Source organism: Homo sapiens, chromosome 2, assembly GCF_000001405.40.
Source record: "Homo sapiens chromosome 2, GRCh38.p14 Primary Assembly".
In the NCBI taxonomy this organism is placed as follows: Eukaryota; Metazoa; Chordata; class Mammalia; order Primates; family Hominidae; genus Homo; species Homo sapiens.
Genome location: NC_000002.12, coordinates 134,100,509 through 135,196,411, shown reverse-complemented (window position 1 = coordinate 135,196,411; position 1,095,903 = coordinate 134,100,509). Strand labels below are relative to the sequence as shown.

The 1,095,903-nt window shown below is 42.0% G+C and overlaps 6 protein-coding genes, 3 long non-coding RNA genes, 4 other non-coding genes and 4 pseudogenes across 71 annotated transcripts, besides 68 other annotated features; 5 read left to right on the top strand and 12 right to left on the bottom strand.

The window, feature by feature from the left end:
- RAB3GAP1 (RAB3 GTPase activating protein catalytic subunit 1) lies at positions 20,016 to 144,120 on the bottom strand. Of its 6 annotated transcripts, XR_001738674.3 has the most exons (26): positions 144,087 to 144,120; positions 143,927 to 143,982; positions 138,326 to 138,401; positions 105,282 to 105,414; positions 102,719 to 102,797; positions 83,142 to 83,261; positions 81,031 to 81,196; positions 75,494 to 75,593; positions 72,166 to 72,247; positions 70,163 to 70,231; positions 69,756 to 69,829; positions 66,325 to 66,417; positions 65,691 to 65,860; positions 63,428 to 63,517; positions 62,379 to 62,551; positions 61,093 to 61,147; positions 60,480 to 60,848; positions 45,906 to 46,043; positions 42,536 to 42,763; positions 33,761 to 33,857; positions 33,561 to 33,664; positions 33,311 to 33,426; positions 31,716 to 31,818; positions 27,663 to 27,867; positions 20,824 to 21,085; positions 20,016 to 20,163 (listed from the first exon to the last, which is right to left on the bottom strand). XR_001738674.3 is itself a non-coding variant. In XM_011510823.4 (25 exons), exons 1-25 carry the CDS (start codon positions 144,102 to 144,104, stop codon positions 20,925 to 20,927), a joined length of 3,075 nt encoding a protein of 1,024 aa, XP_011509125.1. In that variant the 5' UTR covers positions 144,105 to 144,120; the 3' UTR covers positions 20,796 to 20,924. The 6 variants fall into 6 exon arrangements, 5 of the variants coding, with proteins under 5 accessions (XP_011509125.1, XP_047299688.1, NP_001165906.1 ...); XM_011510823.4 differs by lacking the exon at positions 20,016 to 20,163 and having other exon boundaries at positions 20,796 to 21,085; NM_001172435.2 differs by lacking the exons at positions 20,016 to 20,163; positions 20,824 to 21,085 and adding an exon at positions 28,699 to 28,719 and having other exon boundaries at positions 25,702 to 27,867.
- SNORA40B (small nucleolar RNA, H/ACA box 40B) lies at positions 59,657 to 59,784 on the bottom strand. Its single transcript, NR_145723.1, has one exon. It is a non-coding gene; the product is annotated as a small nucleolar RNA, H/ACA box 40B (small nucleolar RNA).
- Positions 104,456 to 104,600: an enhancer, noted in NCBI's record as "145 bp enhancer 203 fragment used in the MPRA reporter construct; PK_construct_2135". NCBI's record gives its function as "activates an SV40 promoter by MPRA in HepG2 cells {active_cell/tissue: HepG2}" and the evidence as "EXISTENCE:reporter gene assay evidence [ECO:0000049][PMID:23512712]".
- Positions 104,522 to 104,535: a transcriptional cis regulatory region, noted in NCBI's record as "HNF4 motif; enhancer activity is reduced when this motif is scrambled". NCBI's record gives its function as "necessary for full MPRA enhancer 203 activity {active_cell/tissue: HepG2}" and the evidence as "EXISTENCE:site-directed mutagenesis evidence [ECO:0005528][PMID:23512712]".
- On the top strand, positions 130,678 to 130,780 carry LOC124906178 (small nucleolar RNA U13). The gene has a single exon (XR_007088763.1). It is a non-coding gene; the product is annotated as a small nucleolar RNA U13 (small nucleolar RNA).
- Positions 143,408 to 143,547: an enhancer, noted in NCBI's record as "active region_16570". NCBI's record gives its function as "activates an Ori minimal core promoter by ATAC-STARR-seq in GM12878 lymphoblastoid cells {active_cell/tissue: GM12878}" and the evidence as "EXISTENCE:reporter gene assay evidence [ECO:0000049][PMID:35858748]".
- MAP3K19 (mitogen-activated protein kinase kinase kinase 19) lies at positions 148,965 to 231,921 on the top strand. 15 transcript variants are annotated; one of them, NM_025052.5, is made up of 13 exons: positions 148,965 to 149,227; positions 155,910 to 156,049; positions 165,912 to 166,100; positions 171,671 to 171,786; positions 174,582 to 174,697; positions 190,881 to 190,977; positions 196,397 to 196,475; positions 197,415 to 197,674; positions 204,832 to 204,875; positions 208,159 to 210,612; positions 212,587 to 212,736; positions 214,894 to 215,591; positions 231,496 to 231,921. In NM_025052.5, the coding sequence occupies exons 4-13, from the start codon at positions 171,765 to 171,767 to the stop codon at positions 231,560 to 231,562; spliced, it is 3,987 nt and encodes a 1,328-aa protein (NP_079328.3). In that variant the 5' UTR covers positions 148,965 to 149,227; positions 155,910 to 156,049; positions 165,912 to 166,100; positions 171,671 to 171,764; the 3' UTR covers positions 231,563 to 231,921. The 15 variants fall into 15 exon arrangements, with proteins under 15 accessions (NP_079328.3, NP_001387367.1, XP_016860493.1 ...); NM_001400438.1 differs by having other exon boundaries at positions 155,854 to 156,049; XM_017005004.3 differs by lacking the exon at positions 171,671 to 171,786.
- Positions 165,256 to 165,456: a silencer, noted in NCBI's record as "peak3873 fragment used in MPRA reporter construct". NCBI's record gives its function as "represses an SCP1 promoter by STARR-seq MPRAs in K562 erythroleukemia cells {active_cell/tissue: K562}" and the evidence as "EXISTENCE:reporter gene assay evidence [ECO:0000049][PMID:32103011]".
- Positions 220,200 to 220,699: an enhancer, noted in NCBI's record as "H3K4me1 hESC enhancer chr2:135733283-135733782 (GRCh37/hg19 assembly coordinates)". NCBI's record gives its function as "activates a minimal SCP1, AML or CMV promoter by ChIP-STARR-seq in primed H9 embryonic stem cells {active_cell/tissue: H9 hESC(primed)}" and the evidence as "EXISTENCE:reporter gene assay evidence [ECO:0000049][PMID:30033119]".
- Positions 220,700 to 221,201: an enhancer, noted in NCBI's record as "H3K4me1 hESC enhancer chr2:135732781-135733282 (GRCh37/hg19 assembly coordinates)". NCBI's record gives its function as "activates a minimal SCP1, AML or CMV promoter by ChIP-STARR-seq in primed H9 embryonic stem cells {active_cell/tissue: H9 hESC(primed)}" and the evidence as "EXISTENCE:reporter gene assay evidence [ECO:0000049][PMID:30033119]".
- Positions 222,537 to 222,586: a silencer, noted in NCBI's record as "silent region_11980". NCBI's record gives its function as "represses an Ori minimal core promoter by ATAC-STARR-seq in GM12878 lymphoblastoid cells {active_cell/tissue: GM12878}" and the evidence as "EXISTENCE:reporter gene assay evidence [ECO:0000049][PMID:35858748]".
- CCNT2 (cyclin T2) lies at positions 237,070 to 277,590 on the bottom strand. Of its 10 annotated transcripts, NR_037649.2 has the most exons (11): positions 277,400 to 277,590; positions 276,521 to 276,602; positions 259,443 to 259,571; positions 257,350 to 257,410; positions 253,738 to 253,800; positions 250,437 to 250,523; positions 250,266 to 250,311; positions 248,513 to 248,676; positions 243,701 to 243,771; positions 242,033 to 243,182; positions 237,070 to 241,931 (listed from the first exon to the last, which is right to left on the bottom strand). NR_037649.2 is itself a non-coding variant. In NM_001320748.2 (10 exons), the coding sequence occupies exons 6-10, from the start codon at positions 250,488 to 250,490 to the stop codon at positions 241,764 to 241,766; spliced, it is 1,761 nt and encodes a 586-aa protein (NP_001307677.1). In that variant the 5' UTR covers positions 250,491 to 250,523; positions 253,738 to 253,800; positions 257,350 to 257,410; positions 259,443 to 259,571; positions 276,521 to 276,602; positions 277,400 to 277,590; the 3' UTR covers positions 237,070 to 241,763. The 10 variants fall into 10 exon arrangements, 8 of the variants coding, with proteins under 8 accessions (NP_001307677.1, NP_001307678.1, NP_001232.1 ...); NR_135468.2 differs by having other exon boundaries at positions 237,070 to 243,182; positions 249,947 to 250,311; NM_001320748.2 differs by having other exon boundaries at positions 237,070 to 243,182; positions 250,430 to 250,523.
- Positions 276,991 to 277,080: an enhancer, noted in NCBI's record as "active region_16569". NCBI's record gives its function as "activates an Ori minimal core promoter by ATAC-STARR-seq in GM12878 lymphoblastoid cells {active_cell/tissue: GM12878}" and the evidence as "EXISTENCE:reporter gene assay evidence [ECO:0000049][PMID:35858748]".
- Positions 277,291 to 277,560: an enhancer, noted in NCBI's record as "active region_16568". NCBI's record gives its function as "activates an Ori minimal core promoter by ATAC-STARR-seq in GM12878 lymphoblastoid cells {active_cell/tissue: GM12878}" and the evidence as "EXISTENCE:reporter gene assay evidence [ECO:0000049][PMID:35858748]".
- Positions 277,711 to 277,870: an enhancer, noted in NCBI's record as "active region_16567". NCBI's record gives its function as "activates an Ori minimal core promoter by ATAC-STARR-seq in GM12878 lymphoblastoid cells {active_cell/tissue: GM12878}" and the evidence as "EXISTENCE:reporter gene assay evidence [ECO:0000049][PMID:35858748]".
- CCNT2-AS1 (CCNT2 antisense RNA 1) lies at positions 277,806 to 329,779 on the top strand. The gene is made up of 5 exons (NR_036549.1): positions 277,806 to 277,849; positions 318,769 to 318,892; positions 320,274 to 320,305; positions 327,371 to 327,468; positions 328,673 to 329,779. It is a non-coding gene; the product is annotated as a CCNT2 antisense RNA 1 (long non-coding RNA).
- Positions 277,881 to 277,950: a silencer, noted in NCBI's record as "silent region_11979". NCBI's record gives its function as "represses an Ori minimal core promoter by ATAC-STARR-seq in GM12878 lymphoblastoid cells {active_cell/tissue: GM12878}" and the evidence as "EXISTENCE:reporter gene assay evidence [ECO:0000049][PMID:35858748]".
- Positions 277,948 to 278,621: an enhancer, noted in NCBI's record as "H3K27ac-H3K4me1 hESC enhancer chr2:135675361-135676034 (GRCh37/hg19 assembly coordinates)". NCBI's record gives its function as "activates a minimal SCP1, AML or CMV promoter by ChIP-STARR-seq in primed H9 embryonic stem cells {active_cell/tissue: H9 hESC(primed)}" and the evidence as "EXISTENCE:reporter gene assay evidence [ECO:0000049][PMID:30033119]".
- Positions 278,631 to 278,680: an enhancer, noted in NCBI's record as "active region_16566". NCBI's record gives its function as "activates an Ori minimal core promoter by ATAC-STARR-seq in GM12878 lymphoblastoid cells {active_cell/tissue: GM12878}" and the evidence as "EXISTENCE:reporter gene assay evidence [ECO:0000049][PMID:35858748]".
- On the bottom strand, positions 294,378 to 357,796 carry ACMSD (aminocarboxymuconate semialdehyde decarboxylase). Of its 9 annotated transcripts, none has more exons than XM_011510592.3 (10): positions 357,673 to 357,796; positions 351,941 to 352,053; positions 351,135 to 351,179; positions 337,055 to 337,151; positions 332,781 to 333,017; positions 328,740 to 328,833; positions 325,352 to 325,447; positions 323,771 to 323,943; positions 297,973 to 298,071; positions 294,378 to 294,614 (listed from the first exon to the last, which is right to left on the bottom strand). In XM_011510592.3, the coding sequence occupies exons 4-10, from the start codon at positions 337,127 to 337,129 to the stop codon at positions 294,552 to 294,554; spliced, it is 837 nt and encodes a 278-aa protein (XP_011508894.1). In that variant the 5' UTR covers positions 337,130 to 337,151; positions 351,135 to 351,179; positions 351,941 to 352,053; positions 357,673 to 357,796; the 3' UTR covers positions 294,378 to 294,551. The 9 variants fall into 9 exon arrangements, with proteins under 9 accessions (XP_011508894.1, XP_016858814.1, NP_001294912.1 ...); XM_017003325.2 differs by having other exon boundaries at positions 351,941 to 352,050; NM_001307983.2 differs by having other exon boundaries at positions 351,941 to 352,047.
- Positions 337,287 to 337,487: a silencer, noted in NCBI's record as "peak3872 fragment used in MPRA reporter construct". NCBI's record gives its function as "represses an SCP1 promoter by STARR-seq MPRAs in K562 erythroleukemia cells {active_cell/tissue: K562}" and the evidence as "EXISTENCE:reporter gene assay evidence [ECO:0000049][PMID:32103011]".
- Positions 338,539 to 338,592, bottom strand: MIR5590 (microRNA 5590). Its single transcript, NR_049856.1, has one exon. It is a non-coding gene; the product is annotated as a microRNA 5590 (primary transcript).
- C18orf32P2 (C18orf32 pseudogene 2) lies at positions 379,153 to 380,074 on the bottom strand (annotated as a pseudogene).
- VDAC2P4 (VDAC2 pseudogene 4) lies at positions 398,533 to 399,243 on the bottom strand (annotated as a pseudogene).
- Positions 456,407 to 456,626: an enhancer, noted in NCBI's record as "active region_16565". NCBI's record gives its function as "activates an Ori minimal core promoter by ATAC-STARR-seq in GM12878 lymphoblastoid cells {active_cell/tissue: GM12878}" and the evidence as "EXISTENCE:reporter gene assay evidence [ECO:0000049][PMID:35858748]".
- LOC105373629 (uncharacterized) lies at positions 473,888 to 478,300 on the bottom strand. The gene is made up of 2 exons (XR_923354.4): positions 477,845 to 478,300; positions 473,888 to 474,010 (listed from the first exon to the last, which is right to left on the bottom strand). It is a non-coding gene; the product is annotated as an uncharacterized LOC105373629 (long non-coding RNA).
- Positions 474,187 to 475,386: an enhancer, noted in NCBI's record as "CDK7 strongly-dependent group 2 enhancer chr2:135478596-135479795 (GRCh37/hg19 assembly coordinates)". NCBI's record gives its function as "activates an origin of replication core promoter dependent on BRD2, BRD4, P300/CBP, MED14 and CDK7 cofactors, with strong dependence on CDK7, by STARR-seq in HCT116 cells {active_cell/tissue: HCT116}" and the evidence as "EXISTENCE:reporter gene assay evidence [ECO:0000049][PMID:35650434]".
- Positions 477,089 to 477,328: a silencer, noted in NCBI's record as "silent region_11978". NCBI's record gives its function as "represses an Ori minimal core promoter by ATAC-STARR-seq in GM12878 lymphoblastoid cells {active_cell/tissue: GM12878}" and the evidence as "EXISTENCE:reporter gene assay evidence [ECO:0000049][PMID:35858748]".
- Positions 477,412 to 740,653, top strand: TMEM163 (transmembrane protein 163). The gene is made up of 8 exons (NM_030923.5): positions 477,412 to 477,678; positions 483,093 to 483,212; positions 644,321 to 644,364; positions 645,751 to 645,842; positions 693,415 to 693,511; positions 730,187 to 730,298; positions 738,239 to 738,380; positions 739,636 to 740,653. Exons 1-8 carry the CDS (start codon positions 477,477 to 477,479, stop codon positions 739,694 to 739,696), a joined length of 870 nt encoding a protein of 289 aa, NP_112185.1. The 5' UTR covers positions 477,412 to 477,476; the 3' UTR covers positions 739,697 to 740,653.
- Positions 481,847 to 481,906: a silencer, noted in NCBI's record as "silent region_11977". NCBI's record gives its function as "represses an Ori minimal core promoter by ATAC-STARR-seq in GM12878 lymphoblastoid cells {active_cell/tissue: GM12878}" and the evidence as "EXISTENCE:reporter gene assay evidence [ECO:0000049][PMID:35858748]".
- Positions 512,589 to 512,658: an enhancer, noted in NCBI's record as "active region_16564". NCBI's record gives its function as "activates an Ori minimal core promoter by ATAC-STARR-seq in GM12878 lymphoblastoid cells {active_cell/tissue: GM12878}" and the evidence as "EXISTENCE:reporter gene assay evidence [ECO:0000049][PMID:35858748]".
- Positions 560,627 to 560,827: a silencer, noted in NCBI's record as "peak3868 fragment used in MPRA reporter construct". NCBI's record gives its function as "represses an SCP1 promoter by STARR-seq MPRAs in K562 erythroleukemia cells {active_cell/tissue: K562}" and the evidence as "EXISTENCE:reporter gene assay evidence [ECO:0000049][PMID:32103011]".
- Positions 612,610 to 612,659: an enhancer, noted in NCBI's record as "active region_16563". NCBI's record gives its function as "activates an Ori minimal core promoter by ATAC-STARR-seq in GM12878 lymphoblastoid cells {active_cell/tissue: GM12878}" and the evidence as "EXISTENCE:reporter gene assay evidence [ECO:0000049][PMID:35858748]".
- Positions 635,044 to 635,223: a silencer, noted in NCBI's record as "fragment chr2:135318760-135318939 (GRCh37/hg19 assembly coordinates)". NCBI's record gives its function as "represses an EF-1alpha promoter that drives an FKBP-Casp9 reporter gene in an ReSE screen in K562 erythroleukemia cells {active_cell/tissue: K562}" and the evidence as "EXISTENCE:reporter gene assay evidence [ECO:0000049][PMID:32094911]".
- Positions 659,909 to 660,409: an enhancer, noted in NCBI's record as "H3K4me1 hESC enhancer chr2:135293574-135294074 (GRCh37/hg19 assembly coordinates)". NCBI's record gives its function as "activates a minimal SCP1, AML or CMV promoter by ChIP-STARR-seq in primed H9 embryonic stem cells {active_cell/tissue: H9 hESC(primed)}" and the evidence as "EXISTENCE:reporter gene assay evidence [ECO:0000049][PMID:30033119]".
- On the bottom strand, positions 699,582 to 704,428 carry LOC124906076 (uncharacterized). The gene is made up of 3 exons (XR_007087242.1): positions 704,323 to 704,428; positions 701,775 to 701,940; positions 699,582 to 700,011 (listed from the first exon to the last, which is right to left on the bottom strand). It is a non-coding gene; the product is annotated as an uncharacterized LOC124906076 (long non-coding RNA).
- Positions 712,856 to 713,385: an enhancer, noted in NCBI's record as "H3K4me1 hESC enhancer chr2:135240598-135241127 (GRCh37/hg19 assembly coordinates)". NCBI's record gives its function as "activates a minimal SCP1, AML or CMV promoter by ChIP-STARR-seq in primed H9 embryonic stem cells {active_cell/tissue: H9 hESC(primed)}" and the evidence as "EXISTENCE:reporter gene assay evidence [ECO:0000049][PMID:30033119]".
- Positions 713,386 to 713,916: an enhancer, noted in NCBI's record as "H3K4me1 hESC enhancer chr2:135240067-135240597 (GRCh37/hg19 assembly coordinates)". NCBI's record gives its function as "activates a minimal SCP1, AML or CMV promoter by ChIP-STARR-seq in primed H9 embryonic stem cells {active_cell/tissue: H9 hESC(primed)}" and the evidence as "EXISTENCE:reporter gene assay evidence [ECO:0000049][PMID:30033119]".
- Positions 729,900 to 730,194: a silencer, noted in NCBI's record as "tiled region #15464; HepG2 Repressive DNase unmatched - State 12:CtcfO". NCBI's record gives its function as "represses a minimal TATA promoter and a strong SV40 promoter by Sharpr-MPRA in HepG2 cells {active_cell/tissue: HepG2}" and the evidence as "EXISTENCE:reporter gene assay evidence [ECO:0000049][PMID:27701403]".
- Positions 735,171 to 735,670: an enhancer, noted in NCBI's record as "H3K4me1 hESC enhancer chr2:135218313-135218812 (GRCh37/hg19 assembly coordinates)". NCBI's record gives its function as "activates a minimal SCP1, AML or CMV promoter by ChIP-STARR-seq in primed H9 embryonic stem cells {active_cell/tissue: H9 hESC(primed)}" and the evidence as "EXISTENCE:reporter gene assay evidence [ECO:0000049][PMID:30033119]".
- Positions 735,671 to 736,172: an enhancer, noted in NCBI's record as "H3K4me1 hESC enhancer chr2:135217811-135218312 (GRCh37/hg19 assembly coordinates)". NCBI's record gives its function as "activates a minimal SCP1, AML or CMV promoter by ChIP-STARR-seq in primed H9 embryonic stem cells {active_cell/tissue: H9 hESC(primed)}" and the evidence as "EXISTENCE:reporter gene assay evidence [ECO:0000049][PMID:30033119]".
- Positions 741,791 to 1,076,477, bottom strand: MGAT5 (alpha-1,6-mannosylglycoprotein 6-beta-N-acetylglucosaminyltransferase). 23 transcript variants are annotated; one of them, XM_006712534.4, is made up of 21 exons: positions 1,076,121 to 1,076,477; positions 1,012,176 to 1,012,262; positions 1,006,164 to 1,006,305; positions 946,267 to 946,362; positions 943,194 to 943,317; positions 941,768 to 942,147; positions 925,862 to 926,026; positions 878,807 to 878,883; positions 877,673 to 877,762; positions 860,124 to 860,195; positions 857,992 to 858,153; positions 854,653 to 854,822; positions 851,348 to 851,482; positions 846,474 to 846,607; positions 834,004 to 834,137; positions 793,275 to 793,424; positions 783,397 to 783,543; positions 773,493 to 773,609; positions 767,973 to 768,047; positions 754,497 to 754,654; positions 741,791 to 747,763 (listed from the first exon to the last, which is right to left on the bottom strand). In XM_006712534.4, exons 6-21 carry the CDS (start codon positions 942,006 to 942,008, stop codon positions 747,565 to 747,567), a joined length of 2,226 nt encoding a protein of 741 aa, XP_006712597.1. In that variant the 5' UTR covers positions 942,009 to 942,147; positions 943,194 to 943,317; positions 946,267 to 946,362; positions 1,006,164 to 1,006,305; positions 1,012,176 to 1,012,262; positions 1,076,121 to 1,076,477; the 3' UTR covers positions 741,791 to 747,564. The 23 variants fall into 23 exon arrangements, with proteins under 23 accessions (XP_006712597.1, XP_047300351.1, XP_047300357.1 ...); XM_047444395.1 differs by lacking the exons at positions 946,267 to 946,362; positions 1,012,176 to 1,012,262 and having other exon boundaries at positions 941,768 to 942,150; XM_047444401.1 differs by lacking the exons at positions 946,267 to 946,362; positions 1,012,176 to 1,012,262.
- Positions 752,191 to 752,691: an enhancer, noted in NCBI's record as "H3K4me1 hESC enhancer chr2:135201292-135201792 (GRCh37/hg19 assembly coordinates)". NCBI's record gives its function as "activates a minimal SCP1, AML or CMV promoter by ChIP-STARR-seq in naive H9 embryonic stem cells {active_cell/tissue: H9 hESC(naive)}" and the evidence as "EXISTENCE:reporter gene assay evidence [ECO:0000049][PMID:30033119]".
- Positions 763,880 to 764,174: a silencer, noted in NCBI's record as "tiled region #6492; HepG2 Repressive non-DNase unmatched - State 5:Enh, and K562 Repressive non-DNase unmatched - State 23:Low". NCBI's record gives its function as "represses a minimal TATA promoter and a strong SV40 promoter by Sharpr-MPRA in HepG2 and K562 cells {active_cell/tissue: HepG2 | K562}" and the evidence as "EXISTENCE:reporter gene assay evidence [ECO:0000049][PMID:27701403]".
- Positions 804,350 to 804,459: an enhancer, noted in NCBI's record as "active region_16562". NCBI's record gives its function as "activates an Ori minimal core promoter by ATAC-STARR-seq in GM12878 lymphoblastoid cells {active_cell/tissue: GM12878}" and the evidence as "EXISTENCE:reporter gene assay evidence [ECO:0000049][PMID:35858748]".
- Positions 823,545 to 824,049: an enhancer, noted in NCBI's record as "NANOG-H3K27ac-H3K4me1 hESC enhancer chr2:135129934-135130438 (GRCh37/hg19 assembly coordinates)". NCBI's record gives its function as "activates a minimal SCP1, AML or CMV promoter by ChIP-STARR-seq in naive H9 embryonic stem cells {active_cell/tissue: H9 hESC(naive)}" and the evidence as "EXISTENCE:reporter gene assay evidence [ECO:0000049][PMID:30033119]".
- Positions 843,282 to 843,371: an enhancer, noted in NCBI's record as "active region_16561". NCBI's record gives its function as "activates an Ori minimal core promoter by ATAC-STARR-seq in GM12878 lymphoblastoid cells {active_cell/tissue: GM12878}" and the evidence as "EXISTENCE:reporter gene assay evidence [ECO:0000049][PMID:35858748]".
- On the top strand, positions 876,232 to 876,858 carry EDDM3CP (epididymal protein 3C, pseudogene; annotated as a pseudogene).
- Positions 906,800 to 906,849: an enhancer, noted in NCBI's record as "active region_16560". NCBI's record gives its function as "activates an Ori minimal core promoter by ATAC-STARR-seq in GM12878 lymphoblastoid cells {active_cell/tissue: GM12878}" and the evidence as "EXISTENCE:reporter gene assay evidence [ECO:0000049][PMID:35858748]".
- Positions 908,816 to 908,895: an enhancer, noted in NCBI's record as "active region_16559". NCBI's record gives its function as "activates an Ori minimal core promoter by ATAC-STARR-seq in GM12878 lymphoblastoid cells {active_cell/tissue: GM12878}" and the evidence as "EXISTENCE:reporter gene assay evidence [ECO:0000049][PMID:35858748]".
- Positions 908,916 to 908,965: an enhancer, noted in NCBI's record as "active region_16558". NCBI's record gives its function as "activates an Ori minimal core promoter by ATAC-STARR-seq in GM12878 lymphoblastoid cells {active_cell/tissue: GM12878}" and the evidence as "EXISTENCE:reporter gene assay evidence [ECO:0000049][PMID:35858748]".
- Positions 909,036 to 909,115: an enhancer, noted in NCBI's record as "active region_16557". NCBI's record gives its function as "activates an Ori minimal core promoter by ATAC-STARR-seq in GM12878 lymphoblastoid cells {active_cell/tissue: GM12878}" and the evidence as "EXISTENCE:reporter gene assay evidence [ECO:0000049][PMID:35858748]".
- Positions 909,230 to 909,289: an enhancer, noted in NCBI's record as "active region_16556". NCBI's record gives its function as "activates an Ori minimal core promoter by ATAC-STARR-seq in GM12878 lymphoblastoid cells {active_cell/tissue: GM12878}" and the evidence as "EXISTENCE:reporter gene assay evidence [ECO:0000049][PMID:35858748]".
- Positions 913,834 to 914,043: an enhancer, noted in NCBI's record as "active region_16555". NCBI's record gives its function as "activates an Ori minimal core promoter by ATAC-STARR-seq in GM12878 lymphoblastoid cells {active_cell/tissue: GM12878}" and the evidence as "EXISTENCE:reporter gene assay evidence [ECO:0000049][PMID:35858748]".
- Positions 915,813 to 915,962: an enhancer, noted in NCBI's record as "active region_16554". NCBI's record gives its function as "activates an Ori minimal core promoter by ATAC-STARR-seq in GM12878 lymphoblastoid cells {active_cell/tissue: GM12878}" and the evidence as "EXISTENCE:reporter gene assay evidence [ECO:0000049][PMID:35858748]".
- Positions 934,652 to 934,701: an enhancer, noted in NCBI's record as "active region_16553". NCBI's record gives its function as "activates an Ori minimal core promoter by ATAC-STARR-seq in GM12878 lymphoblastoid cells {active_cell/tissue: GM12878}" and the evidence as "EXISTENCE:reporter gene assay evidence [ECO:0000049][PMID:35858748]".
- Positions 937,176 to 937,305: an enhancer, noted in NCBI's record as "active region_16552". NCBI's record gives its function as "activates an Ori minimal core promoter by ATAC-STARR-seq in GM12878 lymphoblastoid cells {active_cell/tissue: GM12878}" and the evidence as "EXISTENCE:reporter gene assay evidence [ECO:0000049][PMID:35858748]".
- Positions 945,195 to 945,284: an enhancer, noted in NCBI's record as "active region_16551". NCBI's record gives its function as "activates an Ori minimal core promoter by ATAC-STARR-seq in GM12878 lymphoblastoid cells {active_cell/tissue: GM12878}" and the evidence as "EXISTENCE:reporter gene assay evidence [ECO:0000049][PMID:35858748]".
- Positions 945,445 to 945,504: an enhancer, noted in NCBI's record as "active region_16550". NCBI's record gives its function as "activates an Ori minimal core promoter by ATAC-STARR-seq in GM12878 lymphoblastoid cells {active_cell/tissue: GM12878}" and the evidence as "EXISTENCE:reporter gene assay evidence [ECO:0000049][PMID:35858748]".
- Positions 948,163 to 948,252: an enhancer, noted in NCBI's record as "active region_16549". NCBI's record gives its function as "activates an Ori minimal core promoter by ATAC-STARR-seq in GM12878 lymphoblastoid cells {active_cell/tissue: GM12878}" and the evidence as "EXISTENCE:reporter gene assay evidence [ECO:0000049][PMID:35858748]".
- Positions 948,313 to 948,362: an enhancer, noted in NCBI's record as "active region_16548". NCBI's record gives its function as "activates an Ori minimal core promoter by ATAC-STARR-seq in GM12878 lymphoblastoid cells {active_cell/tissue: GM12878}" and the evidence as "EXISTENCE:reporter gene assay evidence [ECO:0000049][PMID:35858748]".
- Positions 950,748 to 951,248: an enhancer, noted in NCBI's record as "H3K4me1 hESC enhancer chr2:135002735-135003235 (GRCh37/hg19 assembly coordinates)". NCBI's record gives its function as "activates a minimal SCP1, AML or CMV promoter by ChIP-STARR-seq in naive H9 embryonic stem cells {active_cell/tissue: H9 hESC(naive)}" and the evidence as "EXISTENCE:reporter gene assay evidence [ECO:0000049][PMID:30033119]".
- Positions 951,249 to 951,749: an enhancer, noted in NCBI's record as "H3K4me1 hESC enhancer chr2:135002234-135002734 (GRCh37/hg19 assembly coordinates)". NCBI's record gives its function as "activates a minimal SCP1, AML or CMV promoter by ChIP-STARR-seq in naive H9 embryonic stem cells {active_cell/tissue: H9 hESC(naive)}" and the evidence as "EXISTENCE:reporter gene assay evidence [ECO:0000049][PMID:30033119]".
- RNA5SP104 (RNA, 5S ribosomal pseudogene 104) lies at positions 965,100 to 965,217 on the bottom strand (annotated as a pseudogene).
- Positions 977,393 to 977,462: an enhancer, noted in NCBI's record as "active region_16547". NCBI's record gives its function as "activates an Ori minimal core promoter by ATAC-STARR-seq in GM12878 lymphoblastoid cells {active_cell/tissue: GM12878}" and the evidence as "EXISTENCE:reporter gene assay evidence [ECO:0000049][PMID:35858748]".
- Positions 978,367 to 978,436: a silencer, noted in NCBI's record as "silent region_11976". NCBI's record gives its function as "represses an Ori minimal core promoter by ATAC-STARR-seq in GM12878 lymphoblastoid cells {active_cell/tissue: GM12878}" and the evidence as "EXISTENCE:reporter gene assay evidence [ECO:0000049][PMID:35858748]".
- Positions 989,500 to 989,794: a silencer, noted in NCBI's record as "tiled region #5769; HepG2 Repressive non-DNase unmatched - State 15:Elon". NCBI's record gives its function as "represses a minimal TATA promoter and a strong SV40 promoter by Sharpr-MPRA in HepG2 cells {active_cell/tissue: HepG2}" and the evidence as "EXISTENCE:reporter gene assay evidence [ECO:0000049][PMID:27701403]".
- Positions 992,782 to 993,283: an enhancer, noted in NCBI's record as "NANOG hESC enhancer chr2:134960700-134961201 (GRCh37/hg19 assembly coordinates)". NCBI's record gives its function as "activates a minimal SCP1, AML or CMV promoter by ChIP-STARR-seq in primed H9 embryonic stem cells {active_cell/tissue: H9 hESC(primed)}" and the evidence as "EXISTENCE:reporter gene assay evidence [ECO:0000049][PMID:30033119]".
- Positions 1,012,945 to 1,013,114: an enhancer, noted in NCBI's record as "experimental_52692 CRE fragment used in MPRA reporter constructs". NCBI's record gives its function as "activates a minimal promoter by MPRAs in K562 erythroleukemia cells, with activity observed for the non-introgressed 2:134940954 variant allele {active_cell/tissue: K562}" and the evidence as "EXISTENCE:reporter gene assay evidence [ECO:0000049][PMID:34662402]".
- Positions 1,029,150 to 1,029,199: an enhancer, noted in NCBI's record as "active region_16546". NCBI's record gives its function as "activates an Ori minimal core promoter by ATAC-STARR-seq in GM12878 lymphoblastoid cells {active_cell/tissue: GM12878}" and the evidence as "EXISTENCE:reporter gene assay evidence [ECO:0000049][PMID:35858748]".
- Positions 1,037,341 to 1,037,945: an enhancer, noted in NCBI's record as "H3K27ac-H3K4me1 hESC enhancer chr2:134916038-134916642 (GRCh37/hg19 assembly coordinates)". NCBI's record gives its function as "activates a minimal SCP1, AML or CMV promoter by ChIP-STARR-seq in naive H9 embryonic stem cells {active_cell/tissue: H9 hESC(naive)}" and the evidence as "EXISTENCE:reporter gene assay evidence [ECO:0000049][PMID:30033119]".
- Positions 1,037,946 to 1,038,551: an enhancer, noted in NCBI's record as "H3K27ac-H3K4me1 hESC enhancer chr2:134915432-134916037 (GRCh37/hg19 assembly coordinates)". NCBI's record gives its function as "activates a minimal SCP1, AML or CMV promoter by ChIP-STARR-seq in primed H9 embryonic stem cells {active_cell/tissue: H9 hESC(primed)}" and the evidence as "EXISTENCE:reporter gene assay evidence [ECO:0000049][PMID:30033119]".
- Positions 1,049,551 to 1,049,600: an enhancer, noted in NCBI's record as "active region_16545". NCBI's record gives its function as "activates an Ori minimal core promoter by ATAC-STARR-seq in GM12878 lymphoblastoid cells {active_cell/tissue: GM12878}" and the evidence as "EXISTENCE:reporter gene assay evidence [ECO:0000049][PMID:35858748]".
- Positions 1,061,385 to 1,061,554: an enhancer, noted in NCBI's record as "experimental_52669 CRE fragment used in MPRA reporter constructs". NCBI's record gives its function as "activates a minimal promoter by MPRAs in K562 erythroleukemia cells, with activity observed for both the introgressed and non-introgressed 2:134892514 variant alleles {active_cell/tissue: K562}" and the evidence as "EXISTENCE:reporter gene assay evidence [ECO:0000049][PMID:34662402]".
- Positions 1,061,576 to 1,062,197: an enhancer, noted in NCBI's record as "OCT4-NANOG hESC enhancer chr2:134891786-134892407 (GRCh37/hg19 assembly coordinates)". NCBI's record gives its function as "activates a minimal SCP1, AML or CMV promoter by ChIP-STARR-seq in naive H9 embryonic stem cells {active_cell/tissue: H9 hESC(naive)}" and the evidence as "EXISTENCE:reporter gene assay evidence [ECO:0000049][PMID:30033119]".
- Positions 1,062,198 to 1,062,820: an enhancer, noted in NCBI's record as "NANOG hESC enhancer chr2:134891163-134891785 (GRCh37/hg19 assembly coordinates)". NCBI's record gives its function as "activates a minimal SCP1, AML or CMV promoter by ChIP-STARR-seq in primed H9 embryonic stem cells {active_cell/tissue: H9 hESC(primed)}" and the evidence as "EXISTENCE:reporter gene assay evidence [ECO:0000049][PMID:30033119]".
- Positions 1,069,220 to 1,069,287, bottom strand: MIR3679 (microRNA 3679). Its single transcript, NR_037450.1, has one exon. It is a non-coding gene; the product is annotated as a microRNA 3679 (primary transcript).
- Positions 1,075,047 to 1,075,196: a silencer, noted in NCBI's record as "silent region_11975". NCBI's record gives its function as "represses an Ori minimal core promoter by ATAC-STARR-seq in GM12878 lymphoblastoid cells {active_cell/tissue: GM12878}" and the evidence as "EXISTENCE:reporter gene assay evidence [ECO:0000049][PMID:35858748]".
- Positions 1,075,447 to 1,075,656: a silencer, noted in NCBI's record as "silent region_11974". NCBI's record gives its function as "represses an Ori minimal core promoter by ATAC-STARR-seq in GM12878 lymphoblastoid cells {active_cell/tissue: GM12878}" and the evidence as "EXISTENCE:reporter gene assay evidence [ECO:0000049][PMID:35858748]".
- Positions 1,075,887 to 1,075,956: a silencer, noted in NCBI's record as "silent region_11973". NCBI's record gives its function as "represses an Ori minimal core promoter by ATAC-STARR-seq in GM12878 lymphoblastoid cells {active_cell/tissue: GM12878}" and the evidence as "EXISTENCE:reporter gene assay evidence [ECO:0000049][PMID:35858748]".
- Positions 1,076,007 to 1,076,166: a silencer, noted in NCBI's record as "silent region_11972". NCBI's record gives its function as "represses an Ori minimal core promoter by ATAC-STARR-seq in GM12878 lymphoblastoid cells {active_cell/tissue: GM12878}" and the evidence as "EXISTENCE:reporter gene assay evidence [ECO:0000049][PMID:35858748]".
- Positions 1,076,187 to 1,076,286: a silencer, noted in NCBI's record as "silent region_11971". NCBI's record gives its function as "represses an Ori minimal core promoter by ATAC-STARR-seq in GM12878 lymphoblastoid cells {active_cell/tissue: GM12878}" and the evidence as "EXISTENCE:reporter gene assay evidence [ECO:0000049][PMID:35858748]".
- Positions 1,086,121 to 1,086,780: an enhancer, noted in NCBI's record as "H3K27ac-H3K4me1 hESC enhancer chr2:134867203-134867862 (GRCh37/hg19 assembly coordinates)". NCBI's record gives its function as "activates a minimal SCP1, AML or CMV promoter by ChIP-STARR-seq in naive H9 embryonic stem cells {active_cell/tissue: H9 hESC(naive)}" and the evidence as "EXISTENCE:reporter gene assay evidence [ECO:0000049][PMID:30033119]".
- Positions 1,086,781 to 1,087,442: an enhancer, noted in NCBI's record as "H3K27ac-H3K4me1 hESC enhancer chr2:134866541-134867202 (GRCh37/hg19 assembly coordinates)". NCBI's record gives its function as "activates a minimal SCP1, AML or CMV promoter by ChIP-STARR-seq in naive H9 embryonic stem cells {active_cell/tissue: H9 hESC(naive)}" and the evidence as "EXISTENCE:reporter gene assay evidence [ECO:0000049][PMID:30033119]".
- Positions 1,088,499 to 1,089,032: an enhancer, noted in NCBI's record as "OCT4-NANOG hESC enhancer chr2:134864951-134865484 (GRCh37/hg19 assembly coordinates)". NCBI's record gives its function as "activates a minimal SCP1, AML or CMV promoter by ChIP-STARR-seq in naive H9 embryonic stem cells {active_cell/tissue: H9 hESC(naive)}" and the evidence as "EXISTENCE:reporter gene assay evidence [ECO:0000049][PMID:30033119]".

Below are 1,095,903 nucleotides of genomic sequence, written 5' to 3'. Positions count from 1 at the left end.
GCCTCAAAAAAAAAAAGAAAAGAAAAGAAAAGAAAGAAAGAACCCATCCCAGCACTTTGGGAGGCCGAGGCGGGTGGATTACCTGAGGTCAGGGATTCAAGACCAGCCTGGTCAACCTGGTGAAACCCTGTCTCTACTAAAAATACAAAAAATTAGCCGGGCATGGTGGTGGATGCCTGTAATCCCAGCTACTCGGGAGGCTGAGCCAGGAGAATCACTTGAACCTGGGAGGCAGAGGTTGTGGTGAGCCGAGATTGCACCATTGCACTCCAGCCTGGGCAACAAGAGTGAAACTCCATCTCAAAAAAAAAAAAAAAAAAAAAGCCCAACATCATTTCAACTTTTAGCCTCCAAATTGAGTTAAAGAAAGCACTCTTGTGCTACCTGAATCTAGCAAGTGCTTGGCATGCATCATTTACACACAGATGCCACAGACACAGCCCAGTCTTCTTGGTGTAACCCAGATTGCTGTGCTTCAGCTTAGAGCCTTTGCGATCCTGCAGAAATGTTTTACCTGCCTTCTACATAATACTTTCTTACAGAACTGTGACTTAATTTATGTCTTGGCTTTCATCAAATGGGTATTTTTTAAAGCCATACATGAAATATTGCTATGCTGTTTTTGTTCTTACTGTTTTGAAAACTGCTCTTAGGAGGTTTAGGAAGGATAATTTCTAATGCCTCTCTCCCCACATCAAACTGGGAACCAGTTGAGAAATGAGATGCAGAAATCAGACAGATGGAATTGACAATGTCAGTTTTGAGGTTAATAAAAGAGAATTCTAAGTCATGCATGGATCTGCAGCACCAGTCAAGCTCTCTAATACTTAGGGCCTCTGTGTTCAACTGGGGCCCTGGGGTGGCCCCCTGCAGGAAAGTAAGAGTTAATCTATCCTGGAGGGCAAGCAAACTTACCCCAAAACCCAGGCCTGCAGTCACTTGACTTCATCTTGGGGACAATGAGAGAAGGATCCCCAGGCCAAACTTGAGGGCTTCTGTCCTCAGCACATAAAAGCAGTCTGTTCTGTAGACAGGCTGATCAGAGAGAAAGGGGGCAGGCGTTTTCATCCTCCATGACTTCTCCTAAATTTGCCAATGGGATAAGTCACTCTGCTTCCTTTAGGGAGGAGGGAGTGAGGGTAGAGAGAGGCCAAAAATTTCTTCTTTTAGCAAAACTTGAGGTTTGAGGAAGAGGTATTTCATGTTGCATCACTGTATGCCATCTTGTGCATATAGCACGATGACAAAATCAGTCCCTATTGAAATACCATTGCTCAAATACTACCCTAACCCTGGACCCTGGACATGTGTCCACTAGTTCTTGAACTCCCCATGGGCCTTAGAAACCATCTGCCACCCTGACATCAATGCCTGCCCTTTCTCCAGCCTAATGTGCATCTCTGTGGCCCATTTGGTTCCTTGTGCCTGCTGCAGCTTGTAAGTAAAAATGACTCCCTTCCTTAGTGTGCCATATGCCAGTGTGGTTTCATATTAGTAGTTAAGTAGAGGTCAGGCACCTGATTTTGTTCAAATAAATCCTGCCAAGGGTGTTTTTGCTTTTTTTTTTTTTTTTAAAGTATTTGTGAATTATGACCACTAATCACAATTAACTATAAAACACGTTGTGTTTCTAGACCAGTACAATCCAACAGAAATATAATACAAGCCATATATGTAATTTTTGTGGTAAAATTTATCATTTTAATTGTTTTTAAATGTACTTAAATTGGTATTAAGTACATTCACATTATTGTGTAACCATCATCAATCACCATGCATCTCTAGCACTTTTTATTATCCCATACTGAAACTCTGCACTCACTAACTCTTTCCCCAGTTCTTGGTAACCACCTAATATAGTTTGGCTATTTGCCCCCACCCAAATCTCATGTTGAATTGTAATCCTCAATCTGGAGGTGGGGGCCTGGTGGGAGGTGTTTGGATCATGGGGGCGGATCCCTCATCGCTTGGTGCTGTCTTCATGATAGTGAGTTCTTATCAGATCTGGTTGTTTAAATGTGTGGGGCACCTCCCTCGCCACTCTCTCTCTCTCTCTTGCTCCTCCTTTCACCGTGTGACGTGCCTGATCCCCCATCAACTTCTGCCATGATTGTAAGCTTCCTGAGGCCTCCCTAGAAGCTGAGCAGATGCCAGCACCATGCTTCCTGTAAAGACTGCAGAACCATGAGCCAAATACACCTCTTTTTTTTTTTTTTTTTTTTTTTGAGACGGAGTCTCGCTCTTGTCACTCAGGCTGGAGTGCAGTGGTGCAATCTCGCTCACTGCAGCCTCCGCCTCCCGGGTTCAAGTGATTCTCCTGCCTCAGCCTCCTGAGTAGCTGGGATTACAGGCACCTGCCACCATGCCTGGCTAATTTTTGTACTTTTAGTAGAGACGGGGTTTAGCCATGTTGGCCAGGCTGGTCTTTTACTTCTGACCTCAGCCTCCCAAAGTGCTGGGATTACAGGTGTGAGCCACCACACCCAGCCATAAACTTCTTTTCTTTATAAATTACCCAGTCTCAGGTATTTCTTTATAGCAATGCAAGAATAGTGTAAAACACCACCATTCTACTTTCTGTCAGTATGTATTTGACTAATAATCTAGGCACTTCATATAAGTGCAATCATACAATATTTGTCCTTTTGTGTCTGGCCTATTTCACTTATCATTATATCCTCAGGGTTTATCCATGTTGAAGCATGTGTCAGAATCTCCTTCCTATTTTAGGCCAAATAATATTTCATTGTTATCTACTATTTTTTTTATTCATTCATCCATCCGTGGACATTGGGGTTATGTCCACCTTTCAGTTGTTGTGAATAATGCTGCTATGAATATGAGTATGCACATGTCTGTTTGAAACTCCGTTTTCAATTCTTTGGGGTATGTACTCAAAAGTGGAATTGCTGGAACAAATAATTCTAGTTTAATATTTTGAGGAAATGCTACATTGTTTTCTACAGCTGCAACATTTTACATTCCCACCAGCAATGCACAAGGGTTCCAATTTCTCCACATCCTCACCATCACTTTTCATTTTGTTTTGTTTTATAGTAGCCATCCTAATGGGTTTGAAATAGTATCTCATTGTGGCCTTGATTTGCTTTTCCCTAATGATTAGTGATGTTGAGCATCTTTTCATATGCTTATTGGCCATTTGTATATTACTGTTGGAGAAATATCTATTCAAGTCCTATGCCCATTTTTGAATTGAATTATTTGCTTTTATTGTTGAGCTTTAGGAGTTATTTGTATCTTCTGGACATTAATTACTTACCAGATATGTGATTTGCAAATCTTCTCTCTTATTCTGTGAATCGTCGTTTTACTCAGTTGAATGAACTTTACACAAAAGTTTTAAATTTTTTATGAAGCCCAATTTGTCTGTTATTTCTTTTGTTGCCTGTGCCTTTGATGTCAGATCTAGGAAGTCATTGCCAAGTCCAATGCCTTGAAGCCTTTCCCCTGTGTTTTCTTCTAAGAGTTTTATAGTTTTAGTTCCTACATTTAAGTCTTTGATCTATTTCATGTTAATTTTTGTATTTAGTATTAGCTAAGGTCCAACTTCATTCTTTTACATGTAGATGTGCAGTTTCCCCAGCACCATTTGTTGAAAAGACTGTCCTTTCCCCATTGAATGATCTTGGCACCCTTGTTGGAAATCATTTGACCATGTAAGTGTGGATCTATTTCTGGGCTCTGTACTTTATTCCATTGGTCTATATGTCTGCCTTTATGCCAGTACCACACTGTTTTGATTACTGTAACTCTGTAGTAAATTTTGAGATCAGGAAATGTGAGACCTCTGATTTCTTTACAAGATTGTTTTGGCTATTTGGGGTCCCTTGAGATTCCATATAAATTTTAGGATGGACTTTTCTATTTCTACAGACATATCAGTAAGATTTTGATAGGTGTGTTAGGCCATTCTTGTGTCACTATAAAGAAATACCCGGCCTGGGTGTGGTGACTCACGCCTGTAATCCCAGCACTTTGGGAGGCCGAGGCAGGTGGATCACCTGAGGTCAGGAGTTCAAGACCAGCCCGACCAACTTAGAGAAACCCTGTCTCTACTAAAAATACAAAATTAGCCAGGCATGGTGGCGCATGCCTGTAATCCCAGCTACTCGGGAGGCTGAGGCAGAAGAATTGCTTGAACCCAGGAGGCAGAGGTTGCGGTGAGCAAAGAACATGCCATTGCACTCCAGCCTGGGCAACAAGAGCAAAACTCCATCTCAAAAAAAAAAAAGAAAGAAAAAAAAAGACCCAAGGCTGGGTAATTTATGAAGAAAATATGTTTAATTGGATCACAGTTCTGCAGACTGTACCAGCACGGCTCCAGCATCCCCTTCTGGTGAGGGCTTCAGGAACCTTACACTCATGGCAGAAGGCAAAGGAAGAGCCAGTGTTTCATATGGTGAGAGCAGGAGGAGGTACCACATACTTTTAAACCGCCAGATCTCACAGGAACTCATTATCACAAGGACAGCACCAAGTCATGAGGGATCTGCCCTCATGAGCCAAATACTTCCCTCCACGCCACACCTCCAACATTGGGATCACATTTCAACATGAGATTTGGAGGGGACAAATATCCAAAACATATCAATAAATATTGCATTGAATCTGTAGATCACTATGAGTAGTATTGACACATTTACTATATTAACTATTCCAATCCATGAACATGGAATGTGTTTTCATTTATTTATTTATATCGTCTATAATTTCTTTCAGCAATGTTTGTAGATTTTAGTTTATAGGTCTTTCCCTTTCATGGTTAATTCCTACATATTTTATTCTTTTTGATGCTAGTATAAATAGAATTGTTTTTTAAATTTCCTTTTCAATTGGTTCATTTTCAGTGTATAGAAATGAAACTTATTTTTGCATGTTTTATATCCTGCATCTTTGCTAAATTCATTTATTAGTTTTTACAGAGTTTTTAAAATGTGGAATCTCTAGGGGTTTCTATATTAAGATCATGTTCTCTGCAAACAGATAATTTTACTTCATCCTTTCCAATTTCAGTGCCTTTTCTTTTTTTTTCTTGCCTAATTGCTCTGGCTAGAACTTCTGTTAGTGTTGAATGGAAATGGTGAAAGCAGGCATGTCTTGTTCCTGATCTTAGAAGAAAGGCTTTTAGTCTGTAATCATTAAATATGATGTTAATTATGTTTTTTTAATATATTGCCTTTATTATGTTGAGGTAGTTTCCATTCCTAGTTTGTTGATTGTTCTTATTGTAAAAGAGTGTTGAATTTTTTGTCAGATTCTTTTTCTGCAGCAAATGAGATGATCATGTGGTTTCTGTCCTTTATTCTTTTAATGTGGTGTATTACAATGATCCATTTTTATATGTTGAATCATGCTTGTATTCCAGGAATAAATACAACTTTGTCATAGTGCATAATCCTTTAATATGCTGCTGAATTCAGTGTGCTGGTATTTTGTTGAGCATTTTTGCATCCATGTTCATAAGGGATACTGGTTTGTATTTTTCTTCTCTTGTGGTGTCCTTGTCTGGCTTTAGTATTAGGGCAATGCTGGCTTCATAGAATGAGTTAAAAATTGTTTCCTTGACCAGCCTGGTCAACATGGTGAAACCTCATCTCTACTAAAAATAAAAAAATTAGCCGGGTGTGGTAGTGCGCACTTATAATCCCAACTACTCAGGAGGCGAGGCAGGAGAATCGCTTGAACCTGGGAGGCAGAGATTGCAGTGAGCTGAGATTGCACCACTGCACTCCAGCCTGGACAACAGAGCGAGACTCTGTCTCAAAAAAATAAAAAAAGAAAAAAAAATGTTTCCTCCTCTTCAGTTCTTAGAAGAATTTGAGAAGGATTTATACTAGTTTAACTTCAGTAGCATACAGAAACTCTACTTCTAGTCCAGGCATGGTGGCTCACACCCGTAATCCCAGCACTTTGGGAGGCCAAGGTAGGTGGATCACCTGAAGTCAGGAGTTCAAGACCAGCCTGGCCAACATGGCGAAACCCCGTCTCTACTAAAAATACAAAAATGAGCTAGATGTTGTCGTGCACGCCTGTAATCCCAGCTACTCGGGAGGCTGAGGCATGAGAATCGCTTGAACCTGAGAGGCAGAGGTCGCAGTGAGCCAAGATGTGCCACTGCACTCCAGCCTGGGTGACAGAGTGAGACTCTGTCTCAAAAATAAATAAATAAATAAAATAAAGAAACTCTACTTCTATACAGCTTCATCTCAACCCCTTTAAGTTATTAATGCTACAAGATTCTATTTTTATGTAGTGTGTGTGCAAAAACATAGACTAATAATTGTTTTTTTAATGCATTAGTCTCTTAAGTCATGTGAAAACAAAAACTGGAGTTACAAACCAAGGTTACAATAATACTAGCTTTTATAATTTCCCAAGTATTTATCTTTGCTGGAGATATTTCTTCATATGGTTTTGATCTACTGTCTCATCCTTTCATTTCAACTTATAGGACTCCCTTTAGCATTTCTTGCAGAGTTAGTCTAGTGGTAATAAGCTCTCTCAGCTTTTATTTATTTTAAAGTATTTTAATCACTCCCTCATTTTTGATGGACAGTTTTGCCAGATATAGGATTCTTGGTTAGCCATTTTATTTCTTGCAGCACTTTGAATATATCAGCCTACTGCCTTCTGGCCTCCAAGACTTCTGATAAGAAATATGCTGATAATTTTTTTGAGCACCCTTTGATGTGATGAATGACTTCTGTTTTGCTGATTTTAAGATTCCCTCTGTGTTTGGTGTTTGACAGTTTATTAGAATGTGTCTCAATGTGGGTTTCTTTGCGTTTATATTCATCCAAGAATATAAACACTAAATTGCATTAAATTTGGGATTTTTTTTTTTGCCATTATTTTTTCAAATAATGTCTCTGCTACTTGTCTCTCTCTTCTTCTTCTGTAACTCCCATACTGCATATGTTTGTCAGCTTTATGGTGTCTTACAGATCCCACAGGCTCTGTTCACTTTTCTTTAATATTTTTTCTTTCTTGTTCCTCAGGTGATAATTTCAATTGTACTTTCTTCACATTCACTGATTTTCTCTTCTGCCTGCTCAAATATGCTTTTGAATCCCTCTAATGAATTTTTCATTTCAGTTATTGTACTTCTCAGCTCCAAAATAAAATTTTTGTTTTTTTGAGAGAGTCTCACTCTATGCCCAGGCTGGAATGCAGTGGCTCAATCTTAGGTCACTGCAACCGCCACCTCCCAGGTTCAAGCAATTCTTGGGCCTCAGCCTCCCAGGTAGCTGGGACTACAGGGCCGCACCACCACACCCAGATAATTTTTTTTAAAGTATTTATTTATTTATTTATTTATTTTTATTATACTTTAAGTTTTAGGGTACATGTGCACATTGTGCAGGTTAGTTACATATGTATACATGTGCCATGCTGATGCGCTGCACCCACTAACTCGTCATCTAGCATTAGGTATATCTCCCAATGCTATCCCTCCCCCCTCCCCCCACCCCACCACAGTCCCCAGAGTGTGATATTCCCCTTCCTGTGTCCATGTGATCTCATTGTTCAATTCCCACCTATGAGTGAGAATATGCACACCCAGATAATTTTTATATTTTTAGTGGAGACAGGGTTTCACCATGTTGGCCAGGTTGGTCTCAAACTCCTAACCTCAGGTGATCTGCCCACCTCAGCCTCCCAAAGTGCTGGGATTACAGGCATGAGCCACCACGCCTGACTCAACATTTTTTTGTTCCTTTTTATGTTTTCTGTTTCTTTATTGATAATTCCATATTGTTCATACATCATTTTCTTGACTTTGTCCACCTCTTCCTTTAGCTCTTTGAACATCTTTAAGACAGTTGTCCTAAAGTCTTTGTCTAGGAAAAAGTTTTCTACTGTTTGGTCTTTCTCAGAGACTATGTCTGGTGATTTAATTTTTTCTTTTGAATTAGCTATACTTTCCTGTTTGTTTGTATGCCTTGTAATTTTTTGTTGAAAACTGGACATTTGAATTTTATATTTTGGCAGTTCTGGAAATCAGATTCTCCTCTTCCCCAAGGTTTGTGGTTTACTGGGTTTGTGGTTGTTACTGCTGTTGTTTTTTGGTTTTTTTGTTTTGTTTTTTTGGTTTTTGTTTTCTGTTTTTGAGACAGAGTCTCGCTCTGTTGACCAGGCTGGAGTGCAGTGGCGCGATCTCAGCTCACTGCAACCTCCACCTCCTGGGTTGGTTCAAGCGATTCTTCTGCCTCAGCCTCTTGAGTAGCTGGGACTACAGGTGTGCACCACCATGCCTGGCTAATTTTTTTGTATTTTTAGTAGAGACAGGGTTTCACCATATTGGCCAGGCTGGTCTCTAACTCCTGACCTCATGACCCACCCACCTTGGCCCCCCAAAGTGTTGGGATTACAGGCGTGAGCCACTGCACCCAGCCTGTTGTTGCTGTTCTTACTGTAGTCGGGTGACTTTGTGCCAGGCATTCACCCAAGATGTAAATTTAAGCTCTTCTTGGGTATTTTCTGAGTCTAAATCTTTCCCTGGACATATGTAGTGACTTTCTGAATTCCCTATATATGCAGCTGCTTTTTGATGTTCCATTATTCAGATGTGGCTTCCAAAAGGGAAAAGAGGGAATAACAAAGGGGGCGGGAGGTAACAGGCTCTGGATCTTTAAATATTCTGAAACCTACTTCAGATGGTGAGGTTGCAACAGTGGAGTCTGCCTCTGTGTCTGCACCTCTATGATCAGAAGCAGCATTCAGAACATAGATCCCTGATATCTGGAAGACAAGGTCCTAATTCCCTTCTCTAAATTCCACAAGCTGTGTGCAAGCTGCACCAAGTACACGTGCATGACTGACTGCCATGGAGCTGGGAAAAGGGGATGGTTAGCCACTACCGTGCAAAGAGCTGAAATTGACCAAAATTAATTGCAATTTACTGTCTAAGCCTTCCTTTGGCAGCTGCAAGCCTTTGAATAGACTCCAGAGTTCCAGAATAGTTACATCAAACAGATTCTGCCAGTGTAATTATCTAGATAGGGAGACAGAGTCCTATATTTCCCACGCTACCATCTTGCCTGATGTCATCCACATATGTAGTTTTAAATTTTTTAGTGGCTGCTTTAAAAAGTGAAAAGGAACAGATAAATATTTTAACAATATATTTTACTTAAACTAGTGTATCCAAAATATGATTATTTTAACATGTAACAATATAAAAATTGGTGATTTTCATACTAAATATTTCAAAATATATATTGTATACCTAGAGAACATCTCAATCAAAGATGCTAAATTTTCAATGGCTAAAGTGAAATGTAGCACTACCAAAACAATAATGTTGTGCTTAGCAGAAAAATATTTTATTCTGCTTTAGTTTCTAAATTAATTAAAATTTAACAAAATTAAAAATTCAGTTCCTCAGTCTCAGTAGCCACATGTGGCAGTGGCTGTTGTACTGGCAGCGTGGCTGTAAACACCCACTTCCAAAACAGGGGATGTGTGAGGTAAGGTTTGATTTGGTTCTCTTTTCTTTTTTCTTTTTTTTTTGTTGTTGTGTATGTGTGTGGGGTGGGAGATGGAGTCTTTCTGTGTCCTGCAGGCTGGAGTGCAGTGGCATGATCTTGGTTCACTGCAACCTCCGCCTCCTAGGTTCAAGCAATTCTCCTGCCCCAGCCTCCCTAGTAGCTGGGATTACAAGCACCCGCCACCATGCCCAGCTAATTTTTTTGTATATTTAGTAGAGACGAGGTTCCACCATGTTGGCCAGGCTGGTCTCGAACTCCTGACCTCAGGTGATCCGCCTGCCTCGGCCTCCCAAAGTGCTGGGCTTACAGGCATGAGCCACTGTGCCCGGCCGGGTTTACTGAAGGGCATTCTGTTCCTTCCTTTTTCAAAATTCGTACTGGATTAGGTGAGACAGTTCCCATGCAAGGCAGGCTTCAATCTGTAGAAGGCTGGGAAGTCGCTGTTAAAACAGAAGCCTCCACAGGGAATCCCTCCATCCCTCCTAAGACTAACCATCAACATGTGGGTGAGTGGTTATGTCTTCTAGGCCGTAAGTTTCCAGCAGGGATGGAAGCGTGCACAGCCATGTTGTGCTCGTCTTCTGTTCTGGAAGCAGCAACGCTTTCATTCTCAGTCCAGCATAGGGCCTGCCACTTGTGATAAGAGCAGTGCTGGCAGCAGCTTCAGCTTCATTTTACAACCCTGAGAAGTTCTGCCCTGTTTGTGGGGATTCGTGCTGTGAACATCCATGCAGTAGAATTCCTGCTGCTTGCAGGAAGTTTTTAATAGAGCTGATTGAGCAAGACAAAGAGGACTTCTGAATTTTTTAAGGTTTTTAATTTTTCAAATTTAGTACAGTATGGTAAGCCTCAGGAAATGCAGATTAAAGCCATAATAAGAGGCCGGGCACAGTGGCTCATACCTGTAATCCCAGCACTTTAGGAGGCTGACGCAGGCAGACTGCCTGAGCTCAGGAGTTTGAGACCAGCCTGGCCACCATAGTGAAACCCCATCTCTACTAAAAATATAAAAAATTAGCCAGGTGGTGTGGCACGCGTCTGTAGTCCCAGCTACTGGGGAGGCTGAGGCAGGAGAATTGCTTGAACTAGGGAGGCAGGGGTTGCAGTGAGCCGAGATCTCGCCACTGCACTCCAGGTGGGCAACAGAGTGAGGTTCCGTCTCCAAAACAAAACCAAACCATAAAATGATACTATTTTACAATCATCAAATTTTTGGTAAAAGAAAAAAAATATTGTCTTTGTCAACAACACCCAAGAGCCTGTAAGGATATAGACTAAAACGAACCCTCATCCAGAACTAGTTGGACTGTAAATTAGTTCAGCCACTTTGGGAAACAACTGGACATTATCAAATGAAGTCAAAGGTGCAGATCCTTCACTGAATGTACACACTAGAGAAACTGCATGTGATGGAGGCGACACTCCCCGGGTTGCTTAGAGAGCACTGTTTGTAACAGGAAAAAGTCTGTTACGAACCCAAGTGTTCATAACAGAAGAATGGATAAATTGGATATATTCACATAATAAAATACTATATAGCTATGAAAATTAATGAAGTTATGTGTATCAACATGGTGATGTCACATATACAAAGTACAACACAAATCAGGACCAATACATACACTGTGATTTCACTTACAAGAAGGTCAAAAAGAAGCTAAACTGGATAGCAGGTCAGGCGCAGTAGCTCATGCCTGTAATCCCAACACTTTGGGAGGCCGAGGCGGGCAGACAGCTTGAGGCCAGGAGTTTGAGACCAGCCTGGCCAACAAGGCGAAATACTATCTCTACAAAAAATTTAAAAATTAGCTGGGCATGGTGGTGTGCACCTGTAGTCCCAGCTGTTTGGAGGCTGAGTGAGGTAGGAGGATGACTCGAGCCTGGCAGATCAAGGCTGCAGCGAGCCGAGATCATGCCATTGCACTCCAGCCTGGTCAACAGAGTGAAATCTCTGTCTCAAAAAAAACAAAAACAAAAAAACCTCAACTTGATAGCGTATTGTTTGGGAATACATTCCTATGTGGTGAAACTACGAAGAGAAGCAAGGCAGCCTGCTTGTAGTGGCTCACACCTGTAATCCCAACACTTTGGGAGGCAGAGGTGGGAGGATTGCTTGAGGCCAGGAGTTCAAGACCAACCTGGGCAACATAGCAAGACTCCTTGTCTACAAAAAAATTTTAAACATTAGCTGGGTGTGGCAGTGCACACCTGTAGTCCCACCTACTCAGGAAGCTGAAGTGGGAGGACCTCTTGAGGCCAAGACTTAGAGGTTACGGTGAGCTGTGATCACTTCAGTGCACTTCAGCCTGGGCAACAGAGTGAGACCCTGTCTCTTTAATTAAAAAAAAAAAAAAAAGAGCCTGGGCGCAGTGGTTCACGCCTGTAATCCCAGCACTTTGGGAGGCCGAGGTGGGCGGATCACAAGGTCAGGAGATCGAGACCATCCTGGCTAACACGGTGAAACCCCATCTCTACTAAAAATACAAAAAAAAAAAAAAAAAAAATTAGCCGGGCGTGGTGGTGGGCACCTGTAGTCCCAGCTACTCGGGAGGCTGAGGCAGGAGAATGGCATGAACCCGGGAGGCGGAGCTTGCAGTGAGCCAAGATCACGCCACTGCACTCCAGCCTGGGTGACAGAGCGAGACTCCATCTCGAAGAAAAAAAAAAGAGAGAGAAGTGAGGCACTGGTTAAGAGAAAACCCAGAGAGTGGTTACCTGTTTTCTTTAAGGCACAGTCATGCTCTGAAGTTTGGTTTAAGTCACAGTGATCATTGCCATTCTGTATACCTTCCAACATACACATATTTGGAAATCTGAACTATTTCATAACAGAAATGCCACCTAGCTTAGCTAAAAGGAATTATAGGAAATATACTTCTCTATAGACTCATGTGCATGCTCAATTAATTAGTCATATATTGTATATCATTTAAGTGGGTTAAAGAGCAGTGTAAATAAAACATGGCTCCTGCCCCTCAAGAATGTTCCATCTAGCAGATTCAGAGGCTTGCCCATCCGTGGCACAATGTATCCTGACAGTCACAGCTGGCCTCCTCTGGGCAGGCATGAAGTAATTCATTAGATTAGCTAGCATGAAGGCTCTGCCATATTAAGTGTAATGGGGGGTGGCTCATAAGTGGGGGTGTCTGAGGAGTGGGCCTGACCAATTGGTAAATTGGATGATTAGTTTGAAATGGCAGGATTTCAAATACATGCTTCACCCATTGTGTAGTTTTGCTGAAAATCAGTTCTGAATCTTAGGTGTTCTGTGGCAAATAAAAGGCAGATATCATATCCTCATTTTGCCACTGGAAGAATTGAGACATTTGCTGGCTTACTCTGTTCAGAAATACTTGGTGCATGGAAATATCCCAAAGGAACCCTGGTGGGTTTATACTTAGTTCTGTGTGTCCTCGTGTTTAACAAGCTGAGCGTGCTCAACCTTGGGAAGTGCAGGTGTCCTTGGGTGTTGCTGGCTTCCAGGCCTGCTGGGGGGCATCATTTTGGAGCCCATGCGAGTATTTTATGGGTAAACTTTTCATCCAGCATCCTACTCCCACCTCCCACAAACGCTCTTGATTCTGAGCAGCCATGGGCCAGGCTTTTGGACCTAACAGGTAACATTTTGATAGGTGTATTGCTGGAAGGCTGAAGAGCACATGGATCTTCAAAAGGAAGCAAATCAGGATAGCTGAGGAAAAAAACACCAATTCCAGTGCTCAGTGAGAATGTATACAATTCCTGCTAAGGCATCTGCTCTATGGGCTGTTTTATCAGTCTGATTAACGGAGGGACCAAATACATCCTCACAGTTAATTGACATGATCTCTGCCCTTACTTATTGTTATTCTATTTTTATGGTTATTTTTATTAACAAGAAAACTATTGTTTCTAGTGAACTTAAGATGGCTGAATATCAAACCTAACAATTTAGGATGTTTTCCCAGAGTCTTCCAATCATTCCTCTGAAAAATGAGGGAGCATTTGATTCCTAACTTCCTCTTCTCCCTTCCCACGACAAGCCATAGAATTACAAGCACAGGTATAAATATCTTTCAGCTGATTAAATGGTGTCCTGCCAAAAGAAGATTTGTTTTGAGTATAATTTCTTGGATGCTCTTCTAAAGGAGAATGATCTTTCTTTAGAGGCCTCCATGGAAACGCAGTGTTACATTTTCCATTCTTTTAGAGAAGGGTAACAAAAGAACTATCTTCCTGCTGAAATCAAGAAATCGAGGGTTGGAGGATCCTAAGCTGTCCAGAACCCTATGACTGAGTCAGCTGGTAATTCCTGGTAAGAACTTGGCGTTTTTGAAGCCGCCTGGGCCGGATAAGTCAGGAGGTCCAAAGCAGCCTTCCAGATCAAGTCCTGCAGTGGAAGCACCTCCTCCCATCCTCCCTCCAAATCAGGAAATGTGCTCAGAGCTAGGTTTGGGGACAATTTGAACAGACAGTCTTTGTTCCCTGCCCAGCACATTCCCACCTGGTGGGAGCTAAAAGCCGCAGCAGGGAAGGGTCTATCCCTCTGAGGGTCGGGAACATAACGGGGCTGCAGCGTTCGGTCCCTTTTGCTCTTCTGAGTGCCCTGCTTCTTGTCCTGACCCTGGAACCCAACCCTGTGCTCCTGGAACTTACATACCATTCTTTTCCTGTCAAACGTGAGCCTTCTGTGAAAAACAATGCCTGGTTGAAGTTTCCCTGAGAAACCTGCTTGTTTCAGACACAGATCTGCTAACAGCCCAGATGGCAGGATCTCTGACCAGCCTCCTGTCGTTGAAAAAGGGTGCTTGGGGAAGGTCTTTTGTTGAGAGGATGCATTAAATCCTTCTTAGTGGGGTCAGCCCCAGTCCTTGCATAAATACCTCCTGTGGATTCGATCTTGAAGGATGGGTAGATCCCAAAAGGAGGGCACCCTTCCTGAGCTCCAGAAGACTTGCAGCTCTTTCCCATACTCTATGCAGCTGTGGCTGCATAGAGGAAATTTATCCTTTCCACTACTGCAGGCCAATAGGCCCTGTGAGAAACGAGTGATGAACATGATCGTGTTTCTGCAGCACTCGCCTACCTGTGACTCCCAGAAACAGTAGCATCCATGTACCTGGAGAGCAGCAGCCCCAGGTGGCATCTTCCCATGGCCACACCTCCAGCCTGGCCTTCCCTAAACCCCCTTACACGCAGCCGCCAGAGTGCTGGGTTTGATCACTGAGAGGCTAAATCTCTGTCATGTGACTGAATGACTTACTGACCATCTGTCATTATTTTAGGGAAATATTTGTTAAAAGGATTTTTTATAAAGATAGATGACTTTCCTAAATGCTCATGTAAATGAAATAGTTTTTAAAAATTACCACTCACAACCATAAATATCCTTTTTTTGTTGTGTGTACCCACACACATAAAGATATACATAAGACATACACAATAAAACTGCACTATTATAAAGGTTCTCATAAATTGGAAATTGGCTTCCGTCCTCCACTCAGGCCCTGGCTAAAGCTCTTATCCTACTGGGAGAAGAGGAGACATGGAGGGGCCGGCGAGGTCAGGTGGCAAAAGAGAAGGCCCCACTGAGGCCCGGGGTGGAGAGGCAGAAGTGGGACTCCACACTCCCTTATCCTCCCTAACTCATCCCTTCAAACCCGGCCGTAAGATCCAGAATTGTCCCCATCACTATGCAAGCTGCTGCCAGTCTGCATAAGCCAGACCAGCTGGGGGCTCCCAGCTGGACCCTCAGACTCAGGCCTCAGGCTCGGCGGACTGGCTGCAGCCTTTGCATTGACCACTTGATAATGCAATCCTGCATCTTCTGTGATGGAAACTTTTAGTCCCACATTAGGATAGAAATATATACTATTTTTATTTTATTTCATTCATTTATTTTTGAGACAGAGTCTCACTCTGTCACCCAGGCTGGAGTGCAGTGGTGCGATGTCGGCTCACTACAACCTCTGCCTCCCAGGCTCAAGTGATTCTCCTGCCTCAGCCTCCTGAGTAGCTGGGATTACAGGCGCATACCACCATGCGTGGCTAATTTTTGTATTTTTAGTAGAGACAGGGTTTCACCATGTTGGCCAGGCTAGTCTCAAACTCATGACCTCAAATGATCCACCCGCCTCAGCCTCCCAAAGTGCTAGGATTACAGGGTGAGCCACTGTGCCCGGCCTAAATATAAACTATTTTTTTAAAATAGTAAAATGAACAGCAGTGTACCTCCCACCTAGCTGAAAAATAGAGTATTCCCTCTGCCTTTAAACCTGGTCCCCTGCTGCCCAAGTACGTTCCCTTTCCTTCCCCATAAACAGACCCGCTCTCCTGAATTGTGTGGAAAGCAGCCCTTTGCTTTTCTTCATGAGAGTACCATGTATGTGCATATTCCTAAACAGGTTATTGTTGAGTTACTTGTTTTTGACCTTTAGATAATGAAATTATACTGCATATATGTCTCTGTGACATGCTTCTGCCAGTCACTTTTACGTTTGTGATACTCACCATGCCAATAAGTGTAATAATAGTAGTTCATTTCTTTTCACTATTCTGATATAAAATAATTATCCTTTCCACTGTTGAAGGACATCAGAGTTTCCAGTTTGTGGTTTCTCTAAAGAAGTGCTGTTGGGAACATTGCTGTTCTTCTCTCCTGGTGCTGTGTGCAAACATTTCTTACCCTTGGATGTGCATCAGAGTCACCTGAAGGGCTTACTGAAACCCAGGTTGCTGGGCCCCAGCCCTAGAGTTTCTGCCTCAGTAGGTCTAGTTGCTGGAGAATTTGCATTTCTAACAAGTTCCCGTGATACTGATGCTGCTGGTCTAGGGACCACTGCCCTAAAGTACATCCCAGGAGCAGAGCTACTGTGTTGTTGGATATGTATTTGTTCAAACCTTATTAGGTAATGCAAAATTATTTTCCAAAGTTGCACCAATTTGCAGTCTTGCCAACAATGAATATGAGTTCCTGTTGCTCAGAATCCTTGTCAACATTTGAATATTGTCTAACTTCAAAATGTGTGCCCATCTGGTATGTGTGAAATGGTGTCTCGTGATTTTGATTTGCATTTTTCAAAATACTAATGAGGTTGAACAACTTATCCTGTGTGTTTTGCTCATTCCTCTTTCCTCTTCTATGACAGACCTCTTCCTATCTTTGTGTGTGTGTGTATTTTGCTATTAAGTTTTTAGTCTTTTCTTACTGATTGAAGGTGGGGATTATAAAGTCTGTTCTGCACAATAATCCATATTGATTGTCTAGGTACAAATTTATTTTCCTATTCTGTAGCTTGTCTTTTCCCATTCTGTATTTTCCTAGTCCTAGCTTATCTTTTCTCATTCTGTATTTTTTCTTTTTTGATATGGAGTCTTGCTCTGTCGCCCAGGCTGGAGTGCAGTGGCATGATCTTGGCTCACTGCAAGCTCCGCCTCCCAGGTTCACGCCATTCTCCTGCCTCAGCCTCCCGAGTAGCTGGGACTATAGGTGCCCACCACTGTGCCCAGCTAATTTTTTGTATTTTTAGTAGGGTCGGGGTTTCACCGTGTTAGCCAGGATGGTCTCGATCTCCTGACCTCGTGATCCGCCCACCTCGGCCTCCCAAAGTGCTGGGATTACAGGCGTGAGCCACCTCACCCAGCCTCATTCTGTTCTTTCTTTATTAAACAGAAGTCCTTAATATTAACGGAGTCAAGTGTATCCATCTTTTCCTTTGTGGTTCATATTCTTTTGTGTTTATTTAAGACCTCCTTGCTTTGGAATTTTAAAGCTACTTTCCCACATAGTATTCTAAATGTTTTATGTATTTGTGTTTTACAGAACAGTATTTAGTCTACCAGAAATTGATTTTTTGAGTAGGGAGTGATGTAGGGTTCCAATTTTATTTTTCCTCTTGGGATACAAGGATAACCTCTCATCCTTGTATGAGAGGTTTACTGACTATTCCATCTTTTCCCACTGATCTGCCTTGCTGTCTCTATCAAAACTCAAGTTTCCTTATATGGACAGTCTGCTTCTGAACTCTCTATCTGTTCTATTGGACTACTTTAAGTCAGTGCCACGGTTTTTTTTTTTTTAAACTGCTGTTTTTTGAGACAGGGTCTACCTCTGTCACCCAGGCTGGAGTGCAGTGCAATCTCATCTCACTGCAGCCTCAGGATCTCAAGTAGCTGGGACTGCAGGCACATGCCACCAAGCCTGGCTAATTTTTCCTTTTTTTTTTTTTTTTTTTTTTTTTGAGATGGGTTTCACTCTGTCACCGCAGCTGGAGTGCAGCGGCATGATCACGTCTCACTGAGCCTCAACCTCCCGGGCTGAGCCTCCCAAGTAGCTGGGACTATAAGCATGCATCACCACATCCAGCTAATTTTGTATTTTTTGTAGAGACAGGGTTTTGCCATGTTGCCTAGACTGGACTCAAACTCCTGGGCTCAGGAAATCTACCTGCTTCGGCCTCCCAAAGTGCTAGGGTTACAGACGTGAGCCACTGTACCCAGCCATTTTTACTATTTTCTTTTTATAGAGATGGGGTCTCGCTATGTTGCCCAGGCTGGTCTTGAACTCCTGGGCTCAAGTGATTCTCCTACCTCAGCCTTCCAAAGTGCTGGGATTATAGGTGTGAACCATCATGTGCAGCCTTAACTTTTGCTTTTAATTGACCATAAGAATTGTACATATTTATGGGGTACAGTGTTTTCATACAAGTATAGACTGTGCAATAATCAAATCAGGGTAATTAGCATATCCATCACCTCAAACACTGTTGCGGGAAGTCAGGGACCCTGAATGGAGGGACCGGATGGAGCCGTGGCAGAGGAACATAAATTGTAAAGATTTCATGGACATTTATCAGTTCCCAAATAATACTTTTATAATTTCTTATGCCTGTCTTTACTTTAATCTCTTAATACTGTTATCTTCGTAAGCTGAGGATGTACATCACCTCAGGACCACTGTGATAATTGTGTTAACTGTACAAATTGATTGTAAAACGTGTGTTTGAACAATATGAAATCAGTGCACCTTGAAAAAGAACAGAATAACAGCGATTTTTAGGGAACAAGGGAAGACGACCATAAGGTCTGACTGCCTGTGGGGTCGGGCAAAAAGAGCCATATTTTTCTTCTTGCAGAGAGCCTATAAACGGACGTGGAAGTAGGAGAGATATCACTAAATTCTTTTCCTAGCAAGGAATATTAATTTTAATACCCTGGGAAAGGAATGCATTCCTGGGGGGAGGCCTATAAACGGCCACTCTGGGAATGTCTGTCTTATGCAGTTGAGATAAGGACTGAGATACTCCCTGGTCTCCTGCAGTACCCTCAGGCTTACTAGGGTGGGGAAAAAATCCGCCCTGGTAAATCTGTGGTCAGACCGGTTCTCTGCTCTTGAACCCTGTTTTCTGTTATTTAAGATGTTTATCAAGACAATACGTGCACTGCTGAACACAGACCCTTATCAGTAGTTCTGCTTTTGCCCTCTGTCTTGTGATCTTTGTTAGACCCTTATTAGTAGGTCTGCTTTTTGCCCTTGGAAGCATGTGATCTTTGTACCTACTCCCTGTTCTCACACCCCTTCTCCTTTTGAAACCCTTAATAAAAACTTGCTGGTCTGATACTCAGGTGGGCATCACGGTCCTACTGATACGTGATGTCATCCCTGGTGGCCCAGCTGTAAAATTCCTCTCTTTGTACTCTTTCTCTTTATTTCTCAGCTGGCCGACACTTATGGAAAATAGAAAGAACCTATGTTGAAATACTGGGGGCGGGTTCCCCCAATAAAACACTTGTCATTTCTTTGTGGTAAGAATATTCAAAATCCTCTCTTCTAGTTATTTGGAAATAAACAATACAGTATTGTTAACTATAGTCACCCTACTGTGCAATAAAACACCAGAACTTATTTCTCGTATTTAACTGTAACTTTGTACCCATTAACCAACTTCTTCCCATTTCCCGCTATCCCCCACCACCTCCCCGGCCTCTGGTAACTACTATTCTACTCTCTACTTCTATGATACCAACTTCTTCAGATACCTGATATGAGTGAGAACATGCAGTATTCATTCTTCTGTGCCTGGCTTATTCACTTAACATTATATCCTCTCTGTTCATCTATGTTGTCGCAAATCACAGGACTTCATTCTTTTTTTTAATCACTGAATAGTATTCCATTGTGTATGTGCACCATATATATATATATATATATATATATTTTTTTTTTTTTTTTTTTTTTTTTTTTTTGAGACAGAGTCTGCCTCTGTCACCCAGGCATGGAGTGCTGTGGTGCAATCTCGGCTCACTGCAACCTCTGTCTCCCGGGTTCAAGGGATTCTCATACCTCAGCCTCCTGAGTAGCTGGGATTACAGGCATGTGCCAACACGCTGAGCTAATTTTTGTATTTTTAGGAGAGGCGAGGTTTCACTATGTTGGCCAAGATGGTCTCGAACTCTTGACCTCAAGTGATCCACCCACCTTGGCCTCCGAAAGTGCTGGGATTACAGGTATGAGCCACTGCGCCGGGCCATGCACCACATTTTTAATCCATTCATCTGCCAATGGACACTCTGGTTGATTCCACATCTTGGCTGTTGTGAACAGTGCTGCAATCAACATGGGAGTGCAGATATCTCTTTGATATGCTGATTTCCTTTCCTTTGGTTAGACAACCTGTAGGGGGACGGTTGGATCATAGGGTAGTACCATACTTTTATAGTATAGCATTACAGTAAGTCTATCTTATAGAGCAATATCCATGACCTTATTCTTCAAGAATTGCTTGGTTGTTCATGGCCTTTTGCACTTCTATATACAATTCAGATTCAACTATTCTAATTCCACCAAAAAACACCAAAAACCGTATTTTGGGGATTTTGTTTGGAATCATATGTCATTGTGGGGAGAATGGACATCTTTGTGGTACCTTATCTTTCTGTACAAGAACAATGGTATGTTACCAAAATAATATAACAATGGCAATATTGACATTATCAACTTAAATGTCTTTTAATTCTTTTTCAATAAAGGTTCATGATTTTCTCTCTGGAAACCTTGCATATCTTTTGCCAAATTTATCAGTAGCTCTCTACCACGTCTGATAGAGTTCGAATTTGAAAACCTAGGATTCAAATTTGAAAACCTATCTCCTAATTGAAAATGTATCCCCTAAATTAGCTCTATGGCCACTTTGCCAAGTTCTGTCCTGAGAAGTGACCCAACATAGCTTTTGTCTTTTCTCTCCGTCTGAACACACAGAAGAAAGGAAAAGTTAAGTGGGTAGCAGGGGAACGGGCCACTCATAATTTCTACTTAACATAGATTTTTATTTACCTGTGAGAAAATGATCTGCTCTAAGAGCATATACAATTTGGATATTTGCAGAGGTCTCAGATGAAATCTTCAGTGATGAGGCCACATCTATCCCGGCTCGCTCAAGGATTGTTGGTTGCATTGTTTCCATTACAACCCAGCTGGATCCTTGCTGGGTTCCTGCCAGCAGCTTCCACACACCTGGAGTGGGTTGGCTTTTCCTGCAGGTTTGCTTCTATGCCAGCTCCTGGGAGCAGTTGTCTACCAGGACACACCTGGGGAGCTGATAAACACACAAAAGAAACATGTCTGGCTCCCCAGCCAGATGGCAAGGCCTGAAACCCCTGAGCGTTTTGGACAGGTTTGCTTTACTGATGGGACAGCATTAACCCTGCTAACACCTGTGTTGGGGAAGCCTTCTTACCATGTCCCTCGGTGGCAGGGAGGGAGCCTACACACTTATTCAGGGTAATTTGCTCACCTGGACTAACCCCCAATGGGGATTTCAGCCTCCTACTTGAGTCCCTAAGAGGACAGGCCATTGCTTGTGTTTTTTTCCCCAAAGTAACAACAGGAGTCAAGAAAATCAATGAAGAGTATTCCTAGGCTGCGGAGTCCACTGCTGACAGTGGAAAGCCCTGTGCAGAGACAGCCACTTGCCACTGGGACAGGGCAGGATAGGGCACGTCCCAACCCAGCCTCAGTGGCAACGGAAGCCCTTGGGTGGGACTCAGCCACAGCCACAGCCACAGAGGAGGCTGGGCCTCCCACCGTCGCACTCCCTTCGTGATGTTGTGACTTCAGTCCCAGAATAGTTGAGGACGTTTGGGAAATTCACACTCTAAAAATATTTCATTTTTTCATATAGGCAAGATAACACAGCAGAGTGACAGTGGGTTACTAAGAATGCAGTTCCCTCGTTATGTAACATGGGCAAAAATAGTGTTTTGGGCCAAAATAGGGCTGAGAAAGAGGAATGTGAACAAACAGCATGGACAAGTCATTATTTACTCAAATCGTCCTGTGGCTGGGGGGGCTTTGGAAGAGCTTTGATGGTGTCCCATCTGGCCACAGCCGAGGCCACCTTTCTGAAGCAAAGTTTAATGGAAGCAAAGGTGTCTGTAGAGGAGGCTGTTTTAAGGCAAGGCCCTGGCCCAGCACACAGGCAGGCTGGGAGACTCCTGGATGAGTGAGGGACGGAGACTGCCTCCTGGGACACCATCCCATTTTGGGGCACATGCTGAAGAGGAGGGGCCATTCCAGAGCACAGGTCACACAGCGCTCCTGTCATGGGGCTTGTGGTGGGCTGGTGGCAGGGCCCAACCCTGAGGGCTGGGCCATGTCGCCACCCTCTCCGGATGGGGTCCCAAGTTGGGGGTCTTCTGGTTCAGCTGCATCCTTGGCTGCTAAGCTAAGGCCAAGAACGCTCCCTGCAAGAGGGGGGACTTTCCACTTTGGAGGGATCTATCCATGACCACCTGTCAGACATCACAAGCTTCCAGGGGAGGAGCTGGCAGAGAAGTTGTGCTTAGATGAAGTAGCTTGAGTTTGTGCTACAAGAACTAGCCAAGTTCCACTTTTGAGAGCCAAAGAAATGCCAGCGGCAGAGTCCCTGGGCTTCCAGGAGCTAATATTCTCAAACTTAGTCTCATGATGCCAGATGACCGTAAATTAGAGGCCAGAAGATTTAAACACAAGAGTGGGGCCTCTTTTGCCATAGAGGCATCGAGGCATCCATCCATCCAACCATCCATCCATCCACCCACCCACCCCTATCTGTTACAGTGTGCCCAGAAGAGAGGAGCTGGCAGTAGGGGCCAGGACAGTAGACGGGCCACCTGTTGGACTGAGGCAAATTGGCAGCTGCTTCATGACCTTCTCCCCTTCCACATCCTGCCCACCAATGCCTGGCAAGGAGCAATGCAAGAAACCCAAACCCCACCTGGTTTGGGGCAGAAGTTTTAAGTGCACCCACCCTGCTAGCAAAGGGGTACTGACCTTCCCAGACTGCCCTCGAGGCAGCCCCTTCTCTATTCTTTCCCAGTAAGAAGTATTTGCCTCTCTCTGAATGCATTTGCTCCTCTGCATAGACAGACACAACAGTCGCCTCTTAGTCCTCATCTTACTTGTCATCTCAGTGGCATTTGACACAATTGATCAATTCCCACCCTCTTGAAGTATGTTTTTTCTTAGCTTCTAAGACATCACACGTTTGGTTTTCCTTCTGCCTTAGTAACTATTTCTTCATCTTTTCTGCCAGTCTTTGTCCTCCTCTTCCTTTCTCGCTCAATCCCCAGACCTCTTCTGCTTGGGTGACCTCATACTGTCCATGGCTTAAGTACTATCTATGTTTCCCAATTTATTATATTATAAGCCCTAACCCTTTCCTTAAGCTCCAAACTTATATAGCCAACCGCTTGGGTATTAGTTATCTATTGCTGCATAATAAATTACCCCCAAATTTAGCAGTTTAAAAATAAGCATCTTACACAGTTTCTGAGGGTCAGTCATCTGGGAGTGGCTTAGCTGGTGGTCCAGGCCCAAGGTCCCTCCTGAGGCTGCAGTTACCTGCAGGCCAGGAGGATCCACTTCCAAGCTTACTCATGTGGCTGTTGGCAGGGACCTTCCATTCCGCACCATGTGGGCCTCTCTTTACGAACCAAAATAGAAGTTGCAATGGCTCCTATAACCAACCTTGGGAGTGACATACCAACACTTCCTCCATGTTCTGTTGTTCAGAGACTAACCCTGGTACAATGGGTGTGGGTCTGGGGGACTTCACAGGGTGTGTGAGTTGGAGGCAGGAGGCTGGCCACCACAGCCATCTAATAAACCTCTAAAAATTAACATGGCCCAAGCTCAAATTCATCACTCGCAGCAGCCCCACAACTTGCTCTTCCCTGTCTTCTCCATCGTAGTAAATGACAGCATCATTCACTCAGGTCCCAAACCTTCAAGTCATCCTTGACTCTCAGACCCTCACTGAATCCATTTGTAAATTCTGCACATTCTGCCTTCAAGATCTGTATCAAATCTGATCCCTTTTACCCTCCATGGCTACCACACCAGTCCAGAGTGCTCTCACCTCCCCTCGTCTCACTAGTTTCACTACTTCCACCCCAGCCTCTGCAGTGTATTTTCCACACAGTGGCCAATGGGATTTTTTTTTTTTTTTGAGACAGAGTCTCACTCTGTTGCCCAGGCTGGAGTGCAATGGCATGATCTTGGCTCACTGCAACCTCCACCTTCCAGGTTCAAGCAATTCTCCTGCCTTAGCCTCCAGAGTAGCTGGGACTACAGGCGTGCACCACCATGCCCAGCTAATTTTTTTTTTTAACTTTTAATAGAGACGGGGTTTCACCTTGTTGGCCAGGCTGGTCTCGAACTCCTGACCTCATGTGATCCGCCCGCCTCGGCCTCCCAAAGTGCTGGGATTACAGGCACGAGCCACTGCGCCCAGCCCCAAAGAGATTTTTAAATGTCACATCATGACATTCCCTGGTTCAAACTCTCCAATGGCTTCCCTTCTTAATCAAGAAAACAAATCTCAACTCCTACAGCTTTACACATCTGGCCCTTGCACGTGTGCAACTTTCTTTCCTGCCCCTCTTCCCCTCACTCCCCTTCAGCCACAGTGGCCTTCCTTCTGTGCTTCCCACGTGCCGGGTACACTCCTGCCTCAGGCTTTTCATTGGCCAATCCCTGTCTGCAGTCTTCTCCTAGTCATCTATATACAGGACTGCTTCCTCACTTCAGTCTCTGCCCAAGTGTCACTGCCTCGTAAGCCCCTCCCTTATCAAACCTCCTAGAAGACAGACTCCCTTCCTAGACCCACTGCTGACACTTGGTGTCCCACACTGTGAGCTTCCTGAGCACCAGGTCTTCCACGTTCTAGTCACTGCTGTCTCCCTGATGCCTAGAACAGTACCTGGCACATAGCAGGTACTCAATAAACATTTGCTGGACTAATGAATGAAATATAAACATAAATGCTTAGGGTTTTAAAATACCCCAACTTGAAGAAAAATCTGAATTATTACAGTGGTATAGGAATGTATGGGGGTAGGAGGGCCCTGGAGAGGCCATTTCACAAGCATGTGCACCTCTTAGGAGCACGGTCTCAGGCACACAGGTGGATTAAAAAACACATTGCAGTTGTAATTGCCACCTTTCTTCTAAGGAGCAGACAGTTTAGCTCAAGATATACGACAGCTGTATACTTTCTTAGCATCTCCTCTCCTGCCAGAGTGTGGCCTTTCTAAAACCCACCATGTCACTCCCCTGCACAAAACCCTTCAGTGACTCACTACCGCCCCAAAGGCAAAGCCCTAACTTGTAGCTGCGGCTTCCCCCGAACTTCTTGGTCTTGCCTTAGTTCACCTCACCATCTTCATTTCTTGCCCCTTCCCACTCTAGATACCACACTTCAGCCAAATAGAAATGTTGGCTGCCCCCCAAATAGACATTTTCCCTTATTTCTGGGATTTTGCCCATTCCGTTCCTCTGCTTGTAATACGCTTTCTGCCCCCTCCTGTCAGTTACCTTTTGCCCCAACTCTCACCCTAGAGTGGCCTTCTTCACAGTGGCTTCAAGGCTCCTGGCAAGAAGGGAGGGCAAGCCCCAATGTGCAAGGACTTGTCAAGTCTCTGTCTGTTGACCAAAGAAAGACATGGCCGAGACCAGATTGAAGAGGTGGAGAAATAAAGCACTTCACAATGAAAATCATGATTTCATTGCACACAGGGCTGGAGGAATGCCTGGTTCTCTGCAAGCCATTTCCCATACGCCCCCCATGCTTTCCCCAGTGCCTACTCAGCTTCTGGTCTCAATCCCAAAATCACACCCTCTGGGGTAATTTTCCTGATCCTCAAAGCCTGGGTGAAGAAACTCCTACAACACTTTATGACATTGCTGCATTTATTACTCCGTACTGCCAATGAATACATGAATGTAGGATTACATTCAATTATTTGTAGGATAAATGCAGGCCCTCCGATCCACACAGCAGAGTTGACTATACTCAACATTTTGTGGCAACGTGGTGTCAGTTTTCCCTGTAAGGGAGTGTGTTTTGGTTTCTGTTTTATCTTCATTGCTTGTACTGTACCTGACACAAAGTGGGTACTTAAATATATCTGTGAAATAAATACATAACTATCATAAAAATAAAATGGAGTACTTTAAAAAGGCACAAAGAATGTTCTTGAGACCACTGCCTTGTTAGGCTCAGCAGGCTGCAAACATTAGAGCTGAGACAGCACAAAACCACATGAAATTAGACTGAAATGCCTCAGCGGGAGAAAATGAAAGAAAACGCCACAGAAAGCGACACTTTCCTTTTATTAGATTCACAATGCCTTTGTAACGCCCAACCTCTCCTTTGTAGAATTTTTCTTTGTTAGAAAACAGACAAACTCTGTCCTTAGGAACCGTCTTCTACTTGGTACAGCACTGGCCTCAGGCCGCCTGCATCTGCGTGGACCAGTAAGAATGAAGTCCAGCAGCATAGAGAAAAGCATCATAAAGGCTGGGAGGTCATCCCCCAGGGCCTCCCCTACTTCACATACACAGAGACGTGTGCATATGTCACACACACACACATATTATATATAGATATGTATTTTTTTTTTTTTTTACAAAAATAACAGGGTTTGCACAGCTCTATTAATTTTTTAAAATTACACAGGCAAGGTTTATGCTTCAGTATAACCATTTTTACTTTGGATTTAAGTGGGAATTTTAGGCCTAAAAATAAGATTACCAAGCAGAGGCCATCTAGCCACACAGACACAAGACATCTTGAGCTCCATGAAACTAGAAATGTGGTGATGTCATCCTCACACGGGGGGGCTACACATCCCCATCGATTATTTTAACTAAAATACAAAAGCAAAATAGTGTGTTAAAATAATCCTCTACTCAATGCATTAGCACATATACCAAATTATACTATCTGCATGACAGTCTCTAGGTACCAAGACTGTATTTTTGCAAGTGCTATTCTCTACTTCATTAAATACAGTACCCAGCCAGCAACCACAAAAAGAGAACGCATGCTGTACAGCAAGAGAAGGGGAGGGAGACGATTTTCAGGGCCATAACTTCCATGGCAACCAAAAGAAAAATAAGTAAGACAAATCTCACATGACAGATATAAAACTAATTTGCAGTGACATTTGATATATAGTTTTATCAGAAGTAATACATTTAGGTTACAGTTACATGAAAAAGAGAAACTATGTGAAATTATAGGCTTTCTCCTAGAATATCCAAAATGCTCATCAACAGTTAATTAGTACAAGAAAGATGACCACCAGGTGATTGAATAGACAGAATGTCATGTAGTATTTTAAAAACACAGATTCTGGGACTAGAAGCTACCACCAAAATATCCAGAAATCTGAGTTAACAGGTCCTTTATTTTGCACACTTGCTGCTGATATATAGAACCACGAAGTGTTTGCACAGACCACGAATGCAGCCGCTAGCCTAGAGGCTGGTCACAGAAGAGAATGCGATGAACACCGTCCTGCCAGTGTGAGGACGGAGTGTCTGATGTGTTTGTGTCCCCCCACCACCCCCCCATATACAAAGGCCATCTCTAGGGCAGAAATCTCTCAACAGCTCAAGCCCATCCTCGCTGCCCCCTCCACGAAACGACACAGCTCAAGCTTGGTGCTGGGAAGTCTTTCCGATGCTGGTTTGATTCCTGATCACCCAACTGGACAGGGCCCTCTCCAGGACCTCCCAGGTTCTCCCTGGTACCTTCCCTCCCTCAGGAGGAGGCAGCACTGTCTCTGAAGCCACCAACGAGTAATGCTAGAAGAATCAGAAGAAGGAAGTATCTGATGAAAAGGCACCTGCAAGTCTAAAGTCCTCTTTGGTGAGAACACTGTACATCCGCTGAGGCAGAGCTTTGGAGTAGGGAGCAGGGCGCGGCACAGTGGTGCGCAAAATGAATTCCCGGCCAGCAGGGGGTGGGAAGTCTGACACGGAGTTCTGCCTTCTTTCCTCTGGGGAGCCCATTCTCTTCAATTCCTCCTCTGGTGGAGTCATAGCTGCAGCCTGGAAAAGAATCAAATGCTAAAGTCAAAAGCAGGTCAAATGCTAAACTCAGATGCTTTTGAAGGACAGATGAATTAACATAATAAAGATATGAAAATGTCCCACGTTACTCAGTAATGCAGTCAGCTATATGTTAAGATTACTCAAAAACCACATAACACAGCAAATGCAAGAAGCTTGAGACACTGCATGAGCAGCCGGGCTGGAGACAGACAGGAGGGATGATGACTGCCAGGCAATCTGCTCTGAAGAGAGAAGGCCATATTTACACATCTGATGAAAAAGGACCTCGGAGCTGTGCTGCTTTCTATGTTTCTTCCAGCAATGACCCAAGTCTACGTCTGACAGCCTCAGTCCAGTAAGGAGCTGTTTTTCTCCAGAGTGAAAAGATGATTTTCATCTTGACTCTGGGTAAGAATTTTTTAATCGATTCTTTTTAAGGTTCACTTGCCAAATTAAAAGTGGGGGCATTGGTCTTGCTTGCTGGGCAGCTAATGTGATGCCGAAGTGATAGAGGCCCATATAGCAATGACCACAAAAGAGAAGTTCGCAATATTAAAGGCATCTATTTTTTCATTGAAATGACATAAAATGCATGTTCATTTACAGCCTACAATTTTAATTCTGATTACTGTACTTTTTTTAATACCATCAATTTGGGAAAAAAAATTGTTTTGGCAATGGAAACATGAAATCATGTTGCGCTAAACATCAGCAAGGTAGGTAAGCCAAATCCAGACTGTGAGAGAGGTGGTTAGTGTTAATGACCTTATGAAATTAGAGGGATGGGAAGGAACAAGGAACTATGAGGGGCAAAGGCTATTTTGTTACCTCATCAGAAGATTCAGTCAGCTTGAGAAGGGGTAAGAAAAGAAACAGTGATGAAAGGGAAACAAGCAAGATGGTTTAAATAGGGCTAGACAAGGGAGTTCAGGATTATTTCAAAGACAGTATGCACTACATTATGGAACATGATCCTATCAAAAGAATATTCAAGACAAAGTCACACCAAACACAGCACACCCAGCTGTCAACTACAGCAGACATCTACTACTACTCATGCATCCATGGCTCAACAGGTGACATATGATGTCATTTAATGGGAGAAATGAACAACAAAAACCTAGCTCTTTTACTGGGAATTATGATGCAAAAAAAAAAAAAAGTGTTCATGGCTTGAAAAATAGAATTTAGGAATAGGTGCCTAACAGTTATTCAATCTAGCAAGTCTGAAGCGAAATCCAGTCAGTCATTTATTTGCTGAATTCCATTTAAGTATGTACATACCAGAGATACCTATAATCATGATAAGGCTTATTACTATTTATAATTTTAAAGAAAAGTTATAAATATATAGAATTACTATAAGCTATAAAAACACCAAGTGAAATTACATCACAACTTTTTAAAAAAATGTGTTAAAATCTTGACTAATTAGTAAAATTGATATAAAGTATCAGCTAATGAAAAGTTACATGAATAAATTCTAACAGTTTACTTCAGCCAGACATTTAAAACTGAGTTTAAAAATGTACCAACCAGATGCTTGTTATATGTATTACACAGTCTACCAATTCCCTAAAAACATTCACTACAAGGTCTGAAAACTTTAAAATCTTTTCTTAAATGACATAATGTAGATGGATGTACAATTTCAGTAGCCATTAAGGGGGTTAGCTATACAATGAGGCTACTGAAAGATGATATACTATGTTCCTGTATTTAGTGATTTTGAAAGATATCTTAAGTATATTAAGTGGAAAACAAGAATAATGAAGTAATTATATAATATAACCCTACTTTTAAAATTATATATACATATGTATATACTAGATGTTAAATCATCAATGGGTAGTGAGATTATGTGATTAATATTTTCTTATAATTTTCTAGGCCAGGTGTGATAGCTCACACACACCTATAATCTCAGCACTTTGGGAGGTTAAGGAAGGAGAATTGCTTGAAACCAGGAGTTCTAGATAAGCCTGGGCAACAAAGTGAGACCCCGTCCCTACAAAAAATATAAAAATTAACTGGGCGTGGTGGTGCATGCCTGTGGCTCCAGCTTCTTGGGAGGTTGAAGCAAGAGGATTGCTTAAACCTAGGAGTTCAAGGCTGCAGTGAGTTATGATCTTGCCACTGTACTCCAGCCTGGACCACAGAGTGAGACCCTCTCTTTAAAAAATGAATAAATAAATATAAAAGTTCCTATATTGTCAAAGTTTTACTTGCAGTCAGTAGAGGGGGTAAGGAGGTTATTTCTATTTTGGGGAAAATAATTTTGCTTAGTTATCTAAAATAAGTAACAATCTCAGGACTAAAAATATAAATACTTCACATTTTAAATCCTCTTAACACATAACTTTTTTTTTTTTTTTGAGATGGAGTTTTATCACCCAGGCCGGAGTGCAGTGGCATGATCTCAGCTCACTGTAACCTCTGCCTCTCGGGTTCAAGTGATTCTCCTGCCTCAGCCTCCCAAGTAGCTGAGATTACAGGTGCTCACCACCACGCCCAGCTAATTTTTGTATTTTTAGTAGAGAAAGGGTTTCACCACATTGGCCAGGCTGGTCTTGAACTCCTGACCTCAGGTGATCCACCCACCTCAGCCTCCCAAAGTTACAGGCGTGAGCCACCGCACCCAGCCAACATGTCACTTATTAAAAATGATCAAAGAGGAAAGAATTTTTGCAATATGAGGAACATTCATATTGGTAGCTAACAAGGAAATGCGCTTGTAAGCTTCTGGGTAGTGAACTGGATAGATATTATCAGATGTGGAACCAAACTCGGTTCTTGTTTTCATGCCAGAGAGAAAAACAAAATAAATCAAAGCAAGCATCTATTGTTTGCTAGAAGTCTAATTTATAAGGAAATAAATATTTGGTTATTAATTTGAAATTCTGAGGTTTAGGGAGCTGCCCCATAAACAAACTCAGATTTTAGCTCTTGCTAAGAATTCCTATCAGTGTATTTGGCTATGAATTTGAATATATTAACTAGTTGTACTCCAGACCAACTCTACAGGGATTATCCAGTTGTTATTCCACGTGTAGACACATAGAAATTCTTTTTCTTATTTGTTTCTGAAAATTACACTCTCAAAACTGGGTCATTCTAGTGTAATCACAGTGCCATATAAGGGGAAGCGTGTAATTAGTGCACATAACGCCTTTATCAGAATCCCTAATATTAATGAGCCCTGAACTGAGAATTATCTGTAGGATGCCAGAGCCCTTAGCCAGTAACCAAGATACAATATAATTTTAAAATCTTTACTTTCACTACTAGAGGTAATGGTTATGATAATTTTTCAAACTGGGCTTTCTTTCTGTGCTGAAATCTGTTTCCACAGCCCTAAAAATCTGAAGTTTTCCTCTTCTTTTCTAGGAAACCTCAAAGGTAGATCTCCTCACCATTACAAGAACAATTATATTTATAATTCAAGCTGAGTTGTGACTCCACTTTGCCCTACATGGGGTTTAAAGATGGTAAAACTGAACTCCATTCTCATTTGAAAGTACCTGTGAGTAAACATTTTTTCCCACAGCACAGCACTGGCCATTGCTAACTGACTCCCTGCCAGCTTCTATAACAATGGATTTTGGACTCTTCTAATTTTTAAAATTTAGGTCCTAGAATATACTTATCATTTTAATTCAACATGTAAGAAATCAAATGGATTTCGAAGACTCAGAAGTCATTGTTTCTTCAGTGTTCAAACCCAATGCCCAGACTTACACTCAGGTGACATGAGTGTGATCAGCCACGTGTGGGAACTAAAACAGCCTCTTCCCAAGTAGAGGTTTGGAGAGATTATGATGGAGTCAATAATGACTCTCACATACCCTCTGGGCATTCACAAACAGCTTGTGAATGATCCTGCCAGCATGTCCTCTTCCTGCACCGGTGACTAACACTTCAGGCTGCTCCAGCAGGCAACTCACAAACCTAGGAGACAGAGACAGGCAATGAAAGGGTGGAAAGTGAGCTGTCCAGGCCACTGGGCGTCCATCCTCCCACAGGAGTTTTGTGGACAAATCCTCAAGCTGATACTGGCTAAACCCAACAAGGTTGGAGTGAAATTTTACAGCAAGATAAGATTGACATTTGGAATTATTATCGACTTAACTGACAATCTTCCTGCTTTTTCACCTGTGCTCATAAAAAATGTTTAAAGCCTATCTCTGTCAAAGTGTAAGAAAAAATATTCAGTCTATTTTTTTCAGACTAGAAGCTTAGAAAATGCTACAGTTAATAAAAGATGAAAAAAAAATTGTATAATATAAACCAAGTTATATTTATCCAATAAAAGCAATGATCCATATTTGTTTTTGTTTTTTTTAAGGGGTATGTGTCTGTGTGTGCACGCACACGTGCACATATGCTTAAAATACTTGTGTTGGGCAAAGTCGCAATTGTAAACTGTGCCATTAGATGCTGGAAACACTGAACTTCCAAGTATGTCACAGATAACGTATGGTGGAACTAACAGAGTTGAAGGCACAAAGCCACCAAACCTGCACCACCTGCTCACTAATTCATACTCTACTATTTTAGAAACGAGTCCCTTGATTAGAGCTTATTCTTCTCATTTAAAAGGAAGACATTTTCAAGAGCAAAGCAGTGTGGGAGAAAACTTCACCTAACAAAAGACATAAAATTCAAACACAAACTTGTTAAAAGACAGCAAATGCCTTGCCATACAATATTAATTATTTAGCATCAATAATGCCATTTATTATGGAAAGGCTAATGAAAATTTTTAAATGATGACAAATTTAAGCCACTGAACAAGCTAATTTGTGAACACTTTATCACACATTAAAACAATATTGTCCTTCCAAATAACATGGGCAAAAAATGAACAGGGCCTCACACTGATCTAAGCTCCATTGGTAATGGTGCCGAGTCTCATAAAGAGAATGCCCCAATCATTTGCTTCATCTGAGAAAAGCCATCTGGTCAATCTTTCAAAACATAATCGCAAGGCACATAGGATGTGCACCTTTGCTATCACAAATCTTGTTTAAAATAAACAACTAGGAACAGTAAGCAGAAATGGTTTCAGCACCTGCACCCTGTGGTCAAGGAATAGTAACAGCTGAAAACAAAGTTTTGGGGCAGGGTGAGCAACACAGTTAACAGCTCCTCCACAAGAAATTCCAGACACCACATCTCCAAGAGCAAACCAAGGAATCCCTAGAAAAGGAGGCTCTGGGAGACTGTTTCTAAAAGTGGGAAGAATGGAAACACCTGGTAGAGACTCAGAAATACGGGAGAGGTCAAATGCTATGATAATTATTTCTGTCTCTAGACAATGCTTGTTTCAAATAATATATGATTACCACAAAAGAGTCTTAATATCCTATTACAATTTTTCTTAAGAGAGTGGTGGCTTTTCCTACTGCAGACAAAACTGAATTAGCCAAATAGCAATTACCTTTCAAGATCTTCCTTTTCCTCCTCCTGTTCACATTTCTCAGTTCCAAACTTGGCTTTTAGTGACCGAGCTCTGGCAATGAGAGCTTCCACATTAGTAATCTGGTGAATGATTTCCTGGCGGTAGAAAAGGAAGAGGCATACATTGCGAGATGGCAAAAAAGCAAAGCCCTTTGAAAACGCATCTTAAAAATTATTTTTGCCAACTGAGGAGAACACTTGGCAAGATTCTGACACTACATCAAACTTACTTCCAATTTCTTGTCTTCTGGATTGGGGAAGTGCAAAACTTTACTGGAATGGGATATTATCTGCTTTATGATCTTCTTAACTGAAGAAATGTTTTCGAGACTTTCTATTTTAGAAAAGATTGAAGCCAGCATTAAATAAATTAAGCAAAATATACTTTCACTTTGGAAATGACTAATGACTAGTTAAATATGACATTTACCTTCTTCCTTTACCTTGAGTACAGCTGCATGAATCACACAAGGTAACAGGTGCCGAGCAAGGTCTGCAGGTTTCTGGATTGCCAGATAGTGCAGCACCTGAAGGAGGTGCAGCGCACACAAATGATCAGCGCAGGTGTCAAAGGATGAAGCAGCCACTTACAGAAGTGCAAATCCTCAGCCACTCATCTTAATCCTTAACAAGACAGCACTCCAGATAGGCAGCCACGACCCCAAAGGTGAGGATAATGTTACTGAAAGCACCTAAGAACTTCAATCTTTAATAATTATAAATATTCTATTTTTTTCTGCTTTCTTATGTAATACACACAAATAAGGAAAATACAAAGAAAATAAAAACTACCGACTGATTACAATACCAAGAGAAAACAACCATTGACAGTGGAGCATTTTCATTTTAAGACGCAGAATACACGTACTAAGGGCACTAATATTAAATATGTAAAATACTGCCTTTTAACCTGCTTTTCTCACTTAATATTTCTAAACATTGTTAGTGACTTCCCACACATTTTTTGGTTTTAGTTGTTTTGGTTTATTTTTTTTCCAATTCTTATTATAAGAATACAGAGAAGTATGTACAAAACATGGACCCTACCTTTAGGCTCCTTATTCAACAGTAAAGATAAAAGAAGTATAACCCTATAAATATGTACAATTCTTTTACATCAATAAAAATTTTAAGAAGTATAATCTCATAATGTGAGTCTGACTGATAAATGCTCATGGATTTCAAAATTTTAAAAAAAATACAGGTGATGCAGAAATTTTCCTGAAATCCTACTTCCCCAAAACCACATTTTCGTGTTTATCCTCTCAAACTACTTGTATGTCCATTTAAACACAAAAATGTAGATGCATATGTAATTTCTTAACAAAAATTAATAACTTACATACTGTTTTATTATTTGCTTTATTTAATGACTTGTGGTGGACTTTTTTTTGGCTTAGAGAGTTTTGTCTGATTTGAAACTTTTTTTAAATTAAGAAATATACATACTAGAGTATTAGAAATAGTTTAAAGAAAACACCAGCTTAGGAAACAGAATGTTACCAGGCTTTTCCAAGTCCTCCTGTGTACCCTCCATCCCCAGAATTAACTACAAATCATTCTTTTGCTTTTCTTTATGGTTTTTTTCACATATGTAGCCTTAAATAATATATTGTTTACTTTTGTCTAGTTTTAACCTTTATATTAATGGAGTGTTTCTGTTTATAGCCCTCAGTGACTTGCTTTTTTTCATTCAGTATTTTGATATTCGTATACCATTCCAATATGCTATAGTTTACTCATTTTCACTGCTGTATTAAAATGTTCCTACACTAATAGTAGTGGATAGCTCCTCAGTTTTTGGCTATTACAAATGATGCTCCTATTACATTATTGCACATATTTCCTGGTGCAAATGGGACATGTACAGCAATTACTTTAGGATATATACCTAACAATTGAACTAGGAAATGTACAACATAATTATCCTACAAAGTGTTTCAACAGATTTACATTCTTATCTAGAGTAATGAGTTCCCTCTGTTGTACATCCTTGCTAATACCCACCTTTCTGAATTTTGTTTTCCCCTGATTCACAGAAAAACAAATTTGCAGGAATAACGTGAAATATGTGATTCCCCTTTACCTGGATTCACGTATGACCTGTCTCCCTCCTCTGTTCTGGATCCCTTGCATCTTTCTCTGCTTTCATGTGTGTACATACTATAGACATAAACTTGTTTCGAATAATTTCAGAATAAGTCGCACACTCATGTCCCTTATCCCAAAATATCTGTATTTCCTAAAATTAAAAATATTTTATTATATAATCAAAATGCAAATGATTCTGATTATATACAATAAATTTAACACTGATAAAAATAATTGTAATCTAACCTACTATCTTTATTGCAGTTTTGTCAACTGATCCCATATGTGTCTTTTTTTTTTTTTTTTTTTTTTTTTTGAGACAGGGTCTTTCTCTGTTGGCCCAGACTGGAGTGCAGTGGTGCGATCTTGGCTCCCCACAACCTCCGCCTCCCAGGCTCAAGCGATTCTCCTGCCTCAGCCTCCTGAGTAGCTAAGACTACAGGCACATGGCCACTACTGCCCGGCCAATTTTTGTATTTTTAGTAAAGACGGAGTTTCACTATGTTGGCCAGGCTGGTCTCGAACTCCTGACCTCAAATTATCCACCTACCTCAACCTCCCAAAGTGCTGAGATTACAGGCATGAGCCACCGCGCCCGGCCGCAAAATGTGTCTTTTATGACCCTTTCCCTCAACCACTACAAGTCTTGGTAAGGATCATCCATTGCCTTTAGTTATCATAGCTCTTTAATCTCAACTAATCTGCAACAGCTTTTCACTCTGTCTTTTATAACATTGGCATTTTGAGTATAGTTTCCTCTTCCTCCCTACTTTTTGGCTAACTAAAATTCCATACTGTATTCAGATTTCCTTAGTTTCTAAAAATTGAGTTATAACTCACATACCATAAAATTCACCACTTTAAAATGGATAACTTCAGTGGTTTTTAGCATATTTGCAAGGTTATGTTACCATCACCATTATCTAATTCCAGAATATTTTCTTTCATCTCCCCCAAAAGAAACCCAGTACCCCAAAGCAGCCACTCCTGATTTCCCCCATTCCTAATCTCCACTGCTGCCAACTACTAATCTAACTTACTGTCTCTATGGACTTGCCTATTCTGGTCCTTTCATATAAATGGAACGACGCAACATGCAGCCCATTGTTTTCTGGCTGCTTTCACTGAGCATAATATTTTCAAGATTCACCCATGTTGTAACACATATCAGTGCTTCATTCCTTTTTATGGCTGAATAATACTCCATTGCATGGACAGACCATATTTGTCTTATCTGTTCATCACTGACAGACATTTGGGTTTGTTCCATTTTTTGGCTGTCATGAATAATGCTGTCAGCATGTATGTATGTACGCGGTTTCCTTAGTTTTTATCTAATGTCATTTTCCTGTTCCAGGATCCCCTTCAAGATACCACATTATGTTTAGCTGTCATGTTTCTAGGCTCCCTTGGCTGTGACATTTCTCAGGTTTTCATTGTTTTTACTGACCTTGACAGTTTTGAGTTCTGGTCAAGTATTTCATAAAAACTCCCTCAATTATGGTTTATCTGATGTTTTCCTCATGATTAAGCTGGGTTATGTATTTCTGGGAGGAAGACCAGAGAGGTAAAGTGCCACTGTCATCACATCATGTCAGGAGTACATACCGCCAGTATGGCTTAGCCTGTGGATGTTAACCTTCACCACCTGGCTGAGACAGTGTCAGTCGGGCTGCTGCACTGTAACATCACTCCTTTCCCCTCTCTGTGCACTGTACTCTCTGGGAGGAACACACTATGTGCAGCACACACTTACAGAGTGGGAATTAGCTTCACCTCCTTGAGGGTGGAGTATCTATATACATTTAGAATTCTGCACAGGGGATTTGTCCCTTCTATCCCATTAATTTATATATCCAATCAATTATTTATACCAGTATGAACTCAAGGATATTTATTTTGTACTCTGAGTTACAATCCAATATTATTTTATTTTGGTGTTCAAATTGTTCCAGTCTTGGCCAGTTGGGAACTCTTTCAGTTGGCTCCTGTGTCTTTAATATGCCCCCAAACTTCTGCAAATTTTTCTTTTTTCAAAATCTTTTTAAAATAGAATGTTCCTCATTTTGGGTTCATCTAATGTTCCCTCACAATTAGACTAAGATTTTACATTCCTGAACCAAATGGCATGTTAAGTGGTGTTGGGTCCATCAGAGTATCATAGCCCAATGTGTACGATCTCCATTTACTCCTCATTGGTGATGTTAATTTGGAGATACTGTCCTATTTCTCCACTTTCCTTGCAATGCAGAAGCACTCTATAGAGAAACACTTAAAAATCATGCAAGATGATGCTCTTCAATTTTCCACCTAGACTTAATATTCATGATTCTTGGTGAACCAATCCTTACTATGAACATGGTTGCAAAATGAAGACTTCCAACTCCAACATATCCTCTACATTTACCACTCATCTTTGCTCTGTAGGAAATGACTTCCCCTTTCCCCTAGTTGTTTATCCATTAATTATCAATATGGTTCCAAGAATTCCTATTTTTTCCAACGGTTTATAATCATTCCTGTCCTTAAATATTTACAACTCAAAATTGTCCCAGATTTGGCCAATGTGAGTCCTTTCAAGTTAGCTCTCTATGAAATGCCCCCATCTTTTTTTAAAGCACTTCCTTAGTGTCGAGCAATCCAGGATGTTCCAGGTTCATCTTGTACCTTCCTTGCCTCAATCTTGAAATCAGTCATTTTTCTGAGGAAAGCATGGTTACTAAATGTCTAAAAAAAGGAATGTGTAAAAAAAAATCAAGCTATGTGTGCTCACTGCTATGAGGGTGTCAGTGCTTCTAGACTCTTTCAGAAGAAAGCCAGGGAATGTTTGCTTGTGTATATACATATACACAAATAGTTACTATGTCCATACCCACATACCTATCCATATTTTAAAAACTCGTAAGTCCACACCAATACCTCCAATTCCAATTCATTGCCACTGCGTTCTTCCTTGCCTTCCTTTATTTCATATTTGCATCTCACTTCCACAGTAAGAAATTCTGGCTTCCAACACCACCAACATATTTAGTTACTCACTTCACCCAACCAATAATACATCTAAAAGAGTTTCACAATTGCTGTACCCGTATCATTACAAAAACCAAGCTTAGATAATAATAGGGTTCAAGATTGTTTTTGTTTTTTTTTTTTTTTTTTGAGATGGATTCTCACTCTGTCACCCAGGCTGGAGTGCAGTGACACGATCTCGGCTCACTGCAACCTCTGCCTCCCAGGTTCAAGCAATTCTCCTGCCTCAGCCTCTTGAGTAGCTGGGATTACAGACGTGTGCTACCACCCCCAGCTAATTTTTGTATTTTTAGTAGAGATGGGGTTTCACCACATTAGTCAGGCTGGTCTCGAACTCCTGACCTCAGGTGATCTTGCCTCGGCCTCTCAAAGTGCTAAGATTACAGGCATGAGCCACCAGCGCCTGGCCTCAAGATTTTTCTTGCAGTCCCATCCCCCACCACAACTGACAGTATACAGTCAAACACATTTGATGTGTCGATAAATCACTTGGATTAGATTTTCCATCCTCCCTTCACCAATCCCCGTCGGTGTGGTTATGTTACTCATTTAAAATACAGCTGGATTAATGTATCTCAACTTGCTTTCAGGTTTATTTTTCCTCTTTCCATTCTTGTTATTTTTTTGGAATAAGTAAAGCATAGGCTAGCACAGTGGCTCACACTTGTAATCCCAACACTTTCGGAAGATGAGGCAGGAGAATTGCTTCAGGCCAGGAGTTTGAGATCAGCCTGAGCAACACAGTGAGATCTAATCTCTATAAAAAATTAAGAAAAATAATTAGTTGGGCATCATGGTGTTCACCTGTAGTCCTAGCTACTAGGGAAACTGGGCCAGGAGAATCACTTGAGCCTAGGAGTTTGAGGGCTATCTTTCTGTTGTTCAAGTGTGTTTTTGAGGAGCGTTTTGTTTTCTTCATTAAGATTTCAAATATTTTCTGTTAAGTATTTTACTTTCCCCTTATAATGAAAATTATATTTAGATCTTCTAAATGGTTATTAGTGTATATGAATGCTACTGATTACTGTATGTTAACTATATATCATGCTGCCTTCCTGGATTCTTTTGTTTTTATTAGTTTTAACATTGACTTTTTGAATTTTTCCAAGTATAGAGTCATACCACTGCAAACAGAGTTCTTCTTTCAACTCCCATGCCTCTGCTTTCTCTTGCTAATTACACTAGCTAATACCTGCAGAACAATTTTGATTGGCAGTGGAGATGTCAGGCATCCTTGCTTTGTTCCTGACCTTAGTGACCCCTAAGGCTTCCCAAATTAAGATGCTGTGTTTAGGACTAAAGTTTCTATATATTTTCTGATTTTAAGGAAGTAGCCATCTATTCCACTCTTTTCCCAAGAGTTTTAAGTTAAATTTATCAAAAGTTTTTTCAGCATAAATAGAGATACAATTTTCTACTTAAATCTATTAAGGAAGCAAATTATATAAACAGACTTCTAAATAATCATCCTCATATTTGATCAACATGTATTGTTTTCTTAAAATGATATTAGAGTCTGTTTACTTCCGATTTTGCATTAAATTTCTTAAGTATTACTGGTCTGCTATTTTTAAAAATATGCTATCTTTACCAGGTTTAGGTACCAATGTTATAGTTGCTTCACAGAGAGAAGTTGGAAAATTTCCTCCAATTATTATGTGTTGAAATAATTTATGTAGCATTGGAACTATATGGTTTCTTGATATTTAGTTGAATTTCCCTGTGAAACCATCTGGGCCTGGTTCTTTTTAATGTGGCAGTTCCTTGATAATTGTCTCTATGAAAATTTGTCTGTTTATACTTTCTGTTTTTACTGGGGGTAGTTTTGATATACATTATATTTTTGGTAGGAATTTCCCTAGGAAATTGTCTAATTCAACTTGATTTTCAAATTTACATACACAGAGATGTGCAAAGTAGTATTTTTAACACATTTCCTCTGTATCAGTAGTTACTAATATGTGCCCTTTTTGTCATTTATTATTTTATTATATATATGTGCTCTCCCTTTTCTTGATTAAATTAGCTAATGGCTTCTCTATTTTGTTGATTTTAAAAGAACTAGATTGAACTCATTAATTTCATCTGTTTTGTGTTCTCTACACTCTCTCCTTTTCATTTGCTTCCTTTTGTTTTCTTTTGATTTGACTTTTTTTCTAGGGTTTTTAGTTAGGAATTTAATTCATTTATTTTCATCCTTTTGTTTTTACTGATACAGGGCTATGAAAGTTCCTTTCATCAATTTCTTAAGTATAGCCTATAGGTTCATATGTTTTCATCCTCATTGTTTTTCAAAAATTCTGTACTTTCAATTTGTATTTTCCCCTTTCACCCATATTGTTTAATAGAAAGTTTGTATTCCACTAATTTTCTAGCCTGAGTGGTAGGCTATACCATCTGGGTCTATGTGAGTACACTCTATGATGTTCCCATGATAACAAAATTGCCTAATGAGGAGCTTCTCAAAACGTATCCTCTTTGTTAAGCCATAGGGACTGTATTAGTTCTGTCTTAGTATTCTGATTTTTCTCCTTAAAGGAAACTAATGAATTGCATATTCTGACTTTTCTTATCTTTCATTTATACTACTTTCTCTTCAATTCCTTTTACTCCTATATCTCATTTTCATTTTCTGGGCTCTTTTCCCACTTTTCTTCAATGCCCTTTATAAAATTTAAACTTGGGCCTCTTGTAATTTAGTCTTCATTTTTTATATGGTTTTCTTTTTTCTTTTACTTCTATCCTGAGCTAAATCAGTTGTGGTTTCATTTCTTTGTGGGGTTTTTTGGTCCATCTCTGTTCTTGATTTTAGTATTTCTGATTAAACATGGTTTTTTCATATCCTCCTTAACTGTTTGAGGATATCTGATTCAGTTTGGAATGTTATGTTACAATTTTCTTCTGCTTTGTGACTGATTTTCTGGGAAATATTTTCATTACCTGAAATGAGCTGATTTGCATTTTCTGTTTTGTAAAGTAGTTTTATATGGATGTGGTCTGTTCTCTTCTATTCCTAGTAATATCACAAATAGCTTCAAAGTGCCCTCTTCTGAAGTTTCTTTAATGGATAGAGGGAGATGAGGGAGGCTGGTTGTCTTGTTTTTCTTTCATTTCCGCAAGATCCTTAATTTTCCCCTCTTATTTCCTTTTTCTCATCATTCCCATCCACTCCTTCTTTGTATATCTGATTTTCTCCAAGGCTCCATTTCTAGCCCTGTTTACATTCAAGTCCCTTCCCTGTGGCAAGTGCTGTGAACTAGCAAACCCTACCTGTGTTCAGTGTTTTGGCATGTAGTGTTAGGCTCTCTCTTTCTGGGGTGACTTTGTGTTTCATCTAAGTCTTCTGTATCTCTTGGCTCTTTTTCTTTTCCTGCCCCCTACTCAATATATCTGCAAAGACTGAGAGCAGTGGGAGCTCCACTGGAATTTGGCTTATTTCTCTATTTACTGTTAATTTGAAGGTCATTGCAATTTCTATCTCTTAGTAATGCTGAATGCATGGATTTATTTACTTATTGATTTCACGGGATTTTCTTGGGGGGGTGGAGGAGGTAGGAAGGTGTGCAGGGCAATTAAATATCAGGCAGGTGCCACTATATTCTCCATAACTCCAAATGTTTTTTAATAGCTGCTGTAAAGCTGGCCACTAATGGATATACCATAATTTATTGAACCAAGTCCCTGTTGTTGGAAACTTTGGTTGTTTCTACTTTTTCACTTAAGAACTTTGTTGAACATCATTTATATACATAGATCTTTGTATATTTCTCATTATTTCCTTAAAAAATGTTTTGGTGATAGAACTGCTAGCTCAAAGGACATACCCATTTTTAACACTTTTAACATATACTGTGAGACAGTTCAATGGTAAGCAGTCTGTTTAAACTATGCATGCCTATTATTTGCCCTATTTGCAACTAGTTCTAGAATCTTAAATGTGAATAGTAGATATATAAAACGCTCATTGAATTTCAATGCTTTGCACCTCAAGTGTGTCCAAAACTCTCACGTCTATGACAGTGAGTTCCTAAATCATAAGAACAGTAATTTGCATTCTAGTATTAGAGACTCAAACCTCAATTACCTTTTCTGCTTCCCGTGTATCATCAAAGAGTCTCCTTTGCCTTCTAGCAGGAATTGGCTTAGCTGTTTCCCAGGCTTCTACCCACATATTGCTTGGAATCTTCATCCGGGCACTCAGTTCTCCTTTCAGCACCACATTGCCCTTTTCATCAATCACCTCCTCTTCAATATAATCCCGGGGTGAATACCACCTCACAAAATCTTCCAGGGAGCAACCTGGATTAGCTGCCTAAAATAAGACAAAAAAATTCAGCAGAATCAAATGAAAATCAACAGTTACTGATAAGCCTGTTTGCAAAATTGTATTTTCAAAAAAAGCCTATCTAATCTTTACAATCTAATATGTAAAATGAATTTGGATGTCACCTTTAAAATAGGTCAGATGTTAAAGTATCAAAAGCATTTTATTTTTATTTTCTCAGCTTTATAGAAAAAGAAAACATTTTCATTTAATGAATTTGGATATAAAAACTCGATGTAAAGAGAAAATCATTTCTTAAACACATTATGTGTTATATAACTTAGTAATGAAAACACTTTCATTCAATGAATTTGGATATAAAAACTCGATGTAAAGAGAAAATCATTTCCTTAAACACATTATGTGTTACACAGCTTAGTTTCATATTACAGTATAATAACTACTCAATACTAAGAAAAGTAAAAATTAAATAATACACCACATGATCAGAATAACACAGTGATGGAAAAGTTCTGTTCTTCTTTTCCTCAATAAATCAATACTGGTTCTGCAATAAATGTCAGCTAACCTCAAAACTGTTCTATTCTGCCATCAAATTCTTGTACTTTATATAACAAATTACCATCAAATTAATTGGTTTTGTGCTGTTAACGAGTTGGAATTCAAACTACTGTTTTTCAGGCTTCTGGAACCAAACTGATTAAAGTTTTACTCAGTGGATAGTTCTATAGAATTAATGATGATGTATGCCAAAAACCTTTCAGTGATTCTAACTTCAAGCTTGGAAAAAAAGACGAGGCTTCCCAGTGTTTGTGGTAAGGCACAGAGGTCTTTCTACAAGTGTTCCAGTGATGTACTAGTAGAGTCCTAAGGATGGGCATGAAAACTACCATGATGAGAATGTTCTGTCTTAAATGTGAAGAGTAAAACTACCAGTTTCTCCTCACTGAGCTCAAGGGCTACCAGCATGACCATCCCTACCATCTTAGGATATACCCCTAAGGGCATATCCCCTAGAAGATCCTTCACTGACTGTCAACAACACAAATGTAAAAGGGTTATGATACGGTCCATGGCAAAAGCAGTGGGTCAAGATTATTTCATGATACTGGGTGACTCAGGATTCATGTACAAAGATCTAGATCTTAATCAGTTAACATCATACCCACATGAAAACATCCTAGGAAACCAGAGGCCCAGAGTAAAGAGCATAAACTTCAAAAGAAAATAATATTCACTCATACACTATAGATTATATTGAAGAAAGGCATTTCATACCAAAATTCTTCTTTCTGGTTGTCCTTACTATACTAGGCTGAACATAGCTACCAAGAGAAGGCCAAGGTTCACTTGAGCTTATCTTCTCTTTACTGTTAAAGGTATGTACCACAAGGGCATGCTCCAGAATCCACCCTCTCCTTCTGGAACTCTGAGGTGTAGGTGTAGGTGCCCAGGCACATATTAGTATGCTTCCAATGCTCTGGGGACTCTCAAGAGCCCCTAACTCATCCCTATACAAAAAGTAAAGGCAACCATATCTATTTTAGAATAACTACATATTTCCTTAAATGTATTATCTGATTTCTACATATGGGTGTATATGTAAGTTGACTATTTAAATTACTGTCTATTTTCTGGTTAAAACAATGTCATGTAAGATTTGCAGGTACCCAGGTTAGCCCAAAATAGTCTAATGAATCACAGTTTTGCTGAAGTGCAGTGTTAGAGGAACTATATAGAACTTTACCAAGAAGGAGTAGTATGTTTCCATGGGGAAAAACTTCCGTAGTTCCTATTTGGAATGTCCTCCCGTGCATGCCTCTGCAAAGACACTGCAGCAGGACAGGGAAAGATGACTCTGAAGGCAGCTAGAGGTCAGATGGAAAATTACTGCTGCGGAGGCTGGTATTTCCTGCTGTGCACACACACCTTAAGCCAATTCCCTTCTCTACCTTTTGGTTTGACATGTGCCCCAAGAGCCAACTGGCTTCTCTTTATCCACTGTACCAACTATTTGTTTTAAAGCAACTCCTCTGTTTCTTGTCACATGGCAGTATAGAACTTGCAGATTTTCTGTATCATTTTAGTCTCCAAGGAAAACATATAGCTCTTAAGAGGTTCACTAAAGATGTTTTTCATTTAGAAAAGATGGGTAAAATAAGCAGGAAACAAAAGGCTCCCTTTTATTGTCACTTAAATCTGCTAGCAAAAAAGGATGAAAGTGGCATAGGTGTTTGTGGAGTGTTTATGTTTAAAAATAATACACAGGTGTTTCAGAGAAAAATCAAACTCACACTGGCCTAAACAGTACAGAAGCAGGACTGAGTAGGGGATATGGATTGGCAAGGTGGAGGCCACCACAGGTTAAATAAAGAGGGAAGTCTGCGCCTGGGGATAGTTCAGAGTATCAGCAGTAGGAAAGGAAGCCCTGTAGCCCATGGGGCTACCCACTTGGGGTTTTAACATATACGTGGACTTGCCTTTGCTTTCAAAAATAAAAGTCCTTTCTTCATTCCTAGTTTTTAAGCTAATAAGCCAAATGTCACCATTCCCTGAATCCTGTATGTTCGAAATACAGACCTGTATCTAACCCTAAAATATTCTTCAGATAGCAAATGCCTACTCATCTGAAATAGTGACTCTTCTGAGAAACCTTTCATGACCTACTCAGCAGAGTCAGTCTTTTTGACCCTGCCTCCATAAGAGAACTCATGACAGTTCCTTACATATCTCCTCCCACAACCTCAATCAACTGTAACTGAGGGTAAACACTGTATTTCTTAACTCATCTAGTCACAGTGCAAGGTACACAATAGGCACTCAAAAGTTCATTGAGTGAAGTGACCCATGTTAAATCCTAAGTTTCCTAAAAGTCTTCCATTAAATTGGCTGAACACAAACAAAGAAACCACTCCAATTCACATATAGAAATGATTCTATTCTCAACTTTCAACTATTAATAATACTAGATCTTTGCTTTTTTAAAACTTAAGAAACAAGTTTGACTATGTCCTCTGGGGGGATGGTGGCAGAGTGTTGAACTACTAATGAAATCCAAACACTTAACAAAAAGACATTCAGGCCTTTATACCACTTTACAGAGTGATTTTCACAGTTTCATCCCAGAATAGCTCAAAATAGACCCCAGAGCTCTGCAAGTGTGACCCACCTTAAAAGACTCCATATCTGAGAGCAGACAGGCACTCTGCATGCGTGCTCGAAGGTGAGCCCCCTCTGCCGATGTACCTAATTTAGCTAAAACTTCAGACTGCTCTTCTAGCAGATCTTCTGTCATAGGTGCTGGTTCCTGTGAAGCACAAAAGGACAAGGCTCATAAACAGCCCTTTTTAGAAAAAGAAGTACCATAAAAATAGAATAAAGACAACAGTCATTTCAGCTATAGCAGTCACAAGATGAGTATTTTTAAAAATTCAGAGAAATGCATAAGTTTTTTAGAACTTACATAAAAAAGAATTAAGAAAAATAAATACCACTTTCAGGCCTCCTCCCCCTCACAGATAAGATTACCATGTTTCCCTTGACAAGGATTGATAGTAAAAGACAGAGGAATTTGGGTCCACTGAGCAACATTTTCCTGCCTATTAGTGATAAAGAAATGAAGTCCTAATGATATTATTATATATGTCATCACTAGCTGCAACAAAATTTTAATTATAAGTAATAGAAATGGTTTGATATAGAAATAATTGCTCTAACAGGGCCAGGCACGGTGGCTCATGCCTGTAATCCCAGCACTTTGGGAAGCCAAGGCGGGTGGATCATGAGGTCAGGAGATCGAGACCATCCTGGCTAACACGGTGAAACCCTGTCTCTACTAAAAATACAAAAACAAAATTAGCCAGGCATGGTGGTGGGCACCTGTAGTCCCAGCTACTCAGGAGGCTGAGGCAAGAGAATGGCGTGAACCCAGGAGGTGGAGCTTGCTGCAAGCCGAGATCGAGCCACTGCACTCCAGCCTGGGCAACAGAGCGAGACTCTGTCTCCAAAAAAAAATTGCTCTAACAATGATCATCTCTGGTTATAAAACTATGAGTTTTTATTTTTTCTCTACAATGAACATGCATCACTTTTAATTATCCTGCAAGTACCAAGCAAGAATCTCACACTGAGATTTAGGGTTGAATAACAACCTGTAATGTAGTATTGTATAATGGTTAAGAGCTTGGGCTCCAGAAACTATATGCTATGTGCTTGAATCCCAGCTTTGTGACCTTGGGCAATCACTCAACCCTCATTGTGACTCACTGTTGTGAAGAACAGATCCTGGCACATGCTCGATAGATACTAGCAATTAAAGATAAAATACTTAGGTTATATTATAGGCTTCATACTTTCTCTTTGACTAAGGGTCAGTATACTTCTCAAAATATTTCAGTCAAGTTCACAAATTATATTCAATCTCTCATGAAGGAGTATACTCAAGAGCAGAGGCCTTCATTCTTTCTATTAAGAAGGGGCTACATTTCATTGGCCTACAGCCCTGAAATCACAGGATGGGAAGGAAGGAAATAGATACTGAGAGGACACTGACTATCTCTCCCACTTGGAAATTTGAGCCACTTATAAATGGAGAAGAACATGATAAAGAGGAGAATAAGCAGCAAGTTGCATGTGGGCCATACATTTTCACATATACTGTTTCTGAATATGCCCAAAGCATTCTTATATTCATGGACCCATGGGATCACTGAGAGGGGTAAGGGAATTTTGCAAGTGATGAAAATGAGGTGCAGAGATAAAGCGCCTTGCCCAGGATCACCAAGTGGCAAAACTACCAAGCAGCAAACAGAAAAGAGAATCTAGGACATCAGTTTAATGCTGACTTTAAGAATTACTAGCTTGAGGCTGGGCGTGATGGCTCAAGCCTGTAATCCCAGCACTTTGGGAGGCCGAGGTGGACGGATCATTTGAGGTCAGGAGTTCGAGCCCAGCCTGGCCAACATGGCGAAACCCCATCTCTACTTAAAAAAAAAAAAAAAAAAAAAAGATACAAAAATTAGCCAAGCATGGTGTACACCTGTAATCTCAGCTACTCAGGAGGCTGAGGCAGGAGAATCGCTTGAACCCAGAAGGCAGAGGTTGCAGTAAGCCAAGATCACGCCACTGCACTCAGGCCTCGGTAACAGTGAGAATCCCGTCACCAAAAAAAAAAAAAAAAAAAAAGAATTACTAGCTTGGTTCCAATCCACTGGGTAAGGACATTTTCTTCTAGCCCTGGCTCTAGTATATTGGGGTAAAGTCTTCAAACTTTTTCTAGCCATGTATTTTATGTTGTGACCTAAGTCTACATAAATGGAACACAGAAGTATGTTCGAATTCTTATGAAGCAACTATATAAAGTCATTATTTTTCAGTGAAGAGGCAACTGATTAATGGCACATTTTGAGCTAACTTCTAAAGCTTGAAATTACATTGGTTTCAACTGGGATCATTTTGAATTCCAACCATTTCATATAAGTACACTTATAATGATCATAATTCAAATAAAATTAACCTTAAAATAAGAAAGTAAAATGGACTAAAATTTTGCCTAGATTTACCTAAAGGCAAAATATAAAAATTAATTTCTAAATACATAAGATGCACACTGAAAGAAGAGTAAGTCAGTCCAGATTTAGACTATAAATTCAAATGTGAAAATTCAAGCATCTGAAATGAGAGGGAGCACAGCCTTTTGAAGAAAAATAAAGCACTAAATTTAAAAAGTATTATTTTTATTTCAGGAAAGAAGAAGCCTGAGCTTCCAAAATAACTTTTTCAGACTGTTTATTAACCCAGTCAAACCAAGAAAACAAATGTACAATTAGCTTATTAAAAATAGGGACTCCAATATGGGCAACAAAGCAAGACCCTGTCTCTACAAAAAATTAAATAAGTAGCTGGGCATGGTCGTGGGCGCCAATAATTCTAGCTACTCAGGAAGCTGAGGTGGGAGGACCGCTTGAGCCTGGGAGATTGAGGCTGCAGTGAGCTATGATTGAGTGCACTTCAGCCTGGGCAACAGAGTGAGACCCCGAGTCAAAAAAAAAAGGGGGGGGGAGGGGACTACTATTAATTAAAATCTGGAAGGAGAAAGGATACAAAAAAATTAACTTTTGCTGAACACTTACATGCCAAGTGTTTTCGAATATGATATGTGACTTAATCCTGAACAAACTAGAGTAATACAAACTATTATTGCTTTTTAAGAATTCAGTATTTATTTATTTATTAAACAGATAAGGAAATAGGGTTTTAAAACTGCAGAAGTGTTAGAACAAGATAGAAACTTTCATTTTTCCTTTGTTAAAAGATTTTTTTTTTTTTTTTGAGACAGAGTCTCACTCTGTCATCCAGGCTGAAGTGCAGCGGTGCGATCTCAGCTCACTGTAACCTTCACCTCCTGGGTTCAAGCAATTCTCATGCCTCAGCCTCCCCAGTTGCTGGGGCTACAGACATGCACCACCATGCCCAGCTAATTTTTGTATTTTTAGTACAGACAGGGTTTCGTCATGGTGGCCAGGCTCGTCTTGGACTCCTGACCTCAGGTGATCCACCTGCCTCGGCCTCTCAGAGTGCTAGGATTACAGGCGTGAGCGACCTCACCCAGCCCTAAACAACTTTTTAGAAGTAGAATCAACATACAATAATTTAAAGGCACATTTGATAAATTTTCGTGTGTGTGTGTGTGTGTGTGTGTGTGTTTATACCCCCTTGAAATAATCACATAATCAACATACTGAATGTATTCATCACCTCAGAAATTTCCTTATGCCCATTATTTTTGGAATGTTTATCAAGAGTGAATGGATAAACAAACTTGTATATCCATGCAAGGGAATACGACTAAACCTAAAAATGTGCATGAACTATTGATACATACAATACGTGTGAATCTCAAGATAATTATGCTGAAAGAATGCACACAAAAAATGTTATTCCATTTGCATAAAATTCTAGAATGCGCAAATTAATCTATTACTGTTTTTTAAGATGAGAAAAACAAGGCTCAGAAAGGAAACATAGCTTGTATTAGCAATGCTGTTAATAAATGGTGATGCAGGATATTAATCCAGTTCTGCTACATCCTAAAACCCAGGTCTATACAAGACCTCAATACCAACTGCATTCGCCATAGCAAGATTAGAACAAATATTCATTTGGAGTCAGGGGCGGTGGCTCAAGCCTGTAATCCCAGCAGTTTGGGAGGCCTAGGCGAGCAGATCACTTGAGGTCAGGAGTTCAAGACCAGCCTGACCAAAATGGTGAAATCCCATTTCTATTAAAAATACAAAAATTAGTCAGGCTTAGTGGCGGGCACCTGTAATCCCAGCTACTCAGGAGGCTGAGGCACAAGAATCACTTGAACTCAGCAGGCAGAAGTTGCAGTGAGACAAGATCATGATCGCACCACTGCACTCCAGCCCTGGGTGACAGAGCAAGACCTTGTCTCAAAAAAAAAAAAAAAAAAAAAAAGAACAAATATGCACTTATACACTTGGTTTCTAGCATTAAAAGATTCTGTTCTAATACTAAAATTTAATCATGAGAAACCTAAACTCTGACTTACTTTTAAAAAGGTATAATAAAGCAAATAGCATATGGGCTATCAAAAACAAAACAAAAACCAAAGCTAGTAAATTATGCCTGGTAAATAAAGAATATAGGCATGGATAATAAAGTTAACAGAATCCATGTTTCAAATTATTATTTATTTCACTATACCTGGTACTTTATTAAAATTCATGACTATTAAAGCATATTATCACATACCACACAAAATCCAAGTTGAGGGCTAGAACAGAAAGCACACAACTCCTTGTACAAATATTATAATTCATCAACCCATTTCAGAATATAAAGACTAGTTGCAAAAACTAAGTAATCCTTGCATCTTGACGGGCAATAATAGCCACTTATATAAGAAAATGTTCCAGAAGAATAATAGCTAAAATTTAAGTGTTTATTTTGAATTAGACATTATGTTAATCACTCATCAGGTACTATTTCATTTAAATGATGTTAAGAAGTACTATGAACTTATAGTTGAAAAAACTAAGGCAAAGAAAGATTAAATAATGACCCCAATCCATACATATGCTAAATGGTAGAAATGGAATTTGAACTCAGGCAATCTAACTCCACTGACAGTATTCCTAACTATCATGCTGTGACTCCTTATAGGTTTGGTAGGCTTAAAGCAAACGAAATAAAAACTACATAAAATTAGAATAATTACTAGAGGTTAAGAAGTGTGTGTGTGTGTGTGTGTGTGTATGTGTGTGTGTGTTGGTGAGGGGTGGTATGAAGAGAGGTTAGCTAATGGATACAAACAGATAGAAGGAATAAGTTCTAATGTTCAATAGTAAAGTAGGGTAACTATGGTTAACAACAATGTATTGTGTGTTGCAAAATAACTTAGGAGAAAAAATTTGAAATGTTCCTAACTCATAAAAATGATAAATAAGTGACAGATTTATCAATCACCTATCAAGGCGATTGATACTCCAAACACCCTGACTTGATCATTACGCTTTCTATGCATGTAACAAAATAGCATATGTACCCCATAAAAATGTACAAATATTATGTACCAATAAGCAAATTTTAAAGAATAAATACCAAAAATATTAAGCAAAACTCTGTTAGTATTGACTTAGCAAATGGCAAATAAACCACTGTTACTCTACAATAGCACATTTTCTAAAAGAAAGTTCAGGATAATAACTTTATTTCATCAACAGTAATTTGTCAGTACAACCATCTTGTGTGCAATGGCAAATTAAGACTCTGTAAGAGGAAACTGGAAAGTTCAGAGGCAAGAGAGAATACCGCATTTACAACACAAGAACCATTTTCTTTACAAGAAAAGAATCATTTTTAGGACTTGGAAATGAAAGTGTGATAAATCCCCCAAAACAAGGAAACACAAAACACAAATGGCAAATGGAATAAACAAAAGTTGTCAAAAGATTCTCCCATAATGCTACTGACAGTGGCAGCAAAAAGTCAAATGCCTAGGCAGGTAAGAGGCAGGTCCTCAGTGAAATCTGACCTTCAAACAAAGATAGTTGAAAGCCTGAAAGCCATGGTACAAGTTCTGGGTAAATCCACAGACTGGATTGAGAAACTCTCTTCCTACTTGGCATGCTTTCCTCTGAGTAATCCTCACCCTTCACCTATTTACATACACCTATCCTTCCCTACTTGGTTTTATACATTGTCATGCCCCCCTTTGAGTGGTGCCTTTGTTTTAGCCCATTTTGCGTACTCGCAAACCAATCAGCAAGCACTCCCCATTCTGAGCCCATAAAAGCTCTGGACCCAGCCATACTTAGAGAGAAACCACCCGACTTCAGGTGGGAGACCACCCTCGCAGCCCCTTTTGGCTGAGAGCTGTTTCTGTCACTCAATAAAATTCTTCTCCACCTTCCTTACCCTTTGATTGTCAACGTAAATTCATTCTTCTTGGATGTGGGACAAGAACTCGGGACCCACTGAATGTGGGTACAAGCTGTAACACAAGTGGGTTAGGGCACGCTTGAGTTAGGGCATGCTCAGCCCAGCTGAGAGCTAAGCTGGTGCACAAGCCTGGCGGACAGAGCACCTCCTGCGGCAGGCCCAGGGCTGAGTGAGGCCTGGGCAGAAGCATTGCCAGCCACAGAGGGCCCCAGCGGGCAAAGTGGCCAAGAAAATTCCTGTGTCACTATGCAAAAAGATAAAATGTATGAACAAACAGTGAAGAGGCAAGAGTTAAGAGAACATATTCAGGAATTATGACATCTGAGTCCCAAATTAAGGAGACTGCTTAAAATGTAACATGTTAGGGCCGGACACAGTGGCTCACGCCTGTAATCCCAGCACTTTGGGAGGCCGAGGCGGGCGGGTCAGGAGATCGAGACCATCCTGGCTAACATGGTGAAACCCCGTCTCTACTAAAAATACAAAAAATTAGCCAGGCGTGGTGGTGGGCACCTGTAGTCCCAGCTACTCAGGAGGCTGAGGCAGGACAATGGCATGAACCTGGGAAGCGGAGCTTGCAGTGAGCCGAGATCGCACCACTGCACTCCAGCCTGGGGGACAGAGCAAGACTCCGTCTCAAAAAAAAAAAAAAAAAAAGTAGCATGTTACAGAAGAAAGGTTGAATATCAATTACCTATGCTGCTAATAAAACAAGTTAGAAAAATAGCAGATTAGTTCTAAGGAAAGTAGAAGCAAAGAAATAATAGAAGAAATCAATGAAATAGAAAACAAAATCAACAGAGAAAAATCAACAAAACCCAAAGTTGTTTTTTCAGGGGAAAGATTCATAAAATTAATAAAACCCTCTTATAGATCAGGAACAAAAGAGATAATATACCAAATGCCAATTTTAAAAATTAAAACTGCAATATCATTATAGATTCTATAATCACTAAAAAGATTATAAAAGAATACTATGAAATAATTTATGCCAGTAAATATAAAATTTAGAAAAATAAAAAATTACTTGAAAAACACTATTTGCCAAAGTTGATACAAGAAATAAAAAATAAGAATAGTTTTTTATCTATTAAAGAAATCTAATTTAAAAGTAAGTCTATATTTGAAAATATTTCTACAAACAAAACTTCAGATTCTGAGTGGTTTCACTGGTGAATATGTTCAACATTTGAAGAAGAAGTAAAATCTTATTTATACAAATTTGTCCAGAGAAGAGAAAAAGAGGGGACACTTCCCTGACAAGGACAACATAATAAAGGTCAATACCTCTGACATATGAATATAAAAATCCTAAAAAAAAAAAAAATAAACTCCAGCTGTATAAAAAGGGAAAGCCCAAGTGGGATATATACCAGGAATGTAAGGATGTTTTAATACTCAAAAATCAATCAATGCAATTAACCACATTAATGGAATAAGGGAGAATAAAATAGGATTACCTTAATATACAGGAAAACATTTGATAAAATGCAATACCTGTTCATGATTAAAAAAAAAACAAAAAACAAAACTCTAAGCAAACTAGGAATGGAACTTCCTTAATATGATAAGTGATATCTACATCAGGTGCCTTCAATGACTATCATATGCTTTCTTTCTGAGGTTGGGAACAAGAGAATAATGTCCAGTATTCAACACTGTACTGGAGGTCCTAGCCACTGCAATAAGATAAGAAAAGTAATTCAAAAGCATAAAGATTGCAAAATCAGAATTCAAATCATCTTTACTAAAAGACGACATGATTGTGTATGTAGAAAACTCCAAATAATCTCTAAACTACTAATAAGTCAATGTAGCAAGATTGTTATATCCAAGGTCAATATATAAAAATCAACTGTTTATATCTATCAAGGGAAAAAAATTGGAAAATGAACTTTTAAAATACCATTTATAAAACCATTTAAGAAATTACAAATACCTTGGAAATATATCTAATGAAAGATATGTAAGACCTCTACATTGAAAACTAAAACACTAATGAGATAAATGAACAGAAACTTTAAATAAAATTGAAGATATTTAATGGACTCAATATTAAGATGTCAATTCTCCATAAATTGATCTACAAATTCAATGCAATCTGAATTAAAATCCCAGCAAGATTTTGAATATGTGTTTGTTTATAAAAATTAACAAGCTGATTCTCAAATTGATATAACAATGCAAAGGACCTAGAATAGCTAAGATAATGTTGAAGAGTAACAAAGTTAGAAGATTTACACTACCAGATAGACTTATTATAAAGCTACAATAATGATGACAGTACATTACTGGCACACGACAGAGACCAACGGAACAGAATAAATAGTCCAGAAATAGACCAAAACACATACAGTTGCTTGATTTACATCAAAGATATCACTGCCACTCAATGGGAAAAGGCAGATCTTTTCAACAGTGGTGGTGGAACAATTCAATCTCCCTATAGAGAAAAGAGAATCTTAACCTGTTCCTCTTACCAAACAATTAATTTGAGGTGGGTCACAAACAAATGATATAGGTAAAACAATAAAGCTTCCAAAAGAAAAGAAAATATCTTCAGTACTTGGTAAAGAGTTCTTAAGCAGAACACAAAAAGCACTAACCACATAAGAAAAACAAGGATAGATGAGACTGTATTAAAATTAAGAACACCTCTTCAACCCAAGGCATCATTAAGAAAGTGAACAGGCCAGGCGCGGTGGCTCACACCTATAATCCCAGCACTTTGGGAGGCCCAGACAGGCAGATCACGAGGTCAGGAGTTCGAGACCAGCCTGGCCAACATAGTGAAACCCCATCTCTACTAAAAATACAAAAAATTAGCCAGGTATGGTGGCACACTCCTGTAGTCCCAGCTACTCGGGAGGCTGAGGCAGGAGAATCGCTTGAACCCGGAAGACTCAGGCTGCAGTGAGCCGAGACCACACCACTGCACTCCAGCCTGGATGACAGAGTGAGACTGTCTCAAAAAAAAAAAAAAAAGAAGTAAGTGAATAGATAAGCAACAAAATATTTGCAATACAAGTATCTAAGGACTCATATCCAGAATATATGAAGAATTCCTATAAAGTAATAAGAAAAAAAAAGACAACTGCTTTAAGAAAAAAATAGGCAAAGGCCTTGAACAGGCTTTTCACCAAGAAGATAGACAAATGGGCAATAAATATATATATGCTTCAGGAAAATGTAAAACCACAAGATCCTACCTCCTACCCTTCAGAAAGGCAAAAATTAAAATGACCAAAAATATCAAGTGTGCAGAAAAGAGTTAATATTGCAGGTCTGAGACTGCCATTCTTAGAAAGGCCTGCTTGAAAGTTGGCCCTTGGCTGGCAGCTGAGAACCTGGATTTTGAGAAGGTTCCCACCATTCCCAGAACTGATAAAAATGACTCACTATGCCTAAACACTTTGTGCAAATAATATGGTTTATGCTAAACACCTACTTTCTTTATGGGAGTCTAGATTTTGGTATGGTTAACCCTATGCCTAAGCAAAGGATGCCTACTTGACCAGCCCCTACTGATAACTCCCACTGCTGTGCCTCTAACAAGCTTCCCAGGGAAGACAACATTTCACACATGTGGTCACAATTTGTTGCAACAGGAATTAAGTGCACTCTGTGTAACTACAGTAGGGGAAGCTTTTTGGAAGCTTAAACCTCATCTCTTTCAAACTTCATCCCATGTGCCTTTTCTCTTTGCTGATCTTCTTGTAATAAATTATAGCCACGAGCATGATTATGGGCTAAGTCTTATGAGTCTTCCTAGAAAATCACTAAACCTGGGAGTGGTCTTGAGAACACATCAAATGGGGAGGATTCTGTAGAATAACTATACTACTATAAATTGTTGGTGAGAAGGTTAACTAGTTCAACCACTTAGACAGACTATTTAGATAGATCTACTAAAGCCAAAACATATTTGCACCATATAGCCCAATAACTCTACTCTTAGGAATATATCCAAAAGAAAATGAGTGCCTTTGTCTACCAAAAGAAACAAGAATGTTCACAGCAGCTTTATTCATATTAGCCCAAAGTGAAAACAACCCAAATACCCATCAACGGGTGAATGGATAAACAAATTGTGACAAATTCATAGAATAGAATACTAATAACACATGCACAAACACTGAAGCCTGCAACAACAAGGATGACTCTCAAAATCGGTAAATAAAAAAGCTCAATGGTATATAATGTATGATTATACAACGAAAGAGTACACAATGTATGATTACATTTATATACAAAAGAGTAAGCAAAGCATGCCATTTAAAAGGTTCAAAAACTGACAAAGCTAACCTATGGTGACAAAAGTTAAGAGAAAGAGTTGCTGGAGGGGAATCCTGGGCTTCACTATCCAATACATCTGGCTATTTAATTTAAATAAATTAAAATTAAAAATTTAATTCCTTAGAAACATTAGCCACATTTCAAGCACTCAGTAGTTACATTTGGATAATGGCTATTGTATTGAATGGGAAAGACAGAGAATGTAGAGAATTTCCATCTTCACAGAAAGTTTTATTTATCAGCACTGTTCTAGGATGATGGGAATTTTCTGTATCTTGATCTGGGAAGTAGTTATATGCATGTATCAATATGAAAAAATTCACCAAGCAGTATACTAAAGATTTGTGCACTTTTTATTTTTTTTTTTTTTAATTTTTGAGACAGGGTCTTGCTCTGTTGCCCAGGCTGGAGTGCAATGGTGCAATCATAGTTCACTGCAACCTCTGCCTCCCGGACCCAAGCCATCCTCCCACCTGAGCCTCCCAAGTAGCTGGGTCTACAGCCATACACCACCACGCTCGGCTAATTTCTGTATTTTTTGTAGAGACGGGGTTTTGTCATGTTCCTCAGGCTGGTCTTGAACTTTTGAGCTTAAGCAATCTGCCCACCTTGGCCTCCCAAAGTGCTGGGATTACAGGCATGAGCTACCATGCCCAGCCAAGATCTGTACACTTTATTGTATTAAGTTATAACTCAATAATTAAGTAAATACATGAACATATGTTTTTAAAATGACTAGCAGAAAACATATACAATATATATAACTGTAGATTCACATCTAAAATATGAAGAATTCATATGAATCAATAAGAACAGGGGAGCAACCTAAAAGAAAAATCATAGGCGATTCACAGGAAAGGACGGCTAACGAACATATTAAAAGATGCTCAGGTTCATGAAAATTCAGAAAAATACAATCTAAAACACTGAGATACTACTTTTGACCATCATGTTAACAAAAATTTATATGGTTGGTAATACCAATTGTTTATAAGAAATTGAGGCTGGGCACAGTGGCTCATGCCTATAATCCCAGCACTTTGGGAGGCCGAAACAGAGGATTGCTTGAGGTCAGGAGTTTAGGACCAGCTTGGGCAACATAGCAAGACTCCATCTTTACAAAAATTTTAAAAGTGAAAAAATCAGCCTGGCATGGTGGTGAGCACTTGTAGTCCCAGCTACCTAGGAGGCTAAGGTCAGAGGATCACTTGAGCCCAGCAAGTCAAGGCTGCAGTGAGCCATGATCATGCCACTGCATTCCAGCCTATGCAACAGAATGAGATCCTGTCTCCAAAAAAAAAAAAAAATCCATAAAACCATGTATTAATATGTACACACATATATGTATTATACATCAATGCAGAGAAACAGTTATAAGAAATATAACCCAAACCAATAATACTTGTTAGTTACTTCAAGGAATGCAAGTCAAAATTAGTGGATGGTGGCTTTCACTTTTTATTTTTTTGAGACAGGGTCTTGCTCTGTTGCCCAGGCTGGAGAACAGTGACACAATCATAGCTCACTGCAGCCTTAACCTCCCGGGCTCAATTGATTCTTCTACCTCAGCCTCCCGAGTAGCTGGGACTACAGGTGTACGCTACCCCAGTCGGCTAATTTTTTTTTTTTTTTTTTTGGTAGAAATAGGGTTTACCATGTTGCCCAGGCTGGTCTTGAATTCCTGGGCTCAAGCAATCCAACCCCACCTCGGCCTCCCAAAGTGTTGGGATTACAGGCGTTGAGCCTCTTTCATTTTTACTAGATTACAATTTTCACAATAGAATGTTTTCAGGCCGGGTGCAGTGGATCATGTCTGTAATCCTAGCACTTTGGGAGGCTGAGGCAGGCAGATGGCTTGAGTTCAGGAATTTAAGACAAGCCTGGACAACAGGGCAAAACCCCACCTCTATAAAAACCACGAAAAATTAGCCAGGCATGGTGGCATGCACCTGTAGTTCCAGCTACTTGAGAAGCTGCGGTGGGAGGATCACTTGATCCCAGGAGGTCAAGGCTGCAGTAAGCTACAGTCATGCCACTGCACTCCCACCTGGGTGACAAAGAGAGACTCTGTGTCAAAAAAAAAACAACAAAAAAAAAACAAAACAAAACCCTTAAAAACAACTATTGCTGCTGTTGTTGTTGAGTTATTGCTGTTCTACATCCTAATGGTGTATATGACTTCAAACTATTTTTGAACAGATAAAAGCTAATCATATAATTGAAGGATATTTACTTTTGTTCTCTCTATATATTTTTGGATTTTTTCTTTTTCTTTAAGTCAATAAATTTTTGTTCAAGTAATTCCATGTTGTGATTTCTTCCACTGTCCATCAAGGTCACTTCAGATCCTCTAAAGAGCTGGAGTCAAAAGATTTATCTTCAAGTTAGCCCTTTTTAATGAAACTGATGCTTATTTTAATCCAGCTGTCCTGTTAGCCCATAATTCTTTTATTTTGGCTTCTGTCATCTCCTTTTAATATGGATATACTGATGAAGACTTCAAAATTCACCAAGAATCTTTGGGATCTAACTTCTTCAACCAATTTACTTTAGGGTCCTTTTTACTGTAGGTGGTGGATCTGCCTGGTTCTCAATTTGACACCCTAAGCGATCATACTCAAGAATAGTACAGATGTGTGGAATACGCCAATACCTTTAACTACAGACATCATGTTCTCAAGATAAAAGCCTTTAAAACAAAAAGCCATCGTAGGTATCAAGTCAACATGAAATTGGAATGCAAAATTAATACTGCTGAGGATTTCCTTCATATCCCATGCTGTTTAACTATCTCTTCCACAGTCCTAGAATCAATCTTTTTTAATTAAGAGACAGGGTCTGTCTTTGTTACCCAGGCTGGAGTACAGTGGTGTCATCAAAGCTCAGTGCAGCCTCCAACTCCTGGGCTCAATACTCTTGCCTCAGCCTCCTCTTCCTGAGTAGCTGCAACTACAGACACATGCCCCAATACTCAGCTAATTTTTAAATTTTTGTGGAGATGAGGTGTTTGTTACTTTCTTATACAGGCTGGTCTTGAACTCCTGGCTTCAAGCAATACTCCCACCTTGGTGTGGGGCTTGCAGGCTTGAGCCATTGTGCCTGGTCTGGGACCAACCTTTATGGCTATCAATATTCCCATCAGTTAACTGTCTCAGGTATCATAATATCCCTTCTTATATGTATCAAAACTCATACTGAACAATGAGTTCTGGGTTGCAAAAGAGGATTTATTTTTTGCACCTATCCATAAGTCTTTGTCCACAAGTTAAACAAAAACATACATAAGTGCAGTTGGATTTTCTTTTTTAAACATCTGAGCATTCACTGCTCAGTTTATAAATCACCTTATATATGATGACGTGATCTACTTAAACTTCAAAACATTTCTCAATTACAGAAATGGCAAACCTAAAAGCCCCAAAAGTTTATTTAGATTTCTTTAATCTTTAAACATAGACTTTGTCCAATCTTTTAAAGGTCCTTGATTAAATCAAGACCACATTTATCTATGTCATTGGGAAATCCTTACCTTTAGTTTCTTTAAACAGTCTATATCTTTATCTTTAAACATAAACACTTTTTTTTTCTTTTGAGACAAGAGTCTTGCTCTGTTGCCCAGGCTGGAGTGCAGTGGTGCAATCTCGGCTCACTGCAACCTCCCACTGCTGGGTTCAAATGATTCTCCTGCCTCAGCCTCCCCAGTAGCTGGAACTACAGGTGTGCGCCACTGTGCCCAGCTAATTTTTGTACTTTTAGTAGAGACAGGGTTTCACCATGTTGGCCAGACTTATCTTGAACTCCTGACCTCAGGTGATCTGCCCACCTCAGCCTCCCAAAGTGCTGGGATTACAGGCGTAAGCCACCGCATCTGGCCTAAACATAGACTTTTTGGATAATTTTCCTTACTCAAAGCACTATCTTCTACTAGGATGAAGTTATATAAACCACAAAATAAATTAAAATGGAAAGAACTAGTGCATCCTACCTGGGTTACTGGAATGTAGAGAGGTTCTCCATTATGCAGCAGTGTAAGTTTCCCATGCTGATAGAGCCGTCCTTCCGGCCTTAAATTTGCCATCTCCTTAGGTCCTCCTTTCTTGCCACTCTCTTGTCCATTTCCTTTAAGTTCTTCAGTATCACTTAGGCATTCAAAAAATTCTTCTTCGCTGTCACTCCAGGAATCCCAAGATTTTCCTACCTCTCCCTTTTCCTTATCTGTTTCTTTTAGATTATCTGGCACCAACTGGTCTCCTGCTTTTCCAGCATCCCCTGGATATATATTAGTGACATCTGAAGCACTTGTCTTTTTCCCCTCATCACGTGCCTTCTTTCTTTCAATACAACAATTTAACATCTTAAGAAAAGAGAAATAACATTTATAGTTGAATTAGTTACAGAAAAATAAAAATCTACCTACTGCTTGAATATTTAATTTTCACTCTCCACTTCTCAGGACCTTGTGAATTGCAGTGACTACTGACTATAGGCAACCTACAGCAGCACCATGAGAACAGCATGTAACCCATTATTACATTTAGTATTAGAATAATCTGATTAAATCAAGACCACATTTATCCATGTCATTGAGAAATCTTTACCTGTAGTTTCTGATGCAGTAAACAACACCTCAGATCTGGGGGTCCACTTGCTAATCTATCAAATAAAGTAAGGAGAAAAGAAAGCTTAGTTTTAGTAAAATTGCTTCAGATATGATTATTTTCTATACTACCATAATTTTTAGCTATATTGATAAGAAATCAAAACTAGATTTCCACAGGTAAGGTAAGTGAATTCCAGAGGGGGAGCACATAGAATTAAAAGATGAAAATTTATTTTATACTCCTTGTCCACAAATCACCAATAGCAAATATAATAGATATTTCAAAACATAACAGCAAATTAGTGATAGTTTTCAGGCTAACAAAAACTCAAAATGAGAAAAAGCCCCTGAACCCACTCCAGGAAGTACTAGCATACAGTATTTCACACCATACAAAATAAATCAGTTTGTGTATTCAGTACTAAATTCTTACAGTGGATTCTCACTATAAAAACCAAGATCTCCACCTGTATTTCAATAGGACCTTGGACTGTCTCTAGTTCTAGGTTCCTCTAGACTACTAGGTTCCCAGCAATCAGCCAGAGGCACTCCCTCATATTCAACATGCTTCTGGGTCTGTAAAATGTTCCAGAGCGGACTGTCTAAAACCAAGAGAGAATCCAGCTAAGCAGAGATTGGCAAATGATATAAATGTTTTTGGATCAGTAATCATTTTATATTGCTCAAAATCATGATTCTCCTATCATAGCATGGGTAGATGAGCACTAAACTATGCAATATCAACCTATGTGCTAATGAAAATGTTCTGTTTGATTAAGTAAAATGTCAATTACAAAAAACAGGTTTATTACAAAAGACTTTGAAAATGCATAAAAGTATAAAGAACAAAATAAAAGTATAATTTCACACTGGGAAAAACTGATAGCATTTCACAGTATTTATAATATTTTTCCTGTACAAATATAGCAACATAATTAAAAGTACTTTGTATATGCATTAAAATATTCTACTTTATTAGAAACAATATGAACATCTGTTATTAAAGATTATTGGGGGAAAAACTGTAATCAATCTAATTTTCTATTGTAGAGATACAGTATAATTTATTTAACTATTCTTTTATGTTTGATATTTAGGTTTTGCCTTTTTTTCTATTATATTAATAAATTTGCTGCAGTGAACACCTCTGAACATAAATCATGTCTAAGCTTCTTGCCACTTTCTTAGGGCAGACTTCCTAGAAGGGGGAAAAAATAGGTCAAAAGTCAAATGTCTGCTAACAAACAAAATCGTATCCAAACAATTGAAAATTGAAATTATTACCCTGGAATCAGAAAGTTGTTTTCCCATCGGAAACGCATTTCAAGAACAAATTCCTGCCAGAGGTGTGCCACTCCTTTCAACCCTCCATGGTAAAAATTGATCATACAGAGACACAAAGCCAGTTTGTATGTTAAACTGTCAGATGGTGCAGACTTGAACTGATTGTAGAGATTCTAAATTTAACAAAATAGAAACAAAGCAAACTTGTTACCAAAATATTTTACACATATAACTGAAAAGGTCGTAGGGAGAGATTTTAATTGTAAAATTAACCTATCCCACCTAAACTAGGCATTATCAAATGTCTAATACACTACTGCATAAACTATTCTTAGGAAGTCCCACATTTTCAAGATTTCTACTAAGATTAAAAAAGATAAAGCTATAGTTTAATGAAGCTAAAGTTACAGCTTTCAATTTCTTCTGTGGAATATTTAGGAAGTATTCCAAATTTCATGTGTTGTTTTAAAAATCTTTTAATTACAAAAATGAGCACGTCTGAAAAAACAAAAATCATAACTATCTAAACTGAAAATGTAAAAAGCCTTTGCTTTTTTCTCTCACCTCATCAAATCTACTTCTCAACAATAACTACTGTAAAGGTTGATATATATCTACACTTGTCATTTAAATTCTTCAACTTCTTAATTTTTCAAAGACTAGACAAAGAGACCATGAAAATTTTACCTAATTTTACACATTTTACTTCATTAAAGAGTTGTCCATTCACTAACTAGTTTTAAAATATCAAAAAGAATCTGCTGAGAAACACAAATTTAATGATTTCACCAAAACTCTACAATGAGGGAAATCCTACAGCTGTGTAGAGTATATTTGTGCTATTTTTTCATTGTTTCCAGAAAAATTCTTGCTACCCAAAATATGTATCTGTGCTAGTTATCTAAGTGGAAACCACGATCTGCCATCCAAAATTCCCAAGGTGATTTTTAAAATAAAAATATAGTAAGCTATTAAACTAGAAATATATAGAACCTCTAGAAATTCAGTGCATTTAAAACATTTTAACATTGAACTCCACATCAACTTACATAGTCTTCACTCTCTGATGGAGGATTATTATTATCTGTTGAAGTAGTTCCATCTAATGGTTTCTCAGAAACAGCATCAGGGAATAAGAACTTGAAGGAAAGGAAAAAAATAATCACATTTTAGACCACATTTCCTATTTTGTTGATTTTTATAACTCATATAGACATTATTTAACTTTTTAATGGTTTTGCTGCTCTAACAATAGAAATGTTCCAGTTGTATTGGCCAGTTTGTTCTACACTCTCAAATTTTTTCTATTTTTCTTTGAAAATATACAAGGTTTCAGTGACTAGCCAATTTTAGAAATTAGAATTTTTTTCTTAAAAGTAATCACTTGATTCTGTAAGCTGAAAGGTGCAAAAGCAAAATCTCATCACTGTGACTTCATGCTCACCCAAGGCCATTACATTTTTTTAGTGTTACTACTATCTAAAAAACAAAACCACAAAAGACAATTTAAAAACACTCATGTACTCATGAGGATCTGAAGAGTTACATCATCCACAGGCTTTCATATATAGACTACTAAGAGATGATATTCAAGACCCACAGCTTTATTTTATGATACCCCTGGAAAGTAGGAAGCAGTCTAAACCTATAATAACCAATGTACCTTTTCCATGTGGTTTCTGTTTATATGTACATGTACGAGTGGTCAAAAAAAAATCCAGTGTACATGACAACTGAGCTACATGATTTGAATAACATTCTTTTAAGAATACAGTCTTAAGAAGGAGGCTCTCTATAGACATTTATTTACAGTCCTTTTATCACTGTTCCTCTCAATTGTTTTGTGGTACTGCTGATTAGTAATCCCTCTTACTATGTATACTTTGCCACACATTATAGAACATGTCCAATAGACTTTTAAAAATTAGATGAACTACTATGTGCCAAGTGCCATAAGGCACAATTACCAGCATTATCCTATTCTCATACAACTGTTTGAGCTAAGTATCACTACCTACATCTTACGATGTACAAGCTAAAAAGTTGGCTAAGAGTTTTGTTCAGATAAATGGCAGGGGATAAGATTAACATTAAGTTTCCAGTTTTCTTTTCAACACTTTTCTTGAAGGTTTTTCCCAAGATTGTCTTAATGCACAAATTTCCGGGAGTATGATTTTAACCACAATTACAGTTAAGAATAGCTATCATTTATCAAAGACCCATATATGCCAGGCAGTGTCACAGAAGATCCTTTAATCCTCACAACAATCTCGCAAGGTTTTGTTAGCCATATTTTCTAGATGAGGAAACTGAAGTGACTTATTCAAAGTCATGCAGTAAGTCATGCAGACATTAAACCATGGTGTGGATGGCCCCCAGGCTGGGGCCATTCCACTCTGTTATACCTAGGAGCCACCTTAGCTCTCTATTCATCTCCCTCTCATTCTCACTAAAAGCTTTCTCTCAACTGTTGTCAAAGCAATCCTTCAAAAATATACTTCCGGGGCCAGGTGCGGTGGCTCACGCCTGTAATCCCAGCAGTTTGGGAGGCCGAGGCGGGCGGATTACGAGGTCAGGAGATCGAGACCATCCTGGCTAACACGGTGAAACCCTATCTCTACTAAAAAAAAATACAAAAAAATTAGCCAGGCATGGTGGCACGTGACTGTAGTCCCAGCTACTAGGGAGGCTGAGGCAGGAGAATTGCTTGAACCCAGGAGGTGGAGGTTGCAGTGAGCCGAGATGCACCACTGCACTCCAGTCTGGGTGACAGAGCGAGACTTCGTCTCAAAAAAAATAAATAAATAAAATAAAAAATAAAAAAATTCTAATCATGTTGATCTTCTACTTAAACTGCAAGATAAAAGCCAGTGCTTCAGCATGGCAGGTTACCTGCTACTTCTCCAGCCTCAACCCTGGTCATGGTCTGGGAAGCACCCTACAAAATATCAACCGTTCAACATGCTCTCGAACCTCTGCTATTCCTCTGCTTCTAAAGCCTTCTTTTCATCAAGATTCAGCTCAAATGTCCCTCTTCATGAAGCCTTCCCTGATTCCCACTGCCCAGACAGAGACAAATGCACCCCTGCTGTGCTCTCACAGCCCCCTTGCCAGATTTCTCACATGCAACATGGTATCACAACTACTATTTACTTTCCTTCTCACCACTAAACTAGTAGGAATTTTCTAAATGTGGTAACTGTTTTACTCATTGTATATTCCAAGGTCACTGCCTACCACATAAAAGGAACTGGCTATATAATGAATAAATGATTCTGCATATAGACCTATAAAGACAGAACATTTAGTTACCAGGAGAATAGTATTAAGAACATCATTATTTAGCGGTGACTCCTCTACACCTCTGTGTTTTCGGATTTTCTTCTTTGCAGTGTGTACCATATTTGAAACTGATAATTTATGAATTGGAACTGATGCCGGCTCTGTCAATTTTGACAAAGCATGAGTTATATCAGCAGTTTCTATAAAAAGAACAGAAATAAATATAAATTATATCACCAACCTCAGCAGGTGAAAGTGATGAACAAATTGATGATTATATAGAATATTTTACTCATTCTTTTTACTAGTGTTACATGGTCTTGGAATTATAAAATATTAATATACATGTTCAGCTTTATGTGCAAGCATGAGTGACAATGGTGTCACACAAATTATTTCTCCCTAGGAGACTTCAAAATTTAACCTCTAAAACTCTGCTTTTCAAAATATTTTACATTTTTGGTGGAAAGAACTTATTAAATGCCTTTAATGTCTTAACAAGCACTGGGTACAGCCTGGAAAGGAACTGTAGCTGTCTAGTCCATCAAAACTTGATTATCCAACTTAATTCAAAATGAGAAAACAGATGAAAAGTTGCTGAAAAATGTGCCAAGGAAAAACAGTAAGACATTTGAAAGTAATGTTAAAAAAAAATGTAGGTTACCTTTGCCTTCTTCCTCAAATGCAGATCGTCCAAGAATCTCATCAGTTGACTCCTTTCGACGGCAAATTTTAAAAAATTCAGTGACAAAATCACCTATGTAGGAAAAAAAGTTATTTTTGACACTTAACTGAAAAAAAAAAAAATCAGTCCTATAAATTAAAGTACATCTTTCCACAAAAGCTATTAACTAAGATATGGTAGAAAGTAAAACCATTCAGTTTTTCCATTGAAAAAAACAAAAATTAATCCTATATCAAAGGTAGCCTTGTTCTTTTCTTTCTCTCCATGTCCCAGGATATTTAAAAAGCTTTTCCTTAGAATTCCATCTAGAAGGAAAGAAAAAAATAACTGTACCTAATAGTACTTACTATATGCCTCAATGAGACACAGTATCCATTTGTCATTAAGTTATGTAAGTAACAAGAACTTACTCTAAGTATGTAGTAATCTTTCCCCAACTGCTACACTACTAGAATCTAAATCCATTAATAAAATTAAGAAGAAACGCTAAAGACATGTTTCTAGAAGATTAGGAAATCATGTAGGATAAAGATATTTCAGTTTCTGCTACATATTAATGGTATTCTTTCCGTCATTATTACTATTATTTTTTATTTATTTTATTTTTTTTTTTTTGAGACAGAGTCTCGCTCTGTCGCCCAGGCTGGAGTGCAGTGGCGCAATCTCGGCTCACTGCAAGCTCCACCTCCCAGGTTCACGCCATTCTCCTGCCTCAGCCTCCCAAGTAGCTGGGACTACAGGCACCCACAACCACGCCTGGCTAATTTTTTGTATTTTTAGTAGAGACGGGGTTTCACTGTGTTAGCCAGGATGGTCTCGATCTCCTGACCTCATGGTCCGCCCGCCTCTGCCTCCCAAAGTGCTGGGATTACAAGTGTGAGTCACCGCGCCCGGCCCATTATTACTATTATTTTTGAGACAGGGTCTTACTCTGTCGCCCAAGCTGGAGTGCAGTGGCACGATCATGGCTCACTGCAGCCTTGACCTCCTAGGCTCAGGTGATCCTCCCACCTCAGCCTCCTGGGTAGGCTGGGACTACATGTGTGCATCACCATGCCCAGCTAATTTTTGTATTTTTTGTAGAGACGAGGTTTTGCCATGTTGCCAAGGCTGGACTCAAACTCCCGGGCTCAAGCAATCCACCTGCCTCGACCTCTCAAAATGCTGGGATTATAGGCATGAGCCATTGCACCCAGCTGTCTGTCATATTATAAACAGAGGTAAAGCGATTTGAATCTTCTGAACAGCTACAATGTTTACACAAATAAATGAATGCTTAACAAATACTATCAGTACTAAGATACATCAAGTACATCTAAATTTTATAATTCACCAACTAATTCTGAATTAACCCATAACTTTTTTGAGGCTTCTTCAGAAAGGTAGGAAAAGTCTATAATCTAGTCATACAAAATATTAAAAGAGGTAGGGTAAGATCATGGAACGTTAAACTAAAATGAGAATACTTTCAATTCTAAGGTCCTCAGCAATTACCATACAGTAACAAGATGAGGAATAATAATGTTACTAAGAAGCAACTTAGTACGTAAACATAATATGTAGTAATTCAACGATTAAACAACAGAAACCATTTACTGTTCATTTACTATAACAAAGGCACTGTTAAAAGTGATATATACACATACATACAGGTACATAATCTCATTTGATCCTCCCAATAACCCTATGAAGTAAGTACTAGTGTTATCTCTATTTTATTTATGAGGACTCTGGGGCTTAAAAAGATTAAGAAACTTGACCAACCTGGTGAATCCAGGATTTGAACTGAGGTCTGTCCAACTGTAATACTCTTGACATTGACCCTATACTGTTGCCCTAACACCCTAGACAAATTCACCAATGGTGGACTTATACCTTATACATCTTTGTATTCACTATTATATAGTTAGCACAAATGGCAGCTACTAATCAGCATTTGACAAATAGCATATGAATGATAAAGAGCCCAAGAAAACAATGCTTTAGAGAAATGCATCATTACTGTCATAATAAATCTTTGGTAACTCCATCAGTTAAATGGTAATATATCAAGTGATAGAGAGTTAAGGTAGCATGGATGAACATAAAGAAAAGGAGAAAATATTTTCATGTGTACTAAATATAAGGAGGAAAAAGATGACAAGGCACACTGAGGAGATGGGTTCAAAAGACTTCATGGAAGAGATACACCTAAAAAAAGGGAAGGGGACGAATCCCAGACATAAGACACAATAATATTATCTGAATAGCAATTAATATTTTTCAAAGTACTTCCATTTGTGTTATTTCACTTGATCCCTCAAATAACCTTGTGAGGTGTATAAGATTATTCACATTTCTTTTCCCATATCAGAAAATAGGCTGCAGATGTGACACAACTCTATAGAAGGGCTCTAAAGCGCACCGTCAAAAACAGTGCTCTTCAGGTCGGGTGCGGCGGCTCACGTCTGTAATCCCAGCACCTTGGGAGGCCGAGGCGGGCGGATCATGAGGTCAGGAGATCGAGACCATCCTGGCTAACACGGTGAAACCCCGTCTCTACTAAAAACACAAAAAATTAAAGGGCGTGGTGGCGGGCGCCTATAGTCCCAGCTACTCCGGAGGCTGAAGCAGGAGAATGGCGTGAACCCGGGAGGCGGAGCTTACAGTGAGCCGAGATCGCGCCACTGCACTCCAGCCTGGGCGACAGGGTGAGACTCCCTCTCAAAACAAACAAACAAACAAACAAACAAACAAAACAGTGCTCTTCAGATAACACACGTCTAGAGGGGCAACAAAAGGCAAAAAGGGCTTCAATAACAGAAATAGAAGATGCAGACTATGCCACAGGAGGAAGGAAAGGGAGTAACATAAAAGCATCCGGAAAAAAAAAAAAAAAAGAAAAAGCATCTTAAGGCCGCGCGGTGGCTCATGCCTGTAATCTCAGCACTTTGGGAGGCCGAGGCGGGCGGATCACGAGGTCAGGAGATCAAGACTATCCTGGATAACACGGTGAAACCCCGTCTCTACTAAAAATACAAAAAATTAGCCAGGCATGGTGGCACACGTCTGTAGTCCCAGCTACTCGGGAGGCTGAGGGAGGAGAATCACTTGAACCCGGGAGGCAGAGGTTGCAGTGAGCCGAGACATGCCACTGCACTCCAGCCTGACAGAGACTCCGTCTCAAAAAATAAAAAATAAATAAAAAAAAGTAAATAAAAGCATCAGAAACATAAAGCTGAGATAATGAGAAAATAATGGAGAATTTGCTGGCACTATTCAAAAAAGGATTCACTGCTATTGGCAATGATTTTTTTCCTACATGGTGTTAACTGAAGAGGTGACAAAGTATAAAGAATGTATGCAGTGTCTCCGATTTGGAAGTTAGGCAGATCAGCAGTATTTCAGGAAAGGAGCATAATATACCTTACCTAGCAAACACTGAGGATTCTCAGCTTTTCGAACTCTAACAGACCAATGTGGAGCTTGAATAGGATCCAAATCACTAAAATGCAAACCAATAAATATAAAATCCTAATTATGACAATCTGCAAGATTCATGAACTTATTAAAATGCAGTCTAATGAAAACATAGAAGGACAAGCAATCCATTTAGCCTCCCTTAAACTTACTCTTATCCAGATACATGGAGCCATTTGGATAAGTTTTTAAAAAATAACATCATAAGAAATCAAAGTCCTTAGACAATAAAACACAAAAGGGAACACTAAAATCAAAACAAAATAATAAAAAATGCATATAAAAATTACTAGCAATTTGAGAGTTATTCTACTGAAGTTTTTTAATCTCAGTGTACTACTACTCTTAACATACTTACGAATAAACATCATTATCCACAATGATCCCTTCGGTCAGATGAGGCCATGTAGTAGCTAAATGGAGTTCACTAAAAAACATAAAATATACCCAAAAGCTTTAATACTGACTCAGCAATTATATTTAATACTTCTAGAAAACTATACCAAGGAAATAAAAGTATGTTACAGTGGCATTATTTATAATACAACATACTGGAAACAACTTATTTAGCAAATGGTAGCACATCCTTATGAAGTTAATGTTTTGCAAACATTCATCTCATTATACATAATAGCCAAAAAGCATAAATAACCCACCAACTAATGAATGGATAAACAAAATGTGGCATATCCATACAATGGTATATTTACAGCCATAAAAAGCACAGAAGTACATTAGTTCCTCCTTATCCACAGCTTCACTTTCTGCAGCTTCAGTTACCCTAAATCAACTGCAGTCTGAAAATATTAAGTGAAAAATTCCAGAAAAAAAATCCATAAATTTAAAGTTGCATGTTGTTCTGAGTAGCATGATGAAATCTTGTGCCATCCCACCCCATTAGGTGAATCATCCCTTTGTCTAGTGTACCTACACTGTCTATGCTACCTGCCCTGTTAGTCACTTAGTAACTGTCTTGGTGATCAGAGTGATCACAAGAAGAGTGTGCATAGTACAATGAGATATATTGAGAGAGACAGATCACATTCACATAACTTTCATTAAGGTATATTGTTATAGCTGTTCTATGTTATTATTAGTTATTATTGTCAATCTCTTACTATGCCTCATTTACATTTATTTATTTATTTTGTATTACATCACCTGGAAATCTTACTGTGCCAAATTTATAAATTAAATTTTACTACTTATCTGTATGCACAGGAAAAATATTTAGTGTGTGGTACTATCCATGTTTTCAGTCATCCACTGGGGATCTTGCAACATACCAGCTGTGGATAAGGGGGTACTACTGTACTGATTCATGCTACAACATGGACAAACCTTGAAAACATGCTAATTAAAATAAGTCAGACACAAAGAAAGCCACATGTTATATGATTCCATTTATAAGAAATGTCCAGAATAGGTAAATCCAAAGAGACAGAAAGTATATCAGTGTTTGCCTAGAGCCGGAGGGCTGAGAAGACTAAGGGGAAATGATGGCTAAGAGGTGAAGAATTTCTTTTTAAGGTTATGAAAATGTTCTGGAATTAGATGATTATGATGGTTGCACAGCTCTGTAAATATTAAAATACCATTGAATTGTACACTTTTAAATAGTGAATTTTATGGCAGGTAAATTATATCTCAAGTTTGAAAAATGTTATAAATCAGGAGTTGGCAAACATTTTCTATAAAGAGCCAGAGAGTAAATATTTTAGGTTTTGTGAACCATGCACAGTCTCTATTTTATTTTTTTTCTTTCATAACCTTTAAAAATGTAAACACCATCCTGACTTCACTGGCCATACAAAAATAGGCTAATGGCCAGATTTGGCAAAGGACACAGTTTGCTGAGTTATAGATGAATATCAAATCTCAGAAAGTTTTCATGTAAAATTATAAAATAAATAAAGCAAGTGTAGGTCTTTCTTTCTTTTTTTGAGACGGAGTCTTGCTCTGTTGCCCAGGTTGGAGTGCAATGGCGTGATCTTAGCTCACTGCAACCTCTGCCTGCCGGGTTCAAGTGATTCTTGTGCCTTAACCTCTTGAGTAGCTGGGATTACAGGTGTGCGCAACCACACCCAGTTAATTTTGACATTCTTTAGTAGAGATGGGGTTTCGCCACGTTGGTCAGGCTGTTCTCGAACTCCTGACCTCAGGGGCTGCCCACCGCAGCCTCCCAGAGCGCTAGGATTACAGGCATGAGCCTGTGCCCAGCCCAGGTGTACGTCTTTCTTTATTTCCAGTACTACATTCATCCCAGCAAGCTATAGCATCATAAAGCACAGTGAAATCAATATCAATATAAATTCAAAGTAAAATATTCCCACAATTCAAATGACAGGTTGAAATTCTCACCTAATAGGATCTTCGCAGGCACCAAATGGTAACTTGCCAAACTCCAAGCCTCCAACTTCTCCTCCTACAAGGGCATCTATGTCTAAACAAAAGAAATATTTTTCCATCATTTGGGAAAAAATAAAGAAGAGTCTAATCTAGTTAAGCCCTTTGGAATATCATAGCTTTAAAAGTGTCTGCAAGAGAACACATGTAGCAAGTTAGCAAGTTAGACCAACTTACAGCATATGTAGTCTAACAATATTTGACTTCCCCAGAGAATGTTACAGTAAAAGGGCACACTTATTTCCTATTTATCCAGTATTTCATTCAGGCCAGGTATTCTAAATTTTGCCCTTCTGAAATATTCCTTAAATATTACTCAAGAGAATATTATTTCTGTACATTTTTTTGCATTTTTAAAGAATGTAATTAGTATAACCCAAAAAGAGTATCCAAGTATTTAAAAATCACCAACTACATTAATCAGTTTTGCTATCAGTAATTTCTGAATAGGAAATTAGTATATTTGTCGTCATTAATAACATTATATTTTGGTTGATAGTAAATGGAAATATATAAAGATCAGAAAAGAACCTCCTTTCCATTACGAATGGCATACTAGACTGGAAGAGAACTTAGAGGGTAAATCATTCCCTTAGTTCTATCTCTCCTGAGGAAGTAATAAGCATTTCTAAAAGGCATCAAAAGGATTTTTTTCTCTTTGAAATAATACAAATTGTGATATTTAATTATTCACACTATACTAGGATTTCCTGAAATTAAAGCCTACTGAGTTAACAAAACTTCCCATATTTGCTAAAATCACATCTGATATTTATCTACATCCTAAGTAAATGATTAAAATTAGTCATCAAATATGAATCAATTACTTGATTCAGTAAATTTTCTCAAGTCAATTCCATTTTTCCAACTAAAGAATGCTTATAATAAGAAAGATCACAATGACTAGCATTGTTACAAGTGAGTTTGTAAAAGCTTCAAAATTACAAGCACATTTTTATAATTAGTAAATTAAAAATTATTACTAAAATATAACTGTACAAAAGTTTTAGCTGAATTAAAAAGGGAGAAGCAACTCGTGGAATGAAAAGCACATCGGACTTGGAGTTTGACTAGTGTTTGTATGCAAACTTTATCACTTGGTGACCATATGACTTTAAGCCAGTTACATGGGTTAAGAAACTTACATCTCTAAGAAAGACAATACTTGTCTTGGGCTGGGCACGGTGGCTCAAACCTGTAATTCCAGCACTTTGGGAAGCTGGGGAGGGTGGATCACCTGAGGTCAGGAGTTCGAGACCAGCCTGGCCAACATGGTGAAACCCCATATCTACTAAAAAATACAAAAATTAGCCAGGCGTGGTGGTGCATACCTGTAGTCCCAGAGACTCAGGAGGCTGAGGCTGAGGCAAGAGAATCGCTTGAACCCAGGAGGCAGAGGTTGCAGTGAGCCAAGATCATGCCACTGCACTCCAGCCTGGGTGACAAAGCAAGACTCTGTCTCAAAAAACAAAACAAAACAAAACAAAAGATAATAATAATTGTCTCACAGGTAAGTGAAAATTATACAAAATGGGATATAAAATATGAAAAGCACAGTATCTCATCCATATTATATGTTCAGTCCCTTCCCCCTTATAAAGGAAAATGTTAAGAATTTATATGGCTTTCAATCTACTGAGGGAGAAGGTTAATATTTTTAATCCCCATTTTAAAAACCTGACAATAGAAGATTAACAAAGACCTTATTGGCAATCTTATAATGCTAAGGTTCTAACTCTTGGGCTTCTTCACAGATCACGAGCAGACCACACTACCTTAGGAAATCTTTAAAACTGCTTTATAAGAGAGTAGCCTTGGAAGGAAAAAAAAGGAAGATAAGAATGGAAACTTCTAACCAGACATAGACTGTAAATTGTCCAGTGGGTACTGTTACCTGGGAACTAAAACTACCAACACAAACATTTGAGTGTTTCTTCTGATATAAATCTAAAGCTTAGCTTTTATTTCTCTGTTGTAGTCTAGATACGGTCCTTTTAGTGTACATTAGAGTTGAAAATTATTTTGTGGTATATAAAATAAAATAGTAGTAGTACATATAACTGCCAAAAGCTAAGGATATATTACATTAATTTTTTTTCTTTTTTTTTTGAGACAGGGTCTCACTCTGTCACCCAGGCTGGAGTACAGTGGCGCAATGTCAGCTCACTGCAACCTCCGCCTCCCAGGTTCAAGGGATTCTCCTGCCTCAGCCTCCAGAGTAGCTGGGATTATAGGCTCCTGCCACTGCACCTGGCTAATTTTTGTATTTTTAGTAGAGACAAGGTTTCACCATGTTGGCCAGGTTGGTCGTGAACTCCCGACCTCAGGTGATCTGCCTGCCTTGGCCTCCCAAAGGGCTAGGATTACAGGTGTGAGTCACCGTGCCCGGCCTGTATTATATTAATTTTTATATCATCTCATGCCTACCAATTTTTTCAATCCTATAAATAGCCAACTATTTGGAACAAAAATAAACAGTAAAGAATATTAGTTTATTTTATTTCTCTTTAGGAGAAGTAGATTAAAAAACGTTTTCAGGCTAGTAAAATTCTTATATTTTAAAAGTTTGTATTATATTCCTTATTAGATGTGCTTTAATATAATCAAACATGTGAAAGAAACACCCAGGAATCAAAATATTATTTAGGATATATGTCCATGAAACTGAGCTTTTCTAGAACTTAGGTAATGTGTTGCTCATATTGCTGTCTTAGCACCGCCTAGTCTCAGGTTAATAATTAATAATTGTTGAATGAATCTGTTTATCAAGGGTAAGCAGGCAAATTGATTTTGATTATATTTCTATAACATACAAGTTAATTATTATTTTTCCCCTACATATATTTTTCTTCTCTGCTTTCCTTGTTTAGCCCCCTTTCTTGAAACATTACTCTCTTTAAAGCTTTTTGCATGAGTGTTCTCAGTTTATGAGGGTGAGCTGAGAACAGCTCTTCTCTCATAATAGTCTAAAAACAGACATGTTAATCATTCGCTACATAGTAATTTATGGCACATGATGTGCCACAGCAAGGGGTGCCTTATAAATAAGGCTTTCAAAGACAGATTGTCAAATATAGAGTAATACTATCTCTAGAAAACCTACAGTTTTTCTTCAAGAGAAAAAAAATAAGGGCAATGAAAGCAATAATATTACATTTAAAATGAATCACAAATATTTCTAATGTAAAACACTTGAAACTCTTGTTAAGTAATTTTAATTTCTGAATGTATCTTCTTTTCCATTTATATTCAGTAAGTTAAATATAGTTCTAAATGATCTCACCTGGAGGTTGCTGAGGCCAAAAATACTGCTGCCAATCTTGAAGTACATAGGTAAATCGAATAGCAATACTAACTGGAGGCAATGGAGTTAAAGGACATCCCTAGGAAATACATGCAAAGACAATACCGTGTAAATGCTGGTACCCTTTTCATATTAATTCAACATCAAAATTTCAAACTTATGGAATGGATTAATACTACCTTTATGAAACCTGGATTTTCAGATTCTAGTGTTAAACAATAGTGTGCATATTCTAGTTATTAAAAACATGATATTCTAGCCATTCCAAAGGAAAAATAAGTCACCGAAGTCATTAGAGCCAAAGATGCAAAATTTAGGAAATCCTTTTCACAGAAGAAATTCTCACAGTCCAAAAGCTCAAGAGGTGGATCAGGGATGAACAGGAGGAAAGATCCCATAGTAAGGAACAGCAGTGGCAATTGTGAGACTGAATTTTAAAAAATGGAAAAGTAAACTTTCCAAAGAATCACTGTATTTTTGTCCACATATTTGTGTGTACAGAAGGATTTCCATAATTTCTGCATACTGCTTCCACAAATGTTTTCATTTGATGTAGCTAAAAAAAAGTTTCAAAAACAATGCCATAGCTTTAAAATAAAGCTGTTTAAACTGCTATTAGAAAAAGAGATATTACATTCTATTAAGCAAAATGCTCTTTAAAGTATCTTTTACTATTTTAATCATAAAATACCATTTCTTACTATTCACTTCAGACATATTAAATGTGAAAAAAAGGTGATTCATTTTTCAAATAAGTAAAAGTATTATAAAGCATAAGACTTGGTTTGGGGAGAGGATGTCTTTTCTTTTAAATGAAAATAAACTCAAATTAAAGCCACCCTTGAATATTTAACCAAAATTTCAGACTAAGAGAAATGAATGATCACTCACACAAAATAGATTAATGAATCAGCTAACAAAAGAAAACTTAGATTTATCTGTCAATTCACTAAAAATCACAAAACTTAATACTATCATTTAAACATCCTATGACCTCAGCTTCCCTTCATAATGCTTAATCTAAACTAATATAAAATAGGACTTAAATATGCATAGGAATCACCTAGGGAACTTGTGAAATGCAGATTCAATACTCTTCTGCATATCTAACCAGTTTCCAGATGCTGCTGTTCAGGAGACTACACTTTGAGTAGCAAAGGAATACATGACATTTACATTTAGCTCAGCAGCAGCATCTATAAATGTCACTAGTAGCTTTAAGAACACAAACTCAATTTGAAGTCACAATAGTAGACAGCTGCTCCCAAAAAACCTAATTCAGTTTTGGGCTCCTGTGCCCAACAGCAAGGTGAGATTTTGGCTGGTCAGTATATCAACTTTTTAGTCATGTCCAGATATCAAATGAGCATTCACCTATAATAAGGAGCAAATGTTCTAGAAGCCATAACAAGGCCACTTTGACACATAACCTCTGATCCAGTCACACAGATAAATACAAAAACAGATACCCAGAAAAGAAATAATTATGGCCAAGCGCAGTGGCTCACGCCTGTAATCCCAGCACTTTGGGAGGCCAAGGCGGGTGGATCATTTGAAATCAGGAGTTCAAGACCAGCCTGGCCAACATGGTGAAACCCCATTTCTAATAAAAATACAAAAATTAGCCGGGCAGTAGTGGTGCGCGCCTGTAGTCTCAGCTACTTGGGAGGCTGAGGCAGGAGAATCGCTTGATCCCGGGAGGCAGAGGTTGCAGTGAGCCAAGATCGTGCCACTGCACTCCAGCCTGGGTGACAGAGTGAAGCCCTGTCTCAAAAAAATAAGGACAGAAGGAAGGAAGGAAGGGAGGGAGGGAGGGAGGGAGGGAGGAAGGAAGGAAGGATTAGGATGAAAAATGATGGAAATATCTTTGTGGACCCTGGAGGATAAGTGGGGTTCAAGGCACATGCCTTGAGGTGTGGAAGGCGGCACTGACAACCTAGGATGAAACCAAAAGGGCTCAGTCCAGTGTGAGGGCATTGCAAGATTCTCTGCTTAAGCCAGACACTGGGACATGTCACTCCTGCTTGGCACAATGGCTTTATCGGAAGGTATGGGACTGGAGGTTATTGTGTGAGGGGAAAAAACCCTCACCCACATGTGGTGAGCAAACAACCCAAGATTCTAAGACCAGTTATCAAAATCCCCAACATTACTACAGAGCAAGAGACTCCAAACACTATTTTAAGACCTAATTCTGAAATATTCTGCAGGTAGGGAGTAACCATAAAACTACAGAATCACTAGAGAGGATGGATGGGAGTGAACATTAAAAATTTAAAATGAAACTCATTCAAAATGAGCCTACAAACTAAATTTCCCAAAACATAAAAAAGTAGTTCTAAAAGAGACAAATATCCAAATCAACAGTCATGATATAATACCATAAAATGTAAAGAACATCTCAAGAACTAAGAATGTCTAAGATGAAAAAGAAAAGATGAAGTTATGAAAGTTTTCAAATATTTAGAGGATTATGGCAGAAGAGGATTAAACTTAAGAACCCAAACCAGCTCTTAAGTTCAATTCTCTCAAATCAATTTTGAGAGATGTTTCTTATCAGAAAAGTAAGTTTTAGGTTTGTCAGATGATGAGATAAACTGATTAAAAACTTTTTTTTTTAACTACTGCTAATAAATAGCCAAGATGTAAGTTGGGTTCCACAGATCAATGTAGTCCCTAGCTTCAAAAAAGAGATGTGACATAAAAGATCTGAAGATCATATTCATTAATGATTTCTTAAGAAGAAGGACTAAGGCCCAGCGCGGTGGCTCATGCCTGTTATCTTGGCACTTTGGGAGGTTGGGCAGGCGGATTGCTTGAGCCTAGGAGTTGAAGACCAGCATGAGCAACAGGCTGGTCTCTACAAAAAATACAAAGATTAGCTGTGTGTGGTGATACACACCTATAGTCCCAAATATTCAGGAGGCCGAGGTGGGAGGAGTCAGTGACCCCAGGAGGTCGAGGCTGCAGTGAGCTGTAATCACGCCCTACACTGCAGCCTGGGTGACAGAGTGAGACTCTGTCTCAAACAAAAAAAGAAGAAGAAGAAGAAAGAAGAAGAAGAAAGAAGAAGAAGAAAGAAGAAGAAAGAAGAAGAAGAAGAAGAAGAAGCAGAAGAAGCAGAAGAAGCAGCAGAAGAAGCAGAAGCAGAAGAAGAAGCAGAAGAAGAAGAAGCAGAAGAAGAAGCAGAAGCAGAAGAAGCAGAAGAAGAAGCAGAAGCAGAAGAAGCAGAAGCAGAAGAAGCAGAAGCAGAAGAAGAAGCAGAAGCAGAAGAAGCAGAAGCAGAAGAAGCAGAAGAAGCAGCAGAAGAAGAAGCAGAAGAAGAAGCAGAAGAAGAAGCAGAAGAAGAAGAAGCAGAAGAAGAAGCAGAAGAAGCAGAAGAAGCAGAAGAAGAAGAAGAAGCAGAAGAAGAAGCAGAAGAAGCAGAAGCAGAAGCAGAAGCAGAAGAAGAAGAAGAAGAAGAAGAAGAAGAAGAAGAAGAAGAAGAAATAAAGTATTGATATTTCCATGTGACCAGAAACTTGATCTAAAAATTTTAAATATAATTGAAGACTTCTGGTGAGAGCAAAGGAAAACTAATGGAGAAGATACTAATAAATACTTGCCTTTTTCAAAAATTTCCCAAACTATATGTGGAATTAAGCAGTACCTATAGCACTTCAGAGCCCAGAAGGTTTTTGAAAAGAAAATTACATATATACACGGAATTCTCTAAAATAGAAGCACCTGTAATTTTTCTAATGGAGATAATCACAAGCCACTGCTAACAGTTGTCATTTTGAGGAGACAGGCAGAGAGGTAAAAGGAAGCTTTTACTCTAATTTCCTAATCTCGTAAATGCATTATTTTTTTTTTAATATCAAAGGGATTTATCTAGTTAGTAATAATCCTACCAGTACACTATTTAGGTCCTCAACATTAAAAACATATTTTTATGATTAAATTCTAATCCTAAATATCTTTCTAACAAATGTTATCTATTTAAAAAGAAATTTCAGCAATTTTTTCTTATAATTCTTTTTCTTTTGAAAATTCTCAAACCTTCAGAAAGATTGGAAAACTAGTATAATGAACACCCATATGACTTTCACGGAGTTCATAATTATTAACACTTTGCCACACATACACATATTATGCATATGACATTTTTTTGGCTGAATCTTCTGAAAAAGGCAGGCATCATAACAAATCACCCTTAAATACTTTAGCATGTAATTCCTAAGAACAAGGACATTAGTCTATACAACTATAATACAATTATCACACTCAATAAATTAAACATTGATACTATTTTCTAATATACAGTCCATATTAAAATCATCCCAATTGTCCCAATAATGTCCTTACTGGCTATTTTGTTTTGAAAAAGGATCCAATCAAGAATCATGTGTTGCATTTAGCTGTCAGGTTCCATTTTCTCCTTAAATCTGAATTGCTTCCAGCCTTTATTTTGCCTATCATGATACTGACCAGTTACTGTTGCAAAACATGGCTCACTTTGAAAATATGTGATTGCTTCCTCATGTTTTGATTTACAGTATGTTAAACATTTTGGCAGGAATGCCACATATATAATTATATATCATAATTAATATATTTATTTATAATCGATATACTTCATTGTAATATACATATAATCAATATCCTAATCAATATACTTAATATTTAAGTGCTAAAGCTGCCACTATCTCACTTAAGTGGCCAAATGTGACTAATAGCCATCACACGACACATGATGTCAGTTTATTAATCAACTGTGAGATAGTGAGATAGTGTCATGTTTAGCACTTAACATACTCCAAATTTAAATCAGCATCCTAATAACCTAAGAGTAATATTTCTCTAAGTAGAGGATCCCTTCCACTATTGGTTATCTAGCTTTCTCTGTTTTCTAGAGGTATTCACAAACAGCTCCTCAACTTAAGCCCTCATCAGCCCCATTCCCCCCAACCCCACAGAGCAGCACAGGCAAGTCCTCCATAGCTATAGACAGTGTTGTTATAGAATATAAGAATATATTTAGCATGTCCCATTTAGCCCTGCTGCTCTCAGGCCTAGGATATAAGCCAGATTAACCTTGAAAATTAAATCAAATAAAGATTTGGGGGAAAAAATGCAATTCAGAACCCAAAGTGTTTAGACCTTAAGGAGCTCATAGTCAAATGCTTCAAATGCTCAAACAAGCAGCTACCTGAGCCCCATTAAGCTTAGGAGACTGGCAATATTACCAATAGAGGACAAGGAGTAGAAGAGATAACACAGTCAATAAATGCTAACAGACTGAACAAACAAACAGACAAATCAGTTGTTGCTTTAGCATGAGTACACTAAAAATACAATTGGATATTTTGTTTCTTAGAAATTACAAAGTAATTTATGTAGTCACTTATAGCTTTCTTCTAAGCAATTACATTATCAATATTATAGAGAAATGTTTCTATATGCTGAATAAAATGATCAAATCTCTACTTTTATCTGGATCTCAGATAAGACTGACAATATCAATCCCAACTCACAATCTTTGATTTGAAGATATCCAGCAGACCTGATAAGTGAGTGTACTGATTTGGCACTTTTCTAAGATGAACCATTTCGAAATCAGTTCGTACACCAGGACCTTGACATTCTCCTACATACATTCTTCGCCATTTGTGGTGAATTTGCACAAAGAGTGGCACCTGACTGCAAGACATGATTAAATAGGAATGGAATACAAGCTCATTAAACATTAAACCTGAACCTCAAATTTTTTCCAAATTATTTTAATCTCAAGAATTTGAAAGCACTAAACTGGAAACACAACAAAAACACAGGTTTGTGTGTATAACAAAGACATTCTTAGTTCCTTTTTCTCCTTACAATACCAAACTGAAGAAACTATCATCTAGAAGTACTTTGATTAGTCTGAAAATTGTTTTAGAACAGCTAAAAGTCAGAAAACATCAGAATGAAAACTGTCTTGAGTAAAAGTGATTATTTCATATTAGTCTTTCCAAAGTGATAATAAAACCTAACTTACAGGTATTAAACAATATAAATTAAGCCAATATTGTGGTGAAATATTTTTCACATCATTTAAAGATAAAGTAAGGCTCCCAAGCACAAGAAGGTTGTGATGTGCCTTAGAGAGAATACGTGTTAACACACGTATTTTCCCAGAAGCATCATTCATGCACAAGTTACATTGCTTTTGGCTACAAGTTCAATGTTAATGACTCAACAATGTATATTAAATAAGCTATCTTTAAACAGAAACACACATAAAAGAAGGTTATGTATTAACTGATTGACAAAAAATGTGACCAGAGGCTCGAAGGAACCCAAGTCTGTATTTCTCCTAGGAGAAACAGATGAGGAATTGATAACTCAGTGTTTGTGGCAACTTTATAGCACATAACTACCTTAAATAACAAGAAAGGATTGTACAAATATATCCCCAAGTTAATAATCCTACATTAGTAAATATTCTAGCAAAATTATTCACTTAGGATATACCATGGAGTACATCCACTAAAATAAATTAATTCTTCCCCAGTAGATTTAGAGTATCATAGTCTATTCGATATGCAAATGAAATACAATTCAAAATAGCAGAATAGTGATTAAACAAATTTCATTTTCTTAAATACTTCCATTTAAGAATAGGGCCTAAAGGTACTGAAAATTAACTTTTAAAAAAGTTATTCCAGATATACATTGAATTGTTTCAGGAAGATTACCTTTAGAAATGGCTTCCATTTAGGTTTTATTAGTTTTGTCCTTATATACCAAATTCCAGTATAAAAACATGCAGATATATTGTTAAAAGAAAAATTTTCAACTAATTAAACTTAATGGAGTTTACTTAAGACTGGGCACAGTCGCTTACACCTATAATCCTAGCATTCTGGAAGGCCGCGGCGGGCGGATCATCTGAGGTCAGGAGTTCAAGACCAGCCTGGCCAACATAGTGAAACCCCATCTCTACTGAAAATTTAAAAAATAAAAATAAAAATTAGCCAAGGGTGGTGAACACCTGTACTCCCAGATACTCGGGAGGCTGAGACAGGAGAGTCGCTTGAACTCAGGAGGTGGAGGCTGCAGTGAGCCCAGACTGTGCCACTGCACTCCAGCCTGGGCAACAGAGCAAGACTACGTCTCGAAAAAAAAAAAAAATTTTATTTGAGCAAAAATGAGTTGAGAATCACATAGTCTTCAGAACCAGTGGAGGTTCAGACAGATCAGCTCTGTAAGGTGGGCAGGCAGCATTTATAGACAGAAAATGGAAGTAAGGTACAGAAACAGCTTGATTGGTTACAGCTCGGAGTTTGCTTCATTTGTGCATGCTCTGATCAGTTGCCCTGTGATTGACTGAACCTCAGCTGCTGTGACTGGCTGGGACTCAGTTAATTGTTCCAAAAGTATACTCCTAAATTAAGCTTTCAGTTTGTACACGGAATAAGTTAGGTAGCAGTTCTTTAAATAGGGAGCGGATACAGAGGTAACCTCAAGTCAAATTTAGTTTAACAATATATATGCACTAAGTTCCTAATTACAGTTAAAAAGCTAACATTTAATAACTGTTTGCCTTCATAAATTATTGTTAAAAACAGTTTTTTTGTCTAGGTTTTAAAAAATGTCCACTCACCAGCCAGTGTTTCCCAAGGCAATAGAAACAGAACTCAGAAGAAGGTTGCACTTAGATTCGCTGAGAACAGCGTCACTGTGTGCAGCAGGGGCAATCACCACGAACTCACGTAGCCCATACCTTAAAAAAAGAATTAACTGCATTAAACAGGGGAAACCTCAGAACACAAAAATCCATTACTTGAAAAGCACAAAAAAATTTCACTACAGAAAATTTAACAAGTCAGGTTTAAACTAAAAGTGTTTCTTTTAATGGCAACAGAACCTACAAGACCTCAACTTTAAGAAGCACTTCCATCATCCACCTACTAGTTCCCCTCTATTCTTTACAAATTAGAAACAATTTGCTGAAATCTAAATTTGATTCAGCTAAAATAGGCTCAGATATATTTGCGTGCCCATCTGTGTGTGTGTGTGTGTGTGTGTGTGTGTGTGTGAGAGAGAGAGAGAGAGAGACTTTGACAGTTGTAAATACTTTTTCCGCTTTGCCTACTTTATGTTGTATACCCATGTGTTTACTAACAAGTTGATCACATGGGTGTATTCATAAGACCACTGTAATATTGATGTTATTGTTGCCGCTTGAGAAAAAAAGGTCAACAGCTGATTCCTTAAAACAACTGTCACAGAATGGCTGGGCTGAGAACGCTGCCAAGAGCCCTGCAGCTGGTGGGAGAAGTGTCTGGTGGGAGAGGTGTGTGGTGGGAGAGGTGTCTGATGCCTCGGCCTGCTGCTTCACATCTCTCACTCAAGAGTTTCTTCTGGTTTCACACTTTTTAACCTCTCCGTGCTTTAGCAGCCGTGACCTTGCCTTCATTGCTTCATCCAGTGCAGGCCTGGGTTATTGAAGACACCAAAGTGTTTCTCTTTCAGCTTGAAAACCAGGCAGGTTTACACATGGGTTTCAGTGTATTTGCCTTTGAACCCTTAACTAAACTTTAGCCTTTTGGCTGGTATAGAATGTCTTTAGCTGGGGTGACCTGGGACGGTGTTGCGGTTTACCGTCTCCAGCTTCAGCCTTTCCAGAAACCCTTGTGGAAGGCAGTATCGGCTGTAGGTTTCATCATCATATTACAGTTTGAGGTCACCACTATTTGGGGGACAAGCTTGCGTCCTGCTGAGGGGCAGGGTTTTCAGCAGAGGGTCAGTGGTGGGGCTGGGCCATCGTGGAGGTGGCCCCAGGAGTTGTATGGCCATGCATATGGCCATGCTCTAACACATTCCGTGTGGTCTGCTCAGAGCTGGATGCCTCCTTTAGGCAAGGTTTACAGTCTATTTTCTAAAGTTTTAAGTATTTTTAAGAGGTATTGAGACTAATGAATATAATAGTTGAGTAATTTAAATGTTTATTTTTAATGGAAGGATTTTTACTAAAAAGAAGCTAATTGACATGGAAATGTCAGTGAAATTCCTTACCTACAAGGAAAGTAAACATTTTGTATCTAAGTAAACTATAATGTGCACATTTTAAGTATAAAGAAATCTGATATTTGAAAGAAAAAAAAGAAACAATTTGCTGAAATCACAAGGACCATTAAACAATAGTTTTGCCTTTAAAGTTAAGTTTACAAGATAAAAGAGGCAAGTATTGAAACTTTGCTTTAATGAACTGATACCACTAAGTCTGCAGATGAAGAAACTTTGACAGATTCCCTAAACTGCAGGAAAATTATCAGCAATGATGTATATGTCCTTTCTAAATGTGAGAACACAGTTTACTAAGTATCCTAATTAAAGAATTCTTGTGTTCTTTTACTCAATAACACATTAAAAAGGGGTTAAAAAATTATCATAAAGCAGCTTGATCTTGCTATGACATCTACATTAATTAAAACTTCTCATTCAGTTGCCATATCCTTTAAAGTCACAAATTTGCTGCCAAATTTTTATGAAAATAAAGTCAAACTGATTATCCTGTATACTGAAAATTCCTCTCCTATTCACTCTTTAATGTATTTATATTTAATATTTTTTAATAAAGAAAATAACTTATGAGAGATTTTACTCATTTGCCTAATTTATTATCTCTGGTATATAAAGAATTATTAATCCTTATTTTTATAAACATCCTCCTCAAGAAATGCCCCAAACAGGAGTAATGATTTAAAAAATTAAGTTTAATTCATAATGTTTATTATTTAGATGACAAAAACTTATTTCATTTCCTCACCCTACCTCCACCCTCCTAGCCCTGAAATCAAAATTAGTTATGCAGAGGCAGCATAAAATAATGAAAATAATCTAGAGCTTTAAAAATTGAGCTCTAAAGATCTTTGAAAAATAGTTTTCTTTTTTTCAAATGTCCCTGGAAGAAAGAAAACAAAACAAGTGAACATCCCCGTTCCATCCTCTGTACTTGTATAAAATCACTGTCAACAGTTTCTTGGTTATTCTTCCAGAAATGTTCCATTTATCTGCGTAACCACCCTACCCTCAAATACAATTATATTATTTGTATACACTTTGTAAAGCTTCTTTTCAAAAGTACAATCCCCTATTGATCAGTACTTTATTTCCAGTTTTATGCTGCTGCAACAATACTGCAACTGTTTTTCTACATCTATATCTCTATAATAAATTTCTAGTGGTTGCTGGATAAAAGAACATTTGCATTTTAACACTGATAGCTGTTGCTAACCTCCTTACTGTACACACACACAATGCCACTGTATACAAGCCATGAATAACAAGCCAAACTGAATTGCCATTTATCTGCAATCTACCTTCTATCCCCTAAGCCTTTCTTTCCTCTATCTATTGATAAAATGTCTCCCCCCATCCATTCTACTGCCATTACTAAATACACAAATCCTGACAAATTCTTTAAAGATTTACCTTGCCAGGTGTGGTGGCTCACACCTGTAATGCCAGTATCTTGGCAGGCCAAGACAGGAGGATCACTTGAGCTTAGGAGTTCAAGACCAGCCTAGGCAACATAGCAAGACCCACTCTCTACAAAAAATTGTAAAAATTAGCTGGGCATGGTGGAGAGCGCCTGTAGTCCCAGCAGCTTGGGAGGCTGAGGTGGGAGAACTGCTTGAGGCCAGGAGGTCAAGGCTGTAGTGAACCATCATCACACCACTGCACTCCAGCCTGGGAAGCAGAGTGAAACCTCATCTCAAAAAAAAAAAGGATTTACCTCAAATATCACTCTTGATAAATGTACTCTCTTCTTTATGATCTTTAAAATGTCAATATAAGTCACTACTTTTTCCCCAATAGGTCTACTTGAATCCTGAGACTATGTCTTCATCAAAAGTAAACTAACATTACGTGGGAGCTTTAAAAAAAAAATAAGCGAAAATCAACAACAACAACAAAAAACAACCAACCAGATTTTAAAATGGGCAAAGGACTTGGATGGATGTCACTCAAAAGAAAATACACAAAGGCCGGGAGCGGTGGCTCACACCTGTAATCCCAGCACTTTGGGAGGCCGAGGCAGGCGGACCATGAGGTCAGGAGATCGAGACCATCCTGGCTAACATGGTGAAACCCTATCTCTACTGAAAATACAAAAAAATTAGCTGGGCGTGGTGGTGGGCGCCTGTAGTCCCAGCTACTCAGGAGGCTGAGGCAGGAGAATGGCGTGAACCCAGGAAGTGGAACTTGCAGTGAGCCGAGATTGCGCCACTGCACTCCAGCCTGGTGACAGAGCAAGGCCCTGTCTCTTAATAAAAAATTAAAAAAAAAAAAAATTTTTTTTGGAGAGCAAAAGGGAAGAATATATCAATATTTAAAATGGACAAAACTCAAACGAATTACATATTTCTTTATATCTATGCTACAAAACCATTCATACAAATGCAAAAAGGTGTATGTACAGTGATTTTCACTATAATATTTTAATTTAATTGTAAAAATCTAGAAACAATCTAAATATTCTTCAATAGAGGAGTGGCAAAATAATTATGGTTACCACCACCAATACCACCACACACACACATAATAAAGAAATATTCTATATTCATGGATAGGAAGATAATATTATCAAGATATTAGTTCTTTCCAACTTCATCTACAGATTCAATGCAATCTCAATCAAAATCTCAGCAAGTTATCGTGAGGATATCCACAAACTGAGTTTAAAGTTCACAAGCAGAAGCAAAAAAAGACTCAAAGTAGCCAATAAAATATTGAAGAAGAAGAAAGTTGGAGAACTAACACTATCAAACTTCAAGCACTACTATAAAGCTACAGAAATCAATACAGTGTGGTAATGGCAAAAGAACAAATAGGGATCAATGGAACAGAATAGACAGCCTAAAAATAGACCCAGATAAATATAGTCAACTAATCTCTGAAAAGGAACAGAGGCAATACAATGGAGATAGTCTTTTCAACAAATGGTGTTAGAACAACTGGACATCCACATACAAAAAAATTAATCTAGATAGGCTTTACATTCTCCACAAAAACTAACTTAAAATGGATTACAGACCTGAATATAAAATGCAAAGTTATAAAACTCCTAGAACACAGAATAAAATCTAGATAACTTTGAGTTTGTTGATGACCTTTTAGATGCAACACCAAAGGCACAATCCAGAAAAGAACAAACTGATACGCTAGACTTCATTAAAATTAAAAATTTTTGCTCTGCAAAAGACACTGTCAAGAGAATGAAAGAGAAAACCATAGTCTGGGAGAAAATATTTGCAAAAGACATTTCAGATAGAGGACTGTTATCTAGAATCTACAGAGAACTCTTAAAACTCAAAAATAAGAACATAATCGAAGCTAAAAAAAAAAAAAAGCCCCAAAGACTTCAACCAGACACCTCACCCAAGAAGATATAAAGATAGCAAACAAGCGTATGAAAAGATGTTCCATATCACATGTAATCAGGGAAGTGAAATTAAAACAGTGAGAGACCACTACATACCTACTAGGGTGAGTTTCATTAATAAATCATTATATTTCCTACAATTTCTAGCCCAGTAACTTAAATTTATTAGGAGATCAAATGTATCAACACAAATTAAAATGTCACAATTGCACTTCTTAATGAAAGAACTGTTTCATCTGAATAACAGATTGCATATGTATACTAAATACTATATTTAAATATAAATGTGCTTTAGCATCCCATCCTCCAAATGAGAAAGGTAGGACAATCAACCATTCATTTTTGTTTTAAGATGCATTTTTCTTTCCTGTACCAATAAAGATCAAAAGTAACAACAACAAAAAGTTAACCAATATTTGATATATTTGTTGTTACTCTCACATAGGCAAATCATAAAACCATACCACTTATTTTGTGTAGTTTTTTTTTTTTTTTTTTTTTTTTTTTGAGATGGAGTTTCACTCTTCTTGCCCAGGCTGGAGTGCAATGGCACAATGTCGGCTCACTGCAACCTCCATCTCCCAGGTTCAAGTGATTCTCCTGTCTCAGCCTCCTGAGTAGCTGGGATTACAGGCATGTGCCACCACACCTGGCTAATTTTTTTGTATTTTTAGTAGAGACGGGGTTTCACCATGTTAGCCAGGATGGTCTCGATCTCCTGACCACGTGATCCACCCAAAGTGCTGGGATTACAGGCGTGAGCCACCGCACCCAGCCATACCACTTACTTTGAATGCTACCATTCTACAACTCTCACATATATTACCTTAGAAAGAAATAGATTAAGGACCTCTTTAAAAAAATGGTATAAAAAAGTTAAATATCTATCACTTACAAAAATACCTGGGTAACTGGAGGTGCTCAAACAATTCATTTTTTGAATTTATTTTTAGTAACTTTTTTAGATATTATAATACACATCTTTAATTTATAATCTATTCAGGTTATTCTAGTAAAATCTACCAATTTTATATAGTATAACTCCATTCCTTCCCCCTTCCTTTGTGCAATATTGTCATATATATTACATATTACATATGTTATAAACCCAACAATATAGTGCTGTCATTATTGCTTAAGCAATCTTACGCTTTTTTTAAATTATGAGAATATATTTATTGTATTTACTAGAGTATTTCCAATGCTCTTCATTCTTTTCTATGGATTCAAGTTACCCTCTATGTCTTTTAGTATTACTTGTAAGGCAAGGATGAATTCTGCCAATCTTTGTTTACATAAGAATGTCATTATTTCATCTTTATTTTTGAAATATAGTTTCACTGGATATAGAATTCTTGGTCAACAGTGGTTTTTTTTTTTTTTTCTCCCTTTCAGAACTTTGTGTCATTGCACTGCCCTCTGGCCTCCACTGTTTCTGATGAGAAGTCAGCCAAGGGTATTGTTCTCTAGTACATGAGAAGTCATTTTTCTCTTGCTGCCTATAAGATTTTCTTTCCATCTAAGGTATTCAGCAGGTTGCCCATACTATGTCTAGGGGTGGTTCTCTTTTGTGTTTATCCTACTTAAGATTCACTAAGACTTCCAGTTCTGAGTGTTTTTAATCAAATTTGGAAAATTCTCAGCCATTATTTCTTCACATTTGTTTTTCCTTTTTTTTTTCAGCTTGCTTTTTTTTTTACTTTTTTATTTTTTTATTTTTTTTTTTAGTATTTATTGATGATTCTTGGGTGTTTCTCGGAGAGGGGGATTTGGCAGGGTCATAGGACAATAGTGGAGGGAAGGTCAGCAGATGAACAAGTGAACAAGGGTCTCTGGTTTTCCTAGGCAGAGGACCCTGCGGCCTTCCGCAGTGTTTGTGTCCCTGGATACTTGAGATTAGGGAGTGGTGATGACTCTTAAGAAGCATGCTGCCTTCAAGCATCTGTTAAACAAAGCACATCTTGCACCGCCCTTAATCCATTTAACCCTGAGTGGACACAGCACGTTTCAGAGAGCACGGGTTGGGGGTAAGGTTATAGATTAACAGCATCCCAAGGCAGAAGAATTTTTCTTAGTACAGAACAAAATGGAGTCTCCTATGTCTACTTCTTTCTACACAGACACAGCAACAATCTGATTTCTCTATCGTTTCCCCACATTTCCCCCTTTTCTATTCGACAAAACCGCCATTGTCATCATGGCCCGTTCTCAATGAGCTGTTGGGTACACCTCCCAGACGGGGTGGCGGCCAGGCAGAGGGGCTCCTCACTTCCCAGAAGGGGCCGCCGGGCAGAGGCACCCCCCACCTCCCGGACGGGGCGGCGGCCGGACGGAGGCACCCCCCACCTCCTGGACGGGGCGGCTGGCAGGGCGGGGGCTGACCCCCACCTCCCGGATGGGGCGGCTGCCGGGCCGAGACGCTCCTCACTTCCCAGATGGGGCGGCTGCCGGGCGGAGGGGCTCCTCACTTCTCAGACGGGGCAGCTGCCGGGCGGAGGGGCTCCTCACTTCTCAGACGGGGCGGCTGCCGAGCGGAGGGGCTCCTCACTTCTCAGACGGGGCGGCCGGGCAGAGATGCTCCTCACCTCCCAGATGGGGTCGCGGCTGGGCAGAGGTGCTCCTCACATCCCAGACGGGGCGGCGGGGCAGAGGCGCTCCCCACATCTCAGACGATGGGCGGCCAGGCAGAGACGCTCCTCACTTCCTAGACAGGATGGCGGCTGGGAAGAGGCGCTCCTCACTTCCCAGACTGGGCAGCCAGGCAGAGGGGCTCCTCACATCCCAGACGATTGGCGGCCAGGCAGAGACGCTCCTCACTTCCCAGATGGGGTGGCGGCCGGGCAGAGGCTGCTATCTCAGCACTTTGGGAGGCCAAGGCAGGCGGCTGGGAGGTGGAGGTTGTAGCGAGCCGAGATCACGCCACTGCACTCCAGCCTGGGCAACATTGAGCACTGAGTGAACGAGACTCCGTCTGCAATCCCGGCACCTCCAGAGGCCGAGGCTGGCAGATCACTCGCGGTTAGGAGCTGGAGACCAGCCCGGCCAACAGAGTGAAACCCCGTCTCCACCAAAAAAATACGAAAACCAGTCAGGCGTGGTGGCACGTGCCTGCAATCCCAGGCACTCGGCAGGCTGAGGCAGGAGAATCAGGCAGGGAGGTTGCAGTGAGCCGAGATGGCGGCAGTACAGTCCAGGTTCGGCTTGGCATCAGAGGGAGACCATGGAGAGAGGGGGAGGGGGAAGGGGGGAGCGGGAGGGGGAAGGGGGAGGGGGAGAGGGAAGGGGGAGAGGGAGAGGGAGAGGGAGAGCTCACATTTGTTTTTCTACCACTTTCTTTCTCTTCACCTGGGAGTCCCATTACATGCATGCTTTGGAACACTTGACACTGACCCACAGATCTCAGAAGTTCTGTTTTTTCTCCAAACTTTTTTCTCTGTTCTTTGGACTGGACAATTTCTGTTAATCTTTCAAATCCCCCAACTCTTTCTTCTATCATCTCAGATCTGCTTTTGAGCCCATGTGAAGAAAGTTCATTTCAATTATACTTTTCAACTCTGGAGTTTCCATTTGTTTTTTTGTTTGTTTGTTTGTTTTGAGATGGAGTTTCGCTCTGTTGCCCAGGCTGGAGTGCCGTGGCAGTATCTCAACTTACTGCGGCCTCCGCCTCCTGGGTTCAAGTGATTCTCCTATCTCAGCCTCCTGAGTAGCTGAGACCATGGGCACATACCACCACACCCAGCTAATTTTATTTATTTATTTATTTATTTATTTATTTATTTATTTTGTATTTTTAGTAGAGACAGGGTTTCACCATGTTGTCCAGGCTGGTCTTGAACTCTTGACCTCAAGTGATCTGCCCACCTCAGCCTCCCAAAATGGTGGCATTACAGGCATGAGCCACCACGCCTGGCCGCCATTTGGTTCTTTATTACAGTTTCTATTTATTGAGATTCCTATGTAACTCACTGTTAGTATTTCTTTGAAAACCCTTTCCTTCAATTCTCTCAACATACTTGTAATAAATATTTTGATGTTATTGCTAAATCTAATATCTAGACCCACTAAGAGTCCATTTCTACTATTTTTTCCCCTTGTATGGGTCACACTTTTCTGTTTCATTGTACATCTAGTAATTTGTGGTTGAAAACTCTATATTTTGATAATACATTGTAGCAAGACCATATTCTGTTTAACTTTTCTGAGGGTTGTTAGCTTTTTCAATTTGTTTGTATTTCATAACTTGCCTGGACTTACACTGAGGAAACTGTCTCCTCAACAGTGTGCAGCCTCTGATATCTCTATTCCATTGCTTTATTCTTATTTTCAATGTTTTAGCCTGGCTCTCTAGCAGCTACCTCTTGTCTGTATAGTTTGCAGGTAAACCAATAATTTGAGCACAGATCATGCCCAAACACCTGAGCCTATAAGGTTTTCCTTTCACTTTCTGCTAAATGATCTGTGTGTGGGTTGGGGAATGCATTCAAAATTGCAACTGGCACTCCAGTTTGAGCTCTGCTGGGTCTCTCCTGCATATATGTAGTTTTCCTGTCATCTACGGATGTGTAGAGAGGGTATCTGTCTTTCTATGGCTGTAATACAAGATCTCCTTGTTAAATTTTTGACTAATCCATCACTTGCCTCGAATTGGGACTGCAACCTTGGTCTAACAAAGGTACAGGTTTTACCCATCTGTTCCCAACAGAATCTGTTCCTTTTGCTTGGCAAAGGCAAAAGTTTTTGTACCTTCCCTCCCCCGCCAACAAAGAATTAAACCTGCTCATCTGGCAACAGAGGTGGTATTTTCATGGCCAGCCTAGACTAGAAAGCTCAGTTATCACCAACATAGATTAGAGAGAAGAGGGGAGGTGACAGAAACAGCTACAGGAAGAGGAGCCAGAAATGGTTGTTTTTTGACAGTTCTGTCCAGTTTAATGCCTTTTAAAAAAATTCCCCTTTAGCAAAGAGGAATCACTAACCACTTCACACTGCCATTACAAGAAGTCCTCTTAACATTCACTTTTGGAAGAATGAAAACACTTTACAGGTCCTTAGGGCTAGTCTAAAATGCTGGTTTCTCAAAACTGTCAGGTTCTTTTACATGTATCTCTATTACCAGGAAAAAAATACATTAAAGTCACAAAAATAAGGCTGGGCACGGTGGCTCGTGCCTGTAATCCTAGCACTTTGGGAGGCCATGGTGGGCAGAGTGCCTGAGCTCAGGAGTTCAAGACCAGCCTGGGCAACACATTGAAACCCCATCTCTACTAAAATACTAAAAATTAGCCAGGCTTGGTGGCATATGCCTGTAATCCCATCTACTCGGGAGGCTGAGGCAGGAGAACTGCTTGAACCCAGGAGGCAGAGGTTGCAGTGAGCCAAGATTTCGCCACTGCACTCCAGCCTGGCAATACAGCGAGACTCCGTCTCAAAAAAAAAAAAAAAAAAAATCACAAAAATGATTTTTTTTTTTTTTTTTCAGACGGAGTCTCGCACTGTCGCCCAGTCTGGTGTGCGATCTTGACTTGCTGCAACCTCTGCCTACCGGGTTCAGGCAATTCTCCTGCCTCAACCTCCCAAGTAGCTGGGACTACAGGTGTGCGCCACCACGCCCGGCTAATTTTTGTTATTTTTAGTAGAGACGAGGTTTCACTATGTTGGCCAGGCTGGTCTCGAAATCCTGACCTCGTGATCCGCCCGCCTTGGCATCCCATAGTGCTGGGATTACAGGCATGAGCCACCGTGCCCAGACAAAAATGAATATTTCTTAAAAGCCATAATAATTATTCAACTACACAGTTTTCACAAGATTATTTGTGGACTGTTCCTTTGTGGTGACCAATAAAGCATGACTAAAGCTAAAGACCCAAAGACAACGCTCAACAAAGGCAGAGCCATGGGGACAAAATGTGTCCTCCCTTAAACCTAGCTGTGCTTTCAGTGTATTGTTCCACTCTCAGTAGAGCCTCTCCAGGCATCTACAGCTTTCATGCTGTTACTTTCTGTATTAGTTCATATTGCTGCTGTAATAAATTACTACAAATTTGGTGACTTAAAAAAACACAGATTGATCATCTTATAGTTCTGCAGGTCAGAAGTCTGAAACAGGTCTCACAAGGCTAAATTCAAGGTAGCTGCAAGGCTGTGTCCCTTCGGGATGCTCTAGCGCAGAACCCATTCCAGTTTCTAGAGGCTTACCCTCATTACTTGGCTCATGGCCCTCTTCTTCCATCTTAAAAACCTACATTACTGGGACCAAGTTCTTCTCATACCGCTATGACACTAACTCTCCTCTGTCTCCCTCTTCCACTTTTAAGAACTCCTGTGATTATACTGGGTCCACCCAGATAATCCAGGATAAATCTCCCTACCTTAAAGTCTATTGCTAAGCAATGTTAATGTTAATGCTCCCTTAATTCCTCTTGCCACATAACTTATATCCACAGGTTCTAAGATTTAGGTTGTGGACCATCTCTGGGGGCTAGCAGGGTTCATTATCTTGCCTACCACACCTTGCTATTAAAATCTCTGCTCATGAATTTCCATTTGGACATAAATGTTTGCTACGGTTAAAGTCTGTGTCATTTCCAGGGCTATTTATATTATCATGAAGCATAACAATCAAGAGAATAAATCTGTAATGATGGTTTCAGGAAACACCCACTAGAAGATATTTAAAGAAAATAAAAAAAGAAAAGTATTTAAAGGATAGGTATATCAGAAGGCTGAAATACATCCAGCAAAACACATCATTAAGATCAATTACATTGCCAAGAACATAAAATTGATCATGCCCACATATCTTTTAAAGTCCACTTTTATAAAAGTCCCTTAACAAAGTTAAACAGGCTTGGAGCTAATCTGAGAGGTGCTTGATATGAAAACTGAAACGAGAAGATCTTAAAATAGATAAAGATTAATAGACAAACTCGAACTACCAAAATTGAGCATTGGACATAAATCCCAAAAATCTATTTTCTAGAATTTGATTTGAAAATATAAGTTAATCATATAGTAATTTTAAATCACTCTGACAGGGTCAACCTATACTAATTGTATATTTATGGTATAAATAAGTACAGATGCATATATTGCAAAATCGTTTTCAAATTTTCATTGTCATTGCTTTAATTCTGGTTTAACTTTTTAAAATTCAAATTTAAATAAATGTTTAGGTGAAAACTTCTGTGTATGTTATTCTTCAGTATCTCTGAAGCATTACAAGTAATCTGTATCCTTGAAATTTTTGAGAAATGTATTTATTAACAATTACAATAAAAATTATATGAATAAAACAGAAGGAGAATATTATGAAATCCTCTTAAGATGTCTGGTTCACATTAGTCTTAAAATACCCACATACCAAAGTCCTTCTCATCTTTTCCCATTCCCAACCCTCTACTGCTATACCCAACCTTACCAAACTACCTACAAGTTTCAAAAGTGCATTTAAACATCATCACCTCTACTAATTCTGCCTCAAGTATCTTTTTACCTAACTTATTAATTAAGCTTATTCACCTGGTTTATTCTCACTTGTCTTTCAGGATTCATGTGAGGTATCACCTTGTCTGGAAACATTTTCCTGACTTAATCTGTCTGAATTACAGGTACCTCCTATGAGTTTCCATCAAACTTGTGTTCTGCCTCCTATGAGAGCATTTATCACAAAATGTTATTGTTGTCTACTCCCTTATCTATTAATCCCATAGATTACTAAGGCAGTAACCATGTTTTATTCTTGATATTTCTGTATCTGGATCACAGTAAATGTTTAAAAATTATATTTGTTGAATAAAAGAAAATACACATACATTTAATATGCTTAACTTTTAAACAGTTCTCAAAAGCTTTGTTGTTGGCTTCCTAAACTTTAAGAAAGGTCAAGTAAGACAAAACTGAAAGTGACTTCCAACCATACGGCAAACTAACATGACACAGGCCCTCCTTGTCCCAAAACACACAGAAATACCTGATCAAATATGACAATGCTGTCAAAATACACCGCTGAATTTGAAATAATAAAAAGGAGATTCCTGGGTAACAGAAACAAAGAGTATACTGAAAGGCAAAAGCGAGCATAGAAGGTGACTGAAAAATACCAGGGGATGATCAGCTTTGGCTATAGGCCCTAACAGCTGGGCACTGGGAGCTGGGATTTTATAGGGTAAGCCTTTTACTGCTGAAAGTCTGTTAGTTTGACTTATAAAACTGTTTGCAAAACTGACTATGCTGTGCTAGACTGAAGAGAACAAGAATGATGGAAGAAAAGTCTGTTTACGTCTGACAATACCATGTATTTTAGCCTAGCAGTCATAATGTGAATTATATAACTCTGAGATGATAAGGTACACCCAGCCCAGGGAAAGTGGTCTCTGGCATGCATCCAGATTAGGCTATGTCCAAGAATGCCCCAGTCTCATAATAATAAATATAAATAAGTCTACACCCAGAAACTAGGCTTCCAGAAGCACAATATCACTCAGATATCATCATCCATAACTGTGCCTCTGCTTACGAGGCCCTGGGACTTGGAAGCTGCCTATCTTTCTGATGAGATTACCAATCTCTCTGCTATATAACCTAAACGCACAAGCTTCCTTCTGTATCCTTTATATTTAGATTTACTCCATCAATCCAAATCACTACAGAGGTTGTAATGTTTTGAATGACCTCTCAGGGATATGGGTATACATGAGACAAGGTACTGGAACTGAGACTTCTGCTTACATCCTGGACCCTAGAAGGAATTGCCACCTCAATAAAATGAGAATGCCAGGCTCAGAAAGTTTCAAAGGCAAATTCTATCAAACGGTTAAAAAAAAAAAAATTTTACACTCTCTCAAAGAAAATAAAAGAGAACAAAATACTTTCTGACTCACATTATAAGGCCAACATTACTCTGATACCAAAACCAAAGCAGGAGAAAAGAAAATTACAGACCAACATCCCACATGAACATAGACACTGAAGTCCTCAACAAACTATTAGCATATCAAATACAGCAATACACATACATACACACACACACACACACACACACACACACACACAGAAATACAAATTGCACCACAAAGAAGTGGAGTTTATCTTGAGAATGCAAAGCTGGTTATATATCCAAAAATCAGTCAATGCAATCAACATATTAAAAATCTAAAGAAAATAAATCATATCAATTTAAGCAGAAAACAACAATCATATCAATTTAAACAGAAAAAGGATTTGACAAAATTCAACATCCATTCATAATAAAAACTCTCAGCAAAGCAGGAACAAAAGGGAATTTTCTCAATCTGATAAAGAGCATCTACGAAAAAACCTACAGCTAACATCACACTTAACAGTAAAAGACTAAATGCTGTCCCCCTGAGATAAGCAACTCCTATTCAATATTTTACTGGAAGCCCTAGCCAGTTTTAAACAGAAAAAAAAAATGAACAGACTGCTTCATGGTATCTTGTAATACATATTTTTAAAAAAGCACAGAGATTAGAAAAGAAATAATACTATCCATATTCAGAGACAGTGATTGTATATATAGAAAATCCCAAAGAAATGACAACTCCTAGAACTAGTCATTGTGTTTAGCAAGGTTACAGGATACAAGGTTAACCCCTCAAAATCAGCCATATTCCTACATACTAGAAACGAACAACTGGAAATGAAAAATTTTTTAAATAATATCATTACAATAGCTCCTTTATAAGAAAGCAACAAGTAGAAACATAATATATAACATTTACAGGATCTTTGTGCTGAAAACTGTAAGACACTGCTGAAAGAAATCAGGTAACATCTAAATATCAAAATGGATATATTGGGATTAGGGGTTTTTGGAAAGAATATTACAGGCCACTGCCACCCCTTTTGCCAGCTGGGTAATGGATCTGCTACCACCATCCCCAGCATCCATAAACAGCTGCTTTCACCCTCAGATTTTGAATAATTCCAAAATAAAATAATTTTTTAATAGGAGAAAGATTTGTGACCTAGAGCAAAAAGTCCTCAGACATGGCACCAAAAGCACAATCCCTAAAATTAAAAATTGATAAAACTGAACTTCATTCAATTTTATAACTTTTGTTCTAGAAAAGACATATTAAGAGAAATTAAAAGATAAGTTACAGTCTTATCTGTTACAGATAATCTTTTCATTTCTCTTAGTGCTGTCTTTTCTAGAAAATTTTTGGAAATCACACATTATAAAAAAGATTTACATCCAAAGTATACAACGAACTCTCAAAACTTTACAGTAAGAAAACAAACAACCCCCACCCCCAAAAAAGAAAACAAACAACCCAATTAAAACATGTGCAAAAGACTTGGACACTGTTAATACAGAGAAGATATAAATGGACAAATAAACACACGAAAGATGTTCAAAATTAAAATTAGGATACCACTATGCACCTACTAAGAATGGCTAAAAACAAATACTGACAATACCAAGTGCTGGTAAGGATGTAGAAACTGGAATTTTCATACATTGTTGGTGGGAATGCAAAATGGTACAACTACTCTAGAAATGTTTTGCAGTTTCCTATAAACATACACTTACCACATGACTTAGCAATACTACTCTAGGTATCTACCCGAGTGAACTGAAAATGTGTTTTCACACAAAAATCTGTATACAAATATTTATAGTATAGCTCTATTTAAAAATGCCAAAACCTAAAAACAATCCTAATAACCCTCAACAAATGACTGAATAAACAGCTTGGTATATCCTTACAATAAAATACTACTCAGCAATAAAAAGGAACAAACTATTGATAAGCAGAATCACCTCAAAGGATTTCAAAGGCACCATGCTGTTTTAAAAGCCAGTCACCAATGGTCACATACAGTAGAATTCTATTTACATACAGTAGAATTCTATTTATATGACACTCTCAAAAAGACAAAACTATAGTGACCAAGAAAGATCAGGGATTCCAGGGATTATAAGGATGTCGAGAGTGTGGTCAGGTACAGTGGCTCACACCTATAATCCCAGTACTTTGGGAGGCTGAGGTGGGAGGATCACTTGAGGCCAGGAGTTTAAGACCAGCCCAGGCAACATAGCAAGACACTGTCTCAACAAAAAATAAAAAACCCAACTTAGCCGGGCATGGTGGTGTGCACCTGTAGTTCTAGATACTCAAGGGGCTGAGGCAGAAGGATCACTTGAGCCCAGGAGTTCAAGGCTACAGTACCCATGATTGCATCAATGTATTCCAGCCTGGGTGACAGAGTAAGACCTGTCTCTTTAAAAAAAAAAAAAAAAGTGGGAAGGACGTGCCTATGCTTACTAAGAGACAAAAGGGACAATAGGGCTTTTTTTTTGGCAGCAGAGGTGAGGGGGTGTTATAGAACTGTTCTATCTCCTGATTTTGATACTAGTAAAAAACTATATAAAGTGTTGAAGTTCAGAGAACTGCTCACCTCCACAAAAAGTCCAATTTTACTACGTTGATTTTAAAAATATTTTTAAAAGTAAATGGAAAGGTTACAAAAACCACCCTACTAACAAGTTATTTATATTAATATATAGAAAGGTTTCATTACTTCATTTAATATTTTGACCACAAACTATGTAACAGTGAGGAAATACATACCAAAAGGCTGAAATCATGTTAATAGCATTTAGATTTTGATAAACATACTAGGCGCCATTATCTTATTTGATCCTCATAACTACTCTGGAAGTGCATATTATTTATTATTCTTAGTTTACCAGTGTAGAAACAAACTACAAGAAATTAAGTAACTTGCCCAAAGTTGCAGAGATACTAAGTACCTGAGTTAGGAATTAAACCTAATTCAGTATATAGCCAAACAGTAAGTAAGTGTTCAATTAATGTTGAATGAATTAATGCATACAAAGCTCATGCTCTGATACTATGCTGCCTTCTGATAAATTTAGTCACATTAAATGTATATATTCATATTTTAAAAGGCCAGAACGGAATGTGGAAGGATTAAATTAAATTTAATAGATATAATTATTACATTTCTTTTTTAGTTGTTTAAGTGAACAATTTTTAAAAGGTCATACTAAAAGAGGAATATTTATGAAACACTATCCCGTTTACCTGCATTTGCAAATAATTTTCTTTTTTAAAAGTGCTACACAGCCTATTTGCTATATGAAATGAAGAAAAAGATAAACACAGATTAATGTCATTTTCCCCTACCTTAGAATTCTTTAATTTAAAAAAATCAAAAGACCAACTGATAACAATAGAATAATTTCAAACCAGTATGTAAACTTCCTTTAACTAGGTCTCCTTTCTTAAATATATACTCTTTACTAGGGCCATTTTGGTGGTAGTTTGTTCTAAGACCACTCCATCCAAAATAAATAAAGTTCACAGACACTTGGAATAACTGAAAAAGACAGAAGAGACCTTTTAAATGTGATGTAAATAGTCCCTCCTTATCTGTGGAAGGTAAGTTCCAAGACCCCTAGTGGATGCTTGAAACTGCAGATGGTATCAAAGCCTGTATGTACTGTTTTTTCCTATATATAGTACCAATAGAACAGTTACGACAATATTTTGTAATAAAAGTTATATAAATGTGGTCTCTCTCTCTCTCTCTCAAGATATCTTATTGTACTATACTCACCCTTCTTCTTGTGATTTGTCAATCCGATAACCAAGATGACTACTAAGTGCCTAAGGGGCAGGTAGTGTATACATTGTAGATACACTGGACAAAGGCATGATTCACTTCCAGGACAGAATGGCCTAAGACTTCACCATACTACTCAGAACAGCATACAATTTAAAACTTGTTGTTTTTGCCTGAAATTTTCCATTTAATATTTTCAGACTACACTTGACCACAGGTAACTGAAACCGCAGAAAGCAAAACCACAGATAAGAGGGGTAAGATTGTACCTCTTACATTAATGTATCACATTTATAGTTTAGACACAGTGAGTTTTGATTTTATCACATAACAGATCAACATCCAACATATTGAGTTCATTTCAATATTCAATAATATGTATTAAAATTTCTATGATATTTAAATGTTCCATGCTTGTCATGAGACTACAGTTAAGCACTACCCTGGATTATGAAATACATTGTGCAGAAAAGATGAACCAGCAGGCCTGTGACCGCTATCCTTAAAAAAGCCTGCCTGCGGCCGGGCGCGGTGGCTCACGCCTATAATCCCAGCGCTTTGGGAGGCCGAGGCGGGCGGATCACGAGGTCAGGAGATCGAGACCATCCTGGCTAACACAGTGAAACCCCGTCTCTACTAAAAATACAAAAAATCAGCTGGGTGTGGTGGTGGACACATGTAGTCCCAGCTACTTGGGAGCCTGAGGGAGGAGAATGACATGAACCTGGGAGGCAGAGGTTGCAGTGAGCCGAGATCACGCCACTGCACTCCAGCCTGGGCGACAGAGTGAGACTCTGTTTCACAAAAAAAAGCCTGCTTGCAGAAAGGAAATCAGTATACTGAAGGGATATCTCCACTCCCATGTTTACTACAGCATTATTCACAATAACCAAGATATGGAATCAACCTAAGTACCCATCAATAGATGAATGAATAAAGAAAATGTGGTACATATACACAATATAATATTATTCAGCCATAAAAAAGAATGAAATCCTGTCATTTACAAGAGCATAGAAGGAACTGAAAGACATTTAAGTGAAATAAGCCAGGCACAGAAAGACAAGTATTGCACGTTTTCACTAATATGTGGGAGCTAAAAAAACAAACAAACTGAACTCACGGAGATAAGAGAATAGAATGATGTTAGTGTCTTATGGATAGTCATTTAAGTGTGTAAACATGGGTTAGAAGTGGGAAGCTGGGTAGAAGTTTTACAAGAAGATTTAAGATGGCCAGGAGGCTTAAAAAGGCTAGCTATGGGAGGTGATACAGAGTTGACATATCTCTAAGTAGAATTACCAGAGGCTTAGAAGGGTAATGGGGAGCAGGGCATAAAGAGGGGATGGTTAATGGGACAAAAATACAGTTGGATAGAAAAAGTAAGATCTAGCATTCAGTAGCAAAATAGGGTGCCTATAGTTAACAATAATTTGTTGTATATGTCAAGATAAATAAAAGAATGGAATTGGAACGTTTAATTGGGGAATCCATCACCTCAAGCATTTATCATTTCTTTTGAAAAAAAGATAAATATGTACAACTATTACATATGTAAAACTACTATATATCTACAATAATTAAAAACAAAAAAACTGAAAGAAAAAACAAACCAAAAAAATAAAAAAGAAAAGAAAAGCCTGCTTGCAAGGTTAACTCTTGGCCAACAGCTGGGAAATGGGATTTGGGGAGGGTTCTCACCATTCCCAGAACTGATTAAGCTGCTCACTAAGCCTAAATTGTTTATGCAAACAATGTAATTTATGCCGAACACCTGCTTTCCTTCTGGGAGCCTGAAATTTTGGTATATACCAGTTAAAGGGTGCTTATATGACCAGCCCCCTAATTAAAAACCTGGGGCGCTGAGCCTCTAACACTGTCCCTGATAGACAATGTTTCACATACTTTGTCACAATTTGTTGCTGAGGGAACTGAGTACATCTTGCCTGACTCCATTAGGAAAGGATTCTTAAAAGCTTGTACTTCCTCTGGACTTTGCCTCATGTGTTTTTTCCCTTTGCAGATTTTGCCCTGTATCCTGTCTCTGCAATAAATCAGCTGCAATTAAATGCTGAGTCCTCTGAGTCTTCTTAGCAAATCACTGAACTTGGGGACAGTGTTGAGGTCCCCCGCAACACACATACTAAAAGATACTGAGTAAAAGATATACCTACCATCTTACCAGGCAATGTGCTCTTGGAGGAAAGTCATTATTCATACCCAGCAAATCTTGCATAGATTGTGGAACAACATCTACAAAAACATTTGATAATGAAAAAGTTAGTATGTTCATGATCAGGCAGAGTTTTATAACATGCTTTGAGGAAACACATGTCTTGCTAGATCATGCAGTTTTGATATTGCTTTAAGATTCATATCTAAAGATAGCTCTTGAGTACAGGGAGAGGGATTTCTCTCTCATTTTTTTTTCTTCAAATAAAAGTAGCCTATAAAAAAGACATATGCCACTCCCATGTTTAAAATATTTTTTTGCTTCTGAGTCACAACTCACACAATTCCTCACACTTACCAGAAAGCTTTATTTATTCTTCTTAGCCTGTCCTTGCCTCTACTTTTCTTCAACATTCTATTTAGAGATATGTCAACTCTGTATAACCTCCCATAGCAAGCCTTTTTAGGCCCCCTGTCCATCTTAAATGTTCTTGTAAAACTTCTACCTGGCTTCCCACTTCTAAACTATGTTTACACACTTAAATTACTATCCACGATAAGGTACTAACATAAAAGATCATTATACCCATAAATACATGACAAATTCAATGCATTAAAAATAGTATCCATTCACAAAAATAATTTTTGTTGTATAGCTATCATTGCTTAGCAGATCTATACTTTTTATTTTGCTAAAAGACTAAAGAGAATGCTAATGATTTGGTGCTTTTCAGACCAAAAGCAATAGACAATGCTGATAACATAAATGATTAGTGCTCAAATCTCCTGACCTCTGATAATATAGTTTTAAACGCGTATCTGTAAAACTGAGCTGATGGTTTGGCTTGTAACTCCCACCATAAGTTACAGGCTCAATCACAATCAAATTAAAAGAAAACTGCACTTTATATGTACACTTGCAACAATGCCTTAACTAGCTTAAAATTCATTCACCTTTGGCTGGGCACAGTGATTCACGCCTGTAATCCCAGCACTTTGGAAGGCCGAGGCAGGTGGATCACCTGAGGTCAGGAGTTCAAGACCAGCCTGGTCAACACAGCAAAACCCTGTCTCTACTAAAAATACAAAAAATTAACTGGGTATGGTGATTGGTGCCTGTAATACCAGCAACTTTGGAAGCTGAGGCAGGAGATTTGCTTGAACCCGGGAGGCGGAGGTTGCAGTGAGCTGAGATCGCGCCATTGCCCTACAGCCTGGACAACAAGAGTGAAACTCAGTCTCAAAAACAAACAAACAAAAAAATAATTCACCTTCATTGTACCACAGTCTCCTTTATCTATTTATCTCAGAGCACTGATTCTAAGCCTCTTTACTACAGCAGCTTTTCCTTGATGCATGATCTTCCCTTAAATTAACAGCACTTAAATTTTCGCTATCTTGAATAGTTTCCTTCATTAATTGGCAGAACGTTGAACCTGAAAATTGCTGGGCTATTATGAGACCTCCCAACAATTGCGCACACTTCCCTCTTCCTCTTAAAGTTCTCATATTCACATTCTGGCTTAATTATTTTCTTTTGCTGTATAACTGCCTTACATATATGTATATATGGTTAATGTTATCTGCCCTGGTTTATGAATCTGAATGCATATGTTATCTAATTGTTTTGTTTCTAAGAAGAATATACGTAACAGAAAAGGTAACAAAATTCTATTCCTACACAAGAAAAAGCACAGATTTTTTCAGGTCTGAGCTTACAAATGATAATCTGTTATGATCAGAAAAAATTTAACACATTCTACCTATTTATTTGCTTAGTGAATGAAGAAGGATATTTGACTGGCAGCTCCAAAGTTCATGTTTATTCAGTATCTTGCTCACTCACTGTTATGCACTAGTTTATCTAAGGACAGAAGATTTTGGATGATTTGACCTATTAACAATTATAGACACCATTTATTGAGTACCTGGCATGGGTCAGGTACTGAGATACTTGCTTATGTACAATTTCTCATTAAATCTTCACTTAGCCCTCCAGGTAGTATTACTTCATTTTACAACTGAGATAACTCAAGCTTAGATGGGGCAACTAACTAGCAAGTAGAAAAAATAAAATTTTAAACCACTTGTTTTGACTCCAAAATCTAGAGTAAATCCAAAATACTACCCTCTAATCAACAGATTTTCCTTTATTTGTAATCCTTCAAAGCCAAACTTACTTGCTTAATTCTCCTTCTCTAATCTCCCAATTAAAAGTGATCTTTTCTCCTCTGAATTCCAACAGAATTTTGTCTGTACTTCAGGATGCACTTATCACTTTCATTATGGTTACTTACTTATCTATCTTATCTTCCCTACTGGAATGTAGGGCTTGGAAGAGTATCTGGTACATGTTAGGTACTCAATAAATATGAGCTGATTTAATTAATTAAAAAATGAATGACAATGTAATTCATCCTCTACCTCAGATGTGGTGAAACAACTTTGCTTATGTAAAACAGTTCCAGAGAAACTGACACTATGGAAGAACACTAAATTAATAATTCAAAATTACAGCCACTCCTACAAATCAGAAGTTAATATTATTATATAGAAATAACTTACCCTCTAATAACTCATCCTTTCCTTCTTTATCAGTGGACTCTTGTACAAGATAATGATGAGTGACTGAGAACTTGAAGTCAGCAAAGGAAATTTCATCTGATTTCTCTTCCCATGTGCCAGAAGTAAATATACCCTATATGTACCAATAAAATGGCAAAATATTTACCTTAATCAATAGCTATCATTATATTTACTAACGACAGGGATATTTTCCCCTTTTTCTGCCCTATAAATATCCTCCATACAATCAAAGAAAAACATAAAAGTGAATGCAACCAAGAGAAAATTATTTTATAAATGATTTATCAGTGTTCCTTTAAAAAGAAATTTCTCCTAGAATATTAACGATCAAGTGACTTACAAAGATTAATAATAATTTTTTCCAAGATTCTCTATATAAAATCATGAACACATCACTATATATTAATAATACAGCATATAGCATTTTTTGACACCAGAAATTGCTTCATAAAGAAGCAGTCTGCACAATCAATTTAAGTGGCATGACACCTGTAGCACTTATTTAACAGATTCCTGCTTCTTTTATCAAGCTTTGGCATTCAAGTCTTTCCATTTGAACAGCAACTTCTTGAATGAAAAACATATATTAATTAAGAGTTCCAAAGAGCTCCTTACTTATACAGAACCCTAAGCATAAAAAAGGATTTTTCCCACAGAGCTTCTAATCTCCCATAGCTATTTTTTCCAATGGAGAGGTAAACAGTCATTACAGCATAGCACCACATAAGGCAGGAAATACCAACCAAGCAACTAGCCAAGCACAGATAGCCCCAAACTAGATTGAAAATATATAAGCAATTAATCTGTGAGTTACTATTTTTAAAATGTTTTCATGGCTATACCTAGTGTAAACATCTGAATTTTTATATATATTCCTGGAAAGATATTTATAATTCTAAATTAAATTAAATCTTATTTTAAGTGTCCTAAGTGTGTATTATTACGTAAGTACATCAAATATCAATCTTTTCATTAGTATTTGAACTGTCATGTATGATACACATCCAAAATCATAATCTTTTTATTATACTTTAAGTTCTGGGATGCACATGCAGAACATGCAGGTTTATTACATAGCTATACACGTGCCATAGTGGTTTGCTGCAACCATCAACTTGTCATCTACATTAGGTATTTCTCCTAATGCTATCCCTCCCCTAGCCCTCCCCTCCCGCAACAGGTCCCAGTGTGTGATGCTTCCCTCCCTGTGTCCACGTGTTCTCACTGTTCAACTCACACTTATGAGTGAGAACATGCAGCATTTGGTTTTCTGTTCCCGTGTTAAGAGTGCTGAGAATGATGGTTTCCAGCTTCATCCATGTCCCTACAAAGGACATGAACTCATCCTTTTTTATGGCTGCATAGTATTCCATGGTTTATATGTGCCACATTTTCTTAATCCAGTCTGTCATTGATGGACATTTGGGTTGGTTTCAAGTCTTCGCTGTTGTGAACAGTGCTGCAATAAACATACATGTGCCTGTGTCTTTATAGTAGAATGATTTATAATCCTTTGGGTATATACCCAGTAATGGGATTGCTGAGGCAAGGAAATAAGAGAGGACACAAACAAATGGACAAACAGTCCATGCTCATGGATGGAAAGAATCAATACTATGAAAATGGCCACACTGCCCAAAGGAATTTATAGATTCAATGCTATCCCCATTAAGCTACCACTGGCTTTCTTCACAGAATTAGAAAAAACTAAATTTCATATGGAACCAAAAAAGCGCCAATATAGCCAAGACAATCCTAAGCAAAAAGAACAAAGCTGGAGGTATCACGCTGCCTGACTTCAAACTACATTACAAGGCTACAGTAACCAAAACAGCATGGTACTTGTACCAAAACAGATATATAGACCAAGGGAACAGAACAGAGGCGTCAGAAATAACACGACACATCTACAACCATCTGATCTTTGACAAACCTGACAAAAACAAGCAATGGGGAAAGGATTCCCTATTTAACAAATCGTGCTGGGAAAACTGGCTAGCCATATGCAGAAAACTGAAACTGGACCCCTTCCTTATACCTTATACAAAAATTAATTTAAGATGGATTAAAGATTTAAACATAAGACCTAAAACCATAGAAACCCTAGAAGAAAACCTAGGCATATTAGCAAAGACTTCTTGATTAAAACACCAAAAGCAATGGCAACAAACACCAAAATTGACAAATGGGATCTAATTAAACTAAAGAGCTTCTGCACAGCAAAAGAAACTATTATCAGAGTGAACAGGCAACCTACAGAATGGGAGAAAATTTTTGCAATCTATCCATCTGACAAAGGGCTAATGGATCCAGAATCTACAAAGAACTTAAACAAATTTACAAGAAAAAACAACCCCATCAAAAAGTGGGCAAAGAATTTTAATTTTTTTTCTTTTCTTTCTTTTTTTTTTTTTTTTTTTTGAGATGGAGTCTCGCTCTGTCACCCAGGCTGGAGTGCAGTGGTGCGATCTTGGTTCACTGCAACTTCCGCCTCCCAAGTTTAAGCGATTCTCCTGCATCAGTCTCCCATGTTGCTGGGATTACAGGCATGCACCACCACGCCTGGCTAATTTTTGAATTTTCAGTACAGACAGGGTTTCACTATGTTGGCCAGGCTGGTCTTGAACTCCTGACCTCAAGTCATCTGCCCACCTCAGCCTCCCAAAGGGCTGGGATTACAGGCATGAGCCACCACACCTGGCCAAAAATCATAATTTTTTTTGTGTGGGGTGGGTTTCTTTACCATGAGGTTGACCTGTGTTAAATCAAGGCATCAACTGCGTATACCAAAGTCTCAAGAGGCAGTAAGTAATATGATAATGTACATAAGAGCTTGTTTTGCTAGAAGAAATGCCCAATATAAAGCAGTTATGGCTAAAACTAGGTAAAAGAAAGTCCAGAAAAGGAGAGAGAAATCCCTTTTTCAAGTTTGCAGTAAATCTTTTTAAATGATACAGAGATACTGTCTGTCCCTAATTCTGGATTCCGGTACTATTGTCAACCTTAACCAACAACTATCTAGAGGAAGATCTGATTGTATTCAATAAAGACAAGGCATCCAAGTTCTGTCTCCAAAACAGACTCAACTGATAAACAACACTCTAACATCCCATATTCAATTCCATTAGGATATAGTCACTTGATACCAAGTTCCAGTAAGGCATGTATCTGCTATGCGAACCGAAATGACAATTCTAGTTCATCAAAACTGACCTAGTAATTCATTAAAAATTACCTTTGAGGATCCTAACCAGAAAATAAAGAGATAAATGTATAGATTTAAAAGAAAACTGTCCCTATTCACAGATTACCTGATCATGTATGTAGAATATCCAAAAGAATCTACAAACAAATGACTAAAACTGATGAGTTTACAAAGTTATGAAATTCAAGGTCAATATATAATAACCATCTGTATTTTTATATACTAGCAACAAATGCTTGGAAAGAGAAAGTTTTAAAAATACCTTACTACAATTAAAAAAAGAAATTATCTAGGAATAAACTTAATGAAAGATGAGCAAAAACTCTACCTAAAATACTTCAAAACACTGCAGAGAGATATTAAAGACCTAATAGAGATACATCACATACATGGATTGAAAGATAAAACACTGTGAACACACCAGTTCTCCCCAAGTTAATCTATATATTCAACATGATCCCAATCAAAACATCAGCAACAGGCATTTTGTAGAAATTGACAAGTTGATTTTAAAACTAATATGAAAATCCAAAGAACCTAGAACAGCTAAAATAATTTTGATGAATAAGTATACTACCTGATTTTAACACTTTGCTACAATAATTAAGACAGTATAGTATAGGCATAAAGACAGACAAACAGATCAATGAAATAGAGTCCAGAAATAACATTCGCACTTACATTTGACTTCACAACAGAGGTGCTACTGGAATTCAGGGGGGAAATAATAGTCTTTTCAACAAATGGTGCTGGAATAATTAAATATTCACATGGAAGAAAACATGAGAATATCTTGGGATCTTGCAAATACCTTGGGATAGGCAAAGATTCCTTTGACCAGACACAAAAAGCACTAACAATAAAATTAAAAATAGAGAAAATGAACTTCATCTAAATAAAATTTGTGCTTATCAAAAGACACAGTTAAGAAAACGATTAGGTGGCTGGGCACAGTGGCTCACACCTGTCATCTCAGCTCTTTGGGAGGTCCATCAGGGAGGATCACTTGAAGTCAGAAGTTCGAGACCAGCTTGGGCAACAAGACCCTGTCTCTACAAAATAATTAGCTAGGCATGGTGGTGTGCACCTGTAGTCCCAGCTACTTAGGGAGGCTAAGGCAGGAGGATCACTTGAGACCAAGAGTTTAAGGCTGCAGTGAGCTATGATTGTACCACTGCACTCCAGCCTGGGTGACAAAGCAAGACCCTATCTCTAAGGAAAAAAAAAAAAAAAAAAAAAAAAAGATTAGGGGAAGCAATGGACTACAGGAAAAACAAAATACATACCTGAAAAAGCACTTGCAACCAGGATATATGAGGATAATAAAAAAAATGAACAATCCAAATTTTTTAATGAGCAAAAGAATAGACAGCAGAAAGCGCTATGAATGACCAATAAACAGTAATTCTGATTAATTACCAGATGACTACTCACTATCAATAGTCATCAGTGAAATGCAAACTAAAACCACAATGAGATTCCATTTCACACCCAACAGAATGACTAAATATAAAAATCTGACAATGCCAAGTGTCACAGAGAACACAGAGGAACTTGAAATCTCATGCACGGCTAAGAGCATAAAATGATAAAACACTTTAGAAAAGAATTTGCCAGTTTTTAATAAAAGTAAACATGTAACTACCCTAAGACCTAGCAACTCCACTCCTAAGAATATACCCAAAGAAAGGAAAGCAGATATCTACAGAATTCTCTAGAGAAGCTTTGATAATAATAATCCAGAAATGGAGACAATTTAAATGCCCACCAATAGGAGAAAGGATAGTGTACTGTGGTATAGTTATAGAATAAAAAGAATCATACATACTATATGGGTGAATTTTTAAAACATCATGTTCAGCAAAAAAGTTAGATACGAAGAGTGCATACTGTATGAGTCTATCTATAAAAAGCTCAAGAACAGGAAAAACTAAAATATACAGTGAAGGAAGTCAAAACTGTGGTTACCTCTGGGATTGAGAAACAAGCAATCTTTCTGGGATAACAAAAATGTTCTACATTTTGATATGAATGGTGGTAACATGGGTATATACATTTGTTAAAACAATTACATACATGAGTTCTGTAAACTTCGCTGTGTATAAATCATAACCCAACAAATAAAAAATTCAATAAAATATCCCTTAAAAATGAGATAAAGAAGCAGTAGAAAAATAACTTCTGAGGAAAATGTGAGGGTTGGTGAGAGGAAGATGCTCTTTTTCCTAAAGAAAAGACAGTAATGGCAATTATGTAACAACAGCATGGTACTAATTATCATAATTTGGCACCAACCATCCTTTCCACTTATCTTTCAACCTACTCAATAAACATTAGGTAACTAAGATAGAGTCTAAGCCATAACTTTGGAGGGCCAAAGACCTCAGTAAGATAAAGATCACTGCCTTAATTAAGCCCTTCACAATATGTTTCCTGGACTGTTTTAATAGCCTTCCATCCTTCTTCCACGTGGTTATCTTCCTAAAATACAAATCTGCTATTGTTCCCTCCTCCACTTAAAATATTCAACAGCTTTCCATAATCTGTAACAGTGACCTCTATCAGTAAAAATCTGATTATACACCTCCATATATTTTTATTTCCAATTATGTATTATAGTATTACACATATTGTATAAAAATTTTAAAAACCTGACATTAAAAGGATATAAAAATGTAACATAATTAGAAGTTATAATATACAAATGTTTCAACACGAGCACCTCCAAGATAGCCAAGTTTCTCACGTTGGTGGAAATACAAAGCTTACAGATCTGACCCTTTTCCTTTCCAGTTTTACCCCTACAGCTACCTTCCATCTTCCTTGTATTACAATTATGCCTAACAACTTGTTTTTCCCCAGAGGTGTGCTTTCTTTATACACCTGTGCATAGGCTATTCCTACTGCTCTTCTCTACTTCATTCTTTCAGTATACTTTTAACTCATTCTTCAAAACTCAACCTAAATATTAATTCCTATAGAAAATCTGCCTTTGATTATTTTCAAACAGTTAGTGATTATTTCTCAGCATCTTGTTCAAATACAAGAACGATACCTTATTCTAATTATTTATTTACATGTCTATTTCTCCCCTAGATTGTGAAAAGCAAAGACTATTGTTCTATTCATCTTTGCAGCCCCGGTACTTAACAGTATCTACATGCTTAATATGTATTTAGGGTGTTACCTTTGTTCAGTATTAATAATAACCCCTGTAACTTCCAAAGGTACTAGAAAATATTTCCTAACCAGTATGTTAACCAGTAACATACTGGATATCCATATATTTCAGTAATATATACACTGTGATCTAACAAGCTGAAATAGCAAACAACCCCATCCAAAAGGTATTCCTATGTCTTGAACTGCTGCAACAACTAGATAACCACATGCAAAAGAATAAAGTTGGATCCTTTTCTTACTCTAGACTTAAAAATTAACTAAAAATCGTTTGCAGATCTAAATGTAAGAGCTAAAACTATAGATACCATCAAGAAAGTAAAAGGATGACTCACAATGATACATGCTACAATATAGAGAACGGGAGAAGATGTTTGCAAATTATGTACCCCATGGGGACTTGTATCCAGAATATATAAAGAACTCTTACAACTGGATAAGGAGAAGACAACCCAAATTGATTATTGTTTTTATTTTCTGAGAGGGAGTTTCGCTCTTGTTGCCCAGGCTGGAGTGCAATGGAGTGATCTCGGCTCATTGCAACCTCTGCCTCCCGGGTTCAAGCAATTCTCCTGCCTCAGCCTCCCAAGTAGCTGGGATTACAGGCATGTGCCACAACATCTGGCTCATTTTTTAATTTTTAGTAGAGACAGGGTTTCACCATGTTGGTCAGGCTGGTCTTGAACTCCTAACCTCAGATGATTCACCCGCCTTGGCCTCCCTAAGTGCTGGGATTACAGACATGAGCCACCGCACCCGGTCAACAACCCAAATTTAAAATGGGCAAAGGACCTGAAAAGACATTTCTCTAAAAAAGGTATACTAACAGCCAATAAAAACATCAAAAGATGTTCAACATCATCAGCCATTAGAAAAATGCAAATCAAAACCACAATGAGATACTACTTCATATCTACTAGGATGGCTATAATTAAAAAAAAAAAAAAAAAAAAAAAACCGTGTTGGGTACAGTGGCTGACGCCTATAATCCCGGTACTTTGAGAGGCTTAGGCAGGAGGATTGCTTGAGGCCAAGAGTTTAGGACCAGCCTGAGTAACAATGACACTCCATCCCTAACCGAAAAAAAAAAAAAATTTTTTTTTAATGTGTTGGTACATGCCTATAGTTCTACCTACTTGGAAGGCTGAGGCAGGAGGATCACTTGAGACCCAGGAGTTTGAGGTTACAGTAAACTATGATTGTAGCACTGCAATTCAGCCTGGGCAACAGAGCAAGACCTTGCCTCTAAAAAATAAAAATAAAAGTAACAAGTGTTTCTCAGGAGTCTTATACATGGCTGGTAGAAATGTAAAATGAAAGAGCCACTCTGGAAAACAGTCTGATAGGTCCTCAAAAGGTTAAAAACAAACATAGGATCTAGAAATTCTACTCCTAGATATACAGCTAAAAGAAATAAAAACATGTCCACACAAAAACTTAATGCGATGAATGCTCATAGCATTACTCGCAGTAACCAAAAGGTGGAAACAACTCAAATTCCCATCAATAGTCAAAGATAAATGTGGTATACCCCTACGATGGAATATTATTCAGCAATGAAAAGCAATCAGCCCTCCATATCTGCAGATTCCACATCCTTAGATTCAACCAACTGTGGGTTGAAAATATTCAGAAAAAAAAAAACATCAATACAACAATTTAAAATAATATATATGTATTTTAAAAATACAGTATACCTACTATTTATACAACATTTACATTGTACTAGGTATCATAAGTAATCTAGAGAGGATTTAAAATATATGGGATAATGTGTGTAGGACATTTGCTAATATGCCATTTTATAAAAGGGACTTGAGCATCCAGGAATTTTGGTATCCACAACAGGGATAGGGGAATGGTGTCTTGGAACCAATCCCCCCAAGGATACCAAGGGATGACTACACTGATAAATGTTACAATATGACAAACCTGGAAAACATTATGTTAAGTGAAAGAAGCCAGTTACAAAAGTGTACATATTGGCCGGTCACGGTGGCTCGCGCCTGTAATTCCAGCACTTTGGGAGGCCGAGGCAGGTGGATCACCTGAGGTCAGAAGTTTGAGACCAGCCTGACCAACATGGTGAAACCCCATCTCTACTAAAAATACAAAAATTACCTGGGCGTGGTGGCAGGCACCTGTAATCCCAGCAACTTGGAAGGCTGAGGCAGGAGAATCGTTTGAAACCAAGAGGCGAAGGTTGCACTGAGCTGAGATCGCACCATTGCACTCCAGCCTGGGCGACAGAGCAAGACTGTGTCTCAAAAAAAAAAAAAAAAGTGTGTGTATTATATGATTCCATTTATATGATATGTCCAGAACAGGCAAATATATATAGAGAGAAAGCAGGTTAGCTGTTGTGTAGGGTTAGGGGAAAATGGTAAGTGACTTCTAACAAGTATCGAGTTTCTTTAGGTGGTGGTGAAAATATTCTAAAATTGATTATGGTAATGGTTGACAACTCTATCAATATACTAAAGACCACTGAATTATATGCCTTAAATTGGTAAATTTTATGGTATATAAATTTTATTTCAATTAAAATCTTTATTTATTTATTCATTCATTCATTCATTCATTGAGACAGAGTCTTGCTCTGTCACCCAGGCTGGAGTGCAATGTCATGATCTTGGCTCACTGCAACCTCCGCCTCCTGGGTTCAAGCGGTTCTCCCACCTCAGCCTCCTGATTAGCTGGGACTACAGGTGTGTGCCACCACACCTGGCTAATTTTTGTATTTTTAGTATAGATGGGGGCTTTACCATGTTGGCCAGGCTGGTCTTAAACTCCTGATCTCAAGTGATCCACCCGTCTCGGCCTCTCAAAATACTGGGGTTACAGATGTGAGCCACTGCACCCAGCCCAATTAAAAATAATTTACACTGAGAAGATTCTCTTTTAATCACAATATTTTGTATCTGTCTACTCTGTCTTAAAAGAACCCAGGCGGTTTATAATCCGAATGTGCAGAAATCTTTAAAAATAAAGAATACTCACTGAGCATTTCATCTATTTCTGGAATAAAATAAATCAAATGTTTCTTTAGTCACAAGTAACCCTAGAACCATACATTTTTCAAGCAGCTTTCCTAAAACAAACATGCAATTATGCTCACAAAGTTGCATGCAAATAAAAACCTAGCTCTCAATTCCAACAGATATCTGGTCTGCTGGTGACCACAAACAATAATCCCAAAAGACAGCAAAAGTGTGGAAGAACACTTTTAATCTAGAAGGCTGACTTTCCTCTCACCATTCATATTGTTATGGAGATTTGCTATATATATATACACATACACACACACACATATATATACACACACATATATACATATATATATACACACACACACGTGTGTGTATATATATATATATATATATATATATATATATATTTTTTTTTTTTTTTTTTTTTTGAGACGGAGTCTTGCTCTGTCACCCAGGCTGGAGTGCAGTGGCGCGATCTCGGCTCACTGCAAGCTCCACCTCCCGGGTTCACGCCATTCTCCTGCCTCAGCCTCCCGAGTAGCTGGGACTACAGGCACCCACCACCACGCCCGGCTAATGGAGATTTGCTATTTTAAGGAATTCTTCTCTGCTGTGACATGGATATAATACGTAATATGGTCTTAACACTAATGAACGTTTGCTTCATGGCAAAATTTCCAGCTCAGTATATGTATTATGCAGACATGGATATAGATATTTTGATCATGACAATTTGGGATTAATAAATAGTTTCTAATCATTGAACAAAAACAACGCAGTCATCTAGATACATTCCACTCTATACAGGTGGCCTGGCTGGCCTTCAGCCTGGATCAAGATCATCCCACTAAAAGCACAAAAGTACAGAAAGGAATGATATCGAGGCTCAGTCCAAAAGCTCTTTTGTACGCAACTTTTGACTTTCATTCCACAGGGGAAATTCAGAAACAAAGGGGAACTTGAGATAGTCCTTCTTCAGTCACCAAGAACCACAATTCAACCAGAGAACATTCAACTACCTAAGAACTGTCATAGGAAGAGATCCTGAGCAAAGGGGACACAGCCAACTGTTAAGTGAAAAACCAGATCAAATATAAGAAATCCTCAGGGAAAAGAATTAGCCAGGTACTGATTCACGTAGGCATAAGGTACATTGGTTAACACAAATAAGCCTTCTTTAAAGGAAACAAGTACCATTTAGCATCATCTCGGGCACTCAGATCTAATAGGCACTTGGGCCTACCTTAGCAGTCAAAATCTATACTCCTTTCTGAGCCAGCCTGGCTTCATTTTAAGCCTGTGTGTTTTATTTCCTGATCTGACCTTCTCCTCTGTATATATGATCTTCTCATCTGCTCATAAGTATGTATCACATTTATGTATATCCAGCAAGGATTTGAATTACTCCAATTGCATATACTTGAAGTTCATTATAAGTATTTTTTAAAGTAAAAGCAGACTGTATGAATTAATTTCCTGCTCTTCAAGAAAGGAACTCACTCACATCTGCTAAGTACCTACTAAGCCAGATAATTCATGTGTGTGTACCCCTGTGCATACAAAATTAAACTTACATGAGGTTAAGTATTAACCTCATTTTTTTTTTTTTTTTTTTTTTGAGACGGAGTCTCGTTCTGTCGCCCAGGCGGGAGTGCTGTGGTGCGATCTCCGCTCACTGCAAGCTCCGCCTTCCGGGTTCACGCCATTCTCCTGCCTCAGCCTCCCGAGTAGCTGGGACTACAGGCGCCCGCCACTGCGCCCGGCTAATTTTTTGTATTTTTAGTAGAGACAGGGTTTCACCGTGGTCTCGATCTCCTGACCTCGTGATCCGCCCGCCTCGGCCTCCCAAAGTGCTGGGATTACAGGCGTGAGCCACCGCGCCCAGCCAACCTCATTTTATAGATGAGAAAAGTTAAGAGACTGAAAAACCTGTCCCAGGTTACCAAACTATTAAGTGGTAAAATGATTTACCATCTCATTTACCAGTAGGGTAAGTGGACATGACTAAGGACATAATTAAAGACATGATTAAATGCCAGATAAGTAGGCCATCAGTAGATTCATGAAGAAAATTGGATCCCTGTTAGCTTTTAGGTAAGGTAAAACTGATAAGAAAGAACAGACGAGGATTTGGGGCAGGAAATTGAACAGCAAATTCAGGAAACAACCCAACTCAGCTAAAGTTCCCTATAGGGGAGTAGAGAAAAAAGGTGGAGAAATTAGAGACCTGACCATGGAAGCCTATGAATATCAGTCCTAGTTCAGACTACCCTGTAGGCAATGGAAAGCCATTGAAGGCTTCTGTGAAGTCTCATAATATAATGACAGCATTAGTTCAGGAGAATTCATCTGAACACACTAGAAGGAGAAAAACAAATGAGAAAGAGAAGGTAAGGAAGGGGAAAGCATGGAGAAGTAAGGAATAAAGACAATCAGAAAGTAGTATAGGGGCCAGGTGTGGTGGCTTAGTCCTGTAATTGCAGCACTTTGGGAGGCCAAGATGGGAGGATCACTGGAGCCCAGGAGTTCAAGACCATCCTGGACAACATGGTGAAACCACATTTCTGGCTGGGCGCAGTGGCTCACGCCTGTAATCCCAGCACTGTGGGAGGCTGAGGCAGGCAGATCATAAGGTCAAGAGATCAAGACCATCCTGGCCAACAGGGTGCAACTCTGTGTCTACTAAAAATAAAGAAAAAATTAGCCGGGCATGGTGGCGTGTGCCTGTAATCCCAGCTACTCAGGAGTCTGAGGCAGGAGAATTGCTTGAACCTGGGAAGCAGAGGTTGCAGTGAGCCAAGATCGTGCCACTGCACTCCAGCCTGGGCGACAGAGCGAGACTCCGTCTCAAAAAAAGAGAAACCACATTTCTACAAAAAATAAAAAAATTAGTGAGGTGTGTTGGCACATGCCCGTGGTCCCAGCTACTCCAGAGGCTGAGGCAGAGGATCACTTGATTCCAGGAGGTTGAGGTTGCACTCCAACCTGGGCAACACAGCAACACTCTGTCAAAAGGAAAGGAAAGGAGAGGGGAGGGGAGGGCAGGGGAGGGGAGGGGAGGGGAGGGGAGGGGAGGGGAGGGGAGGGGACTAATATAGCCCAGTGATTGAAGAAGGAAATAATGGGGGGATATTTGTCCTACCAGAATGTATAACAAATTTATAGTAATTAAAATAAAATGATATGTATATAGGAATAAACATTATTCAGAATTCAGAAACAGATCCAAATACATATGGGAACTCAGTACATAATAAAGGGAACATATTCAATGGGACAGTTTGGAAAAGCTGGCTATCCAATAGCAAAACAAAAAACAAAAAGTTTCACTTCACTCACAAAAATTAATTCTAAGTAGAATATCTAACTGTTAAAAGAAAAAATCCTTCTTTAGAAGTACTAAAAAATAGAGAATTATAAATTTATCATAGTAAGGTCAAGAGACCCTTTCTACATACAGTATGAAATCTAGAAGTCATAAAGAACCTCACTACTTAAAAATATAAACTCTTGTTACATTACATATAAAAATCAAAATGGATCAAAGGTCTAAACATAAGAGCTAAAAACTATAAATCTCTTAGAAGTAAACAGGGGAAATCCTTCATAACATCTGAATTTGCAATTATTTCTTGGACAGGACACCAAAAGCACAGGCAACAAAAGAAAAAATAAAATGAATTTCATCAAAATTAAAAACTTTTGTGCATCAAGTACACTATCAACAGAGTGAAAAGGCAACCCATGAATGGGAGAAAATATTTGTAAGTCATATATCACATAAGGGATTAATATACAATATATAAAGAAGTCTTACAACTCGACAACAAAAGAAATAACCCAATTGTAAAAATAGGCAAAGGACTTCAATAAACATTTCTCCAAAGAACATAGACAAATAGGCAATAAGAACAGGAAAAGATGCTCAACATCACTAATTATTGGAGAAATGCAAATCAAAACCACAACCACTTCATACTCATTAGAATGATCATTATTTTTTTAGAAAGAAAGAAACACCAGGAAATAACAGTGTAGAAACTGGAGCCCTTGAGCATTGCTGGTGAGAATGTAAACTGCTACAGCCACTGTGGAAAACGTGATGGTTCCTCAAAAAATTGAAGAGTTACTATAGGACCCAACAATTCCACTTCTGATTGTATACCCAAAAGAGGTGACACCAGCAGTTTCTTGGGGATTTTTTTGGTAGAGATAGGGTCTCGCTATGTTGCCCAGGCTGGTCTCAAACTCCTGGCCTCAAGTAATCTTCCTGCCTGGGCCTCCCAAAATGCTGGGATTACAGGCATGAGCCACCATGCCCAGCCTACACAAAGGAACTGAAAGCAAGTAGAACAGAAACTTGTAAAACACATGTTCACAGTAGCATTATTCGCAATAGTCTATAGAAGCAACAGATGACAGATGAATGAATGGATTTGTTGTTGTTGTTGTTGTTGTTGTTGTTGAGATGGAGTCTTGCTCTGTCGCCCAGGCTGGAGTGGAGTGGCTCGATCTCATCTCACTGCAACCTCCACCTCCCAGGTTCAAGCAATTCTCCTGTCTCAGCCTCCCGAGTAGCTAGGACCACAGGCGTGAGCCACCATGCCTGGCTAATTTTTGTATTTTTAGTAGAGATGTGGTTTCATCATGTTGGCCAGGCTGGTGTCAAACTCCTGAACTCAGGTGATCCACCCGCCTTGGCATCCCAAAGTGCTGGGATTACAGGCATGAGCCACTGTGCTTGGCCAAGGAATGGATTTTAAAATGTGGTATATACATATAATGGAATATTATTCAGCCTTCAAAAGGAATGAAATTCTGACACGTTACAACATGAATGAACCTTGAAGATATTACTTCATGTTTCATGTTAAGTGAAACATGTCAGACACAAAAGGACAAATACTGTATGATGCCACTTATGTGAAGTTGTTATTGTTTAACGGGTAGACTTTGGGATGATAAAAAAGTTCTAGATATGGATGATGGTAATGATTGCACAACAATGTGAATATATTTAATGCCACTGAACTATACATTTAAAAATGGTAAATTTTATATGATGTACTTTGCCACAGTAAAAATATATATAAACTCTTGTGAAGCATAAGACATTCAAAGAAAAATGACAGATGAGGGAAAATATCTGCAACCCAGAGTCAACATTCATAAAAATATAAAAGCCCTTGTGCAATCCAATGAGACAGTAGAAAATTGGTCAGCATATCTAACATGCCATCAAAAAGGAAATTCTAATATCTAATGAACACTAATGAATGCTCAATCTCATGAGTGCTCAGGAAAATATAAATAAAAATGAGATAGTTTTAGTCTGTTATATTAGAAAAAATATAATGAAAATAAACAGTGTGGACAGAGTGAGGATATGGGTGCTTTCATATACCATATGTGGAAAAAGTATAAATGCAGTCAACTATTTTGGCAGAAAACATGGCTGTATTTATCAAAAATAAGAATCATGTCCTCTTTGACCGAGTAATTCCACTTTTAGAAATCTGTTACAGAAGGCCGGGCACGGTGGCTCACGCCTGTAATCCCAGCACTTTCGGAGGCTGAGGCGGGTGATCAGCAGGTCAGATCATCGAGACATCCTAGCTAACATTGTGAAACCCTGTCTCTACTAAAAATACAAAAAATTAGCTGGGAGTGGTGGCACACGCCTGTAATCCCAGCTACTCAGGAGGCTGAGGCAGGAGAATCACTTCAACGCAGGAGGCGAAGGCTGCAGTGAGCTGAGATTGCACCACTGCACTACAGCCTGGCGACAGAGTGAGACCCCGTCTCAAAAAAAAAAAAAAAAAAAGAAATCTGTTACAGAAATATTCATACAAATATGCAAGACTATTCACAAGGAGATTGGTGGGCTCAAATGAAAATGCCTACAGAGACTGACACTCTGTGACCACACAATGAAATAAAAAAGTTTTTGATCCTATGACTCCCACGAATTTTAGTTCCTCACTCTCAAATGAGTAGATAGAGATCGTCAGATATTTGAGGAAAACCCCCATATGAAGGAAATAGTGACCCCCCCCAAAAAAAGGCAAATATAAAAAAAAATTTAAAAAAAAAAAGGCAAACATGCAAGAGTATGTAGAACAATGCTTACCACCACAGTACCTTAACTGCAAAAACTGGAAAGTAAATATTCTTCAATAGGAACATGTATAAACACATTATGATAATCATACAACAGACTACAAAGCAAGAATTAAAGTAACAATAGATGTTTATGTTCTATCTTGCAAACATGCCAAGATACAGTTTTTAAAAAAAGATAACTGTAATAAAAAGTTACTCATCTTTTTTTCAAGGTATAATGTGCACACATGGAACTGTTAAAAGTTGTTCTGAAAAGTAGATGAATGGAGAAGTGATGAGGAAGGGACTATCACTTTTTTATACATATGCATCATTTGGTGTGGTTACATTATTTTTGTAATTAAAGGTCTCTAAAATTTTTTAATGAAAGAATTTGTTACTCAAAAAGTAGAAAAGAAAGAACAAGGGAAACAGTGGGGACTGGCTCCACAGGACAGCCTTCTAGGCCCTTAGACAGATACCTTGCCCCAAAATATTTCCCCATATAATTTTAAAGTGTTTACTTAACTTTTCTTACATTTTACTGAAATTCCAGAAGCATTTTTTTTTAAACGTTAAAAACTTGAGGACTAAATGATGCAAAGTGTGGAGTCCTGATTAGTAAGCAACAAGGAAGGGGTCCCAGGTGGGGGAGAACAACTGTTCCAAGAGACAACTAATCACAAACAACCTGCTGGCACAACATTCTGTTCCCAAATATCTCGTCCATACATGGCCCCTTTGGCATGACCCTATAAAACTTCCCTCCAGCTCCTGCCTCTTAGTAGACAGCCCCTTCTCTGCTGTGCTGCCAGTATCGTATCTTCGTGCTTTTTCTAATACGTACTTCCTCTAAATACATCTACGTACTTTCTCTAAATCTGCCTGTCTTTACCTACAACTGTCTTGGTAAATCCTTTACTGCCCATGACACTGGCCCCAACCAGTGGCACCTGCAACATTTTGGTGGCCCATCTGGGGAGTGCTTGGGGACTGCTTGGGGACCTTTCTCTTACTGTCTCCCTTCCCTCTCCTCCAACTCCAACCTCTTGGTGGACAGTGTCCAAGCCCAGAGACAACTGAAGGTTCCTGGCCAGGGCCAGTAAAAAGATGTCTGACCCGCCACCCAATCGGGTAAGAGTTCAAAGTTTGCTTTCCTTTTCAGTCTTCTGGCAGACAAACTCTAATATTCCTCTGGCAATGAATGACAACTGGCCAGGGCCACTCCCTGGTATAGCCTGAAGGCTAGGGACTGAACAGGTTTGGCCACCTTGCCCAGAAGGGAGGAAGGCTCTCTCCTGTCCTTTCTGTTGGAAAGTCCCCAATCCCTACGTTTGGCATAACTGGCAGGCAGAAGCTTGACCAGGGCAAACCTATACACATTTTGGGGAAGTCAGACCCCCCTCTTTCTCACTCTAAATTCTCCCACGTAAGGCAGCCAACCCTCCTGCTCCAGACATCTTAAACCAGGTAATCCCAAACAGCACCCAGACAGTGAGTCTTCCCTCATCCCTTTCCCCTCCTACCTGGATTGAGCACCCAGCACAATTCGTACCTAGACTAACCTGGGGTCTTTCACCTAGTGTTCATCCAGTGTAAGGCCCTAGTGCCAGGAGATCCTTTCCAATAGGTGGAATGCCCCTTTGGAAAGTGCATCGAGAAGTCCCTCAGCAGATGTGAGTGGATCCCTCATCCCTTGGTGGGATGCCCTGGGAGAAACTGCAGTTTGCGTCCCCAACAGACGTTTTTTACGGTCCCATCATGGGATGAAGCCCCTCAATTCCCTCAGACTCACCCCTGGGTTGCATTTTAAAGCACTGGGATAAATTTAACCCTCAGACTCTCAAAAAGAAATGTCTAATTTTCTTTTAGCATGGCTGCTATGCAAGAAATCCTCAAATTAACCTCCTCAGTCTTTTATAACTGAGAGTAGAATGAGGAGGACAGGGCTAAAGAGAAAGAAAAACACAGGAACACAAGTCAGGCTCAAGTGCTGGCTGCTTTTATAAGCCCCCAGCCTCCTCCAGGTAACTGCCACTGGTGCAGAAGGCCAGGCCACTAGAAGGCAAACTGCCCCAATGAGATACATGGGAAAGAACCCTGTACAGCTTGCCCCTCTGTCACATGCTCAGCCATTAAAAATGGGACTGCCTAAAGGCCAAAGGGCCCCCAGGATAATCCCAACCACTGATGGCCTTGAGCTGAGGGGTCTCTCTGCTCTACCTGGCTTCCAAATCAGACATTGGCATCAACAAAACAAAGGCAAGGGCAACTCTGAGGATGCAAATGAAATTATAAATTTCCCTTTTGGGTTCAAGAGCTGCCTACTCTGTACTAATCTCCTTCCCTGAGCAACACTCTTCCAAATCCTGCTGGGTAATGGGGGCAAATGCACTCCCTCTCTCTGTCCAAAAGAAAAAAATCACACTGCTTTATATTACTTAAGGGACCAATTACCATTCTCTCACCAGTCCTCGGCAATGTCTAAATATTCCACACCCCTTTGGGGCAAAAATATACTTTCCAAGATGGGTGTCTGCTTAATATGTGCCCAACCTCTGAATTCATCTTTCCCTCTAATAGCCCTATTTCTCCCGGGAAAGCTACCTAAATCTTTAACCAGTAACTTCAACCTACATAGTCCTACCCCTGGGCTTAAAAATAGCCCACACTTATTCAGACAGACCCTAGCAGGAAATCTAACTGGGCAATCTCTTGAAGGGGGATAACTTCTACAGTATGTAGACAACTTCCCTATCTGCTCCCCTTCACAGGCTCACACAGCAACATGTAATACAAACCATAACTTACTAACAGAAGAAAAATAATTTCTGCCTAATTAAAGGTTATAATGGTAAAGAGGTATTTTTGGTAAGGAAGGTTATAAAAAAGATACTTTATATGAGAAAGGATCTTGTATGGTAATTTCTTGTCCTAAAGTAAAATAACTCATTGTTTAAAAATAAGGGATGTTCAGGACAAGTCAAAAAGTCCAAGCATATAATAGATGGTCTACGTAAGTCATGAGAAAATCATGACAGGAAATTTATAAAAAGAATATTGTATGTAATTAAAGCATAATAGTCTCTCTAAAATTGGTTCCCTATGTTGTGTCTAACTAAATTCAAACACTTTTTCATCAAGTTTAACTTCCAGGTTACCCAAATGGGCTTCCAATAAGGACAAAAAGTCACACTGCAAAAGGTTTTTTGCCTTTTTGATAACTGGCTTAAGAAACAAAACTTTATCTTCTAGAATTCTACAGTTTCACCTACAAATGATACTGCAAACGGGATATAAGTCTCTCCCCAATGATGCCTGCTACTTTTATGAATCTTCCCTGGATTCAGTTGAATGCTAGTTATGTCTTAACATGCTCCCCCTCTCCGATAAGTCCCTTCCTCCAACAAGATCCAATATATGGCTGGGCACTGTGGCTCATGCCTATAATCCCAGCACTTTGGGAGGCTGAGGTAGGAGGATCACTTGAGGTCAGGAGTTTGAGACCAGCCTGGTCAACACAGTGAAACCTCGTCTCTACTAATACAACAAAGTAGCCAGGCATGGTGGTGCACACCTGTGGTCGCAGCTACTTGGGAAGCTGAGGCACGAGAACTGCTTGAACCCTGGAGATGGAGGTTGCAATGGGCCAAGATCACACTACTAGATTCCAGCCTGGGCGACAAAGCGAGACTCATTTCAAAAAGAAAGAAAGAAAGAAAGAAAGATTCAATACAATATTCTAAGTCCCACAATCCAGGACAATGACCTACAGAGTCTCCTGACAGACCAACAGCCATTGGCAGGGCCATTGCCATACCCATGGTTAGCAGGAAGTGGTTGGGAGATGAGACCTCTACCCTCAATGTCAAAGACTTGTCATCATTGTTCTGCTGTGGGGGGAATGTGGAGACCTGATAGGTAAACAACAACATGGAAGGGGAGCATGTAGCCCCAGGAACATAACCTCATCCTGCATTTAGGCCCCTCCAGCTCCTTCCTCTTTGCAGACAGCCCCTTTTCTGTTGTGCTGCACTTGCACCCTTGCAACATATCTTTGTATCTTCATACTTTCTCTAATAATTCTTTTTTTTTTTTTTAACCTACGACTGTCTTGGTAAATTATTTTACTACCTGCAACACCAGCCCCAGCCAGTCGTACCCACAACAGAAAGGAATTCAAAGATAGGAGCCTAAAAGAAGTTTCTGTGACTATTTTAGTAAAATATGAAACCAAACTATTTTTGTAACATCAAGTAATTACCATCCATTCAAATATTTTAAATAAATTAATAAAACTGCTTTCCACTGATTAGGATTAGCATAATATTTTGGACAGGGGATGAAGTTAGGGGGGTAGAGACTGGAAACAAAGGAAAAAAGTGGGTAATTTTGGAGCATTTAAGGGCCAGTAAAATGAGGCTCTGGGCCTCAAGGCCAGGATACTAGGATTATGAAAAAGGGTAAGATGGTAGAAGGGTATCAAGGACAAATTTCACCAACTTAAAAACTACCAGTCCTGTATGTGCATAAACTGTGGCTTCCACACAAACCTGTAGTCTCTATCATACAAGCTGTCCCAAAAGTACATGTTCAAGTAAGCCTTTGTATATATAAATTCTGTCAACATGAAATACATTAATTTTTAAAATAATGAATATATACCAAAATATTTTTAAACGTTAGCTTTTATTTAACCTTTTTGGGGTCATGGGCTCCTTTGAGTATCTGACAAAAGCTATGGACCACCTCCCAAGAAAATTGTGCATATTCACATTCAAAATTAAGAATGCATACAATTTAAAGAGACCCAAGACTCTGGATTAAGAATTCCCTTTACAGGCCGGGCGTGGTGGCTCACGCTTGTAATCCTAGCACTTTGGGCGGATCACGAGGTCATGAGTTCGAGACCAGCCTGACCAACATGGAGAAACCCCATCTCTACTAAAAACACAAAATTGGACGGGCGTGATGGTGGGCACCTGTAATCCTAGACACTCGGGAGACTGAGGCAAGAGAACTGCTTGAACCTGGGAGGCAGAGGTTGCAGTGAGCCGAGATTGCGCCACTGCACTCCAGCTGGCTGACAAAATAAATAAATAAATAAAAATAATAATTCCTTTTATAGGCCAGGAATTTGAGACCAGTCTGGACAACACTGCAAGACCCTATCTCTACTTAAAAAACTAAAGACAGAAAGAACACCCATTATATACCATGGTAAAGTCCTTCTATCCACGATGAGCTATGTGGCTTTTAAACTGGTTGAACTCTAACTGCCTGAACAGCTCCAAGTCATTAGTTACACATGTTGACCTAAAAGAAGAAGCTGAGGCAAAATAACAGAGGGATTTTATTTGGGCCAAAGTTGAGGACTGCAGCCCGGGACACATTTCCAAGTTGCCTTGGGGGGTGTTCTGTCTGTCTGTCTGCCTCTGTTACAAACAGGTTTTTAAAGGAAACAAGGAGTGAGCTGATACCAAGTTGTTTGACAGGAATTCTCATTGGTTTACAGAGATAACACTGATTAGTGATTGGCTATACATTGTTGAACTACAGGGTATGAATTATAATACCCATCGTATGGCATTTTATGGCCATTGGCATCATTTAACAACCCACATGGCAAGTGGCTTCAAGGTAATTATTTAGCTCAGGAGAGGTGAGACTGCTGTTACATTTTAAATGACTCTTTCTGATGGATAATTTAAAGAAGCTCCCATTCCTCAGATAAAAATTTTTTTTCCTTTCCTGGAGGGAGGCACAGAAAGTATGACAGCTGAGATAAAATGACTGTGGAGTAAAGGGAAAAGGGTTTAATAATCTGGAGGTGAGGGAGGGCAGGGGTAGAAGGTTGTTTTAATAAACAGGAAGTGAGGGGGATAATTCCTACTGCACAGTAGGCTCTCTACAAATAAATAAATGAAAAAAATGAATAAAACGAACAAAAAGAAGTAGTTGAGATGATGAAGAATCTTTTATGACATGGCCCCAAAAGTAGAGAGAAAAAATTAATATTTTATTTGCTACCCTGTAAACATATCTTAAACACATCTGTTCTATGGAAAAATGCAATTGAAATTCTCAACAACCATTTTTACAAAGTTTTAGAAAATGACTCATCCATAAAACTTGCCAATTTATATGAAATTCATTAGAAGGAAAAATCAAATCACTAAATCAAAAACCTAAAGGGAAAAATGACTAAATAAAGAAAAAAAAGTACAGAAAATGGTTAATTATAAAACTAAATGCAGAAAAATTAAACTACAGTTATTTTAAAAGGTACAAGACCATCCAGAAGACTTTCCATCTTCTGTATAATGCTTTTAAAAATGCCACCATCACCATATTTTAACAAAATTCCCAGGTAAGTAAATGTGGTCTGTTTACACTGCATATCTTATACAAAGGGAACATGACAAGTTCAAGGGGTTAATCGTGTATTCTGGGGAGTCAATCAACAAACATGTACTAAGCATATACCAGGCAATGTGTTGTGTATGTAATAAATGAATTATCAAATTAACTGTTATTACTAATGATACCAAATTACACCCTCTGTATGCCAGACCATAAAAAAGGTTAAGAGTCACAGCAATAGAGATGTAACTGCCAAAATCTCCCGTAAATGATTATGGCTTTGTTAACTTATTTTTTGTGAAAAATCTTTTTTGTTGCATTCATTATAACAAAATGTGATCCCTACCCAGCCAAGTGGTAAAATTTAAGTTAGCACGTCGTGTAATGAAAATGAGTATTAATTTATGAAAAACTCTCATAGCAGATTGATGTTTGTTGTTTAGAATTACAGAGAAATTTCATTACATCAAACAGTGTCTAAAATAAGCATGGATTGTTTTGTTTTGTTTTGTTTTTTGAGATGGAGTCTCACTCTGTCACCGAGGCAGGAGTACAGTGGCGTGATCTCAGCTCACTGCAACCTCTGCCTCCCCGGTTCAAATGATTCTCCTGCCTCAGTCTCCCAAGTAGTTGGGATTACAGGTGCCTGCCACCACACCTGGCTAATTTTTGTATTTTTAGTAGAGACAGGGTTTCACCATGTTGGCCAGGCTGGTCTTGACCTCCTGAACTCAGGTGATCTGCCCACCTCAGCCTCCCAAAGTGATGGGATTACAGGCGTGAGCCACGGCGCCCAGCCTCTTTTTTTTTTTTTAAGAAAAATTTTTATAGTCTACTTCCTTTAGTGGCATATACCTTAAACCAAATTTAAGTTCAAAGTGAAATTCATAATGCATATTGAAAATTTCACTTATCACAAATTTAGTTATTGTGCTGTAACTAAATGGCAAGCAAATCATTAAAAATATATAAAAGAATTAGGAAATAATAGAACTAAAAATGTCTAAAAAGATACTTAATTCTTATCTATCTCAGAATTAAACTTGAGCTTTTTCAGCCAGAATATATTACATAAAGCTTTCCCCCAGCTAGGTGCTATGCTTTTAACTGATAGGTGCTCTAAGAAACAATCGTTTTTATTGCAATAGAGTGTTAAATAATTCTATGTTTATATTCTACTCTACTTAAGCAAGTATCATTTTACTGACTCTAGTAAATACTTGTAAGAGAGGCCAGGCTCAGTGGATCACACCTGTAATCCTAGCATTTTGGGAGGCTGAGGCGGGAGAATCACTTGAACCCAGGAATTCAAGACTAGCCTGGGCAACATAGTGAGACCTTATTTCTACAGAAAAAAAAATTATTTAACCAATTAGCTGGGCATGGTGGCATGTACCTGTAGTCCCAGCTACTCAGGAGGCTGAGGTGGAAGGATAACCTGAGCCCAGGAGGTTGAGGCTCCATCCAGTGAGCCAAGATGGTGCCACCGCACTCTAGCGTGGGTAACAGCAAGACCCTCTCTCAAAAATAATAACAGCAATTAAGACAGAAAGGCAAAAACAATAAATAATGACTAACAGTAACTGAGACAGCACAATGCCACAAAGCAAATAAGCAACAGAACTAGGATTCCAACACAAGCTGTACCACTTTGAAGTGCATACTCTTCATCACCTATGTGTGCTATTCTGCCTCTTAAAGATATCTCCTGCCATTTTTATATTACAATAAAAATGTTGACAACAATAACAGCAAGATTCCCAAAACTTCCAATTTGAATGAATCAGAGATATAACAAAACACCTATTTTTTTTCTTCTACATAATATCCAAAGAAGCTATAGACACTATGGTTACGATTTAAAGGAAAAATAAAAATGAAGAGGAAAAAAAACAAACTACAAACCTTATCTTACATGTCCCATTCCAAACAAGGTTGTGAGTAGCTCAATGTTGCTTCTGTTTTTATTTACTGAATTTCAAAAACACTGCATTCCCATCAGTGACTGATCCTCAACCTTCTTTAGTTTCCAAAAACTTCAGCTTTGATAAAACATATACTCCTCCACTTTAATACTCCATAAAAAAACTAAATGTTCTGAGATAATGCAAATAAAGGAATCTAAACTGTTTATATAAAGTTTATATAAGTCCCAAATTTGACTTATTGTTATAACTTAGTTTGGGAAGTTTCTAATTGAGAAAATTTATAATTCAAATTCATTTTAAATTTGCCATATGAACTTTAAGTACTGAAGTGTCATTCCCATCTACTGAGTGGGTATGAAAAATGTGAACTCATTTCAACATCATTGTAGTCATTATTATTCTATTAATACTCTCAAGCTAATTCTTCTTCCATGAATTTTTCAGGGAGATACGAGTCAGTCACTGACTAAACAGTTATATTACTGGATCATGACATACCTAAACTTAACATTTCATTAAAAGTACTTAAAATTTTTGCTAGCTAAATAGAATCATAAAATTACAAGGCTAAAAGGAACTTAAAAGGTCATTTCTTTACTTCCCTTGCCTTCAAGGATCATACTCATACCACCAAGATTTTTATCTATTTTATAAAGCCCCAGACAACAGAATCCCAAAATCTGCCTTAGAAACCTATGTTAATACTCACTGGAAGTAATTTTACACACACTTAAATTTCTGAAACCAAAAAGGACAGAGTAAAATAGAAAGAACATGGGTTCTGAAGGCAAGACCTAGGTTTAATCCCGCTTATACCAAAACTACTGGCAAAATGACACTGGGAAAATTACAGTACCACATGAACTCAAAGCCTTATTTCTCCTCCATAAAATAGGGTTATAACTAACTGTTGAAGTCTGTTTAAGGATTAAGTTAACAGACACAGTCCCAACTATAGTGCATGATACCAATACCATAGCTGGTGCTCAATAATTGCCATTTCCTTCCCTTTTAAAATCATTTCCCAGCACTTTGGGTTCTGGTAATGGCAAAGCAGCTTTGTCAGATAAACTTTCCTATAAAATCTGGACAAAAACACCATTTTTCAATGCTCTGGAGAGAGACCAAATGCAGGCAGAAGCTGGGAAGAGTTTACCCATTGAGAAAAAGAAAGTGTATCTGACAACAGGCACTTGTTTATACCTTTTTGTCTAAGAGCAATTCTCAAACTTTCTGGACTCAGACACCCTTACACTCTTAAAAATTACTGGCGGGGTGCAGTAGCTCACGCCTGTAATCCCAGCACTTTGGGAGACTGAGGCAGGCAGATCACAAGGTCAAGAGATTGAGACCATTCTGGCCAACATGGTGAAACCTCATCTCTACTAAAAATACAAAAAAAAATTAGCTGGGCATGGTGGCGCACACCTGTAGTCCCAGCTACTGAGGAGGCTGAGGCAGGAGAATCACTCGAACCTGGGAGGCAAAGGTTGCAGTGAGCCGAGATCGCGCAACTGCACTCCAGCCTGGTGACAGAGTGAGACTCCGTCTCAAAAAAAAAAAAAAAAAAAAAATTAGTGAAGATCCCGTATTAGAAATTTTAAGAGATCCTTTCATAGTTCGAAAGCGTGACGTTTAAGTTTTCACGCATACATATGAGATATGCCTCCCTCAAACATTGTCACAACATTGGTACATTACCATCTGACATGAAAACACAAAAAAATTGAAAAGGAAAAAATTGTAATTTATTAATTCATTACAAATAATGATGAACTTTTTATATTTTAACATATAAGTTCTAATGACATTTTCTGGAACAAAAATATTAATGAGAAGAGTAACCCTGTTCTACCTTTTTGCAAATCTGTTTAATGTATAGCTTTTAAAAAGTTAACTATATTCTCATATCTGCTTCTGCAATGAATCACTGCAATCCATTGTTCTAGTTGAAGTATATGAAGAAAATTTGGCCTCAAGTACACACGTACCTAACTGGAAAAGGCAGGGACCCTGATCACCCCTTGCAAAGTTCTCAGAGACAGACAACGGTCCTCAGATCACACACTGAGAATTGCTGATCTAAGGGGGCTCTAATCTGTGTACAACTCGGGAAGCAGAAAGATATAGCTTTACTGAATTTAGGTGACACCGGACAAAGTTTGAGGGTGACAGGACAGTTCTAACATTGAGGTGTAAATTCTGGAAGGGAAGAAGCCAAAAGGGGGTAAGTCCCCCAAATTTATATATAAACTGTCCCAAACCTTGGCTATCTGCTAAACCATGCATGTGCAGAGGAGATTCTAGGGTACGATGACAAAGAAAAAGCTGGAAAGAAAAGATTTCAGCTGCTGCCATCACTGAAAAGAGAATGCAGTTTTAATCTAGCCAAGCAAACCACTCTCTACAACCAAAAAAAAAAAAAATACTCTTCAGAGGAACACAACATAAATGTTATAAATTTTATGAATGAAAATTTATGCTTACATTATAAATAAAATGTAGACTACATTTCGTCTCTACATTTCATAATGTAAGCATGAAACTTTAAAATTACTGGATACACATATCAAAAAAAAAAAAAAACAAAACACCTCAGGAAAAAAACAAAACGAAACAGGAAAATGTGATCTATACTCAAAAAAAAAAACATAATCAACAGAAACCAACCCCAAAAAGACCTAGTCATGCAACTGGCATTAGACTAGCTATAATAAATACACTCAAGGACTAAAGCTATAATAAATACACTCAAGTTTCAAACAAACTTAGAGATAAGTAATCTCAGAGAATTGGAAGTTTTTCATAAGAATCAAATGAAAATTCTAAACCTAAAAAGTACAATAACTGAATTGAAAAATACAGCAGGTAGGCTTAACAGCAAGTTGGAAACAAAAGAAGAAAGAAAAAATGAACTCGAAATCAAGAAAAATTATTCAACCTAAGGAACAGAGAGAAAAAAGACTGACAGCAGAACCTCAGAGACCCACCTGTGGGTCAGGATCAACAAGTCAAATGTTAAGTATAGCTTAAGTCACAGAAAAAGAGTAGAGAATGGGGCAAAAAAATTTTGAAGATATAATGACCTAACACACCCCAAATGTGGTGAAAAACAAAAATTTATCCAATATCAATATAAACCCTATGCAGCAAAAATACAAAGAAAACGTATCTGTGCACATCATAGTCAGATGGCTGAAATAAAATTTTTTTAAATAAAAAAATCTCAAAAGCAGCCAGAGAAAAACAACAAAGTCAAACAAAAATATGAATATATCTACCTTCTCCTTAGAAACTCCAGAGAACAGAAGACAATGGAACTACATCTTTATAGAAGTGGAAAAAAATAAGCATCAAGCCAGCACTCTTCAGCAAAACTATCCTTCAAAAATACGGCAAAATCTTTCAGGAAAACAAAAACAAAATTTGTAGCCAGCCAAAAGTATGGCAGTTCCCCAGAAAGTTAAAAATAGCACCATCAAATAATTCAGCAATTCCACTTCTGGGTATAAACCTAAAAGAACTGAAAGCAGGAACCTGACAGATATTTGTACATTCACGTTCATAGCAGCATTATTTATAATAGCTAAAAGGTAGAAGCGACCCAAGTGTCCATCAACAGATGAACAGATAAACAAAATGTGATATATACATACAATATTAATATTCAGCATTAAAAACGAAGAAAATTCTGACATGTGCTATAACCCTGGATGAACCTTGAAGACATTATGCTATGTGAAATAAGCCAGACACACACACAAAAAAACAAATACTGTATGATTCCATTTATATCAGGTACCTAGGATGGTCAAATTCATGGACAGAAAGTAGAAGAGTGGTTACCAGGGGACTGAGGGTGGGGAAAGAGTTCTTGTTTAATGGGTAGTTTCAGTTTGAGCTGATGAAAAAAGTTCTGGATGTGGATGGTAGTAATGATTGCACAATAATGTGAAAGTACTAAATGCCACTAAATTTTACACTTAAAAATCGTTAAAATGGTAAATCTTACATTTTACAACAAAAAAATTTTTAATCAACATAATTTACCATATTCAGAAAATAAAAAAGAAAAACTATATGATTATCTCAATAGATGCTAAATAAGATTTTACTAACTTGACTACTCATTTACAATAAAAACAAAAAACGTTCAGCAAACTAAAAAAATAATTTACTCAGTCTTATGGACACCTATTAAAAAACCTACAGTTAACTTAAGTTTTGAAGCATTGAACATTTCCCCCCACTTCACATTTAAAGAGGGCAAGGATGTCTACTTGCAGCAGTTCTACTCAACATGTCACTGAAGGTCTGGGATAGTACAATAACAGTCATAAAGGTATAAAAATTGGAAAGAAAGTAAAACTGTCCCTATTTGTGTGCAACATAATTATTAATGTAGAAAAATGCAGAACAATTAAATGATCACGATTAATAAGTGCGTTTAGCCAGGCGTTATGACACAAAGTTAACATACAAAATTTTACCATGTATCTATGTACTAGCAGTGAACAACTGGAAAACAAAACTAAAAAACAATTCCATTTATTTTTGCATCATACAACATAAAATCCTTAGTAATAAATTTAACAAAGGATATACAAGACCTCTACCAAAACTACAAAATGTTGCTGAGGAAAATTAAAGATGACCTAAATAAATGGAGAGATGTGCCATGTTCATGACTAGAACTTTCAAAACTGTTAAAATGTCTCCAAAGTGATCTACAAATTCAACCCAACCCCAATTACAGTCTCAGCATAATCATACTCCTTTTTATAGTAATTAGCAAGCCTATTCTAAAATTCATAATTGAAACACAAAAGATCTAAAATCTTGGGAAAACAACAAAAATGGAGAATTTACATTAACATCAGGATTTACTAAAAATCCATTCAATGGTTCTCAGCTGGGGCCAATTTTGCCCCTCAGCGGGCATTTGGCAATATCTGGATACAATTTTGGTTGTCACAACTGGAAACATGTTACTGGCATCTGGCAGGTAGAAACCAAAGATACTATTAAATATTTGACAATGCATAAGACAGCCTCACAACAATGTGGCCCAAAATGTCAATAGTGCCAAGGTTAGGAAACCTGAAACTACAGTAATCAAGACAATATACGACGGGCGCAGTGCCTCATGCCCGTAATCCCAGCACTTTGGGAAGCCGAGGCGGGCGGATCAGCTGAGGTCAAGAGTTCAAGACCAGCCTGGCCAACATGGTGGCAGGAGGCTGCAGTGAGCCAAGATCAAGCACTCCAGCCTGGGTGACAGAGTGAGACTCTGTCTCAAAAAAAAAAGAAAAAGACAATATGGTATTGACATAAGGATAGTCAAATAGACTAATGAAACAGAATACAGACTCCAGAAGTAGACCACTTAGGTCAACTACTCAATAAAGGTGACAAAGCAACTCAATGGAAAAAGTGTTTTCCAAAGTAGGTTCTAGAACAACAGGATATCCATACACAAAAAAAAGGAAGAAGAAACTTGATCCCTACTTCCCTCCATATAGTAGCTCAAAATAAATCATAGACCTTAACAAAGGTTAAATGATAAATTGGTAAACCCTCTAGAAAAATGCATTAAAAACATCTTCACAACCTAGCAAAACTACTGAGAAAAGACTTAAAAGCAGAATATATATATACCAAAAAAAAACTAAAAGAACTCCTACAACTCAATAAAAACAAAATCCAATTTTTAAAATGGATAAAGAACTTGAAAAGACATTTCACAAAGGAAGATAAACAAATGGCTAATAAATGCATGAAAATTCAAAGTGGTCAATATTAATATCATCACAGAAATACAGACTAAAACCAAAATGAGAAATATAAATTAAAAGCACAAACTACATACCCATTAAGATGACTAAAATATACATGACTGCAAACAACTGATTGTTGGTGAGAATGTATAGCAACACAACCTCCCATGTATTGATGGTGGGCAGGTAAAACAGTACAAAAAGCTCTAGCTGTTTCTTATAAAGTTGCACCTATCCTATTACCCAGTGATTCCAATCCTAGGTATTTACTCAAGAGAAATAAAAACATATGCCCACAAAAGGCCTCATACAATAATGTTCTGCTTTATTCCTAATAGTACGTATGTGGACAAGTGAAAGAAACCATGTATATTCATAAAACAGATCACTTACTACACAGCAATAAAGAGAAATGAAATTCTGGTATGTACAACAACCTAGATGAATCTCAAAAACATTATCGTGAGTAAAGGATGTCAAGGACATTTATGGTCACCTAAATGTAAAGTTCTAAAGCAGGTGACAGTAATTTATGTTTATTTAAAAAAAAAAAAAAAAAAAGGCTGGGCCCAGTGGTTCACACTTGTAATCCCAGCACTTTGGGAGGCCCAGGCAAGCAGATTGCTTTAGGCCAGGAATTGGAGACCAGCCTGGCCAACGTGGTGAAAATACAAAATACTAGAAACACAAAAATAGCCAGGCAAGGTGGCATATGCCTGTCGTCTCAGCTTCTTGGGAGGCTAAGGCATATGACTTGCTTGAACCCGGGAGGCAGAGGTTGCAATGAGCCAAGATCACACCAATGCACTCCAGCCTGGGCAACAGAGCAAGACTCTGTCTCAAATAATAATAATAATAACAATAATAATAATAGCAGATGACTGGAGGGCATGGGAATTAACTAGAAAGGGTCACTAAGGATCTTCCTGGGGTAACAGAGATGACCTCTATCTTGACAGGAGTGTAAGTTATACCCATGTGAACATTTGTCAAAATCAAGCAGTTGGCCAGGCGCGGTGGCTCACACCTGTAATCCCAGCACTTTGGGAGGCCGAGGCGGGCAGATCACAAGGTCAGGAGATCGAGACCATCCTGGCTAACACAGTGAAACCCCGTCTCTACTAAAAAATACAAAAAATTAGCCAGGTGTGGTGGCGGGTGCCTGTAGTCGCAGCCACTTGGGAGGCTGAGGCAGGAGAATCTCTTGAACCCGGGAGGTGGAGGTTGCGGTGAGCTGAGATCATGTCACTGCACTTCAGCCTGGGCAACAGAGCGAGACTCGGTCTCAAAAAAAAAAAAAAAAAAAAATCAAGCAGTTAAGTTTTGTCCATTACAATGTATATAAATCTTACCCAAAAAAAAACTATTAAAAAAATCTAGTGGAGGTAGGGGAGTAAACAGAGGTACCACTCAAACAAGAAATGGCAAAGTATTAATTGTTGACATTAAGTGATGGGTACATGGGAGTTCATTATACTATTCTGTTTACTTCATATATGTTTGAAATTTTCCATAATTAAAGGTTTTTAATAAATAATTTCCCTTAATTCCCCCTCAGTGGAGGAGAAAATTAATAATCACTGTCCTTCATATAAGTTAAAATCTTCAAAGGAAGTCTCTAAACTTTGTTTTCTACACCAAACAATCCCTGTCCTCTACACTTTCTTCATATTCATCATAGTTACAGCTCACCTTGAAATCTGCCCATATTTTCTGTATCTTATTTATGTACTACTATCTAGTAGGGAGAAACAGACTGGAGCTATGACTTCATTAGCCTCTACTACATGCCTGGCAGTATGCTACCTACTTTAAATAACTACCCACTTAAATCCCAAAACTGAATTTAGCATCTAAAACTTTAACCCTTAGAGTGACTTTAGTTAACACTAATTGACTGTACATTTCAAAATAGCTAAAAGAGAGTAACTTGCATGTTCTTAGCATAAAGATAAATATTTAAGGGTTCCCAAGTACCCTGATTTGATTATATGCATGTATCAAATTATCACATGTACCCCAAAATATGTACATCTATCATATATCAATTTAAAAAATAATAATAAAATAAAATTTTAATGTTTCTTTACTGATCACCCTCACTAGAATTTATGTTCAATGGCAACACTGATCTTATCTTGTTCACAATTTCTTCACATCAGGCACATAGCAGGTACTCAGTAAATACATGTAAATCAAAGAATGAAAGAATATCAGAGCTCATAAGTACCCGGTTTAGCTCTCTTCTTAGTAGTGTAAATCATTTCCTATTCTAGCTATATCCAGCTTATTTTGCCTCTAATCTTATTGGCATCTATATCAATTGTTATGTATTTGTTTCAAGTGGAGTAGAATGACCCGTGTTTGAAAGCGTCACATTTTCTTTATTCACACATGTAGTGTAGTAAATCAATGTATATATTGCCAAGAGTCTTTGAATGATGTATTTTTTATATGTGGTCTTACTTTTTCTGTTCATATTGATACAAATAAGGAGATTTTTTTTCCTTAAGAGACAGGGTCTCACCATGTTGCCTGGCTTCCTAATGCATTTTGACAGTCTCTTTTTTGATAGTATCACCATCACAAAGCTGAAAACCCCTAGCAAATATTGAGAACTCAAAGTTCCTAACACAGGGTAAATTATAATTAAATTACTATTGAATTAATAATTACTGAGTTAATAAGTTATCACTGAGTTAGTAATATTGAGTTGTAATAAAACCAACCATAAATTTTATTTCAAAAGAATTTATCTAACAAACTAAGCATCTACATAAACTTAAAATCAAATTGTTAGATCCCTTCACAGTGAATCCAGGTTTGTTCTCAGAGTACATTCTTCAGTAAACATTTGGGGTGTGGTTTATGAATAAAACTACCAATACTTTAGATTAGAATTTGATTTCTACCTCAATTTCAAAGAGTAATTTTTTCATTCTTAAATAAAATCCTTAAAACATCCATAAGTTAAAAAGCTTAAAAGGGAAGGGGGATGTTATTAGTGATATTATAAAATACAAAAACTGAGTGAAATAGTTGTTAACTACAGTAAGTCAATGGTAAGTACTAGAATTTTCCTCATTAGTAAGCAAAATATGCTACCAAAGAAGATGGTCACTGCAATGTTTCTCTGACCAAATAAAAAACTTTTAAAAACATGTTTTAACATTCCAAGGGAGAAGGCAAAAGAGAAGCAAACTTCACTCACAAAGAATCACTCACAAAGAATGACATTTTATATATATATATATACACACACACATATATATAACTTTATTAAACATTTCACAAATGTCTTACATATATCATTTGCCACAGATTTAAATCCAAATTCTTCCAAATGCTATTTGATGTTTATAGATTATACGTAACTTTAAAAAACATTTAATTCAAATGTGCCAAATGCAGCAAAGGGCTGGAAAATAGAGGTTTCAAAGTAAATAGTCATTTAGAGACACCAGCAAATAGATCTGACCTTTTCGAGTGGCTTTCCCAAAGAGTTTCCAATCAGTTTCCAGTCATTCAAGACTTCTTCAACTTTGGAAATAAACCTAGGAAGTAGGGAGAAAGCTTCTAAATACAACAGCACACCTTTTTTCCTATTATTATGTAATTTCTTTAAAAAGGTATTTTTTATATTTTAACAATTTGACCAGAGAGGACTCAGTACATTTAGTATTGCTAGCTTAATTTATGGATATGGGGTAAGAGAAATAATCTTCTTTCATTCAAGAATTCTTAGGTTTTGATTCATTTATATCTATTGCTTACCCAACAAAAGCATTCTGCCTTCTATAAAATGTAAATTAAGAATTGATGAATCTCTAATAAAACGAATAAAACAAATTTGGGGCACAAATAAAAACTGACAGACTAAAATGATACTATTAAAGATAATTATGGGCTGGGTGCAGTGGCTCATGCCTGTAATTCCAGCCCTTTGAATTCCTAACCCTGAGGTTGGGAGTTCAAGACCAGCCCAGCACAAATACAAAAAAAATTAGCCCGGTGTGGTGGCACACATCTGTAATCCCAGCTACGCAGGAGGCTGAGGCACAAAAATCACATAGAAGCGGACGTTGCAGTGAGCGGACATCGCGCCACTGCACGCCAGCCTGGGCGACAGAGTGAGATTCCATCTCAAAAATAAATAAATAAATAAAATTATGAAACCAATCATCTCTCTCCTACCCACAATAACTGACCTATTTAAATAAACTTTTCCTTTAAATATATTAGGAATTCCGATTTACCCCCCCAGCCCCCAACAAAAAAAGAAAATATTATTTGGTAACTTGGTTCATGAAACTAAAACAAGTTTTAATGGACAGCTGACAAGAAATTGCAAGTAAATATGTCAACTTTAAGTATAAGTGACAGGTCTTAAAACTAGTCACCAATCTTTAAATCCAATGGTCAAGAAGGCCTATTAAAAAGAGAACTGAATTTTGAGTAGCAACATGCTCAACATCAGTAAATGAAAACTGTCAAGTCTCAGTCAAAGACATTTTCAGAAGAATTATTCTTACTCTAAGTTGACTTCTTATATAAGCTAAGTATGATGCAATCTAACAGCAACATTGCTCTCTAAACACCTGGAAGTACTGCTAGAGTACTAGAGTTAATTCTAGTCAAACTGTATGGAAAGGCAACAGATTTTTTCCTTCAGTGACATTATGAACTAATATGAACTAATAATTATGTTTTAAGATAGTAATAATAAATCTATGATTCATCTGAGGCTTCTTACTAATTCCTCTTTAAAATTAAATGCAGTATCAATTCATACACTAATTCATGGGGGAGGTCAGTCAAATGACAATTACTAGGTTTGAAAATCAGTGCTCTAGAAACAAGTTTACATGTTTACCAAAGAGGAAAAATTTAATATATCCACAGGCAAGCAAAAATTTGCATGAAATGTATACTATATTTACGAAGCTAAAAAAACTGGAAGTTACCTTAATGCCCAACTGCAGGAAATACTTGTAAATTAATCCACTCAGAGGACTAATATGCACCCAATAAAAATCATGTCAATCAAAAGAAAATATACAAAGGCCAGGCACAGCGGCTCACGCGTGTAATCCCAGCACTTTGGGAGCTGAGGCGGGTGGATCACGAGGTCAGGAGTTCAAGACCAGTTTGTCCAAGATGGTGAAACCCCGTCTCTACTGAAAATACAACAAAAATTAGCCAGGCGCGGTGGCAGGCACCTGTAATCCCAGCTACTCAGGAGGCTGATGCAGGAGAATTGGTTGAACCCAGGTGGCAGAGGTTGCAGTGAGCCAAGACTGCACCACTGCACCCCAGCCTGGGCAACAGAGTGAGACTCTGTCTCAAAATAAAAAAGAAAAGAAAAAGAAAAAGAAATATTAATATTTGATCCAAAAAAGTTTTTAACACACGTTAGAAGGAAATATGTCGGCCGGGCGTGGTGGCTCATGCCTGTAATCCCAGCACTTTGGGAGGCCGAGGCGGGCGGATCATGAGGTCAGGAGATCGAGACCATCCTGGCTAACACAGTGAAACCCCGCCACTACTAAAAATACAAAAAATTAGCCGGGCGTGGTGGCGGGCACCTGTAGTCCCAGCTACTTGGGAGGCTGAGGCAGGAGAATGGCGTAAACCTGGGAGGCAGAGCTTGCAGTGAGCCGAGATCGCGCCACTGCACTCCAGCCTGGGCGACAGAGCGAGACTCCGTCTCAAAAAAAGAAAAAAAAAGGAAATATGTCAAAAAATTAACAGCAGTTATTTCCTGGTGTTAAGTTTACAGGTGATTTTTATTTTTTATTCTACTATAAGGTATTACTATTATAGTGAAAACTATTTAAAATATAGTTTTTACAGTAAAAGAAGAAATGTCTTTTTTTTTTTTTTTTTGAGACAGGGTCTCAACTCTGTCACCCAGGCTGGAATGCAGTGGTGTAATCACAGCTCACTGCAGTTCTGTCCTCCAGGACTCAAGCAATCCTCCCATCTCAGCCTCCTGACTAGCTGGGACTACAGGTGCACATCACCATGCCCAGCTAGCTTTTGTATTTTTAGTAGAGACAAGGTTTCGCCATGCTGCCCCAGCTCCTCTTGAACTCCTGAGCTCAAGTGATCTGCCTGCCTCAGCCTCTCTAAGTGCTGGGATTACAGGCATGAGCCACCATGCCCGGCCAGGAATGTCTTAAAATACTTATTGTATGAATAATGAATTCTATCAGTACTAGCTAAGAGACTTGGACTTTATCCTACAAGTATTGAGATTTGACTAGAAAAACTAAGTAATTTTTTCCTTAAAAGCTCTCAGGAAATGAAGGGTCATTTCCTGATTCCTTATTCTATATTAGGTCCCTCTGTTATAGGCTCTTATAAGACCAGGTTTCTTTCCCTTTCTAGCTCTTACATAAACTCATAATTACAGACTTGTATTACTTGATTTGTGTCTGTAATGCACTAGACTGCACATTTAGTAAAAGCAGAAACCGTACCTGTTTTACTAACCACCACATCCCTAAATCCGTAATGTGCACTGTGCTTGACATATGGGGATTCAATAAATATTGTCAATGAACAAATGATAAAAAGAGTTATGGGCTTCTATACAGTTCTCTCAATAAATTATCTATATAGTTCATAACATATTGTACTCACAAGATCTTTCATTTAAAATTAAACTCAAGGTTTGAGACTTCAAAGTCTTAACATTTTCTCTCATGAATTGTAAAATGCACACTACAGTGTAAAAGCCAAAAACCAAATTTTCTACTTTGCAATAGTTCTTATAACGGTGTTAATAATTATTTCCATATGCAAAGCTAAAGGACTTAATATTCCACTTCAGGATATTTTTAACTAGGGGAAAGTGATCATTTTTCCATTCAAAACTGATGTTTCCCTACCCCACCCTCCAAGATTTGAATTACATTTTTCTAACTACCTTCAAGACATCAAATTATTTCAAAATCAACAGGTTCAAATCTTCTCACTTTGACACTTCCTTACATTCATTCTTACAGGCAAAAAACTACAGTTCACATTTGATTTTTCCCACTTTTAACGTATCATCAAGTTTATTACCTAAATCTTCTCTGAAATATGTTACAATCCTCCCTTCTAGGTTCCCTTTGTATTCCAGTCCACAAATCACCATCCTAATTATGAATCAAGTTAAGTCTCCCACCATTATTCTACATCATGTCCTAAAACCACTTTCATCATATCACCTGGCCACTCTAAAACGAAGGGTCTCTCACTATTGTCTTAAGCAGTGGTTCTTTCTAAGTGTGGTCTCCTGACCAGCAGCATCTGAATTACCTGAGACCGTGTTACACAAGCAAAATTTTCAGTCCCACCTCAGACCTACAGAATCAGAAACTCTGAGGATGGGGCCCAGCAATCTAAGACTCTGATGTACATTAAAGTATGAGAATCACTGGTCATAGGAATACTGAATCTGGATTCCTGTATTTAGTTTGGGAAGATGTCCATAACCCAATCCCGTCTTCCTTGTTAACCTTATTTATTTCCCTTCAATAGACAGTCTTCACTCTAGTGAAGATATATTTCTTCATTCAGTCCCTTCAAAGATTCATTCTCACCTATGTCTCTACCCATGTCAGTCCATTCTCATGTTTAACCAACCACTTCCCACTTTCAAGGCCCAGCTCATTTCCTATCTTTTCTATGAAAATATCTCCAACTATTGTAGTCCACAATATCACCCCTATTTAAATAATAATTATTTTAATTATTATTTTTACAGGTAGTACCAACTGGCTTACATTTTAACTATTTGCTGTTTGTTGTTTTTTAAAAATATATGGGTCAAGTTTCTGCTTTTCCCTTTGTATATAGCTCTGGACACCCAGTACCTACTCAATGAAGTCTTGCCAGTGTGGTTATGTCTTACTGACACTTTTATGAAGGGTACCACAGGTCTAACTATTATTCCAACAAGGACCTTTTATATTTTCCTGTGCCACCTAATGACACGACATCCACAAATTTCCTCTCCCAACCAGAAAGATTATAAAATGCTGTAACAGCGTAAACACTGACTTCAACACCCAGGAAACTGAAGGGTTTCTGTGACACTTAACAGAAACCTTCTCGATCTAAGCTATCACTCCTCCACAAACTTGGCTTTCAACTAATTTCAGTAATAGAACAGTTTCACCCAGACAGCTGTTCATCTGAATTTGACAGGCACAGGAAGCCTGGGCACAGTACCCACTTTAATGTAACAACTTAAATCAAAGCATTCCAAAACCATATGCAGACTTTTTAAAAAGGTTATTCTAAAAGACAGGATGGGCGGAGGCTCACGCCTGTAATCTCAGCACTTTGGGCGGCCCAGGCTTGAGCCCAGGAGTTCAAGACTAGCCTGGGCAACACAGCGAGATCTTTAAAAAATTAGTTGGGCGTAATAGCGCGTGCCTGTGGTCCCAGCTCCTCCCGAGGCTAAAGCGGGAGCTTCACTTGAGCCTAGGAGTTCGAGGCCGCAGTAAGCTATGACCTCGCCACTGCACTCCGGCCTGGGCGGACAGACTGAGACTCTGTCTCCAAAAATAAATAAAAATAAAAAATTAAAGACAGCATGGAGATGGTGGGAGTGTGACAGATGGACAACTACCAATACTCTGAAGAAAGACTTCCTCCTGAAAAGGGTATACCAACGTACACGGGATGAGGTGCGGCACAACCTACCAAGTTTACTGCTTACGATAATGAGTTAAACGGTAATGAAAACCGGAACGGTTGTTGCAGCCTCGGAAATTTTTCTTGCGAGTGGGTAACAACCAGAAAACCAAAGTCTAAGGGAAGCGGTCTGACAGGAGAGAAAACAAAACTTTCTGAGAGCCTGAGCCTCAGGGATTGGCTGACGGGGGCGGGCCGGGTGTTGCCAGACGCGAGACGCGGAAGAGGCTTGCGGTTGACCAAAGAAGACTGGGGGAGGAGACCCGGGACCCACGGTATTACCGTTCCCGCACAAGTGGCGTCACTTGTGGTGTGTCTGGGGTCAGGGAAGCGGCTAGGGGACGCCAGGGCCCATGGGAGCTGGTAACCAAAAATGCGATTCACTCACCTTTCCCATTCCGAGGCAGTGGTGAAGTCCGTGATCTCAAATACCTCGGATTCGGGCTGCGGGAAGGGGAAGGAGAGAAAAAGAAATTAAGCCCCAAGGCGAAGACATGAGGAACGAATTTAGATAGTGACAAGGATTAAGTAGGGAGCAAAGAAATCACCTCACTGTCGGCAGCCATCTTGAGGAGCGCCGGGCCTGGCGCTAAGGCTGCCGGGAAGAAGAGCGAAAGAGAACGGGGCGCGTCCCCGCCCCCGGAGCCCCCGCCCCCTGTTCATGAGTCTTGCCCTAGTAAGTAGGAGTGCTGCTTCTTCGCCCAGGTCTGTTAAGTCTTTAGTCCGCCCTCAGCTGGTTAATAAAACTCCGCTCTAGCTGGTTTCATAAAACTTGAAAATTTCCTGTGATGAATACAGAAAGGGAACAGAAGCCAAGGTGATAGGACAAGACCCTAAACTCATGTGGATAAGATTGTATTAAAAAACCTAAAGCATGTTGGGTTTGTTTTCATTCAACCCATATTTGTAGTTAGTACCAATTAGCTTACACTTTAACTATTGGGTTTCTTTTCATTCACCCTCTATTTATTGATTGTAAGGCAATAAACTAGGTGCTGTAATACCACTTCTACCCTCTGCCCCTGACCCTGCAAGAAGTTGCTCAGTTGATTGTCCTGAAATAAAATCATACTAGTTACCTGGTTTCTGGGAAGAGCAACATGGTGTTCAACAAACGCTTCATTTTTTTTTTTTTTTTTTTTTTTTTTTTTTTTTTTTTGAGACGGAGTCTTGCTCTGTCGCCCAGGCTGGAGTGCAGTGGCACGATCTTGGCTCACTGCAAGCTCCGCCTCCCGGGTTCACGCCATTCTCCTGCCTCAGCCTCCCGAGTAGCCGGGACCACAGGCGCTCGCCACCACGCCCGGCTAATTTTTTGTATTTTTAGTAGAGATGAGGTTTCATCGTGTTAGCCAGGATGGTCTCGATCTCCTGACCTCATGATCTGCCCACCTCGGTTCTGTCGCCAGGCTGGAGTGCAGTGGCGCGATTTCGGCTCACTGCAATCTCTGCCTCCTGGGTTCAAGTGATTCTCATGCCTCAGCCTCCCGAGTAGCTGGGATTACAGGCATGCGCCACAACACCCAGCTAATTTTTGTATTTTTGGTAGAGATGGGGTTTCACCATGTTGGCCAGGATGGTCCCGATCTCCTGACCTTGTGATCCGCCCCCCTCGGCCTCCCAAAGTGCTGGGATTACAGGTGTGAGCCACTGTGCCTGGCCTTGTCTTTATTTTAACACCTTCAAGTTATTTATATATATTCTGCATCTGAGCTTTATATTGTTTATATATGTAGCAAATACCTTCTCCCACTCTGCAGCTTGCTTTTTCACTATTTTTTTTTCAGACTGGTGCTCTAAAAAAGCAGACACTACAATTCCAAGCTGGCGAAGTCTCTGAAGTCCAACTGGAAGTGCTAGGGCAAAAATTATGCATCAGGAAATGCGTAGCCCCTTGTACTACTGCCTTGCTCCGTCAATCATTGGCCAGGATCTCCCCAAGAAAACAGTGGCCTTGGCTATCACTGTTTGCTCAGTTTTTGGCTGGAGGAAGCACTCCAAGAATAGCAGGTCCTTGGCTCAACAGTTAGACAAACCTGATAAACCCAACAGCCGTAGGCTGTTCATCTAACCACACGCCTTACAGCTGGGCAGTGAGTCTTTCTTTAAGGGAGGTCTGAGCAGCACATCTTTTGTGTCTGCCACTCTCTTTTAATAGACAGCCTCTTTTAACATGCACCTACAATGTTTTCGACATCCTGTGCTTTCTCTTTCCTCTGGACATGCTGTCGTTTAGAATCTGCAATGTCCTTGTGTCTATAGTTTACCTGGTAAAATTTGTCCTTCAAGTTTCAGCTTGGATATTTGCTCTTCTGTGAAGACTTTCTCTGCCCCCTGTTAGGAGCTTATTTGTATTTGCAACCAGTTTGGTGGTAATCGATTGGATTCTCACTCAAAATTCATATGTTGAAGCCCTAACTCCTAGTACCTCAAAATGTGACTGTATTTATGGACAGGGTGTTTAAAGAGGTGATTAAGTTAAAATTAGGCCGCTAGAGTGGGCCCTAATCCAATCTGACTAGTGTCCTTATGAGAAGAGATTAGGACACCAGGGATGTGCACACACAGAGGAAAGGCCATGTGGGGACACAGAGAGTAGGTGGCCACCTGCAAACCAAGGAGAGAGGCCTCAGGAGAAACCCAACCTGCTGATACCTTGGTCGTGGGCTTCTAGTCTTCAGAGCTGTGAGCAAATAAAAAAATATTTTTTTGAGATGGAGTCTTGCTCTGTCACCCAGGCTGGAATGCAGTGGTGAGATCTTGGCTCACTGCAACGTTCACCTGCCAGATTCAAGCAATTTTCCAGCCTCAGCCTTCTGAGTAGCTGGGATTACAGGCATGTGCCACCACATCCAGCTAATTTTTGTATTTTTAGTAGAGACAGCATTTCACCTTATTGGCCAGACTGGTCTCAAACTCCTGACCTCAGGTGATCAACCCTCCTCGGCCTCCCAGAGTGCTGGGATTACAGGTGTGAACCACGGCGCCCAGCCCTGTGAGCAAATAAATTTTTGTTGTTTAAGCCTTCCAGTCTGTGGCATTTTGTTCAAGCAGCCCTAGGCAAACATACATCCCCCACCCTCAACCCAGGAAGTCAGACACTCCCCTTCCATGCTTCCTTAGAGCTTTTGACACAGCCCTAGGGCAGCCTGATATTGTCCTTGTTTTGTATGCCTATCCCTCCACTATTTCTAAACATTGAGTTTCTTGAAAAAGAGAATGGTTTGAATGACTCTATCTCAAAATGAGAGACAAAAGGAGGATTCCTTTTTTGTTTAAAGACAGGATGTCTTTCTGTTTCCCAGGCTGGAGTGAAGTGGCATGATCATAGCTCACTGCAGCCTCAAACTCTTGGACTCAACCAATCCTCCTGCCTCAGACTCCTGAGTAGCTGAAACTACAGGTGCCCACCACCACGTCCAGCAATTTTTTCTATTTTTTGCAGAGACATGGTCTCACTATGTTGCTCAGGCTGGTCTCAAACAACTAAGCTCAAGCAATCCTCCTACCTTGGCCTCCCAAAGTGCTGGGATTACAGGCGTGAGCCACTGCGCATAGCCAGAAGATTACATTTTTTGGGGGGGGTGGGAACGGAGTCTTGCTCACTCTGTCACCCAGGCTGGAGTGCAGTGGCACAATCCCGACTCACTGTAACCTCCGCCTCCTGGGTTCAAAGCAATTCTGCCTCAGCCTCCCGAGTAGCTGGGATTACAGGCACTAGCCACCACACCCGGCTAATTTTTTTTTTTGAGATGGAGTCTTGCTCAGTCGCCCAGGCTGGAGTGCAGTGGTGCGATCTCGGCTCACTGCAAGCTCCGCCTCCCAGGTTCACGCCATTATCCTGACTCAGCCTCCCGAGTAGCTGGGACTACAGGCGCCTGCCACCACACCCGGTTATTTTTTTTGTATTTTCAGTAGAGACGGGGTTTCACCGTGTTAGCCAAGATGGTCTCGAACTCCTGACCTCGTGATCCACCCACCTCAGCCTCCCAAAGTGCTGGGATTACAGGTGTGAGCCACCACGCCTGGCCTAATTTTTTTATTTTTGGTAGAGATGGGGTTTCACCATGTTGGCCAGGCTGGTCTGGAACTCCTGACCTAAGGTGATCCACCCACCTCAACCTCCCAGAGTGCTAGGATTACAGGTGTGAGCCACCACATCTGGCCAGGATTACTTTTTGAGAAGCCAATTTAAAGATTCATGGATTGCAGACAAGCTGGAACCCTAGGATAACCTGGCAGAAATCCTAAAAGTCAGAAACTACGGTACTTGCACCTTCCTCTGTTAGGCTGAGAGAGTACTCACCTTGATGGGAGTAGAAGCAAAGTAGAGCATAGGAAGCAAAACAGAGTAATAGCCTGTGTGTGCTTAAATTGGTGTCAAGCAGCTTGAAGTTGAATTGGTAATGAGGGAGTTTACGTAGATCTAACAATCTCTGAATGGTTTTTACCCTGAAGTCTTCATCCACTAAAGGAGAGAGAGAGAGAGAGAGAGAGAGAGAGTGTGTGTGTGTGTGTGTGTGTGTACGTGCTTGCGCATGGTAAAGGTAGTATTGCAACATTGTGGCCAGGCCGCTTAGGTTCAATCCCTAGCTCCACCATTCATTAGCTCAAAAGTTCTAAGCCTCAGTGTCATCTTCTGTAACGTGGCAATGATGCTGTTTATTGTTTCAACTCCATAGAGTTGTTATGAGGGTTAAATGACATTAATCATGTCCTTTATGGACTAACGTAGGAACTAGTCAATAAATGTCAGCTGTTGTTATTGCGATAGAATATCGTACCCCATTCAGTTGAGAATATATAATGTTACGCCCTACCTTAGAAGAGAAACCCCTGCATCCTTTGGTAAGTGGCAGAAAAGAATTTAGCAGCACACAAATGCCGGGTGACCTTATGGAGTGCCCTGTGTCCACTTCCTCATGATTATGTTTTCATAGTCCATGATTTGAAGTCTTTTGCAGTTGGGTTTATTACCACTGGACTCAGACAAAAATGCAGTCTGTTTACTGAAGCTTTTGCTTCAGAATATCACAAGCATATCTAGAGAAGAAGTATGTTGTAATGTAAGGATTTCTGTCTGCTAGCGCTTTCTCAAGGCTGAGTCTAAGAATGCAATCAGTTTGGTGGTAATCGATTGGATTCTCACTCTGTGACCTATATGCAGCTTTGAAAGGGGCCCTTCTGGCACCTTGTGGGGATTACAAAGGCATGGATCTCTTAGAGAAAGTCTCAGTGCATCAGGTGATCACAGTAATTGTGCCAACCATGGAAGTACATAGGGGTTTGGTAGTTTTAAAGCACTTAAGCAACAACTTGGAAGAGCATACAAAACTTGTTTTCCTTCCTGGATGAGACTGTCCTGCTTTCAATTCTCTAAGCTAAATGCACAGTGGATGGTTGCCTAGGAGACAACCTGTAAACTAAGCAGTCTATTTGCAGCTAACTAAAGGGTTTGTGCATGCAGGACCAGCTTAATTAAAGACAAAATTTAAAAGGAAAAATTATTTGGGCTGTACAACACTGAAAAAAAAATCTGAATCTATGCTGTTTTTAAATGGATCCCTGGTTGAAGTGTGGGTTACAGCTGTCCCAGAAATCAGTGCCACAATGAATTAGGATGATGTTGGCTACTGTTTGGCTTGGTGTTTCTTCAACTGTGTGCCACGTCCCTCAGCAAAACACAGCACAGGTAAGCCGAATCTCTGCTTTTCATCTCATTTTAGATAAACTGTATGTTGCAACTTTTTTACTCCCCAAAGGATGTCCCAGAGGAGGAATGCCTGGTAAACTGATAGAAGAAACTGTGTCCTAATCTCAAATAATAATATCCTTGGAGTTGTAATAAACTATTTTTTACTTTTCAAATATTGTGACGATTTCCTCCAATACTTATGCAGGCACCTCTAGACCATAGGCTAAATTACTAATGACAAGAAAAGTGTATGAAAAACACTTGCCTTCATTGAATTATACCTAGGGGTAATCTTTTAGTTTAATCACCCAAATATGTGTAAACTTTACATGGTATGAATCTTCTTGTAACCAATCAATATTGTATACATATGTTCTTAACCATGCTTTCTCAACATGAAATGAGATTTCTGTTGCTTTAAATCTTTATTGCATAAGGTTCTAAATCAAATGTACACTATAACAAAAGGTTTTGGTTTTACAAATAGATAAACCATGCATGCAATTAAAAATAAAAAAGACTGGGTTTTAATAGATGCTAAACTAAAAACCTCTGTGGAATGAAACACTATTCCTCAAAAATCATTGACCAAAACAGTTCTAAATGGGGCGGGCATGGTGGCTCATGCCCGTAATCCTAGCACTTTGGGAGGCCAAGGAGGGTGGATGACCTGAGGTCAGGAGTTCGAGACCAGCCTGCCCAACATGGTGAAACCCTGTCTCTACTAAAATACAAAAATTAGCCGGCAAGGTGGCAGGTGCCTGTAATCCCAGCTACTTGGGAGGCTGAGGCAGGAGAATTGTTTGAACCTAGGAGGCGGAGGTTGCAGTGAACCGAGATTGTGCCACTGTACTCCAGTCTGGGCGATAGAGGGAGACTCTGTAACAACAACAACAACAACAATAACAACAACAATTCTAAATGGAAAATTGAGAAATATTTTCTTATGAAAAAAACCTAAAATGGACATGTACAGATTGAAGGTTGGAAGAGGAAATAGAGCTCAATAATAAAAAGCACTGTGGGTTTGTGACTAAGCCTGGGCAACATAGTGAGACTCTGTCTCTACAAAAATAAAACATAAAAATAACTAGCGGGGCATAGTGCTGTGCACCTGTAGCCCTAGTTATCTGGGAGGCTGAGGTGGGAGGATCCCTTAAACCTAGGAGTTTGAGGCTGCAGTGAGCTATGATCAAGCTGCTGTACTCCAGCCTGGATGAGAGAGTGAGACCCCATCTCTAATAAAAATAATTTTTAAAAGCCATGGTCTGTGCATGTTAACTAAAAGAATGACCTGCATATAGGGATAATGCTATGTGCTCATTCCATCTTCATTGTCTTCCTCCAGTCTCTATTGAGTATGTGAGACAATAAATGGCCAAATAATGACCACATTACCCGGTATTGCAGTGATTTGATTTGATAATTTTGGGATTGTAGTTTAGTTAAATCTAAATTTTTTTGTTTTATTTTAGATGATAGATACTACTTATGAAATGCTCTCCCTTAAGGGTCACATTAAAAAGTTAAATTACAACTCCATAACATTGCTAGGTAATAACCTTGGGGGAAAAATGTTTGAAGTTTTATTAGTACTTTATGAATAAAGTGTGATATAAATATCTATTTCTTGCCTAGTTGTTATTTGAATATCTGATTTTTAGCTTTATTGAAAGACAAGTTTTAATTATCCTTTGTTTCGGAAAACCTTTTTTCCCCCTGAAATGATCCTGCAAATACTGTTGCATTTTCAAAAACAAGTATGTAAATCTAAGTTACAAAGCAATTTACTGGGACAGATGTGTGTATTGGTTTTAATTATTTCTGTGTCCTGATTTTGAGTATATCATCTGCCCCTTCCGCCCTTAGTAAGGTTCCAAGTACACTGCTTATTAAATGCTAATGATTAAGATAATGATGATTAAGTGACAGCAATCAACTAAACGTCTGCTTCTCTTAAAAGAGCTTAAAGAAAACTGTTAGGCATTACTGGTGGGAGTGTAAATTGATACAGCCATTCTGGAGGACAATCTGGCAGTACTTTGTGAAATTAAATCCATTCGACCCACTTGCCCCAGAGAAACGTTTACAGGGTGCATAATAAGGTCCAAACAAGGATGTTTATCACAGTGTTGTTTGTGGAGTGGACAACTTAGATGTCCATCACTAAGGGAGTAATAAAATACGGTGAACATAAAACCAAAAACCTTGTACATATAAGTACAAGGATAAAGCTTAAAAAGCAAAGTGTTAACAAATAATTAACAAGATCTAGAGTACAATATTATTTGTGTAAATTAAAAACCAATGTAATATAACAGCACTACATGCCTTATAAGGATATACACTTATTGAGGATACCTCTCAGGCACATTAGATTGGGTTCTTATCAGGCAGAGGGGATCAGAGCTGAAGGGAAAAAATAAAACAAGAGGAAAGCCTGACACCATCCAGTGTGGCTAGCAAGGAGTAATGATGAGCTCATCCCCATCTAGCTAAGGTCCAAACATGAAAACGGAAATAAGACTATTCTGCAAATGTGCCTTTAAATACTAGTTCCATTACATCTTTTTTGTTGTCATTGTTTGTTTGAGATGGAGTTTCACTCTTGTTGCCCAGGCTGGAGTGCAATGGTGCAATCTCAGCTCACTGCAACCTCTGCCTCCCAGGTTCAAGTGATTCTCCTGCCTCAGCCTCCCAAGTAGCTTGTATTACAGGCATGCACCACCATGCCTGGCTAATTTTGTATTTTTAGTACAGATGGGGTTTCACCACGTTGGCCAAGTTGGTCTCGAACTCCTGACCTCGGGTGATCCACCCACATCGGCCTCCCAAAGTGCTGGGATTACAAGTATGAGCCACTGCGCCTGGCTCCATTACATCTTTTTGGGCAGTAGCACTCTCATCTCTCTGGAGTGAGATACCATTTTGCCAATGTCTGTGCTTCATTTTCCTCATCTATAGAATAGGGATAATAATACAACTGTTCTGATGGTGTTATTTGGAATTAAATAGAACAAACACCTGTAAACCATTTAGAAAAGCATATGACACGTAGCAAGCATTCAATAAATGTTGGGCATGATTGCTGTTGTTGTATTATTGTTATTATTATGTAACTTCACTTTGAACAAAGGTAGATAAAGACTTGAGGAATTCATTCACTATTTCAAAGTATTCTGCTAGAAATTTGAAGGGGAAACTAATATCTATTCTAGCAAGTTTAAATCAAAAGGAGTAACAGGTAGTAATGATAAATGTCAATTAGAAAACAAAGTGGATTGCAAGAAAGATTGTGGATTCAATTCTAATCACAAGATCTGTGTTTCTAGAAGTTGCCTTTTAATGTGGCAACTGATTGGGAGCCTCCCAGAGAAATAAAAAGATCACCAGTTGCCCAGGGTTAGTGAGGAGGGAGGAATGAATGGGCAGAACACAGGGGAGTTTTAGGGCCATGGAACTATTCTGTACCTTCTAAAATGGTGGATGCATGTCATTATACCTTTGTCCTAACCCATAGAATGTACAACACCAAGAGTGAACCCTAATTTACACTATGGACTTTGGGTGATAATACTGTTTGTAAGTTCATCTATTGTTAACAAATGTACTACTCTGGTGCAGGCTGTTGATGGCGAGGCCAGTAGGGGGCAGTGGAGAGGGAATATTCTGTACTTTCTGCCCAATTTTGCATAAAAAACTTAAAACTGCTCTAAGTAATAAAGTCAATTTTTAAAAGTCTATTAAAAATCTCTTTCAAAGAAAGAGAGTCGCCAGGCTCATCCCAGATCTACTAAAGGAAACTTGGAATCTTTATAACAAGGAAATGTTTATGTTCAAGCAAGTTCAGGAAACTGCACTGAGCTAAGGCCACCATTTCTTTGAAAGCCAAGAACACCAACCACACACACTTGTTTACATACTGGCTCTGCTGCTGACCTCATCTATTGTCTTTCTGTAAAAGGAATCACCTGCCCAGTAGTGGGTCCTCCCTTAGTTCCTGGACCCCAACCTCTTGGACCTTTTCATTGTCTATGGTCAATCAGTCACAAATCCTGTGAACCCTCACATTCAAATTTTGTTGTTGTTATTGTTTTTTGAGATGGAGTCTCGCTCTGTTGCCCAGGCTGGAGCGCAGTGGTTTGATCTCGGCTCACTGCAACCTGTGCCTCCTGGGTTCAAGTGATTCTTCTGCCTCTGCCTCCTGAGTAGCTGGGATTACAGGTGCGCGCCACCACACCCGGGTAATGTTTGTATTTTTTAGTAGAGACAAGGCTTCACCATGTTGGCCCAGCTGGTCTTGAACTCCCGAACTCAGGTGATCCCCTCCCCTCGGCCTCCCAAAGTGCTGGGATTACAGGCGTGAGCCACCATGCCCAGCCACATTCAAATTTTTGTTTCTGCCTTTTTCCTCTGCATCATAATAATCTTACTAAAGTACCAATGTTCCTAAAACGCACTGCTGAAAGCTCTCCATGGGCTTCCCGATGTGTTGGGGAATCCAGGGTAAATTCCCATCTGGTTTTACTCTCTCCTCCTCGGCCCCAGATAGAGGCCTGAGTTCATGCCTGTCCTTCATCAGAGCTGCCCATTCTCCTTCACTGTGACTCTCCAGATATCACGAATGCCTTCTTTCTTTTTTCTTTTTAATTTTCTTTTTTCTTTTTTTTTTTTTTTTTTGAGACAGAGTCTCGCTCTGTCGCCCAGGCTGGAGTGCAGTGGCGCGATCTCAGCTCACTGCAAGCTCCGCCTCCTGGGTTCACGCCATTCTCCTGCCTCAGCCTCCAGAGTAGCTGGGACTACAGGCGCCCGCCACCATGCCCAGCTAATGTTTTGTACTTTTAGTAGCGACGGGATTTCACCGTGTTAGCCAGAATGGTCTCAATCTCCTGACCTCGTGATCCGCCCGCCTCGGCCTCCCAAAGTGCTGGGATTACAGGCGTGAGCCACTACCTGGCAATGAATGCCTTCTTTCAAGGGGATCTTCCAGATCACATGGCCAGCCCATTTCTCTGACATCTGTAAGATTCATTATCTGATGTTTACATGGACACTTAATCACGTGTGTTCTTTCTTGTATTTTATCTAACCTATTTTGTGTTATGTTTATTGGGACTGGTCAATGAAAGCTGCTGAAGGGCATATAGCATCTTCCTAATGAATGGCTGAATTCATGGGCTAGTACTATTTCTAGAGTGAAATAGTACATGTTCTAGAGTACTATTTCTAGAACAGAACACATGTTCTCTGTGTTTCTGTACATGTTCACGTAGTCTGGCCCATGAATTCTGAAGGTATTTGTGTGTTTAGAACATTAAAGAGCAAATCTAGACTTTTTCTTGTTTGTTTTTCTTAGCTATCCTCCACAAACTTATACTATGAAATGAGCCTCTTGTTCTTTTGCTTTCAATCTCATGCCAGATTATAGCAAGGAAATTGCACATCGAATCAATAGCATGTGGCTACATACAGTGACTGTAGTGTCAGAAGCAGAAGTTGGAGTATAGAGCCTGACAAAGGATGTCGTGCTGTTACTAACAGCAAGAGACTCCAGGCTGGGTGCGGTGGCTCACGCCTGTAATCCCAGCACTTTGGGAGGCCAAAGTGGGCAGATCACCTGAGGTCAGGAATTCGAGACCAGCCTGGCCAACTCGTCTCTACCAAAAACTACAAAAATTAGCCAGGCATGGTGGCGCACCAGTAGTCCCAGCTACTCAGGAGACTGAGGCAGGAGAATCGCTTGAACCCAGGAGGCAGAGGTTGCAGTGAGCCAAGATCGTGACACAGCCCTCTAGCCTGGGCGAGAGAGTGAGACTCTATCTCAAAATTAAAAAAAAAAAAAAGGTTCCATGCAGGAGAGGGTAGTTCGGTGACCTCCAAAATTGCAATTTGAGATATTTCAATGATTTGGAAAACTGATATGAGTTATTTAAAATTAGGGCTTTCCGGAAAATCCAGAACAGTGGGCACTGTGCTCCTTAATGATTCCCACTGTGCTAGAATCACAGAGGAGACAAAAGGATAAGTCATGTAATGTCCCTGCTATTGAGGAGCTTATAGTATTGTTGGGAAGCTAGGACTTTCAGAAAGGAAATACGTATAAGGTGGTTAATAAACAAGCTAAAAAAAAAAACCAACAAGAATTTTCACCTGTAGAATGTGCCAACCCTCTGTAGATCATATTTCAGATCCTTACCAACCTTCTGAAGAGGGGACAATCATTTCCATTTTAGAGATAAGTAAATGCAGCCCAGAGATAAGCCATATGGTCGTGGTCACACAGTTGGTAATCTGTGGAGAAGGAATTTAAATCCAGGTTCTACTGGGCTCCAAGCTTGTGCTGTTTCCATTCTACTGTGGATACATCCTCTCTTCTCCTCTACCACAGCAGATCTTCCAAAATAATGGTGAAATTATTATTCTTCCTAATTCAGCATGTACACAAAGAACCAAGCCTGGTGGTATTGCGGCATTTCCCCCTATTTTCAAAATTGTCTTTAAAACTGTTATAAGAATTTTATACATAAAAGAAGGAAACAGGTGGCAGTAAAGGCAGAATATGTTACATTTGAACCACTCACAGCTTTGCTGGCTCTCATATAATTAAATCGTTCCTTTTCAAGGCAATCATGTGGAACTAGCAAGATGAATAAAAATAAACTGATTCATTATTTCCTAGAAGTGGTTTCAAGAGGTGATGTGGAACTCATCTGTGACTATATTACCGAAGTCCAATCCATCCTCGGAAACCTTGACTTTCAGCACCCAGAGACGTGGAATACGCCTCTCATTACTGCAGCAGAGGAAAATCTAACAGAGGTAACATGTGGCATGCTGGGCTCAAGGATAAAAAGTCTTCCAAACTAAGGATTCTGAGAGTGAGATATTTGTGAATAGTGATATCACCCATTGCCATGAAAGAATGTCTGAAGACACAAAGTGGGGTATGGGGAGGTGGATACTGTAAATCTAGATAGGAACCATCTCTATTCATTTCCTCACTCGGTCCACAAATATTCCTGCTATATCCAAGGTGATCACTAGATTTTATGGTGGATCTGGATGTGAATCAAACACAGATGCCACCCCCGAGGAGCTAATGGTCTAATGGCGCCACATGATGGACCCTCAACTCCATCAGTACCTGGAAATTTATGCTTTGCTCTAACAAATGCACGTAAACCTGGAAGTAGGGAAACAGGGGTAAATACGTGAATAATAAGGCTTAAAAGGGCAGCAGACTTTGTCCTCTTTGTTCTAGCTGTATCTCCAGCTACCAGCAGAGAGCCTGACCCAGCCAGGGGTTAATAAATATTTATTAAATGGAGACATTAATGAAAAAGTAACCCATTTGGGTCTTATTCATCAGTTATATCATTGTGTGCCATAACTTCTAAAGTTCTGTTTAAGCATTCAGGTAAAAGTGGCAACAATATGAGCATGTAGAGTTGGGGAGAGGCAGCAAAGAGGGAGGCTTCATGAATAGAAAGGGCAAGAATAGGGAAACTAGGCTGGAAAAGACAAATTTTACTCAACTGCACAAGTTGATGCCTCTATAAGTTCTTGGGACTTTGTTTTTTTGTTTGTTTGTTTTGTTTTTTGAGACAGGGTCACTCTGTCACCAGGCTGGAGTACAGTGGCACCATCTGGGCTGACTGCAGCCTCAACCTGCCCAGACTCAGGTGATTCTCCAAACTCAGTCTCCCAAGTCGCTGGAAATTACAGACGCATACCACCATGCCCGGCTAATTTTTTTTTTTTTGGAGACATGGGGTTTCAGCATGTTTCCCAGGCTGGTCTCAAACTCTTGGTTTCAAGAGATCCACACGCCTCAGCCTCACAAAGTGCTGGTATTCCAGGCATGGGCCACTGCACCTGGCCAGTTCTTGGTACTTTAAATGCAAGTGGACCCTCAATCCTGCCTGGTCACCTTTGCTTCCTCAATTAGCCTCTCTTGACTATGTTTTAAGCTCTTTTTCTTTTTTGACTCCTTTCCATGAATGCTTTTTAAACAAATTATAAAATATAGCACATATGCTAAAAAAAAAAAAAAAAAAAGAAAGAAAATTAATGAAACAAGCACCTGTGTACCCAACACCCAGGCCAAAAATTAGAACATTGCCATGCCTCAAAAGCCCTCTCTGTATATGCCTGTCTTGAATTGCATCCCCCACCCTGGCTAACCATTATCTTGAATTTTGGGTTAATAATTTCCTGGCCACCTCTGCATCCATGCCTAAGTAATTACTTGCTTTTTCCTGGTATTGAATATTATAAAAACAAACTCACACTATATATGCTCTTGCATAACCTTTTTTTTTTTTGAGATGGAGTCTCACTCGGTAGCCCAGGCTGGAGTTCAGTGGCATGATCTCGGCTCACAGCAACCTCTGCCTCCTGGGCTCAAGCGATTCTCATGCCTCAGTCTCCCAAGTAGTTGGGATTACAGGTGTGCACCACCATGTCCAGCTAATTTTTTGTATTTTTAGTAGAGATGGGGTTTCGCCATGTTGCCCAGGCTGGTCCCAAGCTCCTGACAGACTCAGGCAATCCACCCACCTTGGCCACCCAAAGTGCTGGGATTACAGGCAAGAACCACTGTGCCTGTATTGTGGCATATATTTTTATCTAATGGAACACTAGATAGCACTAAAAATGAAAAACTGTAGCTACACTTCATGTTTCAAAATGGAGGAATCCCAAAAACATGATAATGAACAGAAGCAGCAAGTTATGCAGGAACATGGCTGGTCATGGTGGCTCAGGCCTGTAATCCCAGCACTTTGGGAGGCTGAGGTGGGAGGATTGCTTGAGGTCTGGAAAAAGAGCTTAAATATATACATACACATATATACATACATATATACATACATACATAAATATATACATACAAATATATACATACACATATGTATATATATGCCACAATTTATCTGCCTACACAATTTATCTCCCTATCCTACTCTGGTGGACATCTGGGTGGTCTCCAGATTCTTGTCATTACAAACAATGATGCTTCTTTCCATCAGCATTTAAAAATGCTTAGATAAGTGCCTTCTGCCAGCCCATAAAGAAGCAAACACCTCCCCTGATCCCATGTCCTCCTGCAACCACTTCCTTTCCTCTCTCAGGCCCTTTCACTCGCAGACATCTCTCAAGAACTATGAAGGATCTGGGATTTTACCCTACTCGCAGCTAATGAGTTAGCGTGCCAGAATTGCTTGGATTCCTAGCAGAAGAAACAACTACTGGATCAGAGAAAAAGGGCAGTGTGTTTATTCATAACAATAGCATTAGTCAGAATTTTAGCAGTTTTGTGTTAGTTCCCTAAGCCCTAATTCCCACTGAGTGATAGGAAGAGGACCAGGTGACCCCTGAACATGCAGTGAGTTGCATGACAGCAGAGGAACCCTCAACTTAGAGACCCCTAATAATTTACAATGTGCAGTGAGCAAAGCTACTCTTTGCTGCAGAAGGAGACACTATTTCTATCTTCCAAGGCCATTCACTATACAAATAAGCTTGAAAAGTTTGCATGGAATAAAGACACTTGGCACTTTTGCTCACAAGACCTGCAGAAATGTAAGAGACCCATGGAGACATGCCTCCTAACAATGTCCACCCCTCATTTCTACACTATCTTGGCATCTGATTAACTTTCTCATTATTTCATCACTCTCTTGGCCACTCTGATTAATCTCACCAACAGAGTCTGGGACCAAATTCATCAATTTGTCTCATATAACATTCAATGAAAGCTACTGTCAACAGAACTCCAAGCAGCAGGAGGAGGCCAGTCTACAGTACTCACCTCAACAATGCTGCGCAAAGTCCTGAATCCATTCAGCTGAACAAATCACATAAACCATCCGGGTCTGCTGTCAAAAACCAGGTGATGGCTCACGCCTGTAATCCCAGCACTTTGGGAGGCCGAGGCAGGTGGATCACCTAAGGTCAGGAGTTTGAGACCAACCTGGCCAACATGGGTGAAACCCCATCTCTTCTAAAAATGCAAATATTAGCCGGGCATGATGGCGGGTTCCTGTAATCTCAGCTACTACAGAGGCTGAGGCCGGAGAATTGCTTGAACCCAGGAGGCAGAGGTTGCAGTGAGCCAAGATAGTGCCACTGCACTCCAGCCTGGGCAACAGAGGGAGATTCTGTCTTAAAAAAAAAAAAAAAGAATGTTTTACTGGTTTATCCTCACTGCCTCTACTTACTTACCTCTTCAAACTACTGCAGTCTGACATCTTCCTCTACTACTCCATTGAAACTGCTCTTGCCAATGTTCCCTACAATGTCCTTTGCCGCTTCTACCTCTTAGCACCATTGGACTCCAATTTTTCTTCAAGTATTTTCTTCCTTGACCTCCTCCTGGTTTTTCTTCTTACCTCTCTGGCAACTTCTATCCAGTCCCCTTTATGGGTTGTTTCTTCTCATCCCTTAAATGTTGGTGTCCTTCAATCATGTGAGGATGGCCCCTGATTCTCAAGCACATATCACACACACACACACACACACACACACACACACACACACACACATAATGTTGAACTCCAACTAAATATTTCCACTTGTATATTACAGACATCCCAAACATAACATGTCCAAAATTATCTTCATCATCTTTCTTCCCAAACCTTACCCTCCTGAGGGACACCAGCATCAGTGTTACCCATCTTATGAAATCAAATAAACATTTAATTATTTGAAATTGAATTAAATTAAGGCATCATTATCTATTTATCTTAAACTACTCATTCACTCATTCATAAAATATTTATTCATGTGATAAGATCTCTTGCTCTTGGGGACTTACATTTGAATGAAGGTGAAACACAACAAATAAGGAAACAAGAAGCACTTCAATAAATTACAAATTGTTATTAGTACTTTGAAGTAACCAATAGAGTGGCTTGTCTTTTGAGAAAGTGGTCAAGAAATCCTTAATGATGTGGTTGTATTTATGCTAAGACATAAACGAAGGGCAATTGGGGTAGAGGGAACAGCAAAGACAAAGGCCTTGGTTAGGAAAAAAAAAATCTTGGCCAGGCGCCCAGTGGCTCAAACCTGTAATCCCAGCACTTTGGGAGGCTGAGGCGGGCGGATCACTTGAGGTTGGGAGTTCGCGACCAGCCTGACCAACATGGAGAAACCCCGTCTCTACTAAAACTACCAAATTAGCCGGGCGTCATGGTGGGGGCCTGTAATCCCAGCTACTCAGGAGGCTGAGGCAGGAAAATCGCTTGAACCCTGGAGGCGGAGGTTGCAGTGAGCCGAGATCGTGCCATTGCACTCCAGCCTGGGCAACGAGAGTGAAACTCCGTCTCAAAAAGGAAAAAAAAATCTTGCATTTTTGAAGTATAGAAAGGTGACTTGATCTTGCAGAGGGAGGGTGAAGAATGGCACAAGATAAAGCTGGAAATGCAGGCAGGGGCTGGATCATGCAAAGCCATAAAGGCATGCAAAGCCATTTTCAAAAACAGCTTTATTGAGATAAAATTCATATACCATACAATTTACTTACTTAAAGTGGCCACTTCCATGTTTTTTTGTATATTCATATTAATGTGCAATCCTCACAATTGATTTTAGAGCACCTATCATCTCAAAAAGAACTTCATCCCCAGAAAAAGAAGATAAAAAGAAACCCGATATCCTTTAGCTATCACTCTATATCCTTTCTTCCCAACTCCCACCCCAGCCCTAAGCAGCCACTTACCTACTTTCTGTTTGTATAGCTGTTCCTTTTTTATTGTTTTTTGTTTGTCTGTTTGTTTGTTTTGAGACAGGATCTCACTCTGTTGCCCAGGCTGGAGTGCAGTAGCACGATCACAGCTCACTGCAGGCCCTACCTCCTGGGCTGAGGTGATCCTCCTGCCTCAGCCTCCCAGGTAGCTGGGACTACAGGCATGTGCCATCATGCCCAGCTAATTTTTGTATTTTTTGTAGAGACAGGGTTTCACCAAGTTGCCCAGGCTGGTCTTGAACTCCTGAGCTAAAGTGATCCACCTGCTTCGGCCTCCCAAAGTGCTGGGATTACAGGTGTGAGCCACCGTGCTTGGCCTCTGTAACTTTTCTTATTTGGGATTTTCATATGAATGGAATCATATAGTATGTGGTCTCCTGTGATTGGCTTCTTTCACTTAGCATAATGTTTTCAAGGTTCATTCATGTTGTAGCATGTGTCAATACTTTATTTTTATAACCAAATAATATCACATTTTCTTGATATACAACATTTTGGGATTTTAGGCTAAAGATAATAGGTTTGCTTCCCTCAAGAAATAGGGTTTGGCTCTCCCTCTCCCTCTCCCTCTCCCCCTCCCCCTCCCCCTCCCCCTCCCCCTCCCCCTCTCCCCACAGCCCACGGTCTCCCCCTCCCTCTCTTTCCACGGTCTCCCTCTGATGCCCAGCCGAAGCTGGACTGTACTGCTGCCATCTCGGCTCACTGCAACCTCCCTGCCTGATTCTCCTGCCTCAGCCTGCCGAGTGCCTGTAGCGCGCCACCACGCCTGACTGGTTTTCTTACTTTTTTGGTGGAGACGGGGTTTCGCTGTGTTGGCCGGGCTGGTCTCCAGCTCCTAACCGCGAGTGATCCGCCAGCCTCGGCCTCCCGAGGTGCCGGGATTGCAGACGGAGTCTGGTTCACTCAGTGCTCAATGGTGCCCAGGCTGGAGTGCAGTGGCGTGATCTCGGCTCGCTACAACCTCCACCTCCCAGCCGCCTGCCTTGGCCTCCCAAAGTGCCGAGATTGCAGCCTCTGCCCGGCCGCCACCCCTTCTGGGAAGTGAGGAGCATCTCTGCCTGGCCACCCATCGTCTGGGACGTGAGGAGCCCCTCTGCCTGGCTGCCCAGTCTGGAAAGTGAGGAGTGCCTCTTCCCGGCCGCCATCCCGTCTGGGAAGTGAGGGGCGTCTCTGCCCGGCCGCCATCCCATCTAGGAAGTGAGGAGCACCTCTTCCCGGCCACCATCCCATCTAGGAAGTAAGGAGCGTCTCTGCCCGGCCGCCCATCGCCTGAGATGTGGGGAGCGCCTCTGCCCCGCGGCCCCGTCTGGGATGTGAGAGCATCCGGCCGCGACCCCGTCTGGGAGGTGAGGAGCATCTCTGCCCGGCCGCCCCATCTGAGAAGTGAGGAGACCCTCCGCCTGGCAACTGCCCCGTCTGAGAAGTGAGGAGCCCCTCCGCCCGGCAGCCGCCCCGTCTGAGAAGTGAGGAGCCCCTACGCCCGGCAGCCACCCTGTCTGGGAAGTGAGGAGCGTCTCCGCCCGGCAGCCACCCCGTCCGGGAGGGAGGTGGGGGTCAGCCCCCGCCAGGCCAGCCACCCCGTCCGGGAGGGAGGTGGGGGGGTCAGCCCCCCCGCCCGGCCAGCCACCCCGTCCGGGAGGTGAGGGGCGCCTCTGCCCGGCCACCCCTACTGGGAAGTGAGGAGCCCCTCTGCCCGGCCAGCCACCCCGTCCGGGAGGGAGGTGGGGGGGGTTAGCCCCCCCGGCCGGCCGCCCGTCCGGGGGGTGGGGGGCGCCTCTGCCCAGCCACCCCTGCTGGGAGGTGGGGAGCCCCTCTGCCCGGCCAGCCGCCCCGTCTGGGAGGGCGGTGGGGGGGTCAGCCCCCCGCCCGCCAGCCGCCCCGTCCGGGAGGTGAGGGGCGCCTCTGCCCGGCTGCCCCTACTGGGAAGTGAGGAGCCCCTCTGCCCGGCCAGCCGCCCCGTCCGGGGGGTGGGGGGCGCCTCTGCCCGACCGCCCCTACTGGGAAGTGAGGATCCCCTCTGCCCGGCCAGCCGCCCCGTCCGGGAGGGCAGTGGGGGGGGTCAGCCCCCCACCCGGCCAGCTGCCCCGTCCGGGAGGTGAGGGGCGCCTCTGCCCAGCCGCTCCTACTGGGAGGTGAGGAGCCCCTCTGCCCGGCCAGCCGCCCTGTCTGGGAGGGAGGTGGGGGGGTCAGCCCCCCGCCCGGCCAGCCGCCTCGTCTGGGAGATGAGGGGCGCCTCTGCCCGGCCGCCCCTACTGGGATGTGAGGAGCCCCTCTGCCCGGCCACCACCCCGTCTGGGAGGTGTACCCAACAGCTCATTGAGAACGGGCCATGATGACAATGGCGGTTTTGTGGAATAGAAAGGGGGGAAAGGTGGGGAAAAGATTGGGAAATCGGATGGTTGCCGTGTCTGTGTAGAAAGAAGTAGACATGGGAGACTTTTCATTCTGTTCTGTACCAAGAAAAATTCTTCTGCCTTGGGATCCTGTTGATCCGTGACCTTACCCCCAACCCTGTGCTCTCTGAAACATGTGCTGTGTCCACTCAGGGTTAAATGGATTAAGGGCGGTGCAAGATGTGCTTTGTTAAACAGATGCTTGAAGGCAGCATGCTCGTTAAGAATCATCACCACTCCCTAATCTCAAGTACCCAGGGACACAAACACTGCGGAAGGCTGCAGGGTCCTCTGCCTAGGAAAACCAGAGACCTTTGTTCACTTGTTTATCTGCTGACCTTCCCTCCACTATTGTCCTATGACCCTGCCAACTCCCCCTCTGCGAGAAACACCCAAGAATGATCAATTAAAAAAAATAAATAAATAAAATAAAATTAAATTAAATTAAAAAAAAAACAAACAACATTTTATTTATCCAATCCATTGACAGAAAATGGTTCTTTTCATCTTTTGGTTACTATGAATAATGCTTCTGTAAACATTTTGGTGTGAGTATATGTTTTCATTTCTCCTGAGTACCATACCTAGGAGTGGAATTGCTGGATCATAGGGGAGTTCTATGTTTAATCATTTGAGGAACTGACAGACTGTTTTTCTTTTCTTTTCTTTTTTTTTTTTTTTTTCAGACAGAGTCTCACTCTGTCACCCAGGCCAGAGTGCAGTGGTGCAATCTCAGCTCATTGCAACCTCTGCCCCCTGGTTTCAAGCAATTCTCCTGCCTCAGCCTCCCGAATAGCTGGGATTACAGGCGCCTGCCACTGTGCCTGGCTAATTTTTGTATTTTTAGTAGAGATGGGGTTTCACCATCTTGGCCAGGCTGGTCTTGAACTCCTGACCTCATGATCCACCCACCTTGGCCTCCCAAACTAGACTGTTTTTCAAAGTGGATGCACCATTTACACTTCCACCAGCAGAAATGGTGGTATGAGGGCTCCAAGTTCTTCTCATCTTTCCAACTCTTGCTGTTATCTGAATTTTTGATTTGGGCCTTTCTAGTGGGTTTCATGCAGAAGCACTTGAAATGGAGAGAAGGCTGTTCCATTGCTTCAGACAAGGGACCATGGTGGCCTGGTCTGCCGTGGCAGTACAGCAGACAGATAAAAGTACACTGAAGACAGTATCTTGGAATTATCCCTGATTTCTGGCTCAGTGTTAACATCCACATTGAATAAATGGCTATGTTTTGTTAATTCCACCTCCTAAGTGTTCCTAGATTATGCCCTCAGCCACTAAATCTCCACTACCATTTCTCTTGTTCAGTCGCTGTCGTCTCTCCATGAGGCCACTGTGGTAGTCCTCTCCCTGGTTCCCCACTTCCCTTCTTCCCCACATCAATCTATTTCAGCAGTCAGAGTGATTTTCTAAAACACTGACCTGATTATGTCATTTTCCTGAGGAAAATCTTTCACTGTCTGCCTATTGCCCTGAAGACACAGCCCTAACTCCTCAGAGGGGTTTGTCAGGTCTTTCAGGACTGAGGCACAGCTGATTTCTCCACCCACATCTCCTTCTCTTCCTTTTCTTATTCTGGGCTCTAGACATACCTAACTCCTTCCAAAGCTTTGAATATTACTTGCCCTCTTGTACACACTGTACTTTATTCACACTGTATCCTCTGCTTGGAACAATCTTTCTCCCAGTCTGCCTGGCTGAGTCTGATTCCTCAGGTCTCAGCTTAGACATCACTTTCTCCAAAAAGTCTTCGCAGACTCTCCAAGATATCTTAATAGATTTTGTCGAAGTGCCCCCATCATCCTCCTGTATTCACTTCTCTTGTTACATTTATCACCCCATGTTGCAATTGCCTTTTTTTTTTTTTTTAAATATGTCTCTGTTCTTCACTAGACTGCAAATACTTTAAAGGCTGGCTGCTGGTCTTGTTCATTGGTGCAGTCTCAGCACCAAGGACAGTTCTTAACATGCAACTGGGCAGTCTGTCCCCTCACCATATTGAATAGAGTTTACTCTCTTTCTAGAAACACTTGCAGAAATACTTGTGACATTCAAGGATATATAAGCCTGAATCATCTTTGTTTTTGTATTTTTTAGAGACAGGATCTTGCTATGTTGCCCAGGTTAGAGTGCAGTGGCTATTCACAGTAGGATTATAGTGCATGATGGCCTTGAACTCCTGGGCTCAAGTGATCCTCCCGCCTCAACCTCCCAGTAGCTGGGATTACAGGCACACAAAACCATGCCTGCTCCCTTTGGTTTTGTATTTTTGATTATAGACAGTTATAAAACTTCAATGTTTTGTGTGGATTTAACATACAATACTCATAGATCTCTAGTCCCTGCAAAAAAGACTATCCAAAAATCATGCATGTCATGGAGATTTTTGTTCCCCAAATTAAAAAGGGCAAATAGCAGTTACCCACATCCCGATGAATCAGAGCCATGCCTAAGTCAGTTTTCCACCCAGCTCTGAAGACACTGTTGGTACTTAAAAATATTTAACTAAGACTGTGTCATTTTGCAGGTTGTTGGATTTCTTCTGGAAAAGTGAGTAGATATCACCCTTTGCAATTACAGCAATCGAACCGCAATTCATGTAGCTAATTGCAATATCCAAAGACAACTCTTGGCAGTCAATAGAATCCAGGCTCCCCAAATGCAACTTCTACAAAGTTCATGGCAAGGTGATCTTGAGCAAGTTCAACATTTACTGGTTAGTTGATATTTGTTTCTGTCTTTGGGTGGGTGAGTGGATGGTGAAAAGGGCACAGACTACATATGACTCCTTTTAAAGAAAAATAAATTCTTTTCAAATATAATCCTAGGAAGTTTCAGACAAAACATATAAAAAAGAAAGGGGATCAAACAGGACACTGGGGTGGAAAACAAGATAATAAAAGAACACAGGAGCAGTCGATTTCCACCTTCCTCAAGCTGGGTGCTAGAAGTCACACAACACCCCTGGGAAATGATTTGCTCCCAGGAAGCCTCCAGAGGACCACTATCAACTTGCTCAGAGGAGTTCCCTTGGCATCATTGCCATTTGTACAATTGCTGCTTTGATCCCTTTGGACCAGTTGCTGTTATTATCTTTATCCTGAAAAAGGAATCTGAGAGCCTATGCCTTGCCTAATATTTAGTTGTCATGAAAGAGTTCAGAGGATACATTTTTAAAGGGCTGTCTTCTCAGGGTATTGATCCTTGTGTTTAGATTTTCTACTTACAGATACTTTTTCCCAAAGCAACTTGCAAAATCATATGCATAACCAAGGACATTAATTATTGGTGACTGGCAATTGCCTACTCTTGGCATTTACCTTCAAAGAGACTGTCAGACCATGTGACCTTCCAACTGAAAGAAAATCAATTGCTGCTAGGAAACAGTTTCTTCTAATCCCTTATGGTAAAGACACAAACAGATAAAGAAAAAAGTGAAAGATATTCCACTCAGGTACAGTTCAAGAAGAGATATAACAAAACCAAACAATACTTCAAATTCTTTTGTTGGACTAAATGATAGTCTAAAATTGCCAGACATCACGAACTGAGGCTTAGAAATTTTTTTGAAAGACAATGTATTTTACTTAATGGTGTTTCCAGCAGTTGTAATTGTAATCTAATGTTTTTTTGTTTGTTTGTTTATTTGTTTTTTTGACAGTCTTGCTCTGTCGCCCAGGCTGGAGTGCAGTGGCGCGATCTCGGCTCACTGCAATCTCCACCTCCCGGGTTCACGCCATTCTCCCACCTCAGCCTCTGGAGTAGCTGGGACTACAGGCGCCCGCCACCATGCCCGTCTAATTTTATTTTTGTATTTTCAGTAGAGACGGGGTTTCACCATGTTAGCCAGGTTGGTCTCGATCTCCTGACCTTGTGATCTGCCCGCCTCGGCCTCCCAAAGTGCTGGGATTACAGGCGTGAGCCACTGCGCCCGGCCCAATGTCTGTTTTTATAGCCACATTTTTAACCCCTAAACATTAGGAACCAAGTTTTAAGAAACTGGTACCTGTAACTGGATCTATACCTTGATCAACAGATGCTGAATTGATATGCTATTGCAAGACTATTCTCAGTTCAAAATTTTCATATTGGTTCTAACTAATAATAAACATTGATATCAGAGGTGGTTTCTTCTTAGCGACTAAAAAAAAAAATTAACTAATTAATTCCCACAGTACCCTGCTGAAGTAATACCATTATTTCTAGTTTGTCCCTAGAGAAGCTGAGGTAGAGACACTGAGTATACTTACATGGCATAAAGTGAAATAGAGATGGAAATTAGTGCATTTCTTTGGTCTATAAAATGAACAATTTAGGTGTTTTGGCCTGCGGTAGCTTTTCAGTTTTGAATTATCCAAATTAAGTTTTACTTTCATTAAGGCATCAAATTACATTCATATGCCTCCCTCCATTTGACTATGTAAATACAGGTAAGTTAGTTGTTTTTTTTAAATTTTTTTTTTTTTTTTTGAGACAGAGTCTCACTATGTTGCCAAGGCTGGAGTGCAGTGGCGTGATCACAGCTCACTGCAGCCTCGACTTTCCCAGGCTCAGGTGATCCTCCCACCTCAGCCTCCTGAGTCACCAGGACTACAGGTGCATGCCACCATGCCTGGCTAATTTTTTGTATTTTTAGTAGAGATGGGGTTTTGCCATGTTGCCCAGGCTGGTCTCAAACTCCTGGGCTCAAGCAATCCACATGCCTCAGCCTTCTAAAGTGCTGGGATTACAGGTGTGAGCCACCATGCCCGGCTGAGCTGCTGTATTATTATAAATTATTTATTCATTCAGTGAATGTTTACTGAGCACCTACTGTGTGTTAGACACTCTGCTAAGTACTTTTTACATTCTAGCACCAATCAGCAACATAACCCTACAAGGAAGACGCTACTATTCCACCTTACAACTGAGGGCTCTGAAGTTTAGCAAATAGGGTTGCCAGATTTTGCAAATAAAAATACAGGACACCCAGTTAAATTTAAATTTCAGATAAACAACAAATAGTTTTTTGTATAAATACATCCCAAATGAAAATTATACATGATTCAACTGGATACCCTCAATTTATCAGGGTGATTTGATCACCTTTTAACAGGGTGTCCCTGATACAACCTGTCAGGGAAGTTAAATAACCACCTTAAGCAGCTGAGATTGAAACCCAGATCTGTCTTTCTGGCTTGTGTTCTTTCACCTCATCAGTTCCCTTTCAGGACAGACACTGAGAAAGAACATATTGAAGTTATAATGAAACGTTGGCCAAGCAATGAAAATGCAAAGATTAGCATAAAGAGCTATGCAGTAAAAACACAACAGAAATAAAGCTGCATGTTTTTAAAGGCATCTGAAGAGTTCCTGGATATAAATTTCCCAAACCAACATGGCTTGACCCCTCTGATGCTGGCTGTGAGAGATGTGGACCTGTTTGAGAGTCTTGACATGTTAACAGTGTACAAACCTGTGGAAGTTCTGTCCCAGCTCCTAAGGCATCATGCGTGAATATGAGCAGTTAGTCAGCCCAGCTGAAGGGTGTCAATTCAATTGTTATTTACAGAAATCACATGTAAACCGAGACACAAAGCTTCTTTTTTACCCTTTCCCTCCCTCCCTCCCATCCTTTTCTTTCTTTCTTTTCTTTCTTTCTTTTTTCTTTCTTTCTCTCTCTCTTTCTTTCTTTCTCTCTTTCTTTCTTTCTTTCTTTATTTCTCTGTCTCTTTCTTTTCCCTCTCCTTCCTTCCTTCCTTCCTTTCTCTCTCTCTCTCTTTCTTTCTTCCTTTCCTCTTTTTTATACAGGATCTTGCTCTGTTGCCTAGGCTGGAGTGCAGTGATGCAATCATAGCTCACTGTGACCTCAAACTCCTGGGCTCCATGGATCCTCCTGCCTCAGCCTCTCGAGTAGCTGGAACTACAGGCACATACCACTATGCCCGGCTAATTTTTAATTTTTTGTGGAGATGGAGTCCCACTATATTGCCCATGCTGGTCTCAAACCCCTGCCCTCAAGCTGCTCTCCCATCTTGGCCTCCCAAGCTGTGGAGATTACAGGCTGTTTTCTACTATATATGCCAAATGCACATGCATCATCATAAAAGTGACTTCACAATTGCAAAGTGATGTGCAGTTTCTAAAATTTGCTACCTATTATTCTTATGATATCTGGCTCTTTGTTTCATTTCTTGAAATGATTACTGTTCTGGTAGTTACTGGGAATGTCAAATAATTCTTGAGTATCCAGCTCTCTACCCCCAAGATATTACTAATTATTTCAGAAAACACTGTCAATGTCTGAAAAGCAATTTATAATAGTGTTTTCAAGTTATCTTAAAATTACTATATGTCAAATGCTCTTTTAGGAGGGAGGAGATAAACAATGCACTTTTTTTTTAAATAAGAGGGTTAATAAGCAATCTCTTATGTTACAATTGCAGTTTCCTAAAGCTGTTACTTAGTTATCTTGTCATCAAATAAGAACAGATGGCCTGAGCTCTTTCTCAGTACTTCATATGAATTTTGTTTTGAAAAAAAAAGGAGGAGGGAGCTTCAAGAACAAAATTATAGTCAAGAATACAAGATATTGTAAAAGGATCAGTTAGTATAATGGAATGAAAAGGGAATTTTGAAGCTACTTCAGCCTAGTGTTGAGAAATAGTTTGGCCAATTGATAAAAGTGGAGATTCCTGGACGTCATCCCAGAGATGTTCAGTAGGTCTGGATTGGGGTCCAGAATACTGGAAATCAAGGTATGCCACTTGGAGACACCCTAATCTAGGCAGATGAGGAGAGGCCCCAATGAGTTTATCTTTACTTGTTTTTATGCACCCTTAAATAATTATAAAAATTTTTGTCCAAAGTTGGGAATTCTCTGCAAATATGATAAGTGGCTTGCTTAAAGCCATATATCAAGGTAGTGGCAACCCCAATTCTCAGTCCTATGCTATTTCTTTTGAATTACAATCTTTGATGAAGAAAAGTCCATAAGAGAATATTACTGTGGCTCATGACACATTACCCTGTCCCATAGCAACGAAGAGATTCAAATTCAAATGTTTTAGGACAGAGACCATGATCAACTTGCTCCTTGTCCTAGAATAGGATAAGTAAAGCAAGTTTCATCATTGTTTCCCTCACTGTAATCTATTAATGGGATTCTCATCATTTAACTTTGGATTTCTCTGAGCTGATATCTAATGCAAGGGTTCAGTACAACATAGGATAAGAAGAGACTTGTGCTGTCATAATAGAGAGGATAAGAAGAGACTTGTTCTGTTGTAAATGGTCCTAAGATCAGCCAGTTGGGCTTACCAACCACAAAGCCAGGTAAAGAGGAATGAAAAGGCCATGTGGGGGCTGGGCGCGGTGGCTCACGCCTGTAATCCCAGCACTTTGGGAGGCCGAGGCAGGCAGATCACGAGGTCAGGAGTTCGAGACCATCCTGGCTAACACGGTGAAACCCCGTCTCTACTAAAAATACAAAAAAATTAGCCGGGCATGGTGGCGGGCCCCTGTAGTCCCAGCTACTCTGGAGGCTGAGGCAGGAGAATGGCGTGAACCCGGGAGGCAGAGCTTGCAGTGAGCCGAGATCGCGCCACTGCACTCCAGCCTGGGTGACAGAGCAAGACTCCGCCTCAAAAAAAAAAAAAAAAAAAAAAAAAAGAAAAGAAAAGGCCATGTGGAGAGGCACACTTTGGTTTTTATGACAAGATTGCTCCACTCATCCAAGAGACCATGAAATAAAAGTATCAGCTTAATTTTAAAGAGAAGATTCTATGCCATTCCACCATTTTGAATCATAAAAGAGCTAGCTGTTAGCATTAGAAAAAAGAAATATCAAAAAAGTCAGCAGTTAGCTTAATTATTGAAAAGAAAAAAATCAAGTGAGCTATTTGGAATGATAAGACAATCATTTATCAAAATGTTTTAATCCTTATGACTCATTGAAAAAAATTTAAAAATATAAAAAAAAACAACAAAAGATGTTTTTATCTTTACTTGATTTTATGTACCCTTAAAGAATTATAAAAATTTTTGTCCAAAGTTGGGAATTCTCTGCAAACCTCAGAATGTTTTTAGAATGGGGATGGGAATAAAGATACACAGCAAATTCCTTTTATTTAAAATCTTGTAAAATTGTCATCCTCTATTCACACATTTTGAAATCATTATTATTATCCCCAAACTACATAAGATTACTTTTTATTTATTTGATGTAAATGTTTCCCTCTCATATTAGTTTTCTTTTTTCAACAGATTCAACTAAATAAACTTTAATGTTGATTCTGTTCTTCCTAGAGATCCTAAACTTTGTGATTTTAGTGGAAAATCAGCAATACATTATGTGTCACAAATAGAGAGTTCAAAGAAACAGCAGCTTTTGGACATTTTAATGAGTTCTATGCCAAAACCAGGTAAATACTTTCACTCCACATGCATAATTTCCCAACCCAAAAATTCCTGTTAGATCTCTTTCTTTTTCTACATCTGTTTGATGGATCCATTTAAAGAAATCAAGTCCACGGCTATTTATGGAGCAGTGACTCTGTACAAGGCCCACGACTAGGTGCTCTGGGGGATGCAAAGAAGTCTAACGCAAGGTTTAAACTTTTGAAAATATACAGCATGGTCAGGGGCACATCACATAAGTCAGAGAGAGCTTGCTGTAAACTTGAAAGGGGAAGAGGGACTTATAGTGGTTCTTGAAGGCTGGATAACAGTGGGAAGGTTTGATATAGGTAGGAAAAGAGTCCAAACAAAGACAAAGAAACAGCCACAGCAAGAAGTATAATGAAAAGTGTGCCACTGAGCAGCGTGTGACTTTGTGAAAGCTGCCTGACTTTATTGTTTGATTCGCTTTCTGTTTGAAGCTTCGGGGGCAGAGGACAAAGCTATACCTAAGAAGGTTTCATGAAAGAGGTGAGACTTGATCTGACCTTTGAAAAAAGGATGCAATTTGATTTTGTGGAGCAGAGGCCCCTTGCTGGGAGTGAGCATAGCTTATCCCAGGGGCAAACAAGAAACTAGAACTGAAAGTTCATGTCAGGGAAAAGAGAAACAGAAGGTCAGATACATAAAGAAACTGGGCCCATGGAGGGGAGAGCCTTAGATGTCAGGCTGAAGGACATCACTTTTTTTTTTCAATAAAACAGACACTAAAGAATTTTAAGCCAGAGAATGATGAAGGCCATGTTTTAGGAATATTAACCTGTTCCTATCGTGTTGGCTACATCTGAGGGAAAAGGCAGGGATCTCTATTAAGAAATTATAGAAGTGCCCATATGTATGGTGGTAAGAACTAGGGAATGTGTCCTTGGGTGGGGTGTGAGAGTGAGCCTAAGAGATGCTGGGAGTGGTGGGTCTAGGAGACATTGTGAAAGAACAATTCACAGAACTGCGAGATGTGATGTTGACAGCGGAGACACAGAGACAACCGCTGAGAAACTTGAGTCAAAGATGACTAAATTTTAAGGCCTGGAAAGTGCAGGAGATGGAAATACAACCAACAAAATGGGAGCACATTGGAACTTTCAAGTAGCAAGTTTCTGTAGGACTGGGCTTGTGGGAAAGGACCGGTTGAAAGGTTAGTTTGGGAGTTCTCTACAGAGAGGAGATTGTGAGGACATGATGGTGGGTGAGGTCATTGAGGGACTGATGAGAGTGAGAAAATTGCAGAGGGCTGAGCCGAGGAGGTGCACCCGCAGATAGAGAGGAGCGGTGGGGACATCAGGACTCAGGAAGTGAGAGGAGGAGGAGAATCAGAAGAGAGTTGCGGGAAGAAAGGAGCAGGAAACAATGTTAAATTGGAAAAGAGATTACAAAGCAGATGTGGTAAGGATGTGAGACGTTTCAATGGCAGGATGTAGGCAGAAGATAGATTGCAGAGAGTAAAGAAGGAAAATATGATGAAGAAATGGAAAGTCTGGGTATAGATCACTTGTTCAATTTTGTTTCCACTACAAGATAAATGGAGGAGCCACTGAAAGAGGGGGAGTTTTTGTTGAAAGAAGCCAATGCTTATTAGAAGAAGCCAGGATAGCAGGAGGGGATACATATGAGAGCAATGTCCCTAGGGTACAAACTGGGAGTCTGCTGTTTGGTGTTAGGAACTCTGTCCATTTAATGTGGCTTTAATCACTAGATAGGAAGTGTGTTCAGAGGAGCTGAGTGTCTTTGTCCTGGGCAACTATAGAGCAAATGTGATTTCCAGCTTATCATTAGGGTTTCACTTAGCAACTTTGCCTACCACAAACCATTAATCCCAAACATTTGAAGTGATAACTGTTGATCGCTATTAATTTAACTTCATGATCACTCCCTTCTACAAACTAAAGAAGAAAGTTTGAGCGATCTAAATTTTTTAAATTATAGGATGGTCTGTAAGGCCCTGTGTTGCTTTGATTTCAGTTGTTAGCCAAATTGTGCAGAAATTATCCTCAATTCCCAAGAAATAACTTCAGGGGCTTCAGGGCAGTGCACAGATTCAGAGAAAGAAAATACAGTATCGATTGAGCCAGCAATAAGTCTTCAGTACCCTGAAAAATACATGGTAGTTTTTCAGGGTTTAGTTGGAAGAGGCCAAGAAGCATCTCCTAATCTTCCACCAGTAGAAGTCTGTAATGATGGGTCATCCTCAGGAAACATGGAAGACAGATGTCCTTCCTCTGCGCAGCTCTGGAGAAGAGGATTCCCTAACCTTGAACTGCTGATGGCTTTAATGGTTAAAAAGTTCTTACTCATGTCCCAGCACCCTACAGAGGGTTTTGCAATGACGACGTAGACATTAAGTATGAAGTGACTAGATTTAAGCTGAACTAAAATCTGACTCTTGTTAAGTTTTAATTTCTCATACAGCTTAAAATTTGGTGGGTGCTCAGATCAGATAGGATGATCGATTCATCCTAACTCTCTAAAAAATATTTCACTTGCTCAAAATCTCAAACTACCTGTTTGATTTTTTTGTCCTTATGTAATAGCAGTTACCATCAAAGCCTTAAAAAAAAATAGTAAGCCATCCACTCCGTGGACTCTTGTCTTCACATCTCTTCTTGTGAAAATTAGTGCTTGAAGCTTCATCAGGATCCCAGACCACTATTTCAGGAAAATCTTTGACAAAATGGAGCTGATTTTAGAACATAGAGCTAGATCTTCTTTTGAAATTGCTGGAGATGAATCTTATCAAAACATACTATTATGTTTCTTTTGATAGAAAGACATGCTGAGTCATTGCTTGACATTTGTCATGATACAAACTCTTCTCCAACTGATTTGATGACAGTTACCAAAAATCAAAACATCATCTTGCAAAGCATCAGCAGAAGTGAGGTAAGAGCCTCCCTTTAAAGAAACAACGGACAGCCTACTCCATCTACTACTTTATTTGTGTTGCTTGAATACTTCATAACACTCATATATTACAATTTTATTTTTAAGTGTAATCATAAAAAAGCATATTTGGTAAGACACTCTTCTGAAAGTTTAATCTCAGAGCAGTAATTAGCTAGTAAACTCTGAGACTCATGCATAAGATGTGTGTGTACACGTGTGTGTGTGTGTGTGTGTGTGTATGTGTGTGTGTCTTAGTCAGTTCTGGCTGCTATAACAAAGTACCATAGATTGGGTAGCTTATAAACAGAAATTTATTTCTTACAGTCCTGGAAGTCTGAGATCAGGGTGCCAGCAGGTTTGAGTCTGGTGAGGGCTGTCTTCTGGACTGCAGATTGCCAACCTCTCATATGCTCACTTGATGGACAGAGAGCTAGCTAGTGCTCTGGGGTCCCTTTTATAAGAGGCACTAATCCCATCATGAGGACTCTACTTTCATAATCTACCTCCCAAAGGCCCTACCTCCTACTTGCCATCACATTGGTAGTTAAGATTTCAACATATAAATTTTGGTGGGACACAAATATTCAGTTCTTTACTCTGGGTGAGCGTGCCTGTGTGTGTGTGTCTATGTGTCTCCAGTACCACAGAATATTGTTTCAGCTGAATCCATACTAAATAATCAAATGTACCTTCCTTTTTATGTACATTAATATTGAAAAGGAAGTCTAGGCTAGCCGTGGTGGTCCACACCTTGTATTAGTCCATTTCACACTGCTATAGATACTACCTGAGACTGGGTAATTTATAAACAAAAGAGGTTTAATTGACTCAGAGTTCCACATGGCTGGGGAGGCCCCAGGAAACTTACAATCATGGTGGGAGGCAAAGGGGAAGCAGGCACATCTTCACAAGGTGGTAGGAGAGACAGAGAGAGTGCAGGGGAAACTGCCACTTTTAAAACCATCAGATCTTGTGAGAACTCCCCCACTATCACAAGAACAGTATGGGGGAAACCGCCCCCATGATCCAATCACCTTCTACAAAGTCCCTCCCTTGACATGTGGGGATTACAATTCAAGATTAGATTTGCTGGGGAACACAGAGCCAAATCATATCACACCTGTAATTCCAGCAGTTTGTGAGGCTGAAGATCTGTTGAGGCCAGGAGTTCTGGACTGGCATGGGTAACAAAAAGAGACCTCATCTCTACTAAAAATAAAAAAAATTAGCTGGTCATGATGGCACACGCCTGTAGTCGCAGCTACTTGGGAGGCTGAGGTGGAAGAATCACTTGAGCCCAGGAGTTTCAGGCCTCAGTGAGCTATGATTGCACCAGTGAACTCTAGCCTGGGTGACAGAGCAAGACCCTGTCTCAATTTTTTAAAAAAGAAAGAGACAGGCACGGTGGCTCACGCCAGTAATCCCAGCACTTTGGGAGGCCAAGGCAGGTGGATCGCCTGAGGTCAGGAGTTCAAGACCAACCTGGCCAACACGGTGAAAGCCCATCTCTACTAAAAATACAAAAAATTAGCCAGGCTTGGTGGTGGGCACCTGTAATCCCAGCTACTCAGGAGGCTGAGGCAGGAGGATCGCTTGAACCAGGGAGGCAGAGGTTGCAGTGAGCCAAGATTGTGCCATTGCACTCCAGCCTGGGCAATAAGAGCGAAACTCCATTTCAAAAAAAAAAGGAAAAGAAAAGGAGATCATTAATCTGATCATATCAAACCCATCACAGGGTACCAAAAAGGAGGTGCCTCCTCGTGGCCCTGGTTATCATTCTGTCTATGATGAATGACTTTACAAAAAGTCCCCTATAGTACAGTAACAGTATTAGTAACAAGCATTGCAGCCCATAGAAAACCGTGGAATGAGACCCAAGATGTACAACAAACTGGCAACAGTGATTGCCTACAGAGAGAGAACTGGAGATGCAATTTGCACTGTTTACTCATTTGTACCTTTTGAATGTTTATAAAAATTAACATATCCCAAATAAAGATCCTACTACTCTATATTTTATTGGTTAAAAAAAAAAGTCCAAAAAATTTTTTATTTATTTTGAGATTGGGTCTCATTCTGTTGCCCAGGCCGAAGTGCCCTGGCATAAACATGGCTCACTGGAGCCTCAATCTCCCAGGCTCAAGCAATCCTCCTACCTCAGCCTCCTGACTAGCTGGGACTGCAGGCACATGCCACCACACCCAGCTAATTTAAAAAATTTTTTGAACTCCTAGCCTCAAGCAATCCTCCTGCCTCGGCCTCCTAAAGTAGTGGGATTACAGGCATGAGCCACCATTGCCATTTTCTAATTGGATTATTTGCTTTCTAACTGATAGGTTTAGAGAAGCCTTTATATATTCTAGGTATATGCTTCATAAAATATTTTCTCCTAGTCAAGAAAATAATTTGACTTTTTTTCATCCTTTTAATGTTTTATTAAAAAGAAGTTTTAAATTTTGATAAAAAACAACATCCATTTTTTTCTTTATGGATCATGATTTTTGTGACTAGGAATTGTTCACCGAAGCCCAGGACACAATTTTATCCTATGCTGTCTTCTAAAAGATTTATAGTTTCACATTTTACATTTAGAGTCATAATCCAATTAGAGCTTTTTTTTTTCTTTTTTTTTGAGATGGAGTCTCACTTCTGTCACCCAGGCTGGAGTGCAGTGGCACGATCTCTGCTCACTGCAACCTCTGCCTCCCAAGCAATTTTCCCGTCTCTGCCTCCTGAGTAGCTGGGATTAAAGGTGCCCACCACCACGCCTGGCTAATTTTTGTATTTTTAGTAGAGATGGGGTTTCACCATGTTGGCCAGGCTAGTCTCGCATTCCTGAGCTCAGGTGATCTGCCTGCCTTGGTTTCCCAAAGTGTTGGGGTTATAAGTGTGAGCCGCCACGCCCAGCGGAATTTGAGTTAATTTTTACAAAGTACAAGGTTTAGGTCGAGGTACGTATTTTTGCCTGTTGTTCCTCTATCATTTGTTGAAAAGACCATACTTCCTCCACTGATTTACTTTCACATCTTTGTAAAAAAAGAAAGAAAGAAAAAGAAAAAGAAAAAAGATCTGGTCCAGGTGCAGTGGCTTATGCCTGTACTCCCAGCACTTTGGGAAGCCAAGACAGTAGGATCACTTTGTGGGGGCAAGAGTTTGAAACCAGCTTGAACAACATAGCAAGAGCTGTCTCTACAAGAACTTTTAAAAATTAGCTGGGCATGGTGGTGTATACCTGTAGTCCTAGCTACTCAGGAGGCTGAGGCAGGATAATTGCTTGAGCCCAGGAAATTGAGGCCTCAGTGAGCCAAGACCATGCCACTATGCTCCAGCCTGGCCAACAAGAGGCCCAATCCCTTAAAAAAATATATATGTTGAGCTTCTTTCTTCAATTAAACTACTATCAATTCTTTTTTTTTTTTTTTTTTTTTTTGCTGTTGTTGCCAAGGCTGCTGGAGTGGAATGGCTCGATCTCGGCTCACCACAACCTCCGCTGCCCGGGTTCAAGTGATTGTCCTAACTCAGCCTCTGGAGTAGCTGGGATTACAGGCATGGGCCACCATGCCCGGCTAATTTTGTATTTTTAGTAGAGACGGGGTTTCTCTATGTTGGTCAGGCTGGTCTTGAACTCTCGACCTGAGGTGATCTGCCTGCCTCGGCCTCCCAGAGTGCTGGGATTACAGGCATGAGCCACCGTACCCGGCCTAAACTACTATCAATTCTAAGATGTGTACTTTGCATTTTAACCTCTTTGAAGTCAGACATCTTAAAATTGTCACTGTCAAATTGGTACCGTTTTGTCATTTTTAGTGGTACATAAAACAACAGTGTAGCTTTTAATCAAGGACATCTTAGATTTAGTGAAACATGGTAGGATACATTGCTAAACCCAAGTCACAATATAAAATGTCAGAAAGTGGATAGAGAAGTGAGAAATGATTTTGCAGCATGGAGAATGGTAAAACCTAATTTCCAGAGAAAGGATATTAATGAGAATCAAGATGATGTACTGCAAAGAACCATGGAAAAGCCCAGGAATTAGAGGCACCAGGTACTGCAGACGTTGGGAGTTAGCATGAGGTTGAAAAACAGGAGGGTTTGGTTGAAAATGTATATAAGGAGCAGAGAGATCCCCAACATTCTACTTCCACTCTGTGTAACTACATCACTACTCCTTCCCCACCCTCACAGAAGGCAGGAAGATTTGGTGGAGGATTATTTGAGCTGGAGGAATTCTGGACTTAGTAACAACATACAAAGTGAAAGATGGGAATCAGGTCTCAACCTGCAGGCTTAAGTCTGAATATTGACAGAGAGATTGCATCCATCCTCCTTCCCCACCTAGCTCCCATATGGCCAGCAGCCCGTTTATACTACTAAGCCAAAAGACTGGAAGATTCTTTTCTGGAGATTTAATAACCCCAGAAAATAAACCTACCGATACTGACATTTTTAAGTTCCCTGAAACACAAGCATTTCACCAGATTAACCCAGCGAAGCCCACCAACAGGTAAATAGCAATATACATAGAGAACTTCTAGTCATATTTTTAGAGTCATATTTTATCTTCCTTAATATGAAGAGCCAAGATAGCCAAGGGTTATCAGGTATTTGAGGAAAGCCTCCAATATGAAAAGTAGCATCAAAACAACAAGGAATGCAGATGACATCAGGAGCACAAAGAAATGAAGGGGAAGAAATAGTTTTAAAGGGAGGAGAGAAAAATAAAGAAAAAAATGTTATCAGAACCAAATGATATGAGTTTTCAAGTTTAAAGCACCCATCACTGCAAGACCCATCATTGCAGGACAGTGACTAAGTACATTACCTTAAAGTATTATGAACTTTTAAAGCACTGATGCTACAAGAGAATCCTAAAAGTTTTCAAAGAAAGAGAGAGAGATAATATAAAGGATAGGAAACTGGAATGGCACCAGATGTCTTAAAAATACCATTGTAAGCTACAAATATATGGAGCTACAAATATATGGAGCAATAAAAGACCTCTACACTGAAAGTAGTAAAATATTGCTGAAAATTTTAAGAAGACTTAAATAAATAGAATGATGTAACATGTTAGTGGATTGGAAAATTTACTTTTATAAAGATGTCAATTCTGCCAAATTCGTTTGTAGATTCAACACAGTCCCAATCAAAACCTAGCAGGTTTGTGTGTGTGTGTAAATTAACAAGCTGATTCTAAATTCATATAGAAAGGCAAAAGGCCAAGAATACTGAGGGCAATATTGAAGAAGAACAAAGTAGGAAGATTTACACTACTAGATATCACATCCTATTATAAAGCTAAATCAATTAAGGCAGTGTGATATTGCTAGAAATATAGATAAATCCATTACCTGATTTATGACAAAGTTCATGCTGCAGTGAAATAGGGGAAAGAATTTTCAATACATGGTTCTGGGTTGCATGGATAGTCATATACAAAACAATATGCATGTTGACCCCTACCTCACACCATATACAAAATCAATTCCACATTGATTGGAACAGATCACTGCAGCCTAGCATTCCTGAGCCCAAGCAAAACTCCTGCTTCAGTCTCCTGAGTAGCTGGGACTGCAGGCACATGCCACCATTCCCGGATAATTTTTTTCAATTTGTTTTTGGTAGAGATGGGGTCTTGCTTTGTTGCCCAGGGTGTTCTTGAACTCCTGGCTTCAAACAATGTCCCTGCCTCATCCTCCCAAAGTGCTGGAATTATAGATGTGAGCCATTTTGCCTGACCACACTAACCCTTTTGAAAGAAAATGTAAGAAAATCTTTGTGACCTTGGAGCTGGCAACAAATATTTTTTTTTTTTTTGAGATGGAGGCTCGCTCTGTTGCCAGGCTAGAGTGCTGTGGTGCAATCTCGGCTCACTGCAACCTCCAACTCCCTGGTTCAAGGGATTCTCCTGCCTCCGCCTCCCGAGTTGCTGGGATTATAAGCATGCACCACCATGCCCGGCTAATTTTTGTATTTTTAGTAGAGATGGGGTTTCACTATGTTGGCCAGGATGGTCTTGATCTCCTGACCTCGTGATCCACCCACCTCGGCCTCCTAAAGTGCTGGAATTACAGGCATGAGCCACTGTGCCCGGCCAACAATTTTTACAACAGAACACACATCACAAAAAATGCTTGCCATAAAAGAAAAGTTAATTAAATGGGCTATATTAAATGAAGCATTTCTTTTTATCTAAAGACATCATTAAGATAATAATAAGCAACTCATAAGGTGAGAAAAGATACTTAAAATGTATGTATCTGACAAAGGACCTGCATTCAGAAAAAATTTAAAAACTCCCACAAATTAGGAACAGATAGGCTAATAGAAAGTGGGCAAAAACTTGATCAGACACTTAGCAAAAAAAAGATGTCTAAATGGCCAACAAAATATATTAAAAGATGCTCAGCTTTTAGTCATTAGATAAATGTAATTTTAAACAACAATGTGATAACACTGCACATCCACAGAATGATTACAATTTTACAAGTTGGGAAATATCAAGTGTTGACAAGGATGTAGGGCAACAAGAACTTTCATGCACTGCTGATGGGAGAATGAACTGTTAGAATAATTTAGAAAGCTGTCTTTTGGTGTCTGTTAAAGAGAAATATATGCATACTCCATAATCCAGCAATTCTGCTCCTAAATACATACCTAACAGAAATGCATCATATGTTTACCATAAGCTACATATTATAATGATCATAGCAGCACTATTATAATAGCCCCCAAATGGAAAATACCCAAGTGCCTATCAAGAATAGAAAGGATACATAAATTGTGGTATATTCACATAGTGTAAAACTACACATAAATGAGAATGAGAGTGAATGATCTAAAATTACATGCAAAAATACAGATGAATCTCACAAATACACTGTTGAGCAAAAGAAACCAGACATAAAAAATTAAATCCTGTATGGGTCTATTTATATAAAAACAAAAGGAGGAATAACAAAGCTAATCTATGGTGTTAGAATTCAGAATAGCACTTGCATGAGAGTGTTCTTTGGGGATATTGGTAGTGTTCTTTTATTTGATCTGGGTCCTGGATACACAAATGTATTGGGTTTATTAAAATTAATCTATACACATATGGTAAGTGAACTTTTCTGAATGTATGCTATACTAAAATCAAAAGTAATGGAAAAGGGGTGGAGTAGGGAATGTCTTCAAATATCTGACACACACAAAAAAGAATATGGTTTTCAGCCAGGCATGGCTGTGGATACCTGTACCTGTGGTCCCAGCTACTCAGGAGGCTGAGATGGGAGGATAACTTGAGCCCAGGAGTTTGAGACGAGCCTGGACAACATGCCTTTTTTTTTTCTTTTCTTCTTTTTTGGAGACAGGGTCTCACTCTGTCACCTAGGCTGGGGTGCAGTGGCCAGTGGCATGATCACAGCTTACTGCAACCTCCGCCTTCCAGGCTTCAGCAAACCTCCCACCTCAGCCTCCTAAGTAGCTGGGATTACAGGCATGCTCCACCAGGCTCCGCTAATTTTTGCATTTTTTTGTAGAGATGGGGTTTCACCATGTCACCCAGGCTGATCTCGAACTCCTGGCCTGAAGTGATCTGCCCACCTCAGATTCCCAAAGTGCTGGGATTACAGATGTGAACCACTGGCCCGAATGAATGTGGTTTTCAAACTAGGATTCTATGCCCAAACAAACTCTCAGTTAAGCATTAGAGTTGAATAAAGACATTTTTCAGACACAGAAATCTCAAACATATTACTTCTGATATACCTTTTAAGGAAGCTACTAAGTGCTCTATTAAATTGAAAAAGTAAATAAAGAAAGAGGAAAAAATAGGATCTGTGACTCAGAGGATCAAGAGAGAGGAGGGAATCATTGGTATAATGAAGAAGGCAGGTCCCAGGACTTCAGCTAATTAGCAACTCTAGAAAACAAAGAGCTCAGATGATTGGGGGATTGGGGTGGGGGCAGGGAGCAGGACAGAGGAGGGAAACAGAACAGATATTGTTGTCTGATAAATTTCACCAAGTGGCAAGACCATTGTAGGTTGGGAAGATTTAGGCTTTAAATAAAAGGACATAAGAAAGTAAATAAAATAAACCAACTAGAAATTAAAAAACCAAGGGATGAGGGGAAGGAAGGATGAATAGGCAGAGCAAAGAAGATTTTTAGGGCACTGAAACTACTCTGTATGATTCTATAATGGTGGATACAGGTCATTATACATTTGTTCAAACCCATAGAATGTACAACACCAGGAGTGAACCTTAATGTTAACTACAGACAACTGTAACAAATGTACCACTCTGGAGGGCGATGTTAATAATGGGTGAGGCTGTGCATGTATGGGAGCAGGGGGTATATGGGAAATCCCTATACCTTGTTCTTCTTCTTCTTCTTCTTTTTTTTTTTTTTGGGACGGACTCTTACTCTGTCGCCCAGGCTGGAGCGCGATCTTGGCTCACTGCAACCTTCACCTCCTGGGTTCAAGTGATTCTTCTGCCTCAGCTTCCTGAGTAACTGGGGTTACAGGCATGCACCACCATGTCTGGCTAATTTTTGTATTTTTAGTAGAGACAGGGTTTCACCATGTTGACCAGGCTGGTCTCAAACCCTTGACCTTAGGAGATCCATCCACCTTGGCCTCCCAAAGTGTTAGGATTACAGGCGAGAGCCACTGTGCCCGGCCTATACCTTCCTCTTAATTTCTCTGTGAACTTAAAATGTCCCTAAAAATAAAGTCTATTCAAACAAACATACAAACAAACAAACAAACAAACAAGGGTTTGGGGGTTTGTTCTGGAAAATAAAACAGTTATACAAGAAAGAAAGCATAATCATACTATATTACAATTGTACTACTACATAGTACAATATCCTCATAATCAAAATTAGCCATTGACTATTGATTTAACAGCAAAGAAGGTAAATGTATTGGGAGGATGGAGGCAGGGCATAAGAACATTAAATTATTAACTGCCATAATAAGTCAATAGATGATGCCTCACTTTGATGAATCAAGAGACAGCATGATAACTATGCAGAAATACGGAAGAAAATACCAAAAGAAACAGCTAAAAGTTTGGAAGTGGTTGCCTCTGAGGAAAACGGTGACTGTTTTTCTCGGTATAAGTCTTTTACCATTATTTGATTTTTTTTACATGTGCAGTTTAATTTTGATAAAAATTAAGTGAAAATTAAAAATAAACGGTTAAATCAAGACTTCTCTGGGACATGGGATGGGATGAGCTACCATGGAAACATTCCTTTTTAAATCCTATTTGAATATTTTAGCTTTGCGCATTTATAAATTTTCTAAGTAGTTTAGTCTGCTTCCTACCAAAGTGGAATTTAGTACCCTGGTTCCCAACAAGGGAGTGATTCCCAGCGCCCACCTCCCACCCCTCCCACCCTAGGGGGTCATTTGACAATGTTTGCAGACATTTCTGGTATCATCACTAGGGGAGAATGCAACTGGCATCTTGTGGGTACAAGCCAGGGACGCTCCTAAACATCCTATCAGACACACGACAGCCCCCACAGCCAAGAATTATCTGGTCTTGAATGTCAACAGTGCAGAGACTGAGAAATTTGCTACATGTTGTCACAATATTGAAGGTTGCACTGTGTTTGGTTACTAATATTATATAGTAATCAAAATAAAATACCTAGAGACAAATCTTTAAGGTGAGTGTCATGCATAAGATATTGATAAACAAAAACATACTTTTTATTTTTATGGTCTATTTAAGCAATTTTCTTTTTAAAAGGACTAACTATATCACTTCATATTAATACATTGAAATAAATGTTTAAAAACATTTTTGTAGAGATGGGGTCTCACTATGTTGCCCAGGCTGGTCTCAAACTCCTGGCCTCAGCCAGGTGTGGTGGCATGCACCTGTAGAACCAACTACTTGGGAGGCTGAGGCAACAGGATCATTCAAGCCCAGGAGTTCAAAGTTACAGTGAGCTATGATCACACCACTGCACTCCAGCCAGGATGACAGAGGGAGAGTCTGTTTCTAAAAAACAAACAAACAAACAAACAAACAAACAACATCAAACTCTTAGTCTCAAGAGATTCTCCCACTTCTGTCTCCTAAAGTGCAGGAATTACAGGTGTGAGCCACCGTGCCTGATCAGTACATTTTTTGAGGCAACTTTAAGACTTTTTTTTTTTTTTTTTTGAGACAGAGTCTCGCTCTGTCGCCCAGGCTGGAGTACAGTGGCGCGATCTCGGCTCACTGCAAGCTCCGCCTCCCGGGTTCACGCCATTCTCCTGCCTCAGCTTCCCGAGTAGCTGGGACTGCAGGGGCCCGCCACTACGCCTGGCTAATTTTTTGTATTTTTAGTAGAGACGGGGTTTCTCCGTGTTAGCCAGGATGGTCTCGATCTCCTGACCTCGTGATCCACCCGCCTTGGCCTCCAAAAGTGCTGGGATAACAGGCGTGAGCCACCGCGCCTGGCAAAACTTTTTTTAAAAACCTTTCATTAGGTGTTTTTTCTTATTGTAGCCGAAATAAAGTTTAAACTCCTTTTTGAGGGAGAAATGGACTTTTTCAGTATTATATTTGCCTTTCCTTCCCTAGTGGTTTAACTGGGGTTTAAATCCCTTTCACTCTTTTCTTTAAATGAAAGCTTTGTTTTCTTTTTGGTTGTCTGAAATAGGTTTTTATAGTTTACAAATATAAGCAGCTGCCTTGCATGTAGGACAGCTCCAGAGAGGCTCGTTATAGACTCGCCCAGTCATCTTTTTTCACCTGAGGAGAATCTTCTTTCAAAATTTTATCATAGGCTGGATATGGTGGCTCATGTCTGTGATCTCGGCACTTGGGGAGGCTGAAGTGGGAAGATCCCTTGAGTCCAGGCATTCGAGACACCCCTGGGCAACATAATAAGACTTTGTCTCTACAAAAAAATTAAAAAATTAGCTGGTTATGGGGGCGTGCCTCTGTAGTTCCAGTTACTTCCTGGAGGCTGAGGTGGGAGAACCACTTGAACACAGGAGTTTGAGGCTGCAGTGAACTATAATTGTGCTGCTGCATTCCAGCCTCGGCGACAGAGTGAGCTCCCATGTCTCTAAAATATAAAAATAAAAAAACTTTAATCACGTCTGATTTCCATCGTGCCTTTACATTCTGTATGTTTGGTATGCTGTTGTCTGCAGGCTAGAATGCGATGCTCTATTTCTTATCCATCTATCAGCTCCCGTGGTGTTGTCAATGGTTTATGAAATCCATCTATGTTTGGGACTTGCTATTCTGATGTTTTCTCTCTTTTACTCACTCCTAGATGACACTATTTCAATTCTCCTCCTTGTGGCACCCAAGCACATCTTAAAGTCATTGCTGGTTAGATTTATAAAATAAGTTAGAAAATTCTGAGCTGTTTCTGTTTGAGTCTTCACTTCCGTCATCACCTTCAAAGTAGATCTTACTCCCTACATCCTTTTTGATTGTGATACTTATGGTTTTTCAGTTTGTTCCAGGGTTTAAATTTTTGTCAGGTACTTATAGGGATCACACATCTTTTATTATTATTTTTTCTATGCAAAACTTATCAATTAGGTTTGAGTATCCTTTCCCTTTATTTTGCTCATTAATTCTTTTTTTTTTTCTGGTTCTTGTTGAAATTCATTGTTTCAAACTTTTCATGCTAACAAGATCACTGAGTGGTCACAACCTCTGGACCCAGATTTCACAGTCTGGGTGTAAATTCTGGCTCTGCCACTGGCTAGCTGTGTGACCTCGTGTAAGCTACTTAACTTTTCTGGGCCTCAGGTACAAAATGAAGATAATAGATCCTAACTTTAGAGTTGTGAGGATTAAATTAGTTAACCCATTTATGCTTAGTGTTCCATTATTGGAACGGTGAGCTTGTGGGGGTTATTTATATCCCACTGCTCAAGGTCATTGCCAAGGTCTGATTTTTCACACAAAAAAATTTGCAACCTCCGAGATAAATGGGTTAATATGTGTAACGCATATAGAACAGTGTCTGGTACTATATATGTAAATGCTAGTCATCATTATGGATTTTGTAGGTGGGTATGACCACACTGCCGGCTTCCAACTTTTCCTACAGGACCAACTGACAAATGAACTGAGTAGCTGAGATTGACCACAGCCCAGTAATCAACATGGAAACTTGATGTGAGAACCTGCTGTATGACTAACACTTCCAAATGAAGGCTGCTGTTTTCTCAAAGCTCAGCATAAAAATTTCACTGAATCACTGTAATTAAATGAAATGGTAGAAATGTGTTTTGAGGTCTCTTAGAGTGTTCTAGACTAAGGATCTACACAAAAACTATATATAATACTAAAAAAGAAAAATTCAAATGACCCATAAGCATCTAAAACTATCTCCAACTTTTCTATTAATCAAAGTATGAACATTCAAACAATAATAAGAAGACCAATTCCATCTATTACATTAAATATAATAAAATGAAAAGTCGGCCAGACGTGGTGGCAGGTGCCTGTAATCCCAGCTCTTTGGGAGGCAGAGGGAGGTGGATTACTTGAGATCAGGAGATCGAGACCAGCCTGGTAAACATATTGAAACGCCATCTCTACTAAAAATACAAAAAAAAAAAAAAAAAATTAGCCAGGCATGGTGGTGGGCACCTGTAACCCCAGCTACTTGGGAGGCTAAGGCAGGAGAATCGCTTGAACCTGGAAGGTGGAGTTTGCAGTGAGCCGAGATTGCACCACAGCACTCCAGCCTGGGCAACAGAGCAAGACTCTGTCTCAAAAAATAAAAAATAAAATGAAAAGGGGCAGGGCATGGTGGTACATACTTATAGTTCCAGCTACTCAGGAGGCTGAGGTGGGAGGATCACCTGAGCCCAGGAGTTCAAGGCTGCAGTGAGCCATGATAGTGCCACTGCATTCCAGCCTGTGTGCCAGAGTGAGACACTGCCTCAAAATAATAACAATAATCATATAAACACCTGTGAAAAGAAGGGAAAACAATAATAATTAATTAATTAATTAAATGAAAAGGAATGATGATAAGGGAGAAGATATGATATAGCACATTCATGCACTGCTGGTGGATTATAAATAGGGATAAACTTTACTTTTAAGGCAATGTGTGTACAAAAAAACAACTTTTTCATAGTATTTGGGTCAATAATTCCATATCTAGGGATCTACTCTAAAGAAATAATGCAAAATTGGGGTATTAGTTGCAAATATTTAATAATACTATGTGTAAGAGTGAAGAATTTTAAATTACCTACTAAGCATCATGGGAGTTACATTGTAAGACTAACGGGGCTTATTAAAGAAGTACTATTGGCTGAGCGTGGTGGCTCACGCCTGTAATCCCAGCACTTTGGGAGGCCGAGGCAGGCAGATCACGAGGTCAGAAGTTTGAGACCAGCCTGGCCAGCATGGTGAAACCTCGTCTCTACTAAAAATACAAAAATAAGGCGGGCATGGTGGCGGGTGCCTGTAGTCTCAGCTACTCGAGAGGTTGAGACAGGAGAATCTCTTGAACCCGGGAGGTGGAGGTTGCAGTGAGCTGAGGTCGCACCACTGCACTCCAGCCTGGGCGACAGAGCAAGACTCCATCTCAAAAAAAAAAAAGAAGTACTGTTATGACCCTCTGATATTTGTTGAAGGAAAGAAATTTTAAATTCCATTAAAATTAAAATGACACTTACTTAGTAAATTGCTTATGAATTTACACTTAAGTGAAAAAGCCAGATACAAAAATTATGTGATGCAACTATATTTTTAAATACTTAAGAGAAACACAAAGAAAATATGATTCCTGTGTTAACAGTGTTTGCTCTTTGGTTGTCAGGTTATAGGTGATTTTTTAAATTTTGCTTTAAAAAATACTTTTTTGTATTTTTGTATGTTCTAGGAAGAATAAATCCCCCTTTGTGATTTGATAGGAAGGAGGAGGAATTTGCCAGATAATGGTAGAATTTTTGAAATACAGAGAAGGTTAAGCAGTGAAATTGACAACAGCCTAGGAGCTGAGTGAACCCATCCGCCATTGACAACCAGGATAGTCTGAGGTAGGGCACCCAACTTTTGCCAGGAGATAGAAAACGCTTTAGAAAGTATTAATAAGGGTAGTGGGGAGTAGGGAGGAAGGGGGATGGTTAATGGGTACAAAAAAAAATAGCTAGAAAGAATGAATAATCAACCCAATGAGAGAACAAAAAGAAAAAAAAAGGAAAAGAAAGAGTAAGAACTAGTACTGATAGCACAACAGGGTGACTATAGTAATAATTTAATTGTACGTTTAAAAATAACTAAAAGTATAATTGAATCATTTGTAACACAAAGGATAAATGCTTGATGTGATGAATACTCCATTTACCCTGATGTCATTATTATGCATTGCATGCCTATATCAAAATATCTCCTGTATCCCATAAATATATATACCTATGTACCCATAAAAATTAAAAAACAATGTTTAAGTATAAACTGCTGAATAAAAGTAAGGTATGACAACTAAGTTATTATGATTGAATACCTAAAATATTTTTAATGACTGTATAAATGGAGGGTTTTACTTCTGGTTTTTTTTTTTGAGACAGGGTCTCACTCAGTTGCCCAGGCTGGAGTGCAGTGGTGCAATCATGGCTCACTGCAGCCTCAACCTCCTATGGCTCAAATGATCCTCGCACCTCAGCCTCCTGAGTAGTTGGGACTACAGGCACGTGCCACCATGCCTGGCTAATTTTTGTATTTTTTGTAGAGATGGGGCTTCACCATGTTGTCCAGGCTGGCCTCAAGCAATCCACCCATCTCGGCCTCCCAAAGTGCTAGGATTATAGGTGTGACTCACCATGCCTGGCCAGGTTTTACTTTTATTTCCTTTTTCTTTTCTTCTTCTTTTCTTTTTTCTCTCTCTCTCTTTCTCTCTCTCTTTTCTTTTCTTTCTTTTGACAGGGTCTCACTCTGTCACCCAGGCTGGAGTGCAGTGGCGTGACCCTAGCTCACCATAGCCTTGACCTCCCGGGTTCAAGCCATCCTCCTGCCTCAGCCTGCCAAGTAGCTGGGACAACAGGGGTGTGCCATCACGTCCAGCTAATTTTTGTATTTTCAGTAGAGACAGGGTTTTGCCATGTTGCCCAGGCTGGTCTCGAACTCCTGAGCTCAAGTGATCCACCCGCCTCAGCCTCCCAAAGTGCTGGGATTACAGGAGTGAACCACCATGCCTGGCCAACTTTTATTATTTGCTACGACAATTAAAATGAACAAGGAGAGAAAAGCAAGAAATTTCCTAGCTCTCTTGGGAATTAATAAATGAGCTATCAGAGAATTTTTGTGACTCGCCACTTCTCTGACATTTCAGATGACAGGCTTGAGCACTTAGGGCAAAGACTTATTGTCCATCAGTCCCCTTAAATAGGTAGTCCACCTAGATCATAGAAACCAGACAGATAGTTGTAACATTCGGGTTGTGATGGGATGTTTTAACTATTACTTGGATCTATCATGGTTCTAGAAATTTAAAGGCACAAAATCATCAGCTATAACTTCGAATGAAGGAAACTATCAAAAACAATGAATTCTACTAAGAAAACATTTCTTCTTTAAAATGTTTGGAGTACTTTTTGTAAATCAAGTTGGTTTTCAACTATAATGATTATTTTCTAGAGAGTGAAAAGGAAGTTTAAGAGGTTATGCACCATGATTTAGATCAGAACGCCGTCATAGGGAAGACTTTAATCAGCTTTGCTGCCTCCTTTCAGTCTAGGGTTATATCTGTAGCTTCCACAGGGGCAGGGATTTCCATTCTTGCCATATGTAAATGATGCCCCAGGGAGGCATTATGGAAAAGATCATGCTCCTTTGGGGTTGTTCACTGTGACTGTGGCCAAAGGATTCTTTCCAGTTACCTACCCAGATGGAATTTGGGGCAGCTTAGCAGCCTGGGCACTGAGATGATAAAGTATAAAATACTGAGTTTCTATGTGTCGATGTGATTTCAGCTTTGCTCCTCATTTTTGATTATGCAATTAATCACAACCATGACTGTCTGAGCCTAGTGCTCCAAGGGCAGATACTTTCTTATTATTTTAGTCCTAAATACTTTATCCAATTTAAAAGGAATCCATGGTGTAAATCTTTAGCCCAGAAAAATCAACATTCACTCTGCCAACAAACTGGTACATCGAATAACTAATAACTGAGTTTTGAATTTTATGATATTGCAGGAGTTCGACCAAGATGGTGACTGCAGTCATTCCACACTGGTTAATGAAGAAGAAGATCCCAGTGGTGGTAGACAGGACTGGCAACCCAGGACAGAAGGTACTGGGCTTTACTCCTTGATGTGTTTACAAAGATAACATTATCATATGGGCTTCTCTCCAATTTCAGAAGGGCTTATTGTAGAAGTTTGAACAACATACACTGGAGCCTATCAGAGGGTAGAGGGAGTGGAGGAGGGAGAGGATCAGGAAAAATAATTAATGGGTACTAGGCTTAATACCTGGGTGATAAAATAATTTGTACAACAAACCCCATGATACATGTTTACCTATGGAACAAACCTGCACTTGTACCCCTGAGCTTAACTCTTGCAATAAAAGTTAAAAAAATTATAATAAATAAGTTTGAAAACACAGAAAAAGCCCAAAGGAGAAGAAAAACCACTCACAATACTACCTTTTGGTCCATATCTGAATCAGTGGGTCTAGGCAGCTTGACTGGCCAGAATAGGCAAATGCTCTCTGGCTCTTTTATTCCACCTCACTCCAGCTCAGCCGACCCATTCCCTGTCCATTTCTTTTTGTCTGATAACATCCTTTCCCCAATTTCTTCCTCTCAGAATCTTCCAGCGGCTTCAGTGATCGGTTCCCTTCCGGAACCACACGTGTCTCCATGAGCCGTTGTCCCTGAGGGGAAGGTGGGGGAGTGTACGAGACCTGAAAGTCCCCAAGTCTCGGTCTTTTATTTACAAGGCCATAAGTCTGGAATCTTCCAGAACACCACCCATTTCAAACATGTTATCCTGTCACACCGTAAGTGCCCTTGCACTTAACAGACCACAAGGTATTTGCAGATTCTCGCCTCAGAGCATAGTTGCCACGGCTATCCCATTTGTCTGTCATCTATTCATCCATAACCTTCTTAAAGTAAATGTTTATTTGAACTGCTGCAATTTCTCCCGGGCAATCTTCTGGCTTCTATTTCTAGCACTCCAGGGAAGCCGCCCTCTTTGATGCCCGTGTTTCTCATCCCTTCGCACCTCTCAGAAGGCTGCAGCTCTCCCGAGTAGCGTCTCCTCCGGGAGGTGGTGCGATGCTGCCCTCTCCTGGGCAGCCGCCTGCCTTTCTCACGCCCACTGGGAATCTTCCCTCCCCAGGCTGAGGGCCGAGAGTAATTTAGTAACCATTAAAATTATGAAAACCATTAAGCCTGAAAGAGCTAACAGAAAGAAAATAAACCCCGAAACCCTTCAGAACGGTCCTTGCAGTCCTCCTTCGACTTTCATAGACTTCAAAGCCAAGCTCTTAGAAGCCTAATGGTGTCCCAAGCACCTTCCAGGAGGTTAAATATTTCATTTATTCTGCTCCATATGGAGATAACTCACCATTTGGGATGTTAGTCATTCTTTTAAACTTGATTTGCAATATTTTCAGTTTTCATATGGGAGCCATAATACTTATGAGGCATCTCCACTAAGTTATTTCAGTTTTAAGCTTTTAACAACTTGAGTTACACATTTGGAAGAAGCAATTCTCTTCCTGATAAAATTGCATCTCACAGTTGATAGAGACTTCAGTTGAGCTAGCTACTCTTTCTAATCAGAAATTCTGAAATAAAAGTGTTTTAGATATTATTGTCCATTATATTCATTTTAAATATCGGTTTAAATCTCTTTAAATGGACCGGGCACTGTGGCTCACGCCTGTAATCCCAGCACTTTGGGAGGCCAAGGTGGGCGGATCACCTGAGGTCAGGAGTTCAAGACCAGCCTGGACAACATGGTGAAACCCCGTCTCTACTAAAAATACAAAATTAGCCGGGTGTGGTGGTGCGCACCTGTAATCCCAGCTACTCGGGAGGCTGAGGCAGAAGAATCGTTTGAACCCGGGAGGCGGAGGTTGCAGTGAGCTGAGATTGTACCATTGCACTCCAACCTGGGTGACAGAGTGAGGCTCCGTCTCAAAACAAACAAACAAACAAACAAACAAACACTATTTTCTCAGAACATAACAGACACAAATCTTATAGACTAGAAATTGAGCCTACAAATTTACTGTTTTCATGAGTGAACAAGAGAGCCTATTCCCTAAAACTAATGGGCTTAAAAATATTTTAATTCAGTATAAATTCATCAGGATTTGTAGTTGCAGGTATACAAGAACCTACTCTTGGTTGGGTTAAAAAGGAAGGGAATTTTGAAAGATATTAGGAAGTTCATATACCATTGAAAAACCAGAGGAGAGGAACTTTCTTAGTCCACTCATGCTGCCAAAACAAAATACCATAGACTGGGGGGCTTAAATAGCAGACATTTATTTTCTCACAGTTCTTAAGAATGGGAAGTCCAAGATCAAGATTCTAGCAGGGATGGGTTTCTGGTGAGGGCTCTCTTCCTGGTTGCAGATGGCTGGTCTGTCCCCACGTGGTCTTTCCTCTGTGCACACAGAGGCAGAGCACAAGTGAGTGAGCTCTCTTCTTAGAAGGACACAAATCCAGCTGGATCGGGGCCCCACCCTTGACACCTCATGTAACCTTCGTTTCTTCCTTAGAGGCCCCATCTCCAAATAAGCCACACTTGGGGGTTAGGGCTTCAACATATTAATGTGCGGTGGGGGACACAAACATTCAGAACATCCAGTCCATAACAGGAAGGCCCCAGGTTGGATTGTCAGGAAGGATTCCCATAACTGCATTTCAAAACTGGCTGCTACTGACCCTCAAATCATGCCACGTCTGCCATAACCAGAGAGCCGCTCCCACTATCAATGTAAGAACCCCCTCCCTCTGCTGGTACCCACATCAGCACACAGCATGCCTGCACCTTATCTTTTTTCATGTAACTCACATGCATCAGTCTCTGAAGTAAGCTTTCTGAATCTAGCAGCGCAGGAAGCCGGAAATACAGCTGTTTTTTTTTTTTAAAGTCTGTGTTGAGCTTCACAATTTAGGAAATCATCAAAATGTGAAGATGGCATCAAAATATTTTGAACCTCCATGCTCGCAATCCAGACAGATATGCACATCCATTGAAATAGAACAAGGACCTCATTGATATATGCTCCTATTATGTACCCACGGAAATTTAACAAATAAAATAAAATAAAATAAAATAAAATAAGGAGACCAAACAGGAAAGTAAGGCTTTTCTGGAGAAAATAATTTTTCTTTATTGAAATCAGTTAAGCTGGGCCTGATTTTAAGTTTTTGTTTTAATAATGGTTTTGACACTAACAACAACAAATTAATGATCATTTTTCTGACTGGTTATGAATGTCATTTTCACCTCTTCTATAAAGAAAATATATTCGTGGCTATGTTGAAATGTTGTCTTTTAATTTCTCTCTATGGTAATATTTTCTGATAGCGTTAATTTACCCTCATTATGTGAAAAATGCACTTGCTAAGAGCAAGTGTTTTGTCTTTACCTGTGACAATGCATCCTCTTCCCTGGCCTACTGGGTAGCTTGAGAGGCCTTATCCACAGCAACGTCAGCAACTCACAGTATTCAAGAGGCAGAACAAAGAGAACATCTGTATGTTTCTAGTGGATTTCAGAATCAATATTCTGTAATCTTTTTTCCAATTTAGGACCAACAATTAGGACGGTGGCCATTAGCTCTTAACAATATCTTAAAAGGCAGGTATTTCTTACATGTGCTTGTTATATCTTTGTTTCTTGGTTTGAAAAAGAAGTCAGCTGATGAACAGACTTTGAAGCACATTACATTTGTTTGAAAACATTCTGGGTTTATTAATTCTTGACAACTGCAAAAGTACAGTTGTTCTTAAATATGGTTCATGTGAATACACTCAGTTTTCTAACTTCCACAGCAAAGAACTAAATACATTTAGCTTTTGTACCAGAACATCCTTTTCACTGACAGTTTAGTTTTTAGGAATGTATGCTGTATGTTTTTCTCACTCTAACATGTCAGCTAGGTGTTTGCACTCAAGGATAACTACAAAAATATTATGAAAGACATCCATCTTCCTTTCAAATAGGAGAACGACCTTGAGCATGTCATGCAAACTCATTGCTATCAGTTTCTTCGTCTCTAAAACGAAAGGCTTGGGTTAGGTGACCTCTAAGTTCCTTCCAGCTCAATAATTCCAAGTCTCTCATTTTTTGCTACATAGTCTGGTGATAGCCTCTTTGAAAACTTAAAAAACAATGGACTATTCCAGGGAAACTTCATTTTTAGACAAGTGTTCCATGCAATTGTATAGTATTAGAAAACATGCAATCAAGTTGTCTCCTTTGAGAAACATTAAGAAAACCAAAGCTAGCTACATTTTTATGGTAGCACAAAACATAATATTGGATAACAATGATAGTAAACACTATTATCATTTGCCTGATTGTAAACAAAACTTTTCATTTTGGAATTTTTTACTGTGTTTTTTTTTTTAATGCACTTGTTTCATTAAATGGCACAGGTATAAAAATTGAACAACAAAAATGCTTTCACTATGGTAGTTCCTATGTATTACACAAATATATCCAAAGTCCTTTAAAATAATAAAAATCTACTAATTTAGATAATGATGATAGCTATTAAGCAACTTTCCCAAGGTCACCCAGGTAGTGGCAGAAAAGGGATGTCTGATTCACACCTTAACCTTATCCTCCCTGCGATACTCCTTCCCCAGCCTTTAATTAGTGGAGCTCATACAGCCATTGCTCCTCCAGGCACAAGCAGATTGAGTGAATAAATGGCTCTGACAGATAAATGGATAGAAATGAATACCGGGGCAAGCATTGCGTCCTCCCGGAAGGACACGCCTCTCTGCTCCCACATCACCACTTGCTTCTATCACAGTGCTTATCTCACTGCATTCTTTATTTTCTTATCAGCTCTACTAGGGCCTCAGCTGCATCTTGTTTATTTCCCTGTTTTCAGCACTAAGTGCTGGGCTTGGCATATCCTTAATAAAAGTTCGTTAAATGGAAAAAAGGAATGAATGAACACACCTTAAAGAACAGGCAATGTTAGAATAGTTCACACTAGTTTTTTACATAATTTTGCTTAACATCTTATATTGTGAGCAAGCGCGTATTCTATAAGTTGGAACTTTCTGTCTTAAGGGTTATTCTGGAAATTAGTTCATGAAATGAGACAGGAGATGACCAAAATTACAAATACAAGCAAACATCTTTGGTGTTACATAAATTATCTCATTGAATGCTCACAATAGTTCTGGGAGATAGGTGTCGTTACACTTTATAGAAGGTGGTTCTGTTTTCTCCATCCTGAGGACAACATAGTTTGTTATAAAACTTTATTTTACATCTGTAAAATATTATTATATGGTTTTTTGCTCTTTAAGCAAGCATTTATTTAGGATCTATCATATCCTGAACAGGAAAGATACAAAGATGGCTAAACCTCAGCTCCTGATTAATGTCCATTTTGTAATCATTAAGAAGAGATTAGCCAAACAGAAATAAAGTACGTCTCCCGCTTTCCGCTGGAATTCATTACTTTCTTCCTTCTACTACTGTGGTATGTTTCTACAGGTGTTGAGATCACTGTAACTTTTCCAAGAGATGTCAGTCCTCCCCAAGAAATGAGCCAAGAAGACTTAAAAGAAAAGAAGTAAGGAATATTCTTTGAAGTATCAGATTTGAAATGAAGTATGAAGCAATGATAGTCATATGGCAACCTACATTATTAGTAATTGAATCCATAATAATGCTTAAAAGTAGAGGTCACAATAAATAGTATGTGGCAGAGGCCAGATCATAAACACTTTGGCTGTGTGGGCCATATGGTCTCTGTTGTGATGATTCAACTCTGCAACTGTCATTTGAATGCAGCCATAGACAATATGTAAACAAATGAGTGTGGCTGTGATCCAATTAAAGCTACAGAAAAAGGCTGAAGGCTGGATTTGGTCCCCGGGCTGTAGTTTGCTGACCCTACTGCAGGGCAGAGCTACTTAGAATGTGGTTCTGTGGTCCTGTTACTAGTCCATGATGAGGTCAGGACAGGCTGCGAGGGTGACCATTAAAAAAGTTGCAAAGCAATTTGGCAAATAACTTACGTTCATTGATCGGGTAGTGAAACAAATTGAGGCTTATTTTTTGCATGTCTTTTATTTTTCTTCCATTTTTATGGCAATTCATTTATATTTTACAAAAGTATCAGTTCACAATGACTGGAAATTTAAATGCTGGTTCTTCATCAAAAATAGTTTGAGAAACACTGGGCTAGTCAGTACCTGTGGAGATAAAAGGGTACATCCCCCAGGCCTGCCCTTGGTCTCTGATTTCTCTGTGCAAGGAAATGGTGATTGGGAAAACGAGAGTGAGCTGAAACCTAATCCATCCAAGCGATGGTACAGAGGGCTAAGGAGGCCAGGAGGAGTCAGCAGGTGGAGATGTCTTACCCTCTCAGGATTCAGCCTTTCCTTTCAGCAGCACCATTTGGAAGTAGTTCTTCAAACTTTCTAGTGATGTCAGGCTGAACTGAGGACTGGAGATCCAGAAGATGTGGCAACTGAGTTTTAAATCAAACATTTCCCTCCCCCTTTAGTCTGATAAACTCATCGCTTCAAGAATGGGCACAAGCACATGCAGTTTCTCATCCAAATGAAATAGAAACGGTGGAGCTCAGGAAAAAGAAGCTGACCATGCGGCCCTTAGTTTTGCAAAAAGAGGAAAGTTCCAGGGAGCTCTGCAATGTGAACTTGGGCTTTTTGCTACCAAGATCTTGTTTAGAACTGAACATTTCCAAGTCTGTAACCAGAGAAGATGCTCCTCATTTTCTGAAGGAGCAGCAAAGAAAATCTGAAGGTAAGTTGAACATTGAATTCCACAGTGAGTCCTTTTGGTCAACAAATATTTATGTATTGTGCCAGGCACTGTTCTAAATGCTAGAGATAAAGCAGTGAACATACCAGAAAATAACCCCAGCCCTTGTGTAATTTACATTCCTGGGGGTCATGGGGGTGCGAGACAGACAATAAACTAGTAAACAAGTAAAATGAAGGATGGCATAATGTTCCAGCAGAAAGAGCACTATATGTGCAAATGTTTATATATTTGTTCAAGGAATAGAAGGCAAATATTTTGAGAATATCTTATTGTTTAGATTATTTCATTGCTTATTTCTTTAAACATTTCAGACATTATTTTGTAAACTATACTTGATAATTTCAGTATCAATATCCTACTGATTTGCACTATGGTTGACTTTTTTCTTGAGTGTTTGAAAATCTTCATTGTGAGCTCATATTTGGTTGATGTTTATCTGTGGGAATCTTGGGGGCCCACGCTGTGGATGCTTTTGGCCAGAAGTATTGAATTTACTTCTACCAGGTCCCAGGGTCATTATGGACTTGAGTCTACGTTAGCCTTATTCCTGGATCCCCAAGTTAATGTGCAAGTCTAAGAGCCAACTTCCAACTACATTGAGCCCAAGACTCATTTGCTAGATAGCAGCACTGATGCCAGCATTTCCCCCTGCGGCAATATTGTCTTTGCTACTTGTTTACCACTGTCCTCAACCAACCAGCCAAAACCACCAGGAACAACCTTATAATCCAACAAGTTACATTCATTGATTTATCACAATGAGGGAGACTGCATGCCAGTGGAGCTGTGACACATCCTACCAAAAAAGAAAAAAAAGAATAATTATTATGGGATTTTAAGAGAAGGGTACATTTTAAGTGAAATTTAAATGAAGCAGTGCTTAAAGTTTTTTTTTTTTTGAGACGGAGTCTCGCTCTGTCACCAGGCTGGAGCACAGTGGCCCAATCTCAGCTCACCGCAACCTCTGCCTCCTGGGTTCAAGCAATTCTCATGCCTCAGCCTCCCAAGTAGCTGGGACTACAGGCGCATGCCACCACGCCCAGCTAATTTTTGTATTTTTAGTAGAGATGGGGTTTCACCATGTTGGCCAGGATGGTGTCGATCTCTTGACCTCGTGATCCTCCCACCTTGGCCTCCCACAGTGCTGGGATTACAGGTGTGAGCCACTGCGCCTGGCCTAAATTTTTTTTTGTTTTATTATGCTAAAATGTGTGTAACATAAAATTGACCATTTTAATCATTTTCAAGTGTACAGTTCAGTGGCATTTAAGTACATTCACATTGTTGTGTAACCATCACAACTATTCATCCCCAGAACATTTTCTTCTTGCAAAACTGAAACTCTGTGCCCCTTAAACAATAACTCTATATTTCCCACTCTCCCAAAGCCTCTGGTGACCACTATTCTATTTTCTGTCTCAATACGAATTTGACTATTCTAGGTCTTTTATAGAAATGGAATCATGCAATATTTGTCCTGTGTCTGGCTTGTTTCATTTGGCATAATGGTGAAGCAGTGTTTTGATGGGCTATATGTAAAATAGTTCATAAGAAATCTGGACTTGAAGTGGACCTAGACTCTTGTTCCTTGAAATTTACAAAGTTAGTTCCCAAATCTTGATAGCGTTTTTTTGTTTTTTGTTTGTTTGTTTGTTTGTTGGTTTGTTTGAGACACATTCCGGCTGTGTTGCCCAGGCTGGAGTGCAGTGGCGTGATCTTGGCTCACTGCAACCTCTGCCTCCTGGGCTCAAGCGATCCTCCCACCTCAGCCTCTTGGGTAGCTGGGACTACAGGTGCATGCCACCACGCCTGGCTAGTTTTGTTTGTTTGTTTGTTTGTTTTTTGGTACAGATGGGGTTTCACCATGTTGCCCAGGCTGTTACTGAACTCTTGGGCTAAAGTGATCCTCCCATCTTGGCCTCCCAAAGTGCTGGAATTACAGGCATGAGCCACCGTGTTCAGCTTCAACAGCCTCTTTCAGCCTCATATCTTGCCACTCTTCCTTCGCAGCATGATAAACTTTAGCACACTAAATGCCCTCTATTCCCTAAACATGCATGTGAATATTTGCACCTACTGTTCTTTCTGCTGGAGCATTATGCCATCCTTCAGGTTTTGTCTTAGAAACCCCTTCCTCTGGGAAGTCTTCCTGAACTTCCCAAGACTGGATGAGTTGCCCTTTCTTTGTTCCGCTATAGGATCCTGACCTTACCTACAACATAGCACTAATCAAGCATAATTGTCACTATTTGTTTACGTGTTCATCTTCGCCGGATTACAAAAGCAAGAATAATTCAACCTCCAAGCATTTGGCATCATACCTGGCACATAGCCATTACAAATGCACTTTTAATTAATAATAACAATAATCAGGTCCAGGGCAGCACTTTGGGAGGCCAAGATGGGCGGATCACTTGAAGTCTCAAAAAAAAAAAAAAAAAAAAAGAAATAAGAAGTACTAGCTGTGCACAGGCACACGCCTGTAACCCCAGCACTTTGGGAGGCTGAGGCAGGAGCACTGCTTGAGGCCAGGAGTTTGAGACCAGCCTGGGCAACATAGGCAGACTCCACCTCTAAAAAAAGTACATATATAAAAATAAATTTTAAAAATTAGGTGGCTGTGGTGGTGCACACCTATAGGCTCAGCTACTCGGGAGGCTGAGGTGGGAGGATTGCTTGATTCCAGGAGGCCAAGGCTGCAGTGGATGATGATTAGTCCATTGCACTCCAGCCTGGGTGACAGACCTCATCTCTTAAAAAAAAAAGTACAGCTAGTACAAGACTTTCTTCTAGTGTGTACTTTCATATTGCTAAATATCATGTTTAGAATGGTATTTATTAATTGTTCAGTTTGGGCTTCATCTATTAAGATTTATTACTTTTACATTACTTGCCTCACACACAAGCAATGCCCAATTTTCCCAATCTTTGTGTCTATTTTTTTAAAATCAATATTCAATGTCTCTGTTATTATGACTAGGTAAAATATTATTTGCAGCTGAGCTCCATAGTGTGTTGATTACATTTCCTCTCCTTTTAGACATTGTATTTATCTCAGCATTAGTAATAACCACTTCATTTCTTCATTTGCTTACTTTTTGTATATCTGTTACTAATTCATCCCATCCTGTGTATTGCACCTATAAAACAAATCTCAATACAGGTGATTAGATATCAGGCAATCTGTTGGTTCCTTTTGTTTTTGGAGACATTGCTCCTGGACCCTCCTGGCCTCTAATTTTACTCCACACCACCTGCTCTCTGGATCCACTGCCCAGCCGCCCATCTGAGATTCCCTTCGTGTCATCCTGGGAATTCCCTTGCCTCCTTGCTGTGTTGAATCCTTGTGTACTGGATATGTGGCTTAATCTTCCTTTCCTTACTTTTTTTTTTTTTTTTTGAGACAGAGTCTGACTCTGTCACCCATGCTTGGAGTGCAATGGCGCGATCTCAGCTCCCTGCAGCCTCCGTCTTCTGGGCTGAAGCCATTCTCCCTCTTCAGCCTCCTGAGTAGCTGGGACTACAGGCATGCACCACCAGGCCTAGCTACTTTAAAAAAATTTCTTTGGTAGCGATGGGGTCTTACTATATTGCCCAGGCTGGTCTTGAACTCTTGGGCTCAAGTGATTTACCCACCTCAGCTTCCCAAAGTGTTGGGATTACAGGCTTGAGCCACCTTGCCTGGCTTCCTTGCTTTACTTAATCCTCTTTTACTAGGGCATATTTCCCAGCAGCTTCTTGAGAAAGGGTACACGGAGAATATGAAAGATAGAGTTGTTTGTTGTCTCTAATTCTTCTGAGCTCTTTTCTTTCTTTCAGTTTGATCTGTTCTCTGTATGTTCATATTGGAGCATTTCCTCACATATCAGTTGAATCACATATCCTCACATATCAGTTGAATTTGTATCTAAAAGAGTTTCACTAAAAAGTTCTGTATGTTTGAGTGAGCTTGTTGAATGGGCCTCAAAGGAGCTGAATAGGTGGAGAACTGGACGATTGATAGAGGGATTCCCAAGTGTCAGCTTGTATAGATCAATGGACCTTTTCTCTCAGCTAGTTTTCCCCAGAGAGATAATCCAAACACCTGCCTGTAGGTTATGAGACTGGAGGCAACATTCTTGGCACTGAATGGGGTTCATATTTCAGTGTGTAGACTCTTCTTTGTCCTCATATTTTCACTCCAGCTCCCCATTTCTGCTCCCAGCCATACCCAGCTCCTTAGCATCTTTGTTTCAAGCCCTCCAGGGAGTAAACTTCCAGCCAACTGCCAGGAAAGGAGAAGAGTAACTCCTCATAGGGGACAGGGCAGGGAATCCAGTACTTATTCCAGCACAGACTTATGAGCACCCTCTCGTTTCAGTCTTGCCTGCATCCCTGTCTTCAGAGGTACCTTCAGTTCCCATTCCTTTCTGAAATTCTTATTTCTGGTTGGGCTGTCCCCTTGCAAGCATTGGGCAGAACACAGAAAGCTGACAACTCAATCAGTTATTATTCGTCCATATAGTTTTCTCTGTCCAAAATGTTGATATTGCTCATCTGTTGTTTTATCATTTGGGTGTTTTTATTTTTTGTCCTTATTTACATGTTTTTTAATTCTTTTACTGTGATTTTAGTGTGATTTGTGGAGGGATTGGAGAAAAGCTTGTACATTCAATCTGCCATTTTTAATTGGAACTCTGTACTTATTTTATTTTATTTACTTTTTTGGAGATAGGGTCTCGCTCTGTTGCCCATGCTGGAGTGCAGTGGTGCAAACATGGCTCGCTGCAGCCTCAATATTCCAGGCTTAAGTGATCCTCCACCACAGCCTCCTGAGTAGCTGGGAGTACAGGTGCATGGCACCACACCTGGCTACTTTTAACATTTTTTGTAGAGATGGGGTCTCGCTATGTTGCTCAGAGTGGTCTCTACACATTTTTAAAAGGCTTTGACACATGTTACCAAATTACCTACCAGAAAGATCTTGCCTCTACATTCCCACCAAAAGTCTTTACCCCACATAATTCCTGACCAATACTGGATAATACATATTCAAATATTTATAAGAATACTTGAAAGCGTTTTTTTAAAAAATTCAGGATGCTATCCATTATGTACCCAACTATAAATTATATTCAGTTGTATTTCTAGATTAACTTCTAACATCTTTTCAATAGAAAACCTCAACCTCTAGAATGCAACCTCTGGGAGCAAAGAGCAAAGATCTGTCTTTCCTGCCCACAACTATAAATTGCCATCTTCTGGGACAGTGTTGGCCACTCAGCAGGCACTCAGTAAATAATTGTTGAGTAAATGCATTAAGAATGAAGGGGAGGTGCCATGGCCAGCTGTGTCCAAGGGGAATGCCTGTGCCCCCTCCTGTTGCCTGTTGGGGTCCTCTTCTTAGGTGACTTGTTTTTCACCTGGGATTGGCTTTTCTACTGTGTTAAATCTTAGAAGTCTTTTTCTCTCCGTGTGAAACTTCAGAATGACAGCCTGAGGCTGAAATGGACCTACAGACATTTGTTTGACCCTCACAACATTGAAAAACAAGGGAGGAGAGGCCAGGCCCAGTGGCTCACACCTGGAATCCCAGAACTTTGGGAAGCCAAGAAGGGAGGATTGTTTGAGCCTAGGAGTTTGAGACCAGCCTGGGCAATACAGTAAGACCCTGTCTATACAAAAAATTAAAAATATAAAAATTTTAAATAAATAAGCAAGGGTGGGGGAAGGAGATTTCACATAAAACCTGCAGCTTGGGTTGGGCGCGGTGGCTCACACCTGTAATCCCAGCACTTTGGGAGGCCGAGGCCGGTGGATCACGAGGTCAAGTGTTCGAGACCAGCCTAGCCAACATAGTGAAACCCCGTGTCTACTAAAAAATAAAAAATACACAAAAAATTAGCCGGGCATGATGGCAGGTGCCTGTAATCCCAGCTTCTCGGGAGGCTGAGGCAGGAGAATTGCTTGAACCCAGGAGGTGGAGGTTGCAGCGAGCTGAGATCATGCCACTATACTCCAGCCTGGGCGACAGAGCGAGACCCTGTCTCAAAAAAAAAAAATCTGCAGCTCTCTGGCTTCTTTTGGAAGATGTAGCAGGGCTGGACTATCTATCTGGGTTGGATAACATCACTGCGAGCTGGGTAATGATGCCCCTTTAGTTGGGCATATGATCTCGATTTACTGCTGTGTCTTCCTGTCCCACATCATCCATTTCTGTGAACTGTTTTGACCCTGGAGACACTGGAGCTTTTGGCTTCAGCTTTAGAAAGTCCAAACTATGCAGAAGTGGTGGTGGTGGTGGTTCATGGGGTTTTGGGGATCATTCTGACTTTTTGGTAAGAAGAGAACAACTTGTAAGTTTTATACTACCTAGTAAGTCCCATCTCGTTCCCTAGGTGAGTCTTCCTCACACTCACCTTTCAGAGTTTATGGTCGATCTAGTTTAAACAACTGTTGGGAGACACTTATACAAGAATATTTTCACATTTCTGCACAGTTCAGGCTTTCTAAGCAAAAAACACTAGGAAACTAAGTTAAAAGATGACTGAATGTCAGAAACGCCTCCGAAGTTAGTGTATTGCTCCAGAGAAATTTAGAGGCTGATTTTCCCAAAAGCTGTTTGCTTATATTCTAGGGTAATAAAACATAGAGTCATCTTTCTCCTGGAGGCATTTGCTTACAATTCATAGTAAAGTGCTCTCTCCTTCTCTGGAGGGAAAGATGGGCTAAAGTGCCACCACCCAATATACCACCTGAGTCTCATCATTCCAGAGCTCCCTCCTGTGATGCAGCTCTGCCAGCTGTGCAGGTCAACACCCGGCTCTCATCACGTTGCCCTGTGAGGAACTGGGTTGTGGGGAACTGGCATTACAATGTTCTGTGAGTGATAAATGGTCTGCTCTCTGGTCCAGAGATCTCAGGTTTTCTGTCAGAATAGAGATATAAATATAAAACAGCAACCCCTGCTAGTGGCAGCAGCCTGAAGTTTTGTGTGATGATTCCACCTCTGTGTGAATTCCACAGGGGAAACCTCCAATTTCTACAACTTTTCCTCAGACCCCTTAGCATCTGTATTACTCCATCCCCAGACTCTGGCTTGAGACTGTTTTCTTTCTACTACTAAGAATATCCAGTTATTGTTTTTCTTGTTGTAGAGTTTTCGACCTCTCATATGAAGTACAGTGGCCGAAGCATCAAGGTAAGATTAGTGCTAGCATTTTTGACTTGAGAATTAAAACCAAACAACTCTATTCACTAATTTAGAACCAAATCCTCAGCAATTACACTTGACCCTTCAACAATGCAGGGGGTAGGGTCACTGATGTCCCCAACACAGTCAAAAATCCACACATAAGCTTTGATTCCCCCAAAACTTAGCTACTAATAGCCTACCGGTTGTTTTGTTTTGTTTTGTTTTGTTTTGTTTTGTTTTTTGAGACAGAGTCTCACTCTGTCACCCAGGCTAGAGTGCAGTGGTGCAATCTCGGCTCACTGCAAGCTCCGCCTCCCGGGTTCACGCCATTCTCCTGCCTCAGCCTCCCGAGTAGCTGGGACTACACGCACCCGCCACCACGCCCGGCTAATTTTTTGTATTTTTAGTAGAGACGGGGTTTCTCCATGTTAGCCAGGATGGTCTCGATCTCCTGACCTCGTGATCCGCCCGCCTCGGCCTCCCAAAGTGCTGGGTGTTCTGTTTTGTTTTGTTTAGAGACAGGGTCTCGCTATGTTGGCCACGTTGGTCTTGAACTCCTGGCCTCAAGCAATACTCCCCCTTAGCCTCCCAAAGTGCTAGGGTTACAGATGTTAGCCACCGCACATGGCTGCAGTAGCCTACTGTTGACCAGAGCCTTATAGATAACATAAACAGTTGATTAACACACACATTTTGTGTTATATGTATTATATGCTGTATTCTTACAATAAAGCCAAGAAAATAAAATGTTATTAAGAAAATCATAAGGGGCCAGGTGTGGTGGCTCACGCCTTAATCCCAGCACTTTGGGAGGCCAAGGCGGGTGGTTCACGAGGATAAGAGATCGAAACCATCCTGGCCAACATGGTGAAACTCCGTCTCTACTAAAATACAAAACATTAGCTGGGCATGGTGGCGGGTGCCTGTAGTCCCAGCTACTCGGGAGGCTGAGGCAGGAGAATTGCTTGAACCTGGAAGGTGGAGGTTGCAGTGACCCGACATCATGCCACCGGACTCCAGCCTGGCAACAGAGCAAGACTCCGTCTCAAAAATAAAACAAACAAACAAACAAAAAAAAAAAACAAAAAAAGAAAATCATAAGGAAGAGAAAATATATTTACTCTTCATTAAGTGGAAGTGGATCACCATAAAGGTCTTCATCCTCACTGTCTTCATGTTGAATAGGCTGAGGACGAGGAGGAACAGGAGGGCTTGGTCGTGCTGTCACAGAGGTAGCAGAGGAGGAAGAAAATCCACATATAGGTGGACTTGCGTAGTTTGAAGCCCTGTTGTTCAAGGGTCAACTGTATTTCTTGGAAAAACAACAACTCACATATAGTTCCTAGAGTAGCAAATCGTTCCTGGGAAAATTATGCCTTGCCATGTGCAGTGCTTTTCTGGAGTGTTTCTGTTCTTTACATAATGAGCTGAGTAGCTCCCTTAGACATTTTTTTTTTTTTGAGACAGAGTCTCACTCTGTTGCCCAGGCTGGAGTGCAGTTGGCACAATCTCGGCTCACTGCAACCACCACCTCCTGGGTTCAAGCGTTTCTCCTGCCTCAGCCTCCTGAGTAGCTGGGATTACAGGCACCTGCCACCACACCCAGCTAATTTTTGTATTTTTAGTAGAGATGGGGTTTCACCATGTTGGTCAGGTGGGTCTTGAACTCCTGACCTTGAGTGATCCGATTGCCTCGGCCTCCCAAAGTGCTGGGATTACAGGTGTGAGCCACCACACCTGGCCAGACATATTTTAATTTGTCTTTTTTCAACCTATTTAGAAATTAGGCAATTCTTTTCTTTCCCCCAGTGGTGGAAAGATTTTCCTAGCTGTCTAATTTATAAGTTTTTGGAAAGATATTTGCAATTCTTAGTTTCTCAACTACCTGACCCTTCTTTTCCTATGAGCCTTTGAGAAATACTTATGCATAGGTACTGCTTAGCATTGTAAAAGGAGTTTATTGACCTAAAAAATTGTAATGGCTGTTACTAGGCAGATGGTTAAGCACTGGATGAATCTGCCTTTATGTCCTAAGTCATTTTTGAGAAATGAGGAAAATCATCTAGACAGTAAAACTGGGGTCTACACTACATCTCATCTACTTTTAATGCCTAAGTTTCTAGAGTCAGGTTCCATTTCCTTCCTTCTTACACACAGGTGGCAATAGAATGAAAATTAAACATACATTTCTCAATTACTACCCATGACCCATGCCTATAAATATTGTGATATAAATAGGTATTGAATCTGTATACACAGGAAAAGACCACAATGAAAAGAAGCATAAAGTTAAGGAGTTTATAGCTTACTGCCCGCAAAGTTTAATATTATACATTGGGTTACACTGACCTCTACAGGATGATAATAAAAACTAGCTTAGTTTGAAACTAGAGGAGGGCAAAGGAGAAAGGAAAAACTAGCTTAGTTTGAAACTAGAGGGCAAAGGAGAAAGGAAAGCCATCCATTTGCCTGTCATCCACAAAAATGAAATTTTGTACATTTCATTCACAAACTAATTCAGCAAAACGATGGTGAGTAGTTGTGTTTCGGATATGAATTCTGAGTTAGTCAATAACTGGTAATTTTTGAGGTATTTTAACAGCAATTTTAAACTGTTTTCAGTGGGATTTCAAAAATCTTAAATCAATTCTATGGAAAGTAAAAAGAAAAAAGAAGAGAAATAAAATGCTTCTTATCTTAAATTTTTACCATTTACATTATAGGGCCTTCATTTAAAAATATATAACCATGAATATTTACATCTATAATAATCCTGGTTTTAAAACGTGTTGTTTTAAATTGGTTCTAAAAAAAATATTGGGAATGAGGTTTTAATTTTAAAAATTGTGATCTTTCCAGGCATAGTGGCTCATGCCTGTAATTCCAGCATTTTGGGAGGCAGAAGTGGGAGGATTGCTTGAGGCCAGGAGTTTGAGACCAGCCTGGGCAACATAGAGAGACCTTGTCTCTACTAAAATTTAAACATTAGCCGAGCATAGTGGCACATGCCTGCAGTCCCAGCTACTTGGGAGGCTGAGGTGGGAGGATCGCTTGAGCCCAGGAAGTCAAGGCTGCAATGAGCTGTGATTATGCCACTGCACCCCAGCCTGGGTGACAGAGCGAGATCTTGTCTCAAGAAGAAAAAAAAGAATTGTGATTTCCAGGATAGCTTTGAACTTTAAAAGCCTTCCTTAAGAGGATATTATAATCTCTTTAGACTACTTTAAACGAGTTAGCGTGATATTTATATATGTTTCTGCATTCACAGCTTTTTCTGTCTTCCTTTTAGTTCCTTCTGCCACCACTGTCACTCTTGCCCACGCGATCTGGTGTCCTTACTATCCCCCAAAATCACAAGTTTCCAAAAGAAAAAGAAAGAAACATTCCAAGTCTCACATCTTTTGTGCCTAAGCTCTCAGTGTCTGTTCGTCAATCTGATGAGCTCAGCCCATCAAACGAGCCTCCGGGAGCCCTAGTTAAGTCGTTGATGGATCCGACTCTCAGGTCTTCTGATGGCTTCATTTGGTCAAGAAACATGTGCTCTTTTCCTAAGACTAACCATCACAGGCAATGCCTGGAGAAGGAGGAAAACTGGAAATCCAAGGAAATAGAAGAATGTAACAAAATTGAAATCACTCACTTTGAAAAAGGGCAGTCTTTGGTGTCTTTTGAGAATTTGAAGGAAGGCAATATTCCTGCAGTTAGGGAAGAGGATATTGACTGCCATGGTAGTAAAACGCGAAAACCTGAAGAAGAGAACTCTCAATATCTTTCATCAAGAAAGAATGAGAGTTCAGTAGCCAAAAACTATGAACAAGATCCAGAAATAGTATGTACCATTCCAAGCAAGTTCCAAGAAACCCAGCATTCAGAAATAACTCCAAGCCAGGATGAAGAGATGAGAAATAATAAAGCTGCTTCAAAAAGAGTTTCATTACATAAAAATGAAGCAATGGAACCAAACAATATTTTAGAAGAGTGTACTGTACTTAAAAGCTTATCCAGTGTAGTCTTTGATGACCCCATTGATAAACTCCCAGAAGGTTGTAGCAGCATGGAGACAAACATAAAAATATCAATAGCAGAAAGAGCCAAACCAGAAATGAGTAGGATGGTGCCTCTTATCCACATCACCTTCCCTGTGGATGGAAGCCCCAAGGAACCAGTGATAGCCAAACCAAGCCTCCAAACAAGAAAGGGAACCATTCATAACAACCATAGTGTCAACATACCTGTACACCAAGAAAATGACAAGCATAAGATGAATTCCCATAGGAGTAAGTTGGATTCAAAGACCAAGACAAGTAAGAAGACACCTCAGAATTTTGTGATTTCTACTGAAGGTCCCATTAAGCCTACCATGCATAAAACCAGCATAAAAACACAAATTTTCCCGGCTTTGGGACTTGTGGACCCCAGGCCTTGGCAATTGCCCAGGTTTCAAAAGAAAATGCCACAGATAGCAAAGAAGCAATCAACTCACCGGACTCAGAAACCTAAAAAGCAATCATTTCCTTGCATCTGTAAAAATCCAGGAACACAGAAGTCATGTGTTCCTCTCTCTGTTCAACCGACAGAGCCAAGACTAAATTACCTAGATCTTAAGTATAGTGATATGTTCAAAGAAATCAATTCAACTGCTAATGGACCTGGAATCTATGAAATGTTTGGGACCCCTGTTTATTGTCATGTGCGAGAGACTGAAAGGGATGAAAACACGTATTACCGTGAGATATGTTCGGCTCCATCAGGCAGACGTATCACCAATAAATGTCGATCTTCACACAGTGAGAGGAAGAGCAATATCAGAACAAGACTTTCTCAGAAAAAAACACATATGAAATGCCCAAAGACTTCATTTGGCATTAAACAAGAGCACAAAGTCTTAATTTCTAAAGAAAAGAGTTCCAAGGCTGTACATAGCAACCTACATGACATTGAAAATGGTGATGGTATTTCAGAACCAGACTGGCAGATAAAGTCTTCAGGAAATGAGTTTCTATCTTCCAAAGATGAAATTCATCCCATGAACTTGGCTCAGACACCTGAGCAGTCCATGAAACAGAATGAATTCCCTCCTGTCTCAGATTTATCCATTGTTGAAGAAGTTTCTATGGAAGAGTCTACTGGTGATAGAGACATTTCTAACAATCAAATACTCACCACAAGCCTCAGAGATCTGCAAGAACTTGAAGAGCTACATCACCAGATCCCATTTATCCCTTCAGAAGACAGCTGGGCAGTGCCCAGTGAGAAGAATTCTAACAAGTATGTACAGCAAGAAAAGCAGAATACAGCATCTCTTAGTAAAGTAAATGCCAGCCGAATTTTAACTAATGATCTAGAGTTTGATAGTGTTTCAGATCACTCTAAAACACTTACAAATTTCTCTTTCCAAGCAAAACAAGAAAGTGCATCTTCCCAGACATATCAATATTGGGTACATTATTTGGATCATGATAGTTTAGCAAATAAGTCAATCACATATCAAATGTTTGGAAAAACCTTAAGTGGCACAAATTCAATTTCCCAAGAAATTATGGACTCTGTAAATAATGAAGAATTGACAGATGAACTATTAGGTTGTCTAGCTGCAGAATTATTAGCTCTTGATGAGAAAGATAACAACTCTTGCCAAAAAATGGCAAATGAAACAGATCCTGAAAACCTAAATCTTGTCCTCAGATGGAGAGGAAGTACCCCAAAAGAAATGGGCAGAGAGACAACAAAAGTCAAAATACAGGTTGGTATAATTAGAATCCAAGATTCATTGGGGTGGGAAGGACCTCAGAGACAATCTGGTTCAAACCCCTTATTTTCAAATGAGGAATTATAAACCCTAAACAATTAAATAGTTTTTTCAAGGTCTCACTGTTTGATCACAAGGTTGGAAATCAGGTCCTCTGACCCCCAGGCTAAGATGTTTTCATTATATTGACTCCCTTCTGGAATTTAGCTAGCTTGACATTGCAATGAAATCAGTTTGGTTAAATTAATTTAGCAAAACCATTCAAATAGGTCAGTATTTTATTCAATGATGACATTTTCAATCAACAGCATATCATTTCCAACTATCAGCAGATACATAATTATAGGCAAGACATTGCTCTAGGTATGTGAGATAGAAAGAAATGAACATGGCTCCAGAAGTGGCTCACCATTTTGTTCATAGGAAGACATGAAATGTACATTTCTCAGAGCCCCTACACCTGAGCATTTGCTCTCAGATGATTCACTACTTTAATGCAAAATTATTATTGATGCCTACTGTGCTTCTGGCAGTGGGCCAAGAACTAGGAGCATAGTGCTGTACAAGACTCGGCCATTGCTCTCATGGAAGTGTAAGCAAAAATCCTGAAATAAGATTTTTAAAAATTTTGTTTGGCATGAGAGTTGGCATGGAGTGGGGAAGAAGATCAACACATAGTCGGGTTTTCTTTGTTATCGTTTTCACTAAAGTACACAAGCCTCCCAAACTGAAATTTTAAAGACAGAAACAGTAGGTAAACTGAAATATTATTTATTGAACACTAACTCAGGTCATACTGCACTATATCCACACTATATCAGGATCAGGAATAATTTTTTTTTGAGATGGAGTCTTGCTCTATTGCCCAGGCTGGAGCGCAGTGCTGCGATCTCGGCTTGCTGCAAACTCCACCTCCTGGGTTAAAGCGATTCTCCTGCCTCAGCCTCCCAAGTAGCTGGGATTACAGGCACTCACCACCACGCCTGGATAATTTTTGTATTTTTAGTAGAGACGGGATTTCACCATCTTGGCCAGGCTGGTCTTGGAACTCCTGACCTCGCGATCCACCTTCCTCGGCCTCCCAAAGTGCTGGGATTACAGGCGTGAGCCACGGCGCCCAGCCAGGAATAATTATTTTAAATAATTATTGGTCAGAAGAACATACAAGGTAAATAATTATCCCATAGCTTCCTGGACTGTTTGCTAGAGATACTAGTCTGACTTACTGCAAGTCTGGCTTGTGGATGGTAAACTGGCTTCCTGTTTTGGTTACTGTAGATAATGGGTTGATTTCCTGGGTTGGTTGCTGCACATTGTAGGTCAGAGTTCTATTTTTATATATGATCTGGCCATTGTTGGTTTGTATATTATCTCTCAGTACATATGTGTATGTATATATATGATATATATGTGTGCATGATATATATTTATGTTTATGTGTGTGTACATTTGTGTGAACACATATGTGAATATGTGTGTATGAGTTTGTGTGTCTCTATGTGTGTGTCCAGCTCTGTGTATGTTTCTCTTTCTGAACTTGTCTGTGTTTAGGAGCAAGCTGACCACGATAATGGGAATTTTGAGGAGAGAGTTGAGGTTAGGGGGCTGAGGAGATGGCACACACTAACATATTCTGTCATGATAGGGACCTTGTGAAAGATAATTCTCAAAAGACAGTGGTTAGTAGCTGCAGGCCTATGTGGGGCCTGAGATGAACAGGACTAAGATCTCCTCCTATAAAATATGCAGAGCAAGATGTGGTTTTAAAATGTGTATAATTAACAAGGCTGAAGTTCACAACTAAGATACACTATGTGGTCATTTGGGGGAATGATGTGTCTCTAGAAGTTACCTGTAAGAGTGGCCACAGACAGGAACATTTGAAAAGAAGACTTTACTCTCACCCCTTTCTCTCCATCCCAGTGACTTGGTTTAATGGTCATCTTTCCTTTTGTCTCATTCTTCCAGAGGCATAGTAGTGGGCTCAGGATATATGACAGGGAGGAGAAATTTCTCATCTCAAATGAAAAGAAGATATTTTCTGAAAATAGTTTAAAGTCTGAAGAACCTATCCTATGGACCAAGGGTGAGATTCTTGGAAAGGGAGCCTACGGCACAGTAAGTTAAACTGGAAACTTGAAATCAGCACTCCCCACCCCCCCACAGTCCCTCCCTCCACCCCTCCCACTCCCCCAGTCATCCTCCCTGCTTCCTCTGGCAAGCACTCTTTTACTTAGAACTCTTTCAGTTGGAAGTAACAGAAAATCCAACCACTGAGGGAAAGGACAGTTACTGCTTTATCCGACTGAAAGGTCTGGAATAGGTCTGGCTCTGGGTCCAGGAGGCTTCAGGGATCAGACAATGTCATCAGGATCTGGTCTCTCTCTCTCTTTGCCTGGCTTTTTCTCAGGCACATATAGTGACTCAATGGCCACTGCATTTCTAACCTCTCATCCTCCCAGGTTCAAGTCCAATGGGAAAGAAATATCTTCCTTCAACAGCTGAATATGTTACTGGAAGTTTGGAGAATCATTACTAGATGGCAAAAACAAAAGATGTTCCTTCCATTTTGTGAACTGCATAAGAGATCTTGGGGGGTGGGCGATGAAGAGAGGTGGGTACAAACATACAGTCAGATAGAAGAAATAAGTTCTAGTGTTTGATAACACAGTAGGGTGACTATAGTTAACAACAATATATTGTGTATTTCCAATTAGCTAGAAGATTGAAATGCCCCCAACACAAAGAAAATGACAAATGTTTGAGGTGATGGATGTCCTAAACACACTGTCTTGATCATTACACATTCTATGCATGTATTAATATATCAGATGTGCCTCTTAAATATGTACAAACATTATATATCTAAACCCTAGCACTTTAGATAGTTATTTACATAGACGAGTAAAGAAAAGGCTGGCCCCCAAATAAGACTTGTGCTGTCTCCAGATGGGGACATTTCAGAAATCAGTGAGAAGACAGGAAGACACAAAACCACTGAGATTACATCACAATGGTGATTTCCAGGGCCTGTCTCCTTCTCACTCCAGAGAGCTTGGGAGCTGAACCAGCTCTATTTTACATATTATCAGGAGCTTTTCCAAACCACCATCTCATGTAGTCATCATAGAAATCTGGGAGGCAGGCCAGGTGTGGTGGCTTTCACCTGTAATCCCAGAACTTTGGGAGGCCGAGGCGGGTGGATCACTTGAGGTCAGGAGTTCGAGACTAGACTGGCCATATGGTAAAACCCCGTCTCTACTAAAAATACAAAAATTAGCCAGGTGTGGTGGCACAGACCTGTAATCCCAGCTACTCAGGAGGCTGAGGCATGAGAATTGCTTGAACCCCGGGGCAGAGGTTGCAGTGAGCCCAGATCACACCACTGCACTCCAGCCTGGGCGACAGAGCGAGACCCTGTCTCCAAAAAAAAAAAAAAAAGAAAAAAATCTGTGAGGCAGCCTGGGCAACATAGAGAGACCTCGTCTCCACAAAAATACTTTAAAAATTAGCCTAGTGTGGTGGTACATGCCTGTAGTCCCAGCTACTCAGGACACTGAGGCAGGAGGATCGCTTGAGCCCAGGAATTTGAGGCTGCAGTGAGATATGATCAGGGCCACTGCACTCCAGCCTGGGTGACAGAGAGAGACTCTGTCTCCAAAAAAAAAAAAAAAAAAAAAGAAAGAAAAAGGTAGCACGGTGGCTCTACAAAAAGTACACACACACAATTAGCCAGGTGTGGTGGCACACACCTGTGATCCTAGCTACGAGCTGCTCAGGAGGCTGAGGTAGGAGGATTGCTTGAACCCAGGAGGTTGAGCCTGCAATGAGCTGTGATTGTGCCAATGCACTCCAGCCTGGGCAACAGAGTGAGACCCTGTCTAAAAACAAACAAAAAAAAAAAAAAAAAAAAGAAAAGAAATCTCTGAGGCAAGTATTGTTACCTCAGTTTTACAGATGAGAAAAACTGAAGTCAAAAGATTACACATTTATCCCAAGTTATATAGCTGGGGAAAGATGAAGCCAGGATTCTAGCCAATTCAAGCCACTTGACTTTAAGCCAATATGACATCCATCCACCATGTTTCTCATACCCATCTTGGCTCCACTGAAACACTGAATTTGCTTAAACACTTTGCATTTAGGAAGGGAGGTATCAACTTAGAGAAAGACAAGGGTTTAGAAAGAGAAGGGAAAGTCAAGTGTCACCTGAGGCATTTTGTGAATAAGTTATGTCATTAATTTAATAACAAGGTATTATTGATTTGCTTCTAGGTATACTGTGGTCTCACTAGTCAAGGACAGCTAATAGCTGTAAAACAGGTGGCTTTGGATACCTCTAATAAATTAGCTGCTGAAAAGGAATACCGGAAACTACAGGAAGAAGTAGATTTGCTCAAAGCACTGAAACATGTCAACATTGTGGCCTATTTGGGGACATGCTTGCAAGAGAACACTGTGAGCATTTTCATGGAGTTTGTTCCTGGTGGCTCAATCTCTAGTATTATAAACCGTTTTGGGCCATTGCCTGAGATGGTGTTCTGTAAATATACGAAACAAATACTTCAAGGTGTTGCTTATCTCCATGAGAACTGTGTGGTACATCGCGATATCAAAGGAAATAATGTTATGCTCATGCCAACTGGAATAATAAAGCTGATTGACTTTGGCTGTGCCAGGCGTTTGGCCTGGGCAGGTTTAAATGGCACCCACAGTGACATGCTTAAGTCCATGCATGGGACTCCATATTGGATGGCCCCAGAAGTCATCAATGAGTCTGGCTATGGACGGAAATCAGATATCTGGAGCATTGGTTGTACTGTGTTTGAGATGGCTACAGGGAAGCCTCCACTGGCTTCCATGGACAGGATGGCCGCCATGTTTTACATCGGAGCACACCGAGGGCTGATGCCTCCTTTACCAGACCACTTCTCAGAAAATGCAGCAGACTTTGTGCGCATGTGCCTGACCAGGTAAGAAACTGAAAGCAAGAGGAGGAAGATAAATGCCCGGAGATTCCAAGTGGCAGACATTTCCCTTTCAATTTATGGCCCATTAAAAGCTCTGTTTTGGTTATGAAGTCAAGTAGACAGTGATTTTGTGCCGAAAGTAATCATAATCAGTCATATTGGGTAATTGTGTTCATTGTTGTATCAGGGTATAGGAGGCAATGCTTCAAGTAGAAAGTGCCTCAATTAAATGTCTTATCAAGTTCTGTCAATACTTGCCCAAATCAATGGGTTTGCAAAATTTGTTAAAGATCTACTTATTTACCAATGAGACATCTTCCTAGGAACTGGCTAGGGTGAAATGACATCATCTTGCATTTAAAGTGAGGGGAAACATTTTGAGCCAAAGAAACAAATTGGAGATTTCAAGCGTCAAGTGGGGGAGTATTTGGTGAATCGGAAAAGCCTTAGAAAATTGCCTGTTTTCCCCTTCCTTATCTTCTCTCCTATCTATGGAATTAAATTGTGGGTAAAATGTTAGAACTGTAACTGTAATGTAATGGAAATTAACTAGTGCTGTGATTTTCAAATTTTTAGCCAGGTACTCTGCTCATAGAAATCTTAAATCAAAGAATAAAATAAAAGCAGACAGATGGCTCTAGTTAAAGTGTGTATCCATGGGGCGGGGAAGAGTTAAGGAGTAGGGCTGTGGGTGCTGGAGCCCACTCTAGGATACTGCACAGCAGCCCCAAACCCACCTACCTAGCAAGGCTCAACTTTAATTGGAGGACAAGAAAGGCCTGAGACTCAAAGTCAATTTCCTGTCTTTCAAGTAAGTTTGCCTTCTTATCCCTAGATGAAAAACTCCAGTGTCCCATCTTTTAGCAAGCACATATGGCAACCCCCAACTCCCAGGGGGTTCATTTTGCCTTTCTGAATAAATCTTAGAATCTACAGGTCTCCCTCTCTGCCAATGAATGTGCCTCTCTTTCAGTCTCTGTCTCTCTCTCCCAGCACATGTGTATCAGCCTGTCCTGGCTGATTTCAGGATGATTACATGGGCCAGGGCAGGAATGCCACTCCAGGGGTACAGTTTTTGGCATTGCTAGATGCAGAGAACCCTTAGGTTTCCAGCGTGGATTTTGTGGACAGAGCCCCAGTCACTGAGCTGCCCACCCTCTCCAAAAAAAAAAAAAAAAAAAACCGCATAAATGTGTTGGAAAATCGTATAGACAAGTACTAGTTTGATATTGGTGTTAACTGTTAAAACTATTGTAGTTGCTTTGTTCCGAATTTAACAATTACCTATATTATTGACTCACAGCTAGAAACCACTTGTTATTCTCATTTTCTTTCAAGTTGTGATTACACACACACACACACACACACACACACACACACGAAGCACTTTAAAGAGAAAGGGTGGAATCTTCTTTTATGGCTCTCCTTTTGAACCGTTGCTTCATAAACTAAGCAATATACAATTCACACCACTAATAAAAATTAACAGGGTTATTGTGAAGGTTAAGTGAAATGGTGCATGTAAATTGCTTAGCAGAGTGTGGGGCACAAAATTAGGAGTTTACAGTTAATAATCATTAGGAAGAATATTAACATACCTTACCTAATTAGAGTCATATACAAGTATATAATTACCTCCTAAAATTCTATGGCAAAGACCCTGAGGACCCTAGCATCTCACCTGATATCAATAACAATACTCCTTGGAGATAGGGATATTCAGAAAATAAAGGGCGAGGCACTCTTAAAGATTCAGAAATAGAGATAATCAGGCATAGACTAGGGAAAGTCTAAAGAAAACAGAAATGAACTTGGGGAAGCTGAGAGAAATAAGCATGGAGGGGGTACTCCTATTGACAGATCAAGTTCTGGGAAGTCAGGCCAAGGAGTTTAGCTTTGTTGCAATAGGCAGTGAGGAGCAGGGGGCTGCAAAAGATTTGGGGTAGAAAAGGCCATAAAGAAAAGGGTCTTTGGGAAGGCAGGTCAGATGGCAATGTATTGAAGGGCCTGGGATGGATGTCGCTTGAGACTAGAAAGCTCTGCAGAAATCCAGAGCTTGGATGCTGATGGTGGTAGAAGCAGTGGGATTGTAAAGGATTCCAGAAAATTTCAGAGAAAAGGTGAATCAAGACTTGGTAATGGAGCAGAATGATAGGATTTCACATTTTTGACTCTGGATAATGGGAGAAATCACAGTTGTGAGAGAAGAACAGGGAGGCAGCTAAACCCTTCCCACCTCCTGTAAGGAGACATTTGAAGCTATGGAATTGCAGCTCAGGAAAGCAATTAAGATTGGAAGGACACATTTAAAAATAATTATAACAGCCAGGTGCAGTGGCTCATGCCTGTAATCCCAGCACTTAGGAAGGCCGAGGTGGGGGGATCACTTAAGCCCAGGAGTTCAAGATGGAGACCAACCTGGGCCACATGAAGAAACCCCATCTTTACAAAAAAATACAAAAATTAGCCAGGCATGGTGGTGTGTGCCCGTAGTCCCAGCTACTCAGGAGGCTGAGGTGAGAGGATGAGAGGATCGCTTGACCCCGGAAGTTGATGCTGCAGTGGGCTGAGATGGCACCACTGCACTCCAGCCTAAGGGACAGAGTGAGACTCTGTCTCAAAAAAAAAAAAAAATCATTATAAGGTTGATTGCTACAGTCATAACAAAATTATAGGGCTGAGGAAAATATTTTGAAAATGCTCACAATGGAAGCTAACAGAAATGCATGGCATCAAGTCTAGCACATAACTGGAGAAGGGAAGGGAGGAAGGGAAGGGAGTTGCCCCAAGGTGTAAGAAGAAACAAGAGGACAGAGTGTCCCTAAGTCTAAGCAGAGGTAGTTTCAGGTAGGAGGGAGTAGTGAATGTTTCAAGCGCTACAGAAATGACAAACAGCTCATTAAATCTGGTTAATTTCAAGAGGGCAATTTCTATAGAGGAATGGGCCAAATGGTTAAGAATACAGGGGGGAAGTCACCGAGCTTAGCCTTGTTAGAGACATTTGGCAGAGACATTTAAAATGGGATGGGCCAGGCGCAGTGGTCCACGCTTGTAATCCCAGCACTTTGGGAGGCTGAGGCAGAATAACTGATTGAGCGCAGGAGTTTGAGATCAGCCTGGGCAACATAGGGAGACCCTGTTTCTACAAAAAATTTAAAAATTAGCCGGGCGCGGTGGCTCACGCCAGTAATCCCAGCACTTTGGGAGGCCGAGGCGGGCGGATCACGAGGTCAGGAGATCAAGACCATCCTAGCTAACATGGTGAAACCCTGTCTCCACTAAAAATACAAAAAATTAGCTGGGTGTGGTGGCAGGCACCTGTAGTCCCAGCTACTCGGGAGGCTGAGCCAGGAAAATGGTGTGAACCTGGGAGGCAGAGCTTGCAGTGAGCCGAGATTGCTCCACTGCACTCCAGCCTGGGTGACAGAGCGAGACTTCATCTCAAAAAAAAAAAAAAAAAAAAAAAATTTAAAAATTAGCAAGTCATGGTTGTGTACACCTGTAGTCCCAGTGACTCAGAAGGCTGAGGTGGGAGGATCACTTGAGCCTGGAAGGTTGAGACCACAGTGAACCGTGATCATGCCACTGCACTCCAGCTTTGGCAACAGAATGAGACCCTGTCTCAAAAAAAAAAAAAAGTGGGTGGGGGAGCGGTGGTAGCTAGAAATGGTATCCAGTTCAAGGAAAGGATTTTAAAGGAGAGAGATTTCTGCATATTTTAAAGGCCGGAGAAAGGGCCTCCAGATAGTGAAAGAATTTTTTTTTTTTTTTTTTTTCCGAGACGGAGTCTTGCTTTGTTACCCAGGCTGGAATGCGGTGGTGTGACCTTGGCTCACTGCAACCTCCGTCCATGGGTTCAAGCAATTCTCCTGTCTCAGCCTCCCAAGTAGATGGGACTACAGGCGCCTGCCACTGTGGCCAGCTGATGTTTTTGTTTTTTTAGTAGAGACGGGGTTTCACCATGTTGGCCAGGCTGGTCTCGAACTCCTGACCTCGTGATCCACCCACCTTAGCCTCCCAAAGTGCTGAGATTACAGGTGTGAGCCACTGTGCCTTGCTGTATTTTTTTTTTTTTTACTTTTGAAATGACACAAAATATAATACTTTTATACAAAATACTTTTAAGAGTATTTATTTCCATTTTCACCTGGAAAATGATCTGGTGGCCATTGTGCTTTCAAAATTATTAAAAGAGGAGGGGCTTCAAGATGGCTGACTAGAGACATCTGGCACTTACTTCCTCCACAAAGAACTAAAATAGCAAGTAGATAAGCACATTTCAAATATAGCATCTGAGAGAGAACACTGGATTTCAACAGAGAAGTTACAGGAAACACCTGAGACATGGAAGAAAAGGAAAGGAAGACAGTCAGTTTGGTTGAGATTGGCCGAGAGCCCAGAGAGCCTCCCTAGTGTGGGGAAAGGGTGAGAGATCCTCAGTGGTCCACATTCTCACAGTGAACTCCTGCAATCCTAGCCATGGGAGAACCCTTTAGTCCTTGCAGACACTGAGACTAGAATATGGAGCTGCCTGGAAACCATGTGACAGCATTGCTCCGGAGAGGGAGCTCACACCTGAGTCCTAAGCAGCTACAGCATGGCACCATTTTGAGAGTCCAGCCCCCACCAGACTCCATCCCGCCCTGGGGTCCAACAGCCCCTGCAACTCCATATCCTTGGAACCCTACTTACATCTTCTTGTGTTTACCTGGAGGGCTGCAGCAGTGTGATGCCAGTTGTACCCAGTGGAGTGGCCAGATCCCCAGCATTGTAGCACACATGGTGTCCTGCACCCCAGAAACAACAGTGCAGCGCACCAGGGAGGCTGCTCCTGGGACAAAGGGAGCCAAAGCATGTGCTCCCCAGTGCCTAAGAACTGCCTACCTGAGGTGGCTATTACAGATAGCAACCCCACCCTTTCTAGCAGCAGGGCTGCCACACACATGCTCTGAGGACAGACTCTGCTGCTGTCCACTGCAGCTTCTGCTTAGGCTGAAGTGTGTGCCACTGGCAGTGACCCCACCCGCTTCAGCAACAGGGTTGCAGCACATTTGCATGTGCCCTGAGGACTGGCTTTCTTGGCTGCAGCTGCTGCCACCACCAGAAGCCAAACCATGAGCTCCCTGGAACCTGAGAGCCACCTGCCTGAAGCTGCTGCCACTGACGGCAACTCTGCTTCCACCAGTAGCAGGGCTATAGCACACTTGCACATGCCCTAATGACAGGCTCCCCTTGCCCACCACCACCGGAGCTGCAGCCACCCAATCATCATGCCAGGGCCCTGGGGATCACCCCACCCTGCCCACTACTGCTGACCCCTGCGTGTACCACTGGAGGGCCTGAGGAAAGGTCAACCAAGCCTGGCCCAGCAGCCCTGCCGGTGTCTGAGCACATTGCCTGGGGCCTGGGGATTCTCTGCCCTATCACTGCTGGTATCTGTACATTCCTCATGAGGACCTGAGGACCGGCCCATCCAGCCCATTGCAGCCACTATTAACACCAGTGCCTGCTGCTATGGAGCCCAAGCATTATCCCAGTACCACTATTGCCATTGCCCATGCCATGCATGCTGCCCAGGAGTCTAAGGACCTATCCACCCACCCAGCACACCACTGCCACTACCAGGACCTGAGCAAGCCTTGGAGGCCCAAGAATTGGCTCATTTGAACCCACTAACACTAGTGCCCATGTATGTCACCCAGGGGCCCAAGGATGGGCATGCTTGACACACCACTGCTACCACTCAGGCTAAAGGACTGGCCCACCTGGCATACCAATCCCCAGCAAAACCTCACCACAGACTCCACTAACAATCACAGACTTAGCCGCTGAGGAAATCACAGACACCACTGGCGCTGTTTACAGCTGAAGAAATTATACTAAGACCACACTACTGCATACACCCAGGATCAAAGCTAAAGCATCCTACCCAATCAACACCATAGATACATCTTCAGGAAAGAGTCTTCCCTTATGAAAGCCAATCCAAAAATTTAAAAGAAGTGACTGTTATACCACATGTGCCAATTCATTCAAGAGCTTCGACAATAGACTACATCAAGCAGGAGAAAGAATCTCAGGACTTGAATACAGATCTTTTGAAATAACCCATTCAGACAAAAATAAAGAAAAAAAAGAGTGAACAAAGCCTACATGACATGTAGGAAACTATAAATTGGCCAGATATACAATTTTGATTGTTCCAGAAGGTGAAGAGAAGACCAAAGGTATAGAAAATCTATTTAAAGACAGAATAGTTGAAACTTTCCCAGGTCTAGCAAGAGATTTAAACATCCAGATACAGGAAGCTAAGAGATCCACAAATAGATACAACCTAGAAAGGTCTTCTCCAGGGTACATTGTAGTCAAACTGTCAAAAGTCAAAGACAAAGAGAAAATTCTAAGAACAGCAAAAGAAAAACATCTAGTAATGTATAAAAGAACCCCCATCAGACTAACAGTGGATTTATCAGCAGAAATCTTACAGGCCAGGAGAGAATGAGATAATATATTAAAAGTTTTAGGCCAGGCATAGTGGCTCGCACCTGTAATCCCAGCACTTTGGAAGGCTGAAGTGGGTGGATCACCTAAAGTCGGGAGTTTGAGACCAGCCTGACCAACATGGAGAAAATCCATCTCTACTAAAAATACAAAATTGCCCAGGTGTGGTGGTACATGCCTGTAATCCCAGCTACTCTGGAGGCTGAGACAGGAGAATTGCTTGAACCTGGGAGGTGGAGGGTGCAGTGAGCCGAGATTGTGCCTTTGCACTCTAGCCTGGGCAACAACAGCAAAACTCCATCTCAAAAAAACAAACAAACAAAAAAAAAAGTTTTGAAAGGCATAAAAACAAAACAAAACTGTCAGCCAAGAATGCTATACTCAGCAAAGTTATCCTTCAAAAATGGAGAAAGTCTTTCACAGACATGCAAAAACTGAGAGACTTCATCACCATTAGTGGCCCTACAAGAAATGCTTAAGAAAGTCCTACACCTGGAAGTGAAAGGTCATATCTATCATCATGAAAACATATGAAAGTGTAAAACTCACAGGTAGAGGAAACCACACAAAAGAGGTAGAGAAAGGACTCAAACGTTAACACTACAGAAAACCACCAAACCACAATGATAAATAACAAGAGAGAAAGAAAGAAAGAAACAAACAAACAAACAAACAAACCAACCAGAAAACAATCAACAAAATGACAGGAATAAGAACATAAATGGATTAAAATTTCCAATTAAAATGGCTGAATAGATTTTTAAAAAGTGACCCAAAAATATACTGCTTTCAAGAAACTCACTTTACCTGTAAAGACACATATAGACTGAAAGTGAAAGGATGGAAAAAGATAGTTCATGCAAATAGAAACCAATAGAGAGCATGAGTAGCTATATTCATATCAGATAAAACACACTTTATGTCAAAAACAGTAAAAAGAGACAAAGTCACTATATAATGATAAAGAGAAAAATTCAGCCAGAGGATGTAACAGTTCTGATGCACCCTGCACCAGAGCACCCAGGTATATGAAGCAAATATTATTAGATCTGAAGAGAGAGATAAACTCTAATACAATCATAGATGGGGACTTTAACACCCCACTCTCAACATTAAGCAGATCATCTAAACAAAACATCAATAGAGAAACCTGGATTTAAATTGCACTTTAAACCAAACAGACACAACAGATACCTACAGAATATTTTCTCCAACAATGGCAGAATAAATGTTCCCATTAAAACATGGAACATTTTCCAGGATAGGCCATACATTAGGCTGCAAAACAAGTTTCAACAAATTTTTAAAAATCAAAATCATACCAAGTATTCTTTCAGCCACAATGGAATAAAACTAGAAATCAATAACAAGAGGAACTTTGGAAACTGTATAAATACATGGAAACTAAACAACATGTTCCTGAATGGCTACTGGGGCAAGAAAGAAATTAAGAAGAAAATTAAAAAATTTCTCAAAACAAATGAAAATCAAAACACAACATACCCAAATCTATGTGACATAGTAAAAGCAGTGCTAAGAGGGAGGTTTATAGCAATAAAAGCCTACATCAAAAATGTATGAAGATTGGCTGGGCATGGTGGCTTACACCTGTAATCCCAACACTGTGGGAGGCCAAGGTGGGAGGATCACTTGAAGCCAAGAGTTCAAGACCAGCCTGGGTAGCAATGTGAGACCTTGTCTCAAAAAGAAAAAAAAAAAATTAGCTAGCTAGGTCACTTGGTAGGCTAGGGTGGGAGGATTGCTTGAACCCAAGAGTTCGAGACTGCAGTAAGCCATGATTGCACCATTGCATTCCAGATGGGGTGACCTTTTAAAAAAGTATAAAAATTTAAATAAATAATCAAGGAAACAGAAGAAAAAGGGAACAAACCAAACCCCAAATTAGTAGAAAAAAAGAAATAAAGATCAGATTATGTTAAGTGAAATAAACCAGGATCAGAAAGACAAACATTGCATGTCCTCACTTATTTGTGGGATCTAAAAATAAAAACAATTAAATTCATTAACATAGAGAGTAGAAGGATGGTTACCAGAGGCTGGGAATGATAGTAGGAGGATAGGAGTAGGGCAGATAGGGATGGTTAATGGATTAAAAAAAAAATAGAAAGCTTGAATAAGACCTACCATTTGATAGAACATCAGGGAGACAATAGTCATTAATAACTTAATTGTACATTTTAAAATAATTAAAAGAGTGTAATTAGATTGTTTGTAACACAAAGGATAAATGCTTGAGAGGATGGATACCCCATTCTCCATGATGTAATTATTTGACATTGCATGCCTGTATCAAAACATCTCATGTACCCCATAAATATATACACCATGTACCTACAAAAATTAAAAATAAAAAAATATAAAAATCAATAGAAAAGTAATAAAGGTCAGAGTAGCATTAAATGAAATACAGAAAAAAATACAAAGGATCAGTGAAATGAGAAGTTGGTTAAAAAAAAAATAAAATCAATAAACTGCTAGCTAGACTAACCAAGAAAAAAAAGAGAGATGACTGAAATAAAAATCAGAAACAAAAAAGGAGACATAACAACTAATACCACAGAAATGAAAAAACCCACCAGAGAACATTATGAACAAATATAAGCTAACAAAATGGAAAACCTAGAGGAAATGGATAAATTCCTGGACACATACAAGACTGAGTCAGGAAGAAATAGAGAACCTGAACAGACCAATAATGAGCAATAAGATTGAATCAGTAATAAAATATCTCCTAACAAAGAAAAGCCCAGGACTGGATGGCTTCACTGCCATATTCTACCAAACTCATAAAGAAGAACTAACACCAGTTATCCTCCAACTATTCCAAAAAATTGAGAAGGAAGGAATTCTCCCTAACTCATTCAATGAAGCCAGCATTACCCTGATACCAAAACCAGACAAGGATGCGAAAACCACAAAAAAAGAAAACTATAGGCCAGTATCCTTGATGAACACAGATACAAAATTCCTGAACAAAATACTAGCAAACCTAACCCAACAGCACATCAAAAAGATAATACACCATAATCAAGTGAGTTTTATACTAGTGATGCAAGGATGGTTTAACATGCACAAATCAATAAACATGATACATCACATTAACAGAATGAAGGACAAAAACAATATGACCATCTCAATAGAAACAGAAAAGACATTTTCTAAAATCCAACATCCCTTTGTGATAAAAACTATCAACAAACTAGGCATAGAAAGAACATACCTCAATATAATAGGCCATATATGACAAACCCACAGCTAACATCATACAGAATGGGGAAAAGGTGAAAGCCTTTCTTCTTAGAACTGGAACAAGAGAAGGATGCCAACTTTCACCGCTCCTATTCAACATAGTATTGGAAGTTCTAGCCAGAGTGATTAGGCAAGAGAAAGAATAAAAGGCATTCAGGCTGGGCGCAGTGGCTCATGCCTGTAATCCCAGCACTTTGTGGGGCTAAGGCAGGCAGATCATGAGGTCAGAAAATCGAGACCATCCTGGCTAACACAGTGAAACCCCATCTCTACTAAAAATACAAAAAATTAGCCAGGTGTGGTGGCGGGCACCTGTAGTCCCAGCTACTCAGGAGGCTGAGGCAGGAGAATGGCATGAACCCGGGAGGTGGAGCTTGCAGTGAGCTGAGATCGCACCACTGCACTCCAGCCTGGGCGACAGAGTGAGACTCCATCTAAAAAAAAAAAAAAAAAAAAAGGCATTCAAACTGGAAAAGAGAAAGCCAAACAGTGCCTCTTTGCAGATGACGTGATCTTATATCTAGAAAAACCTAAAGACTCCACCAAAAAACTCTTAGATCGATTCAGTAAAGATTCAGTAAAGTTGCAGGATACAAAATTAACATACGAAAATTTGTTGTGTTTCTATATACCAACAATGAAGTAGCTGAAAAAGAAATCAAGAAGGCAATCCCATTTAAAATGGCTACAAAAATAAAATAAAATACCTGGGAACAAATGTAACCAAGGAGGTGAAAGACCTCTACAAGGAAAACTACAAAACATTGATGAAAAAAATTGAAGACACAAACAAATGCTCATGGGTCACAAGAATCAATATTGTTAAAGTGGTCATACTAACCAAAGTTATTTATGGATTCAATGCAAAAATACCAATGTAATTTTTCACAGAAATATATACAAAACAATCCTAAAATTTGTGTGGAACCAAAAAGGAGCTCAAAGAGCCAAAGCAATACTAAACAAAAAGAACAAAGCTGGAGGCATCACACTATGTCACTTCAAAATATACAGAAAATATATACAAAATATATTACAAGGCTACAGTAACCAAACAGCATGGTATTGGTGTAAAAATAGACACATAAACCAATAGAACAGAGTAGAGAACCCAGAAATAAGTCCCCATATGTAAACCAACTTATTTTTGACAAAGGGACCAAGAACATATACTGGGGAATTGACACCCTCTTCAATATATGGTGCATATTCATATGCAGATGAACGAAGTTAGACCCCTATCTCACCATATACAAAAATCAACTCAAAATTGATTAAATACCTAAACATAAGACTCAAAACTATAAAATTACTAGAAGAAAACATAGGGAAACACTCCAGGTTATTGGTCTGTGCAGAAGCTCTTTAATATATAGTTCCATTTGTCTATTTTTGGTTTTGTCACCTGTGCTTTTAAGGTAAAGGAAAGCACAGTGTGAAGAGACGACCTGTTGAATGGGAGAAAATATTTGCAAAATGTTCATCCAACAAGAAACATATCTCAAAAGAAGACACAAATAGCCCACAGGTATATGAAGAAATGCTCAACATCACTAATCAACAAGGAAATGCAAATTAAAACCACCAAGAGATACCTACCATCTTATCCCAGTTAAAATGACTACTATTAAAAACACACAAAAGCTCTCCCTCTCCCTTTCCCTCTCCCTCTCGTCTCCCTCTCCCCACGGTCTCCCTCTCCCTCTCTTTCCACGGTCTCCCTCTGATGCCGAGCTGAAGCTGGACTGTACTGCTGCCATCTCGGCTCACTGCAACCTCCCTGCCTGATTCTCCTGCCTCAGCCTGCCGAGTGCCTGCGATTACAGGCACGCGCCGCCACACCTGACTGGTTTTCGTATTTTTTTTTGGTGGAGACGGGGTTTCGCTGTGTTGGCTGGGCCGGTCTCCAGCTCCTAACCGCGAGTGATCCGCCAGCCTCAGCCTCCCAAGGTGCCGGGATTGCAGACGGAGTCTCGTTCACTCAGTGCTCAATGGTGCCCAGGCTGGAGTGCAGCGGCGTGATCCCGGTTCGCTACAACCTCCACCTCCCAGCAGCCTGCCTTGGCCTCCCAAAATGCCCAGATTGCAGCCTCTGCCCGGCCGCCACCCCTTCTGGGAAGTGAGGAGCGTCTCTGCCTGGCCGCCCATCGTCTGGGATGTGAGGAGCCCCTCTGCCTGGCTGCCCAGTCTGGAAAGTGAGGAGCGTCTCTGCCCAGCCGCCATCCCATCTAGGAAGTGAGGAGCGCCTCTTCCCAGCCGCCATCACATCTAGGAGGTGAGGAGCGTCTCTGCCCGGCCGCCCATCGTCTGAGATGTGGGGACCGCCTCTGCCCTGCCGCCCCATCTGGGATGTAAGGAGCGCCTCTGCCCGGCCGCGACCCCGTCTGGGAGGTGAGGAGCGTCTCTGCCCGGCCGCCCCGTCTGAGAAGTGAGGAGACCCTCTGCCTGGCAACCGCCCCGTCTGAGAAGTGAGGAGCCCCTCCGCCCGGCAGCCACCCCGTCTGGGAAGTGAGGAGCGTCTCCGCCCGGCAGCCACCCCGTCCGGGAGGGAGGTGGGGGGTCAGCCCCCCGCCCGGCCAGCCACCCCATCCGGGAGGTGAGGGGCGCCTCTGCCCGGCCGCCCCTACTGGGATGTGAGGAGCCCCTCTGCCCGGCCACCACCCCGTCTGGGAGGTGTACCCAACAGCTCATTGAGAACGGGCCATGATGACAATGGCGGTTTTGTGGAATAGAAACGGGGGAAAGGTGGGGAAAAGACTGAGAAATCGGATGGTTGCCGTGTCTGTGTAGAAAGAAGTATACATGGGAGACTTTTCATTTTGTTCTGTACTAAGAAAAATTCTTCTGCCTTGGGATGCTGTTGATCTGTGACCTTACCCCCAACCCTGTGCTCTCTGAAACATGTGCTGTGTCCACTCAGGGTTAAATGGATTAGGGGCGGTGCAAGATGTGCTTTGTTGAACAGATGCTTGAAGGCAGCATGCTCGTTGGGAGTCATCACCATTCCCTAATCTCAAGTACCCAGGGACACAAACACTGCGGAAGGCCGCAGGGTCCTCTGCCTAGGAAAACCAGAGACCTTTGTTCACTTGTTTATCTGCTGACCTTCCCTCCACTATTGTCCTATGACCCTGCCAAATCCCCCTCTGCGAGAAACACCCAAGAATGATCAATAAAAAATAAAAAAAAAAAAAAGAAAGAAAGAAGACACAGAGACAAAGTATGGAGAAACAACAGTGGGCCTAGGGGACCGGCGCTCAGCATACCAAGGATCTGAACAGGCACAGGCCCCTGAGTTCCCTCAGTTTTTATTGATTATTATTTTTATTATTTTAGCAAAAAGGAATGTAGTAGGAGGGCAAGGTGATAATAAGGAGAAAGTCAGCAACGAACATGTGAGCAATACAATCTAAGTCATAAGGAAGTTCAAGGGAAGGTACTATGACTGGACGTGTCTCTAAGCAAGATTTATGTTTCTCTCCACCCAAACATCTCAGTGGAGTAAAGAATAACAAGGCAGCATTGCTGCAAACATGTCTCACCTCCCACCATAGGGCGGTTTTTCTCCCATCTCAGAACTGAACAAATGTACAATCAGGTTTTATACCGATACATTCAGTTCCCACGGGCAGGCAGGATGCAGCGGCCTTCCTCTCTCTCAACTGCAAGAGGATTTCCTCTTTGACTAATCCACCTCAGCCAGACCCTTTACTGGTGTCGGGCTCGGGGACGCTCAGGTCTTTCTCATCCCATGAGGCCACTTTTCAGACTATCACATGGGGAGAAACTTTGGACAATACGGCGCTTTCAAGGGCAGAGCTCCCTGAGGCTTTCCACAGTGTATGTTGCCCCTGATTTATTGAGACTGGGGAGTGGCGATGACTTTTACCAAGTATACTGCTTGGAAACATCTTGTTAGCAAGGCGCATCCTGCACAGCCCTAGATCCCTTAAACCTTGATTTCATACAACACATGCTTTTGTGAGCTTCAGGTTGGGTCAAAGTGGTTTGTTCAAAGTGACTGGGGCAAAGCTACAGATTAACAACATCTCAGCAAAGAAATTGTTGAAAGTACAGGCCTTTTTCAAAATGGAGTCTCTTATGTCTTTCCTTTCTACATAGACACAGTAAGAGTCTGATTGCTCTTTCTTTAGCCTACACTCACTGAACTGCCCTTCCCCTCCGCTGGGCCATGACCATGGAGAACAGGTCCACTGTCCTCCCTGCGTGGTGCACCATGGAGGCTCAGACTCCGTCCTCGAGGCTGGCAAGAAGACAGGGTAAGACATGAGCCTCCTGATACAGGAGATGTCTGTGGAGCCCACAGGACTGCAACCTCACACTGCAGGGCTGGAGGCACAGACTGACTATTTACTATTCTGTGGCCTGGGGGGCTCAAGGCACAGAGCTCCTCATTAGCCAAAGTCACCCAAGTTCCCAACCTCTAAGGATTTCCTCATAATAATGCAAGAAGAAGAAAAGTGAGTGCCCGTAGAAGCTTTGGGGCTCTTCCTCTAATCAGGAGAAAGCTGGTGTGTATTCTTCACTTCTTTCTTTTCTTTTTAAACATCCAACTGCTTTAATTTTCATCTTTTATTATGGGAAAATATATCACTTATAAATATTAAAAAAAACCCACAAAAATAACAGATGCTGGCAAGAATGTGTAGATAAGGAAACTCACGTACTGTTGGGTGTGAATGTAAATTAATACAGCCATTATGGAAAACAGTATGGAGATTTCTCAAAAAAACCCCAAAAAACTAAAAATAGAACTACCTGCCGTGTGATCCAGCAATCCTCCTACTGAGTATTTATCCAAAGGAAAGAAAATCATTATCTCTAAGGGATACCTGCATCCTCATGCTTATTGCAGCACTATTCACAATAACAAAGGTATGGATCCACCTAAGTGTCCCTCAACAGATGAATAGATAAAGAAAACTTAGTATATATGCACAACAGAATGCTACTCAGCCATAAAAAAAATGAAGTCTTATCATTTTCAGCAACAGAGATGGATCTGGAGTTCTTTATCTTAAGTAAAATAAGCCAGGCCCAGCAAGACAAATACCACGTTCTCTCTTATGTGGGAGCTACGAAAGTAGATCTCATGGAAGTAGAGAGTAGAATGATAGTTATCAGAGGCTGGGAAGGGTGTGTATGTGGTGGGGCAGGGAGGATAAAAAGAGGTTGGTTAATGGGTACATAATTAGATAGAAGGAGTAAGTTCTAATGTTTGATAACAGAGCAGGGTGACTGTAATTAACAACAATGTATTCTGTATTTCAAATAGCTAGAAGAGAGGACTTGAAGTGTTCCTGACACATAGAAATGACAAATACTCATTATATATCAATAAAGAAAGTGGTTGCACAATGTAGCGGGTAGGGGAAGTTACCTGGTTGTTAAAGCCTTAATAAATATTTATGTATCTGAAAAAAAAATCAAAAGATGGCCAATTTAACCAAAAGAATGCCTCTGGAATAGGCCATTGCAGCTAATCATTGACTATTTCATTAGCTCATTGGTTCATTAACTGGCTCATTGACTGATACCTTTCTAAAATCTTTTGAATTTCTTGAAGAAAAAAACTATGCCACAATAGTACTGAACAACTGTCTCCCTCTATCTTACGTTAATCCAGGAGTGCCCAAAACGGGATTATTTCAATTAATCACCAAAGCATATTTGAATATCTATTTTAAAAGGTTTTCAATTCTGGATTTTAATGCTTCTGAATTTTAAAAGTAAATGTAAGTGTGAATTTTACCATACGTAAATTAGACTCCAAACAAATTGCACAAAAGTACAATGGGAAAGTAGGGCCTAGTTTTCAATCACAATAGCTACCACTTTTCAAACAAGTACCATGCTATTGTTTAAAAGTTGTATATATATTATTTAATTCTCCCAATGAGTTAGGTATTATTGTTATCTCCATCTTACTGATGAAGAGAGTTTTAGTCACTTAGCTTAAGGTCACACAGCTAAAAATTGGAGACTGGACTCAACCCAAGTCTGTTTGACTATCAGAAGTTGTATTTCCGTCTTTAAAAGTTCACATTTAAGTAGATCTACATTGGCAGTCTCATTACTGAGTGCTGCTGCTTCTAATGTGTTTTTCCCTTCTTAGGGACCAGCATGAGCGACCTTCTGCTCTCCAGCTCCTGAAGCACTCCTTCTTGGAGAGAAGTCACTGAATATACATCAAGACTTTCTTCCCAGTTCCACTGCAGATGCTCCCTTGCTTAATTGTGGGGAATGATGGCTAAGGGATCTTTGTTTCCCCACTGAAAATTCAGTCTAACCCAGTTTAAGCAGATCCTATGGAGTCATTAACTGAAAGTTGCAGTTACATATTAGCCTCCTCAAGTGTCAGACATTATTACTCATAGTATCAGAAAACATGTTCTTAATAACAACAAAAAACTATTTCAGTGTTTACAGTTTTGATTGTCCAGGAACTACATTCTCTATTGTTTTATATGACATTTCTTTTTATTTTTGGCCTGTCCTGTCAATTTTAATGTTGTTAGTTTAAAATAAATTGTAAAAACAACTTATATTTTCTTGCTTGGTGAGTAAAGATGCTTACTTAATTCGTCCAAAGCAGAGCAGAGGAAGGCAGGAAGGTAAGTTAAAGAGATTCTAGATTCTGTACTTTGGCAGCAATCTTAGCCTAAAAGATTCTAGGAGGCTCAAGGCCTAATAGGGAGGAGGTGAGGGCCTCGGCATTTCATTATCAGAGGGCCCCCAAACTCCTCAGATGTCTCTGAGAAATTGTGCTAGTTAAGGCGGCATCATAAACCTTGGGCTCTTTTCTCTGTAATTTATTTGTAGTGATTTGAAGTTTTTAATCTATTTGCAGTGAATCAGGTCATTTCCATATGCAGAACTAGCTAAGTCTAAATCAGCTGGTAGGACAAAAGCTAGGTCTGGTAAGGGAAGGATGATTTTTCCACAGACCTTTGCTCATTTCATTTGAATAGTTACCTCTGCTGAGGTCATCCTTCAAATACTGCCATTCCCAGAACATTAGTAGACCTCACAAAAGTGAGCATGGATGAGTTAGTAGTATTACAAGCCATTTTAAGTTGGTGGATTAAGCAATATTTTTTTTAGACTGAGTCTTACTCTACTGCCCAGGCTGGAGTGCAGTTGCGTTATCTTGGCTCACTGCAACAACCTCCGCCTGCTGGGTTCAAGTGATTCTTTTGCCTCAGCCTCCCAAGTAGCTGGGATTACAGTTGCCCACCACCACGCCCAGCTAATTTTTGTATTTTTTGTGGAAATGGGGTTTCACCATGTTGGCCGAGATGGAGTTTCACTGTGTTGGCCAGGCTGTCTTGAACTCCAGACCTCAAGTGATCCACCTGCCTTGGCCTCCCAAAGTGCTGGGATTACAGGCGTGAGCCATCGTGCCCAGCCAGGATTAAGCATTTTTTATAAGGTTTCCATTGCTGTTGATCTCACTCATCCACTAAACTTCGCACCTATTGTTCTTTTTTTTTATTATTATTATTTGAGATGGAGTCTCACTCTGTTGCCCAGGCTGGAGTGCAGTGGCGTGATCTTGGCTCACCGCAACCTCTGCCACCTGGGTTCAAGCAATTTTCCTGTCTCAGCCTGCCAAGTAGCTGAGATTACTGGGACCTGCCACTGTGCCTGGCTAATTTGTGTAGTTTTAGTAGAGATGGGGTTTCACCATCTTGGCCAGGCTGGTCTTGAACTCCTGACCTCATGATCCACCCGCCTTGGCCTCCCAAAGTGTTGGGATTACAGGCGTGAGCCATCGCGCCCAGCCAGCACCTATTGCTCTAAGCTATAGCCACAGATATTTTTATTGGCTGCCGTCATTTCAAGCTGGTACAACTAAAAATTAACTTTAGGAGTATTCTAATACTGGTATCAGGATTTGTCAAAACAAAGCTGGTTTAGTTTTTATGAAATAAATGTGAAATGCTGTCCAGGTGAGGTAAAAACAGATTTTACTCTGGACATGTAACATTAGATGAGTCTTTGTGGGTATAACTTTTCTCAAATTTTTTTTTCATATTTAAGAAATTAAGGGAAGAATATGTCCTTTATTTTACTTACTTGTATCTCAACATGACCAGAAACAACATAATTTTGAAAGGTTAGGGCTTATTCCTTTTCCATTTTGGAGGGATCTTCAGCATTCTTTCAAATCTGAATATTATATTGGATTTTAAAGCAACTATTTACAATCAAGCCTGTTAAACCCTATGGGGAAAGGGCAAAGAGTAAGACCTGTTAATACTGTGTATAGAGATCACCGTAATGGACACAAGAAGTTGGTGTTAACAAGTTTATTCCTATTCTACTGAAATATAAGGGTACTGAAGACAATTTTGGAATATTGAACAGAAACTTCAAAAAGCTGAAGTTTTGGCCAGGCAGGGTGGCTCACCCCTGTAATCCCAGCACTTTGGGAGGCCGAGGCAGGTGGATCACTTGAGGTCAGGAGTTGGGAGACCAGCCTGGCCAACATGCTGAAACCCCATCTCTACTAAAAATACAAAAAATTAGCTGGGCATGGTGGCGTGTGCCTGTAATCCCAATTACTTGGGAGGCTGAGGCAGGAGAATCGCTTGAACCTGGAAGGAAGAGGTTGCAGTGAGCCGAGATCACACTACTGCACTCCAGCCTGGGCAACAAAAGCGAAACTCCATCTCAAAAAAAAAAAAAAAAAAAAAGCTGAAGTTTTCAATAGGCAAGCCTTGGTCCTCAAAGCTTCTGTGTTTTTGTTATTCACTGTGTTTAAGACATGAACAATTGTTTGGAATTACACTCTTCATTATCACTGCCCATATGTGTGCTCTCTTCCTTTTGAAGAGGGTCTGAAAGGAGGTTGGGAGTGGAGGTAGGTTGGGGCTGGGATGGCTAGCATTCACTGAGCTTTTAGCAGAAAAAGGCACATCATTTCATTCTAGCTGCTGATTGGGATGGTAGTATCGTCCTCCCTTTATTATTTTGAGTACTTTAATGGTGTGAAAAGCTTTTCATTGTTCACCTAGCAGTAATACCGTCCTCCCTTCCATGAGCATCACCCTTTTCCCAAGGCACAACCGCTGAGTTTTCAATCACATTGAAAACTCATCTTATTATGTACTAAATTCCTGTATGCTCTGGGCCCAAGCTCAACCAAAGACATTTTAACCCCCAAGTTCTAAAAAGTAGATCTACAGCATCTCCTTAACTTTAACCTACTTTAGTCGTACACTGTGTAATGAGTAGCTCCAAGATAATAACCCACTTAATCTGCTCAAGGAGCAGCCAAAAGCTGCATACCATCACCTACCAGGCCGTCTTTCTTCTTCATACGAGCTGCACTTACAAGTATTAATTCAGTTTAAAGCAGCTATTTAAATGCAGAAACTTGCATTTTAAAAATCTTTCCAGGTGATTCTGCCAATTAAAAAATCTCTGGTGTAAGCAGCCTCTCTCTCTACTGGTAATAAAGTTTAAAAAAAAGTTTGTATATGCCATTACACTGTCAAGTTTATAGAGGATAGTGCTTTCTCCTATTGACAGGACATCACGACATTATGAAAATCCATGGCTGAATTCATCCATAAAGCAGTCACTAACAGGCTGACGTGAAAGACTATAGAAAACTGGCCTCCTCAACTGTGTCTGAACATTTGAAAGGTCTAAGTAAGCCTCTTAATTTCATGGCAATATAATAAAAATATTTTGTCAGTGAGGCCCTACATTGTTTTGGGAGGTGGTATTGAGGGGAAGGAATAGGCAGGCCATATGCTACAGCTAAAATAAAAACATACAATTTATTATATTGAAAAGTGCAGGGGGCAGGGGTGAAGGAATAAACAATGGACTTAGATGAGTTTGGTTAGATGGAATTACTCACTTTGTAAAGTTAAAACCCATCCAATTTATTATGTTAATAGAACAAGCCCTTACTGGTGTCAGCACCAGTGAGACAAATCTCTTAACTGTGATACAAAAAATATTTATGTTACATTTAGGCTGAAAATGTTTTATTTTTAATTAAAAAAAAATTTTTTTTTTTTTGAGATGGAGTCTTGCTCTGTCGCCTAGGCTGGAGTGCAGTGGCGCTATCTCGGCTCACTGCAACCTCTGCCTCCCAGGCTCAAGCGATTCTCTCCTGCCTCAGCCTCCTGAGTAGCTGGGACTACAGGCGCGCACCACAACGCCCAGCTAATTTTTTTGTATTTTTTAGTAGAGACAGGGTTTCGCCATGTTGGTCAGGCTGTTCTCGAACTCCTCACCTCAGGTGACCCGCCCACCTTGGCCTCAAACTCCCAAAGTGCTGGGATTACAGGCATAAGCCACCGTACCCGGCCTGAAAATCTATTTTAAAAGAAGCGACTTTTCTATCCTAATTCTACTTTATCAAAGTTATTGCAATTAGCTTTCATTTTCTTTCAAGTGGAAGGTGCAGGGAAATTGCTGGTAAGGAGAGGGAAGCTGGCGAGCAGCCTTATTAAAGAACAGCTTATGCTTAAATATTTTTGAAGGGGCCGGGCATGGTGGCTCACACCTGTAATCCTAGCACTTTTGCAGGCCAAGGTGGGCGGATTGCTTGAGCCTAGGAGTTTGAAACCACCCTGGGCAACGTATCAAAACCCCGTTCTACCAAACACAAGAACAACAACAAAACAAAACAAAACAAAACAAACAAAAAAACCACAAAAAAACCCCCCAAAATTAGCCGGGCATGGTGGCACATGCCTGTAGTCCCAGCTACTCAGGAGGCTGAGGTTGGATGATCGCTTGAGCCTGGGAGGCGGAGGCTATAGTAAGCCAAAAATCACACCACTGTACTGTACTCTAGCTTGGCTGACAGTGAGAACTTGTCTCAAAAAATAAAAAATTTTAAATGGGTACTGCAACTATTCTTTGTGCTTTTTATGGGAGTGATGCAAGAGGTTAGACAAGAAAATCTTAAAACAGAAATTAGAATGAACAACTTAAGAGAATTCTGGACACAGCGGGCATGCAGTATTTAATATGTTCCAGTTACACACCTGGATTGGCCTTCATCATTCCAATATCCCACATCTACCCCTCAATTAGGATTCTCTTTAATGCTATTCTATCTAGCCTTCCTTGACCATCCAAGCCTTACACAACTCTATGATGAACAGGTACTACTACTAACACTTTGTAGGGAAGAAAAAGCATGAGATCAAGTAATTCACCCAATGCCATTCTGTTATTAAATGGTAGGGCTGAGACTAGAGCATGGACCATTTGATCCCAGAGCCTGCACTCCTGAATGATACATGAAATTACTTGGATAAAGGGTCAATTATACTAGAGATCTCACATTTTCCAGGGACTGAAAGTTACTTCTGTTTTTGTTGTTGTTAAGGAATCTTGCTCTGTCGCCCAGGCTGGAGTGCAGTGGTGCGATCTCGGGCTCTCTGCAACCTCTGCCTCCTGGGTTCAAGCGATTCTCTTGCCTCAGCCTCCCGAGTAGCTGGGATTACAGGCATGCACCACCACACCCGGCTAATTTTTGTATTTTTAGTAGAGACAGGGTTTCACCATGTTGACCAGGGTTGTGTTGAACTCCTGACCTCAGGTTATCCGCCTGCCTTGGCCTCCCAAAGTGCTGGGATTACAGGCATGAGCCACTGCGCCCCACCTCAAAGTTACTTCTGATTCACATTAACTTAAGACATGTTAGAGCCTTGGATTTATGTTGTCAATAAACATTTTATTAGTTCCTTGTATGGATAAGAAGCTTAAAGTCAATGACTAATTCATGCCATATACACATATTCCTGTTTTAGATTTTCTATTAGCAAACATCCTGTTCAATTGTTGTTGGGAGTTTTGAGTACATTCAGAAAATGAAACCCCACAATCACTGTTTACAACAAATGAGTATGTATTTTTCCTAATAAAATGAAGCTGCTTGAAAAAAACATACCTTAAAATTAAGAATGTACTCATCACTTAATAAGAATGTACTCATTATTAAACAATAGGCAAATCAAACAAACTACTAAAGTGGCAATGCTCGGGATTTTGAGTTTCCGCCCCAAACTTGAAAATAAAGTAGACAGCCCTCAAACTTTGAGATAAATGGATTCCACAGTGAAGTTAAGTTGCCTATACGAGAACAGAATTACTCCTAGCCATTCAATCTTCGATGGATCTTATCAACCTACTTAATCAATCTGTCAGGCAGAATAGGTAACAGTAAATTATAAAGAAGGTGCCACAGAGGTAAAAACTGGCTGTGCCCAAATTGACACTGCAGAGCAGAAAATTAATGTATGATATTAGGTCTAAAACATTTTGAGCTTTTCAGTCCCACTGGCAAAATGTATTACAAAAATAGATGCTCCAGGGAAACTAACAAAAGCAACCTTTTGATTTCGGCTTCCATGTATGTCAGCTTACAGCAATTAGGTTGCTCACTGATTTCTGATATTAACGTATCAGAATGTGATTCTCAAATTAGTATCATAGCTTGGTACCCAAGGTCAGAGAATGTGCTGCTTTTCCAATGCAAAAATCCCTATCTAAATAAGTCCATCTTAGGGCACATGAGATTAGCACCTATTGTCCTGTCAACTCATTTAGTTTAAGTGTGAGATTTGTTGATCCCTCATCTGGGTAAAGGTAGTCAGTGAATCCTACTGTCTCCCTTCAAGACAGCCTCTGAGGCAGTAATCAGGTTAGAAATACTGAATCCATGATTCTTCCTAACAAGAGCCTCCAAATATTCTCAGCAAAGACATCCTAAATTTAAGCAGATATGCTTTTCATTTGGATAAAATTGGAAATGGTGTAATACCTTGAGAGAATGGTTTTCCTAAGACGTTACCATGTTAAAAAAGTCCCCATGTCTATAGAAAATGCAAAACCCTGAAATATCTAATCAACTAACTGTACTCATGAAATGCATAATATTCATGCAGATATAAGCAGTGGTTTATTTCTAAGGTTGCTTAACGAATACAAGTCAGCAATTTAAGTTCTCAAATAGAAAAGAAAATGTGCTTGAAACCTTTTAAGGCAATGGTATTTTGTACTAACAAAAACATTTCATATTGGTTCTCTGAAATAGCCCTCAAGTAGTCATTTCTAGTTCAAAGAGGATAGGCCAAAAAAATTAGGTATTCTATTAATTATTAATACAATCTGTTGCTACAAAGCAATATACGCAGCCACTCATGACATTCAAGAAACCATACATCATGTTAGAAATTTCTTTTAGATGACTCTGAATAAGAACTTTAACCAGAAGGAATCTGAACACACGGAGGAAGACCAAGGTGCACATTTAACTGCTTTCAAAGATAAACCTAGGGCTGACAACAGGACTTTTTTGGTATTTACATACCTGCAATTAGGAAACTGTGAGGTTTTACCACTACCGGATACTGCCGCCCGTTAAGTAGGCCTCTAAGAATGTTTCAGTGAACAAACCACCCTTTGCTTTGGTTCTGAAAATACCTATTTTGAAATAGCTAAGGCAAATATTCAGAGGGACACAGCTCAATATTGGAAAACTGAATGGAAGAGGTAGAAATAAAGCCTTTCTTTGCAATGTGCTTCTGTGTAAAGGTAACAAATCAGTGATCTAGGGAAAACACAACTTAAAAATGACTCACTCTTTTATAGGATGTTTAAAGATAATGCTTTTTAATATTTCAAATATTTTTTTAAATCTCATCAAAAATGTTATCACCTTAACAGTACTTTGCACATGTGGAATTTCATACCTAAATTTGATACTATTTTGGTTTATTTATGGCTACTTACAAGAGTCACAGTAATAATGTCCACTCATCAGAGTCTTTCTTTGGTAGAGCCTAATGGGACCAGACAGATGAACTGTTATGCAAATGAGATGGATAAAGCAAATTCATGATAGTATGAATTATAAGGGTTTTTGTTTAATGGAAATACAACTTAAAAAGGATTTCCATATTTATCCCCATCATTATTTTGGAAGCTTAATACCCTGTTCAGGGGTTGAAGAGTTTGAATAGCTCACACAATCCTGTAAAAATGACAACTGGCTGCCCTTTAATAAATAAAGTCATTGTAAAGAATTACATTTACAGAGTGAAAAGTGAATACATAGCATTTCAAATTCAATTTTGGAAGTACTAATAAGTACTGACCCATAACAATATACACTAGCTATCTTTTTAACTGTCCATCATTAGCACCAATGAAGATTCAATAAAATTACCTTTATTCACACATCTCAAAACAATTCTGCAAATTCTTAGTGAAGTTTAACTATAGTCACAGACCTTAAATATTCACATTGTTTTCTATGTCTACTGAAAATAAGTTCACTACTTTTCTGGATATTCTTTACAAAATCTTATTAAAATTCCTGGTATTATCACCCCCAATTATACAGTAGCACAACCACCTTATGTAGTTTTTACATGATAGCTCTGTAGAGGTTTCACATCTAAATTACCAAGAAAGCCCTTCCCTCCCTCATCTTGCACTCAGCTTAATTCTATACTAGTCCTTGGATTATGTACCACTGTAAAAGTATAACTGTATCAAAATTACCATGTTTATGGATACAATATTATGCCATACAGAGCAACAAAGTTACATATAATGACAAAGATTACTGAAGTTATGCAAGACCAGAACAAATGTTAGGACATGCTACCTAGGCACAGTCCCTACAAAGAGGCTCCTAAGTACCCCAAGTTCAAATAACATTGACAAAATAATGAACAATTATCTTTAAAAATTATAAAGCTACTGGCAAATTAGGTAATTGCTAAATAAAGGTAGAGCATGAGATTAAACTCTAATATTTACAACTGCAACATACTTAATTACAATTGTGCACGTATCAGTGGCTTTGTAACAAAAATACAGAGAAAAAATTAAGTTTTCAGTTCAACAAGAGGTCGAATCCAATCAATCTCAAATATACTCAACAACTCAAAAGATTTACCACAGAATAAATTCAAGATTAGCTGATAAACAAGAGCCATATTACTGGTGTTTAAGACAAAATCTAAACAAGTTAAAATCTAATGCTTGATCAGAAGTCAGATGACTGTGCAAACTTTACCTCAACAGAAATATACTGAGATGTGCAAACAAATGTAAAACCTCCACTACTGGTTTGCCTGGGAGGCTGACCTTTTCTTTCTTACAGAGCTTCCTGATAACCATAAACTATAAATACAGGTACAATGCACAGTCAGTAATCTTTTCTTTTTTATTTATTGTTAGAATATAAAAGAATTGAGAGCATAGGTTTAATTTCATTTTTATAAGGAAGACTACATTTACCTGAAAAAGAAATATGGCATCACACACAAACACGCTTCAGGGAAGGAGTATATTTAAGAATATGGTGTCATTCTGAATGCTAAAGGAAAAGTGATCCCTGTTTACTATTAAAATATGTAGTGTAAAATTCTTTAAAGGAAACAACTCACTAAATCTCTACTAGGTAAGTTATTGTGAATTTAGTTTTCAAATCACAGTAATCCACATAACCATTATTAACAGCTCTGTTTCATAGAACTGCAACAAGCCAACAAACATTTAAATGCACTTCACATCAAGAGTATGTAAACTTTATTTTTTCCTCTTCAAGCCTTCAGAAAGTTAGGGGCTATTTCAGCAGCCAATCTGGTCAGAACCTCTGAAGGCAAAATTTCAGTGCCTCACAGTGTATATGACCATCTGTTGCACTGCACACATCTGGTAGTGAAGTGTCCCCTATCAGTGGCTTCCAGTAAGGCCTAGAGTTTAAGGTTAACATAAAAAAGTGCCACCTTTGTTTTAGATTAGTGATGGACTCTGACAAGATAAAATAAAGTTATTCTGTATATTGTTATACTTACAAGCAGCTCCAATCCTGAGTATTTACGGTAATATCTAAACATACAAAAATGTATGTACATTTTTCTCCACTTTCTTGTAAACAGTTGTCAGTATACTGTTTTATCCCTTTATCATTGAAACATGCAAATCATACATACAAGTATAAATACACAAAAGAAAACAATTTACACTCATTCAAAAGCCAAGCAACAAAAAATAGCTACAGTATTCAAATCATAAATAATGAATGCTTGAGGCATCTTATATTCCTAGAAGCAGCCAGCCATTCATCCTAATGTTCTTAGCTGCAATTGTAGAAATACTGAGTTTTGCACCTTCCATGCTTTTACAGTATTTATAACACTATCATATGTGGAGATAAAGACTTGTTTACTATAATCTCTTCTTTTCAGAATGAAGAATAAAGCAGCACTTACAAATATTGAAGCAGTGGCAGCAACAGCAGGGGTTACCACTGCTAGATCAGAAGGAATTTTTCCATTCTAACAATTTTTAAATTAAAAAAGTAAAGGAAAAATTGACCTAAACAAATTATTACATGTTCATTCCTTGGGCACTTAACAGTGAGTCCAGCATGTCGAATGTGTCTTTGTAGTCCATATGCTGGCTGCTTGTACTGTACTCGTGATTGGCATCAGGACCGTTGGTCTCCACTGGCTTCTTGTCCAGTTTCACGAGGGTGCTGAGATGTCCGTAGCCCACCTGGTATGTGACAGGGGGAGGAGGGGGTAAGGGATGGTTAAAAACAGAGTTGTGAGAGGATATATACTGCTTAACAGAGGAGGAAGAACTAGATGAACTACCTGAACTTTTGGAACTTTTGCTCATTTTGGAGTGGTGGTTGTGAGATGCATCATTGACATGCAGCCTCTTCCTTGAAGAGCTGGAGCTAGAGGAAATGCCATCACTGCTCAGGCCAACAGGACTCCTCAGAACAGTGGGTGGTATTCCGTCGGCACTGTGTTTACTGCCACCGCTGCTGCTGCCACTATGCGAGTGGGAATGCTTGTGGCTGCTGGTGTGGTGGCGGCTTGAAGGATGCTCCTTGTGCTTCTCCTTATGGTCTCTGCTAATATGTGGGCTTGAATGTTTGCTCTTCCCACTGCCTTCATCAGAAGAGCTGTGTCTTTCTGAAGAAGAAACTTTTATTTTCATTTTCAGTTCTTCTTTACTGGCGCTTTTATCAGTGGGTGGTATTGGAATCCGTAATTTCAGTGACCCACTCTTTTCCTTTTTGTCTGCCATGTATTTTTCAGTATTTGCGATAGGTATTTTCATTTTAATGGGAGAAGTAACAGAACTGCTGCTGGCTGCCTGTGACTGCCCTTGTTTGTGCTGCTGTTCTACCTGGGCAGCTATATAATGATCCCTTACATCGAGATCAAGAGTTTCTAGTTTACGCTTTTCTCTATATTTATCTAAAGACATTTTCTGAGGAATTATTCCTGGAGTAGTGGAAATTGGCCCATGGTGTTTACTGCTCCCTGCTTTATGAGTATATTCTTGCTTAACAGAAGAATGATCTGAAATTTTGTCAGGTCTGTGATGTAATCCTGAATGCAGTGATATAGAAGGTCCCTGCTGGAAGTTGATGTTGTACTGGCTACCAGACAAAGATGTCTCCTGTTTCTGTGAATATAGCTGTTCTGTCCTTGCTGAGTCTTGATGTTGAGGCCATTCCTGGTGTGATGATAAACCGTATGAAGTACTTGGCATTCCTGTTGCTAGCATTGACAAATTATCAGATGTATGGCTGTCTTGAACAGAAATATTTCCTGAATTTAGAGGTACTGGCGCAGGGAATGCTGATGTAGATGGTTTCTGAAAACTTGGGTTTGTAGGCACACCAGTGACACTATCTACTAAAATGGAATTCTGGACCAAAGATGAACCAAGAAGTGGTGTCTCTGATACCTGTCCATCTACTTTTGGTTTCCTAGCTGCCTGATTAGCCTATTAAAATAAAACACAGAAGAAGCAGTGATATAGCAAAATAATTTAATGCAAATTTCTTGTCTTATAAAAGTTATATATTAAAAACATTATATATTAAACATATGGAAATAAAATGACCTGGGGTTCAAGATTTTATGTTGTCAGTAAATAAATGCCTTAGAGGCATAAAAGGCTATAAAAAATTGAAAACACCCATTTTAGAATCAGATACAAGTTAAATCCTAGCCCAGCACTTCAGAAAGTAATTTAACTTGTCTAGGCTTCAGTTTCCCCATTTGTAAAATGAAGAGGATACTTTTGTCATAATCACTGCAAAAAATTTTTTAAAAGTATAATGTACTTTAGCAAAGTCCACTGGACTCAGTAGTTGAATATGTGAGTATATGTAACTTGAGATACGTTGAATTATTCAGGAATACTGCAAAGATTATTTAACCACAAAAATTCAAACTGGTTAGCTATGTAAATGTTACATAAAAGACTGAAATTCTGTTAAACCCTGTCAATTCTCTTACCCTCCAGTTTCGAATCTTCTTCAACCTATTAGGCGTTTTCTCCAATATTTGTAGAAACTCATGTGTTAGCTCTAAAAATAAAATTTAAATTTGAAACTTAGAAGGTGCCTTTAGGATTTAAATTTCTCTTAAGTGGGCAGTATTAAAAAGGAATGCTAGGAGTTCATCTACTTCACTTTTACCCTCCTATTAAATCCTCAGCATACACAGAAGTACACACAACTCTCAACCGGCATTTTCAAAGCTGAATCCTTTTGTAACGATTACTTTCCCTCTTGATTTTACTTGCTTAATTAGAATCTCTAGAAAATCTAGTAGCATTAAAAATAATCACCCCCCCAATAAAAAAAAAATCTTCATTAGGCAAACACCACAATAATTTTTGTCACAGACAAGATCTATCAAAAGATTCTTTAAAATTAGTGGACAAAAGTTTGAGGAAAAACGTTATTTGTATAATCCCAACGTATCTTCCCCATGAAATGTATTAATTACAAAGAGAAAAAAAATAGTGACTTTAAAGTGCAGAAACCACTTTAAGGATACCACTGTAACCAAGTGATCACGGTTGTCATGACCAGTTATAAGACGTATCAACATACTGTACCCCTTGATATGATGCACCAAGCAAGACCCAATTTACTTCTATGGTATTCTTGCTCAAAATGGATAACTTCGACATAATAATGAGAAATCATCAGACAAACCCCAACTAAGGAACACTGTATAAAATGACCATTATTCTCCTAAGTGTCAGTGTTATGAAAGACAAGGAAAGATTGGAGAACTGTCACAGACTGGAGAAGACTTGAAGGGACATGTCAACTAAATGGAACATGGGATCCTAGAATAGGGAAAAATATGGAATACTGAATAACATCTGTGGTTTAGTTAACAGTATTGTACCAATGTTAACTTCCTAGTTTTGATAATCATATATTGTTATGTAAGATGTTAGTACCAGGAGAAGCTAAAGGGTATACAGGGAACTATGCAATATTTTGCATTTCTTTCTTTCTTTTTTTTGTTAAATAACAGAGACAGGGTCTCGCTATGTTGACCAGGCTGGTCTCAAACTCCTGGCCTCAAGTGATCCTCCTATCTTGGCCTCCCAAAGTGCTGGAATTACAGGTGTGAGCCACCACACCCAGACTTTTTTTTTAAAGGGGAAAATTCCTCCAAATATACTTCCTAGCTATCAACACTATTAATATATTAGCAAACTATCTTCATTGTAAATTTCTACCAACTTTCTTAAAATTCTGATTACAATCAAATGACCCACTTTTCCAAAGTAGTGTGGTTTTGATGAACTAATAATGTCATTAATAGTTACTAGCCACTCTCAAATATTCATCAGTCAAATACATCAGAATATTATATAATATTAATAATGCCAATTCCACCTCAATACTGGGGGAACCTCTATTAATAGAGACTACAGGTTCATTTTGTAATAGCAAGCTTTTTTGTAAACTATTCTAAGCCAATGTTAAGATCGACACTTCAGACAAGCTATAATTTAACCATTAATCTTTCAAGATGTAATTTCCTTGACAATGTCATGACTAGTCCCTGCTAAAGTCTCATGAGCTTTTTCATCCAGTTTGGATGAAAAAAACCCTAATGCCCAGACCTTTACTTCCTCATTTGAAAAAAAAAGAAAAAAAAAAAGACTATTTTTCTACTTTTGGGTCCAACATTAACAAAACTGTTTTGACTCAATTTCTGTTAACAACTTGGTTGTAAAACATTAAATACACTTCAAGTTCTGGTCCAAAATCTCGTACACAAAATGTAAGCTTTGTTTTTCTTAAGTATCCTACTGTATTAAATTTTATAGCAGAACAACAAAAGAATCTGTTAAATAATCCATTAACATAATTAATTAGCTATATGCACAAAAATCACAGTATGTGCCTAAAATAGAGGCCCTTCTCTCTCAAAGCTACTGTCTAAGCCAATGTTCTTTTCTGGAACACAATCATTAAGTGAATTATTTCAGTAAGTAATAAGAATAGTAGTATCACTTCACTCTACAATTCAGATAAATCTTCATGTCTTTTTTTTTCCCCCCAGACAGGGTTTCCTCTGTTGCCCAGGCTGGAGAGCAGTAGCATTATCACAGCTCACTACAACCTTGACGTCTCAGGCTCAGGTGATCCTCCCACCTTAGCCTCCACAGTAGTTGGGTCTATAGGAGTGCGCCACCATGCCCGGTTTGTGTGTATTTTTAGTAGAAACGTGGTTTTGCCATGTTGCTCAGGCTGGGCTCAAACTCCTGTGCTCAAGATATGTGAGTGACTGCACCCGGCCACACCTTCATGTCTTTAATTTTGAATTGCCTTTTTGTGACTGACACAGAAAAAAAAGCTGCTGCAAAACATGGTGAAAGTCTTAACATATCAGTTCTCCAAGATTCCTATTCAATTGCTCTCCAAATTAACAAACTTTACTTTTCAGAATGGAAATGAGGTAGCTCCTCCTGTGTCAAAAAACCCCACATAAACCACAACCTAACCTCTGACCTAAAGACAGGATAAAAGGCAGATTACTTTTCTGTGATCTTTTTACTTCAGCACCAGGTATATAAACTATTTTTATTACGATTATGCCTACTGGCTGGGTGTGGTGGTTCACGCCTGTAATCCTAACACTTTGAGGCCAAGGTGGGTGGATCATGAGGTCAGGAGTTCAAGACCAGCCTGGCCAACATGGTGAAAACCCTATCTCTACTAAAAATACAAAAATTAGCCAGGCGTGGTGGCAGGCACCTGTAATCCCAGCTACTCAGGAGGCTGAGGCAGAGAACTGCTTGAACCCGGGAGGCGGAGGGTGCAGCGAGCCGAGATTGCGCCACCGCACTCTATAGCCTGGGCGACTGAGACTCTGTCCCCCACCCCCCCCCCGAAAAAAAAATTTTGCCTACCTAATCTTAATCTAGTGACTATTAAACTAAAACAATGACCTAGATAACCTGATTTTTCAAGCTATAGAACAGATAAGCCCTCACTGAGTTTTAGATGTCATTTCAACTCATTGAAGACTTCCTTTCCTCTGGATAAACTCTGAAAAAGCCTCTAACAATTTAAGAAAAACATTATAATCATGCAGCAATAATACAGCATGAGATATATATTCTGGGATAATTTTTTCCAGGTGGAAAACAAAATAGAAAAGGATGAAACAAAGAAGCATATTTCACAAATAAGAACAGGCAAACTATGGATAATTGGCCAAATATGGCTGGCCACCTATTTTTGTCAACAAAAGTTTTACTGGAACACAGTCACACCCAATCAGTTACAAATTGCCTATGGCTGCTTTCTGGCTGCAATGGTATAGTTGTATAGTTGCAACAGAGACCTTATAGTTCACAAACTCTAAAATAGTGTTACTCTTTGCAGACCCCTATCTTAAAGAAACATCAGGTGGGGCACAGAGGCTCAAACCTGTAATCCCAGCCCTTTGGGAGGCTAAGACAGGTGGACTGCAAAACCCCATCTCTACTAAAAATACAAAACTTAGCTGGGCGTGGTGGCATGCGCCTATGGTCCCAGCTCCTCAGGAGGCTGAGGCAGGAGAATCGCTTGAACCTGGGAGGCAGAGGTTGCAGTGAGCCCAGGTTGCACCACTGCGCTCCAGCTTGGGGGGCAGAGTGAGTATCTGTCTCAAAAAACAAAACAACACAAAACAAGGCCAGGCACAGTGGCTCAAGCCTGTAATCCCAGCACTTTGGGAGGACAAGGTGGGCAGATCATCTGAGGTGAGGAGTTTGAGACCAGCCTGGCCAACATGGTGAAACCCCATCTCTACTAAAAACACAAAAACTAGTTGGGTGTGGTGGCTCGTGCCTGCAGTCCCAGCGACTTGGGAGGCTGAGGCAGGAGAATTGCTTGAACTCGGGAGGTGGAGGTTGCGGTGAGCCAAGATTGCACCACTGCACTCCAGCCTTGGCGACAGAGTGAGACTGACTCAAAAAAAAAAAAAAGTGTTATCTATTTTCTTGCTGAAATCTACAGTACGTGGTTAAAATGCCCTAATCCCAAGAATCTCCCATTTCTGGCCGGCTTCTTTTACTTCTCAACCAGAGGAATTTCTCATCAAAACATCCCCAAAATTCCACGTTCCTAATTAACAGAACACACACCCACAATTTCTCCTTGTGTATTCATATTTAACAATGTAAGGCAACAATGGTAATACAGAGCAAGAAACACAATCCCCTGAAAATCCCTTTCGTTTACTGCTTCACAGTTAACACTCAACTTTCAGTATACACATTTAAAACTCAACAGAATTAGTATACTTTAAATCACTATTCTTATCTTGTCAGCTTATGGAATTCTAAACCTTACTTATTTATTTTTTAAGTCCTGAAAAAGCTTTAGATATTTGGTGGTAGTTAATATATACCCAGGCTGGAGTAGAGCAGTGCCTTCAAGGCTTACCGCAGCCCTGACTTCCCGTGCTCAAGTGATCATCCCGCCTCAGCCTCCCAAGTAGCTGAGACTATAGGCACGCACCACCACACCCAGTCAATTTTTAACTTTTTTTTTGTAGAGACAGGGTCTATGTTGCCCAGCCTGGTCTTGAACTCCTGGGCTCAAGTGATCCTCCTGCCTCAGCCTCCTACAGTGCTGGGATTACAGGTATGAGCACAGCTTCCAGACTCTATTTTTTTTTCTTTAGGCTGATGAATTGTTGTTTTCATTCTGTTCATCTGATAGTGTACTGACACTTTCTATTGTCAATTCAGACAACTGCCAACTTAGATAATTCCAAACTTAAAAATTTATTTTCTCTACTTACCATCTAATAATTCTAGAGTAACTGTAGGATCCACATATTCCCACCAATGCTTTCCATCAGTTGATACAGGGATCTCCCAATTGGACCATTTGCAAGCCAAATGAATGCATACACATGCTATCACTGTTGGTTTGTACTGAAGACAGAAGGTTGTAAGATGCAGACTGTTGCAGAGCAGGTTTGAAAATGGAGAGCCATAAAAATTCAAGTATGTAAAACAAAGAAAAACATTTACCAGTAAGATTAGAGCAAAATTTAAACTCTATCTTTAAGTCTAGAGTATAAAACCTTATTTTATTAAATTAAAAGCTAAGTTATAAAATTCTAGTACTAAAAAATCTACATAAAATGAACATTTCCCCTCACTCACTCCCGAGTATATTACTAATATATTAATATTTAAAATTTTGTTTTTACATCTAAAATTGAAGTATTTTATAAAAGGAGAGGAGGATAGTATATTTGCAATAATCACTATATAGATAACACTGTAAATTTTTTGTGGTATTTTTCTTTTGTAATGTCATGGTAAATATGTAAATGGAAAGATAAAAACTATTTGTAAAATTGACAAAGTAATTTCAATCTCACAATAATCAGGGATTATCCCAACTGAAGTGGCTTAATAGGCATTTGCTTTCTTTAGTGAAGCAGAGAATTAAACACGTATCTATGTAAATCTATGCCTTGTTTTTCAGCAAAGCCACAAAGGAAACTTACCTTTTGCCAAACAGCTTCAAGGCTCAATGTTATTAAATACTGCAAAAATACTACCTTTCTCCTTCCACTATATGCCAAATATGGGGCATGAAATATGTGTCACAGCTAGCCTTTTCTAATCAAAGTTCCAAATTTAAGTCTTTTTATGTTGCTGTTCAGAATTACTGGGGATAGAGGTTAAATACCAACAACAGATATTTGAGAAAATATAGCAGTATTTGCCAATGTGAAATTGTAAATAAAACTTATCAGTGTCACAAGAAATTAGGGACCATACAAAGCTGGTTTGGTCCCTTCTCCCCAATGATCCACTCAAAAAGACAAATTTAAATCATTAATAAATCTAGAACAGAATTATATATTAAAGGCTCCTTAAGACTATTCTTCCAGTTCAGTTTCAATGATGGAAATGTTATCTGTTCAGCCATAAACACATACCATTTTTTACTCTATATAAACTGAAAAGGAAGGTTTTTTTGTTTAAAAAAAAAAAAAAAGGAAAAATTGTGTTTATGCAAATCCAGGCATGGATAGGACTTGACTACTTTTAACTTGCTACTAGTGGGTATTATCTGAAAAAAAATTTCAAATTACATAAATTTTATTTATTAAAAAAACTTTAATGAGTATTTTAAAGTTAAGACTGGATCAACGTGAAATTTTAAAAATTGTCATTTAACTATAATTGTAAACTGGAAATAGCTTTATACTTACCAAGTTGCTCGAATTTCTACGTTAAGTTTAGCTCTTTGTAATCTTTAGCTGCTATTCAGGCTACCAATTTTAGACTTATGCACTCACAAATCGAGAATATGTCATCAGAAAGCACCACTACACTTCACATTGTGCATTTAACCCCTCTGTGCCCAAAGTCCCTTGTACAATACACCGCAAAGCAAACAGGAAGGTACCACCACAGTAGATGGTCCAGTCTCCTGTCGCAACAAGGGTAAGAGACACATTGAGGGGGCCCTGCATTAAAGGAAGCTATAGTGTGCTACAACAGTGCAACAAAGAGGGTCAGGATAACAACCTGTTGGTAGCCATGAAATAGGATGTCTGTGCCAAATCCTTGCTTGCTGTAAGAAAAAAAAAAAAACGAAGACAATACTATCAGCCTTAACGTGCTACAATCAAAAAGTTCTCAACACAACAAAAACTTCAAAGATTTGTACACAAAAAGTAAATTTTACTTACTACTTACAAATATCACAAGAGCGCCATCATTTTCTATACTACTGAAAATCTTCAACAACATTCACTCAAATGTTTCTTGCTATCCCCCAAAGATCTGAGAAACAAGCCGATTTGCTTTTAGCTAGCCAGTTACAAGGGCTAAACTTGTTACTAAGTTAAGCATCTAGTCAGCTAAAAGTTGCAATAAAGCATTCTCCTGGATTTAAAAAAAAAAGAAGAAGAAGAAGAAAAGATTTTGAAGTCTAATACAAAATACAAAGAGTTGCCTGCCAGACTTAATCCTCAGTCATATTTAAGTTGGCTTAAATACTTCCATCAAAAACAAAACAAAACAAACCCCCACCCCACAAAACACAGAGCACAAACTGCTCAGTTTTTCATCATGCTATTAAGCATCAACAGAGAATAAACCTAGAAACAGCATACGGGTACAGATACAGGAGGCTCCACTGTATTTTAGTTCAAATTACAGAATCTAATTAAAGACTAACTTAGGAAAGATACAGGTATTCTAGGGAGGATCAGAATGCTTCAACACTGATACCCAACAGAAAGGCAATTTTTAATTAGCTTAAGACACTGAAAAGTTTTCCCTCCCCTTATTCTGCCTCTTAGTCTTCCCAACAGGGATGCTCTTGTTATAGTTTCCCTTTTTCCCAATTACATCCACAAGCACTGACATATCTTTCCCCTCTGCTCACCTAGGATCAGTTTATCTCAACTCCACCCCTCTAACCGTCCTCAAATTTCTTTCCCCCTCCCCTATTTTTTATTCATGGCACCTGTAATCCCTGCTGCCCCATGTGGATCATCAACATAAAGGTTTTACAAAAGGGATTGGGGTTTAGCAGAGTTGTGCTAAGGAAGAGTGTCAAAGCATCAGATGTCTTGGAGGCAGTGTGACTTTCCTGGTGGGGAGGGAAGGAGAAATCACAGAAGTGAAGGTCCCTGTAAAATGACATTAGCCAATTCTGCAGCAAAGTAGCATAATACCAACTTTCTCATCTCCAGAGGGGAGAAAAAGACTTCACAGAAATCAAATTTATTTTCCCCTCCCCCTCCGAATAAAAATACGTAGAGAAGGAAAAAATAATAATTAAAAAATGCCATTAGCAGTTTTCACCTAGGCATGTATCTAAATTCAGTGATCCAGAAACAGTCACTGTGCAACAGAGAATAGAGGGGAAATGCTGTTAGCTAAAAGTTGTAAAAGAGCAAAGAAAACAAAAAGACACTAAAACATGAAACAGTACTTTTAAAATGGAGTGAGATATATTCTAGTTACCTGAAATGTTAGTCAGACAAAATGACATTAAACATATATATGGTTTGTACTCAAAGAATCAGTCACATTTTAACATTAACAACAACAAATAATCTGGTCTAAATATTTGTTTTGGATGACATATCAAATTTGTAGTTTTTGTAAATGTTTTAAAAGTTACTATTTCATTTTTCAAGTAAACTGACTTCATGTCTCTAGAATTTTTAGTTGTAGGAGAACTTGTACAAAAAATATTAATCTCTGATAAAGAATTTAAAGTTGACTCAAATTTCACAACAGTAACCTGAAAATCCAATTTCCTAAGTTAATATTCACAAGTAATATTTTTAAACATATACTAGTACTTCCTTCAACTAATGTTTCTTCAATAGGCTCTTAATTTAAAGCAAATTATATGGCTACAATGCTTACAAAGTTTAGCTTAACCTTTTTCAAGTTCTTAGAAAAAACTAACCCTTTTTCCTTAATTCAACAACTACAACTAGTTATGCATATAATTCTATGCTATACTGTAATATTCAGATGAAAATGTGCTATAAAACACGCTGATATAACCATGAAGAACAGGAACCACAGTTAAATATGTTCTAGCTTACAAATGATAACGTGTGCTACTACAAAAAAATACAAATTAGATTTTCAGATGTCTACTTCCTAATGACACTATCAGACAGTTTTTAAAAAATTGTAGCCACTAACATAATAAATCACTAGGTATAAAATGAATTCAATTTAGAATGAATAAAATGTGAGAATACTTAGGTAAATACTAAAAACAAAAGATTTTCAAAAGTCGTACTCATTTTGTTTAGGATAAATCTAAAAAAACTTGGTAGTAAATGAATGAAACTGCAAAATTCTATTTTCAAAAAGGAAGTAACAGAAAATGGCACATTACAAGTCCCAAGTGGTTGCTATGAATACATTAACACTTGAAATGGAAACAGGAAAGTGGAAGTAAGAAGCAGAACAACATGCAACTGTGTAAAAAATATTTCTAGGGATACAACAGATATATAGGATTCATTTAGGAGTAGAAAATGCTGTATCAGATACTACCAGATACTTTACAAGCAGTAAAGCAATATTTTTAAAAAGTACTCCTGTTTATAAACAAGACGCTTAACAGGCACATCACAAACTAAATGTATTATGCTCTATAATTATTTCTCCGTTACAAAAAGGAAACCACTTTTAGTAATGTCAAAGACCCTCGAAAAATACATTAAATCAATTTTAGATTGCCCAAATGAATATGGGCAAAACACTCCCCCCACAAAAATAACTTTTTTTTTTGAGATAGGGTCTCACTCTTGCTGCCCAAGGTAGAGTGCAGGGGCATGATCTGGGCTCACTGCAACCTCCAACTACTGGGCTCAAGCCATCCTCCCACCTTGGCCTCCTGAATAGTTGAGACTACATGCGTGTACCACCACAACCAGCTAATTTTTGTGTTTTTTGTAGAGATGGGGTTTCACCATGTTGCCCAGGCTGGTCTCGAACTCCTGAGCTCAAGCGATCAGCCTGCCTTGGCCTCCCAAAATGCTGGGATTACAGGTGGGAGCCACCGTACTGACAAATCTTTTAACAAAGGCAATTTTTATCTGAAAGGTCTGAGGTTGGCCTCAAAATTCTTCAACTGTTATCACTTTTCAAAAAGTCAAAGTTTGACACAAACCCAAAATTAATATTATTTTCTGAACCTATGCACTATTGGCCCACACTTGACTGAAATGGGACTAGCAAAGCTCAATGGGGGATGGATAGAGTCCTAATACTTGGAAGCCCTCCGGAGTTTTAGTGAAATGAGATTCTTACCTATGTTTAAAGGAAGCTAACATACCAGGTAGAATCACAAATAGAAGTAGATGTAGAACACTAAAAAGTAATGCTTAAAAAATGACATTTCTCCCTAATTTTAATGAAACCTAACAAAAGGCTAGAAAAACAAAATAGCACCCAAATCAATTACAGATAATAAAAAGCATTAATACTTATCTTAAAAGTTTCAAGGATCACCTACCTCTTACTAACTGGGTACATTTCACCACATCTGTGTGTGGGTGTTCAATGGTGATCTCAAAACCTGAAATGATAAGCACTTTTTTTTCCAATCTCTTACCACTACAGTACTTGCCTGAGAAATGCCATAAACGTATAATATATTCTTCATTATTAAGAAAAATCCAAAGTTATAAGTTTCTCATCACTGACATTCTCATTACTTTTCCAATGACAAGATATAATTTTTCAAATACAATGTCTCAATTATGAAAATAAAGTTAAAAGACCAAGGGTAAATTTATTCAAAATTCTGAATTATAAATGATTCGGGATTATCTTAAAAACAAATTAAATTCCTGGCAAATACAACTGTTAAGCTGGTCCCACAATTTAAGGACGGAATTCAACTACGTAATATCTTTCTTAATATTCCAAAGCTTTCTTTCAGAAGACATGAAAAGTGCAGTTTTCATAAACATAACTGTTGGGCCACAGTGGTAGAAACGAGCTTTTAAATGATACGGCACTCTAGATCAAAGGGTTTCAACCAGTTACCTTATAACCATACTTCATTAATAATCAAAATCATATGACAAACCATAGAGGTCTCATGACTGCTTAAACTACTGTTTCTAATACCAAAGATGAAATGTTTAAAAGCTATCAACGTGCAATCAACCCTTAGGTGTGGCAGGGTTTCTGTTTTTATTAAAAGTGAAGATCACATTTGGTTGTCTTCAGAAGCAGTAAGTAAATAAAATCCTAACAAATGGGTAATCTAGATTTATAAAGTTGTTGTGTGGTCTATATATAGTTCTACTGTAATTAAATATGCAGAATACTTTAAAGCCATAGAGGCATATCTTCTAAATTCTAATGTTCCCCTTAAAATAACACTTTTCATTCTCTGTGCTTAAGAATATGTCATAAACAATATGGATATTACATTACGATTTTATATAACAACTAAATATTTTATAATGATTTATGATTTTTCATTTTCAATTTTTTACTTAAATGAAATTTATATAATTTTGTATAGTAAAACAATAACATGCTAAATCATTGGATTTGGAAGAAATAAGACCCTCACTTTTTTGGTATCTTTTTATTTTATAGAAACTTCAAATAATTTACAGCTGACCTCTGAACAACGCAGGGCCTAGGGGTGCCGATCCCCATGCAGTCGAAAATCCAAGTACTCCCCTAAGACTTAACTATCGTTGATCAGAACCTGCTTACCGCTGAAGCCTTACTGGTAACATAAACAGTTAATCAACACATATTTTGTATATGTATCATATACTGTATTTTTACAACACAGTAAGCTAAAGAAACTATTAAGAAAATCATAAGGAAGAGAAAATGTATTTACTAGTATTAAGTGGAAGTGGATCATCATAAAGGTCTCCATACAGAGTAGGCTGAGGAAGAGGGGTTGGTCTTACTGTCTCAGGTTGGAAGACACAAAAGAGGAGGCAGGAGAGGCAGGCAACACCTGGTGTAACTTTACAGAAATACACCACAATTTCTGTCTTTCGCTGGCATTAAATTCTCTGGCTTTAGATCCTTCACCTTCCCTTTGCTTTAAGCTTCTCTCCAATCATATTAGAGTCCATAGGTATGCCTTTCTTACAGCAATCCTGCATTCACATAAAAGCTTCATTTTCAATATGAGATAAAGTGCAAGGTTTTTGTGCCTGCTGGTATAGCTGCAGCGATGACTTCACAAATGTCTTTTTCTTCTTTCACACTGAACCTTACACTGGATTCATTTATCTTGAAATGGGCAACTGTAGCTACAGACCTCAATCTACAGTACATATCAAACAATTCAACTTTTTTTTGTAACATCACAACTTTCATCTGCTTCTTGGGAGCACTTCTGGCATCACTAGAGGCACTTTGTATGGGTCCCATGGTATTAATCCAAGTTTCCAGTATCGCACTAAATACGGTAAAAATATGCCAGAACCTCTTTTACCGCAATATGTAATTTACTGGAGAGACAAACTGTTCAGAGATGACAGGTGTCACACAGCATTTTACGTGGATACTCATAACATGTGAGCTCACTGCAATAGCAACAGGAGGTGGCTACAAAATTATCACAGCAGTACAGTTACGTATTATTAAAATTAATTTTATGTACCTTTACATTTGTTTATTTACATTTTCTCTTAACTGCGAATAGAGCCACATATTGTCTGTTTGTGTGCCTAACTTTTTAAAATTTTTATCTTTTAAAAATAGATTTATGTATATTTTATGGCAGTAAATGATAAAATAGACTAATATCTATATATAGTTTATGCATTCATGACATATCCAATTTTTTCAATATTTCTAGGCTACAGCTCACCTACAAGTTTTTTCAAATTGTTGCAAATTCCCAATTTTCCAATATTATTTATTGAAAAAAATCCATGTAGACCCATGGAGTTCAAACCCGTGCTGTTTGAGGGTCAACTGCATATGTATTTCACACAAACTAGTTTTGTAACGAAGAGTCTGTCACAATGGGAAATTGTGACTGATTTATCGCACTTCTATTCAACATCTGGGAATGGAGTAATGAAATTAAAAAAATGACAAATTCACGATATGACTCAGATACTATTCCACCTCTACAGAATGGAGGTACAACAGGTAAAGGAACTTTTGCCCAAGTTTACAAAGCAAGTCAGAGGCCTACAGATTTTAACTTGGATCTCCCCAAAGCCCATGTTCTTCCTACCACATCCTAGTAGGTTCTTCCAGAACTAACATATGACTTTAGATAAGCCATCACTTTCTTAGGCCTCAATTTCAGTAAATTGAGTAAGGTGAATGGTGACAGTAAATGAACTTGCATACAAAGATATAACCTTTAGAAAAGGATGACCAACATTTAAATAATTACTATGTCACATTAAAAATCATATGATAGGCCGGGCGTGGTGACGCACACCTGTAATCCCAGCACTTTGGGAGGCCAAAGTGGGCAGATTCCCTGAGCTCAGGAGTTCATGTCCAGCCTGGGCAACACGGTGAAACCCCGTCTCTACTAAATTACAAAAAAATAACCAGGTGTGGCAGTATGCACCTGTAGTCCCAGCTACTCGGGAGGCTGAGGCAGGAGAATTGCTTGAACCCAGGAGGCAGAGGTTGCAGTGAGCCGAGATGGCACCACTGCACTCCAGCCTGGGCGACAGAGCGAGACTCCGTCTTAAAAATAAATAAATAAATAAATAAATAAAATAAAAAAGGTGATATACTCATAAAATACTGACTGGCAGCTCGAGGAGAATAAGGATTGCTGTGTAGGTTTGTATACATCATAATCATATAAAACAACCCTAAAGGACCATTTTACTCTCCAGTGCAAATCCAGAGTGAAGCACAGTACTTCAACTACCTGAAAACCTAAGAAATCATACTGAAGGGTACGTTTACCATTCAATTTAATTATGCCAAATGAAATTAAATTCTAGAAAAGTAATTTCCTTATAACCAGGCAACCTTATTCTGTCTAAAACCTGTTTTAAAATAACTTTCTTCAATAATACAATTATTTCAGAAATCTTTTCACTTATTTAGAATGCTTTAGTGAAATACACACAAAAAGCCATTATCTGATGTAAGTACGTACCTAGAGTTTGTAGCATTATGGTTTCAAGTATAACCAGTTCTTGAGTCTGTTGAAGGTAAGCCTGTCAGATAAAAATATTATCAAATTGATTAAAATAAAAATAACATTACTAGACTGCATGACTGTTACATCTTGTGAGAATTACAGGTTGATTACAAAAGAACCACAGTAGTTTGAAAATATGGAGAAAATAAACTGAGGGTGACAGAGAAAGCCTGTATTCTGTGGCAAGCCTAAACTGAATTACTTTCTGTAACAGGAAACAAACACCAGAAAACAAAAACCTAACCAATATGAAAGAGGGTAAGTTAATTGAAATAAGGAGATGTGCACAGTCTGTAAAGTGAAACAACCTAGGCACTGGTGCTTCAAGAGATATTAAAGACAGGAAGCACCAAGTCAATTAAAAACATCCAACTCAAACCTGCCTTTAACCCAAACCTGGCTTACAAACTCACTCTAGGACATTTCATGTGGTAATTCCTCAAAAGTCACAGTAAGTCACTGAGTAAATTTTAGAATTAACTTCCCTGCCACCTTAGAAATGACCAAACATACCAAAATAATGTATCTCATACCCACGGGGACATAAATACCAGAGAACCTCCTTATTCAATTTCAAGAAATTATCCCTCTATTACAGTTACTCTGGAAATAAAGGATATGAAAAATTACTGCTGTCCTATTCTGAAATCATGACAATTGACCAAAGTGATAAGGAAATACTATATTACTGATATGAATATACCTATATTCATTTTTGTAAGGACATATTTCTAAAGCCAGAGAGTAAAAGTACCTTTTATTTTATTTATGCTCTACTTTGAAAGGTCATTGAGCTGATTTTTAAAACAGTCAATTTCTATTATTTAAACAGTACCCCAAGAAATAGTTCTGAATTTGTACAGTTAATATAAACTGTAGGAATTATCTTTAAATAATGACAACCTATTATTTAATGGCTACATTAACAGTTTACTCCCTTAAAGCCAACATTATGATAAAACTTGCCATTAATAAAATCAGATATAGTTCCATTGAAGCTTAAATTAATCGGGACTTTGAATTAATATAATCTGTTAGTCATTCAATGGGTAAAGGTTCCTGATTAAGTAACTCAGGATGCTAGAAAAAAAAATTTTTTTTTTGAGACGGTGTTTCACTCTTGTTGCCTAGGCTAGAGTGCAATGGCACGATCTCAGCTCACCGCAACCTCTGCCTCCTGGGTTCAAGCGATTCTCCTGCCTCAGCCTCCCAAGTAGCTGGGATCACAGGCATGTGCCACCATGCCTGGCTAATTTTGTATTTTTAGTAGAGATGGGGTTTCTCCATATGATCAGGCTGGTCTCAAACTCCCGACCTCAGGTGATCCGCCTGCCTCGGCCTCCCAAAGTGCTGGGATTACAGGCATGAGCCACTGTGCCTGGCCGAAAATTTTTAAAGGGCCATAATTCTAACTTCCTTATTTCTCCTTATTTCTTAAGATGTCAGAAAAATTTAAAACAGTTCTTTCAAATAAGGTCTATTACAATGTTGATGATAAAGTTGTCTGGAAAGGAACATTACTCTAGGAAAATTAAAATACTAAAAAAATGCTGCTCATGAAAGCAAAATAAAATGCAGCTTTATGTATCAGAGAGATAAGCAGTAGTACATGCATTAAAAAAGGAACAATACTTTAAAAAGACTACTCATCTAGGGGTAAATTCAGAAGATTTTCTGTTCCTTCATCTGTTGACAATTTAAGGAGTTATTTATATTCTGGTCTCAAATACAGCTTCCAGCGGAGGTGATAGGACTTACCCTCTACATATATCATAACTCTGAACAACAAAATATGAAACAAAAGTATCTTTGAATCAACAAAGCACCTGGAATCAAAGCCTTCTATAATTCAGAATGACATCCAAATTCATGAACATACATTATATGTTTTTCTGCCAGACTGCTTCCTGGCATTGCATTCCTAAGAGGTAATAAAACAAGCAGCATTTGGAAGGCACCACTAATTGAACTGTGTATTTTTGTTAGGCCTACATTATGAAAAAGTTTCAAATTTACAAAGAAAAATAAAAAACCCAGTATTTACATACATCACATTTAGTATCCAGCAGTGGCTCTAGAGGATGAAGACAAGCATGTGCTACTTTGATAACATGTTCAAGTTTTCGAGCCTGTTCTTCCACTTTTGCAGCCAAAAATAATGCAGTAGACGATATTATCTGCAGAAAAGATAAAACTCTGGTCATTTAAGAACAAATACATTTCAAAAAACCCTCTATTTTCTTTTCTTTTCTGTTTTTTTTTTGAGGTGGAGTTTCGCTCCTGTTGCCCAGGCTGGAGTGCAGTGGTGTGATCTCGGCTCACTGAAAGCTCCACCTCCCAGGTTCAAGCGATTCTCCTGCCTCAGCCTCCCTGAGAAGGTGGGATTACAGGCATGCACCACCACACTGGCTAATTTTTGTATTTTTAGTAAAGACAGGGTTTCACCATGTTGGCCAGGCTGGTCTCGAACTCTTGAGCTCAGGTGATCCATCTGCCTCGGCCTCCCAAAGTGCTGGGATTACAGGCATAAGCCCCTGTACCCAGCCCAAACCTTCTATTTTTTAAGGGGGGGCGGGTGTGCAAGGAAGGAATGCAATATTAATAGTATGAACTGTGAGTTGGGCTATGACAAGATTGATGTAATAGTTTTAATAAAGTTATTCATTAAATAGAACTAATCTATAAATCTGTTTTACTCGTTTTGCACATAGAACAAAGGGGAAAAGGGAAAAGACATACTAAGTAAGTTGACTGAACATACTAAAAATGCTAAAGAGAAAGTTTAAATAATATTAATTTGCACATTGTGGAGGCAAAGAAGAAAATAAGCAAAAAGATGATGCTATACCTGAAAAAAAAAAAAAAAGATGAAAAGCGGATCAAGTATACCCACTATACTCCTTTTCTAGGCACAGAGTCACCATTTTCTAATACTCTTTTAAAAAATCAAGCAATGATTCATTGTGTGGCTATAACTACCACACAAGATAGTGAAGATACCTTCACTATCTTGTTGAAGGAACAGAAAAACCACCTAGAGGGCAAAGTAAGGAGGATTCTGAACATAAAACTGTTACTTAATTATCTCTATTACTTAACTATAGCAATAATGAAAGCAGCTACACCACCAGGGTATAAGCATGTAATATAAACCAATATAGTAGAAACTTTGCCAATCAGAGATCCATAAATTAGCAATTTTTTTTTTTTAGCTTAGTAAATTAGGTCCTTGGGACAGAAATATAAGAACACAAGCACTACAAAGATACTAAGACAGAGAAACATGAAGTTTGAATATGTACCCCAAAAGTTAATAATAAATCAAGTAACTGTGGACTTAGAAAATAGGCATAAAATAAACTCAAATAATGTTTTAAGATTACATTCAAGAAATTTCCCATGGGAAGACAATTTCTAAATGTCAAGATTTGAGTACCCATTTTTCAAGAGATGAACATTTGAGCCTCACTATGTCTTGCAGGGGGCGTCAACAATTACCGTACAGAAACAATGCCAAACTGGAGGTGAAGAAAATTTCTGACAGAGGGACAGTGGATCCTTTCAGTATGAGATCTTTTAAAATGTAATATGAAACTTAATCACTGGAATTAGGATCTGAAAAGGACCTTTCTAGTCCAACTGCATTTGCAGATGTGTAAATGAAGTAAAAATGACTTTAAGAAGTTTTCCTTCTGGTAAATCTTTATAACAGATGTAAAATAGAGTTTGGCTCCCAAGAACTAGAAATAATGTTAACTTAAAATGAGTGAATAATTTTAATTTGCACTTTCAACTTATTTCTTCCTTTTAAAATTACAACAAGGAAAGGATTAGAAAAATTGAGAATGCTCAAAAGAGTAATTTAGTCTGGAAGTAGCTTGAACACAGAACAGAGTTCTTTATTTGTGTTCCTAGGATTTAGCACTATGTGGCTGTTGTTCAATTTGTTGAATGAATATGTATAATATATAGTGGCACTAATATTAAATTCAAAGTATTCCAAATGCCACTATAAAAATCTGAGAGCTGATGCCCACATAAGACATTCAAGAAAATGAAGACACTCTCAGTTTCCCACAATCTCTCATTTATTGTCATTATTCATGTCTAACAGGGGAATGGTTAATCAAGCCTTCAAATGCTAAAACTATTTGTCAGAGTGAAGCAATAGAGGCTCAGGTCAAAAGTCAAATTAGACCGAATTTAGTACTTAAACTTCCTTCCTGTCAGATGATCCAGAATTTCTCTTACTTGCCTGAAAGACACTGATCAAGAAATACTTTCCAGCTAAACACTAATTCCCAACACTCTTCCAAAGTTCCTGGTGAAATCCACTAATTCCATTCACATTTCCTTCTCTATAACCTGCAAATATTTTCCTCCATCAAGGCTGTAAAAACAAAACAAAACACCTTTTTAGATAAATATTTTGTGAGTATCCATGTGAGGCTTTAATTTCAAGGATGATTAAGGAAGGTGATCAAACTAGGTACTACTGCTTTTTGTATGGAAGGTGATTTTGTTGTGAGGCTTAAAAGAATTCCAAATGTTTTGGGTAACAGAAATATTACTAGTTGGTCCAAAGCTTTTAAAGGTGAGCATACTTTTGAAGCCAACAAACATTCACTGGCACATGCAAGCTTGGTTCAAGCCAAATAATTCACACTAGTATTGGAGGAGTACAGCTGGTTTGGTTCAAGTAATCAAACAATTACAAACTGAGATTCAGTTCACTGAGGACAGGGACCATGCACTATTTATTTTTGTATTTTGGACCTAGTTTAATAAACGTTCTCAAATTAAAGGGAAAAAAGTAAAAGGAAGTTGATGCGAATAGTGTTTAGAATTGTTTGAACTCTGAATAGTGTCATGAGTTTGTTACTCTAGCAGATATATAACTATTTCAAGGAAATGTAACATTCTCAAAATGAGACAAATAGATATTTGTGGAATTTCTCTATAGAAATATATCATACAAATCATGGAGACGGGGAGGTAGAGATGACAGAGCCAGCCATAGCCATGCTGCCTCAAGTGGAATCTTGGCTCTGTGATCTGACTAGCCTAGACAATTTACTTATTCTCTTTGTGGCTCAGTTTCTGCATCTGTAAAATGGGAGAAATATTAATAGTACCTGCTTGTAAAGTTGTGTGAGGATTAAATGAACCAATATACACAGGACTTAGAATAGTGCTCCCTAGTAATATGACTCAAATATTATTATTATGTTGAAAAATTTTTAAAATTGTGCATGTTAATGTTGATTTTAAATTTAAAAAACAATTTAACAAGTGTATTTTTTAAATTCCCTTCTCTCTTGCTCACCTTCTTCCTTTCACAGGTAAACTTAATTCTTGGAGGGTCCTGCTGCAGTCTAAGCAAGCATATCCAAACACTGAATTTATGATATTTGACATTACTTCAGTGATTTACATCCATATTCCTTTCACTCCTTCTCTTTTTTATTCCTTTTTGTTTCCATTCCTACTTCTTGATCTGACTCCCTTCCTTCTCCATTTTTTCTCCTCCTGCCCACTCCTGGCTGCTGTCTCCCCTCTCTGCTCCTGATACCCTTACTGCTGATATTCTTCACTCTCCGCTGCTGGCTTCAACCTTGATAGCGGAGGCAAGGTCAGGCTGAGTTAACAAAAAGTCTGGGTAATTTCTAAGTCACCCAAGATGGCTGTATTCAGTTTCAATGAATCATTCTAGTCCTTATTCTCTTAATATTAATAATTAATCCTGTGCAAACACTTTGTGGGTGTATTTGTATTTAAGAACTAGCCAAAGCTATCTGATTACTCTTCAACATTAAATCTCCCAATCCAGGAAAACCCCAACAGAAGCAAAGAAAAGGATTCCAAGTTTGCTTTTCACTTACTATTACCAACAGGTTCATTCTAACCTGTTCTTGTGTTTCATCTTTAGGTTCTATAGGCTAGTGATGCCATTTCTCCCATTGCCCTAAACACCCCCCTATCCAATCCCTGACTAACACTAGGATAACTATTTTCAGTGCCTTGAAACGGACTTCATTAATAAATATTCAGCAAGCTCTAGTCAGACTATTACAGCTCAGAAATTGGAACTTTCTTGCTAAGGCTATAGTTCAGGAGAAGGGATAGTTGTATAACCTTACTACAGGCTTATAGAAAGAAGGTCTTAGAATAAGAAAAGGAAAGTAGAGGAAAGACAAGAGAGGTAACAAACTGACAAAGGAAGTGGAATAAGTCAAAATGCCCATTTGTTAATTGGCATTTGCCAAGTGTGAGCCTATCAAACCAAAATTCCAGCACATTGTTAAAAAGTGGTTTAAATCCTTAATTTTGCTGCACTAGAAACACCAGCACTAAGGAATTGCAGAAAATGTTATTAACCCAGTGTGGCATTTTAGTTTTCTTACTCAAATAATTATGTGAGTGAAAGACTGACATGAAAGCAAATTTATATTAAAAAATTAAAAAAAATCTTCAAGCTGGATGTTAAGATACCTAATTACATTTAAAAGAAAGCTGGGTTAATAACGGCCCCAAAATATCAGTATTCAATATTGCTGAAAAGCAGTACTGATTAAGAGAATAAGGCTTGACTTCCATAGAGTAACTACATTATACTTAAACAATATACTGAAAATGGTTAACATAACCGGCATTTAAAAAATTATTTAGTGGGGAGTACCTGAGCATTATGAATGTTTCTAAAAAAGAAAAAATATCAGCCGAGCGTGGTGGCTCATGCCTGTAATCCCAGCACTTCGGGATGCCAAGACGGGCGGATCACCTGAGGTCAGGAGTTTGAGACCAACAGGTCAGGAGTTCAAGATTAACACATGGTGAAACCCCGTCTCTACTAAAATACAAAAAAATTAGCCAGGTATGGTGGCACACACCTGTAATCCTAACCACTTGGGAGGCTGAGGCAGGGGAATCGCTTGAACCTGGGAGGCGGAGGTTGCAGCGAGCACCACTGCACTCCAGGCTGGGTGACAGAGTGAGACTGTCTGAAAAAAAACAAAAAAGAAAAAATGAAAAAAACCAACTTATAAAGTATACTTAGTATTTCATAGTTAAGGCTCTATCTACTCTCTCTTATATAGACACAGCTCCTAACAGCCTACAATAAATACTAAAAAATACCACTCTAAGTCCCAGCTACCTGGGAGGCTGAGGTGGGAGGACTGCTTGAGTCCATGGGTTTGAGGCTAGCCTGAGCAACAGAGTGAGATCCCTTCTCTTAAAAAACCAAAAGGACAAAAAATGACTTGTATTGTGAAACAAGAACATTAACATTGCACAGGAATTCAAATATACTACATAAATGTTACAAAAGGCCACTTTCCTTCGAACAGATTATCACGAAGATGGCAGTACTCCCCAAATTTATCTACAGATTCAATGTCATCCCTATAAAAATCCCAGCTTCTTTTGTAGAAACTGATGAGCTTGATCCTAAAATTCACATGGAAATACAAGGGACTAAGAATAGCCAAAACAATCTTGAAAAAGCACAAAGTTGGAAGACTCATATTTCCTAAATTCAAAAGTTATTACAAAGCTACAGTAATCAAGACTATGTGGTCTGCATAAGGGGATGGAATAGAATCCAGAGTCCAGAAATAAATGCTTACATTTATGATCCATTGATTTTCACTAACAATCCCAAGAAAATTCAGTGGGAGAAAGAACTCTTTTCAGCAAATGGTGCTGGGACAACTGTATATTCAAATACCAAAAAAAAAAAAAAAAAAAAAAAAAGATCCGGGCATGGTGGCTTATGCCTGTAATCCTAGCACTTTGGGAGGCCAAGGCAGGCAAATCACGAGGTCAGGAGATCGAGACCATCCTGGCTAACACGGTGAAACCCCGTCTCTACTAAAAATACAAAAAATCAGCCGGGCGTGGCGGCAGGCACCTGTAGTCCCAGCTACTTGGGAGGCTGAGACAGGAGAATGGCGTGAACTTGGGAGGTGGAGCACGCAGTGAGCCCAGATGGCGCCACTGCACTCCAGCCTGAGGGACAGAGTGAGATGTCTCAAAAAAAAAAAAAATTCAAATCCTTATTTACATCATACATAAAAACTAACTCTAAAGGAATCACAGACCTAAATGTAAGAGCTAAATCTATAAAACTCTTGGAAGAAAAGACAAATAAATCTTTATGACTCTAGTTTAGGTAAAGGTTTCTTAGATATGCTATCAAGAACACAAGTTACAGAAGAAAAATATTAATAAACTGGATGCTTGTGCTGCAAATACCACCAAGAACATAAAAATGACAATGCATAGAATAGGGGATATCATTTCACACTGTTAGGATGGCTACGATAAAAAAAAGACGAGAAAAGTGATGATATTGCAACCCTCACACATTTTGAGAACACAAAATGGTATGGCTACTTTGGAAAACAGTTCGGCAGTTCCTCAAAATGTTTCTTAAAAGCTATCCAAAAAGATTATTGGAGTCTAAAGTTACCATACCAATCCAGCAATTCCACTCTCATGTAACTCTCACCCGTAAGAAATGAAAACATATGTTCACATAAAAACTTGTACATGAATGTTCATAGCAGCATTATTCATAATAGCCAGTGGAATGGCTGTTAAGTGTAATCAACCCAAATGTCCATCAGCTGATAAATGGATAAATAAAAAGAGGTACAGCCACATGACGAATAGAATATTAATTACTCTGCAGTAAAAAGGAATGAAGTACTAACACATTCTACACCATGAACGGACCTTGAAAACATGCTTCGTGAAAGACCATATATACATGATTCCATTTATATGAAATGTCCAGAATGGGCAAATCTATGGAGACAGAAAATAATTTAGGGGTTGCCCAGGGTTGGGAAGGGGAGTGGGACTGGTGAACTGCTGCTTACAGCAACCAGGTTTCTTTTTGGGGTGATAAAAATATTCTAAACTGAGATTGTGGTGATAGTTGTACAACTTCGTGTGAGCCACTGAATTATGCATTCTAAATAGGTGGATTTTACGGTATATGAATTGTATCTCTCTCTCTCTCTTTTTTTTTTAAGGAGCTAACGTTAAAGACATCTATTTAGGCCAGGCGGGGTGGCTCATGCCTGTAATCCCAGCACTTTGGGAGGCCAAGCCAGGCGGATCACTTGAAGTCAGGAGTTCGAGACCAGGCTGGCCAACATGGTAAAACCCTGCCATTACTAAAAATACAAAAATTAGCCAGGCATGGTGGTGCATGCCTGTAATCCCAGCTACTCAGGGAGGGTGAGGCAGGAGAATCACTTGAACCCAGGAGGTGGAGGCTGGAGCGAGCTGAGATTGCACCACTGCACTCCAGCCTGGGTAACACAGCAAGATTCCGTCTCAAAAAAAAAAAAAAGGCATCTATTTATTAGTTCTCTCTCTCTCTCTCTCTCTCTGTTTTTGAGACAGGGTCTTGCTCTGTCACCTAGGCTGGAGTGCAGTGGCGTGAACGTGGCTCACTGCAGCCTCAACCTCCTGGGCTCAAGCGATTTTCCTGCCTCAGCCTCCCAAGTAGCTGGGACTACAGGCGCACACCAAGATGCCGGGCTAATTTTTTTTTAAATTAATTTTTGTAGAGACAGGGTCTCGCCAAGTTGCCCAGGCTGGTCTTGAAGTCCTGGTTTCAATCCTCCCACCTCTGTCTCCCAAAGTGCTGGGATTACAGGTGTGAGCCACCATGCCTGGCCAGATCTCCATAGATGTAGTGTGCATGCACTAACAAAAGAAATTTCAAGGAAACCGAAAGCCTAATCATAACGTAACAAATACTAATAAACAATATGCATCTTAACCATGTGTAACTTTATCACACATTTGTTAATTTAAAAGTAGAATCAGGTTTTGTTTTGAGAATATCAATTTCTTAAACAGCAAATAACTTTTTGGCATTTACATTATGCAATTATATTATTTTTTAAAAAGCAATTGTTTCATAAAATTATTAATTTGTTTGGGTAACAAAAATAATTTTAACAGATATTTAAGTCTACATAAAGTGAACCATATCAACTCAAACAGTTACTCACACTAGGCATTCAAAACCCCAATCATGGAGCTATAGCAACACAAAGTAACTGAAATATCTACCTTGGGGTGGGGGTGTGGAAATACCTGGTATCCTCTCTGAATCCTTGCATCATTTAAAGATTACCCCCAAACCCTCAGAATTTTCTCTTCCTGCCCTCTCAGGTATTTCTTTTTAAGCATGGAACTATATAAAGTTTCATTATCTTCCGATTTTTGGCCACAGAAGAAACATCTTTCCCATTTTTTTTTTTCAACTTCTAAATGAACCCTCAGTTTAAGATTAGTGTGAAAGTGCACATTTGCCTTTGGAAGGAATTACTATAGTGTGAATGGCCAATAGTAATTCTATTTGCTGGTGGATACAAATGACTATAGCCCACACCGTCACTGTCAAATAGAAATATAGGCTGGGCACGGTGGCTCATGCCTGTAATCCCAGTACTTTGGGAGGCTGAGGCGGGCGGATCACCTGAGGTCGGGAGTTCTAGACCAGCCTGACCAACATGGAGAAAACCTGGCTCTACTAAAAATACAAAATTAGCCGGGAGTGTTGGTGCATGCCTGTAATCCCAGCTACTTGGGAGGCTGAGGCAAGAGAATTGCTTGAACCTGGGAGGCAGAGGCGGTGGTGAGCCGAGATCGCGCCATTGCACTCCAGCCTGGGCAACAAGAATGAAACTCCGTCTCAGAAAAAAAAAAAAAAAAAAAGAAATACAATGTGAGGCCGGGCATGGTGGCTCATGCTGTAATCCCAGCACTGTGGGAGGCCAATGCAGGTGGATTACCTGAGGTCAGGAGTTCGAGACTAGCCTCACCAATATGGTGAAACCCCGTCTCTACTAAAATTAGCCAGGTGTGGTGGCACATGCCTATAATCCCAGCTACTTGAGAGGCTGAGGCAGGAGAATTGCTTGAACTGCATATTGTCACTAAGCACAAGCCTTAACTTCACTTTTAACTTTTAATAACAAATAGGTGAACTTCTACAGTTCTCATCCATTTCTTTTCTGTATCAGCTCCAAATAATTTAGAGAAAAATTCACGTTACATGTATTTCCTTATGTATAGCCATATAAAGAGTATGTAATATGTCACTAACAATCAGAGCCTTAGCTTATTTAGGGGTAAAATATTAGGTTAACACCAGAAAATGTAGAGTGGTAAGGAGATTCCATCATTTCCCCTAATCCCTAGAACATGTGTAAATATGTACTCCCTAGAATGTATATGTATGTTTATAATAAAATGCAGTTATCTAATTGGATTTTCACTTAAAAAATTACCTTAACCAATTTTAGCTATTAATACTAAAAACAAAACTCCTGTTCTGCAATGGCCTTGAAAATCAGTTTATAAACTATATAAAATCTGTCTGATTTTATACTGAGACATTTGCATGCCTTGGCCAATGCAAACACTCAATGCACATTTGTTAATATATTAACCTATTCTACTCTATACACCTAAGTTTAGAATTTGTTATGGTTTGAAAGCGCCTTGGATCTTGCAGGACTGGGTTCACTCTCTTGCACTCCTGCCATGCGATGACTCAACAAAAAGGATGAGCCAGGACCACAGAGAAGCATATAAATTACCAAGGCTAAAATATACATGTATCTGTGTGTGCAGAGAAAAGGTATGAGTTATTTCACAATCATTTAATTTTGCAAAAAAAAATTTTAAGCCGCTTCAGGAATACTTCATAAGACTTCTATAATAATACAGAGTCACTGAAGTCAGTATCCCTGTAATTAGGCAGATAAGAGCAGCATGTTTCAAAATAACATTTAAAGCTTTCTGGGGAAGTTCTAGAGTAGCTTTCAGAATTAATTTGAGAAAATCAATCAAAAATATCATATATTCTTTGTAATGCCTATTAATAAATGAACTCTCCCACAGCTTCCTTATTTAACAGAAACTTCAAGTGATTTATTCTTTTTAAAAAATCAACTTCATCTTACACTCATTTCCAGTGGGACCACAATAGGCTGTCATTTAAATGTACTTATAAATACTTCTGGAAAGATGAAGTCCCACTGGAAATGAGTGTATCATCTTCTGAATGAAGGTAAACTTTTAGTGATTTACCTGAAGAATTCTGAGTTGATGGCTGCAGAGGGGATACTTAAATCCCCACAGAAAAACAGAGCAACAAGATAGCAAAACCAAAACCCCATGGATAGCTACAACCAAATCACATGACAAGCCATTCCTAGGGAATTCCTAACACATACGAATGAGGAAAAAACAGGCTACTATGTCAACATACACAGCACAGTGCAACAAGATGCAAAGGAATGGGGCATGTGCTGGACTTGATATAAGAAGAACCTCAAAGAGCCAAAAGACATTCACTGGAAATCATGGCAGGCCAATGTGAGAAGAGCAGCTAGCACTGGGAGTTTTGCCAGTCCAATAAGTAGATGGATGCAAGAGACCTACAGTAAGGATTAAAAGACCGAAGCTAACTTCTACGAACTTTTGAAATTGATCTTCCAAGGTTCTCTTCCAAGACTCCAGTTTGAAGAGAAACCATTGGGAGGAAAAGCACAATCAGCAAGATAGGAAGAAGGGAAAAGAGAAACTAAAAATGTGGAGGGGAAGAGGGCCAGAAACTCCCAGAAAGTAAGCTGCTACACTTCTGAACATTACACAAAATAACAGAAAAGGGAGCTCTGTGAAATTATTAAAGCACTCTGAAGGTACATCACCTTTTTAAAGTTCAGGAAAGCTAATATCTCACAAAAATGAGTAACCGAAGAGTATTCAGTTCACACAAAGACTGTAAGAAAAGACTAGAAGAGTGGTGCTTAAAGTGACAAATCACACTGGAAAGAGCTGCTTTAGGCTGAGTGTTGGGAGGCTGAGGCAGGAGGACTGCTTGAGTCCAGGGGTTTAAGAACGGCCTGGGCAACATGGTGAGACCCCTGTCTCTACAAAAAATTAAAAAAATTAACTGTGTGGTGGCATGTGCCTGTAATTCCAGCTACTTGGGAGGCTAAGGTGGGGGAATCACTTGAACCCAGGAGGTTGATGCTGCAGTGAGCCATGATTGTGCCACTGCACTCCAGCCCGGGTGTCAGAGGGAGACCTAGTCTCAAAAAAAAAAAAAAAAAAAAAAAAGGCAGCTATCCAAGTTTCCAATATTATTGGAATCTAGAGTTACCATATGATCCAGCAATTCTACTCCTGGGTATAAGCCCAAGAGAAACCAAAAACACAAGTCTACACAAAAACTTGTACACAAATGTTCTTAAGAGCACTATTCATATTAGCCAAAAAGTGGCTAACAATCCAAATGCCCACCAACTGATGAACATATATATATAATGTGGTCTAGCCATACAGTGGAATAATGGGTAGTACAGCAAGAAAAGTAAACAACCTACTGAATAAATACAACAACATAGATGAGCCTTGAAAACACGGTAAGTGAAAGAAGTCAGTCACAAAGGACAACATACTGTAGGATTCCATTAATGAAATGTCTATTAATAGGCTGGGGGAAAAATAGGGAGAAATGACTGCGGGGTTGGGGGTTTCTTTTTGGTGTAGTGAAGACTTCTAAAAATTGATGCACACCTCTGTGAATATTCTTAAAAAAACCCACAAACCCCACGGAATCATACTTTCAATGGGTGAAATGTACAATATGTGAATTATATCACAAAAAGGGCAAAAATCCAGTAATTATCCTATATGATACGTGCCACTGGGTGTCCATATGAGATGAATCAAGAATTCCAATACAAAAATACCAATTTGTAAGAAAGAAATGACAGAATTAGAGTATCACCAATGAATGAAAGGACCCAGGCATTGAATATCAGCAGCCACTAACACTACAAAGAGAGACAACCAGACTTTAGACCTTCTGACCAAAGAACATTAACACCATCTATAGCCTTGCCTAAGGGATCTAACAGGAGTCTGATTAAGTTTCTGGATCTAATCATCAATTTTTCCAGGAATGCAAGAAAAAAGGAACACAGTAAACTGCACCATGAGTATACAATCAGCAAAATTCAGACAGTTGGAAACTCTACAGGTCACACACTCTAGGGTCCTTCAACAGCTACAACTTAGTTGACATAAAAAGATGGAGGGGAAACATGCATACTGAGAGACTTCAAAGACTTACCAAATTTTTAATAATGAGCAAGGTCTATGGTATTTGGGAATGCAGAGTTGGGTGCTAAAACTATAAAGAAAGTGATTAGAGTAAGAATACTGGGGCCGGGCGAGGTGGCTAACGCCTGTAATCCCAGCACTTTGGGAGGTCGAGGTGGGGGGAATCACGAGGTCAGGAGTTTGAGACCAGCCAGACCAACATGGTGAAAACCCGTCTCTACTAAAAATACAAAAATTAGCTGGGCATGGTGGTGCATGCCTGTAATCCCAGCTACCCAGGAGGCTAAGGCAGGAGATTCACTTGAACTCAGGAGGCGGAGGTTGCAGCGAGCCGAGATTGCACCACTGCACTCCAGCCTGGGCGACAAGACCAGACTCCTATCTCAAAAAAATAAAAAAGAATACTGGTTACTTTTGGAGGGAGGGGATCGACACTGAGTTGAGCACGTGGAGACATTCCGGGGTAGTTGGCAAAGTTCTATTTCTTGACTTGGTTGGTGATTACAAGGTTGTTTTATAATAATCCACTATACATTTGTTTGGTGGTTTTATATATTTTACAATTAAAAAGAAAACACTCATCTCATATATGTACAGTTACACTACAGCACTATAAACTCCCAAATAGATGGAATACAACTGGATGTGAATAAGATTCAAAGGTAAGATCAGAGAGATAAATTCACAAATGGAAAAGAGAGTTATCTGGGGAATGCTTTATGAAAGAGTAGCAACTTCAGCTGAGTCTTAAAACCTGACAGAGCACAGTCACATGAAAGCAAAGAGAAAGCACCCTAAGGAAAAACAGTGATACACAATGCATAAATGCTAACACTGATGTATAGTTGAAAAAGAGGAATTTGGGACTTATAAAGAGGACCTCATTGGATTTAGTGCAATGAGGCGGGCAAATAAAAATCTGAGGTTTTTTCATTGTTTACTTTATAAATCTTACAAATCACTGGCATAAATTGCTACTGTGCTCTACTTCTGAAATATACTAGAACAGGAAAAAGTGAGAACTACAGTTTGGGATTAAGCAAAGGACTTGGGTTCAAATCCCAGCCACGTAATAGTTTTAATTTCGGACAAGTCACTTGGTAACTGCGTCTGCTTCCTTAGGAGAATACTTTACCTGAGAAAACAAGACAAATATAAAGTGCCTGGCATAGTGAGATCTTAATAAAATTTCAACCAGGTAATTTATAGTTTAAAAGGAATTTAAAAATCATCTAGGCTAATCGTCTCAAATTTACAGGTTAGTACCTACTACATTGAAGAGCACAGATACACAAAACTTGCGCTATGCAGAAAGTTCTACTGGACAGCACTGCAGTATTTCCAAGTAATGCTAATGGATCTTGGGCATAAGATTATTGTTGGATTAATTATTGCTTTATTAAACTAAAAGGCAGAAAGAGAAGTAAGCTATAAACACCTGCTTAGACTTCACAATGAAACATATGCTGATTTGACTTCTGTAAAACATGACCAGAGTATAACAATGAATTGAAATGAACAGGAGAAAAAGCAAAATTTATTTATTTTTATTATTATTATTATTGTTTTTTGAGATAGAGTCTCGTTCTGTTGCCCAGGTTGGAGTGCAGTGATGTGATCTCGGCTCACTGCAACCTCCACCTCTCAGGTTCAAGTGATTCTCCTGCCTCAGCCTCCCCAGTAGCTGGGATTACAGGCACGTGCCACCACACCCAGCTAATTTTTATATTTTTAGTAGAGATGGGGTTTCATCATATTGGCCAGGCTGGTCTTGAACTCCTGACCTCAAGGGATCCGCCCACTTCAGCATCCCAAAGTGCCGGGATTACAGGCATTAGCTACCATGCCAGGCCCTACAATAGCTTTAAATCTTGCATATTATACATGGAGTTCTGATTGCTAGAGCTCAAGAAAGAGGCAATGGAAGTAAGAGAAGATGGAAAAGATCAAATAAATTGGAGATGTGCTATGAGAACAGACCATGACCAACAAAAATACTTAGAAAAGGGTGTGCTCTTTACAACCTAATCTTAAGAGACCTGGAACTGGTATAAGAAAAAAAATGCATCACAAAAGACCAAATTAGGAGTTTGTAAGAGAAGCTGGGTCAATATCTACTTAAGTGTGACTTGGGGGGTGGGTGCTTTCCCTCAGTATATACCTTGGCATCACTTTTGGCTCCAGGGCTTTTACACTTTACTAAATTTATTTTTGAGCTTGATCCAGCAAGGCCATTCTTTATTAATTCCAATTACATGAACCTCATTGCATCTAGTGAACAAAGTGTAGATTTATCTAATTAGGCTACATATAAAAGTCATTTACTGCTGACAGCTATTCAACTCTGAGTAACTGACAAAAGAACTCAATGATAAGAGACCATTTCTGGGTCACCAAAACATGCTGATACTGATTTTATTCTTAAATATTAATACAGCAGCACATTACTTTTGGGGGTTTTAAAACTTTTAATATGTCAATGTGGGAAAATACAATTAAGTCACCTGAACATTTAAAAATATTTTCACACAGTTAATGGATGTTATTAATATTTACTATAAGACTAGATATAGTTTGTCACTAGCATCTTAACTTATTTAAGCTTGTTATTTCATAGGGTTTAATTTGCTGAACGGTGTTCAGTTTACTCTGGTGAAGATTCACGCTTTTTAAAGTTTACCATGACATTTCAGTATATAGAAAAAAATTTCCCACTGGTGTGGAATAATACAAATTTAAAAGCGACTCACATTCAATTTCAGACCACCCCCTTTGCCCTAAAAGAACAGGGGGGAAGAAAGATAAAAGTGAGGCGGTGCAATTGATGCAAGTGCACTGACACAAATATAAAAACCACTTTTGATATTATAATAGCAAAGGTAAAAAAAGACAACAGATATGAAGGGTATAATAATATTTCTCAAAACAGAAATGAACAGATTTCAATTATTACTGACTCTACGTAAAAATGCTGAAGTTTACCTTCATACACAATAAGACATTAAAGAAGGTAATAAAAAATTAATACCTTGGCCTTTTTATTGAAGGAAAACATTTAAGTAAAATAGTGAAAGCTAGAATGCAAATGACAATCTAAAGTTGTGAATTCTGGCTTTAAGCAGGGTATTTGTTGTAAAGCACGCCAACCACGCCATAAAGACAAATTATAAGGAGGGCTCAAAACAAAGAAGTGAAGATGGCCGGGCACGGTGGTTCGTGCCTGTAATCCCAGCACTTTGGGAGGCCGAGGCGGACGGATCACCTGAGGTCAGGAGCTCAAGACCGGCCTGGCCAACATGGTGAAACCCCCTCTCTACTAAAAATACAAAAATTAGCCGGGAGTGGTGGCACACACCTGTAGTCCCAGCTACTCAGGAGGCTGAGGCAGGTGAATAGCTTGAACCAGGGAGGCAGAGGTTGTGGTGAGCTGTGACAGCGCCACTGTACTCCAGCTTGGGTGACAGAGTGAGACTCTGTCTCAAAAAAATAAAAAAAAAATTAATAAATAAAAGAAGTGAAGACTTGTGGCTAGATCATTTATTGGAAGTACAAAAGTATGCCTGATTCGGCAAATGGGACATCTGTAGCCATATAAAGAATAGTCAGAACTATTTTGATTTGTAATTTCTACCATTATTATCCAGGGTTACGTAAGGAATGCCAAATTTATATTAACATTCATTAGTTCACTACTGCCTTTGGAGACAATTTATAATGAATTCCCTTAATCTAAATGTTATCACCAATGGCTTCCTTTCTCTTCCATAACACTATCACTGACCTAAATGTTATGCACAAGAAATAACTAGGAAACTAGAAGCAACAGAGCAAGAATTATGCAGATTTAAAAAAGAAATAGAAGAAGTCTTCAAGAGATCAAAATGTATATTAAAATACTTGTGGTCCAAGATAAACCTGTATGCCAAACTGATAAATGAAATAGGATCCGAAGAGATTAAGGTAGGACTCAATCTAAACCATGAAGCCTTTCCTTCCATTTCAAAAATAATATTCTGAGGATCTTTCCTAGGATTGTTTTCTTAGCAAATAAGTCCTAATGACTATCCACAAATAGCAGAAAGTCTTCTTTGGTCCATTTTTCTACACATACCTTTCAGAATAATATTCTAAAAATAACTATGATAAAAAGTAACAAATAAAGACAGAATTAAAGCAGAGTTAAACATTTCTAAACAATATGCAATTTTCTTTAACACACACAACACAGTATGCGTGTTACTCAACATACACCAAACTCGTATCTTTCATAAATGAAATTAACATTTCAACAAAATGCCATTACTCTATTTGTCAAGGTTTACAGGTTATATACCTTAATATTCAGGTGTAAATTTTACTAATAATACATAAACATACTCCTGACGTACTATATCTGAAGCAAGAGTGGACGTTTGAATCACCCAAAATTTTAGGAGACAACTGATGCTAACGTGATAAACAGAAACGTTGACATCTTAAGAAATTACTAGGTTAGCAAATGAAGAAATGAATTATTTCTACTAAATAGCTCTTTCAAAAGAATGTCATAATTAATTTAATCTCAATTGACAGTCTTTTAAACAATGAGTCCAACATAATTAAGATGTATCACAGAACGACCAGGCTTGCCCAATTCCACTGTACATCACTACTGAAATTATTCAAATGTTAAGTATAGAATTTAAATGAAGAAAACCTATGTAATAACTCTGTAAAGAAATAAATGTTTTTCTTTTTTAGCTTAAAAGGCCTGGCAGAGCTTAACAGTGCCTTGCAGTTTAATTCATCATAAATTTTAAAAACACAAAAACACCGCATCTGAAGCAAAATATTTATCACGTGATATACGTTTACCGTTAATTCAGAACACTAAATCCAACAACGCAATGACCAACTTTTTTTCTGCGTATCGATTTACCCTCAAATTTGCGGACAGTAAAAACAGACAACTAGTACTTACATTTTTGTTGAATTTGGTGAAAGAATGGTGCATATAAAACCTGTGCATATAAACAATCGCAGTGTTTATTGTAAGCTGAGAGCTGGAACGTAATATTTAGGAAATATCTGACAAAAGCAAGATCTCATTCCCAGAACAATTTTGATGGAAAATTCCCAGGTTCTTTTCCAATACCTCCCATTCAAATCCAAACCCCAAACTGGAAATAAAGAAATAAATGCCCGCGGGGGGTGGGGCGGCAGGAAGAGAATAGGCTTGACGCCAAATAAATGGGAATAAGAACTGCTGATCTTTTCACTCTAACAGCGCTGAGGGCCCTGGAACTATTTATCAATGGCTACGACTAACTAAACTCAAAATGAAACAGTTGAAACGCGCGCGCACACACCCATACAAAACCACGCCAAGAACATAAAGAACTCCAGTACGCTCCCAAGGTAGAAGAGAGCCGCCATCAAGCCGGCGACGAGAGCCGGGAAAGGCTGCGGCAAACACTTAGGCCTTTCAGCATCGCTAACCCTCCTACCTCTCAAACCCTTCGGGGTCAGGGACAAGTCCAGGGAGCCGCCCCTTTTCTGCAATAATCCCTAAAATTCCTCTTTCGCCTGAGCCACACTCCCAACCCCCGCCGCCACCACCACGCGCTGCCCCAAACAGATTACACAACGCAGGCTCCTGGCCCGCATTCCTGGGGTCCTATCTCCTCCTCCCTTCCTCTGCTGACCCCTCGCGACTGCCCGAGCCGGAACATTACTTCCCTGACCGCGGCGCCGAGGCCCAGCGAAGGCCGAGGCCGGCGGCGCCATGTTCGCGGGGCACCAGGCCCGGCGACCGGGCAAGGGAAACAGGGCGTGAGCGGCGGCGAACAGAAAAGGATACACATTGAGACGCTGTCCCATCTCCTGGATGAGGTTGGCCGCCTGCTGGCGGCACGAGAGCTCTTTATCCGCCTCCACTCCGCAGCGGCGGCTCGGCGTGTTCTCCAGCTGTTCCCGAGTAAAGAACCAGCGAGAAGAAGCTCCACGGCCCGACGCCATGACACTTCCTCCTCCGCCCGCTCCTTCATTCACCCCCCGCCCCTCCTGGCTCGCGGACTCCCCGCCAAGGCGCGCGACCCCGCCCCACTCCGCTCGCCGTAGACCACGCACCACCCTTTTTCACCACCGCCTCCGCCCTTGCGCATGCGCGGGGCCCGCTCTACCGACTCGCCCTAGTCTTTTGCTTTCTTTTTCTGCCCTCGGCCTCGCTCTTGCGCACGGGACCACAATGCTCCGCGCCGCTTGTCATTGGGAGGCGCCGAAGGTGGAGAGGTCGGCTCGGAAGGAAAAGGTCGGCGCAGCGCATGCCGGGTCTAGGGTTGGCGGGGCGAAGGGGTGGGGAGGGAAGGGGCGGGGAGGGGAGGGGAGGGGAAAGTGGGAGAGGGTGGACTCTGGCCGGTGTGAAGAGAGGCGGTCGGGCGGCTGCGCTGTGGGGGCCTGGGCGTGTACTTCGGAGGCCCGTCGGGCGCTTCCTTTAGACGGGAGGTCTAGCGGCCCTTTAAAAAGAGAAAAATAACCTTCACTGTCGCAGCCTCACGCCACTACTTCCATTTTCCTTTTGGGCGGGTCCGCGCAGTCTCGTAGGCGTGCGACTCCGGCCTCCGCCACCAACAGTCTCCGCCTAGCGCGCGGCTCTGGCGTTGAGCTGGCGGGGAAAGAGTGCACAGGAAGTCACGCTCCATGGCTGTCCGCACCTGAGTGCTTTTTTCACCCTACATTATCTTGTTTAAATCCCAGACCACTTGGTTTATTTTTATTTTTTCAAATTACTTGGCAAACGCTATCCAACTAGCAACGAGAAATTGAATTTCTAAATGAGGTGTTGAATCTAGACGGGGCGTGTTTTCAGGCTGCGCTGTGGTTTCTGCGAGACAAGGTTGGGGAGAATCAGATAGTGCAGGAGGAACTGAGTTAAAATTTTATCTTTAGGATTTGATGTGGGAACATCCCACATACCTGTTGATTAACTCCTGTATTTCTTCCTGTAAGAAAATGCCACTGAGCTTCACTCGGAGTTTGTGTTGTGAATAGGGTTTCTAAGTTTAAAGTCTTAACTATTTGGAGGCCGGGCACGGTGGCTCACGCCTGTAATCTCAGCACTTGGGGAGGTCCAGTGGGCCGATCACTTGAGGTCAGGAGTTCGAGGGCAAGGGCAACATGGCGATACCCCGTCTCTACCAAAAATACAAAAATTAGCCAGGTTTGGTGGCGCGCCTGTAGTCCCAGCTACTCCCGAGGCTGAAGTGGGAGGATGGCTTGAGCCCAGGAGGTGGAGGCTGCGGTGAGCTAGATCTCGCTGCTGCACCCCAGCTTGGGCGATAGTGCAAGACCTTGTCTCGAAAATAAAAAATAAAGTAATATCTATTTGCCAAAGACCATGGAGGCAAGTGATTGTTATGGGGCTCCCACGCTCAGCATACTGCATTGCACAAGAATATTGATTATAGTAGGCAGTTTTTGTAACAGTTGCTATTTCATACTCACTTCCCTTGCTTTACGTTTTATGTTGCTTACAATTTCTGGAATAGATTGATTTAAAGCAACATTTTAAAAGTGCAAACCCTTGGCCAGGTGCAGTGTTTCCCGGCTGTAATCCCAGCACTTTGGGAGGCCAAAGTGTTCTAGACCAGCCTGGGCAACATAATGAGACCCCACCTCTACAAAAGTTTTTTAAAAAATTAGCTGGATGTGGTGGCGTCTGTAGTCCTAGCTCCTTGGGAGTATCGCTTCAACCTGAGAGGTGAGGTTGCACCCCAGCCTGGGTGACAGAGTGAGATCCTGTCACACACACACACAAATAAAAGAAGTGCCCATCCTCAACATCCATTCATGATAAAAACTCAGCAAACTGGGAATAAAGGAGAACTTCCTCAACTTGATAAAGAGCATCTACAAAAATTCTGCAGCTAACAATAGATTGTTTCTGTTGTGAGAAACTACATTCTTTCCACCTAAAGTCTGACACAAGGCAAGCATGTCCCCTCTCACCAGTCTTTTCAACGTGGTACTGGGTGTTCTAGCTAACAAGAAAAGTAAATTAAAAGTATATACATATTGGGAAGGAAGACATAAAACTTCTTCTGTAAAATTTTAGGATATAAGGTTGAATACAAAAGTCAGTTTTCCTATACACCAGCAATGAACAATTGGAATTTATAATTTAAAAATGCCATTTACAATAGTACCGTCTCCCAAAGTAATACAGGTTGAGTATCACGTATCTGAAATGCTTGAGACCAGATGTGTTTTGGATTTCAGGTTTTTTTAGGTTTTGAAATATTTGAATTATAAACTTAGCCATTGAGCATCCTAATCCAAAAATTCTAAATCTGAAATGCGCCAATGAACATTTCCTTTGAATGTCATGTGGGGGCTTGAAGTTTTGGGTTTTGGAGTGTTTCTGATTCTCAGATTTAGGGATACTCAACCTGTACTTAGATATGGATCTAGGCAGGGCGCAGTGGTTCACACCTATACTCCCAGCACTTTGGGAGGCCAAGGTGGGAGATTGCTTGAGGCCAGGAGTTCAATACCAGCCTGGCCAACATGGGGAAACCTTGTCTCTACTAAAAATACAAAAATTAGCTGGGTGCGGTAGTGCATGCCTGTAATCCCAGCTTCTTGGGAGGCTGGGACACGAGAATTGCTTGGACCCAGGAGGCAGAGGTTGCAGTGAGCCGAGATCACTCCACTGCACTCCAGCCTGGGTGATAGAGCAAGATTCTATCTCCAAAAAAAAAAAAAAAGATATGGATCTGAAATATGTACAGGATCTATATGCAGAAAACTATAATAAAACTCTAATGGAAAACAAAAAAAGATTAAATAACAGAAAGCTATTCTGAGTTCATAGATTAGAAGAATCAATTTAGATGTCAATTCTTCCCAGGTTGATCTACAAATTCAGTGCAATCCCAACCAAAATTTCAGCAAGTGATTTTGCACATATTGACAAATTGATTCTAAAACTTCTATGTAAAGGCAAAAAACCCAGAATAACCAACACAATACCAAAGAAGTTGCACTGACATTACCTAACATCAAGCTACAGTAATCAAGACGGTGTGGTATTTGAGAAAGAATAGACACATAGATCAATGGAACAGAATAGAGAGCCCACCCATAAATGGTCAACTGACCTTTGACAAAGGAACAAAGGCAAGTCAATGGAGCAATAATAGTCTTTTTAACAAATGGCGCTAGAACAACCGGAAAGCCACATTAAAAAAAAAAAATCTACATGCAGACCTTATACCTTCCACAAAATTTAACTCAAAGTGGGCTGCAGACCTAAATGTAAAATGCAAAACTGTAAAACTTCTGGAAGATAACATAGGAAAAAATATAGTTGACCTTGTGTTTGGCAATGAGGTTTTAGATGCAACACCAAAAGTACAATCCATGAAAGAAAAAACTGGTAAGTTGGACTTCATTAAAATTAAAAACCTCTGGCCAGGCGCAGTGACTCATGCCTGTAATCCCAGCACTTTGGAAGGCTGAGGCGGGCAGATCACCTGAGGTCAAGATTTGGAGACCAGCCTGGCCAACATGGTGAAACCTTGTCTCTACTAAAAATACAAAAAAAGTTAGCTGGGCATGGTGGCGCATGCCTGTAGTCCCAGCTACTTGGGGTGGCTGAGGTAGGAGAATCGCTTGAACCCAGGAGGTGGAGGTTGCAGTGAGCCAAGATCGTGTCACTGCACTCCAGCCTGGGCGACAGAGGGAGACTCCGTCTCAAAAAAAAAAAAAAAAAAAAAAATTAGCTGGACATGGTGGCAGGCGCCTATAATCCCAGCTACTCAGGAGACTGAGATAGGAGAATTGCTTGAACCCGGGAGGCGGAGGTTGCAGTGAGCCGAGATCGTGCCACTGCACTCCAGCCTGGGCAACAAAGAGTGAAACTCCATCTCAAAACTTAAAATTAAAAAAATTAAAACCTCCGTTCTGTGAAAGACACTGTTAAGAGAATGAAATACAAGGAAGAAATATTTGCAAAACATACGTCTGATAAAGAACTCTTAAGATGGCCGAACTGCTAAATTTACTAAACATTTGAAGGAGAACTAACACCAATACTACACAAACCATTCTGAAATAGAGGAAGAGAGAGTACTTCGAAACTCATTCTACAAGGCCAGTATTACCCTGATTCTAAAACCAAAGACACATTGAAAAAAGAAAACTACAGGCCAATATCTCTGATGAATGTTGATGCAAAAATCCTCAATAAAATATCGGCAAACTGAATTCAACAATACATTAGAGAGAGCATTCATCATGATCAAAGGGGATTTATCCCTAGGATGCAAGGATGGTTGCAAATAAATCAGCTTGATACATCATATCAACAGAATGAAGACTGGAAACCATACCATTTCAATTGATGCCGAAAAAGTATTTGATAGAATTTGACATCCCTTCATGATAAAAGCCGTAAAAAAACGGGATAGAAGGAGCTTACCTCAACATAATAAAAGCCATATATGACAGTCCCACAACTAGTATCATACTGAATAGGAAAAAAACAAAGCTTTTCCTCTAAGATCTGGAACTCAACAAGGATGCCCATTGTCACCACTGTTATTCAACCTAGTACTGGAAGTCCTAGCTAAAGCAGACGAGAGAAAGGTATAAAGGGCATCCAAATTGGAAAGGAAGAAGTCAAATTATCCTTGTTTGTAGATGATATGATCTTATATTTGGAAAAACCTGAAGACTCCAAAGGAAAACTATTAGAACTGATCAACAAATTCAGTAAAGTTGCAGGATACAAAATCAACACACAAAAATCAGTAACATTCCTATATGCCAACAGTGAACAATGTGAAAAAGAAATTGAAAAGTAATCCCATTTACAATATCTACACATAAAATTAGGTACCTAGGAATTAACCAAAGAAGCAAAATATCTCTATAATGAAAACTATAAAACACTGATGAAAGAAATTGAAGATGACACAAAAAATGGAAAACATTCCATGTTCATGAGTTGGAAGAATCAATATTGTTAAAATGTCCGTATTACCCAAAGCAATCTACAAATTCAGTGCAATCCCTTTCAAAACATCAATGACATTCTACACAGAAATAGAAAAAACAATCCTATAATTTATATGGAGTAGCAGAAGACCCAGAATAGCCAAAACTATCCTAAGCAAAAAGAACAATCCTGGAAGAATCACATTACCTGACTTAAAATTATACTACAGAGCTTTCAGCACCAAAACAGCATGGTACTCACATAAAAACAGATACATAGACCAACAGAACAGAATAGAGAACCCAGAAACAAATCCACACACCTACAGTGAACTCATTTGTAACAAATGTGCCAAGAACATACACTAGGGAAAAGACAGTCTCTTCAATAAATGATGCTGGGAAAACTGGATGTCAGTATGCAAAAGAATGAAATTAGGCCTTTATCTCTTGTCCTATAAAAAAATAAAAATGGATTAAAGACTTTAAGACCTTAAACTATGAAACTACTACAAGAAAACATTGGGGAAAATCTCCAGGACATTGGTCTGGCCAAAAATTTCTGAGCAATACCCAACAAGCACAGGCAACCAAAGCGAAAATGGACAAATAGGATCACATCAAGTTAAAAAGTTTCTGCACAGCAAAGGATACAATCAACAAAGGGAAGAGGGCTGGGCAGGGTGGCTCATGCCTGTAATCCCAGCACTTTGGGAGGCCGAGGCGGGCGGATCACGCGGTCAGGAGATCAAGACCGTCCTGGTGAACACGGTGAAACCCCATCTCTACTAAAAATACAAAAGAATTAGCTGGGCGTGGTGGCGGGTGCCTGTAGTCCCAGCCACTCGGGAGGCTGAGGCAGGAGAATAGCATGAACCGGGGGGGCAGAGCTTGCAGTGAGCAGAGATCACGCTACTGCACTGCAGCCTGGGCGACAGAGCAAGACTGTGTCTCAAACAAACAAACAGACAAAGGGAAGAGACGGCCCACAGAATGAGAGAAAATATTTGCAAACTACCCATCTAACGATGTATTAATAACCAGAATCTATAAGGTGCTCAAACAACTCTGTAGGAAATAAAATCTAATAACTTGATTTTAAAATGGGTAAAAGATTTGGATAGACATTTCTCAAAAGAAGACATACAAATGGCAGACAGGCATATGGAAAGGTTCTCAGTATCATGGATCATCAGAGAAATGCAAATCAAAAGTATAGTGAGATCATCTCACCCCAGTTAAAATGGCTTTTATCCAAAAAACAGGCTATGACACATACTGGTGAGGATGTGGAGAAAAGGGAACTCTTTGTACACTGTTGGTGGGAATATAAATTAGTACAACCACTATGAACAACAGTTTAGAGGTTCCTCAAAAAACTAGATCTACCATGTGATCCAGGAATCCCCCTGCTAGGTATATACCCAAAAGAAAGGAAATCAGTATATCAAAGAGATATCTGCACTTGCATATTTGTGGTAGCACTGTTTACAATAGCTGAGATTTGGAATGTAAGTGTCCATCAACAGATGAATGGATAAAGAAACTGGTACATATACACAAGAAGTACTATTCAGCCATAAAAAAGAATGAGATCCTGTTATTTGCAACAACATGGATGGAACCAGAGGTCATTATGTAAAGTGAAATAAGCCAGGCACAGAAAGACAAAGATTGCATATTCTCACTTATTTGTGGGATCTAAGAATCAAAACAATTGAATTCATGGACATAGTAGAAGGATGGTTACCCGAGGCTGAGAAGGGTGGGCGGAGGGACTTGTGGGGATATGGGGATGGTTGATGGGTACAAAAAAAGAAAGTATGAATGAGACCTATTTGATAGCACAACAGGGTGAATATAATCAAGCATATCTTAATTATACATTTTAAAATGACTTTAAAAATGTAATTGGATTGTTTATAACTCAAAGGATAAATGCTTGAGGGGATGGAGATCCCATTCTCCCCGAAGTGTTTATTTCACATCATTGCATGCCTGTATCAAAATATCTCACATACCCCGTAAATTATATATACCTACTGTGTTCCCACAGAACTTTTTAAAAGATTAGATGGCAAATGAAAAAAAAAAAGAATTCTTAAAGCTCAGCAATAAGAAAATAAACAACCCAATTAAAAAATGGGCAAAAGATCTAAACCGATACCTCACAAAGAAGGTATATAGATGGCAAATAGGCATATGAAAAGATGCTGAACAAATATATAATGGTGCCAGAGGCGTTTGAACCAGAGTGACTCCATCATGAGTAGGGGCTGGGTAAAATAAGGCTGATACCTACTGGGCTGCATTCCCAGGAGGTTAGACATTCTAAGTCACAGGATGAGATAGGAGATCAGCACAAGGTACAGGTCATAAAGACCTTGCTGATAAAACAGTCTGTGGTAAAGAAGCCAGCTAAAACCCACCAAAACCAAGATGGCGATAAAAGTGACCTCTGGGCATCCTCACTGCTCATTATTTGCTAATTATAATATATTAGCATGCTAAATGACACTCCCACTGGCACCATGGCAGTTCACAAATGCCATGGCAACGTCATGGTCTAAAAAAGGGGATATGGTCTAAAAAAAGGGGAGACATGAATAATACACCTCCTGTTTAGCATATAATCAAGAAATAACCATACAAATAGGCAACCAGCAGCCCTCTGGGCTGCTCTGCCTGTGGAATAGACATTCTTTATTCCTTTACTTTCTTAGTAAACTTGCTTTCACTTTATAGATTTACCTCAAATTCTTTCTTGAGTGAGATCCAAGAACCTTCTCTTGGGGTCTGGATTGGGACCCCTTTCCAGTGACAAGGGTATTCTTGGCAACAGTTCATAATTGCAAAAGATTGGAAACAGGAATGTCCATGTGTTGAGGACTGGATGATTATGTACATCTATGTAATCTGTAATTTTCATTCATAGGATCCACCCATTAAAAAGAAAGAGGCAGTTTATACGTGGAATGACCACCAAGTTATTAAGTACCCTGCAAGGTATTTAAAAGGTACCAGAAAGGGCAAATTCTACTGTTTGCTTAAAATGAAAAAGGAATATATACATGTAAATACTTGTATAATCATAGACTGTGTTTGCAAGAATACACACACACAAAACAGATAAAATTGGTTCCTTCTGGGGTGTAGACTGGGAGACATAGGTTGAATTTGATCTGTTTGAACTTTTACATATGCTTGTGTTGACTTTTTAAAAATAAACTTTAATGTTTTTAGGTTGTGAGCAGTTTTTTATTTTCAGAAATGGAAACTTCAATTTACCTTTTTTCAATTTTGATTGGGAAAAATCTTCATAATGGTCTCTTTAAGTTAAACAAATTTAAAGCTGGTATTTGTCTTGGTATGTTAATCTAAAGTGATTACCTTGAATACAGATTTAAGCTTTTTGGTCAGGGAATATGAATTAGGCTGAGCCAGTACTGGCTTTCTTTTTAGGGGATATAGGAGAAGGTACTGTACAACGGAAAGAGAAAGATGCTTGGATGGCTATGAGTGGTTGTTTCTCCTTTGGAATCTGGTGGTGTTGGGAGTGTTTTAAAAAGGTTGTTTTTGGAGAAGTGCTTGCAGTAGATAAGGAAGGAGAGAAAACACTGAAAAGGTGATTTTCCTGAGTGACTTTTCTAGATTCTGGGTTGTGAGCAGATTCACTGTGTAAGCAATATTGTTCCAGGGCCAGGCAATCAAATATGGTACTGAGGAGATTATTCTCTTTACCTTTGCTTAGAACCCTGTGCTGCTAATGGCATCTGAGAAGAATGTCTGCTGTCACCAAATTACACCCCTGGTATGGACATTGCCAGATTGGTTTGTGAATATATATAAGGCATTTGTTACGGGCTGAATTGTGTCCCAAAAGTCCTAACCCCAAGTAGCTCAGAATGTGACTATATTTGGATGCAGGTTCTTTTAAGTGGGAATTAAGTTAAAATGAGATCATTAGGGTGGGCCCTAATCCAGTATGACTGGTGTCCTAGAAGAAGAGTCAGTCATGATGTAGACATGTACAGAGGAAAGACCATATGAAGACACAGGGAGAAGACACCCATCTATTAGCCAAGGAGAAGGGCTTACTAGGCGGGTGAGCCAAGAAGAAAGGCTCACGAGGATAGTGAAGACTCAAGTCATTGTAGATAGTCACAAATTTGTGAGGCCTTGCCATTTGGATTACACTCAGAACTGCATGAATTCCTAACATACTCGGTGAAGATTGATTTCCGGTTCCTTTCTTTGCTCATTTTAGGAGGAAGACCTGTTTACTTATTTTTATTTTACTATTTATTTATCCAGTGAATGCTAGTAGAGATGTTACTGTGTGCTAGGAAATTCAAACTGCATAAGTCTGCACACTCGACTTTCCCTTTTGTGTGTCTCAAAGGCATTAATAATCAATATTTCCCCAAACTAAACTCATAATCCTGTCTTTCCAACCTGGTCTTCTCTCTGTGCCTCTTGTAGTAAAATGGCACTACTTCCAGTTATGCAAGTCCGAAACTTAGGGGTCATCTTTGGTATCTGTAATCCTTATCTCCCGTATCTAACCCATCACCAAAGCCTTTCTGTTGACCCTTATTATCTCTGGAGTCTATTACGTATGTTTCTCCACCAGCAACACTACCACCATCTTGGCCCAAGCTATTTCACTTAAGCTCCCCTGCAAGCTGTTGTCATCCTGCAGCCTGCCAGAGGAATCTTTTCAAAATTGAATTCTATCCCACAGGAGCAGGATTAAAAAAAATCAGCTCTAATTAATGCCATCCCCTACTTAAAAACCTTCTCATTGCTTTTCTTTGTTGTTGTTGTTATTATTTGTTTGTTTTCTTTTGGTATTGTTTTTTGACTTAAAACAAGAGAAATTTATTATCTCTCAATTCTAAAGGCCAGAAGTCTAAAATCAATGTGTTGGCAGGGACTATGGTTTGAATGATTGTCCTCTCCCAAACTCATGTTGAAATTTAATCCCCAATGTGGCAGTATTGAGAGGTGATTGGGTCATGAGGGCAGAGCCCTCATGAATGGATTAATAGGTTAATGGATTAATGGGTTATCATGGTAATGGAACTGGTCGGCTTTATAAGAAGAGGAAGAGACTGGAGCTAGCACGTTCAGCTCCCTTGCCATATGATGCCCTGTACTATCTTGGGATTCTGCAGAGTCCCCACCAGTAAGAAGGCCCTCACCAGATGTGGCCCCTCAACCTGGGACTTCTCAGCCTCTGTAACTCTAAGAAGTAATTACTGTTTCAGGTATCCTGCTATGAGCAATGAAAACTGGACTAAAACAGCAGGGCTGTGCTCCCTCTGAAGACTATTGGGGAGAATCTGTTTCTAGGCTCTTCAGCTTTTGGTGACTCTAGGCCTTTCTTGGCTTGTGACCGTAAGACTCCAATCCATGCTTCTTTGCTTCCAACTCTTGTTGTTTTTTTTTTAATTTTTAATTTTTGTGGGTGCATAGTAGTGTGGGGTACATGAGATATTTTGATACAGGTATGCAATGCTTATTAATCACATCTTGGTAAATTGGGTATCCATCCCCCTCATGCGTTTATCCTTTGTGTCACAGACAACTCAATTATATACTTTTAGTTATTTTTAAATGTATAATTAAATTATTATTGACTATAATAGTCACCTATTGTGCTATCACATATGAGGTCTTATTCATTTTTTCTAACTACTTTTGGTACCCATGAGCCATCCCCATTCCCCAATTATCCACTCCAGTCTCTAGTAATCATCCTTTTACTCTTTATGTCTGTAAATTCAATTATTTTAATTTTTGCTCCCACAAATAAGTGAGAACATGCAAAGTTTGTCTTTCTGTGCCTGGCTTATTTCACTTAACATAATGACCTCCAGTTCCATCGTTGTTGCAAATGACAGGATCTCATCCTTTTTTATGGCTGAATAGTACTCCATTGTATATATGTACCACAGTTTGTTTAATCATTCATCTGTTGGTGAATACTTAGGTTGCTTCCAAACCTTGGCTATTGTGAACACAGCTGCAACAAATATGAGAGTGCAGATATCCTTTTGATATACTGTCTTCCTTTCTTTTGGGTATGTACCCAGCAGTGGGATTACTAGATCACATGGTAGCTCTATTTTTAGTTTTTTGAGGAACCTCCAAACTGTTGTCCATAGTGGTTGTACTAATTTACATTCCCACCAACAATGGACAAGAGTTCCCTTTTCTCCACATCCTTGCCAGCATTTGTTATTGGTTGTCTTTTGGAAAAATGCCATTTTTACTGGGGTGAGATGATATCTGACTATAGTTTTGATTTGCATTTCTCTGATGAGCCATGATACTGAGGACATTTTCATATGCCTGTCTACCATTTGTATGTCTTCTTTTGAGAAATGTCTATTCAAATCTTTTGCCCATTTCAAAATCAGATTATTAAATTTTTTTCTTGTAGAGTTGTTTGAGCACGTTATAGATTCTGGTTCTTAATCCCTTGTCAGATGGGTAGTTTGCAAATGTTTTCTCCCATTTGTGAGTTCTCACAGCTTTTCAACATATAAAATTCCTCAACTGACTTATGGCCTCACATGAGCTTGTCACTTTTTACCAAGAATGTCTTCCTTTGTCATCTTCAGCCACAGTGGTTTTCTTTCTTGCTGTGTTCTCTCCTGCCTGTTCCGTGGTGAGCAGGTCTGTGCAAACCCACCCCCAAGGTGAGAGGCTGAAGAAAGAGGCTGACAAATTCAGTTTCTCAGAAAGAAATATTTAATAGGCTCTTACAAACAGAAGTGATATCTGGGATAACCATGCAATGGTGGGTCCCTGCATTCACTGTCCAGAAAGTATCCTTTGTATGGCAAGCTGATTACATCTCAGACTTTCTTGCTGAAACTCGTGACTACTGGGGAGGTTAGATAAGCATCTTTATGCAGGGCTATGTATGCTACAGGCATTGCTTAAAGACCTTGCTGCAGAACACCTTGGTATGCTGTGGTCAAACATCAGTTATCATGGCGAGTCTCCTTCCAGATGGAGTCACTCTTGCCATACAATGGCTGTTTTCCTACACAGACACAAGGCTTCATTTATCCTGTTTCTCCTGCCTGGAATACTCTTCCCTTCCCTTTTTACCTTTTAGCTGTTGTTTGCTTTCAGATCCTAGCTCAAGCAAAACTTTTTTCTGAAAAATCTTTCTCCGACTCTGACTAGGACAAATCCTTTATAATAAGCTTTCTACATACTATGTGCCTTTCCTTCTTAGCTCCTGTTGTGGTAGCAATTTTCTATTGATTTGTTGCTTACTTGATACATGTCTCCCTAACTAGATTATAAGCACAACTGAGGGCAGGAACCATGATTGCTTTTTTCATACTCTCAGAATCTAGCATGGTTCTTGGCCCATCATAAGTCCTGAATAAATTTTGTTGAATGCATGAGTGAATGAAGACTTAGGTCATCCCTCAAGAAAGTCCAGTCTAGAAGGCAGATAGGAATCACAACTCAAAATGAGAGGTGTGCTCTGTTAGAGATAGCAGTACATTTTTTTTTTTGTTTTCGGTTTTTTGAAGGGGGAGTTACTGAGCGATGAAATCCCAAAGCCTAGAAACCAGCACTTTAGGTCCTGAGGAATTTTAACAGAGAAAGTAATATAATCAAATACATACTTTGGACATTTTTATCTGGCACCAAGGTAGAAGATGGGTTGTACCAGACTAAGCCAAGGGGCAGGGGTACAAATAAGGGATTATTTCAATATCCTGCTGAGAGATGAAGACCTGAATTTAGTTGGAAGCCATATGGAGGAAAGAACAGATAAGAAATAAAAGATATAAAATGAGTTGAATCTTTTGGATTTAATGGTGTATTGATACGGGTGAAGGAGAAGGATTAGGTGACTGGGTGATGCCATTCATCAGGTTGGGACTGTAAGAAGTGGAATTAAATTTTGGGATAAAGGGATTGAGTTATATCTGAGGCATATGGTTCTATTGAATACCGTAGTATTGTAGCTTTGATTTTGTGTGTGTGTGTGTATGCCTAATGCTGTTAGGACTTCTTGAAACATTGTCTGCTCTTGACTCCTGAGTATATTTTCCTGGTTTTCCTCCTACCTCACTGGCTACTCTTCTGTGCACAAAGCTGGTGCCTTCATCTAACTTTTTTTTTTTTTTTTTTGAGACAGAGTCTCGCTCTGTCACCCAGGCTGGAGTGCAGTGGCACGATCTCGGCTCACTGCAACCTCCGCCTCACGGGTTCAAGTGATTCTCCTGCCTCAGCTTCCCGATTAGCTGGGATTACAGGCACGTGCCACCATGCCCGGGCTAATTTTTGTATAGCCTTCATCTAACTTCTAAGTGTTAGTGAATCCCAGGAAATAGGCCTAGGGTCTTTTGCGTCTCTACTCTACTTTTTCACCAGGTGATTTCATCCAGTCTCATTTCTTTAAATACCTTTTATACACTGGTGATTTTTCCCTAGCCTCTCTCTTGAACTCTCCAGACTAGAACACTCAAGTGCTTACTTGACATTCCTACTTAAATGTCTAAGAGGCATCTGAAATATAACAAGTCCAACTACAGAACTGTTGATTCTCTTTCCTCTCAAGACTGTTTCTCCCATAGTCTTCCTCATTATGGTATATGGTAATAAATCTACCCAGCTGTTCAAGTGAAAAGCCTGGGAATCAAAGCACCTATGTTTAAAGTATGGATGCATTTAACACCATTAACTACTATTAATCATCTCAAACCTTAAATGTCACCAGGAGTATGTGCCCAGGAAAGTCCTAGTTAGAAAACCCTCTTTACACCCAGATTAAAGAGGAATTCTCGCATCTTTTCTTCTAGTACCTGCATAGTTTAATATTTTAGAGTTAAATCTTTGATCCAATCAGAGTTGTAGTTTATCCATATGTATGATTTGGGAAATGAATCAAATTTTATTGCAGTATTATTTATAATTACAAAACATTAGGAATTATTTAAATGTCCAAATATAGGAGACTGATTGACAAAAGCATGGTGTGCACATGTGTACACACACTTCACATTCACATGCCCAGGAGTCAGCCTTGATTTCTTTCCTCCCCTTCCTCCCTCTTCCTCACATTTAGTCCATCATTAAATGCTGTTGGTTCTGCCTACAAACATATCTCATGATCCCCATTCTTGTATTTATGCCTGAGTCACCATCATTTCTTGCCTAGCCTCCAACTTCCTTTCTTGACTCCCTTTAATAGGTCTCTACAAAGCTGTTAATGTATATGGGTTTCTTTTTTCTTTTTTTCCTCCTCTCCTCTCCTCTCTTTTTTCTGAGACAGGGTCTCACTCTGTCACCCAGGCTGGAGTGCAGTGGCATGATCCTAGCTCACTGCAGCCTCGAACTCCTGGGCTTAAGCCATCCTCCCATCCCAGCCTCCTGAGTAGCTGAGATTATAGGAATGAGCCACCACACCCAGCTAATTAAAAAAAAATTTTTTTTTGTAGAGATTGCTGTGTTGCCCAGGCTGGTCTCAGTCTCCTGGCTTCAAGTGATCCTCCTGCCTCAGCCTCTCAAAGTGTTGGGATTACTGTTGCAAGCCACTGCACCCTTCTATTTTTTGTTTGTTTGTTTTAAAAGAATAACATAAGTCCGAGCATGTCACAGACCTATTAAAAAGTCTCCAGTGGTTTCCTATGAAACAAGATAAAAATCTTGGGCAGGCGTGGTGGCTCATGCCTGTAATCCCAGCACTTTGAGAGGCTGAGGCGGGAGGATCACGAGGTCAGGAGATTGAGACCATCCTGGCCAACAGGGTGAAACCCCGACTCTATTAAAAAAAAAAATTAGCTGGACCTGGTGGCGCGTGCCTGTAATCCTAGCTACTCAGGAGGCTGAGGCAGAAGAATCACTTGAACCAGGGAGTCAGAGGTTGCAGTGAGCCGAGATTGCGCCACTGCATTCCAGCCTGGCGACAGGGTAAGATTCTGTCTCAAAAAAAAAAATTATCTGGACCTGGTGGCACGTGCCTGTAATCCTAGCTACTCAGGAGGCTGAGGCAGGAGAATCACTTGAACCAGGGAGTCGGAGGTTGCAGTGAGCCGAGATCGCGCCACTGCATTCCAGCCTGGTGACGGTACGATTCTGCCTCAAACAACAACAACAACAACAACAACAACAACAACAAAAACTCAACCCTTGACCATGATCTACTGATCTAGCCAACTTTTTGGCTTCCTCTCCTGTCTCCCTTCCTTGCTCACAAACTTGTCACGAGGTTTCTTGCCTCAGAACCTTTGCATTTTCTTCACTGTTCTATCATTCAAATCTCAGTTGAAAGTCCTCTTTAAAGAGGCCTTCTCTGACTCTACAATTTAACGTTTTACCCCCCCATCTTTCTCCTAGTCACTACCACATTTTCGTTTTAATTTCTTCATAGTGTTTATCAGTATAAGAAAAATTTCCTTCCTTCTTTCCTCCTTCTGTTCCTCCTTTTATTCCTCTTTTTCTTCTTCCTTACCTTATTTATGTTTCTCACTCTTCAGATTGTAGGTTTTGTCAGAAAAGGAATTTTATCTTTTTTGTTTACATCTATACCCCCAGTGCCTGGAGCATTCCTATAGTCCTGGCACATAGAAAACATGTGAATATGAATATATCCATTCACTCTGCATGTGTATGTGTGTGTATGATATTGAATAAAGTGATTGGGTTACTTTTTATAATAAAACAATCATTAAATGCTGTATTCAGAGTGCTCAAATATAGAATATTTGAAAAGGTATGGACTTTATCCCCAAAGATTGGGGAAGGAAAAAATAACATATGGTTCATGTTGTTGCTTTGTTCAACTTTGTTTTCCTTTTTGGGCAGATTGGAGCAATAAGCAGATGGTGGGTGAGTAAAATCCTAGAAAGAAATGGTGGGGGGTGGGGTGAGAAGGAGGTGGGGCAATGAACTATATAAAGTGAAAATAATGGCGTGAGCATAGTGAAGTAAGAATTAGATCTCATCTTTATTCTGGAGAGGGGTCAGCACAAATTACATGTCAATACTCAACTCTTGATTTTCTAGATGAATGGAAGGGAAAATAATGAATGAATCCATGCTTGATTTTGGAATTCAGCCAGAGGCAGATGAACCATAGATTTCATCACCCATCCCAGGACCAAGTTCCTTTTCAGCAGCCCAAGTGGGACCATAAATGAAATGGGTAAAACAAGGCTACCCTGGTATTGCCCTATTAACTTTCCACAGTTAGCTTCATACATTCTGCTCGGTATTTTAAAATCAAAAGAGCTTCTGGTAGGAGTAAATTTATAGACAAAAACTTTTAAAATGGATGTCTCATTCAGTCTGAAACCACAGCTGTGTTCCCATAGTTTTGCCTTCCTGTTTCCCATCCTCTAACCCTAAAAATTCCTTATTCATCTCCTGGACTCTCATGTTCCACCCTCTGTGAAGATCTGCTCCACAGTTTTAGACCAAAGTGAATTCCGCTTAACGAAACTTCTTTGACACTCAAAGTTGATAGCTTAGTAATTATTCCATGAACATCTCTTACCTCCTTAATTGGTCTGGAAGCTCCCTGAGGTTATGGATATCCTATATTCATGTTATTTATTTTGTGGAGGCTAAAGCATTCCCAGCCCAGTTCTGGGCTAATGGTAGGTGTTAAAGGCAGATGGAACAGGTTATTTGAGTCCAATTCACATATCTTTGTTCAAAATGGACAACCTACCTAAGTCTTCTAGGATGAATCTTTCTCCATATAAATCATTAATGACATTTTATTTTGTATTTCTCCAGATTAATTAAAAGAGCACTGGGAAAATCATTTTTTATTTGCACATGAAATAATGTACTGCTTTTCAGAATGAAAACACTTACAAATCATTTTTATTATGAATAATTTAGGATATTTGGGACATTCATTTCTGAGTAAAATAGTTCAAAATAGGATTTTGTTGATACCTGTTGATACATATTTAGAAACAAAAATGAGATATCCTTTTGAAAGTTTGCCTTTGTAGTAAATTCAGTCATTCAAATTGTTTTCTCTCAAGACCCAAAAATGCCAGGGCATTGCCGGCTTTGAGTTTATTCTGAAAAGAAAAGAAAATATTTTAAAGCATTATTGGTTGTTTTTTAAGTACTTTTAAGTACTACATTGATCAGGTTTAAAAAAATCAGCTCCCCAATATGAGAGAAAAATACTAGCAGGTTATACAGTGAATCTCTTACCAAAATCCTCTTGACCTATGTTTTGCCCCGCTGTTTGAAATCTAAATCTGAAACTTGATTGTAGGGGGAGAGAAGAGACTTATAAAGGGGAGAGCCCTCCTTAGGAGGTGCCCTTGTTTGGAAACTGGACCCTCTAACAGCTTGGATCTTAAGGACCATTTGGGGGCAAATACAGAGAAAAGGTACAGTTAGGTCTGTGGGACAAGAGGGCTGCAAAAGGTGCTCAAAAGTCATCTAGCCATCCCCCAGCTGCTAGACATATGTGTTGTTGTTTTCACATGGCCCTAAATAAAAGTTAAGCTTTTTCAGAGCAAGAGAAGTGATATAAATGAAGGGTCTCAGATGAGGGTACAAATCCGTACATCTTAAAATTTTCACATAAGAAATGGACTCCCCAGCTATAAACTATATCAACTCTGCTGAAAGAAGAGATTTAAGAAGTAACTTTGTGATACCCTAACTGATTTGTTTATCCAGCTTGCAAAGGACAGGTATGTAGCTGAGGATGGAAGAAATATATGGGGTTGTGTGACATCCATACCATTAATGTGTCCTTCTATATTATGACCACTTCAGGGTTCTTACACAGCCTTGAAAAGTGGGTGATTTGAGGCAGGACCTCTTACTCAGGGTTCTTCCCCAATACATACTTAGGCCATCCTCCTCTAGAGGAAGATTTCAGAAGTGACTATTGCTGCTAGGAGGAACCATGTACTTTACCTTTTAAGATAGCTTAGTACCATGTATCCTTTGAGGGAGGTACCCTTCAGAGTGTTGGATGGAGATCTGATCCTGGAGTCAAGGGATTTGGGATCGCATCCATACACTATAACCCACCAGTTATATTGCCTTTGGCAAGTCACTCAACTCCCAAGTCTTGTTTTCTTTCTCCACATCTTCATGGTAGAATGCATCTGCCTATATACAGCAGTCCCCCCTTATCTATGAAGGATACATTCCAAGACCCTCTGTGGATGCTATATAGAATCCTATATATACTGTGCACAAATTACTTTTCCTTTCTTCACAGTTACACAGATAGAAGATGCATTCTTACAAAGTAAGATCTTAGCAACCTCAACATATAATTTTTCTTTCTTTCCTTATTAAGTTGAGAACTTTCACCTTTTCACTTAAAGGAAGCACTTTACAGCTTCTCTTGGGCATATCTGAATTGCCAGCATTACTACTCTTGTGCTTTGGGGCCATTATTAAGTAAAATAAGGTGAGTTGAGCACAAGCATGGCAATATGGCGACAGTCCATCTGATCACCAAGATGATACTAAGTGACTAATGGGGAGGGAGTGGATACAGCATGGAGACCCTGGGCAAAGGGATGATTCACATCTTGGGCTGGAGAGAGCAGGACAGTGTAAGCTTACACCATGCTACTCAGAATGGCATGTAATTTAAAACTTATGAATTATTTCTGGAATTTTCCATTTAATATTTTTGGACTGTGGTTGACTGGGGTAAGAGAAACTGTAGAAGGCAAAACTGAGGATAAGGGGGGACTGCTATACCTTCCAATGTACTTATCAAATGGATTTATTTATTTTATTTTAAATTTCTTTAGTGGTATTTACCTTCGCATGGTTCAAAATTCAAAATGTCTAAAATAGATACTTCATTCCTAGTGCCTTTTTCTTCCCAGAGTTTGATCAGTTTCTTGTTTATGTTCCAGAGATATTTTATGTTTATACTCCATAAGCAAATACTTATATTCAGGCATATAAAGATTCTTTTTCACAAAAGAGGTATTGGATCTACAAATGGAAGTATACTATACAAATTGTTTTATACCTTGCTTTTTAAAATTTAATGTATCTTGGAAATTGATTTCTAATTTATTTATGGTGGCATAATTTCCATTGTGTGGATATATTATGATTTATTTAACTATTCCCCTAAAGATTGTTTTCAGTATTACAGCGTTACAATGAGTACCCTTGTACAGAATATCATTGTGAATTTGTGTTAGTATAAAGCCTTTATGCAAGATTACAGAAAAAACTTGAAAGTGATAAGCACATAAGAATAAACAATAAAAGGCATGTAATAATAATTACTATTATTCCATTAAGTTTTTAATCAGGATATGTGGGTCATCTGGTTTCTGTTTAATTTTGGTTAATAGAAAGTTTTTCATTTTCAACCTTTGTTGTTTAAAAAAAAAGATAAAAAATGCCTTTATGACAGCTTCCTACTTTAGGAAGGAAGTGGGTAAATATTTAACAATATTTAGTAGGTAATATTTAACAGTTCAAGACTTTTAGTGCCAAAAGGGACACTTTGTGTATAAAATAGTCTAAGGTTTCCCAGTTAATAACTTGTAACTAGTATACTGAAGAATGAATTTTTCTTGGCATCTGTTAATGTACTTTAAGCCTATTGAGAAGATTTGATGAACAATATCTTTAATAGTTAAGGCAGGGAGAGTTCAAGGTAACTTTTGGATTCTAGTTTAGAAGAAAGCCAAGAATTATGCAAAAGGATTACAACTAAAAGTTTTGTAAGATTTATTAAGAGTTTATATATTCTCATATTGTTATTTTTGGCCATCCCTGACTCCTGGGAGTGATGGGCAGTGAAGGTCTTAGGAAGAACTTATTTTTTTGGAGGATGGGGGTGTGGAAGGAGTGGCAAAGGAGAGGGAAACTGAAGACACTGCATCTCATTTTAAACTCATCTTGGTTTAGGAGTCTAAGGGGTAGACTAGGTAATGGTAGCATTATAGCACATATTAGTATCATTTACCTGCCTTAAAAGTCAAACGCCGGGAAAAAAAATAAAGTCTAGTTACTTAAAGGATCTGATTCCTTGGATCCTTTTAATCAAGACTTTAGTTTCATCATCTAAATAACTAGAGTTATTACAACTTTTGAGATTGGTAGATTTGTAACAGAAGTAATATAGAAAAAATTTAGACATTTTTCCTATGATCTATCTAACATGCAGGCATATTTTATTGTCATATCCTTCTATACAACTTTCTTTCTTGGGTTTATGAATTTAGTTGTACTAGGCTGACTTTCAGCTTTGTCATTTTTTTTGTCCTTTAATAGTTTAGCTATTTATGGAGATAGAGTAATAGTTTTAGGGAATTCAGTGTAATGGTTCCTCTGTTCTTTGTTTTTATATATCAAAGTGCTCTGAAACCAAACCCAATTAGAGCAGGAAAAGTCAGTAAGAAAGCCGTGAAGTAAAAGACATTATACCTTTGTTTCTTCATCAAATTCTTCCATGGACTCTATTAGTTTCCCAGGTTCCAGCTCACCTAGTGGAAAGGGGTAATCGGTTCCCAAAATGACTTTATCCTAAAAAACAAAATATATATTTCTCTGTTGTTTTGTAAAACATGAAAGAGCCTCCTGTAAACAATTGTTTACTTATTACAAACATTCCTGTCATAAAAATAACACATTTTTTCCTGATTAATAGAAACATAAAACTTGTCTAAAATTTTAAAAAGATTTAATGGTTCAAATTTTATTCTGACTTTTTTTTTCCAGCAGGTGTCACTATTAGGTCTCTTTGTTGCAAATCAACCCCATTCTCTCTCTTTTTAAATAACTGAAATATAGAATACTGAAATATAAGAAATTGATATTTATTTACTAAAATATATATATTCAGATGAAATTAAGGGATTCTGTCTTTCTTAGAATGATACATTGCAATTGATTCCACAGTTTTTCAAAACATACTATTAACAGAGTAGGAAAGGAAACATAAAAAACAAATAACTCGATAAAAAGTAAAAAAAAAAAAACAAAAACAAAAACAAAAAATAGAAAAAGAAAATCCCCTATCTCTGGATCAGTTCCTATAAACAATTCCTATAAACTGGATCATAAGTTTTTGAACAGTATAGCTTTGAATTTCCATTTGACACTTTATACAATAAAATACGTAGGCTTGTCAATCTACAAATATATTAAGCACTGTGTCAGACAATGTGCTAGAATTTAGATGTACCCTTGTCAACAAAACAGACATGGTTCCTTTTCTGAAGGAACTCATAATCAAGTGAGAAAGATATTATGTCAATAATGGCAATTTATCAAAGTAAAATAAAATAAAAATTCAAACCAGAAATTTTACTTCTCAAAATGTATTCCACTCATACACTTGTGCTGGAAAGATATACAAAGAAATAAATTGCAACATTATTTGGAACAGCAAAAGACTGGCCAATTAAATTACAGAATATCTCCAAATAGAAAAGAATAAAGAATACTTACATATGCTGAAATGGAATAATCTCCAAGTTACAGTGTAAAGAAGAATGATCTTGAAGTTATAAAGAGAAATAAAGAGTCTAGAACAATGTGTCTGCTATGCTTTGATTTCTGTTTTCAATAAGGTACCTATAGACCCACAAATATATGTTTGTATATATACAGTCTATTTCAGGAATGGTATCTAAGAAACAAATAACATTAATTTCCTCCATGGAGTAGGACTAGGGCTTGGGGGTCAGAATATCCCCTTTTCTTTTTTTTTTGAGATATAATTCACATACCATAAAATTCACCCCCTTTAAAGTGTATAATTCAATGGGTTTTAGTATATTCATAAGTTTGTGTAATCATTTCCACTAATTATAGAATGTTTAAAAAAATTTTTTTCATCTTATATAACCACAGATTTTTGTCACCTCCAAAATAAACCCTGTACCCATTAGCAGTGACTCCCCATTCTTTTCTCCCTCCAGCCCTTGGAAAACACTAGTTTACCCTCTGTGTCTCCAGAATTGCCTGGTTGGTACATTTCACATAAATGGAATCACATAATATGTAGCCTTCTTTCATTTAGTTTAATGTTTTCAAGGTTCACCCATGTTATTGCTTGAATCAATACGTACCTAAGAGTGGAAGTGCTGGCGCATATGGTGAGTCCATGTTTAACATTTTGAGAAACTATTTTCTACCATGGCTGCAGCTTTCTACATTCCCACCAGCATGTATGAGGGTTCCAGTTTCTCCAGATCCTCGCCAACATTGGTTATTCATCTTTTTGATTATGGCCATCTCAGTAGGTATGAGGTGGTATCTCACTGTAGTTTTTATTTGTATTTCTCTAATAAGTAATTATGTTGAACATCTTTTCATGTGCTTATTGGCTATTTGTATCTCTTCCTTGGAGAAATGTCTACTAAGATCCCTTGTGTACATTCATGTCCATTTTGTTATCTTTTTATCATTGAGCTATAAGAGATCTTTGTGTGTTCTGAATACTAGAGCCTTATAGATACATGATTTGCAAATATTTTCTCCATTCGGTGAGTTGTCTTTTTTACTTCCTTGGTATTGTCTTTTGAAGCACAAAAGTTTTAAATTTTGATGAAGTCTTCTTCATCTATTATTTTCTTTGGATGCTTGTACTTTTGGTGCCATAGCAAAGAAACTATTGCCTAACCCAAAGTCACAAAGATTTACACCTATGGTTTCTTCTAAGAGTTTGTGGTTTTAGTTCTTCAATTTAAGTCTTTGATCCATTTTGAGTTAATTTGCATGGTGTAAAGAAGGAGTCCAACTTTATTTATTTTTTTTACATGTGGATATCTACTCTTATCTCACTATCATATGTTGAAAAGACTATTCTTTATCACACTGAATTGTATTGGCACCCTTGTTGAAAGTCAGTTGATCTTTATGTCTGTCTTTAGGCTAGTCCCATAGAGTCTTGATTACTGTAGTTGTGTAGAAAGTTTTGAAGTTGGGAATGTGACTGTGCCAATTTTGTTTTTTCTAGATTGTTTGGCTATTCTGGATCCCTTGCATTTTCTTTTTTGAGACGGAGTTTCACTCTTGTCACCCAGGCTGAAGTGTAATGGTGCGATCCTGGCTAACTGCAACCTCTGCCTCCCGGATTCAGGCAATTCTCCTGCCTCAGCCTCCCAAGTAGCTGAAATTACAGGCACACGCCATCACACCCAGCTAATTTTTGTATTTTTAGTAGAGACAGGGTTTTGCCATGTTGGCCAGGCTGGTCTCAAACTCCTGATCTCAGGTGATCCACCCACCTTGGCCTCCCAAAGTGCTGGGATTACAGGTGTGAGCCACTGCACCTGGCCCCCTTGCGTTTTCATATGAATTTTTGGATCAGCTTATCAATTTTTGCCAAAAAAAAAAGACATCTGGAATTTTGATAGCAATTGCATTGGATCTGTAGATCAATTTGGGGGGTATTGCCAGTTAGCAACATTAAGTTTTTGAATCAATGAACATGGAATGTCTTTTCATTTAGGTCTTCTTTAATTTTCTTCAACAATGTTTTGTAACATATATATATATTATATATGTTATATATATATTATATATATAACATATATATATTTTTTTTCTTTTTTGAGATGCAGTCTCACTCTGTTGCCCAGGCTGGAGTGCAGTGGCACAGTCTCAGCTCACTGCAACCTCCACCTCCTGGTAAGCTATTCTCCTACCTTAGCCTCCCTAGTAGCTGGGATTACAGGTGCATGCCACCACACTCGGCTAATTTTTTTGTATTTTTAGTAGGGATGTGGTTTCACTGTGTTAGCCAGGATGGTCTTGATCTCCTGACCTTATGATCCACCCGCCTTGGCCTGCCAAAGTGCTTGGATTACAGCAGGGTATATATTTTGTGCCTTTTTTGGCTATATTTTTCACAAATGTTTTTCTTGCTGATGCTATTATAAATGGAATTGTGTCCTCAATTTCATTTATGGATTATTCATTGCTAACAAATAGAAATACAATTAATTTTTTATTTATCTTGTACTCTCTAAGCTTGCTGAATCTATTAGCCCTAATAGTTTCTTTGTGGATTCTTTAGGATTTTCTAGATACAAAGCCGTCTCAATTGCAAGTAGAGAAAATTTTTTTCCTTCTCTTCCAATCTAGATGCTTTTTCTTTGTTTTTCTTGCCTAATTGCCTTGACTAGAGCCTCCAGTACAATGTTGAATAGAAGTGATGAGAATAGAGCCTTTCAGTCTTTCACTATTAAGTGTGATGTTAGTTGTGGGTTTTTCATGATGCTTTTTATTAGGTTGAGGATGTTCCCTTCCACTCCTTGTTTATTGAGCTCTTTTATATTTTTTGAAGCATTGGTGAAGAATTTGTTTTAATTCTTTTTTACATTTTTCATAGAATTCACCAGCGAAGACATCTGGTCATCAGCTTTTCTTTGTGGGAAGATTGAAAATTATTAATTCAGTATCTTAATATAGACCTGTTTGAACTTTCTATTTCTTCTTCAGCCAGTTTTGTTAGTCTTTCTAGGAATTTCATAAATCATTTAGGTTATTTCATTTGTTGTCATATAGTTGCTCAAATTTTTACTTATAATTCTTTTTATTTCTGTAAGTTCTGTAGTACTGCCGTCCTATTTCATTTGTGATTTTAGTATTAGTAATTTGAATCTTTTTTCTTTATTTTTGTTGGTCAGTCTAGCTAAAGGTTTGCCGATTTTGTTGATTTTTTCAAAGAACCAAATTTTGGTTTCACTGATTTTCCCTATTGTTTTTCTATAATCTATTTCTTTTATATCTGCTCTAATATTTATATATATTTTTCTGCTTGCTTGGGATTTAGTTTACTCTGCATTTTCTAGCTCTCAAGGCCAAGTCCTAGGCCACCGAATTAAGGTCTTTCTTCTTTTTTAATATAGGCATTTACAGCTATAAATTTTTCACTAAGTACTACTTCTAGCTGCATCCATAAGTTTTAGAATGTTGTGTTTTTGTATTCTATTCATGTCTAATGTTTTCTAATTTTCCTTGTGACTTCTTCTGTCTAGTGTCCTTCCATTTTAGCCTAAAGAACTCCCTTTGGCATTTCTTGTATGGCAGGTCTACTAATGATGAATTAGCTCAGTTTGTTTCATCTAGAAATGTCTTAATTTCTCCTTCATTCTTAAAGGATAGTTTTGCTTGAAATAGAGTTCTCACATTACAGGGTTACAGTATTTTTTCTTCTTTCTTTTAGTACTTTAAATTTGTCTTCCACTGCCTTCTGGCCTCCGTGGTTTATGAGGAGGGCTAAGGATAGAATCATAGGAATCATCAACATGGTGGGTGGAGTGATTGCAGAAATGGAGGACAGGGGGAAAATGCCTACAAAAGAGGCAGAGAGAGACAGGGAGGTGGAAAGAGAACTAGAAAGAAGTACTATCTAAAAAAATATGTAGCCAGCACAGTGGTTCAAACCTGTAATCTCAGCACTTTAGGAGGGCGAGGCAGGAGGATCACTTGAGCTCAGGAGTTCAAGACCAGCCTTGGCAACATAGTGAGACCTTAATAAAACAAATTAGCTTGGTGTGGTGGCACACACCTGTAGTCCTAGCTACTTGGGAGGCTGAGGTGGAAGGATTGCATGAGCCTGGGAGATGGAGGCTGCAGTGAGCTATGATTATCCAGCCTGAGTGAAAGAGCGAGGCCCTGTCTCAAAAAAAAAAAAAAAAAATGCAGTGTGATATATTGGAAGAAAAGGTATTTAATAAGTAATGATTCACAAGAGACAAGAGGAAGACAAAGATAAGGACTGGATAGTGTCTGTTGGATTTGGCAGCTTTATTAAATGCAGTTTCAGTGAGTGATAAAGAAAAAATCAAATGCATTCAATCAAAAGTAAATGGGTGGTGAAAAATGCAAATCTAAGTGTTAACTACTTACTTCTTCTCTGTCATTGTCACTCTATTTGTGCTGCTTGGGCAGTCAGTCTCATCCTAAGCTTCAAGCTCTGGTATGTGACTGCCTGCTGGACAGCCACACTTGGCTGCTTCACAGGCAATTAAAACTCAGCATGTTATGCTAATATTGAAGTTGTCATCTAAGTATTTACTCAACATCATGTTCATTTCTATTCTGTCACTCTCATTCTTGCTTTTGCTCTCTTGGCCTCTCCCCCACCTTGATCCACCTTCATTCTGGATATCTGCTGCTTGCTCTTCCAGATCAACTTTCCATCCTTCTTCACTCCTACTTGTCCCCTGGAGACTGACTTGTATGAAGTATACAATGGACTCCCTTGACCCTAGGCTTCCAGATGGATTTAGTTAATGAGCAACACAGGCAGGAGATTGTAGAATGAAAGGAAAGTACTTAATTACCTAGCGCCTTCCATGGAGTCATCTAGCCTCCAACTAGAAGTCTCAGCTCCTGTCCACAGGGATTTATTTATTTATTTATTTATTTATTTATTTATTTATTTTTTCCACAGCAATAGAAACCTAAGACTTCAGCACAGGCCCTTTTTACAGAGCCTCTCTAGCTTCAAGTTTTGGCCTGGAATAGTAATGGAGCTTTTCACAACTTTGTCAATAATCCCTTTATTAATTTCCCTTTACTAGTTTAGTTTTCCCAATTCATGTATGTCATCTTATTTTCTGCTGGAGCCCTAAATGAGTTACACTGTTTTCCAGTTATACCCGATTTTTTAAAAAAAAAATACATGTAAGGGGTACAAGTGCAGTTTTGTTATATGGAGATATTGCATAATGGTGAAGTCTGGGCTTTTAGTGTAACCATCACCTGAATGATGTACATAGCACTCAGTAAGTAATTTCTCATCCTCACCTCCATCCACCCTCCCACCCTTCCAAGTCCCCAGTATCTATTTTTCCATACTTCATGTCTGTGTGTACACATTATTTAGCTCCCACTTGTAAGTAAGAACATGTGGTATTTGACTTTCTGTTTCTGAGTTATTTCACTTAAGATAATAGCCTCCAGTTCCATCCATGTTGCTACAAAAGACATGATTTCATACTTTTTATGGCTGAATATTATTCCATTGTGCATATATATGACAGTTTCTTTATCCAGTCATTTACTGATGGACACTTAGATTAATTCCATTTCTTTGCTATTGTGATAGTGCTGTTATAAACATACAAGTGTAGGTATCTTTTTGCTATTATGATTTCTTTTCCTTTGGGTAGATGCCCAGTAGTGGGATTCTGAATTGAATTGTAGTTCTATTTTTAGTTCTTTGTGAAATTTCAATACTGTTTTCCATAAAGGTTGTACTAATTTACATTCCCACCAACAGTGTATAAGCATTTTCTTTGCATTTCCTCACCAATATGTTATTTTTGACTTTTTAATAATAGCCATTCAGATTGGCATGTGATGATATCTCATTGTAGTTTTAATTTGCATTTCTCAGATGATCAGTGATATTAAACATTTTTTCACATATTTGTTGGCCATTTGTATGTCTTCTTTTGAAGTGTGTCTATTCATGAGCTTTGACAAAGTTGACAAAAACATACACTGGGGAAAGGACACCTTTTTCAATAAATGAGAAAATTGGATTGCCACATACAAAAGAATGAACTCGGACCCCTATCTCTTACCATATATAAAAATCAACTGAAGATGGGTTAAAAATTTAAATGCAACACCTGAAAATATAAAAATACTAGGAGAAAACTTAGGGAAAACTCTCCTGGGCGTTGGTCTAGGCAAATAATTCATGACTAAGACCTCAAAAGCACAAGCAACAAAAACAAAAATAGACAAATGGAACTTAATTCACTAAATAGCTTCTGCACAGCAAAAGAAATAATTACCAGAGTGAAAAGACAACCTGCAGTATGGGAGAAAATATTTGAAAACCGTATACCTGACACAGGGTATTAATATCTATAATTTATAAGGAGCTCAAAGAACTCAGCAAAAAACACCACACAAATAACCCCATTAAAAATTGAGCAAAGAACATGAATAGTTATACAGATATGTTATGGTTTCCTGACTAGTCTGAACTCCTATTTTTTATTCACTAACTGATTAATGAATGTGGTGGAATTTTTTTTTATTTTGGCAGAATTTCAAACTGACAGAAATGTTGCAAGAAAATTCAGGAACCTTCCATGTAATCTTCACCCAGATTTAACAATTGTTTATACTTTGCCATCTTTGCTTTATCATTTTCTCATAGATATTTATGTATATATACACACTTCTTTGAGCTATATGTCAGTTGGAGATGTCATGGCTCCTTACTCCTAAATAAATTAGTGTTTATTTCCTAAAAAAAGGGATACTTTTTATATGACCACAGTATACTTCTCAAAATCAGGAAATTTAACATTGATAACAGTGTTATTTCGTTATCCATAGTTCATATTCAAATTTTGTCAATTGCCCCCATAATGTGATTTATAGCTAATTATTTTTCTTAGTCGAAGATCTAATTGATGATCACATATTAAATTTAGTTGTTATGTCTCTGAAGTTTCCCTTAATTTGGATCAGTTGGCCTTTTTTGTCACTCTTCATCTGGGATATTTTTGAAGATTGTAGATTAGTTATTTTATAGAATGTCCTCAGTTTGTGTTTGTCTGATGTTTCCTCGTGATTGTGTACAAATTACGCATTTGGGATAGGAATACTACCGAAGTGATATTGAGTCTTATTCAGTGCATTATATCAGGGCATATCATGTCGGTTTGTCTTAGTATTGGTAATTTTGATTATTTAGTTAAGTTGGTGTTTGCTGGGTTTCTCTAATGTGAAATCACCATTTTTTTCTCTTCATGATTAATAAGCAATTTGTGGGGAGCCACTTTGAGATCATTTAAATATCTTGTCCTTTTCCAACTTTCATCCACTGGTATTATCATTCAGTAATAATTTTCTAACTATTGTTATTTCTATATTCATTATAAAGAAGAGATTTCTTCATATATACAAACACATTAACTTATGTAAATTAAATATATATGTTCACCTATTTATTAATATATTCATTCTTTTTATTTATATCATTTTGGACTCATGGACTTAATTTTATCCAATTGGTTATAATTCATTATTATCACTGTTTATTTTGATAGCCAGATCATCTCAGGTTTGCTCAATGTGAATCACCTCTTCAGGTTGACTCCTGTATCCTTATGCTATTTCCCCACCATTCTTTGAGTACAGTTACCCTCAAGACCAAAGTCTTCAGATGCTCAAATCCTATATATAAAATGATGTAGTATTTGCATATAACCTATGCACATCTTCCTGCATACTTTAAATCATCCTTTACTTATATTACCTAATACAATGTTGCTATGTAAACAATTGTTATACTGTATTATTCTTTATATTTGTATTTGTTATTCTGTTATTTTATTTTATCTTTAAAACTATTTTTGACCTGTTGGACAATTCAGTTGGTTGAATCTGTGGATGTGGAACCTGTGAATACAGAGGGCTGACCGTACTTCCTTACTTTCAGGTACAAAATGTTCTAGCTCACTTTATACTTTCTCTGTCTTGGAAACAGCCTTTTCTCCAAGCAGACTAGCTTCCTTTGATGGAAAATGGTAACTAGAAACCAAGATCTGGGCGCTGTAAGTGATAACTGCTACTGATGTGGAAATACCTGCCTCACACACACATATCTATATTTCCATATCTTTCTATATTAAAAACCATGTATTATACCAATATATCCATTTCCAATCCAAACACTGCAGGGTACCTTCTCATCTTCTTCCTACTCTTCAGATTTCTAATTACCTTATCCAACAGTGAGACACCTGCCATTTTACTCATGTTGTTTCTTCATTTGCATGAGCCTAGAATGCACATGAAGTATTTTCAGAATTGTTAACCCACACCACTGCAAAAAGCAAATCTACTAGCTAGCATTCAATGTCTTTTTTAAAAGTAATAGTTACATAGAGTAAAACACAAATTCTTGAGTGATGAATTTGCTGATTTTTGACAAAGAATACACTGGCATTGCCCACATCCCTATCAAAATACAGCACATTTTCATCACCCCACAAAGCTCCCTCATGCTCCTTCTTGGTCATTCTCTCCTCTCAGTTCTCCCACTAAAGGTAATAACTTGTCTTTTTTTTTCACCGTAGACTAGTTTTGCCTCTTCAAGAACTTCATATGAATGGAGTCATACAGTATACACTCTCTGGGATCCAGCTTCATTCATTCAGCCTTTTGTAAGAGTTATCTATGTTGTAGTGTGTATCAGCAAATTATTTTTTTCTTTTCTGTTTTGTTGTTGTTTTTTGCTGAGTAGTATTCCATTTTGTCAGATATATGGTAATTTGTTTATCCATGCTTCTGTGGATGGACATTTAACACTTTTTCCAGTTTTTGGCTATTTGGAATAAAGCTGCCAAGAACTTTTTTATACAAGCTGTATTTTTGTGTGTGGATATGTATTTTCAGTTCTCTTAGGTAAATACCTAGGAGTAAAACTGTTGGGTGATAGGATAGGAGTATATTCTACTAACAATGTGTGAAAATTCTGGTTGTTTTACATCCTTGCTCATAGTTGAGTTCTCAGTCTTTTTTGTTTTTGGCTATTCAGTGGATGTGCAGTGTTTTCTCATCATAGTTTAAATTGCATTTTTCTGATGAACTAATGATGTTGAGCACCTTTAAATATGTTTATTGGCTAATTGTTACCTTCTTTTTGGGAGTGGCCATTTAAGCCTTTTGCCCACTTTTAAATAGGATTGTTGGACTTTTCATCATGAGTTTTAGTAGTTCTTTATAAATTTTGGATATAAGTCCTTTGTCATATATATGCTTTATGAACATTTCCTATCATTCTGTGGCTTACTTATTCATGTTGCTAATGTTGTCTTAGGATGAGCTAAAGTGTTTAATGTGATGAAGTCTAATTTGTCAAATTCTTCTTTATGGTTTTATTGCTTTCTGCATCTTGTCCAAGAAATTTTTGCCTGCTTCCAGGTTGAAGAGATATTCTTCTATATTTTCTTCTTGAAGCTTTACTGTTTTAGCTTTTTTGTTTAGTTGTATAATCTTGCTCAAATTAAGTTTTGTGTATGGCTGGTATGAGATAGGGTCAGGGTTCATTTCCCCCCCATATGATGGATTCTTGCTTCAGCACCATTTGTGAAAAGGCTTTCCTTTCCCCATGTAATTGCTTTCGTGTCTCTGTCAAGAATTAATTGACCGTATAAGGATGAATATATTTCTGGGCTGCACACGGCAGCTCATGACTAATCCCAGCACTTTGGGAGGCCAAGGTGGGAGGATAACTTGAAGCCAGGAATTCAAGACCAGCCTGGGCAACATGGTGAAACCCCATCTCTACCCAAAATACAAAAATTAGCCAGGTATGGTGGTGCATGCCTGTAATCCCAGCTACTTGGGAGGCTGAGGCAGGAGAATCACTTGAACCTGGGAGGCACAGGTTGCAGTGAGCCGAGATCGTGCCACTGCACTCCATCCTGGGTGACAGAGTGAGACCCTGTCTCAGAAAGAAAGAAAGAAAAAGAATGGATATATATCTGGATTCTTTAGTTTATTCCATTAATCTATTTGTCTTTCCTTATGCCAATATCACACTATCTTGATTGCTGTTGTTCTGTAGTAACCCTTGAGGTCAGTTAATGCAAGTTTTTAACTTATTTTTCTTTTTCAAGATTATTTTGGCTCTTCTAGTCCTTTGTATATCTGTATACATTTTAGATTTTTAGATTTAGCTTGGATTACATTGACTCTATAGATCAATGTGAGGAGAATTGATATCTTAACATCGTAGAGTTCTCTGATCCATAAACATGATAGAACTTTCCATTTATTTAGATTTTTAAAAATTGCTCTTAGCAATATTTTATAGTTTTCAGTGTAGAGGTCTTACACATCATTTCAGTTTATTTCTGAGTATTTTTTTAAAACACTATTATAAATTGAATTGTTTAAAAGTTTAATTTATAATTGCTTGCTGCTAGTATATAAAAATACAACTGATTTTTAAAATATTGCCGTTATGTCCTGCAATCTTGCTAAAGCCACTTATTAGTTCCAGTAACTGCTTTGTAGGGTCCTTAAAAATTTATTACATAAACAATTATGTCATGTCATCTGCCAAAGAGACTATTTACTTCTTTGTATGTATGCCTTTTTACTTTTTCTTGTTTTCTTGTACTGGGTAGGATTGCCAGTGCATTGTTGATTGGAAGGCGTGAGGGTGGACATGTTTGCCTCTCTCCCCATCTTAGGGAGGTGTTTAATATTTCACCATTATGTATGGGGATAGCTATGATTTTTTTTATGACAATCTCTATCAGATTGAGGAAGTTCTTTTCTATTCTTAGTTGCTGAGTTTTGTTTTATTAAAAATCATGGGCCGGGCGCAGTGGCTCACGCCTGTAATCCCAGCACTTTTGGGAGGCTGAGGCGGGCAGATCACGAGGTCAGGAGATCGAGATCATCCTGGCTAACGCGGTGAAACGCCGTCTCTACTAAAAATACAAAAAATTAGCCGGGCGTGTTGGCGGGCACCTGTAGTCCCAGCTACTCGAGAGGCTGAGGCAGGAGAATGGCGTGAACCCGGGAGGCGGAGCTTGTAGTGAGCCAAGATGGCGCCACTGCACGTCAGCCTGGGCGGCAGAGCGAGACTCTGCCAAAAAAAAAAAAAAAAAAAAAATAATAATAATAATGAATGGGTAATGAATTTTGCCAAGTACTTTTTATTCATCTATAAAATGATCATACTATTTATTTCATGAATATGGTGAATTACACTGATTTTCAAAAGTTAAGGCCATCCTATTCCTGGAATTCCAGTCTCATCCACTTCAGTCAATACTAAATAGTGGAGAAAATGGTCTTTTAAAAATACAAATTTGATCATGGCATATCTCTGCTTAAACCCTGTCAATAGTTTTCCATTGCCTAGAAGGTAAAGCATGGCATAAGCAGCCCCCAATAAATGTGAGAAATAAAGGGGTCCCGAACCTTTGTGGGGGCAGAACTTTGTGGTCTGATGTGACTAGCTGCTTTTCCTCGGGAAATAATTCTTTTCCTGATAAAATACTTGAGCAATTTTCTAATAGAGTAATGAGCTTAAAAGACCCTCTCGGGAAACCCACTCGACTGATTATTACTCTTGAAACTGGTTTAAGACCTTTAACCAATAAGGCAAAGAGGCTGTCATCCTTAACTGGATATTATTTTCCTTCTTTAAAAAATCTAGTTTAATAATTTATCTGCTGATTTTTTTCTCTATAAAATGTGTTTGTAAGAAGGATTCTTTGAATTGGACTTTTGAGCATGTTTCTTATTTTGATACAAGTTTAGAATAAAACTCTGATACATGTTCATAATCAATATGACAGCTACTTTAACAAATGTGTGTGTGTTGAAGGAATGCATGCTTGAATATATGAAAGATGAAGTCTGACTAACTAGACCTGAAAAAAAATCACATATCTAACATATGTTTTATATATATTTATATATTATATATATTTACATATATATTTTATATATAAATATATATATTTACATATATATTATATATAATATATATGTAAATATATATTATATATAAATATATATTTACATATATATTTATATATATATATTTAAATATATATATAAATATAATATATAATATATATATTTATATATATATTATATATAAATATATATTTACATATGTATTATATATAAATATATATATGTATATATTTTTTGAGACAAAGTCTCACTCCATCACCCAGGCTGGAGTGCGGTGGCATGATCTCCGCTCACTGCAACTTCTGCCTCCGAGGCTCAAGTGATCCTCTCACCTCATCCTCCCAAGTAGCTGGGACTACAGGTGTGCACCACCATGCCTGGCTAATTTTTGAATTTTCCGTAGAGACAGGGTTTCACCATGTTGGCCAGGCTGGTCTCAAACTCCTGAGCTCAAGTGATCCACCCACCTCAACCTCCCAAAGTGCTAGGATTACTGGCTTGAGCCACTGTGCCTGGCCTAGGCCTGAAATATTAAATATATTTTAAATACTGTAAATTTGAGCTATTTGAGGATAAATGACACTTTGATTTCTACCCCCAAAAAAGATTTTCCTAGGTTTTATAAATACATTTATATGAAATAATATGGGAAAGTATATAATACAGTTTAGAGGAAGGCCATGGTAGACTAACAAGTCTTATTTTTAGATTTCTGTACTCATTGCTGTATGAAACCAAACAAATACACCTGCTGATAATAGTCCTAAAGTCCCAAAGTTATGTCTACTTACATCTGTGGCAACAGCTGATCTCATTCTGAATTGTCTGCTTGGTATTCACTGGAAGTTCATTTGTCCTTATTTCTAAACTCCTCTTGCTAAAGCTGTTTACAATTCCAAAACACAACATAATATTTAAAAGTCCCTTGCTTTCACTACATTTGTCAACTACATTAACATGAAAATGAAGTCTAGAAATTAATTTTGCCTTCTAGTCTGGAATTCTTCCATTTCCAGTATTATGGCCTTCTTGGATATAAATATATTTTAAGAAGGGGTATATTCCATTTTAATATGGAGAAAGCAAATAATTCTGAAGCAGAAATGAAAATCACCCTTCTGCAATTTGTCCTTCTGGTTAAGACACTTCCCTGCTTTCCTTCCTAACTTGATTTTGGATGCCCATTGCAGAACATCACACTCAGAGTTTGGCAATGTTGAATTATTATTTAGTAACTATTGTTCACAACTCCTCCCTGTAGGAGGTTAATTATCTACTTGTAATTATGTACAAGTAGATAATTGTATGTACTTGTATTTGGCTTGTGAATTTTTCATTTTTCATACCTGTTATCTGTCTGTACATCTCATTGAAACTTCTGGTAAATCTTTGACCATTTCTGACTTGTCAGTAATTTCGCAAGAGAGAAAGCGATAGGCATACAAAATTGGAAATGAAATTTTTATTGAGTTTCTTGTTCAGAGGGAGAAGAGATAGTAGCAAGAAAAAATGGGAGGGAAGAGATTCTTCAAGAGTATATGATCCTGTAGGATGAAGGTCACATACTCTATTGAGTAATGCCAGTCTCCTGTTGATTGATGCCTAATAAATACTTGGGTTAAAATACTTTTTTGGCTGGGTGTAGTGACTCACACCTGTAATTGTAGCACTCTGGGAGGCTGAGGTGGGGGGGATCACTTTCAGCCAGAAGCAACCTATGTTGACCAGTCTGGGCAACATGGTGAGACCTTGTCTCTACAAAATCAAAAATTTAGCCAGCCATGGTACCTGTGTCCCAGCTCCTCAGGAGGCTGTGGTGGGAGGATCACTTGAGTCCAGGAGTTCAAGGCTGCAGTGAGCTATGATCGCACCATTGTACCCCAGCCTGGGCGACAGAGTGAAACCTTGTCTCTAAAAAAATGACTTTTTCTATTGCTAGTTCTATCACCTGTTATTTCATAACTGCAAATTGATTATGTTTTAAATGAATTACATGAGGAATCCTGGGTTAAGGAGTCATATGATATGGCCTTGGATGACTGTTGATTCCATTTCCATTAACCTTAGCTCCTTGGGATACCCAAAGCTGTCCTCACATCTTAGGTTCCCAAATAACATATCTGATCTTGGCCTCCCAAAAGCTGAAATTTCTTCTGTTTTTTTTTTGTCTGTGATCCCAGATCCTATTCCCTTGGTATCCGTCATAATCATGCACCAGTTTTTAAAGATATCTGTGCTAATGTAGCATTTGACAACATCTCCATTTTAGTAGGGCATTTCTAAAGACTGTATTAAACCCCAAGGAATAATTCTAATGATGGACATTTTAGGTACCATGGCTGCCTCATCTGGAATCCTGGAATTCTACCTTCTGGACAGGTGCTGGCTTTCCTTATTAGGCAGTAAAGCAGTGGATATCAACACTTTGCTCCAACATACATTTCCCTCTCCAAAGCCAGCAGCTGCACACATCTCCCTATGAGGTCAAGGACTTACTGAGCTGATAATAATAGTGATTAATATTCCTGTCAGGGAAAAGAAATAAACTTCTCACCTGCTGGGATGCATGAACTTTTTCACATTTTTAGGGAGTTCTGCAAACACAAAGATGTGGCTTACAAAATGGTTCTAATTGTGGGAGAAAGTTTCATTTTTTCTTCTGGAAAAGGAACACTTAATTATCTTCCCATTAGCATATCTCATTAGTAGCATTTGCAGTAAATACAGCATACTCTGTTATAACATAACTTAATCCAAAAATTCTAGCATACCAGAGATTTAGTTTGTTCCCTGAGACATAATTTCCCAGAGAAAGAGCCTGGTTTAATTCAATCAATGCAAAGTAAAATTAGCTTTATATTCCCAAGATCATTATACAATTCAGTTAAACAAACATTAACTTAACACCTACTATTTGTAAAGTGCTGGAGTAGGTAATGAAAATCTCTTGACATTTATACAGTCCTTTGGCATAGTATTATGTTAACTCGTCACACCAACTCTGCCTGGTTATCATCCCCATTTTAGAGTTGTAGAAGCTGAGGCTGAGAAGGGTAAGTGACTTGATATTTGGTCACCACCTAACTAGTAGTAGAGCCAGGACTTGAACTCTCTCGCTTACCACAACTTCTTGAGAAGACAGAAAGGAAGGTTACAGGCTTCAAAAAAGTATTTTTACTCTATTGAGGATTCCAGTACACAGGAAAATATCTTGTAACCAAAATACTTGGAAGCCTAAGTATTCAAACAAATTTAAATGTCAAGTTAGGTGGGAATTAGGCAGGTACCCTCCCCCACCTTTTTTTGTTTGTTTTGAGACCAAGTCTCACTGTACCTCTCAGGCTGGAGCGCAGTGGTGCAATTTTGGCTCACTGCAATCTCCACCTCCCAGGTTCAAGTGATTCTCATGCCTCAGCCTCCCGAGTAGCTGAGATTACAGGTGCCCGTCACCACGCCTGGCTACTTTCTGTATTTTTAGTAGAGATGGGGTTTCACCATGTTGGCTAGGTTGGTCTCAAACTCCTGACCTCAAGTGATCCAACCACCTCAGCCTCCCAAAGTGCTGGGATTACAGGCGTAATCCAGCTAATTTTTTTTTGTATTTTTAGTAGAGACAGGGTTTCACCATGTTGGGCAGGCTGGTCTTGAACTCCTGACCTCAAGTGATCCTCCCATCTCGGCCTCCGAAAGTGTTGGGATTATGCGCAGCCTGAGAAATTCTTTGTTTTAAGCCATGTTGGAAATATTTCTAATACGTATGGTATGGTCTGCTGCCTACAATAGCTGTGGGTATATTCAAATCTTTCTTTAATGATAAATCACTTTTCAGTGCTTTTGGATCACCCTTGCCCTTCAGAACCCCTTGAATAGAGTAGTCCTGAATATGAAAGATGTAGAGGTACAGAAGGGGGATGGTGAAGTTTTATCCATTGGGCCTGAATGATGTCCAGCTTAGGTTCATCTTCTTACTCACAGATCAAATGCCCAAGACAAGATCATATCTCTGCTTATTGTTGTAAAAACTGACAGTGTTGCTCCTAAAAGTGAACCGTTTCTTTTACTACAAAATAAAAATACTTTCTATTTTACAGAACAAGAATTTCGAGATTCTCCATTAAAAATAAAGAAAAGGGCCAGGTGCAGTGGCACATGCCTGTAATCCCGGAACTTTGGGAGGCTGAGGCAGGCAGATCACCTGAGGTCAGGAGTTTGAGACCAGCCTGGCCAACATGGCGAAACCATGTCTCTACTAAAAATGCAAAAATTAGCCAGGTGTTCTGGCTCATGCCTGTAATCCCAGCTACTCAGGAGGCTGAGAGGCACAAGAATTGCTTGAATCGGGAGGCAGAGGATGCGGTGAGCTGAGATCATGCCACTGCACTCCAGCCTGGGTGACAGAGTGAGACTTTGTCTCTAAATAAATAAAGAAAGTGAATAACATATGAATAGATATTTTGGTTGGGGTGGCGGAAAGTCTAACTTGCAGAAACAGGCCCGTTAAAAAAAATTGAGGTGAAATTCACATAACACAAAATTAACTGTTTAAAATGTACACTTCATCGGCATAGAGCACATTCACAGTGCTGTGCAATTATTACCTCTGTCTTGCCCTAACAACTCCAAGAGTCAGGCACTAAAACATTGTACATGCTCAAAAAGTATAGACACATGAGGAAAGCATTTAATATGAAAGACCGAGACTTTAAAAAACAGACAAAAAAGCCACCTGGAGGAAGACTTGCAGGGATAATCAAACTTCCTAAAATTCTTACTATATTCAGAGAGATAAGAAAAGGTATTGCATCCACCCAACAAGGACAGGATATTAAAAAAAATTCAGAGAACAAGAAAAATAATAAGCTTTTGGAAATTAAGAGACCAACTAAATAGAAGCCTTTTTAAATAAAGTTGAAAAAAATCTCCCAGAAAGTAAAACGAAAGTTCAAAGAGGTGGTATGTAAGACAGAAAACAAAAATAGGTTCTACTTTAGAACAATAGGAATTCTAGAGAGAAAAAGCAGAGGGAAGGAAATCATTAACACATAATTTAAGAAAATTTACAGAATGAAAGGATCCACCAAATGACTAGGGTAATGGGTGAAAATAGACCTATATCAAGTAGTATCATTGTGAAATTTCAGGACAAAAAGAAATCCTTAGACTCTTTGAAGTTGTGGTAAGGAGAAGAGAGAAGCAGGTTTTACACAAATTTCAAAAATTAGGATGTCATTGCATTACCCAACAGCACCTCTAAAAGCTGGAACACAATGGAACAATGACTTTAAAATTCTGAGGGAAAGAAACGACTTCCAAGCTAGAATTGTTACCTAGCCAAACAATTAGGTCATTGCGAAGGATGAATACAGACATTTTTAGATAAACAAGGTTTTGAAAAGTTCATCCTCCATACTTCCTTCTCTGAAAGTTATTGAAGGATGTTGTCCACCAAGATGAAGGAGTAAAACCAAGAAATGGGAAAATCATGAGATTCAGCAAACAAGGAATCCAATGAGAGAGATTGAGAATATCCTCATGAAGAGAGATTTCAGGATGACAGATGTGCAGCAGGTTTAAATAGCAACTCAGTCCCAATTAGAGCATCAGAAGGCTCCTGAAGATATTTCTTTAAGAACACAGAATTAATGGACTAGTGTTAGTCTATGCGTCTGAATGTACTGAGAGGAAAGTTACAAAACTGGTGGAGAGTTTAGGGTTAAGTTTGTGTAAGTAGCATGTAAATAAAATAAAACAAGGAAGGAAAGAAAGAAGAAATTGGTGGTCTGCAGTCATCTTATTGAACCTCAAGAGAAACCCTGAGCCAGAATTGCCAAGCCAGAGGGTTCCTGAATTCCTGACCCAGAGAAAATGAATGAGATAGTAAATATGCATTCTTGTTTTAAACCACTGGGTTTTAGGTTAATTTGTGATGCAGCAGCATGTAACGAATACAGAGTTTGGTTCCTGGAAATTTGGTGCTACCATAACAAAAACCTGAAAATGTGGGAGTGGCTTTGGAACTGATTAGTAGGAGGAAGTAGGAAGGACTTTGAGAATAATAAAAGACCAAAGGTCCTTGTAAAGACTCTTATTAGAAGCCCAATGGCCTGTGAGAAGGTTGCAGTAAAGGCTTAAAGGAGAATGGGGAAAATGTGATTGGAAACTAGAAGAAGGGTGATCCTTGCTATGGTGGTGGCAAAAATTTAGCAATGCTGTCAACTACAACAGGGGTCCCCAACCCCTGAGCCATGGACTGGTACTATGGGGATTGTTGGGTTTGAATATTTCCAGCCTCTCCTATAGCAAATGATGCTAAAGTTAAGATACGGATTTCTGGCAAAAACTAAATCCAGGGCATAATCAGAAAAATAGAGTCTAAAAATTAAGCCAAGATGTGACTATAATGTCTTTGTTATAACCTCAAAAGATTTAGGAAGTGCCTCAAAAAGCCATTCAGTCAAACAAAAAGGGCTTCTCAGAAGCTTAAGGCTGTTGTCTCTCAGCCACCTTAGCAGAAACCCAAAGGTAGAGAAGGGCTTTTCTCAGAGATTTGTGGCTAAGTCTTTTGCCTAATGATGTGAAACTTAATAAGATTCATGAAAGACTCATTTGGTTTTTAAAGGAATTGTATTAGAAGCACCACCAGCTTGGACTGAAAGGAACAGATATAAAAAAGGAAAGTAAACCTTTGGACTATAAAACATGTACAGGCATTAAGCAGTCTGTACAAACTGCTCAGCCACAAACACAGGCTTTTATGGAAAAGGAAAGATGACTGAGAATGTAGAAGCAACAGCTATGTTGAATTGGCCTGGCACAGTGGCTCACACCTGTAATCCCAGCACTTTGGGAGGCTGAGGTGGGTGGATCACTTGAGTCCAGGAGGTCGAGACCAGCCTGGGCAACATGGCAAAACCCTGTCTCTACAAAATATACAAAAATTAGCCAGCTGTGGTGGCATGCATCTGTGATCCCAGCTACTTAGGGGACTGAGGCTGGAGGATCCCTTGAGTCTGGGGAGTGGAGGTTGCAGTGAGCTGAGATGGTGCCGCTGCACTCCAGCCAGGATGACAGAGCAAAACCCTGTCTCAAAAACAAAACAAAACGAAAAGAATGTTTTTGTTGAATGGTTTCTATGCTTTGAGTTCTAATAAAGGAACTACCAATATGTGCCTGATGGATTTCAGACTTGCTAGTGGCTAGTGACCTCCTCTGAAGCTCTTGTTTTCCCCTTTTGGAATGGAAAGGATAGCAAGTATCCTATGCTTGTCTCGCCATTTTATATTGAGTGTGTGAGGAACAAAGGAACTTGTCTGTTCAGTTCACAGTTCTTCAGATTTGGAGAAAGTATACATGAGGAGCCTCATACACCAGTTCATCTAAGCAACAAAATCCTAGACTTTAAAGTGATGCTATAAATGGATGAGACTTTTGGGGCAGTCTTGGTAGGGGTGAGGGTGTTTTGCATTTAGGAGGAATATAAATAATTTGTGGCCAGAGAGTGGAATGAGGTAGTTTTAAAATATGCCTTCAAATCCTTTGATAAGCCTCCCTTCAAAAGGTGGGATCTAATTCTACTCCCCTTGAATGTGAGCTAGATTAAATGACGTGCTTCTAATGAATAAAATGTGATGGAATTAATACTATATGACTTCTGACTCTAGGTCATAAAAAGGATAGCTTCTCTCTGGTGTGTGTTCAATCTCTCTCTATCTTTTTCTCTTTTCCCCCCCCTCTTCTTCCCTCCCTCCCTCCTGTCTTGATTACCATCTCTCCCCATTTCTCTCTCAGATCACTCACTCTTGGGGGCATCCAGCAGCCATGTTGTGAGGACACTCAAGCAGCTGTGAAGAGGTGCACCTGGAGAGGAACTGAGGCCTCCCACCAAAACCAAGCACTGACATGCCACTCATGGGTAAAATCCACCTTGAATGTAAATCCTTTAGCCCCAGCCAAGCTTTTAGATAACTACAGCCCTGACTGACACCTTGCCTGTCTCACCTCTTGAGAGATTTTGGGTCAGTTAAGCTATTTCTAAATTCCTAACATATAGAGGCCATGAGAGATAATAAATGTTTATTATTGTTTATGTGGCTTGTTTTAAGCCACTAAGTTTTGGGGTAATTACAGTCATGCATCACATAATGATGTTTTGGTCAATGACAGACTGTGTATGTGATGGTGGTCCCATAAAATTATAATGGAGCTGAAAAGTTTCTATTGCTTAGTGATATTATAGCCATCATAATGTGATGCATTATTACTACTATTATTATGTGCAATGCATTACTCAAGTGTTTGTGGTGATGCTGGTGTAAACAAACCTATCTCTTCCAGTCTTATTAAAAGTACAGCACAGATAGACTGGGCGCAGTGGCTCATGCCTGTAATCACAGCACTTAGGGAGGCCAAGGTGGGTGGATCACCTGAAGTCAGGAGTTTGAGACCAGCCTGGCTAACATCGTGAAACCCATCTCTACTAAAAATACACTGGGTGTGGTGGTGCATTCCTGTAATCCCAGCTACTTGGGAGGTTGAAACACAAGAATCGCTTGAACCCAGGAGGTGGAGGCTGCAGTGAGCTGAGATCATGCCACTGCATTCCAGCCTGAGTGATAGAGTGAGACTGTCTTAAAGAAAAAAAAGTATAGCACAGATAATGATGTACAGTATGTAAGACTTGGTAATGATATAAATGACGATGTCACTGGCTTATGTATTTACTATGTTATCCTTTTTATCATTATTTTGGAGTGTGTTCCTTCTACTTATTAAAAAAAATTAACTGTAAAACAGCCTGAGGCAAGTCCTGTAAGAGGTATTCCAGAAGAAGGCATTGTCGTAGGAGATGACAGCTCCAGCTGTGTTATTGACCCCGAAGACCTTCCAGTGGGACAAGATGTGGAGGTGAAAGACAGTGACGATGATCCTTACCCTGTGTAGGCCTAGGCTAATGTGTATACTTGAGTCTTAGTTTTTAACAAAAAGGTTTAAAAAGCAAAAAAAAATTCTCTTTAATATAAGAGAGATTATCAGGATATAAAGAGAAAATATTTCTGTACAGCTGTATAGTGTGTTCTTATTTTAAGCTAAGTGTTATTAAGAGTCAAAAAGTTTAAAAAATTTTAAAAAGTAAAAAAGTTACAGTAAGCTAAATTTAATTTATTATTGAAGAAAGAAAATTTTTAAAAAATTTAGTGTAGCTTAAGTGTAGGGTGTTTATGAAATCTACAGTAATATAAAGCAGTATCTTAGGCCTTCACATTCACTCACTATTCACTTACTGACTCACCCAGAGCAACTTCCAGTCCTGCAAGCTCCATTCATGGTAAGTGCCCTATACATTTTTCATCTTTTACATCTTATTTTTACTGTACCCTTTTTATGTTTAGATATGTTTCGCTACACAAATATGTATCATTGGGTTACAACTGCCTACAGTATTCAGTACAGTAACATGTACAGGTTTGTAGCCTAGGAGCATCAGGCTATATACCATATAGTTTAGGTGTGTAGTAGGCTGTACCATAAAAGTTTGTGTAAGGGCACTGTGATGTTCGCACAACCACAACATTGCCTAATGATGCATTTCTCAGAACATATCTCCACTGTTAAGTGATGCATGACTGTAATTATGCAGCGGTAGGTTACCAATGGATCTAGCCAGAATTATGATATACTCATAATGAGCGTATGACCGACCTCTCAAAAATCTATCCACTTAAATAGTGAAGTGTATTTTCTGTGATCATGTTAATATAGGGAGGCAATATAGTTTTCCATTTTTTTGTATTTCTCACAGTGTTAGACTGATAATCTATAACCTGCATTCTTTGTATCCGTCTTTAAAAATCAAAGCAAAGAATTTAAAAGCAAAAGAATTTTAGAGGTGGAAGGAAGCCAAGAGATTATGCAACCAAGAGATTATGCCATTTAAATACTTTCTGACCAAATAGCACAGGGTTTTAGAAATAGCAGGTGCTCAATAATGGTTTTGGTTTTTTATATATGACATGTATCTGTGTATTCTTAAGATGTTATTTAAAATTTATATTTATCAAAGTAAAGTTTATACATAAACAATCAAATATTACTAAAATATCTTTATTATCAAAAGCAGCTCTTTTTTAAAAACACTTTTTGGGTCAGTTATGGTGACTCATGCCTGTAATCCCAGCACTTTGGGAGGTTGAGGCAGGCAGATTGCTGAAGTCCAGGACCTGCTGGGCAACATGGCAAAACCCTGTCTCTACAAAAAATAAAAAAAAGAGTTGGGTGTGGTGGTGTGTACCTGTAGTCCTAGCTACTTGGGAGGCTGAGGTGGGAGGATGGCTTGAGCCTGGGAGGTGGAGGTTGCAGTGAGCTGTGATCACGCCACTGCGCTCCAGCCTGGGTAACAGAGTGAAACCCTGACTCACTTTCCCAACTGTTATCCCCTAAGGCAGCCACTTTTACCATTTTAGCATGCATCGTTTGATAATTACCTTTATATTCCCAGATAATAAGCTTATACTATTGTTTCTTAGTTTACTAACTTTAGAGAGTATTTACTGATTTCCCATTATGATCATTGAGAATTTCTTTCTTACTCTATTTTCTTAATAGAATTATGATTTTCATTTAAACCAGTACTAATATTTACCCTATTATGACTACAAATATTGCTCACTGCTGAGTCAAGTAATATACAGTGATTATCTGCCCTCATGTAGATTTTTTGTTTTCTTGGAGTTGATTATTTCCTTTTCTTTCATTAGCTTAATTTTCTATGTATATCCTGCATTTGTTCCTAATGCATCAACAGATCTGTTAAATGTCTGGCAATAATTGTTTCCAACTCTCAGACAGATCAAATAATTCATCAGTTCCATTATTTTCTTTCTAGAGACCTCCCTCCACGGCATTTTGTCCTCTTGCTCAAATCTGGCCAGGTTGCTCTCTAGCCCAGATGTCTAGCTAGGACTTTCCTTAGCCATTCTGATATGGGGATTGTTTTTAAAAGCGAATTTGCTAATGTGAATATGACTAGAATGAAGAAGTATTAATATTTTAAAAAGAATCCTAAATTATTAATATATACCGCTTCTATGTCCTGGATTCACCTGCCTGTGAGATCACATAAAATAAGGTCACATTTGCTTTTGATGCCCAAATTATTATAGCTCAAGCTTTCACAGTTTGAATGTAAGATCTCAGCATCAAGAAGTTTGTAAAGTACCTGCTGAGTTTTTCTGGAGGTCCCTAATAGGAATATATTCACACGTGCTCACCAACTAGTCCATCCACTGGTTAACATGAAGCATTTGCCATATTTTTCCTCTTCTGCTCCTGTCCCCTGGCCAATGTGTATTGCACTGGGTGCTCGCTGAAGGTGCTGATAGTATCCCTTAGAAAATGGGCTTTGGATTTGGCAATGGTGTTTTCTCCTGGTGTTTTCAATTTCCAAGAATACTAGTAAGGAGGTACTAGGCTTGATGGGATGTAATAAGAACAGCCCTTCCCCCAATTCCACATGATTTTCCCTCTTCCTTTCCTCCATTGCTCAATGTCCAGAGCCCACAAAGTCTCTTTCAGTTTCTGCCCTGTGAAGTCTTCTGCTTACATGCCTTCTCATCACTCTCCATCCAAACCAAAAACAATCAACAGTCACAACCAATTGCTAACCATCCATGTTTGCAGGGGTGACACAAAAGCTAAACAACTCAGAGGCACAGCTCAACCACATAATTGATTACCAAGCTAAAATGCTTAATATTTATATTCTGGTTATTTTCTCAAGCCAGAGAAACAGTCAGCATTAATATGAGATAAAGTGTCCATTCTGGAGATAAACCACTACTTGCAACTTTCAAATGATGGGCCTCTTTTTGCTCGACATGATTTTTTTAAACCTTAGAGTCTAAACTCAAGTACCATATTGCAAATTTTTAAATATGTCTATATACTTTTAACCCCAAAGATTTTTCCCTTGGGAAAATGTGGAAATCTTCTATAGATATCTGTTAATAAGATGGAATTGAAATACAAAATATTTTAGACTTTTCACTATGGCCTTTTCCCTAGAAATTCTTGAACTTGCTGAGTTAGCATTTTTAAAGAATACTTAAAGGGTGGGTGTGCCACCAACAGAGAGATTGGCGAGGAGACTACATCAGAGGAAAGACTTTTTCTTGTGCGCTTTAAAGTACCACTATGCTGGTGTTTTAATTAAATGAGAGAATCAAAAGCCATATTATTCCAGGAAGAAATCTCAGGGCATGATACACAAGACCCTTCATCATCTTCCCCTGACTCCCTGTCCAGCGCAATTTCCCAACTATGCATTTTCCACACTTTCAATGTTCCAGTTTTCTCCATGTAGTGGATGAGGACAGTTGTATTCACAATTTACCCAACTAGTGAAAGGTAGAGCCAGGATTTTAACCCAGGTCAATTTGACTTTGAAACTTGTGCCCCTTTCCTGCTTACTACATTGCCATGTGTCATTTTGGGTGCATATAGGGATGTCGCTAAGGAAGAGGAGCTGATCTGGGGGAATACCCAGCCATGTAGATGATCTGGGATTTCTCTGGCATATATAATAGTTTCTTAGTGTTATGTACTCTGTGTGGAGGGAGACCCTGGAGAGAATCCCCTGTGTGAGCAAACCTAATCCCAAACCTCACTGTCTCTCTCCTTTCATCTAATACCTTTCTTCCATCCCTTTTTTGGAGAGAGGCCAAAGGAGAGAGAATGGGTTGCTGATGCAGCATTCTGCTCCCCATAAGCCATCCAAGTGGCAGACTGGGCTTACCTTTCCTATGACATCTGTTAACAGCTTGAGGGACAGAGGATCATGAACCAAAGCATCTGTGTAAAAGGAACCAAGGTATTTCTTCGGGTTCATGGGGTTGTCCTGGGCACACAGATCTGGGCGCATGCTGAATCCATGGGAGATTCTTCCCACTGTGAAGGGGAAGGCACCACCTGCAAGTAAAACCCATTACTGAGGGGCTAGTGTTGATTGTAAAGGATTCCTTTAGTCTTGATGTTATATGCAAGAAGTTACTGTAGGCCAGCTGATTAACAGTAATTACAGAGGACCTATTGTGTTCTGAATGCTGGGAGATGATGGAAGAAATGGCATTAACTCATCTAGAAATTCAGATTTGAGAAATTCATCTTAAAGAGAGAAGACAGGCCAGGCACAATGGCTCACACCTATAATCCTAGCACTTTGGGAGGCCAAGGATGGCAGATCATGAGGTCTGGAGATCGAGACCATCCTGGCTAACACAGTGAAACCCCACCTCTACTAAAAATACAAAAAAATTAGTTGGGTGTGGTGGCACATTCCTGTAGCCATGGCTACTCAGGAGGCTGAGACAGGAGAATCGCTTGAACCTGGGAGGTGGAGGGTGCAGTGAGCCGAGATTGCACCACTGCACTCCAGCCTGTGTGACAGGGTGAGACTCTGTCTCAAAAAAAAAAAAAAGAGTGAAGGCAAGTGTGTAAAGATATGTAATCAAAGTTTTCAAATATAGTGTGATTATAATAGCAAAATATTGAGACAACCTATCAGTCGGGGGCTATCTGAGTCATGATGGCATATCCATGAAATATAAGGCCATACATGACACCATAAAAAATGATGAAGCTCTGTATTTGTTGACCTGGAAAGATGTCTTCTCTATGCTGTTGAGGAGGAAAGGCATGTTAGCGAGTAACATGTGTAGTTTGATTGTGTGTGTGTGTGTGTGTGTGTGTGTGTGTCTGTCTGTTGAAGGGTCACAAATTCAACTACCTATGGGGACCAGGCAGACAATGTAAAAGAATGAAATAGGCCTATTTGTAAACAATGAAGAATAGTGGGGACTATTGTAGACTGGAGAGCTCATGATCTAACTAGAGGGATTTAAATAAAAAAAACAGAAAAAAAAAAAACAATGACAAAACTAAACTTGCCTACAAAAGTAGAATTTGGTTCCTAAACCATCATGTGACTAGAATGATGGCTGGAAGGATGTTACGAACTGAATTCCTTCAAAACTCATATGCTGAAGCCCTAATGCCAAATGTGACTGTGCTTGGAGAAAGGACCTTTAAGGAGATAATTAAGGTTACATGAGGTCATAAGGTGGGGCCTTAATCCAACAGGACTGGTGTACTGATGTCCTTGTAAGAAAAGGAGGAGAAACCAAAGGCCATGTGAGGAAGGTGGCCATGTGCAAGCTAGGAAGAGAGCCCTCACTAGAAACCAACCCTGCCAGCACCTTGATCTTGGACTTCTAGCCTCCAGGACTGTGAGAAAATAAATTTCTGTTTTCTTACAGTCACCCCATCTGTGGGATTTTGTTGTGACAGCCTGAGCTGACTAATAAAGATAGGGTCTTACCACCATGTGCGAAACACACTTTCAGTTTGGGAAACTTCTCAAATACTCCACCCATGATCATGGAGCAAATGGCTATGGTGGTCTCTGCTGGCATTCCTGAAAGAGGAAATAGTCACAAGGTTCAGGGATGATCACCCCACCAAGAAGAATTCAGTGATGTTAGTGGCTGGGGAATTGTCAGTGCAAAGAAACTTGAGGCCCTTGTACCCTGGCATAGTTTGGCTGTATTATATAGGACATTACTTTGGCAAGGAGAACCACGTGAAACTTCCTACTTGCCACTTGAAGGGAGAGTCATCTAATGGCTAGAGAGATTGAGGAGCCAGAGGACTTGGTTTTTGCCCTAATTCCCCCGACTTCAGTTTGGGATGCAGTGGGACAGATGGAGTGTGCCAAGTCCAAGCTGGACCCTAGCTCCTCCAGTTTTCTGCCTCCTGGCCTCTGGCAAGTTATCTAATGGCTCTGAGCCCACATTTCATCTGTAAGATGACGTCTGTGTTGCCCATTTTGCAAGACTGTTGTGGAGCCTTGCAAATAATGATGTCGGCCAAGTTCCCGGACAGAACTTCACAATGGAGGTGCTCAACAAAAATATTAGCTGTCTCTCTCTCAATTTCCTCATCTGTAAAATGGTGAGTTCCTGCCAGTGAGTTGTTTTGAGGATTGGCAGACAGCACCTGGCATTTAGTAAGGGCTCACTAAATATTAACTATCATTATGGTCATTCCTGCAAAATCTTTGCTGCCTCTGGTAGCTGAGATTGAAAATAACTGGATTAAAATGAATTATTTCAAGTGCTTTGTGCTCCTAGGAGAAGCAGCTGGTCCATGTCTAATGCCTTCATCCCTGAGGAGCCAGTCCAAGCTACATTGCCATTGACTGCTTTTCAGACCATGACTCAGAAATCTGACCGCTCCACAGCTGTGCCCTGCACCTTCTGGGGAAGCCTGACTCTGTAGGCTGCGGAGCTAGGCTTCACAGGATGCTCATTCTGCCCGGGGCTGGTCACTGCTTCACAGGCAGAGACGCCCCTGGCACCCAGCTGCCTGGGAATTCTGGAAGCATGATGGATTTGTACCCATCTGGAAGCAGTTTGTGGGTAGAGCTTCCTGAAGGCAGAGAGATGGATGGCATCACTTTCTTCTAGTTCTGTGACTCTACTTTCCCATAATTACTTGAACCATAACCCCACAATCCATTCTCCATATAGCAGTCAGAGTTACGTTCATAATGTGAATTGGATCATGACACTTCTCTGCTGGGAATCCTCCAATCCACTAATGACCACCTTTGCATCCAGAATAAAATTCCAAAATTAGCCTGTTTTCTTGTGATATATATATATATATATATACTTGTTTATAATCTCTTTCCTCTAACCAGAATATAAGCTCCATGAAGGCAGAGGTTTTGTTTGTGTCTATATCCTCAGTGCCTCGGACAGGGCCTGGCATGCTAGAAGGAATCAATGTATTTGTGTTGCATAAATGGATGATGAAATGACTCTATATGCAGATGCTCTCCTGTTGCAATATAAATAAGTTTGTGGGCTGGGTGCGGTGGTTCACTCCTGTAATCCCAGCACTTTGGGAGGCCAAGGTGGGCAGATCACTTGAGGTCAGGAGTTTGAGAACAGCCTGGCCAACATGGTGAAACCCTGTCTCTACTAAAAATATAAAAATTAGCTGTGCGTGGTGGCGTGCACTTGTAATCCCAGCTACTTGGGAGGCTGAGGCAGGAGAATCACTTGAACCCGGGAGGCAGAGGTTGCAGTGAGGTGAGATCACACCACTGCACTCCAGCCTGGGCAACAGAGTGAGACTCGGTCTCTAAATAAATAAATAAATAAATAAATGAGCTTGTGGGACTTATCAGAGTTTTGTGAATAAGGGTGACATTTTTCTTTGAAGCTTGATGGCACTGGGCATCTTGGGTTATCTCATCCTATTAATTATTGCCCAAGAATTTGGTAGGGGATGAGTAGGAAGCCTCCTTACTAAATACTTTGGTTTCCAACAGCAATCACAGGAATATATAAAACATGAGCAGAAAGAGGCCTTTGGAGAAATCTGGACCAGCATTCTCATTTTACGGATGAGGGACCACGGCCCATGGAGGTAAAGTGATTTACTACAGGCAATACAGTGAAATAGAGACTAAATTGAAACTAAAATCCCGGTTTTTGACTTCCAATATATTGCCCCATTTAATTCTTCATGGTGATTGCCATTTCGATTACTTAATAATTACTAATTGTACTAGTTGGGCTGAGGAGAGAAAGAACAATGGTCCCCTTAAAGAAAATCCAGGCCGGGTGCAGTGGCTCACACCTGTAATCCCAGCACTTTGGGAGGCTGAGGTGGGTGGATCACTTGAGGCCAAGAATTTGAGAGCAGCCTGGCCAACATGGTGAAACCCTGTTTCTACTGAAAATACAAAGATTAGCTGGACGTGGCATTGTACCCCTGTAATCCCAGCTATTTGGGAGGCTGAGGCAGGAGAATTGTTTGAACCTGGGAGGTGGAGTTTTCAGTGAGCTGAGATTGCACCACTGTACTCCAGTCTGGGCGACAGAGTGAGACCTTGTCTCAAAAAAAAAAAAAAAAAAAGAAAAAAATATCCAGCACTTTTCATTTGGGGACCAAGTTTTCATTGGGTTTGTAGATGAGCTGTATTTTTCACCTATAGCTCCAGAATTTTACATCTGTTCTCTATCTCTTCTTACCACAACTGATGATGAGAGATTGGATAGAGCAAATGGAGCTTTCTCCTCTACCCTTTCGTGGAACTATGGATAGTGCAGGAGGCAAAGGGCAGAAGAGAGGAGCAGATAACAGGCAAATTGCAAGCCTGGGTCATCTTTTATATAAGATTTCAGATCTTTGGGTGGTGGAAGTTGACCTTCTACCTTTAATTCTAGGGTTCTCATTTGTATGAGCTGATGCTATTATCATCGTCTAAAAAATTTACTAGACAGGTATGGTTACATTTTTTGAAGCCTCTTTGGGAGTCTGTGTAGCAAGACTGGCTTTGGAGTCAGATATATCTGTGTAAATTACATTTTCATGTATTAACTGTGTGACCTGGACACCTTACCTAAAAATTCCAAGCCTCAGTTTCTCCATCTGTAAAATGATCATTATAATGTCAAACTCATAGATTAAATATATGATTTATTTATGATGGTATTGGATATGTTTAAAATTAAATGAGGTTATATATATATATATAGCATTAATCCAAGTAAGAGCTCAGTAAGTGATAGCTGCTATTACTCATAATCCTGTTAATTATTCATACTTTCCCTATTTGACATAATAGGTTTCCATAGATGATTGGAAAAACCCAAGAGTTGGTCCTCTGTTCCAGACCCCACACAGACACAAACCTACAAGCCAAGGGAGCCAGTATTTGGCCATTCGTCCATCCATCTGCATGTCCCAGGGATGCACGAACAGGGAACACTTCAGCCTTTCGGCTGCCTTCAAAGAAGCAATGAGAGAGAGAGAGAGGGTTACTTTGATGAGTGAGCAGATACCAGGTACTGTTTTGGGGAAACTGCTTTTCTCTGAGTCTATATTGGTCTGCACAAATAAACTAAAATGCTTTTTAAGTTGTTTTATGATCTATATAGAAGAGATATTGACAAACTTCTCCTGCTTAGAAAATAAAAGGGACACTTGGAATTAACAAAGGGGGTTGGTAGATTTACCATTGAGGTTGATGAACTTAATATATCATCTGGTAAAACAAGCGTCAGGAAATATCCATCATTCAAATGTTTTGGCTGACAGCAAAATGCTCAAGGACTAATCCCACAGCTGAAATGTAGGGGAAAATTTCCCCTACATTTGGCTCCTTCTGGCTCCTACTTGGTCTACACTTTTGGAAGGACTGCTGAGATTGTATCCTTGGAGTCAGGGCGAGAGTGCCCCCTCCTTTTCCCCACTTGGAAACCAGAGTTTGTGGAAAGTGAAGAAGTGATGTGCTGGAGCCAGAGGCTCAGTGCTGGGCTGGGGCTGGCTGGCCTGACCCAAGCCACCTGGTTACTCAGAGCCCAGCACTGGGTGGAATCCCTGGGGTCTACAGGCATTCACCCATCCCCAGAAGCCCAGATGAGTCTCTGAACAGTTGGCTGTGAGTGAGATGACCTCAGAAATGGAAGAGGTCAGTGCCTTAGCCAGACAGGCACTGACATGAATGTCATAGGCATGCTCCAGGGCCTTCTGAGAAATGGAAATACCATCTGGATGGAATGACCTTTATGCAACAAAAAGTTTAATTAAAAGAAGTCTCCTCAACAGGCATTGAATATTAGTGCTCGTCAAGATTCAAAAGAGATTTCCCTTAGAATAATTCCTCACCACATATATTGAGGTTCTGGAGTGATTCATCCTACCCTCATACATAAATGTTTGTGCTAACCAGGCTGATGCAATGTGACTTGTGTACATAAGCATTTTTAAAATGGAAAAGCAATTCTGGGACAACAAGGGATTCTGGAAGTGTCAGGAAAAGGGTAAGTTGAAGAAAGGACTTTTAATTCAACAGGTCTTGGGTAGCAGAAGAGATATAAGCCTTTTAAAGAGAGAGAAGCTAATTGGTTTCTGATAATAGGTGCCTGTTGGAAAGAAAATATTGACCTCTTGGGATGGTTTGGGTTTGGCAAAGGTGCATGGTCATGGTATCTCAGTGGGATTTGACTCCTCATTTGGATACAAGTTTATTCTATGTGCCTCTGGTGGTTCTTTTCTTTTTAAAATTTTTCCTTTTTATTTTTTTGTTAACTTTTATGTTAAGGGTACATGTGCAGGTTGGTTATATAGGTAAATTGCATGTCACAGGGGCTTGGCATACAGATTATTTTATCACCCAGGTAATAACCATTGTACCCAATAGGTAGATTTTTGATCCTCACCCTCCTCCCACCCTCATTTCTGTTCAGTTCAAATTAACATATTGTTGATCTCCTTCTATATGTGGGGTTTGTAGAGAATAGAAAAAGAAGTTATACTCTCACAATTATAATTAACATTGACTGAGAACTTATTATGTGCCCAAGCTGTTATAAGAATTTTATAATTATTAACTAGTTTAATTTTTTGTGAGATGCGCACTTTTACTACCCTCATTTTATGGAGAAGAAAACTAAGGCAGATAGAAGCTAACTTACTTAGGCCTTGTGGCTGATAGATGGTGGAGCTGGGCAGTTGGCACTACCATTCAGTCTGCCTTATACCAATAACGAAGTTGTTTTTGCAACTGAAAACTGACCTGAGCATGTATGATTGGGTTTACTCACTAAAAAGGGAGGTCTAGGAGATAAAGGGGACAGTTAGACCTTTGGAGTACCAGGATCACCTTGAGATGACAAAGCCAACCTGGCTCATGATAATTCATTTCAGCACATTATTGACGCAAACTAGAGAGCAGAGAGGCAGGCAAACCTTGCTAACCAAACAAATATGCTGCCACCCCCAGGACATCATAAGTCACCTGGGGACAGGATGTGCTCCTGAATCCCTTCAGAGACTGGATGTCCTCAAAACAGCCCAGTTAGAAGGATTGATGGGTCGAGCTAGTCACACAAATGAAAATATCCATGTGGACCTCAACCGGCTGCTGTTGCTTCCTAAGTCCCTTAGTAATTCATAAACCCAAATCCAATGAATGCTAAAATGACTTGCAGCTGAAGTCTCGATCACACTGTGCTGAAACAACTTGGATGCATAAGTAAATAAATCCTCTTTCAAAGCTCATTAAAGTTTCTAGAAAACATTCACTGCATCAGCTAAACCACTGCAGCCAGTAAGCTTCAGGGAGTTCAGTATATTGAGGAACATTAAATCTTTCAAGTCATTAGAAGGCAATTTAACAGGCAATCTCCTGACTGGTGGGCAGTCGCCATAGATACAAACATGGAAAATTTTTTGCCTGTAGTTAGACCTCAGTAAATACTAAATGAGTAAATGATCAGTAGTCACAGTGCCTGGTGAGTCCACAAACATCTATTTAAGTCATTATTAAAGATTTTGCATTTATAATGAAAATAATAGAAAGCAATATTATTATAATTCTAGGAGGGAAATAAAAAATTAAAAAATGCAATTGAGTAAAGAATTATGCATCATGAATCCTGGTACTGAGATGAGAAGGTTTGGTTATAGAAAGAGTTGAAAGTGGAGGAGGAAGAAGAAGACTGATGGAGATGACTGTGGAACTATGGACACTTGAAGTTGGATATTTCAGAAATGAATGGCACTGAATTTTTGAACATACATTTTACCATGAGATATTTTAAGTATAGAAAGTATAAACAATAACACAATGAGCATCCCTATACCCACCACCTAGTTTCATCAAATGTTAACATTTTCATGGTATTATTTTTTATTAGGTATTTTAAAGTACATTTCCAAAATATATGACTTAAAAATATCTTAATTACAGATTGGTTAAATAAATCAAAGCATAGCCATATATTGGAATATTCTGCAGTTATTTAAAAATCGTGCATTAAAAGAATTTTCACTTATGTTGGAAATTTTTAATTAGCATACAAAATCACATGTGTAACAGAATTTCAGGTTCATTAAAATATAGATATATGTATATCAAGAAAGTAACTATGTATGGTAACAGTGGCTACTCATCTTTGGGAGGCTGGATTATGGGTAATGTTTGTTATCATCTTTATACTTTTCTGTATTTTCGATAATTTCTTCCAAATTATTTCATAATTTTGAAAAATGTTTAGTATTTTTTTTCCAAAGCAGATTTTTTTTTTTTTTTGAGATGGAGTCTTGCTCTCTTACCCAGACTAGAGTGCAGTGGCACAGTCTTGGCTCACTGCAACCTGTCTCCTGGGTTGAAGATACTCTCATGCCTCAGCCTCCCAAGTAGCTGGGATTACAGGGGTGTGGCACTACGCCTGGCTAATTTTTTTGTATTTTTAGTAGAGATGGGGTTTTGCTATGTTGGTCAGGCTGGCCTCGAACTTCTGGCCTCAAGTGATCCGCCCACCTGGGCCTCCCGAAGTGCTGGGATTACAGGTGTGAGCTGCTGCACCTGGCCAAAATATATATATATATTTGTATGTCATTAACACGATTCTTTTGCACAGTGGCTGTAAAGAGGGTATTTTGTCTTCCAAGTGAAAGATTAAAAGGAGGGCAAGGGGGATGGAAAGAAAAGAGATTTCACTGTTAACTCAGTGCTGGCCTAGGAACCCTTCCACCAGTTCCTCTTTGGAATGGCCCACTCCTTTGCGGGGGCTATTTCCACACCTTCTACCTACATCAAACAAGTCGTGGACACCGCTCTCCCCTCCCAGTGGGGTGACGCTTCACCTCCTCCCTGCCAGCACCCAGCGGTGCCCCCGGCCCAGGCACTGGGCGGCTGGCGTTGGCTGAGCAGCCCCGCTACTCACCGCATAGACAGGAAAGAGCTCCTGCGCGTTCAGGTCCCACTCGTTGACGTGGGTGCCAATTTGGACCCCGGGAAAGCCCAGCTCTTTCACACAGCGCTCCATCTCCTTGACCGCCAGCTCAGGGGCCTGCATGGGCAACGTCCCCAGACCCACGAACCTCCTGGGGTAGCTCACAACGGTGCTGGCAAGGTCGTTGTTTAAAAGCTGGCACAGGTTTAAAGTGTCCTCAGGTTTGGCCTGGTGGAGACAGGAAAGGGAAAACCGCATTGTTGAAAACCTACTTCTTTTAGACATTCACTCTGAACAGTGCCTCCTCATGGCTATAATATTTGTCATTTTCAGTGGCTTTACCACATCAGAAAACAGAGGCACAGATTGGGAAAGGTGCTGGCCACAGACAACCGAGAAGCCAATCTTTGTAAAGCAAAGAAAACTGCAGGTATATTGCTGATTCATTGGAAAAATTGAGGCCAGAATCAGAAGGGAAGAACACAATTACTGGCATGGTATCCCAACACTAGAGATGGAATGAGCATGGGCCACTGCCAACTGCAGAAAGATCTTAATGCCCCCCTACCTCCCAGGAGGTCGGGCCTGGCCAAGGGCCCCAGGCCACCATCAAGGCACCTCCTTGTCATGCCCCATTGAGGGCCGCCAGGCTGGCTCACTGACTTGTCCTGCCCCTGCCTGTCCTCCTCTCTGTCCTTCTTGTTGGCTGTGACATTCAGGGCTGTCCTTGGCAAAATGCTGAGGCAGTTGAAGTTTACTGTTGGTTTTCCTAATGCTCCCTTCTTCACTGTTTACTTTCCTCTGTCACCCCACTGCCCACTGCCAGGAATCTGGTCCTCTCCTGCAGCCTCAGTTGTCTAATCAGAGTGGTAGCCAATCTGATAAATTCAGGCATTTTGAGGTCTCAGGGCACTTTTAAGTAGTGAATGCAATCGCAGGAACAGGCAAAGACTGAGTCACTCACTAATACTGGATTTATGAACACAGATCACGGAAGTATGTATGAACAGGTGATATTTCCACTGCTCCTTAAATCACGAGAGTGAGTATCTGCTTGGATGAGCAGGGACTAGCACATTCCCGGCTACGTACAAAAATTTTCCTCCACAGGCTGGAAATCATGCCTGAAACTTTTAGTGCTTGAGATTTATTCACTTGGGAAAGGGCATCCCACTTCAGGATTACCCTTCTGAATTGTGTTTTTCCCTTGGAGAGGTGATATATTAGGTCATGATTATTATTCCTACCTCAAAATCATTCTCGTCTCAGAAGATATTAGCTTGTCAGTTCCCCGGCAAGGCATTGCAGGAATGAGTCACCAGACAGGTAAGTTCTGGTGGAGATTAAGGCTGGTCTAGTACCACTGTACAGTGAAACTATAATGCAAGTCACATAGCAACATGTGACTACTGGCTACCGTACTGGAGCAAAGACATGGCTAAGAAGACAGGCCTGAGAGGGGACCCTGCTGATCGCTAAAGGGGAGGACAGTTGTTGGGGGCAGTTAGTGGTACTGGTGTCCAAACTTGAGGCATCTGTTCACTTTTTGGGAGCTCAACACGAACCTTCAACACCAAGGAGATGGCTTGAGGTTTCACACTCACCCAGTAGCTAAACATGACAGGAACTGTGGAAAGGGCTTGCACTGTTACTCCTAGACATGGACACAAAGAAGGGCAAAGCTGGTGAGAAGAATAGGCTGGGCACTCCTTCCTTTCCCAAGGCCAAGCGGCAGCAAGCCTCCACCCTAAACTCCTCCTGCTCTCCCTCCCTGCGTCCCTCTCAGTCCTCTCCCTGGACCCCCCTCAGCCCCCAGCCCCAGATTCTAGGGAAGTAAGTAAAGATTGGACACAAATGAGATCATTCAAGGAAAACTAACTGACCCCATTTCCAAAGAGTTATTTCTGCCCTCCTTCCTGTGAAATTTTATTTAAGCAAGACTTTTTCAGGCTTTCTGTCTTAGGTTATGCACAACAGAGCATGTCTCTCAGCCACCTTCCCTGCCCCTTTAATTCAGCTCCTAAGTGATCCTAGAAGGAGTCCCATGATCTGAAATACCCAGAATGGGACCCTGAGTTTGACTCCAGCATCCAGGATGCCAAGAATCTTTTGTCTTCAAGAGGGTCTACTTCCTAGGGTTGTTGTAGGGATTAAATGAGTTAATACATGTTAGGTTCTTAGAATAGTGCCTGGCACAAAGTAAATACTCAATGAGGGTTGGTCATGACTGTTCTCTCAGGGACAGCCAAGGAATGCAACACACAACAAAAACCAAAGTTGACACACACACTTCGTTTACCGTGCAGCCGTAAGTAGTGGTTTCTGACACCAGTCATTCAAGTCTCATGCTCACTAGTTTTCTCCTTGAAAAGGCAGGTCCTTGCTGCAGCTTCACATTTACTACAAAACCTTGCTCTTTGCTGTAGGTCAGGGAAGCATGTTCTTTCTCCAGCTCTCCTCCCACTCCAATATACTTTTAGAACAGAGGGATATATGCTATATTCTGTGGAGTACTCTACAGAGGTGCTGCAGGTTTTCTGCAAAGTTCAATTTAAATGCCACTTAAATATATTTTTAATTAAAAAATTTTTTTAGAGACAGGGTCTTGCTCCACCACTAGGCTGGAGTGTAGTGGTGCAATCACAGCTCACTGCAGCCTCAAACTCCTGGGCTCAGGTGATCCTCCCACCTCAGCCTCCTGAGTAGCTGGGATCACAGGTGCATGCCACCACACCTAGATAATTTTTTTTTTTTTTTTTTTTTTTTGTGGAGACAGGGTCTCACTGTGTTTCCCAGACTGATCCTGAACTCCTGGGCTCAAGGGATCCTCCTGACGTGGCCTCCTAACATGCTGGGATTATAGGCATGAACTACCACACCTGGCTCTATTTTTAATTGTTAAAAAATATATAAAGCAAAACCTGGACAAAGGTATCTACAACAAATTCCAACATGCTGGAGACCACCTACTCACTTTAGGCTGACCGTTTGATTCCTTTTTTGCAGACCTTGGAATAAAATGTCTCCTGCCATCTCTTTGTATATTTGAACTTCTTACAATTTGTCTTTGATTAGGAAGGTGGTAGTGCTAAACTGCTCTTTTATTTGTGTGTTTGAATTGTTTCTTTTCTGGTTGAAATCTTCCACCAATGTAAACACTTAGTTCTGACAATGTCAGTGGTGGTCAGTTCCCCATCACAGCCCATGGACACAGCCCACATGTGTCTGGAAGGCTCAGGCATTTTCTTGGAGCATGTTCTCCTCAGGTGGCACAGTCAACCAGGCAGTCACAGGTGAAGCATAATGTGGCCATCATGTCATACTTTAGATAGACTTGGAAATTTCATTTTGTTTTGTTTTGAGACAGAGTCTCACTTTGTTGCCCAGGCTGGAGTGCGGTGGTGCAATGTCGGCTCACTGCAAACTCCGCCTCCTGGGTTCAAGCGATTCTTGTGCCTTTGTCTCCTGAGCATCTGGGATTACAGGCACGCGCCAGCATGCCTGGCTAATTTTTGTATGTTTAGTAGAAATAGGGTTTTGCCATGTTGGCCAGGCTGGTCTCAAACTCCTGACCTCAGGTGATCCACCTGCCTTGGCCTCCCAAACTGTTACTGTGCCTTTTCTGAAATTCTTTTAAATTGTGAGGACTTGTTTGATTTTTAGATATAAGGTAAAAAGTGCAAGATGTTCTTATAGCTTTTTAGCAATTCAGCTTTGAAACGAACACTTCCTAATTCTCTTCTTTCAAATTTCTGGATTGATTTTATTGTAGTGTATTCTGAGATTACACAATTAACTATTTTTAACTGCTTCCATTTCCAACCCTGATGTGTCAGTGGGAATGTTCTGTGTATGATGCACCGAGACAAACTACAGAAAGAAATTGGATCTTAAGTGTTATTAAGCAGGCAATTGTCATTCTTAGTTTTGTGATTTCCAGTTTTTACTATTTTAATTGATTTTATAATAAGTAAATACTATACATTTGAACTAATTTTTAAAAATAATAAAATGCCATTTTTATCTTTTTCATGATATAGCATTCTATTTTAAAACAGGGTATAACTCATATGAAACATTTTGAATCCACACTCTAAAAGCATTGTAGTGGAAGGCCCTGTCCCTCCCACAGTGAAGCTGGAACAGCCTGTCCTGGCAGAGAAAAGGGGGTCAGAAGTTACCATCACATAAAGTTGTCAGCAAACTTTAAGGGCAGACATTGCTTTTACATCAGATGCTAACATTGGTAGCACTTCTCATCGTACCTTTTTGGTCCATTTCTCTAATACGAACTTCTGGATCCCAGCAATTCTCTCGCACCACTCTGAAGACTTTCCCATCTTTCAACAACTTTGCTTCTCCCTGGGGCAGAAAACCCACATTACTAAAATGCAACCTAAGACCACTTGGACTAATCTTTCCTCATGTGCTTTAGAACGTATTTCTTCCCTAATATTTGAAAAGATTTTTACTTAATCCTTGTGGAAGTAGAAATCAGTAATTTAACAAAAATCAGCTTTCTTTCCTCATGCTTTTCTTTGGCCTAGAGTTGAAGGGGTGTGCTCTGTGGGCGTCAATGGCTGGACACAGAGATAGCAAGGTTGAGGTTATGTTTCTCTGGGCTGCCTGACTGAGAATGGCTGATCACCTTGCTGATCTGAACCCCTGGCTACTAGATACAAGAGGATGGCCCAGCGTCTGGAAAATGGTAGTTCTATAACATTTAGAATTGAAAAGAACCTTTGAGATAGACCACCTAGTCCAACCCTCTCATTTTATGGAGAAGCAATATATGGATAATGGCAGTGTATGATTTGTCAAACAGAGCAGGGCCCACTAGTGTCAATACCTGTGGGAGGAGGTGGGCAAAGAAGTCAGTCTGGTAGCAAGCACAAAATTTGGTACTGAGCTACTTCTTCCACCAGGCATCATGCTTGCCTGGGTACACAGCAATAATTTTTATACATTTTAAATGACAAATAAAAATTGCATATATTTATGCTGTACAACATTATCTTTTGATATATGTGTGCATTGTGGAATGGCTAAATCAAGCTAATTAAAATGTCCATTACTTCACATACTTATTTTTTTTGAGGTGATGACACTTAAAATCTATTCTTTTAGCAATTTTCAAGTATACAATACATTTTTATTAACTATAGTCACCATATTGTGCAATAGATATGAACTTATTCCTCCTGTCTAACTGAAATTTCATATCCTCTGACCTTCTCAATCTCTCCCCACCCCTTCAGCCTGTGGTAACCACCATTTTTCTTGATGCTTCTGTGAGTTAGACTTTTTTAGATTCTACATATAAGTACAGTATTTGTCTTTTTATGTCTGGCTTATTTCACTTAACATAATATCCTTCAGTGTTATTCATGTTGTTGTAAATGATAGAATTTCCTTTTTATAAAGGCTGAATAGTATTCCATTATGTATATATGCCACATTTTCTTTATCCATTCATCCACTGATGGACACTTAGATTGATTCCATATCTTGGCTATTTTGAATGATGCTACATTGAACATGGGAATGCAGATATTTCTTCAACATACTGGTTTCATTTCCTCTGCATATATAGCCAGAAGTAGAATTGCTGGATCATATAGTAGTTCTATTTTTACTTTTTCTCAGGAAAACATATGATCATATCAATAGATACAGACAAATTTCTACATCCTTTTATGACTTTAAAAAACCTCAATAAATTAGGTATAGAAGGAATAAAGCTGTGGGATTGCCATACATGAACTTTATTGTTGATCAACACAATAAAGTCTATGTATGGCAATCCCACAGCTAACATCATACTTGATGGTGAAAATGATGAAAAGTTGAAAACTTTTTCTCTAAGATCAGGAACATGACAAGGGGGCTCATTTTGCCACTTCTCAACATCATAAAGGAAGTTCTAGCCAGAGCAATGAAGCAAGAAAAAGAAACAAAAGTCACCTAAATCAGAATGAAAGAAGTTAAATTGTTTTTGTTTGCAGACAACATGGTTTTATACATAGAAAACCCTAAATATTCCACCAAAAAACTGTTAAACTAATAAATTGGGTAACGTTGCAGAATACAAAATTGATATATAAAAGCCCATAGCATTTCTGTATGTTAACAATCTGCAAAAGATATCAGGCAATCCCATTATTTATTTATTTATTTCTCGAGATAGAGTCTTGTTCTGTTGCCCAGACTGGAGTGGAGTGCAGTGGTATGATCTCGGCTCACTGCAGCCTCTGCCTCCCAGGTTCAAGCAATTCTCCTGCCTTTGCCTCCCAAGTAGCTGGGATTACAGACATGCGCCACCACGCCCGGCTAATTTTTGTGTTTTTAGTAGAGACGGGGTTTCACCATGTTGGCCAGGCTGGTCTTGAACTTCTGACCTCATGATCCACCGGCCTCAGCCTCCCAAAGTGCTGGGATTACAGGCATAAGCCACTGCTCCCAGCATTAGGCAATCCCATTTAAAATAGTATTTAAAAATACTTAGGAATGAATCTAACCAAAAAGGTGAAAGATCTGAAAACTATAATACATTGATGAAAAAATTAAAGAAGACACAGACGAATGGAAAAACATCCCATGTTCGTGGATTGAAAAATTGATATTGTTTAAATGTCCATACTACCTAAAACAATCTATAGATTTAATAAAATGCCCCCCAAAATTCCAATGACATTTTTACAGAAATAGAAAAAAAAACCATACATTTCATGTAAACCACAAAAGATCTCAAATAGTCAAAGCAATTTGGAGCAAACAGAACAAAGCTGGAGGAACTAAAAACCTTTTGCACAGTAAAGGAAACGATCAACAGAGTAGAGAGACAGTTTATGGAACAGGAGAAAATATTTGTGAACCATATATCTGATAAGGAGTTACCATCCAAACTATATAAGGAACTCAAAGAACTCAATGGCAAGAAAACAAATAACTGGGTGAAAAAAGGGGCAAAGGACCTGAAAAGACATTTCTCAGAATAGATATACAAATGGCCAATAGGTATAAGAAAAAATGTTCAACTTCACTAATCATTGAGAAATGAGATATCATCTCATACTTGTTAGGATGGCTGTTATCAAAAAGACAAAAGATAATGTGTTGATAAGGATGCGGAGAAAAAGGAACCCTTGTATGCTCTTATTTGGTAACTGGTACAGCCATTATGGAATACACAACTTTTTAATACTCAGAGCAGGGGACCAAACTAAATGGTTGTGCAGAACATGGCAGTGGCATCTACGTTGGGCCTCCAGTTTGTGATTCCTAAAGAAAAGGGGAAGAACTAGGGTAGGCCCTGGAAATAAAATTGCCTGAATTCAAATTCTTGTTCTGCCACTTACTATGTGGTCTTGAGCAAGTTAAACAATATCTTCAAGCTTCAGTTTGTTTATCTTTAAAATAGGGATGATAATGACTTACCTTAAAAAATTAATGTGACTTACATTAAAGGGATCATGTCAGCATGAAATAAGATAATCCATATAAAGCGCTTAGTGGAGTATCTGACACATAAGTGTTATTATGGTTATTTGTTATTAATGTTGTATAACTAGGGGCTAGACAGTGTTCCTCTGCTTTGAGGGCACACCACCTTTGGTGGTGCTTCAGGGCCTCAAGGTTACCTTTGGGCCCCATAGAATGTCCAAGTGGGTGTGCAATGATCAAAGGCTTTGAGCTCTGCTTGGTGGAGTCCTCTGCTCTCCTCCTCCTCCTCTTGGCTTGATCATGAATTGCATCCAAGGCTTCATCCTTCTACTCCATAGACAAGACATCCTTCTACTCCATCTCCTGCATGAAGAAGTCTGGATGCTTTTCACCTTTAAGTGCTGTAGCCTGTTCATTTTGCACATATATGAGGAAGACTTCAGATCCACATTTTATTTCTCAGGGATGGGGAACAGGTCAGTGAGCAAGTTGACTTGTGTAATTGTGACAGGTGTCCACACACTAGCAGAGCTGGGTCTCTGACATCAGGACACCAAGATTGATGTGCTTCAGCTCTGATCCTCCGTTGACCATGCCAGCATCTGAACCACTTCCTAGGTTGGGGAATCTCCTGCAGCAGTCGTGGTGGAGGCAGGGCCTAGCCTTCTTCTGCAGAAGGCCAAATACTTGCTCTCCCTGCCCCAAGCTTGGCCAATCAATGCTTGGTTTTGCATTACGTGATGCAAAAAAACAGGAAGAGTTGAATTTATTCTGCCAGTGATTCCAGCAGTGGCCATGTACAGTGGCTATTGGCAGTGGTGCTGGGGGCAGTATCCAGCTGGGGCAGCAGCCTCCTTGCCAGGCTGTTCCTGTGGTGTTGCCTTGGCTGTGGCTTCAATCATGGGAATTCCCTGAGTTTCTGCAAGTTTTCTGAGCTTGATTCCACAGATACTTTGTAGTTCTTGAGGGGCTTAAAATATTTCAACAAATTTCTTTTCTTCTTACACTAATGATTGTTGGTTTCTGTTGCCTGCAACCAAGAGTCCTGACTGATAATGATTGCACAAATAGGATATAGGAACACATGTCTTTTCATTTGGTGAAGAAGGGAGAGGAGAGGGGTGATGGTGAAAAAAAAAAGTTGAGAAACAAACTTTGATTTGGCAAATTGGAGGATTTATTTATTTTTGCTCCTTGCTGGGAAAGCTTAATCACTATAAAATACCCAGTATAGCAGAGTGCCAAAGAGCACAGTCTTTGCATTCAGACAGCTCTGGGTTTAAATCTCATTAAATTACTTAGTAGCAGCACTGACTGGTGAAGTTACGGGCCCTCTGAGTTTAAGCCTCACTTTTTCTGTCTGTAAAATGTGGATCATTATACTTGTCATGCTTGTGGCCATCCAACATCCTTGGAACACATCCTATGTGTGAAGTAACGTTCACAATTATAAATTCTGCTTTCTTGAGGTAGAATCCAAAATATGCTTTCCCAGTCTCCCTTGTAATGGGGCATTAGCATGTGCTCTGGGCTTTGCCAATTATATGCACCCACCTGTGCATATAACTTTGACCTGGAAGTGAGCAATGTGAGGAAGTAGGGACTATGCAGAGTCCACCTGTAGACAGGGGTGTTGTCTAAGATGTTGAACATGACTGGAGCAGCAGAGGCAAAGCTTCTAGTCTCCAGCCTTGGCAGCATTAGCATGAGCATCCTGTCCATGACTGGGAGTGGCAACACTTGCATCCTTGTTGGAGCAGCTCACCAGGTGAATGTGGGCATTGATCATGTTAGCACAGCCCTCAGAGCTTGATCTCTGGCCCTCACAGGAACTCTGGGAGCTGTTTTTCTAATTAAACTAACTAGAGTGAATTCTGTTGTTTGCAATTAAGAACACTGAGTGATAAAGAAGATTCAATCATAGAATGTAAAGAACTTAGCACCAGGCCAGAGAGCATGCTCAATAAATAACAGCCAGATTTTACCATGTATTATCAACTGCAAGGGAGGAAATTGGGTTTCTGTGGGAGATGCCTGAGTAAGTTTTGATTTCAAACAAAGCAGAGTATCTTAAAGCTGCAATAGATTATTTAGTTCAGCCCTTGCATTTTACCAATAAGTCCATGAGGTGCAGTGACTTGTCCAAGGCCATATGCTTAGCTGGTATAGAGCTGTGGTTTATGAAGCCATTTTCCATCTCACAAGGCTAATATTTGGTGATGGGTGTCTATGTAGTAGGCTAAAGTTAATTACTATAATTTCCTAAAGAGTTTGATCTTTTAGGGGCTGGGAGTGCCTCTCATTACATGGCAGGAGAAGCAGACTCACCAAACTTCACTTTTTCACATCCTTCATGCTAGATCCATGGTAAGAAAAATGAACGGTAGCAAGTCGGTAGAACTCTTTCTGAGTAAAAATCACTGCAGAGCAGCTGTGCCCGTATAATAAGCCCCCAGTTCTCATTGGTTTTTTTTTTCCAGCTGGAATTTTGAGAGCTGACAGCCATTGTAAGGAATCAATCCCTGATCTCTGTCGCTTTACATTCAGGCAAGGCTGTGGATGTGTCTGTCAGCACTTGCTGCTGGAGGAGGAAACAGGGATTTCTTGGGTCCTGGTTTTTAACACTGACCTCAGCATTAACCAAGATCTTAAACTAAACTAATAACCAAGTAATGGGAGCAAGCTGCTTTAATTTAGACAACCAGAGCCCAATCCCATTTTTTCCTAAACTCTCAAAAGAAAATCAAGTTTTTTTTTTTTAAACAATTCCTCCATGCAACTATTACTATCCAGATAACACACTTTAAATACACCTCTTATATTTTTAAAGCCAGAACTTCATCTTGGAGTCTGATTCCTAGGGAACCTAACCTGTGAACTTCTGACTTTTAAGTTCTAATTCTAATACTATCCCCAAACAAGCCCAAATATGGCTGGTATTTCAAATATCTGATACTGCATGTATCATCAGAAATGTATTTTCTTGTCTTTCCTTTTTTTTTTTTTTTTTTTAGATTGAGATGGAGTCTCGCTCTGTTCCCCAGGCTGGAGTGTAGTGGTGCGATCTCGGCTCACTGCAATCTCCGCCTCCTGGGTTCAAGTGATTCTCCCACCTCGGCCTCCTGAGTTGCTGGGATTACAGGCGCGTGCCACCACACCTGGCTAATTTTTGTATTTTTAGTAGAGACGGGGTTTCACCATGATGGCCAGGCTGGTCTCAAACTCCTGACCTCAAGTAATCTGCCCTCCTCAGCCTCCCAAAGTGCTGGGATTAGGCGTGAGGCACCATGCCCAGCCAGAAATGTATTTTTAAACTCAGTCTTTCACCATCAGATTTCCATTCTCCTCCCCATCCCCCTAGTGCCCACTCGAGCAATCCCTCCAGACCACACCAGCTGCCATGCTGGTTGGGCTCGAGGTGCAGAGTTGGCAGAAATGGCCCAGACCTTGTCATCAGGAAGCAACCTCTGTAGTCACTGCAGCTCCCACATTCCCAGGTTCTGAAGGACAGCTCCCCCGGGAGGCCCTACTTCAACCAACCCAAACTCGATTTGCTCAGCCTGTTTTTCTTCTTGGTCCCTGGCCTGCTTTTCCTTCTGGGTTGGCGGCTTCTATCCTTCAAGCCTACGTTACTTTGCTTATTGCCTGGAGACTACATCATTTTTTTGCTTCCCTCTGCCTGATAGGCCACCATCCAATTCACTTCCTAATACCATTGATTCTCTATCCAGAATATTGCCTACGATGGCTGGTCCACTTCTCTCCACCTCCACTGCTCATTGTTCCACACCCTCATCCTCTCTCCCTGAATGATTTCTCAGCCTCCAGCCCCATCTCCCTGCTTCCATTCTGACTCCCTTTCAACCTAGTCTCCACAAAGTGGTCAGAGTAAACTTACAAATCCCCATCTCAGATCTTGCCACTGCCCCACTTAAAACTCTTGAATGGATTCCCGTTTCCCTGAAGGTGAAATCCAGACTCCTTAACCTGGCCTGTAAGACCCCGCATGATCTAAGTAACCCCTGCCTACCTCTGTTACTTCCTCATGTTTATACCTTTATAAATAGTCTCTTTATGAACTCTTTTCAAAGTAGTCTAATTTAAGTGTGCCGTTTGTTTTCTATTTGGAACCCGATTCATCCAGCTTTAAACACCATACGTATAACACACTAATAATACTCTGTTATTTCCAAAGGTGCATTCCTATTTCAGTAAAACCATAGGAGAAGTAAATACCCACCAAACTGTTAATAGGAATTAATTTTGAGAAGATGTACAAATGACCAACAGACATGAAAAAATGCTCCACATCACTGATCATCAGAGAAATGCAAATCAAAACCACAATGAGATACCATCTCACAACAATCAGAATGGCCATTATTAAAAAGTCAGAAAATAACAGATGCTGGTGAGGCTGCAGAGAAAAGGGATTGTGGCCAGGCATGGTGGCTCACGCCTGTAATCCCAGCACTTTGGGAGGCCAAGGCGGGTGGATAACCCGAGGTTAGGAGTTTGAGACAATTCTGGCCAACATGGTGAAACCCCGTCTCTACTAAAAATACAAAAATTAGCCGGATATGGTGCCAGTTGCCTGTAGTTCCAGCTACTCAGGAGCCTGAGGCAGGAGAATGGCTTGAACCCAGTAGGCGGAGGTGCAGTGAGTCGAGATCACACCACTGCACTCCAGCCTGGGAGACAGAGTGAGACTCCTAAAAAAAAAAAGAAAAGGGAATGCTTCTACACTGTTGGTAGGAATGTAAATTAGTGGAGTATCTGACTGTGGAAAGCAGTTCAGAGATTTCTCAAAGAACTTAAAACAAAATTGCCATTCAACCTAGTGATCCTATTACTGGGTATATATCCAGAGGAAAATAAATTGTCCTACCAAAAAGACACATGCACCTGTATGTTCATTACAGCACTATTCACAATGGCAAAGACATGGTATCAACCTAGGTGCCCATAACGATGAACTGGATAAAGAAAATATAATATTCCATGGATATTCCATATACACCATAGAATACCATGCAGCCATAAAAAATAATGAAGTCATATCCTTGCAGCAACACAGATGCACCTGGAGGCCATTATCCTAATCAAATTAACACAGGAACAGAAAACCAAACACTGCATGTTCTCACTTAGAAATGGAAGCCAAACATTGGGTTTACATGGATATAAGGATGGCAACAGTAGACACTGGGGACTACCAGAGGGGGCCAGGAGGGAGGAGACAAGGCCTGAGAAACTGATTGTTTCCAGTGGTTACTATGCTCACTAACTGGGTGGCGGGTTCAATCATACCCCTAAACCTCAGCGTCACTTGATACACCCAGGTAACAAACCTGCACCTGTATCCTCTGAGCTTAAAATAAAAGTTGAAATTATTTTAAAGAAAGGAAGAACTTTTGAGAACAGGGAGTGCTGGTCCAAGAAAATTGTAGCTTTATCTCTAATGGCTTGAATCTAAAAAGGAGCATTTAGTCAAATATTACTTATATAATAATAATAATAAATTATTCTTAAAAACATTTGAAGGTATTGGACAAGATAAATGGCTTTCAGCCAGTTTTGGCTGTGACCCCACATTAAGAAATCTATTTTTTGGCCAAGCCTGTTGGCTCACGCCTATAATCCTAGCACTCTGGGGGGACGAAGCAGGTGGATCACTTGAGGTCAGGAGTTAGAGACCAGCCTGACCGACATGGTGAAACCCTGTGTCTACTAAAAATACAAAATTAGCTGGGTGTGGTGGCACACACCTGTAATCACAGCTACTTGGGAGGCTGAGGCAGGAGAATCGCTTGAACCTGGGAGATGGAGGTTGCAGTGAGCTGAGATGGTGCCATTGCACTCCATCCTGGGCAACAAGAGCGAAACTCCATCTCAGAAAAAAAAAAAAAAGAAATCTATTTTTCATTGTCATTCAGAATACCCATATATATCTATTTGTACAGACACAAACTGAGAAAGAAGATTCATGAAACAATATTTACTCTTGCCATAAGCAGTGCATTCTACTATTTTGTTTTGCAATCTTTTTCATTTTTTAAGGGGGTTAGTACTTCGACATATGAATTTGGGGGGCGGGGGATACAAATACAGTTGATAACAGTGAGGAGTCCGACAGAATTATGTGTGTAAAAATGCTGAAAGTGTGATGTAAATGTTCACGTGTGTGTGTGTGTGTGTGTGTGTGTGTGTGTGTGTTCCCAAGGCCCTGGGATGAACTCAGTGTGTGTTTCTAGGTGCTGTTGACCTATGGCTTTGAAACGGGCCTGTGTCTACCCTCCTGGGTTGGAGGCTTTAAAATGCTCCCAGGTGTCTTTGCCATCAGGGCACAATTCTGCTCCCACCCCATGCAGATCCTGGCAGGTTGTCATACAAACCAAGGACTGGCCTGCTACTTACACTTTTATAAATATTCAATCAAAAGACAAATAATGTTTTTCACTTCTGAGCAAGGCTTTGCCATGACAAATGACTACCCCTCAATTTGTTTGGGGAACACTGAAAAACCAAGAGTTAAGAAGAGAAATGGAGCAAACCAGAGAAATGTTTTGGAAAGAACTTTGAGAGAACAGGTATCTCCAGGGTAAGTCAATCCTGGGGGCAGAACACATTTCTTCACTAAAGGAACATAGGAGAGTAAGAATTATTTTCAAATCCCAAATCCTGGATTTTCTCATTGCTCCCAGCCTATTTTGCATAATTGTATACATTTGCATGTTGTTTACATTTGCATATTGTTTTCTATGGACTCAAATCCCTGACAACTGTAATTATGAAAAATACAGACTGGGTATGTTTTGGTTTGCTTTGTTTTGTTTTTGAGAGAGAGGGAGTGTGTTACTCTTTTGTCCTATTTGATTACCATTGTATCAGATTTTGCTGGAAATAAGTCAGTAGATGTGACTGGAAAATATTTCCTTTTTGTTTTATTTTGGAGATTTGGCTACTAAGTTTATGAAATTTCTTGATATTAAAACAAAATGAAATGAAGGCCATTCAAATCCACTATTGAAGGACAAACTGAAGACAGGGACATGGAGTAAGAAAGAAAAAAAAAAATCACAGCTGCCTGTCCCTGCAGCTGGGGCTTCCTAGCTGCTTTGCCGTCAGCTCCATTTATATCATGTTTTCCCTCGGAGAGACTTGAGGCCAGCTTAGAGCATCAGATCCTGGTCTAGGAACTAGCATTTTGAATGGGAGAAGTGAAGCACAGTGTTTGAATTGGCACTTAGTGGACACACAAGAAGGTGAGGATGGGCTGCCTCAGAGACAGTGATGTTTAAAATTCTTGAAAACCTAAGCAGTACCATTCAGGACATAGGCATGGGCAAAGACTTCATGACTAAAACACCGGAAGCAATGGCAACAAAAGCCAAAATTGACAAATGCTAAAGAGCTTCTGCATAGCAAAATAAACTATCATCAGAGTGAACAGCAACCCACAGAATGGGAGGAAGCTTTTGCAATCTATCCATCTGACAAAGGGCTAATATCCAGAATCTATAAGGAACTTAAACAAATTTACAAGAAAAAAAACAACCCCATCAAAAAGTGGGCGAAGGATATGAACAGACACTTCTCAAAAGAAGACATTTATGTGCCCAACAAACATGCAAAAAAGCTCATCATCACTGGTCATTAGAGAAATGCAAATCAAAACCACAATGAGATACCATCTCATGCCAGTTAGAATGGCTATCATTAAAAAGTCAGGAAACAACAGATGCTGGAGAGGATGTGGAGAAATAGGAATGCTTTTATACTGTTGGTGGGGGTGTAAGTTAGTTCAACCATTGTAGAAGACAGTGTGGCGATTCCTCAAGGATCTAGAACCAGAAATACCATTTGACCCAGCAATCTCATCACTGGGTATATACCCAAAGGATTATAAATCATTCTACTATAAAGACACATGCACACGTATGTTTACTGCAGCACTATTCACAATAGCAAAGACTTGGAACCAACCCAAATGCCCATCGATGATAGACTGGATAAAGAAAATGTGGCTGGCTGGGTGCAATGGCTCACGCCTGTAATCCCAGCACTTTGGAAGGCCAAGGCGAGCAGATCACCTGAGGTTGGGAGTTCAAGACCTGCCTGACCAACATGGAGAAACCCTGTCTCTACTAAAAATACAAAATTAGCTGGGCATGGTGGCACATGCCTGTAATTCCAGCTACTCAGGAGCCTGAGGCAGGAGAATCACTTGAACCCGGGAGGCAGAGGTTGCGGTGAGCCAGGATTGTGCCATTGCACTCCAGCCTGTGTGACAAGAGCGAAACTCCATCTCAAAAAAAAAAAAAGAAAAAGAAGAAAAGAAAATGTGGCATATATATACCATGGAATACTATACAGCCATAAAAAAGGATGAGTTCATGTCCTTTGCAGGGACATGGATGAAGCTGGAAACCATCATTCCCAGCAACTAACACAGGAACAGAAAACCAAACACTGCATGTTCTCACTCATAAGTGGGAGTTGAACAATGAGAACACATGGACACAGGGAGGGAAACATCACACACCATGGCCTGTCGGGGGATGGGGGTCTAGGGGACGGATAGCATTAGGAGAAATACCTAATGTAGATGACGAGTTGATGGGTGCAGTGAACCACCATGGCACTTGTATACCTATGTAACAAATCTGCACATTCTGCACATGGATCCCAGAACTTAAAGTATATATATCTATCTCTATCTCTATCTATATCTATCTATCTATCTATCTATCTATCTATCTATCTATCTATCTATCTATCTGTATCCCCAAAAAACTCTTTAGTGGTTCCCCACTGTCTTCAGGATCAAGTTCAAAGACCTAAGCTCATTTTGGGGCCTAAACCCCTAAATCCTTCATGGCCCTGTCTGATGAGGTTTCTGGCTTCCTCTCCATCTTTTTGCCTCTTTTTCACTCTCCCTACTCTTGTCTGCCTCTATGTGTTCTCCACAGAGCAACCAAAGTGGTCTTTTAAAGCCATTAAGACCCTCCGAAGAATTTGCATTGTTTTGAGAATGCAATCCAGACTCTTTAGCGTGCCCTGCAAGTCCCCATGTGGCTGGGCCTCTGCCTACCTTGCCAGCCCATTTCCTACTATCTCCCCCTTTCACTGCATTTCAGCCACATTGCCCTCCTTTCTGTTCCTTGAACACATCAACTCTTTACCACTTGGTGGCCTTTGCAACTGCTGTTCCCCCACTTGGAAAAGTGTTCCCTTCTCATCCTCGAAGCCTTTGCCAGGTCACAGACCAGCCAGCCTCTTGCTCTCTATCACATCGCTGCTTTATATTCCATTCTCTGAATTGATCATGTTGACTTGTGACCCCTGGAATCTGAGCACTATCAGAGCAGGGACTATGTCTATCTTGTTCACCAGCATATTCTCAGTGTCTAGGTTGGTGGGCCTGACACAAAACAAGTTTCAATAAAAAGTAGTGAGTCAGTGAATGAATGTGTGAGAGCCAGTGGTTCTCAAACTTGAATGTGCTACTTTGGGAGGCTGAAGTGGGAGGACCACTTGAGGCCAGGAGTTCGAGGTCAGCCTGGACAACATAGTGAGACCCCCTGTCTAAAAAATAAAATAAAATAATGATCTGGGCATGGTGGTGTGTACCTGTAGTCTCAGCTACTTGGGAAGCTGAGGTGGGAGGATCACTTAAACCTGAGAGTTGGAGGCTGCAAGTGAGCTGTGATTGCATCACTGCACTCCAGCTGGGCAATAGAGCGAGACTTTGTCCTTAAAAAAATTAATAATTAAAAAACCCTTGACAGTGCATCAGAATCACCAGGAGGCTTGTTAAAACAGGTTGCTTGCCCTACCTCTAGAGTTCTGATTTGGTAGGACTGGGGTAGGGCCTGAAAATTTGCATTTCTCCCAAGTTCCCAGGTGATGGTGAAACTGGTTGTGGGACCACAGTTTGAGAAATGCTGGTAGCTGAGTGCTTGAATTCTGAGCTTACATATGTTTAATATTTCATGCCTTTGTTCCCTTTCTTCTTTTCCTAGAACATGGTTTCCTTATTCCCTGGGCAAGCCTCCCTGCCTGCTTTAAGATGTGGGATGGGCATCATTTCCTCCAGAAGGCCTTCTCTGATCCTTGGTGCCCAAATCTCTGCCCCTTAGCACCTGATGTAAAGGGAGTCCTAACCTTTCCATGCTGCATTGGGTTAACTCTGCACATTAACTAGATTTCCAGACCACAAGTCCTCCAGAGCCTGCATTAGTCATGTCTGCATGCCAGCTGGAAGCTCAAGAATATTCCCTCTGAACTCGGAGAGGACATATGATGCCTCTGAAAATGAAGTCAGACCCATGCCCTGGGCAGATCTAGACTCCCAGCTCACTCTTGGGGCTCGTTATTTCTAGAGGGCTTTGCCCACAGCCTTCTTCTTTTTGCTTTTTCCTCTTACCAAACTCAACCCTTAATAACACTGTCTTCTCCCCTTTGTCTCCAGTGTTCAATTTTTCCAGCTTGTGCTCAAACCTAACTGTCCCATTTATTTGGTCAGCTTTAATATACTGTAATAACCTGTAGAGAGCACTAGGTCACTTCCTCCAGGCAGAGCAATAAATGCTAAAACTGGTTGGTGGGGGTGGGGAGAGGGGAGAGAGAGAGAGAGAGAGAGAGAGAGAGAGAGAGAGAGAGAGAGACCTTTTAATGTGTTCTCAAATTCCAATTTTATCTTCCTAAATACTACTCTTTGAAGTCACCTCCATTTTTCCCAATTATTCTGAGAAATCTCAGTGCTGTTCCCTTGTCTACAACAAAGCTAATACATGGGCAGAAGAGTGGGGTTCCCTGGAGGCCCAGCCTGCAGTGAGGTATCCCATGGCTCAGCTCTCCCTGAGTGCTACTGATGTTCATACTTTGGAAGAAACTCACCTTGCTGTGGTGTTGGAGCTGCACCCAGCCTCCGTAGCCAAACCTCTGCAGTGGGGAGAAGCACAGTTAGAGTCAAAGAGCAAAGACCAGGCTGCAATCAAGGGGCATGCTAAGTGCAGAAGATCCTGAGCTCCACCTTTCAAGCATTGCCTTCCCATTTCCCCCATACCCATGTATCGCCTATTTAGTATTTACAATTAAATTCACTTACATTTTTCCTTCAATATATTTATACAAGAAGAAAATACTGTTATCTCAGCAGTGCTGGTTTTATCTTTTCCCCTAATGCAGCTTGAATTTTTAAAATAAAGATTAACATGAAAAAATATTGTTCATGTGCCACCTAAAATCATTTCACAGGCTACCAGGAGTACATAGCTCCTAAGGACCACTCTTTAGGAAATACACTGCTTTTCAAACTGTGGGTTGCAATCCATGAGTAGATTGTGATATCAGTTTAGTGGATAGGGACTCAAACATTTTAAAACAGGAAATCATGTATGTAGCAGATGCTGTTGGTGTCCCGCTCATATCCCTTTGCTTTCACACTTCTGTGCATGCCAGCCCACCTCCATCAGCCAGCGCCTGCATTTCACTGGCTGAGGGCTTTCTCCTGGAACCTGCTTTGATCAAGCCATCCTAGTAGGTCAGAAGTACTAAGAAATTAGCCCCCTGCATCCCCTTGGCCCAACGCCCTTAACAGATAATTGAGGGAGTTGTATATAAATACACTGAACACACCGTACCCCACCCCTCGGTCAGGATAACACAGAGATGAGGCACACATTTTGCTCTGGAATACAAACCTTTCACTGGCTGCCCTGTTTTCCCTGTCTCACTTCCTCACTCTACTGGTGTTTCCTGGGATCACCTCCAAAGCAAACTACTTGCATCTGAATCCTTGTCTCAGGGTCTGCTTCTTGGAAAACATAAGAGAGTAAAGGAATGGAAAGGAATAGAATAAATTAGAATGTCTCCCGTGTATTAAGTAATGGTTTCATAACATTTTTCTTCCCATTTAATGTATATAAATGTTTGTACTGAGTCATAATGTAAAATAGATTTCCGCCTGGGGATCATGCATAAAAACTGTGGAAAGCCACCGCCTGAAAACATAGGTAAGTATGACTCAAATAACTATTGACTTTATCATATCATATCATACTGCATCATATCATTATTCCTTCTTCACGCTTTCATGGAGTCCCATCTATGACAAGCCTTACTAGGGCAGAGAAAATAAAAGTGAAGGTTAGTTCCAGCCCATGTGGAGCAGAGTCTTGGGAGGTTAAGGCTGGGGTAGGCAAGGAATTGAAGGGCCACATCATTGCGTGTGAGACGCACTGTGACTGTGATGCACAGGTGCTCTGGGGGCCTTGGCGAGGGAGCTGACCTAACACCTTGGGCTGCGGTATTGGGAGGGAGGTTGAAAAGGTAGTCCTGGGGTCAGATTGCAGAGGATCTTCTAGTGTTCAGGATTTCCACGCTTCCTGCATGGCTCTCACAGTGTGGTGTCAGAGGGAAGGAATGGAGGCAGGAGATAGCTACATGAGGGAGCTCCTTAATGGCTCTGAGTTGGTCAGCGGTGATGGGTCAACGAGTAAAGCAAACTGAACATCAACTCAACCTCTCACTTGTGGCTGGATGAGGCCAGGGTACAGCAGTTGGTTCTCATGCTGTGGTGCAGGGAAGTTGTCTGTAGGGAGTCAGGTCTTGGTGGACTCCTTTCCTAGCTCCCTTCACCACTAGACTGAGGGGAAGGTCTGGGCCTGGGCCATGGTGCAGCATAGAGGTGTTTGTGTCTCTGTCTGTGCCTGGGGTCTGCCTCAACAGCTTCTTAAGGTTTGGATTAATTCTATACCAGTCTTATTCCACCCAGGTATAAGGTCTGTTCTTGAGTCCTAGCCCCAAATTATCATATTACCTTTAGAAATCTATCTTCTGTTTCTTCCCCAGTGACATCAGCAGAACCGGTTTTGCAGGCTGGGCAGGCAAGGGAGCTCAGTTTCTCCTCTCTGCATCCAGCCTCTCCTTTGCTTGTGCCCTCAACCCCTGCTCTCACCCTTCATGCATTCAATGCCCTGGTACTTTTTCCTTCTTTTCCCCTGGAAAAAGCTGCCAAGAGAGGTGTGTTGGGGGAGGAATGGAATATGACCTTAATCAGTTACACTTTAGAGTGAACTTAAGACTATGTGCTCTTAAATTAGAAATTTGCCATTGAATTTTTATCCTTAATGTAGAAGAAAAGGTTTTATTTCCCTCTTTCTCTACTGCCTGCTTTCTCCCGCTTCTTCCTCACTCTCTTTCTTTGTTACTTTCTTGTAATTCTGTAAGGAACTGTAACCCATATGTTAGCAGGTAGAGAAGTATTCCATCTGGGGAAGGATAGGGAGGTAGGAAAGGCAGAGCAGAGGGATCCTCCCACATGCGACAAGTCACTTACAAGGCACTTGACTTTGTTGGTGTGAAATGTCTCCAAGTCACTGTATCCTTATGTGTGTTAATGAAATGAGGCTAAGAGGAGTGGTGGGGACATAAGTTTTCAGGGGAATTAGCTGAGATAGTGCATATAAAGCTGCTGACACCAGGCCTGGCCAGTGGACAAGGCTTCATTCATGCTAACAATGATGCTGATGGTGACGGTGGTGATGATGGGGGCACTAATTGCCATGGTGGAGGGAGTGAGGTGGTGGTAGTGGTGTGGCTGAAGTAGTGAGTATGGTGGCAATGGTGGTACCCGTGATGGCTGATGGTGATGGTGCTAGCAGTGACAGCCATGGTGATAGTAGCAGTGGGGATGGTGGTAGGGGTGGCAGTTGTGGCGACAGTCTTATTCCAACCCCAAATAGAATACCCTGGGGTCAGAACTAAGGAGAGCCATGAAGAAAAGAGCCTTTTGTCCCTCTGTGTCCCTCCCTCCCTTTCCTGGAAAGTATAAAGTGCCAATTTACCTCACAGGCCCCTTGCAAAGACTCAACTTATTTAGGGCAACTTTATTCTTCTCCAGGTCTGTGCTTGATGTAGCCCCGCAGTTCTCATCCTAGGTTGAGCCGAGCCTGGAGTCTAAAATTTATGACCCTGGGAGTGGTTTTGGTCTGAGCATATGCCGGGAAGCATCTACAATCTGAAAGTGTTTGACTGACAATAACCAGTGTCTCACAGCATTTATGAGCATGCCAAATAAACAATTGAAAACATTCAAGGAAATTCAGTTTTATATACAAGAGATATGTTTCTGAAATGGGCATGTATGAATCAAAGTGGATGAACTGAATGACATTGTTAATGTCTTGAAGACATCACACCTCCATGAGGTGAATAATGAGCCTCCTGGGTGATGAAACCAGATATTTATCTCCTCAGAAGGATTTTCTAAAAATCAAATGATGTCTAGGATTTTGTCTTCTAAAGCCTTATATCGATGAAGTGCAATTGCTAACAAAAGAAGGTGTAAGTATATGATTTTCAAATTGAAGGTCAGAATTTTTTGCTCCATTTATAATTAGAAGAATCTTTGCAAGCCCTACTATTGGGCAGACAGTAGGTTGTCAGTAAGGCCTTGCTGGAGGAAAAAGCTGAAACTGTATCATCCTCATTGTTGCTGTGAATAATCCATTGCAGATCAACCTGAAACATCTTTCACCACTGTTTCTTGGGCCCCACCTCCTGTTTGTGACAGCAGAGAGTGTGGGTCCTCATTCATCAGAAACAATTTGATCAAGTATCCCTGAATCCATTGTCTTTATACGTCAGATATGTTTTTTTTTCAAGAACCCTACTTGTAACTCTGACTAAAATTATTATTAGCAAGCGAAAATGAAAAGATTTCTCAAATCCCCGTCCATTATCATCATTAATTAAACATCACTTCAGGCGTGTTGATTCTGCTTTTCTGTCTCTTCATTGTGCAAGAAGGTCAAGGTTATTCCAGCAGCAGTACTCTCTTGGGCCAGTTTTCTCAAGATGGGTGTGGTGGTGGGGAGGCTCTTGAGGGACCACGGTGGCCTCTCATAGCTCTGGGATTCTAGGTTCATTTCTGAGTCTCAAGCATCTCATCTGTCAAGTGAATAATATAAATCTTATCTGCATATTTCACAAGGTTTATGTAAATTATTTCTCCCTCTGTCTCTCCCTGGAAGTACGAAGTGTTATGACTATAATGATGGAAATGATGTAGATGGTGATGATGAAGTGTATCAGCTGTCTGCTTGCAGCATATGAGACTACTACATAAGAAGAAACCTGGTTTGGAATGAAAAACCAAACATCATATGTTCTCACTCATAAGTGGTAGCTAAGTTATGAGGATGCAAAGGCATAAGAATGACACGATGGACTTTGGGGACTCGGGGAAAGGGTGGGAAGCAGATGAGGGATAAAAGACTAAAATTGGGTGCAGTGTATACTGCTTGGGTGATGGGTGCACCAAAATCTCACAAATCACCACTAAAGAACTTACTCATGTAACCAAACACCACCTGTTCCCCAATAGCCTATGGAAATAAAAATAAATACATAAAAATAAAAAAAGAAGAAGAAACCTGGTTTATTGGGACAAAATTCCTCTCCCTCTTTAAAGCAATAGCTGGTGATAGAAAGGAGAGGGAGTTTGGAAGCTGGGAAGTCCAAGATCTGGTGAGAACCCGCTTCCTGGTTCTAAGATGGTGCCTTCTTGCTGTGCCCTCACGTGGCAGAAGGGGCGAACAAGCTTCCTTGGGCTTACTTTATAAGGGCACTAATCTCATACATGAGGGCTCTGCTCTCATTACCTAATCACCTCCAGAAGGCTGCATCTCCTAATACCATTGCCTTGTGGATGAGGGTTTCACCTGAATTTTGGGGGGGACATACACATTCAGACTGTAGCTCTCTCTAAGCCTCAAAATCCTGTCTGCACAAGGAGGTGTATGCCCTGGAGCTTGGAGCCCTGCTTGGAGGGTCGATCATGCTAGCTAGCTTTCTCAGTGGGATAGTACAGGGGGGCGTTGTCCTCTAGAGACCACCGTGGTGGTTTCCAAAGCATTTCATGTGGATATTCTTTCATACTCAAATAGAGAAAAAAGCTGTAACAGAGGAATTAGTGGTTTTTTTTTTTTTTTTTTTTTTTTTTGCTAGGTATAGTTTATGGCTATTTTAAAATACCAAATACTAAAATTTGGATTTTTCTAAAACTCTCAGATTAGGGAGTATAATCTATTGCTTCCATTACCTGTATCACAAGTTAGTCAATGTGTTCATTGCATCATTCATCAGGCAAATACTCATAAATGAGGGGTAGAAAGTGGTGGGCGCCATAAGATGTAAGAAACTGCATGCAGCTTCTAAACAAGGCAGATGCACTCCCACAAAGTAACTGGTGCATTCCCTTCATGAAATCATTAACATTGTGAAGTGGTTTACACTTCAGTAAACTATGATGAGGACAACAGCACTCAGAACAGCATGTTCCTGTGTAAACATGTAGAGTCCTTTTAGGAAGAGCAGGTTGAGAGGTTTATCTTTTATCGTTAGCTGTGCATAGGATAGGCTTTCAAAGATTTTGTTTTTCAATCCACAGTTTCTACCACCCCTCTTACCTAAGATACCAATGGACAAAGAAATACTTAAGATAAACATTCTTCAATGAGACAACTATGAGAAGAAAATAGTTTCATCTATTTGCACAATGAACCACATTTAATTCAAGTTTGGGTTAATTCATTTTCCCTCACTTGGGATAAAAAAGTTGAAACATTATCGGTGGTGTGAAAGTACTGGCAGAATGCTGAAGATTGGGTAAAACCTGATATTAAGCCTGAACAAACCTCTAGCCAATTTTACATTTCTTTCATGTTCCTCACCTTCCTCTTTTTATATTCATTCAAAAGTTCTTAATGACAAAAGGAAATTTCCATCTTTAGAGAAACACAAAGAATACTCTCTTAGGAGATGTCACTGTGCAAAAGCTTCATGTCATTTATTCTCGGGTTTTTTGATGTACCTACTTCCTAGTTCTTCAGGACAAAGATTTATAGAATAAAGAACATCAAACAGTAAAGGTTTCAGGCAGTGTCCTAAAATAGACTAAAAAAATTCACAAAGCTATCTCTTGGTGCTTCTAAAACTTATTTTAAACATTTTGGAAAGGAGATATATTTTAGAAGTCCTTGAAACCGATCACATTCCATTTTTAATGGTCTTCTACTTAAAATTGTAACTTTAAATTCTGTAGTTGGCATGTATCTTCCCAGCAGCTGAATATGTGATTTTTGAAAAGGTAAATCTGCCTTATTTAAATTGTCCAGATATTTTAAAGAATGGTTCATTTGAGGGAAAAAAGGGTTTCTGAGAAAGCACTTATTTCTTTAATCCAATGTTATTTCAAAATAAATATAAAAGTCATTTTTAAAAGCTAGAAAATCAGAACTACCAAATGATTTAACCCCCTCGCCCCCCACCAAAGCAGATAAACTAGACATCTAATTCCACAAAGAAGAGAAAGGCATTGAGAAACCCTGGAGAAGTTTCAGAAATAATTCAGCAAATTAATTACCATTACCTTTTTTAGATCTGGCCATTCTTTTGGTAGAATATGACTATGGATGTCAATTTTCATCTCCACAGGATCAGAGAAGCATGCAAGGAAAGAAGTTTTGATATCAAGAGACCTTTGTGAAAACTGTGGAGTTAATTGATTTACTTAGTCCCTTTACAGCAACCTTCAGGCAGCAGTCAGTAGGCCTGCCCAACCCAGTCTAGGTCCATTAGAACTGCTTTATTAAAGTTCAAAGTTCTGTTTATTTGTTAACCAAGCTTTGGTTAACCAAGCTTTATTTGTTAATCAAGCTTTGGGTCAACACAGTTTGGTAGTCAGGACTCTTGGCACAAAACTTAAAAAAACAAAAACAAAAACAAAAACAAAAAAACAACTGTACTCAACTGTATGAGGTCAAAAGCACAGCAGGATGCTTTGACTTACAGCAGGTCAAAAATTGACTGATTTTTCATTTTAAATATTTTAACTTAGTTGTACATAGTTAATAATTAAATAGTTTGTAGTTAAAAATAAAACCATGCAGAGGGCTTTTACAGAAAAAGGATAGATCCCTGACTCACCTTTTCTTACTTTTCCTTGCACTATTCAGAAGCAGCCAGTTTTTATGATTTTGCTTTTTGTTCAGTTAGTTACTCCCATATCTTTAAATAATATTTAACAGTTGTCTTGTTCATGAAAATTTAACGTGTTGAAAAGTTATGGGGAGGTTTCACATTTTAAATCACAGAAAGAGTCCACTCTTCATATATGTTTTTTCCTCCAGTGCCTTTGTCTTGGACTCATTCATTCATGCATTTTTTTCCTTTTTTTTTTGTTTTTTAATTTGAGATGCGGTCTCACTATATTGCCCAGGCTGGTATGGAATTCCTGGGCTCAAGCAATCCACCCACCTTTGCCTCCCAAAGTGCTGGGATTACAGGCGAGAGCCACTGCACCCAGCTTCATTCATGCATTTAACAAACATTTATGGAGAACTGCTATATGCTGACGATGTAAGGTTGACTGAGAGAAAGATGATACATATCCTAAAGTGTAGGGAAAAGAAGATAGTAGCCATTTCCATTTAGCATTATCAGAGCAGTCAGGGAGGGCTTCCAATATAGCAGAAAGTGGGGCTTATATGGTCATGCCTCTAAAGAGAGCCTGGAACAAAACAGCCCTTGATTGTTCTGTGTTTACCCTTTCCTCTTCCTGAACAGCTTAAAATGTTCAAGGGACCCCAGGTCCCCTGGCAAACCCTTAAACCTGCCTTGGTTGCTGCCTTCAGCTCAGACTCCACAACACATAAATTGAGTAGTCAAAAAGCTTCCTTCTGTAATTCAGCTAGATTCTGGATAAATTATAACAGACAGCTTGAAAGAAAATAAAGGAAATCCTTGAAATCCATTTTTTTAGAAGTTCAGTGAGCTAAAACTGAATGAGTAAGCCTTAAACTAACATGGAGGCACTTGCTAATACTGAGTAAGTAAGTGCAAGCATTTTTAGAGCACTCCCAATGGGCCAGGCACTGGTCCATGAATTTTAATAAAGTCGGTTCACTTATTACTCATAACATTCCTGTGGGGGAAGAACTAGGACCAATATTCATTTTATAGAAGAGGAAACTGAAGCACGGAGAAGTACCTTGTTCATGGTTACACAATAGTGTGTGGGAGAACTGGAATTAGAATCCAGAAAATGTGGCTTCAGACTCCTAGAGATTTCAGGGTTAATATCCCACAAGGGAATGGGAGATAATAATATGGGCTTGTACAAAACTGAAATGCCCTCATTACACTAAAAGTCTTGAAGGATCTAGACCCTCAGGGAAAAAGTAGTCTAGGAAAAAAATCCATTGGCCAAAAAGAGGGAGTCTGTAATGAAACCTGTCTTCACTATGAGGGGAAAAAAAGAGAAGAAATAACAATTTTCTCTGAGAATTTCTTTGAGAATTACTATTCAAGGTCACCCACTAAGATTTTAGTTAAAGTACCACTCACCTACTTCCTCCCACCCTGTCTTAGTCAATTTAGTGTTGCTTTAATAGAATACCTGAGTCTGGATAATTTATAAAGAAAAGAAACTCATTTGGCTCACAGTTCTGCTGGCTGGAAAGTCCAAGAACATTGCACCAGGAGCTGTTTGGCTTCTGGTGAGGGCCACATGCTGAGGTACAACATGGTAGAAAAGCAGAAAGGTATGCAGATGTGTGCAAAGAGGGACAGGACAAAGGAGGCTAATGAGTTTTATAACAACCCACTCTTGGAAGAACTAATCTATTTCTATGAGAATTAATCCAACCTCAAGAACTAAACCAGGCTTGTGAAAAACCCATCTTAACAGCCTAATCACCTCTTAAAAACACCACCTCCCAATGCTGCTACATTGGCAATTATATGTTAACATGTTTTGGTAGGGAGAAATTACATCCAAACCCTAGTACTACTTTTGACCAGAAAAAGGAAATGTAAATCCTCCCTGAAGAAAAACATCCCAATTCTGTCTCCTCAGTATTGCCACAGATTAAGCACCCCCAACAAAGTATTGTCTCACAATAAAAAAATTCTACACACATGAGGAAAAAAGTCACTATGAGCAGGAGTCCACAGATATAATAAATAATAGATTTAAACCTCCAAGAATGTTTACCAAGTTTGAAAATGAGCAAAATGAGACTTTAAAAATGAAATCAAAATAATTTTAATTTAAAAACTCAGTGGAGAGGTTAAACAGATGTAGCTAAAAATAGAATTAATGAAGTGGAAGAGAGACTTTCACACAGAGATGAGAGAATTAAGCATATGTAAGGCACAAAACACACAGGTTAGAACAAGAAAGTTTAAATAGAGTCCAACTGGATTGCTAAAATAGAGGAGTCAGAAGTTGGAGAAGAGATATTCCAAGAGATAGTAGCTGAGAATTTTCTAGACCTAGTGAGCCAACAGATCCAGGAATCAAAACCTGTATCAAGAAGAACTGACAAAAATTCATTTGTAGAAACCTTGTAGTGAAAACTACAGAACATCAAAATAAGATCCTTTGAGCTGTTAGAGAGAAAGAAAGAGAATGCCTCCAAAACTCAGGAATTAGACTGACAGCATACTTCCTAGAGCAATAATGAGATCCATAGGACAATAGGATAATATATTCAAAAGGCTGAGAGATGCTAACTGTGAACTTAGAATTGTACACCATGTAAAATTTTAACAATGAAGGAAGAGTAAAGACATTTTCAGATAAAAACTGAATTTGCTATCAACAGAGCCTCACTGAAGAAATTTTTAATGACGTACTCCCAAAAGAAAAAAGTGACTCCAGAAAGATGGTCTGAAATACAAGATTGAATGGGTAACAAACAAACTGGTAATCTTATAAGTAAACCTAACTATATTAAGCACTACTACTACTACTACTACTACTACTACCACTACTACTACTACTACTACTGCCTGTTTTAAGGAGTTAAGACATAGCAAAATGTTATCCAACCACATCTTTGGCATGCCATTCCAACAGTGAATCTCCTAACTCTATCATCTTTTGCAATCTGGATAAACTGAGAGTTTCTTAAATCATTAAGTCCTGGTTCCTTTTAGTTTAACATTTTATCAATCTGTCTTTTCCTTTTGCATGTACTATAAACAAGAAGAAACCAGGATGCATCTTTAATACTTTGCTTGGAAATCTCAGCCAAATATCCAGTTTTATCACTTACAAGTTCTGATTTCCACACAACTGTAGGGAACATAATTGAGCTAAGTTTTCTGTCACTATATAACAAGGATTCACTTTCCTCCACTTTCTAACATGTTCTCATTTCCTTCTGAGCCGTCACCACACTGCCTGCCTGCCTGCCTGCCTTCCTTCTTTCCTTCCTTCCTTCCTTCCTTCCTTCCTTCCTTCCTTCCTTCCCTCCCTCCCTCCCTCCCTCCCTCCCTCCCTCCCTCCCTCCCTCCTTCCTTCCTTCCTTCCTTCCTTCCTTCCTTCCCTCCCTCCCCTCTCTTTCTCTCTCTCTCTCTCTTTCTTTCTTTATTCTGAGATGGAGTTTCGCTCTTGTTGCCCAGGCTGTAGTGCAATGGCATGATCTCAGCTCACCGCAACCTCTGCCTCTGGCCTTAAAATGATTGTCCTGCCTCAGCCTCCCGAGTAGCTGGGATTACAGGCATGCACCACCACACCTGGCTAATTTTTGTATTTTTAGTAGAGATGGGGTTTCTCTATGTTGGTCAGGCTGGTCTTGAACTCCTGAACTTAGGTGATCCGCCTGCCTTGGCCTCCCAAAGTGCTGGGATTACAGGTGTGAGCCACTGCACCTGGCCCACATTGCCTTTAATATCCATGTTTCTGCCAATGGTATGTTTAGGATGATTAAGGTGTTCTCCAAGACAATATAGGTTCTCTCTACCAGGCTCCTCACTCCTTTGAGCCCTCACTGGCAGAATCTTTAACATCCATATTTCTACTAACAGTATCTTCAAGGCAATCTAGGATTTTCAGTATTATTTCACCCTCTGCCTAATGTCCAATTCCAAAGCTGCTTTCACATCTTTATGTATTTATTACAGCGGTACTCCACTTTCAGGTACCAAACTCTGTATTAGCTTCGAATTGCTGTTGTAACAAATTACTGCAAACTTAATGGCTTAAAACACATGAATTTATTCTCTCATAGATCTAGAGGTAAGAAGTCTAACATGGGTCAGCAGGGGTATTTTTTGCTGGAGCCTCTGCAAAAGAATGTTTCCTTGCCTTTCTATCTTCTGGAGACTATCTGCATCCCTGGCTCCTGCCCCCGAAACCCATCTTCAAAGACATTGGCATCCTCTAGTCCTCTCTGCTTCTATCATCACCTTGCCTTTTTAAAATTCTAACTCTCCTGCCTCCTTCTTATAAAGGCCCATGTAACTACACAGGACCTACCTAGATAACCCAGGATAATCCTTACTTAATTACATTTTTAAAGCCCTTTTTACCATGTAAAGTAACATATTCACAGGTTCTGGGGACTATGGTGTGGACATCTTTGAGCAGGTAGAGGGGGACACTTTCAGCTGTCCCTAATTAGGCATTGTAAAATTTCCAGAGTAACTACTAAAAGAATACAAATAGAATATGTAACTTAAAAGCCAGTGAAGTGGAAAATGGAATAAGAAAAAAATTAATTCAAAAGAAGGCAATAAAAGAGAAAAAAAACCCATAAATAGTAGGGCAAATAGAAAGCACAAAACAAAATGGCAGAAATAACAAAATCCAGCTATAAGGAACACATTTAAACTATAAGAGTATACAAAGTTTGAAAGTAAAAATATTACAAGAAATTAAAAGTAGCGAATTCTAACCAAAAGATAGCTATGATAGGTTTTTTTGTTTTTTTGTTTGTTTTTATTGTTTATTGAGATGGAGTCTCCCTCTGTTACCCAGGCTGGAGTGCAGTGGCATGATCTCTGCTCACTGTAACCTCCACCTCCTGGGTTCAGGTGATTATCCTGCCTCAGCCTTCCGAGTACCTGGGATTACAGGCATGTGCCACCATGCCTGACCAATTTTTATATTTTTTTAGTAGAAATGGGGTTTCACCATGTTGGCCAGGCTGGTCTTGAACTCCTGACCTCAAGTGATCTGTCTGCCTCAGCCTCCCAAAGTGCTGGAATTACAGGCGTGAGCCACCGTGCCCGGCCGCTATGATAGTTTTTTATCATAACATTTTATGGTAGCAGGAACATATGTCAGATAAACAAGACTAAAAAATGTAAAGCATTATTGAGACAAAAGAGGACCACTATATAATATATAGAGGACCACTATCAATATAATATGTAGAAAGGACCACAAAATAATATATAGAGGACCAGTATAAATAATATAGAGGACCACTATAATAAAAACTAAAATAAGTAATAATTCTAAATTTGTTACAAATTTGCCTCAAAATATGTAATGCACAAATACACACACACACACACACACACACACAGACATACATCACTTAACAACAGGGATATGTTCTAAGAAATGCCTCATTAAGTGATTTTTGTCATTGTGCAGAAATCACAGAGTACACTTATACAACCTAGATGGTACAGCCTACTACACACCTAGGCTAGATGGCATAATATTGCTTCTAGGCTACAAATCTGGACAGCATGTTACTGTACTGAATGCTGTAGGCAATTGTAACACAATGGAAAGTATTTGTGTATCTAAACATAGAAAAGGTACCGTAAATACACAATATTAAAATCTTATTGGACTTCTTTTGTATTTTTTTGTAGTTTCTGCATTTTTTTGTATATGTAGTCCATTGCTGACCAGAATGTCCTTATGTGACACATGACTGTATATATGTATATATATATTTGACAAATTTTCTAACATATGTCTTTCAATTATTGGTAAGTCAATCAAATAAAAATTATCTACAAGGAATGGCAGCAGAGTGTCCCAATGCTGGAGAACCACCAAAGAACCTCAAAAGCATTCCACAAGAAAAGGAGAGTGCTTTTTAAGCTCCAGCCTGGCCCACAGGGCTCTGAGCCATCTTACCAGAGAGTCAGTCAAGTAACAACTTTTCTGTAGCCCTCACATGTCCTCCCTCTCCCTGCTTTGACCCTGCTAGAGAAAGAGATCAAGCTTAGAGTGGGGAAATGCCAGTTAGGGAAGGAAAAGAAAGATTCATATGCTCATTTTCAGGGAGAGAAGCCTTACCTTCCCATAAGGATTGAAGAGATTCCTAATATATTATACTGGGCATTTTTACTTTCTGAACAGAGACTTGGCTTTCAATTTAAAGCAGCCTAAAAGTGAGTAGAAATGTCTTGGATGATGGGTTGATCGGGTGCAGCAAACCACCATGGCACACATTTACCTATGTAACAAATCTGCTCATCCTGCACGTGTATCCTGGAACATAAATTATATTAAAAAAATGTCTTGGAGGCTACACAGGTTTTCATCCAGAGAGAGGAGAAAGACTACTTTCACTAAGCAGAATTAAAGGGAAAGTGCGAGATTTAAAAAATCGTGTGTATGACTACCTTTAATGTATGTTCAATGTACCTGTAACAGAAGAAGAGAGGATTGCTTTTAGTTTTGCTCATAAGGACAGACAAACTTTTGGGCTAAATGGGCAAGAGGTTAGATAGAGTTTTTGTGAGCAGATAACACTGTTTCCGTTCCCACTGTAACACTAAGAAAAGTGAAAACCAAAAGGAAAATTGTATAAGATCTCATCTGTACATTAAAAAATGGAATTGTTAATTAGATGAGCTTTATACTGCACATTCCTTTGTGGAAAAAGGCAAGAGATTCTTTTTTTTTTATTGTACTTTAAGTTTTAGGGTACATGTGCACATTGTGCAGGTTAGTTACATATGTATACATGTGCCATGCTGGTGCACTGCACCCACGAACTTGTCATCTAGCATTAGGTATATCTCCCAATGCTATCCCTCCCCCCTCCCCCCACACCACAACAGTCCCCAGAGTGTGATATTCCCCTTCCTGTGTCCATGTGATCTCATTGTTCACCTATGAGTGAGAATATGCAGTGTTTGGCTTTTTGTTCTTGCGATAGTTTACTGAGAATGATGTTTTCCAGTTTCATCCATGTCCCTACAAAGGACATGAACTCATTATTTTTTATGGCTGCATAGTATTCCATGGTGTATATGTGCCACATTTTCTTAATCCAGTCTATCATTGTTGGACATTTGGGTTGGTTCCAAGTCTTTGCTATTGTGAATAATGCTGCAATAAACATACGTGTGCATGTGTCTTTATAGCAGCATGATTTATAGTCCTTTGGGTATATACCCAGTAATGGGATGGCTGGGTCAAATGGTATTTCCAGTTCTAGATCCCTGAGGAATCGCCACACTGACTTCCACAATGGTTGAACTAGTTTACAGTCCCACCAACAGTGTAAAAGTGTTCCTATTTCTCCACATCCTCTCCAGCACCTGTTGTTTCCTGACTTTTTAATGATCGCCATTCTAACTGGTGTGAGATGGTATCTCATTGTGGTTTTGATTTGCATTTCTCTGATGGCCAGTGATGATGAGCATTTTTTCATGTGTTTTTTGGCTGCATAAATGTCTTCTTTTGAGAAGTGTCTGTTCATATCCTTCGCCCACGTTTTGATGGGGTTGTTTGTTTTTTTCTTGTAAATTTGTTTGAGTTCATTGTAGATTCTGGATATTAGCCCTTTGTCAGATGAGTAGGTTGCGAAAATTTTCTCCCATTTTGTAGGTTGCCTGTTCACTCTGATGGTAGTTTCTTTTGCTGTGCAGAAGCTCTTTAGTTTAATTAGATCCCATTTGTCAATTTTGGCTTTTGTTGCCATTGCTTTTGGTGTTTTAGACATGAAGTCCTTGCCCATGCCTATGTCCTGAATGGTAATGCCTAGGTTTTCTTCTAGGGTTTTTATGGTTTTAGGTCTAATGTTTAAGTCTTTAATCCATCTTGAATTGATTTTGGTATAAGGTGTAAGGAAGGGATCCAGTTTCAGCTTTCTACATATGGCTAGCCAGTTTTCCCAGCACCATTTATTAAATAGGGAATCCTTTCCCCATTGCTTGTTTTTCTCAGGTTTGTCAAAGATCAGATAGTTGTAGATATGCGGCATTATTTCTGAGGGCTCTGTTCTGTTCCATTGATCTATATCTCTGTTTTGGTACCAGTACCATGCTGTTTTGGTTACTGCAGCCTTGTAGTATAGTTTGAAGTCAGGTAGTGTGATGCCTCCAGCTTTGTTCTTTTGGCTTAGGATTGACTTGGCAATGCGGGCTCTTTTTTGGTTCCATATGAACTTTAAAGTAGTTTTTTCCAATTCTGTGAAGAAAGGCATTGGTAGCTTGATGGGATGGCATTGAATCTGTAAATTACCTTGGGCAGTATGGCCATTTTCACGATATTGATTCTTCCTACCCATGAGCATGGAATGTTCTTCCATTTGTTTGTATCCTCTTTTATTTCCTTGAGCAGTGGTTTGTAGTTCTCCTTGAAGAGGTCCTTCACATCCCTTGTAAGTTGGATTCCTAGGTATTTTATTCTCTTTGAAGCAATTGTGAATGGGAGTTCACTCATGATTTGGCTCTCTGTCTGTTGCTGGTGTATAAGAATGCTTGTGATTTTTGTACATTGATTTTGTATCCTGAGACTTTGCTGAAGTTGCTTATCAGCTTAAGGAGATTTTGGGCTGAGATGATGGGGTTTTCTAGATATACAATCATGTCATCTGCAAACAGGGACAGTTTGACTTCCTCTTTTCCTAATTGAATACCCTTTATTTCCTTCTCCTGCCTAATTGCCCTGGCCAGAACTTCCAACACCATGTTGAATAGGAGTGGTGAGAGAGGGCATACCTGTCTTGTGCCAGTTTTCAAAGGGAATGCTTCCAGTTTTTGCCCATTCAGTATGATATTGGCTGTGGGTTTGTCATAGATAGCTCTTATTATTTTGAAATACGTCCCATCAATACCTAATTTATTGAGAGTTTTTAGCATGAAGGGCTGTTGAATTTTGTCAAAGGCTTTTTCTGCATCTATTGAGATAATCATGTGGTTTTTGTCTTTGGCTCTGTTTATATGCTGGATTACATTTATTGATTTGCGTATGTTGAACCAGCCTTGCATCCCAGGGATGAAGCCCACTTGACCATGGTGGATAAGCTTTTTGATGAGCTGCTGGATTCGGTTTGCCAGTATTTTATTGAGGATTTTTGCATCAATGTTCATCAAGGATATTGGTCTAAAATTCTCTTTTTTTGTTGTGTCTCTGCCTGGCTTTGGTATCAGAATGATGCTGGCCTCATAAAATGAGTTAGGGAGGATTCCCTCTTTTTCTATTGATTGGAATAGTTTCAGAAGGAATGGTACCAGTTCCTCCTTGTACCTCTGGTAGAATTCAGCTGTGAATCCATCTGGTCCTGGACTCTTTTTGGTTGGTAAGCTATTGATTATTGCCACAATTTCAGATCCTGTTATTGGTCAATTCAGAGATTCAACTTCTTCCTGGTTTAGTCTTGGGAGAGTGTATGTGTCGAGGAATTTATCCATTTCTTCTAGATTTTCTAGTTTATTTGCGTAGAGGTGTTTGTAGTATTCTCTGATGGTAGTTTGTATTTCTGTGGGATCGGTGGTGATATACCCTTTATCATTTTTTATTGCATCTATTAGATTCTTCTCTCTTTTTTTCTTTATTAGTCTTGCTAGTGGTCTATCAATTTTGTTGATCCTTTCAAAAAACCAGCTCCTGGATTCATTAATTTTTTGAAGGGTTTTTTTGTGTCTCTATTTCCTTCAGTTCTGCTCTGATTTTAGTTATTTCTTGCCTTCTGCTAGCTTTTGAATGTGTTTGCTCTTGCTTTTCTAGTTGTTTTAATTGTGATGTTAGGGTGTCAATTTTGGGTCTTTCCTGCTTTCTCTTGTGGGCATTTAGTGCTATAAATTTCCCTCTACACACTGCTTTGAATGCGTCCCAGAGATTCTGGTATGTTGTGTCTTTGTTCTCATTGGTTTCAAAGAACATCTTTATTTCTGCCTTCATTTCGTTATGTACCCAGTAGTCATTCGGGAGCAGGTTGTTCAGTTTCCATGTAGTTGAGCGGTTTTGAGTGAGATTCTTAATCCTGAGTTCTAGTTTGATTGCACTGTGGTCTGAGAGATAGTTTGTTATAATTTCTGTTCTTTTACATTTCCTGAGGAGAGCTTTACTTCCAAGTATGTGGCCAATTTTGGAATAGGTGTGGTGGTGGTGCTGAAAAAAATGTATATTCTGTTGATTTGGGGTGGAGCGTTCTGTAGATGTCTATTAGGTTCGCTTGGTGCAGAGCTGAGCTCAATTCCTGGGTATCCTTGTTGACTTTCTGTCTCGTTGATCTGTCTAATGTTGACAGTGGGGTGTTAAAGTCTCCCATTATTAATGTGTGGGAGTCTAAGTCTCTTTGTAGGTCACTCAGGACTTGCTTTATGAATCTTGGTGCTCCTGTATTGGGTGCATATATATTTAGGATAGTTAGCTCTTCTTGCTGAATTGATCCCTGTACCATTATGTAATGGCCTTCTTTGTCTCTTTTGATCTTTGTTGGTTTAAAGTCTGTTTTATCAGAGACTAGGATTGCAACCCCTGCCTTTTTTTGTTTTCCATTTGCTTGGTAGATCTTCCTCCATCCTTTTGTTTTGAGCCTATGTGTGTCTCTGCACGTGAGATGGGTTTCCTGAATACAGCACACTGATGGGTCTTGACTCTTTATCCAATTTGCCAGTTTGTGTCTTTTAATTGGAGCATTTAGTCCATTTACATTTAAAGTTAATATTGTTATGTGTGAATTTGATCCTGTCATTATGATGTTAGCTGGTTATTTTGCTCGTTAGTTGATGCAGTTTCTTCCTAGTCTTGATGGTCTTTACATTTTGGCATGATTTTGCAGCAGCTGGTACCGGTTGTTCCTTTCCATGTTTAGCGCTTCCTTCAGGAGCTCTTTTAGGGCAGGCCTGGTGGTGACAAAATCTCTCAGCATTTGCTTGTCTGTAAAGTATTTTATTTCTCCTTCACTTATGAAGCTTAGTTTGGCTGGATATGAAATTCTGGGTTGAAAATTCTTGTCTTTAGGAATGTTGAATATTGGCCCCCACTCTCTTCTGGCTTGTAGGGTTTCTGCCAAGAGATCCACTGTTGGTCTGATGGGCTTCCCTTTGTGGGTAACCTGACCTTTCTCTCTGGCTGCCCTTAACATTTTTTCCTTCATTTCAACTTTGGTGAATCTGACAATTATGTGTCTTGGAGTTGCTCTTCTCGAGGAGTATCTTTGTGGCGTTCTCTGTATTTCCTGAATCTGAACATTGGCCTGCCTTGCTAGATTGGGGAAGTTCTCCTGGATAATATCCTGCAGAGTGTTTTCCAACTTGGTTCCATTCTCCCCATCACTTTCAGGTACACCAATCAGACGTAGATTTGGTCTTTTCACATAGTCCCATATTTCTTGGAGGCTTTGCTCATTTCTTTTTATTCTTTTTTCTCTAAACTTCCCTTCTCACTTCATTTCATCTTCCATCACTGATACCCTTTCTTCCAGTTGATCGCATCGGCTCCTGAGGCTTCTGCATTCTTCATGTAGTTCTCGAGCCTTGGTTTTCAGCTCCATCAGCTCCTTTAAGCACTTCTCTGTATTGGTTATTCTAGTTATACATTCTTCTAAATTTTTTTCAAAGTTTTCAACTTCTTTGCCTTTGGTTTGAATGTCCTCCTGTAGCTCAGAGTAATTTGATTGTCTGAAGCCTTCTTCTCTCAGCTTGTCAAAGTCATTCTCCATCCAGCTTTGTTCCGTTGCTGGTGAGGAACTGCGTTCCTTTGGAGGAGGAGAGGCGCTCTGCTTTCTAGAGTTTCCAGTTTTTCTGTTCTGTTTTTTCCCCATCTTTTTGGTTTTATCTACTTTTGGTCTTTGATGATGGTGATGTACAGATGGGTTTTTGGTGTGGATGTCCTTTCTGTTTGTTAGTTTTTCTTCTAACAGACAGGACCCTCAGTTGCAGGTCTGTTGGAATACCCTGCCGTGTGAGGTGTCAGTGTGCCCCTGCTGGGGGGTGACTCCCAGTTAGGCTGCTCAGGGGTCAGGGGTCAGGGACCCACTTGAGGAGTCAGTCTGCCCGTTCTCAGATCTCCAGCTGCGTGCTGGGAGAACCACTGCTCTCTTCAAAGCTGTCAGACAGGGACATTTAAGTCTGCAGAGGTTACTGCTGTCTTTTTGTTTTTCTGTGCCCTGCCCCCAGAGGTGGAGCCTACAGAGGCAGGCAGGCCTCCTTGAGCTGTGGTGGGCTCCGCCTAGTTTGAGCTTCCAGGCTGCTTTGTTTACCTAAGCAAGCCTGGGCAATGGCGGGCGCCCCTCCCCCAGCCTCGCTGCAGCCTTGCAGTTTGATCTCAGACTGCTGTGCTAGCAATCAGCAAGACTCCGTGGGCATAGGACCCTCCAAGCCAGGTGCGGGATATAATCTCGTGGTGCGCCGTTTTTTAAGCCCGTTGGAAAAGCGCAGTATTCGGATGGGAGTGACCCGATTTTCCAGGTGCGTCCGTCACCCCTTTCTTTGACTCAGAAAGGGAACTCCCTGACCCCTTGCGCTTCCCGAGTGAGGCAATGCCTCGCCCTGCTTCGGCTCGTGCACGGTGCGTGCACCCACTGACCTGCGCCCACTGTCTGGCACTTCCTAGTGAGATGAACCCGGTACCTCAGATGGAAATGCAGAAATCACCCGTCTTCTGTGTCGCTCACGCTGGGAGCTGTAGACCGGAGCTGTTCCTATTCGGCCATCTTGGCTCCAAAAACCAAGAGATTCTTACATTATTCAGTAGTTGCACTGGATAAAAATAAAGAGGTTTAGACCATGTCTGAGAAGCTCCTTCCTCTTGGCCCTAATCTGATGACTGTGAATCAGTTCAGATACCAAGGTTTGACTTTTGACTCCACTGCTTATTAACTGGATAGCCTTGGGTAAGTTATTTAGTCTGTCCATAAAATTAGGATGATAATAGAACTGATTTTATAGAGTTGTAGTAAGCAATAACTTGAGTCATATAAAGCTATCAGCTCTGGATTATGCCTGGCACATAACCCAATTATTATTATTTTTTTGAGATGGAGTCTTGCTCTGTCGCCCAGGCTGGAGTGCAGTGGTGTGATCTCGGCTCACTGCAATCTCCACCTCCTGGTTTCAAGTGATTCTCCTGCCTCAGCCTCCTGAGAAGCTGAGATTACAGGTGTATGCCAGCACGCCTGGCTAATTTTTGTGTTTTTGGTAGACATGGGGTTTCATCATGTTGGTCAGGCTGGTCTCAAGCTCCTGACCTCAGGCGTTTGATCTGCCCACCTCAGCTTCCCAAAGTACTGGGATTACAGGCATGAGCCACCGCGCCTGGCCAATCCAATTATTTTTTAATCCGTCATATACAAAGACTGGCTTGAAGTCTGCTATCAGTTTAAGAGAACTTGCTTCCCCTTTCTTGGATTATGTTATATAAGAATCCTGGGTGATCCAGGAATATGGGGTTGGGGAATGCCCTCTGTGGTGGTCACCATGATTGTGTTTTCCCTTGGCCAGGTCTGTGTGATCCACTTGAATGTGGGAGCTCCACAGGTTGAACGGACCACTTCTGGAAGCTCCCATTCCAAAATGGGATTCCTTACCTTGACATCTGCTCCTCTTCTTGTGTTCTTTCTCTCAGTGGATGATACACTATCCAAGCCAAACTCCCCCATCTCTGCCTGTCTCTCTCTCTTCACAATCAATAGATCACCAAGTCTGTTTATTCTAATCCCATTGCATTATCATAACCCCTTTTTATAGCAACTCTGTTTCCTTGTCTCTAGTCTCACTTTCAGGCCCTCATCGTCTCACTCCAGGATTTTTAAATTAACTACTAATGGTCTCTGACTCTAGTCTTGGTCCACAGTGATTCATCTGGAAGATTCTCTTGGCCAGCATGTGATCTCTCTAAAATACAAAATGATCACATCTCCTTCCAGTGTAACACTTTTCATGGGTTCTCACTGCTAAGTCCAAGCATTTATGGGAAATAAGGCCTCCGAGGTACTTCTCTACCTCTCTTGTCTCTGTGCTTTGCCACTGTGCCCTATCCCTCAGGCACAGGAAGCACTTTGTGCCTAGCAAATGCAGTACATTCCCCCTTCTGTCTTTATTTATGGCTCCTTGGCCTCTGATGTCTAGAATGACCTTTGCCTGCCCTTCTTTCTGCCAAAGTTACTCCTGTCCGTTACTCAACATTTAGTTTAAACATCACCTCCTCTGTGAAGCCTCTCCTGACTACTACTGTCCCTAAATGGTAAAAGGGACCATATCCTCCTGGAAGAGTTAGTTGGAGGAGTGGGAGTACCAATGACCTTGACAAAGCAGTGAATAATTTCAATTTCATCTTAGAAGATACCAGAGTCCCTTTCTGCTGCCTTTTCCCAGTCCCTAGCTTTTGATACCCAGAGACCTCTTAGTCTCTTTCTCCTCCTTATAAATACTTGCTATGGGAAAGGAGCTGGTTTCAGTCTTTTGCACTTGAGTTTGAATTTGTCTATATCTGGGCATTGTTGAATTAAGTTTTTGAGTAAACACCATGGGGACAGGGGCCATGTTTATCTTGGATTACATTCTCAGTGAAAAGCAATTGAGTAGGTGCTTGCGATGGTTCATTTTGTGTCAACTTGGCCAGGTCACACAGCACCTAGATATTTTGTCAAACATTATTCGAGATGTTTCTCTGGGGGTTTTTAAGGTGGGATTAACATTTCAATCAATAGACTTTGAGTAAAAGTGTTTACCCTCCATAATGTGGATGAGCCTCATCCAGTCAGTTGAAGGCCTTTAACAATCATGTGAGCCAATTCCTTATAGTAAATCTCTCTCTCTGTCTCTCTCTCTCTCCTTATATTTATAAGTACACACACACACACACACACACACACACACACACACACACACACACACATTCCTATTGGTTGTGTGTCTCTAGGAAACTCTAATACAGTGCTTTATAAATGTTTGATACATTTTTGATGAACGAATTAATCATTAAGTAAATCGACATGAATATGTGGGTAAAATGTCCTTTCAGGAACATTTCTATCTAAGACTCAAGTGGAACTGCTATGTAAGAGATTTCAGCCCTTATTCAATATCATGGAGCAACAGGTGCCATTCCCCATGTTTCTTTGAACCCTCTGGCCCTTTCTATATTTAGTCAATTAAGTGATAAAGGGTAAAAACAGAAGCCAGCTCTTGGGTTTTGAGTTTTAAAAGCCTCACTTTCAGATGGGCATGGTGTCTCAAGCCTGTAATCCCAGCACTTTGGGAGGCCAAGGCAGGAAGATCTCTTGAGGCCAGGAGTTCGAGACCAGCCTGGCCAACATGGTGAAACCCCATCTCTACTGAAAATACAAAAATTAGCCAGACATGGTGGTGCACGCCTGCAATCCCAGCTACTCAGGTAGCTGAGGCAGGAGAATTGCTTGAACCTGGGAGGCGGAGGTTGCAGTGAGCCGAGATCATGCCACCACACTCCAGCCTGGGCGACAAAGCGAGACTGTCTCAAAAAAAGCACCTCACTTACAGTGGTCAGTGGGAAGACTTTGAGCCTTAGACTTGGGAGGAACTAGGGTTGAGACTAAATTTTCCCCTAAATAAAACCTTGTAGACCAGGTAGAGGGGAGTCAAAGAACAGAAGGGAATGTATGGATGCTATGAGTCCCTGAGGAGGGCCTCCCTGAACCCTGCCTTCCAGGGCCAGGCCTCAGGATGGGGTGGGGAAAGAAACCCCAGGTGAGCCAGGGGATTTTGACCTAGTAGTAGAGGGAATCTGGGTCAGCAAGAAAAAGTGTTGAATGTTGTATGTGGACAAAGAAGACTTTAGATAAGTGAGCAGAGTGTCCGACGCTCAGCAAGGCAAGACAGGTATAGAGTGGTCCTAAAAGAAGGGTGACAGTAGCTGAAAGTAGCCAGCCATGAAAGGGATTTGGGGTGAGGAGTGAGGGATGACCCAGTAGGCACCTGTGTGTGTTGATGATGGGAGGAAAATGTTTTTGCCGATCTAACCTAGACAGTGACCCAAACCAGGTACCACCTCTGACTGCTAATGCCGTGGGCTACAAAAGAGAGTAAGAGAGAGTCTAGGATAATGATTTAGAGCATGAACTCTGGCATAAACTTACAAATCTGTTTCTTTGGGTAAATTACTTAATTCTCTATGTATCAGTTTCTCCATATGTAAAATAGGACAATAATAGTAGAACCTGTCTTGGGCTGTTGTAAGGATTAAAGGAATTAAATCAGGGAAAGCATATGAAACAATGGTTAGTTAGTGGCATATAAGGGTTAGTCATTGTTTCTCATGTTATTATTGTCACATAAGCCTGCCACAATTTAAACAAAGCCTCAAGGAAAATGTGTGGGTAAAAGAAACCCTGAAATAACTGAGACTATGTTTCTGCCATCTGATGACATGGATTTGTATTAAAAAATGAGGGGTATTATAGAAAAGTAGAAAAAATTACATTTTGCACATATTTGTAAAATGACACACCTGAAGTTTTTGCAAGCGAATTAGGAATTTCAGATCTCATTATATAGACAGGCAGTTTTTCTTTGGAAGGTTGGGATTGATAATCCCACTGGTATATAGGCCATATTATCAAGGGAGGTGAGCTGCTCAAGGACCCATGGAGTGATGGGGACCAGGGGACAGGTGAGGGTTAGCTCAGGGGGACAGGGAGTGAGGATCAGAGTATAGGTGAAGGGTTAGCTTTGGAGAGGAGGGATCATCTCTCCTTTTGAGGGTGAAGGAAAAGATGGAACTATATAAGGGGGCCATGATGTGTTAACCTGAAAGCAATCACCAATCAAGAGTCGTCAGTACCTATGGTCTTTCCAAGGTAGCAAGTGAAGTCATCCACTGAGACAGAGTTGGAGATTTACAAAGCAAGGAATAGCTTTAAAATGGCACTTGAGTTGCTTGCTAGGTGATGAACAGCATTAGGGCACCATTGTAGCTGGACTTTAAGAATGTTTAACGGACAACCACTTGGAAACATACAAAGAAATTTTTTTTTTTTAAATCTGGAAGAAAATGCAGCCAAATGTATACTGTGGTTCTATTAGAGTAGTAAAATTATGAACGAGTTTTTGTGTCCCTGTTTTCCAAATATTTTATAATAAAGTTACTACACTCTGATCATTTGAAAGATTTATAAAAGCATATTTAAAAACAATTTGTCTTGGGAGGGTGTGTGTGTCGAGGAATTTATCCATTTCTTCTAGATTTTCTAGTTTATTTGCATAGAGGTGTTTGTAGTATTCTCTGATGGTAGTTTGTATTTCTGTGGGATCGGTGGTGATATCCCGTTTATCATTTTTTATTGCGTCTATTTGATTCTTCTCTCTTTTCTTCTTTATTAGTCTTGCTAGAGGTCTATCAATTTTGTTGATCCTTTCAAAAAACCAGCTCCTGGATTCATTAATTTTTTGAAGGGTTTTTTGTGTCTCTATTTCCTTCAGTTCTGCTCTGATTTTAGTTATATCTTGCCTTCTGCTAGCTTTTGAATGTGTTTGCTCTTGCTTTTCTAGTTCTTTTAATTGTGATGTTAGGGTGTCAATTTTGGATCTTTCCTGCTTTCCCTTGTGTGCATTTAGTGCTATAAATTTCCCTCTACACATTGCTTTGAATGTGTCCCAGAGATTCTGGTATGTCTTTGTTCTCGTCGGTTTCAAAGAACATGCACACGTAAGTTTATTGTGGCACTATTCACAATAGCAAAGACTTGGAACCAACCCAAATGTCCAACAATGATAGACTGGATTAAGAAAATGTGGCACATATACACCATGGAATACTATGCAGCTATAAAAAATGATGAGTTCATGTCCTTTGTAGGGACATGGATGAAATTGGAAATCATCATTCTCAGTAAACCATCACAAGGACAAAAAACCAAACACCGCATATTCTCACTCATAGGTGGGAATTGAACAATGAGAACACATGGACACAGGAAGGGGAACATCACACTCTGGGGACTGTTGTGGGGTGGGGGGAGGGGGGAGGGATAGCATTAGGAGATATACCTAATGCTAAATGACGAGTTAATGGGTGCAGCACACCAGCATGGCACATGTATACATATGTAACTAACCTGCACAATGTGCACATGTACCCTAAAACTTAAAGTATAATAATAATAATAAAAAGAATTTGTGATGTTTCACATTGTCACTGTTCTCAAAAGTCATCATCACTAATGCCATCCTTGACCATGAAACACAATGGTTTATCTTCTCTGAGCTGTTTTAGTCATAATCCAATGTTCTCATCCCATTCTGATAACCTAGACATACCTGTTTGCTCAAATAATTGAGTCAGTAATCCTACAGCCCTCCACATTCTACTCTAGTTGCCTCCTGAACTCTTTTAAATCAATTGCAGGAACCAAAAATTGAGATTCAATCCAGGATCCCCTCTGATTGTGTTAGCTTTGCCAGATCAGAGTAACCTAATAAGGCTCTGCAATTGTGGAAAGAGCTAGCTATGCCTACTGGCATCCAGGAAAAATGACTGGCTCACCTTAAATCAGATTTATGAGTGCCAACCTAAAAGCTAGTGGTGCACTTGAATTTTATTCATCTTTTTTCCACCATGACTTTGAATCAGGAAGCAGCTTTCCTCTGACTAAGCCTCTTCATTCCCTACTGCCGTAATCGATGACTAATTCAGAAATGAGGTGGTAGACATTTACATGATGGGAGATTATGTGCTAGTCATTCATAATGACAATGCTAGGGTTGTCAATCATGGCATACTGTTACAAAGCTATGGAGGGGAGAGGCAGAAATAAAGGAATGGGAAATTAACCATCTGATGTGTGTTTTAAAAAGAATGAACATCACTCTAGACTTATTCAGAACTCTGGTGACAGAAAATAACTCTTTTTCTTGTAAGGTTGAGGGTGGGTTGGGCAAAACCAGAGGTTCTCAATCTTAAATACCAAATGGCAATCACTTGAGAGAACTTTATCCACCTCTCCCCTTCATCCCTTTCTTCCCCTCCCACAGTTGCCAGAAATGCCTAAATTTGAATTTTAGATGAATAATGGATAATATTTTCAGTATAAGGTGTGTCTCAAATATTGCTTGAGATGTACTTATGCTTAAAAAATAATTCATTATTTATTTATTTATTTTATTTTTTTGAGATGGAGTCTCACTCTGTCACTCAAGCTGGAATGCAGTGGCATGATCTCAGCTCACTGCAACCTCTGCCACCCGGGTTCAAGCAATTCTCCCACCTCACCTTCCCGAGTAGCCGGGATTACAGGTGCATGCCGCCATGTTTGGCTAATTTTTGTATTTTTAGTAGAGACGGGGTTTCACCATGTTGGCCAGGCTGGTCTGGAACTCCTGACCTCAGATAATCTGCCCCCACTTGGCCTCTTAAAGTGCTGGGACTACAGGCCTGAGCCACCGTGCCCGGCCAAAAAATAACTCATTACTTATCTGAAATTCAAATTTAATTACAGTTCTGTATTTCTACCTACTAAATCTGGCATGTACACACCCCAAACCACATTCAGAATTAACAGGTGTGAAAGTTGTCAGAAGCAAAATGGAGTCGCTTGTGTCAAACTCTAACAAAAAAATAAACAAAGCTGGGATTCTGAGAAGGGAGGGCCCTCAGTGCGCAAATGCCTGTGATAAGAACTGTTACAAAGACTCTCAGAAGGGCTCTTACGCACATATACCTGTAACAAGAACTTTAGTCAAGGACTTCTCAAATTGCAGCTTGCTACCTGAGTCACAAGGACGTATTGTGACTCAGCTTGCTACTGAGTCACAGCTAGCTGGACGTATGGAACACTTGCCTGACACTGTCTCCATAATGAATTGGCATCAACTCCTGTGATAAGCCCCTGTAACCAGTGTTCTTTCTGACCCAAAACAAATTATGTGTAATTTTCCCTTTTCCCTTTAAAAGCTTCCCTTTTGCCTTAATCTCTTTGGACATGTCTACAGTCCCTGTAGCCCATATGTCCTGGATTTGCAAATCCCCTGCAGGGTTCTTGATGTTATTTAGGGAGACACAGGTCTGGTAGTTTTTTTTTAAGTTCCTCAGGTGACTCTAATGTGCACCAAGATTCTGAAAGACTGGGCTAAACTTTAGAAGATGTCCTTTGCAGCTGGGTGCAGTGGATCACATCTGTAATCCCAGATGTGGATTTGGGAGGCTGAGGCCAGAGGACCGCTTAAGGGCAGGAATTCCAGACCAGCCTTGGGCAACATAGCGAGGTCCCCTCCCTACAAAATATTTAAAAAGTAGCTGGGCATGGTGGTGCACACCTGTATTCCCAGCTACTTGGGAGGCTGAGGCAAGGAGACTGCTTGAGCCTAGGAGTTTGAGGCTGCAGTGAGCTATGATTGCACGATTGCACTCCAGACTGGGTGACAGAGTGAGACCCTGTCTCAAATATATATATACACATATATATACACACATATATATATATTATTTATGTGTGTGTACATATACATATATATATGGTGTCCTTTGTAGGTTCAGGTTGGCAAAGGGCAAACTAAAAACAGCAAAGAGAAGGCTGGGAAAACAGCCATGGGATGAGTACACCCATTCCAACTCCTTTATTTACTTATTTATTTATTTGAGACGGAGTCTCACTGTCACCCAGGCTTCAGTGCAGTGACGCGATCTCGGCTCACTGCAACCTCTGCCTCCCGTGTTCAAGCGATTCTCCTGCCTCAGCCTCCCAAGTAGCTGAGATTATAGGCATGTGCCACCACATCCGGATAATTTTTGTATTTTTAGTAGAGACAGAGTTTCATTCACCATATTGGCCGGGCTGGTCTCAGATTCCTGGCCTCATGTAATCTGCCTGCCTCGGCCTCCTAAAGTGCTGAGATTACAGGTGTGAGCCACTGTGCCCGGCCCCAACTCCTTTTTTTTAAATAGAATTTTATAATTATATTAAACATTTATGTAAAAGATGTTTCATCTTTCAAGAAAGTTTCCCCTATTTCCCTATCTTTTCTATCTTCTTCAGAGCAATAAATTATATTACTATTGCATGGACAAACTGCTCCATTGTGTTGGACAGTAATTCTATCTTTGTGTTTGACATCATTATCACCTCCAAAACTGCAGTCTGACCGCACTGTTTCATGGTAAAATTGTACCCCACTCAAATGAGAAGAGTCCAAAGAAATTAGAGCAGTCATCAAATTCATATGAATGAATAATAGACAACTAAAGATTTTATGAGACTGACGTGATACCTACTGCGCTCAGGAGGCACCTGACAACCAAAGATTTTAAAGTACTGATTTAGAAACAGTGTCTAAATCACAAGCCTTCCATTTGTCATATTGTTAAAATGGCAGATACAGAAATGAAAGCTATATTAATGAAAACTGAATTCAGAAATGAGGTCATTAAATACAACTAACTACATTTTAAATATACCTACCATGTATTTCCTGATTTGTAAAAGGTAAATATCTAAACTACCTTTCCTGAATTCAAGTCTCAGAGAAAGAGGTCAGAGACAATTAAAAAGAAGGTGATTCATATTACCAGGTCCATTTTTAAAATGATGAGGTCCTTTGGAAAAATCGCCTCAGTTTTTCTTCTTATCAGAGATTTTTGTTGGTCCTTTTGTTGGTAATCCATTTATGTCTAAACCTTTACAGTCTACTTGGCCTTTATTTTTATCATTGGCTTCTTATACAGCTTTTCTAGGCCATATATGACTAACAGAAAGAGAAATCAGAGGGTACATGTATGACTCCAGGAATTTTTTGTAGATCCAGGAGTGAGTTGAAATGACAGTACAAGGAATGCATACCACTGTCCCAGGCTTGAGCTCCTAAACAAGATATCACTTTGGAAGACCTCTAGACTTCAAATCAGCTGGCTTTTCCCAAGCAACAACCCTCCCTTGATATATAATACTTTGCTGCAATCATGAAGCCGAGATCACCTTCAACTCCTTTAAGGTCATCTATTTTGTTATCCTATATTCTATATTTGCTATAACTTATTGAAGAGAACACTCTTGGTACCTGCTGCACCCACAGCCCCTCTTGAAACTGCCAACCTCTGGCCCCTGCTGAGTGGACACTTCCAGGTGGTTATGCAGGCATGCCTGGCCGTGTTGTTTATCAGTGACCCTCCTTGCCTCTTCCAAACTGTGGCTACTGGGCCTGGGGCTGACTGAACCTAAGGGAAGCACATCACCCAGGATGGTCAGTTTAATGTTTGTACAATGATTTATGAGATGATATGGTAACAAGAGCTCTGCCCAGGCAGGGTGATGATGATTAAATTAGGCCAGACAGGTTCTCTCTTTGTGTATTTTATTTCTGGATACAGTGCATCAGGTGATCAGTAATAGAAGAGGAATCAGTTGGGTCAGTTGCTCTTAAAATTTAGAGGGCATTAGAATGATTTACAGAGCTCACTAAGACACAGATTGCTGGACTACATCTCAGAGTTTCTTATTTATTTGTTTATTTTAGTGGAGCAATCATAGCTCACTCTAACCTTGACCTCCTGGGTTCAAGCGATCCTTCTGCCTCAGCCTCCTAAGTAGCTGGAACTACAGGCATGCGCCACCATTCCTGGCTAACTTTTTTACTTTTATTTTTTGTACAGAAAGGGTCTCGCTATGTTGCCCAGGATGGTCTTAATCACTCCTAGGCTCAGGTGATCCTCTCACCTCAACCTCTCAAAGTGCTGGGATTATAGGTGTGAGCCACCACACCCAGCTATCATCCCAGAGTTTCTGATTCAATAGACCTTGACTGGAACCCAATAATTTACATTTCTAATAAATTTTCAGGTGATACTGTTGCTACTTATTTTGATCTAGGGACCACACTTTGGGAATTACTGGGTTAGTTTATGTTGCAGTGACAAGCTCCAAATCTCAGTGATTTAACAAAAGCTTATTTTTTGTTCATGCCATGTGTCTATCATGCACTGGCTGCGTGTTCTGGTCCACAATGGTGATTTCCTCACTCTGGGACCCAGCTGTATGGAGCAGCCACTATCTTGAGCATTCTGGGCACTGAGGCAGAGGGAAAGGAGAGATGTGGTCAAGGACACCCTGGCTCTTAAAGCTTCCCCCTGGAAGTGACATATGTCACTTTTACTCAATTTCCTTGGTCAAAGGAAATCATGTAGCCATGCACAGCTTCTCGTGGAGCAGGTAAATACACTCTTACCATTTGGTTAGAAGGGGAGAGGGCCAGAGGATTTGGGAACTGCTCTAATGACCATACAGAAAGAAGCTGAAACTAAAACTGGAACACAGAAGAAAACAGCATGCAGAGGCCATGAGATAATAGGAAGCATGAATTGAGCAAAATTCTTGTTGGCTGTTTGGCAGTGGCAGGAGTAATAGAAGATGAGGTGCAGATGAAGAGGATCATATAAAGTAGCTGTGTGAATATGTGTGGGTGTGGCAGGGGGCATTGACCAGGCTGTGCTGCTCAGGATTCAGAAGATGCTGCTGAAGCTGCTTTTGGTACTGGACCACATCAAAGGTTGTTGGCATTATATTCTGGTCCACATGGGATGCATTAATATGCCTGTTCCATGCTCCTATGAGAGTCCCAAGATCCTTATTTCCACAGACAGCTGGAAGCTCATGAAGGCTTCACCTATGAGGTCTCATCACATTACCAAATCACCACTGACAGAGGCTACCCCAACATTTAAATGTAATTTCTAAGAAACTCCAACTTGTATTTCTTAAACACCATTTAGGGGACACATAGACCAAAATAAAACATCTTAAAATTTCTTTAAATACATTTTTTTCCCCACATACAACCTCATATTCCCAATTCTTCCCCAGCCCCAGCCTTTGGATTTTTAGTTTTTATCCTCCTTTCCCTTTTCTCCCAGTTTTGCAGTTTTAAATCCCAAAAGTCTGACTTAGAAACATGGGGGTAGGAACTGGACTGAGCAGGCCCAGTCAGAATCCTCTTTGGTGGGCAGGGAGAGGGGACTGTCTGGGGATACACCTAGGTTAACAATGTGACCCATCGTGGCCTTACAGCAAACCCCTGTTACTTTAGGTACCTGAGAGGCACTGAGTTCCTTGTAATCGACAGAGCACAAACAACCCAGAAATGGACTTTCATGGCATGAGGGAATTAATTCTAAGGCAAAAAGTGCGTATGTGCGCCCATGTGTGCATGTGTGTGGCTTAAATATTCTGACATAAACAATAAAAAGGAAAATGGTGAATTTCCATCATTGCTCAACTGCCGGTCATTTACATTTGAGCTCACATGTGTCTAAAGCATCACCACTGTGTTGAATCTAATCTAGTTGCTTTCCTCCACTATTTGCCTGTTTTACATGTGAGTTCATCCTGATTCTTTCTCTTCACTACGTTCTTTGGTTCACTAAGTGATTGACTGAGCTTGAACTCTGCATTTTACTCATCTCCTGGATCCCTTTTGTGTATACTTCTGGGGGCAGGTAGTGTTTCTTTTGGACTTGAAAAAGAAATATTCCTTCTCTGCACCCCATGCTTAGCAGACAGATACTGACTCTGGCTCTCTTCTGGCCTCAGACCCTCCCACTAGGGCAGGGGAGTCCCAGAGGCCAAGAAGACGTGACCACTTGTAACCATCTCTCTCACCATTTAGACCATGGCCCTAGAATTCCCAGTGGCTCTGAGTCTGCTTCCAGGTTCTATGTGGGTCTCTTGGTCCATCCTCCCAAGGACGGAATGTGCCACTGAACACATACTCCTAGGACCAAAGAGTGGCCAAGGAGTGGCTGTTTGTGGGTGTGTAGATGGAGCCTGGACATGTGGACTGGGATTTTGTAGTAGACTATAAATTGTCCAGTGGGTATTGCTATCTGGGAACTAAAATTACCAACACAAACATTTGAGTGTTTTTTCTGATATAAATCTAAAGCTTAGCTTTTATTTCTCTGTTGTAGTTTAGATATGGTCCTTTTAGTGTACATGAGAGTTGCAAATTATTTTGTGGTATATAAAACAGAACAGTTGTAGTACGTATAACTGCCAAAAGCTAAGGTCGTATTACATTAAATTTTTTTAATACTTTAAGTTCTGGGATACATGTGCAGAACATGCAGGCTTGTTACACAGGTATATATGTGCCATGGTGGTTTGCTGCACCCATCAACCTGTCATCTACATTAGGTATATATTCTAATGCTATCCCTACCCTTGACCCCCACCCCCCAACAGGCCTCAGTTTGTGACGTTCCCCTCCCTGTGCCCATATGTTCTCATTGAGAACACTTATGAGTGACAACATGTGGTGTTTGGTTTTCTGTTCCTGTGTTAGTTTGCTGAGAATGATGGTTTCCAGCTTCATCTATGTCCCTGCAAAAGATGTGAACTCATTCATTTTTATAGCTGCATAGTATTCCATGGTGTATACAAGCCACATTTTCTTTATCCAGTCTAACATTGATGAGCATTTGGGTTTTTTTTTTTTTCCGAGACAGGGTCTCACTCTGTCGCCCAGGCTGGAGTGCAGTGGTGCATCTTGGCTCACCGTAACCTCTGCCTTGTGGGTTCAAGTGATTCTCCTGCCTCAGCCTCCCTAGTAATTGGAATTACAGGTGCCTACCACTGCTCTGGGCTAATTTATATATTTTTAGTAGAGATTGGGTTTCACCATGTTGGCCAGGCTGGTCTCAAACTCCTAACCTCAGGTGATCTGCCCGCCTTGGCCTCCTAAAGTACTGGGATTACAGGCATGAGCCACCACACCCAGCCTCGACTGGGATTTTGAAGCCTATTTTGGCATGGAGGGAAACTGGAGATGGGAAGAAAAGCCACATAGTTCATGAGCCAGGGGCCAGAGATCTCAACAATATCATGTTTGGGCTCAGAGCTTTTAGGAACCCAAGAATTTTAATTTCACTCTTAGCATTCCACATAGTTCTGAAGGTATATTTGTTAAGTTAGGTGGATAGAATATATTTTATTTGAAAGCTTGAGATATAACTTCTAAATATTCACAAATATGGTACATGGATCTCCAATTATATTATTGCCCCAGACCTTGTAGATGTTAGGGTCCAGCCTGGAGGGCAGGTGGAGAACTCAAGAGGCTTGGATCTGGATCCTAGATGGGAAAGTAAGGAAGAACCTGCCAATTTCATTTTATGGTGCAAACACTAATGAGACTGCTTGTACTATGTCATTTTATAGATTTTTAAAAAACAATGGTTTGTCCCCAAATTAAGTTTCCAAAGCTGCACAGAAGAGCATAGCAAAAATAGAATAAATGCTCATATTTCACTTAGCCAGCTTGGCTCCCATTTTAGTCAGTAAACAATGTGTATGTGATATGCTATGTTGTAAAAAAAATTTTTTTTTTGAGACAGGGTCTCACTCTGTCACCCAGTGCAGTGGTGTGATCTCAGGTCACTGCAGCCTCTATCTCTCAGGCTCAAACCATCCTCCCACCTCAGCATCCCAAGTAGCTGGTACTACAGGCACATGACACCACAACCAGCTAATTTTGTTGATTTTTTGTAGAGATGAGGTCTCACTATTGAGAGGTGAAGCCAGCTGGGCTTCTGGGTCAGGTGGGGACTTGGAGAACTTTTCTGTCTAGCTAAAGGATTGTAAACACACAAATCAGCACTCTGTGTCTAGCTAAAGATTTGTAAATGCACCAATCAGCACTCTGTAAAAATGGACCAATCAGCACTCTGTAAAAATGGACCAATCAGCAGGACGTGGGTGGGGCCAAATAAGGGAATAAAAGCTGGCCACCTGAGTCAGCAGCAGCAACCCACTCGGGTCCCCTTCCATGCTGTGGAAGCTTTGTTCTTTTGCTCTTCACAATAAATCTCGCTGCTGCTCACTCTTTGGGTCCGCACTACCTTTATGAGCTGTAACACTCATTGCAAAGATCTGCAGCTTCCCTCCTGAAGCCAGCAAGACCATGAACCCACCAGGAGGAACAAACAACTCCAGATGCAACACCTTTAAGAGCTGTAACACTCACTGCGAAGGTCTGCAGCTTCACTCCTGAAGTCAGCAAGACCACAAACCCACCAGAAGGAAGAAACTCCAGATGCATCTGAACATCTGAAGGAACAAACTCCGGACACACCATCTTTAAGAACTGTAACACACACCACGAGGGTCCACGGCTTCATTCTTGAAGTCAGCAAGACCAAGAACCCACCAGAAGGAACAAATTCCAGACACATTTTGGCACCCAATGTGGGGCACATTTTGGTGACCACAAAGGAACCATCGACTATCACCAAGTGGTGAGTACTGTCGGACCCCTTTCACTTGCTATTCTGTCCTATTTTTCCTTAGAATTTGGGGGCTAAATACCAGGCACCTGTCGGCCAGTTAAAAGCGACTAGTGCAGCCACGAGACTAAAGACATGGGTATCAGGCTTTCTGGGAAAGGGCTCTCTAACAACCCCCGACTCTTTGGAGTTGGGAGCATCAGTTTGCCTGGAACCAGCTTCCGCTTTTCCTGTACTTCTGGGCTGAGACGAGGGTCGACAGAGAGGAAAGCCATTCAGCTCTGGGGTCCTGACAACAAGTTGGTTGACCCTGCAGCCATGAACAGAACTCTCAAAGTCATGTCGCCCAAGCGAGACTCGTCTATCCATCCTGTCTATCCTGACCCTTGCCTCTTGGGTCCTAATACGTGTCAGGCAAACTTCCTCTTGCCTCTCTTCTCTGAGGCTAGTCCCGCTTCTAAAAACCACTCCCTGTCTCTGGTGCTTTTCTAGTTTCTCCTGTAAGAATGATTTCTAGTGTAAACTCCAGGACTCTGTTACCTTCTTTAGGTACCTGGGCCCACCAATCAGAAAGACATAATTTTTGCCCAAAGCCCCATTGTAGGGGGGCTATCTGGAATTTTAGGATCCCTCCTCAGACAAGCAGGCCTAACAAAAGCTATTCCTGAAGCTAGGATATGGGAAGCCTCAGAAATTGTAACCTTCCTATTCATATAAGTAAAGACAAAAGGCGTCACTCTTCCAACTCTGGAGATCCCTCCCCTCCCTCAGGGTATGGCCCTCCACTTCATTTTTGGGGCATAACATCTTTATAGGACAGGGGTAAAGTCCCAATACTAACAGGAGAATGCTCAAGACTCTAACAAGTTTTTGAGAATGTGTCGTTAAGGGCCACTAAATCCGATTTTTCTTGGTCTTCTTTGTGGTCTAAGAGGACAGAAAAGGTGCAGGTTTTTGAGAATGCTTCGGTAAGGACCACTAAATCCGACATTCCTTGGTCCTCCTTGTGGTCTAGGAGGAAAACTAGTGTTTCTGCTGCTGCATCAGTGAGCACAACTATTCCGATCAGCAGGGCCCAGGGACCGTTGTGGGTTCTTGGGCAAGAGGTGTTTCTGCTGCTGCATTGGTGAGCGCAACTATTCCAATCAGCAGGTTCCAGGGACCGTTGCAGATTCTTGGGCAGGGGGAGAAACAAACCAAAACTGCAGGCAGTTTTGTCTTTCAGATGGGAAACACTCAGGCATCAATAAGCTCACCTTGAAATGCATCCTAAGCCGTTGGGACCAATTTGACCCACAAACCCTGAAAAAGAGGTGGCTCATTTTTTTCTGCACTATGGCTTGGACCCAGTATGCTCTCTCTTATGGGGAAAAATGGCCACCTAAGGGAAGTATAAATTACAATACTATCCTGCAGCTTGACCTTTTCTGTAAGAGGGAAGGCAAATGGAGTGAAATACCTTATGTCCAAGCTTTCTTTTCATTGAAGGAGAATACACAACTATGCAAAGGTTGCAATCTGCATCCCACAGGAGGACCTTTCAGCTTACCCCCATATCCTAGCCTCCCTATAGCTCTCCTTCCTATTAATGGTAAGCCTTCTCTAATCTCCCCCGCCCAGAAGGAAATAAGCAAAGAAATCTCCAAAGGACCACAAAAAAATGTGGGCTATCGGTTATATCCCCTTTAAGCTGTAGGGAGAGGGGAATTTGGCCAAAACCGGGTACATGTCCCCTTCTCCCTCTCTGATTTAAAACAGATCAAGGCAGACCTGGGGAAGTTTTCAGATGATCCTGATAGGTACATAGATGTCCTACAGGGTCAAGGGCAAACCTTCAATCTCACTTGGAGAGATGTCATGCTATTGTTAGATCAAACCCTGGCCTTTAATGAAAAGAATGTGGCTTTAGCTGCAGCCCAAGAGTTTGGAGATACCTGGTATCTTAGTCAAGTAGATGATAGAATGACAGCCGAAGAAAGGGACAGATTCCCTACTGGTCAGCAAACTGTTCCCAGTATGGATCCCCACTGGGACCTCAACTCAGATCATGGGGACTGGAGTTGTAAACATCTGTTGACCTGTGTTCTAGAAGGACCAAGGAGAATTAGGAAAAAGCCCATGAATTATTCAATGATGTCCACCATAACTCAGGGAAAGGAAGAAAATCCTTCTGCCCTCCTCGAGCGGCTATGGGAGGCCTTAAGAAAATATACTCCCCTGTCACCTGACTCACTCAAGGGTCAATTGATCCTAAAAGATAAGTTTATTCCCCAATCAGCTGCAGATATCAGGAGAAAGCTCCAAAAGCGAGCCCTGGGCCCTGAACAAAATCTGGAGGCATTATTAAACCTGGCAACTTCAGTGTCCTATAATAGGGACCAAGAAGAACAGGCCTAAAAGGAAAAGTGAGATCAGAGAAAGGCCACAGCCTTAGTCATGGCCCTCAGACAAACAAACCTTGGTGGTTCAGAGAGGACAAAAAATGGAGCAGGCCAATCACCTGGTAGGGCTTGTTACCAGTGTGGTTTACAAGGACACTTTAAAAAAGATTGTCCTATGAGAAACAAGCTGCCCCCTCACCCATGTCCACTATGCCAAGGCAATCACTGGAAGGCATACTGCCCCAGAGGACAAAGGTTCTCTGGGCCAGAAGCCCCCAACCAGATGATCCAACAACAGGACTGAGGGAACCCAGGGCAAGTGCCAGCTCATGTCATCACTCTCACTGAGCCCTGGGTATGTATAACTATTGAGGGCCAGGAAATTGACTTCCTCCTGGACACTGGCATGGCTTTCTCAGTGTTAATCTCCTGTCCTGGACAGCTGTCCTCAAGGTCCATTACCATCTGAGGAATCCTGGGACAGCCTGTAACCAGGTATTTCTCCCACCTCCTTAGTTGTAATTAGGAGACTTTGCTCTTTTCACCTGCCTTTCTTGTTATGCCTGAAAGTCCCACACCTTTATTAGGGAGGGATATATTAGCCAAAGCTGGAGATATTATCTATGTGAATATGGGGAACAAGTTACCCATTTGTTGTCCCCTACTTGAGGAGGGAATCAATGCTGAGTCTGGGCATTGGAAGGACAATTTGGAAGGGCAAAAAATGCCTGCCCAGTCGAAATCAGGCTAAAGGATCTCACCACTTTTCCTAATCAAAGGCAATATCCCTTAAGGCCTGGAGCTCATAAAGGATTACAGGATATTGTTAAACATTTAACAAGGCTTAGTAAGGAAATGCAGCAGTTCCTGCCACACCCCAATTCTAGGAGTACAGAAACCAAACTGTCAGTGGAGACTAGTGCAAGATCTTAGACTCATCAATGAGGCAGTAATTCCTCTATATCCAGTTTACCCAACCCCTGTACTCTGCTCTCTCAAATAGCAGAGGAGGCAAAATGGTTCACTGTTCTGGACCTCAGGGATGTCTTCTTCTGTATTCACCTGCACTCTGACTCCCAGTTTCTCTTTGTCTTTGAGGATCCCACAGACCACATGTCCCAACTTACGTGGACAGTCTTGCCCCAAGGGCTTAGGGATAGCCCTCACCTGTTTGGTCAGGCCCTGGCCCAAGATCTAGGCCACTTCTGAAGTCCAGGCACTCTGGTCCTTCAGTATGTGGATGATTTACTTTTGGCTACCAGTTCGGCAGCCTCGTGCCAGCAGGCTACTCTAGATCTCTTGAACTTTCTAGCTAATCAAGAGTACAAGGCGCCTAGGTCGAAAGCCCAGCTTTGCCTACAGCAGGTCAACTATCTAGGCCTGATCTTAGCCAGAGGAACCAGGGCCCTCAGCAAGGAATGAATACAGCCTATACTGGCTTATCCTCACCCTAAGACATTAAAACAGTTGTAGGGGTTCCTTGGAATCACTGGCTTTTGCCGACTATGGATCCCTAGATACAGCGAGAAAGCCAGGCCCCTATATACCCTAATCAAGGAGAACCAGAGGGCAAATAATCATCTAGTAGAATGGGAGCCAGGGGCAGAAACAGCCTTCAAAACCTTAAAGAAGGCCCTAGTACAAGCTCCAGCTTTAAGCTTTCTCACAGGACAAAACTTCTCTTTATACATCACAGAGAGAGCAGGGATAGCTCTTGGAGTCCTTACTCAGACTCTTGGGACAACCCCACAACCAGTGGCATACCTAAGTAAGGAAATTGATGTAGTATCAAAAGGCTGGCCTCACTGTTTAAGGGTAGTTTGCGGCAGTGACTGTCTTAGTGTCAGAGGCTATCAAAATAATGCAAGGAAAGGATCTCACTGTCTGGACTACTCATGATGTAAATGGCACACTAGGTGCCAAAGGAAGTTTATGGCTATCAGACAACCACCTACTTAGATTCCAGGTGCTACTCTTTGAGGGACTGGTGCTTCAAATATGTACCTGCATGGCCCTCAACCCTGCCACTTTTCTCCCAGAGGACGGGGAACCAATCGAGCATGACTGCCAACAAATTATAGTTCAGACTTATGCCACCTGAGATGATCTCTTAGAAGTCCCCTTAGCTAATTCTGACCTTAACCTATAAACCGATGGAAGTTCATTTGTGGAGAATGGGATATGAAGGGCAGGTTATGCCATAGTTAGTGATATAACTGTATTTGAAAGTAAGCCTCTTCCCCCAGGGACCAGCACCCAGTTAGTAGAACTAGTGGCACTTACCTGAGCCTTAGAACTGGGAAAAGGAAAAAGAATAAGTGTGTATACAGATAGCAAGTGTGCTTATCTAATCCTACGTGCCCATGCTGCAATATGGAAAGAAAGGGAGTTCCTAACCTCTGGGGGAACCCTCATTAAATATCACAAAGAAACCATGGAATTACTGCACGCAGTGCAAAAACTCAAGGAGGTGGCAGTCTTACACTGCTGAAGCCATCAAAAGGGGAAGGAGAGGGGAGAACAGCAGCATAAGCAGCTGGCAGAGGCAGCAGAAAGGAAAGAGAGAGACAGGAAGTCAGAGAAAGAGAGAGAGAGGAAGAAACAGAGACAAAGAGAAGAAGGAAAGAGAGGAAGAGACAAAGAAGAAGTCAGAGAGAAAGAGAGAGATAGAAGTAGTAAAGAAAAAACAGTGTACCCTATTCCTTTAAAAGCCAGGGTAAATTTAAAACCCATAATTGATAATTGAAGGTCTTATATGTAGCCCTATAACACTCCAACACCACCTTGTTGTCAGTGTAAACAAGGGCATAGCTCAAAAACACTGAGGCCACTGACAACCCATAGCCTTCCTATCAAAAATCCTTAACCCAGCAGGTTTCCTAACAGAGGATCTAAGTCTTAATTAATTACCATACAAAGATCTGACCAGATCTAGGAGGAGCTCCCTTCAGGACAGGACGATAGATGGTTCCTCCCGGGAGATTAAGGAAAAAAGACACAATGGGTATTCAGTAAATGATAAGGAAGCTCTTGTAGAAGCAGAGTTAGGAAAATTGCCCAATAATTGGTCTGCTCAAATGTGCGAGCCAAACCTTAACGTACTTACAGAATCAGGAAGGAGCCATCTATACCAATTCTAAGTTAATATAGACTGAATGAGGTCTTATTAATAGCAAAGAATAATTGAAATCCCAAACTTACAAGGTTTTCAACAAAAGTAAAGTTTGCTAAAAGTTAACAGTGTAAACATATATTATCCTAACTTCCAGTCTTGTGGAAATCAGACCCTATCAGTACCCCTCAAAGCTCAAGTCCATCAGCACAGAGACATACAACTAATACCCCTACTTATAGGGTTAGGAATGGCTACTGCCACAGGAACTGGAATAGCCAATTTATCTACTTCATTATCCTACTACCACACACTCTCAAAGGATTTCTCAGACAGTTTGCAAGAAATAATGAAATCTATCCTTACTCTACAATCCCAAATAGACTCTTTGGCAGCAGTGACTCTCCAAAACTGCCAAGGCCTAGACCTTCTCACTGCTGAGAAAGGAAGACTCTACACCTTCTTAGGGGAAGAGTGTTGTTTTTACACTAATCAGTCAGGGATAGTACAAGATGCCACCTGGCATTTACAGGAAAAGGCTTCTGAAATCAGACAACGCCTTTCAAACTCTTATACCAACCTCTGGAGTTGGGCAACATGGCTTCTCCCCTTTCTAGGTCCCGTGGCAACCATCTTGCTGTTACTCGCCTTCGCGCCCTGTATTTTTAACCTCCTTGTCAAATTTGTTTCCTCTAGGATTGAGGCCATCAAGCTACAGATGATTTTACAAATGGAACTCCAAATGAGCTCAACTAACAACTTCTACCAAGGACCCCTGGACTGACTCACTGGCCCTTTCACTGGCCTGAAGAGTTCCCCTCTGGAGGACACTACAACTGCAGGGCCCCTTCTTTGCTCCTATTCAGCAGGAAGTAGCTAGAGTGGTCATCGCCCAATTCCCAACAGCTGTTGGGGTGTCCTGTTTAGAGGGGGTACTGAGAGGTGAAGCCAGCTGGGCTTCTGGGTCGGGTGGGGACTTGGAGAACTTTTCTATCTAGCTAAAGGATTGTAAATACACCAATCAGCTCTCTGTGTCTAGCTAAAGGTTTGTAAATGCACCAATTAGCACTCTGTAGAAACGCAACAGTCAGTGCTCTGTGTCTAGCTAAAGGTTTGTAAATGCACCAATCAGCACTCTGTAAAAATGCACCAATCAGTGCTCTGTGTCTAGCTGAAAGATTTGTAAATGCACCAATCAGCAATCTGTAAAAACGCACCAATCAGCACTCTGTGCCTTGCTAAAGATTTGTAAATGCACCAATCAGCACTCTGTAAAAACAGACCAATCAGTGCTCTGTAAAACGGACCAATCAGCAGGATGTGGGCGGGGCCAAATAAGGGAATAAAAACTAGCCACCTGAGCCAGCAGCAGCAACCCACTTGGATCCCCTTCCACGCTGTGGAAGCTTTGTTCTTTTGCTCTTCACAATAAATCTTGCTGCTGCTCATTCTTTGGGTCTGCACTACCTTTATGAGCTGTAACACTCACTGGGAAGGTCTACAGCTTCCCTCCTGAAGCCAGCGAGACCACAAACCCACCAGGAGGAAAGAACAACTCCAGACGCGCCACCTTTATGAGCTGTAACACTCACCACGAAGGTCTGTGGCTTCACTCCTGAAGCCAGCAAGACCACGAACCCACTGGGAGGAATGAACACCTCCAGATGCACCACATTTATGAGCTGTAACACTCACCCCGAAGGTCTGCAGCTTCACTCCTGAAGCCAGCGAGACCAGGAACCCACCAGGAGGAATGAACAACTCCAGATGTGCTGCCTTTATGAGCTGTAACACTCACCACGAAGGTGTGCAGCTTCACTCCTGAAGCCAGTGAGACCACGAACCCACCAAGAGGAACAAACAACTCCAGATGTGCTGCGTTTAGGAGCTGTAACGCTCACTGCGAGGGTCCGTGGCTTCATTCTTGAAGTCAGCGAGACCAAGAACCACTGGAAGGAAAAAATTCTGGATGTTGCCCCAGCTGATCTTGAACTCCTGGGCTCAAGCAATTCTCCCACCTTAGCCTCCCAAAGTGCTGGGATTACAGGAGTGAGCCACTGTGACCAACCTTGGTATGTTGTAACATTAAGAGCCCTATGCTAGAAGTCGAAGTGGTTTCTAGGCACTGAACCTGGTGGCCAAGAGCACAGGCTTTAGAGTCAGAGAGAACTATGCTAGAATGCCAACTCCTCTGCTTACATGCTGAGTGACTACAGGGAAGTCACTCAATCTTTCTGAGCTTCAGTTTCTTCATCTATAAATGGAGAATAATGACACCTACCTCATAGGGTTATAGTAAGGACTCAATGAGAAAGACCTGACAATGTCTGGCACATAACATGTGTTCAATATGGGGTAGCTGCTGCCACTACTGCTGTTTGTACTCTTGCTGCTACTGTTATAATTAATTATGCAACCTTAGACCAGTAAGTTACTTAAATTCATTCATTCATTCATTTAGTTAAAAAATCAGATATGAAAAGATGAACGTTGAAAAATGTACCTCTCCCACCCCATTTACCTCATTCCACACAGCCTTGTCTTCCATAGGTAACTACTTTTTTAAGTTTTTGATGTATCCCTTCAGTATTTCTTTAAGTATAAGAAAATATGAATGTATATTCTTATTTTCTCCTTTTCATACACCAAAGGTAGCACATTATATAAACTACTCTGTACTGTGCTTTTTTTCACTTAACAGTATATTTTGGAGATCTTTCCTTATCAGTCTGTAGAGAGCTTCCTCATTCTTCTTCACAGCTGTATGCTATTCCACTGTAAAGTTCACTTCACTATTGCTCTAGAGATAAACAAATGTATTGTTTACAATATTTTTCTCTAATGAACAAGACTGCTGTGAATGATTTTGAACATGTGCCATTTAATGCAAAGCAGGCATATCTGTAGGATGAGGGTAAGTGGAGTAAATGCGTTGGTAATTTTTTTTTTTTTTTTTAGACAGAGTCTCACTCTGTCACCCAGGCTGGAGTGCAGTGGTGTGATTTCGACTCACTGCAACCTCCACCTCCCGGGTTCAAGCGATTCAAGCGTTTGGTTCGGCTCTTTAGTCTCTGTCTATGCCTGATACCACTTGGTCACTAAGTAGATCCTCCATATATATAAAACTTTTGGGCCAGGCGAGGTGGCTTATGCCTATAATCCCAGCACTTTGGGAGGCCGAGGTGGGTGGATCACGACATCAAGATATCGAGACCATCTTGGCTAACGTGGTGAAACCCTTCTCTACTAAAAATACAAAAATTAGCTGGTCGTGGTGGCGCGTGCCTGCAGTCCCAGCTACTTGGGAGCCTGAGGCAGGATAATTGCTTGAACCCGGGAGGCGGAGGTTGCAGTGAGCCGAGATCATGCCACTGCACTCCAGCCTAAGCGAGACTCCGTCTCAAAAAAAAAAAAAGTTTTGATATATGAAGGAATGAATGAAATTATTAGGAAACATATAAAGCATTATGTTGAAAAACCATTTTTTAAAAGGGGATTTGTATCCCAATCATCTCAGACAGAAGATATGACAACTGTGAACTCTTGAGCCATTATTTTGCCAACTTTTAAGATTCAGTAATACAATCTGTTCTTATTCAAAACATGTGCGTTAGGCTAGGCACGGCGGCTCAGACCTGTAATCCCAGCACTTTGGGAGGCTGAAGCGGAAGGATTGCTTGGACCCAGGAGTTTGAGACCAGCCTGGGTAATAGAGTGAGACCTTGTCTCTACAAACAATTTTTTAAAAAATTTAGCCTGGGCCATGCACGGTGGCTCATACCTGTAATCCCAGCACTTTGGGAGGCCAAGGTGGGCAGATCACGAGGTCAGGAGATCGAGACGCCTGGCTAACACATGGCGAAACCCTTTCTCTACTAAAAAAAAAATACAAAAAAATTAGCTGGGCATGGTGGCGGGTGCCTGTAGTCCCAGCTACTCGCAAGGCTGAGGCAGGAGAATGGGGAGGCGGAGCTTGTAGTGATCCAAGATTGCGCCACTGCATACTCCAGCCTGGGCGACAGAGTGAGACTCCATATTAAAAAAAAAAAAAATTTGCGTGGCGTGGTGATGTGGACCTGTAGTTCCAGCTACTCAAAAGGCTGAGGCAAGAGGATCGCCTGAGCGTGGGAGATCAAGGCTGCAGTGAGCCATGACTGTGCCACTGCACTCCAGCCTGGGTGACAGGGCAAGACCCTGTCTTCAAAAAAAAAGCACATATATATATATATATGCTTTATATCTCAATGTAGAAAATGCATCTGCCCATGTCTAAGGAAAAAGATTTTCAATTTTTTCAATTTCAAATTAACATGTAATATAGTCTGTCCCACTTTTCCCAGCTCATGTCACTGAGTTACATGTCCGTGGACCAAGAAACAGCCTGGAATAAAGCTAAGAATTCACAAGCAGGGAAGAATTCTGTTTCTATGCATCAAAAGAAAGCAACTGTTGTAGGAGAAATCAGAGGTGAATACAACAAATGAAGAAATATTTATTCAAGAGAATTTATTAAATCTCATAATTTTGAGAGTTTGTGGCACTTGAACCACAATCTTCTCTCTCTCTCCCTCTTCCCATCTCAGACCAATGACAGAAAAAGAGCTAGGAGAAACAGCCACATGTTCTTATTTATCTGTGTACTGAGGTCTTCACCATTTCTTCACTTTTAGTGATGAAAAGCCCACTTTTCATCATTAAAATGTGGGTCGTGATAGTACAGAATTGACATAAAGAGCTGTAAAAAGGAAAAAATATTGTAGACCAATTATGTCAAGTAGAGTTTATTTGAGCAAAGAAAAATTATGCAAAAGAAAACAAAAAACGATTCTCAAATCTGGGGGGATTCACAACCCCCCAGAACCAAACAGATTCAGAGGACTCCCACCAACAGAATGATATGTCAGCATTTATAGAAAAGTGAGGTATAGGACTGGAGGAAGAGGGAAAAAGAAAAGAAAAGAAAAAGTGAGGTATAAAGGCAACTTAATTGGTTATAGCTTAACTGGTTAATTGGTTACAGAGCCTCCTGCAATTAACTAAAGCTCAGCTACTGGGATCAACTTCTACATTGGTTTGGTCTGTTGGGCCCAGTACAAGAGCCTAGTCCAAGTCAATGACTTTCTAAAAAAATTTATTTTAGAGAATAATTTTTTAAAATTTTATTCAGATGAAATGATACAACACTTGTAAAGTACTTAGCATAGTGCCTGAATAAATGCTAGCTACTGTTCTTATTATTGTCAGTCACTCGTATCACCACAGGGTGATGTCATAGGGTCAAACCCAAGATGAGATCATCAGTAACTACCGCATCTCTAACATCTCAATGGCAATCTTCCGGCTTGGACCATTGCCCCCATCCTTCCATTGGGCATACCACTTTCTCACTATCCATTACTCTCAGCTCCTTCCTTCTCAACTTAGATTCCTAAGTGCATACTATATGCCTCCCTTTTAAACATTCTTGACTTCCATAGTCCAATCTGTCCTTGTATCTGCCTGGCAGAATCCCAGCCTTGGTTAAAACCCAACTGCTTGCCTACTCAGTACCTGAGCAGTTGGCGGTAACTGGAGAAAATCATACAACACTAAACCGTGATTTGCTTTTTCCACTGTGCTGACATTTACTCTTATAGTGTAAAAGCAATGGTGGGTAAAACTGCTGAGGCCTTATTAAAAGGAATCAAGCCAACACCACTGAACTGCACCAGCAGTGATTGTATTTTCACCATTATGCACTTGCAGTTAAAAGAAAAAGCCAGTTTCACTTAAGAATGTCCTTAATGAAGCAGTACAAATTATTAATTGTATTAAATCTAAACCCTTGATTACATATATTTTAAATATTATGCAATATTTGGAAAATATTCCAGTGGAAAAATGGGACTGTCTGCATAAAAAATTGCTGCTGCATATTGAAGGATGCATATCTTGAGTAAAATACTTGTGCGATTGAGTTATGAGCTGAGCTAGCCACCTTTTTCATGAAATAACATTTTTACTTAAAAGAATGTCTGGTGGACAAACTATGGTTATTAGTTTTGTGTAATTGACATAGTTTCTTGAAAATTAGCAAAGTTTGACTTTAAGGAATGCAGTCAATTTTTTTTGTCAATGATAACATTTGAGGTTTCAAGCAAAAATTAGAATTTTGGAGAACATGCATGATCCCCTATGGGCTCAACAACTTTCTGATACTTAAAGACTTTTTTCATGTGATCGATAGTGCTATTAATGAATGTAACTTTAAAAAAATTATATAATATTTATAATTATATATACAACATTATGTAATATTGCCCACTGAAAACTTATTCCTTCTCAGCTTTGATGTGGCACTGTCAGTAGTCATCTGGTCAGTGTTCCAGCTCTGAAAACCAAAGACAGTGATCCAAGGATGGCAGGCCTGACAAAATCAAAGTCAACATCCCATCAAGTTTATACTCTCCTTTTTGCAAACAGTCTTCATTTGATCCCTTTTCTTTCCTGTGTTTGTTGGGGAGTTAGTATCAAATAAAATATATTTTATTTTATAATATATTTTATTGTAAATGTATTTAAATGAAATATATTTTATTTTATTATAAAATATTTGGAGCTCAGAGAACTAATATTTTTCAGGTGACCAATGCATGATGTTCCAAAATAATTAACAATGCAAGATAGACCACTGGGTTTTAAAGTAACAGAATAGAAAGAATTAATGTGGTTTCAGATTCCGCATTGCAACTAACTTTTAAGAAACTGCTACTTGTCAAGTTTTGGTATAGAATCAAAGGAGAATATCCACAATTATCTGAGAGTGCTATTATAATAGTTCTCCCTTTTCCAACTGTATGTCAATGTGAGCCAAGATAATCTTCATATCCTTCAACCAAAACAACATATCACAACAGCTTGAGTGCAGAAGCAAATGTGAGAATCCAGCAGTCTTCAACTAAGTCAGATATTAAGGAGATTTGAAAAACTGGAAGACACTACCACACTTCTCTCCTTTTTTTTTTTTTGGCTTTGGAGAATATGGTTATTTTTCATAAAAAGTTATGCTATGATTAAGTAGGGTTATTGTTTTTAGGTGAATTAATAAACATGTTTTAAAAATTTTTCAGTTTTAATTTCTAATGTGGTAAAGATTCATAGATTTAGCCTACATAAACGAAAACTCTTCAGTGTCCTCAATTTTTAAGTATGTAAAAAGGTGCTGAAGCCATAGTTTGAGAACCACTGCTATAATGCAAGATATATAATATAACCCTGACCTAGAAAGTCTGGGCAGAGTCAGAGCAAGGAAGAGTCGTTTTAGTGAAGGTCTATTTCATTATTGGTGGGCAGCATTTTACAAATAAATACATTTAAATACTGTGTAGTTGACTGTGTTGTAACTGAATAATCAATTTAAGTAGAAACCAGCAGGCAAGTAATTGTCTAAATATTCTTGTACTCATCATCCTTTGATTATATCATCCCCTTGAGAAAAAAGAAATTGGAAATATAATAAGGCCAAACCTGCTTTATTTAATAAGGTCTATGCCCAGCCTCCAACTCCAGATCAGCCAGTGAGAATGTCATACCAGGGTTCAGGGGCTGAGTAGGGTCTGTTCCAATTAGAGTGGAATTGTTGACTTCTTCAGAAAAGGAAGCAGTGGGATCAATGGCTATTTAGCTGCGGTAGCAGCCTGGAATCGCTTAGTGCCTGATGTCCAAGCTGGGTATCAAGGTCTTTACATACTTTTGACAGACTGAACCTCTAAATGCTGCCCATTATTGGTATCAGTGTGCCGTTGCCCACTGCAAACTGATTCCTTCTCAGCTTTGATGTGGCACTGTCAGTGGTCATCTGGTCAACGTGCCAGCTCTGAAAACCAAAGACAGTGATCCAAGGATGGCAGACCTGACAAAATCAAAGTCAATATTCCATCAAGTTTATACTCTCCTGTTTGCAAACAGTCTTCATGTGATCCCCTTTCTTTCCTGTGTTTTTTGGGGAGTTAGTATCAAATGTCAGTTTCAAACCATGACAGTTCTGGTCTTCAATAATTTATATTCCCTAAGTGTAATCAATGTTCCTGACTTTCTATGAAAGTCATACCATATCACCCCATTTCTATTCCCTAAGGCTTCTTTCATTTTCCTGCATGAGTTTGTTTTCACATCCAGTTTTACCGACCCCAAGTCAAATCCTTTGTTGAAAATGTCTCTGGGTGCTTTGCTAAGGTCAGCATGTGACAAAGAAATACGTATGAGTCTCACTAATGTCTGCCCATAAGCCGCCTTGATGAGGCCTCAAGACCAGGTGATGTGGTGGTTGCCTGAGGGTGCTGATCTGCTAGCCTCTGCGGCTGGAAGAACAAAGTAAAAAATAATTCATATTTCTGGTTTCTATTCTGGCGGTGAATTTTGCTTTGTTCTTATCTGGGATTTGGAGATTTTAAACCTCTCTATACTCAAGCGTCGATTTCTCTGGATCCAGGAGGACCCTTAGAAATCTATTCCAACACCACCATTTGCTGCTGAGGCCATTAAAGGCAAAGAAGAGAAGTGACTTGAGAGGTCAGGGTCAGGCAGTGCCCAAGCTGGGATGCCTCCTCTCTCTCCTTTCCCCTGCCTTGCAACTGCAGGAGTCTCAAAGGCCTAGGTCCAGTATCTGTCTGTAGGTCCTAGATTTGAGGCATTTAGCTCTAGCCTGGTGCCCTACAGCCATGGTGTGATGGATATTTGTGGTTTTTTCCTTCCTAGGATTTCTTCCTCTTTTCCTGACAGCATCCACTCCCCTTTCCCCCTCTCTCAGTCCACGTGGCTTCAGCTGGGCAAACCCCATCTCCTGATTCCAGTCTGGACAGTGGCCAAGATGATTGGTAGAGGGATGAACATGTGACCCAAACTTGGCCAATCAGACCCAGCTTCAGGCTGTTTGCTGTTGCTGTGAAGAAATATGGTGTCCATTTAGTAAGATATAAAATTGAAGGTGTTCTTGGTCGTTTTGCCACTACTTGGAAAGAGACTGACTGAGAAGCAAATCAACCCTGAGGAAAGCAAAGCTGAGAAGGAGAGACTGAGGGAGAAACAGACAGAGAAACAGAGAGAGGGGGAAAAGAGAGGGGCAGGGGGAGAAGGAGCAGGGAGCGGGGTTCCTGGTGAGACCCTTTGAGCACCCGAATCCAGCTACGTTTCAAGCAAGATTTACCCGTGGATTTTTTTGTGATATGAGCTAATACATTTTTTGTCTTAAGCCAATTTGAGTTGATTTGCTGAAACTTGGTCTCCTTGGTTTGCTAAAATTGTGCTTGCTGCCTAGAGTTTGGAGCTCCAGGATGGCCCTGTTCAGGTACATTATAGAAAAGTGCTAGTTGCTGGGGCAATTTGGTTTCTCATCCTACTGGAGCCTGTTGGTGAGTTGTCTGTGCTTGAAGCTGCTCTTGCCCTCTGAGCGGCCTAAGCCCCTGAGCTATGGGTGATCTGGGTTGCCTCTGAGTCCTCATTTGATTTCGGGACTCACTTGTAGAGACTGGAAGAGGATGACTCACTGTTCACTGGCCTTTGGTAGATTTTCTCCAATGAGGAGGCCTGACTTGCTTCTTTTCTGTCTTAGGTTTTAGGTTTCTATTTGTATTAGCATCTCTTATCACTAGAGGAATAAAAATAATGAACTCGGCCAGGAACGGTGGCTCAAGCCTTTAATCCCAGGACTTTGGGAGGCTGAGGCAGGCGGATCATGAGATCAAGAGATCAAGACCATCCTGGCCAAAATGGTGAAACCCCATCTCTACTAAAAATACAAAAATAGCTGGGTATGGTGGCACGTGCCTGTCCTTCCAGCTACTAGGGAGGCTGAGGCAGGAGAATCGCTTGGACCCTGGAGGTGGAGGTTGCAGTGAGCTGAGATAGCGCCACTGCACTCCAGCCTGGGTGACAGAGTGAGACTCCTTCTCAAAAAAAAAGGAACTCTCATGCCAGTGAATTAAAAGGAGCTAGGAATAGTGAGCATACTCACAGAAATGACGTTATATGCATAATATGAGGTGTGTAATATAACAGATCATATAATCATACTGAGAGAATGCTGACCCATGCACAATATAAATTAACACATTTTATTTTCTGTATTCATGAAAGGTCCTGGCAGAAACTGATGGCACATTCAAACTAGAAAATTTGAGAGACCTGAATGAAGGGACTAATTACAAACTTGTGGGCAGGGTGGAGGGAAGCTGTTGGGTAAGTGCAGTGCCCCAGGGCGGGAAACATTGAGGTGCAGTTACCTCTCTGAGGCCTGAATGCACAAGGGAAGAAAGAGGTTCCAGAACCAAGACTGTGAGAGTTGTGTGGCTCTGCAGCCCACAGGGAGAGAGCCAGGAAGAAATACTCTGTCAGAAGTGGATTTATCCTGAAGCTCTTGAAACTGAAGCCTGAAGTTCCCCCACTCACATGGGCCCCTGGAGTGCCAATTGCTGTTGGGATGTAAAACATGTTCTGTGTGGGGAAGCAAAATCCATCAACAATTGAAAGTATTTCTCACTTCCGGGCATAGTGGTTCACGCCTGTAATCGCAGCACTTTGGGAGGCTGAGGCAGGAGGATTGCCTGAGCCCAGGAGTTTGAGACCAGCCTGGGTAACAAGTGAGACTCCATCTCTAAAAATAAAATAAATAAAATAAAATAATAATAAAATAAAATAAAATAAAATAAAATAAAATAAAATAAAAATTTCTCTGTAAGCATTTTTGATAAGTTGTCTGAAGAGACCTCAAATTAAAGTGACGGGAATCTGCAAGGCTCTACTGCTTTGTTCTGATTTCTCTTCTCATTCTAAATAAATATTCATCTTTCTGTCTCCTTATGTCTTAGTATTTTTCTTAGAGAGTATCTCAAAAATTGTGTAAGCTTTTGGGCTCCACAAAACCTGGATTTGCCTCAATCTCACTCCCTCCCAGCCTCTGTTGGAACAGAGAGAAACTTAGATGAAAATGTACAATCTCTGTCCTCGTGGGGCTTAGCATCTAGTGAAGGAAATAGGTGGGTAAACAGTAGTAGCCTCTCCATGGCTTTCTACGTCTCATATCACCCCATGTAAGCATTATACATCGTGGTTCTTATTGTATTGCCTTGTCACTGTCTGGGTTCGTCTTTTTCTCTTCTCAGAAATCCAGGAGCTTCTCAGGTGCAGGAAGTGAATCTCTCACACCAAGCAAAGAGTAAGAGAAGAATACATGAATGTATGCATGAATGAATGAATGAATGGATGGAGTAGATGAAGGAGTTGGATGAAGGCTGTAACTGATCACTATAGGAGGTACAGTCAGAGTATAAGGAAGGTGCTGTTAAGTATTTCATCTTTATGGTATTCTATTTTACTTTAGATTCATGGGCATGGGATTTAAAAAGTTCTAGAAGTATATAGAACATGCATGCTGCCTTTGTCAAATAGAAAAGAAAAAGAACACAAAAGAAAACTTATACCGCTCATACCTATAATCCCAGCACTTTGGGAAGCCCAGGTGGGTGGATGTCTTGAGCCCAGGAGTTCGAAACCAGCCTGGGCAACATGGCAAAACCCCATCTCTACAAAAAATACAAAAATTAGCTAGGTGTAGTGGTGCACAACTGTAATCACACCTACTCAAGATCCCGGGATGTCGGGGCTGCAGTGAGCATGATCACACCACTGCACTCCAGCCTGAGCAATGGAGTGAGACCCTCCCTGTCTCAAAAAAATTACACATTATATAAACCTTACCTGGGAAGTTTTTTTTTTTAAATGCTGATGCCTGGGCCTTGCTTTAGGACTACTCAGTCAGAATTTCTATAGTTGAGACTGGACTTCCAAATTTTTAAAAAGCCATAAATAATTCTGATGTTCACCCTTCGTTAAAAATCACTAGATTTAAACTATGTAATAATTCCATATACCAAGAATGATATTGCACCACGTATCTATCTGTTGTTTTTGCCATCTCTTCTCCTTTTTCTAGTATTAATACTCTGGCTTTCCTTTGAGGGGTCTCCTACCTCACTCTCAGTTGATGTGGTTTGGGTCAGGGTGACCTTATGTCCTCAGACCTCCTCAACCACTCTGCTACCCCATCTGGCTCCAGAGATGGAGCTGAGACCCAGTTCTGGCCCATCTTATGTCCCATCCGTCTGGCCACAAAGATTGGCTCAGAGATAGGCACAAGATGTCAGTTAGTCCAGGAGCCCCCAGCTGGAAATCCTTGTGGGATATTTTGGGAAAGAGAAGTCCTCTTTCCACTGGGATGGCCAGATGATAGGAGGTCAGTCTGGGGCTGTGAGAGTGCCTGTTGGAGTGTGAAGACAACAGAGAAAAACAGATCCAAGTAATGGGGTGACAGGGAAAGTCCTGGAGACTGTCTTTAGGCCCTCAGAGCCAGCTGTTTGAAAACAACTCAACTTGGAACCATGTGACGCCTTTACTTGAGTAGTCACTTGCAACCAGAACAGTCCTAACAATTTTTATTAAGTTCTTTTTTTTGTAAATTTGATTAAAGTTTTCAATAAAAACAAGTTGGAGTAATTCTTATAGTGATAAGAGCTAACATTTATTGAGCACCTACTATGTGCCAGGCACTGTTCTGAGAGCTTAACATACTCACTCATGCAATCCCCACAGTAACCTACAAGTGAGTACATGCCTATTTTACAGATAGAGAAACTGAGGCACTTAGTGAGCCCCACTTCCATCAACTCTGTGTTCATCATGCTTCCTGCTCTTGGGTCAGGGAAATATTACAAAGACCTTGCCTGCGATTTGAGAAGCCACCATTTAAGTGAGTGATTGTACTTTTATGGGTTCAAAGTGTATTGCTGCTTCGAGAAGTGTCTCACTTTAGCCTTGAGAGGATAAGACAGAATGATGGTTACTACCATGCAGGATCACAGAGGAAAATTGGTGGTAGGCTGGTATCACACGAGGAGGTCTTTTTGTGCAGAAGAAAGGTTAGAAGGGTTCTTTTCTTTCTGCAAGATTAATTACATAATTAAGCATGGCACACTACTCTCAGAAATTTAGACTCCTGCAGAAGGAAGATGGATGAGGAAATAACAGCACGTTGCCATGGCAGAGGAGATGGGGAGTTGGCTCCTGTGCTATCTCCTGGCAACCATTTGACAAGGAGCCGCACTTGACTTTGAATTACAGGCAAAGAAGCTGCCACTCGGGGATCATCTGTAAGGGAACTTTTATCAAGCTTACCTTGGTGCCTTGAGAGAAGCCCAGATACATTAATATAAAATAAATACAATTTCAGGTGCCTCTCAGTGGGCCATTTCCTCAGTCTGACTAGTCATGAAAGCCATGGAGGCTTTGCTTATGGAGAACCTTCTGCTTCAATTTTCTGAAAGCAGCGTGCCCTATGCCAAGGAGGATTCGCTCTTGTTTGCAAATGCCTTCACCCCAGGGACCAAACTACGGGGGTGGTGGAATCTGGGATACCTCCTAGAATAGAGTTGCCAAAAATCTTACCCTTGTCCAATAAAAGGAGCAAACCCCTCATTTGGAAAGAGGAGCACTGTGTGTGGTGAGTAGGGCAACCAATTCATCTGGCTTACTTGGGACTTTTCCAGTCTTAGCACTGAAAGTCCAAGTGCCAGGAAACCTCTCAGTCCTACACAACCAGGAATGGTTTGCCAAGACCGTCCCTCTATTCAAAGGGAAAGTCCCACATCCCAGGCATCCTACTCTGTTTGGGCTGCGAAAACAAAATACCATAGACTGGGTGGTTTAAGCAACAGACATTTATTTTTCACAGTTCTGGAGGCTGGAAGTCCGAGCTCAGGCTGCCTGCTTCATCAGGTTCTGGTGAGGGCTCTCTTCCCAGATTGCAGATGGCTGCTTTCTTGCTGTGTCTTACATAGTGGAGAGAGAGACAGAGACAGAGAGAAGGAAAGAGAGAGTGAGAGAGAAAGCTCTCTGGTCTCTTCTTATAAAAGCACTAAAATCCCATCATGAAGACTCCAAACTCATGATCTCATCTAAATTGAAATACCTCCCAAAGTGTTGGGACCTCAACATATGAGTTTTGGGGGCACATATTCAGTGTCCCCAAACTGGTACAGTTGGTCATCTGTGGATGACCCACCTTCCCCAATGGTCATCTTTCATAATGCTTTTTAGAAATGGAGAATGTACTCTTTGAGCATACAGATATGTTTATTTTCTCTTTTGAATTTCCCATAGGCTAAGCCCACTGTGACTAAATCTCAAAGGGGCAATTATCTGCTTGCATAGAAACGAAGTATCCTGTCCACCTTACAAACACAGTCTCAAGCACACCACAAGCTTCACCTGCTCTAAGTTCTTCTTGGCCAGGAGTGGTGGCTCACGCCTGTAATCTTAGCACTTTGAGAAGCCAAGGCAGGAGGATTGCTTGAGGCCAGGAGTTCAAGGCCATCCTGGGAAACACAGCAGAACCCCGTCTCTATTTATTCTAAAAAATTTAAAAAAAACCAACACTTTTTTTTTTTTAAAAGTTCTTGATCCTTTCACCTCTCCTTGAGCAGGGTCTGTGTTCTCTTTTCAAGGGCCAAGCACACAGTAGGTGCTCAATAAATAACCAAGCAAGTAAAATTTTCTCTAATTGCATATGTCTTCAAAGTTCCTTAGTTGGTTGTGTAGCTTTCACAGTCTTGTGATGGTCAGTGGTATCTTCTCAACTCAGAGGCCAACATGTGCGTGCCTGTTCTCTGACAATAACTCATAGTTCTTGGTGAGGATGGCTTTAGCAATACCCTTTCCAGCCACTAGTCTTTGCCAGGGCATGGCAATTCCAAGCTGACTAAAGCCTCTGGGCCAGTTTTTGACTTTCTGACCCATGGAATAAAGATACCATAGAACAGGAGTTCTCAACCTTGGCTGCACATTGGAATCATTTAGGAGCTTTAAAAAAATAAGTAAATAACCAGCTCCTACCACAACCAACGTATGGGGCCCGAATGCCATCATTTTGAAAAGCTTCTTAGGTTTTTCCTATGAGCAACCAAGGTTGAAAACCATTGGCCTAAAGGATCTTTAAGGACGAGGATAAACTATAGGAAGGAATTATTCTGGGAAAGCTTATCTGTTCTAAGACTAAAATTCACAGATACCAGCAGTGCTTGAGTCAAAAAAGTCTCGTTTTCTGTTTTTAAAATATACTGTACTTATTTTTAATTATGGAAATTATGCACAAATTACCTTCGTAAGGCTTCAAATGATTTAGAAGTTTGAAGCCTTTGTAGGTAGGTTAAAAAGGCAAAAATTCCTTCTTACCCACACTGCAGTGGTAACTCTCTTGTTGGGATGGGGTATATCCATTCAGATCTTTCCATTGCTGTTATATTTGAATATGTTTGTATAAAAATATATTTTTCATAAATGCAATTATGCTTTTTATATTCTTCTCAATTTTTTTTCTCCATAATGACTCCATCTTCTAGATATTTCCAAGCTACCCTATCTCTATCTACTTCATTCATTTTCATTGCTGCCTGGTGTTTGTAAGATGAATGTGTCATAGTTGATATCACCATTCCCTTGTTTGTTTCCAGAGATTTGCTGTAACAAACACTGCTGCCCTCAACATCAGATTAACACTGTTTTGTGCCACACTCAAGCAGATTTGCTAGAATAGAAACCTAGTGGAGGTTTGCTGCATGCATATTTAAAAAATTGATAGCAGCAGCTAAATTGCCTCTCAAAAGACCATGGATTTACATTCTTACCAACAGCCCTCAGTGAACCCTGCCCCTGCCCCCACCCCTCTGGGGGCCTTTGCACATGCCATGCTATTACCTCTACTGGGATTCTTCTCCCTTCCTCATCTTTCAGATCTCAGTTCAAGCCCTGCTTTCTCACCCCCTTGCAGGATCATCCTCCTGTGTCCTAAGCTGTTAGGACATCAAGCGCTTGTCCTTCAGAGTGTTTAGTGTGTATATTTACTTTAATGTGGGGATTGTTTGGTTCATATCTGGCTCTTTGTGCTGTTTTAACTCTCTCCGTGGCCCTCCCCCAGGCCCATTCCTCACCCTTCCCTGTCCCCAGAGGCTGACCCTGGACTCCCTCGCCACCTGGCTTCCCATTGGGTTTAGCCACAGGAAGCACCGGCAGGTGATCTGGAGGGCTGTGACTGATACATCCTCCCATTCTAGAAGGCATTGCAGAATGTAAGTGATGTTATTATAGGGATTACTGTAAATTTCATTTAATACACACACTTCAGTACTTCATGATGAGTCCCAGTGACAGTCCATTATACCTTAGAAGCCCCACAACAGAGAAGTTTGAGAACTAGGATAAGGTTATCAAATAGAAACTCCCAAACTGACAGCCAAATGAGGGGCTTTTAGATACAGATGATTCTTCTTATAATTGGCAGTTAGATTCTATATAGTAGCAGCAAACACTGAATTTGCAAATCTTGAACAATTGCTCCTAAGAGAAATACAGGGCTAAATTCCTATAGCTTCTGGTCACAACGTTTTTGTCAGCCAATAAATCTATAACCTTGTTTTGTGTGTATTTCTGTTTAAAGACATCTTATTTAATATACAGTGCTGGCTTGCTAATGTTGAACTCATGGCCAACAGCAGTGCAACTCACGCCTGAACAAAGCTTATTTAACACATGTTATTTACCCTATAGGGCACATCACAGCCTTTTTGTGCTTAGGAACCCAAGGCAACACTTCAGCACGACACTTGGAGGCCATTTTCAACAGCAAAATCACAGACAAAAACTCCACCAAAACATGACAAATGTGGCAGTAAATAGGTAGCAGAAAGGACACTTATTTACAGTATGGCAGCTGAAACAGGAAGGCAGAGTGTGGCTAGTTTGACCTCAGCGGGGAACAGGTGGGTGGTGAGCTTCCAATTTTTGCTGCTTATGCATGCCTGCAAATGACCCACAAACACAGGCAAGTATTCATTTGGAGGCTACAAATACATTTTAGCAAGTAGGTGAATGCACAGATACAGAATCTGCAGACAATGAGGATAGTTGGTATTTTGTTTGACCAGCATGGTGATGCAAAGAAAAAAAGAAATGGAATGGGAATGATTGGGAATGAGGGATGCCTTCTGGAGCTGGCCACAGTTCCCACCACTCCCATTTGTTTCCTGTGGACTGCCTCACACATTTACTTTCCCTATCCGGACAGTGGAGGCGTGAGTCTGGGGCACCTGGAGGGGGTTGCCAGAGGTAAATTGCCCCTTCTGTCAGAGGGCAGGTCTGAGAAACCATTCACTGTTACCTCCATCCCAGTGAAGTAGGGGAATGAGCATCCAGGGAAGTGGACGTAGAGCATGAGAAAATCAGGGAAAACAGTGCAGCCTGCAGAGGGGAGGGCAGAGGTGTGCTATTGGCTGTCCTGGTGGGGTTGGGTGTGACTCAGGCCTCTCAAGGAGTCCAAGCCCACGGCGCACTTTGGAGGCACTGCCTGACTTCTGCCTCCCACATTCCCAGCTGCTCCCTCCAGGTAGACAGTGAAGGTGGGGCCTGGGCCAGCTGACCCTCTCACTCTGCCCTAAGGACATTCCCCTGCAGTTTCAGATGAGTGGCCTCACCTGAGCCAGCAGAACTAGGGGGAAGGCCATGGGTCAGATAAGTTCCCATCATCTATTCACAGACAATGAGGTCTGAGTTTTCCAGGGACCTGAAACGTGTCTGTTGAGCGCACAAGTTGAAATTTCTAGCCATGGGAGGGAAATCTTTTTGATCAATTTTTTTTCCTTTATTTCCAGGTAAAATGATACTAAACATAAAATAGCATAGCATCACTCTGTCACCCAGGCTGGAGTCTCGCTCGTTCACCCAGGCTGGAGTGCAGTGGTGTTATTTTAGCTCACTACTACCTCCATCTCCTGGGTTCAAGCTATTCTCCTGCATCAGCCTCCCGAGTAGCTGAGACTACTGGTGTGTGCCACCACACCTGGCTAACTTTTGTATTTTTAGTAGAGGCGGGGGTTTCATCATGTTGGCCAGGCTGGTCTTGAACTCCTGGCCTCAAGTAGTCCACCCACCTCAGCCTTGCAAAGTGCTGGGATTACAGGTGTGAGCCACCGCGCCCAGCTGTAGCATCACTCTTAACACAGTACCTTTTTGAACTAGCATGATTTCCTCAGGGCCTGAAGACTCCTACACTGAATGCCTCCTGCTATTTTCCTTTTATTTGTTGGATTTTTGTATGTTTTAGCTGATCAGTAATCCCTGTTTCCTGCTATCAATGTTCTGATGAAGTCCAGAAAAATGGCAGAGACAGACTTAGCAAAGTAGGCCTGAGCTATTTAAGTCTACAAAAGCAGGAAATATTGTTTGGAAGCTCCAGAGTGCTCAGCAGGTGTGCTTGCTGACTGAGTTCCAGGGAGGTCTGCCAGGATAACTCTTTAGTATTGCCCCTTGGCCTAGTCTATGCTGTGCCCTGGTCAGGACTTTCGACGCTAAGATGAAAAGCTATACTCCTTCAACTTTCTCCTGCTTCTGGTCTCCCAGTGACAAACCCACTGCCTTTTGCCACACTGTGGTCTTTATATTCTGATTGACAATCTTCACATGCACAGCTCCTGGCCAGCATGGGCTTTGGGGCCCCTCTCTCTTCACTGCTCACTTACTGTCTGATGCAGTTGTTGAAGCTGGTGCTGCTGGCCAGAGATGGTGAACCGTAGCCCAGAACTAAGTGTATCATTCAGAGAGGGACCAAGAAGGTGGAAAGAAAACTCAATGGGCAGGAGATACAGGGGTGGCAGAGCTTTCTCCTGAGAGGCTAGAGAAAGAAGACAGCAGGAAAGCAACTCTCTTAGTCTGTTTGGGCTACCATTAAAAATACCATAGGCCAGATGGCCTATAAACAACAAGAATTTGTTTCTCACAGTTCTGGAGACTGGGAAGTCCAAGATCAAGGCAGATTCTGTGCGTGGTGAGGGTCCACTTCCTGGTTCTTAGATGACACTTCTCGCTTTGTGTTCACACTGAGGAAGGGGCAAGCTTGCTCTCTGGAGTCTCTTTTAAAAGGGCACTAATCTCATTCATGAGGGTTTTGCTGTCATGACCTAATCACCTCCCAAAAGCCCCACCTCCTAATACCAGCATCTTGAGGGTTAGGATTTTAACATATAAATTTTAGGGGGACATAAATATTCAGCCTATTCCAGTAAACTCAGACTGCCTGAACCATCAGAAGCAGTTTCTGGAACTCTTAATGAGGAACTATTTCCAGGAAAGTAAATTGTCTAGCAATTTCACAACCAGTAAAACAAAGACAAATTTTTCTTGCCTAGAACTAATGTTGAAATTCTGCCACGCATCAGCATCCTACTACAAGCAAACTCCTCGTGGATTAAAAGTGTCCTCCCTACCTCTGGGGATGACACCAGTGGCCCTTAGACCTACTTACCCAGGCCAGAAGACAGGGACCCACACAGACATTGCCTTTCCCTTACTCCCCACAGCAGATCTGTCACCAAGTTCCACCACCGCAATCCCCCAGTATCACTGGCATCTTTCCGCCTCTACCACTGCCTTGTTTCAGATTCTGGTGTCCGACATTTCAAACCTTACACTGTCACCAGAGAGAAATTCCTAAAAAGCCAATGGGATCATGTGTGCCCTTGTTGGCACGTTGCCAACAAGACAAGCCTAATTTCATTAGCATGGCATGTTCAGCTCTTCTTGATCTCACCTACAAAACACATGCCAGTAGTCAGCTAGTGACCCTTCACCAGACTCCCGGCTTGCCTGGGAGTGCCCACGCAGGTGTTAGAGCCAGAAAGACTTGGTTCTGTACCTCAGATTTGCCACCTACCAATGGTGTGACCCAGACAACTTACTTAACATTTCTGAGACTCAATTTTCTCATCTGTAAAATAGAGATAATAATATTTAGCTTCACTACTTACCAAACTGTTCATACTGGCTCCTTTTGGGAAATGCAGTCAGGGTCAGTGTGAAGAAGGGGCTTACATTTTATACAATTTTAAATTGTTGACTTCTTTCATAAGAATATGCATTGCTTTTTACCAATAGAAGTGTTCAAGGAATGAAAAAAGTCTGGTAGAGGTTGCATAGCATGGTGGTTAGACTCCGGAGCCAGGCTGCCTGGTTTAAATCCAGCTTGCCCACTTACTCGCTGTGAGACTGTGGGCAAGTTATTCAACCTTTCTGTGCCTGCTCTACTGATTTGTAAAACAGTGCTTAGCTAGTAGGGTTGTTGTGATGATTAAATATGTAACATACATGACATGTTTGGAATAGTGCCGGCTCATACATGCTGCATATGAGTTTGCCGTTACTAGTAATGTATGGTGAAACACAGCAAGTAAGTCATACCTGTCTGGTGTCCTCTGCCCTCCCCCGCAGATTTCATAGGGTTGCTATGAGGATTAAAAGGGGTCTATGCCAGTGGCAGCCGGCTCATGTTGAGCACATACTACCTGCTGAATAAATGCTAGTTCCCCTCCGTTTTGCTTTCCTTTCCTTTCCAGGCTCAGTTCAAGGACTTTTCCTTTGGAAAGGCTTTCCTGACCCCGAGGCTGTCTTGGCCACCCCTGCATTTTCCTATATTAGGACTCTTTGCACAAGGCAGCGCCATTGCTGGTTTACTTCTCTGTTCTGCACCAGACCCTAGGAACTTTGACGGTAAGGATGGTCTTAATTTAGCCTTGCATTTCTAGCGCTTGACACAGTACCTGGCAAACAGTAGGAGCTCAATCCATATTCTTTGTACTTTGCATGAAATAATATGACCTCCACCTTCAAGCAGTTTATAATGTATCTAGGATGAAATATGAACATTCAAGAGCTTAATCTCATAAAATGAAAAGACCTGTTTTTGACAATATCATGGCACTGGTGCTGAGGGTCCCCTGAGGCCTCGGGACAACCACTTCACCTCTCTGGGATGAAATTCCCTTAGCTGTAAAAGGGGAGTTCGGAACATACGTTCAGGCCACATGAAAATGCTTGGTCAACACACCGGTGCTTAAGTAGCAGACTTGGGGAGAACATCTATCCATTCTGGAGAAACTCAGAGAGGGAGAAATCTACTTTGGCCTCTGTGGTTCTGTAAATCTTTATGGAAGAGGTAGTATCTGAGTTGAGCTTTGAGAGGGTGGGCAGAGATTAGGGAAATGGGGAGGAAGGCAGACTATTTCAGGCAGGATAATTTCTTGAGAAGAAAAAGTTTAAAGGAAATGAAGAGACAGATGGGAAAGAATTTTTTTTTTTTTTTTTTACTTTTTTGTCCAAAAAGAGGAATTAAAAGAAAAGGCACATTGTCTTGTGAATACTGGCATTTTATTTCCTCTATTAGTTTTGAAGTAAAGGAAAGGAAGGGAAACACGAACTGGAGGCTATTTAAAACAAAACGGGCTGGCACAGTGACTCATGTCTGTAATTTCAGCACTTTGGGAGGCCAAGTTGAGAGGATTGCATGAGGCCAGGAGTTCAAAGTTACAGTGAGCTATGATTGTGTCCCTGCACTCCAGCCTGGGTGACAGAGAGAGACTCTGTCTTGCCTTTTTTTTTTTTTTTTTTTGAGACAGGTCTTGCTCTGTTGCCCAGGCTGAAGTGCTCCAGTGATCCTCCCATCTCAGCCTCCCGAGTAGCTGGGACTACAGGCATGTGCCACCATGCCCGGCTAATTTTTGTATTTTTTGTAGATACAGGGCTTGCCATGTTGCCCAGGCTAGTCTCAAACTCCTAGGCTCAAGCAATCTGCCTGTCTCAGCTTCTCAAAGTACTGAGATGACAGGCATGAGCCACAGCACCCAGCCAAAAAATTTTTTAAATTAAATTAAAAAAAAAAAAGCCAGGAACACAGAGGTCTGCTCAAACCTGGAGAAAACTGTGATTCTAAAATTTGATAAGACAGTAAAATTATTTTTTTTTAAAAAAAGCACACTAGAGTTTAAAACAAGCAAACAAAAACAGTAGGTGCAAAGATAATTAGCTAATAACCAAATGTTCTTATTGCTTTGGAATTTGACTTATTAAAATGAACTTTTATTTTCAAAATCCACGACTCAGTAAAAAGGTCTTTAAGAAATAAAACACTGACACTTAGTTGTTTTGTACTCAACTTGCAAGAACTGAAAGTGGCATAAAAAACATGTAAAAATTTACCTGTATTTTCTAAGTTTTCTACAATGTGGCATTACTCAAGTGATTTATAAAAGTTCTAAAATAAAAATAAAAGCTATTTACAATAACCTCTGAATTTTTTGAGCCCATATTCTCCCTCCTCTGGTTCACTTGCTTTCTATATGGCAATAGCCCAAAGTATAACAATACAAAGGAATCCTAATTGCAACTGCAGGTCCTCTAGCATCTGTTATGTATGTGCTTCTACCTTGCCTACATTTTTGTCATGCTGTAGAGTATGACAAAGATAACAGTAAACTTAAATACCATCTCTTCTTAGTTTAACCTTTAGCCAGTGCCAGTGCTGAGTGACAGGGATCTGTTATTAATGGATATTGTCCCCTAGTGGAAAATTGACAGGACCGTTCACATTTTGGACAGCTACTTGGCCACAGTGCAATTTTCAAACCACTCTGTTATGCAAGCGGGATGAAACTTCCCAGTTTCAAGCTGTTCTGTCAAACCTGGCTGTGGTAGACAGAACATTCTTTCCCACCCACCCCCAATCAAAGACGTCTGTGTCTTAATCCCCAGAACCTGTGAATATGTTACCATACATGGCCAAAAGGACTTTGCAGATGTCATTAAGTTAAGGACATTGAGATGGGCAGTTACCCTGGATTATCCAGGTGGGCCCAATGTAATCAGAAGGTGCCATCAAGAAAGAGGCAGGAAGGCCAGAGTGAGACAAGGAGATAGAACAGAAGCAGAGTGAGAGCTGAAAATGCTTTGATGCTGTCTCTGAAGATGGAGGAGGAGACCATGATCCAAGGAACACAGGCAGCTTCATAAAGCTAGAAAAAGCAAGGGAACAGATTCTCCCCTAGAGCCTCCGATAGGAACCCAGGATTGGTGACACCTTAATTTTAGCCCAGTGAGACCCATTTCAGAGTTCCAACCTCTAGCACTGTAAGATAGTAAGAGTGTGTTGTTCGAAGCCACCAGGCTACTGGTGATTAGTTACAGCGGCCATAGGAAACGAATAGACTAGTTTTTGAGAAAAGAGAAAGCCGCTATGGGGCACGCTGCCAGGAGACCTAAAACCCTGACCCTGGTGCTGTTGCTTTTGTGTTAATCACCCAGGAAGAACGTGAACCAAATCCTTGAAAGTCATGACACTGTGAAAATGCATTTACAGGAAGAGAAATTTTACTCTCTCTGGCCCAACAGAGAGCCAACCAAGGTGGCATCCTTGCAAAAGTAAATGATGACAGTTACCTGACTGATGAGAATACACCTAACTGTCCTAGGGAGGGGGATCTTTTTTTGAAATAAACACTTTTTTCCTTAGGCAATAGATATATGTTACATGTGCACTCTAGAAAATTAGAAAATATAGGAAAACAGAGAATAAAAATCACCCATAACTCCACCACTTGGGGAACCACTAATGCAGCATTTTTCTTCTAACCAGTTTTTGTAATTGTCAAGAGTATGTAGCATGAGCAATTTTGAATCATTTTTTTTACTTCATATTATATCATGAGCGTTTCCAACATCACTATAAATCCTCTGAAAATATTGCTTTTAATGATGACACAATACTCAACCATTTTCATCTTCTAAAATGGACTTAATGTTGCTGTTTTGAGCATTTAAGCTGTTTGGGATTTCCAGTATAATGAATAACAGTGTAGTGAATATTTTTGTGCAAAGCCTTTGCTGAATTTTGGATTATTTCCTTAAGGTAGATAACCAAAGATGAAATAAGTGGTTTAGAGGTGTGGCTAATTTCAAGGTCTATGAAACTTCTTGAAAAATTATTTTCCATTAGGTTTGTACTAGTTTTCTCTCCTACTAGCAATATGATGGGCTGGGAAATCTGCGTGTAGTAATCTTAGTGGCTCTCAAAGATATTTAACTGTAACTCACCCTAAAAAACACATTTTGTATCTTAACCAAACACACCCCCACACACTCATAAATGAACTGAAACAAAGCTTTCTCTTTGAACACATAATGCATTCCTCTGATGTTGTGTTTTCTTTTATCTCCTATTCTATTTTTTTAAATGCTAGCTTTAATTCATAAGTTGATTTCAAGGCCTATGAATAGGTCATGACCCAGTTTGAAAAAACACTGGTAAGATCCTGGGAGAGGACACAGTTGAGTGTAATTCACACATGCACCTAGGAGGATCACAGGAACTACCCCTTTTAAACATATCTCAAGACCCAAATTTCCTGCCACTTCAAGAAACATGCTCGTTTGATGAAATGATCATAGCACTAGATTAAAACAACATCTGCATTGAACAGCTGACCACCTTTTAAAATCTGAATTTAGCCCTGCCTCAAAGCCTAAATGTCATTCCCATTAGTTCTACATTTTTGGATGTTTGTTAATTCAAGAAATTCTCACAGGCACACATCTTGTGATTTCTATGCATTTAATAATGGAAGATGAAGTGGCAACGATGCAGAATTTTGAATTCTGTGAGATTTTGATGTAACTTCCACCTTTGGTCTTATCAACACTTTTGTGTGTCTGTGAGTTCTTCTACCTAGGCTTTAAAAAAGATTTAGACTTTCCAGCTAACATCTGGGAAAGGCAAATGAACAGCAGTGGGTTTTCAAAAATAGAGAAAAGGACATAGAAGAAAGAAAACAGGCTGGGCGCAGTGGCTAACACCTGTAATCCCAGCACTTTGGGAGGCCGAGGTGGGCAGATCACCTGAGGTCAAGAGTTTGAGACCAGCCTGGCCAACATGGTGAAACCCTGTCTCTACCAAAAAGTACAAACATTAGCCAGTGTGGTGGTGCAAACCTGTAGTTCTAACTACTAGGGAGGCTGGTGGAAGAATCACTTGAACCCAGGAGGCAGAGGTTGTAGTGAGCCAAGATCAAGATTGTGCCCCTGCATTCCAGCCTGGGTGACAGAGTGAGACCCTGTTCCAGAAATAAAAAAATTAGAAAAGAAACCATCTCTATTTTTAGATAGATGTCAGATTAATTTTCCGGATTCAGTGTAAGAGAAATCCCTTCTTCTGTTTAACACATGAAAATTTATTTTAAATCTAAATATATTAAATACAAACATAAGAAAATATATTAAATACATATCATAGGCCACCCAGCTCTAAATTTTATGAGAGAGCTGAGGGACAAACATTTCATGAAACATCATATTTTTGATTGGTATTCTTTTTTCTTTTTCTTTTTTTCACCTGGTAAATAGAGAATACTAGAAGAAAGACAACAATGTGAAACAGTTAGACATAAAAGATTATAAAAAAGTGCCTCAAAAATTAGATCACCTTTTATTTATGATACACTTTTCCTGCAGAGAATTCAAAGCACTTCACAGACATCTTCCTTATTCATTTCCACAGTCCTTTAGTGTAAGAAACAGGCAAAAGAAACTTATATCCATAGTACAGAGGTTTAGGAGAAAAGAAGTTTTGCAGCCCAAGGACCTGCCCAGATTCCAAAAGAAGATTGGACAAAAATAATTTTACACTTAAAAATTCTAAATGGTTATCTCACACGTGCCCTGTGCCTTCAACCACAGGGGACCCTCCGGAGTTTGAGGTTCTGAGAGCAGTGTTCATTCATTAAACACAGCACCAACTGTGTGGCCAGGCGCTATTTCAAGTGCTTTTCAAATATCAACTTATTTCACGTTCATGACAACCCTAGGAAGTGGGTACTATTATTTCCATTTTACTGACGAGGAGACTGAGGCACTGAGAAAAATGACTTGCTCAAGATCACGGCTAGTCAGTGGTGGGACTGAGACAAGAGAATAGGGTCTGGAGGCAGGGAAACTAAGGCCAATTCACGCTGACTTCCTAGAACTAAATCAAGAGGAAAATCCCAACTTTCCATGCCTAAGTAGCAAAAGGACCAGAGGCTACTCCCTTTGCAACCCCTACCACCCCACTTTTCTGCAGGCATATGGAAAATGGAAAGTACCTCTGATTGGTCACAACCAATCAGACTGATTGTGAGCCACTACTTCATTTGCATGGGGTAAACATCAAGTAGCCAATGGGAAACCTCTGGTGGGTATTTGGACCCCAGAAGATTCTATAACCGGCTCTTGAGCGTTTGAGGCCCTATGCTCGGGACCTGCTCTTACCCTGTGGAGTGTAATTTTGTTTTCAATAAATTTCTGCTTTTTTGCTTAATTCTTTCCTTGCTTTGTTTGTGCATTGTGAACAATTCTTTGTTCAGAATGCCAAGAACCTGGACACCATCCACTGGTAACAGAACTAGGGTCCGAAGACTCCAAGTCTGGTCCCTTGGGCTCAGTGATTATACTCTGTAATGATTATACTCTGTAAATGAATGCTCACCCTTTTCATTGGAAAGCCACCCTTCACTGGGATTTTTTGTTGTCTGCTACATCGGGCCATATTTTTTGACATGTTCGTTTCTGTCAGAGAAGGAATCCAAAAGCCTGTGTGTGTGTCTGTGTGTGTATATGAATACACGCATATATACTCACATACATATATGAAGCAGGATAGAAGTTTACACACTACAACTCACACACACACAAAGCCTGTAATTTTGTATTTACTCAGTGAGCCCGTCTTGCCCGTGTTGAGGAAAACACTTAAAATTTTATATTAAATTTAACTCAGTCTCCCAGTTTAAATCTGTGAATTGTGGGTAAATAGTGGATTTTTACCCTATTTACATTCTTTCTCAAGACTGTATCTTCCCCTCTCCTTGGGCACCTGGGTATAGGTGGCAGGTGGTGGGGCGGGGCGGGGTGGTGCCCTCTATGGGTTGCCCCTGCTGACCACTAGATGGCCCTTGTCCTACAGGGCCATCTCTAACCATGATGTTGAGGACAAATAGGTCCTGGCTGGAATTTTGGATGTCACCACAAAATATGAAGGTCCCTGCTACATCCTTCAGTCATAAGATCTTACGCTGTGGGGCCTCCTCTTTTTGGTGCCCAGGCTTTCTCTGGTCCACCAATTTTCTTAGTATTTCCACATCCCCTCCTGGAGCCCTGCATGCACCATGTAGACTGTGGTCCACTGGGACCACTAACTCCACTTGAATGAAGCTGCTCCACCACTTCCCTACAGCATCATTGCCTAGTGTGGGACTTCCTTTCCTCCAGCTTCCTCATGCATAGAACCCCCAGTGTTCTCAGGTTTCTTCAAACGTAAGAGTGGGCTCATTACACGTCTTCTGGAAGTTTCCACCCCCCAGGACAAGCCAAGGCATTTGCATTTGATCTTTTGCCCCCTTTCCTCTTCCCTTTTCAAATGTTCCCCCTTTATCCAAGTTCTTTCCTTCTCTATGATCGAAGCTTTTTTTCTTTTTATTTAAACAGAAGGTTTCAGAATTTAGAAAACACCCTTGTCATTCAACAAAGCCCAGCTTTCAAGATTATTGTCTTCACCATGGAATTCAAATATACTTGAAACTTAAAGCTGAGCTATGATTTCTTTGATCTCAGTGGTGTCTGCCTTCTCTCTGAAGCAAAGAAGGCCGCTGCTTCAACAGGTGGGAAGTTGCTCAGCAACATGATTTACTGGTAATGATAAATAGCATTCCTTGATTCAAGTACCAGTACTAGAGAACAATGAGCCTTCAACTTAAAAGTCTTAATTATATCGGCCGGGTGCAGTGGCTTATACCTGTAATCCCAGCACTCTGGGAGGCCGAGGCAGGTGGATCAAGAGGTCAGGAGTTTGAGACCAGCCTGGCCAATATGGTGAAACCTCATCTCTACCAAAAGATACAAAAGTTAGCCAGGCGTGGTGGCGTGTACCTGTAGTCCCAGCTACTCAGGAGGCTGAGGGAGGAGAATTGCTTGAACCCGGAAGGTGGAGGTTGTGGTGAGCAGAGATCGCGCCACCGCACTCCAGCCTGGGGGTGACAGAGTGAGACTCCGTCTCAAAAAAAAAAAACACCTTAATTATAGACTACTTATGGGAGTAGAATAATATTAGGGGTAAATATAAGTGAATGGGGTCTTTTTAAAAATCGCACAGTAGACCGCTGCCATGGCCTTGCCTCCCATCTTTCTTTTCTACTGCAGTCTGTCCTCGATGCCCTTTAACAAAATATTTTTGTAATAAGTTCCTTCTGTGTTTAAAATCTTTTGAATTCCTATCACCTTCAGTATTAAGTTCAATATTCTCTGTGATCTGGGCACTGCGTGGAGCTTCAGCTTTCTCTGATGCTACCCCAACCACTCTATCCTGCACCCTCCCCACCCAGTGCATCCTATGCCCCACCTGCCAAAGAGCTTAATTCCCTGCAGACTCCCCGGGGACCCCACAGTCACAACAGCAATCCCTCACACATGCTGCCATCCCACTTGAATGCCTTTCATTCTGCTCCTCCACCCTGGCCACTTGGCTAATCCTGCAAGACTCAGATCAAGTGATCACACCCTGGAAGATCGCCCCTCAAGCCTTGATGTATTGTGATGTGTCTGATCCAAGCAGCCTGATGACCCTTTATCCTAGTATTTAGCAAGCTGTGTTTTAATTGTCTATCTCTAAAGTATTTTGTGCAGTCCACATATCTTAAATACCATTATTTCACCAACGAGAATGCATATCTAACCATGAATCACATTAATCAACAAGTCGCCAATTTCATCATTCAACAGCAATTTCTGACATTTACTGTCCTAATTGGCAAAGCATTGATGGAAATGCGATCAGAAGCATGTGTTGTGGCCTTTCTGATGTAAAGCCAACTGATCACCCCTAGAACACATATGTTTGATTAAGACAACTGACATGCTCAGAGATGACATTTGAACCATCTAGCACATATGTCTAGCACACCTGGTCTATGATGAAATGTTTAAAGCAATTTATAGACATAGGGACATGCTCTTCGAGATGTCAAGAACATCTGTTCCGAAAGCTCTCTCCTGCTGTTGCCAAAGTCCCTACTTCCGGAATGGACTTCTAGAACAGCTTTGGGCTAAATATGAACATAGGTCTTCTTGACCTCTGTGACACACTTCGTTACCTGGCCTTGAAGCAATATTGCAATAAAGTGACCACCAGCCCTTATCGTACCTTTGTGCAGATTAGAAAAATGCCCCTTCCTCCAGGTGGATGCAGCCAGTGCCAGGCATTTCAATTAGCAGGGAACGAGCTGGATTTGCATGCCTACTCGCCCCCTTGGCCAGGTGGCTTTGTGTGGAGTGGAGAAAAGTCCCTGGCTGTCCATGTATAGATTCCCATAAAAACCCTCAGAAAAAGAACTCCTTTAACTTTTTCCTTCAGCTCCTTGTCTTTTGCAAGCAATCCTCCAAGTGCATCCTCCCCTTCACAGCACACACGTACATACACCCTAGTGAAATGTGAAAAGGCAACCACTCATCCCCACAGGAACAAACAATCATCCAGGCAAATGCTAGTCTCAGTTCGTAGACAGCCAAGAAAGATTGTGCTTCCTCTCTCTTGCTGTGCCCCTCATTTCCCCTGCTCCCTTGAAAAACAAAGTAGAAGCTTCAGAGAAAAACAATCTAGTCTTGTGACTATGTATATAATTAAAATACAGCATTAAAAATCGACTTCAAGTCGATGGGACCATGTATCACTTAGGATGCTTTTGGTGGGAACGAACAGAAAACCCATCTCAAAATGGCTACAACTATAGGGGAATGTATTATGTCACTGTATAGGAGAATGTATTATTTCACTCTATAGGGGAATGTATTGTCTCACTCAGCAAGAAGTCCTGAGGTAGAGCAGCTGCAGGGCCAATTAGTCCAGCAGCTCAAACAACATTCTCTAAAGCCCAGGTTCTTTTCACCTTTTCCCTTTGTTATCTTCACATATCAGCTTAGCTCACTCTCAGTTACGAAGTGGTTGCCCTTGTTCCTGGCTTCACATACAGACATGGGCGTGTCCAGCAGAATAATAGGAGCTTTTTGTTTAATGTGCTTTTTGGTTCCCCACTCCCCAGGGAACTAAAGATTTCCCTTCTAGTTCTTAGCCAGAACTCTGTTCCATGCCCACACCCAAATGAATCACCTCCAGGGAAATGGGATTGCCAGGCCTGGTTTAGGCACTGCCACCATTCACCCCTGGAGCTGGGATGAGGAAGGAGGGTTTTTGTCGGGGTGCTCAAGGAAGTGAGTCAAGTTCAGGGCGGCTGGAGGGAGCATACATCCCTCTGGATGCCCTGGCCTGTCATGCTGTGGTGAGGAGTTGGCCTTTATCCTGCCTGTCACATGGAGGCATTTAGTATCTGTTTGTAGAAATAATCTTGAAACTACAATCTTTAAGTAAAAATTGTCTTCCATTCACACACTGCTCTCCGCTGTGTCTCTTCTGAAGAAGCCTAAGTGGAAAAGGATAAGATCACTTATCTTGTGCTTTCGCGTTTCCTGTGGGGAGGACTCCCCCTTCGAAGTGTCAGGAGATTATCTGATGAAGCTGTTTATAAAAGCAGGGCTCAGGCACTCCTCTGGGACCCACATGCACGTTCTTCCACAGGCCACACCTGGGCCCAGCAATGGTTCTAATCCAAGAGGGCCTCATCGCATGGGGCTGGGACATCTGTGCCATCCCCAGGCCCCAGCAGGCCTTCCTCCTCATTAAATGTTTCTGTTGAGGCAGTTTTGGGAAGCATCTACCTTTTTCCCCAAAGAGAGTTACTCACATTTTCCCGAATTAAACTTCTCACCCCAGGTAATTTTTATTTTGAACCCTCTTTAGGCCCTGAATTGTGACTTTTAGTCTCTGAACTTCATATCAGGTTCTATTTTAGTAAGCACTGCAAATGTCAAGGTAATGACATGTGATTCCTTTTTGGGAACACTGTGGAAGATGCTAATGGAGAAGTGTGTCACCAGATGACCTCCTGAGGTCCCCAGAAGAAACATATATAGAGAGGGAATCCACTTCCACCGGACTGGCCTCTGTGAATAGGGAAGGGAAGTCATGTTTGCTGTGACTGTACTCTAGGCCAGGGGCTTTGCAGCCATTTAGTCTGCCTAAGAGACCTGACGTGGGCATTACCATTTCCATTGTTCAGACATGGAAACTGAGTCTGAAAGAAGTTAAAGAACTTGCTCAAGGGGGAATTTGAGCCCAAATGTGCTGCCTCTAAAATCCGTGCTTTTATCAATGCATCATGCTGGGCTCTGGCAGGAGTGAGTAAGGCTGAGTGTGCTGAATTCATTGTGATAAGAGGCGCTGACCTCCATGGAAAGGAAAACCCTGAGCCTGGGGCCCCTGGGGTCATGTCACACTTTCACTTTGTCCTGGCCAGAGCATGTGGGATGATGAGGCAGGAAAGTGGGAAAGGTGTGTGGCTGGGGAGGGTCGCAGCAGATCTTGCCCCACACCCCTCCTCCATTTGTGAATCAGTATTTAGAGCAGTTGCTCCCTGGGGACTTTCACTTTGGGCCTCACATTAAGGGGGAAAAAAAAGAGCAGGCTAAAGACAGGCAGGGCATGAGTTCTGAGCCTCGTGCCAGGTCAGAAACAGAAAGGTGACAGCTTCCCTCTGAATGAGATGTTCTGGGAGCCAAGAAGACAAAATGAATTCCTGAGATTTATTTTTTTCCCCATTTTGTCTGAAACAGTTTTCTGTTTCCACTGTGAAACCACTCCTGAATAACCTTCCCTGAACCTCACAGTTTGGATAAGGAAACAAATTTCCTGCTGCCACGGCAACAGCCTCTCACTTACCCAACTGCGGAGTGGGGGGAAGCCCAGGGCGGTAAGGTCTGTGATGCACCAGACAGTCACACCAGCGAAAGGCCCATTTACCGGTGTATTCACCAGGTGCCAGGGACCCACGTCAGAAACCCAGGCTCCCTTATCTGCTCAACAGATGGCAGAGCCACATGGCCACATGGCCCAGGGCAGGGCACTGAGAATTCTTATGCAAAACCAAGCCTCCTTGGGCAGGAAGCCTGCACTGGGGATAGTGATGGATGGTAATTCTCCACTCTTTCTCCCGGCCAGCCTCCCATTGGGGCTGCCTGTTTCCCTTCTCACATTCTTTTATAAAATAAAAAAGTCAAATCAACTCATACTTTTTGGGCAGGACACTGTGTGACATACAAAATATATACTGTACACTGGCGAGAGTCTGAAAGAAAATATGTCAAATGGTTAAGAGCAATTATTTGTGATTAATGAGATTATAAATAATTTTTATTTTTGATGTTTATTATGTTTTCTTAGAAAGTCTCTAAGTTGAACATGAAATACTTTCCTACTAAAAAAGGAAAACAGAAATTAATTCTTTTACAAACAGAACAAAACAAAAACTAACAAATACAGTCAGTTCTCTCCTCACGTCTTCAGTGTAGAAGGGCAAGTGTAAGTAGATCTGGGCCCAAGCTGTGGCTTCACCAACCCATGGCCCATTGTTCTGTCAGAGGCGTTTGAATCGCAGCACCTCTATCTTGAATAAGGGCTGGGTAAAATGAGACTGATACCTGCTGGGCTGCATTCCCAGGACGTTAGGCATTCTTAATCTCAGAATGAGCTAAGAGGTTGGTAGGTCTGGTATCACAAGATACAGGCTATAAAGCCCCTGCTGATAAAACTGGATGCAGTAAAGAAGCTGGCCAAAACCCACCAAATCCAAGATGGCCATGAAAGCAACGTCATCACTGCTCATTATACACTAATTATAATGCAGTAGCATGCTAAAAAACTCCCACCAGCGCCATGACAGTTTACGGATGCCATGGCAACGCCTGAAGTTACCTTATATAGTCTAAAAGAGGGAGGACCCTCAGTTGGGGAGGCAATCCCCACCCCTTTCCCAAAAAACTCATGAAAGATCCACCCCTTGCTTAGCATATACTCAAGAAATAGCCATAAAAATAGCCAACCAGCAACCCTCAGGGCTGCTCTATGGGGTAGCCTCTCTGTTGTTTCTTCTCTAATCCACCTGCTTTCACTTTACTCTATGGACTCACTCTGAGTTCTTTCTTGCAGGAGATCCAAGAACCATCTCTTGAGGGTCTGGATTGGGACCCCTTTCTGGTAGCAGTTCAGTCTCATGCTTTTCAGTGCCATTTCTCTGACTCCTGATTTTCATCTCCAATCAGACCGCTCCTCTGAACTCAAGATTTGGATTTATGGCTACCCATGTATCATCTCCACTTGGAAGCCTGATTCTCAAACTTAACATGTCCAAAACTAAATTCCTAATCTTTGTCTCCTGGCCCCCAGCCCCTCCCAAATCTGCTTCTTTTGAAGCTCTTCCGCTTCTCCAGTTGTAGCAGTGCCATCTTTCCAACTGCTCAGACCAAAACCCTTAGAGTCATCCCTGACTTATCACTTTCTCTCACATCCCACATCCAATCTGTCTATAAATCTGTCTGGCGTATATATCATATGCTGTCGTCTCATAAAATCAAATTACTTCTCTTCACCTCTGCTGCTACTACCATGAACCACACTATCACCTTCTAATACCTGGATTACCACAATCTTTAATCCACAATCACTGCCTGGTTTCCTCCCTTACATTTTAACAGGATTTTTGTAAGACAGATCTTGTTACACCTCTGCTCACATTCCTCCAGAAGCTTCAGTACATTCCACATGAAAAGCAGGCTTACAACGGCCTTGAAGACCCTGCACTGTGTGCCCACTCAGCTCTTTCTGGCCTTGTCTCCTACCATCTCCCTCCCCATCTCCAGCCACACACGTCATTTTCTGTGCTGCAGTGAACATTTCAGAATCACTCCAGCCTTGGAGCCATTGCATTTGCTGTTCCCTTTGCTGAGAATGCTCTTCCCCTAGATGTCTGCATAGCCACTTCTTTATCTCCCCTAGATCTTCACACCAGTGAATTAGATCTTCCCAGTGAAGGCTTTCTGGTTCTAAATTCCTCCACCCCAGTTCCAACACCCCTTCCCCCAATATCCTGCTATCTGTCTGTAGCAAGAGTCACGAGTCACCATCTAACAGTATTTATTTCATCCATGTGTGTTGTTTACTGTCTCCCTCCCCCTACTGGATGTGAATTGCCTGAGGCAGGGATTGTATGTCTTGTCGCTGCTGTATCTTCAGTCCCTGCTTCAGACTAGGCACCAGCACAGGAAAGGGGATACCAGTTGTTTGGGGCTGGGGGAGGTCCCCAAATACCAGTTGGACCTCGACCCCAGCTAGTGTCGAGGTTCTTGACGCCATCTCAAGAATGTGAATTCAAAGATGCATCAGAAAATAGTGAAAGTACAGGGATGGATTGCAAAGGGAAAAGTACACACTGAACACATGGGAGTGCAAGCATACTCAAGAGATACACGCGTGAGGGAGGTTGATCTGCTACCTTTATGGTTTTCTTTAACCAAGGGGTGGGATAGTCATGAAAATTCCTGGGAAAAGGTGGGGATTTCTCGGAACTGCCATGCCACCCATTTTTGCACCAAATATGAGTGTTCTCAAAACTGTCATGGTGCTGGTGGGTGTGTGATTTGTATGTTAATCAAGTACATTACCATGTTGGGTCCAGTCGATCCTAAACCAGCTTGGTCCACACCCTGTTTTTCAGGGTCTTAATCAGTTCCTAGCTTCTGCAGCTATTTTAACGGTTTCCTTTTGCTTGTCATGTGAAACTGCTGCCTGGAATTTTCTATTCTCCTATGACCGCCTTGTATTATTCCTGTTTTAAAGGCACTTGTGGTAGCCAGAGTAATAATCCCCCAAAATGTCTATGCCCTAATCCTGAAACTTGTGAATATGTTACCTTACATGGAAAAAGGGATTTTGCAGACATGATTAAAATAAGGGTTTTGAGATGAGGAGATTATCCTGGATTATGTGGGTAGATCCAACATAATCACAGTGGTTCTTATGAGAGGGAGGGCAGAAGGGTCAGAGTCAAAGGAGATGTGATGATGAAAGCAGGGTTGGAGAGATGTGATTGTTGAAAGGGGCTACGGACCAAGAAATGCGGGCAGGCTCTGGAAGCTGGAAAAGGCAAAGAGATGGGTTCTCCCTTAGAGCCTCCAGAAAGAATGCAGTCCTTCCATCCCATTTTAGACCTCCTAGAACAGTAAGAATAAACTTGTGTTGTTTTAAGCCACTGAATTGTGGCACTTTGTTACTGCAGCAATAGGAAACGAAAACAGCACTCAAAAGCATTCAACGAATGAATAGGCTGGGCTTCCATTCCCTTGTTTGTGAAATGGGAGGTTTGGACTCAGTTAATGATCTGTAATGTTGTATTTTCAACTACATTTTGTTTGCTTAACTGAAAACAGATGCAGGTAGTTGGCAAACAATTCACATAGTCTGAATAAGATGTATGATGAAAATAAATTTATCTTCTACCGCAGACTTACAGTCCTTGGTCTCTCTCTCCAGATGCAAGCACCATATACTTTCTTGGGCATGCTTTCGGAGACTGTATGAGCACAGATACAATTTCCCCCTTTGTCCACAAATGGCGGTATATTACACACCCTGTTTTGCATATTGCTTTTGTCATTAAAATATAATTTGAAAATTGTTCTGTATCATCATACATAAGAGGCAATCATTCTTTTCCATAACAGTGTAATGTTCCATTCTCTGGCATAGATGTACCTTGGTTTGTTTAACTAATTCCCTAGTGATAGACAGGTTATATCTAGTCTTTTGTTCTACAACTTTGACTATACATCTTTGCACACAGGTACTGTTCATCTGAAGGATGAGCTCTTAGAAATGGAATGCAGGGCCAAAGAGTAGATGCACATTTATTCTGATATTGCCAAACTCCCCTCCAAAGTGGATCATACCTACTCTTACCAACCGTGTAGGAGTCTGTTTGCTCATGGCCTTACTAAAACTTTGTTGTTAAATTTTTTATCTGTGTCAAGCTAATAGATGAAAAATGATATTATGTTGTTTTGTGTGAGGCTGATCATCTTTTAAGTGGTCATGAGCCATGTATGTTTATAGTTAGATTTCTGTGGATTTCTAGTCACGGTTGGTTATTTTTAAACATTGATTCCTTGACCTCTATTTAAAATTGATGTAGAAATACTCTATGTATTAGGGAAGTTAACCTCCTAATATTTATTATGCAAATATGTTTCCAGTCTGCAGTTCGTGTGTTTTAGGTATTTGTTGCCATGTAGAAAAAATTTTAATTTTATCAAGTCAAATGCATCAATAACTTCCTCTATGGTTTCTGGGCTTTGTGTATTCTTTAGAAAATCACTCTGCATTCTGTATTTTACATATTCTCAAATTCTGTTATACTTTATTCGAATACTTTTATAATTTCTTTTTTTAAAAAAGAAAACCAGGTGTATGGTTTTTTTTTTTAATTATTATACTTTAACTTCTAGGGTACATGTACACAACTGCAGGTTTGTTACATAGGTATACATGTGCCATGTTGGTTTGCTGCACCCATCAACTGGTCATTTACATTAGGTATTTCTCCTAATGCTATTCCTCCCCCCAACCCCCCACCCCACGACAGGCCCCGGTGTGTGATGTTCCCCACCCTGTGTCCATGTGTTCTCATTGTTCAACTCCCACCTATGAGTGAGAACATGCAGTGTTAGGTTTTCTGTCCTTGTGATAGTTTGCTTAGAATGATGGTTTCCAGCTGCATCTATGTCCCTGCAAAGGACGTGAATTCATCCTTTTTTATGGCTGCATAATATTCCATGGTGTATATGTGCCACATTTTCTTTATCCAGTCTATCATTGATGGGCATTTGGGCTGGTTCCAAGTCTTTGCTATTGTGAATAGTGCCGCAATAAACATACGTGTGCATGTGTCTTTATAGTAGCATGATTTATAATCTTTTGGGTATATACCCTGTATTGGGATCACTGGATCAAATGGTATTTCTAGTTCTAGATCCTTGAGGAATTGCCACAGTGTCTTCCACAATGGTTGAACTAATTTACCCTCCCATCAACAGTGTAAAAGCGTTCCTCATGATGAACAGTGGTTACCTCTAGGGGAAAGATTAGGACAGAAGAAACTGAACTTCAATACTCTACCTCATAAATTACAGAATTGCCAGAACTTTTTTTTACAATGAGCATGTATTATGTCTATAATAGAAACAGCATTTTAAGCCCATTTAAAAGGATATCAGGTATTGTAAGTATGTTATGTTACCATAAATTAATCTATAAATATAATGCTCTCCCAATGAAAATATAAATAGAGGCTTTTTGAGGGTAATATAACAAGCTGATTTTATTTTCATTAAATTAATTAATTAATTTTTTTTTTAGGGATGGCATTTCACTATTTTGCCTGGCTGGTCTTGAACTCCTGAGCTCAAGTGATCCACCCGCCTTGGTGGATCAAAGTGTGTTAGGATTACAGGTGTGAGCCACCATGCCCAGCCAACAAGCTGATTTCAAGTTAATATGAAAAAATAAACACAGTAGAATAATCAGGAATTTTGTGAAAAGGAAGAGAAATTAAAAGAGATAAACCCTAGCAGATACTAAAATTTACTGTTATGAGGTGTTCATCCTACAAGGTGCTTTCAATAAGCACATTTGTAATTATGCATACACATATATTTAACATGTGTATATTTTCTTTTTTAGACACAGGGTCCTTGCTTTGTCACCCAGACTGGAATGCAGTGGCTCACTGCCACCTCAAACTCCTGCACTCAAAGGATCGTCCCGCCTCAGCCTCCTGAGTAGCTGGGAATACAGGTATCTGCTACCGCACATGGCTAATTTTTTAATTTTCTTTTTTTGTAGAGACTGAGTCTTGCCATCTTGAACAGGGTCTTGAACTCCTAGGCTCAAGTGATCCTCCTGCCTTGGCCTCCCAAAGTCTTGGGATTACAAGTATGAGCCACCACACCCAGCCTATATTTTTTAATACAGCTATATCTAAGTTAATATCACACATACTGTATCTAACCCAATTTTTTCTTCAATTATACATCATATTAATACCTGGAGACCTACCTTATCCTTTTAAAGGTCACATGGTGGCCCACTGTGTGGGGAAATAAGAATGCCATAATTAATTTACCTATTCCCCCATAATGAATATTTTCATCATTTCCAGTTTTTCTTAAATACAAATGGTGCTGCAGTGAAGAGCTTCAAGATTATCTTTGCACTTTTGTGTAGGTATTTCAACCAGCCAGAATCCTAGAAACAGGACTGCTGGATCGAAGTCTAAGGGTCCTTTCAATGATTAAGTGTCGTGATGTAGAAACGACTTGTCAATCAAAGGGAGACTTGTCTCAGAGTGCTCCATTCTCTAAAGCCTTCTTCCCCAAGCACACGTGGTGGCTGCTGCCATTTGTGTGGAATTCAGAAACTCTGGGGGATGCTAAGTCCCACTACAAATGCTTACAGGTCCAGTGGCTGGCTGAGTGAATGGAATTAACAACAAACTCTGGAGGCACAGAGTCTTGGTCCCACCTGCAGGCTGGCACTGGAGGCTGACCAAGGCTTTCACCACATGTTAGGCAGGGAAGCTGGAGGAGATTCTCAGAGATGGGTGGTAAAAGGGAAGGGTGCTATTGGTCTGCTGACCTGTAACATGGAATACATTTTTCCATACAAAGGTTACAAATAGTAATAGTGGGAGTTGACATTGAAGTATTACTACAGCCATCAGCTCATGACGTCAGCGACTTTGAAGAATAAATAGACTTTGATGTGTTGCTGGTTGAAGAATCAAACCACTGTAAACAATAGTTCCGATAGGACAATGCTGTGTGAGTCCAGATAAGTCACTTAAAAATGAGTTTTCTAACCATATGTGAATTGGAGGCTGTGCGTGAAAGACACCCTTCCAGCCTTCACCATCTCCCCCGACTTCACTTCTCAGCCTCCCCTCCTTTCCCTTTGGATGGTCCCCAGGTCTCCCGGACCCAGGTCTATGATCCCTAGGACATTGCATGTAATTTAGTTACATTCTTTTACTTGTCTTTCTCCCTTTCCAAACCTTTTTCACATTCCTTAAGACCTTCACACAGTCCCAGCCCTGTCATAGTTGGATGGTTTCATCTCCCATATTACCAAAAAAAATTAACCCACTGGGCAAAAACTGCCCTAATTTCCTGCCTCCCACTTTACTCCTAATATATTCATCTATGTTCAATTTCAAAGGATGAGCACCCCAACTAAAGCCAAGCTATGTTCTAGATAGATCCCTGTCTATCTTCCTCTCACTGATGATCACTCCCTGCCTATGTGCAACTGGGCCACTGCATTGCACAACTGTAGGGGGTGCCATTCACAAGTAATACAGTGTAAATTATGCCACCTGGAGTTGGCAATGCACAGCATTGTCCTGAAAATAATACTTCTCTACCATCCCTTTCTCTCCAGTATATTATTAACAACAACAACAACAACAACAACAACAACAACAACAGCCATCTCCTTTCTTAACAGTCATTTTCTCTCCTTAAGAAGCCAACCTTCTTAAAAAAGTTACTTACACTTGTCTCCACGTCCTACCTCCCTTTGACTTTCCATTGTACAGTTCACTCATTCTTTCAATATATATTTATTAAATACCTATTATATGCCAGGTACCATCCTATATGCTCAGACTACTAAATAAATAAGGCCCTACACACTCACAGAGCTTACAGACTATTGAGAAAGAGAAACAGGGTTAATAACAAATTACATTTTTTTTTTTTTTTTTGAGACAGAGTCTCGCTCTGTCACCCAGGCTGGAGTGCAGTGGTGTGATCTCGGCTCACTGCAAGCTCCGCCTCCCTGGTTCATGTCATTCTCCTGCCTCAGCCTCCCAAGTAGCTAGGACTACAGGCACCCGCCACCATGCCCAGCTATTTTTTTGTATTTTTAGTAGAGACAGGGTTTCACCTTGTTAGCCAGGATGGTCTCGATCTCCTGACCTCGTGATCTGCGCACCTTGGCCTCCCAAAGTGCTGGGATTACAGGCGTGAGCCACCACGCTCTGCCTACATTTTTTTTTTTTCAGACAGAGTCTCACTCTGCCACCCAGGCTAGAGTGCAGTGACGTGATCTCAGCTCACTGCAAACACCGCCTCCTGGGTTCAAGGGATTCTCCTGCCTCAGTCTCCTGAGTAGCTGGGATTACAGGCATGTGCCACCATGCCCAGCTAATTTTTGTATTTTTAGTAGAGACGGGGTTTCACCATGTTGGCCAGGCTGGTCTCGAACTCCTGATCTCAGGTGATCTGCCTGCCTCAGCCTCCCAAAGTGCTGGGATTACAGGCATGAGGCATCACACCTAGCCACAAATCACATTTTAAAGGTACTTAATGTCAACTGAAAAATCATGAGATCCATAAATTTGGAAAGGGGAACTTTATTTCTTATAAAGGGCTACATCCTGCAGGCTGGCCATCCTGTGGGCTGGGAAGTGTAGCCTCCAGCAGAAACTAAAAGCAGGTACTTCAAGGGAGGGAAAGATGAGACAAGGATTTATGCTGAATAAGTTGGCCAAGTATGCATATGCAACAGGTTATAGGAGGAGCTATTAATATTCACAAAGAGAGGGATGCACACATGTGTTATAAGCTAACCAAACATGCCTGTTACATGCAACCCATGTTCACTTTGGGGCAGAGACATAACATTTAAATGTATTACAATTAAGCCCTGTGTGTCAAAGGGTAAAGCAGGGACATGAAGGCCCTCAGTGTGCGGCCTCTGTAAACTGGCCAGAACCAGTCCACCATCAGTGATCTCTTAACAGGAGAAAGTTGGCTGGGCATGGTGGCTTATACCTGTAATCCCAGCACTTTGGGAGGCTGAGGCTGGCAGATCGCTTGAGGCCAGGAATTTGAGGCCAGCCTGGACAACATGGTAAAACCCCGTCTCTACTAAAAATACAAAACTCAATCAGATGTAGTGGCACATGCCTATAATCCCAGCTACTCTGGAGGCTGAGGCATGAGAATTGCTTGAACCCGTGAGGCAGAGGTTGTAGTGAGCTGAGATCACACCATTGCATGCCAGCCTGGGTGACAGAGTGAGACTCTTGTCTAAAAACAAAGCAAAAAAAAAAAAAAAAAAAAAAAGAAAGTTACTGACTTCAGTCTCTTATCCAATCAAAGCTGTAGTTACAGCTTTTTGAACATGGGGCCAGTTAGTCAGCATCTGGTTGTCAGTGAGCTCCAATTGTTTCAACATTGCTTATCTCAAGGCCAGTGCTTGTTTAGCTGCTAGAGAAAAAGCAAAAAGCCTTGTAGCAGTTAGAATATAGTTTATTCTTTGGGATGTATGACTTAACCCTTGTCTGGCATGGCTTTAGGTTCTTGTTTATAATTTGGTATCTTATTGACACAAAAAGTCCATTCTGTCAGTCTTATGATCTCTATATTAACAATTGTTTCAAATAGAGATAGGTTTTATTTCCACATAAACGGAGGCAGCATATAAAAGCCTCCTGTGTAACAAGGAGGCTGATCTGCTATCCCTATTAAGTAATATATTTGCAAAATATACGAATCTGTATATTTGCAAAACATACAAATTTTGAAATACTACTATATTTCTTTGGACTGGCTAAGGGTAGGAGTTCTCACCCTACGCTAGGTCAATGGGGGAGACATCTGTAGATGACTGAAGCTTTTGGCATTCCTCAGATCTCTTTGCTTCAACAATTACAGGCCAGCCTGTTGGGGCATAGGGTTAGACCAGGAGTGGAGAGAGGAGAACACTCCAGTCACCCTCCCTGAGCCCTCTGTGTACAGTACAAGAATGAGTGGCTTGACTTCAGAGGCCTCCCAAATGAGAACATAATAATTTGGGGGAAGGATTTTCCTGTTGAGTTCTAACTCCAGAAAATAAGGCTGAGTGGAGTCAACCAAGCTCCAGACATAAGCACAGTGAAATGCAGAGTCATGAAGGCAGATGAGTGGGGAGGCTGAGTGGCTTCCTGTGAGTCTCATTGTTTATTATGATGCACTGGTGCCCCTGACTACCGTTTCCCAATGCTAGGGGATGGGGGTCCCTGGTTCCCACAGAGCTGACTTCAGGATGGTGCAGCCCAGGAGGGTGAGAAGAGCAGCTGTGTTCAGATCTATGCCCAGCAGCAGCTGCGGCTCGGGAGCCCTTGAATGCTTGTTCGACTGCAGCTGATTACAGAGTTGTAGAGTTGGAATTAAACTAGGGGTGGGACAGAGGCAAGAGCCTGGCCACTTTGGCTTTCCAGACAGACAGAGAGATAGACATGGTTTTGCAGTCTGGCAGTGCCACTTCCTAGCTGTGTGTCCTTAGGGAAGTTGCTCCTGTGTCAAGATGTTTTGGGTCCCATGTAACACGATTCTTGACTAGCCTGGCTTAATTTCTAAAGACATTTATGGTTCACTTAAGAAGCAGCCCAGAGCTAGGCAAGATGAGGTAGCTTTCAGTGGCTCAAGGACATCACCAAGGACCGAACTTTCTCATCCTTTTCTTCTTCCATCCTCAGGTACATCTCATCCCACACTGCCCCTTATGATTGCCATAAGACTGACAAAGACCCCAGCTTCACCTCCTCTCATGATAATATCCTAAGCATGAAGTAATAGGAGCAGTGGCATAATTGTCTCCTGCTCTTTTATTTCTTGTGGGGAGAAAAGACTTCCCCAGGAGCCTTCAACAGACTTTCCCTTCTGTCTGTCATGCCCACCTCTGTACCAAACATGGATAAAGTGGACTGTGGCTAGCAAAACTGGCTTGGCTAATCTTGTCTCACTGACTCACCAGGAGCTGGGCTCATTGCCATTCCCAGCAAAATCAGGTTCTGTTAGCAAGAAGGCACAGGAGAATGGCCTTAGGTAGGCACCAGCAGCATCTGTCACACTCAGCCTCCATAAGCATCCGCCATCTCATCCTTTCAAAGGGGGAATAATAGCACCTACCTCGTTGGTTGGCATGAGGAAGGAAATAACAGAAGCAGAGCACTTAGTACAGAGTAAGCACTCAGTACAAGTCCACTTCTATGAGTTAGAATCTAGACCTTTAGGACTAGCAGAGACCTCAGATATTAGCGGGTCAGACCTGAGATATTGCTTCAGTGGGTCACAAAGCAAATGGGCATTAAAGCCAGACCTGGGAAAGAAATGCCAGTGGCTTAGACACAGGTGGTGGAAAAAATTAGGCTAGGGATATATGACGACAGTACTTCTAACTGAATGTGCTGATGGATTGGGCATACAGGTGGGAAAGAGTAGAATCAAGGTGGACCCAGGGTTTTCATTTTTCTATTTTTTATTTTTTAAATTTGTTTATTATTATTATTTTTGAGACAGAGTCTCACTCTATTGCCCAGGCTGGAGTGCAGTGGTGTGATCTCGGCTCACTGCAACCTCCGCCTCCCGGGTTCGAGCGATTCTCATGCTCAGCCTCCTGAGTAGCTGGGATTACAGGTGCTCACCACCACGCCTGGCTAATTTTTGTATTTTTAGTAGAGACGGGGTTTTGCCATGTTGGCCAGGCTGGTCTTGAACGCCTGACCTCAGGTGATCCACCTGCCTCAGCCTCCCAAAGTGCTGGTATTACAGGTGTGAGCCACTGTGCCTGGGTGGACCCAGGGTTTTTAGATGGTGCCGTGTGCTGAGATGGGGGAGACACTTGTGGGGAAGGTAATTTGAAGTTTTCAGACATTCTTGTTGTCTTCAGATTCTGTGTTGTATAGGTTTAGGAATGATTTATACCATATAGGCATAATGGGCAATTTCTAAATACATAGAAAAATAAGATGTCTAGAGATTTCCACATAACTTAAAGTCCTACAAATTTCTCAGGATCCTATTAGCTAATGTTGACACCTGATCAATCCAAAAAGTCAAATTAATGTTTAAAAATAGTCTCTGCTTCCTGAAGTTAACATTCCCTCTATTTGACTCACTCCATCTGGGTGGCAGAAACAAAAGATGAAAAAACAAACCGTGATTGCCTTTCTGTGGATTCTGGAGGCTTCCAGGCAATGTCTTTAAGAGATATAACCCCTGCTCTCCATAAAGTGGTAGTTTTCCTTGATTTAGGAGACATCAAGGGCAGGATCTTGCATGCAACCCAGGGAGGCTGGTTTTGCTTATATGCTCGAGAACACACCTTCAAATACTGGTTCTTCATAGCCAGGCTAGATGTGGTCCTCCTTGGACTGAACAGATACACTCTCTGGTATTGACTGGGATACAGTGTACCCCACTCATCCTTGCCTTGGAGTGGTGGCCATGGGTGGGGATCATGGGAGCCAAGGAAAATGCAGATCAGAGAAAGAACTTTAAGAGTTTTTTCTCTCTCTCTTTTTTTTTTTTGAGATAGGGTCTTGCTCCGTGGCCGAGGCTGGAGTACAGTGGCACAATCACGGCTCACTGCAGCCTCGACTTCCTGGGCTCAGATGATTCTCCCACCTCAGCCTCCTGAGTAGCTGGGACTACAGGCATGTGCCACCATGCCTGACTAATTTTTGTATTTTTTGTAGAGACGGGGTTTCACCATGTTGCTCAGGCTGGTCTCAAACTCCTGGGCTCAAGCAGTCCTCCTGCCCTGGCTTCCCAAAGGCTGCCCCGGCTTCCCAAAGGCATGAGCCACTGCACCTGACCACTTTAAGTGTTCTTAATGATCACCTTACATCAGTGGTTCTCAGCCTCAGCTGCACAGTGGAATCACCTGCGTATCTTTCAATGCTACTGAGGCCTGACTACCACCCAGGGATTCTGATTCCAGAGGTCTGGGATGTGGCCAGGGCATCAGTAGTTTTAAAAATCTCCTCCCCAGTGATTCTAATGTTCAGCTAGGGTTAAGACTTTGTTCCACTGGTTTTGTTCCATGCTCCCTGTACAGATAAGCTAATTGTGTCCCTGAACTTGAAAAAGGCCACATGGCTAGTTAAGTGGGACATGAGGTTTCAAACTCAGGTTTCATAAATCAATGGTCTTAAGAAGAGGTGGATATAGTCAGAGAAAAAAGAGAGGAAGACCAATTAAAAGGGTTGGTGGGAACACTTGTGAATTCCATGAATTCTAAATAATTTCAGTGGTTCATGTCAGAATTGTGGTTACATCATTTTAAAACAGTCCCTGGTAGGAAGTCTGGCATGGAAACTCCAGACACCAGCCTAGGTAAAACTTTCTCCTCCAAAGTCGTGTCCTGTCTCTTGGGAGTGGTTCTCACCATCCTGGGCAAACAGAATTAAGTGAGAAAGAACACAGTGCACAGAGAAAGCTGGACATTCCCTGAAAGAACTTTAAAAAATGAATCCATTCTTTTATTATGAGTATTCCAATGAAAAAATTTTTAAATAAAATTCATACATAATAGATGTACTTATTTTTGAAGTACATGTGATAATTTAATACATTCATATAATGCGGGATGATCAAATCAGCATAATTGGGATAACCATCACCTTAAATATTTGTCTTTTGCTAGAAATATTCAAATCATTCTCTTCTGACTATTTTGAAATATACAATAATTATAAATTATAGTTCCCCTACTGATCTATCAAATGCCTGTTCTAATTTCTTCTATCAAACTGTGCATTTGTACCCATTAATCAACCTCTCTTTATCTCACCCTCCCGCCTCCTCTTCCCAGCCTCTGGTAACTACAAGTTTACTCTCTATCTTCATGAGATCCACTTTTTTAGCTCCCAAATATGAGTGGGCAACATGCAATATTTGTCTTTCTGTGCTTGGCTTATTGCACTTAACATAATGACCTCCAGTTCCATCCAGTTTGCTGCAAATGACAGGATTTCATTCTTTTTATATGGTTGAATAATATTCCATTGTGCATATATATCACCTTTCTCCCTCCCCTCCCCTCCCCTCCCCTCCCCTTTCTCTCTCCCTCTGTGTCTCTCCCTCTCTCTTCCTTCCTTCCCTCCCTTCCTTCCTTCCTTCCTCCTCCCCCTCCCCCTTCCTTCCTTCTGTTCTGTCCCTCTCCTTCCTTCCTTCCTTCCTTCCTTCCTTCCTTCCTTCCTTCTTTCTTTCTTTCTTTCTTTCTTTCTTTCTTTCTTTCTTTCTTTCTTTCTTTCTTTCTTTCTTTCTTTCTTCCTTTCTTCCTTTCTTCCTTTCTTCCTTTCTTCCTTTCTTTCTTTTTTCTTTCTTTCTTTCTTCCTTTTTTTCTTCTGAGGCAGAGTCTCACTCTGTTGCCCAGGCTGGAGACTTCGCCTCCCAGGTTTAAGCAATTCTCCCGCCTCAGCTTCCCGAGTAGCTGGGACTACAGGTGCCTGCCACCATGCCTGGCTAATTTTTGTATTTTTAGTACAGGTGGGGTTTCACCATGTTGGCCAGGCTGGTCTTGAAATCACATTTTCTTTAACCATTCATTTATTCATGGGCACTTAGATTGATTCTATGTCTTGGCTATTGTGACTATTCCTGCAGTAAACATGGGAGTGCAGGTATATCCAAAAGAATCCAATTGATTAATATATTGATTTCCTTTCTTTTGGATATATACCCAGTAGTACATTGATAGATCATATGCCAGTTCTATTTTTAGTTTTTTTTGAGGAAACTTCATACAGTTCCCGTAGTGGCTGTACTGATTTACATCCCTACCAACAGTGTACAGGGGTTCCCTTTTCTCCACATCCTCACCAACATCTGTTATTTCCTCTTTTTGATAAAAAGTCACTTTAACCAGGGTAAGATGATGCCTCATTGTGGTTTTGATTTGCATTTCTCTGATTATTAGTCATGTAGAACACCTTTTCATGTACCTTTTGGCCATTTGTATGTCTTCTTTTGAGAAATGTCTATTGAGATCTTTTACTCATTTTTAATCAGGTTATTTGTTTTTTTGCTGTTGAATAGTTTGAGCTCTTTCTATATTGTGGTTGTTAATCCCTTTCAGATGCATAGTTGGCAAATATTTTCTCCCATTTTATGAGTCATTTCTTCACTTTGTTGATTGTTTCCTTTGCTGTGCAGAAGCTGTTTAGCTTGATGTAAACCTATTTGTCTATTTTTGCTTTAGTTGCCTGTGCTTTTTAGGTCTTACACACACAAAAATCTGCCCAGACCAATGGAGTCGAGCATTTCCCCAAGTTTTCTTCTAGTAGTTTCATAGTTTTGAGTCTTGATTTAATTCTTTAATCCATTTTGATTTGATTTTTGTGTATGTTGAGAGATAGGAGTCTAGTTTCATTCTGCTGCAAATAGTTATCCATTTTTCCCAGCACCATTTATTGAAGAGACTTTCCCCATTGTATGTTCTTGGCTCCTTTGTTGAAAATGAGTTGGCTGTAAAAGAGTAGCTTTATATCTAGGTTTTCTATTATGTTCCATTTGTCTATGCATCTGTTTTGTTTTTGTTTTTGTTTTTTTGAAACAGAGTCTTGCACTGTCGCCCAGGCTAGAATGCAGTGGTGCAATCTCAGCTCACTGCAAACTCCACCTCCCAGGTTCAAACGTTTCTCCTGCCTCTGCCTCCTGAGTAGCTGGGATTACAGGCACCTGCCACCATGCCTAGCCTATATATCTGCTTTTATGCTAGTACTATGCTCATTTGGTTACTATAGCTTTGTAATATATTTTAAAGTCAGGTAGCATGATGCCTCAACTTTGCTCTTTTTACTCAGGATTGCTTTGGCTATGGGGGGTCTTTTGTGGTGCCATATACATTTTAGGATTGTTTTTTCTATTTCTGTGAAGAATGTCATTGGTATTTTGATAGGGATTGCATTAAATCTGCAAATTGGTTTAAGTAGTATTGTCATTTTAATGACATTAATTATTCCTATTCATGAGCATGGAATATCTTTCCTTTTTTTTGGTGTCCTCTTCAATTTCTTTCACCAGTGTTTTATAGTTTTCATTGTATAGATCTTTGATCTTTCACTTCTTTGGTTAAATTGATTCCTCGTAGCTATTGTAAATGGGATTGCTTTCTTGATTTCTTTTTCAGATTGTTCATTGTTGGCATATATAAATACTGCTGATTTTTTTTGCTGATTTTGTATCCAGCAAGTTTATTGAATTTATATATCAGTTCTAATGGTTTTTTGATGGAGTTTTGGTTTTCTTTAATTATAAGATCATGTTCATCTGTGAACAAGGCTAATTTGACTTTTTTTGTGATTTCAATACCCTTTCTTCCTTTTTTTTTTTTCTTTTTTTTTTTTTTTTTTTGAGACAAGATCTGGCACTATCCCCCAAGCTGCAGTGAAGTGACATGATCTTGGCTCACTACAAACTCTGCCTCCTGGGATCAAGCCATCCTTTTACCTCAGCCTCCTAAGTAGCTGAGACTACAGACACACATCACCATGCCTGGCTAATTTTGGTATTTTTTGTAGATATGGGGTTTTGCCACATTGATCAGGCTTGTCTTGAACTCATGAGCTCAAGCCATCTGCCCACCTTGGCCTCCCACAGTGCTGGGATTAAAGGCATGAGCCATCGTGCCTGGACTTTTTCTTTCTTTCTCTTGCTCATTGCTCTGGCCAGGATTTACAGTATTATGTTGAATAAAAATGGTGGAAGTGGGCATCCTTGTCTTCTTCTAGATCTTAGTGGAAAGGCTTTCAGTCTTTCCCTGTTCAGTATATTAGCTGTAAGCTTGTCATATATACGGCCTTCATCATGTTGAGGTATGTTTCTTCTATACTCAGTTGTTGAGGAATTTTGTCATAGAGGAATGTTGAGTTTTATTTAATGCTTTTTCAGTATCTATTGAAATGATCCTATGGTTTTTTTTTTTTTTTTTTTTTTGAAAAAGAGTCTCACAGTGTTGCCCAGGCTGGAGTGCAGTGACACAGTCTTGGCTCACTGCAACCTCTGCCTCCCAGGTTCGAGCGATTCTCCTGCCTCAGCCTCCCGAGTAGCTGGGACTACAGGTGCATGCCACCACGCCCAGCTAATTTTTGTATTTTTAGTAGAGATGGAGTTTCACAATGTTGACCAGGGAGGTCTCGATCTCTTGACTTCGTGATCCACCCACCTTGGCCTCTCAAAGTGCTGGGATTACAGGCGTGAGCCACCGGCTCCTGGCTGATCCTATGGTTTTTGTTCTTGGTTCTGTTAATGTGATATATCATGTTTATTAATTTGCAAATGTTGAAACATCCTTTCATGTCTAGGATGAATCCCATTTGATCATGGTGAATACTCTTTTTAATGTATTGTTGAATTTGGTTTACTAGTATTTTGTCAAGGGTTTTTCCAACTATATTATCATTGCCATTGGCCTGTAGTTTTCCTTTCTTGTTGTATCCTAATCTGGTTTTGGTATCAGGGTAATGCTGGACTTGTAATATGAGTTTGGAGGTAGTCCCTCTTCTTAAATTTTTTTGGAGTGTGAGTAGAATTGGTATTAGTTCTTTAAATGTTTGGCAGAATTCAGCAGTGAAGCTATCAGGTCCTGGACTTTTCTTTGATGGGAGACTTTATTATAGCTTCAATTTCTGATATAGTTTGAATATTTGTGCTCTCCAAATGTCATGTCAAAATTTGATCTCCAGTGTTGCAGGTGAGGCCTAGTGGAGATGTTTGAATGATGGGGGCAGATCCCTTATGAATGGCTTGGTGCTGTCTTCATAGTAACGAGTGAGTTCTGGGTCTATTATTTCCTAAGAAATCTGGTTGTTGAAAAGAGCCTAGCACCTCTTCCCCTCTCTCTCTTGCCCACTTCCCACCATTTGATCTCTACATGCCAACTTTCTGTCACCTTCTATCATGAGTGGAAGCATCCCGTGAGGCCCTCACCAGAAGCAGATGCTGGCATCATGCTTCTTGTATAGCCTGCAGAACAGTGAGCCAACTAAACCTCTTATTTTTTTTTTTAAATAAATTACCTAGCCTTATGTATTCCTTTACAGCAATGCAAAATGGACTAAGACAATCTCATTACTTGTTACTCATTTGTTGAGGTTTTCTCGTTCTCCATGGTTCATCTTGGTAGTTTGTATGTGTCCAGGAACTTATCCATTTCTTCTAGGTTTTCCAATTTGTTAGCATGTAGTTGTTCACAATAGTCTCTAATTATTCTTTGTATTTCTCAGTTGTTATGTCTCCTTTTTCATTTTTTATTTTATTTATTTGGGTCACTTTTTTTCCTTAGTCTAGCTAAAGGTTTGCCAATTTTATCTTTCTTAAAAAAGCACAACTTTTCATTTCATTGATCTGTATTGGGTTTTGTTTTTGTTTTTGTTTTTTGAGACAGGGTCTCACTCCCATTGCCCAAGCTGGAGTGCAGTGGTGCCATCTCAGCTCATTGCAGCCTCAACTTCCCAGGCTCAGGTGATTTCCTACCTCCTACCTGAGTAGCTGGGACTACAGGCATGTGCCACCATGCTCAGCTAATTTCTTGTGTTTTTAGTAGAGGCAGGGTTTTGCCATGTTGCCCAGGCTGGTTTTGAACTCCTGGGCTCAAGTGATCCACCTGCCTCAGCCTCAAAAGTGCTGGGATTACAGGGGTGAACTACTGTGCCTGGCCTGTATTGTTTTTTACATTTCCTTTTCATTTATTTGTGCTCTGATATTTATTACTTCTTTCCTCCTACTCATTTTGGATTTGGTTTGTCTGGGTTTTCCTGGTTCTTTGAGATGCCTCATTAGATCGTTCAGTCTTTCTACATTTTTGATATAGGTGTTCATTGCTACAAGCTTCCCTCTTACAACTGCTTTTGCTGTGTCCTATAGATTTTGGTATGTTGTATTTCCATTTGCATTTGTTTCAAGAAATCGTCAAATTTCCTTCTGAATTTCTTCATCAACCCATTGCTCATTCAGGAGCATGTTGTTTAATTTCCAGGTATTTGTGTATTTTCTGAGGCTCCTATTGCTACTGATTTTCGGTTTTATTTCACTGTGGTCAAAATACATACTTAATATGATTTCTACTTTTTTGAATTTGTTGAGACATGTTTTATGACATAAAATATAATCTATTCTGGAGAATCTTCCATGTACTTATTAAAAATGTGTATTTTATTGCAGTAAATGTCAATTAAGGCTATTTGGTCTAGTGTGTAGTGAAATCTAACATTTCTTTGTTGATTTTCTGTCTGGATGATCCGTCCATTACTGAGAGTGGGGTGTTGAAGTCCTCTGCTGTTATCGTATTGCAGTTTATCCCTCCTTTGGAACTCCTAATATTTGCTTTATATACTTGGGAGCTCTGGTGTTATTTGCATAGATACTTAAAATTATTATATCCTCTTGCTGAATTGATCATTTTATCATTATACCATGACCTTCTTTGTCCTTCTTACAGTCTTAGATTTGTAGTCCATTTTTTAATCTAAGTACAGTTATTCCTGCTCTTTTTTGGTTTCCAGTTGTACAGAATATCTTTTTCCAACCCTTCACTTTTATTCTATGTGTGTCTTTATAGGTGAAGTGGGTTTCTTGTAGACAATGTATAGTTGGGTCTTGTTTCTTTATTAATTCAGCCACTCTATGCCTTTCTATTGAAGAATTTAGTCCATTTACATTCATCGTTATTATTTATAAGTAATTACTACTGCCATTTTGTTGCTTGTTTTCTGGTTATTTTGTAGTTCCTCTCTTCTGTTTTTTCCGTTCTTACTGTCTTCCTTTGTGGGTAAGTGGTTTACTCTGGTAGTATGTTTTAATTTCTTGTTATTCATTTTTAGTGAATCTGTTGTAGATTTTCGCATTGTGGTTACCATGAAGCTTACAAAAAACATCTTATAGTTATAACGAGTTATTTTAAAGAGATTATATCTTCAATGGCAAAGAAAATAGAAACAAAGAAAAAAATGAAAAAAAAAAAACTGTACTTTAACTCTATCCCCTCCAAAATTTGACTTTGTCATCTCTAATTACATATTTTTATATTGCCTATCTCTTAACACATTGCTGTTGCTAAGAGCTTAACACGTTGCTGTTGCTAGTTTTAATAGTTTTGTCTTTGGGGCTCTATACTAGAGTTATGAGTGGATTACATATCCCAATTACGGTATTAGAGTATTCTGGGTTTGTCCATGTAGTTAATGTTACCAGTGGGTTTTATATGTTTAAGTACTTTCTTTTTGCATGTCAGAGTTTTGTTTTGTTTTGTTTTCACACTGAAGAACTCCCTTTAGCATTTCTTGTAAAACAGGTCAGGTGGTAGTAAATTCTCTCAGAATTTTGTTTGTCCAAGAAAGACTTGATCTCTCCTTCATTTTTGAAGAATATCTTTGCTTGACACAGTATGCTTGGATGAGTTTTTTTCTTTCAGCACTTCGAAAATGTCATGCCACTCCCTCCTGGCCTGTATGGTTTTTGTTGAGATGTCTGTTGCCAGATGAATTGGAGCTCCTTTGTATGTTATTTGCTTCTTATCTCTTGCTGCTTTTATCTTTTGAGAATTTGTCTTTACCCTTTGAGAGTTTGATTATTATATGACTTGGAATAGTCTTATTTTGGTCAAATCTGTTGTTCTCTTACTTTTCAGTATCTGGCTATTTGTCTCTTTCTCAAGTTTTAGAAACTTTTCTATTATTATTTATTTGAATATACTTTCTACCCCTTGCTCTTGTTCAACTTTTTCTTGAACATCAATGATTATTAGATTTGGTCTTTTGAGATAATTTTCTTTGTCTTGCAGGCAATCTTCATTCCTTTCATTCTTTTTTCTTTTTCTCCTCTGACTGCATATTTTCAAATAGGCTGTCTATGAGCTTACTGATTCTTTCCTCTGCTTGATCTATTATGTCATTGAGAGTCTCTAATGCAGGGAATGTATTTCTCAGTTCCAATATTTGATTTTTTTAAAATTTCAATCTCTTTGTTAAATTTCTCTGAGTAATTTATGAATTGCTTTTCTGTGTTATCTTAGAGATCACTGAGTTTCCTTAAAACTGCTATTTTAGGAGGAGGTTCCAAGATACCCAAATAGGAACAGCTCCAGTCTGCAGCTCCCAGCATGAGCAACACAGAAGACAGGTGATTTCTGCATTTCCAACTGAGGTACTGGGTTCATCTCACTGGGGCTTGTTAGACAGTGTTGCAGCCCATGGGGCAGGGCAGGGCATTGCCTCACCCGGGAAGTGCAAGGGGTCAGGGAATTCCCTTTCCTAGCAAAAGGAAGCCGTGACAGACAGTACTTGGAAAATTGGGACACTCCCACCCTAATACTGTGCTTTTCCAATGGCCTTAGCAAACGGCACACCAGGAGATGATATCCTGTGCCTGGCTCAGAGGGTCCCACGCCCACGGAGCCTTGCTCACTGCTAGCACAGCAGTCTCAGATCGAACTGCAAGGCAGCAGTGAGGCTGGGGGAGGGACATCCGCCATTGCTGAGACTTGAGTAGGTAAACAAAGTGGCTGGGAAGCTCAAACTGAGTGGAGCTCACCGTAGCTCAAGGAGGCCAGCCTACCTCTGTAGACACCACCTCTGGGGGCAGGGCATAGCTGAACAAAAGGCAGCAGAAACTTCTGCAGACTTAAACGTCCCTGTCTGACAGCTTTGAAGAGAGTAGTGGTTCTCCCAGCATGGAGTATGAGATCTGAGAACGGACAGACTGCCTCCTCAAGTGGGTCCCTGACCCCAGAGTAGCCTAACTGGGAGGCACCTCCCAGTAGGGGCCAACTGACACTTCATACAGCCAGGTGCTCCTCTGAGACAAAGCTTCCAGAGGAAGGATCAGGCAGCAACATTTGCCATTCTGCAGTATTTGCTGTTCTTCAGCCTCTGCTGGTGATACCCAGGCAAACAGCGTCTGGAGTGGACCTCCAGCAAACTCCAACAGACCTGCAGCTGAGGGTCCTGACTGTTAGAAGGAAAACTAACAAACAGAAAGGACATCCACACCAAAACCCCAACTGTACTTCGCCATAATCAAAGACCAAAGGTAGATAAAACCACAAAGATGGGAGAAACCAGAGCAGAAAAGCTGAAAATTCTAGAAATTAGAGCACCCCTTCTCCTCCAAAGGAATGCAGCTCCTCGCCAGCAACGGAACAAAGCTGGACAGAGAATGACTTTGACGAGTTTAGAGAAGAAGGCTTCAGACGATCAGTAATAACAAACTTCTCCGAGCTAAAGGAGGATGTTCGAACCCATCGCAAAGAAGCTAAAAACCTTGAAAAGAGATTAGATGAATGGCTAACTAAAATAAACAGTGTAGAGAAGTCCTTAAATGACCTGATGGAGCTGAAAACCAAGGCATGAGAACTATGTGATGCATGCACAAGTTTCAGTAGCGGATTTGATCAAGTGGAAGAAAGGGTATCAGTGATTGAAGATGAAATGAAAGAAATGAAGCGAGAAGTTTAGAGTAAAAAGAGTAGAAAGAAACTAACAAAGCCTCTAAGACATATGGGACTATGTGAAAAGACCAAATCTGTGTCTGATTGGTGTACCTGAAAGTGACGGGGAGAATGGAACTAAGTTGGAAAACACTCTTCAGGATATTATCCAGGAGAACTTCCTCAACCTAGCAAGGCAGGCCAACATTCAAATTCAGGAAATGCAGAGAACACCACAAAGATACTCCTCGAGAAGAGCAACTCCAAGACACATAATTGTCAGATTCACCAAAGCTGAAATGAAAGAAAAAAATGTTAAGGGCAGCCAGAGAGAAAGGTCGGGTTACCCACAATGGGAAGCCCATCAGACTAACAGCTGGTCGCTTGGCAGAAACTCTACAAGCCAGAAGAGAGTGGGGGCTAATATTCAACATTCTTTAAGAAAAGAATTTTCAACCCAGAATTTCATATCCAGCCAAACTAAGCTTCATAAGTGAAGGAGAAATGAAATCCTTTACAGACCAACAAATGCTGAGAGATTTTGTCACCACCAGGCCTGCCTTACAAGAGCTCCTGAAGGAAGCACTAAACATGGAAAGGAACAACCAGTACAAGCCACTGCAAAAACATGCCAAATTGTAAAGACCATCAATGCTAGGAAGAAATTGTATCAACTAATGAGCAAAATAACCAGCTAACATCATAATGACAGGATCAGATTCACACATAACAATATTAACCTTAAATGTAAATGGGCTAAATGCTCCAATTAAAAGACATGGACTGGCAAATTGAATAACAGTCAAGACTCATCAGTGTGCTGTATTCAGGAGACCGGTCTCATGTGCAGAGACACACATAGGCTCAAAATAAAGGGATAGAGGAAGATCTACCAAGCAAATGGGGAAAAAAAAAAAGCAGGGGTTGTAATCCTAGTCTCTGATAAAACAGACTTTAAACCAACAAAGATCAAAAGAGACAAAGAAGGCCATTACATAATGGTAAAGGGATCAATTCAACAAGAAGAGCTAACTGTCCTAAATATATACACACCCAATACAGGAGCACCCAGATTCATAAAGCAAGTCCTTAGAGACCTACAAAGAGACTTAGACGCCCACACAATAATAATGGGAGGCTATAACACCCCACTGTCAACATTAGACAGATCAATGAGACAGAAAGTTAACAAGGATATACAGGAATTGAACTCAGCTCTGCACCAAGTGGACCTAATAGACATCTACAGAACTCTCCACCCCAAATCAACAGAATATACATTTTTTTCAGCACCACACCACACCTATTCCAAAATTGACCACATAGTTGGAAGTAAAGCACTCCTCAGCAAATGTAAAAGAACAGAAATTATAACAAACTGTCTCTCAGACCACAGTGCAATCAAACTAGAATTCAGGATTAAGAAATTCACTCAAAACTGCTCAACTACATGGAAACTGAACAACCTGCTCCTAAATGACTGCTTGGTACATAACGAAATGAAGGCAGAAATTAAGATGTTCTTCGAAATAGATGAAAGCAAAGACACAACATACCAGAATCTCTGGGACACATTTAAAGCAGTGCGTAGAGGGAAATTTATAGCACTAAATGCCCACAAGAGAAAGCAGGAAAGATCTAAAATTGACACCCTAACATCACAATTAAAAGAACTAGAGAAGCAAGAGCAAACACATTCAAAAGCTGGCAGAAGGCAAGAAATAACTAAGATCAGAGCAGAACTGAAGGAGATAGAGACACAAAAAACCCTTAAAAAAATCAGTGAATCCAGGAGCTGGTTTTTTGAAAAGATCAACAAAATTGATAGACCACTAGCAAGATTAATAAAGAAGAAAAGAGAGTAGAATCAAAAGGACACAATAAAAAATGATAAAGGGGCTATCACCACCGATCCCACAGAAATACAAACTACCATCAGAGAATACTATAAACACCTCTATGCAAATAAACTCAAAAATCTAGAAGAAATGGATAAATTCCGTGACACCTACACCATTCCAAGACTAAACCAGGAAGAAGTTGAATCCTTGAACAGACCAATAATGGGTTCTGAAATTGAGGCAATAATTAATAGCCTACTAACCAAAAAAAGTCCAGGACCAGATGGATTCACAGCCAAATTCTACCAGAGGTACAAAGAGGAGCTGGTACCATTCCTTCTGAAACTATTCCAATTAATAGAAAAAGAGGGAATCCTCCCTAATTCATTTTATGAGGCCAACATCATCCTGATATCAAAGCCTGGCAGAGACACGACAAAAAAAGAGAATTTTAGACAATATCCCTGATGAACATTGATGCAAAAATCCTCAATAAAATACTGGCAAACCGAATCCAGCAGCACATCAAAAAGCTTATCCACCACGATCAAGTTGGCTTCATCCCTGGGATGCAAGGCTGGCTCAACATACACAAATCAATAAATGTAATCTGTCATATAAACAGAACCAAAGACAAAAACCACATGATTATCTCAGTAGATGCAGAAAAGGTCTTTGGCAAAATTCAACAACCCTTCATGCTAAAAACTCTCAATAAACTAGGTATTGATGGGATGTATCTCAAAATAGTAAGAGCTATTTATGACAAACCCACAGCCAATATCATACTGAATGGGCAAAAACTGGAAGCATTCCCTTTGAAAACTGGCACAAGACAGGGATGCCCTCTCTCACCACTCAACACTATTCAACATAGTGTTGGAAGTTCTGGCCAGGGCAATTAGGCAGGAGAAGGAAATAAAGGGCATTCAATTAGGAAAAGAGGAAGTCAAATTGTCCCTGTTTGCAGATGACATGATTGTATATCTAGAAAACCCCATCATCTCAGCCTAAAATCTCCTTAAGCTGATAGACAACTTCAGCAAAGTCTCAGGATACAAAATCAATGTGCAAAAATCACAAGCATTCCTATACACCAATAACAGACAGAGAGCGAAATCATGAGTGAACTCCCATTCACAATTGCTTCAAAGAGAATAAAATACCTAGGAATCCAGCTTAGAAGGGAAGTGAAGGACCTCTTCAAGGAGAACAACAAACCACTGCTCAATGAAATAAAAGAGGACACAAACAAATGGAAGAACATTCCATGCTCATGGATAGGAAGAATCAATATCGTGAAAATGGCCACACTGCCCAAGGTAATTTATAGATTCAATGCCATCCCCATCAAGCTACCAATGACTTTCTTCACAGAATTGGAAACAACTACTTTAAAGTTCATATGGAACTAAAAAAGAGCTCGCATTGCCAAGTCAATTCTAAGCCAAAAGAACAAAGCTGCAGGCATCATGCTACCTGACTTCAAACTATGCTACAAATCTACAGTAACCAAAACAGCGTGGTACTGGTACCAAAACGGAGATATAGACCAATGGAACAGAATAGAGCCTTTGGAAATAATACCACACATCTACAACCATCTGATCTTTGACAAACCTGACAAAAACAAGAAATGGGGAAAGGATTCCCTGTTTAATAAATGGTGCTGGGAAAACTGGCTAGCCATATGTAGAAAGGTGAAACTGGATCCCTTCCTTACGCCTTATACAAAAATTAATTCAAGATGGATTAAAGACTTAAATGTTAAACCTAAAACCATGAAAACCCTAGAAGGAAACCTAGGTAATACCATTCAGGTCATAGGCATGGGCAAGGAATTCGTGACTAAAACATCAAAAGCAATGGCAACAAAAGCCAAAATTGACAAATGGGATTGAATTAAACTAAAGAGCTTCTGCACAGCAAAAGAAACTACCATCACAGTGAACAGGAAACCTACAGAATGGGAGAAAATTTTTGCAGTCTACACATCTGACAAAGGGCTAATATCCAGAATCTACAAATAACTTAAACAAATTTACAACAAAAAATCAAACAACCCCACCAAAAAGCGGGCAAAGGAGATGAACAGACACTTCTCAAAAGAAGACATTTATGCAGCCAACAGACACATGAAAAAATGCTCATCATCATTGGCCATCAGAGAAATGGAAATCAAAACCACAATGAGATACCATCTCACACCAGTTAGAATGGTGATCATTAAAAAGTCAGGAAACAACAGGTACTGGAGAGGATGTGGAGAAATAGGAACGCTTTTACACTGTTGGTGGGACTGTAAACTAGTTCAACCATTGTGGAAGACAGTGTGGCGATTCCTCAAGGATCTAGAACTAGAAATACCATTTGACCCAGCCATCCCATTACTGGGCATATACTCAAAGGATTATAAATCATGCTGCTATAAAGACACATGCACACGTATGTTTATTGAGGCACTATTCACAATAGCAAAGACTTGGAACCAACCTAAATGTCCATCAGTGATAGACTGGATTAGGAAAATGTGGCACATATACACCATGGAATACTATGCAGCCATAAAAAAGGATGAGTTCGTGTCCTTTGTAGGGACATTGATGAAGCTGGAAACCATCATTCTCAGCAAACTATAGCAAGGACAGAAAACCAAACACCACATATTCTCACTCATAGGTGGGAATTGAACAATGAGAACACTTGGACACAGGGTGGGGAACATCACACACCGGGGCCTGTCGTGGGGTGGGGGGAGGTGGGAGGGATAGCATTAGGAGATATACCTAATGTAAATGATGAGTTAATGGGTGCAGCACACCAACATGGCACATGTATACATATGTAACAAACCTCCACGTTGTGCACATGTACCCCAGAACTTAAAGTATATTAAAACAAAATCTCAAAAAAAAAAAAAAAGAAAAAAACTGCTATTTTAAATTCTTGGTCAGAGAGTTCACATACCACCATTTCATTAGGGCGCTCATTTGCTTTGTTCGTTTGGGAAGGCATCATTCCCTGTTTGCTGTTCTTTCTCGTGGACATACATCTATGTCTTTATATTGAAGGATTAATTGTTTATTCCAGTCCTCTCTGGCTCATTTTGCTTCTTATTGTATATGTTTGCTTAGAGATTCTTTGCAATTTTCTTTCTTTCTTTTTCTCCCCTACTAGGTAACTGCTCTCTTTTTAGCGCTAGATGACACCTTAATTCCAGGTTTGCCTCAGTTCTGGTTAAACAATCAGAATGCCACCTGACCTGAGTCGGGGATGTCCCAAAGGGATTATCCCAGAAGTATGGGGAGGCTGACTAGGGGTTTGTGTCCCTGTGGAATGAATCTCCCACAGAGTGATTCTGTTGAAAAGCCACTTTGATTTGGCATCTCTTTTGGCCAAGTTACAGAGCAGTTTCCATGGCTAGGGATAGTGACCCTACTTCCCCTGTTTGTCTCTGGCTGTTCTCAGGGATATTTCTCCCACCAGGCATTCTTGATGCTTCCCATGGATGGAGGCAGGGATAATTCTCCTGCCAGAGAACTCAGGATAGCAGGGAAGCTGGTTGTCCACCTTCATCTCACTTTTTCCGCTGTAGAAACTGTGAGTTGTGGGGTGGAGAGGTTCCCTCATGCTGGGTGCTGGGCAGACTGCTGGGAAGGATGTGGCAGATTCTTAGCGAGAACAGTCTGTTTCTGCTCAGAAAATTTTCACTTCTCTGTGGCCCCAGGAACTGTCTCTTTTTCATATTTGAGTTCTGGGATATTGCTGGTGATAGTCTTATGCTGTATATTTGTTTTTGGTTTTCTGTGAAGTTCCGTTTTTGAACTACGGGAAAGACTTTTGATGTTGGCTTTCTTAGGGCCAAACCAATGTGAATGGGAACAGGATATCTATACTCTTGACACTAAAGATGAACATTAGACTATAGGAATTAATTTTTTAAAATCACACATTGTAACACTTTCAAAATAATGCATATAGCAAATTAATGTACAAATCTTGCTGTGCTTCTGAATTGCCTGAGGGAACTTTTTCTTTTTTAATGTGGATTATAGCAACAACCACTAGCAGTCCTGATTCAGTAGAAGCAGAGCCCAGGAATCTGTACTTACAGGAAGGGCCCTCCTGCCCCTCACCCAACATGCACACACATATACCTCCTCTTGCCTCCACCCACACATCAGCCAGGGCTCTCAGCTGTGGGTGATAATGAACCCTCAGAATTTAACCACAAAGCCTGTCTTTTCCAGGTCAAAATATAACCACAACTATCACCACCTCTATTCCCACAGTTCCTCTCTATCTTCTTTCCTCACTATGTGTTTCATTGTTAGCAAGTCTGGTCAACTTTACTAACACCAGAATCCCATCAGTTCTCACTATCCTCACTACCACCATGTTGGCTTAAGCCATCACCTTCACCTTAGATCACTACAACAGCTCCATTCCCCTACTAATTACCCCCAGTTTTCTAAACAGCTGTATTAAGGTATATGTTATCTTCATAAATTTCATCCATTGTAAGTGTACAAATCAATTGTTTTTAGTAAATTTGTAGAGTTGTACAACTTTCACCATAATCTAATTTGAGAACATTTCCATGTCTTCCAAACAGGGTTGACCCATTTTTGGTCAGTCCAGTGCCCACGCCCAGCCTAGGCAACCATTAAATCTTGTTTCTGACTGTATAGATTAGCCTTTTCTGGAATTTCACATACATGGAATAATACTATATGTGGTTGCTTATGTCTGATTTTTTTCACTTGGTAAAATGTTTTTGAGATTCATCCAGGTTGTAGCATGTATCAGTAGTTTGTTCCTTTTTTTGCTCAACAGTATTCCTTTGTATGGATACATCAAATTTTGATTATTCATTCACTAGTTGATGAAAAATTTTATTATTTCCAGTTTTGGGCTACTATGGATAATGCTTCTGTGAATTTTTGCATACAAGTCTTTGTGTGGACATATATTTTTATTACTTTTGAGTAAATATCTAGGAGTAGAATTGCTGAATCATATGATAAGTATATACTTAACTTTTTAAGAAACTGCCAAAATACTTTCCAGAGTGATGGTACTATATTATGTTCCCATCAGCAATGTATAAGGTTTCTCCACATCCTTGCCAATGCCTAATATTGTCAGTCTTTTTGACACTAGTAGTAGATGTGTGTTGTAGCATCTCATTTTGATTTTAATTTGCATTTCTCTAATGACTGATGATATTAAGCATCTTTTCATGTGCTTGTTAGCTATTGAACATCTAATTTTTGGTGAAATGGCCTATTCAAATTCCTTTCCCATTTAAAAATGGGATTGTTTATCTTATTACTGAATTTATTAGTTCTAGTAGTATGGGTTTTTGGGTTTTGTTTTGATGATAGATTCCTTGGGATTTTCTGCATACAGAATCATGTTATCTGTAAATAAAAACAGCTTTACTTCCTCCTTTCCAATCTAGATGTTTTGTTTTTTTGTTGCCTTATTGCAGTGATAAGATATTCTAATACCATGTTGAATAAAAATAATGAGAGGTGACACCTTTGCTTTACTACCAGTCTTAACAGTATTTCATATTAAATATGAAGTTAGCTGTAGGTTTTGCATAGATACCCTTTATCAGATTAAGGAAGTTCCTTTCTTTTCCTATTTTGCTGAGAGGTTTTGTCATGAATGGGAGTTGGATTTTTTCAAATGCATTATTTTCTAAAAAGTATTAACAGGTTTTATATTGGAATTAGATTGTCGGTGGAGCTGGAAGAGGAGAGTTCTGGAAGGCTGCAGCTGGAGGATCAGAGGAAAAGTCACTAATGATGTCAGCCTGAAACAAAGGAAAGGCTGGGCTCACAGGGAAGTCTGATCAGCTGCATGGGCTTGTGGAGAGCACTGTGATGCCACATCTGCCTGTCATGGCCTCACAGCCACAGTAGCTTTCATTTCATTTCATTTATTTATTTATTTTTGACATGGAGTCTCACTTTGTTGCAGACGCTGGAGTTCAGTGGCGTGATCTCAGCTCACTGCAACCTCCACCTCCCGAGTTCAAGCAATTCTCCTGCCTCAGCCTCCCAAGTAGCTGGGACTACAGGCACGCACCACCACACCTGTCTAATTTTTGTATTTTTAGTAGAGATGGGGTTTCGTCATACTGGCCAGGATGGTCTCGAACTCCTGACCTCAAGTGATCTGCCCGCCTCAGCCACCCAAAGTGCTGGGATTACAAGCATAAGCCATCCTGCCTGGCCCCATTTTTTTTTGAATTGTAAAATGCACATACCATGAAGTTTACCATCTTAACCATTTTTAAGTGTGCAGTTCAGTAGTGTTAAGTACACTCACATTATTGTGCTACCCTCATTACCATCCATCTCCAGAACTCTTTTCGTCTTGCAAAATTGAAACCCTATACCCATTAAACACTAATTCTCCATTCCTTTCTCCTGCTAGTGCCTGGCAACCACCATTCTACTTTCTATCTCTGAGTTTGTCTAGGTACCTCGTGTAAGGGGAATCATACAGTATTTGTCCTTTTGTGTCTGGCTTTTTTCACTTAGCATAATATCCTCTAGGTTCATTCATGTTGCAGCATATATCAGAATTTTCTTTCTTTTTAAGGCTGAATAATACTTCATTGTAGGTATATACTAAATTTTGTTTATCCATTCATCCTTTAAGGGACATTTGGGTTACTTCCAACATTGGCCCATTGTGAATAATGCTGCTGTGAACATGGGTGTACAAATATCTGTTCAAGTCCCTGCTTTTGATTCATTTGGGCATATACCCAGATGTGGAATTGCTGAATCCTGTGGTAATTCCATTTTTAACTTCTTGAGGAACTGCCATATTGTTTTCCATAGCTACGCCATTTTACATTTCCATAGCAAGTGCATTTTGTGCATCTGTTGAAGTGCATATGAAAGGTTTGTCCTTTATTCTTTTTTTTTTTTTTTTTTTTTTTTTTTGAGATGGAGTCTCACTCTGTCGCCCAGGCTGGAGTGCAATGGTGCGATCTCGGCTCACTGCAACCTCCACTTCCTGGATTTAAGAAATTCTCCTGCCTCAGCCTCCCGAGTAGCTGGGATTACAGGCGCCCACCACTATGCCCGGCTAACTTTTGTAATTTCATTAGAGACAGGGTTTCACCGTGTTGGCCAGGCTGGTCTGGAACTCCTGACCTCAAGTGATCTGCCTGCCGCAGCCTCCCAGAGTGCTGGGATTACAAGCATAAACCACTGTGCCCGGCCTTCTTTATTCTATTAATATGTTGCAGTTCATTAATTGATTTTTAGATGTTACTAACCTCACATTCCTGGGATAAATTTCTTGATCATGGTACATAACACTTTTTACATGTTGCTGGATTCAGCTTTCTCACATTTTGTTGAGGATTTTTGTGCATATGTTCATAGGGTTATTATTCATTAGATTTTAGTCTTCTTTTCCTGCTGTATTTGGCTTTGTTGGTAGGATAATGCCAGCTTCATATGACAAATTGGGAAGTATTCCCACATGTTCAATTTTCTGAAAGATATATATGTGGGATGTTGTAACTGCTTCCTTAAATATTGGATGAAATTATCCAGGCAAACTTTTATTTATTTATTTATTTATTTATTTATTTAATTTTTTGAGACAGCATCTCTCTTGGTACCCAGGCTGGAGTGCAGTGGCGCAATCATAGCTCATTGCATCCTCAAACTCCTGGGCTCAAGCAATCCTCCTGCATCAGGTTCCTGTGTAGCTAATACTACAGGCACTGCGTACCACCTATCCTGGATAATTTTTTCCTTTTTATTTTTTTTGTAGAGATGAAGTCTTGCTGTGTTGCCCAGGCTGGTCTCTAATTTCTGGCCTCAAGCGATCCTCCTACCTCAAACTCCCAAAGTGCTAAGATTACAGGCATGAGCTATTGTGCCAGCTCCAGGTGACCTTTTAAAAGCCTGTTTCAGATTATATCTTTTTAGCTTAAAACCCTTCTGTTGCTTTCTATCCCATTTAGATTAAGAGCTAAACTCTTTACCTTGGTCTATGAAACTAAATGGTCTTTTCTGTCCACTCTTCCAAACTCATCTCTCCTCTGACCACTCCCCTTCCCCACCATACTCCAGCCACCCTGGCCTTTTGTGTGTCCCTTAAACATACTGAGCCTGTTCCCACTATGCCTAACTGTTTTACTTCAGGGCCTTTGCACTCCCTCTGAAACATACTTTCCCCAGGTGATTTCGCCAGTGATGCTGCTCATCTGGGTTTTTGTTTTCTTTTTGAGACGAAGTCTCACTCTGTTGCTCAAGCTGGAGTATAGTGGCATGATCTCAGCTCACTGCAGCCTCTGCCTCCTGGGTTCAAGCAATTCTCCTGCCTCAGCCTCCCGAGTAGCTGAGATTACAGGCATGTGCCACCATGCCTGGCTAGTTTTTGTGTTTTTAGTAGAGAAGAGTGTTTTAGTTTCACCATGTTGGCCATGGTTGGCCAGGCTGGTCTCGAACTCCTGACCTCAGGCGATCCGTCTGCCTTGGCCTCCCAAAGTGCTGGGATTACAGGCATGAGCCACCGTGCCTGGCCTCATCTGGGTTTTTGGATCTCAGCCTGAACCTCACCTCTTAGAGAGGCCTTTCTAAAGTAGAGGCCAGACTCAGGGATCTATTCCATCACTCTGTCTCATCGTCCTATTTTAATTCTCTATGTGACTATCGCATCCTGTAGGTTTTCGTGGTTCTATGTTAACTATCTCTCCTCGCTTGAATGTAAGCTTCTTATGCACAGGACCCTCATGTTTTTTTCTTGCCAATGTCTTCCCACCACCAAAATCAATGTTGTCACATGGTAGACAGTAAATACTGGTTGAAAAAATGAACATCAATAACCACAATAATAGTTGCTTTTTGGCAGCAGGTGCTGATTCAAATGGACTGATGTAAGACCAGGTACTGATTTAAGTGTTCACAAATACCATTTCATTTAGTTCTCTAAAATAATCCTAAATGCAAATATTATTTTCCCCCGTTAACTAAGAAGGAAATGAGGCTTAGGAGAGACTAAATAAGGTTCATGGCTACACCTTTATTAGGGTGCGGGGCAGGGCAGCCCCAACTAATCTATACCTCGACACACATCCTATCCTCTTTGATTACAGGCAGGAAAAGCTGATCCACCAAATTAAAGGTGGTGGCCTCGGGCTGACAAATCTCTGTGGAAGCCCAGGGTGAGGCCCCTTTGTTCTGAGCGGTGGCCTGTGTGAGCATTTGAGGAGGTGCTGTACAGCAAAGGCCCTATCCGTGGCACAGTCTTGATGAGTAACAGACAGACGTCTTTAGAGGCTTTGTTTTCACATCCTCTTTTTGAAAATGGATTTGCTTCCTTAAACACAGTTGGCTTCATCTTTTACATAATACACAGTCATATTACTGCCTTTCGTGAAGCCAGTGTCTTCTTGGCCTCCATGTGTGTCAGCTGAAGCTTTAGACTGTCTGACCACAGAAGCTGATGACCCACAGTCACTTGAATGCTTTCTTCTGTTCCAAGAACCGCACCTAGAGCACCATGGGGATGACCTCATGTCATCCTTGCAACAGCCCAGCTCTGGTTACCTAGCCCATTTTATGGATTAGAACCCTGAGGCTCAAGGGGGCTAAATTTGGCACCCCAAATCACATAACTAGTCCATGGCAGGGGTGGCACAGGATATGAACAAAGGACTGTGTACATTCCTACTGCCTATGTATGTCTGTGCAGCAGCCAGCCAAGAGGCATGTGTTATGTGATGCTTACTATTTATTACTTCTCTACAACAGGGATAAGATAATGATGATGACAATGATAACTCCCAGCCTTGTGATAGGACTTGAGCTTCATTATCTCACAATAGCCCCATAAGGGGTATAGTTGGGGCCCCCACCAGATACACTTTAATCTGCCAGGCACCACCCCGTAGCTGAGTGTTGGCTGCTCACAGGTTGCAGCTGCTTCCTTCTTCTGAATGCTCAGCTAAGGGGAGCCACCTTGCCTAGAAATGCCTGCTTTCCCCCTAGGGGTGGCCACAGACAATGAGTGACAGATATGGGGTGCAAAAGTCTGGTGCCTTGTCTCAAGGTTGCATAACTTTGTGGTGTTCTTCATGCTATGGTGGGATCAGGCTGAGGTGGGATCAGACTGAGAGGTTAAAATGCAGCTGAATCTACATTTTTCTTGGCTTCCTTTTTCTTTCTATCTTGCCACTCACATTCTCTTTCTGAGATCACTTGCACCAAGAATCTGTGTCTCAGGTCCTGCTTCTATAGAACTTCAGACAAGCCCTATGAATCCAGAACTATTGTCCATATTTTGCTGAGCGGGAGCGTGAAGCTGGAGGTGGCTGTCCCCACTTCATCTTGTCCTAGAGATGTGGCATGTCTCTGACCTCCTTAGCCGTGTTGGGAGTGTTCATCTGCAGTGCCCCTCTTTGAAACCACTGCCTCCCAAGGACCAGAGGTGCAATCTCATGGGCTGTGCTCCTCTGGGCCCACTCTTTTTTATCTTCATTCTTTCCCTGGCTTCTGTCTCATCCTGGTTGCCCATCACCCATCATGAACCATGGCCATGGGACACTCTCAGACAAGCTGGAGGCTGAGGTAACCATGAATTTGCCTTGCCCAGCATGATTTTCTTCCTGTGCCTTCTCCTGATAGTAATCCTGCCCTCCAGCTTTGCCCACAGTGTGGACACATGACCCAGGCTGAACCAGGGCACCATCCCTGGCTGGTTACAGAGATTGGCTCAGAAATGAGCACATTGCAGGAACATAAGTCCCTGGATGACCTTGGCCGACCCAGCTCTTCCCCTTCTTGCTTTTCATTCCTAGACAGAAACTACTGAAAATCCTGTAATAAGGAGGAAATGTCTGGAGCAATCCAGGCTACATTCTTATTCCTTCTAGAATAGGATGTTCTGCAGTGCTTGCATTCAGTGGTCCAAGTGGTACCCAGGGTATATAAACCCAGGATGGAGTGCTTTCAGAGTCCCTCAGCTAGAGTGTAATGTGAGGCATGCTTAGACTGCATCTGCCCTTGGCAGCATTCCTGAACCCTGGGGAACTGCTCATGGTGGACCCTGGGTTTCTGTTGATTTTTGCTGCTTAACTGTGAGTAACAAAGTTGCTTTTCATAAATTGTGCCAATGTTCTGTCTTCCCAGACTAGACCAAAAAATGCAAGTGGTGAGGGATTGGGGCTCCTTTTTTCTCCTTGCAACTGTCCTGATGGCGTGGGGACTGCTGCAGCAGCCAGGGCTGCTTTGAGCCCCAGAGTAAGAACCCTCGCAGAACTCTGGAAGCTGGGTTTGTGCAAAACCTCCTGCCAGACTTGAACTTTGCATACATTATCAAGCCAGGATAATTAGAGCCCTTCCTTGGGACTGTTTTATAGAAACTAAGGGAAAGGACAGCCTCCTGCCTCTCGAGTTTTTAGAAGGATTCAAATCTAGGGCTGTCAGCATTCATCTTTCCTGCCATGTGGGAAAGACCCTTCGGAGGTAATATACAGTATGCCGACATTCAGGAAGTGACAGCAGCAAGGCGTGGAGAGAGTAAACAGCAGTCTAACAACAGTGATGCAGTTCAGGGTCTGCCACACCTGGTGCACCCTGTCCTTCCTGCTGACACAAGCCAGCATAGGCTCTGTCATCGATTTCTGTCTGTTTCACCTTGAGATTATCCTGGCTTATCTGGGTGGCTTTATTTTAATCACAAAGATCCTTATAAGAAGAAAGCAGGGGAATCAGAGTCAGAGAGAAGAAGGCTAACTGGCAATAAAAACAGAGATTGGAGCAATTCAGCCAGGAGCCAAGGAGTGACGGCCACCTTTAGAAGCTGGAGGATGCAAGGAAACAAATTCTCTCCTGGAGTCTCCAGAGAAAATCAGCTTTGCTGACACCCCCATAAGATGATTTCAGCCCCATAAGACTCATTTCCAGCTTCTGACTCCCAGAATTGTAAGAGAATAAATTTGTGCCGTTTCAAGCCTCCAAGTCTGCAGTAATTTGTTACGGAGCAATAACAAATGAGCACACACCACTGCACCTCAAGTTTCTCACTTGTAAATTGGAAGTCTTGCCAAATTTAGCTGACCTGTGAGGCCTCATCTAACTCTCTTTTTCGTATTTGCATTCTATAATTATTCTCTTGGCTTTCTTTTGGGCTAGGCAGAATAAGTATCTATAGTATCTATCAGCTGGCTTTTTCAGACATTCAGAAATTGAGGAGCAGTGAGGTATAAGAAGGACACACAGCTCTGGCCAAGGCGAACCAGAACCCAGTCACTCATCTCTTCAGTTCTGTTAGATTACAAAGTCATAGAAGAGGTCTTTCTTGCTTATGTTTTGTTTGGATAAGAATAATTTGGGCCAATCCCAATGGCATTGGCATCATGAGATGACAACACAAGGTCAGACTAAGGGAGGACTTGAAAGTCAGAGTCAAGGTGATGAATAGCAGCCCTTCCCAACAGGCATTGAGTGTTAGAACCAATTATCAAGTTTATAAACAGCCACAAAGCTTCACAGTTTCCCAAGGTGGCACAGACACTTGCACACATGGGATTACTACTTTAGAATTAAAGTACTATGAGGACTTTTTCCCCCGACTTATTAAGGGGCCTTTTCATCTGAAGATCTTGATGTCCATTTCTGCCCAGTGAGAACTTAGAATTTTCAGTCTTCACCTGAGAAAAGAGGAAGAAAAACATCACAGAGGAGAAAGAGGAACAAAAATTTCCACCCTTATGTAAAGGTTCCTTAAACAACTGTGTTGAAACAGGGTCCTTAAACAACAGTAGTGAAAAGGACTACACTGAGTTATTTTAATAGGGTCATTGTTAATTCACTCTTTTTTCATTAAATCAGTAAATATTTTTCCACTTTATAAATGTCTGTCTACCTTATCCCAGGCACTGTTCTAAGCATTCGTGATACATTTTTGAATAAAAGTGGCAACCCCTCTCATCCACATGGGCCACACATTCTTAGGATGTCTGATGGAGCGTGGCATTACTGATTGTGAAAAGCTGATGGCTGTGGAATTAGAGGGCTTCCTCAGGTTCATTCCTGGGAGGTGAGTCACATTGTCAGCCTGTGTCTCCAGCAGCCATTCCTCCTTCCCCACTGTATTGCAAATATATTCTTAAATTTTCTGTATATTATGATGTTTTGACATCATCAAACATTAAACCCATTTTGGGTCCAGGGGAGACTGCCCCTCTGGGGCTAGCCAATTCCTAGAGATAACAAAAGGCCCAGCCTGGAGCGTGGTCTTTGTTTATTTATTTATTTATTTATTTATTTATTTTTTATGTTTGTTTGTTTCTCTTTTTGTTTTTTTTGAGAGAGGGTCTCATTTACTCTGTCGCCCAGACTGGAGTGCAGTGGTATGAACATGGCTTAATGCAGCCTTGACTTCCTGGGCTCAAGCCATCCTCCCACCTTAGCCTCCTGGGTAGCTGGGGTCACAGGCATGCACCACTACACCCAGCAAATTAAAAAAACATTGGGATAGAAACAGGGTTTCGCCTTGTTGCCCAGGCTGGTTTCAAACTCCTGGGATCAAGTGATTCTCCCACCTTGGCCTTCCAAAGTGCTGGGATTACCACACCTGGCCCTAGAGCATTTGATTAGCAAACTAACCAACCAGAGCCCTCCCTCATCTGACCCACACACCCCAGGAGACAATGTCTGTCTGCGTTCATCACTCCAGGGCCAGGTGCCAGGCAACCAGGGACCACCCCTGTAACCTAGAGCCCACTGAAATTCTTCAAACTAGCCAATCCTAAACTGTTCACCCTGCCCTACCTTGCTTTTTCCACAGAAACACCAAGGAAGGCTCTGGTCTAAACCTTGCCCTCACTCCTGTCTTCTGGCTCCTGACCACCCTGGTGTCTTCCCCTGTGGCCCTGCAAGGCATATCATGCTTCCTGTCTCTAGGACCTGTGAGTATAATAAACTTTGTTTTCCTGAGCCTCCCCTGTGTCCCCTGTTGTGCCCACACGGACTCATCCTCGCACAAAAGAACACAAAACAGCCACTCACCAAGCTCCTGTCTCTTTTAGTGGATGAGCACAGGGCCCAGCAGGAAAGGCTGGAGCTCATGGAGTCAGATTCTGTGATTCCAGTTTTGGCTCGGTCACCCCCTAGCTGTGGGACCTCAGGAAAGTCATTTTCAACCTCTCAGAGCCTCAGTTTTCTCAGCTGTAAGATGGAGGCGATAATGATGACTTTGTGTTGCTTCCATGAGGGTTAAAGAATGGAAAGTGCTGGGCCCAGAGTAGCTATGAGTCTCTCACCTGTTCTCGCCCCAATTATGGGCTGGACGAGCTCTGGTATAAACAGTTATTCTGGGATTGAAGTAGACATGGAACACGGAGGTAAGGAAACACCAGAACTGAGGGAGCCAAGCTCATTTGTAAATGGTAACCAGACAGCAGGCGCTGGGCAAGGGCATGGCAGGGAGAGGCCAGGTATCCACTTATTCATCCATTCAACAGACGTTCATCATGCCCTACTGTACACATGCTGGGCACTGTATTAAGACCCAGGGAGACTGAGAATAAGATGGGTACAGTCACGAGAAGGGGACCAATGGAAAGCAATACAATACAATCTGATACGTGCTCTGAAAGAGGGGTGCACTGGTGTGTTTTTGGAAAAGGAGGAGGGCCTATGTCCCACCTGGGCATGGGGAGAGTGTCAGGGAAGGTTTCACAGATCATGCAAGCACTAAATGGAAGGCATTAGCCAGGTGGAAGAGCATTCCAGGCAGGTGGGAAAACAAAGGGCAAGACTTAGTGACTTGGGGGAACCCAGGACATGAGTGTGGCTGGAGCTTAGGGGTCAAAAGGGAGAGAGAAAGGTGCAGAGGCCCTAAGAGGCCAGAACATGGGTGGCTTTTGATGTCAGGCTAGGGAACTTGTAAATATTAGCCTGTGATAATGAGGAGCTATTGGTGGCATTTTGGCAGGGAAAAGACACGACTAAGCTTGTGTTTTATTACTTTGACTGCATTGTGGAGAAGGAGTGGGGCAGAGGGAGCTGTTAGGGGAAGCAGAGCCAGCAGGAGGCTCTAGCTCAGTTCAGGTGAGAAACGATGACAGCTCTGGGAACATGGCAATGGGACTGGACTAGTGGTTCCCATTTGGCTGCATGTTGGAATTACCTGGACAAATTAAAAATAAAATACCCATGCCCCATTCCACAAAATCCAGCATCTGTTTATAATTAAAACTTTTAGCAAAATCAGACATACCTCAATGTAATAAAAGCCATCTATGACAAACCCACAGCCAACATAATACTGAATGGGAAAAAGTTGAAAGCATTCCCTCTGGGAACTGGAACAAGACAAGGATGCCCACTCTCACCATTCCTCTTCAACGTAGTACTGGAAGTCCTAGCCAGAGCAATCAGAAAAGAGAAAGAAATAAAGGCCATCCATATTGGTAAAGAGGAAGTCAAACAGTCACTGTTTGCTGATGATATAATCGTTTACCTTGAAAACCCTAAAGACTCCTCCAGAAAGCTTCTAGAACTGATAAAAGAATTCAGCAAAGCTTCTGGACACAAGATTAATGTACACAAATCAGTAGCTGTTCTATAAACCAACAGTGACCAAGCGGAGAATCAAATCAAGAACTCAGCTTTTTTATTACAAGAGCTGCAATAAATAAATAAATAAATAAATAAATAAATAAATAAAATAGTTAGAAATATACCTAACCAAGGTGAAAGACCTCTACAAGGAAAACTATGAAACACTGCTGAAAGAAATAATAGACGAAGCAAACAAATGGAAACATATTCCATGCTTATGGATAGGTAGAATCAATATTGTGAAAATGGCTATACTGCCAAAAGCAATCTACAAATTCAAGGCAATCAGCTTCAAAATACCACCATCATTCTTTGCAGAATTAGAAAGAACAATTCTAAAATTCATATGGAACCAAAAAAGAGCCCACATAGCCAAAGCAAGACTAAGCAAAAAGAACAAATCTGGAGGCATCACACTACCTGATTTCAAACTATACTATAAGACCATAGTCACCAAAACAGCATGGTACTGGTAAAAAATAGGCACATAGACCAATGGAACAAAATAGAGAACCCCGAAATAAACCCAAATACTTACAGCAAACTGATCTTTGACAAAGCAAACAAAAATATAAGGCAGGGAAAGAACACCCTTTTCAACAAGTGGTGCTGGGATAATTGGATAGCCACATGTAGGAGAAAGAAACTGGGTCCTCATCTCTCACCTTATTCAAAAATCAACTGAAGATGGATAAAGGGCTTAAATCTAAGACCCAAAACTTTAAAAATTGTGGAAGATAACATTGGAAAAACCCTTCTAGACATTGGCTTACTCAAGGATTTTATGACCAAGAACCCAAAAGCAAATAGCTGGGATTTATTTAAACTAAAGAGCTTTTGCATGGTAAAAGCAACAGTAAGCAGAGTAAACAGACAACCCACAGAGTGGGAAAAAGTCTTCACAGTCTATATATCTGACAAAAGAATAATATCCACTATCTACAACAAACTCAAACAAATCAGTAAGAATAAAACAAACAATCCCATCAAAAAGTGGGCTAAAGACATGAATAGACAATTTTCAAAAGAAGATATACAAATGGCCAACAAACATATGAAAAAATGCTCAACGTCACTAATGATCAGGGAAATGCAAATCAAAACCATAATGCGATACCAACTTACTCCTACAAGAATGGCCATAATCAAAACATTAAAAAAACAGTAGATGTTGGCATGGATGCGGTGATCAAGGAACACTTCTACACTGCTGGTGGGAATGTAAACTAGTACAGCCATTATGGAAAATAGTGTGGAGATTCCTTCAAGGACTAAAAATAGAACTACCATTTGATCCAGCAATCCCACTACTGGGTGTCTACCCAGAGGAAAATAAGTCATTATACGAAAAAGATACTTGCATATGCATGTTTATAGCGGTACAGTTCGCAATGGCAAAATCGTAGAACCAACCCAAGTGCCCATCAATCAATGAGTGGACAAAGAAACTGTGTTATACATACACGATGGAATACTACTCAGCCATAAAAAGGAATGAATTAATGGCATTCGCAGCAACCTGGATGAGATTGGAGACTATTATTCCAAGTGAAGTAACTCAGGAATGGAAAACCAAACATGGTATGTTCTCACTGATATGTGGGAGCTAAGCTATGAGGATGCAAAGGTGTAAGAATGATACAATGGACTTTGGGGGCTTGGGGGGAAGGGTGGGAGGGGGCGAGGGATAAAAGACAACAAATAGGGTGCAGTGTTTACTGCTCGGGTGATGGGTGCACCAAAATCGCACAAATCACAGCTAAAGAACTTACTCATGTAACCAAACACCACCTGTACCCCGATAACCTATGAGAAAAAAATACCCAAGCCCAAGCCCCATCCCAGACTAATTAACCCAGAATATCTAAGGTGGGCTTAGGCGTGGGTGTTCTAAAGAGCTCCCCAGGTGAATCTCATGTGCAGTCAAGGTGGCAGCCCACTGGGTTAGAGAAACAGGAAAGAGGACATATCTTCAGTGGTGTTTCTCAAAGTGTGGTCATATCCCTCAGAATTACCTGAGGGTATTTGTTAAAAGTGCAGGTTTCCCAGCCCCATCACTGAACTAGTGAGTCTGCATCTCTGGAGCTGTGGTCTGGGAGTCTGAATTCACAAAGCAGTGAGTCTTAAGCCCTGAAAGACTGGAAAACCATTCATCTGCAGGCACCAAATAAGGGAAGTAAGCACCAACTCTAAGTGGACTGGTGGGCAGAATCTGGGAGGAGTAGAACTGAAGGGACCACCCATCAGAGGTCAGGAAGACAAAGGGAAGAAGGGGCCTAGGAGCCACCCAGACAGCAACAGAACGTCAAGGAGGCTCCTTCTGGACCATTCAGGGGTTTCCATAGCACACTTGGGCTTGGGCACTGTATTAGTCTACTAGGGCTGCCATAGCAAAAACCACACACCAGGGGCTTTAACAATAGGAATTTGTTTTCCCTCAGTTCTGGATGCTGGAAGTCCAAGATCAAGGTGTCTACAGGATTGCTTCCTTCCAAGGCCATTCCCTTGGCTTGTTGGTGGCTGTTTCCTCCCTCTGTTTTCACATGGTCTTCCCTTTGTGGGTATCTGCATCCTCATCTCTTCTTATAAAGACATCAGTCATATTGGACTAGAGCCCACCCAGGTGATCTCGTTTCACCTTAATTGCCTCTTTAAAGGTCCTATCTCCAAATACAGTCACATTCTGATATACTGGGGGTTAGGGCTTTGTATTAGTCCATTCTCACACTGCTATAAAGAAATACCCAGGACTTGGTAGTTTATAAAGAGAAGAGATTTAATTGACACATCGTTCTGAAGACTGTACAGGAAGCATGACGGCATCTTCTTGGCTTCTGGGGAGGCCTCAGGAAACTTTCAATCATGGCAGAAGGCAAAGGGAAAGCACACATCACATGGCTGGAGCAGGAGCAAAAGAGAGGGGAGGGAGGTGTGACACATTTTTAAACAACCAAATCTCATGAGAACTAATCACAAAGGGAATGGTGCTAAACCATTCAAGAGAAATCCACCCCCATGATCCTATCACCTCCCTCCAGGCCCTACCTCCAACATTGAGTATTACCGTTTGACATGGGATTTGGGCAGGAACACAGGTCCAAATCATATCAGCTTCAACATATGAATTTTGTGGAGATACAATGCAGCCCATAACAGATATCTTGGAGCTGGAAAGGGAGATGGAGACATATGGGCCCTGACACCCACAAGAAAATAGATCAGATGAATAGAAGGTTTCCACTAAGGGCAGGTGAGAACACAGGCCTTCAGGAAGCCTCCGACAGGACGGAGCAGGCCGCTGGAGCACCTCCTTCAGGGACCCAGTTGATTCTCTGTCAGGAAGATAAGGAAAAGGGAAAGAAGTTATAATAAAAACTACAAGTAAAATATTACAGAAAAGAGTAAAGAAAGAATCATGTTTACAGTTGAATGCAATAGATAAGTTATTTCATGGAAAATTCTCCATATGAAATATTTTGTATTAAAGCTCTAGGTTGCCTCCAGGTGACATTCTAGCTAAGAGCTTGCATGTGTTTAAGTCGATCTGAGCTTGCAGGCAGGGGAATGGACTGGGCTTCCATGGATTTTGGTATCCGCGAGGGTCCTGAAACCAATCCCCCAATACCAAGGGATGACTGTATCTCTTCCAAAAATTACTTTACATTTTCTGTTTAAGATATTGTTCAGAATGAAATGGTCAATGTAGAATTTTTGCAGAAGAGATATTTAAAACAATCTAAATGTTCATCAGTTAGGGAAATAGTTAAATTAATTATTGTTCACTCATACAATGGAATATCTTGCACCTATAGAAGGTGAGGTAGATTTATATGTATATAAAGGTGCAGAATAGTGTGAGTTGCAGAATAGTGTGATTTATTATAGTTAAAAATTAACTGTGTGTGTGTATATATCTATATATACAAATATATATATATATATATATATATATATATATATATGCAAAAAATGGCCTCAAAGGATATTTACAGCAATGAATAATATGGTGGCCTTCCCAGTCTCCATTCCAACTATACTCCATCATGTAGTAGCCATTTATTTGATTTGGGTGGAACTGACCCCTCATCCTTCAGAGGTTGGTCCTATTCTTGGAATCAGTTAGGATAATCCCATCCTTTTTGCCACAGAGATTGATTCAGGAATGGGAACTGCTCCAATTATTACTTGACATTCCCCAGGCCTTAATGATTGGCTTGTAAGTAGGCATATAACCAAATTTGATCCAATCAGAATGAGGCCTAGGACTTTCACTCCACCGTTGTTGAGTTTCTCTCTCTTCCTTCTCTTTCTTTTCTTTCCCTCCCTACCCACTTCTCTCTGATAAAATATGTAGCCCTGTTGTCAGCTATGTTACAACCTGAAATAAGCCAGCCTCGGGATGCAGCTGATATCTTGGAAGCAGAGCAAGGAGATAGAAATGGAGTCTTTGATGACATAGTTGAGTGACTGAATTAAACAAATCCCAAAGCCTGCCCAAACTCTGGACTTTCAAGATCTCTTTACATTATCTGTTTAAAGTGTTCAAAATGAAATGGTCAATGTGGCATTGTTTGTAATAGCAAAACATTGGAAACAAATGTTCATTCACTCAGAAAATGATTAAGTAAATTATGAGAGGCAATACATTGTTTTACTGTATTGTCCACTTTGAATTGAGCTTTTCCTTAATGGTAGCATAGTTTGAACTGATAAATGCACCAAACTGTTACAAGTTTTTAACCTTGGGAATGGAGGTGGTGGAAGTCCGGGGTGGGCAGAGTGTTGATAGGGAAACTCTTTCACTTTCTACAGTTTTGTACTTCTGTTAAGTTTTAACTTTTTACAATGAGCATACGTTGCTTTCTTTTAGAATTAAAAACTTTTTAAAATAAATGGAGAGTAAAATATAGAAACTTTTCACAAAATAGTTTGTGCCAAAGCAAATTTGGAAATATTTTCATCTAGTCGTGGGAGGGGTGGGGTTAGTGCTTGGAGGGGGACAAAGGAGACACTTTAGGGGTACGGATCATATTCTGTTTATGGAAATATTTCTGTGTGTTCACTTGGTGAACATTTTTTGAGTGTAACCTTAAGATTTGTGTGCCCTCTTACATGTGCGTTAAACTTCAATAAAATGTTTACATAAAATATTGCAGGCTTTTAGAGAGGGGTTAAAACATGTGTCAGGTTTGAAATAATGTAATCTCAGCAGCATGTGCCACAATGTACATACGAGACGGGAAGGGAAGGTTGTCCGCCATCTTTAGGAGGATGGTAAAAGTTACATTTTTTTTTTCCTGAAATTTCCCCCATCTTAGCAGTTTCAAAGCTAGAACATGTTTCTCTTTATTTTTCTACTGATGGAGGGGGAAGGAAGGAGGCCTAGGAAGATGCAATCTCTGGGAACTGCCTCAGTGGCCGGATGTGAAGTCAGTCACAGATGACCTGGTCAGCTCAATTATCTAAGGCTTGAAGAGAGCAGCTAAGCATTTACTCATTTGTTCCTTCAACAACCTTTTCTTTTTTCTGGGCACTTAAACTCTGCCTGCATTCTGGTAGACGCCTGAAACACTAGGATGAATAAACTGTGTTCTTGCCTCAAGAAATTTCCCATCATGCAGAAAGAAACTGGTATATTAACAAAATTAGAGAAATACAGTGTTATAAGGGCTGCAATGGAAGTATGCATAGAGTATCAATAGAGAGAGGGAAAAATCGGAGCCCCTTAGTTGGTAGTTTTTCAGGACGCAATGATCTAAGGGGTGGCAAGAAGGTGGAATTATCAGAGGTTGGTCACCTGCCGCTTGTAAGGTGTGAGGAAGAGTGAAGTCAAGGGGAGGTATTTCTTGGATCCTGGCTTGAGATGATATGGTGGATGGTGCTGAAATTCTCCAATACATGGAGGTTGAAGATGCATAGATTTTGGGATTCTGCTTTTGGACATATTGAATTTGGGGAGTGGGCTTACTCAGCAGGAGATGTTCAAGGACAATTGGATTTGTGGGTCTAGGGCGAGAGGCCAGAGGGGTAGGAAGAAAATCATGGAGAGCAGATGCCGTAATTTTTTTTGATATGTGAGCAGAAGAAAATGAAACAATTTTTTGAGCGTACGTAACTCCCTTTTCCCATATCAGTTGCAGCTGACTTTGTTCTTTATTCTTTTTATTCCCCTACTCCTCCACATCTTTGACATTTCCCATGGAGCTGAGTGAGATGACTCATTAGTTCTGCATAGTCAGTAGCCCCTAGCAACCTCTGACCGGTTTCAGTACAAACTGTTTAGCCAAGGCAGACCTATTCCTCCCAATATATGTGGTCATTCCAGATAAAAATTTTTATAAATTTTTTATTGTAAAATAGTATTGTAAAAACACAGATACTAAAAATCACAGAAATCAAATGCATGGCTTAATAAATCATTATAAAGCAAGTACCACCCAAATCAAGAAATACAACTCTCCCAGCCACCCCAGAAGTTCCTTCAATATGCCCCATCCAAATTCTTTTCTTCCCCCACAATTAAGCATTAGTCAGAGAAAATTGTGGATTTGTACACTTAACAAAGTTTTAGCTTATTTTGTTGCAGAATCCTTTATGCCCACCATTGCCTTTTCCTGGGATGCCCTTCCACCCTTGTAAGTCAGTGTTAGAACCCACCCCCATTAAGCATTTCCAGATTATATGTGTCAAATACCTATTATGTGTAGTCAGTGTACTAAGGAATCCAAGAAAATGTGTCTTAGGACCTGCTCCCTCTCCTTACTGCATTACTACCTACTTATATTTTATTTGATTTTTCCCCCTTTTGTTAATTTTGTCCTGACATACTTCTCTTCCTGACTCTATTATAGATTCTTTCAAAGTAGAAACAAAACATACTGCTTGTGTTTTCCAGATCCTTGCCATTCAGAGGCTGGTCTGTACACCAGCAGCACTGGCATCACCAGGGAGCTTGTTAGAACTGCAGAAAATTGGACCCCACTCCAGACCTGAGGAATTAAAATCTGCATTTTACCAAGATTGCTAGGTGATTGTTGTGTACTTTCAAGTTAAGAAGCCTGTCCTTGAGCAGGGCTTTCTTGTGCTTTGCTGTACATTGGAATCACTTGGAGATCTTTCAGAAACAGTTAAGCCTGGGTCCCACCCCCAGAGATTCTGAGCAATTTGTCAGGGGTGGGTGGGCTTGAACATCAAGATTTTTAAAAGCATCCTGATAAGGTGACTAACTGTCTCAATTTCTCTGGGACTGAGATAATTTTCCAGGACATGGAACTTTCAGTGCTAAACCCAGGAATGTCTCGGGCCAACCAGGGTAAGTTTGTGGCCCTATCCCTAGTGATTGTAAAGTTGAGACCCACTGCTGATGAGAATGCACAGCAAAGGCTGGGAATGCAGAACTATGCCATTCTATTTCGACTGCAAGTCTCTTAAAGGGTGAAATGACATTTAAACATTCTTTTTGTATGCATATTTTCCAAATGAAGACTCTTAATAATGCTATAACCAACATGATATTTCTCCAAATGCTCTGTAGTCATACCTCAAGTTTATACTTTTTATTCCATGGTAAAGGGAGTTAATAAATTTAAGATTCACACTTCAGGCATGTGGACATACACATACTTCCCTCTTTCCAAGTGAAGATCTTAGAGCCCTTCCTATAAGTGCTGTTGGAGTTGACCTTGGCAGCCAGCTTAGATACTCCTGTACTGGACAGGTCCTCACTCAGCCCCAGCCCTAGAGTCCATGCCTGCAAGGGTGCCACACCCTAGGTCTTGGGTGTTGCTTATCTTTCTTCAAGACATGCAAAAGATGAATAATATGTTTATATTTGTTTTTCCAAAGTCCATACAAGAAGTGAAGTAAAGTAACTATATACCTTAACCTAAGTAACTATACACCTTAACCTGAAATCTCATGGAGCTGTATCAGGTGCAAAAGCCATGCTCTTGGCCATCTGCAGGTTCTTCCATAGAGGCTGTGCATGGTAGTAGATAAAAGCAGACCTCAGGAATGAGATTTGGTTTCCCTATCTTTACAACAGGGATGCTAATAATACCATATCTGATTTATAGACTAAGAGGACTATGTGATTTCTTATGTGAGTTTCGTTAGAACACTCATGACCCTTAGCAAGTGGCTCCACCAGAGATAACTGTGATGTTTATTCCCAGTGGAGGCTCTTATGTCTAACGTGTTTCCTTTGTCTTCTTGGTCTTTCTTCTCTTTCCTATGTATATTCCTGAAATTAGGGCTCTGGGGACATTTACTAAAAATGTTAAAAAATAAATAAGAACAAAAAAATACAGCACTCAATTTCTTATAGTCTTTCAGTTGTCAGGTTTTATGACCATGTGCTCTTACCCATATATGACTTTCTTTTATTTTTCTTTGTTTTTAATTTTATTTTAGGTTTGGGGGTACATGTGAAGGTTTTTTTACATAGGTAAACACATGTCACCAGGAATGTTGTACAGATTATTTCATCATCCAGGTATTAAGTGCAGTACCCAATAGTTATCTTTTCTGCAGCTGGGCATGGTGGCTCATGCCTGTAGTCCCAACACTTTGGGAGGCTGAGGTGGGCAGATCACTTGAGGTCAGGAGTTGAAGACCAGCCTGGATGACATGGTTGGCAGGGGCATGGTGATCCTCAGACGGCAGGTGGAGTGCTTGGGTAAAGGGTGGTAGCAGCTGTACTGAGGCCCTGCCACTGGAGAGGGTGGGGTCATCCTCAGTGGTCACAGCCTGGGCCAGAGGGTAGGAAAACCACATCTCTCTCATGCTCCAGTTCCAGTGGGGCTTGTTCCCCACCTCAGCAGTAGTAGCCTGTTCCTAGTTTATGCCCCTCCCTGGCTGTAGGAGCTCCCACCCAGCTGGCGACTAAGACCAAGCAGCAACTCACACCCTGCTTGCATCCCAGTCTTCTGTCCCAGTGGCACTCACTTCTTGGCACCAACAACGGCTGCCCACAGCTTGCTTGCTTTTTAGCTCTGGCTGTGCGACAACTTCCAGCTTGCTACCCAGTCCCAGCAGCAACAGAGTCTCTGTAATGCCTCAGTCTTGCCATTGCTGGGCTCCAGGACAGTATGCAGTCTGCCAAAGGCTAGGTCTGAAAATGGCACCTTGCCATAGCTGCTTAGGCTCAGAAAGGGTATGGGACCCAATGTGAGCTCCCTCCCTGGAGTGGTTCCATCCCATGATCTCCCAGCAGCTCCCTATGTTAGTGTCAGGAGTTGGGAGGGTTGAGGGACTCTCTTGTGGCAGGAATGCAGGATTCCATGGTGGGGATGTGGGCCTCTGGAAGTCACTCACCCTTTCCTTGCCTTGGGAAGTTACTCCTGCTCCCAGTTCATCCCCTCCAGGCAGGCTGTCTCTCTCCCTTCTTACCTGCTTTCTGGTGTTTCTTGTTACTTCTCTATTGAATCCCGACATTCTCTCTTGGATGGTGTATTCAAAGTATGACTGTCTATACACACTAAGTGGAAGAGGTGGGCATGAAATGCTTCTAATCAGCTGTCTTGAAGCCCTTCCTCAGCTTTCCTTTTTTACAACAGTTTTAGATTTGCATAAAGTTGAGAAGATTAGAAAGTTCCATGTACCTTGCACCCAGTGCCCTCATTACTAACATCTCACATGAGTGCACTTTTTTTTACAACTAATAATTGAGACCTTACTAACTGAAGTCCATACTTGATTCAGAATTCCTTGATTTTTACCTAATGTCTTTTTTTTGTTCCAGGATTTCTTCCACAATGCCATATTTCAGCTAGTGGTTGTGTCTCCTCAGGATCTTTTGGCTGTAATGGTCCAGTCTCCCTTTTTATACCAACTGTTTTGTTTGGTTATTTATTTATTTATTTATTTATTTATTTATTTATTTTTTGAGACAAAGTCTCGTTCTGTCACCCAGGCTGGAGTGCAGTGGCACAATCTTGGCTCACTGCAGCCTCTGCCTTCCAGGTTAAGCAATTCTCCTGCCTCAGCCTCCCGAGTAACTGGGATTACAGGTGTGCACCACCAGGCCTGGCTAATTTTTGTATTTTTGGTAAAGACAAGGTTTCACCATGTTGACCAGGCTGGTCTCAAACTCCTAGCCTCAGGTGATCCTTTTGCCTCGGCCTCCCAAAGTGCTGGGATTACAGGCGTGAGCCACTGTGCCTGGCCCCAACTGTTTTACATTATTCACTATTGTGATTATGAAATTAATTCATGGCTAATGCATATACACATAGTTGAAAAATCAATATAATGACCTAAATTATAATAGAGGAGGAATAAAATAAAGTAATACATAATTAATATTTAAATGCTCACTCAGAGCTACACCAGAGGTCACAAATAAGCAGTCAGATATTTGTACCTATTTATAATTTAAGAACAGAGAGTCAGGCACTCTGGAATATTTTTTACACTTTTTCTTTAAATTGCTGTTATTTTGAAACAGGAACTAAAGAAATATACACATATGAAATTACTGGGCTTGTGGGCATCATATATGTGTTGATTGCTGAAACAGATAACATGAATGGAACTGGCTTCTGTGTCCTGATTTTCCAAAGTGGTAAAAAGAGTACCATCCCTTCCTAGACTTATACAGTAGTTGCATTTCCAGAAATTCCTGTGTGTATTCACAAGATGCAAAAACATTTTGTGTTTATATGTAAAACAAAGTTAAAGTTCCACCGTAATTCGATGCACATTTCAACTGAAGCAAAGGTCAGGTCTGACAAATGAAAGCCATGTGGGACACAGACCAATCTCCTGCATCTGGGGCCACCCCCAACTAAATGTCAGTGGCCCCCTCCTCCCATCATTGTGATGACCAATGAAAGTACCTGCAAATTTCCAAAATGCCCCCTAGCGGGCAGTACCCCTGTGGATTATGGTGGTGGGCAGAGGTCGACAAGGCAGATCGGCCTTTGTTTGTTCATCTGTGAAATGAGGACAGTAGTAGCTGAATGAGGGAGACAATGCATGTAAAACACTTAGCTAGGTACCCGGCACATGGTATGTCCTCCAAAAATGTAAGCTAGTGTTATCTTCCAGTTAATCAGCAGAGATTGTTTGAGGGGACACTGTGTCCCCGATGCCCAGGTAGGTGTTTGTAAGGAATGCACATCAGGCAAGCACCACTATCCCTGCTCCACACATGAAATAAATGGTGAATTATTAATCAATTACAGTTTAGAAAAAGGAGCACCCAAAGGGGAGCTGGAGTCAGAGAAATCTTTCTGGAAAAGACAATAGTGGCTTGTTTAACCAGAGCAGCTGGAACATGATGGGAAATATATTTATTCCATGAATAACAAACAACTCCTAGATCCTTGCTTCTCAAAGTGTGGTCTTCAGATATGCAGCATCAGCAGCATCGGGAGGTTTGTTAGAAACAGCATCTCAGCCTGGTGGAAAACAAACAAAAAAAAGAAACTTTTAATCTGAGGAATGCAAGCCCCTTTACATTATCAGCCCCAGAGACTTACTGGAATGAAACAGCAGCAAGTGACAACCATTTGAGTGAAATAATGATCTCTAGAAGCCACTGACTATGTGGGCTCTAGACTAATTTATGCCAAATAGCCATAAAATGGCCATACACTGGACACCATAACTCCTACCCGACAGTTCAACAATCTATAGCCAAGTTATCTCTGCAAACCAATGAGGATTCCTGTCACACAACTTTATATCGGCCCTCTCTTTGTTCCCTTTGCCTTTAAAAACCTGCTTATAACAAAGGCTAATGGAGCACTCCTCAAGGCAACTTAGAAACGTCCTGGGTAGCTGTCCTCATTTGGGCTCAAGCAAATTCTTTCAATTATATTTTGTGCCTCAGCCTCTTCCTTTTAGGTTGACAGCCTCTATCCCAGACCAACTAAATTAGAATCAGCATTTTAAGAAGAATTGCGGATGTTCATTGCCACGCTCACCTTTGAGATGTGCTGGACTTACAGAACCAACTGAGGAACCAGAGGAAAGAATAATGATACCAGTTCCTTTGGTGAGAATCTGCTGCAGACCGTGTGTGTGTGTATGTGAAGGGCACAGAGCTAGATGGTCCATATTGTGGAGAGTAATCATAAAGGGTGGTTGCAGAATAATTGACATCAGAATGTGTGTTGGAGGCCGGGGGGCAAGAGGGGTTTAAAGGAAGGTTCCCAGCCAGATCCCAGATCTATTGAACCAGAATCTCAGAGAGCCAGGGAGGAATAATTTTTTTTTTTTGAGATGGAGTCTCGCTCTGTCGCCCAGGCTGGAGTGCAGTGGCATGATCTCAGCTCACTGCAAGCTCCGCCTCCTGGGTTCATGCCATTCTCCTGCCTCAGCCTCCTGAGTAGCCGGGACTACAGGCACCTGCCACCACGCCCGGCTAATTTTCTGTATTTTTAGTAGAGACGGGGTTTCACCATGTTAGCCAGGATGGTCTCGATCTCCTGACCTTGTGATCTGCCCACCTTGGCCTCCCAAAGTGCTGGGATTACAAGCGTGAGCCACCACGCCCAGCCAATTTTTTTTAAGCCCCCAGATGACTCTTAGAATGGGGAAGTGCCTTACAAAATACCCATGCCAAGGTCCCAGCCAAGAACGATCACGTTAAATATGATATCAGAATCTCTAGCAGTCGAAGCTTCGGTATTTTTGTTCTTAGACTCCCCAGGTGATACTTTGAGAGCCATTGACAGGGGGATTAAATGGGATAGACTGGAGGAAAAAAGTGGAGGAGATGACTCTGCAAATATATCTGAAGGATGTTCTACCTTAGAGGATAGAACCAGGATTAATGGGTAGAGATTTTCATTGTCTTTATCCAAGTAATCATAGCATTTTTCTTTTTCTTTGCAGCAGGAAGGGATCTTTGAAATGACGTAGTTCAACTCTTTCAATTTGTAGTTGAAGAAATTAGTGGTCAACAAGGTAAAGTAAGTTGGTCAAGGTCAACTCAGATCTTCTCATTCCAATCCAGCAACAACAATAATAACAGCAGCAACAAAATAAAGTAAGACCCCTCTCCCCATTTCTGGTGATATTTCCAGTGCACCACAAAGGCATTTAAATCCTACTCTCATTTCAATCACAAGCAAAGCAGACAAGAAAAAGGAAAAGGGTGACTCTTCAAGAAACGAGGAGGACTCCTTTAAATGAGGAATTGACATTTTGGAGTACCCGGATTAAATTCAGAGACTGAATCAATCTAAAGACGAAAGCCGGACTCTAGAGCTTGGATGTTGATACCATTGAAACGGTAGGGGCAGAAAAGGTGTGATACTTTCCTCCCCATCATAAGGGGCACGGCAAACATGCTTATAACAAAAGATAGGCTAATAAGAGAAAAGCGTAACAAATTTATTGAATCAAAGTTTTATGTGATACAGGAGCCTTCAGAAATGAAGATGCAAAGACTCAGGGAAAACTGCCTGTTTTTATGCTTAGATTCAGTGAAGAATGGACAGCCTTATAGAAATGTGATTGGACAAAGGGTGTGATCTAATGGTAATAGACTGAGGGTTGAACCCAGCGAGGCCTGTTCAGATTCTTCTTGGCCTCTCTGTGCAGCATGTATAGAGCAGGACCTCTTCTGGAATGAGGGTCTCAGGATCTACTATCAGACAAGGTAGGTCTGAGTATTTCTTCATGGCCAGCTCCTACACAGAAAGGCAGAGGACCAGGGAGGTTGGAGTACTATTTCTAGGTTGTATGACCACCGTAGGGAAGAGGAATTCTGGTTTCTGTGAACTGCTTAGTGGGGAGAAAGTCGGGGGGGAGACAGACTTTGTTTCTAAGGCGGCTTCAGAGGCCTGTTTAGTTTTTTAGTTCAAACTTAGCATACCAAAGTGCCATACGTTGGGGTATACTTTTCTGAGCCTCAACAAATCCAAGCTGAATTTATTAAACAGCAGGTCCTCTTTTGCTCCTCTCTGGGCATCAAGAGAGCTGGCGTGTGCCCTGCGGTGGACTCTCACTGGTGAGATCAGCCCCACCGCACAAAATGAATTAAGAGCTGCAGGGGTCAGAGTAGGGGAGACTTCTCGTAGAAGGGAGGCTTCCATGGATTTCTGAAGATCACACAAGACTTAGATGAGCAGGGGAGCGAACTGTATGGGACAAAGGCCCAGGAAGAGTCGAAATGGGGAAGCCTCGGAGTTCAAGCATCTTCTATAGCGCCCGCTGTCCTAAAGATACCCCATCCCTGGCTAAATGGGTGCTCCAGGGAGAAACTGGGAGGGGAGTTAAAGCTCCGAGAAGGACGGAGAGCGACGGGCTTGGGGACAGATGAACCCTTTTTCCCTGGATGAGCAGTGAGAATGGAGGCCCAGGCGAAGACCCTGTACAGCCTCTGAAGCCTGTGCAGCTCCAGAAGAGAAAGATGCCAAATTAGGGGCGCTGTCTGCTACCCACGCGCGGCCGCGGGCTTCGCGGACCCCAGAGGAATCCAGTGGGAGGGGTCCCCTCTGGGCACCATCCCGCGGCGCAGGTGGGGCGGGTCCCCGCTACGCCCTAGCCAAGCTCTGCCAGGGCCGCCTGTGGGTCCTCACGCTGGTTCCTCCCTCTCGTCCGCCTCGGTGCGCCGGCTCCCGCGCCCGGGCCTTGGGGCGGGTCCCTGCCGCCCGCACCTGCCCCCAGGGGCGGAGCGCGGCGGCAACAACGCGGCCCCAGCCTCCGCCACCGGCCGCGGAGCCGAGCGGCTCTCCGCTCGTCCCCGCCCCCGCCCGTGCACCTCCACTCCGCGGCGCCCGCCCGCCCTCCCTCCCTGTCCACGCGGCCAGTCCGTCCGCTCCTGCCCCCGCCAGAGCCGCGGCGCCTCGCACTTCTGACTCGAGTCCCCGCCGCGCTTGTCGTCGCCGCCGCCGGGATCCGCAGCCCCGCGCCATGGAGCCGGCCGCGGGCATCCAGCGCCGCAGCTCCCAGGGGCCCACCGTCCCGCCGCCGCCCCGGGGCCACGCGCCACCGGCTGCCGCCCCCGGCCCGGCCCCGCTGAGCTCCCCGGTGCGCGAGCCGCCCCAGCTGGAGGAGGAGCGGCAGGTGCGGATCAGCGAGAGCGGCCAGTTCAGCGACGGGCTGGAGGACCGAGGTGAGCGCGAGCTGCCCGACCCGGCCGGCGACCGGGGTGGCTGCTCGGGGCCCGCCTCTCCCCACTCGCGGGCCGCGCTGGGCGAGGCGCGGGGCTCGGAGCGCGCGGGGGCGCGGAGCCCCGACTTCCCGGCGAGAACGCCGCTAGCCGAGAGCGGCAGCCCCACCTTCTGCGGCCGGCACCGCCTCGGCTGCGGTTCCTTCCCTCGAAGCCCAGACCCCAGCTGCCTTCAGGCCGACCCCGCCTGGACTCGCGCCCTCCTCTCCGCCAGCTCCAGGCCCTCCGGCGCCCACGGGAAAAGTTTGCGGGAGGCATTTTTTGCGTTCGGAGTCGAGCGCTTCTGGGCCACTCCGGGCCCTACTCAGCTCGGAGGGACCCAGGCTCGTTGCATCCTCCTTTCCGTAGTCCCCTGCGGCTCCGCCGGCTGCCTGGGAGAACTTCCCTCTGCGGGTGTAGCCGCGAGATGTCCCTCGGCGGCCGCCCGGCTGCCCGCCCCGGCGAAGGGCGCAAGGAGGGGAGCGAGCCGGGACTCGGGCGGCCTCTGGTCTCGGGCAGTCCCCGATTCTAATCGCGGACGCGGGTCACAGTGGGTCCCTGCCCCGTCGTCTCATGATGGGGCAGAGGAATGGGACATTTGGATTTGGGCCACCAACCTCATCTGGATGGATGCCACTGAAACCTGATGTTTCCGGAGGGCGCGTCTGCAGACCCTTCAGAGCTCCCCTCCACTGACACTGGCCTGGAGGTCAGCACACTTGCCTCTGCTGGGAGACCACACTCTGCCTCCCACCGACTGCCGATGCCCCCTTGAGTCGCCAGTGTAGGACGGGAGAGACTCCCTGCTCGTTCCCGCGTCTCTCTTCTCCATCCCTTCCGCGTTTCCTTTGGGCTTGGATTCTTTGCAGAGGGAGCCCTGTTCTTGGCCGCGTCTGCACCTTTTCTACTTCTTGCTGAATCCGAATCCAAATTGTCCCCCTCAGAACGAATCTGTGGTTCTGCTAAAACCGTTTAGTGGCCAAAGAGGGATTCTTGCAGCCAGGCCCTTTAGGGGAAGCCGGCTCTTTTGCACCTCCACCCCCTTTTCTTGGAAGCCTTATTTTGTTGGCTATGGCGGGTTTATATATTTTAGACTTAGCAGGTTTCTGTCCTATTCTTAGTATCTCCTGTACATTTTTATTCCGGTTTAGTGTTCGGATGCACGATCTCTTTCTCCTTAGAAATTCTAAACTGTAGCATGTGAAATAAAATGACATGGAAACGGCAGTTCCCAGAGAATCCGCCTAGATGCTCAGCGAGAACTGGAGCTGCTCCAGTGGCAACGAATTCTGCACCTCTGTTGCAGTTTCTCCCCCTGTTCTCACATAACTAGATGCCATTTAAGAGGTGAGGACAGGGGACATCACGAGCATGGAACAAAACCTCTCACTTTTATTATAGGATGTGTTCATTACCTTTGCCCCTCTCCAGCTAATATCGTAGGATTTAAAAATTCCATATTGAAGAAAGACAGAAGCCTGGGTTGAGCTTATTTTTGTAGCATTGCAGGTCATCTCTAAGAGCTGGCCTGTTTCTCCCTACCCCACAAAATGATAGGAGGGAAGACAGTGCTAGGGTGAGTTCATATTTAGCATCATTTTGTAGTTCATGTTCAAGTGTAAAAAGCCCTTCTGAATTCATTCTTAAGGTTATTTTTCTCTGGTCAACGGAATTTCATTTTCCATTATATGATAGCATGAAAGCATTGACTGTTCGTAAACTGTCACTGTTTGAGAGCGTGGCATATCACACACAGCCTCTCTGTTAGGATGAACCCTATTCGCCAAAGAACCCGGTGCTGTGTGGCATTGAGAGCTGAACGTCAATGTGACATTCTTTTGTTTGACCTCTTCCTGATGGCAACCAGTATGTGGTGAATAAGTGATTTTTGTTAAGTAAACGAGAACGTTACCTGGGGAGGTTTACTGTAAGATTTTGTGTTTGTTGTTTCTGTTATTTTTTTTCTTATGGGGCTGCATTTTTCCAATATTGATTTTTATATCCTTTGGGAATGGGTTGAGTGCAGCTACCTCTTTCCTGCTGGTGAGAGGAATTGGGGAGGAGGAAGCCCCAGCACTTGCCTGCCGTGTGTCTCTGCATCCTGCCTGGCTTGCTTTCTTTCAGGCCTAAATACCTATAGGCTGTCTGTAGAGGGGTTGAGGGGTACCTCGGATCTGCACCTGTATTTGGCATTCTCTTTTGTCCTAACTCCCTTTGGAGCTATCAGGATGTGGTTCCAGACCACAGTTAACTCTCATCAAAGGTTTGCTTTAAAATCTAGTGTTTTGAGACTTTGGAGGCATTTGCGCCTTAGAAATGATGTGGGCTGGTTCTCAGAAACCTAGCTAGCTCAGAATGTCAGTAACTGCAGTGCCATCTGGTTGAACTTAAAGCTCAGGGAGCAAGAGCTCTGTGGCCTAAGACCTTTGGGGACTAAACACAAAAATTAGGCCAGGTTTATCTTAATCATTCTTCCCATCCCCTTTGAATACCTATTCTTCTCCCTACAAGTATTTTCCCATCATTCTGTCCGTAACCTTAGGGCCCAGCTTAGCCTTAGGTAATTATATGTGTCAGCATTTCCCAGTACTTCCCCATCTAACAAAATTTCCCTTTCTTCACAGAGTTCAAGCTTGACAAACTTAGGAGAAAGGAATTGGAACTAATGCATACTAGTGTAGAAATAACTGATGGCTTCAGCCTCTCCATATGTATTTGTACCTTTCCCCTCTCCAAAATAAATAAAGGATCAGTCTCTCATTAGTACTATGCTTAGTATTCCCAGGCCAAAATTGCAAATTATGAAATTTGAGTGAGTTTAGAAATTCAAATATGGGGGCCAGCTATGGGTAGGGAGGATCCAGCCCTGCCTGCAAATCCGAGGCCTGTCGTAGCTTCTCTAGGCTGTCCTGTCTCTTCAGCCTGGCTTTCTTCCAGCTTTAAAGCACAGCTTCCTGAAAACATTAGGAATTCTCACTACATCTTTGTAACTTGTGAGTGTGCCTGCATCCAACATGAGTGTGGAGGTACCTGTGTGTGGAACATTCACTAGGAACTGAGTCTTTATACATCATCATACTACACTTCCCCTTGAGGAGTGCAAAGTTTTCCATTCTTAGGATCGGCTATATTTTTAGAAAGGAAAATCAGCAGAAAATAAGCAAAAGTTGAATAGAAATGGGAAAGTCCTTCCATTTTTGGACAGTCTTCCCATTGTACTTATTCCATTTTATTTTTTAATTTTAAAAATATCACGGAGGAGGCACACACAGGCCCAGATCTGGGGAAGAAGTACTGGTCGTAATGCTGAGAAGTCCCAAGTGCCACCTTAGCGGGACAGTCCAGCTGTCCTGGGCTGTCATCTGAAACTCCTCCAGGGGGGTGCTGTTTCACTGGTGGGTGAAGCATGTAGATTGGTCCACATGTGTGGTCAGGACCAGTTATATTATTGAAACTAGCTGACTTTGGATGGAAAAATAAATGTTATGCGGCTGAAGAGAAAATGGGCATCATTGTCATTCCTCTTAGAAAATGAAATCTACTTCTCAAAGGAACCTTGTTTTTACCTCAGTGGATGACAATCTGGAGATTGTTGCTGTCAAAATACCTAGCAAACAAACTGCTTATTTGAGCCAGTACTTAAATGTTATAGCTTCACTTCTCCTGAAAATCAATTGGCCATGATGGAAGGAATATTTTTATATCATTTGGGAAAAGGGACATAAATTATTAAGGGTGCGTGGAATCTGCTCATTCTAGGATAGGGCTATAACTGGTGATTGTATAGTTGAAAACTGGAATAGTGTGGTTTTTGGCAGCTAAGGAAGATATAGACAAAGGGACATGCTATATTTTTATTTAAATTACTTGTACCTGGGCAGAATTTGACAAGAGAGAAGGTATTTATTTTTTCCCTCCAAGTCCACTCACAAAGGAAGGTTTGGGGAGATTTTTACAGAGAGAGGATGGTGATGGTGTTTATGCTCAACATTTGCATTTTCATCTCCCTTTTGATTCTGTGTAAGCCTGTGGGTTTCAATTATTTAAAAATCTCTAGGCTGTGAGCTGGGCTCACTCAGCAACCTTCTTGACATTCTGGCTTGTTTTGCTCAGGACTTGTTCAGCGATGCTCAATTCTGGGTTATAAATGGAACTGAGAAGTTTTAGCAGGGTCCTGGCTTTAACTTTTGATCAGGATGTGGTTTTTGGCAACTGGAGGCTTAGTGTGGTACCCAGTTGGATGAATGAGATGGTGTCTTTTATGTGATGCGTAGGTGTGATATGTCTCACACTGTGTGATATTTTACAAATTGGTACCTGAGCTTTCATTACCAATTTCTTCATTCTTTGGAGCTACTCTGATGAGGCTGCTCAACCTCTGAAAGTTGTATTGTGGGTTGTTTCACCAGAGATGGTGTAATAAGCTCCTGTTTATGTAAATGCATGGCTGAAAATGTGGTACTGTGTGCAACTAAGAGATGCTGTATATGATCTACAGTCAAAGGAGAAGGATAAACCTATAAATCAAGACATTCTGAAGACATTTTAGTCTTTGACCCCAGGCAGTTGTGGGCATTGCCTGGGAGTTGTTATGAATTTCTGTTGTTGTCAAGGACTCTCCATGTTGAAAGCATAGGAGATAAAAATAAAATTTGTCTTATACATGGCCTACCTGGGAAGCTACCTCTAGTTTTAGTAGGTTTGCCCCACTTTAATATTCTGAGAATTTTTTGACATGTGCTTGCTAAAAAGGATGTGTATACTATAGAGCAGAAAAAGGAGGGAAGGAAACGTGGCATATAATTTGGGCCTGGAGGCTCTTGCTGGATGTGGTTAAAGAGAAATGGTTCTTCTCCTGATTGTTGGGGGAGCAGTGAGGTCATTTGTAGACTGACTCCTTGCTTTGGGCAAAACCCAGTCCACCAGTTGGGACTGTGCTGGTGAATCAATGCTCACAGCTGAGGAGCCTGAAGGCCCAGCTGAATGTGGGTGGTTTGTGCTGTTTTCCTAACAGAAAGGTCTTGTGGGCAGGAACAGCATCTACCTGAGGCCAAGCAACATAACACAGGGGCAAAGGAATGGCCTGGTGTGGTATGTCAAGGAGTGGTGGGGTCTGTGGAGTTCTTCGAAAGAGGACAGCTGCTGTTACCCTGCAGAAATACACGGCCCATATTGTCAGAGCCTGTGATTTTTCAAGGGGTGCCAGAAAGCTTGATTTTCATGTGAAATCTAATTGTTAAAACACAGTGTGGGCCAAACAAAACACGTCTTGGCCCACGGGCTGTTAGTTTGCAATCTTTGGGTAAGAAATTGTAGCTCTCGCTGTGGGTTTCTTAGTAAGGAAATGTCTAACTTCCCTTTCTCCTTGTTTTTGTCAGGCTTACTAGAAAGCAGCACCCGCCTGAAACCTCACGAAGCCCAGAACTACAGGAAGAAGGCATTGTGGGTGTCCTGGTTCTCCATCATTGTCACCCTGGCCCTCGCGGTGGCTGCCTTTAGTGAGTATCAAGGGTCTCGTCGGCCAATATGTGCTGCTGTTGCCCGTTTTATTCTCTAATTCCTGTGGGATGTGCTTTTGCTTTTAGTTGACTATTATTGATGAGTAAATTTTTTTAGATTGTTGGATAGTCAGGGTACTGATAAATTAGTCAAAAGGCTTTCTTCTCTGCATAGGAAAGGGTGGTAAGAAGATGAGGTGGAGAGTGACTGCGAGCCTTGGCTCTCATCAGTATGCGGGCTTGCGGAAGTAGATGCTGGCTGCTAGCTGAATAGTGAAAATACTCTTGGTGGATGCCTTCAGCTTGGGCTGACATGTGACACATATATATCCTTAAGATTCTTATTTTCAGCCTAATGCAAGAAGATGGGTGCAATATTGCAGCGAGCCCTCTCCTTTTCCCTGATCATATCTGTGTAAGGCTTGGAGGAAAATCCTATGCACACTTTAGTGAAAGGAAAATGGGAGGGTCTTCTGTCAAGTTTTCAGTGGCCGTGGAAACAAAAACATGTATTACAATTAAGAAAAACTAAGGAAGTGGAACAGTTTCTGCCAGATAATCCTGTTTGGGGGTTAGGAAGGCTGATGGCATGTGTTTTCTGGACTAACATTTTGCAGCCTATGGAAATGTATGTGTGCTATTTATTCTTATGAATTGTGCAATGACTCACAAGCCTAAGCAGTGTCAGTTACAGCTCAACCTTGGTAGAAACCCGTGGTGTTTTGTTTTTTTTTTTGATGCGGGGGAAAGACTGCATTTTGTGACGAATTTATTACCTAACAGAAAGATCTATTTTCTCAGTGATAGGCATCACACAAGGTGTCTCCTGTGACAACCCTCAGATTAGGAGAAAAAAAGCACATGTCTGCTAGAAGACAAGCTATGTGTGTGTGTTGTTTAAAATTCTATTCTGCAAGGGTAGATCTGCTGCTGGAAGTTGGGGTTGGCTCCCAAGAGGGAATATTAAAATTTGACCAAATGCTCCCTGCAAAACTAGGCATATATTACTTGAAGCAATTTATATTGGAAACACTATACCACATCTTGGCTCTAAAACAGCCAAACATTTAGAAGTGGAGGGCAATGCATTCCAGAGTATAAACGTTTTTTACCGGTGAGCCAGAAATCTAATCAAGGGGAATTCTGATTCCTGAAAATAGCTACTCCTTCCCCTTGCCCCCACTTTTTTAATGCTGTAACAAGAATAACAAGCTGGATTGATGTCCCTAGGGGATAATTTGGTTGTGGTGGCTGGTGGAGGACTTTGGATCAGACACCATAATTTACATATGCAAAGAAAAAGGAAAGGAATGAAGGGAGGTGATTTACAAACAGAATAATAGTAACTCAGACGTGTCCATGTGCCTGATAAAGCTGTTTTGATTTGTCACGTGGATGTTTGAATGAGGACCTGAATGAGAAGAAATATTGGGCAAGTCTTTCTTCTAGGAGAGTAATATTACATTGGATGTTACTTAAGTCTCATAATAGACAAAAATTATGAGGAAATTTTGGTTTCACATGTTACACCTGATCAGTTGGGCTATCTTAAAAATGTTGTTCATTTCCTTTAATAAAGAAAGACAGTTGCATAGTGCATACAGAATTAGAATGTTGCTTTGTGAAAAGGGCTTCTCTTTCTTTTTCTTTTAAAAATGATTTTACACCTTCATTGCAGCAAGTATTTAATTTAAATCCTCTAACTTCTAGCCAATAAAATGTTGGTATTGGCATATAATATCATGATTTGTGTTATCTATAGTACATTCAATTTGTTCTCACATCACTTTCAGTTTGTTCTGGTTTAGTCAAACTAAAAAATGTAGAAGGTGAATTATATTTTCCTCCACTTTAACTATAGAGTAGCTTTAGTATTTGTGTGTGTGTGTATGTGTTTCATATTTTAAACCCTTGATATGGTCTGTGATTGTGTTGTTAGGGTTGCTGATTTTACTATTTAGTTTCCTAAATGTATTTCTAATATGCAGTATTTAAAATCTCTTCCAAAGCATCATTTATATGGCGCCAGACTTTTGTGAAATTATTTTCCTAGTTTTGAATGGAAATAAATAGAGATTAAGCAATATAAACTGACTTTCGAAGTTATGTTTAAATTAGTGTCTAAAGAAAAATGGAACATTTCAAAATGGCAATAAAGGTTTTTGTAAAGTGTCAAAAAACTCCCAGTCCTACTCTTCAAGGAAGGAGGTAGTTAACAGATGGATGAAACGCAATGCTCTGACTTCCTGCATCTCTGTCCAAACCAGTGAAATGGCCGAGTTGCATCAATTCGTATTTTTAAGAGGATTGCTATAGAATTACTATATATGATGCTTTGGTGTGGCGGGGAAGTTTTGGAGTGTGTGCCTGTGTGTGTTTGTGTTAGCAGGGGGTGTTAATCATGATGAAGAGAAAGCGACTGTATTTATGGACATGGCTTCTTGCTACTGTTGGATGGTGAAAAATTTGGGGCAGGAAGAGCATCCATCCTTGCATGGAATCAGTACTCAAGACTGTAATAAATGAACTGAGAGATTTTTTAACACTTTTTTTTTTTTTAGTTAGGTGGAAGGACAATATTTCTTGGAAAATGATAAATTCTACCTAAAGATTTACATACAAGGCTGAGATTTCATTTATTTTATAAACAATTACAATTTTGGGGGGCAGTTGGGTCATCCTATGGCCATTCTCTTGCTAAGGGAGTTGTCTTGGAGTTGCATCTCCTGGGGTCAGCTGGAGTTCCTGTCTTCACCTCCTCAGCTGCCATTTTCTATTTATTTAATCATAGTTACTGATTTTTAGCTGAGTATCTTCTGAAGAAATGCTGTTGGCTCTTTTGAGTTTGGAAATGAGGAGGGTGGATAGAAGTTGGGGGGCACACCTCTTTTCCTCAGTCAACTGGAAAGATTTGTATTTTTACCTGACATGTACATTGTAGGTTGTGAACCCAAAAGTCTCTGAGACAGGTCTCAATCAATTGAGAAAGTTTATTTTGCCAAGGTTAAGGACGCGCTTTTGACACAGTCTCAGGAGGTCTTAAAAACATGTGCCTAAGGTGGCTGGGGTGCAGCTTGCTCTTATACTCTTTAGGGAGACATAATATATCAATGAATATTTGTAAGATGTATATTGATTTGATCTGGAAAGCTGGGACAACTGGAAGTGGATGGCTTCCAGGTTATAGGTAGATTAAAAAATGTTCTGATTGGCAATTGGTTGAAAGACTTAAGTTATTATCTAAACACCTGGAATCAATAAAAATGAATCTCTGGATTCTGATGATAAGGGGTTATAGAGACCAAAGTTTTATCATGCAGATGAAGCCTCCAGGTAGCAGACTTCAGAGAGAACAGACTGCAAATGTTTCTTATCAGACTTTATGTCTGTGTTGATGCTAATGCTGGTCAGCTTTTCCTGAATTCCAGAAGGGAGGAGGGTACAGTGAGGCACCTCCAAGTCCCCTTTCCCATCACGGCTGGAAACAGCTTTTCAGGTTAACTTTGGAGTGCCCTTGGCTGAGAGGAGAGGGCCATTCAGATGACTGGGGAGCCTTAAAATTTTATTTGCGGTTTACAAGTTAAAGATTGTTACCCTTCATCTCCTATAAGCTTCCAGGTAATCAATATACCATGTCTTCTCAAGTTAGTAGTTTCTAAAAGACCTGATGATAAAACTAGCTTACGTCAGTATTACTGAGTTATTTGTTATAGATCACATATGTAATTATGGTTGGCATTCATATGTCTGGTATAGTTTGAAAAATTAGGTGGACTTTCAAAGTTTGTGCCTTGAGTATGCTTTGAAAGGGATGTGAACTATTTTTTAATGTGAACTATTTTTGATAATACTTGGTAATGTAGTGATTTTGGATCTGTTCAAATGCTGATATAAAACCAGATGGTAATACATCTTGAATATTTCAGAGAGAGCTCTAGTTTGGTTTTAAAATTCATTCTGTTTATAATCGGTAGGCAGCATGGAAAATGGCAATCCTGTTATGAACAAATGTGGAAAAAAAAGTCTGTTTTAATAATGAAGCTAGAAAGAGAACAGAAGTTCTGTTTCAAAACTCAGGGTTTTGACATCACTGATATCTTTGTTACAGTGATTTAGGAAAATGCATTCTGACTCTGTTTTTCAGGTTTGAGTGCAAGTTAATTTTTAGGCACTCAATACATGTTCTGTGGGAAATGAAGACATATTTGAAACATTCTCAGGGGAAAACCTTTCCTAAGATACACAGCTCCGTTAAAAAAGTACTCCAAACCCAGATCTTCTCAGAAAAAGCTCACTCAAAATTAGGTGCAGCTGGCTGGGAGCGATGGCTCATGCTTGTAATCCCAGCACTTTGGAGGCTGGGGTGGGTGGATCATGAAGTCAGGAGTTTGAGACCAGCCTGGCCAATATGGTGAAACCCTGTCTCTACTAAAAAATATACACAAATTAGCCAGGTGTGTTGGCGCGTGCCTGTAGTCTCTGCTACTTGGGAGGCTGAGGCAGGAGAATTGCTCGAATCCAGGAGACGGAGGTTGCAGTGAGCCAAGATCATGCCACTGCACTCCAGCCTGGGTGACAGAGCAAGACTCTGTCTCAAAAAATAAAAATAAAAATAAATAAATAAATAAAATTAAAAAATATATAAAAAATTAGGTGCAGCTGTAGATTTAAGAACTAGAAAAACACCTTGGAAAGAAGTGATTTTCTTTTTAGATGTGGAGATTTTAAAATAATTTATTTGATTTTAATGTAAACTCTTAACCCTTAAAAATGGTAAGATATGTGTTTTTATTCTTTTTCTTTCTAAATTATGAGACTAAGAGTTGAGAGATGGATAAAATGAAATTGCACGATTCTTCTGTAAACTCAGCAAAAAATGTTTGGGAACTTTCTTAGGTGTTCTCTCATCTGACAGACACATTGGGAGACAGAAAAGACATAAGACTCTTCAGATACTTTCTGGTGTGCTGAGTAACATGGAAATAGTTGCAGTGGCCTTAAAGGTCTGGCCTTGGCCAGGCATGGTGGCTCATGCCTATAATCCCAGCACTCTGGGAGGCCGAGGCAGGTGGATCATTTGAAGTCAGGAGTTTGAGACCAGCCTGGCCAACGTGGTGAGATCCTGTCTCTACTAAAAATACAAAAATTTGCCAAGTGTGGTGGTGCGTGCCTGTTATCCCAGCTACTTGGGAGGCTGAAGTAGGAGAATCGCCTGAACCAGGAGGCAGAGTTGCAGTGAGCTGAGATCGCACCATTGCACTCCAGCCTGGGAGACTATGTCTCAAAAAAAAAAAAAAAAAAAGTTCTGGTCTGCCCTGACTTTTGCCCCCCTTTTTTCAGACACCCCAAACTTCTTCTCCTCAGGACTGGAGCCCATGTCCTTTGGGCAACCCATCTCACGGATCTCACATGGCAGCCTCCTCATTGACAACTCCCCTCCCCAAAGAGGCCTCACCAACTGCAGGCGCCCATTCCCCCAGAGCAGTTTTATCCATGACACCGCCAATTTCCTTCATCACAGTTCTTCCCTTTGTGCCCCTCCTGCATGGATGAAGGCTGTGAAGCCCTTGCCTCTTCTGCCCATGTCCCTAAACTTGCCTGTTTCCCCTACCCCTGAAATACTTCCATGACCCAAAGCCTTAACCGTGCAGCTGACATTCTGCATGTGGAATGATCCTTTGCGTAGTTTGCTGGTCGTGTATTTATTTTACTGAAAAAAGCAGAATGTACACAAGATAAAAATTCCTGAGACCAAAGGTGCACAGTCCAAATCTCTGTCCCGTCCTAAAGTCTCTCTCTTCCGCTGGCAGCCTTTGTTACCAGTGTCTTAATTGTTCTTCAGGACATTTTCTGTGCATGTCCAGGCCCAGCTGTGGTGCCTGCCTACACTTCTGGCCGCTCCTCATGTCAGATGTGGCATCTAATCCTTGCTGGACTTTTCACAGCCCCGGGCCTCTTCGCAAGCTCCTGTGTCCACCTCCTTGTATGAGGTGGAACTATTGTGGAGAATCTGCAGGAATGTTTTCCTGCCTAGCGTCCGGCTGCCGCCACTGAAGCAGGCAATGGTGCAGGGGCCAGAGGATGTGGGCAGGAAGTTTGAAAGCCACATCCTGGCGGTGTTCTGAGGGATAAAGTGCTCCCTGTGGGTGTGCTTGGGAACGATAAACCCGGAGGCTGCTTCTGAGAGGTGGGGACCAGGAGGGAGGAACAGGCAGACCAGCGGTTTGGGAACCTTGCTCCGACAACTCTCCCTGCCTTTGCATTCTGTCTTCATACCCTGTGGCCACGTGATCAGGGATTCTGTGCCTGTCACCCTCTGTGCTGTGAGCTCAGACAGCACACGGAGTACGGACGCATATTTCAGACAGGCCCCTTTGGTTACCACGAGGTCCCTCATGATCTTGTCCCCTTCATCCTGGCTGGCCTCACCTCCTCCCATCCCCATGTACTGCAGCCCCCAGAGGCTCCTTGTGGGCCCTACAGGCTGTGTCCTGTTTCTTGCCCCAAACCCACGTACCTGCTCTTCCCTTAGTCTCAGATGCCTTTGGTTTCTGACCTCCATGCTTCTTTTTCTAGCGAAATTTTACTTATCCCTCAAGATCAAGATGAAAGATCACCTTTTCTGGGAAGCCTTCCAGGCTGATTGAAACACCTCCCTTCCCCCATAGCCCCACGGGAACCCATAGATCAGGAACTCGATGCACAATACTTGTATCATTGTGTTATTGCTTTCGGCACTCATGTGCACTCCTCCACACCAGGACCCGTCTTCTTCAGGCGGTGTTGTCAGCCGCTAACACAGTGGAAACTCAGACGCTGGTTGGACCGGAGTCAGTTTTGCCGCCTCCCTGCTTGGGCACTGTGGTTGCAGCAGGCTGAGGATGTACATTTGCAGGTAGAGATCCCAGACAAAGGAAACAAGGAGGGCGTCTTCAACTTTGTAAATGGTGGGGATGCAGGAGCTCATTCTCTCACCCCTCCTCCATGCTGCACTGCCCAGCATCCCCCTAACCCCCGATTGAAGCATCCAGGCTTCTATTGACAGGGACTTGCCTGAGGCTGTTAGGAGGACTCATCTTCCTGAGTCTCCGCTCACAGTGGGCTGCTGTTTCCAGCCAGGAGTGGGGGAGGGGTCTCAGCAGCTGCCTGCCTGCCCTGCCTCCCTTCTCAGTGCCTTCTTCACACAGCGTTTAATTGGAAGCGTGGCCAGGGTGCATTAGCACCCGGTGTCCCTGTCGCACAGCCGTGGCGGTGACACAGGGTAGCTGGGCGGCGAGCCCCAGGTGGGCTCATCTCATGCTCAGGGTCCCTCGTCCCTTCTTGCCTGGGTCCTTGCTGGCAGGGGCCCTTTGGGACATTTGTCAGGGTTTTTCCTCTTGCCTCTCAGTCTTTTTCCAGTCATATTTGTTAAGCAGCTGGGTGAGAAGGGGTTTTCTGGTCTGTGGATATCTCAGGGCTGTAATTTGGTCCTCTAGGAATTGCCTCTGTCAGGTGAATTTCTGCCGTAGCTCTTCTTGGACAAGACGTGACTTCTCAGTGCCTTGTGCTGTGGTTTGAGATGCAGAAATATTGAGACACAGAAGGAACAGAGGAAGCCGGGGTAGGAAGGGAACCCCTGCTCCTACCCCAGCAGGGGAAACTCTTGCTCCCTGTCCACCTTCTCCCATGCCTGACGGCCATGCCTCCTTCCCATTGGCGAATGTGGGAAGTCCAAGATCAATATGTCAGCAGGGTTGGTTTTCTTCTGAGGCCTCTCTCCTTGGCTCATAGATCGCCGTCTTCTCCCTGTGTCTTTGTGTGGTTGTCCCTCTGTGTGTGTCTGTGTCCTCATTTCCTCTTACTATGAGGACACCAGGCATATGGATTAGGGCCCACCTTAATGACCTCACTTGAACTTAATTACCTCTTTAAAGACCCCATCTCCAAATACAACTGCATTTTTGGGGTACTGGGGGTTAGGGCATCAACATTTGAATTTTTTTTTTTTTTTGAGATGGAGTCTTGCTCTGTCGCCCAGGCTGGAGTGCAGTGGTGCGATCACAGCTCACTGTAACCTCCATCTCCCAGGTTCAAGTGATTCTCCTGCCTCAGCCTCCCGAGTAGCTGGGATTACAGGCACATGCCACCATGCCTGGCTAGTTTTTGTATTTTTAGTAGAGCCGGGGTTTCGCCATGTTGGCCAGGCTGGTCTCGAACTCCTGACCTCAGGTGATCTGCCCCCACTCAGCCTCCCAAGGTACTGGGATTACAGGTGTGAGCCACCACACCCGGCCTCAACATTTGAATTTTGAGGACACACAGTTCAGTCAGTAACAAATGCTTTGGCCAGCACCAAGCAGATAGAGGAAACTAGTAACAAATTCCTTAAAAGGACTTTACCTTCAATGAAAGGGTGGACCAGAATAAATACCTCTAGCAGCCCAGAGATAATGAAGAGCTCATCTGTGTCAGAATAATTCTGTGTGGGCTGAGGAGGGGAAGAGCGTGGGGGAGCCTTCACTGGAATTCAGAACCATGAGACTGACCTCATGTACATTTGTGTTTGGAATTTTCGTAGGTCGATACCCTGGGGAATAGACTCGGAGACTCAGCTTCCCTCCAGGAGGTTTATTGGCAGTGGGGCGAGGGACTAAGGGAGACTCTCAGGAAGAACACCTGCAGGGAGCCAGGACTGGCAGAGGGGAGGTTGAACTGCAGTGTTGTTGCCTTAGAGGCTTGTCCCACACGGACCTGGAAGCTGAGATGGCTTCCAGGTGAAGCATGGGGACCAGACCAGTCTTTGGTGTGGGCTGCCGCAGGGACATGTACAACCACGGGGAGGCAGCGTCCTTCAGTGGAGGGGGATTCTGGGAAAGGGATGCAGCCATCAGCAGCCCTCATTCCTGGCAGCTGGGGAAATGAGTGCCCAGGTCCAGGAGGAGAATTTAGGAGACACACCAAGGCATCTGCTCTGGGAATGTATACCCTGCACTTAGCTTGGGGGCCCTCAAGCTGAGATAGTAACATGGACATGGTCCTAGGTTGGAAATACCCCTGGAGCACCTGAAAGAAGCAGGTGCAGAAGAACTTTGACCAAGGCCCAGTAGGTGTCCCATGGAGGCAGCCCCACCAAAGATGAGCTCACAATCCAATATTAGAAAGCTCCTGAGCAGGGGACCCACCATGATTGAGTGTCATACAGATAGCGTGATTAGACCTGAAATTCTAGGTGAGAGAAGTAGCTGACAAAATCCGTAAAATAAGTGTGTTTAATATGAGTAGAAAATAAAAAAGGAATCAAATATACAAATGCTGAAAAGAGCAGCTGGAGAATAACCAAATAAAGATATTTTCGATCTTTTTTTTTTTTTTTTACTTTCTAACATGGATGTAGTTATAAGAACGTTAAGAATGACAGCAGCCCCCATTCTCCATCCCTCTCTCTTATTTCCCCCTCATTCTCTCCCAGCAAGCTCTTCACCTCTTGTAGTTAGTTCCTGTATTTACTTGTGTAAATAACAGGGTTCCAATGCTAACTCTTAATTTGTTTTTCAAGTTTAGGCATTATTTGTTAACTTCCCCAAATGGAAGGAAATAATTTACTCTTTTATACTCCTGGCCCCACACAAGCAGACTGACTTCCTGCATTTCCATCCTTGTATTGTAGTTATGGTTTTCATTATTATGACTATGTAAATCCTCCTCCTAGAGCCATAGGGTGAAGTATGATGACTTCTTTCTTGTACAATTTTTTTTCTGGATTTCATATCTGTTTTGTTTATTCCTATGTTTACTTTTCTATGAATTTATTTCTTATTAACTTTCATTCAGCATTTCTTTTCTAACCTCAGCTTCTCTGTGATATTTTCAGATGCAGAGGTAATTCTATTGGTTTCTTCCTGAAGAAACCTCTCATGGAGCACCTGACCTCCTGTAACCGGTTCTGATTGCCCATTTCACCTGGTGCACAGCTGCATCCCAGACTCTTCCTTCCCCACTTTTTTTGGGATTTCCTTTATTTTTCTCTTCTGTTGGACCCCCTGTTTCCTGGATACCATGTTTTTCTCTTCTCTGGCTTACTCCCTTTTAGGGGGAACACATCTACTCCTAGCTCCCTAGGTAAGGTCACATGGGAGGTGTAGCTTTCAAACCATGTAAAGCCTGAAATGTCTTCAGTATATCCTGACACTGGATTGACAGCTGGATAGAAAATTCTCAGTAACAAATAATGTTCCCTTAGAGTTCTGTACACTTTGCTTCATTTTATTGTCATTTGTAGTGTGGCTATGAAAGTCCTAAGATCTTCTGAAACTTACACCTTTGCATGGGACCTGCTGTGGTGGGGGCTGTTTTATCCATACACACCCTACTTCCTATTTCTTTGTCTTTTTGTTCTACTTCCTGGGAAATTTAATCACCTTTATATTCCTACCTTTCTATTGAGCTTTTTCATTTCCATTATTAAGTTAAAAAAATTGTCTGAGTGTATTTCTTTAAAAAATTTTCCAGCTCTTGTTTTGTGGATCTTTTTTGAAAATTTTTTTTATTTTTAATTAATTAATTTATTTTTTATTTTTAGACAGGATCTCTCTCTGCCACCCAGGCTGGAGTGCAGTGGCACAATCACAGCTCACTGCAGCCTTGACCTTCCAGGCTTAGGTAATCCTCCCACTTCAGCCTCCCAAGTAGCTGGGACTACAGGGGCGTGCCACCATGCCCGGCTAATTTTGGAATTTTTTGTAGAGACACGGTTTCACCTTGTTGCCCAGGCTGGTCTTGAAGTCCTGGGCTCAAGCAGTCTTCCCACCTTAGCCTCCCAAAAGTGTTGGGATGACAGGTGTGAGCCACTGCTCCCCTGGTTGGATCTTTTTAATAGCGGTTATCTTTCTGAAAATATTTGTGATGGTTAAAAAATACTTTTCCATTTCTTGCATTGTCTTCCTCCAGGTGCTTCTTTCCCCTGTTGCTTTGGACTCATCATTCATGTTAGGGGAGGAATCCTATGAGTGTGGTCCTAGATAGTCTGTTCTTGTTAAAAATAGGTCATTAAAAGGCTGTTCTGAGCTCCGAGCATGTCGGCAGTGTTCACTGTAGGGTGACATGTTGGACTGTTTTGTTGGTGGATTCCAGTTTTAAACTTTCAGATCCTTCTTTTTGGGCTACCCAGGCTTCCCTGAGATGGTTACTCTGAGCCTCTGCTTTGAAGGTGAACTCCTGACTGCTTGAATTTTGGGAGCTGAGTTGGGGAAGAGGATGGAGATTTCAGCCTTCTGTTTGAAATTCTTTTTTTTTTTTTTTTTTTTTGAGACAGTTTTGGTCTTGTCTCCCAGCCTGGAGTGCAGTGGCGTGATCTCAGCTGTCTGCAACCTCCGCCTCCCGGGTTCAAGTGATTCTCCTGCCTCAGCCTCCCAAGGAGCTGGGATTACAGGCATGTGCCACCACGCTTGGCTAATTTTTATATTTTTAGTAGAGATGGGGTTTTACCGTGTTGGCCAGACTGGTCTCGAACTCCTGAACTCCTGACCTCAAGTAATCCGCCCACCTCAGCCTCCCAAAGTGCAGGGATTACAGGCATGAGCCACTGCGCCTGGCCTGAAACTCTTAGCCACTTTGAGTTTGGTTTCCCCATCTTTGGCTGAGTTTGGTATGCCTCAAAGAAGAGATTGTTGCACCTTCTCCAGAGAAAAATCCTCCAATAATCCAATAGGAGAGTTGGGGATGAGTGGGTATTGCCCTTCTGGGCAGAGCTGGGGAGGGATTCTGGAGAACTCTTTTTTACACAGGCTTTGAACAAACCTCCCTATTGCCAGTCTTCTCTTTATTATACTGTGCTACCAATTTCTGTTTTATTGGGTGTCCTGAGGTGTAAATTGGGTTGCCTTTTTGCTTTCACACTGCTGTGTTAGGAGTTTGCTTTCTGGAGTCTGTTAAATCAATTACCACTTGCCCATATGCTTTCTAGCTTCTAAAAATTGTTTTTGTTGCCTTTTCCATTTTCTTTTTTTTTAAATTCACTCTGATTTCTTTCTAATTTTTATGGTTTTACTTTTTTATATTTAACTTTTTAATTTGTTTTGAATTTACTTTGGAGTACCAAAACAACATGTTTAGTGTCTTTGTACATCGTCTGAGCTCCAGATCTGTGCTTCCAACTGCTGGTTAGACCATGTGGACCGTCTCTATGCCCCATGCATCTGCATTCATCTAGTTTTCTGGAGGGGTCTCTTCCATTTTTTTTTAAACTAATGGGTTTGTCTTTTTATTTTTTACTTTATTTATTTATTTATTTATTTATTTATTTATTTATTTATGTATTTTCGAGACAGAGTTTTGTTCTTGTCACCCAGGCTGGAGTGCAGTGTCACGGTCTCTCAGCTCACTGCAACCTCTGCCTCCTGGGTTCAAACAATTCTCCTGCCTCAGCCTCCCAAGTAGCTGAGATTACAGTCACCTGACACCACGCCCAGCTGATTTTTGTATTTTTAGTAGAGATGGGGTTTCACCATATTGGCCAGGCTAGTCTCGAACTCATGACCTCAGGTCATCCGCCCGCCTTAGCCTCCTAAAGTGCTGGAATTACAGGCATGAGCCACCGTGCCTGGCTGGATTCATCTTTTTAAAAACACCCCTCTGTTCTTAGTTTAGTGGGGTTTTTAGAGGAAGCAAAAGTACATGAGGAACCATCCTGCGATATTTCCCTGGAAGTGTCAGAAGAACAATTTGTAATGAAAAATATAGTATGTGAATCAGAAACCAATGAGGAATAACTAGAGAATCGAACTCTACATCAGAGGAGCTTATCCAGAATATGGAACAGGGATTCTCAAGTTCACGTTTACTAAAAAACATGGAGGATAGGATAAGCTCCAATACAAACAAGTAAGAATTCCAAAAGCAGAAAAGAGAGGAAATAGAAAATAGTCAGTGTTTTTAGAGGCATCTGAAACTGTTTTGGAGCTGATGGGAGGGATGGGGTACATACCTTTCAAATCATTAGATGGAGAAAAAGAATTAGGAAACTTCCCTTAATCAGTAGACAGCAGAAGTGAAATACATAATACAAATAGCATAGAAAGTGCAAAATAAAATGTAGAAACAAATCCAGATGTTTCAGAAATTATCAAAAGTGTAAATGAATTAAAGCTATCAGGTAAAAGTCAGAGATAGATTGCATTAAAAAAAAATCAAGCTGTATGCTGTTAATAGGAGACAAATTTAAAACGTAAGACCACAGAATTCCTTAAATGTAGGGATAGAAGAAGATGATCTGGCAAATAATAACAAGATAAAGTTGATGTAGCTATTTAATTAGTGAAAATAGATTTGAAAACAAAAAGCATTATTAGGCATAAAGGGTGTTACCATATAAACAAAAGTTCCAACCACCCAGAAGATAAAACATTTGTGAATTTGCATATACCAAACAACAAAACCCCAGAGCACTCAAACAAAAATTGATGGGATTATAGGTAGAAACAGACATATCATAATTACAGTGGTAGACTTTAATGCACCTCTTTTACTAGTTGATAGATAAAAAGAAAAAAAATTCATGAAAATATTGAAGATTTGACTTGTGGAATTCAGTGTTTTTCAAACACTTTTGACTGCCATCCATAACAGGGAATGCATATGTGATGTAGAATATATCAGAATATGTAAACTTATGTGGTTATATACTCTATGTCATCATATCTACAACATTTTTTTTTTTTTTGAGATTGAGCCTTGCTTTGTTGCCCAGGCTGGAGTGCAGTGGCACAGTCTTGGCTCACTGCAACCTCTGCCTCTTGGGTTCAAGCGATTCTCCTGCCTCAGCCTCCCAAATCGCTGGCACTACAGACGTGTACCACACGCCTGGCTAATTTTTTGTATTTTTAGTAGAGACAGTGTTTCACCATGTTGGCCAGCCTGGTCTCGAACTCCTGATCTCAAGTGATCTGCCCGCCTTGGCCTCCCAAAGTACTGGGATTACAGGCATGAGCCACCATGCCTGGCCACTCTACAACACTTTTGATTATAATACGCTACGTGATTTTTTGTACTAGAAAATAAAATAATTGCTGCTATTGAACTGTGCGCTATGCTAGTCATTCTGTGAGCTATTAATACTTGATTCCAGAGTTGTTAAAATGTGAAAAAAATTTCACTTTGATAATTTCTATCCTTTTTCATTTAAAAAAAGTGCTGGTCACATCCTACCAAATTCATTTTATGCCTTACTAGTGAGTTGTTACCCTTTAGTTTAAAGAATATTGATCCAGTGGCTCAATGTGGAGCCATGCATCCAATAAGGATGTTTGCACATTATGGAATATTTGTAAAAGGTGACTGCTTCCATCATATGCAAGCGAATTCTCATCACATTCCTAAGGATGTGCATTTTACAATGTTCTCTGACCACAGTGCAATAATAATTTGAAATCAAATATAGCTAAAATACCTGTACATATCATAATACATGTTGGGAAATTAAGCAACACATTTCTGAATAGTTCAAGGATAAAATTTATATTAAATATTAAACAATATTTAGAGCTTACAATGAGAAATTGAAAGTTGATAAACAAAACTGTCCAAAACAAGAAGATAAGAAACAGAAAAAAACTGTAAATGCAAGATAAATAGAAGAAAGGAAACAAAACTTTGAAGAATACAAATAAATGAAAGAGAAAAAGATATGAGAAATCAACAAAACTAAAAGCTGTTTATTTTAAGACTAATAAAATGGGCTTAACTCTGGTAAGATTGAATGAAAAAGAAAAGAAATGAGTGAAAGGTAATTAGAAGTGAAATGAGGAGTGTAATTAGTAATACGAGAAAATTTAGGAAATGAGACCATTATTTACAATTGTATGCCCATAAATTTGAAGACTTGGATGAAGTGCATAGTTTACTAGAATAACTTGCCATGAATGGTTTATGACCATTAAAGATGTTAATCCAAGACGGTAGTTCATGATCAGAGGTGATTTTGCACCCCCTCCCTTCCCTGGAGACATCCAGCAATGTCAAGAGACACTTCTGTTTGTCACAGTTGGGAATGGAGGTGCTACTGGTATCTACTGGGTGGAGGGCAAGAATGCTGTTAAACATCGTAGAGTACACAGGACAGCCCCTCACAGCAAAGAATTATCTGGCTCAAAATGTCAGTGGTGCCCATGGTTGAGAAACTCTGATCTAGGCCAGCAGTGGCTTTATGAGTGCTTTTATGAATGTTCAAGGATCAGATAATCCCAATCTCATGCACTCCATTCTACAGAAAAAGAAGGAAAGCTTCCTATATCATTTTGGGACTACTACTACTGTGATACCTAAATCAAAGGCAACAGAGAATTTATAGGTCAGTATCACTCATGAATATAGATACAAAAAGTCTTTAATAAGATATTTGCAAACTAAATCTCATTGTGTTTATATAAAAATAAATAAATAAATGAACATGCTCACCACATGTGTTTATTTTTGGAATCTAGGATGATATAATCAGAATGTTTATTATGTAATTTACCATGTTCATAAAAGGTCAGGAGTTCGAGACCAGCCTGGCCAACATGGCGAAACCCCGTCTCTACTAAAAATGTAAAAATTAGGTGGGCATGGTGGCAGGCACCTGTAATCCCAGCTACTTGGGAGGCTGAGGCAGGAGAATCACTTGAACCCGGGAGGCGGAGGTTGCAGTCAGCTGAGAGTGCACCACTGCACTCCAGCCTGGGTGACAAGAGTGAAACTCCATCTCAAAAAAAAAAAAAAAAAATTGAGAAGAAACCTATAGTATCTCTCAATACAAAAAGCATTTGGTAAAATTCAAGACAAGATAAAAACTTTTAGCAACCAGGCTGGGAATTGCTGATAAAGGTTATTTAACCTAAAATATTAATTGTAACTGGTAAATTAGGCAGACTCAGCCCATAAAAATCTAAAATGAAGATAAGGACGTCTGCTGTTACCACTTCTCCTTATTATTATACGTGATGTCCTACCCAGTATAGTAGGGCAAGCAAAAGAAAGAAAGGTACTGTATATGGATTGGGGAGGAAAAAAGTAACCATCATTGCTTGTGGATATTATAGTTTACATAGAGCTTTATAGATATTATAGTCAATATAGAGCTTTCCATAGCTCTACATAGAAAAGCTAAGGGAAGCCGGGCATGGTGGCTCACACCTGTAATCCCAGAACTTTGGGAGGTCAAGGTGGGCAGATCACCTGAGGTCAGGAATTCGAGACCAGCCTGGCCAACATGGCGAAATCCCCTCTCTACTAAAAATACAAAAATTACCTGGGCATGGTGGCGGGTGCCTGTAATCCCAGCTACTCGGGGGGCTGAGGAAGGAGAATCGCTTGAACCTGGGAGGTGGAGGTTGCAGTAAGCTGAGATCATGCCACTGCACTCTAGCCTGAGTGACAAGAGCAAAACAAAAGAAAAGCCAAGGGATTCTGCAGATACTATTAGAAGTAAGAAATTCCAACAAAGCTGCTGGGGATGGGTAGAAGTTTAATATACTAAAATCAAATGTATTCTTATATAATAGCAACACAGCAATACATTTTTAATTTTCATAATGATGTCATTTCTCATAGCAACAAACCAAAAGGAATAAATCTAATATAGGTATAATTCCTTCATGAAGAAAATTATAAAATGCTATTAAAATGATAAAATAAGATCTGAATAGAGAGAAATCTCATGTTCAGAGCTGGGAAGACAATCTAATAAGGATGTCATTTCTCCTTATATTAACCCTAATACATGCAATTTCACTAAGAATTCCAATAGGCTTTTTCCAGTGCAGTTGGTAAGCTCTGAAATGTTGATGGAGGAATAAAGGGCTAAGAATAGTCAAGATAATTTTCAAGAACAAGGTGCATATATATCTCAAAACTTCTAAAACTAGGGCAGTTGAGATTGTGATATTTTTAGGAACAAATAGACCAGGAAAGTTGAATAGGGAGTCCAGAAATAGTAACCACATATATGGAAATTGGATATGTGAGAGAGGTAGCATCACACATCAGGGAGGGAAATAATGATACCACCACAATTGGCTGTCTATATGGAAAAACTAAAATAAGTTTGTACCTCCCACATATACAAATATAAATTCCATGTGATTTAAGAAACTAAACCTGAAAAGAAAGAATTTAAACCTTTTTTTTTTTTTTTTTGAGACGGTGTCTTTCTCTTGTTGCCCAGGCTGGAGTGCAATGGCATGATCTCGACTTGCTGCAACCTCCGCCTCCTAGGTTCAAGAAATTCTCCTACCTCAGCCTCCTGATAGCTGGGATTACAGGCACCCACCACCACGCCTGGCTAATTTTTTGTATTTTTAGTAGAGACGGGGTTTCGCCATATTGGCCGGGCTGGTCTGGAACTCCTGACCTCAGGTGATCTGCCTGCCTTGGCTTCCCAATTACAGGCATGAGCTACCATGCCCAACCAAAACTTTTAAACAATAATATGAGACTCTCCATTTGACCTGGAAGTAAAAGAAAGGCTTTTGAATTTAAGACACAGAAAGCACAAACCATGAATAGAAACTTCAAAAAATTTAACTTCAAGCTGACTAAGAAGAACTTTGGGCACAGAAAACACTATATAAAACAACTGTATCTTGGTAATAGCTCTTCTGGGTTAACTTTTTTCAGGTAAAAGGTAGTTTCATGTCTTTCTAGTTCAAGAAAACTACAGTTTTTATAGTATTTGTTCTGTTCTGTTGCTTTGATTTAATTCCTTAGGGATTTATAATGTATGTGTATGTTGGCTCTTTTTTGCTTGTCATTTTTATCTAGTATTTTTTTCCACATCATTTTTATTTTTCATTTCTTTTTGATTAAAAATTTGCCCGGGCACGGTGGCTCACGCCTGTAATCCCAGCTACTGGGAGGCCGAGATGGGTGAATCACCTGAGGTCAGGGGTTCGAGACCAGCCTGGCCAACATGGTGAAACCCCATCTCTACTGGAAATACAAAAAATTAGCCAGGTGTGGTGATGGGCACCTGTAATCCCAGCTACTCAGGAGGCTGAGGCAGGAGAATTGCTTGAATCCGGGAGGCGGAGGTTGCAGTGAGCCGAGATTGAACCACTGCACTCTAGCCTGGGTGACAGAGCGAGACTCCGTCTCAAAAAAAATTTTTTTTTCCTCCTTTCCATCATTTAGTTCTCTAAAAGTATTAGCTTTGTTATTGGTTTTGCTATTTTAGTTTTTCTGATGTCTTTAAGGAGGAATTCAGGGAAATAAAAAAACTTTCACCACCAGTTTTTTTCTTTCCAGAAAACCGTGGAGTTTGTATTTCTTTTTACCTGGGTTCCTTTTACATTATGCTTTTATTTATCCCGGGAGATTTCTGGCATTCCAGTTAATTATACTTAGAGACATTGTAGTATTTTTAGATGTCAGTTGATCTTTGTTCATTTGATAAAGTACATTTTCAAAATGGAAACTTTCTGCTATATTTTTTAAAGAATAATGTGTGTATATAGTCATTTTGTGAGAGTTTGGATCTAATCCCAGGTTATTCTTCAGTGTGAATGAGGAGATATGGTATCAGAACTGAATAGATATTTATTACAGAGTAATTGATGTACCAGTCTCCTGAAAGGAGAAGCTTAAACTTTACATGTCCCATAAAGAGAGCATTCTTAGGGAATGAATTCTGCATTACAAAAGATGGCCATTTTTTTATCCAAAGCAAGGACAGATGTGATTTATTTCTGGTGAAATAAGTTCTTAGTGGTAAGTAAATCTCAGTACCTTTAAGTGATAAAGTCACCATGATAATGACACTAGTCCTTTAGTTCTCCAGTATGGGCAGTGCCATTCTTCCCAGATGCCATCATTAGAGATTCGTTACCCTCTTTAGGTCAATTCCAATAGTTCTTCAGCTTTTGTTTGAATACTTCTAGTACTGGGATTCTAATAACTTAGCGAGACCCAGTTTATGTTGCCCAGTCCCAATTTCAGAAAGCTTTTTAAATGGTTAATTGAATGGTTTACCTTTTTCTAACTCCTCTTTTATAGTCATTATTTTCTTAGCTAACACTTAGCAAGCACATAGTATGCTGGGCACTGTGCTAAGTGCTTCCCACAGATCACACTTCATTCTTGCAACATTGCCCTGAGGTAACATTATCATCCCCACTTTGTAGATGGGGATTTTAAGACTCAGAAAAGTTAGGGAGCTTTCCTAAGTTTCCAAGCTCATAAGAGATAGAGTATTCACACTCTGCCCTACTTGACTCAGAGCCTCTACTCTCAACCATGGGACCCATCTCCATTGTTCACAAGACAGATCTGCAGTGCGAGCTTATTGTGTTGTTTTGTCACCTCTTCCAAAGACTGAACATCCCCAGACTCTTCAGCTGTTCCTCATGTAGGAGGAAACCCACTCTCCTGGCCAACCTTGTCTGGACCTAAAGGTGTCCTGTTTAAAGCAGTGCCCAGAGGTGTCTTCTAAGTCATGTCATCAACAGAGAATATAGTAGACCTGCTATCTGACAGGTATGGAATTCACAGTAATTCCTACCAAAGCAGGTCAAGGTTGATTTGTTTTTAAAAGCTCCATCATGCTGTAGGCTCAGTTTCAGGTTTTTTTTTTTTTTTTTTTTTTGATGTAGTTTTTGCTCTTGTTGCCCAGGCTGGAGTGCAGTGTTGCAATCTTGGCTCACTGCAACCTCTGCCTCTTGGGCTCAAGCAATTCTCCTGCCTCAACCTCCTGAGTAGCCAGGATTACAGGCACATGCTTCCATGCCCGGCTAATTTTTTTCTATTTTTAGTAGAGATGGGGTTTCGCCATGTTGGCCAGGGTGGTCTCGAACTCCTGACCTCAGGTGATCCACCCGCCTTGGCCTGCCAAAGTGCTGGGATTACAGGCATGAGCCACCACGTCTGGAAAGGTTTCAGTTTTTGATCACCTACAATTGCTGGAGTTTTAAACCAATGTTAAAATTTATTTTTTTAAATGTCTTACTCTTCAAGCAGGGCCCATATCAGTATCTGCTAATACTCAAGGTTTCTGGATGAAGAGGGAGAGTAAAGAGTTCCAGAGCCTAGAGGGTGGGGAGGGCAGAATCTCTAAAAGAAATAAGGGATTAGAGACAAAGCAAGGGTTCTGTGGCACTGTGGAGGCTGAGGCACAGGGGGGTCCAGAGATGTCTTCAGTGTGAAGATGCTGGGTTATGGCCTGGCAGTACTTTGGGAAGGAGACAACTGATGATCAGTTGGAAACCTGCAACTGGAACGTGACTGAGGTGCTGGAAGAAAGATGGATTTGGGAGTGTTTTGCTTTAGGGCAATGACTGAGGCAATGTGGTGGATGGGTGAAGTAGCCTGGGATCATGAGGAGGAGAGAGGAACTGCTTTGGACTGAATTGTATTCCTCAAAATAAATATGTGAAGCTGTCACCCACAGTGTGATGGTATTTGGAGGGGGAGGCTTTGGGAGGTGGCTCAGTTTACACAAGGTCATGAGGATGATGAGGTGATGAGGGCAGGACTCTCGTGATGGGATTGTGCACTTATAAGAAGAGACACCAGAGGGCTTGCTTCTTCTCTGCCTCCACCCTCTGCACTGAGGAACGGCCGTGTGAGGACGCAGTGAGGAGGCAGCCATCTGGAACCCACGGGGAGCCCTCCCCAGACACCAACCCTCCCAGCCCCTGGATCTTGGACTTCCAGCCTCCAAAGCTGTGAGAAATAAATTCATGGTGTTGAAGTCCCCCAGCCTGTGGTATTTTGTTATGGCAGCCCAAGCAGACTAAGGAGGGGAAACGGCAAAGGACAGAATTTGGAGAATGACTTCTCTTGGGGTAGGAAGATGATAAGGAACTAGTGGAAGACATAGAGGTCAGAAAAGTTGAAGGGAATGTATTCATTTTCTCTGGCTGTTGTAACAAATGACTGCAAACTTGGTGGCTTCTAATAACAAGATCTATTTATTCTTTCACATTTCTGGAGACCAGAAGTCCAAAATCAGGATCGCTGGGCTGAAGTGAAGGGTCAGCAGGGCTGTGCTCCTGCAGAGGTGTAGGGAAGAATACTTTCTTTGTTTCTTCTGTTCTTGGTGGCTGCTGGCATTCCTTGGCTCATGGGCATATCACTCCAGTCTTTAAGGCTGGCATCTTCAAATCTCTCTCTACTTCTCCCTGTGTCAAATCTCCCTCCACCTGTCTCTTATGAGGACACTTGTGATGGCATTTAAGGCCCACCTGGATAACTCAGGGTCATCACTCCTGCTACGGTTCTGAAATTAATCACATCTGCAAAGATATCCACTGCAGCCCCTGCCTCAATCCTATTTGTTGCTTATTAAGGTAACGTGCACAGGTTCTAGGGATTAGGATGTGGAGCAAGGATTGTACAAGGATACAGAAAGGCAAATACAACACTTCAAGAAGGTGTGACCAGCGATGTTACATGCCAGCCAGGGTCAAGGCTGAGGAGACTGTTCATTGGAGTTGGTGTTTAGGATGTCACTTTGTGACTCTGCAGAGAACATTTTGTCAGAGTGGTAAACAAGGAAGCCAGGTTGCCAAGAGATGGGCATGAGCATTGGAGAAGGAAAGGGACTGTCAGCATAGTGCTGTCTATTGGAGAAGCCTGGCGGCACCTAGGGTTGTCTGACAAGGGTGTACGTGCGCATGTGTGCATGTCTGTATGAGCATGTGTATGTGTACATGCACGTGTGTGTGTATTTACAATAGAGTTGTTTGGAAATACAATGAATAACATTCATTTTCTCTTCCCAAGTTCAGAACCAGAGAGGAGTCAAACAGAGGGAAAGCAAAATATCAGCTTCATGGCTGAGAAACCCGGATTGGAGAATGGGGCTCTCAGTACAGCCACAAGGGCTTCTTGATGTTTGGTGCCTACGCTAGGCAGACTCAGTGACTTGACTGCTCCTCCAGGGACACGGGTCTACTTGTGGAATGACAGGTGCTGACTTGAGATCCCCTTTTCTGCAGAAGGCCAGCAGCAGAGAGATGAAGAGGGGGCTTTGCTACCCTTGTTCTTGGAACTCACCAGGCATTTTGATTTCTCCCCTGTTCTCCCCAAAGTCCTGCTCTGGGAGAGTTGGCTGCTCCCTGCTGAGGCCCTCACTGCTGTTTGTATGAACCACTGCCCTCCTATTTCCCCAGTGATTGGCAGAGTGCCTCCCCCACCCCTGACTACCATTCCCGCCAGCCACACTGTGAGCGCCTGGAGTGTGGGACCTGATCTCCTCCGTTTTGTCACCCACCCCTGGGGCACCGATTGCCTGGACCAGGTAGATGGGTAGTCAGGGTTTCTTGAATAAATGAATGAGGAAGTTGTCTCTCAAAGTCGTTATCCAGGGCCCTGTCTTTACTTTAGTAGTGTATTTCCGTTTCACTGATATTTGCATTTTGCTAGTATTAGGCTTTACACTGGTGGGAATGGCCACAACTGTGATTATACAAGGTCTAATTAGTCAGCCTTGAGAATAGCTGTGTAAAGAAAGCCAAAGTCATGAAGTTCTTAATTGTGTCAGAGGGAAGGATTGGGTTTTTTCATAGTTTGCTCAAGGCTCTGAAGAATTCAGTGGCTTTTCTTGTGGTAAATGAAATCCATCCTTCACCTTGATTTGTGACTTTTCTCCTTTATAAATTGCCGATATAGGCTGAGTGCGGTGGCTCATGCCTGTAATCCCAGCACTGGGAGGCTGAGGCTGGCGGATCACTTGAGGTCAGGAGTTCAAGACCAGCCTGGCTATCATGGTGAAACCCTGTCTCTACTAAAAATTAAAAAATTAGCCAGGTATGGTGGCACACACTTGTAATCCCAGCTACTCAGGAGGCTGAGGCAGGAGAATTGCTGGAACCCAGGAGGTGGAGGTTACAGTGAGCCAAGATCATGCCACTGCACTCCAGCCTGGGCAACAGAGTGAGACTCTGTCTCAAAAAAAAAAAAATTGCTGATGTAGGTAAAGTTTGATAACTTGATGGATATCCAGTGTATATAAATGCAAAGAGGCCGGGTACGGTGGCTCACCCCTGTAATCCCAGCACTTTGGGAGGCCGGGGCGGGTGGATCACTTGAGGTCAGGAGTTGGAGACCAGCCTGGCCAACATGCCGAAACCTTGTCTCTACTAAAAATACAAAAATTAGCCAGGCATGGTGGTGCGTGCCTGTAGTCCCAGCTATTTCAGAGGCTGAGGCACGAGAGTTGCTTGAACCTAGGAGGTGGAAATTGCAGTGAGCCGAGATCACACCACTGCATTCCAGCTTGAGTGCCAGGGTGAGACTCTGCCTCCAAAAACAAACAAACAAACAAACAAACAAACAAACCGCAAAGGAGCAAGTTGACTTTTACTTTTGGGCTCTGCATGCCGTTCTTTGGAGAAACCACATTTTTGATGGGGACCTATATTTGCTTGGGTGTTTATTTGAAATAAAGTTAAAATGTGTAACTTTGTGGTACATTTGGCTGTTAAAATTTAGGAAGCCATAACATTTGGTCATAAAAGCACAAGCTATTAGTTTTTCTAACTGTATCTTTTCCTCTGAACTCATTCATGTGCACTAGGGAGAGATGAACTGTGAACGTTTCCCCCACCTCTCTCATCTTGTTTTCCTCAAGGAAGCCCCATCCCTGAAGCAGGCCTCCCTGGAAGTTTCTGGACCTCTGAGTTCCTTTGAGTGGCAGCAGGCCTCTCAGGAGTGGGCAGTTGGAGAGGATGTCACAGTGCTAGTCATTTGGGGAAGTGAGCTGAGTCCCTAGACCAGTGCTGTCCAATAGAAACAAAATATAATTCTAGTCACAAATGTGACTCTCATGTGTAATTAAAAATTGTCTCCAGGCATGGTGGCTCATGCCTGTAATCCCAGCAGTTCGGGAGGCCGAGGCAGGCAGATCACCTGAGGTCAGGAGATTGAGACCAACCTGACCAACATGGTGAAACCCCATCTCTACTAAAAATACAAACTTAGCCAGGCGTGGTGATGCATGCCTGTAATCCCAGCTACTTGGGAGGCTGAGATAGGAGAATCGCTTGAATCTGGAAGGCAGAGGTTGCCGTGAGCCAAGATCATGCCATTGCACTCCAGCCTGGGTGACAGAGCGAGACTCCATCTCAAAAAAAAAAAAAAAACAAAACAAAAAACTTAGGCACTCCATTAAACAAAGAAGTAAAAAGAAACATAAAATTAATTTTGCTGATATTTTTATTTATCCCAGTATATCCAAAATATTATACTTGGTAATAAAATATAAGAATTATTGAGATATTTTACATTCTATTTTTCATGTGAAATCTTTGGAATCCAGTGTGTGCTTTACACATGGAGTACATTTCAGTTTGGACTAGCCACTTAGCCACGTTTCATGTACTCAGTACCTACATGTGGCTAGTGGATACCATAGTTCCAAAGAGAGTGTGCGTGTGTGGTAGCAGGGAGGAGGGAGTGGGGCGGTGTGTCTGAGTCCTGAAAGGAAGATAATCTGTTGCTTAGTATTATAAGACATTAGAACAGGATTAATACTTTGATGAAGATTGAAGGTCATTTCTTCCATTGCTGCTCAATGTCTGTTGCAGGAAATATGTAGAGTGTCTATGAATGTCTCCAGTGGAGAAATAGTTACAGCTGAGGGATTTGGGTGGTGGGAGAACTAAAATTATTTCTCTTCCAAACTCCAAGTAATATATTACCTAATTACTCTTTCCTGTTTAGGAATATTTTGAAGATTAATATATTCCCCGGTAGAAGGACTGAGAGAATCTAGGAATTTGTATAAGGAGGAAATTTATAAGGACTAGAGAGATTATTTCTAATTTGTCATAGGTCGATTATTGACTTTTTATGTGTATTCGGTACACCCACCAAGGTGACATTCATTTTGATTTGTTTTCTGGCAGCCGACCTTTGAACCTCTTCATGAGTTTGGAGACACCCACCATTTGTGTCTTGGTGGGAGGGGAAGCAGGGCTCTGGGAGGCTGGAAGAAACTTATTTCTCAAGATGCTTGCAGCTCGGGCCGAGGCACATAACTGAAGCAGAACCAGTGAGAAGCTCCTGCTTGGGGTTGTGAGTCTGGCAGGAGTGTCTTTTGAGGTTCCTTCGCATTGGAGATGACAGCAGTGTCTGGTGCGCAGTGGGGAGCTTGCTGCGCAGCCAGAAGTCAGGTGCCTTGGTGTTGAGCGGCCGGTAGTGGCTTTGTTATTGGAGTGGTCTGGCCATGCTCTCTGCTGTGTTTCCAGTATCTGGCCTTCCTTGGTTCCTATGCCCTTCCTGAGCTTGTTTTGCCAGTCTTCCAGTCAGCTGAACTCAGAACTCTTCCCCATGTAAATCCCTTTTCTGTTTGTTAATTAGAGTTGGTGGGTGCTGTTGGCAACCAATAATTAAGCTCCTTAAGTTTGGGAATTGTCTTGATACTTTTATGTCATCCCATGGTGCCTTGCATAGAGTTAAACATTACATTATTGGTTGATAAGCTAGGTTCTGCCTTTTACCACACTGATGTCTTTTCTGATGAAAAAGTCCAGGGTATCTAAGTAGGGTGCTGGTCACAGTATGTGATTTATAATGAATTAACCTCCACTTGGAATAACTTTACTGAGCTGTTACCTGAATCATGCATTGCACAGTTGAATGGCATTTAAGAACGAGTTTTGCCACCTTCGCCATATTCACTTTGTCACAGCCACACTGCATCACTTTTAGAGAGGCCTCTGATGTTCAGCATTTTCATGACATTGTTGAAATTGTATATGCAGATGAATATACATTCATTGTGCATTGTTATTAAACTTATACATATTTTAACATTGATTTTGTTTATCAGCATAATATGTGCTCATGATTTAAGTGAAATAGTGCTAAAGTTGATCACAAAAAACAGATCCCTGTGGGTCCTTTTCCCTCTCTCCACCTCCCATGGCTACTTCTTACCCGAGAAGCAACTCTTCCCAACATTTTATCTGTGCTTTTTTTGTCAACCCCATTTCTAAAAGCCATCACGTTTTGGCATTTCTGTGGACCTATTTTAGCAAGTGGAGATTTTTACTCTCTTCCTTTCTGGGAGATGATTCTTCCTGGGTCTCACACATTTCTGGCCATCTTGCAAGTAGAGGTACTAACTCGCTTTCTTTCTGACTACTTTTTCAAGGATGTTTGTATAGTCTTGGATGATATAGTGTCTTCCGCCAGAGCAAAAGGCAGTTTGCTTATAGCTTTGGAAGATAGAGATGTTATGGGCTTATTGCCCATTGTGAAAAAATCAGCTTCCCTAAGCTTGGGTTCCTCTCCTGTAGTGTAACTCACTGTGTCTGCAATTTTCATCTGCACTTCTTTGGATGGCCAGGGGAATGGGGACTTAGGAAACCAAGGCAGAAATGCTGATTCTCTGGCTACTACTATTGCTGTGAGTAATAAATCGCCCTTTGTCTCTGACCCAAAAATCTCATGTCTTCTGCCAGCATTCATGAAACTGGCTGACTAACTTGTTACCTTGCAAGTAGGGTAAAATCTCTGATCCTTCACAGCTTTTCACTTCCACGCCTCCAAATTTCTTAGTATTACAATCTTTGGTTAAATTTGTATCAAATGTATTTATAATTTTTACTGCATAAAAATTGTATCATGATGAGCCGAGTAGCATGCTATGATTCTACCTCCTTTTTGGCCCCATAAGTCAATCACTGCCTTTGAAAAATTTTTAGTTGGTGAGTTTTCTTTTACTCTGGTCAAGTAGTCCCTTGCTTTTTGACAGCTCTATAATACAGAAAACACAACTCACGAGTCAGCTGTCATATAACCTAGCAGTTCTTTCTTTTGACTGGGGTTCTGCCCCTGGAAGCCACCACCATCCTGCTTTAATATGTACGGATTGCTTTTTAGGCTCTAGGCTGCATGGTTGAGCCCGGGGGCAGGCTTCGCAACCCATATTCATGGCCTCCTCTCCCTTCCTCCACCTGCTGTGGAGGTTGGATAAGCCGTTCACTTAAAAAGCTTTTACCTTTTCTTTTCCCCAGCCTTTCCTGCAGTCCAGGTGGCTATGGAAAACTTCTGGCAGGTGAAATGTGAGTAGAGGCTTATCAGGCTGGGGTGGGGAGGGCAGCTGGGTTCAGGGAAGGTTTGTCCTTTTTTGATAAAAGAGACAAGTGGACCCAGATGCCACTCCTTTCCTCCTGGCTGGACTCTGGGTATGACACCAGGACCTGTGGCAGCCATTTCTGTGACAGGACAGACAGGTATATGGCTGGCAGAGTCTTTAAATCAAGCTATAGCTGAAGATAGTCTTGTTCTAGACATTTGTTGGTGTGTGTGACATGAGTGAATACATTTCCTTTTTGCTTAGGCCATTCGGGGTTGGAATCTCCATTTCTTGTAATGAAAAAGTACAAGTGAATGCAAAACCTATTTGCTGTCCCTAAGTAGGTAATGGAGAGTGTAATCATACCCAAGAATCTATGAGGTGGTCATTTCAGAAAATGGGTTTAATGATGATTGTATGTTTTATTTTTGGACAGAGAATTCTTAGTTTTGGTGGTGTTTCTTCCATGTTCCCTTTGTAAGTTTTATAATGATTGCATAAAATGCTGATGGGGGCAAGTGGGAAAGCAGGAGCTGTGGTGACGGGTTCTCCAGATCTAATTAGGCTAACCTTGGACCTTACAGTGACTTTTCTTGAAAGTACCTTATTTTATAACTCAAATAGTAACATTATGCTAAATTATGCTTTATTACTCATAAATAATTCATGTCCATAATTTAGTATTCCTAGCATTCTGAATTGCTTCACTTAGCAAAGAGCAAAATTGCTCTCCCAAAACTGCTCATGATAAAAAGACTTCAAGTTACAGATCCAATTATTGGTTTGTTGTTTTCTACCTACTCACAGCTCTTTCTGGATTAGAAATTAATATGCTATTAGGATATTATGATGACTTATATAAAGCAAGAGAATTGTGAGTGGTGGGTTTATAGTGGAAATCTAGAGCAACTAAATGGGAATTTTAGAAACAGTTATTCTTAAGGGTCAGACATCTTTAAGATGCAATGAGTGGCTTCAGAAGCTGACTCAGCCAGGATCTTTAAACGTTAATACTGTTTGACCCTTGAGAGAAGACATATTCTGTCAATTACCTTGTCAACTCAGCACCCAAGGGAGGGTTTGGAGAAGTAGTTCCTTTTTAATCTTAGTATAACATCAGCAAGGTGTGGACATGAAGTTTGAGAGTTAGGTGGGAGAGGATGGACGTTCTTGGAGTGCCGTGTTTGTGTAGGCCATTCTCTTGGGAGCTAATTCATTCTGCTTTTTCTTTTTTTTTTTTTTTTTTGAGACAGGGTCTTGCTCTGTCTCCCAGGCTGGAGTGCCGTGGCACAATCTTGGCTCACTGCAACCTCCGCCTCCCGGGTTCAAGCAATTCTCGTGCCTCAGCCTCCCTAGTAGCTGGGACTACAGGTGCCCACCACCACACTGGCAAATTTTTGTATTTTTAGTAGAGATGGAGTTTCACCATGTTGGCCAGGATGGTCTCAATCTCCTGACCTCATGATCCACCTGCCTCGGCCTCCCAAAGTTCTGGTATTACAGGCATGAGCCACCTCGCCCGGCCTGCTTTTAAGGTATCTCTCTGTGTTCCCAAAACACTGAGGGTGTGGGGCTCCATCCTATTCTTGTGCCCTTTTATTTGATACCTCTGAAGTGCAGCCTCATTAGCTGATAGCTCAGACTCCGAGGTGCCCCTTGCTCATGGGGTTCCCTCAGAAGAAAACCTCTTCCCATTGTCCTTGGCCTTGGAGAAACCTTCAGCTCCTTCAAGGCACCACCTGAGCCTTCACTCATGCTCGCAGAATTATTAATAATTACCATCCCACAGCACTGCTGCCTGTGGTTTTAGCTGGGGCTCATTTTGCCTGTAGGTGGTAGTTGGGTACGTCTGTAACCTTCACTAGTGAAGCCTCTCGATGGTAAGGTTTATGCTTGATACATCTTTTCATTTACTCGCAGATAGAAGGTGCTCACTTCAACATTTGTTAAGAGAATCAGGGGAGTGGTATATATCATCAGGCAAAGACCAAGAGCTGTTTGTTTGTTCTGTGACCTTGAACAAGTCACTAAACCTTGTTATAGGTCTTGCTTTCCTCATCAGTAAAGCAAGATAATAGTACTTACTTCCAGGACATGGTGAGTATTGGTCCTAACACATGCAACTGCTTAGGTCATTTTAGCACAAATAAATGGCAGTGATTATCATTAGTCATTGCTGGTAAAATGCCCATTTTACTGCTTTGAATTGACCAGAAGTTAAACTGTACCCTTCAGAGGCCTCTATAAATTGAGGGCATATTATGTCCATAGTCACCAGTGCTAAAAGTGTTTGTTCTGTGTTTCCCCCAATGATGACCTTGGTGTTGACGTGTCAAGTTCAGGGAATTGCAGAAATGAGTCACTCTAGTTGCTATCATTGCCCTTTTGCCTGTTGCTGGCCATATTTGTTTTCATAGCAAAATCTGATAAACTTCTTCCTCCTTCCCTCCCAGCGTCTACTAAACACCTGCTATTGAGCCAGGGTCTGTGGTGGAGACAGAGGAATGAGTAAGGCCTGTCATTCAGCATGCCCAGTAATCAGCATGACTTATTATGGATTTAGTCAGCAGAGTTGCAGAACCACTAATAAGCAGAAATTTAGGTAATAGTGTCAAGTTATTCATGTTTTGTAATTGCCACCCCTGTTGTTTGCTCTATGATCAGAAAAGTTGTTCTGGTGGTTTATGGCTTCACAAATGAGTTTAGTTTAGGTTTCCATTTTCTTTTCTTTTTTTTTTTTTTAAATTAAAGACTTTTTTAGAGCAGTTTTAGGTTCACAGCAAATGTGAGAGGAAGGTACAGAGATATTCCATATACTCTGCCCCCATAAACACATAGCTTCCCCCCGTTATCAATAGATCCCACCAGAGTGGTGCATTTGTTACACTTGATGAACCTACACAGACACATCATTATCACCCAAAGTCCATTATTTACATTAGGGCTCACTCTTGGTGTTGTACATTCTGTGGGTTTGAACAAATGTACAATGACATGTATCCACCATTATAGTATCATGTAGAGTATCTTCACTCTCCTAAAAATCCCATCTTTCACCTATTCATCTTCTCCTCCCTTTAGGTAACCTGTTTCTATAGTTTTGTCTTTTCCAGAATGTCATACAGTTGAAATCATACAGTATGTAGCCTTTTCAGTTTGGCTTCTTTCTCTTTGCAATATGCGTTTACGGTTCCTCCGTGTCTTTTCCTGGCTTGATAGCTCATTTCCTTTTGGCACTGAGTAACATTCCATTGCCTGGATGTAGCAAAGTTTATCCACTCATCTACTGAAGGACATCTTGGTTGCTTCCAGGTTTTTGGCAAGTGTGAATAAAGCTGCTATAAACATCTGTGTGCAGGTTTTTGTATGGACATAAATTTTCAACTCTTTTGGGTAGATACCAAGGAGCACAATTTTTGGTAAGAGTGAGAAACTGCCAAACTGTCCTCCAAAGTGGCTGCACCATTTTGTATTCCCGGCAGTAATGAATGAGGGTTCCTGTCGCTCCACCTATTCATCAGTGTTTGGTGTTGACAGTATTCTGGATTTTGGTCATTCTAATAGGTGTGTTATGGTAGCTCGTTGTTTTAATTATATTTGTAAGTGTGAGAATGAAGAACTCTCCCAAGGCTCTTCACGCTCTTAGCCTGTGGTGCTGTAGACTTGGGCCTACTTTCTCATTAGTTTTCTTTCCGTATAAAGGGATGGCCCCTACTCACCTCAGTTTACTGAGGATGCTGCTGACACAAGAAATGGTCAGCAGACTGAGACACAGCTTTGACCCTGCAAAATAAGCTGAGCATGACCTGTGTGTGTTCTTGGCCTCTCCCCAAACAAGAAGAGAAGTTGCAGCTTTGTGAAGTGATAAGGGAAAGTGAATAAAAATGTATGAGAAAATCCCCCTCCCTCAGCCTTTCTCAACCTGGGTTCTGCAAGAGATGTAAGCTCTAATACCCTGAGAAGAGTGTTGTATGTGATGGATTAACCGCAGTCCCATGCATCAAGAATAGCAGTAGCCATGTACCATGCCTGGGAGAATTGAGAAAACTCACACCAGTCATTTTCTGTGCTCTGTAGGTCAGATGAGGCATCCCAATTGAGAAAGGCTGAAAGACTACGTAGGATCCTTTGGGTTAATTGAATGCAGATTCTGTATTTGTTTTCTTAGGCATCTCTTAATTGCGTGTTTGCTGTAGTAAGATTTCTGCTGTGTGTAATGTGTGTCCCCCTCCCCCAAGCCAATTGTTTTAGAAGTTTCCTTTGAATCTGGGTTCTAAATGTACATTTGTGAAAATATGCCTACTTCCAAGGTGCTTTGGGGTATGTGAAAACTAAATTGGCAGTAGGTGGGCATCAGGCTGTTTTGTTTCTTGAAGAAGGTGCTTGTTGGTGACCTGTTTATTTGTCCATTCCACACACCCTGATTGAAGTTGCCATGTGCTGGGAACCAGGGTCATCAGGAGGAATGCAGTGTGGGATGATTTGTAAACCAAGAGTATACTGTCTCCTGGAGGTGATGCTCTGCTAAAAGAAGGCATGATAACCTGTGTGACTTATAGAAGCTGAGTGGTAGGACTTACAGACGGAGGCTTCTATTCCTGTTTGCATGGGATGTAGGGGGTTGGGGCAGAAAGAGAGAGAAAGAGAAAGAGTGGGGGGTAGAGAGAAAGAGGTTTTGTGTGTGTACGCTGTGGGGCAAGAAGGCAGAGTTCTTCAAAGGCCTTTGCATCTGGGCAATTGCCAGTGGTTGGCTGAGCTTGACCGGGACACTGGAATGCGGTTTGTGTGGGAAGAGCTGTGAGGCTGAGCTGGAGAAGAGGGTAGGAGGCAGGTAATGCATAGCCAGCCTTCCCGGCATGGAACTGAGACTCTATCAGTACCCATCGGGGTCACCAAAGGAGGTCAGACTGGAGAGAGGCATGACCAGACGTGCCTGTCAGAGATGGCCACGGTGACCCTTTGCAGTGGGGTGCACTGCTGGGTGGCTGTGTTGGACATTTGGAGAAAGGAGAGGCTTCTATGAGCCGGCAGTATAAGTTGGATGGAGGGAAGAGGATGACTTGGGAAATGATGGGAACTATTAAGGCACCCTTGAATGACCCAAGAATCTCAGGCAGTTGATCCAAGTGGTTATAAAGATGGGTGGCGGCTCCATCCTGGATTATTGAATGTGTGCTATTGAACTACTTTTATTCCAATAGTTTCCAGAGGTTGAGAAGCTCATCTTTACGCTTACTGTGTGCCAGGCAAACTAAGCTCTTCATGTGCTTTTGTGTAATTCTCATGACAACTCCACAGAGAAATGGAGGTATGGAGAGGTTAGTAACTTGCCCACGATCACAGCTGACACGTGGCGAAGCTGGGCTTGAACCCCTCTCTGGCTCCAGTGCCACAGTCCAGCCTTTCTCAACATGTCCTCATTATAAACCCTGTCTGTCCCAAACTTTCTGAGACTCTGAGCAGGGATGGGGGCCGTCCCTACTCCTTTGACCTGGCCAGGGAGTGGGTAACTGCCCAACATACAAAGTAGCTGTCAGAAGAACTGAGAGAACCTTGCGCATTAATGTGGTCCATAATGAGCCCTTGGGGATATAACACTAGAGGAAAATTACAGGTTTTGATGATTTAGTTAATAAGAAAGTGAAAGATTTGTGAGAGGTGGACATTTAGTCAAGTTTGACCAGTAACTTTAAAGGTTCGTTTTTTTGTTTGTTTTTGAGACAGGGTCTAGCTCTGTAGCCCAGGTTGGAGTACAGTGGTGCGATCTCGCCTCACTACAGCCTCCATACAGAGCTTTTTTTTTTTATAGGTCTCATTTTTGTGTGTTAAATCCTTTCTTTGATTTTAGTCTTTTAATTTAATCCTTTTATCTATCCCTTGAGGGTAAATATTTATTTAAAATGAAAATTTCATGAAAATAGTAATTAATTATTTAGAAAACAATGAAAAATTCTCTTAAGACCTCATTTAAGATTTTTTGCTCCAAAACATTATGTAGAAAAACTTCTTTTCTCATGCAGCCATTTACGTAGTTAACAGGCTTCTGAACAGTCAGGGTCTTGCCTTAGCAGCCTGACTTTCTCAGCCATCATGCCACCTGGCCCAGAGCCATGGAAACTCAGGTTGCCTGTATTTTCTGAGCCTTCTGTATGCCTGGATTCCTTGGTATTTTTGTTGGAATTAGCACTTACAGAACAACTTAAAGTACGTTTATTCTGGCAGGTATAGGGTGGAGCCATTAGGGTTGCTGGGGAAGCCGGTGTGGTTAGAGAAGGAAGTCATGGCTGAGTATCTGGGCAGGGTGGGCGGGGACCTTGTGGGTGAGCTCATCACTTCCCCATAATTCAGCTGTGGGGTGGTGGTGGGAGCTGGCGACGAAGGTCTGGGATGTTTCTAGGCAGGGCACCTCTTACTAGCTTTGTTACCTTGTGTAAGATTGAGTATCTCTGCGTCTCTTTGGTCATTTGTAGAATGGGTTTAGTTATCCCTATCTTAAGTCCTTTCCAGGATTAGGTGTAAGAATCAAATAAAATGTCTTCGAAAGCTCCTGGGAAGCTCCTGAATGCATCTTACCTTTTTGCAAGCACTTACTTACAAAGTGCTCTTCCTTCCAACCCAGAGCACTGCGTCGCTCACTTCTATCACTCTGGTGAATTGTTCTAAGTGTAAATTCTCACAGGGGCCAGGCAGGTGTGAAAATGATTGAAGTGGGTGGCCTAGGCAAGGCCATGACATATATCTGTCACCTACTTGAAATGCCAGTCTTGTTTTCATGGAAGGAAATCTTTCCTGATCTTATGATGCATGATGTAACGTGCATGAGTTTGTCCTAGAGTCATGGAACAAACACATGAGGCCAGACATATATGTATAGTCATGTACACATATTCATGAACCGCAGGGCTGCTGTTCAGTGAGTGCGCCCCAGCATGGCTCCGCTGATTGTTAAAACACCACTTGGTAATCAGCCACTGCCCAAGCCCCTTACCTCCATCCTTGTGTCCCCCACCCCAGATCCTCTGGATGTCCCTATCAGCCAGCAGCTGAAAGGGCTGAGGCCTGGCCTGGTCTCTGGGACCTTCCCTAGGCCAGGGACAGACACTGTGCCTTATGCCTGACAGGGGCCAGAGCTCTGCTCGTTGTTAAATATGTTGATTGTCACCTCTGTGGACAAATCCATTATTTTCATACACATAGGTAGATATTGGAAGAGATTTTCTGCTTGGTGAAAGACTGACATTCAGCAGTTGAATTAATAGCTGTTCTCACATACAGGAGCCTCATTAAAGTGTAGCTTATCCACTTGAAGTTAGAACAAAATAGCTTTATAAAAATTCAAATTTTAAAGCAATGAAAAACCAATAACTTGAGATGATTAATTTATTCTGCAGACATTTATTGATCACCTGCTTTGTGCTTGGAAAAATAATACAAATGTGCCAGGGCTTGCTATTGCTTTTGGTACTTGCAGCCCAGTCGACCTGGGGAATGGGAAAGGACTCCCCAGGCTGACACAGCTTATGAGTAGCAGAGACGGGCCTTGAGCCCAGGTCTGAAGATTCCAGGGCCTCTGCTCTGACCTTCAGCCTCCCTCTCAGCGGATATGTGGAAGGAGAAGGTGGAGATGGCACAGTCCTTTCCTCATCCTGGTGGGAGGATTTATATGTAAACTGGGAAAGTCCCTACAATTGTATTTTATTTACAGAAAGACAAAAGCCTTTTCCTGTTTTTCTTTTCTGAGACCATTTGCAACCCTAAAGTCTGAAAAGGCAGCCAATGAGAATAACAGATTCACGTGTTTCCACGGGCTTGAGAATGAGACAGGGCGTACTGCCACTGCTTTGACCTTGAGGCTCAACAGCCATCTGCCTGGATTTACACAGTGAGATTGCTCCCTGTCCTGGCGCTCGCACCCCTCGGATGTAAAGCCTCGGAGTTCCTGCAGTCACTCTGTGGCTCCCTTTACCCGTGGGTGTTTGCAGCTGGACTCAGAAATGGAGCAGATGTGATAAAAACGACTTTAAATAGCCCAGTGCAGTCCAGGAAAATGGACGTTCTGGAGCAGAAGCAGCAGAATCAATTAGCTAGGGTCGATCTGCTTCCCTGAGACCGGAAAGAAACCAGGACAAAGAGTGCACTGCAGGTTGTGTTGGGCATTGCTGGCACGCCTTCGTTTTTTGTGCTTGGCTGCGGGTGGGCTTACTGGAACGTGGAGGGGTGTCTCCTGGCCAGAGTCTCTCCTTACTGTCAAACTGTATGTGGAGAACTCATGGCCTCATTAGGTCGGTCCTATGTATCCAATGACATTGGAAGAACTGCTGCCCATTTCATTAGGAACTGTTGACACAGGGGTACATTTATTTAAGAAGACAAAGATTACAGAGTTAATTACTACAAAATAATATTATAGAAGTAACACATCATTTTGGAAAAAATGGGAAATAATCCTCTACTCTTCTGTATCTCAGGGACAGCCATTTTAATATTTTTTGTTCATTCCTACAATCTTAATCCATTTTAAGAAACGTATAGCTATGGTCATATTATAGATAGAGTTTTTATACACTGCTGGTCTTGGGTGACTTTATTACAAAAAGACTTTTCAGAGACAGAAAGTACCTTCCCCCTGCTCCCCGCAAGAGGAATTTAACTTTTTTCTTTTGCTTATAAAAGCAATACATGGCTTGGCTTAAAAAAAATCCAACTATATTGAAAGCCAGTAGTTTCTTTATGATTCAAAAGGCCACTGCCACTTTTATTTTTGTCTTCTCCATGCCTTTTCGTGTGTGGATTGCATAAGCTTTTTTCTGTAGTCTTTCTCTTATAAGGAGTGGGATTTGGTTCTGAGGGAGGGGGTCTGGCAAGATCAGTTGCTGACACTTCAGAGACGCCTTTAAAAATAGCTCCATGTCGCAGGCCAGCGGGCCTCACTGCTCTGCAGCCTCCGTCCCAACGTGAGGGTCTGAAACCTCTTCAAAGCCATAATTCTCTGCACGCCAAAGCCACGAGGTCTGCGGAAGGAAGCGAGAAGAGCAGGGTCGCCGGAAGCTGACCTGCTTTGATTTGGAGCATCACAAGTTACACTCAGGGAGTGTGGACATTTTCATAGTGTTTTATCTCTCTCTCTCGGGTGGGCTGCATCTGGTTAAAATGTCTTCTGCAGAGAACTGTAGAAGAAAAGCTGCTGACAGAAAGCATCAGTACAGACTCTTGTATTTTTTTCCTGCCCTATTTATGGTGGTTTATCAGTTGGTTCTACAAGATAATCATGAGGGTAGTTAATTTTCTCATTTAGCACTGGCTCCTATGGTGCTTATCCATTAAGGTCTGTTCGTCTCAAATATTTTTATGTTTAGATGTATATGTATGATATTGTATGATATTGATTCCATTTATGTGAAGTCTTGATTCTATTTATGTGAAATATCCAGAATAGGTAAATGTATAGAGGCAGAAAGTAGACTAATGATCGCCTAGGACTGGGGCTGTTGAGGGACCGTGAGAGGTCACTTCCAAGGACTTCCAAGGACAAGAAGAATGTTTTGGGGCAGAGGAGTGATGAAAATGTTCTAAAATTAAGTCTGCTGATGGTTGTACAGTTCTGAATACACTAAAAACCATTGAATTGTACACTGGAAATCAGTGAATTGTATGGTTCATAAATTGTATATCAATAAAGATGTTAAAAAATATGAATATTTATATATATATCTATATCTACTGCAGTACTAAACAATGCAGCCAGTGTATCACCCATTGGAAGGGCATGTCCCTTAAAGAGAGAACAGACATGTAAGAAACAACACTTTACCCATAGGAATGAGTGGAGATTCAGGCCTCTGAAGATTATTTTTTATATTTCTGAGAAAGGATGGAGGGCTACTCAATAGTGCACTGGAGTGGGCTGGCTCACAAGAGCTGATGGTTACATTTTCAGTATTTTGCAAGCTAATTGACGTCAAGTTGGTAGCTTGAAATTGGCAATGGGGAGAGTGTATTTACACCATAGAAATTGGCAAATGCTGCAAGTCGGGGCCTTTTTTCCTCCCAGAGAGCCAGTGAAACATTGACCATCATGCCACTGGCCCCATTCTGTTGTACCTTATGTCGCAGGTCAGTTTTACTCCAGGCAATTGAATTAAGAGCTGAGCTTAGGAGAACTGTCTTGATGTGGGGTGGGGTGCTCAGGAGGGCTGACTGTGAAATCTGCTAGGCTCACATTCCCTCCACCAGGAAGCATCTGGCTAGCTAACATGTCTATTTAGGGTTGGGGTGCTGACCTGAAGGGCCTCCTGTTTTGGGGGAGTTATGCTCTGTGGATAGTCTGCTAATCATCAGTGATTGCTTTTGCATGGCCTTTCTGCTTTTGAGAAAGAAAAATTTGATTCCTAAATCCTGGGACCGGATTTGTTCATTAGTGCTGCTGTTTCACTGGAGGCTGCCCTGTTGGGAGCTCTGGATGAAATTTGCAACAGTAACTTGTGAAGCTAAGCAACAGAATCCACCTTACTTCTTATTCATCTTCTTTAATTTATTCAATCTGATTTAGGCTTAGATATCTAAAAGTCATTTTTTTTTCAGACAGGGAATATCTGAATTATTCATATCCTTCTCATATTATGAGCTGAGCATATCGGTCCCTTGAGAAATCATTGCCACATATCTTACTGCTGTTCCCGTGTGTTACTTTGTCAACATCTCTGAGTGAGATTAGTCATTAGATGGTCAGGCACACTGGAAATTGTGGAAATAATAAAGGTTTTGAAAAACCTCAGGCGATACAAGTGGCTAAAGTTTAAACCCAGATATAAATTCTCCTTATGCCTACATGGTTTAGATTTCTTTCACTTGTTGATTATTTTTTATTAAAAGGAAAAGTCACTGCATGATCTGAGTGTTTTATTATAGTTTACTAATATTTGGTGTGTATTTTTTCCTTCTGTAATGATCAAAATGAAATTTTAACAGGAAACTTTCCTGAGAATGGATCCTTCCCCAAAATGGAAACATTCATGTGTTTCTTTTCGATAATACATATTGTAAAATTCAATCAGTACATAAAAAGTAAAAGTGATGCTTAATCCTGTCAACCTGAATAAGAAACAGAGAGAGAGGCTCTCTAAATGAAAAAGATATTTACTCGGAAATGAGCTTTGCCATGGGAGTACACTTGCCATAGCAAATTATGTACGTATTCAGGGAGGTGAAGGAACACAAAGGTTTTTTAAAGGAACATGAAGAGGGTGACATAATTGTTTTGAGATAAGTAGCTTTGGCTACAAAGATCAATAACAAGGGTAGTGCCAGTCTGAGGTTGGATAGGCAGTTGCTGGGTAGATGTCCTTGCAGAGGTATTTTTAATGTAAGGTTGTGAGGGCCTTTGCGCAAGATTGTGGTTTTTGCAGTCGTTTGTGATCATTTTTGTTATTAGGCAGACAAGCATGAGAACCCTCTCTTCATGGCCTTCTTTGGCTCTATTTGTCAGGTTTTGTTTTTTTTTAAACATTAGTCGGCAAGGCGCAGTGGCTCACGCCTGTAATCCCAGCACTTTGGGAGGCCGACGGGGGCGGATCACGAAGTCAGGAGATTGAGACCAGCCTGGCCAACATGGTGAAACCCCTTCTCCACTAAAATACAAAAAATTAGCCAGATATGGTAGCGCGCGCGCGCGCGCGCGCGCGCCTGTAGTCCCAGCTACTTGGGAGGCTGAGGCAGGGGAATCTCTTGAACCCGGGAGGCGGGAGTTTCAGTGAGCTGAGATTGTGCTACTGCACTCCAGCCTGGTGACAGAGCGATACTCTGTCTCAAAAAAAAAAAAAAAAAAAAAATTAATGACTCTATTTTGATTTTGACAACGTTCACATCCTACCCTCCAGAGATGAGTGTGAGATACTTTTTATAAAGCTGGGCTGATACCTGTGATGTAATGTGTTAAGTGCAAAAGGCAGGTTAGAGAGCAGTGTGTATAGTATGATGTGATTTATGTACAGAAAGTATACTCTCAGATATGGGAGAATTTATACCCTTGACAAAAGTATGTGTTTGTTCACATAAATGAGGAATAGACCAATAGCCACTTTTTCCTTCTTGATAGCAGTGAGGTACTTCATTGTACATATGCACCATAATATATGGAACCAGTCTGCTATTTGTGGATGCTCAGGAGACAGTTTTAGAATTCTAAACAGTTATGGAATGAAAATGTACAACATTCTGATTCCGTATAGTAATTTGTATTAGTTTCTTATTGCTGCTGTGACAAATGACCACAAACTTAGTGGCTTAAAACCGCACAAAGTTATTATCTGACAGTTCTGAAGGACAGAAGTCCAAGATCAGCCTCAGTAGGCTAAAGTTAAGGTGTTGGCAGGACCGTGTTTTTCCATAGGCTTTGGGGAGAATCTGCTTTCTTGCCTTTCCAGTTTCTAGAGGCTGCCTGCATTCCTCAGCTCGTGGGCTCTCTCCACCCAGCAATTACATCACTCCAATTTCTGCTTCCATTGTCACATCTCCTTCTTCCACTCTCCTACCTTGCTGTTTCCCTTATAAGGTCCCTGTGATTATGTTGGGTCCACCTGGAAAATATGGGCTAATCTCGTCATCTCAGGATCCTTAGCTTAATCAAACCTGCAAAGTTCTTTTTGCCTTGTAAGGCAATATATTCACAGGATCTGGGGATTAGGTTGTGAACATCTTTGGGGAGCACTGTTTGGGGACCTAGCTGTAGGTCCTAGGGATACAAAAATGAACAGCACAGTTTTCTGCATTTCAAGGGGTTGTAGGCTTGAAGGGAGTGGGAACTCATGAAAGGATGTGCAGTGTTGGAAGATCTGCATTCATAGTGGCTGAGCCTCGGGTATAAGGTGGGAGGCAGCCAAAAATGAAAGTGGAGGGAAAATTGGAGCCATACCAACACGTGCCAATGCGAGCTCATGAAACGGGACTATATCTTGTGGATCAGGACTTCTTGTCCTGGGGTTAGTAGAAGGCTGCCAGGTGTTCCTCTACCACCTGGCCTTGTATGTAAAACTTTAGGCATGTGTGCATTTTTCTGTGGAGAGGGTCCATGATGATATTCATCAGATAACAATGGGGTTTATGAGCCAAAAGTTCAATGTTGCAGCTGTGGGTGATGGGATGCCTTTGGAGGACTTTAAATGACCTAATTAAAGTTGCGCCTTGGAAAACTAGCCATGAGTGGAACTTGCAGGTATAGGAGTAGAGGCAGGGACATCCTTAGGAAGCCCCCCAGTACTGGGCCAAAGATGATGGGCAGGGCAGGCAGTGGGAGCAGAGCATTGGGACTGAGTCCAGGGTAGATGGGGAGGTAGAATTGATGGAACTTGGATGATTTAATGGATGAGCAGGGCAAAGGGTAATTGGTGGCATTCTGGATGGATGAAGGCCCTGTTAGTGGACCAAGGGGATATAGATGGTGAGCAGGCTTAGGGGTTATTGTGGGTTGGGAGGGAGCTGATAAATTCAGCTTTAAGGCCAGGCACAGTGGCTTATGCCTATAATTTCAGCAATTTAGGAGGCTGAAGTGGGAGGATCGCTTTAGTCCAAGAGTCTGAGATCAGCCTGGGCAACAGAGTGATACACTGTCTCTACAAAAAAAAAATAAAATTAGCCAGGCAGGTGTGGCTGTGGTCCCAGCTACTGGGGAGGCTAAGGTGAGAGGATCACTTCAGTGAATCTTATTACTGCACTTTAGACTGGGCAACAGAGTGAGACCCTGTGTATGAGCTCACATAGGCACGTGTTGGTCTGCCTCCAATTTTCCCTCCACTCAAAGGCAGTAAATACATAAATTTGGTTTTGTACCTATGCATATCATAGAGCCTGTGGGACATTCAAATGGAGGTAAGTAGTATATAGTATGTGGTCATAGCCATTTCTAGAGTCCAGAGGTACAGAAATTCATGAACTTTCCATATTTTTATTCTTATTTAATGTCTCCACTCTGTTCTTCTTCAGTAAAGCTAAACCCTTAAAATGGGCAGGACTTAGGAGGTTTTGAGGCAGAAATAGCAACAGCTAATACACTTTTTGTTACTTTTATAATTTATAGGACACTTTTTATAATCCAAATACCATCTTATCATTGCATCAGTCTGATGAGGGGTGGTGGATGAACTGTCACTGACATGAGGGTGATGATAATAATGAATAATAATTATAGATAACATATATGAACATTCACCATGCCAGGCTAGGCTCTGAGCACTTTACATTTATTAGCTTAGTTCATCCTCACAGTAGCCCTATAAGAGTTGCTTTTATCATCCCATTTTACAGATGAGTCAGCCAAGTTCCAGAGAGGTTGAGAAGTTTGTCCTAAGTCACAGCTAGAGAGGGGTGGAGCTAGGATTTGGACTCAGATGGCTGGGTGTGGCTCTAAAGCCTGTGTCAAGCCCCTCAGGGGTGGGGCTGTGGCCCATATTCATGCTCGTCAACCCCAGTTCCTGTGTTCTTTCTATTCTGTGACCACTGTCTTTCCAGGGGGTGGGGAATGTGGAGGAGGTTAACAATGGCATTTCATAGCCAGTGGTGGGAAGAAAGGGATCCCAGAAGAGGGTGGTGGAGGTATTGTCAGCAAGGAGCAGAGAGCTGTGGCATCCCTGGGGGCTGCAGCACCATGCAGCAGCAGCCATGTGCAGAGGAGTTTGTTTCGGGCTTGAACCCAGGGAGGTCAGTGTTCCTGTAGAGCCAGGCTGGAGACAGAGTGGCCAGACATGGGAGAGGGAGGGCAGCGCCATGGTCATCTGTGGCTGGATCTGAAATGGTTTGGGGAGAAGTAGCAAGTGATCCTGGACTACAGGAGCCAGGAGTTGGGGAGGGGTGGGTCTCCTTGCTGCAGGGGTGTCTGTGCTCCTGAGAGTCAGCTTAGAATCTCAGGGCCTGCTGAACTGGCACCACTAGTAGTGAGGATTCTGCCACACGGCAGGACTCACAGCCTTTGGGAGCCTGAGAACTACGGGCCAGGTGCCAGTCTTTGCCTTATTTGCTCTTAGTCTTTGCTGAGGGCCAGCTCACTGCTGGTGAGGAAAGGAGAAGCAGTCCCCAGTCCCAATCACTGGGCTGCTGACACGGCTGGACAGGGACACAGACATCGTTCCCAGAGGGGGTCCTTTGAGAGCAACCTGGGGTGCAGAGGGCAAGCCTTCCACAGGGCAGGGATTGAGTTCCTAGAGTCCTGTGAAGACCCAGCAGCTGATAGGAAGAACGGGGCAGTGCTTGAAAGAAAAGACATGAGCCAGAATATCACAAGCTGACATTTTGTTTATGCAAGCACTTATGTGGTGTTGGTTTCAAAGTCCTTTAAAATCGGGGACTTTAATGTCAAGTAATTGGCTCTTTATGGAAAGGTTTCCAGTTACAAATGGGGAGCAGGTGATCTCAGATTCCAGCCAAACTCAGTTAAAAGGCCAAGTCTTTGGTTTTCTGAAATCGAAGCTCTGGGGTCCCATGACATGCCTTCTTTCCTCTTGCCTGAGCTCATTAATGCACCTTTCTGTGTCATTTGCTGCTGTTGCCCACAGCCATGGTATTCCAGCAGCTCTCAGTGAATTTGATGAACGTCACCAGTGCTGTTTTGCTTTTATGTATTGACAAGTGTGCCTGATTGTGGTTTTTCAGAAGCCTGCTCTGTAGGCGTGGCTGTTGTGGTAGAGGAAGGGTAGTATCAGGGCAAGATTGCTGGAGAGGGAGGGGAGAAGCCCAAATCTTGCCCAGCCCTGCCAGTGTTCCCCCACGTGGGGTCTGCCCTTTGGAAGCACAGGAGGCCATGCACTTCTAGCCATGGCGACTGCCCAACTCCTGTGTGAGATGCTGCGAGGTCTCCAGAGTGACCTTGAAAGAGGTATTGTGAAATTCTTAAGAGCTTGAAGTAAAAAATTAAACTCTTACTTTTTTTTTTAAAGGTGCCATTTACTCTACTAGGAAGTAGAGTTGTGAAATTAAACACTGACAAGATGTTCTAAACCTACCCTGGAGGAGGTAAATTGCTATTTTGAGAGAAGGAGCCACGTCTACTAAAGTTCCCATGTTTCAGTCACTGTGGCTGCACAGAAAATCATCCCAAAACACAGTGGCCTAAAACAGCAGTAATCGCTCTTTATTGCTTATGGTTTCGGTGGGGCAGGAGTTTGGGAGCCCCTCATCTGGGTGGTTCTGGCCCAGGGTCCCTCATGGGGTTACAGTTGGAGGGTTGCTGGGGCTAGGGTCATCTCACAGGCTTCTTCCTCACATGGTGCCTGGTCAGGGAACCCTTGAACAACCGGGGGCTGGAACAGATGGGGCTGTTTGTCCATCTCTCTTCTCGTAGTCTTTCCACCTCATCCCTCTAGCATGGTGGCCTTGCAGTTGCCAGACGTCTTCAGTGATGGCTCTGGGCTCTAAAGGCACATGTCCCAAGAGCCAACCAGGTGGAAGCCGATTTGCCTTGTGTGACCCAGCCTCAGGAGGTGTGCTGCATCACTTTTGCCACATTCTCTCTTGGTCAAAGAAGTTGCAGAGGTCTGCCCAGGTTCAAGGGAAGGGAAACCAGACCCACTGTCAGTGACGGAATGTCAGGGTCACACTGAGAGAGATGCACATGGAATGGGAACCACATTGGCATAGCCATCTTCAGAAAAACAATCTGCTGCGCCCCAGGATGGGGAACTTGGTTGGAATTAACTTGTTATAACTGATGAGCTTTGGAATGAGGGTGTTAGAGAATCTGTACTAGGGATCTGATTTGTGTCTTCCATCTGGAGATGATCAGAATTGAAAGCAAAAAGTAAAGGATGTAGAGGTAGCTGGGCTCTTGACTGTTGATTCTTCTTTTCTGTGTGATGAAGGATAGAACTAGGACTGGAGAGACTCGGTACCTTGTGACCGAGGAAGGGACCTCGTGCCCAAAGTAGGAGGGAATCTCCAGGGGAAACAGAAGCTCAGGAACACATGAGTGGGTATCAAGAGGGTTCGTATTTGCTGTGGTGAGGGACTTTGGTCCTTATAGTGCCAGCATATCCTGGTCGTGATCAAAGGACTTTTCATTGAGTCCCCATGGCCCCTCCTGTTCTTTGGAAGTGAGGGGGAGCAGCCCCAGGCTCTGCTCTCACAGATGCCTCTGCAGTGAGGATGTGGCCACGGGGCGCCCTGGCTTCTTGTTTGAGTCACTCCTTGGCGGTGGTCTCTTTCATGTAGCTCATGCTGGAGGCTGTGAGCCAGTGAGTCTCTCGGTGTGAGAGCTCCTTTAGGAAATGCTGTAGTTGTTCAGCAACTGAAGTGGAGAAATGACCGCACTGGGCAAGGTTTGGCCTTCCAAGTGTGAACACAGGCCCATCTTGCCTGCAAATATATATATACATGTATGCTTAGTCCCCTTCGTAGATTTTTTTTGTGTGTGTGTGACTCGGTTCTTAGAGGATCAGACATTTATTTAAGATATATTCAGTTAACTATGTGCTTACTATGTATTCACCCATGTTATGGGGTGGAGAGGAGAAAGGGCACCAGAAAACCCATTTTTCTTTTCTTTTCTTTTTTTTTTTTTTGAGACGGAGTTTCCCTCTTGTCACCCAGCCTGGAGTGCAATGGCACGGTCTCAGCTCACTGCAACCTCTGCCTCCTGCAGAAAACCCATTTTTTTACAATCTCTGTGTTCTCTAAGCCTAGTGGAAGAGGAAAAGAAATGGCAGTAAAGACCCCTAAAAGTGAGGACTGGCTCTCTGGGTTCAGGAACTTGAATTTGAGGTCTGAGTGTTTGGAAGAATGTTAATGCCCATCAATAAGCCAAGAGATGGGACTCTGTTGACCCCATTGCCACTGCCGTCCTTCCCCTTCCAGCCCCTCAACACCGGGTCTAGTGACCTTGGAGAGAGGGATATGTGGCCACTGATGAGCGCTGATGAGAACTGTGGGCTTGTTCCAGGACAGGTTTGTGTGCCAACTGGGGACACATGGTTATAAAGCAGTCTGATGGACAACTCTTTTGAGTTTCGGTTTTTCATTTTGTGTTCTTAGTAGTTTTCTTTCTCCTTTGAGTTGCTACTTTTGGACCATTTCTTTCTTTGGTTTGTAGGGTTTTGGTCCCTGGCCCCATCCAAGTCCCTCAGCCTTAGTATCTACAGATGCAGAAAGCGAGGCCCAGCAGGTCTTGCTGCCCTCGGCAGGGCTGGATCAGCAGATCCGATCTCCCAGCAGCTGGGCCAGTGCTTGACCTGTTGGAATGATCTCTATTCTTCCAACTGTGGTGTTCAAAAAGTTTGTTAGAATAAAATATTCTAAATGTCACTGAATGTGTCTAGGTGATATTGGTGGATTTAGACCATTGGGTTGCTTTTTCTTCCTATTTCAGGAGATGTAACGATTAACTGTGTGACTAATTAAACAAACAGCACACAAATACTCCAGCTCAATGAGTGTTCTTTAATAAGTCACTTTGGGAAAATCCATACAGTGTTATCCTTGCTTAAAACATAGTTTAAGCTTTTCTTTTGCAGATGCTTTTAGAAGCGGTTACATATATGAATTATTAATAGTTGAAACATAGGTTTGGTTGTCATAAGAGACCCCAGATAGTCATGGTTTAAACACATAGCCTGGGTGGAAGCAGTCCAGGGCTGCTGTAATGACACATGGCATCAGAAATGCTGTTTCCTTCCTTCTGCTCTGCTTTTTCTAGAATGTTGAGTGCGTTAACATGGAGAGAAGAGGTTTCCATATTCTACATCCCATGTCTGCCATGTCACATGCCAGTTAGGGTGAAGGGAGAAGGGGGAAGAGAAAGCTTGGCCTCTCTCTGTAAGGGAATCCCTTGGAAAACACAGTTTGCACTCAGATCCCATTGGCTAGAACTTCATCTCATGGCCATTTCTGGCTGCAAGGAAGGCTGCGAATAAGATTTTTATTCTCAATACCAGGTGCCCAGCTAAACGCTGTGGTTCTGTTACTACAGAAGAAAGAGGAAATATCACAGCCTAGCCAGCAGCCTCTGTCACAATGTTGGTTTTGATTATTCTCAGAAGGAGCACTTCACTGGGTGCACGTTTGATTTCGGAATCAAACTTGAGTCAAATCTGGTGAATAAGGATGTTCAAGCACTAGGTCACACTCATGCTGGGATGCACAAGGGGTAATCATGAGTGATGAGTAGATTTTTCTAGTGGGGCTCATCCACTGATTCTGGAAGCCACAGCATCACAGAGGGGCTTTGGCAGTGCAAGGAGTGAAGGCTTTGATGGAGAAGACGACATCCTCCCAGGACGATGTCTCTGAAGGGGAGCACTCAGATTATGCAACTTCTGGTGACAGTTTACATTTATCGAACGCCTGCTCTACGCTGGCCATCATTTATTATGTGGATTATCTCATTTAATCCACATAAAATCCATATGTGGTAGGCAGACACTATTACGATCTCCTTTTTATAGATGAGGAAACTGGAGTAAATTGCTGGAGATCTTAAAATGAGGAATTGGTGGAACTAGGTTTTGAATGTGGGAGTCCCTGCTCTTAGTCTTAAGTGAAAGTCTACACTCTGGATGGTGCAGCCTCAAAGGTTGCTTCCCCTACTCAGTTCCAGAAGAGGGATAGCCAGGCTTATTCTGCCCCCAGGCAGGAAGGTGGAGGATTCTGCTCTGGAGAAGTTCACACATCATGGCTGTGCTGAAGGTGGAGAAGGTGGAGAGCCGGAAGCGCTTTCAAGGCGGAGCAGGTGGCATAGGTGGAGGCAGAAACGTCAGCAGCTTCTGAGGAACTGGAAGTCCTCTAGTTAAGTTTGGAATAGATGGTCTGTGTGGGTGAGGGAGAGCCATGAGAAATTAGACCTCAGGGATGGGCAGGGGCCCAGTGTTGGAGTTTCTAGGCTGTGCCAGGGAGCTTGAGTTTTATTCTGTAGTGCAATTTGGGGGTTGGGGGAGGGTGGGAAAGGATTGGGGGAGATGAGATGAGAGGAAAGGCAGGCAGAAGTCGGCTGTTGTGAGCCCCATGGTGGAAGGTGGTGGTGGGTGGGATTTAGTCTGTGGGATTTAGTCTGATTAGCTGTATGTGCAGTGCAGTGTAGAGGATATGATTTTTTAAACTTCCTATGTATTTTTTTCTCATTACTATTCTGTCTGTTAATTTGCAGATGACAGTATCAGATCTCAGAGGGAGCTGCTTACTAATTTGGGTCAAGAAACACACATCATTAAGAAAGAGGCTTCTGTTGATCTGAGTGGGGCATATGCATTCAGCTACTTTAAAAGCAGTTTTCAGTCACAAAAATAATAACAGCTGCAGACGTTTGGTGAGAGCTTGCCACAAGCCAGGTGGAGCTTAGATGCAGTATCTTGTTTAATGCTCTTGAGAGTGCTTTGAGGCTGGTGGTGTTATACCTGAATTTCAGATGCAGATGCTGAGGTCCGGAGAGGCTGAGGAACTGGCTTAGCTGCAGGACCAGTAATCAGTAGAGGCAGGGTTGGAATTCAGCTCTGTAGTCCCTCTGCTGTGTGCTTTCCCACTGTATGAGTTAAAGTGAAGGGGGTGGTGGGTGTGCTGTGTACTCACCTAGTATTGCACTGTTCTGAATCATCATCAGAGTTTCCAGGGGACCATTCACACAGACCCTGATCCTCCAGGTGGCATTAGATATGGCCAGGGATAGATGTTGATATGGTTGGGCTGTGTCCCCACCCAAATCTCATCTTGAATTGTAGCTCCTGTAATCCCCAGGTGTCATGGGAGGGACCTGGTAGGAGGTAATTGAATCATGGAGGCATGTTTTCCCGTGCCGTTCTCATGATAGTGAATAAGTCTCATGAGATCTGATGGTTTTATAAGGGGCAGTTCACCTGCACATGCACTCTTGCCTGCCACTATGTAAGACATGCCTTTGCTCCTCCTTGACCTTCTGCCATGATTGTCAGGCCTCCCCAGCCTTGTGGAACTGTTGAGTCCATTAAACCTCTTTTTCTTTATAAATTACCCAGTCCTGGGTATGTCTTTATTAGCAGTGTGGGAACAGACTAATACAGATGTCTTGCAGTAGTTTGCAAAGTGTGGACCCCCAAACAACAATATAAGCATCACAAGCTGTTTGTCTTTCCTGTGGCTGTTGTTAGAAATTACCACAAATTTAGTGGCTTAAAACACCAATTTAGGCTGGGCATGGTGGTGCACTCCTGTAGTCCCAGCTCCTCAGGGGAGCTGAGGTGGGAGGATCGCTTGAGCCGGGGAATTCGTGAACCGAGACTGCACTACTGCACTCCAGCCTGGGTGACATAGCAAGACCCTGTCTCAAACAAAACAAAACAAAATAAAACAAAACAAAAAAAAACCCAACAATTTATTCTGTTACAGTTCTGGAGGGCTGAAGTCTGAGCCGAGTCTCACAGGGCTAAAATCAAGATGGCAGCAGGGTTTGTTCCTTCTGCAAGTTGCAGCAGCAGAGAATCCGCCATTCGTTGCCCCTTCCAGCTTCTGGTGGTGGCCTGTATCCCCCTGCTTGTGACCACACGACTGCAATCTCTGCTCCTTCCTGTCACGTTGCCTTCTCCTCTTCTGTCATCTAATCTTCCTCTGCCTCTCTCTCATAAAGACCCCTGAGATTATACTTCGGGTTTAGCAGATAATCCAGGATAATCTCCTTACCTCAAGTACCTTTACTGAATCACATCTGCAAAGTCCCTTTTCCCCTACAAGGTAATGTTTACAGATCCCAGGGATTAGGACCTATATATCTTTGGGGGCCATTATTCAGGCTTTCATACCCAAGAATTTATTAGAAATACAAAGTTTTAAACCCCACGCTAGACCTACAGAATCAGAGACCCTGGGGCTGGGGCCAGCATTCTGCGTCTTAACCAGTCCTCCGGGCGATTCTGATGGACCCTGAAGTTGACACTGAGCTCACACAGCTCAGCCTGTAAGTGGAAACTGTCCACTGAGCTAGGCGCTGGGAAGAGATTAGTCCAAGCCATGGACATTATAATCTCTCCACAATGATATGAAGTGGCAACAAGAAGCAGAGGTACTCGCTGTGAGGGAGCTTGCTTTTCCTGCTGTTGGTGAAAGCTGGTCTGAGACATTTAGACCTGGAATTTATGCAAGAGGAAAGGGACACATGATCTAGATGAAATGCTGTGACACAGATGGGAGGAGGAGAGGCATGGAACAAAAATGGGAGAGGTGACATTTGACTTGGGTCCTTTAGACAAGCCTGTGCCTATAGGGCTACTGAGGATCAGCAGGCTGGCCAGGTTGGGTGCTCACCTGCCAGAGAGGCCTCAAGGCATTGTGGAGACAGCTTCCTACTGTCAAGGCTTCAGTGGTAGCTTTTGGAGCATCTGAGAGGAAACAGGTGTGGTAAAAAGGGCAGGAGTCAGATGTGGAGGGTCCTGGCTTTGCCACCTGTTAGCTGGGCAGCCGGCGTGCTGCCTAACACACAGCATCTCCCTGTCCTCACCTGTTGGGTGGAGACAATGCCATCTTGCAGGGTTGGGAGAGGATGCAGGAAGATGAGGAAGGATGCAGGAGGATGCTTGCAGAGCATCTAGCATTCATGCCTGACATGGAACAAAATGAACACAGACCTGACAATGCTTCCACATGTGGCTGGAGCAGGACACTGCAGAAAGGGACCTGTGGTGCACACATTTAGAGCATGTGATCATGGCTCCTAGACATCTTTATCAAGACTCCTCCCAGAACCAAGTGCAGTACTCATCCAAACAGTCAGTCAGGGTCTTCTGCAAAGGGTTTATCATCTTTGATTTTTTTTGGAAGTAGCAAGACTTTGATGAGGCATTTTGCTCTGTGGCTCCTACTGAATTCTGTCCCGCATGTTTGCCTCACTTACCAGATCAAAGGCCTTGGGGTCCACCCAGCAGGCCTTGAAATATTAGGACAAACAGAAGATGTAAGTCACAGAAACCAGCCTGAGCTGCCTTAAGCAAAAATCAGTGTTTATCATAAGGAATCACAAGGCTTATTCCTATAGGAAGGGAACTCTGGCCATCATCTCCACCTATGTGCCTTTTTGCAGTTCTGTTTAATTCTATTTCTGTAGCAAAGTTTTTTTTGTTCTTCTGGCCACAGGGTGAAGTATGGTTGCCTATGATAGAGGGTTGATCACACAAAGAGACCTAACAGTCCTGCAGACCCAACTCAAGACTCCCACGCCAGAGAGTATGACTTGTCTGTGGAGGGGGCCTGATCCCAGCCATGCTTTTAGCTGTGGCTGGTGGGAACTGGTGGGGTGGGCATGGAGGATACCATCACACAAGGTGCCCACTGGAGTGTGCTTGGTTCCCAGAGAAACAGGGTTTTGTCAGCTGGGCAGGCAGCCTCAAGTCTGCCAGGCATGGTGCAGAGAAACCATGATTTGGTTATTAGGTACCCAGAGATATGAAAGCATGCTGGAAAGCTCCTGGCTGTTCCTCACTCTTTTGAAACCCATGATCTGATAAGTCCCAGGAGCACTGGTGGATTTCAGGTCAGCAATGTCAAGGGATGATAACAATTGCATAAGTCCCTCCCTCCCTTCTTTTCTTCCTTCCTAGGAGAAAGATAAAAGGAGAGAATAAGAATTGCTCATCTCCCGAATCCCAGAATGAAGCACTATGAACCTTTCAGTCATATTTACAGCTAGTCTTTTTTTTTCCTGTATACATATTTTGAAATTATATGAATAATTATCTTAAGAACAGAACATTGTAGGTGAGAAGTTAGTCTCATCTTTTTAACCAATACCCATTCTGGCTCTGCCTCCCCCATATCTGAAGGTACCCATGAGCTTGACACATATACTTGTCCTTATATTGTCTCTTTCCTTACATCTTTCTGTTTGAAGAGATCACTTTTTACCCAGTTCAAAACATCAGTTTTAAAGAAGGGGAAACTATGTAATATGATTGGACCTTGTTTCCAAGGGTGGCAATTGAATGAATGAAAAGTAATGAATCAGGCCAGGTGCAGTGGCTCACGCCTGTAATCCCAGCACTTTGGGAGGCTGAGGCGGGCGGATCACGAGGTCAGGAGATCGAGACCATCCTGGCTAACACGGTGAAACCCCGACTCTACTAAAAATACAAAAAATTAACCAGGTGTGGTGGCACGCGCCTGTAGTCCCAGCTACTCAGGAGGCTGAGGCAGGAGAATGGCATAAGTAAACCCGGGAGGTGGAGCTTACAGTGAGCCTAGATTGCGCCACTGCACTCCAGCCTGGGTGACAGAGCAAGACTCCATCTCAAAAAAAAAAAAAAAAAAAAGAAAGAAAATTAATGAATCCATGAAAACTTACTTGAAAGACTGTATCAAATCTTGTTATTTATTCCAAATTTTGACTCCATTAAAACTCCCCATTTTGAAATCACACAGTTCTCCAGAAAATATGCAGAACTAGGGCCTTTGGGTTCCTAATCTTGGATTGGCAAAGTGCCTTCTCAAGAATGTGTGTGAGCTCTACGTACATTTGCATAATGTGTAAATGGAAGAAAAAGGTTAAAATGATCTTTATTCTGCAGAATTTAAATGGACTATGTATTGTGAATGGCTGCTCTCAAGATCATCATAAGCCCCTTGAACTTAGCAAATTAGCAGGTGTCTACCTGAAAAATTAAGCAACCATAACGTTTAAAAGCCTTTGAATAGGGTTGCACGATCTTCATCTGGACTTGCTGTAAAGAAACACTTCGTAATGGTGCTGGGCTGTGGCGGGAAGCCATTGTTTTGAAACATGAATGTGGCTGCATTCCTTTCATTTGCCCATCGATATAAGTTCTCCTGCAAATAAATACCTGGTGAAAATTATGCATGTGTATGTGTGTCTGAGTTTGTTTCGTGTTGCTATAACAGAGTACTTGAGACTGGGTAACTTATAAAGAACAGAAATTTATTTGCTCCGTTGTGGTAGCTGGGAAGTGCAAGATCAAGGCACCAGCATCTGGCGAAGGACCTCTTGCTGCATACTCAAGTGACAGAAGGCATCACATGCCTTCTCTTTCACATCTCATGGGAGAGAGAGAGAGAGAGAGAGCAAGCAAGAGCTGTGTGTGTGTTTGTATGTGTGTGTGAGAGAGTACGTAAGCATGTGTGAGTGCAAGAGGGGGCCAAACTCATACTTTGATAAGGAACCCACTCCTGCAATAAGGACCCTAATCCTGCAGTGACAGCATCAATCCATTAATGAGGGCAGTGCCCCCATGACCGAAACGCCTCATAAAGGCCCCACCTCCCAACACCCTCTCATTGGAGATCAAGTCTTCAACACATGAACCATGGGGACACATTCAAACCATAGCAAAGTGAAACCTTTCCTCAGAGCTGCCTTTCATTTCTGAACTATCAGGAAATACTACTTCTGTCTCCTCCAACCCCTCTTTTAACTGAGCAATATACTGAGCTCTTCAGCAATGCCACGGGGCATGCACACTTAGACTGTGCAGCTAATGAGGATCCAATTGGGGTGTGTCTAATGGCCTGGTTTCTCTTGCTTCTCTCTGCCATGGACTGACTCCATGGTGGATGTCATGTGGCTGATTTCAGAAGCTGGCCATGGGTTACCAGTGGGCACATTTAGAAGATGAGGCAAATCTGTACCTCCTACAGGGGGACACCTTAAAGCATGCACTGCTGATTTTTGGATAAGGAAAGGAATTGTTTTTGTTCAAAAAAAGTTTCCTTTCAAAGTGATCTCTGAGCTTCTACCTATGACACTCTTGATTTACCTTTTTCTTATGCCTGTATCCAGTCCATTTGTGAGTTCTGTTAGTAATCATCCAAAATATGCCTCGAATCTGCCCCCTCTCCCTCTCTGCTGCTTTGGGCCTCTGTTATATCTTGCCTTCCTGATTGCAGAGGCCTCCTACATGCCCTGCATCCAGGGCCCTTCAAGCTGGCTTATGCTCCTTCTCATAACAGGCAGCATCATATTTTTTTAGTTAGAAATTAATCTTCCCACTCTCTTAAAAACCCTCTGGTGTTTCTCCATTGCACTTGAACAAAAATCTAAACTCTCCACCATGGCATCTGGGTGCTGAATGGTCTGCCCCCCACCTACCTCCCCACCTCATAGGAGCACTTGCTGACTTATTCCCCTCCAGCCATAGCTGCCTTCCATGATCCCCGCTCATGTCCAGATCTGGGCAAGGCTGGCTCCTTCCCTCATTCAGGTCAAATCACCCTGTTTCACTTTCTTCATGAACTAAATAAACATTGTATGAAGTAATTTTCTTGTCTTTGTTGACCTTTTTTTTTCCCTCAGAGATGGGGTCTTGCTCTGTTGCCCAGGCTGTAGTGCAGTATAGTGGTTGTAGCTCACTGCAGCCTCAAACTCCTGAGCTCAAGGGACCCTCCCTCTTCAGCCTCCTTGGGACTACAGGCTCACACCACCACCCCCAGCTGATTTTTAAATTTTTCGTAGAGATGGGGTTAATCTCTCTTTGTTGCCCAGGCTGGTCTCAGACTCCTGGCCTCAAGTGAGCTGTGCCTGGCCCTTTGTTGACTTTTAAAATATTTGTCTGCCTTCACTTGAATGTAAGCTCCCTGAGGACAGGGCAAGGACTTGTCTTTCTCTTTCATCATGGCATCTGCAGAGCCTAGAACAAACAGTAGGCACTTGGTGAATATGTGTGGAGTGGGGAAGCTAACGTGCCAGCAGGAGATGGTACATCCCAGTGAGGAGCAAGGAGGTCCCTGCCATCCACACTTGCTCATGAGGGGACCTGGGCAGTGGCACACCCAGAGCCACTGCAGTCATTCTGTGCCTTAGCCTGAGGGGCCCCTCTACGGTCTGTGCTAAGCATGGGGAAAGCAGGAAACCCTGAGTCTTCTTGGACTCTCAGACTTTAAACCCTGTTTTCCTAATTCTTTTTGAAGTACAGTTGTGTGCTGCATAATGATGTTTGGGTCCACTGCATACATGACAGTGGTCCTATAGATTAAAATGGAGCTGGAAAACTTCTCTTGCTTAGTGACATTGTAAGGTCGAATTGCAACACATTACCTTTCCTATGTTTAGATGTGTTTAGATACACAAATACCATTGTGTTACAGTTGCCTATAGTATTCAGTCTAGTAACATGCTGTAGGTTTGTAGCCTAGGAGCAGTAGGCCATACCACATAGTCTAGGTATGCAGTACGCTATCCCATCTAGGTCTGTGTAAGTACACTCGGCGATGTTTGCACAATGATAGAACCACCTCATGATGCGTTTCTCAGAATGTAGCCCTGTTGTTAAGAGACACATGACTGTATTTGAGTTCTTTTGCAAAGCAGATGCTTCATAAAAAATTATGTTTCAGGCTGGGTGCTGTGGCTTATGCCTGTAATTCCAGCACTTTGAGAGGCTGAGGAGGGCGGATCACGAGGTCAGGTGATCAAGACCATCCTGGCTAACACGGTGAAATCCCATGTCTACTAAAAATATACAAAATTAGCCAGGCATTGTGGCGGGCGCCTGTAGTCCCAGCTACTTAGGAGGCTGAGGCAGAAGAATGGCTTGAACCCGGGAGGCAGAGGTTGCAGTGAGCCAAGATTGTACCAATGCACTCCAGCCTGGGCGACAGAGTGAGACTCGGTCTCAAAAAATATATATATATATATTTCAGAGAAAAATAAGTGATGTTTATGTTACCTATTGTTTTGGAATATGCATTCCGCTTTTTCTCCATGAGTGTGACAACTGGGGCATAGGCTCTGCTTTGCTCATACCAATACTCAGAACAACACCAGGATCTGTCCTCCAAAAACTCATGAAAAATATTTAATTTTTCATATTATACATTGACCGCCTTTCTACGTAGTGCTGGTGGGAGAGTTTGTCATTTAAACAAAACCTCACAAAGGCCTTTCATGTCGCTTTTGTTCTCTAAAACAAGTAGAATCCTGAATTCAGAGCTAGGTTTTTGTGACCTTTGAGCTGTTAAATCGGAACAGTGAATGTTACTAAATTTTTCCTAGCTGCATTCTTTCTGCAAGTTCTGCTGCCTTTCGGGATGTTGCTTCATGTTCTCATAGGCTTTTGCCTATGCATAGTAGGAGGTTTCTGAAGTCTATAGGAATCCGCAAGTGGATCACTCTGACCAGCCTGACAATCAATAAAAGTAACAATAAAATAGTCGATACTCATTTCTTCCTGTTATGGCTATTTGTTTCTAAAGCAAATGTTTATTTATTTGTCTTTTTTTTCAACTTTTAAGTTCAGGGGGTATGTGTATCAGTTTGTTACATGGGTAAGTTGCATGTTGCTGAGGTTTAGTATACAAGTGATCCCATCACCCAGGTAATGAGCATAGTACCCAGTAGGTAGTTTTTCAGCCCTCACCTTCCTCCCGCCCACGCCCTCTAGTGGCCTCCAGTGTCTGTTGTTCCCATCTTTTTTATTTTTTATTTTTGAGATGGAGTTTCACTCTTGTTGCCTAGGCTGGAGTGCAATGGCGCGATCTTGGCTCACTGCAACCTCCGCCTCCCAGATATAGGCGATTCTCCTGTCTCAGCCTCCTAAGTAGCTCGGATTACAGGCATGCGCCACCACGCCCAACTAATTTTTTTGTATTTAGTAGAGATGGGGTTTCACCATGTTAGTCAGGCTGGTCATGAATTCCTGACCTCAGGTGATCCATCTGCCTCTGCCTCCCAAAGTGTTGGGATTACAGGCATGCGCCACCATGCCCAGCCTGTTGTTCCCATCTTTATGTTCATAAGTACTCAATGTTTAGCTCCCACTTATAAGTGAGAACATGTGGTGTTTGGTTTTCTGTTCCTGGGTTACTTTATTTAGAATAATGGTCTCTAGCTTTATGCATGTTGCTGTAAAGGAGGTGATTTTCTTCTTTTCTATGGCTGTGTGGTACTTCATGGTATATACACAACTTGCCAAGACTGAGTCAGGAAAAAATTGAAATCCTGAACAGACCAATATTGAGTTCTGAAATTGAATCAGTAATAAAAAACCTACCAACCAAAAAGAGCTCTGGACCAGATGGATTCACAGCTGAATTCTACCAGATGTACAAAGAAGAGCTTGTACCAATCCTACTAACTAAAAGTATTCCGAAAAATTGAGGAGGAAGGACTTCTCCCTAACTCATTCTGTGAAACCAGCATCACTGATATAAAATCTGGCAAAGACACAACAAAAAAAGTTCTTACAGGCCAATATCCCTTATTAACATAGATGCAAAAATCCTCAACAAAATACTAGGAAATTGAATCCAGCAGCACATCAAGAAGTTAATTCACCATGATCAAGTAGGCTTCATTCCTGGGATACAGGGCTGGTTCAAAACATGCAAATCAATAAATATGATTTACCACATAAGCAGAATTAAAAACAAAAACCATACGATCATCTCAGTAGACAAAGTAAAAGCGTTTTATAAAATTCAACATCCCTTCATGATAAAAACCCTCAACAAACAAGGCACTGAAGGGATATATCTCAAAATAATAAGAGCCATCTATGACATACCCACAGCCAAAGTCATACTGAGTGGGCAAAGGCTACAACCATTCCCCTTGAGAACTGGAACAAGACAAGGATGTCTAGTCTCACCACTCCTATTCAACATAGCATTCGATGACCTTGCCAGAGCAGTCAGTCAAGAGAAAGAAATAGAAGGCGGGGGGAGGAGCCAAGATGGCCGAATAGGAACAGCTCCGGTCTACAGCTCCCAGCGTGAGCGACGCAGAAGACGGGTGATTTCTGCATTTCCATCTGAGGTACCGGGTTTCTCTCACTAGGGAGTGCCAGACAGTGGGCGCAGGCCAGTGGGTGCGTGCACCGTGCGCGAGCCGAAGCAGGGCAAGGCATTGCCTCACCTGGGAAGCGCGAGGGGTCAGGGAGTTCCCTTTCCGAGTCAAAGAAAGGGGTGACGGACGCACCTGGAAAATCGGGTCACTCCCACCCGAATATTGCGCTTTTCAGACCGGCTTAAAAAGCGGCGAACCATGAGATTATATCCCACACCTGGCTCGGAGGGTCCTACGCCCACGGAGTCTCGCTGATTTCTAGTACAGCAGTCTGAGATCAAACTGCAAGGCGGCAGCGAGGCTGGGGGAGGGGCGCCCGTCATTGCCCAGGCTTGCTTAGGTAAACAAAGCAGCCAGGAAGCTCGAACTGGGTGGAGCCCACCACAGCTCAAGGAGGCCTGCCTGCCTCTGTAGGCTCCACCTCTGGGGGCAGGGCACAGACAAAGGAAAAGACAGCAGTAACCTCTGCAGACTTAAGTGTCCCTGTCTGACAGCTTTGAAGAGAGCAGTGGTTCTCCCAGCACACAGCTGGAGATCTGAGAACGGGCAGACTGCCTCCTCAAGTGGGTCCCTGACCCCTGACCCCCGAGCAGCCTAACTGGGAGGCACCCCCCAGCAGGGGCAGACTGACACCTCACACGGCAGGGTATTCCAACAGACCTGCAGCTGAGGGTCCTGTCTGTTAGAAGGAAAACTAACAAACAGAAAGGACATCCGCACCGAAAACCCATCTGTACATCACCATCATCAAAGACCAAAAGTAGATAAAACCACAAAGATGGGGAAAAAACAGAACAGAAAAACTGGAAACTCTAAAATGCAGAGCGCCTCTCCTCCTCCAAAGGAATGCAGTTCCTCACCAGCAACGGAACAAAGCTGGATGGAGAATGACTTTGACAAGCTGAGAGAAGAAGGCTTCAGACGATCAAATTACTCTGAGCTACGGGAGGACATTCAAACCAAAGGCAAAGAAGTTGAAAACTTTGAAAAAAATTTAGAAGAATGTATAACTAGAATAACCAATACAGAGAAGTGCTTAAAGGAGCTGATGGAGCTGAAAACCAAGGCTCGAGAACTACGTGAAGAATGCAGAAGCCTCAGGAGCTGATGCGATCAACTGGAAGAAAGGGTATCAGCAATGGAAGATGAAATGAATGAAATGAAGTGAGAAGGGAAGGTTAGAGAAAAAAGAATAAACAGAAATGAGCAAAGCCTCCAAGAAATATGGGACTATGTGAAAAGACCAAATCTACGTCTGATTGGTGTACCTGAAAGTGATGGTGAGAATGGAACCAAGTTGGAAAACACTCTGCAGGATATTATCCAGGAGAACTTCACCAATCTAGCAAGGCAGGCCAACGTTCAGATTCAGGAAATACAGAGAACGCCACAAAGATACTCCTCGAGAAGAGCAACTCCAAGACACATAATTGTCAGATTCACCAAAGTTGAAATGAAGGAAAAAATGTTAAGGGCAGCCAGAGAGAAAGGTCGGGTTACCCTCAAAGGGAAGCCCATCAGACTAACAGCGGATCTCTCGGCAGAAACCCTACAAGCCAGAAGAGAGTGGGGGCCAATATTCAACATTCTTAAAGAAAAGAATTTTCAACCCAGAATTTCATATCCAGCCAAACTAAGCTTCATAAGTGAAGGAGAAATAAAATACTTCACAGACAAGCAAATGCTGAGAGATTTTGTCACCACTAGGCCTGCCCTAAAAGAGCTCCTGAAGGAAGCGCTAAACATGGAAAGGAACAACCGGTACCAGCCGCTGCAAAATCATGCAAAAATGTAAAGACCATCGAGACTAGGAAGAAACTGCATCAACTAACGAGCAAAATCACCAGCTAACATCATAATGACAGGATCAAATTCACACATAACAATATTAACTTTAAATGTAAATGGACTAAATTCTCCAATTAAAAGACACAGACTGGCAAATTGGATAAAGAGTCAAGACCCATCAGTGTGCTGTATTCAGGAAACCCATCTCACGTGCAGAGACACACATAGGCTCAAAATAAAAGGATGGAGGAAGATCTACCAAGCAAATGGAAAACAAAAAAAGGCAGGGGTTGCAATCCTAGTCTCTGATAAAACAGACTTTAAACCAACAAAGATCAAAAGAGACAAAGAAGGCCATTACATAATGGTAAAGGGATCAATTCAACAAGAAGAGCTAACTATCCTAAATATATATGCACCCAATACAGGAGCAGCCAGATTTATAAAGCAAGTCCTGAGTGACCTACAAAGAGACTTAGACTCCCACACATTAATAATGGGAGACTTTAACACCCCACTGTCAACATTAGACAGATCAACGAGACAGAAAGTCAACAAGGATACCCAGGAATTGAACTCAGCTCTGCACCAAGTGGGCCTAATAGACAACTACAGAACTCTCCACCCCAAATCAACAGAATATACATTTTTTTCAGCACCACACCACACCTATTCCAAAATTGACCACATAGTTGGAAGTAAAGCTCTCCTCAGCAAATGTAAAAGAACAGAAATTATAACAAACTCTCTCTCAGACCACAGTGCAATCAAACTAGAACTCAGGATTAAGAATCTCACTCAAAGCTGCTCAACTACATGGAAACTGAACAACCTGCTCCTGAATGACTACTGGGTACGTAACGAAATGAAGGCAGAAATAAAGATGTTCTTTGAAACCAACGAGAACAAAGACACAACTTAACAGAATCTCTGGGACGCATTCAAAGCAGTGTGTAGAGGGAAATTTATAGCACTAAATGCCCACAAGAGAAAGCAGGAAAGATCCAAAATTGACACCCTAACATCACAATTAAAAGAACTAGAAAAGCAAGAGCAAACACATTCAAAAGCTAGCAGAAGGCAAGAAATAACTAAAATCAGAGCAGAACTGAAGGAAATAGAGACACAAAAAACCCTTCAAAAAATCAATGAATCCAGGAGCTGGTTTTTTGAAAGGATCAACAAAATTGATAGACCACTAGCAAGACTAATAAAGAAAAAAAGAGAGAAGAATCAAATAGACACAATAAAAAATGATAAAGGGGATATCACCACCGATCCCACAGAAATACAAACTACCATCAGAGAATACTACAAACACCTCTACGCAAATAAACTAGAAAATCTAGAAGAAATGGATAAATTCCTCGACACATACACTCTCCCAAGACTAAACCAGGAAGAAGTTGAATCTCTGAATAGACCAATAACAGGAGCTGAAATTGTGGCAATAATCGATAGTTTACCAACCAAAAAGAGTCCAGGACCAGATGGATTCACAGCTGAATTCTACCAGAGGTACAAGGAGGAACTGGTACCATTCCTTCTGAAACTATTCCAATCAATAGAAAAAGAGGGAATCCTCCCTAACTCATTTTATGAGGCCAGCATCATTCTGATACCAAAACCGGGCAGAGACACAACCAAAAAAGAGAGTTTTAGACCAATATCCTTGATGAACATTGATGCAAAAATCCTCAATAAAATACTGGCAAAACGAATCCAGCAGCACATCAAAAAGCTTATCCACCATGATCAAGTGGGCTTCATCCCTGGGATGCAAGGCTGGTTCAATATACGCAAATCAATAAATGTAATCCAGCATATAAACAGAGCCAAAGACAAAAACCACATGATTATCTCAATAGATGCAGAAAAAGCCTTTGACAAAATTCAACAGCCCTTCATGCTAAAAACTCTCAATAAATTAGGTATTGATGGGACGTATTTCAAAATAATAAGAGCTATCTATGACAAACCCACAGCCAATATCATACTGAATGGGCAAAAACTGGAAGCGTTCCCTTTGAAAACTGGCACAAGACAGGGATGCCCTCTCTCACCACTCCTATTCAACATAGTGTTGGAAGTTCTGGCCAGGGCAATGAGGCAGGAGAAGGAAATAAAGGGTATTCAATTAGGAAAAGAGGAAGTCAAATTGTCCCTGTTTGCAGATGACATGATTGTATATCTAGAAAACCCCATTGTCTCAGCCCAAAATCTCCTTAAGCTGATAAGCAACTTCAGCAAAGTCTCAGGATACAAAATCAATGTACAAAAATCACAAGCATTCTTATACACCAACAACAGACAAACAGAGAGCCAAATCATGAGTGAACTCCCATTCACAATTGCTTCAAAGAGAATAAAATACCTAGGAATCCAACTTACAAGGGATGTGAAGGACCTCTTCAAGGAGAACTACAAATCACTGCTCAAGGAAATAAAAGAGGATACAAACAAATGGAAGAACATTGCATGCTCATGGGTAGGAAGAATCAATATCGTGAAAATGGCCATACTGCCCAAGGTAATTTACAGATTCAATGCCATTCCCATAAAGCTACCAATGACTTTCCTCACAGAATTGGAAAAAACTACTCTAAAGTTCATATGGAACCAAAAAAGAGCCCGCATCACCAAGTCAATCCTAAGCCAAAAGAACAAAGCTGGAGGCATCACACTACCTGACTTCAAACTATACTACAAGGCTACAGTAACCAAAACAGCATGGTACTGGTACCAAAACAGAGATATAGATCAATGGAACAGAACAGAGCCCTCAGAAATAATGCCGCATATCTACAACTATCTGATCTTTGACAAACCTGAGGAAAACAAGCAATGGGGAAAGGATTCCCTATTTAATAAATGGTGCTGGGAAAACTGGCTAGCCATATGTAGAAAGCTGAAACTGGATCCCTTCCTTACACCTTATACAAAAATCAATTCAAGATGGATTAAAGATTTAAACGTTAGACCTAAAACCATAAAAACCCTAGAAGAAAACCTAGGCATTACCATTCAGGACATAGGCATGGGCAAGGACTTCATGTCCAAAACACCAAAAGCAATGGCAACAAAAGCCAAAACTGACAAATGGGATCTAATTAAACTAAAGAGCTTCTGCACAGCAAAAGAAACTACCATCAGAGTGAACAGGCAACCTACAAAATGGGAGAAAATTTTCGCAACCTACTCATCTGACAAAGGGCTAATATCCAGAATCTACAATGAACTCAAACAAATTTACAAGAAAAAAACAAACAACCCCATCAAAAAGTGGGCGAAGGACATGAACAGACACTTCTTAAAGGAAGACATTTATGCAGCCAAGAAACACATGAAAAAATGCTCATCATCACTGGCCATCAGAGAAATGCAAATCAAAACCACAATGAGATACCATCTCACACCAGTTAGAATGGCAATCATTAAAAAGTCAGGAAACAACAGGTGCTGGAGAGGATGTGGAGAAATAGGAACACTTTTACACTGTTGGTGGGACTGTAAACTAGTTCAACCATTGTGGAAGTCAGTGTGGCGATTCCTCAAGGATCTAGAACTAGAAATACCATTTGACCCAGCCATCCCATTACTGGGTATATACCCAAAGGACTATAAATCATGCTGCTATAAAGACACATGCACACGTATGTTTATTGCGGCATTATTCACAATAGCAAAGACTTGGAACCAACCCAAATGTCCAACAATGATAGACTGGATTAAGAAAATGTGGCACATATACACCATGGAATACAATGCAGCCATAAAAAATGATGAGTTCGTGTCCTTTGTAGGGACATGGATGAAATTGGAAATCATCATTCTCAGTAAACTATCACAAGAACAAAAAACCAAACACCGCATATTCTCACTCATAGGTGGGAATTGAACAATGAGATCACATGGACACAGGAAGGGGAATATCACACTCTGGGGACTGTGGTGGGGTGGGGGGAGGGGTGAGGGATAGCATTGGGAGATATACCTAATGCTAGATGACGAGTTAGTGGGTGCAGCGCACCAGCATGGCACATGTATACATACATATGTAACTAACCTGCACAATGTGCACATGTACCCTAAAACTTAAAGTATAATAAAAAAACAAAAAACAAAACAAACAAACAAACAAACAAACAAAAAAAAGAAATAGAAGGCATCCAAATAGGAGAAGAAGAAGTCAGATTCTCTGTCTTCATTGATGATATGATTCTATACAAATGTTTATTTAAAAATAAATCTTTCAAGTTTGATTTATATCATCACCTATAATCTTGCTGCTTCAACCTTATTATTTAAATTTTTTGCTTATTTAATTGAAGATACAATTGATTTTTTTAAGTAAAAAGTTATTTATGTTAAAAATATATATGATAGAGAAGGGTAAGAAGTTAAAAATTAAAGGTTCCGAGCTCCTTTTTATGTGTTAATGAGTTGAAATATGTACTTCCAGATGTTTTTATACACATACATATACATACTAAAGCATATATAATATAGTACAGTTTTTTTAAACACAAAAATGTGGTTGTACTGTGCGTATTGCCCTATACCTTCCATTTTTTCACTCAATTGTATATCATGGACATTTTTGCATGCCATAATATGCAGACCTACATCATTCTTTTTTTTTTTTTTTTTTTTTAAGACAGGGTCTCACTCTGTTGCCCAGGCTGGAGTGCAGTGGTGTGATCATGGCTCACTGCAACCTCAGTCTCTTGGCCTCAAGAGAACCCCCACTTCAGCCACCCAAGTAGCTGGGACTACAGGCCTGTGCTACCATGCCTGGCTAATTTTTTGTAGAGGCAAGTGTTCACTACATTGCCCAGGTTGGTCTCAAATTCCTGAGATCAAGCAGTACACCCGCTTCAGCCTCCCAAAATTCTGGAATACAGGCATGAGTCACCATGCTCAGCCTATATAGGCTGCATAATGTTCTATAGAGATACCTTATGTTATTTTACCGATTCCAACACTGATTGACACTTAAATGGTTTCAAAGTTTCGGTTATTAAAATATGCATCCATATTTTAATGTAATTTCACTGTACTTACAAGTTTAAAATCAGTGTAAGCATTTATCTATGTCTCTGTCTTATTATTTAAGATTGATATCTTTCAACCAAGAATGCACCTAAACATTACCAGATTGTTATGCTCTTAAATGTCTCTTTTTCTCTACTATAGAGAGTGCTTCAATGGGCTACATTGCACTATTGTTTGCAAAAGGGATTATAAACATTTCCAATGCATTAGCGCTTTGAGGGTGTATTGGTCACTGATATCAGTCATAGGCACTAGGACATGGGAGGGATGGAGGGGAGCATGATGATTCCTCAAGTTGTGTTTGATCATTAGTTGACATTGAACATTTCAAGTGTTTGTTTTTGTTTTGTGTAAACTGTGTGAGTCTGTTTTGCTCATTTATCTCTTGATGCCTTGATTTTTTAGTGAGTTTGATAATTTTATATATTATACGTATACTTTGTTGTATTTCATGTGAATATTTTCTTCAGCCTCTTTGCCTATTATTTTGTCGCACACACTTATTTACTTTGATGGACTCAAATGTGTTAAACTTTTTGATATGTCGCAGGTCTGAGAATTATGTCTCCAGTGTTCTGACATTCAGTTCTTTCTTCAATTTTATTTTCCCCCACTACAAATACATGGATATATAACGATTTCTTAGTAGTCAAAATGATTCTTCAGCACCAGGGAAGTTTTTAGCCGTGAGCCATCAGCTGTGGTAATACCCTGGGGAAGTATTTACTTCTGGTTGAAGCGAATCATTTACATCCCATATTAGCAAGGGCTAAATGGATATAAGAAATATTACAGTTTAATACTGTTGGCAGGAAGCAAGTTCTTAGCACCATGAATCATACTACCCATTTCAGAAAGCCTATTATAATTAGAAGCAACAACACTTACACAGATTGATGAGTTATCAGTCTGTGTGGAGTTATCGCTTCCTTTCACATCTTTGTGTATACAATTCAAATAGAAAAGTAAATACAACAATCTTTCGTTGTTGCCAGCTGGATGATGGTTCTTTTTCCATATCCTTAATATGTATCTTTCCTACTCATCAGGTAGTGATAGGGACAGGAGGTAGGGAAATTCTGGGCAGAAGAGGGTGGGTCCCCAGCAACCACCCCACCCTCAAGCCTGGAACTGTGGCCCACTGTGAGAGCATGCATTCCTGTTTTCCCGCTCGAATGTTCCCTTTTCCAAAACCACCCATGGCCTGCCCCACAGCCCCATCCTGTGCCCATAGAAACCCCAGGTTCCACACAGCAGAGAAGAGAAGAGAAGAGAAGAGAAGAGAAGAGAAGAGAAGAGGAGAAGCAGTGAGATGCCAGAGACTATGGTTGGACATTGAAGAGAAGCAGCTTGACTTCAGAGGGATAGCTTGATGGTATTGCTTCAGAGAGGAGTCCAACTGGGGATGGCCAGACTCTGGGGGAAGATTATCTTCCTGCTCCATCCCTTTTTCAGCTCTCCTTCCTGCTGAGAGCCACTTTCATCGCCAATAAAATCCCCCACATTTACCATCTCTGATTTGTTTGTGTGACCTCATTCCTCCTGGACGCTGGACAAGAATTCAGTTGCAGGTGCAAAAGGCTGTCACGCTGACCCTCCACTGAGCTGTTAACACTTAAGCCATCTGTGGACAGCACTGAAAGAGCACTGACTGTAACACACTTTCTGGGGCTTCAGGGGTCGTGGGCACCCTCCTAGATGCTGCCACGGGGCCACACAGAGTTTTGCTCCTGCCAGCATCCAAAAGCGCTTGCCCTGGCTCCTGCACCTACTCACCTGTGCTCCCCGCTCTGTGAGGGGTGGAACACAGTGGGACTGAATGAGTGGAGTCCGCCCCTGCTGGCAATGAAGCAGCCAGCTAGCTCTAGCACCCGTGCACTCCAGTTTCCACCTGTGAAGGAGTCAGGGAAAGTTTCCTGCTTCGGTAGGTTTTCCAAATGCTCAAAACTGGTGGTGGGTGATGTGGTTTTGATCTGTCAGCTGTTTTCTTAGTATCTGTGGTGTGTAGGGAATGTAAATCCCTCTATCAGTTTTGACCTAGTCTATAACCTCCACAATTTATATTGAGCCTTATTACTTAATGTACAGTGCGACAGATTGAGGGTCCAGATGCAAACCCCACTGTCCATGAGTGCTCAGGAATTGTTGAAGAAGATCCTCTGTCAGTGATTTCGGAGGTTGGTAGCACATTCCAAGGCCATTTGCTTCCAGGCGCTTTTGAGAGGTGAGGGATGCTGGGGGAAACTAAGAGTCTTCCTCTTTAAATTTTATAAAAAGGCTGAGACTATTTCTTTTGTGATTGCTTTCCTTTTTGCCATAAATGTTCCCTCTGTGTCAGTTTTCTTTTTAATGTTTACTAAATGTAGTTCCTAGACATTTTGACTAATGAACTGGAAGATAATAATCATATAAACTTAATTTGAGCTGGAAGCAATGTAGAGGATATTGGGACTCTTCCTTTTATAAATGAGGAAACTGAGGCATGCAGAGATTGAATGACTTGGCTAAGGCACACAGCTGATGATTGGCAGGTCTGGATTTCCCGAGCCTGTCTTCTTGTTACTTCTCAAGCTAGGACCTTGGCATATGGTGCCCTTTGTCAGTGTTGACAGTGTATTCTGAGAAACTGGAAGAAGGGACCCATATTGGGAATGAACTTTGGCTGACTTGCCTCTTATCAATTACACAACTCCAGGTGGATTCAGAGTGTGAGGATGAATAGTTTATGAATATGACTTATCCTGTGGTCTCCTGGAATTGTTTCTTGTATGCCTTCATCATGAATCCAACCACAGTGGGTTCACATCCCTGACCCCCTTGTTGTCCCAGGATTTGTATTTAGTTTAAAAACATGGAATGGCCCAGACATGGTGGCTCATGCCTATAATCCTAGCACTTTGGGAGGCTGAGGCAGGTGGATCACTTGAGGTCAGGAGTTCGAGATCAACCTGGCCAACATTATGAAACCCCATCTCTATTAATAATACAAAAATTAGCTGGGCATGGTGATGCACACCTGTAATCCCAGCTACGTGGGAGGCTGAGGCACAAGAATCACCTGAACCTGGGAGGTGGAGGTTGCAGTGAGCCAAGATTGTGCCACTGCAGTCTGAGTGACAGAGTGAAATTATGCCTCTAAATAAATAAATAAATAAATAAAAGCATAGAATGAGGGTTGAAGCTGAAAAGAAGCAAACCAACAACTAAAAAAGCCATCTAGGCCACATACAGTGGCTCATGCCTGTAATCCCAGCACTTTGGGAGGCTGAGGCGGGTGGATCACCTGAAGTCAGGAGTTTGAGACCAGCCTGGCCAACATGGTGAAACGCTGTCTCTACTAAAAATAGAAAAATTCGCCAGATGTGGTGGCGGGCACCTGTAATCCCAGCTACTTGGGAGGCTGAGGCGGAAAAATCCTTTGAACCTGGGAGGTGGAGGTTGCAGTAAGCTGAGATCGTACCATTGCACTCTAGCCTGGGTGACAGAGTGAGACTGTCTAAAAAAAAAAAAAAGCCATTCCGCAAGTTACACATTGAGACTATGTTTGCATGTTAATCCTCAGATACTGTAAGTGAATAAATGTCTTCTACAAGGAAATCATAATATTAAGAGTAAAGTTTATCTTTAAAAAAATTTTACTTTCTAACTTAGCATAGAGTAAAATCAACTTTGTTTTTTAGTGTATACAGTACCATGACTTTTAACAATTGTAAGATCATGTTAACTACCACCATAATCAGAATACAGCACAATTTCATTATCCCCCAAAAGTCACTTTATATATACCCCCAACACCTAAAGCCTGGCAACCACTGATCTGTTCTTGCCACTATAGTTTTGTCTTTTTGGGGATGTCATATAATGAAATTGTATAGTATATAACCTTTTGAGATTGTCTTCTTTAACTCAGCTTAATGCCTTTGAGATTCATCCAAATTGTGTATATCAATAGTTTGTTCCTGTTTATTTTTGCATAGCATTCCATTATATGGATATACCACAGTTTGTTTATTTGTTCTTTTATTGAGGGACGTTTCAGTTGGTTCCAGTTTTTGGCAGTTATGACTAGAGATGCCATAAATACTTGCATACAGGTTCTTGTGTTAACATAAGTTTTCTCTTTTTTGGACCAGATGTTGGCAAACTTTTTCTGTAAAGGGCCAGATAGTAAGTATCTTTGGCCTTGCTGACCATGTGGTCTCTGTTGCAGCTATTCCACTCCACTCTTATAGCACAAATGCAGCCATAAACAATACATCAATGAAAAGGACCTGGGCACAGTAGAGCTGCTGCTGGATTTGGCCTGAGGACATAGGTTGAACCCTGTTCAAGGGTAAATACTTAGGTGTAGGATTGCTGGGTCATATGGCAAGTGTATGTTTAAATTTATAAGAAATTGTCAAACTGTTTTTCAAGACTGGTTATACCATTTTGTATTCCTACCAGCGATGTATAAGAGTTCTGGTTCCTCTATATTCTTGTAAGCATTTGGTATAAGCAGCATTTTTAACTTATGCTATTCTAACAGGTATGCAGTAGTATCTCATGGTTTTAGTTTGCATTTCCCTAATGGGTAATGATGTCAAATACCTTTTCATGTGCTTGTTTGCCATTTGTATATCTTTTTTAGTAATGTGGCTTTTCAAGGCTTTTAACCGTTTTTCAAAATTGTGTTGTTTACTTACAGTTGAGTTTTGACAGTTTTTAATATAGTCTGAATCCATGACCTTTGGTGGATATGTGATTTGAAAATATTATCTCCCAGTGGTAGCTTGTTTTTTTCATTCTCTTTATAGCATCTTTTGCAGAAAAATATTTTTCATTTTGGTGAAGTCAGTTGATCAATTTTTTCTTTTATGGAGCATGCTTTTGGTGTCGTGTCTAAAAACTCTTTGCCTAACTTCAGATCCCAACGGATTTCTCCTATGTTTTTTCTAAAATTTTGATAGTTTTATGTTTTACACTTAGATTTATTATCTATTTTGAATTAATTTTTGATGTATGAGGTATAGGTTGCAACTAATTATGATGTGTATAGATTGCAACTTATTTTTTGCATATGAATGTTTGGTTGTTCTAACATCATTTGTTGAAGGGGCCACCTTTTTAAATTGAATCGCATTAGTATCTGTGAAAGGAATCATATGGCCATATTTCTGCGGGTGTTTTTGGACTCTGTTCTGAGCTACTTGTTTTTCTTTTGCTAATACCCCATGGTCTTAATTACCGTAGCTTTCTAGTAAGTCTTCAAATTGGGTAGTGTATTCCTTTAATATTTTTCTTTTTCAAAAACATCGTTTTAGTTGTTCTAGTTCCGTTGGCTTTCCCTAAGAATTTTAGAATCAACTCCTCTATATCTAGAAAAAAAATCTCTCTGGAATTCAATGGCCTTTTCTTAAATCTATAGATAAGTTTACAGACATGTACATCTTTACTGTGTTTAGTCTTTCAATTCTTGAATGCAGTATGTCTCTCCATTTATTTAGAACTTCTTTAACTTCTTTCATCAGTGTTTTGAAGTTTTCAGCATACTGTTACTGCACACATTTTATTAGATTTACCTGCATTTAATGTTTTGGAACTATTGTAAATGCTTTATAAAACTTATTGCCAATTATACATTGTCAATGTATAAAAATATGGCTGGTTTTAGTGTGTTTATCTTATACCCTGCATACTTGATAGTTTTACTTATTAGTCCTAGGAGTTTCCTTTTTTACTTTTTTGAAGATTCCTTGAGATTTTCTGTTTAGAAAATCATATCATCTGCAAATAAGGACAGTTTTATTTCTTCCTTTCCTATCTGTATGCCTTTTATTTCTTCTTACATTACTATACTGGCTTTTAGTGTCATGTTGAATAGGAATGGTGAGAGTGAACATTCTTATCAGCTCCCAGAAGTCTTCTATTTGTAGTTTCCTAAGAGTTGTTTTTTTTTTAACATGAATGAATACTGAATTTTGACAATTGTCAATTGATGTGATCAATATATTTTGCTGAATTCTTTTTATTAGTATTTTGTTGAGGATTTTTGCATCATATTCATGAAGAATATTGATCTGTAGTTTTCTCTTTTTATACTTTCTTTGGTTTTGGTATCAGGATAATGTTCACCTCATAAAATAATGTAAGAATTATTACCTCTTCTTATATTTTCCAGAAGACTTGGTGTGGAATTGGAGTTATTTCTTCTTTAAATGCTTGGTAGGATTTGCTAGTGAAACTACCTGGGCCTGGAGATTTGCTCTTCAGAGAAGGATTGTAAATTATGGATTATATTTCTATAACAGTTAGAGTACTATTCCATTTATCTCTTTCATTTTGAGTAAAGTTTGGTAGTTTAGGGAGGAATTGATCAATTTCATCTAAATTGAAAGATTCAGGTACATAAAGTTGTTGTTATATTACTTATTATTCTTTTAATGTCTGTGGGGTCTAGTGATGTCTCCTCTTTCAGTTCTGATATTGGTAATTTGTGTCTTCTCTCTTTTTGTGTCAGCATTGCTAGAGGTTTACGTATTTCTTTTTCAAATAATCAGCTTTTTGTTTCATTTATTTTGCCTTTGTAATGTTTTCAATTTCATTGGTTTCTGATCTCTTTATTATTTCTCTGCTTCTGCTTGCCATGCTTATTCTTTGTTCATCTCTTTTTTTGTAGGGTAGAAACTAAGATTATTGCTTTGATACCTACCTTCTTTAAAAAGATAAGCATTTAATGATCTAACGTCCTTTGAAGCACTGCTTTGTCTGTATCCCACAAATTTTAATATGCTCTATTTTCATTTTTGTTGCATTTGTAATATTTTCAAATTCTTTTTTGAAGTATCCTCTTTGAGTCTGGGATTATTTATACTTGTGTTGTTTGGTTTCTAAATGTTTAAAGATTTTCTTGTCATCTTTCCATTGTTGATTGCTAATTTAATCCCATTATAGTCAGAGGATATACTTCATGTTTTGTAAACCAGGCTATGGTTTATCCTAGTGAATGTTCCATGTGCACTTGAAACACATGTGTATTCTACTGTTATGGTGTATGGTATTGTGTAAATTTCAATTAGTTCCAGTTGGATACTGGTGTTGTTCCATTCTTCTACATCTTCGCTGATTTTCTTACTAGTTCTATCTGTTACTAAGAAAGTAGTATTGAAGTCTCCAACTGTAATTATGGATTGGTGGCCGTTCGCGGTGGCTCGTGCCTGTAATGCCAGGACTGTGGGAGGTCAAGGCGGGTGGATCACCTGAGGTTAGGAGTTCGAGACCAACCTGGCCGACATGATGAAATCCCATCTTTACTAAAAAATACAAAAATTTGCTGGGCATGATGGTGCATGCCTGTAATCCCAGCTTCTCAGGAGGCTGAGGCAGGAGAATTGCTTGAACCCGGGAGGTGGAGGTTGGTTACAGTGAACTGAGATCACACCACTGCACTCCAGCCTGGGCGACAGAGCAAGACTCCATTTCAGAAAAAAAAAAAATCGTGGATTGGTCTTAATAACCAATCTTTTTCCTTTTTCAGTTCTTTTTTCATGTGTTTTGAAGCTCTGCTGTTAGGTAAATATACATTTAGTATGTTGTGTTTTCTTGATGAATCGACCCTTCACCGTTATGTAATGTCTCTCTGTATCCTTGATAGTTGTTTTTGCTCTGAAATCTACTTTGTCTGATATTAATATATCTGCTCTAGCTTGTTTTTGATTCTTGTTGACATGGTATATCTTTTTACATTTGGCTTTTAACCTATTTATATAATTATATTTGAGGTGAGTAGTCTGTAGATAGCACATAATTGGCTTGTTTGAAAAATGCAATCCTTATAGCCTCTGTTTTTTAATTGGTGCATTTAGAGCATTCATATTTAATATAATTATTGATGTGCTTTTCTTTAGATATACCATTTAATTATCTATTTTTTGTTTCTTTGTCTTTTCCTGATCTTTTTGAATTATTTGAACGTGTTTTAGCGTTCCATTTTAATTTAATTATTGTGCTTTTGACTATGTCTTTGTATATAAATTTTTAGTGGCTCCTCTGCCAGATATATGTATTGCACATATTTTCTCCTTCCATCTGTTGCTTGACTTTTTATTTCCTTAACCATGTCTTTCTGAGCAGAAGTTAAAAGGTTAATTTCTCTGAATGGTATTGCTTTCTATGCTATTTTAAGAAATCTTTTTCTATGCTCAGTTCGCAAAGATATTTTCTTATGTTTCCTTCTAGAAGTTTTATAGTTTTAGCTTTTATGTTCATGCTCACAATCAATTTCTAGTTAGTATTTGTATATGGTGTGAGGTGGGAATCAGAGTCCATTTTTTCTTACAGTCGACTATTCAGTTATTCCACCACCACTTTTTAAAAAGATTTTCTTTTGGCTCTTGAAATACCTTGGCATCTTTGTTGAAAATCAATTGACCATATATGTGTGGGCCTGTTTCTGCATTTTATTTTGTGTGCCATTGTTTATTTGACTACCCTTATCTCAATTTTGATTACTACTGAAATTTTGTATTCATGGGCAATTTCCTTTTGTTTTTGTAGCTATGTATTATTTCCAACTGCATCTTCATCCATGTTCTCAAGAATGCTTTGAAACTTTCTTTTTGCTGTTTGTAGTATGTTTACACACATGCTTGCTCTTTGTCATAAACATGGACAGCTAAACATGGACAGCTTTATCTACAACTATTCTTTGTTTTAACAAAGTAAAGCAGATTTCTTCATGTTATCTTTTCTGTCTTAAATGAGACCTGTTTGCCTTCCTCTCTGAGCTGCAGTTTGAGGACATTGAGTATTATGTGTAAGTTTTCTATGATCTGAAGGTGCATGGTAGGTAAAGGGCTATGGGGATGGAGCTTGGCTGAGCGTGGGTGTAGTCTGTTTTGAGAGACCTGGGCTGTGCTTTCTCTTCTGAGATTTGGTTAAAGGTCTTAAACCAGGGTTTGTCCCCCTGGGGCGTGTCTTTTCCCGTGGGTTGGAGGCTAGTCTCAGGCTTGAAGCATTTCCCCGGTTCATAGAGAACTGCCCAAAGAACTGTTAACAGTTTTGATGGCCTCTGCTGAGATCTAGAGATACTGCAGTGATGGTTAAAACTCATCTGTACCAATGCCATTTTGCTTGAGTTTTCTAGGCTATTATCCATTTCCTCATCTTGCTTTTCATGAAATTGGAGTGTATTAGTGAGAATTTTCAGTATATTGTCATCTTCTGCAGGCTAGGCACCCTGCAAAAGCTATTTCTTTTCTTTTTTGGGATTGATGGGTAAAGTTTTATCTACTTCATTTTTCTTTTTTCTGGGGTTGGGCGTGAGGGGAGAAGGCTGTATTTTTCATCAGTTTGTTAGGAATTAATGAAGTGAGGAGGGACCCTGGTCCTTGTGCTCTGCCATCTTTAACACAGATGTCGCACAGCATGGCTCATCCCTTCCTTTTCTGCCTTTTATAATTTTATCTTCTGATTTTGTATTTCATATCCCATATTATTGACTTGAGTTTTAACCTTTTCCCAAGTACTGATTGCAGAACTGGTACTTTAAAAATTAGGACTTTGTTACCAGGAAATAGAAATGGCAGTAAAGAGAACCAAAGTCTTAGATAAACTATACTCTGGGGAAACTGGGGTTTATTTTTAAGGAAAATTGAATTGTAAGTGCTCATTGTGTCCAGGAAAGAAGTGAGTAAGAAGATAATTTAATATCTGAAAGAAGCGGCTTGCTGAATTTAATGCTATTACTGACCTGACAATAAAGGAATGAGCCAAAGAAGAAACATTAGAATCTTCCTTTCCTGGGAGACATGGGGCATATTCAGAAAAAATATTTTAATTTCATTGTCAACGGTGGTTTGAAAAGTATCTAATACGCTGGGCCTCGGAAAGAGTGGTATGTCATCTTTTGTGTTGTTGCTTGTTTCTGTGGCATTTTCTAGATCTTTATTTCTGATTTAGCAGACGGTTTGCTATAACTAGACAAAAGGGTCCTCCATGGATAAGGTTACACAAAAACAGCACATTTAGACGACAGCCTGTGTCAGTGACATTTTGCTGTGAGCCTCTTTGTTAGAAGCTTCTCTCACTGCAGAAACACCATTGGGGATTGGTGGGTCTCAGCATCTCCAGTGAAAGCAAAAGCTACCAGAAAATGGGAAATGGAACCAGAAACCACAAATAAAAGAGACCATGGCAGTACTACACAGTGGGCTAATTTTCAGATGGTCAGAATCTCTCAGCAGTCATGATGATGAGGCACTTGGGACCAGTTGTCCTGAGATTTTGCTATATATCAGTTATCTGCTTTGTCTCTTCTTCAATATTCTGCCTTCTTCACTTAAACCTTCTCTTCAGCTTACGAATGCCAAACAGTCTTCCTGTCCTGTGAAAAATCCACTCTGATTTTACTGCTCTCCTTCACTCCCGTGTTGATTCTGCTCAGTGTCAGCTCGGTGGAATGCAGCTCTAGTCTTACTTCCTTTGCTTCCTTTGGTGTTTTTTCAGGTTGTGTTGATAGATGACTGTGGGTCCAGGCGTCAGATCATCCCTTTCCTCCTTAAATGTTGGTGAACTGAGAGAGAAGTGGCACTTGGCGCTCTGTACCCCTCTCTCCCTGGGTGGCCTTGTCCCATTCCAGGCTTCAGCCATCACCTCTGTGGGTGGTGCCTAAAGGTCTGTTCCCATTCCTGTCCCTTCTGAGTTCCATGACACATTTTCAGCCACTGTTAAAAACATCTACCTGGTTGTCCCATAAACATTTCAAGGTCACCACATGCACCATGGAGCTCACCTTCATTCAATTCAGCATCTCCCGTGGTGAGGGTGTTGTTTTGGCACCCGTGTCCTCCTGACATCTCAGGCTTGGAAACGCTGTAGGAGCCTTTGGTTCTCCCCTCTCCTTTCCTCACTGTCCTACCCACTTGCTCTGCTCTCTGTTCCTGTCCCCATACCATCAGGCACTAACAATTAATTTTTCCCTCTGTGGTTTCTCCTGTATTGGTCCTAAATCCTTTTCCTTGTATTCTCTCCATTACCCCTGCCTTCATTCAGGTTCTCTTGCCAGCACATTGCTAGCGCCTCCTAAATGGTCTTTCTCCATCATCTCCTTCCTTTAATCCTCTTGACTCTTCTATCCAGATTTCCCACCATAACACAGATGTCTGTGATCCTGCCAGCCCCCTTTTCTTGACTTTCCTACTCATTCAGGAGCTTTCAATGATGCATGCCCTTTGATTGACGTCTTCCACTTCTACTAGGATTTATCTTGCAGATTTACGCAGATGTGCATGCAGAAAGTCTGACACACAGTTTGCTAACATGTTTGCTGTCATGTTTTGTAATGGCAAAAGGGGTAATAACCTCTATAACCATCAATAGGACACTGCTTAAATAAATTACGGTAGAGTAATATAATGCATAGAATATCCTGCGGCTATTAATAATAATGAGGTATGTGTCTATTTGCTGATACGGAACAAATTCCAAAGTACATTGGTAAATTTTTAAAAAGGTGAGAGGCAAAACAATGTATATATTAATACGTCTCTATTTGTGTTAAACAAACAGGATGAATATTCATCAAATATTTTTGGAAGATTACTTAACCCTGTTTTGTGCAGTTTACTTTTTTAAGCCATGCACATTAAGTCCCACTTCACATTGTTGATTGGTTCTTGGAAACTGACCTTACCAATTTTACCACAGGCTCATTGATATAAGCAAGAGCTGAGTTCCTAAAGGCATATTTCTTGTTACAAACTTCCAAATACATCATCAAACTTCCAAATAAAGACCCAAAACACTTCTAATATTTAACATTGAAATAAATGTGAGCTGCACATACATTTAAGAAAGTTTAAGAGAAAACAAGTAAGAGAATTATTTACCCAGTTTTTGGTGAATTGGTGAGTGATGGTGGTTGTGGTGGTGGTGGGTTCATTTAAGGAATAAGTGTTTGCAAAGCAAAAATCATCAGGAGCACCTCCTACCCCTAAGCAGCTCAAAAACAATCACAAGTAGGGTGGACTCACTGAGCACACTCAGCCTGCATCGGATATTGTTGTGAAATTGTATGATTATAGTAGACTTGATGAATTTTTATTTTACAATAATTTATGTTTATTCATTCATTTATTGATTCATTCATTTTTTCAACCCATTTATTCTAGTTCTAGGTTGAGAATGGCTGGAGCCCATCCTGGCAGCACAGGCTGCCAGGCGGGAACCAGCCCTGGATGGGATGCCATCTCATCTCAGGGCACACTCAGGCACACCCACACTCACTCATGTAGTATGAGTGGGGACCATGTAGACTTGGCAGTTCATCTCACATGCACAGCTTTGGGGTATGGGAGGGAACTGGAGTCTCCAGAGGAAACCCATGCAGCCGTGGGGAGAATGTGCCAACTCCACACAGACAGTGGCCCTGGTGGGGAATTGGATGATTTTTCTCATCAATGTTTTGTAATCGCCCAACAATTCACCTTGCCTGCTGCCTAGACAGAGCTAATTTGTCAAGACAGAGGAACTGCAATAGAGAAAGAGTAATTCAGTCCGAGCTAGCTGTGTGGGAGACTGGAGTTTTATTATTACTCAAATCAGTCTTTCCAAGCATTCAGGGATCAGAGTTTTTAAGGATAATGTGGTGGGTGGGGGGCCAGTGAGTCAGAAGTGCTGGTTGGTTGGGTTGGAGATGAAATCATAGGGAGTTTAAGCTGTCCTTTTGCCCTGAGTCAGTTCCTGTGTGGGGACCACAAGACCAGAGGAGCCAGTTTATTGATTTGGATGGTACCAGCTGATCCATCAAGTGCAGAATCTGCAAAATATATCAAGCACTGATCTTAGGTTTTATAATAGTAATATAATCCCCAGGAGCAATTTGGGAAGGGTCAGAATCTTGTAGCCTCCAGCTGCATGACTCCTAAATCATAATTTCTAATCTTCTGGCTAATTTGTTAGTGCTACAAAGGCAGTCTAGTCCCTAGGCAAGAAGGAGGTTTGTTTTGGGAAAGGGCTGTTATGGTCTTTGTTTTAAACTTTAAACTATAAACTAAGTTCATCCCAAAGTCAGTTCACCCTATGCCCAGGAAAGAACAAGGACAGCTTGGAGGTTAGAAGCAAGATGAAGTTGGTTAGGTCAAGTCTCTTTCACTGTCTCAGTTATAATTTTGCAATGGCGGTTTCGATGATAATTAAATGACATTGAACGAAAGATACTATATAGGAGCTGCTGTACATGTTTACGTTTTCCCTAAAGAAACCTTGGCAAGTAAATAAATTAACAAAACCTTGCAAGTAATTCTTGTGGACTGTAGAAACAAGTCTGGATTTCTGAAGCAGCCTTCCATTAAAGCACCTTTAGATTTGGTGCCTGTACCTGGTCTTTGCCAGCCAGCCTGAGCCCAGTGATGAAAGGCACAGACTTCTGATCACTGGTGTGGTGTGGTGGACACAGCCCTGACAATGCACTTAGTGCTAGACCAGGTCCTGGCAGACCCTTGGTCCACATGTCCTCGTGTTAGTGACTGGATTGCAGAGACAATTGAGAGTTCCATGGGGGAAGGGAAAGGAAGGGTGGCCAGGATGAGGGTAGCAGAGATGCATGAGGCAGGAGAGGAAGGGCCAGCTAGCAGCCATATACCTTCTGATATGGAGGGTTTGGGGGATTTTAACAACCAGCAGGACCATTCTGTTGTCTCCCCAATGAGTGTCAACCCCGAATGTTGTTCATGGGGTCTCTGCTTGCTGATTCGAGTATGTGTCCACACCCACACGGTCTTTTCCACTTGGAACACTCTTTTCCAATCCCCACTTTTGCCGATCTTGCCCCTGCTTCAAGGCTGGCTGAGATCCCCTGTTCATTTTTCCTTGCTCCTGGCTACAAGTACTCACCCTCTGCTCTCTGAAGCTGGAAGGCCTTTATCTGTGTCTGGGTTTCCGTATTTCTTTCTGCATGGGCTTATTGGTTTTTTCCTTGTCTTATCTCCCCTGGTAAAGACTTTAATGACATTCTGGTAAGACGGGAGTCATTTGTCTTTGTGTCTCCTCTATTCTAGTGAAGGCATTTTCCAGGACTCTAGCGGCATCGAATGCTTGTTCTGGTCCCTCTAGTATAATACTTGTTAGTCCAAGGATCTTAGAAGATTTTGTCACTCTGAGATACCTCAAATGGTAACTCAACTGATGATTGATGGAAGAGGGATAGAGAAGGATGAATTGCTATTCCTTTAGCAAACGAAGTAGGAGATATTTTAAGGGGGCAATTTTGGAGTTGGGTGGGAGTCTGAGGGGGTGGCTCAGGGATGCACAGAGCCAACAGATAGAAGAGCCGTCTACTGAGCATTGGGAACAAGTCCCTGTCACCAGGAAATAAGGTTGTAGTATTCCTGTTCTCCAGTCAACACAGAAATCTCAGCAAGGAGTCAGAGACTGTAATTGTCTCAATTTTCGATGTAGATGGATTTTCATAAATGTTTTTACTTAGATGTTTCTTTAACTTGCTTGTTATTTTCCATGAGACCTTTTCATATTTTTAAGCCAATCTCACTGTCTTTCCTCCTGTCCCCTTCTCCATCAACAGCAATGACACATTACACATGTGAACCCAGTTGGCACACTTGAGATTCTTCTGGCTGAGATTCTTTAAAATTTGGTTTCACTTGTTCAATGTATGTTTCTCATCTCTCTTTTATCCTTTTCTCTAAACTTAGCAACTATTCTAGAGTTAGGGATTGAAGAAAATTTGCCCTGCTTGGCATTATTCCATCTTTTATTGCAGAGGTTAGCAAACTATGGCCTATGGGCCAACCACTGCCTGTTTCTGTAAATAAAGTTTTATTGAGATTTGTTTACATAATTGCTGTGCAAGGGTAGATTTGAGTAGTTCTGACGAAGACTATATGCACCCAAAGCCTAAAATATCTACTGTCTGGCCCTTTTCAGAAAGAGTTGGTGGATCCCTGTCATATTGTGTTAAATTGTCATCCCACTTCTTCTCCCCCTCCACCTTAATCCTATTTTCTCCTTGGCTGGTTCCTCTATCATGTTCATGCCATGACATATCCAATCAGTCAGCCAAAAGCACTAGCTGGAGATGTGCAGCCCCATCCTTCTCACCTAGTCACTGCCTTGTGGTCCTCCAGTCTGGGTGAGGGTGGAGGAGGAGCTGGTCTTGAATTATTGTTCATGGTACCAGGCACTAAGTTAAGTGCTTTACATGCTCAACCTCTCTACAACTTACATGGAGAGAATGGAATTATCCTCATTTTATTGACAGAAATGAGGCACAGAGCAGCTTTGTAACTTGTCCCTTGTCTCATAATTGGCAGATGCCAAAGCCTGGCTGTGAACCGAGTCTGTCTGACTCCAGAGAGCAGCCCATTTCCTCCTCTGCTGTGCTACTGCCTCATCAAAACCAAGCCTAGCTTTGAGGCACACAGGCTTTTTTGTTCATGCCCCATCTGACTTGATCTTTCTGTCATACTTGAACTTTTGCTGCCTATGTTTGTCTTTTCTACTTCTTCTACCTAGAGAAAGAGAAATTCCTTAGAGACTTCATTTTCTCATCTTTCCTCTTACTTTTGCATCTTAAAACAGTCCTATTATATATATATATATATATATATATATATATATATATATATATATATATATATATGTATTTTTTTTTTGAGACAGTTTCACTATTGTGGCCCAGTGCAGTGGCATGATCTCTGCTCCCTGCAGCCTACACCTCCTGGGTTCAAGTGATTCTCCCACCTCAGCCTCCCGAGTAGCTAGGATTGCAGGCGCACACCACCACACCCAGTTAATTTTTGTATTTTTAGTAGAGACAAGGTTTTGCCATGTTGGCCAGTCTGGTCTCGAACTCCTGACCTCAAGTGATCCACCTGCCTCGGCCTCCCAAAGTGCTGGGATTACAGGTGTGAGCCACCACATGTGGCCTAAACCAGGCATATTTTAAGACTGTTCTTATTCACTCTTTTCTTCTATAGGGATCTAATCTATGGTTAGACCTTGAAGAGCCAGCTTTGTACAGAATCTGTAGTCTGCTTTTCTTTGTGAACTAAATTGTGGACCTGATCTTTTGCAAAAGCTCCCATCTTTCTAATTTTTTATGGAACTTGTATTAAGAGTCTGCATGACATTAAAAATTCCTATCCTTCCCTAGGATTAGTTCTTCCTCTCGCCTCAGGGTTTCTGCTCTTGGCAACATGATTCTGCCAGTCACTAAGATTTGGAAGATAATGATTACATTTCCTCCTATCCTCCTCCCTCACCTCCCAACCGCTCATGTCTCTGTCATCTCATGTATTTGTCCTGGCCTGTCCTAATCCTGCCACTCCAACCCCAGGCCAGCATTTGCAGTATCTTTTGCTTAGACCAATATAATAGCCTCTTTCTGTCTTTAGTGCTCTAGGCCAGGAATGACAGACTGCCTTGTGGTACTCTCTCCTTTTAACCAGATTGTGCCTCAGAAACCTTCTTCTATGGTCTGAATGTATCCCTCCAAAATTCATGTTGAAACCTAATCTCCTTTGTGTTGGTATTAAGAACGTAGGGCCTTGGCCTGGTGCAGTGGCTCACGCCTGTAATCCCAGCACTTTGGGAGGCCGAGGCAGGCGGATCACGAGGTCAGGAGATCGAGACCATCCCGGCTAACATGGTGAAACCTTGTCTCTACTAAAAATACAAAAAAAAAAAAAAAAAAAAAATTAGCTGGGTGTGGTGGCGGGTGCCTGTCGTCCCAGCTACTCCGGAGGCTGAGGCAGGAGAATGGCGTGAACCCGGGAGGCAAAGCTTGCAGTGAGCCGAGATCCCGCCATTGCCCTCCAGCCTGGGTGACAGAGCGAGACTCCATCTCAAAAAGAAAAAAAAAAAAAGAACATAGGGCCTTTTGGGGAGTGATAAAGACATGAGGCTTTGCCACCATGAATGGGGTCCATGCCCTTATAAAAGAGATTGAAGGCAGCGCCCCTCTCCTTCCACCCTTTGAGGACACAGCAACAAGGTGGCACCTGTGAAGCAAAGAGCAGGTCCTCATCAGACACCACATCTGCTGTACTTTGATCGGGGATGCCCCCCGCCTCCAGAATTGTGAATAAGACATTTCTATTATTTAAAAGTTACCCAGTCTAAGGTATTTTGTTATAGCAGCTTAAATGGACTAAGACACCTTCTTGACATAGTCAGTGATGGCACTGCAGTCCATCCCATGTCTGATTTATTTATTTTATGTAGTTATGGTTGAAATAATTTTCCTCATTTATATCACTTATCTGCTTGAAAGCCCAGTTGTTCCTACTGGTGAACAAATTACTAACCAGTGTCCAGAGAGGCACACAAAGCCTTCCCTTCTATGGCCTCTGGTTTTTCTTGCTAGCTCATTGCCTGCTCTGTGTTCCGTGAGTCCCAGGCAATTGGGTAAGTCACTGGTCCTAATCTGTGGTTCCTTGCTTCCCACCTTCATGGTATTATCACTTCTTTCTGGAATGCTTTTGCCATCTTGCAAAGCCCTTTTCAAGGGCTATTTCCTCCATGGTATCTCTGATTTCCAGACAAATGTGAATTTTGTCCCTTTTGAGCCTCCATATGACTTTGTTGGAAACTTTCTTGTGGAATTTAGCTCCTACATGTACCGTGGTGACTGATGAACTTGTCATACTGTCTCTTCATGGCACCACAAATACACTAAAGCAGGAAATCTTCTCTGCTTAAATAATGTTTAAGATGCCTAAGAAATGCTTAATAAATATTTGTTGAATTATTCTGAATGGAATTATAGGAGAAAAGTCATATGGTTGGCCATGAAATGTAACAGGCTTCTCATTCAGGTATTCCTAATATACTGTTGATCAAGTGGTGCTCAGTTCTTCAAAATATGCCTTTGGTAACATTTATTTTGAGCTAAAATATTATTGTCTTTAGCCAAGGCCCAGCACATACCAGCTCAGTATGATGGAACACGAAGAACCCAGAAATAGCTCCCATGGCATGTAATACCATCTTGGCCACTAACTCAGTGCTCTGGCATTGGATTTGACCCTTGGCCTTTCTGGGCTTTAGTTTTCTCATCTGTAAAGTGGGCCTGGATAAATACCCTTTCCAGTAGAGCAGCAGTACCCCCCAGGGGACGTCTGGCAATGTCTTGAAGTAGTCACTACTTCTTGGGGGTTAGTGTGCTACTAGGCCAAGAATGCTGCTAGACCTAATTGCACAGGAAGGCCCCCCAGCAAAGAATGTTCAAAAATGTCATTACAGTACAAAAACAAAACAGAACAAGAAAAAAAAGTCATTAGTGTGAGATTGAGGAACCCTAAAGTTGAGCTGAAAACTGAAGGTTTAGAAGCAACATAGCAAGAAATTAACAAGCTGTGCTTATCTAGGACCCTTCCCAACTGCCTGCGAATGTCGGAACTGCCATGTCCCCCTTGACATATTCTAGCCACCCCAGTCCAAGATCTGTAAACCTCATTTGAGCCTGCGTTTTCCTTTTTATTAGAAGCATTAGAAGGTCCTTCTGTACACCTGGAATGCCTTTAATTCATTCCTTTTAGGTTCTTGTTTGTACTTTGTTGCTGGTTTTCCCTTTTTAAACCAATTTTTTTTTTCCCTCAAGTGTTTGACACTTAGCTGAGTGAGGCTGTCAAAATGTTTTACTTCTCCATTAGCATAGCCTGTCTTAGCTCAGTATTGTGTGTGTGTTTGTGGTGGTTTTTTGTTTAATCTGCTGAGCCACAGATTAACAACCAGAACTCCCCCTCTGTCCCTCACACATCTCCCATACAAAACACAGATATTACAAAATCAGTTTCAAAAAGCATCCTAGACATTTTGCAGTGTGAAGAGGAACTGGAGGTGGTGTGCTTCTGATGGAAGGTTGCCATGGCAACTATGTGGCGATAACTCAACCTGGGTAGGGAGGGAGGGGCCCAGGGGAGAGGACCTGGCTGTCAGACCCCTGTTCAGCCCCTCAGCAACATCTGATTTCTCAGCACAGTCTTGGGATCAGCATTTGACTCTCCAAGAGTGCAGGGGATGTGCCTGTGTCAAGATGGCCGGGCCCATGTCTAGGCTGTTTGCTTAGGTCTTTCTTTCCCATTCTAGCATTGGGGGCTTTTCCCTCTCGCCCTGCTTGTCTTATTCTCTGCACAGCGCTGCATTGGATATGAGGGGCCTAATAAGGGAAATTCAGATATATGAAGACATCACTGATTTGAAAACGCTGGAAATAAAAGGAGTATTATTTAGAGTTTTTTTTTTTCTTTTTGGAAATAAGCTACAGCTTTGAAATAGGCTTATTGTGTGGCACTGGTACCAATGATCCCTTCCATTTCTGAGAAACCTACCCTGTCCTAGAGACTTATCATGTGTTGTCTCGTTGGGTTCTTGTGTATATTTTCATGTGTATAATTATTATTCCTATTGTACAGATGCAAAAAGTGAGGATCAGGGAGGTTAGGTGCTTGCCTAAGATCACACAGCTGGTAAGTGACAGGAATGAAGCCCAGATTGTTACTCAGTTAGGCACCGTGAACAGTCCTGACACATAGTAGGCACGTGGTGAGCATGTTGCATGAATGGATTCAATTGCTTCTGGTGAGGCCCTCAGAGGGCCTGTGGATACTGATATTGATATATAATTCATCATGTCCTCTAATTAAAAGAGCAGCTCATAGCTGCTTAGATGTAGCTGTTCCCATTAGTTTATATGTTTATTTGGAATACCTGACCAACACTGGTCAGTTTGTCCGTCAACTCTTTTCTTTACACACAGAGATGTCAGCTAGGAGCCAGCCCCCTTGAAATCACGAATTCTGAATTGATACTCTCTTTTATTAATGAGGCTATACTCTTATGTGAAACCTGTGCATATAACTGCAATTAACACACCAATGGAATTTTATTAGAAAACTTGATAGAGTGATAGTGAAGTTTATTTAGAAAAGTAAATATGCAAAAGTAGCCTAGAGTTTGGGCAGAGATTGGAGAGGGGGAAGTAGTATAATCAGAATTATCATGAAGTTTAAATTGAAGATACTAAATTAAAACAGAAAGGTACAAGGGCTGATCAGTGAAAGAAAATAGAAAAACCAGAAATAGTCCCCCCTTGTATCTATACAAACTTGCCATGTGATAAGGCAGATCTTCTAATCTACAAAAATTATATCATTAATATATTAATACTGTTACATGCTTGTTATATAGGAAGCACAGTATATCTGAAAGTTCAAAGTCAAGACCACATCTTTTCATCCTGTAATCTCACTTCTGAGAAGAAACGATTAATATATTTTTTGAGGTATATTACAAATACACCTACAGATATGCACACTTTTGAGAGAGAGGCAGCATAGTGCATTGCTTAAGAGTGCTGGCGCTGAGACAAGACAGTCTGGTTTCAAAACCTGCCTATATGATCTTGGATCCATTACTTAACCTGTCTGTGCCACAGTTTTCTTATCTTTAAAATAGTGGTGATAATAGTATTTACAGGGGTTTTGTGAGGATCAAATGAGGTAATACATGTAAAACACTTAGGTAAGACCTGGCGCATCATGAATGCTCAATCCAAGATAGCTTTTTAAGATGTAAGGTCATATTTTGCAACTAGCTGATCATCTAACAGTATATCGTAGGCATCTATGATGAGCATATGCTCATACACATATATTTGTTTTATTTCTTTCAATGGCTATACCCTGTGCCATGATATCAATTAAACAAAATTCCTCATTGATGGTGTGTTGGGGATCCCCAAGGCTACCCTCAGGCTTGAGGATTTGTTAGAAGGACCCACAAGACTCAGAAAAGCTGTTATACTCATGATTTATTACAATGAAATAATACAAATTAAAATCAGCAAAGGGAGACGGCACATGGCACATGGGGTGAGGTCAAGAGAAACCAGGTGCAAGCTCCCACTTGAACTCCCAGTTACGTCACATGGATGTCCTTAATCCTCCCAGCAATGATGTGTGACAACACATGCAAAGTGCTACTAGGCAGGCTCATCTGAGCCTTGGTATCTAGGATTTTATTGTGGTTCAGTTATGTAGGCAGAGAGTGCTTGTATGACTGGCTTCAGCTAATCACACTCCAGTCCCTCAGAACAAAACTAGGTGTCAATCATATATCCCATTGTTGGCATAAACTGGTGAAACCGGGACTGCATGGCCCATGGGCCCAGGCATATGAAAGTGCTCTTACCAGAGAGACTATTGCAAAGGCTCAGAGTTCATATCCTAGTCTCTGGCCAAGGGCCAGCCTTGAAAGGAGGCCTTTCTTTGGGATTGTGCAGGGTTTGAGCAATCCGGGTCTGCTGAAGTAACCTATCCTGCACAGATAGGCATGTAGGAGTTTTGTGTTATTTTGCTATTGTGAACAATACTTCAAGAAGTAGCTATATACATTTTGTCTTGTGAACTTCTCTGAGAGTTTCTATAGATAGATTCATGAAATTTAAATTGTTGACTCAAAGATTCTTATAGAATTCAACTTTGACAGTTTTTGTAATATTGTCCCCAAGAAGGTTGCTCTCACATTTCCATCAAGAAAATCAGAGTTGACATTTCCCCACATTTTTTCAATGATATATAATAAACCCGTTATCATTTCTAATCTGATTGAATGACAACTTATTAATTTAGTTTGCAATTCATTGTAATTAGATAGATTATACATTTTTATATGCAAACTGGCCATTTCTATTTCTTCTTAAATTGAAGAGCATCATTTCAAATTTGAAAAATAGAAGGATTTAATACACAGTATTGGGACAATTGGTTTCTTTGAAATTTCCATTGGTACAATAGATTTCTTTGAAAAAGTATATTGTATTCTATTTCTCCCCATATACACTAAAATACATTTCATAGGAATAACTTTTTCTGTAAAGGACCAGGCAGTACATATTTTAGTCACTGTGGGTTATATACTGTCTCTGTTGCGTATCCATACATCTTTTTTTCTTTCCCAAACAGCTTGTGGACCAAATAAAAATCTGTGGTAGGCCATAGTTAGCTAATTGTGTCTTTAAATTATTAAATGTAAAAAAATAAGCCATCTGTTTCTATGTGGTTGTTAACTAATTTTAGTATGAGAGTGTTTTGTATTAAATAAAACTCAAATATAAAAGTTTTCTATTATTATTTGCAATTCAGTGTTCTCTTACATCCCAGTTTAGGCTAGTAAGCAATAAAGGAAGTCAACATAAGGCAAGATATGTACCAAAGAGAAAAGCCTGGTAATTAAATATTTTTTATAAAGATTCAACTATTTAGTCCCAAACATCCATAAATAAAATGCAAAAAGAAAATGAGGCGCTTGATTTTTCTAAAGTACATATATAAGGGATGAAATTAAAAAGTTTAACACTCTTAAAGGCAGATATTTTTCAAATGCATAGGATGAAATGCCCTACTGTACCAGAGACACAGGAAAAAGACATGAGCAGACAATTTCAAAGGGAGGAATATAGGTTACCAATAAATATAATGTATAGTATACACATCACTGGAAAGAAAAGAAATACAAATTTAACATTAAGCTAGAATTTCCTATTGAATTGGCAATGCTTTTTAAAAAGTATAATATTCTGTGTTGGCAAGAGTGGCGTGAAATGGGCTCTCTTAAACGCTGCTGGCGAGCATGTAAGTAAAGTCTTTCCAGAAGGCAGTTTGGAAGCATTTCTCAAGAGGCTTAAACGTGTGCTCAGATTCTTAGATCTGAAAATAGCTGTAGGAATATTTAAATATTTACACAGTATAGTTTTCTATTTCAGCATTATTAATGATAGCAAAATATTTAGAAACAACCTAACAGAAGCAACAGGAGAATGTTTGACCTACCCATAAGCTGGAATACTAAGCATATATTAAAATTCATGTTTCTGAAGAATGTTTTATGAATACTTGTGATAGGCTGAATAATTCAACTTCTCATCACTACCCAATGATGTCCATGTCTTCATCCACAGAACTTGTGGATATATTGCCTTTCATGGCAAAAGGAACTTTGCAGGTGGGATCAAGTTAAGGATATTGAGATGGAGAGATTATGCTGGATTATCCGGATGGGCCCAACGCAACCACAATGCTCCTTTAAGAGAGTGGCAGGAGGGTCAAGGTCAGAAGAGGTGATATAATGACAGAGCAGAGGACAGAGCCATGTGGGGCTAACAGCCAAGGAATGTGGGTGGCCTTAAAAGCTGGAAAAGGAGGCTGGGCATGGTGGCTCACACCTGTAATCCCAGCACTTTGGGAGGCCGAGGCAGGCAGATCACATGAGGTCAGGAGTTCGAGACCAGCCTGGCCAACATGGTGAAACCCTGTCTCTACTAAAAATACAAAAATTAGCTGGGCGTGGTAGCACATGCCTATAATGCCAGTTACTCGGGAGGCTGAGGCAGGAGAATTGCTTGAACCCAGGGGGTGGAGGTTGCAGTGAGCCGAGATCATGCCACTGCACTCCAGCCTGAGCGACAGAGCGAGACTCTGTGTCAAAAAAAAAAAAAAAAAAAAAAAAAAAAGCTGGAAAAGTAGAGGAAACAGATTCTCCCCAGAGCCTCCAGGTGACATGTAGCCTTGCCAATGTCTTGATTTCCAGTGAGACGATTTCTGATGTCCAATTGTAAACTAATAATTCTGCTTTGTTTTCAGCCACTAAAATTTGTGGTCATTTGTTATAGCAGCAATGGGAAACCTGGACTCTGGGGCTAGCTTACACGCTGTAAGCGGGTTGGGGAGACAGGGTATCACAGTGGGACGGTTGGTGGGGTGAGGAGCTGCCCCTACAGCTGACTCTCTGATAAGCTGTTGACCCTGTCTGCCAAAAGGACAGATTTGCCAGATTGTAAACGCTTAGGCTTAATTTTGTCCTGTGTCGTAGTCCCTTTTGTACCTTTTATGTCACTATTCAGGAATAACATAGGCAATGCTGTATCTTTTCAATAGGTGATATTTTCAGCCAGTCAGGACCTATTTGGGTTTTGAGCTAAACTCAGAATCATCAAGGCCACATCTCATATAAAGGAAAAGAAGGAAGTCAGAATCACAGGTATCTCTGCTTCCAGCCTCCTGATATCCCCAAATGCCTGTTTGCCTATTGTGCTTCCGGACTCTGACTCAGAACTGCGTATGACTTGTTTTCACAAATCCGCTCCTCTCCCTGATGGAAAGCAATACATATGTGTGTGCATCACGGTTCCATTATGAAATGGCTCCATGTAGTTCTAGGCAGAAAAAAGGCCAGTGGCTGACTAGGTGGTGGGGTTAGGGGACATACTCTTTTGTTTAGTTTACTTTGGCAATCCATGTGTATTGACTTCTTAGAACAGAGCAGTGCTTTTTGTTTTAAAAGAAAGAGGAGAAATTTCTTTTTTTTGAGAGGCATTAGTTATTAAACCTTTTATTATAATTAATGGTAGTGGACACAAACTTTTTCTTTCTCTATTTTCTGTGCAGTATGTACATTCTCTCTTTCTCTCTCCCTTTCTCTGTAACTCAGATAAGCATGTACCCACATATACAGCATATGCACAGCAATATTTGCATCAATTAAGTAAATAAGTTCAAAGAGTTAATTTGTTAAAATGTAATATACTAGGCATTCAGCATACATACACTAAGTAACTACAGGTAGTATAAAAAGGGTTCATTGTGGACATTTTGAAGATAAATTTTTATTATTTTTAAATTTTTTATTTTTATTTTTTGAGACAGAGTCTCACTCTGTCACCCAGGCTGGAGTGCAATGGTGAGATCTCGGCCCCCAGCAACCTCCGCCTCCTTGGGTTCAAGTAATTCTCCTGCCTCAGCCTCCTGAGTAGCTAGGATTATAGGCTCATGCCACCATGCCTGGCTAATTTTTGTATTTTTAGTACAGACGGGGTTTCGCCATGTTCCCTAGGCTGGTCTTGAACTCCTGGCCTCAAGTGATCTGCCCACCTCAGCCTCCCAAAGTGCTGGGATTACAGGCGTGAGCCACTCCACCTAGCTGTTTTTAAATTTTTAAAATTTTTATTTTAAGTTCAGGGGTACATGTGCAGGTTTGTTCCATAGGTAAACTATGTCATGGGGGTTTGTTGTACAGAATATTTCATCACCCAGGTATTAAGCCTAGTACTCATTAGTTATTTTTCTTGATCCTCTCCCTCCTCCCACCCTCCATAGATCCCAGTGTGTGTCGTTCCCCTCTTCGTGTCCACGTGTTCTCATCCTTTAGCTCCCACTTATAAGAACATGCGGTATCTGGTTTTCTGTCCCTTTGTTAGTTTGCTAAGGATAATGGCCTCCTGTTCCATCCACGTCCCTGCAAAGGACATGATCTCGTGAAAGATGAGAAATTTCTATGTGCGTTTGATGCTTCTTTCTATGTAACTTTACTACCTGATCACAGTTTTCAGCAATGAGCATTCCTTCATATTAGCAGAACACAGATATTTATTTCTAGACCTGCCTTTATGTGCTGGCCCAGATTATAGAGCAGGGGCTGGTGATGCCTGGGAGGTCTGAGCATTCATGAAAATTATTATAGACCAGGGATTGCCTGCCATCTTCAACCAGTGACTTCCTTATTTTAACGTCTGGATAGTGATTAAGAAACTCCAGTTCTGGGGCGGAAGGTTTCTGTGGCTTCACTGGTGAGAACAAGTAGTCATCTTACTCATCAATGATCTTACATGGTCTTCTTAAATGGTTTTCTCTTTGTTGTAAAAGTATAGTGTGGAGTAATGCAAAGAGTACTAAATTCGGGGTCAGAGGCTAGAATTCTTACTATTAGGTTGTTGCTAACTGAACTTCTAAGATTTGTTTCACCTCTTTGGGCCCCATATACTTATATCCCTTTTTTCTTTTTAAGATGGAGTTTCACTCTTGTTTCCCAGGCTGGAGTGCAATGGCGCTATCTCGGCTCACCGTAACCTCTGCCTCCCGGGTTCAAGCTGTTCTCCTGCCTCAGCCCCCCGAGTAGCTGGGATTATAGGCACCTGCCATCATGCCAGGCTAATTTCATGTTTTTAATAGAGATGGAGTTTCTCCATGTTGGTCAGGCTGGTCTTGAACTCCCGACCTCATGTGATCTGCCCGCCTCAGCCTCTCAAAGTGCTGGGATTACAGGCGTGAGCCACTGCGGCCGGCAACTTATATCCCTTTTAGTAAAGTAGGGTGGTTTGGACATTGTGAACTTTCTGGTTTTTCCCGTGTCTAATATTCTAGCATTCTTAATAGAATCTAGTACTTGGGTGTGAGTGCTGCTCGAAAAAGTATAAATGGAAGTCTTAAGACTAACTCAAGTATAAGATTGGGTATGTAGACTCGGGTGAGTGGCTGCCATCAGAATTTGTCTGAGGTCTGCATTGTTATGCAAGAAAAATCCCCACATATATACAAAGCCAGTGTTGATGAGAAAATGATGTTTCTGTTCCTTTTCCCTTTTTTCTCCCCTCTATTTTCACCACCATCAGAAACCTTTAGAAGGGAGAGATAGAAAATAGCATGGGAGGGAAGACTTGGTGCTGTCCACTGAAAATCCTTAGGAAAATGATGGTGCTTGGGTCAGAGATGAGAGAATATTGTTTGCTTACTTGTGTGTTTTTGACACTTTCTGCTTTTGCCCTCCTCTTTTTTCCTGCTATCTTCCTATGGTAAGAAGTGGAGATTTTTGAAATCCCACCTCTACTGAAAATACAAAAAATTTAGCTGGGTGTGGTGGCGGACGCCTGTAATCCCAGCAACTCGGGAGGCTGAGGCAGGAGAATTGCTTGAACCCAGTAGGCGGAGGTTGCAGTGAGCCGAGATCGTGTCACTCCACTCCAGTCTGGGCAACAAGAGCAAAACTTCGTCTCAAAAAGAAAAAAAAGAAGTGGAGATTTTATTTAATATTAGCTAGGTGAATTCAATGAAAATATCCACAATGACCATTTAGCAAGCAGGCGGCTGGTAGTTGCTCAGGATTTGAGAAAACAACTTGACTTAATTGAAATCAGCAGACACTTTAATTTACATAGACCTGTCTGTGCTGCATTTGTAATTTTCTTAAGTAAGTGGAATTAGGAGAAGCCAGTATCACTTGCCCAGTGGAGAATAACCAGACCTCTTGTTGTCTTATGCACACTGAAGCCAAATGCTTCAGTATCACTCAGTTTCACCGCAATATGTTAGTGATGCAAAGACACGGCCTTTGCTGGAACTTAACAAAAATTCTTGGCATATTTCATTACAGCAAATTAGCATTCTTCCTGTACAGAAGTGAAGCCACTGACCCCCTGCCGTGGAGGCAATGGAGAGATGGGCAGCAAACATATTTGCTGAATTTATTCGAGCTATGATTTTTTAAAGTATAATTTATATATTATAAATTTGCCAGTTGTAGAATTTATAAACTTGTGTATCACCATTATTCCATTGTAAAACATTTCATCACCCCCAAAATCTCCCGGATGTCCACTTGTGTTCAGTCTCTATTCTCAACTTCGAGTAACCACAGATCTGCTTTCGGTTTCTGTAGAGTTTGCCTTTTATGGAAATTTCATATAAATCGAACCACGCAATACACAGTCTTTTGTGTTTTGCTTTTTTCAATTAGCATAATGAAATTTCAATGAGCATAATAAATTTCATTCATGTTGTGGAAAGTATCAGTAGCTTGTTCTTTTTAATTATTGAATAGTACTCCATTGTGCAGATATACCACATTGGGTTTAGTTTTTTTTTATTTTTTATTTTAATTTTTTTGAGATGGAGTCTCACTCTGTCGCCCTGGCTGGAGTACAGTGGCACCATCTCAGCTCACTGCAAGCTCCACCTCCCGGGTTCACACCATTCTCCTGCCTCAGCCTCCCGAGTAGCTGGGACTACAGGCGCCTGCCACCACGCCCGGCTAATTTTTTTGTATTTTTAGTAGAGACGGGGTTTCACTGTGTTAGCCAGGATGGTCTCGATCTCCTGACCTCGTAATTCGCCTGCCTCAGCCTCCCAAAGTGCTGGGATTACAGGGGTGAGCCACCACGCCCGGCCCACATTGGGTTTATTTATTTAGTTGATAGACTTTGGATTGCTTCCAGCTTTGGGGTGTTATGAGTGATGCTGCTATGAATATTTGCATACAAGGCTTTGCATGGATGTATAGTTTCATTTCTCTTGGATAAATACTTAGTAGTGGAATTTCTGGGTTAAAGGGTAAGTCTTACATTTAACCTTTTTAGAAACTGTCAAACTGGTTTCCAAAGTGGCTGTACCATTTTACACTCCCATCAGCATCGTATAAGCATTCCAGTTTTTCCATACCATGTGCTAACATTTGTTATTGTCTGTCTTTTGATTATAGCCATGCTAATGAGTATTGTAGTAGTATCTTGTTTTCATTTGTATTGCCCTAATGACTAATATTATTAAGCATCTCTTCATGTGCTTATTAGCCATGTGTGTTTTCTTCTTTGGTGAAATATATGCTCAAATCATTAGCCTGTTTTTAAAATTGAGCTGTTTTACTCCTTTTATTGAATGATACGAGGGATATATATTCTGGATGCAAGTAGTTTATCAGAAATATGATTTGCAATTATTTTTTCACAGTAAGTAGCTTGTCTTTTCATTTTCTTAAAGATATTTTTTGAAGCACAGAAAATTTTATTTTGACTATATTCGGTTATCAACTTTTTCCTTTGGGAATTGTGTTTTTGGTGTTGCGTCTAGGAAATCTTGGCCCTTAATCCAAGGTCATGATGATTTTCTCCTATGTTTTCCTTTATGAGTTTTGTAGTTTTAGCTCTTACATTTAGTGCTGTTACTCATTTTTCTCAGTTCTTGTATATTATATGAGGTAACGGTTTAAGTTCAATTTTCTTTCTTTGTATATGGGTATTCAGTTGTCCCAGCACCATATATTGAAAAGACCAAGCTTCCTCTGTATTGAATTGCATTCAACTTTATTAAAAATTAATTCACCATAAATGAAAGATTTTTCCTCCCTGCACTCTCAACTATATTTCATTTATACATATTTCTGTCTTTACAACCGTGCCACTTTTTGATTCCTGTAGTTTTATAGTGTTGAAATTAGGTAGTGTAGCCGGGTGTGGTGCCTCACCCCTGTAATCCCAGCACTTTGGGAGGCCAAGGCAGGTGGATCACCTGAGGTTGGGAGTTCAAGACCAGCCTGATCAACATGGAGAAACCCCATCTCTACTAAAAAAATACAAAATTAGCCGGGGTCATGGCGCATGCCTGTAATCCCAGCTACTTGGGAGGCTGAGGCAGGAGAAGCGCTTGAACCCGGGAGGTGGAGGTTGCAGTGAGCCGAGATCGCGCCATTGCACTCTAGCTTGGGCAACAAGAGTGAAACTCCATCTTAAAAAAAAAAAAAAAAGAAATTAGATAGTTTAGATCCTCCAACTTTGTTTTTCTTTCTAACAATTGTTTTTGGCTATTTTGGATACTTTGCATTTCCATATAAGTTTTAGGATCAGCCTGTCAGTTTCTATAAAAATAAATAAATAAGTAAACCTGCTGGGATTTAATAGTGTATGTATTACATCTATAGATCAGTTTGGGGATTATTGCCATGTTACTGGATGTAAAGAATTTCTCTTCTATTTAGATCTTTATTTTCAGTAATATTTATAGTTTCTAGTGTACGAGTCTTACACTTTATTAATTTTGCTTCTAAGTGTTTTATTCTTTTTGAAGCCATAGTGCATGGGATTGTTAATTTCATTTTTGGATTGTACATTGCTGGTATATAGAAATACAATTAATATTTGTATATTGATCTTGTGTCCTGCAACCCTACTAAACTTGTTTTTTACTTCAGTAGTTTTTTGTAGATTCCTTAGGATCATGATATCTGTAAAGATAGTTTTTCTCCCTTTTCAATCTGGGTGCCTTTAATTGCTTTTGCTTACCATATTACATTGGCTAGAACCTCTAGTGCAGTGTTGAATAGGTGTGGCAAGAGCATTTATCCTTGCTTAGTATCTGCTTTGGGGGAAACTAGTTTTTAACTGTTAGGTATTATTTAGCTGTAGGTTTCTCATAGATGCTCTTTACAAAGTGTGTGTTTCTTTTTTTCCCCATGAATTGGTATTGTCAAATACTCTTTCTGCATCTACTGATGAGACCATTTGGCTCTTATTCTTATTCTATTAATGTAGAGGCATATTACATTGAATTTTGGATGTTAAACCAACCTTGCATTACTGTGCTAAATCTCTTTTACTCGTCGTGTATAATCCTGTTTATATGTTGCTAGATTTGATTTGCTAATGTTTCATTAAGGAATATTGGATCTACATTCATAAAGGACATTGGTTTCACCTTTCTTGTGATGTCCGTCTAGCTTTGGTATTACGGTAATACTGGCCTCATAAAATTAGTTGGAAAGTGCTCCTTCGTCTTCTACTTTTTGAAAGAAATTGACTACTATTAGTGTTATTTCTTCTTTAAATGTTTGATAGATCTAATCAGTTGAGCCATCTGGGCTCAGATTTTTCTTTATGGATAAATTTTTCATTACAAATTCAGTTTTTTGCATATGTAGGGCTGTTATCATCATAGTTAAAAGTCTGTTTTGTTAATTTTAAAATAACCAACTCTTAGGTTTATTGATTTTTTAAAAATTGATTCTCTGCTTTCTATTTTTTCTTAATTTCAATTTCACTTACTATTCCATCCTGTTTACTTTGGGTTTAATGTGCTTTCCTTTAGTGATAGAAGCTTTGTCTTTTTTTCTTTTCTAATGTAAGCATTGAATGCTATAGATTTCCCTCTAAGCATGCTGTAGTAGCACCCTATACATTTTGTTATGTTGTGTTTTTGTTTTCATTCAACTTGATTGTGATTTTCTTCTTCAATCTGTGAGTTATTTAGAAATGTGTTGTTTAATTTCTAAATATTTGGTGATTTCCCAAGTGTCTTTCTGTTGTTGCTTTCTAATTGGATTTTTTTGTAGTTAGAAGAGACTTTGAATTAAGTATTTTAAATTTATTGAGACTTGTTTTGTGGTCTGTTCTGGAGAATGTTCCATATGCATCTGAAAATAATCTTGCTCTTGTTAGATGGAGTGTTCTTTAAATATTAGGTCATGATTGTTGATAATGTTATTCAATTTTTTATATCTTTACTGATTCTCATTCTATTAATTATTGAGAAAGGAAATCATAGTTTCTAAGTATTATTGTTGAATTATCTATTTTTCTTTTTAATTCTGTTAGTTTTGACTACATGTGTTTTGGAGATCTTTTGTTAGATGCATATGTATTTATTATATCTTCCTTATGTATTGACCCTTTTGAATTATGAAATATCCCTCTTTACCTCTAGTAATAGTCCTCATCTTAAAGTCTATTTTGTCTGATATTAAGATAGTCACTATAGGTCTCTTATGGTTACTGCTTGCATGGTAAATCTTTTTCCATCCTTTTACATGAAACCTAATTGTACATTTGAATTGCAAGTGTGTCTCTGGTAGATAGCATCTAGTTGGAGCTTGCCTTTTTTTTCATTATTTTTTCTGAGTCAGGGTCTCACTCTGTTACCCAGGCTGGACTGTAGTGATGTGATCATGGCTCACTGCAGCCTCAACTTCCTGGGCTCAAGTGATCCTCCCACATCAGCCTTCTAAGCAGCTAGGACCACAGATGCATGCCACTATGCCTGGCTAATGAAAAAAAATTTTTTGGTAGAGATGGGGTCTTACTATATTGCCCAGGCTGATCTTGAACTCCTAGGCTCAAGCCCCCCTCCCACCTTGGCCTCCCAAAGTGCTGGGATCATAGTGTGGGCCACTGTGCCTGGCTGAGGCCTGCTTTTTAAATCCAGTCTGACCATCTCTTCTTTTGATTGTGGTCCTTAGTTTATTTACATTTATTGTAATTATTGATATGATTGGTTTCACATTTATCATTTGCTATTTGTTTTCTATGTCTCATTTTTTTTGTTGTTCCCGTTTATTCTGTATTGCTTTGTATATTAATCAAATATTTTCTAGTATACCATTTTAATTCCTCTGATTTTTTTTTTTTTTTGAGATGGGGTCTCACTTTTTTGCCCAGGCTGGAGTGCAGTGGCACGATCTTGGCTCACTCCAACCTCTGTTGCCCGAGTTCAAGTGATTCTCCTGCCTCAGCCTCCTGAGTAGCTGGGATTACAGGTGCCCGCCACCACACTGGGCTAATTTTGTACTTTTTTAGTAGAGTACATGTTGGCCAGGCTGGTCTAAAATTCCTGACCTCAGGTAATCTGCCCGCCTCGGCCTCCGAAAGTGCTGGGATTACAGGCATGAACCAGTGCACCTGGCCAATTCCTCTGATTTTTAAACTCCACTTATTGAGTGTTTCTTGTGATTGCTCTAGGGATTATAATGTGCATTTTAGTGTATCATAATCTACTTTGCATTAATACTAACATAATCTGAGAAAAATATAGAAACTGCCTCAAATAGTTCCATTTGTTTCTTTTTTCATTGTATAATTGTCTTATATATTATACCTATATCTGTTACAAACCCCAAAATATTGTGCTTATATAACCTTATGCCATTTAAAGAAATTAAAAGAAGAAAAGAGAAAAATATATGTTCATACAGTCTTTTATTTTTGCCCGCATGATTACTATTTCCAGTACTCTTTATCTCTTGCTGTGCATTCATGTTACCATATGGAGTCATTTTCCTTAAGCTTCCCTTGGTATTTCTTGTAAAGCAAGTATGCTAACTACAAATTCTTTTAGTCTTCATTTGGCTGAGGATGTCCTTGTTTTGCCTTCATTTTAAAAACCATTTTATTTTGAAATATTTGTAAATTCATAAGAATTTGCAAAAAAGATATACAGGGAAGTCTTGTGTACTTTGGCCCAGTCTCCTCCAATGTTAACATCTTATATAACTATAGTACAATATCAAAACCAGGTAATTGACATTGGTACAATCCACAGAACTCATACAGATTTTACCAGTTATACAAAAGGGCTTCAAAGGGTTTGCGGAAAAATGGAATTAAAAAATAGAAATAAAAAGTGTAAGCTTTATTTCTCAACATGAGCTCCATCAAGTTCAAGACACTTTTTTAAGTGATGATACCAGCCACTTAGTCTATCCCTAAAGAACTGGGGGTTTTGGAAATGTAACCATATCAATGCAGTCTTCTTTACATTATTTACTGATGCAAATGGGTTCCCTTTAAAAACTTTTAAAGATTTTGAAACAAAAAGAAGTCAGGAGGAGGCAAATCAGTACTCAAAAGTGGATGCCTAAAGATCTCCCATTGGAACTCTTGCAAAATTGTCTTTGTTTGATGAGAAGAATGAGCCAGGAGAATTGCCATGGTGAAGAAGGGCTCTCTGGTGAAGCTTCCCCAGGTATTTTTCTGCTAAAGCTTTGGCTAACTTTCTCAAAATGCTCTCATAATAAGCAGATGTTGTCATTCTTTGGCCCTCCAGAAAGTCAGTAAGCAAAATACGTTGAGCATCTCAAAAAACTGTTGCCATGATCTTTGCTCTTGACCAGTCCACTTTTGCTTTGACTTGACCACTTCCATCTCTTGGTAGCCATTGCTTTACCTCCCGAATCATACTGGTAAAGCCACGTCTCATCTCTTTTTACAATTCTTCAAAGAAATGCTTCAGGATCTTGATCCCACTTGTTTAAAATTTCCACTGAAAGCTCTGCTCTTAGGCTGGGCATGGTGGCTCACGCCTGTAATTCCAACACTTGGGGAGGCCAAGGCAGGCAGATCACCTGATGTCAGGAGTTTGAGACCAGTCTGGCCAACATGGTGAAACCCCATCTCTACTAAAAATACAAGAATTAGCTGGGCATGGCAGCGGGCACCTGTAATCCCAGCTACTCAGGTGGCTGAGGCAGGAGAATCACTTGAACACAGGAAGTGGAGGTTGCAGTGAGCCGAGATTGCGCCACTGCACTATAGCTTGGGTGACAGAGCCAGATTCCATCTCAAAAAAAAAAAAAAAAAAAAAAAGCTCTGCTCTTGTTTGCAGCTGATCTGGCACAGATCAAGTGGAAAGGTTGCTCAACTTTAATTTTTCAGTTAGAATTATATAAGCTGAACTGATTGAGATGTCTATGGTGTTGGTTATTGTTTCTGCTGTTAATTTTCTGTCCTTTTCAGTTAGGGCACAAACAAGATTAACTACTTCTTTGCAAATTGATGTGGATGGTCTGCTGCTATGGGTTTCGTCTTCAACATTATCTCACCCCTTTTCAAAATGAGCTATCCACTTATAAACCGCTGATATTTTTGGAACATTGTCCACATAAACTATTTGTAAAGCATTAATGATTTCACCATTCTTCCACCTAGGCTTTACCATAAATTTGATGTTTGTTCTTGCTTCTATTTTAGCAGAATTCATGTTGCTCTGATAGGGGCTCTTTTCAAATTGATGTCTTATCCTTTTTAGTGCTTCAAACTACATCTTGTTTAGACATGTTATAACAAGTTAGTACATTTTGGTGCAAAAAACATTGAAATCCATCCATAGTTTTTTTCATAATCTTCCATGAGCTTTTTGAAGACCTTTAGTACATGCACTCACTTGTGTGTCTGTGTGTCTGTGTGTGTGTGTCTATGTTAATGTTTTTTTGCTCATCTTCTAATTAGATTAATTTTTAATGTTGAGTTTTGATCATTTCTTACGTATTCTAGGTATGCCTTTTGTCTGATATGTAGTTTGCAAATGCTTTCTCCCAGTTTGTAATTTGTCTTTTCATTTTTAAAGTCTTTTACAGAGAAAATGTGTTTTGTTTTTTTTTTTTAGATGAAGTCTCTCACTCTGTCGCACAGGCTGGAGTGCAGTGGTGTGATCTCAGTTCACTGCAACCTCCACCTCCCAGGTTCAAGTGATTCTCCTTCCTCAGCCTCCCAGGTAGCTGGGATTACAGGCATGTGGCACCAAGCCTGGCTAATTCTTGTATTTTTAGTAGAGATGGGGTTTCACCATGTTGGCCAGGCTGGTCTCAAACTCCTGACCTCAAGTGATCCACCCACTGCAGCCTCCCAACATGCTGGGATTATGGGCGTGAGCCACTGTGTCCCACTGAAAATGTTTTAATTTTGATAAGGTTCAATTTATCAATCTTTTACTGAGCATTCTTTTGTTCTCAAGTCTAAGAATTCTTGGCCTCACTGTAGATCCTTAATATTTTCACTTATGTTGTGAAAATATTAGAATATTAGAAAATATTAGAAAATTTTAGAAATATTAGAAAATTAGAAATATTAGAAAAATTAGAAAATATTAGAAAAACCTTTATAGTTTTAAGTTTTACATAAAAGTTCATGTTTCATTTTGATTTAATTTTATATAAAGTGTGAGGTTGTGGTTCCCTATTCTTTTTGCCCTTTGATATCTGATATCTCCATCATTGTATGTTGAAAAAACTGTCCCTTTGCCATTGAATTGCTTTTGCATCTTTGTCAGAAATAATTGAACATATTTTTATAGGTCTATTTCCAGTCTCTGTTTTGTTTCATTGACATATTTGTCTGTCTTCTTGCCAGTATTATATTGTGTTGATTACCATAGCTCTATAATAAGCCTTAACATTAGGAAAAGTGATTCATCCTACCTTTTTCTTCTTTCTCTGTTGTTTTGGCTATTGGGACATTTTCCTTTCATATAAAATTTAGAATAACCTGTCTATATCTACAAAAAAAACCTTACTGGGATTTTTACTAGAACTGAATTAGACCTATAAATAAATTTTGAAAAATTGACACCTTTACTGTGTTGAATCTTCCAAACCAAGAATGTGGTTTTTGTTATTTATTAGGGCTTTTTATTTATCAGACTCTTATAATTTTCAGCATATAGATCTCATAAGTGTTTTCTTAGATTTAGGCCTTATTTTATTTTCTTTAGAGTATTTATAAATGGTATTGCCTCTTTAAATTTCAGCTTCCATTTGCTTGTTGTTAGTTGCCTTCATTTTTGAAGGACAATTTTGCTGGATATAGAATTCTAGATGGACAATTTTGTTTTTGTTTTTTTTCTGTCAGCACCTTGAATATGTCATTCCACTGCTTTTGTATTTCCATTATAATGATAAATCCACCATTAATTGTACTGTTGTCCCACTATATGTGATGAACTATTTTTCTCTTGTTTTTCAAAATTTCCCACTGTTTTTGGCTTTCAGTATTTTGACTCTGATTTGTCTACAGTTACAGAACCCTTTCTATTGTGCTCCTTGAAGTTCAGTGATTTCCTTGGATTTCTAGATGAATTCTTTTCCTCAAATTTTGGAAGTTGTGAACCATTATTTCTCCAGTTTTGGGGGTATCTTTTACACATCTTTTGCTGGAACTCCTATTGCACATATGTTAATATACTTGATGTTGTCTCACAAGTCTCCAAACTTAATTTTCCTTTAGCTTTTTTCTTTCTCTTCTTTTGGCTGGAATATCTCAATTGACCAGTCTTCAAGTTTGCTGATTTTTTCTTTGGCAGCTCAGATCTGGTGTTAAGCACCTGCTGTAGAATTTTCATTTCAGTTATTATACTTTTCAACTCTAGTATTTTATCTGGTTCTTTTAAATAATTTATGTCTCTTTACTGATAGTCTCTATTTGCTTAGACATTGTTGTGATATTTTTAAAGACATGGTTTCCTTTAGTTCTTTGACACATTTATAAAAGCTGACTTAAAGTTTTTGTCTAGTAAGTCTAACATCTGGCTTCCTCTGAGACAGTTTTTATTAACTGCTGTCTCCCTGTGCATATGGGCCCAACTTTCTTATTTCTTCACATGTCATACTTTTTTGTTGAAGATCAGACATTTAAAATAATATAATGTGGCAACTCTGGAAATAAAATTATCTTGCCTCCCCAAGATTTGTTGTTGTTGCTGATTTGTTTTGGCTGCTAGTTCTTTTTTTAAATAACTTTCTAGGACGAATTCTGCAACATCTATATTTCCTATAGTGTGTGGTCTCTGAAGTTCTGCTCAGTTAGCTTAGTCGTCCACTAGTGATTAGTCAGAGATTTCCTTATATGCCTTTGACTAGTAAGTCTTCCATCCTTTGCCAAGGAGCTGTGTGTGTGTGTGTGTGTGTGTGTGTGTGTGTGTTGGGGCAAACCTTCATTAGTGTTCTGGCATTTTACAAACCTGCCTAGCCTTCACTTCTTGCTTTTGTGAGGGCTTAAAATCTGCTCTGGATGAGAGACTGGGGCTCTCCCAGGTCTTTCCTGAGCTTTCACACAGCCCTGCACGTGTGCAGTCTTCTGTCTTCCCAGAAAAAGTTTAGAGCTTTCCAAAGGCCCCTGTGGACATCTCATTTCCTAAATCTTCAAGTTTACAGGCAGCTCTTCTTATGCCTTGACTACTAGAGGCAGCTGTGATGTCAAACAACTACTGCTGAATGTTTTCAACAAGCACCCTGGAGATAGAGCTTTTCCTGCAGGGTGATCTCTAAGCCCAGTCAAATAAAGTTTGTATCTTGCAAATGGGGCTTTTTCAGGTGCTTGAGATAGGTCAAATAGTGGCAATACTTTGTGGATTGACTTTTCAGGGAGCTCCAAGTCCAGTCTGTCACCTGTGGTGGTGGCAAGGCTGTTGGTTTTTAGGTAGCCACCATATGCTGACCTCTGTGGAAGGTCCTGTTGGTTTTCCGGTGTTTCTTCCACTTCCCCTGTTGGGAGGAAGGGGATGGGAATGGATGCCAGTGTTTTCACGCAAACTCCTGGTTTCATTTACAGGCCTATCATTGTGGCTAGTGTTTGGTTACTTTCCTGCAAGTGACTGTCGTTTTTGCCTGTTTCCCCCAACATGGAGGCTCACCTCTTCACTGCCTGCTCTGGCCGTCGTTGAGAGGGCTGCAGGTGTTCCGGGTGGTTTCTCTCTCTGGACAGCCGTGGTATAAATGGAAAGCAAAGAGTCCACTGTACCAGGTCTCCTCCGGATTACAAGAAAATGTGTTAAATGGGTTGAGTCTAGCATCATTTTCAGGAAAATAATGCAATTCTTATGATTTTAGCCTATGTGTCCTTGTTCTTTTGCTCATCACTCTCTAAAATGTTGTTCCTTGTTATTGTCCCTACCCCTCCTCCCAGTGAACACCTCTGAATATGTCATGACTAGGTCAATTGTCTGCACTGTGGTGAGATCATACTTTCCAACATCCCTGTCCCCTAGTTAAATATGACACTCTTTAAGTGGCTTTGCTGTACTCCATAGAAATAGCTGTCAAAGCACATTTAACACTTCATTATATTTTTTGTTTGTTTGTTTAGATATTTGTCTCTTCCTTCTATCCTGTGATTCCCTTAAGGGTAGGGACTATATTTCCCTGTTTTACTAATTTTGCATCCCTAGCACTGTGCCTGAAAACTGAGTATCTATTCATTGTTGAATGAATGAGTGGGAAAATTAGGTGAGACCCAAGCTTGGAAAGTGATCTTTGCCATTTTGGGACAGCCTGGATTCTACTGGGGAGAAATCATAGCTTTAATGGAGAGATGTAGTAACTGACTTTTGGCTACATGATACATATTTTGGGTAATTGTTATTTAAATTTTATTTTTATTTGTTTGGTTTTTTTCCAAAATGCTTGAGTAAAAAACATCTGCTTTCAGTTATTTATATCTAATTTGTCAGCTGTGCATACACCATTCTATGTGCTAGTTGTGTGAAATAGTGCTGCTGACCCGTCTCTTCAAAAGACAGTTTGGGAGTGAGAATCATAGTCTCGGTATAGAAGCTCTTTGGATTTAATGATTTTGCCTAATCTGTAGCAATTAGCCCAAGCTCTGAGGCTCTACCCCCACACTCACATTCTCCCCTGGGTCCCCTCGTGCTGTGTTCTTCACCCTGGATGCTCAGAAAGATTCATCAGGGGAGCTTAAAAATATATATCCCTGGGCTCATCCCCAGACAAACTGTGTTCAAATTTCTGAAAGTGAGACCCAGGCATGGGTATCATTTGTACAGAAATCTCCAGGTGACTCAAACGTGCTACCAGGCTGAGACTCGAATCCCGTGTGCATTCCTGGAGGTCGGTTCTAAACCTGGATCCCATCGACTTATGACCTGTAGAATACCCTCTGGGCAGATGAATGAAAGCAGGGTTTCTCAAGGTGTGGTCCCAGATCATCAGCAGCAGCATCACTTGGGAATCCACCGGGACTGTATGTCCCCAGACCTCCCCCCAGACCACTAAATTGAAACTCAGGGGCTGGGCCCAGCAATCTATTTTAAGAAGCGCTGCAGCTGACTCGGATCACGCTGAGATTTGCAAACTGCTGAGTTCCAGGGAGAGCTTGGCCTTGGAGCTGGCCAGCAGGCACCTGGGTGGACTTCAGCTTTCCAGGGCACAGGCTGCAAGTGGCTGGCGGCCACAGTGGCTCTGAGAGAGCCCTCCATAGGTTCTGTCCCCTCTGTCCCAGCAGTGCAGAGGACTGGTTCTGCCTTCACTTAGGGGATGAGGGTCCATCCGGTCACCAGTGTTTACGGCCATCTCTTCTCCCTTCCTCAACCCTTGTCAGAAGAGGTGTCTGGATCTCCTTGTGCTTCCTAAGATTGGCCCTGTGGCCTGTTTACTCTCTCCCTCTTCCCCTTTCTGCTTCTGCCAGGGGTCTTGTTTGACCAGTCCCTTTTGCCTCACCCCACCCAGCAGCTTTGATTTTCTCTCTCTGCTTTCTCCTCCCCTTCCCCTGTAGGCCTCGTAAAACCTTTCCTCAGCCCTTCTGTGCCCTTTTCACCAGCACAGTTCTCGGGGTCTGTCCTCCTTTTCACCAGTACAGTTCTCGGGATCTGTCCTCCTTTTCACCAGTACAGTTCTCGGGATCTGTCCTCCTTTTCACCAGTACAGTTCTCGGGGTCTGTCCTCCTTTTCACCAGTACAGTTCTCGGGGTCTGTCCTCCTTTTCACCAGTACAGTTCTCGGGGTCTGTCCTCCTTTTCACCAGTACAGTTCTCGGGGTCTGTCCTCCTTTTCACCAGTACAGTTCTCGGGGTCTGTCCTCCTTTTCACCAGTACAGTTCTCGGGGTCTGTCCTCCTTTTCACCAGTACAGTTCTCGGGATCTGTCCTCCTTTTCACCAGTACAGTTCTCGGGGTCTGTCTTCCTTTTCACCAGTACAGTTCTCGGGGTCTGTCCTCCTTTTCACCAGTACAGTTCTCGGGGTCTGTCCTTTTCACCAGCACAGTTCTCGGGATCTGTCCTCCTTTTCACCAGTACAGTTCTCGGGGTCTGTCTTCCTTTTCACCAGTACAGTTCTCGGGGTCTGTCCTCCTTTTCACCAGTACAGTTCTCGGGGTCTGTCCTTTTCACCAGCACAGTTCTCGGGGTCTGTCCTCCTTTTCACCAGTACAGTTCTCGGGGTCTGTCCTTTTCACCAGCACAGTTCTCGGGGTCTGTCCTCCTTTTCACCAGTACAGTTCTCGGGGTCTGTCCTTTTCACCAGCACAGTTCTCGGGGTCTGTCCTTTTCACCAGCACAGTTCTCGGGGTCTGTCCTTTTCACCAGCACAGTTCTCGGGGTCTGTCCTTTTCACCAGCACAGTTCTCGGGGTCTGTCCTCCTTTTCACCAGTACAGTTCTCGGGGTCTGTCCTTTTCACCAGTACAGTTCTCGGGGTCTGTCCTTTTCACCAGCACAGTTCTCGGGGTCTGTCCTTTTCACCAGTACAGTTCTCGGGGTCTGTCCTCCTTTTCACCAGTACAGTTCTCGGGGTCTGTCCTTTTCACCAGCACAGTTCTCGGGGTCTGTCCTCCTTTTCACCAGTACAGTTCTCAGGGTCTGTCCTTTTCACCAGCACAGTTCTCGGGGTCTGTCCTTTTCACCAGCACAATTCTCGGGGTCTGTCCTTTTCACCAGCACAGTTCTCGGGGTCTGTCCTTTTCACCAGCACAGTTCTCGGGGTCTGTCCTCCTTTTCACCAGCACAGTTCTCGGGGTCTGTCCTTTTCACCAGCACAGTTCTCGGGGTCTGTCATCCTTTTCACCAGTACAGTTCTCGGGGTCTGTCCTTTTCACCAGCACAGTTCTCGGGGTCTGTCCTCCTTTTCACCAGTACAGTTCTCGGGGTCTGTCCTTTTCACCAGCACAGTTCTCGGGGTCTGTCCTTTTCACCAGCACAGTTCTCGGGGTCTGTCCTCCTTTTCACCAGCACAGTTCTCGGGGTCTGTCCTTTTCACCAGCACAGTTCTCGGGGTCTGTCCTTTTCACCAGCACAGTTCTCGGGGTCTGTCCTTTTCACCAGCACAGTTCTCGGGGTCTGTCCTTTTCACCAGCACAGTTCTCGGGGTCTGTCCTTTTCACCAGCACAGTTCTCGGGGTCTGTCCTTTTCACCAGCACAGTTCTCGGGGTCTGTCCTTTTCACCAGCACAGTTCTCGGGGTCTGTCCTTTTCACCAGCACAGTTCTCGGGGTCTGTCCTTTTCACCAGCACAGTTCTCGGGGTCTGTCCTTTTCACCAGCACAGTTCTCGGGGTCTGTCCTTTTCACCAGCACAGTTCTCGGGGTCTGTCCTTTTCACCAGCACAGTTCTCGGGGTCTGTCCTTTTCACCAGCACAGTTCTCGGGGTCTGTCCTTTTCACCAGCACAGTTCTCGGGGTCTGTCCTTTTCACCAGCACAGTTCTCGGGGTCTGTCCTTTTCACCAGCACAGTTCTCGGGGTCTGTCCTTTTCACCAGCACAGTTCTCGGGGTCTGTCCTTTTCACCAGCACAGTTCTCGGGGTCTGTCCTTTTCACCAGCACAGTTCTCGGGGTCTGTCCTTTTCACCAGTACAGTTCTCGGGGTCTGTCCTTTTCATCAGCACAGTTCTCGGGGTCTGTCCTTTTCACCAGCACAGTTCTCGGGGTCTGTCCTCCTTTTCACCAGTACAGTTCTCGGGGTCTGTCCTTTTCACCAGCACAGTTCTCGGGGTCTGTCCTCCTTTTCACCAGCACAGTTCTCGGGGTCTGTCCTCCTTTTCACCAGCACAGTTCTCGGGGTCTGTCCTTTTCACCAGCACAGTTCTCGGGGTCTGTCCTTTTCACCAGCACAGTTCTCGGGGTCTGTCCTTTTCACCAGCACAGTTCTCGGGGTCTGTCCTTTTCACCAGCACAGTTCTCGGGGTCTGTCCTTTTCACCAGCACAGTTCTCGGGGTCTGTCCTTTTCACCAGCACAGTTCTCGGGGTCTGTCCTTTTCACCAGCACAGTTCTCGGGGTCTGTCCTTTTCACCAGCACAGTTCTCGGGGTCTGTCCTTTTCATCAGCACAGTTCTCGGGGTCTGTCCTTTTCATCAGCACAGTTCTCGGGGTCTGTCCTCCTTTTCACCAGTACAGTTCTCGGGGTCTGTCCTTTTCACCAGCACAGTTCTCGGGGTCTGTCCTTTTCACCAGCACAGTTCTCGGGGTCTGTCCTTTTCACCAGCACAGTTCTCGGGGTCTGTCCTTTTCACCAGCACAGTTCTCGGGGTCTGTCCTTTTCACCAGCACAGTTCTCGGGGTCTGTCCTTTTCACCAGCACAGTTCTCGGGGTCTGTCCTCCTTTTCACCAGCACAGTTCTCGGGGTCTGTCCTTTTCACCAGCACAGTTCTCGGGGTCTGTCCTCCTTTTCACCAGCACAGTTCTCGGGGTCTGTCCTTTTCACCAGCACAGTTCTCGGGGTCTGTCCTTTTCACCAGCACAGTTCTCGGGGTCTGTCCTCCTTTTCACCAGTACAGTTCTCGGGGTCTGTCCTCCTTTTCACCAGCACAGTTCTCGGGGTCTGTCCTCATTGCTGCGCCACACCCGAGCCTGTTGCTACTTCACTGTTTTATTGAAACTGCTTTTCGCCAAACGAAAGTTTACCAAATCCAGAGATTCACTCACTGCCCCCATCAATCCTCATCTTCCCTGAATTCTTTGTGACATTCAGTGCTGTGGCCACCCTTTCCTGATGGACACTGTGTGCCGTTTGCTTGTTACTGACCCTCTTGATTTTCCCTGTCTTCCACTGGCCGGTTGCCACAGCCCTGTGCTCTGCCAGTTCATCTATAGGTGCTGGGGCGCGATGACACAGGAGGCACAGCCCCTGTCTTCGCGCAGCTCCTCTTCCCCAGCCCGACTCTTCCAGGGGGATGGAGGCGGGTAGAGGCAGGGAGCATGGCTCTGGAAACACCTTGGGCAGAGTGATTCTGCAGGGTGGGCCAGGAGAGACTCGAAGAGGAGGGGATTTTGAGTCAGGGTCTGAAGGATGCCCTTGACTTTGATTGTGGCGAGATGAAGGAAGAAAACATTCACTGTGAGCAGAGGGAGGAACATGGCATTTTCAGAGGGCAGAAGTATTTTTTTTTTTTTGAGACGGAGTTTTGCTCTTGTTGCCCAGGCTGGAGTGCAATGGTGCGGTCTTAGCTCACTGCAACCTCCACAGAGGGCAGAAGTCTTAATGCTAGAGCGTGGGATTCATGGGGGCAGGTGCTGGAAGTTGACCCTGGAGGGGGGTTTTGGTGTCAGAGAAAGACATTACGTGCTGTGTTTAGAAATTTGCAATTTACCTTGAGACCAGTGAATTCAAAAACACATATTTTAAGTTACCCATATAACTTTTACCAAAACTAACCCATTTTCAGTATATCCCCTTCTAAAACACAAACAACCTGCCACTGCCCCCCGCGTATACTCAATTGTTTAAAAGGAAAAGTGAATGTTCTTCCCAACCAAAATCACCCCCAGGGGGACTTCTGTTATCAATTTTGTATGTGTCCCAGATTTTTTTTGTGTGTATGTAATGTATATATAAATTTCTAACATGGCATCCTACTCTACAAAGTATTCTGTAACTTGCTGTTGTCACTTACACAATACATTGTTGTCATCTTTACCTTTCCATGTGTTTGGATCTGGCCTATTTTTTCTCAGACTCAATCAGTGTCACATCTTTTCTTTTCTTTTTTCTCCTCTCCTCTCCTCCCCTCCCCTCCCCTCCTCTTCCTTCCCTTGCCTTTCCTTTTTTTGAGATGGAAATTTCATTCTCATCACCCAGGCTGGAGTGCAATGGCGCGATCTCAGCTCACCTCCCGGGTTCCAGTGATTCTTCTGCCTCAGCCTCCTGAATAGCTGGGATTACAGGCGCCTGCCACCATGCCCAGTTAATTTTTGTATTTTTAGTAGAGACGGGGTTTCACCATGTTGGCCAGGCTGATGTGGAACTCCTGACCTCAGGTGATCCTCGTGCCTCAGCCTCCTAAAGTGCTGATATTACAGGCTACCCTGCCTGGCCCAAATATTTCTTTTAACTACTCCCATTGAGGGGCGCTGCTGTTGTTAACTTTTCTCTATTATTAGCAATATAGTAGCAAATATCCTGCACATGTTTCTTTGCTCTTTTGGGTTCAAGTGAACTTTTGTAACATGGAATACCACAGAAAAATTGCTAAGCCCAAGATTATGCTCAATCAGAAGGCCCCTGCAAGGTGGTTGAGCCAGCAGTGGATGAAGATTGTGGTTTTTTTTTTTTTTTTGCTGGAGACCAAGTCTCACTCTGTCGCCTAGGCTGGAGTGCAGTGGTGCGATCCCAGCTCACTGTAACCTCCGCTTCCCAGGTTCAAGCTATTCTCCTGCCTCAGCCTCCCAAGTAGTTCAGATTACAGATGCGCCACCATGCCCAGCTAATTTTGTATATTTAGTAGAGACAGGGTTTCACCATGTTGGCCAGACTGATCTCGAAATCCCGACCTCTGGTGATCTGCCTGCCTCAGCCTCCCAAAGTGCTGGGATTACAGGTGTGAGCCACCGCACCTGGCCAAGGATTGTGTTCTTAAAAACAAATCTTTGCCAAACTGATAGGTGAAACATTTAGATATGATAATAGGTATTCCTGTTATTAGTAAAGTTGAGAATATTTTACCATGTATATTGACCAATGATTTCTTCTGTGAAGTGTCTTGCATCTCATTTGCTAATTTTGAAAAATTGGGTTGCTTGCTTTCTTATTGATGTGTGGAGGTTTTAAAAATACTTTAGGTGTTACCCTTTTTATTTGAATGTAATCATTTAATTACATTTTCAATGACTGCTGCCTTGTAGGTGTGTTTCCAATTCCCATGGTTTTGCCCATCCCAGTCCCACCCCTCTTCTCCTCTCTCCAGAACTTCAGCTGTTACCAGTTTGGGAAATGACCTTTCAGACCCCTCCTTATCTCTTTACATGAACATTGGTACCTAGAGAAAATGTCTTGCTTTATTTTGAGGTTTTTTTTTTTTTTTCCAGTAAAAGCTAAGGTTATGGCTCAAGTTCTCAAACTTGGTTTTTCATGAACAGCTTATCTAGTTCATGTTTCTTTGTTCCACATGTAAACCTAACCATTGTCTTTCCCTGCTCTATTCCATTCTCTATGTGGTAACAGAATTTAGTCCGTCCCCCTCACAGATGGACATTCGGCATCCCCAGCTTTCCCTGTATTGTAAACAGTGCTGCAGCAGGCGTCCTTGGGCAGGCCTCCTTCCACACATCAATGCTTTTCATGGGAGGTTTCAGCAGGGGAGAGTTACTTAGGGTCAGATGTGTCTGTCAGAAGTTAATCTGACAGCGGAGTGAAGGAAAAGGAGTTACGTTGGAGCTAAACAACTTCACTCCTTTGATTGCAGTAGTCCAGGAGAAAGTGAAAATGAATCTCAGTGGATGCAGTGGGGATGGAGAGAGGGTACCTTTGAGAGGGGCTGCAGAGTGGGATAGACTGTCCAAGACTAACTGCAGTGTCCAAAAGTGGAAAGAAAGCTTCCTTCCTCGCTTCCTTCTCTCTCCCTTCCATACCCTCCCCTCCCTTCCCCTCCCTTCTGTTCCCTCCCCTCCCCTCCCCTTCCCCCACCCCCACCTTCCACCTTATATACACTCACCAGATGTGGGCAAAACAGTGCCAGCTATATCAATGTTCCTGTCATTGCTGGTCCAAGGAGAAGGAGAGGGTCCTTAGCCTGGGGGAGGTAGGTGCTAGAGGCTATAGCCTTCACCCTGCCAGGCAGGATACAACATGTACTGAGGTCTTGTGTGATATGTGTGTGCATGTGTGTGCGTGTGTGGTCTCAGTAACCTGTGGGTCTTGAGGAGCCGCCATATGGCTTTTTAATTTGTTTTTGTCAGGGAGGGACAGCAGTTCTACTAGTGGTGTTCAGAAGGTGCCACAGTAGTGGGTGTGTGTCTTGTTATCTCAACGTGCCCAGGACAGAGAGTCTGAAGACGCTTTCTTTGATGGGGCTTCTTTACTAGGGCATCAGGATTTTATCAGGTCTGTCCGCTTGCCATTTTAAATTACTTCCATAAAATTCCTCATTACCGTCAGTTCAAACATGGCCTTTGGGGCCAAATCCAAACTATTATAATAAAATCCCTTTGCATTTTAAAATAATGTTTATGGTTTTTGAACTTGAACTAATTTAGAGAAGAGCCTGGTAATAAAGGGAAAAAGCCTTATTAAGAAGTGTAGTCTGCCCAGGTCCTTGAGTGGATTTTGGGGTGATCTCTTCCAGCAGAAAGAGACAAGGTTGAGATGATTTAGTTGTGGCTATGGGGCTGGGAAAGAAGAGTCTAGAGTGACCCTGGATTTGTAATTCAGGTGGCTAGAAGGATGATGTTATTTCTGATCCACATGGGGCAGCATCTTTTGGAGGTGAGATCAGTCCTGTGTTGGACATACAGTTTTAACTTGACAGCGCCTATACCCCCAAAGGCAGATATGTCCAATAGGGAGTATAGCTGGGGAGCTAGGTGAGGACTGAGATACAGGTGGTAGACTCAGGAGTGTGTAAGTGGGAGCTGAAGCTTTGAGAGCCAATGGGATCCCCAGGGAGAAGGAGGGACGGGAGGAGACAAGAGTCCTCGGCGGTGGGACACTCCCTCTCAGGGACAGGCAGAAGACCCAGGAGGGCCTGGGGAAGAGAGCATTTCAAGGAGGAGAGGAGGGAATGATTTAGACATATCCAGTAAGATAAAGGTTAATTAGTGTCTCTTGTACTTGGAAATCAGGACATTTTCATTCTCCTTTTAAAGTGGTTTCAAAAGAGGAATGATCCCTCAGTGATGCTGGTTCTTTCCACTTTATCTCCTCTGTAGAGATGTTTACTGTGCTCGTCAGGGCAATTCAGGCTACCTGCTTTGACAGCAACCCTAGAAACCTGAGGGACTTCACACAGTTAAGTCAGAGTGTCTCACTCACACCACTTCCTAACTGGGGCTAGGCAGTCCTTCTTGGCAGCAATCCTCCAAGCGGTGACTTGGGAATCTCAGAGCCATTACCTTATGATGCCACCATCTTAAAGATGAGGTTGCTGCTGTGGCTGTAGGAAGGGGAAGATCATGGACAGGCATGCGGGAGGGTTTATGGTCAGGTCTGGAAGCAGTGTAATTAACCAGAACGATGTCACCTGATTGCAGCCTAATTGCACAGGAAAGCCAAGAATGGAAAATGGAATTGGTGCACATCTAATTGTCTCTGCCACACCACAAACTGCATCCCTCCAGCCCAAGATCTCTGTCCAGTTACAGGGTCTGCACCTCTAATTTCTCACCGGACATTTCAGACTCAGCTTGTTCAAATGAGACCTTAACCACGTTCATCCTCCATTTAAAGTAGAGATTGCTTTCAGCTGCAGGTGACATTTTAATTTTCTCCTTGAAGGACAAGTTTGGGAGTGGTCAGGGAGGAGCATTCCTACCTCCAAGCCTTTGTTCAAGCTGTTCCCTCTTCCTGGAATGCTCTTCCCCCAGGTATCTACTCATTGCCTTCATGTCTTTGCTACAATCTCACCTTTTAAGTGAGGCTTGCTTTGTCTACTCTGTTTAATACTGTAACCCCCACCCAGAATTCCTGATCCTCCTTACTCTATTTTTTTCATAGCTCTTACCACTTTTGGATGTACCATATGTTTATTTATTATGCGTATTGTTTGCCATCTCAGAAGAATGTTCCCAGGGTGGCGTTCTTTGTTTTTATTTCCCTGATGGTACTGATGTTGTGTCTTGAACACACAGTGCCGGCTGCATACAGCAAGCACTCCATAAGCATTTGTGAACTGGTTCTGAATTACTTAGACCAGAAAACCTTGGAACCCATTTAGGAGGCAGGCCGGGAAGGAACACAGCTGTGGTCCAGCCCTGCCGAATTGCCTTTGCAGTGGCATTGCATCTGTCTCCTGGAAGCTCATCATTTAGTTAGGACTGGCTGTTGGGTTGGTTTCCACCTCACTGGCTTCCGGGGCTCCGGCCTTGCCTTCTCCTGCTGCTCTTATTAACATGCTGCCAGATGGATCGCTGGCGATGTCGTTCCGATCCCACGATCGTTTCTTGTGTATTTGAGAGGGAGGGAAGGCTGGTGTTATTTTTCCCATGAAGTAGGTTTAGGTGACCGTGGCTGACTTATCCTTTAGCTAGAACAGATGAAGTGCTTAGGGCCTATGATGCTTTTGCATTACACTCAGGAAAATGTTTTAATTTCTTTTAAAATCAGAAGAAAAAAAGACCTTTTAGGTAAAAGAAGTTTTAATCTATATTGTTAATATATTCATCTTTCCTCCATTGCAGTTGTAAAATATAATTTTTAATAGTTAACTAGACAATAGATATACTTTATATATATAAAGTATATATTTTTACTGTGAAAGCATATATATACATGCGTGTGTGTGTATGTTTTTACTATGAAGGCAAAAGTGTCCAGGGCCCATGAAAGTCTTAACACAGCCCCAGTTTTGACTTGGCTGGGGCCACCCAGGATATGGTGGGCTGAGACCTAAAGTTGTCTTTGAGTTCATGGGGCAAATGTAGTGCCCTCTCTCATGGGTGAGGGAGCTGGGGCCCAGAGAGGCTGTACTTGGCTGAAAACCGCATGGCAACTGAGCTGCTGCAGTCATGGTTAGGACTTCTGAACCTCTGGCTAATGCTTTTGCCATGTGCTGGCCTCCTTTACCTGAGAAACCTGAAGAAGGAGCAACTTAGATGAGTAGAGAGTCTAAGGATCTCATTTGTTTTCATTATTCACAGGTGCTTTTTGATGCCCTATTCCCCCTAATGACCCCATCACCTCTTAAAGGCTCCACCTGTCAATTCTGCCACACTGGGGATTAAGTTTTAACTTGAGTTTTGGAGGGGACCAGCATTCGAACTATAGCATTAATAAACCAAGTCTTAAAGGGAATCAGGCTATTAGCTAAGTAGATAAAACTCTTAAAAGGGCTAAAACCTGCTTTACTGATTTTGTGTATGTGTGTGTGATTTAAGATAGAAATGGATCTGGAGGCAAGTGTTACGTAATAGGCCCTCAGGTATTAGATTCCCTTCCCTTCCTTTCACTAGACAAGATTTTTTATGCCATTGTTGGGTCATTATCCTGTTGGATCAGAGGCAAGTGAAGAATTGCACTACTAAACAATTAAGTCACATGACAACCACATTCACCTTCATTACCTGTGAGGATTAAGGAATCTTTCAAATTCCCTGTTTTGCTTATATAGACCTCATGTCACTGAGCCAGTGTCACAGTTGTATGTTATTTTCATTCATTTAGTTATGTAGTCATTCATTACAAAATATTGATTGATTGGCTTTTACGTGGTGGGCAGTTTTCTAGGGTCTGGGGATGCAGAAGGGAACAAAGCAGACAAACTCCTGCTCTCAAGGAACTTGCTTTATAATGGGAGCAACGCTGGAATTGATTAGGTAACACTTTCTATTATGAGGTTCTTGATGACTCTAGATGTGTGTAGGGTGTGTGTGTGTGTATATATGTGTGTAGGTAAACACATCTACACACAGAAATTGTCTTAGCCAGTGCTATTAGGACCAAGTGTTTTTTGTTAATGAAAAAGTAGAATAGGATGGGTGGGTGTGGTGGCTTATGCCTGTAATCTCAACACTCTGGGAGGCCAAGGTGGGTGGATTGCTTGAGCCCAGGAGTTCAAGACCAGCCCGGGCAACATGGCGAAATCCTGTCTCTCTTAAAAAAAAAAAAAAAAAAAGATAAAGTTGGGAACATAGCTATCTTCAGTGTTTGTTTTAAGTTTGTGTCTCGGGTCTTGCTCAGCTGGGCTGCTGTAACACATTACCATAGACTGGGTGGCTTAGAAACAACAGAACTTTGTTTCTCATAGTCCTGGAGACTGGAAGTCCTAGATGAGGGTGTACGATCAGGTTCTGCTGAGGGCCCTCCTCCGGGTGCAGACTGCCATCTTCTCATTGTATCCTCCCATGGTGGAAAGTGAGCATGAGAGACCTCTGGGCACTAATCCCATTCATTAGGGCCCCACCCTCATGACCTAATCACCTACCAAAGTCCTCACCTTCTAACACTATAGCCTTGGGGGTCAGGATTTCCACATATGAATTTTGGAGAGGCATAAACATTTAGTCCCTACTCTTTACATGTTTAAGGTTTACATGGCTACACCTAAAACGTGTAAACCCTTTCCTGGGCTTCCATGGCAGGAGCTATGAATTGAACTTCTTGTCATGAACCATATGCAGAGTGTGTAGCCTCCAATTCCAGTTTGCTTGGGGTTACAGCGGAGTCAACACCTACATACTTGCAAGGTCATCTGAGCCCAGAATTCTAATTTTTAATGATTTCTTTCTCCCAGTCTTTCATAATTATCTTGTCCACAGCTGGTGTGAAGTCCTTTTTTTTTTTTTTTTTTTTTTAACGGAATGGCTTCAGTGAGTCCTTTCAAAGCATTTAATCCAATCCATAGAAATGGCAATGCTTTCTTTTCTTTCTTTCTTTTTTTTTTTTTTTGAGATAGAGTCTCACTCTGTCACCCAGGCTGGAGTGTAGTGGCACTATCTAGGCTCACTGCAACCCCCCACCTCCCAGGTTCAAGCAATTATGCTGCCTCAGCCTCCCAAGAAGCTGGGACTTCAGGCATGAGCCACCATACCTGGATAATTTTTTGTATTTTTTTAGTAGAGACGGGGTTTCACCATGTTGGCCAGGCTGGTCTCGAACTCCTGAGCTCAAGTGATTCTCCGCCCACCTTGGCCTCCCAAAGTGCTGGGATTACAGGCATGAGCCACCACGCCCAGCCTGCAACGCTTTCTTTTTGCCCTCTTGTTTATCAGTTTGTGTCATATTTACACAGCAAAGCCTAGTGGCTAAAAGCACGAGCCACGGAGCAGGCTGCCTAGGTTCTTATCTGAGCTCTGCCACTAGCTGGCTTAAAGCAGAGCTGTGGCCTCTATTTTTTCATTGGTAAATTAAGGCCAATGATCATATATACCTCACACGATGGCTGTGAGAATTATATCAATTAATACAAATAAAGTTCTTAGAACAATGTATAGTACATAGTGCTAGCTACTATTATTACCATAAATATTTAGTGTTTGTAAGTGTATTAACAAATACAACTGACATAAGCAGGTTTGGAAGCAGGTGACACCATTTCTTGGCTAAAAGCTGGTGAAATGAAGGAAGGACCAAGTGAGTACCCCAAGACATAGTCTAGATCAGTCAGGGCATTTTACACAGGGGATGGACTGTCAGCTACTCTGGCACATAAGTAAGTGGAGGTCAGTTTAAAAATTTATGCTTTGTGAGCAGAACTGAAGGAGACAGACACACAAAAAACCCTTCAAAACATCAATGAATCCAGGAGCTGGTTTTTTGAAAATATCAACAAAATTGATAGACTGCTAGCAAGACTAATAAGGAAAGAGAGAAGAATCAAATAGACACAATAAAAAATGATAAAGGGGATATCACCACCGATCCCACAGAAATACAGACTACCATCAGAGAATACTATAAATACCTCAACGCAAATAAACTAGAAAATCTAGAAGAAATGGATAAACTCCTCGACACATACACCCTCCCAAGACTAAACCAGGAAGAAGTTGAATCTCTGAATTGACCAATAACAGGCTCTGAAATTGAGGCAATAATTAATAGCTTACCAACGAAAAAAAGTCCAGGACCAGACGGATTCACAGCCGAATTCTACCAGAGGTACAAAGAGGAGCTGGTACCATTCCTTCTGAAACTATTCCAATCAATAGAAAAAGAGGGAATCCTCCCTAACTCATTCTATGAGGCCAGCATCATCCTGATACCAAAGCCTGGCAGAGACACAACAAAAAATGAGAATTTTAGACCAATATCCCTGATGAATATCGATGCAAAAATCCTCAGTAAAATACTGACAAACCAAATCCAGCAGCACATCAAAAAGCTCATCCACCATGATCAAGTGGGCTTCATCCCTGGGATGCAAGGCAGGTTCAACATACGCAAATCAAAAAATGTAATCCAACATATAAACAGAACCAAAGACAAAAACCACATGATTATCTCAATAGATGCAGAAAAGGCCTTTGACAAAATTCAACAATGCTTCATGCTAAAAACTCTCAATAAATTAGGTATTGATAGGACGTATCTCAAAATAATAAGAGCTATCTATGACAAACCCACAGCCAATATCATGCTGAATGTGCAAAAACTGGAAGCATTCCCTTTGAAAACTGGCACAAGACAGGGATGCCCTCTCTCACCACTCCTATTCAACATAGTGTTGGAAGTTCTGGCCAGGGCAATCAGGCAGGAGAAAGAAATAAAGGGTATTCAATTAGGAAAAGAGGAAGTCAAATTGTCCCTGTTTGCAGATGACATGATTGTATATCTAGAAAACCCCGTCGTCTCAGCCCAAAATCTCCTTAAGCTGATAAGCAACTTCAGCAAAGTCTCAGGATACAAAATCAATGTGCAAAAATCACAAGTATTCTTATACACCAATAGCAGACAAACAGAGCCAAATCATGAGAGACAAATCCCATTCACAATTGCTTCAAAGAGAATAAAATACCTAGGAATCCAACTTACAAGGGATGTGAAGGACCTCTTCAAGGAGAACTACAAACCACTGCTCAACGAAATAAAAGAGGACACGAACAAATGGAAGAACATTCCATGCTCATGGATAGGAAGAATCAATATTGTGAAAATGGCCATACTGCCTAAGGTAATTTATAGATTCAATGCCATCCCCATCAAGCTACCAATGACTTTCTTCACAGAATTGGAAAAAACTACTCTAAAGTTCATATGGAACCAAAGAAGAGCTCGCATTGCCAAGTCAATCCTAAGCCAAAAGAACAAAGCTGGAGGCATCACGCTATCTGACTTCAAACTATACTACAAGGCTACAGTAACCAAAACAGCATGGTACTGGTACCAAAACAGAGATACAGACCAATGGAACAGAACAGAGCCCTCAGAAATAATACCACACATCTACAACTATCTGATCTTTGACAAACCTGACAAAAACAAGAAATGGGGAAAGGATTCCCTATTTAAAAAATGGTGCTGGGAAAACTGGCTAGCCATACTTAGAAAGCTGAAACTGGATCCCTTCCTTACACCTTATACAAAAATTAATTCAAAATGGATTAAAGACTTAAATGTTAGACCTAAAACCATAAAAACCCTAGAAGAAAACCTAGGCAATACCATTCAGGACATAGGCGTGGGCAAGGACTTCATGTCTAAAACACCAAAAGCAATGGCAACAAAAGCCAAAATTGACAAATGAGATCGAATTAAACTAAAGAGCTTCTGCGCAGCAAAAGAAACTACCATCAGAGTGAACCGGCAACCTACAGAATGGGAGAAGATTTTTGCAATCTACTTATCTGACAAAGGGCTAATATCCAGAATCTACAAAGAACTCAAACAAATTTATAAGAAAAAAACAACCCCATCAACAAGTGGGTGAAGAATATGAACTGACACTTCTCAAAAGAAGACATTTATGCAGCCAACAGACACATGAAAAAATGCTCATCATCACTGGCCATCAGAGAAATGCAAATCAAAACCACAATGAGTTACTATCTCACACCAGTTAGAATGGCAGTCATTAAAAAGTCAGGAAACAACAGGTGCTGGAGAGCATGTGGAGAAATAGGAACACTTTTACACTGTTGGTGGGACTGTAAACTAGTTCAACCATTGTGGAAGACAGTGTGGCGATTCCTCAAGGATCTAGAACTAGAAATACCATTTGACCCGGCCATCGAATTACTGGGTATATACCTAAAGCGTTATAAATCATGCTGCTATAAAGACACACGCACACATATGTTTATTGCAGCACTATTCACAATAGCAAAGACTTGGAACCAACCCAAATGTCCAAAAATGATAGACTGGATTAAGAAAATGTGGCACATATACACCATGGAATACTATGCAGCCATACAAAATGATGAGTTCATGTCCCTTGTAGGGAAATGGATGAAGCTGGAAACCATCATTCTCAGCAAACTATTGCAAGGACAAAAAAACCAAACACTGCATGCTCTCACTCATAGGTGGGAATTGAACAATGAGAACACTTGGACACAGGAAGGGGAACATCACACACCAGGGCCTGTTGTGGGGTTGGGGGGAGTGGGGAGGGATAGCATTAGGAGATATACCTAATGTAAATGAGGAGTTAATGGGTGCAGCACACCAACATGGCACATGTATACATATGTAACAAACCTGCAGGTTGTGCACATGTACCCTAGAACTTAAAGTGTAATAAAAAATATATATATAAATAAAAAATAAATAAAAATAAAAATAAAAATTTATGCTTTATGTATAATTGATCATACACTTGCACATAATCTCATTCAGAATATGCACCAAGCTGCCTGGAAATAGATTTTCCATCTTTTTTTGTTGTTGTTTTTCAGTAACCTATTACCTTGCTATATTGCTTCTGTGCCAAAACCTTTCCTTGTCATTCTTTTTTCTTCTGAGAGAGAGGAGAGAGAGAGAAGTAGAGAGAGAGAGAGAGAGAGAGAGAGAGAGACTCAAGGTCTCTTGAGTCCATGTAGCATATTATTGTACCTTGAAGTTTATATTCTGCAGATTCTGTGGGATTCAGAGAATTGGGCACCAAGCTTCCTTCTGAAGTTGGCAGATTTGCGTGTTTGATGAAATGATATTTACTTGCTGATCATCTAAAGCAGTAGATCGAAATGGACCTAAATGAACAAACTCAGCAAGCAGGCTTTCTGCCAATGGGCGTGCCTCCCTGATCTACAGTTCTGCCGCATCCTGGGCTCTCAGGGAACTGGAGAGTCGCTTTTTGTGCCACATATGTCTTTGTTTTTATCCCGCTGTGTGTGTGAGAGGGCACAGTGACAGGCAGCATATAAATAGCTAGCTCCTGTTTTTATTTTTAGTGGTAATGACATTTTTTTTTGAAATGGGATTTCTTATTTAATAAGTTATGGGATGTAATTACCACCTAGCAGAAGGCAGACTGCATCACACTCACTGGAAACTCACAGTAAAGTCCACATATAATGGAATAAAATAAGCCTGGTGATGACATAGAGAACCTTTAGATTGCATTAATGTTCAACATTTCCCACCCCCTCTCTCTGTCCCCGCTTCTCTCTTTCTCCCCCTTTCTCTCCCCCTGTCTCTCCTTCACTCTTTCCAGGCCCATCCTCCTTTCTGTTTTATAAACCAGAATGATGCAGATTACAAGTGTTTCTTGAGTAAGCCAGATACACACGTTTTCTGCTGCTGGGTAAGGTGGGGAAGTTCTGCCATCTTGTCTTTTCCGTTGTTCAAGAATTGTGCCTAGAACTGCCTTTTTGTTTCTTGTCTCTTCATTTAAGTAGTTGTCCACATCTTTTAAATTCTCCACCTGGAGAACCTGAAAATTTCATTAAAGGACCCTCCTGTTCCATCTGGCATGTTGGTTTCTATGCCTCCCCTGCAGGAATGCTCCAGGAAGGCTAGATGGGGGCTGAGCGGCCTTCATAGGGGTTAATCGCATTGCTACAAGGCAGCCGGCATCTTACTGAGTTAAACTTCTGCATGTAAAAAAAAAAAAAAAATTCCCAGAGTCAGTGTCGTAGTCTTCAATTTTTTATGAATCAAGCTTTTAGGCCATAGAAATGATTAACCCTGCAGTAGCACGTGTTCTGAACTGCCTGGGTGCAGACTGATCAGGAAGCAGTAACTAAGCCGTTTCAAGACTCGGCTTACCTTCCACCCCTCCTCTCCTCTGCCCCAACTCCCTACCTAGGCTGGACATTCTCCTCACCCTAGTCCACATCCTCCTGGCCCAGGAGAACATAGAAGGCTTTTCATCAGGGCACCTTCTTCGGCCATCTCCTCCAAATCAAACTGCAGACAGCAGCGGGGCATGTGCCTTTTTAAGTGTTGTCATGACAAGTCCTGCTTCCTTCCTGGCGCATGTTAATGGCAGAGGGAGAGGGGACTGACTGTCTCTTTGGCCTGCTCTTTTCTGCAGTCTCCTCAGGGTATGGTGTGGTGTTTTGTCTGGGGTCCATGTAGCTGTCAGGCTGTGCTCTACAGAAAGGGGCTTCCTAATGCAATCTTAAGTGAATGCAATTAGAATCACAGTGGAACTTTTAGGAAATTTGCATATTTTCCAAGAAGCTGACAGTGCCATCTCCCCCTTCCCTCCCTGTCTAAATCCTGCCCTCTCCTTTCCAGGCCAGCTCAAGTTCTGGTCCACCTCTGAAGCTAGGTCTTATCAGTTCACATGGATTTCTCTCATCTCAGAGCTCGTAGCATCTTAATCAGTACCACATAACCCAGGTATTGATCACTTACTATCCTGTCTTTTTAAAAATGCCTTATCTTGTATTCCCAATAAAACAGAAGCTCCTGGAGCCTGAGGCTGCTTAGGAAACTTTGGAAAAAAGCTGAGTAGAGCACTATGAGAATAGATGGTACTTGTGACATTGCTTTTCTAACTCTCTCATTTCCAAGGATATAGGGTTGGTCTATCTATCTATCTATCTATCTCTATATTAATATCTGTATCTCTATATACATGTGTATATATGCATACAGGGAGAGATAGTCTATCTATCTATATCTATATTAATATCTGTATCTCTATATACATGTGTATATATGCATACAGGGAGAGATAGTTATCTGTTATAAACCAAAACCAAAATAAAATCCTGAGCCCTCACAACCAACTGAACAACCCCCTCCCCAACCCCCTGGGCTAAGGGGACCCCAGAGAAATCTGAAAACAGACTTCCTGCCCATGATGAGAAGGGAGCACACGCCTTGTTATACCCCCTCCCTTTTGGAGCTTAGGCATAGCTGACCAGCATTAACATTAAAATAGAGATCCTAACACTGACAAAACAGATTCTTTGTGGCCATAAGATACTAAATTCCAACCTGACTCTGGTATAGTATCACTTGACAGATAGGCCCTGAAGGAAAAAAAATATTTTAACCCAAAATATATTTCCTTGACATATTTTGAAATGGCCTTGCAAAGCTATCTTTTGTGGGGAAATTTGCATCTGTAAAGAATATTAATGCAGCCAGGCTTTTCATGGATCTAGGAGAGATTCACTAAAAGTCTGATATCCTTAAAGGTCCAAAAGGAGACTTTTACTATCTATTCTCTCTGAAGGCTGCTACCAAAGGACATCATCTACATAACAAGAACCTTGGCTTCCACAACATCCCCACTTATCTTAACTCAAGTTTTAATTTTTACTGACTTCAAGTCTTCAGACAAACTTAACTTTTTAAACCAGTTGCCAATCCAAAAATCTTTGAATCCACTTATGGCCTGTAACACTCTCCTTCTCCCTCGCTGCCTGCTTCAAACTGTCCTGCCTTTCCAGGCTGAACCAATTCTTGGGACCTCTTGAGACTGTTCCCTGGGCCATGGTCACTCATAGTAGCTCAGAGTAAATCTCTTTACATATTTTACAGGTTGTTTTTTTTTTTTTTTAATCAACACTGTCTGTGTGTCTGAATGACTGCCTCATGTGCACATTCATAGGCTGTGATTGCTACAGGAAAACATAAGATTGTGTTGCTTCTGAGAGCTAAATGGGAGGTAGTAGCATATTTAAGTGATGGCATTTGACGGGTGGTTGGAGTCCCTGAATGTCAGTCTTGGAATGTGAGCTTTATTTGGTAGACACTGGGGAGCCAGGAACATTTGTAAATGGAACAGTGTTGTGATGCAAACCTGGCTTTGGGCAGATTTATCTGGAAGCATTGAGTGGGAACTGGGAGGAACAGATTTGGAGGTGTGACTGTCAGAGGCATTTGAACCAGAGCAACTCCATCTTTAATAGGGGCTGGGTAAAATGAGGCTGAAACCTACTGGGCTGCATTCCCAGATGGTTAGGTGTTCTAAGTCACAGGATGAGATAGGAGATCGGCACAAGATACAGGTCATAAAGACCTGGCTATTAAAACAGGTTGCAGTAAAGAAGCCAGCCAAATTTCACCCAACCAAGATGGTGACAAGAGTGACCTCTGGTTGTCCTCACTGCTACACTCCCACCAGCATCACTGTTACAGTCTTCCCAATGCACCACAATGCAGCAGTCTCTCATTGTGAGAGACTCACAACTGAGAGAATTAAGGAGCATGGACACAAAGGGTGAGGTTGGAATGAAAGTTTAATAAGTGAAAGAAGAAAGCTCTCTGCCACGGAGAGGGGAACTGGAAGAGGGTTGTCACTTTTACAGTTGAATGCAAAGGCTTTTATAAGAAATTGATGAGGGATGGGTGTCTCATTTGCATAAGGCACAGATTTCTGGTAGCTCTACCCCATCCTTCTAATGTACATGTAGGCCCTTAGCTTGAGTTACTCCATATTGCTTTGTTCCCCTTACTGCACATGTGTCAGGGAATGGAACTTTCCATTGCAGGCATGTCTGGGCAAGTCACCTGTGTAGCCTTTCTTATCTTTGCAGCTGTGGGCATGTCTTAGGCAAGGCCCTCTGTGTAAGTTCCCCCATCTGTGCCTGCAGGCTGTTCTTTTTTTGTTTGAAAGAATTCAACTGAGGACCTATCCTAACTGCCTGCCTGACAGGTTTCTTCCTTTCTCGTCTCTCACCATGACAGCTTACAAATGCCATGGAAATGTCAGGAGTTACCCTATATGGTCTAAAAAAGGGAGGCATGAATAATTCACCCCTTGTTTAGCATATAATTAGGAAATAACCATAAAAAGGGACTACCAGCAGCCCTCAGGGCTGTTCTGCCTATGGAATAGCCATTCTTTTATTCCTTTACTTTCTTAATAAACTTGCTTTCACTTTACTATATGGACTCATCCTGAATTCTTTCTTGCACAAGATCCAAGAACCCTCTCTTGGGGTCTGGATCTGGACCCCCTTTCTGGTAACATCTTTCTGGTGACCACAGAAGAAATAATACTGACCCAAAGGTTAACTTTGAGTAAGTGATGGGGTCAGTAACATGACTGGGGCAGCCACAGTAGCTCAGATGCTGAGTGACAGTGGTCAGGCTGAGCTGGGGTCTCTGAGAGTGGGAAGAAGGGTTAGGTAGAAGATTTCATGGAGGCAAGGCCAGGAGGAACACAGGGCTAGAGACAGACAAGCTGGTTTGGCCACCGACTGGCTTTGTGATCTAGGGCAAGTTACTTAACCTTTCTGTTTCTGTACTAGATCCTTGTCTGAAATTGGGGACCCTAACCTTAAATTTCATAGAATTAGCTTGGGTATACTTGTCAATGACTCTTATAGAAAAAAAAAAAAAGAATCAGTTGGGCTTGGGCCTGGAGGGTGGGAGAGGGCATGAAGGATGATGGGAATTTTATGAGTGACTGATGAATAAGAGCAAGTCTATTTATTAAAACTCAGATCATATAGCTGTTGTCATTAGTACTGTGGCTGTTGATTCCCTGTCTCACCCAGGTTTCTTGAGGACTGGGTGGGAGGAGTCTTATTGATGTTTGTATTACCAGTGTGCTGTTCACAATAGGCACTCAATGAGTGCTCAATGGGTCATTCTGTTACCAGAAAGGAGTCCCAATCCAGACCCCAAGAGAGGGTTCTTGGATCTCGTGCAAGAAAAGAATTCAGGGCGAGTCCATGAAGTGAAAGCAAGTTTATTTGGAAAGTAAAGGAATAAAGAATGGCTACTCCATTGGCAGAACAGCCCTGAGGGCTGCTGGTTGGCTATTTTTATGGTTATTTCTTGATTATTTGCTAAACAATGGGTGGACTATTCATGAGTTTTCCAGGCAAGGGGAGAGCAATTCCCAGAACTGAGGGTTCCTCCTCTTTTTAGACCTTATAGGGTAACTTCCTGACATTGCCATGGCATCTGTAAACTGTCATGGTGCTGGTGGGAGTGTCTTTTAGCATACTAAAACATTATAATTAGTGTATAATGAGCAGTGAGGACGACCAGAGGTCACTTTCATCGCCTTCTTGGTTTTGGTAGGTTCTGGCTGGCTTCTTTACTGCATCCTGTTTTATCAGCAAGGTCTTTGTGACCTATATCTTGTGCCAACCTCCCATCTCATCCAGTGACTAAGAATGCCTAACCTCCTGGGAATGCAGCCCAGTGGGTCTCAGCCTTATTTTTCCCAGCCCCTATTCAAGATGGAGTTGCTCTGGTTCAAATGCCTTTAACAATTCTTCTTTGAATTTTGACCTCTTTCTTGAACATTACCTTCTCTCATTCCCTTTTCAGTGCCTGGGTCCTGTGTATTCTACCTGTACCTCAGAGCTTACCTCAGTCCCTTCTTTCTGCTGCCTCTCACTTCTGGATGTCATGACCTTGTGCATGGACTATTGCAGTAGCCTCATAGTTATACTCTGCCTTTGACCTTTGTCTCTTCCTATTTATCTTTGGCATTGCTGGACAATAAACTTTTTGAGGGGTATCGCCTATTCCCTCTAATGTGAAATGTCCCCCATTTCCTACTAAAGAAAGCCCCTACTCCTTTGTTTGCTGCTCTTCATGAACTCTACACTTTGGTCTAACTGGTCCTCTTCCTCCCCACCGAATGGCCTCTTCCCCCCCCAACGTTTTGCCTGTTTACTTGCCATCCTTCCATGTAGCCCTTCTTGATTCTGACATGATCAAAGAATAAATGCTATGGCCCTTGTTCTCCTGTGAGAGGCAAACCTTTCATTGTGTACATTGCCTTACTGGAATGAGTTTGTAGGGGTCAGGGTCCATGCATACCTCCTATTAGTTTCCTCTTACCCCATCTAGCATTTGTTCTTTGTATAGAGCAGGCATCTAATAAATGTGTGAATGCAAGACTGTCCCTCTGGAGAGAGTCTCAAGGCACATGAGAGAGCATGTGCCTTGGTTAATGGCACATGCTGGTTCAGTGCCCTCTCCTTGTCCCCAGGGATGACCTTGTCTTCTCTCTTACTGCCCATGCCACTCCAGTTTCATCGGGTTTAGGAACTGCTGATTGGACCCCAAGGTGATAATTGTCTTTTCTGTTTGACTTTGCTTCTCTGTCATGAATGATGATGTGACAAGGTGTGATTGGCATAGCTTAGCAGTGGTGGACGATGGCTTTATTGCAGAATCATTCATCTCCTTCCCCTTTCCCTCCTTTCTTATTGTCTGACTCACTGTTTTCTTTTGGAGTTGCCAGAGAATGGTTAATTCCATTAACAACTTAGCAGCTTTCCAGGACTGTGGCCTGGCTGATTCTCCAGGATCTGCTCACAGCTCTACCAGGAGTGGGATTTTTGGAACGATACCAATAGTTCCCACATTCACGTGGTGAATTCTCTTGGTTCCAAAAATGCCAATTGTAGGACCACAGGGTAAGTAGACTTTGGCTTATGGAGATGTTACAAGTTGGGTAGGAACCTGGCTGATGTTGAAAGGACTCACATTTACATTTTCTCTGGCCTTCTGTAACATTTTCCTTCCCTTTGGATGTGGTGATTTATAGAGAGGTTGTAACTGCCTGGATTATTTTTCATACTACACAACAGGGAGCACTGTGAAGTTGCTTTCCTCCTAAAAGTAGATTAAATATAAACACTCTGCAGTAATTGGATTTGAAGTGCATCCCTTCTTGTTATTTGTTTGAATACCTTCTTGTCAGTGCCCAGGAGGATATCTCTGGAGCCTTCCAGGTTTTCCACATTGTGTGGATAAACTGCATCTTTGTTACCTACAAAAAGAATCCCATCAGCCAGAAGCCTTTGGATCTCTTTGGTTAAGGAACTGCTTTCTTATTGAGAGTCTTAGAGTCTTAGTTTTAGAACAGTTAGGAGACAGAGTTTCTTGATGCCCTGACTGTGTGATTGAACCACGTGTCTGGGTTCTCTTGTGTCTTCTTAGGCCTTTGACCTGGACGTGCAGGAAGACAGGCACAAAGGCTGGCCTTGGGGACTGAGGCCTGCTGCGTTCAGGTTTTCTGTGGATGGTGTTCTCAGCCTAGCTTCTCACACGGGGGTGATACTTTGTTTTTTTCTTTGTTTGTTTTGACAGAGTCCCGCTCTGTCACCCAGGCTGGAGTGCAATGGCGTATTTTGGCTCACTGCAACCTCTGCCTCCTAGGTTCAAGCAATTCTCCTGCCTCACACTCCCTAGTAGCCAGGATTACAGGCATGTGCCACCATACCTAGCTAATTTTTTGTATTTTTAGTAGAAGCGGGGCCTCACCATGTTGGCCAGGTTGGTCTCGAACTCCTGACCTCAGGTGATCCTCCCAACTCGGCCTCCCAAAGTGCTGGGATTACAGGCGTGAGCCACTATGCCCTGCCAAGGGGTGGTACTTTGGTTCAAAGTTGAGGGTAGACCTTTTATTTAAGCCATTTTTTTTTCAGGACTTTAAAGGCCATGGCTTCTCAGGACTCACAGATGAGATCTTAAGTCCAAGATTTACCCTAATTAGACCCCTGTTTCCCCTTCTCATTTTGCCCAGGTTTCATGGGAAAGGAAGTGTACTCTGTCTACAGCTTACTGGTGTGGAAAGGATAATAGGAGCCTTTGGGGTTTTTCTGGTGGATTGAATTAACAAATATAGGTGATGCTTGACTTAAGATGGCTTGCTCTAATAACCTCTGCCACTTGCTACATTTCTGTGGTTAATTACAGATGTCAATAACAGCCCACACTGGTGCTTCCTGCCGTCTCGTGACTGGGCCAGGAGTTCTGCTGCTGTTGCACCAATCCCACTGCAGCCCTGGCTGACGAGGCCTGGATTCTGTCAACAGCTCTGTCATGGGTTGAATTGTGTCCCTCCAAAATTCTCATGTTGAAGTCCTAACTCCCAGTATCTCAGAATGTGACTTCCTTTGGAAATAAGATTGTTGCAGATGTAATTAATGAGTTAAGATGAGGTCATGCTGGAGTATGGTGGGACCTAATGCAACATGACTAGCGTCCTTATGAAAAGGGGAAATGTGGACACAGATACGCACGCAAAGAGAATGCCACGTGAAAATGGAGGCAGTGATCAGCGTGATGCAGCAGAAGCCAAGGAATGCCAAAGTTTGCCAGCAAACCACCAGCAGCTAGAGAGAGGGCTGGGGCCAGTTTCCTCTGCAGCCTGTAGAAGGAACCAATGGTGCTCACACCTTGATTTTAGACTTCTAGCCTCTAGAACTCAGACAATAAAGTTCTCCTGGTTAAGCCACCTAGTTTGTGTTACTTTGTTTTGGCAGCCCTTGCCAACTAATACAAGCTTGGCCTGAGATTAAGGAATCACTAAAGAAAAGGAAATTGCCCTGGAAACAGCCATTTCTCCAACAGGTGCCATCCGAAGAATTTCAGTGTCATATATGTATCTTGACTCAACTGTAAAACATCTTAGAATTGATGACCCAAACTTTGAACACTGTTTTGTGGTCCTTAGAGCCTTGCTTGCTCTTCATTCCAGACTTTGTTGGGCTCTTCTTTCAAAAAGTCTTAAGTCCATGCACAAAAATCTTCCCTGGGAGGAACATATACTATAAGGCATTTATACTAAAATGTTGGCTTTTATATTTAATAAATATTTGAAGAAGCAACTGGTTCTTCACATGACTATTTGTTAATTAAATATTCCAATTTTGCTTTATGTTTATAAGAAATATTGATAATAACAGCTAACATTCATTGAGCATGGACTCTGTGCCAGGCACTCTTCCAGGTATTTTTTTTTTTTTTGAGACGGAGTCTCGCTCTGTCGCCCAGGCTGGAGTGCAGTGGCGCGATCTAGACTCACTGCAAGCTCCGCCTCCCGGGTTCACGCCATCCTCCTGCTTCAGCCTCCCTAGTAGCTGGGACTACAGGTGCCCGCCACCGCGCCCGGCTAATTTTTTGTATTTTTAGTAGAGACGGGGTTTCACTGTGTTAGCCAGGATGGTCTCTATCTCTTGACCTCGTAATCTGCCCGCCTCGGCCTCCCAAAGTGCTGGATTACAGGCGTGAGCCACCCCACTCGGCCATTCCAGGTATTTTTAATGTATTAACTCATTTGATTCTCACAACAACCCTCTAAGAGGAAATGGAGGAACAGAGAGATTAAATAACTTGCCTAAAGGTTTTACTAGATGGTTCTATTTGCAGCCATCACTTGAGAATCTATTAGGTCCAGAGTGTGAGGTAGCCAGACTCTGTGCCTGTAGTCCCATAGTCCCAGCTACTCAGGAGGCTGAGGTGGGAGGATCACTTGAGCCCAGGAGTTTGAATCTGGCTTGGACAACACAGTGAGACCCTGTCTCTAAAAAAGAAAAAAGAGGACGAGGTTGCCATCTCTTTCTGTCCCTGTTTCCAGGTGGGGTTGAAATGTGATGGTTAGATTTAATAAAGATCTCTACATGTGACATAGTTATAAGAGAATGAAATGTCTGCAGGCAGAGCTCACAGTTTAGGGGCCTCTCAAGTTCTATATGAAGAATACCCAGGCATCCATGAAGTGTCCTGTCCCTGAAGTGTCTGTGGAGTAGTTGGCAGGTCACTGGTGCTGGGTCTGGAGCTGGGCATTGGACTCTGCTGCTTACCAGCTCTTTGATTCTGGACAAGTCATTGCCTTTGGTGAGCCTCATGTTCCTTAGCTAGAAATGGAAATACTACTCTAAGTTTACATGCTAAGCTTAGTACCTGGCACATTGTGGATACTTTCACATTATAGATAATTTGAATGAACATTTGTGTCTGAATCCGGTAAAAGTTGCCACCCAGACTCTCTGGCCACCCAGACTCTCTTATTTCTTTAGCAAGAGTCTCGAGTCTTTATCACATGCCTTTGTACTTTTTTTTTTTTTTTTTTACTAGAAATTTCAGAGAGGTCTTCTAAAATGCAATGGTCAAGAAACTTACGTTTCTGGGTACTTTATCTTCCAAACAAACATTGAGGATTGTGCCTTGCCTGGAACTTAGTTAATGGGGAGGGGTTTTTCACCTGTGATTTTTCACATGGGTGACCATAGAGCAGGCATATAGGCCACCTGGCTATCCTACATAATGATCTCTGGACATTCATTCCATGACCTCTGCCTTGTAGGATCTTAGTGCACACATGCTTTTGTGGATGTTGCTTCAGACACCATGGCTGGGCAGTGAGTCTGTGGTTTTTGCTAGAGGCTGCTGCCCTTCCCTGATGCAGCCGTCTCTTGGCAGCGTGATCTGTTTATGTTCTTCATTTCAAGGTTTTTCATTGTTCCTTAGTTCTGCTGCTGGCAGCAGTTGAGAAATTATACTTGGATATCAATTAGGGCATCCAAAATATGACTTTATCCTGGAGCAGGGCAAGGAGAGCTTAGTGATGTGCTTGCTTTATCATTTAACCTTTACATCTGCCAAGCAATAGTCTGCATTTCCTGTGCAGAGATTTTGTAGCCCATCTATTCAGCACTACTAGGAGCCAGGTGCTGCTCTAGGCCCTGGAGATGGAGCAGTGAACAAATGGTCAGAAATTCCTGCCTCAGGGAGTGAGAAATAAAATACATATTAGATTGTGAGGGATGCTATGGAGAAAAATGAAGCCAGAAAGGGGATGGAGGAGGACAGGAATAGCAGTTATGCGTTCAATAATGTGGTCAGAAAAAGCCTCCCTGAGAAAGCTACAAAGATGGGAGGGATTGAGGGAGCAGAGAGCAAGCCATGGGCCTGAGAGCAGGGGGCATCTCATAGGGGGCAGGCAGACAGTGTGGCTGGAGCAGATGTAGGGGAGGGGAGGGGACCATGAGGTCACTGGGAGTGATGGTGCGTGAGTGCTAGGCTATGAAAGATCTGTTAGTGGTTTTACAGCATGGCTGACAGTAGCTGCATGGATGTGGTGAACCCCTTTTCCGAGAACTCCATTGCCTTCAGTTTCGTTATTGGCCCTTGAGTTCTTTCTCGATTGTAGATCAAACGGCCTCCCATTTCTAGGGGTCGTGGCCTTCTCCATGGGGTTTGAGTGAGAAGTGTCATGGTGCTGAACTTGGTTTTATTGCTTTTGTTTCTTCGAACTCTAGGAGCCTCTTCTTAGATTGCCGTCTGAAATTTTTATCACTGTAAGTGACAAATACAAAGCGCCCAGAAGGTAATAATGATGCGAACTATTTATTAGAAACTTACATGCCAGTAAGCACTTGCTGTGGGTCTAAATGTGTCCATGTGTCAGCTCTCTTGATACAGAGCAACTCCATTAGGTAGAACTCCCATTTTGTGGGGAAGGAAACCAAGGCACAAAGACATTAAATAAATTGTCCAATTTTATGTGGCTTGCCAGCGTGGGATGAGGATTCAAATCTGGGTAGCTGGATTCCAAAGTTGGTGCTGTGACTGCTGTGCTGAGAGGAGCTTTCTGGTGAAGCTCCACCGTTCTCTGTCCACAGGACTAAGCAGAAATGAAGTTCTTCTCATATTTTTTTAAAATCCAAATAATCATTGCACAGAGATGCCTGTTAAAATAGAGAAATATGTTTTAGTGCCATTTTTATAGGAAGAATGGTCCCAGAGTAGAGATCTCTTAGCATATATGTGGAGTGTGTTCAAGCCAGTGGATTCTTCTCTACTTTTGCAGGTAGAAGGGAATTTAGGCCCCTTGGACCCAGAAGCCATTTTTCTGCCCCCTACCTTTCCTCCTCTCAGGATGGAGGCGACCCCCAGCCCCCACATGAGATATCACCACTTCCTCTTCCTCACCTGCCAGTGACTCACTGTTGCCAAAACTAAAGCATCAGCTTGAGACATGATTATTTTTTTCTTCCTTGTTTCAGAGACAGCACTTATGATGACTGAGTGGCTGTATGCAAGTCATGAGAATCACATGGCAGGACCTAGCACCACCATGCACCAGCTTGGGCTTGGGTTTCTGATTAGTCTGAGTGAAGCTTTGACGTGAATTTTTGTCTTGTCAGACTCCAGTTAACTTCAACAGGGACGGCACTAGGTTCAAGAGTCCAGAGAAGAGACCCAGAGCCAGCAAATGAGATATGGGGTTTTATTTGTGAGAACTTACATGCAGGAACAGTCCAAAGGTGGCAGACTGGACAGGAGAACTGCAACCTCTTGCAAAAAGCGTGCGGTTTGTAGAGCACTTGCACTTAGCAGCGGCCCCCGCATGGCAGCTGTCATTTCTTAAGTTATTGCTATTAGGTGCACCTACCATACTGACCTTCCCCCACCTACAGGAGCTGGGAACATTCCTTATGCTCTTTGGGGGATTTGGGTTGCCTTTTTTGAAGTTGATGAGAAAACAATTTTGCAAAACTTACTCCCCTTCCCAGCCTTTGTCCTCTCTTTTAGTTCCTTTCTAATTAGGCATCTTCCCATAGCACATGGCGATCTTCTTGTCTTCCCTTTTTGACATGACTGTGGTTTCTAGGAAACTGAAAGTTTTAAACTCTTGCATACCTTGTGCTCTCTCATGGTTCTCTGCCGTGTGTGTGAACCCAAGCAGTGCTGGTTGCAGTGCTGTTGATACTTCTATGCGCACTCATGGTGACAAGGAAACCCTTCAGCTTTATGACACCGTTAGGAAGGACAAAGTCTTCAATATGTGTAGCCATATTTTGAACGATGGAATATTTAACATGGAGAATCAGTGGTTCAAGGGCAGGAGGGAGATGGAAGGGTAGTTGCCTTTTTGGTTCTGCTGCTTCTTGTAAAGTTGTGTTCTTTGGTCACTCTGGTATCATTATTGTACATGTGTATATGCATATGCTGACATGGGCAAGGGGAAAGTATGGGGAAACTAAAGGTAGGAGATCCTCCCCTCAAAATGAGCTGACTTGACTTTTGAACTTGTTTTCTCATCAACCTCATAAAATTCATCTCCCCCCCGCCCCCATAAAGAGCATGAAGAATGTTCCCAGCTCCTGTAAGTGGGGGAATTGCTGGTGGTTTGTTTGGGGGAAGGGCAGTGCAGCAATGCAGCCAGAGTGGGGTGGCAGCTGCTATTTTACATTTGGAAGGAAGTGGACCCAGTTCTGGAATGAACATAAATGTTGACATTCAATTTCTCTCACCAAAGTAAAGTGGAGAATTTTAGATATGTTCTGAAAGAGATAAGCATGATGTGTTGCTAAGGCTATTTGCATGTAGACACTTATGAAGAAGATGTGAAAATTGTTTCTGTGTTATGTATATTCTAGTTAATTAAAAAAAAATTAGTTGGCCTTTTAAGGGAAAGGAGCTTGTTGAGTTATTCATCAAGTAGCTACTTTGGGTGATAGAAGCTTGGTTTAAAAAAGAAAAAAAAGGAAGATCAAGGTTAACCAGAAATGGTGCCTCAGGAAGCAAATGTATATATTGGACTACAAATCCTTTTCCGTCGGATTTGCCCCATGTGTCTGTGACTCTCCCTTCAGTGCCCTCCTGCCCTGATTCTGTTGTTCTTGGCACCTGCGTCTGTGATGGTCAGGAAGTTTAGGTCTTCATTAGAGGGTCCAGGGACTGAATTGAGCCCCAGAGGTTATCTCATGAAGCCCCGCCTGGAGAGATTGGTTAGTCAAACCCAGAACCACCATCCACATCTTGCTCCTGTCCTAGGGCTGGTTTTTTTTGAGGCAGAGTCTCGCTCTGTCACCCAGGCTGGAGTGCAGTGGAGCCATCTTGGCTCACTGCAACCTCCACCTCTGGGGTTCAAGCGATTCTCCTGCCTCAGCCCCCTGAGTACATGGGATTACAGACATGCACCATCACTCTCGGCTAATTTTTGTATTTTTTGGTACAGATGGGGTTTCACCACGTTGGCCAGGCTGATCTTGAACTGCTGACCTCAAGTGATCCACCTGGCTCGGCCTCCCAAAGTGCTGGGATTCCAGGTGGCAGCCACTGCGCCCGGCCTCTAGGGTTGTTTGACTTATTTTTGCATTGATCTTGGGCTAATTCCAGATTAATTTCTTGTTGTCTCAAAGACTGACATCCTTTGCACAATAAATGAATGAATTTTATTCCGTATACACTTACTATAGTATATAGTATGTGGGGAAGCCAGTGAGCTCTTGAACAAGGATTTTATTTTACACTTCTTTTGCAAAAGGAACACTTTATAGCACCACATAGTATGTTCCATCAGCCTGCTTAATTGGGCTTGACAATTGGGCTTTGGTTCTTAAACAGTTTTGTAACCCTCCTAATTAAAATCCAGTGTATGCTGTTACGTCTCTTAAATTGATGGCTGTGACTCATGGGGTTGAGGTGGCCTAATTAATCTTCAGCCCTTAATGAATTCTAACTCTCTTCACCTTTGTTTCCCTCAGTACAAAAGTCATTGAGGTGCAGACATCTAGCATTTAATGTGCCGTGAAAATACATCGTCTCAATTTAAGAAAATTCCTTTATTACCACGTAATTGGACAGGTAAAATACTTCTGCTTTGTTTATTGAAGTGCTTGATGAAAGCCTGGGATTGAGATTTTTTTCTTAAGTCTCAAATCTTACTGAGTACTCTGGTTTGATAATTGAGCTTTGGTACCTAAGGTACTTTTTGTTTCTTGTCATCATTTTATTTTTTTAAAGACTAGGTCTCTCAGTCTGGTATCATGTGAGGTCCTTCATGCCCTGTATGAGAGAACAAATCATTACCATTAGCACGGGGGCCAAGTTTTCAGCACGAAATACCCATGCAGTAAATTGTTTACTATGTGACTGATATTTTACATAGATTTCTTTTAATTTTCACAACTTTGTGAGTATTTCACTTTTCAGATGAGATAACTGAGGTTTGGAAACATTAAACAATCTGCCCTGTCTTTATGGCTGGTGTAGAGCAGGACTGGATTCAAATCCCAGTATATCTCTTCCGAAGCCCTGTGGAACCAATTTAGTTTCCTACCCCTAGGAGAGCATTCACCCTGTTCATTAGCTCCTTTGTTAAGGGAGAAAACAGGAAAAAGAAAAAAAAGGATGGATTTGTTTAGGTGATGACAGCAAGAACATTCAGGACGTAGGTGAATCCAGAACTTTTAAATTCAGTGAGTCTGTTCATTTGGACAGTGAGTCTGTCCAAAAAGCTTCTCAGTGTTAGAAACTTCATATTTGTTTTTAAAAAATCATGGAAGAATCATCCTAAAACATTATGTCACTTACAGCTTTAGAGTTATACTTGTAGATGGATAGATTATGGTGATGTGATTTTTAAATCCATTTTATTTTGTAGCGTGAGAAAAACAAACGAACTTCGTGAAAGAATTCTGTGCCCCACACTATAAATGCTTTGATAAACTGGAAAGTTTACCAGTAATCCTTGCATCAAAAGTTCTAATGGGAATAGTTGCCCCTTTGTAGATATAAAAGTGTCTTCTTAGATTGAATTGAGGATTTGGGGGAAGCCATTCACATGACAGCCTGCTGTAAAAAATCAGGTGGGACATGATAGGTCCAACGCATCCTCCCACCCAGGAGGGCCTGACGCCATCCAGCCTGGGGTGCTGGAAACTTCACTTTTGAAGTTTCTCTCCTGCAGGAATAACTGAACCATCTACTTCCTTTTGTGATCGCTCTCTCCATTCAAATACTGGGTGCATCCAGGATGGAAGTTTGTAGCTCTGTGGTAGGGAATTTGGGGTGGAGGGAATCTAGTGAGATTGTTGGTGAATAGAGCAGTCTCTTTTTACCTCCCTTCTGAAAATGCAGTTAGGCTCCACTTGGAAAATTGTTGCTTTGTATGCACACACATGCACACACACTGCCTCTCACACACACATGCACACACACACACTCAAACCAGTTATTTATCTCTTAGGCCATGAGATTTTACATGATCTGAATTGCTGAGTCTAGGCCCTGTGTCAGATTACTGGACATGCAGAGAAGGGAATAATCACAGCTGCTTGTTAGTATTACTTTGGTTGTGCATAGTATTTTTCACACTAATTGTACTGTGGGGGAAAGGTTGTCCAATGCCTTTTGCTCTTCGTTATCCAATCTTTCCAAATGGCTGCATGCAACATTACACATACAGACGCTAACCACGATGGGAAATGCTTCTCTGTTCACGGGCATGACAAGCTGCAAATACAACTGGCTGACAGGAACATCACGCGTTACATTTCTGGTTCTAGAAAGGCGAGACCAGTGCAGTGGAGGCATTGACATACACAAAATATTCTGCTCTTCCCTTAGTTGGGTGTGTCTGGGTGCTTCTGTTTGGCTTTGGTGAGAGTAATCCTTTTGAAATGGGGCACATCCAGAACAGGAAATAGTGTGAGCAGAATCTGTAAGTGGACTTTTCTTTTTTGAGCAAAATCTTGTGCTTAAGACTTTTAATGAAAGCCTGCCAGAATACTGCACAGCTCCTCTAAAACTACCCTTTCTCTTCCTCTTATTTTTAAGTTATGGAACTAATATAACTGTATTATCAAAAATAGGAAAATTGGAGGGTTAAAAGGGTTCAACATTTCTTTTTTTATGATAGAAGTAGAGTCATTCCTCCGCACCCGAGAGGGGTTGGTTCCAGGACCTCCCCATACAAAAATTCCTGGATGCCCAAGAGCCTGATGTGAAATGGGATAGTATTTTGCATGTAACCTACACACATCCTCCCGTATACTTTAAATCACCTCTAGATGTACTTACAATACCTAATACAACGTGAATGCTATGTAAATAGTTGTTATGCTGTGTTTTTATTTGTATTATTGATTGTTGTATTTTTCCCCCCCACATGTTTTCGATCTATGGTTGATTGAATCCACAGATAAAGAACCCACAGAGAAGGGCTGACTGTAAATACCTGGTGGGCACGGAGGCTCCCAAGGGTGGGTGGGGAGGGCTGGGGAAATGCCTCCCAGCTGAGATAGGTGTGTCTGAAGTACCTGGGAACACCTGCGGAGACCTGCAGTGTGAAAAGGAGAGAGGCTGGTCCCTTTCCTGCCCCCTCTCTCCTGGCCCTGCACCTCTGGCTGTAGCCCCTCTGGACTAGCTTCTTTCTCAGTCAGCGCCTCGTGCAGGGCTCCAGCTTGCTCTGCGGATGGTCTCCTCCTCTCACTGCAGCCCTCAGCGAGGAACTGGCTTCTGACCCTTGTGTATTTCTGATGCCTCAGCGTCCCAGCTGTGCCTCCCCTAACCCTGAGAGTAAGTTACAATCTCTTCATTTTCGCCGTCTAAAGGGACTTCTGGTCCCTGCCGGGACCTTGGCTGATATAGGTGTTTCCTGAGGGAAGGAACAAGACCATATGAAGAGCCACGATGTGTGCTACAGAGAAAGAACACAGATTTGGGCTCTCAGAAGGTATCAAATTAGAGTCGACGGTGTCCATATCTTTATGCGTGTGCATGTCTACGTGTGTGTATATGACATTAAATGTCTATCAAAAAAGGCTCAAAACATGGCAGGTACCCTAATTAAGTTCAAGAAGAGTCTGTTGGGTGTCTGTTTTGTGCTGGTCTCAGCCTCATACTGGGGTAAGGTTGGAGCAGGAATTCACAGATAGGAATAAGATAGCTGCAGCTCCTGGAGCTTCCAGGCCAGAGGAATCGGAACATGGCAGACAATAGTTGGGATGGAATGTGATCATGCATAAAGGCGTTTATGAGGTTTAGAAAGAGTTGGCTCTGCAGCATCTCAGCAGTGAGTAGATATTAATGTCTGTGTTTAATAGTTCAGTTTAGGAGGTAAAAGGGTTGTTCCCCACCTCCCATCCTGAGATAGTGTTTTCCTTCTGGGAAAGGAAGGAACTCCTGTGCATCAGAGGAACTTAGGTGGACCTGTCTGCAAGGTGCCAAGTTTGTCCTTTCTTTTCAGGACTTGTAAATACTTGCAGATGCCTCAGATTTTAAGAAAGGTATGACCCCTGCTGGCCCTTAACCTTCAGCTTTGTAACAGAGACTCAGGAGAGGCCAGGCCATTATCTGTCTCTCCTCTTGGTTCCTTTTTGTGTGGGAGACCTTTCTCTCCTAAAAAGAAAATCTTGGCCTCTGAGAGGCATTCTGTGTGATTGGGAAGGAGTCCTGCTGGGCCATTTGTTCAAGGTTAAAATTCTTATTGCCACTTAATGGGTGGCCCTTTTATGTTAGGGGAGCTTAATTCTGTCAGCTAAAATTAGGTCTATATGAGATTAAACCATCAGCATTGGGGATACAGTTTTCCCCCAGGTGTGGCCATACCAGGCCCTTGTGGCATTTTTATTTTTCTGGTTTAGGGTTTGGTGAGAAATGCAACAGTCACAGGCTTGTCTCACGACTAAAACCACTTCGTAGAATTTCACAGGCAAGTCACAGTCCATAACCTAATTCTTAGCATCTTTCCTCCTAAGATCTCCAGGACTTTTCAGAATCCTCACGTCCCCTCAATTCTTCCTCTGTATCCCCTGGTCTCACACCACCCCGCTCCAGCTGACCAGTCAAATACCTTTTCCTCAGGAGTTATTCTTGGACACGTCTGTGGCCACCACCCTGAAAACCCTCCCTTGACCGCACAGCCCTGCACCTTCAAATCCTCATCTTACTGTGCCCATGGGTGTCATTTGTTTCTTTCACTGGCTCTCCCATCTTTGCCCAGTTTCTTAAGCACAGGTGTTCCCTAGGACCTTCTGCATCCTGGGCTCACCTCTGTGTGGTTGGGTCCCCAGGAGTCTCACTCTTCCTGGGGCCTGTCCTTTTTGGAGACCTGCCTCCCCGAGACATGCCTCGTTTTGACTTAGGATGTTCTCTCATAAATGCCACCTGCTCCCACGCACCTGCTGAAATCTGCCTAACTTAAATCAAACTAGGTTCATCTGTGCAGTCTTTTGTGTTCTCTCTCCATGAAACCAGATCCTGTTTAGGAATTGCACTCTCTTATGGTCCGGTTTGGTAGGGAGCTAAAGCTAAGGACCCTCATAGCTGCTTAGCTTTCTTCTACCTTCCTAGGGTGCTGGGCATTCACTCCGTGTGGCGAGTGACACATCTCATGAAAGCGTGACCCAGAGGGATGGCATGGAGCTAGGAAAAACAATGAGAACCCTGTGTGTGTGCCTCTCTCCTCTACCAAACTGTGACCTAAGAGGCAGAGATTGTTTTCAGCCACTTCTATACATACCGCAGGCCCCTAGCATTGAAGGCAAGTGTGAGTATGACATCAGGGTGTCTGACAGCTGAGGGGGCGATTCTCGGCCTGGCTCTTGGCTGACAGCAGCAGGAATGGTGGGCACTGGGGGTGGGGTAGGGGCCTGACCATGGTTCAGATGGCAGATGGATTTGCTTCCAGAATGGCTTAATCAGGGTCCATTCTGTAGATGAAAAATCAAGGCCAACCATCTTTATAAGTTTATTCCCAGCTCTCAGTACCTGTGGTTTGTGGTCACTTACTTCCTCTCGATTCTTCCCACTCAAGCTGTGTGGAAGAAGAACCCTACAGCGCCAAGAAGGTCATTGCGTTCCCTTCCTCCCTCTGGCCTCCCATTTTGCATGCTCAGGACCGCCACATGGTCCCCTTCCCCCACCCCCCCACAGAGCCCCACATGTCTGGGCTGGCCTTGCTTGGCAAATGGACCATGCCTTCTCTACCATACAGTTACAGCCCTGCTACACCACGGGGACCTTAGTGCATATTAGAAAAAGCCCTCTTCTCCTAATGTAGATGGAACCCCATGCCAAGGTGCTCAGTCCAGCAAGCCTAACGGCCTGGGTTTCAGCAGCCACTCTATCCCTCACCTGGGAGCCCTTAGGCAGCAAATCTCCTACACAGCTGCATCAAATCGAGCCATCTGGCAGTCTGCTCCTTCCTTGCAGCTGGGAAACATGAAAGCATGCTGGATCCTGTTAATGAGCTAACCGTCCCATTTGGTCTTCAGATAATTTCTTCATCCAGGTGGACGTTTTCTTGGTGCAAATTTGAGGAACACTGGAAGACCCCGACAAGTACTAAATAATTTTGGAAAAGATGACATTTGAACACATCTTCCTAGATTTTTTTTGTTTTGTTTTTGTTTTGAGACAGGGTTTCTCTCTTGTTGCCCAGGCTGGAGTGCAGTGGCGCGATCTTGGCTCACTGCAACCTGCACCTCCTGGGCTCAAGCGATTCTCCTGCCTTAGCCTTCCGAGTAGCTGGGACTACAGGTGCATGCCACCGTACCTGGCTAATTTTTGTGTTTTTTGTAGAGATGGGATTTTGCCATGTTGCCCAGGCTGGTCTCGAACTACTGGGCTCAGGCATCCTGCCTGGCTCAGCCTCCCAAAGTGCTGGGATTAGAGGCATGAGCCATTGTACATGGCTGTGTCTTCTAGATTTTGAATAGAGCCTATGTCCTAGCTCTTTTAATGCTTGGCTATTTTTCTTCTATAAGCACAATTTGCAAATCTTATTTTTATAGTATGCACCCGCTCTGTTGCCTAGATTATAAGGATGTGCTGCTACGGTGTTTGGTAGTATGAGTTTTCTTTCTTATTCCTAATTGCTATCTTGATTTCCCAGTGTTTTCACAGTGGTTTCTAAAATTTGGCTGTAAATTCTTAGAAACATAATTAAAAACACAAACTTCTGGGCAGTAGCCAGAGGCTCTGGAACACAGGCCACATAATAGCTGATGGCTGTCTGGGCAAGCTGTGTTCTGTGGGTCCCTCCGGAAGTTCACCCTGAGAGTTCTTTACTCCCTGGGTTCCTGGGCTCTAGAAATGGAGGCAGCATTGCTACTGCATCCCAAGCAGAATGGCCCAGTTGGAAACAAAAGGCATTTGAAGTGTTGCAGAATGCAAAGACACAAAGCCTAAAACAGTGAAATAAACTAAAATTCAGTCTAAAATTTATGGGAACTGGAATCCTGGTTAACTGTGTTTTTTAGTTCTGTTTTCTCATTTTTATTATATGTCATTGCACTTAACACTGAAACAGCACAGAACTCTCGGCATCACATCTGTCTCCACCCTCTCAAGAAATGTGAATTGGCCTGTATCTGCCTAGAAGGGAGTTTGTCAGCCTGGGTGCTATTGGTATTTGGGGCCCTGATTCTTTGCTGTGGGGCTGCCCTGTACCTTGTAGGCTGTTTAGCAGCATTCCTGGCCTCTACCTGTTAGAAGCCAGTGGTGATGACCTCTCTTCCAGCTGTGACAACCAACAATGTCTCACTGCCAAATACCCCCTGGCGGCTAAAAGTGCCCCCGGTTGAGAAACACTGGCTTATACCTTTCTGATACATTTAAATACTACTTTCTAGACTGAGCCCCTTCTATCCATCAGCTTTTATGATGTGACAGATATTTCAGGTTAGAATAGGGAAGCATTCTCAGCACTTGGGTTCTTCTAGTTGCTGGATGATGCACAATGAGAATCTGTTCTGGAGAGAAATGACTGCTCTTCTGTGTTCATGCCTTTCTGGCTCCTTTGTGCAGTGTGATAATAACATGTGGGGAAGACTGAATCTCTGTTTCCTTGGGCCATGTAAATAAGCCCCTTAATTTTCTTTCAGGCCAGTTGAGCCTGAAAGAATCACAGATTGCTCAGGAACTAGACAGGGTGTGGGAGATCCCTCGGTAGCCAGTCCAGCAGCTTTGGTTGTGGGGCAAGATGTCCCAGGCATGTTGATTCTTTCCAGATTCAACAGCGTGTTGTACTTCTGGGTAACTGCATATATTTAAAAGAGGATGCGTATAAATCACACCTAAATGTCATTTGAGATCGTTGCCACTGCAGCAATCATTTTTATTCTCTAATTTCAGGAATATTGCCTCTTTGCAGGGCTGTACAGGCCTCCTTGCAGAGGTCATGAAGTGGAGCTCATTTCAGATCATTAAGCGCTGAAGGGTTTATAATAAGCACACAGTCTTCCGAATTCTGAGAGTCTGGCTTGGTAGGACAGCAAGAGGCAGCAGGAAGGGCACGTGACATCAAGCCAAGTGGGGAGGATTCTGGCCCTGGCATTTAGACCTATTGATGATGGAGGCCCAGTCAAGTTGTTTCCTCTCTGAACCACAGTACTGCTTCTGTGAAATAAAGACGTTGAAATAGATAGACCATCTCTAAGGACTCCTCCAGCTTTAAATGAAGATGTATGATTTTAATTAAGGTGGTAATGAACTGGATATTTTCAGATATAATTAAATAGGATTGGAGAGGTATCTTTGTCTAAGAGGAGGGATAGTGGTAGAATATTAAAAATTATATTCCATCAGTGAAACTTTCAAGTGAGGGATGTAATTAATGTTGCCATGGCGAATTTGTGGACTGAGAACAGAGCTATTTTCACATCAATTTGCAGTCTCTGCTCTGAAGTGGACAGACTTTGGGAAACACAGGCATCTTTGGAAGATGTTGGGGGTGTGGCTGACGACATCTTCTCTCTGCAATCCTGGAGACCTGGGTGCTGGTTCTAGCTTTGCTGTGTGATTTTGTGCAAGGTGCTCCATGTCTCAGGGCTCAGTTCTCTTTTTCATGTGAGGAATTCAACTTTGGTCTTGTGTAGAGAAGGTTAATAGAGCTGTTTTGGGATTCCCTATCCTTAGAAAAGCCTGCTTGCAAGGTTGGCCCTTGGGTACTGTTTGGCAACATAGCTAGTAAGTAGTTCCCTATGTGAATATTAAACTTTCCATAAAGAAGTATGGCTCAGTGTGCCCAAACCATTTGTACAAACCATGTGGTTTATGCTGAATACCTGCTTTCCTTCCAGAAGTCTGGAATTCTGGTACATGCCAGGCAGTATATGACCTATGCAACAAGCCCCCAGTAAAATCCCTGGTCACCGAGTCTCTAACAGGCTTCCCTGGTACACAACACTTTGCACCTGTTGTCCCAACTTGATGCTAGAGGAATTAAATATGCCTTCTGTGACTCCACTGGGAGAGGACTCTGGGAAGCTTATGCCTAGTTTCCTCCAGACTTTGTTCCATGCACCTTTTCCTTCTGCCGATTTAGCTTTATATCCTTTTGCTGTCATAAATCTTAGCCATGGGTGTGACTATATGCTGAGTCCTGTGAGTCCCTCTTGTGAGTCACCAAAGCTAGGATTAGTCTTGGGGACCCCTAATATAGGTACTCTAAAGCTCTCTGAAAACGTATTTTGTAAGTAGAATGCTTTAGATTTTTTTTTTCGGAGTAAAAATTATTTCTGTATTTCAGGTGTTTGTTCCCCTTAAATTGGTAGTGAGAAAAATGTCATGGCAGAGGCAAGTGGGGATGAGCCAGCAGAAGCTCCCCTGTTCTGTGGTCAAACCATAGCCTTGTTGGCCATTAGATAAACGCTTTTGATTGTGAGAAACACAAGCAAGAAAGGGTCAATGGAAAGCGAGACAGTATATGGGCAATGCCATTTCAGCCATTATTCTGTTCACTGTGTATTTTCCATATTGGTGTGTCCTTCTGTGTTTTTGAATTAGATATAATTGGATTCTTAAGACTGAGGCTATCTATAATTTGAGGGGAACTTGTTGAAGAAATTCCTTGTGTGAATCGGTTCCTAATTTATCTTTGAGGTGATGCCAAGATGAGTGGGGTAGTACTATGAGCTTTAGCATCAAGCATTTTGATTAAAAGAGACATATGTATGTGGTAGCAGCTGAGAGCATCACAGTTACAAGCAATGGAAATCCTCATGTTAGTTTAAGCAAAATAAATGAGAACGCATTTCAGAATGTAACTGGCCAGATTTATGGGGTCGAATGATGTCAGAATCCTGTTTCACTTCCTCCATTCTCCTTTCTCTCTTCTCTCCTCTATGTCAGCTTCATTCTTGGGCTGGTTCTCTACACAAGTGGCCTTGAATTGACCCCAAAGGGTCCTAGCCCTTACAGTATCAGGGGAGGAAGACCTTTTCTGTCGCACCATTTATCTCAGTCTCTGAAAAAGGATTCTGATTGTCCTATCACTGTGTCCAGGGAATGGGACACTCTGCAGTTTGGTCACTTGCTTTCCTCTGACGCAGGATAGGATCATATTACTGTCAACTGCTCCACTAAAAAGGAACAGCCCCTCCTTAGAAAAAAAGAGGCTTTCTTTTATTAGAAGTAAGGAGGGCAGAATGAGCAAAAATGACTATGTTGTATATGTATATGTATATGTATATGTATATGTATATGTATATGTATATGTATATATATATGTAGTAGTACCCCCTTATCTGTGGGGGCTATGTTCCAAGGCCCCCAGTGGATGCCTGTAAGCTTGGATAGTGCTGAACCTGATTGTCACCTAATGGAATACATTTCTGTTCCTGCCTTGTACCCACAAATTAATGCCTTTTCCATCTTAACTAAGCACTTATCATGCACTGTGACACTTTTGCATTTTGAGATGCAACAACAAACCTAGCACAAGTTTCTTTTTTCCTTCTTCACAACTCCACAGATAGAAGATTCATTCTTACCGTAGATCTTAGCAACATCAGCATGTGATTTTTTTTTTCTTTCCTTATTAACAACTTTCACCTTTTCACTTAAAGGAAGCACTTTACAGCATACCTTTGACATACATGGATTGCCAGCATCAACTACTCTTGCCTTTGGGGCCACTATGAAGTAAATTAAGGATTCCTTGAACACAAGCACTGAGATACCATGATGGTTGACCTGATTACCCAGGGGCTAATAAGTGACCAACGGGCAGGGAGTGTCTATGGTGTGGATTTGCTGGACAAAAGGATAATTTATGTCTAGGGAATAATGGAGTGGGGTAGTGTGAGATTTTATCACACTACTCAGAACAGCTTGCAATTTAAAACATATGGATCATTTAGTTATTGAATTTTCTATTTAATATTTTCATACTATAGTCGACTGTGAGTAACAAACTGCAGACAGTAGAATCATGGACAAAGGGGACTACTGTATATGGATCCCAGGAAAAGGCTACATGGCTTCCATGAAGTTGAGTGTTGGTTGGAGGTAGTTGATGAATGTCTCTGAGAACCGTCTCTGAGTACTGAAACAGAATACGATCTTATTTTCTTGGTGGGTAATAATTATATTAGAGGTTCGATCTGGGCCAGGGACTGGGGATGTGACTATGGCTAGAATTCCAGTCCTAACTACAAGGATGAATGTGGCTAGGGGGTCTTCATTCATATGTGTTTCATTTATATGTGTTTTCCAAGTGTTCTTTTTAGCTAAATCTTTGCAGGTAAATCTTTGACATAACTCTCGCTCCTAATGGAAATGATAAAGAAGTCGTTCTGATTGAAATGATGTGGGGGTGGGATGAGGGGCCCACTGTGGTCCCTTAGGGCTTAAACCTACAGGGTCTAAGGAACTTGTTTTGAAAAACCCTAAGGGTGGTGGTCCAACCATGGCAGTGTTCAGTTCACTGCCCTGATACCTGGTTATGAGTTATTTATTAGCACTGAGTAGAAGTAAAGCTGATGCTGTCAGGGAAGAATTATTGTCATTGGATCAAGAAAAACTATGACTCCTATTTTTATTTTCTTTTGAAGCATCAACACTGATTCATTTTTGATTTATAGCTCAATATCACTGGGAAATTGTTCTGGTTCATGTAGAATGTCAAAAACACAGCTCTCCATCTATAAAATCCTATCAGAACTCAGTCCAGGCTATTTGTAACTGGTAACCAGCGTCACTGTGGGTCTTTGGCATAGTGATTTCATGGAGTGTCTGAATCTCACTTTTGAGAGTTGTTATCTTTCATGTTTGTTCTTGTGACAGATTCCCCAGACTTCTCCTGTGAAGTTGTGTTGATTGGTTGATGGATCTGATGATGTCTTTGTGGTCGTACTCTCCTTGCTTTAGAATGCTCACAGGGCTCATGGATAGCTAATACATTTGCTAATTCAGAAGCCAGACCTAAGATTTCTTTCCTTCATTCTTTTTTCTTTCTTTCTTTGTTTCTTTGTTTGTTTCTTTCTTTTTCTTTCTTTCCTTTTTTCTTTTCTTTCCTTCTTTCCTTCCTTCCTTCTTTTTTCTCCTTTTCTTTTTCTTCTTTCTTTTTTCTTTCTTTTCCTTCTTTCTTTCCTTTTTCTTTTCCTTCTTTTCTTTTTCTTTTCCTTCTTTTCTTTCTTTTTCTTTCTCTTTCTTTTCTTTCTTTCTTGACGGAGTCTCACTGTGTCACCCAGGCTGGAGTGCAGTGTGCTATCTCAGCTTACTGCAACCTCCACCTCCCGGGTTCAAGCAATCCTCCTGTCTCAGCCTCCCAAGTAGCTGGGATTACAGGCACCCACCACCATGTCTGGGTAATTTTTTTGTATTTTTAGTAGAGACAGGGTTTCACCATGTTGGCCAGGCTGGTTTCAAACTCCTGACCTCAAGTGACCTGCCTGCCTCTGCCTCCCTAAGTGCTGGGATCATAGGTGTGAGCCACCACGCCCTGCCTTCTTTCCTTTATTCTTGTTTCTCTATGTGGCCTGTATACTTACACTCAAAGTTAATGAAAGCTGGTGATGCCCTACTGGAACATGATAGATCTGGGGCACCCCACAATATATCAGTTACCACACACTTTCAAATAAAGGGAGTCATATTTGTTGAGTAAATTACCTTATTCTATTATAAATCTTACTTAAGTCTAGTTTTATTTTAAGTTAGAAGAATGCTAAGACTATGCAGTTGCTTGGGATATGATGGCAACCTTTAAAAAGGAGAAACACATAGGTTTTCAGCCCCTAACAGAGGAGACGATATAGCCAAGTGGACCTTTTTTAGCCACTGCAGAATGTGTTCTCTGACCTTTGTATCTGCCCAGGGCTTGTCCAAGAGAGTTACATCATTGCAAAGACTTGGATCTGTTCCTCCTCCTCTTGATTCCCCATTAACATCATCCACAACTAGGAAGGAAAGGTTTTGTTGCAAATGGAGAAAGGTGCTATCTTGGGGACTTAAATTTTGGAAAGTCTCTGACTCTTTATTATTATTATTTATTATTTGAGATGGAGTTTTGCTCTTGTTGCTTAGGCTAGAGTGCAATGGTGTGATCTAGGCTCACTGCAACCTCTGCCTCCTGGGTTCAAGCAATTCTCCTGCCTCAGCCTCCTGAGTAGCTGGGATTACAGGCTTGTGCCACCATACTCGGCTAATTTTGTATTTGTAGTAGAGATGGGGTTTCACCATGTTGGTCAGGCTGGTCTAGAACTCCTGACCTCAGGTGATCCTCCCGCCTCGGCCTCCCAAAGTGCTGGAATTACTGGTGTGAGTCACCACGCCCAGCTCCTGACTCTTTATTTTGTGAATATTGGCAAATCAGGATCTATTTGCTTTGTAACTGTATAAGTGGTGACTACACCTAGGTAGTTTAAAATATCTGTAACTTAAATCTCTCGCTGCACGAGCTCTTTTTGGCCAAATCCCATTTAAGTCAGTGATGGCAAGGAACCACATAATTACTGATTCTCAGTGGCTATGTGGAAAGTGGTTTGGCTGCTTTCTTTGGTTGTGGAGCATGAACCCCTATCTCCCGCCTCAGAAATACGTGCAGATATTATACATACACAGAGTAAGAAAACCGAAGCATATGGAGGGATGTACGGTGGAATGAGAGCTGCCTTTCAACCTTGTACTCCCAGTGCCCTTCTAATGAGGAAATCATCTGGAATTTCTTGTGTAGCTTCTCTGAAATTGTATCATAAAGAAAAATTTCTGTACACACCCATGCACACACAGAAGCTTTGATAATCTATTAATTACCTTGCTTTATTCTGTCACTACATTTTGCAGCGTTACACATCTATCTTTTTCAAGAGCTTAATGATATCTTATGGTATGCATGTGTGATTTATTAAACAACTCTCTTATTAATGGATGCCTAAGTGGTTAATATTTTGTTGTTATACATCTGTAATAAACACTCCTGTATGTATTCTTTCTGCATTTGTGCCAGTATAAATGTAGAATATATTTCTCAAAGTAGAACTTGTTGGATGCAAATAATGTATATCTTACATTTTGATAAACATCTCCAAGCTGCACCTCTAAGAGGTTTCCCCACTGACACCAAATGAGACATTTGTCCTCATGCCCTCACCAGCACTCAGAATTTGCAAAAAAAATTTTTTTTTTGAGATGGAGTCTCACCCTGCCACCCAGGCTGGAGTGCGGTGGCATGATCTTGGCTTACTGCAAGCTCCACCTCCCTGGTTCAAGCGATTCTCCTGCCTCAGCCTCCCAAGTAGCTGGTACTATAGGCACGTGCTACCACACCTGGCTAATTTTCGTGTTTTTTAGTAGAGACGGGGTTTCACCATATTGGCTGGGCTGGTCTCGAACTCCTGACCTTGTGATCCACCCACCTCAGGCTCCCAAAATGAGATTACAGGCGTGAGCAAAATCCTTTTATATCTGCCATTGTAAAAGGTAGAAATGGGACGGATCTTCATTTTCTTCTCGTTTTTTCAGTTTTGCTACCTTATGTTTATCAGTTATTTTAAATTCCTTTTCTAAAATTGCATGTTCATGTTGCTTTCTTGCCTTATCTTTTAGGCTCTTGGGCTTTTAAAAAATTTAGTGATTTGCAAGTATTCTTTTAAAAATTGAAGTATAATAGACATACAGAAGCATCATTGATGAAAATCCCATAGCTTAATGAAGTTTCACAAAGTGAACATAGCTGTGTAGCCACCACTCACACTCATCTTCCCACCTGAGAAGACCTGTTCATGCCCCGTCTTTGACACCGCTCCCTGCCCTGGAGGTGACCACCAGCCTGAATTCTACCACTGTGGATTTGCTTTGTCTATTTTTGAACTTTATACAAACCAAATCATACATAGATTATCCAATGAGTGCTTTTGTGTTTGCCTTTGCTGAGATGCATACGTGTAGTTGTGATTAGCTGTAATTCATGTATTGTCATTGTTGTATTTCACTGGATGAATATACCACCAGTTTATCCATTTCTACTATTGACCAATGTTTGTGCTGTTTCCAGTTTTGGCAATTAGGAATAACACTGCTGTGAACATTTTGTAAGCATCTTCAAGTATCCATATGTATGTATGGTTTTTTTTTTTTTCTGGAGACAGAGTCTTGCCCTCAGTCGCTCAGGCTGGAGTGCAGTGGCTCAGTCTTGGCTCACTGCAACCTCTGCCTCCCAGGTTGAAGTGATTCTCCTGCCTCAGCCTCCCGAGTAGCTGGGATTACAGGCTCCTGCCACCACGCCTGGCTAATTTTTGTATTTTCAGTAGAGACGAGGTTTCACCATGTTGGCCAGGCTGGTCTCGAACTCCTGACCTCAGGTGATCCACCTGCCTCGGCCTCCCAAAGTGCTGGGAGTACAGGCATGAGCCACTGCACCCAGCCATAAGTATGTATTTCCATTGAGTATATATCTAGGGATGGAATAGCTGGGTCATGGAGTAAGATCACTTTTGTTTTTGTTTTTGTTTTTGAGACAGTCTTGCTCTGTCACCCAGGCTGGAGTGCAGTGTTGTGATCTCAGATCACTACAACCTCTGCCTCCTGGGTTCAATCGATTCGTGTGCCTCAGCCACCTGACTAGCTGGGATTACAGGCACGCGCTACCACACCTGGCTAATTTTTGTACTTTTAGTAGAGATCAGGTTTCACTATGTTGCCCAGGCTGGTCTCAAACTCCTGGCCTCATGTGATCTGCCTGCCTCAGCCTCCCAAAGTGCTAGGATTACAGACATGAACCACCGCACCTGACCTGATCAGCTTTTATAGAGACGGGCAGCCAGTTTTTAAAAGTATTTGTACTGTTTTACACTTCCACCAGCAGTTCAAGAGTTCAGTTGTATTGCATCCTTACTAACGTTTGAAACTGTCAGCTTTTTTACTTTTTAGTCACACTTTGAGTATGTAGTGGCATCTGTGGTTTTAGTTTTATTGTCCCTGGTTACCAATAAGTAGAGTATATTTTCATATGTTTATTGGTCATTTGTGTATCATCTTTCATGAAGCTTGTTAAGTCTTTCACCCATTTTCCTATTGGGTTGATTTCTCTTTCTTAGTGATTTATAAGTCTATATGTTCTGGATATAAGTCCCCTGGTAGTTATGTTTTATAAATATCTTCTCAATAAACTCGATGGCTTGCTGTTTTGCTCTTTGAAGGAGGTCTTTAATGTAGTTCAGTTTACGAGTCCTTTCCCTTATGATGAATGCATTTATGTCTAGTTTAAAAAATCTTTACCTTTCCCCAAGATTATGAAACTCCATGCCAATATTCTATTTCAGACCTCTCCTATGTTAACCTTACACTTTTATATCTACAGCTCATCGACAGTTTTCTCTATATGGAGTAAGGTAGGGTCATAATTCAGTCATTTCATATGGATGTCCAACTGGCCCAGTACCATTTATTGAAAAGAACTTTCTTTCCCCCGTGTATTTTAGGGGTACTTTTGAAATATATAAATCAAGTAACCATATCTGTGTGGGTCTTCTTTTGTTCTGTGGTCTCTTTGTTTATCCTTGTGCTAATATCATTTTATTTACTGTAGCTTTGAAATCTTCGTATCTGGTAGTGACTGTCTTCCAGGTTTTTTTGGTTGTGGTTGTTAACGGTTGTCTTGGCTATTCTCCCTGCCCACCCTGCCACCGCCACTGCTGCCGCAGTGGAGTCTCGCTCTGTCACCCAGGCTGGAGTGTAGTGGCATGATCTCGGCTCACTGCAACCTCCGCCTCCGGGTTCAAGAGATTCTCCTGCCTCAGCCTCCCGAGTAGCTGGGACTACAGACACCCACCACCACGCCTAAGGTTTTTGTATTTTTAGTAGATACAGGGTTTCTCCATGTTGTCAGGTTGGTCTCGAACTCCTGACCTTAGGTGATCCACCTGCCTTGGCCTCCCAAAGTGCTGGGATTACAGGTGTGAGCCACCGTGCCTGGCCTGTCTTGGCTATTCCTGATTCTTTTCACTTTCCACATGAACTCTGGCTTCATCTTATCAATTCTGTCACCACCTGCTAGGATTTTAATTGGCCACAGTGAGGCTTCCAGTCCACAAACATGGTATGTTTCTTCATATATTTAATAGTTGTCTTTAATTTCTCCTAAAATATTTCATTGCTTTTCTAGGTAGAAGTCTTGCATATTTTTTTAGTTTCATTAGTTTTTTCCTAGGTATTTGATAATTTTGTTGTTTTGAATAGAGCCTTTTAAAAATTACATTTCCTTCGTTTGTGGCTAATATAGAAATAACTGGAATTTGTGTATTCACTTAATGTGTGGTGGCCTTGCTGAATTCACTTCTTAATTCTTTCTAGTTCCCCTATTCTGTCTGCCAGTTTGCCAGTGCCTCACTGCTCTAATAATTGTGACTTTGTGGAGAACCAGGCATGCAGGGAGCAGCAGGCAGCTTTAATTTGAGTACTTATTCTCGGGGCACCTGATCTCAGTGATCTACCTTGGGGAACATCTTCCTGCCTTGAATATAAGAGAAGACTGCCTGGCTGGCAGTGGAGCCTTGGCTCCTCTCGTTGATGGAATGGTGGTGTCTGATTCTTGTATCGGTGTCTGTCTGAGCACGCACTCCTTTGGTTCACGCCTTTGCTCTCTAGTGTGTAGAATATCAGGAAAGGGTCCAGGGGTGGATGCTGGAGCTCAGCTCCAAGCTTGCCATTGCATATAAGGGACAATCGTTTGGATTACTGATGACTGTGCCATCTAATTGTGGAAAAGTCTAAGCTCTGCCCAAGATTTGATTGAGACATATTATCAGCTGTCAGCATCTTCTCCTAGCATGGTCTAAATTTTAATGTATTTTGTAGATTCCCTTTATAACTTAGGTTATTGGGGGTTGGCCATTTTCTGGATCTTTGATCATTTTATTCTTTTTCTAGTTTTTTCATGTTTCTTGTTGCTTTGGGTTTTATGGAGCAGGGTGGTGAGGAGAGAGGACAAAAGGGCTGTATTCCACCATGTTTAACTTGTATTCTTTGAGTGATCACGTTAATCTTCAAATGACTTTGATTCAGATCAAATGAGTTGGTGTTTGTTCAGCATAGTTTCTTTAAGCCAAATCTCTGGACCCTTATTCAGTGTATTTTTCTTCTTCATAGTATGTTCTGTTCTTTAAAATGTTTCTTAAGCGACTTTTCAAACCAAAGAGGTTCAATGTGTTTGGAATCAGCAGTGCAGACCAAGGGCCATCTCAGTGGCCTGGCAAGGATGACCTTGGGTGACAATATCCATGCCTTTGCTAGCTCTTCTTGCCCGTAGTGTTAGCTTTTGGTTCTGGTCTGAATTGACTGTCACACATTAAATAAAAGCCAGAAATTATAATTGGGGGTTAGAGATTCTTCCAGTCTTGTTCAGTTTAACAAGGATTTTTTGAGCACTGACAATGCACTTGTGCTTGAGCACACAGACCCTGAGGATAGAGACAAATATGATACAACCCTTGACTTCACGCTTTTGTGTGCTGCTTGGGAGAAGGCAAGGAGCATTTCTGTGTTTTATAAAAGAAAGGCAGCTAGGGGCAGGGAGCTTTGGGGCCCAAAAAGACACCAAGCCAAAGTAAAAAGAATGGACTGAAAATGAGTTTACCTAGAAACAAGCTTCAAACTCCCAGCAACCTCACAGGTATTTAACATAGAAGACAAGAGAAGATAAAATGCGAAAGTTCTGTTCTATAAATTTTATCCCCATCTCTGTTTATCTAATGAATGCTTTACTTACTGGGCTAAAGGAGCTGCATTCTATGATTAAGGGAAACATAAGGCTTTAAAATGTATGTTTTATCAAATTGTTGGGCAAGCAACTGCTGTATCCCCAGCTCAGCAGAATAGTGTGGGACACATAGTAGGTGCTCAGTAAGCACTTGTTGGTTGAATGAAAGACTGATTAGTTGAGCGTGGCTACTCATGTTAGTCTGGCAGTGTGGGTTGCAGGACATGAATTGAGTGTGGTCTGAGGACACCTGACCAGGCCTGCCTCCCACAGGCTTACTTGATAGCTCTGCTGGCATTGTGGGCAACCCTGGCACAAGGAGGTGTAAGAGCAAGTGTTAGGAAAGTGTGAGTGACATTCAGCAAGAACCTTGCTGCTCACTTTGGGAGGCCAAGTCAGGCGGATCGCGAGGTCAGGAGATCGAGACCATCCTGGCTAACACGGTGAAACCCTGTCTCCACTAAAAAATACAAAAAAAATTAGCCGGGCGTGGTGGTGGGTGCCTGTAGTCCCAGCTACTCGGGAGGCTGAGGCTGGACCTCGGATCACGAGGTCAGTAGATCGAGACCATTCTGGCTAACACGGTGAAACCCTGTCTCCACTAAAAAAAAATACAAAAAAATTAGCCGGGTGTGGTGGTGGGTGCCTGTAGTCCCAGCTACTCGGGAGGCTGAGGCTGGAGAATGGCGTGAACCCAGAAGGCGGAGCTTGCAGTGAGCCAAGATGGCGTCACTGCGCTCCAGCCTGGGCGACAGAGCGAGACTCCGTCTCAACAACAACAAAAATAATAATAATAAAAGAACTTTGCTGCTACTTTTAGCTCTGGCGTGTGAGGTCTGTGTAGCAAATGTGCTAACAAGTTGAGGGGCTGTATACGCCATCGGAGACGGCGGAGACGGCCCATAAATGCTCATAAAAGTTGGTTAACTGTGCCTTCAGGGGATGTTCCTCCTGCTTATTCCCAGACTGAAGAAGCAGCACAGTGAAAGTGTGCTGTGGTGTTGAGGAAGTTTTGTCATTAAAAGCTGGGGTCTTTGTCTTTTTGTCTCTGAGCTGGTGACTCCTGTGTGTGAGACCTCTGAGAGCTTCTTGAAACCCAGGTCTCTCCCTGTTGAGTGGCAGGCATCCTGCCCATGTCCCAGGAATGCCGATCCCTGCTTTGGAACGGGGGTCATGTGCATTTCATGTTACGCAAACTGAAACAGAGCTAGTCTGGTGGTGTGTGGTAGCAGGAACAAGGGTGCCCTGGTCCATGCTAGAGACTTTCCTTGGGTTGTTTTTATTTGGATTTTTTTCCTGTTATACTATTCTGTGTTGGCTCTTGGCTTTCTGGGTCCGGGGCTATCCTTACTCTTTCCTTAATCCTAGATCTTTGCCATTTGCAAATGCTTCAAGCTGTCCCTAAAGCAGTGGTCCATTTAGAGGCTGGTTTCTCCATTGTGCCCCAGAAAGTGCCAGCTGCGGCTTCATTTGCTCAGGGAAGGGCTTCTGGGTAGCACGGCTGGGCCTCCCGGTGTTTTGAGCCCTTGGTCCTGTCTGCCTTCTCCCTGAAGGCTCTGTTTGCTGCATGCTGGAGCTAAGGGGAAGGTGTTAATGAATCCATCTGAAAGTTTTCCATGTTCTATGTGTTTAGGCACTGATCTTGGCATTCGGGATACATCAGGGAACAAACATTCAAAGCTTTTGCCTTTGTGGTGTATATATTCTAATAGGTGGGAGTAGGGTGGGGCAGATGAAACCTACATAAGTACATAAGATAATGTGGTAGATGAGATGTACTTCAGATAAAGAAAATTTAGAGGTGGGTGACAGAGAGCTCAGATTGGGAACGAGGGCAGGTTTCATCGTTAAATGCGGTGGCCAGGACAGCCCTAACCTGAAGGAGGGGAGGGAGCAGGCCAGGCTGATCCCTGGAGTAAGCTTGTTTCTGGCAGAATGAAGAGCCGTGGCCTGGCTGTGGGGAGGTCAGCGAGGAGCCCCATGTGGCTGGAGTGCAGTGAGCAGGTGTGGGCCGCAGAAGAGGAGATCAGAGAACAGAGGCTTCCTCCATCCTAAGGACCATGGCCTTTCCAGGGAGGCCAATGTGTACAAGTACCAGGGGCATGGAGGGATGAATGACAGTCGCTGCTTCCTGTTAGAAATTGGAGTGCAAGTGACCTTTCATTGCAAAGTGGCCCAGAACACTAGCAAAAGGCACTCCCTACCCCCATAGCAGCAGCTCGAGGGCAATATTTTCTAACCTCTTCAAGCCCATTTTTGTGGGTTTTATAGGTTATTGTGGGTGTGGGATTAGGGGCGGGGTTGTATAGTCCCTTTTTGTATGTAGCCACCCATTCGTCATGTGAGAGAGACCCATGATCATCCCTGAGGTCTTGGCAAGGGTTTGCCTGAGACAAACACTTGCTTTCCTAACAAACACTTGCTCTCCAGACAGGCAGAGCCCCGGAGGGTGGCAGGCCAGTGCCCATGGCCTACCTAAGGCTAATAATGGTTCTCAGGGTTGTCTGTAGAAGTCAAAGAGCTCTCAAATAATGGTTTTGGCTTTGAGAACCTGGCCATGGTACAGCTTTTTGTAATTTGCTGAGAGCCAGACCTTCCAGTAGAAAACATTGGGAACCACAGTCCATACAGCAAAATGAATATTTAGCAGGCACTTTGCTGGACATTGCTGGACATAGCAGGTTGCTCATGCCCTACATGTGAGGTCCAATACTCAAGCCTTACGGGGCCAACTAGATGCCACAGGGGCCAGGCAGGTGGAAGAGGTGAGTGAGGCAGGCTGGCTGTGATGTTGCAGGAGAGGTGTGTACCCCAGAGCACATGCCTCATCTGAACGTAGCATTGGCACCACTGGGAGAAAGGGACAGCCAAGGGTGGGCAGATTTCAGTGTTTTGAGAGAATCCAAAGATCCAGATTGGTGTTTTCATTATTATGTTTTCTTGTTAGGCAGCAGAGGAGGTGGAACTAAGAGGGGTCCAAATTTATGTATGTGTGTATGTATTGTGGATGATGGAAAGATGGTTCTCCATTTGAGTTAATTACATGGCTGGAGGTGAGGTTGTTGCCAGGCCCCTGTGTAATAGAGGCTGTCCAATTAAAGTAGGATTGATTTATTAACGAAACTTACAGTCACATAATTTTGCAACTTGGAGGTGTTACGGGGCCTGGGGGCATTGCTGAAGAGTGCTAAGGCTCAAGATAATTGTTGCATGACTTTGGAGAGAATGACAGATGGGTCCTCATTTTTGCTGCAAATCCTGCCAGCGATTGAAATGGCATTCTTTGTTTAAGGTTGTGGAGGGGCTGTCTGCACTGATCCTCTGTTGCCTTGCTGGCATCCTTACCTCTTTGTGCATTTCCAAGGTATTTTGTCTCTACTGTCCAGAACCCTCCCTCAAAGCCTGCTGCTGATTCAGCTGCACGATTTAGCTTTGCCCTAACAATGGGTTGCCTGGGTCCTGTCCATTTTCCAGCTGTCTTTCTATTTGAATTTGAATTTCCAGCTGATATGCTTTCTGGCCTGGTGTGTGACTTAGTTAAAGAAGGTCTGGTCTTTTAACCAGACTTGTATAAATATTTATTTTAGACTTCTGTTGTGTGTGTGCTTCTGGGAGAGTAGCTGTTATTACCCCTTTGACACGTAAATGAAAGTAGTGTGTGTGACACGCAGCATCCTGGGAGGCAGGAGGTCCCTCAGACTGCAAGTGACATTCTGCTCGTGCTCCACTTGCTGGCTTTCTTGGTCCACCACTGTACTTCCATGAACTTTTTGGGCCATTAACAAACCACTGATGTAGGTGATTTGACCTAGAAAGATGGATTCAGAAACTTAGATGTAATAAAGACACATATAGTCATATGCCGCCCTGTTAGAGCATTTGTGAACTCACAGTGCAGCCTAGTCCCAGATATGTATCACAGATCTGGTTTCTCTTGACTCCATTTTAGACCTTTGTTGATATTTTTGTGAGTTGGATATCTTTTTCCCCACATAGATTTCTTTTTCTGGTTTAAATGATATGGTGGTTGTAGAAAATGTAGAAAATAAATCTCAGGACCCCCAAATCCCTAATCTAAAGGGAAAAGTCAAGCTGGGGACAGTCTGGCAAACCTGCCTCACATTTTATTCCTAAATAAGATAGCTACAAAGATTGAGAAGCTACATACCTCCCTCACAATTTGCCCACAAAGAAATTCTTTGTGCACAAAAGACAGACTTTGAGTCCTCTCTCTGTTCACCTGAGACAGATGTATATCCAATTGCTTCCTCTGCCCTGTTGTTTCACCAAGCTGGGCAAAGGTGTAAGTGACTGTTCCTCTACCCTCCGCTCACACAGAAATTGTGTATTCTGTGAAAGGCTAATCAAAGACTTTAAAAAATACAACCATTTGTCTGTTACCTACCTGTGACCTGGAAGCCCCCTCCCCACCTTGAGTTGTCCTGCTTTCCGAACAGAACGAATATATATCTTACACATATTGATAGATGCCTCATGTCTCCCTAAAATGTATAAAACCAAGCTGTGCCTGGACCACTTTGGGCACATGCGGTCAGGACCTCCTGAGGCTGTGTCATGGGCATGTCTTTAACATTGGTAAAATACACTTTCTAAATTGATTGATCTCTGTCTCAGATACTTTTGGGTTCACAGTAGAAAGGAAAGAAACCCACTCAAATATTCCCACCCTTCAAAGATTAACCACTGTTAGCATTTGAGGGAATTTTTTTCTGGTTGTTTTCAATGCAGCCTGTAAAGCTAGTTGTAGCACATGCTTCATCTTGTGTCTTGCCCGAATTATCTCTCGTAACTCTCCTCCTGCTTCCTTTGGCTTTAGCCAGAATGGCCTCAGACATGCCAAGTGTTCCACCTCAGAGCGTTTTACTGACTCTTCTTCTCTGGAAGGTCCTTCCCCAGGTAACAGCATGGTTTACTCCCCCATCTCCTTAAGTCTTTGCTTAAATGTCCCCTTCTCAATGAAGCCTCTTCTGATCTTCCCATTCAGTTTGCACCTGTGCTGGCTAGAACTCCCCCTGTTCCAGACCCATCCTTTCCTGTGGCACCCAATGCAGAACCCAACATACAACCTATCTGTTTATTATCAATGCCATTGTTCTTTCTAATATGCTAATAGAAACATTAAACAGTATTAATTTTTCTAAAAAATATTTTGAGACAGGATCTCCCTCTGTTGCCTAGGCTGGCTTACGGTGGTGTGATCTTGGCTCATTGCAACCTCTACCTCCTGGGCTCAAGCAATCCTCCCACCTCAGCCTCCTGAGTAGCTGGGGCTACAGGTGTCTGCTACCACGCTCAGCTAATTTTAAAATTTTTTTGTAGAGATGAGGTCTCACTATATTGCCCAGTCTGGTCTCAAACTCCTGGCCTCAAGCGATGCTCCTGCCTTGGCCTCCCTAAGTGCTGGGATTATAGGTGTGAGCCACCACTGCAAGCCAGCAACAGTACTCTTTGCAAAGGCTTTAAAATATCTACCTATAGCCTATTCTTTGAATAAATCATACCTCAATCATCACCCTACTATGGAATATTTAGTTACCTCTAATGTTTTGCTGTTATAAATCACATGAACCTATTATGAACCTTTTGTACTTAAAGTGTTTTTCCATTTCTTACGCATTAAAATCTTGGGCATGGGATTACTGGGTCAACATACCTTGTATTAAGACTCATGTGGCTGGAAGTGATAGAAACTCAACTCACACTGGCTTAAGCAAATCAAAGGAAATTATTGGCTAATGTATTTGAGGAGTAGAGGGATAGATCAGGCAGGACTGATTTAAGAGGTTCAGTCTGTCTTCGGGAGTCTGATCTGTGTTTAATATCTACTTTCTTCTTGTGTTGGCTTCATTCTCAGGCAGTCTCCTCCCACTTATGTTCAAATCACTACCTGTAGCTCCTGTATTCAGCCTCCTATCTCTAAAATCCCCTCTAAGAAAGACATCCCCGTTCCAATATTTTCAGCAAAAAACTTGGCACAGGTTCTCATTGGCTCAAATTGAATTGTGCCATTTTTGAATCATTAACTCTGGACATGGGACAAGTTAATGGGATATACTAGCATGGGAATAGTGTCATCCCACCCAAATCACATAGTCTTGAGGGTAGGGCAGGTGCCATTCCCAGAGGAGAATCAGGATGCTCTTATGGGATGGGGACTGCATGCTGGGCTGGCCCCAAATGACACATCTTCATTTTACCTATGAACATTTTAGGGACTCTGTGTCTTAAAATAAATTAATAATAAAAGCCAGCAGAGAAAGAGATAGGAGCTCAGCTGCATCCTAAGCATGCATTTTTTTGGATGTGTAACTGCTGCCTAATCAGATAGCAATGTGTTTCTACTCTGACCACATGGGGCCAAGAGCAGCCTTCATAGGAGAGCTCCGCCCCACGGCTGCCTGGTCGCCCGTCTCTTTGTGGATGTGTTGCCAGTTTGCAACATAATTGTCCGAGTTCAGAACGGCCCTTGTTTCTTGTCCACTGTTTAATAAGCAGCTGTCTTGAAGGCATTGAGGCCTTTGTTGGCCCTGTGGTGGCTTTCCACTACACTCAGCCACATGTGCATGGAGCTCCAGGTGCCTCTACCATGTAATCTCTCCCTTATAATCATCCTGGCTCAGGCCTGCTGTTCTCCAAGCCAACCTCATTCTTAGCATGAGGGAAGTTGGAAACGTCCTGGTGAAAACCCCATGGAAGTTGGGGGGTGGGGTGCTGTGTAAACCATTCTGACCCTTCCATTGAGTTTGTTCTTTTCTCAAAATTGGGATGTGTCATGGTGAGTTATGAGACAAATAAAATGAAGTTACTACTTGACACTCTTCAGAAATTCCTGAAAGGCCATCTGAACTCTTTCATTCAGATCCTGTGCTAATGACTATTTGCTGTTATTTAGTAGCAAGAGTTGGGGAGTTGGCCACAAAAGGAAGCTGTCAGAGCTAAGGCTGTGTGGAGGGCCCTTCAGAGTAGTCTCAATTCCCCATGCAATTTTTGGCATTTCTCCCTTTCCATCTCATCAAGGAAATTAGACGGAGCCAATTTATAAGTAAATGATACATCTCTGTGAAGGACTCTGGGTTAACTTGGAGCCATCTCGCTCATATTTTCCTTGGTGCAGGTGGGATAGAGAATACTAATATTCCACTTGTGCTCTAGGTCATCCATTCTCTGGGAAGGTTTTATTCTCACAAGCGGATCGTTCCTGCATAATTTTGAGGGTATTGGAAATCATGGACACAACACTCCAATTGAGTCGGGGACACCCCACCCACCATTTAGTGGCCATCTCCTTTGTTTGAGTCCAGATTCCTGAGACAAGGTTCCTTGTCTTTCTCAATATAATCAAGTGAATGTCTACTTGAAATCTGTTTTGAAGCCATGGTTCACTGCTGGTGAGGCAGGTGCTCTTCTGCCATAGCGAGTCGGGGGAAGTGATTTTTCTAGCTGTGCCTTTTCCATGGTGCTCAGCCCTAGGAGCACAGGTGGAGACAGACTGGGAGCCCGGTGGCAGCATTTCTCTCTCTCTCTTTTTTTTTTTTTTTTTTTTTTTTTTGAGATGGGGTCTCGCTCTGTCACCAAGCTGGGGCAGTGGCGTGATCTCGGTTCACCGCAACCTCTGCCTCCCGGGTTCAAGTGATTCTCCTGCCTCAGCCTGCCGAGCAGCTGGGACTACAGGCACACGCCACCACGCCCGGCTTATTCTTTTTGCATTTTTAGTAGAGATGGGGTTTCTTCATGTTGGCCAGGATGGTCTCGATCTCTTGACCTCGTGATCCCCCCACCTTGGCCTCCCAAAGTGCTGAGATTACAGGTGTGAGCCACCATGCCTGGCTCTTCTTTTATCTGTTGTAGATCTGGAGCATCTGTGCAAGATGTTAGTTGGAATTAAAAGGTTTCCACTGCTGATAAAGAAGAAACCCACAAAAAGCACACAGCTAAGATATTCTAAAAACAGGTTGTAAAGGGAAAGAAAAGATATCCTCCTTGACTTATTTCTGTGAAATTTTGTTACGCTTAGTTAACAGTTATGGAGCACGTGCTGTGAGTCAAGCTGTGTTTTATAGGCCGCCTCGGTGCTTGCAGCAGTCCCGCCAGGGATCAGCTGCTTTTTTTGCACACGTCAGCATGGCTGGCATGGCTGGTGAGTTGATGTTCTCCAGGAAGGGCCAGTGCCCCTTTACAGCACCATACCTGTGTGTCCCATGAAAGCTCCAGCTGGTCACCATGCACAGCTGGCTCTGCCCTTCTCCCTGTGCCAGTAAGAGCAACAGCAGGGACTCCTGGAGCAGCTCATGTCAAAAACAACGGTGGTTAGGGATTTAATGGGTTGTATTCCACCTCACACAGTTTGAGGACCTGAATATGGCTGAGTTTCAGGAAGGGTCTGGAAACGCTCGGACACCAGTGGTTCACTCTCCCCAGCGCTGTGGCTTTCCCATGCTTGCCTTCCTGCTCCTCAGTCTTTATGGCAAACGGTGGCCGATGGCAACTCCAGCATTTACAAGTTGCTGTTCTAACCACATAGATTGACCAACTAGACTCTCTCTGTCTCAAGTCCTAAGTCACAGAAAATGAACTCTGTTTGGTTCACAGTGGATCAGGTGCCCTCCTTGTAACTGGAGGGCACAAGGCACAACACAGTTGTGTGGGGACTGTCCCTGGACCTTGTGGAGAGGACAAGGAGCAGGTCCTAGAGAAGGGATATTGTGATGAGCTGATGGAAGTCCATGTAGGCACTGGCCTCTGTGCCTCCCACCCACGCTTCTACTGCGCCACTGACCACTTGCAGAACGTAGGCCTGGGAACAAGCCACTGCCAGCTTTGCTGACTCTTAGTGTAGGGCTTTAGTCATGGTTGGAGGTGCATGTATGCTTGTTAAATATGGCTTTCTTCTGGAGATCTGCCTTTGTTATGTCAAATTGAGAAGTCTTTGAAGCTGTCATTGCTTTAGCACAAAACAGAATTAGGAAAAAGTGCTACCCAATTGACGTCCTCCAATTTAAAAATATGGATCAAGGCCGGGTGTGGTGGCTCACACCTGTAATCCCAGCACTTTGGGAGGCTGAGGCAGGTGGGTCACCTGAGATCAGGAGTTCGAAACTAGCCTGGCCAACATGGAAAAACCCTGTCTCTGCTAAAAATAAAAATTAGCTGGGTGTGGTGGCAGGTGCCTGTAGTCCCAACTACTTGGGAGGCTGAGGCAGGAGAATCACTTGAACCCGGGAGGCAGAGGTTGCAGTGAGCCGAGACAGCACCATTGCACTCCAGCCTGAGTGACACAGCAAGACTCTGTCTCAAAAAAAAAAAAAAAAAAAAAAAGGATCAAAATATGTCGTAATTAGAATTGTGGCATTGACATTTGTAGACATCTCTATTTGTAGACATCTGTTGTTTAAGATCATTTGTCACTCTTTTCTAAACAACTGTTACTGGTGTCTACATTGGATTTTAAACTCTGGTGCCCACAGATTTTTTTCATCTATCTTAGCAATGGTGTATGCCTTACTTAGCCACACCACCTTATTATGGGAACAGTTTGGGTGGTTGGAGTTTTACTTTGAAAGTTTGATATAGTTCCCAGTTGCTAAATTCTCAAAGTATCAGAAGTCATTTGATTGACAGCTGTTGAAGCAATTTTATTTGGAAATTGGCCCTCAGGTGCTTCAGAACACTGTGAGGGGAAGTTGTTGCAGGTGGAGTCTGGGAATCTTTTCAGTTCACTCTTCATTTTTAAAAATTCTTAGATTTTACAAGTACAGTTAATTTTTGGTTTTGTTCTCTTGGAACTTCCCCACTGATGTTTAAAAGGCCATGTAATGTATTAATATACTCAAAAATGAGAGAGGTTTTAAAATATTCTGAATAATATTTTCTTTCTTTTTAGCTGTCTCCGTTATGAGGTACAGCGCCTCTGCTTTTGGGTTTGCAGTAAGTAACCTGAAATGTACTTTCATCAAGTTTTGCACGTTTTTTCATAAGCCCATAAACCTCACCCTGAGCCCTCAAATGAGGGTGGTTAGTGTATGAGAGCTTAGCATGAGAAACATATTTTATGGAAACCCACTTCTATTAAAAAATGAAAATTTAACAGAATTAAGCGGCAATGAGGACTGTGTAATTCTCATGCACAGATTGGGGGGAACCACATTTCCCACAACGTGGTTGGGTGAGAGGATGTTTTGGGCATTTTAGCCCTTTTTTACCTTCCAGGTTGTATGTGGACCTGGCACGCACTGAAGCAAAGCATTTTCTGGTGTAGGCAGATGTGCTGCGAGTGAAGATCGGGGCTACTTGCGCTAGGATGAGTCAGTCTGTAGCCAGCTAGGGGTAACCTGGCTTCCCAGCTGGCCTCCTGATGGAAGCTAGTTGGAGAAAGTGGGTCTCTGCTTCACAGGCTAGGTCTGTTTAGAAATTGGGTGAAGTTTCCCCAGGCCCCTTGGAGAGGATGCTAGTGCTTGTGATTTTCCAGCTGAGAAGTGTGGTGTGGTGTAGTGACCCATAAAGAGAGCTCTTCTCAACCCCCGCCGCGTAGCTTTAGGGTTTCCTGTACCCAAGGGTCGGTATGCCTGTTCCCAGACCCACTTCTGCCCTTTGTTGTGAGAACTTGATATTGTAGGGACATTGCAGATTCTTTTCAGAATCTTATGAAAGATGTGGACCATCCAGGAAAAAGGCACACCACCACACACACACACACCCAGACATACCACATATACACACGTACACACACACATGCATACACACACACCCAGAAACACACAAACACACACCTACATTTTTCTCTGTCATTCTCTCTAGCTTGCTTGTGCATTCATGCTCTCTCATTCAAACAAAAGCATTGAATTTTATATGCAACTTTAAAGTGCTGGCAGACTTATTGCAGGTCCTGGTGACCCCCACCCCCAGCCCTGGACCCCAGATAGAATAGTCCCGTTGAGAGTCAAAAATAGAATTCTCACCCGAATCTCTTATCTGGGATGTGCAGGAAACTACTGCAATTATCTTGACTATCATGGGGAAACCAATTCCATGTGTTTCAGAACAGTGAACTCCCCCACCTTCCGCTCTATATCTCCAGAGTGCTGGGAGCCAGGGGCCCTGGGAGCAGAGCCCCCTACATGGCACACTGGGTGTCTGAGCTCCAGACGCCCCAGGCATGAGGGCAGTAAGTGGCTGCGTCGTAATGATGGGAGACCTCTTTGCTCAGAGTTTACTCATGCAGATGTTCTGAGTCACAGCACAGTTGTCCTGTGTCTTCACATTTGTGTGCTATTAACTGTGGAAAGCCTCTAATGCCATGTCTCCTTCTCCTAGTTTGATGCCATCCTGGACGTCCTGTCATCGGCGATTGTCCTGTGGCGTTACAGCAACGCGGCCGCTGTGCACTCTGCCCATAGGGAGTACATGTAAGTAGATTCTTGTCTTTCTCCAGGCTGAAGAACCCGTGCAGATGAAGGCCACGGAATGAGGCCCTCAACACAGCTTGCCCTGCAGCTTTTGTCCCAGTGATGAGAAGAAGGTCCCCAGGTTGCTTCTGAGAGTGACTAGTGCAATGCCAGCCATGTGGTAGGGTCCTCTTGGGATGGTCAGAGAGAGAGGATGTACCTTTATAATTTTCTCTGTTCTCAGATTTTGAGAATATGTGTTTGCTGGTCTATCCATCCGCTCATCCATCCATCCTGTTGCTTTTTCTTATCGGAATCTTTGTTCTCTTGGATTTTTATGCTGTTTTTCTTCTAAGTAAGATGAATTCTCCACTGTCATTTACAGAAGACATCTTAAGGGCATTCTAAATTATTCTATTTGCCTTCTGCCCCTCTCTGTATTAGGGGATGTTGCTTGCCCCGGTCTTCATATCCCATGGGTGAAGATTTTGACTTTGAAGGACTTAACGTTTGTGACTCTAAAACATATGTCTTTTCCAACTTCCATCTCTTTATATCATTTGTAAACCCCAGGGTAATAAGGACACAGGTTCCGTAATCAGATTTGTATCTCTGTGATTATGGAAGCCAGTAACTGCTCTGTGCCTCATTCCCTCGTCTGGAAAAGCAAGAAAAAGACAATTCCTCTTTCGTAGGATGATTGCAATGAGTACACACACACACACACACAAACACACACACATTTTTATGCATATACCTATACGCTAATATGTGTATGTATATGTGTGTGCATGCAGTTATATGTATATATGTGCATGTATACGTGTATGTGTGGGTATCAGGGCAACAGTTTTCTCTGTCTCTGCAGCTTTTGGACAGTTGAACACAAATGAGTAAATGCCCCTTTCTGTGGTTTGTAGTGGTATCCAGATGGAAAGTACTCTTGAGGCTGGGTGTGGTGGCTCACACCTGTAATTCCAGCACTTTGGGAGGCTGAGGCAGGTGGATCACTTGAGGCCAGGAGTTCAAGACCAGCCTGGCCAACATGGTGAAACCCCATCTCTACAAAAACAAAAATTAGCTGCGTGTGGTGCTGTGTGCCTGTAGCTCACCTACTCGGGAGGCTGAGGTGGGATAATTGCTTGAACCCAGGAGGTGGAGGCTGTAGTGAGCCGAGATTGTGCCACTGCAGTGCAGCCTGGGCAACAGAGCGAGACTTTGTCTCAAACAAGAAAGTACTCTTGAATGGGATGTTAGGCCATATTCCAACATACAAGTGTTGCAATACCTCTTTGAGGCCAAGTGATTCAGACAGTAACATATCTGAGATTGAATATGCCAGATGGAAAACTTTTAAAAGATGACACCATAACTGACTCACTAATGAGAGCAAATTTTAGTTCATGTCATTATTAGCTTTAGTGTACAAAAACTTACTTTAAATGTTAAATGTCTATTTTAATGGGCATTAGTTTTTTTTTTTTTTTAACAAATTAAGAATCAAACTTGTGATGTTACAGATGATATCATTTATGATAAAGTTAATTTTTAAAAGTGAATTTGTGGTTGAAAAAAACTAGAAAATAGTAGTAAACTGACTTTTAAAAATTTCAAATGATGGTTGAGCATCTCTACTCTGAAAATCCAAAATTTGAAATACTCCCAAATTCAAAGCTTTTTAAGCACCAACCTGATGTCACAAGTAGAAAATTCCTCACCTGACCTCATGTGACTGGTCACAGTCAAAACTTTGTTTCATGCACAAAATTACTTAAAATATTGTATAAGATTACCTTCAGGCTATGTGTACAAGGTGTATACGAAACATAAACGAATTTCATGTTTAGATTTGGGTTCCATCCCCAATATATCTCATTATGTATATGCAGCCATCCCAAAATCCAAAAAAAATCTGAAACCTGAAACCCTTCTGGTCCTAAGCATTTTGGATAAAGGATACTTAACCTGCCCTGTGATGATCAACCTTGACTTAATGCTGGTCTAGCCAAAGGAGCAACTAATGCACCCAACCCAAGCTGTTCTGGGTATTTGAGGAATTCAATAAGAAGCCTAGAGAGTATAATGTAGAGATATACTCGGATTTCAGGAGCTAGCCACTGTCGTGTCAGAAGAACATGTCATCTTTGGTTCTATAGCTGCACTGTCCAATATGGTTGCCACTAATGCAATATTTTAGCACTTGATATGTGGCTTGTCTGAACTGAGATGTGTTGTAAGTATAAAATACACACTAAATCCTAAAGACTTAATGAGAAAAAGTATTTATTAATAGTTAAAAAAATGTTCATTACATGTTGATATTAGAATATTTTTGATATATTGGTTAAACTTAAATTTTTTTTTTGCTTTAGCTTTTAAAAATGTCTTTTAGAAATTTAAAATTACATATGTGGCTTATATTATATTTGTATTGGCCAGTGCCCTCAAAGGAGAAAGTTTTTCCCTCTGCTTTTTCTTTCTTATTTTAGAGCTAATAATACATAATTTGATTTTCAGTTCCAGAAGGAATTGAATTCAGGGTTTTCCAATTTCATTATTCTAATTTGCTTTTTAATCTGATTTCCTTTCTGCTGAAATGAGTTTCGTACATGTTAGTCAGAAAGCCACGAATAATTGTGGCTTTTCTATAGCGTTGGGATCTGTGTGAACATTTGTTAGGTCTGGAGGTTTTCCAAGATCAAAATTGATGATGAGAAATGTCTTTGGTTTCACTGTTTTTAATAATCCCCCAAACAGGTTACTGTTTTTTAAAAGTATATATCATTGTCGAAAAGGCAAAAACTCACAGAGGAGTTGCTTTGATTAATTCCCAGGTAATTGTTCACGTGACAATGCCAATGCCAATGAATTCACTTGGAGATTCCTAACCTAGGGATTTAAGTGATACTCACAATCCTCTATATTGTTGGCTTTGGTTTAAAGTTTTAATCCCTGGCTTTACCCCATGTAAGTTTAAAATTAATGAAATCACTGCCAGCTGAGAAGCTGATATTTGCCTATTAATGAGCATAAATGAGTTATGAGGGGCACAGCTAGAAAAGCCATTGGTTTTCAGTTAGTTGCTGGAGAGTAATATTAGAGGAAATTGGAAAATATGCAACTGGCCCTTAGCTAATTCCCTTTATTTTTTTGAACTGGACCCAAAACCTTGGGATGAATCTTGAGCTTGAATTAGTCATGCAAAGCAACTGGAAACCTTCCTTAGCCTTGCCACCTGGTGACTGTGTATCCCTACTGTGGATATGATGGGGTATTTCATACTCAGGGAAAGAGAGTTTGGTTTCAGCACCACCAGAGCGTACCTAGCCCTGATAGTTTTTGTTTTGCATTTTAAAGATTTTTATTGTGAATTTTTATTTTTATTTTATTTTGTTAAAACGCATAACATAAAATGCATTAGCCTAAGTGTTTTTAAGTATACGGTTCAGTAGTGTTAAGCGTATCTCATGTTGTTGTGAAACAGACCTCCAGAACTTTTTTCATTCTGCAAAATTGAAATGCTACCCATTGAACAACTCCCCATTTTCCCCTGTCCCCTAGTCCCTAGCAATCACCATTGTACTTTCTGTTTCTATGAATTTGACTGCTTTAGATACTTCATATAAATGAAATTATACAGTATTTGTCTTTTTTGTGACTGGTTTATTTCAGTTAGCATAATGTCCTCAAGGATCCTCCATTTTTTTGTAGCATGTGACACAATTTTCTTCCTTTTAAAGGCTGAATAATCTTTTTTATTTATTTTATTTATTTTTTTGAGATGGAGCCTTGCTCTGTTGCCCAGGCTGGAGTGCGGTGGCATGATCTTGGCTCACTGCAACCTCAGCCTCCCAGGTTCAGGCAATTCTCCTACCTCAGCCTCCCAAGTAGCTGGGACTACAGGCATGCACCACCACACCTGGCTAATTTTTTTTTTTTTTTTTTTTGAGATGGAGCCTGGCTCTGTCACCCAGGCTGGAGTGCAGTGGCACAATCTTGGCTCACTGCAAGCTCCGCCTCCCGGGTTCATGCCATTCTCCTGCCTCAGCCTCCTGAGTAGCTGGGACTACAGGCGTCCGCCATGGGGCCCGGCTAATTTTTTTGTATTTTTAGTAGAGATGGAGTTTTGCCATGTTGGCCAGGCTGGTCTTGAACTCCTGGCCTCAGGGATCTGCCTGCCTTGACCTCTCAAAGTGCTGGTATTACAGGTGTGAGGCACCATGCCCTGCCTAAAGGCTGAATAATATTCTATTGTAAATATATGCCACATTTTGTTTATCCATTCATCCATCGATGGACATTTGGCTATTGTGAATAATGCTGCTATGAACATGAGTGTGCAAATATCTCTTTGAGACCCTGCTTCCAATTCTTTAGGATAAATGCCCAGAAGTGGGATTGCTGGATCCTATGGCAGTTCTCTTTTAAAATTTTTGAGGAACCTCTATACTGTTTTATATAGTTGTTACATCATTTTATAATTCTACCAACTAGTTTTTTTAAGTTCCAAATTTGGTTACTTTCCTGTGGTAGGAAATAAAGGTATGGAGAAGGTGGACCATCAGGTTTACTCATGGCCAGGATTTTCAACAGGTAATATAGAAGGAGGGGCAAGGGAAAGTTATGTTTACAAGCAAGGGGTTCTAAGAAGAGAGAATAAAGTAGCCAAGGAGAGGTGGAAGGATAATGGCAAAGCTAATGAATAATCACCATGGATTAGCAGTCTTGATTAGAAGATGAGAAGCCTTGATAGGTCAGTAATTGTTGGCGTGGGGTACTAATCTGAGAGTAGGCTGCTAAAAACCAAGATTCCATAGGCGTTTCATTTATTGGCACAGATTTAGGGTAGAGTGAGTGGCTGAGGCAGGGTGGGGACAAAAGGTCAGGGACATGGGTGAGGCCAGGTGTTGGCAGTATGATCCATTTGAGATTTAAGTTACCAGGAATGTGTGTAGAATTTGGGGAGGAGGTGAAGGCCATGAAGCAGGTCATCATCAGTGAGTCGTCAGTGAGTGCAGGGAAGGGGCCAGGAGGTGAGGGGGCAGTGCCAGGAGGGAGGTGTGGTGGGTGCTTTAGTCTGATGGCAACTGGCAGTGTTGAGGGAGGAAGCTGGGGGCAGCCACCAGGAAGAAAGAGGCTTGGAGAATGTGGGATCAGAGAGGAAAAGCAGCCTCTACTGCAAAGGCAGGGAAAGCAGCTTCCTCAGAGAACAGCTACATTTTTATTAGGGCAAGAAAGGTAAAAGGAAGAGTCAGAAAAAGAGTTTGAGGATGTGGAGACTGGGAGGGTAGGATGAGAGTGTTTGGGAGAGAAGGGAGCCAGCCTCACAGTGGGTGACAGAGGAGCCTGGGGGTGCGGGTGGGGTTGGTGACACTGGTCTGGTGACAGTGGATTGCTATGCAGCCACTCTAAAGAATGAAGCACTATCTGTTTACTTAACGTCGTGACCTCCAAGCTGCATTAAGTGAAGAGAGCATGACACAAAATAGCATGTGTGGTTTTTTCTCATTTGTTTTAACAAAAGAGGTTTGCATCCACACACACTTGTGTAGGCATATAAAGGATACAAAGGAGACTGGCAGCAGGGTCGCCTCCCCTCCAGGAGGGGGCTGGGGACAGAGGAAGGAGGGGACACATTTTATGACAACCAGAGCTGTCCAACAGATGCTCAGCGGCGATGGCTGTGTTCTGTATCTGTGCTGTGCGATATGGTAGTCACTAGCCCCATGTGGTCATTGGGTACTTGGTATATGGATAGAGTCACTGAGGAACTGGATATTTATTTATTTATTTATTGAGACAGAGTCTCACTCTGTGGCCCAGGCTGGAGTGCAGTGGGATGATCTCAGCTCACTGCAACCTCTGCCTCCCCGGTTCAAGCAATTCTCCTGCCTCAGCCTCCCGAGCAGCTGGGATTACAGGCATGTGCCACTACACCCGGCTAATTTTTTGTATTTTTAGTAGAGACGGGGTTTCACCATGTTGGCCAGGCTGGTCTCAAACTCTTGACCCCAGGTGATCTGCCCACCTTGGCCTTCCAAAGTGTTGGGATTACAGGCACGAGCCACCACTGTGCCCAGCCAGAACTGGATTTTTAACTTGATTTAAAGAATTTAAATAGGCCCATGCAGCTAGTGGCTACTGTATTGGACAATGTCTCTTCAGTTGGGTCATTTTTAACTTGTTTTCAAAAAACAGATGAAAGTTCTTTAAAAATGAAGGTTGAGGAGATTTGGAAACGAGAAGAGTGGATACTGAGGAAAGGAAGGAGGTGCTGGAGATGGAGGGCGTGGGGAGAAATAAGTGTAGGAGGAACTTGGCAGGGCCGAATGACATGGAATTTCGTGTCTGTCCTGCCATTCTCTGCCCTGTGTACTGTGTAAGGCCCCAGGAAGAACAGCCTCCTGCCACCATCAGCTGCGAGGGCCATGGGATGCTTGCCACAGAAGGTCCAGCTTGACACTCACTGGGGGGTCTCTGACATTTTGCATATGATTGCAGTACAGGTGGGGCTGTGTGGAGGGTCCCCAGGCCCAGCTGTCTCCTGGGCTGTCAGTCAGCTTGCTGAGATGGAAGTGAAGGCAGGTGGGAGATGTTGTTCACCTGGACAGCCTTCTAATTCTACAACACAGCGTCACAATGCAGCCCGAGAGGTGGTTCTCCTGTTCCAATGTACCTCCCAATGGTGTTCTGCTCAGCAGCACATTGGGATGGGAATTGGAGGGCCCCACAGTGGATGTCCTGAGAGAGGCATAAGTCCTTTGTGTGTCTTCCCATGTGAAATAGACAGGCCCACCGGTTCTCACCCAGGCTGCTTGCTGTGCGTTCTTTTCCAATTTGCTGAGCCAAATGCATCGGCCTGAAAACCACCAGTCAACAGGATAGCTTGATAGCCTTTTGATGACTGACTCCACCAGCACCCTTGCTGCTTTTGGAAACAACTCCAGAAATTTAAAAAGAAAATTGAGTCAAGAAGTGATGGATAGGTAATTTGCTTTTGGTGCCTGAGCTGGACTGTGAAGGCAATGAGTTATACCAAGAACATATTAAAACAGTATCATGTCTCTCCCCGCTTCTTCCCGTAGGGTGTTTGATCTGGCCCTAAATCAGAGGCTCTGAGAAAGTGAATCCTATTTATTCCACACTTGTCTAGTGCTCTTAACTTGACAAAGCTCTTGAATGTGTTTTAACTCAAGAGCAGAACCTGAACTAGAAGAATAAATAACTTCAGAGATGCCCTCGATGGCTGATGAGAGTTAAGGCAGAAGGTGGAGCCATTTCAGCAGGATGGGAGCTCCTCTGCTTTGAGTAGTGTGAATTTAGACTCACCTGGAGGCAGAAGGGAGTGGCCCTCCACTGTCCTGACCAGGACAGATGAAACCAGGCACAACACAGACATGACACTACTGGGTTATGGTGCTGCAGGTAAGATGCACTAGAGGAAGGAGTGTAGGCTTGGTTCCTGTTATGGGCTAAATTGTGTCCCCGTAAAAGATATGTTGAAGTCCTTGTCCCCCAGTACGGAAGAATGTGACCTTATTTGGAAACAGGGTCTTTGCAGATGTAAACAAGTGAAGATCAGGTTATGTTTGATTAGGGTGGGACCTAATCCGATATTACTAGTGTCCTTATAAGAAGAGAAAGCAGAGACACAATCAGACATGGGGAGTAGACTCCCACGGGACAAGGAGGCAGAGATTGTAGTAATGCATCTACAGGCCAAAGAATGCCAAAGATTGCAGCAAAGACCAGAGGCTAGAAGAGGGAGCTTCCCTGTAAGTTTAATAGGGAGGGTGGCCCTGCAGACACCTTGATTTCGGACTTGTAGCCTCCAGAACTGTGGGACGATACATTTCTGTTGCTTAAGCCAGTGGTCCCCAACCCTTTTGGCACCAGCGACTGATTTCATGGAAGAAAATTTTTCCGCGGACTGGGGTTGGGTGGGGGATGGTTTGGGGATGATTCAAGCACATTACATTTATTGTACACTTTTAGGGTTTGTGCTCCTATGAGAATCTAATGCCATTGCCGATCTGACAGGAGGTGGAGCCCAGGCGGTAATGCGAGTGACGGGGCGTGGCTATAAATACAGATAAAGCAGGTGACAGTCTGTGGCCTGGGGATTGCGGACCCCTGGTTTAAGCCACTTGGTTTGTAGTGCTGTATTGTGGCAGCCGTACGAAGCTAATGTGGTCCTGAGAAGAGTCCTCCATCAGAGCTCCACTCTGCTGCTTACCTGCTCTGTGACTCCACGTGATTTATTCATCTTTCAGAACCCCAGTTTTCTCATCCATGAAAGGGAGGGAGGGTCACGACAGCTGCCAAGTGGCGTAATGGTGAAGATTAAACATGGCATTGAATAACTTACTTTCTATCCCTAAAATTTTGAAAATTGTTTTATTTGTCATCCTGGAAGAGTTTGAAATTGTCTACCTTCGCGTTTTGTTTTGCTTTTCAAGAACATGGAATAAAAGAATTTGTAATAAAATTGTAAGAAAACCCAGACATACACTTCAGCATATTTAGAAAGTTGCTTTTGACTTAGCAACAAGGGATAGTCATGTAGTGAGGGGATAAAAAGATTGTTTCTTGATGCCTCAATTTCATTCCCACCCCCGCCCATGGTCTGCAGTAAGAAAGGCGTGGGGCAAGGCAAAGTAATATATGTTTATTGTAAACAGTTGAGGTAATTCATAAAGGTGCAGAGAATACAGTGAAACTCACTTGTTATGGGGACTTCCAGGGATAACCGGAACTAACATTTTGATGTATGCTCCGTGTGTGTGTATGTGTGTGTGTGTGTGTGTGTGTGTGTGTGCACGTGTGTACACACACGTATATCCATTTAGCTTTTTTAAAACAGAGATGATCTACGTATAGTTTTTTTGAAAACTGTTTTTTCTGTATTTAACACCATAGTTTGAACATCTTTCCATGGATAAATAGAGGTTTGTTATTTTTTGATAGCTGTGCGGTATTCTATGTATGGGTTTAGCCTATTTTAGCAATTTTATGCTGAAGACATGGGTTATTTCCAATGCCTTAAGGTTAGAAAAAATCCAGAATAACTGTCCTTAAACATTTGTATTTTAATGCCTGTCTTGTTATTTCTTTAGGATAAATTACTAGAAGTCTGGGTCAAAGAAAATGCTTACATAATTTTGACGACCAGTGTCGAGCCGTGCTCCAAAAAGGTCATACTAATTTACCACTAGCAGGGGATGAAAATGTTTATTCTCCTTTGCCAGCACTAAGAGTTATAATTCTTTTTATCAGCAATGCTAATTCTCCATGTTAACATGCATTTCTTTAGTTAGCAGCCTAGCTGAACATATTCTCATATGCTTTGGGAGCATTTGCATTTCTTTTGGGAAATGGGTTGCCAGGATTTCAGATGGGAATGAAAAGCCTTTTATTTCCATCTTGGGACAGTTCCCAGACTGTGGAACCTAGGCAACTAAGGAAGCACAACTTAGTAATTGACCAGGTAGTTCCTGCTTTGCCTTCACCACTCATATTCTTTTTCTGCAATGCCATGGGTGTTTTTTGTTTAAAGATTTAATTACCTGCATTTAATTAATGTACTGGTCTATTGACTTGTCCATCTCCCTCACAAGCCTTTAAGCTCACCGAGGCAACAGTATTCCTTAACTGTCTTCTTTTTATCCCGAACCCCTAGACTCATGCTTGGCATGTAGTAGGTGCTCATAAAGAATTGCAGAAGGAAAGACTTAACTATGGAATTTCTTCATTTTATGTAAGGTTTGGATGACCCTTATTAAGATGATAGTAATAACCATGTACTGAGCACCTGATTTGTGTCATGTATTATGCTGGACTCTGTTAAGTAGAGGTATTATTTAACACCTGGTGGAGAAGGTAAAGTTTGTTCCTGAAGGCTCCTGGTTAGTGATGGATAGAACTGGAGTTTAAACAGGGGCCTTGCTTGCTCTGAAATTTGCTCATAACCACTATGCAATGCTATCTCTCCAAATGGTCATTTGCATGATTCAGTTTCACCAGTGTGACATTCCACCTTCCCTCTCCTTCCTCCTGGAAATGCATCTTCCTAGCAATTAGCTACAACCCAAAATTAACTAGAGGGAGAGAGAAAGTGGTTAGGGATCCACAAAAATGGAGAACTATAAAATTCTCCAACTTGAAATGCAGTCCTGGGCTTTGGTTCTAACTGCAAGGTGGGGAAATGGCTGGCTGTTGGCCAGACACAGATAAACTGCCTGGGCCACTGCAGGGCAGTCTAGGGGCCAGGTTGGTGTTCCCAGGAGCTAGTGTTCATTTCCTGGGTCCCCAGGCAGATGGCAGCCATGACAAGTAACTGGGCCGCAGCCCTGTGGCTTTGCCATCAAGGAGTCGTAACTGGCCTTTGTCTGCAGCTGTAGCCCGTCCTCTGGCACCTGCTGCCAGGAAGCATTTGCCAAAAGGAGAGTGTTCTATCCCTGGAGTGCCAGGGCCTAGCGCTATGGATGGGGCCCCTGTTTCACCCTGAGGATGGTTACCCTTGGACACTTGCACCTGGAAGTCATGGTGTTTGGCATCCTTCCATCTTCTGCTCCCTGCTGCCCTCGGTCAGCTGCTGCCTGTGCATGGAGGTGAGCGGGCTGAGTTCAGGAGCCCTCCTTGATGGTGAGATTTCAGGAAGACAGGCACGAGGGTGAGAGCCTTCTCCCTTTGTGGCCACCTTGGTCAGTGGGGATTTGGGCAAGCTCCTTCCCTTCTCAGATGTCCTGTGTTCAGAAGAAATCTCTGCGGGCTTGTTTTCCCCACAGCTGTCTTTGAAGTTTTAGGCTCAGAGCATGGCATGTTTTTTCTCATTTCTGTCTCCGGATTTTGTCCAGTGTGTTTGCTACTGGACATTGAAAATTCTATTTGATTTTGCATAGGTCCTGCCATTGACTACAAATCAATACCAAAGTGTTGATGTTAGGTTATGGCTCATGCTGACTTTCTCCTTAGACTTTTTAAATTTTCTGGAAAAATATTTTATAAGATACATATACAGTTTTTGTAATCATATCAAGCATACTTTTTCCCTTTAGTGGGGTACAGGGGGAAGCAAGCCAGTGTGAGAACAAAGACTAAAGCTCTCATTTCCTCTATGCTGGCATTGCTTTCCTGTGATCAGCCCACTGGGTGCTATTGTGCATACACCGTCAGCACCGCTGGGTGCGTTTACCTCCCTTATGAAGGACCCCACCACAGTGCATGTCGCCTTCCTCGGGTGTCCATGAAATTGCATCGAATGGAATTCTGGTGACTTTTTTTCTCCCCATCTCTTGCCTTTCTCTAAGTAGTTGCACCCTTTGAGCTTTCAGTCAGTGTGGGTTTTACCAGCATCTTTCTGTAGCATGATTCAGCTTGTTCCTATCACTAAATAGGAGGCATTTAAATAAATCCTTGAGTGGCTTATCATCGTTCCTACCCACTTTGTAAGATCGTTATAAGAAACACATGAGATAATAACATTGCTTGGTACAGTGTTTGACCTAAAGTAGGTACTCAATACATGGGGGTTATTTTTAGCAGGCTTTCCAGGCAAAACAGAGATAGGTGGTTTTTATAAAGTAGCTTTATTAAAATATAATCACATAGCATACTGTCACCCCATTAAAGAGTACGGTTCAATGGCTTTTAGTATAGTCAGTTGTGCCTCCATCACCACAGTCTATTTCAGAACATTTTCATTACCACAAAAAGTCCCAATCCCTGTAGCCTTCACCACCCAGCCCCTCCCAGGTCTCCTTCCCCATGCCCAGCCCCACGCAGCCACTGTCTATTTCCTGTCCTTAGAGATTTGCCTGTGTTGGACATTTCATACACATGGAATCAGGTACTCTTGGTCCTTTGTGGCCTAGCATATCTTTTCTTTCTTTCCTTAGTCACTCAGCATAGTGTCGTCAGCTTCACCCTCACTGTGGCGTGTGGTGTGGCAGTACTCCATTTCTATTGTGGCATCATGTTCCATTGTATGGATATGCCACAGTTAAGTGATCCATTCATCGGTTGATGGGCATTTGTGTTGTTTCCGCCTTGAGGCTATTATCAAGGATGCTGCTATGTCCCTCCATGTGCTAGTGTTTGTGGGGAAATATGTTCTCCTTTTTATTTCTTGGGTATAGAGCTAGGAGTGGAATTGCTATGTGTCATTGTTTGGGCTGCTGTAATGAAATATCATAGACTGGGTGGCTTATAAACAACAGACGTTTATATCTCACAGTACTGGAGCCTGGGAAGTCTGAGATGAAGACGGATTCAGTGTCTGGAGAGGGCCTGGTTCATAGGTGGCATTTTCCTGAGGTGTCCTCATATGGCCCAAGAGGCAAGGCAGCTCTCGGGCCTCTTTTATGAGGACACTAATCCCATTCATGAGGGCTCTGGCCCCGTGACCTAGTCACCTCCCAAAGGTCCCAGCTCCTAACACCATAGCCCTGGAGGTAATGGTTTTAACATATAAATTTTGGAAACATGTAGCCCCTGGCACTGGATTATATGGTAACTCAATGCTTAACATTTGAGGAATTGCCGAAACGTTTTCCAAAGTGGCAATGTCATTTTACATTCCCACCAGCAGAGTACGAAGGCTCCAACTTCTCATCCTTGCCAACTCTTGTTATCATCTGTCTTTTTGGTTCCAGCCATTCTAGTGGGTGTGAATGGTATCTCAGTGTGGTTTTGATTTGTACTTGAGTGTTATTAAAGTACTATTGAAGTAGTGGGTCATTGTTCTGGAGGAAACTTCCAGGAGGCCCTGCACCTCACTGACGTTTGTTCTACTGGCCTCTTTACCACTCTGCACAGTCTGGCTTGTGGGCTCATGGATTGAAGCTTGATTTTAATGGCACAAAGTCAGGGGACTCAGATGAATCAAGCTCAAATAACTGACATGCAAACATGGATAGGATAGCAGGTTATTAGTGGATGCAAAGATCTCCTTTAGAAGACCTTGTCTGGGTGTCTATTATGAACTGGGTGTTTATGTCTTCCCTGAAATTCATGTATTGAAGCCCTAATTCCCAGTGTGATGGTTTTAGGAGGTATGTGTGCTTTGGGAAGTAACTAGGGTTAGATGAGGTTATGAGGTTGGGGCCCCCATGATGGGATTAGTGCCATGATGAGAAGAGGGAGAGAGGCCAGCACTTGCTCCCCCTGCCTTGTAAGGACACAGTCTGTGAGCCAGGAGGAGGGCCCTCACCAGAATCTGACCGTGCTGGCACCCTGATCTCAGAACTTCAGCCTCCAGAACTGTGAGAAAGTCACTGTTGCTTAAGCTGCCCAGTCAGTCTGTGGTATTTTGCTGTAGCAGCCTGAGCTCTGACAGTGTCCATGTGGTTTCTTCCCTTTTTCTCCCGCAGGTAGACCCACATAGGGATCCTGGGCCTTGGGATAAGCAGGAATTAGGTGAATACAATATTTAGGGCCATCAGCCTCTGATTGCCTGATCTGTCAGTCTGGGTATTAGAGATGTGGTTTGGGTCTAAGTGAGACTACCTTTGAGACCAGAACAGTGGCCAAGGTTCTTTCCCTGTGGGCAACATATTTTGAAGTGATCTGCCCTATTTTCCCTTATAACTATCTTTTTTGTGTTTTCCTAGCAGACCAACCCCCTTCCTGATTAATAAGTCTTTTCTTTGGCTATGTTGATACTGTGATCATCTGCTGATAATTGAGGCTTTCTTTACTTTTTTAATTGCACATTTTCTAAGTGCCTGTAGGCCCTAGACCTAGAGCTATGGCTCTTACAGCCTGTCAGGGAACCGTGACCCAGGAGTCAAGGGGTTTTTGTATAGTTCCTTTTCTAATCTGACAGGTTTTTGACCTAAAAGTTTAACTCTGAAGATAGTTTTATTACTGACTTTCTTAGTATGCTTCGGGCACTGTACTAAGTATATTCTGTATTCTGTCTCATTTAATCCTTAGAACAATCCTATGAGATAGAGGTTTCGCTCTTCCAGTTTTATAGGTGGCAGATGGAGGTTTAGAGGCTCTCAGTGGTGGACAGAAGCCCAGAGCCATAGAGCTGGGATCCTGCTGGTGGGGTGAGGATTCATGCCCTGTGCCGCTAGCCTCCAGAGCCCGGGGCTGCCTTCACTTCAAGGCAGCAGCACACGTCCTGCTCAGGTGGGAGGCCCCAGGGAGTCTTCGCGTGCTATGTACTCAGGAGGAAAAAGGAGGAAGAGAACAGCTGTAAACAGCCCCAACCTCAGTCACTGCCACCGGGGTGTCTCACAGATTTCCAGCAAGCTGGACGGGGAGCCCAGAAGGGGTTTTTGGGCAGAGTCTCCTTTCGTTTTCCCTGCAGCCCAGAAGGAAGTTGTTTTCCCAATCTGAGAGGCAAAAAAAATGGTGTTTTAGGTTTGTTTTTGCTATACATAATGTAGTACCCTTTGCTTCCATTTCCTTATCTGTTAGGTTAAGGTTGAAACTTCTTATCTTACCTGCCTTAAGAAAAGGATTAAAAGACATTGCTGTGAGACTTGAAAAGTGCACGTATATACGCGTGCGCCCTCCGTCTAAATATATATACACACACAATGTAAAACATACAAACAAGGCTGGGCGCGGTGGCTCATGCCTATAATCCCAGCACTTTGGGAGGCTGAGGCGGGCAGATCACTGGAGGTCAAGAGTTCGAGATCAGCCTGGCCAACATGGCGAAACCCTGTCTCTACTAAAAATACAAAAATAAGCCAGGCGTCGTGGTGCACATCTGTAGTCCCAGCTACTCAGGCAACTGAGGCAAGATAATTGCTTGAACTGGGAGGTGGGGATTGCAGTGAGCCTAGATCGTGCCATTGCATTCCAACCTGGGCAACAGAGACTCGGCCTCAAAAAAAACAAACAAACAAAAAAAAAAACCATACAAATAAGTAAATGTATAAAATATTTATACATATAAAAGTAATATACATTAACATGAAATCTACCTTTTAAATTAAGTGTACAATACTGTATTGTTAACTATAGGCAGGTCTCCAGAACTTATTCGTCTCGTATAATTGAAACTTTATGCCCTTTGATCAGTAATTCCCATTTGCTACTCTCCCCTTAGATTCTTAAACACAAACCACTAGAGGGGGAAATCTCTGAAAGGACTTTAGTATTTGGACAGGAAGATTGCTCCAGGCTTACATGGAAGAGTTAATAAAAATCCTCTTTCCATAGCTTTCTTAGGGCGACAGAACAAGCAAATTGCTGTGTCTCTATTTGCTTTTGTGTTTGTTGCTACATGGGTGTTAGCACCCACCAAAATTTGTTCCTTGGCATTTTCAGCCAAGAAAGTGCTTGCTCTGTGTGTGTGTGTGTTTTCAGTGAGAAAAGCAATGTGCACGATGTGTCAGTGGCGTGGAAGTCACCTGTGAACAACCAAGACATGAATCTTGCCTGCTTTTAAAATCCAAGTTCAAATTCTCCTCCTCTTCCAAGGTGACTGAGGCTAAGATTATGGAAAAACCATGTTTCTATAGATGTAATTCTTCCAGAATATGAGGACATGTGTTAGAATCTGAAATTGAGTACTTTTCCAAAATAGTAGTGGTGTGAGGTGTCTGTTGACAAGTCTCTTCTGGGAAAGCAGATGGAAGTTTGGGAAATGAGACATTCAGGCCCCTGTATCTCAGTGCTCCCCTTACCCCGACTTTGAGCAAGGTACTTTGTTAGCTGCATCAAGACCAATCTGGCTCAATATCTCTTCTTCCTCAAGGATTCACTTGGCTGTTTGGGTTGACGACTCAGGACAGGTGGTCACAGAGAGACTCTTTACGGCCTTTTCTAAGTAGAATAAAGATTCATTTTTATTTTATTTTATTTTATTTTATTTTTGAGATGGAGTCTCACTGTGTCGCCCAGGTTAGAGTGCAGAGGTGCGATCTCGGTTCACTGCAACCTCCACTTCCCGGGTTCAAGCGATTCTCCTGCCTCAGCCTCCCAAGCAGCTGGGATTACAGGAGTGCGCCACCCCACCTGGCTAATTTTTTGGTATCTTTAGTAGAGACGGTGTTTCACCATGTTGGTCAGGCTGGTTTCAAACTCCTGACCTCAAGTGATCTGCCTGCCTTGGCCTCCCAAAGTGTTAGGATTACAGGCGTGAGCCACTGCACCTGGCCAAGGTTGATTTATAAATCAATCTTGAGGAACTTCCATGACAGGTTAGTGAATGTAAACTCCATTCTTGTTTGAAATTTCAGGTCAACATCTGCATCTGTGGAATGGTGGGGTGGTGGTTTGGTTTGTGGTTGGATAGCTGTTCTGTTGGTGTAGCCTACATTTTGTTTCCTATGTGAGAAGGTAGCATTTTTTTTAAAAAAGTCCAGTTTTATCAATCAGAGTCCTATCAGCTGCATTTCCTAAAACCTGTTTTATCAGAGTCCTATCAGCTGCATTTCCTAAAACCTGACCCTGATATTTACTCATTTAATGAGTAAAATATTCAGTTCAATTCAGCCCACCCTGAGCTGGCTGCTTTTTGAGGCACCAAACCAGCTCTCTGCTCTCCTGGACCTAAAGAAGGAGATGGGCAGGGAAGTGACTGCAGAGAGTAGGCAGAGCTGTGAAGGAAACAGAGCAGGGTGATGTGACAGCATGTGAGGAGGACCACTGTGAAGTTGGGGGCCAAGGAAGGTCACTGAGTAGGTGACACTTCAACCTTTGGTGAAACTTCAACAAAGGAGACTTGAGAAAAAGCATCCCTGGACAGAGGGATTGCTGCAAACAAAGGGCCTGAGGTGAGACCAGCGTGGTGTGTTTAAAAGTCAGAAAAAGAGGCTCCTGTGGTGGGACCCAATTAGTGAAGGGCAAAGGTGAGATGCAGCTGAGCCTCGGGAGCCTGGGGAGGAAGTTTTGATTATAGGAGCAGTAGGAGGCCACGGGTGCATTATTAAGCCTTGGGGTGATGTGATCTGCTTATATAATTAACCTTGGAGAGCTCAGATGGTTTATTACAAGAGAACCCTGACATTCTTGTGAATATGGAAGGCCCTGTGTTTCTTTAAAAATGAACATATTTTCATTCGTCTCATTGATTTGTAACAGTGGCACATATTTGTAGAACCAATATGTTTCAATTAATATGAATGTTAAAGTGAGTGTTTTCCTGTCCTCCATTCCTCATAAAAGATCATCACAGTGAACAGTTTGGTGCATGTGCTTCCAGAATACTTACTTTGCAAATAAAGTGTGATGCACACCCATATGCTTTACACGTGTGCACGTGCACACACACAAACACACAACTAGGTGTAATGAAAATAGGATCTTTCTGTTCATATTGTTCTGGATCCTGGTGCTTTCTCTTAACATAAAACCAAGGACATTAAAAAACTCCCTATATATGTAACCCATTCTTTTTAATGACCTCATGGAGTTCTTCTGTTGGCTATAGCATAATTTATTTAACAGTCTATTAGGAAATCTGAGTTGTTCCATTTCTTGCTCTTTTATGTTGTGATGACATTTATGGCTGGTGCATGAATCTGTGCACACCTCTTTGTTTATTTCTTTAGGCCCTGTGCTTGAGATGTGGGGTACTTTTTTCTTTAATAAGAAACAACTAAACTGAGTTTAAACGTCCATAGTGTGTCCTAGCCCAACACATATTCTGAATGAGAATGAAGGCTGGTTTGTTGGTAAGGGTGTGCATTATACCACAGACCTGTCACTCCCAAAGTATGGTGGGCTTGCAGTTTGCCACTGATCTGTAATTTTGATTGTTCATGGAGTGGCTGCTGTGATTGGAAACACTGCCAGCCACAAATGCATAGAACAATGAGGAACATATGTGGGGAATGGTAAGCTCACCTATTTGATATGCACATGAAGCCAGCAGTATTCCCCAAGCGGCCTTCACTGTGTGGGCACAGCTGCAGGTCTGTATTAGGTTGCTTTTCCCAATATCATGAGTAACTAAAGCCAGGGACAGGCTTACAAACAATAGACTACAGAAAGCTGGGTCTGCCCTTTGCATAATTAACCTGCAATTCTGCATTTCAAGAAATGTGATTGTTTGAGGCAGTAGCAAGCATGTTCAGGATAAAATACATGTTTCCTTATTATTGGATCCACATTCTGCAAATATCATATCCTATCAAAAGCAAAGGAGCTTAGGGAGGAGGATTTGGCTGATGAAAGGTCTTGGGAGAAAGAAATGATTCCAGAGTAATTTTTCCGCATCTGTTGTTATACCCAATCCCTAAGACAGTTCAAGAAGATAGGCTTTACTGAGATGTTTGGAAGGAATCTCACAGCACTTGGGGCTTGTTGTGTTATCTCGACAGGAGGCCTTGTGTGCAGATTTTGGAGAACAATTTCTTTACTCGTGGTGCATCCAGCTTTAATAGCTGGGCCAGCATTTAGGCGCAGATTGGTATCTCTGCCTAAATGGCTGACTCCCAGACACAGATGCGCTAGACTTTTCACTTCTGGCTTGTCAAGGATACAAGATTATGGTCTCGTGCTGAATGCACATACCTGAACTTTGTTTTGAAACCAACTGAGTCCATCCTACCTGTGATATTATGAAATACGTATTTGGTCATCTTCCCGGTTTCCTGGCATAACAACTCCTAAAATTCTTAGAATCTTCAAAATTGTGTCCTAGTGAATGCTAATGAGTTCACTGATGGCTGGCAGCTCCTGGGTAGCTTCAGGATGGGGTTGGTCACCTGAAAGACCAAGGCAGAATTTAGAGGGTCAGGACTTCCAGCCCCAGCCCCCAGCCTCTGGCAAGGAGAGAGGGACTGAAAGTTAAGTTGATGTGCCCAGTGGTTTAATCAATTATGCCTACACAAAGAAGCCTCCATAAAAACCCATAATGACAGGGTTCAAAAAGCTCCAGATACCTGAACACGTGGAGGGTGGTGCACCCCAGAGGGCATGGAAGCACTGTACCCCCTTCTCCTGTGCCTTGCTCCATGCATCCCTTCTTCTGTATCCTCTGTAATCCTTCATAATAAACCAGTCAATGTAAGTTAAGTGTATCCCTGAGTTCTGTGAGCCACTCTAGTAAAATAATTGAACCCAAAGAGAATGGGTCATGGGAACCCTAATTCCTAGCCAGTGGGTCAGAAGCACAGGTTAAAACACCCTGGGGCTTGGAGCTGGCCTTCGAAGTGGGGCAGTCTGGTGGGACTGAGCCCTCACCTTGTGGGATCTGACACCGTCACCGAGTGGGTAGTGTCAGAATTGAACTGGAGGACACCCAGCTGCTGTCTGCTGCAGAATTGCTTGCTTAGTGTGTGGGGAAAATCTCAATATGTTTTGGTGTTCAGCAGTCACAGAAGTCTGTCACGGTTGCTGTTGAGTGACAAGAGAAAAATATCTTGAGTTTGGTTTTCTCATACCCACACACCACCTCGCCTTCGTCGGCCTCTGTCCACTGCCTCTTTCTGCCCATTGCTAGCAAGGGAGGTAGGTACTGGCATGAAAAAATCCTTAGGGACACATTTAGGATGTTAGTCACAGTACATATTTCAGTGGCCTTTTAAAAGGGGGCAAAGTAAAACAAAACTGTTAGCCCCCTTACTCCCCACTCTGCATCAAAACCAGATTGATACAAGCTGATAGAAGTTGGAGCTCAGGCCAGAAAGAATCAAACCACAGTTGAGGAAATGTAGAAAAGGATATGTCAGTTTCTCCTTGAATCCTAAGCTTGATAATATTGGACTGGCTCATTTCAAAGGAAGGGTGTGTGTTGTGTGTGCGTGCGCTTGTCTGTGCACATGGGTATGTGTTGAGGAATTTTATTGTGGGCGAAAATATATTTGCACATTAGCTACTTTCCAGAAATAATTACTTTGATTTATTCTTCATCCAACCCCAGATGGAAGCCTAGGTTATTAAATTTAGTTCCAAAGAAGGCATATGTTACTGAGTTAAAGAAAAAGCCTTAACCTAGTCATTAGTTTTGTTTGTTTTTTCTTCTATAGAATAAAAATGGTTTGGGTAGATTTGTTGAGGAAGCCTTCTTTGAATTTCTCTGGGGCCCATTTTATATTGGGAAGTAGGCCTGGCACAGTGACTCATGCCTGTAACCCAAGCACTTTGGGAGGGCAAGGTGGGAGTATCACTTGAGCCTAGGAGTTTGAGACCAGTCTGGGCAACACAGTGAGACCCTGTCTCTACAAAAAATGAAATAAATTAGCTGGGCATGGTGTTGCACACCTGTAGTCCCAGGTACTCAGGAGGCTGAGGTAGAAGGATTGATTGAGGGTAGGAGGTTGATTGAGGTTACAGTGAACCTTAATCACACCACTGAACTCCAGCCTGGGCAACAGAGTGAGACCGTGTCTCAATGTATATATTAAACACACACATCAATCAAGGGGGCATTTTTTTTCTCTAACTGCCTTCTGGAGAGTAGAATCAGAGGGCATCCACAGTGAAAGATGGGTTGTTTCTGGGGCATTTCTAGCATGAACTTTTAGGGAGAAGGGCTTGAAGGAAGAGCAGATGCGTCCCCTTCCCCGGCCTCTACATATCTCTTGCTTCTGGTTCGAGAGTTAAATGGGGACATGGGCTTCCTACCTGTATGTCTAATTTTCCTGTGAAGGCCTGGACTGGCTGCAAGGTGGGAAGTGGCCTTGGCAGGCACTGATGCCAGCCCTTTCCTTCCAGCATAAGAATCCTCCCGACTGCATTCCTACCACAGCCCTGATGGTAGCCTTCCACGCCTCCAGCTTCTGCTTGGTTACTCGAAACTTTCCTTTTCATGGTTTTTGAAAACCAATTGTAAAAATACATATAGTCTAAATAACATTTCATGATTTTAAAATTAGTATGTACTCATTATTTAAAAACTGGACAATTTTTTTTTTTGAGGTAGGGTCTTGCTGTGTCGCCTAGGCTAGAGTACAATAGTGTGATCGCCGGGGAGATCTTGGCTCACTGCAGCCTCTGCCTCCTGGGTTCAAGTGATTCTCTTGCCTCAGCCTCCCAAGTAGCTGGGACTACAGGTGTGTACCACCATGCCCGGCCAATTTTTGTACTTTTTTTTGTAGAGATAGGGGTTTCTCCATGTTGGCCAGGCTGGCCTTGAACTCCTGACCTCAGATCATTCCACCTGCCTTGACCCCCCAAAGTGCTGAATTACAGATGTGAGCCACCATGCCTGACCAAAAACTGGACAATTTAATGTATGAAGAGTCACCCCTCATCCTACCACCCAGAGAATGGTTAGCTTTTGGAGATTTTTTTCTTTCCATTTCTTTTATGCATGTGCGCAGGTTTATATACATTTTGTTTTTGTTTTTGAGACAGAGCGAGACTCTGTCACCCAGGCTGGAGTATAGTGGCGTGATCTCAGCTCACTGCAACCTCTGCCTCATGGGCGCAAGTGATCCTCCTGTCTCAGCCTCCTGAGTAGCTGGGATTACAGACATGCACCACCAGGCGCAGCTAATTTTTTTATTTTTAGTAGAGACGGGGTTTCACCATGTTGGCCAGGCTGGTCTTGAACTCCTGGCCTCAAATAATCCACTGGCCTTGGCTTCCCAAATGCTGGGATTACAGGTGTGAGCCATAGCATCTGGCCGGGTTGGTACACATTTTTATAAAGCTGAGCTAATGGTACGTGTTCTGTTGTGCATCCTGCTTTTCCCCCCACTTTCTAAAGTGAGCATTTCTTTGTTATTGAAAATCTTGATGTACTTCCTTTTAAGTGTCAATGTTGCATCTTATTGATGCACCGTTATTAACCATTCACCTTAAATACCCAAGTATGGTTTTTCTTCTCCTATTATAACATAGCAGTGAAGGGCTTTATACAATCTTGTGTCTGATTATTTCCTTAGGAAGAATATTTCTTTAAATGCAATTTCTAATCAGAAGTGTGAGACATATTACTAAATTGTCCACTGAGATTGACACTTTGTATTCCAACCAGCACTGGCTGTTTTCATTTTTAAAAATGGACAATTGAAGAGGCAAAGTGGTATCATTACAACTTTTTTTCACTTTTCAAATGGCTTAAGAATTGACCCTAGAGATGTTACTCCAAATTGTTTGGCTGATCAAGATTTTCCAGAATGTTTGTCTAACCAGAGTTTAGTTCACCTCACCATACCCTAACTTTTCTATCTCATTCATAACAATGTTATAAGAAACTCTTATCAGATGCCTTGTTAAAATCAAAATGTATCATCTGAGGCATTCTCCTGGTTTACTAGGTTAGGGAAGCCATCTCTAAAGGAAATGGAGTTAGGCCAGTTAGATTTATTCCTGGTGAACCTAGGTGAGCTGAACAAAATGTTTTTCATTTTGGAATTGTTAGACTAAATCTGTTAAGTAAGCCATCTGATAATTGAAGTAAGCCTTTCATCGGTCTTGAATTTCTAAGATCTGCTTACAAACACCAAGACCCATTTCCCAACTTCTAGAATAGTTTCCTGTTTGCCCTGATTTTTTAAAAGGCTACTGGGAGTTTTTCCATAACAACATGGAATGATCTTTCACCATTTGGGATAATGTGATTTAGGATCTGGATGGTGTTAGAAGGACCAGGTGTTTCTTTTTCGTTCTGTCTTGTTGGACTTCTGTGTCCTCTTAATTAGTTTTATTTTCTGTTCCTTGCCCAGTTGACAGGCCAGAAGTGGTGCTATTCTGTCTTTTGTCTCATGTAAACATTGACCATTCTTCTTGGGTTGTAGTTAACCTGAGAATTTTGTTCTGAATGGCATTTGGAAATATTTTTTCCAAGACTTAGCCCATTTTGGACCTATATCTAACATACATGTTGGCGCTACTCTTTTGATTGTGTCTTTGGCTAATTATTTTCGTATGTTCCTCTTAAATATCACCTCATCAGAGGGCTTTCCATGCTGTTACAGTGATTTATTTATGGGCATCCCATCTCAATCCTGTCATTTTCCCAGCCCGTGTTTGTGGTTTCAGCCAGGACCGGAATGATTCCCAAGGCTAGGACAAGTCATTCCTATAGCCTTGCTCAGGATCCCGGGAGAGCGGGAAGTGGAGAGCCCTGTGGTGTTGGGCTCACTGTCACATACTTTTCTGGAAATTGTAAAGCCCTTAGACCTTCAATTTCCTGCCACAGCTGCTCTTCCCCTTCACTCCTCAACCCTCAGCGATAGCAGCGGGATTTGGGGATCTGGGGCTGTTTTTTTTGGCAAGTGTCTTTTGCACATGTTAAGGATTTGTTGTATTTTTTTCTGAAGGTTTTTCTTTTTCTTAAACTTCTAAAATTTCTTTATAATATACTTTCTAAGGTTTCCTCCCCTTCCTCCCTTCCTTCCTCTCTCTCTCTATAGTAAGTGTATATACACACAAGCATGCACATAAACACATATGCATGTATGTATAGATGCATACACGTATGTAAGCATGTACACTGTATAGATTTGCAGAGGGGTCAGGGCAAGTGAAAGGAGATGGAAGAGACATGATATAATCACCAAGAAGATGAGATTTTATCCTAGTTATAGCTAATAGTCATGACTGACAAATAGTCTGTTATCATGAAAAAGAAAATGAGAAATATGGGAGATTTCATTACCAGAATTAATTGATAACTCCCTAGAAAACTATTTGTGGTGAGGCATTTTTATAGGGTCTTAGTTGAGTGGTTACAGCTTAGACTAAATAATGGGAGACTTCATCTGTTTATCTGTCTTGAACAGCATATACTGAACCGTGCTGTTTTTTAGACATACTTAAGTTTTCATTATTAGGTTTTCTTAGTGAACACTTTTAGGGGGTTGGTAAAAGACAAGGCTTGGAGGATGAGCATTTACCATGTTCTTCTTAAAATATAATGGCCCAGTTAGGGCAAAAGCAGACATGGAACTTTTATGATGCTTTTCCAGTGGTTCTGTAAGAGGACCTGTCAGCCTGCACTGCATTGCCGGGCTATTTTCCCTGCTGGGTGTAAAGTAGCTTACACTCTGATTTTAGAAGTAGCTAATCTAGTTGGAGAGACTTTATTAATTACATAAAAGCTCAGTTTCACATAGTTGATTTGTCTAGCATAATTGTGGAGGAGATTTTAATTCAGCCCCTTCTTGAGAGACTTCTGATGTGGAAGCCTCATAAACTATATGCATAATGGCATATGCTTTATTGTTAAGTGTTCTTTTGGTGATAGGGTTTGTAGGTTTTTCTGTGAAACCTTCTCCGATTTATGGGGGTCTAGGGATAATTATTAGTGGTGCTGTAGGATGTGGAATTGTGTTGAATTTTGGTGGGGCTTCTGTGGGGTTAATAGTCTGAGAGACTTCTGATGTGGAACACTAGTTTACTTAAAATATTTTACTTAACCTTGGGTGGTTGTATAAGATTCTGTTGTCCTGCTAAATGTGTCCTGAAGTGTACGCTCCCTTTTCTTTTATTAAAAAGAAGGAAAAACTCCTTTTCTTCTCCCATCGATTTCCCAAGAGCAAGTGTGAAATGCGAAGGTAAAAGTGACCATGTGTTTGGACCTACTGTGTGCTGAGCAAATCTAGCTTTGCACTAGCTCTGAAAGGTCTAGTGCCCAGCACCATGGTTGGCACTAGAAGCAGCAACACCTGGGGCACACCCGAGGCCTGGCCTGAGCCAGTTCTCCAGCTGTGTTCTCTATACCCTCTGCTGAAATCCCTTCCAACAGCCTGATGAACAAATTTGTTGTGTGAATGCCCGCAGCATCCCTGCCTTCTTATTTGCAAACCGTTCTCCTTGTTGCCTTCCACCTAACTTATCTTAACCCAACTGCCCAGAAACATTCTAGAAAGCTTTTCTGGACTACTGGACACCCCCAGGTCTGGGAGACTGATGCAGGAGAGATGCCCTCAGGTCCAGCTAGGTGTCAGAGGCAGGCTTCTGAGGCTGTCTGAAGGGAATGCCCACCTTGGTCTTGGGAGTGTTAGACAGGGAAGGAGGCAGATTCTGTTTTTAGTGGGTTCTTCCCTAAACACAAACTTGGAGGTCAAAGTTCCATTGAGTGGTTCCAAACTATAGTAAACTTGTCCCCTTAGCCCAGAGGGTATTCTCAAAAGCAAAATGTCTACTTCATTAGGCGCTATCTTCACACAACACTTATAATGTCACAACAAAGGGGGCAAGTGCCCTTCCAGTGCTCCCCAGCGATTGATTTTGTAGTTGAATTCCTGCAAAATGGGGGCTTCTTTAATCTAGAGGCGATTGTGATACCCATCTGATGGAGAACACAACAATCTAATTGCAAATGATCAGAAATTCCAAGGAAGCTAAGTCTTATCATTTAACGCGGTGCTGCTCAGACTCCAGGGGCCTCAGAATCTGCTGAGGGCTTGTTAAGGGGCATGCTGCCAGGCCCACCCCAGAGTCTCTGATCAGGAGGGATGGAGTGAAGCTGAGAATTTGCATTGCTAACAAGCTCCCAGGTGATGCAGATGTTGCAAGTCTGGGGAACCACACTTTGAGTAGCACTAATTTATCCTTTTGAAGACGGTGATTCTTATAGTTCACTACACACAGGAATCACCTGGGGAGCTTTTCAAACTCTTGCATTAAATTAAAACCACAATGAAATACCACCTGACGCCAATCAGAATGGCGATTATTAAAAAGTCAAGAAACAACAGATGTTGGCGAGGCTGTGGAGAAATAGGAACGCTATTACACTGTTGGTAGGAACGTAGATTAGTTCAACCATTGTGGAAGGCAATGTGGTGATTCCTCAAAGACCTAGAACCAGAAATACCATTTGACACAGCAATCCCATTACTGGGTATATACCCAAAGAAATAGAAATCATTCTATTATAAACATACATGCATGTATATGTTCATTGCAGCACTATTCACAATAGCAAAGACATGGAATCAACCCAAATGCCCATCAATGATAGACTGGATAAAGAAAATGTGGTACATATATACCATGGAATACTACGCAGCCATAAAAAGGAATGAGATCATGTCCTTTGCAGGGACATGGATGGAACTGGAAGCCATCATCCTCAGCAAACTGACATAGGAACAAAGCCGAACACCACATGTTCTCATAAGTGGGAGCTGAACAGTGAGAACACATGGACACAGGGAGGGGAAGAACACACACTGGGGCCTATGGGTAGGGGGTGAAAGGGGGAGGGCATCAGGATAAATAGCAAATGCATGTGGGGCTTAATACCTAGGTGATGTGTTGATGGGTGCAGCAAACCACCATGGCACATGTTACCTATGTAACAAACTTGCACGTCCTGCGCATGTATCCCAGAACTTAAAATTTTAAAAACCCAAGCTCTCAATTACAGCATTAAATGTTATCGATATTAAAAAACAAAAACTCTTGCATTTCCCCTAGGCTGCTTCCCAGACCAATTACACCTCTATGGCTGAGTGTGGGACCCAAGTGTTAAGCCACCTGGGTAATTCTCGTGTGTAACCAACTTTGACAACCATCGTCCTAAGACTGCAGCTCATTTTAATGCAATTACAAATCAATCTGGGCTATTCAAATGCAGGCTGTAGTTCAGGAAGTCTGGGGAAGGTCCTGAGATTCTGAGATCCTGGGTTATGTCGCTGCTGCTGGTCCAAGAACCACACTTGGGGTTGCAAGGCTCTAAAATATTGGAGTAGAACAGGGTTTCTCAGTCTCAGCTCTGTGGACACTTTGGGCTGGATAATTATTTGTTGTGTATTGTAGAATGTTTAAAAGCATCCCTGGTCTCTACCCACTAGATGCTGTCAACACTCCACCCACTTGGTTTTGACAACCAAAAATGTCTACAGAAAGTGCCAAGTATCCCCTGTGGGAGGGAGTTGGGGGAGAAGTGAGGTGGAGTGGGGGTAAAAATCTCCTCAGGTGAGAACCACTGGAGTAGTGTTACTTACTAAGGCTGGGTTTCAGGACCCCTCCCCACTTCCCGTTTCTCTGTTTAATGGAAACTTTATTTCTTTGACTAGGAGAAAAACCACTTGTCTACCTCTAGACTGATCCTAAATGCCTGGAAGAGGCCTCACCACGATCAGAGTAATTCCTACCAAGATGAATTAGATATCAGCTCCTTTGCTGAGAAACGTGGTGTAATGGTGGCAGGGAGCAGCTGAGGGGAGATTGGGGGAGAGACAGGAGTGCTTTTCTAGGTTTTCTCAGTAATGGATTTTGAAAGACATCAGTAATAGCTTTTTAAGCATTTTTTCTAAATGAAATTTGGCTTATCCTCATTTCCAATCATCTCTGAGTTTTAAAAGCAACAAAACAACTGAGTACCGCACCTCAGCTCTTTCCTGTTACATGAAGTTTTTGGCATGTGACCTTTTAACAAGCTCATGAATAATTCCCTTAATTGACTGGCTGGTGATGTTTTTATTCTGTGGTGTTGTCGCAGTTCAGTAATAGCACACAGACGCTCCGACCCCCACCTGCAGACCCACTCCCAGGCTATTAAATCAGTGAAGGTTGCAAATTGCATGTCTCTCTCACTGTTTTGAACTGGAAGCCCTTTTTACACAAAGCATGTTCATGGTTAATAAAATTACTGTGTACACACGTTTCAGTCTTATCTGTAAGACCGTAATTCTCTAATTTGGTTGAACCACCTCTGGCATTAATGGAGCAGATTGAATGTGGAGTCGTGATTACCAGCACCTCATTATATAAGTGCTGTATGAGGCGGTGTGGTTCTATCCCATCTGTCAGAAAGCCAGCAGGCTGGTAATTAGGAGGGGAATAGGCATCACAACGTCTGCTCAAAGCCACACGGCATTTTTCTTTCAACATGCAAGGGATTCGATCTTTTTCCCCCCGCCCCTTGTTTAAAATCAGCATGTGACTTTAATTCAAGATCATTGGGCAGACAAATGAGAGAAAAATGGGGTACTTGTAACAGTAGGGAAAATTGGGATGAGCCTTAGATATGCCAGTGGAGTAATCATGGCAGGAATAATAAATGACTTTTCTCTTTACTGTTCCCACAGTCATTCGCCCTGTGTGGCTGGCTACCTGTCCTTACAAGGCTGCTTCTGTTGTGGGCAAAATGCCACAGTTGGTGAAGCCACTATGGGATCTGTGGCCTCTAACACAAGCACTGTGGGTTATTTACAAATGTGCCCTCCTAATTTCTGGTTGTGGGACTTTTGGGAGCAAATTATCCAGTCCATGAATCCACAGGCCTTAAAGTGCTAGCACTTCGGATGCTGTCAGTGCCAAGATGGCTTAGTTTCTGGGACTAACCTGCTTAGTTCACCTTTTAGGTGCTCTCTTAGCAGCTGGCTTCTCTCAAATAAAGTGAAGCAAATTCAAACGCATTCCTTCTCTGTGATGAATTCAGCCAGTGTGTTTTATGCTGCTTTCTTTCCTCTTGAGGGAAATCAGATAGTGGGCAGTGCCAGTCTCTCCCTCTTGTGGAAAACAAGCCCCTAGTTGGCCTGGCAGTAATTGTGCCTGGGCAGACAAAGGCTGTCACAGTGACTGTCCTGTTCTTAGACTTCTGGGTGCTCTAGAGCCATCAGTGGAGCTTATAAAGACTCCTGAGTCTAAGCCCACCCCCGCTAGAAATTCTCCACGGATCTAGGATGGGGCAGTATAACAGGTGCCTCAGGGCATGCTTCGGAGAAACGGACAGAAGGAGATGAGAAACAGGATGGTGAGTGTCCGGAGTGGAAGCTTTGAGCCTTATGGGCAGACAAGTCCACATCTCAGCTTGGCAACCTTACATGTTTCTCATACCCTTTGAACTTGGTCTTCCTCGACTGCTTAAATATCTGTCTTCTCAGACAGGTATGAGGAGTGGTGGGAGATAGTGTAGGCAGAGTGTCTCCCCAGTGCCTGCCTCCTAGGAGGGGTTATGCAGGTGCAGCTCTGCATCTGATATGTCCCCGATCCTGGGATTATAGGATGCTCTTCAGCGAAGTTGATGTTCACCTTGTGTGCACAGAGGCTGTGGTGGCCTTTCTGTGAGTTCACCATTGCTCCTTCACAAGCCTTCCTGTTAGCTGGCAGTCCACATGTTACCCAATTTGGTTCTGTTGGCTTTGTGGGTTGGCCCCAGTTGATGGCCTTGGGAATCTTATCCTTGGTACCACCAAGTCAAAGGCACACCCTAAAATGACTTAGAGCAGGGTTTCCCAAAATTAGCATGGTTGACATTTTGGACCAGATAATTCTTTGTTGTCAGGAGGCTTTCCTGTGCATCGCAGCATCCCTGAGCTCTACTCACCAGAGGCCAGTAGCACCCTTGCCCAAATTATGACAATGGAAAATGCCTCCAGACATTGCTAAATGACCCCTTGTTCTCTAGGGTGCAAAATTGACCCTGGTTGAGAGCCACTGACATAGAGCCATGCCTAAGCCTTAGAAAAAAAGTTCCTGGCTGGGCGTGGTGGCTCATGCCTGTAATCGCAGCACTTTGGGAGGCCGAGGCAGGTGGATCACGAGGTCAGGAGATCAAGATCATCCTGGCTAACTCGGTGAAACCCCATCTCTACTAAAGATACAAAAACTAATTGGGCATGGTGGCATGCGCCTGCAGTCCCAGCTACTCAGGAGGCTGAGGCAGGAGAATTGCTTGCACTTGGGAGGTGGAGGTTGCAGTGAGCCGAGATTGTGCCACTGCACTCCAGCCTGGGTGACAGAAGGAGGCTGCCTCTCAAAAAAAAAAAAAGTTCCCAAGGCCCTTGCTTCATAAGGAACACCTGGAGAGCTTTGTAAAAACAAAAACTAACACCTTCCCAGACCCTAATGCAAGACTATGGAAGAAGAAACTTCAAGGGGGAGCCCAGGAATCAGAATTCTTTATGAGCCTCACAGAAGCCTCTGATCAGCAGCCAGTTTGGGGATCAAGAGACTTACCCTGTCATGATCCCCTTTCCAGTAGCTTTGGGTGAACTTGGCTGCTACAATCTCATTCTAAAGATGAGTTTAATATCTGCCCATGCTGTGTCAGAGGTTAGTAATGGGCAAGTCAGTTTGTAGACAAGAACACATTTGGACCTTATGGGGTGAGCTATAGACCCTGTCATAGGAAGATGAGAGTGTAAACAAGAAGTGTTTGTGTGTTTGAATCAGTTACATTTACTCATCATCTAAAAAGCTCACACACACAAAACTGTGCCAGGCACTTTGCTAATAAGACCCGCATGTGGATTAACTCACAACAGTAGTACTACAATCATACAGACAATGAAATCATGGCATAGAGAAGTGACACAGCTTACCTGAGGTCATACCCTGCTAGGTTGCTGGTGCTGTAAGTAGCCAGACACAGGTTCCGGGGACTGTGCTTTGTGGAGTACTCTACTGCCTTTTCTCATAGCAAGCAAGAAGGGATAGCCAGAACTTCCACTGTTATTGCCAGACATTAGGGCATTGCGGTGGACTTCATGGAAATGTTCATGCATGAGAATTCCTTATTAGAGGTGTCTATGCCATTAATGAATGGACAAATCAGTCATTTTTAGGACATTGATTTGATTCTGTCTTTGGGGGAATGTGTGGACCTATCAAACACACAATGACAGGTTGTCTTATTATAAGGGCCTCTCCCTCCCTTGCTTCTCTAAGGTGGTGGTATGTAGAGTTATGTAAATGAGAATGAGGTTTTCTTCCTCCACGCCCCTTCATCTTTATGTTGGCATGAGAGCTCAGGTGATGCGAACTGTCTTTGTCTCTTCTTACATCTGGCCCATAATCATTCACATTTGCCTCCCTCCCCCACATTCATCTGCTCAGTCTTCAGAGGATGTTTGTGTGTGGGAATTTTTTTTTTTTTTTTTTTTGAGGTGGGGTCTTGCTCTGTCACCCAGGCTAGAGTGCAGTGGCGCCATCTCGGCTCACTCCTGCCTCCACCTCCCAGGTTCAGGCGATTCTCCTGCCTCAGCGTCTCGAGTAGTCGGACTCCAGGCGTATACCACCACGCCTGGTGGATTTTTGTATTTTTTTTTTCTTTAAATTTTTGACACGGAATCTCACTCTGTCACCCAGGCTGGAGGGCAGTGGCACGATCTCGGCTCACTGCAAGCTCTGCCTCCTGGGTTCTGGCCATTCTCCTGCCTCAGCCTCCCGAGTAGCTGCGACTACAGGCACCCCCCACCACGCCCGGCTAATTTTTTTGTATTTTTGGTAGAGACGGGGTTTCACTGTGTTAGCCAGGATGGTCTCGATCTCCTGACCTCATGATCTGCCCGCCTCGGCCTCCTAAAGTGCTGGGATTACAGGCGTGAGCCACTGCTCTGACCTCATTTGTGTTTTAAAGCTTGCTCACATCCCTGATGCCACCTTTGTCCACTCTGCTCATTTGAGGCCGACACAAACCTCAGGACAGACTTATCAAGGCTGCCTCGTATGGAGCTGTAGAAGGTTTTAAAGACTGCCCCAAGAGAGGGGAACGTCAACAGAGTTCATGGCAAAATATGTAGTGATTTGAAGGAGGGAAGTCTTGCTTTTTGGGGCTCTCTAATCTGATTTATTTGGCTTGGTCTAGCGATAGCCTTGCCTTTAAGTCTGTGAGTATCTTAAATGGCAACACGGAATTGTGGGCTACTACAACACTTCTGCCAAGGACTGTCACTTTTGGTTGGACGTTTGAGTCCAGGAGAACGTCCTGATCCTGGGGTCCTGAATAGATTTAATTTGCAAAGCCAGGAGAATGTTGAAGTCCTGGGTCTGCATTTGGTTTGTTCACATGGATGTTTGTGGTTAGACTCTGAGTTTGTCTGTGTTATCTCCCAATTGTCTTGCTTTCCTTTTATTTTGACAGTATAATATACTATAACTGTCTCTGCTGTAAGTTCTTCCTGGAACACCCCCTGCCTGGGACTGGGGCCTGAGACAAGAAAGGCAGCAGATTGGACAGTGATTCCAGGCATGATCTAGGAAGTGGGAGTGAAGTAGGGGGCGAGTTAGACAGGAAAAGAGGAAAAGTCAATTGAGGTGAGATATCGTGGTCACTTCTGTAGGCAGAGGCAGCTGGATTCTGCCTCTGAGAAGTCTATACCGTGCTGAATTGGGACCGTGCTAGAAAGTACACGGTGTTGGAAGGAAATCTGAGCTGGCCAAGAAGATGTGATGTGGCACCAAAAGTCTTTTACGCGACCCCGAGTGGTTAAAGGACCATCCTCCCTACCTGTCTTGACTCCGGGATGGCCTTGTATTTAGTCAGCACTGTGGTGCGTTACATTTAGGTTCCTTAATTTCCCATTTCTAGGACAGGCAGGATGATAATGGGTGTGGAAACACCAGCACTTATCTCTTGAGATGGTGTGATTGTGATCTTTTACTTGTACTAGTGATTGAGGCACAAACCAATAGCCTATTTATGGGCAGATGTGTATTTTGTAGGGAAGCCAGCATTTTGTGAATCTGATAATCTGATAACACATTTCAGTGTAACTTGATATTCCAGAATTTTCAGAAACTCGCCCTTCTAGGTGAAAGCTCTAAGATGAATCATTAATGTGCTTTTCCCAATATAGTGAGGCTCTGGTGTATTGGTATTCTTCACATAATTAAATATCATTGCTCTGTTTAGAAGACCAGCTTCCCAATGCAATGGATGAATAACATTTTCTTTTAAAATTTTCTCCTTCTGCTTTCTGTATTATCCTTTTTCTCTTACTCTGGGAAATGTCAGCCTTTCAAAATAGTAGAGTGTATAGGTCACAGAGAAGTTGCAGAAATAAGTAAGATCAGCCAAAAACATGGTGCATTTTTTTTTTTCCATCTGACAACTCTGTAGTGATATATGAAAGGAAGCCCACAATTTGCAGATCACTCAGTGGGAAACTCATACTTTTTCTCCTAACTAGCCAGTGGGTAAATAATACCTATGGTTCAGTTCTTACATTTTGGTTATGCAAATAAATCTGAGCCTTAAACCTATTGATTTAAAATAAAAATCTTTAATAAGCCAGAATTCCCATTGCTCCATCTAGATTGCAGTTTTAGTATGTCAGGATCTTGGCGGTTAAGTCAAAGTGGCTAACTTTCAACATGAGGAAACTGAAGTCTAGAGATATTTTCCATTTTTTTTCCAAGTTAATGACAAGAACTCCTGGGCTCTGCTTCCAGTTTAGTGAATCCAGCAATATTGCTATTCCAGTTAGAAAAAATGAAACACAAAACTGTGTGTGAAAATTTTGTGTATGTGTTTAGGTTGACAAACACCCAGATAAAGAAAATTCCGGCTTGTCTACGCGGCAAGCCTCAAATTTGGCTTTGAGTCCCAGCTCAGTTGACTAGCTTCATAACACTGGGTAGCTCATAGACTTTTCCCAGACTGTCTCCAGCTCTCTATTTCTCCGTAATTCCCCATCTCCCCATCAGCCTTCTGACTTGTCAGAGGGGAAAGGTAATGTATACTCCATTGGGCAGTGTCAAGGAAAAGCATGCGAGAAGTCCACGAGAGTTCTCTGTAAGCCTCACATGCTTACCCACATGCCATGGGGTGTTTGCCTCAGGGAATTCATGTCCACAGAACTTGGCCAGCTTGATCAGCTGTGGAAGTTTGATCAGCTTCCCAAAGGGCACAGTATGGTGAATTTTACCAGAGGTCCCAATGATGGAAGATGATGCCACAGGATTAGATTAGAAATGTTATTTTTTTGGCGGGGGTGGGTGGGGGTAAAGCAAGTCAGCATGATAAGGAGTTGTGAAGTTACAAACTAATGACAGAAAAATCCATGTAAACTAATCCACTAAACACATAACCATTAATTACAGCTCACAACCTCCCTTCACGTTTGCCTCTGTTCTCTAATTTGGGGTGCTTGGTAAATCTCTAGTCTAGAGTAGCATTTTAGTCTTGCGGTCCTTGGCCGTAGACAGAGTTTGGCCTCTTCTCCACTCACCTGGGAGCCTTACCTTTCATACATACATGCATATATATATGAATAGATATGCACATATATATCTATTCATATATATATGCATATATATGCATATATATGAATATATATGTATATATGAATATATGCATATATATGCATATATGTATGACTATATGTATGAATATATGTATGAATATAAGTATGAATATATATAAAAATATATGAATATTTATGAACATATATATGAATATATATGAATATATATATATTTATTTATTTTTGAGACAGGGTCTTGTTCTGTTGCCCAGGCTGGAGTGCAGTGGCGCAATCTCAGCTCATTACAACCTCTGCCTCCTGAGTTCAAGTGATTCTGCTGTCTCAACTTCCCGAGTAGCTAGGATTACAGGCACCCACCACCACGCCTCACTAATCTTTGTACTTTTAGTAGAGATGGGGTTTCACCATGTTGGCCAGGCTAGTCTCAAACTCCTGACCACGAGTGATCTGCCCGTCTCGGCCTCCCAAAGTGCTGGGATTACAGGTGTGAGCCACTGTGCCTGGCTTGAACCTCCGCACATGGCCCATATTTTATATATGCTTAATATCATCTTGGATGACCTGTGCCTACCCATCTTATTTATGTTTGCTACAGTTTTGGGAGGGAAGTGGTCTTTTTATCATTCCCATTTTCCTTCTAAGGAAACTGAGCCTTGGAGAAGAAGCTATGAACAGCTGAGCTTGGGTAGCAGCTTTCTATGTTGCCCCAGAAACAGTGCAGAAACTCACCAAAACTGCACCTTGCACACCTGAGCCCCAGCACCCTGCAGGACACGTAGTACGTGCTCATGAAAACATGGTTGATTTACATGTCAAGTCTGAGACTTGATAGAGACCAGCATTTCATGTCTTGTGAAGATGCAAATACAGGTCAATGTTAGAAGTGATGTAGCTGGAGAAGACATTTCTAGAAATTTTGTTTTTGTTACAAAAGTACAGCACAGAAAAGTAGAAGGGAACAAAGTCTGTCTTCTTACTATTATTACTTTAGTGTGTGTTTCCTTCCAAAAATTTCCCCCTGGGTTTAGATTTATTTTTATGTATTTCTAATCTGCATATGTATATTTTTATATCCTGTTTTTCATTTATCTTTAACAAAAAAAATTTTAATGGCATCTGATAGTCAACTGAATTGATGTATCACAGTTACTTAAACACTCCCTTTGTGGCACATTTAAATTTCCCACATTTAAATATAAATAACACTACTGTGAACATTCTTCTGCAAAAAGCCTTTTCTTCAGGGATTGATTCCCAGAAGTGGATCAAAGTGAATGAATAATTTAAGTCAATTACTTGAAATACTATAATCAAGGTTAGAAACACTGGAAAATAGGTTACTAAGGAAATTATGGAGTATTTTTATAGGAATCAAAATAAATAAAAGATTTAATTAACCATGTTATGCTGAGAAGCCTGTGTTCAGAAGGTGCTGAGCTCGTCATTTCCCACAGAGACAGAGCAGAAGAGTGGCTGGATGCTTCAGACCCCGTGTGAGAGTTCAGAGACCACGGGGGGCTTCCATTCTTGTCTTTTTGATTCAGTAAGATTATTCACTCAGGTGGTTTTCTGTACATCTTGTGTCAGTGGGATTGCCTGGTTTTCAGGATGGACTAAGGCTCGAGATGACTCATCTGTTATCATTCGGACAGGCAACTTCTTCCCTTGGTTCCAAGTATCGCGTTGCTGAGACAGCCTTTTGCTGCCACTGCCATAAGATGCGTCCCTTTCAAGAATCTTCTATCTGTCAGCTTTGCTGCAATAGCAGCACCCAAAGTCTCAGTGACTTATGCTGCAAACTTGCATTTCTTAATCATTTCCATGTAAGCCAAGGTTTGGTGGTGGCCTTTTCCACATGAGATCTCATTCCAGGTTTTAGGCAGAAGGAATAGCTCCTCTCCTAGGACCACTGGGCAGAAATGAGGCCAAACCAATTGTGCACATGGAAAGTTTCTGCGCAGGTACAGTGATGTCATCTCCACTCACTGTTGACCAGAGCAAGTCACACGGCCAAGTCCCATAGTGGGCAGGATGTATACATCCCCTACACAAAGGTGCTGTGAATCACACAGCAAAGGTAGGGGTGTGAGGTTGAGAGCAATTGATGTGAGCAATGATACACACTTCTGCAGGCCTACTGGGAATTGGCCTCCTTGTTTTCTTTTGACGACCACTCATCGCCTTCTGTACCGTAGCATAGAAACCTCAGAATCTGGCTCTGTGCGTGAACTGCATTGACCATGTGGCCCAGGATGGCTTTCAGTGCATGGGCCATGGGTTGGACAAGCTTGGTCAAAGTAGTTCATGCACAGAGCCCAAAACAAATTTGTAAACTTTCTTAAAATAATACAAGATTGATGTACAGACCTCTTTTTTTAAAAAAAAAAAAAAAAAAAAAAAAGATCATCAGTATCGTTAGTGTATTTTATGTGTGGCCCAAGACAATTCTTTTTATTCCAGTGTAGCAAAAAGATTGACACCCCCGACTTTGACTCTAGCATGAGAGAATTTCTGGAAACAAAGGGTTTGCTAACATAGTACATGACCAACCTGGTCTTGGGCCTCTTCATTCTTGTGACAGGTGGCATTTTCTGAAGATAACCACAACCATAGCCCCCCTCCACATGTTGTTCTACAATGCTACCTTGTCACTCCTCCATCAAGAGGTGGCGTCTTGTCCCCTTCTTCTTTAACCTCAGCAAGCCTATGGCTTACTTAAGGGCTGCAGAATGCCCTGGAAAGACGCGGCATGCTTCCAAGGCCTTGGAGCTTCTGCCTGGTTTGAGTGGAGCACTGGCTCGGGGAAAGACAGCCCGCCTGCTACAGGAAGCCTGGCTACACCCAGGGGTGTTGGTTCAGCACTCTGGTTGACAGTTTCAGCTGAGCATGGCCTTCTAGCCATCCCTGCTCAGGGACGAATCATCTTGGCTTTCAGTCCTTGTTATCATTCCTCTTGGATTGAAAGTCCAGGGAGAGTGTCTGATGGGCCCAGCTTGGGTCAGGGGCCTGGGTTCCAGGTGGGGTGCAGTGACTGTCAGTCCTCCCCTCAGGGAGAATGGAGCTTGGAGGGAGCATTGAGGCCCATTACCCATGAAGCGGGAGGATGAATGCAGGTCAGGCCCTGCAAGTGTGCAGCACAGACAGTGCCTGAGTCAGTGCTGGAAAATGCAGATCTAATCATCTTCATCATTTTCAAAGCTGTCAGGGGCTCTGCATGGTTTTTCGCAAGAACGTTTATACAGCTTACCTTATTAGCACGTGAAGCTCCACAGGGTTGGGTCTCACTCTCCCTCCTACTCAGCTTCCCAGCTGGATCCGTCGTGGAACCTTCACTCCAGCTTTTCTAGGGCATTTGTAATTTCTTGGAGGGGGAAAGAATCTACTTGGCTTTGAAAGATTTTGGTGTAATCCATGTGCTGATGATTCCTGAGTCATGTTTGAATCTAAACTCCTGTTCCAGCTCCCTTCTCAACACCACCACTTGGATGTCTAACACACACATCCCACACTTACTGCGTCCACAGCTGCACTCCTGATCTTTTCTGCCCCCAGACCTGCTTCTCCTACAGTCTTCCCTGTCTCCAGAAATGGTAACTGTATCCTTTGCTTTTCTCAGGTTCAAAGCTTCAAATCATTCTTGGCTCCTTTGTTTCCTACCACGCATTAACAAGACTTGTCAGCTGTGCCTTCAGAATATATCCCTGAACAGACCAAAACTCAGAATCAGAAATTGTCCAGACTCACACTTCAGTACTATATCCTGATCCATATCATCATTTGCCACATCCTTACCTGCCTGGATATCCATGACATCATTTGCCACATCCTCACCTGGCCTGGATAGTCATGATATTGTTTGTCACACCTTCACCTGGCCTGGATAGTGCCACAGCCTGCACGCTGCTCTCCCTGTTTCTGCCCTTGGTGAACAGTGGTCCTGTTAAAACATGCCACATCATGTTGTTTCCAAGTTTGTGCGCCCTGTGGCTTCCCATCTTTGTAAATGCCTAAATCCTGACAACAGCTCTAAGACCTTATATGATCTGCCTTCACCATTCTCCCTCTTTCTTACTCCCCTTTGGAGTTAAGAGGGTTCCATCTCAGCGCCTGAAGCTGCTTCTCCCTATACCTGCATGGCTTGCCCCCAGAACAGTGCCTGGCACAAGGTGCAGTGGAAATGTGCGGGATGAATGAATTCTGGCGTGCCTTTGGACTTGCCTTCCTTTTCCCTGGAACATACTTTTCACTCCTCTTTATCAAGTTAATTTCTTTGGTTTGTTCAAAGTCAGCTCAATTCTCAGCTTCTCTAGGAATATGTATTTTTTTGAGACAGAGCCTTGCTCTGTTGCCCAGGCTAGAGTGCAGGGGTGCAGTCTCAGCTCACAGCAACCTCCACCTCCCAGGCTCGAGCGATTCTCCTGCCTCAGCTTCCTGAGTAAGCTGGGACTACAGATGTGTGCCACCATGCCTGGCTAATTTTCATATTTTTATTAGAGATGGGGTTTCACCATGTTGGCCAGGCTAGTCTCGACCTCCTGACCTCAGGTGATCTGCCCACCCTGGCCTCCCAAAGTGCTGAGATTACAGGCATGAGACATTGCGCCTGGGCCTCTAGGAATATTTTTGTGTGATTTAAATGCCCCCTTTCTCTACTTGGAGGAAAAGGGCCATGTTTTGTCCTCGTAGCTAATGCACAGCAGGTTTATTTGCAAATGGTAGACATTCGGTGTTTCTTCATGTTTCATAGGTTGTATCTGCACACACACAACTACAAAAACCATGATCAGCTTCTCTAAGAATATTTTTTCCTAAAGCAGGCTTCTATTCCCCATCCGTGTTCAGCAAAAGCTGTTCACTCTCTTTGGGTATCTGCCTGGATATATTCCATGCATAGACAAGCAGTTGTACCTTCAGCAGATATTTAAGAAAAAATTGGAATTGGTGCAGCTAATTGCCCTGACATTGAAAATACTTGCATGGTTTACTTGAAATAAACAGTTGGCTAAAGTAGCAAGGTTTTTAGATGTCCATATTCTCCTGAGAAGCAGGTTTACCCTGAGAGTACCTTTAAAATCTTTCAAAACAGCCACTGGTTCCCTTATTCCCTCAGCAGCTGGAATGCACTGAATTCCGGCCAGTCTGCCTTGGATCTCATGGGAGCCTGTAGGACCCGTGTTCCCTGCGCTGCCGCTTCTCCTGCCTTGTTCTATCATCACCTCTTCCAGCGTCCCTGCAGGTGCCTTCTCCTGGTCTCCCCGCTTCCACCCATGTCCCTCTTTGGTCTTTTCTCAAAAGAGCAGCCAGAGTGATCCTTTTTGAATGTGAGTCAGGTTGCGTCTCCTGACTTTGCAGAGTCCTCCAGTGGTGCCCTGCCATCCTTAGTGGAAAAACACAAGTCCTTGTGGTAATGGCAAGGCCCCTGGGTTCCAGCCACGTTGGCCTCGTTGCCGTAGGTTGAGCATGCTGGGTTCTCTCCTGCCAGGAGCCTTTGCACTCACTGTCCCTCTGCCTGGAGTGCTCGTCCCCAGGTGGCTGCAGAGCTGACTCTCCCATCTGGTAGGTCTTTGTTCAGATGTACCCTCATTAGAAAGAAGTGTGAGTACTGGATATAAAGTAACAGCACCCCCCCCCGCCTTGTTCTCCCCTTTTTTCTGCTTTGTCTCTGTATATAATGTACAGGGTGTTCATGTGTTCATTGCCTATCCCCATGTGAGCTCCACAAGAACAGGCAATTGCTGTCCTGTTCATGCCAAATCCTTGCCCTGGAACACAAGAATCAGTGTTTTGCTGATTAATTGGAAGACCTTGGGCCACGAGTCTCCGCATGCATTCCCTGTGCAGTGTACATTGGAAGCAGAGATCTTGGGTAGGGTTTGGCAACCTTTAGACGGGCTGTTCCCTGTTCCTTTCTTTCTATCCATTCCCCTCCACCCTGAAATGTGAAACCTGGAAGCCCCAGGAAAATGGCCCTGGGAGCCTAGGCCGGGAAGAGGCCTCTCAGGCTCAGGTCAGTGTATCTCACTGTCCAGACCTTCCTTAAGCTTGGCAAGCCCCAAACAGACTCACTACCGGCTCCTCACTTCCTGCTCTTGGATGCACCGCTACCTCTTCCTTTGTGTCCAGTCTCAAAATTGGGGTTGTCCTTGTACCCTTCTCCTCCTCTGCCTGTGTCCAGTCAGTCACCGAGTTCTGCCAGTTCGATCTTCTTGGTGTCTTTCCATCTTGATTCTTTTCAGCTGTCATGGCCCGTGCGTAGAGTCATCAGTTTGCTTTCGTGGCCATTGACATTGTCTTCCAGGCTATTCCCCTCCCTCTAGTTCTTACCCTTCAGCCTTCCCAATCCCAGCTGTAGTCAGGAGGGTCTTTGCAAAGCCCAGATCACATCATGGGTCTCCTTTGCTTAAAATGCTGCAGCGACTTCCTGTCACCACAAAGGTTTCCCCAACCTCAGACCTGTGTGTTCCAACTTGGTGATCCTGCCCTATCTGTGTACTAGCTATCCTATCCTTTTATGAACTTAATATTTATCTCAATATAATCATATTCATTTTTTCCCTAAGCAACAATATCTCTGCCATCATGGAGCGATGGTCTTTTTTTTCTGAGGTACATTAAAATATGTAACTATTAAATACAACAGGTTTTGGTCTGTATGCCGTCTAAGATCCGTTATGTGTACCATGGGTGATGCACCTGCCATCTTGAGGGAGCTTCCAGGACACACAGGGCCTTTCTTTGTGGCCACTGCATTGCTGCTCCCCTGGGGCCAAATGCTCCAGGAACAGCATCTCCATTTTGAACTCCTGCTGAAATAGGGCCCCACAGTGCTGTGTCTTTATGCTTTAGTCCATAAAATTTCCTCTGCTCTGTCTGGAGTAACCTCCAAAGCCTTCTAGTTTCTCTGCTTCATGATTCCTGTCCATTGTACACCCAGCTTAGATGTCGCACTACAGAGCCATCGTTTCTTCCTGTTCTGTCCTCACAGGTTGTGTTTTATCACTCTTAGTTCTGTCTTCATTTTATTCCTTGTCCATTGCCTATTTTCACATTCACAAGTGATGGACTGTCCTATAGTGATTTCCAGGTTTCCTATCCTAGATTCGTGCTCTCTGGAGGCTGGGTATAGATTTTGTTTGCCTTAGCCTCAGGGCTTGACATGTAGAACTTAAAATGTGAGTGACTGAATTTTCAAGTCACTTTCTAAAATGCAGATACCCTGGTGAAGCGGTCGCTGTGGCTGGAGATAGGTTGATGTTAGATGAAAACAAGAGAGAGACTGGCATGTAGACCTGGGGCTTGGTGGGCTCCCTGGAGGGAAGGAAATGGCGCATTGATTGGTGCAGGTACCAAAGGCCTGATGTGCCTTCACATAGTTTCCTAGAGCAGTCCCTGTTAGTCCACATAAATTGACCCCATCTTGAGGAGTGGCTTGGGCAACGGCCCCTCTGGTGAGCCTGTGTATTTTCAGCCCAACCTTTAGAACTGTACTGTCCAGTATGGTAGTCACCAACTACATGTGGCCATTTGGTTTTTAATTAAAAGAAATTAAAATTTCATTTCTTCAGTTGCAGTAACCACATTTGCAATACTCAGTAGATACCTGTGGTGAGTGGCTACCATATAGAATAGCATCCATCATCACAGAAAATGCCCTGGGTCTGCTCTGCTCTAGAGACTAATCATTTAACAAGTTCCTCATGCTGACTTTTGTCCCTAAAGTAGATGCCAGAAATAAAGTCCTATCTAAGTGGGATTTCAGTTGGTTGGGTTCTGTTCAGCTTGTGTATTATTACAGGTGTAAACCACAGGTCATTTGTTGAGGAAGGAGAGGTTTTAATGGTTGCAACTTGAGGAAGTGGAGGCTCTTACCATGGAGAGGGTAGGGAATGCTTGTGTGGAAAGTTGTGGTCTGAGTGACTGTCCCTGGTCCAAGTCAATCTCACCCGCTCCACAAACACAGCAGGTAGATGAAGATAGAGGAGAGAGATGGGAAATGGATGGAGAGAGAGGATGAGGGGCTGGAGTTCAGGAGAGTTGAGGGAAGAAATGAGGTGATGATGAGTACAAACATGAAGGGAAGTGGGGGAGTTCCAGAAGGAGGAGAGGAGAGAGGCATTGATAGTGACGGATTGAGGGAGGGGTGGAGTCTTAACCAGATGGTGCCGGTTTGGCTTCTGCATGATAGACAAGAGAGAATGGCTCACAGCCATTCCTTGCTCACTTTCTCCTTTTATCCTGCCTCCAAGATGAGCTTCCTCTGTGGCTTTGTTTGAAATGTCAGAACACACGGAGAGAAAGAGGGCTTAGCTGGAGAAAACCAGCATTAGGAATTGTGCAGTCATAAGTACCGTGTTATATGCTCACACCACTTAACTCTTTTATTTTTCATTATTTGCTTCACATTTGAGCACTGTCTCAGATTACAAATGCTTTGGAGACCAGAGTGAAAGGTGATACATAAAACAATTACACGTTAAACTGTGGGATGAATTGGTTAATCACCAGGGCTACTTTATGTTTAGATCTATCGTAAATTAGAGGGTGATTGGAGAAGCTTCTCTTGTTTGGCTCTTTTGATCTGATAGGAAGTAACCTAGAATTGGTAGGCTAGGACTCAGGCAATTTTAATGTGAGCCACAGGCCTTTAAACCTACAGATGACAAGGGGCCAAAGTTTCGATCTGACAACATTTTGTGTATGAGTGTCTGTCAGTAGGTTTTGCCCTTATAACTTCAGAATCAAAAACTGATGCTTCTAGAGATTTACAGTACTGTGCACAGTTAGCAATTTGGATCCTTTAGCAGAATAGAAAAAAAAAGGAGGCTTTAACTACCTTTAATCATTTCTTTGAAGTGGCTTGTTAACCATTGCTTCCTTTCAGACATTAAGTGTGTCTGTGTGTGTGTGTGTCTGTGTGTGTGTGTGTGTGAGACAGGGTCTCTCTCCATCACCCAGACTGCAGTGCAGTGGCACGATCATGGCTCACTATAGCCATAACCTCCTGGGCTTAAGCAATCCTCCTGCCTCAGCCTCCTGAATAGCTGGGACTACAGGCACACACCACCATGCCCAGCTAATTTATTTTTTGTGGAGGTGGGGTCTCTGTGTTGCCTAAGCTGGTCTCAGACTCCTGGCCTCAAGCAGATCTGCCTGGGCCTCTGAAAGTGCTAGAATTACAGGTGTGAGCCACCACACCCGGCCTATTCAGTGGTTCTTAAACTTGAGCGTACATCAGAATCACCTGAAGGGCTTATTAAAACACAGATTGAGGGGCCACGTCCCCAGAGTTTCTGATTCAGTAGGTCTGGGGTGGACTCACTCAGAATTTGCTTTTCCACCAAGTTCTTATGTGACGCGGGTGCTGCTGATTCGTGGACCACACTGTGACAACCACTGATCCGGTGGGTATTTATTTATTTATTTATTTATTTATTTATTTATTTATTTAGAGGTAGAGTTTCGCTCTTGTTGCCCAGGCTGGAGTGTAGTGGTGTGATCTCAGCTTACTGCAACCACCTCCTCCCAGGTTCAAGCGATTCTCCTGCCTCTGCCTCCCAAGTAGCTGGGATTACAGGCATACACCACCATGCCCAGCTAATTTTGTATTTTTAGTAGAGACGGGGTTTGTCCGTGTTGGGCAGGCTGGTCTTGACCTCCCGACCTCAGGTGATCCACCCACCTCGGCCTCCCAAAGTCCTGGGATTACAGGCGTGAGTCACTGCACCCGGCCGGGAATTTAAATTTGGTTTCAGTCTGGGTTGACTGGGGGATTATGCTGAAGGGGTACATCTCCCTTGCCTCTTTCTGATCCATGAAGTTCTCCCCCAGAGTTGGGGCAGGAGGGAGGAGTCTATATTCTTTTTAGTGACCTGGTTCCTCAATGCCCTTGTTACTGGCCAGGCCAGCCTTTCTGGGTTGAGGCCAGGGATTGCTGATGGAGCAATTACCCTTTGGCCCCCACCCGTCTCTGGTCCCCCAAGCCTGGAAGCAGCTCATACTTGCAGATGCATAAGCAGTCATATTTGCACTGTTTGCTCCTGACTCAAATCTTCACAGCATCCTGGAGACCACTAGTCCCAGGGCAGTGGTGGTGTGAGCACGTGATGTGGCTGCCCAGAGCTTTCGTGTGGCTGGATGGTTGAGCAGGGCTGGCTGTTAGGAGGGAGGCAGTTGAATGGGATTCTATTTCTGGGTGGACTTCACAAACTCCTTGAGTGACCTTAGGCAAGCCCGCTAATCCTTGACTCCTCCATTTTTAAACACTAGTGTTTATAAAACACCTCTCTCCCCACCCCTCATCCATAAAATAGCAGAAAAACAAAAACCTGGGTCCGGTGAGTGGCCTCCAGGGGACTGATGAGCTGATGTGTGGAGCTCTGAGTGCTAGAGGAGAAAACTGCTGTGTAAACACAATAAATATTAATAAATCGTTAAAAAATAGCACCGTGCCCTCCGCTAATAATAGCTGCTTTGGGCTGTTGGAGACACTCTGACATACAGGCTCCCAGCAGTGTGGAAGGAGGGGTGACTGTGGGTTTTGAATCTGTAACACATTTAAAAGATGCAAATGAGTTTTTGACACATTTTGGAGTATATTCATAGGTATATTGGTGAAGAAAATAGGATTACAATTCTGTGAAATTCAACTTTAATAAACCAAATCACAAATTTCTTTTGATTTTCATTATATTTCAGAGCTGCCTTACCGTGTGGGCTATTCCACGGGCATTTGGCTGACGTGTTGGGAGTCTCTTTCCTCCTCCCATCCCCAGTGGTAAATGGTTGATGCCTCCTCAGACTCCATGGGGGGAGCTTACGATCAGTCAGGGATGAATCCATTGATGTTCGATCCACTCTACTGCATGAGGAGTACCTGCTACATGCTATGTAGTTTTTGCCTTTACAGAATTTATAGTGTAATTTTGAGTAAAGATAAGTAAGCAATAAATTACCTACGAAGCCCTTGCATCCTTCACACTCATCTCCTTAGGTAAATGTAAACAGAATCCATATCCGCCTTTTGTGCGTGATGGAGGCGTGGCTGCAGTGAGCTGGTGAGAAGCAATTCCGGCATTATCACCACTGTTCCCTGTCAGAAAGAAGCAGGCATTTGTTCCTTCCTTCCCCCAGAGGAGTATGGAGATGGAAGCTCCCTTGGGGATATGGTGACAAATTGCGTGTAGAGTATAGCACGCAAGTTGTGGCTGCCCTACTTGATTTTCAGGGAGTGAAAGCTGGTTGACAAACAAATGCACTACAAGGCCTATTAGGTCCCACGAGACCCCCTTCCTTCCTCCCCAGCTTGGATGTCGCTTCTATCTCAGCCTCTGTTCCAGGGAGTCCTGTGTTGTCACCTCACAGTGGAAGCTTCCTAGGGACAGGGCCCCACCTGACTCTAGGCCGGACATTCTCAATCCTGTGTACACAAGAATTGCCTGCGGAGCTTTTAAACAAATGCAGAGGCTTAGGCTCACCCCTGGAAATTCTGATAAAATTGAACTGGAGTGGTGTCCAGGAAACTTTAAAAAAAAAAAAAAAAAAAAAAGGAATTCCCCAGGTGAGTACAATGTGCTCTCAGTGCTGGGAAGTGCTGAGTTGATGACTGAAGTTACCTGAAAAGGTTAATTGAAGAGTGAGTCTCTGTGAGTCACTCAGGAGTTTTGTGAATGGAGGGAAGGACCACATTGCGAAACTTACCTTGGAGGCCTATCCTGATTTTAGGCTCTTCTCCTGTAATGGGACCTCTCATGCACATGTGCTCATAGGGAGGAATGGTTACTCCAGGTCCCTGGCACAGCTGGTCCAGAACTGTCTTCCAAACAGGAGGCAAGTGCTTTGGGAGTGATGATTCCCAAGCCCTAGGAATCCCTGCTCTTGCTACAGTATGTAGTCATTAAAGGGCCCTCCAGTAGGTTCACCTCATTCCTCCAGGACTCTATCATGGCCCCCTCTGTCCCTGATTCCAGCGTTAGGACTGTGGTTCCCAGCCCCAGGCGCACTGTCACACACAGGCAGCACATTAGCACCTACTTATTGCCTGAATTGTCTCTTCTGCCCCTGGTGGATCATGGGGCCACGTTGCTCACAGCATTCATGTAGGTTCTGTAGGATGGCAACTTCTTTCCCCTGTTGACGTTGGTGATCAAACCCTGAACTGTATGCTCCTAGAGGTGACTTACTGTCAATCCTTGGTCTAGGGGTGGTCACCCTGGGGGTGTGGCAAGTTACAGTTGAGTCCATTCCCAGGTTGTGTCCTTGTCACTGTCAATTGTGCGGACTTTTCAGCAGTGTGGAGTTCTCCCAGGTAAGATCCTCAATGTTTCATTTTTTTTTGCAGAGCCTGTGTCCCTTGGGGGGTGATGTTCCTTCCATCATCCATGTGTATATTCATTTGCTCAAGTCTGTGCTGATTCCTAACCCATTCATTCCTTTTCCTTCCATCTCTGTTCTTTTTTGTGTTTTGCTCCAACCTGCGATGATTCCGTCTTTGCTTTTGAAGGAATAAAACCTACACCACAGTGTGACTTAGAAGCTGAGTGGAATCCAAGCAGCCTCGCTTACCTGCTTTTATTCCTCACTCCTAAATGTGGAGGATGGGGTCTGTTCACAGGTTTACTGGGTTATAAGTAGGTGCCACTTCAAAATTAGGTGAGCAATTTGGGGCCATGCTGTTACTCTAGAGAAGGGACTCCACGGTGGATAATAAAACGTGATTTTGTTTGATAGTTGGAGCAAGATTGCTCAGGAGGCCACCAAATGGTGGAGACATCAAGCTGGGACAGGAATGATCTCAACCTCACTGTAGTCACTCTTGTATTTTTTATCTTTTTTCTCCCTCTTCATCTGATATTTTAACCCTTGTAATGGTATCATTTCCTCATGCCTACCTTCATCTTCCGTCACTCTTCATTTTTCCATCCTGAGATTTGTTGTGTCTGGGTTGTCAGAGACTTTTCCTATGTCCTGAGTCCCATAGCCTTCTTTGCCAGTCCCCATGCCACACCCCCAGCTGTGTGTCCTCTCACTTCACCCTTGGCCTCACTGCACACCTGCTCCTGCCTCCGCCTGTGCTGAGTGTCTTGGTTGACCTTCTCCTTTCTTACCCCTCATTTCTGCCTTTTAGAGTTTCTCTTACCACAAACTCCTGTCTTGTCATTACCAAATCATTTCTCCTTTTCATCATTGGGAAAATGCAAAGGGGTCTATCAACGTCATATCCAAAAGTGACAGAGTAGACTTTCCTTTGCTTAAGCTAACAGTAATGGCTTCCCATTTTATGTTTGGTGCATTGTCTCATTTCCTTTTTAGGTAGGGAATATATTCCCATTTGAAAGATGAGGAAATCAAGGCTAAGAGAGACAATAATCAAGATCACACAAGTTAAGTAAATGGTAGAGCTTGGCATGTCTCATGCCAGAGCCTCCATTCTGCTGTTAAACCATGTGCCTTCCCGTTTGAGCAGGAATGAAACATCACATTTGCCAGGCAAGGGAGAAAGATTTCATGGCCTTGAAGACCCTTCCATGACAGCATTCATGGTATGCTGTGAGCTTCTGTAGGATGGTGATCTCTTTTCCCTGTGGTTGACTTTGGTGATCAAACTCTGAACTGTATTCTCCTAGAGGTGACTTAGTGTCAATCCATGGACTGTGGGTGGTCACCCTGGGGGTGTGGCAAATTACAATTGAGTTCATTCCCAGATTGTGTCTTTGTCACTGTCAATTGTGTGGACTCTTCAGCAGTGTGAGTTCTCCCAGTTAAGATTCTCAATGTTTTGTTTTTTGCAGAGCCTGTGTCATCTTGGGGGTGATATTCCTTCTGTCATCCATATGTATAGTGGTCAAAGCCATCCATGACCTCTCAACTAGGCTGCTCCCAGAAGTGGTAAGGTCCTTCTTCTTCCTTAACAATCCTTCCTGCCAGCGCTGGCCCCCTGGGCTGCCTCTTATCGCAGGGTTCCCGGGTGGAGTCGGGCATGTTGAGAGGGAACAGACAACATTCTGGGGGTCAGAAGAACTTGTTGCAGGGATGCAAATGACCTGGTGGAGAGAAACACTGGGCAAGGTGAAGAGACTCCAGATAGGTGAGCTAGGACTGGGTTCTGTGTGCCTTTCCTTAGCTATTTTCACTATTTTTAAAGCAAGACTTTTTGTGTGTGTAAAGAGAAATTGGGTTATTTTTGTGAAGCAGAGTGATCCAATCTGTGTTGTTTGCATCTGTTGTTCTGTGTTCATTCAATGATCGTTGTATTAAGAATTATTTTTTTCCTTTGCACCTCAATTCAGTCATAAATCTATTCATGTTAGGTTTTCTGGCACAATTGACACTGGGATATTGAAACTGGAGGACACAAATTCATATTAAAATGTGTCTTTGACTGCTTTGTCCTCTGGGTGAGAGTCATTACCGGCACTCTGATTCTTTTTCCCTCCCTCCCCTTATGAGTGCTGAGAAAAGAAATATTTTTACAGCCTCCTGTCATGCAGTCTTCGTGACAGGCAGCTGATGTGGTTACCAGGAGATGAAGATGCTGCCATTACAATAATTCCCTGTGTACAAGTTGCAATGGAAATTTGAATGCAAAATCTGGTCTCCTCTTAGGATGTGATTTGATGTGAGCTTGGCTACATGCACCATCTGATATAAGACCAAAATGATTAGACCTTTAATTTTACTTTTGAAAAAAGATATTAATCCTTGTTGGGTGATGTATTGCATGTATGTGTGTTTGTGTGTATATGTGTGTTTTTATAGGGAAGATGAAAATGAGGTGAGACATTCTCCTGCATTTAGTAGAGGCATGAAAGTGGCTGCTTTAAGTTGTTTTCCTCACTCCCTTGTAAATGATTAGTGCCATCCCTTTAATGATCCACCAGGATTTTAACTGTTATTTATCACCACAGTTGGCCAGCGCTTACTCTCTAACATCTCAGTGACAGGGAGGAAAAATGGATATGGGGATAGGAATGTACCTATTTGTGGTATTTAGTCTTTTTCAGAAGCAGAGATAGCCCGAACAAATATTACCATTTATTACAGTCCTGTGCTCTTCATCTCCTACTTAACCAATCTCCCTGGTTGCCTGGCATATGGGACTCTCGCGTCCTCCTCCTCCATCAGACTTGCTAGCCTGCATTTCATTCAGTCAGAATCTGAACCTTAGGTAAGATATGAGGGCACCAAGTGTGATTATACATGTTAGATGTCAGTCAGGTAACGTCTACGTTTTATAGGCCTTGCAAATATGCCTCCACTCTGAGAAATGTTTGTTGGTGGGCATTTTCTGCACTATGCCAGTTGACACATTCATTTATTTGGCATTAAAAATTAATTTCCAGCAGGGCTCATGTGATAGGGGATGGATGGCTGTGCTCACGGCCCTTGTAATGGCTCTCCTTGTTATTCTCCCGATAGCTGAACCACTTTTAACTGGGAGCAATCTGTTATTATCCCACAGTGCAAATACTCTTAAGAGAAGCAGCTCACCGACTTACATTCCCCCTCAAGGTGTACATATCCAACACCCAGCCTCACCTGGGGTTCAGAGAAGCTGAAGATTCCATGGTTGCGCCTGTCCTTACAGAACCCATACCATCTGTACCTTTGATGAATTGTGCTATGGGATTGTAAACATTTAATTTACTTATTTTTTTAAATTGACAATAATGATAATTTATGGGGTACATAGTGATGTTTTGATACATATCATGTATAGTGACCAGATTAGGGTAATTAGTGAATTACCATATCCATTATCTCAAACATTTATTATTTCTGTGTTGGGAACATTCAGTATCCCTCTCCTAGCTATATAATATGTGATATATTATACAATTATAACCTATATAGTATATTATTGTTCACTCTAGTCATCCTATAATTGTTTAGAACACTAGAACTTATTCCTCCTATCTAGCTGTAATTTTGTATCCTTTAACAAGTCCCTCCCTTCCCCCTCCCCTCCCCAGTCTCTGGAATCCTCTGTTTTACTTTTTACTCTTACACAATCACCTCTTTCTAATTCGCACATGAGTGAAAACATGTGATGCTTGTCTTTGTGTGTCTGGCTTATCTCACTTAACGTAATGACCTCCAGTTCCATCCGTGTTGTAGCGAATGACAGGATGTCACTTTTTTTTTTTATGGCAGAATCGTATTCCATTGTGTATATATGCCACATTTTCTTTATCCTTTCATCCATTGTTGGTGTGGGATTTAAAAATCACACCCATTTATGGTCATCTCATCAGAACTCTGAAGAAGCGATGCCAGATGGTTTTGCTGGTGGTTTTGTTTAAGCCTTCAGAGTTGTTAACTAAGGAGCTTTCAAGCTGTGTGAGCTCCCATCTCCAGAGGGGAAGGCCTCCTCCTCGGCTGAGGGCTGAGTGGCCCACGGGGCCAGGTAAATGCTGCCAGGTGGCAGCTGACCGTGTCTGTCTCCATCCTGGGTCTTCTGGTTCCCTTGGCTAGAGGTTTATAGAAGCCAACAGGTGACAGCCAGGCCCCTGACCTCTGGCCTGCAGTAATCCAAAATGTGCATTTATTCACAATGCTTCATCTCAATTAGGAGTCAAACTCAAATGCTGGTAGAAGCCAGTTCTGAAGCAAAAATAGGAGAAACTGACCAGGTCTGTGGCAACTGGGGTGTGCGCACTTGGATGAAGGGCCTGGCCTCCTCTGGAGATATCATGCTGGAATGTGGGCTGTACGGAAGACTCATCATCATCATGTCTTCTGAGTGTTAAAAAGGAAGTGGAAACCTATGTTTAATGTGAGATAAACTGGCAACTAATTAAACATTTTTGAAAACTCTGGTTGAGAGTGGGTGGATAATTTCATGCAGGTTAAATAAAGCATGGCTCCTGGCTGCACATAGAGAGTTTGCTGCTTCTGCAGAAACCAGGCTGTGAGGGTAGGATCTGGGCAAAACCAGGGAGACCAGTGTTTAGGGCCTCTGTGTCACAGACTTAGCTCCGAGTGACACCTCCCCCTTAGTCTCAGTTGCAGAACTGCGTTTTACATGGGATTTCTGTCCAGCTGTGACTGTAGGTTCTGTCAGAAACAGCGTCTTCCCTTCCCCAGCCCTGTCCCTTGGCAGCCTTCTTTTTAGTTTCGCTGCACGGTTCTCAGAGTGGGAATAATTGCAGGAATGGGTGAGTTTTGAGTAAGAGAGCTGTGCAATTGGAATTTCCCAACTGTAAAGTTGGTTGACTCTGAGCCTCGTGGTGTTGCCTGCCCCTCAGGGTTTTGCTGGAGCAGTCAGGCCAGCTGGCTCTCTGGGGAACTGGAACAGGACCTGGGGACTCTGCTCCAGGGCTGTGTGGGCAAATGGCTACAGGCTGCTGCCTCCCAACCTGCAGGTGGTTCATGAAACAGATTCCGCAGAGCCGTCTCTGAAACTGCAGTTCTGGAAGCCGGGATGTGTGTGGCCTGTGCCACAATGGTAGTAATAGTGCTTTCCTTTTACCAATAGGCTGCTTAATTTTTGTTTGTTTTATTTTAGCATGAAAAGATAGTTTTAATCAAAATAAGCAGGTTCCAGAAACCCATGACACTACTGACCCTCTGCCTCCCCGACTGCATCTTTTTTATTTAGTTATTATATTTTTTTAATTAACAAGTAAAAATGGTATATCTTTATGATGTCTTAACCATTCCACAGTGATGCGTATATTAATATGGGTTGTTTTAAAAGAAGTATCTTGCTCTCCCCGTTTTTACCCCACCAGCCACGCCTGGCTTTGGTAAGAAGGGGCAGGTGGCAAGCTTATCCTTTGCTCGAGGACCCAGGGGCTCTGAAAGCTGAAGTGATCTTCCTGAGATCGTCAGCTGGGTGGCGGCAGAGCCTGGATTTGAACCTGGTCTCCTCGTCCAGGACTATCTTGGCCCTGGCACATGGGGCCTTTAGGATCCTGCTGCCCATTGGCTTTTTGGCTCCGGCCTCCTGTCTGTCTTCTCCCCACACTCCTGAGGGCAGTGCTGCCGAGGGCTGTCCCAAAGCAGGAGGATGTGCAGGCCCCCAGCTGGCTCTGCCTGTCCCTGGCCTTTCTGGCTACTCCTGCCACCTATGACCCTTTCCATATGGGCCCCTTCACTCTGTGCTGCTGACCAGGGTGTGCCTCCACTACCTTGTCTCTTGAAAGCCCACATGCTGGCTGGGCGTGGTGGCTCACGCCTATAATTCCAGCACTTTGGGAGGCCGAGACAGGCGGATCACCTAAGGCCAGGAGTTCGAGACCAGCCTGGCTAACATGGTGAAACCCCGTCTCTACTAAAAATACAAAAAAAATAAATAAATTAGCCAGGTGTGGTGGTAGCCTGTAATCCCAGCTACTCGGGAGGCTGAGGTGGAAGAATTGCTTGAACCAGATTGCACTCCAGCCTGGGCGACAGTGCAAGACTCCGTCTCAAAAAAAAAAAAAAAAAAAAAGCCCACATGCAAGTGCACCAAGCATCGGTGGAGACTGCAGCAGGACAGTGTGGGATGAGGAGAAGGGGGGATGCGTGGAGCACGTGGAGGGTGGCGCTGGAGTGAAGCTGCTGAGCATGGTGGGAGGGCTTGGGCGTGGCCGCATCTGTCCAAGGTGTGGCGCTCTCTACCTTTTCTTACCTGTGTGACTGCAGGCAAGTCATGCAGTCACCCTGACTCTGGGGCCCCTCTTAGGTAAAATGGAGATGGCACCTCCATCCAAGGCTTATGATAAGGATCAAATGAACAGTTAGTTAGGAGAATCGGCAGTAGAGGAGAGCCCTGCTGTGGAGGCTGCTGCTCTTCTGCCTTTTGAAGTTTCTGAATTGCTAATCAAGGTTGCCCCAAATAGTGGCCAGAGGTGATTTCAGACTCAGCTCCTGAGCACCATCTCAACATGTCCAGTTGTGGCTTCTCTGATGCTTGGCCTTGTGGGGTCCCTGGATGGAGCTTGTATTGCTCTCTCTTGGGCTTCAGTCAGCTGTAGCTGTCTTTGTCTGGGGAAAGCTGAACATGCCATTGGAAGACCTGACCTCTAGGCCTAACCCACCCCTAACTGGCTGAGTGACTTTTAGCAAATCACGCTTCCTCTCTGAGCAAGTTTCTTCACGACAAAAATGGATGCAGTACCCAGTACTCCACAACAGAACTGTGAGAAGTAAATGATGTAATAATGAATGTAGAAATGCTTTATAAACAGTCGCACGCTTTACAAAGGAAGAAGATGATATTGTTTCTAAATTTAAGGTTCTAGAAGTCCCGTCCTTGCCCTTGAGCTATCTCTGTGTCCTGATCAATGACCAGCTCATTAGTGGCCTCTGCCTTGCGTGGACCATGACCTCTTCACCTTGCGCTCTTGGCCAGTGTCTGGGCCCAGACTCCTTAAGTGGTCATGTGGCAATAATGCTGATTATCATTATAATTAGAATAATAAACAGCCACATGTTGGCAATAAATAATACATGAACATATGCTAATAATAATAATATTGGCTACCATTTGATTGCTCATCTCCAGACCAACCCTCTGTCTAGGCACTTGGGATTCAGAGTCAAATAGCAATAATGGCTAGAGTTTTTGCATTGCACTGCAAAGCCTTTTACTTCTTAGAGGACTTGGCTTTTGCTACCAAGGAGCACAGTTGGGGGAGAGACTCATTAGCTGCTACATTAAATATGTAGTGATAACAGCTATAATAGACACGATCACATGAGAACACAGAGGAGCTTTTTTTGTCAAGCCTGGAGTAGGGGGAGGTATGTGGGGACCTTCCCCAGTAAGCAGACACTCCATGCGACATCTGAAGGAAGGGTGGTTGTGGGCAAGGCAGGCGATGAGTGGGAGGAGGCGTGGGAAGAGGAGGCACTTCCAGGCGGAGCTGCAGAGGGGGCCACAGGTTCTGTGTGCACCTGTGGTCTCTGTCATGCTTTTGTGTCCTGTTTACGTGGAAGTCTCTGGGTAGAAGGAGGGAAGGAATAGGGAGAGCAAAGGAGGAGGGACAAGGAAGAAAGGAAAAATGACTTTGTGTTGTAAGTCAGAAATGATGCTTAGCAAAATTTTGTTTTCTCTGTCTTAATTAGTAAGGTTCCCCTTCCAAGCTCTCCTTGTCTGTCTCCTCCCTGAGTTTTTGCCTACAATTCCTTCCCATTCACTAGAACCAAGCAGCTTCCCTCCAGTGATAAAAGGGAGCCCCTCTCAGTTGTTCATTTCCCTGCAGTCATTAGCGTCATTTGGTCTCCAGTCCCCATGGATTGTGGCTCTGGCGAGGTGGCCATCTCTGTTCACTGGTGCATCCATTCAACAGGTGTTTTCTGGTGTGTCCTGCTCTTGAGGCCAGGCTGGCTCTGCAGGCCGTGTAGAGGTTGGTGGTGTTCCTGTAGGAGCCTCAGATGGGATTCCATGCTCCTGAGCAAAACTGGAAATAGAACTCTTGTCAAAGATATGTTAGGTTTGCGGCCTGGTGCGGTGGCTCATATCTGTAATCCCAGCACTTTGGGAGGCCGAGGCGGGCAGATCACTTGAGGTCAGGGGTTTGAGACCAGCCTGGCCAATATGGTGAAACCCTGTCTCTACTAAAAATACAAAAATTAGCTGGGCGTGGTGGTGGGCACCTGTAATCCCAGCTACTTGGGAGGCTGAGGCAGGAGAATTGGTTGAACCCTGGAGGTGGAGGCCGCAGTGAGCCAAGATTGCGCCACTGCACTCCAGCCTGGGTGACAGAGCGAGACTCCGTCTCAAAAAAAAAAAAAAATAGTTAAGCCTTGGATTTTGTGAAATTACAACAAATTTCGTTATAGATCTAACCGACTTCTATTCATGGTGGATGAATTGGGGAGTCCTCCGTTCTATAACATAGGATGGGAGCTTCCAGGGGGCAATGGCAGAATAGTGGGCTTCATGAGGTGGGAACAAGGAAACAGAAATAGAAGAAAAGCAGACTGGTTAACATTGGGTTACTTTAAATTACTTTTTTTGTATGGATTAAAGCAGAGGGGACTTTCTTGTGACACTAACTTAGGTAGACTGGAATCTTCTGTTTTCAGGAAAAAATAGTCTGTTTTGGGATCTGTCTGCTTCATGAAAGTTTCAGTTTGGTTATGTGGCATTTAGCATGAACGACTCCATTCTTGTTTGGTCTGGTCTGTTGGGGCCTAGTGCAGGAGCTCAGGCCAAAGCAATGGCCTCTCAGAGTTTTGTGTAACGATTTGGAAGCCCCCAGCCAAGAACTTTTCCCAGAGATGTCCCACCTGTGGAGGTGACTGTGATTCTTCCATCATAGGCTTCTGTGTATGCACCATGTTCAGTGTTCAACCTGTAGTTTGGGGTGTCAGGAGTGATTGATATGTTCTTCAGCCATTTATTATCTCACTCTCAGTGAGTTTTGCCTTGAGGAGGATCGAGACAGCCTCGCCTGCCTTCTCCCCACACCCTTGTCTACAGTACAGCGTGCCATTTGTCCTCTCACTCATCCTTCCCTCCCACTCAGGGCCGCTCCCCTCCACCCAGGCTGGAGTGCCAACCTTAACTCTGTGAGCTCCCTCCTGCTTTCCTACTTGGAAATGTGGCTTCTGTACACATGCCTTCTTTTTCGGGTGTCTCCTAGCCACTTGTGGCCAAGCCACCTTCCCAGGCATTGACTTCCAGCCCCTTCCCTGACTTTGCCACTCGTGAAAGCGCTCTCTGAAGACACTCATCCTTTCCTTTGCCTCCCTTTTGACACATCCAAGTTCAATTCCCACCACCCCTCAGCCTGCCCTGGCAGTAGATTCTTCACGGCAACCCTTTGGAGGCAGGAAACGTTTGACAGAGGGAGGGAGAACCTGGGAGGGAGAACCTGGGAGGCAGCAGTAAAGGGTGAATGGTTTCCCAGGATTGCTGCCCATGCAGTCAGCGTGTCTGCCGGGGGTCTTCTGAAGCAAGTGCCTCACCCATGGGAATGAGTTCCTGAGGGTTCTCTTGGCACCAGTGAGTGCCTGGGGGACCCGGAGCATAGGGGTTAAGGATGCCCAGGAGACAGCCCAACCCTGCCATGCTCTAACTGGCTGTTTAATCTCTCTCTGCCTCAGTTTCTTTGTAATGTGGAAATAATAATGGTAATTTCTTTATAGGATTGTTAAGAAAATAAAAAGATGTAGGGGATGTGCTTAGCATATAACTATGAAAGTAATGTTGGCTTACATGATGGCTGTTGGAGTAGAGGAGAGGCTTCCAAGCAAGTTGGTGGGCCTTTTGGCGCCTCTGGTTCTAGAAGATTAAGCCGTATCAAACAGTCCATGAAATGCCTTCAGGGACGCTCTTCTCAGCTCAGGATGGGTAATGCCGTAGGTTCCTTCTTGAGCATAACCTATAATTCCGAGATCCGCCGTCAGCAATAGAAAGATTCATCCTCTAGTATGACATGCTGTCAAGTGTAACTCTGAATTTAATTGGGGAGTTTTATTAATTGTTTTTAAAAACAATCATATGTGGTCAAAGTCCTCAACATCTGCCCATCACCATCTCCTCAGCACTGCACAGAGAAGCAGAAATCATTGTGTCAGACTATCAGTGCCATCTTACTGTTGTTACTCAAGACAAAATAATTCCATTTCCTCAGCAAGATTGACCTCTTCATTTATCCTAGAGCAAGAACCTACCAACTTCTAAACAGAATAGAACTGGGCACTGATGAAAGTGGATTATTAACAGACGGAAGGGAGAGAGAATGTGTGTGTGGCGGGGGTTGGCACTCTCCCTCCCTTCTGTCTGTTAACAATCCTTTTTCATCAGTGCCTAGTTCCGGTGGGGGGATATGTGTAGGTCTATTTCTGGACTTGATACTTTCTTTGTACTCCTAAGGACGTACTCATACAAGGAGAATATCAGATCCAGAAATAGACCTGCACATATCTAGTCAAGTGGTTTTTGACAGAGGTGCCAAGGTAATTCAATGGGGGAAAGGAAAGTCTCCTCAACAAATGGTGCTGGATCACCCAGGTTGCCATATGGACAAAAAGGGGCATCAACCCTTATTCAAGAGCTAACTCAAAATGGATCATAAGCCTCAATGTAAAACCTGAAACTATACAACTTCTAGAAGAAAACAAAAGAGAAAATTGTTGCAATCTTGGGATAGCCAAAATTTTCTTAGACATGGCACCAAAAGGCTGGGCGCAGTGGCTCACGCCTGTAATCCCAGCACTTCGGGAGGCCGAGGCGGGCAGATCGCCTGAGGTCAGGAGTTCAAGACTCCTGGCCAACGTGGTGAAACCCTGTCTCTACTAAAAATGAAAAAATTAGCTGGGCATGGTGGCAGGTGCCTGTAATCTCAGCTACTTGGGAGGCTGAGGTAGGAGAATTGCTTGAACCCCAGAGACAGAGGTTGCAGTGAGCTGAGACTGCACCACTGTACTCCAGACTGGGCGACAGAGTGAGACTCCATCTCAAAAAAAAAAAAAAAAAAAAAAAAAAAAAGACACCAAAAGCTTGAACCATAAGTCAAAAAATTGAAAATTGGACTTCATCAGAATAAACTTTTGCTCTTCCAAGACACCACTAAGAAAATGACAAGATAGCACAGACAGCATATATATATATCAGACAAAGGTTTAGTATCCAGAATGTGTAAAGAATAGCTTAAGAAGGCAAACAACCCAATAAGAAAAGGGACTTATATGATTTATGCAGATAATTTATAAGAGAAGATAAAAATGGCCAAGAAGCACATGAAAAGATACTCAACATTACCCTAGTCATTGGGGGATAACAAATTAAACCACTACATATCCATTACAATATCTAAAATCAGAAAACAAATGAAAACCCCCCAAAACCAAAATTTGTGTGATGCATCTGGAACTCTTATGCTCTGATGGTGAGAGAGTAAAATGTTACAACCGCTTTGGAAAACAATCCAGGGTTTCCTTAAAAAGTCAAATATCTATTTACTGTAGGAACTAGCCATCCAACCTTAGGTATTTACCCAAGGGAAATGAAAATACATGTCTGCACAAAGACTCTTACACAAATGTTTATTGCAGTTTCATTTCTAATGTCAAAAACTGGAAACAACCTATATGTGTGTTAACAGGTGAATGGATAAAGAAATCGTGGTGCATTCACACAGTGGAAGACTGCTCGGTGGTAGACACTACTGACGCATGCGGTGATGTGGGTGGGTCTCAAAATAGTGAAGGTGGGTACCAGAAGCAAGGCAAAAAGGAGTATGTATTTAATACTATATGACTCTGTTTACTTAAATTTTTACCTACAAACTATAGTGAGAGAAAGCAGACAGTGGTTGCCTGAGGCTAGAGGTGGAGGGAGGGAGGAATTATTAAAGAATCATGGGAAAACTTTTGGGGGTGACGGAAATAGTCTCTGGCTTTTGGTAACAGTTACAGATACGTTAGTCTGTTAATTTATGTTAATCATAATTAAGATATGTTAATGCTGATCAAGGTGTATACTTTAAGTATATGAGGTTCAGGTGCACCCAGGGACTGTGGTTGGCCACAAACCATCTCCCGTTGCTAAGCCAAATAGCAATTCTGCTCAGATCCATGTAGGATAAATATTGTAAGGTGCTGTGAAGTGAGGTTTTGTTTTCCTGATTGTGACACATACACTCAGTACCTGAGATGTTGACCTCACTGCTAAAATTAATGCTGTAAATAGACAATAAGAAGACAAAGCGTATGATAAGAGGAGAAAGTGTAAATAGTAGGCTAAATATAACAGCTGTCACCAGAGGCAGATAGCAAGAGGAGCCTTTGCTGAACCACGGCCGATCTCATGCAGTTGCCAGAAACACCCATGAAGTGCCAGCAGGTGGCACAGGCTGGAGGGTGCTAACCACGTAAACCTCTGGAAGCACGGGCAGCTTATCCTTTCCATCTCCTGCTTACAGTAGGATTTGTTTGTCAGTTCGAGTGTTACCTAGGAAATGACTGTACAAGAGTCTCTGATTGGTCCTCTTTTCCTCACTCTGGAAACCTTGGATTTTAAGCAGGATGTGATATGTCTGTGAGCCGTCTGCCATGTTACTCTATTTTGTCTATTAAGCCTCTTTGTGTAAAAAGCAAAAAAAGAGCTTTTTAGCTTGATATCTCATTAGACCTTCAGGGTGTTTCTGAAGTAGGCAGAGGCGTTAGACACATTGCCATTTAATAACAAGGAAACAGATCCTCAGATAAATAAAACCACTCCTTCCAGACTACATCATATCAGTGTCAGAGACACAGGGCGAGTGGAACCAGGTCTTTTAAGGGGTGGAGGGTGCTTTCTGGTCCACGGAGTGTCTCCTGAAGTACCATAGAATTTGGGATCTGAAAGCCTCCATGAAAAGCTAATACAACTGGCCAAGTTTCCTGATAGAGGAAATACGGCCCCGAGACTCAGTCTCTCAGAAGATTCTGAGAAAACTCCAAGTCTAGGACTTTTCCACACTCTCCTGAATGGGGTGAACTCCCCACCCCCATCTTCCCAGTGGCCTTGGAGACTTATCCTAGGGGGTGCTGGGTTAGGGAAAGAAAAATAGAGAAGAGAGCGAGGTGAGGGAGACACGCTCATCTCTCCAGCCCCCAGCCTGCTCTAGAGGCATCTGTGTATTCAGGACACTGGTGTTCGTCAGAGATGGGTATGGGAGTATCAGGGCTGAGTGCTTCGCTCTTCACATGCCTCTCTACTTGACTTGGGACACTGAGTGAATCTTTTGCTTTTCATGTTTCCATCTGGAATGTGAAAACAAACTAACTTAGCTCTTCTTTCTCTCTGTAAGGTTTTGAGAACACCTTCCTATCTTTTGAAGAAAGAAGATGTTTTAAAAGGTGTTTAACAGTTTAAGGAAAATATTTTTTTTCATTGAGTTTCCTAAGTATAATATGAACAACATGATCCTCATAACATTTCTGGCTGTTTTGTTGATTGTCTAGCTAATGGAGAGAATCATACTGAATGCTTTTTTTATTTCCCAAGCTCTGAAATATCCCTGATTATGTGGTGCACACAATACACCCTAGCACAGCAAAGCGGCGTCTGTGAGCTCTAGCGGTCATGAGGGTCCCCTTTACGTGACATGTGACATGTGTTCCAGCCTCCATCTATCATAGGAGCCATGTGGTCACTTGGGAGTTTTCTGCCTGTGACCAGCATATGAGTATTTGTTACCAAAGTTGTTAGGGAAACACTTCATGCTTTTTTGGGAAGTAATTTGGGAAAAACTGAGTAAAAATTCTTAACCTTTCAGTAATCCTATTAAAATGGGATATCTGATCATCCCAGGCCCTTGTGGGAGTTGAGAGATTCTGAGACCAAGATGAGCTAAACACAGGATCTTTTCTCTAAAGAACTTTCCAGGGAGAGTCAGAACATGGAAGCCAGGCTGACTGTGGGTGCTTGTGAAGGTCAGTTGTGTTCAGGAGGGACCCCTGGACCTGCTCCTTGAGTATCTGTAGTGTTGGCTGTTCTGAAGAGGGAGGCTGTATTCAGAGAGGGTTGTAAGAGGAAAGAGCCATGAAGTGCTGTGGTCCTTGACACTTCCCCACTACCGCTGGTGAGAGATAGTGTTGCCACTGGCTTCTGCCTGCTAGCCATCGAGTTTAGCTAACCCTGCCCCCGACCCCATTTTGAATGCCCCAAACATCACCCAGCTGGTGGCGCTCCGATGACACCTCATGTAGACTGTTGGAGTAGCTCAGCACACTGCATTATAATTCTTTGTCTACTTGTCTCTCAAAGGAGACTGTAAACTCTTGGAGGACTAGACTCGCTGTTCAGCAAAGCACCTAATATAGGACCTGGCATGGGGTGGGAACTCAATAAATGTTTGCTGAATGAGTGAATTCATGTGTGCACGTGGCCATTAGCTGTAGCAGGCGGTAAGCTGGTACTGCACTTAGGAAAGGGATATAACCAGGAGGAGTTCATCTTTCGGGGAATCCCCAACAGAGGCTGCCTGGGACCTTGCTGTGGACATTTTTACACCCCTTTGGAAGAGAAAGAGATGGCAAAAGGGGCTTGTCCCAGATTATTCGCCCTCGTTCATGGTCTGAACTTCATATCCTCTCTGTGCTGTGGGGATGATGAATGTGAACAGATGATGTGCAGGTGAGGCAGCCCATGTGCATAAGTATGGCCCCTTTCACCATCACCTCCAATTATTATATGATACATAATCATATCATAGGAACTATAACATTGTTGTGGGTTATTCCATGGATGGATATTGCACATAACACACTGCAACTTTTTTTTTTTTTTTGAGAGAGAGTCTTGCTCTGTTGCCAGGCTGGAGTGCAGTGGTGCGATCTCGGCTCACTGTAACCTCTGCCTCCCGAGTTCAAATGATTCTCCTGCCTCAGCCTCCCAAATAGCTGGGACTACAGTGCCCACCACTGCACCTGGCTAATTTTGGTGTTTTTAGTAGAGACGGGGTTTTTCCCTGTTGGCCGGGATGGTCTTGATCTCTTAACCTCATGATCCACCCGCCTCAGCCTCTCAAAGTGCTGGGATTACAGGTGTGAACCATCATCATCACGCCTGGCCCACACTGCAACTTTTTTACTCAACATAGTCTTAAGATCTAGAATATTTATAATGTGAATTGTTCATCATATAAATGTAGGTGCTTTAGGCCTTCCCTGGTTGATGGACATTTGGGTAGTTTCCAGTTTTTTATTATTACAGTGTTGTTAGAATGAACATTGTCATACTCTCATGGTAGTATGTACCGTGTGAGGATGGTGTTTCTCTAGGGTAAACATGGATTTTGGATCGTAGACTATGCCCATGTTTCATTTTATAGATCTTCCCAAGTGCCCTTCGGTGTGGCTGCCCTAGTTCATGTTCTCAGAATGTTACCACACTTTATATTTTCAAACTTATCACAATTTTCCAGACTAATGGGTGGAAAATGGTATCTCATTTTAATTTGCTCTCCCCTGGTTATTGGTGAAGTTGATTATATTTTTATGCATCTGCTGACTTTTTATGTTTCCTCTTTTATAAATTGCTGCTTTATATGTTTTGCCCATTTATCTATTGTTATCTTTTTCCCACAGGTTTTTAGGAGTTATTTATCTGTGTTCCAGGTACCAGTCTTGTTCTATGTTGTATTAGTCAGGGTTCTCTAGAGGGACAGAACTAATAGGATATGTGTGTATATGAAAATGAGTCTGTTAAGGAGTATTGACTCACATGATCACATGCTAAAGTCCCACAATAGGCCATCTGCAAGCTGAGGAGCAAGGAAGCCAGTCTGAGTCCCAAAACCTCAAAAGTAGGGAAGCCGATGGTGCAGCCTTCAGTCTGTGGCCGAAGACCTGAGAGCTCCTGGCAGTTCACTGGTGTAAGTCCAGGAGTCCAAAAGCTGAAGAACTTGGAGTCTGATGTTTGAGGGCAGGAAGCACCCAGCACGGGAGAAAGATGAAGGCTGGAAGACTCAGCAAGTTCACTCCTTCCACATTCTTCTGCCTGCTTTATTCTAGCCACACTGGCAGCTGATTAGGTCTGCTGCTCCCAGTCCACTGACTCAAAAGTTAATCTCTTTTTACTTTGGGAGGCTGAGGCAGGGGGATCATCTGAGATCAGGAGTTCAAGATAAAATGTTAATCTCCTTTGTGAACACCCTCACAGACACACCCAGGAATAATACTTTGCATCCTTCAGTCTAATCAAGTTGGCACTCAATATTAACCATCACATATGTGCATTGCAAATAATTTCGCCTAATATTTAGTTTTTCTTTTAATATTGTCTATCTGTTGCTATTAGAAATCTTCCCACCCTTTCCATTTTGGTGTGATCAAATTTATCAGTCTTTTTTTTTTTTAAATGGAGATTGTGGTGGTTTGTTTTTGTTTGGCAAGGGAGGACATAGAGGTTTAAGAAGGTCTATTGCCCTGATGCCATGAAGATATATACCTGTATTATCTTTTAAAAGATATTAAAGGTTAGACTTTAAAATTAGATCTTTAATTCATCTAGAATTTGTATTTGGTATGAGGTAGGGATCCAATTTGGTTTTTCTTTTACTCAGATGAATATACAACTTGCCCAAGATGATTTCAAAGGCCACCTCCATCATGTGCCATGTTCTCATAGGTGCACAGCTGTCCCTGGACTTGCCGTTCCATTCTGTGGATGCGTGGGTCCATTTTGTTCTAGAGTCATTCTCTAAAATTCCTGTAATTACAATGAGTCTTAATGTTTGGTCACCATCTTTTCTTGGATTTTCAAAGTGGTTTTGACTAACATTGCATTAGTAATATTCCATACGAATTTCAAAACTGGTTTGCCAAGTTTAATGAAAAATCCTGTTGGGGTGTTGTGTGAAGTTGCATCGAATTTATTAATTCTGAGAGAATTGGCTTGCTTTAACAATTGCATCCTCCCTTCCATTTCATCCTTCTCTGTTAAGGTTTTCTTTTATGTCCTTTGGTGAAATTTTTATCAGGGCAATTCCTCTATATTTTGTGAGTTTTATTGCTATTAAGTGTTTGTATTTAATTAATTTTCTCAATTATTACTGCATAAGAAAGCTAATGATACTTGAATATTGTTCTCATTAACCTGCAACCTTGCTGACTTTTTAAAAATTAGTTTTATTTTTATCAATGGATTATTTTGGGTATGTTTTATAATGCCACTTTGTTTCTCTTTTCAAATTCTATATTTTTTCCTTTTTTGTTTCTTATTAGCCAAGGTTTTCAATATAGTGTTGGTGGTAAGGGTGCTATCCTATATCCTTCTGTTGGTTCTTACTGTAACAGAAGGGCTTCTCAATTTCATTACCAAAAGTGGTTTGTTGCTGTTTGCTAAGAGGTTTGCTTGTTTGGTTAGTTATGTATATAGGTATTGAATTTTGAATACTTTTTCTGTTTATACTGAGATTTTCTTTTCCTTTAAGATGTGAATATTTCAAATTAATTGATATTCTAATAAGGCATCTTTGAATTCTTGGGATAAACCCTCTTTGGTCAAAGAGCATTATTCTTTCAGTCTATTGCTGGACTCAACCTACTATTTTGTTTGGAGTTTTGCATCTGTGCTTTTAAGTAACATTGGTCTAAAGTGCTTGTTCTTTGTACCACATGTAATGAACTAGGCAGCTTTTCTACTTTTCCGTGCCCTGGTGTACTGATTTTAACGTAAGAACTATCTATTCCTTTGAGTTTTAGTAGAATTTATCTGTAAAACCGGGCCTGTTACTTTTTGAAGATCCAATATATTTTATAGTTCATGTTTTTGTAAGAATTTTCAAATTTTGTTTCGACAGCAAATTTATTGCATTAAAGTTGCTCATATTACTTGTGATTTGTAAAATCTCGAATCCATCTGTATTTAGATGCCCTGTTTTGTTGCTAATAGTGTTTACTTGTGCTCTTGCTTTCTCTCTCAAGCAACCTTGCCCAAAGTTTGTATGTCCTCGTCTTTTCGAAGAAGTTTTTGAAGTGTTTGATTCTGTGGATCAGACCTGTTGATTTGCTTTCTAGATCTAAGCTCTCATCGTTAGTAGTGCCTTCCTTGTGTTTTGTTCACATTCGGTTTTGGGGGTGGGTAAATGAGCTTTAAGTTTGTTTATCTTTTTGGTTTTAGCAGTTGGCACTTAATTCTTTTTTCTGTTTTATTTTTAAATGAAAGGAGATAAAATATTCAATTATGTCAGGAGCTGGCAAAGGTATTTTGCATGAAGAGTGTTGTGCATAGAGCTTCTCCATATTGTATTTTTAGGTGTTAGGCATGGCTTTCAGATTCTGGCCTAACTTACACCCTGCCATGTGAGTACCTCTGATGGAGCCCTGATAGTTATAAATCTGAGAGTTCAGATGATTCTTCAGGCCTGATGGCCAACGAGTGCTTTCAAGGGGACTTTCTCATGGAGCAGGCCACAGGTGTGCTACCCAGTGTGAGGGGCATGTATCCCTGGTTATTCACTCCGACACCCAGCTGGATGTTGCTTTGAAGGTTTACTTGTTTACTTGTGCTCTTGCTTTCTCTCTCAAGCAAACTTGCCCAAAGTTTGTATGTCCTAGTGTTTCTGAAGAAGTGTTTGATTCTGTGGATCAGACCTGTTGATTTGCTTTCAAATCAACCTTCAATATGTAAGTATTCAATATATAGGCATTTTGCAGGTGTGATGAACATCTATGATCAGTTGTCTTTAAGTAAAGGAGATTATCCTTGATAATCTGGGTGAGCCTGATGCAGTCAGTTGAAGGCCCTAAGAACAGAACGAGGTTTCCCGGAGGAAGAAGAAATTGTGCCTCGGGCAGCAGCTTCAGCTTGTACCTGAGAACCCCCGCCTACCCTTCTTGCTGGTTGGGCCTGTGGACTTCAGACTCACTTACGCAGTTCCTGTAATCATACAAGCCGACTCCTTGTAATACGTTTCTAAATCTACTTATGGTCCCCAACTTACGATGGTTCCGCTTAGGATTTTTCAGCTTTACAAGGATGTGGAAGTGATATACATTCAGCAGAAACATACTTCAAGGACCCATGTAACCATTCTGTTTTTCACATTCAGTACAGTATTCAATGCATTACATGAGATATTCCATACTTGATTATAAAACAGGCTTTGTGTTAGATGATTTTGACCAACTATCAGCTAATGTAAGTGTTCTGGATACGTTTAGGCTAGGCTAAGCCAGGATGTTCAGTAGATTAGGTGTATTAAGTGCATTTTTAATTTGCAGTATTTTGAAATTACAATGGGTTTATCCGGACATAACCCCATTGTAAGTCAAGGAGCACCTGTGTATCTCTCACTGGTTCTCTTTCTCTGGTTGAACTGATTGATACGGCCAGAAATTACTGTCTTAAAATATTTTCCAAGTTTTTGTTTTTATCCAAGTTAGTCATATATATAATTTGAATAGCCATTTGTTCTACAAGGCTTATTATAGAAAGTAACTCTCTCCCTACAGCAGCCATTTATAACTCCTTTCAACCTCCACACCTCTAAGTAACATGTGCAGGTTGCTGCTGCTTGATTTTTTGTTATCAGCGTGATTTATGGACTTCCTACTCTGGTTGACCCTTTAACCATTCCCCCATTGCCAAATTACCCCTCTTCCCAGTATAGTTACATGTTATTTTGGTTAGATCAAGATTTAACATTGTTGTTATTGTTGTCATTGTTATTCATAGCTGAGCTCTGTAGTCTCCAGTGATTTGTCTTTTCCTTTCTTGCATTAGGTTTTGTGTTCCCTCTTCCTAATACATGGATATATACGTCAGTTACACACACAGGGGCCTCAGCCTCCTGAGTAGCTGGGACTACAGGCACATGCCACCACGCCTGGCTAATTTTTTTTAAATATTTCCTAGAGATGGGGTCTTGCTGTGTTGCTCAGGCTGGTTTTGAGTTCAAGTAATCCTCCCTCTTCAGCCTCCCAAAGTGCTGGAATTATGGGTGTAAGCCACCATGCTCAGCTTGTCTTCCAATTTCTAATGTTTTTGATATGACTAATGCCATTCTAATAATCCTTTGTTTAAAAGAGAAAAAAAAACTTGTGTTTTCTCTATGGAGCTTGTAAGATCTTCTGTTTGTCTTCGGTGTTCTGAGAATTTCGTTATTCGCCTTGGTGAGGGTGTTTTTTTTTCCTCCACGCGTTGTGCTAGGCACTCAGACCCTGACTGGAACCCATGTCCTTCAGTCCTGGTTTTGCCAAAAACACAAATTTTTCTTTTGAGAGGGATTCTTACCCTGTCAGCCAGGCTGGAGTGCAGTGGCTTGATCTCACTCACTGCAACATTCGTCTTCTGGGTTCAAGGGATTCTCCTGCCTCAACCTCTCCCGAGTAGCTGGGATTACAGGCACGCCACCACACCCAGCTAATTTTTTTGTATTGTAGAGATGAGGTTTTGCCATGTTGGCCAGGCTGGTCTCGAACTCCTGACCTCAGGTGATCCACCCACCTTGGCCTCCCAAAGTGCTGGGATTGGAGGCGTGAGCCACTGTGCCTGGCCCAAAATTGTTAATACTCTCAAAAATCATGTTTTCTCTGATCTACCATTTTGGGCTTCCTGTTGTTCAAATGCAGGGCCATCAGACAATGTTTTAAAAAAAGAGCGTCGTACATGTCTTTTTGGGTGTAAAGGGCAGTGGACTTTAGGTCAGACAGATGGGCGCTTGAATGCCTCCAGCATCTCTGACTAGCTGGGTGATCTTAAGGCCGGGGGGCAGGAGTGTTATTTAACTTTTTAGGGTCAGAATTTCCACCTCGCAGGGGTCTTGTGACAGTTATGTTTCAAATAAAATTGAATCATTTATTAAGCATTTGGAAAAGAGCCTCCTTTCTAATGGGCATTAAATAATAGTATGGGCTTGTGTTGTTATTACTGTAACTTAAGCAACTCTAGTTTGATACTGGGGTGTTGGTGTGGTGTTCATACCAATGCAGGGAGCAAAAGCAGGCAACCAGAGGTCCTACTTCTGTCATTGAGCAGAGTTCCTCAGGAATGGCGGTGCCTCTGTGTTGCGAGGGGCTTGATGAGGGGATGTTGTGCTTGGTCCTTTAAATGCCCGACGGCCACCAGGGGAGGGAGGTGTGTGAGCCCAGCCAGGGTGGCTCATCTCAGATTCCGTGGCAACCTTCAGGGGTTGGAGGGCTTGTCCCCGAGACTCTGATTCCTTCTCTTGTATCAGAAAACAGCAAACTGACGGTGCTTCCTTGACCAGAAGCTGGGCTATGTCTTGGAAGAGGCAGCCAAGCGCCTCAGAGTGCCCTCATTGTCACGGAGCTGGTCGTAGCCCTCGGCCGCTGCTGCCTTACCTTTTGCTGTGGCTTCCTGTGACCCTGCCAGCCTCAGCTTTGTGGTGCCCCTGGAGCTGAGTGTCTGCTCCCTTCTCGGTGCTCTGCAGGGCCTCACCTGGCAGGTTGGCCAGCCGGCCAGAAAATGCCGGGGACCAAGGCACCCCAGTCTGCTGGGAAGCCCACCGACGAACCTGATGTCTCTTGGCTGGGGAACTTTCTGGCTGCTCACCTGCTTGTCTAAACATCAACTCTTGACCCTCCAGACATCAAAATGGTCTGATGCTAATTTAAAAATTGTAAAGCCATTGAATGTGAATCCACGGTAACTTGTCAATATAATTTAATAACCAGGGGAAATGGAGGGCTCAGGCTTGGCGAAATTTCCTCTACATCTGCCAGCTTTTCTCATCTGCTGGTTGGGGGTGGGGAAAGTGGTGATGAAAAGTTCTCAAGACAAGAGTGACTGTTTCAATTTCACCTGGGGCCATAAATCAATATTCATTTACTATTCAGCCAGCATTAGCATTTCCCTGGGTAATACTCTAACACATGTAGTGTCAGGATGGCTTGAATTTGTCCTCATTAGGAAGGCAGAGGACGCCTTTTTGCAGGCATAAGCAAGTGAGCCTCCTATTCCGCTTGCTGGCTCACATCTCATGAAAAAGGAAGTGTTGGTCTTTAGGGGAAAGGGTGGGTTGGGATTTCAGACATGGTCTCTGCTCAGTGTCAGTGGCCACAGTTCATCGTGACCTGGGTTTATGACTGCTGGTGTCACCCTTGATGAGGAATAAGCTTAAAGTGGGAGGTGACAACTGGCCCTGCAGAAAAGCATTTTATTTCTACATGAGGTTTTTCTGTGAGCAACACCATTAATAACAACTCATCGTTGTCTTATCTTTGAGATGAGACTGTATGGGAAAATGGGGGTGGTGGCGAGGACAGAGAAACTTGATGTCACAATGTTGGAAACTGCTATTGGCTGATGACCAGCTAGAAACATTTTCTTTGAAGATGAGAATTAATCAGGAGGTGGAATTTTATTTACAGATGCTCACTCTCACCGCCACCTCCATTTTGGTATATGGAGTATCAGGTGGGAGTGATGGGGAGAGATGGTGGGGTTCATTCCTGCTGAGCACGTTGGAGGAGGTGGAAGGTCGCCTTGAGACATCCTGACCCCCGAGGTCTTGCTCTGTGAGTGGACCAGCCATCTTCAAGGCTGCTTGTGGACTTTGACGGGAGAAATGGTTCTCACAGCACTTTCATCTCAGCTCATGTCACTCTGATATTTTGACCTGAATGTGTAGATGTCATGAAGGGAGATGATCTCCTACATAATGAGGGAGCATTAGACCCCATCAGCTTCCCTCCTATTCCTTCCCCTGTCCTTGCATCAACAACGGCCCAACTCCATTGGGAACTGAAATAAAAAAGCCTAGTATATTAGTCCATTTTCACGCTGCTGATAAAGACATACCGGAGACTGGGTAATTTACAAGGAAAAAGAGGTTTAATGGACTCACAGTTCCATGTGGCTGGGGAGGCCTCACAATCATGGTGGAAGGTGAAAGGCACGCCTCACATTGCAGCAGATAAGAGAGCTTGTGCAGGAAAACTCCCCTTTATAAAACCATCAGATCTCTTGAGACTTGTTCACTATCAGGAGAATAGCACAGGAAAAGCTCCCCCCCCCCCCATGATTCAATTACCTCCCACTAGGTCTGTCCCACAACACATGGGAATTGTGGTAGTTACAGTTCAAGATGAGATGTGGGTGGAAATGTAGCCAAATCATATCACCTGGTGTCGATGGGAAGCATTTAGATGGAATTATAATAAACCTGTCGGGGGAGGGCCATGAAACAAATAGCTAGAGTAAGACTCCAGGATGATACAGAATCAACAGCTGATGTCTGCAACAAGATGGATGAATCTCAAAAACATGATGTTGACAAACGAAGTCTAAGTCCCCCTCCCCCACCAAATTCATACTGTGTGATTCCACTTATATAAAATCCAAGAGTAGAAGAAATTAATCCATGGTGATTGTAGTCAGAATGTGGTTGCAGGGGTCTGAGAAAGGGACGTGAAGGAACTTCGGGGGTCATGGAAATATTCTGTTTTGTTTTGCAGATGGTTAAACTGGTATTACCATTGACAGAATTTATCAAATTCAACATTTAAAATCTGTACCTTTATTGTATGCTAATTACACCTCAATAAAAAAGTATATAATAATTAAAAAACTCTTAATCCCTAGATACATTTTGGAGGCAGGGTGTTAGTCGAGCACAATGAGTTTTATTCCTGTGACTTGCCAAATCCCAGGTCCCCTCTCCTTGCCTAACTCCTTTTTGACTATTTGCCAGGTCACTGTCTCCCACGGCTCCCGTTCTTCAGTTGTCTGCACCACTTTCTAGCCACTGACTGCTTTATCCCAAGGTCAGAGGGAAAAACCAACTTGTTCCTAAATCAGTGTGATCTAATAAAACTTTCTGTGGTCATGGGAATGTTCTATGTCTACACTCTTGAGTATGATAGCCTGTAGCCATATTGAGCACTTAATTGTGGCTAATCAAATGAGGAACTGAGTGCTTAATTTTATTAATTTTAAATTTAAGCACATGTGTATAAATGTGAAAAGTGCTATTAAAAAAAAGAAGAAAGATCGGGGGTGAGGAGTGATTGCAGTCAGGGACCACCTCACTGAGAAGCTGACACTTGAGCAGAGAGATGACACAGTGAGCCCTGTGGCTGTGTGGAACCTCCAGGCAGAGAGAGTGGCATGTGCAAAGGCCCTGGGGTAGGAGCCTGCCAGTCATACTTGAGGAACAGAGGAGGCAGGGCAGCTGGAACAGAGTGAGAAAAGGGGAGAGTGTTAGGAGGTGAGGGCAGAGGAGTCCCCTTTATCCAGCTGGTTTGGTTGGGGTTGGCTTTTCTGCAAGGAGCTGGAAAAGACCGTGTCTTATAATGTACACCAGGTCATGGGCACACTTATCTACCAATTTGCAAGACTGCGTATGGGGCAGTGCAGGGGCTGTGTGTCTTCCAGGAGAAAAGCTGACCTGGTCTGGCTGACCAAGGTCTCCTGAGCTAGTGTATGATAACCCACATCACAGGTCAGCACGAGAATCCTCACCCAGATCAGATTTTGTCAGCTCTCCCCTAATTGCCTTTGAATCCTAAAATTAGGCCTGTGGCTTTCGCCACATTCCAGCCTGGCTGAGAGAAGTGGAAGCAGCAGGGTGGGTAGCATCAGGCCTCCTAATCAGAGCTGGAGGATGGTTGGGAGCCCTGAGCTTGGGACACAGCTCTGTCACTGTCTCTCTGCTGTCTCTGGGGGAGTTACCTCATTTTTACAAGCCTGAACATGCCTCAGTTTTATCACCTGTGGCATGAATTAGGTGCCCCCTAAGCCCTTTATCCTTTCTAATGCTGTATGGTTTTAAGACCACCTCACGTTTGTACAGAAGGGATGCTCGCCCTTATCTGTGGGGGTCAGATTTGGGGCCCCAGGGATGTGTGTTTCCACAACTTGTTCTCTGAGATGACAGGATTAGTATTGGTATACACCAAAACATTTGGGATGTAATGCTTTTTATACCCCAGGGGTCCGTCAGGTTCTTGGAATCCCTGTATAAACATTTTGTTCAATAGGGTAAAGGTGTTGTTTTTCACACTTTGGGGCAATGAAGTTGGAAAATTCAAATCTAAGCATTACTAGCTCTTGGAAAAGACATTCCACTCAGATGCACTGGTCATTGGCTTTTGTCCCACACAGTCTGGAATGCAGGGGGCATGTTGGGAGAAGGGTGAACTGGCATCTTCTACGCTTCCCTGAAGTTTGGGCTGCAGGACTGTCTTAGTTCATTCAGGCTGCTATCACCGAATGCCATAGACTGGGCAGCTTACAAACAACAGAAATGGATCTTTCATGGTTCTGGAGGTTGGGAGGTTCAAGATCCAGTTACCAGCAGATTTGGTGTCTTGTGAGGGCCTGCCTCCAGGTTCATCAATGGCTGTCTTCTCACTGTGTTCTCACATGGGGAAGAAGCAAGGATGTCCTTTGGGGTCTCTCTTATGAGGAAGGGCACTAATCCCCAGAACTGACCCCTTCCACCCCAGGATGAGGGGAGCAGTATCCCAAGGCTGCATAAGGCAGCAAGAGCCCTGGGCCTGGATCCCAAAATGATTCTTTCCTCTGAGGCCTCTGGGGCTGCGATGAGAGGGGCTGACTTGAAGATTTCTCAAGTGCCTTCAAGGCCTTTTTCCCCATTTTCTTGGCTATGAACACCTGGCTCCCTTTCAGTCCTGCTAATCTCTCTAGCAAGTAGTTGCTCCACAGGCTGCTTGGATTCCTTCCCTACCATGGGCCCAGGCTGCAAATTTTGCAAACTTTTAACACTCTGCTTCCCTTTTAATTTTAAGTTCAGCTTTAGTTAGATGCAGCCACACCATCTCTTGAATGCTTTGCTGTTTAGAAGTTTCTTCAACCTACATACCTTAAGTCATCACTCTTAAGTTCAAACTTCCACAGATTCCTAGGGCACAAACACAAAGCAGCTAAGTTCTCTGCTAAGGCATACGTGGGCAATCTTCACTCCAGTTCCCAATAACTTCCTTGTTTCCATCTGAGACCTCTTCAGCCTGGCCTTCACTGCCCATATTTTTATGAGCATTATGGTCACAACTATTTAACAGTCTCTAAGAAATTCCAAACTTTCCCTTCTAGTCTTCTCCTGAGCCCTCCAAATTCTTCCAACCTCTGCCCATTACCCAATTCCAAAGCTGCTTCCACATTTTCAGGTATCTTAAAAGAAATACCTGATGCTAGGTAATTTATAAAGAAAACAGGTTTAACTGACTCATGGTTCTACAGGCTGTATAATCATGGCACCAACATCTGCTGGACTTCTAGTGAGGGCCTGAGGATGCTTACAATCATGGTAGAAGGTAAAGGGCAAAGCCAAGGAATCACACGGTGAGAGCAGTAGCAAGAGTGGGAACAAGGAGGTTCCAGACTTTTAAACAATCAGATCTCACATGAAATAACTTGATAATAATCCCACTATCAAGAGGATGGTGCCAAACCATTCATGAGGGATCTGCCCCCATGATCAAGTCACCTCCCACCAGGCCCCACCTCCAACATTTGGAATCACATTTCAACATGAGATTTGGAGAGGACAAACATCCAAACCATATCAACAAACCTGTCCATTCCACATCTTGTACAGCTTCACCACTCTGTGGGATGGGAGGGACAGAAAAGTGCTATGAGGTCCATGTTCTTCCATTTCAATAGGTATGACCTTGGGTTGATAATTCATCACAGACTTCCTTGTTGGTGCTTATCCAATATTTTCTTTCTTGCTCTCTTTGAAAAAAATCTTACTTTCTAGGCCTTCATGGTATGTTTTCTCATCTGAAGATTACTATCTTAAAAGCAAAAGCTATGCTTACTCTTTGCTTCTTGTAAAACACTTCAGCCTATACACTGGTGCTCAGTGAGTCTTTATTGATGTCATTGATTGAAGTATTTGGATTGTCCAGAAATTTCCCATTCCACATGGCTATGATACATACTAAACACTCTCATGAAGTCCAGGTTAGCAAACTGACGGTTCCTGAAAGGTGGGACTTACCAAATTCCACCCTGCACATCATGTATATACCATGCTTCTTATTCACTCCAACGTGGCACATTTCTCTGCCACAGCTTTTAAACAAACAGATCGCACTATGGTACAGTTAGTGGCTTATGTGTCTATCTCTCTAACTAGGTTGTAAGTTCCTTGAGAGTAAAATGGCATCACATTTATGTCTATCTCCCTAGAAATTCACCCAGTACCTCCTGCATAGTGCTTCCCAAGTGCTCTGTCAGAGCCAGCAGTGCGACTGACACTGGACACGTGCCGGACAACAAATGAGCAACACAACGTTCTCCCTGACATAGAGCTCACAGGCAGATAAGAAGGAGGGGTGGGTGAGCCAAAGACTACGAGATGCTGCAGCAAGTGCTAAACGTAGGTGTGGTGTGCAGTCTTCAGTGGGAAGAGGGTTCCTACTCAGCCTGGAGGAGTCAGACAAGGTTTTCCAGAGAAGTTGATGATAAAGAGGAAACTTGTTGAAGGAGTAAACAGAAGGCACTCAACTGGGGTTTACTAAGTTGAATTGAACATGAGGCATGGCAGTGATGATAATCATGTAGAACCCAGGCTTCTGCAGGCCATACTACAGGGTCAGTGAGAACACTGATGGGCTGTCAGGAAAAGCTTAATAGAGGATAAAACACTTGAGATGTCTAGAAAAAGGAGTGTTTACCCACATCCATAGGAAGCTCCTGAGACTTAAAGCCAGCCCTCCAGGTCCATGTTCCACCACTGACCTCTAAGCCTCTGATTTAATCTTTACAACGACTGTGGTTTGATCTGTGTCCTTTACTGTACATTCCAATAATGGACATTAGGAACATCATGAACATTACTATGTACATGATCATACCAGCTTATGTGTATAAGCTGAATTATGTAAATGTCAGTAATTATCACCTAAGAATCCCTGAGATAAATAGTATTTTTTAAAACAATTAGTTTTATTGAGATATAATGTACATACAATAAAATTCACCCTTTAAGTACGCAACTTGATGAGTTTTGACAGATGTGTATTGTCACAGAACTACCACCACAATGAAGATATAGAATATTTCCATCATCCCCAGAATGATCCCTCCTGCCCCTTTGCTGTCATTAATCACCTCCTCTCCCCAGCTAGTCTGCTTTCTGTTACTTTAGGTTCCCTTTTCTGCAGTCATATAAATGAAATAGTTCAGTATTTAGTCTCTTGTGTCTATCTTCTTTTATTTAGCATAATGCTTTTGAAATGCAGCCCTATTCTTGCTGAACATATCTGTGGTTCATTCTTATTTATTGCTGAGTAATATTCTGTTGTCTGGACAGATGACAGTTTGTTATTCCATTCACCAGTAGTTGGACATTTAGGTTATTTCCAGTTTTTGACTATTATGAAATTAGCAGCTGAGAACACTGGTGTGCAAGTCTTCGTGTGGACGTATGCCTTCATTTCTCTTGGAGTAGAATTGCTGAATCCTATGGTAAGTCTATATTTAATTTCATAAGGAATGGCCAATCTCTTTTACGAAATGACTGTACCATTTTACATTCTCACCAGCAACATATGAGAGTTCCAGTTGCTGTACATCCTCACATACTTGGTATTATGTGTTTTCTTTTTTTTAATTTTGGTGATTCTAATGAGTATGTAGTGGTCACTTACAGTGGTTTCCATGTACTTTTCCCTGTTGACCAATAATGTTGATTATCTTTATTTGTGCTTATTTGCTGTTCTTACATCTTATTTGGTAAAGTGTTTAAATTTTTGCCTTCTGTTTTAATTGAGTCATCTGTTTTCTTACTGAGATGTAGAAATTATTAAATATTCTGGATACCAGTTCTGTATCAGATATGTTTTACAATTTTTTTTTCTGTATCATGGCTTGCCTTCATTTTCTTAATAGTCTTTCAAGGAGCAAAAGTTTTAATTTTGATAAAGTCTAATTAATCACAGTTTTCTTAATGATTAGTGCTTGTTTTTTGTCATAGGAAATATTTTGCCTAACCCAAGGTCATACATAATTTAGTTTTACAGTTTTAGCTTCACTTTGAGATCTGCAGTCCATCTAAAATTAAAATTTATATATAGTGTGAAATAAGGATCAGGATTTATTTCTTTCTGTACACATATCCAATTGTTCTAGTGCTGTTAGTTGTAAAGACTTTACATTTTCCACTGGATTGCTTTTGTGCTTTTGTCTAAAACTAAATGACTATATCTGAGAGTGGGATGATTTCTAGGCTATTTTGTTCTGTTGATCTGTATGTCTGTCTGGCTTTATGACAGTATTACTTCTTGATTACAATAGCTTCATAATAAATCAGTTTGGAAATGACTTATTTCATAAATCAAATAAGGAAAGGCCTTGTGTAAACCTTTGAAACTTGTTCTTTTTCAAAATCACTTTACTTATTGTAAGCCCTTTCATTTACACATAACTTTTAAAATCAACTTGTCCATTTTTATTTCTTTAAAAAAGCCTGCTGGGATTTGGCTTAGGGTGGCTTTTGCATCCAGATCGGTTTGGGGAGAACTAACGTTTTAATAATAATTGAACACAGTATATCTTTCCATGTACTAAAATCTTTTAATTTATCTCCGTAATATTTTGTAGTTTTCAGTGCACAGGTCTTACATGTAAAATTTATCACTGAGTATTTAGTATTTTTGTGCTACTTTAAATAGTATTTCCAAAAACTCCATATTTCTAGCTAGTGTACAGAAATACAGTTGAGTTTTACTTGCTAACTTGGTATGTGGTCTTATTAAACTCACTTATAGTTCTAATAAGTATGTTTTGTGTGTGGGAGGAATGGTAAATTAGTGAGGGTTTTCAAAATAGAAAATTATGTAGTCTGTAAATAAAAATGGCTTTACTTCTTTCTTTTCTATCTGTATACTGGCTATTCCCTCCTAATCAGAGTCAAATGGAAGTAATGAAAGTAGATGTCCTTGCCTTTTTCCTGATCTTAGGAGTAACATTCATTTTTTCACCGTTGGTTGATATTAGTTGTAGGTTTTTCCTAGATACCATTTATCAGGTTGAGGAAATTCCTTTCCATTCCTAGAGTGCTGAGAAGTCTTTGGCTTCCTCTGTTTCTCCTTCCCTTCTCCATGAGTGGGTAGTGACACATTTGACACATCAAATGCTTTTTCTGCATCTATTGAGATGATTATATGGGCTTTCTTTTTGTTCTGTCAATATGGGAAATTGCTTTGATTGATATTTGAATGTTTAATCAATATTGGTTCCCCAGGATAAACCCCGTTTGGTCATGTTGTATTATCCTTTTTATATATTGCTGAATTTGTGTTGCTGATACTTTGTTGAGGACTTTTAAGTCTGATTCATGAGAGCTATTGGTCTGTAGTTTTCTTGTGATGCTTCTGCTTTTAGTGTCATGGTAATGCTGGCCTCAGAAATAAATTGGGAAGTGTTTCTTCTTTATCTTTTTTTTTCTGAAAGAGATGTTTTAGAATTGGTTATTTCTCCTTTAAATGATTAAATGTTTGGCAGATTTGCCAGTAAAAGCATTGGGGCCTGAAGTTTTGTGAGAAGGATTTTCACTACAGTTTCAAGGTCTTCGGTTGATACAGGGTTCTTCAGGTTATCTACTTCTTGGATGACGTTTGATTTGTCTATTTCTTCTAAGTTGTCAAATTTATTGGCATCAAGTTGGTTATATCTCCTTGTTATCTTCTTAATAGATCCTGTTGGATCTGTAGTGATGTACCTTCTCTCATTCCTGATATTGGTAACATGTGTCCTCTTTCTTCTAGATGAGTCCTGGAGGTTTATCCTACATTACTGATCTTTATCAAGGTCTTTGGTTTTATTGATTCTTCTCTACTGTTTATTCATTTTCTGTCTCATTGGTTTCTTTTTCTTTTTTTTTTTTTTGAGACAGAGTTTCACTCTTGTTGCACAGGCTAGAGTGCAATGGTGTGATCTTGGGTCACTGCAACCTCTGCCTCCCTGGTTCAAGTGATTCTCCTGCCTCAGCCTCTCATGTAGCTGGGATTACAGGTGTGAGGCACCACACCCAGCTAATTTTGTATTTTTAGTAGAGACAGGGTTTCCCCATGTTGGTCAGGCTGGTCTCGAACTCCTGACCTCAAGTGATCCACCTGCCTCGGACTCCCAAAGTCCTGGGATTACAGTTGTGAGCCACCGCACCTGGTCTGTCTCATTGATTTCTGCTCATAAGTTTATTATTTCTTTCCTTCTCCTTACTTTGGGATTAATTTGATTTTCTTTTAATTTTTTCTTAAAGGCAAAGCTCAGATCATTGATATTAGGCCTTTTAAACATTTTTAAGTACATTATTTACTATAAATTTTCCTCTTAGCTCTGCTTTTGCTGCATACCACTAATTTCAGTATACTGTTGTTCTACTTTATTTCACTTCAAAATATATTGTAATTTCCCTGGTGACTTATTCTTTGATTCATGAGTTTTTAAGAAGTGGGTTGTTTTATTGTTTAGTTTCCAAATACTAGAATATTCTAGATATCATCCTGTTACTGATTTCTAGTTTAATCCCATTGTCAGAGAATATGCCTTGTATAATTCAGTTTTTTAATTGGTTGACATCTTTTTAATGGCATAGAATGTGATCTACATTAATATTACATTTAAAAAGAATGTGTGTCCTGCCTTTGTAGGGTAGATGTTCCGTAAATGTCAGGCAAAGCTGGTTGATCATGTTGTTGAAGTCTTCTGTTTACTGACTTTCTGTTAGTTTGTTCTATCAGTTATGTAAAAGTGTTTTCATTGCTGTAATGAATGGCCCATATGTGCCGTCATTTGCATACATGTACAGGTATAGCAGTAAGATAAATTCACATAAGTGGGTGGCTTGCTCAAAGGGTAGATGTGTACTTTTCAGAGAAATTGTCAAATTGTTCTCTGTACAGGTTGGACCATTTTGCACTGCCACCAGAATTGTATGAGAGACTGTTTTCTCATAGCCTTGTAATATTTTTGGTTAGATAAAAAGGATCTTACTATAGTTTTGGCTTTCATTTCTTTTATGAGCATTTGAGCCTTTTTCATATGTTTAAAATTTATGTTATTTTTAACTGTCTCTCACATATATCTTTGTCCATTTTCTCTTTGTTGGTCTTTTTCCTCTAGATTTCCATGAGCCCTTTCTATAGTAAGGAGATTAACCCTTTGTGATAACCCTTTTCCTAGTTTGTATTTGATCTTTCCCCTGAATATGTCTTAACTTCTCTCTAGTCAAGTATATCAATCTTTTATGGCTTTGCTACTACAAGATGTTGAAGGAGCTTGCCAGCATGGACAAAATTTATGTGGAGTTTACCTTTAATGTACATTTATACTTGGCTTTGAATGAGTGGCTAATTTCCTTAAACCTTTTTGTCATAATCTTCCATCAATCAGTGAAGATTCAACTGTGAGAAATTATAGAGACACAGTGCTGGTAACAGCAGGAACTGAATGCCCAGCAAGGAAATCGCTGTTGCTGTTTTCACGGAGTCCACTGTTGAGGGACATGAGAGATGATGATAAGGCCTTAGATGAGGCAACCTGGTAGAGTTTACAGCTGGGAACAATTCCAGGTCCTGCCACTGCAGAGTGACCCTGGGAAAGTCATTTAGCCTCTCTCCAACTGTTTATGCATCTGTCAGACGCCCACTCTGACAGTGCTGAGAATTCAGTGGCATGGTAGGTGCGGCCGCACCTTGAGAGGAGTCAGTGGTGGAACAGCCTACACGTGTTATGGTTTCTCATCATCAGCCATGTCTCCATGTCTGCTGTGGCTTCCTGACTCTCTGAAAGGAATCTTCTCAGAAACTTCCTTTTATTAAACTTAGAGACTGTCTTAGCTTGGGGTGCCAAAGACAAATGTCGTAGACTAGGTGGCTTAAAAAACAGGAATTTCATCTTCACAGTTCTGGAGACTGAAGTCCACAATGAATGTGCCAGCAGAGTCAGCATCTGGTGAGGGATCCTTCCTTGGGTTACAGATGGCTGCCTTCTCACTGTGTCCTCATGTGTCCTCATGTGGCCTTTCCTTGGTGCACGTCGGTGGTGGGGAAAAAGATCTTCTGTTTTCTTATAAGGGTACTAGTCTCATTATGAGGTCCCCCTATGACCTAATCTAACCCTAATTATCTTTCAAAGGCCCCCTCTCCAAATACTATCACATTGGGGTTAGGGCTTCAACATATGAATTTTGTAGGAACACAGACATCTAGTCCATAACAGGGACTGATGTCTTTTTAAACATAGTTTTATTAGGTAGAGTCTCACTCTATTGCCCAGGCTGGAGTGCAGTGGCACTATTATAGCTCACTGCAGTCTCAACCTCCTGGCCTCAAGTGATCCACTTGCTTCAGCCTCCTGAGTAGCTGGGGCTACAAGCATGTGCCACTATGCCTGGCTAATATTTACATTTTTTGTAGAGACCAGGTCTCGCTATGTTGCCCAGGCTGGTGTTGAACTCTTGGCTTCAAGTGTTCTTCCCGCCTCGGCCTCTCAAAGCACTGGGATTCCAGGCATGAGCCACCATGCCCAGCCAGGTACTGATGTCTTGAGCAGGCTGCTGACTGCATCTCTGTGACATTCTGTTCATGCCAACAGTCAACATGGCAGCCGTGTGGAGAGAGGAGCACGTGCACCGCAGGAGAGCCATCTGGGCCTGGGTAGGGTAATCACAGAGCTTTCAGGACATTGAAAGCTGGTTTTGGGAGAGGAGCTTTGGCAGGTCTGTGCCAGCCTGGATCCTCCTTGGGTTCCTCCGCAGGGTTCATCTGTTTCTGAGGCAGATCCACTCAGCAGTGGTGAGCTGCAGCCTGCAGCTTTGCGTGACACTCAGAGATGGCCCCAGACTCTGTTCCTCTACAGGGAAAGGTAATTGCTCTCTCAGAGCCAGTCCTAGGAGCAAAGGGTGGCTGGTAGAAATAACCCATGCTCAGAAAAAGCCTGCATTTTGCATCTTGGCTTCTCTACATTAAAAAACTTAGCTTCCCAATACTAATATAGCATTCACTCTGTGCCGGGCCCTGTTTGACCCCATGACACATCCGTATGAAGTTTTTTTTTTTTTTTTTGAGACGGAGTCTCACTCTGTCACCCAGGCTGGAGTGCAGTGGCGCTATCTCAGCTCACTGCAAGCTCCACCTCCCGGGTTCACACAATTCTCCTGCCTCAGCCTCCCGAGTAGCTAGGACTACAGGCGCCCGCCACCGCGCCCAGCTAATTTTTTGTATTTTTAGTAGAGACGAGGTTTCACTGTGTTAGTCAGGATGGTCTTGATCTCCTGACCTCGTGATCCGCCTGCCTCAGCCTCCCAAAGTGCTAGGATTACAGGCGTGAGCCACCGCGCCCAGCCTCGTATGAAGTTTTATGGTAGGGTTCAGGCAGGGAAGCAAACCCCTCTAAGTGATGCAGAATAGGGGTTTGTGGCAGGGGTGCGACTTTCCACATGGTGGTTGCTGGTGCCGACGTCCTGGTAAAGCGGTTGCCTCTGAGTGTGGTGTTGGTCTGAAGTCAGCAGCCGTGCAGTCAGGAAAGAAGGCTGGGCAAAGAGAAAGGCGCAAGGACAAACTGGCGCCCATGAAGATGGCCTGGACCTGTACGTGACCCTCACTGTCTCAGCCTCCATGACATTGGGCATCCTGCAGAAGAAGCTGGCGCCTTTGCCACAGAGCTATATGCACGCCTGGCTTATGACTCAGCGAAGCTGGAGCGGGGAGATGCAGCAGGAGCGGAGAATCCATGGGCTCGGTGCGGCCCCTCTCTCCCCTGGGCGAGCCCGTGGAGCCACAGAATGCAGAATGTGCCTGGCTGAGCTGCGGCAGCACCGGAGCCGCTTCACCTCCACCTTTCACTCATGCAGATGTCTCTGGGAGTCAGCTTCAACTGGGAACCACGTAGGAAGGAAATTCTGGGCAACGTAGTTCCAGTTGAGCTCTGTGCACGCAGTATATGCAGCCACCGTGAGGGAGTCTGTTATTTTTTTCCACTTTATAGGTAGGACAGTGGAGGGAGGGAGGGGTTAAGTGACCTGCCCAGAGTCACCTAGCTAGTAAGTGGGACTCCCGCTTCAGTGCTTTTGAAGCTGCCACCCAGTGCTTCTACTTTTTCGCTCCAGGAAGCCCACCCGAGTCCTCCAGGAGCTGGACCTCGGGGCCCTCCGGTCCATCGAGAGCTCCCCCGAGATGAAGCCTCCCAGGTACAGGAAACTTCCCGCACAGCCCCTGGATAGGCCGCGGTGGAGCTCAGTCCTGGTCTCTTGGAAGTTGAAGTTTCTTTATGTTTCACCATGCATACTTATTTCTCGGTGACAAGCTTCCTGTGTCTCTCTTACGAGAATGCTGACCAGGCTTGTCTGGGGCTCACCGTGAGCACCCGATGCGGCTGGCAGGTGGAGGACGTTTGTGTGTGGATCATGTGTTTGGGCCCCTTCACAACAACTCGTACCTTTTACTGCCAGCTGCTGCCAGGGGCTGTAGGCATCCCACTGCCGCTTACAGAGATCCAAGTGTTTGTTTCCCAGTAAGCCATGGAGTTTAGAGTTGAGCAAAGGCCTGCCTGGCACACGACTGCCACTGGGTCGGCCGAGCCCTGGGTCTGCAGCTCCCTTTAGGAGCTGGAGGAAGGGCCACCAAAGCCATGGGTGGCGTTTCTTGAGCTGCATCTCAGGGTGGGGCAGCACACCCCAGGCCCTGTGCCCTAGGGGCCTAGATGGGGTAAGCACAGATTTTCTCTACCGCTGGAAACTTAGGGAGGAGGGCTTTGCAAACAGCGACTGAATGGAGCCAAAGGGGATTCAGGCATCATGGGATAAGCAAAGTGAGTATTCAGTCTCCAAATCTGAGACCTCAAAGTTCTTGAATTTCCTGACTGCCTCAGTCTCCCAGCCTATGCTTCCTGAGTCCTGTTAGCACCTGGGGCTGTTGACATGCAATTCTTTGGTCATGTGTCTTAGTCAGTTCTAGCTGTTATAACAAAACACCACAGACTGGGTGGCTTATAAACCACAGACACTTCCATCTCACAGTTCTGGAGGCTGGGAGTCCAAGACAAGGTGCCAGCAGATTCAGTGCCTGGTGGGGCCCCTTTTCCTGGTTCATGAGATGGTGGCTTCTTCCTGTGTCCTCACATGCGGAGGGGGCAAGCTGGCACTATGGGACCTCTTTTATAAGGGCACTCATTCCATTAGTGAGGGCTCTGTCCTTGCAGCCTAATCACCTCCCAGAGGCCCCACCTCCTCATACCGTCACCCTGGCAATTAGGTTTCCATGTGTGAATTTTGGAGGGACACATACTCAGATTGTAGCATCATGTTCACCTTATTTTCTGTGGGTGCTGTCTCCTGGACTTAGGCTGAGTCCTGCACAAAGAGAGCTTCCATGTGGGGCTCCTGACCCCCTCCCACTGTGTCCCCTGCTGTGTAACCTCTGCATAGGAGGGACTGAAGAGTTGTCAAGAGGCCTGGTTTGGGACGGTCCTTACTGGTCATTTGAGGAGGTAAAACTTCCGTGAGGTGATTACTTTAAATAAGCTTTTAAATGTGAAATAATTTTAGATTAATAGAAGAGTTTTACAGATAGTACAGAGAGTGCCCATATCCCCTCCATCCAGCCTGACCTACTGTTAACATCGCACACAGCCACGGCAAATTAATCTCTACCATGAGATGACAGCACTATTCACGAAACCCTAGACTTTCTTCTCATGTCCCCGGTTTTCCCACTGATGACCTTTTTGTGTTCCAGGATCCAGTCTGGATGCCATGCTGCATTTACTTGTCACATCTCCTTAAGTCTCCAGTGTGTGACAGTCTCTCGGTCGTTCCTCATGTTTCATGACCTTGACACGTGAGGAGTCGGGTATTTTGTAGACGGTCCCTCCGTTTGGGTTTGTTTGATGTTGTTTCGCAGTTAAAATGAGGTTATGGATTTGGGGATGGAACACCGTGGAGGTAAAGTGCCCTTCTTGTCACATCGTATCAGGGGCCACATGTTACCAACACAACTTAATAATGGTGATGTGAACCTTGATCACTTGGCTAAGGTGGTGTCTGCTTGGTTTCTCCATTGGTAAGCTACTGTTTTTCCCTTTCTCTACTCTGTGTTAGATTTGAGTCTGTTAAGTCCAGCCCAAACTCAAGGGCAGGGGATGGGGTGGGGAGATTAATCTCCAACTCTTGGAGGATGGAGTAGCAAAGAATTTGTGAACATAGGTTGCCAAAACCACCACCGTCATTGACCCATGTTTTCGGAGAGATGCTTTGACCCTATACAGATACCCTGTTTCCAGTGAAGTTGCTTTTCAAATGGCTTTGTTCAGTTTTGAACATGATGCAGGCTGTCTCCCTCTTCCCAGGTTCTGACATGAGGTTTGTGAATTTGATTAATAAAATGCATAGGGAGAAGCCGATTTCTTTGCCTATTTATGATGCTGCATCAGAGTTCTGCTGGCCGTTGCATTTTAATATTGGGAAATCTGAAGGCTGTGTCTCTTGGGGGTGACACATGGGAGCTTGAAGCAGAAGAGCTGGATGGGCCCCAATGTCAGGAGAATAGTGGTGCTTACTTATTGCATATGGGACTCACTTGTTTGCTTGCGAAGGTAAGGTAACAACTTAGAGGAAGTGTTAAGATAACGTCAGTAGCAGACGATATTTTTAGATGCTATTTTCTCTACCCATGTCTATGAACTCTCAATTGCCCTGTGTGAATTTAAGGGGAAAAAATATGGTTTTAAGTAGCTCTGGCCCTAACTGACCCTGTGGCAAATTCAGTTGGCTCTGTTGAAGGATTGTTAGGCTGGTGGTGTGTTTACGTGTTCCAAAATTCTCAGTCAACTGCTTGGTGAGTTATCTGTGGAAAATTCTATATAGAAGATGCTGTTCTTAGCATTCTGACCAACTCTGTTATTGATCTATGACTGCTACTCATTTTAGCAGAATAGTGGGGAGGTCAATCTCCTACAGGAAAATAAATACGTAATGGTTTTTTAAGTAAATATAAATTGGGATTATCTGTTTTTGAGCATCTTTTCCAATTCCTGGTGACACATAACTGAGGTGTGAAAGCATGCAGTATACCCCCACCTGGTGGCAGCACACCTGACTATTTGTACTTGGAACAAGGCTGATCTGTAAGGCAAGTGGGTTGCAGATGATCTGCTCCAGCAGGAGGTGAACTGTTGAAATCTGGAACTTTCTCTTGCAGGACGATTTCCTGTTCAGTGTCTCCATTTTAAGTGGGATTCTTTGCAGCATCCTGGCCGTGTTGAAGTTCATGCTGGGGAAGGTTCTGACCAGTAGAGCACTCATAACAGATGGTGAGTAAGGCCAGGGTGCCTAATCTCTGGGGGCTGGGCTCACAGTGGAGGAAGATGCTGTTTGGGTCTCTTTTAGTTGTTTCCCTTGCTGGAGAACTCAATAATTTGGAATCCATTTCTCACTCTCCTACCCGCCTCAAGTTGTTTAATGATTCTCAGAGCTCCCATATCAGGGCAGATATCCTGTGCCCTGGGAATTCAATAAACTCTTCATAAATCACCTCCACTCTGACCTCCTAGCAGGGAGGCTTGGGGCTCCCCAGCCTCTTAATCATGAAGCACAAAGGGCTTCCTGGAGTCTTGGGTTTTATGTGCATTGCTCCCCATAAAAAGTAAATGCCTTTTCTGGATTCTATAAATGTTTCCTTTGTGAATTCTCCATGCTTGTTTTTCCTTCCAGCTAGTGGGACACTCACCTGGGAGTTCAGGTTGCAGTTACCAGGTGTCTGCTCTGGGGAAATGACCTGTGTGTTTTCTGCTTAGAATCTCAACCAGCTAGAAAAGTCTGTGTGTGTCCCTGTGGGACAGGAGGAACTTTCTTTATGACCTTTGGGATGACAGAGAGGGGTGTGTGAGTGCAGGAAAAGTACGTTTCAGGCCCCAGACTCGCTGATATCACTGATGTGTAGACAAGAAACTTGACAAGCAGTGCCTCCTGGACATGTTGCTTTGATTTATTCCTGGGCATGTGCGGAGCCCAGGGGTCACGTCAAAGGGCAAAAGTCTTGTGGGTTGGTGGGTTGGTGGGTGCATCTGCACAAAATAGAGCAGAAATATGTGGATTCTTTTTTAAAAAGTTTATATATATGTGTCTGTATATGTATATATGTACACACAAACATGTTTTATGTTATACACACGTGTGTGTGTATGTGTGTGTGTATATATATATATTTTTGTTTTGTTTTTGTTTTTTTTTTTTTTAAAGATGCGGACTCACCATGTTGTTGCCCAGGCTGGTCTCAAACTCCTGAGCTCAGGCAGTCCTCCCACCTCGGCCTCCCAAAGTGCTGGGATTACAGGTGTGAGCCACCGTGCCCGGGTAGATTATTTTTTTAAGAAATACTTCCTTGTCCAAAACTCTCAAGGCTCTTTTGTGTGTGAAGTGTGGAGTGCAGACATGCATGGTGACAGTGACAGTTGTGGGGCCCTTCTCACCCGCAGGACGGAGCATGGTGACATGGCATGGGCTCCTTGTCTTAGCCGATGTTGACCTGCTGGGTGCAGAGCTGAGCTTTGCACAGTGGGCAGGGACATGGGAAGCCAAAGTGACGTTTCCACCCTGGGACAGAGCTCTGGCCCAAGAATCCATCTGCAGAGGTGGTGGGACTGTCGACAGGTGGCGGGACTGTTGGCAGATGTGTCGGCAGTTCTAGGGGGTGAGGGTGGGGGTGTGGGCTGGTTGTCCTTGTTGGGGAGCCAGGAGTCCCTGTGCCCACCGCCTGCTCCCACTCCTCCTCCTGAGTCTGCAACACGGTCTCTTGGGAAGGCAAGAGGACGCCCCCAGCTTTTCACCCATGGCTACCCTCGGAAGAGCATCACCCGTGTGCATGGATGTGCGTGGGGTTCCTTTGAACAGGCCTGAAGATGTTGGGGGTTACAGGACCTGACATCCTGACTGCAAAATCCCAGACCCCAGATACTCATCAGTTGACCACTACCAGGCTGGCAGCACTGAAATTGCTTGGGGTGTTTGCTGAAAACAGATTCCTGGGCCCACCCCGAAGATTCTGACTCCAGGGGATTGAATTGGGGCCCGGGAACTGATGTTTTATGCCAGCCCCCCAAGACTATGTGGTGCACACTGAAGTTTGGTGCTGCCCCTGTGCCTGCCCCAGGGGCCAAGTACAGCATCTCCCCAGGGAAGGTGGCCCCTGCTGTGTCCAGCACTCCTGCATGCCATGTGACCAGCAGCTCAGAGTCCTTCCTAAAGTCGCCCCGACCAGCAGGGCCTGCTGTTGGTTTCTGCCCTTGTGAGATGCCACCTTGCTCCTGGGGTTGAGGAAGCCTTTAGTTCATATGAAACCAAACCTACTTAGATGGTAAAAGCAGTTTAAAATGGCGAGAGGATTGACTACCTTGACTGCCTGGGTTAAGACTGCCTCTTTCCTGTGCAGCTTTCAGCAGTGCTAAGGCCCCTCATGTGCAACAGGCAGGCAGGACCCCCTTCCTCAAGCTCCAGATGAAGCCCTGGGTTGCTGCCTCCTGCCAGGCTGGGAGAAGTCGGGATCCTGCTGCCGTCAGGTCCTGGGTTTGATGCTGTTGGAGCGTGAAGTTGCAGTAACACCGGATCAGCGGGGTTTTACACTCTGTTAGGTGCCGCACTGGCTGGGGAAACCAGCTCCAAAGCTGAGCCTCCCTTTCCAGTTTCTGCCTTATTGCTGTGAGGCATCCTGCCCTGATCCCCAAAACGTGGTTGCAACTCAGCCAAGCAACCCCTCTGCTATAAATACACAGGTCTTTCTAGCACAGCCGGATCTAAAGAACTTGCAGTTCAGCCTCCTGAGAATGACACAGCATACTGAGGCCACAGCCTGGGCTTCTGGGGTCTCCGTCACCCACTGAGACATCGTAGAATTATAGCCAGCTTGCGTCAAGTTGACCCTAATACATTGTCCTGCAAGACCCAGGTTCATCTGCATGGCCTTCCTTGTCTGGGGCAGACCTGGGATTTGGGGTAGGGAGTTCACCCACTGGGATTTTTGTAGTCTGCTGCTTTGTGGTCTGCAAAATCAAATGCCTTCCTTGGCCATGGAGCCCTTCTTTCCTTAGGGATGAGTGTAGCCAGGACACCAGGTGGGTTCTGTGCTGAGAGCCGAGGGATGAGTGGGCCCTGGCCAGGGGTTTGGGTTGGGACCTCCAGCTGCCTTAGAGGTCCCTTTACGTGGTTCTGAGGGCCACACTCTGGCCCAGCCCTGTAGGGATGCAGAGTGGAGGCCTGGCTGGCCTCGGCTTCCCTCAGCTGTGTGTGCTGCCCACCTGCCCTGCAATGTCTCCTCACCTGGAACAGGAGGGAAGGGCAGGAGCCCTTGGGGTAGGCAGTGTGGGTCTGAACAGCTTTGTGGGCTCCCAGTGGTGAGTCCATAGCAGGCAGCTCCTCGGCTGGTTCCCAGGCAGGCTGTCAAGTCCCTCTGGCTCGCAGATCTGTGGGATCTTTATCCACCTCACTGACCGCAGTTGGGGTACAGGAAACCTCATTCGCTGGACACCTGGCTGTGGATCCAGCAGTCAGAGCCCCAGCAAGAGTCCCTGGCCCCACCCTGCCCATGACCATGGGACTTGACCCCCCTCCTTGGAACACTGGCCCTGTGACTTGGTTGGTGCTGTTTCCTAACATAGATATTCCAGATACACGATCTCGGTCTAGGCTTCACTGTTCTGGCTTTCATCATGTTATGTGGTGTACAGAGGAGAACAACAATAAGGCTGCTTTTCTAATGAAACAACTTCTGACTCTGGTTTGCGCACATGAATCCATCACACACGTAAGCAGTATTTCCACCATACTTGTGAACCAGGGAGGAGGTCATTACAAAGAAAAGTGGGGAGTTTGGGTGAAAACAGTCTCATAATCAGGTGAAGAGTGGGGAAGAGCCGTCCTTCAGGCGGAGGGAGTCCGAGTGAGGAAGGGGCATGGGGGAGTCCCTTCCTTACTTGGAAGTGGGGGGACAGAGCATGGCAGGGCTTGAGGTCTAGGGTGGGATTTGGAATATTTTGCCAAATGTTGAAACAGGTAGGGTGACATGAGTGCTGTTTTCTGCAGAGCCCTCTGGTCATTGGTGGTGGGGAGCAGAGTCGAGGGAGCTGGGAGCTGAGCAGAGGGAGGCCTGGGGAGTGGAGGGGATGGCAGCTCGGATAGGGTGAAGGAGAGGGTATGGGAAGTGGTAGGGTAGGTATAGAATGGTCAGCGTGGGGATGAATCGGCTGAGTGGGTTTAATGAGAGAGAGAGACAGAGAGCAGAGGCAATGCCCCCCGCCCCCGAGCCTGTTCCCAGGGGGCCCTGTGCTCTGTGGCCCTTCGATCCCCTGCTAGGTGGGTGTGTTGCCGGCAAAACATGCAGCAGTAATTACAGCCTCCTGCTAATTGTACTATCTGGGATCTGGGCTTCTTACATTCATTGATTAGCAGAACTAGGGAGCGATCTATAATTATCTTCTCTGTTCTTTCCTCACTTTGGAAGGTGGGCGGGCAGGATGGGCTCAGGGAGCCATGGCTGTCATGAACGTTGGGGGTTCCCTGAGGCTGCCAGCCAGGCTGTGGCAGAGCCAAGCATCCCCTTTGTGGGAGAGGGCCGGCTTCCCCTGTCAACTGGGTCCCAACCCGGAGCCAGGCTGAAGTGGGCCAGGCTGATGCTGCCAGCTCACTTGTCGCTGGGGTGTCCTTACAGCTGGGAGGCAGATCTTCAGGGAAAGGGACAGCAGGGTGTGGCCGATGGAGATGATGGGGAAATTCCAGACTTCCCCACTTCACCCTGTGCGGTGCAGTGAATCTGGTCTGATCTGGTTTGTGGCTTTGGATGTGTTGTCATCATGGGTTTGTTGCTATTGGGACTGGGCTGAAGCTTGCTTTGTACTAGGGTAATGTGATTTTGTACAACAAACACACACTACAAATCAGAGGAAGAGCATGAGAGAGCACTGGGGGAGCGCTCTGGACGAGGGGCACAGCTTCAGTCCTACAGGAACAGCTGGGGCAAATCTAGAAGCCCCTCTGAAACAGGAGCCTGCTGTTTTCTCCTGCTCATATCCAGTTCTCAAATACCCCATCTATGATGATCTTTCAAGCACACAAGAAACTTTTAAATTAGAATATTCTGCATACAATGAATGTTTTTAACTACACAGATCCTGATCCAGTTGGCAAAGCCAGACTGGTGGAGCTGTAATCAGGATGGCCTCAGCCATCATTTTGTGCCATTGTATGCTCCTAAACTGATAACATTTCTGTGTTAGAGCGGATCTGTGGTTGCAACTGTGGGGACAGGGCCAAGCTCGTGGGGCTGGCACTGCAGAGGGGAGTGACGGCAGGGCCTGCCTGCTGGGCTGGGGGCTCAGGGCTCTTCATGTGGAATGACGGATTGGGAAGGCCCTGACATTTGGAGCAAAGTGGCAGGTGGCCACTGACTCGGTCCCTAGTCCCTGTGTGCTTGATCCAGCATCCTCAGGCAGACTCTCAAGAAGTGAAGCTGAAATGAGTCAGGCTCTGTCATCACAAAAGGTGAGCCGAGCCAGGCAAGGCAGAGTCTCCTCCTAGAAGAAGCAGCAAACATGTGCCCCTGCCACCAGCCTCTCAGCTGTGGGGTGTCGGGGAACACCTGGTGGACCTGCTGTCAGGAATAGCAAGCTGGGCCGGCCTTGGTGCTGGCTGGCAGAGCGGGTGACTTGGTGGAGCTGAGCAGACATCTAGTGGCTGTCTGGGGAACCTCACGCTTTTGCCTCTTTTCTGAGCAGCACCTGGCTTGGGCTTGCTTCTCCTGGGGTGACTGTCTGCGGGAGCCAGGCAGGGGTGGCGCTCAGGCTGGGCCCATGCCTGCCTGCCTACTTCCTCCTTCGTGTGGTCACTTGTTAATGCAGCGGTCATTTGCACCCCTGATGAATGCCAGGCCCTGTCCTGGGACTTCGAATACTGCAAGGAGAGACAAAGTTCCTGTCCTTAAGCTTAGGTTTCCAGTGAGAGGAGGGGGGCGGTTAAAATGGCAAAGCTCGCCTGTTAGCTGGAGGCAGGAGGGAGTGGTGGGTGGAGGGGAGGAAGTTTAGGGGCTGAGGGCTGAGGACAGGGCTGGGAGGGAGGCCCTGGGTGATGGTGACAAGCCCAGTGGCCCTGAGGGGAGGGCAGGATGGCTGTTGCAGGGTTGTGTGGCTGGATGTGAGGGGTCTGGTGGGATTTGAGCCCGTGACGGGGGCTTTCCTGCGGGAGAGTCTGGCTGCTGCTCACCGACAGAGGGTCCCTCTGGCTGTGGCGGGGTACAGGGAGGGCCACAGGTGGCCAGGACAGAGCAGGGATCAGCGGGGAGAGTGAGAATGAATTTGGGGGGGGGTAACATCTGGCAAGGGGCTCGAGGGGCAGGTTGGTGGTGTAAGGGAAGATGGGCTCCTAGAATCTTGGCCTCTGCAGCTGGTGGCCCCATCTACGGAGCATGCAGCGGAGGGCGAGGTGGCGCTCAGGGCTTTGTCATGGCTGTGGTCAGTCTGAGATGCTTCCATGAGGAGCCTGTGCCTGAGGTCAAAGGTCAGGACAAAAGCTGGGAATTGAGGGGAGCAGGGCTCATGGATTGGCAGAGGGCCAGCTCAGAGGACAGAGCCTGGGACACTCAGGTGGGGATGCAGGGGAGGACCCAGCAAAGGGGACAGGAGGAGCCTGGGGAGGGGGGTGTGGGGCTAGGGATTGACCCCCACCAAAAGGGGGCCTGTCACCACTGCAGGTAGCAGGATGAGGATGACTTTGACTTTGGGAAGGGCTGGGGGAGGAGGGAACCCGGGCAGAAGGGGGGTGTGAGTGTGGAGGCAGCAGGCAGACTCTTCTGCGGGTTTTGTGAAGGCCAGTAGCAGATGGGGGAGGCGTGGGGTGGAAGAAGAGTTCACTGGGGATGGGAAGGTGGGTTAATCCCAGTAGGAGCAATCCAATCCAATCTGGGAAGGAGGGAGGGAGGAACATCGCAAGAACCAGCCCTTGTTCCTGTTACAGGAACAGTTACAGGTGGGTGGTGGATGTGGTGTGGGGAATATGAGGTATCCTCGACCAAACCTCGGTGTCCTGAGCACAGGGGAGAGAAGGGCGTGCCACCAAGTGCGTTGTAGGGTCCAGGCCAGTCCCTGGGGTGCCCTTGCAGGTCCGCGGTTCATCTTCCATTCCTGTGAGCGGCCATTGCATCCCTGCCTTGGATCCTGAGTAGATTTGCTCAGGTCATCCCTGCCTGGCAATCTTCCTCTGCCCCAGGGGAAGCCAGGCCTGGCGTGGGAGGTTACGGGCCTGCACAAACCTACCAGCAGGGCCTCCTTGGGCAGCGTGGACCTGGAGCTTCTCTTGGGGCCACCAGTGTGTTGGGGCAGGGGAGGAGCTGGTGTCCTTCGCGGGGAGACCCTAGAAGCTACCTTAAGCCATTCCCTTCCCTTCCCATGTGGCCTTTGACAGCTCTGGTAAAGTAGAAGTATCACATGTAAGCTGGGAGCCCCAGTGGGCTGCTGTGTGAAAGGAGATGGCAGTCACTATCTAGTAGCTCCAGTTCTGTTTTTATGGCCATTTCTCCAACCATGTAGCCAATACTTTGCAAAAAACTTAGCATAATAGACTTTACATTTCTCTTCTGGAGGGAAAGGAAAAAACCTCAGGTTACTTAGAGGAGACTCGGGAGGGAAAGGATGCAGGTTGGGATAGAATGCCCTTCTCAATCTGGATAACCTCCATCAATGTATTTAACCTCATTCTTAGTTTTCTCATCGGAAAGCAGGGATGATGATGATAATGTGACGTCACACGATTGAGAAAGGTTATAGGTAACCACACGTCCTGAACACCCAACTCGGAATCTGGCCCAGCAGACACTCAGATATGAGTCCCCAAGTATTTGAATGTCTACTGTGAGCCTGGAACTGTCCTGGGGACTGTGGACTCAACAGAAAACCACACCCCTGCCTCTAGGAGGTTTGCGTTCTAGCGGGCACGGGCGAGACCAGCTATAAACCACATATGGCGTCAGTTCCCAGAAGAGAAATAAAGCAGGTACAGAATGATGGTGGGGGTGACGGCTCTATTCTGGGAGGTATCTGGTGACATTTGAGCAGAGACTTGATGGGCCCAGGTGGTGGCTATCACTCGTGAGAGCTTTGGGCATCATTCCTCCCAGCACATGCTCCAGTTACGTGGAGGCAGGACTGGCATTTGGGTGATTTTCTTGGATTGCTTGGCACTGCCATCTAGCCTCTCTCCACTTCCTTTGCAGGGTTTAACTCCCTCGTGGGTGGCGTGATGGGCTTCTCCATTCTTCTGAGCGCGGAAGTGTTCAAGCATGACTCGGCGGTCTGGTACCTGGACGGCAGCATAGGCGTTCTGATCGGCCTCACCATATTTGCCTATGGGGTCAAGTAGGTTCTTGTGCTTTCCTGTTTGCTTTCCTGGCAGCTAGGAGTGTCCCTTTTCCACCGCCTTCCCCAGTCAGGAAATGACAGGCTTCTGAAGGTCATATTTTGTACCTGTGCCCCTCCTGAGCCTGACCAGTGTCAGGTGACTGGAAAAGCACCCAGCAGGGGTCAGATATCCTTGGGGCTGGCACAGAAGTGAGGCAGGGACAAGAGGTATCAGGCCTTTAAGCCACAAAGGCACTCCTTGATTTCCATCTGATGCCTTTAGGACCCTTCGTGTCCTGACATCTATGCTCCTTCCTCTCTGACAGTCTTCATGATGCCCCAGGGAAGCACCTTTGCGTGGTTTCCTCACAAGTGGAGCCCCTCCTGCCACAAATGGGGGATGCAACAGTGTGCTGGCCAGAGGCCGCATCCCTAGCCTTAGAGAACTTCTTGCAAAAGGGGACTAGTCAGTGCAGAAAGGCCGTGCTGGCATCACTGACATGGACTTCAGCACCCAGGCTGGAGCTGGCCTTTCAGAGAACCATTTCTAAAGGGTGCTCTGCTTTTAAATGTTAAAATGCTTCCATTCTCAAGGAAAGGTAGGATGGCTATCATCAAAAAGAGGGACAACTGCCAGCGTCAGTGAGGACGTGGCGAAAGTGGAACCCTCATCCATGGCTGTGGGAATGGACGATGGTGCTGCCATGGACGCAGAGTTACCATTCGCCCCAGCACTTCCAGTCCTTGGTATACACTGCGGGAGGATGGAAACAAACCTCCACACTGAAAGTTGTCTGTGAAATTCACAGCAGAGTTATTCACAATAGGCAAAACGCAGAAGCAACACAATTGTCCATTAACAGATGAATGGATAAATGTGGTAGATCTGTGCAGTGGACACTTATTCAGCCCCCAAAAAGGAATGAAGTGCTAATACTCGCTCCAACATAGATGGACCTCAAATATTATGAAGGAAGTCACAAAAGGCCACGTTATGTGATTTTGTTTATATAAAATATCAATAGGCAAATCCATAGAGGCCAGAAGGAGGGTACTTCTCGTCAGGCGTGGGGAGGATGGGGAGTGAATGGTACAGTGGACATGGGGTTTCTGAGATAACACAAATGGATGAATATACTAAAAACCACCGAGCCACATAGGGTGAATTTTATGGTATGTGAATTATCTCAGGAAAAAAAAAATGAAAATACGCTTCCCCAAGCTCTTCAGCCCCATGCCATGGAGGTGACCTTGTCTGTCTTCGTCTTTGCAGACTCCTCATCGACATGGTGCCGAGGGTGAGGCAGACACGTCACTACGAGATGTTTGAGTGAAGGGGGCCAGCATCCGCATGAGACCATCGAGATGAGGAGTTTCCACATAGGCAAAGGGTGCCAATATTTAACTGAACATCTGGTTTCTTTTTGGAAGTTTTCTTTCACATGGTTTGTCATTACAAGACAAGGTCTGCCCAGCCAGGTGGATCTACCTTGCCCCCATCACCTGCCGCCCCCATCAAACATGTTGGGACAATGCCCATAGGAATGGACCTCCTTCCCCGTCTCCAGCTGGGACTGGCGTTTTTTAGTCTCTGGAGTATGATGGTTCTCATGGGTAGGATGAGATCTTTGGCAGAAAGGTCTTCGGTGGTGCTCTGAGCCTGCGCTGCATAGGACTGAGCAGACCCACCTCCTCCAGCTTGGGTGGCCCTGCCACTCCTGGTTCCAAGTCTCTCCTTTCCTGGCAGGTCTTAAGGGAAGATTGTACCCCTCACCCTTTACATACCCAGAATCATCAGTATGTCACTTCCTAATTTCTATCAGTGTATCTCATTATTTCATACTGTTTTACTAATCCTAAGTCTAAACAGATTTGCTCAAAAGGAGACCATTCTATTTTTTAAAGTACTTAGTGATACACGTATAAGCTTTGCATGGACGAATTAAATAAGCACATTGACCTTTTCTTGTACATTCAGAACCTGAACATCCATGTGAAAACTGGGTCCATTTTTGAGAGATGTGAAACTACAGTTTATTTGTAATAAATAAATATAATCTATCCGTATATGCATATATCTATATGCTGTGTTAAGTGGTAATGGGTACATTACAGTCTGTGAGAGATGGATCGCTCCCTCTGTAAGGAACAAGACGTTCTCAGCTGATGTCACGGTAGGTTTAGATTCTGTAGAGTGTTCCCCAACCCGCACCGTTCTGTACCTCTCACACCACTGCTTGCCCGGGCAGTAGTGGCTGACCAATAAAGACCTTTACCTGTTTTGTATGGCATGGGAAGGCAATCTTTGGCAGTCGTCACCGTGCGGCACCAACACATGGGGAGACCCGTCATGGGCAGGTTTTCCGCTGTGGCTGAAGGATGACCTGGGAGGGGAAGCTTGTGCCTAGGGGTGCTGAACGTGGAGACCCTGAAGGACTGTGGTGCAGGCCGCCCTCTCTGACCACTCAGGTAGGGGCCACACACTCACCTGGCACCGAGGGACAGCTGCTCCATGGCCTTGCTGCAGCTTTGGGGCCCTGTCTCCCCTCCACGCCAGTGAAGGGAGTTTGTTCTGTGAGGTCATGGAAACTTGGTCCAGTACCATGCTTTCAGGTTGCTTCCCCAGCAGTACTGAGGAATACGTCAAGGGATGTTAATATGTAACAACATGAACTAAAGAAAAAAAAGATTGGGAAGTGTAGGAGCCTGTAGGTTTCTCTTCTGCTGGTTTTCTCGTTGTGTCTAATATACATCATGGAAGCTCAGGGAGGGGAAGTGACACTGGTAGCGTTGCCCAAATGTAGGCACTCGGCTTTCCCTTGTGTTCTAACATGCTCTGTGAACTGTGTGGGGTGTCCATTTTGGGCCGTAGCCAGGAGGCCCGCCAGCTTCAGAGAGGCCATGCAGATGAGGGCCAGTGTCATCTGCAGACAAACTGTTGGGTGGGGCATGGACTAACCTTCCCTGTCTCCAGGGCATTTGCCTAACCAGCTGCTCATGGCTCACTGCTTCCTGGCTCAAAAGCTGCTCTTGAAAGGGAGAAATCTATTCTAGGTCCAATGGTCGCTGGTGCTCAGCCCCTTATAGAGCTATTTTTATTAGCTCATTCTTAAAGATTTTTCTCAAAATCTAGCAGTTCACTTTCTAATTGAATTTCCTTCTAGGGGAAGGCAGCACAAGGAGAGTGCGCTAACATGAGTAGTGGTGGATGTGATATAAGGGAAGGAATACACAGTAGTAAAACCTTCCCCTCTCCACTCCTTAAGTATACCTTCCTGTCTTCCTACCAGCCGTTTCAACAGTGTGCTGCAAACCGTGAAATACAGCTGGGGGAAGCTGTGTGCTGGGGACGCGCCTAGACAGCAGCTCAGCTTTGTTCTGGAGGTGACCCTGCATGCACCCGCCCCCCCAAAAATCACTTCCACCTGTCACACAAGAAAAGTTTATTGAAAAATAAAGTTCTCCCTAGTTTTCTCTACAACAGTGGAAAACAAAGCAGTGCTCTCTATGCCAGGACAGTACATTTGGACGGCGACACCTTGTTTGCAGAATCCTGCATTACTTAACCCCCGAAGTGAATCACACAAAATGGCTGTAACCAGGATCTGTTTGAAGACACAGATGCAAACGGCCATTAGCTTAAAGACGTCAAGGTTGTGACAGCAACTACAGTGGAAGGGACGTCACCATCTCCTTTGGCATCAACTATTATGCTATTAATACTTGGGTAGGACAATGAGCAAAATGCTTCCCAAGTTCGCTCCCTCTCAGCTTTGGCAGATGTGAAGCTGCTCTGAGGTTCCTGACACGCTGTCCTGAGAGGCGTGTAGACCTCCAGCACCACAGATCCTTTGAGCACCACCCCGTCCCCGCCATCCTCCATCAACAGTGGCCCTGCCCACCACATAAGCACAGGGTTCTCCAGCCGTGGGGTCAGGGTGGCATTGAGGGAGTGTCTTAAGGCTCCACAAAATCTGGGCTACAGAGATGCTTTGCAGATGGGAAATTCCAGTCACTGCATCCACAGGACGAGACTGCTGATTTGGCGGAACAGAATCCAAAGGAATTTGACGAAGTCACCAAACTCCAGCAAATTCCACACCTGCAATCTATCCAGAGTTGTGCCAAGACAGGGCAGGAGATAAGGAGATAGATAAAACTTTGAATCCATCAGGGAAGTAAGAGGCTAAATCCTCTCCCCCAAAACAAAAAGCAAACCGATATTTAGGTGATTTGGGAAAACATTCAGTCATGAGCAGCCTCTAGGAGCTGTTCTGAGAGGCCAAAATCCCTGCCCCATTGCCCCCAGCTGGCAGGGTGGGGTTGGTTTTCTCCAGGAGGCGGCCAGGGAATAACCTTTAATTTGATGGAAACATGCAGAACTAACCAGTCTGGGAGTCTGATCCCTGAGGACAGGAGGGGCCACCCCAGCCTGTAGGGGCCGGCAAAGGGACCTGCCTGGGGAATGTGTAAGTTCAATTGGTCATTCCTTCTCCCTTAACGCAGAAAAGCCTCTATTATTGCATTCAAAGGAATACTGTTAACTTTGACTCAAGGGGTGCAGTCTGCCAGAGAACCCATTTTAATTTCTAGCTCAAAAATGTTCCTTGAGGAAAACCCTTGGAATGTTCTGAAAGACGTCAGTGGGGTAAGGTCCAGTATGTGGCTAGCCAAAGGTCACCTTTACCTTTTCCAGCTGGAGTTCATAAATTCTTGCAGCCTTGTTTCCTTGGGGGCTGAAGTCTGGCATATTTTCAAACCAGTGCATTCAAGAATACAGTAAGATCCCAACCAGCAGGGTAGGCCGAGAACTGGGCTACTCTAAACCAGTAATTCCTACAACATTCAATCAACTTGGAATCATGTTTTCATGTAGGTATTATTTTTGAATCAACAGGAAGGGAATGAGCTCAGCTCTATTTCTCAAGTTTTACGAAACACTAATAACAATATTTAACATTTACTAGGGCTTACTATGTGCCAAGCACTGTGCTAAACACTGAATCCTCACAAAACCCTAAGTGCTAAGAAAGCTAGGGTAATTTTTTTCTGCATTCAAGACTCTACAGCTAATTTGGTCTTTTGCTATAAAAACTTGGTCTCCCACTTTTTGTTGAAGCGAACAAGAATCACAGGAACTCACCCTCAGCTTCACGAAACTCCCAGCTTCCTAAATGAGCATGAATCTATTTATGTCCATCCGTCTACTCACATGAAGATGCTCTGCAGCTCCACAGGGATGGATGGGATTAGAATAAAGCCAATATGGAAATTAAAATACTTTTAAATAAATAAAATAATCCAGGCTTGGGATAGTAACACATACAACAGAGCCTGTCGTTAACAAAATAGACTTTTCTTTTTAAATCAAGAATTTTTGGCCAGAGGTGAGGGTGGCAATGTCTAATATACACAAGCTAGGTAAACCACCTTGGAGAAATGGGGTGGCCACCGTGGTCTGCCCTAAAAGGCACACACCTACCTACAGACATACAGTTTCAGTCCAACACATCATACTGATGTCAACCCTGTCAGTGAGCTGCACTGGGCTCCACTCCCAAAGGGGAAGCTCATTATTCACTTTTATTAAATCTTGCATTCACTAAAGAAACAAAAAAGGGGTGCACGTTCTTTCCCTTTCATGATGCTAAAGTATTTCTTCTCCAAGCAGGGCCCTGAACTCCTTGGATGCACCCATTCACATGATTCTGCCTCAGCCACACCTCAGCAAGTGCGTGGGTGGCAGGGAACACAGGCTGGTTGACACGTTGGCAACCAGCAGTCCCAAGGTAGACCCAAAGGTATGGCAGAATCCAGCCCTTTCTTGAGGTTCTCAAGGCTTCACACCCTCCTCTGTGGGTGGAAGTGCACATGCATACACGCTATGGCCTGGCGGGGGGGTTATAGGGAGCGTCTGGTGTCCAGCTTCAACAGCTACAGTGGCTCAAGAACATGTCCTGTCTCTTAGCTGGAGGAGTCTGCTATTGCCCTTCAACAGCATCCGGATTCCAAAAACCCCAAAGAAAAACGAAAAGGCACATCAAGGAAACAAATATCACTAAAGAAACTGACTAATATCTCCAAACGCACAGCAAACACACAAAAAAGCAAACTGTAATGAGCAGTGACACAAACCCAGTCCAAACAAAAATGAAAAGCATCTCCATTTATACATGTGCAAATCAAACTGCATACACAAAATAAATGCGGTGTTTACCAGCATTCAAAGAAGTCTTTTTACTCCTCAAAGTATCTACCTTTCAATGGAAAGCTTTCTCTTTTAGTAAATTAGATGAATGTTTTCCCTCAAGTTTTTTAAGAGCTTAGGATCACAATGGGGAAAATAATCCAAAAAAACAGGCAAGATATTATAGCGGGGAAAAACATTAATCATAACTTAGGATTTCTCTCCCCATGGAACTGTTATCAGCTATAAATCGGTTTAGGATTCTATCAAGATCAGCAATGGCAAAACCTCCGCAGGCTTCCAGCCCACACAGGGGCACCTTCCTCTCCTCTTCCATGCAGGGCAGTTGGAAGCCCCCTCCCCAGTTTCCTCTCCAGGATCACTGACTAGACCTGGGCCAAGTCTGAGGAGGCCTGGGAGCCAGTACACATTCAGGGGTCACTGACTCTTCAGATAATGCCCTAAACAACTGGAGTGTGGGCTTGTTTGCTCCAAGAGCAGCTGCCCTGTCAGTGGAACTCCGGCGCACTTCCACTCAATACTGGACTGGGGGGGATGAAAGAGGGATTTTTAAATGGCAGAAAAGTGTTCTTCTGGGCTGTCTGGCCCGGGCAGGGCGGGTTGTGACTTGGAAAAGAAGGGGAAGGTAGGGAGGCCTTGAACTTAGGGACAGCCAGCAAATGATCCTTGCAGCTTTTGGAACACAAGGCAGGGCTAAGGTTACCTTTCAGCTTCCTTGCTTAAGTAGCAGTGGCTAAGTGGGTTAAACTTTGCTCGGCCTGCAGGCTCCCCCTGTTGGTCAGATACTTGCATTGACATCCTCAGTGTTCAATGCTCCTGGAAGAGCCCAGGAGAGGGCGGCACTGGCCCAGGGATTGCAGGTCAGGGAACTCTAGCAAATTCCCACACCCTAGGGTACAGCCAAGAGGCCCATTCACAAGGAAAAAGCTCTTCCTTACAGCAAGGATGCCAGTCATCTGCCCTCCTACTGCAGGAAACTGCCCTTGCTTAAAAGAAATGCACAGGCTCATACACACACACACACACACACACACACACACACACACACACACACACACTCACTCACCAAGGTTTCCTTTGGACTTCTGCCCTTCTTCCTAGGCCCAAGCAGAGGCTATTCTCAGCCAGGTCTGGAGGCGCCCCTGTGATGATGCTCAGGGCAGAGGCCTCCCCATGGTACTCTACCTGGCAGATGTGCTTGGGGGCCACCTAAGGAGTGGAGGAGGCCCCGGGTGCCCCCCACCCTCCTCTTAGACTGGAGATACAATTGAGACGCACTGAGCAGGGATCTCAGTGGGCCTAAGAAAAAAGGCTGGCTGCACATTTGTGTAGCAATTGAGAAAGAAGCAGAATGTAACTTCCCAGACTTAAAGGCCCCACACTAACTCTAGTCCCCATGAAGCGGAATTCTTCCTTTCCCTCACATTCTGAAAGCTACCAGCCATTACGCCTTGCCCATCAGTTCTGCCCAGCGGAGGCTCCACTGGGCCGCCCTCTGTTAGCAGGAAGGGTGCTTGGAAGCCCCGGCACAGAGCACATCATTGAGCGACTGAGGCGCCCAGCAGAGGCCAAGTGGAGGACGCCAACCGCTCACATTAGGCAGAAGGGGTCTCACTTGCATCAGCATGGAGATGTCAGGGGCTTTTCAGAAACTTACAAACTTGTACAGAGCATGGCAGCAATGATTCAGTGGGGTGGGAACTTATACAAAGGCAGAGCATGGGGGGGTCCAGGGTTTGGAAGGTGGGGTCCAGTGTGTCTGACCAGGCCAACCTGATGACTGATTACTCAACAAGTCAGAGTGATCCTGCCTGAAGGAAAAGCCAGCACCAGATTCCCACCTTTGCGAGCTACACCCTCAGGTGAGTAGCCAGGACAGGGCACTGCATTCATCCTGAGCTGCCCCCACTCCCCCAGCAGACATCAAGAGCCCCCTTCCCTGGACTTTGGTGCCATCAGAGGGGACACAACACAAGCCCACCTGTCAGGAGCCCAGCTCCGGTCGCGCCACAAATTCTTAAGGACCGACTTCACTCCTGTCCAAATCTTGGCTCAAAGATAATCCTCTCCAAGTCCATGAACAGCGTGAGTCTTTCATCTCTACTTTCCTCCTCATAGCGGGGCTGGAGGGAGGGTGAGTTTACCAGAAACTCCAAAATCCCTCAATCCTGTATTTCCTTCCCAAAGGGATTCTAAAAGAAATTACGGCCAAGGTATGTGTCTGGGCATGGGGACATGGAGGAAAGGGGCCTCATCTCCTTTTTCGTCCCTGGCTGGGCTCTCTGGACAACACAGGCACGTCCCCCTGACTGAGGCAGCCCATGCTCTAGGTGCCATCTATGACGATGCCCTGGGGAGTTTGGCTGTGCTTCCAAAGCAAAAGTTTCTTTTGTTCTGCTGCCATCTGTTTTGAGCTGCCAGGTCCCCATGGCTGTCCCTGAGCAGGCCACCAGCCCCACGGCACACGGTCTCTCTCCTGCACCCTGCCCAAAGCAGACAGAACAACAGTATAGTGAAGGTGGATGATTAACAGTGGAAATAAAAGAAGCCTGTGATCAATCCCTCCTCTCCCTCCCGCGGTCCCCTCCCTCCCACCCGAATAAATAAGTTAATGGGTTTAGGAATATTCCCATTCAGAGTTCTTTCCCATCAGCTCAATTCCTCCTGTTTTGTTTTAAAGGACTCTTGAGACTTTCTTTTGCCCTGGAGCAGCTGCAGTGACAGTCTTCCCACAGTTGCTCCTTGAGAAACAGAAATGATGTTGTGCCAGGGACAAGCCAGGCTCCTGGCCTGACATACGCTCTTGTTTTGTTTTGGTGAAGACTCCACTGGGTTGCTCGGAGTGCAGCAAGGGCAATGCCAATTCAGAACCTTCTACGAAAAAGTTCAGGCTCTTGCCAGAGTCCCTGCATGACTTCTGTCCCTGGCCCTGCCTGACGGGGCTGGGGCCACTGTCTTCCCCAGCAGCATGGTGCAGGGCTGAGCAGGTAGCTGCTATAGGCAGTCTTTGCAGAGAGCCACCTGGCCCTTGATGAAGTCCCGGCAGGGGCAGACCCTCTGGTGCCTGGGGTGGGCGCCTGCACAGCTGAAGAGCAGGAGGTCACCTTGAAACACACAGTGCTTATTCTTAGGGTCAAAGGAGGGCACCAGGATGTCCTTGGCCAGCTCTGAGCTTTGGCAGGTCACCTTGTACCTGAAGAGGAAGAGAAAGGCACAAGTGTTGGTGATGAAGGGACAGAGCCTTTCCTCGTCACTGGCCCTGTGAGCCCCCATCTTGAGGCATGGGGGGATGTTCAGTTGTCTTGTCCTACTTTAGAAATGAAATGGTGCCCACCCTCTTCGTCTGCAATCCTCCACCTCTAGGCATCTAGACTCAGGAAGGCATGTGTGCACCAGGGAGTGTGTGCAGGGGTGTGTGTTTGAGGCTGCCTAGTGAAGCTTTGTCTGCAATGGAGAAAAACTGGAAACAACCCAAATACTCACCAAGCAGGGAATGGCCAAATAAATCATGGCCCTTCTGTGCTTTTAGAGTTCTCTGCAGCTGTTGAAAAAGAATGAGGGAGAAGAGAGGAGCAGGAGAGTCATCCTGGGGAAAGGTGAGTCCCAGAATGGGAAGCACAGGGGAACCAGCCCGCAGTGTGCACACGGGAGGTGAAGGCTGCAAGTCGAGACGGCTATGTGCTAATGCCTTAGCAATGGCTGCTTCCAAGAAGTGAGAGTGGGGCAAAGCTCAGCATCATTTACGTTCTTTAAGTATGTTTAACTTTTTAATTAAAGGCTTTAAAGAATTCCTGTTATATGGCCTTAGCCTCTTGCTGGAAAGCTATCAGACAGAAGGTGCTGTCCTGGGGCATCGCCTCCCTGGGTCTTTGCAGCCACCCTTAAGCCATGGCAATGGTAACCCCAGTTAGAGGAAGGTGAACTGAGGCTTCAGGATGTGCAGAGACGGCCTGAATCCAGGCCCTCTCTCCCCAGCCCTGTACTTCTGCCATCTTCTCCCAACAGCTGAGTGGTCTCAGGCGGTGGAGCCTGGTGGCTTTGCTTCCTTTGGCTGGGACCACTGCGTAGGGGGGCCAAGGATATTCTGATGTTTCCATTCCCAACAGTTTTGGCCTCTTATCTCATATCTTTCCCTCCCACTTGGGATGACTGCTCCCATCCACCTTGCTTCCTGAAGGAGGCAGCGGCCTCACCTGGTGTCCTGCATGAATGCGAGGTGGGAACCCATGCTGTATCTGATATCAGAGAAAGTGGTGTTGGGGGACGGGCAGACCTGGGTTTGAGTCCTGGCTTTGTCTTTTAGGAGCTGTGTGGCCCTGGACAAATGAGTGAGCCACTCTGTGGCTCAGATTCCCTTCCATAGAATGGGGATAAATGATTCTTTACTGCAGGAATTAAGTTAGTGCTTCTACAGCATGTGACAGAGTCAAGCTCTAAGTAAGTGGATAAATGGCAACCATCATTGTTGTCAGGATTGTGGTCATTGTCGTCATCACCCTGCCTTGGCAGACATCGGATGGGCTATACCACCTCCCCACTTGCTTGTCCAGTGGTATGAATTTACACACCAACCATTTCTATTTCACTTGGTTCATGGAAGTCTCATTTTTCTGCTGACACGGAGGGGATGAGGATGGGGAGCCTGAGGTTTCTCGTTGCCTCTGAGAAGCTTCCAAATGGGCTTGTATGTGTATGTATGCATATGTGTGTGTACATGGGCATGTGTGTAGAGCATGTTTATGTACTTGCATTTGTGTGCGTGCATGCGTATGCATATGTGTATGTGTATGTAAAGCATCATTTTCTCTCCTACTCCTGCCCTGTCTTTCTCTAGCTAACCAGCTGCCTGGGGCCTTCCTCCCCTTGCCAACATTAATCCTGCGATTCCCCGCACATCTGCTGGGGCTTCTGCTGAGATCTCCCAGGCTGTCAGCCTGGCTCCTGCTCAGTTGCAGCTGAAGCCCCAACTGCTTCTGGAACTCAGCATGTCACTGGTGCTCAGGCCTCCCTCCCCCAGAGCCTGCGGCGCCTCCTGCACGTGTGAACTGCACCAGGAGCCCAGACCTGCTCAGGAGAGCGGGACTCTCTTCTCTTGCTCCCACAGTCACCGGGAGAGCACTGCAACTACCCTAAATACCCCACCACCCCTGCTCTTGATGCCAGCTGGGAGATGGTAATGCCCAGGGAGTTAAGGTCATGAATCATGAAGGGAGAGGGCAGGAAGTCAATTTTTATGGATTTCCTAAAAGGAAAAATGAGTCAGAGACTTGCAGCTACCAGCTCCTTCACAGAATACCTCAGCTGGACAACAGAGAGAAAAATATCTGGAACTCAATTCTGAATGACAAGTTTACATATGGAACATGACCTTGGGATACAGGTTTATATTTATGACCTTTTTTTTTGGGTGAATTACAGCAGCTGCTGTGGCTTTACTTAAACCATCTGCCGGCACACTGCTAACCAGAGCATAGAAATCTCTACGGCGACTCTCAGACCCCATGGCGAGGAATATAATTGTCAGGAGCTATGAAAAACCCTCCTGCTCGCTCCCTGGGTCACCTGGACTCAGGCTCTAGGCCACCATCTCCCGGGGTAGAAGCACACATGAGCGTGTGTCTGTGAGCAGGATTCAGCTAAGGCTGCAGCAGCAGAAGCCTGCCTGGGGTGATGCACAGAGACCGCCGCAGAGTGCTCAAGCAGCAGACGCTTCACCAGGCCACAGGTGAGACCCGACACCAGGCAGCTCCTCAAGGGTTCAACTGATGGATTCGGCTGTGGAATGCAGGGCTCTAACCAACCCCCTGGCCCCAGTGTCTTCTAAGCCCCCAGTGAGCTCTGCCTTTTACTGGCATGCATGTGCCCATCCCATAGCTCTGAGCAGTCAGGAAGGTGACTCCATTATCCTTGGGAGCAAAGGTCATCAGTGAGGCAAAGCAGCTTTCCCCAATCGCTAGAGCACATGGAGACCAGACAGCCTCTGCAGCCCAGGATCCTCAACCCCTAGGGGGTCCCTGCCTTTCCAGGCAGTGCATGGTGCTATGTCTGCCTCTCTGTCCCTGCAGTGTCTGTCTCACAAACAAGCACATCCTCCTGCTCAGAGACCCCACCGCAGTGTGCCATCTTCCTTTCCTTTCTTCCTAGTTTCTTACAGGATGGTAGTTAAAGTTTCTGGGCCCATCAGGTCTCAGTTTACAGTTTATAGCTCTTGAAGAATAAAAAAAGGCAAAGCCTCCCTCCAATGGGGCTGACCACGCTGTGACTGAAGTCACAGGCACTGGGCTGAGAAGTCACCAGTCCCTTCCTGACACAGACCTATAATGCACAGGACAGGATGCGCTGGACAGGAGGCGAGTGCTGCTGTCTCACCTGCTGCTCCCGCCCCTCCCTCCTGCCCCTTCCCTTGAGTGCCTTCCCTCCCTTAGCCCCCTCTCTTGAGGGCTCTGTTCATTCCAGCTCTGCCTTGCCAGGTCCCACCTGGCAAAGACTCCACTGGGCTGCTCTGAGTGCAGCAGGAGTATTACCAAATCAGAACCTTCTACCAAAAAGTTCAGGGTCTTGCCAGAGTCCCTGGATGACTTCTGCCCTTGGCCCTGCCTGATGGGGCTGGGGTCACTGTCTTCCCCAGCAACATGGTGCGGGGCTGAGCAGGTGGCCTACTAAGGGTCACCTTCCCTCTCTCAGGTACCAAAGCACTCAGTCTACACTGTACTGCTTAGAATTCTTTGCACAGAGCAACCCCAGTTGCCAATAATTTAACATTGTAGAAGAAACAACTTTAAGAGGTAGCAAAATTAGAAACTGGGCAGGAACACATGTTCCTGTGTATGGAACTGAGGTCCTCTCCACTGGGCCCCACTGGAATGGACCCTGGCACTTCCTGGAGCCTGCATCTTCCAGTCTCCACCCCAGTCTGGGAGGAGACTTGTCCAGAGGATGTGGGTCGCACCTGAATCATGCGTGCTCTGCGGTGGCCTCTTCAGTGCTTAACTGCGCCCTTGCACCCTGCATGCACAAGAACTCGAGGCTGGTTTCCTGAATGGCCCTGATTCAAGACAACACAGGACACTCCAAAGGGTTCCCCTGATGTGATATACTAAAGTCATACTATAGAGTGAGGACAGGTGGTTCTTAAACGCTATGGATACCCAAAGACTGAAAAAGGAACTTAAACTTAGCTCAAAGCAGGCTCCAAGTTGGAGATGCAAAGGCAGCACTGGCTTGCAGGAACTGCTAATTGCTAATTGGCTATGAATATGGATGGGCCAGGATCACCTCCACACTGAGGAGGCACTCAATAGACTGCCAGATAGCAGGGGTTTTACAACATTATCAGTATTTACAAATGCATGAACAAGTTATTCAGCAGGGTTCTTATGTTCAGAGAATTAATATCAGACGGCTTTATTGCAAAATTAGCATTCATTCTAGCCTCCTGCTAAGAAAGCCCGCATCTCTACAGTGGGGTAGGAGGTGGGGGTGGGGTCCAGCGATCCCATGGCACAGGGCCTGGCCTCAGGACAGCCCCACGCCAAGTCCTTTTGCTCTCGTGAACTCTGCATGGATACGGAGGTGGGGAGGGGCCAGGGCTGGGGCTGGCTTATCCGTCTTGGCTCAGTGGCCTCGGGCCTACTCCACTGCCCAAAGCTCTCTGGAAGAAAGGGGTGTTCTACTCTGTCTTTGGCAAGGGCTGTTCATTATCTTACCTATCACCTAGGATATCCCCATTTTACAGATGAGAAAACTGGCAGAACTGAGGGGAGTGGCCATTTGCTCTTTCTCCTTCCTGCCTTCCCTGACCTGGACCCTGGCCTGGAGGTGGCCTGCCTTTGTAGGGCCCCATGCTAGCTCTGAGCCAGACCCTGAGCACAGTCCCTGGGCCAAGAGCACTGACTCCTGCCTGGCCAGGAAGGAAGCCGTGCTGTTCAGGAGTCCCATTTGGACCCATTCCCAGGATGCGGCTTCTCGTATCTCTTCTTCCAGAAGTGGGCTTATGCAGACAGTCCCTAGTCTGTAACTAGTGAATTCCAACTTCAGATGCAGACAGACTCAGGGTTCTCAAGAATCCACCTTACTCCAAGAGCTATATGCAAAAGGAGCGCATGGAAAGCCCCTCACAGGACCCTACAATTCAAGATTTGCGCTGTGGAACTGGAAACTTCCAGTACCATCACAGGCTTTCCAGACATCCTGGACCACTGCCCCCTCCTAAAGCTTGCCTGGTGGCAGAGCAGGGTGCCGCCCCAAGCCCCCACTTTTGACCTATGCTTTTGTTTTCATGGTGGAATCAGGGCAGCTTCTGTGCCTGGGTCTTCTCATAAAAAGACCAGGAAAAAAATAGCATCACCAGGGCCGGGCACGATGGCTCACGCCTGTAATACCAGCACTTTGGGAGGCCTAGGCGGGCAGATCACCTGAGGCCAGGAGTTTGAGACCAGCCTGGCCAACATGGTAAAACCCTGTCTCTACTAAAAATACAAAAGTTAGCTGGGCATGGTGGCGTGCAGTTATAGTCCCAGCTATTTGTCCCAGGCTGAGGCGTGAGAATTGCTTGAACCCAGGAGGTGGAGGTTACAGTAAGCCAAGATCGCGCCACTGCACTCCAGCCTAGGCAAAAGAGAGAGACCCTGTCTCAAAAACAACAACAACAACAACAAAAAAAAACATAGCTTACACCCCTACTCATGAGAGCTTCCCTGCAGCAGGCAGGACACAAGAGGCCACACACTCTCCCTACGAAGGGTTTTATACCACACTTAAGGATAAGACGACTCACAAGAAACAGGCCAACTCAGACCATGGTGCACAAATAACAACAGTGGACAACAGCACTAACAGGGCGTGAAGCCTGAACAGGGACAGGTGAGCCCTGAGCCCCAGGTCCACTCCACTTCCTAAACATCCTCTTCAAGCCTGGAATGGTACACCTGCTAGATCGAATATCTGGAGTTGGGACAGCAGGGTCTTATTATTTGTAGGCTAGTCTCTTGCATAAAACACCTAATCAGAGCTACTAAGGTGGTGGGTGGGTGGGGAGGCTAGATAATTATGCAATATGTGGACTACGGTGGGGTGTGATAAAAATTGAGAGAATGGATTCAAGCCTGTCAAAGATCATGGGTGAGAGGCCAGAAGAAACCTCACACGGAAATTTGGGAACTGCAAATGCCCAACTCAAAATGCCAATGCAAAGGGAAAGGAAAGGTGCCACTAAGTAATGCAAGCACAAGGTAAGAAATTCAAGGAAGGCGCCTCCCCTGTGCAGCCCTGGGCCAGCATTCCCAGTGCCACACTCGCCTCATTACCAAGAGACCCCGCAGACTCAGGTCTGCTGGGGCCTGAGATGCACCATGTGTCAGTGAGCTAGAAGAAAGTGCAAAAGGGAACAGGCCGCAGGAGAAGGCTGCTCTTGGAGATTGTTGTGGGCAGTTTTGTGCCGGCTCCTTCTCCATGTTTCTCATTCCTTTCTGACTCCAGGGTTGAACAATGTCACTTGCCACCAGCCCCTTGCACTGCTCAGACTCTGCTGGAGGCCTGGCTACCAGCAGGGGTCTGAGGAGCTGGTCCATCTATACCTGTGGCTCTGTGCCCACCTCTACTCCCACTGTTCTTGGGGTCAACATTAGCAAGCCGAACACCTCCCACAATCTTCAAACCCAGATACAGCTTTATTTATGCAAATACAACACTCCCATTTAAATTCTAAACACATCATCATGCCAGGTGACTTCATCTCACCCAAAAGGAACGGTAACAACACTGGGCTAACTCTCTAGGGGGATCCTGCTGCAACCTACTCCCCTCCCACACCTTATCCCCACAGCCCAGTAGCTTGGAAGAGGAAACCTGTACCTCTCACCTGACTACCCAACAAGGCCAGCTGGAGTCTAGGGGCTGAGTCCCCACCCCCACCCCAGGGCACTTACTTCAGCATGTCCTTGTCCTTGTTGAGGTGCTGGAAGAAAGAAGGCTCGCAGATGAGCTGGCTCTCCTGGCACACCTGCTTGCAGGACTGCCCGGGCTCAGCAAGCTTGACCTGTAGGGCGCTGAGGGGTGGCCACATCACTTGCCCATGGCAGAAGTCCTAGAACGACAATGAAGCCATCAGCCACAGGTCCAAGGATACAGCTGGGGATCCCCAGCCCTGCCAACCACCCTAGCAATGGAGGCGGCACACTGGGAGAGCACAGGGACGGGGAAGAGTTGGGAGCCACATGGATGGGCTGGATTGGGGCTCAGCTGGAATATGCCTTCAGCCCAGGTCTTGACCTCCCTAACCACCAGCTTACTCAACCTCAAGACAGGGACCAACAGCAGTGCCTTCCACAAAGGGCTCCAGGATGAGAGGTCATACTTGTGATGAGCTTGGCACCACGCCTGCCCGTGAAGGGTGGCTATTCTCAATCATCACCATCAACACTTATGCAGCCAGGCTATTTAGAGCCTCTGCTCTTCAAGGCCCATCTTCAGACCAGCTTCCACCAGCTGGTCTGTTCTCTTCTCTGATTCCAAAGGCACTGTGTCTACCCTATCTTGGCAGTTACCTAATACGACACTGTTTCATAAGCGCTACTTTTATCTCAATGGCAAGGTTCTGACGCTGTGAGGTGAAGATCACGCCAAGGAGACTGCAGACACTTCTGACACCACCTCATATGGTGCTGTGTCTTTGGTAGGGACTTAGTGCTGGTTGGTTGAAAACAAGCACAGTAAGTCCTCACTTAGTGTCGTCAATAGTCTCTCAGAAACTGCAACGTTAAGCGAAATGACAATATAAAGAAACCAATTTTACAACAGGCTAATTGATATTAACAAGAGTTAAGTTCCTATGGTACATTTCTTGTCAAAAAACATCACCAAACTTCTAAATAAAGACCCAAAACACTTCTAATATTAAACATTGAAACAAATGTGAGCTATACACACATTTAAGAAAGATGAATAAATACAAATAAGATAAATTATTTACTCAATTTTTGGTGAATCAGTGAGTGACGGCAGTTGTGGTGGTGGGTTCAATCGAGGAATACACATTTGCGAAGTGAAAATCGTAAGAAGTGCCTCCTCCCACCTCATAATTCACTATCAATCAATCACTAACATGGCACCGCAATCAGGCCTGCCTCCACCAGCTGGTCTGTTCCCTTCTGATTTCTTGCATGTGTATGATTATCGTAGACTTTATGAAGTTTTATTGTACAATAATTTGTATCGATTCATTTGTTTTCGAACGCTCTTATTCCAGCTCAGTGTTGAGGGCGGCTGGAGCCTATCCCAGCAGCTCAGGGTGCCAGACGGGAAGCAGCCCTGGACAGGACATGGTTCTATCGCGGGGTGCATTCATGCGCACCCCCACTCACTCATGCTGGGACCATGTAGACACGCCAGTTCACCTCAGGTGCCCAGCTTTGGAATGTGGGAGAAAACCAGAGACCCTGGAGAAAACCCATGAAGACACAGGGAGAATGGGCTGACTCCACACAGACAGTGGGCCCGACCAGGAATCAACTTTCTTCATTCTAAACATTATAGCAAAATGACATTATTTGAGGATCTTCTGTACAACATTTCGTATATTCAAGAACTGGAGAAATAGAAGTCTAAGTAGCATGTGATAGGATGAGCAGGAATATGGCACCCCCTACCAAGAATGTGTGTTAAGTGCTCCGAGTGGGGCAGAGCCAGTTGACCCTGGGATCTAGAGGGAATAGAGGAAACCAGCAGGTCTAAGGAGGACTCGGGGGTGAGGAGAGGGTTGGAGGACTGCCACTGAGCAGTAACATGGAGTACCAGCACCAGGAGTGGTAAGGAGATGTACTTTTCAATGTGTGTCCTTCTAGAGTAGCCTACTTTTCCTCACGTTTCCTTTCCAGATCTGTGCGGAGGAGGAGTTGATCAGTAATCTCAGGGCCCAGGGCTCCTAGCACTGACGCAAGCCGAGGAAATGTTTCTGTCCCTCCCTTGTCTGTCATGTGGAATGCCACCACAGGGATATGAGGGTCTCATGCTGCCAGGCGGGCCCCTTGGCATGGAGGTGGGTGTAGCACCAGAAGAGGGGCTGGCCCAGAGCTGCATCCAGAGGGCATACTGTTGCCATTTTTCTTTTCTTTTTTTTTTAACCTTGTGCTTGTATAGATATATTTTTGAGACGAAGTCTTGTTCTGTCGCCCAGGCTGGAGTACAGTGGTGCGATCTCGGTTCCCTGCTACCTCCGCCTCCTGGATTCACGCAATTCTCCTGCCTCAGCTTCCTCAGTAGCTGGAACTACAGGTGTGCACCCCCACACCCAGCTAATTTTTGTATTTTTAGTAGAGACGAGGTTTTGCCATGTTGGCCAGGCTGGTCTCGAACTCCTGACCTCAGGTGATCTGCCCACCTCAACCTCCCAAAGTGCCGGGATTACAGGTGTGAGCCACCGCGCCCGGCCTTGTGTTACTTTTAATGAGCCAAAAGACAGTAAGAAGGAGCAAAGCAAAACCCACCGAAGGCTCTGTGGGCAGCTGGCCCTGAGAGCACATCCTGCCTCTTGCTTTTACCAGCTATGTGAGCCTTTGGGCAAAATACCTAACAGTCTGAAGCCTTAGTTTCCTCATCAGAAAAAGGAAGATGATGATACTGATGATTTCTTAGGGTTATTGCTTCTTCCCATCTCCTTGAAGGAGGAAATGCTGAGAAAGGCATTGCCTGCTGAGAAAGGCAACTATAGGTTACTACTAGGTTACTTGGTGCTAGCTTCTCTTAGAGTCTCCTTAAATCAAGGATCCTGATTCCAACAAGGCAGGCAAACCCACTGTTGCCCTCCACTCATGTGTTCCTATGATGAGGGGATTTGACTACTCCAGCCCGAATGAGTTTTGGTGGTTAATGAGCAAAATGCTTCACTGAAGAGTTGGCAGGAAACCTAGAACTTGGATTCCTATCAGCTGCAAATAGAATTCCAGGAAGGTCTAATAATTCAGAGATGAAAAGAAACATATTGGATTATTGAGGGATATTAGGATGCAGCTTACTCTTCTGAAAATGATGCACAGTGGGTGAGTGGGTAAGCAGAGTGCCCCAGGACCCATACAGCCCTGGGCACCACCAGAGACAGACAACTAGACAGAAGACCCTCAAATGACTCCTTATATTCATGGTGATTTTCATCACAATCCAGGCCCCTGTTAAGCCATGGGTCGCAACGTAACTTGAGTCTGAATGCTGCTACTAAGGCAGACAGCATGACTGTACAGACCTGTGAGACCCTGAATGGGGGCACAGTGATCACTGGTGGCCGTTGCTTTCTTAGGTGACAGGAAACCTGCTGGCTGGCCTTTGACACTCTGCCCATCCCATTGGGACAGCTGTCATCAGACAGGAAGAATGAAAGCACACAGTGATCAATGGAGTTACTGATGATCAGAGCTGAGTGGGGGCATGGGCATTGGAAAAGGTAAAGTGTTTTTTGGTTGTTTTTCTGGTTGGCTAATGCAAGCAACTTTGTTTATATAGGTTGAATATCCCTTATCTGAAATGCTTAGGATGAGAAGTGTTTGGATTTTTTCAGATTTTGGAATATTTACATATATAATAAGCTATCTTTGAGATGAGACCCAAATCTCAACATAAAATTCATTTATGTTTCATATATATCTTAAACATGGAGGCTAAAGGTAATTTTTAAAAATATTTTAAATACATTTGAGCATTACACAAAGTTAAAGTACTTTTATGTGTGAAATTTTCCATGGTAGTGTCATGTTGGTGCTCAGCAAGTTTCAGATTTTGGAGCATTTTGGATTTTCAGATTAGGGATACTCAACCTGTAAATCTTTTTTTTTTTTTTTTGAGACGGAGTCTCGCTGTGTCACCCAGGCAGGAGTGCAGTGGCATGATCTTGGTTCACTGCAACCTCCCTCTGCCAGGTTCATGTGATTCTCCTGCCTCAGTCTCCTGAGTACCTGGGGTTACAGGTACATGCCATCACACGCAGCTAATTTTTGTATTTTTAGTAAAGACGGGGTTTCGCCATGTTTGCCAGGCTGACCTCGAACTCCTAGCCTCAGGGGATTCGCTTGCCTCAGCCTCCCAAAGTGTGGGATTACAGGTGTAAGCCACCATGTCAGCCCGCTCAACCTGTAATTCTTTAGGAGCAACTGGATAACTTCTGCAGCCTTTAAATTTTATAATAAAGAGATTTTAAAATCCACATACACCAAATCATGTGACTGAACAGAAAAGATAAGTCAACCGGGAAATCTAGACCAGATCACATCATTTACATCAGAAGAAGCCAAGTGGGAATGTTTCTCTCTGCACCTTGGATTTGGCTTGACCCAGTCCTGGATTAGGCTGGGAAAATGAAGACCCACGAAGGCTGAAAGCTCCTGTTTAGGCTTTCATGGCTGGCAAGAAAACTGTGGAACATCTCTACTTACATGACATCTACAAACAGCTGAGGGCAGTATCTCTGTACCTACTGAGTTTGAAGACTCTTTAGAAACTTGGCTTCTTATTCATGTTCAGCCTCATGGGGTACAGGAAGCAGCACAAAGGTTAACACTGAAGCTAGAGGCCAGGCAGGGTGGCTCATGCCTGTAATCCCAGCACTTTGGGAGGCCAAGGTGGTTGGATCACCTGAGTGGAGGAGTTTGAGACCAGCCTGACCAATGTGGTAAAATCCCATCTCTACTAAAAATCCAAAAAAATTGCTAGGCATGGTGGCGCGCGCCTGTAATCCCAGCTACCCAGGAGGCTAAGACAGGAGAATTGCTTGAACCCGGGAGGCAGAGGTTGCCGTGAGCCGAGATGGCGCCACTGCTCTCCAGCCTGGGCGACAGAGCGAGACTCTGTGTCAAAAAACAAAACAAAAGCCTGAAGCTAGTGCAGAGTCTTGCTTTGTTTGACAAGGAGGAAGTGATGAGTGATATGGCGATGGAATGTGCTTCAAGTCAGAAGGAGCAGACTGGGAGCCTTGCCCCACCACTGTGGTGCTTTGGGTGTGTTACCCAGTCTGGTCTCATCTCCTGCTTGTCTGCAAAGAGTGAGGCTAACAGATAGTAAGACATGGAGCTGAGCAGAATGCTGGCAAATGGCAGGTGCTCCATAAATGCTCCTTTTCCACCTGTTAGCCCTTCTTGGAAGAGCTGCCTGTGCCCCGTAGAGCTTCCAAGGTACTGCATTGGAGACATCTGCAGAATCTGGGGCAGCCCTAGATGAATGGACACCTTGCACCTCAGGTCCAGCAGGGCAGGATGGCACCGCAAGGCCCAAACCATGGGAGATGTCCTTAAAGCTGCACTGCAGGGCTGATATGCCCTATTTGTTCATTTCTTTGTAAACTACAGCAGCCTCCCCTCTCAAGGTCCCCCTCAACAGGTGTGCTTAGTTCAATCCTGCAGCTGAACACTGGAGCTCCAGGAACCCTTTCTGGTGCTCCCCAGGAGCATGGTCTAGCATCCTCTCAGCAGTCTGTTTTGGGGGTCAACAGAATCAGGAATAGTAAAAATAGCAGCAGGAACTTCTCAAAGCTTGCTGCCACCTGGAGAGTCTAAAGATGATCACACTGAACAGAGGGAGGCCTGAAGGTGGCAGGAGAAAGCTGGGGATCTGGGTTAGGATTCTGGCTCCCAGCTGTGGGACTTCATAGATGTCTCTTCAGCTCTGCCTGCTCTCACACATAAAATGAGGATGATGCCATCTGTCCTTCCCTCCTTATCTAATTCCTGTGAGAAGAAAATGAGGTGACTGATAAGAAAGAACTTTGAGATGTTAAAGATAATGTTCCAAGGTTGACCATTCTTTGCTGCAAGAGTCTGGAGGTAAAAGTTGAGTTGGCTGATTACATATGATAATTCACCTACATCCACAAGATCCACCTTTTGGCCCAGCTGCTTTTAGGGCACAACTGAAATGGAAGCCCCTGTCATAGCTTCTTCTCTCCCATAAGTGCCAGTCCCATTGGGTGCTCAGAGAAGGCTGGGAATCCTCTGTTTCATTCAACTGCAACACAGGCTAATAAGGCAGTGCCAACTTGCCTTATCTCCTTATCATAAGTACTCATTCCTTCATTCTTTGAACAAATACTTGCTACTAGGCAGAAAAGCATAAGGGCTCAGAGCTCAGACTGCCTGGTGGACTCTTACCTCCTCCGTTTATTAATCATAATGTATAACATGCTCAGAAAAGCGCCTGACACAAAAACACCATCTGCATGTTGGCTGTCACCATGACGACATGCAATCTAGTCCCTGGAGTGTGAGGGAAAGGATGATGAACCAGAGGAACCACAAATCCCTGCCTTCATAGGGCTTGCATTCAGCGAGGGAGACAAAAAAACAATGGATAAGTCAATATATATAGTACATTAAAAGGTGGTAAGTATTCTAGAAAAGAATGAAGTGAGACTGTTGGCAGAGATGATGTCCTGATAAGGCATCACTGAAATGGTGGCAGCTGGGAAAAGACACGAGGAAGTAAAGAAGTGAGCCATGCAAGCATCTGGGAAGAACATTCTAGGCAGAGGAACATCTAGATCAGAAGATTTGACAAGGGAGTACATTCCAGGGGGAGCAGGCGCTTCTGGGTAGCTTGGTAGAGTGTGTATATTATGGGTCAGAAGTGATGGGGTTCAGGAGGGCCCTGGGAGTCAGATCTTTGGGGTCTAATTGAATGCTCTAGCTTTTCCATGAAGTAAGATGGAAGACACTGGAGATTTCCGGGAAGAGGGGTGACGGGATCTGCATGCTGGGAACAGACTGCAGGAGCAAAGCAGCAGCAGAGAGACAGGAAGCTGCCGCAACAGCACAGGAGAGAGATACGGGACTGAGACCCTGAGACAGGGCATCTCTGTTCAACAAATCCCCATGAAACACTCATGTAAGCTGGCTTTGAAGGTTTCCTCATTCATTCAGTACTTTACTAATGACTATTAAAGTCTCCCACTGGGTGCTGGAAATATAAACATGAAGGAGACACAGTCCCTGGACTCAGAGGTTCAGTGCGCAGTCTAGTAAGAGAGGCCGATGCTAAAAAATTACCGAACAGTATGAAACAAATGCCCAAATAGGATGCGCAGGCCACTTGCAGAAAGGAAAAGATTAACTCTAGGGAAGGGGAAAGTGGTGGTAGCAGTCAGAGAAGGCTTCCAGGAGATAGGGAAGGCCATCTGGGTTTTGTAGGCTGTATGGAAGTTAGCAGCTTACCTCTAACATGGCGCTTTGCAGATAGCTGGTGCTGGGAACAGACTGCAGGAGCTGCTCAACTAAACTGAATGTGTTTTGCATCTTGAGGCTTTGACAGTAGCAGAAGTAGAAAAGGAAACTATTCTAACTCAACGAGCTCCTATGCAGCAAAAATGAGATATAAACAGTAATTTCCAATCTGGTTAACAAGCCTGCTTAGAACACAGAACATCTGCATCCTTCCCTAACAATTATTTCAACCAGTCACCAAATTTCTCTAAATGTGCTTGACTATCCTGAAATTTCCATGCAGTAGTCATAAACCAACAAAAAGTCTAATAACCAACCAATTTATGAGACGGAACAATGTTCTAAACAAATGAACACAGCCAACCCTGAAGAAGAGGTGAGAGCACCGCCTTTGTAAAGAAGGCTAATTAATTAGCAGCCTGGGGAAAACACCATAAAAATACAGAAGGGGCCAGAGAAGGGGAGGAGAATGCTCCCTGGGAGAAGCGCCAGGTAGCGGGACTGGCTTGTTCACGCCCTCTTGGTTTGCTGGGCCAGGGAAAGGGTCACTTGTTCAGAGCAAAGCGGAGGAGTGGTAACAGAAGGGCCAGTCAGAGAGGGCTAAGTGGTGTGTGAAGGGGGTCCAGAAACCCCTCACCCCACCCACTGCAGCCAACTCTTTCACAGAGTTACTAATAAGCCCATGAGAGTTCGGTGCAAGTGGGTTTTGGTGGGAACCCACATTGTCTGGAACCAAGAACACAGGTTCAAATATAAATGTCTGCAGGCAGGATCTAGAGGAAGAAAAACCAGAAATTGGCAAAAAAAAAAAAAAAAGTTGGTAGGACAGGTAGGACCATGAAAATGGGGTTTGGGTCCCGTTCGGTCAGCTATTTGAGGGATAAGGCACATATTGGTTATCTGTGTTACAGCTGAGAAATCCAGGGCCTGGCACAGGAAGTGTTCCATAAATATTGAGTAACTGACTGGATTAGCACACCTCAGGTGCCAGGCTGAAACCGACCATTCTCGGCGTGTGCTTTCCCTTAAAACACAGTGAACTGTGTCCACACACGGCCCCAGAGGTTGTTTCCCAGAAGTGAGTGTGAATTTTTGTTTCCACAAAAGAAACAGTGACGGTGCCTATAAAACTGAGCAGTAGGCAGCAATCTCCATGGATTATCTCTACACATGCAAAATTCCACTGAGCAAAAAACTCACCTTTGAAGAGCCAGAACAGAAATCTACCTTATTCACACACTTCTAGGAGTCTACGCAGGAGAAACGAAAACAGGTCCATACACAGATTGCATGTGAATGTTCACAACAGCACCTACCACATTAGTCAAAACGTGGATATAACCCAAAAGCCTATCAATTGGTGAACGGATAAACAAATTGTGATATTAATCTGTACATACATGGAATACTATTCAGCAATAAAATCAGTTCTGACACATTTAACAACATGGGTGAACCCCCAAAACATCATGCTAAGTGAAAGCCAGAAATCTCCAGAAAAGGCTCATCTAAAAAGGCAGGAAACAGATCAGTGGTTTCCTAGGCCTGGGGTGGGAGCAAGGATTGATTGCTAACAGGGACAAATGAGTTTTTTGGGGTGACGGAAATGCTGCAAAACTAGAGTGTGGTGGTAGTTGTGTAACACTACCAATTTGCTAAAAAAAAAATTGAATTGTGTCCTTATATGCAGTGAACTTTATGGTCTGTAAACTATACCTCAGTGAGCCAGTTTGAAAAACACACCTTGGTTGGTTTCTGGGCTCCTGCGGCAACTCGTAGCGAAGGCTTTGAGAGCACCCACATGGGCCAGGCATTGTTCTTAGTGCTAAACATTATCAAACTACCTTTTCCTTCACCAGCCTGATGGGTAGGTTGCATTATCCCTATTTCTCAGAAGAGGAAAGAGCATAGAGATGTTAGGTAACTTGCCCAAGGTCAGAAACACAGTGACAAGCAGAGCTAAGATGTGAACCCAGGCAGTCAGCTGCTAGGGTTCTGTGCTTAATCATTACCTGCCTAGTCTCTCTGGGTGCAGGAAAGGCTGGGTAAACAAAAGCTATTGATTTCTCAAGAGTAAACATTCCTCAAGCTAGTACCAACCTTCTCCCCTTTTCAATTTCTCCCTCTTTCCTTGCAATCTGTCACCTCTACCATTGCTCCCACCTTTGGACTATCCAGATTCATAACAGGCTTGTCCTTGCATCCAGAACACTCCATAGTGGGCTTATTCTGGGCTCTGATGAACAGACATCCTAGGACCTTCAGCTGATTCCACAGCCATTGTTGGAGTTAACTCTTTTTTTTACCCTCCCTCTCTCCAGAATGCTTCTCAGATGAATCACACAGCTCTTTACAAATTAACATGACTGTGACCATGCTATATATTTACAGTGTCTTTACAGGAAACAGAAAATATAATTCAAGAGCATATGTATGGTTTTAATAAATCAATCTGAAATTGCCATTCCTTCAAAAAAGTCCTGCTATACTCTCTGACCTGAGGCTAATACAAAAGACTTTCCCAAGAAATGCATAATGAAAACCTTAACAAGCCCACACATACTGAGGATAGGGAACAACAGTGCTTGATCTTAGATTACAAAGAAGTTCTCCCTGCTGGAGACAGCGTCTCTTTGAGAAAGCTCATTTAAAAGAGCATGCACTCTGAATCAACATTTTCAGTACAGTAAAGGAAGTGGGGACATTAAGAGAAAAGAGCAAGTGGTTTTCCTAGATCCAGGAGTCTTTCTCATTGGGTGCCTGTACCCAGGGAGGACTGGGTATGAGGTGGGTTTCCTGCTGGCGACTGCTCAACTGCACACTGAAGCCCGGCGTGCCCTCGATTGCTGTCTGTTGGCTCCGTCTGGCTCCCACTGCCTTGGCTGAGCATGACGGACAACCCTGAAAGGTTTCTGGGGTAAAAGCTTCTGTGTTCTCCTTGCAGATCACATGGAGAACTCTGAAGGCAGATATTGGCCTAATTAGGGCTGCAGTGCTCCTACCATTCAAGGGATGGGAAGGGCCTCCTCGGAGCTGCAGGCTTTCTTGTTCATACCAGGAACACCTCCTCTCCATCCTCGCTGCCCTTTGAAGATATTCGTCTAGCTGCAAAAAATAATGAATACTCCAACCTCTAAAACACTGGGGTCTGGAGCTAAAAGAGGTAGCAGACCCAATCTGTGAACCAATGGGGTCTTGGCTTCCTATCTTCCTTCTGGCATCAGAGGAACATTCTGGGTTCAATAGAATCTCTGAGATAAACTCAAAATAGGCCCCCTTTATTGCTCATTTAGGAACATTTGGAGAATGTTTAATAAGAAATGCCCCTAACACAAGATTCCTGGAATGATTTTTCTAAGCACCCATCTGACAGTTCCACTGCCCCTTAGCCTGCGACAAAGCCCTTCTTTAGCTTCCTATTATCCCAGAATCAAACTGGAATTCTTCAGCCGAGCCTCAGCGTCTTTTCACATTCTGCAATCTCCTCCTCCAGCCTGGTCTCTTACCTCATCCCTCTCTTCAGTCAAGTGCCTATCATTCCCCATGACATTTCTCCCCCCTCCAGGCCTTCACATCTGGACTTGTCCAGCCTTCAGTCTGTGCTACCAGTTTGCCTTCAGGACTCACCTCCTGCAAGATGCCTTCAGATACACTCTACCATTTCTCCCCCGTCCTCCCTCGGCGGGCTGGGCCATGTGATCCCCAAGCATCCTGTTGCTTCACTATTACCAGGCTGAACCTACAGCAGTGGCACTTACTGCCTGTGGACTTGGCTGCCTTCTCCATGAAACTTGCAGCTACTTGAGGGTAGGGATGGGGACCTGGAGCTATTGTCCTCCCCAACTGACCACACAGCCCATGGCATGTTCCAGCTGACAAATAATTCAGAGTAGAAGAATGAATCAACAACAGCAGGCAAAAAAGAAACCTCTGGATTTCTGTGAACTGCAGATCTCTGCAGAAAGGCCTATATGGTGGGGGTGGGGGGCGGTGCAGTTTTATTAGCATGCTTTCCAGCAGACAATTTTGGTAACATGTATTCCAAATCATGAAGTCCAAGATGAGCTTCCTGGTTCCTGACACACAGGAATAAAAAGCACACTCACCCTCCCTTCCTCCCTTCCTTCCTTCATTGTTTCTGTCACCTGGAAGTTACTGTGCACCGACCATGTGTCCAGCAGGTTACTAGGGATATAGAGGTGAAGCCAGGTGGAGCCTCTGCATTATGGAGCATTTAGCAAGGTCTATTTGGTGAACAGGACCTTCCTGTTTGAAAGGAAGCCCAGCAAGGCTTACAGAGGACCTGGTAACTTTTAAAGACTGGCTGGAATTCCTGAGCCTCAGGGGAGAAATAAAAGCCTTCAAATAAACCTGATCAAGAGTCATTTATGCCTGGCAGTTGGGTAACTATTTTCCCTAAGAGGACGTGGAGACAGGCAAAGAGGGTTTCAGCAGCAGCTGCAGGGATCTTAGTATGATCTCAAGAGAGCTGCCGAGATGGCGGCAAGAGCTGTGATGTCTTAAGACCCATAATTGAAGGAGGCCCTGCAACTCCTCTTTGCAGCTGCAGGAAGGGTGAGCAGCCCTTGATGATGCAAGAAGACGGGAAGCAAAGCTCTGGACACCTTCTGTCTCCTGAGGCCCTGGTAAGCATGGTTGGTGTAGACTTGGCCTCACATCAAACTGTATCAAATCTTGATTCCACAATCTGTGAGCCTGATAACTGTGAGTCTTGGTTTCCACTATCCAGATAATGGGGTTATTACTACCACCTCCTGGAATTACTGTGAGAATTAGATGTTATATTATGATGTGTCTGGCACATGCTGGCACAAAATCTGTATGGATGTGGTTGCTAGAGTTGTGATGATACTGTCATTCTGGTGTCATATAAAGGCTGAATGAGATAAAGATTCAAATGGTTTCTCGTGAAACCAAATAATTATACTACAAAGTAGTGTATTACAGTACAATATAGCATAATGTATTAAATAATCAACAGTACCAGTTTGCATTTATTGAGCACTATGTATGTGCCAGGCTCTGTTCTAAGCACTTTGTATGTATTAGCTCATTAAATCCTCACATCAGCCCTACGAAGTAGGCCCTATTAGCATCATCCTTATTTTACAGACAAGGAAACTAAGGCATAGAGAGGCCAAGTAACATGCCCAAGTCATGTAACTAGAAACACATGGTGCCAGGAGTAAAACCCACATGGCCTGGCTGCAGAGCGCGCTCTCTTGCTGCTAACAAAAGCTCAGCATATCAGACACACCACCCCGAAGTATATGACCACGGCTCCCAGCTCCAACAGCAGCACCCAGGGCTGCTGGCTGCTCGCCACAGTTTCAGTCTCCTCAAACCATCAACTCTTCCTTTGAAGCCCACCTTGGGCCTACTTAGATTTTCAATACACCATTTCTATTTTCAGCTTGCACCATCCTCATCCCCTATTGTGTAAAGATCCCTTGATTGCCTTAAAAAATGCTTTATCCTTTAGGAAGAGCACCTTATTTCTGGGATCTAGTCAAAGAGTTCATATTCTCCTACCCACAGGGGTTCTGAGTCCGTCTATTTCTAGCTCTGTGTTGCTTTTGAAGTCCAAGGAATTAAAATGCTATAAAATGATAGCAACAGGCTCCTGGCCTTTACTTCTAGGAGCACATGCTGCAGTTTCCAAACCTTGTTGGGGAAGGTGGAACTCTTGGCACCCTCCTTGGCTTTGTCCTGCTTTTTATCTGTTTTATATACATATAAGGTTTCATTTGACAAAGGGTCCTGCTTTTAGAAGATGTCTGAAAACCTCTAAAAAGTCCTAACATTTAGAATTGCTGAACATGTATTATTAAAATAATGCTTAGAAAAAGCTGGTTTCAATTCTTGCCTTTCTTAAGGTGAGAATGGGCCTCAGAACCCACTCAGGGCACAGACCCTGATGGTCAGGGGCATCTTCACAGTAATCATCCCATCTCTCTTGTTATAAGTTTCCATTTCACCTTACACTGTCATCAAGAACATACCTACTCCAAGGGAATACTGGTTCTCTTGGGTGACCATGACAGTGCTACTATTATCCAGCTTCTAGAGTCTCCCAAAGCAGGAAAATAGCCACAGAAACACAGTGAGCTCTTAAATGTTCTTGAGAGCCCTATGGCGTCACAGGAAGCAGTACACAGCAAAGACAGACTGACTTCTGATAAGCCTTACCTGTTTTTCAATGAAAGCATTGATTCTCTGTAGCATCCCCTCGCACGTAAATTCATATGGCATGTATGGCTCAATCTGTGGAAACAGAGCATGATACCATGAAGGAGAAGGACAGAGAACATGTAGCACCTCCTCAGTCCTCCGACTCACTCAATACACGGGTGCTAACACCAGGAGTCGGCCTCATGAGGGTTGACTATGGACTTGCAAGTCGTGATCTCAAGCTGATCCTTACTAGGTGTGGGACTCTGAGCAAATGACTTGCCATCTCTAAGTCTCAGGTTCCTCATATGTAAAAGGGTGATAAGAAAAACTCACCTCTTTTAAGCTGCAAAGATTATCTGGGAGAAAAAAGGTGCTTAGTTTAGTGACTAGCACATAGTGGGCATTCAACAAAAGATGGAAGTTATCACTTGCTAGCAGGTAATTTCCACAGGGCAGAGTCCATGCTGTTGGGTCATCTTTACATTCTAGTGATGAGCACAGTGTGGCACATATAGGAAATTAGCAAACATCTGTTGAATGAATGCATGGTCACTGCTGTAAGGCAACAATGAGCAACTGAAGGATCCGTGACAGTGACCTGTATTTGGTCTGTATTTGTAGGTGAGGTTAGCCTATATCCGAAGAACTCACGGTGTAAAAATAAAGTTATAAAGTGTCACAAGAAGTCAGCTAGGGGGTCCTGGGAGGCTAGAGGGTCAAAGCAGACTTCTACTCATGCTGGGCTTTTAAGGCAGGCTGAGTCTAGCAGGCCCAAACTGGAGAGGGCCAAGATGCTGAAGACATCCTTGGTGAACAAGTAGTGTGGTCTTTAACATGAAAGGACAGCAGGTAACTGCAGCTCAGTATTATGGGAACTGGTGAGACGAGGTGGAAAATTCACTGAATTTCCAAAAAAGCCTTGAGGTTTCTATGCTAAAGAGCCCGATTTTATTTGAGGGGAGTAGGAAACTCTACAGGATGCTTCATTAGGGTAGAGGAGGCAATCTTATCAATATTGTGACACCTTGGAGAAGGGGAAGAAATGTGGGTTTGATCTCTGCTGCACAGTGTCTGCCAACACTATGAGGCCTGTGTTTTCAGGTGTATTACCAATCTAAAATGGAAATTTCATTTGAGAGAAAATCACCAGCAATATAGTCTATTATTGCTTCAGGGAGCCCAACAGCTCCTCTCAGCAATAGGGTAGACGGAGGGGCACCTTCACCAGCACCAGCTACCTCTAAAATGTTTGCTGGGATCTACAGGGTGGAGAACTAGGCAAAACTTCTATAATTGAAGCTTGCTGAAAATGGGACAATGAACAGAAATAACATTCCTTAGTTGGCAGCCAAGCAGTTGGTCTCAGGGCATCATCTCCCCCTTTCTCGTATGCCAAATCACACATTACATTGAAATCTTCAACCATGATTTTCAGAAATTTTAATTGTCTTCAAATGCTGAACAAATGCACAAATGTGGGCCACAGTGGCCTACAGCTGTCAGAATAGAGCTCAAAGAGGCTGAGCCGTAAATACTGTAATATCATGGCAGACTATTCTACAAGAACAGAGAGGTCACTCTATTCCTAGACAGCTCATCTCTGAAGAGCTCAAAATACTACGAAGAACTGACTTTCATGTTCTCAGTTTGTTCCTTGTCAACTCAAGCTTTTGAACTTACTGTTCCCTCTCTAACCCAGACACAGCCCTTCACACAAAATGTAAAATTTTTTCTTTTCTTTTAAAGGATGTTTACTCAACCCATGGGTGACTCCAGAAGCTTTCTATTGCTGGCCTAGAGATAAGTTTCCTCTCAAAGATTCATAGAAGGAATGATCTAAAACAAAGAACATGGCATATCTGGGTTCATTTATCAGTGTTAAAGTAGGATTTGTACAGTGAAATAAACATCCATGGTCATCTTTCATGAGATGAACAGATTTAGTTATGTTAGGAAGCACGCCGAGTACCCAAGCACCATTCCAACAACATTTCCAAAGGGAATCCATTAGAAAATGAAAGAAAGTTAATTCAAAGGGTTCAAAGCCAAAAATACAGAAAAATGGCTCCTCCTCTGTTCTCCTACCAACCTAGCCCACTTTAACCAAAGGGATGTTGACTCATTCACTGCTTTGGGGCAGTTCACTGTTTTAAAGGATATGAAGCAAACAATTTTCCTATAAAAGAAAAGCAAAAAGGAGGGAGAGATGGAGGGACGGAAGGAATGAAGGAAGGAAGGAAGGAAGGAAGTCGGTGAGTCAGAAGGTAGGTCTATATTGCTGGACCCTGTGGGTGAGGGCAGGCAGGGGCTTCTGCATTGGAAAGCTCTTCAGAGTCCTGACAGCCTCTGAAGTGACAGCTGTTAATGTGGACTGGGGGCTGGGAGAGCGGGCAGTTTTCTGCATAAAAGTTCTTTAGGAACAAGTGAAGGCCTCTTTGGGGGACAGAATGAAGAAGAATGCTAAATCACATCCAGTCATTGAGAAACCCAAGCTAGGCCAGCTGTGGAGAAGCAAGGAAGTATTCTTGGGCATCCTGCTTTGTTTAAAAAAAAAAAAAAAGGACTGTTACTCATATGGCGAGGGCCACAGGAAGGATGCCTACAGATTGCACTGTGAAGTTCCTGCTGACCTTGGAAATTTTCCCTTATCTTCCCCTCCATTTTCTCTTCTTGGCCTCCCTCCTTGTGAGATTTCCTGTCTCCACTAGTACCAACTCACCTTTCCAAGTCAGGGACAACTTCTACAGGCAATTGCTTTTAGAGATCAGCCTCCATGAGAAGCCCTCCATGGTCTGACCTGACAGATGTGGCTTGGCATCATTCAATAAGAAATGGTCTTAGAAAGTATCAGGAGGCCAGGGTTTGAGTCACGGCTCCTCCATATACTAACCATAGGATTCTGAGTAAGCAGAATCTGTAATTTCTCTTCATAATTTCAAAGTAAACTAGGTCATCTCATCCCCCTGTTCAAAACTTCCCATCATACTTATAAAATCCTCAACACTTAAAAAGAAAGAAAGAAACAAAAAAACCAACCACACACACACAAAAACCAACCACAAAAAAACAAAACAAAACAAAAACAAAAACAAAAACAAAAAAAACTAAAAACACAAACGAGAAAAAAAACCCCTGAACGTTTACCATGGCCTATTGAAAGGCCCCACACATATTCTGGCTCCTGAGGACCCTTTTACGGTCTCCATTATTTCTGATGAGAAGTTGGCTGTGTTAATACCATTATTACTCTAAATGTAATACATTTTTCTCTGGCTGCTTTCAAGGTTTTCTTCCTTATCTTTGCTTTTCAGCAGTTTGATTATAATGTATCTTGGTGTGTTTTTCTTTTCTGCTTCTACCTCAGCTTTTAAATTACTCTCCTCAAGAGTACAAGCATTAACTAAGTGTTGTGGATTGAATTGTACCCCTTTACAAGATATGCTGTCCTAACCCCCAGCACCCGTGAATGTGATCTTATTTGGAAATAGGGTCTTTGTAGATGTAAACAAGTTAGATGAGGTCACACTGAATTAGGGTGGGCCCTAATCTTGTATAAAACGAAAAGACAGAGATACATACAGAGAGAAGCCATAGGATAATGGAGGCAGAGATCAAACCTTTGAGGCTGCAAGCCAAGAAATGCCTAGGCCTACCAGAAGCTGAAAGAGGCAAGGGAGGATATCTAGCTAGAGACTTCGGGGGTGGGCCATGACCCTGCTGACATTTTGACTTCAGACTTCTTGCTTCCAGAACAGAGAGAATAAATTTCTGCTGTTTTAAGCCACTCAGTTGTTTGCACTACTGTGTTACGGCAGCCCTAGGAAGCTCATATACTAAGGGACTGGGAGAATCAAGAAAGAAGAACCTTCACCCTTCCATAGGAATGACTCCAGTAGTGAAGCTTTTGGTGTGTGGCAGATATTTTGAGGCAGCCTAGAGGAACCACATTCCATTTGGCACTTCTTTTATCAGCTCGGTCTCCTGAGGTTGGGGACTGCTGAAACTGCTGAAACTGGGATTGGGATTGTATGTATCATCAATGGGAAGCTGACACTAAAGCCCCATAACCAGACCACCTTGAAGCGGGTAGAGCACAGATAATGCATCGGAGTGCCCTCACTCCCCTGGAGATGTTCTGAATTAACTGAAATCAGCAGTTCAGTGGGCCACAAACTGATTATCCTGTTCTGTTTCCCAGAGGGTAAGATGGCCTCCACATGGGCACACTGGCTATCCCTCCCAGGATATATGCCTTTCCAGCCTCTTCCCTTTCAGTCACACTGTGCTTTGAACCCATGCCTTTCTGCACCCACTTCTGAGTTTTACTTTGCAAATTACTCCTCATCCTGTAAGACTTAACTAAAAGGCTGCATTCTCCAGAAAGGCTTCCCCAGCTTCCGCTCCTGGAGCGTTTGCATGTTGCTTTGGCACTGAACATATTCAGCCTTGTATTATGCTTACTTGCAGACATCTATTCCTCTCTCCCATCTATCCATTGGGTAAATCCCTACGTGGGCACCGGAAATACAGAAATGAGACAGATGTATATCCTGACTTCATGTTGCTAATGGTGTAGTAGAAATTTAGACTATCAACAAAAATCATAATATTGACTAAACACTAAACACAAGTAGACATTGAACTTAAGCACTTTACATACATTATCTCATTTACTCCTCACAAGTGACCAATCAAGTGGTAATATTAGCCCTACATTATACATGAGGGGAAGCTGCTAGTAAGTGGTAGAGCTAGAACTGAACCCACACTGTGTGCGTCCAGCCTGCCCTCCCACATGCCTACCCCGGCTTCTCTTAAAGCATCGCAACTAAGTGTAAAAAGTGCTCCCACCAAAGTACAGCAGCAGAGTGCAGCTGTGAGAGTCCACGGTGGGCTCCGAGTTGGGAGAAAGGATAACTGAACTCGTCTTTACTGGATGGTAAACTTCTGATAGGTGGGAAGCCAGCCTCCTCTATGATTATGGAAGTAAACACCCCGCCCTCCACAACCCCAGGTGACTCAGAGAGCACTCTGTGTATGGTAGGTACCTCACAAATGTCTGTTGAATTGATCAGAAGAGGCCAGAAATGTAGTTACTTTTACAAAATTCTACTACATGTTTAGATAGAACAAACAAACAAACAGATGTTCTATAAAAACATTCCTCAGCATTTCCTTGCACTTCTCCCTCTTTTGTAGAGGAAGCAGGGCTATCTTTTCAGATCTCTGTGAGAGCAACATAATCAGGTCACTGAACCAAGTATGACTCCAGTTCCTGCTCCTGTGCCTGGGATCCATGGTCATGTCTAAACGGTCTATGGAATCCATGCCCACATCGGGATACCAGCTCTGTTTCCATTTCACAGAACATTCATGAAATCCACAGGCCAAATCCTGCAGCTTGGTTATTTTCTAATTCCAGAGTTAAGCTGATGTGGTAAAGATCTGTTTGCTAAAAACAAGGACCTATGATGTGTTTTATACACATTTCAGGTCACATTAGAAAGGAGGGAAAGTGGAATAAAATGAACCAACCTTCTGATTTAAAATTGCTTTCACTGCATCCTCTACTTCCTCCTGATTGTTGAGGTCAACAGTCCACACATGTGGCCGCCCGATGAAAACTTCAGCGTAAGGATGCTGGGATGTCAGCTGGAAAAGAACCGAACACCTCAGTCTCACAAGCAATTTTTAAAATAACCTGTGCTAGATGGAGTGCTATGCTTTTTATGGTACTGAGTTATAATCGTGTAGGTAACAAGACACTGTGTCCTTCCCCTTGATGATCAAAACCATCCATAAGCAGATAACAAAACAGTGATGGTTCTGTACCTTGAATCCCACTTGGAAATAAGATAATGTCACAACCAGGTGACAAGGAAGCTGCTACAGGAGGCTTTAGCCCCCAACATCACATCAAGAAATGATGAACAGTTTCTCCTACCCAGAACCCAGCCCCGAAAATCACCTATTACTAGATCAAACCAGTATCTATTCTCCTGGCTAAGACAGAAAGGTCAGCATAGACAATTACAAGAAAAATCAAGGCTTTTAAAGTCCCAGGAGGCTAAGTCATGGTGCATACAAAAGGTGATAGAAAAAAATGACACCATCAGAAATACACAGAATTTTTGGGATGGTTTCAGGAATAATAATTAGCATAATATTCAGAAAAACAAGGAATGGCAGTTTTTGTCCTAAAGGGGGTTTTATTTTAAAAACAACATGTGGTCAAAGAAACCAAGTGCAAACCATGACAATTCTGAATTCATGAAGTGTCCATTCTTCTTTTTTTTCCCCAAAGGGTCTTGCTCTGTTGCCCAGTCGTAGTTCACTGCAGCCTCAAACTCCTGGGCTCAAGAGATCACCTTGCCTCAGCATTCTGAGTAGTTGGGACTACAGATGTGCACATCATGCCTGGCTAATTAAAAACAATTTTTTTTTTTTTTTGTATACACACGGTCTCTGTATGTTGCCCAGGTGGGTCTCAAACTCCTGGCCTCAAATGATTCTCCTGTGTCCGCCTCCCAAACTGCCGGGATTACAGGCACAAGCCACTGTGCTCAGTTGAGTCCATTCTTTAATACAGCTAAATTTATCCCCTGATTTTGTTTCCACCTCTGTCCTCATATCCCTTTAAGGTCATGTTGTAAAGGGAGCATTCTAGCCACGTGTGAGAGCATTTTCAGCTACCATAATAACTGGAGAATGTTACCCTTAGTCTGTGGGTGGGAACCAGGGATATAAGCACTTCACAATGTCCAAGGACAGTCCTGCACAGGAAGAATTGTCCACTGCCCACGAAACTTTCAAATGGCCTGCAGGGCTTTCACGTGGGCTTAGAGAATCTAGTTTTTTATTTTTTTTTTTTGAAACAGAGTTTTGCTTTGTCACCCCAGCTGGAATGCAGTAGTATGATCCAGCTCACTGCAACCTCTGCCTCCTGGGTTCAAGCAATTCTCCTGCTTCAGCCTCCTGAGTAGCTGGAACTATAGGTGCGCACCACCATGCCTGGCTAAGTTTTTGTATTTTTAGTAGAGATGGGGTTTCATCATGTTGGCCAGGTTGGTCTCGAACTCCTGGCCTCAAGTGATCCACCTGTCTCAGCCCCCAAAGTGCTAGGATTACAGGCATGAACCACCATGCCCAGTCAGAATCTAACTTTTTGACAGTTCAAACATACATTGAATTATCCAGAGACATAATCACCATGTAAATGAAGCAATGTCTCTGCTCTGTTTTATCTGAAACGTCACCAATGAGCTGTCATCATTTCAGAAAGATCAAAGCAACAAAGTCAGTGCCACTGAGGATGTCAGAGTCTCCAGTAAAACATACCCACATTAGTCTATATTTGGAGCTATCACATTACTGGCAATTCTATTTATATGTGGGCATACGTAAACACACTCAGGCTTCGCTCCTCCTTCATAATGTCAATTTTAAGTAAAAAGGCTGACCATATTCAGCTGAATGTTTCATTCCTTTTAAATAAAAACACTCATTGTGAGGAGAAACAAGGCATCATAGTGCCTGGTATAGCTGTTGGGTATGGGACAGCACAGTTCTTGATTCCATAATACTGAAATATGTATTGCTTTATTAGAAATTCTTTTCCTTTTATTTCTCCTTTATATTTGTTAGAGAATTATTCCCTTTTGAAATTACACGGGTAGGCAAGGTTATATAATTTACAAATTTCATCTCATATTTATAACAATAGGAAATATTGGGTTTGCCAGTGCTGAGGCCTTTGCTTTGGAGGTCAAGCTGGCTCTTCTCTTCTCCTCAGGCCTTTGCTTTGGAGGTCAAGCTGGCTCTCCTCTTTTCCTCAGGATACTCACAGGGCTAGAGGAATTAACTGGCACCCCTCCGTCTTTCCCTTAGCCACTGTTCTTTGTATCCTGCCACACCAAGAGCATGCATGTGCTATTCAAGGCAGGAAGCCCGACAAGTCCCTGGGCCCAGCAGTGAGCCTCTGCTGACTGCAGGTTATCTGGGCCTCTATCCAGCAGCAGCCCGTCATCAGTCTCTTCAGTTTCCCGCCCTTCTGACAGGTGCTGTCTTCCTCGGCTCAGCTCTATGGTCAGTGATAAAAGCTACAGACTCTCTGCAGGCCCACGGAACTCAGAAAACTTCCATTTTTTTTTCTCTGCACACTTCTGAATTCAACACTTACCAAGGAAGCCCTACGCTTCCTGCTAATCACCTGCACAAACGTTATTTCTCAGGTTTATTATGCATCAATGACGATTCTGAGACTGAGAGGCGATTACATTTCCCCTAAGACCCCACAGCTGGAAAGGAGAAGAGCCAACTTCAAATCTAGGTCCTTCAACAACTTCTTAGCTTTGGATAAAAAGGAAGGTGACAATTTTAAAGGATGTCTTTAAGTTCTTAAGACAAAGGCCCAATGTAAACACCAGCTTTTTAATCCAGCTCTTACAACTTGCCAACCTAAATTCAGGACTGAATTTATGCCTGTATTTTCTGAAGATGAGCAAAATGTCACATCATTTTCATTTTGTGGCCTGGAGAACTGATTAGATTTTCTGACGGAATCAGGGTAAGTTAAAGTTGCCATCAATGTCACTATTTAGTAATTTACATGTCAGCAGTCTCCCTCCTCTCCTGCCTTTTAAGGTCTCTGCTTATTTACAAGGTTGCTCCAAGCACTTGGAAAATACAAAATGCTGAGCTATTATCCTTTTGTTCATTTACATTTACTGAAGGTTACTTAGCTTTATGAGTGAGGCATTTTGTGATTCATTAGTTCCCCTCTGAATGTTACGTTCCTTCTTGCTATTTATTGAGAACCATCTGATCTAAGATACTTCATTGTATATCAATCAATAAATTTACTGGAGTATAGTTTGTAAAAGTAATGAAAATCTTATTAAATATGAGACATTACTTCAGAGTGGCTATTAAATCTCCAAGGAGAACATGAGTTCTCTTTATGGAAACACACACACACACACACACACACACACACACACACACACACACACAAACCCTGAAGCCAGAGTATTTCTAATGGCTTAAAAAATGTCAGAAAAATGATCGAGAACCTACTCATATGTTTCCCAATATAAAGATAAAAATCCAGTTTATATTAAAACATAACCTGAACCAGCCACATTACTTAAGGCCTTGCGGAACTTTTCTCCCTCTGAGTAGACATCATGGTTTGAAAAATGGTCCAGCACAAAAATAAAAACAAAGCTAAACCCACATTTAGATATCCAGACCTTTTCTTCTCTTCAACTGAAGGCAAAGAGACATGTATGCAGTTGATATGATCAATTTAGGTGGATCAATTATTACTTAATATGAAAGATTTGTGTGGGTGTAAAAAGATAGTTTTGTAATTATGTATACTCTGGTTACAATGTTTCCATTTGCTAAGGAAAAAAGATAATTTCTAGGGATTTTTGATTCTTAGAAATGAACCTGTTGACAGCTCTTTTCCCATTAAAAGCTTCTTTGGTTACAGGGATTTTGTGGACTTTTGTGAGCTGGCAGAGCAGGACAGGGTAACCCACCTGGACATGAGATCAAGCTCGCTGGTCCCTCTCAATGCTGTCTGATGTTGCTGGAGGGAGCTAGATATCAGATGGAACCTGCCCTCTTGCATAAAGCAAACTGACCTTCTTGGGGTATCCCCGACTTGTCAGTATTCATGCTTCTCAGGCTTGAGACCCGCTCGCCTCCTTTTCCTTGAAAGCACAGCTCCTCCACTATCCCCTTCGCAGCTAACCCTGCACATCCTCCACCCAGCACAACTCCAAGTTCACTCCCCTCCTGAATTCACTTAGCTATTTCTTCATGCACTTCCACTGATTATGCATTTGTCCTATAACTCTTTCATATCAGATTTGGAGCTCCTGGAAAACAGGAAATGTACATTGATGAATTCTCCCAGTGCAGCAACTAGTACCACCCTGCGGGGATGCATTAAACACCTGTCAACTCCCCTCTGCATCCTGCCCTCCTGGGGGAGCCTAGGACTGATGGAGTCATCTGTGTGAGGTCACTTGCTGAGCGACTGTTGAAAGGATCCCACAGTTTCTCTAATAGAGTCACATTTAAGGGCTGGTGGAATCATCTGAAGGGTTGAAGGGACAGGAGGAACCAAATGTCCGTGTGACAGCTCCAATGCCTATTCTCTTCTTACAGCATGAAGAATGAAAACCTTCCATGACCTCAGCAAAAAGTAAATTACAAAATGATGGCAACTGATAGAAAACAATGAAATGCTTTTCTTGATAACTTCACGCTGGCTGATCTGATCCATGTAACATTACATCATTCACTGGGCAATGTTCAGATTGTGTTTAAGAGTGTCCTAATTTTTTTTTTCCCGGGAAAAAAATACTCAGTGGCCACAGTGTCATTAAAACCTTTAGAGTCAGTTTTAACAAAAGTGTGTCAGTTGCCAACTTAATCTCAGCTACTTTTGATTCATTTCCCAAAGGCTTGTATATAGAAACTGCAGTAAGAAAAGATAGGGGCTTCTTTGCTTTTCATGCATTTAAAAAATCATGAGGGAATCAGAAAATCACCATCAGAATACCACAGTAATCATTGTTGCAGACATGATCCAGTCCTATATGATACAATAAATACTGTATTTATTTGTATAGTATGTGACACTATACAAATCCACTGCTATATGATACAAAAATTTGAGGATAAACAGGATATTCTAACATAGCCCCAGAGTACTACCCCTACCACAGAGAAAAGACTAAAAGAGTAACTTCATAGTGGAGAAACCTGGGGTCAATCAGTACAACATATTGACATCATATGCCCCCTAATGTGATGTGCTGAGAAAGGTACATCACTTCTGGGATATTCTTGCCAAAAATGCATAACTTCAAATTTGACTGATGGGAAAATATCAGTCAAATCCAAATTGAGAAACAGTGTACAAAAAGCTAACCTGTGCTCCTTAAAAGTGGTTAAGGTCATGGGTGATAGTGAAAGACTGAATTGGCACAGATCAGACGAGACTAAGGAGACACGACTATTAAATGCAATGTGGGTCCAGAATTGGATCCAGGAACAGAAAAAGGATCTCGGTGGAAAAACTGGTGAAGTCCAAATAAAGTCTGTAGTTTAGATAATACTATGGTACCAATGTTAATTTCTTGGTTTTGACCACTGTACTGTAGTTTTGTAGAAGCTGCCATAAGAAGAAGCTAGATGAAGGGTATGCCTGAACTCCATATTATTTTTGCAACTTTTCTGTACCAGTAAAATTATTTCAAAGTAAAAAGTAAATTCTAGCAAGTCTACTTGTAGGTACATTCCTCAAAGTATTGAAAGCAGAGACTCAAAATACTTGTATACCAATGTTCATAGTAGCATTACAATGGGCAAAAGGTGACTACAACCTTTTGCCCATTTATCCATCAATAACTGAATAAACAAAATGATTTATATATATATTCAATGGAATATTCAGCCTTAAGAAAGTAGTGTGTAGATATTCATAAAAAGGAGTGAAATATATATATTTTTTTCATAAAAAGGAGTGACATAGGCCAGGCATGGTGACTCATGCTGTAATCCCAGCACTTTGGGAGGCTGAGGTGGGGGGGATCACTTGATCCCAGGAGTTGGAGACCAGCCTAAGCAACATAGTAAGACCTTTGTTTCTGCAAAAAAAAAAAAAAAAAAATTAATTAGCTGGGTGTGGTGGGGTGTGTCTGTAATCCTAAGCTACTTGGAAGGGTCGCTTTAGTCCAGGAGTTCAAGATCAGCCTAGTTAATACAGTGAGATCCCATCTCTACCAAATATAAAAAGAGTAGCGAGGTGTCGTGGCACACAACTGTAGTCCCAGCTACTCAGGAGGCTGAGGAAGAAATATCACTAGAGCCCAGGAGTTTGAGACTGCAGTGAGCCATGATCACACCATTGCACTCCTCCAGCCTGGGTGGCAGAGCAAGACCCGGTCTCCAAAAAAAAAAAGTAAGGAATGAGATTCTGAAACAGGCTACAACATGAACAAACCTTGAAAACATGCTAAGTTGGTGAGCCAGACACAAAAGGACAGACATTATATGGTTCCACTTATATGAGGTACCTAGAATAGGCAAATTCACAGAGACACAAAGTAGAAGAGAGGTTTACCAGGGGTTGAGAAGTGGGGAGAATGGGGAGTTAGTGTTTAACGTGTGCAGAATTTCTGTTTAGAATGATGAACAAGTTCTGGAAATGGATAGCAGTGATGGTTGCACAATATTGCAAATATACTTAATGCCAGTGAATTGTACACTTAAAAATGGTTAAAAACTTTAACGATAAATGGTAAGTTTTATGTTGTATATACTTTATCTCAAATGTTAAACAAACATGGAAAATTAATATCTACAATTTGGGCATAAAACATGGAAAAATAATATCTACAATTTGGGCAGAAGTAGAACTTTAGAGATTTCCTAGAGCTAATTTCAAATGTACAGGTGATTTTGGCATAAAAACAGACATACAGACCAATGGAACAGAACAGAGAAACCAGAAAAGAACTGATTCCCAACGACGCTGACAAGAATACACAATGGAGAAGCACAGTGTCATCAATAAATAATATTTGGAAAACTTGATTTCCACAAGCATAAGAATGAAATCAAATCTTTATCTCACACTATCTATAAAAATGAATTCAAAATTGATTAGACTTCAATATAAGACCTGAAACAGCACAACTACGAGGAAAAAAAAAGTGCAAAAGCTTCTTGACACTAGTCTGGGCAATGATGTTTGGGTATGATACTAAAAGCACAGGCAACAAAAGCAAAAACAGGCAACTGAGATTGCATCAAACTAAAGAGCTTCTGCACAGCAAAGGAAACAATCAATAGAGTGAAAAGGCAACCTATGGAATGGGAGAAAATATTTGCAAACCACATATTTAATAAGCGGTTAATTCCCAAAGTATATAAGGAACTCCTACAACTCAACTGCGGAAAAAACCCAACCAATCAAATTAAAATATACGCAAATAACCTGAAGACATTTCTCGAAAGAAGACATACACAAGGCAAACAAACATATGAAAAGGTGCTCAACATCTTTCATCATCAGGGAGATGCACATTGAAACCACAAGGAGATATCACCTCATGCTTGTTAAAATGGCTTTTATCAAAAAGACAAAAGATAACAAGTGTCTGGCAAGAATGTGGTAAAAAGGGAAGCTTGGTACCCTGCTGGTGAAAATGTAATGTGTTACAGCCATAAATGAAAAAGAAAATGGAGGTTTCTCAAAAAATAAGAAATAGAACTCCACATAATCCAGCAATCCCACTGCTGGGTATATATCCAAAGCAGTTAAAATCAGTATGTTAAAGCAGTATCTGCACTCGCATGTACACTGCAGCATTATTCATAATAGCCAAGATATGGAAACAAACTAAGTGGCCTTCAGTGGATGAATAGATAAACAAATTATGTGTATATGAAATATTTAGCCTGCAAAAGAAGGAAATCCCATCACTGGCGGCAACATGGATGAATGTGGAAAATATTATGCTAAGTAAAATAAGCCAGGCACAGAAGGAAAATTCTGCATGATCCCACATGCAGACCAGCCTAGCTGAACTCACAGTTCAACTCACAGTAAAATGGTTGAACTCGCAGAGCAGAGAATACATTCGTGATTCCCAGAGACTGGTGCGTGGGGATATGGGGAGATGTTGGTCAAAGTCTCAGTTATACAAGTTGATTAAGTTCTGGAGAACTAGTGTGCAGCATTATGACCATAGTTAACAATACTGTATTGCATACTTGAAATTTGCCAAAAAAGGAGATCTTAAGTGTTTTTACCATGAAAAAAATATCTATTTAATATGTAAGGTGATGGATTAGCTTGATTGTAATGACTATCTCACAATGTGTATATTTATCAAAACATCAAGGTGTACACCTTAAGCATATTTTTTGTCAAAAATAAACAAAAAACCCGAGGGATGATTTACTAGTTTCTTTCCCCCCGCCAAACTCCAAAGTTTCAAAGAAGTCAGTCACATGCTAAAGCAGAGATTCCTAAACTGAGATATTTTCACTGCTGGGCAGCATCTTTTTAAACTTTTCAAAAGAATAGGTTCACGGCAGACTGAATGTCCCCAGTCTCTGTGTCCTAGCACTTCCTACAGCACCTAGCACACAGATGTACATTAAGTATTGCCGACTTATAAATGAACAAACTGACCTCTTAATACAAAACCACTCCCCAAATGAAGAATTCAAATTTATTATTCTAGCAGAAGGAAAAAAAAAAAAAACCACACACACACACACAAGTGTGTGCACAACCCTTGTCAAAGGTTATCTGGGCCACGGATTAACCTTTTATAGATAAACATAGATCTTATTGAACTTCTATCTCCTTTGGCTATTTCACCAATGACAGGAAGGGTCAGAGAAAAATAACTCTCAAAGTAATCAGTTCTATAAATTGTCAAGGTTTCTGACTGATCAATAAAAAATAACCATTGAAAATGCATCTTATATACTATTTGGGAGAGAAAATGACTCAGAAGGGGTTTAAAAGTAGAACTGAAAAATATATGTTTTATAAACTGTCCTTCTACATTGATATGCCATGGGACGGATGCTAATCAATGTAATCCCCCAGCCAAAGGCCCTGAATGACAAGGATGCTGCTATGACTTCCCTTCATAAGCTGCCTGCAGAGTCACTTACTACTAACTACATAGAAATAATCAGAAAATCAATCTTATGGTTTCTTGCACACACCTATTTCTGACCAGATGAAGAAACACCCAGCTTGATCACTCACACGTAGCTGTAAAAGACTTTTGTTTATTGCCCTAAATCAAATCCAACTACCCTCAATGGTGATTCATCACACACTGCAGATTTTCAACAGGATCTCTGAAGGCAATTCAAATGAGGCTTCTGCAAATGGTTCTAGCAATGGTAGGATTACTTCTTGGGATGGTGGGTGAAAAAAATCAGTCACATTACTTCAGTTATCCATGATACATATGGTATCCTGAGGCTGATGGCTCTTTGAAAACTCCCACAGCCCACTTTTTATTCTCCAAAGCCCATCATGGGGAGCAGATTCTTCACAAGTATCTGCTAACCAGTTGATCTCACTCCCTAAACTTCAAACATTCAGGAAACCAGAGTTCAGCTATAATCAGAGGCTAGATTGTCTGAGTTTACAGTAAGCTAGAGTGGGGGTAGAGTGTCAAGATCCCTTACTTGGTGAAGGCAGAAGTAGATTCAAATCCTGCCCCTAACTTGCAAGGTGATGTGATCAGGTCATTTGCCTCTCTGAGCCTCTATACCCTCACCCTCCCACCCAATCATGTTAGATGAAGTTAATACCTACATGAGCACTCAATAAATAGCTATTATTCATATTATTCAAAATGGAATAATTTTGATAGATGCTTACCTCTCTCAGAGTTGGCTTGCCAATGAAAAAGTCTGTGTTTTTGCTGCTTTTGGGTGGGTTGAACTTGGGATTCAGAAAAGCACATCCATTTGCGATAGCTTCCAGGGGAGCTGGGCCCTCGTAAGGGAACCCAAGTCCAACAAACAACTGTAAGACAGAAAACCACACAGCGTATGAACACATCAGGCAGGACCATCAGGCAGGACGGGCATTCCTAGCTTGCAGGCGGCGATTCTGTGGCCCATTCCCGTGTGGACACCTCACTTTGGAAGGCTCCCAGGCCCTGGGGGGTGGGGCAGAGAGAATTCAGCTTACACCAGGATCTGAAAAACTACGAACTTTTAAAGTCCCCACAAAGCTGCTCAACTCACTATGCTCTCCTCCACCAAGGAACTAAAAAATTAAGTGTCTAGGGGTATCCACGGGGTAGGGAGGATGGAGTATTAAAAGAAAAACAACCACCACCACCACCAAGACCCAACAATAATCCTTCTGTAACTCACCAGGAGACATGACTGGAAAAACACTTGCTTAACTACACAGAAGGTTTCTTCATTGAACCAAAGAAACAACAGGCCCTTTCAGGAATGCTGGGCGGAGGGACAGAAAGGTCACTTGGAGGTTTGATTGCAGTTCAAACGGAACTGCTTTAAAATGATGGTAGGTCAGTAAACACAGGTTTTCATAATGGGGTTTACACTGGGGACACCAACATCTTGGTGTTGATTTTCCCCTCAGAGGGGAGAGAGGGTGCTGTGTTGCTGAATCTGCAAGGCAGCTGCTTCCCTCTCCAGCAGGCAAACCATGTGCTTCCCCCAAGACAGACCATAGATGGCAGCAACAACTTGCTCTCAGTCCTCAGAGCAACCACAGCAGCTGGAAGCCACGATGACAAAGGGGACAAGCTGCAGTTCAGTGGTGCTGATTTCCTGGGTCCAAAAATGAAATAACTGCTCACAGAAATGCCTCGGCACGTACCATCACAGTGGGTGTACTTCACACTGCTGGAGCACTGCAGGTTGTTGATGGGCAGGGTCCAGGTCTGGGCTTGACGAAGCTGTGTCCTCTCTACCCACATAAAAGCCTGTTCTGTTTCAGCCCCCAGGGGCACATTAAGTGAGAAAAGATAACTGGGCCCCAGGGCGTCCTTACCTTCTGCCATCACAGAGCATCACCCAACCACAAGGCCAGGTGTTGAGAATGAAGGAGATGGCTCAACTAGATTTAGCTGCAAGCTTGGTTCTGTTTTTCCCTCGGTCTTTTCACAGCAATCCCCTCCTTCTCACCAGCTTTCCTCTCTTAGCAGCTGCTCTAATTGAATGATCGTTTAGAAAGGTTCAGCTGGAGGGTGCCAGGCCCAAGCTGCCGGGCTGCATGTGTCAGGCCAACCCTGAGCACAGCCCATGGGTGACATACTGGAGAACCAGGTAGCTCCTGAAGGAATTCTGGGGCACAGCACTAACATCTCAGGTTTTCTGGACCTATTTACTTTTGTTTTGAACAGAATAGGGTACTCAATCTTTTTGGTTTTTTGAAAGAATAAATTTTCGTTTCCTGAAAACTGCGTGATCACAATGCCAGAGATGTCCACAGGGCAGGGAGCTGGGAAGAAAAGAAGCTTTAGAGGCCAGCAGAGCCCCTAATGCTGGCTGGGTCATTTCCCCCTTGGGCAGCAGAACCACCAGAGATCACGGGTGGGGGTGATGGTGGTGAGGAAAACATGGTAGCCAGGAGCCTGGAAGCTGTAGGATAAAGGGAAAGCTCTACTACCATTAGGAAGCTCCTGCTCTGCATCTTACTCTTATTATACAGCTAACAGAAACGAGATTGTCAGAGAGAACTTCTAACTATAGGGTGTGGCCTGGACATGTGGCTCAGGGGTGGGGGAGATCTGACTGCTGCAGATGAAATGGAAGGAAACAGTGGGAATGTACTAGTCCCACGACATCCCAGCTTTATGGAATATGAAGAATCCAGGGTTGTTATCTACCAGACTTGTGATCTCTGATTTGCCCTCTCCTATCAGACTTTGGAGAGGATGTGCCGGCTCTCCAGTGGAAAACAAATGACCTCTGTCAGGCCGTGGTTGGGCATAAGATAGCACAGGGAGTCCAGATCTTTCTGACTGAGGAGAAAAGTGCCAGAAGACGCAGATCAGGATTTCTGCAGGTTTAGTCAGAGAACCCACAGTGCCTCCTGACCTCTGAAAATCAGGGCCTGCCATGAAGTGTGGATACCTTCATCAACTCTAAATTTCAAAGAACAGCTTTGGAGGAAATGCAAGCAGCACAATGTTTGTCTATTTAAATAGAAAATCTTGGGAAAAATTTAATTAGCTTCTTTAGATCAATCTGAATCCATTAATTAAAAGGATTTGAGGCTGTTGCTTAATGGACTTGAATGTGACCTAGGTTTAATTATATCTGAACAACAATATGAACCATCTCTTCTGCCCTGTGGGCACCAGAATATCTCAGTACACATAAAATAAAAACTTTATTAACTCTCCCAAAGCCTCATATGTTTAGAATGAAGCCTAAGCAAATACAACATAATTTCCTGGCAATGAGTTTTTCTGTCACACAATTAGGATTGTAGGAAATACATTACTTGGAAACACCAAAATAACAGTTTTTTGTCACTTCAGTCAATAAGCAATTTTTTTCTTGCTTCCTGTGTGCTTATTACCTGTGATATTACAATGGAGCAGATGTATTAAGGTCAAATAGCACATCTGAGGTTTGAATGAAAACACAACAGGCGGAGAGAGTTCATCACCACCAAACAGCACTCTGTAAACTTCCTTGCACTTATGGTCTTGCCACACATTGGCACCTTAACCACACTGAATTGCTTTTCCCCTAATCTCCTGCTATTCTGCCTACTTAACCGATTTCCTTAGCAAGGAGGCAAGAGACACTGCAAGAATGTACATAAGTGCCAAGGCTTAACTCTGCTGGAGAAAACTGGCCATATTTTACTTATACTTCACCTTGCCTTCAGAAGCCCAGAATCTAATGAGGATATTCCAGATGACAAAATATCTCCATGGCTGCAACTCCAGCTCCATCAATGAGTATTTCTACACAGAGGGATTGTGGGATCTAGGATTAAATTTCTGAACTAATGCTAAGCAGAGAGAACAGATGAGGCACCATACGTTTTCTTCACAGTATAGGATTGGGACGTTCCTACACATTCACAAAGGGTCCAGTAAAACCACCCAGATTTTTCCCACTCTGTGAAAGAAGAAACAATTGTTTTAAACTGCTAAGTGGAGTACTTAAAGAATCTTTAAACATGGATAAAGGGGGTTCTTATCCATGGGCTTGGTCAGTTTCACTCTTGATGGGGAACATTGAGGATAATCATAAATAGGAAACACACACACAACACATACTTTTCTGGCCAGTTTTAATTAGCGAAGTTGGCATGGTGACTCTAGAGGGAAACTGAGCAATGAATCACCCCCGGTTCATCAAATGAATTGATGAATCCATTATTGGCACAAAGTGCCCAGAACAATGTGGTAATTAACAGCGCAGGTTCTGGAGACAGATTAGGCTTCAAGGTCTAGCTCCATCATTTCCCAGGTCAGTCACTGTGACACACTGCTAGGTGCTTCTGTCTATGGATTAGTTAAGGCCCATTTATAATCTATTCTATTTATAGGACCTTAGTCCGGGTAACAAGCTTGCTAAACCTCAGAGTTTTCATGTGTAAAATGGGTAAAACAATAGTGCTTTATTTCATGGGGTTGCTGTGAGGATTACATGAGATAGTACATGGAAAGGATTCATTCCAAGTCTTGGCACTTAGTAAGTGCTGGATAATCAGTCACTCAAGTTCAAATCCATATGCAACTTCACACAGCTGCATATCATGGCCTTATATCATTTAGACGGAGTTTACGTGTGCAGGAGTTATGTTTGTGGGTTTTTACAAGATGTTCAGCACCTGCATGTATATTTATGAGTTCTCATTGTTTCATAAAGTATCTGCACTAAAAAACGGGGAGGGATATTCATCAGAAGAGAGAGATAAGAGATGATATGGTTTACAGTGACTGCCACATAAGCCAGTCCCATGAGTCACATGCTATTGCTAAGCTTTGCTTGTTTATTTTTATACAATGACTGGGAATCATTATATTAATGTTTCTGGTAATAGGCATCCCTTTTATATCTTAAAAATAACCCAGACAAGGGGCTGGGTATGAAGAAAACAATTTTTCCAAAATGTGATGCTTTCATGTAGCCCAAAGGGTCCCTCCCTGGCCATCTGCCTTCTTTCAGGTACCTGATGCTTAAGGAAGGGATAAACAGTGGCCAGACTCTCTTCCATCCAGGCTGGCTCTATCCTCCCAAGGGCTCCACAAGCCCCTGACTCATGTGACCTGAAGACTCTCTAGGGAAGAGCTGGAAGGTCCACGGAGGCCAAGAAAAGAAGACTCACCAAGCATGTTTACATGCCCAAAGCAGACTTTTGTCAGAGTCTGCTGCTAAACCAAAGACTATTTCCTGAAGACCAGCTGGCTGATTATGCCAAGCTACCTAACTACCGTTTCAGAAACAAAAACCCAAACCACAAACAACAGCATCAGGATAAAAAGTTCCTGAGTTTCGGTCATTTGAAAGCCCCAATATAAAATCAAATGCATTACAATTCACATTGTAAATTTATTAACTTGGAGATAGGGGAGTAAAAGAATATTTGCATAAATTTAAACCTGTAGATGCTGAACATGTTCAGTTGGGCCAGCCTCAAGTGCTCACCATTAAAAGTCCACTCAGGCATCATCTCCTGGGAGGACCCTTTTCTGACCACGCCTCTCTCCCCCAAATTCCACACCAGGACAACCCCTCAGCCGCCAACACGGAGGCAGCAAAACAGGCTTATTTACGACTGGAGCCTCAGTGGCTGCTTCATTAAAATGGTACCGTTTATAACAGTACCAAGATCATTGGATTTTTGTGATGCAAAGAGAGAATACACAGAAAGGGCTTAGCATAGGGCCTAGTACATGGTAGAGGGGAGAGATAATGGCTGTTACTGTTATGGTAAATCCCATAGACAGGTGCATCGCAATAGCATGGAGGTGTTAAACTGTGACTGACAGTGGCTCCTGTCCTCTGAATGGGACTGCCCAATTCACTACATTGATTTCACAAGTCACAGAACCACATTTTACACAACTGAACTGTTGGCCCCACTCAGCGTGACAGTGAAGTTTTATGCTTGTATCATTATTTCATATTATGACTAGTTCTACCTGTGTACTTTCCACATTGTTACAGTTACCTGCTTTCCTCCTCCAGCATACCTGTATGCTCCTTGTGGGCAAAACTGCTTGAGTCATCACTGTCTCTAGAATGGCTAGACTAAGGCCTAGAATATATCTAGTACTTAATATTATACTTACTTGCTGGATGAAACAGTAAAAGAATAAATACTATGAGACTGGATCTTTCCAGCAATCAAGTGTCTCTGTGCACAGAAGTTGAACGTGTTGTATTTATTTGAGTGTAGGGATGCACTTTTGCTCTGAAAGTCAGACAGGTTACTGACTCATACCTCTGTACACTCTTCAGTCTATATACATGTGTAGATAAGGGGGAGGGAAGGAGGCATGGATGTGTTCGTACAATTTTTTCCCCATCTAGATGGCATGGGAATGACTTGAAGTATGCTCACTAGGATGAAACCTGCTTCAATTGGCTGCCTGAGGGCAAATGGGAACCAGTATCTGTAATAGAAACAGAAGAAGGACTGCTCCTCCTAAGGAAGCAAGCTCTTGGGCTATCACTCACAGGGCCTGGAGATGTAGGCAACATTACAGACAGGCAGGAACGGGGTATCAGAAGGGTAGTGTCCCTAGCTGGTGAGATCTAAGAGATCTAGGCGCAGGGTATACGAGAACAGGAAGAAATCTCAGAGATCCCAGATGGTCAATGTGTTTCATTTTGACTCCTTCTTTCATTCTTTATACAATCATCTAAATGCCTTTTAGAAGCCAGGCACTGTGGATGCACCTGTGGATAGAACAAGCAAAGGCCCTCTGCCCTCATGCAGCTGCAGGAGAGTCTGCTGCCTCAAGCCCTGGGTATTTCAGACAGCCTTTTTTAAAGACAGGGTCTCCCTCTGTCACTCAGGCTGGAGTGCAGGTGTCCTCAGCTCACCACAACCTCAGCCTTCTGGACTCAAGTGACCCTCCCATTTCAGCTTCCTGAAAATCTAGAACTGCAGGTAAATGCCACCACGCACAGCTATTTTTTTTTTTTTTTGGTATTTTTTGTAGAAATGGGGTTTTGCCATGTTGCCCAGGCTGGTCTTGAACTCCTCGGCTCAAGCAATTTGCCCGACTCAGCCTCTCCCAAAGTGCTAAGATTACAGATGTGAGCTACTGCACCGCACCTGCCTTAGACAGGTTTTGTGAGCACATCCAAGCTCAGTAAGAAGAGACATAGTTGGTGGGGGGCAGGGTGGCACAGTCAGTCATGAGGATAAGATGAGTCAGAGGGAGCACTGCATATTTGCCAGGCCTGCCCATGTTCCTAGGTGAGTCCCACAGGTAAGCTGATAAGCTGACATGATGGGGAAACAGTGCCGTCATGACCCAGCCAAGTCTTGGAGAGGTGAATGAATGGAGGTCTGGGTACAGAAGGGGTACAGCGACAGTATGTGCAGAAGCCACAGCTTTGCCTGTTTTCTTCCCCACAACCAGAATTTGTTTTCAACTGTAGAAAGGACGGTACTGGTCCAGCTCACAAAGCACTCAGTGAGTTGCAGATGCAAATGCACTATTCAGTATCATATATGAAACAGGGAAGACTGAGGGAGGTGGACATGAAGAGGTTAAATCCAGGAAGATGAAGAAAGAAGCCACTTTAAAAGAGATGGAGATTTAAACCAAAAATAAAAACATGCCACCCTAGTGAGTCCTGATTTGCTGGCTTAAACTGCACTCCTGGGGTTTGCTGGACTGAATGACTCGGCTGTGGTCCTGTGATAAATAATTCATTCATCCAAGTTTATACCCCAATTAGAAGGATCTGCTAGATTCCAACAACTTCCTGGCTCTTTTAGCCCCAGTATTAGTGTTACATTGAATTCCTTCCATCTTCACAGGTTCCCTGAAGCAAGAGGCTACTAATGACGCCTGCACCCCTAATGGCATGCCTGGACAAAATTCTGCTGAGCAGAGGGTTTCCTAAGATTGGTGCAGAGATTCAAAGATGGCTTGTAAAGAAAAATAATGAGTCAGAAGCTGATCAAGCATCAATCATCTCTCTATGTCTCTAACTCTCTTGAGGAGGTCAGCCCTGCTTCTCTTGCCAGTAAGGAGTCCAAGAAGTGTGTGAATCCCATTCATGCTGCAGACATCTGCTTCTCGGCTGCTCCAGTTCCCCATTTCCAATGTGGATTAGAATAAATCGCTTTTAAATTGCTCATAGACAGAGAGAAAGGAGTCAGAGACAGAAAGGGTTATAGATGCGAAGCCTGACTGGTCTTTCATGTCATTATTTCAAAGCCAAAGGTTCATTCATTTTGGAGCCTGTAGCTGTGTGCCAGGTGTGAGGGGAGTCTCAGCAATACGCTGCCCCATCCTTGTCACATTTGCCAAATGTCTGAGCCATGATTCCACTCAGAGTATTTTAATATACTCTACTCAAGGAGCAGGCAATAGGTAATGGGATCAGTGACATCCTCTACACGGGTCCCAGTTTTTCAAGGATGAACATACACCCCTCGTGCTCTTTAACTCAGGCTGCAATCCTTGCTCATTAGACAAACTTGGACATCTTGGCCTGGGCCTTCCCTGCCTCTTTTCCTGTCCTCCCCTGGACATCAGCGATCTCCGTTTTGGCCTATTTCCTAATCTCTGACAGGGTAATGGATGGTAGGTAAGTAAGGGTTCTTTCAAAATTTGCGAAGCTGAGAGAGACATTCATGAGGTTGGGTTAATAAAAGTGTGTGAGACAGTAATGACACACTGCTGAAAACCAGCTCTGCCAAGTGTTTTTTAAAGGAGCTTGAGCTCTTTCCACAATCTGATGTGGAGAAAAGTAAAATGAGGCAAATGGCAAAAACAGCACTGCCATTAAAGGGCCCAGACATTCTGATGATTCTGAAATGTCAGCCTAAGACAGAAGGTGATAGAAAGCAAATAGTGAAAACTAGAGAACACACTTCACTCCTGGATAACAAAAAACAGTCATCAGACTACAGATGACCTTGGAAGGAAATAAAATCTTAAAACAAACCAGGTCTTTGGCCAATAAGCTAAAGAAATTGTCAAATCATTTTATTTGTGGCATCATACAAATGCCTTGGACGTAGATAGGATCAAATGCATTTACAGATGGAGAAACTGAGGCAAAGAGGAGATATACATTCTTTTGGCTAGTGGGTGTCCACTAAGAGTTCTTAAGTTTGAGTGTTTATGACGATAGTACATCAAGGGGCTAGCAGAGCTTTAATGTGCAATTAAAAAAATCATGAGTTAGGGCCACCTCCAGGACTTGACCCCAGTTTACTGTGGGCAAGCCAAACTCTGTAGCCTATTTCCTCATGTTCAAAATAAAGTTAACAATAATACCTGCTCTATCTACCTCTTAATGCTGTTGTGAGAATCAAAGAGGATAGCATATGTGAATACACTTTTTATAAATGAAGTATCACATAATGATTGGACAACTGAGATTATGCCCTAGAAGTCCACCTGCTCAACCTCTCTCCCCTACCTTGAACATGAAAACAAAGCGAGCCAGAGATGAGAGCTGAGAAATCCACTACTGAAAATAAGCTTCCTTGTGCTTAGGACATACCACAAGAGAGATCCATGTGCCTTCTTCACACTTGCATCCCTTGTACAACGCCTAGCACATTGCAGCTACTCAATAAATATTTGTGAAATTCATAAAAACTTATTAATAAACCTGAGGGAGTTTATCTAATACACTGAAATGCCAGCCAACCCTTCAAGGCCAAACTCTGGTTTCTTCACAAGTTCCCGAACTTCATTTGGTACTTCCATGGCACCATTACAGAAAAAACACAGACCACTGGGTGGACTTCCCTACAGTGTCAAAGCAACACGTCATCATGCTACTGCTGAGCAAAATGATCCTCAAGGGCTTGCCCGGCTACCTCCACCACATGGTGTGAACTCTGCCTCCATCTGTGCCAATCAGACCCTCACATTCCCTCATCCAATTTTACCTCCACTATTTTTCAACACTTAGACTAGCTGGGTTGGCTTCTAGCTCTTTCCTGAATATGCCACCTCCACCTCCACCACCTGACTCTAACTCCTGTCTGGCCCACATGCCAGGTGTGTCTACACTCCATCCATCTTTCATCTCTTGCATCTCTCCTGATGCTTGCTCTGCTTCCTGAGCCCACAGGGACTTTGCCCTCATCTGAACTTCTTCACTGTCCAATGCGTACTTGGTGAACAAGGAGGTATGAGGAAAAGCTGGTTGGGAAACCCACTCCTTGAACAGTGATGATTGGGTTGGGGGAAGAGTTCAGCACCCCTGGCTTACTATGAAAGCTGCTGCTCTATTAGAAAGTCTGTCCTTCCAGGCAGGGCTTTACCTTTTCCATTTGCAGCCTTATCCTTAGCCCCTTGCTTGACACCTAACACTGAGTAGGTCCTTAGTAAATACGATTTTTGAATAAATCAATGAAAAAAACTGTAGCAATCTCATTCCACAATTCACTTACTTTTCAGCTGCCATTGGTCTAGCAAACTGCTGCCCCAAAATAGCCACAAGAGTTTATTGCAGCATTGAAAAACAAGCATGAAATATTCTGATCCCATTTTCACAGCCAATGGCAATAACCTGAACACCACATCCGTGGTGAATTTTTACCTTGGTTTCTCGAAGAAGGAACTGCAGGTCCCGTCCACTGAGGATACCATGGTTTTTCACGTAACTGGGAATATTCTTTGTGCTGGAGCCATAAACAGTTGCATGCACTTCCATGTATGTGTGAATAATGTCCAAGTAGATCTTCTTATTCTAAAGAAGAAAACAAGCACAAGACATTTCTCTTTTTCTTTCATTTGCATAACAACCTGTATCATGGACTAGAACTTCTAAGACTAGAGGCCACAGACAGAGAGTTCTTAATATGGAGATCACAGGAATTTGGCAATCAAACTGCTAAAATTTCTTTGAAAAGTAATCTGGCTGGACTTTGTGGACATAAACAGTCATATAGCCATTGTATAATTTTTTAAGAAGAAATACATTATATGGCAACATATTACTGAATACCAACTGTATAATTTTGCAAGAGGAAATACATTATATAGCCAACTGTTTTGAAATATCATCCTTGCTTTGTAAATTACCACAGACCTAACAGTTGATTTTGGCTCTTCCTACCTCTAGGAGAGGAAGTTTGGGGAAGGACAGCCCGGGGAAGGCAGTCAGTTGGACTGCAACATTTACCCAGAGATGCTAAGCTGTCCCAGAGGAATACAAACATTCCCCAGCTCTTGCCAATGTTTCTAGTGATGATTAACTCATGTTGTCAGAACTGGATCCCACCTAATTTGGGATCATGGGAAGATGAGAGTTTCTCACAGCTGGAGAGATAATGAGAATACTCAGGTAGATAAAAGTAGAAAAAAGAGAATAAATGTAAATTTTGATGAGCCCTGAAACATTCAAGAGTAATTTTACTTATACTATTAGAAGCACAACCAAACCCCTTTTCTTGTATTTGTAGGCACTGAATTTTGAGGCACGTTTTCTAAATCAAAACCACCTGTGAAGTGGAAGCAAGTTCACCTTTTTTACCTCTGTGTTTCCCTGTGACTAAACTGTACAAGCTGGGGTTTGTGGGTTTTTCTTTTCCTTTTTTTGGGAAATTTTCAAAAAGTCAAATTCTGTAATGTTTTCCAGTTGTATAAAAGTGGGACAAGGTTTCCTCATTCTAAGCCTGTTTTCAGACACTCCAGGCAAATCTAATAATAGCTGGTTTTGTGACTTAAGACCACAAGGGACACAGGGGTGTGGTATTAGCAGCCACAGAGTGCAGGGAAGCCCGGAGGCAGGCTCTAAATGAAGCGATTCATGATCTGGTCTCTGCCATTCACTGCCCTGGTGATATTACAAAGGACCCTCAACTTCAGGAGGAACATTTCAAGTGATGTATCAAAAGTCTTCATGACTGGGAAAACTGCACAGTCCACATTCTTCATTTCATGAACCAGGATGACTTTGCTTGCAATGAGCAAGACCACCCTTGCCACCCTAATGTATGAATAAAATGAACAGTGGGACTGAAAGTTTAATTCCATGCCATGTCTGGTATGGCCGCAAGATGCTGAATTCATTAACTTAGAAATGTATAGTTTTAAATTAGTACAGAAGCTTACACCTACCTGGCATATGTTAGTTTGAAGGGTTCTAGGATATGGTTCTTGTGCTAGATGTATCTGGTAACTCCTGCCCCCACCCACAGCTCCTGTTAAGTAGGCAGGGGGCTCTGTTACCCTGTGCCCACTGCTGGCTGCTGACCTGCCCAGGGTGTGTCTGACCTGAGGGGACCCACTCCTAGGCTGGCCAGCAGCCCAGGAATGATGTAGCAGACTCAGGAAGGCAAGGGGAGCCAACCAGATGCTCTCTTGGGAACTCAGAATCCTGTATACAGGGAGATTACTGCCAGATGGCCACTGGCTTTAGAGCAAAAAGGTCATTTGAGCGTTGGAGTCTGGGCAATTACGAGCCAGATAACAAGTTCTGAGGAAGCTGGTTGCCAGTTTTGGCGGGTGGGTTGGGAAAAGAACCAAGTAAAGGCTAAAGGAGAGGGGAAGACGCAGACAGTCGGTCATAAGAGGGACCCAAGAGCATGACTACAACCAAAACATCACCACTGCAAGCATGACACAGAGCTAGAAAAAAAAAGAGGAGTAGAAGAAGAATAAGGAGAAGGAAGGGGAGAGAAGAGAGTGGGAAAAGAAAGCAGAGAGACAGAGGAGAAAAAACTAGGGCCTGGAGCCACTCTGGTTCTTATCCCACCCACAGTGGTTCCCTATCCTAAATTCCCCAGGTCCCTCTGGATCCTTATAATAAACACAGCTCTTCCCAGACCCCACCCCATATTTTTACTTGAGTTTCCCTGTGTGGATTTCACTCATCTACAAGGAGGCCTCTCGGGACATCTTGCTGGCCTTAAAGCAGGAGATGGGCGGTGCAGGTGGGGACAGGCATCTCTCCTTTATGCAAAAGGAGGCATTTCGCCTAAAAAGCCAGTTGCCAACTAGTGAAGATGGGCCAAAGGCCCCTAGGCTATGTCTGTGGTGAGCTACAGGGTAGACCAGTAACTGGCCCATTTGGTTCCTGTCCTGGAGAAAAATATCCACTGTAGACAGACTCAAGATTAGGGTTCCCAGACTAAATGCCTGGGAAAGTAACAAGGTACTAGATTACATATGTATTACCATTAAATCCCAGAAAAGGCTGGGGTTTCTTGAAGTATAACAAGGGGGCAAGTTCAGGCAAATATAAAGAGGTATATGTAAAGACTAATAAAGTGTATGAACTTACTAACTTTTAGGCATGGTAAAATCAAAACTAGAGATTACCTTCAGAAAGGATTTACCAATTTCATAAACGTGAAAATCCCAACAGCTGATTAGAGGAAAAAAAATGTTTCAAGCCTAACTTTAGCCTTTGACATTGATGTAACAATTAGGTACTTCTACCTCAGGTCTCTTGTTACCACTTGTAAGAGTTCTGAGTAGAATCCTGGTGCAGATGAACCACGCTGCCTATTCCAGGTAAAGGTGCCCCAGAAGCCTCTCATACCAAACTCCCAGCCAAGTACCTACACCAGTTTTGCACCTGTGGTTCTGTCCCCTTCAAGCTCCATGGACACACATGTCGAATTAGTCACACAGTCCTGTATATTCTGCCTCCATAATATCAAATTGGTCTCCTCTTCTCCAGGATGGAAGGGTCAGTTCTTGCCATCAAGGGGCTCAAAGGATCCCCTTCTGTCTTCATGGACACTCTTATCTTTTGTGTTTAAGATGCAGGATATTCAGGATTTTTAAAATTAAAGGTGTCTTTGTCTGCCTTTCCCCTACACATGGGAAGGCTCAAAATGGGGAGGGCGTTAGAGGTAAGAGACATTTTCCAGCATACACTCCCCCTTCCCTTCCCTTACTTTGGTCATCCAGGCCCAGGGTGAAGGTGACCATAGGTGACCACCATAGACCTGTATGTCCCACTGATCTAAGAACTGGATCGAGATCACTTCTTAGAAAGCTTTCCTTCTCCAACTTAAGAGACTAAGGTCAAAGAAAATTATCTGCTCTAAAAACTTTATCACCAACAGATCTCTGGAGATGCAGTCAAAAAGGGCCTGCACTGAGTATCATATCACAGCATGCAACCACCTCTGTCGCCCAAAGGTTCCAGCTGAGCAACCAGCAACCCCCCTAATGCTTTTATTCTCTAGTTCAATTTAAATTCTCATTAAGAACAACTGATCTAACTGATTAAAACTTAAATCCACCTAAGCTCATTTGAGGGGAGGAGATGCAAAGGGAAGGAGAGCGCATGCTGGAGTCAATGAGCAGTGTTGTCAGTGTCTCTTCAGCTGTTTATGGTTGTAGCTGGAGGCAGGTACATGTTCAGAACCAGTCATAAGATATTTAGAGCTTGGAGAGAAAGCTTTAGAAAAACAATTCAATTTACGCAACACTCCTGTAAGTCCACAGCAGGGGGGAGTGGTAGAATGCAGAACTAGAGAATCAGAAGCTTTCCCCAACTTATTTTACAACATTTTTAAATTGATAATAATTGTACATGTTTATGGGATATATGGGATATTTCAATACATGGATACTACATGTGATGATCAAATCAGGGTATTTAGGGTATCCATCACCTCAAACATTTATCATTTCTTTGTTTTGGGAACATTTCAAGTCCTTTCTTCTAGCTAATCTGAAATAGACAATATACTGTTGGTAACTATAGTCACCCTTGTCTACTATTGAACACTAGAACTTATTCCTTCTATCCACCTTTATGTTTGCACATTAACTCACTACTCTTTATTCCCACCTACCCCTTTTCCCAGCCTCTGGTATCTGTCATTCTACTTTCTACCTCCATGAGGGCCACCTTTTTAGCTCCTACATAGGAGTGAGAACATTCGACATCTGTGACTTGCTTATTTCACTTAACATAATGATCTCCAGCTCCATCCATATTGCTGCAAACTACAGACTGCCATTTTTTTAAATGGCCGAATCGTATTCCATTATGTACATATTTTCTTTATCCATTCATCCGCTGATGGACACTCAAGCTAATTCCGTATCTTGGCTATTGTAAATAGTGCTGCAATAAACATGGGGATGCGGATATCTCTTTGATCTCCAACTTCCTTTTTAGCTGGTGAATTAGGGTATAGGAATGTTCTTTGGTGAATAGCAGTATCCTCCCCAGTAACACCCCTGCTCCCCACTGCAGACACACATATTTCTCCTGGACGTCAGTTCCCCTCATTCACGCAGCACCTTATGACCTGTCATTAAAAAATTCTGCAGCTCAGCCCAAAGTTGGCTCCTCCAGGGTGAACATCTGTGAGTCTTAGGCAGCAGTAGTCCTCCCTGGGAAGTGCTGTCAATCCCTCTCCAGGGTGACAAAACCAGGCTGCAGAGGCAAGCGTGTGTCCCACTCCATGGAGGGCAGAGAAAAATTTAAGTCCTACAGAGAAGGCCTAACAGGACAGTGGCAGGGTCTCGGTCCACAGCTCACGTCATCCAAAATGCTGAGCACTGGAGAATTTTCAACTTCAGATTTTCGGGAATATGGATGTTCAACCAGTTAAGTATTTGCTAATATCTCCAAATCTGAAAAAATCCAAAATCAAAAACACTTCTGGTCCCAAGAATTTTGGATAAGGGATACTCAGCCTGTGGCAGCTCCTCCTCTTTCCCCACAAATATGGAAATCGGCCTGTTACCTGGTTTTACAAACATACAATAATGAATCCTATTTTTTATTTAAGAAACACAAGGCCACAGAGTATGCATTGACCAGAACCAGCCATGGGAGTACTTTACTGTTACTGTAACGTAACTCCTATAAAGGTTGGGGTTGGGGCTGTCAACTGCACAGAATGAAGATCTTGTAAACCTCCCTCCACTACAGGTCGCCTCCATTTGCTCTGCCAGCCCCCTCCTGCATGAACTGCTATCGTAATGTCTGGGCTGGGCTCGTTGTCTCAACAGTGGCACGCTCCTTAGGAGCCCTTTCAGATTGCCCCTGCTCCTCTCTTTTTCAGTCAGTGCTCACACAAACCAGGCTGCCCTCTGCTGCCAGATGGGGAATAAGCTTACCATGGGATGGGGTGATGGGGTCCTCCTTCCTAAATAGCATCGCAGAATTATAGGGGCCTTAGAAATCTATGAGGTGAACCAAGGTTGATGGCAAACAGGACACAGGAAGGAGCAGGGCGAATAAAACCCACCTCCTTTCTCTCCTCCAGACTATTCCACTATTCCAAGGTAGAGCTCCTCCTTGCAGGCCTTTGGGGAGAGTCCAGGCAGCCCAATGTGCTGCTGTGTCTCTGTGGCCCCTGGTGAGGCAGGAGCCAGCATGGTCAGACACACCGTCTGTTACCCTGCACTTCCCTTTTCCTTCATCCTTGCTGCCCTGGATTTGCAACTCCTTCTGCAGCAAAATATTGGTACTTTAGTCTTTGTCTCAGGCCCTGCTTCCTAGAGGCTGTGGGCTAAGACATTGTCTGTAGGCTCTCATTCCTTCAACCCATCCTCCTTATTGTCACTAGGTTCCAAAACTCAAAGTTTTGTTCCCCTATATAAAGAGCTTCCCAACACTGCACACAAGGCCCTTCACAATCTGGGCTTCTGCAAGCTCTCCAGCTTTAACTCCAACTATTCCCTCTGTCATCTGCTAAGGTCTCTGCCTACACTTAACTTATCCCTCATTCCCAAACCTCTCCTGCTCTCTCACACCTGGTCTGCCACTGCTAATGCCCAAAAGAACCTTCTCTCCTCCCTCCTTTTCTTCTGGATGGACTCCTGCCTCCTCCTCCTTTACAAGCAGGCAGTCCTGGATCCACCCAGGTGAAGGTCAATGCTGTCTCCTCTGTGCCTTAACCATCTTCCTGCTTGGGCTGCACTGTCACTGGATGTTCCCAGATGGCTGGAACTGTGAACTTCTCCAGGGCAGAACCAGTAGGCTTGGCAGAGGCCTGGCACAGGGCGAGCGAGCGCTCAGTAAATACAAGCTGGCTGAGTGAAAAACACAAGGAGGGCAGGCACACAAACCACAAAGGACTTATGGACTTGTGGGAAACATGGATCTCGGGCACGGCACATTCCTTCACTTTCCACCTGCTTCCAGCAAACGAGCTTAAAGTCCAAGACTACCTAAGTGTGTATTCTAATCAAAAACAAAATAAAAAGAGTTGTAAAACTTAAAAGGTATATTTTATAGTTGATTCATCCTCCTTTTTATATTGCTCCTAAGTACCACATTCACTTAGGAACTGCAAGGCAAACAAAAAAGAAAAAGAGAGGAGAGAGACAAAAAGAAACTACCTCATCTGCTTGCTCCTGAAGTCTAAAATTCAACAAAGATGAAAAATTATTTTATTCCAAGATTGGAGGTAAGTTCTAAAATGCAAATCTCTGTGAATTTCAGCAGTGTAGCCGAAAAAATTTACATTTCAGAACAATTTAAAGTCTCTGCAGTCTTTGGCTCATTTATCTCAAGTAACCACCCAAGGTCAAGGTATATATGTATGGGGTGGTCCTTGTTGTGTCCCACTCAAACCTTGTGGGGCTCTGAAAAACCCTTGGAAGCTAAGAATCTCAAAGCCTGTTCACCTCTGTCTCTTCCTTCCCAAACCCTTACCTCTCTAGGAGAAAAAGATGGTGCTCAATGATTGCAGTGGCACAATAAGGGGAAGCTTGCTGTCTTGTTTCCAGCCCAGTCTGTGGTCCACCTATTGGCCCACAGGCCCTAAAAAGAGGGGAGTCTGCTTCCTTTCATGTACTGGCCTCCACATTTAGTCTTGGCTTGAGCTCATCTGGTATAAATTAGGATTCATCTTGGGCAATGGGTCTCAAGTATGATACTGAGTGGCTCTAGAATTTGCCTATCTGGGGGAACGAACAGGAAGAAAGAACAGCCACAAACACTTTACTTATTATTCTCTACTGTCCAATTAGGTGAGAATTTTGGTTTCTGGTCCAAAGACAGACATAGGGAGATTTCTGAGGCTAAATGGGTGGTACGGAAAGAGCAATGGTCCTGTATTTGCAACTTGATGGCAAATGTCTCATCCATAAATAGGAAGTAATACCACTTAATGGTTCTTTTAGACAACTATTACATGTACAGTGCTGAGCCAGCACTGGGAATAAAATGCATTTAAAATATGTTTAAGTATGTACCCTTGCTTTTAAAAACAAGGTGCTAATACTACTCCAAAGCCATAAAACGGGACAAGCTAGACATGAGAGTCCTGAGCTGGCTAGCATCTTCACATCACTGCCCATGTGGAACCAATGCTTATGCCCACTCTACATCTCTCAGTCCGAACTGGTCAGTGTGGGTCTCTATTTTCCAGCACTTTTGTTTTTCAGGATTTTCTCTGCCTTAGCACAGAGCTTTCTGCCATTTAACGAATGGCTCTTAAAGGACCCTGGGGAACCACCAGCCAGTTTATGAAAACAAGAAACCCTTTGGCATGACCTCCTTTCTGCTTTAAGAAGGGCAGGAGGCCTTCAAATTGCAGAGCTGGTTTCTCTTTTCCTCAATGCAAATGCAGTCACTTACGGATAATGATGTTCCTTCATCTACTCTGATTGGCATGGTCCTAAAGCAACAAAGCCCACCAGCTATACTACCATGCAGAAAACAGGCTGGTAGGTTGAAAACACACCACCACAGCCCAAATGTGTCAGCAAACTCCTCCAAGAGCTTTCTGTTTTCCACCTATCTGGGCAGTAACCACAGAAAACAGACTGTTTAGTGACAAAGAGGGCTGTCACAGTGGAAGGTTTTGCCTTGGCAAACTGAAATTGCATGTTTTATAGAATCCCTAAAGGGTCAGGAAATCATGGACTGAATATCCTTTCCTGAAAGGAGGAGATAGCTTGATGAGCTTGGCCAGATACTGTTTAAAGGCAAGGGAGAAGTGTCTCCTATTATTACAGGACCATCCTGTGAGAGTTGTCAGGGAAGAATTTTGGAAAACTGCATGGTCACACTGGCAGTAGGTGTGACGGGGCTTCCTCTGAAAATTAAACTGAGGCCCCAAAGGCCAGGAACCAAACCACAGAGGCCAAGTACCACCCAATCACATCAGTAAAGAATAAATTAAAAATAATATGAAAAATATAAAGTAATACATTAATACTTTTAAATCATTTTAGTGTATTTCTTGGTAACAAGAAGGGGGGAGAATTCTATCTATATATTGGTCTCTCTTAGTAAGGAATAACATTACATTTTGTGTTTTCCAGTATTAACTGTTGTAAATCTGTGAGGGATTCCATCAAAGTAATACTCTTCATATATTCATGTTAAAGGACAGTATTAGCAGATGTCAATTGATCTTTACTCAGTTGATCAAGAAACATTCTTAAAATTAATTTCAAAAAGTTTTTTTTCATATGAAGCAAAATATAAAAATACGAACACACACAGTGACTGGCAGAACACAATTTCTGCAGGCCAGGATGAAAAGTAATTGCTTTCTTGTAATTTCCAACTTTTCTACTTGTAATTATCTTACAACCAAGGGAGAAAGATAAGACCTGTCTGCAAAATCACATTTGGCAGCTCCAATGGGCACGTCTCATATATAGTAATTATGTAGAAATCTGGGAGGTGGGATGAGTGGAGAAGGCCCAGTTTCATTGGGAAACCAGAAAGGGAAAAAGGCGTGTGAGGCAGGGCCCACTTCTATGGGATGGTACACACCTTTACCTTTCATCCCAAGGGCCTTACCTTCCTGCCAGCCTCTCAAAGTTAGGAATAAAAAGGGCAGCCTGAATTCAATGCACCACACATAAGGAAGGAGTTTATACTCCACTCAATATGCATGTGCTTCTCCCTGGATCCTTCCAAAGCAGCAGGTGGTGGGGGTGGGGGTGGGGTGCAACCAGGACAGCTTCATTAGTTTGATTCTGAATTACATAAAACATGAGACCAGGCCACCATGTTGTGGAGAAGCATGGCGGCACAGAGTCAAGGGCTGAAACAATTTCACTCAGTGCTTAATTTACTGTAAAATAATAAATCATATGATTCTAGAGTAGTATTTGGAGATGTTCCTCTCTTTGAAGCCCCAATAGATAATAAAAGGCACCTCTCTGGGGACACCAGGACAGCCAGATTCAGGCAGGTTGCAATGCCCCTTCTGGTGCCATCCCAGCTCTTGACTTCATTGTCTGCACGGGGGATGACAGACTCCAAATAAGACATAATTTAATGTGCCAGGAAGCTCTCATTGTTATAATAATTATACGCAGGGTAAACAGCACTGCTTCAAAAAGACAAGACTTTTTGAAGATCCTTATGCTTGGCAGCTCTTACCAGCAGTCTCACAGAAGGGGTGGCATTAATTACTCAGAGTGGAGACAGGGGAGAATTGGTCTCTGTCTGTAAATAGCCTTTACACAGGCAGGCCAGCCCTCCCACACTGATCTGAGGTAATCTGGCCTTTTCTGGGGCCCTATCCATATTTGTGTAAAATTTAGCAGGCAGTTTGGGGTCAAGAATGAAGTAATCTGTGTTTTTATTCCAGTTCTCTGACTAACTTCTTATGGGACTTCGGCAAGTTCCCAAAGTTCAGTTTTCTTATCTGTAAAATGAAGGAATATTAAACCTGCCCTATTATCTCACGTGGGTATTCACGGAAACAAATGAGATTTTTAAATTATTATGTGAAGGCACATTCTTTCACAAACTCGCTGTCCCCAAGGCTCATGCATCTGAAAGAGCTCTACCCAGCACTTAGTTATGGCTGAGATTGGGGACACCATGGACCTCAGAGGATGCAATGCCTTCGTGTGGTGTGGGGCAGACCCATCCCTCACCAAGGGCTTTCTGTCCTAGATGCTGGGTCCACTGACCCAGGGGTGCCCCCTTCTGGGTGGGACAGCATAGGCTGGTTTCCACTATGCCACATCACTAAGGTGCATTTCTAATTTTAAGCTCTAGTTGTAGGGCTGTGCTTGCTAAATTTCCTTGCTGAGGCACTCAGCCCCATGCCATATGCATTAATACCCATGGCTTCATGATGATGGATGTGTCCACTGGTAATAATGCACATAATCTCTCCCCTCAGAATACCGAGTGTCAACATGCTGTTGTTGTAGGCGGGGACTTGACACGTGACAAACCAGGCCACTTAAAACACAAGACTCTCTTGGGCTCCTTCCTTCCCCTGCTCCCACCAAGCTAAGAACAAACTTCTAAATTCCAGGCACGATCTCTTTGTGTTTGAGGTGTACAGATTGAGATTCTGATTCAGGTATAGCAGCGTAAGGTCCCTTTAAAGGACAGCTGACCACCAGGCTTTAAATGAAGAGCTGATTTTTAAGACAGAAGCTAAAAATATCCTCTCCATCTCTCTCCTCAAAATAAATCACATGCCTCTTGAAATTTATTCACCTCATTCCTGATTTCTTAAAAACATGAAGATAGCAAAATAAAAGTGATCACTCTAATTAGAGTACCTTCCAATCTAAAATGCTGCAAATAAACATATTTGAAAGGAAAAGCAGCTGAAGTGTCTAATTTGCAAGCAGCAGTTTGAAAACAGGAACAATTAAAATACACTGGTAAAGCAAAGCTGAGGTCTCATACTCATCAATGGTTTCAGAAAATCTCTCACTTTCTACGTCCTCCTCCCCATTTCTCAGGCAGCTTCTGAGTGCTGAAGCTCTGCCCTGTTACCAATGCCAACACGACACACCCTATAGAGAGGTGTGTCTATAAGAAAAAGGGAGAAGGACCCAGAGCCAGGAAACCAGGATTTCAAACTTTGACATTGCCCTTTGCTGGCTATGTGCCCTTGGGAAGTGGTTTCACCCACCTGCACCTGGACTCTTCAGGTAATAACCACCCTCCCTCCTGGAGAGGCCCAAAGGATCACATGAGATAATGTGGTTAAGTGACTCAAACTACAAAGGATTCTTCTCATGACTTCTCAACCTTGTGGTTCTATTCTAGCCAAGTCTTTCTTGTCCATCCCACGTCCAGGATTGTTACAGACTAATTGTCTGTGTCCCCCAAAATTCATATCCCCGCTATTGAAATCCTTATCCCCCCTGTGATGGTACTAGGAGGTGAGGCCTGTGGGAAGTAAAGAGGTCACAAGGGTGAAGTCCTCATGGATAGGAATAGTGCCCTTTTAAGAAGAGACCAGAGATCTAGGTCACTCTTTCCACCAGGTAAGGATAAGACATTGGCTGTCTGTAACCCAGAAGAGGGCCCTCACCAGAACCCAACCATAGTGGCACCCTGATCTCAGACTTTCAGCCTCCAGAACTGTGAGAAATAAATTTCTGCTATTTATAAGTCACCTAGTCTATGGTACTTTATCACAGCAGCCCAAACACTCAGCCAAGGCTAACTAACTGTAGTTTCCAGTCTTTGTTCAAGACACTCTCTCCTGCTTAGAAGTGCCATCCTGCCATTCACCACCCCAGGTAAGACCCCTTTTGAAGAGCTCCAAGTGGTAGCCTCTTTTGGATGGTTTCCTCAAGCAGATCACTAACGGCACCACCTACCTCCTCAACTCTCTCAGCACTCAATCCCCATCCCCAGCCAATGGAGCCCTAATCCTCTGCTTATTGCTGTCTCCCACCTGGTTAAACACTGCTTGAGAGTTCAATATGTCCCCTCCTCTTACTTGATTCCAAGCTTCAGTGGGGCAAGGACCTGATCAGATATTCTAGATCAACAGCATCTGAAGTTGCTCAATTGACACATGCTAAAAGAAATAGGAGTCCAAGAAACGAAGACCTTTAGGGTCTGAAACAAGACAAAGAGAGGCAAAAGTCTGAGAGATGGCATAAAAGATGCTAAAGAAGAGACGTTTATCCAGTAAAAGAAACCATACAGAGAGGTTGGAAATGGCCCACTTCAGTGGAGACCTAGGCCCAAATAACTTGCTATGTTAAAGGAACTCTGCAGCAACTATTTTTACCAAAAATCAGTGACCATTATATTTCACTTAGATTTGGGGGCGGGAGGGTTAGGGGGAAGTGTTTTCAGACAGAATACATATCATGTGACATAAATCTGTGTTTGTTAAGACAGACTCCTCCATGAAAATAACAGTAGACATAGGACAAGGTTAAAGTCTTTGGATTAGTCCTACATTTAAAATAGTTACAGGGTTCTGCCATGTGATTTGAATACTCTTTAATTTCTGAAAACAAAAGAAACATATATTGAAATAAAAATAATTCCTTTCTATATTTTCTGATTTAAAAAAGATAGCATTAGGAGATATACCTAATGTAAATGACGAGTTAATGGGTGCAGCACACCAACATGGCACATGTATACATATGTAACAAACCTGCACGTTGTGCACATGTACCCTAGAAAAAGTATAATAAAAAAACAAACAAACAAACAAACAAAGTAACTGAAGTTGGATTTTGTTTTTGGTGTTTGATTTGATTGGAGGGTAGCTGTTTTGCTGGCACCTCAAGCAGTGCCTGATCTAAAAAGTGAACCTCAAAAAGGGGATGCACGAGATGATCCACGGGGATGCACAAAAAAATAGGAATGTGTTTCTTTACAGTGTAATATTTGTATACCATAAATACCATTATTCTACTCTCCATTTTTATCAATAAATTAGTATCCATATATTGAGAGGTCAAACTCAGCCTTTTTTCATTGACATGGCTCCAACAATCAAAAACAAACTGAAGACCCAGTGGCAGTCTGAAGCGTGGAATGGAAGGCTTGCAAAAAACTGCAGGAAGGATTGGGAAAAAGTGATGAAACCACACCAACGCCCTGCCTGTCCTAGTTATTCACGTTCTCAGCTTAGAAAGAATAATTGTAAAAGGAGAATGATGATATTTTTCTGAACTCCAGTTGAATGTGAGAAAGGGAAAGTGAACATGTTCAATACAAGGTTCACAAGAGGAGGCATTTGGTCTCCTGTGTCCTTAACAGAATTTCTGAACTCAGGACCACATAGTTTCTCTCCAAAGGAGTCACCTAACACTTACTTAGGCAAGAATACAAGTACTCCAAATTTATGATGGGACCAGCTTGCCATAACCTGTATTAGTTTTGATTCCAAATTTATTCAGGTCACCTTCACACACCATTAACTCAGTTATCCACCAAGCCATTAGACACCATATGTGCATGACTACAGGCCTCAGGGGCTCCAAGAAAAAATTAATCACCAGGGAACCTATCTAGCTGGTTGGTCTGATAGTTCAGCTGGGAAAGCATATGGAGTAGCACAGAGGCTGAGGCTAAACGCCACTTAGAAAAATTAAAGTGAGAAACAGCCTTCCTTTAAAAAAGGAGCAAATCTGGAAAAGACAGAGGGTGCTAGCTTAGTGCAGATGTTGTCTAGGTCTGTTTCCTGAGATGACTTTTCAGAGATTCCCAAGCTTAGTCTTTACAAGCTATATTTACTAGTCAATATAGCATTACTCGTCAGCATAGAATGCAATGGACTGGAAAACAAATATATTTAAATTAAGTGAGTTCATAAAGACACTTAATTAGACTATCACTAGCAAGTACTAATGAACTAATGGGTCTAGGCAGTTATTCTTAATGGCTGCTAACATGAAGAAAAAAGCAAGATAACCGGACATTATGTGCCTCCTGATGCCAATACCTCAAAACCCCTTATAAAGTAGCCCTGCAAAAATCAAACCTGGGCTGGGGGCGGTGGCTCAGGCACTTGGGGAGGCCAATCCCAGCACTTTGGGAGGCCGAGGCAGGCCGATCACTGGAGATCAAGAGTTTGAGACCAGCCTGGCCAACATGGTGAAACCCCATCTCTACTAAAAATACAAAAATTGGCCAGATGTGGTGGTGTGCACCTGTAATAACAGCTACCCAGGAGGCTGAGGCAGGAGAATTGCTTGAACCGGGAGGTGGAGGTTGCAGTGAGCTGAGATTGCACCACTGCACTCCAGTTTGGGCAACAGAGCGAGACTCCGACCACCCCCCCACCCCCCAAAAAAATCAAACCTGAATTTGATCAGGCTGCTGTATCTCATCTACCAACTTCAGAAAATATACTGGAGGAAGACCACAGGTATGCAATTAGTAAAATTTAGACTGTGGGCAACTCTACAGGATAAATAACCTGGTATAACAAATAAGCTCCTGTTAAAGGACACTTAAAGAATCTACCCAATCACAATGTGTGGATCTTATTTGCATCTTTATTTAAATAAAATGAAAAAATCGAGACAATCTAAGAAATCTGAACCCTGTATATTTCAATATTAAAAAATTTACTGTTAATTATTTTCAGGTGTAATAGCAGTGGGTTTTTTTTTTAAAGATCTTCATATCTTAGAGATACATACTATACTGAAATACTTTAATAATGAAAGAATAAGATGTCTTGAATTTGCTTCACAATATTCTGGGGGCGGAGGGCAGATAAGGAGGAAACATGACTGGCTGTGAGTTGATCATTGGTGAAGCTGGGTGAGAGGTACATGGGGGCTCATTATACAATTCTTTTATTAGAAATGTTTCGTGGCAAAATTTAAAGAAAAAGAGTCATCACAGTTTATTCTGAGAAAAGCTTTCAAATACTCAAAGTGGAGAGAAAGAACACTTTCTTTTTCATTGTCCTTGACTTTTTGGGAAGAGGTGGCAATTTTGAGCTTTAGGGACCTTCCATGTTAGTTCTGTGCCTCCCTTCTACTCATCTTTTGTGCATCCTTCTAAAATCCAAGGCTCTGATCCCCATGAATTTTAGCTGGAGATTTTGGAGTCTCCTGACTTCTCATTATTGGAAGAGCTGTCATCAAAGAATTACATGTGGAAAGTACCCTGATTCTTTAACAATCACCTTATAAGTCACCTTCCATTGGAGGTCTCCATTCTTAGTCTTCTGTTGAGAGGCAAATTCCCATCACTGGACTTTGGAGCTCTTGGGTACACATTTGAATACTCAACCATCTGTGGCTATAAATGGGCAGCTTTCTCCCAATATTCGTGTCTTTTTTTGTTCCCCTTCACCAAACTCTTTTGTGCTGTTCAGAACCAAGTCATTAGAATGATGATTCTTCTCCTTCCCTCCAACATGAGGTAGCATGCAGCAAGAGCTTGCTAGGTGTTTTGTTACCAGCTGCAGGAACTTCTAGCGGAAAATGGCTCAGCCATGTTAGTGGGCATGTTGCCTCCTGTGTGCTCAGCTCTGTAGGAAGACTTTACTTGCCTCATTCCAGCTAATCCTTACAACGATCTTAGGTAGAATAGACTCCTGTTTCTGCTTTACAGACAGACAAACTCAGGCCCAGAAACTTGCTTAAGGTCCTCTAGTCCTCTAATAAGTTAGCCGATAGAACCAGGATTGGAACACAGTTCTTAACCAATACTCTATGAAATCTAGTTTCTGTGCTGGTTTGGTAAAAAAAAAAAAAAAAAAAAATATATATATATATATATATATATATATATATCATACATAACTTTTTATTTTTTATTTTTATTTTTTATTTTTGAGATGGAGTTCACTCTTGGTGCCCAGGCTGGAGTGCAAGGGAGCAATCTCGGCTCACTGCAACCTCCACCTCCCGGGTTCAAGCAATTCTCCTGCCTCAGCCTCCCGAGTAGCTGGGATTACAGGCATGTGCCACCATGCCCAGCTAATTTTGTATTTTTAGTAGAGATAGGGTTTCTCCATGTTGGTCAGGCTGGTCTCAAACTCCTGACCTCAGGTGATCTGCCCACCTTGGCCTCCCAAAGTGATGGGATTACATGTGTGAGCCACCGCACCCGGCTCATACATATCTTTTATCTGGCCAAATGGTCTCTTGTGTAGTCTTAGTGTGTTAACATTTTGTTATTTTCTATTTTAATCTTCACTCCAACTTTTCCTTATTTTGAGATATCCCATATATACATATTTCCTAAGCATATAGAACTACTTCTCTACCCCTTTATCTAATGCAAAGATATCCCCTTTTCCTTATGAACAGAATCTCACTTTTTCTTGGGGCAGCAATAGTAGTTGAAATTTCCTAATCTCCCTAGTAACTAGGAGTAGGTAAAGACTAGACACAGCTTCAGAGAAAGCTCTTTAGAGGGGGCTGCCTCAGCAGAGAAACACACACTCTTTTATCCTTCACTTCTTGCTTTTGCCTCCTAAGTGAATTGAGGCCCTAATGGCTAGAGCTTCAGCAGCCATCTTGGACCAAGAGTGCCTCTGAGGGCAGATGCAATTACTAAGATGACAGTTGAAAGACAGAAGCAGCTGGAGTCCCTAATAACAGACCACTAAAGCAGTGCGATTTACTTATCTATTTTAAGAGAAAAAGGAAATTCTTTAAGAGATTTTTTTATTTTACGGTTTAATCTAATATTCACATTTGAATGTAATTCTTAATTTGATACACCAACCCATTTGCATGTTCTGACTACCGGAAATTTTAATGCCAACATTTGATTTTTTTCTATGTAGTCTCTTGTTTAAATGACATTTCTTCTAACTTCTCTGACATCATTCCTGTTTTTTGCTTTTCCTATCAATGGTTGGTTCAAATATTTCGTATTTTGCCTCTGACAGCTTCTCATCCTGATGCTTAAGTGATTTTTCCATGGTCCAACTGCAAGCTAATTTCGCACACCTTAAAATAACACATTATTTTACTCTGCATCAAAATTTTTACCCTGACACCTTTTTGAGAATTTGTCACCGGATCAAAATGTCCCCAGTGCTTACTGTGTTGTGGTTCCGCCGGATAACAAGGTGCTTCTTACATCTTATCTCACCATCTGAGATTTTGCTGTTGATTAGCACAGCTTTTTAGTTGTTCCATATTTCCCCACTCTATTAGAACCAATATGACCTTATTTTATATGCCCTAAGTAAAAACAAACAAAAAAACCCTGCTAAATCGATCTTCCTTTCAATAAGCATTTATCAAGCCTAATCATCTGCATTTCTTCCTCCTCCCAAAAATACCCAATATTATCTTCAGTGGCTTTATGTTTCCCTAGTGTCATATTGTCAAAACTTTTCATTTTTTAATTGTCATGCCCTATGTATGTTTCGTATGTATTTATAAATATCCAACCTTACGTGTGTACCTTTTAAAAACCATACTTACCTTACTACCTCGAATTTTGGTGGCATTAAAAACTATGTTGTCCTCTGCCCTCCACTTGTGATTGAACACCCCAGGTCTACTCAATCAGCAGCTGAGGGCTTCTGAAGTCAGGAGCCATAGCGAGGGAGTGAGGGGCTTTTGATGGCACAAGAAGGATTAAGTGACTAAGGACATTCTAGTCACACTTTTATTCTTCCTTCTCTTTGGATTTAATATATATTGTGGTATATACATGCTGTCTTGACATAAATGCTGACCTGAAATTTTTAATGCTTATTTGATATCTGCTTGATTTTTTGCTGGTTATTATGAGGCAGGTTTTGCTGCTATTGCTGTTTAATGCATAGCAGTACTTGGAGAGATAGACTCAGAGAATGAAGAAAGAAGTACAGTGGGTTCTGCTAAAATGTGTGTTTCTCTAATGTCAATTATCTCATAGACGAAGGATAAGTAGGAAATGATGTAAACAGAACATGTAAGTCACTTTGGTTCATAACCATTTTTCTCCAGCACATTATTATTTTGTAGAATCAATAACAGCAGCTTAATATAAGATACATTTACTCAGCTACAGGTAGTAATCTGCAGAGGGTATAGTACTGTATACCATGACTAGTTTCCAGCCCAGTATGTGTAGCCATGGCTCTTCCATGGACATGCTTCTGTGGAGTTCTCTTCCATCAGGAAAGGTCAGGTGCATCTTACCCTTCTTTCTCTAAACTAAAAGTAGCCTCAAACCATTCCCACCCCCAGCATGCTAATTTGACCTTTTTAAAGGTAAAGTTGTATATTTACTATAGTATTTGCTTTTTAGCTTTTAAATGTTTTCACTCTACCATTTTTATTTGGATTGTTATTTTTATAACTGCTGTTGTTCAAAAATGTGTAGATTTGATTTGCAGTGGTTTGGCCCTTACTTTTATCATAAATTCTATCACTTTGAATCTGTAGTTTTCAAGATTTTTCAGAAATGCAGATATCATGATATAGCATAAATGCTTGTACACCAAACTTCCGAAAGGTAAGTGTACTTCTGGTGCCATCAAATGTGAACTTGAGAAATTTAAGTTAAATGTGTAATTGTAAAAATCAAATAGTTATAAAGAATCCATATTTTTTTTAACTGAGACTTTGTTTTACTAATATTTTGTGGTTCACAGTTCTAGTAAGAACTAGGAGTTTGGTTCTTATGTACAAAGGGGATTGGCTCCAATGAAGCCGGTGAAGAAAGAACCCTGAAAAACTGAACCAGTTACATTCAACACATTTACTTTCAAAGGCAGTTTCCAAACAAACCCTCAATCAAAAAGGATAGTGGACAGGAAGGAACTTGTAGGGGCAAGAGCATTGTATGCCCGGAGAGAGAGAGAGAAAAAGCCTAGGACTTGGGCACAGCGTACATCTGGATGAGAGGATGATGACTTTTTTTTTTTTTTTCAAGGGCCGGATAATAAATATTTTAGTCTTTGTGTACCATGAGGTCCCTATGGTACTCAACTCTACCACTGATGCTCAAAAGCAGCCACAGACAGTAGTAAACAAATGACCTTAGATGTGTCCCACTGAAACTTTATGGGACATTGAAATGTGAATTACATAAAATTTTTATGTCCAATATACCCTTCTTTTGATTCTTTCTCAATAGTTTAAAAACATAAAAACCATGCTTAAGCGGCCAGGCGCGGTGGCTGACACCTGTAATCCCAGCACTTTGGGAGGCCGAGGCAGGCGGTGACGAGGTCAGGATATAAAGACCATCCTGGCTAACACGGTAAAACCCCGTCTCTACTAAAAAATACAAAAAATTAGCCGGGCATGGTGGTGGGCGCCTGAGGCAGGAGAATGGTGTGAACCCAGGAGGCGGAGCTTGCAGTGAGCCAAGATCGTGCCACTGCACTCCAGCCTGGGCGACACAGTGAGACTGTCTCAAAAAAAAAAAAAAATGCTTAGCTCATTGGCTATACAAAAACAGGTGACAGGTATGTGGGCTGCAGTTTGTGAACTACTGATTTAGAGCTTTGAGATTAATCCCTGTATTATTAATATAAAAACAAGTGGATACCAGCTGCAGAAGTGGACAACAGCAGTATTTAAAACAGCCTGGGGCAGCCAGCAGGAACAAAACAATTTCAAAAGCAAATCTTTCAATGAAGTACAGTTCAATAGCTAGATTAGTAATAAAGTACTTGACTAATACTCTCCTTTCAGTGCTTGATTTAAATTGGAGGCATTTGGCGTTTTATAAGAAAAATACAAAGTTCATTAAATTGTGTATTGTTTAAATAATAAGCAGAAAATTAAATGCTCAGGTGAGTATGTTAATGGCTAATCACAGCAGTCTGACCTAACCACAGCAGATATCATTGCTCATTGTTTTTTATTCAGAAGAGGGAGAAATAGGTGATGAACTAATAGAAAAAATCCTCTGATGCAGGCAAAGTAAAAAGTGATACCCATGTATCACGAACATTTTACCATAAAACTATAACGCTGTCTCTGAAATCTCTTTAAAATGTCAGGTAAGTGTAAAAATACTTGCAGAGCAAGTTAAATGCAGGCTCCACATTTTTGTGAACTTCCCCATTATTTTACTGGTACCTTGACTACCCCAAATTTAACAGCAATATTTTAAAAGGACTCACCTCTATCAAATCTTTCCAAAGCTACCAACTAAGTTTATATAGAAGTGCGTGCTCTTACTTTTCACATTTATATTTCATCAGTTTATGTGTTAATGATACTACATAATTACAACACAAATATGTGGCATAAACAGGTTTGGTAGTAAACTCTCTCAACATTTGATGTGCACACAGCTCAAGCTGTGGGTGCAGAAATTCATGGTATCTGTTGGGAGCAGTCTGGCCGCCCCAATGTTCAGTGGGCTGTTGGCCTCAGCAGGTCTGACAAAGGAAATGGTAGAAGTAGGCAACCAGGACTTTGAGAAGTAGAAGTCCACCAAGAGATCTTCTGGTCTACTCCCAAACCTTCACAGTAGTGTTCAATCCTGGAACGCCCAAGAATTAGCTGGGGAGGTACAGGCTTAAAAGCTCTACCTAAGTTTGGTTCCTCCACTACCTGTATCAAATCACCTAGAATACTCGTGTTCCTAAGGCCCTATATTTAGCTTTACTGTAGCCAAATCCCTAAGGGTGGTACTGCTTTTGACGAGTTCCACCCATGATTTTCAGGCACACGATATTTGAAAAACACTCTTTAAAGAAGCATTCTGGGCAACCTCAGTCTTCCTATTTCGACACAATAGAAAAGTCTCCAGAACAGCAGTTTTCAACCTTTGTTGCATATTATAATCACCTGGGGAGCTTCTATCACAATGTCAGAGATCTGATCTACTGATCTGGAGCTGGGCCTGGGCACTAGGACTTTATTTTTTTTTTTTAGACAGGGTATTGCTGTTGCCCAGGCTGGAGTATAGCGGCATGATCATAGCTCACTACAGCCTCAAACTCCTGGCTTCAAGTGACCCTCCTGCTTTGGCCTCCCAACGTGCTGGGATTACAGATGTGAGCCACTGTACCTGGCCATCACTGGGGTTTTAATGGCTCTCCGGGTGATTCCAAAGAGCAACAGCTTGGCTGAGAACCATAGCAAAGCTCCAGGGGTAGCATTAAGAATGGGGTCAGACACTTCTCAATTCCTGAAAACCCAAACTTGTTTCATATAACCAGGCTCTATTAGAAAAATAATTTTTGTTTTTATTAAGAATATACATTTCAAATGTATTTTTACCATAAAAAACCTATGTTCATGCTTAAGCAGGGTCCAGGAAGCAGCTAAAAATCAACTTCTAAAGAATTACAAATTGAAATGATTTAGAGAACAAACCTAAAGACCAAGTCCACAAAAGCCAATTACAAAATTTGAAGAAGCTAAGACTAAGACTTGCATTTAAGAGCCTGGGCAGGATTTTGGAAAACTGTTTGCATTTCCATGGAAAGTAGGAAGCCAACCACCCTTTCCTGGAACTATAATGATTCTATCTAATCTCTCTCTGGCTAATCTCTCCTGTTTGTCTGTCTGTCTGTCTATCTATTTTAGAGACAGGTCTTGCTATGTTGCCCAGGCTGTAGTGCTATCTATCTATCTATCTATCTGTCTGTCTGTCTGTCTGTCTGTCTGGTCTGTCTGTCTGTCTGGTCTGTCTATTTCTCTACCTACCTACCTACCTACCAGACAGGTCTTGCTATGTTGCCCAGGCTATCTATCTATCTATCTATCTATCTATCTATCTATCTATCTATCTATCTAATCTATCTTATCTTATCTATCTATCTATCTATCTATCTATCTATCTATCTATGAGACAGGTCTTGCTATGCTGCCCAGGCTGGAGTGCAGTGGAGTGCATTCACAAACATGATGATGGCTAACTACAATACAAGCAATCGTCCTGGCTTCAAGCAATCCTCTTACCTCATCTTCTCAAGTAGCTGTGACTGAAGGAACACACCACCATACCCAGCTATAATAGTCATTATAATCAGGCAAAATTCAATCTTCCCATGATTCAAAGAGTTCAGAATTCATTTCCACAAATGATTGCATGGGCTCTTCTATATGCAAGGACTTCATCGGAATTTGGGATGGGGGGAGGTAGGTGGATTTTAAAAAGAGCAAGAAAGGGGGGCAACTTCTGTCATTCTGTTTCTCTACGTTTATTTTTCATAGAACATATCACTGCACTATGTATGAATTTAATGGTGTATTACCTTCTTTTTCCTCTTTAGAGTATCAGATCCATAAAGGCAAGCATACAACGTGTTTACTCTTTCATTACCAAACCTTACAACAGTGTCTGCTCTACAGTTGTATGTACTGTCAATGAATGAAACCAGGTTCTTGCGCTCTGTTAAGTTACAAATTGAATATAACCAACTTGGCTTGGGTGGGCAGAAATAAGAGAGCTAAACAGGACAATATCTGACCATAAGCAGGACAGTGAAAGTAATACTAAATTAAGATATAATCAGAAAAATGAGGGCTACCATTCCAACATGGTATCAGTATTTATACTCTTCTCTCATGAGAGCTTCACAGTGAACCTGCCGGGTAACAGATGAAGAAACGGAAGCTCACAGAGACAAGTGGCTTGCCCAAGACTGCAAGGCTGGGTGGCAAGGGGAGAGGGAGAGGGTCTGCCTATAATCCATGTCCCTTTTTCTTAACCACTCCACTTGCATCACAACAGGCCAGAAAGGGTGCACTTGCATTCTAACAACAGCATAAAGCTGGGCCAGACTGACACCACTGTTTTCCGTTAAAAGGCTAACTTCAGTGCAATAAGTATGTGGTGCAAATAAAAGATAGTAACTACCATTTGAATATTTACTATGCTCCAGAAGAAACTATGCCACGTGCGTATTTCTAGCTTATTTCTTTCCACAATCCCATGAGGTAAGTATTATGCCTGTTTAACATATGAAATTCAGGATGGGGAGAGTCTGGACCAGAAAATGACCTCTTAAACCCTTAGTGCTAAAAATCTCTAAGTCTGAACAACACGCTCCTTGTCTTAGGGAAAGGAATCTCCAAGCAAACCTTTCTTGGGAACTTACTACATGCCAGACACTATACTATGCACTTTTTGACATGCGTCATCTCACCTCTACAGCCCTATGACCCAAGCACTGTTCATGTCATTCTTGTTTTACAGGTGAGAAAACTGGGTTGACACAAGTTAAAATATGCCCAAGGCCACAGGCCAAGTGACAGAATCAGAACAAGTGCAGAGCCATGGCCTAATCCTTTCGCCACAAGAACACAGCTCTCAGATGCAAACCACTTGATTTGTCCCTGTCCATGAGAAATGCCAGAGTTCTTATCAAGAGGGGATGAAACAGACTTCATGCTCCTAGGACTGGCTGACTTCCATCCAAACGTTCACATTTTATTCTCTTGAAATATGTATTTTGTACCTCCTGAGGCTAGGCCTAGCTAGTCACCAGGGATACAAATGTAAGACCACTGGGTGCCTGCCCTCATAACGCCTGCAGTCCAGCCATGATCGCTCGCTGGTAAAAACCTCTGTCCCATCAGAGGCAGCACTCACCCACAGAACCACTTTCTCTGGGCTTGCAGGTGCTGGCGGGCTGCCTCCATCTGCTGGTGTGCCTGCCTAAAACTTAATTCTTTGAACTCCTTATCCAGCTGGCAAAGGGAAGCCATTGGAAGTTACAGATGTTTCCTAGCAAGGACAAGAAATCGCTTACACTAAGACCTCTGTGTCTATTCCTGAGCTCTGACTCACCTATCTTTTGGGTACTGGCCACAATAACACTTCTTTATTTTATTCCTAAAAGAACAAAGCTGGAAAGGAATATTTGATCTTGGAGACGGGAATACTAGCAAGTCATCACAAGATGATAAAATATGCAGAACAAAAGTACACACGTTTCTGCAAGGGACTAAGAAAATATTTAGAAACTGTTTCATCAGACAACTGTTAATTCATTACAGCAAAAGTGTAGACATAGGGAGAAAGAACTGATACAAGCAAAAGGTGGGGAAGAACAGGGGAGAAGACAAAGTGGGAGAAAAAGCCAGAAGGCCTGAGACATCCATGTTATCATGAGGATTTAGAGTAGAAAGGACTCAAATTATCCAGTCCCATCACCCACTGAAAGCCGGGGGCCTCAACCACAGCCACAACATAATCATTACTATGTGCCAGGAACTGCACTGAATGCTCTCACATATCATCACTTCAGGTAATCCAGGCCAGGCGCGATGGCTCATGCCTATGATCCCAGCACTTTGGGAAACTGAGGCAGGTGCATCACCTGAGGTCAGGAGTTTGAGACCAGCCTGGCCAACATGGCAAAACCCCATCTCTATTAAAAATACAAAAATTAGCTGGGTATGGTGGTGCACGCCTGTTATCCCAGCTACTAGGGAGGCTGAGGCAGGAGAATCACTTGAACCCGGGAGTCACAGGTGGCAGTGAGCCGAGATCATGCCACTGTACACAAGCCTGGGCGACAGAGTGAGATTCTGTCTCAAAAAAAAAAAAAAAAGTAATCCAGATAACCCTGTGAGTTGTATATGATTAGTGTTCTGATTTAACGATCGAGAACACTGAGACTTAGATTAGTTAAATGTCCAGTAAAAGAGCACAGAGAGAGTAAATGGCACAGCTTGGAAACAAATTCCGGTCTGTCTCTAAAGCCCATGCTCTTAACTGTATTCTGCCTCTCGGGTTTGATAGACACTTCTACCCCTGAGTGCCTTGTCAAGTAGATCTGACCCTGGGGAAGGTAAAGCACAGACAGAGAAGAATTATAAAAGATGAGAACCCTGCTATGGGCTCTGCCTCCCAGTCACAAAGTCCTGAGCTCACACATTCTGCTCCCCAATACGGTCTCCACCTCCCCACTTCTAGTGCTGGGGCGGCAGGATCCTGATGCTGTAGAAGAAGTTTCCCGGGAACCAGATATAAAACACTTCCTCCTGTAGCATCTTTCCACACCTTCTACTGACAACACTTTAGTGCCAGCTCCAAAGAAAACATACTTCCAGGGGCCAGATCCGTTTTCACTGAGCAATTAGAAACGATGAATTTGGAGCTGAATATCAATCCACTGAAAACTGGTACACTGGCTGACCCTCCACGCCAAGGCCAGGAAACAACGTGTTTGAAGGCCTTCTAAGCAGGGCTGGCAGAAGAGGCTAGGTATGCTGGGTATAGCATATGCCACGTGGACTCTGTTGAGAACTGCTGGAATTAAGCCCAAGGTACCTCCTTGGACACGTCTGGTATCTGCTAGTATGAGCATTAGTCATTTCTCTCTAAAAGAGGAGTTGGAGGCCCTTTTGCTCCGGCTAACAGGAATGGAAAAACAGGTGAGGAAAAAGTACTCAACATGAAAAGAGTTAATAGTTTTGATGGTGGGAGTCCTTTGAAAGACCAAGTCACATCATCTGGGGAAAGCAGGGCCCTGGGAAGACATAAACTATCTCCTGTATCTCTATGACCACTGCCTACATTGCCTTTGTCCATGTAAGTGTTGTGTGACTTTGACAGAAAGAAACCGGAAGGTAAAGGAGCCGTGGTCATAAAACTTATTTTTCTTCCTTTCTACCTTGTTACTAGAATCATGTACTCTTGAGGACACAGCTATTGAATCCTGATTGATAAGCCAATCTCAATTGGCCCAACCCAACTTTCCTGGCCTCCTCTGCAGCCAAGAATGGTCATGTGACCTAGGTCAAATAATGGGGGGAAAGAATCAGAGGAAGGGAAGCTTTAGGAGAAGCTTCTATTTCTTGAGAAAAGGCTCCAGCCCCTTCACCTTTCTTTCTGCTTAGACCACAGCTATGAGGCCTGCAGGCCTTGTGACGCTATGGTGGCAAGCCAATGCATGAGGGATGCCAAAGGAGAGACCAAAGTGGCCTGGGTCTTTGCAGACATCCAGTGAAGAAACCAGCCCCATACCCCACACTGTGTTACATGAGAAAAGTTAACTCTTGCTTCATGGTTGTGAGGTATTTTGCTAATTATAGCTGGGCACACTTTTAATTTATCCAAACAGGTTCCCAGACATAGCTGACTAGCTTGTGACAGTTTGCAAAGAATTTTCAAACCTGTCTCTTGTCTGATCCCTGTGTCAACAATGTGAGCTAGGAAGAACAAGTGCTGTGAGACCGTTTTAAGGATAAAAACATGGTTTAGGTAGGTGAAAGGATCTGGGCAGAGCATGGAGATGGTTAGTGGCAGAGTAGGATTTGTCTGGGCCTACTGAGTTACCATCTTGGATGGTGCTGGTAGGAAGACCTACCCTGGCTGCTAAATGAGTACCGTTTTCAGGGGGCCTATCCTTGGATCACGGTCCTACAGAAGCCAGCACACTGTCACAAAATATAAACAAGGCTAATTCAATATTTTGGTCTCTGGCCTCAGCTGAGAAATAAAGATTGGCCTGCTAGTTTCAGCTGCTTCCACTGAGCCACTGCATGAGGATGAGGGATAATTTCTTTCCTCCCCTAGGTCCAACAGCAAGGAAGGCTCTTCCAGACAGGAGGCATGCTGGGGTTAGAGGTCACAGAGGAGGAATGAGTATCTGGTCCAAATAGTGAGGGATCGGTCCATGAAAGTGGTTAAACTTCTGCTTCTCCTTCAAGTTGTTACTTACATTGTCACTGGTTTAAATGATTCATTTGCCAACTCCTTCGAAGTAAACGTTATCATTAAGAATAAGAAAATAAAAAGACACTGTCTTTAGGACAATTTAGGACAAATTGTGTGTATCTCCAGTAAATGATATCCATTTTAAAAACGGTAAAGAAAAGGAGGGAAGAGGAAGGAGGAGAAGTGAGGGAAGGGGAAGAAGGAGAAAAGGAGAAAGGGAAAGAAAGAGAAAGAATGAAAAGGGAGCGTTTGAATTGAGTATTTCAGTGAAGACTCTCTTAGGCAATAGGTTAAAATTCCACATCTCCCAGAGCCTGGTTTCCTCCTGGAAAAACACAGACAGTGCTGCTGCCTTATAGGGTTGTTGGGAAGCTCCTCATTATTCATTGTCGGTGTGCTGGCACCATCTGGAGGCCTGGCCAAACCTTAGCACGCCTTGAGAACCTGGAAGATCACTAACTGGTCTGGATCAACAGGGCTGTACATTGCTCTACTAATTCCTTATGGTGGCAATGTTACTCTCTGGAGTGCCTGGGGACAACCTGCAGGACCCTCTGGGGCAGCCCTGTACTGACTCTCACCTCTGTGGTCATGAAACACCCCCAGCAGCCTGGAAGAAGATGAAAATACTTGGTGAAAGCCAGCACTACTGACTTTCTGGGCCCTCTCCAGTTGACGAGATGTGCTCTGACATAATTAGGGAAGTGAGATGAAATCCCCCCAACCCACATGTGGACAATCACTCCTGCCTTTTCCCTTAAAGCCCATTTGGGCTCAAGAGATATGCTCTACCACCCAATTTTTAACTTCATTTAAAAATTTCCCTCATTTTTCCCTTGACCAAGTCGGTATTTCTGCTCTCCAAGCTCTCTAAAGGCAGACATATCTTTTGAAGTCCTGATACGCAAGTAAGTTCCTAATAATTGGTTCTGGATGACAAGAATCACATGCAGTGAAAACTGAAAACCAACACATTTCATCTTTAGAATAAAGCTTTGTTTCACTTGTTTTGGAACAAAGGCAAACAGTTGTAGCCCATTTCGGTTTCACTACTCTGCATAGTGGATTTCAGGTTTCCACACAGAACCGTACAGAACCTTTCCTTGAAATCAGTACCACACCAACATAAATGTATTTATTTAGGCTTTTGGGATTTGAGAGGATGGGTTGGAGACAGAGGAGGAAATTACCAAGAGAGAATCCATTCCTTGTAGTCCAGTGTGTTGGCTACAATACATGATGTAATTCAAATCCTGACCACCTGAGGAACCTTTACCTCTATCTGCTTCAGTTCTTTCACTCAAAAGTGGGGTTAATAATAGTATTTACTTCATAGTCATTGTGAAGGCCATGCCTGGAACACAGGAAGCACTAAAATGTCAGCCATTATCATCTCCTCAAGGAGCTCAATCTATCAAAAACAGAATCAAGAGGGAGAGAATCAAAGGCTGGCCAGCAGTACAAATTACAACTGAGCAGGGATAACTCCAGCGTTCCCTGGAGCTCTGCTGTCCCTCGAGACTAGAGCAAGAGTCTCGATTTATCCAGTGCAGTGGCACTATCTCAGCTCACTGCAGCCTTGACCTCCCAGACTGAAGCGATCCTCCCACCTCAGCTTCCCGAGTAGCTGGGACCACAGGAGCATATCACCACACCCAGTTAATTTATGTATTTTTAGAAGAGATAGGGTTTCGCCAGGTTGCCCAGGCTGGTCTCAGACTCCTAGGCTCAAGTGATCTGCCCACCTCGGCCTTCCAAAGTACTGGGATTACAGGCATGAGCCACTGTGCCCGGGCTAGTCCTGATTATGTTGACTGCAGATGGACTCGTTCAGTACTGAGGGCTGCACAGCCACCGCTGGATTTTGAGCATATGCTGCATATATGATTTTTATTTAAGTAAAGAATTGTGTATCGATGCTAAACATGACTTTAGAAGCAAATATATTAAAAATAATTTCTAAGTTGGTTTATCACCGATTCTCAATGCCATAATACCCTTTCTTGCAATTGAAGGTTGAAATCTGCTTCCAACAAATATTCCACATTGTAAAGTCTGCTCCCAATCTGTGTTTTTTATATAAAACTCCATCAACAAGCTCTGTTCTTGCAGGGCCTATGTTTCAAGGTGTTTATGACATGGATCTGCACTGATGTAGAAGGTTCCACAGGGTAAATCTCATGATTTTCACGTCTATCAAAAATTTAAGTATTCCAACTGGCATGGTAAGCCCCCAGGTGCAAATCCATACTAACACTTCATATACTTGTGTATGTGTAAACAGCCACCGGAAAGAGGTCAGACTTCCTTCAACTGGCCCAATGCATTCCACTGGCTTATATGAATCCCCCACCCTTCCCAGATTTAAGATTTGCTTCTCCACCTCCATTTTAAAATCATACAACTAACTTTGCTTTTCTCTCCAAGTAAAAGGCAGAAATCTACACACACTTCTGTTTCCTTCTACTGCTGTGATTTTGCTCCATTGGCTGATGTTTTAAACAATGGTTGATAAGGACCATAGAGAACTCATTCCAAGGCATCCTATTTTTGGTGTGTCTGAACCTCTAGCAGTGTTGACGAGGAATGAACATTATTCTCCCAAGATGAAGCTGGAGCAACCTCAGGGATTTTCACCCTTGAACCAAATGAAGCCCCCAGTTCTCCTTCCCCAGCTGAGAAGGCTTCATCGAGTTGGGAGGGTGGCAGTGCCCTTGACTGTCTCTCCATGCCTGGACTGCACTGCCTCAGGAGGGCTGAGATGCCACGAGGAGCTCTGTGGGAACACTGGAAGGAGCACCCCGGTATCTCAGTATTGAACAGTGAGGCGATCTCCTGCCAGCCCAGCAACCTGCTGTCTGGGATGGACCAGTATAGGTCTATCTCCTCAATTTGTCACCATGCTCTTAGAATATGGACTATGCCTAGAAATCTAATCCAAACTCTGTTTTCCTACAAGCTGTATTTTAATAAGGTTCTATTTAGGTGGAAAATCGCATAATCAACACAATTACCTCATTCTTATAAATCTGTGCCCAATAACATTCAGAAGACCATGCCTTTCAGACTGTTTCAAATTCAGAGGCATTACAGTTCTGTCTCCCTTCAAGAACGCGCTGTCAACCCTTTCCTCACTTGAGGGAAACAATCTTGCAATGCTTTTCTAACAGCCTTCCACACAGGTCCTCTGACTTCTCTCCCTGTACTGCTCATCTTCTGGGCACCAAAGGCCCCTGGGTCACTATGTGAGACGCTGCCTCCTCCTTGTCCATGGAGAACAGCTTCCACACACTTGCACTTGCTTGGTGGCTTCTGTCCATGGGCAGCTGCCACCCATCTCTCTTTGCTCTCAGATAGCAACTTCTTTTCCCATCCCTCAACACCGCAGCTCCCATATCGGCTGCCAAACTGTTAGGGTTGGAGTAATAGTAAAAAGCCTCCAGGCAAATTACAACCACAACAGCTGTGTTTACTAAGAGCTACAAATGAACTCATCCCAGCACTATTGGAGCAGGAAGGCAGTGATTTGGAACCTTCCAGAAGTGCCCCACCCTCAGGATGTTCACTGGCTGCCTGAGCCTCCAGCTTCCCAAGCCAGCCCTGGCGTTCGCAGGAGACCCTCTGCTGAGCACCAAGGGCCTCTTTTCATGGACAGCAGTCTTGTATGTTTTCTTCTCACAGCTGCAGTGATTTGCACTTAGCTGTTTATGCTGCTGGGAGGGCTGCCAGCCACCCACGCAATAAGCAACTGGCTAGTGGTTTTCATGCGGGGGCACCAAGAAAACTACTCTCCATTCCCAGGCTTCTGGAACACCTCCCTAACCACCTTCGACAAAGGCCTAAGATTCTATCATCCATCATTCAAACATTTGTACCATGAGTGGCCTGCTCTAGCTCTACAGTGTAAAGGTCACAGGAAAGGAGGGACACTGAGAAGAGTATGACTTATCCTAAAGGTGGACTGTTTCTTCTAAATGTCTCTGAGGCTTTATCACCTGTAAAATAGACACATGCTTCAAGAGGCTACGAGACAGTGCTTTAAGAGATCTAAAATTCATACAAATTTTTATTTGCATTCCTGGGTTAAAAGATAAGCATTCTTGAGAGATATATCACTGAAACCCATAACCATGTTTTGCACCCCACATGGATTTATGCGATTGGCTGTTATCATGGAAACAAGGGGGCAAGTCCTTGGAAGCCGTGTGGTTGATCAGCTGTACTGGGAAGCAAAGGCCCGGAGCACTGGATGCAACCGAGGTAAAACAAAGGAATAGCAAGTGTCTTCTACAGCCTGATGTGGTTGCTGGCTACATGGCAGCCATATACCACACATGGACAGGAAGAGATTAAGGTTTTTCTGAACAAGGAAAATGGGTGGCTACCTAGTGTAGCATTTCCCAAGCCTGCCTGTTTGGAGCACCTGTTGGAGCATACAGATTTCCTGGTCCCTCCCCTGGAAATTCTAACTAAATGAGGGTGACAAGAGGCCCTGGCATGTGGATGCTGAACAAGTTCCCAGCTGGCACTTAAGATCAGGCAAGGTTTTTTTTTTTTTTTTTAAACAAAACAAAACAACAAACACAGACCTAGGTTCTAAGAATGAACTTCAGCTTTCCTGAATCTCCCTGGAACACAGACTGGAAATCATCTTAGCAAAGAACCCAACACATCAATGCTATTCCAGAGGGCCATGTCAGAGTCCTGCCTGGACCTACAACCAAGCTATTGCTTGGAACTGTAAGCTATGAGAAGCTCTACCAGTTGAGTTCTAAGGGGGAGTTTTCTCTCACAAATGGGAAGAAGTCCACAGACTATTCCATCATCAAAGAGCAGGGAGCTGACAGGCTCCAAGTCCCAGATGCAGGGCTGGTTGGCATGCATTCTTCCCAACCACCTCAAGCCCCAATCCAAAGAAGAAAACTGTGGCAATCCCAAGCATGATTCGATAGAAGCCACAGCGGCCCATATCTGGGCTGGGCTGTCAACTGTAAAGTGTCAGTGGGCTGGGCTCTGACAAGGAGAAAAAACCAGCAGTCTGCTATACAGATTTCAAGAATTTGGGGTATCTACTGAAGCTGTATGCTGACAAAGGGGCCTTGGTTTTATTTTCCTCCCACCCTTATGCCCCAAAACTTGATAGACTTTTAAACAGGAGACTGAAAGCATGACTTGGCCTGGAACGTGGAACTCGTTATTCAACTCAAAAGCTTCTTCTGAAACCTCACAGATTTCAGAAAGCTGCTGGGAGGGCTGCCAGATAAGGAAAGTGAGACCCAGAGGGCAAATGACTTCAGAGGACACGTACCCAATAAATGGCTCAACGGAAATGAGAATCCGGGCATCTCCTTTGCCACCCAAGCCGCCTCCAACTCCTCTACACCATGTCCAATCAGTGTCTCTGGGTTGAAATGGGTACAAGAAGAATGTGTGACAAGGAAACCTCATGGATCTAAGACGATTGCATAAAGCTTGCTGAAACAGGGAATGGACCAGTAGGGTGATGACATCGGGTAAGGCTACCCCCGGGTCCCATGGGCTCCTAGTTCCACACTTATTCCTACTCACATACACTTAGCAAACACTGACACGCTTACACAGGGGATGCCACATGGGGTTATGTTATAGTCAGCATGCAGCCAACACCCATTAAAATAAATCCTTAAGGTTCCTGGATCATGGCTCTTGGAATCTTAAAAGCTAATGATTCATTTCTGATGTTTCCCTTTGCATTTTATTTCTCCTCTGTTCCTCCCTTGCCTATTCCAATCTTATCCTTGAATTTAGAGAACAGGCTCTGTGATGTGAGTGCCCTTTATCATGTGCTAGGCACAAAACAGGCACAGGTAACCATGGCTTGGTGAGTGGCTGCCCCTGGGGGCTCACCATCTCCACTGATGCCTACACTCCTCCCTGCCTCTGGCAAGCGCCATCTCCAAGGGATCATGAAAAGATCTTTTCTGACTTTTACCCCAGGGGAAATAAGCAGGAGACACATTATTTTCTAATTTTTAATGTTCTTCTGGTTGGAACCAGAACAAATGGCTATGATCACATCAGACTTTCCAGTAAATCCAACAAAACTGATTCTAACTTTGTTATTTCAAAATATATGCCAATTTGAGTTAGGGTGGGTTTAAATTTATCTGGTTTATTTATCTCTACATCATCTGGGCAGAGAAGCTTGGCTAAGTAGCCTGAAGAACAAAACAGAATGACAAGGTTTAATCTACTTACAAAAATGTGTTCTTTTCAAGGGTTTCAGTACATTCTTTAATTACAAAGGTCTTGGGTGGTTCATTAAAACAATGAGCTAAGAGCAGTTAATTCCTACTATGAAATAAAATGGCATTTCTCCAAATGACTCCCATTCCCAATTTTGCATTAATTTAAACTAAGCCCAAGTCAACCAAATTAGCAAGCTAGATAATTACATAGTTTTCAGAATGGGATTCTATCTCAGATGCAGCAGTCACCTAGTCTGAGACTTTAACCACCCTTTTCCCCAGTTAAATCTTACTGGAAAGCCAAAAGCCAAATCTATGCCACAGATATATTAGAACTGCTCTGTTGAGACAGGGCCCATCCTGTGTGGCTGCTCCTTGACCTCCTATAATAGCAGACCCTAGGGCTCTGAAAACACACAGGTGAATAATGATTGATCTTATCCAGTTGTCATCAAATTTTTTCCGTAAAGGATAAGATAGCAAATTTCTAGACTTTATGGGAACACATAAAAGTCTGTCATTCACACACACACACACACACACACACACACAATGTAAAAACCATAAAGCTATCACCACACCCAAGACAGCAAACATATCCATCTCTCCTCCTCTCCCCTCCCTAAGTAACCAATGACCTCTTTTTGGTCACTATGGATTGGTTTGCATTTTCTAGAGTTTTATATGTATAATATATACAGAATCAAACAGAATAAATGCTCCTCTTATTTTGAAGTCATCTATGTTGTTGTGTATAATAATTCATTCTTTTTTTAAACCAATACCTTCATTTATGCAAGTGAGGAAACTGAGGCTGGAGTGGCCTGTCCCAATCATATGACAGCAGAGCTGGCCCAGAGCCAGGTTCCCATTTCCCTGTGCAGTATCTTGTTCCCATCCATCTCCCTGCTAATCTCACAAGAGGTTTAGAAAAACTTTTGAAGCCTCTATGTGGTCTGTAGAATTTGCATGTGTAGCTCTGTTCCTTTTCTACCAGACTCCCTCTTCCTGGTCTCCCTGGGGTCAGCAAAGAACACAGGGAAATGTTCTAGGCAGAAGGCATTCCAAGTTGTATCCCAAGTTCCACAGATAAATCAGTAATTTAAGCTAAACTTAGGGGAGATTCATTCAGTCATCAAGTAGTTTCCGAGTGCCTACCACGTGCCAGGCAGCTGGGTAAGCAAAGCAGGTGCAATTCCTACTCTCACAGAGCATATAGTCTAGTAAGGAAGAGAGATTGACAAAAAAAGATAATTATATGATTACAAGATGAATCAAATGATATAAAGGGAATAAACAGGGTGCTGTGCTAGGGAGGGGGAGGGGTGACATCTGGCTGAGGGCACAAGTGTGGAACAGGGTGGTCTTGGCGGCTCCAGTTGGGGTGAGCAGGACAGGCAGCAGCCATTAAGGAGGGTGGTGGCCCCTGGTGGAATGGGTGACACACAGGACCCTTGTGGCTACAGCCCAGGAGCCAGAGAGGAGTAGGTACAGAGCAGGAGTGGCTGGCTTGCAGAGAGCCTCGCTAAAACACACTACCCAGACTGGATTTCACTGTAAATGTAAGGTGTTCTAAGTGTGAAATGAAGTCATTGGAGAGTCTGAGCAAAGGAGTAGCACGATTCAGTTTGCATTTTAGAAAAGATCACTCTGGCTGCTGCTGTATGGAGAATGAAGTAGAAAAGGGCAGGAGCAGGGGAAGTGGGATCACATTTCTGAAAGTTCTGCTGCCTGATTTCTCAGGCATATAGGAAAGGGATCATGTGTCATTTCAGGGGATGCTTTAAAACCACAAAGTCTTTGAAGTCTAGATAAAAAGGAACTTTTCAAATTCAGTTAAGACTGGTTGACTTTGGTTGTTGCCAAGGCAGGCGAGGGCTGGACCACATCAGGCCCTAGGGTCTGGAGCTGGAAACTATTTGAAATGCTCATATCAGGCTTATTTACTCACTCTACAGAACTGGCTGCAAGGCTGTCGCTGACTTGGCGATCCTGCGGTGGGCAGCCAGGAGCAACATTTTACCTGTGATGCCAGTATTTGCTCAGGGCTTCTGCTGTACACTTAGCTCACCCAGAGAGACCTTCCTTCCTAGCTTTAGAATCCTGCTGTAACCACAGACTCACTCCCTCCAGGGTAGTGGCAGTGGAGCAGCTCCATGGAACAACTGGCAGCAGGAAGGCAAGTCTCCAAGAGGAGAGGTCAGAGCCTGACCCTGGTTCTGGCTTTGCCAGTCATGTGCTGTAGGACTTGGCCATGTCACTCCCCCTCCTTGAGCCAGCTCCTCATCTACACACCAGGATGGTTAAGGAAGATAATAGCTGCCCTTGCTTCCTTAAAAGGCATCAGCCTGTACCACCTTAAATGATGGCTGTGAAGGGCTCCAAGAAGCAGAAACACTGTGCAGATTCACGACTCCTTTATTATCAATGCATTAGTTACTAAATAAGCACTAGCTTTTGCTGAATGCCTACAAAGAGGTACCAGGCTCAATGCCTGGAGCTCCATCTCTAGAGTGATCAGGATTTCAGTTAAGTTACACTTCACTTTTCCACATATTGGCCATCCACCAGCCTCAATCATACAGAAGAATACAATCAAGAACCCTGAAAGACCTCTGATGAGATCAATGCCAGGGACTGTTGGCCAATGTGTTCTGAGAGAGAGCTGGTTTACTTGGGACGTGGCATAATTCAGGGGTCAGAAAACTTTTCCCAGAAAAGGCCAGAGAGTAAGTATTTTAAGGCTTTGTGGGTCACACAGTCTGCCACAATTATCTAACTCTATAATTTTAGTGCAAAAGCAGCCATGGACAAGGAATGGCCATGGCCATGTTCCAGTAAAATGTAATTGACAAAAACAGATGTTGGGCTAGATTTGGTCCACAGTCTAGAGTTCGCCAACCACTTACATAGACTAAGAATTAGAATTTGAGTATCTTTGGACAGGCTTATATTTTCCATTTCCTCATAGGATAGAACTCCCTGGCTCACATCCCCACCAATTCCCACTGCAGCATTTCCTATCTGGCCCCAATAATGATATTAGTAAGAGCAGCAAACATGTATTTAGACTTACTGTGCACCAGCTAAGTAATGTACCCAACCTTAGGCAGCTGGTGGCCCAGTCAGGATTTGAACCCAGCCATCTATCTCCAAGTCTATGCTCCTGATCACACTGCCCAGGGGCACCTGAATGTATAAACCAGGACAGCAGGACACGAGGAAGACACTGTGCCTCTCACCTCCTCTCAGAGCCCACTGCTCACCACAGCTTTACCTGGCTCTTGGGGCTAAGTGGCAGAGATTAGAAGTAGCAAGGTCTGCAAATATCAAAGTAGGAATGAGGGTGACTGAACTAGGCACCTACAGTAGCAAAAAGTGACAGGCAGCAGTCTGATAAAAGCAGCAGGAAGACAAAGATAAATAGAAAAGAGGAGTTATTTATTTGCGAATTGGTCAGCTACTTTGTACCACACATTGTACAAATCCCACCTATCCTAAGACCTTGCTGCTCAAAGCATGCTCTTCCAACAGCCCACCGGTATCACCTGGATGCTTGTGAGAAAGAGTCTCCGTCTCATCCCAGGTATGAACCAGAGTCTGCATTTTAACAAGATCCTCAGGTGATGTGTGCATTAGTAAGGCTGAGAAGCCATCAGCTATTACTGCCGCAACTTTACAGGCTAGGAACCTGAGGCTCAGGACAGTCAACCACCTTACATGTGGTTAAGTTGCAAGTCTGAACCCCAATGTGTGATTCAGAGGCAACTCTTGTTCTCCTGACGTGGTCAAAGAAAGGCCTCCAGGACATTTACCTTAGCGGCGATCATGTATTATCTTGTATTAAGATCATAGTAGGATCATGAATACATAAGATACTAACCCTGCACCATCACTTGAAGATTCAGTTATGCTCAGTATACTATTTTTAAAGAAACACAGAAATTAAAGTAATATAGTTAACACTTCAATTCCCATATTTCAAAAATCTCTTTTTACAAAGTTGACCAATTTTCCATTCTCTGATGACTTTATTTAAAAGAATGTAGAAGGATTTTGAAATTGACCATACTGGACAGATTGCTGTTCTTCTGGGTACATCTCTAGTGTTAGCAGGAGCGAATGATTAGATGGCCTCAGAGGTAGAGATCAGGGACCCAGAACTGCAGCTTCCTGAGTTAAGAAGAGAGACTTCTATTTGGGATTAGGCTGTTAGTAGTCTCATTTGATATTAAGGGGCTTGGGCAGAGGTGGTTCCTAAGTTGATGCCCCTGGGATTCTGGAGTCTGACGGCAAGATTCCCCTCCCCACCTCAACCTCCCCACCATGTACTATAACATCACGACAAGACCATTGAGTACCTTGGTCATGAATCTGGGGACAGGATATTAAAGGACAAGCCCGCTCCTCCTTAGCTTGTATATTTAATACACTTGTTTTTCTTGATAGGCATTTAGTATCTAGTATTTTAGTAAGTATGTTGATATGACTATAGGAACAGAGTACTTAGATACTGCAAGACCAGAGTGTGAGAAAGGATATATAATCTGGGAAAAGAAAGCTGCCAGAAACTCCAGCAGCTACTTTCTCTTTCTCTCCAGGCTGCAGGAGTTCTATCTGTGTCTTCCACTCTATCAGGCCCTCCACTGCACCCTAATTCTGTCAGGGTGGTGCCTCTCCTTGTGGAGGAATGCATTATCCTCTCAACAGCACCCTCTCCCTGTCAACATTGGTCCTGCTTCATCATGTGGACTCCTGGAAGGCTTCCGCCTCGCCCTCCTGCCACAGACGCATTTTTTTGATTTCTGTTAACATGGCTCACTCTCAGTGACTCTGTTTTCCAACATGAACTGAAGAATCTCATTGATGCAGCTCAGTTTTCTGAGCCAGAATTACAGTTCCAGCCACCAAAAAGCTGGACTGCACTGGGTCAGAGGACAACTCCAGGGTCCAATCAGCCAACATTGGAGGGAGTTACATGGTTGCATTTCCCACTTAAGTGCCGAGGTGAGTAGGGAGATTCCCTCAAGAAGGAGGGTGGTGGGAAGAGTGAAGCAGGATTTATGGCACAGCAGGAATCTTCAGAATTTAAAGTCCTACAATCTGAGGTGAAGGAAGACCTTCCAAAGTCATCTGGTCCAAATTGTGCCCTCCCACATCCTCCAGTTGCAATCCTAAACCTCCCAGGACACAAAGGTGCCACTTCCCTTCCTGAAGCTCTCTGAGGTGAATCGGGATTGGGTAGGGGAGAGGGGAATGGGACACAAGAACAAGATAGGGAAGACGACTGATAAAACATCCTGCTAGCTAAAGCCTATGTTGAACGTAACTTTAGAAATGCGGTTGGAGTAACATCTCACTTAAAAGGCACATTGGTTTTCTGTGTGCATTCACTAAATACTCCAGGACGCACAAGCTTTGGAAAAAGAAACTAAATTCTCACATACTGTGCCGTGTTCTAGAGTTGGAGAAGATGTCCTGAATTCATGTGAAAACTTTATAGGATTTTTCATCTTTTGGGCTTTTTCCAGCACAGAATGCTGGATGTAATAAAATTGAAATAACACCCAGGATTTTTGGGTGTTATTACTCAGGCAAAGATGAATGTGGACACACTGCAACCCAACCTTTTATAATCTTTAGGTGCTGCACAGCACAGGTACACAGAAGCTTGGGCACCCATGGAGTTTTCACACCTCAAAATCTGGAAGGATTTCTAAATCTCACTCCAGATCACTTGAGCAACATGGTTAATGGTTTTGGGATTCCTTTTTTTTTTGAGACAGAGTTTCACTCTTGTTGCCCAGGCTGGAGTGCAATGGCATGGTCTCAGCTCACTGCAACATCCGCCTCCCAGGTACAAGTGGTTCTCCTGTCTCAGCCTCCCAAGTAGCTTGGATTACAGTCACCTGCCACCACGCCTAGCTAATTGTTTTGTATTTAGTACAGACAGGGTTTCACCATGTTAGTCAGGCTGGTTGCAAACTCCTGACCTCAGGTGATCCACCCGCCTCAGCCTCCCAAAGGGCTGGGATTACAGGCATGCACCACTGCACCTGGCCTCGGAATTCCTACTGGCATGGAAAAGTCACCCTTTTAGTGGCAATATTAATTTATCTAAAACAGGTGACCAAAATCTTTCAGAACCAATTTATTGTTTTGTTTTTCTAGGGAAAGGGAAAAAGTTGCCAGAGAGTGCTAGGAGGTGGTTGCACTTGGCCCCAAAACAAAGTGATATAATTTCAATATTAAGCCCACACGGACATGCAAGCTATCTTCTTCAAGCAGATACAGAGGCTTTTCTTTAAAAGCCACAGTCCTCCTAAAACCAATGCCGTAAACCATTAATTTCACAAACAAGCTGAGCATGAGAACACCCAATATGCCTGTTTTAACCCAACTTTGGCTGAAAGTCAGCTGGAAAATGCACTATCAACACAGGACACATTTTTATACAAGGAAAGCAACACAAATTTATGGGACCATCTTCGATAGCCATTTACAATCTAGACTGACTTTCATTTTACTTGAGGCAACAAAGTATGGTATAACATACATAGGAAACATTCTTACCAGCCGAGGGTTTTCCACCTTTGGAATTACTGGTATTTTGTGCCAGGGGCCATCCCATTCATTGTAGGACATGTACAGCATCCCTGGCCTCTACCCACTACATGCTTGTAGCACCACTGACCAGACATCACAACCAAAATTGTCTCCAGACACTGTCAGATGTTCCCTGGGCAGAGGGGAATCGGTAAATAAAATCGTCTGCAGTTGAGAACTACTGTACTAAACAAAGACAAAGGTCTAGCTGTTTAAGACAAAGAGTTGTCTGGAATTAAATCTGCCTCCCTGGAGATGGGCTGATCTCATCATCCCTTTGGTGTAGTTAGTACCTTAGAGCTGAGGGGTAGGGCACTGCTTTTCCTTTTCTGAACACAGGGTCAGAAAAGCAGTACCAAGGAATTCTTTATCCTGTACATCACCTGTACTCCCTCAGCTGTAGGATTCCTAACTTCCTTGGCTAGCAAGAAACATGAGACCACAGTCTGTGATCATTCAAGAAAGCAATGAATTCTTACATTTAGGAAGAGGCATGTTGTGAGATCCTGAAGACTTCTATCTTCTAAAAACATTTCCTCAAAAAAAAATTATGACATTTGGCCAATGAGGCAGACTTCCCACATAAAAAGATCTGCATTACCTGTCAACAGGTCACATCCAATCTGGTTCCTCTCCTGTTATACTTTCCCCAAATGTACTCAGGAAATCAACTCAGGAGGGCCAAGGGGCCCAATGCTTTTGGAGGACTTGGTTTGGTCTGTGGCCAAGAGTGCTGTTTCAGCCAAGACCTCCCTGAACAAAGTGCCTACAGTCAGCCCCAGCAAGAATTTACTTTCTACGTCAGGTGAGTAGTGACTATAGCCAAGAGGATGTGAAGCCCACTGCATTTCCCAGGAAAGGGAACTGCCTACCTCCACAGACTACCTCCCAGAAGCAGAGGGAAAGACTCCCTTGGTAAAGTTTCTCCCTGTGCAGTATCTTGCTCCAGAAAGATATTCAACCCCTGGAGGGCCCTGGCTCTCAGAAGCAAGTACAAGGTGTGAAAAAGCAGCTAGAATGTGTCCCTTCTGACATGCAGAGAGTGAAGGTGGCTGTTGTACAGCCACTATCAGAAGAGCAGGTACATACAGCCTTGGTTAGAAACCCAAATGCTGAGCAACTGAATCTTTGCACATTCTTGTTTATGTCTAAGTAGATCCCATTAAGCCCTGGGCACTTGGCTTGATTATTCCCTGGATCAAAGTTAAATTAAATTACCCAACAAGCTTCTTTTCAGAGAGAGAGACACGCACAGACTGACTCACCTTCCAGAAGCTATCCACTTTGCCATACACAAGGGACTGGTTCTGCCTTTTGATTTCATTAATGTGGTGGATATCACTGGAGTTCAGGTGCTGCTCAACCACAAACCCCAGAAAGCTGTTGTCTGGGGTATGAGCTGGTGTGCAAAGAAATGGAGAGGACAGTTAGTGTCCAATCAGCAAGAAGAAATAACAATCACATATTTAACACAGGCCATCTTACCCATAACAAAATGTTTGTTTTCATCTTACCCTGTTCTTTCTTACCTGAGGGAGGTGAGGGATTGTCATCTCTCCCACACATTCCCAGTAAAACCGTCATGAAGAATACTTCTCTCTAGGATGGATTAACCTGAACCAAAACCTGCTTTTTAGGGGAAAATACATCTGTCTGAAAATCATTAAGCTGTGTACTCTCTTCCTTGTTGCCTCAGAATAAGGCTACTGTCCATTTCCCAGCAGAAATGCTTTCACCCAGGTTTCACCACCTACTGGCCAGAAATCTGTAGGGGGCAGGGCTGACTGGGAGTTCTGAATAGGCGCAGAGTCCCCACATAACTGAATCTGACTCCAGCTGTGTTTTTCACCCAGCTACATAACAGGAGGTTGAGGGACAAAGTGATGAATAATCCTCAGAACCTTTCATCTCCTCTAAGAATTACTCACTCATAAAAGATGTAATTATGGGTCTATATTGAACAGGTGCATGGAATGAAGACAGAATAAAAGGTAAAGCCTGCTGGGGCACAAACCACTCAAAAAAATCCAACCACTGCAAAGGAATACTGTCTACAGAGTAGGCTATTCTGGAAGAGAAAATTTTGGATTTCTCTCATTTGGGTTCTGTAACTTCTCTAACGCTTGACCAAGGGGGACAGCAACCCCACACCCTCTCCAAACATCCGCATCTTGTGCCTATAATTTTAAAAGGCATTTCACCAGCAAGTGACAATCAGAAAATAATTCTCTCTAGATTAAACAGAGATGCTCCTCTCCTCTACCTTCATTCTGTCAAGAGAAATCTCCGTTTTTCAGGAGATGAGCCTGCAGAGCCCATGTGTGGCTGATATTAAATGAAGCAACTGCTCTGCTTGGCTCTGACCTGAATAGAACAGCTATAAATAACATGAAACCAAATTCCTCCTGGTGATTGAGATATACACAAGATTCTGAAAAGTCCACCACATCCATTCACAGATAGGTGGTCAACAAACAGAGGAAGCTGGTCCCTTCATCTTGTTCTGGTTGTGCTAGGACTGAGGAGCCATTTCCCATGCTTGTAGCAGCGTAGAAATCCTTTCAGACAGACAGATGGGCAAAGGCCAGCCTGCAGCACAGGCCTAGGACTCCGATGCCCAGCCTCCAATGTCGCCCGCCATGCACGCAGGGGAACACAATGAAGAAGGGACAGTGGCAGGAAGCCCTGAGCTGTGGAAATGCACGAGCCATGTAAAAACTGTGTTGTCACCCTCCGTTTCCCAGGCTTTTGCCTGATGGGGGTGACAGAATGAGGAGATAACAGGGTTGTGGCTGGGGAGTTGTGTTCAGTCTGGCCAATCTGTTATTTCATTTCTGCGTTTTTGAACCAGTGCCCAGAGGCAATGGCAATGGCTGCAGTTGGCTGGAAAGTAAATTACTGAATAAATTCTCCTGCCAACAAGAGGCGATAGTTGCTTTTCTCCCCCCTTTTGAGAAGCTGAGGGCATAGGGAATTTTCAAGGATTAGCGGGGAGAGGAACAAAACCTGTGTGCATTCTCAGTGTTATTATGCAGCTTAAAATATTTCTAAAATTTTTTGTTAATTCTAAAAGTTTTGAACTCAAACCTGACACTATACTTCAGGATCAGGTGTTTTTAAATTTTTTTTATTTTCAGAAAATTTACATGGTGATTAAAGCACGATGCTTTGAAATACTTGCTTCTGAAATGTAGTTATTTAGTCCCTAGGTAGGCACTTAAAAAATAATCCAGCAAGTGAAACAATGGGTTTTATTTCATGTTATAATATACTAATATATAGTAAAAAATAAAATGATTCAGCCCCCCAAATGAAAAAATACATATATGTAACATATTTTTGTGTGAAAGATTCTCCTAGCTTCTAGCTTGACTGGTGAGAGGGAGAAGCAAATATCAGAAAAACTTGTGAGGAATGGTGGGCTTTTGCTGCTATGACTATAATTTGGTACTCAATTAACTCTGACACTATGAATTTCACATCTAAGCTCTCTTCTACGTTTTCATCCAAATACTTTAACTCCTGTCTCACCTTGTGAAATGTTAACTTAGGGATCAACAACCTGCAAGTGTGGTTTCAAGGACCTCAGGTGAGACTTAAGATTTACAAACAGTATCACCACGTTTAATGAGCCAAGGCCTGAGCACTGGTCTGACCTCTACATGCCTTCGCCTCCCAGGTGACTCTAAACTTGCCACAGGACACTAAACCTTGACCACATAAGGGTTTGCTCAGCCATGACTCGCCCCAGCAGGTGATTCTGAAGTAACTACCGGCCCAGTGTGGCTTGCTTCCAAGGATCTGAACACCAGCTGGAGCCCACCCGGTAACATCTGCCGAGAGCGCCCTGGTCTTATCACAAGTGTTCTTAATGGTGCTTATAATAAATCAAAAGCCACAAGTCCAGGAGGATGTTATCTGAAATGTTCATTTCATTGAGTTCAAACTTCAGGCCAACCTTTCTTTTTTGCTCTGCCTTAGGAAGGGAACAGAGACTTTCATTGTGTTGGGAGGGTTTCAAAGAGAAGGTATTTACATTTTAAGGTAAATCAAACAAATCTCATCATAAACGGGATGCAGGAAATCCTGTACTTTTAGTAATCCCTCCATCCCAGAAGATAAACAAATGTGATTTTTAAAAAGGATGGCTGGTATTTTGAGTTCTGACTACATGCCAAGTTCTGTGCTAAGCGCATTATAGTGACTCTTCCATTTTAACCTCATAACCGTGTAACATGTTTGTACAGATAAGAAAACAGAGTTTTGGTTTAACTACCCAAGTCTACATGCTAGGAAATGGCAACACTGGGATTCAGAGCCAGATTGGCTGCTTTCAGGGCATCAGCTCCTTAAGTCACTCTAATACACAGCCTCATAGTCCAAATAATTTTCTGGACCCTGTGAACAGCAGTGGTAAACCATGCTTCAGAGGAAAATAATGTTCTAAGGTAGAGCAAAATACACAAGAGTGATCTAGAATACATACGCAATGTCACCTCAGTTTCTTGAGTATCTTGTGCCATATGTATGTGGGACCACACAGATTTTTTCACATGCTAAAAAACTGCAGGAGATTTGCCAAACATTAGCAATGATTTTAAGACAATTTAGAACAAAATGTCTCTTATTAAGAGAAACACTATTTTAAGCACTTTGGAAGCACCTATTTACAAATGATTACAAATCAGCTTGATGTGGTCCCTGAGCAGAGTATGATGATAACTACTTCTAAGAAATACTATTAGCTTAGCTTGAATAATTCACTCAATGACAAATGTTTTGGAGCATTTCTACAAACCAGCTTATATGATAAGTATTGACAAACTACAATATAAAGATGAGTTTCTGCCCTCAAGGAGCTTACCAGCTACTTAATAAATGAAGCATACACTATATCTACCAAGCAGTCATAATATCATCTTTTAAACTATAATTCAAAATGCATACTAAGTCGAGTTGACCTTTCTTTCAACTGCATAAATCTCTGAGGTCTGTTTTTTCTACCAGTAAGTCCCAAACATCTCTAAGAATGTAATGTATCTTCACATCTCCTGGTCACCAAGAGAAGAAACCCCAGCGCCAGCCTGGGCCCATTCCTTAGCCCTCACAGTCGGTGTAGTCCCAGGGATATTAGTTTCTCAAAAATCCATCAACTCATCCTTTCCTTTTTGTATTTGTGAGTCCAGGCCTTCTCACTTTTTGCTAAGACTTCTGCAATAAACACGCTTTTCCTTTTCCTAAATACAAATGGATTTATTGGTTTTCCTCATTATAACAGAAATATATCCTCAGATTAAAACTTTTTTCAGATAATAAAGATATGAGAAAAAATAAGTTACATTTTCATCACCTAGAAATAACCACTATTACTGGACTTTTTTTCTAAGCTTGTGGATCATTTTTCCCCTCAAAATATTGAATTATAGTTAATGATGTGAAGCTGAAGCATCAGAGAGTTCTTTTATGCATCCAAAAAAAAAAAAAGGTGGAGTGATGGATAGAGAGAGGACTGGGGCATATAGATTGATACAGTAAATGGTTAATTGTAGAATCTAGATTTGTGGGTTTCTAGTAACATTTCTTCTATTTTTTTGTATGGCTGAAAACATCATTTAAAATACTGAAGAAGAATACTGATTGTCATCATATTCATGCCGTTTTTGCTGATCCTGATAAAACCGACGGTAGAAAAAAATTCATTGAAAAATAGTTATGTCACACAAGAAATCTGGATTAAAAAACTATACATAGTAATGTTATGCTTCAAATTTTACAAAAACTGATTTTTTTTTTTTTCCAAATGGTGGTGATACTAGTTTCTTCAAGAGAGAAGGCTGGGATGCAGGCTAGGGAAACTGTAATATAAGTTGAGCTGAGAAGATGAGCGCCTAAATTGTTGACAAAAGGCACCTCAGGGTAAAATTTTCAAGTGTCAAAAAGCAATTTAAGAGGGAATGGACTCCTTAGAAGAGTAACACTCCTGAAAGCTGAGACTCAGACTGAAGGAACCACGAGGCTGATCCTAATCCTCAGTGGTCTGCACAGAACTTAAAGGCAAGAGCCCTCCTGATTCAAGTTAAAGGCCAAAATGGAAGTTTCAATCACAAATAACTCCTTTGGTTATCATGTCCTAAAAATAAAATTGTACATGGAAGTTAACTGATCCTTTGCTACAGCCAACAGGCTTATTATCTGCATGAATGGGAATTGACTTGGTTCTAAAATTCCTGTTTTGCCAGGCAAAATTTTTGATCTGCAAGCCATCATTCAATTTGATCATGCAAATAAAAATGGCTGTGAGCCCCAAATCCTGGGAGAAATTCAGGGTTGGAATATCAATGATACTGACAATCATTATGGTCTGAATGCCACTTGAAAGCCCAAAAATGTGAGTAAGTTCCCTGGGAAGACACAAGAAAGTAAGATGAGGCCACTGGCCTAAAGAAGTTTCTACAATCTTAAATTTGTACAACAGTCTCCTTCCCTACATTGTTGCATGGATTAAAAACATAATAGGCAATATTGTTCATTCTAGTTTAATTCTATCAATAAAAGACTTTCTGAATGCCTACTATGTGCCAGCCACTCTTCAGGATGTTAGAGTTCCAGCAATAAACAAAGCAGCTAAAATTCCTGCCATTATATGTCTCAGATTCCAGGGAAGGAAAAAGAAAATAAAAATAAGTGAAACATAAATACTGGGTAGCAATAAAGTCATGGAGGAAAATAAAGCAGGGAAGGGGAGGAGAAAGTTGGGGAAGGAAGGAGTTGCATTTTAAAAGAGGAGGTCACAGTCAGTCTCACTGAAATGATATTTGAATTAAAAACCTGAAGGAGGAGATGGGGAAGTCTAAAAGAAGAATGTTCCAGGAGATGGGACAACCAATGCAAAGGTCCTGAGGGGGAGTGTGCCTATTCTACTCAAGAAACAGCAAGGAAGTAGAGAGAAATGAGCAAAAAGCCGCGTAGTAAGCGACAGGGTTTTGAGGACCCTGGGAAAACTTGCCTCTAGTTGCCACAACTAGGATGTTCCCCACCTCTGCATTCAAATTTTCCCTACTCCATTCACCTGGGTCTGTAATTTTTAAAGTGGAAGTATGAGAAAGTCTTATTTTTGCGTACCTCCTGACTCCACCGAAAGTAAGCTTCTGGAGAACAGAGACTTAGACATCCCACAGATGGTCAGGAAACACACACTGTTCAGTGGATAAAATCGACAACCAAATAAAGATTCCAATCTAACTCCTAAACTGACGCTCATAAGGAACAAGAAAATACTTAGGCTTAGTCAGCTCTGTAGCCTTTACTAAGGAGCACCTTACAAGGATTTGGGAAAGAGGAGGAGGGGGTAAAAAGAAAAAAAAAATCAAAGAAGTGGAAGGTGAAATGGGAAAGTTCTAAACACCTCCAGAATCCCCCATCTGCTCTTCTCTCCACTTTGTTATAGCTTCCTGTCTTTTCTGCTCCAAATTTCCACAAGTACCAAGAAATGCTGAATATTCTCTAGTCTTGACTATACAGAATGTGAGCACCCAGAAGGCAAATTCTTGTGTGTCTTCACATTGTGAATGATAGCCAAAATGTTGCAGGTACTTAACACATACACGCATAAATAAAATAAAATAAAATAAATAAAACTATACAAACATAGTTTGCTCAGGCAATGTAGTAAATGCTCTATGGTAATGATATGAAAAGTGAGGCTGTTAAGCAGAACTGATTTCAAAGGTTATTGAAATTTTTGTAGGATATAAAAATAAGGTCTGAGATCTGAAACCAGGGATGGGGTATCTTGTAATGCCTGCTATTGCTACTTTCAGCCATCAACTCTAGGGAAAGAGAGGAAAAAACTCAATTAGATAAAGATGATTTACCACTGCCAATGTTTTTATACAAGCCAGACGAAGTTGTAAATGTGGGTGTGGTGCAGATAATTAGAGCTATCCAAATACCGGAAAATTTACAGTGCAAGTCATCAATTTTAGAGCTTTCTCTTCTAAATGGTAAAGGCAAATGCCTTCGCTCTTATTTTTCTGTGCGGGCAGATTTCTTGCATTTATTTACTGAGATATAATGCACCTTGTTTGAGACTGTCAAAAATAAAAGATTGCCTTCAGAAATTTAAAACAAGCCGTATGCACAGTTAAATAATACGTAAATATAAGCCAAGCCAGGTACCTGGCAACCATAAAAAAAGCATCAGTTAAGTCTCAACAAGAAATAACAAAAGCATCCCCAAATAACTATGACTTAGGAACTAGCCACTTGCGTGTAGAAGAGTCTTGGACACAATGGTTTTCAAATCTGAGTAGAGTCTTGAAGGAAAAAAAAAGATGATATATTAAGTGGAAAAAAGGAAACACAAAATTTTAGTACGTATGTGACAAGTATGTAAAACTACACTTGTGAAAAAGATAAAAGTTACACCAGGGTTAGGGGAGCCTTTTTCAGTGGGAGGAAGTCTTTCCCTGTTTTTGTAATTGGGTTACATTTCTTTATAAATTTGATTGGAAAATTGGAGGAAGTCACTTACATAGAGTTTTAAAGAAAAAATTAAATTTTGCTTCTCAGGGACCAGCAGGCTGTTTGGTGAGACCGGGGCCAGGACCTGGGGAGGAATATGGTCGGGAGTTGAGGCCAGAGAGCCTAAGGTCTTGAATACTTTGCTGTGGAGTTTGAAAATGATCCCATGGACAAAAGGAAGGCACTGCAGTCTCTGAGGAGAAACAGCCTGATCCAAGCTGAGCTTTCAAGAGCTGGTTTTTGTGGTTGGAAAGCCTTAGTGCCTAGTTCAGAGGTCATTTTAGCATGCGGACAGAAGGAGTGAGCAGGAATGGGGGCCTAGAAGGAGGAACAACCAGACTTACCAGATTCCTGGGGAAAACCCAACACTTAATAGATCTAATCAAATGGCCTTAGTATTGTCTGGCCACCAGTCCCTCCAGAAGCTGCTTAGGAAGGTGTCAGGAATAGTTTATGTGGACACCACCTAAAATGCCTAACTGCAAAGAGAACACCTGACGACGATGGTGCCAGTGAACCTCTGAGACTGGGGGCAAAATAATACAGAAATGCAAGGTTCTTCAATTTGTAGAAACCCCACCAACTTAGGAAACGAGTTAGAGGAGAAACAGAAGGAGCCTTAAAGTGAGACGTGTACCATGAATATTTAAGAACGCAAACACATTCCGGTCCAGCGTATTTCATTTCACTGTTCCTCAAGATGCATCCCAATGGTGTATTTTTCTTTATCTTCCCACTGGGTTCGTTTGGACTGGCCTTCCCCACGCTCTCTGTCTGCACATGAACCACAATACTGCTACATCTTACTATAAGGCAGCTAGTCCTGAAGACTTTGTTCCTCAAGTATAGCACTCTATTTCTGCAGTCTCCAAACTGTGCATTCCATCAGTAGAACACAATCTAAGCACACAGGAACCTGAGTACATCCTCAGTATATGTGCATATTTATACAGAAATTATATAATGATTACTATCCAGCTCATATATTAAGCACTAGTATTTGTTTCACTTTTGAAAAATTAACAAGAAATAAATAGAAGTTTTGATATTCAAAGGAACGGTATTTCTCTTCAGACCACTAAAATAGCCACATTGACCCAAAAGGTAAAGGAATGGAGGGCTCTATGGGAAGGACCTAGCTGGACTGGACTCCAGGCCTTTGTCACATGGGAAGAAAGGGACCCTCTTGCAAGCATGCATCCAAGTTCACTGTGGGCAGGCGCTGGAAAACAGAGTGTAGGAACTATTTTTTTTTTTTGTTGTTGCAAATTTTCCAGCTCAGGCACATCTCAATAGGATAAAGGTATCAAACTGCTTTATTTCTCTATTCATTTCCATATTTCCTCCATTCAAGTCAGCCTCGTCCATGAGAAAGTTTTCCATCAACCTGTTACTTGATGGATTTAGCGACCACTGATGATGACTGTTTTGCTCTGCTGTCTCATCAGGAGTTTTATAACGCTCATTTTCTAATTCATTCCTTTTGCATGTATTAGTTGTGATTTCTCCATAATTAATGACTTTCTCTCATCAACTATTTGATTATCTTCAAATACAATTTGTGCTAGAAAGGCATGATCAAAGCTGAATTCTTTCACTTTACTTTTTACAGTAATGAGGTAGTATCCTAGCAATTTGCGAAGGTGACCCACTACACTTTGTGGAGTTTTCTTGGTTGGTGTATCATTCCGGAATCTAGAATCTTTAGGTACTCTCCTCTTTTTGTATACTAAACATCGTGGTTCCTACAACATACCCATAACAGTTTCAAGTAACAATATAAATATTTCCCACTACAACTGTATAGTCAAAAGATTGTCTTTTAAAGCCACTTAAGTAATAATCTTCTCTGTATGAGAGGTTAACACCAACCTCACGTGTACAGCTAGGTTTGTCTCTATCTGTTTTCAATTTTTAGTGAATGCTTTTCTTTTTTATTTGAATTTTTATTGTGGTAAAAAACAAATAACACTAAAGTTACCATCTTAACCTTTTTTAAGTGTTCAGTAGTGTTAAGTATATTCACACTGTTATGCAAGAGATCTTCAGAACTTTTTCATCTTGTAATACTGAAACCCCATAGCCATTAAACACTAATTCCTCCTCCCAACTTGGTAACCACCTTTCCGCTTTCTGCTTCTATGATTTTGACTACCTTAGATACTTTACGAGTGGAATCATATGGTATTCATCCTTTTGTGACTAGCTTATTTCGCTTAGCATAATATGCTTGAGGTTCATCCATGTTGTAGCATATGACAGGATTTCCTTCCTTTTTAAGGCTAAATAATATTCCATATATATGTACACTACATTTTCTTTATCCACTTGTGTGGATGGACATTTGGGTTGCTTCTATCTCATGGCTATTAGGAATACTACTGCAGTGAACATGAATGTGCAAACACTTTTTCGAGATCCTACTTTGAATTCCTTGGAGTATTTCTCTTTTTAAATTAGGTAAAACATTTACATGGTCCTAAAGTCAAAATAGGGAACATTAAGAGACATCACCCTTCTAGCCCCATCCCTGGATAACTTTATCCAATGGGAATCACTTTATCCAATGGCAATCATTTTTATTAGTTTATTTATCCTTTCATTGTTTCTTTTGGAAACATAAGTTCATTCATATATACTAACATGACCACACACACTCTTCCTTTGTATCTGACATATATAAAAGGGAGTAGCTCTACATTGTCCTGCACGTTGGCTCTTATCACTTAAAATATCCTAGACATGCCCCTCCTAGAATGAAAGCCTTCCTCATTTCTTTTTATAGCTATGTAGTACTTCACTCTATTAATGGACCATATTATTCACTCAGTCCCCTATGATGATTACTTGGGTTGTTTCTTGTTGCTTCCTATTACAACTAGTGCTGCACTAAATGCCCTTGAGCACATGCCACATCTTGATTTTGCTCATTATCTTTGGGATAGATTCATATATATGAGGTGCTTAGTTGAAGAAAGAAAATGCAGAGGCGGTTTTGCTAGATCCTGACAAACGCCATCCCCACTGGGGTAGTACCATGCTGCATTCTAACCACTAGGGTTGAAGAGGGCTGGTTTTGCTCACTGCACCATCAGAATAGCTATGCTGTTTAACTTTTGCATTTCTGCCATTCTGTACATGGGGCATGGTATCTTGGTGCAGTTTAAAAATGCATTTCTCTTACTGTGAGTGAGGTTAACATCTTTCCATATGTTCAGAGCAGTAAATTTCTCTTTCCTCTAAACTGTTAATAGCCTTTTCCCATTTTTCCGTTGGAACATGGAACTTTTTCTTCTCAATTTTTATATGTATGTATGTATATATAAGGGTCTATGTTAGTAATTTAGCCCTCTGTGACATGATTTGCTTATGATGTTACTGGTTGTTGTTTTGCCATACAGGTTCTTCTTTTTTTAAAATATAGTCAAGCATATCAATTTTCCCTGATTTCTGCTGAATTCTGAGTCATGGTTAGGAAACTTATTCCCTTCCCAGATTAATAGAAATTAATCCATGTTTTTGTCTTCAGTTACATTTTAAGCAGTGAATTTCTTTCAATTTAATCAACCAATACTGCTGAAATTCTCCATCCATGGAGAACAAAATAGGTTTGCAGGACTCTGAATTCCAATATTCTAAAATAGAACTTTATGTTTTCTAGGAAAAAAGAAACCTCTCTTCTCTACTCCCTGGAAACTCTATCTCTTGTAGGGCACACGCCTGCCATATCACCCAGCGGTTTTAGTCACTTTGAACACAGTTAATGTTTTATTTCACTTGGTTTAACACATAGGTCACTTCTTAGGCTATTCTGTGCCATCTCATCCCATCCCTCAAAGTTACACAGCAAAGTCAAACCAGAGGCAAACTCTGAGCATCCTCACCATACTGAAAGCCATCTGTTATCTAACGTGCCAAAAATCAATTTGCTCCATGAACTGTGCCCCAGGGACGGTGTGTAATAGCAGGATGATACAGCTCCATGAACAATAATGTTTATGAAGCATACAACACACTTTCACAAATCTGAGCTTAATAGAACACTTAAGGATGAGTTGATTTTTAAAATTACTCTCCATTCTTAATTCTCCCTTTTCATGCCTAACACCCAAAGATTAGTCCAATGCATGTGCTGTTACATTTAGTGAGTGTGAGACAGGGGTCACCTTCAGGTAGCTGTGTACAAGGGGGAGGGGCAACCACATGGGAAGAAGATCAGGAAGGGGTCTTTTGGGTCTTGTTTCCACAAAGCAAACAGATTCATCTCAGAAGTTATAAAGTGGAAACCTCTGGATTAAAATTATCCTGATAATTTTAGAAAATAGGAATTCTCTCATCAACCAAATTATCTCATGTGGCCTTTCACTTCTGGAATAGGACTTCATCTCATTACTAAGGACTACTGACTTATAAAATAAATTCGTTTTTGGTACTAACACTATCAAATGTGGTTTTTTGAGTTCACAGTCCTCAGCTAATTAGAAATGAGGCCAGTGCCAAGTAAACAGAAAGCAGCAGGAAGAAATGGTAAAAGTGGGAAAATAATCCTATAGAAACAGAAAATGTCTAAGAGCCTAGCATCTGTGGTCAGTTAATTCATCATCATTTGGTGTGCTGTTCTTACTATATCGGCTCATGAAATAATCACTGCTGCTGAAAACAATGATACCAAGTCAGCAAGAGAAGGTAAAATTTCATTCTGGGCCTAGGATTGAAAAAAATCAGTAAAATACAAAACTGAGTTTAAAACAGCTCCATTTTTAAAAGCTATTTTTTTCTTTAAAAAGTTTGATGCTTAAATAATTAAGGTTTAATTATGTGGAAAATAGATCTGCATGAAAGACTTCACCTCTCATTAGTGACAAAGTGTACCCTAAATAGCATCCATGTGGCATAAAATGTGTTTAGTGCCTGCCAATCTAAAGTAACTGCAAAGTCCTTTCCCAAATAGTTTCTAAAGATACTTTGTATTGAACATTTTTTCTCCAGAACATTTTCAAGGCTTTTCAAAAAATATTCATGTGGCCTTTCGATTTCAACTAAAAAACAAAAACAAAAAAACAAATTCAGTAATTCCCAAGGAAAAGGTTCAACAGCACACACTTCTACAGCTAATGGTCCTGAGAATCATAACCCAAAATAGATGGCGGCTAATTTTCCCATCTATCTTTGGTGGCATTCTGGAAAGCATACATGAAACAGGAATACTCACGGAACATGGTATAAAACTGCTGAGGGTTCAGATTCCATTTTCCCCAAGGGGTCTTGTGGCCTTTCGATTGGGCATAATTTGCATGATTAAATTCGGGTTCAGTACCAAATGAATCAAGGACTCGGAGCATGCACCTGAAAGAAAAAAGCAATGTGTTGAACACTACATACTTGCCCCCAAAGTTGAAAAGGTAAAAGCTCTAACCCTTCCTTCAAGACTACTAAAAATAGGTAAATCCTTTTAAATAGAAGCAGGACCAGACAAGAATTGTGATGTTTTACAATAGCTTGTGTACCGAACATCTACTTGTGTCACTTTAGAGTCTGAGACATCACACAGCAGATACGATTTGCTTCAGATCGGGTAACTAATTACAGAAGATCATTCAACTACCAGCAAAATAAAAAGTTCTATGAAAGCTTGAACTGGGGACTGCCATGTTCAATGCTGTACCCCCAGCACCTAGCCAGAGCTGAGCACACAGTAGGTGTCTAATCAACTGATGCCAAAGAAACAGAGCTACCATCTATAGAGGTCTTATTCTGCTTAAAGCATATGACACGTGTTATCTCTAGGAGCAATCATTCAACATTTTCATCAATTGGAGTATTTGACTTTACATTAAGCTTAGAATCTCATTCAGTAGGCAATGGTATTTTTTTATATATCTGATAGTAATAGAACTTTATTTGCTTTCTCCTAGAACTTGAAGATACAAGTGAAAATGTTTTGTTTACTATTCCACCAAAGCCATAAAACAGGGCCAAATCTGGTCTACCGCCTATTTTTGTACGGTCTGTGAGCTTAGAATAATATTTACATTCTTAAATGGTTTTTAAAAAATATTTTGTGACATGTACAAATTACATAAAATTCCAATTTTCATGTTCGAAAATAAAAATTGTACTTGAATGCAGCCACACCCTGTTGTTGACCTATTCTCTATGGCTGCTTTCATCCTGCAACAGCACAGCTAAGTAGCTGCAGCGATGCATATACGGCTCAAAAAGCTTACAATGTTTACTGGCTGGCTCTTTTCAGAAGGTTTTCTGACCACTGCTCTAGAGTGCACGAAGAGCAACCAGTTGGAAGAAAGGAATCAATCCTAAAACAAAATTTATTGATTTTGATAATATTTCATCACTGACTTTCAAAATATTTGATGTAAATTAAACTTGAGGATGGCCAATAAAAGCAGCTCTATTTTCTATTATGTATCAGTAATAACTTCTGAATAACTTTTAGAAGACTAAGAAGCATAAAAGTAAAGATTGAAACCCACATTTTAGAATCAGATGATGGCAATGACTTCTAAAAATCTGGCTCAGTTTTTTCCTACTATCAGAAAAGCATTCTTTCAACTTTTATTTTCACTTCAATGTATGATTCAGGGGGAAAAAATCCAAACATGAGAATGGACTTTTTAGGAAGTATACTCAAAAATTTTCATTTCTGTGTGCTAGTTTTGTCATTAGAGATCACTACCATTCGTCAAGGCCAGGAAGTGAAGAAAAGAAAGGCAGGCAGGCCACCACCACAAGTCAAATACAAGCTAACTACAGGAGGAATTTCCCTGTCTTAGATTCTTGTGTGGCTCTCACGGAATATGCTCTCATCACAGTGGGAGTTTTCACAGTATCATCAAAGATATGTCATTGGCCTCGTGGCCGATAGGTGGGCAGAAATAAAGCCCACAGTCCCGAAAAAAGAAAGCTAGGGACCCAAGGAACTGATCAGTGTTTGTTTTTGTTGCTCTTTGAATAGCTCAGAGCATCCCTTTCCACTTCTTAATAAAACATACCCATTTCTTAACTTATATTTTTCCGTTTAAAAAAAGATGTACAAGGAAGTGGTTTGAGCCACTATATATTCTTCTGCAAAAGCTGGCAGTGTTAACGGTGGCAGCTCTGCAGGTCACTGCAAAAAGTGGGAGGAGAGGACAGGACCCACGCTGATTTGTGGGGCTGGGGAATGCTCCACTCCTACCAGAGAACCAGAGCTGGGATTCACCAGCACTACTTTGTGAGTCAAAGATTACAGCACTCTGTGCAGGCAAAGCAGGGAGAAATGGGCCACTGTGGTCATGTGGAGCCTTGGCTTGAAGGCTCAGCTTCTTCCATTTATTGGCAATTGACTCCAACAGTCTACAGCCATCTTTGGTATCTGGTGGATTTGTTCCAGGACCCCTGTGGACACCAAAATCCAAGGATACTCAAGTCCCTTATATAAAGTGGTATAGTACTTTCACATAACCTACGCACATCCTCTCATATTTAAATCATCTCTAGATTACTTATAATGCCTAATATCATATTTGTATTTTTATTATTGTATTGTTATCTTTTTCCTTCAGATATTTTTGGTCTGCGGTTGATCCGTTGATGTGGAACTCATGGATATAAAATGCTAACGATATACTCTTCTCTAGCTTTGGCTAGTGACATTTTTAACTTTGAAGTTTTATTATTGTTATTTTTGATTTGGGCAATTAAAACAAATCCTGATGAGTAAAGTTGTCTGCTAAGGGCCTAACTCCTGAAAGCCCGGACTTTGCACAGCGCCTAGATGTAAGCTATGCGGCACTGGGCTCTTCCTGAAAGAGGAATGGAATGATCGGATGTCTCTCAGAAATTTATAATTCGACATCCTTTTACTTGAGGCTTTGGCTTGGGAATTGCTTTTCTAGCTTATCTAGGTTTAATTTACAAAGCACAGACAGGACACTGGACTTGGTCTATGACATGGAAGGTTTGACATTATAGTTTTCCTTCTTCAATCACATCCTGCATCTGTGTGTTTTGCAACTATTTTTATAATGTGCTGCTAATATTTATGTCTTCCCTCTAATGTCTCTGTGTCTGGAGCATCATAGGCCGACTAATGACTTAAAAAGATGTTTGTTTTGATGCCCAAGGCAGCTCGCCTTCCCGTAACAGCGATCGCAGCAGCCATGCCAAATACCTCCTAGAAACTTCTCTTTGCTCTCAGCCACACTACTATGAAATGGATGTTCAGGAGCTCCTTGCCATGCCCTAATTTCTAATCTGGTGTTTGACATAAAACATGGCATATCTTGGACTACTTGCAGTTTACTTTCTTGTATGTCCTTCAACAAAGGCCTTGTAGGAAGTAAAATGCGTATGAGCTTTGCAGTACCTAGCAGAATACTAGTTGTGTGTAGGCATTTAATATATGTTTAATTGAATTTCCTAGGTCCCTACGTAAATTGGACAAAATTTACAATTATTTTTCCAAGACCAACTGGCCTCAAGGGTTTGTTCCTAATTGAAAGATCAGATAACAGCAATACATTTAATGGAATACATTCCATTAAATTTCTGATTTTTAAAAGGGAAAATTTTGAATTTTCCCTGACAATTTCTAATTTTTAAAAGGGAAAGAAATCAGCTAGAAACTTCCAAGAGGATCTGAGTAGGCTTTTAATGGAATCTTTGCTTCACCATACCACAAAGACTGCAGAGCTAAAGCACTAACAGACCTCCTGCCAGGTAATATCACTAACATAGATGATTTATTAAAGAAAGGCAGATAAACATTACACTCATCCATAAAACCCCCTCTGAGATGGTGCCTTTTCATCCAACAAGAAATCAAATACCAATCAACGGTGACCATTTTAATAACAAAATTATCCTTTTTTAATTCACCTAAACAGTACCACTGAGAATATTTTTCCATCCAAAGAACTCTTCTTAACAGCGAGGATATGTGAGTCAAGGGAAGCCTATACCGTGTAGATTCCTTTGCACATTTATCAGATGTCTGCCGTTTACAAAATGGTAGAAAACAACAGCTCTACTTGGGTCAAGATTTCAAGAAACAAGCCAAAAACCAGAAAAACACCTCATGCAAAAGGTAGAGCACTATCTTGGCCCGCAGCAAGTTTTTAGTTTTGCTTTTTTTATATTTATGTGCCATTTACATTGTTAAATATATTTAAGTTTATTCACCTTTTAAAATTGATTTTTTAAAGGAAACTTTTAAAGACCATAAATAAAACCCAGTATTGACTGCCATAAATGCAAGATAACAACAAAAAAAAGCATATAACCTTTAGGAAATATTTTACAATTCAGAATAGATACTTTTGCCTGCTGAATGCTGAGACTCACAGCTACTCTCACATTGTTAAAAATGCATGTGTTAAAAGTAGTGTCGGACACAGAGTAGCATCAAACTACACCTTTTCTCAAAAAGACTGAAAGAAAATTGAAAAATTAATAAATTTCGTTATGTAATTCATTGTGATTTAGTGCCATGTTTGTATACCAGGTAAAAGCATTTCAAATATTAAATCGTGGTCCCAAACCCACACTCAGGCAAACACTGAGCTACTCTACTAAATAATAAAGACTGCACAGAGTACACATGTACCACAGACATACTAATCTTAATGGGCTTATCTTAAAAAGTGCAAGACCCCAGCATTCAGATAACGTATTCCCAGATTTCCCTTCCAGGAATGACAAGAATACTGATGAGGTAAAGGGTAAGAAAAGCGAATCATGATCTAAAACCCACGGAACACAAGAAATGACACTGTACATATTTTATCAAAATTGTTATTTGATTAAATAGATGACACTGGCATACGCATACTGAGAGGAAGGCTAAGTATTAACATTAGTCAAGGTAGAAAGGAGGTTGACACTTGTTTTCTAAGAAACCAATGAAAATAACGAATAGCCATAGAAAGTACAAAGTCACTGAGAATCTGAATTTCAATTACGAATGAGCAACACTCCATACAGCTGAAAAGATACTATTTGATAAGCTTTTTCTACCCACAACCATGCAACCTTTGTTAAGGAGGGGAAAAAAAACCTTAAGTCAGAACACCATGTAGCACTTACTGGTAATGAACCCAGGATGGTCCAAGAGTTTTCTTGAATTGAGCAAGTCCTACAATATCAATGTAAATGAGCTCAACAATTCTGTCTCCTACAGTTGGGCAGCCAGATCGGTTTCCTACAACCTTCTTCATGATTCTAGAGAAACGGCAAAAGAGAGGGGAGAAAAAAGAGAAAAATCATTTACTTAAAAGGTAATAAACTTGGCAACTTTAATGGGCAAATGCCACCCCAAAAATCCTTTTTAGAGATGACAGCATGGCCCTTTCAAATCTGCTACCTATATAAATTATTTCCATCCATTAAGGCCAACCCAGTACCCTGATTCTGACTCTTGCAAAAGCAAATGGTGGCATATAAACACAGTCTTTGAAATCAAGGAAGATATGGGTCTGACTCCATCACCACTATGTAGCAGCTGTGAGACCTTAAACAAGTTACCTAACCTCTCTCAATCTCTTTGCTCATCTTCCAGAAAACAAGGACTGGATACAAAGAACATTGGATACCAGTCTCTCAGGGGTTCTTCACAATGAGATATTGAAAAGAAAGTGCCTAATGAATACTAGATACTCAATAACTTAGTTTTCTCCCCCAGAGCCTGTTCTTACCGCTTAGCACCCTTACTAACCTTCCCCTCCCCTTTTTCTAAATGTCTTCAATTTCTAGCCTCTATAGTATTAACTTCTTTCTACCTGCCTCATACTGTTCCTTAACTTTTTCTCTTATGTCAAATTTTTCCTCCTCGCTTGACCATATTACAGAACTAGCACTATGGTTTACAGTTTTTTTTAATCACCCTTTCCCCCACCCATGCATCCATCCACACAAAACCATACTTGCGCTCAGAGCGTGACGATGTACTTGATTGGTAGGCCAACTTCATGTGTAGGAACGAGTCAGTGCTAACCCTACTGCCATCCACTCACTAATCAGTCACCACTGTTGCTTATCTGCAACACCCCATGATAATCCTTCACCAAATTATGGATATCCTGCTTCAAAGGACGAGAGTCACAAACAGGACTCTGCTTGACAGCTCTGTACTACCACCACATCAGCCACCCTTCTTCCTCTCCCCTGTTTATGAAAGAACTAGGTTCTGCAGAACCAGTTTCCTCCCAAGAGTCAGAAAACCCTTTCTGTTAAGGGCCAGACAGTGATTATCTTCATCTTTGCAGGCCATACATTTTCAGTCACAACTGGCCCATTCTCCCGTTGTGGAATGAAGACAGCTATATATGATACGTAAACAATAGGCATGGCTGTGTTCCCATGAAACTGTATTTACAAAAAAAGACAGAGGGCTGATTTGGCCTGCTGAGCCATAGTTTGCTGATCTCTGGTCCACCCCATGTTCAGTGTTTCCCAAACTTGTCTGTATAATGAAATTACCTGGAGGCATCACAAAATACTTATGGCTGTGTCCTACCCCCAAGGGTTGTGATCTAATTAGCCTATGGCATGGTCTATGGGATTTTTAAAAGATCCCCCAAAATTAAGAAATAAATACAAAGATCTCCAGGTGGTTCTAACGTACAGATATATTTAAAGACCACTGCTCTATACTGCTTCCACAATTATCTTCTTAAACAAAACACATCTAGCCCTGACCCCAGTGTGCATAAAGACTACTAGAATTAAGTCCTCACTTAACATCATCAATAGGTTCCTGAAAACTGGGACTTTAAACAAAACAACAGATAGCAGGCCCTCCAATAAAGTCATTTCCTTCAAATCACTGGTTATAATGTTGATGAAAAAAATTGGTTTCATTTTACATAATTTCATTTATAGTCCTAGTTTCCAAGAACCTATCAACGATGTTAAGTGAGGACATACTGAACAAATTTTCCCTTGACCATCAAATTCAGTCTCTGACTGATAAATCCCTAACATGTCTTTCCTGACCTCCCCAGGCAGTACTTGTCCCTGGTTCTACCACAGCACTCCATTTATTTACCTACCCACTCATTCATTCACCTATTTATTCCTTCACTCATTCATTCTATAAATAGTTATGTGAGTACTCATTACTTGCTAGGCACTATCTAGGTGCCCACTACACAGTGACAAACGATACTCAGTTTTCTGCAATCCCAGTGCTTACATTCTAGCATCCACGTACACCTCAATTAGCACCAATAGAATTGGAATTTGTGTAATTATTTTTAATATATTAGTTGTAATTATCAAAAGATTGGCAGCAAGATCTTTGACCACAAGCTGGCCATCTCTGTATGCCCGACACCAAAACTAGCCTACAGAAGACACCAGATGAGTGACTGCTAACTGTATAAATGCAGCCACTTTGTAGGTTGTGTATCCAATTTTTTTTTTTTTTTTTTAAGACAGAGACTTGCTCTGTCACTCAGGCTGGAGTGCAGTGGCATGATCTCGGCTCACTGCAGCCTCTGCCTCTCGAGTAGATGGGACTACAGGCATGGGCCACCACACCCGGTTAATTCTTGTATTTTTAGTACAGACAGGGTCTCACCATGTTGGCCAGGTTGTTCTTGAACCCCTGGCCTCAAGTGATCTACCTACCTTGGCCTCCCGAAGTGCTGGGAGCCACCATATATTGTTTTAACATGTCTCTCATCTCAATGAGCTCTAGAATGTTCATTCAAGGTATTCCTTCTGGAAATATACGACATATAGCAACATGGCAACTTGACTGTTGGGTGGGAAGTCTCCATGGGCAGTAATCCTAAGTGACTGCAGGGGATGGAAGCGTCCCTGCTCAGCCAGCTATGCCAATATAGAAGGGATTACAGGAGGGCTGGAGCTAGAAGCAAATTTCAGTGAAATGAAAAACCCAAGTAGAGTTAACAGACTCAGCTGAAAGTTGGCTAATTGAAAAAGGATCAGCTCAGGGCTTTCAGGAAATTTATTCTATCCAAATTGAATTACAAACAGGAACCTGCCCTGTTTCAAGATTTAGCAAGATTGATGTTGAGTAGGCAGTGGTATGAATTTCAGCAAGAGACAGGGAATTAGGAAAGTCAATAATGTTTTGTGCTCCAGATGTTGGAAGCACCTGTAATAGCAAAGAATAAGCTCCTTAGTTTGAATTTTCTGGCATTCATTTATGAAGCCTCTGGAGCCTTCAGCGACAATGAAAACATATTATCCTTTTCACAGTGTATGTATTTAGCTCCTGAAAATAATCTTCTTATCTCCTGTTTAGTGAATTATCACTTTCATTTTCCTCGACAAAAAATTATACACTAATAGAGGTAATACTTTAAGAGTTTACAATTTCTTTTTTGTATTCTGATTTTAAAATTGAAAAGTAATCTCCTTACTCCTTGAGCTCAGCCAGTGAAGCTGAAATCCTAATGTCATGGCCCAGTAAGTACAGAGATGTAATTAAATCACTCCATTGAACTAATTCACCAAGAGGGCCACCACTGAAAGCTGTCTCTGCAATCTTAAATCCAGATTCCTTGGTCAGGAGTCCCAGGTGAACGAGGACCTGGAAAACAAAGAGGCATATACTGATTCACACTGAACCACATACAAAAGGCACAGTAATGCGCCAAGAAATGATTGACCAATCCCAAAGTCATGTTTACATCCTAACAAAATCAAAGGGTGGGGAATGCTGTTTTTCTAGAAGGTACAAAGGAAGGAAATCATTTTTCATTGTGGTTTTAGAGAAACAAAATCACTGCAGCCCTTGGTATGGCTATGAGTACAAGGTATGGACAGATAATTCCACCTTTTAAAAGCACAGTGTATTTGTAAAATCGGGATTAAAGGAAGGTAAGACAGGACAGTATTTTCTAACACTATTGGTCTTTTATCTACAGCTAAAATACTTCTAACCTCTTACCATGGAAAATTTCAAACACATGGAAAGGCAAACATGACAATATAGTCAATGCCAAAGTAATTACTGTGTAGCTTCAACAATTATTAATGCATATTTAATCTATACCCCCATTTTCTCCCAACCCCTCTAGATTATCTCAAAACAAATTCTAGACATATCCTTTCATCTGTAAATATTTCGGTATGTATCCCTAAAAGGAACAAACCTTCACTTGAAAAATATAACTTGAACATCACTATTATCCCTAAAAAACCTAGTAATTCCTTAACATCATCTGATATCCAGTTAATATTCATACTTCTTCAACTGCCCTTTATTTTTTCTAAATGCACCTGTGTGATTCAAGAGTCAGAGAGCATACGTAATAATTGCCTCATATGTCTCTTGGCCTCATAGAAAACAATGTACAGGTGTCTCTGTCTTGGGATGTTAGCAGTCCTGGATGGTCACTAGCTAGATCCATTAATCCATTACGGACTGCAAAATGATGATATTTTACCATTCCTTCTTTGTTTATTAGCTGGAATAATACCTCTCTATAAAGAGAAACTACCCCTCATCAACCATTTGGTCACCCTGAGGTAACTCTAAGGTTTGTAAAGAAGGAGCCTGGTAAATACTTGATTCTTTCTCTTCATTTGCCAGTTTTTCAGAATAATAAACTTGTTCTTTAGCCTACTCTAATGATGATCTATGAGGATTTTTAATTTAAAAAATCATTATGACATCAAAGCATATTTGATATGCTTCAAAATATTGTGGATATTCCTCTCACTGACTATCCAATTGTCCCATCTAGGCCTGTGGTAGGCTATCCAAGCTGGCTCCTAAGTTCTTTTGACACGATCCTAGTCTTCTTTGACAGCTTCTCTGCACATGGGTAGACAGATGTGCCTGACAAGACTGTTGTAGGCTCAACAGGTACAACTTCTGTCTTGGACCTTAATAAGCCATTTTTCCAAGAACCTCTTATACCACTTAGTAGAAACAGCATTTAGAGACTAAAGTGTGGGGCTTAAGGGACTCAATTTTATTACTATTTATAGGCCTGATAGTGGCCCTAGCTAGGAAATTTGTTCTTCCTCAAAGATAAAACAAATCATGAGTTTAGACTGGTGCTTCCAATTCAAACTCAAGGTCATAGTGTTTTTACATAACATCACCAATCCTACCATCCATTAATTCTTCTCTTCCACACTGCAAATCCCACTTCTCAAAGACACTAACATAATTACTCATCTGCTTTACTCCAATGTTCACAATGGATTCAGAATGAGAATATCAATGCTACCACATATTACATGATTAATAAAAATGGTTTTAAGATGTTTTTACAGTTTTTATCCTTTGTGATATCCCATCAGAAGTGTACAGTTTACTGTGTTCTGAAGTCACTAAGAACAGTCTTTTTCTGTGCGCTTCCATCAAAACTGGATGGATATATAGTCAGTTCATTTGTTTTATATTCCTTTTAATTTTTAGTTTTTGGTAATAACATTTTGTTTAACACTTACATAAAATGATTCCAGCATCAAATCTACAAAGTCAGATATATTCAGAAGTCTAGTTTCTATGGTAGTTTCTGTTGCCTCCATGCTAATCCCAACTCCCCTTAATAATTGGACCATTTTTTTCCTTATTGCAGTAAAATTCACCTAACATAAAATTTACTATTTTAATGTATACAGTTCAGTAGCATGAAGCACATTCACATTATTGTGCAACCATCATCACCATCTCCTTTATTTTTAATTTTAGTTTATCAAAATAAGAAAAATACGTTTTCAAACTAACAGCAAGAAGCAAATATATGTATCTGTATATATCTTTATGTATACATAGATATAAATTCCCTCTCTCTCTCAAAAATAATGTAAACTATTCTCTACTTTTCTTCACCTAACAATATATCCTCGAGGTTACTCCACAGGAATATACAGAAAAATTCTTTATTTCTTTTTACAGCCCACCTGCACATCTGAACACATGCTCTTCCATACACAACCATTTGGTGACAGAATGTGTGGTCCTGTTGTCTCACAAATTCAAGAGATCTAGGCAAAACTGACCTATCAAACTGTGACTTGGGATCCTGTAAATGTATCTTTATTTTCTTTTTCAAACATATCAAATTAGTTGGATTAGGAATACCAAACTCATTTTTAAGTTTTTTAGATGTGGGAGCAAATTACTCACTTTGCTCAGTTCTGAAATCAGAACAGAACAGTTAATCTAAAGCCAGACCATCAAATCTATAGCTAACAGGGCATAAAGTCTTCTAAGCCCAGGGGTATTCGAGAGGTTTTCCAAGCCTGTCCTCATAAACTAGAAAGAAACTGGCTCAAATTTAATCAAATTTCTCTCTCTCTCTCCCCTACGGGCATAAGCAGAAGCACCAACCAGACAGAGTAACAATGAAACTCACTGGCTATCCAAAAGCCAGGGATGAAAAACAACAAAAATACAAAATTTTCATGATGATATAATAGGAAGCTCTCGAAGGTTGGATTCAGGTAAGGAAATGGGGGAAAGTTTCCTGATACCCTGACAAAGACAGGTTCAAAGGAAAAGTCTTACAGGCAGATATTCTGCTTGGCTTCACCCAAGAAACTTGTGCCAGACCCTGCTAAGTGGGAGCATTGTAAGTGGGGAAAGGACAACCCAAAAACAGCTGTACAAGAGACTGAGCAGATTCACCCTGAGAGAATATCATTTGAGATATGACATTTCTCTTAGTCTTGTTTCCAAGCAAAATCAAATTTTAAAAGAAAGCTGGCATCTAACTGCACTGAATTAATAAGAAACTCACTTTCTTCCGCTTTCTCTTTTCAAGGTTCTGCTTTTCTGCCAGGGACTTGATTGCTTGGATCCATGCGTCAGCCATTCGCCGGATCCGTAGTCTCATCCACCGGAATTCTTCATGCTTTTTCATCATACTGTAGAGAATATTAAAATCTGTACGAATTTCCGCCTAGCAACAGAAATTTAATAAAATGAATAGAAGATAAAAAGTCAGAAAGCATAATAGTTTTCATGATGTGACATCTGAAAACTTAAAAGGGTTAGTCAATTAAATTGAGAGCTTCAAAAGTAAGTCTTGTCTGCTGCAGCTTTGACTTTAAGGTCCCAGGATTGCAAACTGAAGCCAAGGCTGCTGACTGCTGATCTGCCCAAAGGGACATCATTAAAAAATTAGAAATTGAGAAAAGCAGCACAGGCATTACAAAGCCCTGAGCTATGTTAAAATGCAGTTTTTATAATGAGTATGGTTGATGTACCTTGAAATTCTCAGCACTCAAATTTACTGTTCCACTTGGATCTACCACAGGACAGCAGACTTCTAAGAAAACTGAAGTCAATTCTTAGCAGGCTGTTTGACAACGTGGAAGTTGCCAGAAAGCCTCTTTCTGTCCACAGAGTTAAATAGGGAAATAAATGCTCATCTTCTGGTTTTGTCCCAGTCCAAACAAAAATTCATTGTTTTCTAAGGAATTTAAAGAGCCAAGAATACTACTTTTCTGCCATGAGTGAGAACAATTTAAAATTCCAAACAGAATAAATTAAAAGCCAGGAAGAATATTTTTCCTAATGCTCTGGATAATATAGCTGGATACAACGAGTGATTGGAATAATAGAGAAACATAATAACCAGTATTTATTTCATAGAACATCTCAAACATGCTGAGTCCACCTTTTCAGTAATCACCATAGCTCATTCTGAACACTCATCTCTTTTCCTTCTTTATCCCCCTTTGAGATAGGGTCTCACACTCCCACCCAGACTGGAATGCAGTGGCATAATCACAGCTCACTGGAGCCTTGAACTTGCGCTCAAGCGATCCTCTTGTCACCTCAGCCTTCCAAGTAGCTGAAACTATAGGCACTCGCCACCACGCTCAGCTAGTTTTTAAATTTTTTGTAGTGATGGGGTCCTGCTGTATTGCCCAGGCTGGTCTCAAATGGCTGGCCTCAAGCAATCCTCCTGCCTCAGCCTCCTAAAGTGCTGAAATTACAGGCATGAGCCGCCACATCCAGTTTCATTTCCCTTCTTGACTAAACAATATCCTACGACTCCTGTGGTTTACAGCATGGAACAGCAAACTACAGCCCTTGGGCTAAATCCTCACAGCTTGTTTTTGTGCATAAAATTTTACTGGAACTCAGCCATGCCCCTTCATTTACATATCATATACAGCTGCTCTCTGCGCTACAATGGCAGAACTGAGGAGCTGCAATGAGACCAATATGGCCTGCAAAGATGAAACTATTTACTATCTGGGTATTTTGTAGAAGTTTAGTGATCTATGGTCTAAAGAGTAAAGACTTAAGCTTTTAATGTGGCAACAAGTACTTTCACAGTCCCCTTCCTACCTTCCCAATTTCACCTTCAGCCTAGCTCATCCAGTCACCTATGGCCTTGGCCAACTGAACCATGCGTGCATGCTCTCCTCCCTGAAACTGCTATGCTCTCATTTTCCCACACGAGAGATACCCTTTTCTCCTTGACCTTATATAAACTCACTCATCATTTAAATTCGGCCCCAATGTCATCTTCACTATTCAATCTACCCTGAACCTTGCAGACTAAAATGACCTCTTCCTCATTAATTCCCACAGGCCTATATTACAGCATTTGTGACAGAGATGGTCATTATTTGCCATCAGCCTTATTAGATCACTAAGGGCCTCCACAGCTCGTACCAGGTCTTACTCATATCAGTAGCCTATCATTCAGGAACCCTCAGAGAATTGCTCAGTAAACAAACCTATGCTAATGGTTGACTGATTTAGTCACTTAGACTTCCACAGAGACGAATACAGAAGTTTTTCAGTGTAACACTATTTCAGGTTATAGTTGGCATTTCTAGAAGATTCCACATGTATCACTTGGCATCTGACCTAAATGCACAAGTCTAGAAAGAGTTTTCCAAAATCACTTACCAATGAATTATGATCAGCTTCTTCGTAGGGATTTTTTGCTCTCCAAGGTAAATGAGGACACCAATTTTCAACCTAAAAAGCATCAGTGACACTAAATATGCAGCTTCATCTATAATGAATTAATATACATAAAAAGCACCGAGAACAGCTCCTGGCACACAACTAGCACTATATTAATATGTGCTATTTTTATTATTAGCCAAATTCCCATGCTTTTAGCTAGTATTCCAGATACAAGTGCCCTCTCAGATGAAACAATCAGCAGCAAAGGTCAGAAGGAAGAGATTATACTTTACATCTGTCCTTCGAAGTACTTTACAGCAATTAATTCCTTAGTCATTTAAGCCTCACATCTCTGTACCAGAAGGAAAGGCAGTCTAATGGCAGAAAGTTAAAAGACTGAAACATTGCCACTGGGGAATGAGAATGTAAGGTGTCTCTGTGACCCTTTAGCAAATGGACAGGAAAGATCCTTATCTGCTGTGGCATATCTGGAAAGGAAAGGGAATGGCATTGGAGCCACAGAACTCAATCCTTTATCTGAGTTAGGAATGCCACTGATAGCTTAGGGCTAATTGGTCAAGGTTTCCCTCATTTTCTAGCTATTTGCTTCACACTATCTCAAGAAATAAGGTGGTAAAACCTATCTGAGAAAGAAATGAAAGGAGGAGAAAAAAAAAAAACCTTGATGATCTTGTGAGAGCCAATCTGGAAGATGGATTGTTCTGTCAATGAATAAGGTTTAGAAATTGAGGGGAGGAGGAAAGAGAAAGGAAAAAAGAACTTGATTCTATAGAAATTATTTCAGCAAAGGTTATCAAAGACTATTAGGCAACTTAATTTCTAGCAAAAAAATGAGAAATGCATTAAAGTTATATTGGTGTCTGTTCTCTGTCAAAACTAGCCATAAAATTTGAAGACAGCATTATCACCCGTTTACTAATAAAGAATGAGATTATGAAATATGGCTAACAGGCATTGAAAATAATTTTTCTATGGCCAGGTAGATCTATAAAATTTAATGAGCAATAGAGTGAGGGAATGTCCTTAAAGGGGTCACTAAGATAGCAGAGACGTGTGGAGCTATAGCCTCATGGGTCAGCACAAGACAGTGTGCCCTCTCAGTCTGGGTAAGTTTTCAAAGAAACATGTCAGTTTTACTTAATCTGGAAGTTACTCATAATGCAAGGTGATCTTTACTATAACCAAAGTAATTGGCCTGATTTGCATAAAGCCATCTGCCACTGCAGATGATCCCAAAGCAATAAGCAGAGAGAAGCAAAGCTTGGGGAGAGGGCGGAATCTCTGAATAGGAAAAGTGAAATATTCTCTTATCTTCTTACGGGATAAAATTAGACCTTACCATATTTGTGAATGATTCAGAGACTCAAAAGGATTCCCCACAAGGAAAGCTAAAATGGTTTTTACTCATAAAAAAGAAAAGACCAACTTGCCTTGGAGGCCTACAGTCTAATTACTGGGATCTGACAACAACATGACCATGAAAGGCAATATCTGCAGCTCCACAAATGAGAAAAATGAGGAAAAACAGCAGAGAAAAAGCCTGCAAGTGGATGAAGCCTAAGCTGGTCTCAGTAGCATTATGCACATCTGTACCTTGTATTCTTAGGCCAGATTGAATTATTTAGCTCCAATTAGATTTGTGCTAATGGACTCAATAAAGCATATTTATAACATGAAGACTTCAAATGGATTGTAGACTTGATTGTGAGATCTTTAACCTCACCCCATCCCACCCCCAACCCTGCAAAAAAAAAAAAAAAAAAAAAAAGGATGAGCAAGGAAAGTAGAGATTTGAAATACACCTTACACCAAGTAAATAACCAAATTTACCAGCCACCCACCAGGATGAAGTTTTCCCAGGAATAGCATGATGGGGAAAGATGAAACAAGACTAAAGAAAATCAACTAAGAGGAGAGACATGAGCGAGACCAGATACTCATAAAGTTCTCTCCTCACTCTGCCACTGCAAGAAGAATCTTTCAAGATTCACTGTGATGAAAATACAGTCCCAGGTGATTTTTAAAAAGATGACTTCCCTACAGAAGCCTGAAGACTGTAATGCCTCTTTGAAACTGATCATTTATCTTAGTTCTTCTTATTCTAAATCACTGGGTATTACTCCCTAAGGCTCCAAGGGCACTCCTGAAAATATAAAATATAGAGTCAATCCAATTTAGCTTTTAGCAAGAAATTTTGCTGTTATACATGCACTCGTAATGGTGGGAAAATCAATTATGAACATCTTAGCACAGAGCGGGAAGGTGGGTTTTTAAGGTTGTTTTTGTATGCTGTGATAGGATAACTGGTTAACAAAATAATTAAATTATACATAAACCAATTATCCCATGGGGAGAAGGGAAAAACAAAACAAAGCATTTCTTTCTCTGGGAAACCTCGGAGGATTACCAGGATTGGAAGAAAGCCAGCATTGGCAATAACTCCAAGTACTGAAACAAACAGCTCTCAAATGAGCAACATTTTCCTAAATAAGAACACCATTAATAACATTCAAGGAAAATCTTGCTGAAGGCTAGTAACAACTTCCTAATCCCTAACTTTGTTTTCTTTTGATCTGTCCAGGGTCCTTTAACAAGCTTAACCCACCAGTAGAGGATGCTACCAATAAAGCTGGACCCCAAGGTGAGCCCCACCACCTTCTTTTTTTTTATTTTTATTATTATTATACTTTAAGTTTTAGGGTACATGTGCACAATGTGCAGGTTAGGTACATATGTATACATGTGCCATGCTGGTGTGCTGCACCCATTAACTCATCATTTAGCATTAGATATATCTCCTAATGCTATCCCTCCCCCCTCCCCCCACCCCACAACAGTCCCCAGAGTGTGATGTTCCCCTTCCTGTGTCCATGTGTTCTCATTGTTCAATTCCCACCTATGAGTGAGAACATGCGGTGTTTGGTTTTGTGTCCTTGCAATAGTTTACTGAGAATGATGATTTCCAATTTCATCCATGTCCCTACAAAGGACATGAACTCATCATTTTTTATGGCTGCATAGTATTCCACGGTGTATATGTGCCACATTTTCTTAGTCCAGTCTATCATTGTTGGACATTTGGGTTGGTTCCAAGTCTTTGCTATTGTGAATAGTGCCGCTATAAACATACATGTCATGTGTCTTTATAGCAGCATGATTTATAGTCCTTTGGTTATATACCCAGTAATGGGATGGCTGGGTCAAATGGTATTTCTAGTTCTAGATCCCTGAGGAATCGCCACACTGACTTCCACAATGGTTGAACTAGTTTCCAGTCCCACCAACAGTGTAAAAGTGTTCCTATTTCTCCACATCCTCTACAGCACCTGTTGTTTCCTGACTTTTTAATGATTGCCATTCTAACTGGTAGGAGATGGTATCTCATTGTGGTTTTGATTTGCATTTCTCTGATGGCCAGTGATGGTGAGCATTTTTTCATGTGTTTTTTGGCTGCATAAATGTCTTCTTTTGAGAAGTGCCTGTTCATGTCCTTCGCCCACTTTTTGATGGGGTTGTTTTTTTCTTGTAAATTTGTTTGAGTTCATTGTAGATTCTGGATATTAGCCCTTTGTCAGATGAGTAGGTTGTGAAAATTTTCTCCCATTTCGTAGGTTGCCTGTTCACTCTGATGGTAGTTTCTTTTGCTGTGCAGAAGTTCTTTAGTTTAATTAGATCCCCTTTGTCAATTTTGGCTTTTGTTGCCATTGCTTTTGGTATTTTAGACATGAAGTCCTTACCCATGCCTATGTCTTGAATGGTAATGCCTAGGTTTTCTTCTAGGGATTTTATGGTTTTAGGTCTAACATTTAAGTCTTTAATCCATCTTGAATTAATTTTTGTATAAGGTGTAAGGAAGGGATCCAGTTTCAGCTTTCTACATATGGCTAGCCAGTTTTCCCAGCACCATTTATTAAATAGGGAATCCTTTCCCCATTGCTTGTTTTTCTCAGGTTTGTCAAAGATCAGATAGTTGTAGATATGTGGCATTATTTCTGAGGGCTCTGTTCTGTTCCATTGATCTAGATCTCTGTTTTGGTACCAGTACCATGCTGTTTTGGTTACTGTAGCCTTGTAGTATAGTTTGAAGTCAGGTAGCGTGATGCCTCCAGCTTTGTTCTTTTGGCTTAGGATTGACTTGGTGATGCAGGCTCTTTTTTGGTTCCATATGAACTTTAAAGTAATTTTTTCCAATTCTGTGAAGAAAGTCATTGGTAGCTTGATGGGGATGGCATTGAATCTATAAATTACCTTGGGCAGTACGGCCATTTTCATGATATTGATTCTTCCTTTTCATGATATTGATTCTTCCTACCCATGAGCATGGAATGTTCTTCCATTTGTTTGTATCCTCTCTTATTTCATTGAGCAGTGGTTTGTAGTTCTCCTTGAAGAGGTCCTTCACGTCCCTTGTAAGTTGGAATCCTACCCACCACCTTCTTGACCTGAAAATGGTTCTATTTCAAGTCATTCTCAATAGCTCTTCTACTCTTGGCTCTCAGAGCCCTAGCGTCCTACAGCTGTCTATGACCACCTTCCTTCACACTTTCTCAACTGTGGCTCCTGGTACTCTCTCCCTGGGACATGATTTTATATTTCCCCTCAGTATGGAGACACACTGGGTACCCTGCCTCCCCCCACCAACCCCCTGCCGTCAACGCCATCTCTACCCAGCTTTTATGGCCTGGGAAAGACCTCCCTCAAGCCCTCTGCCAGGGAAGGGACTGGACAGTCTTAAAAGTAGCCTACAATTTACCACCATAAGTCTAAGAAATTAAAACTGTCTGAGCTCACGGCAACACGCACACAACAATCGATTGAGGAGAAGCATTCCTCCAGTAACCTTCAATTGGAAAGCAAACTCTGACATGAACTAATCTTTTTAGCTCACTAGCCTCAGGCCACAAAATGAAGAGAAAACAAAAACAAACAAAGACCAGCCAGGCTAAAACTTTAGAACATCAATGCACATTCCATGGAAAGGACCCTATAAAATCCCTTTTCTTGAACAAGGAGATATAAAATACAACAATTTGTTTTTTTGACATTCCTCCTCATAGTGATTTAAACTTCTTTGAACAAAAAGGGTTTTGCAGCTTAAACATGAACATTGTGAATCAAAGCATTCTCTGAGTCCCTAGAAGTCTAATCTGGTCAGACTTATTTCTAAGGTCTGTAGGATGGACAATTCATTATATTAAGGGGAAAAAAGTTGCTGGCAGATACATAAGACAGCTCAAGTTGGAGTTTAAAGATGGAAAGAAAAAGTAATAAAGCTACTGTGAAAACTAATAAATCCAATGTATATATGCATGTTGTTAGATATAATATGGCAAAACTCTTAGTAGTAATGTTCTATTCTTTTGAAAGAATAATGATTAGTCTGTGTTATGGCTTTTTCTTTCATGATTAATGTGAAGTATTCTGTTCTAATGGGTCACCAACACACAGGATTTCATGCTGTATTTTTCAGATGATTTAAGTATAATCAAAACTAAATGAGAGAAATGCATACGAGAAGTCTGAGATCATCTCTGGATGATGGTGTTCTGGGTGCTTTTCATTTTCTTTTTGCTAATCTACATATTATACATTTCACAATGAACATTAAGAGAATAATTTTTAAAGGAGTTACATAAGCATACCATCATGTATGAAGGCTTAGAATATGTTGGGCTTCGTAACACACACACACACACACACACACACACACTACACAATTTAATTCCCCATAGGGCCTTATAACACGGGTACTAGCAACATGTTACATGGGATGAAGTCAAGGCTTAATGTGAATTTGCCACTATAACTTCTCTAGTGAGTGGCAGGGCTGAGTGACAACTGAAATTTGTTGCCTCTCTGACCAGGATACATTAGAGTTACCTTTAGGCCAAGCTTAGTGAGGGATAAGAGACCTATTTCAGTGGGGAAAGATAACTGAATCTGGGATCAGTCAAAATGGACTCTATGCCCAACTCTGCAAATAACTAGGCATGTAATTTTAAACCATTTGGCTTTCAAGTTTTCTCATCTACTTTAGAGTTGGATCAGGTAACCCTCTTAATTTTATTATCCTATAAGATCTGAAAGATAGAATTTATGTCATCCTGTTAGGCTAGTTGGTCATATATCAAATCAATACAGTTGACTATATATCTAAATATTCATTTGACACACTGATTACGCTTATATATACATGCATACATAAACATACACACATTTGTTATACTGATGACATCCAGTGAAGTTACTCATTAAGGGATACACTAAAAAAAAGTAAGCCCCCTGCACTTCTCTCTACCACATGCCAACTCCCGATTCCTCTACTTTCTAAAGTTTTAATGATAAAATGCAGATGGTAAAGGATGTCTACTCATGTAAGTGGTAAGTGGTTCAGCTTTCTAGGCTAGTTCTCTGCACCAACACCTGAGTTGATTAATATTTTGGTCCGACTCCTTATCTGAAGAGCTGTGTAGGGGGAGTGGGCTGGGAGAGACAAAGAATAAAAGTTGCGATGTACTAGGAGCCAAGCATGAGGATAAGCCCTTTACACAGGTCATCTCATTTGGTCTTTTCAAATAACCTCTTGAGAAAGGCTAATTATCATGCTAGATGAAGACGCCGAAGCACAGACTAGATACAGCTAAAGATGGAAATGCCACCTGTCTTGCCCCAGAGCTGATATGCTCAATCACTATTTGAAGCACATTGGCTAAACTTTTGGTTCCTACAGTCCCAAAAACACAGTCCAGTCTTCAATATTGGAGTATCATCGCCTAGGTCTTCTGTATGAAATCCTTTAAAGTGATTATACTCCCGCTGCGTGGCAGTACTGTATGGTTAACGAATGTAGCAACAATTCTGCTTCCAACTCTTGCTCCTACCATTTGTTCTATGTAGCAAGAGCAAACGAAACGCCAAAATTGGATCACATTCTACACATACTCAAATGCTGCAATGGCTTCTCCTTGCTCTCAGAATAAAACCCAGAATTTATACCAAGATCTTATAGAATCTGACTTCAACTCCTACACTGTTTGCCTCATTCACCCTGCCCTACATAAGCCAACCTCCTTGCAAGTCCCAAGAACATGCAAGTTCATTCCTACCTCAGTGGGGTTGCCAGATTTAGGGAAAAGAAACAGGGCACTCAATTACATTTTAACCGTAGACAAACAACAGTTTTTGTTTTAGTATAAGTATGTCCCACACAGCGTTTGTCACATACTTATATTTGAAAAAACTCATTGTTTACCTGAAATTCAAACTTCATTGGCTGTAATGTATTTTATCTGGTAACCCTACAGCTCAGGGCATCTGCATTTGCTCTTCCTTCTACTTGAAACCCTCTTCCTTCTAGAGTGTTCCATGCCTCACTCCCTTACTTCCTTCCACACTATGCTCAAACTTCTCCTTACAGAAGCCTTCCCTGACCCACTGACCTGGCCACTCTGCATCCTCCCTAGTTTATTTTTCCTCAGAGTATTCAACCCTTGAGGCAATTCTTTTATATACTGATTTTATTGTTTGCTGCCCCATCTGCATGCAAGCTCCTTGAGGACAGAAACCTCATCTGTCTGGTTCTCACTCTATCTCCAGTCCTGAAAGCAGTACCTGGCACACAGGTAATGTCCAATTAGTATTTGTTAAGTAGTGAATGAATAAATCAAAAAGCATGACTTGGGCACTAAAGAGACTCATGATAATGATACTCTTTTCCACTTACGCGGCGCTTTACTGTTCTCATTTTATTGGAACCGTTCAATAATACACTGAGGGAGGCAAAGCAGACTTTATCTTGACCTCAATGAGGAGAAACCAGACTGAAAACTCAAGGGAAAGCTCAAAGCCACATAGGGAAGTGGTGGGATCCAGACAGCAAATCAGGTCTTGTGTGTTTCCTCTAACACTGTACTGCTGCCCCCTGACAAGACAGGGAGGAATATTATTAACACAAAGTACAGAACTGGCTACCTGCAAGAGACAGAGTACAGGGCCAGAGGGATCCATGAGAGTTCTGCTCAGCATATCAGGGGTGAGGGGGGGTGCAGAATTTAAAGGGATGTTGTAGTAAGTGTTCAGTGTGCCACAAAACCAGTGGGGTTCTAACAAGAGGATAAGACACTTTCAATAATCCATCCCAAATTGCTCTAAGAGGAGAAAGGCCAATTTTCCCTTATACATGAGAAGCAGCAAATAAATTCCTCTGTAGCCAACCAAACAGATAATGCATAGAGATACTTTCTATAGCAACTCTCACTAGGCACAGCTCCCACTGGATGCTGGCAAAACTGGTCCCAACTGGTCTGTATCCACATAAGGACATTTTGACAACTAAAGTCACTCAATTTTAAGAGGTAGTCATATTTTAGGCAACAATGATATAGCTCTTTTTTTGTGTTTAATGTGCAATTATGCTAAGTGACAATGAAAATAAAAAATGGGCAAGAAAGCTGTGCCTTCTAATACAATTGGCTCATTCCATTCTAACAGTCTATCTGAGCCCTTGTATGTTCTCATAATATTACAGAGCATTACAGTAGTCCTCTCTTATCCACGGCTTCACTTTCTAATATTTCAGCTACCCACAGTCAACTGCAGTCTGAAAATATTAAATAAAAAATTCCAGAAATAAACAATTCAAAAGTTTTAAATTGCGCAATGCTCTTAGTAGCTGATGAAACCTTGTGATTCCTGCTCCATCATGCCCAGGGCTGGAACAGCTCCTTTGTCCAGGGGATCCATGATATAGACACAACCCACTCACATTAGTCACTTAGTAGCCTTTATGTTACCAGATCAACTGTCTCAGTATCTCAGTGCCTGTGTTCAATAAACCCTCATTTTGCTTAATAGCAGCCCCAAAGCTCAAGAGTAATGATGCTGGCAATTCAGATATGCCAAAGAGAAGCCATAACATTGTGAAGAAGAAAAAAGTATAGTATATGGAGGGTTCGGTACCACCCTCAGTTTCAGGTACCACTGGGTCTTAAAATATATCCCTCATGGATAAGAGAGGACTACTGTATATTAAATGTGTTAATCAGTGCTCAAAACGCCCCTGCTTCATGTCTCAACTCAAATGTCTTAGCGGATTTTAATGTTACAAAGTTTACAACATTTTTTTTAAGATCGGAAGGGTTAGAGCTAGAAGTTACCCACTCAAAACAAAAAACTATAGCCAATTTTAAAAAATGCTTCAGATAGAACCATTCATTCAATAAACCCATGTGCCAGACATCATTGTACGTGAGAACAAAACAGACAAAACTCTCTGTGGAGATGACTTTGCTTGTACTTGTTGTTAACATTAGGTGTTAATGGTCACTCCAGGGCGACTGCACTTCTCTTCCCACTGCCTGCTAAACACCTGTCAGATATCTGCACTTCTTACTCCCTCACTTTCTTCAAATATGGTCCAACATCATTTTCTCACCTTCTCAGTAGGGCCTATCCTGACCACTCTATCCAAAACTGACACCATCACTTCTCATAAGTACTTCTTGCCCTCTCTTTAGTATTTCTCCCCAGGCATGCACTACAATCTAGATGATACATCTTACTTTTTTGATGTTGCTAGCTATCTCTCCTTACATAACACAACCATAATGAGGAGTGTTTATTCATTGTTACATCTCCAGCAGCCAGAAAAAAATCAATAGCAATTAATGCTCTTGGCACTCAGGTTGTGGCCCCTAAGCATTATTTCTAAGGAAACTGGGGTGGTATGCAGGCCGGGGGAGCAAGATGGTTCTTAGAGATGCTGGTTCCAGGCCTAGGGCAGGAACTGTATGAGATGAATCTGGAAGATCTTGGCATACCACAGAACAAGAAAACTATTACAAACTACCATGGTCATGTCAAAAGGTCTGAGAAAGCAGTATGAATAGGTCCTCACTGGCCAAAGCGGGGCAACTTGACAATCAGTAAGAAAATAACTGCAATGGATTGTTCAAATGTTTTAATCCATTACTACATAACGATAATAAAAAACAAAAAGCAAGCAAGCAAAAAGAAGAAAAGCTGGAAATTCTAGGAAATGAACTGGGAAATAAATGGTTTCTTCTATGAATTTCCTCTTAGGGTGATCACATACCTGATGAAGAGTCACATCTCTGCACAGAAGTATTCCTGATATATTAAGAAGGTACCTTTAATGAATTAATGAACCTGGGCACTGATCAATGATTGCTAACATCAAAAAAAAAAAAAAAAGAGAGAGAGAGAGAAAGAGAAATCAGGCATTATGTGCCTCCCAACTCAAGTATATAATACCATTATCCATGAAATAACTTGCACAAACAATATTAGGCACTATTCTGATCAAACCTCAGAGCTAGCTATCACTTTACTGGAAATACAAGGGGGCAAAGAGCCAGGTTATGCAACAACATGGGCTGTAACCAAAATTCAGAGTAAGACAAACTCTAAGGCAATGAAGCAGTTTCTCTAACAAAAAATTAGAAGGAGGAAAAGTAAGAGACGGAAGAGAACCTAAAATGAAGAGAGATTTAGGAGACATCAACAATTGCAATTTAGGGTCCTTACTGGAAACCCAGTTCAAATAAATAAACTTTAATTTATACAATGGCCTGAAAATGTGAATACTAATCTGATGTGAAGGAATTATGTTAATTTTCAGGTGTGAAATAGTATTAGCAGTTATAATGAGAATAGTTGTACAGTATGTTTTAAAAGTCTCTTTTAGAGATACACATTGAAACAGATGATATGATGCTTGAGATTTGTCCTAAAATAATGAAGCAGAGGAGGTTATAAATGAAATGAGACCGGCTATGGATTGACAATTGTTGAATATGGATCACGGGCACACAGGAGTTTGTTAAACTCTTTTGTAGTACATGCTGGAAATTTTGCATATTAAAAAGTTTAAAACATAATTTTAAAAGTATTTTTAGGGTCATACAATAGAAATTACATGAGACGATATTTAAATGTGTATAAAAAACAAATTGGAGATGACAGCATTGAAGCCCCATCCTGCCACATGTGTTCCAAGAAGCAGTCAAAGAAGTGTTGATTTGGGTTTTGGCAAGTCTTGTCCTTTGCCCTTCTGATTTTTGTAGAGTGGAGGCCAGAACAAGAAGTCTAAATATAAATGTTGTGGTATATAACATTCATAAACAGGAAGTGTTGCTAAGAACTTTAGTGGGTGAGGGGCTAAAGGGAGAAACTAACAGATCAGTTAGGCTGACTAACAAATACTGTTCTGTAAACTCAGGATTTTTTTTTTTTTAAATTCTTTTACTAAGGATGTCTTAGAACTCAGGTAGTAAGAGCAACAAATATATACAGATGAAAAAGATACCAATAAAGGCTGAACAGAGAAGGTGAAAAGAACATGATCATAAATCTCTGCCACCTCCTTTACTGCCCAGAAATATTATCTTGAGGAAAAGGAATTTCCCATTTCAAATGGCTGAACATTTGAAGGGTGTGTGTTGGTATTCTCGGGCAACAATCCGGTGATATTTTTAAAGTACTCCCTGACCCACCCCAAAACGTTAGTTGTTTTTACATTCAGGTTTTGTCCTGTAACCTAAGCAGTCTATTCTTTATCACTGCCCACTTTGACAAATTAGTCTGTGCAACACCATTTCCAAGTTATCTTTAGCAGCCAACACAGCTCATAAATCCAAATCATTGTACTGGTTATTAGGATTTCATTTCATGCTCGCATTCACAAACATTTAAGCTTTCAACCTTTCCTGTTGGGCATTAATCTTAGCATTAATCAAGGGATTAAGTATGCTGAATTTAAACTCAAGGTTAATTACATGCTCAGCCAATATTAGTTTTACATACTGCCAAGGGAGAACAGAAAGAAGCAAAGACCTTTACGTCTGTTGTTTATGAAATATAAGAACTAGATTGACAAGTAAGGCATGAAACTGCTTCTTTTGCTCCTTTGTGAAAGAGTCATAGACACACTCTCATGCATCTAGTCCAAATTGGCATTTGAAGCAATAGCTTGCACACATCCTAAGATCTAGCAATCAATCACTGGGCAATTTGATTATTTCAGAGCAACTCTACTTGCAATGGCAACAGAAGTGCATACAAGAAAAGCATAAACAAATTAGGAACTCTGGAAAGGTATGATGCTTCCTAGGTTCTGTAACAACTGTTTAAAAAGAAAAAAAAGTGCCAGTGTCAAATACATCAGTATCATCTATCAACATAATATCAACAGAGATGAAGAAATTCATTCTAAATTTTGTAAAAGCTGATAGCAGTAAAAGGCTCTGCAGATGGTTAAGTTAATATACCTGAAACAATGACATTCAGAGTAATTACTTTATAGGGCCCTGTCTCTGTAATGGGAGTAGTTACATGGCTCACGAAAACAGATACAGAAAATGAACTGCCTGATGTTCTGGAAATACAAGGCTGCCTAATGAATCATTTGCTCATTCCTACCACTTGGAATGGCTGACACCTGGTTTTCATGAGTTATGGCAGCAAGAGAGTTTGTGTTTTTTTGGAGGCGTAGGGTATCGAAATTATGGAGTATTAGACAACTAGCAATGAAGATCTATTCATTCAAGTTAGCTAAATTAGAGCCATTTTCCCATCACAAGTGGATTTAACCATACAACTGAATGCAAAGTCAATGGCTGCAAGTTAGCTACCTAAGATCCGTTTTCCTTCATCATAAAGGAGACAGCAGGAACAAAAAGTGCAGGACTTTGGGGATAAGCGACTTGACCTCTCTGAGCTATCTATGACTTGGCTCTCCATTACTCTTTAGAGTTGGCAAGAGGTTTAAATAAGATTGTGTATAGCTGACCCACAGTATCTGTTGGGGACTGGTTTCAAGACCCCTGTGGATATTAAAATCCTCAGATGCTGAAGTCACTTAAATAAAATGGAGTTATTCTGTATTTGAGGTGTCTGGTACAGTGGAGCATCAATAGTCTTTCATTCTTCTCTTGTCTGCCCCAAAGTCCCACCTCTAAAGAAAGGCAACCACTCAGCTTTTATCTCTACCATCTCTAGTACAGCGTCAGACATATAACAAACAGCTGTGGGGGTATTTTAAGGAAAAATATTGATGGCTTTTCTTCCTGGGATTTAACCAAAAAAGATCCATAGACTACAAGTTGGTGAGGGTGAAAGTACTAACAGAAGTTTCTAATCCCATAACTCAGCGGAAGCTGGTGAACTGAGACAACCCTAAGAAAGAAAAATGAAGGAAGAGTACCATCTCTTAAGACAGGTCTGAATCTAAATGCTCCAATTCCACTAGTGACTGACTATACAAGAGACATTTTACTTCATGTCCTTTTGGCATCTGTTAAAGCTCTGATGTTAAACATAGATCAAAACAAGAACTGGCTCTTTCAATAAGGATTAGGAATAGAATAAAAGTCACTGGTGCATGTGTTGATCACATTAACAACTCAAATGAAGATGTCTCTCTCAATCATCTCCCCAGTTGCAAGAGAAACCTAGATGATACAGGAAATAAAAACGCAGGTTTCAGAGTTAACTTAAATAACAGAATAAGGAAAGTTTCAAGACAGCAGGAAAGAATAAAACCACACAAGTGAACCAACAGCTCCTACAAAGCCACAGATATTGTCCAGGATTTTAAAAATACTAAAAAGGAATTAATCGGTTTTACAAAACATCTCTACTAATCTCACATTAACAATGGTAGGGTGCACTGGGTCCATACGTGCAGCTAATTCCAGTGCAAACCCAAGTATCATGTCCAGAAATGACCAATCAAGGGAAAATACTCTCACCACAAATAAATATGTATGTGAAGTAATGCACATGTTAATTAGCTTGATTTAGCCATTCCACAATGCAGACCCATATCAAAACACCAAGTTGTATACCATGAATACATACAAACGTTGTCAATTTAAAAATAGGCATTAAGGGAAACAGCTGAATTTCTATATTACCAGAAGTCAAAGGATCTAAAATTGCATTACACTGGTAAATGAGAACCAGAAATTGATTCTAATTCTAAAATGGAACAATGTTCCCACATATAATGTCCAAGGCAAAGTGACACCCCACAACTATTCCAAAAAGATCACAACATTTAAAACCACGGAAGTGTCAGTTATGCTTATTGAGTGTCTTTTATCTGCCGGGTTGTACTCTAAGTACATTCCTATTATTTCATAAAGGAAGAATCCTAGGCACAAAAGGTTAAGTGACCTCATAGAGCTGAGAAAGCAGCAGAAACAGAAGCTGATGTCAGGTGTGACTCTAAGATATTATTCCTATTGAAGGGACCATATTGGTGACATTCTCCTTCAACTCTCACAGGGTACTTATTACAATGCTATGATAACATAGAAAAGCCCTGAGGTTCAGGGTTATATTCAGATTAAAACTTGTAAGAAGGGGTCCCTAGTTATCTCCACCCATTCTCCTGGTTCAGTTACCTGCATCCTTTCTTCCTGTTGCTTTTACAATGATTAACACATAACGTGGTGTCAAGAAAATGTGTTTTCATTAATTGTTGACAATGAATTCAATAACTGCTCACTGAACAGAATTCAGCCAAGCAACAAAAAGACCACCCGATATCTGCATAAGAAGAGAGTGGTATGAGCTAATGAAGCGTATTTCACACCTCAGGAAGAGAAAACGTAGTTGCTCGTTCCAAAATGAAATACTCAGCCTCAGATAGCAAGTGATATGTGATCCATCATGTCTCTTCATCCCGTATTCCTCTCTACTTCCCTTCCCCAGAACCTCACTTTTCTCTCAGCTTAGCCATATACTTCACTGGGAGCAGGGGTGAAGTGTGACAAAGGGAGGGAAAGAAGTCACAAATAACTGCAGTCTCTTCCATTTGGATCACTCTCCATGCCTTCCAAGGAGATGTAAGTATGGGAATGTAAAATCCTCTGCCTCAGCAGCATACCCCAACATGCAAAGGCTTAGGAAGGCATGAAATTAGCCCAGCTTGTCAATCATGGAGCTTGGTCAGACTCTGGCTAAATTCTTTCAAGTAGAAAGGGGAATAAAACTTTTGAAAATTAAACTAAATGAGGAACCTTTTCCTCAGGGCAGGAGAGGTACTTCTAATTGACTTTTCAACTAGAGTGAAGGTTCACGCATGGCCCCAGGCTTTACTCCTCTGGAGAAGGAAATGAGAAGGCAGGCCACAAGCCACCCAAGCCGGAAGCCAGAAACTCATATAAATGCTATCAAGTCAATTTGCCAGCAGCCTGCTAATGAGGAGCCTCACACACCCAACTCTCAGAGCTGTTCATTTCCAAGAGGTATTTTAACTATCGTTAGCTCTGGGGTTTTCATGATGGCAATGGAACAACCTTGTCCCCCTTCCCCCAAAAAATCATGGAGCCCGGTTGGAACCCCCAAAAAGTGTAACTTGAATGCACCCAGGCAAAAGAAGTAATAGTCTGAGAGAGGGGCAAACCCCACAGAATCAGGGCCACATGCCCTATTAGCAATACTGTTTGGCCTCTATCCCCATCACCCTATGGCAAAGAAAAGAGAGGCATCTGAATCCCACAAAAGGAAAACTATGGCAAGAATATTTTATTTAGCCTCAAAAATGAAGGTGTTCTCCTTCCTGCATGGCATCACCAGCTGTTATTATTGGTCAAATAACAACAGCAACAGCAAACAAAAACGGGGGACAGAATAAAAAGAAAGGGCAGCAGAGGGTCTGTGGAGGCATGACCTCAGAATTGGCCAGAACCTGTTTCACAAGACCCCAAAGCTGCCTACTCTGCTCCAACCCCTTCCTCCCCCAGTCCATAAAGGGGAAGCCAGCCGGTTTTGATTCCCAAGAGGTTCTAGGTGAAATGGATATCCTTAAAGTCTGTAAAAAATTCAAGTGGCCCATAAAGTTCTCTGCAACCGTTAAAAAAAAAAATACAAAAGCTGCTATTTAAATTCAAGGGTACAAATGAAAATGATGCTCAGATTTAGGGAAAAAAGGAACGTAAATGTAACTATCTTTTAGTTACTTCCCTCCCAAACCTAGCCTTACGCATCTCTTCCCTCTGGCTGTTTCTGAGTTGTTTCTGTTATAATAAACCAGTAAATGCTTCCTGGTCTTTAAAAGGAGGAGGAGGACATAGACTCTGCTATTCAGATCCACACACTGATCCCTCTACAAGCAGTGACTCAAACACTGAATCTGAATAGGGTGGCTCTGGTGACTGAGATGGCAACCTCTCTAAAGATCTGGAGCCTGCTCTTGGCCCTGCTTTGATCCTATGCAGGCTGCTTGTACACAGGAAGAACATCTACTGGTGGGAACTCATAAAACATCACTACCCACGTTCAAGAGTACAGATGTGATGTCCTCATGAGAGAAAAAGAAGTGCTCTAAAAGATAAGAGCTCTCACATGTTCATCTAAATCTCAGGTTACCAAATTGAGCATACACATGCTAATGACAACTGGGATGACTGCTATAGACATGCATATGTACGGACCCAGAATGCACCCAATGTACTCAAGTGTCACTGGGAGAATTCCAAAAATAGCTACACAGAGAGCAGGAGCTTCAGCTACATTGAATTCCACCACAGCATGGATGAGTATGTTGATGGCATAGAGGACCTGAAGATAAAGCCTATCAGCAACCAGAAGGTCTACCCACATTCCCAGGTTTTGGTAGAGTATTCCATACTTCCCAAGTGGTAGCCCCTGCCTATGTCCATTGTCCCATCACTCCCACTGTGCAACTGATACCATAACTTTCCCTATGTTGTTTCTCTGCCTTGAATACACTTTTGTCTTTCATTTACCTAACTTACTTATAACATTTTTTTTTCTCAAGATTCTGATCATGTGGCATCTCTTCTTGACAAACCCAGGAGATTTCCTGATATTGACTCTCTTTATACCTAACCCAAGCTGAATGATCCTCCTTTCTCTAAATAATTTGTATTATTCAAAAAACAAAACCAGAAAATAACAAGTGTAGGTGAGAATATGAAGACATTAAAATGCTTGCACACTGTTGGTATAAAATGGGGCAGCTGCTTTACAAAATGGTATGGCAATTCCCCCCAAAATTAACAATACAGTTACCATATGATCCATCAATTTCACTTCTGGGTATATTTCCAAAATAACTGAAAGCAGGGTCTTAAGGGGGAGTTAGTGTTTAATGAGTCTAGAGGTTCAGTTTTGCAAGATACAAGGAATTCTAGAGAGGGACAGTGGTGATGGTTGCACAATGATGTGAATATACTTAATGCCACTGAACTATACACATTTGAAAATGGTTAAGATGGCAAATCTCACGTCTATTTTACTACAATTTAAAGAAAAGCTAGAAAAAAAGGAAATAGCTAACTAACTCCGCTTATTTTTCCCTCAAGGAGAAAAGAAAAACATCATTCCTGGAGAGGTAGGGAGAGTAATGAAGGACGGAACCATAGGTCCTCCACATAAAAATACCACACGTTTTCAAGCTTTTCAAATTTCAGACTCAGCTACAGAACAGTCCAACCAGTCACATCTACCCCCAGGAGCCACAGAAAGCTACTCACCTCACTGAGGTAAATAAAAAAAGAGCAGGTGGATCCATCCACTCCATAGTCTGCGTAGCAGGGATCTGAACGCCACATGTCTTTCATCCACTGAAACAAGAAGAACATCTCTGAGCAGCCCATTCACAGGCCCTCCACATCTGCTGACAGGGAAGGCGAGGATAGAATGGTGAAGATGGAGTGAATGGCTCAAGCTGTGGCCTAAAGAACTGAGTGACAGGGTCACTGAGCCGAGGTCAAGATAGCCAGGTGTGCAGCTCACCTACTTGGACGATTAACAGGAAGACACTGGCTTACGTTAGGCCTCAGCAGAAGCGCTTAGAGTGGAGAGTAAGGTCGTGGTACAGCAGGCAATAAAGCCCAGGAGAGGCGGTGGCTTAGGGATTTTTATCAAGATCAAGTGCCTAATGGGACTCTGATATCTACACCCCCTCCAGGAACTCCAGTTCCAACAGCCCACAGCATGGTACCTGAAATACAGTGCGTGAAGGAGGGCACGGACGAGCGTTGACGGACGGCCCACATGGATACCACCCAAATGCTTCTGGGGTTGGTCCCACTGTCCTAACTACATCCCTGAATGGACACTGTTCTCTGAAAACTACTGAGCAGGGAGTGGTCTCCCCAGGGGCAGGCCATACAAATAGGATTTCTGGAAAAAAAAGCAGCCAAGTAAAATAGCAGCCAAGTGTCTCTCAGTACTCAACCACAAATACAAATGTGACACTTAAACCACAGTCTGGAGGCTTCAGAGCAGGAGCCTGGGGACTGAGATGGTGGGGAGTTGGACACTAAATAACAGCAGTTCCTTGTCATTGGTCCTTCAAGGATCACTTGCTGGAGGCTGGGAAACAGAGAGGGGAAGTCAGCTTCAAAGACTCAGCAGGTGCCTGAAATGGCCCAGGCTCTCTCATGCTGACCAGTGAGAGCCACTGTTGACCAACCCCACATGGCTGACATAGGCATAGCAGGGTTGTCATAGCCACAGACAAAGCCGGCAGGATGGAGGCACCCCATAAATGATCCATGTCAAGGGCTCACTCACCCATTTGTGTCACTGAGGAGGAAAAGGAAGAGAAGGGAAAAAGAAGGGGTGTTTGTGCAGATTGGGGATGATGCTTGCCTCTGCCTTACCTTGATCTTTCCCTCACAGTGAGGGTAGCCGTCCATAGGAGGCAATACACATTTTTCTTGAGCTCCGTTAATGATATCTGTGAAGAATGAAAAACAACAAAGGATACAATGAGATCTATAAAACACAAGCCTAACATTCTTGTAAGCCAAGAGGTAGGGAGAGAAACCAAAAAAGAAAGGTCTCTGTTGGCAGCCATGCTCTGATACATGGAGCCCCTCCAGCTCCAATATATCTAACTGGTCCAGAGTGATGACTGACCTGAGGACAGCCCAACTACAGGCTGGCCAGAGACCTATGACAACATGTGTGGCCCGGCTTAAAAAAGTGAGCCAAGCCAACCAGAGCGCTTACTTAGAAATCAGCAATAGGGAAACTAAGAAACCAAACAAGCAGGGAGCAGGAAATAAAGCCATGTGATTAGGAGGGTCCTCCAGCACTGGTAGGGACATTCTAGGCTATGTGGGCAAGCTGGGGCCATGAACAGACCTCGTGAAGACAACTGCATGAACTGAGAAAGCCAACAGGCCAGAGAGGTGTGAATAGAGCTGGTGCACAGAGAGCCATGAGACGTATCTACACCATCCTAAGGAACTCCTGCCCTGCATCCATGGGATACAGCTTCTTACAGACCCAGTCCTTAGATTTCCATAAAGTTCTCCTTATTGTTTTAAATACTTCCTCACAATAAACTCCTTTTATATTAGCTAGCTTGAATGGGTTCCTATTCCTTGTAACTGTAGGGTCAAAACGAAAACAAATGCCTTTGAGAAGCTAAGGGTCATTTCTTTCTGATAGAAACATTCAATATGCTCCTCCTAGCTATTTAAAACCATGTATTATTGTGAACTAGAGTCATCCTACAGTGCCATAGAACACCAGAGCTTATTCCTCCTGTCTAGCTATAAAGAAATGAGAAATGTTTGAGATTATGAATATGCTAATTACCCTAATCTGATCACCGTACATTTTATGTATCACAACATCATATCACTAAGTGCCCTATAAATATGTGTAATTATGTCGATTTAAAAAAAATTAAATGAAGCTTACGGTCTAATGGTGGAGAACATACAAATAAATGAACAATGAACAATGTAACAACAGTATAACAGGCATTATGGCAGGGCTGGGCAAGGCAAGATACCCAACCCACTCTCCAAAGCTCCAAGAAGGCCTCCTGCATCCAGTGACATCTTAGCCAAGATGTGAAGACAAAGTAGGAGTGAGCCAGCCAAAGGGACAATCTAACGATGCCGTTCAAGGAACTGAGGTGGTCTCAAACAGAAAGAAGTGTGAGGTACTCAGGACAGACAGGAGATGCAACAACAGGAAAGGCTTCAAATGCCACAATAAGTACCCTGATCTTTACCCTAAGAACACGGCAGAATAATGTTATGGAGGGGAAGATTATGATCACACTGTTATGTAGGAATGACCATTTTAGTCGGAAAACAAGACAACCCTAAACCTATATGCTTCTCTTTTCAGAGCTACTATATTTTCCAGAAATGTCTGGAAAATATCATTACCTACTGCCGATAGTTTTCTAAAGAAAGCATTAATCAAAAATTAGATTCCAAACTGCAGTATTATTTCACAGGGGTATTGAAATGATAACTCAGTGGCTGCTGGGACTGAGACAGAAGTTAGTGCTAAGGAGGATTTTACCTGCCCCTTGAAAACCAGTTATTTTGATAGTGTGTCACCAAAATTCTTGACCTCTTGATTCAAGTATTTCAACAAGCCCTCTACCTGCTAAGAATAACTAGAGCATAAAAATAAATACCCTATTTCTCATGGGTCTCTTACTAGTTAAAATGGAGGTTACTTGGCTTGTCAGAGCCCCTGTTGCATGATCTGTAAAATGGGAATGACTCCGCCTCTATTTCATCCAGCTCTTACTAACCATCAAGAGGCTGGCCTGGCAGGCCCAATGGCAGATACCACGGACCACAGCAGGTGCTTAAAAGTTGGCATTTGCTATGTAATTCCACACAACTTTTACTTGCTATATCTGGGAAAGCAGCATTTCAAATGCACAGACACTTCTGGAAAAGCATTCTGTGTTTTTGAAATAGATGCAGACTTGAGGTGGGGCTCTCCTTCTAGCTGCCAGCTCCAGAAGCCCTAAACAAATGGAATGCCTCACCAAAGAATAGTATTTTGCAATGACCATTATTCCTATCACTATTTTTCATTCTGATTTTGCTTGTCAATGCTTACTTGGCATGATGGGGGGTTTTGGCCAAGCAAATGAGCAGCAGCAGAGGTTCCACAAAATTAGGCACAGTCTATGAGAGCCTGGGGTTGGTAATCAGACATTTTAGGGGGTACTTGGTGGGGAAATGCCACCCCCTTTACACCACAGATACTATTCTACTCCTGAAATATTCACTGCCATCTAGAGGCTACTGACATGGTGGTGTGGTAGGGCAGGGTGAAGCAGGATCACTGAATGAGAAAATAAACTAACAGGTGCATGAAGGCCTGCAAGCAACGCCCCAGGGCTGACAGTGTGGGTCCATTCATTAAGAATTTCAAAGAATAAAGTTAAGGGTCAGCAAACTTTTTTTGTAAAGAAACAGAGAGTAAATATTTAAGGCTCTGTGAGCCACAAGGTCCCTTTCTCAGCTACTCAACTCTGCTGTTGTCATGAAAAAGCAGCCACAGATAACAGCTGAACGAATGGATGGGCTGTGTTCCAATAAAATGTTATTTACAGAATCAGGCACAGACCCCCCTGTTGCTATGCTAGGAGATTCCCAAAGCAAGGCCCCTCGTTTCTGCCAAAGCCTGCTGGACTGACTTCTTTCAAGGCTCCCTGCGGGCCTTCCTCTCCCTGGAACGTCCTTCTCCTCAGTCCTTCCAGGCCACCACTCTTCCTCTGCCCAGTTAAAGCCCCTTCCTCTTTCTTCAGCTAAAACAACAGTCCTTAGTTCTTCCTTCCCAAGCCTAGTCAGGATTTTGTTAGGAATCCTGTCCTCCTCTGGGCTTCCCTGGCCTCCTGCTCATGTCTCTCCTACTGCAGAGAGTGATCACGTTATTCCTTTATGGCAGTCCATCTCCCCTCCTAGCACATGAGGAACCTATAGGAAGGTTATGTCTTCCTGCTGGATCTCCAGACACTAAGTGCCATCTGACTGAATAAACATAGGCATGTTCCCCTCTGCCCAACGGGCCTGACTCCTGGGCTCAGGGAGAACTAGACTGAGCAGAGACTCCCACCAGGCCAGGGCCTTTCCTCTTCCTCAAACTGGTGGTTTGTCAGCTAATTCGACAGTCTCCTCTGCAACTCCATGTTCTTATACACGAATTTTCTCTCCTTTATTTAGTTACACAGTGATGGGTATGAATAGATAAGGGGCTTCCAGAGGCATTGGCTTAAGAGTGCTCAAGGTTCTCAGGTAGAGGGAATCTGTGACTGGGAGAAACTGGGAGTCCCAGCCTTCCCAGCATGGGGCAGAACTGCTCCCAAACCTGACCGGGAATAACCTGACCAAGACTTTCCATCACACCATAGCTCATAAGGACTTTCAGCTCCTTTTCAGAGGATGGCTCCTCATTTTGTTTCTATCAAATGACCAAAATTCTATAAACATTTTTATTAGTTTTTGTCCATGGAGGACCTTCCTACCTGTGGAAATGTCTCTCATTTAAGTTTGGTTAAGAAACAAAACTTTGAGCCAAAAAAGGTTAAAGTTACTGCTTTCCAGAGGAAACTGAGCTTACTATACACAAGCTCTCTTCAAAAGAGGGAGGTGGGTACTATGCTTATAGCCTGGGTGACGGTATCCACGGGACCTCAAGCCTCAGCATCACATAGTTTACTCATGTAACAAACTTTTATTATAAAGAGTCCATGTCATACAAGTTGAAATAAAATAAAAAGTGAGGGCATAAAAAGAAAAAAGAAGAAAGATCCTGCCAAGATATGTAACTTGAAAGCTCTGCCTACTGTTTATCCCAAGCTTTCCCCATGCCATTTTTTTTAAATGTTGAAAGGGCAAGGGAAAATAAAAATTTTAAGTGTAAGCAATGAAGCTCAGCTCTGTTTAGGATTCGGTTTAATCCGTTACCCTTACACCAGCCCAGGTTGCAACATCTTTCCCCCAAAACTTCACCTCTGTATGATCCTATGGCACTGGCAACCAGGTATCTACACAGAAGGCAGATTACACAGGTGTAAAAATTCTGTTGCTTTATCAGTCACTTGTGCCCATACGATGTAGTGGGTGTTCGAATATGGGTTTAATCTAAGTGAACAAACACTTTTCCTGCCATCAAAAATGCTTAAGATTCAGGAGGAACATACACACTGCAGGAGCAGAAGCAGCACGAGATGTCACAAATACACGCAGCGGGGGTGTTCCTGTGAGGCGTGGAGACAGATTCTCCCTGACAGTCCCAACAGACACACACGTATCGAGAGAGACGTGTACAGAGGGAAACAATGGCATTTCACATTCATATTAAGAAGCGAAAGGGACAAAGAAATATGAAACCAGACAGATATGTGTGTGTGTGTGTGTGTGTGTGTGTGTGTGTGTGTGTGTGTGTGTGTGTGTGTTTATTTCTTGCTGTCTGTGGCCTCAGAGCAAGGAAGGAAAAAGGGGAGAGTCAGGGCAGGAGAAGTTGGTACGGCGGTCTCAAAGGAACGGTGAGAATAGAAATAGCGTAATACAGGACAGGAAAAGAAATGGATGGGGGATAACTTGCCTTGATACATCACATACATTATCCCGTTTTAGAAAAAAGGAAGATGGTTACCTCATCTGACAGTCTGAAAAGGAAAGCCTTTAAAATCCTCAGCACTGACCTCCTAATTTAGCCCACCTTCACTGGGCATCTGCTGCCTGCCACGTGCTGAAATGCCAACACTGCATCCTTGTAAGACTCAGCCCTGCCTTCTGGGGGCTGGCACACGTGGGAGGAAGGGAAACCACACACAACAGTGAATGAAGTACCCGGCAACGAAGCCTCCTCTACCCGTCGGTACTCCCAGGATATATGCCCAGCACACTGGAGACCCCATCTTGTTTAATAACGGAAGGAACAAATGCAATGAAGAAATGGAGTGCCCAAGTTCCAGAGAACTGAAGAGGAAAGAAAGTGCCACAGATAAAAAGCAGTGGGAGAGCCTTACTTGGAGTCACTGACCCAAGGAGTCCGAGTTCTGGACTGCACATGCCACACAGCTGAGGAAAACAGCAGGAAGCTGCAGTAGTGGGAGACAAGTCATTCCTGATGCTGGGAGAAGGGACATGGCCTAGCCCCCATGTGAATTACTGACAGTCACATCTTACTGGTATTCAAAAAAGAGAGGTTTATGGTTGTATGAGAGATTTTTTTTTGTTGTTTTGTTTTTTGTTTTGAGACAAAGTCTGGCTCTGTCACCTAGGTTGGAGTGCAGTGGCACAACCTCAGCCTCCCAGGTTCAAGCAATTCTCCTGCATCAGCCTCCCAAGTAGCTGGAACTACAGGTGTGTGCCATTGTGACTGGTTAGTTTTTGCATTTTTAGTAGAAATGTGGTTTCGCCATGTTGGCCAGGCTGGTCTCGAACTCCTGGCCTCAATCGATCCATCTGCCACAGCCTCCCAAAGTGCTGGGATTACAGGCATAAGCCACTGTACCCGGCCTGGAGAAAATCTTAATGAATCATTTGTTAACTGTCCCACTGCTTGTATAAATCAGATGCTAGGTGCCTTGGGTGTCACACAAGGCTACTTGCATCTTCTAATTGCCTAGGATCAATATTTATACGTATATAAAGATGCTATCGTCCATTTCTTTTTAAGTATCACCAACTATCAACTACGCGGCATCATAAAACATTCACTTACTACAAACAAAGTTTTTAATAACCACTCCTCACTGCTGAACAAAGGAGATCTGGAAATATGGTTACAAAAAGAATCTCAAAAACAAAGAGGCTGGAAGTCAGGGGCTAATCTCACTTCTGCCAATGCTTAAAGGTGGTACCATGTGTAAGAATCTCAACTACCTGTTCCTAGGCGAGGATGATAAAGTGAGGAAGTGGAATGGAGGAGAGTGGATGCAAGAGAGAGAGAGAGACAGGAGTTTGCATGCGAGCTCACACAGAAGACAGTTCTTTCAGAGCAATGGCTGACCATATTAGGAAGTGAGCCTTTATTAAGGCTCACTTTTCCATACACTAATTCTATATAGCAAAGATGACAGGTGTTGTTTGAGATGACACTTGTTTTTAACAACCTGTAGAACACAGGTCCATTAACTTTTTATCTAGTTCTGGACAGGCATCTGATAGATTAAGGGCATCTAAATCCATCGCCATTGCCATTTTAAAGGTTAAAAAAAGGAAAGAAAAAAATAGAAGAAAAAGTAGGTTTATAAAAACTCTCAGAAACCTCAAAGAACATGAGTATCTGTTGACCCCAGGAAGTTACAGGAAACTGATTCAATCTCCTTACCCAGTTGTTTTGCCGACCCTAAGATTATCAACTTCACGAGCAAGGGCTCCATTCAGGGCAATGACACTCTAAAGATATTTTCTCTCAAAAGATAAAGTTCTCCAGCAATTCTATTTTGTGTCAGACAAGGTAGCATTTCTCTTGGCACACCTGATATGAACATGTGGCCATGCTTATCAGATGGCCCCTGCAAAGTGCAGCCAAATGAGCGTGCCACTGGCCTGGCTGCTCAGCCATGGCTGGGAACCGACTCAATCTCCACAATGGGCTTGGAGACACAGCTCTTGCCAGCACCTCCATCAGCTGGCTTGGCTTCAGGAGTGGATGGCAATAAATCAGACTGAAGCCAGCCATGATGGAATATAGTCTCCCATTGAAAATGACCTCACCAGTCACTCAGCTTGGCAAATATTCATTTAGGAATGCTTTACTTTTGCACCATAAAAAAAGTAATTTGATTTCTGTAACTAAGTCATGTACATGAATTCCAGAACCAGGGCCCCACAGCAATAGGAAGTTCCCTCCCCAACAAAGCAATTGAGAAGTCAAGACATGGGAAACAGGCAAGACTCACTCATGGACCCCCAGAGGTGTATACTGGGATCTTTGAAAATACTTGTTTATATATCATTTTTGTTTTGTTTTTTAATCTAAGTTGAAAATAGAATCATCATTGCATAAAATAATTTTAGAGCTGCAAGGGACTTCTGAAACCACACCATTCAACCCTCTAGTTTTCCTGATTCATAACAGTAAGGCCTAGTGAGATGAAGTGCCTTCCTCATTTATGGATTAAACAAAATCCACTAGCACCTTCCATATGCAAAGCACTCTGCATGTTCAACGAGGCATTTGCCTTCTGAGTCAAGATTATTTCCACAACACTGTTGAAATGCACATCATCATCTTCATGTTCTGCATGGGAAATTTCAAGAGTGAACACAATTAACAAATTCTTATTCCCTCTTGAAGAAGCACCTCCAAGGGCCTCATGGACTTGCTGTATAAAAACCAGAAGCTACAGTACTGCCTGTGTACAAATACTATGGACATAATGGAACTCAACAAGAAAATCAAATTCAGTGTATATATATGGGTTCTCTATGTATAGCTTTTCAAGAATAGAACTAATGTATAAAAAGAATAAAGTTGTGATGACTATGAAAACACACTGCCAAGATAATGTCATAAAATTTCAAATCACAATTCAGCCAAATAACTCCAGATTCTTCATACCTCCTTTTGTCATACCCTCTGTCATTTATTTAATCTATTTTATGGCAGAATTGTCGAATTAAGCTGTTAAGCCAGCATTAAGATTTTTCCTTTTTTTGGTAAATTAGTATTAAAAAGGGGACCTAGGACTGAGATTCTCAGTATGAAAAACAGTTATATAAGAATGCTATACATACACACAGCCACAACATCATATATACACCAACCCTCCATTCTGATAAGCCCCACGGTGCTGCTACTAGAAATGGTCAGCCAGGGAAAAGGTTATTCACACACCTAGGAGCACACACATGATAGGAAGAACACAGCTGGGGTTAAATAATTGCTACTGACAAAAGTAGGCAGAGCTTATCATCATTAGTCATCAGGGAAATGGAAATCAAGAGCACAATGAGGTACGACTTCACATCAACTAAAATAGTTATAATAAAAATTCAGACAATAACAAGTGTTGCCAAGGATGTAAAGAAAGTAGAACCCTCAACTAGTAGAAATATAAAATAGTGTAGCTGCTTTGGAAAACAGTCTAGCAGTCCTTAAAAAGTTAAACAGACTTATCATCTGAGTCAACAATTCTACTCCTTGGTTTACACTATGAAAGAATAAAAACATAACTACACAAAAATTTGTATGTAAACATTCATAATAGCCTTATTCATAACAGCCAAAATTTGGAAACAATACAAACACCCATCATCCAATTAACAGACCAAATATGGTATATCCATAAAATGGAATATTATTCAGCCATTAAAAGGAATGAGGTGCTAATCCATGCTTCACAGATGAACCTTGAAAACATTATGCTAGATGAAAGCAACCAGTCACACAGGCCACATATGAGATTCCATTTACATGAAATGTTCAGAACCTATAGGCAAATCTAGAGAGAGAGTGAATTCGTGGTTGTTTAGGGTTGAGGAAAGGGAGGAGAGGTGATATGGTGTTTCTTTTTGAGGTGATGAAAATATTCTAACACTGACTATTGTGGTGGTTGCACAACTGAATATACTGAAAGCCACATCGAACTAATTATTTTCATTTTTTGTAGAGATGAGGTCTTGCTATGTTGCCCAGGCTGGTCTCAAACTCTTGAGCTCAAGCCATCCTCCCATCTCAGCCTTCCAAAGTGCTGGGATTACAGGCATAAGCCACCATACTCGGCCCTAAAAGCCTCAAATCAAACACTTTAAATATGTGAAATGTGTGGTATGTAAATTATCTCAATAAAGCTGTTACAAAAACCAGAAAAGTTCTGACATTGACTCATTCAACAAATACTGCACCTAAATTAGAGCATTTGTCATGATTTCAGTACCTTCCTGGGAAGCAAAGAGAAACACAAAACATTATTCACCTTGAGGGAGCCTTAAATATGCTTAGAACCCAAAACTTGCTCACCAGAAAAGGCAATTAACAGCCCAATGCCATATACACTTTCCATGGGCTAGTAGATGGGACATGCGATGAGCCAGCAAAATGGGAAGAATGTGGAGCCCTGAATGTCAGTGCAGAGAAGAGCCATTCTATTGGTCTGGACTGCTCACTACTGGATTATCGTGTGACAAGAGAAACCATCCTCTGTCTCATTTCAACCCTGAATTTTTGGGTCTCTTTGTTGCAGCAACTTAGTTTAAACCTTAAGTAACCACTGGAAAAATGGGATTTGAGTTGAGCTCTAAAGTAGAAGTAGACAGGAGAGAAAAGGAAAGATGAGTACACTGAAGAACAGCGTAATAATGATGGTAGCCAACAGACTGAGCATCTACTAGTAACACCACTGTATCTTATGTACACCGATTACTCGATTGAGCCTCACAATAATAAGTACTATTATCCTTCATTCTACTACAGAAGACACTGAGGCCCAGGCAGATTAAGTAACTTGGCTAAGGTCACAAGTTAGCCATTCCTAGCCCTATCTGCACATTTAAACATTTCTTGGGGACCTTTTAAGAATGTGCCTCACCCTCCAGGCATTCTTATTTGAGTGGCCCCAGGCAGTGGTTCTGCTACCCCCTTTTTTAATGCTCTCCCAACCTCAAGTGATTCTAAAAGGCAGCCACAGCTGGGAATCAATAGAATAAAAGGTGAAATAACACTGAGGAAAAGGAACGGCCAGAGATGGAAAATGGATTTTATGTTATGTTTCAACAATTAGAGTGTTTTACCAGGACAGCAAATCTACCCACAGTGGGTAGGCATAACCAATCAATCATCTCTGTCTGAGAGGGCACAGGAGAGCAGAGCGGGACAATTTGGTTAAAGCAGGGGACTCAGGGTAGGGTAGTAAGAAATACGGTTGGAAAGGTATGCTGACACGGCCTGCCACAGAATCATGAATTCCAGCCTCAGAACATAATTTATCACTGTTATCACAGCAGGAAACCGGAAGGCAACTGAAAACACTTGCGGAGTTTCAGTACAATGGCCAGGGGAAGTAACTAATGTTCTTTGAGTGGAGAAACAACATTTTGAAAAAAAGGTGACATCCAGAGGAAAAGGGGAATGAAAGTCACATTTTGTGGATAAAAATGTGACCATGTGTAATTTAAAAGATATTACTGTATAAAATCTTTACAGTTGAATAGAGTTTATATCTAACATTGTAAATGGCCCCGGAGTTGAAAACTGTCTTTCATTAGTAAGGAAGTCAGGGGTGTTTTTCTGACACAAGGTCTTCAGAACAAATTAAGAATGCTCAAGCCCCCTTCTTTGATTAACAGCAGCTTCTAATGCTTTTCTTAAATAGTCTCTTTAACATCCATTTTCATTAAATTAATGAAAATTAATTAAACATATTCCAAAATGCCGTCATCCCATCGGCCTCTAAAGTTACAAAGCTATAAAAATCTGTGTTCTCTAAATCTCCAAACAGTAGATCAACCCTCTCGTAAGATACTATCTGGCCACCATGCAAGATGCCTCCTCATTAGGAAGAGGCCTGCTCCTGGAACTGACACTGAAATGTATCAGCAGAGAGTAGCACCCGCATGTCCCGGTCTTTTAAAGTCCTTGACCACACTGAACCTCAGCAATGAAAAAGGTAGAAAATGTCATGACTATGCCCTGGAAAAGGCAGGGGCTTTGTCTTGTAAGAGATCTCAGCTGGGATTATCTCTCTGCCTTTTATTAATCACATAAGCTGAGCAGGTTACTTAACCTTCAGGAGTTTCTTCACTCAAAAAACAGAGTCAGCAAAGCCTTCTAACATCTGAGTCACCCTGGCTCCAGGTACTGTACCTGGCACTCATTTATAGCCTCATTCACCCTCAGGACAAACTTCCGAAGTAAAATATGGGATTTTGAAAAAGATAAAGCCATGAGAAGGAGAGATTGCCTGCACCACACTGAAACATCACACACTAGCTCTCATTAGATCATTTAATCTATTTGTACAATATACTCGTCCTATTGTATATTCTCTGTGCCTGTCTTGTCCGTCCCTAATTAATTTTGTCACAATGCTTGGTGGGGTATGAGGTATAGTCAACGACAAAAATGCTTTAGATCTTTTTCAATGAATATAATAGCAAAACAGTGTATGCTATATATATTCTAGCAGCTTTGAGACTGGAAGACAAAACTGAGTTTGTAATATAGTTTGGATAATTAGAGTGCTTTTTAATGCAAAACTCTGCATGTATTCATTTCTATGTAAATACCATTTTCTGTAAGTTTATATTTAATTTTTGCTATCATTTCTTCTGCAACAAAATGTTCCTTAGTATTTTAAGTAATGATGTAAAGGATATGAAATATTCCACGTGGGTATCATATATGTACTTAGTTACAACAAATGGGCCTAATAGGAAATAAACTAGGAGAATGCTAGTTTTATACATCAAAACAAACAAAAAGTTATACAGATATATTCCCAGAAAAAAAAGTTTCTATACATACATTTAAAAGAATAAGATATAATGCTAACATACTGAGACAACCTCAGCTGTCAATTTTGATTTAAGAAAATATACTGAGAAATAGGTGGGAGACATTAAAAATTCAAGATACTTGCAAAACTGTATTATATTCTCGAGTTGGGGGCCTAAGGTGATATTTATAACGATTCTCCTTTTCCAATAAACAAAATAGTGCCAAGCTTTTGCCAAGTCCCCTCTTCTCACATGCAGTTTACTAGAAGAAGGAAAGGGTGTTACACAGATAACTTACTGTAACAGTGACATGCCCTTGCAACACAGAGCACCCATATCTCACTTCAACCTCTCAAAGAGAGGTTTGATTTTTCTTCTAAAACAGGGTTCCATGTTAAGCACAGTTCATAGATTTCTGCCTGTTCTTATCAAACTGTCAAAGGTGTCTTGAGTTTGGATTTTGTTAAAAATGAAAAGCAAAGCCATACATGTAGTTTATGTGTGTATATTTGTATTTCCTTTTTGCAACTGAAGAAGAAAAGAAATATGGAATCAATAACTGAGAGAAGGCTAGCTATATCCTTGGGCTGTTTTAAGATAGTATAAATTGCCCAAAATAGGTGTGTGCTCTTCATATCACACAATGCCCACTTTCTGAATCACTTGTCACAAGCGTCTTATAGCTGTTGGTTAGAAACAGGGATTCTATCTGGCCAGCCAGACATCTAGAGGCAAGGCGGAAGTGCTTCGACTATTCTCTTAACAGGAGATCAAGAAAAATTTTTGTTTTCACCGTCTCGCATAAACTGAGGTTTTCATTTTGTTTTGGTTGCTTGGTTGTGGTCTCTTACCTTACTTTTTTAAACAGAAAAATAAATTGCAAGATAATGCAGAATTGAGATGACACCTTGATAATAAGGTTTTGGTCCTAGAGAAAGTAGGACAGAGAGAATGTATAAAAGAAGCTGAAAGCCAGAATATTTCAAACACCCACAAGCACAACAAATTCTTGGGTACGGTTTGAAGAAAGGCTAAAAGCTATTTAAATTGTAAGTCTACTGTGACTGATCCAGAGTGATATGAAACCTACAAGCCATTGGCATAAAATATACATGCCAAGCCTGCTAGGTAATGTCCTTGGCTAGGATGCCTCTTAAAAACCAGATTGTGCCAGGTGCAGTAGTGCATGCCTACAGTCCCACCTACTGAGAAGGCTGAGGCAGGAAGACTGCTTGTGCCCAGTAGGTTGAGACCAGCCTGGGCAACATAGCAAGACATGTTAAAAAACAAAAAATCAGGCTATCTTACAACTTAATTCCTTAGAACTTCTCCCGGCCCTTAGCAGGTATTCCTTCATGTAGAAAAGAACATGCTTTGTGTTAAGACCATGTAAATTTGGATACCAATACTCTGCTTGTAAAGTTAAGAGACTAATGTGCATATTCTGGGATGTTACAAGTATTCTTATAATCCTGGAATGCTATTCATCAACTCCACATAAAAGGCTAATGAATTTGTGAATGCAGGTTATTCCCAGTAGGAAACACAAAGGTTTTCAACTGCCTGGGAATTTGTTCGTTTCAGCAAGTAGTCTGTTCCCAGATGAATATTTGGTTTTTGAGTTAGCTCTTAGAAGGCACTGATCCTCAGGTGGTGGGATTACTACCTGAAAACCCATTCACCATCCCAGTATCCAGAATAAAGTGCAGTCCCTTGCTTACCCTCCAGCCATGGCATCCGGATAGGAGAGCAACTGTTAAATACATACGGTCCTTGCCAACCTAGAAATGGTGGTTATTGTATATTGTACCTAACAGAAAAGAGCTAGCATGCATACCAAAACCAGGGGGAAGGCAGCACTGTGGTAACAGATAATTCAGACAGCTTCCCAGCCCAGAGCACGCTGCTAAACTACACTACCTGTGTAAGATCCACATAACAGTTAACCTAGGATTCTTTAAAAACAAAGCAGAGAAACTATGCATTGGCAATAGCAGAGAAGCTTGTATTGGAACAATCTTCCCACAGATAACACTTACAATATGACACTAAAGAGTGAGGGAAAGTGAGCAGAAACTAGAAGGGATTTGATCCTTAAATTCTTTCTGGAAACTACACTGAATAAGACTCACATTTATATGGCTGTGCCCCAGAGGGGACTATCAAGTCTGGAAGGTAGCAAACAAAAGGCTACAGTCTCACTGGCTTGAGGTTTCATAGAATGAAGTTTTGCATAGTAGTGAAAAATTAAGGTAGCATATTCCCAAAAAGAGGGAGCCCAAAGAGGAGAACCCCAAAGTCTGTATATAAACTACCTTAAACTTCTTGAGCGACCCTAAAACTAAGCATTTGTGAGGGAGGCTCCAATAAAAGTTCAAAGTATTCACAAGACTTCAGCTGCTGCTCACTGCAGGGCAGCCACAGTTTAAACCCCAAAAAGTCAAAGGGTCAACATTTCAGGCTTTCCATGAAACCCCAGAAGGGCCTCACATCAGGCCCAGGACTTCAGATGGTCCAAGACTAGGGAAAAAAATGGAAACAGACACACCCTAACAAATCATAAAAGCAAGTCTTCTTAAGTTCAAGGCAGTAAGTCAGTAATTTAACTGCCTACTAGAAAAAAAATCAGTACTCTTCAGAGGAAGTTTACCGAACCCAGACACTCTATAGCATATCCTTGTCATGTCCAATACATAATAAAGAATTATTAAACATGTGGAGAAACAGGAAAACGTGAACAAGGCAAGAAAAACAGTCAACAAAAACAAGATGACGCAACTGTTGGAGAACTAACAAAGAATTTAAAGCGGTTATTATAAATAAGATTAAAGACAAAGGAAAAACGGTCATCAGTGAATAAAAGATCAGTAAATTTGAAAAACAAAAAAGGAAATTACTTAACCTAAAAACAGAGACATTCAAGACTAAGACAAATAAAACACATAGAGTCTCCATGACCTGTGGAGAACATCATGTAGGCGAACCTTTGTGTAAACGGATGCCCAGAGGTAGAAAAGAGAAAAGAGACAAAAAATATTCGAAGAAATAATGGCTGACAACTTCCCAAATATGTTGAGGAACATTAACTTCAGATCCAGCAATTCAGTGAACCACAAGATAAAGACAATCACATTTATTATAATCAAACTGCTAAAAGCAAATGAGAAAGAGAAAATGTTGAAAGCAGACAGAGAAAAACAAGACACATTACATAAAAGGGAACAAAGATGGCAATGTCACCTGACATCTCGTCAGAAGAAGGAGGCTGGAAAACACACACACACACACACACACACACACACACACACACACACACACACACACACAGCATTTCTTAAATGCTGAGAGAAAACTTACTGTCAGCTCAGAATTCTATATTTATGTCTTTGAAAAATGCCAGCCCCTACCAAAAAAAGCCTTTTTAAGATAAATGAATAAAGATTTCACCCCCAGCAGACCTGTATGGCAAGAAATAATAAAAGAAGCTCTAGGTTGAAAGGGAAAGGACATTAGATGGTAACTTGGAACTACAGAAGGGATTAAGAGAATCAGAAATATTAATATGGGGCTAAATATAAAACACTATAGTGTTTTCCTTCTCTTCATTTCTTTATCAGACAATTGACTGCTAAATATAAAAATCATATTAGGGCATAGTGAGATTTAAGGCCTTTATAGATGTAAGACATTGAACAACAATAGTACAAAGGATGGTGAATCAATATGCATTAAACATGAAATGTATAATATTAACTCTAACTATACCGTGATAAGAAAATATATTACAATCTCTGTAACAAGGGATGGCAAACTAAAGCCCTTAAGCCAAATCTGGCCCACTGCCTGTTTTTGTAAATAAAGTCTTATTGGAATATGCCCAAGCCAATCATTTACATATTGTCCAGTGTTGCTCTTGTAGTACAATGACAGAGTTAAATCACTGCAACAGATCACAGACCATACGGTTTGCAAAGCTAAAAATATTTAATACTTGGCTGACATAAAAAGTCCGGCTTTACATAAGAAGTTTGTCAACCCCTACCCTATACAGTTCTTTGGTCTTACTATTTAAGAATTTTTTTGGTATCTAGGAAGTGGAATAGTGAAGACTTGCATCCCCCAGGTCTCTTTCATTTTGAGACAAAGGGTCCCAGCTTGTGCAGGAATATCCATACTCCAAGGCTGGAGGCAAAATCAAGCCAAAACCAAAAGCGAACTGACATGAGTGTTGCTTTGTAATTATGAGCTCCAGCTCATACTCATGTGTTCCAGCACGTCCTTATTCTCCTCCAGTTACCGTTTATCTTCCCTTCCTAGCTGCCTGCCCTGTGGATGCCAACTCCATCATCAGACATAAAAGCAACAGCGTTACAGAAAATGTTAAACCAGCTTCCAGAGCTGTGTAAGGTCAAACCCCTTTGACAAATCCCTTAATAGACACACGCCTCTCTTGGCAGTTCTGCCTCTCTGATTTAATCCTAAACAGAGAAAAATTAACCAAAAAAAAGTAGGTTCTTTAAAAAGATGAATAAGATTTATAAACCTCTGGCAAGAGGGATCAAGAAAAAGAAAACATAAATGAGTAATATTAAGAATGAAAGAGGGATATCACTATAATTCCTATAGATGTTAAAAGAATAATAAAAGAATGTTATGAGTAACTTCAGAGCAATAGAATCTACTACTTAGAAAAAAAGACAGGCTCATGTGTCTCTAGCAGCATTATTCATAACAGCTCACAACTGGAAATGACTCACATGCTCATTATCAGGAAAACAGATAAACCAATTATGGTATGTTCATACAACAAAGTACTGCTCTGCGATTTTTTAAAAAGAATAAACTATTGACATATGCAGCACCATGGATCAATCTTGAAAACGCTATGCTGAGAAAAAGAGGCCGGACTCTGCAAAAATGTTCATACTGTAAGATTTCATTTTGATGATGCTCAAGAACAGGCAAAATTAACCTATGGTGATTGAAATCAGAGTAGAGAGTGCCTATGGGGGATGCAGACTGAATGGAAAGAGGCATGGGGGAACATTCTGGGGTGATGAATATGTTCCTTATCTTGCCTGTGGTGATTTTATAGATATATACATTTATTAAAACTCATCAGGTTGTATACTTAAGAACTGGGCTGTGCAGGGTATGAAAATTAAGCTAAGTTGCTTAAATGTGTGCTTTCTCTGTGACTTAAGCACACAGATGAAGGACAATTTTCCTTTGCTAATCTTTAACAACTAACCCTTTGCCAACGACCTTCACTGGAACTTACTCTACAACAAGCTCACATGCAACCTAAAGCACCTCAAATAACACCTTCAGTGACTTCCAATATTACATTTCATTGTGGGCTGGCAGTGCTAAAGGGTCCATCTCTTTAGTTTGGTTACAAAAGTGCATAAAACTAAAGTTTAATCTTCATCTTGGAAATTGTAATCTTGGACTTAAGTACAAACTGTTGGTAAAGTGTTCTTCTCTGTCACTGAGTGCATTTAGGTGTCTCCTATTTGCAGTGAACTAGTTAATTGTGTATAGTGTTGGGCCCAAAGCTGAAGAGAGGTTTAAAAAACAGCCTTTACTCCATTAAGGTTAACCGCACATGTGCAGAAAGAGTCACTAGTACTAGGAAATAATTCACCCTCAAGACATTCAGCAGAAGGCAGGCTGTGATTTCATTCCTAATCCTGTCTGTAGGCTTCGACAGAAATCACCCGACTTCAGATTTACAACATGCCATCTTGATTTTTCAGCCTATCTGCAGGACCTGGCTCTGTCTTACACAGTAAGTGCCAGTGTAAGTACTGAAAAGAGAAGATGGTCTAAATGAGGGAAATCTGAAAGGTAATCAGGAATTTATTATTTTCCAGCATCATGCAGTGCTAATAAACCCAAGGGTCAGAGAATGGTTGCTTCTTGCAAAAGTTATACTGAACAACCAACAGTGTAAGGAATTAATCTTCACTTTACTTCTGTTCTGCTCACTAGAACATAGAAATGAATATAACAGCAACCTCTGCAACAGGGCTGCAGATCAAAGAGTAATCACTAAAGCTTTCTATAATGATATGACAAAATTTCATGATATGAGCTTACAGGTATTCAGAGAGTTATATTCAAGGTGAGTGCAAGTCAACTGGAAAGCCAGGGAGGAATTTCTTAAGCAGCAGCAAGGTTTGTGTGTTCCAGGGAAGATCCAAGGGTGGGTGTTTGCTACAGGAAGAGAGAACTGCAACAAGAGGCCTTTGGACATGGACTATGGGATTAAAGGAAACCAGCTTTGAAATGGGAACTTTTTAAAATTTTTGAATGGAGTCTGTACACATCCAATCTGAAAAAATTCATGAGGAATAAAAGAGGGGACAGGGGATAAATATTAGATACTGGGTTTGGGCTCTACCACTATGAAATCAGAAGAGGGGATTTTAACTACCTTTACCAACACTTGTAGTTCATCTTGCTGAAATAAAGAAGATCCTGATTCAGACACACTGCATTTTAAAAAACAAAAAAGCTACAAAACCTTAAATACAAATCTCACTTCAATTTATTCAACTTGATGAAGGTTGCAATTAGCATTCCAAACCCTACCTTACCTGCAGGCCTAGCTCAAGCTCTCCTCTATCTGTGAAACTTCACAAGAGTACTCCAGCTCGCACAGGTACTTCCAGGGTGCCTGTGAACACCTATAAAATTTTTAGTCTATACTGAACAATCTAAAACTAAAAATCTGGTGTTGGCTTTGACCATCCTCTAATTGGAATTTGTTTGTGTGCAGAAATGCACATACCTACAAAGACTGCAAAGCCAGTGAGACCAACTTCCACAAAGTCAGTGGCCATGTGTCAGTCTGCTTTTGTATGCTCCAGAATAACACTGGCTCACAGAATTGACAGAGATTTTGTGGACTACAGATGATGATAGTGGTATTGACGCTTGGAAAGATATAAATTCTAGGGAAGAAGAAGAAACGATGGGCAAGTGTTTTTGGGCAAGAAGGAAAAGTACAATTGGGAAGATCTAGGTAAGAATATTATTCTCAAATGGGACACTAACTTTCACAAGAAAGCAGAAGAATTCTTATCTTCTAAATGTGACTTCCTTCTTCTTCCATTCTTCTTTTGACTTTTTCATTCAGAGGGAAGGTACAGTCTTAAATTGCTTTCATGCTTCCTGCCTGGAATCGTCTTTCATACAGAACACTCAACCAGCCCCAATCCCAACCCATGGTTCCTGCCTACATAAACACACTCAACCATCACCATTATGAACTACCTCTTCTCCAATTCCTATCCTAGACTAAGCTCTCAAGTATACTTCTGATCACATCTAATCAAAAGAGACTCCAGGAGACCACCCAAACCATCTGCAGTACCAAATTTATTGAAAACACCTTCCAACATCTGGAAATTCACAACTATATTTAGTTGATGTTGAATTATGATAAACAAGGATTTGTTACAACAGAATATGATCCGCATGGTGTCTAACTGCCCTAACAGCTCCTCTGATTTGCTGATCATTCTTAGGAGTGGAAAAAATATAAGTGACATAACTTATTATGAAAAGAAATAGTGTTCTAACTCTACATTTTTTATAAACACCATAATTTTTATTTGGTGATAAATAATACAGAGATAGGCCAGGCATGGTGGCTCACGCTTGTAATCCCAGTACTTTGGGAGGCCGAGGCAGGTAGATCACTTGAGGTCGGGAGTTCAAGACGAGCCTGGCCAACATGGTGAAACATCGTCTCTACAAAAAATACAAAAAAATGAGCCAGGTATGGTAGCATATGTCTGTAATCTCAGCTACTTGGGAGGCTGAGGTAGGAGAATTGCTTGAACCCAGGAGGCGGAGGTGGCAGTGAGCCAAGAGTACGCTATTGCACTCCAGCCTGGGAGACAGAGTGAGATCCTGTTTCAAAAATAATAATACAGAGATAATATTTTTCTCTATTATTTATACAAATAATTCAACATTAACCCAAAGAAATACACGTTCATACTCTAAAAGAAAATAACTGGTTTTAGAACCTCAATTTAGCTAAACAGAAAACAGAACAAAACTTAAGGATCTAGTAGACTTATTTTTTTAACCTATATTTGTTTTCCTCAATTTTTATCAGAAAAAAATTTGAAACATACACAAGGATACAGAGAATGATACAACAAATCCCTTCTACCCATCACTTAACTTCAACAGTTAACAAATATATTATTGAATAGAAGTGGCAAGAGTGAACAGCCTTGCCATTTTCCTAATCTTAGGAGAAAAAAAAAATTAAACAGTTCTTTTCTAGTAAGTATGATGTTAACCTGTATGTTTTTCCTAGTTTGTTGAGAATTGCTTTCATGAATCAGATTTTCTCAAATGCTTTTCTGCTTATATTAAGGTAACATGATTTCTGACCTTTGTTCTATTATGGAGTATTATATTAATAGATTTCTGAATGTTAAACCAACCTTGTGTTTCTAGAATAAATTCCAATTGTTCATTATATATAACCCTTTTCATATGTTGCCAAATTTGGGGTTCTAATATTTTAAGAATTTGTGTCAGTGTTTATAGGAGTTCATGGTCTGTTGTTCACTTGTGATGTCTTTGTCTAGCTTTGGTAACAGGGTGTTACTGGCAGAATGAATTGCAAGGTATTCCCTCCTTCTATATTTCATGGAAGAATCTGTGAAGAATCAGTGTCATTTCCTCTTAACATACCTAAAAGAATTCACCAGTGAAGCCATCTGAGCATGGGTTTTTCTTTGTAGGAAAAGTTCTAATTATTAGTTCAAATTCTTTGTTATTGAGCTATTCAGATGATTTTTTTTTTTTTTTTTTTTTGAGACCAGGTCTCAGTCTGTTGCCCAAGCTGGACTGTAGGGGCACAATCAAGGCTCACTGCAATCTTAATCTCCTGGGCTCAAGTGATTCTCCCACCTCAGCCTCCCAAGTAGCTAGGACCACAAGTGTGTGTCACCACACCCAGCTAATTTTATTTTTTGTAGATAATGGGGTCTCACTGTGTTGCCCAGGCTGATCTTAAACTCTTGGTTTCAAGCACTCCTCCCGCCTCTGCCTCCCAAAGTGCTAGAATTACAGGTATGAGCCACTCCACCCCACCTTCAGATGATTTTGAGTCAGTACAGATTGTGTCTAGGAATTTTTCCATGTCATCAAAGTTGTGTCATTTCATAGTATGAACTTATTCATTGTATTACCTTGTAATCTTTTACATTTATTTTAAATTTCTGCAATCTTCCCTTTTTTGGATTCTATATCTCATAACATTTGAATGCATATTTTTTTTCCTAATCAAATGTCAAGTCTATCTTAACAAAGTAAAATAACAGAAGAAAGAGAGGTTAAGTGGAATAGATTACAATGTCTGCAGAAACAAGGTCAGTTGTATAAAAAGATTTTCTATTTTTTACTGTCTCTTATGTACTTTATAAGACTAAGGAAAGTGGTTTTCTTTCAAGTACTATAATTAATTCCTGGGGTGAAAGGGAAAAACAAGACAAGGGGAAAAAAAGAGGAAGCAAAAGAACCATAGGTTTAGTCATATGCTACAAAGGAAAAAAAAAGAATATTTAACCTTCCATCAATAAAAACTTGAAGCCAAGGATAAAAAGAACAGGAAATTCACAAAAACTGTTAAGAGCCAGGCAGCCACTCCCTCGATACCAAACCAAGTAATTTAATATTCGGCATTTCTTTAATGCCCATAAATTCCAGAAACTGACTCCCAGGTCCAGCTAGTTTTATATGGTGGTAATAACTTTTAAAATTGTGTGTTATTTTTTAAATTCCATGTGTCCATCCCCAATTCTCTGACACAGCCACAAAGAAAACATGGTAACTAAACTAGAGTCGACTTGGCCTACCCAGCTACATGAAATTCCATGAGTTTAGTCTGTTTCCCATCCTCCTCTTTACCCCACCTCTTGGCCTAAACCGCCAAGATCACAGTATTTCAAGAGTCAAAATTCAAATAAGAACAAACATGTTTGCATGAGGCTGCCAAACACTCCTAGATGAAATCCTCTTCCCTTCCAAAGAATTTTACCTCTAATTTCCACCTCCCAAATAAAAATTGTAGTTATTTTTGGGTTGCACTACAAATAATAAAACCACAGATTCTTAGGGTTCAGAAGGAATGCTGTAAATCCACCGAACCCATCTCCCCACCCTTAAGCACTGTTTAGATTAAGACAGGGGAGTATCTGTTATATTAAGGCAAGAGGCTGAACTGAAACAGACTGCAACTTGGTATAATTCAAGCTTCCCAAAACCATTCCTGTCAGGTAGCAAAGCTGACCAAACAGTATTCCTGATGGTTCCAATAGAAACTCCGAACAGCCCTTTCCTGTTTGGCTGCAGCCAGCAACAGCACAGAAGAGCCACAAGCCAGCCACTACTGGCTGTTCTTGTCATCCTCGAAGAGAATCTGGGTGACAAGTCGAAATGGAATGAATACCCTTAAAGTGACAACAAAACTCCCTACTAAAATTATGACTGAGAATAAAAGAGAAGGCTAATCCAGAGGGAAAAATATTTTCAACATCATTGAAGATTTTTTTCCAATTATAACTTATTTCGCAGCTCTTATGTTTGGAAATTACTGCAAGAGGATCCTAAGATACCACATTTTCCCTGCCTAAGTGAAGAAAGCCACACAGTTGATTGGGCCTACTAAGCTCCCAATTCCACTGCCAACCTTAGTCACTTCTAGCACAATCCAGTTCTATTATGGCTATATTCAACTTGTAAGTACTTTCACCATAGTTTCTAGATTTTTCTGGCCATTCTCATTGTTCTTTTCTGGCATCTTCGAACCACTGAAGAGCCATCAAATGTCAATCAACATAAGGAACATCTAAACTATATACTAAAACCTACTGTTAGAAATGCTTGTTCCTCGGTGCAATAAAGAAATAGCACTTGAACATAAATTTAATTTCCTTAGCAAGGCCATTTTTACTTTCTACAGAAAGGGTACACTTGCCAGCAGTTTTGCCACGATAGTACACCGAACAAAGGAGGCAGGGTCATTTATAAGTTGACGCGTCCACCTTACTGCTGTGTCCAGTTTCCATTGGCTGGAACAGGACCTCACATTCTGTATTTGTCCTGATTGGCTAGCAACTTAGAACATTTTAAAAGAGGCAAAGGCAGAGGAGAACAAAGGAAAGAGGAAGTAACTTGTGAAATGCTGAGAAAGGTAAAAACACATTTAAATAAGGAAGAGGAACAGACTATGACCTAATGCTTGCTTGGACCAGTATAAACATACTTATAAGCAAATATTTAGGCTAAATTGTGGGAGCTAAGAACATAAAGTACATTGATTTCTTTATTACGGCTAGCAGATATTTAAGAATGTTAGCACAGGTCTTTGAATAAATTTTGCTTCTAAGAGAAGTTACTATTTATTCTTAATTAGACGGGGAGGAAAGTCTTTGAAGAGGAACCTCTATTTTTTACACCTACCTTCTATAAAACCAAGCCCTTGGCATTCACAACTACAAATCCCCTTACACAGAACTTGACCTGCAGTGGTATATACCTGGAACAAAAATCCTTGGTTAGACTGTATGTATTTCTAAATTTGTCTCAGAAATATGAACATCATACCCCGAATACTTAGTCTTAGTGGTTTGTGAGGCAAAATCACCCAGCAGCTCCAAAAAGCCCCTACGTTAAGACCTTATATTAAGACTTGGAAACATGAAAATAAAAATAAAAACACTGAAAACAAAAAGTTACTTTACTGCCAGTGCAGAGATCTTCCCATGACTTAACAGGTCTATGGGGCTAAACCGCAGAGAACAATGGATGCCTTATTTACCTGATGATGCCTAAAACAGTGCAGAATAGCCACCCTGGAAGGTAGAATAAAACTTCTCTCTCCTCCATTTGCCTCCTCACTCAGAGGCAAAAGATTTGAGGCTGTAAGAAAAGTGACACATCTTTACACTGAACATGCAGTGCTCCATGAGGCAATCTTTTCTAGATCCACCTAAAACAACTACGAGGAGTCTGGGAAGCCAACGAACAAAGGGGGCAAGTTACCTGCCTAGGATGTGGTCCAGCCCTCCTACCTCCCTACTCTGTTTCACATCCTCCACACACTTCTGTATGAGGAGAGGAGATGGTCTCATTTCATGCTAGCAAAGCCATAGTCGCAGACCTGGGAGCCATCACACATCATGGTGTCAGCCAACTGCAGACTCAAGGGGTTTGGCTGCTATCAAAATCTATAGTTTTCCAGCTTGGCTTTTCTTCAATTTAAAGCAAGGAAGCACTTTCGGAGGCCGAGACAGGTAGATCGCTTGAGCTCAGGAGTTTGAGACCAGCCTGGGCAACATGGTGAAATCTCATCTCTACGAAAAATACAAAAAATTAGCCAGGCATGGTGGTGTATACCTATAGCTCCAGCTACTCAGGAGGCTGAGGTGGGAGGATCACTTGAGCCTGGTGGGCAGAGGTTGCAGTGAACCCAGATCGCACCACTACACTCCAGCCTAGGTGACAGAGTTTGACCCTGTCTCAAAAAAATAAAAATAAAAAAATAAAGCAAAGAAGTGGGGGAGGAATAAGAAAAGGAAGGGAGGAAGAATACAGAGGCACATACGTAAAAGAGGGAAGAAAAGGAACGGAGCAAAGCACTTACTCTTAACATCTGTGGGCTTAAATGTTATTTCCCTCGCATACGTATACTAAAATCACAGCACAAGTAACCAGCCTAGTGCCTGGAAACAAGTACCCACTGATAATGTATTCATTTCCAATTTAATGAATCTACCATCCATTTTCAATTTTCGTATTTTCTATTCACTGAGTAGTAATGCTTATTATCATATACATGTTATAAAAGCATGCAAGAGAAGCAAGGGTGCACAGTGATACCCAAAATGAATTGTAATGAAATGAGAATAGGCTACCTTTCATGTGTGAAGGTGCCTTTCATGTGTTAAGGACCCACACTCCCTGGAGGCATGCTTGCTAGCTATTTTTCCCAGTGACAACAATGCATTTGCCCTATGCCAGGCACACATCTGTGAAGGTCCATGACCTCCATCTGTTATCTGTTTGGAGACCCCACCTTGAAGCCTGGCCTTCTGAGTACCTGCTTATTCTTATCACAGGTATGTGGCTCAACTGCAGGGGGTTTCAAAGAGCTGCAAGAGCAGCAAGTCACATAACACGCTTTGATAAAGATCCTCTGTATGTCGTTGAGAGTCTACAGCACAGCCACTGGTTACAAGAGCTACCCCTTGCTCGGAGTGTTAACACCAGGTGTGGCCCATGGCATAGAACACAGATGAAGGTAGATCCTAACAGGAAAAACAAACAAGACAAACAAAACACCACCACACCTAGTAATGACTGGCAGAGCAAAGGTGAGGGATAGCAGAAAATAAACCTGAATTGTATTAAAATCACAGAAGTTGAAGACCTTAAGGAAAATCCAAAGCTCCTAATTTCAAAAAGAAAGAAACCAGAACCTGGCTTTATCCCCACGTTTAAACCTTCCGTTAGCAGCAGACCCGGCAACAGAAAGCAGTTCTCCTTTTACCCAATGCACCCTGTCGGATTGAAGAGAGTTGTTCCACCTGTGAACTGAGGGACCCGAATCAAACCACTCCTCTTTGACCTTCACTGACCTCCTCCAGAAGAGGAGAGACTTGCGAGGATTAAATGAGATGCTATATGTGAAGCAGAGTCAGCACTGAGTAAAAGGCATTGGGTCTCAGAATGTGTTTTCCTGTCTCTCAATTCCAATTGCTATTAACAGTAAATACCTTCCCTGAGGTACACTCAGTTCTGAGGACCCAGACGCAATCTGAAAACCACACACTACTGCTATGACATTCACTAAATTGATATTCACTAAATTAGGCAACATTTGCCTTGCAAGATAAAGAAATGTTTCCTTTTATTTTAAAATTATCAGTGGGCCCAACCCTTTTAAAAATTAGAAATGCCCATCTCTAAACAAAAAAAAAATGGTATAATCATATATGCCAACCAGGCCTGACAGAACCACTGAGTTAATGAATCTGAGACGGACACCTTCTAGAGAAACAGTCACGGAAAGTTCCAGAATGAACCAGATTCTATGACTGCCGATATAAAGGGAGAGACGAAGCACTATACCTAACGCCACTTGAGTGATCACCAAATGTAAAACATCAAAAGATTCTAGCAGGGCCCAAACTTTAAAAGCTTCTAGGGAAAACTGACTAAGCAAGTAGTCATAGCAGCTGTTATCACACTTAAATATATTCTCACAGTATCAAATAAGTGACCCTAACTTGCCTTACAGGGCTCTCAACCTGAGTCCATATGTCTCTTGCCCTCATTCACTGCACGCCAGCCACACTGACCTTACTTCGCCCTATGAACGTGCTAAGGAACTTCTCAAGTCCTGGACTCTCTCCCTGCTGTTCCTTGTCATGAATGCTTTTCCAGGTAGTGGCTCACTTCATTTATATATTGGTTCAAACATCACTCCTTCAGAGGCCTTCCCCATCCTAAACGTACCTTGTCTTAGTCTGGGCTGCTATAACAAATTACCACAGACTTTTATTTCTCATAATTCTGGAGACTAAAATTCTAAGATCAACATGTGGGAAGATTCCGTGTCTGGTGAGGACCCTCTTCCTGGTTAGCTAATAGCTATCTTCTCCTTGTATCCTCACAGACAAGAACAGAGAGAAAAAACAAGCTCTGGTGTCTTCTTCTAAGGGCAATAATCTCATTCATGAGGGCTCTCCCCTCAAAACCTAATCACCTCCCAAAGGCCCCAGACCATTTAACACCATCGCCTTGGGGGTTAGGATCTCAACATATGTATTTGGAGAGGACACAAACATTTAGTCCACTACACACCTTCAACCTCTTTCCCAGGCAATTTTCTCTTTTAACCTTGCTTTATGTTTTGTGTGTGTGTGTGTGTTTTCTAAATAAGATTTCTCACTCCTTGACATTACATGTAAACTGTCTATGGCCAGTCTCCTTTGCTAGAATATAAGCTCTCTGAAGTGAGGTATTTTTGTGTATTTTGTTTTGCATTACGTTTCTGGCACCTAGAAGACACGCAATAAGCACTTACTGAGTCACATAATTGATCCTCCAACTCCATATAGCCAATCTGATCAAGTGGATTCCCTCTGCATGGCTCATCTGAGAGAATTATTCCACCATGCTTTGTAAATTTTTTTTAAACCACAACTGTAAAGCACTGGATAAACTGGCTTTGCTTTGCAGCTCAATCTCTCCCATGTTTCTCTACTCATAGCAGACACCAGATAGAGATAAAGCCACAGGATCAGCAAGCCCCTCTGTCACAGCAATCAACTGTGCATGGCCATCCTGCCAGTGCTGTTTTCAGGGGGAGCACCCCTTGTAAAGTAAAACCAGCCATGGAGGATGCATGTCCAACACAGAAATGAAGGATGATCTGGAGAGGTTTTAGAAGAACAATTTCTATGACCAAAGATAGCACAAACCAAACTATATGAAATGACTAAAGACAGGAAGCCATACCTCAAGTTTGCATGTGGAAAAGACACAGGAAGGAAGTGTGTAAGAAAGGAAGAGGATGACTAGATCATCAGTCCCCAATTTGCAGCACAGTAAGTGCAACTGGCCTCAACCTATAATCTACTTTAATTCCCCACAAAGAGCTGAGTGGCTCTTGCTAGGCAACATCAACGGAGTAATTTTTAAAAGTGACAGCTCTGGCCAGAAATGGTAAAAGTAGAAAAACTAAGAACGCACAACAATACAACAAGTGGCCAAGATCAAGTTGGTAGAAGCAGCTCTTCTCAAAATCATCTGTTTCAAGTGTGCACTTTTGGAAAGATGGGATGCACATGAGAACACACGAGTAGGACTATCAAATACCTCACAGTCTGCCTTGAATCTGCATGACCTGGAAAGCTCTCCAGCTCTGAGAAGTCCTTGTGTCAGGGGTGGGTTCCCAGGACCACTCCCAAGTTCTATGATTTGCTAGGAGGACTCATAGCACTCAGCATATATACTCACAGTACATACTCATGAATATGTACTAACAGTTCAGATTTATTATAGCAAAAAGATACAAAGCAAAAATCAGGAAAGGAAAAAGGTGCATGGGGCAATGTCCAGAGACCAGGCACAAGCTTCCAAGAATCCTCTCCCAGCGGAGTCATATAGGGCATGCTTAATTCCTCCAGCAACGAGCTGTGACGACAAATGTGGTCTACCAAGGAAGGTCTTTAGAGACTCTGTGTCTTACTGAGTGTTGGTCACTGTACCTAACATGTGCCAAGATTCCAGACTCCCAGAAGGAATGCAGGTGTTCAGCATAAACCATATTATTTGTACACATGGTTGAAGCATAGTCAGTCACTCTTATCAGCATATGGTAGGAAACTGGATTTCCAAGATCCAAATTCTCAGATGCTAGTCCATGGTTAGTCTTGCAAGCAGACCTTTCTAAAGACAGCTATGTCAGGCCTGCTACGCTGACAACTTTCGGCAGAACCCTGCAACCACACCAAAGTCCCTCAACATCTACATGCACACAACACACAGTGTTCCGCTGACTCAGGTAGCACATGGGAGACTGGCAGGAAGCAGCTGGCTGATGGCTTTGTGCCCGGGCCACTACCAAGGGGCAGTATTGGCAAGGACTTAGGAAGGGCCACAGAAGAGAGATCGGCACCCTGGAAGAGAAAAGCGTTCCCCAAGAGCATGCAGCCCAGCAATGGTTGCCTTCTCAAAGTCAGAGGGAACAAGACAGGTCCATGGAGTAGAAGAGCAGTCCTGCCGAGCAAAGGGCATGTGGGAAGAGGAGAGACTGGCACACTGCGGTGCCCAACCTATAGGGCAAGCAGAGACCTTGAGGAGTAAGTCTGGGTCTTGAAGAGGATGGAAGTGATGGCCACACAGGGGGACGTAGAGAAGCCACAGGAAAAATAATGGGGCCCTAGAGACAAGGGAGATGAAGGGCACCCAAAAAAGACTGGCAGTTTAAACATGCGCCAAGTCTTTCACCTTCTAGGTGCTAACCACTGGCTTCCACCAGCTGGTTTGTTTTTTAATGTAATGTGTTTTACAATGCTGTGAAAACAGTGACAATGAGAGGTTTGAGCAAGTGAAGCCCATTTTGTACATCTGATATTTCCAGAAGGTGTGGGAGTAGGGGAGAGGGAGAAGAGTGGGAAGGGGAATGGGTGGCTGTCAGGGGAGAGCATGGCTACAACAGCAATATTTCTGGAAACCAGTTATCGGGGGAATTCACAGGAAGATAGGCTGACAGAGGTATTACACTCACATACATCATTTGAAGGAAGATGACTGCCACTGTCATTTATTGGTTTTTGCAAAAGGCATGACATTCATGCTTATTAGTTTTTATTCATAAGAACAATGAACCATCAATTTCCATAAGCCTTTGCAAATACTTACATGGTATCAAGCACCAAACAAACAAACATCTACTTCAGGGGTTGAATTTTTTTTTTTTTTTTAAAGAGCTAGATGGTAAATATTCTAGATTTGCTGTCCACGTAGTCTCTGTATCAACTACTCAATTTCTGATATTGTGATGTGAAAGCAGCCACAGGCAACACGGCAACACATCAACAAAGGAGCACAGCTGTGTTCCAGCATGACTTTATTTACAGACTGGGCTAGATTTTGGCGCACAGGCCGTCATTTGCCAACTACTGATCTAATTCCTATATGGAACTTGAAACAGGCAGAAACAGGTCTTGAATGGCCATTTAGGTTTTTTGTGGAACTGATGTTGAGCCATTTGATAGGCAATGTCTATCATGTGCCTGATAAAGTGTTTCAGGTGCCTCCACCCTCACAAGAAACTACCAGAGCCATGTCAGGAGACAAAATCATGCCAAACCAGCAAAAATAAAGGAGGCCTTTGCTTCCAGACACCAGCAAGAGAATTCAAAATTCAGTAAGCACTTGAGAATAAAAACCAAAGAAAGACATGGACAGAAAATTCACAAAATATACAAATCCCATAAAACATATGGAAAACAACCTCTCTAACAATCAAAGAAACATATGTAAAATATCATTTTCCATTTATTACACTGGTGAATTTTTCAAAGGAAAATACCAAGTATTTACACAGAGGATGTAAGACAGGAATATTCATACATTATTGATCAGAGTATAACTTGTAATGTCTATCAAGTCTTAAGATGCTTATACTAGAGCCTTCCAGTTATAAATAGCAAAGGCTTACTCTCTAGAGAGATTGAACAAAAAAGGCTCTAGATTCACAACAGTGGATAGGGTAGGGAAAAGGAAGTGAGGTCTCTACTACAAATTTTAAAAGGTCTTGGTCTCTAGCTATGAAGCAAAGTTCTGGCAGCCCCTGGGCAGAAGGCTGAAGGATCCATCTATGAGGAAACTAAGCAGAAGAGAAAAGACTGAAATAGACATTTAGGGTCCAACGTCATCTATGGTTCCCTAGGAGGTGGCCCAGCAGCTGCCAGCCCTCACTCACAGCCAACCTCACCCTCAAATATGAAACCAGCACTACAGATTACCAGATATGTGAGAAAACATTCTCACACCAAAGAAAGAAAAGTGAACTCAAACTGAAAAAGAAAAACTCTCAGATGATACATACAACAGAAAATGATTTAACAATATTTTTAAATATAATACCTCACAGATGAGCGAAGAATATTGATTCATGAAATCAGAGCAAGAATAGGATTTTTGTTTTTTAAAAGACCTTGAGAGAACAACAACTCTTGGAAAGAAGACTAAAATAGAAGAATTAAATTCAGGAGACGAGCTGGATGTAAAGTTGTGAAAATCTTACAGAAAATACAGCCATAAGATGAACAGGAAGGATAAGATGAGAGAAAAGTGATATGAGAGAAGGGGTAGGAATAGAGCCCCAATGTGCACAATCCACCCAGTGAGTTCTAGAAGAAAGACTGTAGGGAGATGAGACTACTCAATAAACAGTTCACAAAAATTTCCCAGACAAGAAAGATGTCACAGAAGAGTCAGAAAAAGGATGAAATGTGGTCCACACCAGGCACAGGAAACATCTGAACACAAGGTAGAAGCAAATCCCACCAGCTTCCAGAAGGCCAAAAGTCACATCTAGGTGTGATAATGCCTCTGGACTTTGCAAAAATGACTCTGAAAAGCAGAGGTCAAAGGAACAAGATCTTCACATTGTTTAGGGAAAAACATGTTCAAACCTAGAATTTTATATGCAACGAATGTATCATTCAAGTGGGAAGGCAGAATAAAGACATTTTCCAAAATTCAAGAAACCTCAGTTGGGCGCGGTGGCTCACCTATAATCTCAGCACTTTGGGAGGGCGAGGCAGGCAGATCACCTGAGGTCAGGAGTTCAAGACTAGCCTGGCCAACATGGTAAAACCCCGTCTCTACTAAAAATACAAAAATTAGCTGGGTGCCTGTAATCTCAGCTACTTGGGAGGCTGAGGCAGGAAAACTGCTTGAACCCAGGAGGCAGAAGTTGCAGTGAGCAGAGACTGCGCCACTATACTCCAGCCTAGGCAATAGAGCGAGACTCCATCTTAAAAAAAAAAAGAAAAAGAAATCTCATGATTTCCCCTCCATTTACCTTCTTCTCTCAGAAAACTATTACAGGATGAGGCAAGAAACCAACAAAGGGGAAAATGTGGAATCTAAGAAATAAAAGACCCAGCACCAAAGGGGAAAAGGGGCTTTGGAAACAGTCCTACGACAACTGTACAGCAGGCCCAGGATGCAGCCAGGCCAGCCTGTCACAGGAGGGCAGAAAGCATCAGGAAGACGACTACTGAATAAAAGCATGGTAAACTATTTGATCTGTGGGCCACAGTAAGAAGGGTTCTCTGATGGAATGTTTAGGGCTGAATTTTGGTAAGGGTAAGAATTTTTTTTTGTTTTGTTCACTGATGTGTGGCTTGGCACACAGAAGATAATTAGTAAATATTGTCCTAATTAATCAAAACAATGCAAACATAAGAAGTAAATTATTAACGCTGGGAAAAACAGAAAGATGTATCAGAATGGCAATTTACTATCACCTTATTTTATTTTAGTAAGTGGCTAAGCAGTGTCCTTATAAAGTAAGCACTGACCACTAAATTTGACCCCAGCAAATATTTAGGACATTCTGATTCTGGAAAACAGAGAGGAGCCATGTAGCGGAGGGGTTGCTGGCAATGGTGGCAGTGTCAGAGAGCTAAATTCCCATCTTCCATAACAGAAAATCAGTAGATAACCTCAAAAAAATGCAAGATAAGAAAAAAGCAACATAAACATGTTATGGAGAAATATGAAAATATATTACTGGAAGAAACAAGAGTTAGAAGTATTTGTGTTTCCAGAACAAAAGTCAGGGGTAAGGAGGAATGAAGTATATAGCAGAAGACAGACTGGTTACAGTCTTATACTATTTGACCTTTAAATTTATACTTTTAAAATTATATACATGTACTAATTTGACAGAAATAAATACTAAACTTAAAAAGGGCTTATGCCCTTTGACCTAGCCATTCTGTTTCTAAGAAACTCTCCCAAGAGAATAATGCAAAGATTTATGTTCACCACAATGATCTTTGTAGTAGAAAAAAGGAAAAACAAAAATTGAGAACCTAGTTATTATGTAGTTATTTAAAAATAAAGCTTTTGAAGAATAAAGAGAATGCTCCCTTAAAAATCAAGACTTTAAAACAAAGAGTACAATTATAATCTTTATGCAATATACACACAGAAAAAAAAAGCTGTCATTGACAGTGCTCTAGAAAACAGGATTACAAGACTTTTTTTTCCTTATTCTTTTCTGTATTTTCCAAATTTCCTACATAACTTGGCCTTATCAAGCATTATAAAAAGTGTTTTTAATTTTTAAATCAGAAAAAGAATTGGAAAACAATTCTAGATATTTCTCTAGAGACAATTACCTCATTTAAAATATATAACGGTAAAGAAGAAAATCAAAGGGCAATCAATACACAATAACAAAAAGAAGACCAAAACAAAAAATCAAAACTCACAAAATTAAGTATGCTTAACACCTGAAACATTTACAACAATATCCAAATGGCCAGAAAGGTGTGGACTCTTAGATTACCTTCCACTCTTGAGCCTTAAACTATTTTCATCTTTAAAAATGCCACACGTGACCTTCTGGTGTGATGCACAATAAAATGCGATTGTCCCAGCAGTGGCAGATTAAATGGGCACATTAGAGATGCACCAGCCAGGATCTGAACCCTGGCTCAGACTGCCACCATTTTGGGTAGATTACACATCATATCCTACCCTGATCCTCTTAAATTGAGATAACTGTTCTGCAGGTTTGCTCTGAGGAAAGAACTAATAAAGTATTTTAAAGTTATTATTTGTGTCTGGGACACAGCGATCTCTCCATAAACAGTGGCTTTTTTTTTTTGCTCTATTTTATGAACACTTTACAAATCTAATATGTTTAGCACACAGGGTTGCATGCAGACTATGTACTGCATTCCAGACAGCACCATTCATTTAGGCCAGGGGTTGGCAAACTTTTTCTGTAAAAAGCCAGATAGGAAATATTTTCAATTTTGTGGGCCTTATGGTCTCCTGTACAACCACTAAATTCTGCAGCTGTAGCATGAAAGCAGCCACAGACAGTAAGTAAACAAATGGGCAAGGTTGTGTTCTAATAAAACTTTATTTATAAATTTAGGCAGTGGACTAATTTGGCCCATGGGCCACAGTTTGTTGACCCCTGACACAGGCTATGTAAATGTGGCCCACTAAAGTTCAACAGTATGGCAGCTAAAAGTTCCAGCACTAGAACTGTTGAGATAAATCTGGAGAACCATCCACCAAGGATTTTGGAAAGTTGCAATCTCCCATTTGGAGGAAATGTTAGAACATCTAAATCTTTTCCACTTATAAAAGCTCATGAATCTCTGGATCTGAAAGAGGAAACAAAGATAATGTGATGTGCTGAAGGTCTCAGCATCAATTCTGTCAGCAGTGGGCTTAATCCCAGCCTCCTGAGCCCTGACCCTACATTTCTTCACTAGGGCTCACAGTCTCTAGCCTGGAATTCCTCAATCTGTGGCCAGTTTACATTCTCAACTCTAATTGCTAGCCAGTCACAAATTTCTCAGAGAGCCTAGTGCAGCGATGTATCCTTGCATCACAGAAAGAGAACCCAGCGGCCGGGGGAAGCTGTATCGTTCTCCTGTTAAGAACAGGACCCAGCTTAAGTCAAGCCTCATAAATAACCATGAAGACCAATGACAACTTCACGGTGGGATTCTGAAGCCTCAAAGCCACACACCCACATTCTCCAAACTGAGAAGAGTTTCTGTAAAAAAAAAAAAAAAAAAAAAAAAAAAAGATACTACATTCCTCAACAATGGCTTTAAATGTGAATAGAGACAGGCACCTACAGACAAGAAGTTGAACCCTATATAAACTGTGCACCGACTTCATGACTGAAACTCCAAACCCTACCTCAAATGTGTGATCCTTCTGTTAAATCTTGATTTTATTTAGCCCCTTCTTTGATGAATGACTAGAACCTGCTCCCCATTTGGTGCCTCTAACATAATTTTCGAGGCTCCTTAGTTTTGGTTAAAAACTTATGGAACAAAGGCACATACAGACCCTCTTAAAACCATTTGCCAAAACCACATTTTGTTAATTATAGCAACAGCCAGTATTTCCTGAGCACTTAACCATGTGCCAGCCCTCCCTCCACAGACACTTTCTCATGTGGCCCCATGAGCTAGTTTCTGCTGTACAGATGAGAGAACTGAGACTTAACCTCTCTAAATGACTTCACCACAGTTGCACCACTGTGGAACTCAGACTTGAACCCCAGCAGCCTGAGTCTGTACTGCGCACACAAGTCTCATCACATGCTGAACCAATGCGTTAACACATCCAGACCTTTCTGTGGTTCCAACACTGCTCTCTCAAAAGTCTAGTTTGAGCCTAGCAGAAACATAAATGACAGATGATACAGTAAAGGGTCCTTTTTTTTTTTTTCGGTTTTGGTTTTAATAGGCCACCTTCTGTATTAGAATTAAAAGGGCCCAACAGTGGTTCTTAAATGCACCCAGGAAGAATGTGCCCTGGGCTGTTGTACAGACTGATCCTGCTGGCAGCTAGCTGGAGAACCCCAGGCCTCCCTCACTCAATAATATGGGTCTCTGCTCAATCTCTCTTCTTCAGAGAGGCTTTCTTGACAAGCCTCAAACCTGAAACAGCACCCACTTCCTTCGCTAATTTCTTACCCTACTTTGCTGTTCCTCAAGCATTTTTCACCAGATGTGTTTATGTATTTGTTTCCTATCTGCCTTCACTGCTGGAGTGTCATCTCCAGAAAGAAGAGATGGTTTTGCTCATCACTATCTCCAGTGCCTAGACAGTGCCTGGCACAGAACAGGCACTTGCCGTATCTGTTAGTAAAGAAACAAATCGATCTCTGGGTGGTAGAATAACAGCTACTTTGTATTTTCATCTTTTTGCTTAGCTGTAATTTCCAGATTTTCAGCAGAGCATCCCTCCTTGTACTACAGAAGCACTGTTTTTTAAGCCTTTCCTTTTGAAAACACAGCACTATTATTCAGTTATACACATCAACTCAAAGGTAGAGATGATGGCTGTATGGTCACTGGTAGCCCGGGGGCATGAAAACCCATGCTAAATTAATCCCCAGGTGCCTGGCTTGACAGCTCCGTACACCCAGCCCGGCATGGCACACACTCCTGGCCAACTCAGTTGCTAATAATGGCCTTCTGCCCTCAGGGAGCAACCATCCTCCCCATGTGGCATAGACACAGGCTAAAAGCCACCTTCTTAATCCTCATTGCATTCCTGGGCAGTACAGGGAAGGCAGTTTATCTTCATCACCATGTCATTCATGTCTGACAGAGGCCAGAAGCGAAAGGAGAAAACCTGAACACACAACCATCTCCAGGAGACACCCATCTGCCTCCCCAGAGTTAGGATTCTGTGAACCACTGATGAGAAATGACTGGCACTTCTGCCAAGAGGTTCACTGTGTTTCAACCTCAGATACCATCAGATACAGCTTCTACTAATCTTCTCCTTGCCTCGACCCAACTGCATCCTGAAATAAAGTCTTAAATATTTACTTTGTTCTTCTGCAAATCTTGCTATAACTTGTACTGTTCACATTAACCACACTTAATGAAAGCAATTATCGAGAAGGTTCTATTAACATAGAGTTTAGACAGGTTAATGACTGTCTTCCCTTGAGAGCTGAGCACTCCCGCACAGGAGTTCCCCTCCCCATTTTGGAGTGGGAAGGTACAGTAAAGGGTCAGGCAGTTTCTGGATCTGCTTAAGTTTGCTGTGACAAGTAGCACAGGAGCCATACAACTTCTGCCTTGTGACAGGAGAAAATTCCTTCTGTGCCAGTTCCTGTACATCATTGCTATCCCTATCCTGAGATGGCTATAGTGTTTGAAGGTCATTTCTAAGGCCAAAAGGTCAGGCAAAGCCAATAGGTTTTCTTGGACTAGGGTGAATGCATCTACAAGTTGAGGGTCAAAAAAGACATGAGCGCAACCAATACTTTCAGTCATTCTCCTCCGGTAGATGGTGAACTCAACATTCCCAAAAGGAGCCCTAGTTTCCTACCCAGCTGCATTTCCGATGCCTGACACAGACCTGGCATCATGCTGTCCGCATAGGTTGGATAAAAGATACATCAGTGTTTGCCACGTTATGTTTGTGACCACTGCTTTGTAACACGGTATTAATCACAGAGGGCAAGGTCAGTAGGTAGGTCACAGGAAGATGTTGGACCAGGATCTCAATATGCATCATCTCATTGCATCCTCACCATGAGGACAGTGTTGGTGTCACTACCGCCATTGCACAGAGCATGAATCGGAGGGTCAGCAATGGTTAAGTATAATAAAATGCTAACAGCAAGTATGTAAGTGGACCCAGAGTTCTGCTCAAAAATGTCTGATGCCAAAGACCAGGTCCAGGCTGTGACTGCCAAGTAGCTTCTGGACAGCCCTTTCACAAGGTCCGGTTTTCTGTATAAAATGCAACATTGGGAATGGGTAGTTTACATGCCCATTAAGCACTGACCATCTGCTACATGCCTGGCCCAGGAGTGAAAACCTGAGTTGGACACTTAAGAAGCGTATGAGGCAATAGCCAAAGCTTACGGAGCTCTTATTTTGTGCCCAGCACCTTGAGTGTGTTCCATGTGTTAACTCATACTCCTAGCAACAATACCATGGTACAGGCTCTTATCCTCATTTTATCAATGAGGAAACTGACTGGGTTTATCCAGGGTCCCATAATCATGTGGCTGCTGTTTAATCAAGTCCCCCGAAGGGGGAAAACATTAGCACAAGTCCTTCACTGGGTGTCCACTTTTCTCTGGTTCAAGAGCCCATCTCTAGCTGCACCAAGGTAAAGGAAAGTTTCCACAGTAAACGTTGACTAGAAAACCTCTCCAACATGAAACTTCAAGACAGCTTAAAACCAGCTAAGAGTGCAGCTGTCCAACTCTGACAATGCAAATCAAAATGCAGTTTATAATGCTCTGTCAATCCCAGACATGTCGTCCTCGGGTGACTCTGTCCACGCCATGGGCCCTCTGCTTGACATAAGCAGATTTGGGGTTTGTGATCCCACACGTGAGACTTGCTGAATGTTCAAGGGTAAAAGAAGTACAGAAGAAGGAGGCTGTGAGATGAAGATTATTTCTGCTGTCCTGAACTGTAGGGCAGTTCAGTCACACCCCTAATTGAATCCCTCTTTCTGTCATTTCTAAACCCAAAGAATTTCAAACCATCTTCACCCCGCATTGCTTTCTCTCCTTTTTCTGGGATGTAAGCGAGAAAGGAAAAACAAAAACTAGCAACTGATTTTTATTTAGGCTGCCTAATTTTAGAAGCTGTGGATATGCAAAGCCAAAAGCACAGCTTAAAGGAAAATCTCTCAAAACCCCAGAAATCTTCAAACCTACAAAACCTTTTCAAAAACATGGAGTCAGATACCTCTCTTCCATGTCTCACCAAATCAGCTTTATTCCAAGTATTTTTTTAAATTTTAAGATCTCAGGCTCTACAGTGAGTTTGTTGAAATACTTGTCAGTGAAAACAGGTAAAGGATGAAACAGCACAGACAAGGGACTATCTGAGGAAGCATATGCTATGCTGTAGCTGTGGAATGTCTATTGAATCAATACCATATGTAAGCTGATATCACAACTGTATACACATACCTCATTAAGCCAAATTAAGCAAGTGGGATCTGTCACCTTCTGATTAAAACAAACAAGTCTAATTTCAGCATGTCCTATCACCAATACAAAGAACAACCCTGAGTAGACGCACTTTCAAGGTCCCCAGGACAGCCCTGCAGTGTATGTTACTGAGTTCCCCCATCAAGTGGCTGGGGAGGAACATTATTCCCGACAGGGATATATATAGTCTCACTTTTCGAAATGAAACAAGCCATGTATTCCTTGAAGGGTCAGTAATTAGTCCAACAGAATTAGAAATTCTGGGTCCCTGTTTCTTTTCTGCAAGAACTATTCATTCAAAGCAACCTCTCAGGTAGTGGAGGTGGCCTGAATTTTTTTAATCCTACTTACAGGTTTATAATTAGCCACCAAGAAACACAAAATAAATTCTTATTATGGAATCTCAGTTTTCAAAAGTGAAGTGAAACAAAGGCTCTTCCGGTCTTAACAATTTAGCAGTAAACTTTCCAGGTGCTTCTGGGAATTCCAAAAGGATTCAGGGACCTGTCAAAGCACATAAGTGGCAGAAATGGTGATCTAGAAGTGAAAGCATGGCCATCAGCGTCATGGCAAAGGTTCTAGGACACAGTGCCTGACCGGCAGGAGTTGTGTTTAGGAGAGGGAGGAATGTACCCAGCTGGACATTTATTGATAAAAACCTGTGATTTGCCAGACTCCAAGCTCAGCACTGAACTGAAAAGAAAAATATGAGATCCCACCCATGCCTTTGAGGAGCTTACAGACTGGCTGTGAAGACAAGCAAAGAGTGGAAAAGTCCAAGGACACACATGGTAGGAACACAAGGCAAGGACATCACAAACCTCTGGGATGTGAGGGGCATCAAGCAAGTCTTAGGGAGACAGAGCTTCAAATGAGACTTGAAAAAAGTGGTAAAGAAGAGTCAGCCAGAACAACAGAAGCATGCCAGGCTGTGGACAAAAACATGTTAAGTGTGTAAGAGCATGAATAAACTGCAGGCAGGGGTTTGGGCTCGTTCCAAGTGGGGCTGAGGCACATTTGGCCACAGTAGTGCTTAAAATGGAGGCAGAAATTTAGCAGTCCTGAGGCTTTGCCCTCCAAACACTCAGGGAGAGAAAAGCTTGAGTCAGGTTTAGGATAGCTCCAGAAAGCCAAACCATGACATGACCAGGGTCTCTAGTAGCCATATGCATTTTATCTGCTCATCTGAAATCTCTTCAGGGACCCTCTCCTATACCATGAATTCCCAGGGGTGACCCATGTGACCCAGGCCTAGCCAATCAGGATGGAACATGATACTGGTCACTCTGACTGGATCATGAATAGGCATAGAGGCCAAGCCAAGCCAATCATGACCCTGCTCTAGAGAGTTGCCAAAACTTCCTGGAAAGCAGCACAGCCGTCTGGGACTGAAAACTAAAACCTAGAGCCTCCTTGGGACCATCCATCTCTGCCCTCACCATGCAAAGATGGCCTAAGAATGAAGGCAAAATAAAAGACAGAACATATTAACATAGCCTTGAAGGACAGCATCACTTCTGAACTGTATTTTCTTCTTAATGATAAAAAGCAAAACCCTCTTGACAACACAAAGTGAAAACTATACCAACAATGAGAAGAATTTTCGGTAAACATACCAAAAGAAATGGCTTCTGACAGTATCCAATACCTGAGAGGACACAGCTGAGGTTCTTAAAGATGGCTCCCATGTCTGAACCTCTCAACAGCATCCCACAAACTTTCAAATGACATGAGCCCCAAGTTCCCTTTTAGTTTAAGTTAATATAAGCTAAGTGGTTGGCCTCTTGCAACCAAGAGATTATTGACAAAACATGAATTTCGTGATGAGCTAAATATTGATAACAGAGGCACAAAAAGATCAATTTGGGAACTTCAAATTTAAAGTGTTCCAGTGAAACACTATATACAAAATTATTTTCTAATCTATAAAGCACTATACACATATTAATTTCACTATTAGTGGTGATATCCAAATAAGAAGTCACTACAGTGTTCCATTTTTATGTCAATATTCCAAATATGTAACTTTTAAACTGTAATTAACAAATGCTCATACAGTACTGACTTTATGCCAAGCATGTTTCTAAGAACGTTATTGGTCTCACCTAATCCTCCTGACATGGTTTGGCTCTGTGTCCCTACCCAAATCTCATCTCAAATTTTAATCCCATGTCAGGGGAGGGAGCTGGTGGGAGGTGAATGGATTATGGGGGCAGTTTCCCTCATGCTGTTCTCATGGTAGTGAGTTCTCAGGAGAGCAGATGATTTTAAAGTGTGGCACTTCCTTGCTCTCTCGCTCGCTCTCTCCTGTCGCCATGTAAGACGTGCCTTCCTTCCCCTTCCACTATGATTCAAGTTTCCTGATGCCTCCCCAGCCATGTGGAACTCTGAGTCAGTTAAACCTCCTTTCTTTATAAATTACCCAGTCTCAGGTAGTATCTTTATAGCACTGTAAAAATGGACTAATATACCTCCTAACAATACTGTGAAATGGACACTACTATTATTTCCCCCATTTTACAAATGGGGAAACTCAGCCAGAGGAAGGCTAAGAAACTTACCCAAAGTCACACTGCTATGAAGTGGTGGAGCCAGTATTTGAACCGAGCCAGTCTGGTTCCACAGATGCTGCCTTTCATTGTCCCTCATCCCCTCAACACTAGCATCAAAGTTTCAACTGCCTTTAAACCGATATTCTGAAACAAATGGCTTGTGGCTACAGTCCTCATGGAACCTTGTCTCTCTGCTGGGTTGTTTCCTCAATAATGAGTCACCCAGCTATCCTTCAAGCTACACCCTTGGAAATAATTATGACAAATTCTCCCTTGCCCTGTCCCACGGTCTGTCCGTGTCCCCATAACACCAGCTTCACCCTAACGTGGGTCTCAAATTCTTTCTCCCTGGGCCATAGGAACATCTCTAACCCAGGGCATTCTCCTCCTAACTGAAGATTAAATGCAGTCTCTCTCACCCATTCATATGCATTTCACTCCACATGGCCCATAATTATTCTCTGGAAATACAGACCTCACACCTATTCATCCTCCTACTTTAAACCTCTCATCAACTGCCACGGCCCAGGGAACAAAATAGAAACTCCTTCATTTAACATTGAAAATGCATCACAAATCCCAATTAACTCTCTAGTCTCATTTTCTTCAATATTGCTCCAAGTATGCTGTCAAGGGTATTTTCTGATGTAAAGTAGATCTTTGGGGACCTGTCTTGTTTTCTTTAACTTATTTAATTTACTCTCTCATATCTTGATAATTATATACTTTGCTTAAAATAACAAAGAATTTCTTCTAAAACATTCTGCAATTTAAACCCATTCTCTAAGACTACTTTGTACCATTGTTATCCGGAATTAGTGGTCCTTTCACGAGAAGAAATAATTACCTTCTATAGAAGCAGAAGTAAAATGTACATTGCCAAAAGCACACTGTGGGCCAGGAAAGGAGTTCCTTAAGGGCAGGATCCTAAAATAGTCTTCTGGGAGTTTCTAAAATCTCTTTCCTTGGAGGCCTCCAAGACCAGTGGCAAAGCTAAATGAGGTGGAGATTGGCGGGCGGCGGGGGTGGGGGGGCTTGTGAACAGCCTTGCTAGGAAAAGGGAAAGGAACTTTAGGTCTCAGCTGGCAATCAGGAAACTTCAGCGTCTCAGGCGTCTTTCTGCACTAACCATAGGTGAAAATATCTGCTGGCACCAGATTCTAACAGTATCTCATAGATCGGAATTTCACAAACCTGCCACAATTGACATTTGGGGCTGGATACTTCTATTATGGGCAGTGTCTTATATATTGTAGGATGCTTTTTGCAGCATCTCTTGTCCTCATCTATTAGAAATAAATAGGCCAGTCACAGTGGCTCATGCTTGTAATCCCAGCACTTTGGGAGGCTGAGGTGGGAGGATCGTTTGAGCCTAGGAGCCCAACCAGCCTGGGCAACATAGCAAGACCCCATTCTCTACAAAAAATAAGAAAAAAGAATTTGCCGGGCATGATGGCACATTGCCTGTAGTCCCAGCTACTCAGAAGGCTGAGGCGGCAGGGGGTGGGGACATGGAAGGTCGAGGCTGCAAAGAGCTGTGATAGTGCCACTGCATTCTGGCCTGAGCAACAGAGCGAGACTGTCTCAAAAAAAAAAAAAAAAAAAAAAAAAGGAAATAGCACCTCTTCATTTGTGAAAACCAAAATGTGTCCTGACATTGACATGTGTCCCCTGGGGGCAAAATCGCCCACAGCTGTTAATCACTGCTATAAATTCACTTCCTCAAAGATCACCATCACTTCTGAACTGTCTTTCTTCTTCTAAATAAAAACAAAATATCCTTGACCACACAAAGTGAAAACCATACCAACAAAGACAAGCATTTTTCTGTAAAGATACCAAAAGAATAGCTTCTGACAAGGGTCCACATATTTATTGTTACCATTGCAAATAACAAAACAGAAAGTGACAGGTAGATAGACAGAACATATTTGCTTCTTGCTCAACTTAATAGGAAGCCACCTGCAATCTCATCTCTCTCCCGTCTCTCAGTAGCATCTGGGATCTCACTGACATACCAGTATCTGACCCTGGGAAAGTCATCTGCTGAGCCACTGCCCAGGGGTGGAGCTGGGACACTTCAGGTGCTACTTCAACACAAACTGATGACATGGGTACACATACAAGGAAAGAGCACAGGTACAACTAAATTTCAAGGTCCATTAGCAGCACAAAGAGGGGGAAATTGCACTTCCAAATGCAAGCCCTGGAACTCAGCAGGGACATTTTTCATTTTCAACTTTCAAATGGTAAGAATAATAATAATGGTTGCTGTTTTTAAGAACAGCTTCCAAATTCAAATACATTGCACTTCAACCCCAAATACTAGAAAGTGTTGCATATCGCTCCCCACTTTGGAAAAAATGCAGGGTTGCTGTAAGTTCAACTTGGATTAAATACCAGGAAACTGTCGCTTGAGTTATACCTGTACCTTTGATTTTGTGGTTCTGCTTCCCAAGTGACCTTGCAATTATTAAGTCATCACAACACCACTTGGATGCTATCATTATGGTTTTGGCTTTTAAGGAACAGTCAGCACTGGCCAGTTATTCAGCTGACCTTGAATGACAACTCTTTATTGAGAGTATAAATAAATGTGTACACATGCACATACATACACTACCCCGTAGAGAGCTACACAATGTTCTTGTCCTCTAAAGTATCACAATCTAGGATTGTAACTATCACATCTAGGATTGTAACTATCACATCCTATGAAGCCTCCACATCCCATAACCATTGATGGGAAGTTCAGTCCTGACCAACAAAAAAGGCAGTCCCACTTCTTAGGCGGTGTCTGCTAAGGTCTGAGAACTAGGGAAACGAAATACCAAGTCCGACTTCTAGGCAAATCACCACAAATGTAAATTGAGAAGAAGAACTATAAGAAGAAACTCTTCCAGGTGGTGAAACCAAATGCTGTTCCCTCCAATAGAAACCAATCCATGTGAGCAATATTTACTGAATTATCTTCAACAGGTAAGGCTACAATCAAGACACTATGGGCAGAACAAAGATATATCAGACATTCAGTCCTTAGAAGGCAAGCATTTTCATGATCAGATATGTATACTTTTTACCTTTTCCCCATTTCAGGTACATGACAAAGAACCACAGATCCAATCCTATTCGCTCCACTTCCTCACTTAAGATCACAAAACTAGAGAAAGACAGAATGGGTCTTTCTAAAATTCAAAGCATCATTCTAAAAGGAGAGAATTTTGACGAAGGCCCTTCAAGCCCTTTCAGAAAGTGAATATGGAGAAATTAATTTACTGTGTGATTGGTGGAAGGGTGGGGATTTTAAAAATCTGCTTTTTCATTCCTTTGAGTCCCCTTTCTCTTCAACAAGACAAACAGAGCTCAAAAATCCAGTTCAATCTGATTTCTTGATTTTAATAAAGCTCATTTCCACCTAAATTTCCCTAGGGGCAAATTTACTTTCACATTAAAAAACCCTCGGTGATAAATTTGTGAAGATAAGCCATACTGGATAAAAGCTACACAGAACACAGCTAGAGAGAAAAAATAAGGAGACACACAGACACACACACACACACACACACAGAGCTATCCCCCTAAAGAAAATAAATTTAGGGAATCCTTCTTCAATTGCTATGGTACCCAATTTAGAGACAGTTTATAGCCAACCAGAAGATATATTAGCAAGCAATAAGACACAACAATAAGCAATCAGAAACATCAGTGAGCAATAAGACACCAGAGTCAGCTGTAAAGACACACCAGGGAGAACATTTCTGAGCAATTACCGCATGTCTCCATTCAGGAAGGGAGAGAGAAAAACTTTACTTGGCGAGGATTGGAACCCCATAAAACTGAACTCTCACAGCTCAGGAGCCATTCTTGGGTTGACAGAGGGGTCTGAAGACATCAGCATGGTTATGGATCAGAGAGAGGGCAGAAAAGCAAGGAAGGGCTGCTCATAAATGAGAACTGTTCACTTAAGTCCTTGTCCTTCTTTCTGGTACTCTATAGACATGGCAAATCGTTTTTTAAAAATATGTAGTTGACTGACAAGATATAAAGGACCCCCCCCCACCTTCTGGGGGAAATGAAGAAGGCTGTCCAGCATATCTATATCCACTTTGGCCAAGACAGTGTCTATGAAAGGGATGCCTCTGCATGCATGCACGCGCACGCGCGCGCGCACACACACACAGACACACACACACATACACGGGCCAGCTTTTACAAACATTAGCCTGAGAGCAGACACTGAGACAGAGAAATCCTTAATGAGACAGATGATTAAATCTAGGAAACTGGCAGCTCTCTTCTAGGTAAGAAAATGGTAGCATCTTTTTACAGACACATGCCTTTATGATAATTTACAAATGGAAGGAGAGATGGAGTTAACACTCAGAATCTCTTCTCTACATAGCACTAGCAGATCTGAAGCTGAGCTCAGGGGACTCCAGTACCAACAGTCACCCACTCCCAAGTACTTAAACTCAACAAAACCTGTGAAAACCCTTCTCAGAGATGCTAAGAAGATTAAGTAAAATCATGTACATTGGAGGGTCAGGCAGAGGAACTTGTATTTACTGGACAGCTACTAAATGTTAGTTTCCTCTCCTTCCCTGCCTCCCAATTTTTTTCTGAGTCACCCCCACTTTACAGCAACCATGGTTTGTGTCATTTTATGCATGTGTATTCTTTTCCTAATTAGCCAGTAAAAATTATGATGGTATGGACTGTGTCCCACACATACCCGAGAGATGCAAAGACATGCAAATGAGGTTAATCATTAAATGTGTAACTCTAAATTTGCTCCCATTGCCCAAAAAGGAAAAAAAAAACAAAACACAACACTCTGGTTCTTTAAATATTATTAAAAACACAGCACCAGTGGCACATTTAAAGGAGTCCCGCTCAGAGCCATTGGCTTAGAGAACATGATGCTTGTTAAGCGGTACACTAGCTCAATACATACGGCTGGTATATTTCCAGACTTCGTTTGAAAGTAGTCACCAAGTCCTTCCCATTTCCTTCTTAGAGGTGTACCCACGACCCTGTGCTCTGTGGCTTAAAGCCCAGGTAGCAAAGTCCTTGTGAGCCTTGCAACAAACAGGACAGCCAGAGGCAGCAAGATGCCACGATGGGGGAAAGAATGACAGCAGATGTGTTTATAGAGGCTCACAAGCCACAGGACTTCAGAGGCAGTGGAGAACAGCAAAGTTAAAGGCAGAACACTCCATCCCACCTCCAGAAATATGACACAGAACAGTGATGAAACCACATAGGGCCTTTCCAGTAGCATTTTCTACAGGGTACAGGGGTGGCAAGTGGAGACTGAAGAGGCATGGTTCCAGTTATTAAAAAGCAGCTAAACACAGTGGGAGGTTCTCTTGTCTAATTACAGAAGCTGTTGGAAACTGCAAGGAAGACAGGATTTACGGCCTAGATGACACTGCCTCTGTGTTGTAATTAAAAGTTATTTTTAATACCTTTGTTTGGTTGAATACTTTGAATTATTAGAAATATATTTTGCAATTTAAAATTTGCTAAAGGGCAAAGAACATTAAAAAAGGTAATAACAACCACCTTGCATAATGTAAAACAATTAAATGTTTTGACGCTGGGAGGTGGGAAAGGTAAAGAATCTCTCCCACTTAAGTGTGTGAATTTTTACAAGCAAAAGGGAAAGGAAAATAAGCTTAAAAGTATATGAAACAAGATTTTTTTTTAAAGCAGGAACTGATGTCAAAAGTAACCTAGTTACTTACTTTATCTATTAACCAGAGTTTGGCTACCACCCACCAAAAGTATAGACAGCTTGTTCACAACCATTCACCCAAAGCACTGAATCCTAATCCTCAGGCTCTTCACTTTGTCCTGGGTCCCCAGAAAATCGTGGTCACCCTAACAAGAGCAGTCCTGGTTCAAGCACAAAGACCCAGGGGCTGACCTCAGAGCAGTGTGATGGTGGGGGAGTTGCGGGGATGGGGGGGTTCTAATGTGAGCTGCAGGCAACAACATGCAGCGTATAATCTGGGTGTTGTTTTTAGTCAATTTTCCTTGTCTCATCCAATATTCCAGTTTCCAGAAGGAGCCAAACAAAATGCCTCCCAGTGGGAACCGCATGGTGGTGTACATGAGTGGCTACAGAATCTGCCTACGACTAGGCAGGGGTTATCTCCTAAAAGCCATTTCCAGAATTTCTATTTCTCCATATATACATAGGAGGCATTTTCGGCAATGGTGGCTCTTTTTTAACAACAGGGAGGAGAGAACCTATTATACGTAACAGACTTTCAAAATTGTCTGATGGGAGTACGGAGGAGGAAGAACTCTAAAAGGCACAAGCTTCTCAAATAACCTCTGTATTTCATTTAATCTATGCCATGAATCTTCTCTTTACAAGTGAATTCCAGGAGCTCATTAAGAGCAAATGTGTCACACAAACCACCAAATATTATGCATCATGATAAAACTATAAAAAGCATTTTAACATCTGCTATTAAAAAATAAATTTAGACTTATCTTTACAATGGCCATGCCAAGTTTATAGAATTTATATTATGCAGGTTCCAGTAAGAACCACTGCTCTCCTTTATTCTCTTCTTGGTCCAAAGCAGGGTGTGACTCCATATCAGGGCAGAGAATTGCTATTTTTACCTGCCACATTAATTTTCTCAAGTGCAACCAAGCTGGGAACAGCTGTAGTGGAGTTGGTTGAGTTTGTTCCGGTGCCATTGACAACAAGATTGTCCACCTTCGACTCCAACTTGCCAATGCGCTGCAAAATGTTATCTAATAACACAGCAAGGGTTTTCTTCAGATCTGTAAAAGAAAGTGCAGACAATTTTAAAATTCTATGGCCTCTACATATCTGTCTGGCTTGCTCTCTCTTTATCGTGGAGAACAAAACTTCTCAAATGTTTCTGAAGTGATACAAAAGATCTGTCAAACCACATCTGAAAGATGACAAGGGCCGTCTTCAACTGGCCCAGATCCTACTAAATACATCAGTCTGTCGTGGAATGCAAGTCTGGCAATAAGTAACATGGTATAACTATTTCCAGCTACTTGGTCAAGAGAGAAAACTCCTTGTTATTTAGCATCCTGCTATAGCACTACACTGAATTCCTCCTCCTTACAGCACCATAGTTTCTCACACAAAGCTTGACACCCCAAGGGTGCAGCAAGATCCCAAAGTAGCCTCTGGATCAAGTTTGTTATTTTTCGTGTTGCATACTCTAGCATGTCCCAGTTTTTTAAAAAGTGTTTAATTCTGTTAGTTACATACACTAACACTTCATAAAAGCTACAGCTCCAGATTTTCAGGTCTGCTAGGTAACCCAGAGTTGACTATAATCAGATTTAGGAAATATTTAAAATAAAGATTAGTCTCATTCATTTGCTCACAAATATTTATTAAGCTACTACTATGTGCCAGATATTATTCTAGATGCTGGGGATATACTCTCATCGTTCTTACATTTAAGAGTTGGTTCCCTTTCTCACACATCTGACTACACATTAAAGAGTACTGCACTTCCCTCTGGAAAAATTACAGGAACTCCTTCTTCACCCCTATGGATGCATTTACTATTTGTAGACAAGATATTCAAAGAAAAAAGAAAAGATAAGCTTAGACTCTCTCCTCTAAAAATTCATAATCACAGAAAGATATACTGACTTGTATGTGTCAGAAAAGCAGATGGGTGACTGCATAACCATCCACAGAAATAGAATCCAGACCCATTTCTGAATTGGGAGTGGGCCAGGGGAAAAGTGCACAGTGTGGGTAGCAGGACTGAGAAAAGCCCTGAGTTAAGACAAACGGGAAGGTGCCATCTTCCATTCTCCTAAAAACAGAGCAAACTTGTCCCTGAGCAGATGCGGTAATCTGGCCATGAAATAAACACACATGCTCACATAAACAGCACAGATCACAGCCAGCGAATCTCAACAAAGGTGCACCAGCCTGTTCCATTATGCCTCATGAACCAGAAGCAGATGCTGGTGCTGTGCTTCTTGTACAGCTGCAGAATCTTGAGCCAAATAAACCTCTTTTCTTTATAAATTACCCAGGCTCAGGTATTTTTTACAGCAATGCAAAATGGACAACTGTTTTATCTTCACATCCTCCCCATGAGGTAGATGTGACTCCGTTTTACAGATAAGAAAACTGAGGTTCACAGATATTAAATAATGAGCTGATAAAATGAGGGCTTGCCTCAGGACTGCTTAATTCCCTGACATCTCAATGGGACCAATCAGAAGTCAAGAACCTGGGTAGAAAAAAGAAACCAAGGGTGAAGTTCAGAGTCTTTCATCCATAACACAGTGGTTAAGGGCCTGACTTTGGAGCCAGAGTTCCTAGGTTTGAGTCCTACCTCTGGCATTCCTGTTTCCTTACCTGTAAAAGAGGGACATGAACAACACTTCAGCTTTGAGGTTGTCAAGAGGAGTTAAAGAGTTAATATTTATAAGGTGTTTTGAATACTGGCTGGCACATAATAAGCACTGCATAACTGCCTGTTAAATATATAAGTAAAATAAAACCTTTCACTGGAAAATGTTCTCATCCTTCCCAAAGAACTCTCTCCTCAGGTGATGCAAAGCTTCACTGCTTTATCCAAGGGGTCATGAGAGCACTCTCCTCTGCGGTCTGCAGTCCCACGGTCAGCATGACTCAGTTTGTCACAGGCACATCATTAGTTGGCACAGACAGCGGGAGTCAGTCACCTGTTCTGTCACTAAGTCTAATGCATCAACTGGCTCTCCAGAGTTCTGAAGAGTGCCAGAGGCCAGTCACACAGAAGGGGGCAGTCGTGCCAGTGAGAAGTGGCAATGTTCAGTATAAAGAAATACTCTTCAGATATAAAAGATCAATCTCCCCCATTTCAGCCTCTTTGCCTAGAGCCTGTGTCATCAGCCAGCTAGAATCCGAATACAATCTAGAATAGCATTTAACTATCACCGGTAATTGTAGTTGGCCAAGCACAGAAGCCCTGGCCCTCTAGTGTGACTTAACTCAGGATTTCTCAACCTCGGCACTACTGACACTTTGGGCCGGGTAATTCTTTGTCGTGGTGACTGTCCTTGCATTGTAAGATGCTTAGCAGCATCCCTGGTCTCTACTCCCTGAATGACAACAGCAATTATCCAGGTGTGGCAATCAAAAACGTCTCCAGACACTGCTAAATATCCTTTGGAGGGACAAAACTGCCCTGATTTGACAACCGCTGAATTAGGTGCATTCTCTCAACCCCTCTGTATTCCCCACTGCCCCTCTGTGGAGACATGGAGAGAGAACTGTGATAGAGAGGTTACAGGATAGGAAATGCCTACTGAATGAACCTGCATCATGTGTGACTTCCATTCACTGGAGGGACTGCTACAAATACAACAGAAAGTTGCAGTGAGAGAAGTCTGCCTTCCTCCCTATGGGGGAGCTAACAGAACATGAGCCAATGCTGATGGGCTCTCATCAGACTACTGGACACAGTCCCTCAATCCATTGTTATTGGTGATAGTTATTAGTGGAGTATACTCTAGGTAGGATATGAAGTTGTCATACTTACAATTAAGAAGATATTCTCCCTCAATTCTCAAATTACAGTGACCAGTAAATACAACTGACCTACTATCTCTTGTTGACCCCATCTGCCAAAGATTGACCTTCTGTGACTGTGTGACATGGAGTGTAAAAGGGGATTCATAATGAGGAGGAGGGATCACCATCACCACGGCCACCCCAATATAACCTCCTCCACTTATTGAACTTTCTATATGCCAGGCAGTGTGCTGAGCACTTTACATGAACTAATTCATTTAATCCTACCAAGACAGTCTGAGGAGCATGTGATCATCCCTATGCCCCTCTTAACAAATGAATAAATCACAGCACAGAGAGGCTAAATAACTTAGCAGAGGTGATTACAGATCCAGGACTCAAACCCAGTCTGGTTCCAGGGCTGATGGCTCTTACCCACCATGCTTCACCACCTCTTAAGAACTACAATGGACCTGTCCACCAGCAAGCATCTCTGACTTGCTCCCCCTGAATCTACTTGTTAGGGAATAACCTCTGGGATTTTGCCATGTGTTTGTGTAACAACATATACCAATCACTCTTAAGACTCACTCATGTCCCTGTCCTGTGGTAACTCTGTCCACCCGACCCAGTATCACTAAACATCCACCAGCTGACACTGGAGACTACCAGATACATCAAGTGATCCAAGATTTTTTTAAAATTAAGACTCTTTCTTTATCTTCTCCCTTAAAATGAAGACGGAATATAAGCCTACTAAAAACCTTGAATTCTCTAAGCACTTTACCTAGGTAGGCATGTTTTCTCTCCCAATATGAAAGAAAAAAGTTCATTTTCAACTCAAGCAGCTACCTGAGTCACCATTTCAAAGCAGCCAACCCAAGATTAAGGATGTTGTTAATAAAAAACACAATGACAGAGATGACGCCAAGCCCATATCTGTATCATTATACAGTGCTAGGCACATTAAGCATGTGTTACGTAAGTGAACAAATGAATGAGTGAAACAAACTATAGTACTCTCACAAATAAGGCTCAATAAATTATACCTTTCCGGGCAATGAAATTATTTTGCACCTTTGTATTTTACTGTTAAACCTCCAAAAACTGTTAACAGTTTTATCACAACTTTAAAGAAATAACAGGCTGGCGCGGCGGCTCACGCCTGTAATCCTAGCACTTTGGGAGGCCGAGGCAGGCGGATCACCTGAGGTCAGGAGTTAGAGACCGGCCTGACCAACATGGTGAAACTCCGTCTCTCCAAAAAATACAAAAAATAGCTGGGCATGGTGGCGTGTGCCTGTAGTCCCAACTACTCGGAAAGCTGAGGCAGGAGAATCGCTTGAACCTGGGAGGTGGAGGTTGCAGTGAGCCAAGATTGCACCGCTGCACTCCAGCCTGGGTAACAGAGCCAGAGCAATACTCCATCTCAAATAAACAAAAATAAAATAAAATAAAGAAATAACAGTATTTTTGTGTTTTAATCTTTTTTTTTTTTTTTTTGAGATGGAGTCTTGCTCTGTGGCCAAGGCTGGAGTGCAGTGGCACGATTTCAGCTCACTGCATCTGCCTCCTGGGTTCAAGCAGTTCTCCTGCCTCAGCCTCCTGAGTAGCTGGGATTACAGGTGCCACCACACCCAGCTAATTTTTGTATTTTTAGTAGAGATGGGGTTTCACCATCTTGGTCAGGCTGGTCTCAAACTCCTGACCTTGTGATCCACCAGCCTCAGCCTCCCAAAATGCTCGGATTACAGGCATGAGCCACCGCGCCCAGACCATTTGTGTTTTAATCCTAATGGTAACCCTTTTGTTCAATACAACTGTACAAATAATTTCTATAGTTTAATAAAAATAGAAAAATATTACTCCAAATTCTAGTATATTTTAATATTTCATTGCGTCTTATAGTTATTATAGCCATAAAATGCGTCCTCAACAAGATTATCATTTTCAATTACTAATGAGCTTTTAAAATTTTGTTTGTGCTTCAAAGCCTTTGCAATAAAAATTTAATCCCAACATTACTACTGCAATTCTGCATTCCTAAAACTTACTGTACATGATGAAGACGAGATCAAAGTAGTTGAAAAACATTTAAAATGTCTCTCTGGGGAAAGCAGGCTTTGGTTTCTATCATGCCAGCATTCTTTGATAAATGGTAAGGTCGATTAAACTGCATTGGAACAGGTTATTTGACAGCTTCTGTTAAGTTTTCATTTCCAGGAAGCCATGGTATTGATGGGTAAGAAGTGATTGGAAGGGCCTGACAGACACATCCTTGAGCAGACAGCCAAGGAGCTATAACTGCAAGTCACACTTTTCTCCATCTCTGGAATTCAAGGAGATGGGATCTCAGTAAAAAGGAGGGCCCTGCTGGTGGAATAAGGTTTATAGATCTATCAGCTAATGCTGTGAGACTGGGTGGTAAACCTTCATTTCCCAGATCATCAAAATCAATCCGTATTTGAGGAATTATCAAAAATGGCCATGCTTGGGAGCTATGCTGTCCACCACCCCATTTTTCCTGGAACATGCTTCTAAAGCAGTGGTTCTTAGCCCTGCTGTGCATCAGACTCACTTTGTGCAGTCAGTTACCAGGTTGCATCTTCAACACACTAAATCCGGATCTGCAGAGTCCGTCAAGGATTAGGGCACAGCCAAGGTTGAGATCTACTGTGAAGGTACGGCCGCCATGATACTATGGCACAGAACCAACTACGCAATGAGCAAGGTCTTACATCTGAAATGCCAAAAATTATTTACATCTGTGCCTGCTCATGAATCAAATCCCTTTCACCATGGCTGCCCGAGAGGCAGAGCATGAACAACAGAGCCACAGAGCAGCTTCACTTGCTGCTCTGGAGAAACTGGCAAAGACAGGGCGTTAATGAGAAAGGAAGGTGCTATTGAAAAAAGAATTAACCTCAACCTCTTATTTCCATTGACTGTCAGGAATGTCAAGTTTCATCAATTATATATTTTTAAATTAATTTTAGAGTGATCTTTCCACAGAAAGATAATAGAGTTACAGTAATGACCCAAATACAGTCCATTTATTATGTACAAGGACATTCAAAGCAGTGTTATTTATAAAATAGCGTTATTACAGATAAGAACTGGAAATTACCCAAACACAAAATAAAAAGATTAAATTACATTATGTCAGCCATTCATAAGATAGAATAAATCACTAGACTGTAAACTTAGGGAGGGCAGAGACCAAGTCTGCTTGTCATCTCTGTTTACAGCCACTAGCTATTAATATCAGGAGTTCAATAAATATTTGTTAAGTGGATGGATAAAAAACGAAAAGTATACAGTCATCAAAAATACTTAATGGCTGGCCGGGTGCGGTGGCTCATGCCTGTAATCCCAGCACTTTGGGAGGCCGAGGGGGACCGATCACCTGAGGTCGGGAGTTTGAGACCAGCCTGACCAACATGGAGAAACCCCGTCTCTACTAAAAATACAAAATTAACTGGGCATGGTGGCACATGCCTGTAATCCCAGCTACTAAGGAGGCTGAGGCAGGAGAATCGCTTGAACCTGGGAGGCGGAGATTGCGGCGAGCCGAGATCGTGCCATTGCACTTCAGCCTGGGCAACAAGAGTGAAACTCCATCTCAAAAAAAAAAAAAAAAAAAAAACCTAATGGCATAAGGAAATGCAGTATCTTAATTTTTAAAAAAGCATATATTCATGTACATATATACACATATACACACATGTACGTATCACTTTTTTTTTTTAAAGAACTAAAGGGAAATCAATTTTATCTGGTAAGATCTGCATTTAGAGGTAAAGAGTGTATTTATTCTTTATTCTTCTCCATACTTCCTCATATGCTTTAATTTTACATAAAAATTCACATTATTTTCAAAGTCACAAAGGCATTAAGTGTTATTTTAAATATATATACATAGTACAATGAATTGTACTCTTAAGAATCAAAGATAGTGCCACCAGTACCCTAAAGTCATGTAAGGCAATACCCACCAGAAACATCTTAGTGACCCTTACTGCCTTATCTCATTTGAATTTTAAAGCCACATGTTAGATAATTTGCCTGCTCCTGAACTGACAAAAAGGTGGCTTCCACCCTGCAGTTGTCCCAGTCAGCAGATTCTGGACAGAAAAGGGCATAAAACAATTATCACCAAAGTCAAAGAGCAGCTCAGATGCTCAGCAACACTGACTAGCCTTCTCTTCTGGGTTAGAACTACAGATTTAAGCTTTCACCAGAACTTGTGCCCAGAAGCGAATGTTTTTCCTAAGGTGTTGCAGAGGGTGTCATTACTATTGAGGAAGTTTCCATGCATCGAAATCTGGTAAAAGATCCTTTCTAGGCCTGTTGATGATATTAAGTGCTTTATGGAACCTGAATAGAGTTCTTAAGCTATTCTTTGAATTTTCCTAACATGTAGCCAGCTGCAGGGAATAGGAACCAAGAATTTTAGCCTTTTTTATAGAAAAGATAAGGAATCAGAGAAGTGCTGAGAGGTCAAGCCTATTGTTATCCATTGTCCCCCACCTGATGCCAGGGCCCGCACCTTCTTGGAAAGGGTGGCCTCGCACACTACTGCTTCCTGCTTGCTGTACCATGCCAGAAACACCACCACCACCAATGCCCTGGTTAGATCCAAAGGTGAACTTGGCCATACCCAGCTTATCTTACAGCCCACAGAAGAAAACTGTATCTTTTGAACAGGGCAATGACAACCACATCTCCTAGTTTAGTAGGGTGGTGGCAAGCCTGACCTCTTCTGAAACAGAGCATATTTCCTCTCATGTCTGGTCAGGCTCTACCCCTGTAAATGCTAAGAATAGCTACATAAACAGGTTGCTGAAGCCCTGTGTTCAAACAAATGAACAACGTCAGATCTACATGAACAGTTATGCCTGGGTGGTAACAGATGCAGGTACATTCAAGCCAGAGTTAGTGATTACTAATAGGAATGAATGCATTTTAATTAAGCGCTGGTTGGGCACAGTGGCTCACACCTGTAATCCCAGCACTTTGGAAGGCTGAGGTGGGAGGATCGCTTGAGGCCAGGAGTTTGAGACCAGCCTGGGCAATACAGTGAGATTCCATCTTTAGAAAAAAAACTTTTGTTTTAAATTAGCCTAGTGTGGTGGCACATGCCTATAGTCCCAGCTACTCTGGAGGCTGAGATGGGAGGATCACTTGAGGCCAGGAGTTTGAGACCAGCCTGGGCAATACAGTGAGACTCCATCTTCAGAAAAAAACTTTTGTTTTAAATTAGCCTAGTGTGGTGGCACATGCCTATAGTCCCAGCTACTCTGGAGGCTGAGGTGGGCATAAGGCTTGAGTCTGGGAGGGGGAGGTTGCTAGAGCCTGATCACACTACTGTACTTCAGCCTTGGTGACAGAGCAAGACTCTATCTCCAAAACAAAACAAAACAAAATAAAACAAAAACAACACCAAAAAAAAAGAACAAGAATAATCTAAATTAATCTAAGTGCCTTAATAAACTTTGTCATTTGTAATCCTTACAACAAGCCTATGAGGTTAAATGATATTATATTGTCTGTTTTACAAAAGAGGAAGTAAGCTTTAAGATGATCGGTGACTTGTTCAAGGTCACACATCAGTAAGGAACACAATGTGTTCCATCCGCCCAACAGAAACACTAACTACCTTCCAGAATAAACAATGGTTCCCATGTTAGGATCATGCATAAGAGCTACTTGGAGCCTCTTAGATGCAGAGCCCATAGGGAATTTCTTCTCATTTCCTGCTTCACTAAAAACATTACTGTGATTTTCAAATGAGTCCCAGCTGTAACTGTACCACACAGAGCATCACAGAGTTTCACCAGGGGCTGCTGCTATTCATTCATGGCTCTTACTATGTGCCAGGCAAAAGGTACTAAGCTCTGGGGCACAGTGGGGAACAAAACAGACCAAAGTCCCTCCTCTTTCAGAACTTACATTGTAAGTGGGAGAGACACATGATCAGCTCATACAACAAATACTTGATGCTAAGTAGCTTGAGTGTTATAAAGAATGAGAGTAACAGTGGGTTTGGGCCCTCCTGTGAAGGAGGGAAGGCTAACTTCTCTGAAACAGAATGGAATGCGCATGGCTGTGTTCTAACCAACTTTATTTACAAACAAAGAAGGAAGAGAGGAAGGGGTGGGGGAGAGCAAATGCAGACGCTCAAAGACAGGCGAATGCTCAGCCACCACCCAACAGTCTTGTCCTAGAAGAGAGCCACCATGCCTTAGTAGACTTGAGGGGGTGCGGAGCTTTTTAGGGTGTCCACAGCAGCAAGAGGTCTGCTCAAGCACTTCTGACAGCAAAAGAGCACCAGGACACAGCTGGGAAGAAGCAGAGGGTCATAGAGAGCTATGACCATCAGGTAAGACAAGGGACATTCTAAGCCTCATCGTTTGAACATGGCAATGACAATCACATTGAGATTGAGACTCCAACCTCACACATGTGCGTGCAATCCCTCCTCAATCCAGACTTGAAGTAGTGGTGCTGCATGAAAGAAAGGGTCTTAATGACTGAGGGGTAGAAGAATGAGCCCCTTATTCTGAGTTTACTCCTCCTGTCTAAAACATTTCTGAGGTCTTCCTCAGACCTTTTGACTGGCCTGGGCGTGCTTGTGAACTTGGCCTGGCTTTGATGAGGATACTGGGCAGGCTGGACTCTACCACAGGATGGCTGGAAAAGTCCCAAGCCACAGAGAGGCCCATTTTTAGGTTCCAAGCTTTTTAAAGCAGAAAGCCCTTTCTTTAATCACACCAGCCACGTCACCATACAGTAACTAAAAGCCTTCTCAGACACACTGAACAGCCCAGCTATTTTTTTCCCTACCATTTTCACTTCAAGAACAGTGTATTTCCCTCAAGGGCAGGGGATTTCTACTTTGGCAACAGTGGTTTTCCACATTATCCCACAACAGTCCCAGCCCTCAAAAAAAAAAAAAAAAGAAAAAGAAAAAAGAAACCATTCCTATTCCTTGACCATATTTCCCTATTTGTAGGAAGAGAGACACAAAAAAAAAGTGGAAAAACAAAACAAACTAAAAAACCCTTTACATGCTTGCATCTTTAATGAAATCCAACCTGTTTTTGTTCCTTTTTCACAAGAGAGGTGGAAGGAAACACTTGCAAAAGCTCTCATTCGAATCTCAGAACGTTATCTGGATCTGCAACACAGGGCAGCTGCTAACCTTTCAGAGCAATCTTCGGCAGCCCTAAATGGTATTAACATCTTAGACATAGCATCCCAAGCCAATGAGGGCCAATCGGAAGTCCAAAGCAGTTACCTCTCCACTGCCCCCAACCAGCAACCAAAAGCCCTATGCTGGTTCTCCAACCGGCGTGTGTGCCTCCTTAAGGAAAAAACTTCCTTCCTCCCATAGAGAAAGCAGTGAACTATAGGGTGAGGTCAACATCTGGTTTCTGCATAAGAACATCCATATTGATACCAGAAGTCATAGCCTACAGGGCTCTGCATAAGCTGCCGGCTTCTCACTGCCTCAACACCTTCCATGCCACTGCTTGCTTGCTTCGTTCTAGCTACAGTGGCCTCCCTTCTACCCTGGAGTAGGCCTTAGGACCTAGCATACGCCGTGCCTTCTCCTTGGCATGCTCTGCCTCCACCTCTCTCTTTCCACTGTACCTGGCTGCTCCGTGTGTCATTCTGGTTAAAAGATACCTCCAGAGAGGTGACCTTCTAGTGCAAAGTAGCCCCTCAGATATTTTAAACCCTATCACCATTTTTCTTCCTGGAATGTACTGCTATCTGACTTTCTCTTGCTTATTATTTCTCCCTTCCAAAGATAACAAAGCATCTATGAGAGCAGGGCCTTTGTCCATCTGTTTCTCACTGTATGCACAAAATGTGGGGGATATTCCAGCCAATGACAGACATTTCCTGAAGGACCAGGCTTGAAAGACAGAAGCCAAAGGGCCAGTCCAGGACTAAAAAGCTCAGGGAACCAGGAGACAGGCAGAACGTAGGGAAGAACAGGCACACAGAACCTGGAGGTCAAGGAGGAAACAGGCAGCAGGCAAAGTGGGATGGGGGTCGGCAGAGAGAAGCTGGGAGCCCACAGCTGCTTGAGCCTGAGCTGGCAGCTTTTCTAGGACAGTACCCCAGCCCAGAGAAGCCAGGGTTAACAACGTGTGGATGGACCATAAGGGGAAATGTCACCTTGCCTCAGATTTCCATTACTGTTCATTAGAGAACACAAGTGGACCGGGTTTGTCCTGTTAGATAAGAGGTGATCACTAGGGATCAGAATTTGGGTCAGGCTGCTGGAGACAGAGATCAATTCACCTCAGAAACAAGAATAGCATTGACTCGGGTGAGTGGCACCATCCATGACACAATTCCCGAGACGTCACTGGCAGGCATGGCCCCTGCCACACTGGCTGGGAGATGCAGATGGGGCTGACCTGCAGAGGGCTCTGGCTCTACACTTGCCTGGGAGGCAAAAGCCAACACACTCCTCTCTGGACTGACAGAGTTAATACACAGAAAAGCCCTCCACACTCCAAGAACAAACGCACTGAATGTTCCACACGGGCTGCCCGGGAGTTCTGAGTATCACTTTGGAGTTGCCAAATCCCAAAGAAGTTCAGAAGTCTCTTTTCAAATCACCAAAACAAGGATGGGTTGGGGAAGGGAAGATACTCTTCAAGTTCTATTATTGTTTGAGTACTAGTCACAAGTCACACTAACAGCCAACAACAAGCACACAATGTCAGGCACCTGACACACAGCACTTTGCTCATGTCTCACAGTCCTTGGTGAGAGGCACTGACACCCCACTTTAAAGCAGTTTTGTGCTTCTAGGGCCTAAGCCATGCAGACAGGATGTGGCAAAGACAAACCAGTTGGCTCCAAACCCATGCTCCTAACCACTACAACTCTCGACCTGCCACTTAGAAGAAGCATTTTCAGAGGGCAGAGAAATGCTACATTTTATGTGTGCACCTTATGAAGATGTCGTGAGCGAATCCAAACACAGGCGTGAAAGAGACTTGGGACACACACACACACACAAAATCCAGTAGAGAGAGAGACTCACCCAGAGACTATCTAGGTCAGAGACTGATAAACATTTTTGGTAAAGAACCAGACAGTAAATATTTAGGCTTTGCAGTCTGTATGACAACTACTCAACTCTGCCACTATAGTGCAAAAGCAGCCATAGACAGCATATAATTAAATGGGCATGGCTTTCTTTACAAACACAGGTACCAAGGAAGACTTGGCCCGTAGGCCATGGTTTGCTGACTCTGCCTTAGACCATGGGAGTCCTGGGAAATAGTTGAATCAATAAGGAACTTGATCAGATGAGTATTTAGAATAACCATGGTGACTGCTGATTGATGGATTCAGAATGTTTCAGATGTTTTATGAAATAAATACTGGAATTACCGTGTTTATCTGTTATTGCATTTGTTACAAACAAATGGGAGTGGAGGTGTTCCAATAAAACTATTTACACAATCAAAGGTCCTGAATTTGGCGCATAGGTCATAGTTCACCGAGCCCTGCTGCCTTGGAATCTCTAACCAGAAATTCTAATAAATCAGCAATCATCTAAAATCAGCTACTACAATCCCTCAAATACCTACTGTATACCCATTTATCCTAAAAGCCTCTGATTATACCAATATGGGGATGAGATAAAGAAGGAATTTTTTTCTTCTTTTTGCTGGATTCATTTAAACCAGACACAAATCCTAGCCATACAGGATCAACTCTTCACTCTCAAAGCAGATGTGTAGGCAATGCACTGCACATAGGCTGCATTTATGGCAAAAAAAAAAAAAAAAAAAGAGACTGCAAACTAATGGCCTATGCATCCACATCACTGTTCTGCCAGCCCAGCTATACCATTGAGAATCCTACAGTCTCTGCACCAGCATGTGACATTAACTACCAGAGCTGCCTGCATGTCACACAATGTTACTGATACTGACAGATTCCAAGGGAAGCATATATCATCAGAATGGCTCTCCAGCTTCTAGGACTGGCCCTGGACTATACTAACTAATCCCTAGTACAATCCTCTTGTTCAATCCAAATTGTTGGTGCCAGAACTGGAAACCAGGGGGAACACTAGGCTTTCAAGTTTGAAATAACTAAAACCAGGCCAGGCACAGCGGCTCACACCTGTAATCCCAGCACTTTGGGAGGCTGAGGCGGGCAGATCATCTGAGGTCAGGTGTTTGAGACCAGCCTGGCCAACATGGTGAAACCCCGTATCTACTAAAAACACAAAAATTAGGCAGGCGTGGTGGTGTGCGCCTGTAATCCCAGCTACTCTGGAGGCTGAGGCTTGAACCCAGGAGGTGGGTGTTGCAGTGAGCCAAGATCACACCACTGCACTCCAGCCTGGGCAACAACGCAAGACTCCATCTCAGAAACAAACAAACAAAAAAACTAAAACCAGTTATCTGCTTGATAACATCCTTAAAAAGATGATGTCAGATAGCGTTTGTGGCTTCCACTCTTAGTACAGTTCTCCAAGGTGGCAGGAAGGGGATAATTATCACATATCTAAAGACATTTTGATTGTCACAACTAGGGAGCTGTTACTGGCATCTAGTGGGTAGAGACCCCTGAGATGCTGCTGAAATCCTACCACAATCAAGACCTATTTAGACCAAAAGTCAACAGCACCAAATGAGACACTGTCTTAGTAGGATCTCACCATGTGATAACCCCCCAGTACCTCAAGCACATACATACAAGTCCAATAAAAATTCCAGAAACTCAGCTCCCAAAACCACTTTGATACGTTAAAGTTGATTCGATGAAAGAGAAAACTAGCAGTGTCAGTTAGAGTTGCTGATGTGACCTGTTTGATTGTTTCTTTGTTGTTTTTGAGAAAAAGACAAATTATTTTGCTAAGGTTCATCTACGAAAGTAAGTTGGAATAAATAATTTCTATAGTTTCTTTGAGATGCAAAGTCTTATGATTACAGGCATATAAGGTGGCTGAAATTCTAACAGCCTATTCTGGGATTTTTTTGTAACTTAAAAAATAATATTTCTGTGAGGCTGAAAAGCTAAGACCAAATTATTGTCCTTTAAAATGTGGGGAAGCCTTCCCTATGAGATTTTCATCAATACACAAGAAATACAAACAGCCAAAACAACTGCAGAAATTTAAAGCCTATAAATTTGCTATTTGTGGGGCTTCTTCTTGCCCATGGAAAAGGTTTGACAGACTGAGAGAAACAAGAGAAAATTACCACTGAGCTGTAACTCTTTCCCTTCAAAGCTGTAACATGAAATGCATACAACCAGAAACTTTAAAACTGCACCTGTGTTACCTGCTGTGTCATATACATTGGTAACACTAATGGTGACAATCAGCTTTATTTTCTGTTGGTTTATCTAAACTACTCTGGAAATGTTACACAAATGTGAGTCAATGAGCAATTTTAAAATGCAACTCTAGGAAAAACTACCTAGTTACTTTTCAGTGTAAGCTCCCACAGTGGAATCTCATTTTTTAAATCCATCAGTTCAAAAAAGGTACCATTTTTTTAGATATATTAAAAGCCAATGCCTACAGACACTTTTAACAGATTAAATGCAGAGTGTGATTATTTACATAGTAAGAACTAGAAAAGAATTTCTAAAATGTTCCTCAGAAGTAAGCATCTTCTAATATATACACATACACACACACACATACACATACGTGTGTATAAAATTTTACATACTTTTTTAAAAACAAGTTTTTTTCCCCTTTTGGAAAGAAAGAAGCACATGTATAACTGAGTATGATTTCCTGTGTCTGAACTCAACCTGCACTGAACTGAACTGTTGCTGCACATTTTTGGGAATCACGATTTGAAATCGGCATACTTCAGGGCACCTTCCTTGAGTGGGTCACAAAACACAACTCCACTTTCTCCACCTCACCTAACCCCATTCTTGCATCTCATCTATACTATCAGGGAGACCACTTCAGTGAGACCACTGAAACCTCAATTCAATGATCAGACTCTTGTCACTCAACAACAGGTCATCTTCTACAGACCAAGTCTGCTCTGCAAAACACAGCATGATCTAAATTCCATTTGCAATTTTTTTCCAAGTATTTGTGTGTGTATGTGTATGTATATATATATGTGTGTGTATATATATATGTGTATATATGTGTATATATATGTATATATGTATATATATGTATATATATATTTGTGTGTGTATGCAAAGTATCAGAAAAATACACACTGAAATGTTAATTGTGGTTATTGCCTGGAGTAGTAGACTTATGTGTAATTTTTTTCTTTTTTTGCTTGTCTACAGCTTCCAACTTTTTCTATATTAAACATAAAAGAAAAATAAGTTACATCCCATATGTGTATTTTTTTACTCTTTCTGATTTCAAAAAGAATTCTGAAAAAAATTCTTTAAAGAAAAAGCAACAAGTACACAAAGATTCCTTTCAAAGTGAGGGCAGTTAGAGACAAGGGCAAGAAGAAGAGCAACATAACCTCAAGAAGCCAAAGGTTAAAACTCACCAGCATGCAAGTGCCAGTGTCATATTTATTGGCTGGAGGGAGGAACACAATTGGCTCTAAGTTTACTGGCTTCCATAGAACATTCCTCCCCATCCTCTTCACCTCACCCCCACCAGCCTTAATTAAGTTTTGTTTAGGGAAAGATGAGAATATTTTTCAGCATTCCCTGAACTCACTCCCACATGAGATCACATGGTTCCTGAAATGTGTTCAGGGAGAAGGAGCTAGCTGCAAACACAACCAATAGAGCCCTAACTATACTAACCCACTGACTCCAGGGGAAAGTGTGTCTGCATACACCAGCTCAGAACCCCCAAAATGGCATTGCTTTAATTTCCTAAAGATGCCTCTCTGTGTGCAATTCACTGCTTATGAAGGCAGTGGCAAAGGACATTCAGTCCATGACAAGACCATATCTGGGAGCTTCTAGGGCCATTTCAAGGCCAAGGCACACTTTAATGGAGAGGTCCCAGAAACAGTGCTTACCATAAGCTGTCATGACTCCAGCGTATGGCCCATCCACCACATTCCTGTTTTCTTCTGCCAGTGCCTTGATGTACCTTTTGCTGAGGTCCAGGATCTGCTCGCGCAGCATGGAGCTGCTTTCAGGCTGAGTTCGCTGCTGGATGGTAAAGTGCAGAAGCATCATACCCCAAATGAAGCCAAAAGTCACCAGGAAAAAGCCCAGCTTCTGAGAGGACAACTTCCACGGAGTGAAGAGAGCCATTGCTCTCTGGCAACTTCACCTGTCCTTGGCTCTTAACGCGTAGAAGATAGACACAAATTCATGGTGTAGGTTGAGTGTGAGAGTCTGCTGGTCTCACTCTGGCTCCTGTGTCAGCTGGTTGCCTTTCCTCACTTCCATTCTGCTGTGAAGGAGGAGAAGAATTAGCCAAGTGGTCATGGCACAATACAGCAAAATAAACCAGAAGCCATGTTTTCACTTGAATACCTCTAAGTAAAATGTCAACTCTTAAATTTGCTGGTTCAATATCTTATGATTCAGGAACTGTAAGCTGAGGGGAAATCTGGCTAGGCAACAAGAAGCTAAGCAATTATGAAGGGGGAAGTGTGCGTCTGCGTGTGTTAACAGGTGTAGTGGGGCTGTTCCAGCCTGGACCAAATTCAAAACAGGAAGTTTGTTTTGCAAGGTGGGGAGGAGACAGAAGGATATTTGGCGGAATGTCAGCAAAAACGGGGAGGGTGGAGTCATATCACCATCAGGCCCTTTTGTGTGCCTGTAACTTAAGCTTACAAAGTCATTATTATGTGCTTCTGGCAAGGACTAGAACATGCAACTGGTGAGGTGAGCAAGAAAGTGGATGCCCCCTTGGGGGTAACTAGACAAAGAAGAGGTAGATTGCTACATCTTATTTGAGCATGGCCAGCTTTCACCATCAGTGTTTAGTGATGAGATGGCTCTCTCAGGGCCACCAGGCAACCTCTCTAGGTGCACCAGCACAGAGAAGATATGCCAGAGGTACAAGCAGGGGTATTGCTTTCCCAGCTACATGAGGAAAAGGTACACCTCACTGCTCACTTGCATGCTGTAGCACAAGAAATGTGGAACACCTGGCAGGCAGATTTTCTGTGGTTCTCACTTTCACTCCCACCATGAGGCAAAATGAGACATTAAAAGGCAGAGTAGTTTCAATATTAATGCAGCCAGATCCTATCTAATGCCAGCACAGACCAGGCCACTCTTCTCAATCAGGGCTTCCCAACAAGTAGGACCTGAGCATAGGTTGCAAATGGTTACCAGCATGCCCACCCCTTCAGCCAGAGTCCTGGGCCCAATACCAGTCAGCTTACGAATAGCGCCATTTTCTAAGTGCCACTCAAGGGAGAGGCTGAGCAATGATCCGATCCCTTATAAGAGACTAACCCAGGCTGTACTTCAGAGTGTACATACATGCTTCAGTCAAAGGATTCTTCTTTGCAAGCGGCCCAAAAGAAAATGGTAGCAGGATCTTGAAGCAATTAGCTTTCAGAGCCCTGGATCACTGTTGGTCTGCCTCTTACTGTTTTCCCATTGCCTATCAACAGAGTAAAAATAAATTATAAATTCTAGCTATATCCCAGATATTGTGACATACCATCTTTTGTGGCTTTGCTCACTGAATCCTCAGAAGTTCTATATGGTAAGAAGTATGAATATTATCGTCTCTGTTTTATTAGAAACATGAGAAAATAAAGGTAAAAGGTGATTAACTTGGCAAAGGTCAGCCAGCTATGTGGCAGAGGACTGATCATCTAGGCATGGCCCAGGGGTTATTAAACCATGCCCCACCTTCCCTACATCATCCTCACTCCCCCAACAGCCTGTTTGTATATGGCAGAGAATGATATATATATGCTTAATGGGTCATGAAAAGCAATAAAAAATATGTAACAGATACTCTTTGTAGCCCAGAAGGCCTAAAATATTTACTATCTACCTCTTAACAGAGAAGGTTTGCCAACCTCTCAATTCTAGACCAGTGGTTCTCCAAATGTGGTCCCAAACTCAGTAACAGCAGCATCACCAGTGAGAAATGTGAATTCTCAGGCCCCACCCACACCCACTGAATCAGCAACTGAGGAGATGTGGTCCACAGCCTATCCTTTAACAAGCCTCGAGGTGATTCTGATGCACACTCATGTTTCAGAGCCCTTGACCAGGCAGCCTGATTCCAGACCCATACATTCCATCACTATTCAACACCCACCACAATGCCTATTAAAATGAGGCTCAACCTCTGTCTTGTACTATCATAACGTAAGTTCCTCTGCCCCATCACACCCCTCTCCCACTACGTACCTGCTGGTCTGCTCATTACCATAAACCCTGCACATGCTTCCTGAGAGGCTTCCCCTTCTTCACTCGGCTGCTCCTCCCACCCAGCTGGCACATGAGTGCTCTCTATTATGCTGACAATCAAACCCAGCCTGTTTGCCAGACCCCAGCTCTAGTCCCACCACCTGCCTCAGACCACTTTCCCCAGGGCTCCAGCCTGCAGTGTTCCTTTCCTAGTCTTACAACACTTCTCTGACAATGGAATACTATTCAACCAGAAAAAGAGAGAGAAATCCTGTCTTTTGCAGCAACAGGGATATACCCGAAGGACATTATGCTAAATGAAATAATCCAGGCACAGAAAGGCAACTACCGTACAATCTCACATGCAGAAGCTAAAAAGTTGCTATCATAGGAGATAACAGAACAGTGGTTACCAGGGGTGGGGAGGAGAGAGGGGGATGAGGAGGGAGTGGTCAATGGGTAAAAAGTTACATTTAGGAGGAATAAGTTCTGGTGTTCTATTGCACAGCAAGGTGACTATGGTTAATAATAACGTATATTTCTAAAAGAGACAATTTTAAGTGTTCTCACCACAAAAGTAATAATTATTTGGGGGTGATGTGCATGCTAACTATCCTAATTTGATCATTTCACAATGTATATGTGGATTGAATCTCACATGGTACTCCATTATTATGTATAATTATTGTATCAAATTTAAAAAAATTTTTAAAACAGGGAATAAAGGAGTATTATGAGTTAAAAACACCTGTCTACCTTGGATTGTTCAAAGTTTCTATGTGGGACTCTATGACATCCTTTAGGGAGCCCCTCCCCACACACACACCTTCTCAGAGAAAGGCACTGACCACAGTGGCACAATAAAGTATCTGCTAAATGAATATGTCGCCTAGGGCACTACAGCACTTTATTCAGCCCTTCTAACTGCAGGCCAGCCAACTAGCACCTGCCCTCTTTCCTTCCTCCACTCCGCTCCGCGCCAAGTCTATATTGAGCATGAGCGGCCATCAGGCCCTGGTGACTGAACAGTGAACAAGATGGAGTTTCCACCCCATCAGAATTACACTCTGACAGCCACATTACGAACTAGGTGCTGCACCTAGCTCCAAGGGAATTGGCTTTTTTTTTTTTTGATAACCCATACTCATTACTCATTACTTAATTTTGAACCAGGGCTGAAGGAATTTTCCTAGAGCAAGCCAATGAGGTGCTACATCAAAAAAGGTGATTTTTCTTTCACTATTTTAGTAAAGAGCCCGAATCACTGGTAGGAATTAGCTGTCCACTTTCAGACAGGAAACCCCACTCTACTTCCTCAATTAACCCTACTGAATAGGCTGCTCAAGCTATGGAGTTAAAACAAAGGAAAGATCAAGGGCTAGGAACTGAACAATAGCTTCCTTAGAAGGTAGAAGGCTTCTTCTCTGCCCTTGCCTTGGAGAAGGTCAGACACATCCAGATGGTGTATCAGAGGCGCAAAGAGATGGCCAAAAAATCTCAGCCTAGGTAAAATTATCCCAGTTCAGAGACATGCAAATTTGAAGTGAAAATCCCTAGCTATGCGGAGTTCAGAGTACAGTTCTGATTAGTGAGGGCCCAGATTTTAAGTGACTATAGAAGTGCCAGGAAACTTCTCTTCTCCAGTGGTACTTAGAGCTTGAAATAATAGAAACAATATCAGTATACACACAGCACACACAGAGAATCACAGAATGCATCTCTACAATTCCTATTAAGATGACAGAACTTAAGACTTTTCAAAAGCATTATTCAGGAGACACCCCTATCTCTCACAGTAACAGGTGGACAATGAGGAGGAAAATGAACAGCCATCCTCATAGTCTTGGTGCCACAAAATGACAATGAAGATCATCAGGAATGACCAGACAATTAATGAGGAAGCCCTAGACTAACAGTGATCAAGAAGTTGTTGCTGGAGCTAAGAAGATGCCTACCTCCAGACCTTCTAACGGCTGTGTCCTCTAGCTAAGTCATCCAATGGGCACAGTGGGACTATACAGTGGATCTCAGAAGACCTTGTTGCCAACCAGAGTAATGTCAGCTCATGGCCGTGACTTCATCAATTCACTTCCAGAAAAAAGTTTGCACCAAGTCTGTTTGCAGAATTAGCCACCTCAATATGCATCCCCTCTATCCTCCTACTTTCTAAAAGAGTAGCAATCACCTTGTTCCTTCCCACTGACGCCTCAACACAACAAAATCATCTTCAACCTTTATAAAGATGGTTAGAGATCTCTGGCAAAGAAATGTGTCAATTCTCCTGAAAGAAAGAAAAAAAAAGCACATGAAAAGATGCTCAACATCATTAGTCATTAGAGGAAATGCAAATCAAAACCACAATGAGATACTAACTTCACACTCATAAGGACATACAGATAAGAACAAGTGTTGGTGAAGATGTGGAGAAATTGGAACCCTCATCTACCACTGGTGGGAATATCAAATGGCGCAGCCAGTGTGGGAAATAATCTGGCAGTACCTCAAATAGTTAAACATGGAGTTACTGTATGATCCAAACAATTCTGCTTCTAGGAACTCTCCCAAGAGAAATGAAAATACGTGTCTACACAAAAACTTGTACACAGAAGTACTCAGCAGCAGTATCCATACTCAGCAGCATTATCCATAATAAACAAAAGTAAAACCAGCCTAATGTGCATCAACTGAGGAAATGGAAACAAAACTGCCATATCCATGCAATTAAATATTATCTGGCTATAAAAAGGAATGAACTGATTATGCTACACATAGATGACTCTTAAGAACATTATACTAAGCAAAAAAAGTAACAAAAAAACACATATTGCATGATTCCATTGATATTAAATGTCTAGAATAGGCAAATCTGTAAAGGCAGAAAATACATTAGTACTTGCTTAGGGCTGGGGTATGGAGAATGGAGGAAATGAGAGGTGATAGCTAAGGTGTATAGGGTTTTTCTAGGGGGTAACAAAAAGGTTCTAAAATTGTGGTGATAGGAGCATAATTCTGTGGACATACCAAAAGCCATGGAGTTGTATACGTTTAAATAGGAGGATGGTATGATATGTGTATCATATCTCAAAAAAAAAACTGTTAAAAAAAAAAAAGAAAAAAGAAAGCAAGCCCACCTCTAAAGCTATGGGGAAAAGGAGGAGTTTGGCTTAGAGCAGGCAGATGAGTGTCATGGGCCTAGCACAGCCAAGACCAGGGCAGGAACTAAGGGCTGGCCATGGGCCTAGCAACAGAAGGAAACCACAGTGATCTACTTCCAGTTCACCACATATGACCGCTCTTATAACCTCTGGATCAACCTTACAGGCTCCTGGCCAGGAGCCTGGCTTCAGAAGGCTCCTGGCCCACCTTGTCTGGCAAATGCCAATTTCTCAACCCACCTGAGAACACTGAGCAGCAGCCCAGTTCCAATGGAGTGAGAACGAGACCAATGAAGCAGTTCCTCCAGGTGGCCATCCAACATCCCTGGAGGCCCTATTTCTGACACAAGGGCCTGCCTCCTCAGAGGATAAACAAAGGCAGAAATGCCCATCCCTTCAGAAGCAATGCCAGCCCCAAGCAGAGATTTGGTCTCTTCAAATAGCCCTGCAGGACAATACCATCCCATGCGCCACATTCACACATTCACATAGGACAGCGCTGCTCTAACTTAGTGGTTCCCAGACCTCTCTGTCCTCACTGTGTACCACCTGAGCTACTTCATAGTCATCATTAAATGGTGGCTAAGGAGCCTACATTTAGCTTCATCCTGTACAGTAACCTTCAAGAAATCCTAAGTCACTGTGTCCACCCAATTTCCTTGGAAAATCCCACCCACATCTCCAGCCTCCAATCTCACCCCACCTCCTTCCTGCATAAAGCCTCCAGGGGCTCCCTAGACTGAGGAAAGCTCCCCTTCCATAGAGTACTCGTAACTCATAGCAGTTCGTGCTCCTTCCTTGCTCTATAGGACAATCCCGTTTCATCTCGCCTATGGGGTCTGTGAGGCCCCCAAAGACAAGAAATGCCGGCAATGGCCATGCCTTGCACACAGAGGGTGGTCATTAAGTATTTGCTAGATGGAAGGACAGGATGGTGGAAATGAGGTGAAGAAATGCAAATTAGCAAAGACCTCCAAGACCTCCTTCTGGTATGAGCCACAGAACCTGGGCATTCTGACAATACATTTGCACCTTACCTTTTACAAGATTTTACCCTTAGTAGTAAAACCCTTGAAGAGGCAGGGTTAAACTAAAGTGGATGTGATGGTAGTCAGGTATTAACAGAGAAGAAAACTGCAAAAAAACACTCCAGAAGAAAATTCTAGGGGGGCAGGGCAGTGAGATTACAGAAACAAAATATGTCTAAGACAAGGGATGGAGGGGAAAATACCCGGGAACCTTTCTTGGAGGCCACTTGTATTGTCACTGTTATGCTGAGAAGATCACAGAAAATAAGACCTGAAAGGGTGACAAGGAGGAACTGAGAGAACCTTGCATCAAAAACCTGAAAATCTCTGATCTGCAGCTTGTTCTACCATTGGCATTGTGTGATCCTAAGTGTGTCCATCTCAGTTTCCACATGTATAACATGGAGAAAGTTCTAGAAACACAGAACACTGTTAGAGCCACAGGAGTAGGGGTGAGCAACTGAGTTATTGGTTCTCAAACTGTGCTCCAAAGAACATCAAAGATTCATTCACAGAGATGTTCCAGAGGTTCCACAAATGTTTCATTTGACTTTTGGTTTTGTTTAAGATGTTTTTAAACATTTTTCAAAAAAAGTTTGACATGCCAAATCCTAAGATACTAGAGACAATCAATATACGTATCAATTTATATCGCAGAGACTCAGCAAAACTGCCCTGGCTACCTCCATACACTGAAGTTTGAACTTCAAATTTCCACCTTATTGGTCACAAAACTAATGCTCAGTAGTGGTCTAGTTTACGTTTTTTTTTTGTTTTTTTTTTTTTTTAATTCAGGCCCAGGTATCTATTCACATGAAATTGTATGACAAAAAAGCACTACCCTAATTAAATGCCAGATGAGAGTTGGTCACATATCTTGAAGTTCCAAGGCTGCTTGCCTGACTCCCATATTTTAAGTGACAACTGTCTTTAGATGTTAATAATTCAACTTTGAAACAATTTCTACTACTTCTCTTTTCAGCCTCCATCTCAATTTACATTAAAAGCAACTTAGAGTGCTTGGTAAGTTATTCTTTAAAATGATAGCCACTCCCATTCATAATTGGATGAATATGGACTGCTTCTACCGTGAACCAAAACACAGTGCAGAAATCAACTGGGTGCTAACCTTGCATTGACTGCACAACCTCTTACCAAACTCCTGGTTTTGTGCTCACCACAGAACCACATCTCCCTGGTCTAACAATCAACTTTAACAGGAAATATGATAAATTAAAATGTATAAAATACCTTTTTACAGACTGGAAGACAACGTCTGGTTTTGCTTAGGAAAATATCAAATGCAAACCCTCAATTTACAGAGGAAGACCCTGAGGCCAGAAAATATTATGTTTTCCAGTTAGAATCAAACCAGCACCCCAATTCCTGCCTAATACTACATGGCCTCCGCCAAACCAAGCTGAGTCTACCAGCTGCATGCGGAAACTCAGAAAGGAAGAGACCTCTCCGTATGGAACACAAAACAGAAACCAAAGTCCAGTACTATTAAGAAGCCGTGAGTCTAATGCAATGTCCCACCAACCTCAAGGGTTGAATCAACACATGAAAGGGAGAAAAATACACATTTACAGGATTACTGGTGTAAGAAAGACAGATGGAACGGGGACGGTGGTGGGGGGCAGTCTTCATCTAAATACAGTTGGTGTTAAAAGGAGAAGCAGAGGAGGAGAAGGGACAGGCAAAGCAGCTTTCTCTTCTAAAATAAATCCAAATTCCTGGGAAGAAGCTCTGAGGTCATTCACTCCCCCAGATGGCCCAGTGCCACCAACCTGATAGAGCCCACTCAGCAGGTGCCCAAAAGCTCAACTGTGAATCCCTGACAGCTGTGATGCCACCAACTCTCTTCTAGCTCTAGGAAGCAAAGGAGCTCAGGAGCAGGCAGGGTGCTGCCCAAGAAATAGGTATGAACAGAGACCTTTCACTTTCAGGACCTGGGTCCTTTTTTTTTTTTTTTTTTTTATAAACAGGAAAAACACATTCTAAATGAAAACAGTCTGTTCCCTTTGGAAGTGGCTAAACTAGTCTTATTTTAATTAACTAGCTGAAATACACCTGCTAAAAACAACACACCTTTGCTATCTTGGGAATACTCTTTGAATATCTGGGTTTTAAACAGCCCATCCCCTCTTACATTTGAAGTGATCAAAGCAAGACAGTCCTGTACCCAGAGTTTTAATTCATTACACTACACTTGCATTTTTCCTGTGGGCAGAGAAAGGAAAACCTCCAATGCCACCCACCTGAAGTGCATATTTGTCTTGCAGTTATACCATCCACTCAGTGGAGTTCAGGGCTCCATATCTGGCATCAATAGCAAAATAAATTTCCAAACACTGTAACAGGGCTGGTGAATCTGGGTCCAGAACATGCACTCTTCTTCCTGCCCTCTCTATTCCCAGGTTCTGCCACACCTACCCCAGCTGTTCTCTGACATTCACAGGTATAAAGAAGACAGATGGAAAGGAGATGGGGGTAGTCTTCACCTAAATACAGTTGGTGTTAAAAGGAGAAGCAGAGGAGGAAGGGACAGGCAAAGCAGCTTTAGAGGCAAAACAGGCCACTAGAGGGCGTGGGTGGGGTAAGAGAAAACCAACATTTGATGATTTTATCCTGACTTAGTCTCTTGGATGTGCACATTACTGGCAGGTGGACAAAAGGGAAAGAGGACAAGAGTGAGAAGGAAGCTGTGGTTGCTGGAGCAGATAAGATCTTCACATGTTCTATGAGTTTCATTCACTAGGCCCATACGATATTCACAGTTGAGAGAATTTCCTAACAACAAAAAAAGGCAACAGCGGTAACTCCAAGAATTCTGAGGGGCTGGGCGCTGTGGCTCACGCCTGTAATCCGCACTTTGGGAGGCCGAGGGGGCGGATCACGAGGTTGGGAGGTCGAGACCATCCTGGCTAACACGGTGAAACCCCGTCTCTCCTAAAAATACAAAAAATTAGCCGGGCGTGGTGGCAGGCGCCTGCAGTCCCAGCTACTCGGGAGGCTGAGGCAGGAGAATGGCGTGAACCCGGGAGACGGAGCTTGCAGTGAGCCGAGATCGCGCCACTGCACTCCAGCCTAGGCGACAGAGCAAGACGCTGCCTCAAAAATAATAATAATTCTGAAAACAACTACTAAACCAAAACAAAGCACGGGTCCCTGAAAAATGAAATAAATCACTTTAATCCAATGTTTCTCAATCTTTGCACAACTGACATATGGGTCTGAATAATTTTTTTGTTGTGGGAAGCTATTAGAGGTTTAACAGCATTGCTGGCCTCTAGCCACTAGATGCCATTAGAGCCCTCCAATAACCCTCTATAACTAGAGGGTTGTGACAATCGAAAAATGTCTCTCAACACTGCCAAAACTGCCTCGGTTGAGAGGGACTGCCTTACCAATCAACAGGATCTTACTCACCCACTGGAAGATGCTCAGACAGGTTCTGCCCATGTAACTAGAATGCAGAGTGAGAGAGAAGCAGACCAAGGTGAACCTGGGAGTCCATCACCACCCCTCAAGACCAGCAGGCTCAGAAGCCTGTGCTGAGGCTGTGGAAGGCCTCAGAGTGAAGGAAGGTGGCCGACTGCTGATGCTGTCTCAAGGTGACTGATAAATGAGTCTCATTTTCTCCACATCTCTCAGTGCTGTCTGGGCACTGACTGAGAATCTCATTCCTAGGCTAGCTGTGCCCAATTTACTAATGAGTATTAAGGCACTGGGCCTCTGCTCCAAAGACCTGGTCCATAAATCAATGAGCACAGGGAAGAAGGCTTTGAGCAAGACCAAATCTGGATGATGCTTCATCAGACAGCCATTAAAAAAAAAAACAAAAAACGCTAGGATTGTCACCTGGCATCCGGCCCAGGAAACCATGAACAGGCTTTAAGATAGGTTGATAATGACTCTCTAAGAAGAAAGAAAGAATCATCTGTGAAAAGATCACACAGCATGTCAATTTGTCAGGTAGGTCTCCTTAATGTTGAATGAAAATACTCAAAAGATTTGCTTCCACTCTCAAAGGACAGTAAAGCCACAAAGAAATTTTATAATAAGTGTAAAATGCACCTTTTCTCTGAGGATCAGACTTCTGGCAACACTCTACATCTAGAAAAAAAACCAAGAATGACAACAGGCCAAAATGGCCCCAGTAATAAAGAAAATCACAATCACAAAAATCACCACACTTATTTCAAAAATATGGGTAATGCCTTCAAGATAAAGCTCATTATTTCCAAATGCTTCCTAAGCCCTCCAGCCCAATTACCCCGACCCCTAGTACCCCTCTCCTCCACCTCGGGAGGAGCACCGGCTGGGTACTGGCCTACCCCAGGAGTGTTCCAGCTGCCCTATTTGCAGAAAAGGGACAGTCCTCCCCAAATCTGATTTGGTTAAAAAAATGAACTAGCTAAGCAGTGAAGAAATACATATGTGTGCACACACATGCACAATCTGAAGTGACCACTCAGGCTTATCCAACTTAACCTTATAAAGAAGTTCTCATCACTTCTAAAATAAAGTTACAGTAGTCAAGCCACTCAATCGCACAGCCCTAAGCTTTAACAGACCCAGAGTCATAAAAGTCAAGGTCTGAATTTTCTTAGGGAAGAAATCATTGGTTAGATGCTGGCTGATAAGTTCACTAGTTCCTTAATGTATACACCAAGGTCAACTCTCCCAAACACTGCAAATAACTTGGGTCAGCCTGACTGGTTTCTGGTCACAAACCCTCAGTTTGCACAAATGATAAACCAGCTCAAGTTAAAAATGGAGCTTCTCAGGAGAGTTTCTTGCCCTCAGAGCTTAGGACTGACTAAACCAGGACCTCCCAACTATGATGTACATAGAATCACCTGGACTGCTCTTTAAAAAATAGAGATGCCCAGCTATCACACCCAAAGATTTTGATTTACTTTGTCTCAGGTGTGGCCCAAGCAGAGGTATTTTTATTTTAAGCTGCTTAGATGATTTTAATACACAGCCAGGCATGAGAACATTTAAAAGACATTCTATAACAACTCTATTGGCCCTATCTAGTGAAACCCAAAATGTGATCCATTCTAGAATTTTAAGAGGTAAGCTCTCTGCTCTTCTCCCACCCCACAAATGTAGAGTCACTGGCTTACTAGATAATTCATCTGCCAAGGTAGGCTTGTTTTCTCCTTAAAGGAATCACAAACTGGTCTTAGGCCAATGCCCTGCCTGAGTAGCCAGACTTTCAATAGCTAGTCTACCACAGAGCCTTGTTAGATCATCCCACACTATGGAAGGACTTGTAGAGAATAATGCTGAACTAATACAGCTTTTATTAACCTCTCCTGGGCATTTGGCTCCAAAGATGAGAAATGATTTGAGGCTAGCCCAAAAGCCTCGATGTCTACAATGCTTTTAGCAACTAGCACCTCTATAACATTGCTACTCGAACTCTCATCTGTGGAAAGGTAGCACTGAAATGATCTGGCAGGTTGTTAAAAATGCAGAATCTTAGGCCCAATCCCAAAACAATAGAATCAATTGGTGTTTATAACCAGACTGCAAGGTTACTTGTTTTCACATGAGAAGCACTGCTTTTTACCTTATCTAGGATAGTAAGAGCAGGGGCAGATCAGATCCTAATTTCCAGTGGAGGATAACAGAGAACATGGCACAATTCTCCTTTTCATAACACGTACAGAACTTATATTACTTTTGAATAAGCTGGATGTACATCCTACTGACACATATCCAGCTGAGATGAGCATTATATACATAAATGGCATAGTTTAATCACTGTGAACTAGGAGTCCTTATAGGACAACTGGTCCTACTTTCTAGTTGCTGACAAAAAGCAAACATTTTGATCCATCAGGTTAAAAATGAAGACACAGTTTGGATACATGTTTTCCAAACATCTAACTCTGATAAAGCAGTAATTCCACACAGCAAAGCGCCTTATGCAGCTACCCAACACACACCTTGCACTGCTCAAAGTTCAACATCATGGGGGTTTGAGTTTTTGTTGTTTTATAATCCAAAGTGCTCTCTTTAGAACAAGTGCTTTGCAATCACAAGTACTTTCCCAGTTGACTTCAAAGTGAAATAGCCTTCAACTGAGATAAGCATGCTCATTAGGTCCCTTCATTCTGCATAAGAGTATTTCAACCAATAGTTAAAAGTTTCTGGAAATGATTCTAATTCCGATATTTTCCAGGGTACTTCAGTGACTTCATAGCCCCTGAAAGTCTTTCAAAGTTTGGTTGAAAGAAATTGTATCTGAATGATGACTTAAGGGATACACAATCCATCCATTGCTCTAGGTCGGCTTTGCCCAACCTCTTATGTATGACCTGTGAGGCTTTTAACAGTAATATATGATCTCTCTCACTCATACACACTCACACTCCCACCCCTTAGGAACTTTTCAGTCATTTCTCAGTGTTTACATATATATGAGAAAGATAGGATATTAAAGTCATAATCCATTTCTGAAACAAGGTATTGAAAGTTTATGAAGTTCATTTTGATACTATCTTTGCTAATGTTCCAAATGATTAATGGCAAATTACCATTTGCCCATTTAACCTGTAATACACAGCATTTAACTTAATTATGTCGGTAAAAAAGTATAATTTGTCAATAAAATTCATTCTGAATTTATATACTTGTTAGTACATATTTGGTGTGGGGACCAAATGCATATTCAAAACAGAGAGCAATCTACTTACAACCCCCAATTAGACAAAATGTCCCATGTTTGCATTTCTTACATCTGGACTTCAAAACAAATCAAAGAGTTTATAAGAGAACTCATTGCTTCCTTTGAACATGTTTTCCGGCAGAATGTTCACCCCATTTCCCAGGAAGAAACCATAGTGGGGAATTATGTCTGCTCCTTCTTTGGGGTACTCACAGTTCTCCCAGAGCGGGAAGGACAGGATTTCAGCTTGAACAGGCTGCTGGACACACTCTCTGTTCCTGCTCCCACGGGTTATATGGGCAGAGCCCACCCACAGATGCTCAGCCATCACCTGGGTGGCTATGAAGATTACATTTAGGGTGGATAAGGAAGTCTTACATCCAAAACACATCTCCCAACTTCACTTTACACTAATAAAACTGGTACTGTATTTTAATTTTTGTCTAGCTTCTTCTGTTTCCTCTAGTTCAGAATCCAGAAGGGAGGAAGGTTGTGATTAACTGCCATCTCCAATACCTTGAAAGTTTATTTTTATATATTTTTTCCAGTTGTGTTTCTAAATATCAGGCTAAGACAGATGGTTTTCCAGCAGCTATTTGAAAGCATTTCTCCACAAATAACACACTGCAGGTGTATGAATCTTTAGTCCTAATAAATTAAAAGACAAAATGACTATAACAGTCATAATATTTTCTATTTCTAAATATTGATTTTTTAAAAAATACTATCAGATATGCCAAAAGATTTCAGATGAATGCAACTTTTGACTACAGGGAAAATAGCATGAGGAAAATCAACAGAATTCTCATATACTCCTCAATAATTTATACTTCAATTTAACTTTTCCTAATGCATCCTGTCTTTAAACAACACTCCATTAAGAACATAAATTTTTTTTATTATAATGTAACATATAATGGTCCAAAACCTCACAGACTGCTAGTGCAGATCACTCTTCCGACTACAACTAACCACCATATCCAAGCTCTTAATAAATACTGGTAGGCTTTCACTCTTCCGTCTTAAGGGGAGATCAGAGATTATATACGTAAATACATACTTTATGTCCTTCAAACATACAAATAGTAAAAAAAAAAAAAAACACTTTCATTTTAGAATGAAAGCTCAGGGCACCCTCAAAAATCCCTAGGGGATGAGAGCCACCAGATGGGAATCACTGCTCCAGCTGTTCCAAATTCCCACATTTGGCCTGGCCTGACCCTGGACCACATGTCTTACAAGAGATCTTCAAAGAATGAGTATTTGACCTTAAATATAAAGCAGTAAACAAAAGAAGAGAAAGGCCAGGTGAAACACACCATTGGGTTTACTGTAAACATGTCAAAGGTTTTGCTCATTATACACTTTATGTATCCATGAAGACTTTGGAAGAAATTTTTTTTTCATCTTCATATCAAGAATATTCATCTAGGTATCTGAACAACCAGTTGGATTTTACTAGATCGACACACTACAACATAACTGACAGTGCTTCCCTCTTCAAGAAGGCTGGCAAGAAAAGCTCACCATCCACTTCCAGGAAGTAAAGTGGACTCACTAATTTTTTGTATAAATCCCACTCCTGACTCATTTTCTTATTCTCTTCTCCTTGTCTTTTTTCTTACTTAATGGTAAATGTATTTTTATCTTCTTGTATTACGTTTTACTCCTTTTTGGAACATATCATAATTATAAACAAAAAGAGCAAGATAGCTATGGTAGGCAGAATACCGGCCCCCCTAGATCCATCCACATCCTCATCCCCAGGACATACATGGCAAAGGGAAATCAAGGTATTAGATGGAATTAAGGTTAATCAGCTGACCTTAAAAGGGGAAAAAGAGTCTAGACTACCCAGGCGGGCTCAATGTCATCACAGGGTCATTAGAAGTGGAAGAGGGAGTCAGAGGGTAGGTAAGAAGGATGTCAACAGTCTTTCCTCAAGACAGCTCAGACTATTAAGTGATTTGCATAAATCAAGGTTATTGATTTAACAAGTCTGGTTATTTGGTTTCTCTGGTAACCTTTGGTTCTATTCTAGTAGTAATCAGATTAGGAATTTAAGAAGAATGAGGGAGCTCCCCAACAAAGGTGACAGCCCCAAAAAGTAATTGATAATACTGAGGGGGAAACCCCAAGATATATAGAGCAGAAAAGAACAGGGCTGGGCGTGGTGGCTCACGCCTGTAATCCCAGCACTTTGGGAGGCTGAGGTGGGTGGATCATGAGGTCAGGAGATCGAGACCATCCTGGCTAACACGGTGAACCCCTGCCTCTACGAAAAATACAAAAAATTAGCCAGGTGTGGTGGCATGTGCCTGTAGTCCCAGCTACTCGGGAGGCTGAGGCAGGAGAATTGCTTGAAGCTGAGAGTCAGACGTTGCAGTGAGGTGAGATGGCGCCACTGCACTCCAGCCTGGGTGACAGAGCAAGACTCTGTCTCAAAACAAAAATAAATAAATAAATAAAACACGTTTAGGGCAATATTTCTTTTTTTGTTGTTGTTTGTTTTTGAGACAGAGTTTCACTCTTGTCGCCCAGGCTGGAATACAGTAGTGGCATGATCTCGGCTCACCGCAACCTCCACCTCCTGGGTTCCAGCGATTCTCCCACCTCAGCCTCCCCAGTAGCTGGGATTACAGGCATGCACCACCATGCCTGGCTAATTTTGTATTTTTAGTACAGACAGGGTTTCACCATGTTGGCCAGGCTGGTCTTGAACTCCTGACCTCAGCTGATCTGCCCATCTCAGCCTCCCAAAGTGCTGGGATTATAGGAGTGAGCCACCACGCTTGGCCTAGGGCCATATTTCATCAGGGCAACAGCCTTATATATCTCAGAACTGCGTGGAAGCATCGCACAATGACACCACATCTTTCCTAAACAGGATGTAATACAGATTTGTGGGATGATCCCAGAAAAGTCTTATAGCTGAACTCCTGACAAGGATACATAAACAAGACATGATGAGATGGGGAAAGCACAGATAAGGTCAAAGGCCACATGTGTCATTTGCTATCACATTGCTTCTCCTCTGAACCTCTCCTTTATGTTTCCACCTAACTTTATGCTCTATGAAGGTAAGATGATCTTAATTACCACTATAAGAAAATCTAACAATTATGGACCGTGATCCTTAACAGACTTTCTCTCTTCCAATGCTTACTCTAAGCCTGTGAAGTATGTACTAACCATCTCCATTCAGAGTAGGGAAAATTGAGGCACAAAGAACTAAGCAATCTGTTCAATGTCACACAGCTACCAGGTAGTACAGCTGTTGTAGACTGGGCATCAGGCTCTTTAATCAGTGTTCTCTAGTGCCTCAGTACCTCTCAGAGAGCTTCACGCTTAGAAGGTCTCCAAACTTATGAAATGAATAAATGGAACAAGTCTAGAAAAAGAAAAAAAGGAGGCCGGGCGCAGTGGCTCACGCCTGTAATCCCAGCACTTTGGGAGGTCAAGGTGGGCGGATCACAAGGTCAGGAGTTGGAGATCAGCCTGGCCAACATGGTGAAACACCATCTCTACTAAAAATACAAAAATTAGCTGAGCGTGGTAGCACACGTCTGTAATCCCAGCTACTCAGGAGGCTGAGGCAGGAGAATTGCTTGAACCCAGGAGGCAGAGGCTGCGGTGAGCCAAGATCGCACCACTGCACTCCAACCTGAGTGACAGAGCAAGACTCCATCTCAAAAAAAAAAAAAACAAAAACAAAAACTGCACTCCAACCTGGGCGACAGAGCAAGACTCCATCTCAAAAAAAAAAAAAACAAAAACAAAAACTGCACTCCAACCTGGGCGACAGAGCAAGACTCCATCTCAAAAAAAAAAAAAAAAGAATTAAATCATTTATATAAGTTGAGTTCCTTTGAGTGATAGGCTTTCTGCCCCATTTCATCCAGGAAACTCTGCTAGTCAGCTATTTTCAAATGAGCCAGGTAGGTATTATGAATTCCCACCTGGGGAATGTTTCAAAAAGCAGTTTCTCCTTTATCCTCCTCCCCCAGTACTGCTTTTGTCATTGCAGGTTTGGTTTATATCTGGAAATTTAAAAAGAAAACTTCCCAGATTATTCTGCAAACATTTACTTATATCCTTCCCCCAGCCAGTGGAGCATCTCTGCTAGGAGGTGTCTTGCCTCCCATGACAGAGAGTAGAATCCAGAATGGCTGAGTGGGAAGTCTCACACGAGGGACTTAATTTCAGAGACATTAGGAGGCACAAGTAAAATTTAGGCAGTGAGCAAAACAATTCTTTTAGGGCTCAGCAGCCAAGTACAGACCAAGAGGGTAAAAATTCACACACACGCGCACACACACACACACACACACACACATATACTCCTTCTACATAACCTACCTATCCTACCTACCTCAAACTTGCAAAGGCTATCCTGAGGAAAAGGAGAGATTACTAGCACATTTGTTAGTTTAGAAAGATATCAAATCTTACTATTTTTCTCTTGCAATTATATTAAAGTGACATTAGAGTATCTTCCACAGGATGAAAACTATATAAAAGGGTGATAAGAGGCCAACTAGAGAGTTGCAACCTCATCAGACAAATATTCATGGAAGGGGCTTACTGGGTGCTCCCAATGATGCTAAAGTTTTGAGGAGAAAACACTGAGGGTACAAGACAGAGTCCCTGCACTTAGAAACATCCTCCAACCATGCACACACCCACCACCACTCCCACAGAGCAGCCAGAACATGCTGAAATCAGGGGCCCTATTGGCGTGTCCCTGTATTAGTCTGTTCTCACACTGCTAATAAAGACATACCCGAGACTGGGTAATTTATAAAGGAAAGAGGTTTGACTCACAGTTCAGCATGGCTGCCAAGGCCTCAGGGAAGGGGAAGCAAACATGTCCTTCTTCACATGGTGGCAGCAAGAAGTGCCAAGCAAAAGGGGGGGGAAGGTCCCTATAAAACCATTAGATCTTGTAAGAACTCACTATCATGAGAACAGCATAAGGGTAACCGTCTCTGTGATTAAATTACCTCCCACGACACATGTGGATTATGGGAACTACTAAGATGAGATTTGGGTGGGGACACAGCCAAACCATATCAGAGACTCTTTTGGGCTGCAGAGAAGCCTCAAGAGGTTTCATGGAGATCCTGTGGCCTAAACTGGGTCTCATCCCTTCATATCTCTCCAACTAATCTCAAGGTCCAGGCTAAACACCAGGAATAAAAGGTGAAGAAAAAGAAGTTCCTGGAACCACTGCCTGCAAGCTCCAAGCTTTCTCTGCAGTCATGGGACCCGTGAAGAACAACTCTGAACACTGCGCAGAGTTACAGGGCTAGGGGCAGAGCTTTGAACAAGCCACATCTCAAAACTTTGGTTTTGTATGCCCATAAAATTAAGCAGCAGAAATAGGTGGTGTCTGAGGCTCTTCCATTTTCAACTTAACTGAGAAAAACAGGTCTGTATTTTCCAGCTACTTGGATGTTTTCACTACTTCAGAATGATGACACTCACAGCCTAGAATGTGATCGTGGTAGGAAGGGGAGGGGGAGCAAGACAGAAACTGAGTTACAGTGAGAATTATAGATGAATGAAGTCATTATGCAAAACAGAAAACCAAAGCTAATTTGACTGTGCCCCCTCCCCTTTTATCCCTTGCCTCAAATACACTAAATCTATGTCACTTGCCTCTCATGACCACTAGATTTATAAGCCCATTAAAAATACTTCTATAATCACTCCATGCAAAAAAAAAAAACCCCTATTATTATTACAATGATTTAAATCCCTACAGCAGTACAGCAGGATCTGGGGTGGGGAGAGTTTATTAATACCTTAGCAAAACGTGCCATGAATACACCATTTGGATATTCATTTTTTTAAAGTGCCCTGATTTTTCCCAGGGTGTTCAGTTAACATTTAGCTCATGGTGTTACCGGCCCTGTCGATTGGGTTAGGTTATTTTCCTCAATTCCTCTGCTCTGTGGCTCTTCTCTCTCTCCATCAAAACCCACCCAAGGATCAAGCTGAGGTACTCGTTTCTCAACCCTCACTGGGTATCACGATCATGTTGGAAGACGTTTTAAATACAAATGGTAGCCCTCCCCAAGATCATAATTCAATTGGTCTACACAGGGCCAGGAAAGCAGTATAATTTAAAGCAATCCCAAGAGACTCTAAGGTGCAGTCAGAGTTGAGAACTATTGATCTAAGATAACCACCTTCCCAGGCAGATAAGTGGGTAGAAGGGTACTGAGGGAAGAGAAACAGGTATGAGGTCGGGGAGCATGGCAGGGGAGACAGGGGCTGTGTTGAACCAAAGACCAGGCACCCCTCTGATAGGGCAGCCACTTCTCAGCTCTAACCACCAGACAACTTGAGCTAAGACAGCCTGGGTTAGCTAGATCTTCCAATTTTCCAAAGAAGCCAGAAACCCAGAGTTTTGGTCAAATCTGTGTATTCTTAAATGCTGGTGCTAATTTAGATTAAAAAAAAAATTCTGGTGGTCCAAATAAAACGCATCTGCAACCTTCCTTACAACCACCACCCTAAGCACTTGAAGCTGGGGAGTCTTATAAAAAGACTGAGGCAAATATACAAGACCTTGAATTGAAGGCAGTTTACAATCTCACTCACCTGCTCAGTCCACCTCATGACAGGTGTCTGTTACTTTATCCTAATTGCTCAACTATTCTGGACTTTCTAAACAGCAGCTGGTATTGTTCTCAAATATTGACTTCTGCTAATCACTTTCAAAGGATTCTGAGCACTGGCTTCCAGCCCTCATTCACCACCCAACACAAGCTTGTGACTTAGTCACACCTTATTGCTAATCCCAAGAAACGAAGGGAATTTAAAAGCACCTGGTGAGAGAGAAGCAGGCCTCAGAATCCAGAAAGCCTAAGTGACTTGCCCAGGGCCACAAAGACTGTCAAGGTAGGGTGAACAAACTTGTCCCCGTTGGTCACCCTAGTTGAAGGACAGAGCCACATTGCTGTGTCTTATGTATGGACCCCCATAGTCTTATAATTCTTGATATATACATACATTTGACTTTTAGCTTTATGATCTGCTCCCTGTTGAGACTCAAACTTCTTGAAGGAAGAGATTCAAATCTTTCTGTGAACTAACTACTTAATATCTGTTGGGAAAAGTCCTTGTAGCCCCCTTGGTTAATAAAGATGGCTGCTGGTGGTGCCCTTGCAAACTATAGGCATCACTGCTCTAGGAGTCTCTTGGAAGAACCTGTAAGTCTTGACTCCCACCAACCCCTGCCCCCAATCCCCGGCTTCCTTCTCAGCCCCCAACTACTTCATCACATCAATAACAAAGTATGAGAAACACAGAAAAATGAAACACATGAGCAACTTTCAACTGACTGTTTCCTTCTCTCTTTAGACCACAAAGTCTCCCTGCTCTAATGAGATTATTACCCATCATGAAAGGACATAGCATCTAGCGTTCTGATTTCTCCACTCAGAGATACACCTCAGAAGGCAGCTTCTCAGCTGTGAAAGAAGTTGGCCTTTGCAATCCTCTCTTAGAAGTCTGCTTCGGAATTATTCAAGAGAGCCAGAGTCAAACCTAGAGTGTTGTGCATGAATAGAGAGGCAATCTGGTGTGGCAGAGAGGCTTGGGAATTAGATTCAGATTAAAATCTCTGCACTGACATAAGCCAGCCCTGTGCCCTCTTGAAGTTACAGAAATGAAGATCCAGTTTCCTTATCTGTAAAATGTCTACCTGCAGGGTTTAAATTTGCAAAGGGCCTAGTCTAGTGACCGATCCTTGATGAGAGTTACTGGAGAAGTCTCATGACTCCTACAATGAGCCCCAGAGGCCTCTGTGAGTAAGGTGGAAGGACCTAGCCTTCTGCCTGATCTAAATACATTAAGATCTGCCTTTGCTGACCTAGTTTTATTCTAAAGCAGTTGTGGTTTTCTTTCTTCCCTTCAGTTCCTTTTCTCAAAGGATGTAAGCATATCTGTGTGAAACACATAAAAAAAATGCACCAAGTGTCAGCAAAATGTTACTGTAACTGATAAAAAGGCATTTTCTATCTTGTCCATCAGTTTTGATGAGGAAGCAAAGCAGACTAGCCCAATTCCTAGCATTGGTAAAGATTGCTACTTCAAAGAATTTTCTGGGTCAGCACCTAAAAGTCTGAAATCCATTCCACTGAATTCATTATGACCCATAGTAATACCCCATCTCTCAAAGCAAAACTACACTGTGATTCATTGCATAGAGCCATTCCCTGGTAGACACTATATTTTAGACTTATGAATAAAACAAGTACAGAAAACAAAATAAAACACAGAACCAGCCCTGTACCCTTATATTTTACAATCTACAAAAAACAAAGTCAGATTTACACATACCTGGAAAACAACTCACGATGACATCATTTTAAGCTAACTGAATCTTGGATTCAAGAAGAATCAATGTCTATACTATTCTTCTAGCATAAAACCTGTTGTGGCAGTTTTAACTTTTTAACTTAAGAAAGTTATGACCTTAGGTCACTAGACAGAATTACATTACTCAAATGTATTCTTGGCAAACTCTTTGGGGATATAATTCACTCTGCAAGGAAAAACTGGTAATTGCCACCAATATCTCACACACATGTACATACAAGAAGACACACCATAACACACCATAACAACCACCACCCACAGAATCAAGAAGACCCATGCCATTCTTAAATGAAAATGTGCACCAGTTAAGAAATAATCTAACATCTCAGGTTAGCAGGAAGTGCCACACTCCAACCTAACAAGAAAAATGGGCATTAAAAAAACATTACATAGGTCTGTGGTCTATTAACAGTAACCTGTTAGTATCAACTTCCTGGTTTGGTATTGTAACAGAGCATGAAATCTGGGGAAGGATGGGTCCGTGGGTCTCTTTGTACTGTTTTTACAACTTCCTGTGAAATTATTTCAAAATAAATTGTTTTCTAAGCATTACTTATTGGGTATCATCCTGTTTGGGGAGATTTTTCAAGATGTAGAAGCCCTTTCCCAAGGCCCCTCTTCAGCTAATGGGTCCAGAATAGGATATACACCTAAATACTTTGAAAAGGGTTCTGGTTCCTAGATGATCTGAAACTCCTCCCCTGTTGAGTAAGAACCACCACCAAATGGCAGGTAAATCACTGAAGACATTTAACAGTGCTGAGGCCACCATATTTGATATTGGCTGCTGTGTAGAGGATGGGTTTGAAGGGTGGCTCATGAAAATCCGGGTGAGAAATGAGTCCAATAAAGGCCTGAACAGGGTAGTGGCAGTCCAGTCATAATAAGAAACCAAATGCTAGAAATACTTAAGAGGTCAAATCAGCAGGACAGTGGGCAATGACTAACTGGAAGGAATGAGGGAAGACGAGGAGGAGGAGGAGGAGTATAGAATGACCACTAGGCTTCCAGCTTGGGCAGCTGAGGAAAAGGTGACATGTCATTCACCAAGACAGGAAAATGGAGGAGCTGGTTTGTGAGGGAGGATGGCTGCCTGAAGCTTCCACAGAGCAATAGTACTATATCATATATTGCAGACAGAACGATCTTTGTCTAGAGAGGTAATTCCTTCTTCCTCAACTCACTGGGTGTAAAGTACCAGGGGACAGACAACTCGGCACAGCAGGCAAGAAGGACCAGCCACTACTCAGCCATGTCAGCCACTTGGCCCCGCCCTGGTCTGATCATTTTCACAGCCAGCCACAAACCCAGTGATCTTTCCCCAAATACCTCCAGTGGGTAGAGAGCTACTCAACCAAGCTGCTCCCCACAGGTTCTAGAGGGTCTGGGTTTCTAACATTTCTATTAAAAGAACTCCAGAGGGTGAATGAGGGAAATCATCCATCAATAAATCAAGCAACTAATTATTTCACTTTGCCATAATCTCTTTAAGAAATGGTGTTCCAAAGTGAAAGGAAGAATTCCACATGAGAAGACATCAAGACAGCCTATGAAGATCTTGACATAGGAATTTGTACATTGCTACACAGGAAGCATTTACCACCCACCACAGAGGAATGCAGTTTATTTGATAATTATTTGTCTAGGTTATAAACCCTTTTTGTAACAGTTTACTGAAATATAATTCACATACCATACAATTAACCAACTTAAAATATACAATATAATGGTTTTTACTGGGCTCAGAGTTGTACAAGCATTACAACAATCAGCTTTATAACTTTTCTCCCATATAAGTGCCAACCAGGCTCAACTCTGCTTAGCTTCCAATATCAGAACAGATTGGACACATTCAAGGTAGTGTGGCTGTAGAGAATTTCATATAACATTTTATCATACCCAAAAGAAACCCACACCCTTTAGCTACCACCTCCTAACCCCTCCTCCTCCCCACTCCAGCTCTAAGCAAGCACTCATTCTACTTTGGTGTCTCTATAGATATGCCTATTCTGGACACTTGATATAAATAGAATCATAATATGCAGTGTTCTTTGACAGCTTTCTTTCACAAGGTCCAATGTTGTAGCACATATCAGTGCTTCATTTTGTTTACAGCCAAACAATATTCCATTGAATAGATGCATCACATTTTGTTGATCTATTCATCAATTGATACTATTATGAATAAAACTGCTATGAGCGTTTGTGTATGACTTGATGGGTGTGTGTGTGTGTGTGTGTGTTTTCATTCCCCTTGAGTATATACCTACGAGTAGAATTACTGGGTCATATGATAACTCTGTATTTAACATTTTGAGGAACTGCTAAAATGTTTTCCACAGTAGCTACACCATTTTACATTCCTACCACCAGTGTATGAAGGTTCCAATTTCACCATATTCTTGCCAACACTTATTTGTCTCTTTAACAATTTTTTAAATTGACAAATAATTGTACATAGTCAAGGGGTACATAGTGATGTTTTAATACATAGAATGTATAAAGAGCAGATTAGGGTAATTGCATAGCCATCATCTCAAACATTTACAATTTGTGTTGGCAAGGTTCAATATCCTATTTGAAACTATATATCATGGCTAACTATAGTCATCCTACAGTGGTATGAAACACTAGAACTTATTTCACCTATCTAGCTGTAATTTGGTATCCTTTAACACAGGGGTCCCCAACCCCCAGGCAGTGGACCAGTACCAGTCCTTGGCCTGTTAGGAACTGGGCCACACAGCAGGAGGCAAGCAGCCAGCAAGTGAGCATTACCACCTGAGCTCCACCTCCTGTCATATCAGCGGTTGCATTAGATTCTCATAGGAGCACAAACCCTGTTGTGAACTGTGCATGTGAGGGATCCAGGTGGCACACTCCTTATGAGAATCTAATGCCTGATGATCTGAGGTGGAACAGTTTCATCCCAAAACAACCCCTTCATCCGTGGAAAAATTATCCGCCATGAAACCAGTCCCTGGTGCCAAAAAGTTTGGGGGCTGCTGTTTTAGTAAATCTCTCCCTATCCTTCACTTCCCCCATCTTTCCCATCTGTCTTTTTGATGACAGCCATCCTAACAGATGTAAAGTGCTATTTCATTGTGGTTTTGATTTCCATTTTCCTGCTGACTAAAGAGAGTGAGCATCTTATCTTTTCATGTACTTACTGATTATTTGTTTTTCTTTTGGGGGAAATATCTGTTCAGATCCTTTGCTCATTTATTAATTGGCTCATCTGTCTTTGTCACTGAGTTGTAGGAGTTATTTACATATTCTAAATACGGGTCTCTTACCAGATATTATTTGCAAATATTTTCTCCCATTCTGTGGGTATGTTATGAATGTTCTGTTTTCGATACATAATAGTGATACTTTTTCTTTTTAGTTCATAAGATGATTTCATCCATGTCTGTCCAGTTATAAAGCATTAAAATGCATTTAAATCATCTTTCTAACAAATCATATCTCCATTTTCTGTGGCATTTTTAACATATATGGGCATATCCTGTAAGCTCCTTATCAGTTATAGAATATTTTAAAACATAAAACTATGACTTTTACAAATATAAAATAAACACGGCAAAGATCTTATTTAGCTGATTAATTAATACAGGAACCAGAAAGATGTTAAAACAGGTCCAAAGAAAACGAAACACACATGTGTGTAGGCAATCAGGAATGCCGATCTGTTAATATATAAAATGCTTTTTGGGAGGGATCAATAATACCTCTACTGGGCAAAATTCATGTGCCATTCTATGAACAAGAACCATTTCCATTACTATCACTTTCCTATAACTTGCCAAAATGTAAATCAGTCCAAAGAAAATGAAAGACACAGATAACCTAGAAGGTTGCATTAGATTTTAATCTGTTTTGCCCATTTCTGAGTCTTCCACAATTTTTCCTGATATTTTTTTTGTAAGGTTTGTTCTATCAGTTAGGGTTCAATGAGCAGATGGAAAACATACTAATTTGAACAGGAAAAGCTTAACATAAACAATTATTAACTACAACCTGGGATTCTGCTAACAAGATGTTGACTAGTAAGAAGTAATGCAAGGAACTCTAGATCATACAGAAAGGCCAGATATAAGGAGTAACCACTATCCCTCAGACTGAGAAAACACCCATGAAGAAGATGAAACATCCATGAAAATAACCAGGTGGGGGACTGAGACCCTGACTTTGTTGGAGAAGACACAACTACAACTCACTAGATGGCAGAAAAGTCACTGTGGTGCCCTCTATGGTGCAGGAAAGCTGATCACAGGGAGGTAGCACACTGGCAACACTCCGCTACAAGACACCCCAAGGGGGTGCCAGAGGAAGCTGCTGGCCACCACACATCATAAAAGAAGGTCACCAGAGAGGACACACTCTGGAAGAGCCTTCCCAGAAACCACTGGAAAGCAGGAAGCAAAACTCTCTGCCTTCTGCAATGTTTCTCCAGCGCCCTCTACTGGAAAAGCTTAACATTGTACCAGCTGCAAAGGAAAAATATTCAAGAGGCCCAGATCCATTTTCACAGAGCAAGAAAAAGGGGTGAAGTTGAGAGGCCATAAATCAATAAATGGCATTTGTACTAGAGTCAAAAACATCTGGAAAATGTCAGATATTTATCCGGGAGAAAAACACTTGTTTATTCTCTGGCTAGAGGACCTTTTAGGCAACTAGGGCACCAAAAGTAAATATAAGGATTTTTATCAGGGCTTTTCTTACCCTATAATTTGCCAAGGGCAGACTCTAAGCATTTAAGCATCTACAATGCTAAGAACAACTCTCAACTTTCCTGTGAAATCTGTCACTTTCCCCTTCCAAGAAACACCTTACTTTCCACTGCACCCATTCTTTTCTACCTTCCTAAACACACACAGTCACACACTCATCACCAACACACATTGTTCCTGTGACTGGTCTCACACAAATGCTGTGACCTTCTGAAACTATGCCTTAAAATGACGACAAGAGGATCCCCACCTTTCCTCTTTTATCAAAAAGATTGCTCCTTCTGTAAAAATTTGTCCCATTTTGTGGTAAAATTCTCATATGGAAATCATCTCCTTGAGTCTTGATATTTTCTCACTGTCTCGAGTATTTAAACAAGGGTGCATTCTGTCTACCTAATGTCTGGCAGGTGAGTGAAAAGCCTGCCAACCAGCCCTGTCTAGGTAAAATAATGTGGCTCATTCCACCTGTTCTGCCCCAGAGCTATTGCCAAAACCATCTCATTACCACCACCAGCTGCCACTCCAAAGCTCATGAACGGTCTGAAGAATACAATGGTCCCTACCTGCCACGAACCAGAACTCTTTTGAGTCCATACAAGATGCTAAGAAAATCACAGCTGAAGAGGATCCTAGAGTAAACCAAGAGCCTTCCCTTCTTGAGAAAGTTTTCCCTCCCAAGGTCACACCCAGGAATGGGCAATGCAATTCAAAGGTAAGTAGATATGTGTTAGTGTTTACCTTTTCCAGAATACAGCCTATACCCATACTAACAAAGAGGTTTGAGAGGTATTATTTTTTATTTGTTTTAGGCAATAATTTGTAGCTCAGTATTTGAGTGCTCATACATGCTAAACTCTGCAGTGAATGAGTAAAAAGTCAAGTCCTACCTGCCAGGAATAGCTAGTCTCTGAAGCTTACCACTGCAGATTCTCATCTTTGGCCTCAAGAGGAAGGAGCAACCAAAACAGAGTAGTAAGAAGACAATACCCAGAGCTCAATCCAGTATGGGCCTTTTAAACTATTTGTTTCCCCAAAGACAAGGAGCCACCCCAGGGTCAAGTTTCTCACTGTTGCAGTCCATAATTCACAAGGAGAGAAGAGGCAAAGCCCTGAAATACAGAGCCCAAGGATGTCTCTTTTCAGTGGGAAAGAGTATGGGATGGCAGATGGGAGCCATTCTTTGTGTTATCATTGATGGGCCAGAGAGAACACAACACCAGTTACACTCATTGATAAGGATATACCCTTGGTATTTGATGCTAAACTAGAAGTCAGAGGTTAGGAAGTTTATTAGTTACCAACATTTGAAAAATGGAGATTTCACATAAAAATCTGAGTTTCTGGCCTTTCCAAAAAAAAAAAAAAAATAGGACTATCTGGTACCACAGAACCATTTTCCTGTGAGAAGACTTCGGCAGGAATGAAGAATTGGGGCATGGCTTTCCAATTTGCCACAGAACCCATGCAGGCTGCTTTACATGCCTGTGTGACCTGCCCAGCCCCTGCTGGTGTTTTAGTCATGTACTAAAGAACCATAAACCCCATAAGAGCAGGGCATGTCCGTTTTTATCTGTAAGCATATTTCAACACACTGCCTAGCATACAGTTCCCAGGAACTGTGCCTGCTAGGCGCTAGGGGCTCAAATCAAGTAAATGACTGCATGAACTCTACCAGACTTTCTGTCTACACTAGCTCGTTTCATTCTTAACATCATCTTGAAATATTTGCTTCCCATTTTACATGTGTGGTTCAGAGAATGAACTTCCAAAACCCACCTAGCTAGTAAATAACTATACAATTTCATCCCAAGTTTATGACACCAAAGCAAAGGAGTATGTAAAAGCAAGTAGAAACATAGAAAAAGAATACAGTAAAAGCAAGCAGAGAGAAATATAGAAAAAGAACTTCTAGTTTTTAAGAAAAGGCAATAGGCTGATTGCAAACACTCTGGTTTCCCACATAGTCTTTGTTCCATACTTATGGACAAAAAGGAGATATGTTATATGGTTATTGCATCTCTCTTCTGCAAAATTCTTAAGACATCTTGCATTATGAGAGCCAAAATCCACCTGCTAAATCTTCAATTAGGGTTAATTCTACTACAAGGATTAGTGACCATGCATCAACTAGGCAATTTGGAAGGAAAAGCTTTAAAGATGTAAAGATAACATGACTTCCATTTGAGTTCAAAGACAAAAAGAGAGGGTAGTCATTCCATTTAATGGAAAGCAGGAATCCTTAGCCAAGGGGCAGAGCAGAACAACCACTCAACAGTAAACACTCTTCTCCTAAGGCTACACACCAGCAGGTGGTAACTAAACAAATGACTGTTTAGGCTACTTAACACACAAAAGGTGCTATCATTCGGTTTGAAGAGGAATCAGGACAGCTCCCAGAAGAGGTCAAAAGTCTCGTAAAGCTCTAAAACTGTCTTTATCATATAAAGTTGTCCATCTATCCTAGTACACTGTTAGTGACACCCCAGCAGTGGGATAAAGAACTACAGGCTATTCTCTCTGGTCCCTTATGCTATCACGAGATGTAGTTTATTGAGATAAAGTTTTCCCTTTACATATTTATCTCCCTGGACCAGACTTATCAAATGTAGAAGCAGTGTCTTACTGCTTCTATCTCCAGCATGTCCTATAATGACTGTATACAACAGGCACTGTTATCTTCCCATCCTGAGACCTCATGGAAGATAATAAAGAATTCTTTTCCTGATCTATACACTTGAACGTGAATACCCACAGAAAGGTAAAAAACCAAATCACATACTGACATATGGATATATAACTAGATCACTTTGTATTAGAATTTATCAAAAAAATGATAGAAAATCAGAACTTAAACTAAAACACGGCAAGACCATGCCCACAACACAATCCCTCTAAGATGTGGCCACCACTGCTGCCCATGAAACAGGCTGAGCCTATAACTGCTCCTTGAACATCACTCTTGTGTGACTCGTGTGAGGATCTGGTCATCCAGATTCTGAATCAGCAGGCCTAAGGAGACTGCATTTCTAACAAGCTCCCAGGTGTTGCTGAAACTGCCAGTTTTTGGCCCACCCTTGAGAACAAAGGATCTAGGAGCACCAGTGGGAACCCATAACCACCTTTGTTCCTTGCAGTGGACACCACATTCCTTGAGTTAGCAGAGCTCTTGTCACAGAGGACAGAGCCTGATGCGGTGCCTTGAGATTGGAAATTCCCCCCCGATTTCCACCGCATTTTTTTTTTTTTTTTTTTTTTTTTGTGAGACAGGGTCTCACTCTGTCACCCAGGCTGGCTTGCAGTAAGATCATAGCTCACTGAAGCCTCCGCCTCCCAGGCTCAAGCAATCCTCCACCTCAGCCTCCCAAGTAGCTGGGACTACAGGTGCACAACACCACACCTGGCTAATTTTTTGTATTTTTTGTAGAGATGGGGTTTCCCCATGTTTCCCTGGCTGGTCTTGAACTCCTGGGCTTAAGTGATCCTCCCACCTTGGCCTCCCAAAGTGCTGGGATAACAGGTATGAGCCTCCATGCCTGGCCTAGATTGGAAATTCCTAAGGCACCCAGTGATCTTTGTCTTTTATTCCATTAAGCGTCTAACGGTCTATTAGCAATCAACCCTAAGAGGTAAGAATTGGTACAGGCAGAAAACTCTCTACCATAGCTTTTTTTGGATGTCATAGTTTTGGAGACCTAGACTGGTGTAACTCCAAGTGCCTAGGCTTTATTCTTAAAAGAAACAGGTGTGTGTTCCTATCCTTTTCTTTCAGATCACTCATTATCATTTCAAATCTCTCAAGGGCTTTCTAAATAACCCAGGCCGGAGATCCTAATATTTGGGGGCCACAGTGTTTAAGTAAAAGCTATAAACACTCTTCTCCCTCAAAATTCACGGATACTAAAGGTTTAACATTTTAGGTGTTTCATTGACTATATCCCAATCTCATTTATAAAAGGAAGCTCCCTCCCTGTCTTCCAGAAGACATACTTTAAAGACACAGGTTATCACTCATTCATAGCACTTTACACAAATCCTTTCTGACTAATACTTATGGAAGATACCAAGTACCGCTCTGGAAACTTCCCACAGATCATGAAACGCCTGCTAATAGGACCCATATTGTATCTATCACTAAGCAAGATGACAGATGAATAAAACCCCAAATGTCAAGACAAACCCACAACCTTGGGAACAATAAATAAATGCCATGACGAGCATTGCTCAAACCCATGTTCAGTTTGTAAATGGCATTTCCAAGTTAAACAAACATCTTGTTTTAAAAGCTGCTGCTCTGGTTAAAGAAGAGTCAAGAAAATCTTTTTCTTTTAAGTTATTTGGGTAAAGTATGTTTTTGTAAGCAAATTTACCTGAGTTCTCCAAAATTCAGATTGTAATTTTATGACAATATAGTTGTCTGTATAAGTTCAATAACAGTTTTTTAAACAATTGGAGACACTGGTTATTTTACCAAGACTGAAACTAAAATAGCCTATTTTTAGGTAAAGCTTCAGCAAAACCAACTTTAAAAGGAGTCTATATGGCCAGTCAAAAAATTTCTTGCTGCATTTTATATAAGTATTCATCAGGCAAGCATAATAAGGCTAAAACTAACCTTGCACATAAATTGGCCTTGCTATAATATTCTCTTTAATAAAAAAAGGTAGCTTAAAAACTGTTTCGAGGGTAAAACGTAACACTTAATACTAGATTTCAGCCCTAATTTTTTGAGTGCAGATTAAAGCATTATTTCTTGGCTACAATAATCCTCTAGAAAGTAGCAGATTATAATTTTTCTTCACATTTTTAGTTGGTGCCCTAATGGAAGAGGTTCCTTTTTCGGTTCTAACATACAAATTACTCTTATAACTGTCAAAATATAAATGTTTTACTTCCAAGAAAACAAAAATCATGGTATTCTGAAGACTAGAGATAAGGATCTCCCTCATTTGGCATCCCACTGGCCCCGGATCTGTTTCACTGCTAATGCTCTGTTGCTAAAACTATAGGAGCTACCCTGCTCTACGCCCAGGGACAAATGCAGAAAAGGTGGGTACGTAAGATTGTAAGGTCCGGTTTGAGGAATAAAATTAGGACAAGATCAAACCCTCCAAATCAAGAAGGGGGTACAAAAAATGCCTAAACAGCTGGTAAAACAAGTTCAGTTGCCTTCTAAACTATGATGTGTCACTTTTGCATCCACCCCAGCCATAAAAATTTTCTGCTTACTATAAAATTAAGGGAAAATATTTACTAACAGGATAAAATACTTTGTAACAAAGCCTCTTGGTTATAATACTCCCAATTATAAGTTGTGAAGATAAATATAGATATAGATATATAATATACATATTTTTAATTATTTTTCAGAACAATGCTTATGTTTTGTATAGCTAATTGCTGTAAGTCTAACAGAAACCAAGCTTACAGTAGCTTAACACAAAAAAGTTAAAAATAAGTCAGTCTTTTAACTTTGCCTTTTGGTTTTATTGTCAGTTTTTACTTAATAATTTTAAGAAGTAATGCATGCCTGTCCACATCCATTCCTATATGGCCTAGAACAATTAATTGGCTCTAAGTCTTTTGACTCTTAAAGCCCTCAGCCATAGGGAGTCCTGCGGAGGAAAAAATAACACTGCAGAATTATATGACTTCTCCTGTGACAAAAGCTTTTCTCTCCCAAATACTAGTATATGGTGCAATACAAAAGTGATGGGAAAAATAGATTTGTCTACTGTTAACAAGTCTATAACAATTTAAACACCAAGGACCAGGCACTTTTTGCATTTAATTTATACCCTCCTCAGGATACTATACCTATGGAGATAAATTGGCTGGAAAAGAAATTAAATTTATTAAATTCTAATTAAATGTTGGTCCCACAATTTTCAAGTAAGATATATCATAGAATTCAAATAACCCTTAATAAGGAGGGTAAACACATTGTAAGTCTAATCAAAGAATATAATGATGCACGCAGGGGTTTTTTTTTCTGGCTGATTGGGTTGTTTACTGCCCTCAGATTCTACCTATAGCCCTGGACGCCCACATCTTCACTATCTTTATGATATTTGTTACTATATTAACATTAGACATTCCTTGTAAATGTTATGCCAGATACAGCAGAAGGAAAGGCACAATTAAAGACCCAGATCATGATAGCTCAGAAAATAGATCTGATCCAGGATTGTTTTAGACTAAACCCTAGGCCTGACTCCATCTCACCTCTTAAAGAATTGGCTACTACCTCAGGTCAGAGCATGTCCTCTCCCCATTATCCAAATCGCTAATATTTAAAACTATTACCATCAAATCAGAGGAACAAGCCTTTCTAGCACCGTGGGACCTGGACAAATGACCAGATCAGACAACTCCAGGAATGAGCGTTCCTAGAGCCATGGGACCTGCTGCTGTTGGCCTTCTGTGGAATGATTTTTGGCTAAGAGTGGGGGACTGAGGACTAAGCTCTGATTTTTTATCTTGCCCAAATTCCTGTCTGAAAGGTCCTAATTTTATTCCTCAAACCGGACCTTACAATCTTACGTGCCCACCTTTTCTGCGTTTGTCCCTGGGCCTAGATTCTCACCAGATGGGTTTTATTTGATGCTGTATATAGTGACTTAACTTTCCACTCTGACTCTGGCATAACAAGCAAGAAAATAAAAAAGTTTTACCCCAAAATATATTTCCTTGCCATACCTTGAAATCGTCCTGCAAAGTCTCTTGTGGGAAAAATCCACATTCTATAGAGAATCCCCTTTCCGCTTTGTTTTCCTTCCTTCCTTCTTTCCCAGGAGATAATCAACTAAGAGCCAGGCATCCTTTTAGGTCAGATAAGCAACATTTTACAACCTGCTCTCTCTTTCTCTCTCTCTCTCTGAAGTCTGCTGAAAGATTCTTCGGCACAAGAAAACTTGGTCTCCACAATCCTTTACCTTAACCTGAATATTTCTTTCCATTAATCCCAGGTCTTTAGATAAACTCAACCAATTGTCAACCAGAAAATGTTTAAATTTACCTATAGCCTGGAAGTCCCCACTCTGAGTTGTCCTGCCTTTCTAAACCAAACCAATGCATTCCTTAAATGTATTTGATTGATGTCTCCTGCCTTCCTAAAATACATAAAACCAAGCTGTACCCCAACCACCTTCGGCACATGTTCTCAGGACCTCCCGAGGGCTGTGTCACGGGCCATGGTCACTCATACTTGGCTCGGAATAAATCTCTTCAAATATTTTACAGAGTTTGACTCTTTTTGTCAACACCCACATTTTCTTAAAAATCACATAAGAAAGAGTGGGGCTCTCAACTGTTATCCACAAAAAACTGCAGGACAAGGGGGTGGAGAAGCAGGAGAAGAAAACTAATTAAAAAGTAAATGGGGGAAAATTAGCTTGGAAAGGGCTTGCTGAACTGCTGACAGCGTGGAGTACTGAGGTGAAAAACAAATGCGAAAGAGATTTGGCAGAATCCAAAAAGAACACCATCAGAATGAGCAATGAGGCCACAGCTAACTGCCTGCTATAAGTCAGAGTGAGGAGTCAGTAACATACGTGAAGATAAAAAAGGAAGTTCCCTGGACAAGAGCGAGCACACAGACTAGAGCAAAGGAAAGAGGAGGGTGAGGAGGGGAGAAGGCTGATCCCTGCTACAGAAAGCAAAAAACAGCAGCAGCGTGCATACACATACACATACGCACTAAGGACAGAAAATCTAACCCAGTGTAATCTGAGGCCCTCTTAAGGAAAACAGAGAGGAGACCAAATGTAGATGGGGCACAATGGGCTGGCTAAGCCATCACAAATCAGCTCTTAATTACAGACTGAAGCCTTCCTGGTGTGTGGAGCAGATTTCCTGGCACTGGCGGGAGACATCCCCCCACCAACCCCAACAACTATTATTGGGCCATCCTGCTCCTTTCCATTAGTGCAGGAAACAAGGCAGAGACACCATCTTGTGTGCCTTTTATCTGAGCCATTTATGGCAGAGACAGGTCATTTCATTTGGTCGGGGTGGGGGATACATGGGAAAGAAAAACGGAGTGAATGTGCCCAAGGACACTACTCTGAAACTAGAGCTGCATTTGGAAATGCAGTCTCCTGAAATGAGAGGCTGGCGAAGAACTAGTTTTCCATCGAAGAGCATACAGCTATGCAACACTATTACACTGTAATTTCATGCAGAATATAAAGTCCTACTTACCATTCTGAGCCTCCTCAACTACTCTGCTGGTCCTCCTTCCAAGAACAGGGGTACGTATGTCATGCATTTGCTGCCTTCACAAGATAATGAACTTGCAACAGCCCAGGTACTGTGGCATTACTTAATAATGCTAATATTAGTATTTATGCTGTGCCAAGCTCCATTTAAATTCCTTTACTCCTATGAATTCAGTTGTTCCTCTCAATAACTCAACCAAGTAAGGGAGTAGTGCCATCTCCACTTCACAGAGGAAACAGGTCAAGAAAGTTCAAGAAAGTAACTCTCTCGCTCAAGGGACAGGAGGCAGGAACAAGATTTGAAACCAATACTCCTAACAACTTCACCAGAAGTTCCCAAATTCAAACACTCCCACTTTACTGTGTTTTTGTGATTCCGTAATTTTTTCAGGATCTCCTAAAAGAACTCATAAAAGCTCCATTTACTGAGTAGTTAGGTCCCAACAACTTAGTAGTGATGGTTAAGTGGTGCCTGACAGATGTCTCTCTGTGTTTCCTCAAAGTTTTAAAATATCCCATGCCAGCCTTGTGACTTTGCTGTGGCACTCCGGGGCACCTCAGGACAGTTTGGAATTCACACAACTATACTATCCCGGCTTCCTCATTCTGGTGAGGAAAAAGCATTAGGGTGCAATAATTGAACTGTCTGTTCGTTAAAGTAGATGAGTCACCGGCATGGGAGAGAGAAGAATCCTGTTAACTTCCTTCTTAGCCATCAAAAACATCTGAGCCCCTTAGCTCTCACAGCAGGTTTTCCCACCTGGCCCAGGTGGGCTTTTCCAGCCTTGTCTCCTGCCACTCCCACCCCTACAGTAAACTGTGCACTGCAGAAGCAGCTACACAAGCCTTGTTGCCCACCTTGGGCCCCTCTGCACCTGCCACATGTGCTCTCTTCTTGCTTTCTCGCTCAGCCATTTCCTGCTCCTGGGTGACTGAGCTCCTCCTTGATGAAGCCGCTGCACCCCGACAGGTGGCTCGCTGCTACTTCCTCTGGGTTCCCAGCCCACTCCACCGCACTCACACCTCCCTGGGCTTCCTCAAATTCTCTAATTACTGGCCACTGACATGTCCATCTCCCCTGGCCCTTTGCTTATCAACTTCTGCAAAGTAGGACTGGGATCTTACTCATCTCTGTGGCTTTCCCAGAGACTATGGACAGTAAATGATACACAGCCTTTAAGAAGTTTTAATTAGTAAAGAATGGAACAACAGAATGAAGCATTGCTTAAGGAACCACGTGAAGTATAACAGAATCAATGAATAAAAGAAAGGATGTGGCAGGCTAATCGAATGAATAGTCCCAATTAAGAGTCTCCCTGTATCCCATTCCCCTTGCAATAAGACTCAACAGCAACTCCCATCAACAAGTCTATATCCTTACCCTTTGAATCTGGGCTAGTCTTGCACCTTGCTTTGGCTGATAAAATGCAGAAGTCACAGTACACCAGGTCCCAACCTGGGCCTCCAAAGGTACTGCATGCTTCTACTTCCTTCTTAGAACCAAGCAGATGGCCTGGGCTAGCCTGCCACAGGACGGCAGACCATGTGGAAGGGAGCCCCGTGGAACCCATCCTAGACCAGATCCAGCCAGCCTACCCCTCAAATACATAAGAAAGCCCAGCTGAGACCAGCAGCCTGACCCCTCACCCTGCCCCCTGCATCAGTAGTGAACCCAGCTAAGACTAAAAGAACGACCCAACTCACCCACAGACTAGTGAACACCAATGAAGGCTTACTGTTTTAAGCCATTAAGTTTTGGGACAGGGTGTCATGTGGTAACAGTTAACTGATACGTTGAATTAATGAACAGCCTAATTTATGATAGTGAAGTTCCTAGGAGGCTGGGGTTATGAGTCTTTGTTCTGTGTCAGACTGAGAACCACAGTTCTTAAACATGGTGTTGCAACAAGTCGAGATACATCAAGATCTGCTGTGGGGGCATTTGCACAAAGTATTTCTGAATTTTGCAAGTGATTAAGTTAGTGTAGATTCATCATCACCCTCATCTATACCACTGTGACTCACTTAAGCTTTCTTGAAAAGGAAAGTGGAAGAGTAGGACCAAGAACCTGCTTCTCATTTCCACTGACACCTTCTGCCAGCCAGTAATAGTAACAGCAGTGTTTATTAATCACCTGTCTTATTCTCCCCCTATGTACATCATCTGTCACATGAACCAGCTCTCAAAGAATCTCAATTTTTGGTGAAGATGTCAAATCCTTTAAGGAAAGGGCAAGGCATAAGAACATCTTTAAACATCTAGTACTGTACTCACATCTAGCATACAAAAGACATGGTCTTCTGCCCTCAGGGACTCATCTGGTGGAACTAAACAGTCCTTTTCTCTCAGAAGAGGACCAAATAAGAGCCCAGTCTTATTTTTTCTAACTGTAAGTCAGAAATCCACAGCAGGAGGTGAGCCCCAGGGCTTGTCTTCTAAAATGAAAAAGCCCAGGTAACAAAACCAACCTTATTTACAGCCATCTATTTGGGAAATCACCCAAAGTCAATCATACTTCTTAAATGAAGGACTTTAATGAATGTTCCTACTGAGGTTAATTGCTGCACTGGCAGCCAATGCAGTGTCTTTCCATGATGTATTTCCTCTTGACGGTGGCTTTCAAGTTCAGTTCTCAGCTACCCACACCTGCTTTCTCAGGTAACTCTGGTCTAGCAGATTAAGCCCCGTGAGCCTCAGTTTCACATACATACAATGAAAACTCAAATAAGATTGAATGAGTTAATTTAACATGAAAGTCCAAAGGTTTGGCACAGCCCAGACCCTTGTAAGTGCTCAAAAAAGATGTATTTCCTTCCTTTCAGCTACAAAAACACATTTGGTATATTTTACACACACACACACACACACACACACACACACCACTCTCTCTCCCTCAGACCCCACTCATCCCTTCTGCTCAAGTCACATTTGCAATACCAGCAATAGCGTAAGTTATGAAAATCATACCCAAAAACCACATTTCATTTAACAAATTTTTACCCAACACCATGCTAGGTATGGTCAACATGGGGCCCCTAAGGATCCTGCCAGCCTCCTGGAACAACCTCCATCTACAATCCACAGAGATAGTTTATGAGAAACTGGCCACCACAGCCCTAGGAAACAGCATTCCGTTATCTTACTAAAGATAGTCTTCTGCCAAGCCCATCATGGCTTTATTTTCTGACAAAAGGGTCCCTATGCTAAGCCAGATTCCTGTCATGTGCAGACTAGAGCGCCAATCTATTCCTATGGCTCTTAACTCTCAAGCACAGCAATAGTCACATCTCCCCAGCCCGCTCAGGATCCCACTCTCACCTGCTTCATTCACTGGGCACCTGAGAAACCACAATAATCACCCCTAGAGGTAGAGCAGAAATGGCAAAAGTAGCAGCATAAAAATTGATACCAAATTCATCTTCATTAATCACCTTCCTATGTCAGGTGTGAACTGTCTCAGGAACACAGCTCGAGGATGAATCACATTTCGCCATCACACAGGGCAACCTGGGTTTCTTTAGTATGCTTCCTGTGCCAGCCCTATTTCCTAGTCAAGCTTTCATTTTCCTTCAAGATTTTCACAGTAAATTCTGTAGATCCTGAAATTGCCTCAACAAACAGAAAAACCTGGACTCCATGGTAAGGAAGAAACACAATGGCTGTGCTTTCAGTTGTCAAGTGGTTTTAAACTACTTCACCTTCATTCTTCTTCATTCTCTACCCTGGAAGTATATCGGATCACAACATGGGAATTTCCCACTCAAAACCTGAAAATCAAGTTCGGTCTCATAGGACGACAACATGAACAAGCTTCAGACTTAGCCATCTTTCACCCACTGACTGGCCCTGTATAGAACTATAAGTGTCCCGGTTTAATACTAATAAATTCTGCTAGCTCAAATTAAGCTCGCCTCATTTGGACTTGGTTCCTTATTTCTGCTGATCTCACTGCAACAAACCAAACATATGGTGAGAGCAGAATATAATTCAGTACAAGACACCGACTTTACCAGCTTCTTACAGAACCACTGAGAGATGATGGAATCTAATGGAACACATCAGCCTTTCTGAAAAGTTAATAATAATGCCTTTCTAAGGTCACCGTCTAAAGACAGTGGAGATTAGAGTCCATTAAAAGCACCAAGCAGATAACCAAGTCCTTCAGAATCAAAAATAAAGGATGGGATTAAAACCACAGACTAATTCCACTACATACTCACCAGAATGGCTAAGGTGAAAAAGACAAATACCAACCATGGAGAGGATGTGAGTGAAGGAAGCTCTCATGCACTGCTGGTACAATTATATATTGATACAACTGCTTAGGAAAACTGGCAGTATCTCATATTGCTAAACATGTGTACCCCCATGATCCCAAAATCCCACTTCTAAGTATATACTTGCTATGGTTTGGATATGGATTTACTGGCTGAAACTTACAAGGAAGTTTAGCTGACTTCAGTTGCAATGTGTTTGGGTCATGGAGCCGGATCCCTCATGAATAGGATTAATGCAGTATCAAGAGAGTGACTGAGTTCTCAATCTCTTGAGAATGGATAAGCTTCCTTGAGAGCAGGTTGTTAATAAAGCCAAATCCCTTCTCATGTTTGGTCCCTCTCCACACATGCCTGTTCCTCTTCCATTTTTCCACCACGTCTTGATGCAGCATGAGGCCCTCGCCAAAAGCTGAGCAGATGTAGCCACCCAGTCTTGAACTTCCCAGCCTCCAGAACTGTGAGCTAAAAAAACAAACAAACCTCTTTTCTTTATAAGCTATCCAGTCCCAGGTGTTGTATTATAGCAACACCTAACAGCCTAAGACAAGAGTCAACTGTAATGTGTACCTATGTTCACCATTCAATGGCAATGTGTATATCATATACTAGAATGTTTCCAGAAGCACTAATCCTAGTAGCTGAAAACTGGAAATTATCTAAATGCCCATCTACGGTAGAATGGGTGGATCAATAAATTTTGGTATATGCACACAATGGAATACTATACAGCAATGAGAATGATTACATGCAACAATATACATGAATTTCACAAACATAATACTGAGCAAAAGAAAGCAAACATAAAATAGTTTCCATTTTATGAGTTTATACAGAGTGCTAAAACAGTCAGGATTGAGGCGTGGGGATTGTAGAGGTAGAAGCTGGAAGAGAGGACATGAGGGGGCTTCTGAAGGCTGAGAATGCTCTGTGTATCTGGTGGTTAGGTGGGTGTCCATTTGAAACTCATCAAGCTCTACATGTGGGATGTGTATTTTTCTGATATAATACATATCAGAAAGTTAAAACTAAAATCAAGGGTACTGGTTTGCTTACTAAGTTACCTCAATGACTTAAAATGTTCGTTGGCTGTTAGGTTGCGACATAAATATTTGTTCCTCCCCACCCCACCCTATATTCCTAATACAAAGCTCCCTAAGGCCTTCATAATTTCCCAAGTGATAGGATGAGAAGAGTATCTTTTGTTATAATATTTGGTCTTACTCCCTAGTTCCCTTCCAAAGAGCTTCCAAGACCCTTGAAAGCTCTATAGCTAGCTTGTCCAACCCATGGCCCAAGGGCTAAATGCAGCCAAGGACAGCTTTGAATGCGGCCCAAAACAAACTGATAAACTTTCTTAAAACATAGATTGGTTTTGCAATTTTTGTAGCTCATCAACTATCGTTAGTGTATTTTATGTGTGGCCCAAGACAATTCTTCTTCCAATGTGGTCGAGGGAAGCCAAAAGATTGAACACTCCTGCATTTTATTTTCAGGAAGTCTTTGCTGCTGACTTGGGTAAAAGCATCACTTTGCATGCCCCTCACTTCATTTTCTTAGAGGAAAGAAAGGCAGCCAGCCCTTGGGCCATGGGTTGGACAAGCTAGCTATAGAGCTTTCAAGGGTCTTGGAAGCTCTTTGGAAGGGAACTAGGGAGTAAGACCAAATATTATAACAAAAGACACTCTTCTCATCCTATCACTTGGGAAATTATGAAGGCCTTAGGGAGCTTTGTATTAGGAATATAGGGTGGGGTGGGGAGAAATGTCTTTTTGTATGCTATTGACTGGTGGCTGAGGTCCCTAAATAGCTTCGGGATGGGACTGGCTACCACAAAGACCACTGTATGACTAGAGGATTGGAACTTTCAGTCCCACCCCTAAAATCTCTGGGGAGGGAAGAAAGGGTGGACATTGATTTAATCGATCGTCCCTACATAATGAGGCCTCCATGAAGTCCCACATGACAGGGTTCAGGGAACTTCCAGGTTGCTGAACACAACCATGCGCCAAGAAGGTGGCATACCCCAACTCCACAAGGACAGAGGCTCCTGTGTTTAGGACCCTTCTGGACCTCATCAAATGTACTTCTTCACCTGAACATTTGTATCCTTGGTAATATCCTTTCCAACAAACCAGCAAATATAAGTAAATGTTTCTGAGTTTTGTGAGCCATTGTAGAAAATTATCAAATTGAAGAGGGGGTTGTAGGAACCCCTCAATATACAGCCAATTGGTCAGAAGTACAGGTAACAACATGGGACTTGTGACTGGTGTCTGAAGTGGGGGCAGTTTTGTGGGACTGAGCCCTAAACTTGTAGGGTATGCAATAACTCCCGGTAGTGTCAGAATTGAATTGTAGGACATCCAGTTATTACCTGGAGAGTTGGATAATTCATTGGTGTGAGGGGAAAAAAACACCCACATTTGGTGTCACAAGTATTTTGAGAAACAGAATTTTTGACACTGACCCTCTTCATTTTAGAACATGAGATTTAAAAGGCAGCAGTGGGGGGCGGGGGGGCTCCCAAGTCTCCCTCACCTGGCTGTGTTTAATACGTTTGCAAAGCCAGTCCAGTATCTGATTGAACACAACTTCACTTCATTTCACCACCTGGGCCACCTATTTATCAACCTGCAAATTCAGCCCAATAGTCCAATTTGTTACCAGCCTGTCATCTGGCTGCCTTTCTTTCCTCTAAGAAAATGAAGTGAGGGGCATGCAAAGTGATGCTTTTACCCAAGTCAGCAGCAAAGACTTCCTGAAAATAAAATGCAAATATCCAAAAGGCCTATGCAGACCTGACTCTTCCAAACAGCAAAACAGTATTTCAATGTCAAGGAGAAGATGAGACAAACATTTTCCCACACGCATCAACTTCAGCAAATCAGCATTCTATGCCCAGTGAAGCTCGGCATTCAAGCTGGCTCACTTACGCCATCACTCAGGAGACAAGCAAGTCTCAAGGTCTTACTGATATCTTCCCTCTCTCTGGAAGATAATAGTTGGATACACTGGAACTGAATAATAGAGGATTATCTCTGGAGAAGTGCAAGAATACAATGAAGAAGAGGGAAACAGACTGAAAGTATGGGGAAATCCAACCTCTTCCCACCATTTTCCATGGAAAACTCGATTCTTGATTTTTCAGGAAGTTGGAGCTGTCCCAAATTTCCAGAGAGCTCTGATTTAACATTTTCCCAAGGCTGGGCAAGAGGCAACCCAAAGATCAAGTTGATCATTTTACGGGGTTTTATGTTGTTATGTTAAAAATAAGCCAGTTCTTATCTCTCAGACCACAGTGCAATCAAACTAGAACTCAGGATTAAGAATCTCACTCAAAGCCGCTCAACTACATGGAAACTGAACAACCTGCTCCTGAATGACTACTGGGTACATAACGAAATGAAGGCAGAAATAAAGATGTTCTTTGAAACCAACGAGAACAAAGACACCACATACCAGAATCTCTGGGACGCATTCAAAGCAGTGTGTAGAGGGAAATTTATAGCACTAAATGCCTACAAGAGAAAGCAGGAAAGATCCAAAATTGACACCCTAACATCACAATTAAAAGAACTAGAAAAGCAAGAGCAAACACATTCAAAAGCTAGCAGAAGGCAAGAAATAACTAAAATCAGAGCAGAACTGAAGGAAATAGAGACACAAAAAACCCTTCAAAAAATCAATGAATCCAGGAGCTGGTTTTTTGAAAGGATCAACAAAATTGATAGACCGCTAGCAAGACTAATAAAGAAAAAAAGAGAGAAGAATCAAATAGACACAATAAAAAATGATAAAGGGGATATCACCACCGATCCCACAGAAATACAAACTACCATCAGAGAATACTACAAACACCTCTACGCAAATAAACTAGAAAATCTAGAAGAAATGGATACATTCCTCGACACATACACTCTCCCAAGACTAAACCAGGAAGAAGTTGAATCTCTGAATAGACCAATAACAGGCTCTGAAATTGTGGCAATAATCAATAGTTTACCAACCAAAAAGAGTCCAGGACCAGATGGATTCACAGCCGAATTCTACCAGAGGTACAAGGAGGAACTGGTACCATTCCTTCTGAAACTATTCCAATCAATAGAAAAAGAGGGAATCCTCCCTAACTCATTTTATGAGGCCAGCATCATTCTGATACCAAAGCCGGGCAGAGACACAACCAAAAAAGAGAATTTTAGACCAATATCCTTGATGAACATTGATGCAAAAATCCTCAATAAAATACTGGCAAACCGAATCCAGCAGCACATCAAAAAGCTTATCCACCATGATCAAGTGGGCTTCATCCCTGGGATGCAAGGCTGGTTCAATATACGCAAATCAATAAATGTAATCCAGCATATAAACAGAGCCAAAGACAAAAACCACATGATTATCTCAATAGATGCAGAAAAAGCCTTTGACAAAATTCAACAACCCTTCATGCTAAAAACTCTCATTAAATTAGGTATTGATGGGACGTATTTCAAAATAATAAGAGCTATCTATGACAAACCCACAGCCAATATCATACTGAATGGGCAAAAACTGGAAGCATTCCCTTTGAAAACTGGTACAAGACAGGGATGCCCTCTCTCACCGCTCCTATTCAACATAGTGTTGGAAGTTCTGGCCAGGGCAATCAGGCAGGAGAAGGAAATAAAGGGTATTCAATTAGGAAAAGAGGAAGTCAAATTGTCCCTGTTTGCAGACGACATGATTGTTTATCTAGAAAACCCCATCGTCTCAGCCCAAAATCTCCTTAAGCTGATAAGCAACTTCAGCAAAGTCTCAGGATACAAAATCAATGTACAAAAATCACAAGCATTCTTATACACCAACAACAGACAAACAGAGAGCCAAATCATGAGTGAACTCCCATTCACAATTGCTTCAAAGAGAATAAAATACCTAGGAATCCAACTTACAAGGGATGTGAAGGACCTCTTCAAGGAGAACTACAAACCACTGCTCAAGGAAATAAAAGAGGACACAAACAAATGGAAGAACATTCCATGCTCATGGGTAGGAAGAATCAATATCGTGAAAATGGCCATACTGCCCAAGGTAATTTACAGATTCAATGCCATCCCCATCAAGCTACCAATGACTTTCTTCACAGAATTGGAAAAAACTACTTTAAAGTTCATATGGAACCAAAAAAGAGCCCGCATCGCCAAGTCAATCCTAAGCCAAAAGAACAAAGCTGGAGGCATCACACTACCTGACTTCAAACTATACTACAAGGCTACAGTAACCAAAACAGCATGGTACTGGTACCAAAACAGAGATATAGATCAATGGAACAGAACAGAGCCCTCAGAAATAATGCCGCATATCCACAACTATCTGATCTTTGACAAACCTGAGAAAAACAAGCAATGGGGAAAGGATTCCCTATTTAATAAATGGTGCTGGGAAAACTGGCTAGCCATATGTAGAAAGCTGAAACTGGATCCCTTCCTTACACCTTATACAAAAATCAATTCAAGATGGATTAAAGATTTAAACGTTAGACCTAAAACCATAAAAACCCTAGAAGAAAACCTAGGCATTACCATTCAGGACATAGGCGTGGGCAAGGACTTCATGTCCAAAACACCAAAAGCAATGGCAACAAAAGCCAAAATTGACAAATGGGATCTAATTAAACTAAAGAGCTTCTGCACCGCAAAAGAAACTACCATCAGAGTGAACAGGCAACCTACAACATGGGAGAAAATTTTCGCAACCTACTCATCTGACAAAGGGCTAATATCCAGAATCTACAATGAACTCAAACAAATTTACAAGAAAAAAACAAACAACCCCATCAAAAAGTGGGCGAAGGACATGAACAGACACTTCTCAAAAGAAGACATTTATGCAGCCAAAAAACACATGAAAAAATGCTCATCATCACTGGCCATCAGAGAAATGCAAATCAAAACCACTATGAGATATCATCTCACACCAGTTAGAATGGCAATCATTAAAAAGTCAGGAAACAACAGGTGCTGGAGAGGATGTGGAGAAATAGGAACACTTTTACACTGTTGGTGGGACTGTAAACTAGTTCAACCATTGTGGAAGTCAGTGTGGCGATTCCTCAGGGATCTAGAACTAGAAATACCATTTGACCCAGCCATCCCATTACTGGGTATATACCCAAATGACTATAAATCATGCTGCTATAAAGACACATGCACACGTATGTTTATTGCGGCATTATTCACAATAGCAAAGACTTGGAACCAACCCAAATGTCCAACAATGATAGACTGGATTAAGAAAATGTGGCACATATACACCATGGAATACTATGCAGCCATAAAAAATGATGAGTTCATGTCCTTTGTAGGGACATGGATGAAATTGGAAACCATCATTCTCAGTAAACTATCGCAAGAACAAAAAACCAAACACCACATATTCTCACTCATAGGTGGGAATTGAACAATGAGATCACATGGACACAGGAAGGGGAATATCACACTCTGGGGACTGTGGTGGGGTCGGGGGAGTGGGGAGGGATAGCATTGGGAGATATACCTAATGCTAGATGACACGTTAGTGGGTGCAGCGCACCAGCATGGCACATGTATACATATGTAACTAACCTGCACAATGTGCACATGTACCCTAAAACTTAGAGTATAATAATAATAATAATTAAAAAATAAAAAAAAAAATAAAAAAAAAAAAAAAAATAAAAAAAAAATAAGCCAGTTCTATATACAATCCCTCTGCCCATCCACCTCCTCATCCCCGGTAAATACACAAAAACAAAAGAGGAAGACAAGTGACTGCAAGTGACACAGGGGAAGTGAGGTCTGGGTCTTCCCATGCACAAGGCCTCCTTCATGCTGATGTAACAGAACACCAGGAAACCCTGCTCCCAGAACACTGGGGAAAAACAGACACTGACCACAACACTGGGGCATCTCCTTATTGATTCTCTCGGTTATTTATTTTCCCCAGAGGCTGGGAGTAAGATAATGCTTTCCTAAAACAAAGAATATGGTATAAAAACAAAATTTTTTAGAAGTCCAGCCAAGAAAGGCCACATAGGTGGGTAAGGTAATGTTTTATTAAATGTTTACATTCCCTAGATATTAAGTTTCAGAACTTGTCTAGGCTCTGTTCCCTTGGGCATTTCATACATAAGTAATACAAGTTCTTCCTTAGCTTTTATCCACAAATGGGATAAAGACCATGTTTCTGGTATACATATGCATCTATGTTATTTATATTATAACAACTATAGTAAATAAATGCATGTTTTTGCCTGCTGGGAATAAAGGCATATCCTATCCTCATTTCTCACATATTCTACTTAAAATGTTCCTAAGTAGCTTACCAGCTACTCTCTTATCTGCTGAAACTAACCAAATTCTGGCTGATGGTCAAAGACTATTTCCCTTGGGCACCAAGCTTCCTAAACAGTCAGGATGGTCTAATAAGGTTTTTTCTGAGTGTGGTACATTTACACCGTAGCATACATACTAATAGTTAAGTATTTGTTGCAACATGCATACGCACATCAAATTCATAAGCTGCTATATGCTGTCAATTAGAATGAGACCAAATTAAAATAAATGAGTTGATGCAGGATAAACTGAAGAAAATATGTTAAGTAACAAGTATAGGTGGTAACGTGAATATGGTGGAAACTAAGTCCAAAGTTTGGAAAATACTGGTCTGCTTAAAAAAAAAAAAAGTTCGGCCAAGAGTCTGAAAACTCTGATTCTATGTGCTGTCTTAATGTGTCCTTGGGGATCCTTCACTTATCATCCCTAGGCAGGCCTCACTACAATGATAGCAACAAAGCTGATAGGGTTAGGACAGTGTGACAAATGTGAAAACTTTTGGAAGTAGAACGCAAAGTCTTTTCACCTTCCAATCAGGTGTGACCACTGGCCAGCTGAGAAGCATGGACCTTTAAGTTATGACACACAAACCAACAAGGTATCAGAGTCAATGCTAATCCCTCTCCTTAAAACCTCCCTGAGTTGTGGAAAGTCATCTTGCCAAGCCTCTGGGCAAAGACCTCCTGAGGTTGGCTTGGTGGCAGGCAGGGGGCGGTAGATGGCAAGAGCACAAATGATACATATCACTGCAACCTGGTGTCTGATCTCAATAACACCTCTGCACAAGACCCCTGGTAAGGCAGGGCTTTCCAAGGTCAGGATTTGCCACTAAGCTCTTAAAATCTCTTCTGATCCTAGCAGAAGTAAACGATCAGTATCTCTGGTAAGCAACTGTATTTTTCTTTTTTTTTTTTTTAACCTTTCAGTGTCATTGTGAGGTTTGCCACATGCCTTGAGAAATAAAGCCCAATCTGAATGCTCAAACATGAAAGTCTGGCTGGCTCAGGCAATTGGAAGAAGATACCCATGCATGGTAACCGCTGAATGACAAGTTAGGTTTCCTGGAGAGAAAGACCTAACTATTCACCTTATATACTTAAATAATTGCCTCCTTTTTAAGGCAAAATAACAGCTCCTAAAGATGTCTCTGTCATAGCCCCAGAATCTGAGTATGTTACACCTTACATGGCAAAGGGCAATTAAGGATGCAGATGGAGTTAAGGTAGCTAATCAGCTGACCTTAAGATAATTATCAAGGTGGGTCTAATGCAATCACAGCGTCCTTAAATGCGGAAGAGGGAAGCAGAAGAATCACTATCTAAAAAGTGTCAAAGACTGGCTTGAAGACATAAGAAGCCATGAGTGAAGGAATGTGGACAGACTCTAGAAGCTGGAAGAGTCAAGAAAACAGATTCTAAGAGCCTCCTGAAAGGAACACAGTCCTGCTGACACTGGATTAGCCCAGTGAGACTCTGTATTGGTTCCCTATTGCTGCTATAACAAATTGTCATTAATAATTACCTATACTTAGTGGCTTAAAACAACAGAAAACTCTTCTCTCACAGTTCCAGACTCCAGATGTCTGAAATTGGTATCACTGGGTAGAAGCGAAGGGGTAGGCAGGACAGGGCCGTGCTCCCTCCAGAGGCTCTAGGGACAGTCGGTTCCTTGCCTCTTCCAGCTTCTGGTGGCTGCATGTATTTTTTGGCTTGTGGCCACAGCATGCTAATTCCTACTTCTGTGGTCACACTGCCTTCTCTTCTGAGTAATCCTCCTCTGCATCTCTGTGAGGAGAACATTTGAGGTGGCATTTAGGGCCCATCTTGACAATCCACGATAATTGCCCTATCTCAAGGTGCTTAATCACATCTGCAAAGACCCTTATTCCACATAAGGCTACATCCACGTTTCAGGAGTTACAGCCTAACACCTGGAGGGTGTTAGCCTACTACAGAGCCGTTTCAGATTTCTTACCTCCAGAACCATAAAATAAACATGTTCTTTTAAGCCACTAAGTGTAATAATTTGTTACAGCAGCAATAGGCAATTAATACAGCTCCTGTCTCTCAAATGTGTGCTACAGATCAGGACAAGGTCTGGGCATGAGGACAGAGCTAGCTCACCCCTACTATTCACATCAGCATCCTGGCGATCCTTTGTATCCAGAGATGTTGCTCCTTCTCCCATTAGCATACTTGACAGGATAGAATGCTAAGACTCAGCAGGAAGTGGCCATTAGAAGCTTCAGAAATCACTTCTCTTTCCTCTCGCTGATCACAGGTTTCTTAAGTAAACTGTATAGTAATTCAAAGCAAAGCTTAGGGGAAAAAAGGAACTGACATTCATTTCAGAAAATTCCTCTCAATAATGAGTACACTCCATCCACAAATGTCAAAGAGCTTTGCTCACAAAGCCAATAATCCCTATCACAAATATAAGGCAATGTAAACATTTAAGAACCATATTCCTCAATTAGGAACAGCCTTTTTGGGTAGCTTTCCTAGCATTCCAGTGGCAGAACATACACTTTTAAGCAGTTATTAATCACTATTCTATCTCTTGGCATGCTGTAATGCTGGTTTTCTAACATCTCTGCAGGGATTTCTATTTATAGAACTGCTCCTTCTCATTGATCTGCCTTCAGGACACTGAAGCAATTCCCCAGCTGACTTCTCTCCCAGAACTCACCTTGTTGGGACACCCCTGGGCTCTGTCCTCAAATCTCTTCTCTATCCATATTCTCTCCCTCAGCAAGTGTACCCTGTCCCACGACTGCAAATGCCAACTGTAAGTGGAGGCTCTCAAATTCATGTATCTATCCTTGACCCCTCAACTGAACAAGGTCCAGATCCAAACATCCATGTGCCACTCATGAGCTCCACTTCAGTGTTTAGTATGTATCCCCAGCTTAGCAGGCCCGAAAGAGAGCCGCTGCTTTCTGACAGACGCACAAAGCAGCTCAGCAAACAGCATCTCCCACTCCGGCTGCTCCAGCAAGACCCTTAAGCCCTCATGTGTACGTTCTCTTCACTCCTTCCCACCCCTCATATTTAATCCATCAGTATCTACCAGCTCTGCCTCCAAAATGTACCCCAAATCTATTTTCACTATCTCCACTATTTCAATCTCATTCCAAGCTACCCTCACCTCCCACCCACATTATAGCAATAGGCTCCTAGCTCGTCTTCCTGCCTGCTCTAGCCCCACCCTCCGCAGGGCTAAAAGCCATCTTTCTGAAGTGTAAATGTCAGAGGATGTCACTCACAGGTATAAAATTATCAGGGGCTTCTGGCTACAAGCAAACTCCAAACTGGACCATTACCTACATGGTCTGGCCACTGCCTACCCCTTGACCTCTCTCCTACTCTCTTTCTTACTCACATGCCATGCACACAACTCTGGCCTTCTGTCCTCTCCTGAACATGCCGAAGCTTGTTCCTGACCCATGGCCGTTGCACTTGCTGCTCCTTCTGCTGTAAACACTCTTCCTGCAGGTCTATGTATTATCATCCTTTCCTTCCCTGAAGCCTCACCTGCAACTTTTCAGTTATCACCCTAGCCTACCAAAAGCAACCACTCACCACCCTTTTTTCCTGCCTGTCTTTGTCTTTTCAGAACACTTTGGAAGACCTGAAGCAGTCTTAATTGTTTGTCGATGGAGTGTGACTCCCCTCCAGCAAACTATATGCTCACTGAGGGCAGGGCTTTTCCCATAGTATCCCCAGAGAGATACCTGTTCACAAGCTGACTGAATGGTTTTACAATTGAAGAGCAATATCAAGTCCTCTTAAAAAGGTACAGTGTTAGTCAATCTCCTTGGTTTTAAGGAATAGTGATTTCCTGGGTTCCTACAGGAAAGAGACCAAAATCTCCTTCCTGGGGTACTGCCCTTCATTCTCACTCCCTCTCCCAGCATCTGTTTTTTCTTTTTATGTGCCCAATTCTCCCCTCTACCAACTGGCCAGCTCTCTTACCTTCCATGACATCTTGTTTCTGCTCCATCATAGTTCTGGCTAGCCAACGCCCTCACTTAACCCCAGGACATCACACCACTTGCTAACTACCAAGTTTTCTTTTGAGTCTCTCAAGTCAACTTGAGAGACTTGGCTAATTTCATTAGCCAAGGAAGAAAGGGGCACAGTACAGAACAGGGACTTAGGCAGAAATTAGAATTTCTCGTACTGAGATTAAGAAATCCAACAGCAGTAAGGCCCAGTGCATCTCCATTCATTCTCCTTTAATAGATGAATACGTGACTGCACCATCCTCCCAAAGGGTGGGAGAGCTGTCAAACCCTACAGATGGTGGGAATCACCAGGATGCATGAAATGAGCGCTAGCATGAATAAGAATGAAGATTAGGAGGGAAAAGAATCTCCATGTAAACAGCATGGTTAATTAAGAAAAATTACACAGTGATTAGACAGATCTGATCCTTTTATAAGTACCTGTACAAAGGGTCACTGTTAAATGGAATGCTTTCTCTTTGCCCATGTATGATAACTCCTAGCTTGTGCCAGGTAGTAAGTACTCAGAGGGAATTACTCCCATCAGATCAAATCCCCACAACATACCTGCAAAGTAGCTACCATCACATTTTTCAGGTGAAGAAATGAATGTCCAGAGAGGTGTGAGGCCAACTTAAACAAGTGCCTAAAGGCCCACCAAACTTTTAGGGGCCCATGAGAATTTTCTTTCTTTTAAAGTCAGAAGGAAAAAATGAATACAATTCATCCTGGACACAGTCATGAAAATATAATTTTTTATTTTAAATGGAGGAAGAGGTCTACTAAACCCAGTCTTGGGCCCCCAAGAGTCACAACGTGGCTCTGGTGGAGTGACTTGCTCAAGGTCACAAGCACCAAGGAGTTGTGTATGGAGACCCGATCAGCCCCGTCCTCTCTTCCATTCAGCCTCCGCACACCCTCATGCCCTAGAAAACCCTAGGGAGTGCTAGGATTTCAGAATGTCCCATCACCTGAGCTTTTGGGGAAAAAAAACATTTAATGTAAAAATCAATGGCACTAGAAATGTTCCTTACCAAGCCTCACCAAAAATCTGATTAGTCATCCTGTGACTGATCCTTAGCTTAAGTGAAAAACCACTTATCCTTGGACCCACTAACTGCACTGGGATAACCTGGGGTGCTCATTAAAAATGCAGATTCCAAAGCCCTACCTCACACTTGCTGAATCTCAAGGATGGGACTAAAATCTGCATTGTAAATGAGCACCCAGGGGTTTCTGACCTTCTGTGCACACTAAGACCCCACTGGTCAGGAAAACCTATGGGGATAACCTAATTTTTGCATAGTTTTAACACATTTAAAATTGTCCCAGAATACAACTACCATGTATAATGAGCTAAGAACATACTTTCTGTTCTGAACTTTACAAGTTATTAACCATAAAAAAAGTTATATTATTGATGATAGAGCCACTCCTGTAATATGAGTCACCAAATAAATCCTGTATTTGGAGATGTTGCATTTATAGGTGATTTTGCCAACAGGTACAAAGATCTGGCTATTTCATTTTGTCTTAGGACAGGTGGGCCCACGCATTTACATGATGAAATGCCTGTTTGACTCCGCATGACTTTCCTTTTTTTTTCCTTTTACATTACAGTTAGGAAATTGCATTGATTTTTTGGGGGAGAATTGTGTTTGTTGTTGGGTTACATTATCTGTGACTTGCATTCTGCACGGTAAAGATAGCATTAGAAAATAGTGGTTAAAAGGAGACAATTGGCCGTATAGGATTAAAGAATGTCTTTAAAAAGATCCTGGCTAAAACATGCTCTGAAGACACTGCTTATCTCACAAGTCCCTAAGGACATTCCTACCCCACCCATCCCCACAAAGTGAGCTGGGCTGTAGAGGCTGGCAGCCAGAGGCTGATGCCTGGGGCAACACTTCTGAATGCTAAACCCTGGGCCAGTGCCTCAGTCTGTTCAGCCTAGTAAAACGAAACACTTTAGACTGCGCAATTTGTGAACAACAGAAATTTACTGCTCATAGCTCTGGAGGCTGGAACATCCAAGATCAAGGCGCCAACAAATTTGGCATCTGGTAAGGGCCTACTGTCTGCTTCATAGATGCCATTTCTAGCTGTGTACTCAAATGGCAGAAGGAGCAAACAAAATCCCTGCAGCTTCTTTTATAAGGGCATGAACCCCATTCACAAGGGCTCCTCCCTCTGATTTAATCAGAGGCCTGAAAGGCCCCACACCTCTTAACACTATCAGGTTGGGGATTAGATTTCAACATATGAATTTTGGAGGGACACAAACATTCAGACCATAGCAGTCGGCAAAAGACAGAGAAGCTGAACAAGAAAATGAAGTTTTGAATAGTGGCTGCTGGGTCAGGTGGCAGAGGATGGAAGAAGAGAGGATGTCATAGATAGATATGAGTTACTGATAAGTCCAAGTTCTTGGGGTGGGTGGTTTCAAGGGTATTCAATAATAATATAATGAAAATAGTTGCATCTCTTCATTAGTATCAACCAGCCAATTATCAGAGAAGGGAAAATAATTTAGTGACCATACCAAACCCTGGCATCTTTGTAGCAAACTACATATTAGCATGGAGCCTTTCAAGCCAGAGTGCTAATCAGCAGCTTTTGGAGGGATAGTCACTCCTCTCAATTAAAAAAAAAAAAAAAAAAAAAAAAAAAGCAGCGCTTGGCCCAGAGAGCTGGCCTTCTGAGCAGCATGTCAGAGCTGATAAAGATGCTGGCGCCTGGCGGCCACCAAGGCCACCCTGGACAACCATTCTGCCTTCTCATTAGCATTGTGCCACTGTTACCTCACTTGACAATAACAACTGCCGTGGAGGATCTGACAAGCACAGGTCGCCCCGAAGGTGAAAGGAGAAAAGGATCTGAAGACAAATCATAAAAATTGTTTCACCCTGTCTGGAACCATCACAAGCTGACCCGGTGCTGTGGAAGATGCTGACTTCTTTTCTGAGACTGCTGAAGGGGAATCTAATTACTCACTCCCCACACCCCCATTATCCCATCTTCCCTCCCATCTACTGGTTCCCTAATGTCAAACAGTATGAAAAGAAAAAGGCTTTTTAAATAGAAAAGATACAGAAAAATAATTTATTATGGCCAAAGCATAAGAGGATTACAATATCCCAACCCCATACTCCAGTCCACCAGCTCAAAGAGAACAAAAGATAGTTCTTCCTGCTCCTACCAACCCCTGGACCTACTTTTGCCTTATTTAACACTCGACTATAGCTATTGGTTCACAGCCCAACCTGTCTCAACTAAACCAAAGCGGCCCTCCAGAGGGCAAAGACCACAGCCTCTCCAGATTATATTTTTAGGAAATAGCCCCCGAAGTAAGATCAAGCACAGAGGGCATCCTTAATAAAGGTATTTGAATGATTAAACACAAGACAAGCAGGGAGTAGTGGCACACACCTGTAGTCCCAGCTACTCAGGAGGCTGAGGCAGGAAGATGGCTTGAGCCCAGGAGTTCAAGGCTGCAGTGAGCTATGATCGTGTCACATAGCAATCAGGAGACAGAGCAAGACCAAGCAATCCTCCTGCCTCAGCCTTCTGAATAGCTGGGACTACAGGTGCATACCACAACACTGGGCTAATTTTTTTTATTTTTATTTTTGTAGAGACGGAGTGTCACCATGTTGCCCAGGGTGGTCTTGAATGCCTGTCCTCAAGTGATCCTTCCATCTTGGCCTCCCAAGACGCTAGGATCACAGACTTGAGCCACCATGCCCAGCAAATCCTGTTTATTTCGTTTACCAGAACATAGGCTCCACAGAAGCAGAGAACTCATCTGTTTTGCTCACTCCATACTTCGTGATTAAAACAGAGTTTAGGGCACACTAAGTGCTCAACTATTCCTTGAATGAGTGAATAAATGGAGAAAGGCTAATGCTAATAGAGGTTATATAGAAAGACACTCAGTCTACACCAAATAGGGTTTCTCTGATTACATTTAGGGAGTGAAGGACAAAGAGGCTCAACAGAGAAAAGAAGAAAAAGAGACTTGTAACACCATTAATTGGCAACAACTGCCATCAGCCAGGAAGAACAGCTGTGCTCCTGTGAAGGCAGCATCACTGCAGACATGAGAGAAATTTCCAGAAGAATCTACAAAGGAAGGAAGATGTCAGGGGACTTGCAGACATCCCTGTCTGAAGTATTCAGGCTAGAGACTATATTCCCTTGGCAGAAAATCTGTTTAAACCCCTCAAGCGTGACCACTATGGTGTCCTTACCAAGGTCAGTCAGTCAGATATTTCTGGAATACTTCCCAAAAGCTGTGACTTTCTCAGCCTTGGCGGGGCAGGGGGGGAATGGGGGGATTGGGGGGCGGGGTAGGGAGGCAGGGACACCAGCTAAAATAGTCCTCATTGCCAAATAAAAGACTTACTATCTGCACGTAATTAATTCCTCATTTCAACATGACATCCTTTACCTGAGACAGAGAAAAATTCTCAGGTGTTTACCAAAATTGTACCTCTAATCAATGATTTTAAGACTGTTTGTGGGTTTTATTTTTTCACTGGACCACTGAAGCTTCTTGCAGGCAAGAAGCATGTTCATTCTTGCCATTTGCACAACCTCCACATACAGAGCACCAATCAGTATCTGCTTCCCTCAAACTCCAACAGAACTCATGAGCAACAATGGATAGTAGCCATATGCAGGGGGAGCATTTCCCAAGCAAAACACTTTTCGGTAAGCTTCCCACAGTTGAAGGTTCAAATAATAAAGGAAACAAAGAAAAAGCAAATGATTCTAAACAACTAGGAGAATGAACCCACAAAATGAGTATTCAAGTCATCCAAAAGTCAGAGAAAAAAATCATGGAATACTGACAGAGAGCTGTTGGAGCAGCCGATAGAACAAGGCAAAGATCACTGTTTTCTAAGCAGGGATTTAATGCTCCATCCTCACAGAACAAATAGTGGAAGGAGGTTCAGGCCACTGTTTTTAGAAGAAAAAAAAAAAAGGAGCAGGCAAGCAAAATACAGTTGCAGCCAGCAGCCAGCCCTAAAATTTCAGCCTCCACCAGAGAACTGAGAGTCCACAGGTGACACAAAGAACAGCTTTCAGTCCACAGCTGGTCCCAAAGCTTGCACCCTCTGCCAGGACTCCCTCCGAGACTTCAGCTCCATCCCGGGAGGCTGTCTTCTGGGATATATGTACATGCTTCTGAGTCACATCACGGAACAGGAAAACACACTGCCCTCTTATCAGAGGAGTAGGAGAGGCAAAGATGTGCAATTAAGAAAGGAAGGGAAGACAGTTACTCCAAGAATTTAGTCAAATTATATACATGAGATTTCCCCAAGAAATAGCAGCTTAACATACCAAGTCCAGAATGGAGTTTAATGTTTACTTTCAAATCTATCATCAACTCTGGAAAATATGGAAGCATTTAGTTTTTCTGAAATGGAAATGCAGCATTTCCTGGTGGGCTAATTTTTACCTTCTGTTAACCAAAATGTTTTAAGACAATGTGCCACAAGAATACATTTCAAGGGAGCTATGTAACAACACACAAATACCATTCATTCAAAAAATAAACTTTGGCCTCTTTTATACTTGCTGAGTGTCAGAAACAACTAAATACCTAATATTTACAAGTTAAGCTGTAATATAAACCCCTCAAAGGAAGGGAAACATGATGCAGTTACCAAAAGTTATAAGTAGTAAGATGAAGAATGCAAAGCAGTGGTTCCCAAAGTGGGCCCATGATCAGACCTGAGAAGGTGTTTGCTTAAAAGTCCACTCCTGGGCACCTCCCTGAGAACGTGCACTACTTGATCCACTACAATATATCATAGGAACCCATTAGTCTTCTCCAGGTAGTTTTGACCACTAGGCAGGTTTGGGGGCAGCTGCCATAAGGAACATGGACAGAGTAGGTTGACTATGCTCCCCTACACCAACGGAATTCCAGCTTGACAAGCTGCTTTGTAGCACAATGCCCAAAAGATCTTAACTCAGCCACCTTGGATGGAGACCAGATGGGCCAAAACAGCCAAGCCTCACACACCCAGCTAGACTCAAGGGTAAAAGGCATCTCCCAGCCAACTTCCTGCTCCTTGCTTGGTAATTCTGAAGCTGCTTGCTAGTCTGAAGAACACTGGATCAGAATGCTGGTGATCTTCAGAGCTACACAGAGCTTGACAGCAAGGAAAGTGCACCTTCCACAGTGCACATGGGTTGCCTATGATGGCAAAGTTCAGGGAGGGCAACTGAGGGCTGGTGAACAGGCTCACTGAGCTAGCAGAGGCAGACACAGCTTATAAAATCAGTTTCATTTTTCAATATGAAGAACCAGAAGAAGAAGGACTATTGCTACCCTTCTTGGCTATACAGGCTTAAAAATTCATTTCTAGTTACCAGTAGCTTCTGGTACAGATGACAAGGCCCAAATGGGATATACTGGATCCTTATTGCTCCCCCAAAGCTATTCTCCCTTTCTTCCATAGGAGCAGGAATTTTGCAGAGTATCTCACTACAGAGTATAATTATCTCTTGCAGCTGAGTGGCAGAGTGATTATATTTTGCCAAGTGGAACAGGAGTAGAAAAAAATCTACCCAACCTCTGGGTTATCATTCCTCCTTGCCCTTCCTCCTACCCTTTTTTTCTCCTTTATTTCAGGGCATACAAAGGAGAGCAACACTGGGGGTGGCAGGGCAACCAGAAGGAAGGAGCCCAGCCCCCTATAACTTTAGCAGGCAGAAATGCCATTCTAGCTGACTTTAAAGTAAAAGGAAACTAAACTGTCTTGTTTAAATCAGTATTGTTTGAGGTTTCTGTTACAGCAGCTGAACATGTTCCTTAATACAAAGATTTTCCGTCCTACATGGAACATGACTAAGAACTACTGATCAAGAAGCAAATCCTTCATACTTTCCTTTTCCTCCTTAGCCTAACAAGATGGCCGACATCATCGTCTTTGACTCCAAAGGATAGCAAGTTATACCAGGAGGTTCAAGAAATCTCTCTTTAATCTCAAATCCCAATTTTTAAGTGCTAGATCCACCTGAAAATACAAGCTTTGCTTTTCCAGTCACTCAATGTCTCAACCGACCTTTTGAATTGAATTTTCTACCAGACTCTCTCATATAAATTACTCAATTTCTGGAACAGGTCTAGCATCACCTCGTAATGCTAATGCTGTTTCTCCTGCCTAGAAGGCCCTTCCTGAGCTAGAAAATTCCACAACATCACGGTCAAGTTCAAACGTAAAAATGTTCCAACTCCTAAGGGCTTGGAAGACTTTGAAATATTGACTGAAGTATATTGGGGCATACATACCTGCCAACCCACCAATCTGCAGAGTTCCTAAAGGCAGAAGCAGTTTTTCATCTTTGTATCCCTGACCACCCCCCATACCATCCACCACATACATCCCAGTACCTGGCACAGTAAAAACTCAATAAATATTTGATGAACTAATTAAGAAATCATTGAACTGTGTTAAGGTTGTCCTTAAGAGTATTTTTTAAAGTAGTTGAAAATTCAAAGGCAGAGGCCACAACTTTAGGAAATCCCCTTGTAAATCAAACACACATATTCCTGTTAAACTAGTACAACTTAGCCTATTAAAATATGAGATAGGAGACATAGCCTTTAAACTAGGGGCAGCCAATGTTTTGGCTTCACCAAAGGGCCGCACTAGAAGAACTGTCTTGGGCCACACATAAAATACACTAACAGTAAGGAAACCTGATGAGCTAAAAAAAAATTCCATTTTTTAAGAAACTTTACAAATTTGTGTTGGGCCGCATTCAAAGCCGTCCTGGGCCACAGGTGGCCCGCAGTCTGGACAAGCTTGCTCTAAACTATAAAAGCGGAGCTAAAGATCCATGTCACTTACAAGCATCGACTATCATTAGGAGTTGAACCTTATGGGAAAACAATTTTGCACTTAACAGCAACCATTTGCTAGCTCATTAACAAATCTGGGCTGTCATATTTTTAAATGATCACTTTGCTTTGAAAATGAATCCTACATTAAATAGAAAACAAAACACGTATTTTAAAGAGTGTTTTAAAAAGCTCCCTTGGATCCATAGTTTTTTTTTTTTTTAAGCCTTAAGATCTGAAAGAAAAGGCCATATACCACACATTCAGACCCTCCATACTGGTACTTGAGTACCAGAAGCAACGGCCTAAAATCGTTTCAAAGAAAGGGGAAAAATATACTTTCAAACACCAACAATAGGTAAATTCCCAAGCACAGGCATATCCAAACCAATTAATTCTATGCTCCACAAAAATTTCCACTTCTGCTAACTTGTTTACAGCTTGGCATAGAGACTAAATGTCTAACTAATGGTTAAGAAACAACAGAGGCAATGAGCAAATTCAACTTCCGAAGAGCACCATGTCCAGAGTGCTACAGAGGAGCCTCCAGGGAACTACACCTTGAATAATATGTTGGGGAAAAAGTTGCTTTTAGTTTCATGAGGATCATCCTGACTTTTTACCCTGGAATTTTTGGAATGGGGTTTTCTAGACCATTTGTTCTAGACACTCAGATATATTAAGTGACTTGCTGGAGATCACAAGCCAGTTATAGGCACTGCAAAGCCTAGACCCCTCTGGTCTTCCAGTACATTCTCCAGCACAGCACACAGAATAAAGTCCATTTCTTAATACAATTGTCACAAATAAAATCCACTACGGAAAATAAGATTACCCAGCCATTAAGAAGTTTTTCCAAGTTCTTCCTAAAACACAGGCTCACGCACACCAGACATCAAACACAGAAAAGATTATAGACGTTAAAAAGGCGCTAGGTGAACTTTACAATGAGATTCACTTAATGCAGTAGGTACTAGGAATTAAAAAATGAGTAAGGCCAAAGGACACTCATCCACAAGTAGCCTAGTGAAGCAAACGGAAACCTACGTACATAAATTATGAAACCACCTGCTGCAGCCGATATGGGAGATAAAAACAGGGTATTATGGGATATTTCAGACTCCAGAATTTAAAGCTTTAGATCTTTCTTATCATTTCTAGGATAATTCTAGGAAAGTATACTCCAACTTAAGCAGATAAAAACATAAGAATTGTTCAACAGAATGCCTAGACTAAAACTGAAAGGCGATTTCAGAACTTTTGAGAAGATAAATCCTTGTCTAGAAACAGAAAATTCACACTTGAATCTTTTTTCTGAGTTAAAAATGTAAAGGAGTATTAAATTTGTTTATGACTAATAAGGTTTGAAGTCTAACACAGTACCTGCTAATTCAGATTCAAGTCACCCTCTTAGGTGGGTGAGAAATGAGCCATTGGTTTAGGAACCTGAAGGAATCCAAACTGTTCACAGGAATATTCCAAATGGTGTTTCAGTCCTGGAGGTTAACAACCTCCACTATGCATTATATGGATGCCGACTGTGTTCTGGGGGATATTTGAGATCAGAGGCCATAAAAATAAAATAGGTATGTGACTTTCACAGCCAGTCACAAATAAAATGCTGCTGGACCTTTTAAGTCTGAACAATCCACTCAGACTACAGAGAAAAGACTAGATATTAGTAAAAGAGCACCCAACTTCAACTGCATTATCAGCTTCCAGAAGTGAGGTTCTTACAGCAACATGAACCACCTGAACCACAAAATACCAAATATCAAGAAGGGGCGCAAATGCTCATGGAAGATATTCCACCAGGGCCTTGAACAGTACATGAAGTGAGGGCAGATTTGGAGAACACTCCTGTCTCTCCAAAGTCCTGGTGAAGGGGGCATTATTTCACAATCTGGTTCAATGACAGAAGCAAGACAGTACTCTCTATATCTACCTTGAAGTATCTAGACCTCCCGGGGGAGGGAGAGAATGCACGCTAGCAGGACCAAAACTCAAGGACTCTAAACACCCCCTATCATCTGTTTCCTAGAGTGTGAGCAAAAGATTAGATTGATTCGAACACTTATTATTACTGAAAAGCACACAGACGTATCTCATCTTCAAGATACTGACTAATAAGTAGACTTAGAGGTAATATTCCACCCTCCGCCCCCTTGTAACTGTCCAAGGTTGTAGTAAGAATAAAGGATCAAGAATACATGTGGAAAACTGTAACAGCAGTAGTATTAAAGCCACAAGGACCATTTTTTCTGCCCCCACCCCCACAAACTAATATATAAGCATCCTGCACCACCTAATGCAGAAGTTGAAGTGTATTTTAAAGCCATCATTGCAGATAGCTCCGAGAAGAAATTTACTCTGTGCCCCCAAGTTGGCACAACATAGTTATTTAGGGATACAGATTTATAACAATACTAGCAATAAAACTAATTCAATTCATTCACAGGAAATTATTCCAGAAAGTCACCTCTTTCTCCTTCCTAAAATAGAAAGATGGAGAGAAAAAGAAACAAATGCAAATTGCCACTGGCAGAGTTTTGTATTGAAAGTGCATGGAATGATTCAAGAGCAATTCAAGGTTTTCGGCAAATGCCTGTTCATTAACCCAGTAGGAGGTGCAATACCATCTGGCACCAGTGTCCAGCGGAAGATATATCGCTCAGGGTCAATTCTGAGCAGCAGGCAAGTTTATTTTTACTCATTCTAAGATTTTATGCACAAAAGTACAAGGACATAAATGTCTTGAGTTAGGCGTGCCAGGAAGATTTAACAGGCCTGGAAAATGGGATCCAAAAATGGGATCTAGCAGAAGCCAACTTTCATCGCGATTGATTAAAACACTCTCCCAGCAAACCCCACAGGGCCTGGGCTAGAAACTTGTCAAAACACACACACACACACACACACACACACACACACACACACACACACACACACAAAGATTTGGGGTATGTAAGAGAGGGGAGATTGCCCTGTTTCCTCTGATGTCAAAAAACTCAGAGGGGCTCACTCACATTCAGGTTGGGACTCCCAAGAGGGCTAGGAAGGAGGGCTTAGGGGGCATGTCCACCACCGCCTGGGCACAAGGGCAGCTGCTGTGTGAAGAGCCAGCTAGCCACTGGGTGGTGGGGACCCCTATAAACAGGCCCATTTTGCCAGGTTCTCCCCCTGGGGATCGTTCTCTTTTAACCTCATGTAACAGCTGGATGTGGTACATGTCTATAATCCCAGATATTCAGGAGGCTGAAGTGGGAGGACTGCTTGAGTCCAAGAGTTTAAGATGAGCCCATGCAACACAGGGAGACCCCATCTCTACAAAATAAAGTAGCTAGGCATGTTGGCATGTCCCTGTAGTCCCAGCTGCTTGGGAGGCTGAGGTAGGAGAATTGCTTGAATCTGGGAATTCAAGGCTGCAGTGAGTCATGACTGCATCACTGTACTCTAGCCTGGGTAACATAGCGAGACCTTGTCTCAAAAAAAAAAAAAAATAAAAAATAAAAATAAAAATAAAGTAACCTCACAGAGCCAATCAAAATATCACTTTTCCAAGTGAAATTACTGTTTTTTTCTAATAGACCAAAATACTTGCTCAATCACAAAAAATTTATTAAATACTGGAAAACCACAAAGAAAAATTTTTTTAAACATCATTCATCATTCCACTCCCTACAGATGGTAAAATTTTAGTATGTTCCATATATATTCCCATATATGGTATATCATCCATACACATATATCACAAAAATACACTTATATTTATGCTTGCTTTCTTACAGCCTTTTATATCACAACAGATTTTAAACATTTTCCCATGATAAATATTTTACCACAATTTAAAAGCTAAGTAGTAATTGCATGTTTTACTTAAATAATCCCACAGTACTAGGCATTTAATTTGTTCAATTTTTCTATTTAAAAAAGTAATAAAAATAAAAATAAAAAAATAAAAAAATTTTAAAAAGTAATGCAATAGTCTTTCACTCCTACATTTGTATATCATACCTCTGTATATTTCCTTAGAGCAAAGGAATTATCTGATACAATAATACGAGGATTTTTAGGCTTGTGTAGCAGTGATATCCCATGTTTCTTTCAGTAAAATTGTACTGATTTACATCCCCAAAACTAGCAAGATATAGCTAGCAAGATATAAGGATGCCTACATACCTGTTTCATTCCAATTTGTGCTGCTATGACAGAATACCTGAGACAAGTAAAGAACAGAGATTTATTTCTTGCAGGTCTGGAGGCTGCGAAAGCCCAAGTTCAAGGGGCCTGCATTTGAGGGCATTCTTGCCAAGTCACTCCACGATGCAAGAGCACACTCATGGGAGGAGGAAGAGAAAAGGAGGAGGAAGAGAAAAGAAGGGAGCCAAACCCACCCTTTCATCAGGAACCCGCTCGCGCAAGCAGAAGAAAAAAGGCGTGAACCCACCTTTTCATCAGGAACCCACTAGCGCGAGGAGGGCGCGAACCCACCCTTCCATCAGGAACCCGCTCGCGCGAGGAGCGCGCAAACCCACCCTTCCATCAGGAACCCGCTCGCGCCAGGAGGAAGAGGAAGGCGCGAACCCACCCTTCAATCAGGAACCCGCTCACGCGAGGAGGAGGGCGCGAACCCACCCTACCATCAGGAACCCGCTGGCGCGAGCAGGAGGAGAAGGAGGGCACGAATCCACCCTTCCATCAGGAAGCCGCTGGCGTGAGCAGGAGAAAGAGGGCGTGAACTCACCCACCCATCAGGAAGCCGCTGGCGCGAGCAGGAGGAGGAGGGCGCGAATCCACCCACCCATCAGGAACCCGCTCGCGCGAGGAGGAGGAGGGCACGAAACCACCCTACCATCAGGAACCTGCTAGCGCAAGGAGGAGGAGGAGGAGGAGGGCGCGAACCCACCCTCCCATCAGGAACCCGCTCACGCCAGGAGAAAGAGGAGGAGGAGGAGGGCGAGAACCCACCCTCCCATCAGGAACCCGCTCGCGCGAGAAGGAAGAGGGTGCGAACCCACCCTCCCATGAGAAACCCACTTGCGCCAGAAGGAGGAGGGCGCGAACCCACCCTCCTATCAGGAACCCGCTCCCGCAAGGAGGAGGAGGAGGAGGAGGCGAAAGACGGCGCGAACCCACCCTTCCATCTGGAACCTGCTGGTGGGGGGGGTAGGGGGAGGGGGCGAACCCACCCTTTCATCAGGAACGCGCTCCCGCGATAACCCACGCGCTCCCGCGATAACCTCATTCATCTATTCAGGAGGGTTGAGTCTGCATGACTTAATCACCTCTTAAAGTTCTCACCTGTAAACAGTATTGCACTGGGATGTTTCCAACACATGAACTTTGGAGGACACATTCAAACCATGACAATACCCCATGCTCTCAAAGTTTGTCGTGTACGTTTTATTGTCACTTTAAAACAGCACATGCCAATTAGGTACGACCAACTATTACTAATAAAAATCACAATCACAACAGGTACTGGGTGCGTACTATGTGCCAGGCACATAATACAGAAAAAGAACAGACGGTGCCAGGGACTGGCGGGGAGGGACACAGTTTCGGCTTGGGAACATGAAACGTTCCAAAGCAGGGGGATGGGCTGAGCCCAGGAATTGGAGACCAGCCTGGGCAACTTGGCAAGATTCTGTCTCTAAAAAAATTTTTTTAAATAGCTGACTGGGTGCACTGGCTCACACTTGTAATCCCAGCACTCTGGGAGGCCGAGACGGGCAGATCACTTGAGCACAGGAGCTCAAGACCAGCCTGGGCAACATGGCAAAACCCCATCTCTATTAAAAAAAATACATAAATTAGCCAGCCATGGTGGCATGCACCTGTAGTCCTAGCTACTCGGGAGGCTGACGTGGGAGTATCACCTGAGCCTGGGGAGGTTGAGGCTGCAGTGTTCCATGGATCATGCCACGGCACTCCAGCCTGGGCAAAGAGAGACTGTCTGAAAAAAACAAAAACAAAGGAGAGGAGATTTGAAAACAAAGGGCCTCCTTTGAGCTTTGTAACTAGTTAGGGTGCTCCAGCCACTTGGGCTCCAATCAAATCCTCATCAAGTCCTTTGGAGTAATGCTAGTCTACACAATTTTTGTTGTTGTGGGGTTGGGTGGTGGGGAAGGGAGCTGGGACTACAAACTCTTCAGATAAAATGAAAATACTCCCGGGAACATTCAATCTTTAATTGCAGGGACAAACATGTACTGTGAAATTCATGAAAGTGAGAAGTCTGCAGTAGCAAGAGAAAAACAGCAAATCAAAGAAATGAACTACAGAAACCACACTTGCTACAAAAATCAAACATGGGAAAATCAGGTGACTGTTCACTAATAACTGAGATAGCAGGGAAGACCACAAAAAAATCTTACCACAAGCCTGCCCATCACCAGATTGCAAGTCTTCAGTGGCCAAGAACTTCAGATGCATAAAGCAGAAAGACAGCCTGCCCATCCACAAGCCAGCACCCCATGTCCATCCAAAGTTGGGGTGCATTTATTCAGAAGGGCATATCTGAAAGCCAGAAAGATACCTTATAACCAGCAACTCAGTGGATTCCCAAAGAATGTCACAGAAAAGTTTTAAAACCACATTCTCCAAAGACTCAAATTCAGAAAAGCAGTATTTGTGGTATATTTAGTAAAAGGTCACCATAAAATTCCAGAAGACAACTTAATTGCCATGAGACTAAATAAAGTTATTCTAAAGAAAAGGAAAAGAGGCCAGGCACAGTGTCTCATGCTTGTAATCCCAGCACTTTGGGAGGCCGAGGTGGGTGGATCAGGAGGTCAGGAGATGGAGACCATCCTGGCCAACATGGTGAAAACCTGTTTCTAGTAAAAATATAAAAATTAGCTGGGCATGCTGGCAGGCACCTGTAGTCCCAGCTGCTCGGGAGGCTGAGGCAGGAGAATCGCTTGAACCCAGGAGGCAGAGGTTGCAGTGAGCCAAGATCACGCCATTGCACTTCAGCCTGGCAACAGAGCGAGACTCTGTCTTAAAAAAAAAAAAAAAAAACAAAAAAAAACTAGAGCCATGAGGTTAGTCATATGTTATTGCATAACCAGAAACCCAACCTGACATTGGATTAGAGCAGCAGCACCAACATGAGAAAAGAGCTGGGCCCACTTCTCCCAAGAAGCCCTTCCCAGGCCACCATCTTATATTTTGCTATCTCACATATAATTTCCCTATTGTACAGTAAAGAATCTGACTGGCCTTTGCCCCTGGTTGGGAAGAGGGATGGTTCAAAATCCTTGGACTACCTGCTGTAGTAGGAGTGTATTTATTTTTGATAAACCCCTTGGATCACACCTGAGTTTACACTAAGATGAGATGACTCAGGCTGGAGTCTGGTCACCAGAAAAACCAACCATGCAATTAGAGGATCAGGGCTCTAAGCCAGCCCAATCCAGAGAGGGGAAAGGAGGGGACTGGAAATTGAATCATTGGCCATGTGGTTGTACTCAATCAATCCTGCCTATGTAACGAAACCCCAATAGAAACTGGACACCAGGCTCACTGGAGCTTTTTGGTTGGTAAACACATCAACGTGCCAGGCAGGTGACACACCCTAGTTCCAAGGGACAAGACACAGGAGCTCTGCATTCGCGACCCTCCCAGACATCAGCCCATGTGTCTCTTCATTTGACTGACCTTCACTTAGACCCTTTATAATAAAACCATAGTTGAAAATATAGTGCTTTCCTGAGTTCTGAGATTCATTCTAGTAAATTATCAAACCTAAGAAGGCCATGGGAACCCCTTGGATTGTAACCAGTCAGTCAAAAGGGTGAATGGCCTGGAAGTCCCACTTACAGTGGGCATCTGAAGTGGGAACAGCCTTTTGGGAACCATACCCTTTAACTGATGGGGTCTGCACTAACTCTGGGTGGTTACAATAGAATTATATTGTAGTATACTAGGAGGTGTCAGAACACACCCCCACCACCTCCTTTTTCCAGTTAATTCAAGTGCTACACACCAGTTCAACACTCAGGTCCAAATAACACAACTTTTACCTGCCAATATTTATGCCAACTGTTAATGACCAACAATCTTCTTCCTTTTAGTAACAGCTAAAATGTTTTAAGTACTTACTACCCCAGACATGGTTCTAAGACCTTCCACATGTATTAACTCAATCATCACAGCAACCTCATAGGATAGGTACTGTATCATTCCCACTTTGCAGATGAGAGCACTGAGGCATAAAGTGGTTAAGGGACTTGTGCAAGGCCACATGGCAGAGGGGCCAGGATTCAAAGAAAAAGCTCCTCCATCCCTAGAGGCTGTCCCTTAGCCACAAGTCTACAGGAAAAGCTGTGCCTTATGGCTGCCTACCCTTGAGGGCCCTTGGACAGCCACTACTCTCTATCCTCACTTGCTCCCATTCTCCAACCTCAGAATGGCCTCATGCCGATTTCCTTAGGGAAGAATGTGTGCTTTTTGATGGCAAAATTATCCAGCTTTGACTGCAGCTCAGGAGAACTAATTTTGAGAACACAGCACTGAGGGAGGTTAACTATTTCCCTGAAAGTCTTTTCCAACAAAAACACAAATTAGCAGCTAGATGGTACTGGATGTGAATAAAAGTGACAAATTTCACTGCAATAAATGAAGAGGTTCAAAGTTTTTCCTTTTCAGCACCGTCTCTTTCACCACAGGCGGAATCTCTCCACGGCTGACACAAACCTCCTCTCCCTTATTTTTCCCTATTACTTAAAGTGTTCAATACTTCTTCATTTTTATTAAATTGATAATACAGTTTGAAGTTTTCAGTGTGTTTAGTGTAGCAATTAAAACCTCAGGCAGTCACGGTGGAAATTTTTCAAATAAAAATTATATAATGAGATCAGTGGGTGGCCTTTCAATTTCATTCACTTATCCGATCAATATTTTGAACATTTGCTGCCTGCAGCAACATTCTAGACACTCGGGACATAGCAACAAAGTTGACAAAGTCCCTGCCTGCCCTCATGACACTTACATGCCAGAAGGAGAGACAAAGAAGGAATGGGCAAACATACATGTGTGTGCATGTACATGCACATGTGTGTATAACTTCAAGAAATGGTAAGAGTTCAAAGAAACAGAGCAAGTAAAGATCTGGGGGAAGTAAAAGACAACGTGTGTGGCTGGAGTGAAATAAATCATAGGGAAGGTAGCAGGAGATAAAGTCAGAGAGGGGCCAATTCATTCTCAACGGATACATCCAACCCCTTATCATTACCTCCCTCCCCTCACCTGAGTCCATGTCACTATCACTTCCACTGGAAGATTGTCATACCTTCCTAGCTGATATCTGCTTCTATTCTTGCCCCTTACAGACAATTCTCCATGCAAGCGGAATGATCCTTGTAAAAACAAATCCAATCAACTCAGGACCTCCTCCTGCTCAAAATTCTTCACACACGTCCATCATAATCATGATGGAACCCAAATTCTGAGCCCTGCCCAGCAAGGCTTTCCATATACGGGCACTACTTGCCCTCCACACTCGGCCCCTGGCTCCCTTTACTCCACCCACACGGCCCTCAAGCTAGGTCAAGTTTGTTCCTGCCTCAAGGCCCCTGCAGGTACCCTCTCTTCCTCACGGAACTTTCTTCACCTTGGATACTGCCTTGGCACTCTGCTCAAACATCACTCCTTCAAGCAGCCTCCTGGACCACCCAACCTAGAATAGCTCCCCACGCGGCACTATCTCCTGCCCTACTTGGTTTTTCTTCACAGCCTGAATCTCCACCTGACATCAGATTTACCTGTTTCTTCCTCTGCCTTTATTCATCACTGTACCTCCAGTGGCTACAACAATTCTGAGTGCAGAGTAGGACCTCAATCAATGCATGTCAAATGAAGGAATGAATGACTTTGATGATGCCATCACTGACTCGGTTATACAGAGTAAAGTCACGATCCACAATCCTGGGCATCCATGCTATCCACACCAGCTGGCAGGGACAAGGCACACCTGGTTCACATCCTGTCACCTGCTAAGCCCAGAAGGCAACATCATCCATCAGACTCAGCCAACTGCTCCAATTAACGTGCTCCGATTCTGACCCTAGGAAGACATGGACTCCCTACAAAATCATTTGACAACCCAACATGTATGCAAAAAGGCCAACAAGTGCTCCTTAATTGATGAATTTCTCTAAATCTGAGGTAAGTGGCACTGACATCTCAAATCCTCTTTGCCAGTAAATGGGTGGGCAGAAATTCCAAGTAAAAAAAAAAAAAGAAACGACTCCAGGGCTCCTTTTTCCTTGACTATCCCCTCTGGCTGCTCAGTCTTTATACACCTCCTCTCTGCCCGTTAGATTGGGCAAAATCTCCCCCATCACTAGGACAGCACAGTGTGTTCCATCCAGAGTAACTCTCACTACACAAAAGGCTGACACATTCTAGGCTAAAATCATAACTGGGCTTTAACTGGACCCTTCCACATTGAACTGCTCTTTCCCATTTGGGGAGACAGGCAGGATTGAGGAATCTGTCTTCTGACAATTTGGGATCAGTCTTCTCTCTTGCTTTCTTTCCCTCAAGTTGCAAACAGTAAGTCATGCTATGTGAGCCCCGAGCCCCAAGCCCCACACAGGTGCCTCTATTCATAATCTACGGTTCCTCATCCTCATGAGGACAGCAGAACCCAAATATCACAGGCTCTCAGCAGAACACCAGGCGATCCTGCAACATGGATTCTCTTCTTCTGAACCAGGAGCAATTGGACTCGGGGAAACAGAACCATGCTGTGGACAGCAGCCTCTGCATCTCCAAAGAATGCAGAAAACATTCCATCTCTCCTCTTCCCTACAAGGTCTGGATTTTTCCTTGGTTATTCATTTTGCCACTCGTTGGTACTCACTGGCAGATAAGCAATTGCCCAAAAATTGAGCAGGTTAGGGAAAGATGGTCTTAAAATTGGGAAAGCTCTATTCTGTTGTTTAATTTCTTTTTCTGGGAACTGAAAAAAATATCACTGATATGAATCTAGGGGCCCAGTACCTGAATCAGTTAAGCACTTATATCAAAATTACTGCAGAAATGAAACAAGATATGCAACATACAGGGCCCTTGTTGGCTGCACAGTAATCACGTAAAAATGGCAATTAGCTCCTTTAAAGGATGATAATTAACACTGCCTTTACATAACCCACTTTTAAGTTTCTTTTTTACTGATGTTTTCCTGCATCAGCAATCAGCAAAGTAATCAGCTCAACGTCAAGCATTTTCTCTGAGACACGAACACTTTCATCAGCACCTTCATATATACAAAGCCATTCCCATTTGGAAAACAAGAGGGGTAAAGATAGGGGATTGAAAGGCATAGTTCTTATCCTTCAGCATTCTGGAATTCCCTCGATGACCACAGGGCTGCAGGATGAGGCTCTGCTCTTAAGGACTCAAGACTTAATATAAATGACTACAGAGTACACTGTATCCAATATGCAGTCTTCTGTCCCTCACCCACTCCCACCCTTCCCCCAGAGTCCCCAAAGTCCATCATATCATTCTTATGCCTTTGCATCCTCACAGCTTAGTTCCCACTTATAAGTGAGAACGTATAATATGTGGTTTTCCATCCCTGAGTTACTTCACTTGGCATATACTGCTCAAGGGACAGGTGCACCAAGATCTCAGAAGTCACCACTAAAAAATTTATTCATGTAGCCAAAAACCACCTGTTCCCCCAAACTATTGAAATAAAATAAATGACTGCAGAGCAAAGAAAAGTCTCCCTTGCCTCTGAAATGTCCCCGCTCTGGCCAGCCTTGCATGGAGATGCAGACATTTCTGAGCACCTTTGTCAGGCACTGAATATGTGAACAGTCATGCTCTCTGCTCTCTGCTCAGTCATGTTCTCTGCTCTCAAAATGTAGTAGGGTACAGACACATCAGTAATTATATTTTATAATTATCTACTGATGTGTCTGTACCCTACTACAACAAGTATCTGTTGAGGCTCTACTACGTGCCAAGCACCATTGTGGATCCTGGGTTCACAGCAGTGTGCAAATGCGGCAGTGCATGATATGCACACAGTATCGCAAGAACACAGAAGAAACATCTCCCATATGATCCAAGAGGATGAAGGAAGACTTCTCTAAAAAGGAATCAGTTCTAGCTTCTGGAAGGAGCCTTGAAGGACAAAGAGAAGATGGTGGGGAAGGCATCCCCAGCAGAGAGAAGAGCACATGCCCAGAGCAGAACTAGCACCAGTCACACTCAAGGGTACCCTTCCCTGCAGGCTGGAATGTAAAGACAGGCAGGGAGAGGCCAAGGAAAGTCTAGAGAGGCCAAAGTGGGCAGGGGCCTGAAATGCCAAGTAGGACTCAGGACTCTCCTGTCCTCAAAGGCTGACTTTGAAGAGCCCTGAAACTCACAAGCAACATGATCCATTTCCCGTCTCAGATACAGTTTCCTCCTGAACTGGTTTTTATTTGCAACCATTATTTCTCCATCATCAGAGGCTGGAAAATGCAAAAAATAAAGGCAGATTTAGAAAGTGGGTACAAATAAGTTTCAAAAAATAAAGCTAAGATTCTTTATTTTAATTAGAGACGATGGCTAGAAACCACTGAAGGGGAGAATTAAAAAAGAGAAAGGCTTTCACAGACAAAAAAAATTAAGTGAGCTAAAAAAGCAACTTTACAGAGACAAACATCCCTGACTTAGCAATTTTGCTAGAACTGTTCATTTTCGTCTCGGCTGGGACCAACAGAAACTGCATGGCAAACGTTTTTCATGTCCCGCATGGCCTGCTGCCCACGTAACACCTCAATGGAAGCCACATCAAGCTCCAAACTTGGCCGCCTTGCTCAACATGAGCGAGCCAGCCCGTGACAGATCCAAGAAGGAGAATACAAATCCTCACCATGGATGATGGCTGCAGACAGCCTATTTTTTAAAAATAATAGTTTAAAGTGAATTTAACAGTTCCACATTACAAAGGGCCTTCAAACTGAGTGCTCCATTTCCCCATGGCATGAAGGGCAATTTCAGCTCCTCCTGGCCCAAACTTCAACTATTAAACAGGCTATCCATTCAGTTTCTATAGACAAGACTACTACTACTCAGAAAATGGTATTCAGAATATAATATACTGATGTAGTAAGATTGCACTGCAATGCTATTGTTTCCAACTCAAATCCAATGATAAGTTTCTATACAGTGTACCCAGCTCACTGGTCACATCTTAAGCTTGTAAGTTACTCTAGCTTCAAATGAACTTGATTGCGTCAATCCATACATGAACACAAATCTAATTTCTATATTATCTTCCTTCCAAATAAAGTTCTAAAGCCCAACGAGTGACGTAATTATGTTGTTTTCTTCATTATGAAAGCAACCGTATTAATTTTACTACCTTGAAGAACAATATTATGATTAGTGAACCCATGCATGGAACAAGGAATTTTTGTGACTCTACCACTGAAAATTGCCCAGTTTGTTTAATTGCCACATTTGGGAATATTTCAAATATCAACAGTTAGAATCAAAACCAAGAAATTGGTTAAAAATTAATCTTATGGCCAGGTGCGGTGGCTCACGCCTGTAATCCCAGCACTTTGGGAGGCCGAGGCGGGTGGATCACGAGGTCAGGAGATCGAGACCATCCTGGCTAACACGGTGAAACCCTGTCTCTACTAAAAATACAAAAACAAAATTAGCCAGGTGTGATGGTGGGCGCCTGTAGTCACAGCTACTCGGGAGGCTGAGGCAAGAGAATGGCGTGAACCCTGGAGGCGGAGCTTGCAGTGAGCTGAGATCAGGCCACTGCACTCTAGCCTGGGCGACAAAGGGAGACTCTGTCTCAAAAAAAAAAAAAAAAAAAAAAAACTAATCTTCTAACATGCACTATATAATTCCATTTATGTAACAAAGAAAAACAGGTGAAACTGACCTGTGCTGTTAGAAGTCAATGCAGTGATTAAGTACGCTTGTGATGGGGTGGCGGTGACAGTGACCGGAAACGGGAACACGAGGAGCTTCCAGGGCTGTGCATGTTTTGTTTCTCCACCTAGGTACTCCTAACACAGGTGTGTTTGGTTGTAAATCATGCTGCATACCAATGATGTGTGCACTGTTCTTTGTGTAAATGTATCAATCAACACAAAGTCTTAAAATACTGAGGATGAAGGGTAGAGTTTGGTCTACTCTCACAAAGACCATCATGGGTCAGAATTTCAATTCTATGTAGCATTTAAAAGAGCACCAGTTTCCTGCGGACAGATGCCACAGATCAACAGAAATAACATATTGTTTTATTGGGCCTGCTTTCATTCTCTCACTCATTTCTCTTAAAGATCTCAACCATCCTATGTATGGCATATAGCTATCATAGATGACAACAGGTCAGATCACTAATTGAAATTCCCTCCTCCATACAAAATTATTTCTAATAATCATGTAATGATCAATAATCATAACATCCTTTTGAATCATTCTTTAGTTTTGAAAACAACTATTTAGAAAGAGTGTCAATTTTAAAGTTATTTCTGAGCCTCAATATTATATTTCTTCTATGAACTACCAAAGCATACCATATGCACTTAACCAGATGTTATACTCACAGTTCACTTCTTCACCGTTTTACATTTTAATCACACATAAAATCTCCTAGTGATCACACACAATGAGGGAAGTGAAGAAACTCAAGTTCTGTTTCTTCACCTTAAATTGTGCTATCATTTTTTATTACAAATCTCTAAACACAAGAGCATATTGTACCATAAGGGTTAGAGATGTGAACTGCACCTAGAGGAAGCTCCAACAATTCTAAACAGGAATTTACTCAAGGCGAAGTGTGGAGCTGAGTCCATGTGCATTGGGACCAACTGTGTAATAGGGAGTTCTCCAAATTAGCTTTCATGTGGCATGCAATAATTAAGGTGTAAGAAGTGTACTAATCTGAGGTGTATATATAAATATATATGTGTTTATCTATACATATGTAATTAGTGACAGTAGCAATTATTTAGAATTTAGACAAACCAAAGATTTTTCAGGAAGTATTTTATCACCAGCTTAGAACTGCACATGCATTGTAATAAAAAAAAAGAAAAGAAAAAAACAGACTGGCTGAGGTCAGATTGTTTTCAGTCTCTACAGACAATGTGTCCCCTCACAACAGCTGCACCTGGGGAGGACCTTTTCCGTTGCCCCACCCTCAGGAGACAAAAGGAACCACACCAACAAAAACCTCCCAACCACACAAGAAAAACAAGTTTAGGCACAAAAGCTCTTGTGGACACACGTAAGCCCTTCCGGTTTACATGAGTGTAGAGCAGGGTTTCTCAACCTCAACACTACTATTTACGCTGGATAATTCCTGGCTGTGGGGACCGTCCTGTGCATTGTAGGATGTTTAGCAGCATCCCTGGACTCTACCTACTGGAAGCTGCCAGTAACACTCTCCCAACCTCCACCAAGATGTAAAAATGACCATGGAGAACAAAATTGTCCCTGGTTGAGAGTCACTGTTAGAACATCTTTGGAAGAGTACACAAGAAATCAGGTACATTGCTTACTTCTGGGGTGGAAGGCTTCAAAGTACCTTTTGAATTCTTAACATGTATATCTATTATTCAAATAAATACACTTAAACACACAAAGGAAACTAGAGAAGAAATGAGAACAAATGTTTAGGCGAGACAGGGTATCGCTGAGAAAGTATCTGCAGCTCTTTCAAATTATCTTCCCTTTGTTTTCTTTCAAAAATGTGCCCCTTGAAAAGAAAAACAAATTAACATCTTTCCAAGGTTATTCCACCCTATAAAAGATTTTCTGTAAACATGGAAATGGGCATTTTACAGAAAAAACTCCTGGCCCCTAAAGAAAACATTCCTGGTCTCCTTCTTGGAATCTCTTATTTTACACACAGTTCTAACATTATGTGCTTTCTCCAGGTCAGGTCAAAGTAGAACAGAAGCGGCAGATGAGAACCGTGGTGAGGGCAGGAGTGCGGTCCTCACAGAGCCTAGTCCTGAGCCAGCCTTGGTATGGTAACAAGAGTGAGGCATTTGGAGGCACATTCTGCCGCTTTCTAATCATGGAACCCTAAGCAAATCACAGCCTTCCAAGACCTCAGTTTTTATTTCTGAAATGAAAGGTAACACATGCTTCATAGCGTTGCTGTGTGAACTGATCCTATGAAATACATGGTTTTACACCAGGATTACAAACATCCTGGTAAACCAGTGGTACCTGTTGACTTTACCAAGAGGAATTTGAGTATTAAAAATAGCCCTAGAGTTGGTTCCAGCAGCATCCGCAGCAGATTTGTTACTGGAAAGAGGTCCCAATACAGACCCCAAGAGAGGGTTCTTGGATTTCCCACAAGAAGGAATTCAGAGTGAGTCCATAAAGTGAAAACAAGTTCATTAGAGAAGAAACAAAAGAATGGCTACTCCACAGGCAGAGCGGCAGCATGGGCTGCTGGACTGAGTATACTTACAGTTATTTCTTGATTATATACTAAACAAGTAGTGAAATATTTTCTGGGAAAGGGGTGGGGAGCTCCTGGAACTGAAGGTTCCTCTCCCTTTTAGACCATATAGGATAACTTCTGGGCATTGCCATGGCATTTGTAAATTGTCACGGTGCTGCTGGGAGTCTTTTAGCATGCAATGCATTATTATTCGCCTGTAGTGAGCAGTGAGGATGACCAGAGGTCCCTTTCATCACCATCTTGGTTTTGGTGGGATTTGGCCAGCTTCTTTATTGCATCCTGCTTTACCAGCAAGGTCTTTGTGACCTGTATCTTGTGCCAACCTCCTACCTCATCCTGTGAACTAAGAATGCCCTGCCTCCTGGAAATGCAGCCCGGCAGGTCTCACTCTCATATTTAGCCCCTATTTAAGATGGAGTTACTCTCGTTCAAATGCCTCTGACAGATTCAGAAGTGTAAAAGAGCATGAAGCAGATATGAAGGGCAAGAAAGCAGAACAGGGAAGAATAAAGGGTTGGGGACCAGACTGCCTGGGTTCCGATCCTACGGGTGACCCTGGACAACTTCTAGACTTCTACTTGCCTCAGTCTCTATAAGCTGATAATAGGACAGCCAACTTGCAGTGCCCAGAATGGTCTTGTTCTATAAAGTCTCTGCAAACACTGAATTAGTGAATCCTGAAACATTGCTCCTAGAGAAGATACAGGGTTGGGTACCCGCGAGCCCCTGGTCACAACATTTTCACCAACTGATCAATGCATAGTTGATGTGTGTGTTTGACGACACCTTATGTTACTGATTCTTTAACACTGAAATCACAGCCAACACTACTACAACTTACGCCTGCATGAAGCTTATCTAGCAAACGTATTTTCTCCCTAAGATACATCGCAGCCTTCTCCAGCCTTCTTGTGCTTAATAACACTAGACAACCCCTCAGCACTATGCTTGGGGGCCATTTTAAGCAGTAAAATCACTTTTTTAAAAAAAGGCACAAAAAAAGGATAAACACGGTACTAACCAGGTAGAAGAAGAACACTTATTTGCAATATAAGAGCTGAAGCAAGAAGGCCTTGTTCATCCGCAGCTGGGAACATGGACACCAGGCAACTCAAATCTTCTACTCTGTATGTCCATGAATGACCAGGAAAGTGCAGAGTATTGATTTCAGGGTTACAAATAAGTATTAATGAGGACACAAATTCACAAATACAGAAATCTGAGAATAATGAAGATGGACTATACCTGCCTTCACAGATGGCTTTGATGAGTCAATGAATTAATGCAGATAAAGCACACAGGAAACATTCAGTAAATGTTAGTTATTAACAGGGAGTCAAATATGTAAATATCATGCAGTGTAAAGAGCATGACAGAAACATGAAGAGAGGACACAGGTGTTAACAAAGCCACAAAGGAATGTGGCACGGGGGAAGGGAATCAAGAATTCAAGTTCTTTCCCTAGAGCAATCTCTTACTCCTCGACTTATCTTCCTTTGCACCAACGTTATAATCCTTGTGCCACAGCCATCTGCCTTTTTGCTCTCAAATCCATTCTCTGCATACTTTGTCCTTTTACAAATATCACAGGAAACTACATTTCCCAAGCTCCCTTGCCACCTGGTTTCTAGTAGTGCTGGCCTGTGGGAGGTACCATCAGAAGCTGGGAGGGGAAGGTGCCTGGGTCTCTCTCCCAACTCCATTTGCTGGGTGGGATAACCTTCTCTAGGGAGACAGCTCTCTCCAAAGGACCCAATGCCCTTTCCATCAGCTGCCACCCCCACCACCCTGCCTCCACAGTCCTGGGGGTGGACATCTTCCTGAGGTTACAAATCTCTAGGTTGCTGTAACAGTCTGGTAACTCTCCTCTTTCATCACCTAAATATGCAATTATCTGTATTAGAATCTGTTAGAAATGCCTAGTCTAGTTTTCCTGATTCATGCCCTATGAAACACTGGCTCTAGAAGCAATTTTTAGAAGTTTTAGTTTTAGATGTTTTTACAGCCTAAAAGTTTCCTGCCTAGAATCTCTCCCAAACTCACTCCCAAAATCTCACCTCTTTTTTTTTTGAGAGAAAAAAACAAAACAAAACAAAACTGGTTTTGTCTTTAATTCACCACTGCACGAAGAAAAAAAGCACACTTATGCAAATATTACAGCTATTTAAGTTTTTTAAATCACATTACATTACCTCTGCCACATTTCATCATGGGCTACCAATTGGCCTCACACCGATACACCTATGCAGTTTCCCTCTGCTTAAGTGCTGTGTACTTTTTGAGAACCGAGCACTACTCTCAACTCATAAATACCTTGACTTTTTAAACAAAATCCAAATGCAGCCTATGGCACATCGCCAATTCACTCTCATTGTCAGCATCGGCCATTCCGTGCTGCTGACTGCGAGCCTGCATGAGCACTGGCCATTAATTCTGAGGCAACTTCCATTCTCTGCTTTCCATTGTTTCTTACTCCAGTGCATAAAAATTTCATGCCTGACCATCATCATGCCCAGGCGTAATAGATTAATAAATCAGTTCATTTGGACAGAAGAATGCAATAGTGAGTAAGATTCTGATCAGTGAATCAGAAGAACGGGAAAGGGCAGGCGAGAGGAATGCCAGCTACTCACTGAAATCCGCACTCTTGTCATCTTCCTGGGCACACAGCTGGACCTCGCTTCCCTGCCAGGGGTGACCAGGTGACTGTGTTCTTGGCAATGGAATGCGAGTAGAAAGTGACGCTAACCACAGCCAGACCCGGCCCTAAAAACCTCCATGCTGGCTCCTCCATCAGATCCCCCCAGGCCTGTGGGCTGGAATGACAGTTACAGCAGGATGACCTAGAGAACCTGTTTTCAAAAAGTCAAGGCCTAAAGCCTGGGTTGCTACAGAAGTTCTTTAAAGAGGTCATTCCCTCCCATCCCATAGAACTGTTTATCAACCTAAAACTATGAACAAGAAAAAACTTACACTAGATGCAAGATTACTATAAATAGAGATACATACACACACACACACACACGGGTTCATTTGTTACAGGAGGTCCCTATCACAGGACACGTGCCTTTCAAATGAGTGGGTCAGATATCTGGTCATGGTGGCTGAGGGGGTATATGAGATAACTGCAGCATGTCCCTTCCAGAAGGAGCCCTAAGGGGAACCCACTTGGGCAAAGGCTCAGAAACAAGCACCTGTTCCTGGTCCCACATGTCCTGTCGGGAGACCAGTGACCTGTTAAACCACCACTTTCATCCTATAGCCTAAAAACCAAGACCCTTGGAGGTCAAGGTGGGCCTCCAGGCATCCAAAGGCAGAAAAGAGCTGAGACCCACCTCTCAAAGGTCAGTGCCACTCCAAGGGGAGCCTGCAGCACACTGCCAGTCCACCAAGTATTTGTTTCTGCTCTATGATCAATACTGAAATTGAGTGTAAGTGTTCTAGAAACTTTTATAGCAATTTGCTAAGGTAATATTATGTCTTTGAATCTAATAAAATTAGGGGCTTGTATTATAGACTTTTTAAATGTCATTTTTCTAGTCGTTTATTCTTATCAGTTCTTGATGGTTTAGAATTTTTTTTTTTTTTTTTTTTTTTAAGACAGAGTCTCCCTCTGTCACCCAGGCTGGAGTGCAGTGGTGTGATCTCGGCTCACTGCAACCTCCGTTTCCTGGGTTCAAGCGATTCTCCTGCCTCAGCCTCCCTGAGTAGCTAGAATTACAGGCATATGCCAGCACACCCAGGTAATTTTTGTATTTTTAACAGAGAAGGGGTTTCACCACGTTGGCCAGGCTGTTCTCGAACTCCTGACCTCGCAATCCACCCCACCCCGGCCTCCCAAAGTGCTGGGATTACAGGCGTGAACCACTGTGTCCAGCCTAGAATTTTTAAGAACTATTTTTCCTCCTTCCCAGAGTCCCAAAACTCTTCAGCCAATTCCCAAGGCCTCCACACCCCCTTCCCAATCCTTCCTGCTTTACTCTCAGGAGGCTCTCCTCCATGTTCTGGCCCAGCAACCCCCTTCAGCCTTCCTCTCAAGGTGGTACCTCTCTCTGTAAACAGTAGTCTTAACCTTCCCCAGCCCCTCCAACGTGCTAGCCATGGGCACCAATTCCTATAAGCCATCCTGAGGATCTGGCCAAAACAAACAGTTAAATGGATGACTAGTCATAAAACAACATGATTGTAAGCTATCATAAAATAATCCAGGACCCTGCTCCCAGAAAATAGCCAGTTAAAAGAAAGAAGGAGAAACCTGTCTGTGGGTCCTACCCACATTAATTAACCTGAGGAAGCACCTCCACCTGCCTGACAGATGCCATCTATCCATCACTCTCAACCCCAAAGACAAAGTAAAGCGGCCTCCACCCCTTTCTTCCAGGGAGGTGGACACACATGGAGAAATCCCAAACCTGGCTTGGAGAGAAAAGAGAAATTATTCACAAAGTGGCATCAACTATGATGAAGTATTATGGGAAGGGAACAGGATGTGGAGACAGCATCAGCTCCGCCAAGTGGGACCCACTGAATTACCCCATCACAGGGGAGTCCTGAACTAGCCGGAAGAGGAGGGAGGAAAGAGGAAGGGGATTCTCTCTCACACACTCATGGCTCCTTGAAACTGAATTAAGAGGGGAAATAGATGGCAGTGACCTAACAACAAAGGAACCCGTAGCTAAGGGTGGATCCAGGTAGTGCCAACCTTCCTCAGACAGGAGGTACACTAGAGTTCCTGATGGGTCTGAGTCCCAGGCCAACCACACATTTCAGAACTTCCAGGGACAAAATAACAGTAATTTTAACACAAGCCAAAGCAAATATCTTCCAAAGTTAATAAGACATATTAGCAGCAAGATCAGAAAGGCAGGGAATATGGAGGGGTAGGTACATAAGAGCCTGCCCTATTCACTCTCTGTACTTGTGTGGATATTTGAAATATTTAAAATATTTAGACATTTTCTAGGGAAAGACAAAGAAACATGAAAATCTCTTGCCATGAACCAGAATCCTGATTAGATGCAGCAGAACTGGACACTGCAGGTGAAGGAACACTGCTCTGCTGCTCCACACACCCGGACACATACTCCCTGGTAGGGAGATATGGGCTGGCCCACAGCCCCACCCTGCCCATGGGCCAGGAGGAAAGCAAGGTTTCACCCACCTCGCCACTCTGTCAATGGGCAGTGGTATCTAGAGTGCAACCGTGGGGATTCTGAGCCACTTCCCAGGCTCTGAGAATGAGGACTGAGATGAGATACTGACATGCATCACAGGCAAAGCACCCAGAAGAGGTGACAACATTCCTCAGCTAACAATCTTGCCAAAGCCCATGGTCACCATCAAGCGGCTCAAGAGGCCTATTTCTGCCCAACGCTAGGCAAGCTATGCACCCCAGCCAAGATCAGGCATTGGCCTTTTATAAGATATGACTGACCAACATCCTGGGAAGCACAGGAAGAAATCTGAGCAGAGACAATGAAGGTGCTTTATTTTATCATGTTTAAGACTTGCCATCTAGTTCCCATGACTTGTCTCAAATTATTCGTCTTTGATGCCAACAGGAAAATGTCATTAGTTTTTAATCTCATACTCTGCATTTGTTGATTAACACATTTCAATGTCTGTGCTACCCAGGTAAAAATAAAATGAAACAAAACTTTTACTGCCTAAAAATTAGACTGCTTTATACTCATTCAGCTCATATGCTGCTATGTGCCAGCCACTGGCACTAGCCACGCATGGCATAGAGGTGAGTGAAGCCAGCGCTAGCCCTCAAATAATGTCTAGACAGACCCACAGTAACTAAATCCATTCCAATTCTGCCCTTTCTCTACTTTCTTTGGCAGTATGTGTTTCTCAGATCCACTGAGGTGGCTTTCATTTTTACTTGTACCAGGAACATGGCATCTTTCTCTTCCAGTTATGTCTTAAGAAATGAGATGTAAAAACAGGCTGTCTTAGAAACTAGGACATAAATGACCAGACACAAGATCCACTGGCCATGTGAGAAACGTTTCCTGACATCCAATTCCCAGGGACACCCTCTTATCACAGGCTCTGTGGCTGCTAGAGGTAAAGGCTCATTTGGGCTTAGAAGCTAATGCTCTTCCCCAGTCTAAACTGACTTCGTATGATCTCACATAAATCTAAGCATAAAGCCAGGACAACTTCTTCCTACCTAAGTCAGAAGAGAGATGATGATTTATAACCTGGGTGGGGGAGAACAGTGAGCCACTTCACCACCTTCAGGATGATCCAACTATTTCCTCACTCTCTAAGGTGGAGAAAGCGTGTAGAGGCCACGTGCTTTATACGCTGAAGGCTATTTAAAGGATTACAAAGAATGTAAAGTCATCTGTGATATGGCTTTCGAGTTATAAATGTCAATGGCAGTTAAGTCTGCTGCTCTGGGAACTCCTCCAACAACAGGTTGACAACAGCCCAAGCCGACGGCTCTGGAGGAGGCTGACAGACAGCTGCTCTTTCGGTAGTTATTCCTGAGAGCGCCAAGAGGCCTCTCCAAAGGCAGCTAGGTATATGACATGCTGGAGGGGGAAAGCGACAACATATTTAGTGGCAGAAAGACACAGCCGAGGAGTCCCACATGACGCCAACACGTCTGCCTGCCTCATGAAGGCTGTCAAACCCACATGGTGCAGAGCTGAGAACAAGGGGGTGCAGATACTGGCGTGAGAATCGCAGCACAGTACATGCAGGAAGATGACCATCTTTCCCAGAGCATAAACCACAGCAATGGGTGGCAGGGCTGACAGACCCAGCTCCACCCTCCCCAGTGCCAGCCTACTATCCCCAGCTGCCCCACCTGGCAACCCTTGAAGAGCAGACTTCCCTACCTGGCAGCACTAAACCAGTTTCAGGGGAAACAGACCCTGGAAGACAGATTGTTCAGTTGTCCAGTCCCTAAAATGAAGTCACATTCCTATTAAGCAGGGTGTGGGATGTATATATGGGGGACATGAAAGGATGGATTAAATATGCTTGTATTTGAGACAAAAATCTCATGTTTTTAGAGATTAAAAATCCCTTTGAGTTTCCAAAGGACATATTTTCTGTTTCTCCGGTTTCTCCCAGTGGGACAAACTCTCAAGGTGACAGCTAGAGAGAAGCCTTAGATAGAAATCATGTGGTCACACGATTTCCTAGCTCTAACGTTAATGCTTTTATTCACGTCAAGACATTCATCTAGTTGTGGGATGCTGGGGTGTTTTTCCTCCTGTGATGTTGTCAGAGACAAAGTGTGTTCAAAGACCCACATACATAAAAGAAACAAGAATTAGGAATGTTTAATGTTTCATTCTGTTGACCCCATAACCTTGACACCCAATTCCTATCAGCCTGTGAAATATAAATGTTCTGCTCCAAGGTGAACATCTGATTTACCAAGCTAACTTCTCAAGGGTCTGCCCCTTAGGCAGTGGGTTTAAGTGCTACAAACAATTCAGATGGGTAAAATAAGAAGTACTGGCTGGGCATGGTGGCTCACACCTGTAATCCCAGCACTTTGGGAGGTCGAGGCGGGAGAATCACGAGGTCAGGAGATCGAGACCATCCTGGCTAACACGGTGAAAACCCGTCTCTACTAAAAATACAAAAAATTAGCTGGGCGTGGTGGTGGGCACCTGCAGTCCCAGCTACTTGGGAGGCTGATGCAGGAGAATGGCATGAACCAAGGAGGCGGAGCTTGCAGTGAGCTGAGATCGTGCCACTGCACTCCAGCCTGGGAGACAGAGCAAGACTCCATCTGAAAAATAATTAATTAAAAAAAAAAAAGGGAGTACTTAGGAAATTCCTTCCTCCATAAAATATGCTCAGAATTGAGGACTTAAGAAAATACACATCTTGGAGCAATGGTTCCTCAATACAGACACAGTTCAGAGACTATACTGTCCTTAGGAGTCACACGCTCCAGTTCAGTGGGCTTCCTTCCACTGACACCATGATGATGTGTGTGCTGGGCCCAGGTTGGGCTGCTCTAAAGGGCCAGCCTTTCTACATAAGAATTAAGTGGCCATGGTCAAGCTCAATAAATTTGTACTGATAATGATTGAATGAAGTAAAAAATAGCCTTCTGCTCCAGTCACTTCACTAATTCTATACACATAAAATAATCTTGTCCAATTACTCTGAAAAAATTCTACCAGGCCTTCACCAGATAGCCAGAGATGTCCCCTCAGGATTATGGGTGGTACCAAGAGAGCCACCCCCTTGCTCTTTGGGACCAGAGTGCCAAAGTGTATTTTGATGGCCCCAAAGCATAACATGGGACTACTCTACATAACTTGGCCCTCTCCCCGACAAGAGCAAATACCCCAGCTCTCTGCTTAGCCCAGGTGAGTATCTGCTTACTATAGTACTTACATGGCTTAACAGAGCCTCCTCCAATGTCCACTTTAGAATAGGAATCACTTCTGAAATCACAAGGACAAGGACGGTTTTAAGTTCCTCCTCTTAAAGGACTTGATCCATTGCAAACAGGCTGACAAAGAGATTGTATGAACTTTGGTTCTCCGTTTTTTTGGAGCCCAACTGCCTTTAAGATCGTCTCCCAAAAAAAGATACTTAAAAATAGCTAGGTGGGCGGCCCTATCACTTCGACACCCAGAGGCATTTGTCTAAAAATTATTATCTCACTTGTTAGGATCCAAATCCATCCATTATTAGTTCAGCGGGAGTAAGGTGACACTTGGCAAAGACAGAGCCTCTGCACAAAACTGCTTCTTGTCCCAGGTCTCAGGAGGCATTAAACCAAAGCTCTTACCAATCCTAATGCTTTCCGGACTAGCCTACATTAATATATACACACAGTCCCAAATATATATGCACAATTTTAAAAATAGCACCATTACAAAAAAAACTCAGGAGTTTATAGTATGAAATAAACCCAATTCAATTACAAGCCTGTTTTTTCAAATAGATTCCTTGTAGCTGTTTCTCCCTGAAGAATAAAACCAAAAGAAGCAATAAAAAGCCATTTTGGAAATATATCTCGGCCGGACACAGTGGCTCATGCATGGAATCCCAGCACTTTGGGAGGCTAAGGCAGGCAGATCACCTGAGGTCAGGAGTTTAAAACCAGCCTGGCCAACATGGCAAAACCCTATCTCTACTAAAAATACAAAAATTAGCTTGGTGTGATGGTACGTGCCTGTAATCCCAGTTACTCAGGGAGGCTGAGGCATGAGAAATCACTTGGACCCAGGAGGCAGAGGTTACAGTGAGCCGAAATTGCACCATTGCACTCCAGCCTGGGTGACAGAGCAATATTCCGTCTCAAAAAAAAGAAAAAAAAAAAAGAGTAGAGATCTATATCTACTATGTGCTTCTGATTGGCTATTTTCCCTCTACAAAACTCCTTTATAAAAAAGAAACCAGGGAAAAATATGTCCATTAAAAGACATGTATAGTATGTTTCTGATGTTCATGGACTGTATGAGCAGAAAATTGTAAAACTGAGAAAGACCTCAGTAAGGGAGGGAGGGACAGATCCACCTTCAAGCTGACTGTTGTCTTAATACTAACTTATTCTTAAGGACTTCATGGAAGAGCATACTGTATAATCATCTGAAAAGTTTCTGGAAGAGTTTCATTATTTTTAATCCAAACGAAGCCAATTCCTGCAAACCGCATAAAGTATTAGCATTTTTGTCTGTGTCAACAAGCCCTGAGCAGTAACAGAGGTTTGTACACTTGGGCAACTTAGGAGAACAGGCTCAACCCACAGTCATTACAAATCCACCATCTCTATGAAACAGTCTGGGCTCAATAAATGTTTACTAAAGGATGGACAGTTGGAAAGAATTGATTCCACGCCAGTGACCCCTTTTAAACTAGCATGTGTCTGAGACAGCCTTGAGGTGAAGGAATGGGTTTTGAAAATGGATTATCGTGATACGGAAAAAGCTGTAACTCTAGTAAGTGCAGTCAAGATTTGTTTCTAGAAAACAATCCTCAGCATCTTGGTCAGATCAAGAGCACTTCATTCATGAGTAGTGGTGTAGGCTAATGGAATATATACCCACATGCCTCGGGCCTAAATGATACCAACTTAGTTTCAGTGCTTTTAATCTTTTATGTTTTCATAAACACCTAGTTGGTGCATCATATGGCAATTTTCCTTATGAGTACTGTCCATGGGTGGCAGGTGACTTATGAATCATACCAGTAATGAAACTGTAAGATTCAAAAAAAAGTTCATGATATAAAGAAGTAGTTTATTATCCTTTACTTCACCAATGCTTTCAAATCTCGATTTTACCTTAAGAATCAGACAAGCTACCTCCTGAGTCACCTGAAAACTACTGCGCCACCCTTGGCTCTCTGTTCATTTGCAAAACACCTGGTCACCAAGAAACCAAAAGGCCCTTAAATTCTACCATCAGCAAAACCTTTTTTTCAACTAATCTTAAATATCATTTCCTGCAGAGCCAAGTACATAACATTAATAGAAATTTATAGACATTTCAAGCTGTGTCTATAGATAAAGAAAATATTGAAGAAGTCCTTTCTCCTTCCTGATTTTCACATCAGGTGCTGTATACCACCACAGCATTCATCAAGATTTCACCCAAAGTAATTTTTGGAGATTAATTGGCTCCCTCAATTTCTTCTTGGGATTATGCTGTAATTTTCTTCCCTTTCTTAATTATAACTCAGCTGTGAAAGCATTTGTAGATGGATATCATGGAAGTACAATTCAATCTTTTATATATGTGTGTGTGTGTGTGTGTGTGTGTGTCTGTGTGTGTGTGTGTGTGTGTGTGTATTTTTAAATTATGGAGATGAGGTTTCACTATATTGCCCAGGCTGGTCTCAAACCCCTAAGCTCAAGTGAGCCTCCTGCCTCGGCCTCCCAAAGTGCTGGGATTACAGGCATAAGCCACTGCGCCCGGCCTTGAAATCCCATTTTCAACCAACATTTATTCCTTTCATTTTATTTTTTGGATGAAAGTTATAAATGCCCTACAAACAAAATAACCTACTTGATACATTCTTACTCTACCACAGCATTCTACCAGAAACCTGCATTGTCTCTTTGCCCTCCCCCAAAGTATTTCTAAAGGTAAGCCATGACAAGCCAATACAGGTGCAGGGGGCCCAGCTGTGTGGTGCCCACCCAGGATCCAATGGCACAGGACAAAGGTGGGCAATTCCAGACCTGCAGGTCTCACATCTCCCCACCCACTTATGACCCTCAGCACTGGAACCTGTCAGGTTGATCCCTTCTCAAGGGGTCAACCTCAAGCATTTCTTTCTCTTATTCCCTATGGACGACGTCTCTCCCAGTAGAAGAATCTCAGAATCCTGAATACCAAAAACAACCACGGATTTCCCTATCTTTTTCCACATCTAAGACAAAGGTGGCTGAGAACATCAAAGTAAAGAGTGTCTATGGTTCTGCCTTAAACTCCTTTATGCCTAGAGAAAGTATTTCAAATAAGACCAACTGATATGCACTAGAAACAAATCATGACCACATTTATAAACTTTAAGTCTTTCAATCTTCCTTGTCATGCATCAGATAATCACATAGAAAAGAGCCCTACAATTACAATACTAGCTTCACGTGGCTTTCATCCACATGGGCAGAGCAGCTAAATTCACCATACTGTGAAGCCCAGTTTCATAGATCTAGGTTGGTCTTTGACGCCAGAACATATTAAATGGTAACCTTAAATAGGTTTAGATTCACTCAACTCAAAACTTTCTCTCATCTTTCCATTTCAATGAGGCCTCTCATCAAGTCTCCATGAAAAGTGTCCCCCAAATACAATAAAATCAAAATCTGTCCCAACTCACTAATACTGCCTGGGCTCAAATACAAAGCTCCAGCTGTCAAACTGTGTGACAGCAACCAAGTGATCTCCAACCCCCCATCTTTTTGTGTCTAAAACAGAGGTCGTCATGGGGCCTCATTATGAAAATGGGGATTCACAGCCAAGGCAAGGGAGACACAGTCTGTGTGTGGCACCAGGGTCAGTGCGCCTTCCACAAATGTTAGCAATTATGATTACTCTGGTTGCTGTTGCTTTAATGCAACAATAAATTAATAGGATTATAAACAGGCAGTTCTAGAACCACTGCGAAGCCTGGAACCATAGGAGCAGGTGGTGCCTGATGCTACCTGACAGTTATTTTGCTGATAGCTACTTTGTCAGACAGGTGTGACAAGGATGATTTAATGGCTTGCAACTTGGAATGCCCTTAGTTAAAATGACTGCTGTCCTACAAATGGTCCCCAGGTACAGCATGTTTGATTTACAGTTGAGAAAAAAATAGCCAAACTTCTGAATCCATCACTAACTTGGATTACAGAGATAATAGTTGTAGCCAAAGCTTATCCAAAATTTTAACCAAGACATGATGAAACCATGCTGGGAGACCACTTATGTAGGTTTGCAACCATTTTTAATGTTCATTTGCAGTATCACAAAGAACAGATTCCCTTTACAAGACTTGCACACCATAACAAATGAAATTTGGTATTGTCATCAAAATTTTAACAAGCACCAGGGTATTAATCTTAAAATTCTGTTTTCTAAACCATCCCCAAGCTACTTGTGTTTCTTTCCTTTAGCGCAGTGGTTCTCAAAGTGTAGACCCCGAACCGGCAACATCATCACCTGGGAAGGTATGAATGCAAAAATCTAAGACCCTGCCACAGGCCCACTCAATCGGAAACTCTGGGATGGGGCCAGCGCTGTTTTAACAAGGCCTCCAGGTGATTCTTGGATGCATGCTGAAGTTGGAGAACCACTGCCAACACGCTGTAAACATGTGGGCTGGGCCATTACTTCAGACAGCTCTTTTCCTTAAACTATCTGGCATTTTTCTGTCCCTTAGAAACCTGCTATAGGATGATGTCAACTGTTCTATTTTTAATTCCTCATGATGAGGCTGAGGATGATTCATTCAGCACCTTATGTGATCACTTAAATAGTAAGGATCCTTCCCTCCCGCCCCTAATGGAAGGTGACTGCTGCCTGTTATTTCTGATGTAATTACAGGAACAAATCAGTAACAAAAGCTTGTCCTTTATCAACCTCAGCTAATGTTGTAATAGAGACTTATAACTCCCTGTTAGTTTCCATAATGTGTTCCTCGTAATGTATCCTTTGAGACCCATCTTACCATATGTCATAACAAGGAAACACAGAACCCAGGATCAAATTTGTAGTTAATAGAGATCAAAACTGCAAGTCTTTGGGCAAACCTTTTTCAATTGACAAGAGACAAGTCTGTATCAACCATCTGGTTTTATCTCATTTATCTAAGTGAATTCCCTATAAAGAAAAAAAACAGTTGATTTAAAGCTTTCTACGGGTCCTGAGGTGACCTCATCTATTGTGCATTGTCCCATCACCACCCAACATCTAACTTAACTAATTACCAAAGTAGGAAACATTCAGAGACATTTCCTAAATATTAAATAAAACCTTTTTTATACCTTTAATTTGTTGAGGTGTGTATTAATTCAGAGAAGTTAATTTCATACCTGCTATGAGGTCTCCTGATGAATTGTGAATACCAACATGTTATTAATTTCCCTTGTTTTTGATTAATCTCGCACTTAATGCCAGACAAGAAAGGCAACATTAATGTCTGAAAGATGAAGTTCAGTTCTTGTAATATACTAAATCGACCTCATGTGTTCAAGTCAACAGAAAGCCCACATAAGGAAACAATGGAATTGGCTCCAGAAAGTGTCCAAGGTGTGATGTAAATAAATGCCCAGAAACCCAGAATGTTTAAGCTGTAAACTCCAGTTTTAATACTCCTCGGGGAGAGGAAGAGAATAAAAGTCAGAATTCTGAAGACTGCACTATGCACGAATAAACTTGTGCCCTTACTGTTGACCAGAGACATGATTTATCACACTATAGTTCTTACATTTCCAAGGGTCCCTCTGTGTATCACTCAGGCTCTTCACACCTTTCTCCTTGTCTTCTCTCAACTGTCTCTGCGATCATCTCAGCACTCCTGGCTCAATACGTGTGAAAAGACAGTCTCCCTCATCAGAGGCTATGAAGGAAAGGAGCAAGAACCCAGTCTTATGCAGTTTTAGATCTTCAGGGACCTTTGTGTCTACATGCCAATCCTATTCCCCTTAATAATGCCTATAGTGAGAACCTGCTATGTGCCGAGACACTAGGAGCCTCAGGCAAGTTATCAAACATAGCTGTACCTCTTTGAGGTACTATTTTTCATACCTTACAGGAGAAGAAACTGAGATTCAGAAAGCTAACTATCTTGCATAGTTGATCCCCATCTTAACACACATCTGCCAGGCTCCCAAGCCTGGAGTCTTCCATATCACACTGCTTCCCTAGAACATGAGTTACAGAACATTGCTGGCTCCCTAGAATTTTTTTTTTTTGAGACAGAGTTTCGCTCTGTCGCCCAGGCTGGAGTGCAGTGGCACCATCTCAGCTCACTGCAAGCTCCGCCTCCCGGGTTCACGCCATTCTCCTGCCTCAGCCTCCCGAGTAGCTGGGACTACAGGCGCCCGCCACCATGACTGGCTAATTTTTTGTATTTTTAGGAGAGATGGGGTTTCACCCTGTTAGCCAGGATGGTGTCGATCTCCTGACCTCATGATCCACCTGCCTCAGCTTCCCAAAGTGCTGAGATTACAGGCATGAGCCACCGCGCCCGGCCCTGGATAATTTTTTTAGAAGACCTGAATGCTATGAGCATGCCATCTTCCTCTAAAAAAAACTTCCCTTCCCACTTCCAGCTCCAACTCACCAAAGTCTTCTTTGAATTCCAACATGAAACAACCTCACAATCCCATGCAATATATTAAATTTTCTAATGTGCATTAGAGTATCCATGTCTTAAATCTCCACTCACAAATGAGCCAGCCCCACTAGGACTTACATCCTAGCTCTGTGGCTAAATAGAGCAATCAGTCATCTCTGGCCATCAGCTAGAGCAGCGATGCCCACCAAGGAAGCCACTTATGACGTGTGGTTATTTCAACCTAAAGAAAATTTTAAGATTTCATTCCTCAGATGCTCTAGCCATATTTTAAGTGCTCAAAAGCCAGTTGACTAATGGCTACCATACTGGATAGCACAGATACAGAACACTTCCATCACCACAGAAAGTTCTACCACACAGCCCTGGTGGAGAGTTATCTCAGGGCAGCATCTTTTCATCTTATACCCTACCAACACCGTGCTGGAGGACACAGCCTCCTTACCACAGAATTAAGGGACTGTCAGGCTAAATGTGGCCATACTCACGTTTGTTTTGTTTTTTTGTTGTTGTTGTTTTGTTTTGCTTTGTTTGGTTTGGTTTTTTTTTTTTGAGACGGGTGTCACTATGTTGCCCAGGCTGGAACAGAGTGGCTATTCACAGGCCCAATTATAGCACACAACAGCCTCAACCTTCCGGACTCAAGCGATCCTCTTGTCTCAGCACATCTCATCTTTTAACGAATAACATTTCTGGAGGAGTTAAGTCATTTGGCATACTTATTAATATAGAATACTAACTAGTAAGTAGACTGACCTCATAGGACAGAAAGCATCAGAAATGAGAGGCACTAAGAGAAAATCATAGTAAGCCCTTGCATTCAGGAATAACCACCCTGTGCAACCACACCTCAGGAAGCACCCAAGAGCAAGCCCCACAGACAAGCAGAACCACCCACACAGGCCCACCTCTGAGGTGCATCCTAATCAAGGCCCTCTCCACATGAGAGGTTAACCTCTACAATTCTTCCTTGGCAAGATGAGGTCCCCAAATTTGGTCTCATTTCTATTTATTAAAGAGGACAATGCTAGGAAACCAACCAACTCTCAAAGCTTATTTCCTACTGATCACTCACTGAATTGCTTCACTGAAAGTTGGAATAATTAGCATGTAGACAAGCTTTTGCTGACAATGACAGCAGGCTAGAAAACAGCCTCAGTTCCCCTGGGGACAACTGACCTAGAAGTTTTAGTTTAAAAGATTTTCAGGAATTAAAAGCCTGAGAAATTCTGGGGGTAGCTCCAATTTGGGGAAGGACCCTAGAATACAATACTGGTTACTGCTGGATTAGAACAGCCAGAGTGAGGCACATGGAGTGGTAAATAGGCAAGATCATTGATATGAGTTTCAACTGTTACCACCTGCAGGTTCCCTACACACTGCATTTCTTCTCTCTCTGTTGTTCATTGTCCCCTATTCTCTCTTCCTGCTGTCTGTGCATTCAGCCACTAAAACTGAATTCCGCACCCAGGACAAGCCAGCCTTCATGGCTGCCAATATTGGTCTATAAAGAAGTGGATCCAAGTCATAATGCTACTTCTGTTGCCAAGTCCTTTAGATGACTTTGGCAACCCCTTTGACAGCCCCTCGACTCAAACTGCTATACAGGTCAGACCTGGGTCTCTCTCAGTACAATGTTAAGGTAATGAATGGGAACTGTGTAGAGCTAAGACAAGAAACCAAAGTGGAGAATTTTCTAATAACAAATGCAAATCCATCCTTCTGGGGGAAAATAAACTCACATGTTCCTCTTAGAGCCTCTGACAATCATCCAGTCCTGGACAAATGTACCTCTCTCCTCTGAGCATCCAACTCAATCACATCAGTAAGATGTCTGCCTTTTTTCTCAACATTACTCACCTTTGCTTAAGAACCACAGCCAGTCGAATTGCTAACTCTGACAAGCGTCCCTGTCTTAACTGTCTCCTACTCAGTAGCTTACACCAGCTTTCTAACCTGGTGGGCCTTTCTCCATCCTCATGCCCCTCCCCTGATTTCATCCTGCACACCTGCCAGGTGAACCGTCCGGAACACCCTTACTCCAGCCCCTACTCACTAAAAGCAGGGCCTTCAATAAGGCGTCTTAGGTACCAACATCTCTAAGATCAAACCCTGGCCCCCAAGGCCCTCCAGAATCAGGAAGGTCTGCTCTAACTAAGAAATCTACCTTTTCTCCATATCGTAGCTAGGTTATTTTCCCTGTCCCCAATACATCCCCCTTCCAAGCCCACCTTACCCTTGCATAACTCAAACATCTCCTCTGGGAAACTTTCCTTCCTGGGTGTAGTAACTCTCCTAAGCAGACTGTCAACTCCTCAAGAGCAGGGCACGTCTTACACTTCTTGGTGTCTCTGAAGAGTATTTCAGACACAGAATCTTCAGCAACACCGACACTCCACAAATATTTGACAATCCACTGAAAATACAGTTTCTATTCATGCTCCTAAGTTCATTATTCCAACAGTAGATTCTCAGACCACTAAGGTCATCCCACTTCAATACACAGTTTGCAAGGCACTTAACATCTCTAAACCTCGGTTTCATCTTCTGTGAAATTGCAGTAATAACAGCACCTACCCCACATGGTCATTGGTGTTAAAGAAATAATGGTGAAGCACTTAGCATCATGTCTGGTGCATAGTAGGCATCCCAAACATGTTATTTCTACCCCTCCTCCTAATATCAGTAAGTCTCCTTAAGGGGACAATGTAACACAGTGGAAATAACATGGTTGGGAGGACAGAACGAACCTGGGTTGAAATCCCAACTCTGTTCAGATCCTAACTGTGGGACCTTAGTGAAGTCACTCATCACTTAGCTGTATTACCCTCAATGGTAAAAGGAGATCAATAACCTCAAAGGATTCGTCTAAGGACTAAATGAGAGAATATACCTAAAGTTCCCAGTACATAGTCAGCAGCTCAATTAGTAGCATTTACTAAATATGGTTTTAATTCCATTAAAACCCTAACAACTAGAAAAGAAAGACACACCTTTGGACTCCTTGCTTGCCTCACTGCCATCTCCTTCTGGTCATATTCTTTAAGGGAAGTCCCTAAATCAGGCCCAGAGTTTCAGCTGACAACCCGCCAGTCTTCAGCAAAAGGTCCTAACACCATGAGTACAAGAAAATTACATGGTGAGCTGCAAGGAGAACCATTTCTTTAAGGAGAGCAGGTGTATTTTGTTTTTGTTTTTTTTTGACATGGAGTCCTGCTCTGTCACCCAGGCTGCACTGCAGTGGCGTGATCTCGACTCACTGCAACCTCCACTTCCTGGATTCAAGTAATTCTCCTGCCTCAGCCTCCCAAGCAGTTGGAGTTACAGGCGTGCACCACCATGACCAGCTAATTTTTTTTTTAAAGGACAGCCAGGGTTTCACCATGTTGGCCAGGCTGGTCTCAAACTCCTAACCTCATGTGATCTGCCCGCCTCAGCCTCCCAAAGTGCAGGGATTACAGTCATGAGCCACTGCGCCCGGCCAAACATGTGTATTCTCATTCTTATCACTTCACCAATCTCCAAATATTCATATCTACTCCTATTTTACACATGTTTAGCAAGGTCCTTCTAGAAAGAAAAATACACTGGTACTATTACTCATTTAAAAAAAAATAAATCTATGAAACTATTCTAACAAAAGGAGAGCCGGAAGTGCTGAGAGAAAAATCCAGATTGAACTCGATATGCAAACAAGTAGATAAAATATGACAACCCCATGAAAAGCCCCCAGCCAAGATCACACCCTTACTAGAAGGAAAAATAAACTCTATTCTTCCAGACCACACCAGGATTTTTTGAAAACTGAAGGGAAGTCAGAGCAGAAGACAATCCTGAGGCTCCTACTCCCCTCTTCCTAGCGGCCCAGGCTTCTGCCTCCTGCCAGCCAGAGTCCAGGGCCCTGGGAGATCCTGCAGGAGGGGAGACAAGATGAGGGCAAGAGGCCAGCATTCAGAAGTTGAATGAGTTACCAGGTAACAAGGCTCCCACCAGAAATATGTCTTCTAGGCAATGGTCTGATAACACAAAGCTGAAAAATGACTTCACTTCCTTCCCGTTGCTCCCAGGCCCAACCCAGCCCCCAAGGCTAGCCCCACGGCCTTGGCAACACACTGGCCTGGCTCCAGCTCAACAGGATCTTCCCCGGGTCCTGCTCAGTTATCAATGCAAGGACAGTCATTCCCTCCTGAGGCAGGCTAAGAAAGCCTTATTGGAATCCATGGTGACAACGTCTGTCCTTCACAAGGGCTTATATATCCTGTAAAGAGCTGCAAACGCACAACCACTGGCAAATAGTGCAGGTGGCCTCCCTGTCTCCAAGCTTCTTCACCTCCTTCCACCACCTTCAGCTGTCCTAACTTCTTCAAGCCAGAGCCTGCCGCGGGGCTCACAGATGTTCTCTGCTAAAACTATTAAGTCTGCTTAGATCGTCCTGGCAGATCCTAGCCTGAAGTTCACCAGAAGTGTCAGATAACACTAATGATCATGGCAGAGCAGCTGGACCATTACCCAATGCTCACTAGCCAGCCAGATGCTTCCGAAGAACTGCATGCAACTTTCCCCACAACCCCTTTCAGGGGCTACCCTTATTATCTCCACTTGCAGATGAAGGAACTAAGCACAGAGGGTTAAAGTAACCTGCATAAAGTCACAGCTGACAAGGGAAGCCAGGATGTAAACCCTACACAGCACCTACACCTGTAGCTACTCTCCACCCTTTGTCCTTTTGCTAACCCCTAGAAGAAAGAATGACCCCTTACACACAACAAACCAGCATCATGTTCTGGTGGGGGAAGTGGAGGACCAGATGTGTTCATACAATACCCGCACCCAATCCTTAACCTACACCAACAGCTGCACCCAGCCTTCACATCCCCCATGAGCAGTTTGGGTGAGCCAGCCTGCATTTTGCAAAAGTGGAAACCAGGCCAGGCGCAGTGGCCTGCAATCCCAGCACTTTGGGAGGCCGAGGCAGGCGGATCACGAGGTCAGGAGGTCGAGACCATCCTGGCTAACAAGATGAAACCCTGTCTCTATTAAAAATACAAAAATTAGCCGGGCCTGGTGGCAGGCGCCTGTAGTCCCGGCTGCTCGGGAGGCTGATGCAGGAGAGTGGCATGAACCTGGGAAGCGGAGCTTGCAGTGAGCCGAGATTGCGCCACTGCACTCCAGCCTGGACAACAGAACGAGACTCCATCTCAAAAACAATAATAATAATAAAAAAATTAAAAAGTGGAAACCGTATTACCACTTACCCCAGGCTCCACCACACCAGTCAGGCAAATATGCTGATTGACTTGTCTGGTGTAAACCCATCCCCCTTCCTAGGAAAGCACAGCAGCAGCCAGCTGAGGAATCTACATTTTCTCTCCCCAAAGGACTCTGATGCAGTTTAGGATACATGGCACCACCACCCTTCTCCAGAGAGCTCATTTTCAGGGCAGACTTGGGAAAAGGATGTTAGAATCCCATAAGGAACTTTTAAAGAGATATGCCACGCCAGCAACTGAATCTTCTAGGGAGTAAGGAGAGAAGAGGAGCTAAAGTAGTGCTTAACTTCTAGGAGTCCTTATCATACCCCCACTATTGAGGCAATGCCTTTCCAGCACAGTCTCCACTCACTGCAACCTCCACCTCTGGGGCGGGAGTGGAGAGGGGCAGCAGCTGGGACTATAGGCTGTGCCACCATGCTCAACTAATTTTTAGTAGATACAGGGTTTCCCCATGTTGGCCAGGCTGGTCTCAAACTCCTGGCCTCAAGTAATCCACCTGCCTCAGCCTCCCAAAAGCCTCCCAAGGTACTGGGATTGCAGGCGTTAGCCACCATGCCCAGCCTCATACTACTTATGAAGATAGTAAAATTAGATCATGTGAAAGTACAAATACCCTGTAAAAACTCCTCGACAGATGTTTGCTGTTCACTTGTAATCAGAGAAAACACAACCGTCTTAACTCTTTGGACTGGTATAAAGCACTAGAAACCTTCTGTCTGAGCAATCTTGTCACCGTTCAAATGCTTTAACATTCTCTCCTCCAGAGATTCACTTAGCAGACACATTGCAAGCAAAGAGAAGGGAAGAAAAAAAAAGAGGAAGGGAAGCGAGAAGGGAAGGGATGGATGAATCCTGGGGCCTTTTACAGGACACTATGTTGGGAATACAGGGACCACACACACACACACACACACACACACACACACACACGAATTTAGACCAGTGTTCTCCAGAAGAAATGTAATGCAAGCCACAGATGTAATTTTAAATGTTCTGGTAGCCACATAAAAGATAAATAGAAACAGGTAAACTTAATTTTTAAAATGTATTTTATGTAACGTAATATACACAAAATATCACCATGTAAAACATGTAATCAACATTGAAACATGTATGAAATAGTTTACATTCTTTTCTTCATATTTAGAATTTGGTGTGTATTTTACATTTATAGTCTACCTCAATTCAGATTCGCAGCATTTCAAGAGCTCAATAGCCACATGTGCCTAGTGGTTATCATGTGAGACAGCCCAGATTCAGACAGTGAAGGGCAGATAAAGGGGAAGAGAAGGGGTAAGAATAAAACTCTAAAAGCTCTTTGGGGGGATCCATTTGGGGAGACAGTAGTAGTGATGGCAGTGGGGGCCCATATGGAGCAGCCGCTGCTGTAGCAGGGGAGGCACAGGTGGGACAGGGCAGCCAGCGGGAGACGGGAACAGGCAAGAGCCCCTCCCCCTTCCGAATTGGTGGGGCAGGAGCCCTGACCTCCTGGATGCAGCTGCAGCCACCCAGCCATGGCTGTGGACCCGGGCATCCCTGCATTCTTGGGGGTCCAGTTAGCACCCCCAGCCCCCACAGGCTTGGAAGGGCCTGCTCTCGCTGCCTAGACACTCTCGGCTCCCGGCACCAGCTCTGATTTCAGAGCAAAGTCGAGGCCAAGTCCTAGGCACTGTCGCAACCTGGCCACGTATAAGCACACTTGGGGCAGCGCTGACATGCCAGCCCTCTGCCACCCCTCCAGACTTTGGGCACCAATGAACACAGGAGGGAAGCCAAGGGGGCGCTTAGAGGGGGTGAGGGTGGCTCGGTATGGGCCTGCAGGCGCCCCTTGGCACAATTTAGGTGCCATGGACACTGGGAGGAGGCAGACATACTCCCAGGCAAAAAGGGGCAGGTCCCCACCTTCACGCCAGGGATGGAAGGTAAAACCCCACCTTCACGCCAGGGATGGCCTGAGGCCTGGGGGCCAGGCTGCCAGTTCCACCTACCAGAGTGATAACTTATGGTGCTTTTTCTGGCCTGCCCATGGCCGCCCATGGACCAATCAGCACACGCTTCCTTCCTTCTGAAGCCCATAAAAATGCTGGACTCAGCCAGACTCGGCCAGATATCAGAACAACCTGTCCGCAGAGACAAGCTACCCACTGTGGGTCTCCCCTCAGCTGAGAACTGAACAGACTTGTCAGGACACCCTGCCTGTGGATAGAAGCTACCCACTTCAAGTATTCTGAGAACTGTACTGCTGCTCAATGAAGACCCTCTCTGCCTTGCTCACCCTCTGGTTGTCCACGTACCTGGCAGGATCTAGGCTGTGTGCCCCTTATGATAATCTAATGCCTGATGATCTGTCACTGTCTCCCATCACCCCCAGATGAGACCATCTAGTTGCAGGAAAACAAGCTCAGGGCTCCCACTGATTCTACATTATGGTGAGTTGTGTATTTTTTCATTATATATTACAATGTAATAATAGAAATAAAGTACACAATAGATGTAACGTACTTGAATCATCCCAAAACCACCATCCCCCACAACCACCAGTCCATGGAAGACTTGTCTTCCATGCAACCAGTCCCTGGTGCCAAAAAGGTTGGGGACCACTGAGCTAGACAACACATTGGTTATAATGACCCTTCAAAATATCAATAGTAGTAACCATGGTTTTGTTAGTAACACTAGTAATGGTCACCATTTACTAAGGGCTTACTAAACCCCCAAGCACTTTGCAAATGTTTCACAAGCTTTTTTAAAAAATAAGCTTTCATTTTTGAATCATTTTAAATTTGCAGAAAAGTTGCAAAGATAGTACAGAGTCCCCGTATGCTCTTTGGCCAGCTTCCCCTAAAGTTAACATCTTACAAAACCATGATATATCTGTCAAAACAAAAAAATTAACATTGGCATGATACTATTAACTACAGATTTGATTTGGATTTTAGCAGTTTTATAAGTATTTTATCTTCCCAAGAACCCTACGAAGTAAGTACCATTCTAAACCCAATATGATGGAGGATGCTGAGGCTTAGTAAGAATCAATCACTTGCTTATATTAACAGTAAAATGCCAAAGACTAGCAAGACTTAGATGATGATTTTGGTTCCTCCATATCTGGAGGCTCTGCTTAATCCCTACACCATAAGCTTACCTAGATATCATCATTCCCAATTTATAGAACGAGAAACCCTGACAAGAAGCGAGCTACCTGAAGGCATGCTGCATCAAACCTGGATGTGTCCGAGTCCAACGTCCCAGTTGCACTCTGGCCACACCACCGTCTCCCTCCATAACACAAGAGAGATGAGGAGTTGCTCAGGGCCCATGCAAAGCCCCTGAAACCCATGAGGAATGTCGTGAAGGCTGTGATGTGGAGGGAGGGGATCACAGCCCTCGAAACGGACTACTTGTTCCGGGGCTACTGGTAAACCTGAGAGCTCTCTCGTGGCTCTCGTCAGGTAAAAGGGGCACAGGGAGCCAACTCAAGAGTGCCTTACAAGGAGCATGTCTAGAGGAATGAGTGGCAGAAGGAGCAGCCACCAACTACTCTAAATTTAGCTACAACCAAACCACTGGGATCCTTGCTTTGGGCCTCTATAAGGAACTCTTTTAAAACATTCTTCTCCTGGGGGATCCTGTAGCTCAGTCCTTTCTAGCCCCTAGATTTTACCACCTGGGCAACAAAAGAGGCAGGAGTCGTTAACAACCTCACACAGACCTAAGAAGAATGACACAGGCCAAACAGACAGAGACCTGGACGAACTTATCTGGACAGCCCATAACAAGCCATGTTTTGCACTTTTCTTCCAGCCTTCATTTCCTTTTTGGCACTCCATGATCCCCTCCAGGTGTTTCTGATGCACACTACGGTTTGAGAACCTGTGACCTAGAAATGTATTCGGAAGGGTCTCTGTATGCAAATAAACAAGATCTCATGCACAGACCGGCGGCCTGTGCAGAAGCGCACAAGCTGAGCTGGGGGAGCAGCATTCATTCATCTCACAGTTAGGGAGCAGTAGAGGCCAGGCCTGCGTTGTGTGCTGCTGGACGTCCTAGGCTTCCTGGAGCATAAAGTATAGGAGAGCTTGAAGATATAAATCAAGCAAGCCTACGGATGAATACAGAATTACAAACTGTGGCAACTACTATGAAGAAAAGAACGGCGGGGAGAGCAGCAGAGAATAATGGGGATCTGCTCTCAGCTGAGGGGTCCAGGGAGGCCTCCCTGCGGAAGGAAAGGACATTTAAGTGCAGATAGGAAGAGGCAGGAGTTGGCCAGAAAAAGAGGGAAGGAAGGAAGCTTTCTCAGAAAAAGAACACCATGTGCAAAGGCCCTGGAGCTGGGGAGAGCATGGTACTTTGGAGATCCTGAAAGAGCCAGTGTGGCTAGAAACAGAGGGAGGCAGGAGGACAAGTGAAAATGAAGCTGGAGATGTCACCTGGGCCAGAGGTATGACCAAGAGTCTGTGTTGGCATCTAAGCTTAAAAAGGATGGCCCTGAATTTTAGTAGAATATTGACAATAAAAATAACAACCAACATTTTTTCCAGTACTTACTATGTGCCAGGCCCTGTCCTAAGTGCTCCATATAAAAAGGTAATCCTTACAACATTCCAACAAGTAGATTCCACTCCTATCAGCATGCCACTTTACAGATGAGGACACAATTCAATTCAGCTGCTCCAAGTCAGACCTAGTTAAGGACTGAAACACAATCAGACCAACTTCAGAAACCAAGCTCTCAACCACTTCGTCACTCTGCAGGAGAATGGAGAAGCAGATGGACCTCAATGATCTGCTTTGCATTTTCAGAAGCTCAATGTGGATGCCGTGCAGACAGGGAAGTGAGAATGGAAGCAAAGGACACGGCATCTTCCAGGCCAGAAATGGCAGGAGCCTGGGCCAGGGTGGTGGCAGCAGAGATGTCCAAGACACAGGAATTCTGGGCGGTGGGGAAAGAGAGCACTCTCCTAGGGACTGTTTCACATGTGCCAAACTCCTGACCATGAACAAAGTTTGCGCGTCCTAACCCACCCCATCCACCTGCCATCAGACAATGTGAATAAGCGCCCAGGAGAGTTCTCCCTCTTCTGCAGGACTGACCCAAAACACAGGGCGGTCACTGAGCCTCTGTTATTCCTAAGAGTTAGCATTGATGAAAAAGTCTGTTCTTTGTTTAGAAGGGATGTCATTATCCTCCAGGAAAGGTCACAGATGACCAAGACACCTCACGGTGGTGCCCTCAAGAACACTGACCAGATTCAAACTCAGATACAAAAAGATGCTTCTAGCTTGAATTTTAACAAGCAGAGTTTCTCTTTAATTAACTTGATCGCCTCACAGCTCATTAGAGAGAGTCAGACAGCACAGTTGTCAGGATGGCTCGTGTTTCTAGAAAACTCCCACCTATGGCTTGGTAAAACGGTATGGATCTTGGAGAGGCCATTTCCTTGGATGAGATTTAGAGTCTCAGGGGTGTGGTCAGTGTCCTCTGACTTCAAATAAAAAGAGTGTTGTGGGGTAGATAATGGAGGCTTACCACCAGCTTACACAGCCTGAGAATCAAAACCACTGACAGCTCCGTGCAGGCAATGGGGACACCTGGACGGGCGGAACCACTGAGTTTCTTGTCTCCCGTGACAGGTCTAATCAGGACTTCCCCAAAACGGGGCTTGCCTGTGCCCTCTGACCTGCATGTCTGAACACAGCATGGATAGGCCTGGCAGGATATGGAGGAGGACACAGAAGGGGAGGAGTGGGTGGGAGCAGGGCCATTTCCTTATATAAATAAGTCGCAGCCTCTCGTATTGCAACAGTTGTGAAAAAGTCCACACCCATTTCAGAGTTTTGAAAGACTTCATCTGAGATAGGTGGAGAGGGCCAAGTGCCCCTCTGAAGCTCTTTCCTGCGTGCCATCCGTTCCCTGACCCATATTCGTTTCTCCCAAATTCCTCCTCATTACCTGCTGCCTTAATTGGCCACAAAGTCTATGTATTATAAGTGGAAACTATTAATAACACCTGGTGGGTGAAAATGCTATGGCTCTTATTTACAAAAGTATTAAATTAAGTACCTCTTGTTTTGCGGGGCTCTGGGTATTTTTTTTCCATAGGATAAAAAAATAAAATAAAATAGGGCATAAGAACAAAGAGCTACAGCCCTGCCGTTGCCCCTATGGAAGGGGCCGAGAAACTTCTAATGATGAGGGAAGGGAGGGAGAGAGTGGAGCGGAGAAGCCCATGTCTCTGGGCCTTAACCCTCATAGCATTAGGGCCTTCTCCTCCCAAGGAACCATAAGCAAGAGTTAATATGTCACTCAGCAAACACTGCTCGAGAAGTATAGTCAGTCGTCTGCTATAAGGAAATCGTCCTCGAGTGGCCTGTAAGACTCTGAGTGAGTGGCTTAATCACCCAGCAGGGCCTAGCAGGCAATACAGAAAACTCCTCCGAGACAGCAAGCCTGTAAAGGCAAAGCATTATCATTTGTAACAGGATTAATAACAACATGGGCTGGAAACAAACAGACACCACTGGATTACGTTTCCAGCCTCTTCAGGGAGACCATCGAGTTCAATGAAGGGTTTTATTTCTTTGTTTTTAAACAAGACAGCATCTCCCACCATGTGACACCAAGAACCCTCTCCAGGGAAATCAGTTCTTGTGCATTTGTCCTGCCAATGACAGGCAGCCTGAGGTACAGGGATTAAAACAGTTAGTCAGGAGAAGGTCCAGGAGGAATTTTACAATTCCAATTTAATAATAAAAAAAAAGAAAGAAGACCAAGGGTCTCCTGATTAAGCCTCAGCACTTTAAAAAGGGCTTAAGGGGATCAATATTCCCATGTCACAGTGCTCCTTAAGTTATTTTTTTAACCACTTGGGGCCTTGATTAAAAATGTGGACTCTGGCCCGGCGTGGTGGCTCACGCCAGTAATCCCAACACTCTGGGAGGCTGAGGCAGGCAGATCATTTGGGGTCAGGAGTTCGAGACCAGCCTGACCAATATGGTGAAAGCCCATCTCTACTAACCCATCTCTACTAAAAATACAAAAAAATTAGCCGGGCGTGGTGGCACATGCCTATAGTCCCAGCTACTTGGGAGGCTGAGACAGGAGAACTGCTTGAACTCAGGAGGTGGAGGTTGCAGTGAGCCAAGATCACACCACTGCACTCCAGCCTGGGCGACAGAGTGAGATTCCATCTCAAAAAAAAAAAAAAAAAAAAAAGTGGACTCCATGCCTGGAAAGGGTATGCTTAGAGATCTCCCCTTTTGACAAGTTCCTTTGGACTTCCTTACGCAACTGAGGTTGCCAAAGCACTGCCCTATTTCATTAATGCACTGCTGATATACAGCTAAAGTCAGAGAACGATTCATACTTTTCTTTTAAAACTAAGAAGATAAACTCAGTCACATTTGCACATAACTTGGAGACAAACATAGTTACCACGTTCATTAGTGAAGTCTCTGGCTTCCCAATTTTTTCAACAGATAGTTCATTATTTTGTAAAAAATTAAAAAGACATTGATTTTACATTTACTTCCTTTATTTCCTTTGGGGAAGATTGGCAGTGCAACATTTGGCAACAGAAAGAAGAGCTGTGAGTGACTGAGGTCCCATGGCAGTGAGTGGGTCCCACAGGGGATGAGTGAGTGAGGTCCCATGGCAGTGGACGGGTCCCATAGGGCGTGAGTGAGGTCCCATGGCGGTGGGCGGGTCCCATAGGGCGTGAGTGAGGTCCCATGGCGGTGGGCGGGTCCCATAGGGCGTGAGTGAGGTCCCATGGCGGTGGGCGGGTCCCATAGGGCGTGAGTGATAAGCGGGTCCCATGGTGGTAAGCAGGTCCCATAGGGCGTGAGGTCCCATGGTGGTAAGCGGGTCCCATGGTGGTAAGCGGGTCCCATAGGGTGTGAGTGAGTTCCCATGGCGGTGGGCAGGTCCCATAGGGTGTGAGTGAATGAGGTCCCATGGTGGTGGGTGGGTCCCAGAGGGGATGAGTGAGTGAGGTCCCATGGCGGTGGGCGGGTCCCAGAGGGGATGAGTGAGTGAGGTCCCATGGCAGTGGGCGGGTCCCATAGGGCATGAGTGAGGTCCCACGGCAGTAACCAGGTCCCATAGGGCATGAGTGAGTGAGGTCTCATGGCAGTGGGCGGGTCCCATAGGGCTTGAGTGAGTGAGGTCCCATGGCGGTGGGCGGGTCCCACAGGGCGTGAGTGAGGTCCCATGGCGGTGGGCGGGTCCCACAGGGCGTGAGTGAGGTCCCATGGCGGTAAGCGGGTCCCATAGGGCGTGAGTGAGGTCCCATGGCAGTGGGAGGCTCCCATAGGGCATGAGTGAGTGAGGTCCCAAGGTGGTGGGCGGGTCCCACAGTGGATGAGTGAGTGAGGTCCCATGGCGGTGAGTGGGTCCCACAGGGCATGGGTGAGTGAGGTCCCATGGCAGTGAGTGGGTCCCACAGGGCATGAGTGAGGTCCCATGGCAGTGGGAGGCTCCCATAGGGCGTGAGTGAGGTCCCATGGCGGTAAGCAGGTCCCATAGGGCGTGAGTGAGGTCCCATGGCAGTGAGTGGGTCCCACAGGGCATGAGTGAGTGAGGTCCCATGGCAGTGAGTGGGTCCCACAGGGCATGAGTGAGTGAGGTCCCATGGCAGTGGGCGGCTCCCATAGGGCGTGAGTGAGTGAGGTCCCATGGCGGTGAGTGGGTCCCACAGGGCATGGGTGAGTGAGGTCCCATGGCGGTGAGTGGGTCCCACAGGGCATGGGTGAGTGAGGTCCCATGGCGGTGAGTGGGTCCCACAGGGCATGGGTGAGTGAGGTCCCATGGCAGTGAGTGGGTCCCACAGGGCATGAGTGAGTGAGGTCCCATGGCAGTGGGCGGCTCCCATAGGGCGTGAGTGAGGTCCCATGGCGGTAAGCGGGTCCCATAGGGCGTGAGTGAGGTCCCATGGCAGTGAGTGGGTCCCACAGGGCGTGAGTGAGGTCCCATGGCGGTGAGTGGGATGTCACTCACTCACCTCTATGGGCTGCATAATTATGCAAAATGCAGGCATGCCCCAACCTTGAATCTTTCCAAACCTGGGACTGAGAAGGCCTAGAGGCAAGGGGAATCCAAGTGTACAGAACATGCAGGGGTGGGGTGCAGATTTGGCACCAGCCCAAGTCACAACAGCCTCAGATTCAGACTTCTGATCCTCTCTCCCAATGGAGTCCTGGAGCCTCACAGAGATCCAAACAATGGGATTGAAAGCAGAAGACATTCGTCACATAACTTTGAACATATATTCATTACCAGGCCACACCTATAATGTGCTATGTCTCCATATTTTTGTGACTCCTATTATTATCTTGTGAAAAGCATAACTGTATTCTATTATGTTTCCTTGTGTTAAAAAGCATCCAGGTCTTCAATGTAAATATTTAAAACTGTCTATGGTGTTTCTAACCCTATGTACTTTTTCACTTTTTAAATACACTGAAAGGCTCAAATTATGGAGGTAGCCACTCTTCTCTTAATCTCTGAGAGGCCCAACCTGCAGAGTGGCTGATGGAGCAAACCCAGCACAAGCGTGGTCCTCTATCTACCACAGGGGATGAGAGGAAATCTCCAGGCACTGGTGTCAGAAGAAGCAAGGGAGGGGGCCTCCCAATTATTAATAATATCTCCTTGCTTGGTGTCATGGCTGTCTTGCCTGCCCAGGGGCACCTATGGGCTGTGAATTAGACTGCTTCTGGGCATAGGGAGCAGAAACCAGGGGACAATTTACATGGAGAACTTCTCTGCTGGACACCAGGAGAGCCAGAGCTCAGGAAAATATAGCATCATGATCCAGAGGGTTTGCTTTTTAGTATTCCTCCTTCTGTCTCAATGGCCTTGCTGATAGGGGTAAACACACTACTATCAAGACGCTAGGAGGCCAGGGAAAGGGAACATTTACATCTAGCACCTAAGTGCTCAGCATTCTGCCAGGAGCCTCACAGTGCTGACATCTGACAGCCTCCCTGCCTGTTATCTGGTGATTCTCTTGGCCTCACCCCCACCCATTCTCACCCTCCAACCAGCTGACCCCTGTATACACCTGGCTTCCCTGCCTGCTGGCTTCACATTGGTTCAGCCAATCAGGCACCCAGTGGGGAACTGGAGGAAGGAAGAGAGAGGTCTGGGTATTTCTCTCTGGCTCCCTCTCTCACTGGGTGCCACATCTTTGGGTAACCTTCTTCCTTGACTATAGCTCCTTCTGGGCAGCTCCTCCTCCACTGTTCCAGGTCTCACTGCACTCCAGTAACTCTACTTCCTCCCCAGGCCCCTCAGCCTTAGAGGTGATAGGGCTTTTCCACTGCTGTTAGTGCCTTGGTGGATCCCTCAACCTCTATAATTATTCCTTTCATTAGGCTTCATTCAAACCATCTGAGGTGAATTGTTTCCTGCCAGGAGCTCTGATACCAACTCTCATTTTCAATGTAATTGCTTTCGCAATTGAGATGAAATGCACAGATGTGGGTCTATAAGCATGTGGGGGCATTTCCAAGAGTTTATTAACCTGGTATAAGTACTAGGTTAATAAAGAAGAGCTCACAAGGCTCATTCAACATCTGTGTGGCCTTGAACCCAACTCCAAATCCAACCAGATAACCGTGGCAATCCCAAGACATGGGTGTAGAGCCTCTAAATTCTGTCTGTAGTAGATGCACAGGGATTTTTTTTTTTTTACTCACCCTTGCTTTCTATCACATGCTTGCTAGTGGAAAAATCTCTGGGGGGCCTATAAAACATTTCAGCTTCTCTGGGGAGTAGAATCCACATGGAGGATAATGGTAATAGCTGCCTGTCACTGATCTTGTACATTGCACAACAGCCCTGTAAGGAAGCTTTCTTTATCTCCACCTAACAGATGAGCAAAAAGATTCACAGATGGATAAGCAACTTGCCTGGGCCTGACCTCACGGCTGTTCTTTCCTTCCCATTGCACTATTTCTTAAAAGAGGGAAATAGGATCCATGGTCTCCAAGTTACTCCTAAATTAAGCCTGGAGGGATAAAGCTCCCCAGGCAAATCATAAACACCAGGCTGGGCACGGTGGCTCACGGCTGTAATCCCAGCACTTTGGAAGGCCGAGGTGGGCAGATCACCTGAAGTCAGGAGTTCCAGACCAGCATGGCCAACATGGCGAAACCAAGCCTCTACTAAAAGTACAAAAACAAAAATTAGCTAGGTGTGGTGGCAGGCTCCTGTAATTCCAGCTACTCGGGAGGCTGAGGCAGGAGAATCACCTGAACCAGGGAGGCAGAGGTTGCGGTGAGCCGAGATCACACTACTGCACTCCAGCCTGGGTGACAGAGACTCTGTCTCAAAAAAAAAAAAAAAAAAAAACCTAAGAAAGAGAACTTAATTTCAAGGAACAACAGCTAGCTCAGAAAGTTCTCTACGATAGAAGTGAAAAACTGCATACAGTGTGTCCATGTGTATAACATGTATAGTATAATCTCATCGTGGATAATGTATGGATGTGTGATGTCTACAATGATTGTTTATGCACAAAACTTGTCAGCAATAGTTTTTTCTGGAAAGGTGAGAGAGCCATGCTCTCCTGCACAGTTTGAATTTTCTATCATAAGCATGAAACTTAATTTCTTATTTAAAGAATCAGAAAGGAAGAAGAGAGGGAAGAAGGTTAGTTTGTATGAACACTTAGACCAATGGTTCTCAACTTTCACTGCACACTGGAATCCCCTGGAACCAAGGGCAATCACCAGGGGAATCCTGAGATCTGCAGTTAATTAGTCTGGGGTATGGCCAGAGTGCTAGAATTCTTAAAACTCCCCCAGGTGATTCCAATGGGCAGCAAGGGTTGAGGACCACTGCATTATCAGTCAGGATAAAATTTAGACCAGAGGCGACAGAGCAGGTGTCTTAACTTTTGCATGCTCTGGACTCCCCCAGCAATCTGATGAAGCCCGTGGATGTTTCCTCAAAATAACATTTTTAAATGCATGAAATAAAACACCAAAGATTACAAGGCAAACAAATTAGATTTAGTTATCACAATATTTTTCCATTGTGATACGGTATGAGTGCTTCTTCATTAAGTTACACCAAGTAACAAGATCTAAAAATGGTTTTATTCTGTACCACCATTTTTAAGTAGTGATGAGTGTAAAAAATATTTAGAGATCTCTGCAACAACTGTAGTGCGATATGGATTTATTAATGACAAAGGTCAAGGTATTTCTAATATTACTTTGGTTTGTTCCCTATATTCACAATGGAAGAAAATGCCAAATTTCAGTTAGAACTCAGCGTCTATTTTTTTCCCATCCAAGCTTACGGACTGCCAGGCATAGACGTGGAAGGAGGAGGACAGGATGCCATCAGTGAACACAGTCATAGGACTTGCTCATCCCAACGCTGATTCTATTACCGGGTGTAAGACCTCAGACAGAAGGAAAGAGGACAACAAAACAAAAACAACTTCAATCACATGCTAATTTCCATTAGAGGCTGTTCCTTTTTTTTCTTTTCTTTTTTTTTTTTTTTATTAACTCTGTAAGGCTCCTTCAAGATACAAAAAAATGTACATTTCCTGATAACTACACTGTATATTTTAATTATGGCAATATTTTTCAAGTACAACTTCATGTGAAAAGATCTGTGTTTCTTCCACTAAAAAGATTCAACTGTGTTATCTGCCTCAAGACATCCATCACATGAATGCCAATATCTTAGGATTTAAAAGGGGGCTTTTTGAAACTTTCTAAGTATTTAATCAATAGGTTCCTTTTCATATAGAGCTACACTGCCTGCATAGACCGTGAACATGTTTTTTCTTTAATCTAAATTTGAAATAGCATTTACTATGTACTGAGCAGCTATTAGACTTCCGTTACAGCACTGGGTTCTTTTCCCAAATCACAGTATTCTAATGCTCACATCCATGCTGTACCATTATCCCATTTTACTAATAAAGAAACAAAATGACTAAGAACTTCAAAACAGTCTGATGGTACAAAATCACTCTCTCAGGAAAAAAGAAAGAGAGCGAGAGAGAGCAGGAACCCAAACTACATTAACATTCATGTTGAAATTCCAGTTATAAATTAAAAGGGTTTTTTTTTAACTAAACAATAAAATATTTTCTTCGAGTGGAAAGGGACCACCACACCCACTTATACTAGCAACAGACTAAGCTAAGAAACTCAAAGACCTACTTTTCTTCATAGCCATACTTTTCTAATGACTCCAGAGTGACTTTTTAAATTCCTTCCATTCATGAAGTAATACAACACTCCAATGAAATGCAGAAGAGAATGGCATCCTCAGACCCAGCATGCAGGCACATGGCTGCGGAAGAGCGGTGGCCAGTCCCCAGGGCTGAAAGAAACCCAGCTGCCAATGCCGGTACCCAGCGATCCAGGAAGCCCTGGTCTATGTAAAGCAGCAAACAGGTTAGGGAGGTTCCCCAGGCCCTCTCACATCCATTAGAAACAACAGCAGCATTATCTTCAAACAGTAAGGTTCTCATTCCATAACTACCAGAGAGCTTTTCAAATGAGCCTAATCAATTTTTTTTTTTTAAATAGGGTCCTGCTGTGTTGCACAGGCTGGAGTGCAGTGGTGCTATCATAGCTCACTGCAGCCTCAACCTCCTGGGCTCAAAAGACACTACCACCTCAGCCTCCCAAGTAACTAGCACTATAGGCTCATGACACCACACCTGGCTAATTTTTGTATTTTTTTTGTAGAGACGAGGTCTCACTATGTTGCCCAGGCTGGTCTGGAACTCCTGGGCTGAAGCAATCCTCCCACCTGGGCCTCCCAACATGATGGGATTACAGACATGAGCCACCGCACCTGGCCTACTCAAACGTTTTCATTCTCAATGTTCTCAAGACTCATTTCCTTTTACTTAATATATGCAATGGGGTAGGAGGTATACAATGGCATTATTTCTTAAATTTTTTGTCTCCTATGAAATTAAGGCATTTAATGGGGATGGGGAGGCTCATAATGAATGAGTTATTTCAACATCAGCCAAACACCACACTTAACTAAGAATGCCCAAAACTCTCCTTAAAGCAGAATAAAGACTGGAGTAAAGAACTCATGAGAGAGATCACAGAGAAAAGACCAGGCTAACCAAAATCAAGGACACCTTAAAAAACAGTCTAACAGTAAGTCTCAGCAATGCACATTTTGTTCTCATCTTTGTTTTCCAGCAGGGTGGAAATGTACAAGAGTGAGCGTGAAGAGATTGGGGGTTGGGGGAAGGTGTTAGGAAGGAGACAGAACTGGCATTTAGTAAGTCCTAGCAAGTTTAAGGGACTTTCATGTGTTTCATTAATTTTTCCCACAACCTCACCAGATAGATTAGCACCTCTTCAACTTTAAAATAAAACTGGAAATCAGAGAGGTTAAGCAACTTGCCCAGAGGCACACAGCTATAAAGAGCAGAGTCAGAATTAGAAGGCAGGTCAACCTGTCTCAGGGCCTCACTCTTTTTCCTGCCCCTCACTCCTCGGATCTTGTTAGTTATTTTCAGTTCAAATGTCAAGGCTCAGGAAAATTGCATCCCAGGTTCTCTTTTTTTGAGACGGAGTCTCGCTCTGTCGCCCAGGCTGGAGTGCAGTGGCACAACCTCGGCTCACTACAGGCTCCACCTCCTGAATTCAAGCAATTCTCCTGCCTCGGCCTCCCAAGTAGGTAGGACTACAGGGGCCTGCCACCATGCCCAGCTAATTTTTTGTATTTTTAGTAGAGATGGGGTTTCACCATGTTAGCCAGGATGGTCTCAATCTCCTGACTTCGTGATCTGCCTGCCTCAGCCTCCCAAAGTGCTGGGATTACAGGCGTGAGCCACCGCGCCCAGCCCGCATTCCAGGTTCTTTAAACACACACACACACACACACACACACACACAGAGAGAGAGACACACACACACCTTACTTTGGTTATAATTCCTTGGAAGGAAGGGGAAAACATCAATGCATATCCAAGAAGTCAGAGAGGAGGGGAAAAAAAGAGCAAACAGCCCAATTTTCCAAAAGACCAAGGTGGGGGTTGGGATGGATTCCAGAAAATGGAGACATTGGTGAGGATTCAAGTTCCACAAGTATTCAGCAAATGGTTTGTGATCACTTTTAAAAGGTGGTCTGCACAGCAGAATGAATTTAGAAAGAACCAAGCAGGCCAGCGTGACCTCATGCCTGTCCGTATTGGAGGAGACCCCTTGTTTGGTCAGAACACAGGGCATCTGTTTCCACAAGCCATAAGGCCCGTTTCCCACATCATGACATCATCACTCCAAAGGACTCACCCAGCAGCCGTCCAAGCCAGTACCTTCCAAAATGATTTTGGTCCCATAGCTCACCAGTCAAAAATGAGCATGCATCCCTAATATATATGACTTATTTTAAAATTAAAAACATGTACTACTGCCAACTTATAAATATGAGTACAGTTTAAGACCTTACTTTTTAGGGAAGAAAATATATATAAATTAAAGCTTTTACATTTTCTTCCCATTCCCCAAAGGATTATACTGAGCACCAAATGTTCGAACTTAGTGCGTGATATGGTTTGGATCTGTGTTCCTGCCTGAATCTCATGTAGAATTGTAATCCCCAGTGTTGGAGGTGGGGCCTGGTGGGAGCTAATTGGATCAGGGGGGCGGAGTTCTCATGAATGGGTTAGCACCATCCCCTAGGTGCTATTCTCCTGACAGTGAGTAAGTTATTGTGAGATATTGTTGTTTAAAAGCATGTAGCACCTCCCGCCTCTCTCTTCCTCCTGCTCTGGCCATGGGAAGTGCTGGCTTCCCTTCACCTTCTGCCATGATGGTGAGTTTCCTTGTACCTCCCCAGAAGCCGAGCAGATGGCCAGCATCATGCTTCCTCACAGCCTGTGAAACTGTAAGCCAATTAAACCTCTTTTCTTTATAAATTACCCAGTCTCAAGTATTTCTTTAGAGCAGTGCAAGAACAGACTAATCCAGTGACCTTGATGCCACACAGTGGTTGCTTGGAGCCCAGTGAGCTTCATCTTCAACCGGCATCCCTGACACACCTTGTCCTGGCCTCTACTCCCAAGGCTGATGGCCTGCTCTTCCTCCCTGAGCATCCCAGAATCACTTCTTTCCATTTCCTCCCCCAGCATAGCCTTTCCCTCCTAAATTCCCTCACCTCCCTGAACTTGTTACAATGTCTTCTTCTCCCCCACATCCCTATCTTCTCACTGTAATAATTACCCAGCAAAATCCTTACGTGGTAACAGAAAACTGTGCCTTCATTTCATAGTCTGCCTTCTCTTCTGCATTCAGGCGGTTCAATAGTACCAGAAAGATTAAATGAATACACAGTAACCACATAAACATTGTTACCAGGTTACTGCACACCCTCCTCTTCCACAGGTCTTCTAACACAGTAACTAGGATTTTTCTTGTCTTCAGCCAGCTCCATTTCCCTTTATCCTCAGCCAACCATTCCAGCCCAGCACCACCCTTCCACCCCTCTATTTCCAGGCGCCTGCCTGATGTTCCTCATCCATCCACTCAACCATTCCTTCATTCATTCCAACGCTTCCCAGGCATCCAGGATGCGCCGAGCGCGGTTTCAGCTCACAGTGAATCCTACATCCTAGGAAACAAGAACATGTCAGGAGTTGGGAAGATCATGAAAACAAAGCTCCCTGTTACAAAATAGGCAGCAAGCAGGGGCCAGAGATACAACCCACTTCACTCCCTGCCCACTTCTGCCCTCTCCAGTGCTTTCTCAAATTGAGATATTAATAAAATCCACAAAACACAGAATCAGTCTTTAACAGTAAACAAACTTAGCGGCATTGAGTATGTTCATCATGTTGTGTGACCATCACCTCTATCTAGTTCCAAAACATTTATATCACCATCCCCCCACCAAATAAAACCCAGATCCATCAAGCATTCTCCCCATGCCCCTGCCCCCAGCAACACTAATCAGCTTCCTGTCTCTGCGGGTTCACCTATTCTGTGTATTCCATGTCAGTGAGTCATCCGCTACCATTCCAATTCAGAAACAGCCCTGCCTCCCTTTGGTGCTCTCCCAGCCTCCTTGAGGAGGGCCTGTCTCACATTTGTCCTCCCACCCCCATGCCCCCTCCGGCCTGTATCTCTAAAATCTCGGAACAGGCTCTCTAAACCTTTGAGCAATTCTATCACTCTTGAAAAAAACCAAAACAGGACCAGGTGCAGTGGTTCACACATGTAATCCTAACACTTTGGGAGGTCAAGGCAGGAGGATCAATTGAGGCCAGGAGTTTGAAACCAGCCTGGGCAACACAGTGAGACCTTGTCTTTATCCCGCCCCTTCTCCACAAAAAAAGAGTTAAAAAACAAAAAACAAACAAAACAAACACTTCCCTGACATTTCTTCCTCTGTCAAGACAGCCCCAACACCTTCCTTCCCTTCTCAGCTTCTGATTCATTCCATGGGATTTGCAACTTGCCAAAACCAATAAAAACGCAGAAGGCCTTGGCTCCCCAGTGCCCTTTGGTCATGTGAAGCATGTGACCTCAGATAATTATTGGTTTTGCCCCTCTGTGCCTCAGTTCACTCATCTGTAAAATGGAGATCCGAGTAACACTTACCTCACTGGATTTGTATGATGAATCAGAACTACCTGAGTGCTCACAAATGTCCCCAGCACACTGTGAGGGCTCCAGTGTTGTCACTATGGTCAAAATGATCTGTCCCATAAAACCCATAGGCCTGCTCCACTCAGGCGGGGCCGGGCCTTTCTGGCCATTGGTTCTCTTTGGCTCAGCCTGTAAATGCAGAAATTTTCCAAGAATTGGCTCTTCCAGGTTAACACTCTTTTCGGGGTGGTATCATCTGGTCTCCTGACTTTAACCACCATCAATGCCAACAACACCTAAACCACAGGGCCCACCTTTCCCCTCTCAGGCTCAGCACAGCTTTGCACTCACATGGGAACACCTGGGCAATGCGTCAGTAACCTCAGGAGGCCCTGAACTATGCAAGACCAGAATTAAGCGTCAGCCTCCCCTTGCACTCCTCAGCCACCTCTCCTCACTCGCTCCACTTCAAGTTCCCCTGCTCTCCCTTGGGGACCACTGAGGTACCCTGCCCTGCCACCCCACCTCCTGAGCCAGGCTTGCTCCTATTCCCTCCTTTTCACACTGCAAGCAGAACAGACCATCTGAAAACCAAATCTGCCCAAGCCATGCACCTTTCAGGTGCTCTCCACTGCTCTCAGGAGCAAGTCCAAATGCATTCCAAAGGAAGGCTTTTCCTGACCTCGCCCCATCCCCAGCAGCTCCTGCTCTGTCCTCTAGGCTCTGGGAATGCTGACTGCTGCCAGCAATGCTGGAGTTGAACCACATGGCCCCTGCTGGCAATGTCTTTCCCATCCCATTCTTCCAAATTCCGCATATCTTTCAAGGCTCAGTTCAGCCACCACCACCTCAAGGAAGCCTTTTCTGATGCCCTAGATTGGACTAAGCCCCCTCCCTGCCTGCAACTCACTGACATTAGTGTGAGTCTGTTTTCCTCATTAGGCTGTAAGCTCCCCGAAGACCTTGTTTATTTCCTCCATCTACCCATTCATCTACCCATCCAGCCACCCACCCACCCACCCATTCATCCACCCACCCATCTATCCATCCACTTACCCATCCAACTATCCATCTATCTATTCAACAAAAATGTCCCAAGAGCCTACATTAGGCTAAGCAATAGGAATATAATAGCTAATAAGACAGACAAGGTTGCTGCCCATCAATGGAGGCAGACAAAAACATGTGACCACCACATCCCCCCATATCAGTCCATTTTTCTGCTATAACAATACCACAGACTAGGTTATTTATAAAAATAGAAGTTTATTTGGCTTATGGTTCTGGAGGCTGAGAAATCTAAGAGTGTGGTGCTTGGCATCTGGTGAGGGTCTTCTTGCTGTGTCAGAACATGGTAGAAAAGCATGTGAGACCGAGAGGGAAGTGGGCTGAACACATCCTTTCTATCAGGAACCCTAGATAACTCTCTCAATAACTAACCCATTCCCTGGATAACAGCATTATCTCTTCATCAGGGCAGTGCCCTCATGATCTTCCCGTTTTTAAAGGCCTCACTTCTTCATTCTGCTACAATGGCAGTTAAATCACAACATTTGTTTAGGAGGGAATATTCAAACCATAGCACCTCCACAGCAGCCACACAGTGTGGGTTCTGGAGCTAGGTTCCCTAGGTTGAAATTCTGGCTCCTTCACTTGTTAGCTACGAAACCTGGGGCAAATTACTTAACCTCTCCGTGCCTTAGTTTCCTCCTCTCTCTAATCAGAACAGTAGTGCCCAGCTAGCACTTTTTTTTCCTGCTAATTCATTTTGCTAATGTATTTCATGAATAGATAAATCAATGGAAAGTATCCAGAACACTGCCTGGTACAAGTTAGCTATTCTCCGATTATTGGAGCAATGGGACTGCTTATGACATGGCCCCACCCTGGATGTGGGCACAGGTGTTATATTAACCTTTGTGCCCTGTTTCTGATATAAAGTACTCATCAAATGTTTACTGAGTCACACTGGTAAGCCCTACAAGAATGGCTCATTGGCTCGGCATTAAAGACTTTTAGAGCTGGCAGTCACGCTGGATAACATCTGACCCAACTCGCCCACTTTTGTGGAAGACACAGAGGCTCACAAAGTGGCAGGGAAAGCGTCAGTCCCCAGATCTCCTGACTTGCCAGCCAGTGCCTTGTCCCCCATTCTAAGCAGACTTGTGGCGCCCACAGCAGCACAGCTGCTCCACATCGTCCCATCTCTCCTTTCCCACGGTGGAACGGCCACAGCTCCCACACCCAGGCCGCCTCCTTCTCTGTTGGCTTTGCCTTCTCATGCCTCTCTTTTTTCTTTTTCTCCCTGTTTTGTAGCCAGTGGTTCTCCTATTTCCAGGGGGAGAGCTGACCATTCATAAAGACAGCCAGAGATCATTGTCCTCTTCAGGGAGTGGCTCACACAACCCAGTGGGGCAGGTGCAGGCCGTGAGCCCCCAAGTGCCTCTCCAGGTCCTGCTGGTCACTCCTGATGGAGGAAGGACTTTTTCTTCATCACCAGCAAGTTTCACTTTACCTACTTTAGGATTCATGCTTTTACAGGTGTTCCAAGAGTCAGAAGGCAGGTCCTCCCTAAACCTGGGTGTAGAAGGAAGGCCACATAACAACTCTCAACTAAAAGCTGTTCTCGAATGGCCAGCAAGTGCATAACCAGCACCCCTCCCTCTGCTTGCTCTGGGTTGCCAGCAGTGGCCTGGCCTGTGGATGGCATGTCATCCTCTGGCACTGCTTACCTGATGACAAGTGGTAATCTAGCAGGGCTGTTTTACAGTCTTTGGTATTTACAGAACCACTCTGTTATGAAACTTTTGATTTTGCACCTCAGCTGGCTTAGAAGGCTGCAAGAGAACATGACACTGCGAACAAATAATTCCTGCGATACTGTGCGAGGTTTTTCATTCCTTTTCATGGCTGGGCTGTAATATCATTTATAAGAACCCTGCGCTTCATCTGTCTTCATGTCTGAGCCTCCGCTGGGTGTGTTTGCATGCCTGTGTCTGAAGCTCACAGAGGTACAAAGGCTTGTCACAAGCCCCAGTGTGGCAAAGCAGTGTATTTGAGGGCTGGGATTTTTACCTTAACATCTCAGAGTAAGATTATACCATACACAAAATTGCCTCATTGATAGCAGCCACGGCCAGAGTGCTAAAAACAAGAGTAGTAAATTTGTATCTACACACCTTACTATTAAAGAATTCATCTACCATTCTGGATCTTAACAGCCACAGGCTATGAAGATGTTTGCCCTGGATATGAGATTCTGTGACTCTTACTCCGTCTTTCTTATAAATGCTAAAGCAGACCCATTCTTTTAAACAAACAATGGAAAACCATTTTTATGAAGGAAGAAACTGTCTTTCCAACAAAACCCTTTCCATGTTTTTACATGAAAGAAGATCTCTAGTAGACATTTCTCTGGCCAAAAAAACCTTTCGCCTAGCCTTAGAGAATTTCTCTTCGGCTGTATTCTTAGAGCAGAACTCATCTTCAGAAGGTTCTTCCATCTGTGCCTTACCAATTCATTTGCAGACAGAGTGGCCTGATCTAACAGCATGTAATGGAAAGTAGGCACAATTTAAGATCAGAGACCTGCATTTAACCCCCAATCTGTACCTTATCAGTAGGGGGACCATATATCCCCTTTTATGCCTGTTATCCCAGCATAATCATCAATAGCACCCCTCTTCACTCTCAAAAGCATCCTGATTTGGATGATAAATTATATGACCACCTTGCTTATTATGTGAGTCACCCCAGACAACATACTTCACTTTCCCTCATAAGTTTCACGTTTGTCCGGTGAAAATAAGGGAAGCTAATATACATGGTTATCCCAAGCATGACATTAGACAGTGTGCACAAGACACGGTAACAGGAGGACCCAGTATTCCCAGTACACCAGCTACCATGCCCAAAAGGTCTGTTCTCAGAGAGAAAGTATTCATCTGCATGTGTGAGGTCCTCACCTTTTGGTTGTCAAGTTGAAGACAGGACCTATATTTTCCACTTTCTACTGTGATATGGTCTATAAAATGGTAATGGGATCTATCCGTGTCCAGCAGCTGCACAATTAATTCTGTCATCCATCTGACCAGAAGATGGACCACACATGGGTACTTTAACTCCTACACTTTAGACCTTCTGGACTTTATTTATGCTCTCCACAAAGTAGGATTAAAATATGAAACAGTCTGAGTGAATGTGGTTCAGAGTGGGGGAGGGGAGTGGTCAGAGATCCTACAGACTGAATCACTAACTCTTAGCGAGTAAATTTGGTGAATTTCTTGCTTTCTCAAGCCAAAAAAAAAAGGGCAATGATAGAAGAACAGCTTCTTAATAAAATTATGTTAGGTATCTCACTTTAAAAATTAGGCCTAGGTCAGACTCACCTCTATAATCCCAGGACTTTGGGAGGCTGAGGTGGGAAGATCACTTGATCCCACGAGTTTGAGACCAGTGACCAGTGACCAGCGCCACTGCCCTCTAGCCTGGGCAAGAGAGCAAGACTCTGTCTCAAAACAAAAAAAAAAAAAACAGGCCTAATTGTGCCAACAATCTTGAACACAAATCTGTAATATCAATCAGTGACTCAGAAAGCAACATAACTTTGCTATTTCCATTTGCAAAAAAAAAAAAGAAAAGAAAGGCGAGATGCTATCCCTTCATTGATAAACTTGTTAAATACAAATACATTATCTTTAAACAGTAAGAATATAATGTAATGTAACTGCCTCAATAATAAAACTGACCAATAACATAGAAAAATGAAGCAGAAAAAAAAAATAGAGACTATTCTAGTCCAAGCTTCAGCGTTAATATTTTTTTAAACAAAGAACGAAAAATTATTATTCCCATTATCTTTTCATATGGTTATCCGAGGGATTTGTGTTGAATACAAGAAATCCCTCCCCGCTCTGACTTCTAAAGAAACAGGAAGGAAATGTTCAGCATTTTCATGCTCTAAATATAGCTACAAGTGGAAAGAGATGCCCATGGCAGCACAGCAATGACTTCAAGTCTGCAGCCTGACGAGGTGCAGTACAATAAGCTCTTCTGTGGACAGAGTCATTTCCTATCAAGAGAAGTTTCCAGAAACAGAAAAGGGCTGACTCCACTCTCAGAAATCCAGGTACAGCAGCGGCAGAGCACCCTCTGGGCTGGACTCACTGAGTGGCAAGCGGGAAGCCAAGAGGAAGTGCATTCCTATGGCGCTGACTACCTCCAAGCCAAGCCCCAATTCCTAGGGGATGCCCCTCTGTCCAAAGCCATACGCCAACAGGAAAACACCCCTGGCAACCATGTGCACAACATATTTCTTGGGCAGAGACCTATTTCTTAGAGTGCTGTTGTCGATGATATAACCTTAAAGCATACCAAGAGGAAAACAGGGGGTTAATGTGTATTTAGGGCATTTTCCTGCAGAATGTCTGTGGGTTTTCTCCACTTGAAAAACTGAAACTGAAGCTGAAATCAGACTTCTGTTTAGGATTCAGATAATTAGGACATTTGGCTTTAAATGAATCACATACCTTGTAGTGACAGATATGGCCTTGCTAGAGGAACGTTCTGACAAACTTGCCTCCCTGGATATGATAAACCAGTGAGCCAAGAATAGAGCTCAATTCTTTGACCAGGTCTAAGATAAAAAGTTGGAGATAAGCCCACACCCACTCTACAAACGCACCTGACAGCCTTGGAGAAAGCCCAAGTCAGGAGGAGGTCAACTCTTGATGAAGAGGAGGGAAAGGGGAGCAGTGGGTGTGCAGGGTCTAGAACACACCACAATTCTACTGTACCCCTTGGCAAACTAGGGGCAGCCTATGGACTCCTTCTCAGAAAGACTTTTTTAATGCATAAAATAAAATACACAGGACTGCAGAGGAAATCAATGATATTGAAATACTGTTACCAAAATATTTTTTATATTTATTTATTTATTTTATTTATTCATGTATTTTGAGACAGAGTCTCACCCTGTTGCCCAGGCTGGAGTGCAGTGGTGCAATCTCAGCTCACTGCAACCTTTGCCTCTGGGATTCAAGTGATTCTCCTGCCTCAGCCACCCTAGTAGCTGGGATTACAGGCACCCGCCACCACGCTCAGCTAATTTTTTATTTTTGGTAAGAGACAGGATTTTGCCATGTTGGCCATGCTGGTCTCAAACTCCTGGCCTCAAGTGGTCCGCCCACCTCGGCCTCCCAAAGTGCTGGTATTACAGGCATGAGCCACCGCGTCTGGCCCCCCAATTTTTTTTTTAATTGGTAAATGGCAATACCTGCAGCTTGTATCTTAACACATTAAATAATACTATCTAGCAACAGGTGCAACAACCACCGTAATTTCAAAGTGGTGATGAATACTGGTATTTCAACACACCTGTTAATCATCTCTAATGTGACATGAAAATATTAGATTTCTATTGGTGACAAAGTCACAAACAGCACTAATACTACTGTGACTTATGTCCAACCTTCCAAAGTGAAAGAATTGCCAAATTTTGGCTAGAAGTTAGGGAAAATGAAAGTGTAATATTTTCCCATGCAAGTTCACAGGTTTCCCTGAAACCTTGTGCAGTTATGAAACTCATGTGACAACCTAATTTTACCTTCCATTCCTGCAGTTTTTCCAGAATAATGCAGAGACCTACACGGGAGCCATGGCCCAGCAAGAGCCAAAAACTACCTGTATGCATGGGAGGGTGGAGGTTGTACAACAAGGACAGTCCACCACCCATGGCTGTGGCTCGGGGAGGAGCACTATGGGACCAATATCTCTATTTCTGCTATACCCCACATGTGGGCCAAGGTTTCTTTTTTTTTTTTTTTTTTTTTTTTGAGATGGAGTCTCACTCTGTTGCCAGGCTAGAGTGCAGTGGCGCGATCTCGGCTCACTGCAACCTCCATCTCCCGGGTTCAAGCAATTCTCCTGCCTCTGCCTCCCAAGTAGCTGGGACTACAGGCACGTACCACTATGCCCAGCTAATTTTTGTATTTTTAGTAGAGACAGGGTTTCACCATGTTGGCCAGGATGGTCTCAATCTCTTGACCTCGTGATCCGCCCGCCTCTGCCTCCCAAAGTGCTGGGATTACAGGTGTGAGCCACCGCACCAGGCTGGTTTGCTTTCTTTAAAAATGCTTCACATTAAAAGTATTAATTCAGCTGAATCATTAGTCTAGAGAAAAAACATTACTTTACAATTCATTTCCCCTAGTGCAATGTTCTAAACCCTATCAGTCCCAAAGCCCCTGGGGCTTACAGTGAACTTATAACACTCTCTTTACTATCTGAACCAAATGCTCAGATAACCTACCTAAACACAATTTCAAACATATACATTTAATGTCCTAAGATTGACAGAAAAGACAATAAAGGAAAGTAATTTATGACAAATCTAATGTATTTCAATATGCAATTAGCTGGGCCAGACCACTCTAAAAGACATAATGGAGCCATTAGATGCCTTCATTTTAATGTGAAATTTTTAAAATGTGTCATGTCAGCTACAAAGATGGACTGATACAGGTGATGTGCTAATTCTACAGGTAACATGAGTTTCCAAAATGGTAAATTTCCTAACAAAAGAAAGCACAACCTTTCTTCATTAACTGGAAACGTCGATGTTTACTTAAAATGTGCAACGATTATTTGCTTATACCTAAGTTAGGTCTAGGTTCAGATTTTGCTTGTCCATGATTGTCTAGTGGGTAACAGGAAACATTTTGTGATACACAACTGTGCTACCCATTACAGATGTTTAGCATCCCTGGTCCCCAACCAATAAATGCTAGTAGCTCTCCTCAATCACTGACAATCAAAATTGCCCCCCCAAATTGCTGATATGCCCCCAATAACATTGTAGGGCCTGGGACTAGACCAGAGTCCTCTCTCCAGGTACCACGCCCTGCCCACCCCTGGGTGATCTCAAGCTGGGCACTGAGGGAAAACCAGAACTGGCATTACAAAAGAAAGATCAGCCTTATTGTGTGGCTTACACCCTGTAACAAATCCCCTTACTCAGAGTTCTGCCCTTGGGACAGGAAAAGCAGAATAGGCAGGGAGGAGAATTAAGCAGCCAGACACATGGAAGCAGAAAGGAGAGCAACAAGGATTTGTGGGGTTCCTAGAGCCTCGATCCCAGGCTGCAGGGGGCTCCTGGACCCTATTCCTGTGTTCCTAATGTGAGTTCTCTCCTTCCACTGAAGCAAGGTCTGGCAGGTTTCTGTTGCTAGCACCCAGAAGAATCTTTATTAATTAAAGGCATCCAACCACCTAGAAGGACAGCCATCCATCTGAACAAAGGGCAGCAGCTAACATCAAAAACGCTTAGGAGTGAAACCATCCCCACAGGGTTGATAAGAATTGCATGCCAGGTTCTGGACTGAAATATGGTTACAATGAAGCACTAGTCAGGCTGCACCTTGGCCCGCTTCCCTGTTGCTAAAAGTCACATAGCACTAGATAGTGGCCATTTGCATCCCCATTGTTCCTATGAGTAGGATTTCTGATATTGGGGTCCTAAGACAGTTTAGGAATTGATTTGCATCCCCATTGTTCCTATAGACAGGATCTCTGACAGTAGTATCATAAGGTCTTTTTTTTAAAGGATGGCTTAAAATGTTTTCAGACCCTGAATGCCAACAACCAGTTTGAAGACCCCCACAGAGGAACGGATCAGCATGAGAATGCAGGTGGTTCACCTCCCTGTCCCATGTTCACCCTGCATTTTTCGACCAATCAACAACCGCCAAGCCTGCCCCTTTCCAAAACCCTTAAAAACTCTAACCCAAACTCCTCAGAGAGATGGATTTGAGGTTTCCTCCCCTCTCATTCGGTGGCCCTTTGATTAAACCTTTCTCTGCTGCAACCCAGTTTCTCTACATATTGACTTGATGTGTGCAATGAATCTATTAAGATTACAGGATAACCTATTCTAATGTCAATAAAAGGACCCTATTTGGGGGATTTTTCTCAGATTTTACCTAAGCTCTTCATGCTGTAGTTTAAGCTCATTTATTTTGATTCCATTCTCACTGACAATAAATAAATGGGCCAGGGACCATCCTTCACCTGGCATTTCAGATTCTACAAAGACATATCCAGATCCCTCTGAAGTTTTTCTGCCTCAGCTCTTTCTCATCAATCCCATGAGCCATGCAACATAAATAACAATGTTGTCCTTTCTTGACAGGCTTGGAAAAATGAAGGTATTGGAGAAATTTGGCCTTTAAGGAGCCAATTAAATCTGAGTTTTAAAAAAATTCCAAAGTCTTTTCAACCACAGAAGTCCATGATTTAATGTCTCTAAATTTTATTCTGCTCAGATATAATACCACCCTAATTCAGAAATGTGGCAATAAGGCCCAGCTGCCAGAAAGGTGGTGTAAGAGAAGCTAGGATCACTGTTTCTTTGCCTTTCCCACTAATGGACTCCATTATATCACCAAAAAAGGCACTGCCGGGATCTAATGAATAAATAACTAGCACTTGAATGGAATTTGTGCCCATTTTAATTCCAGTTAGTTTCCACTAGAAAGCCTTATTTAAAAATAAATTAAGAAGGGGGGGCATAACACTACTTATAATGAAACAATTTAGAAATGCTTGAAAAGTTTCCTATATAAGCCAATCGGGTGTAATGTTAGATGGCAAGGACCTAATTGTTGATTCCAAGTAAACAGAGAAGGGTGAGTTTTCACATCTGCCACATGTGTTCACTGTCATTTCTACAAGGGTATGAGGAGACCAAAGGGTCACTTGAACAGGGTCTTCCAAACAGAAGGTCACAACTAACTGATGGGTTATGAAATCCATTCAGTGCAAAGGTCAGAAAACTTTTTCTTCTCGGGCCAGAGAGTAAATACTTGAGACTTTGTAGGCCAGGTCATCTCTTATCAGTCACAACCACTGGCCTCTGCCATTGTAGTGTGAAAGTAGCCATAAACAACAGAAGAACAAATGGGATTGGGTATGTGCCAATAAAACTTTATTTACAAAATAGGCAGCCAGTCACGTGCCGCCTGACCTCTGACCAAAATTTTTTAAGACAATGAAATAGGACAAAATAGAAAACACCAGAGGCCACGATAAAGGTTAAGTACTTTTTATGAAACTTTTCTTACTGTTACCTACTTCCATATGTGAGCTCTGATTCAGCATGTATTTCTTACTCCAGGGTGGGGTCAAAAGCCACCATATTACAAGATAAACAGTTTCAGAAAGGAAAACTAGTCTGTTTCTGAGTGTAATTGGTAAAAATATAAAGGATTTTAATGGTTTTCTAAAAAGGGAAAAAGGGGCAGATACAATGGCCAAGTTCTTGAACTTAAGTACAATCTTAAAAGAATATTAGTTACAAGTAACTAACAAAAAGATTTTTAAAAGGACACTAAAATTACTTTCTACACTATTCAAACATCTGATACGAGCTGTGCATCAGTTAACCACTGCTCTATAGCAAACTTACCCCAAACTCAGTGGCTTACAACAACCATGGATGATTTACACATCTCTACAGGTCAGCCAGTGGGTGATTCAGGTAACCCTGGCCGACCTAGACCTGCTCAGGAGACAGCACACAGCTGACAGGTCAGATGGCATTGGCTGGTCTATGATGAAATCGGCAAGCACAAACCTGGCCCCCTCCACTGGGCTAGCCTGGGCACGATCTCATGGAGGTGGCGGGGTCTGAAGGTGCAAGCCCAGTCCTGTAAAAGGATATCAGAAACAGCCTCTTTTTACAACTCTGTTTATACACAGCATGTGCTAACATCCCACTGGCCAAAGCAAGTCACATAGCCAAAAGGGGGCGGGGGACCAGGGTGGGGGAAGAAGGAAGGAGGAAGAGAACCTGCAAAGTTATAGGGCAAAGAGTGTGGATAGTGGATACAGGGAGTTCAGGGAGGCCATTAACAGAGGCCAATAGTAAAAAAAAAAAAAAAAAAAAAAAAAAAAATCAATCTACCACAGGCAAATATTTATCGTGTATCATCATCACCCTGGCAGAAGCAGAGAGGTTTTACATTATTTTAACGTTTTCCATTACCATTTCTCACTGTGTTTTTGCCTTATCGCTTGTAAGGCAGAAAAGCAGAGTGAAAAGAATACTAATTTCGGGAATTCAGCCTTTTGTACCCTGGCTCTGCCAGTTCTGGCTGTGTGACCCTGGGCAAGTTTCCTTTGCACCTCGGTTTCCCCACTGTAATAGTAGTGTGGCCCGAATTGGTGGGTTCTTGGTCTCATTGACTTCAAGAATGAAGCCGCGGACCCTCGCGGTGAGTGTGACGGTTCTTAAAGGCAGCGTGACCGGAGTTTGTTCCTTCTGATGTTCGGACATGTTCGGAGTCTCTTCCTTCTGGTGGGTTTGTGAGCTCGCTGGCCTCAGGAGTGAAGCTGCAGACCTTCCCAGTGAGTGTTACAGCACATAAAGGCAGTGTGGACCCAAAGAGTGACCAGCAGCAAAATTTATTGCAAAGAGCAAAAGAACAAAGCTTCCACACTATGGAAGGGGACCCCAGGGGGTTGCCAGTGCCAGCTCAGGCAGCCTGCTTTTATTCCCTTATCTGGCCCCACCCACATCCTGCTGATTGGCCCATTTTACAGAGGGCTGATTGGTCCATTTTGACAGAGTGCTGATTGGTGCATTTACAATCCTTTAGCTAGACACAAAAGTTCTCCAAGTCCCCACTAGATTAGCTAGACACAGAGCACTGCTTGGTGCGTTTACAAACCTTGAGTTAGACACAGAGTGCTGATTGGTGCATTTTTACAATCCTTTAGCTAGACACAAAAGTTCTCCAAGTCCCCACTAGATTAGCTAGACACAGGGCATTGATTGGTGCATTTACAAACCTTTAGCTAGACACAGAGTGCTGATTGGTGCATTTACAACCCTCTAGCTAGACATAAAAGTTCTCCAAGTCCCCACCAGATCAGCTAGATACAAAGTGCTGATTGGTGCATCCACAAACCCCGGAGCCAGACACAGAGTGCTGATTGGTGCATACACAATCCTCCAGCTAGACATAAAAGTTCTCCAAGTCCTCACTTGACTCAGAAGCCCAGCTAGCTTCGCCTAGTGGATCTGTGCCAGGGCCGCAGGCAGAGCTGCCCACCAATCCCACGCCCCGCGCCTGCATTCCTCAGCCCTTGGGCAGTCAATGGGACCCGGCGCAGCAGAGCAAGGGGTGGTGCCCGTAGGGGAGGCTGGGGCTACTGGGGAGGCTCAGGCCACTCGGGAGCCCACCGCCAGGGTGTGGGGCGGTGTGGGGCGGTGTGGGGCGGTGTGGGGCGGTGTGGGGCGGTGTGGGGCGGTGTGGGGCGGGGCGGGCTCCAGCATGGCGGGCTGCAGATCCCCAGCCCTGCCCCGCGGGAAGATGGCTGAGGCCAGGCGAGAATTCCAGCCTGGTGCGGACGGGCCGGCAGTGCTGGGGGACCCGGCGCTCCTCCGCAGCTGCTGGCACGGGTGCTAAGCCCCTCACTGCCCCAGCCGGCCGCTCCGAGTGCGGGGCCCGCGGAGCCCACGCCCACCTGGAACTTGCGCTGGCCTGTGAGTGCTGCAGCCCTGGTTCCCGCCTGCGCCTCTCCCTCCACACCTCCCCGCAAGCAGAGGGAGCCGGCTGCGGTCTCAGCCAGCCCAGAGAGGGGCTCCCACAGTGCAGCGGCGGGCTGAAGGGCTGCTCAACGGTGGCCAGAGTGGACGCTGAGGCCGAGGAGGTGCTGAGAGCGAGCGAGGGCTGCTAGCACATTGTCACCTCTCAGTAGGATGGCTCACAATTACATAAGCCAGAACAAGTAAAAAAAGTACTCAGCTCAGCCAGAACAAGTAAAAAAAGTAAAAAAAAAAAAAAAGTACTCAGCTCAACATCTGGCCTTAGCAGACCTCAAACCTTATTTAAATACCAATATTTTGGCAAATAGTTGATTTGAATATGTTCAAAGGGGAGAAGAACAGATCCTATAACAGTAAACCTTCTTTGCAAAGAAAAATAGTTCCTTTACATAAAGAGCAAAGAACCAGTTCCTTATTTGGAGTTTTGAGGACTGTGGTAGGCAGAAAAGGGGCCCCCAAAGATGTTCATCATATACTAATCCCCGGAACCTGTGCTTATGTTGCCTTACAGGGAGATGGCATTATATCAAGTACCTGTAGATGGGAGATTACGCTGCATTAACCTGCTTGGTCTAATCTAATCACATCAATCCTGAAAAGCAGAGAACTTTTCCCAGCTTGGTGAGAGTATCAGTGTGATGGCAGAGAGACAAGGACTCAGCTGGACATTGCTGGCATTGAAACTGGAGAAGGGGGCATGAGCCTAGGAACACGGGCAGCCTCTAGAAGCTAGAAAAGGCAAGGAGACCGATTCTCCCTTCAAGCCTCCAGAAAGGAATAGACACCTTGATCTCGGCCAGTGAGACCCATAAGGGACCTCTGACCTACAGAATTCAAAGAGAATAAATGTGTGTGGCTTTAGCTGCTAAGTTTGTGGCTGTTACAGCAGCAATAGAAGTAATCTTGTAGTATTTCTATTAGAGACTGACAGTGAGGAAATAGAACAGTCACACTTGAAACCACTGAACTAGGAGGAAGAAACTCGGAAACTTAAAGAGTATTAACCAGACATGGCATCAAAAAATGGAAAGCTGTCCAGACACGGTGGCTCACAACTGTGAGCACTAAGAGAGACTAAGGCATTTTGAGAGACTAAGGCAGTAGGATCGCTTGAGGCCAGGACTTCGAGACCAGCTTGAGCAACATAGTAAGACTCGTGTCTCTCCAAAAACTAAAATTTTTTTTAAAAATTTAGCCAGGCGTGGTGACACATGCCTGTAGCCCTAGCTACTCAAGAAGCTGAGGCAAGAGAATCACTTCAGCCCAGGAGTTGGAGGTTACAGTGAGCTATGATTGCACCACTGCACTCTAGCCTGGGTGACAGAGAAAGACCCTGTCTCTAAAAAAAAAAGAACTAATAAAACTTGAAAGTTGTATTTGATTCTGCTTACAGAAATAGAGAAAAGGCACTATCATAGAATAAGCAACTCATTATCATGAAAAACACTTTACAGGAAGAACAATAAAATCTTAATACACAGTATTACCAAGGATCCCCTACCTATACTACTTAACAAGCTGGTACTAGGGGAAAGGCCATAGTAACAAAATCCTTTCACAGAAACTTTCTGCAGACTTCCTTTAACTGATGGCTACTCCAAACCTGCAGCTCTCTGATCACTCCCTCTTTCTTCTTTCTCTCTCTCTCTTTCTTTTCTTTTTCTTTTCTTTCATTCTCTCCTTCTCTTTCTCTCTTTTTTTTTTTTCTTTGTAGAGGCAGGAGTCTTGCTTTGTTGCTCAGGCTGGTCTCAAACTCCTGGGCTCAAGCAATCCTTCCATCTCAGCCTCTGAGAGTGCTGGGATTACAGGCATGAGCCACTGCACCCAGCCTCCACTTTTTCTTAAGATAACATTGACAATAAGGTAATAAGCCCTAGTGGTGTGTGGACACACACACTCACATTCAGAGTCCCAATTTGTTGACCTGCATGAGACCATAAACTGTGCTAAGAGGAAAAAAAAAATGTCCACAGACTGATTTTAAAAGATGAACTCTGAAAGAGCATAATGACCAAACGGAACCTCAAAATCAGGAACACACCTAGGAATCTTTTTAAGGATAGACTAAAGAAACTAAAGTAGCTGAGTGTGCAGAACCCAGCCACGCAGGCACACTAGTAGAACCCTCCAAGTGTGGGAGGGGCTAAGTGATGCACCACTTTTCAGATGAGAAATCAGAATCACTAACCACAGAATCGGCCCACATGAAGACAGCCAGCTAAGTGCAGAAGCCTCACCTGCCACGGTCGGAGTTCACTCACGATGCCATGCTGCCTGGACAGCTCATCTCGTGACTCCAGCACGCCAGGCCTGGAGCTTCCAGCCTGTACCCATGAGAGCTCCATGACACTCCTTTCTTTATTGGACCTACATGTTTCTTTTTTTGTTTTGGGGGGGTTGGAACAAGCCTGGGGGGGGGGGAAACCTTTTCCTTGAAGGAGCTCACTGGACATAAGAATTGCAAAGGAGGAATGGTGAACCTCTAAAAGTTGATCGTATTTACCCAGGAGAATTACATTTGTGTGTAATGTACAGTGAAGACTGCCCAATAACAATGTCATCTTTAAACCCACCAAGCATAATAGCTAAAAATCAAATAAAGGAAGAATGTTAACATTCTTAGTCACAGAGACTAGAACTTTTTTACAGAGGGAAGGCAATCAAGATGAACAGAGGGGCTTGAAGCTGTGTTTGCAAAGGTCTTACACAGGACTGGGGACACCGCATGATGAAGATTACTGGGGGGAAGGGAATAGAGGGAAACTCCCCTTCCCTGCCATATCCTCACCACGTGGGGCCTCTAACTAGGTGCTCTAAAAAATTACAGGAAAGGGGACGAAGGAAGTATACCAAACAAATACTAAGAAAGGTGCCAAAGGAAAACAGAGAAATCACACAGAGCATGAGGCAGAGATGGTACTTTCTCTTTGCATCCAAGAAAGAATCGGTCATTCAGAAAACTCCTCACCGGCATGGATGCTTGTAAATAACAAACTGGAGGTGAAAATAAGATGGTTTAAAAAAAAAAAAAGCAGCTGCAAGAAGACTGATACCAAACTTCCTTATGTTGAAAGGTAGTAGTTACACACTGAATGTGTAGACAGAATTTGGCCCTGCTTGTGGCAGTGTGTAAACACCTAGCCACGTCCCCAGGGCACTGTGCGAGGAACCACAGAAGGCTATGAGCCTGGTCATCTTCTCTACTCTTTGAATCTCAATTTCCCAAGGGAAAAAATAGCTTCACTAAAGGAAAGCAGGTTATTTCAGGGCTGAAAGTAAGGACCAAGGTTTTTTATTTCTAAACATACAAAGATAAACATCCCCAAAGAGAGTAACAATAAAGGGCTGATTCTTCTTAGTTAAGCTTTTCGGCTGCCTGCTAAAGAGAGTCTACTGGCCAGGGCAAAAACAACCTGAATGTGTTCTCAACCTTCTTTTTAATTTAATAAGGGAATTTCATTTAATTTATGTTACAAGCCTTTTGCCACATGTATAGAATTAAGCAACATTAGGAACTGAACGGATCTTTGGAGCGCATTCAATCCCCTCTTACTTCTCAACCTAACAGCTGAGGCCCAAAGTGGTCACATGGGCTGAATTAGTATGTTCATCTACATTTCCCTTTATCACTGAACTTAACTCTTCTGGGTGTGCATTGACCAGGCTTAGACTTTAAACTCCTTGGGTAGCCAGTGACTATTTATTTGGCAGAAGCATTCCGAATCAGGAACAGGTGAGGGCAGGAAAGGAAACGGGTGCTCACTGCTATGTCCAATGGGAAGATTCCACAAAGTATGGCGATCTTGGGTTCAGAAAAGCATTTTGTGTGGCCTCTGCTCTCTTTCTAGGACTCCGCAGACACTGCGGGAATGTCTTCACAGGCACCGATTATCAGAAATGTTAAGGAATGGTCCTGATACCTCTTCCAGGTCACTCCTCACCTACCCCATGCTCCTAAAGAAAGGAAATCAATGCTGAGAGGAGCCAGGAGCCCTAAAACACAGAGAATTAATAAGAGTGAAATGTAAAATCCAGCCCAGACTGGATTCTTATCATGTCAAACTTAAAAGGTGACATGAGAAAGGGAACCCCTCATTCCAAAGGATATACGTCACTTAGATTCTCCCAGCTGGGGATGGTAGGAGGGAACTGGGCCACACCAACCTGCTCCCTACCACATTCCAAGGTGAAGCTGGGTGTGAGCACACAGTGGGCTCCAGTGAGGAACAGATGCCCAGTGGCCATCAATTCTCTTCCTGTATCATTGCTATAAACAAAGCAGGCAGGCACCCGTTATCAACTGTTACCAATTGTTCCTGTGGGACCACAGAGGAGATGTGAGGTCCAGCTTTGCCACTGCTGCCTGCTGGTGAGACTTTGAGAAAGTCCCTCCACCTCTCTGCACCTCGGTGACCTCAGCTAGAAAGAGGAGGGCCCTCCCTGCAGTGCCCCTGGGTATCTATGAAGCCCTCTCGGCTTAGGTTGGAAAGAAGGTGCTGGCTAGTACAGGGCATACTCACCAGCCTTAACCACTACTCACAGCCCAACCCACACTGGCTCTGGATCTAGACCACCTGGCTTCAAATCCTTGCTCTGCCACTGAGTAGCTGTTTGTAACCTTAGCTAGATTTCCTGACCTCATGATGTTATGGTCTCTCCATGTATAAACTTGGAATAACAACAGAATCTACCTCATTGTTGAGTGAAATACCTGTAGTACAAAAGAAGCATTTGCAATAATGCCAATCGGAGAAGGTGGATTTTTTTCATCGCCATCATTCCTATTTTCTTGTCTACCCTTTCTTGATGTTTCTCCACCAAGACATATAATAAAATCTCTACGATGATCACCAACATAACACACTCCCATGAGGGGACCCAGACATGGAAAAGACCCAAAACTAATAGAGTGGAAGACTTTTCTGTGTAGGATATTTATAATAATAATTTTTAAAAAACATTTTACCAGCATGACAGGACTTATAAGAAGTCTGTGCACCGAACTACAACTTTAAAGCGTGAAGTTCAAACAGGAGTGGGTGGGTGGCACATGTTCCCTCAAGGGCCAGCCACAAAAATCACAAAGGGATGCAAATAAGTGAGGCTGTTATTATTCTAGGGATAACCTTGAAGTGCTGACATTTTAAAAAGTAAACCTATTGCAAGCACCAGTAGTTAACTCTTACTAGTAACAGAAGTACTTGGGTGTAACTCACTCCTGAGTTCACTTTGTCAGGAAATAGAGTGGAGAAATATTCCTTAGCCATTGCAGGGAGCCACCTGAGCAAGGGTCAAGGTCCAGCAGGCATTAATGCCAGCCTGGCAGTGAAGGTGACAAAGAGAGAGTGCTAGTTTACAAGACAAACTGCTCCCACCAAACCAAGCCACAGTAGCTTATAACCCTTGCCTGTCCTGATTTTTAAGACTGGGCAGAGTCCCGAGAGGAAAGCCCTGTTCCCATTCCAGAAGATTGTATGTTTAGACAAGAGAACTGTGGGATTTTGAACAAATAAAGTGATTCCTCCAACCCCTCCCATGCACACACATAGCCCTGCAGATATGACAAAGTCAGGGAAGGATGCACTTAATTGTGGCAATGAAAAAAATAAATACAACAGTCCAAATGGGCAAACACACAGCTCGAGTCCAAACTCCTCTAGCTGAGAACGTGGTTACAGTGCTAAGGCTCCTGGGACCCACCTTGGCAGCTTTCCAAGAGCTATTAGTTTGTATTAACACACAGTAAGAGAAGGTCTGCTAAATTAAAAGTGAGATAATTTAGGAGGACATCTTTATACCCAGCACCAGCCCAGTGCACAGCACATGGCAGATGCTGGAAAAATGCTCATCAGCAGCCAGCATCAGTCACAAATGTGGATGTTGACATAGGATGTAAAACAGTATAGGGATATGGCTTAGATTAGAGACTTTAAGGGTTGGAGAGATCATTACTTAATTTCAAAGAGAAATTTGAAAGTGTAGCCATCTTCTGGCTACTAAGAGTGATTCCATACTTCAAAGCAATTATTAACTTTAAAGGCAGCCTGGTAAAACCTGCACTGACAAGTCCCAAATGCTTATTTATTTCTCACCCTATCACCCAATTGTCACCCAGATAGCAATCCCCCCGTATAAAATTATTTCCTCCCTTTTCTCAAGTATCATCTGAATTACAGTAATCAAAACTACCCATCAACCTGTTCACCTGACACCAGGAGCCTTCCCCAAACTTTGAAACTCACCATACGAAACCCCCAGAGACAAAGCTAACAGCACACACTTTCCTGAGGCCTGTTATAACAGCATCAACACAGAATGCCACCCCCAACCACTCCTCCTCCATGCCTCCTAGGGCCAGGAGCCCATGACACACAAGGAGGAAGGAAGACAGTGAGTCCCTACTGCGCTTAAAGCCTCTTGAGAAAGAGCAGAGCAGTCACCTGTCTGTATGACCCTGGGAAGGAGAGGACATAAACTTTCCAACCCAGATCTTACAGATGACTGCTCTGCAGTTTTCTACACATCTCTGCAGGGTACACTAGTCACTGCCCATCCCCTGCCAAAATTAATCCAGGGATGTCTCTGTAGTGACTTAGATCCTGAGACACATGGAACATTAGGGAAAAGTTGTGTCAAATGTCAGAGTGACAACTAGAATGGTTCCTGGGAACTCATACTTCCAAAGGCCTCCCCGTCAGCTAGGGTAACAGGGGAGTCTAGCATTTCAATGCTTTTGGAGGACAGCTGGGCAGAAGGTAAGTTGCTTATTTTAAAACAAAAAAAATTGAATGGGAGGAGAGATTATGTGAATTCCTGTGATCTCTTGAGGTCCCTTCCAGCTTCCAGATTCTACCAAAGAACATGGCATATGCATGTACATATGCACACACCTCTTTATAAGAATGTATACAGATGTGGGAATATATATAAATGAGTACTATATTCACACTTCCAAACACAAAGCACTTGAAATGCACACTGCTGAGGAGATCCAAAAGCCCATGAGCTGCTCTGCAGCAGCAGTTGGAGCATACGGTTGCCACCGGCAGATCTGGGCAGAGCCCTCCACCCCTCCTGCCATTGCAGTTCACCTTAAAACCAACTGGTGGCTGCTTGTGCAGGTGCAAACCCTGCAAAGCTCCAAACCAGGACTGCAGATTCCTTTCTCCTAATGACTCCAGTCACGAGTGTCCCAGAGTGAAGAAGGCAGGCTGAAACAAAGGAGGAGATGAAAGAAAAAGCCCAAACCCTATATCCAGTTGGAGCCACCCCAGCAGAGGCAAATGCCAGACAGAGCAACTTCCTTCTCCTCTTCTCCCAGCCCCTACAAAGGGTGAAACAGTCACCCTCTTGCCCCTCCTCCATCACCTTGCTTTTCAGGGCCTCTCCAGGTAAGGCTGACAACATGGGCATTTAAATGAGCATTTAAAAGCAGGGTGATGGAGGAGGGCAAGAGAAAAAAACTAAACTGGAAAAAACTAAAAAGCTCTCTAGAAAGGAGAGCTTTGCGCTAGGCCGGGCACGGTGGGTCACGCCTGTAATCCCAGCACTTTGGGAGGCCGAGGCAGCTGGATCACCGGAGGTCAGGAGTTCGCGACCAGCCTGGCCAATATGGTGAAACCTCGTCTCTACTAAAAATTAAAAATTAGCCGGGTGTGGTGACGGGCGCCTGTAATCCCAGCTACTTGAGAGGTTGAGGCAGGAGAATCTCTTGAACCCGGAAAGCTGAGGCTGCAGTGAGCCGAGATCGCACCATTGCACTCCAGCCTGGGCAACAAGAGCAAAACTCCATCTTTAAAAAAAAAAAGACAGGAGAGCTTTGCTCTAATCTTTACTGCCAGATAAATCTGAGGATGCCCATCTCAGCCCTGAACAATAGCAACAAAAATAATTTATAGGAAAGCAGTGAGGACGGGGGGAGGAGGGTGAAAATTCATTCACCACAAATCTCAGATGCTTTGCCCTTCATGAAAAACTGTTCAGTGATTTTCTCGGTACAGACAAGGGAGTTCTGATGCAGCCGTAAGGCTTAGGATGTGCATGACACAGAGATTAACGCTGGGGAGTCTCTTGGAGTAAAAACCAAGTTGATCAGGTCCTGACAATAAACTGGGGGTGGGGGTCAGTTCAACGACCCAGCTTCCCACTCGCATCTCCTTAGAATGAGATACCTCTAACACTTTGGTCTGGGTATGTTTACAAGTGCGATGTTGCCATCCACCCGAACCCCACACACAACTGAGTTTGCCCCTTCCCAACGTCACAGACCCAGAAGTACTCATCTTCCCTAACTGGGCCGCCAGAGCCAGGTGCAGATAGCGGCGGCCGCCCGGGGCCAGGCCTGGCAGTCGGTCCCAGGAGGGCCGGGCCCTATACCAAATCCATCCACATCGCCCGGTTCCCGCAGCCCTGAGGAGCCAAGCACCCCCTCTGCGCTCCAAACGCCTCTGGACAATGCAAGCGCCACCCCCTTCCCTCTTCGGCTCTTCCGCGCGGCGGCTACAAAACCGCGGCTTTGTGTGTGACAGCAAGTGTATGCGCGAGCGTCCCTGGGCTCACACACCCCCTTGCACCCTGCCTGCTCGCCGCGCCAGGTCCGGGCACCAAGCGGGCGCACCGCGCGCGGGTCCACCAGGCTGAGAGCCGCGCTCCAGGCCTCTGGCCACCCCGCCACGGGGAGCAGGGGCTAACACCCACGCCCCCAATCCCGGCTGTGAGGGCAGCCGGGGAGAGCAGTGCGCGTAGCTCAACTGAGGCGAGGCAGGGGCCAGGGGCGCGAAAGAGCCACAGGCGAGAGCGGCGCCCACGTCTCCCTAGCCCCGCCGCCCCCAACTTTGCGAGCTGAGGGCCGGGAGTGGGCCGGGGCGGCTCACGACTCGGCAGGAAGTTCCCAGGGCCGCACTGAGCATGCTCTCGGGGAGTGTGTGCGCGGGTGTGGGCTCTGCGCTCCCTGCAGCCTCCCAGACCCGGCAGCAGGGCTGAGCGCGCCGGCGGGATCACGGACCCGCGGGCCGTCCCCTAACAGCCGGGGCGCCCCCGGGCCTCCTGGATCCTCTGGCCCGGAGCGCCAGCCCGCCGCATCCCTCCTCCCTAGGGGCTCGGGGCCAGCCTCCCTCCTTCTTCCTTCCTCCCCACTGGCCCCTGGCCGAGCCCGCCCAGTGCGCCTGGGTCCCGAGGACCCCGGCCCGGCCCGGCCCACGCCTGCGGCGTGACCCCCACCGGGCTCCTCCGCGGTCCGAGCGCCCATCTGCCATCCCCCGCCGCTCGCCTCCAGCCCGCGCAACCAGAGCTTCCTTTGGACTGTCCCTAGGAATGCCAACAAGCCCCCTCGTCACGGGGCGGGGGGGGTTCAGCCTCCCCTGGGAGGGGCTGCCCGGGGCAGGTGGGCTTCTCAAGGCGCGTCTCCCGGCTCCACTCCGGCGTCCTGCAGAGCGGCCGGGGCCGGGGCACCCACGCAGGCGGCAGAGGAGCGACGGAAGGAAGCCCCCGACCGCGCCGACCCCGGTGCGGGCTCTCCTCGCCCGCGCCTGGTTCCCCGTGCCCCCCGCGGTCCCCTCTGCGCGCATCACCCCGCGGGGATGACGAGCTCCCTCCGACGCGATCACCCGGATCCGGCAGCTCTTACCTCCTTGTTGGGCAGCAGCAGCAGCCGGGAGCACCCGCCGGCCGCCGTGCCCACGCGGCCCGAGGCGCGAGGTCGCGACGCCCCGAGCCTGCGGCGCGGCTACCTGGGCTGGATCGCGCCCGGGGCCGCCGCCGCGGGAGCCGCAGGGCCGCCGCCGAGCGGGCCGCGGCAGGGACGGTCTGCAAACTACCAGCCCTGGCGGGGCCGCGCGCGGCGCGTCCACACTCAGCCCCGAGACGCAGCAGAGGCGCTCCTGTGGGAGCTCAGTCGACCAGGGCGGGAGTCCGTCCTCAATTTCTGGCAACCTTCCCCTAGCCAACCTCACCAACTTCTCCCCGCTTCTGGGCTCGCGGCTCTAGAAGGCAGAAATTCCGGCCGGGGACGTTTGGCAAACTCCCCGCCCCCGGCCGCGCGCTCAGCCAATTCGGAACGCCCCAGCTTCTCAGGGGCCGTCGGCAAACTCTCAACCCTGTCTAGGAGGACTTCTCCCAGCCACTCTGTTCCGCAGCCCAAGGGGAGAGAAAGGAGCGAGCGGGACCTTCTGATCGCGGCCATAAATAATATCCTAACAAGGTCAGGGGCAGTGTGCAAATATTGATATGACGATGCATCCTCCGGAGTGGTGCAGTCCAAGCCCCAAAGGACAAGGGGCCTTCCAGCAGCGAAGCCCACTGATGGGGAGACTGTGGTCTCAACCATCTTAGAGGTGCAGGCAACTTTAACAAAACGCCCTGAGGCTCAGTTTCCTCTTTCGTAGAACGCATTACACAAAGCAGTAGGTATACTGCCATTTGGTTTTTGTGACCTTGGGCAAGCCACTTAACCATTTGAATTCATCTTTATGAGCATAACAAATGCTGCTTCATGAGGTTATTGTGAAGATGATATGAAATATATGTGAAATACTTAGGGATATGTGGCACTTATAAATGAAATCCATTCTTTCTTCTCTGCCCTGCTCCCACTCCCGGATTTTAGGAACACTCTGGACGAGCTAGCTGAAAACTGCACTGTTGTAAATTCACAAATAAAACACATCCCGTGCCCTGAAGGCACCACAAAGAACATTGACTGACATGAGAGATTAAATCCAACCAAGCCCCAGGAGAGAGAATGCCATACATTTACATCGATAAGCATTATAGTTTCTTGTTAAGTAGTATCTGGAATGGAGGAAGAGTGGGCTATTGAGCTAGTGGTAGAATCCACAAGACCATAACCCCAGCAATTTCCAGACCCCATAACCAGTCACTACATCCAGACCTCATAAGGATTCATGTTCAGTTTCCCCTCATCTGCCCTGCAGGACTTCACCCCTACTTCGTTGTCCTCTCTGGGGTCTTATTTCTTGGACTTAGCTCGCCCCCACCCTACTACGCACCCTCCCCACCAGAGGCATTTACAAACGAGGATCATGGAATTTTTAGACCCTAGGAATGATTCAGTCCCTTTCCTTCATTTTGTAAGTGAGCTCATAGCTGGTTGAGGTCTCCTGACCCCAGGACCTTTTAATAGGGCATATCCATAGCCTCTCCTGCACTGAGCAAGCTCTGGGCTTTGGGCACCTTATGTCAATCCTGTCTTCAAGTTTAGCTGGAGGAAATGGCTCTAGCACTTCCTGACCAGATAAGCCCCAAATTATCAGCCACTTGGCTCCTCAGCTGTTAGAAACTGTCGAGTCAAGATACTCAAAAACCACAGGGAAATCTGCAAGGCCAGGATGACTAAGAAAAGACCTTTTGGTGAAATCCCAGTAATGTTCTGAGGCACGTATTTCCCTCAGTCCCTTGAGAGAAAATAGTATCTTTAGCTCTCCCCAAGCACCAGGAGGGAAATAGAAGAATGGTGACATCTGGTGGCCGGGACTTGCTGTACTGGATACAGATCATGTAGATTCTAATCATAATAGATTGGATTTGAAGTCAAGTTCCCACGGGTGGTTAATAATGATACCACCTGGTTGCCTAGAGATTTCTGAAAGGCATCAATCATTTCAACTTTATGAACCCACTGCTATAGAGGATATTACAGATGGTTTTTGTTTCAGGATATTTTTTATAAAAAGTATATGTGTATATAGAGAAATTAAGTAAATTCGTTTGTATACACAAATATACATTTTCCATATTTGTATTACATAGTCTATTTATTTATATAAATCATATACTTGCCATGCGTTTAAGAAAAAGTAATACTATCTAAGTTGTTTTCCCCACAGTTAAGATTACAATTTTTATTATTAATTGCTAAAGGATACTGTTTATGGACATAAGGATGCTTATTAGGATGCAGCTGTATATTTCATCACATCCTCTCAAGAGACCGTTCATTACAAGCTTAGGAAGAAAATAACATAGCAGGATTTCAATAGTGAAAGCCCTGGCAGCTGATGGCCAAGGTCGTGCATTCCTGGTGAACAGAGATTCATTTTTAGCATTTTCACCACTTGCAAACAATGGGTGTCAGGTTAGAAAAAGAAAGATATTTAGGACTATTTCACAACAATGCAACAGTGTTTGTTGGTATTGCTAAGTCTACTCTAACTGTATTGCTTCATTTCTTTTCATTTGTCTGTCACATATATAGTACTTTAAATAATTGCTCAATTATAAGCATAGTAAACACAGCTTTTTACATATAATCAAGTATAGTCAGCCCTCCATATCTGCGGATTTCGATCTGTGATTGATTGAATCTGAGGATTTAGGATCCTCCAAATCCATGCTTACAGAGGGCCAACTATATATTGTTTCTCAGCATCTCTTACTAAGCTGTATGTGAATTACATTTTAACAATTCATGGAGTAGATTTTACTATACGTATTTCATAGAAAAAGAAGCCAAGACTTAGTAAAGGTAAGTAATATACTTACAGATAGGCACTGTTGATAAGGATCACAGCCAGGATTGAATCCAAAGTTTGCCTGACTCCAAAGCCCAGAACCTTTCTATTACACCATGCTTCTCACCCCAGATAACCAGGAAGAAAGGAAGATCCATGCAGAAAGTACTGTGAATAATACAGTAAATATTAAAGGGGATATTTAAGGTACCCTACATAGACCAGGTTTCTTGACCTATTCAAATTGCATGAAAATTATAGCAACAAAATAACAATTATGTATGTAAACCTTATAAAGCTGAGACCCATGTGGTTCAGTCTTGGAACTGGTGTCTGTGAAATAAACAAATGAAATTGTTTTTCTGCCCTGGACCTGAGCTCTAATGGCTTGAGGAATTATCCACTATGTAATCTTGGTACAAGGTAAAACCTCTGATGGTAAAGGTGCTGACCAAATTTTTAGGGCAGCATTGCTAGTGGTAGTGCCCAGTGGCTGATGCCATAATGTGGATGATGTAAGCTGTGATGCCTGGCAGATAGTGATCCAGGTGACAGCATCTTCACCTTGCCAGATTTTAGGAGTTCTTTCTACGTGCATTCCTCTGGCCTCCGTCTTCTTCTTCTTTCTTCTTTCCTCTTTTTTTGAGACAGATTCTCACTCTTTTGCCCAGGCTGGAGTGCAGTGGCATGATCACAGCTCACTGGCAGCCTCGACCTTCTAGGCTCAAGTGATCCTCCCACCTCAGCCTCCCAAGTAGCTGGGACTACAGGTGCAGGCCATCATACCCAGCTAACTTTTTAATTATTTTACAGAGATGGGGGTCTCTCTATTTTGCCTAGGCTGGTCTTGAACCCCTGGGCTCAAGTGATCTTCCTTAATTAGTCACAGTAACTTTCTGTTGCTTGTGGTTAAGTAGCCTGACTGATACAGACATTTGAATTAACAGGCGTAGACCCTAAGGGAAATAGATGAAATCAGGGATAGGTTATCTAGTCTGATTAAGGTTGAGGGTTGAAAACTTGGCTTCTTTAAAGGTCTTTGATGCAGGCAGCCTGTGGTATACAGTGGCAAAAGTTTGTTATCAACTGTATACATCTACAATGAAGTACCCATTGAAATCAAACTTTTGGGTAACCAAGTGACAACTGAGCAATAAGACTTAGGAATAGGCTGGGTGCGGTGACTCACACCTGTAATCCCAGCACTTTGGGAGGCCGAGGCGGGCGGATCACAAGGTCAGGAAATTGAGAACATCCTGGCTAACATGGTGAAACCCCATCTCTACTAAAAATACAAAACATTAGCCGGGCATGGTGGCAGGCGCCTGTAGTCCCAGCTATTTGGGAGGCTGAGACAGGAGAATGGCATGAACCTGGGAGGCGGAGCTTGCAGTGAGCCGAGATCAGGCCACTGCATTCCAGAACAAGACTCTGTCTCAAAAAAAAAAAAAACAAACAACAACAAAAAAACACTTAGGAAAAAGACTCTCACAATAAGACTGTGAGAGTAAGGTGGTTGTTTTTTATGGAGCTGAATAGCTTTTTTTTTTTTTTTGAGACAGTCTTGCTCTGTCACCCAGGTTGGAGTGCAGTGACGTGCTCTCGGCTCACTGCAACCTCTGCCTCCTGGGTTCAAGCAATTCTCCTGCCTCAGCCTCCTGAGTAGCTGGGACTACAGGTGCATGCCACCATGCCTGGCTAATTTTTTGTATTTTTAATAGAGACAGAGTTTCACCATGTTAGCCAGGATAGTCTCCATCTCCCGACCTCGTGATCCACCCGCCTTGGCCTCCCAAAGTGCTGGGATTACAGGCATGAGCCACTGCACCCAGCCTGAACAGCTTTAAAAAAGAGAATTATGAGCTGAAACTCTTACATTCTCAGCTCAAGGTACCTATAAACCAGGGCTTTTCTATGACTTCTGAAACAGACAAGCAGAAAACCTTTTGATTTTTAGCAGGTGGAGGCCAAAATAAGTGAAAAAAAAACTCAACTATTAATCGTTTGGATTGCTGAATTACAAAGTCACTTGCATTCATAGCCTAACCACTCTCTTATTTGAAACCAAAAGCATTGATTAGAACTCATTAGGACCCTGAGGATTGCATGGAGTTACATAGGACAATTTAGATGACTTAATTTGATGTACTCCACACCCCTCAGGCCTTATGTTGGCTTCCTTTGCCAAATAAAGGCAGTCATGAGGTTCTTGTTGCTTTGACTGAGATCCTCTAATGACCTGGCTTGAGGGTGTTGCCTTGAAACTTTATGCCCTGTGCCAAATACTCCTCATTTTCTCTCACTAGAAAGCCCAGCACACCTCAAAAGGCCAATTGGAAAGGCAAACTCTGAAGGAAAAGACTTACCCATCACAGGAGGTGTGAGATTCTGCTAATTTATAAAAGCAAAAATCTGGGGAATACATGTGGAGAGAAATTCTGAGAATGCTAGACCAAGGAAGGAAGAACATAGCCTTAGATGAGGCTGAATGTATTGATATGGAGGCATTAGCAAAGTTCTAGACTCAATGTGTTCACTTGGGCAGTTGGGAGTAGTATTAATCATCTGCTTTGTTGGCTGCTGAAATCTAGACTTATGAGGACTGGTGTAAACAATAATGCTAGTTGGCATACACGTAACCCCTACTAAGTGCCAAGCACTTTTCAAAGTGCTGTCATACATCAAATTATCTAATCATAATAATAAACCTATGAGACAGGTAGTATCATCCTCATTTATAAAAGGGAAAACTGAGGCATATATAGGTTAAACAACTTTCCACATGCAGCTTGTAAGTGGTACAGCTGGGATTCAAATCAGATACCTGGTTCCAGAGTCTGAGCTTTTTAGGTCTATGCTAAGTTATATTTATGAAAGTGAGATGCCAGGGATACCTTGCTATGTGGAGGGAGAATTCAAGAATTTAAGAAAATGCTCTAATAGATGTATCAAGTGTTACCTACTTATCTACCTCAATGCTATGTTCTCTAAAATGCCCCAGAAGAAACATATTCACCTCAGCGCTGAGGAATCCACTGGTGAGGGGAATGCCAGCATTTTTGGAGAGCTCTGTAGTGGCTTTTCTCTGGAGGACAGACCTCTTAACAAAAAATGTGGCCCTTGCTCAGTTTCCAAATGCGTTGGCCTCAAGCCCTTCCAGTAAAAGAGAGAGTGGGTATACTTGTGACAGACACCATTGGACGGTCAACCTAAAGCCACTGCAAGTCCAATTTCCTTTGCTACATCCTACTTTGGAGTCTGCAAAACCAGATATTTGCTTCCTCAGGCTCTACTCTAGTAGTGCAAGGGGATGAGGCAGCATGCGACCCAGTTCTGGCCAAAGGAAAGTCCACCAAGGGATTCTGGGAAAGATATTTTGTTTCCTTTAAAAACAAATGCAGGAGATGCTAAGTGCTTACCCTGGACACCCCTGGACTTGCTGCCTTTGAATGAGGTCATGAAGTCTGGAACTGTAACAGCTATCTTTCAAACTCAAGGTATAAGCCTAAACTGAAAGGCCACTTGGATAATGCAGTACGGAAAGATGAAAGGAGCCTGGGTCTTTGAAGAACCATTCCGCTACAACTCTGTAGCTCCAGGCTTGTTGTTAAATGAGGGAAACAAATTCCCACTTGTTATGGTATTATTATTCCACTTTTCTAACACCTATAGCCTAAACACATTTCTAAATGATCAAGTAACCTTTGAGGAAGGACCCCAGATAATACCACTGATATATACTATGTATCTTCCTTCCAACAATCAGAAGAAATTTCCAAACAGTTTGTATTCTCACCCTGTATTTCTTGCAAACTTGGAGGAGAATCCAAATACATGTACATAACTTACAGCAATACATTTTTTAAGTCCCCTTTCCCTTTCTATATAAGCTGCACTGATCACATGGTACAGTTGCTCCAGAGCATCTAGTTCCATAGATCTCCAGCTCTTCCCTTTCTCCTCTCTCCTTCCCCACTGTTTCTATGTTTATGATGTGGACTCCCCAGCCTCTCTCCAGCAAGACTGAGGAGGGGGGAGGGGGCACTTGTAACTACAAAATCCCCTTCAGTGACTTCCAATACTCTCATATTAATAGTTGTTATTCCATCACACATAACCTTTCAACTAACTGTTGTTACTGTTGCTTATAATAAACGTTTCTGCATTTCCAATCCAATTACTCACTGACTTTTATTTTTAACTTAAAGATGCTTTCTTTTGGAAGACAGATTGGTCCAGTACAAGGTCAACTCACATTTGAGAATGTCAAATGTTCACAAACTGCCTATTTTAAAAATAATGATAATGCTTAAGATAATTTTTATATGTAAAAACAGGGGAGCAAGGTTTATTTCTACAGAAGATTGTATTAATGACCCTGTATTAGTTCTCAATTGCTGCTGTAGCAAATTACTTCAAACATAACAACTAAAAATAAGACAAATTCATTATTTCACAATTCTGGAAGTCAGAAGTCTAGAATGAGTCTAAAGGAATAAAAATTGTCAGCAGACCTAAGTCTTTTCTGGAGACCATAAGGGAGAATCTATTCCTTGCTTCTTCTAATTTCTAGAGCTGTGGTACTCACTGGATCCAGGCAGCATCTCTCCAATCTCTGCCTTTTTTTTTTTTTGAGATGGAGTTTTGCTCTGTCGCCCAGGCTAGAGTGCAGTGGTGCAATCTCAGCTCACTGCAACCTCTGCCTGCCAGGTTCAAGCAATTCTGCCTCAGCCTTCTGAGTAGCTGGGATTACAGGCACCCACCATCATGCCCGGCTAATTTCTGTATTTTTGTAGAGATGGGGTTTTACCATGTTGGCCAGGCTGGTCTTGAACTCCTGACCTTAGGTGATCTGCCACCTCCACCTCCCAAAGTGCTGGGATTACAGGCATGAGCCACTGTGCCCGGCCAAATCTCTGCTTTTGTCATCACATTTTGGCTCTCTTCCTGCATTTTTTTTTTTTTTTTTTTTGTCAGAGTCTCACAGAGTCCAGCCCAGGCTGGAATGCAATGGAGCAGTCTCGGCTCACTGCAATCTCTCTGCCTCCTGGGTACAAGCAATTTTCCTGTCTCAGCCTCCTGAGTAGCTGGGATTACAGGTGCGTGCTGCCACACTTGGCTAACTTTTTGTAATTTTAGTAGAGATGGGGTTTCACTATGTTGGCCAGGCTGGTCTCAAACTCCTGACTTCGTGATCCACCTGCCTCAGCCTCCCAAAGTGCTGGGATTACAGGCATGAGCCACTGCACCTGGCCCTTCTTGCCCTCTTATAAGGATTCTTGTGATATATTTAGGGTCTGCCTAGATAATCCAGGATAATCTCCCCATTTTAAGACCCTTGGCAACCATGTGCAAAGTCCTTTTTTGCCATATAAAGTAATGTTCACAAGATCCAGGGATTATGTTGGGAACATCTTTGGGGGATCATTATTTAGCTTACCACCATCTGCCCTCTGAATCCCAAAGATTCACATCCATTCCATGTCAAGCTACATTCGCCCCTTCTCAATATCCCCAAAAGTCTCAACCTATCATAACATCAATTCAAAGTTCAAATTCTCTTTGAATATTACTATTTCAAAAACCCCAAATTTATTCATCTAAATTATCTAAATAAAAAATGGGTAAGACTCTGAGTACGATCCATCTTGGGGAAAAATTCCTCTCTGTCAGTGGACCCATAAAACTAGAAAATAAGTTATCTACTCCTAAAATACACTAGTGAGACAGGCACAGGATAACACTTACAGACATTCGTATTCAAGAAGGCGAAAATGGAAGGAAGAAAGGAGTCTCCAGTCCCAAGCAATTTTGAAATCCAACTGTGAAAACTCCATTTCAAAAACTGAGATTAATCCTCTGTGGCTCTTGGCTCAACACTTTTTTTTTTTTTTTTTTTTTTTTTTTGAGACGGAGTCTCGCTCTGTCACCCAGGCTGGAGTGCAGTGGCGGGATCTCGGCTCACTGCAAGCTCCGCCTCCCGGGTTCACGCCATTCTCCTGCCTCAGCCTCCCAAGTAGCTGGGACTACAGGCGCCCGCCACTACGCCCGGCTAATTTTTTGTATTTTTAGTAGAGACGGGGTTTCACCGTTTTAGCCGGGATGGTCTCGATCTCCTGACCTCGTGATCCGCCCGCCTCGGCCTCCCAAAGTGCTGGGATTACAGGCGTGAGCCACCGCGCCCGGCCTGGCTCAACACTTTGAGCCTGAAGCTCTAGCCTCTGAATCATACTTCCTTTTTCATGAAGAGTGCACATGTTTTCATCCAAGTACGTTTTTTTCTTGTTTGTTTGTTTTTGTTTTTGAGATGGAGTCTCGCTTTGTCATGCAGGCTGGAGTGCAGTGGCATGATCTCAGTGCACTGAACCTCCACCTCCTGGGTTCAAGCGATTCTCCTGCCTCAGCCTCCTGAGTAGCTGGGACTACAGGCATGCACCACCATGCCCAGCTAATTTTTGTATTTTTAGTAGAGGCAGGGTTTTACCATGTTATCCAGGCTGGTCTTGAACTCCTGACCTCAAGCAATCCACCCACCACGGCCTCCCACAATGCTGGGATTACGGGCATGAGCCATCGTGCCTGGCCCATCTAAGTAGTTTTATCAGCCTGTTTCCTGTCTGTATAATTTTGGGAGTCCAACAACCTTTTAAAATTTTTGTCTTCTTTTTGTCCCTTTCTGGCTAAGCTGGCAGTGTTGCTGCTAGTATAACATCATCAAGAATCTTGTGGGTCTCCTATGTATGTCACAGGGATTCACTCCATTAGATAAGAGGCTCTTCCACAGATCTTTCCTAGATAGTCCCATGAGATGGCTGAAAGAATCCATGAGTCATGTACTTAATCTCTTCAAAGAGCTCTCTGTGTGACAGAATACTGTGACATTTTGTTTCTTCTCAGACACTAGCAAAATGTTGTCCAGGCCAGGTGTGGTGGCTTACGCCTATAATTCTAGCACTTTGAGAAGCTGAGGCAGGAAGATCACTTGAGATCAGGAGCTCAAGATCAGCCTGGGCAACATAGTGAGACATCATCTCTACAAAAAAAATTTTTAAAGTAACTGGGCATGGTGGCATGTGCCTGTAGTCCCAGCTACTTGGGTGGCTGAGGCAGGAGTATCGCTTGAGCCCAGGTGTTTGAGAATGCAGTGAGCCATGATTGCACCATGGCAATCCAGCCTGGGCCACAGAGTAAGATACTGTCTCAAGAAAAAAAAAAAAAAAAAAAGCCATACTTGTGGCTTTCTCTCTAGAACACACTTTCCTGACAGTAAATCTCCTAATTTTATCCTTTTTTGTAATCTGGACAGGCTGAGAATTTACAAAATCATTAAATCCTGGTTCCTTTAGCTCAGCAGTCCTTTCCTCAATTTATCTCCTTCTTCTGACATTTGCTGTAAGTTATAAAAGAATAAGCCAGGTTGTACCTTCAATACTTTGCTTGGCGCTATCCTCAGCTAAATACCCAAGTACGTGGTTGACAAGTTCCTCATTCCACATAAATATATAACATGGTTCTGCTAACCCTTCCTGCCACTACTGAGAGGTGACAGCGTGCTGGCAGCCCTCACAGCCCTCGCTCGCTCTCGGCGCCTCCTCTGCCTGGGCTCCCACTTTGGCAGCACTTGAGGAGCACTTCAGCCCGCCGCTGCACTGTGGGAGCCCCTTCGTGGGCTGGCCGAGGCCTAAGCCGGCTCCCTCAGCTTGCGGGGAGGTGTGGAGGGAGAGGCGCTAGCGGGAACCAGGGCTGCCCGTGGAGCTTGCGGGCCAGCTAGAGTTCTGGGTGGGCGTGGGCTTGGCGGCCCGCACTCCCGAGCTGCCGGCAGGCCGGCCCTGCTGGCCCTGGGCAATGAGGGGCTTAGCACCTGGGCCAGAGGCTGCAGAGGGTGTGCTGGGTACCCCAGCAGTGCCGGCCCACCAGCGCTGCACTCGATTTCTCGCCCGGCCTTAGCTGCCTCCCTGGGGGGCAGGGCTCGGGACCTGCAGTCCACCATGCCTGAGCCTCCCCCTCCTCTGTGGACTCCTGTGTGGCCCCAGCCTCCCCGACGAGCGCAGCCCCCTGCTCCACGGCACCCAGTCCCATCCACCACCCAAGGGCTAAGGAGTGCGGGTGCACAGCGCAGGACTGGCAGGCAGCTCCACCTGCCGCCCCGCTGCAGGATCCACTGGGTGAAGCCAGCTGGGTTTCTGACTCTGGTGGGGACTTGGAGAACCTTTATGTCTAACTAAGGGATTGTAAATACACCAATCAGCACTCTGTATCTAGCTCAAGGTTTGTAAACACACCATTCAGCACCCTGTGTCTAGCTCAGGGTTTGTGAATGCACCAATCGACACTCTGTATCTAGCTACTCTGGTGGGGACTTGGAGAACCTTTGTGTCCACACTCTGTATCTAGCTAATCTAGTGGGGACGTGGAGAACTTTTGGGTCTAGCTCAGGGATTGTAAATGCACCAATCAGCGCCCTGTCAAAACAGACCACTCGGCTCTCTGTAAAATGGACCAATCAGCAGGATGTGGGTGGGGCCAGATAGGACAATAAAAGCAGGGTGCCTGAGCCAGCAGTGGCAACCCGCTCAGGTCTTCTTCCACACTGTGAGAGCTTTGTTTTTTTGCACTTTTCAATAAATCTTGCTGCTGCTCAGACTTTGGGTCCACGCTACCTTTATGAGCTGTAACATTCACCACGAAGGTCTGCAGCTTCACTCCCGAAGCCAGCGAGACCACGAACCCACCGGGAGGAACGAACAACTCCAGACGTGCTGCCTGAAGAGCTGTAACACTCACTGCGAAGGTTTGCAGCTTCACTCGTGAGCCAGCGAGACCACCAACCCACCAGAAGGAAGAAACTCTGAACGCATCCGAACATCAGAAGGAACAAACTCCGGACATGCTGCCTTTAAGAACTGTAACGCTCACCGCGAGGGTCCACGGCTTCATTCTTGAAGTCAGTGAGACCAAGAACCCACCAATTCCGGACACACTGTGTTACAGGATCCCCTTTCCTCTAGTTTCCAATAATGTTCCTCATTTCCTCCGGAGTCCTCACCGGCAGAGTCTTTAACATCCATTTTTCTACCAACAGTCTGTTCAGTGCAAACTAGGCCTTTCTACCCAATTCCAGTTCCACTTCCACATGTGCAGGCATTTGTTGCAACAGCACCCCACTTCCTGATACCACAATCTGTACTAGTTTTCTATTGCTACGGTAACAAAATTACCACAAACCTAGTGGATACTATTTGGTTTACATTTAAGGCAACAAAAAACTTATTCTCTTATATTTCTGGATATCAGAAGCCTGAAATCAAGGTGTTGGCAGGGCTGCATTCATTCTTGAAGCTTCAGAGAAGATTCTGCTTCCTTGCCTTTTCCATCTTCTGCAGGCTGTTCTCATTCCTTGGCTCATGACCTCACATCATGTTGCCTTTTCTTCCTGCTTCTGTCACCCCACGTACTACTTCTAACTCTGATCTCCTGTCTCCCTCTTAGAAGGACCCTTGGGATTACACTGGGCCCATCCAGAAAATCCAGGATAATCTCCCCATCCTTAATTTAATCTCTTTTGCAAACCTAAAGTAAATTCACAGGTTCCAGAGATTAGGATGTAGAGATTTTTGGAGTGCATTATTCAGCCTTCCACAAGCCCCAATTCTTCCCTTCTCCTTGGAACAATTACCTTTGCCGTGTAATTTTGCACTGCCCTCTCACTGTGGTAGGAGATAGGGAGTGACTTGCTTTGGCTAATAGAAAGACACAAAAGTGATGCCCTCCAGGGATCTTTACAATTTCCTCCTGCTCTCTTGAACGTTTCCATTGTTATAAGCAGCATGGTTTCTTCAGTCTAGCCCTGTGGTCCCAAGAGATGGATTTGGGGTATCTGAAACAAAGCTGCCCAAACCAAACCCAGCTCAGAGTGGGGCCCCCAACTGCTCCACAGACAAGAGTAGGCAGATGGTCCCTGCAGCTAATCCTCAATTGTGTGAGAAATAAATGCTTATTGTTGAATGCCATTGACTTTTAGGGCGGTTTGTTATGTAGCAATATGATTCTTTTATTTCCAAAATAATTTTAAGGCTTAAGGGAAAACTACTAATGATCATTCAATTGTTTAGAATACCTGGAGTCATGTGAATTTACACACACACACACACCCTTCACCTTTCATTTTATAGTGTATCGGACTTAATTTTTACTGTTTTATAAAAACTGCTTCCAAAGAAAATATCATCTGGCTGAAGCACAATGTTTCTGACAGAGGAATCAAAGAAGGCAGAGATTAAAATAGAGGAGGCTGGGCGCGGTGGCTCACGCCTGTAATCCCAGCACTTTGGGAGGCCGAGGTGGGTGAATCATGAGGTCAGGAGTTAGAGACCAGCCTGACCAACAGGGTGAAACCCCATCTCTACTAAAAATACAAAATTTAGCCGGGCCTAGTGGCGTGCTCCTGTAATCCCAGCTAGTCAGGAGGCTGAGACAGGAGAATCGCTTGAACCCGGGAGGCGAATGTTGGACCAGCCGAGATCACGCCATTGCGCTCCAGCCTGGGCAACAGAGTGAGACTCTGTCTCAAAAAATAAAGTAAAATAAGATCAATAAATAAATAAAATAGAGGAACCACCTTTCTTAGAATATTACGAACAGAAGATTAACTTACAAGAGAGGATGTTTTGCTGAAATAGGCTTCCAACAGACTTCTGCAAAGAAAACATTCAGGTATTACACATAGACTCTTCCCCCTGATTTACAAGCTCTGCGATTTAGATAGTTTCCCAAAATATGTTATTTGCAACACCTTCTGTTCAGCAGTTTCTTAATCATTGTTGTTATTGTGTGTGTGTGTGTGTGTGTGTAGCAGTTGTGTGCTGACAGCTGATTGTACACACCTCTTCCCAACTCATGTTCAGTGATTCTGTGACATGAGGTTGATAGCTAGTAATGAGCCAAGGTGGGAGTACTTATACCATGGAAGTTTTGCTTCAGTTATGGATGTGTGCATTGGGTCATAATAAAAGTGTATTTCTTACACTGGGTCATGGTCAGAAGCTCTGAAAGCCGTGGCTCTTGTAGTGATTGAGTAAACTTCAACTCCCTACAGTACTAACGATCTATTTGTGTAAAACCTTTCTGCCCCTGGAAGCAAGGCTTGACATAATAGCAAAGCAAATGGTGACACTACCCAAATTAATTTGGAAACAGAGGCATTTTTCTGTGGATGTTTCTGCCATGAGTGTTCAGGTTTCTGTGTTCTCTTTGTCCTCTATCCAGCTGAAGGGGTGGGGTGGGGGTAATATTTCATTCTAATGTTTTAAGCTATGACTTCAAACTTATGGGAAAAGAATAGATATTCAATAATGGAAAAACAATGGGTATTTTGCTTGCACGACATCAAAGGATGGTAGCAGTCCCTGCTGCCCTGTTCTCAGGCCATGACAAATGCCCCCACAGTGCCATTCTTGAGTGAGGTGGGGGACAGAAATTGGCTTTGAACCATGCTGGGGACCTGTGTCTGCAGCCAGCAGACACTTGCACAGCAATATGAGAGACCTCATGCTCTAAAAAAACTCCCCAGCTCAGCTGGGCTGGGAACTAGTAGCAAATCAAGTTGGCATTCCTAATGAAGGTTAGAACAATCCCTGAGACAAACAAGAATCTTAAAATCTACTCCTGTGTGTGCAAACTTATGAGGAAGCTGAGATGCTGTTCTTTTAATTTCTCATGTTTTGATGAAATGTATCATATACATATATATTTTATTTTACTTTAAGTTCTGGGATACATGTGAACAATGTGCAGGTTTGTTACACAGATATACATGTGCCATGGTGGTTTGCTGCATCTATCAACCCATCATCTAGGTTTTAAGCCACACATGCATTAGGTATTTGTCCTAATGCTTTCCCTCCCCTTTCCCCACTCCTCCCAACAGGCCCCAGTGTGTGATGTTCCCCGCCCTGTATCCATGCATTCTCATTGTTAACCCTCATTTATGAGTGAAAACATGCTGTGTTTGTTTTTCTGTTCCTGTGTTAGTTTGCTGAGAATGATGGCTTCCAGCTTCATCCATGTCCCTGCAAAGGACATGAAGTCATTCTTTTTTATGGCTGCATAGTATTCCATGGTGTATATGTGCCACATTTTCTTAATCCAGTCTATCATTGATGGGCATTTGGTTGGTTCCAAGTCTTTGCTATTGTAAATAGTGCTGCAATAAACATACGTGTGCTGAAACACATCATATATTTTAACAAACAAACTCAACCTTTGCCATGGCTTTGTAACTTCCTCTGCATTTCAAGTCTCAGACATATTTAGACCATTGGTGCTTCTCCCCATCCATCTTACTTTAGTTCCCTGCTTTCATTGTAGAGCAGAGGTTTAAGCAGGAGCACTAAGTAGATACTGATGTAAAAGGAACTTTCCTAGAGCTGTATAGTGTTAGCCATTGCCATAGATCTTAGTCAGTCTCATTTCCTGCCCTCCCCCACACACAATACGTGTAGCATTAGCAAGACCTTAACCACACCCTAACCTCCAGAACCTCATTATTTTATTTGATCAGTTAACTTTAGTCACTCTTGCCTGAATAGCTATGCAGATATGGTATCAAGTGGAACCTTTACCTACCTCCACAACTTCCAACCAGATTGATGTTACTCAGTCACTCCTATAAGGGAATATTGGAGGCCCACTGGTGTCAGAGCTCCCAGGCAGCAACACTTAGCCAAGAAAGCACAAAAAGGTAACAATGACTGAAGTTCTAGTAGTAGTCATGGCTAATTCTACATACCAGGTATAATTCTGCTCATTTTAACTACAGTGTCACAACACTCCTCTGAAATAGATGCTATTAACATCATTTTACAATGGAAGAAAACTCTGGTTAAGTAACTTGTTCAAGATTACAGAGCCATGGTGGCAAAGTCTAGATCCAAACCCAGAGAGCTTGGCCCTGCTGCTCAGTCTCCTAGCAAAATGGCATTGCACTCCTAACTCTAAGCCCTTTCCACCTCCCTGCAGACTGGGTTCTAATTTGTGTGAGAGGCCCAGATGTCCCTCCCCATCCTGTCCTTGACTACCTCTCCAGCCACCCCTTTCCTTGAAGCCACCTCAATGTACACTGTCTGGAACTCTTGGTGCCCTGAAGTTGCAACACTGTTTGTAGATGCTTTTGTACAACTTCTTCCTTTCCACATGACCCCCTCAAGGGAATAGGAATGTCACTGACTCTGTCTGAAGGAATATTTTAAAAGATAATCATTTGTAAACTTTAGTGTTTGACTTCTATGGTAAAAAAAATTTTTAAGACCGGGCATGGTGGCTCACACCTATAATTCTAGCACTTTGGGAGGCTGAGGCGGGCACATCGCCTGAGCTCAGGAGTTCAAGACCACCCTGGGCAACATGGCAAAACCCTGTCTCTATGAAAATACAAAAAATTAGCCAGGCGTGGTGGCAGGAGCCTGTAGTCCCAGCTACTCGGGAGGCTGAGGCAGGAGAATCGCTTGAACCCAGGAGGCAGAGGTTGCAGTGAGCCGAGATCATGCCAATGCACTCCAGCCTGGGTGACAGAGTAAGACACTGTCTCAAAAAAAAAAAAATTTCTAACTATGATTTTACAGTAAATTACAATAATCACTGTGGAATGATGCCAACTTGAAAGTCACTAAAATAACCATAATGATCATGGTTTACATTTAGTTACTTGATAAGCTCTCAACAATACTAAACTTTTCCTGACCCCTGTACTCCAGGAAAACAGGAACAGGTAAGAAATCCTCCTATTCTTTTGTTTTCTGAAATCCCTTACCCCTTTGTGTTCCACAAAACTGCTTGCTGCAAATAACCCTCCCCTCTACCAATAGATAAGACTTACCTCCATTCTTCCTGACAATTCCTTTATTTGCCTGATTTTATGAAACCCCAGATCCACTTCCTTTTCTTTGAGATTCTTCACTAAAGCATGTTTTCCCTGTTGCAATAGACTGAATTCAGTCATCTCCTTTATTGTTCAGTTCATTTTGTCTTTGACAGTTTGGGGCCATGACTCAGGTCTGAGCCTTTCCCTTGGGTCCTCCGGTTCTCGGGTTTGCTCCCCTGACCACTGGCTGGAGGACCTGATGGTGAGTCTGCCTCTCAAGTTTGGGTTTGAGACTCTTGTCCATTGATGGTGTGGTAAAAATTGGATTTTGATTGTTTTTGAATACTTGCATGATTTCTACTGCCAGCTTCTTTTGGTTTTATGGTCCAACCATTTGTAACCTCTGTAAATGTGTCGACAGCTTATGGAGATCCTGTCTCTGCTGGGGGAGGCAGGACAATCTGCTTTGTTACTCTTTTCTGTTTGTGTATTTGTCTTTTTGAGATTAAATCAATTAAGAAAACAATGAGTTTTATATCTATATTTATGCTTGACCCATGGCTAAAATTTTATTTTATTTTTTGAGACAGGGTCTCTGTCACCCAGGTGGGAGTGCAGTGGAGTGACCACAGCTCACTGCAGCTTCAACCTCTTGGGTTCAAGTGATCTTTCCACCTCAGCCTCCTAAGTACCTGGGACTACAGGCATGCACCACCATGCCCAGCTGTTTTTTGTGTTTTTTGTAGAGACGAGGTCTTGCCATGTTGCCCAGGCTGGTCTTGAACTCCTGAGCTCAAGTGATCTGCCCGCCTTGGCCTCCCAAAGTACTGGGATTACAGGCGTGAGTCCCTGTGCCCGATCCCATGGCTAAAATTTTAAAATTGAAGCTATAAGCTCTCTATCTGTATCTGTATGTACAGTGTATACATGTCAGTGAGTTTGTAACATTTTCCTACCTCTGGATGGCATTATATTATAAAATCTCTTAAAGGTCCTCTATAATGATTGGCTTAGGAATAAATAAATATTTATATAGATAGCATATTCCTGAAGTTCCCATGTATGACATGGAGAGGCTATACCTTTTGGTCTGTTAATAAGCGTGTTTTTTGTTGTTGTTGTGTGTTTGTTTTGCCACTTTCAGAAGTTGAACTAAAGGGGATGTGCTTTTGTTAAGTGAAAAAGAGAGTAGTTTTGTTCTAAAGTAAAATGACTGGTTGTTCCAAATGAGACAGAGGAAAGTTTTGGACAAAACACAAATGGATATAGAAAGTTGTAGAAAGTTTGCAGAAATGGAATTTTGTTTGCTGTGGTCAAAGCTGGCTGTGGTTTGTGATTTATTTGTAAGATTTTCAAAAAGATCTTTAGTAGCAGGGATTGTACTGATGCAAAACTATAGTTTGATTCTCTCAAACTATATTTTGAGAGAATTTTGCTCAAATGACAAAATTTTCTTCTATTATTGGTCTGCTCTTAATAAGAAATTATAAAAGCAATTATTCTTACCTTCTGTGTAATCTGCCTAGATAACAAAGATTCTGAGTACTGTGAAACGTACTGTGCTTTTGTTGACTTTGTCATGTCCTTGATTATTTAAGAGAACAAAGTGTTCTCACTTTTGAAAGAGCTGAGTTAAGGTTCTTCACCATCATGTTACCTCCTACATTTATTTCTTAAAGCTGTTATCATCACTTTGATGAAATTGATAGCCAAGTATTGTTCTCAGTAATCCATGATCATATCTTGATCAATGCTCAAATCTCCTGACAGCTTTTGATATTTTGCCATTCCTAAATTGAATCCTAAATGATATTTTTTATACCTAAGACTGTCTTTCAGATTTTTGAGAGGGCCCCTAAAAAAATCACAAGAGATTTGCTCTTTTACCTTGTAAAAAAGGAAGGGTCTAGAAATAATTAGGTTTATTTGATATGTTACTATTGATGAAGTCCATGGAAAGCATTGGCAAATCAGAAAAGAAGCATAACCTTTCCTAGGTTAAATTTGTATCAGTTAAATGTTGTTACTATAAATATTTTGAAATTATAGGCTATATGGGAAGTTTCTAGAGAATTGTCAATGCCCTCTCTGTCCACGATATATTTCTATTTCCCAGAGTCCTGGTACTATTTTGCCTGATATTAGACAGCAACAGTATGGTGTTAGCAGTCATCATTTCATTTACTTTTTATCAATGTTAACTTGGTCAGAACTTTACTTCTTTAATTTGAATCTAGCATCTTTTAGACCAGTGGTTTTCAAGTTGGAATTCATATCACTTGCCTATGGAGTTTTATTAGTTTACAGATGTTTAGGACTTACTCCAGACTTACTGAATTCCTGAACTTGATCTTTTCCACATATTTTTGATATATTCTAACTATGCACTTAATATTCATGGTGTATCATGTCTCAGGATTATTTTATGCCATATCTGAAGAATTTTTTTTTTTTTCGAGACGGAGTCTCACTGTGTCACCCAGGCTGGAGTGCAGTGGCATAATCTCGGCTCACTGCAATCTCTGCCTCCCAGATTCAAGTGATTCTCCTGCCTCAGCTTCCCAAGTAGCTGGGATTAGAGGCATCTGCCACCACGCCCAGCTAATTTTTGTATTTTTAGTAGAGATGGGGTTTCACCGTGTTGGCGGGGCTGGCCTCGAACTTCTGATTTCAGGTGATCCACCTGCCTTGGCCTCCCAAAGTGCTGGCATTACAGGTGTGAGCCACCGCGATCAGCCAAAGAAATTTTTCTCTGTAAAAATTATGTTCATCCACTTTCACAAACTAGATATAATATCCACTCTTCCTTGAAAGTAGGATTAATCACTATGTTTACGGATATTTTATCTAAAACGTGTTTTGGATTGGCTTTATTTTGTTTTGCACGCCATAGAAACAAACAAACTTTCTCGTCAGTTACATTATTCTTATAATAAACTTTCCTCAGGCTTTTTTCATTTTTGAAAAAATGACAATTTGGGCAAGGTAACAGGATCCAGTCCAGTTTGCAAGTAGATACCACAGGTGTTTTTTTAAATAAATTAAACACAACCAGTTTAAATCTTGTCATCTACAGATAAGTT

Excerpts from the sequence above, each read along its gene's own strand:
- RAB3GAP1 (XM_011510823.4), bottom strand. Across the intron at positions 69,830-70,162 it reads GTGGATAATGATGTTTATTC|TGATTTGGATCCTATTCAAG; the intron begins GTAAGTATGTTA and ends TTTGCATTTTAG. Across the intron at positions 31,819-33,310 it reads GAAAAGGAAGATCTTGAAAG|GTTTGTGAGTTGCCTGCTGG; the intron begins GTAATTGCTATT and ends TCTGTCTCCTAG.
- MAP3K19 (XM_011511891.3), top strand. The coding sequence starts at position 172,883 with ATGGGAGCACATTGGAACTTTCAAGTAGCAAGTTTCTGTAGGACTGGG. Across the intron at positions 196,476-197,414 it reads GAAGACTTAAAAGAAAAGAA|TCTGATAAACTCATCGCTTC; the intron begins GTAAGGAATATT and ends CTCCCCCTTTAG. Across the intron at positions 197,675-204,831 it reads GCAGCAAAGAAAATCTGAAG|AGTTTTCGACCTCTCATATG; the intron begins GTAAGTTGAACA and ends TTCTTGTTGTAG.
- CCNT2 (NM_058241.3), bottom strand. The coding sequence starts at position 277,557 with ATGGCGTCGGGCCGTGGAGCTTCTTCTCGCTGGTTCTTTACTCGGGAA. Across the intron at positions 259,572-276,520 it reads TCACCAAATTCAACAAAAAT|ATAATATCGTCTACTGCATT; the intron begins GTAAGTACTAGT and ends TCTTTTCTGCAG. Across the intron at positions 253,801-257,349 it reads CATAATGCTACAAACTCTAG|GTTTTGAGATCACCATTGAA; the intron begins GTACGTACTTAC and ends TTATCATTTCAG.
- ACMSD (NM_138326.3), bottom strand. The coding sequence starts at position 357,729 with ATGAAAATTGACATCCATAGTCATATTCTACCAAAAGAATGGCCAGAT. Across the intron at positions 333,018-334,393 it reads CTGTCATGTTTAGCTACTGG|GCCAAACCTGAGGACACTTT; the intron begins GTGAGTGTGAAA and ends TGTCTCCACCAG. Across the intron at positions 294,615-297,972 it reads AATTTGATGAAGAAACAAAG|AATAAACTCAAAGCCGGCAA; the intron begins GTATAATGTCTT and ends TTTTCTTTTCAG.
- TMEM163 (NM_030923.5), top strand. The coding sequence starts at position 477,477 with ATGGAGCCGGCCGCGGGCATCCAGCGCCGCAGCTCCCAGGGGCCCACC. Across the intron at positions 644,365-645,750 it reads CCTCTGCTTTTGGGTTTGCA|TTTGATGCCATCCTGGACGT; the intron begins GTAAGTAACCTG and ends TCCTTCTCCTAG. Across the intron at positions 738,381-739,635 it reads ATATTTGCCTATGGGGTCAA|ACTCCTCATCGACATGGTGC; the intron begins GTAGGTTCTTGT and ends TCGTCTTTGCAG.
- MGAT5 (XM_006712534.4), bottom strand. The coding sequence starts at position 942,008 with ATGGCTCTCTTCACTCCGTGGAAGTTGTCCTCTCAGAAGCTGGGCTTT. Across the intron at positions 878,884-925,861 it reads TGAGAAAATTAATGTGGCAG|ATATCATTAACGGAGCTCAA; the intron begins GTAAAAATAGCA and ends CATTCTTCACAG. Across the intron at positions 877,763-878,806 it reads ACTGTGAGGGAAAGATCAAG|TGGATGAAAGACATGTGGCG; the intron begins GTAAGGCAGAGG and ends TTCTTGTTTCAG.